The 1,080,112-nt window shown below is 41.6% G+C and overlaps 4 protein-coding genes, 2 long non-coding RNA genes and 3 pseudogenes across 21 annotated transcripts; 5 read left to right on the top strand and 4 right to left on the bottom strand.

The window, feature by feature from the left end:
• Window positions 1-45,758: 45,758 nt before the first annotated feature.
• Window positions 45,759-88,357, top strand: RRM2B (ribonucleotide reductase regulatory TP53 inducible subunit M2B). Its single transcript, XM_055303470.1, has 9 exons — window positions 45,759-45,896; window positions 53,564-53,719; window positions 57,052-57,168; window positions 57,914-58,047; window positions 58,749-58,843; window positions 66,013-66,146; window positions 77,639-77,743; window positions 79,019-79,132; window positions 85,516-88,357. Exons 1-9 carry the CDS (start codon window positions 45,849-45,851, stop codon window positions 85,666-85,668), a joined length of 1,056 nt encoding a protein of 351 aa, XP_055159445.1. The 5' UTR covers window positions 45,759-45,848; the 3' UTR covers window positions 85,669-88,357.
• On the bottom strand, window positions 62,567-62,942 carry LOC129495765 (non-histone chromosomal protein HMG-17-like; annotated as a pseudogene).
• A 45,736-nt stretch (window positions 88,358-134,093) lies between the features above and the next one.
• LOC129495689 (transcription initiation factor TFIID subunit 10-like) lies at window positions 134,094-135,232 on the bottom strand (annotated as a pseudogene).
• A 19,598-nt stretch (window positions 135,233-154,830) lies between these two features.
• NCALD (neurocalcin delta) lies at window positions 154,831-532,812 on the top strand. 9 transcript variants are annotated; one of them, XM_055303509.1, is made up of 10 exons: window positions 154,833-154,890; window positions 210,499-210,565; window positions 245,145-245,220; window positions 267,046-267,098; window positions 354,765-354,813; window positions 379,259-379,346; window positions 476,463-476,640; window positions 512,657-513,053; window positions 526,890-526,995; window positions 530,183-532,812. In XM_055303509.1, exons 8-10 carry the CDS (start codon window positions 512,676-512,678, stop codon window positions 530,278-530,280), a joined length of 582 nt encoding a protein of 193 aa, XP_055159484.1. In that variant the 5' UTR covers window positions 154,833-154,890; window positions 210,499-210,565; window positions 245,145-245,220; window positions 267,046-267,098; window positions 354,765-354,813; window positions 379,259-379,346; window positions 476,463-476,640; window positions 512,657-512,675; the 3' UTR covers window positions 530,281-532,812. The 9 variants fall into 9 exon arrangements, with proteins under 9 accessions (XP_055159488.1, XP_055159484.1, XP_055159487.1 ...); XM_055303512.1 differs by lacking the exons at window positions 210,499-210,565; window positions 245,145-245,220 and having other exon boundaries at window positions 154,839-154,890; XM_055303511.1 differs by lacking the exons at window positions 154,833-154,890; window positions 245,145-245,220 and having other exon boundaries at window positions 210,464-210,565.
• On the top strand, window positions 206,766-207,228 carry LOC129495791 (ubiquitin-conjugating enzyme E2 N-like; annotated as a pseudogene).
• A 6,749-nt stretch (window positions 532,813-539,561) lies between the features above and the next one.
• On the bottom strand, window positions 539,562-699,533 carry GRHL2 (grainyhead like transcription factor 2). 5 transcript variants are annotated; one of them, XM_055303344.1, is made up of 16 exons: window positions 699,192-699,533; window positions 650,938-651,133; window positions 644,788-644,855; window positions 639,765-640,158; window positions 628,303-628,358; window positions 624,785-624,941; window positions 620,442-620,553; window positions 600,143-600,237; window positions 582,868-583,026; window positions 573,532-573,619; window positions 572,931-573,070; window positions 568,469-568,500; window positions 557,545-557,639; window positions 553,364-553,449; window positions 542,290-542,354; window positions 539,562-540,352 (listed from the first exon to the last, which is right to left on the bottom strand). In XM_055303344.1, the coding sequence occupies exons 1-16, from the start codon at window positions 699,209-699,211 to the stop codon at window positions 540,238-540,240; spliced, it is 1,878 nt and encodes a 625-aa protein (XP_055159319.1). In that variant the 5' UTR covers window positions 699,212-699,533; the 3' UTR covers window positions 539,562-540,237. The 5 variants fall into 5 exon arrangements, with proteins under 5 accessions (XP_055159319.1, XP_055159320.1, XP_055159321.1 ...); XM_055303345.1 differs by having other exon boundaries at window positions 557,545-557,636; window positions 699,192-699,532; XM_055303346.1 differs by having other exon boundaries at window positions 699,135-699,213.
• A 316-nt stretch (window positions 699,534-699,849) lies between these two features.
• On the bottom strand, window positions 699,850-735,654 carry LOC129495673 (uncharacterized). Of its 3 annotated transcripts, XR_008661590.1 has the most exons (5): window positions 735,415-735,654; window positions 733,395-733,638; window positions 732,744-732,814; window positions 715,350-715,596; window positions 699,850-702,680 (listed from the first exon to the last, which is right to left on the bottom strand). It is a non-coding gene; the product is annotated as an uncharacterized LOC129495673 (long non-coding RNA). The 3 variants fall into 3 exon arrangements; XR_008661591.1 differs by lacking the exon at window positions 733,395-733,638; XR_008661592.1 differs by lacking the exons at window positions 733,395-733,638; window positions 735,415-735,654 and adding an exon at window positions 733,213-733,255.
• A 7,917-nt stretch (window positions 735,655-743,571) lies between these two features.
• On the top strand, window positions 743,572-768,146 carry LOC129495716 (uncharacterized). Its single transcript, XR_008661596.1, has 4 exons — window positions 743,572-743,863; window positions 744,549-744,675; window positions 764,434-764,489; window positions 766,717-768,146. It is a non-coding gene; the product is annotated as an uncharacterized LOC129495716 (long non-coding RNA).
• Window positions 768,147-927,608: 159,462 nt separating this feature from the next.
• ZNF706 (zinc finger protein 706) lies at window positions 927,609-935,170 on the top strand. 2 transcript variants are annotated; one of them, XM_055303464.1, is made up of 4 exons: window positions 927,609-927,783; window positions 931,827-931,963; window positions 934,044-934,151; window positions 934,864-935,170. In XM_055303464.1, the coding sequence occupies exons 2-3, from the start codon at window positions 931,829-931,831 to the stop codon at window positions 934,137-934,139; spliced, it is 231 nt and encodes a 76-aa protein (XP_055159439.1). In that variant the 5' UTR covers window positions 927,609-927,783; window positions 931,827-931,828; the 3' UTR covers window positions 934,140-934,151; window positions 934,864-935,170. The 2 variants fall into 2 exon arrangements, with proteins under 2 accessions (XP_055159439.1, XP_055159438.1); XM_055303463.1 differs by lacking the exon at window positions 927,609-927,783 and adding an exon at window positions 928,455-928,642.
• Window positions 935,171-1,080,112: the final 144,942 nt, after the last annotated feature.

The following is a 1,080,112-nucleotide window of genomic DNA, read 5'->3' as shown; positions in this document are numbered from 1 at the left end:
GCCTAAGGAACACTTTTCTAAGTCTTCAAAAAGTGACTTAAACTAGTTACTTTACATATTGAAAATGAGAGAAATTCTCTGAAATCTCTTACCTTTCAAATCCTTTAAGAGGACTCCTGGCCTTTGGGATGTTTTTAATATTCAAAGGCGCTAGGCTTTTATTATATAACTTCCTCCAGAAGACTGAACCATGTGATATTCTCAGCCCTGCTGACACAATAAATATTAAAAACTAAAATGATAGTAGTGAAATTCATTGTATTACTTAAAAGTTACACAACATGCTGTATTAGATTTGTGTAAATTAACCAAAGGTTATTTTACAAAGTGAGACATTGGTTTTTATGTCTAAATGCTATTTCTGAATAAATGAAATAGTAATTAGATTAGGAGCTAATTATCATCAGTGTGTCTGAAAGAGATAAAAATTTATATATCACCTTAACTTCTGTATGCACATGATGGGATTGATAAAATATTAAATGAAAACAAACTAGATATGATTAGGACATTTGAAACCCTAATTGTGAACTTATTTTTAATAGTTATTGAAAGAATGAAAATATTTAAAATAATGCACAATGTCTTAAGTCTTCCTAAATCAAGATTTTGGTTAAAATGCTTTTAGAACTATTAAAAGCAGAGTGAGTTTTTTTTTTTTTAAGTAAAGCATAAAATGGTTCTAAATGGAAAATAAAGTCATGTAAAATAAAGTTCTCTTTTGGTCTTGTTTAGTGATTAAATCTAACAACTGAAAACAAATTTAGGAAGAGAAGACCAAGAATGAACTTTACTGAGAGGTTTTCATTACTGAGAGGTTTTCAATGTTTTGCTACTTTTACCCTTTTCCCCCCTAAATCATCTGAATTTCTTGACTATCCTATATAATAACAGCTTACTGAGACAGACTTGAGGGTTTTAATAGTATGATACCACTATTTAGTACTTGCCCCTGAACATTTTTCTTCTAAAGATGATTATTCCTGTCTGTTTAAAGGTAGCCAGCAATTTCTAGGTCTGAACTCAAAACAGCTTTCTTTGAGGTCGTAGTTCTCCTGCTACTCTATGCATTAGATTCCCTGGTAGAGTTTGTTACTGCAGATTTCCTAATCTTTGTCCATCCTTTTGATCATATTCTGATTCAGTGGAGTACAGAAATCTTTATTCTTAAAACCGCATCCTGGGTGATTTCTGAAACAATGCCCAAAGAACATTCTTTTTTCACAAATGTAAACCCACCCTATTGTCCTTGGAGTCAAATTTTTCCTACTTAAAGCCTATGGAAAAATATTTTTGCCAGTCATCTAGTCCTGGATTAGGTTCTTCTAATGGAAGTGTTTTCAATAGGCTGATTGAAAATATTTTCAGTGTTTAAATTAACCTAAGTGGGTAAAAGCATGGACAGAGATTAATTCTTCTCTAAACACCATTTTATTAATGTAGAGATGTATTTAAAATGGGACTTGTTTATTCACTTCAAAATACTTCATAAGCAAATTACCTTGTTACCTCTCTTCAAATTAAAAAAAAAAACTGCATTGCTAAGACTGTGCAAAATGGAGTTTCTCTTAATTACTTTTACTCAGTACTTAACTATGTGCCAGGCACTTTGTCAAGTGCTTTACATATAGTATCTCCTTTAATCCTATGAGATAGGGGCTATTGCCATCCTCACAGGAAACTAGACACAGGTTAAACAAACTTGCTGAAGTTTACACAGTTACGAAGTGCTGAAGTGAGGTATGACACTAGGCATTCTGGAGCTTGCATTCCTAAACATTGCACTGTACTATTTTGTGGAACGTGTGCTTATAAGCAAGTACGTTGGTCATTAACGGTTCTGATAACCCAATTTGTGTGTGTGTTTGTGTAGGGAATTTCCTCCATACCATTAAGCAGTGCACCAATACTAGCACAATTTAACTCATTCTGACACTATCTACCTGGAAATAGTATCAGATTCTATAGGAATTTCCTCCATACCATTAAGCAATGCACCAATACTAGCACAATTTAACTCATTCTGACACTATCTACCTGGAAATAGTATCAGATTCTATAGGGTCAAGCGCTCAGTGCCACAAGACTGCCCTTCACCTCAGATGTCAATTGCAAGCCTAGGTTTTTACCTGTACTTCTGACTGACCAGCTGTAAATCAGAGTTTCCTGTGAACCCCTCCTTGGGTTTGAATGATTTGCTAGACTGGATCACCAAATTCAGAGAAACATTTTGCTTACTAGATCATTGGTTTATTGCAAAAGGATATAACTCAGGAGCAACCAGATGGAAGATAAGCATAGGATAAAACATTAAAGGGTGTGGAGCTTCCATGCCCTCTCCAAGCATGCGACTTTTCCTGCATTTCCACATGTTCACCAATCTTGAAGCTCTCTGAACCCTAGTCCTCTGTTTTCATAGAGGCTCTTATATAGATCAAATCTTGGCTACTGATGACTGATTGAACTTACCAGCACCTTTCCCCTTCTCCTGAAGTGTGTGTGTCTATGCACGGTGCACATGGGACAAACCCTGTAATTACATGGGATTCCCCTGGCAACCAGCTTCCATGTTTAGGTGTAGTCCAGAAGTTACCTCAGTCTAACAAATGACAATTTTACCACTCTCATCACTTAAATTCCAAGGGTTTTAAGAAGAGCTCTTTGCCAGAAAAGACAACAAAGACCAAATATGTATTTCTTACTATAAATCACAATACCACAGTGCATGCCTGGGTCTTCAAACATGGATATTTTTATAGCAAAACAAAAGGTCAGAAGGTAGCATATTGCTAGAATCCCATTCAGTCATTAATAATCCAGTTCATCATCCTCTCATATGAAAAATGTCTCCCAGGGTGAAACCACTCAGGTTTGCAAGCTTCTATTGTATCTTGTCAGGTTCCAAAAGCAGGAGTGGTGTCAAAAATAATATGCCTTCACCCTTTCAGGCAGCTGGTGTTATCAAGCTAAGAGACAAAATATGGTCTCTTGCTCTGAGCCTCTTTCTAGGTGTCAGTGTAATACTGGGTTTCCCTCATTATATAACTCATTGATTCACTCTTTTACCCATAGCTACTACTTTTCCTTTTCTCCATTTATACCCAAACTTTTCCACCCTTGGAGGGGACATTAGGTTTGGCCATTGTGCTTGTCTAGATTGCAGACACCAGTACCAGCATAGCAAGTCCCTCCTCCTCAAGTCCACTTTTGTTCAGATAAAGTAAGATTACACAGGTACAAAACTAATGGACTATTTTTACTACCAGGCAATATAGCTGAATTAAGTTAGCCTGAATTTGGCAGATGGGGTGAAGGTAAATCCTGCCTCATCAGGCCCTTAGGAACTGTGACATAAAGGTTAAAAACACAGTTAATAGATTCTTGCTTAAGAATCTCCCTGCTTCCAGCCCTTGTAGTTAAAATAGCGCTGATCTATTCCTATCAAGTAGGAAGAAAAAAATGGAGGTTATGTGGGGAAGAAAGAATATTCACACCTTCCTCCAGCCTCTCTTCCCCAAATCCAACAGAAAAAATAAATAGTAGGGACACTTATTTACTCTCACTCATGTTAACATTGAGTGTCAGCACACATTCATAAAGACATAAAAGCCAGCCCTTTATTTCTCCATTTTAGACAACCAGTGTTTTAAATGCTCATTCCAATTCTCTATCAAACTATTATTCTGAGGGAGAATATCTCTGCCCATTGTTGGATATTACAGGCTGTAAAGTATGTTTGTTCCTTGGTCTGAAGAAATGACTAGTCATCCAAATTGGTGTAGTATTTGTTCTGGTTTTTTCATAATACTCTGAGCATTTGCATACACTACTAGGTATGCAAAGCCCAATTCATAATCAGGGTCTATTCCTGTCAGGACCCAACTGTAACTCCCCCAGGCTACCAGCATCGGTTTGACTTGCCAGGTATGTTCAGGGCCTTCCAACCTGTCAACAAAGAACAGAGAACCTGTCATATGGTCATCCACAGTCTCTGTCTCTTTTGCAGACAGAATAGCTCTTATTGGCATTTTGTGCCTCAGAAAGTGCAAGAGGGATAGGTTTACATTCATCCCATCTCTTCACTGCTGCAGTGCCCCCATATCCATTTATTTCATGGACCCAGGTGGCCATCTCAAGTGACCACACATGAATATCTACTGCTCATTGATTCCAGTCACTTTCCAAAGCTGGAAGGGAATTCTTTTGATGGGCATTGACATGTCCTACTTTAATTCATTCTTCAAATTTCCACAGGGCTATGCCCAATATGGGCATCTCTTTAAATGGGCCAGGTTTCTCCACTGGCCACTGCCCAGAAGGTAGTAAAAACCTAAACATAAGGACTTTTTACCACTGTTCAATTCTGTCACTGCACAACCAGACTGATCTAATTTTATCTTCTTTAATTAGAGTGGTGGCTTCCAAACAATGTTGTCCATTCACCTTGAAATTGCCATCCATAGACCAAGCAGCTCTGTTGGTCCATCAAAAGCTGTTTTAGGGCACTATTCAAGTGACAACAAAATTCAGTCACTTCTCATACAGTTCTGTCAGTCCTATGGGATCAGAGCCTCCTTTTTTATAAGTATCTCCTCCTTGCATTCCCCAGGCAGCCTAATCCCACAAAACCATTCCATTTTACTATGGAATCCTCTGGGCACTGTCATCTCTATTAGAGAATTTCCTGGACATCTAAGATGTGGGTATTTCAGGTTTCAAGATCATGTTATGTCCTTCAGTTATAGGAATTGCTTCAATAAATAATGTCAGATAGCAAGGTAGTAAACGCCCCTCTAATGGAAATTCTCTCGTCCAAAATCCCAGTGGTCCTCCCTAGCTCTTGCCATAAGCCCCAGTCTATGCTCCACATATGGCTATTGCACAGAGAGTTTCAGCACTCCAGCTTCCATTCCACACTGTGTGGACTCAGGCAATCATTAATTCCCACTTAGCATGTTCAATTTACACTGCTTGTAGGGCGGATTTACAGGTCTTCTGTTTTATAGAACTAGGTAGGGAAAATATTCTCCGTAAGATATAATGTCCATCTACATACAATCAAGTAAAAGAGATGCAATCACTTCTCAAAAAGCCTGTTCAAACACATCAATTCTTCTACAAACTTACTGTTATTCCATCAACTCTTATATTCCTAACTATAGTCTCCATTAGGATTTTGTTGACAGGTTTTGGTTTTACAATACTAGATGGAAGAAGTGTTCCCCAGTTGGACATAATATCCATTCCCATAAAACATCCAGGTAAGGGAGACACAACTTATTTACAAATAGTCCCCAACTTTTTTTAAAGATTTTATTTATTCATGAGAGACACAGAGAGAGAGACAGAGACACAGGCAGAGGAAGAAGCAGGCTCCATGCAAGGAGCCCGATGTGGGATTCGAACCCAGGAATCCAGGATCATGCTCTGAGCCAGAGGCAGGCGTTCAACCTCTGAGCCACTCAGGCGTCCCAACAGTCCCCACTTATGACAGTTTAAGATTTTTCAACTTTGTGATGGTGCAAAAACAATATGCTTTAAGTAGAAATTGTACTTTCAATTTTGAATTTGGATCTTTTCCTAGATCAGTGGTATGTGGTAATGATAATCCCTTGTAATGCTGGGCAGTGGCAGTAAGCTGAAGCTTCTAATCAGCCATATGACAGCCATGTGATAACAAGGGTAAATAACCAATATGGGCAGCCCTGGTGGCTCAGCGGTTTAGCGCCCGCCTTGGGCCCAGGGTGTGATCCTGGAGACGTGGGATCGAGTCCCACATTGGGTTCCCTGCATGGAGCCTGCTTCTTCCTCCACCTGTGTCTCTGCCTCTCTCTCTCTGTCTGTCATGAATAAATAAATAAAATCTTAAAAAAATAAAAATAAAAAACCACACACAAGCAGCCATTCTGTACCTATACAACCACTTTTTTTTTAGTACAGTACTCATTAAATTGCATGAGATAATCAACACTATTATAAAATAATATATGATTTTGCCCAATGTAGGCTAATGTAAATGTTCTAAGCACATTTAGGGTAGGCTAGGCTGAGCTATGATACTTGGTAGATTAGATCTATTAAATACATTTTCAATTTAGGATGGCTTTATCAGGACATAAACCCCATTGTAAGTTTTAAGTGAAGAAAGATCTGTATATAATACCTGCCTAAACATTCCAACTTTCATAATCATATCAACCAGGAGTCAGGATTTCACCAATGGGTTTTAGTATCACAGTTCAAGGAACTCCTATACCAAGGAACCCCAGAAACTCTTCATCTCTGGACTGCTTTACTCAATCTTGTACAAAAGACTTTGGATCTTCACTTAAGTGTGAAGCTGGGGAACCTTGGCCCTTCAGTCAATCCTTAACTTAAGTAACATCCCTAACCCCTGCCTCAGGTGATTCCTGATCAGGTTTCTCATAGCAATCTCTACCTTCCAGTTTCTTAAATTTCTCCAAACAGGGATAAATAAACTAGACTTCTCCGAGGCCCTTCAATTTAGGGGCACCAATAGGAGCTCCCTTTGGCCCATCCAACCTCAGGTAGTGCTGTATTAAAATCTTTGTTTTAACCCTGTCAATGTTTGTTTTATTCATCCCATTTCTTAAACATTTGAAGATTTCCACCCCACTGGCACAAATCCCCCCCCCACCTCGCCCCTACCCCGCCGACTCATTTTTGTTTTGCCCCTATTGATATTTGCGTTATTTATTTCTTAACAATCATTTAAGAGTGTTTACCTAGTTGAGAAGAGTCTTTTGATGTTCTCTTGGGCCTTTTGTCATTCTCTTGTTTTTTTAAAGATTTATTTATTTATTTATTCATTCATTCATTCATTCATTCATTCATTCATTCATTCATGAGAGACCCAGAGAAAGAGAGAGGCAGAGACACAAGCTGAGGGAGTAGCAGGCTCCATGCAGGGAGCCTGATGCGGGACTGGAACCGGGTCTCCAGGATCAGGCCCCAGGCTGTAGGCGGCGCCAAACCGCTGAGCCACCTGGCTGCCCCTGCAACTCTCTTGTTAATTAACAAGACAGGAAACAACAAATGTTGGAGAGGGTGTGGAGAAAGGAAACCCTCTTGCACTGTTGGTGGGAATGCAAGCTGGTACAGCCACTCTGGAAAACTGTGTGGAGGGTCCTCAAGAAGTTAAAAATAGAGCTACCCTATGACCCAGCAATTGCACTATTGGGTATTTACCTTAAAGATAAAGATGGAGTGAAACACCAGGATGCCTGCACCCCAATGTTCATAGCAGCAATGTCCACAATAGCCAAACTGTGGAAGGAGCCACAGATGAATGGATAAAGAAGATGTGGTATATACACACAATGGAATATTAGCCTTCAGAAAGGACACATACCTACCATTGCTTCGATGTGGATGGAACTGTGTATTATGCTGAGTGAAATAAGTCAATTGGAGAAGGACAATCATCATACAGTTTCACTCATATGCAGGATATAAGAAATAGTGAAAGGGACTATAAGGGAAAGGAGGGAAACTGAGTGGGAAAAATGAGAGAGGAAGACAAACCGTGAGAGACTCCTGGGAAACAAACAAAGGGTTGCAGAAGGGGAGGAGGTTGGGGGATGGGGTGACTAGTTGATGGGCCCTATGGAGGGCACATGATGGGATGAGCACTGGGTGTTATACTATATGTTGGCAACTTGATTTTAAATTTTAAAAAAGAAAACATTAAAAAAAAAAAAGGAATAATCCCTGTATGTGTGGTGCACAAATAGCCATCTGTGATTGTTCAATAATGAGCTATGGGTCTGTATCAACCCAAACATGCTCTTCCATTCTGCAGCATTAAAAAACAAAGACAAAAAACAAAACAAAACAAAACAAAAAAGACAAAAAAAAATAAAATAAAAAACAAAGACACAGCCCCCAAATTAGTTACTCTCACAATCTATTTCAGTAAAGATTCATTAGGAAGTCAGTGATAGGGGATCCCTGGGTAGCGCAGCGGTTTAGCGCCTGCCTTTGGCCCAGGGCGCGATCCTGGAGACCCGGGATCGAATCCCACGTCAGGCTCCCGGTGCATGGAGCCTGCTTCTCCCTCTGCCTGTGTCTCTGCCCCCCCGCCCTCTCTCTCTCTCTGTGTGACTATCATAAATAAATAAAAATTAAGAAAAAAAAAAAAAGGAAGTCAGTGATACCAATTCACAAAGTGAAACAACTCCTTCACACTATACTCTCTGGTTTTAAGATTCTTGGTTTTGCCTTCCTGAAACTGACACATTAAGTTAACGAATGCTTGACCATTCTACCTTAAGGAAACTTTGGCTAACCTGATTGACGTATGAACCTGTTTTGCAGAAGCTGACTGATGAAACTAACACTGGAGCAAATGAAGCATTCTTGCAGCTGCACAGAAGGGACCAAGGGTGAATGAAAAGAACCTCTTATGACACATCCCAAGATCCCCAGCATGTTTGCCATGCTTATGCTGCCATTTTTTTGAACATATTCCCACAAAGAGACATGATTCCTGAATGCATATGCTCACAAAGGAGAACCCCTTCCTTTTTCCAATCCAATATCCAGTCAGCATATTCCATATCCTGACCCCTTATCCCTAAATACTCCAAAAACTCCAACCATTTGTGATGGGTGGACTTGTGGTTTGCTCTCCTGTCACCTCATTTGCCTGCCTCCCGAATAAACTCTTTCTTTGCTGCATACTCATGTCTCAGTGAGTGGCTTTGCTGCACATCAAGCAAGCAGGTATTGGTTACACTCCCCCTACATTGACTACCTTCTTGGTGATCACAGGTCTTAGAGGTGCTGTCTGTTGACCCTGAATAAGCTCTCCTCTCAGTGACTTTGAGGTGAACGGCAAAGCACAGACAGAGCCAAATCTGAGGTTGGTGGACCATCAATGCTCTACTCAGCACTTTGTTAATTTCATTTTAGCTATTATAGATAACAATAACCAAAAGATTGTAATAGGTTAAAAACAAAAAGAGGTTATTGTGCCCAAGATTGCGAATCCGAGAAACCACCAAGGAGCCAACACCGATGCAAACACATGAGGGTTTATTTACAAGCTCGAGCTTAGGTCCAAGTATACCCGACGCAGCGGAGCAAGGACTTGGACCCTGAGGCTAAGCATAGCAGTTTTATAGGGGCCCGTGGCCAATGAGATTGTAACACACACAGAAAGTTGCACAGTCATGTCGGTCCACATGCAGGTGGCCAATTGAATTACACCTTACCCTATAGTATCCATTTGAGCTGGCCTATTACTTTGGTCGGAATTGGCCCGTAGTTTTGGAGGGCACAAGGCGGGGTTACATTGTTATGAGCCCATTTCCGGTAAGGGTGTGCCCAGCGGCTTGACTAGGGTGGGGGAGCGCCTTAAGCAATAAGCAGGTCATGTGGGGTCATACAGGAGATGGCAGGTATAGCACAAAATGGAGTTAGTCCTGCTCTGCTTGTCCAGGGGTAGGGGATTTTTGTTAAATTTCCTGGGTCCCACAAGGTCCCAAAACAAGTCACTTGTGCCAAGCTCAGTCACGAAATCTAAGGCTTAATACCTAATCTAATTGTAGTTTCAACCTTCTCTAGGAATGTAATACTCAGTATAGAATTTTTTGGCTAGTACTAATGAGGTAACCTGCCACATAAACCCTCTAAAGAAAAGGAGGTAATCTGCTCTTTCCTTATTCCTTCCCCCTTTCACCTATAAAAGCCTTCTATCTAGTATAGCTCCTTGGAGCTCCTTTTTATTTGCTAGATGGTTTGCTGCCCAATTAATAAATCATGGAATAAAGTCAATTAGATCTTCAAATTTACTCAGTTGGATTTTTGTTATTTTACAGATATGGTAGCAGTAATAGTTTCTGAGGCAAACTCTGACAGCATTCAGGAAAACAAGAAACAGGTGTGGTACCTGTGAACCCTTTTAAGAGTTCTCTTTCTAGGTGTTTCTGAGGGTCATGGGTAAATAAATCCTTCTAGGTTCTGAGCTTCTCTCTGCATTGAGCTCCTGATCTAATTGGCTTTCCAGTAGTAGGCAAGTCAACTTAAGATGGCAGATGGTTCTGCCTGGAGGCAAGCCCCTAGCCTTTCAGACCACAATTCCTAGATTTTTGAGTGGAAAACCTCCAGCCCTAATTCTGTCCTGAGATCCACGTGGGAATGAACTGTTAATGAGAGCATGCAGTTCCCCATCAATGTAGAGCCCCTAGAATTCAAAGTCCCCAACTGTTGGGACGCCTGGATGGCTCAGTGGTTGAACGTCTGCCTTCAGCTCAGGGCATGATCCCGGGGTCCTGGGATCGAGTCCCGCATGGGGCTCCCTGAGGGGAGCCTGCTTCTCCCTCTGCCTGTGTCTCTGCCTCTGTGTCTCTCATGAATAAATAAATAAATATATTTTTAAAAAGTCCTCAACTGTTGAGGTCCACTGGTTCAATCCTTTCCCAAATCCCCAGACTGGTGGTTACTGGCTAGAGTTGGACTGGGTCCAAATTAAAAACAATACTGAATTCAGAATTGGGTTGGGTCTGATTTAAGCTGGACTGGATCCAGTGGGAGGCTCAGAAGAATAAAATTTTGTTTTATGTAAAGGCCATTCCTAATAGAAATCTCCAGAAGTAAACAACACAAAACTCACAAAACTGGTGGGTACAGGTCAAGCATTTAAAAACTGTTAGAGTGCTTGCCACCTAACCCAAAGACTTCCACATTCAGATCAGTTGGTCATGGAATGGGTTAGATTGACACTAGATCAACTGCCAACTTCAAGAACATTTCTGTGAAATGAAGTACACTGTAAAATCACACAATTTACAACCCAGCAAAACATGCCTTTCAGATATTAGTTTACCTCCAACTGACCCAACTTAGCTAAACAAATAAATAAATAATAAAAATGGAATTCTTAAAATCCAAAGAGTCAAATGTGCCACCTTCTGACACAACTGCCTATTTTATGTATAAAAATTGGTCCTGAAGTTGTAAAAAGCTACAAAAATGGCAAAATCTTACAAAGCTTGTTTCATGTTCTAAGAACTTGGCTTGGTAACCCATCAGGTTGAGGTCCCAAAATAGTGCTCTACAGAAATATGGGTTATACCCCATTTGTACCTAGATATGGCTGTACAGAAAATGTGGGTTAAACTCTACTTATAGGTAGGGTCCTACTAAACTGCTGCCAGCCCTGAAGGGAATTACAACCTAGAATTACAATGGCCATTATGGGGTACATTCCAAGTAGATAAGATCATTTAGAAGCCACTTGAAAGCAAGGATTCCCAAATCAAACAGAATGGAAAACCTATTTTAATTGGCATAGAGAAAACTCCAAAAAGTTTCAAAATTCCAAAATAGCTTCATTGAAAGAACTGTTATAAAGCCTAATGAAAAATTAAAGATTAGTTATTAATTTTTTAAAAAAATTAAAAAGCCTAAAACAAAAGACTGTAAGACTAATATAACTTCTACTGCTCCTTCTCTTCCTCCTTTCCTTGAGTACTCATTCTAGTAGTCCCCTGTCTCAACTATCCTTCCACTCTGTAAAGACTACATGAGCATAAACAAAAAACTGAGATGGGGAAGAAAAGCTCTTTTTTCCTTCATTCTTCTTCCTGCTAAGACCAGCACCCCTGCCTTACACATGCTTTCCTGTATGTCCTCCTTGTAAAGGTCAAGAAATTAATGATTTCTTTGGAGTTTTTCAGCACAATAGATGGAGAAATCTAAGGAGTGACCAGGTGAGGTCATAATGTACTTCCAAGACCACTGACTTTAGACACCTTGACACCAAGATCTTGGCTCCAGGACATAAGTAAATTATGGAGGACACCTGGGATGCCTGGGTGGCTCAGCGGTTGAGTGTTTGCCTTTGGCTCAGGGTGTGGTCCTGGGGTCCCAGGATCAAGTCCCATGTCAGGCTCCCTGCACTGAGCCTGCTTCTCCCTCTGCTTGTATCTCTGCCTCTCTCTGTGTGTGTCTCTCATGAATAAATAAATAAAATCTTTAAAAAAAAATATGGAGAACCCCTGAGCATATGTTCTTGTTTAATCTATCCCTGGATGCCTGAGAGGACATACACTAGACCACTATCCTCAATAAACACCCCAGGCCCCAAGCAAAGATAAGACCCTTTCTTCTTTTCCTTTCTGAGTCTCCCAGACACTTTATCTATATATGCTTTCTATATCTTCAGTAAACTAGTTTCACCTCTTGCTGGCTCACATTTGATTTCCATCCTGCACAAAGCCAAGGACCCTGCTGGCTTGTCCTACAGGACCCCCTCTGGGTCCCCAACTTGGCCTATTTGCATCAAAACCACCTAGCTAATGGCCCATATCTACTTTGGAAGGAGGAGCCCCATATGGGCCTCATCAAAAATTGATGGGACACAAGGGGAATAATGCAGCAGTTTACCAGAAAATCTCTCCAACAGCCGAAGTAAAACTAAAATAAAAAAATTAATGAAAACTTCGCCAAATTCCGATAAATACTGAAGCTATAGTCTCCACTTTAAACCCCATTCAGAACCTGCAGATGGGATCTTGGGAAAACTAGCTGAAACTGGTTAAGGGTAAGAATTCTTACCAGAGTCAGTTCTCCCAGTACTTTGTCTCTAGTATAAGGCAGAGAAAGGAAAAGAAAATATCTTCTGCACCTTCTTTGGGGATGCCTCTTCAGTCCATGAAGCTGTCAATACTACCATAAATATTGTTTGTCTTGGCTGAAAACTAGTAAGATATTTAAAAGAAATTTTTAAGTAGCTTTGTAGTAAAAACTGGGTGAATTGGAAGCTGATATTCAAAGCCTGATATGAACTTTTGTTTTTAGGTCTTCTCCCCTAAGCAAATTGAAGATAAAGCAGTTAGATGGATGGATCAACCTATGATATCATTTAAGTTTCAACCCAATTCTTGGAGGAATTGGAAGCAATTATCTTTATCCTATAATCCTTGTAAAACTAGAAATGCATCTCTACAGTTCAAAGTGTACCTATTCCTTTTTCACCAACCCCTAAATCTCCCCTATTTATCTTAAAGGGCTTATAACTTTCATTCTTCCCTGTGCCCTACAAACTTTAGGGGATAATTCTGATTTTTAATTTATTTTTTAGGAAGATTAATTTTTTTTTAAAGTTTATTTGGGGGGGGGGAGAGCTCATGTACACTTGCATAAGCAGGGGAGAGGAACAGAGGGAGAGGGGGAAGCAGACCTCCCAATTTGAAGCCTGATCTCAGGACCCTGAGATCATGACCTGAGCTGAAGGCAGATGACATTTAACTGACTGAGCCACCCAAGCACCCCTTTAGGGAGGTAATTCTTATCAGAAGAAAAACAAAAGAGGGAAAGGCCATTTGGAACTTGGGCTAATAGGAAATCTTAAGTGTGCAGAAGCTATAAGGTGTCTGTGTCTATGTTTGTATGTTTCTATGTATACATGTTACAGTTGTGGTACTTTCTACCTCTGGATGATACTGCCAAAATTAATTTCTAAAGAGCTGTATTTAACTGGCTTAGAGAAAAATCAAAAACTTATATGAATTAAGTATTCATAAAAATTCTCAAAAATATAATAGGAACCAACCCAACAATTTTTCAGAGTCATGTGATCTGGATTACTCTTTGGCAAATAAAAGCTGGTTTAAGTTTGGTTTAATTAAAATAGGCGTGTTTTCATAGTTACCAGCCTTAAATATAATGCACACATACAACTTCTATTCTAACTGGGTTTACTGGTCAAATACATTCATTCATGTTACCTCTCATGAAATTTGTCAGCAAGAAAAATAGCTTAGGGGGTACGTAGGTGGCTCAGTTGGTTAAGTGTCCCACTCTTGATCTCTCCTCAGGTCTTCATCTTGGGGAGTTCAAGTCCCAAACTGGGCTTCACACTGGGTATGGAGCCTACTTAAATAAAAAAAAGAAAGAAAGAAGAAAAATAGCTTGGGATAATGGCTGACTTTGTGTAATGTCTCATCAAGTTTTAGTGGATAATCTAAATATAATTATTAAGAACAAGTAAATTAAATAATGTAAATAGGACAAAACGGTTTTAAGTGAACTTTTTAAGTAGTTTTCCCTTTTGGGAAACTGGAAACCAAAATTTTGCTAAGTTAAATGATGAGTCAAGTTAATTCATTAAATATCCAGATCTTTTCCAAATAAAATACTGAAAAGCAGGTTTCCAAAAGTGGAGAAGTACTTATTTATATACCTGCCAAGCCACAAAATGTTAAAAGTTCACAATTGATTACTTCTTTATTTTCACTAAAATTAAGTCTTTTTAGAATGAAAGTTCTCATGTATATAATGAAAACTACTAGAAATAATAAGGAAAAGAAATTGTATGTGTGGTCAAGACTGGCTACAAATGAAATGAATTTAAGTGAATGAGTTTCAGTATCAAAAGTAAGCTAGTACAAAATTTGGTTTTTCTCTTTCTTAAAAAGACAAAGTTTTCTTGGACTATTGGTCTGCTCTTAACAAGAGATCATAAAGGTGGGGGTTTTGTTTTTTACTTTTTTAAGTAATCTATTTAGAAGGATTTTTGTGTTTTATCAAAATCATCTCCCATGCTTCATGTTATCTTTATTATCATGTCTTTGATTAAAGTTGAACCTTCTCTATTCAAAGAGCTAAGGCGGTAGTGGTTTTTTTTTTTTTTTAACTACTTAATTGTCTATATCTGCCTATGAAGTCTTTAATTGTCACTACTGTTAAATGGATAACTATTTTGTTTCCCAGTGGCCTAGGCTACTGTTGTTTGACCAAGTATCCTAAAATTCCTTGATTTTTTTTTTAAGATTTTATTTATTCATGAGACACACAGACAGAGAGGTAGAGACATAGGCAGAGGGAGAGATAAGCTCCTCTCAGGGAGCCCAATGTGGGATTCAATTCCGAGAAACCCCAGGATCACGCCCTGAGTCCAAGGCAGAGACTCAACTGCTGAGCCACCCAGGCGTCCCTTCTTTGATATTTTTGACAAACTTCTACCACATCATATTTTAAGTAAAGTCTTTTTGACCTCAAGCTAACTTTGGAATTTCAAAGGATCCTGGAACATCTCAATAGATTTGTTCACTCTCCTTACAAAAAAAAAGAAATGTTAAACCAATTAGGCTTGAGATGTTAAATTACATGGGAAACATTGTCAAATAAGTGATGCCAAACCTTCCTAGATTATATTTGTGTAGATATATTATTAATAAGTGTTCTAAAATTATATGAAATTCTTGGAAATCTGACATGTCCTGGTATAATGATTAGACATAATTCTACTTTTTATTTAAAAATGTTTTATGTTACAGAAATAACCAAATTTCCTTGTTCATTCCATTATGATGAACTCTCATCAGATCTTTAACCATGGGCATTTTTAAGTCTTTTTGTCATTTACAGTTATTATCTTACTCTGACGCTTTGTAAAAGTGTTTCCGCAAAAGTACTTTATCTTCAAGAAGATTCAAGGAAAGAATTTGTGAGATGTTTCTGATAACTTTGAGATCATAAACCTAAATGGGGTAAGAATTTCCAGAACCAACTGAAAAACTGGACTCAAGAATATGAATTAATTACATGGGCCTGAAAGAACTGAAGAGGAAAATTATAATTTTTAATAACTTGTTTGAAACAGTGCCAGTTCTTTAATGTGCTGTCTTTCCAGATTTAAGAAAACTTTTCCTGTTAAGCTATCAATGAGATGCAACGATTTGGTAAAAATATACCATTGAAAACAAAGATGAAACATTTACTTTTACTCTCTCCCTGATTCTTCTGGAATTTGGAAACCCTTAAGTGTTCTTTTCCTGGCAAAACAGTTATGTAAGTTCAATAAGAATTGGTCCTTGTAACAGGGCACAATTGGAAACGTTGGTTATGTTACCAAGGTTTTAATTGGAATGTCATATTTGAGAGAAATGGGTATAGACTCATATATGACCAGTTTTGGGGAACTAAGGTTGACTTTATGCAGCCAATAATGCCTGCTGGAAAATCAATCTGTGTACCTTGCTTAGAGGTTCCAGCAAAGCAGTTTTAGAAAAGACCATTTCTACCATTTCTAAAGACTATTGTTACATAGTCAATCACTATTCTTACCGTACTTCTACAAACAATCAGGCCAAGTTTAATGCAAACAAATTAGTTTTATGATGATTATCATTGGTAAAAGATGGGGGCAACAGCAGAGACAAAAATTTTATTTGCACTTTTGTCTATATTAGATTATGAGCCTGTTAATTGTCTTTGACCTTTTGTTACATACCTGTAAATTGAATTGGATCCTGAATTCTTCTAGTTTCCTCAAAATTCTGGCTACCAAGACTTATGAAACTAATGTTTCCAATTTTCCTCTCACCCTCCTGATTTGTAATTGCTAAGAACAAAGACTGCCCTTGAATCTTCTTGGAAGGGGCTATACCAGGTCCTTCTCACTACCCAGATAACAGTAAAACCTCAGGCACATGAACCCTGGACACACATCTCATCTGGATATCTGGTCCTGTGCAAAAACTAAAGACCTCCAAATCAGACTGACTAGGAAAAGAAGGAGCTGACAGGAATGTAGACTGCTTCCTCCTGATATACCAGATCAAGACTTCCCACTTTTTTTTTTAAATTTATTTAAGTAGGCTCCATGCCCAGCATGGAGCCCAACGTGGGGCTTGAACTCACAACCCTGAGATCAAGACCTAGGCTATTATCAAGAGTTGGACACTTAACCAACTAAGCCACCCAGGCACTCCAAGATTTCATACTTTAACTAAGCATACTTTCCTTCCTTTACTCTTATCTGACCTGAAAAAATGCTGTCACATCTGTAACTCCCAGGCCATCGCTAAGGGAGATAACCTCTGGAATTTAGAACTTTTATTTCAAGTTAGGAGAAAACCTAACTGATCCCTGGTTTGAATGAGCAAATGCAACAATCTTTGTGAATGAATCCATTAACAGTACCACCTTAGTGGAAGTGTTCACTCAACAGGATTTATTTATCTTTGTAATGACTATCATTCTCCTTGGGCCTATGAATGCCTAGATGGCAATTGTATTAACAGGACAATGCCTCTTAGGTTATTCAATTATGTCCCTGTTACACCTCATTGGTCAACTCCCCTGAATGTACACTGTCAAATTAGAAAGGAACTACCAGGTCAGCTGCTGAGAAGTTGGCAGAGTAGGACCCGAAGCTCACCTCTTCCCCTAGATACAACTAGATAACATTCATATCAGAATAACCCAGAAAACAATTGAAAAAAAAAAAAAAGGCAGAACAAACTCCACAACTAAAAGGCAAGGAAGAAGATTGGAATGGTGAAGATGCAGTTGGGAGAGAAGTGGACCATGGCTTTTTACAGTTGGGAGGGAGCTGGTGGCATGCAGAAAAGCAGAAAACAGACTTTCATACCAGGGAGCCCATAGATGAGGAGGATCAATCTCCATAATATTTGCCTTTGAAGGTGAGAAGGGCTGAATTTCATAAGGTCTCTAAACCCGTGGGACTTAAAGCCTAGAATTTAAAAATCAGCAGGCTCATTTCTAGGAGAGCTTGGAAGGTATTAGGAAACCGAATCCCAGCCCTTAAAGACAAATAGCCAATGTAGATACAGCACAGAGCCAGCAGTTTGAAAAACACCAGGGGCAGACTGAAGAGAGACTGATTTGCTCATCTTAGAGTGTGGCCAGTGAGACTGGGATCACGGAGAAGTGATCCTTCCAGGAAGAAAGAAGTTGACAGGCATTTCCCTCCCCCATCACCCAGCATAAACATCCACTTTCAGAAACCAGTGTAGTGCCAACACTGGTTACATAATTTACTTGTACCAAGCCCTGCCTTCCTGTGCTTCATTGGAATCATCCTTCCTAATTACACCTGCCTGAGTTCCAGCACTGTGGGCTCCTCCTCCAGAAGACCAGTACAAATCCTGCCAGCACGACATCTCCTGATCTGGCAGATTTACAGGACCTCACTTTTGGCAATGGTGGGGACAGGTCCCATTTTGCAAGCAGACCACCACACACTGCTGCCCACAGTAGTCAAAGAGAACCTCTGGGGCAGCCCTGGTGGCGCAGCAGTTTAGCGCCGCCTGCAGCCCAAGGCGTGATCCTGGAGACCCTGGATCGAGTCAGGCTCTCTGCATGGTGCCTGCTTCTCCCTCTGCCTGTATCTCTGCCTCTCTCTCTCTCTCTCTCTCTCTCTCTGTGTGTGTGTGTCTCTATGAATAAATAAATAAAATATTTAAAAAAAGAGAACCTCTATAGACAGCTGAAGAAAAAAAAGAGGCCAAGAAGAACAGCAGAACACACACAACACATAGGAGACACCCAATGAAGTGCCAGGCCCTGGGGAACAGGAAACACTGCACTCCAGGGCACTACAGGACCTCTGCTTTATAAAGCTATTATTGTTATGAGCAAGACATAGCTGACTTTTCTAACACACAGAAACAGAGGCAGAAAGCCAGGCAAAATGAAACAGAGAAACATCTCCCAAATGAAAGAACAGGACCAACCACAATAAGAGATCAAAGTGAAAAAGATTTAAGTAATGTCTGATAGAGAATTTAAAGTAATGATCATAAAGATACTCACTGGACTGGAGAAAAGAGGGAGGACATCAGTGAGATCCTTAACAGAGACAAAGAAAAAAAAAAGGAACCAATCAGAGATCAAGAACACAATATATGAAATTAAAAAGACTTGATGGAATGGACAGCAAGAAAGAAGAAGCAGAGAAATGAATTAATGACCTGGAAGACAGAGTAATGGAAACTAACCAAGCGGAGCAAAGGAGAGGAAAGAAAATTATGCAAATTGAGAATAGTCTTCAGAAAAAAAAAAAGAGAGAGAGAGAATAGTCTTCAGGAACTCAGAGACTCCATCAAGCATAATAACATCTGCATTGCAGGGATCTCAACAGAAGAAGACAGAGACAAAGGGGCAGAAAATTTATTTTAAGAAATAATAGCTGAAAATTTCCCTAATGTGGGGAAGGAAACAGATCCAGGTCCAGGAGATACAGAGACATACAAGGAGCTCCCCCCTACACATACAAGGAGCTCCAAACCAAGATGCAGAGTGATTAAAATAGCAAAAAGTAGCAACAAAAAATTTTTAAAGCATCAAGAGAAAAGAAGACATTTACAAACCAGGGAAACCCCATAAGGCCATTAGTGGATTTTTCAGTAAAAACTGCAGGCCTGAAGGAGTGGCATGATATATTGAAAGTGCTTAAAGGGAAAAACTTGCATCCAAGAACAGTTTCATTCAGAATAGAAAAAGGTAAGTTTCTCAGACACACAAAAACTAGAAACAGAGTTCTATTGAGAGTTCATGACCACTAAGCTGGCCCTCCCACAAATATTAAAAGGGACTCTGAGTGGACTGGAAAGACAATAAGTGAAAATATGAAAAGTAAAACACATAAAAGCAGTAAAAATGAATATTTTTGTAAAATAATCAGTAAAGAACTCACAAAATAAAAGGATATAAAATATGATACCATATACCTAAAATATGGGAGGGAGAGGACTAAAGAATGGATTCAAACTTAAGCAAACATTAAGTTAATATAGATTGCTATATACAGCAGATGTTCTATACAAACCTAATGGTAACCACAAATCAAAACCAATAATAGATATGCAAAGAATAAAGAGAAGGGGATCCAACTATATCATTAAAGAAAGACAACAAACCATGAAAGTTAACAAGAAAGGATAAAAAAAATCTATAGAAACTATAAAACAACAAAATGGCAATAAATATATAACAATTAATAACTACTTTGAGTGCTCCAATCCAAAGACAAAGGGTGACAAAATGGATAAAAGAAACAAGACCCATCTATAGGCTGCTTGCAAGAGACATTTTATTTTATTTTTAAAGAGGAGGATGCGGACTTGTGGAGAGAATCTTAAGTAGGCTCCACTCTGAGTGTGAAGCCTGATGCAGTGCTTAATCTCATAATCTTGAGATCATGAGCTGAGCCAAAATCAAGAGTCAGATGCTTAACCAACTGAGCAATCTACGCATTCATTTTAGACTGAAAGACACTTGCAGATTGAAAGTGAGGGAAGAAACATTTATGCAAACAGATGCCAAAAAGAAAGTGAAGGCAGCAATACTTATATAACACTATATAATAATAAAGGGAACAGAGAAGGAAGATGGTGGCGGTGAAGGAGGACCCTAGGCTCACCACATTCCGTAAATGCAACTGGATAACTATCAAATCATCCTAAATACCTCAGAAACCAATCTGAAGACTGGCAGAACAAACTCCACAACTAAAGCTAGAGAAGAGGCCACACTGAAGAAGACAGGAAGTGTGGAGATGTGGTTTAGGAGAAAAACGGATTGTGGCTGCTGCAGTGGGAAGGTAAACACAGTCACAGAGAAGGGCAAGAGGCAGAATAACACACAGGGGAGCCTATGGGGAAAATGAATTCCCATAGCAATTGGCTTGGAAAATGAGAGGGCCCAAATTTTGTCAGTTCTTACAACCACAACCAGCAAGGCTTAAAGCCTGGAGTTTTAAAGATCACCATGCTTGGCTCCAGGAAAGCTTGGAGTACACTGAAGCTGCTCTTGGAGAAGCAAAGAGTCTGTGGACATACAGCAAGGAAATAGCAATCTGAAGGGCACTTGGAGCACAGGGTGGGGAAGTTATCTGCTCATCTCAGAGAATGCCTCAAAGAAGCAGCATTCATGAAGAGAACTGGCAGGTGCCATTTCCTCCCCCACCCCTCAGCATAAGCACAGAGCCACCTGTGGAAAACAGCACAGCATAGACATTTGCTACCTAACTTGCTTACACTGAACCCCTCTCACCCCCTATGCTGTAGTAGAACTGCCCTTCCTAGTCATGCTTGCCTCAGTCCCAGCTTGGCAGGCCCCCTACCCTAGAAGACCTACCCAAACCCCTGCCAACACTGAGTCTCTCCACTTGGGAGTTTTGTGAGGCCTTGGTTTGGGTGGCAGTGACAAGTCTCATTTTACAAGCAGACCAGAGCACATCTAGTTAAAATGTACCACATTCAAGCCAGAAATGAAATGCCCACAATAGGCAAAGAGAGCCTCTGCAGATGATTAGTCTGAAGGATAAAGCACCCAGGACACAACAAAAGAGTGCGTAGCACACACTGGAGACACTCCAGGAAGTCCCAGGCCCTGGGGAACAGGGGGCACTACATTGCAGGACAGGACCTCTTCTTCATAAAGCCATTATCCTCAAGAACAGTAAATGCAGCTTTCCTAACACAGAGAAACAGACACAGAGACTTAGACAAAATGAGAAGACAGAGGAATTTGTCCCAGATGAAAGAGTAAGACAAGGCCACAGCCAGAGGTCTAAGTGAAACAGATATAAGTAACATGCCTGATGGAGAACTAATTTTTTTTTACTTATTTTTTTAAAGATTTATTTGAGAGGGACAGGGAGCTCATAAACATGCATGTGGGGGAGGGGCAAAGGGAGAGAATATCAATCAGACTTCCAATGAGCAGGGAGCCTGACATGAGGTTCAGTCTCATGACTCTGAGATCATGACCCTGAGCTGAAACCAAGAGTTGGATGCTCAGCTAACGTAGCCACCCAGGTGCCCCTCCTAATAGAGAATTTAAAGCAATGATTGTAAGGATACTAAATGGTCTTGAGAAGAGTGGAAGACATTAGTGAGACCATTACATGGAGATAAGGAATAACATAGCAGAGATAAAGGACTCAAAAAACAAAAAGAGAAACACATTTGATGAAACGAACTGCAGGCTGGAAGAACAGAAACAAATTGATGATCTAGAAGAAAAAGTAATGGAAAGTAATCAAGCTGAACAAAGGAGAAGAAAGAATTATGCACAAGAATAGATTTAGGGAACTCAAGAGACTCCATCAAACATAATAACATCTGTATTATAGGAGTACAAGAAGAAGAGAGAGAAAAGGAGACACAGAATTAATGTGAGGAAATAATAGCTAAAAGCTTCCCTAATCTGGGGATGGAAACAGATATCCAGATACAGGAGGCACAGAGAACCCCCAACAAAATCAACAAAAGCAGATCCACACCAACACAAATTCCAATTAAAATGGCAAAATATACTGATAAAAAATATTAAAAGCACCAAGACAGACACTTAATTATAGAGAACAAATTGAGGGTTGTTGGAGGGAAAGCAGGTGGAGAAGATGGGCTAAGTGGGTGATGCGTATTAAGGAAGGCACTTGTGATGAGCACTGGATGTTATACGTAAGTTATGAATCACTGAGTTCTGCTCCTGAAACTAACATTATACTATATGTTAACTGATTACAATTTAAATAAAATTTTGAAACAAACAAAAAGCAGCAAGACAAAAGAGGACAGTTACATACAAAGGAAACGTCATAAGTTATCAGCAAATTTTTCAGCAGAAACCTTCCAAGCCAGAAAGGAGTGGTTTATTCAAAATGCTGAGAAGAAAAAACCTGGAGCCAAGAATATTCTATACAGCAAGACTTTCCACTTAGAATAGAAGAAGGGATAAAGAATTTTTCAGACAAACAAAAACTAGAGGAGTTCATAACCACTAAGCCAGTGTTGCAAGAAATATAAAAGGAAACTCTTTGGGTGGAACAGAAAGACAAAAAAAAAAAAAAATGACAGTATGAAGGTAGGAAAAACAAAAGCAGTGAAAATAAATATTTCTGCTAAAAAAATCAAAGGACTCATAACAAAAGATATAAAATACAGCAGCATATACTGAAGACGTGGGGAGGAGAGTAGGAAAGAATGGCTTTAAACTTAAACACCATCAACTTAATACAGACTGCTGTGTGCTGAAGGTGTTATATACAAACCTCATGATAACCACAAATCAAAAACCACTAATAAGTATGCAAAGAATAAATAGAAATCCAAATATATCACTAAAGAAAACCAGTAAACAATGATAGAGCAAGAGACTATAAAGGATCAGAGGAAATTTTCATAAACAACCACAAAACAAGTAATGAAATTACAATAATTACTATCTGTCAATAATTAGTTTGAATGTAAATATACTAAATACTCCAATCAAAAGACATAGAGTGATAGAATGGATTAAAAACACAAGACCCATCTATATGCTGCCTATAAGAGACTCATTTTACACCAAAAGACACTTGCAGATTGAGGTTGAGGGGATGAAGAAACATTTATTATGCAAATGGATGTCAAAAGAAAGCCAGAGTAGCAATACCTATATCAGACAAAATAGACTTTAAAACAAAGACTGTAAATTGGGGCACTAGGGTGGCTCAGTCAGTTAAGTGTCTGACTCTTGGTTTCAGCTCAGGTCATGATCTCAGGGTTATGGGATCAAACCCTGTGTTGGGCTCTGTGCTGGGCATGAAGCCTGCTTGAGATTCTCCCTCTCCCTCTGCTGTTCTAAAAACAAGAAAACAAAACAAAAAATAAAACACAAAAACAAAACCCAACGATTAACAAGAGACAAAGAAGGACACTATATAATAAAGGGGACAATCCAACAAGAAGATATAACAATTGTAAATATTTATGCACCCTACTAGGACCACCGAAATACATAAAACAATTAATAACAAACAAAAAGGAACTAATTTGTAATAACATAATTACTAGTAGGGGACTTAACACCTTACTTACATCAATGGACAAATCATCTAAGCAGAAAATCAACAAGGAAACAATGGTTTTGAATGAGACACTGGACCAGATGGATTTAACAGATATATTCAGAACATTCCATCCTACAAGAGCAGAATGAATACACATTCTTTTCAAGTGCACATAAAACATTCTCCAGAACAGATTAAATATTAGTCCATAAAAGAAGCCTCAACAAATTCAAGAAGATCGGAGACATACCATGCATCTTCTCTGACCGTAACACTATCAAACTAGAAGTCAACCACAAGAAAAAAAAAAAACCTAGAAAGACCACAAATACATGCAACTAAACAATAAATGGGTCAACCAGGAAATAAAAAAAAGATTAAAGTACATGGAAATGAATGAAAATAAAAACAATGGTTCAAAATCTTTGGGAAGCAGCAGAAGTGGTTCTAAAAGGGAAGTTTATAGCAACACAGGGCTACCTCAAGAAGAAAAAAAAACAAACCTAAAAAACAAAAACTCAAACAACCTAACTATCCACCTAAAAAGAGCTACAAGAACAACAAACAAAACTCAAACTGAGCAAAAGGAAGGAAATAATAAAGATCAGAGCAAAAATAAAAAACAATAGAACACTAATCAACGAAACCAGGAGCTGGTTCCGTGAAAAGGCCAACAAAATTGATAAGCCTCTAAGATTAAGGTAAAGACCCATTAAGGGGTTAAAAAAAAAGACCCAAGAAACAAAATTACTAATAAAAGAGAAGAAATAACACTACCACAGAAATACAATTACAAGAGATCGTGAAAGCTTCTATGCCAACAAATTGGACAACTTAGAAGAAATGGATAAATTCCTAGAGACATATAACCTACCAAAACTTCACCAGGAAGAAACAGAAAATTTGAACAGTTCAATCACCAACAATGAAATTGGATCAGTAATCAAAAAACTCCCAAATAACAAAAATCCAGGACTAGATGGCTTCATAGGCCAATTCTACCAAACATTTAAAAAAGAGTTTATACCATTTTTCTCAAACTACTCCAAAAAAATAAAAGAGGAAGGAAAACTTCCAAGTTTATTGTATGGGGTCAGTATCACCCTGATACCAAAACCTAATAAGGACACCACAAAAAAGAACTACAGGCAAAAATCCTCAACAAAATATTAGCAAACTGAATCCAATAACATATTCAAAAAATCAGGGGCACCTGAGTGCCTCAGTCAGTTAAGTGTCTGCCTTTGGTTCAGGTCATGATCCCAGTGTCCTGGGACTGAGCCCCATGTTGGGCTCCCTGCTCAGTGGGGAGTCTGCTTCTCCCTCCCCGCTACTCTTCAGCACTTGCCTATGCTCTCTCTTTCCCTCTCAAATAAATAAATAAAATCTTAAAAAACAAAGTCATATGCCACTATCAAGTGGGATTTATTCCCAAGATGCAAGGGTGGTTCAATATCCACAAATCAACATGATCAACATCACATCAATAAGAGGAAGGATAAAACTATATGATTATTTCAAGAGATTCAGAAAAAGCATTTCACATTGTACAACATCCATTCATGATAAAAACTCTCTGTAAAGTAGGTTTAGAGGGAACATCTTTCAACATAAAAAAGGCCCACAGCCAACATCATACTCAATGGGGGAAAACAATTTTTCCCCTAAGGTCACCTTCCATCAGGTACAGGTCCTTGGAGCTCCCCTCTATTTGCTAGAGATAGAATTTATGAGTCATTGAATAATGCCAATTAAGATTTTCAAATTTACTCAGTGGATTTTTGTTATTTAACAGATAACTATCCTTTTTCTTATTAGTTTGCATTGCTTTATGCATCCAGTGAATCAACTCTGCAGAAGCTGGATCCACCTCTAGATTGCATTGGTAACTTTTACCTTAGTAACTTAGTATAGGCACAGCTACTGCTCCATACCATGTGTGACCACATGGCCACCCAAGAAACAAAGGTTCTTCATGCCCTACTTTCATCTTTTCTCTTTCTCAACATTCTCAAGACCAGGATCAAGCTAGCACATCCCACTTCTGACACCAATAAAAGGTTCTGATTGCCCAATTCCAGTGTGTGGGTTGGGGGGTGTTCCCCTACATCACCAAAAAATCCACTGACAATAACTGATGTTCTACAATTCAACTCAATTCTGACACTATTTGGAGATAGCATTCATTATATTTCACAGGTAAAGGGCTCAGTCCCCCAATATTGCCCTTCACTTCAGATGTTGATTGCAAGTGCAAGTTTTTACCTGAACTTCTGATTGACCAGCTGTAAATCGGAGGGTTTCTTCAACCCCCTGCTTGAATTCAAATGATTTGCTAGAGTGACTCATTAAACTCAGAGAAATATTTTGCTTACTAGGTCACTGGTTTATTATAAAAAGATTTAACTCAGGAAAAGCCAGGTAGAAGATAAGCAAAGAACAGAACATGGGGAAAGAGTGCAGAGCGTTCAAGCCCACTCCAAGTATGTGATTCTTCCTGCATCTCCACAGGTTCACCAACCTGGAAGCTCTCAGAACCCTGTCAAGTTTTTATGGTCAATTCTTTGCATACGTATGGTTGATTATTAAATCATCGAATATTGATAATTTATTTAATTTCTCAGCCCTTCTTCTCTTCCAGGGGTTGGGGAGTAGAACTGAAATTTCCAATCCTTTAATCAGATGGTGTCCCTTGGCAACTACTCACCATCCTTCGATGCAGTCCAAGAGTTACCACATTAACATAACAAAAGAAACCTTGATCACGCTCATCACTTAAGGAATTCCAAGGGTTTTAGGAACTCTGTGCCAGAAATGGGACAAAGACCAAATATATGGGGTTTTTTTTTCTAAATACATATTTGTTATAAATCACAGTAGCATACTCATAGACTAATACAGCATTCCAATGTGGATCTGGTTGTACTCTTATGACAAAACAGTACTCTTATGAAAAAATAGATTCATCTATTTTTTTTGCTAAAGACTTCGTTTTTTAAGATTTTATTTAGGAGAGAGTGGGGGAGAGAGTGAGAGTGCACATGAGTGGAGCAGAGGGAGGAGAAGCAGGGAGCCCGCTGAGCAGAGAGCCCAATGTAGGGCTCGATTCCAGGACCCTGGGATCATGACCTGGGCTGAAGGCAGATGCTCAACTAACTGAGCCATCCAGGTACTCTCCTGCCAAATATTTCTTTTTTTTTAAATTATTTTTATTTTTAATTTTATTTTTTTAATAAATTAATTTTTATTGGTGTTCAATTTACCAACATACAGAATAACACCCAGTGCTCATCCCGTCAAGTGTCCCCCTCAGTGCCCGTCACCCATTCACCCCCACCCCCCGCCCTCCTCCCCTTCCACCACCCCTAGTTCGTTTCCCAGAGTTAGGAGTCTTTATGTTCTGTCTCCCTTTCTGATATTTCCCACACATTTCTTCTCCCTTCCCTTATATTCCCTTTCACTATTATTCATATTCCCCAAATGAATGAGAACATACACTGTTTGTCCTTCTCCGATTGACTTACTTCACTCAGCATAATACCCTCCAGTTCCATCCACGTTGAAGCAAATCGTGGGTATTTGTCGTTTCTAATGGCTGAGTAATATTCCATTGTATACATAGACCACATCTTCTTTATCCATTCATCTTTCGATGGACACCGAGGCTCCTTCCACAGTTTGGCTATTGGGGACATTGCTGCTAGAAACATCGGGGTGCAGGTGTCCCAACATTTCATTGCATCTGTATCTTTGGGGTAAACCCCCAACAGTGCAATTGCTGAGTCGTAGGGCAGGTCTATTTTTAACTCTTTGAGGAACCTCCACACAGTTTTCCAGAGTGGCTGCACCAGTTCACATTCCCACCAACAGTGTAAGAGGGTTCCCTTTTCTCCGCATCCTCTCCAACATTTGTGGTTTCCTGCCTTGTTAATTTTCCCCATTCTCACTGGTGTGAGGTGGTATCTCATTGTGGTTTTGATTTGTATTTCCCTGATGGCAAGTGATGCAGAGCATTTTCTCATGTGCATGTTGGCCATGTCTATGTCTTCCTCTGTGAGATTTCTGTTCATGTCTTTTGCCCATTTCATGATTGGATTGTTTGTTTCTTTGCTGTTGAGTTTAACAAGTTATTTATAGATTTTGGAAACTAGCCCTTTATCTGATATGTTATTTGCAAATATCTTCTCCCATTCTGTAGGTTGTCTTTTAGTTTTGTTGACTGTATCCTTTGCTGTGCAAAAGCTTCTTATCTTGATGAAGTCCCAATAGTTCATTTTTGCTTTTGTTTCTTTTGCTTTCGTGGATGTATCTTGCAAGAAGTTACTGTGGCCAAGTTCAAAAAGGGTGTTGCCTGTGTTCTCCTCTAGGATTTTGATGGAATCTTGTCTCACATTTAGATCTTTCATCCATTTTGAGTTTATTTTTGTGTCTGGTGCAAGAGAGTGGTCTAGTTTCATTCTTCTGCATGTGGATGTCCAATTTTCCCAGCACCATTTATTGAAGAGACTGTCTTTCTTCCAGTGGATCGTCTTTCCTCCTTTATCGAATCTTAGTTGACCATAAAGTTCAGGGTCCACTTCTGGGTTCTCTATTCTGTTCCATTGATCTATGTGTCTGTTTTTGTGCCAGTACCACACTGTCTTGATGACCACAGCTTTGTAGTACAACCTGAAATCTGGCATTGTGATACCCCCAGATATGGTTTTCTTTTTTAAAATTCCCCTGGCTATTCGGGGTCTTTTCTGATTCCACACAAATCTTAAAATAATTTGTTCTAAGTCTCTGAAGAAAGTCCATGGTATTTTGATAGGGATTGCATTAAACGTGTAAATTGCCCTGGGTAACATTGACATTTTCACAATATTAATTCTGCCAATCCATGAGCATGGAATATTTTTCCATCTCTTTGTGTCTTCCTCAATTTCTTTCAGAAGTGTTCTATAGTTTTTAGGGTATAGATCCTTTAGCTCTTTGGTTAGGTTTATTCCTAGGTATCTTATGCTTTTGGGTGCAATTGTAAATGGGATTGACTCCTTGATTTCTCTTTCTTCAGTCTCAGTGTATAGGAATGCCATTGATTTCTGGGCATTGATTTTGTATCCTGCCACGCTACCAAATTGCTGTATGAGTTCTAGCAATCTTGGGGTGGAGGCTTTTGGGTTTTCTATGTAGAGTATCATGTCATCGGCGAAGAGGGAGAGTTTGACTTCTTCTTTGCCAATTTGAATGCCTTTAATGTCTTTTTGTTGTCTGATTGCTGAGGCTAGGACTTCCAATACTATGTTGAATAGCAGTGGTGAGAGTGGACATCCCTGTCTTGTTCCTGATCTTAGGGGAAAGGCTCCCAGTGCTTCCCCATTGAGAATGATATTTGCTGTCTGCCAAATATTTCTAAAAAAAAATGTCTTTGTCATTCAGTAACTTTCCTGAAGGATAATAATTAAGATTGTGGAGATGTGGGAATTTTCTAAAATCAACCTTGGCACTTACTTTTAAGTCTGTTTTAAAATGAAAGATACTATATACAATGAAAAGCTAACTTTTTAATCTTTTCTCATAAATTGTAACAAAAATTGCTTGCTTTTAAAGAACTCCTAACTCTGGGAAATAAGGGGTAGTGCAAGGGGAGGTGGGCGGGTGGATGGGGTGACTGGGTGATGGGCACTGAGGGGTGCACTTGATGGGATGAGCAATGGATGTTATAGTATAACATATATATATGTATATATGTATATATATATAGTATAACATATAATATATGTTGGCATGTCAAACTCCAATAAAAAATACAAAAAAATAAAAAATAAAAAATAATAATATGCTTTCTTCAAGGGGAGGATGAAATTTGGCTATTTATGAAGATTAATGCACCATTATTCTATTGCAAACTTATAGCATGGTTATGTTTATATATGTTTTGAGTACTAAGAGTTAGGTCTAAGAAAGTAATTTGGTAAACAAAGTGCCTCAAGCTCTCAGATAGCTAACTATATTTAAATATTTTGTTTGTGTAATGAAATCGCAGGTATTGTTATGACCTATAGATATGGAAGGCTTATGTGATTATCACTTCTGAGGCATTCCTTTGGTGCCATTAAGGAACAAACACCTAATTTTATGTTATGTTTCCTTATGAATTCTGCCCACATAAAAACATGATAAAACTCTCAATTACCAAGAAATATATTAGGGTGGGAGAGTGAAAATAAAGCAGAAATAGGGGATCCCTGGGTGGTGCAGTGGTTTAGCGCCTGCCTTTGGCCCAGGGCGCGATCCTGGAGACCCGGGATCGAATCCCACGTCGGGCTCCCGGTGCATGGAGCCTGCTTCTCCCTCTGTCTGTGTCTCTGCCTCTCTCTCTCTCTCTCTCTCTGTGACTATCATAAATAAATTTAAAAAATTATTAAAAAAATAATAAAGCAGAAATAACAGCGACTCAAAAAGCAAGCATCCAAGTCCAACTACAATAATGAAAGCAGAGCATTTGATTCTTAGAGTGATCAAGTTGCTGCTTCACGAAAGATTAGAAGTGGCAAATTAAAATCAAGGAAGATATCAAACATTCAAAAACACAGCAGGATGGAATCACTTATTGTAGAAACATTTGGCAGTGTTGGTGAAGGTCTCTGAGAAGACATTTGACCCATGAGTGGTACTTGGGCAATGAAAGGCTCCTCATACCCTCTCCTGTTGCAATGTGGGTTCCACTTGCCTTCCCTACTCCCAAAGGATGCTCCAAGGACATAGCCTTGAGGTAGTGCTGTGATGTTGAGAACACCTGAGGTATATGTGACTGAATCTAGTTAAAGCCTCTATATAAACTTTTAAGATTTGGCGGGCAGGTGTGAGAATCTGCTCTTCTTGCTGCTGCCCAAGACAAGCTTTTTATGTAAGTTCCCTTTGCTGATTAAAACGGTCACCTACCAAACTGGAGTGGTCTTTTTTTTTTTTTTTTTTTTTTTTGGCCTCTCTCTGTCCTCAGTACAGGGGCTGGTTTCAGATTTCACCTAGGAAGCTCCCAAGGTGGTTGCCAACCAACAGGTAATGCCAGGTCTATAAGTCTGAACACTACAAACAAACATCAATGTGTCTGCTACACAAGGATGACATGCTGGCAGCCCTACTAATCATATAATAGCATCTAAGGCTAACTAATAATTACTTCAACTCAGAATAATTATTCATTTCACTAAAAACTATTCTATATATGTTGGAAGAAGGCACAGAAGCATACACTTTATTTAAAAAGGTATATCCAAAGTTGATAAGGATCAGGATATTTTAAAAAATTCTATAAGCTGAAATACTGGGCCTCAAACAAAGCACTCACATGTATTGAATGAAAGAAACAATTTATTCCTTAAAGGTGTCTAATAGATAAGGAACTTTTTTTTATTATTATTTACAATAAACTAAGTAGTAAAGTACAATAGAGAAAAAGTCATGGTCCTTGGTTGGCTTGGATAACTAATGTAAGTTTTCCTGATTATATGAACTTTTTGGAAGTACCTTATGATCATAAAACACATTCATTCTCTTAATTTTTAAATAAAATTTTAACAGAACTATTAAATAAGGGCAGAAAAAACTGGCCAACATTATTTTTTAGGTAGAGCAGCTGAAAATTGAAATGATTTGAGGAAGTGAAAGAGGAGAACCAAGATTTTCATGCTTTCGTCTTTCTGCACTTTTCCCCTACCACTATGCCTTAGACCTCTGGAGGTACATGTGAATTAAGTAGGGCATTGTGACTATGCCCTTTGTGCATAAGAGTCACAATGCCCAGTTTCTCACCCATAATTATTACCTAAAGTTTCAAAGTCAAAGGCACAATTCCCCCCATCCAAGCACTACCTGAAATTAGTTCACTTGCTTATTGTTTAACTTTTTCAGTGACTCTATCCTTGTTTACTTATTTTAAGCCAAGTACTTAGAATGATACCTGGCCCAAATAATTTATGAATAAATTACCTAGTTCCCAAATTAGAAACACAGAGTCATCCTTAATTTCTTCTTTACCCCCACTTTCAAATTAACCATCAAATTCTATAGTTATTAAATCCTTATTTCTTGAATTTGCCTACTTCTCTCCAGGTCTACAATCCTTATCTAATTTGCCTACAATACCAGTCTACATTACTTCAACTGGTTTCTCTGTTGTTTGCTCCCCTTCAATATGCAGAGATACAGCAATCTTTCTAAAATGCATATTAATCATGTCATTCACCTGTTTAAAATATATTGACTACCCATGGCCCTTAAAGTCCAGACTCCTTAATATAACATACAAGTCTCTTCATGATTAGAATCCTGTTTTACAGCCTTATCTTTACTTGCTCCCTTATTATACTGAAAGACTTGCAGTCCTCTGATAGGTTATGTCCTCTCTCACCTTGGGGCCTGTCCACATACTGCTTGATGTTACCGCCTTTTCTTCATAGATCTTCATCTTGGAATGGTTAATTCTTATTCATACTGCAGAATGTGATTTAGCCACCTCCCTCAGCAGCTCTCCCTGACCTGCCTTCCACCTGCCCTCTCTGCAAAGCTGGTTTAGATGCTCCCAGAACAGTGTATTTGCTTGATGTCCCCCTCTAGCCTTTAAGTTCTTTAAGAATTGTGGCTCATTTACCTTTGCCTCTCCAGTGCCCAGTATGTTTATACTTATTAAATGAATTAATAAATTTTAGTGACCAACTTCACTCCAATTTTGGAACATAATGTTGTAATCTCACTGTTAATTTTTATCACTAGGAACTATGTACTTCTGAAATGTTTTATTTTACCATCCTTTGACCAAAAACTATCCTTCCAGTGCTCTCACACTTATAAGTAAAAGAAAGTGACCCTGCTTCTTTTATTCTGCATTCAGCCTAAACATGTCAACAACCTACTCTGAAGTAGTTAAAGGGGGTAAAATTTTTTATACTGTACTTAAAACAAAACAAAACCAACCCCCAAAAAAACTGCTTCCCAATTTTTTTTGAGACAAACGCTTTATTTACGGTGAATATAAAGTATGGCTAAGTATGGCTTTGATGTTGGCAGAGCTAGGTCATATCTATGGGCTGAGCCTGTCACTTCTGGGCCATATTACTAGATAACCTCCAGTTGGATTGGTCACAGGCATCATGATCTAAACATGTCCAAAACGGGTAAGAAATTTTTCCTGTTAACCCTGCATGGATGAAAGGCTTGTTAACTGCCTAGTCTCTTGACCAGAAATTTGTAGTTATCCTAGAATCATCCCTCATCTACTCCATATGACTGCTGATCAAATCATCTTGAGTTTATCTACGTAATTCACATGTACATCTCCTTGTTGTATTTCCACTGCCACAGTCTTATTCCAAACTTGCATTATCCTGCACCTGGCCTATTCCAATTAGCTCCAAGTTGATACCCCCACCTTCAAATTTGCCTTTTCTCCCCACACTGAAGGATTTCTGCATGATAATTTAGCATAGAACCATCTACTCTAGAGATTTTATTTTTCATTTATTTTTTTAAAACATTTTATTTATTTATTCATAGAGACACAGAGAGAGAGAGATGCAGAGACACAGGCAGAGGGAAAAGCAGGCTCCATGCAGGGAGCCCGATGTGGGACTCGATCCCGGATCTCCGGGATCACACCCTGGCCTGAAGGTGGCGCCAAACCCGCTGAGCAACCAGGGCTGCCCCTACTCTAGAGATTTTATTTTATTTTTTTTTTTTTAATTTTTATTTATTTATGATAGGTACACAGTGAGAGAGAGAGGCAGAGACACAGGCAGAGGGAGAAGCAGGCTCCATGCACCGGGAGCCCGACGTGGGATTCGATCCCGGGTCTCCAGGATCGCGCCCTGGGCCAAAGGCAGGCGCCAAACCGCTGCGCCACCCAGGGATCCCTACTCTAGAGATTTTAAAGCTAGGGTTCAGATCTGCCAATTTTGTGCAAGGGTTTTACTTTGATTTTTAATAAATATCATAGATTATCTGGATGACCATTTATAATGGTATTGATGTCAAGCAATATTCCTTTTAACGATTAAAGTTAAGTAGGCAAATTTAATATACGAAGGATGCATTTGAGGGCCACTTGGTATGCAGTTGGTTGGGCATTAGACTCTTGCTTTCTGCTCAGTTGTGGTCTTGGGGTTGTGGGATTGAGCCCTGCATCAGATTCTCTCAGCGTGGAGTCGGCTTGAGACTCTCTCTGCCCCTCCTCTCTATTCTCTCTCTCAAAAACAGATTTTTTTTTTAAGATTTTATTTATTTATTCATGAGAGGCAGAGAGAGAGAGAGAGGCAGAGACACAGGCAGAGGGAGAAGCAGGCTCCATGCAGGGAGCCCGATGGGGGACTCGATCCTGGGACCCCAGGATCACACCCTGGGCCAAAGGCAGGTGCTAAACTGCTGAGCCACCCAGGGATCCCCCAAATAATTCTTTAAAAAAATAAATAAATGATGCATTTTTTCCTGATGAAAGGCAAGTGATCTATAGAGCTATTGTTGTGGGAAAATGGAGTCCTCTAACCTATGACTGGAACGCAAATGATCATACTTCATTAGTAGTTACTATAAAATACACATTGATGCAATACAGTTTCTGGAAAACATTCATTGCTTAATGTCATAAATTTGAATTTTACCATTCCTATAGTTTTGTTTGCACTTATTTTTACTTTTTAGGTGTATAAAGTTCTAAGAATAGGTAGTTTATAACTGGTCTTATGTTTGTAAATACTTAAGTACCAACATATAATTTAATACTGAATGGCTGTGAGAACTTTTTTCTTTAAAATAGTTTCAGACAAAAAAAAAAAGGTTTCAGAATCAAGTATCAAGTGTGAGAAATGAGGATCTACCCACTGAATGATATACAGTAAGGGTATCTTGAAATTACACATATTCTGTACCATAGGCTAAATTGCCTTTTTTGGCATTACCACACAAATCTTTGTGAGTAGAACAGAGGCTGTTCCAGTTACTATGGTTGCAAAACAAATTATGCCCAAATTTAGCAGTATAAAACAACTCTTTATTATGCTCATAAATTCTGTAGTGTAGGAATTTAGACACAACACAGTCATGACATTTGTCTGTGCTCCAAGACGTCTGGGGTTTCAAGTAGAAGACTTGATGACTAAGGGCTAGAATCCTCTGACCGTTTGTGCATTCACACATCTAGAAGTTGATGCTACTTCTTGGTTGGTTGCCTCAGTTCCTTCCCACATAGACATCTCCATGTCATCTCTCTTTGTGGGCTAGTCTTTGGCTTCCTTAGAATGGTACTTAAGTTCCAAGGGCAAGAAAGAGAAAGAACCAGGAAAACACTGTCTATATTGTATACTTTATGAGCTAGAGCTGAAGTCATGTATTTGTTGAAAGTCACTCACTCCAATAGAACAGAATGAAAAGCCCACAAAGAAACTTATGAGTATACAGTTAACTAATATTTAAGAAGGGACCCAAGAATACTGAATGGGAAAAAAATTGCCTCTGGAATAAACACTCCTGGGAAGATTGGATATTCACATGTAAAAAAGTGAAACTAGACTTCTATATTACATCACTGACAAAAATTACCTCAAAATAGATTAAAAACTTAAATATAAGACCTGAAGTCATAAAACTCCTAGAAGAAAATATAGGAAAAGAGTTCTTGGACATGGGTCTTGGCAATGATTTTTTTGATAGGACACCTAAAGCACAAGTAACAAAATAAAAAAAAACAAGTGGGACTACATCAAACAAAAAAGCTTCTGCATAGCAAAAGGAATGATTAACAAAATGAAAATACAACCTACAGAATGGGAAAAATATTTACAAATAAAAAATCTGATAAAAGGTTAATATCCGGGATGGCGCAGCGGTTTAGCGCCTGCCTTTGGCCCAGGGCGCGATCCCGGAGACCCGGGATCGAATCCCACGTCGGGCTCCCGGTGCATGGAGCCTGCTTCTCCCTCTGCCTGTGTCTCTGCCTCTCTCTCTCTCTCTGTGACTATCATAAATAAATAAAAATTTAAAAAGTTTAAGAAAAAAGGTTAATATCCCAAATATATAAAGAACTCACACAACTCACTAAGAAAGCAAATAATTCAATTTAAAAATGGTCAAAGGACCGGAATAGACCTTTTCCCAAAGAAGATATAGGAATGGCCAATAGGTACATGAAAAGATGCTCAACATCACTAATCATCAGGGAAATGCAAATCAAAACCACAATGAGATATTATGTCACACCAGTTAAAACAGCTAGCATCAAAAAGACAAGAGATAAACACAAGAATGACATGGAAAAAAGGGAGGTGCAACTGTAAATTGGTACAGTCATGATGGAAAACAAAATAGAGGTTCTTCAAAAAATTAAAAATAGAACTATTGTATGATCCAGCAATGCCACTTCTGGGAATATATGTGAAGGAAATGAAAACACTATGTTGAAGAGATACCTCCATCTCCATGTTCATAGAAGCATTATTTACAACAGCCAGGAAAGGTATGGAAACTTAAGTGTCTGTTACTAGATGAATGGATAAAGTGTGATATATATATTATATACATATATAATGAAATATTACTCAGCCATTAAAAGGAGGAAATCTTGACATTTGCGACATGAATGGACCTTCAGACCATTTACCATCATACTAGGTGAAACAAGTCAGAGAAAGACAAATACTGTATTATCTCATTTACATGTAAATTTTTTTTTTTTTACATGTAAAATCCTAAACGAAACAAACTCATGGAAAAAGAGATCAGATTTTTGGTTACCAGAGGTGAAGGGTAGGAGGAGGAATTGGATAAAGGTGGTCAAAAGGTACAAAATTTCAATTATAAGATAAATAAATACTAGAGGCGTAACATACAACATGATGACTGTAGTTAATACTGCTATATGATATATATAAAAGACTATAAATCCTAAGAGATCTCATTGGAAGGAAAAATACTTATTCTTTTTTGTATTGATAGGAAATGATGTTAACTAAACTTGAAGTAACAATTTCACAACTTATATAAGCCAAATCATTATGGTATGCACCTTAAACTCACACAATGCTGTATGTCTATTATATCTTAATAAAGCCAAGGTGGGGGATAAAGTCACTAAGAACAGCTTATATTCAAAGGGAAGTATCTTAGTCTGTTATGGTTGCTAGAACAAAATACCACAGATTAGTTGGTTTATAAAAAAAAACAACAAACATTTCTCACTGTTCTACAGGCTAGAAATCAGAGTAGGGTGCCAGTTTGATGGAGTTAGTGCCTTCTTCTGAAGAGTCATGGACTTCTCACCGTACCCTCACATGACTGAAAGGGCTAGGGGGCTCTCTCTCTGGAGCCTCTTTCATAAGAGCACTAATACACTAAACTCTCCAGTCAAAAGACATAGAATGGCTGAATGGATTTAAAAAACAAACAAGACTCATTTATAGACTGCTTACAAGTCAGATGTAAAAACATACCAGACTAAAAGTGAAAAGATGGAAAAAAATATTCCAAGCAAATGGAAACCAAAAGAAAGCTGGAGTAGATATACCTTTAATAGACAAAACAGACTTTCTTAAAGACTAGTAAGAGACAAAGAAGAGCATTACATAATGAAAACAGGGATTAATCCAACAAGAAGATATGACATTTATAAATATTTATGTACCCAAAATAGCACCTAAATATATAAAGAATATATATATTTTATAATTTTTTTAATTTTTAATTTTTTTTTTTTTTAATTTATGATAGTCACAGAGAGAGAGAGAGAGAGAGGGGGGCAGAGACACAGGCAGAGGGAGAAGCAGGCTCCATGCACGTGGGATTCGATCCCGGGTCTCCAGGATCACGCCCTGGGCCAAAGGCAGGAGCCAAACCACTGCACCACCCCCCAGGGATCCCTATAAAGCATATATTAACATATCTAAAGGAAGACACAATAATACAATAATACAATAATAGCAGGGGACTTTAATACCCTGTTTATATCAATGGATATAAATCATCTATACAGAAAAATCAAGAAGGAAACATTGGCTTTAAATGATGTTAGACCAAGTGGACTTAATAGATATATACAGAACACCCAAAAGCAACAGGATACATGTTCTTCTCAAGTGCAGATGGAACATTCTTCAGGACAAATCATATGTTAGGCCACAAAACACATCTTAAATTTAAAAAGACTAAAATCATATCAAACATCTTTTCTGATGACAGTGGTATAAAACCAGAAATCAATTACAAGTAAAAAATGGAAACATTCATAAATATGTGGAGGTTAAACAACATGCCACTGAATAATCAATGAATCAAAGAAGAAATCAAAAGAAATTTTAAAATACCTTGATTACACAGTGAGGGAAACCATCAACAAAATGAAAAAGCAACCTACTGCTACAAATGATATATCCTATAAAGGGCTAATTCAAAATATACTGTGGCATCCAACACCAAAAAAAACAAACAACATGATTTAAAAATAGGCAGAGGACGTGAATAGACATTTTCCCAAAGAAGATATACAGAGGGTCAACATGAAAAGATCCTCAACATCATTAATCATCAGGGAGATGCAAATCAAAACCACAATGAGCTAGTACCTCAGACCTGTCTGAATGGTAAGTCAGTGAGACAATAACAAGTGTTAGGATGTGGAGAAAAGGGAAAAAGGGAACCCTTGTGTAGTGTTGGTGGAATGTAACCATTATGTAAAACAATGTGGAGATTCCTCATTTTATTAAAAATAAAATTATTTTATTAAAAATAAAAATACCACACAATACCACTTCCAGGTATTTACCTTAAGAAAATGAAAACACTAATTTGAAAAGATCTATGCACCCCTATGTTCACTGCAGCATTATTTACAATAGCCAAGATATGGAAGCGACCCGTGTCCATAAATAGATGAATGGACAAAGGTGTGGTGTGTACACACACACACACACACACACACACACACACACAATGGAATATTACGTGGCCATAAAAAAGAATGAAATCTGGCATGTGTAACATGATGGACCTAGAGGGTATTATGCTAAGTGAAATAAGTCAGACTAAGACAAATGCTGTATGATTTCACATATATGTGGAATCCAAAAAAACAGAAACAGACACACATACAGAGAATAAACTGGTGGTTGCTAGAGGTGGAGGGATGAGCGAAACAGGCAAAGGGGATTAAGAAGTACAAACTTCCAGTTATAACTTAAGTTATAAGTCATGAGGATATAAAATACACCATTGGGAATATAGTCAATAATAATGTAATAACTTTGTATGGTGACAGATGGTAACTACATTTATTGTTATTTTCATACTGTATATAAATGTTAAATTACTATGTTGTACACCTGAAACTAATATTGTCTATCAACTATGTTTCATTAAAAATAAATTTTAAAAATATCTTGAGACAAATGAAAATACAACATGAAAATTTATGGGTGTAGCAAAAGCACTTTTTTTAAAAAAAGTATTTATTTATTTTATTTATTTGAGAGAGAGAGAGAGAGAGAGAACACCAATATCCAAGTGGGGGGAGGGAGAGGGACAAGCAGATGCTACTTTGAGTGCAGAGCCTGACATGGGGCTCAATCTCATAACCCTGAGATCATGACCTGAGCCAAAATCAAGAGTAGGGGCACCTGGGTGGCTCAGTAGCTGAGCGTCTGCCTTCAGCTCAGGGCATGATCCTGGCATCCTGGGATCCAGTCCCCCAGTAGGCTCCCTGCAGGGAGCCTGATTCTCCCTCTACCTACATCTCTGCCCCTCTGTCTGTCTCTCATAAATAAATAAAATCTTAAAAAAAAAAAATCAAGAGTAGGACACTTAACATACTGAGCCACCCAGGAGCCCTAGCAAGAGCATTTAGAAGAGGTAAGTTCATAGTGATAAGTGCCTACACTGAGAAATAAGAAAAATTACAGCAGAAAAAAATGAAATAGAGACTTAAAAGACAATAGAGAAGATCAATAAAACTAAGAACTGGTTCTTTGAAAAGTTAAACAAAATTGGCAAATCTTTAGCTAGACTTACCAAACAAAAAAGAGGACTCAAATAAAACCAGAAATTAATGAGGAAATGTTACAACTAGTATCACAGAAACACAAAGGATCAGAGACTACTATGAACAATTATATGCCAACAAATTTGACAATCTAGAAGAAATGGATAGATTCCTAGAAACATACATCCTACCAAGCCTGAACCATGAAAAAATATAAAATCTAAACAGACCAATCACTAGCAAGGAGGCTGGTTCAGTAATCAAAAACCTCCCAACAAACAAAAGTCCCAGACCACACAGTTTCACTGAGGAATTCCATCAACAATCAAGGAAAAATAACACTAATCCTTCTCAAACTCTACCAAAAACAGAGGGGAGAGGTCTTCCAAACTCATTTCTGAGACTAGCACTACCCTACCTTGACATTAAAACCAGACAGGGGGATCCCTGGGTGGCGCAGCGGTTTGGCGCCTGCCTTTGGCTCAGGGCGCGATCCTGGAGACTCGGGATCGAATCCCATATCGGGTTCCCGGTGCATGGAGCCTGCTTCTCCCTCTGCCTATGTCTCTGCCTCTCTCTCTCTCTCTCTCTGTGACTATCATAAATAAATAAATTAAAAAAAAAAATAAAACCAGACAGGGATACAAGAAAATTATAGTCTGATATCCGTGCTGAACATAAATGGAAAAATCCTCAACAAAAATATTAGCAAGCCAAATTCGACAATACATTAAAAAGAGCATACACCAAGATCAAGTGGGATCTATTCCAGGGATGCAAGTATGGTTCAAGACATCTGCAAATCAATGTGATACAACAAATTAACAAAATGAAATACAAAAAAAATCACGATCATCTCAGATGATGCAGGTGGAGAAAAAGCATTTGACCAAAAAAACTCAACATCCAGGTTCGTGGATGACTCAGTCAGTTGAGTCCCAGAGACCTGGGACCGAGACCAACATCTGGCTCCCTGCTTGGTGTGGAGTCTGCTTCTCCGTCTCCCTCTGCCTGCTTCTGCCCCTGCTGTGCTCTCTCTGTGTCAAACAAATAAATAAAATCTTTAACCAAAAACCTCAATATCCATGTATTATAAAACTCTCAAAGTAAGTATAGAGGAAACATACCTCAACATAATAAAGGCAATATATGACAAGCCTACAGCTAACATTGCGTTCGACACTGAAGAGTTGAAAGCTTTCCTTCTAAGATCAGGAACAAAACAAGGATGCTCACTCTCGTCACTTTTATTAACTGTAGTATTGGAAGTCCTAGATGGAACAATTAGTCAAGAAAAAAAAAAAGGTATCCAAATTGGAAAGGAAGAAATAACTGTCACCATTCGCAGATGACATATTATATATAGAAAACACTAAAATCTCTACCAAAAAAGTATTAAAATAAATTCAGTGAGGTTGCAGGATACAGAATACATAGAAAACTGTTGGTTTCTATACAATAATAATGTACTACAAGAGAAATTAGAAAATAGTCCCATTTACAATTGCATCAAAAAGAGTAAAAACCTAGGAATAAATTCAACCAAGGAGGTGAAAGACCTGCAAACTGAAAACTCTAGGATATTAATGAAAGAAATTGAAAACACAAATAAATGGAAAGATATTTTGCCCCGATGGATTGGAAGAATATTGTTAAAACGTCCATACTACTCAAAGGAGCCTATAGATTCAATGCAATCTGTATCAAAATTCCAATGGCACATTTCACAGAAATAGAACAAACAATCCTAAAATTTATATAGAACTACAAAAGAACTTGAATAACCAAGGCAATGTTGAGAAAGAACAAAACTGGAGGCATCAAACTCCCTGATTTCAAACTAGATCACAAAGCTGTAATAATCAAAACAGTATGGTATTCACTTAAAACAGACATATAGATCAATGGAAAGAATGAAGAGCCCAGAAATAAACCCATACATGTATGGTCCATTAATTTACAACAAAAGATCCAAGAATGTATAATGGGGAAAGGACAGTCACTCCAATAAATGATGTTGGGCTACATGGACAGCCACATGCAAATGAATGACACTGGCCATGTTACACCATACACAAAAATTAACTCAAAATGGATTAAGATTTGATTAAATTAAAAATTAAGGACCGAAACCATAAGACTCTAGAAGAAAACATAAGCAGTAAGCTCCTTAACATCAGTCTTAGTGATTTTTTTTACTGGATCTGATACCAAAAGCAAAGGTAACAAACCCCAAAATAAACAAGCTAAAAAGCTTCTGTACAGCAAAAGAATCCAACAACGAAATGAAAAGGCAACCTACCGGATAAGAGAAAATATTGTGATCATATCCTTTTTAATGGGTTAATACCCAAAATATATAAAGAACTCCTATAACTCAATACCAAAAACACACACACACAAAATCTAAGGGCACTAATTCCATTGGTGAATGCTCAACTCTCATGACCTAATTGATCACCTCTCAAAGGCCCTAGCTCCCGAAACAATTATCTTGGACATTAGGTTTTCAATGTGTGGATTTTGAGAGATACAAGATGTAGACCACAGAAGAGGAATTAGACTCCACCTCTTTTTATTTATTTATTTTTTAATATTTACTTGAGACTGAACATGAGGGAGCAGGGGGTGGGGATGGGGGAGCAGAGGGAGAAGCAGACTCAGGCTGAGCAGGGATCCAGGTGAAGCGCTTGAACCCAGGACCCTGAGATCATGTTCTAAGCCAAAGGCACTTGACATACTGAGCCACCCAGGTGCCCCAAGACTCCACATTTTGATGGGAAGGGTATCAAGTTTCTGGAACAGCATGTGGGATCAAAAATATTGTGGATATTCTTGGAAAATATGCCCCAGAGGCTACATGAAGATGCAGAATCCTCTTGCTTCCAGAGATCTTTCAGTTACACATTTTATATCTGCCCTATTAACTTTAAACATCTCAGAGGGAAACTAATTCATACGGCCTACTATGCACCAAGCACTGTTAAAAGCACTGTAATGTGTTTTTGCTATATTAAGATTATTCAATTCTGCTGTAAAAACTGAAAGAAACTAAGTGTGAGAGCCACTGGATTGTAAGACCTATGGAGATTCATAAGATACGTTAAGTATAAATAATAAGTTACTAACCTATGAGGCATGGTAAAGACAAAATAAATGGAACACAATTATGTTGAACATAGATAAAAATAATGGACATTTTTACCCATTAAATAAATGGATATTCATTTATGAATATCACAGAATGTGATATGTCACATTCACAGACAGAAATGGCTGGAAGGAATAAGGAGATCTAATATATTCATGAGGTAAAGATCGTGTCATTTCCAGACTGACAACTATGTTATCCCTAAATCAGCCACCAATTGGTGACTTCCATTTTGGTCCCACATAGGCTCTTCTCTGGAAACACAGATAAAACACATAACTGCCCAGCAGGTTATTATAGGACATGTTACACCTGTGAGCAGGTCTGCTTGCTCCTGTATCTCCAAAAGAGTAAGCTGGCTTTACCTTCTGTCTGTTGAGATCCCTTGCTAATTCTTAACTGTTTTTTTTCTTTATAGGATTTGAGAGAGAGAGAGAGAGAATGAGTTGGGGGCGGGGAGGGACATGCGGACTGCCCACCGAGTGCAAAGCCCTATGAGGGACCCTAACCCAGGACCCTGAGTTCATGACCTGAGCCAAAGTCAGACACTTAGCTGACTAAACCACCCAGGCACCCCTTAACTCTGGTCTTAATAACTATACCATCAGTCAGGAAATGCGATTCAGCGTGGGCAGGATTATATGAACACTGAGTAACACTGAGATTTGGATTGTAGGGTCCTTCCTTTCAGCCCCTCTCCTCCCCATACCCTATCGTAACTGGTAACTACTCCAACTCTCTCCTCTTCATTATGTCTTTTTTTTTTAATTTTTATTTATTTATTTATGATAGTCACAGAGAGAGAGAGAGAGAGAGAGAGAGGCAGAGACACAGGCAGAGGGAGAAGCAGGCTCCATGCACCGGGAGCCCGATGTGGGATTCGATCCCGGGTCTCCAGGATCGCGCCCTGGGCCAAAGGCAGGCGCCAAACCGCTGCGCCACCCAGGGATCCCTCTTCATTATGTCTTAATTTAACTTAGTAAACTGTATAATTCAAGTAACTGAACTTGATCTGAACCTTTCTGTTCCATGATATCTAGGATGGCCAGATTAGCAGCGCAAGTGTACCTGGAAGCTACCATTGCAATTTGCCGCCTCAGTGAGTGCTTTGCAAGTAATATATGATTAAATCCACACAACGGATCTTAATAGGAAGGCATGATTATTCTTATCCAACAGGTGAGGAAATGGAGTCTCGCAGAGGCTAAGTAACTTGTCCAGCGTAGCACAGCTAAAATACAGGGCAAGTAGAATCCATGCCCGTCATGACACCACTCCAGGGTCCGTGTTCTTTTTCACTATGTGCATTCATTTTTGTTTCTTCAATAGCCAATACGAAGCCTGACATACGGTAGACATACTGTTTGATGACTCTAAGTGATATAATCCTTACTCTTAGTTTATCTACTATGTGGCCAATAAATTATCCAACCTCTTTAAGATTCGCTTCCTCACATAATTTGGCTACTACTTAAAGTCAGTAGATGTAAAACATTTTCCTCAGCAGCTGACCCCTAGGAATTGCCTTGACAGGGATAACTGGGGACGCCTGAGTACCTCAGTGATACAGCATCAACTGCCTTTGGCTCCGGGTGTGATGCCAGTTCCAGTTCGGGATCGAGTCCTGCCCCGCATCCGGTTCCCCGCAGGGAGCCTGCTTCTCTCCCTCTGCCTCTCTCTCTGTGTCTGTCATGAATAAATAAATAAAATCTTATAAATAAGTAAGCAAGAAAAGGGTAACTGTCATCCCCTATTCTAGGACAGATTTTACAAAGAGCCGTGGGGCATTTTCTGAGGTTCATTTTCTGTCCTATTTTACCACACTTCACAAGGCCACGCGCAGAACAGGCGCTTGCTGTACGAGGCAGGACGAGGTTCTCGCAACACCTCCGCTTCACACGACTGAATGCTTCACCTCACTTTTACTCGCTAAAGTCATTTTTCTCTCCTTGGTTGGAGTTATCTTCCCGTCAGTCCCCCCGGGAGGTGGGCGGCAGCCATTTGCACTATTGCGACTACGGGCGCACCGCCTCCGGCCACGACACCGGGGGGCGGGGGGCTCTGCTGCTTCCAAGTCAACGACCCTCAGTGACGTATCCTCAGGCGGCGGGTCCTCACCCGAGAGCAGCGGCGCTGCCGCACCCGCCTCGCAGGGGGTCCCGAAGAGGAAGCGGCTGGCGCCCCCTTCGCCCGAGCTCGGCAGCTACTTCCAGGAGCTTTAGTTTGTGGAAAGCATCTCCCCGAGCCTCCACAATTTTCCCGAATTTAGTCCTTTCCGCCTCTCCTCCTCGACCAGAAGCCCCACCTACTCCGTTCCCACTTTTCCCTCCACCGCTTCCTTCCGGTCGCTGAAATACGACACAGGCCGCCTTTCGTCCTCGTTAGTTTTCGAACAGCGCGGCTCTCGCCACCACCGCTGCAGGCGCGGAGAGCGCTCTCCGGCCGTCCTCCGGCGTGTGGGCTCGCCGCCCCGGGCAGGCTCAGGGCAGGCTCAGGGCAGGCTCAGGGCAGGCTCAGGGCAGGCCGACGGAGCGCCACGCACCGCGTCCCCGAGGCACGGAGAGGAGGCCGGGCGTGCTGGGGCACCGCGCGCGGCAGGGAGGAGAGCCGGGAGCCCGCCCGCCGGGCGGGGCCGAGGGCCGAGAGCCGCGAGCCGGGAGGCGAGGCCCGCAGGTTCCGGGCGAGTTCTTCTAGGGGCGGGGCGGGAGGCGGGGCTGGGGGCGGGGCGGGGCCTCCCGGAGTGGGCGGGGCCCTAGGGCCGGGGAAGCGGGGTCCACGCGAAGGTGGTGCGGGGTGGGCGGAGGCCGAAGGCGGGAGGCGGGGGGCGGGGGGCGGGGGGCGGGAGGCGGGGCCGGCCGGAGCAGGCGGTACCCAAAGGCGCGGGGGGCGGGGCTAGGCCGGCGCCGGGGGAGTTGCTCAATCCGGGGGCGAGAAAGCGGAGCCGGCGGGGGTGGGAGGGGTCTGTGCCGCTGGGGGCGGGGCGGGGCGGACTCGGGGACCCGCGGGCCACCTGGGCTCTGCCAGAGTTGGAGGTGGCCGGAGGCTCTCGGTTCCTCAGCTCCCGTGGCTCTGGCGGAGTCTGCGCGATGGGGGACCCGGAAAGGCCGGAAGCGGCCAGGCCCGAGCTAGATGAGGTAAAGGTTGCTGCGGTTCCCTGTCCCGCCCCATAGGCACGCCTGGCCGTTAGGTCGCAGGTTGCAGCGGGGTCTGCGAGGTGCAGGACCGCAACAGCGCATTTTACGCGTCGTGGTCGGCATCCCGGTGCAGGCCCAGCCGCGAGCCCTCGCCGCAGCCTGGTTCCGTGGTTGTGCGTGCCCGAGCGGCCGTGTCCGGGGAGGGGTGACGAGGGAGCCGGGCTTCTGCGCGCTCGGTCTGCTCCGGGGCCAGCCAAGGGCGACGCTCTGAGGTTTCAGGCCGGGCGGAGGAGCACCTCGCGCCCGCGTCCCCCTCTTGGTCGGCCCAGGGCCGTCCTCGCGGCTTTGCGCGTCTGGAGCCCTGCCTGGGGAAGCCCAGACAAGGGATGGGGGCAGGGGGACCTACTGGAGAAACGCATCCCATCTCTGAGATGATTAAAAGGAGTTGGAAGCCTGTGGAAACCGACACAGGTGGATGGAGTGGTGATGGAGCAGAAGGCGACGGCAAGTCCTCGCAACGGTGAAAAACGTCCGGTTAGGAGGCCACATTGGCTCAGACTGGGCCACTTAACTAGCAGTGACTCTTTGGGGTGTCACTTTCTTCATTTATACAGTGGAAGTGATACTTACCTCAGACGATTAAGGCAGAGGCTTTATGCAAAGCGCCACGGAAATTGTGGCTGCATCCAAAAACCCAAGTTAACATGTTTATCTGCGTCTGTAATAGAAGCACATAATGACAGTGAGTCCATGTACCCGACTGTTGTACGGTAGTTCAAATAGTTGCTCTGTAATTTCGTACCCTGTTACTTCGCGAATACGTCTAAACCATTTGTGTACAAGAGAAATACTTTTTTGTGTTGATCTCGGACCTGTTGGCTGTGTGTGATATCTTTGTTTTAACAGTTGCAGCTTACAGAGACTCATACTTAACCCCAGATTTATTTTAAAGAAGGTTGTAGAGTCCCGATTTGGGGTTTTATATTATTTGATTTTGATTTTCTAGACATTTAGTGCCTAGTTAACAGGTTGTAAATATCCCTCAAACTTTTTCTTCCCTCTTGTTTTCTTCCCCTTTTGAAACAAACTGAGTACCAATTTCCTCACTTGAAAAGGACATTTCAGACTTGTCTTTTTGTGCTAATGGCACCAACACCGTTCAGACTTAACACCTGGAAGTTAACTTTTTTTTTTTTTAAGATTTTATTTATTTATTCATGAGAGACACACAGAGAGAGAGGCAGAGATGCAGGCTCGCTGTGGGAGCCCAATAGCAGGACTTGATCCCAGGACCCCAGGATCACGACCAGAGCCAAAGGCAGACACTCAGCCCCTGAGCCACCCAGGTGCCCTATGGAAGTTGACTTTTACTTATTATCCCTTTCTCAATGTCATAGGCCCACAAAGAGGCAGATTTTAACTCTAGAATGAATTATAGTGAGCATCTGGTCCAAAAGTTTTTAACTTTAGTTGCAAGAATGCCTCAAGCACTTTGTTTCTCTAGATATGATGGTTCAGCATAGGCCATCTGCATTACAGTCAACCTGGAGCTGTAAAAAATGTAAATTACTGGGCCTACATTCCAGACAAGGTAAATCAAGATCTCTTGGGAGGGTCTGGGACAGCAATTTTAACAAGGACGTCAGGTGATACTGATTCACACTTTTTAAGAAGCACTTCTTTGAAGGGTTCGTAGATGAGCTTGGAGGAGGTTTATGAATTTCCTGAGAAAGGGGTCCTTAGCTTTCATCAATTTCTCAAAGTTAACCATCATTAATCTAATTGATTAGATAGTCCCTATTTTCAAGATAAGAAAGTTTAGGCCGGAAAAGATAAATTGACATGCCCAGGACCACATGATTCAATAGCAGAGCTGGGCTTAAGACTGATTTCTTGCTGGTGGGCCAATATTCTGTTGGGAATAGATAATGACAATGAAAGTGACACCTGGGCAAATACAAATAGTGTATGACTGTAACAATATCCAATAGTCTTCTTACCTGAGAAGAGAGGCCAAGGTAAACAAATGAAAATGGTGGAATTGGGGCTGGATTGAGAAGGAGGGCTGTAGCATGCCAGCCTACACCAGGGGATGGTGAGTACTAGCTGGGGAATCTGTTCTGGCATATCCTCTTGGGATGAAGTGACCAGAAACTAAGGCAGACAGGAACTAGAGGCACCGTTCTGGAAGACACAGTGGAATGTTGCCAAGAAATGCTTCTGTGTTCTGAACTTTATTTCAGGGTCTTATATTTCATAACTGTGCAGCTACAATGACTTGTTTACCTCCAGTCTTACTCACTGTTTAACTCTTTTTACCATTGCTAAATTAATCCTTCACTAAACCAGTGCCTCTATGTCATTCCTCTCAAGTAAAAACTCTTGAGACTGTCTCAGTTCCCACCAAAAACGTCCAATTCCATAGGCTGGCAAAGCCCTGTGAAGCAGCTTTTTTCATGCTAACCACCACATCTTTAATATTTTTATTTTATTTTTTAAGATTTTATTTATTTATTTATTTATTCATGAGAGGCACAGAGCGCGTGCGAGAGAGACAGAAAAACAGGCAGAGGGAGAAGCAGGCTCCATGCAGGGAGCCTGACCTGGGACTCAATCCAGGGTCTCCACGATGGCAACCTGAGCTGAAGGCAGCGCTAAACCGCTGAGCCACCCGGGTTGCCCTAACCACCACATCTTAATTCAGGCTGCCATGACATCTTTCCAAAGAAGACATAGATGCCCAACAGACACATGAAAAGATACTCAACATTATTCATCATCAGGGAAATACAAATCAAAACTACAATGAGATACCACCTCACACCTGTCAGAATGGTTAAAATTAACAACACAGGAAACAACATGTTTGTGAAGGATGCAGAGAAAGGGGAACCCTCTTATACTGTTGGTGAGATGCAAAATGATACAGCCACTCTGGGAAACAGATGGAGGTTCCTCAAAAAATTAAAAATAGAACTACCCAATGACCCAGCAATTGCACTACTAGGTATTTACCCAAAGGATACAAAAAATACTGACTTGAAGGGACATACGCACCCTGATGTTTATAGGAGCATTATCAATCAGCCAATTTATGAAATTTGTTCAAATATTTGTCAACTGATGAATGGATAAAGGAGATGTGGCGATACATATAACGGAATTTTACTCAGACATCAGAAAGAATGAAATCTTGCCATTTGCAATGATGTGAATGGAGCTAGAGAGCATCATGCTCAGCAAAATAAGTCAGAGAATGACAAATACCATAGAATTTCACTCATGTGGAATTTAAGAAATAAAACAGATGAATGTAGGAAAGGGGGAAAATGAAGAGGAGGCAAACCATAAGAGAGACTCTTAACTATAGAGAACAAACAGGGTTATTGAGGGGAGGTGGGCAGAGGGCGGGCTAAATCAATAATGAGTACCAAGGAGGACACTTGTGATGAGTACTGGATGCTGTAAGTGATGAATCATTAAATTATACTCCTGAAACCAATATTGTACTTTATGTTAACTAACTAGAATTTAAATAACTTGAAAAAAACTAAATAAAAAAATTCAGGCTACCATTTGCACCCCTGAGATCAATACCATGGTTGCTACCAAAATCTATGTTTTGTTTTTTTTTTTCCTTTTCCAGCTCATCCTGGATAGATAGCCAATGAATCCTCCTGATGCCACCCCTATACATGATAATTTATATTCAGAAACTCTCTATTACTATCCAGAAGAATGCTTTTCAAACAGCCCTACAGTGAATACCAGTACCTGGGGGTTAGGGGCACGTAGTTAGAGTTGGAGTATGAGCCTCTCAGTCCCCCAGATGTTTGAAAATCTTTGGCCCACAGAATTAATTCCTAACCTCTTACCCTGATTGATATCCAGAGTGTGGATTCTTTACAGAATTCTTCTCTATTTTGTCTGTTGACAGAAATGGCTTTAGCCAAATCAAATCACTTCTGCTTTTGCTTTTGATTGTCCTATATCCACCTCAGTCACTTTTAATCACAGCTGGTTCCTCTTCTTCCACCTGCCCTTTCAATTGTCAGCATTTTCTCGGCTGCATACTCAGCTGTGCTGTTTCTCTATATTTTCTCCCTGGATAACCCCTTTGGTGACTAATAGTGGGATGGATGGCCACCATTCATCTGCTGTAGTGTTATATTTTTAGCTGCCTACTGGATATCTTCAAACTGATCAAATTATGTTTTTTTATTGACCAAGTTGAACTTTTAAAGACTATTGTGTTTGTAACTATTGTTGTTGTAGCTGGGGTTGGTGGGGGAGTTCATTCAAATTAAGCTTTTATTAAACATGAGATGCAAGAGTTTTTGTCTGATTTATTCAGTTATTCTCCAGATGATGAGCACTTTGTGTCTTTTACTTCTTGCTGTGATCATCCAGTTGTTGGACATCTCAAGGACATCTTCAACTCTTCTTTATTCCATTCTCCAAAATCCAAATTTTTTAGCAAGAATGATTAATTCTACTTCTGAATCTCTCTCTCTCTCTCTCTCTCTCTTTTTCTGAATATCTCTTAAAGCAGCTTTCTTTTGTGTTTCTACATCTGGTACCCTGGTTCAGGCAAGATTTGGGTAGGATAATGATCTTTTCATTGTTCTCTCCCCCTGCAATTTCTAATCTGATCACATTTCTAGATAAGTGATTTTTTTAAAAAGATTTATTTACTTATTTGATAGAGAGAGTGGTGGGGAGGGGGAGAGACTGAAGGAGAAAATCTTTAAGCAGACTCCCTGCTGAGCAACAGAGCTTGAGGCGGGGCTTGATCTCATGACCCTGAGATCATCACTCAAGCTGAAACCAAGAGTCAGATGCTTAACTGACTGAGCCACCTAGATGCCCCTTGGTTCACTTCTGAAAAACATATACATATGGTTACAGGGTTTATTGTTGTTTTGTTTTCTTTTTAACTACCTTTCTCTAAATCTTATGCAGTCTTCAATTAAGCAGAGATGGCTAGGAAACTTTTATCTGAGGTCATCCAGAAAAAAAGAAAAAGAAAGAAAGAAAGAAAGAAAGAAAGAAAGAAAGAAAGAAAGAAAGAAAGAAAGAAAGAAAAAGAAAAATGGCAGCCTGGAAACACAAGTTCATGGATTGGTGGCTTTCTTTCTGTGTATTTTGGAATATATCTGTTATTTTTTTACCACTATTTTAACAGCTTAACACATTTCATAGTGAGATCTTAATCTAGCATTTGTGACATTAGAGGGACTGCAGAGTTCTTTAGAACACATTTGGATAGTCTCTGATTGCTTTCTGGTTTCTTCTTCCATTGTCCCCCACATATGGTAAAGTCCAAACTTAGAAGGTTACTTCCAATTCTTTAAAAATATCATAGGACATCATGTCTTTTTTTCCACGTTGTTTTCTCTTCTAAAATATGAGTTGTTAGCTCAGGTCCATAGAGGATATTCTAGAGATCCTAGAGCTTTGGGATGTATGATCCTCTTGACATTGATTAAAATGTGTGTGGATTTTTAAAAACATCATGAAAATAAGCAATATATCATCTTTAGCTCAGTTCAGATGTTTGTGTTGGTTATACCAGCCCTCCTCTCTTCACATTGCAAACTCTTGCATAATGCTCTCCTAATCCAACTTCTTCTTAATAACGTACATATTATCGGAACGGAACAGGAGGAATGTTACATAGAAAAATGACTTTCATTCTAACTGAAAGATGCTAGTCTTCAGCAGTTTCCATAGATAGTGACATTGATCAGTTATTTAATCAGCATTTAAAAACTCCCTTCAGGGCCAGGGTGCTTGGTACCAAAGAGTTACTGCTTATGATGGTTCACATAGCAAATACAGTGAAGGTAAGGAGTTCCAGCTCTGAATGTATCCTTGTACCCCAGGGACAAAATATATAAAGGCAACACAAACAAAAAACTTGACAGCTTCTATTTTAAAAATTTGCTCAAATATTTAGGGAAATGAATGTCAACTACATGCCAGCTCATATGTCAGGTTCTAGGGATTCCACAAAAGTAAAGTTACCTTTTACTCTCAAGAAGCATAGTTTGGAGGGGACTCTAAATGGATAACAAGGAATTAAATTGCAGTGAGTTGTGTACTATGTGAGGTATGCAGTGAGTTATGTGTTTAATCCAGGCCTTTAGGGTGATGGGGACAAGAGAGATATGGGAGTACTTAGCAAAGGCTTGATTTGATGGTTATCTCACTGATGTATTGTGGTCATATGTTAAATTCAAAAGGTATCCAGTAGCCCAAGCACAGGATAAAGAGAAATTAGCCGCCCATTCACTTACTTAGCTAACGTTTATTGATGTTATGTTTGGGAATGCCATAATAAATAAAAAGTAGTTTCTACTCTCCAGGGCTCAAGTTCTTTATCTGGGGAGGCCTACACCTTCAAATAAGTAGTTACAAAATAAGACAGTCTCTCTACTATGATGACAGTATGTGTGCAGTGTGCAAGCCCTACCTGGATCTGTATAGCCTCAGGCTTTGATTTTGATTTTGAGTCTTTTTCTCATCTTGCCTTGCCTTAGCACACTTGCTCTGGAGAGGTGTGGTTGGTGGAAGCGATGATAGGGATGAAGAAATGTGATTGGCCTGACACTGGAGAGAGACACCGTCAGTTTGAGTTAGGCGTCCAGATTTTAAATATATGCCAATAATCTTGATTTATACATTTTTAGCCTAATTGTATATACTTTGTGTATATTCATTCTCATGCAAGGTATAACTCTTCTGATACTTCTGATATATATATATGTATACATACATATCTGGCACTGTCCCCTTTTGGAATGCTATCATTTCCAAATCATGTATATATAAGTATGTGCTTCTCACTGGATTCTACAAAGCTTTGAGCCAGTCCACAGTGAGACCATCCGTAGTAATGCTAACAAATAAATAGTAATAGCAGATTGGTATATGGGAAAGTTCAGATGAACAAAGGTTGCTAAATTGTTGGTAAGGAGTTTTCAGGTATGTTTTACAATAGTTCAGATTAGAAAGAATTAAAATAGGAAAGTAGGGGTGCCTGGGTGGCTCAGTTGGTTAAGCATCTGCCTTTGGCCTAAGTCATGATCCCAGGGGTCCTGGAGTCAGGCACCCTGCTCAGTGGGAAGTCTGTATCTCCCTCTCCCTCTCATCCTTCCCCCTGCTGGTGCTATCTTAAATTAATAAATTTAAAAATCTCTTAAAAATAAATAAAGAAGTTTATAATAGTAGCCTATTCATGCCAGCATCTGATCTCTGAAAAAAGGCACTGAAGGGACATTTTATGCACAAACTTAGAAATTTGCCCACCATAACATTTATGGATCTAGTTTTGTGCTTATCTTAAAATAGCAGTAATGACAATTTTGCTGCATGCTTATTATGCACCAGGCTCCATTTAAAGCACTTTTAATCATCAAGTTTAACCTACAGAGTAAGGGTCATTTTACTGATAAAGGCAAACCAAAGCTCAGAGAAGCAACTTTCTGTGGTTACACGACTAACCAAACACTATTAACCAGGTTCCAGATAATAGTAAAGGATTCAACCCAGGCAGATGGACTCCTCAACCTGTGCTGTCTCTCAAATTACCCCCAGTATGTGTTTAGATACGAATAACGAGGGCATGTCTACACAAAATGGATGTTTGTACTTTATTTTCAAAGAGGTTATCTTCAGATACCAATGAAAATGAAGTGAAATCAGATGAAGAGCCACTCCTACGAAAGAGTTCTCGCCGATTTGTCATTTTTCCAATTCAATACCCTGATATTTGGAAGATGTATAAACAGGCACAGGCATCTTTCTGGACTGCAGAAGAGGTAAGTGGCATCACCTTTGCCAGCAGGCACACCCCATAGTAGAGTGTTCATATCTTCTGTCATGGGACATTGAAAAATGTTAACTTATATTGTAAGATACATGTAACTGAATAAAATCAGTTATATACAATAGTGTCTGAAATTACTGAAATTAAATACAGTGTTCTCCAATGTTTTATATGTAGACTGTTGTCTATAAACACGTTTCCCGCTGCAAAAATGGCTTCTCAGTCTGCCAGGTTTTTACTTCCAATGTATTTTAGAACATTTTCTATTTTTAAATAGCCTTTTGATTTCCTATGACCAAATAAGATTAGTTTTTACTTATGGCCAGCAGAATAAATAAAATTGTGCTATGGCCAAAAAATGAGAGTGAAAGCCCTAGGGACCCTGCTTTTCAATGACTTACCTGATTATGCAGAAAGAGCTGTGGCAGAGAATTTGCCTGCTCAGGCAGTGCACTCTCTTCTAAGCTGCCAGCCAGAGCTCCTCCTAGGCTACCCTGTCCTCAGTCACATCCAGTCTGGCACTGCTGCCTCAGCAGCCGGGACTGTTCTGGTATGCTGTATGTTAGGGCAGCATTTTCCATCTAGACAATGATTTGGACACAATAAATGAGGAAATACCTGCTGGTTTGGTAAAGACAGTTGGTCATGTAAGTGGTTGCTCTGTAGTCTAATTGAACACATAGTCATTGTCTTCATCTTTCTCTGTGTGTATGTGTTCACTTATCTAGATAAATAGATAAATGAATAGATCTATTTAGATAGTTATATTTGGATCTCCCTATTTTTCAGAAGATTGTTTTCATACACGTAAGCACACACTGTTGAGAATGCAGACTCTGGAGCCAGAATGCCTAGGTACAAAATCTGACTCTACCACTTACTAGCTATGAAACTGGAAAAATTGCTTAACCTCTCTGTGTATCCTCATTGGAAAATTGAGCTAATAATATCTGGTTAACTGGGTTATTATAAGGATTACTGAGATGAATCTCATGAATAGAATTAATGAGATGAAGCTCATGAATGAGATTAATGAGATGTTTAGAATGTCACATGGCATTTAGTAAGCACTAAATAAATATAAGCTATTTCACACAGAATGAAGGAGAGTTACAGTAGAAATCAGAAGACACCAACTTTTGAAGCTTTGATTACACTAATTTTACCCATTTATCCACTTGTGTTATATTGGTAACATCTTTGTTATACTTAGTTAACAAAAAGAGCAAAAAATCCAAAACAAAATAAAAACTCAGTATTTTCTAATTGGGTCATACTGCTTGGCACACCTGATTATTTTTAACTGTGGTTTTTAGGATGTGTTTTTTTAGATATGGTTAACAGAATAAATGGAGTACACAGGTGGCTTTTTCATTCATCATGTTAAAAAGCTACTTGTGATACTTGGGTTTCTTAAAATTCATTTGTAAAGTACTTGCATCTTTTAGCAAATGTAATATATGTTGTATTATAACTAAGAAACACTGATTTAAAAAATTAAAATACAAAGGTGGTACATATTTTGTTTGTTTATACATTTTATTTTATTATTTTATTTTATTTTTTAAAAAGATTTTATTTATTTATCCATGAGAGACAGAGAGAGAGAGAGAGAGAGAGAGAGGCAGAGACACAGGCAGAGGGAGAAGCAGGCTACACGCAAAGAGCCTGATGTGGGACTTGATCCCAGGACTCTGGGATCACGCCCTGAGCTGAGGGCAGATGCTCAACCTCTGAGCAACCTAGGCATCCCTGTTTACACATTTTAAAAGGAAATGAAACACATATAGTTCCGTGTATTTTTCCTTTAAACAAATTATGTCAACCTTAGACTTCATTGTTTTATCTGTGGTGTAGCTTTATTCCTAAATATGACCAATTATCAGAAACCTTGATTCAGAAGAAAAAGGTCTAGGATTTTGGGTTTTTCTTTTAAAGCTGCCAGACAATTCTAATAACTAGTAGTTTGGAATCAATATTTAGAAAGTAGAATTGAGAATTTATTTAGAGGAGAAAAAGCTGAGTAGGAACGTTTACATTTTAAGAATGGGAGATGACCAATGTAGTATAAATGAAATTCATAAGCCTTTTTGAAGTGGAATGGTTGACAAGGTAAGTTTAATATTTAAGAATGAGTATATTATAGTATAAAATTTCATATCAGGAGTATAATATATAAAAACTAGGAAGGTGTCTGTCAGTTAATCCTGATTGAGCTCTTAAGAGAATAGGACCTGATATTTAGTTTACATGTTTTAAAAGATATATACAAGTATACCCCCCAACTCCATTGTATTGCCAACACTTTTTTTTTTTTAAGATTGATTTATTTATTCAAGAGAGCAGAGTTGGGGAGGGACAGAGGGAGAGGGAGCGGGAGAGGGAGAATCTCAAGCAGACCTTCCACTGAGCATGGAGCTTGATGTGGGGTTCGATCTTATCACCCTGAGATTATGACCAGAGCTGAAGTCAGATGCCCAACTGACTTGACCACCCAGAGGCCCCCCCTCCTTCATTTTCAAAAATATTTCTATTTCCAGAGGAAGCCATACCTGTAAATTGCTTTATAACCTAGGTTGTTACATGCCAGATACTACTTTCTGGGTATAAAAGTAGATTAGCTGGCAGTACAATAGCAGCTACTATTGCTTAACGGGTAGCTAATTTAACACTACAGTAAATTATATGCCATGGTAAAGCAATGGCTGCTGAAAGTCACTAGTTTATTCTGCCTCAATTAGCCAGAATATAGAGCCCTTCATAATACTTTTATTGTATTGTGTTCTTTTGTAATAGTCTTAGTCAATTTGGGTTGCTATAGTAATACCTTAGACTGGATGGTTTACAAACAACAGAATTTTATTTCTCACATTGCTAGAGGCTGGGAATTCCAAGATCAAGTCTCTAACAGGTTTGGTATCTGGTGAGGTCCCAGTTCCTGGTTCAGAGATATCTGCTTATACTTTGCATTCTCACATGGCAGAAGGGATGAGGAAGCTCTCTGACAGCTCTTTTATAAGGGCACCAATCCCATTCATGAGGGCTCCACCCTCATGACCTAGTAACTTTCCAAAGACTGCACCTCCAAATACCATCACACTGGGCATTAGTTTCAAATATGTGAATGGGGTGTGGGGGCGGGGGAGGACATGAACATTCAGTCTATAACAGTTATGTTAACTTTTTTTTTCCTTTTCTTCCTTTTTCATTTCATTACTGCTAATGAGATGGCCTTCCCCAACATTGAGATAGAAGTTAGTTTTCCAAACACTTTAAGAAGAATTAAACATCAAGTTGAAATTTTTGAAAATCTTTTTATTTCAGGTTGACTTATCAAAGGATCTCCCTCACTGGAACAAGCTTAAATCAGATGAGAAGTATTTTATCTCTCACATATTAGCCTTTTTTGCAGCCAGTGATGGAATTGTGAATGAAAATTTGGTAAGATTTTTGTTTTATTTCTGTTCTCATTCAGCAGCTAAATGGTGATAATGGCAGTAAGACAATTAGACTAAGCCTGAAAAACGACTTCTAAGAAATGAACTAGATAGAGTTTAACTTTCAAAGGTGTTTTTCTGATGAAGTGTCAAAGAAAAGGATAGATTTCTCCCATTTGACCAGCAAAATATCATGAAATCAAACATATTGTACCAATCAAAACTACTTAAAATGCGTAGACATGATTTCAATTTTTACCCTTAGGTAGTATTCTTAATAGAGAGCTTGCACATTGAAAACCCTTCTGGAGCTCTGTAATAAGGCACTGCATTCTGGCTCCCCATTTTTAAACTTGTATCATGGTTGGCCAGGAGGCTTACCTTCTTGTTAAAGAGAATTAGATAGAAGGGGCTTCAATCAATCTGTCTGCTTTTGGGGAAAATAAAGACCTAAGGTCAATTTTACAATGCAAAGTAATTATTTTTGATAGCCATTCTATAATACTTGGCTTTATAGGAAGTATCTCCACCTATCAGGTCAATTCATTTAATTGCTTGAGAATACATTAGGCAACTAATTTATTGTAAAAGGTTAATAGATAATACTGCTTAAAGTAACCTATAAATTCTGTCTAACCTATTTTTGGCATGACAGGTAATTTTTAAGTGATGATTCTGATGTCCAGATTCTGATTTGCAGTGTTTAATTAGAGCCCACAGAATTGGATACGTTTCCCTTATTTTTGTAGGTGGAGCGCTTTAGTCAGGAGGTACAGGTTCCAGAGGCTCGCTGTTTCTATGGCTTTCAAATTCTCATCGAGAATGTCCACTCAGAGATGTACAGTTTGCTAATAGACACTTACATCAGAGATCCCAAGAAAAGGTATTACCACTGGGATTTTATTTACAGAGACTTATGCTATTGCTTATGTTAAGAGCAGAATTTACTCCAAAACCAAATGTCAGGGAAAAATTATTCAAATGCTTTTTATTGTTTAATAATGTGTTGGGTTAAAAAACTTGTATAGAACCAGTTCATCTTTGGGTATTATGGCTTTAAAAACTGCACATTCTGTTTAGAAATTGAATACTGACTTTATTTCTTTAAATATTTTACTTAAATTCACCTTGCCAACATATAGTATAACACCCAGTGCTCATCCCATCAAGTGGCCTTATGGGTGCCCATCACCCAGTTACCCCACCTCCCCCTCCACCTCCGCTTCTGCAACCCTTTGTTTCCCAGAGTTAGGAGTCTCTCATGGTTTGTCTTCTGCTCTAATTTTTCCCCCACTCATTTTCTCTCCTTTTCCTTATAATCCCTTCCATTATTTCTATATTCCACATATGAGTGAAACCACATATGAATATTGACTTTAGTCAATTTTGTGTCAGACCAGATCCAAACCGCTAATTTGAATTTTAGTTTCATTTCTTAACTTTGTGGGCATGCAAAATATAGAAAAACGACAGATCCGGTAGCATATCATAGAGTTGCAGTTATTATTGATGATTAAACTAATGAAAATTTATTCCAATTAAGAAAAATGACTAACTTTGCCATTAATCCTTTGGTTTTTACAGGGAATTTTTATTTAATGCAATTGAAACAATGCCATATGTTAAGAAAAAAGCAGACTGGGCCTTACGATGGATAGAAGATAGAAAATCTACTTTTGGTAAGTAGCTGTAATTTAAAAATGATCAAACTTGCCTCAGTTGACATAACACTTTTTATGTGGTGTGACTATCAGGTACTAATCAGAGTCCCAGAATAGAAAAGGATACAAAGGTCTCCGCATCCACTTTTTAGAATCATTATTCCTAATGCTTAGGAACCAGTGATAAAATCATATAAAGTTGTTACCTATTTTGTTTAATAAGTTGAAAGTTGAAAGGTTAAGGTGTTAGTACATAAGTAGAGGTAAAGAGAAGTCATATAGAATCTGACAAAAATATTGTAGCAATCACAATTTGTCTCTGCTTTCATAAATATTTAAGAGAGTTAAAGCAAGTCAAAATCATATTTTTTTCAGGGAACAAATATGTAGTTTCTGGAAAACTATACATATTACTTGCTCAATAAATATTTAATTTAAAATATTCAGATATCCATTTATCTAGCTCTAAGTACCTCTCATTCTTATCTATTTCATAATTAGTTGTCTTTACTTTCTGGTTTTATTCATTATGGAGGAAGCAAGTCTCAAAATTTTTGGTCTCAGGACTTCTTTGTACTCTTAAAACTTATTGAGGATTCTCCTGTTGGTGTGGTTTACTGATTATTTCCATATTATAAATTAAAACCAGGAAAGTTAAAATATTTATGAATGCATTTTAAAATAGCAGTAATAACCCATTATATTTTATTAATAGCATGTATTTATGAAAAAAAAACTATTTCCCTCCTCCCCCAAATTTTGCAAACCTTTTAAATGTCTGACTTAATAGAAGACAACTGGATTGAATCTCCTTCCACATTCAATTGTTGCAGAATATTGATGTAGTTTATCATATAGTTATGAAGAAAATCCAGTCTTAATCAGATGTGTAGTTAGAAAAGGGAAGACTATTTTACCAGGCTCCTCAGATTATTGTGGATATGTCATGTAGTATCTGGAAATCACAACTGTACACTCATGTGAGAATTGTGGTTAAAAAAATAATAATGCCTTAGCATTGTTATAAAAATAGTTTTGACTCCACACACCTCCTCAGTCTGTGGATTTACAGAAACACACTGAGAACCAATGATGCACAGTAAGGTATGGGGGAAGCCTGTTACATATTAGGGAAGAAACAGATGTGTTTTCAATGCCTTCAGTTCATTTGAAGAATGAGAAAAGTGATCATTCTCAATGTGCATAAAAATTATCTGAGAGTTTGAAGAAAAACCCTGCAGAATCCTGGTCCTCACCAGAGAGAGAGATTTAGAAGGCCTGGGGAGGACTGAGGAATCAACATTTTATACCCAGCTGATTTTCTCACAAATGGTTTGAGAAACACTGGCTGGCTTTAAAGACAAAAGGAGAGAAACATCAAGGTGTTCAATACATATTGAAAAGAGTATATAGATAGATACCAATGGAAAATGATGAACACAGGCTCACAGCAAGCATGTATTTCATAACTGCCAAAGAAAGTAACCTAGAGGGATGCCTGGGTGGCTCAGGGGTTGAGCGTCTGCCTTCAGCTCGGGGCATGATCCCAGGATCGGGGTTCAAGTCCCACATCTGGCTCCCTGTGAGGAGCCTGCTTCTCCCTCTGCCTGTGTCTCTGCCTCTCTCTCTCTCTCTCTCTGTGATTATCATAAATAAAAAAAATTAAAAAATAAAAAAATAAAAGATTTATTTATTTATTCATGAGACAGAGACACAAAGAGAGAGGCAGAGACACAGGCAGAGGGAGAAGCAGGCTCCATGCACCGGGAGCCCGACGTGGGATTCGATCCTGGGTCTCCAGGATCGCGTCCTGGGCCAAAGGCAGGCGCCAAACCGCTGCGCCACCCAGGGATCCCCAATAAATAAATCTTTTTTAAAAAAGATAAAGTAACCTAGAGAGAAAATTGAGGAGGATGGCAGTCACCATGTGACAACAGCAGGGCTCTAGGTAAATTCTCCATATTGCTTGCTCTCAAGCAAACCCATGCTGCAGATGCAGAAAAAAAACATTGAACAGAATTCAATATCCATTTATCATAAAAACCCAAGAAAGCAGATATGGAGGAAAAATACCTCAGCATGATAAAGGCCATGTACGACAAACTCACAGCTAACATACTCAACTGTGAAGAGCTGAAAGCCTTTCCTCAAGATCAGGAGCAAGACAAGGATGCCCACTCTTGCCATTTTTATTCAACATAGTATTAGAAGTCCTAGCTAGAGCAATTAGGCAAGAAAAAAAAAAGGCATCCAAATAGGAAAGGAATAAGTAAAACTCACTATTTGCAGATGACGTGCTATATATAGAAAATCCTAAAGACTCCATTAAAAAAACTATGAGAACTAATAAACAGGTTCAGTGAAGTTGCAAGATACAAAATTAGTATACAGAAATATCTTGTTTCTATATGATAATAATGAGCTATCAGAGAATTTAAACAATCCCATTTACAGTTGCATCAACAAGAATAAAATATTTAGGAATAAGTTTAACCAAGGAGATGAAAGACCTGTATATTGAAAACTCTAAGATATTAGTAAAAGAAATTAAAGACACAAATAAATGGAAAGATATTCCATGCTCACAGATTGAAAGAATCAATATTGCTAAAATAAAATATCCATTATACCAAAAACAATCTACAGATTAAATGCAATCCCTATCAAAATTCCAATGGCATTTTTCAAGAAAGTAGAACAAATAATACTAAAATTTATATGGAACCACAAAAAAATCCCAAATAGGCAAACATCTTGAGAAAGAATAAAGCTGGAGGCATAATGCTCCCCGATTTCAAACTATCTTACAAAGATATTATAATCAAACCATTATTGTATTGGTATAAAAAACAGATCAATGGAACAGAATAGACAGCCCATAAGTAAACCCATGCATATATGTTCAATTAATTTATGACAAAGGAGCCAACAATATACAATGGGGAAAACACAGTCCTCTCAATAAATAGTATTGAGAAAAATGGACAACTGCAAGCAAAAGAATGAGACTGAATTGCTTTCTTACACCACACACAAAAATTAACTCAAAACAGATTAAAGATTTGAATGTATGGCCCAAAACCATAAAACTTCTGGGTATTTATCTGAAGAAAATTAAAACATGAACTCAAAAAGATATATGCACCCCCATGTTCATTGCAGCATTATTTATAATAGCCAAGATAAGGAAATAACCTGAGTTCCCATCAATGGATGAATGGATAAAGAAAATGTAGTGTGGGGGGGTATAATAATGGCATATTATTTAGTCATAAAAAAAGTGAAATCTCACCATTTGCAACAACATGGATGGAGCTAGAGGGTATCATGCTAAGTGCCATAAGTCAGACAGGGAAAGACAAATACTATATGATCTCTCTTATATGTGAAAACTAAGAACAAAAAAAAACTAAAAACTAAAATCTAAGCTCATAGATACAATAGATTGGTGATTGTAAGAAGTGGAGCATAGGGGTCAGGAGAAATGAGTGAAAGCAGTCAAAAGGTTAAAAGAAAAAGGTCTGTATAGCTTACTTGGACAAATGTCAGTGATCAGAAAAACAAATAGGCTAATGGGTAAACTTTTGGGAAAAAAAAAAAGAATAAACATTTCCCATTACAGTTGACTCTTGAACAACGTGGGTTTGACTTATGTGGGTCCACTTATATGCAGATTTTGTCGATAAATATAGTACAGTACTGTAAATGTATTTTCTCTTTTTTCTTATGATTTTCTTTTTTTAAAACAAAATTCTGCATTTTTATAAAACTTGATAAAAAATAGTATTTCAAACTGTACAGTCACCAGAAGTACACAGTTATCAAAAATGCACACACTTCACTTGGCATCTCCAGCACCTTCAGCTTTTTCTGCCTGATCTGTTTTGGCATCTCCATTTTCTGCAGGGTTATTTCCATCCTTGCCAGAATCAGCCTTCCCCTTTTAGCTTTGGGTACTTTCTCTCCCTTCTTTACAGGGGCCTTTTTTAGGCTTGGGATCTGGCTTTGGAGGAGCAGGTTTAGCAGATAACCTTGCAGATCTTCTCTGTGGCTCATCCTTCACCTTGGCTTTATCTCCTTTAGCATCCCCTTCAGCCTTTCTCTTGGGCATGGTGGCGACGGCAGTGGAATGTAAGCGCTGGACGCGGGGATGCAGCGGCACACAGGCTTTGGCCCGTCCTGGGGTCGTTCTTGCCTCTTCTTCACACCGCTTGGGCTCCGGGGGATTTATAAAGTTTTTATCTCTTATGATTTTCTTAATAAAAATTTCTGTAGCTTTATTGTGAGAATACAGTATATAATGCATATAACACAAAAAAAAAATAGGTGTTGGCTGTTATCTATAAGGCTTCCAGTCAACAGCAGGCTATTATAGCTAAGTTTTGGGGGAGTCAAAAATTATAACTACACAAGGACTTAGCACTCTTTTTTTTTTTTATTTTTTATTTATGATAGGCACACAGTGAGAGAGAGAGAGAGGCAGAGACACAGGCAGAGGGAGAAGCAGGCTCCATGCACCGGGAGCCGGACATGGGATTCCATCCCGGGTCTCCAGGATCGCGCCCTGGGCCAAAGGCAGGCGCCAAACCACTGCGCCACCCAGGGATCCCGGACTTAGCACTCTTAACTCAGGGGGTCAACTGTACATACAAAAAAAAAAAAAAAAAGCTAGAATTTCACATATTTTGTACAAGACCCTGAGAACAAATAATTGAGAGTATCATTTTAAAGAATAGGCTTTGGGGGGAGCTGGGTGGCTCAGTCAGTTAAGCATCAGACTGTTGGTTTCGACTCAGGTCATGATCTCAAGGTTGTGAGATCGAGCCCCACCTTAGGCTCTGTACTCAGTGGGGCATCTGCTGGAGACATAAATTTGTACATCACAAGAATCTTTCATTATGTAGGACCCACAGAACAAAGAACTATACATTCTGAGTGAAATTATTGAAATGAAAAGTTAAAGGAAATATGGCAGAAATAAAGTTACCTCTTAAAAAAAAACTGTATCGTACTTTCTCATCTCTAAAATGATGAGGCCTTCACATTCATTAAAGCTTTTAGAAGAAATATTTTGGAAGTCTTTTAAGAAGTCTTTTAAATTTACATCTACTCCTGAAATTTGTAAAGTTTACCTCTCTTAATCCTTTAATTCTTTCCAAAAATAATTGCCTTCTATAATGATTTTTGTCCTGATTTTCATTCTATAGCATTTACATGAATGCATAGAATAGTTAAAATAAAAATTTCCTCTTATTCACAATGTTTGTGTTATAGTCTAGTTCTCTTACATTTATGTGACAATGGAGAATGCATCAATTGTAACTATTATCTTACTAATAGCAAGATGAAAATACAATCTATATGTTAAAATAAGGAATCCTCATCTTAAAAATATAGCTAGTCTAAAAAAATTTTTTTTTAATTTTTATTTATTTATGACAGTCACACAGATAGAGAGAGGCAGAGACACAAGCAGAGGGAGAAGCAGGCTCCATGCACCGGGAGCCCGATGTGGGATTCGATCCCGGGTCTCCAGGATCGCGCCCTGGGCCAAAGGCAGGCGCCAAACCGCTGCGCCACCCAGGGATCCCTAAAAAATATTTTTTAAAAAAGATTTTATTTATTTACTTGAGAAAGAGAGAGAGTACAAGTGGGGTGAGGGACAGAGGAAGAAGCAGACGCCCTGTTGAGTAGGGAGCCCGATGCGGGACTTGATCCTGTGACTACAGGGTCATGACCTGAGCCGAAGGCAGACACCCAACTGACTGCCACCCAGGTGCTCCTAAAGAGGTGTTTTTAAGACTCAGCAGACCATAGTGATTATTATTATATTTTGTATTTAGTACACTAAAGAGTCTTAATTCCTTCTACACAGTCAATACTCAGTAAGTACTTATTTAATTTACCTTTCTTCTGTTATTTTTTTTTCAAAATGACTTAAAATTGTATCTGTAAAAATGAAATGCTATAGAAGTTTTTCTGACCTTTTGGGCTTCTAATAGGCAAATATTTGATATAATCTGATTTGATTTATTTAAGATAATCAGAGAAAAGAATGAGGACAAACCAGAGCACTATTTACAGACTGCCAGAAATATTTAAGTCATCTTTCTTTTTGAAGTTTAAATATTATAATTACCTTTGTTCTGAAAGTTTTGAGTATTCTGGATCAGATTTTAGCAGCTTTCATAGAATGAATAGTAATGTTTGTCATCTGGTGCTTAGATATTTTCCACTGATTCAGTTCAGTACACATTTATCAAGCACCTACTCTGTGTTTGGTGTGACAGTACTGGGATACAAGCTATGATGTTATTGATGAAACAGACCTGTCATTTAAGCACTCCATTGCCTTTATCCTCACAGTCTTATAAACCAAACCTTTCTCCCTAGACAGAAACATATATAAATTCTTCTCCTGAGCATATGCAATGTGGTGACATTTGTTTGGGTTAGACTTATAATTAACCCCTAGAGACAGTATTACAGATATAGTTCCATTATATACCTTTGAGGAGATGGACTTCTGCACAGTCCTTGCCTAACAGTGAGTAGTCTCTGAAATTGGGCCTGAAATTTAGCAGGAGATAGTATTTTTGCTTATGTGCTGGGATATTTTATCCAATAGATATACTTATTATCTTAGCTGGACTTACATCTTTTTTTAAATTGCAATGCATGACAATGTTTTGTGAAATGTTTACTACTAATCTGTCAGATATCTTAGGTTTCTAAAAATAAAAACCTCAGCCACCTCCCCTCCCTTAACCATAAAGAAGGAGACATTTGTCCTAAAAACTTATCTTCTACTCTACCCAATACATGCACACACTTATATGCATATACTATACTCATAGGCACATGTGGTGCACAGATAAATCACCTCTTTCCTTTGAGTAGGGAAAGATCTCCTTTGTCCAGATACCAAGACCTATAGGAGTCCAATGTCTGACATAAGATTTGAAGTAGACATACCTACATACTTTTCTGTTGTAGTAGGTAGAGGTAGCATATTTCCTCCTCTGAAGACCCTTGGCCATGGCACTAATTTATTGATTTTGTTTCTTGGCAAAATAGTTGTGATATTGGTATAAATATATGTAAAAATATGTATTTTTTATATGGAAGCTTGAAAATGTCTACGAGATGTTTTATTTCAGAAAATAAAACTATTTTATTTCTCCCAGGGGAAAGAGTCGTGGCTTTTGCTGCTGTAGAAGGGATTTTCTTCTCTGGATCTTTTGCTGCTATATTCTGGCTAAAGAAAAGAGGTCTCATGCCTGGACTCACTTTTTCCAATGAACTCATCAGCAGAGATGAAGTAAGGAATGAAATACTCTTCTAGTGATATTTGTATTCATATTTGGTGTTCATTTATTTTTCTTTCTGCAAAATGCTGATGATGGCCCACAAATATCCTGGCAATTAAAAGAAAATAGGAAGTAATTTCTTCCTTGGTTTTTAGGACATTGTATTTTTCCCCTGCCTCTTACTGTTCCTCCTGTCTCCCCTGCTCATCCTTATATATCATTAAATCCCAGGTCCCCACCTTAGCCTCTGTCCTTCACTCTACATGACCACCTGGCTGATCTTATCTGTTTCCATGGGATCAGCTACCATTTAGATGCTCGTAAACAACCCAGACTTGAGCACAGATATTCTTTCCTGAGCTCCAAACCCATGTGTTCAAGTACATGTTAGTTTCTCGTAGAAGGCTCCACAGAAATTTCAAACGTGTTATTTCAGAAATCAAACTTACGATCTTTCTCCCCAGATTCATTCTTCTGTTTTCCCTGTCTCATTGAGATGCTACCTTCTATCCAATCCAAATTTGAAATCTGGGAGTCATTTTAGATCACTTTTTTTTTTCTTTCTCAGCCATATCCAGCCAGAAACTAAATCTTGTCTCCCTTTGCCTGTGATACCCTTTCCATATTCCTGCCATTTTTTTCCTGTTGATTACCTTCTCACAAGTGGCAACTCAAAACTTCACTGACTCAGTGGGGTAAAATGAACCACTCTTTCCTTTATGTATCCCTTTGAAACCAGAACCTGTCCCTTTCTTAGAGTCTGTAATGTGTGCTGCACTTCTTGCCTCTCTCCTCTGCTGGACTCTAGGCTCCCTGTGTGTGGACATCTTGTCTTATTTGTCTTCCTGTTCTCAGGGGTTAGCCCATCACAGCCTTTAGTTCACGTTTATTGCCTACACTAATCCTGGCCCCCCAGCTTATTTCTAAGTGACCTTGTCAAGTTACTAACTTCTCCGAGCCTCAGTTTCTTCAACTATATACCTCGATAGTGTTTTGTTAAAATAAAATGAACCCGTATGTATGAAAATGCTTTTTAAGTGCCATAAAATGCTTTGTATAATATGTTGCTTCATGTTGTTCAATTTCTAATATTTTTATCATAAATGTCATATGTGATGATTACAGGGAATTAAGAGAATAAAATTACTCAATCTTAACAGAGATAACCACTTTTAGTATTTCATTGTATTTCTTATTAGACAGTTTTTTACATTTAAACCTATATAGATATATGTGAACATCATGATTTTGTAATTTGAAATATTCTGCTTTTTTCATATTTTTATGAGCTGAGATTTTTCTGTAGCAGACATTGTGAGCATTTTTCTGTGAAATTAAGCATTTCTGGGGGAAGTTTTTTTTTTAAAGTTTTATTAGGTACAACATTATAATAAATCAGTATATCCCTTATTTGACTATACTATAATTGTAAATTTAAGCTGTTTCTAGGTTATTTGCTATAATGCAAATGAATGTCTTTTGTGTATAAGCTTTATCCCAATTTCACATTATTTTCCTAAGCTAGATTGCCTAGAAGTAGAATCACACATTATAAGGTATGAACATTTTGAAGGTCATCCATACTAATTTCCAGATTTCTTCCCAGAAATTTTATAGAAAGCTCCCCTCAGCAACATATGAACATGTCTTTTCTTACCTAACCTCACCAAAATTTGGGTTTACGTTTTAAATATTTGCCAAATTTGATAGGGATAATGCTTTCTCATTATTGGTTTTATTTGCATTTATTTGATTACTACTTAGATTGAACTTTTTTTTCATAATGACATTAGTCATTTGTATTTTTTTCTGTATTTACCCATTCTTGTCTTTTGTCTCTATTTCTGTTGGTATATATATATATATATATATATCCCAGTGCATAGTGACTGGGAATGGTGCATAGTGACATAGTGAGCTTTCAATAACTGTTTGTTTATTGTTTACTGAGTTTGATTATATTTATTGTATGAATATAATATAGAATACTATTTTTGTCGTATTTATTACGAATATTTTCCCAATTTGTCCTTTGTTCTTATAACATAAAAACCTGATATTGTTGTGATCCACTTCCAGAGATGAGTTAAGGAATCACACATATTTTCCTCTTGACTTTATAACATCTAACTCTGAAATACATTCGGAATTTGTTTAGTATAAGTATAGAATTAGGTATAAATATTGTAAAGAATGTTAGAATTTGGGATCCCTGGGTGGCGCAGTAGTTTAGCGCCTGCCTTTGGCCCAGGGCGCGATCCTGGAGATCTGGGATCGAATCCCACGTCGGGCTTCCGGTGCATGGAGCCTGCTTCTCCCTCTGCCTGTGTCTCTGCCTCTCTCTCTCTCTCTGTGTGACTATCATAAATAAATTTAAAAAAAAAATTTAAAAAAAAAGAATGTTAGAATTTAATGAGATTTTATTTCATGCAGTCTTAGGAAGTTTTTCTGGTTATCTTTGTTAAGTATTCCATCCTTCTTCATTGACTTGTGGTGTCTTCTTTATTATATAGTAAGAGTTTTTTTTTTTTTCTTTAAAGATTTTATTTATTTATTCATGAGAGACACAGAGAGAGAGAGAGAGAGGCAGAAACAGAGGCAGAGGGAGAAGCAGGCTCCATTCAGGCAGCATGACAAGGGACCTGATCCCCGGTCTCCAGGATCACACCCCAGGCTGAAGGTGGTGCTAAACCGCTGAGCCACCAGGGCTGCCCCAGATCTAGTTAAGGTTTTTAAGTGTACTAAAATCTGTTAGGGGCCATTTTTTCCTTTCATTAACCTATCAAATTTCATGTCAAAGAACTTTTTTTTTTTTCTTGAGGAAGGGAAGGGACAGAGAGAGAAAGCAGAGCCTGACACAGGGCTCGATTTCACAATCCTGAGATCATGACTTAAACCAAAATCAAAAGTGAGACGCTTAACTAACTGAGCCACCCAGGTGCCCCTAGACAGTTTTAGTTATTGTAGTTTTTTTGTTTTAATAACTAGTAGAATAAATTTCCTAACTTTCCTATTAAAACTGTTCTTTGAAGATTCTGCCCACTTATTCTTCCAGATTAATTTTTTATTTGAAATACATTTGACAGAACAGAGGGGAGGGGCAAGATGGAGGAAGAGTGGGGTCCCCAAGTCACCTGTCCCCACCAAATTACCTAGATAACCTTCAAATCATCCTGAAAATCTATGAATTCGGCCTGAGATTTAAAGAGAGAACAGCTGGAATGTTACAGTGAGAAGAGTTCACGCTTCCATCAAGGTAGGAAGATGGGGGAAAAAAGAAATAAACAAAAGGCATCCAAGGGGGAGGGGCCCCACGAGGAGCCGGGCTAAGGCCGGGGCGAGTGCCCCCAGGACAGAAAAGCTCCGTCCCGGAGAAGCAGGAGCTTCACCAATCTTCCTGGACAGAAAAGGGCTCACAGGGAATTAGAGCAAGACCCCAGGAGGGCGGGGATGCCCTCAGGCTCCCTGGGACACTAACAGAGCAACTGCGCCCCAGAGAGTGCGCCGAGCTCCCTAAGGGCTGCAGCGTGCACGGTGGGACCCGGGAGCAGCTCGGAGGGGCTCAGTCGGAGGCTCCGTGGAGGGGGCTGCGGGGCCCCGGGTGCAGCTCAGAGGCAGCTCCGGCAGAGGAAGAGGCTCCACGCGGAGGGCACTGCGCCCCTGGGAGCAGCTCGGAGGCGGCTCCGGCAGAGGAAGAGGCTCCCTGCGGAGGGGGCTGCGCGGGTCCGGGAGCAGCTCGGAGGGGCTCTGTCGGAGGCTCCGCAGAGAGGGGGCTTCCCCGCCGGGAGCGCGAATCCAACAGCGCAGGCCCCGGAGCACAGGACGCTGGGGACACAGCCCAGGATCCGACATCCCCCCGGGACAGGCAGAGGCCAGGAGGACCCAGGACAGCAAGGACGCTCCTGCCCTGACCTAAGCAGATCAGCGCCCCGCCCCCGGAGCATCCAGGCCTCTGAAGACCGAGAGCTCTGTAGTTACCGCGGGAGCTGACTCCAGGGCTCCAGAGCTGGCCGCTGCCACTGCGGTTGTTCCTCCTGGGGCCTCACGGGGTAAACAACCCCCACTGAGCCCTGCACCAGGCAGGGGGCAGAGCAGCTCCCCCAAGTGCTAACACCTGAAAATCAGGACAATAGGCCTCTCCCCCAGAAGACCACCTAGACGGACAAGTTCCAGGGGAAGTCAAGGGACTTAAAGTATACGGAATCAGAAGATACTACCCCGTGTTTGTTTGTTTTTGCTTGCTTCCCCCACCCTGTTTTTTCCTTTCTTTCTTTTTCTTTCTCTTTTTCTTCTCTTTTTTTCTTTTTTTCTTTTTCTCTTTTCTTTCCTTCTTTCTCTCCTCTCTTTTTCTCCTTTTCCCAATACAACTTGTTTTTGGCCACTCTGCACTGAGCAAAATGACTAGAAGGAAAACCTCACCTCAAAAGAAAGAATCAGAAACAGTCCTCTCTCCCACAGAATTACAAAATTTGGATTACACTTCAATGTCAGAAAGCCAATTCAGAAGCACTATTATAAAGCTACTGGTGGCTCTAGAAAAAAGCATAAAGGACTCAAGAGACTTCATGACTGCAGAATTTAGATCTAATCAGGCAGAAATTAAAAATCAATTGAATGAGACGCAATCCAAACTAGAAGTCCTAACGACGAGGGTTAACGAGGTAGAAGAACGAGTGAGTGACATAGAAGAAAAGTTGATGGCAAAGAGGGAAACTGAGGAAAAAAGAGACAAACAATTAAAAGACCATGAGGAGAGATTAAGGGAAATAAACGACAGCCTGAGGAAGAAAAACCTACGTTTAATTGGGGTTCCTGAGGGCGCCGAAAGGGCCAGAGGGCCAGAATATGTATTTGAACAAATCCTAGCTGAAAACTTTCCTAATCTGGGAAGGGAAACAGGCATTCAGATCCAGGAAATAGACCCCCCCTAAAATCAATAAAAACCGTTCAATACCTCGACCTTTAATAGTGAAGCTTGCAAATTCCAAAGATAAGGAGAAGATCCTTAAAGCAGCAAGAGACAAGAAATCCCTGACTTTTATGGGGAGGAGTATTAGGGTAACAGCAGACCTCTCCACAGAGACCTGGCAGGCCAGAAAGGGCTGGCAGGATATATTCAGGGTCCTAAATGAGAAAAACATGCAACCAAGAATACTTTACCCAGCAAGGCTCTCATTCAGAATGGAAGGAGAGATAAAGAGCTTCCAAGACAGGCAGGAACTGAAAGAATATGTGACCTCCAAACCAGCTCTGCAAGAAATTTTAAGGGGGACTCTTAAAATTCCCCTTTTAAGAAGAAGTTCAGTGGAACAATCCACAAAAACAAGGACTGAATAGATATCATGATGACACTAAACTCATATCTTTCAATAGCAACTGAACGTGAACGGGCTTAATGACCCCATCAAAAGGCTCAGGGTTTCAGACTGGATAAAAAAGCAGGACCCATCTATTTGCTGTCTACAAGAGACTCATTTCAGACAGAAGGACACCTACAGCCTGAAAATAAAAGGTTGGAGAACCATTTACCATTCAAATGGTCCTCAAAAGAAAGCAGGGGTAGCCATCCTTATATCAGATAAACTAAAATTTACCCCGAAGACTATAGTGAGAGATGAAGAGGGACACTATATCATACTTAAAGGATCTATCCAACAAGAGGACTTAACAATCCTCAATATATATGTCCCGAATGTGGGAGCTGCCAAATATATCAATCAATTAATAACCAAAGTGAAGAAATACTTAGATAATAATACACTTATACTTGGTGACTTCAATTTAGTGCTTTCTACACTCGATAGGTCTTCTAAACAGAACATCTCCAAAGAAACGAGAGCTTTAAATGATACACTGAACCAGATGGATTTCACAGATATCTACGGAACTTTACATCCAAACTCAACTGAATACACATTCTTCTCAAGTGCATGTGGAACTTTCTCCAGAATAGACCACATACTGGATCACAAATCGGGTCTGAACCGATACCAAAAGATTGGGATTGTCCCCTGCATATTCTCAGACCATAATGCCTTGAAATTAGAACTAAATCACAACAAGAAGTTTGGAAGGACTTCAAACACGTGGAGGTTAAGGACCATCCTGCTAAAAGATGAAAGCGTCAACCAGGAAATTAAGGAAGAATTTAAAAGATTCATGGAAACAAATGAGAATGAAGATACAACCGTTCAAAATCTTTGGGATGCAGCAAAAGCAGTCCTGAGGGGGAAATACATCACAATAGAAGCATCCATTCAAAAACTGGAAAGAACTCAAAAACAAGAGCTAACCTTACACCTAAAGGAGCTAGAGAAAAAACAGCAAATAGATCCGACACCCAGCAGAAGAAGAGAGTTAATTAAGATTCGAGCAGAACTCAACGAAATTGAGACCGGAAGAACTGTGGAACAGATCAACAGAACCAGGAGTTGGTTCTTTGAAAGAATTAATAAGATAGATAAACCATTAGCCAGCCTTATTAAAAAGAAGAGAGAGAAGACTCAAATTAATAAAATCATGAATGAGAAAGGAGAGATCACTACCAACACCAAGGAAATACAAATAATTTTAAAAACATATTATGAACAGTTCTACGCCAATAAATTAGGCAATCTAGAAGAAATGGACGCATTCCTGGAAAGCCACAAACTACCAAAACTGGAACAGGAAGAAATAGAAAACCTGAACAGGCCAATAACCAGGGAGGAAATTGAAGCAGTCATCAAAAACCTCCCAAGACACCAGATTCCAGGGCCAGATGGCTTCCCAGGGGAATTCTATCAGACGTTTAAAGAAGAAACAATACCTATTCTACTAAAGCTGTTTGGAAAGATAGAAAGAGATGGAGTACTTCCAAATCCGTTCATGAGGGCAGCATCACCTTAATTACAAAACCAGACAAAGTCCCCACCAAAAAGGAGAATTACAGACCAATATCCCTGATGAACATGGACACAAAAATTCTCAACAAGATACTAGCCAGTAGGATCCAAGAGTACATTAAGAAAATTATGCTCCATGACCAAGTAGGATTTATCCCCGGGATACAAGGCTGGTTCAACACTCGTAAAACAATCAATTTGATTCATCATATCAGCAAGAGAAAAACCAAGAACCAAATGATCCTCTTATTAGATGCAGAGAAAGCATTTGACAAAATACAGCATCCATTCCTGATCAAAACTCTTCAGAGTGTAGGGATAGAGGGAACTTTCCTCAACATCTTAAAAGCCATCTATGAAAAGCCCACAGCAAATATCATTCTCAATGGGGAAGCACTGGGAACCTTTCCCCTAAGATCAGGAACAAGACAGGGATGTCCACTCTCACCACTGCTATTCAACATAGTATTGGAAGTCCTAGCCTCAGCAATCAGACAACAAAAAGACATTAAAGGCACTCGAATTGGCAAAGAAGAAGTCAAACTCTCCCTCTTCGCCAATGACATGATACTCTACATAGAAAACCCAAAAGCCTCCACCCCAAGATTGCTAGAACTCATACAGCAGTTTGGCATTGTGGCAGGATACAAAATCAATGCCCAGAAATCAATGGCATTTCTATACACTAACAGTAGACTGAAGAAAGAGAAATCAAGGAGTCAATCCCATTTACAATTGCACCAAAAGCATAAGATACCTAGTAATAAACCTAACCAAAGAGGTAAAAGATCTATACCCTAAAAGCTATAGAACACTTCTGAAAGAAATTGAGGAAGACACAAAGAGATGGAAAAATATTCCATGCTCATGGATTGGCAGAGTTAATATTGTGAAAATGTCAGTGTTACCCAGGGCGATTTACACGTTTAATGCAATCCCTATCAAAATACCATGGACTTTCTTCAGAGACTTAGAACAAATTATTTTAAGATTTGTGTGGAATCAGAAAAGACCCCGAATAGCCAGGGGAATTTTAAAAAAGAAAACCATAGCTGAGGGCATCATAATGCCAGATTTCAGGTTGTACTACAAAGCTGTGGTCATCAAGACAGTGTGGTACTGGCACAAAAACAGACACATAGATCAATGGAACAGAATAGAGAACCCAGAAGTGGACCCTGAACTTTATGGTCAACTAATATTCGATAAAGGAGGAAAGACTATCCACTGGAAGAATGGAAGAAAGACAGTCTCTTCAATAAATGGTGCTGGGAAAATTGGACATCCACATGCAGAAGAATGAAACTAGACCACTCTCTTGCACCAGACACAAAGATAAACTCAAAATGGATGAAAGATCTAAATGTGAGAGAAGATTCCATCAAAATCCTAGAGGAGAACACAGGCAACACCCTTTTTGAACTTGGCCACAGTAACTTCTTGCAAGATACATCCACGAAAGCAAAAGAAACAAAAGCAAAAATGAACTATTGGGACTTCATCAAGATAAGAAGCTTTTGCACAGCAAAGGATACAGTCAACAAAACTAAAAGACAACCTACAGAATGGGAGAAGATATTTGCAAATGACGTATCAGATAAAGGGCTAGTTTCCAAGATCTGTAAAGAACTTATTAATCTCAACAGCAAAGAAACAAACAATCCAATCATGAAATGGGCAAAAGACATGAACAGAAATCTCACAGAGGAAGACACAGACATGGCCAACACGCACATGAGAAAATGCTCTGCATCACTTGCCATCAGGGAAATACAAATCAAAACCACAATGAGATACCACCTCACACCAGTGACAATGGGGAAAATTAACAAGGCAGGAAACCACAAATATTGGAGAGGATGTGGAGAAAAGGGAACCCTCTTACACTGTTGGTGGGAATGTGAACTGGTGCAGCCACTCTGGAAAACTGTGTGGAGGTTCCTCAAAGAGTTAAAAATAGACCTGCCCTACGACCCAGCAATTGCACTGTTGGGGGTTTACCCCAAAGATACAGATGCAATGAAATGTTGGGACACCTGCACCCCGATGTTTCTAGCAGCCATGTCCACAATAGCCAAACTGGAAGGAGCCTCGGGGTCCATCGAAAGATGAATGGATAAAGAAGCTGTGGTCTATGTATACAATGGGATGTTACTCAGCCATTAGAAACGACAAATACCCACCATTTGCTTCAACATGGATGGAACTGGAGGGTATTATGCTGAGTGAAATAAGTCGGAGAAGGACAAACTTTATATGTTCTAATTCATTTGGGGAATATAAATAATAGTGAAAGGGAATAGAAGGGAAGGGAGAAGAAATGGGTAGGAAATTTCAGAAAGGGAGACAGGACATAAAGACTCCTAACTCTGGGAAACGAACTAGGAGTGGTGGAAGGGGAGAGGGCAGGAGGTGGGGGTGAATGGGTGACAGGCACTGAGGGGGGTACTTGACGGGTTGAGCACTGCGTGGTATTCTGTATGTTGGCAAATTGAACACCAATAAAAAATAAATTTATTATTAAAACAAACAAAAAGAAATACATTTGACATACATACAAAAAAAGACATATTTGGCAAATTTAAGATATATAACATGTTAATTTTATACATTTATATTTTGTTATATGGTTGCCATTGTAGTGATAATTGGCACCTCTGTCACATTACTTAATTTATCCTTCCTTTTTTTAAAATTTTTATTTATTTATGATAGTCACAGAGAGAGAGAGAGGCAGAGACATAGGCAGAGGGAGAAGCAGGCTCCATGCACCAGGAGCCCAATGTGGGATTCGATCCCGGGTCTCCAGGATCGCATCCTGGGCCAAAGGCAGGCGCCAAACCACTGCGCCACCCAGGGATCCCCTATCCTTCCTTTTTAGTTGTTCAAATAATCAAGTTCTAGTCTCATATTCTTTTAACTAAAAATAATGCTATTGAGATTTTTTTTTAATTTTATTTATTTATGATAGTCACAGAGAGAGAGAAAGAGAGAGAGAGAGGCAGAGACACAGGCAGAGGGAGAAGCAGGCTCCATGCATCGGGAGCCCGATGTGGGATTCGATCCCGGGTCTCCAGGATCGCGCCCTGGGCCAAAGGCAGGCGCCAAACCACTGCGCCACCCAGGGATCCCTGCTATTGAGATTTTGATTGGACTTGCTTTAAACTTCAAAATTAATTTTATTCACTTATTGATTTAGCAATGTGAGTGCCTACCTCTGATTTACTCTGTAATATGTGGCTCGCTGTCAGTTCTAATCAACACTTTAACAGCTTTCACGGTTTATTTGAAATTCAGCCTTTGGTAATCTGAAGTATCCTCTTGAGTCCAGTCTGGGAAGAACGTTTGCCTAACAAATCTGCTTAATATTAGCTGTTCAAAAAGGTTCTTTTTCTGATGCTTCTTCTGGGAATGATAAGTAGGTAAATAATCCTTGGAATACAGCCTTTGATTTGAGTCTTGTCTTTTCATTTGTCTTTGGTTTTTGTTGATTTATTTAGAAAAAACCCAAGCAAACTCTTATTTGTAAACCTGTAAGGTGCACATTCTTTCATCTTTGTCACCCTTACAAAAAAAAATTTTTTTTTCTTTGTAGCTTAGAAATGTTCATTGACTCTGCCTTGCTTCATTTTATAGTCTCTAGCTTAATTTTGTTTGGCACTGCATCATCTTCCTCTGTCTCTGTCCTCTTTCTTTGTTTTGACTTTGCAATTCTATTGTTTTTAGCTTTATACTGTCTGTTCTGTGTTTTAGAATCCTGGTAATTGTAGATTGGATCTTCTTGCTTTGTGATCTAATTATGTAAAGCTCTAACCCATTTCTTGCATTTGTGTAACCATTCTGTTCTACAGGTAGGTCACAAGTTTATTTTCTTCTTTGGTTATCAGCAGTGTCATTTCTGTTTTGTACAGCTTCCAATGGCGTTCTTCATTCTTTTCATTTTCATTGCACTGAATTTATTTTTATCTTGAGTCATTCTTATTTAATAAACATGTTGTCTTTTTGATATCTCTGAATCAGTTTCACCTTTTCTTTAAACACATCGTTTTCAGTCACTTAGTTTTTTTAGACATTAGAAATGAATGAATTTTCATTTCAGCTCTTTGTTCTCCTTTCCAAAATGATTTTTTTTTTATTTTTTTTTTTTTATTTTTTATTTTTTTTTTTATGATAGTCACACAGAGAGAGAGGCAGAGACACAGGCAGAGGGAGAAGCAGGCTCCACGCACCGGGAGCCCGACGTGGGATTCGATCCCGGGTCTCCAGGATCGCGCCCTGGGCCAAAGGCAGGCGCCAAACCTCTGCGCCACCCAGGGATCCCTCCAAAATGATTTTGGTTGCAGATTTGTAGTTGTTGTTCTTCTTGTTAATTAATTCATCTTTCACATTGACGAATTAAGATTTACTGGCACTGAAAAATTTTCATGATAGGTTATTATAATTGGCATTTTAATGAGATTTGAAAGGAAGTAGTTCCTGGTACTATGAATCCCTCCTCTATCTTCCAGAAATTCTGTGTTGCATTCCTAGAGCCTTCTTTATATGACGCCTGACACATGACAGATGTGAAAATAGGTGATTAAACATTCTTCAACAATGGTATTTTTCTTCTGTTTTAGGGGCTTCACTGTGACTTTGCTTGCCTGATATTTCAATACTTAGTAAATAAACCTTCAGAAGAAAGAGTCAGGGAGATCATTGTTAATGCTGTTGAAATTGAGCAGGTAAGCAGGGAAGCATATATGATTAGCACATCTCTTTTTCTCGTATGTTTATGCCATTAGTGTATGGGGTTGACTCATAGGAAATTGCCACTTGTAGGTCAAAGCAAGTATCAGCAATTTTATATAGTCAATCTGACAGTACCAACAGATGATGCATTGCAATTATTATGTCAGTTTATGATTTTGTTTGTAAGTAAATGTTAAAGAGTTTTATATATACAAAAATCTATTTCAGGATTTTTTTCTGTCTCATTGATCTGACACATTCTACGGCCACAGCAAATAATTATGTTAGTTTGCTTCCTTGCTTTTAGATTTTCAGCTACTGAAGAGCAGTGACAGTTTCTTGTTTGTTTTGTATTTTCTTTTTTTTTTTAATTTTTATTTATTTATGATAGTCACACAGAATGAGAGAGAGGCAGAGACACAGGCAGAGGGAGAAGCAGGCCCCATGTACCGGGAGCCCGACGTGGGATTCGATCCTGGGTCTCCAGGATCGCGCCCTGGGCCAAAGGCAGGCGCTAAACCGCTGCGCCACCCAGGGATCCCTGTTTTGTATTTTCAAAACCGAGCAAGATACCTAGCTTGAAGCATGCATTAAATGTTTATAGAATTAGTAAATCAATGAATTAGTGAGTAGTAAAACAATTTATAGAATGTAAAAATCTAAACTCTTTTTTTTAAAAAATACTATATAGTTTGATAGCCATGGTTTTCATGTTGGGAAGGAGAAAATGCATAAAATGCATTTTGGTATTTTAATCATTTTGAGAACTAAATCCAGATAGTTAATGTTTTTATTTTTCCCCTCTTAACACTTTACCACTGTCTTTCAATATAGTTGGAGTTCAGTTTATCTCCCAACCCTCTGATTCACTTTTATTTTTTCATTTTCTTTGTTAATTGTGTTTCACTCTTTCCCTTCCATAATCATGTTCATCTTTGGTGAATATTTTTCCAGATATTTCAGAACAAAGTATCCCCTTTTTTCTATGGAGAAAGCCTATGAATTAAGGTCCTATAATGCCATTGTATAAAATACCAGTAATTTGTTAGTTTCAACTTACTTTGGCAACTTGAGAATGTGAAATACTGTGAATGGTAATATCCCCAAACATTTTCAAACAAATGGACATTGCCATGTTGAAAGAATTTATCCTAGTATACTTTTCTCAGGGACTTAGAAGACTAAAAAACTAAAACCCTGTTTTTATTTGGAAAATATGCATTTCTGTTCTGTCCCTGTATTTTATTTTGTTTTTGTTCATATCTCAGGAGTTTTTAACGGAAGCCTTGCCAGTTGGCCTCATTGGAATGAATTGTGTTTTGATGAAACAGTATATTGAGTTTGTAGCTGACAGATTACTTGTGGAACTTGGATTCTCAAAGGTAAGGTGTTTAAAAATGTATAACTGCTAGCTAAAACATTATAGCAAGCAAAGCTACTAAAGTATTATATTTCATTGAAAGCATTTGTAGCATACCAGTCTACTTTTAAAATATCTGTGACAGGGCAGCCCCGGTGACGCAGCGGTTTATCGCCGCCGCAGCCCAGGGCATGATCCTGCAGACCGTGGATGGAGTCCCATGTCAGCCTCTCTGCGTGGAGCCTGCTTCTTCCTCGGCCTGTGTCTCTGCCTCTCTCTCTCTCTCTCTGTGTGTCTCTATGAATAAATAAATAAAAATCTTTAAAAAAATAAAATGTCTGTGACAGGGATACCTGGATGGCTCAGTTGGTTAAGTGTCTGCCTTCAGCTCAGGTCATGATCCTGGGATCCTGGGATTGAACCCAACGTCATGGGGCTTCCTCCCTCTCCCTTTGCCCCTCCCACCAGTTTGTGTGTGCTTTCTCTCTCCCTCAAATATAAATAAATAAAATATTTTTAAAAAAATGTCTGTGACAGCCTTGGTTTGCATGAACAAATTGGTTTTGTGAAATCCTTTGAAACTTGAAATTCGTAACAGAAGTAGGAGGCTGATAAATCTTAGAATTAATAAGCTCAATAAATTACTCGTAATAATTATAGGCATTTAGTAGGATTATCTTTGAGTAAATTGAATTTAATATGTATATATGTTTACCCTCATAAATCCCCATGGGTCTGTGTTATGACTTTTATGTTAATATTTTTTAAAGTTATTTATTTTAGAGAGGAAGAGAGAGAGAATGAAGCATGAGCAGGGGGAGAGACAAAGGGAAAGGAAGAGAGAATCCTTAAGCAGACTCCCTGCTGAGCGTGGAGCCTAGCATAGAGCTTGATCCCAGGATCCTGAGATCGTGACTTGAGCTGAAATTAAGAGTCAACTGCTTAACTGACTGAACCACCGAGGCTCCCAGCATTAGTTATTTTTTTAAGGCCTGTTTATCTTTTATTTGTTTAATGAGATTAATCCATCTGAATTAATACTTTTATTTTAAATTTTTAAAATATTTATTTATTTATTTTAGAGAGAGAGAGAGAGAAACTTGGGAGGGACAGACAGAGAGGGAGTAAAAATCTTAAGTTGACTCCACACTGAGCACAGAGTCTCACTCAGGGCTCACCTCACAACCCTGAGATCACAACCTGAGCCTGAAACCAAGAGTCAGACACAACCGACTGAGCCACCCAGGCACCCCTGAACATTAATACTTCTAAATATGAATAGTTATTAAGAAGATATTAACTGTCATAATTTGACCCTTTAAACTCAGTTGTCTTTTATTTTTAATTTTGTTTCTCAGAGATAATATACCTGAGTTTCATAAAGAGATGTGTTTCTCACATAACAGATGTAGGCTCCAGCCAGTCTACCTGAGTTTGAATCCTGGTTCTGCTACTTTCTAACAAGATGAGCAAGTTTCTTAAGCAAGTTTCTTAACCTCTTATCCCCATTTCCTCATCCATGAAAGGGAGATGATAATAATACTACTTATCACAAAGGATTATTGATGAGTTGGTGTACTTAAAGCACTTCAAATAGTATCAGACATACAGTAAATGCACACTAAGTGGTCATGTTGTATTCACTGTAAGTGGAACATTCATAGAACATTACTGTGTACTGTGTATATGATGGTAATTAGAAATTATAGGTTTTAACTTCTGAGCATGGAAATGTAAGTTTAAATTGTACTTAATGAGAAGCCTTATGAAATTCATGATGCTGGAGTAATCATTTCCTTTCTCAGTAATGCATTTATATTCTGGTGACCACAGAAATACTATCATGAAAAAGTCAGATAGGGCAAAGGTTTTTTGTAAGATGAACTATATTTTATTATTTTAGTTATAAAATCCTCTGTGTTTACTGATAATGGATAAATCAAGATTACAACTGTATTACTATGATCTCTTAAATTTATAAACTGTATATTTTTAAAAATTGTGTTTGTTATACTAATATGTTTGTTACAGGAAAATTAATTTGCTCAGTTGAACCTTAAAGGGAACTCACTGTCCTTTAACCTACCACCATATTCTCACACTGGTACATCCATGTTCTTCTGCTTATTGAAAAACTGTGGACTCCTCAGTATAGTTTTCCCTTTGGGAACTTGTTCACTGTAGATCTATAAAACATCCTGCCTATAGAAGAAAATCTAAACATAGTATGAAACATCATTGTTCCACAAGCCTTCAACATGTCAATAAATTCCAAAAAAGCAGAAATTATACAGACCCTTTAGATTTTAATGCAGTAAAATTAGAAATTAATGATGAAAGATTGCCAGAAGTTCCGTCTACTTAGGAATTGAGAAGCTATCTTAAAATGAGACTAGAGTGAAAATATAAAGTAATAGAATATGAACTAAATTAACAATAGGATTATTATATATATCAAAACTTGTGGAATGCAGCCAGCTAGGTTCTCAAAGGAAAACCTAGCCCTTTTAAACCTAGTTTAAAAAAACAAGACAGTTTAACAGACATAAACTGCACTTTGAACTCAAGGAGCTAGAAAAAGAATGGTTCTTATAAGGATAGTTTTTGATAAAATAAGAGATTACTTAAATTAGCAAATGGTTGTCATTTATACAGAATTCTAAGTAGGAGCCACATTAATGATGTTTTCTACTTCTTTTTTAGTTTGGGATTAGTCAACAAATATTTGAGTATTTTCATGTGTCAAAAATAAGCCACTTTATTTTTTGGTATTATTGAAATGTAGTTGGCATACAATGTGATACTAGTTTCAGGTGTGCAACTGACTTGACAATTCTATACATTATTCAGTGTTCACCATGATAAGTGTAGTCACCACCCTGTCACCATACAATGTTATTACAATGTTATTGATTATATTTCCTATGCTGTATTTTTCATCTCCAGGACTGATTTATTTTATAACTATAAGTTTGTACCTGTAATTCCCTTCATATATTTGGCCCATCCTCAACCTCCTCCCCTCTGGTCATCACCAATTTGTTCTCTGTGTTTATGAGCCTGTTTATGTTTTTTTTGTTTGTTCATATGTTTTATTTTTTAAAATTCCACATAGAGGTGAAATCATATGGTATTTGTCTTTCTCTGACTTATTCCACTTATGATGATTCCCTCTAGGTGCATCCATGTTGTCATAAATTGCAAGATCTCATTCTTTTTTATGCTGAGTAGTATTTCAGTGTGTGTGTGTACATACATATTACATCTTTATCTGTTCATCTATTGATGAATGCTTGAGATCAATTCACACATCTATTGCTGCTGTATATAATGCTGCAAAGAACATAAGGGTGCATGTATCTTTTCAAATTTCTGTTTTTGTTTTCTTTGGATACTCAGTAGTAGAATTATGGGATTATATGGTATTTCTGTTTTTAAGTTTTTGAGGAACCTCCATATGGTTTTCCACAGTGGCCACACCAACTTACATTTTCCAGCAACAGTGCGTGAGGGTTCTTTTTTTCTCCACATCCTCACCAGAGCTTGTTATTTCTTGTCTTTTTAGTACTAGATATTCTGACATGTGTGAGATGATATCTCATTGTGGTTTTGTTCTGCATTTCCTTGATAATTAGTGATGTTGAACATTTTTTCATGTGTTGGTTGGTCATCTGATATCTTCTTTGGAAAAGTCTCTATTTAGCTTCTCTGCCCATTTTTTCCCCTTCAGCCCATTTTTTCAACCAGGTGATACGTTGTTTTGTTATTGACTTGTGTACATTCTTCACATATTTTGTATACTAACTTCTTACTGGATTATCACATATATAAAATATTTGCAAATATTTTCTCTCATTCTGTAGGTTGCCTTTTTGCTTTGTTGATGGTCTCCTCTGCTGTAGTCATGATAGTTTATTTTTGCTTTTGTTTCCCTTGCCTAAGGAGACATATATATGTTGCTAAAGGCCAATTTCTAAGACATTACTGCCTTTTTTTTTTTTTTTTAGGGAGTTTTATGGTTTCATATTTAGGTCTTTCATCCATTTTGAGTTTATTTTTGTGTATGGTGAAGGAAAGTAGTTTAGTTTCATTCTTTTGCATGCAGCTGTCCAATTTTCCCAGCACCATTAATTGAAAGACTATCCTTTCCTCATGGTGTAGTCTTGCCTCTTTTGTCTTAGACTGAGCATATAAACATGGGTTTATTTCTTATCTCTCATTCCTGTATTATGAATCAGTGTATTTGTTTTTTTTTTTTTTTGTACTAGTACCATATTGTTTTGATTACTATAGCTTTCTAGTATATCTTGAATTCTGAGATTGTGATACTTCTAGCTTTGTTTTTCTTTCTCAAGATTGCTTTAGATATTTGGGGCCTTTTGTGATTCCATACAAATTTTAGGATTATACAAGTTATGTGAAAAATACAAGCACTTAATTTAATCTGGTCTTAGTTACCTTGCTCATGCCATGGATGATTTAAATCAGATTTTTTGGAAGGCCTCTGTTTTTAAAATCCAGTGAAGCTATAATGATTGGTTCAAGGGTGCCGGGGTGGCTCAGTGGTTGAGCATCTGCCTCAGCTCAGGGTGAGATCCTGGGGTTCTGGGATCAAGTCCCACATCGGGCTCCCTGCAGGGAGCCTGCTTCTCCCTCTGCCTGTGTCATTGCTTCTCTCTCTGTGTCTCTCATGAATAAATAGATCAAATTTTTTTTTTAAAAGATGATTGGTTCAGTGCTTTTTCCACTATATCCTTCTAGTTCAAATTTCCACTCTGACAGGCAATGTCACTGAATTCTATGATTCAACCACACACAGCATATAATCTTTTGTTGAAACATTATATATATGTGTGTGTGTATATATATGTATTTTACTATGTAAATATGTGTATTTACATATGTATGTATGTTTACTATGTATTTTATTAATATATTAAGCTTTATTAAGGCATAAGTTAGAACATGCAATTTGCCTATTAACAAACGTACAATTCAGTAGTTTTTAGTATATTCACAGAGTTGTACAACTATCACAACGATCTGTTTTAGAATATTTTTAGCACCCCACAAAGAAACTCTATACCTATTAGCAATCACTTTCCTTTCTTTCTCCCACCCCCACCTCAGCACTAGGCACTGCTAATCTAATTTCTGTCTCTTTAGATTTGCCTATTCTATATATCCCATTTCATATAAATGGAATCATACAGTGTATGGATTTTTGTGGCTGGCTTCTTTCCATAGTGGAAGTTTTCAGGGTTCATTCATGTTGTAGCAGTACTTTATTCCTTTTTATAGCTGAATAGTATTTATCAGTACTTTATTCCTTTTTATAGTTGAATAATATTCCATTGCTTGATTATACCAAATTTTATCCATTTATCATTTGATGGGCATTTTCAGTAGTTTCCACTTTTTGGCTCTTTTGAATAATGCTAATATGAACATTCACTTATAAGTTTTTGTGTGGACAGATGTTTCCATTTCTTTTGGAAATATAACTACAAGTGAAATTGCTGGGTCATATAGTAACTATTGTTAATTATTAGAGAAAATGCCAGGTGATTTTTCAAAGCAACTGCACCATTTTACATTCAGCCGTGTATGAGGGTTTTAGTTTCTTCACATTTTCACCAACACTTGTGGTCTTTTTTATTATAGCCATTCTAGTGAGTTTGAAATAGTATCTCGTTGTGGTCTTGATTTGCATCTCATTATTGAGTAATGATTTTGAGCATTTTTTCATGTGCTTCTTGGCCTTTGTATGCCTTGTTTAGAGAAATATGTATTTGTCTATTCAGACCCTTTGCTCATTTCTAATTTGGGTTATTTTAATATATTCTTGTCTGTTGTGTTCATAATCCCTGCTGGAATACTCCTAAATTCAAAAATCCTATTTTATTGCTCCTCATGGATCATTGAAATATTTCATGATTTTCTATCAAGCTTTATCACCATGTCTGCTTCTTGTATTCAGAAGCAATAAAAAAGCTTCTTGTCAACATAGGTTCCACATTTTGTTTGGAAACATCTGTGGATAGTATGTATCCATCTATTGGTTATACCTGTGAAAAGGTCTGCAGTATCTATGATGTATTGGATCTCTCAAGCTGCAAAAATATTTTAGTTTGGTGTTAAATCTTTCACTTCCTGCAATAATATATGTTTTCTTTCTACTTCTTAGAATACCAGAGATGCTAGTATAATTTCTTAAGGAGGTTAGTAGATGATCTCAGTTGTCTTAGAATTTATCAGCCCTGAGTACCTCTAGGACCTTCTGGAATAATGGATCCTATAGGTGACTAGACAGGTGTTAGGAGACCTGAGCTTGTTAGTTATGTTTTTCTTGTGGGTTTAATTTGGCTTCTTCAGAATGTCAAATGACATTTCTTTTCTTTTTAGGTTTTCCAGGCAGAAAATCCCTTTGATTTTATGGAAAACATTTCTTTAGAAGGGAAAACTAATTTCTTTGAGAAACGAGTTGCAGAGTATCAACGTTTTGCGGTTATGACAGAAACTACAGATAATGTCTTCACCTTGGATGCAGATTTTTAAAACCCTTTGTGTATATAAACCTATCACTGGTAAATAACTGTTTTTCTTTGCTTAAAAAACAAAAAAACACGTAAAGCACCTCCTTAGGGAATAGAAGTTTACTCAAGAGGAAATCTAAAACCAAATTTCAATCATGTTGGATTTATATAAATACACTGTAATTCTTTTGTTTCATCACTAAAATATAAGATGATATTATGTAGCAGTTAAGAGCATGATATGAGGGGTCAGTTATAAGTTGGACATTCTGCCTTTACTACTTGTGTGATTCTTGGCAAGTCAGTCAAATTTCTAAATCTCAGTGTAAGTATCTTTAAAATGAGTATAATAGTAGGTCCTAAATTTATCACATGGATATGAAGATTAAGCCGCAAAATTACCAATATTACCACCACCACCACCCCTACTACTACTACTTATTAATAGTGTTAATTATGGTGATGTGATAAAATGCCCCACTGTCCTCAAAGTAATTGCGATTCTAGGTCCTTAGATCTAGAATTAGATCTTTGTATTTTTAATGTTTGAGGGAGAATATAAAGATTTCATTTAAAAGATTATAATTCTCATTAACTTGAGAATAATTTCTTTAAATTCCTCAGCATGTAGTAATGGAAATTTAGTTCTTAGTTGCTTTGGGGAGGGTACTTATGAAGTGGAATTCAGGAGGCCATCCTGGTAGTTGACCTTGTAAGCAAAATGATTCTCCTCCTTTAGAAATCAAAATCATCACTATTGCCAGATGTAGCCCTGAAATATTTAAAGCCCAAGTGAATTAGCTAGGATAGCATTTCCCAAAGAGTATATGAAGAGTTGTTAGCCCCTCTAGATATTTTGTGGGAGGGGGAAAAAAAAAGGGATTCTGTGGTCAGAAGAATCTGGGAAATGTTTATCTTCCCTTTCTCTTTAGAATGTATAGTCAGTACATCAAAGAGAAATTATGCAATACGTAAGCTTATTTCCCCCTGCATATCCCAGACTTAATACAAATCTGTTTTTCACCAATTAACATCTCACCTAACTGGTATTGCTCAGAACATAGTTTGGAAAAAGCTGGCCTAGAACCATTTTGTACTCAGAGGAAGGAGTTGCAGACTAAGTTAAGGAAACCCGGTGGGGATTACAGAACCATTCATATTTGTGCCAAGCTGAGTAATGTACCCAAGACTGACCTTTGTGGTGCTGCTTTAATATTCTTCAAACTCTTTTATGCTGCTACAAGGTTTAACAGTCCTAATAATGGACTATGCCTCATGTACAATAGCAGATGGTGAGGGAGACAAAGGTCTCTGCAGAGGAGACTGAGGAAAGGCCGGGAGCCCATCTTTATCATTAGGAAGAGTCCAGAGGGGATCCCTGGGTGGCGCAGTGATTTGGCGCCTGCCTTTGGCCCAGGGCGCGATCCTGGAGACCTGGGATCGAATCCCACGTCGGGCTCCTGGTGCATGGAGCCTGCTTCTCCCTCTGCCTATGTCTCTGCCTCTCTCTCTCTCTCTGTGTGACTATCACAAATAAATAAAAATTAAAAAAAAAAAAAGGAAGAGTTCAGAGGTAACACAAACTCCCAAAGTGTGGTTTCCCTACTTAACAGCAAACTATCTTATAAAATTCTGCAACCTAGAATTTAGAGATTTTCACTTTGCATAAATTTTTGCTCCATTCATTCAGCAATGATCTAATTAACAAAAACTGGGAGTTCTCAAGTGCGTGCAAAAGGAGCAGGTCATAACTTTGTTAGGGAGGATGCCAGAAACCTGATATATCTCAGCCCATCACAATGCCGATTATTTGTTCAGCTCGTTCAGTGCTGCACATTTGGCCAGCTGTTTTTACATCCACTCAGAAGATCCCACAACAGCCTTAGGAACTTGACAGAGCAGTTAGTATTGACATTTTACTGATGGGAGAGAGTGAGGCTGAGAGAAGTTAAATGACTTGGCCAAGATCTGCTCATATCATTGCAGTAGACAGGAGTACATATCTATGACAGTAGAATTCTTTTTTCTTACTTTAAGGTGTTATATAAAATATTTAACTATATTCAGGTAGTATGTTCTAAAGATGTGTCTACTTCTATACAAAAACTGAACATTTAATATTGATAATATCTGTAATGATACCAGAATGAAAGAAAAAAGTTTTCAGTGCATATTTCCTTTGTTGTGAATCCAGATCTTTTTCATAGGTAATGACAGGTGCCTTAATATACAGCTTATTTATAGTAGCAATAAATGTAGTATTGAGATGAAGAAGTTTTAATACTGATACTGGATTTTTAATACACTGGGTTATTATATTCGGTGTTCTATATCCTTTTCTAGGACTCTAGGTTCTGTATTTATTTATTATGTTCAGTATTTTGCTTCTTAGTTCTTAAGGAATGAAGTGGTTGTGGAATCTCTTTTTAATATTATCTTACAGATAAAAAATTCAGAGTATGTTTGTAACTTCTTTTTTAACAGCACATGTATTTAAATCATTGATTGCTATAGTAGTTAAAGTTAAGTTCATTATTTAGGAATAATATAAAAACTTGTAGTTCATGACAGATTGCACTTATTAAAAATATTTCATTGTAATATGTAGAATCATGACTTGGAAAGACTTGGGAAGATAGTTTGATCCAGTGCTTTCAGACAAGGCTGTTTTGTTGTTCAATTATGTATGATAATAAACAATTTTTTTTTACATATAAGCTTACTTGAGTCATGTCTTAGTTGTCTTGTTTTGGAACATCAAATTTTTCTGTTTCTTTTGCCATTTTATTTTTTATTCATAGAAAAGTGATTAGAGTTGAGCCTTGAACAGTGCGCGAGTTAGGGGCACCAGCCACCCTGCACAGTTGAAATTTACATATAGCTTTTGACTCCCCCAAAACTTAACTACAAATAGCCTACTGTTGACCACAAGCCTTACCAGTAACACAGCAGTTGATTAACACATATTTTGTGTGTTACATATATTATGTACTGTATTTTATAGTAAAGGAAGCTGAAGAAAAAATGTTATTAAAATCATAAGAAAGAGGAAATACATTTACAGTTCTGACCTCTATTGAAACAAATCCTCACATAAGTGGATCTGTGCAGGTCAAACCCATGTTGTTCAAGGGTCAATTGTATTGAGAAAGCAATTTGCATATTTAAAAATACATTACTTAATATTTAGAAATTTGGATTTTACATTTAAATATGCTAACATCAGTGTCATGGAGTTCCCAAATTGCATTTGTACAGATTAAGCTAAGAGCTAAATGTCACTAATTGATTTTCAGTGGTAAAGAAATCTGCTTATGGGATGCATGAAAGCCAGTTTAGTACTATAATCAATATTGTTTTTCAGCTAAATTGAGTGAATTGGCAGCCAACCCAGGAACTCTTCTTCAGCAGAATCTGTATGAATGGCACAGAAGTGAAATATGTGTATCTTTGTTTCTCCTACCATTTAAATAACCTCCTTTTTAGACAATTACAAGTTTGAAGGAAAACTTGGTATTCCTTTTTTTTTGTTGTTGTTGTTTTTTAAAACTTGGTATTCCTAGGGCCTTGGGAAGAAAGGATTTAAGCCTTCAAATATGGGGCTTAATTCTGTTAAGAAAAATATAGGTGAAAATGGAAGGATAAAGAGTGATTTTTTTTTTGTACTTCACAAGATTGTTAACATGCATTTGACTCTTTTTGTTTTGTTTTGTTTTGTTTGCATTTGACTCTTATGAATATGTTTTGATTTTTTCAAATATATGGTAAGTTAGCAAAGTTACTTGGTATCTGCTATGTATATAGAGAAGCTTTATTAGATGTAGTGTACCTAAGTCTTTTTGCTAAAACACATTATGGTCAATCAAGCCAAACCTGCCTATTTAGAATTGGGTGTTTTGTTTTGTTTTTTTTTCCAAAGAAATAGCTGTCTTTTTTGGTTTATTGTGTTGAAGTAAACTATATCATAGCTACATCATTGTGTGTGTGTGTCCTTTTTAAGAGTATGTCTTTATAAGTGCAGGGGCTACCCTAATCAAAAAATGTATATATTTTCTATTTGTATATACAGATAAATAGATATTGGTATTACTTTGTTCAATTTTCTCTCCCTCCCCCCACACTGTTCCTTGACATAAATGGGATCCCCAGTCCTCTCCCTCATCTACCTTCACCCAAATCCAGGAGACTTTCTCCATGTTTCTTTACATCCAGCTGAGACTCCACAGTCCATCATATGACTAGTTCTAACATTCTTTACCAGTACTTTGAACTCTGTCCTCATCTGCATTTCTATCATACATAGAAAAATCAAGGAAATTTCCCCACCTTGGTACAAACATGACAGTTTTTTCCATATTTGCCCTCTAGCAACCAAATGCTGCTAGAGAAAAAAAGCATATAAGACTAATTGGATCCATTCACTATAAATCCATGGTGACTTACTGTCTTAGTCCATTGGGGCAGCTATTAAAAACTACCATAGCTTGGGTGGCTGAAACAAGGCATTTATTTCTCACCATTCCGGAGGCTGGGAAGTCCATGATATAGGTGCACCAGAATTAGTGTCTGGTGATTCTTGCTTCCTGATTCGTAGACCACTGTCCACCCACCATGTCCTCAGATAGAGGAAGGGTGAGAGAGTTCTCTGAAGTCTCTTTTATAAAGGCACTTATCCCAGGGCTTCTGGGTGGCTCAACTGGTTAAGTGTCTGACTTTGGCTTAGGTCATGATCTCAGGGTCCTGGGATTGAGCCCTGTGTGTCATCATCAGGCTCCCTGCTCCGTGGGGAGGGAGTCTGTTTCTCCCTCTGCCTCTCTCCCCCACTTGTCCACTCTCTCTCTTAAATGAATAAAATTTTATAAGGGCACTAATCCCATTCATGATCCAATCACCTCACACAGGCCGCACCTTCATACATCATTACCCTGGGAATTGGTTTCAACATGAATTTTGGTTATAGCATTTAGTTTATAGAACCTACCTCTGCACTGTCTATAATTTTAGTACATTTTCCTGGTAAACTTGTTCTCCGTTCTCCATCATTGACTTTTCTACACTGTCTCCACCTTCTGCTACAACCTTACTCCCCAAGAAGGTGCTTTTATCATCTGTTTTTTTCTCTGTGGCCCTACAAGATATATTCTCACCCAGCAGAAAAATCTGACCATTAGAGGACTCCTAAATCTGGAACCTAAGAAGCTGGCACTAGAATTCAATATACCAATGTCTATGCACGATTTCTGTTCTGTGGAGTCATTGCAATCAAAGAGTGATCAAGGATATTATCTGCTTTGCCGTCCCTTCTTCTGGGAATAAGAGCCACTTATTTGTGGAAGCTGCTGTTCCCACTCTCACCATGTGGTTCTCTCAGGACTGTCAGCACTAACACACTATCTGGGCCCGGGGTTAGTCATGTGATCCAGGTGGGGCCAGGTCCTTACCTAAGTTGTTTCTAGATGGAACTAAAGGAATGTCATTATTCTAATGACCAAGCTCGAGAAAATACCCTAGTTCTATCCCCCTCAACTGTGAACTTTTCATTATCCCTATTCTGTGCAACTTTACATTATCAAAGTAATAAATGCCTACTTTGGGCCTAAAACAGTTTAAGTGTCCTGATTTGCAAGTGAAAGGACCCTAGGTAAAACAAAAATTGACTCCTGGATCCAAAAAGTGATTGGAAAGAACCTGGGTGTTCAGGTGTGTATTAGTCAAAGAGCTGAGAGCCCCAAGTTTGCTCCTGGAGTGGACTCTGGGGACCAGGTGCACCAGATAATAGAGGCACACCTGGCTCTCTTGCTTATAGTGATACAGATAAAGCCAGACTTCTGTCCCAGTTATGCTTGATACCAAAGTTCATGCTTTCCCTAGAACCTCCCCATCAAGACATCACTGCCGCTCTGATGAGTGGAGTCCCGGATCCCAGGGGTCATGGATCCCAAACCACCACAGAGGGCTGTTTGGCCTGAGGTGAGAGTCTGCAGCTGCAGGTGCTCCTCAGGCTCTAGGAGAGAGAAGCCCATAGAGGCAAAGGTCAGACACCACCGCATTCTTACTGGCAGCTGGCAGGCAGCCCTGGTACAATCAGTGTGGGATTTGGTGGGCAGGGCTGATGGGAATTTAGTAAAGCTAAGTCCATCTCATTCTCTATGAGGGAAGAATAGCTTCAGGATCTTGCCAGCTGGGATGCCTGGGTGGCTCAGCGATTGAGCGTCTGCCTTTGGCCCAGGGAATGATCCTGGGGTCCTAGGATCGAGTCCCACATCAGGCTCCCTGCGAGGAGCCTGCTTCTCTCTCTGCCTCTGTGTCTCTCATGAATAAATAAATAAAATCTTAAAAAAAGAAAAAAAGGATCTTGCCAGCTGCTACCAAGGTGGAGCTCAGAGTTGCCAGCCCCCACCTATCCTGCATGGATCTGGGAAAAGGCAAAGGAGGCTGCTGTGGCCCCCAGTCTTCTCTGAGGTCAAGGGAAGCAGAAGTGACTGGGTGGAATGGGGGGGGGGGCACATGGTGCCAAATCTCCTTTCTTGCTATAAAACTGACCTGTCTGCTCCATTGACCTCCTGTTCCCCATCTCCACCTTTGACTTTTTGCAGGTGGTGGTAGATCTTCCTGCTCTGGAAGATCATGGCAGTGTTTTGCCAGAGGTCTCATTTCTGGACTTCCTCATGGTGGAGCCCTTGAGCCGCTGGTTTCTCAGCTCAGAGGCTGCTTCTTCCCTGTGGGAGTTAGAGGTAGATTTTAAAGAAGAATGATTCTGCTTCCAGATGAGCTTGGACTGGAGGAAGGCCTCTGGACACACAGAAGAAATTCCTGCTCAGCACTGGTCCTTTAGAAGGGCAAACTCCCTTGGGGAATTTCACCTCCAGCTGGCTGTCCAGAAATGAAAGCCTAGGGGATATTACTGTAAGGGAAGCCCTGCACTTTGGTACTTTGCTACCGATTAAAGGAGGGAAAAGTTCTTTCCATAGACAGGTGCTGAGCACTTATGAAGCAACTGACAAAGCTACACATTTTTATGAAGTATCAGGAGCCCTGGGCTAGTCAGAGTCACCAGGATTTTGTTATTTGTTTATCCATCCGTTTGGGGGATGGGTGTTGGTGAGGGAAGGGTCAGAAATGGCAGACAGATAACACATACCCTCTGGCCCATTCTGGGAAGATCTAAGGGTGAAGGGGAAGGTACTAGCTCTTGTCTGTTGTACCAGAATGGATCACACCAGTCCCTTTGGCCTTGGATACCTGAATCTCCCATCCACCTCAGTCTGAGGGGGGAGATAGAGATATCTATGGTCAGAGCAGTATATTTTTACAATTCTGATGTGGCGAGTAGGTTTCTTAAGAGCTAAGGCATCATTAAATGATACTCCAGCCTATGAATACTAAATCTATTTTGACTCAGTTAACTTATTTGCAACCCACAAGAAGTACCTCAAATTGTAAGACTTTGCTATGGTGAGTTGTGGAAGAGCGCAGGCTTTAGGGCCAAACTACTGGGTTCAAATCCTGGCTCTATTATTTATTGGTTGGATGCCTTTGGCAAGTTAAATGTGCAACTGAGAACAGCAGTGTGGACTTCTTGTGTCATTGTATAAATATGCAGAACACTTAAAATAGCACCCAGCACATAATAAGCACTCAATAATTGAAGCTATTATCTCAAAGCTTCTTTTTAGCATTAAAATTCCAACTGTTTGCCTGGGACATTGCCATTGGCTTAGAGTGACCTTAAGGTCAATAGTTCCCCAAAGGCTGAGCTATTGGCTTCTTGCTATGTCACCTTTAACAATTTTGTCGCTGTATAGGTTTCAGTTCTCTCTTGCAGATTGGTCATTCCAATTTTTACCATAAACTTATAAGTACCTAGCATGTTAGTTGGCAAGGAAATATTTTTATGTTTCCTTAACAAATAAGATAGTTTTACTCTTCCTACAACATTAGCAGTAAGTGAAATTCAGTTCACCTTCATTATTCGTAAAAGTTTAACATCCTTTGTTGTCATCATTAGCCTTTTAAAATCACAAGCCTTAAGAATGAATCATTCCTATTTGGTTCTATACGTAGCAAAGTCAAGTAGCTTTAGTGCCACGATGTATCACTGCTTTAAGGATAACCCTCCAACCCCAGGAGGACTGATCCTGTTGTTGCCTCAACTAGACTGAGAGCTTGAGGCTGCAGAGTTGATGCTCCTCTGCCTTAAAAGTCCCTCCTTGCATCAGGTGGGGTTCAGACTCGTTATCATTTGTAATAGGAAGTTCAGTTTGAGCCTAAGCTCTCCCACTGGGACTTAGGCATAGCTGGGTTGTGGCTGACTTACATGGTGGCTCAACTGAGGTTTCTTAGCATGTCGTCTTCTGGGAGAGACAGTCCTGGGGCATGGAGGGGGCAGATCTGATGGCTTTGACCCAAGTGATGGGTTGGGCAGAGATTCCGAATGTAGCATGGAAGCTTATACAAACCCTTCCAAGTAGAACAAGGGGAAAGGCAAACCTTGAAAGAGTGGTTTCACACAACCTTGCCATTTTGGGATACAAACCACACAAAGGATAACACAAAGGGAGAGGTCTATTCTCCTTTCCAGGCCAATTTGTAATTGACTTTGGTACTTGGCAGAGCAGTATGAAGTAGGGTTGCTTGGCTGTTCCAACTTCTTGCTCTTACAAACATAGATGGTGAACATCCACATATATATTTATACATACGTATACATGTATATATACAACTTTTCACAAATCCATGATTTTCTCTAGGATAAATTGGGTCAGAGGCATGTAGAATTCTGACATTGCCTAACTTTTTTAAAAAAAGATTTATTTATTTGAGAGAGAGAGCACCAGTGGGGAGAGGGGCAGAGGGAGAGAATCTTCAAGTAGACACCTTGCTGGGTGTGGAGCTTACCAGATATGGGGCTCCAGGCTCAATCTCATGACCCATGAGATCATGACCTGAGCCAAAACCAAGAGTTGTACACTCAACTGACCAAGCCACCCAGATGCCCCTCTCACGTTTTTTTTTAAGAGTATGGAAGTAAAATGTGCATATACAGCCAGGCCTGTCTTTTTTTCTTTTAAATAATACAGAGCTTTACATACAAAACTTAAAAAAAATTTTTTTTTAACTAAAACTAGATACATTCTAAAACTTTTTCTTTGGACTTAGGTAATTTTTTTTTTTTTTTTTTAGTTTTTATTTCTGGCCATATTTCTGTTTTTCCCTTTGGCAGATACTGTTAGCTCTCCACTTCAAAGCTATTCCCAATCTTTGCTCACTTCCACAACAGAAGTTGGGAAAGCCACGTCGCGCTTGCTTTCCCAGATTTCCTTGTAGCTAGAAGTGGCTAAGTAGCCCAATCTGGCTAATGAAACATAAAGTAAAACTTATTGGGTCTTATGGAGAAATATTTTTTTCCTTTCTGCTAAGTGAGACTTATGAAAAGAAAATCTCTGTCAGGAATGCTCCTTTAGTGCCCTGTCTTCAAACAGTTGTGTGAGGATGTAATCCTTGCTACAGTAATCCTTGCCACCTTGTGATCATGAGGCAACATGCATGAGGCAGAACAAAACAGCTAAGATACTGGTGATAGAAAAGGTAAAAGGCAAAAGATTCCTGGGCGTTGAGGATACCATTACATGGACCAGCCATGGTAGCTTCTACCTCCCATTTCTATTCCATGAGACAGTAAGTAACCAAGATTACCTAAACCATTCTAATTTACGGCTTCTATTCCTTATAATACATCCTATACATCCTATTTGAAACAATCTCCCCCTTTTAAAACAATTCAAAATGAGATCATTATCCCTTCCCTCTCATCCTGTGTTCCTCACCCGTAGGGTGGTTTAAATACTCCCACTCTGATTACATTCTTTACAAAACATTTAAGAATGTGAGACACCTAGATCCATTTCTCAGCAATGCTGGCATCCTTCACAAACGTTCCTGCCCACCCAGCCCTGGTTCAACCTGGTTTTCCAGTCCTGTTGCCCCATCTCCTGTTCAGCCCTTAGTGCTCCCCAGGCTTCGCCTGGCTCTCTCATCAGCCTATCTTCCTTTTCCTCCTCCTGCCTCTTCATGCACTCTGGCTCTTTCCCAAGCCAAAGCAGATCCCAACCCTCTCAATGTGGTAACACTGTTTTCTAGATAGCCCCCTCCTATCTATCCTCTCCTATACCACCCCAAATTTGGTCCTGGAGCTCTGAAACCTTGGAGGCTCAGCTTCTTGAATATTTAGTTCCTCTCCCAAGCTCATAGAAACAATTGCACCAAAGTCTCCATCACTGGGCATGGTTCCTTGTATCTTCCCTGTTATTGGGCAACTTAACAGATGTTCTTTACCCCAACGCTCATAGCAAAACAAGACACCTCATTTATCTACCTAATTCATTTGTTCAAGGACTCTTTCACCATTGACCTCATTCTTTTTTTTTTTTTAAGATTTATTTATTTATGATAGAGAGAGAGAGAGAGAGAGGCAGTGACACAGGCAGAGGAATAAGCAGGCTCTGTGCCGGGAGCCCGCACAGGACTCGATCCTGGGACTCCAGGATCGCACCCTGGGCCAAAGGCAGGCGCTAAACCGCTGAGCTACCCAGGGATCCCTCATTGACCTCATTCTAATCAAAATGCAATTGTATTGGGGGGGTGGGGTGGGGGATGGGCAGATGCCCTTGGATAAAAAGTTCCTGTTTTAAAAGGCCAACTCTTCACCTGGCAGCCAGGTGGCACTTTTGTCACCTTTGAGCCTTGAAACAGCAGGACCATCTTCAAAGGTTATTCCTGCTATCAGTGACAACTTGCTTGGGAGAGGCACATGGATGATGAACCCTGGCAGTCATAGTGTGCTGATTTGTTTCCAACCTTCAATCTCATCGTGAAAGTTAAAATGTCCCTAACTTTTGGCTATGTGTGCAAGCCTGGTGGTCTATTGCCAATAGGAATTGTGCCTTGGTTCACTATCTTCAGAAGCACCTGAGGGTACTTGGTAGTAGATTCTTGAGCCTCAGATCTACCCAGTCTGATTTTCTATGCTTAAAGAGAATCTGGAAGTGTGTCTTGTGCCTTCCAAGGTTTGAATGGGTGATGGACTTATTTCCAGGTCGGGATTTGCCCCAGATTGAGCCTGAATCCATGCAACATGAGTCGTGCTATATCCAGGCTCGACTGTTATTGCAAATGCCCCCATTTTGTAAATGGTTTCTCCTTGGTTCAGGTCAGGAGGTCAAGGCTGAATCAGTTGTGGGCATAAACTGTCACCAATCTCCCAAATTCCCAGTCCTTATCCTCCTCACCTGTTTCCCTGAAATTCCCCAGACCTATGTGGTTTGAGAGGTTGGCTCCAGGTGCAGCCACCAGAGGGATCTGTTACATCTCCTCTCTGCCTCTCACCCTCCTGCCTTGACCTCCATTCACCAAGAGACTTTCAGTGGGGGACACTTTCAGCCCCATGAGAGTAGTACTGTGTGTGCCCAGTAGCTCCTAAATTTCCTTGTGAAAACAGTTCCTCCAGGGTTTGGGGGAGGCCTGCGCAAATGTGTACACACACATACGCACACAGATGCCCCTCAGGTCCACCAATTCATGCAAAGAAACACCCTGAACAGCCCATGAGTTCTTCAAGGAGCCAGATTTCAGATTCTAGTCTGGACTGAACTAAGGCATCCTGGTAGTTAAGTACATGCTGGGACACCAAGTTTATTAGAGCCCTTCAGGGCAGGAACATGAAGACTTTAAGTTTTCTATTCCATTGTCCAGTGGCATAGACTACAGTAGCCAGATAGATCTCGCTCCCTCCTATACATCCTCCTTACAATGAAAAACAGTTGGCAATTTTGCTTTGCAAACTTAGTTTCATCCCAGACATTTGGCCATAGGGTTTGGAGCATGAAGGACATCTTTGGAGCCCTTTGCATGCTGAAATTTAGACCCCCTTGCATGCTGAAATTTGGACCCCCAGAGAAGAGACACTTCTCTAGCAGGGAGAGTCTGAGTAGGACTTCTCAAAATGTTAAATAAAATTGTAAAAAATGTAATTATGAGAAATTCATTTTCATCTCATAGCCAAATACTTTGGGGTTTGTGTTTGTCACTCATAGGGTGTTTTTTAATTTGATGTATTAACGCTTGGTTCATTAGTCCTGGGGCAATTACCAGCTTGATGGAAAGAACCACATCATAATAGACGGGACCAGAAGGTGGCCTGCCTCTCGTGGAGCCGGTGCCTGAAAGAGTACCAAGTTGACCTTCAGCTTGGCTGCCTGGCAGGGTCTGCAGGGATCAGTTTATTACCCAGTGAACTCTGCTGTTGTCTTTCCTACTAAATCTAAAAGGAGAATTATGGTTTTCCCTGACAGCTTAGTCTTAACGCTTTTGTAACTAGTAGAAGGGGAAGATGACTAAAAGGGATATAACTGGGGCTTAATTTCAAAAGACCACAATACAATGGCCATCAGATATGAAAATGCATGTGAGACCAATCCCCCAGATGCAGAATGTACACAGAAAATTGTGCAAAACTATTCCATGGTGCTTGGACCCTTAAGTGAGATGGAAGATATGAATAGGAGTTGGAGTGGAACAGGGAGAAGACATGGGTGGATCTTTGGAGAGAGATGCTGTCCTGTTGTGAGTCCCACCATTCTCCAAGGAGGGATAAGTTCTACTTCCATTTCAGGTCTAGCAAGGGAACTTATATAGGATCCCTTGGAGAGCTTGATGTGTGTTCCCTGCAGTTGAAAAACATGGTGGGTGAGGGGACCTGTACTCACAACTGAGAGAACTCTGGTGCTGTGGCAGCAAAATTGAAGTGGTTGTGCTGGGCCAGACTTTCAGTAATGCCCATGGACCAGACAGAAAGAGCTGTCTTGGATCTCTCTGAATCCTAAAGAAGAGCAAAGGAAGGGCACTTTTTTTTTTTTTAAGTTTTCATTCATTTGAGAGAAAGAGGGAGAGAAAGTGAGCAAGCATGAGAGGGGCAGAAGCAGAGGGAGAGGGAGAAGCAGAGTCCCACTGAGCAGAGAGCCCAATGCAGGGATTGATTCCAAGACCCTGAGATCATGACCTGAGCCAAAGGTATATGCTTAACCGACTGAGTCACCCAGATGCCCCAAGAAGGGCACTCTTTTTTTTTTTTTAATTTATTAATGAGAGAGACAGAGAGAGAGGCAGAAACGCAGGCAGAGGGAGAAGCAGGCTCCATGCAAGGAGCCTGATGTGGGACTCAATCCTGGGTCTCCAGGATCAGGCCTGAAGGCAGGGCTAAACTGCTGAGTCACCTGGGCTGCCCAGGAAGGGCACTCTTAACGGTGAAAGTATGTGTGGGGAGGACCTCCAGAAGAGCGGAAGCTAAAGGTGATCAAAAGCCATCAGAGAAGAAAGCTGTCATCACCCACATCATGGGATTGCAACTGAATGGGGGCCCAGATCTTCAGAAAAGCCCACTAAAGAAAGAGCTGGCTTTAAACATCTGCCAGAAAAAAATAAAATAAACAAACAAACAAACAAACAAACAAACATCTGCCAGACTAGGAAGTACAAATCTAGTTGAGGGAGGTACCAGTTTTGGGAAACTGATTCTGATGTAGGCAAACAGAAGCAAGGAGAGAGGTAGAGAGGAAGACAGAAATGCTCTCACCAAACAACCTCTTTGTGAAAATAAGGGAAAAGTCTATGGATTTGAGTGGTGACACTCTTCCCTCTCCCCAGAGTTGTTCAGTGTCCAACTTGCACAATTGTGATGACCCTGAGACAAAACCAAATGCATGGCTCTTTTACAAAAAAGGAAAATAGGTTTGTACTGAAGGAGGGGGATATATTTGATATATTTAATGGTAAATCAAGTTAGAAGTTTTGATTAATATCTTGGACAGAATATTCAAATTACTCAGTTGATCTGTATTTGCAATGTATGGACCCTAGGAGAGTCTATAAAACCCAAGAAGGAACAAAACAGGCTGTGTTACCTACCAAATTTTCATCCAGGGGTAGGGTATGCTCATTGAATGAATTTTGAAAGGTCATTGGGGGACAAAAATAAAGTTACATTTTGTTTACAACTCGATTTAACACATGAAGGAGGAAGAAGAAAAAGATCCCTGAAATTTTAAGTAGATTGAACTGATTGGATTTACCTTACAAGTCTGAACAATTTTCCATATTGGAAAAAATAGCAAACAAGTTTAATTTTATGTACTGAGACTTCTTTAAGTTGAAGAGTTGTAAGCAATCAAGGACGATTCCAGAGAGAACAAGGAAGGAAGATAAACTTGAACCCCTGGTAAGAGCCTGATTGATGTGGCTGGGAAAGTGAAGTTGAGGTTCTCTAGGGAATGAAATAGTGACACTTCAGTGTGGGAACTGGAGGGCTGATGCTTGTTTTGTATAGGACTTTGGGGAAAAGTCTACAAGGAGAACTTAACTGCATAGCTCCTTTGCTGCTGGCAACCAGACACGGATTACTGGGTCCACGGCTACCTATTTAAGGGGAGCCTTACATCAGACATCAAGATCAAGGTGCTCAGGGGCACCTGGGTGTCTCAGTCTGTTAATCCTCCAACTCTTGATTTTGACTCAGCCCATGATCTCAGGGGCATCAGATTGAGCACTGTGTTGGACTCTGTGCTGGGTATGGAGCCTGCTTAAGATTCTCTCCTCTCCCTCTTCTCTCCTGCTAGATCCTGGGACGCCAGGATCATGACCCAAGCCAAAGGCAGATGCTTAACCAACTGAACCACTGAGGCACCCTACTTTTAGCCATTCTGAACAGTGTGTGGTGGTATCTTATTGTCGTTTTGATTTGTATTTCCCTGATGAGTGATGTTGACCATTTTTTCACACTACATTCTTATGCAGCCATCTGGCCTTGCCTTTTCTTGGTCTCTGGGCTTTTCCATGTTGGGCTTGCTTCTGCTCACATTTTCTTCCACGGTTTGCCCTTCATGTGGCCTCTGAAAACTTTTTCTTAGGTACCTGTCCTGAAAGCTAAATCTTCAGACTTCAGAACTCCAAAGCAGTGTTTCCCAACATTTTACCCATTATGGCATACTGAAAAATGACATTTTTGTTATGCACTGTGACAAACTGGCAAGATTTAGAGCCCCAATGGAGGTTTCAGGGTATGAAGGTGATCAGCTTAGGGTTCCAGCCACTGGAAGATTGAGGGGTCTGTGTATTGGGATATGCTTATTGGGATGCTCTGCTCTAGTAGACCTGCCTTACTCACTGGACTATGAGGTTAACATCTGCACTGGTTTCCTAATTCTTTCTGGTCCTGCTTACCTTTCTGACCACAATGGACAATGCTCTGTCACTCAACTCCAACTGGCCTCATGATACTTATACCATTCTTACCCTGAGTAGAGTTCTCATATCTGTACTGTAGATATCTCATGGGAACTTGTTAGACATGAAGAATCTCAGGTCACACACAGACCTTCTAACTAGAAATCTGCATTCTTATTCCCACCCATCTGGTCATATTCCTACAGTTTATTCTGGTTACTTCGCCCCCATTAGTCTGTTGGTATGTTGATATTCTCTAAAAACAGCATAACATAAATTGTCTCTTTGAGAAAGAAAAAGAGGAATCAGAAATATGAGTCTTCCTTTAAGAAGGAAATCAGTTTTCATAGGGAAACTTTGAAGGAAACATTTGAACCTTCTATTCCAACACTGCTTGTAAATTTCTTTCTTTTCTATTTGCTGATAAGGAAAGTCAGAGGATTCAGTGTATTTTTGACCTTCAGGAGCTAAATATTTATTCATTGATTATGGATTAATTATAGAATGAATAATTAATCAAGATAAGTCTCAAACTTTACCACTGGAGGTGATGAAGTTCTTTGTCATCCAGGATAAAGTACCATGGCAAGGACTTGCTTGATGTCAAATTATTTTATTACAAGAATCCATTTTTATCCATCTACTATGTAATTACAATGTGTTTGTGTCCCTCAAGGGCCACGAAGTATGTTTTAGGTAATTATGAGAAGTCACAGGACATGACTAGAGTAATAATGGTTCATAAACTATACATAGGGCAGCCCTGGTGGCAGTTTAACGTGGCCTACGGCCCGGGGTGTGATCCTAGAGACCTAGGTTCGAGTCCCGCGTTGGGCTCCCTGCGTGGAGCCTGCTTCTCCCTCAGCCTATGTCTCTGCCTCTCTCTCTCTCTCTCTCTGAATAAATAAATAAATCTTTAAAAAAATAAACTATACATATTAGTCAATTCAGATAAAATTGAACTTAAAATAAACCTTCAAGAGTTTAAATTCTGGGGATCCCTGGGTGGCGCAGTGGTTTGGCGCCTGCCTTTGGCCCAGGGCGCGATCCTGGAGACCCGGGATCGAATCCCACGTCGGCCTCCCGGTGCACGGAGCCTGCTTCTCCCTCTGCCTGTGTCTCTGCCTCTCTCTCTCTCTCTCTGTGTGACTGTCATAAATAAATAAAGAAAAAAAAGAATTAAAAAAAAAAAGAGTTTAAATTCTGTTAGTGCCAAAAGCTAAGTTTCTTGTTTTAACACCCTTAAAATCATGTTCTAATCTCTGATATGGGGACGCCTAGGTGGCTCAGCATCTGCCTTCAGCCGAGGGCGTGATCCTGGAGTCCCGGGATCGGGTCCCACTTCAGGCTTCCTCCATGGAGCCTGCTTCTCCCTCTGCCTTTGTCTCTGCCTCTCTCTTTCTGTGTCTCTCATGAATAAATAAATAAAATATTTTTTAAAAAATGTCTGGTATGTAAAACACCAGTTCTCTGTTTCCCTCCCTTTGTATAGTGGTTAAAATAAAACCAAAACACAAGACCAAGCTCTGTTTATTCCTCACTTCTACACTTTTTAACAAACCGATCCTATCATCTTTGGCAGGAAAAAATACGTTTGGGACAAAGCATTGTTAAAAGACTGTCGCTCAGGATGCCTGGGTGGCTCAGCGGTTGAGGGTCTGCCTTTGGCTCAGGGTGTGATTCCATATCTGGCTCCCCACAGGGAGCCTGCTTCTCTCTCTGCCTATGTCTCTGTGTCTTTCATGAATAAATAAATAAAATCTTAAAAAAAAAAAAAGAAGACTGTCCCTCCTGTCACCTAACAGAATCTTAACTTACTATATTTTACTGTTTCCCTTTATAAACTTTCTCCTCTGGCTGTTCACAACCAGTGTTTTAGGGACAAATTCTGCTATGACTGATAAAAATTATGTTCATGGTTAAAGAAATACCTTATATCATTTTTAAAAAATTCTATGAATAATCCCATCCTCCTTGTGTTAGGTTACTTGTAGTATTCTGTTGAGAGAGTTCTGCAGCTATGACAGGAAAATTTTGACCTGCTTTTTCTGATTTGGTAGTTTCACTATCTTCATGAATTTCATACAGTATGCTTCAGCTACATTGACCTGGCATTTCTTAAATGGTGGCCATTTAAGCTGCTTCACATTTTTCAATCTCAAAAATAATTTTGTGCTGAATTTTTTCATATATGCAATAGCTAACATTTATTACCAGTCTCTGTGTGGGGAATAGACTCTAAGATGGCATTCCTAATCCCCAACTCCTGGTACCACAACATTGGATAATTTCCTCACCTTGAGGGTGAGTAGGACTTATTTCTAATCAATAGAATATGACAAAAGTGATAGGTTGTGATTATCTTATATTATATAAGGCTCAGTTTTTCTAGCAGACTCATTCTAGGGATTTTTTTTCCTTGTTAGATTTGAAGAAGTAAGTGGTCAAGTTAGAAGACCCATGTGGCAAGGAGTTGAGGGCAGCCATTAGGAGATGAGGATGGCTTTCATTCAAGAGCCAATAACAACAGCCCCTTCTTCAGTCAAGGCTTGAGATGAGAATCCAGCTCTGGCTGACACTTTGATTGCAGTCTTGCAGAGGACCTAGCAAGCCTTATGCAGACTCACACCCCACATAAACTGTGAGATATGAAATACATATTGTTATAAACTACAAATTTTGTGGTAGTTTGTTATGCAGCAATAGAAAATTAATATGCTCTGTGATAAATATTTTACAGTTATTAACTCAATTGATTTTCATGACAGACTTAAGAGACTGATAATATTATTATTCTAGTGTTTATAGATGAGGAGAATGAGGTTCAGGAAACTTGAGAAACTTGTCCAGAGCCACACAGCATGTAATGGTAAGGATTTGAAGTCAGGCATCCAACTCTAGAGTCCATGGCCTAAGATTTCTACATTCTTGGTTTTATGGACATAGTACCAATCTTTCAAGAAGGCAGAATCAGTTTATAACTTTACCAGAAGTGGATAAGGGTACCTATTTCTCAATATTCTTTCCAGCATTGGTGATTTGGTTTAAAAATGATAATTTTATAAGTAAGTAAATCACAATTTCTAAAATTTGTGCACTTTTTTTTTCTGTGTCCTCAGATTTTTGTTTTCTAGCTCTATTCTCCTTTTCTTGAACCTTTTATGGGTAGCATTTGCTTTGGGTATTATGGGAAGAGAGGTGAGCTAGTAAAGAAAGGATCTCCATTTTTTGTCCTTTCAAGTAAGAAAACAAAAATAAAAAATGGAAAGAAAATAAATTTTAGATTAAATTAAACTTTTGATGGATGGCCAAATGAAAGGACTGACATAGAATGGCATTTTGAAGTCTAACATGCCTGCCCATTTATGGACTATATTTTAATTATACAGTCCATGGCTATCAAAGTGCCTAAAAATTTTATTTCTATTTTAGGAAGGGGAATTTTTTGACCTCTATATATTCTAGTTAGTCACTTATTGATGTATATCTTCTTTTTGCTTGGGTAAATGATCTCTGGAGCTCTATAATTAATTTTCTCCATTGTACCTTCCCCAGAAATGCCATCCCACAAATTGTGCTTCACCCAGTAACAATCTGAATATGCAAAGAAATTAACATGGTAGTAATTAGGTTTAGAAAGCAATATTGTTTGATAGATTTAAATTTGTTTTTTTCCCCTGAAATAAGCCTAAAAAGTTATGAAGTTTGCAAATTTACCCAAGGAGGAAGTACAAAATCACTGATTTCTATAATCATTTTCCATGACATTATTATTAGAGAGCAGATGTTTTCTCTTTCTGAAAGAAGACAAAGATATCATTTCAGTTCATGAAATTGCAAACTTCAGATACCTCTCAATGAGAATGGAAATAGTTCAAATATGAAGGCACTCATTTTTGTGGTGGTGTGGTTGATGCTAAATTTAATGGGAAAACAATTAAGATGTAATACCCAGAATTTTTTAAGATTTTATTTATTCATGAGAGACAGAGAGAGAGGCAGAGAGAGAAGCAAGCTCCACGCAGGGAGCCCGATGTGGGACTCGATTCTGGGTCTCCAAGATCACACCCTGGGCTGAAGGCAGGTGCTAAACCACTGAGCCACCCAGGCTGCCTGTAATAGCCAGATTTTAACAACACTTTAAAACAAAGCATTAAATCATTAATCAGTTAATTAATAAGATAGATGGCAGTGTTTTTGAAATCAGAAATCTAGAACACGTAATTACACCATGAACAAATTTGTGAGAACAAACATTACCTCCCCAACCTGTGGAATGTTTCGTGATTGAGGTACCATTGTACTTCCCTAATTGTATAGATTGGCTTTCCATGATGAAGAAGAAGCTGATGAAGCTGATGATTATGATGACTAATGATGATAGCTACACTTGAGTAAGGGTTTGCCATGTGCCAGGAATATCACTGTATCTCATTTAATCTTCATCATGACCATATGAATAAGTCATATTATTATCTCCATTTTACAGATGAAGAATCCACAGCTCAGAGAGGTTAGGTTGCTCAAGGTCACATGGCTGGTGGGAGGCAGAGATAGGATTCAGATTCAGGCATGCTTGACCTCAAAGACCACTAACTTTGCTAAACCAGGATATGCAACTCCACAAAGTTGGGTTAATTTTGGATTAACCCAAAGGGCTGAATCTCATATATTAACTCCAGAGACACAGCCAAAACAAGATTACAGACAAAGACCTTTTTATTTTCTTCTTCCTTATCAGGATCACCTTTCAGACATTTCTCTGACACTTGAAGATAAGAGATGTCTATAATCCTACCAAAATGCTTATGACTTGAACATACCTGCTTTTTATCCCAAGTATATTTGTATTGTTAGATACTGTGGGTGACTTGCCATTACTCAAGTGGTCCTCTTACTTGGAAAGGTGATAAGCCTGGCTGTTTATTCCAGAACTCCACATCTCTTAACAGTGAGAAGTATGGTCACTTTCTCCACAGCAGGCACCCACCATAGGAACTGTCCATGGTGGTTCCTTTTAGAACTCCCAAGTCATATTAGGACCTTCTAATATGAGGCATGGTGCTGAATTTCTAGTGAGGCGCTCGCTCTCTCTCTCTCTCTCTCTCCTACTTACCTCCTTCTTTCCCTCCTTTCTCTTTTTCTCTCTCTTTGTGTATTTATGAATTAGATGTATATCTATCTAACTTGTCCTCTTACATTACGGATTTTGAGATTCTAATTTTCTGATGGTTAGAAATGGCAATATACTTATTATATGCTAAAACAATAAAATAATGATCTCTAATGAGAAGGGTCATAGGATGTCTATAATATGTTCACAACATATGACATCTTTGTATTAAATGCCTTATGTTGTTAATCTTTAAATACCAGGAATATAGAAATGACTATAATTATAGGACCACTTTGATTGCATTTCTGAGTATATGAACCACTCTTTCAAGAGGAAAATAAACCACCTCACTATGGTAGACTATATTACTGCTTACCTGTAATTTTGGTGCTCTTCTCTATAGTGTCTCTGTCAATTGGGAAGATTATACATCACTGCCTTGTTGTACTCAGAAGTAGCCATGTGACTTCCTTTGGTCAATCTAATAATGTAGGCCACTTCTGAGTAGAAGCTGTTTGTCAGCATGTGTGGCCCACAATGCTACAAGAAGACTTCTCCATTAATTTGAGCTCCAAAGTGAAATTAACTGGATCAGAGCAGAAGCTGACCCTAAGTTGGTAAGTAGAATAAGGGAGAGACAAATCTTTGCAGCTATAAGCCACTGAGCTGTTTAGAGGCACTTCTTGCCACAGTATAACCTAGCGTATCATGACTGGTACTTTTATCATTCTCATTTGTCACTGTTAAACACACTAGGGAATAAGCAGTCACAAAATAACTCTCTAGTAGTGATAAACAGTAGATTTTTAATTTAATACAATAAAACCCATGTGGATTACAAAATCCTCAACCTTTTTTTCTCTCTGCTGGGTTTAACCAAGACTTCTTTTCCATGCTGGGATATTCCTGATAGTGCTTCACACTAGTTTCTGGGCTGTCTGTATTAGTTTGCCTAGGCAGCCATTACAAGATACCATAGATTGAGTGGCTTGAACAACATTCATCGGTGCTTACATGCCAAAAGCAAGAAAACAAAAAAAAAAACATAAAAAACCATAGGTGGATGTAAGAATTCCAGTCACTATGCACAACATTTCTCTTTAAAAAAAACAAAGTTTCCTAATTTCAAAACAGGAGTCTAATTGCACCTAGTAATAACCTAAAATTAAAGTAATTCTTTGTTTTCTTTTCCATTATGTTTACTTTGTTAGAATGAATGGAAGTTTTAGACCTTATATTGGGTTCCCTTGGAAACAGATTCTGAGACAGAGAGTTATATGCAGAAGGCAAGAGAGGTGCTCTTGGGACATACACATGTAAGGACATGAAGATGTAAGGATTGGTCAGAGTGAGAAACTAACCAGCAACATGGCTGTGACTGAGACTTCAGCTCATCCCAAAGGGATCTGGTCTTCATAATTCTGCATCAACCAGTCATGGCTGTATGCTGCCCTCTGGAAAGAGTCATAGCTCTGGGCAAGGTGTAGCCCTGTGGCTGAGGACAACATTCAGTGAGGGACACAGCTGTAAATTGTCAGCAGCTGGTATGAGCAGATGGGGGAATATGTGCATCTCTTAAGAGGAGATCTGGGTGAAGTACCACAGGATCCACTGCAGCCCACCCTTGTGCCATTCATATTGACTTACTACTCATAGTAACTTTGTCTCACCCTGGAGCAGCTTTCACAGGATTCTGGTTGGTCTTGTGTTTTGGGGATTGAGGGTAAGTGGGGCTACTGCTATGTCATCCCTTGGTCTCTTGAAGCCATGTAATCTAACAATGGGGACATAGTTCCACACAATGGTCATTCATTTCAGTTTATCATCTCTGAATTGGCACCTCAGTTTTGTCTTTAAGAGACTGTTCTGTTGTTATTAGACTGATGGCTTCTAGTGTTGTGCAATCTAATAGGACCAGTGGATGCCATGGTCATGTTCCCATTACTCCATTTCTTTCCTGGAAAGTGAGTCTCTCATTCTAAGACAACGTTATATGGAATTCCACATAGGTGGATCAAACATTCTGAAAACCTTTGGTTGGTGATTTTTGGGCCAAGGCCTTGCAGGAAGGAAAGGCAAACTTATGTCCAAAATATGTATTGATTTCAGTCAAGATAATTTGCTGCCTCTTGCAAGGTGAAAATAGTTGATCTCTGCAAGAGATGGTGTCATGCCAGGGGGCTTAGCTCTGTTGTTGGCATGTTAGACATTTAGCAGTGGCAGTAGCTAGATCAGCTTTGATGAGTGGAAGTCCATGCTGTTGGACATAACCTTCATCCCTCCCACCATGTCTATCGTCCATGAGAAGGATGGGTGATATTAGAGGCTGGCTGATGACAACTGGCCAGTCATCCTGTCTACTTCATTGTTTACTACCTCTACTATTGTGGATGATCTCTGTCAGGTGTTAGCATGTAATACATTGATATTTTTGCCAACTATCATAAGTCCAAATGTCTTTCTCTTGGATCTTGTTGACCCTGGTATTCCAATCTTTTTTTTTTTTCTAGTTCCCTGACCAACCAGCCAAACTATTGCCACTCCCCATGAGTTTGTATATATTCTTTTTTTAAAAAGATTTTATTTATTTATGAGAGAGACACACACACAGAGGCAGAGACACAGGCAGAGGGAGAAGCAGGTTCCACGCAAGGAGCCCGATGTGGGATTTGATCCTGGGTTCCCAGGATCAGGCCCTGGGCTGAAGGCGGCGCTAAACCGCTGAGTCACCCGGGCTGCCCAGTATATATTCTTACATCAGTTCACTTCTTTTTTCCACAGACAGTGGGTAACTAGATACACTGTTTGGAATGCTGCATAATGGAGGATTTCCCTATCTTTCAGAGTCATTACTAACTGACATTATAAATTAGCAACAGGCTCCCACCAAGCTTTGGGTCTTCTAGCTCTGTCAAACAAAATATCACAACAGAGCTTATTTTTTACAGTTTTAACTCTGAAAAACAGAGTTTATTTTTCACAGTTTTGGAGGCTGGAATTCTCAGACCAGGGTGGCAGCATGATTAGGTTCTGGTGAAGGCTCTCTTTCTGGACTGGAGATAGTCACCTTCTTGCTGGGTCCTCACATGGTAGAGAGGGGCGGAAGGAAGCTCTCTGATGTCTCCTCTTATAAGGGCACTAAACCACATCAAGGGGGGCCTGATTAACAATCTCATCTAAATCTAATAACCTCCCAAAGGCCTCATTTTAAAATACCATCATATTGGAGGTTAGAGCATTAAAATATGAATTTTTGTGGGGCACAATGCAGTCCACAGCACAAGGCAAGCTCATCCGTGAACCAAGATCAACCTATTTCCTTCCTCTTTCAGCTGATAACAAGCATTCCTTACCCCCTTATGTAGCTATAAATATGAGTTAAAGTAGAAGGATTCTGGACCCTCTGCATCTGTTGCTTATTTATATTCTCTCACCCTGCTTGTGCCTGGTTCTGGATATACCCCTTCTATCCTATGATGTTTTGCTCACTTTTGACAGAACCTATCCCAAGATGGGCAGCTGCATGGTCACTGGTGTTCCAGGCTCCATTTCTACTGAGGCCTGGTAGCACACAAGTAGCTACTTTTGAATTGTATATAGTGCATATTTTATCCATAATAATTACAAATGACTTTTTAAATGTAATTTAATGATTAAAAAATGGCTTCCTATTACCTTCATGATAAAATCTTTACTCACTCCTCACAGAGAATTCAAGGCCCCCAAGGACCTGGTTCTTGTCAACTTTCTGTCTTCATCATTCTTGCCCCATGCAGCTATATACTCTCTGTTCCATCCCTGCAATTTCTACATAATCTACAAATGTATCCTTCAAGATCTTGGCAGGAAACAGATGATATACACAAAAGAGGTAATTGAAGAGTTTACTAGACTATTTACAAAGGTGTGGACAGGGTTAAGGGAAACTACAGTGGAAGGCCATTACCACCTCTAGACCTAAAAAGGCAAGTGAGGAAGTTATCCCCAGGATCTTGAGTGAGATAGATCAGCCTGCGGAACTGGAGCTGTGACCCTTCTCCTTCTCAAGGAGGCAGCTGGGGGGACATATATCTGAATGTTGTCTCTCACTTCCCTCTATTCTCCACCTGGCATATCTCATTGGCTGAAACCAGTTAGAAGCCAGAGTCAAGGGACTTCCAGAGATGCATTCCACAGAGGCCAGCCCCAGGGCACAGAGCAGAGTGGACAGAGTGCACAGTGGCTCTGGAGAGGCAAACAGAATATGGAGCATATATACTATGCTTGTGCATGTGTTTTTCCCTCTGCCTCAACTGCTCATCTGACCCTGACTCTCTTTCCTTGCTACCTTGCTCATATAAAAAACTGAATCCTCAACCAACAACACTCATGCTCAGCCTTTCAATTCAGATAGTAGTCCATACATATCTCAGTTACAGCATAAAGCACATTGCACTGTAATTGTTTATTTACCTGCATGTCTCCCTCTTACTAACATGGTTGCTCACCCAGGGTAAGAGCTGAGCCTTTTGTATCTTTCTATTTGTAGAGCCCAGCACTATTTGTAGAGTGCCTGGCACTTAGTGGGTGCTCAATAGATATCTGTTGGTAAGCATCTTTATTTTCCTGAGAGTGGAAGCTCTTTTTTCTAAACTTCAAAAGGTTGGTTACTTAACAGGAGCAAAATTCCATTGATTTCCATGTCATAGCAAAGTTTTAAAAGCCCTTTCTTATTTAAGGAACAAAGCCATTTACTCTGTATCCCAGCATTAGTGATGGCTGAGAAGTAGGTAGAACCTAGGTCTTCTATCTCTTAATCTATTGCTCATTGCTCTTGTCACTAGATGTCCCCAAATGAAAGATGGCTCATACAATTTTAACAGGTAGAAATCTTAGAAGGAACATTTGAAATGAATGAGGCTTTTAAAAATGCTTAATTGAAGAAAATGTACCATTTTAATAATCTTTCAGAACTTTGCTGGGTCAGTAAGAGTTGAATTCCAAGAAAGGAGATATCAAGTTATATAGACCAAGTGTTTTTCTTTTCTAAGAAAAGATCTCATCTCATTTCACATTCTCTTGGCCACAGTGATTCATTCAGGAATGAGCCAATGATGTGCAAAAGTACAGTCACTAGGAATCCTGGGAGACCCTTAACTCTCTTCTCTTGCTGGACATGAAGGAAAGAGGATGTAGTTGCTGGAACTTCTGCAGTCATCCGTGACCACATGGGGTCAGATGTCGGAACTAAGGCTAATGAAATGGAGAAATGTAAGGAGTGGGAATCCTGTTCTGGATCAATTTGTACCTGAAACCACACTAAAGTGAGTCACTACATTCCCTAGTCTTAAGCCAATTTGAATTATGCTTGCTAGGGGTAAGTAGCACATCAAAGGAAGCAGTATTTGTGGGTGAGGAAGAAAGAAGTGTTTCCTCTGGCTTTTCATGTTAAGCCAGGGAAATGGCTGGGTCATGGATAGTCATATATAGCAGAATAACCTAGGGAGGTTTTCAAACCTGTCCTGCCCTCCTTCTAAACTAGGACCCATTCTAGAATCACTGGTGTGTGTGTGTGTGTGTGTGTGTGTGTGCGCGCACGCGCACGTGCAAAGTTTAAAAGCTCTGCACCAAGTTATTTTGATACAAACCAGTCCAGTCGCAGGAATGCTCCCCCACCCCCAACAACATGACAGCTTGTTAATTCTATGGGACCAATTGAGGCCCAATAAAGAATTCTTCTCGCTAACTTTATTTAGAGTATTGGCTTCTCAGTGTTGTCTCAGGCCTTTAGTGGTGCTAAGGCTTTCTGTATCTCTGTCCCCTGGGAGAACTGCCCCATGGTCTCTTACTTCCTCTTTATCCCCAATCTCACCTCCTCAGATTTTATTAAGGTTGATCTTTTAGGTCCTATGAACTCATCAGGTTGAAGAACTAAGGAATTAAATGGGAATTCATAATACAATTTCTACTGACAAAAGCTGATTACAGGGATTTGGAAACACAAAAGAATAGATATTTAAAGTGATGATGAGTGGGACATGGATACTAGGAAATAGGGCCTCTGAAGCTTAGAAGTTTGATCCCTTTTCACCCCCTCCCACAGTGGGGCCACACCAGTTGTCTCTCATTTCCTTTCTCTTTACCAAATACTACTTAAGATGTTGTATTGTAGTTTCTCCTGATGCAAAACCAGTTAATTTTGCCTACATTTAGCTGACCTATTAGAACTAAAACATTGTTTAAAAGGTCAGAGGAAAGGAGATGCTCTTGTCCCACATTTTTGTACCACAAAAGAGAAAATGAATCAAAAACAAAGTCGTGAGCGTGGAACCTTCGATTGAAAATGGACAATGGAGTATTTAGACAGACTCTCTGTAAAGAATGGCTTCCAGGCGGCCTTGTCCAGGATAGATGTGGTGGTAGCTGCCTGAAGAAAGAGAAGAGGAAGACAGTAGGAGAGAGGAGGGGAAAGTGTTTACAGAGAATCATTTCTCAGTTTCTCTGGAGAGAAAAGTCTCTGAAGCTCCAAAACATTCCATTTTGATACTAAGGAGAGGCTTCAGAACAGTCTCTTTAAGGTGACATAAATCTGTTTGCTATATATCTTATGCTCTGTATCAGTGTCCAATATATGGGACTATTTCTCCCGAAGCCAGGATTCATGAGCCTGTGATTAAAGGGTAGGAATGGGAGTGGCTAGTGATACAGCAGTACAATTTTTGCTTTACATCTCTGGGCCCTTAGGTTCTGCCAGTCTAGAGATCTAAGTTCCAAAGTGAGAAGTAACTTCCACTAACAGATACAACAATGATTCCATTGACCTGGAAGTTGAGACTGTTGCCTCTTCACATTGGAGTTTTCATGTCTCTGTATCAGCAGGCAGAGAAAGTTACTATACTGGCTGGGGTCACTGATACTGATTACCACGGGGAAACTGAGCACCATTACACAATGGAGGTAAGGAGTATATCTGCAATGCAGGTGATGCCTCAAGGATGTCTCTTAGTATTACTATGTTTTGTGATTAATGTCAAAGGAAATACAACAACCCAATTCAGGCTAGATAGCTAATGTTCCAGGCCCTTTAGGAATGAAGTCTTGGGTCACCCCACCAGGTAAAGAAGCATGCCCCCCTGAGGTGCTTGCTGAGGGCAAAGAGGATGTGGAATGGGAAGCAGAAGAATGTCATTATGAATACTATGACCAGATGACCAGTTGCAGAAATGAGGTCTAATTGTTATGAGTATTTATTCCTTATTTTTAAATAAATACATATTAAGCAAATAGTTGTTTCCTTTCCACTCTTATTCCTTTATCATCTAACATAAGATGCATTTGTAATTGCTAACTTCATATGATAGCATTTAAGTTACAAGATAATGAAGGAGAAGAGTAAACAACATCTTAGTACTCCTTCTGGGGAAAGGGTTAGTGAGATTTCAGCTGTACACAGGATAGTTTTTTGCGTTAAGCTTTATGGCTTTATTATTGCCTTTATTTGGAGACTGAATGTGATTTAAGGAAATGTGTATGGGTGCCATATTGATAAGGGTTAGTGATAAGGGACTGTGATGGTCCTTTTAACATGTCAACTTGACGAGACCAAACTCTTCATTATTCAATCAAATACTAATCTAAGTGTTGCTGTGAAAGTATTTTAAGATATAATTAAAACCCATGATCAATTGGCTTGAAGTAAGGGAGATTTTCCTGGATAGTATGGGTGGATCTGATTCATTTGATAAGCCTCAAAGAGCAGAGCTGAGGTTCCCCTGAAGAAGTAGTTCTGCCTGTGTACAGCCTCAGCCTGTGCCCTGGAATTCCATTCTGTCCTTCCTGGTGGCCTATGCTATGGATTTTGGACTTGTTTACAATTAGGTAAACCAATTCCTTGTAGTAGGTCTATGAAAATATATCTTCTACTGGTTCTGCTCTCCTGGTTGAACCCTGATTAAGTGAACCTGGCTAAAATGCTGTTTATGAAGTGTTAACAATGATTATTTCTCAGGAATGGGATTGATTTTAGGTGACATTTTTTTTACTTGCTTTTTTGTTCTTCTCCATAATGTTCAAGTGTTTTAAAAGAGCACTTTAAAAACAGAATAGTTAAGAAATCAATAATTTAACAAAAATATCTATAGCCTAATTCCATTTGCAAAATGTCTCACAAAATTCTAGCAAGTTTTTGTAAACCTAGAGTTTTGAAAAAACCCTTTGGTCTTTTTCACAGACTGAATAAAAAAATTCATCTAAACTGTAATCTATTGTGTCTTTTTTGGTTTTTGAATGTTTATTGAGCTTGGGGACCATATCTTACATATCTTTGTTCTACTTGCTATGCCTCACTCAGGTATGAGTACATTGTAAGTCCTTGTCAACACTTCTTAATAAACACACCCTGTGCACATAAATATATCTGTTCTAATTTCCTTGACTTTTTTCTGGTAATTCCCCACAGTATCCATTTCATTCTTTCAAACTAGGATATCAAGTACTTCAATTTTAAAGCATACTAAATATTAAATTATAGCATACACATTTTCTTTATTTTATTAAAAATATGTAGATGGCACTTATTTTTATGGAATTGAAATAGCATGTACTTACCATTTCATACTTCATTCTTTTACTAATAATATTCTAAGCCCATGTAACCCTGGGTCAACACAATCCATAAACTTGTCTTTTTAATGATTATAAAGCAGTCTGTCATGTAAATGAACCACAGTTTGCACATGTATTTTTGGATATTTGGATTGTTTCCAGTTTTTTTTCTATTATAAATTATGTGACTATGAAGGCTTGTTTAGACCAATAGCTTTTTAAAAATTATCTCTTTAGAGCCATTTCCTTAGGTCAATATTCCTAAAGATAAACTATTTGGAAAAAAGACAGGAACATTTTGTTACCTATTGCCAGACTGCTTTCTAGAAAGCTTGAAACAATTTTACATCATTGTCAACAATATGTTTCCCAGGAGCCAAATTTACATTGGATTGTTAACATTATTATTTATCTTTGTGGGTTTACTAGGTATACACCAGCATCAAAGTTGCTATAACAGCCTTAATATTCTCAGAAGCTCTGTTGCTGGGGGTCTACAAATTATAACCTTTAAGATATTGAGAAGTATTTTTGTCTGGCCTAAGGGTCTCTTAGGCACCAACTTAAACCTTTCTGTCTTTGCAAAAGATCTTGCACCTTTGATCTGAATTTCACACTGAAGCTATGTTTTATTGATAACACCCTAGATTTGATCTTTGCTTTAAGGCCATTTCTTACTTTGAGAACATTTGTTACCTTTGAGAACATACATTCCCTGTAGCCTCTGTATTTCCTCCAAGTTCTGCTCAAATAGTTCTTTATTTAGTTCATTCCTTTCTTCTTGCATTTTATCATAGTATAGGAAGCTAAAAGAAGCCAACTGGCACTTTCAACATTTTGCCTGGCAATCTCCTTTGCCAGATCTACAGGTTCGTGAGGCACTCTTTCTATTAATACGTGATGTTAACACAGGCGACTTCTCAATAAAATTTCTCCTGGTATATAAGTGGTATCCCCTTTGTTCCAGCATCCAATAGCGATCTCCTCACTGCTCTGCCAGCCTTCATCAATAGCCTTCTTGAGAATCTTCAGGCTTCCCCTTACCATTTGCTCCCAAAGCCAGTCCTCTGTATTTTATGTTTTTCATACTGCAGCATTCTGACTGAGTGCTAATTTCTATTTTAGTTATGTATTACTGTGTCACAAATCACCCTTAAGCTTAGTGGCTTAAGACAACCACGATTGTATTATTTTTCACAATTTTGTTGGTCGATTATTTCAGCTGAGAGGTTGTTTTGTTCTATATGACTTTATCTGGGGCTGCAGAGGATAGTCAGTGCTGGAATGTCCAAAATGGTTCATTCATATGCTGGCCACCAGAGGGTAGCTGGGCTAGAGCTGCCATAGAAAGGACTTGAATCCTCCTCCATGTAGCCTCTCCATGTGGCTTGTTTCTACATCATGGTTACTGAGCTCCAAGAGGAAGGAGATAGAAGCTTATAGTCTTCCTAAGGTCTGGGCCAAGAGATTCCAGAATGTATTTCTACTGCATGCTATTGGTCAGAGCAGTCCTAGGGCATGCTTAGATTCAAAGGAAGGAGAAATAAAACTCCACTTCTCAATGGAAGAAAGGTGCAGGTGTACAGTGAGGGAAGAAAGTGATGGTATGATCTTTATCTTTACTCCAATAGATGGAGTTGATCTATTATGCCAGGTTACTGGGTCATTACCAGCTTTTCTCAGAAGTCCTGTGGAAGTAGAAGAAACTTACTACTTATCCATCCACTCATTCATTCATTCATTATCAGTTTTTTGCTGACTAGCTACTGTGTGCTGGGGTTTGTTCTAACCATTGTGGATATAATTCTTAGGAAGAGAGACCCGTCTCTGCTCTCATGGAGCTTACAACTGAGTTGGGAAAAAATTAAAAATACATATATATTTAAATAAACAAAAAAATTAATAGTCATTGTGGATTGAATTGTGCGCACACACACACCCCCAGCCTGTTTATGTATGCCTTTCCCAATAAGCATAACATTCCCCCAGAGATCATTCACTTTCAGTCTTATAGAGGTCTCTAACTCATTGGTCCCACACTATCAAACACCTATGACCTCACTTTCTTCTCATCCAGTTTAGACACCAAGGTCCATCGTTTTAAATACTCTTTCCTTAACTTTCTCTCCAGTATACTCTTCTGGCATATTTCAAACCTAATTAAATCCAACTACGTGGGGATCCCTGGGTGGCGCAGCGGTTTGGCGCCTGCCTTTGGCCCAGTCCGCGATCCTGGAGACCCGGGATCGAGTCCCACGTCGGGCTCCCGGTGCATGGGGCCTGCTTCTCCCTCTGCCTGTGTCTCTGCCTCTCTCTCTCTCTCTCTCTCTCTGTGTGACTATCATAAATAAAAAATTAAAAAAAAAAAAACCCAACTACGTGCTGACTCGCTGCCTGAACCCATGCTTGTGACTTTGATCAATGAAAGTGATTGGAATTGATGTATGCTCTTTCTTAAGGGAAGTTTTAAAAGCCAATGGACAGAGGGAGGAGTAAGATGGTGGAAGAGTAGGGGTCCTCAACTCACCTGCCCCACAAACTTACCTAAATAACTTTCAAAACATCCTGAACACCTATGAATTCAACCTGAGATTTAAAGAGACAGTAGCTGGAATGCTACAGAGAGAAAAGTTTTCGCTTCTAACAAGGTAAGAAGGCAAAAAATACATATATAAAACAGAATAAAGTGGGGGAGGGACACAGCGAGGAGCCTGCTAACTCAGAGTGGTGAAAGCCTCCAGGACAGGAAAGCCCAGCCCTGGAAAAGTGGGAACTTTAAAAATCCACGTTGGAGTTTTCCCTGATGGAAAAGTGCTTAGCATGGAACTCGGGCAGAATCTCAGAAGGGGCAGTGAAACCCCCGGTTTCCTGGAGTCACTATAAGAGGAGGGGCGCCTGGTGGGAAAGCGCACCACAAACTGCTGGCGGATCTCAGTAAAGGGCTGGAGCGCAGCCCTCTGGGGCATTTGGGAGAAGCCAGTGGGTCAGGCAGGCTGGCTACAGCTGGAGGTGGATATTCTCCGTTCCCTTTGGGAGAGGAGGTCCCTGGGAGCACAGGTCCAGAAGCGCAGGTGCCCCAGATCCTAGGGCACCCAAGTGGACAAAGCCAGAGATCCTGCGCTCCCCCGGGGCAGGCAGAGGCCAGGAGGACACAGGACAGCGAGGACGCTCCTGCCGTGGGGCACCCCCGAGCTGTGCACATCAGCGCCCCCCGCCCCCAGAGCATCCAGGCCAGTGTGGACTGGGAGCTGCAGTAGTTACTGGGGGAACTGACTCCAGGGCTGGGGAGCTGGCTGCTGCCAGTGGTGCTATTCCTCCTGGTGTCACCCTGTGCCTGGGATGGAGCGGGGCCTCCAGGGGACAGGGGCCTCACGGGGTAAACAGGTCCCACTGTGCCCAGCACCCGGCGGGAGGTGGGACAGCTCCCCAGGTGCACACACTTGAGAGTCAGGGCAACAGGTCCCTCCCCCAGAAGACCAGCTGGAAGGACCAGGAAGAGCAAGTTCTTGACCCAGCAGCGCTGGAAAGCTCCAGGACTGAGAGAAAATAGTATATGGAATTAGAGGGTCCTTTTTTTTCTCTTTTTCCATTATTCCATTATGACTTGTTTTTATATCAGACTAAAACCTTCCAATATTTTTTCTCTTTTCCCACCTTAACTACAATATTTTACCAGCTCTTCATTTTTAAGTTTTTTTTCTTTCTTGACTTTCATATTTCTACAATTACATGTCTTAGATATATTTTTCACTTCTGGATTCCCTTCAACATATTCAATTTAATTTTGGTAGATACATTAGATATGGGTTTTTGTTTTTGTTTTTCTGACTCGTTTTGTTTTACAATGGTGGAAGTTAGTATCTTCTAACACACAACCAATACCAAGTGGAACACCATATTGGTTCATTCTGTGAGATTATATTCTCTCTTCCTTCACATTCTTCCCCCCTCTTTTATCTTGTTTATGTTTTGGTGGTCAATGTTGGGACTTTCTATAAGTATTACTGGTTTATATAAATTTAGGACTGAGCATCTTCTAACATACCGAGCAAAATACACTCAGAACCAAGAGGGTCACCCTCTAGGACCCCTCAGGGAGACCACATACTCTTTCCACTACCACTTCTTCACTATCACCATCCCCCTCTTTTTTTCTCTTTTCTTTGCTTTTTTTTTTTTTTTTCTCTTTTCTTCTTTGTTTTTGGTTTTTGGCCTTTTATTTTTACTACTTTGTTTTAAAATTTGTTTTTCACCTTAGTGGTCCTCCTCTTGTTTTATTTTGTTCTGTTCTTCTTTTTCTTTTATTTTCTGGTCTCTGACCTCTTTGAAATCATCTAGGCTGTTTTACTTAGGTCGTGGTTGATTTTTTTTTTTAAGATTTTTATTTACTTATTCATGAGAGACGCAGAGAGAGAGGCAGAGACACAGGCAGAGGAAGAAGCAGGCTCCCTGCAGGGAGTCTGACATGGGACTCGATCCCGGGTCTCCAGGATCAGGCCCTGGGCTGGTGGCGCTAAACTGCTGAGCCATCCAGGCTACCGGTGGTTGATATTTTTTACTCAGCCCACTCATACAGCTACTCTGCAGTGAACAAAATGAGTAGAAGGAAGAATTTACCATAAAAGAAAGAACTGGAAACAATACTCTCTGCCACAGAGTTACAGAATTTGGATTTCAATACAATGTCAGAAATTCAATTCAGAAGTACAATTATAAAGCTACTGGTGGCTCTGGAAAAAAAGCATAAAGGACACTAGAGACTTTGTTACTGCAGAATCAAGATCCAATCCGGCTGAAATTAAAAATAGATTAAATGAGATGCAATCCAAACTGGATGTTCTACTTGCTTGTGTTAATGAGGTTGAAGAGAGAGTGAGTGACATAGAAGACAAGTTGATGGTAAGGAAGGAAGCTGAGGAAAAAAGAGAAAAACAATTAAGAGTCCATGAGGAAAGGCTTAGGGAAATAAATGATGGCCTGAGAAGGAAAAATTTACATATAATTGGGATTCTAGAAGAAGCTGAGGGAGAGAGAGGAGCACAAAGTATATTTGAACAAATCATAGCAGAGAACTTTCCAAATCTGGGGAAGGAAACAGGCATTCAGATCCAAGAGATAGAAAGGACCTCCCCCCTCAAAAAAATAATCAATAAAAATCATTCAATACCTCAACATGTAATAGTGAAACTTGCAAATTTCAAAGATAAAGAGATCTTTAAAGCAGCTCAAGACAAGAGATTCTTAACTTATATGGGGAGAAATATCAGATTAACAGCAGACTTCTCCACAGAGACCTGGCAGGCCAGAAAGGGCTGGCATGATATATTGGCATGATATATACCGGGTACTAAATGAGAACATGCAGCCAAGAATACTTTATCCAGCAAGGCTGTCATTCAGAAGAGATAGGCTGATAAAGAGATATCAGCTTCCAGGATAGGCAGAAACTGAAAGAATATGTGACCACCAAACTGGCTCTGCAAGAAATATTAAGGGGGACCCTAAAAAGAAAGAGGGAGCCCAAAGAAACAACCCACAAAAACAGGGACTGTATAGGTAATACAATGACTCTAAATTTATATCTTTCAATAGTTACTCTGAACGTGAATGGGCTATATGACCCCATCAAAAGACGTAGGGTATTGGACAAGATAAAAAAGCAAGATCCATCTATATGCTGCCTACAAGAGATTCATTTTGGACCTAAGGACATCTCCAGCCTGAAAAAAAAGAGGTGGAGAACCAATTACCATTCAAATGAAAGCTGGGGTAGCAATCCTCATATCAGATACATTAAAGATTATCACAAAGACTATAGTAAGAGATGAAGAGGAACACTGTATCATACTTAAAGGGTCTATCCAACAAGAAGACCTAACAATCATGAATATTTATGCCTTTAATGTGGGAGCTGCCAAGTATATCAATCAATTAATAACCATAGTAAAGAGATACTTAGATAATAATACACTAATAGTGAGAGACTTCAACACGGCACTTTCAGCAAATGACAGATATTCTAAGCAGACCATCACCAAAGAAACAAGGGCCTTAAATGATACACTGGACCAAATAGATTTCACAGATATATACAGAACTTTCCATCTGAACGCAACTGAATACACATTCTTCTCAAGTGCACACGGAACTTTCTCCAGAATAGACCACATACTTGATTGCAAATCAGGTATCAACTGATACCAAAAGACTGGGATTGTCCCCTGCATATTTTCAGACCGCAATGCTTTGAAATTAGAACTCAATCACAAGAAGAAATTTGGAAGAAACTCAAACACATAGAGGTTAAAGAGCATCTTATTAAAAGATGAATGGGTCAACCAGAAAATTAGAGAAGAATTAAAGATTCTTGGAAACTAATGAAAATGAAGATACAATCATTCAAAATGTTTGGGATACAGCAAAAGCGGTCCTAAGAGGGAAGTACATTGCAATACAAGCCTCCCTCAAAAAATTGGAGAAAAACTCAAATACTCAAGCTAACCTTGAACCTAAAGGAACTGAAGAAAGAACAGGAAGTAAAACCTACACCAAGCAGAAGAAGAGAGATAATAAAGACTCAAGCAGAACTCAATGAATTAGAGACTAGAAGAACTGTATAACAGATTAACAAAACCAAGAGTTGTTTCTTTGAAAGAATTAATAAGATAGATAAACCCCTAGCCAGCTTTATTAAAAAGAAAAAAGACTCAGATTAATAAAATCACAAATGAAAGAGGAGAGATCTCAACCAATACCAAGGAAATACAAATGATTTTAAAAACGTATTATGAGCAGCTATATATGCCAACAAATTAGGCAATCTAGAAGAAATGGACGCATGTCTGGAAAACCACTAATTACCAAACCTGGAACAGAAAGAAACAGAAAACCTGAACAGGCCGGTAACCAGCAAATAAATTAAAGCAGTCATCAAAAACCTCCCAAGACACAAAAGTCCAGGGCCAGATGGCTTCCCAGGGGAATTCTATCTAACGTTTAAAGAAGAAATAATACTGATTTTACTAAAGCTGTTTCAAAAGATAGAAAGGGATAGAATACTTCCAAATTCGTTTTATGAGGCCAGCATTACCTTGATTCCAAAACCAAAGACCCCACCAAAAAGAATTATAGATTAATATCCCTGATGAACATGGGTGCAAAAATTCTCAACAAGATACTAGCCAATAGGATCCAACAGTACATTAAGATTATTCACCATGACCAAGTGTGATTTATCCCCAGGATGCAAGCAAGGGTAGTTCAATACTCATAAAACAATCAATGTGATACATCACTTCAAGAAGAGAAAAAACAAGAACCATATGATCCTCTCAATAGATACAGAGAAGGCATTTGACAAAATCCACCATCCATTCCTGATTAACACTCTTCAAAATGTAGGGCTACAGGGAAAATTCCTCAATATCTTAAAAGCCGGGCAGCCCAGATGGCTCAGCAGTTTAGCGCCACCTTCAGCCCAGGGTGTGGTCCTGGGGACCCGGGATCGAGTCCCATGTGGGGCTCACTGCATGGAGCTTGCTTCTCCCTCTGCCTGTGTCTCGGCCTTTCCGTCTCTGTGTGTCTCTCATGAATAAATAAGTAAAATCTTTAAAAAATATATCTTAAAAGCCATTTATGAAAAGCCCACAGTGAATATCATTCTCAATGGGGAAAAACTGAAAGCCTTTCCCCAAAGATCAGGAACATGACATCTGGAACAGGAACATTCAACATATTGTTATTCAACATAGTACAAGAAGTCCTCACCTAGCCATCAGACAACAAAAAGAAATAAGAGGCATTCAAATTGGCAAAGAAGCCAAACTTCCCCTCTTCACAGATGACATGATACTGTACATAGAAACCCAAAAGCCTCCACCCCACGATTGCTGGAATTCATACAGCAATTCGGCAGTGTGGCAGGATACAAAATCAATGCCCAGAAATCAATGGCATTTCTATACACTAACATGAGACTGAAGAAAGAGAAATTAAGGAGTCAATCCCATTTACACTTGCACCCAAAAGCATAAGATACCTAGGAATAAGCCTAACTAAAGAGGGAAAGGATCTGTATCCTAAAACCTACAGAACACTTCTGAAAGAAATTGAGAAAGACACAAAGAGATGGAAAAACATTCCATGCTCATGGATTGGAAGAATTAATATTGTGAAAATGTCTATGCTACCCGGGGCAATTTACACATTTAATGCAATCCCTATCAAAATACCATGGACTTTCTTCAGAGAGTTGGAACAAATCATCTTAAGATTTGTATGGAATCAGAAAAGACTCCAAATAGCTAGGGGAATATTGAAAAAGTAAACCAATGCTGGGGACATCACAATGCTGGATTTCAAGCTGTATTATAAAGCTGTGATCATCAAGACAGTGTGGTACTGGCACAAAAACAGACACATAGATCAATGGAACAGAACAGAGAACCCAGAAATGGGCCCTCAACTCTATGGTCAACTAATATTTGACAAAGCAGGATATCCATTGGCAAAAGGACAGTCCATTCAATAAGTGGTCCTGGGAAAATTGGACAGACAGCCCTGTGCAGAAGAATGAGACTAGACCAATCTCTTACACCATACACAAAGATAAACTCAAAATGGTTGAAAGATCTAAATGTGAGACAAGAATCCATCAAAATCCTAGAGGAGAACACAGCCAATAACCTTTTTGAACTTGGCCACAGTAACTTCTTGCCAGATACATCCATGAGAGCAAAGGAACCAAAGCAAAAATGAACGATTGGGACTTAGGATAAAAGGCTTCTGCACAGCAAAAGAAAGAGCAACAAAACTAAAAGACAACCTACAGAATGGGAGAAGATATTTGCAAATGACAGATCAGATAAAGGGCTAGTGTCCAAGATCTATAAAGAACTTCTCAAACTCAACACTCAAGAAACCAAAAATCCAATCATGAAATGGCCAGAAGACATGAACAGAAATCTCACAGAGGAAGACATAGACATGCTCAACAAGCACATGAGAAAATGCTCTGCATCACTTGCCATCAGGGAAATGCAAATCAAAACCATAATGAGGGCAGCCCTGGTGGCTCAGCAGTTTGGCGCAGCCTTCACCCCAGGGCATGATCCTGGAGACCCAGGATCGAGTCCCACGTTGGGCTCCCTGCATGGAGCCTGCTTCTCCCTCTGCCTGTGTCTCTGCCTCTCTCTCTCTCTCTCTCCCTCTCTCTCTCTCTCAATCTTATGAGTGAATAAATAAAATCTTAAAAAAAAACCCACAATGAGATACCACCTCACACCAGTGAGAATGGCGAAAATTAACAAAATTAACAAGACAGGAAAAACAAATGTTGTGAGAGGATGTGGAGAAGGGGGAACCCTCTTGCACTGTTGGTGGGAATGCGAACTGGTACAGCCACTCTGGAAAAGAGTGGAGGTTCCTCAAGAAGTTAAAAATAGAGCTACCCTATGACCCAGCAACTGCACTACTGGATATTTACCCCCAAAATACAGATGTAGTGAAAAGCTGAGACACCTGCACCCCAATGTTCATAGCAGCAATGTCCACAATAGCCAAACTGTGGAAGGAGCCACAATGTCCTTCAACAGATGAATGGATAAAGAAGACGTGGTCTGTATATACAATGGAATATTACTCAGCCATCAGAAAGGATGAATACTCCCTATTTGCTTTTGACAAATGACAGTGATGATTGTCCTTCATCATATGATTTCTTTTTTTATCTTTTTTTATTTTTATTTATTTTTTTAATAAATTAATTTTTTATTGGTGTTCAATTTACCAACATACAGAATAACACCCAGTGCTCATCCCGTCAAGTGTCCCCCTCAGTGCCCGTCACCCATTCACCCCCACCCCCTGCCCTCCTCCCCTTCCACCACCCCTAGTTCATTTCCCAGAGTTAGGAGTCTTTATGTTCTGTCTCCCTTTCTGATATTTCCCACACATTTCTTCTCCCTTCCCTTATATTCCCTTTCACTATTATTTATATTCCCCAAATGAATGAGAACATACACTGTTTGTCCTTCTCCGATTGACTTACTTCACTCAGCATAATACCCTCCAGTTCCATCCACGTTGAAGCAAATGGTGGGTATTTGTCATTTCTAATGGCTGAGTAATATTCCATTGTATACATAAACCACATCTTCTTTATCCATTCATCTTTCGATGGACACCGAGGCTCCTTCCACAGTTTGGCTATTGTGGACATTGCTGCTAGAAACATCGGGGTGCAGGTGTCCCGGCGTTTCATTGCATCTGAATCTTTGCGGTAAATCCCTAACAGTGCAGTTGCTGGGTCGTAGGGCAGGTCTATTTTTAACTCTCTGAGGAACCTCCACACAGTTTTCCAGAGTGGCTGCACCAGTTCACATTCCCACCAACAGTGTAAGAGGGTTCCCTTTTCTCTGCATCCTCTCCAACATTTGTGGTTTCCTGCCTTGTTAATTTTCCCCATTCTCACTGGTGTGAGGTGGTATCTCATTGTGGTTTTGATTTGTATTTCCCTGATGGCAAGTGATGCGGAGCATTTTCTCATGTGTGTGTTGGCCATGTCTATGTCTTCCTCTGTGAGATTTCTCTTCATGTCCTTTGCCCATTTCATGATTGGATTGTTTGTTTCTTTGCTGTTGAGTTTAATAAGTTCTTTATAGATTTTGGAAACTAGCCCTTTATCTGATGTTATTTGCAAATATCTTCTCCCATTCTGTAGGTTGTCTTTTAGTTTTGTTGACTGTATCCTTTGCTATGCAAAAGCTTCTTATCTTGATGAAGTCCCAATAGTTCATTTTTGCTTTTGTTTCTTTTGCTTTCGTGGATGTATCTTGCAAGAAGTTACTGTGGCCAAGTTCAAAAAGGGTGTTGCCTGTGTTCTCCTCTAGGATTTTGATGGAATCTTGTCTCACATTTAGATCTTTCATCCATTTTGAGTTTATCTTTGTGTCTGGTGCAAGAGAGTGGTCTAGTTTCATTCTTCTGCATGTGGATGTCCAATTTTCCCAGCACCATTTATTGAAGAGACTGTCTTTCTTCCATTCTTCCAGTGGATAGTCTTTCCTCCTTTATCGAATATTAGTTGACCATAAAGTTCAGGGTCCACTTCTGGGTTCTCTATTCTGTTCCATTGATCTATGTGTCTGTTTTTGTGCCAGTACCACACTGTCTTGATGACCACAGCTTTGTAGTACAACCTGAAATCTGGCATTGTGATGCCCCCAGATATGGTTTTCTTTTTTAAAATTCCCCTGGCTATTCGGGGTCTTTTCTGATTCCACACAAATCTTAAAATAATTTGTTCTAAGTCTCTGAAGAAAGTCCATGGTATTTTGATAGGGATTGCATTAAACGTGTAAATTGCCCTGGGTAACATTGACATTTTCACAATATTAATTCTGCCAATCCATGAGCATGGAATATTTTTCCATCTCTTTGTGTCTTCCTCAATTTCTTTCAGAAGTGTTCTATAGTTTTTAGGGTATAGATCCTTTACCTCTTTGGTTAGGTTTATTACTAGGTATCTTATGCTTTTGGTGCAATTGTAAATGGGATTGACTCCTTGATTTCTCTTTCTTCAGTCTCACTGTTAGTGTATAGAAATGCCATTGATTTCTGGGCATTGATTTTTTATCCTGCCACACTACCAAATTGCTGTATGAGTTCTAGCAATCTTGGGGTGGAGGCTTTTGGGTTTTCTATGTAGAGTATCATGTCATCGGCGAAGAGGGAGAGTTTGACTTCTTCTTTGCCAATTTGAATGCCTTTAATGTCTTTTTGTTGTCTGATTGCTGAGGCTAGGACTTCCAATACTATGTTGAATAACAGTGGTGAGAGTGGACTTCCCTGTCTTGTTCCTGATCTTAGGGAAAGGCTCCCAGTGCTTCCCCATTGAGAATGATATTTGCTGTGGGCTTTTCATAGATGGCTTTTAAGATGTCGAGGAAAGTTCCCTCTATCCCTACACTCTGAATAGTTTTGATCAGGAATGGATGCTGTATTTTGTCAAATGCTTTCTCTGCATCTAATGAGAGGATCATATGGTTCTTGGTTTTTCTCTTGCTGATATGATGAATCACATTGATTGTTTTACGAGTGTTGAACCAGCCTTGAGTCCCGGGGATAAATCCTAGTTGGTCATGGTGAATAATTTTCTTAATGTGTTGTTGGATCCTATTGGCCAGTATCTTGTTGAGAATTTTTTCATCCATGTTCATCAGGGATATTGGTCTGTAATTCTCCTTTTTGGTGGGGTCTTTGTCTGGTTTTGTAATTAAGGTGATGCTGGCCTCATAGAACGGATTTGGAAGTACTCCATCTCTTTCTATTTTTCCAAACAGCTTTAGTAGAATAGGTATGATTTCTTCTTTAAACGTCTGATAGAATTCCCCTGGGAAGCTTTCTGGCCGTGGACTCTTGTGTCTTGGGAGGTTTTTGATGACTGCTTCAATTTCCTCCCTGGTTATTGGCCTGTTCAGGTTTTCTATTTCTTCCTGTTCCAGTTTTGGTAGTTTGTGGCTTTCCAGGAATGCGTCCATTTCTTCTAGATTGCCTAATTTATTGGCGTAGAGGTGTTCATAATATGTTTTTAAAATCGTTTGTATTTCCTTGGTGTTGGTAGTGATCTCTCCTTTCTCATTCATGATTTTATTAATTTGAGTCTTCTCTCTCTTCTTTTTAATAAGGCTGGCTAATGGTTTATCTATCTTATTAATTCTTTCAAAGAACCAACTCCTGGTTCTGTTGATCTGTTCCACAGTTCTTCTGGTCTCAATTTCGTTGAGTTCTGCTCGAATCTTTATTAACTCTCTTCTTCTGCTGGGTGTAGGTTCTATTTGCTGTTTTTTCTCTAGCTCCTTTAGGTGTAAGGTTAGCTTTTGTATTTGAGTTCTTTCCAGTTTTTGAATGGATGCTTCTATTGTGATGTATTTCCCCCTCAGGACTGCTTTTGCTGCATCCCAAATATTTTGAACGGTTGTATCTTCATTCTCATTTGTTTCCATGAATCTTTTTAATTCTTCCTTAATTTCCTGGTTGACGCTTTCATCTTTTAGCAGGATGGTCCTTAACCTCCACGTGTTTGAGGTCCTTCTAAACTTCTTGTTGTGATTTAGTTATAATTTCAAGGCATTATGGTCTGAGAATATGCAGGGGACAATCCCAATCTTTTGGTATCGGTTCAGACCCGATTTGTGATCCAGTATGTGGTCTATTCTGGAGAAAGTTCCATGTGCACTTGAGAAGAATGTGTATTCAGTTGAGTTTGGATGTAAAGTTCCGTAGATATCTGTGAAATCCATCTGGTCCAGTGTATCATTTAAAGCTCTCGTTTCTTTGGAGATGTTGTGCTTGGAAGACCTATCGAGGGTAGAAAGAGCTAGATTGAAGTCACCAAGTATAAGTGTATTATTATCTAAGTATTTCTTCACTTTGGTTATTAATTGGTTTAAATATTTGGCAGCTCCCACATTCGGGGCATATATATTGAGGATTGTTAAGTCCTCTTGTTGGATAGATCCTTTAAGTATGATACAGTGTCCCTCTTCATCTCTCACTATAGTCTTCGGGGTAAATTTTAGTTTATCTGATATAAGGATGGCTACCCCTGCTTTCTTTTGAGGACCATTTGAATGGTAAATGGTTCTCCAACCTTTTATTTTCAGGTTGTAGGTGTCCTTCTGTCTGAAATGAGTCTCTTGTAGACAGCAAATAGATGGGTCCTGCTTTTTTATCCAGTCTGAAACCCTGAGCCTTTTGATGGGGTCATTAAGCCCGTTCATGTTCAGAGTTACTATTGACAGATATGAGTTTAGTGTCATCATGATATCTATTCAGTCCTTGTTTTTGTGGATTGTTCCACTGGACTTCTTCTTAAAGGGGAATTTTAAGAGTCCCCCTTAAAATTTCTTGCAGAGCTGGTTTGGAGGTCACATATTCTTTCAGTTCCTGCCTGTCTTGGAAGCTCTTTATCTCTCCTTCCATTTTGAATGAGAGCCTTGCTGGATAAAGTATTCTTGGTTGCATGTTCTTCTCATTTAGGACCCTGAATATATCCTGCCAGCCCTTTCTGGCCTGCCAGGTCTCTGTGGAGAGGTCTGCTGTTACCCTAATACTCCTCCCCATAAAAGTCAGGGATTTCTTGTCTCTTGCTGCTTTAAGGATCTTCTCCTTATCTTTGGAATTTGCAAGCTTAACTATTAAATGTCGAGCTGTTGAATGGTTTTTATTGATTTTAGGGGGAGATCTCTCTATTTCCTGGATCTGAATGCCTGTTTCCCTTCCCAGATTAGGAAAGTTTTCAGCTAGGATTTGTTCCAATACATATTCTGGCCCTCTGTCCCTTTCGGCGCCCTCGGGAACCCCAATTAAACGTAGGTTTTTCTTCCTCAGGCTGTCGTTTATTTCTTCTTTTTTTTTTTTGTCGTTTATTTCCCTTAATCTGTCATCATGGTCTTTTAATTGTCTCTTTTTTCCTCAGTTTCCCTCTTTGCCATCAACTTGTCTTCTATGTCACTCACTTGTTCTTCCACCTCGTTAACCCTTGTCGTTAGGACTTCTAGTTTGGATTGCATCTCATTCAATTGGTTTTTAATTTCTGCCTGATTGGATCTAAATTCTGCAGTCATGAAGTCTCGTGAGTCCTTAATGCTTTTTTCCAGAGCCACCAGTAGCTGTAGAATAGTGCTTCTGAATTGGCTTTCTGACATTGAAGTGTAATCCAGATTTTGTAACTCTGTGGGAGAGAGGGCTGTTTCTGATTCTTTCTTTTGAGGTGAGGTTTTCCTTCTAGTCATTTTGCTCAGTGCAGAGTGGCCAAAAACAAGTTGTATTGGGAAAAGGAGAAGAAGAGAGAGAGAGAGGGAAAGAAAAGAGAAAAAGAAAAAAGAAAAAGAAGAAAAAAGGAAAAAAGAGAAGAAAAAGAGAACGAAAAAGAAAGAAAGGTGAAAAAAAGGGGTGGGGGAAGCAATCAGAAATCAAAAAGAAGAAGAAAAACAGAAACAAAAACAAAAAACACGGGGGAGTATCTTCTGATTCTGTAGCCTTAAGTCCCTTGACTTCCCCTGGAACTGGTCCGTCCAGCTGGTCTTCTGGGGGAGGGGCCTGCTGTCCTGATTTTCAGGTGTTAGCACTTGGGGGAGCTGCTCTGCCCCTGCCTGGTGCAGGGCTCAGCGGGGGTTGTTTACCCCGTGAGGCCCCAGGAGGAACAGCCGCAGTTGCTATGGCAGCTCTGGAAGCCTGGATTCAGCCCCCGCAGGAACTACGGGGCTCTCTGTCTGCAGGGCCTGGAGGCTCCGGGGCGGGGCCGCTGATCTGCTCAGCTCGGGGTAGGAGCGTCCTCGCTGTCCTGGGCCCTCCCCGCCTCTGCCTGTCCCGGGGGAGGCCGGATCCTGGGCTGTGTCCTGGCGCCCTGTGCTCCGGGGCCTGCGCTGTTGGATTCGCGCTCCCGGTCGCGCAGCCCCCTCCGCACGGAGCCTCTTCCTCTGCCCGAGCCGCCGCCGCCGCCGAGCTGCTCCCGGAGCCGCGCAGCCCCCTCCGCGGAGCCGCCGCCCGAGCCCCTCCGAGCTGCTCCGGCCCCGCCGTGCGCGCTGCAGCCCTTAGGGAGCTCGGCGCACTCTCCCGGGGCGCAGGTGTCTGTTAGTGTCCCAGGGAGCCCGAGGGCATCGCCGCCCTCCTGGGTCCTGCTCCAACTCCCTGCGAGCCCCTTTCCGCCCGCCCGGGAAGGTTGGTGCAGCTCCTGCTCCTCCGGGACGGGGCTCTCCTGTCCTGGGGACACTCACCCCGGCCTCAGCCCGGCTCCTCGCGGGGCCCCTCCCCCTCGGAGGCCTTTTGTTTCTTTATTTCTTTTTCCCCGTCTTCCTACCTTGATAGAAGCGCAAACTCTTCTCACTGTAGCATTCTAGCTGGTCTCTCTTTACATCTCAGGCCGAATTCGTAGATTTTCAGGATGGTTTGAAGGTTATCTAGGTAATTTGGTGGGGACAGGTGATTTGGGGACCCTACTCTTCCGCCGTCTTGCCCCTCCTCCCCTCATCATATGATTTCACTCATATGTGGAATATAAGAAATAGTGAAAGGGATTATAAGGGAAAAGAGGGGAACTGAGTGGGAAAAATTAGAGACAGAGACAAACCACGAGAGACTCCTAACCCTGGGAAACAAAGGGTTGTGGAAGGGGAGGTGGGTAGGGGTTTGGGGTAACTGGGTGACAGGCGCTGAGGAGGGCACTTGATGGGATGAGCACTGAGTGTTATACTATATGTTGGCAAATTGAACTTCAATTAAAACCAATTTAAAAAAAGAAGAGAGCAGCTTCTTGCACTATTGCACTTAACAATTTCCTTCAGAATTTTTGCATCCCCTGCAACTTTGAATTTTACTGGTTTGGAGGTCTTGGTTCTCAAGAGAGAAATGCTTCCACCATGAGACACAGCAAAAGTTCCATTAAATTGGAAGCTGAAATGCAACTTGGCTATTCTGGGTTCCTTGTACTTCTGAATCAACAGGCAAAGAATAGTATTAGTATCCCAACTACCAAAGGTGAGTAGATTGCTACACAATGAGAGTGAGGAGGATTATATCTGGAACCTAAGGAGTTCTCTGAGTTGCCTTTTTTTTTTTTTTAAGATTTTACTTATTTATTTATGAGAGACAGAGAGGCAGAGACATAAGCAGAGGGAGAAGCAGGCTCCCTATGGGGAGCCTGATGTGGGACTTGATTTGAGGACCCTGGAATCACACCCTCAGACAAAGGCAGATGCTTAACTACTGAGCCACCCAGAAGTCCCAGTTGCTTCTTAATACTCCCATATCCAAGAGTAAAAGTTAATGCAAATTTACAAAAAAAAAAAAAAAATCAGGGCTACTGAGGATGCAGATCCTTTAGGAATGAAAGTTTGAGTCACTCTTTCAATTAAATAATTCTGACCAATTGAGATTCTGGCTAAGGGCAAAGAAAACATGGAATAATAGGGGGAGAAGAAAGTCTAACAGCTACTTGTGGCCATTTATAGACATGAAGACTCTAACAGTGAAGCATATTTCCTTCTTGTTATGTGTACTACGTGTGTGTACATGTATATATATATACATATATATGTGGGTGTGTATGCATATAATATCTACTATAATAGTATCTGTGCTAATTATTATTCGTGTATGTGCATGTGTGTATTTGTATTTCCCTCAACTCTTCTCCTTTCCCTTATTATTCTATATAGGGATTGATGATGTTAATTAACTTTACGATTCACCTTTAGGTAAAAAAGTCCTCAGCACTGCAACTGTATTTGAGAAGTAATTAATGTAGCCTAGAGATATCTATCATGATTGTGTCATAAAGATTGATTCAATAACTTTTGAAATTTTTTATTTCTTCATTTTGGGGAGAAGATGAGAAATGTTTTTAGTTGTACAAAACTAGTTTCCTTTCGTCAGGTGAAAGCATAAAGAAGTTTTTGTTATTGTATGGAAGTTTAAAACATGTAGAAAAGTGGTTATGAATGTTGAGTAGCTAAAGGGATGAACTGTGTCAGTCATCAAACTATTGTGTATTCTGCTGTTGGGTGGAGTGTTCTAGAAATGTCAATTTATTATGTCAATAGTATTATTTGGGACCTCTATATCCTTGATGAATTTCTGCCTACTTGCTTATCTATTAATTACAAGAGGAATGTTGAAGTCTCCAGCAGTAGAGTATAGAGAATGGGTTAAAACTGAGAGACAATAGTTTAATAACTGACACAGTTGATCCCTTTGGTTACTCTCTCCTCCAAGCTAAAGAAGGAAAGAGGTTTGAAAAAAAAGGAGGGAATCAAGAGCTTCAAATGCTCCAGAGAGATTAAATAAGATGAAGCCCAAGAAGAGCTCATTTGCTCAGAGGCCTTCTAGTGAAGTGAATGAGGCAAAAAGATTAAGAACTAAACAAATGGTGAGAAATTAATGGAAAGTGGGTATTGACTAAATGTTGAAGGGTTTTAGCAGCAAAGTGAAGAGGATAGAGGTTGGAAAAGCAAAGGGACTAACCTTTGCCAGGTTTGCTAGGTTCTATATGTACAGTCTAACAGCAGCCTGGTGAAGTATTATCATCCCCAATTTATAGATGGACAGAGTGAGGCTCAGAGAGATCAAAAAAATTTCTCAAAGTCACACAATGAGGTAGACAGGGCACTAGGTGTTGAGAAAGCAACACAGGTAGTATGACAGACATCGAATGTTTTGGCCACTCAGCATCTACCTCCCCCTCTTCTTCAAGTGACCAGCTTGAATTGTAATAAGGAAACTGCACGTTCTCTACCCTCATCCCATAGACTTCAGGTAACCCATGAGTGGACATGTGACATAGGCTTTAATCAACACAGCACATATCACTCACATTCTCTTTTCAATCATTTTTTGGGAAAATAACCCAAGGACTGGCATGAATAGTGCAATGACCCAGTTTGCTAAGAGCAAAATGTCAACAACATATTCATTCAAGTTGCCTTCAACTTGATTCTTTCCTCCATTGCTCTATACTAACATTCACTGCCATCAGCATAGAGCTTGAGAAATGGGGAGGATGTGTAAAACAACAGAATGGGACACAAAGTAATACATGAAATTGGCTCTGTGAATTATCAAGGGTAAGTCATGGTTCTATTCGTTATACTGAAGTATACTCCTCAGAAATTGTTCATTGAGATGGACACAAAGCAAAGATCAGCCATGATGTCATCTCTCCCTCAGCCTAGGTTCTCTAGAAAGGTGAGCCTAAGGCAAGGATTAAAGTATGGTTGCTTTCTTTGAGTAGTGTGAGCCTAGTAGGAGGTGAGGGGGAAGAAAAGTAGAAGTAAGACACAGAAAGATATAAAGCAGTGCTATGTGATTTGTTACTATGCTGGCCAGGCCTTTAATGAGTCACAGAGAGATGTTATTCAACATCTCTGCAGATTATTCAACAGGTTCACTTGCTGGGGTTATGGGACTTCTCTAGAAGGGGACTTTCCTAGACTTCATAAAAGTCCAAAGAAGGAAGAAAGAAAAAATGTATCTGCCCGGCTTACTCCCATCTACCATTTCCTATTAGGTAAGGTTGACCCCATGGCGAGCTAATTCCCCTGCACTGCCACACCAAGTCATCCAAACCCCTGGAAGCCACTGGGGAAGCCAGATTCCACAGCTGCAGGATGGAAGTCCATCCAGGTCTAGAAGCTGAAGGAGTGACTCAGTGCAGTTGAGCTCTGTGTGTGAGGTGTGAGGTACATGGTTCATGAAGACCTGGGATTTCTTTTCTTTTCTTTTCTTTTCTTTTCTTTTCTTTTCTTTTCTTTTCTTTTCTTTTCTTTTCTTTTCTTTCTTTTCTTTTCTTTTCTTTTCTTTTTCTTTTCTTTCTTTTTTTCTTTTCTTTCTCCCCCCCCCCACAATAAAGTTTATTATGAAAACAGGCTGGTGTGGGGACAAGGGGACAGACAAGTACATTCAGGTTCGGTGGCTCAGGTGAAGTAGTGCGGCTTCTTCACATTAATGCTATATTGGCTGAGGGCAGGGGTCAAGTCCTCCACGATTAGAGTGTACTTGCTCTTGCTTCGGGAGCTGCCAGAAGCTGTGCCCTTCATTTTGCAGTGCTGTAGGGCATCGCTGGCAATATCTGAGATGAATTTCTGGGCAGCTAGGGAGACGAGCCGAATTATGTGTGGGTCCGAGGCCTCAAAGCCAGCACGGTTCAAGTAGTAACCAGCCACTGCATCTGGGATCATAGGCGAATAGTTCTCCAGCTGCATCAGGAAGCCCACCAGAGGCGTGCTGGACACCACCGGCTTCACGTCTCCGTTGGTGGCACTCGGCAGTACACAAACCGTTAGACATGACCCCCTCCGGGGGTGCCGCCTGCCCCCCGACGCGGAGCCCCATGCCGCCACCGGTCCCGTGCCCCCTGCCGCAGCTCCAGCCGCAGGTCCCCCCGCTGCAGGCTTGGGATTTCAACCCCCCCTGCACGGGGTCTCCTGACTTCCCATGAAGATGTGCTCCTGGTGATCAAGGAGGACACTTGTCATGATGAGCACTGGGTGAGGTTTGGAAGTGTTAAATCACTGTATTGTACACCTGAAGCTAACATAACCCTGTATGTTAATTAACTGGCATTAAAATTAAAACTTAAAAAAAAAAGCCATGCATCAGGGCAGTTCAAGTTGGAAAACATGCCAATCAATAAATACTAAAGGAAAAGTCTTAGAAATTTCATATTAAATTAAGATCTGTGGAGGATATGAAGACATTTGTAAGTCAATCTTTTCTCTTAAAATACCCAAATATATACAGAGATCAGAGTTCTGGGCTGGTAAGGCTGTTGGAATTTCCAGGGCTGTTGGAATTTCCAGGGTACCTATGAAGAGGGAGCTACACAGGGGAGTGGCACCAGAAGTATGCATAAGCACTCATGACCAAGAGTTGATATATTAGTTATGTATTGATGCTAAACACCAAAACTTAGCAGCTTAAGATGACACTTTCACCACCTTGCAGTTTCTGTGGCTCAGGAATCCACGCATGGACCCTCTCCTTCAGTATTTTCATAAGACTGCAATCAGCCAGAGCTGGGTCTCACCTGAAGGCGGAAGTAGGTGGGATCCATTTCCAAATTCACTTACCTGGTTGTTGGCAGGATTCAGTCCCTCAAGGGCTGTTGGGCTGAGGGCCTCCTTCCTTGTCGGCTGTTGGCTTGAGGTTGTCCTCAGTTCCTTGCCACACAGGCCTCTCCACTATGGCAGCTTGCTCATCAAAGCCAGCAAGTCTGCTAGCAAGACGGAAGTCATGACATGCTGTACCTTAATCACAGAACTGACGTGCCATAACTTTTGCTGTGGTGTACTGGTTAGAAGCAAGTAACTAGGTGCAGCCCACACTCAGGGGAGAGGATTACATAAGGGCATGAATACCAGGAGGTGGGGGACCATTGAGAACCATCTTAGAATTCAGCCTTCAACAATCACATTGCAGAGGTGAAAGACTGACAGGCCCCGAAGAGACTGGAATTAGGGAGCACCTGGGTGGCTCAGTGGGGGTTCAGCATCTGCCTTAAACTCAGGTCATGATCCCAGTATTCTGGGCTAAAGCTCCAGGACAGCTCCCTGCTGAGCAGGGAGTCTACTTGTCCCTCTCCTTCTGCCACCCCTGCCCTTGTGCTCTTGCCCCCCGCCACACACACACCTGCCCATGTCCCTCCCCTGCTACACTCAGGCTCTCTCTCTCTCTCAAATAAATAAGTAAAATCTTTTAAAAAAGATTTAAGAGAGAGAGAGAGAGAGAGAGAGAGACACTGACCCTGAAGGGGCTGACAACTGGGAAAGTCCCAAATATTTATAAATATTTATAAACAAGTATGGGAGAAAGAAAATCAGAAAATATTTTAAACTGAATGACATTGAAAATGTGAGATGAAAATTTGTGAGCTGCATCTAAAGCCATAATTAAAGGAAAATTATTACCTTAAATGTTTATGTGAGACAATAAGAAAAAGTTAAAATCAATGACATAAATTGACACCATTTAGGTGTCAATAGAATAGATAGAAAATGATGAGCAGATTAAACCTAAAATAAACAGAAAGACAAACACAAAGACACAACAGCAATTAGAAAAACACAGAAAAATAAATATGGAAAACTAATAAAACCAAAAATCTATTCTTCGAAGAGATCACAACTGATAAACCCTTAGCAAATCCTTTTTTTAAAAATTTTTTTACTTTTTTATGATAGTCACACACAGAGATAGAGAGAGGCAAGGCAGAGACACAGGCAGAGGGAGAAGCAGGCTCCATGCACCGGGAGCCCGACGTGGGATTCGATCCCGGGTCTCCAGGATCGCGCCCTGGGCCAAAGGCAGGCGCTAAACCACTGCGCCACCCAGGGCTCCCACCCTTAGCAAATCCTAAGAGAAAATCCAAATTACCAGTATTAGGATTGAAAGAAGGGCATCACTACAGGGGCCATAATATTAAAAGTATGTGAAGAGAATAATATCAACAATTTAATGCCAATGTATTCAATAATTTAGATTAAAGGGGCAAATTTCTTTAAAAATTCAACTTACCAAGGAATGGAATTGGCACATGGCAGAAGCTTCCTTGGCCCCTGTTTGGCACAAGATCTTAAACGGGAAAGAGAGAATTACAAGAAATGCTAAAGGAAGCTCTTCAGAATAAAAGGAAATGACACCATATGGTAACTCAGATCGACAGGAAAATGAAAAACATAAAAAATGGTAGTATGTGGATGAATAAAAAACTATATGTGTTTCTTTCTCTTAACTTGTGTGAAATCCATTAAACTTTTTAAAGCAAAAAGTAAAGCATTGTGTTGTTAGGTTTAAAATATATGCAGGTATTATATAATTTCACTTTTAAGAAATGTCCAGAATAGGCAAATCCATAGAGACAAAATGTAGATGAGTAGTTGCCAGGACCAGGGGGGCGACTGGTGGTGGAAAGTGACTCCTAATGGGCATGGGGTTTCTTTTTGGACTGATGAAAATACTCTAATATTAATCATGGTGATGGTTGCACAATTAAAAAAAACCCACTGAATTGTATACTTTAAGGGAGTGAATTTTATCGTATGTAATCGTATATCAAAAATGTATATAAAAGTAATATACATGGTAAAAAATCGCAAAAAAGATGGGGGAAATGCAACTGTACTACTGCAAAATTTCTACATCTTTCTTGAAGTAGTTCGATAGAAAGTCTAAGAAGATTGTGATCAGTGAAAGATGCATGGTGTAATCCCCAGAGCAACCAATAAAAATAAATAAAAAGAGCTATAGTTTAAAAAGTCAAGGTGAAAAGCTTCTGCTTCCAATCCTGATAGAGTAATGAGGACTGGCCTTAACTTTCCTTGGTGGAAAAACTGAAGAAAATATATGAAACAATTGTTATCAGACATTTGACAATAGGTAACACAAGACAGTTTTCCATGAGAGGATTATTCATAATCACCAAAACCTGGAAGCAAGCAGGATGTCTTTCAGTAGGTGAATGGATAAACAGTTATATCCAAACAATAGAATATTAACAGCGCTGAAAAGTCATGAGCTATCAAGCCATAAAAGACATGGAGCAGGGATGCCTGGGTGGCTCAGCAATTGAGCATCTGCCTTTGGCTCAGGTCATGAACCCGGGATCCTGGGATCGAGTCTATATCGGGCTCCCCACAAGGCTCCTGCTTTTCCCTCTGCCTGTGTCTCTGCCTCTCTCTGTGTATCTCTCATGAATAAATAAATAAAATGTTTTTTTTTTAAAGACATGGAGGAACCTTATATGAGCACTACTAAGTGAAAGAAGCCAATCAGAAAAGCCTGCGTATCGTATGATTCCAACGTAAGACATCCTGGAAAAGGCAAAACTATGGAAACAGTAACAGATCAGTGTTGTCAGGGGTGAGCAGGGTGGGGTTGAGGAGAGCAGGAGCAATAGGTAGAACACAAAAGGTTTTTAGGGCAACTAAAATATTCTGTATGCTACCGTAACAGCAGATACATGTCATCATATATTTATCCAAACCCATAAAATGTACACCAAGATAGAACCCTAACATAAACTCTGGATTTGGGGTGATAATGATGTGTCCATGTAGCTTCATCAATTGTAACAAATGTACCACTCTGGAGGAGGCAGTGTATGTATGAATGCAGGGCCTCAATGAGAAATCTCTGTACCATTTACTCAAATTTTGCCATGAACTTAATGCTCTAAAAAATAAAATCTATTTTTAAAAGGCTCACATATTCTCTGACCTAACAATTGAATTAAGAATTTACCTCACAGGGATGCCTGGGTGGCTCAGTCACTTAAGTGTCTGCCTTCAGCTCAGGTCATTATCCTGAGCTGGGATCAAGCCCCAGATCGGGCTCCCTGTGCAGTGGGGAGTCTGCTGCTCCCTCTGCCTCTGCTCCTCCTCCCCACTCATGCTCTCACACACTCTCTGTCTCTCACTCTCTCTCAAATAAACAAAAAAATTTTTTTAAAAAAGAATTTACCTCACAGATATACCTGTCTATGGACACCCACACAAATTTTCAAGGAATTTTATTGCAATATTTTTATAGCAAGAGCCTGGAAACATTATTAGTATCCATCAATATAGGATTGGTTACATAAACGATGCTATATCCATATAGTAGAACACAGAGCAGTCACGTAAAAGAATTAGGCATTATGGAAAACAGTTTGGCAGTTCCTCAAAAATTAAACATAGAATTGCCATCTGATACAACAATTTCATTTCTGGGTACATACTCAGAAAAATTGAAGCAGGAGCTCACCGGATACTTGCACATTCATGTTCATAGCAGCATCGTTCGGAGTAGCCAAAGATTGGAAGCAACTCAAGCAATCATGGTCAGATAAATGAAATACTACACAGTCATGTACAATGGAATATTATTATTCAACCTTAAAAGAAGGAAATCTGGACATACACTGCAACACAGATAAACCTTGAAGACATTATGCTAAGTGAAATAAGCCAGCTGTGAAAGGACAAAGAGTACATGATTCTACTTGTATGAGGTATCTAGAGTAGCTAAGCTTGTAGAGAAAAAAGTAGGTCAGTGATTGCTAGGGGTTGGAGAGAAAAGTAAGTTAGTGTTTAATGGATGTGGGAATCAGTTTGAGAAGATGAGCAAGTCTGGGGATGGATGATAGGGGCGGTTGCACAGCAGTGTCAATGTACTTAATACTACTGAAATGGATACTTACAAATTGTTAAAGTGGTAGATTTCAGGTTATGCGTATTTTGCCACAATAAAAAAAATACAACTCCAAAATGAAATAATTTAATGATGTAACTAAGTTCAGAGATGGAGAAGAAGAAGATGAAGAAGGAGGAGGAGACAGAGAAGAAGGAAAAAAAGAAGGAGATGGCGACAAAGAAGAGGAAGGAGGAGTTGGAGGAGGGGGAGGAGGAGAAGAAGAGAAGGAAAAGGAGAAGGGGGAAGACAAGAAGGATCCAGTCCTGTGTGTACTGATAGTGAACAATGATGAATATTTTAAATGAAAAAAGCAAGGGCAAAACAATGTGAATAACATGTTACCATTAGTAGATCAAACAAACACACACAAATAATCTCTTGTGTGTGTGTTTGTGATCTGTTAACAAGAGCTATTTATAAATACAAAATATAAACACACCTCTGTGGCTAAATATGATAGAATATTTGTGAAGGATGCACAGGTAGCTTGCAGATTCAAGCCTCTGGGGTGGAGAACTGGTTGGCTGGCAGTCATTGTATCACAAAAGTAATTTTTAAATATAAAATTTCCAATGCTTTGAATTTTGAATCATGGGCATGCATAGCCATTCAAACTTTCTAAAAATATATTTCTTTTTTTTTTTTTATTTATGATAGTCACAGAGAGAGAGAGAGACAGGCAGAGACACAGGCAGAGGGAGAAGCAGGCTCCATGCACCGGGAGACCGATGTGGGATTCCATCCCGGGTCTCCAGGATCGCGCCCTGGGCCAAAGGCAGGCGCCAAACCGCTGCGCCACCCAGGGATCCCCTAAAAATATATTTCTAATAAGAATTTGTGCAGTGTCTTTGGTGGATGCATAGCATTTGGTAAGACAGAGAGGAAACACGTCAGCCCAGCTGATGAAATAATTTGCACAAAGAGGCAGAAATGGAAACTTCCATGTTGTTTCTGAAGCAAGGCACATAAATCATTTGGGATCCTTGAGGATGACGGAGGAGGCACAGTGGGACGGTCCCACTGTGGGATGACTGACTGGGGCCAGGCGGTAAGGGGCCAGCATATTGGAGCTCCCTACAGGGCCTAGCAGAACCCTGAGAAAGACTCTGACAGGGACACAAGAGGAAGGAAAGAGGATTGAAGAAAGAGAAATCAGGCAATAGCGTGGGTTTAACCTTCAGGGCACGCAGTTGCCTGGGGTTTGGCAGGTTGAAAATAGCAGAAAATAACGGAGATGACACGGAAAACAATAAGGCAACAGAGCTCTACAGAAAAGGACTGAGCCAGAGAAGGGGTAAGAACAGAGGCAGAAAGATCCAAGGGCAAGACCTCAGAGGGAGGCGGTCCTGGTTTCTTATCCCCAGTTGTTGGCATGCCTCAGATTCACCTACAGAATGTTTTTTAAAATGCTGAGTCCTAGTTCCTAACCTAAATCTACAGAATTGGAAGTGGAATGGATGGGGGAGGCAGTAAAAATATAGATATCGATAACCATCTCCCCCATTTGCTCCCTAGTCCAGAACACCATCATTTTCTGCCCATAGTATGGCACATGTGCATAAGTGGCTCCCACCTCCATCCCTGCCCTCTCCTATAGTCTACGCTCTTCTTCAGGACACCCAGGATGATCTTCTAAAGTTAGACCTTAGTCAGTCATCTGCTCAAAACTTTCAATGCCTTCCTATCTCACTCAGCATTAGAGCCTAAATCCTTTTGATGGCCTAAGGTCCTTCCTAATCTGTGCCCAGCCTCCAGCTCCCTCCTCTCACTTCACAAATCTCCCTCTATCCCAAACTCACTCATTGTTAGTCACTACTGGCCTCATTGCTATTTCTTGAAGAAGAACAAAATAAAACTGGTGTTCTTATATCAGGACCTTTACACATGCTATTCCTTCTGCATAATGGCCCTTTACCTAGATATTCCCCCAAATATCCATATATCTTCCTCTCTCACTTCCTTTAGGTCTCTGCTCATATGTCACCTTATCAGAGAAGACCTCTCTGACCATCTGTCTAAAATAACATGTCCCCATTCCCATTCCTTTTGTGGACCTCACTCCACTTTATTTTTTTATGGCACTGTGACAATCTGACATATTATATATTTATGTGTCTATTTATCACTTATCTATGACCCTCATTCTGCTTTATTTTTCTTCATAGCATTTGTGACCATTTGATATATTATATATTTATGTATCTCTCACATGTATAAGCTCCACGTGAGCTCCAAAATTTTTTTTGTTCCCTGCTGTATCCTCATGTTTAAAGAACATGTTAGTACTGGTACACATTAGAGAGATAATAAATATTTTTTAATAAAAGTGTTTATAAGCTCCCCCAAGTGAGCCTTACACAGCTACCCTGGTGTGCAACTATTTGTATAGCTAAGATGAAGTAAATTGTCAAATATTAAAATGTGGATTTGGCACAGCATTTCTCTCAATTAGCACTGCTTTCATGGACAACTAGGGAACAGATGCCACACAAAACTATCCTTTTAAAGCTATGCCCGGGGTAAGGCATCTGTTCTGGGGACATCAGGGAGCAGAACTTCTGCTCATTTTGTTCCTTGTCTGTTCTCTGAGGCAACTGCATCCCCCCTTCTCATCTGGATAGAAACAAGACTGCATCACTGAAACCCTTGTGCAGGGAGATGTGCCAATTCATCACAGCTGGAAGAATTCAGAACTTACTGAGTGCTACTTTCACTGGTTGTGACATTTATCTTTTAAATTTTAACTTTCTAATTTGATAGTCTCAAAACTTAAATCATCTATCAGAAGTAACACAACAAAGAACAGAATCATGCTGATTAGGGATGCCTGGGTAGCTCAGTCCATTGGGCATCTGGCTCTTGGTTTTGGCTCAGATCATGATCTCAGAGTAATGAGATGGATCCCCACATCTGGCTCCTTGTTCAGCAGGGAGTGTACCTGGGATTCTCTTCGTCTCCCTCTGCCCTTTCCCCAGCATGGAATCTCTCATTGTCTCTCAAATAAATCAATAAATCTTTATTTTAAGAAATCATGCTGAATAGCAGTTAAAGGGACAGCCAAATAAATATTACTTTGTATGTATTAGAACCTCATCACTTACAAAAGGTTTCCACATATCTTATCCCACCTTGAACCTCTCAATAGCCTTGTAATAGACACAGTCCTGGGATCAAGGTCCATATTTTGCAGATAAGGAAACCATGGCTTATAAAATTCGGTTGTCTTGTCAATTAAAAATTGAGCCAAAGACTTTGACAGCTCATCAAAGAATATATGCAGATGGCAAATAGCATATAAAAAGATGCTCCATGTCATAGGTCATCAGGGACGTGTAAATTAAAACAACAGTGAGATAAAACTATACACCTATTAGAATGACCAAAATCCAGAACATTGACATCAAATGGCAGGTGAAAATGTGGAGAAACAGGAACTCTCATTCATTGTTGATGAGAACAGCAAAATTGTACAACCACTTTGGAAAACAGTGGTTTCATAGAAAACTAAACATACTCCTATAATATGAGCAAGAAATCATGTTCCTTAGTATTTACCCAAAGGATTTGAAAACATGTCCACCCCAAAACCTGCACACAGATGTTTATAGCAGTTTCATTCACAGTTGTCAAACTTGGAAGTGACCAAGATCTTCTTCAGTAGGCGAATGGACAAATAAAGAATGGTACATACAGACAAAGGAATATTATCCAGCACTGAAAAGAAATGAGCTATCAAGCCATAAAAAGACGTGGAGGAACCTTAAATGTACACTACTAAGTGAGAGAAGCCAATCTGAAAATGCTGCATATTGTATGATTCCAACTATAAGACATTCTGGAAAAGATAAAATTATGGAAATAATAACATGATGTTGTCAGGAGTTGCCAGGGGGAAGGTATCAATAGGTGGAGCACAGAGGATTTTTAGGGCATTAAAATTACTCTGTATGATACTGATACATAATGATGGATACATATCACTATACATTTATCCAAACCTATAGAATTTACAACACCAAGAGAGAATTCTAATGTAAACTACGGGTTGGGGGTGATTATGATGTGTCAGTCAAGGTCCATCAACTGTAACAAATGTACCATTCTGGTACATCTGGGGATGTTAATAATGTGGGAGACTGTGCATGTGTTAGAAGAAGGAATATATGAAAACTCTGTCTACCTCCCTCTTAATTTTACTGTGAACCTAAATATGCTCTTTAAAAAAATAATAATTTTTTTTAGAGAAATTGTTTAAAAAAAAAGTTGGCTGACAGTGCCAAAATGACACTGCCAGTGAATGGTGGTATTGTGTCTAAGACCCTTCTGTTTCTAAATCACAATCTATTTCCACTGCACCATTTAATAAGATTGAGAAGAATAGACATGAATTTATGTCTCACACTTACTACAATATCACTACATTATGATCATTGTACCCAATATCTGTAGAATGCTTTTTCTGTACTAGGCTCACACTAAGTGCTTTACACGCAGTATTCAATGTAAGCCTCACAACAACTCAAAAAGGAAACATCATTATTACTTTAATTTGCAAAGAGGAATTTGAGGCCAAGAGGTTGAGGAACTCTTGCCCAGTTAACAAAGCCAGGTAGAGGTAAAAGTGGGTTTTAAACTAAGTTCTGTCTAGCTCCAGAAGCAAGTTTTTAACCACAATCTCATATTTTCTTTACAAAGGAGTTCGTGTTATAAAGATAAAACATTAATGTTACCAAGGTTCATGTCCTCATCTACTCTTTTCTATACTATAAAACTGTCCCTTCCCCAAATTTCTCCATATCTGAAGCCTTGCATATTAAAGTCTAAATAATCTTCCTAACAGATTAGGAAGATTGAACAACAATCTTGGACAACAGCAGTCTTATTTGAAAATCTCCACTGATTCCAGGGTCCCTGGGTGGCTCAGTCAGTTAAGCATCCAACTCTTAGATTTCGGCTCAGGTCATGATCTCACGGTCATGTGCTTAGTGCAGAGTCTGTCTCTCTCCCTCTGGTCCACCCCACCCTCCACCCATCCCATGTTCTCTCTCAAATAAATACATAAATACATAAATAAATACATAAATAAAATCCTAATAATTCATTTTTGCTTTTGTTTCCCTTGCCTTCATAGATGTATCTTGCAAGAAGTTGCTGTAGCCAAGTTCAAAAAGGGTGTTGCCTGTGTTCTCCTCTAGGATTTTGATGGATTCTTGTCTCACATTTAGATCTTTCAACCATTTTGAGTTTATTTTTGTGTATGGTGTAAGAGAATGGTCCAGTTTCATTATTCTGCATGTGGCTGCCCAATTTTCCCAGCACCATTTATTGAAGAGACTGTCCTTTTTCCAGTGGATAGTCTTTCATCCTTTGTCGAATATTAGTTGACCATAGAGTTGAGGGCCCATTTCTGGGTTCTCTGTTCTGTTCCATTGATCTATGTGTCTGTTTTTGTGCCAGTACTACACTTTTGATGACCACAGCTTTGTAGTACAACCTGAAATCTGGCATGGTGATGCCCCCAGCTCTGGTTTTCTTTTTTAATATTCCCCTGGCTATATGGGGGATCTTTTCTGATTCCATACAAATCTTAAGATGATTTGTTCCAACTCTCTGAAGAAAGTCCATGGTATTTTGATAGGGATTGCATTTAATGTGTAAATTACTCCGGGTAGCATAGACATTTTCACAATATTAATTCTTCCAATCCATGAGCATGGAATATTTTTCCATCTCTTTGTGTCTTTCTCAATTTCTTTCAGAAGTGTTCTGTAGTTTTTAGGATATAGATCCTTTCCCTCTTTAGTTAGGTTTATTCCTAGGTATCTTATGCTTTTGGGTGCAAATGTAAATGGGATTGACTCCTTAATTTCTCTTTCTTCAGTCTCATGTTAGTGTATAGAAATGTCACTGATTTCTGGGCATTGATTTTGTATCCTGCCACACTGCCGAATTGCTGTATGAATTCCAGCAATCTTGGGGTGGAGTCTTTTGGGTTTTCTATGTACAGTATCATGTCATCAGCAAAAGAAACAGTCAACAAACTAAAAGACAACCTACACAATGGGAGAAGATATTTGCAAATGACATATCAGATAAAGGGCTAGTAGCCAAGATCTATAAAGAACTTAATAGGGCAGCCCGGGTGGCTCAGCAGTTTAGCGCTGCCTTCGGCCCAGGGTGTGATCCTGGAGACCCAGGATTGAGTCCCACGTCCCTGCTTCTCCCTCTGTCTGTGTCTCTGCCTCTCTCTCTCTCTCTGTATTATGAATAAATAAAATCTTAAAAAAAAAGAACTTATTGAACTAAACAGCAAAGAAACAAATAATCCAATCATAAAATGGGCAGAAGACATGAACAGAGATTTCACCAAAGAAGACCTACACATGGCCAACAAGCACGTGAGAAAATGCTCCGCATCACTTGCCATCAGGGAAATGCAAATCAAAACCACAATGAGATACCACCTCACACCAGTGAGAATGGGGAAAATTAACAAGACAGGAAACAACAAATGTTGGAGAGGATATGAAGGGGGAACCCTCTTGCACTGTTGGTGGGAATGCAAGCTGGTACAGCTGGAAAACTGTGTGGAGGTTCCTCAAAAAATTAGAACTGCCCTACACTCAGCAATTGCACTGCTGGGGATTTACCCCAAAGATACTGATGCAGTGAAACGCCAGGACACCTGTACCCCATTGTTTAGAGCAACAATGTCCGCAATAGCCAAACTGTGGAAGGAGCCTCAGTGTCCATTGAAAGATGAATGGATAAAGAAGATGTGGTCTATGTATACAATGGAATATTACTCAGCCATTAGAAACGACAAATACCCACCATTTGCTTCGACATGGATGGAACTGGAGGGTATTACGCTGAGTGAAGTAAGTCAGTCAGAGAAGGACAAACATTATACGGTCTTATTCATTTGGGGAATATAAAAAATAGTGAAAGGGAATAAAGGGGAAAGAGAGAAAACGAGTGAAAATATCAATGAGGATGACAGAACATGAGAGACTCCTAACTTTGGGAAACAAACAAGGGGTAGTGGAAAGAGAGGTGGGCAGGAGTTGGGGTGACTGGGTGACAGGCACTGAGGGGGACTTGACGGGATGAGCACTGAGTGATATGCTATATGTTGGCAAATTGAACTCCAATAAAAACAAACAAACAAATAAATAAATTCCTAAAAAAAAATCTCCAGTGATTCCAAATTACTCCCACAACAAGGGCTAAACTTCATGTCATTTCATTAGATGCCTTTCACAAACCAATCTTAACTCGCTCTTCCAAGTTCATTCTTGTAGTTTCACTATGGTTAATGTGGGGTATATTCCCTGAAGTCATCAGACTTCTCTATGCCTTTTTACACAATGCTCTTTCTGCATGAGATATTTTTACTGTCTTTATCTGGCTGACTTGTACTCACCTGTACTAGTAGGTGTAGGTTACATTGTGTTGTTGAAACAAACAACAAACTCTCAGTGACATAAAACTCAAGGTTGATTTCTCACTCATACTGTATGCCCATCATCAGTCAGCTTTGGGTTCTGTTGAGTCTTCCTTACTCAGTAACCCAGGCTTACAGAGCAGCCCCTGTGTGGAGTGTTGTCAGGTACTAGACCAGGAAAAAAAGAGAGAAAGAGAGAGAGAGAGAGAGAGAGAGAGAGAGAGAACCAAATTGTGCATTGGTTTTTATTTTTATTTTTTCATTTGTTTTTATTGAAGTTCGATTTGCCAACATATAGTATAACACTCAGTGCTCATCCCATCAAGTGGCCTCCCCAGTGCCCATCACCCAGTTACCCCAGACCCCTGCCCACCTCCCCTTACACAACCCTTTGTTCATTTCCCAGAGTTAGGAGTCTCTCATGGTTTGTCTCTCTCTTTAATTTTCCCACTCAGTACCCCTCTTTTCCCTTATAATCCCTTTCACTATTTCTTATATTCCACATATGAGTGAAATCATATGATGATTGTCCTTCTCCGATTGACTTACTTCACTCAGCATAATACCCTCCAGTTCCATCCATGTCAAAGCAAATAGGGAGTATTCATCCTTTCTGATGGCTGAGTAATATTCCATTGTATATACAGACCACGTCTTCTTTATCCATTCAGCTGTTGAAGGACATTGTGGCTCCTTCCACAGTTTGGCTATTGTGGACATTGCTGCTATGAACATTGGGGGGCAGGTGTCTCAGCTTTTCACTACATCTGTATTTTTGGGGTAAATATCCAGTAGTGCAGTTGCTGGGTCATAGGGTAGCTCTATTTTTAACTTCTTGAGGAACCTCCACTCTTTTCCAGAGTGGCTGTACCGGTTCACATTCCCACCAATAGTGCAAGAGGGTTCCCCCTTCTCCACATCCTCTCACAACATTTGTTTTTCCTGTCTTGTTAATTTTGTTAATTTTCGCCATTCTCACTGGTGTGAGGTGGTATCTCATTGTGGGTTTTTTTTTTAAGATTTTATTTATTCACTCATAAGATTGAGAGAGAGAGAGAGAGAGGGAGAGAGAGAGAGAGAGAGAGAGAGAGAGAGAGAGAGAGAGGCAGAGACACAGGCAGAGGGAGAAGCAGGCTCCATGCAGGGAGCCCAACGTGGGACTCGATCCTGGGTCTCCAGGATCATGCCCTGGGGTGAAGGCTGCGCCAAACTGCTGAGCCACCAGGGCTGCCCTCATTATGGTTTTGATTTGCATTTCCCTGATGGCAAGTGATGCAGAGCATTTTCTCATGTGCTTGTTGGCCATGTCTATGTCTTCCTCTGTGAGATTTCTGTTCATGTCTTCTGGCCATTTCATGATTCGATTTTTGGTTTCTTGAGTGTTGAGTTTGAGAAGTTCTTTATAGATCTTGGACACTAGCCCTTTATCTGATCTGTCATTTGCAAATATCTTCTCCCATTCTGTGGGTTGTCTTTTAGTTTTGTTGCTCTTTCTTTTGCTGTGCAGAAGCCTTTTATCCTAAGTCCCAATCGTTCATTTTTGCTTTGGTTCCTTTGCTCTCATGGATGTATCTGGCAAGAAGTTACTGTGGCCAAGTTCAAAAAGGTTATTGGCTGTGTTCTCCTCTAGGATTTTGATGGATTCTTGTCTCACATTTAGATCTTTCAACCATTTTGAGTTTATCTTTGTGTATGGTGTAAGAGATTGGTCTAGTTTCATTCTTCTGCATGGGGCTGTCCAGTTTTCCCAGCACCATTTATTGAATGGACTGTCCTTTTTCCTTGGATATTCTTTCCTGCTTTGTTGAATATTAGAAGAGTGCTTTTTAAATGGTAATAAAAGATGTCGTCTGTGAAGTTATTGGTATTTGAATCACAGGGTAAGAAGGGGCCATTGATTCTCCTTTTGATTTGAAAGAAATTATTAGGAATACTTAAACCTGTCAGAGAAAGAATGTAACATAAAAATGATAAGCATACTTTGAATTTTAATAATTAACTTGTTGGATGCAGCTCAGAATATTTTACAGCCACTCCTAAAATTTAATATGCTGCCCAAGTACCCAGAAGGCAACTTTTTCTACCTGTGTGTTTAGATATAATTTTCTGTTTCCATTTCTTTCTTTGTTTTTAAAAAAGATTTTATTTATTTATCCATGAGAGACACAGAGAGAGGCAAAGACAGACAGAGGGAGAAGCAGGCTCCTTGCAGCAAGCCCTGATGCTGAACTCCATCTCAGGACCATGGGATCACACCTTGAGCCAAAGGCAGATGCTCAACCACTGAGATACCCAGAAGTCCCTGTTTCCATTTCTTTAAACGTGTTTGTGATATCGTCTTAGACTTCAACATAGTCATAAACATACTTTGCAAATATATCTACATATGGCTGATAGAATTTAGGACCAAATATTTCAAACTACACACGCAAAAATATTGGCTCACAGTCTTCTAACTTAGAACTCAGGAAGAGAGTTCTAGAATCAAGGCCTTGCACTTTGAAATGAGAAAGAGTTGGGTCTATGTATCAGTTTCCTATTACTGTTGTAATAAATTATCACAAATTTGTGGCTTAAAAAATGCAAATCTATTATAGCTCTGGAGTTCCAAAGTCTGAAATGGGTCTTACTGGGTCGAAATCAAGGTGTTGGCATGCTGTTTGCCTTTCTGGGGGCTCTAGAAGAAAGTGTTTCCTAGACTTTTTTACCTTCTAGAGGTTACCCACATATCTTGACTTTGGGGTCCCTTTCTCCACCTTTGAAGCCAGCTATGCTGCATCTCTTTCTGTTTTATGTAGTTCATATCCCTATTTCTCGACCCCACCACCTCTTCTTCTACCTTCTCCTTCTATTTCTTTTTTTTTCTCTCTCTCTTTTTTTTTTCTCCTATTTCTAAGGACCCTTGGGATTGTATTGGCCCACCTGGATAATCTAGCATAATCTCCCTATCTAAACCAATGGATTAGCATTCTTTATTTTATTTTATTTTATTTTATTTTATTTTTTGGATTAGCATTCTTAATTCCATCTGTAACCTCAGTTCCCCTTTGCCATGTAGGGTAAAATATTCACAAATCCTGGGAGTTAGGACATGGACATCTTTGAGAGGCCATTATTGTGTGTAATGGCCTTATTCTGGATTCTAATCCAGCATCTTCAGAGCAGTGTGGCATTGGGCAAGTCACTAATTTTTCAAAAGGCGTTATTTGATAATGGGGTACTAGTGGGCTTTTGGTGAGGATGAAATGTGCTAATAGGTGTCATGCACTTAAGAGTCCCTAGCACATAATAAACAGTGAATGTTAGCCAGTTTTGTCTTAGAATTCAGGTATGCTTGCTCACTGTGGGTCTGGATTAGAGATCCCTCTTCTGAACTGCCATAAAAGCCCGTTCTTCTCTGACCATAGTGTACCCAACATTGCAATGTCACCATCTGTTTACATGTCTTTTTCCTCTGTTAAAGGAAGTTTCCTGATGGTAGGGAAACCAGTTTATATACCTTTGTAATCTTCTCATTCTTGGCACAAAAGAGGCTTCCCAATAAATGACTGGATTAAACTATGTTATCATTAATTGTGAAAAAGGAATCTTTTTCTAACCATAAGAAAAAATGCATAAAGTTTTCTCACTTGCATAATTTTCTCAAACTTTGGGGGCTTCTCACTTTTTGTCTTCTATGAAACCCTTTTGGATTAAGCAAAATTATTGTTAGTAAATGTACTAATTAATGAAAATCATTTATTTTGGAAAATCATTATTAATGAGGACATTTTGAAAATAACTGATATTCAGCTACCATTGACAAAAAGTTATTAGTCTGCTTTTCCACAGATGTACTTTGGAGATCAAGAGTAGTGCTATGTGAGCAGCAGAAGATAATTCATTTGAACAAAAACTCCTCTCTTCTCAAGCCCCCACAGTGATGTTGAGATTTTGGACTATGTCAGCATATCCTTAGCTAGTGGGCATGAGCTATAATTAAATGAGGACTATATTATTAAATACACATGTAGGAGGAGAAAAACATGATCTACGTGTGAGGATATGATCATACCTGATTGGAGACGAAGAGAGAGACATTTAAAAAAAATAACCTCATTCTTATAGAGCTTGTACATCGAAGATGTAAAAACAGAAATCTGAGGAGAAATTTTTAAATCCTACTTAAGATGACAGGCTCAAATTATCTCAAGGAGAGTCTACACATTCTGAGACTCCATAACCAAGAGGAAAGCTGTGGGGAAAATCCAAAAAAGACTGACATTTAGGTGTCTATGAGGAATATAGCTTTGATCTAAGGCACAGTGCCTTTAGTAAGAACTCAGTGGGCAGATCTCCCTCCTTCTTCAATGATCTAGAAAATTAAGACTGAGTAAAGTGAGTACACAGAGTATTTACATTGCCTCGTAACACAGTTTTGTATGTGTCTCTCCCACTAGACTTTGAGGTTGGTGAGAGCACATATTAAGCTTTAATTTCTGTATATTGGGGCCTAAAATTGTGCCTGGCATATAGAAAACACAGAGTAAATATTTGTCATTAAATAATGGAGCTTGTTTCATGGAATTTAAGAGCCAGAAGGCAGTATAGTTATCTTCTAGACTGTACATCTTCAAATTTATGTGGACATCAGAATTGCCTTGAGGAGTGGGTATGGTGGGTGCTTTTAAAAAATACAGAATCTAAAATACATAGGGGATATACCCTTTACTTCCTCCAAGGGAAACGACTCAAAGTATCTTTCTAATCACACTAAATACTTTTCCTTAATATTGGGAAAAGGCAAGGGTATCTTCTCCTGACACTTCCATTTGACATAGAACTGGAGGTTCCAGAGAGTGCAGTAAGACAAGAAAAATAAACAAAAGGTATTTAAATTGGACAAGAAGAAATGAAACTTGCTATTCACTAATGCCATGACTGTCTTCATAGAAAACCCCAAGGAATCCACAAAAATTTCCTAGAACTAGTGACTTAGTTCATCAAGGTCACAGGTGATAAGGTTAATATACAAAAATCAATTATATTTCTATGTACAAACCATCAATAATTGGGAATTGAAATTTACATTTGCAATAGCACCTAGTTAAAAAAATACATGGTTATAAGACTAACAAAAATGTGTAGGATCTTTATGCTTAAAACTACAAAACACTGACAAAAGAAATAAAAGATGACTTAAATAGAGATATTATGTCTGCGGATTATAAGACTGAACATTGTTACAATGCGAATCCTCCCCATATTGGTCCATAGATTCAATGGCACCATAAAGTATCAGTAGATATTTTGTAGATATTGACAAGATGATTCTGAAGTGTATGTGGAAAGGAAAAGGAACTAGAACAGTTGAGATAATTTTGTAAAAGAAGAACAAAATTGGAAGACTTGCCCCACTTGATTTCAAGACTCATAAGAAACCTACAGTAATCAAGACAACATGGTACTGGCAAAAGGATAGACACATAGATCATTGTAACAGAATAGTTACAATGGGATCCCTCAAAGGAGTTTAATAGGTGACATATAAGCACATAAAAAATGCTCAACAGGGGATGCCTGGGTGGCTCAGCAGTTGAGCACCTGCCTTTAGCTCAGGGCATGATCCCACTAAAGTAGAAACAGTTCAAATGTCCATCAACTGATAAATGGATGCACAAAATATGATACTATATCCATACCATGGGATATCATCATTTGTTCCTAAAAAGGAATGAAGTACTGGTGAACCATGAAAACATTATGGTAAATGAAAGAATCCAGTCACAAAAGGCTAATCTATAAAGGTAGAAAGCAGATTAGTAGTTAGTTGCCAGGGGCTGGGGCTTGGGAGAAAGAAGAGAATGTGTGCTAATAGGTAGAGCATTTCTTTTTGGGGTGATTAAAATCAGTTCTAAAATTGATTGTGGTGATAATTGTACAAATGGTGATTATACTAAAAAATATTAAATTGTATATTTTAAATGGGTGAAGTGTACACTCTATGAATGGTATCTCAAAGGAGCTTTTTTAAAAGCAGAGATCAGGGAGGCCTGTGTGGCTCAGTGGTGGTTGAGCATCTGCCTTTGGCTCAGGGTGTGGTCCTGGGGTCCTGAGATGGAGTCCCACACCAGGCTCCCTGTGGGGACCCTGCTCCTCCCTCTGCCTGTGTCTCTGCCTCTCTCTGTGTCTCTCATGAATAAATAAATAAATTTTTTTTTAAAAAAAGCAGAGATCATTAAAGCAAAATTTCAAAATAAAGGGGTTTTTTAAATCACTATCTCAGAGACACCCTTGTTTCCAAGTACTTCCACCTTCCCACTATTGCCTTCAACCAACTAGGGTTCTTCCTGTAGTCTGTAAGCAACAAGACCATAACAGCTGGTAAACTGATGATCTTGGGGCCCCTCATGACCTACAAACTCTGCTTTCTTGGCCTACAGAGCATTTAAAAGATTTTAAAACTTAGCTACCAACATTTTAAAATTAGAAGAGTTCAGTTTAAATGTGAATTTCTGGCTTCTCTGGGAAAAAACAAAATGAAAAAAATCCAATTTGATGACCACACTGGCTCTGCATTTCCCATGTGGAAAGACAAGACAGCCCTCTTTAGGCACCGTGCCCTCCCTAGTGTGCCCCTGTACACCTAGTCTAAATTATTTGTCACTTCTTTTTAATACCTTAGGGACATCCTGAGTTTGCAATGCCTGCTCAGACTTTTCCTTGCATCAAAACTTTCTTATTTTGCACCTCATTTCCTTAGGCCCTGTTTGATGATTGGCTAATCCTGGGGTTTCTAACCTTGGTCGCACATCAGAGTCTCTTGGGGCCAAAGGCAAAAAAATCCCTAAGTCAGGGTACACCCCGACCAGTTAAATCAGAATCTCTTGGGTGGGGGTAGGGCTGGGGCACAGGCCAAACAATAAAAAACAAGACAGAAACCCAACTTTCTAGGTGATTCCAATTTATATTTAGGGAGGCAAGCCACTGGGTTAATCTGGTATTTCAATTCAAGACAGTCTTAGTAGCCAGTAATGGTTTAACGGCCTCTCAACTTGTTTTTCAAGCAGTGCCTGAATGAGTAAATGATGTGGAAATAAAAGAATGGTTTTGGTTAGGTGAACCTTTTACTTGATTTTCCAATCAGAGTGGGTGTTTATTGGGCTTAAACGTAACTCATTTCTATAACAGTCATATTAAAAGATTGTGTAATCATTATAACAAGCACCAACAAGTCATGATGCCTTTACAGCTTTAGTGGTGCCTTTCTGTTATCTTTAATAACAAGACTTTTAATCAGTGAATTCGAATTGCTATTGAGACCTTCTGTGGGTTCTGGCAACGTCACCAGGGTTGACAAGTACAAGAAGTTAACAGTGGCTTTTTGAGAGGTCATGCGTGGCCAACACAGGGAGACAGGCAGCCATCGACAAAGATCGGTTGAATGAATTGACAAGACATTTGCTTTTCATCATCCGCAGTTGAGATGGAAGCTTTGGAGAAATTTCGCAGTGGGCAACGGGGGTCAGGTGCGGTGTGTGGGAGAGGCCCCCTGACCCCCACAGGTCTTCCTCCCGAGTTCTTGCTAAGCCATCCCTAGACGATTCACAGAAGGCCCTGGGCAGAGAAAATATTGGTTAGGCAGGATCAGCCCCCCCCCCACCCTGTGGGCCTGTCCTTCCAAGGATCCCTTGAACTTCACTGCCTCAGAGACCCCAGACTCCCCCTAGTCAAAGCCAGAAGAAGTCGCCGTAGGTTAAACCTCGTCTCCCACGACCCGAACAGGAGACAAACGGCCCCCCTGGGAAGTACGAGTGCAGCCTAGCTGCGGGCCGGGCCACGGCTAGGACTCGGGGGGGGGGGGCCGGGGGGGGCACCGGGGGGGAGCGCGCGCCCGCACCCGCACCGCGCCCCCGGCCCCCCCGCCGGCCCCCGGCCGTCCCCCGGCCCGGAGAGGGGTCGGCGACCAGGACGGAGACCGCGCGCCCGGCCGGGGAGGGGGGCGCGGCGCGCGGCGGTGCTGTCCAGGGGGAGGCGGGCGGAGGGAAGGCGCGGCCGCCGCCGCCGCTGCCGCCTCGCCGGCGGCGACACAGACGCGGGGAGCGGCCGAGGCGGTGAGTCGCAGCGCCGTCCCTCCGGTTCTCTGCAGCCGGGGCCCGTCGGAGCGGCGGCCCGGGCGCGCGTGCGGGGCCCCCGGGCGGCGGGCGGCGGGCGGCGGGCGGGGCGCCGCTGCCGGGGGGATCCGCGCGCCCCGGGGCCGGGCGGGCGCAGGGGTGGGCGCGAGGAGCGCGCGGTCCTGGGGACCCGGTGCCCGCAGCCGTCCCCGGCGCGGCTCCCCGGGTCAGGTCCCTCGTCCTGCCCTCGGGGCCTCTGAGCGAAGAGAAGACCAAGCCAAAGACCCCGGGGATGGGTGGCAGGAAAGGAGAGAGCAAGTTCGCGCACGGCGCGCCGAGGCCGGAAGGGGGCGTTCGCGCGCCTGGTGGCCCGGGGACCGCGGGAGCGACCTCGGCGCGGGGGTCGGGGCCGAGGGCCCCCGCTCGCTCCCCCGCCTGCGGAGCCGGCCCGGAGAGGCTGCGGGAGGCTGGCGCGTGGTGTGGAGACCGGGGAGGGGGCTGGGGAGGCGCCCGAGGCGGTAGTCGAACCCCGGGGAGGAAGCGGCGTGCGCTTGGGACCCGGGACCTGAGAGATTTGCGTCTCTCGCGCTCGGGGACTCGGGAAGGGTGTGCTGGGGAGATGATGTGTTTGAGTGTTTCTCAGGGCATACCGGTTTATTTTTAGCTCCCAGAGAAGCAGGATGTGCAAAGTGGGTCGTATCAGCCCGGGAGGGGCAGGAGGTCTCCCTGTCCGCAGGAAATACACAAGTTTCTTGCTGCAGACGCTTGCTTGGACTCTCAAGCCCAGAGAAAGAAAGGCGCTGGGCTTGCTCTCCGGCGCCTCCCCGCCGGGGCCACTTTCTCCCTGCGGGCCTGTCTGAAGCCGCAGGCCCGGCCGGGCGAGCGTCCTTCTTTCCTTGAGTGCTGGCCCCAAATGAGGGTACGGTCCTGTGCGTAGGGCAGCTCGAGGCACACAGAAGTAGGGCTGCCAAGGTCTCGCTTGCCGAGAAGGAAACCACACAAGCTTGCTCAAAGTTTTCCGAGCTTTGTCTGATTTGAAAACAACAGACTTAAGCACGCAGCTGTCTTAGCAAGAGCAGGACTCTATGTCCAGGTTTCTCAGACCCAACTGGCCATGCTGGTGAGGTTTTTCACGCTGTCTGGGAGATGCCTGTGTTTTAGGGTCAAATGCAGGATGCAGGGACTGCAGAAGAGAAGGGGGTGGTATGATGGTGAGAGTGTGGGTGTATGGGAGGGAGACTACTGGGAGCTAAGTATGGATCTAGGGAGGGGCTTCCTTCAGAGAAGGAGGCTCAGGAACCTGAAATCCAAATGTTCAGGTGCCCAAACCAGACCCCTGGAAATTACTTCAGAGTCTCCCCCATTTCCAGCAGTCAGCATCAGTCCTGGAGATCCACAGACTCCCTGTAAGTGTGCTAGGTGACAGGGCTGTGGGGAGCATGGGCTGTGCAGCCAAACTGCTGGATGGGAGTTCTGGCTGGGACACAAGAAGCTCCTCAGCCCTTTCCTGATCTGTGGCATGAGACTGATAAGAGGTAGCAAACCTGTCTCAGGTGTGTTGTGAAGATAAAACGAATCAATACAGAGAGCACTTCACACAATGCCTTGTGCTTGTGTGCTGCAGAAATGTGAGCTCCTATTGTTGTTATTATATGTCCCCTTCTCTCTGTTTCTCCGGTCACTGATGTAGTTCATGTCCTTAGCACTTGCCTGAATTGTTCCAGTTGCCTTCACACTGGGTTCCTTGCTCTGAATCCAGACACTCTAGCTCCAGTCCATTCTCCAAACTGCAACTAGAATGCTCATCTGGAAAACAAAAATCTACGCCAGTCATGCTGCTTCATTTCCTTTAAAGGTTTTCCGTGGCTTTCAGGATAGAGTTCAGACTCCAGGGAATTTCATGACCTCACCCTCCTCGTTTCCTCCCCAGCCTCATCTCCCAGGCCTCTCCCTGTGTAGCTTCGGCTCCTCCCACCCTTCCTCATCTGGGTAACTCCTGGGAATCTTTCCCTACTCATCTGTAACAACACTGCCCACCAGCAGACCTCTTGGCAGCCCCCCTTCCCTGTCCCAGCTAATTGAGCTGCGCTTGCTTCCTGCTGCCATGTTACCCTGTGCATCCCCTCCCAGTGCCCTACAGCATCCTCTACACATGGATCTACCTCACCTGCAAGTGCCTTGAAAGATGGAGTGTGTCAGGAAATGTTTGTTGCATTAATAAATGGATATCAGTCAAGCGAAGTTCAGTCCTTTTCACTAAAGCCAGAAACAAACATGGAGAATAATAGGAAGTCCAAACCAATCCTTAGTATAATACTGCACAATAAAAAACAAAAACAAAAACAAAACAAAACAAAAAACTTTGGGAGATATTAAGGAATCAGCAGTTGGTCAAAAGCAGTGTGGTGTGCTACCTTGGAACCCAGTTCAGATGTATTTTTTAAACTATAAAGGGACAGACTAATAATGGGGAAATGTAGGGATTTGAACTCTTCCCTTCCTTCCATCATAAAAAGGTGGGCCTTCTCACACTAGGCTGTGAGGGGTGGGGGTCCAGCTCTTTGAAAAGGTTGTGCCGTGAATTTGGTTCTGGAGGCAGAGAAGAACATTACCACATGCATAGGCTTAATGACTCTTCCTTGGATTGTGGCTTCCCTGGGAGTGTGGACTTCCCTGGGAGCTTGTCCTGGGAGAGATAGGAAGAGAGCAGGAACTATGCTGCCATCAAAGCCCCTCTGTTAAATTTTAAGCAATTCAGTATGTTGTGTGGGTGCATTTCTGACGGAGGCAGTATTTCCAAAATTCCATTACTGGGATCTCAGGGACCTTGCAAAGGGAGCGAAGATGGAGCCCAGTTCTCTGAGACTGCCTCAGAGTCTCAAGGCTCCAGAGCAGGGGATTTTGGATAGCTGAGGAATCCAAAATACTTTTTACATTTTTAAAGGGTTATAAACAAAACAAATCAAAATACAAAGAAGAATATGTAATGGAGACCATGACTAAAACACTTACTCCTTAGTTCTTTACAGGAAAACTTTGCCAACTGCTGTTCTGGAGCTGAGACCATTGGTTTTATTTTTCATGTCATCTTGGTTTGATTGGTAGTGGCTACCAATCCAGGAGAGCTGGATTGAGTAGGTATCCAAGGCTGGATCTGGACTCAGCAGGAAAGAGTTCTGTGGTCAATTAGTGATGTCTGTCAGGGTGTGGGATTAGGAAGTGGTAGCTTACAATTTTTGTCCTTACCATCCTTCTATCTTTATCACCATGAGAGAGAGTATCACTGAGGGATAATGAAGGCAGAAATCAGGGACAGAACACACGAGTTCAAAGTCAATCTTAGAAGAAGCCAGGAAATTTCTACCACTACCTTAAACTATCACCACCATTAGCATTAGTGGCTTCTTTTTATCCTTCCTATATGTACTATGTATGTACATAGGGATTCCATTAAATTTTGTAATAATATTTTCAGGAGATGTGTATTATGATTAGGATTCAATTCTGTTGCAAGTGTCAAACAAACTTAAGTAAAAAAAGGGAAAAAAAGGAACATTATTTTGGCTTTTTAACTCCTCGGTCCAGAGGAAGATACTTCAGGTATGGCTTGATCCAGGGGTTAAGCATCATTACCAGGGCCTGATTTCTCTCTCTCTATTTACTGGTTTAGTTTCTTGAAGTTTCTTGAAGTTGGCACCATTTTTAGGTTCCATTTCCTTGTGGGTTTAAATCCAGCCAGAAAAGGAGAGACTCTATCCCAGAATTACTTGCAATGACTGGCTGTGGCTTCATTGGCTTTGATTGGGTCCACCACCTCTTCCTTTGGCTCCAGTGCCACAAGTTAGTAGAGCTTGGGCTTGATCACAGGTTTTATCCCTGAGGCTAAGAAGCAGGGAGCAGGGTAGTTCTCCAGGAGAATATTGTTAGAGAATGTTGTTCTCTAACCAGGAGATGGGCCAATGGATGTTGGATTACAAAGTAACAGATGTCCACCATCATACTGCTAGCATTCCCCTTCATAGATGAGGAAAACAGGTTCAGGGACACTCAATAACTTGTCCAAGGGCACATGGCTAATAAACAGTGGAGTTCTAATTTTAAACCCACAATTTATATGCTTAGTAGAATTATTTGTGAACAGAACATTTTTTTTTAAGTAGGCTCCACCCCCGACATGGGACTTGAACTCTTAACCCTGAGATTAAGTCTCATGCTCTGCCTACTGAGCCAGCCAGGTACCCCATGAACAGAACAATTTAAAGTGAGCATAGTAAAAGCTCTAATCTCTTATATCTGAAAATACGGCTAACTAACTTCAAGAAATGCTATGTATTGGCTGGCTAGAAGATAGGAGGAAAAAGAAGAGAAAGACTTCTTTGGCTGGATTTTTACTTAGAATGTCAAGCAATATTTTTTTTAGCAGTTTCCACATATTCAACATTGTGTTAAGTTCTAGTGATACAAGATGAATAAGATCTAGTCCCCTACCTTTAAGAAACTTATATTCCACTGTGAAAGTGCAAGACATACTTAGGGGACAGGTTGCCTGGAATGAGAACTGTGTGGTGGGGGAAGGTGGAGGAGCAGAGCCCCTTTGATGGGGACAGTGACCTTTCAGTTTGTTTACTGTCATGTCCCCACTGCAGTGCTGTGTGTGATAGGCAAGCAATAAGTGTTTCTTGAATATGTTATTTTTTTTATTGTGGTTAAATATAAATAACACAACATTTACCTTGTGAACCATTTTTAAGTGTAAAGTTCTGTGGCATTAAGTACATTTGTGTTACTGTGCCACTGTCACCGCCATCCATCCCCAGAACTTTTTCATCTTTCCTTTAAAAAAAAAAAAAGATTTCATTTATTTATTCAGGAGAGACAGAGAGAGAGAGAGAGAGAGGCAGAGACACAGGCAGAGGGAGAAGCAGGCTCCATGCAGGGAGCCTGACATAGGACTCAGTCCCAGGTCTCCAGGATCACACCCCAGGCTGCAGACGGTGCTAAACCGCTGTGCCACCAGGGCTGCCCCTTTTTCATCTTTCCAAACTGAAACTCTATACCCAGTACAAAAAAACTCTCCTTCTCCAAATCCAGCCCCTGGCAACCACCTTTCATTGTACTTTGTGTCTGTCTGAATTTGACTACTCTAGGTACCTTATGTTACATGGAATCGTACAATATTTGTCACTTTGTGACTGGCTTATTTCACTTAACATTATGTCTTCAAGTTTACCCATGGTGTAGCATGGGTCCGAATTTCCTTTCTTTTTAAAGCTGAGTAATACTGCATTGTAGGTGTACACTACATTTTGTTTATCCGTTCATTTACCAACAGGTACTTGCGGTGCTTCCACCTTTTGGCTATTGTGAATAATGCCATTGTGACCATCGATGATGGTATCTGTTTGAGATCTGCTATCAGTTCTTTTGGGTATATGCCCAGAAGTGGGATTGCTAGATCACGTGGTAATTTTTTTTAATTTTTTGTTTTCTACAGCAGTTACCATGTTACAGGCCCACCAGCAATACACATGGGTTCCCATTCCTCCACGTCCTTGCCAACACTAGCTATTTTCAGGTTTTTTTTTTTTTTTTTAATGTAGTAGCCATTCTAGGGAGTGTGAAATGTTTAATATAGTCTTCAAAGTAGATTGGGATCAAATTGTGAGGGACAGTAGTAAGTAGAGTCTGAATTTCATTTGGAGGAGCTGTTGAGTATTTGTTGCCTTGTGACACTGGCATGATCACTTCCCTACATTAGAGAGAGAGTGAAGAGAGGAAGGGCAGTAGGGAAGTTAGGGGGTGATTTTAATTATTAAGATGAAAGAGATCCTAATAGTTTTCTCCACATGTATACAACTGAGGATATTATATTTATTGCCCCACAAAAAAGTATTGGACTTGGGGAGGAAAAGTAAATGTGTCACCAAGCTAACTCACGACCAGGGATGGCACAGATAAGTTGACCACTATTGGTAACAATGACAGTAATGATTGCAAATGCCTTGATGCACACTTTCTGTGAACACGGCAGTGTTCTAAACATTAATTTGATTCTGATAAGTCCTTCAGAGGGTTTATCAGCCAGAGTTCATAGGGAGGCAGATGACACACTCACAGGGCATAACTGGAGAAAGTTTAGTGAGGGGACTCTTTACAAAGATGTGGGCAGAGTTAAGGGAAGCTGCCAAGAGTGGCCCGCAAGGCATGTAAGCCTTCACTATCCCAGCCCCGAAAGAGTGATGTGAGAGCAGCATGTGGAATTGGTCTTTAGTAGAGGAATACAGTTAATGCCAAACTTTGGCCTGTCATGGAGGCATCCAGGTGAGTGAGTCCCCAACTACTCTTTTCTCCCGTCTCTGAGTTCTGCTGGTGCCACCTGATTGACCAACCTAATCAGAAGCCAGAGGGCAAGAAAACCTGTTGGATATAAGGACTAGTCTTACCTGGAAATCAGCCTCCCAGGGCTGAGAATGGAGTGGAGAAGGGAGGAATCTGGATCTGGAGAGGAAAGCAGAGAGGATCCAGCAGGCGGAGTGAGCACTATGGTGAGCCTTATTTCACAGGTGAGGGAACTAAAACATTAAGAGGTTGAATGACCTACCCAAGGTCACTAATAAGTTGTGGGGCTGAGATTTGAACCCAGGAACATTTTCACCATACATCCAGTCCGATCTGGTATGTTAGATTTTTTTTTCCAAACCTGTGTGTTTTCATTCTTTGGGAATAATCTGATTTGTACAAATTTCGCTTGGCTGTCAAAATGTAGAGTAAATGCTCAGAATTTCTTCCTCTTCCCCCCTCCCCTAAATAACAACATGTATTTCATATGTATGTTTCATAGCTGAATGATTATATTTAGATTAAAAATATCTTTTTATATAATTGGTGGGGGGTGACAATATGTCCTTGAAATACATGTGAGAAAGTTATGTTTGTTTTGTTCTTAGCTGAAAGCTCCAAAGGAGTTGATAGTGTAATTTGGCTGCTTAAACATTAATGAGACCTAGGGCTGTGTTAGAAGGAGAGTGTCCAGTACAAGGGAGATGGTATTTCCCTCTGTGCTGTCTTGGCAGGAGGAAGTTCAGCAAGCAGTGTCTAGTGTGGGGGAGCCCACCTCCCCCAAGGCATGAATGAAGGCCTCTCTAGCCAGAAAAAGCTCTGTGGGAGCCCAATTATTGTGGTCTACACATATATGAAGCATTGCATCAGAGAAAAAAAAAATCTATTCTAGGGTCAGAAGTAGGCTGCTGGTGCAGCATGGGCTGCATTGGAAGGCCTCATATTTTCCGTGCTTGGAGGTTGTGAAGCTGAGGCCACGGGTGGGAGATGTGGTCAAGGGCTTATGTTAGTTTCCTGTGGCCTGTATAACAACTTACCACAAACTGGGTGGCTTAAAATAACAGAAATATGTTTTCTCACCGTTCTGGAGGGCAGAAGTCCAAAATCAAGATAGCAGCACAGCCAGGCCCCCAGAAGCTTTGTGGGGAGAATTCTTTGCTTGTCCATCCCAGCGGCAGGTGGCTGTCAGCATTCCTGGGCTCAAGGCTGCATCACACTCATCTCTGCCTCCATGGTCACGTGGCCTCCTTCTCTCCTCTGTGTGTCTCTTATAAAGGACATTTGTTGTTAGATTTAGGGTTCACCTGGATAATCCAGGATTATTTTATTTTGAGATCCTTCACCTGGATAATCCAGGGTTATTTTATTTTGAGATCCTTAACTTAATTACCTCCTTTTTCCAAATAAGATCACATTCACCTGTTCCCAGAGTTTGGAAGTGGGCATGTTTTTGGGGGGCCACCATTCATCCTGCTGCAGGGCTCATGAGTGTACACTGTTACCCTTGATCCTCTGATTCTGTCATGATGCTCCTAGATTTGGTTGACCACCTGGATTCTAGGTTCCTTCACACAGTAGAGGTTTTATAAACACTTCTGATTTGATCTATTGAAATTTTATTCTAACTTTAAACAATAAAACAAACAAAATACTTAAAATCTACCATCTCTTATTTCTGATGTGGAGGGGTGAGTGAAAGAGGCTCTCAAAAACCACTTGGTCCCTGCCTTGAATGGAAGCTTTCTGTGCTTTGCTTTACCCAGTGGCCTGGGAGGAGATGAATGGGGGGGAGACATTGTCCCTATCCTGGCTTCTCACCTGGACTTTCCCAGATACTTTCACAAAGTAATTACTCAGAGAAAGGCTAAGGATGTGGGGGTCTTTCAGGAAAGGGCAACAGAAGCAATATAGGCTCCAGTTTCTAGGCTTTTTGAAAAGCATCAGCTTGGAAATAACGGTCTGTAACTGATGCTGGCCCATCAATGAGCCTTCCATGAATGTGTTTTCAGTACCTTGTCCTGCACTGGGGCCTATGTTCACTGGGCACACAAGGCAAGGTCAAGGGTAGCACTGGCAATTACCTGGCTAATTCGAAGACCATATCCCATCACATGGGGGTACATCAACAGAGTCCACCCAGGGCACAAATTATTCTGCTTGGTTGTCTGCACTGATCACATTCACGTTCTCTTATGAGGCCAAATCCATTCCCTCTGTGCTGTGGAGAGGCTGTTGTATTTAAGTTCCGTGTCTCTCCAGGGGGCAGCTTATTTTGGTTTCTCAGCCACTTTTCAGTTTGACTTCAAAAGAGAAAGAGGAAAGAAAAAAAAAAAAGGTAAAATGCCCTCTCACTTTATTATGCTATATATTCTGCTGTATCATTGTTACTCTGGTTAATATTAACTTTGGGTCTGTCTGCTTTGAATAATACACTTGGAATCTTACAAAACTTAAGAGAATTTCGTCTCACCAGCTGAGGAAAATGTTTTGCCTTGCCCAAGACCAGCTACTTAATTTGCGAGGCCCAGTACAAATTGAAAAAATGTAGGCCCTTGTTTAAAAATTATTGAGAATTTCAGGGCACCTGAGTGGCTCAGGCAATTGGGTGTCTGCCTTCAGCTCGGGTCATGATCCCAGGGTCCTGGAATCGAGTCAGTCTCCCTGCTCAGTGGGAGTCTGCTTCTCTCTTTCCCTCTACCCCTCCCCCTGCTCATGGTCTCTCTCAAAAAAGTAAAACCTTAAAAAAAAAATTATCTAGAATCTTAAAATGGTGTCAGCAGAGCATTAGACCAGCCGTGGGGGCTCTTCCAAGCATGGGGCCCCGTGTAACTACAAAGGGCACTTGCCTTTGAACTGCCCTGGCCTTACACACATGCTGAGGATGACACCTTGCTAATGTAGCACCTTCCACACCCCTGCAAAGAGTGACTGGGTCAGTTTACTCTGCCTTAGTGGGAGCACACTCTTCTGCAGGGGTGAGGACACAGCAAGCAGGCTGGACATCTCTTGTGGGCTCTTCCACCTTCTCTTTCCTCCCTCAGCCACCTGCTCTGTGTCCTGAGAGGCGTCAAGGGCCATCTTTGTCTTTGATTTCCGGTATAATTTGGTCAGTGGTGGGTCCAGCCCACTACTTGGGAGAGTGGGAGGAGAGTCGGGGAGGCCGTTTATTTCCATGTTCCCTCCTGCTGGGTGGAACTGCATGCCTCAGTTGGCTTCTTGTGTGTGCTGAAGGCTGCAGCTCATGCCAGGCATCTTCGCCATCCAGCCACTTTCTTTGGAATTCCTTTACATCCCCACCTCACACACGGAGGCTGAGGGATGGTAACAGCTTCCTGCTGTTGTCAGTCTTGGCTGCTTTTCTAAACCCTTCATTATTTTTTTCTCAGTAGCCTCTCCAATAGGATTCCTTGGTGGATTAAAAAGCTCCTACTTCCTACCTGCACCCTGGCTGATTCAGCAGCCCTCTGCCAGGATGGGACCACACTTTGTGTTGCTACAGAGCAGAAAGAGAAGCTGATAGCTCTCCTGGCTACTGTGCCAACTCGGGGTCAGGCTGGGCCAACGGGAAGCAGCATGTGCACATCTGCAGGGGCAGGGAGCATACACTTGGGGATCAGGCATTTTCATTCTCTGCTAACACTTGGGCAAGTCGTAGAAAATGAGCATAATGACAGTTCACTGCTAGGGCTGTTTTGAGCCTGGTGTGAGAGCAAATGTGCGTCATGCCTAGCACAGTGCCTGGTATACAGTAAGGGCTCAAGAAGCATTGTTACCTTGACCACAGTTTCTATGGAGTATCTCACTCAAGGGGATCCACTGTCCACTTTGTCTCTGATCTGAACTGCGCCACTTACAGCCTGGATTACATGAATGATTATCAATTATTCACTGCTTCACTGTTGTTTTGGGTATTATTTCTGTCTTCTTAGCTAGATTGTAATGTTCTAGAAGTCAGGGACTTTATCTTACAAAATTTTTTTGAACTAATCTAAGTTTTCGACCTAGTTGCTAGCACACTGTTAATTGGTTAAGAAATATGTCTTGGTTAAATATAAGGTAACCATATTATTTATTGTTCATACTGGATACTTTTGAAAATGAAAGTAGAGTACTTTTTAAAGATTTTATTTATTTATTTTAAAGATTTATTTATTATTTACTTATTTAAAGACATACAGAGGCAGAGACACAGGTAGAGGGAGGAGCAGGCTCCTCTGGGGAACCTGATGCAGGACTCAATCCCAGGACCTTGGGATCACGCCCTGAGCCTAAGGCAGAGACTCAACCACTGAGCCATTCCAAGAGGAATAGTTTTGAATAATTACCTCAAAACAAGAGGTGTGAACACAGACTATCTTAGGCAAATGGGGACATAGAGTCATTCTAGTTAAGTGGAGCTTAAGATAGCTTTCCAGGGATCCCTGGGTGGCCCAGGGTTCCTGGGATCGAGTCCTGTGTCAGGCTCCCTGTGTGGAGCCTGCTTCTCCCTCTGCCTCTCTCTCTGTGTCTATCATGAATAAATAAACAATCTTTTTTTTTTTTAATTTTTATTTATTTATGATAGTCACAGAGAGAGAGAGAGGCAGAGACACAGGCAGAGGGAGAAGCAGGCTCCATGCACCGGGAGCCCGACGTGGGATTCGATCCGGGGTCTCCAGGATCGCGCCCTGGGCCAAAGGCAGGCGCCAAACCGCTGCGCCACCCAGGGATCCCAACAATCTTTTTTTTTTTTTTTAAAAAGATAGCTTTCCAAATGTTGTTTTAGAATTTGCTAGCCTACCCTCACTTGTATTAGTCTGCCTTTGGTTGATGAGACAAAAACATGGTATTTAAAAAATATAGGAAAAATATGTTTAACATTCCTAGTAAAATTTTGGCCTGATTTGAGGCAATGGGTTAGGGCTTCTTATATAGAGACCTACCTTTATATCTTCTTATTCTACTTTCTACTGGATACCAACTTATGCAACTCTCTTCTGCACTTACCTTTTTTCTTTTACCATATATAGTCTAGTTATTGTCCTTCTTGGAATAGTGATCACTTATGTTCAAAGATGGCAAAAATAGATTTATATACATATATTTTTCTGAACATCTTTGTCTTTGTATTTCTGGTTGCCTAGGTGACATTTCCAAGAGAATGCACGCTAATCTGCTATTATTATAGCAGAGATAAGATGGAAACTATTTTTAGGCCCTTTTATACCTCTCCTTTTCTCCACCAGACCATTTAATTGGTTTATTTCTTCTGTTTGCATTATTGAAAGGCACCTATAACTTCCTTCCTCTGGTTCTGATTTGGGGACTGTAACTTTCTGAAAAATGATGCAGTAATTCAATACTTCATCATTCAGAATTACTGTATCTGTACGGATTGTCTGTTCATTTGGGTAGTTGATATCAGTTGTTGTTTTTACAGATTGTCCAAGTCAGGCTTAGGCAGGAGATATTTTTGGTGTAAGTAAAAAAGAATGTGGATGCAATCTGTAGTTCTGTAGCAGAAAGAGCATATCCACTCTGGAACTGGATTGGCTTGGCTTCGTTCAGTCTTAATGCTGTCACTTACTAGCTGCACAACCTCCTGGAACTTATACCTTTAGTTTATAACTGGGGCAACGATGTTACTGCTTCATGGGGTTGCTGTAAGGGTTGAGAAGGTTAAGTGGCTAACACAGATGCGAGCATGAGGTGCAACATCTCAGGTACAGAAGTTATGCTGCTGGTGTGGCTGTTCTTTCATGACAAAGGTACAAATGCACCACCACTCAGAAAATAATGTCACACAAGACACTACAAATACTTGAATTTACTAAGGAGATAAATTAGAGGGATTGTTATTTTCTTCACTAAAATTTTTTTACTAACATCTTTTACTAAAATGTTCTTTTATAAATCAGTGTTAATATTTGGAATATTTTCTTTCATTATTTTTTTTTAAGATTTTACTTTTTTAAGTAATCTCCACACCCAACTGGGGCCCCAACTCACAACCCTGAGATCAAGATCAAGAGTTGTATACTCTATGGATTTAGCCAGCCAGGCTCTCATTCTTTCATTATTTTTATGTAAGGATATGTAGGATGCATATCTCTAAAGTATCATGCAATAAGAGATTTTGAATGTTTACCTGACCATTTAATGTACCCGAAGGGGAAATATTTAGCGTAACTCAGTATTAGGGATAGGACCTGAAATACTGCAATCGGGATTTGAGATTATTAATTTGGATTGCATGGGAAGTGTGAGGGGAGAGATGGACTTTAATCTGTTGTCATTTAAAATTGTTTAATATGGAGGTGTGGTCCTGGCTGGGGTTCCTTTAGTTCTCATTCTTTTTCATTGTTATTCTATTCAGATTTATCATTTGATAAGTGAGGTAGATTGCTGCATCATTGTCCAGGAGTTTGTTTTGTTGCCCTTGAGGAGAAACAGGGAGGAAGAAGCATCCAGGCAAACAGACGTACAGACAGGCACACGCAGGCACATTTCTTTAGACATGTGATCTAAAATTTCTATTAGAATATTTACAGGAAGAGCGCTTTGATGGGGTTTTTTACTGTGGTTTATAGGAAGGGGAGGATTGGGATGCGGTGGGAAGGCTGTGATGTTGAGTTCCCATCACCTCACCCTTTGGAAGACATGCCAGCCACTTCCAAGCCAGGCCAAAGGACAAACAGTGAGAATCAGAAGTCAGTCCTGGCCTCTGAAGTTTCTTGAGAGAGTAACAGGAATTCTGTGCCTTAGATTTTTTCAAATGTAGTCATTTATTTATATATTTATTTCAAATATATCATTTATTTTTTTAACTTTTATTTTTTTAAAGATTTTATTTATTTATTCATGAGAGACACACAGAGAGAGGCAGAGACACAGGCAGAGGGAGAAGCAGACTCCCTGCAAGAAGCCCAATGTGGGATTTGATCCTTGGACCCCAGGATCATGCCCTGAGCTGAAAACAGACACTTAACGGCTAAGCCACCCAGGTGTCCCTCAAATATAACATTTAAAGAATATGTTCCCCAGACCTTGGCCACTATTCTCTCCATACCTTCATTTCTATCCTTATTAAAGGAAAGCATTATCATGAAATAAGATCTGCATGCTATAGATTAGAAAGAAAAAAAAGTTACCATAATTCAGATATTCAAAGGCAAACAGGGTTAGTATTTGGAACATTTCTTTTCATTATTTTTATAAAGAAATATTTTTCTTAGTTACACAGTCACACTTCTATGTAATTTTAAAATTAAGTTTTCATTTAACCATATACCCTGGGCTATGATACTGTGATATAATAAGAAATATATAGTTTGGGTCTCTGTCCCTAGTTCCTGGTACAGACCTCCTTAAAAACCCAGGGAATTTCTGAGTGATGGGAGTAGGATGAGTGTCCTTTATTGTTCATTAATAAACTGCTTCCAGCCACATCTGCCTTTATGTTAAAGGGGTAACTCTAGGAAGAGAGGGGCTGGTGGCCAAAGGAACCAACCATGTAATCAGAGGGTTGGAACTTTCAGGCCCCTATTCTACCCCCAGGAAGGGAAGAGAAGCTGGAGATGGACTTCAATTACCAGTGGCCAATGATTTAATCACTTGAGTCTACATAATTTTAGAGCCTCCATAAAATACCATATGGTTTCACTCATATGCAGAATTTAAGAAAGAAAACAGAGGAGCAAAGGGATGAAAAAAAGAGAGACAGAGGCAAACCAAGAAACAGACTCTTAACTATAGAGAACAAACTGATGGTTCGCAGAGGGGAGGTGGGTAAGGGGGATGGGGAAATAAGAGGTGGGGGCTAAGGAGGGCACTCGTTGTGATAACCACCAGGTATTCTATGGAAGTATTGAATCCCAATATTGTGCACCTGAAACTAATATTATACTGTATGTTGACTAACTGGAATTTAAATACAAAGTTAGAAAAAAAGCCTAAACAGTGGGGTTCAGAGAGCTTCCAAGGTGCTGAGCACATCAGAGTGCTGGTAAAGTGGTTTACCAGAGAGAATGTGGAAGCTCCCCACCTCTTCCCCCATACCTTGTCCTATGCATCTTTTCCATGTGGCTGTTTTTGAACCATATCCTTTAATAATAAACCAATAATCTAGCAAGTAAACTGTGTTCCTGAGTTCTGTGAGCTGTTCTGGTGAGTTTTGGATCCAAGGAGTATATCATGGAAACCCCTGATTTACAGCCAATTGGTCAGAAGTCCAAGTATCTGTGATTTGCAACTGGCATTTGAATTGGGCGGCAGTCTTATGGGACTGAGCCCTCAGTCTGTGGGGCCACCACCTACCTCTGGGTTGTCAGCATCAAAATTGAATTATAGGACACAGTTGGTATCTGGAGAATTGGAGCATTGCTTGGTATGGAGAAAACCCTCACATGTTTGTGTCAGAAGTAAAACACTGAGAGTAAAAGAAATGCAAGTTTTTACTTCTATGAGAATTTTATATTTTGTGCTAAATATTCTTTGTAGACAATGCTTAGTAGGGTATATAATATCTCATCAAATGGATATACCTCAGTTTACTTAGACATTCCATTATTGGTCATTTGGTCAAAATTTTAAATAATAGTTTTGCACAAAATCTTTTTCTGTATATGAGATTATAGCCTATGATATATTTCCAGTGGATTTAAGAGGTTAGATGTTATGTTTGAACTTCTATTAAAAACTCTTGACTTATTTTGCCATTTGCTTTCTAAATGGGAATTTGGAAATTAATGTGGAAATCTAAGCAGTTCATGTTGTATGACTGTGTTGGTTTAATCTACTTTTCTCTTACCTTGGCTATCATCATTTTGAAATTCTTTTTCTAATTTGGCCACCAAAAATATTTTATTTGCCTCTCTATTTCTTTGATTACTAATGTGGCTGAACATTTCTTTTTCAGGTTGTATTCCAGTTGCATTTCCTCTTTTCCTAATTTTCTATTATATGTTCTTTGTATATTTTTCTCATCAGTTATAATAAATTTTTTTTTCAAATTATAATCCAGGACAAAGATACGTGAAGGAAGGGCTTTCCTGGACAGTGTTTACTCTCAGGCCTCCCCAGCAGCCAGTGTGAAAGGCCTGAGGTGTGTCTCCCTACCTTTCTCTTTGTACATACAAATACAGTCTTTTTAAAGATCAAAAGGGACTCCTTTTCTTATTACCAAAACAGTCATATTAGATACATTTTTCTGGGGATCCCTGGGTGGCGCAGCGGTTTAGCACCTGCCTTTGGCCCAGGGCGCGATCCTGGAGACCCAGGATCGAATCCCACGTCAGGCTCCCTGCATGGAGCCTGCTTCTCCCTCTGCCTATGTCTCTGCCTCTCTCTCTCTCTGTGATGACTATCATAAATAAATAAAATTAAAAAAAGATACATTTTTCTGTAACCTTGCTTTGTTTTACACTTAAAATAGATCTCATGGGCATAAGGTCTTTAATAATATGTAATAAAATATTTTTGGACACATTTGCTACAATTATTTCCTCTGAATTGCTTGCACCATGATGTAGTTTTCAGTTGTTAAGTGGGCAAACGTTTCACTATGACTTCTACCATTGATAGGACAGCCTACTCCATTCTTGCACAGGTTTTGATAAATAATCAGCTCTGTTTTCTATTGGTTTCAAAGAATTCTTCACATTAAAGACCCCATATTATTAGTTAACACAACTATATTTTGGTGGAGAGCAAGGAGGAAATGAGGATGTAAACTGATTATTTTTCTCTTTTAACTTGCTAACTAATTGTCTCAGCACACTTTACTAAATGGCGTTTTTTTTTAAAGATTTATTTATTTATTTTATAGAGAGAGTGAGAGAAAGAGCACACAAGTGGGTAAAGGGCTGAGGGAGAGGAAGAGAGAATCTCAAGCTGGCTCCCTGCTGAGTGTGGAGCCAGACATAGGGCACGATCCCATGACCCTGAGATTGTGATCTGAGCCAAAATCGAGAGTTGGATGCCCAACTGACTGAGCCACTCAGGCACCACTCTGGTGTTTTTCTTTTTCTCTCTCTTTCTTTTTTTAACCTTTCCATAAAACAAGTGACTTATCTTATTTGTGTATTTTTTTTTACAACTATAAACAAGTGGTATTGTAATCAGAAGAGTTTTTTCTAAGGGAAGGATGATTTTTTTTTCATTTCCCTGGATGCCACTCAATCTGACAGTTAACTATTTTCTATTATGCTATCTATTTTTCTGTTGTTCCTTTGGATTCCCTTTTACAGAGTTAAATTTATCTTTGAAACTTCAAGTTTGGGGATCCCTGGGTGGCGCAGCGGTTTGGTGCCTGCCTTTGGCCCCAGGGCGCGATCCTGGAGACCCGGGATCGAATCCCACGTCGGGCTCCCGGTGCATGGAGCCTGCTTCTCCCTCTGCCTGTGTCTCTGCCTCTCTCTCTCTCTCTCTCTCTCTCTCTCTGTGTGTGTGTGTGACTATCATAAATAAATAAAAATTAAAAAAAAAAAGAAAAGAAACTTCAAGTTTGATCACCATGTAGGAACTCTCAGAGAGGTCTTAATGATAGTTTGGCCTAGAAATGAGGGCTTTTCCAGGAGTAGTATTAATATTTCTTTAATAAACATTTGTTGTGTGTCTGCTCTGTTCAGGGCAGTCTGTCAGATGTGGGTAATACAAGATGAATAAAACACTTTTTACCCTCCTCAATGGATTTACACCCATTACCTTAGCATTTAGTAACTTTTACTAAATCAAGTCCTTCACTAAAGGATGACAATATTTTGTGTTGCACTCACTGTAATGTCTTGAAACCTCATGGCAGGGGATGACATTTTCTATTTTCTATTGAGCAAGTCTTGCACGTGTGTTGGATGCTGTACCCTATTCAAAGCACTGCTGCGTGGTACTTAAAAACACCCGAGGACTTGGCCAATGCATATTTTACAAGCTAAGACCAGCCAGAGACCTGCAGTATCAGTGTCTCTTGTTTCTAAATACACTTTTCGGCCCAGCTTCTCTTCCTTTGGACATTTAGGTTACTCATTTGGCTACCCAGGATCTAAAAATAAACCTAGAAACTTTGAGTTTTTTTTTTCTTGGCTGATTGATGTGTTTTTGTGTCTTCCAAACTGCGCTGTGTAACTATTTACTTTTGCATTATGTATAGCACTTAGCAACCAACAGTGGAAATGAAAGCTAAGAGCACAGGCAGTCCCCAGCTGAGCTAGGGGAATGGGCCAGCCCAAGTCTCAGAGAATTCTCCTTCTCTCCCCTCAATTCCTGCGTGTTGCCACCATAGCCCTGGCATCCACCATGCTGGCCTCAGGTTCCTGCTTTTTGCCTTCTCTGCTGGTGGCCAAGTAGGGACCAGAAGGAGGGACAAGAAGGACCCTTCCTGCTTCTGCCCTTATCCGTGTTGGGGCCCTGAGCTGGTCAGCGTGGGTGGGGTGAGAGGAAGGAGGGCAGGCCTTGGCCACCACTAGTGTCTTGGCACTAGTGACAGTCCTGTAGGGTCAGAAGCCCTGAAACACTATGTCTTATTTGGAACTCTGAATGCATTTTCATAAAGGAAGGTCACAAGTTGTGTCTGGACTGTGCAGGACCCACAGGACAAAACTATGTGATTTCTTAGGAACTCTGGGTTTAGGATGGCTCTTTTAGGGTGACATACTCAGTGCTTAGAACATTGTTGTTAGAGGAGAAGACCCTCCAGATTTTAAACATTCCAGGTTGGAACTGGATCAGAAACTTAGCACAATCAGTTTGTAATTCAAGGGCTTATTCCCACGTGGGAATGTCCTCTTGCCTGAGACACTGGAGTGTGCCTGACATGTTCATTTCTCTCCCCTGGCCCTCTTCTATAGCTGTAAGAATATGCTAGTTCTCTAATTTTTAGAGTAGCAACTACACTCAAAAACTCATAGCCTGACTCTACCAAAAGAGGGGAGGGAAAAAGACCTAGGGAATATAGATTTAATCCTTTGATTATTGCTTTTTAGCAAAAAATGCAAAACCAAACACATCAGGATCCTTGTGAAAGGCTCTTGTTTTTGTTTCTTAAGAAATCAAACCTCTGTTCCTTTCTTAGGACTCCTATATGCCTCTGATTCTTAATACATTTTGAGGAACAGATTTGAAGAATATTTGTGTGGATTTTTTTTCCCCCCTGTGGAAGTAGATTTTTTTCAAAATAAAAAGGACCTTTGAAAGATGATTCATATCATCTTTCTTTGGCAATTTTTTTTTAAGGCTGGAAACATGGAACAGCAGTTCAGAACAATTAAACAATATTTATTTGGAAAGGGACAAAGGGGCAGCCTGGGTGGCTCAACAGTTTAGTACTGCCTTCTGCCGGGGATCAAGTCCCACGTCAGGCTCCCTGCAAGGAGCCTGCTTCTCCCTTTGCCTGTGTCTCTGCGCCTCTCTCTGTGTGTCTCTCATGAATAAATAATTTTTTTTAAAAAAAGGGACAAAGTCTGTACAGTTGTTTGTGTAGCTTTTACAGAAGGGAACAGAACAGTTAGAGTACCCTCAGCCTCAAGGTGAACTTTTTTCCAACCTCAGAAGGGGTGGGTCTGCTCAAAACAGGAAGTAATCCACAGTACAGTGGTTTGAGTCATGAGCGAAGGCTTCTGGATTTGCCTTAGTTGTTTCCTTCATGCCAAAAGCTGGGACAGTCTATAGACACTCTCCTATTTCTCACAGCACCAGCATCTTTGTGGGGCACATGCTCTGACCCCCTGGCACTTGATTCACAAGAATCAAGAGCTGCAGAAATAGCTGGAGCTGTAGATGGCAACTGAAGAGGAGGCTAAGCTTTGAGTAGTTGCAGACAAGAGAGAGAAGTGTCAGGAGTTGGCCTGTCAGCTCTGGTATATGGAATTTACTAGCCTTGAGGGGTCAGTGTGGGACGCAAGAGGAACAGGGCGCCATACAGAATGAGGACAAGAGCTTCATACTCTCTTTTAAGTGTTACCAGATTCAGCACTTCTGTGTGCTACCCATGGCTAAGGTTTTTCCCTGTTAAAGAGGATTTTACACTGTAGTTATATCTGGACATTGACAGCTCTGTCTAGGTTGTATAGAAATATATTTAAGTTAATCATTTAGTGAATTGCTGCTTTAGTTTGGGCCCTCTCGGTGTCAAACACTAGGATATTAGTCCAACTAATTCAGGTACAAAGGGCTCATTGTAACAATGGCTACTACTATCATTGCATTATTCTGAGTATATTATCATACAGATTCTTTACCCAGGAGGCAGGGTGTTATTATCCTTACTCTACTAAAGAGGAGCAGGTGTAGAGAATGTGGCCTCAGGCATGTAGGTGGGAAGCAGGAGTCAAGACTCACACCCAGGTGGTCACTTGGGAGCCTACTCTCTAACCCCTGTACTGCTGTCCCTTGAAAGGATTCTGTGCCTGTCAAACAAAGCAGAGCTGGGTCTCATGGGGGCCAAAACATAGGTCTGGAAAATTGGGAATAGAGCCATTATCTTTCTCAGAGGTCATGAGGTCTCTGCTCAATTGCCTTCTCTCTTTTTCTCTCCTATCTTCTTTTGCTGCTTCGTTTTACATATGGCCCCTGAGTGGCCATCCCATAAGGCTGTTGACTAAGACCTCAGTATTTCCTAGCTCGAACTTATAAGTGAGGGGTTTCCTCTTGGCCCAGCTCACTGAGCCAAGCGACAAAGCCATTGGAGTTGGCCAGCAAAATAATTAGCTGCCTTTGGGTTGGTTGTTCATCCCAGGTCCATCAGTGGGCTGCCTCAGGCACAGATTTCTTTAGCATCATTTCCCCGAGCAGGGGATTGTGGGTTAGCAGCACATGCTGGAATAGGAAGTTGTTCATAGCAGGGATTTAACATCTCTGGTATAAGCTCATTTTATACTTTAATATTTAAAACTAAATATTTTAATACTTCTGCTACCTCTATAAAGTCTCAGCTTAAAGGAATCTGTATTTGTCATGACTCTTCAGGTTGCAAAGGACAGAAACCTAATTCAAAGGGACTTAGAAAAAAATCAAATTGATTGGTTCTTGTAACTGTAAAGGCAAAGGTGTGGCTGGATCCAGGTCTCAAAAAATATCATCAGAAATCTATCTCTTTGCTCTGCATTTTTCTGCATCGTTTCATTATCAAGCAGGCCATCCATTTATGACATGCAGACACTACCAGAACTCCAGGCTTCTACAGGAGACACCCCAGCAAGTAGCTTCTCTTTCCCTCTAGTTGCATCAAAATTCTTGATTCTCATTGCCCTGAATTGGTTACATGCCAATTTTTCAATCAAATATGGCAGTCGGGCCAACTGGTCAGTCCTGGGTCACTGCCAACTGCTGGAGAGGGATTAAACCACTCCCTTATTAAAGCAATGGACTGGGAATAGGAGAGTATGGTTTCCAGTGACAGTTGAGATGTTAGTACTCAAAGAAATGGGAATGGATGCTATCCAGGCAAAAATAACCCATGTCCACTTCAGAATACGTTCAGGTGTATTATAAATAGCAGGACACCCATAATCAAGGTTTTAGGACTCAGGGTGACAGTCAGGGTCATTGACCTTATCTTATTTGTATGTGATGAATCCAAAACCCTAGAAAATCCAAGTGTTTGGGAAGGCCTAGATCTTCTGTTTGTTAGGTCATTAATCCTGAAAGATGATGCTATTAAACCAAAAGAAATTGTTACTAAGACATGCATCTTTTTGAGAAAGCAAATTTCAGGATGACTTAGCCTTCAATTTTTATCAAGTATGGGGATAAGACTTGAAAGGCTTTTGTTAAGGTGCCCTCTGTTTAAAGTCTAAGTTATTCTGGCATTGAAATGATTTTGGTGAATTACGTAAAGGCTTTATGTAAACCTTTCTCAGAGCCTAGGATTTAAGACCCCGTTTATCTAGGTAATGATTAAATTGACTTATTTATGAATCAATGATCTTAACACCCACTGGGAAATAACTGCTTTGTTTTTAACTATCTCATAAATCAAGAACTTCAAGGCTGGGGAGGTTAAAATTGCAGGTCCTCATGCTCACAGATAGAGGTTGAATCTATGAAACCTCAGGGCTTGAACATTACTTTGAGGGTAAGGGTCTGTGTGTGTGTGTAGATATAATTTTGTGCTGACAAAATTGTCATATCTCTTTGCTTACTGTATATACTTCAATGGTACCAGCTGTCCTTTGGAACAAACAACTAGTTTTTTTTTTTTGCTGACCAAAGTTTTGCCGACAGTTGCCTTAATTTCTTTTACTTATTTAAAATTTTATATTTGTTTTTTAAAAAGATTTTATTTATTTATTCATGAGAGACACACACACAGAGAGGCAGAGACACAGGCAGAGAGAGAGGCAGGCTCCCTGCAGGGAGCCTGACATGGGACTTGATCCCAAGACCCCAGGATCACGCCCTGGGCCAAAGGCAGATGCTCAACCACTGAGCCACCCAGGTGTCCCTAAAATTTTATATTTGTAGGATTTAAAAAGTCCCCTCATATGCCAAAATATGTTTCTTTTCTCCTAATTTTCATCTAATTATGCTACTATTATTTGGCTTTATGCAGGTTTGAGGTTCTTAATTGCAAGCAACAGTGCGCACTCTGGCTAGTTTACAAAGAAAGGGAGTTTTGTTTTGTTTTATTTTAAAGAATATTAAGGAGCTCCAAGAATTTCTGGGAGGACCAGAATCAGACTTGGAGTCCAGGCAACCAGGAACACTACACAAATTATATGACCAGGGCTCCAGTGGAGACCCTAGTGTGGCCATCAAAGAACATAGGTCCTTCTGTTCATACCAGAGAGTGAGTTCATTCTGATGCGGTGCCAGAGATCCTGTCACTATTGCCTCTGCAAGTGTCTCTCTGCCATATTCCACCAATCCCCACCACACTGAATTCCACATGGCAACTTTCTTTTTCTTTCTTTCTTTCTTTCTTTCTTTCTTTCTTTCTTTCTTTCTTTCTTTCTTTCTTCTTTCTTTCTCTCTTTCTAAAGATTTTTATTTATTTATCTGAGAGAGAGAGAGAGAACAAGTGCATGAGCAGGGGGAAGGGACAGAAGGATGAGCAGATTCCCCACTGAGTGGGGAGCCTGACGCAGGGCCGATACCAGGAACCCAAGATCTTGATGTGAGCCAAAGGCAGATACTTAATCAACTGAATCATGCAGGTGCTCTAGTACCTCCTTCTTTTTTTTTTTTTTTTTTTTTTTTTTTTTTTTTTTTATGATAGTCACACAGAATGAGAGAGAGAGAGGCAGAGACACAGGCAGAGGGAGAAGCAGGCTCCATGCACCGGGAGCCTGACGTGGGATTCGATCCTAGGTCTCCAGGATCGTGCCCTGGGCCAAAGGCAGGCGCCAAACCGCTGCGCCACCCAGGGATCCCTAGTACCTCCTTCTTTAACCCCACTCTTCTGAAAAGAATTTTTGCATGGATGTTGCTGATGGTGGAGCCCAGGTCACATGCTTGCACCTTAGGTGCAAGGTAGGTTGGATAGGCAAATGCCTGACTTCCTTCTTGGGGAGGTGAGGACTCATAAGTAGGCAATTTCTCAAATGTGCAAGAATATTCCAGAAAATGCCTTTTGGTCACAAAATATGAGAAATCATACACAACATGAAGAAAAGGGTCTTGTCTTACCTCCAGATACTTTGCTATTCTAAAACAGTGATTACCATTCTTAGCAGTAGGACTGTTCCCCACTGAGTGTTATTTGAATGATCCCAAGAAGGACCCCCTGGCATGATGCCATATAGGAGATTCATTACTTTTATTTATTTTTAATATTTGTTTTTCAAATTTTAATTTAATTTTTAATTTTTATTTTAAAGATTTTATTTATTTGAGAGAGAGCAAAAGTGAGAGAGATCACAGAGAGGAAGAGAGATGTGGGGCTGGATCTCAGGACCCTGAGATCATGACCTGAGCCAAAGGCAGACACTTAACTGACTGAGCCACCCAAGTGCTCCAAATCAATACTTTTAATTAAGCAGAAATCTAGTTACCCCCTAGACCACCCACCTCTTTACTGCCCTTCATTGCCTCAGCAGGATCAGCAAAATCAATCCTTTCCCTGTACAAAGGCAGAGGGCTGATCTAAAAAGCAAAGCTGAGGCCTCTGATGCTCAGAGAGGGTAACCCACAGGCCCAAAGTCACACTGCTTGTTAGTGAATACGACCCAAGTCTGTCTCCAGAGTGTACTCTCTTAAACAATTCTGCAATATTGCCTTTGGGAACTTGAGGGTTTTCCTCATCAGTAGTGCGTAGATGGACCTCTGCTGAACCCCAGCATTGTTCTGCCCCTTCAAGGATGAATTATCCAATATAAGTGAGGAATGTGGGATTTACCATATGTCTTTGCCATGGCTAAGCCTCTGATAAAACCAAGAAATGAGTATTATTATTTGCAAATGGAAGCCTTAAAGACATTCACTGGAAACGTTCAATAATACAGTTTTCTTTATAGTATAATTCACTATTAGATGGTGCCATGGACTGAATTGTGTCCCCCCTCCCTCCACCCTCCACAAATTCATATATGGAACATTAAACCCCAGTGTGACTGTCTTTAAAGATGGGTCTTTTAGGGAGATAATTATGGTTAAGTGAGGCCATAAAAAAGGGTGGAGCTCTAATCTGATGGTATCCTTAGGAAAAGAGGCAGAGACACTAGAGAGCTCTCTCTTTATGTGCACAGAGAAAAGGCCTTGAGAAGACACAGTGAAAATATGGTCTTCTGTAAGCCAGGAAGAACATGTCACTAGCAAAAAACAAAACAATACAAAACACGAATGACACCTTGGTCTTGAACTTCCAGCTTATTGAACTGTGAAAAAATAAATAACTGTTGTTTAAGTCACCCAGCCAGTGGTATTCTGTTATGGTGGCCTGAACAGATGAATATAAATAGATTTGCCTTAAATCCTGAAATGGAAGGTAGGGATGGTAGTTACAAATGCAGCAAAAGCAGAGGAGCAATAGAGCTTCAAGGAAGGTAAGGCCATGCCTGGTCAAGAAAGCATTTTATTTATTTATCTATTTATTTATTCTTTCATTCATTCATTCGTTCATTTATCCATTTATTTAGATTTTATTTATTTATTCACGAGAGACATAGAGATTGGCAGAGACCTAGGCAAAGGGAGAAGCAGGCTCCCTGCGGGGAGCCCGATGTGGAACTTGATCCCAGGACCCTGAGATCATGACCTGAGCCAAAGGCTCGACCACTAAGCCACCCAGGTGCCCCTCAAGGGAACATTTTAAAGGATTCACCAGAGGCAGTACCACATGAAATGGGCACTGCAGGACTGGGGGCCCTACAGACAGGGGAGCTTCAAGGTTAGGAGCATGGGCTCTGGGATCTGATTTTCTGAGTTTGAACCCTGACAGTGGTTTGCTAGCTGTGTGCCTATGTGAAAGTTAACCCTTCTGAGTCTTCATTTCTTTAAAGGGAGAATAATGACAGGACCCATTTCACAATGTTGGGAAGATTAAATGAGATAATGCATTTTAAACTGTTAGACCTGTGCTCAGCCTGTGTAGGCATTTGAGAAGTCATCCACATTAGCTAGTTATTAGTATTACTTTAGCTGGCAGAGAAAGGGGCTGGGTGTGTCAATCTGGAGCCCAGTCCACCAAGGTCCTCTTTCTCTGAGTCTATATTTTCCAATGAGTCTCTTCTTCCTGATTTTGCTTCCCTAAAGGTGCTGCAAAGCAGAATAAAGGATATCTTGGTCTGGCCAATGGTATGTTTCTTATTGTATGTGAATACATTTGCCGTCTGGTGTGTTGGTTGGTGTCTCCAGCATTTGACTGGTGTGAATCAGTCCCCCAGGGTCTCATCGCCCTTGAGGGAACTGATAAAATCAAATTACTGAATTTGCAGAGCTGCAGACCTTGGACCTATAGTGAGCCATGCAGACATTGTGCAGACATTGTGAGATGCTAGTGATAACAGAGAGCTTGCCTCTTCTCTCCACCCTCCTTGCTCTTGCCTTAAAACTCTCAGAAGGTGACAAGCTGACCTCAAACATATCGTAGGACTGGGTAGAGCTTGTCCCACTGAAGGAAGATGCTCATTAAATGCGTCTTGAATGAGTGAAGAGTCTTTGCTGCTGGTGATGCAATGGGCAGTGTGGACTGGGGCAGGAGGGATCTTGCCCTGGAAGCAGGAATCTGGGTTCTGGTCCCTTCTCGCACTTACCATGTGCTTTGGAAAAATCCCTTACCCGAGCCTCAGATGCCTTATCTGTCCAACAGAGATAAAATCCTTACTTACTGAAGGCAGAAGATGGCTGAATGCCCTGTAGTGTCTCTTCCAGCTCTAATATTTATGCCCTGGCAAAATGACTCCCAACAAAATGTTGAGGATATTATAGCACATGTGAAACCCCAGGGGAAGCTCCTGGGTGGTTTCTCCTCTCTCCTGCCATCTCACTGTTTCGTGTTTGCTTTCTTTGTTGTCCCATTTTAAACGTAAGCTAGGTTGTTTGGGTGGAATGTTAATGGTGGGAAAAGTGGATGGACACAATCCTTACGTATTATCTACTATGCCCATTACAGCACTGAACATACCAAGGGTGCTCAGGAAACACTTGTTAAATTTAATCAAATATCACTGCCTAGCAATCAATTAATTCAAGTTGCATTTTTACACTAAAGACATTATTGGCTTCATCTATATAATAGGAATAATAGGATAAACGCAAAAAATAAAATTTGTTATTTTGAAGAACAGAGGATGCATTTTAAGGGCTATCAGTTCTGTTCCGGAGCTGCATTTTAAAAATAATAACATTATTTTAAATAATTTTATTTTATTTTTTTAAAATAATTTTAATAATGAATGTTTGTTTATTCAGTTTTATTATTTTGAAATTACCACGCCTGTCTCCCAACTTTGTGAGACAGAAGATTAAAACATTGATTTTGTTTTAAAATTCAGGTTCCCACAGCCCCATTTGCAAGAGTTAGGGGTGTGCACACTGCTAAGTGGTCCTTCAGGTGATTTGGATAAATGCCACTCACATTTTTATTCCACCCTTTCTTCCATGGAACATTCATTTCTTATCTGAGAATAATGTGAGAATCTGTTAAACTGGCCAATACATGAGCAGCCTGTTCTTACATGTGCAAGAATCCTAAAGGCTGTCATTTCAGATATACAAAAGCAAAACTAAACATACATAAAACACCCTGTTTTCACTTATTTGTAGCTTCTTAGAATAAGGTATGGTTGTGATACACGTGGATGCTTTGGATTCAATGGCTAGGCCAGCCACACATGGTGGATATGATTCCTCTGCCCCAGCTGATGCTGTTCAGAACTCAGCTTTCTCCTCTCTCTCTTGTGGCCTTCATGCCTACAGAAAATGCTGTCAACTCACTGTCTAAAGCAAAAGCTGTATGCTGGAGGCCTGCAGATGTAGTGTTTTTGGAACTTTAAAAATTTGTTGCCAACTGAAAAAAGAAAATAGATGTCTCATAAAAATGTAGATTTCAGACTTCTCTTATAAAATCGTAATATCTGCCTGTAATGCTAGGTCCAGTTCCTACACAACAGCAGTCAGTGAGCTGAGCTGTTGTTTTTAGAGAGGACACACGCACCCTCGGTCGCCAGAATCTCTACTCTTCCTGCCATTACAAACCTCAACCTGCTTTACTCACCCTCCAGGCCTGTCTGCTCCTATAAGTATTTGCTTTTTGGGGGATGGGGGTGGTGGCAAAATATACATAGCATAAAATGTGCCATTTAACCATTTCTAAGTATGCAGTTCAGTGATACTAAGTAACATTCACGTATTGTGCAACCATCACCACCAGCCATCTCCAGAATGTTTTCATCTTTCCCAACTGAAACTCTGTACTCATTAAATACCTTCTTACTCCCTCCTATCACCCCCCGACTCCCAGCCCCTGGCAATCACCATTCCACTTTCTGTGTTTGAACGTGGCTACCTGTAGGTGCCTAATCTAAGTGGAGTCCTACAGTATTTTCCTTTGTGACTCTGGCATATCTCACTTAGCACTAAGTCTTCAAGGTTCCTCCACGTGTGCCAGAATTTCTTTTTCCTTTTTCGGGCTGAATAATAGTCCACTGTGGTATATACCACATTTTGTTTATCCGTGTACCTGTCAATGGACATGGGTTGTTCCCCTTTTGGCTACTGGGAGTTATGCTACTATTAACACACGGGCACATAGAACTGTTTGAGTCCTGAAGCATTTGCAAGTTTGGGGCAATTTTTCCCAGTTATACTCTTGAAGCTGCAGCTTTACTTTCTTTCAGTGGTCTCCCAAGGGCAAAGCCCTCCGGGCCTGGGCTTCTGCTTAACAAATTGCCTTCTTTGGGAAGCGCTGGAAAAACCTCCTTCAAGACATCTCATAAAAATGACTTAGATTGTAAATTGTAAAATTGTAAAAACTGGTTATTGTGGAATTTTCAAAACTTAATGTCATATTAACAAAAATATCTGGAAGTACCATCTTGTAATTTATTCAGTCTTGAATTTAGTTATGAAAAGCTCCTGCTTGAGGAAGAAATTTGCAATATATTTGGTTTTCTTGATCCGAATGAAGCTTGTTCAACTTGCTTAGGTGTGCTACGTATGCTAGCTAATGAGACCTTTTTTCTGGTAGGTGTTGATAAATGGGAAATATAAAAATAATTTCGATTTTATTTCTGGATTTTTGGGTTGCAGTAAGATGAAAAAGTGTGGTTTTTTTCCCCCCCACTGAGTGCTAAATGGAAAGGTCAAATAAGTTTTTGCTCTTCTTTTTTGACAGAGCACTATTTCTGATTTTTTATTAATGATAACATCAGCCTAAATATCACTATCTGACATTGGCATATGGCACTTCCATGTTATAATTATGTGAACAAAATCTTGATGTTGACTTGGAATTTTGATTCTTTAGATAGACACTGGACTAGAATTTGGCTTGCTGATATTTATTTACCATTCTGGACTGATGTAGTTGTGGACGTAACTTTAGGAAATCAAGAGGGCACTTAACATTACATAGAGAAAATTGAACTCTTTAAGAAACAAATTGTTTCTAAGTACTTACAGAAAATGTTAGAATTTACAGTTGAGGTGCAAATCTCAAATCTTTCTAATTTCTCCATGAAAGCTGGTCCTTTCCTCATAGCTGTTGTCCTACTGTCAAGATTTTAGAGCTCCCAGTTTTGGTGTTTTCTTAGAAGGTTTATGATTGCATTTCTTTAAGAGTGTTTCTTAAACTAGGTTTTTACATTAATGCAGCAAAGCATTGTCTGAATTACTGCTATAATTACTTTTTGTTATTTTTAATGTGCTTCCAGTTTTAAGAGAACATGTTAGTCTTAATGTGTATGGGCACATTTTTCACTTCAAATGGGCTTAAGCAGTAAATCATATTTCAAGGACCAATTCTGTATCTTGATATAGACTTACTGTTTTTCAATAAGGACTTTCCTCTTTTTTAAAAAATTTTATTTTAAAACTAATTAATACATTTACATTTTAAGTCATTATAGGCGAAAGTTAAATGTTTGAGATGAGTTTCTCCTTGGAACTGGTCTGATGGAACAGGGTCTGGTGTGAGAAGAAGAAGAAAGATGCCCAGGACACCAAGGATCCTGAAAATTCTCCACAGGGAAGGACCAGTTTTATTCATCTTTATTTCTTTTACAGTGTATGACAAAGGCCTTAACAGAATGACTCGATTAATGATCATTAAATAAATGAACATATAAAAAAGGTGATTGAGGAGAGTATAGTTAACAAATTATTTATAGGATGTCAACAAGTTTAAGGAAACCATTGAGGGATGGTAAATGCCAGGAGCCAGGAGCTACTGGAAGCTCTGAGAATCCTCAGGCCTAAAGGGCTAAAGGGAAGAATTGTTCTGGAAACAGAGCAGTAGCTGAGGAGAGGGAGGCCTGATGGGGCCAAGGTCTTGGACTGAGAGACACACCAAACTGTACCCTGGTGGGGAAGAAATGCAGAGGACAAATACTCTGATCTCTCTCTTATCCTGAACTCCAATCTTCTGCTGTGCTTCCCATTGACTGAATCCATCTAGAAGCCAGAGGGCAAGTGAACCCTAGTGATTTAGGACACGCAGATCAGTCTCCAGGGATGTGGAAGGACAAGTAGAGATCATCCTAGTCTTTCTCACTCTTGAGCTTCTTCTGACCTAGTCCTAATGCAGATATTCTTACATGTATTCATGCTCTTCCTATTCATACCCCAAATGCTGACTATACTTCTTGTACTGTCTTTGCCACATGCCTTTGCCAGGGTGCTACTCAGACTACATGGGGAGCCCCATTCACATCCTGTGAATGGCTACTCTGAAACTGTGCTGTGAGGCTTGCTTCGTGGCCCAGCTTTTGCAGTCTGTTCTGAATTGTGTTCAGGGTGGAAGAGTCCAAGGAAAATGAGACAAAGAGATACAGTGGTGATTTATTATGTCATAGCTTCAGATTTGACAGTAATAGCTTATGTACCTATCAGGGCTGTAGACTGTATTTTGTCAGGTTATCAGATGGGTGCTGTCAGGGCAGAGAGCAGGAAGACCAAGGTTTCACTGCTAAAAATGATGGGAGAAGTTTGTGACAGTCCCAGAATAAGGAGATAATTTGAAAAGAAGTTACTGATTATTGTCAGAGAATAATTGCTTGATATTGTCAAATATTGTCAGAGAGAATTGGTGCTAACAAATCAGCTCTATTGAGCCTCACATAGGCATCCAGAACTTCTGGCCTTGGCCTTCATAACTCATTCACCTTCTGTTGAACAGTGTCTCTGTGTGTTGATTTTATCAGGAGTAATGGTTCTGGAATAAACATGTGGAGGTGATGAGCCACAGAGAGCACAAACACAACAGCAAGAGATAATAATATTACCTCCTGCTTGAGTACCCTTGGGTTTGGAGCTTGGTGTGGGGTCCTCTTGGTTGTGACTAAGAATCCTGGGAAACAGGCAGACTATCAAGTGTGCCTTGAATGGTAGATGTAGTAAACAGGCCCATTGCTTGCTTTTCTTTAATTTCCCCTGTCCTAGTTCCTTTTAGTTCCTAACACTTAGTCAACCCTTTTGAAATGTCTCAGACATTACACGTCAAGCTATGACTTGGGTGAGTTAAGACTTACAAAGCATAGGTCAGTTATCTGGGAATTGCCAGCTTTCTCAGATCCCTACACATCCATGATTTCTAGCTGTGCCCATGTTTTCAGCGCTGTGATAATATTTCTCAGAAGTTGCCAGAGGAATAATCCATTGTGTCTTGCATGTCTTTTCCCTAGCTCACCCTGGAGAAGAGGTAGTAGCATCGCTGCCTTGGACATGCAACTAATTCGTTTCAGTAGAAATAACAAATATTTACCAAGCACCTACTCTGTGCCATCCACTCTTTTAGGCTCTAGTAATATGAGGATAGGTAAGGATTCTGCTCTCAAGAAAATGGAAATAAAGTAAACTGAAAGTAGAAAGTAGAATTTAAGATTTTATTTATTTATTTGAGAGAGGGAGAGAGAGAGAGAGAGAGAGAGAGAGAGAGAGAGAGAGAGCATGAGCAGGGTGAGGAGCAAAGGGAGAAGCAGACTCCCCGCTGAACATGATCTGGAGACTCTGGGATCATGACCTGAGCCCAAGCCAGACACTTAACCTATTGAGCCATTAGGCACCTCTGAAAGTAGAATTTTAACTAAAGTAAGATTATATGACCACTCATATAGAGTAAAATGACAATGGTACCATATTTTGTTGGATGGTCAGGGAACATCTCTGTGAGGAAAGAGGATTTAAATTGAGTTGTGGGGGATCCCTGGGTGGCGCAGCAGTTTAGCGCCTGCCTTTGGCCCAGGGTGCGATCCTGGAGACCCGGGATCGAATCCCACGTCGGGCTCCTGGTGCATGGAGCCTGCTTCTCCCTCTGCCTATGTCTCTGCCCCCCTCTCTCTCTGTGTGTGTGTGTGACTATCATAAATAAATAAAAATTAAAAATAAATAAATAAATAATAAATTGAGTTGTGAATAACAAAAAGGAACGTGCCAGGAGAATAGTGGAGAATGAACATTCCTGATGGAGGCACAGGCAGGGCAGAAGCCTAGAGATGGGAGTGAGCTTGATGTGTGTCACTAGGTTTAGCCTAGAGGGCAAAAGAGAAGTGCTAAATATCTGGCTGCCCAGGACACAGGGGCTTGCAGGCCAGGGCATTGGTTTTGGATTTGTTCTAAGATCAATGGGAATCTATCCATGAGCTTTAGGTTGGAAAGTAGCATGTTCCTTTTTTTACATTTAAGCAGTAGTTACTTTTGATAAGAATGGATTGTAGGGAGTAGAAGCTGAAGCAGGGAGACTCATTAGGTTTGTTGTAACCCCAGATATGACAGTGCCTTGTAAAAGGCAGTAGTAGTAATGGAACAAGGCAAAAGGATTAGAGCCCTAATCTAATACCACTGTTCTTGTAAGAGTTTAGGACATAGACACACACAGATGGAAGACAATGTGAAGACACAGAGAGAAGACAGCTGGCCATCTACTAGTCAAGGGGAGAGGTCTTAAAAGAAAAACCCTACTGACACTGCAGTCTTGGACTTCAAGCCACCAGAATTATGAGAAAAAATCACTATTTGTGGTTTAAGTCACTCAGACTGCAGGACTTTATCATGGCAAGCTCAGAAAACTTATACATGTTAAGTTAAAGTACCAGTTGGACCCAAGAGGGGTTGTTAAGTCACCAGTTGAATGTATGGACGTGGAGAGGCATGAATGCTAGAGAGGGAGATTTAGGGGTTGTCAGTCTAGGGGTGGTATTAAATCCTGGACTGGGTGGGATAACTTGGGTTGTGAGCATAGATAGGAAAAGAGGGGGCCCATGGCTGAGCCCTGGAATAGTGAGGGCTGAGCAAAGGGAGAGTGAGGAGTGGTCAGGGAGAAGCTGGAGGTTACCAGTGTGAGTCCACTTGAAAAGTGACCTTTGATCTTCAGCCTATTAGCCTCATTTTGGATTCATCTCTTGGACCTATCTGATTCCTACAATTACTCTTTGAATATATGTTTTGGATCTTCGAATCAGTCTCCTGCCCTGAGGTACTTGCTCACATGACCATTTCTCATTTATTAGAGGTAGGGTGACAAACTACCACTTTGCCCAGGACTGAGGGGTTTTTGGAAGGTGGGCCCTTAAGGGCCAAATCCAGAAGTTTTCCAGGCATAGTGGGATGGGTTGGTCACCCCAATCAAAGGAAAATTTTGGCAACATTTATTTCATCTCACTGGCTTCATTGAAAGGTGACTAAGAGAATGTCATAACTATTAGAATTATCATCTTTGTAATGTTTATTTTTCCTGGAAACTGTCTAGAACTTCTACCATGAAACAAGCCTAACAATGAAAAATGAGTTTGAGATACCATTCACTTCCATTATCCCCTACTTCGTTTAATTTTAAAAAGAATATTTTCTTGGCTTGAGTTTGTATCATTAGTAATTTCATACATTTCAGGGTGTACATTTTGAGTAATTATCTCCCCAGTGATTTTAAGCATTTGCTTCAGTTAATTGAACCCTATAATGAACCCACTAACAGCATCTTTGGCATAAGACAAAATGTAAAGTTGAGCCAGCTGCTATTCATTGGGTTTTAGCTGGTCCAATCCTAACAGATGTTCAAAAACTAAACACAGGGCCAAACTGATTTACCTTCTGTGGCCCTAATCTTGGTGAGTGGAAAAAATGAGGTCCTTCAAGTCTTCAGGTCCAATAAGGAGGGCTCCTGAATCACCATCCTGAATACTTGTTATTTGATCACATCTCACTGGCCCAGCTTGGTTCTTAAGTCCAAGCCACCTACCACACTTGGTTCTGCCTCTCCCCCACCGCATCTGTCCCCTTTCATCTCTCCCTTCCTGGACTGGGCAGGAGGAAATACTAGACACATTCCCACCTCCATCTGACTGGTGCCCCACTCCTACATCACAAGACATGGACATAACTTTACGCTTTAACCACATATATGTTCCTGCTAAAGCCGAAATAGCACAAAGTCAGGGTCAACCTCCATATTAGTTTCCTAGGGCAGCTATAACAATCACCATGAGCTGAGTGGCTTAAAACAACAGAATTTTGTTCTCTTATAGTTCTGGAGGTTAGAAGTCTGAAACCAAGGTGTCGGCAAGACCATGCTCTCTCTGAAAGCTCTGGGGAGAATCCTTCCTTGCTTCTTTCCAGCTTCTGGTGGCTGCCCATAATCCTTTGCATTCTTGGCTTTTGGACACATCTCTCCAATCTTGGTCTCTATCTTCATAAGATATTCTGCTCTTAGTGTGTTCCTGTGTTCCTAGGGCCCTCCCTAGTTCAGCATGACCTGACCATAATTTTATTTCACTGCATAGGCCTTATTTCCAAATAATGGTGAATTCACAAATACTAGGAGTTAGGACTTCATCCTTTCATATCTTTATGGAGGACATAATTCAATCCACAAGAACTTCTTACTGATTAATCCTGTGAAGAAGAACGTTTGCTCATTATCAGGGCCTGGTGAAGTCAACCACACATTCAAGATAATTGCTGGCTTTCAGGCTTCAATTCTGATACCAACTCTAGTGTGTGTTTTTCCCCACACCCGCAAGCAATGAACTCACTTCTGACACTATCTACCTGAAGATAATGACTGATTCCACAGGGTCAGAGCTTAGTCCCAAAGTCTGTCCTCACCACTCAGATGCCTATCACAAGTCCAGGCTGTCATTTGTGCATTGGACTGACTGGCTATTAATCAGAGGTTCCAATAACCCCTTCCTGGGGTTAAATTAATTTGTTAGAGTGGTTCACCGAAGTCAGAGAAACATTTTACTTACTAGATTGTCAGTTTATTATAAAAGAATATAACTCAGAGATGACCAGATGGAAGAGATGCATAGGGCAAGGTATGTGGCAAGGGACTCAGAGCTTCCATGCTTTCCCAAGACATCACTGCCCACATCTCCATTGTGTTCATGAATCCAGAAGGTCTCTGAACCCATCCTTTTGGGTTTTTATGGAGGCTTCATTATAGAAGCTTCATTATAGAAGCATGACTGAGTAAGTCCTTGGCCACTGAACTCAATCTTTAGCCTCTTCTACTCCCCAGAGGCCTGAAGGGGGACTGAGTTCAAATTCTTTAATCACAGGGTTGATTTCTCTGGTGGTGATCAGCTCTCATCCTGAGATGACCTTCAGGCTTTCCAAAAGTCACCTCATTAACATAAAAAAAGACATCTCTATCATTCTCAACACTTAGAAAACATCCAAGGGTTTTAGGAGCAACTTGCTAGGAACTGGGAGGAAGATCAAACGTTTACTTCCTATTATAAAATCACAGTATCACAAGGCAGGATGGGGTAGTGAAAATAGTACAGGACATGGAGGCAGAAGTACCGGAGTCCCCCCTTAGCTGAGGTTTTGCTTGCTGCAGTTTCGCTTCCCGAGGTTTCAGTTTCCTTGGGGACAACTGCGCAGAAGGAAACTCCTTCTGATGAATCAAACTGTCAGCCAGTCAATAGTAGTGTAAGACTTGTCACAGTACCTACGTCACTCATCACTCATGTCACTTCATCTCTTCATGTAGGCATTGTATCACCTAACATCATCACTAGAAGGGTGAGAACATGAGATATTCTGAGAGAGACCACAGTCACCTAACTTTTATTACCCCGTATTATTTTTTTAATATTTTATTTATTTATTCATGAGAGACACACAGAGAGAGGCAGAGGCACAGGCAGAGGGAGAAGCAGGCTCCATGCAGGGAGCCTGATGTGGGACTCGATCCCCAGTCTCCAGGATCATGCCCTGCGCCAAAGGCAGATGCTCAACCACTGAGCCATCCAGGTGTCCCTATTACCCCGTATTATTATAATTATTCTGTTTTATTATTGTTGTTAATCTCTTATTGTGCCTAATTTATAAATTAAACTGTATCATAGGTATGTACGTACAGGAGAAAACAGCATATGTAGGGCTTGGTACCATCCTCAGTCTCAGGCATTGCTAGGGGTCTTGGAATGTGTTGTGCCCAGATTGCGAATCTGAGAAACCACCAAGGAGCTGACACCGATGCAAGCGCTCGAGGGTTTATTAGCAAGCTCGAGCTTGGGTCCAAGTATACCCGACACAGTGGAGCAGAGACTTGGACCCCGAAGTGGGTTACAGCTGGGTTTTTTATAGGCTGGTCTGGGGGATTTTCAGAAGGGGTGGAGGAATTTCTCAAGTTCTGTTTACATTCTGATATGGGGCTTTCAAGGGCATTGAGCTCCGTTCTCACTCTAATATGGGACTTTCTACCAGGGGTGTGGGCTCTGTTGTCTTCTGATATGGGATTCCCTGCCGAGGACATTGAGGACATTCTGCAGTTTTTCCTGTAAAGTTCAGCTCTTATTCACAGGGATCTAAGATGGCTGTACTTGTGTTAATGCTAAACTTGAGGTGGAAATGCCTTGATTTTTCTCAGCCTCCGCAAACTTATGCAGCGTTATATGTCAATTAAATCTCAATACAGCTAGAGGGAAAAAAAAAAAAGATAGCCTGTAGTCCAATATGACTGCTGGAGCTGGAGCCATCACATCTACGCTCCAGGTAGAAAGATAGAGAAAAGAAGAGGCATAGAGCGATAACTCCCAGCTGAATCAATACTCAAAGCCTTACCCTCCATATTTTTGTTTTGTTTTATTTTTTAAATCCCACTAACTATACTGGTCTGTAAGGGAGGCTAGGGAAATGTAAATATTTTTAGTGGGACACTTTGTCACCCAATAATATGAATAGGAGAGAATGAATATGTTGGCATGTAACAATCTCCGGCTCAACTCTCTCAACTCATTTGATCAAGCCCTTTATGATAAAAATGCATTTCCTCTTACCCAACCACAATTGTCAATCATACTGAAGAGTCACTCATAAAGAACTATAAAGTAGTTTTTCATCTAGAACATATAGGGTAATTCTTTAACTCATGGGAACTTAGTGAAGTCATTCATTTATACAAATGGCCAGTTGTTTGTGTCTCCTAAATATCTGGCAAGGTAAGGCTCTGAGGACAGAGTAATGAGTAAGACAGGCATGGTCCCTTCTCTACTAGTTACAGTCGGTAGAGGAGCAGAGGAACATGGAGACATGAAGAATTTATATGTGATGGCAAAAAATTACAAATCTTAGGTAAAATAAAAGGAACTCTCTGGGCATAGAGTTAGGGAAGGCTCTTGACTCTATGGATGAGTTGAAATTTGACGGATGGGTAGGAAATAACTGGTTGAAGGGGCTGTGTGGGTAAATAGCATTCCAGGAATTCCAGGCATTCCAGAAAGAAAGAATAGTACAGATGAAGGCCAATGGTGGGAGGAGCATGGAAAAAGGCTAGTTAGTGTGACTGGAGCATCAGAAGCTGGAGAAAGCGCATTAGGATAGGCGATTAGAGAAGTGGGCAGGGACTAGCCTTGTGGGGATGTGTTAGGCATATTAAGGATTTCAGTTTTCCTCCCAAGAGCATGAGAAGTCACTGACTTTTAAGGGGTGTGGGGTGAGGGGCATGTGAAATGAACATATTAGCTCTTTGAAAAGATTACTGTAATAGAGGATAGACAGGACTAGATTGAATAGTGGCAGGCAGACTAAACAGGAGTCCAGGTAAGTGATGAATGGTGGCTTGGTGCAGGATGCTGGCAGTTGTGGGCATGAAAAAATAGGAGGACAAATGTAGTTCTGAGGGCCACTTGACTTTTGAGGGCTGATGATGTTCCTGATGTGTTTTTCTGAGATACAGAATTTCATCTTTAATATAAAAGAGAAAGTTGGTTACATTCAATTTATTGATCATAATATTAGATTTATTGGTAGATGAGACTAATTGCTCAATCTCAAAATAACTCAAGCTTCACCAGACTGGGGTTGGAATGAGATCTGGTTTTGGTTTGTTTTGGTCTTAGTATAATGTTTTTGATTTCATGTATTTTTCTAACACTCAACACTGGGATTTTGATAACATGTACATCAAAGACCTGTATGCTCTTTTACAGTCATGAAAGATGAATAGGCGATGTATTCCTTGCTGCTATGAGAGTTGTTAACTTTCATTTACCAGAATCTGAGAATTAAAGACTTGAGAGGTTTCAGGTTAAACATGATACCAAAATGCAATATTAATAATGCCTGTTTACTCTCCCCCATCCTAAATACCACTAAAATGTCAGAGAAAGGATTACACAGCATTAACTCATGAGGGCAAAAAGAATAGGGAAGAGATGACTGTATACAAGAGATGCCAACAGAATTTTGAGATATGGAAAGTAATTGGATTAATGGTAACTGATTTGGGTTTTAGCTCCTCCTGCTATAGCCAATAATAAGCAAGCTGCTTTGTGTTACAAAGTGAAGACAGGCTCAGATATTGGTGGCACTAGATATCTTTGAAGGTGGAGCTGATTCCCTCCCTCCACTTGTGATGCCAGACAAGTATCTTTCCTCCACTCTGCACAGATAGGTTTATGTCTAGAGGGGATGAACTTGGGAGCTTCCAGACTATAGGACAAGTCAACAGATACTTGGCAATACTTGTAGACATTTTTCTTGTTGCAACTTGGTGGGAATTAGTCACTGGCATCCAGTGGGTAGATGCCAGAGATTCTGCTAAATATTCTACAATGCACAGGACTGCCCCCACAACAAAGAATTATCTGCCCCAAAATGTCAATAGAGCTGAGGTTAAGAAACTCTGAGTTAAGTGAAAATCTAGGATGAGACTCCCTGCCTCCTCACCCACTGAAGACATGTGCATGCACAGGACTACAGAAGATGGAAGAACATCTTTTTTGGGAAGGTGACTAGCAAAGACAAAGATACGGATATCTGTAAACCTCCCAACAATATGACAAGTTCCTGTCAATCACTTACTGTAAATTCCACCCACTCTCCCTGAACTTCCATTTATCTTTTTGAGACTGTCTTAAATATGAACAGAGAGCCAAGTCCCACTAGATAGGTGAGGAGAGTTTCTATATAAGAAATGGAGATAAAAATGAAGAAGAGAAAAGAGGAATCTAGGGCAGCCCCAGTGGCTCAGCGGTTTAGCGCCGCCTGCTGCCTGGGGTGTGATCCTGGAGGCCCAGGATAGAGTCCCACGTCGGGCTCCCTTATGGAGCCTGCTTCTCCCTCTGCCTGTGTCTCTGCCTCTCTGTCTCTGTGTGTCTCTATGAATAAAAAAATAAAAATCTTTTAAAAAAAAGATAAAAAAAGAGGAAGCTAGAAGAATAAAGAATGCAAGCAACAGAAGAAAACATTAAAAATAAGTTATTATGTATCTCTAGAGAGGTAAGAGAGGCTATTGCACCTCTCAAACTAGAAACGAGAAAGGGATTTTGATAAAATGAAAGAAGTTATTGGAAATTAAAACTATGAGCAGAAATAAAAATAAAGCGTTGGAAAGTAAGGTTGAAGAACTCTTAGAAAGTAGAACAGAAGGAAATAGGAGAGAAAAGTGTTAGCAAGGGAGGAAAGTCCAAGAGGTCAACATCCAACTAATAGGGATTCCAAAAGAACATGAAAGAGATCAGAAAAGAAAAAAAAAAAACAAGAAAATTCCCCGCAGGGTATGAATTTCCAGATTAAAGGGCCTGCTGGGTGCCCAGTACAAGAGATGCATATGATCATGGAATTTTATACCAGGAATGAAGAAAAACTTAGAAACTATCAGAGACAAGAAGAAATCAGTTATCAAAGGGGGACTAGACTTGTTTTTTAAAAAGATTTTGTTTATTTATTCATGAGACACACACACACACACACAAACACACACACAGAGGCAGAGACACAGGCAGAGGGAGAAGCAGGCTTCCTGCAGGGAGCCCAATGCAGGACTCAATCCCAAGACCCCAGGATCTTGCCCTGAGCCAAAGGCAGATGCTCAACCGCTGAGCTACCCAGGTGCTCCTGGAACTAGAAGTTTAACAGAAACACTGGAAGCTAGCAGTTGCTGGAACATTGCCCTCAACATTTTGAAGGAAAATTATTTCCAATTAGAATTCTATATTTTGCAGAACTTCAGGCAAATGTAAAGGTAGAAGAAAAGCATTTCCAAAATTATATAACTGAAGGTACTTAACTCCTGTATATCTTGACTAGGAATATGCTGGAGGATGTACATCATCAAAAAGGAGTATAAATCAAGAAGGAGGGGGACGCCTGGGTGGTTCAATGGCTCAGGGTGTGATCCCAGGGTCCTGGGATTGAGTCCCACATCGGGTTCCCTGCAGGGAGCCTGCTTCTCCCTCTGCCTTGACTCTGCCTCTCTGTGTTTCTAAGGAATAAATAAATAAAATCTTAAAAAAAAAAAAAAAGAAGGAGGAAGACATGGGACTTGGAATCAAGTCAAGAACCCACATAGTAGAAAGAGAAGGGAATGCCTGATTTCAAGTGTACATCAGGCCATGGAGCCTGGGCAAATTGTAACAGGAGGATGGAGCACTCCAAGAGAGCTATCTTTAAGGAAGGCCAGTGAATACTACATCGTGTAATAAATGCAATGAAAAGAATTTTAGAAACTTGTGGGAGTTTTCAGGATATAATAGTGAAAGTTATATAGAACGTTAAGTAAACGAAAAGTGAGGCAAAGAAAAGAGGATGAACAAGAAAGGAAATCTATTCTGATTGTGCATTTAGAGAGCACTCATCCTATACCAGGCACTCTTTTCAGTGTTTGCACATAATCATTCGCTTAACCCTCACAGCAACCCATGAAATGGATGTGGACACAGTTTTCTTCCTACAATTACGGAAAATGGTGTACAAAGCCACATAACTGGTACCCTTTGGAGGCAGTATCTCAAGCATGGCAGTCTGGGTTCATAGTCATAACAATGTAAATTACATACTGCTTTAATCAAAAATAAGGATGTTACTCTGTTGAGGTGATGATCGGGTGAGGAAAGCATTAGCTTTATGTTCAATCACCCAGTTGGAATCCAAGCTGCTGTACAGGAAAGGGTCCCTGTCCCCATCCACAGGGGCGCTACACCTTTGATATTCATGATGCAGCCATCATGCTGTGACTGCTTATGGGAAGGCTTGTAAGGGGTTTCAGAATGGTGTGTTTAAGTCCAAACCATTCAGAGCTGGTTTGAAATACTATTCATGGATTGTTTCAATTGAAGGAAAGTGTCTTCTTGGCTTGGGTTTGTAGGTTTAATTAGACAATTTCAAAAAAAAATAATTAGACAATTTCAGAGGCAAAGTTGTGCTGTTGCCATTTTAGGGTTGAGTCAGACTTTATGAACTCACTGATAGGGGAGACACTCAGGTCGTATATTTTTTCTGTTTAAGAGTCTTGCCTCCTGCAGCTATTTTTTCGATCCTTATACACCAAAAGAAAAAGAATCATTGTTACTAAATAAAGGAGTGAAATACATTGATTTTTCTTTTGCTCTTTGGAAATAGGGGGAGGAGATGTGCACGTCTCAGTAGTAATTCTTGTTTTTGTTCTGAGTCCATTACTGCATTATTCACCCATGGACTGCAGAGTGATTTAAATCAGAGCTGTGGTAGAAGGGCCTTAGCCAGCGATGGGAAGGCAGGCCAGATGCTCCCATGAATTCGCAGCCCCATTACAAATGCACCCTGCTGTGAGGGAGCGCTGTTTCTTTGGCCAGAAAGTCTTCTGAACAGAAGAGGTTTCTATTTAACCATGTGTTATCTTGAAAACTTTCTCATTTTTTTTTTAAGCTGGAGACTTCTTGAGTGATACTTCCCATCAGAAAGAAAAACAATGATTCTAGCAGTGACTGAGGAAATATTAATTTCAAATATCAAGTAACACATAATGATGTTTTTCTTTCTTTCTTTGTTCTCTATAGAGGTTGCATATTTTAGACCGTTTGGAATGGATGTTGAAGGGAGGTGGATCCTCTGCATCCATTTTATTTGGAGAAGGACTTGGGGACTTTAAACTGCAATTTAAAGAGACTTTTAAGTTTTTATCAGTTTTTGTTAGGGACAGAGAGCTCCTGTGTCAATCATATCTCCAAAGAGAGTTTTACTCTTCAAATTACTTCTGTCTAAAGGGCTGTAACTTGAAAATACTAAGCACAAAGAGACAGTGTCTTAGGACAAATGCTGATGCCTTTTTATTCCTTTTTGCAATCTTAGAGGTAGACTACAATTAGCTAACTTAGCTGTGTCAGCATTAGTGCTTGTCTTCAAGGAGGGAGCAGAGTGGTGGGTAATGAAGTCAGATTTAGGAAGACAATTTAAATACAACCCTCAACTCTATTCCTTTTGTCTTGTTTTTTAATTTTTATTTATTTATGATAGTCACAGAGAGAGAGAGAGAGGCAGAGACACAGGCAGAGGGAGAAGCAGGCTCCACGCACCGGGAGCCCGACGTGGGATTCGATCCCGGGTCTCCAGGATCGCGCCCTGGGCCAAAGGCAGGGGCCAAACCGCTGCGCCACCCAGGGATCCCTCTGTTCCTTTTGTTATGTGATTGCTACAAGGCAAAGCCGTAGGTTAGGATCCCCTACACAGGATCCTGCATAGGATCCCCTGCATTCAAACCAGCTAGGGCAACTCCTAGCTCACATTCCCACCAACAGACCAAATTCTTGTTTCTAGGATTGGTCTGGCAGTGGATGGGTTCCATTAGGCTTGGTATTGGTGAAAGTACCAGCCATCCCCAGCTGAGCATTTCTCTAGTGCCTTGTAAAGAGGCTTGCAGTTGAGCTCTTTAATTTTTACAATACGCTTATGAAATGATTTCTGTCTTAGCTGGGGCTACTATAACAAAATGCCATAGAATGGGTGACTTAAACAACAGATACCTATTTCTCCCTGTTCTGGAGGTTGGGAAGTCCCAGATTAAGGTGCCAGCAGATTTGCTGTCTGATGGGAGCCACTCCCTAGCTTGCAGATGGCCTCCTTGCTGTATGGTCACATGGCCTTTTCTCTGTGTGTGCATGGCGCATGAACATGGAGAGAGATTCTCTCTTCTTGTCATATAAGGGTACAAATCTCATCATAAGGGCTCCACCCTCCTGACTGAATCTAAGCCTAATCCCCTTGCAAATGCCCCACCTCCAGTTACATCACCTTGTGGTTAGGACTTCAATGTAGGAATCTGGGGGCAACATAAACATCAGCTCATGACAATGTTCTATCTTTATTTTTCTTCTTATGATAAAAAGGGAATCATCTTTAAATACCAGTATGATGTCTTGCTTAAGGTATGTGTGCTGTATTTTAGCTGGCTGGCTGAGCCAATGGGAGGATTCATAAAAAAGGAGTGCTGGGACACCTGGGTGGTTCAGATGATTAAGCATCTGTCTTGGGCTCAGGTCATGATTTCCAGGTCCTGGGATCAAGCCCCACATCGAGCTCTAGCTCATCGGGGAGTGTTGCTTCTCCTACTCCCTCTGCCTCTCCCGCTGCTCACGCTCCCTCTCTCTGTATCTCTCAGTCTCAAATGAATAAATAAAATCTTAAAAAAAAAAAAAAAAGGAAAAAAGGAGTGCTAATTTGAAAGAGGAGAGAGAGTGTGCATGAGTAGGAAACCAAAGAAAGGGTTTTTACCTTCCTGTTTTCTGAATGCTCCTCAACATTCAGTCAATCAGTGGCCCATTTACAGTACTAAACTGTTTTTAAGCCCAGGGACTGTTTGTGCCAAGGCACAGTCTTGTTTTTGTCGGTGTTAAGACACCAGTACTATTAAAGGCAAATTTCTGTAGGAGAGGGGCTTTGTTGAGACAGTGAATACCAAAGATTCATTGGAGACTTAACCTTAAAAATAATGTGCTAATGCATTTGAATTCTAAGCAGACTCAGTTGTAGGCTGGTCATATTGTATTCCTGTGATTTATTGACATTATGGTAAACAGTACATTTTCTAACATTATTGAAAGCGTGAATATTTTGTTCTACCTTTTTTTTTTTTGTGACAACAAGAGACAAACCACCAAGAGAAGTAGTCATAAGACTCCCTTTATTGCTTCTATTCTTAAGGGAGTAGTTCTCAAACTTGGGGAGCCTATATAAAATACAGATACGAGTGCTTAGATTCAAAACATAAGGATGGGGCCCACAAATCTGAATATTTAACAAATGCGACAGGTAATTATCTTGCAGATGGTCTAAGCATCAAACTTTGGAGGATAAAAACACCAAACCAAACCACACAAAACTCCATTCTTCAAACTCTCAACAGCAAACTTGTCCTATATATCAAATCCTTAGGCCTTAGTATGCTCGTAGAAGCTTGGCCTTAATGCCTAATGAGTGGGCTGGAGACCTAGACCAGCTGGAGTCCCTCAGTCTCTCTAGTAGTGTATAATTGGAGAACCAGTGGTTAGGTAGGACACAGGCCAGTCCTGATGTCTGCTTGTAATTGCAGTTTCTGCGGGGGCCCCAAGCCTTCATGCCCATTGTGTGGAGTGGTCACAGAACTTTAGTATCCCCCAGAGGTTCCCCAGAGCCCATGCTTTTGAGAGTCTTCCTTCCAAGTAAAATGAAACTCCCAAGTCTTACTCTTTGATTAGTGGGAACAACTATGAAAATTCCCTCTCCCTACCCAGCCTCTACCAAGAATACTTTAATCCAATGGAGTTGAGGTCCCCCCTGAAGTTTCGTGACCAACTCTGACAGGAACAGAACAATAATATACTCAGGAGCCAACCTTTAAAACCCTCTGAAATATTTGGCTTGCCTCAGCCTCCATTTGTGCTATGTGAAAGAATACCATGGTGTGAGATGGTTTATTGTTTTTGGAATTCTGCAGGCTAGTCTTGAAATAAATGCTTATAGGAAGCTGTCAAGATGAACCTAGTATTAGGCAATAAAGGTCGGACGGGGGTGGTTTAAATAAAGGTATTTGCTTGAGATTGTTCAGAATAATGGAACTCTTAGGTGAGAAGTGAAAATAGCAAACACGGCTGGCTGCTGACAACACACCATGCCATTACCCTTTTGTGTGAAGTCACTGGAAGAGAGATGAATTATGTTTCCTGGGCGGATTTTTTTTTTTTTTTTTTAAAGAAGGAGGGTGGCAGCAGGGATCTATTTTTATTTAAAAGGCTTGAAAAGTGCAGTGGAATGGCTAGGAGTTTGCAATCAGGTCTTTGCCATTGTTTGACAAGTCATGAGCAATTGGCGACAGAAAAATCAGTAGTCCTGCCTCATTGCTGTGGCACTTCATTGGATGTGCTTTATAATATTTGGGCAAGTTTGCCATTACCCTGTGTCTTAATTTCTCACTTCCTGAAATATGCTTTAATGCCTCGTGGCATGATGGGATTTCCTTAAATGTTGGCAGATTGCTTTATATGTTCAGATGTGCAAAGGGAAAGTAATCCAATTTATTAATTATGCATTACAGTTAATAATCATATAAAGCTGTCAAGTAATTAGCTGTAGGAGGTGTGTGAGAAAAGGACTGTTAAAATGGCAGCAGTTGTTGCTATAGATAGGGCTCTTTGCTGTTATGCTCATTATCTTTTTAAAGAAATACACAGTTATGGCTTCAAAGCATTATTTTATGAAAATTGTGTTCTGGATGGCAGAGTTGTTTATATTCACCTTTTGGGAAAGTAAAGGCTATCATGCTGTGATTGTCTTCAAAAGAGTGGGTTCTATGTACTAGGTATAGAGATCATCTTTCATGAGAGGAAGAGTTAATCCTTCCTGTCTTGAAATTCTAACTTTGCCAGGGCCTAGCTGGCTGTCATGTGAAAGACGCCTATACCTCTGGGTCTCAGTTTATCTCCCTGTAAAATGGAGAAATCCCACAGTTGTGCAGAGGATCCTCTCTGTCCAGCTCACTTCCTCAGGGTGATTTACCTGTGTTAGGGTTAGAAAAGGGAGAACAGGCAGCTGGTAGCTAGCATTGCAGTTTCTGCTCTAAACTGGTACTCAGTGCTCTTTGTGTGCATGAAACAAATGCTCAATGAAGCCAGCTCAGGTAAAGGAGGAAAGGATACAACAGATGGATTCAAACATAGGATAGGCCCTGGCATGTGAGCAGGCTACCCAGGCTTCTAGCTGCCGGAGGAAGATAACTGGAAATGGAAGCATGAGCCTCCATGCTCTGTAGCCCTGAGGAGTTGCCTGGCTTCTTTCACCTTTGAGTCTTCTCCTCTTAGCTGACTTCTTCCCAAGGTTCAGTAAGACTCCCAACCTTGTGTATTTATGACCCATGAGGTCTAGAAGTTACCGCTGACTGTCTACAGGCTCTAAAACTCATCTGCATTCCTGTGACAAGTATTAATGAGTGACTACCATGCCCCAGTGCGTGTTTTAAGTCTTGCCTCCAGAGTGAAGGTCAGACGATAACCATATAAACAGGCAAATGAATGAATGAACAGTGTGCTTTCAGATATAGGTAAATGAATAAAAAATAAAGTAACATAATGGGATAGAGAATGATAAACCATGAAAGACTCCTAAGTCTGGGAAACACACAAAGGGTTGCAGGAGGGGAGGTGGATGGGGGATGGGGTAACTGGGTGATGGGCATTAAGGAAGGCACATCACGTGATGTTATACTGAGTGTTATACTATATGTTGGCAAACTGGACTTTAAAAAAAAGAGAGAGAGAGAGATGGGGGATGTTGTGCCACTTTAAAGAAAGGAGTGAAAGTAGTATTTGGATAAACTTGAATGAGGAGCAGAGCCAGAATTGTAGAGATCCAGGAGACCTGAGTCCCGGCAAAGGGAGCAGAGTCTGTGAAGGCCCTGTGTCAGGAATGAAAGTGATGGGTAAAAGGAACAGCAAGAAGCTGTAGTGACGGGAGCATAATGAATGAGGGGTCAAGCGATGGGAGATGGGGCGTAGAACAATTCATCAGGGGACTTGTAGCTTAGTCAGGAGTTAGGAGTTTTTCTAAGTGAAATGGAAAGCCATTAGAAGATCTTAAATGGGCTCCATGATTTGATTCACATTTTTAAAAGATCACTCTGACGGGTATGTTGCAAAACAGAATGCAAAGGGGCCAGTGTGGAAGCGAGGAGACCAGGGAGGAGGCTGCTTGCTGCACTAATCCCTGTGAGAGATGTTGGTGGCTTGGGTCAGGCTGGTGGTGGTGGAATTGGTGAGAGCCGGCCACTTAGGGACGTTACAGGATTTGCAGGTGCACCAGTTGTGGGGCGTTGAGAAAGGGATAAATCAAGGTTGATGACTAAGTGTTTTTCTGGAGGAACTAATTGCATAGAATTGACATTTGCTGCCATGGGAAGACTGGGAAAGGAATAGGACTGAGGGGAGAAATTAAATTTCTGGTTTGGACAGTGTTCAATTGTGAGATCCTACTAGGCATCCAAATAGAGATGTCAAGCAGCTATTGGATGAGTAAATCTAGAGCATGAGAAAGGTGGGGACTGGTGATTAGAGTTTGGGAGCTAATTCTAACCTGGGCTCCAGCTGAGATCACCTAGAGAGATTGTGTCTACTGGGTAGAGAAGTAGGCCTGGGACTAATCCCTAGGGTACTCTGACATCTAGAGGTGGGGGAAGGGGTGGGGAGCCAGCTGGGAAGACTTGAGGAGGAGGTCCGATTCTAGAGCCAGTAAAGTCAGTTGATATCTAGCCCACCAATGTGGGCTTCAAGTTTGCTAAGTGCTCCTGGACCAATCAGTAGTGGCCAAAGTGAATGGGCTGTGAGGCCTGCTGAGGTCCACTGAGTTTTGTGGGCAGGATCATATTTCTTGAGAAGGGGAAAGGACAGAGTGGGGATTCTAAAACCTGGCTTAAAATGTAATTGAAAGTTTGTCAATGGGCTCTTAAGGATATTACTTCTCACTCTTTTTCTCTTTTATCATAGCTTTCTTTTAATTTATCTTATTTTTATAGGCTTATTACTAGGTCTGTTTTACCTTTTACTTTCCAAAGGATCTTAGAGGCGCTTAGTGCCACAGGTACCTATATTTCTCCCCCCTGTCTTCTTTCCTTTCTTGGCCCAGCCTTAAAAAATTTCCATTCCACATACACATTCATGGATATAATCCGCATCCATAAGCTAGCTGGAACTAACTTGTACCTGTGGAAGAACCATAGGGTGGGGCCACCACCATAGCTGACTCTCCTCCAGGCAGTGGTGAAATGATTCTCTCAGTCCCATACACTTTGTCAGAATAAATATTTCACTCAGTTAGTGCTAAGGCATCCCAGGAGTCTAGATTAACAGTTCCCCTCAAAGAGACAGGGAAGCATTACATAAGCTCAGGAATGCTGTGAGCAGCTATTAGTTAAGAGGCCTGACATGATTTCTAAGGGAAGGGGGGTGTTTGGGGAAGCTGGTTTAGCACTGCTTCACTCTGTTCCCTGAATTCTCCCTCCTGGCCAGTTGCGTGGATGTGAACTCCAGGTGAGCCACAGTGGGATGAACGTGTAGGTGATTGTACAAATCCATCACCACCGTTAGAAAAACAGCTTTAAGTGTGCATTCTTGAAAAAGGAAGGCATGCCATTCATTGAATATAATTACAATAACCTGTTCACCAGCTCTAGAGGGACATGCTCAGAGATACAAAGAGTACTTACTCAACACAAAAGTCTCTTAGATGAATGCAGGTATTATTTTGTGTCTGTTCCCTTGATTCTCCTCACCTGTGGGAGCGTGTATTCTCCCGAGCAAGTAATTTTGAGCTTCTGTTTCTCTCATATAACTGTGGATAATAGAGTTGACCTTTCTCACTTAGATTATTGAGTTTAATGCCCTTGACATGTGGCAAATGCTACATGGCCACTAAAATCTTGTTCCATTTCTCTGCTCCAATCCCTAGGTCTTGTTTTCAGAGAGGCATTCTGTTGGACCCCACAAAGCAATGACCTAAAAGGCAGGTGGTTCAGCCCCTTCCTGAGAAAAATGAGACTGATTTTCCTTACTTGCAAACCTATCTGGTCACTCAACTTGATAATTCACCAGTGTTCTCTTAGCAGAACATTTTACAAAGATTATAAAGATATTTCAAAAGTTGAGAAGGAGGGAAAACCTTTCAAATCTTTTCTAATAAACACAACTCTTTACGCCTTTTTTTTGATCTTCCTACTATTTACATGCAATTTTGGAATTTTAATTACAGCATACACAAAGCTTGAATATTCTTCTATAATTTTTAATATTTCGTAGTTTTATTTTTCTGAATACTATTCCATAGATTAGAATGACCATAGTTTATTTACTTTTCTTTGAGGGCATTTATTTTGTTTCTAGTTTTCCACTGTTCTGTCACTGTAGGGCCCTTGTTCTTTCTTTTCTATTATTTTCTTGGGATGAAGTCATGGGGCAGTAAAATGGGTAGGGTTACTACATAAAACACAAGATTCCCAGCTACAATGGGATTTCAGATGAACCATCAATAGTTTTTCAGCGTAAGTATGTCCTATGTAATATTTGGTACATACTTACACTAAAAAGTGTTTATTTTTATTTGGAATTCAAATTTAACCGAGTAGTCACAATTTTTTTTTTTGTTAAATCTGGCAACCCTAATTGTGAGTCAAAACAGGAACATTTTCATGAGTATTGATACACATTGCCAAATTTCTGTTAAATTTATCATTAAGATTCTATTATCAATTTAAAGGAGGGGAAATTCTCAGAGGGGAGAAATAACAAAGAAAATGGGAACCCTAAGGTGTTCTATAGGTAATTATCTAGGCTATTACATTTTCAGTTTTGAGGAAACTTATATAATCATACAATATTATATAAATATTCATAGAGACATAAGGAAAAATTTTTTGGACCACACATACTTCTGGTAACATCTACCTAGTTTGTATCTGGTTTCTTGATGAGGTACTTGTTATTATTTGCCTGATTGCTATGTGTGCCCCTTCTTTCTAACTAACAGGACCCTGATTTTGTTCAGGGCAGCAAGGGGCCCAGTTAAAAACTCAATTTCTCAGGCTACCTAACAGCCAAAGGTGGCCGTGGGACTCAGTTCTGACCGAAAAAGGTAGGCAGAAGTCTGTAGTGCTGTATTTTCCCCTTCTTCCTTTGCCTGGAATGTAACTGTGATCTTTAGAGATATAGCAGCCATCTTATGACCTGTGGAAAAAAAGCTATGCATATGGAATAGTGAAGTAGTAAAATAAGATTCATGGTTTGTATGCCCATAATTGATTAAATAACCTTATTCTAGTTTATTGCATATATTTTTATAAGCTTCTTCAAGTCCCGTGTAGAAGTGAGTCTACATCTATATACACATAAATAATATTTTGTGGAAGTCAGTATGCCCCCGGGAAGGGGTTGAGGAATTCTTGTGGAACTGCCATGACTGTTGCTGAAACAGTTCAGTCAGGGCTAAAGGCCAAGTCTAATTCCTGAAACTCAGAGACCAATGAGGGAGGATACAATTCACCAGTCTAGCTCTGGGGCACAAGGATTAAGATCTCAAAGAAAGTAAATGTGACAAACAGGAAGTTAGGTCAGATTCTTAGGGCTTCAGAATCAGCTGTCACACCAAGGTCAAGAACTTCTGAGGTAATGGAGACAGGGAGAACTTTACAGATTAGAACAGGAATTTGTCCAGAGAAGTGAATCAAAACTAGGGAAGCAACCCATGGACCCGATGCTGTACTTCTGGTGCCCTTTCTCCATCTAAGTCTGTTTAGTAGTTTACCCTCTGCCTCAGTACCTCTATAGTCATAGAGTCCTGAAAGATGTCAGTTTGAACTGAACTGTCTGCTGCATTCCTTTAAAGAGATGTGCCTGTGGCTCACACATACCCTCTGGGTTGCCTCGAGTGCTGCCTGACGACTTGAGAGCAGTGTATTTTTTAAAATAAATAATACAGTTTGTTTTGAAATTGTTTAGGCAATCCAAGCTGTTGTTAAAAACAAAAAAGAAAACAGAAAGAGCAAAAATGCACATTTACTATAATCCTGCCATGTGGGATTTGGGTGTATTTTTTTATGGATATTCTTTTTATTGATATCTTTATGTTCCTCATCATCAAAAGGGGGACAACTTCAAAATGTTATTTTGGTGATTAGATTTATGGTGAGCTTTCTGCTATATTATTAAGTATCCTTATAAAAGGATGATTTTAAAAAATAACAGTGATATTCTTAAATTCCCCTTTAAAGGACATTTAATTTATTATTGAACATTAAGGTTATTTTATTATAAATAAGATATGGCAAACATCTTTTTTACATATATATTTATGTGCTTTTTAAATTATGCACATAATAAATTTCTAGGACAAATTCCTAGAAGTGAAATGACTGAGTCACAAGATATGAAAAATTTAAAGAATTTTATATATACAGATATGCTGCTCTCTAGAAAGTCTATGAATTTATATTTTTGAAAGAAATGTGTGAGAATGTTTTACTAAACCCTTGCCAGAAATATATGCTATTATTTAAAAAAAACAACAACAACTTTGGAATGGTCTCCCATGGGTTTAGTGCTTATTTCTTTGATTGTTGTGATGCTGAACATTTCTTAAGCATTTTGGCTTTGTGTAGCTTCTGCAAATTGTCAGTTCATGTCTTTGGGCAAGAGTTTTTTCTAATGAGACATTTTTAAATTAGGGCAAGACATTTCCCAAAAGATATAAAGTCTTTCATTCTTATTTTCATTATTTTGTGTTTCCCTGTCCTTTCTCTGACTTTTCTTATCCCGAAATGGAGAGAATATCCATAAGAAAATATACCAATTTTCTTTATCTATTAGACTGAGTCATATGAAACTGAAGTTTTTAGAAGGTCAAACAAAGGTAAACTATCAGCAATTTTATATGGCTAAACCTGATGTATTTCTCTTGATAAACTGGGATTCAATCTTCCTCCCTACTCCTCTCTACCTTTCTGTTTGTCCATTCATTCATCCTCCCAACAAATATTTTTTAACCAACTGCAGCATGTCACCACTCTAAGGAGGACTCTCCAGCCATTGTTAGCTCTGACCTCTCTTCTGAGCTCTGGCATCTGTTTTTTGAGTTGGCAAGTCAGCCCTACTCTGGCTCTGTAATATTACTGACCTGTTCCCATTATATCCACCTCAGTTTAGATCTTCATTACTTAATGTGTGTTGTAGTCATAACAAAACTACTGTAAACTGGATGGCTTATAAACAACAAACATTTATTTCTCATAGTTCTAGAGCTAGGATCTTTGAAGATCCTGGTGCCAGCAGAGTCGGTATGTGGTGCGAGCCTGCTTCCTCATGAATGGGGCCCACTCGCTTGTGTTCTCACATGGTGGAAGGGCCAAAGAGGCTGGCTCTCTGGGGACTCTTTTATAAGAGCACTAATCCCATTTGCTAGGGCTCACCTTCATGACCTAAGCATCTCAAAAGATCCCACCTCCCAATCTCACCACATTGCAGACTCGGATTTCAACAAATGAACTTGGGGGAAAACAAACTTTCAGATTATGCCATGTGCAATGTTTTCTCTCCTGCAATATTCTTTCCCTTCTCTTACTTCACACTACATTTATTTAGATTCAAATCTTTTCCCTCTTTCAAGGGTCATTTTAAATGTGATACTTTAGACTCGTGAGTGAGGTGAGCGGAGCCAGGGTGGAGAGCAGAGGCCGAACTCTGGGATCTCACAAGATGTCTGGGCTGCCCCAGAACATGTCCGGGATTATCAAGGAGACCCAGCGTTTGCAGGCAGAACCAGAGCCTGGCATTAAAGCCAGATGAGAGCAACGCCTGTTATTTTCATGTGGTCACTGCTGGCCCCCAGGATTCCCCCTTTGAGGGAGGGACTTTTAAACTTGAAGTATTCCTTCCAGAGGAATACCCTGTGGCAGCCCCTAAAGTACGGTTCATGACCAAAATTTATCATCCTAATGTAGGCAAGTTGGGAAAAATATGTTTAGATATTTTGAAAGATAAGTGGTCCCCAGCACTGCAGCTCCGCACAGTTCTGCTATCGATCCAGGCTTTATTAAGTGTTCCCAATCCAGATGATCCATTAGCAAATGATGTAGCGGAACCGGGGAAGACCAACGAAGCCCAAGCCATAGAAATAGCTAGAACACGGACGAGGCAATATGCCGTGAATGATATCTAAAATCCATCCGATCATCAGGTGTGCATCACTTCTCCTGTTCTGCCAAGACTTCTTACTTTTTTGTTTGCATTTAATGGGCACAGTCTTAGAAATATTACAGAATAAAAGCACAGACATCTTCAGTCCTTTGGTGGTTAAATGCACATTAGCAAATCTATATCGTGTCCTGAGTCACTGTTGTAAAGCATGAGCAGAGGCTAGAAGTACCATCTGGATTGTTGTCAAAAATTTAAAAGCAGTGGCCCCTCTCCTTTAATTCATTTCCCCCATCATGGTTTAAGTATAAAGCACTGTGAATGAAGGTAGTTGTCAGGGTTAGCTGCAGGGGTGTGGGTGTTTTTCTTTATTATTATTTTTGAGGGGGAGAGGTAGTTTTATTTTAATTTTATGGGCTCCTTTCCCCCTTTTTATGGTGATCTAATTGCATCGGTTAAAAGCAGCTAGCCAGTTCTTTAGAATATGCTCTCTAGCCAAGCCTAACTTTATTTAGACGCTGTAGATGGACAAGCTTGATTGTTTGAACCAAAATGGGAACATTAAACACACATCACAGCCCTCACTAATAACATTGTGACTTCCTTCCTTCAAGAAAAAGCTTGTGACCATTTTGTATGGCTTGTCTGGAAACTTCTGTAAATCTTACGTTTTAGTAAAATAAATATTTTTTGTTATTCTAAAAATATAAAAATAAAACTAAATAAATAAGTAAATAAATAAATGTGATACTTTAACTCATCACTGCCTTCTCCCCATCCTTCATTGCCCTTGGATAGAAGTTTCACCATTCTGATAGCCTTTTATACGTACATGTTTTCTAGAACTTTCTCCTACCATTTGGTTATTTCTGTACTTTCTTTTATATTGAGATATCATTTACATATAGTAAATGCAATAATTTAATTGTACAACTTGATACATTTTTACATATGCATATTCCTTTGCAACAACCACTCAGATCAAGACACAGAAAATTTCCATCGCCTTAGAAAGTTCCCTTATGATCCTTCATAACCACTGTCAGCTACCAATGATAACTAATAACTGTCCTGATTTCTATCACCATTGGTTAGTTTTCATGTTTTTGAATTTCAAATTAATGGCATTATGAAATATGTTACTCTTTTTGTATCTGGCTACTATTGCTCAACATAATGCTTTTGAGTTTCATCCATGCTATGTATCTATCAATAGTTTGTTCCTTTTTTTTATTGCTGTGTAGAATTCATTGAATGAATATATAACAGTTTGTTCATACATTCTTCTGCTGATTTGGAGACTTGGATTGCTTCCAGTTTTTCACAATTATGAATAAAGATGCTATAAACATTCTTGAACAAATCCTTCTTTTTCTTGTACATGTACCTAGGAATGGATTGCTGGGTCACAGGGTAGGCATATGTTTAACACTAATAGAAACCACCAAACAGTTTCCAAAGGAGTTATGCCATTTTACATTCTCACCAGAAATACATGGGAGTTGATCTACATTCTTGCCATCATTTCATGGTATATATCTTTTTAATCCTATTATATGTATAGTGGTAAATCATTGTGATTTTATTTTTATTTTTTTTCATTGTGATTTTAATGAAGTATTTTTAATTCCATGATGAATAATGATGTTGAACACATTTTCATATGTTTATTGTCTATTTGGCTCTTTTGTATTTTAAAATGCCTATTCAAGTTTTTTGCTCATTGTCTTAATTACTGTAATTTTATGGTAAGTTTTAAGTCTGGAACTTTAAACTTACAACTCTTGTTTTTCTTTTTCAAAATTGTCCTGGCTATTTTGGGTCCTTTAAATTCCCATATAAATTTCAGAATGAGTCTGTCAATTTCTACCAAAAAAATGCTTGCTGGGATTTTAACTGGGACTTTGTTGAATGTAGAGGTAAATTTGGGAGAATTAGTGTCTTAACAATCCATGACTATGGTATATCTCTCCATTTTCAGGTTTTGTTTCATTGTCACAGCAATGTTTTCAGCGTAGAATTCTTGAATGTATCTTGTTAGTCCTATGTATCTGATTTTTTTAATGTCAATATGAATGGTATTATTTTTAAAATTTCTTTTTCTGATTGTTGGTTTAGAGTATATAGAAATACAACTGGTGTTGTTAGTAGTTGTTTTAGATAAGTTCCTTTGGATTTTCTACATACATAATAATGTCATCTGCTAATAAAGAAACCTTACTTCTTCCTTTCTAATTTTATGCCTTTTATTTATTTTATTTTCCTGCCTTGTTACATAATTTCTGTACATTTCTTTCCGCCTCCTCTAGACTCTAAGGCAAGATCTTTTGAGACAAAGCTCCCATGGTGCTTCAAACATGGGAGATATCGGGGACATGTGGGTGGCCCAGTGGTTGAGTGTCTACCTTCGACTCAGGTCCTGATCCTGCAGTCCTGGGATCAAGGCCCGCCTCCGGCTCCCTGCTGAGATCCTGCTTCTCCCTCTGCCTATGTCTCTGCCTCTCTCTATGTCTCTCATGAATAAACAAACATGGGAAATATTAAGAAAACTTTGGTTGACTATGTAAATTATGATGGGGAAGATAATGAATTAAAGCTGTAAATTACTTTTCTGTATGATCAGTGAGTTACCACCAGGAAAAAGGGTGCTGGTTAAAACCCATTTTTGTGAGTTGGTATGTCTTATTTTATAAGGGTTGTTACAGGTGACTTAAAGACTCCCTGGATCATTCTACCTGGTTTGTGGTTTTCAGTTCCTGGATACTTCTCTGGTGTTATGTTAGCATTCAGTGTGTGTGTGTGTGTGTGTGTGTGTGTGTGTGTGTGTTATAAGATTCTTGCCAAGCATTTTGAAACTTCCAAAATAGTAGTGACTGCTTCTCCCCAGGATAGCATGGAGCAGATGGATTCCTGGACCTCACTGCCTTCAGTCCCAATTCCCCAAGCTTCTGTTGGTGTAGAAAAAAGAATCTGCATTTTCAATATTACTGGAGTGAAGCCTGGGAAATTTTCAGTTTTGAGCCTTTAAATTCCAACAAGCAATGTTATTTTTAGATTTCTAGTATGCACTTGGGGTTTGTGAGTGAAATTGTATTAAGGAGTGAGGATGAGGGCTCACGTAAGGGGGCGGTGGTCTTTTCCCAGTAAGCAGCTGCTCTTGCCGGTTCTGAAGATTCATGGGTCTGTGAAGTGGCAGCCTGTAAGCTGCAGACACCCAGGGCAGGAATAAAAACACTCATTGGACTTTGATACCCATTTTTGCATTTTGGGTGCAGTAGTCATCTTTCTTTTATAGATTCCATTGTCCATGTGGCTGGACGAGGATGTTTCTTGCATCACATGAGGAGTTTGTGCCTAAGGAGGTAATTCCACTGTTTCTTTGTTTCTTTGCAAACTGCAGGTATACTGTTAGCTATTTAAACAGTAGATTGGTAAAGTATTTAAGGCAGTTTTGACTCTAGGCCACAGAGACTGCTCTGTGTTTCCTTTTGGTTGACATTTTTCTATCAAGTTAGACACATCAGTAGAGAACTAGCATGTGAATGAACTAATTATGTTTTTGCTGTTGAGTGAATCAGGATCACCTTGAAAAATGAAAGTACCAGAGAAATAATAGAAAAGAGAAAAAATCAAGGAATACATACCCTTGTAAATTTGGATTAAATAATATAAATGCAGGGTGATTACTTTTCTCCTAAATACTTGACATTTTCAACTTTTATATATTTGGGTCTCTTAAAAATTCACATATTGACATTAAAACAGTGTTCTAAGTATTCCTGTGATTATTATTAATAGAACACTTCTCTTTGTCCCAGCAACAGGCACTTTGCCTGATCACCTAAATTCCTGCTACCCAGAAATAATTACTGTTTGTAATCACTGGGTACAAAATAATGACAATTAATTTCCATAGTTTGTTTTCATGCTGTAGCTGGTGTTTGGAAATCTCCTTTTGTCACTTAACAATCTGTAAGATGGATATATTTGCATGTTGAGAAATACAGAGCTACGTTATTTTAATAGTTAACCAGGATACATTGTGTGTGTGTGTGCATGTGTGCACATGTGTGCACATATATTAAATAATTTAAGTGATAAGTTCTTTGTTGATAGATATTCTTGTTTTAGACTTTTTTTTTACTATTATAAGCAACATTACAAGGGGCTTGTATATAAATGTTGTATATAAATCTTGAGCATCTATCTGATTTGTGTCTTAGGATAAATTTCTGGGAATGGGATTTTGGAGCTCAAACTGTGTATATTTTATCTTTTGATTTATTCTGCCAAACTTCCCTGCAGAAAAGATGAATTAATTTCTATTCTCAGCAACATCAAATTGAGAATGTTTACCTGTACCATTACTAACACTATTGCAAACCTTGACTTGCTTGTATTTTTGAATTCTTGTATATTTGTCTCTGCATGGGGATTGTAGACTAAATTAGTCAGGATCTAGTCAGAAAGCCCAAGACAACACTAGGTAATTTAGATAGCTGGGATTTCATACAAGGAATTGGTTCCACATGTATGGGAAATCTGAAAGTGCAAAGGAAAATGCTGAAGTCACCCAGAGGAAGTAGCAGGAAAAAGGTAGAATGAAGAGAACTCAGAGCTCTGGGGAGGAGTATGGCAGGGCTGGGCTGGGGAGGGAGGGGTTGTGCAGCCTGGCTGCTGAAGGGCACCAGAGACTGGCACTCTGCCTGCCAGGTGGGTATGGCCCAGCTGCCAGCACATGAGGGTGGCTGGTGTTGGGAGTGTAGAGGAAAGCTGGGGGCTGAAGCCAGCCTGTGCTGTTGTTGGTATGATGCTGGCAGACACTAGGAACCAGAAGGAAGTCCCTTCTCCCTCCTCTTACCTTCCACTCTCTAAGGCCTTGGGTTGGCACAGCCATATAGAACACCACCTGATGAGGGAGTAAATGAAATAAATTTTGCAGTCCCAGCCTAAGCATCACAGATCAGAAAAGAGAATGCTCGGTTTGGAGCTAAGAGGCAATGAGTCAAGAACCAGTTGTATTTGTTTGCTTGGGCTGCCATAACAAAGTACCATGAACGGCATGACTTCAAACAACAGAAGTGCAATGTCTCACAGTTCTGGAGCCTAGAAATCAGAGATTAAGGTGTTATCCTTTTTATAAGGACACCAGTCATATTTGATTAAGGGCCCACCCTACTCTAGAATGAGCTCATCCTAATCGAATTACATATGCAATGGCTCTGTTTCCAAATAAGATTACTTTACGAGACACTGGGCATTGGGACTTTAACATAGGAAGTTTTGGGAGCACACAATTCAACCCATGATGCCAGTACATAAACTTCTTTAGAACAGGGTCCTTTTAGCCCTAAAATGCTATATTACCTCCTTTGTATTCTTCAAGTTCTGAGTACATAGAATGTGCCTAATTATTATTAAATAAATGAATACATGCTAAGTTAAATGATGCACATTTATCTTCAGGTTGTTTGTTTTTTTTAAGATTTTATTTATTTATTCATGAGAGACACAGAGAGAGAGGCAGACAGAGGCAGAATGAGAAGCAGGGTCCCTGCAGGGAGCCCGATCTGGGACTCTATCCCTGGGACACTGAGATCCCGCCCTGAGCTGAAGGCAGATGCTCAACTGCTGAGCCACTCAGGCATCCCGATCTTCAGGCTGTTGAGTCTAAAGTCACGTATATTTTAAATTGAAATTACAAAGAAAATCCATCAGATTTTTAAATGTCAGATGTTCTTAAATTTCATGAACAGTTAAATGTCACATGCATCCAGAGTATCCTAGTGATTGCAAAACTTAATCCTAAATTTAACATTAGAGTATAATAAGTTTGAGTTATTTCATCTTTATCTGTAATGTCAAACCTTCCCATAGTTAGAAAATCACTTATTCCGTAAGAAAAAGGATTTTCTAACTCAAGTGGACTGAGGTCATCTCAAGTGGGTGGAGGCTACTTGATTAACAACTTAAGACCACAACACTGTTGGTTTTCGGTTAGGATTTGAGTCTGGGACATATTATTATTTTTTTTTTTTTAGGGCTCCTTCTGGGGATCCAGGCAAATGAGATTTAACCTGCTGGCTTCCACAGCGTTCAGAAAGCTTGGTTGGGCATTTACAACAAAAATGGAGTTGTCAATGGCTGAACTGCTAGGGGATTTTTTTTTTTTTTCACAGCCATGAGTCCCAGTGTGGGCTTCCTCAGAATGTTGATTTCATGAATTGGACTTGTCTGTTTCCCAGTTTCAATCAAAGAATGATATTTTCTAAATGTTAAGGAAAGAGGTAAACTTAATGAATGGAATTAAGTTAGATGATTACTATTGCTTCTGCCAGCACAGACTAGCAGATGTCAAAATGAATGAACAAGAAGTCGCAACATTTTAAAACATTAATATGCAAAAGCAGATGATCTTGCTTAGTTTAACAGCTCATTTTTGTGGGCTTGTGTGCTTCCTGCTGTAATTTTATGTCACAAGAATGCATATTATGCTAGTAACTTGTTCCTAATGTATGGGTTAGAATTCCATCAAGTTCTGCAAAATGTGTAGAACATTGTGGCCTTTGAGTGAGATAAACTGTGATTCCAGCAATTAGATCAACATGGTTCCTAGCCTCTGGGAACTTACCAAGGAGAGGAGAGTTAGGAAAACTCTGGTTTAAAATGCGTGTGCCAAAGTCAAACTTACAATGGAGGAAGCTAGTGGTCAATGTCCTGGCTTCTTTGGTTTGAGGTGAAACCCTGAAACTTACCTCTGACTGTTGCCTTCCTCCTTCCTCTCTTTCCCTTTGTGATACTTCTTTGGAACTCAAAATTGGAGGGAGGCATTTTGGGGGAGAGATGAAGAAGTCCTTAACCTTGAAACTCTTGAAACTCTTTCAGTTCAGTGGTGGAGATGAACAAATATTCATACTCAGTCGGTTGTATGCTGGAGCAAAATTAGACAAGCTCTGGGGGAGACCATGGATCTGGGAGGGCCAGGAGTCCTGATCTTTTTGTTTTCTTGAGTCCTAGCTAGAGGCATGGTACCCAGTTGAAGGGGACAACACAGCCCTGAGAGTATTCAAAGAAGGAAGTTACATTTGAAACAGGTATTGAAGGACAAGGAGGAGAAGATGATGATGTAGGAAAGGAATCTCTTTTACCTATATATTTTGTCCTTAAGCCCTCTTCTTTAGATACCACTAAAATTTGAGTTATGGCCCTGGGTGTGACCATGGCCCTTCACTCTGTAGGGTGTTTCTTGGGTAAAACTTCTTCCCCCCCCAGATCTCAGCACAGGACTGACTCAACCAGTTGTCAGGAGCCATTGGCAGGGAGTCTAAGAAACTGGACTCCAGTGCCAGCTCCATCACTAACTTTGAGATCTTGAATAAGTCATTTAACATTTTTGAATAAAAAGCTAAATGATATGGGTAATGTGTTAAAATGTATGTAACACCATATAGTTATCAAGCATTATGTGAATTAGGAGGTTCATCTTACCTTAATGCTAACTTTGTGTACATAGATTACATGTAAATTACCTTTCAGGAGATGGATGTCCAAATGAGGGAACAGACTCATGATCTGAGGTTATGTGGGAGTGATGAGTGATTCTGGGTTAATTTATAAGGATTCATGGAGGATATGTTTTAGTTTATTACTAAATGGAGTGCTGAGGGTTGACCGCTGCCATTACAGGGGAGAGGCTGAGCCAAGAGCTGAGGTTTAGAGAGGAGAGAATCCTACAGAGTGAGTGAAAATGAGGTTGTTTACTCACTCATTCTTCAATTAACTCTCACATTCCTACTATATGTCAACAGGGAACAAGACAGACATGGTCTCTTCCCTTTTAAAACTTTTTTATCAAGGAAAGCAGACAATGAACAAATTATTACACACAAAAGGTGATTATTTCAAAGCTGAGCCCTAGAGCAAAGCACCTCTATTCTTATTAGCCAGACATATTCTTAATTTGGAGGTTTGTGTGCTCTAACTCTGGGCTGTTTTTATTTGACTTAAATTTCCCTTCTCTCCCATTAGGAGTGGTCTGTAGAGATGACCCATGACATTGGGCTCTCTGGAAAGATTTGCTTATTTTCCCTTGGACTTTTTGAGTGGTTGTAGAGTCTTGGCATTAAAAATTCTTAACTCTGCGCCACCCTCCACCCCCAGCCAGACTCCACAGCCAGGCGAACAAAGGGTGTCCTCTTGACTGTGGCTGCAATAACTGGGGCATCACACGGGCACAAAAGCTCCACTCTAAAAGACAGTGGTGCTGCAGACGTGTCTGAGGGAGAGCATGAAGATGGCACCTTCCAAGGAAAAAGAGAAAAAAAAGTTTGGCACCTGCTCTTTGGAAGGTAAAGATGACAACTGCCAAGAAAAACAAAATGTCTGGGGCTTAAAAAGAAAAAAAAGAAAGAAAGAAAGAAAGAAAAAGCCCCACTGGCTTTAGCAAGGGCGAAGGAGAGCAGGAAAAAATGGTGCAGCAGTGCCCCTTCATCCGAGAGGGGAGAGAGTATCCCAGTAGGTCTTGTCCCCTCAGGCAGAGGCTTTGAGATTAGCAAATCTCAAAGATTTTAGAATATCTTTGATGTAAAGTCTGGTTATTTTTCAAATGGCTGCTTCCCACACTGGGCTCTGGGGTGAGTGAGTGTGCAAGAAAGCCTTTTAAGGAGCTTTTCTGTTTGCTACAGCCTTTCCGTCTGGTGGATGTGCACTCCACTGGTTTTCAAAGCCAGATGTTTCGGGGATTTGTTTCTCAGGTGCAGGTCTTTAAAAACTGGTGTGCCCAATGTGGGATACAAACTCTTCACTTCTCAGGGAATAGCTCCTGGTTTTGCATTCCCTCTCGGTTGTAGGTTGCTTAACCGTGGGTGTTTATGGGGGCACCAGTTTTCAGCCTATCCTCCCTACCTTGATGTGGCTCCTTTCTTGTTTGCTGATATGAAGCAGCTGCTCAGCTAGTTTTCAAGAGAAAACTGTTCTATGTGTATCTGAGGATTCGGGGTGTCTGTGGAAGGAAGAGAGTTCAGGATCTTCCTATGTTGCCATCTCGCACAGCCTCCCAACATGCTTGCTTCAGTCAGCAAATTCTCCCTGCTGTGGCATTGGATGAGTGGTGATTAGCTGAATTTCATTAATTTTATACTTTTTTTTTTCTTGGTTAAGAGTGTTTTGGTTTTGCTTTTTGGTCCTTGTGACTATGAGATTGCTAATCTCTATTAATTTATTCAACTAATCTAGCAGGTAGAAATTTCAGTCCAAAAATTTAGACAAGTAAGAAATATTACATGTTTATTTTTAAAAATTAATTTAAATTTGACTTGGAGCTCTCATCTTCCAGACTACTGAAAATGTAATCTCCGCTGTTCTGGAAGCCCATTTCCTTATCAGGGGTACACCAAAATGGAGAAGGCTTATGGTTAAGGTACTTGGAAGATAAGTAAAAGGCCTCTAGTTGCAAATAGTGGGACCTGGGCTTAAGGTCCAGACTTTCTTGCTATAACACACACACAGCCTTGCTAGGTCTTTAGGATATTGTCAACAGGGGTGATAAGGTCCTTCCTTCTCATTGTGTCTCCCAGCCCCACCCAACTTGTACTAGCCATGGTAGACAACTATTGAAACACATCCAGAACCTCAATGTTTAACATAATAAATATATTTTATTTCTTCATGCACTGTTGAATGCAGATACTCTGGTTAGACAGCTCTAGCCCTCTAGGCACTGACTCAGGACCCTGGGCTGTTTCCATTTTAAAAATTCACCATCTTTAAGGGACTCAAAGTCCTTTGCCCCCCACCATGTGGAAGGAAGAAAAGAATATGAGGAATGAAACCCTTGGCCAGACAAGGACATACAACATTTTCCATTGGTGAGAACTCATGGAGAATGAGTTCCAAAGGGAACTGGGAAATGTAGCCACTTCCCAGCATCAATTCTACACCATGAAAAAGGAGTATGAATCTTCTGTGGCAGGTCAGCTATGTCTGCCCATTCCATCTTTTTGCCAATGTCAGTTAATTTTTACCCATATCCCTTTGTTGTCTTTAAGAGCACTTAGCTAATATCTTCAATGAACTCAAGTTTTAGGGAAAAAACATCAGGAAGGAAAATATCTTGCTAGAAACTTCACTTTGAACTTTGAAAAACAAGATTTTTCTAAGAGAGGTTGGCTTGATTACTTCCATGGAATAGGGAGAAAGAAGTCCAAAGGGAAGAAACACAAGTTAATTCAGTAATCAATTATCTTGTCATGCAAATATTTATTGGACAGCTACTATGGAAAAAACTAGATCATTTCTGAAATAATAAGTAGATTAAAGGAAATCAGTGGGGTGATGGACTTGAGAGTAACAGGGTTGGGGTAGGGAGGTGAGTTTAGATTGGGTAGCCAGAGAAGCCCTCTCTGGGGATTCGAAGATAACTGTTAGGCTGAGATCCAATACAAAAGCAGCTGTAGCCTTTTGAAAAGCAGTGGGAAGAACATCCTAGACAGAGAAACAGCAAGTGCAAAGGTCCTGGGGCAGGATTATAGCTTGGCTTATGTGAGGGAATAGGAGAGAGGCCAGAGTGGCTTAAGCATGAAGAAAGAAGTGGTACATGATGTGAACTGAGGCTGGAGATGAAGGTAAAGGCGATGTCACCCAGGGACTATAGGTTCTGGAAGGAGTGGAGTTTTTTTCTGGCTGCCCTGGACAGCCACAGATGGGTTTCAGCTGGAGCATGGGATCTCCCTGAACACTCCTGGCCTGGCACCTGTCACTTGGTGTCCAGCCTTTTGATGAACCTGATGCTCTTCTCCAGTGCATATCTGGCATGTGAATGCATGGAGTGTCATTTCTCTCTGCTTTAAAGCATTTTGGGCTTTGTGTCATGGTAAATCACAGAATTAGCTTTCAGGTGGACCTGTGGGTGAAGCACTGGAAAATAAAGCCAGTTGTGTAGAACAAGACTGGTAAAGCTAGAGGACTGGAAATGTAAATGTAATTCTACAGAACAGAGCAGATGTGATGCATGTGATGAGAGGATTCTGGCATTGTGAAGCCAGATGGAAAATAATATTATTAGACCAGGAAGGATAGAAGGGCAGGAGCAACAGGCCTCAGTGTGACATGAACGGGGAAGTCTATTTGCTAGATGTAATTCAGAGTAGCTCTATAGTCTATATTTCTGCTCCCTCTTTCATTGGGTCCCTCGTTCCTGCTGCAGGATTGTGAGGTGTGTTAACACAACAATATGTGGAATGAGGTCCTGAGCTACAAATTCCTCCAATTAGGAGGAGAGAGTACAAATGATACTGTGTAGGCTGCCTAAAAGGTGTATATTTAACTTTAAAAATCTGATTTGTATTATTTCACAATTCAAAATACCAGTGTTCTATGGTATCAGGAGGCAGTTGTGATAATTCAGAGAGATAATTCCTCATGATACTTACTAGATTCTTAGATTCTCTTGCTGGAAAATCCTTATTAAAAGGAAATTATGTCAAGGTCATATAAGGACAGTTGTGTGTGTGTGTGTGTGTGTGTGTGTGTGTGTGTTTGGGATAAGAATGATTCTGTATCACTTAAAAGGATGAGAAAAAAGCTATAGCAGAGTTAAATGTTTGAATACGTTTTTCTCTGTTGATTTGTGATCTGAATTTGGTGTCCTCACAAGACTGCAGATTTAGAATCAGTTTTTATTTTAAAGTGGCTTCACCTGAAAAAAGATTAAAAAAAAAGCAGACTTTTTAATATAGGTTCCCACAGGGGTGGAGGATGGGGGGACATGTGAAATAGGTGAAGAAGATTAAGAGTACATGTGTGGTGATGAGCACTGAGTCATGTACAGAGTTGTTGAATTGCTATATACTGTATACCTGAAACGACTATAACACTGCGTGTTAATTTTACTACATTTTTTTTCAGTTAACAAATAAATGAATAAATGGTAGTATATCCCTGAAAATAAAAACCTGTGGAGTCTGGTGCTACCTCTGGGTAGTTAGTGTCAGAATTGAACTGAACTGTAGGATACCCAATTGGTATCAGAGAATCAAAGAATCAGAAAATTTGAAAATTGGTTGTTGATTACCTACCACATTTTGGAATGTCCATAGAAAGGAACGAAGTACTGATGCATGCCACAGAATGGAGGAACCCTGAAAACATGCTGAGTGAAAGAAGCCAATCACAAAACATCACATGTTCCATGATTCTGTTTATAGAAAATATCCAGAATAGGAAAACATATAAAGACAGGAAGTAGACTGGTGGTTATCTAAGGCTTGGGAAGGGGATGGTAATTTGGAGAGACGTAATTCATATACCACACATTTCACCCAAAGTGTGAACCAGTGGGTTTTTTAATATATATATTCACAGTTTTTCAACAATTATGTCTCAATAAAACTAAAGAAAAAAAAGGGAGTGTTGCACAAATGCAATCAAGGTATATAACTCTTTGGTATTAGCTTTTTTCACTCAACATAATCCTCTGGAGATTGATCCAGATGATTGCATGTATTGGTGCTCATTCCATTCCTTTTTACTGCTGAGTATTCCATTGTATGGGTGTGCCACTGTTTAAGTTATTTTAAAATCATTACTGAGAATGAGCATCTTTTAAGATACATGTTGATCAATTCCTATTCTTTCTCCTCTGCATTCTTTTTATACCCTGGGCCCCTTTTCACACTTCCCCCTTTTTTTTTATTAGTCTTTTGTCATTATACTATGAATTCTCCCCACCCCCCACCCCAACTTAACTTTGCTTAGGATGATTTTTGAAATGAAATTTTTGACTTAAAATAAATAAAATAAAATGGCTTCACATGTTTCCTCGCCACCTTAGGTGCTCTGGAAACTAGTGTGTTAGAAATAGGCACAGATAGAAATAAGAGTTTGCACGTATGTGAGGGAGTGGACCCATGTCTCTCCATGGGTTAGGATTGCATCAACAGTGTGGAGGACTCTCTATGTAAGGCAGGGTTTGTTGGGTCAAGCAGGCATCAATTTATCATTTTAATGTCTATAATCTGCGAGATTTTTCTTAGTCCCCTGGAATCCTCCTTTAAAGTGCAAATAATTCAGAACCAGGCTATTGTCACCCAATACCTCTACTGTCAGTTAATGTTTCTGCTGGAATGAGTAGAGATGATTTTGGAAGTAGGTGTCCAATGATGATGGATGGAGAGGATAGAGCTTGCAGGAAGTCAGAGGGCGTGCAAACAAGGTGTTGACAGGGGCTACAGAAGGGCTACATGGAGGCTACTAACAAGTCTTAGACCAAATGCCTTCTTCATAATTTGGGGCTGTGCACAGAAGGACTCTCTGAAATGTTGTCAATGTTTGAAGACTTTTCTTTAATATTTTGATTTAATATCATTTTGTGCATCTAACACAGGTAACTTGGGATACAAAACTCACATCCCTTTCTCAGAGTATAAGAAAGAATTAGGTAGGAGGTTCCTTTTCAGACATGCCCCACAGTGAGCCCTTAACCCGTGGGGATGTACCTGCCTCACTGCTGATTTTCCCTTTCCTCTCTAAGGGCAAGTCTTGAAAGGAAATGGTTTTCACAAATTGTATTCTTTTCTTTTTAAAAAAGATTTTATTTATTTATTCACACCGAGGGAGAGGCAGAGACACAGGCAGAGGGAGAAGCAGGTTCCCTGTGGGGAGCCCAATGTGGCACTCGAACCCTTGTGATAATTCCATTATGTGACCTTTGATGCTTCTTTTTGTGTGCTTCTCTGTGCTGTGTGCATGTTGATCATTTCAGTATTTACTGGCCTGACCATTTGGTGAAGGGGAATGTGAAGAAAAGTGACTCTTTTAACTTCTTGGTAGCGACTGCGTGTTGGGTACAGGAAAAGTGAAACTAATAGCTGAAAGAATCCTGGTGGGTTTTCTAGAGACTTATTTATTTGTCTTCCTATGAATAATCAAGAGCCATATACAGTTATAAAATCATTTTAAATTGTCAAGAAAAACCCCACGGCACTCTCTACTTGGAAATGTGATGGAGTGGAAATGTGCTGGATTGTTGTTTTGTTTTGAGAGAGGGCATTGGTGATGTTTATAATATTAGTGCTCCAACAGATAACTTCGGTAGCCCTGAGGGAGTTTAAGTTGGGGACTGAGGTTGAGAGTTAGGATGCAGGTGAGGTTGAGAGTTAGGATGCAGGGCAAAAGCAGAGTTCCAAAAGGCTCAATGCCCCTCCCCCGCCCATGGTGTTTTCCCTGCAATCACTTGGGGGCCCTCAGCCTTGTAGTTACGCATTTGAACGAGGAGGAATAACCTTCGAAAGGTTTGAAGCAAACATTCCTTGGGACTCAGCCAGTCGCTGAGCAGGGGCTTGCGCGGTCCCTGGAGCTGTTTGCCCCAACCCCCACCCACTATCCCTCTGTCCCTGCCCCCTCAGTTCCCAGGGGGGAACAGGTAGCCTGCAGATGGGCTTCTTCAGGAGGTGGTGCCTGTGTATGGGGCAGTGGAAATACAAGGCGGATATGAAACAATGCCTCACTGATTCTTATCAGAACAAAGTAATGTGACTCTGCAGATTAGCAGATTGAAATCTGCTTCGGCCTCTCAGCATTTCTATTTTGGGTCTGGAGAGCATCCTTCCAACTCTTTCTTTTTTTCCATTCCCCCTTCAAAGCCCCTTCTGCTTGTTAGCTTTTTCATTTTTCCAGGGCTGTGGAGTACACTGCCTGGCATTTCTTGATTGTCTGCTAGGCTGAGAAGAATTGTTGTATCTGATATTTTATCATAGGCTGGATTCAGCTAAGGAAACCTCAGATTGAAGCAGGCTCAGGTCCTTAGTAAATGCTAACTGAATGAGTGGGTGCATGAGCAGATGAGGACACGTGTTCGGAAGAACGAAGCACCAAAGAATAAACTATGAAATTCTATGAAGGGAATCATTCAGTCCTGGCCACTTTGCAAAGGGACTTCCTACTGATACCAGTTAACTTTTCACACTGGCTCAAATATCCATGATGGGAAGGTTTGTGTTCCTGTTTGGCATGTAAGGTTGTGCATTTAATAGCATCAGTACAGCAAAAAACACTCAGTTCAGTTGTCCTAGGCAGTGGCTAGCTGGATAAGGCCTATATATATGTATTTTTCTCTTCTCTGTACCTCTGTTGGCTTGAGTAGCTATACAGGTCTTTGGCTATTTTATTTACTAGGATGGGACAACTGAGAGATGAAACTCAGTTGTTAAATTACATTTCATGAGCAATGAAGTACAGGTTCTTTCTGATATTTCATGCAAGGGATAAAATAAAATATTTAGAAATTGTTTTTAATTTTGATATTTTGTTTCTAGGGAACACTAACATTAAAAAAACTCTTTTCCTTTTATTTTGCTCTAAGTTGAACTATCTCAGGATTAATCTCTTAAATGTGTCTATTTACTTGCACTGAGTGCTTTTGATTTAGCTTTTCCTTTAATTGGTTAGTTGCAGTATTTTTTTTGAAGATTTATTCATTTATTTGAGAGAGAGAGAGGGAGAGCATGTGTGTAGGGGGAGAGGCAGAGGGAGAGGGAGAGAGAGAATCCCAAGCAGGCTCCACAATCAGCACAGAGCCCCATGTGGGGCTTAATCTCACAGTCCCAAGATCATGACCTGACCTGAAATCAAGAGTCTGACACTCCCCCTATTGAGCCCCTCAGGTGCCCCTTGGTTGGTTGCAGTATTAATGACAGTAAGTGATGTTGAAGTTTCTGTTTCAATTACCATCTTCAAGCCACAATTTATGAAAAGCCTTTCCCTCTCAAAATCATTATCATCATCATCTTATAGAAGTGCAGTATATCTTCTTCCTTTTGTCTATTTTTAGATATAAAATGGAAAATAGGGATCCCTGGGTGGCGCAGCGGTTTGGCGCCTGCCTTTGGCCCAGGGCGCGATCCTGGAGACCCGGGATCGAATCCCACATCGGGCTCCCGGTGCATGGAGCCTGCTTCTCCCTCTGCCTGTGTCTCTGCCTCTCTCTCTCTCTGTGACTATCATAAATAAATAAAAATTAAAAAAAAAATAAAAATAAAATGGAAAATAATAAATATTCTAATATTATCCAAAAATAAGTTGTTCCAAGAGCAACTTCAGCTTTGGCTTTAATATGTGTTACATTTCATTAAGTTTCTCTCTGTGGTTAATAGCTATAATTTATGGATATAAGACTGGGTAGGCATCTGAGGTATTCAGGATACTATATTTTTAGAATACATGTGTAATTGCTTTTCCTTCACTGTTTCTCGAGTCCCTTTGTAGCAGGTGTTGGAAGGAATAGGAGTGAATTGTGTCCATCTTGAGCCAGTCATTAATTGGCATCTGCTGTAGCAGGTATGAGGGATAAAGGCAGGATCTCCACTCTCCAGGCATTGAAGTGGACTTGAACTGGCATATTATTGTCATAACGGTGCAGTATAGGGGCTGACAGCAGGGACTCTGCAGCCAGATAGCCTGCTTTTGAACCCTTACTCTGCTACTTACTACCTGGGTGAACTTCGGTTACCTAACATCTGTAGACTGTTTCCTAATTTGTAAAATTGGAATGGTGATAGTAACTACCTCCTTGAGCTATTGTAAGATTGAATGTTAAGGGGATCCCTGGGTGGCGCAGCAGTTTAGCGCCTGCCTTTGGCCCAGGGCGTGATCCTGGAGACCCAGGATCGAATCCCACATCGGGCTCCCGGTGCATGGAGCCTGCTTCTCCCTCTGCCTATGTCTCTGCCTCTCTTTCTGTGTGTGTGTGTGTGTGACTATCATAAATAAATTTAAAAAAAAAAGATTGAATGTTAATACACATAGATTCTTAGAATAGAGACTGACACAGAATAGATACTCTATCAATGTTTGCTATGATGATGATGATGATGATGGTGGTGGTGGTGGTGGTAGTGGTGGTAGTAGTGATCCCAAAGTGCCTATGTATATTCTGGGATTGATTGAGTAATTGATTCAATCATTCTGCAAAACGAACAAGTTCATTGAGCAGGTACTATGTACAGACACTGTGCTTGATCTTGAGGTTTAGAAGTCAATAAGATTTAGTTTCTACCCCCAAGGGTTCTCTGTCTGTTTAATGGTGTTTGTTTTTGACCTGTATCAGTTGTAGAAGTAGAAAGGGCTCCACAAATCTGTCAGAAAGGGAGGAAACAATGTTTATACAAAGAATGAAAGAATATAAAGTTGACTCAGCAGGTATTGGTTATATTTGGAAGACTTAAACCTAGTTGTGCTGTGGAGGTGTGAGAAGCCATCCATTGATTCTTCTTCAGCTTTTCTTGCCCCAGTGCACCCATCTGAGGGGTCTGGGTATGGGTTAGAGGGGCGTAGTTCTGTTTTACACAAGTATCCAGTGGCCTTTGCTCTGAACCCTGACAATATGGGGGAGGGACCTTTGTCAGTGCTCTCTCCTATAGTTGGGAGTTCCCAGAGCTCTGGGCCTGGAGGATGGAAGAGGAAGAGTTAATCTCAGGGCTGTAGCAGCTGAATATACAGCATAAACAGCATTTGAGGATGAGATCACTTCTGTTTTGAGAATCTAAAGGCAAACACGGTCACATTTGTTCGTGTAATCACTGCCTTGTTTGAAATTGTTTATGTTTAGAAATTCATGTCAGAATGTTTATCAGTTGGGGGACAGAAACTGACTCTGATTACTTAAGTCCAAAAGGAATCCACTGGAAGGCTATCCTGCAGCTCCTGAAATTGAAGGAAAAGCATGAATGGTATATGATTTGGCCTCAGAAAGGAAGTTGGTCGGTTTTGGGGTTCTAAATATTGGGCAACCAAGGGATAGACTTTTCAGGACTCACATCAGGATGAATCAGCTACAATCGTTTCCATCCGGACATTCTTTCCCTGGAGATTCAAATTCCTGGAAGAGCAAGTGGGCTGGGTCATTTTGCCTATCCCCTTACCAGAAGGCCCACCCAGACTGCAAGCAGGGGTGGTGGGTAGTTCTGTGGATGCTGGAAAGGCAGGCATTGATGTCTATCCCTGATGACAAAAAAATGGTGTATTTCTCAGGCCTCCTTTTTCCTAATCTTTTTGGCTATTTAATCTTAGATAGTCTATCAAGAATACTTTTGAACTTTTATTTTATTTTAAAGATTTTATTTATTTATTCATGAGAGACACAGAGAAAGAGGTAGAGACATAGGCAGAGGGAGAAGCAGGCTCCATGCAGGGAGCCTGATATGGGACTCAATCCCGGGACTCTCAGATCACGCCCTGAGCCAAAGGCAGCCGCTCAACCACTGATCCACCCAGGTGTCCCACTTTTGAACTTTTAGAGCATGAGTTGGAATCATAGTGGAAATGTTGGTAACTCTGAATGAGCAATAGAAAGGCAACAGATGGAGCTGTCGGTCCCAGAACATGGGACTGTGTTCAGAGTGGCTTTATAATGCACTGTGGATAGAAAGCTGTAGATTGGAAATGGTGGGCTTTCTAGGTGTTTCTCTACCTGAGGCCTATGTTTCTCTGGGTGATTCCTATGAGAAGTTAAACATTTTGAAGTTTTATTTAAATAATTATCTTAGAAATATGCCCGTTTATCTGCATATCCTGGATCATGTGATGACACTTAACACTAAGTGAAGCAAAGGAAGCATCAATCCTTCTCTTATTTTTGGTGCATTGGGTTTTCTGAAGCACTGGCTCTGAATAGAAATTCATTAATTGTCATGGTCTAATGAGAAAAAATAGAAGTGGGCGTAATATAAATAAAAAATAGAAGTGGGCGTGTTTTCATCAAGTGCAGACCAAATGATATTACTGGGTACTGTTTTAAGAAGAGAGAAAACTGTTTGGGAAATGGGATCTTCATATGGCACACAGCAGCATAGGCATGATGAATGCAAAGGAAACCAGACCATAGGAATTGGTCCCATAGCCAAAATGAAAGGAGCAATTTAGTTTCGGCAAAATGACATAATCTTTTGCATGTACTAATGGTATTTTGAATTTTATTGGCTTTGTAGTTTTGTCTGGGTTTAGTTTGTGCTGTAATAGTGGTATAAGACTACCAGCACAAGATATATACAAGTTATTTTATATTTGTATATATTTAAGTGAATTATAATAAAAAATAACTAGCTAACGCTAGAGGTCCTTGGGGAATTTTGTTTTCTTTAAAATAAAAGGAAATTACTTTATTCAGGTTTTGGAAAAGCTGGTCTATGGGAGATACTTGCTCCCTCTCTACTCCACCTCCGTGGGAGCAATACACTTCCTCATCCCAGGGATGCTGGGTGTGACCATGTGACTTGCTTGGGCTGTTTGGATATTAGCAGACCCAGAAGCAGAAGATTGAAAGGAACTTGTGGTTTGGCTTGGCCTCTTATACTTCCCTCTCTCTGGGAGAAGATCATGACCCAGGTGCTGTTGGTCCCAAAGAGGAATGACAGACATGTAGAGCTGACCAGCTGAACCCAACTTAGATTGGCTAAATTCTCACCGACCAACAGTGTGAGCAAGAAAGAAATACTTATCATTGTATGACCTGTGGTTGTTTGCCACACAGCATTATTGTGGCAATAGCTGATTGATATGGTCTAGCATATATTTTTTAAAGATTTTATTTATTTATTCATGAGAAACAGAGAGAGAGAGAGAGAGAGAGAGAGAGAGAGAGAGAGGCAGAGATACAGGCAGAGGGAGAAGCAGGCTCCATGCAGGAAGCCTGACATGGGACTCGATCCCGGGTCTCCAGGATCACGCCCTGGGCTGAAGGTGGCGCTGAACTGCTGAGCCACCTGGGCTGCCCGAGTCTAGCATATTGATTAGTTAGCCACACTAGAGTGTGCAAGCTTGGATTTTATTGAGCATGTACTACATGCCAGTCATTGTAGGTGCTAGGGCTATAGCATCAAAAACAGACCAAGTGTCAGCCCTTAGGGAATATATATTCTAGCAGATGATCAGTAATTTTTGTTTGGCTGCTTATGTATCTGATGAATGCTTTGTTTTTTTCCCTTTTCCAAATAGGCAAACTAACTTTCCCTGACATGTTTGGAAAGTGACAATTATCTGGATAGATGTGATCTTGTCTACATATGGATTTTATATTGAACAAAACAGTCGGGGAATAATCTGACTACTGATGTTGCTACCATTATCATCAAAACTGTCTCCATTAAGGCATTTACAGCTGTGGACTCATGTCTAGAAATGTCTAGAAAAGAATATAAAAATAGATGAAAAAAAATAAGAACATCATCACTTTGTCTACCAATTTCATTCTTGCTTGATTTTGCTTTATACAAAGTTTTGACTGGGCTCCTTAACTAAAAATAATCTCCCTGTGTACATAAAATTTCACCAGGGTAAATGGCTGTGTGCGCATTTATATTTATGCATGTCTGAAAGTTCTGCCGACTGTGGAGGTCGGTGGCGGCTGGTCTGGAATAAAAACATCATCCTGGGAAGGGAATTTGAATGTAATGTTGAATACATTTAAAAATATTATTCAAATGACTGAAAAGTTCAGTTTTATGAATTCAGGACTATTGGGAATCAGCAGCAAAAAATCGCATTTCTTTCTTCACGGAGAACGGGGCTAAAATGCAACTGTAAATATTCAATCCTCAGAGGCCTGAAAACTGCAAGGCCCATTTCAGGTTTAACTCACAGAAAGTAAAGCTTGCTTGCCCAGATCATTGCTGGATAGGTGATAACAAATAGCAGCCAGTTTGAAAAATACTGTATTACACTTTGAAATGCAGTGAAATTTGGACTCTTTTGCGTTGATGCCCAGCTCCCTGTGTCTATGGCCTCAAATGTCAGTGGTCTCAGGCTGGTGGGGTAACCCTATTGATATAGTCAGGAAGTACCTGGATGTCCATCAGAGCCACAAAAGACTTTTATCTGTCCACCCTGGGGAGCTGTTGGTAAGAAGTCTCAGAGCCATTCTGGCTTTCTCCTCTGCCCATTTTGCTGGTAACTGTGCTCCGGCTGGGCTCGACTGACCCCATAATCTTTGGAATGATGTTCCTTGTTCTTTCTCAGGACTTTTGCTTTATCTCACTGTTTTTGTTTGTTTGTTTGTTTGTTTGTTTGTGGCAGGGAGAAAGTGGGGAAGAATGGATTACAAGTGTGGGGGGTGTCTTTTTGGGGGAGGAGTTTGACCATGTTGAGTCTGAAAGAGCACAGTCAATCTAAGCAGTGAGAAATGAGGAGAATAGGTTACTGTTGCCTTGTTGCCAGATGTAAATAATACTGCTAGGCCATGTGGAATTGGGAGGGAATTTTTAGCTATATCTTAGAAACAGTTCACCCATTTAGAAATGTTTTATTTCTATGTAAATGATTCACCCATTTGGAAATGTTTGATTTCTATGTAAAGAAGTTAATATTTTCCTTCTTACTGAGTTAAGCCCAAAGCATTCAGGACACAGTTGCCCAATTATAACATGATTTCATCAGATCTGCTCTTGAGGCTGTTAGATTCCTGGGTTCTCTGATAACCTGCTGCTCCCAGGGCCTGGATGCTGTGGTTGGTCTGTTTTAATGATCAGCTTCTGGGCTCCAGTCAAAGGAGAGGTGTTGCAATGTCAGTAGGAAAGGATTAGCGCTGAGAAAACCAAAGCTGAAATGAGGGTCGGTTCCATAAGAGATATCTCTGTGTGCTTGGGGAGGGAGGAAGGAAATCATTTTACCTGGGGTTTAGGCCAAGGGATGCTTACCAGTGCCTGGACACAGAAGTGTGGTCTCCTTTGACTGTCCAGAGAAGCCAAAATGGTCAGAGCCAGAGGCCTGGAGTAAGCCTTGCCCTAGATCAGTGGTTCTTAAAGTGTGTTTTCTTACCGGCATCTTCCAAATCCTTGGGAATTTGTTAGACATGCAACTTCACAGCCTATTCCAGACCTGCTGAATCAGATGCCCTGAGTGTAGAGCCCCAGACAACTTGTAACAAGTCCTCCAGGAGACCCTAAAAGGGTGAACCACACCTTAAAGGTAAGCTAAAGGGCTTTAGGAACCCCAAATCTGTCACCCACAACTAGAGTACAGGGCTCATCACAGGAAAGAGAATTTTTCCTTCTTACTCAATAGTTAAATTTAACAGGATGGTAATTTGTAAGAGTTCATTAAATGCTCATTTTTGCCACTAAGTGTTACACTAGTATGGCAGTGATTCATGGCAGATTACAAACTTATAAAAATGGATACTTAGATCATATTTTGATATTTTACCAATAGTTTTACATTGTTATAGCCTGATTTCTCTTCATATTTTCCTTGACTTCTTTTAGAAGCCTGTGACCTCAGTTTTTTTAAAACACTCATTCACATACTATGAAGTACCTGTTACATGCAAGATAGACATGGTGCTTAGTTGAGAATACATAGTCTCTGCCATCAAGGAAATGTAGTATAGGCAGATGATAGAGTTCTGTTTATAACAATAGCCACAGTACTTCCAATTGGGGTGAATATAAAAAAATTTGGGAGCAAAGAGGATGGAGTGACCCACACAACCTCATAGGAGAGTGGCCCCTGGGAAGTCTTCATAGAGAAGGTGATATTTGAACAGGGACCTAAAGGAATAAAATGTTGACCAGGCAGGGAAGAATGTGCTAGATGGCAAGAATACATACAGGACTGTATTTGCTGTAATAAATTCCCACAAACTTGGTAGCTTAAATAATACAAACTTATTTATTATTCTGTAGATTAGAAGTCTGACATGGATCTTAGTGCACTAAAATCAAGGTGGTGACAGAGTGCATTTCTCTATGGAGGCTCTAGGGGACAACACACTTCCATGCCTTTTCCAGCTAAAAGAGTTTGCATTCCTTGGCTTGTGATCTCCTTCCCCCATCTTCGAAGCCAGCAATGGCAGATGGTGTCCTTCTCACACTGACATCTGTCTGGTTGTCTGGACCCCTGTGATCAGATTGCCACCTACATGACAAATATAGGGTAATCTATCTACCTCAAGGTTGTTAGCCTTATTATATCTGCAAAGTTCCTTTGCTATGTGAAACAACATAGTCACATGTTCTGAGGATTAGAGCATCTTCAGGGATCATTATTCTGCCACGGGAAAGCATGGATGCCTGATAGTGTGGAGAATGTTTTAGAAAGAATAAGAAAGCTCTGTGTAGCTGTGCTATTGCCAGCAGTGAGAGAGAAAGTGCTGTGGAGGTGTGGAAATGTGTATACGGCAAAATGAGACAGAGTTGCTCTTAGTAGAGGCCCAAGTTTTAAGAATTTTAGTGGCTGACTTACTTCAGTTGACATTTAGAAAGATAATCCCTTTCCCCTTTCTAGAGGAAACATGGATGTTGGCCACAGGGACAGGTGTCAGTAGGTAGAAAAATTCCATTTCTTCATTTTCTAACTTTATTTATCTGTCTTACTTACTGATCCAGAAATTTAAGTCACTGTGAATCTCAGAAGTTTTGGTAAAGTTAAAAGGATTTGCTCCTTAGTAAAATCTAGCATTGCATTGCTGTAGTTAGAACAAAAACAAACAAAAAACCCCAAAAGCTTGATATTCACAGTATCTGAAGGTTACAGTGTCCCTTTGCAATGAAATAAAAGTAAATCTTGCTCATCTCCCTTTCTAAGCACTTTGACCTTTGTCCTCATTCTTTTAGCTACTTTCAAAGTTAAAGATGGCATATCATAAAAGGAGACTTTGCTGACTGTTTTGAAGTCTCTAGCAGTGAGAACACTAAGCTGGGAAAACATCTTTCTTAGTATGATCTAGAATGCATTTTTGAATGGTCATCATCATCATCAGTATTTATTGAATACTTATGAGCAATAATGGACTTTAAATTGGCCATAAACTGTATGTCTTCTGATCCAATCTCCATCAAATGCTTTATCATATTAAAAGTTCAGATTGTAAGAACTTGGTGAATACCAAGTCTTTCATGCTGCAAAATTATCCTGAATATAAGTAGGTTATTATTGTTAAAAATGATTTTCCCCTTAATACTTCACCACTGGGATGGATAAGAGAGAAGAAAGTCAGATAGCACATGTTAGATGGATCTGAGAACTAAATGTGGAGTCAGTGGAGTCAAAAGAAGTAATTTTAACCTAAACTGAGAAGAACGGTAGATTAGGGTAAGATTTGACTTGAATTTAAATCCTACCTTGTCAAGACAGACAGAAATGTAAAATGAAACAATTATTTTTAAGTAGTGGCTAGAGCTTGAAAATTTTAACAATACATGTTTCTAACAGGGAAACCATAAAATACAATCAAGCTTACTTATTCAGAGAAAACTTCTATTAAATATCTAGCTGTGTATTCTTGCAAACCTTCTTCAGTATACTTACAGATGTTGAGGTCATAAGTCAAGGGATTCTGTAAATAACATCCGTCTCTCCTGCTTGAGTTCAGAACTAAATAAAAAACACAGGGGCCCCTGGGTGGCTCAGGTTATGATCCCAGGGTTCTGAGATTGAGCCCTGAATTGGGCTCCCTGCTCAGTGGGGAGTCTGCTTCTCCTTCTCCCTCTTCCTCTCCGTACTCCTTGTGTTTACTCACTCTCTCAAACCCCCCCCCCAAAAAAACCCCAAAGAACCCCAAAAGAAAACCACAGGAGCAAAACAGATGAAAAAATATATATATAAATTTTATAAAATTATATATATTTATAACATATATTAGATATTACATTATATAATAATATATATCATGGTTTTATGTTTTGTTTCATCTTTTAAAAATGGTCTCTGAGTGGTCTGGACTGAGTATGTATATATGTATAGGTGTGTATGTATCTACAAACCTACCCAGCCTCACATCTAGAGCCACATTGTTTAGCTCTAGATCAGGCATTAAATGCGAGGCTAAGTGGATTTGTGGATTCCTTCCCCTGAGTCAGCCTAGAATGAGAATGTGTGCAATTGTAAATGGGATTGACTCCTTAATTTCTCTTTCTTCAGTCTCATTGTTAGTGTATAGAAATGCCATTGAGACTGAAGAAAGAGAAATTAAGGTGTCAATCCCATTTACAATTGCACCCAAAAGCATAAGATACCTAGGAATAAACCTAACCAAAGAGGTAAAGGATCTATACCCTAAAAACTATAGAACACTTCTGAAAGAAATTGAGGAAGACACAAAGAGATGGAAAAATATTCCATGCTCATGGATTGGCAGAATTAATATTGTGAAAATGTCAGTGTTACCCAGGGCAATTTACACGTTTAATGCAATCCCTATCAAAATACCATGGACTTTCTTCAGAGACTTAGAACAAATTATTTTAAGATTTGTGTGGAATCAGAAAAGTCCCCGAATAGCCAGGGGAATTTTAAAAAAGAAAACCAGAGCTGGGGGCATCACAATGCCAGATTTCAGGTTGTACTACAAAGGTGTGGTCATCAAGACAGTGTGGTACTGGCACAAAAACAGACACATAGATCAATGGAACAGAATAGAGAACCCAGAAGTGGACCCTGAACTTTATGGTCAACTAATATTCGATAAAGGAGGAAAGACTATCCACTGGAAGAAAGACAGTCTCTTCAATAAATGGTGCTGGGAAAATTGGACATCCACATGCAGAAGAATGAAACTAGACCACTCTCTTGCACCAGACACAAAGATAAACTCAAAATGGATGAAAGATCTAAATGTGAGACAAGATTCCATCAAAATCCTAGAGGAGAACACAGGCAACACCCTTTTTGAACTTGGCCACAGTAACTTCTTGCAAGATACATCCACGAAGGCAAAAGAAACAAAAGCAAAAATGAACTATTGGGACTTCATCAAGGTAAGAAGCTTTTGCACAGCAAAGGATACAGTCAACAAAACTCAAAGACAACCTACAGAATGGGAGAAGATATTTGCAATTGACGTATCAGATAAAGGGCTAGTTTCCAAGATCTATGAAGAACTTCTTAAACTCAACACCAAAGAAACAAACAATCCAATCATGAAATGGGCAAAAGACATGAAGAGAAATCTCACAGAGGAAGACATAGACATGGCCAACATGCACATGAGAAAATGCTCTGCATCACTTGCCATCAGGGAAATACAAATCAAAACCACAATGAGATACCACCTCACACCAGTGAGAATGGGGCAAATTAACAAGGCAGGAAACAACAAATGTTGGAGAGGATGCGGAGAAAAGGGAACCCTCTTACACTGTTGGTGGGAATGTGAACTGGTGCAGCCACTCTGGAAAACTGTGTGGAGGTTCCTCAGAGAGTTAAAAATAGACCTGCCCTATGACCCAGCAATTGCACTGTTAGGGATTTACCCCAGAGATTCAGATGCAATGAAACGCCGGGACAACTGCACCCCGATGTTTCTAGCAGCAATGTCCACAATAGCCAAACTGTGGAAGGAGCCTCGGTGCCCATCGAAAGATGAATGGATAAAGAAGCTGTGGTCTATGTATACAATGGGATGTTACTCAGCCATTAGAAACGACAAATACCCACCATTTGCTTCAATGTGGATGGAACTGGAGGGTATTATGCTGAGTGAAGTAAGTCAATCGGAGAGGGACAAACAATGTATGTTCTTATTCATTTGGGGAATATGAATAATAGTGAAAGGGAATATAAGGGAAGGGAGAAGAAATGTGTGGGAAATATCAGAAAGAGAGACAGAACATAAAGACTCCTAACTCTGGGAAACGAACTAGGGGTGGTGGAAGGGGAGGGGGGCAGGGGCGGGGGTGAATGGGTGACGGGCACTGAGGGGGACACTTGACGGGATGAGCACTGGGTGTTATTCTGTATGTTGGTAAATTGAACACCAATAAAAAATTAATTTATTAAAAAAAAAGAATGAGAATGTGTGCACCTCAAAGGCAGAGATAAGAGCACTGGACTCTTGCAGTGCTTGGGCTTGCAGGTCTGCGGAAAGGAGAGAGGCAGAGCACATGTGGCCGTCGCTGTCTAGTTATCAACCAGATAATTCACTGCTTCTTCCAGTGAGAATAACCCGTATTGCTGCTGTCCGAGGGCACACCGGGTCTGGCCTCATATGGTTCCTACAGCTGGACTTAGCGCATTGTATTCCCTCCACAGAGTTATTGAATTCTATTTGTTGTTACGACAGAGTGGTGATTTCCAGGCTCCTTCCAAATGTGGAACCAGGCACCGAAAGTCCTCTTTTGTCTTTTTTTTTTTAAGATTTTATTTATTTATTCATGAGACACACACAGAGAGAGGCAGAGACACAGGCAGAGGGAGAAGCAGGCTCCCTGCAGGGAGCCCGACGTGGGACTCGATCCTGGGTTTCCAGGATCACATCCCAGGCTGAAGGCGGTGCTGAACTGCCGAGCCACCTGGGCTGCCCTGAACAAATTCTTTGTAGAAATTTTAGAAAATAAACAATGCTACTAAACCTTCCCCCATATTTAATGATGTTAGTTTTCCTCTCGGATAATTTCTGTGAAGTGGAATTGCTTACTTAAAAGGTGTACAAAATGTTAAGGCTTTAAATATGTATCCGGGAGGCTGATTTTGGGGAAGCATGCCAAATTATCTTCCAAAAATGTATATTCTTTATACTAACCTGGTCCCAAAAGATAACTAAGGCTACATACACTGAAACCCAGCTCTGAGTGTTTGTTTTGTGCCTACCATATGTTCACTGTGCTGATTTTCAAGGGCTCTGTTTTGATTTACAACGATAGGAGGTAGAAAAAAAATGAGGCTCTAATAATAGTTTGGTATTCACCAATATCCACTAGGAAATAAAAAGAAAGCAATAAGAAAACTGAAGGAGAAATTAGATTTTAGTTTACTTTTGTTCTGTCAGCCATTCATTGTGAAATTTCACACAATGGTATGTTGTGTGTTTAAGAGAAAGATGGTGTAGTTCACACACCAGCAGACTGACTGATGATTGACCCCTTCCCACTCTTCATTAATTTGGTGATGAAAGAATCAACCAGCTGTGTCTGAGCAGAAAGGGATGATTCTATCATAAGGGCTCACTTGGTCCCACTGTAGAGTGGGTAAAGAGCCAGGGAGAAGGCAGGCATTTTTTTTTTTTTTTAGCAGTTCACTTCAAATGAAAACAATGAAATGTGTATTTTTATATCCTTAATGATAGCTAATGTTTATTAAGCTCTTACTATTTGCAGACACTGCTCTAGGGGCTTTCATCTCTTTCTGTCATTAATGGAGGCTCTTCACTCTGGAGTGTGGGTGGTTGGTAAGTGAGAGCAGTTGCTGTTGCTGTCTAGGGGTACAGTGAAGTCCAAATATGTTAGGCACAGTTCCACCGGCTTCTATAGCCTATTGTGAATGGATATGACTTAGGTCTATCGTTCTTGAATGATTTGAGATGGTTTTGAAACTTTCACACTAAATGCAATCTTTCTTCAGAAACTTGGGAACTATTTGTGTCAGCTCAGCAATGATACCCAGTGAGTCTGGCTATGCAGTGCCATGTGTTTTTTCTTCTGGGGTTGGGTCACAGGATGAGCAAACCTTTATCTTTACTAGACATCAACTGATTGCACCCCACAGTGGTTGTACAGGTTACACTCACACCAGCAGTGTGGAAGAGCTCCCTTTGTCCACTGTCCTCAGCAGTCAGTGAACTTTACATTTTTTGCCTAATCAGGGTTTTTTAGAGAAACAGAACCAATGGGATGTCTGTGCATATGTGGGTATGCATATATACGTGTGCATATATATAAATAAATAAAAATAAAAATAGATATATGTCCACAGAGAGAGAGACAGAGAGAGAGAAGAGAGAGAAATTTATTTTCAGGAATTGCCTCATGTGTTTGTAGAGGCTGGCAAGTTTGAAATTTGCATGGCAGATTGGCATGCTGGATACTCAGAGAAGAGTTGATGTTGCAACTAGGGTCCAAAGGCAGTCTGGAGGCAGAATTTTCTCTTTCTTGGAGGACCTCAATCTTTTTCTCTGAAGGCCTTCAACTGATTGGACGAGACTCATCCACATTTTAGAGGGTAATCTCCTTTAATCAGAGTCTACTGATTGAAATGTTAATCTCCTCTAAAAAATATTTTCATAGTAACATGTTGACTGGTGTTTGATCAAATATCTGGGTACCATGTGCTAGCCAAGTTGATGCATAAAATTAGCCATCACTGGACAGTATTCGGTTTTTAAACATTCCTGTCCCTCAGATAATAGCCCACACCTAGTAAGCATGTTCAGTGCAAGTGCTTTGGAATGAATGTAAATGAATGGCTGAAAGATGTGACTCCACTCATGTCTAAATTCTTTACTTGTGAGGGATGCCTTGAGGGTCAGTGAGAAAAATCACAATTAACATGTTCTTATATCTTAAAAAGATGTTCCTGATGGAATTGGAAAGGATAAAATTTGTACATGAATAAAGAGTTAAACTTTTGTGAGTGATTAGGTCGTTATAGATATATATTTTACCTTAATTGGCAAATCAACTTTAAGATTGAGGGTCCTTAAAAAAATAGACATCCACTTGTCTGTAAAAGTAATAAAAATATCTAGAGGAATGAGAAACCATTCCCATTTTAAGAAATTACTGATTCAAAGTCAAAGGGAAATGACACCTCACATCTGACATATGTCAGTGTTGCCAGGTGGTTAACAATGCTAGACTGTCTGTGTTTGGGTCATGGCTCCCTCACTCATTAATTTTGTGCCTCATTTTCCTCCACTGTAAAACAGAGATAACAATGATCAGCCTTGCTGTGAGGATTGAATGAATTAATCGAGTGCTTAATCTAGTTCCTGGTATATAGTAAGTGGTCAAGCAGTGTTATTCATTAGCACCTCTATTCATATTTAACTTTTAATATGCTACTTTTAAAGGCCAGCTAAGAATAGAGATAATATTTTAAAATATACCAACTTGAAGTATTTAATATTTAAAATATTAAATCCATATTTAATACTAGTATTTTTTAAAGATTTATTTGAGAGAGATTGAATGCAAGTGGGGGGAGGGGCAAATGAAAAAAGAAATCCTCAAGCAGACTCCCCACTGAGTGTGGAGCCTGACACAGGACTTGATCCCAGGATCCTGAGATCATGACCTGAGCCGAAATCAAGAGTCAATCACTTAACTAACTGAGCCACTCCAGTGCCCTCATATTTAATATAAATATTTAAATATTGAACATTTTAAACTCTCTCAATTTTTGAGAGGATGTATAAAATTAGATTTTAAAGGAATCAAGATTTCTTCATTAGGCTTGAATTTCATAACACATATAAAATGAAATTATAGCATATATGGTAATTTTTTAAACATGGGTGCTAAATATTTTCAAGGCATAGGGTTCTTTATATTTGTAAATTGGAACCTTATCTCCTTATAGGATTCCACAGGTAATTGCTAGAAGCATCTGGTTCCTATTTGTATTGTGACTGCCTAATGTTTTGACATTTCTTCTCAGGCAAATTATGACCTGTGGGCTAAATCTGACTCAATGCTTGTTTTTGTATGGCCCTCAAGGTAAGAGTGGTTTTTACATTTTTAAATGCCTGGAAAAAAAACAAACAAAAAGAAAGGTAATATTTCATAATATATGAAAATTAAATCAAATTCAAATTTCAGTGTCCACCATAAATAAAGTTTTATTGGAACACAGCCATGCTGATTCCTTTATGTCCTTATTTATACTGGCTTTCATGTTTTAGCTACAGAGGTGAGTAGTTGTGACAGAGACTGCATGGGCTGCAAAGCCTAAACCAAACTACCTGGCTCTTTATAGATGTTTGCCAACACCTGTTCAGTTCTTCCTTTTTTTTTTTTTTTTAAGATTTTATCTATTTATTCATGAGAGACACAGAGACAGACAGAGACGGGGAGAAGCAGGCTCCCTGCGGGAAGCCTGATACAGGACTCGATCCCAGGATCATGGGATCATGACGTGAGACAAAGGCAGATGCTCAACCACTGAGACACCCAGGCATCCCATACACCTGTTCAGTTCTAAATGTGGACAGAGAGGTGAGATTCAGCTTTGTCGACTTTGGAAACTATTAGGTGAGGTCAGAGACAGAAGCATTTAGTAAAAATAAGTTCATAATCCATATGAGTGGCTTTAACCCCCCTCAAGTCCTCCTTACTTTCTGAGGTAATACATGTGAAACCCTCAGAAGCACTGTGTGAGAGAAAGCTAAATGCCTTCACAACCAAAAGGCTAATATGGCAGGTGGGCTAGCTACTTAAGACAATCAAGAAGGGGCCTAGGAATAGAGGTCTGTAATCTGTAATTTTTCAGGCCAAATGTATTAGATAAAAAGGACATAACCCAGTGGGAGTGTTTTCCCTTTTCTTTTCTGATATTCTTAGGCTGGAATCTTCTCAACTGCTTCATCAGGAATTATCTGCTATAATTACTGAGATCTGTGGTCTGTGTTATCAACCTGTCAGAAGACCCAAGAAATTCTTTCCTTAAAAATTAAAAAAAAAAATTATCTTGTTGCCAACCATAAAATGCTTAAAAAATAGTTCTTTGTATAACTACATAAAGCACTTCAGAGAGATTCTTCCTTTTTACCTTGATGCTGATAAAAATCCAAAGAACATTAAATTCAGTTTCATTCTAGATAGGAAAATTCTGATGGATGTAATTCCCTACAGCAAGTTTAGAAATGTCCATTCTTCTGCCCATTTGAAGACCTACTTCACTTAAATTTTTGTTGAAATTCCTTTTGCAAAATAGCTCCTCATTATTGTTTAGAATGAACACCCCAGGGAAATGATATCTTCTAGGAGTCTCATGTTTAAAAACTATTGAAAAAATGGAACATTGTTTTAACCTGATACACTGTGGTTTGGAGTCTGCATGGCACACCGTGGTTTTCAACTTCTGTGTTTGGATGGCTTGGCCACTGGGCCAAAACTATTCAAGGCCTTATTGAGATGGTTCCATTATTTCTTCTGGTTGTCTTATCCCTACTGACTTTTGGAGTACAGTGCTGTTGAATTAAAGTGTTAACCCTCATGCCGACGTAGAGCTCAACAGCATTTGCAAAAGCTGCAGCAATCGAGTTACAGTACCTAGCTGATAAAAGGAAGAAGAGAATTATGGAACACAGAGGAAGTTTTTGTGTTTAAAACAATGAAAAATGTGAGCATAAGTTATTAAAACTCAACAAGAAGAAAACAAACAATTAAAAATGGGCAAAAGATCTAACAGTCACTTCACCAAAGAAGATACATAGATGACAAATAAGCATATGAAGGTATGTGCAGCATCATATGTCACAGAAATTGCAAATTAAGACAACAACGAGATACCATTATACACCAAAAATTCAAAACACTGACAACATCAAATGCTGGCAAAGATGGAGCAATAGGACCTCTCATTCATTGCTAGAGGGAGGCTGCAAAATGGTACAGCCACTTTGGAAGGTAGCTTGGCCATTTCTTACAAAACTAAACATACCCTTACCATATGATCCAGCAATCATATTTCTTGGTATTTACCCAAATTATTTGAAAACATATGTTCACACAAAAACCTGCAGATGAATGTTTATAACAGCTTTATGTATAATTGCCCAAACTCAGAAGCAACCAAGCTATCCTTCAATAGCTCAAAGAATAAACTGTGGTATACCCATTCAATGGAATATTATTCAATGATAAAAAGAAGCAAACTATGAAGCAGGAAAGATCAGAGGATCCCTCAATGCATATTGCTAAGTGGGAGAAGCCAATCCAAAAAGGCTACATGTTATATGATTCCAACTATATGATGTTCTGGAAAAGGCCAGAGTATAGTGACAGTAAAAAAGATCAGTGGTTGCCAAAGGTTAGGGGAGAGGGAGATAGAGCTTAGGGAATGTTCAGGGCAGTGAAACTATTCTCTATGATATTATAATGGTGGTGTACATTATACATTTGTCATTATACATTTGTCAAAATCCTAGAGTGTATAGCACAAAGAGTAAACCTAGTGTTAACCATGAATTTCAGTTAAAAGTAATTTATCAATACTGGTTCATCAGTTGTAACAAATGTATACCACTGATGTAAGATGTTAATAGTAGCAGAAACTGTGTGGGGTGAGGGAGGGGACTTTGTACCTAAAATGGCTCTAAAATTGAAGTCTATTAATTAAAACAAATAAACAAAGGATAATAGTGACATCTAGGTCTTAACCTATTTCCCTTCCTGTTAACATTTATTAATTTTTGAAACTCTCAACCCCATTTATAAGAGAACAGCAATTCACCCACTCTTACATAATTAATTAGAATGTATATTTACACTGTTGCTCACACTGTTCAGAAATGCATGTTGAGTAGAATGAATAAGAATGGGATGGAAGAATGAATGAAGACCAGTGAATCCTATTTTCCTTAGAACGAAAGAAGACTGTTGAGGCTTTTTAAGTGTTCTGAGAGAGGGAGTGATACCTTAGCAATGATTGGAAAGTTTTTTTAATTTCTATTTCTTTCAACTTTCCAATTTAGAGCACAATTGTGGTGTAGTCAAAAGAGGAATGAGGATAAATTTAGTCAGTTGGCTCATTAGCCAATATTTATTGAATACTAGTGTGTGCTATACCTAGGTACACGGGTATTCAATATAGACATCTTTCCCTTCAAGGACTAACAGTTTAGTGACTTTGGTCATGAGATCTGGGATAGACAATCTGGGTTTTGATTCTAGCTATGACACCTGTGAGATCTTGGGTGTAAGTTTTAGTGTAGTATTCTCCATCTGTAAAATGGAGATAAAAATCATCCCTACTATTGATGGATCTGTGAGAATTAAAGTGTATAAAGCAGCTCATACATTGTATGCATACAAATTAGAAAAATATTTCCTTTTAACTCTCTATGTAATTGGAGGTACATCAAAGATGTCAAAGGCTTGGTACCCCTTTATCCTCTTTAAAGTTCCCTCGATAACCACCTCAAGGGAATGTAGTGAGGACAAAGCTGAATTAGAGGCAGCTGTATGGGCCCCGCCTTCAGCCCAGGGCGGGATCCTGGAGACCCGGGATCGAGTTCCACGTCGGGCTCCCTGCATGGAGCCTGCTTCTCCCTCTGCCTGTGTTTCTGCCTCTGTGTGTGTATGTGTGTGTCTCATGAATAAATAAATAAAATCTTTAAAATAGAGGCAGCTGTGTGAAGGATAAGAGGCAACTAAATCTTTAACTGTTTGACCTGATAAAGACAAATCACCTCTCAGAAAAATCCCCTTAAAAAGTAAATGTTCCAAAGCAGAACATGTGCGCACGTGTGTTTGATTATTTCTCCTCTCCAAATAGAAGAAAGTACATAAGGAGACAAAAACCACAGACAAATTTAAAACTCTTAATGAAATGTCAGTCTCTGTCTCTGTTTCTGTCTGTCTCTCTCTCTCTCATACACACACACACATACACATACACATACACACTCAGCTCAACTGCAAGTGAATGACAGTAGATAGTTCTTAACTTATAAAAATTTCCTGTGTTAGCTTGAGAGAGCATACTTGTAGAGCCAAGTGCCCATTTTTCTTATCTCTTCTGTGCTGTAAGTGGAGGGGGCTGCTAATCCCCCAGTTCAGTTTCTGAGTGGTCAGCAGCAACAATGGTCAGAAGAGCCCATTCAGAGGGGCCAAACAGGAAAGCAACATCTGTGTTAGTGCTGGATGGCAGAAGGACACTACATACTCTCAAAAGATGAACTCCTGGGCTACAGGACTTCTCAGAAAATTGCCTTTACTGACTTACATTTTCCTGTGATATTGTCTGCTTTTATAGAGGAGGAGAGATGGGAATTGCTTGAGTGTCCTGTATCTTTAATGAACACTGTGCATCAATTTGATTTCCTTGTTAAGAAAAAATGAGGGAACAATAGATTTTGTGTACAACCTAATGTCCCACATTTTTATTAATTGTTTATTATTATATTATTAAATATTTGCTTTAGCTGGGAAGCTTTAGTTAATCCTCTGTCTCAGAAATTGGGTGATTAAAAACCTTCTTACATTATTATTTTTTCCAAATGATCTCTACTTTTTTATTTTTATTTAAAAAAATTTTTTTTTTATTTATGATAGTCACAGAGAGAGAGAGAGAGAGAGGGGCAGAGACACAGGCAGAGGGAGAAGCAGGCTCCATGCACCGGGAGCCCGACGTGGGATTCGATCCCGGGTCTCCAGGATCACGCCCTGGGCCAAAGGCAGGCACCAAACCGCTGTGCCACCCAGGGATCCCGATCTCTGCTTTTTTATGATCCTTAAGTATCTTAGGCACAGTTTAATCTATAAGCCCCCCTCCCATCCTCTCAGAAGCAGGCAAGAATAAATCTCAAGTAATTGTAAAAATAGTGTCATATCCTTAAGTGGGCAGGGATTCTCTAAACCATAAACACAATTGGAATTCTAGTTTACCTCTTGATCTCAAACCTTTTATTTAAATCACAGAGACATTTGTTTTTAGAACTGGAAGAGTTCTCAGTAGTAGAATTTTTCTTTCTTTAGAAGCCAGTCTTGGGCACTTAGATGGAGGGGATTTCTTTAAAGGATAAAGAAAAAGTCATTTATTCTCAAGTCTCACGTAGAGCTCTTTTTTCTATCAATTGAAATGAAAGTCACACACATACATGGCCAGTGGATATTATAAGAAGTTCTGCTCTGGAGGCAGACCAGGTTGGAACCTCAGCTCCATGGCTTACCGGCTATGTAACCTCATTTCTTCAACCAAAAACACAGAGAATAATGATGGTATTTACCAGGTAAAATTGTTGTGAGAAGCAAATTGTATCATGTATGTAAAAAGGGCTTAGGCTAATGCCTGGTCCCTGATAAATTCCCAATAAATGGCTCCTTTGGTTATTATTTTCTTTATTATCAGGATCATTAGTATCCTATGATAAATACTCTAGATCTGCACTAATATACTAGCTGCTAGCTAAATCCAACTGTTTAAATTTATAGTAATTAAAATTAAATTAAATTAAAAATTTAGTTCTTCAGTTGCTTCAGCCACATTTGAAGGGCTTAATACCACATGCGGCTAGTGGCTATCAAATTGGACAGTGCAGACACAGAACCCATGATCAAAGAAGATTATATTGGACAATGCTGCTTAAGAGTTGTTTTTCAAGTATCAGCTAATTAATTAACGCCGTCAGATAGGACCTCTGTAACATTTAAAACATACTCATTGTGAGATGAAGTAGGACAAAGCTAAAATAATCAATCATAATCATAATCATAATCATAATATGTGACCAGAGATTCAATATTTACCTACCTGGAAAACTTACTGGCAGAGGAATGCATTGCCTTTACTCTTCTCATTTGTGAACATTGCTTAAGAACATCTAAGGGAAACACTTAAGAGTATGTGATTCTGACAAAGAAACTTAGACAGATATAGGAAGGTTAGACACAGGAAAGAGTAATATTGTAATAACAGACTATGTTTACATTTTTTAGGAGAATCCATTCAGGTTCTAGGAGAATTTATCACACATTGTTCCCAGTTGGTGAAATGGAGTTTATAGGGTCTTGGTGCAGTATCAGGGAACATCCACCCAACAGTGAATTATTTTAATGTAATTGGTGGACAGGGTCTAACATAAGCTGTGGCCTGTAAAAGCAAAATTAATATCAGCATTGCTTATTTATCAGGTATCCAGAGTATTATCATATACATGAAGATGTTTTTAGAAGTGAATTATATAATTTGAGAATTATCTAAGCATTTGATTTTTTGCACAGTGCTTACCGTGTAATAGGCTCAGTCAACATTAATGAACTCAACTGAGTGTCTTTGTGAGTTCCTAGAAATGGTTGGCAGGAATGGTGCAAGCAGCATTATTTAAACCGTAAGCAGTTTGTAATAATAGTATCAGTTTAGGGGGCCATGACCAGCATTTAACAAATGGAATATATCAGACTACACTGCTTGTATTAAGACAAAAATATCATAATGTAAAATATTGGCTTCAAATATGTATGTATGGGCATACTGAGTCTCCATGAATTTTTTTTTTTTCCTATGTGGGTTGTGGTCAAAAGCTAGTGGTATAGAAGAAGTTCAAGTATCTATCAACTGGGTAGTTGAACCTGGTTGCTAATGATAATGATGACCAGAATAGCTAAAATTTGAATGTTTATCATAAGGCAGCACTTTTAGTTTTTTACACAAATCACATTGTATTTGGAAAATGCCATATATAATGTATGTAGCAATGCTATATATAATAACCATATGTAGTAAATTATGTAAGAAAGGGTAAAATGTAAGAATTTCCTAATTTCATTCTCACCTTGTTGAGGGGTGGAGGGTAGGCACATAATACTCCCAGTCTACATTTCAGCGAGCCTTCCTGTTCCTATAGAACTTATGCTGGCTTTCACCACAGTCGGCAGGAGCAACTTCCCAAATTTTCTCTTCTTGGACCCATTTCTATGCCTCCTCAGCTTCCCTAGGAAGGATGAACTATTTTCCCCCCATTGGTTTATTCATTGTTTAAAGTTGTAAATAATAACTTTGCAGCCTCTCCGTCTTCTCACATTCTTCTATCTCTTCTAGTATTTTATCAGACTGAATTATACAATTTATCAGACTTAAGTTCTTTAAAAAGAATTATTTTTTTAAAAAAAGTTTTATTTTATTTTTATTTAAATTTCTGTTTATTTATGATAGTCACACAGGGAGAGAGAGAGGCAGAGACACAGGCAGAGGGAGAAGCAGGCTCCATGCACCGGGAGCCTGACATGGGATTTGATCCCAGGTCTCCAGGATCACGCCCTGGGCCAAAGGCAGGCACCAAACTGCTGCGCCACCCAGGGATCCCTAAAAAGAATTATCTTTAAACAACTCACATAGCAATTTTCCCATGCATTGCTTTAACATGTCTGCTTAAAATGAAGGCCAGAACTGGTGCAAGTAAGTGAAAATATGTTAAAATGTCAAGTGTTGGTGCTCAGGGAGTCTAGTAACATTTTAGTTTCCATCCTTTGAGGCAAAATAGCCTCTTTGGACAAATGCTCAAGTTGTTTTTCTTCCTAGGAAAGATGTAACCAGAGTCCTAGAGCTGAGGAGTAGCTACTAGATGTCTTCTTTCTGGCCTGGCTTATTCCTTCAGGTAGGAACCGGAAAACAAAGAGAATGAGTGGTTTCGAAATGTTCTTCTTCCAACTCCTACTTCTAACTCCAGCCTGATTTAGTACAACATATGTAGCCTTCTCCTTTTTCTTTTTCTTTCTTTCTTTTTTCTTTTTAAAATTTTCTGTCTGTAACAGTGTTGCAGAACAGCTGCTTACTAACCTTCTAACATTTTGTCTTTCATGATTTCAGTCCCAACTTCAGGTCATTTCCTAATGGTCTCAACTCTCTTGCTTTTTCCTTTCTCAAGCTCCCCAAATTCTCACCTTTCAATTATTTTTATAGCATTTTGCTCACGTCCAGATTTTCAACCTGCGACAGCCTATTTGTGTTTAATTGGTAATACCAATATTTGTGGCTGGGAGAAGGGCATGATGGCTGTCACTCTACGGAACAATTATAGAAACCAGCAGAAGAACACCCCCCCCCCAAAAAAAAAACCCAAAACCCAACTAAACAAAACCAGAACTCTGAACTCTTTCTTGCTAATTAAAAGTTTTTCAAAGCTTAAACTTCAGTAAAATATTATCCTCAAACGGAAATGGGTAAAGAACTCACATAAGCCATATACTAATTGGGGAATTCAGTTAAATGCCTATAGTTATCTCAGGTAAAGTTAAAATAAGAATAAGCAGGTGTGGCTGATGTGACTTCCTTGTGTGTTCATATTTTGCTTCTGATGCACCGATGACGGCAAATCTAAGATAAATATAAGGAGGTATTTTTGTTGGAGTGGTATTTTGTTTGTAGTGGGTGTGCTTCTGGAATATGGGGAGAAGGAAGGTAGTTGGCTCCTCTACCTGTGTTCACTTCTGCCCATCCCTGTGATTGTGTCCAAGGGGCAGAAAGATAAAGGGAGCCACCAAGTTTTTACTTGATAACACTGCTGTTAGGTAGCTTTATATTCTCTGAGCCTGGTAGGGGTTTAAGGCTAACTTTTTTTTTTCTCCTGGCTGTTTCTGTGGATTTACTAGAAACTGTCTGCTGCCTCACTATCCCCAACACTAACCCCCTTTGCCTAGCCATTGGGACACCTTCATCTGTAGCTGCCCTGATGCAGATGGCATACTCTCTCTACTCTGGCTCTTCATGTACTGCTTCTTCATCCAAGGAACTTGGAGTCATCTCCAGCTTTCGTCAAGCATCCAGGAGATCCTACAAGATGGGACCTAATATGACCTCATAAGTAGCGTTCCTGTGAGTGGCCCCATTTCCATCTTGTCATGGGAAATACACAGGCATCCTTTCTGTGGATGAGCTCTGGGAGTGCAGGCCTGCCCAGATTCCAACACAGCTTCCTCTCCTTGAACTCATGTTGGCAGCTCCAGTCTACCTACCTGGAGTATTTTCGACTTCTATTAATGCCAGAATCACAGTCAAGCTCTCTGAGTGGTCCCGTTGAATTGCCCTTTACCAGGCTTGAAGAAAGATTGGAAACCCCCACTCCTTCCCACATGTTAATGTACTGCTGTCTCCAAATACATCCTGCTCACAGATAATTTTCTCAGTTACTTTTCTCTCATCTCTGAATTTGATATTCTTGATATTCTCTGTATCTTCTAACTAGTTTGTGGATGCTAACTTTGAAATTCTGTCTTGGGTTTATTATCTCTAAACAGAGAGGGAATTTTCCATTTTGATGTTCTGTTATGTATATAACGAATAGATGAAACTCTCTGAGGACTATATGTACTAGTAAGCCTAGGCCAAGCTTTGCTAGGGCAAATTATGCTCTTTAGGGATATTAGCAAGGAATTCCTCTCAGGGAAAATAGACTACTTCATAGACCTTACCAGGAGGGAATGACTTCTACTAAATGGTTTCAAACCCACCCTACCATAGTAGGTGGTTGGATTTTTTAATTAGAAAAAGGAAACATTTTTCTTTTATCAAGATATCAATGGTAGTTGGATGAGAGTAGCTGAGGCATTTCCTCTTGATTGTGGCCTTTTGTGTTTAGACTGGTTTATTATTCCAGCCTTTCATTGGACTTCCAGGCTGTGCCAAGTGGAGAATTTAGAGCTTGCAAATCAACCAATTTTCATAAAGTTCAAGCTGCTTTGACTTTCTCTTTGAGCTCCACATGTCTGCCTAGAGGTCTGCATTCCTTGTATCAAACTGGCCTTTTCAAGAGCCTCCTACTCTCTTTCTAGGTCAGGGGTCATTACAAATAAGTGGCTCCAGGCCATACATGGCCCACTTGTGAGATGTTTGTTTGGCTGTTTTGTTAGATCTGCACAGTGTTTTGAAAGGCAAGTCATCTAGGCTTGCTCATTTTAACTTACATTGCTCCTGTGCACTAATTGCACAAAACCTGCAGGCATTTGAACTTTCTTACCTCTTTTTGGATCTCTTAGGACATCTTTCACTGCAAATGAAGGTATACTCTCTGAAACAAACCTCACTTGTGCAATTGAGAGATAAGGGGAAGCACTTTCAGCGAGAGTTTTCCATTTACTTTCTCAATGACTGATTTGTTGTGGGGGAAGAGGTGTGGTGTACACAAAGAAAAGGACACTGGGCATGCCTCTCTGTGTGCCATGAGGGCTGCACAAGTGAGTGTCAGACACAAAAGGAGTATTTATTACACACACACACACACACATACAGACACACACACACAGAGCGAGGATTAGATATTTACTCAGATGCTCATACACCCCCCTCTGCCCCACCAGACACACACCAGGAGTACTTTAAAGCTTAATTTGAGAAATTAGTACACAGGTAAGGGTTTGGTTGGTGGTGCTTTGATAGGACAAAAGCCACACTGAGAAAACATACCTTTAATACTCTTGGGTACTCTTTGAACTAGAAAGTTCCTATTATGAGCCTGTCTCTGTGGTATGAAGGTGAGGACACCTTGAACAGCCCCACTGACACAGCCACTACTGTCTTTGTCACCTACTGTCCTGTCACCACGTCGGCAGCACCTCGGGAGGCATTGCCAGCCCTCCTGTGCCCACCCCAACTGGCCAGAAGAATTCAGGGAAGATGCTTTTAATGGCTTTACTGCTACCATGATCACTTGGAAGGAACACCTATTGGAGCTGATCAACACGGCAGCACAGCCCAGGCAGCCCTCCTGTGCTCTAGGATGTACAGGGCACAGGCTGTGTGAGTCCAGGTGCAGTGGCAGGAATCCACTTGTGTCTGTGTCTCATCTCAAATCCGGAATTCCGGGAAACCAGAATTGAAACAGGCTTCTCAGGCAGCGCGGGGGCCCTCAGCGGTTTAGCGCCGCCTACAGCCCGGGACCTGATCCCGGAGACCCGAGATCGAGTCCCATGTCGGGCTCCCTGCGTGGAGCCTGCTTCTCCCTCTGCTTGTGTCTCTGCCTCTCTCTCTCTGTGTCTCTCATGAATAAATAAATAAAATCTTAAAAAAACAAAAACAAAACAGGGTTCTCTTTATAAGGCTACCTAAGGAAGCCATCACACTCCTGTTTGCCCCTGGATCTGTGGTCCTTTGGGGGGTGGGCAGAAAAGCTCATTCTTTCTTGCCTGTGCTGTTCCCATTCTACGCAGGACATCAGCTAGAGGGTGGAGGCCCATTCTTCCCCTGCTTTGGGTTACCTTTCTCCAGGATAACACATGAGCTCACTGTTGTGGAACCTTTTAAAACCTTAGGCTAAATTCTTGCAGCATCTCCTGTTGGGAAGTGAACAAAGCTAACTTTGCTTCCTTGTGTGTTTAGATACTACCACTAATAGCAATGACACTAAACACGTATCCTGTGCTTACCAGAAACTAAACTTTATATAAAATCATTTAATCCTCACAAGCCCCTAGAGGGTAGGGATTATCATATCCCTGTTGTACAGGTGAGGAAATTGAGGCACAGAGAGTTGAGAAACTGGTGTGAGCCCATGCAGTGAGAAAGTGGCAGAAGAGAGTCAAATCTAGGCATCCTGGCCTCTGAATCTTTGTTCCTGATCACCACTAAACTCACTCAGATTAATGATGTAAAACTCTGATGAGATTGATTTGAAAGTTAAATCATCACCAAACTGTTACATAAATATCAGTTATTACTCTCCTTGAGGATGAATTTTAGAGATGTGAATTCCTTCTGAAGAGTGGAAGTATGAGAAAGAATATTAGCAGCACATGTTCTGACAATGTCACAGTGGTCATTGTATTAGTTTTCTGTTGATGTGTTACAAATTATCACAACATAAGAGCCTGAACTTCATACCAAACAAATTTATCATCTTACAGTTCCTGAGGTTCGGAGTAGAGCACAGGCTAGCTGGGTCCTCTGCCCAGGGTCAAATTAAGGTGGCAGCAGGGGCTGTGATCTCAGAGGCTCAGGGTCATCTTCCCAGATCACTGGTTGTTGGCAGGATTCATTTCCTTGAAGCTGGAGGACTAAAGTCTGTTTTCTTGCCAGCAGTTTGCTGAGATCACTCTTGGCTTCTAGAGACCATAATCTAGTTCCTTGCCAAGTGGCTCCCATGGGTAGTTTGCAACACAGGTGTTTGCTTTCTTTAGTCCAGCAGGAGTGCATCCTTCTGAATTCCCATCTCTCTGGTTGGCCAGGATAGAGTGGCTCACCCATCACCATTAGCCATTCATCTAACCTAATTGAGGAAGTGGCCATACCATCATATTTATAGGTTCCACCCAAACTCAAGGGGAGGGAATTATACAAGGTGTGTATACCTGCGGGTGGGAATCTTGGGGGCCATCCACAATTCTGCCCATTATAGTCATTATGGTTTTGGAGCCCATGGGAGGATCTCAGCAACATTGCTAAATGAATTGTGAGAACATTGTGAAATGGGTTACTAATGAATATGGATACGCCACCAAATACAAATAGTACTTCTGCGCTATTCTGGTTAAGTGCCGCAGTATCTGGAGCCCTTGTACTTTGGGCTTTTAGAGGCTTCACTGCCATGAGAACAATCAAGGCCACCAAATAGCCAGTGGTGAAAATTGCCCAGGTAGTTGATGAACTTGATCCCAGTGAAAGTTGATGAAGCAGCTCTTGCAGGGTCATGGACTCGTCCTATTTCTTCCAGACTCTGCAAGCCCCATACAGAGGATTATGCAGTAAATGTCTCTTATCCAGGGCAGAGATTGTTCTTTGAGATAACTACTGCCTCTGTGTCACCAACCCATAGGCAATGTTTCCTTTCCTTGCAGTGTGGACAGTTTGTGTGGTAAGGTGCTGGTTTAATTTCTGTCATGTCCCACTTGCCTTTTTCTTGGGGCAATTTAAATCTCAAAAGTGATTCAGTCAGAAATTAGCATGGAGGAGCTCTAGGGTCTGAGTCTTACGGTAAGGTAAAGACTGGAGATCCTGGTGAGTCACGGGCAGAAGGCTCAAGAGTAAACCACCCTATCCTCACCTGACTGGGAATTTTGTTTGTGAAGTTAAATGTCTCTATAGATATTTAAACATAGATGACTTAGGGGTGAGGTGAGGAATAAAAACTCTTTATTTGGACACAGGTTGGGTGCTTTGAAACTAGGTGTTGAACTAATAAAAATCTTTTATTGATAGAAAAGGTTATTTACAAAGTGCTATCAGTTGAGGTCAGGATACTTTATTCTTTAATTTTCACAAAGATTTATTTATTTTTTAAAGACGATTTATTCATGAGAGATGCAGAGAAAGAGACAGAGACATAGGCAGAAGGAGAAGCAGGCTCCCTGCGAGGAGCTGGATGTGGGACTCAATCCCAGGACCCAGGGTCAGGACCTGAGCCAAAGGCAGACACTCAACCACTAGACACCCAAGTGCCCCTGGTTTTCATGAAGATTTAATAACAATAATTACAGCAACTGCATCTCATGGTCAAGTAGGATGTAAATATGTGCGCAGCACTTCAGTTTATTCCAAGGAATCATGTTCAAAATTGGCAGTAGCCTATCAGGAATACTTAAATGAGGGTGCTGAGAGCATTTTTGTATTTTAGTTATAAAATATAATTAGCATGTTAATTGTAAAACATGAAATTGAAAAGATAGAAGAAAGAAGAAAGTAAAAAAATGCCCATAATTCCAATAAGGGCTATTGATATTTTGGCATACATGGATGGTATTTCATACATATATACAGATACACAACAATTTATTAACTTTATTAAAAATTATTACACATATTTTGAGGTTTTGAACAAGATATTAAATATCCTTCTATAGTACAATGATATGATAGTTAAGAGTATGAAGTCTTGGATCAGATTGGACTGCCTGAGTTTGAATACTGCATCAACATTACCTGATTTGGTGGTCTTGGGCAAGGTATTTAACTTCAGTGCCTTAACGTTCTCTCTGTAAAATGAGGACAATGCTGGTACTTATATAATAGGATTATAGTAAAGATGAAATGAGTTTATGTATTTATAAGTTGCTTAGAATAGAGCCTACCACTTAGTAAATATTGTATAATGTTTGTTTTTATTAATTGTTGCACAGAGTTCCTTCTTCTGGGTGAGGTGCAATTTATTGATCTATCATCCATTGCTTGATATTTGGATGTTTACAAATTTTTATTATCACAAATTATGAAACTCTTATACTCATTTTTATGTGTTCATTTTATTTTACTTATTAGTTAATTAATTTTTAATTGATTTATTATCTTACTGAAGTATCATTGACATACAATATTATATTAGTTTCAGGTGTATAATGTAGTGATTTGATATTTATATGTATTATGAAGTAATCACCATGATAAATCTCATTACCATCTGTCACCATATGTAGTTTTTACAATATTATTGATCATATTCCCTATATTGTGCTTGACAGCTCATTGAAAACAAATCATTTCTTTAGGCTGTATTCCAGGAAATAAAGTTTTTGGACCAATATATATGAACCTTAAAAGTTACTATTATTTATTAGCAGATTTATCTTCAGAAAGGTTGTACCAATGGACACTTCCACCTGCTATACTGAGAGTGTCTGTTTCCGCTTACTCGCCCTTGTTGAGACCAAAGTAGTGGCTTATGTTCTTTTGATTGGCATTTCTTTGATTATGAGCTAGATATTTTTCCATCTGTTTATTTGTAATTTATATTTATTCTTTACAGATTATTGCTTCCTGGATTTTACTTCTTTTTACATTTTCTTTTAAAGTAACATTGTTTCTTATCACAGACCTATTGAATACATTTAACAATGATGAAGATGAAGATGGTGAGAATAGTTGTCCGAGGTGTCTAATGCATACCATAGAGGCAGCAGCCTCATGAGGTCAGGTTTTTGTGCCAGATTGGTCCAGCCTCTGATCTATCATCAGAGATATTTTGTCAGTGTCTCTGTTCTTCAGATTCTTCATTATTACTGTTTTTTGGTTATGCTTCTCTAGCAACAGTATAAATTTGTAATATAGATAAATAATGTATTGTGCAGATTATTCAGGGAAGGGTTGCCATGAATGCTTCTGGCAATACTGCAAAAATGAGATCTTGCCTCTGAAACTTCAGAAATCATTTTGAACTTATAGGTTTTTGTCAGTGACGTTTCATTAGCGAGTTTTCGTCCTTGCATCATGGTAAATATCATGACTACCTGGAAGAGAATCTTTTGGTTTATTAAATTTCTAAGTAGCCACCTAATGGGAAACTGTCAGTAATCCCGTGAACATGTGGTGAAATATTTATTTTTAAAACCTGGATATGCAACAGATCTCAGGCACAAGCAGGATTCACTATTTTAATTAGTTTCTGAATGCTGCTACTTCCCCTCTGGCTACTGGCTGCACTGTTGCTGAGTGTTGGATATGAACAACAGTTGATATTCTCTGGATATTCTCCATGCAAATCTTGCTGTTTCACAGCAGGCTGAAACATACCTGATGAAAACATGTTTGTAACATAGCACGGAAAGATGTAAACTTTGGAAGATGAAGGGAACGTGCTCTGTTCTGGATCAATGGGTAGAAGTCCAACATTTTAGATTACTGCAAAAAAGAACTTTTTATTTATTTATTTATTTATTTATTTATTTATTTATTTATTTATTTATTTTAAATTTGTATTTATTTATGATAGTCACAGAGAGAGAGAGAGAGGCAGAGACATAGGCAGAGGGAGAAGCAGGCTCCATGCACCGGGAGCCCGATGTGGGATTCGATCCCGGGTCTCCAGGATCGCGCCCTGGGCCAAAGGCAGGCGCCAAACCGCTGCGCCACCCAGGGATCCCCCCCCTTTTTTTTAAATCACACCAGAGGTGCCCACCCATAGTGCGGTTCAGCATTTAAAAACTGTCACTGGGGGATCCCTGGGTGGCTCAGTGGTTTGGCATCTGCCTTTGGCCCGGGGTGTGATCCTAGAGTCCCAGGATCGAGAACCACATTGGGCTCCCTGCATGGAGCCTGCTTCTCCCTCTGCCTGTGTCTCAGCCTCTCTCTGTCTCTCATGAATAAATAAATAAAATAAAAAATTTAAAAAACTGTCACTGGGATTCTTCCAGCAGAGATCCATTGACCAAGAAATAGAGGTTACTGAATTTAAAATGAAAAAGGGATCCATGCATTCAGTTGAATCTCAACTCTGAGATTTTACAATTATGTCAATTAAAACATTTTTTAAAAAAATCATGTGACTACTTATCTAAAGCAGTCAAATTCATAGAAACTGAATTTTCACATAAAGCACAATGGTGGTTCCCACAGGTGGTAGGGAGGAGGAAAAGGGAGTCGTTATTTAGTGGGCAGAGAATTTCAGATTTGCAAGATGAAAAAATTCTCGAGATCTGTTTAACAATGTAAATACTTCACATTACTGAAGTGTGTACTTGAAAATGTTTAAGATGGTGAATTTTATGTTGTATGTTTTTACCACAACAAAAACAAAACAAAACAACCTTGTGCCTACTAAGTTTTGCCCTAGGGTGGGCACTGTAAGGAACACAGAAATATAAGGCAAGACAGTTCCTGTATATAGTTGGCTTACAGTTCAATTCTGCTGTTAGAACCAAAATGGTGGCACAGGAACCCAGGTACCCACATGAGCCAGTCATCATGTCATCATTGCTACTGCCACTGCTTCTCCCTTCTTGTTTTCCATTCTCTTGCTAGTGCTTCAATTGAGAGAACCCAACAGGAAGTCAGTTGGTAAGTTAGTCTGAGAAGTGTGGTATGCCATCAGAGGATGGTGCATGGAAGAGAGAATGTGGAATTGAGCAAAAGCAGAAACTATTAGGCACAGTCCACCCCTTTGTCCCTGCTGGACCATACACAGCATTCTATCCCCATCTAAACTTAGACAACAACAACAGCAGCATTCTGATGCTTTTGTGGATGCTACTATCACTTTCACAAATGAAGGCATACTCACTCTTTCTCTGATGAATGAGATACAAAAGTTCCACAGTCAATGCATCCATATTTGGGTGATGTTAATTTTGTTCATAGGTAAGCCCAAATCTTATTTACTTTATAACCTGGAAAACTAAATTGTACAGTGAACTATCAACCAACATTCCTTATATGATATAGGGAAAAGGAAAAGGGGGAAAATGATTTCTATACACAAAATAGGAACAAGGGGATGCCTGGGTGGCTCAGTGGTTGAGCATCTACCTTTGGCTCAGGATATAATCCTGGAGTCCCGGGATCAAGTCCCACATCAGGCTTCCTGCATGGAGCCTGCTTCTCCGTCTGTTTATGTCTCTGCCTCTGTCTCTCATGAATAAGTAAATAAAATATATTTTAAAAAATAGGAACAAGAAGAATACAAAAGAAAAGTCATGCAGTTGCTACAGTTCTCACTTCTGTGACTGATCCTAAGCTATAATTGATATAAATGTATATATCTATGTCTATCTGCATATAGACACAGGATCTACATATATGTAGGTCTATATTTATATCTGTATATTTTCCTTCTTTCCTTATCCATTTCTATGTTTCTCACTCCTTAAGTAGCCCTTTGCTTTGTAAAAATTCTTTTTCTGCTGGATTGACACAAACCTTTATTCCTGAAGAGTCTGTCCTTAGATATCTGTCCTTTATTGGTCTGGTTAAATCTTCTATTAACTTTACTACTGGACATGGAAGTAATAAATGGAATCCCAGAGGATCCTCTGGATTACAGACATGCCTGTATTGTTCAGCATAAAGCCTATTTAATCTTGATAATTGGGATATCAATCACCCCAGTTCATACAGTAAAACCTTTCTTTGTCCATTGGAGTCTAAAATGACCGGGGGAAAACACAAATTTGAGTTCAGTAGAACCATTCTTGTGCCTACAATGGAAATATTTTCCCTTGAAAATGAATAACTCTAAACCAGCAGAGCCTCAAATCTCAGAGACAGGAAACAAAATTGTGATTAGAATATTTGGTGTAAAAAGAGCAAATTCTCCAACTTTAACCTTTGGTTCCCAGATTTATGTATTCTAGGTATGGAAGAAATAATGTCCTCTATGGGTTGTTGATTCAAAGTGTATACTACATTCTGTAAGATAATGTCTTAAAGTTTCAAGATGTTATCTCCCAGTGTACTTGAAAACGTGACATAATTGAGCCTTCAGTAGTTGCTTTCACCATTCTGTTAGGTCAACTGCTCCTGAACAATGGAGTATGTGGTAAGACCATAGAATTTCATGTTCATAAGCCAGTTGCTGCACTTCCTTTGTTGAGAAATTGCCTTAGCCAGAAGAAATGTGAGGGGGATTATGATGGAAAGTAAGGCATTGTCTAAGTATGTGAATGGTGGTGCTTGCAAAAGGCAAATCCATATCCAGAATATGTTTATTCCAGTGAAGACCAATCTTTGTCCCCTCCATGATGTGAGGGAACTGGTGTAAGTCAACCCCCTCAGATGGTTAGCTCATCTATCAGGGCTCCTTGTTGGCTTCTACTCTTGAGAGATTGAGGACTCAGTAATGGTGGGAGCCAGATTTGCCTTGGTGAGTCTATATATAACCTGCTGGATTGCTGCCATGGATACTCTTAAGGAGAAGTCCTTGGATAAAGCACGGGGGTAGCTGGGAAAATAAGGCTCACTGATATTCTTAGAATGTATTACCTTGTCTACCTGCCTACTCTGTAGTAGATGCTCTGAGTATGCACATGAGATAGGGATACTTCCAACCCTTCACCCATTCCAAAGGGTCATCCATATACCTATTCCTCAGTCCTCCTTTTAATCAGTTTTTTAATTCTCTTCTTTCTAATCCTCTGACCATCTGGCCAAATCATTAACCACTAGTTATGAGTAAGTATAGATTTGTGCTTCTGGCCATCTTTCAGTCTAGACAAAGTGGATATCCAGATATACTGTTCCACCAATTGGGAAGATTTTCTTTTTCCACTGTGTTTCAGGGAGTGATGATATATAATGGAGAATCATCTATATAGCATGCCTGAGTCTCTTTTTTCCACTGTCAACAGGGAACTCCACTATTACAGGGAATTCCTCATGAAGTCATTATGTGTAGGTTGAGAGAAAGCAATGTAGGGGGCTGTAAAAATGTGAGTCAACTAATCATGCAACTTGTTTGTACCTTCAGGACATGCTCCAGACCCATCTTACGTGTCACTTTCACTTGGTGACAATGTGGCTACACTTACCTGATTTTATAGCATGGTGGATCAAATGACAGAGTTAGTTTATCTTGGGCAGTTCAGGTCATGTGGTCACCAAGAGTCCAAAGCCAGGAGTCCTACCTCCACAAGAACCTAGGAACCAGCTTTCAAGGGTAAATATCAGTAGCTGTTTCTCAGAGGGAGAAAAGTAGCAGAAAAAGGCCAATTTTGTTCCAAAATGTTAATATTCTAAGTTGTAACTCATATATAGGGCTAGCCCCTAGATTGTTACACCATTGCTTCTTGTACATAGAAGATAGGCCGCAACACTTTTCGGGATTACAGGGAGGTTCATTGGGAATGGAAGCCACAGAATTCTATGTATCAATGAACATACTTTTTTCAAGTTTTCTTAGTTGAACTATGTTCCTTTTTAGTTGATTTTTTTTTCTAGTATTGATCATGGAAATGTACTGAGTGAATTTTAACTCACCTTCCCCCAGTAGGAATCATTATTGCCTTATTTACCCTATCATACCTCCCCCAAATTTGGAAAATACCAGGTGGTTCTTTAGATGCTTTTTCATGCTTCTGAGGAATTTATTGGAAATTTCTTTCTTCTTTCTTTAAATTAAGCAACCTTATTGTAAAACAAAGCACAGGAAAGACACCCCCTTTCCAAATCAAATATATAGCATAATAAATGTCCATAAGGCAAAATATTTATAATGACCATGCCATTCAGGAAATTGAAATTTTCTACCCACTCCAGAAGCCCTTTCCAAGTGCCCATTCTCAATTGTAGTCCTTCTACTTTCCTTTGTGAATGACCATTATTCAGATTTTTATAGCAATCACCCAAACATGTATCCTTAGATAATAGCTTTTAAAAATATTCACTCATTTAAAAAATTAGTGCACCTTTCTTTTAATATAGATTCCCACTCCATCTTTTTCTTTTCTGTATAGTTTAGGTGTGAATGTATCCAGTCCGCTGACCTGTAGTGTTTCTCATACTCTGGATTTTGCTGATTGCGAGTCTTTTTTTTTTTTTTTTAAGATTTTTCATTTATTTATTCATGACAGAGAGAGAGAGAGAGAGAGAGAGAGAGAGAGAGAGAGAGAGAGAGAGAGAGAGAAGCAGAGACACAGGCAGAGGGAGAAGCAGGCTCCACGCAGGGAGCCCGAAGTGGGACTTGATCCCGGGTCTCCAAGATCACACCCCGGGCTGAAGGCGGCACTAAACCTCTGAGCCACCGGGGCTGCCCTGATTGCGAGTCTTGATACATTTTACTGTGTTCCTTTGTCTTCTGTATTTTCTGGAAGGTCGATTTTGAGGTTCGACCAGACTCAGATACAATTTTTTGGCAATATTAGAGGAGTGTTATTCCATCAGGAAGCATATAATATCTGTCTCACCCCTCTTTTTGTAAAGCTACCAATTGTTGGTGCTCAATACTTAAAGGACTTATTTATTAGGATTAGCAAAATGGTGATATTCTAGTTTAGGCTATTTTTTTTTCATTTATCAGGAGGAATACTTTTATAAAAAAATTGTTTCCCTTCCTCTATTTTTGGTCACCCAGTGGTCTAGTTCATATAGGAAAGACAAGAAAAACATTTGATTATTCTTCTTTATTTATCAGGTTTTAAAATAATGAATTTGTCTCCTTTCATCCTCCAAAGATGTATAGGCATGTGTGACTTATGGATGTAGGCATGTACGATGGGCTGCATTTACTTGCAATTAGCTTTTTGAAAGCTCAAAGCCCAGGTGCAGCCTTTTAAAATTGGCTCCTCTTTACTTTCCCCAGATGTCCTTGTAGATATAAAACTCCATGGATTGAAAATTTAAGAGTTAGTTTCTAGATCAGCCTTTTCTTCATTCATTTATGAATAGTTTTTAAACAGGGCACACCCTCTATAGATAGGGAATATGTGCTTTCTGTTTACAAATACTCTAGCCTTTGTATTTAGAGACCAGAGCACTAGCTTCCTGTTGGGCCATTCTCTCTGGAAATTATATTGCTTTGCCAGTGTTGTTCACCTTTTCCGGGAAGATTTGGTATTAATAGTTTTCTCTGTAATGACGTATTCTTCTATGAGGCATGTGCTCTTGTCTAGTCAGATATCTGTAATAAAACTGAAAACAGTTGAAACATTGTCTTTTAATTATTCCCCCCTGAAATTCTCTATGTAATCCAATAAATATCTATAAATTAATCTTCGGGGAAAATTTAATTAATCTTATTAAATATGAGATTGCCTCGGGCTTTTTTGTGTGTGAGGTAGAAGAAATTGCATTAAAATTAACTTTGCCTTCAAAATGTAATTTCCCATCTTCAAAGAAAACTTATCACATCCCTCCTCTTTTGGTAGCTGCTTTTCCTTTAGCTCAAGTGCTGTGTTTTCAGTTTTCATCTTTCAAGCTTGGACAATTCTGAACATTTAAACTCTCATTTCTGTTTCTGTGACACAGGCTTTCTGGCAATAGGGCTCCAAGAAAATCTGACAGAAGTAATACTCAACCCAGCAGACAAAATCAGAACTATCAACAAGAGAGAACAAAGGTGGTTTTAAAGCTTATGATATCAGTTACTGTGACAATTTCCTTTTGGTTTATATCACTCATGTTTGCAGACTGGCTAATATAAGTTTACACTTGTGGGTGTTCTTACTGTAGAAAACTGTTCAATAAAAGATCTTTCTGATTCTCTGGCCTTAAGTCTTTAGTTTGACATTCAAGGCCCTCCATGGCCTTATTACTGTCCTTCTCAAAAACCCTCAATGACTATTTGTTGCTTAATGAACTGAGCACACACTTTTCACTGTGGTTTCAATTTATCTCTCCAGGCTCGTCTCCTGTCTTTCCAATGGATACCTCTTCAGATCAGCTACATTAGATTGCTTCCATTTTCCTGGCATACTGTTATGCTTTCCTACTTTGGCCTTTGTGCTTACAGTTTTTTCCATTTGGAATGACCTTCCCTTCCAACTCTATGTACAGAAATACAATTATTGTTTAAGATCAAGTTGAAAAATGTTGCTCCTTCATGAATTTCTTCTTGATTCCTCCAAAGGAATTACTTTATCCTACCTTTGAACTCCAAGCAATTTATGGATGGCAGTTGTTTTGTGCTATTTTGTTACATGATTAAATGAACATTGCTATTACCATGATTTATGTATTTGTCTAATATATCTGCTCAAGGGAGATAAATAGGATGACCATATATCCAAATATCCCTGAGATAGTTCCAGTTTTCCTGGGATAGTCCTAGCATCCTGTCTGTTAGCATCCTTTTTCACTATCAAAAGTATGTTCATTTGAATAATAAATTAAGTAGTCACTCTTAGAATAAGTTACTGGAGGATTGGGGGCTGCATTCATACCAATGTTTGAATCTCTGGTCATTTATCAGGAGGGGCAGTACAAGGGCAAAGAAGTTCATAGAAAGGAGACTGCCTGTGCAGGGGCCACTGTGCTGAGGCCATCAGGAAATGCTGAAGAGATTAGTTTGAGTCTTCCCTGTTCTACCCTCCTACTGGCACCGCCCAGAAGCTGTTACTTTTCTATCAGAAGCCTGGGTTCCCTGAGGGCTTCATAAACCATCTCAGTATGAAAAGGTGTGGACATTGTTTCCCCCTCAGGTCAATGCAGTTAGAGCTTCAAAGGAGAATATTTAGTGGATACATAAAAGGGACTTTATTTCCTTACTTATTATTACTTATTTTTCATTCCTTTTTATTTTTAAAATTGACCTACAGAGAAGTTGACAGAATAGTACATTAGTCACAGCTTCTTCATTTTGCTGCATGTGCTTTCTCTCTCTTGTTTGTTCCACAGATACACACATTGGATTAAGTTTGTGTTCAAGTGGAATTGATCTATAAATATGCACATTCTTTTTTTGACCCACTTGAATGTAGGTTAAGAACATCATGATACTTCACCCCTAAATACTTCCATATGCTTCTCCTGACAACAGGGACATTATTCTACATAACTGCAGTGTCATGATTATACCCAAGCCAATTAACAATAATTTCCAAATCACCTAATATATAGTCCATATCGAAATGCTCTTAAGCAGGTTTTAAGACCGGAAGCCATTTGATCCATTGTGCTTCTTCTACCTCTTTTGATCTTGCCGTCTCTGTGTGTGTATGCAGGGTGTGTGTGCTTAAGCAATACGTACTGTAAACATGCAGTGTTTGAAATTCTGCTCCTTTTCTTCCTCGGAGAATTTCACTCAGTTTCTTCTTCCTCTCCAATTCTCTAAAGATAGTTCCATCTTTGCCAGGTCTGCTCTTTGCTTTTTATAATTGAGTGATGGAGAATCTGAGATGAGTTAATGGGCTGGAATAAAGGAAAGGTGGGAGGAAAAGTGGGTGCCTTGCAAGATGGTTCCTCCCGATAACCCACCCGACCCAGTAGCTTTAAGATGTGGGGGCTTGGAGAGGAATGGAAGGAACTTTTACAAAGTAAGTGAAGCTCACAGTACCATGAGTTGGTTGAAAAACTTTTATTGTGTGCTAGGCACTGTGCTAGCCTCTGGAGGTAAACTTTGGACCTGAACCGTCTCTACTTCACAGAGGTAAGTGTCCATTGAGGGTAATGGGCTTAGAATGAATAACCACAATGATAAACATATAACCATCAGCAATGATTAGGTACAATAGGGAAAAGAAGAGTAGTCTACAGAATGTGTAGCAGAACCAAATTTTCTTTTGGGAGGTTAGAGAAGGTCTCTCACAGGGAGTCATATTGAACTTGAGACCCAAAGAATGAGTTCAAGTTAGGCAAGTGCAGAGTAGTTAGAAAAGGGCCTCCAGTGTGTACAAATGGCTGCCTGGAGGAGGGAAGCAGACCCTCCAGAGGGCTGGTACTGCTGGTGCTGAGCAGTGGAGAATGGGGGGGAGTGTCAGGTGAAGAGAGAGGTAAGGGACAGACTGTGTTGGCTCAGGGGGGAATTTTCATCTTGAAAGAAGCAGAATTGTTAGATGGACCCTTTTGGAGGTGGGATGGGGAGGAGTTGCTTGATTAGAGGACATAGAGACCTGGATATCACAATCATTGGAAAACTATAAGCAGTGTGACAAGGCTGGAACATGGAGTATGAGGGGGGGACAACATGTTGAAGTTTAAATCCTTCCTGTAAGTTACCCATTTAAGAGTGGGCCTGAGCAGGCAAATGACATATCAAATGTGTATTTGAAAAAGATAAATGTCAAGGATAGTTGAATGAATTGAAGACATTGAAGGCTAAAAGACCTTGAAATTGCCCACAGTAGATAGAGGGTGAGGGCTTGATCTAGGTAATAGAAGTAGGGACAGAGAATAGGAGACCAATTTGGTTATTGATGAGAGGAAGAGTATTAAATAATGTTCAGGTTCCTGGCTTGTGTGATAAGTAGAAAGGGATAGCCAGAGAATAGATGATACGTGCTAAGTGCTTGTGGGAGATCCAGGCTGATGTTAACCAAGTAACTGATTAATTAGTGTTTTCTGACACTGATGGAATTCTCTCTGAACATTTTTGATATGTTAGCATGGTATTTATTGAGAGTTGGAAACACGCAAGCTACTTATAAAGGAGAACTTACATTTTACAACTGACAGATTGCTTTATTCTGAATGGCTCATGACAGACTTATTTTTTTGTATTCGAGAGACGTTTGACTTTGTCACGGTTTTGAAAATATGTTATTTTTGGTATGTTTAGATGGTGGTTTTTCAAAAACAGTTAAATATTACAACTAGGCTTGCTGCGTTTTGTTTTTTTCCCCATTCAGTTTCCAATTAAATATACAAGTATAACATCTGGCACTCTTCTTTTTAAGGACTCTGAAAAAAGAGCTGCAAGGATTAGACTTAGCACTTGACAAATCATCCAACTGTAATATTTTCATCTAGAGTTGAGTCTGAAGCTGACTGAAATGGCCATGTCAGGAACAGTACTGTGTAATGTCACAGAGGAGCCACTTAGGAGTATTCCTAATATGGTCGGGGCATTCTTGAGATGCATGGAATAGCCCATTCGTATGGTATCATCCAAGATGGGAATGCAGCCATAACGTGTCAAGTGACAGGATCCACAGAGCACTTCTTTTCTGTTATTTGTCAGACTTACAGCCCCCTTGGCTGATAATGGGAGTGCTTTCTTCTTTCTTTGCTTCATTTTTCAATAGCAAATCCTTGGACTCTGAACTGGAAAGTCCCTTTCCCGCTTGAAAGTCATATATTCTTAGAGTTGGAAGGGACTTCAAAATTTTCTTAATCTGAACTCTGGCATTTTTGCACATGAGAAAAATGAAACACAGAAAGGTTAAGCAATTTAGCCACAGTCATCCAGACAGTTACTGGATTCTCCAGCCCACCTACAGTCGCCCTTCCAAATGGGCAGAATGGCAGCCTCCCTCTTCCTTTTAGTTTATTTGCCAGAAGTTTTTTCACAGTATGGCACCACTTGGAAATAGCCTAATTCCTCTGAAAGGAGAAATGACATGCTTTACCCAGAAAACTTATTTTTGTTTTTTTCCAAATGGGTTTTTATCCTAACCCAGTGTGACTCCCCTCTTCTGAGAGAGCTTTCACAGCACTGTGTGACACCTCTCTAATGGCCAGTGCTGCCCAGTTGGATGTCTACAGAAGAGTTACAGCAAAACTCCATGCATTTTAGAGCATGGTATTGCCTCCAAATTCAGGAAAGCAGAGATGCTAGAAACTGGTCAGCACCTTTGCCGGAGTCCTTGGAACAGATGATACTGGGAACTTCCCTAGAAGCAACCATTTTTCAAAATGAAACTTTTGAAAGGATCCTTGATTCTTGCAATTAAAAATCTCACACTTGTCTCATAGGACTGAGCACCCCTGTGACTCCTGAGGCCTGTAGTCTTCGCTGCCACTGGAGAGCCAGTGTTGGGTAGGTGAGGTGGGACCTGGAGCATGGCCCAGGTAGGAAAAGTAGGAAAGATTTGAAAATGAGTTTGGGTGAGAAGAGGGAAATTTACTGTTTACCATCTCAGCTTGTAGGGAAAGGATTTGGGAGCCCTGTGCTCAGGAAACATATGTCTGCTCAGTCCTTTCTCTCTTAACAGAATAATCCTCTGGGTATGGGGTTAGGGGCAGAAGCAGGTGGTAAGCATTGCTCTGGCTCTGTTGTCTGTGTTCTGAGACTAAGTGCTGGGGTTTAGGAAGCCAAAAATCTCTGCTCCTGCAGGAACATCTCTTCTGTGAGGCGGTGGACACTACAGGATCCTCCTTCTGGAAAAAGGGAGGGTCTCAGGGGATAAGACGAGGAGGGGGAAACATCAATTACTAGCTCCAAACAGAATCCTGCTACATTTGTAAGAGCTCAGTTAAAGGAAAACAGGGACTGCTTAGTGCGATGTTCTTAATCTGAGCTGTTTCCAAGAGCAACAAATGAGTGCTGTTATCTGAGCTATGCACACAGAATGATGAGAAAATGCATCTTGGTGGATTATCCTCAAATCTTTGGAGTAAACAGAATTTTTCTTCTTACTGTAGCAAAGCTTAGTTCTGTACCAAAATGGTTGTAGAATATTGGAATTCTATGGGAACACAGAGATGATGCATACTGGGTCTTCTCCGTCTTCCAAGGTCTAGTCTTGCCCCTACTCCATGTTGTTCTGAGCCCAGGGACAGGGATCTCCAAGGATCACACCAATGAGTTTATCTGCTCTCTGGCTTCTCCTTGGATTTGGCCATTAGAAAGTATCTACTTCACTATTAAAACTCCTTCATTAAAACTCCATTTGAGTGTGTAATCTCTTTCTTCCTGGGACCTTGAATATGACTTTTTTACAGATGAGGAAACTGGCTCACAGAGAGGCACACTGGATTTTCTGATGGTATCTCTTTTCTGCTCCTTTTCCCTGCATGGTTGAGCATTCATACATTGAGACCCCAAGATCCTGAAATCCTGGATTGGGAATGAGGGAACCTCTGGCACTATAGTTTGGTCTGCTCTAACATGATGGCACATTTCTAAGAATTTTCCTTTTACTTTAAGATGATGTTCTTAAAAATGGTATTTTACAGGTATATTCCTATAATGGAATAGTGTTTGGCCTAAAAAGAAGGAAATCCTGTCATTTGCAACAACATGGATGAACCTTGAGGGCATTATCCTAAGTGAAATAAGGCAGTCCTGTGTGATTCCACTTACAAGAAGTATATTCAATTATACAAGAATGACAAGTTCTAGAGACCTGCTATATACCACATTGTGCCTATAGTTAACAACACTGTATTATATGGCTGAAAGTCTGTTAAGTAGGTAGATCTCTCTCATATCTTTTAATCATACACACAGAATAAGAAGGAAAAAAAAGTATTTTAATAGGTTAAAAAGCAATTAGGGAGAGGACACACCTTGGGAAGGACTCTGTCCAGGAGGGCATGGCTGGACTAGTGGAAAGTTGAGAAATGCCTTCTTACTCCATGGTGGAAGCACCAATGCCAAGGCCTGGCTGGAGGAGGGTGGCTAAATTTATCCTCTACCCCTCAGCCCAGTGCCTAGAGTACCTATCTCCCTATTTCAGTGTGTGACAAGTCAAAATTTCTGGTTATGCTTTTGACTGTCTGTGTGTGTGTGTGTGTGTGTGTGTGTGAGAGAGAGAGAGAGAGAGAGAGAGAGAGAGAGAGAGAGAGAATTTGCATTCTTCCTTTTATGAACTTTCCTAAATTCTCTGAAGAGTCTTTTTTAGCCTCTCATATTTTGTTGATTCTAAGACAAGTTTTATTTTTCTCACATTTTGAAACTCTGTTACCAGAATGTGTCTACAACCAAAAGCATCTTTTGTTGCAATTGGTCAGGTGGCAGTTGTGCTGTAGTTACATTGTCTGGGCATGTGTGAACTTGGTAGTTCTGGTAGCATGACAAGACAACTGCAACCCCGTCTTGTTTCACTCAGCGATCCCTTTGAGGGATCTGAGAAAGGAATCTAAGTCCTAAGTGTTGACTGAAATCCTATGGCATCTATTAGTAAGATTTTCTTGCCAACACTTACGGAAAAGTATCAAAAGCTTAGAAGAAAATCCCAAATATAATACATGAGTTCTCTTTTAGGAAATGTTGCATTACTAAAGCTCTTGGTGGCAGAGAGGACAGTATCGTGTAGGAAAATACACTTACTGGATATTGTGTCAAATATGATTCAAAGAGTGGCTTCTGAATGTGCATACCTAAACCAAAGTAAATTTGCATAGCAATTTATTCCACCCACTTTTTCATGTTTTCCTTTTATACCGATATGATAAAACTCAGATTTTACATAAGTCCAGTAGAGCTCTTTAAATAAGCATGAAATAAAAATTCTAAATCATAGTGTTGCATCACAGTTTATTGTGCAGCCGATTTTCTTTCCCTTATTGCTATATAAAGCAGCATTGTCTCTTGCAATCAATGAATCTTAATAATCAGTGATATGTAGTAGTAAAGTAGAAAGTCTTTTAAATTGGCGGCATGAATCAAAAGATAAGTTAGAAAGTTAAGAAGTGAGGGATTAGTTTAGTAACTCTTTTACTCTATAAATATTTATTAAGTTTTACTGTAAGACCAGGCCTGGGTGAGGCATAAAGATATAGCTGTGAACAAAACAACTGTGCTTCCTGGGCTCACAGGGAAGGCAAGATATACTGAATTAGTAGTTGCATGCATGATGTTACAGAAGAGTGCCGACTTCTTTGAAGTGTAAATGGAGAAACTTAAGATGGTCCAGCGGAGTAGATGGATGACTGAGGAAGTAACACTTGAGTGCAGAATGGAAGGAAAGTAGGAATAAGTCAGGTGGAGGTGAGTGGGGGAGGGGAAGAGGTCATCCTAGTAGAGGAGAGAACAATGTGTATGAAAGCAGAGAAGTGGCAAGGAAGGAGAAGCTGAAGGAAGTACAGTATAGCTGGAGCAGAGATGAGAAACAGAGCTAGAGAAGTAGATGGGCATCAGATAATGAAAGACTTTCTAAGACATAATAAAGAAGTTGCCCAAAGTAAGAGGAAGCTGTGAAGGGGTTTCAGGAGGGGTATGGTGCATCATGTTAAATTTTAGAATCCTCTTTCTGGCTGCTGTGAAAAAATGGAATGCTATAGGTCAAGAGCAGATGCAAAGAACATGTAGTAGCCATTCTCACTTGATTAAAGGGAAGGAGATTAGGAGGGACAGAAGTTATCAATTATGCAGGAGAATCCTGGAGCAAGTGATAGTTCCCATCACTGGCTGCATTCCACATTATACCCTTAGTTCCTGACAACCTAAAACAAGAACTTTCTTTGTTTTTGACAGAGTGACTTCTTCTGACTTGAGCCTACAGCGTGCTTTGAGAAATCTGCCACCAGGTAAATACAGAACAAAAGTTTTCAGATTTATTTACTTATTTTAAAGGCTTTATTTATTCATGAGAGATACATAGTGAGAGGCAGAGACACAGGCAGAGGGAGAAGCAGGCTCCCCGCAGGGAACCCGATGTGAGACTCCATCCCAGGACCCCAGGATCACACCCTGAGCCAAAGGCAGACGCTCAACCACTGAGCCACACTTTTGAGCGTCCCAAGTTTTCAGATTTATAAGCCACACTTCTCTCCCAAGACTCCCTAAGACCTAAATTCAACATCTTATTTTATCCTTGCATGGCCCTAGGAGTCAGCTGCTGCCTTATTCCCATCTTGTACATGAGGAAATTGAGGCACAGAGAGGTTAGGCAACTTTATTAACATGCACAAAGATGTTTATCACAACATAAATTATAGTAGCCAAATGAAACAAAGAGGAGAGAATCCAAACATCTAACAGTAGTTAAATTGTATCAAATCAATTATGGTACATAATTTGATGGAGATATTTTACCAATATTCTTTATCAGATTAAGAAGTTTCTTTCCTACTCCTAGTTGATTAAAAGTAAATTAGCTCATTATGCTAAGTGAAATAAGTCAATCTGAGAAAGACAATTATATGGTTTCACTCATATGTGGAATATAAGAAATAGCACAAGGGACCATAAGGGAATGGGGGAAACTGAATGGGGAAAAATTAGAGAGAAGACAAATAAAACATTTAACCATGTTAAATCTGGGAAACAAACTGATGGTTGCTGGGCAGGGGGAATGGGATAACTGGGTGACCCTCATTAAGGAGAGCACATGATATGATGAGCAATGGTGTTATACCATATGTTGGCAAATTGAATTTAAATTAAAAAAATAATAAAATAAAGAAGAAATGAAGAATAAATAAATAAATCTTAAAAAAAAGACTTTTAAAAAAGTAAATTAGTTCACCTGCACATTGAATTTTATTGAATGTTTTGCTAATCTACTGAGGTGATCAAATGATTTTTATCCTTTGATAAAAATTTTACTCATGGTAATTTACATGTATGGATTTTCAAGTGTTAAGCTATCTTGCATTGCTAAGATAAATCCAACTTGGTCAACGTACTTTATCCTTTCTGTACTCAGTGAGATGTAGTTTCTAAATTATGTCCTGAGGGGATCCCTGGGTGGCGCTGCGGTTTGGTGCCTGCCTTTGGCCCAGGGCGCGATCCTGGAGACCCGGGATCGAATCCCACGTCGGGCTCCCGGTGCATGGAGCCTGCTTCTCCCTCTGCCTGTGTCTCTGCCTCTCTCTCTCTCTCTCTCTCTCTGTGACTATCATAAATAAATTTAAAAAAATTTAAAAAAATAAATAAATTATGTCCTGAGATTGGCTAAAATTTTCCTGTCTAGTATTTTCCCTGTCAGGAATGGTTTTCAAAGTATTAGAATTACTGGCTACTTCATTGGGTGATGATACTTGACACTAAAACAGTCGGGGCATGGTGTTTTCTTTGAGGGAAGAATTTCACCTACTGTTTTAATTTATGATTTATTTAGATTTTATATTTCTTCTTGAGTCAGTTTTGGTAAGTTTTGGTTTTGGCTATCTTTACAATTTCTGTTGGTTTTGTATGCAGGAAGGGAATTTCTGGGTCTTGGAGTAGGTATATGTTCAGCTGTATCAAACTCTATCAAGGAGTTTTTCAAAATGTTTGTATTAATTTAAAAATTTACATGTCCATCAGGAATATGTGATGGTTCTGATTTTCCATATTTTTTCCAATACAAGATATTTTCTGTTTTGTTCGTTTGATTGGTTGGTTTTTTATTAAAGCTCTGTTGGTAGGTGTGTAGAATCATATTGTAGTTTTAATTTGTATTTCCCTGACTGATGTAGTTGAGTACATTTTCATATGTTAATTAACTGTATACTTTGTTTTATGAAAGTCCCTTTCAAATCTTAAAAAATATTGAGGTGAATATTCATGTCTTTTGAAAAAAATTGAATTATCTTATTGAATCATCTTTCTAATTGAATTGTAGACATTTTTAATAATATGTATTTTGGATTTGAGCTTTTGCTAGATGTATGTGTTGTAAATATATTCTCTTTTTTCCTGTGGTTTACCTTTCACTCTCTTAAATTCCTTTAAAATGGTGCAACTGGTACAAAGGTAAAATGGCTTTTTTCTTTTGTGGTTGACACTATGTGTCCTATTTAAGAAATCTTGGTCTTATTCTAAGTTCAGAAAGATGTTTTCTGTTTCCTCCTGAAAGCTATATTATTTCACTTTTACATTTTGATTTATAATACATCTGAAATTGATTTTATTGTGTATGATGTGAAGTAGAGGGTCAAGATTAATTTTTCTTTGTGGATACAACTTGACCAAGCAGCATCCTTTGGTCATAGTACAATTTATCTGTTTATTTATTTTGGTTTGGCCTTCTGAGGAATAATTAACACACAGTAAAATGCACTCTCTTGAAATTTATGGTTTGATAAGTTTCAGCAAATGTATAAAATCATGTAACCACCAGAGTAACAATGCAGAGGATAGCCAACACCTGAAAGTGTGTTCCTTGGCAGTAGATGTACTTTCCCTAGTGGCAGCCCTGACAACTACTGATCTGATGTCTGTCCCAGAATTTTCTCTTTTCATAATATGTAAGTGAAGTTGCAGAGTATGTAGACTTTCGTTTCAGACTTCTTTCATTTAGCATAAAGTTTTGAGATTCATGCATGTTTTTGCCTATATCAATAGTTTTTTCTTTTTTATTGCTAAGTAGAATCCCATTGTGTGAATGTACCACAATGTGTTCATCCATTCATCAATTAATGAACATGGATTGTTTGTAGTTTTTGGTTATATGAATAAAGCTACTATAATCATTAGTTAATGGATCTTTGTATAGATATATGTTTTAAGTTACTAGAAGCAGGATTATTGGATCATGTGGTAAGTATAGCAACTATATTTTTAGTATTATTTGAGAAAAATTCCTCTGGCTGTTTTAAAAGTAACTGTGTCATTTTGCATTTCAGTCATCAATACATGAAAGTTTAGATGTTCCACAGCCTCCCAGCACTTGATATTAATTAGTCTTTGTAATTTTAGCATTTTGAGTTGGTATACAGTGGTACCTCATTGTAGCTTTCATTCTCATTTCCCCAGTGATTAATAATGTGAACACCATTTCATATGCTTGTTTACTGTCTGTATATCTTCTTTGGTGAAGTGTCTGTTCAAATTGTTCACCCATTTTTAAACTTACATTACCTTTCTGTTAGTGATCCATAACTGAATATATTAGGGATATAAACCCTTTATCAGACATGTGCTTGCAAATACCTTTTGCCAGTCTGTGGCTTGTTTCTTCATATTCTTAAAAGTGTCATTAAAAGAACAGAAGTTTTTATTTTTCATGAAGTTCAGCTTTCAAGTTATCAATTTTTTTCTTTTATGGGTATCAGTTTTGTGTCCTAAGAAATCCTTACAAGGAGTTGTGTTAATCTTGTTAGCAGATGACAAGATCGGTAGTTAGTAGAGACTTGGTAGGGTGGGGTTGAGCTTCTGGTTGCTGTAGTTACCTTCAGCCCACTAGACTCCACCATTCTCCAGTGGTGGCCAGTAGTTACCTTATGCTTAGTGTGGCTGGTGTGCCAGAGGGCTTTTCCCACTGTCAAACTCCATTCTCTGCTTTCATCAGACCTGCCACACCTGCTCCACTGAATCTCTCCACGTTGGTGCTCACCTAGGAGTAGAGTGTTCTTGCTCAGTGCTCAATGTAATACAGTGGCGGTGGTGGTGGGGTTGTCAGTTCTGCTGGTCCAGCCTCAGTCTTGGGCAGGCCTGTGTGTCTACACTTTGGGACCTGACCTTTGTCTCTGTTCCTCCTCCTCTTCGTGGCAGCCAATCTCTGCCTTGTGTCTCTGGGTGTCTTAGCGGGAGACGGCTTCCTGCCCCTCCCTGGGTTATAGCAGACCTCTTCTTTGTGTCAGGACCAGATTCTGGATTTGAGAGTTTGTTGTCTGTCCATCAGGGCAGACAGCTTTTGCTTCTGCCTTTCTCAAGAATCGGTGGATCTTTGCTTGGATCTTCAGAGTAGGAAGGTTTTCTGCTCCTTTCCCAGTGGTTTAAAACTCTTGCTTGGGCAGCCCGGGTGGCTCAGCAGTTTAGCACCGCCTTCAGCCCAGGGCCTGATCCTGGAGACCTGGGATCGAGTCCCACGTCAGGCTCCCTGCATGGAGCCTGCTTCTCCCTCTGCCTGTGTCTCTGCCTCTCTGTGTGTATGTGTGTCTCTCATGAATAAATAAACAAAATCTTAAAAAAAAAAAAAAAACTCTTGCTTAACGTGGAATAAAGTTGTGAGAAGTGGATGGGTTTCTTGGTCCTTCTAAAGGATCACTCTTCTGTCTCCGACCCTTCCCTTAATCCTTCTCAGGAGTAGCACTGGAAACCTATGGGAAAACAAGCTTGAGAGAGGCTCCCAGGGACTCCATACTGTCATGCTAGCACACACTAGCCCTTGAGGACTCACGAACATTTTGGCTGTTTTCTTCCTCCCTGCTTTTATGATGACTACTTTCTCCTACAGCACTCTGTCAAAGGCGACAGTCTGTGTGTCCCGTCTGTCCTTGGAGTTCCATGCCATTCTCTAAATTAGTTCACCTGGTTGTCTTGTAACCTTAGCTCTTCGACTGGCTCATAACAAGTTATGCTTCTGTTGATTATGAAGCTTTTTCTGGGGTTTTCTGTATCTTCAGTGGATACAGAACGATGTTGCAGCTTTCTAAGAGCCACTGGTATTAAAGGAACACTTAGATTGTAAATAAAAATGCCAGTCAGAAATGGAGGAAAGCCGAATCAAAAGAAGGCAATAAAACCACAATCCAAAACTTAATGGGAAAGCTGAGAGGCTTTAAATTTTCTTCTTCTCTTGGGTTGGCTCTACTTGGCATTCTCTTTAACTTCTCAGGAAGTAACTGCCTACAGTGGCAGGAATCGCACAATAGAATAGCTTGATTCTGAGGGCTGGGGTGAGGAAAGGAGGAAGAGTGCCTCTCTCTGCCCCTGTTGCCTTTCAAGAGAAGGAGAGGAGAAAGAGAGTCACGGAAAGAAGACGGGAAAAGAAGACGACAGAGACCACAGGCAGGCAACTGCAGAGGTTTGTAGCTTCTCAGAAAAGGGGTGTAAAGTGAAGGATCCTGAAGAATACCTGATGTCCACGACACCTAGGAGTCCAATATCATGATTCCCCAGCTATCCCAGGAGCAGTCACATCATCTTGTAGCTTAGATATGTTTAACCCTCTGCATCCTTGCTATTCCAAAGGTGGTCCAGGGACCAGTAGCTGCAGCAGCAGCCACTGAGGGCTTATTAGAAATGCAGAATGCAGGTCCCATTTAGACCTGCTGAATCAGAACCTGCATTTTAACGAGATCCAGAGGGATTTTTATGCACTTGGATCTTTGAGAAGCAGTGTTTTACATAATCACTGTTTCTGTTTCTTTTCATTTTTAGCCAACTGTGCTTTTAATAATGAGATTAAAATCCTTCAAAGTCAAAATATTGTGAAGGTAATCCTACCTTAAGAATAAACCAGGGACATAGTGAACAAAATTAAGGCATTTAAATGAATTTTCTAGTTAAATTACTGAATTTAATTGAACAATAATCATTGATATGCATACTTAAAACTTCTTATTTTCAAATTCTTTCTTGAGTTTTGGTTCTTAGCGCTCAAAACCTTGACTCTTGTAGCAGGGATTTTTCTGTTGCTTCTTATAAAGGTGTTTCTTAGACCTATGTAGTCGGCCTCATAGAGGCAGTCTGGCTTTCCTCTCCACCTTGGTTTCAGTTGAAGAAACAGGCACCTGCATGAAGCTTCTATTGTTGCTTCAAAACCTGGCCCAAAGGGTCCTAGCAAGGATCCATCCCTCTGTCAAGGTGCTTGCCAAGAGCCATCAGCTTTCGAAGCTCCCAACTTTGAGTAATTTATGACACAACAATGGGACTGTGTTGCCAGAATTTGAATTTTCTTTGTTTTTTTTCTCAACTTTCAGTGAAAGTTAATTTTACATTTATCCCAGTTCTTAAGTTGTTCTCTTTCCTTTGATACCGTAAAAAAGCCAACCACGATCACTGGATTAGAGTGTCTACTTTCCTCTTATTTTTCCTTTTGCTTTCTACCCAGGTATTTTAAGGCCTGCTTGTCCTACCCCTTAGTGGGAGACATGAAGTCAGAGAGATCTGGTGATATTATTAAATTGTTTTAACATGCCTTTTTCAACATGGGACCATCATGTATGTGTTCTCAGCAGGTTGAGGAGGGCACAAGGTCATGGCTCCTGATGGAGCCAACCCAGGCAAAGAGTTGTCTCAGTTGTCCAAGGCCACTGAATTCTACTTTAGTGTCAGTGGTCAGCCTTAGCTGCAATCTGGGAAATGGATCTTTGGGTTGGGCATATTACTGCTATGAAGAAATTCAGGGCTAGCTTTGCTTTGGGTGAGGAACTAAATGCAGACTGTAGACAGGGAGCTAAATCTTGGCTTTATTCTCAGGGATGCTGGGTTGGAGGAGCTTGAATTATGGTCAGGGTCAGCTATAATCAGGTCTCCAATTACTTTTGCTGCTGAAATATTCTTTCATGGGAAAGAAAAATAAATAATACTGAGGCCAGAAGTAGAAGGGAGGGTGCACAGACGTCTGAGTTCTTTCCTTCACTCAGTCTCAGCCACTTCAGAAGTCACCCCCTGGAGGATGAGTGAAGGAATGCAGCTAAAGGAAGCAGTCACCTTCCAGTAATTTTCAGAAGACAGTTTTGTTTTATGTGCCCAGAGAATGGTGCTGGGGAGGAGAGCATGGTGCACCTCTGAATAATTGTTATATCCATATGTGTGTGTCACACACACACAAAAGCACACCCACGATCTTAGCATATATTATTCCCTGGTGTGACACAGCTGTGTTACATTTGTTTCTTTATATACTTTTCTCAATGCCTGTCGTTAATGACCTTGTAGTATAGACAGTAATCGGCTATAGGAGTTGAGAAAAGGGAGAGTCACAGGCACTGAAGTTTGTGAATTCCTCACACAGAAGATGCAGACAAAGTGTATACATTGCAAAGAGTGGGTAGCATTATCCCAGGAAGAGAAGGGTGATTTGTGGTGAATGTAGGATGGGCTGTAGCCAGCAGACTTCTAGTTACTTTGGGAGCACACTGAAGGGCTCTTCATAGGGTCTCCTCCATTGCTACACAGCAACGCACCAACCAACAAACAAGCTGCTGCTACTCCCCTAACCCATTGGTGTGCAACAGGGTCTGGCCCCTTTGTGCAGCCTTTTCATCCTTGACTCCTACAGTCATGCTGATTTGAAAACCCACAACAACAAGCCCTGCTCCCTACACAAGGCTCAGCTCAGGCTTGTGAGCTGACAGCTAATTGTCGCTGCTGATTGCTTTGCTGACAGTGCTTTGTGGCTATTTTGGTTTTTTGCAAGCATTCTTTAATTAGAGGAAATGACATCGTGAGCTGTCCAATCAGTCTCTTGTCGGATATTATTACATTTGTAGGAGAATCAGGCAATATTTAGGTTTCTTCCTGCCAAGCTGGTGTGAGGGTTGTGGCCTGTGGTGCATTTGGCTTGGCAAAGCAGTGACCCCCACCCAGCTCTGAGACAGGTTTGCCACTGGTGTGAGGGAAGAACATTTTTCATTTCTAGTGTTAGCTCAAAGTGTGCAAGGCTCCATGGGGCCCCCTGTTCATGCAGCAATGTCACACTGAAAATTTATGCTTTATAGTAGTGACTATTGCCCTGATAGGATGCTGACTCTTTTCTCTCTGCAGATGAGTTATATCAGGATTCTTCTGATATTTACCTTTCTGGTTAATGTGGAAAGGTGCTTCTATTTTTCCCTGAAGAAACACAGATATGACCTGAAGATGGCTTCTATTTGATGAAGTTTTAGAGGTGGTTTGTCACGTAGTAAAGAAAGTGAGATCTTACTACATTGCTTTAATCAATAGAAAGAAAGAGCTTGTTAAAAATTATTCTGAATTATAAAATAAGTTTGAAGAGCTTTACAACTCTTCACAAAGTAACTGAAATCCACAGAATAACTTTTACCAATTGTTTTTTAAGTATGACTGCCTTCTAAAACTACTTTACTGAATGTTTTATTTTGGAATAGCTGTGTTTATTTTCACATGAACCATGTGTGAAAATTTGAAAAAATCAGTTTATCTAATGCTGATAGATAAACTGCATTTTATGGACCTTATTTAATCATTTTTTTTTCCTAAGTTTTTTGGTTGTTGGTATTAACTGCCTTGCAACAAGGATTATTAAGCATGCTAGGGTGTCCTCAGGGTTAACAAAACAGCCTGAGTTACAGTTCCTGCTCTCAAAAAACTTACCTTCTAATTGGGAAACTAACATTCTCTAGTAGTCCTTTTTGCATGGCTTCTTCCACACATCTCTGTGGTTACATGGTTTTTCTCCAGGAGTATTGAATATTGGAGCAGAGAACACAGAATACAGGGTGGATCCAGGGTTAAAAAGAAAAAGACAAAGATAGTTAGGGTTCTGTGGAGAGATCATAAGCATCTCAGATTGTGCCCAGAAGGAAAGGAAGCCAAGTGGTGTGTGTGGGTGCGGAAGGGTGGGAAGGATCATGAAGATGGAAGAAATGATTAATGGACATGGTGGGTGTGTGGATGCCAAAGACAGAAGGACTCCATGAGGTAAACATGGGGCAAGAGAGATAGAGTAAAATGCTATCTATTTCCTCCAAGTCTGTCTTATCTCTTCAACCAAAGGGCAAAATGGGCCAGGCCTGGCATTTCTTTTTGTGTCTTTTTTAGCTCTTGGTTTGCTGTGATACTCTAGCACGGGCTTCCTAAATGTTTCCCAAAGAAATTCAGCTCACTCTTGGGTTCTGTGAAGATCATTTGAGGTCACTGTCAAATTTCTTTCACACATATGGAAATGATTGAGGTACTCATTTATTCATGTCTATGGTGACCCCCAAAGTGATTCCTGGCATAATCTGAGGGTGGCATGAACATGCACATGTGCTCTACAGTGAAAAGGAAGTCTCTGTCATCTGATATTTGTTCATTACTGTTGGGCGAAGGGAAAATATCATCCCTAGAGAGACAGTTTAGGTAGACTTCAGAGAGTCCCACATGCCAGCATGTTACTTTGCTTTACCGGTAAAGCCAAAAATACTGTTTCTTTATATAGGTCAATAGTTTTCCTTTTCCTTTTCATGATTTTTCAGGCTAAGTGCATTTGAGGCCCAAGTGAACAACTTAAACTTCCTGATCTTCTTACTGTTCCCCTGCTTAACATTCAACTTTTTCTTGGGTTTATATTTAGCTGAAGTAATCTTGATGAAAGACTTCCACAACTGAAGTCACAGCAAAAACTAGAGAATAAAATTTTAATTTGGAATAAGAGCTAAAATGTCACAAGATAATTCCTATACATTCTTGTATATTTCATAATTAACCTGCCATTCCCTGGGCGTTATGCCCCCTGTGAGTTCTTAGCAATGGCATCTTACATTCACTGGTTATCCTGGTGCTGGTCCCTTGCTGGGACACAGCAGGGGCTCACAGCTGTATGTACATCTGTGGCAAATGTGTCAGATGTTCAGTTCAAACACACCAGAAGTGACTCTAATGCAGATTTTCTTAGGTAGCATTTTCAGGTTCCTTAACCTGTACCCCAGACACCACAGACTTGATCAGAATCATGCAGTTACCATGGTATCTAGAGAGCCCTTTGAAACTCATCGACTTCTCCAGGCAGAGAAAAAGATGGAAAACTGCTCTAATAGAACATTTTCTACCTTAGAAGCTGAGAATAGACACTATATCTGAAACAGAAAATCTGATTTTTCAAAACTTCTCTCAAGCATAATCTTTTATAACTGCTGAAAACTGCTCACAGGTTTGTATGTACTAGCACCGACTTTAACAGATTTTTTTCATCACTGATCTGGAAGCTTCTTTTTGAATAAAATAGAAATGTGAATGGCTATCCATAGGATAGGATAGGATATCCTTTTCAATTGTAGAGAAGAGTTAGACTAACTGGGCCCTCCTGTTTGTTCAGGGAGAGTGAAGCAAAAATGGGTCTAGCTGTGAATAAAATGGCAGGCCTGCTTTCTTCACAGGAGACTTCTCCCCCTGATAAGTTCTTTGATGCTAATCTAATTCTCACTACTAACTAACTCCAAAGCAACAGAGTTTATATCTTTGAAAGGGTTGCTTTTTATAAAATCTTGTCTGAAATTTCTGCTTAATGGAAAGGCCACTGAACCATTACCTTTCTGGCTTAGAGTTAGTAGACAGGGACTGTTTAAGTCATTAATTTGTATCGCTTGACATTTTTATAACACTTTACAATGTTCAGAGCACATTTACATCCATTGTTATTTGAACTATGTAACAGCCCTTATAAGGCAAAGAGAAGTTTTCGGGTTTTTTTATTCCCATTTTTTTTTTTTTTTGGAATGACAGGAGAGTGAGAAAGATTATGTTTCCTTTAATTCATTGTTAGATCTCCTTCTTCCTTCCTTCATTGTTAGATTTCCAGGGTCTAGACTAGTGCCATATCACATAGTAGGTGCTCAATGAACATTTTTGTTAATAAACAAGTAATAATAATGATAACATTTTCACTTCTACCTTTTTGCTTCTTATATTGGAAACATTGTACATTCCAATGGCATAGAAAATGCTGAATATAAGCATTACAGGCTACTGAACATAAATAGTGACATGGGTATAGTGGGGAAGTACAGATTGTCAGTTCATCAAAGTAATGGGTGAAGAATACTGAACTGAGCTGTAGAAAAAAACACAGAAGACACTGAAAATATAGGTCCTGCCTTCAAGAGCTTGAAATCAACTTGGAGAAACCCACCATGGAAAAGATGAAGAAAGTCACTCTGTTTGGTTGGCCCTGCCCTCTTAGAAACTTGGGTGGAGAAAATAAAAAGGACATGCTTTGAAAAAAACCTTGATCTCAGAGGGAGGAGGAAGTAGAAGAACTCTACTGTCACTTTCTTTGTTTGGTTCTATAATTACCTGTACCCTTTCAAGTGTTTTTATGCAAGAAACTAAATGCAGAGACTGGTCGAGGGATGAATCATTCATCCCTAATTAACTGGCATAGAAGGTGAACTTTGACAAAGCTTCAATTGGCTCTTTTCCTTAAATAGTCAAGTAATTATGCTGTAATTTAGCATCAGTAAACAAATCTTTCCATCCTTATCTCAACCAGAATGAATAGTTTCCAAGTCCCTTAGGGATGGTACTTCTCAAGGGTTAGTCCTCAAACCACCTGCTTGAGTACCTGCCGCTGAAATTCTGATTCAGGGGCTTAATGCAGAGCCTGGGAGTCTGCCCCCACCCCCACTGCCTTTTAATATACATGCTATTTTGGAATAATTTTATATTCATAGAAAAGTTGCCAAGATAGTACAGAAATTTCCTATATTTCCTTCACCTAGCTTCCCCTAATGTTAACTTCTTAAGTAACCAGAATACATTTGTCAAAATTAAGAAATTAATATCAGTGTAATAATGCTAAGCTACAGACTTTATTCCAGTTTCATCAGTGTTTGCACTAATGTCCTTTTCCTGTTCAACCTAGGACATTCCATTCCATTTTGTCAACCTACCTCCTTCATCTCCCTGGATCTGTGATAATTTCCTTGGATCTGCATTTTTAAACCCCAAGTGGTTCTCAGATATAAAACTCAACACCCATTGCTCTTCCAAAGCCAGGGACACACCTGGACACATCAGACAAATGCTAAGAATCCTGTGGTGAGGGTAGGTAGGAGGGAGGGAGAATGTGGGTTGGGGGACCTCCCCTTGCCTGAGGAAACCTTGTGCTTTTCATTCCAAGTCATGCTCCCATTGGTTAGGGACCTAGCAGGAAACAGGAGGCACACTCTGGAGGACTCTGAGGAGAATTGAGCAAAAGTACTATTTACAGAGGTGTAGACAGAGTGAAGGGAACAAATAAGGGATACTAAGACAACCAGGAATGCCAGGAATGCTTAGCAATGAGAAGCTTCTACTCTTTTTGGAATGGGGGCAAGAGGAGCAGTAGTCAGGGATGTGTAGTTGGAGAGCCAGTCACTGCCAGAACTGTAGGATTCCTATGTTCAGAGGACATGGAGGAGGGAGACCTGGGTCTTTATCACTCTACCCTGGTCTCCTGTTGGTGCCTCCCATTGGCAGAACTCCATAAGGAGCCAGAAGGCAGGGGATTAGGCAACATAGTTCCTGGGCACAGAGAAGGGAGGGATAGGTGGAGAATGGGTCTGGACAATGGATTTAGAGAGGGGTGGAGGTGAGAACCAGCACTGTATAAAGGAAAATACAGAAGAGATAGCCTGATTAGTTCATTGTGGCTGAGTTAAAATGTGTGCTCTGCTTATTAATTCATAGCTACTATGTCATTAGGGGTCCGTAGCTTAATAAAAAAAAAAGAGAGAGAGAGAGTATTCAATAAAAACATTACATTTAGCCTTGGAAACTGTACAGTTTATCAGCTTGTTGCAAAATCAACAAATATTCTTTTGGTAGATTAATGATATAAAAAGAAAGGTAGCCTCCAGCTAAATAAATAAATATCCAGACTGAAGAAAAAAAGTGCCATCTGAGATATGGTCATAGAACTGATCATGGATTTCGGTGTCATATACCAACTTGTATAATCTGGATAAACCAATGCATTAAGTTTTTTTTTTTAATTGGCCCTAGTTTTTGAAAGGCATTATCATCACCCTTTCTACAGTATAGTGAATTGAATTCTGGGCACCCCAAAAAAAGATTCAGACAATGTTCTTCTTTTCCTAATTGCCAAAGAATAGGGATGGATAAAAAGCTCATCTTTTTTCAAGCATCCATGTGACTTATGGAGAATCTCTAGTCTTTAGAATTGGCTTTCCTGAGGTGTATCCAATGGGAATAGACTGATGGTAGAGATGAAAAGTGTATATTTTGCCCCCTCATTTCAAAAAAAAGAGTAGAAGTTACAAAGGATGAATATTAGCTATATTTTACTGCTGTTGACATTAAGCTTCACATTAAATACATTGTTTCCCAAACAGAAAGCTTGGTGGAGGTTTGTTTCGCACATGCATGTTTTTCGCACATATTGGTCTTCTCTTGTGTTTGCCCACCATCCTCAGCCAGGACATAAGCTCTTCTATATTTATTTTGCACAGTAGCTGCATTGGGATCTTGGCAGGAAACAGAATTTGCCTCAGAGAGTTTGAATGAAGAGAGTTTAATGACAGGGCTGTTGCAGACCTGTTGGCAATGTTACAGAAACAAACAAGGGCTGGTTCAGCACCCAGTAACCAACAGCGAAGGGGAAGCCATTGCCCAGGCTGAAGGGATAAGGGGAACAAATAGTGGAGTCCAGTGAGGGTTGTAATTATGGAGGAAGGGTCACTCAACAGAAGCCATAGCTGTAAAGGGAGAAAACTCTTGCCAGACATTGCAGTAAAATAGGGGGAGAGTAGGGGAAATAGTACCACACTGCTCTCTTCCCACCTTCCTGTATTTGACTGGTGCTCCCCACTAGTCAAACCCAACAGGAAGCTAGAGGCCCAGGGTGTATAGGTGATCACAACCCCTAACCCTACACCACCCCTACTCCACCTGCAGCCCTGGGCAGGAAAGGTGAAGTATGGTTGGGGATGTTGTAGAGGGGGAATTGGGAATAACCAGCAAAATGGCCCATTGTCATTGAGCCCCTAGAATGATTATTTTGTGACATTAGGTTTGGAGAAAATGCAAAGTGGATGCATTAAATTAATAAGCAAATTAATTTTCTATAAAGCCAGTTTTCCCTAACCTGCTCTGAAGTTTTACTAACATAAAATTTCCTAAAGTTTCCTTAGTCTCACTGTGTGGTGAGAAACATGTTGACCTTTAATATAATATGGAACCTCATTTTGACCTCTGGGGGCCCTGAGGGAGGGAGATCAACATAGCTTGTGTTATTGGTTGTCCCAACTGCCATTTTCAGAGTTCAAATGTGCAATAGTTCCCTCTTATCCATGATTTTGCTTTTCATGGTTTCAGTTATCTGCCATAACTGTGGTCCACAGCTGATGATCTTCCTTCTGAGTATCCTCAGAAGGTCGCTAGTAGCCTATTGCTACCGCATAGTGCCTGTGTCATTCATGTCAATTCATTTCATCACATAGACATTTTATCACCTCACATCATCACAAGAAGAAGGATGAGTATGGTGAGATATTTTAAGAGAGAGAGGAGACTGCATTCACATAACTTTTATTTTGGTATATTGCTATAATTGCTTTATTTTATTATTGTTATTGTTAATCTCTTACTGTACCTATTTTATAAATTAAACTTCATCATCGGTATGCATGTATGGGAAAAAAAACCCATAGTATATATATTGGCTTGGTACTATCTGCAATTTCAGGCATCCACAGGGGTCTTGGAACACAGTCCCAGTAGATAAAGGGAGACTACTATATGCTTTTATTGTTTTAATGGGTTGTTTCCGTTGAAGCGAAATGTAAGTACCAAATAATCATTTCCAGTTGTTCATTGATTATTAGTACATAAATTATTTAATGAGAATGGACCCAGATAACCAAGTATTAGGTTCATTTCTGGGAAAAATGTTGACTCTAATCCATACCCCCCAGTTGGAGATTATTTGAAAATAAAAGCAGAGTAACAAAACTATCTTCAAGGGTTCTGGTAACTTGAACCAACCTGGTCTTGGGCTCATTTAAGAATTTTTTTCCAGGAGGCTCAGAGAAAGAGAGCTGAAAATAGACTGGTTGCAACAATTTCAGTAAAAGGACCTGAAAATGTTTTCTTTAGCTCAGGGTTTTGTGAGTGACAAGTCAACAGTGCCCAGAAGATTGCATTATTGGGAAAAGAAGTTCATATTTGATTTTCCTTTTCCTTGTGGGCTATTTCTCTTTAATGCTTTCTATCGAATCTTTAAATGTGATGCATGACAGTCTATTAGTCTCCTCTATTTTCTTTAATATTTTTGTCTATATCACCCCACTTTTTCTTTCCAGATTTGTGATGGATTCTTAGGCAGGGCTACCTTCATCTAAACAGCTCCAGAAAAAACATAAAACCATGCGCTTAAACTTCAAGGGTCTTTCATAGCTTAAATGATTTAATTGCAATTTTGAGCAAAACTAAAGAAAAATCTGTTGATTATGCTTTATATGAGGGGAATGTCATCACTTTAAGTGGCTAGAATCAATAAGCTGCTGATAGTTACTTGAAGGGAGTACTAAGACCTAATTTGCCTTTACTGATCTGACCTAGGCAGGGCGTTAGAGCAGGTAGGAAGTGGTTAGTGCTAGGCTATGCTACCTACTATAACTTAAGAACCTGAACCAAAAAAAAAAAAAAAAAAAAAAAAAACACCTGAACCCATGGTAACAGGCATTAGTATTGATATCAAGATCACTTCTGTCCTTGCAGCTATTTTTGTCTGTGTCAGGATCTTTTTCCAATGATCCCGTGGAGGTAAACATTGATGCATCTTTCTTTAACTCTGGTGCCTTCCACACTCCCTCAAAATCAGTTAGTCACTATGATCCTAGCTTTGCAAGAGAGACTCATTTCCTTTCCACTGTCATTTCAATAGGCAAGGACCTTCCTAATGGCCTAGTTATTGAGATAACCTCCTGCAAGGCTGCCAGCTCATAGTATTAACTTGCTTCTAGAAACGAAGCTTCCTAGGCCATCATATTTATCAGGATCTGCCTCTGCTCAGAAACTTTCAGCCAGTTATCACTTACAGAGCAAAATCCCTGTCAGTAACCAACTAATAAATTTCCATGAGCAGCTGCTGTGGGCAAAGTCCTGTGCCTGGTGCTGTAGGAACACAGACCATGTCCACTTACCTGTTCACTTTGTGTCCTTGATTAATTTGTCATTTCCTATCGAGCAGGAATTATACTTGATGTGTATAAGTGCACAGCAGCAAGATTGGATTCTAATCAGCATTCCTGATTACATATTTTTTGTCGAGGATTACTATAAGTTATGCAGCTTGGAAAACTATATACATAGTCTCCTCAAGGCTCCTTGGTGTGGCTCCTAATATTTCTGAAACTTTCTGTTTAGAATTATCTTCTGAACTCTTAAGTTGTAAAAGCAAGAGTCTCATTACTGCATTCTTTTGTTCAAGACACAATTTGCAGAATGCCTGCTTAGTAGTAGGTGCTGTACCAAGTCCTTAGCATGCTAAGATATGTTAAAGTCCACCAAACAAAGACTACCAGGGATATGCCATAGTCAAACAAACTTAGGTTTATTAGCTTGAAGCAGCAAGGGAGAGCACATACCATAGAGGGTTGTAGAGCATTTCAACTGGGTGGAGATGGATTTTAGGAAAGAATATCTACAGAGTTTGTAAAATGAATTACTCATAGAATGGTCTTGGCTAGAGATTGGTCAGAATTTATAAAGTACGAAATTGCTGAAACAGTCAGTGGTCTTTAAGACTTATGGCTTTGTGTGGAATTATTCTTAGACTAGGTTGTCTGTGGTCTTATTTAGAATATCATTGGTCTAAATGAGCAGGTGTTAAAGAGTCTGAACTTAATATGTCTTGTGTGTCATGGTTTGGTACAATTTTTCTATTTTTGTGAATCATAGTACAATTTTGCAAGTGTGGTTTCTGTTTCAATTTTCAATCCTCCCTCACATCCTATGGCCAACTAAACTGGTTTTCCCTTTTTCAGAAGAATAATGACAAAGCTCTTGTCATCAAAGAGTTCTCAGCCTAGGTTATTATAATATAATTGGACATATTCCATAATACAGATACAAATAAGGTGTTATGGAGTTCAAAATAAATAAATTCAAGAAAAAAACTATCATTTTGTTGAAATCCTAACATATACAAAGCTCCACGTATATTATATACAAAGCAAATAACATGCGTTATTTTATTTAATCCTCAGCACCCATATGAAATTGGTGCTACTTTTCATATCCTCAATTAAAGGCAAGAAATTAAGATGTGAAGAGTTTAAATAACCCACTCAAGCTGGCCACCCAGCTAAGGGACGATAGATCTAGGACTTTATTAAACATTCACTAGATACTGTTCTAGGTGCTTTATACAATCCCCAAAATAGGCCTTTGAAGTAGCTACTGCTTTTTATCCTATTTCACTAATGAGGAAGCTAAGCATTAGAAAGTGAAGTAACCTATCTAAGGTTACAGCTTGTGACCACATTATGGAGTTGGGGCTCAGACCTGGGCAGCTTTCTTCCTGGTCCATGCACATCACTGCTTTGTCTGCTGCTTTTCTTGAGTCCTTGTCTTTGGCTTCTTACTTCTGTGTTCTTTTTTTTTTTAAGACTTTATTTAAATTCAAGTTAGTTAACACGTAGTATATTATTAGTTTCAGGGCTAGTATTTAGTGATTCATCAGTTGCATATAACACCCAGCGCTCATTACATCAAGTGCCCTCCTTAATGCCCATCACCCACTTATCCCATCCCTCTGCCCACCTCCCCTCCAGCAACCCTCAGTTTGTTCCTTAGAGTAAAGAGTTTCTAATGGTTTGCTTCCCTCTTTGTTTTTATTCATTTTTCTTTTTCTTTTCTTTTCTTTTTCCTTCCTTTCCCTATGTTCATCAGTCTTGTTTCTTAAATTCCACATATTAGTTGAATCATATGGTATTTGTCTTTCCCTAACTGACTTATCTCATTTAGCATAGTATATTCTAGTTCCATCCATGTCACTGCAAATGGCTGGATTTCTTTCTTTTGAATGGCTGAATAATATTCCATTATATATACACATATACATATATGTATATATATCACATCTTTTTTATCCATTCATCAGTTGATGGACATCTGGGCTCTTTCCATGTTTTGACTATTGTGGACATTGCTGATATAAACAATGGAGTGCATGTGCCCCTTCAAATCACTATTTTTGTATTCTTGGGGTAAATACCTTGTAGTCCAATTGCTGGATTATAGAGTAGTTCTATTTTTAGCTTTCTGAGGAACCTCCATACTGTTTTCCAAAGTGGCTGCACCAGTTTGCATTCCCACCAACATTGTAGAAGGTTCCCCTTTCTCTGCATCCTTGTCAACATCTATGGTTTCCTGAGTTGTTAATTTTAGCCATTCTGAACAGTGTGAGGTTTCGATTTGTATTTCCCTGATGATGAGTGATGTTGAGCTTTTTTGTGTGTGTATCTGTTAGCTGTTTGTATGTCTTCTTTGGAGAAATGTCTTTTCTTGTCTTCTGTACATTTTTTGACTGGATTTTTTGGTTTTTGGATGCTGAGTTTGATAAGTTCTTTATCAAGTTTGAGTACTAGCCCTTTATCTGATATGTCATTTGCAAATATCTTCTCCCATTCCATAGGTTGCCTTTTAGTTGTGTTGATTGTTTTCTTTGCTATGCAGAAGCTTTTGATCTTGATGAAGTCCCTATAATTCATTTTTGCTTTTCTTTCCTTTGCCTCTGGAGATGTGTCTAGTAAGAATTTACTGTAGTCGTGGTCAAAGAGGCTGTGTTCTCCTCTAGGGTTTTTGATGGATTCTTGTCTCACATTCAGGTTTTTCATCCATTTTGAAATTATTTTTATGTATGGTGTAAGAAAGGGTCCAGTTTCATTCGCCTGCATGTTGCCGTCCAGTTTTCCCAACACCATTTGTTGAAGACATGGCATTTTTCACAAAGCTGGAACAAACAGTTCTGAAATTTGTATGGAACCAGAAGAGACCCTGAGTAGCCAAAGTAATGTTGAAGAAGAAAGCCAAAGCTGGAGGAATCACAATTCCGGACTTTGAGCTTTATTACAAAGCTGTAATCATCAAGAAAGTATGGTAATAGCACAAAAACAGACATGTTGATCAATGGAAAAAAATAGAAATGGAACCCAGAAATGGACCCTCAATGATATGGTCAACTAATCTTAGACAAAGCAGGATAGAATTTTCAGTCACATCTGTGTTCTTAACTACTGTACTATTTGCTTTATTGGCAGAGGAAAAGCTTCATAGAAAGGTTGACATAACAGGGGTATAGTGATTAAATGGGGTATTTCTGGACAGACTAGGGAGAAAAGGCTGTGCCATCCCATTTAGGAGGAGTAACATGCACAGAGCTCTGGGAGCAGGAAAGGCACTACTTGTTCAGAGAATGAGGAACTTTGGGTACATAGGATGGGGGAGTGGTGGAAGCAGATAGAGCTGGGCACATGTATTGGGACCAGGTTGGGACTTTACAGTAGTTCCTCATGCTTGGCCAAAAAGATGCTCTTCTCTTCATCTATTACATTTGGCTCTGAGGATCTGAATGACCATTCTGGTCATAATGCATCTGCAAAGAGATTTGTCATTACCAAAGGTACTCCTGCTGGTGGCAATTCCAAATAAGTTCCAGAAATCTATTAAGCAAAGGAAACTTGAGGGGGAAAAATTGTTGCCTAGAAATACCTTGAGATGATTGCTTTGAAGAGCATAACATTCCTTTGAATGTCTATGTCCCTTGTAAGTTAAAGAAAAAAATACGTCATTACTTTCAATCAATCCAGAGTCCTTGGGATCCCTGGGTGGCGCAGCGGTTTAGCGCCTGCCTTTGGCCCAGGGCGCGATCCTGGAGACCCGGGATCGAGTCCCACGTCGGGCTCCCGGTGCATGGGGCCTGCTTCTCCCTCTGCCTGTGTCTCTGCCTCTCTCTCTCTGTGTGTGTGTGACTGTCATAAATAAATAAAAATTTAAAAAAAATTAAAAAAAATCCAGAGTCCTTAATAGCAGCTTTTATTTATGGAGTTATGGAGCTGACATGCATTTAATCTTTATATCAGTCGCATAAGGTAAATACATTGTTCATGTCCTAACTGTATAGATGAAGAAATTGAGGCTCAGAAAACTCATGGATTTTGGAACATCATATCATGTATCCTCACTCTGTGTTACTCCGTGGACACCAAGAAGTAGTCCAAAAAGCGGAGGCTGAAATTCTGGCCTTCCTTGGGCAATGGGGAACCCTCAGGCTTGCTGAGACATGAGTTCATCAGCCAATTAGTAGATACATTTATATTGACCTTTCTTAATAGAAAGTGATTTCTAGAGGTTTGCTTATTTAACTAATGACAAATGCCTTCATTAGGAGGGTGGGCACAGAAAGATCTTTGCTGACTCTGGACAAGTGATAATCTTGTTAATTTTGGCTATGGTACCCCAGTTCTTCACAGCATCAGGGAAAAAGTGGTAGCAGTAGCTAATGAGCCTGGACTGCACAGTTTGGAAATGAAGGGAGTGATTTGTTATCATTTTCTCTATACAGTATGCTTGTGAATTAATTGTATTAATTAGTTGACTTAACCTAAGAATGACCAGTCATTTGGCCTTATGTTTGTCCCTACCAGAGGCAATGTTAGATAGCATGGCCAATGAGGACCTGAGCTGGTGTTATGCCATCAGATTCTGAATCCTGATGCTTGGCTTATCTTGGGCAAGTTACTTAAAGTTTCTGCACCTCAGTTTTTTTATTTCTAAAATGAGACTAATAAGAGTGCCTACCTCAAAGGGTTATTTTGTAGATTACCAAGAAAATCCTTGAAAATTGCTCAGCATGATTCAGTTCATAATAAGGACTCAATAAATGATAAGCAAATATTGAGTGAGCACTTGTTCTGTGCCAAACCTGGATATGGTTTTGCACTGCACAGCTCCCAGGGAGCCTTCCACATAAACAGCCATGAGAACATCACCCTCAGAGTCACACAATGTAATGGCACTGTGGCAGGACCCACCCTAAGCACTTTACATATACATATTTTATAACTCTTTAATCCTCATGACAGCCTGTTATTAATCCTGTTTACAATTTAGACACATGTGAGAATTACCTTGCCCAAGTTTAACTAGCTAATAAGTGCCAAAGCTGAGATGTTGGCCATTTATATTATTGTGGTATGGAGGAGCATGGTTGACAGCCACAAAGTGGAGGGATGATCTCCTTTGTAGCTTGGTGTGCTTCATCAACCCATAATCCATTGGTTGTCCTTATGTCTTTCAATCTTTTTGAAGCAGTTTATATTTTTGGCCTTTATAAGTAATACATATAATTTTAACTTCATAATGGAAATTCATTAATTCACTTGACCTTGGGAAAAGTCATACAACTTTCCTTGTCATAATTTAATCATATGTGATTAGGATTGAGGGAGGGATGGAGGAAGTGAGGGAGAAAGAGAGAGAAAGAACAAGCCCATTGAACATTTGCATAATACCAGCAGTCCTACCTGCCCCTCCATCAGGACCAGGTCACAGCCCATGTGCTTTGATCAGATGGCTTCACTTCTCACAGGACATCCGTGGTGTGAGATTCTTGCCACACGGAGTTTTAATAATGTACTTTTCATACAACATGGCCCCAGAATGAAGCCAGGTAGTTCAGCTGCTACTCAACCAAGGAAACAGAGATTTATGCCAGTGTTGGAACAAAAACCAGCTGTGTTAAAATTTTTGACAAATGGTATGGTGAGGTCCCAGGGAGACACCTTCCTGAGGGACTATTGAGGCAACTGCCCAAAAGAGATCCCATTTGCTCCGGAGGGTGAGCAGTGAGAGGTCAGAAGCACAGCAAGTGTTTTAATGTATTGACTGTGCCTTCTGATTGGTCCAGGTTCTGTGTGGCTCCTGGTTTGTCCACAGACATCCTATAAAAAGCACCTCCAGGTTTGTTCCATTCTCCTTTGTTTTCTCTTTTCTGTGGCACCCTCTCTTTACCTGAGCTCTTTATTTCCTTATCTCTTTGGCCCTGTCTTTTCCTTGGTTGGTATCCAAACTTTGGCCCTTCTTGGCCCTTCCTTGAACTCCCCTGGTTCCTATAAGCCTGTGGGGCAAACTCAGGCACACAAGTTGGTACTATTTATGTCAAGAAGATAACTTTTGCAAACTTCTGCATGTTTTAAAATTATTTTTTTCTCCCAAAACTTTACTGGAGAGGCAAAAGTAAGAATATTTCAGGATTAGGGGTTTTGTATTAGTAGGATTACAATGGAGATAGATCAGTGTTGAGTTCCTTTCTTCTTAAATTCTCATCCTGTGTGGAACCCTAAGGGTCTTAGCCTCATGGGAACAAGCAGCATTAGTGGTTTTTCCATGAGAGATTCAGGGGCACATGATAAGTTATAGCAGTTGTGACAAGGCTGTGTCAACGTCAAGTCAGTGTGGTTTCTCTGACTTACCACTATGAGGCTATTCAGGATACCTTCAGCACTGGAGAAGATGAATCTTTTCCACAAAAATGGCATGTTATCTATACAATGCCCAGCCAAAGAAGATGAGTCAGTATGCTCTGTGCCATCTCTAAAAAAATAACAAAATATGTTTTCTTTTCTACTTCCTAAAACCAAAATAAACTACTTCCTACTACTATCGTTCACAGAGCCAGATGGAGAGAAAGAATGTTTTCATCTAGGACAGAGGGAATCAAAATGGCAAGACTGGCAGTTGGTTTGAGGGCCTGGCCCATAGTGGGCAATTGGAGAATGTTAGTTCATCTGCTATTTGCTGAGGGGAATTGGTTCCATAAATTACTTTTATAGTTGTCTATTACTGAAATGGTGTTTGGAGGCTGTGTTTAGGAGAATGCTATTCACCCTAATGCCAGGCTAGTCTAAGACAATATGACTTAGAAATGAGAATACAGATTCTGAATTGGGCCTATTTTCTCATCTTTCCTACATGATTGATTTGAATTCATTAGAATTGAATTAACGGAGCATGTTATCTTTTCTTCCCTGACTTCCTCAAGCCTGGGTTAACTGTGCCTCCTTGGTCTCCCTATGCTTTTCCTCTCAAGCCACTCTCTACATTTTATGAGAATTACCTGTTCCATGCATCTTTTGCAAATTGGGACTGTGACATAATCTGTACCCAAAATGATATCTGGACCATAGTTGGTGCTCACTTGTGGAATGAATGAGTGAATGAATGAGTGGTGTTAAGATGTTATGTTTCCACCTTTTTTGCAAGTTCCTTAAATAAAAAACTAGGTGTAATTCTATAGACTCTGTGGAAGGGATCACACAGGCTCTCAAAAAAAAGCATTGTTCCTGGTTTTCTACTTGCTGTTTCAGGCATGCTGGGACAGTTATTTCAAGAAATGTGTTGTGAAAGACTTTATTAACTCCCTAACTCCAATTGTTAGAGAATGAGAAATTTAAAAAGCTTTAAAACCAGAAGGATAAAAGCAAAAGCTTGCTTTCTTTTCCAAAAAAAGGAAGGAAGGAAGGAAGGAAGGAAGGAAGGAAGGAAGGAAGGAAGGAAGGAAGGAAGGAAGGAAAGAGGGGTGAGGCCCAGATCTCTTTAAGCTAGGTGGGCAATTGCACCTGTTAGTCTGGTTAAATGAAGGTTACTTTTATAAAGTCATTTAGTCTGAGGAAAATTAAGAAGTTATGAAAGGCTGGAGAAGCCTGGGCTATCCAGAAAACATCAGCAAACAGGGTTGTCGCCTGTAATTCTAAGAGCAGTGTTATTCTCTGTGTCCTTTAAGCTGGATGTAGATAGCTCCAGGATTAGCATTACTATTCTGAGTTTTTATAATTTAATATTATATCATAACATTTTTCTTAAGTTTCAATATTATCATTTTGAGCAAAGTCATATCTTTCTATTAAATCAACATGCTCTATTTTGGTTAGTTTGTTGGTTGTTTCCATGTTTCTACTATTATAAATAGTGTTGCCATGAGCATCTTCTTGTGCACAAAATTTTTTCCTTTGGGAAATGCATTAGCCCTGTATGAAGGAGGATAAGTATTTTTATGGTTCTGGATACCTATTGCCAAAATAATTTTTAAAGGGCTGTAGTGAATACATCTAGGGAATATTTAAGCTCCTTTTGAAAGCTGTGTGCTTTACTTATGACATTTGCTACCATGTGTTAATCTGTTCTTGTTTTAAGTCTGAAACCATGTACTCCAAATTGTTCTCTCTGTATAACTTGTTTTACATATAAAATCTAGGTTCTCATGAGGTCCAGTCTCAGTACAATATCACATTCAAGGAACAACATCCAATAACCAAAAGCAATTAGAGAAAATTAATTCCTATCTTTATTGTACTTCTCAAAAAAACTTAAAAGGAGTTTCTTAAAACTACAGTGTCTTGGGGCATCTGGGTGGTGCAATCGGTTAAGCATCAGACTCTTGATTTCAGCTCAGATCATGATCTCAGGGTCCTGAGATTGAGCCCAAGTTTGGCTCCATGCTTGGTGCAGAGTCTGCTTGAGATTCCCCCTCTCTCTCTGCCCCTCTCTCCCACCTCTAAAATAAATAAATAAATCTTAAAACAAAACAAAACAAACCTACCATGTCTCTTTCATTTCCATCACAGAGTGCATTTGCTGGAAGCCTTCCCTTCTCTCTTCACATTACTATCTCATTTCTAAAGTCTTCTCTGTTCCCTTTCTGCTGACACCTGCTGTCTAACTCTAGCATTCAGCCATCTTCCCAAAAGCCCCCACGCCCTGCATCTTTTTGTTATGTAGAACATCCCTTAGTAATTTGGCCTAAATGTTCTCTGGTAGATTTCCTCAAACCCAGACTCAGACTTCACACAACAAGAGAAAGCCCTTGAGCTGATCCGACAACCTAGAAATATATCCTCCTTAGAAGCAGGAAGGGAAAGGGGGAAGACTATGCATAGTCACAAATCATAGTTTTGTCCCTGTCAGAGATAACAGTAACAGCCAATATTTGTAAATGTTCACTAGGCCAGACACTAAGTCCCTTATATGTATTGTTATAGAATCCTTCAACAACCTTATGAACTAACAAATATTATCAACTCTATGTTTTAGATGAAGAGTTGGAACCAGAAAGTGTAAATTTCTCAATGTCACAAAGTAAGTGACAGAGCTGGGATTTGAACTAGGTGGTCTGGCTGTGGAGTACAGGTTCTTAACTACTGTACTACACTCCTTAAATTTTAACATATATATGATCTATATATCTATGTCTGTATCTATGATCTCTAACTTTTTCTTACCTGTATCAAAATATTGAGCAAGAACATGAAAACAAAGTGGAATGCTCATTTATTATGAGTTACCTTTTTTAAATTAAAAATCACTTGGGGACTTTATGCTACTGTTGCTGTCAGCCTTCCTGTCTGATCTTATTGATCTAGACCATGGAGTTGCTTTTATTACTTCTTGTTATGAGAAAAGCCTATTTTGACAAGATGAGTGGAAAGATGTAATTCATCTTAGACTCTGGAATTTAATGTGGTAAAAGATGATTTGCTAGTACCTTGATAGGGAGCAAATGTTGAGCCTCTTAGAGAATAGGGTTCATAATTTAACTTGCTTTTATCAGTTTCTTGTTGATGCACACATCCAGCCTATGTTCTTGTTTTTTTTTAATGCACAGGCTTTCATCTTTTGTATTTTTCTTTCGCATATGCTGATTGGTCTAATTCATTGCTTTCAGCCCAGAGACAGTGTATGATGCAGTGCTCAGAAAAGACCCCTTCTGCTTTGGAAAAATTGCTTGCAAGTTAGATACATGAACACATCTTGCTTAGTCAGAGGGGGTAAAATGGATTTTTGTTTTGTTTTGCTTGAGAAGAAAATGTCTAGCAATTAAGATCATCCTGCATAGTAAAAATTGACCTTAAAGCCATCATTCAAATGTTCACCTTGAAACACTGCCCGTAGTTTGCTCTGCAAAGAGGAATGTTCATTGAGAAAAGGCAACAGTCCTCCAGGTTTCCGTTGTGGAAAGAATGCTGAACAGGAGTTCAGAGACTTGAGGTCAAAGCCATTCCTGCTGATAACCAGCTGCTTTGGGGCTTATTACTTATCCTCTCCGAGTCTTACTGTCTTCAACTGTAAAATGAGGTTGACCCTAATTTCCACAATTTCTTCATTCATAATAAACACAAGATGCATTTCTGTGCTAGATAACCTTAAAGATCTTGCCCATTCAATGCTGGTAGGATTCAAGGGCTTCCTGGGCATGTCTAGCAACACATGGGCAGCCACCTCCCTGTTGGGAGCATCCCCCCAGATACTTACTTACTAACCATAACTGATTGGCTCAGACTCAAAATTGCCCAGTTAAAGATTCATTCCTTAAGAGTAGGCATTGGTTAAAGTAAAAATATTCCTAGCAGGCGTTTTGTAAGCTATTTCCACATTATTCAGTTTATTTATCTAATCTAACAAGCAGCAATTTAGCACAGAAAGTATTCAAGACACCAAGTGAGGCTCTGAGTGTGTTGGGTGTAGTGGGGAAGAATGGAAAGATGCTGAAGACATGGTCCTGCCCCTGAGGACCTCTAAGCAGTAGTAGAGAATGGGCAAATTTGTACATGTGTCAGAGCGCTGTGGGTTCTGAGTGCTGTAAGAGTTCAAATAGGGAGACGGATTGTGGTCACCTGCAATGTTCAGGGAAGTTTTTTCTTTTTTAAAAATTTATATTCAGCTTGAACATGGCTTTGAAAGATGGTTGACTGATAGAGAAATAGATAAGGGGTTATGGCTTGGCATGAATCAAAGCTTAGGGGTGGGAATAACCAAGGCACATTGAGAAAGTTAAATATATAAGGTAAAGCAATGGTACTGCAAAAGATGGACAAAGACAATTAGATTTAATACAGTAAATAAGAAGAGGTGATCATTTGTTCTTGAAGGAGAGAAGGACATACTGATGGACATATTTCAGGAATTTCATGTGGCAGGGGAGTGCAGAATAGTTTTCAGGGAAAATAGTCCCTGAATCTTCAGAGCTTCAACTCTTACCTCTTGAATGTTTTTGAATGAGTGTTTCTGGAATTTGATAGGATGTCCTTCTAGGAAGAAGGGTTGAATATAAATAATCTTGCCAGTGAAAATAAGCAGCTTGGGAAGAAAAAGAAAATATTTGAGGGATCTTAAAGTGAAGAGACAGGGATTGGCATGCCCACTCGTGTCTGGTTCTCCAGCCCAAGCAACATAAATGTTGAATGCCTCTCCTCTTCTAATTATTCTAGCCTTAAAAGTGAGTAAAGTGTGAAACTGTAAAAGGTCAGAGGTGCTTTTCTTCATTATGTTTAGGTTCTCATGATTTTAAGAAATATGACAGTTACAGAATCTGCCTCATCCCTCATTTCTCTGTCCTCTCACTAGATGAGAGCATATTTAACAAGTTTTATATTGGAATTACCAGTAAAAAGTTTGAGCCTAAGCATCTTTTATGCATTTTATATATTATATATATGTATGTGTGTGTGTATATATATACATATATCTGCATAAAAAATCACCCCCAAACTTAGGGATATAACACAGCAATCATTTATATATCTCATGAATCTCCAACCTGAGCTGGGCTGGATGGGAAGGCCCATCTCTGCTCTATGCAGCATCTGCTGGGGGTAGGGGGAAGGGTCACCTGAAGGCTGAAGGATTCACTTCTAAGATATACATGGCTAGCAAACTGGTTCTGGCTATTAGCTGGGAGCTTTGGGTGGAAAAGTGGAGTAACCAGAAGTCTGGAGTAGAGAGCCCGATTCCACTTCACCTTAGTCTCTCTATGGCTGCCTGGATTCTATGCAGCCTAGTCACTGAGTTCCAAAAGAAAATAGCCTGAGTAAGAGAGAGAACATGCCAGGCAGAAGCTGTATCATCCTTTAGACCTAAATTACCAGCATAGCTTCCACCATATTTTATTTGATACACAAGTAACTTAAGCCATCTCATATTTAAAGGGAAGGGAATTCAATTCTTTTTCTATATGGGAGAGATGTCAGAGAATTTGCCAATATGTTTTATTTATTACTAAATATTTTCTTTTTAAATTCCAGGATAGTTAACATATAGTGTTATATTAGTTTTAGGTGTACAATATAGTGGCTCAACAATTCTCTACATGACTCAGTGCTCATCATGGTATGTGTACTCTTTAATCCCCATCAACTATTTCACCCATCCTCCAACCCATCTCCCCTCTGGTAACTATCTGTTCTCTATAGTTAACAGTCTGTTTTTTGGTTTGTCTCTCTTTTATCCCACCTTTGTTCATTTGTTTTGTTTCTTAAATTCCACATATAAGTGAAATCGTATGGTATTTGTTTTTCTCTGACTGACTTATTTCACTTAGCAGTATACTCTCTAGCTCTGCCCATGTTGTTACAAATGGCAAGATTTCATTCTTTTTTATGGCTGAATAATATTCCCATGTGTGTGTCTGTCTGTGTGTCTGTGTCTCTCTGTGTGTATACATTTATCCATTCATCTGTCCATGGACACCTGGACTGCTTCCTTAATTTAGTTATTGTAAATAATGCAATAAACATGAGAGGTGCATATTACCTTTCAAATTGGTCTTTTCATGTTCAGTGGTGGGATTACTGGATCATAGGGTAGTTCTATTTCTAATTTTTTGAGGCACCTCCCTACTGTTTTCCACAATGGCTGTACCAGTTTGCATTCCCACCAAAAGTGCATGAGAGTTCCCTTTTCCTCACATTTGCCAATGATTTGTTTCATGAGTTTTTTATTTTAGCCATTCTGACAAATGTGAGGTGATTTCTCATTATAGTTTAGATTTGTATTTGCCTGATGATGAGTGATATTGGGCATTTTTCATGTGTCTGTGGGCCATCTGTATGTCTTCTTTAGAGAAATGTCAGTTTGTGATTTCTGCTCATTTTTAATTGGATTATTTGGTTTTTGGGTGTTGAATTGTATACATCTTTTATATATTTTGAATATCTACCCTTTACTGGATATGTCATTTGCAAATATCCTCTCTCATTCTGTAAGTTGCCTTTTAATTTTGTTGATTATTTCTTTCGCTGTGCAGAAGCTTTTTATTTTGGTATAATCCCAATAATTTATTTCTGGTTTTGTTTCCCTTGCCTCAGGAGACATATCTAGAAAAATGTTACAGTCAATGTTATAGGCCTTGCTACCTGTATTCTCTTCTAAGATTTTTATGGTTTCAAGTCTCACATTTAGGACCTTAGTGCATTTTAAATTTATTTTTTGTGTGTGGCATAAGAAAATAGCCCAGTTTCATTCTTTTGCATGTAGCTGTCCAGTTTTCCCAACACCATTTGTTGAAGAGACTTTTTCCATTGCTTATTCTTGCCTCCTTCATTGAAGATTAATCGATCATCTAATTGTGGGTTTGTTTTTGAGCTTTCTATCTTGTTCTGTTGATCCGTGTGTCTATTTTTGTGTCAGTATCATACTGTTTTGATGACTACATCTTCGTAATATAACTTGAAATCTGGAATTGTCATATCTCCAACTTTATTTTTCTTTTTCAAGATTGCTTTGGCTATTCAGGATCCTTTGTAGTTCTATATGAATTTTAGGATTGTTCATTCTAGTTCTGTGAGAAATGCTGTTGGTATTTTGATAGGGATTGCATTAAATGTATAGATTGCTTTGGGTAGTATGGACATTTTTACAATATTTGTTCTAATCCATGGGCACCAAATATCTTTCCATTTGTGTTGTCTTCAATTTCTTTCATCAGAGTTTTATGGTTTTCAGAGTACAGGTCCCTCACCTCCTTGGTTAAGTTTATTCCTAGGCATTTTATTATTTTTAGTGCAGTTGTAAATGGGATTGTGTCCTCAATTTCTCTTTGGAACTTTCCAACATTTTTAAAAACCACTACAGCATCTACAGGATTCTATCCCCAACCCCATCCCTTTAGTTCATCTTTCCCTCTCTTTAATTATATCTTTAAATGTTCATAGGAGTGAATCTAGAACACCATCTCTGACAGGGCCAGATAGATCATGTAGATAAGTAAAGTGGAATTGTATAAAGGAGAAAAAGAACTAGCTTCTCCTAAAGCAGATGGACTCAGCTTCCCCAGGCCACCAGTTTAGAACATCTGACTAGATGAAAGAAGCTAGAAAACTGCTTTTGTTATATCTAATTAGTCTCCTTTTTTTTTTCTTTAAGAGAGAGAGAGAGAGAGAGAAAACACATAAATGCAAGTGGTGAGAGGGAGGGGCAGAGGAAAAGGATGAGAGAGAATATTAAGCAGGCTCCACATCCAGTGTGGAACCAAATGCGCGGCTTAATCTCATAACCCATAACTGAGCCAAAATCAAGAGTTGGACACTTAACTGACTGTGCCAGCCAAATGCCCCTCCTTGATTATTTTTAAGGTCAAGAAGATAGCAGGTGACATAATCTTTGATGAGTCAGAAATGGAAACATGTTTTTAGAAATGTCCTTCATCTTCAAAGCTTGTGTTTAAACAACAGTTCTTAGGGAGTAGAAGAATGCTGGATTAAAGGGAACATGGGACTGGCCTTGTTCAGAGATATTCTGTGCTCTAATAAAGTAGATCATTTCTGGGTAGGTCCTTCCGCTACATAGGCCCTTCAGCTTCCATAAAATGTATGTCCTTGACTCTGGTGTCTGCTGTCACAGGGTACTTGGATGGCTGGTGTCTATTTGAGGTCTTCCAGCATCCCAAAGTGCCTGAGTTCTCAGCAGAGGTGAGAAACTGCGTCACAGAGATATGATCTGAGCTGATGACAGGAACTCCCTGAGTGAACTTGTCTTGGAGAGTCACAGAGTCCACCATAAAATGCCGTTCTCTGTGATTTGGAAGTCAAGTACTTGTTTTTTAGCACTCCCTTAACCTTGCTTTTAAGGAAACTTAATCAAGAGAATGTTCCTGTACTCTGTTTTCTTCAGATGGGTTCTGCATGGGTAAAGTTATACTTGATAGCTTCTGGCTTGTCTTTAGTTTCAAATATGGGGGAGAGCAGATGTTATTTAGAGAGTCCTTTAAGCCCTTTCCACTGATGGAAAGAACATGCTTCAGTACTTGTTGATCTCCTAGGTTTCTGAGAGTTGTTTTTGAGTCATTTAGTAATAGCTGAACAATTTCCGTATTAAATTCCAAGCTCCTTTCACTTAAGAGCTCCAATATTTAGTCAGCTGTCCTGTAGAGCAGGTTTTTCTTCTTAAAGCCTTAGACCATTTCTTCTCTAAATAATACTATCTGCTGTCAAAATGATATATGCTGTATACTGATATTTATTAAGACTATATCATGAAACCATATGCTGGCAGAGAGCTCCATCTATATCGTTAGTCTTGGGAACAGAAACTTGTTTTAATGGATGCAGACCTTAATATTGTGGTATATGATGTTTTAATTAAGCAGAGATTTTTTGGCATTAAAATCTTTAGAAATGTTAAATAATTAGAAACAGAGAACTGTCCAAAGAATGAGTCATTTTTATAAACAATATATAACCACTTGATTTCTTTCCTCTCACCAGTTCCTTTGATGCTCATGGTTTGTAGTTTAAATCTCAAGTGGAGGCATTTCAAGGCAATGCTCGTTTGAAAGTAATGTTATAGAGTCCAGGCAGGAAATAGATGGCACTCAAGCAGGGAGGGTAGTTGTAAGAGTTTAAGGAAAAATCTATTCATGAAAGTGTAGGCATGGTTAGAGGAAACTAGCAAAGAACAAAGAAAGCACCCTGGGGAGCCATTATTACTCCTAGGCCAGGAGGAACATAGGGAGGGAACCAGGCTTAGATGTGGGAGAGGCCACTGGCTGAGGCTGTGCTTTTGGCAGAGGAACACATCCACACACCAGGAAGAAGACCGCAAGAGTAAACCTTCCAACTTCTCTTTTCTTTCCTACTGCTCATCTGCCAGGGCCTTCTATTAGTAGACCCCAACCATAACTCAAAGAGAAGGCAAAAAGCCTTCCATAAAATTTAGCCTTCTAGAGTACAGGGTGGAGAAAAATAAATAGTGAATTTGACAGGCCAATGGAAAATATCCACCACGACAGATAAACCCAACACTACAGTTTTGGTTTGTTAGTTGTTCTTTCACAAAGACAAGCTTATTGGGTTGGCCTGATTGCACAATAAATTTAACATTAGCTTCTCTTGAATTGGATATGAGTGAAATTCAGATTGCGTAAAATCTACCTTCTCCTCACTGCCCCACTCCCTGCCCTTCTTGGCCTTTCACTCCTTGCCAAATTTATTAGCTTGGGGACAAAGGGAGTTTGAGACTTCGTATCTTAGGACCATGGTGTGAAGGTGGAGTTCTGAAGGTAGACAGCAGAGGTAGTTGGAACTAACTTTTCTTAAAGAAAAGGAGACACTGGTTCTATAACAGAAAATAAACTTTTGGTAGATACCCCAAGAGGGCCAGGGATGGGGATAGAAGGAAACATGCCCATCAATTAGAATGCAACACCCCTCACTGCCTGGTGACAGAGGGACAGGGCCTCAGAGATAAATGTGCTCAAAAGGGAGAACAAGTTCTGGGAAGTGTCCAATCTATATTTCAAGAAGTGTATTTATTTGGTGGAACCTGGATATTTGGGGATTTAGAACTGTTTACACCATAGTTTATTTTTTCTTTAAAAATGGAATTGTCGGGACTCCTCGGTGGCTCAGTGGTTGAGCATCTGCCTTTGGCTCAGGGCGTGATCCCAGGGTTCTGGGATGGAGTCCCATATCGGGCTCCCTTCAAGGAGCCTGCTTCTCCCTCTACCTGTGTCTCTGCCTCTCTCTGTGTGTCTCTTATGAATAGATAAATAAAATATTTTTTAAAAATGGAATTGTCTATGTTGTGCTTACCCAGTAAGGTCAAGCAAGACAGAAAAAAAGAGCATATGTCTACTGATCCCTTTACAGTTTAAACATATGCTAGCTGGAAAATATATCACATGGAAATGGTAGGTGAATTTTTTTTTTTGTATAAAGAAATCATAGGAATTTTCAAGTCTATAGGCTTTTTTTAAAAAAAGATTTAATTTATTTATTTGAAAGAGAGAACACAGAGGGAGAAGAAGATTCCTGCTGAGTGGAGAACCTGATGCTGGGTTCAATCCCAGGATCCTAAAATCAGGACCCTAGCTGAAGGCAGATGCTTACTGACAGAGCCATCCAGGTGCCCAAGGTTATAAGCTTTTATAAGAAACTTGACTACATGCAAGTGGTTTTCAACACATAAAGTCTGTGGTTTCCCATTCAATCTGCCTTAATAACAAAGGAGCAAAAGGACTTGGTATATGGCAAGTTCATGGTGCCTGTTTAAAAGCAGTATCTTAAAGCAATTTCAGCTTGTCAGGCTTTGGAATGAAGCTGGTTTCTTTCTTTCTTTTTTTTTTTAAGATTGTATTTATTTATTCATGAAAGACACACAGAGAGAGAGAGAGAGAGAAGCAGAGACATAGGCAGAGGGAGATGCAGGCTCCATGCAGGGAGCCCAACATGGGACTCAATCCCAGGACTCCAAGATCAGGCCCTGGGCCAAAGGCAGGCACTAAACCGCTGAGCCACCCGGGCTGCCCTGAAGCTGGTTTCTTATCCAAAAAATAAGGTTTTGGACTATCCTCCAAGATGGGAATACATACATATTAAGAGCTGTGCCTGGAAAAAAGAAACGTTCACATAAATAGGTTATAGTCCTTGGAGGATCCACATTCAGCAAGTGTAGCCATGTGAGGACCCAAAAGGGCTAACTAAGCATTTCATTATGGTCATTCAGTTTGAAAGTCACCTTAATTTGTTATTGGCCTTGAATTCAAATATTCACAAAGGCAGCCTCTGTGTGGGAGAATAAATCAGTAGTGTTAATTGCACTTGTTTAATTCAACCATGAGAAAAATTAATCCTTTCGTACGTGGCTGGTTTTCTGGATGACATTTTCTGCTGCTGAGCCATTCCTTTCATTTCATGATGGAAAAAAAGGTTAAAAATGTTTTTAATTAAAAGCGTCAATCTTTTTTTCCCCTTCTCTAAAAATATGCTGTGGAAGACTACTATTTTAGTTGGAAGAAAAATTTAGCTCAATAAAACTAAAATATAACTGAGTATAATCAGGAAATAAAATAATCAAGATCAGACATCTGAAAGAGCCCACAGCGTTTCTTGAATGGATGCACACAAGACATTTATACTGAGTTCTACAGTTTTATAAAGTAGGCACTGAGGAGTCTGGGGCATTTGCTATGTGCAAGGCACAGAGCCAGTTCTAGAAATATAAGCTGAGGTTACTTCCTTCAAGTTGCTTTTGTCTGATTGCAGAGATAGAACCTGTGAAAGGTAATGGATATTCAAAAAATAAATAACTGTTCAATCGAAACAATGCCACAGGGCTGTTCATGCTTATCTCCCAGATAAATGGTATGGGTGACAAGTGCTTTATTCCAAAAAGGGAGGGATGATTATGGAAGGGCCAGGAGCGACTTGGAAATGGAATTTGCTTTGGATCTTTTGGGGTGGGGAGGGCTTGATAGGCTTAGGAGGACCTTGGGCATCATAGGAGGAAATCATAAAATATTAAAGCTTAAAGTGGGCAGGGCTCCTCATGGTCACATGATCTGGACTGTACTTGAATACCTCCCCTGAATCACAGCCATCATGGGTAACCTGTTCGATTTTTGCTCAGCATTAGTCACCAGAAAGTTCTTTTGTTTGGTCTTCAGGTGAAATGTATATCCTTTTGTCATTCCAACTCTTTAACCTCCATTTGAGTTCTTACAGGGAAACTTAAATCCCTCTTCAGATGTGAGCCCTCGGAGTCTTTGAAGGGGACTATTTTGTGTCCTCTAAGTCTTCTTGTTCTTCGGGGTTTTCTTGTTCCTCATTTTTCATTACTGCTTGATACTTTGCCATCTTGGTCACTTTTCTGTATGTATCTCAACACCCTTCCTTTGCGAATACATCTTTCCCCTATAGAACATGGATCTGGTCCCTCCACTATGGAAAACTTTCAGTGGCTTTCCTGTGCCCACAGAATGCACTTCTGGTTACCTGGCACTGTGACATAGTTCCCCACTGGGAACCAAAAATGTTTGCACTATGTCCCTGCTTCTGTAAAACACCACTCAAACCAGAAGATACAGTGAAACTGTGATGCGGTATCCCTGCACTTCCTTGGGCGTGGATTTGGCTAATTCAAGGCAAGGTCCTGGTTAGGGGAGGGAGAGAGAGAGGAGGATGGGGGTTGTGATCATGGTATTTTTCCTTTGGTAAGGGAGCAAGGCCATTGCCTGAGTGTTCTGAGCAATTTTGTTATCCTGGCCTCTGTGTGGTGGCTTCGGGGGATGCTCAGGCTGACATGGAATTGCCAGGCCTCCCTATTGCTCTGGCCTCAGCCTAGTGCTGTGTCCTGCTCCTCATAGCTGCCAAGTTTTTTATTAAGGCAGTGCCTCCACCACCCCTGTGCTGAGTATGAGCTCACGAGGGCCCTGAGGCCCTGATGTAACACAAAGGCTGCCTGAGTTTCTGATTTTCACCACTCCTTGAAGCTAACAGGGTCTTCTGTGGCATTTAGACTGGCTGGGAAAATAAATTAGTTCCTGGAACGTAGCTAACCAAGGTCTACAGAATCCATCTTCAACATTAGTATAGATTGGGTTTCACTCGCTTCTTTCTGTTTGCTTATCTTGCTCTGTTGTACAGTGATTTGAGTTGCTATAGTCCAACTCAGCATGCTTATTGCAGTGTTCTGAGAGGAGACATCTACCTATAAATTCAGGGAAGAAGTGAAGATTGTAGCTTTTGGCTTTACTGAGAAAACTCAGAATGACTTCCTGGTTTTAATTTGGTTATTTTCAAGTTGGTAGCGCGGTTTCTCTGCAGAGCTCTAAACCCATTCTGATATTGCTCATATTTAGTTGTTGATTTGCTGTAGGCTCTGTGAGAGCTTCCAGCATGCTATTTTAATTCTCTGCATAGCACTCATCACTTCCTGATATTTCTCATGTCAATTTGCTGATTTGTTGTAAGGTATATAAGAGTAAAAACCCTAATCTTTATTCCTTAGTCTGTCCCTAGCATCAGTACATGGTAGACATGCATTGAATATCTGTGGCCTGAATGTTGGTTACATTATTCTTAGGGTCAAATGCCTTCTCCATACTTTGGAGTGAAGGTGGCCTTATGATGTTTGGTTTTAGCAAAAAAGAGAGAAATTTCCAGAATGACTGCTATCTGAAAGATGCCTTCCTGGTTACTTACTGGTCCCTTACAGTTGCTCCCAGGGTCCCACTACCAATGGTCATCTGTGTACTCACACTCCTGGGATGTTCTAGAGTGAAGATCCTGCATTATACTTCCCTGGGGTTTTGCTCTGAGTACTTTTGCCCATTTCTATGTGACTGAACAGATTGATCTGAGTGCCCCATTTATTATATGACAAATATTTTGTTCCCAGTTTTGTTCATTATACCTTTCTCTCCCTGAACAATGGAAAAACTGCCTCCCTATTTCTTAAGGGGCCATAGAATTCACATCTAGAAGTTGAGCTTCAGACAGTTATACATGTCTATTTGCTTCTTTAGTAAATACACTGTTTTCTTTTGAAAGCCTGCCTGCCTTCCTCCCTCTCTCCATACTTCCTCCCTTCCTTCTTTCCTTCCTCTCCTTCTTCTTTTCTTCAACAACCATTTGCACCTTCTATGTACCAAGCCCTGTGCCAGGTTCTGGGGATGCAATGGTAAATATGACAAGCAGGATACCTGCCCTCTCAGAGCTTGCAATCATGAATGTTTATTAGAGACTACTATAAAAGCAATACCCCACCCTGCAAACACTATCACACAATACATGCTTCAGTTAAAGGGTTAAGTTCTATTTTAACAAATATCATTACAATGTAGAGACTGATGAGTGGAATTAAACAAGCCTGGGCTGACATCCCAGGTCTTCCATTTATTAGGTGACCCTGGGCAAATAACTTAACCTCTTAAGGCTTTAGCTTCCTCTTTGGTGAATGGGGAAACACTAATACTCACCTTATGGAATTCGTGGGAAGAGATGTAATTGATATAAAGCACTTAGGGCAGTACCCAAGTCTTAATAAATGTTGGAAATGAGAATGAGGATGGTGATAATATCTGGGAGCCTAGATGAAGCATTTGGAAATAGTTTGACCTTGATCATGATATACATGCTCTTCTTAATTTCCAGTTGCTTGTCCAAAGAATAATGGGATCTGTTTAAATTCACAAAAGAAAAAAAGAGGTAAACATAGTTACATATGAGTACAGTAACCATATTTTCTGAGCTCAATCAGTCCCTGTCAAGCATGTATATGCATTTCTCTGGGGAGGGAGCAGGGAATTTACACCTGGGCCACTGGTCACTGCGTATATGGGCTACACATCTGCTGTAACAAAAAAGCTTCTGCGTGAAGACAAGGGGCTTGCTGGGGAGGAGCTTCAGAGCAGGGGCAGAAGGAAGAGAGAAGACAAAGCCCCTGGGCTTTCCCATTTCCTGCTCTATTTACCACGACTTGCCTCTAGCTTTTTTAGCCTTATCTTTAAATAATTGAAGACCATCTTAAGTACCAGGACCTTCTGTAAATTGCATGGAAATGAGTAATATGCCCTATTGCCCAATGCTGACTAAATGGAAATTCTGGCCATCCCACCCTAGGAAGACCGCTATGTGTGGTCTCCGAAATGGACAGGCAGGCACATGTGTGCCCTGGAGCAGGGAAGCGGGGGACACAGAGGTTGGGGGGGGCAGCCTGAGGGAAGACCCAGATGCACTTGGGATAGAGCAAATTCACCTGATAGGACAGTAGAGTTGCCTGTGAGTATTGACATGTGTGTAGACTTTTAATGGGGCATCTGTTTGAAATAGGTATAAAGCAGGTAAATGTCCAAAGGGGCTAAGTTGACATTCCCTCATTAACACCAAACTTGTTGCCTAAAAAATTCAGCTCATTTGACAATTGGTTCATTTTTTAGTGCCTTTTAAGTAATTTGAGTACTTAGAATGACTCCTTGGGAAACTTAATGATTCCAACAAATCATCCTAAAGGAAAGAAAAAAATCTCCCCATTCTCTAGGAATACTTTGAATTTTTCAGGAGAGGTATCATAGTAGAATGTGAATATAGAATAAAAATAGTTTAGGACAAAAATAGAAAAGAGCCTTGTTCTCCAGGTATAAAAACACGTGTAACAATCACAATATTTGTCTTTTTTTCCCCCAACTTAACCATTGCTGAATAATGTTTCATTCTGGACAGCTGTTTCTCCTTCTATCCCTCTTTGAATTCCCTCCCTCAACTTTTCAGAAAACTTGCATTCCTTATGCCTTTTTTCTTCTTTAAACTTAAATTTCCATTAAAAGACGATTCAGAAAAGACCATTGTGAGATGAAGTATGTCTGGGGAAATCTGCTGTTTCTTTTGCAAGGTCAGGCTACCCTCCACCAACCTCCTGCCCTGTCAGCCCCTCCTCCTATCCCCATCTTGCCCCTTTGCCTGGTGCACTCTTAGCATTGATCCTGTGTAACATTTATCACAATAGTAATCTAAGAATAAATTCTGTAATTCATTTTTTAATATCTCCCTCTTTTGTTGGACTGTAATCACCATGAGAGCAGGAGAGGAAACTATTCTGTTCAACTTCATATACACTGGGCTTGACCTACTACCTGGTACATTGTAGAGCTCAGCTTATGTTGTTGAGTAATAGCTAACATTTATTGAATGACTGGCATCCTGCTAATGAAAGAACCAGTCTTCTTGAAAAATACTTGCAAATGATCAAATAAATAAAGTAACAAAATCCATGTGTGAGATTTGTTTTGCATGTAGCTTTGAATTTTTAAGCCATGGCATACATCAAATGCTACAATTAAGTTGGAAGTGAACATGTGAGATTTTGAAGGTGTGAATTGATGTCAAGTAGACTATTTTATCTTCTCATCCCTGTGTGAGATAGAGAAGGGGTGGATAGTTCTGTACAAATTAGGGCCAGCATAGAGAGAGTAAATCATTGGTAGAGGTAGTTCTGTCCCCAAACCAGGGTGTCTCATAAGAGCAGTCAAGGAGACATGCTTGTGTACCAGTCAGGGGTCCAGCAGGAAATGGAAGTCACCCTCGAACTGGCAATTTGAGAATTTAGTAAAGCGATGACTTTCTAATGTGAAAGTAGTGTTTATAGAAACTATTGGTAGTGCTCAGGGCTAGCTACAGCTGGGAGCTGGTACTCCCTCTAGTCCTGAAGGGGGAGGATGGAGAGTTACCAACTACCCCAGGGAGGGTAGCTGACAGGAGATAGCCCCCTGAGAGGGGCTATGCCCTTTGATAACTGAACACAACCCACCCAAGGCACCTTGGTAGGAAGGAGTTTGGAGAATGCAAACAGCTACCTCAAGCTTCTGCCACCTGTAACCTCCTGCCAGTCCCTCCTATTGGTATAACCCAAATAGAAGTCAGGGAATAAAGGAACCCATTGGTTTAGTCCATAGGGTCAGTTGTACAGGGCCTACAACATGGTGGAGCAAGGCAGAGGGTGAATATAGGGTGCACAGAGAAGACGTAAGGTAAAAGAAAATAGAAGACACAGCTTGTACCTTCTTCACTGAAACTTACCAGAGGACACAGCCTGGAAAGTGTGAAAAACATAATGGAATGAGGATGTTCATGTGAGGACCTTGGAGGGTCAACCTGGGCACGTTTCCAATGACAAAAAGTGTTGTATCCAATTATCATGGAACTGCTCAGTGGCAGCAGCTCACCTGAAATCCCAGATGTTGGTCATTTGTTTTGCAAGTACCTCATTGTGTTGGGCGTGAGAGCTTGAAAGTTCCCTCATTTTCCAGTAGTGCAAGGCTCTCTCTGCATGCTGTCCTTCCTTATAGGTACTCAAGGTGAGAATCCTAAACCAGCAGCACTTGGGGGCTGGTTAGAAATGCAAACCCATGACCACAGTCTGACTTTCTGTATCAGCATATTTGGGGTTAGGCTTTAGAAACCTGTGTTTTATCAGTTGTCCAGGTGATTTCCTTGCAGGCTTGAGTTTGAAAACCTTTAATAGATATTACAAATGTTTGAAACATGAAAATATAAGCTCAGAGCTGTGAATAACACACATACACACACACACAGCCCTGCATCACTGCTGCTCACACAATTTTATCTTAATCTTGGTATATTTTCAAATAGTTCTGTAAAATAAGGAAATTGGATTTAAAAAATGGTTTTTCAGTGTTTGTCTGATCCTCTTCAGAGCCAGAGGGTCACTGGGCCAATCCACTCAACTAAAATGATAAATTTATTTTTATGATATTTCATTTGAATGCATTAAGAAGAGTTTGAAAACCCTAGTTTGAGATGATCCAAGATTTCCCCTTGTTCAAATGTTCTATGGTGTTATGTGTGTCAATTGCATTGATTCAGTATGTATGGAATCTATATTTGTATCTTACATAGATGCATATTTTGTTTTATTTCAAGATATGGCATTAATAGCCAGAGGTGCTATTTTTCCATTTCCTGTCCTTTGTGGTACAGTTAAATATCCTGATTGCATGTGTGATTTTCAGAATGGCAGTCACGCCTTGGCAGCATGTCTTTAATTGCTTTATCTCCTACTGCTGTTTTGAACACAAAGCATTTGTAGGAAGTGTCGTTGTACTTCTTCTTGCATTATTTCACACGCCTGAGCTGTCCGTGTATGCATTAGGCTATTAAATATTTTAAAACAGAGAGTGTCTAATCCTGGTTCTGAATGTGATTTACAAATCCAACAGCTTGGGCGATCGCCCATCATTTTTGTGCTTGTGTTTTCTTATTTATCAAAAGACCATAATAGTATGTTGCCTACAATGTCACATGTGGTGGCTGTAAAATTTTTATATGGAAGAGTGTTGGGGGCAGTAATCTTGTTGCTAGGGATGGGTGGTGGGATAGAGATTTACTTGTCTTGAAGATAAATTTGGAAAGGAAGCACACATTGTTTTACTTAGCTAATCAAAATCCATAAAATTAGAAAAATCTTCTGAAGATGCTTTTATTTACAGGATGCAGAAGATAAAATGGTGATGAGTTATATCAAAGAACACTCTTTAAAAAATATATTTGAGCTGGCTATGGGAGAGAAATTATTGGGGCAGGAAGAACCACAGTTCTTGCCCCTAGCCACTTCTTGACATTGCTTCTAAATGATGTCAGTGTATTGTGAAGATAATAAGCCAATAAAAGAACTGAGCAAGTGCAAGAATGGGAGAATTATCAGGCTGGTGTGATTCTTATTTCCTTAAGCCTCTTTATTTTTATTTTTAAAGATTTTATTTATTTATTCATGAGAGACACACACAGAGAGAGAGAGACACACACACACAGGCAGAGACAGGCAGAGGGAGAAGCAGGCTCCATGTAGGGAGCCCGACGTGGGACTGGATCCTGGGACTCCAGGATCACGCCCTGGGCTGAAGGAAGGTGCCAAACCACTGAGCCACCTGGGCTGCCCTCCTTAAGGCTCTTTAGAGAAGAAGCAGTGTTCAGTTGATCACTGTGTATTTCCCTAGCTTGCACCCCGTGCAGTGCCTATTTTTTAGTAGCTGTTAAATAAATACATGAAGTACAGATAAATGTGTAACTCAGATATTACCTGGAGTCACTTGAATATACATGAAATGGACTTGAATCCATCCCAGGTGCTCTAAAATCCTGGAGGTATATGGTCTCATGGCCTACTCTTTCTCTGATTTTTGGTTGCTCTTGAGCTCATGTGGTTCATCTATTCTCCTCTCTCTGCCCTATGTGCACTCACATGTAGTTTCTAGCTCCTTTTCCTTGGTTCCCCCAAACAATTCTCATACCTGGCATTTGTGTGCAGTAGACTTAACTATTTAGAGATATCGGTCAAAGGATCATAGCACATAGATAATTTAGGAGAAAATCTTAGTTTTGTTCTTTAAAATTCTCCTGTGGGAAAATAATTCCCATTCCTCAAGTGTGGGCTGCACATAATGACTTCCTTCCAAAGAGGATAGTATGGAAATGTGGAGGAAGAATAACTTTATAGTGGAGAAACCTGACAAACACTACTTCAGCCAGGTGGTCAAGGTCAACATCAACAGTCACAAAACATTGGTAATATGTGGTATATTTTCATCTCTCTGATCCCCAAACCCCATAATCCCAGTCCAATCATGACAAAACATCAGATAAATCCCAGGAGAGGGCCATTGTGTAATATACTTGAGTATTCCTCAAAACTGTCAAGGTCATGAAAAACAAGGAAAGTCTAAGAAACTGTCAGAGCCAAGAAGAGCCTAAGGAGACATAACTAAATGTAAAATGTTAGCAGGAACAGAAAAAGAGCATTAGGTAAAAATCTAAGGAAATCTTAATCAACTATGGACTTGAGTTAATAATAATGTAGTGATACTGGTTTGTTAACTATAACAAATGTAAGCTATTAATATTGGGGGAAGGGTACAGTATATAGAACTCTATTATCTGCTCAATTTTTCATACATCTAACATTATTCTAAAAAATAAAGTCTAACATTAATAATATTTTAAATTATTATTCACATACATGGAACAGAAAATTTCTGCCTATTTTCTTATAAGGTGCTGGCCCCGGCATCCTGACCCTCCATGTCACTACTCTTCTCTTGCTCATACCTCTCCTGCTTTGGGGCACCTCTAAATTTTATCCCCATCCCCTAACCACCACTAGTTTCTTTCATGGAGCATGTTGGGAGTTCTTTGCTCCACCCGAGCTCATCCAGCTACTCTTGAAGTTACAATGGTTTCTTTCTTCTGCAGATGAACAGACGAGCTGACCGAGAGCTGGTGGCTGCTAGGCACTGATCCAGTCTACCCTACACAGTGCTTGGGGATTCTGGGATCACAGACTTTCAGTGTGGTCTTAGCTCAGGGCAGCTGAATGGTACCGAGGAGATCAGTGTTCACTGTGGAGAAAAGAGTTTGCTCTTTTTTCAAGACTTTTTCTCAGTATTAATTACATGTGTTTTTCCTCCCAAACTTAACATTGAAATCTTTCTAAACTAAGCAGGTTGGGGGAAAAAAAGCACCAAAGAAACTTTAAAAATGTGCTTAGTGTTGAAGGCTCTGGAAAGAAGTTGAATTCAGTGAGTAGCAGATTTCATATTAGCTTTCAAAATTCATTGTTCCTGCAGAAATTCTTTTCAGGTTGCAAAGTAGGTTCTGATCCATGGTATTCTCAATTCCATCCCAAGGAAAAGGAGAGAAAAAAAGGGAAAAGATATTTAGCCCTACTTTCCTGGAGCAGTACCTTGGTTCTCTCATTTAATTCCTACAACATTTCAAAGTAGATATTTTTGTCCCAGTCGCAGAGAAGGAAGCTGAGGTGATTGAACTCCCTTGTGGTCATGTAGCCTGGGAGTGGCCCACCCGAATCTGGAGCCCAGTGCCTCCTGACTCCAAATCCCTGTCGTCTTCTCACTGTGCTGCCTCCCAAGCCAGCCCCTCCATCAGCCTTGCTGTCTCTGTCACTGGAAGCACTTGATTTTGTCCAGGTCCCTGGCTGGTGTTTTTATTTGTTGCCAGTGCTTTCCAGAAATACATGTTTTACATTGCACAGAGGTTTCTGCCCCCAGCAGCATTCTCCTCCTCCTCTTTCTCGCATGAACCCATTAATTCCTGCCGGGGATTATGTGAGAATACTTTGGAAAGGTTATTTGTATCGGAGTCTCTTTCCATCCAAGACGAGTCTAAGGGCCCTCTCTCCCAAGTACAGAAGGTAGAATGGCTGTCTTCTGATCCTCTACATATTTTCCTCATACATTTCCTAGCTTTCTCATACCTGGTACCTATGAGATGAAGGGGGAGAGGGAGCATAATTGGGGTTAGATCAGCAGCCAGGCGGAGAAAAATGGAATGAAGAGGCCAGGTCTTAGTCTTTCATTCAGATATTTGAAGAAACAATCTGATGGAGGCAAGCTCCTGTTTGGTGTGCACCGTGGGTCCAGTACCACTATGGACCATCACCTTAACCTTGGCACTCTGAGGGAAGGGGTGATGTTTCAAAGACATCAGAAGTTAAGTTGGAGACCATGATGGACACCAAAGCCTTATGCTTTGTGTCTTTAAAACCCTTCAGGGAAATGACCTCAGCAGGAGGAGATATTTATTTATTTATTTATTTATTTATTTATTTATCCATCCAGAGATTTTATTTTATTAAATTCAATTTGCCAGCATTTAGTGTAACACCCAGTGCTCATCTCATCGTGTGCTCTCCTTAAAGGAGGAGAAATTTAACACTGTAACAGACACAGTAAACCCACATAACAGGTATGGGAATGTCTTCTGAATTAAAAAGCAAAAAACAAAAGCATAAGTCTAATACAACCATGGCAGGAGTAGACTTCTGTAACATGCCTTCTTAAGAAGAGCTGGGTTTTTGTTAAACCCCATGTTAAGTATGAGCCCTGAAACTTAACAACTCTATGGAGTAACATATTGCTAGAATATGGTTATCTTGTAAAACTATTTAGGGGCAGATAGAGCCTTACTAGTTCAGGCCGCACAAACTGCAAAATGTTCAATCTGTTTGAATGGTGGAAATCTCTCCTCTAGGATGGGGCAGGCAGTAGCAGTGATTGGAAATTTGCATGGAAAAAAAATTTGTTATTACAACACTATTACAATGCAATATAATAATGCAGTGAAAATATCCATGTGACTAAAAAAAGATTGGAAGAGAAAGTAGCAGTCACCAGAAGCAGTTTAAATAAATGAACAAAACTCCATAATTTTCTTGTTAAGAATAAGAAATAAAAGGCATACAGAAGGCTGTTATTACCTGCATTCTCAGTATCTGGAGAGTATAGGCTGAAATAAGTAGGGACTCCAGCTTGGAAACACTTGGTATTAGCTTAATTACCTACAGAAATCAAGCACTAATTGGAAAAATAAAGCTAATAAGAATCAAGTTAGAGGCAAGGTACTTAATGTTTATAGTTGTATTTATTTACTTGTTATTTACATGCAGCTATTATTCTGATAGCATGTCAGGAGTTGTATCTCAGTGGCTAAGCCAAATGATTTATGCTTTATTATCTATAAACACACACATAATTAGATTTATTTCTGCTTTGTACATTTCCCAGACCTGAAATAAAACTGAGAGCTTAAGCTTATTTATTCTACAGAAGATTGAAAGTTATAAAGTATTAGACTGAATCATATGAAATTGTTTTTGTAAGTAAAAATAAGCCAAAGAGCAGCATTTCATATGATTTAATCTAATATTTGACAGGGCTTGGTAAATTCTAGATGTGTCACAAAATGTAATGAAATGCATCCATTAGTTGGTGGTAGTTCTCACAGATGAAGCTTCATATTGGAAGAAATTAAAAAGTCCTTTGATTCATCTTAAAACAGTAAGGGTTTTGTGGGGTTTTTATTTTGTTTTGTTTTTTGTTTTTTGTATTTGTATTTGTTTTTGTTTTTTTGCCAGGCAGAAGCAATCCTCGGCTCTCGTTGGCAGTGGGCCCACCTAGGAGTCAGGATACCTAGGTTCACTTATGACTTTATTAAAAGAGATGATAATTAATGTAATTAATATCTTCTCCCAACCTGTGGCTTTCCATCAAATGAAATGTATTGAAGGGCTTTGAAAAATTAAAGTTTATGGTGGGTAACATAATGTCATCATTATTGCTAAGTGTGGGGGAATTTGACTGAGGCTGTTCAGAGACCAGAAGATGTGTAATCTTCAATAGGAGAAACCACCCAGACTACTACATCCATTCTGAGCAGTGTATTCACAAGCTAATGCAGGTGGGGGATTTCTTCCCTTCATTTGAGAATAGGCCTGCACGGCTTGATTTAGATAAAAATGAAGACATCATTTGGATGGCACCATATTATTTTTTTAATTAAAAATATCTTTAGCTTTGTGCTGAGAACAGCAAGGAACAAATGGTTCTGCATGTCACCAGATCCAATGGAGACAGGTGGTGTGTTCAGCCTTGCCCTGGGTACTTTCCTTACATGCAGAGAACGCCTGTGTTGCCAGATTCCAAGGTGGTTTAAATGACTGAGCCAATGGAAGCTCCAACCTGCTTTTTTCCTCCTGTGAACATGGAGAATCTTCACAGTGCACTCTGCACAGTATTCCAAAGCAATCTGGGGTCTGCAGAGATGCTTACAGTGCATTTTGCTGACAGGTGTTTTTCACGAGGCAATGGAAACCTTAAGCAAGCTGCTTCAAAAAGGGTTCATCAGTTCTGTTTACGTCTTGGGGTTTTGCTGAGATTTTATTTGGAGGTAGAAAATCACTTTTCTGTGTTTGAACAGCACAGTGTAGAGAGCACATGTATGCCATTTGGATTAACATTTTGTTTTTTGGTTTTTATTTTTGTTTTTTCTTTGTTGTATATGAGAAGGGAGTGGAAGGGTTGGAGTATATGTGGGGAGGAGGGAAGGAAATTCTGAGCACTTTCTTTATGCCAGAGTATTGCACATGCGTTGTATCATGTGTCCAACACACATACATCTATTACATCATGCATTCTTCATAGCATCCTAAGAGGCAGGTGGCATTGTGACTCATCTTACAGATAAAAAGACTGAGTTCGCATAGCAAAACACTCTAGGCAGTTCATTGGTCTCAATCAGTGACTTCAAAGAGATGACCTTTGTTTACCATGACTTTAGTCCTAGATGGTTTAAAACTGCAGCACAGAAAAATCTATTAGTCACAAAAATTGTGTATTGATCTCTTTGTTGGATCCAGAAAGGTTGCTCTGAGATACAAAGGGCTGGTGAAGTGGAACTTAAATCTATTTTTTTTTTCTTCTAAGCAAGACAAACTGCCCATTAAGGTTATTGGTTATTTCTATTTCCAGCTTTTGTGATTTCCTTATCTGAGAGTAAAACTTTATTCTGAGAAAACCCACTTTGCTGAGCCCCCTGTAGTTATATAGATATAAAGCAAATACGCCTCTCACTACTCATTGACTATAACAAGAGAGTTTGAGACTTGGAGAAAACTGGCTTGGAGCTCTATAGATGGATAGATGTGGTCCTAAGTTCTCTAAAACTCATTATTATGCAGAACAGAAAGTTTCCTGGGCAGAGTGCTGGACTGATTTGCATAAGGCCTCTTAAGGGGCAACCTTCCATATTCTATTTCCCTTTGAGGCTCTAAACCTTTCTCTTGGCTCACAATGTGGATTCCATACTAAGTTGGAGATGTTAGAGGGGAGGTTCTGATTTTAGAACTCCTCTGAATAACCTGCCTTGGCATAGATGTGTGTGTGTGTGTGTGTGTGTGTGTGTGTGTGTGTGTGTAAATTGTAAATGCTGTACCAACAAGCTGCTCTAATGCTGGGACCCCAAGCCTGTTTGGAGTGGAGTGTCCAAGAGAGTGAGGCTGGGAGAGAATCCTCACCCTCCATTGTAGGAGTGGCCATAGAGTAGGCCTCAATTTCCACACTCTTGTTAGCATTGATAAACCTGGTTCTGTGCCATCCACTCCGTAGGCTCTGGTGCTGACATGCTAGTCTTAGCGGTATCACTGTGGGTTGTCGACAGTGGTGATAAATGGGGCACTTCAACCAGCTGATCCAAATTTTGGCCTCCTCCTTGGTGAAGGGATAATAATCACATCTGACTGCTTGGGTTGAGTAGGAGTCCCTAAAATTCTTGTCCCATCCAAACAGGCATTTCTCAAGGAGACTTCACCGAAAGAGGAAGCAGTCCTGGAGGCATATTGTTTTCACATCAAAAGGGACTGAAGAAGAACTTAGGTGTCTTTGAATTCCTTAATCCTGTTTGTTCTCCCTCCTCTTGGAGAAATGGGAATTCAGCACACTGCCTTAGTAGCCTCTGTTGTGGGTTGTAACCCTGTTCATGAATTAATTGCAAAGTTTAAAAATTTTAAGTTTATATCATAAGTAAGCACTATGTGATCACCAACAGATAGGTTAGAAGTAGAAAGAATTAGAATTTATAGTTTGTTCCAGAAATTTTCAGCAGCTGTTTAGAAAGCTCTGGTTCTTTCTCTTTATCAAGTATTCCAACTACTTGTTATCATAGATATGTTATCGTATGCTCCTGAATACATATATTCTATAAAATTAGGATTATGCAGTATATATTATTTTGTTTCCTAACTTGTTTTCCCACATGACAGCATTTTGGATTATTAAATATTTTTCAAAAGTGTGACTTTTACTGAGTGTGTTGCATTCTCTTGCATAAATGTGCCATATTTTACTTAACCAACTTTTAGAAAAATGAATATTTTCATTTTACCATTAAAAATAATGCTATGATGAAAATCCTTACATGGGAATTTCTGTAACCTTCTCTGATAATTCTTTAAGGTAGACTCCCAAATATGAAATTTTTGGATCAGAAAACAATTTTAAGTCTCTTTATACCTATGTCAAACAGTTCTAGATAAGAATGGTAGGCTTAGCACTAAATTTTATTAATTTTTTTGAGAAAGAGAGAGAGCCTGAATGGGGGGGGGGGGGCAGCAGAGAGGGAGAAGCACTGGGCTCAGCAGGGAGCCCACCATAGGGCTCCATCCCAAGACCCTGAAATCATGGCAGCCAAAGGCAGGTGCTTAATGGACTGAGCTACCCAGGCACCCTGGTTTAGCATATTCTTGCCAACATGGTTACTAACCTTTAAAAATGGTTTACCAAGTTGATTGGTAAAATATGAGTAACATTCCCTCCTTTGTGTTTTGATTGCTATTGAGCCAAACTATTTTATTATACTGATAATTTATATTTTGTGAATTGTCTAATCATGTTCTTTGTTTCTTCCATCAGAGAATTATTCTTCATTATTTCATTACTTGCAAGAGTTCTTTTTATTTTAGCGGTATTAGCTCCTTGTCCCAATCATTTCAAATATCTTCCCAATTTTACACTGTTTATGGACATATAGAAGCTTTAATTTTCACACAGTCAAATCTATCCTTTTTGATGTATTTCATTTTATTAAATAATAAATATTAATAGTGATGTAAGAATAATAGCACAGTATTACTGTTCTTTACAAATCAGGCAACAGAAAATCTTTTCTAAAAATAAATGTTTTTACTTTTGACCTACTGTTGCTCTTTTATTATGCTAAAGAGGAAATGAATTTTACTAATATACTCTAGGAAACCTTTGGAAGCATTCTTGTTCAGGTGTTTCCTATTCCATGCCAAAATATTTTTTATTTTTATGAAATATAAAAAATATGCTCCCATCCTGTGGGACTTTCCCATTCTCCTTTCAGTTAGTCAAGTCCTTGACTATCCTTATGAATTATTTGGATTTCTATAATTGTTTAAATATTTAGACAAATGTTTTGATGTTTTCACATGGTACTTGTGACAGATATTGGCCGTTTGCCAAACATGTATCCTCTTTCTCCTGATTACACAGCTAACTCTGTTTCTCAGGCATGTGTTTTTAGTCAGGTATGGTGTATCACCAAGTTATGGTCATTGGAATGGTAGCTGGAGTGATGTAGACTTTCAGACTTTGGCCCATAACCACACCTTCTACTAGATCCTCCATGTCCTTTCTGTTTCTGTGGTAGCTTTGAAAAGCAGGTGTTGAAGTTAGTGGAGCTACAAGATAGAAAGATCCTGAGACCATGAATCATAACCAATCAGAATCCTGCTTTTGAATCTTTGTGAGGGAGAAATAAACTATTAGATTAAGCCATTGAAATTTGGTTGCATCAACTGCTGTCACCTTAACTAATATTATATTATATTCTTGGTGGTCAAGTTAGAGAAAATTTAGATTTGTAATAAATGGAAACATTGTGTGCAAAAAATATAAATTCATGCAAACTGATACCAATGTGTAGGTATATGTCTAGAGGTACGCCATTGGGCTCTGTCCTTTCTATAGATAAGAATGGGAGATGTCTGGAAACTGGAAAGTAAGGTACTTAGAAGAGAGCCATTATCAAAATTTTCATGTATCTCAAAGTGTGATTTGAGAGAGGAGAATTATGGCTAGTGACTAGAAATTACAAAGATACATATTTAGCTCATAGTAAAGAATTTAAAATAATCAAATTACTGCCTTGGAAGGATGTGAATTCCTATTCACTTTAAGAGTCTGATAACTATAATTACCTGTCATGGATGCCTTTGGTGGGAAGTAAAATTGTAAGATCATTCAGATCCTTTCCGTATCTTTCAATGAGACTATGAACTATAACATATTGTTATCATAATCAACCTCTTAGTTGATCTAAATATATTTCCAAATAGTTTCTCTCTTCCTAGGATTATAAGGCTGGTAGAAACCATTACATGTTGTGCTTATGATGGCCTTATTTTATTTCACAGTGATGTGGCTTGTTGTTCTATCAAGGAACTTTCTTCTAGGTCCACCATTAGGTTTGCTTTCAGTTGTAGGTATAAAGCCTGGATATGTATTTGCTTATATAATGGAAAGTCCATAAGATGGGCAAGTTCAGCAAAGTTTGATTCAGAAACTCGAAGATGTTATCAACACCCAGCTTCAGTCCATCTGTCTACCATTTGCATTTCTAGTTCTATCCTATGGCAGTTTTTGCCCTTTATTGTTGGAAGTTAGATGGTAACAACTGAAGTGACATGCTTCCTAAATCATGGCCTCAAGAATTGGTGGGTTGCAGGAAACAGATGTGGGGAATATGGTCCATATTAAGGAGATCAAGAAAATGAAGTGGAATAAATGCAGTATGAGGGATGAGAGGTAGTTTTGAAAAACAGGAAAATACGATTACATATATGTGCTGAATAATTAATAGGGAAGCTTCTTAGGTTCTGGAGCAGAGGCATGGCATAATGAAAAGTTTATGTTTAAGAGGTCTAGCCTGATGTTATTTCAATAGGTGTGAGTCAGGAGTGGCCATGACTTGAAAATAAGTTTCCTTTTTGAGGGTCTTTGCAGTGATGTGTTGGAGTAGTTCGTTGTAGTTTACAACAGCTTGTAAAAGCTGATTATTAAAGTTTCTGGAATTTGGCATAACAGTTGTTAAATCATTGGTAGCTTGAAATTGATTATGGGGTATTTACACCTTGAAAATTGGCAAGCAGTAAAAATCGGGGAATTTCCCCTCCAGAGAACCAATTTTTACTAGCACACCATTGGTATTGCTTAATAATCTGCTTTTTAATCTGCTCCAGGATTATGAGAAATCCTACTAAATAAAAAGGAAAAATAAATTTGAAGACCAAAATAATATCACAAAAAGACCTTATGAGGTTAACAGTTAGTTATTGTTCTATGATAGACAAGCTTAATAATCTCTTTTCCTTCTTCCCAAAGGAATAGGGATTTGTTGGGAAGAAGTTTATTTCATTTGAAATAAATAACTCAAAAGCATTATTCTAACTTATTCCTTCTCAGACGTTAGTGTGCATGTCAATTACCAGGAAATCCTAAAAAGATAATTCTAATTCAGCAGATCTGGAGAAGTGCCTGAGATTCCACATTTCTAGCAAGCTTGAAGGTAATGCCACTGCTGCTGATCTGGAAACTTTGAGTAGCCAGGCTTCAATCCTTAATTTTTAAGTTGTGTTCCAGGAGAAAAGGATGAGGGTAAGACTGTTATTATATAACAGAAGTGTTAGATCAGAGGAGTTCTTTTTCCAGGTGACATTTTACAATAAGGACAGAGAACTATTCTTTTCATGTCTGGCTCTGCTAGGGAAACTGACTTTGGTTAAACTGATTAAGTGGAAGGAGATTTTCCAGGTACAAATCAGGGAAGCAGACTTTTGGAAGCACTGAAAAGGATTTGATTGAAGCTAGTTACCAAACAGAGCAGCAGCCAAATTGGCTCAATTGGTGCAAACAAATCAAGGAACGAGAGCAAGCTGAATGGAAAGAGATGCTTATCCTTTTTCTTTTGTGTTTATTTTATGTTGTAGGTAGATCATATGTTCTGTTGGACTATCAAGGTTGAAAGATGAATGCAGGTTCCCAACTTGAGTTTGGCAGACTCTGCCACAACACAGCTTTGTCTATGAGACACATTGCTTTGTTTTTAACCTCGTTGCCCAGGAATTGTTTTCAAGAGTGGATGATTGCTAAGCCAGTGAGTTCAGGGTCATGGAGGAGACTCACATGAGCTTTTGTGTGAGTAGTATAGGCTTCTGCAGTTTTCCTGGAAATATGAAAATACATGAGCCACAATTTGGTTCTCTGCTTTAAGAGTGTTTCTAGAAACTTTCTCTTTGGAGATAAACTCCAAAGGATTACAGATTTCTATCCAGCATCTAGAAATTCCATGAAGAATATCTGGGTGAAATGCCAGTCTTTATTGATCTTTTTTGAAGTTTTCCTGGGTTCTGCTCTGGTAAATCTTCCCTATGGCCCAGGCCAAATGACTATTAAGCTAAAACCAGCCTCTGTTTTGTGTCTGGAAATTAGGGAAGGGAAAAGAGTGGAGGTGCAGCGGAAAATACAAGAACTCTGCAAAGTTGCCTGGAAACCCCTTGTAAACTTGAGCTAAAAGTATAGTTAGCAAATGGAAATTGGAATACCCCGGCAGTACTAAAATGAGCCTTTTTGAGATGCTGCTAAGGCAACAGTAGTTCATTTTTACCAGCAAAGAATCAACTTATCATTGGGCAAGGCTGGAGACTTTGACCATGAGATACTATTAAATTTTAATCCTGGAAGAGACTTTAGAGATGCTCTCACCCACCCTGCAGCACTTATAGATGATAAACTAAGGCTTGAGGAATTTATAGCTCACCCAAAGTTACCCTGCTCGCTGGAGAAAGAGCCAAGACTGGAATTTGGTATCCAGATCTTTTTTTATTATACCACAGATTGTTGATTTACTATGTACCAGCTTCTATGCCAAATATTTTACTTTTATTATCTCATTTAATACTTATGAAATTATATGAAACAACTACCATCCAGTCATTCATGTCATTCGAACTTATTTACATACCTCCTATGTGCCAGCCACTGTCGTAGGTGCTGGGGATACGATTAAAGTTACTGCACTCATATTCCTACATCCTAGTGGGAGCACTAGACAATAATTAGGTAAAACAACAAATATGATCATTTAAGATGGTGATGAGAACTGTGGTGAAAATAAAACAGGCTATATAATAGAGGGTGTCTGAGATAGAAAGAGACAACTTTAAATTGCGAGGTGACATTTGGGCTGACATCTGAGTGTCACTGAGTGACTATTTCAGGCAGAGGAAACAGTAAGTGCAAAGCCCTGAGGAGGCAAGAAGCTTGATATATTCGAAGAATAGGAATCACATCAGAGTAATCAGATTATATGGTGACAGTAAAACTGAAATATGATAGGAGTCATAAAGGATCCTCAAGGCCAAGGTAAAGAATTTGGAAAAGTCAGAAACCTTGGAGAGGGGACTGATTAAAAAGCAGAGAAGTGAAATGATCCAATTTATGATTATTATTGGTCCTTTTTCTATTACTTTCTCATTTTACAAATGAGAAGCCAAAGTATACAGAGGTTCTGTGACTTGCCAAAGATCATTCAGCTATTAAGTGGCACAAGCTCTGCATTGAACACCTGCAGATCCCATGCTATGCTATGCTGAAAGTGGCTCAGGCAGGATGTTGGAGCCTAAGTTGGATGATAAGGCTGTCTGCGTAGTTAGGGCATATTGAAGCTGGAGACGGGTGAAAAGGATGTTTACACTAGTGGCAGAGAAGGCAATGGCAACAGGGAGCAATAGATACGAGCAAACCCAGTGCCCACATATTGGTTTCTATATATAATTTTCCACTAAAAGAAACCAGGACCCTTTGGAGAATTGGCTTATTCCAGAGCTATGGCAGAGAAAGTACAAGATGAGCCTGGAACATTATATTTTGCCAAAAAATAAGGTATTTGAAGAATAATAGAATATGTCAAAAGAACACAGAAGATGGCTTGAAGGATTTCCTAGTCACTGGAATACTTTGAGCATAAAAAATGTGCAGATTACAACCAAATGAATAAAACAAGAATCTATGAGTCCATATTTTTTTATAAATTTATTTTTTATTGGTGTTCAATTTGCCAACATATAGAATAACACCCCATGCTCATCCCATCAAGTGCCCCCCTCAGTGCCCGTCACCCAGTCACCCCCACCCCCCGCTCACCTCCCCTTCCACCACCCCTAGTTTGTTTCCCAGAGTTAGGAGTCTATGAGTCCATATTAATATAGATATATACATACATACATACACACATACATACATATATAACTTGAAAGTTTATTGAGGAATGGGCTATTTATAGTCTCAAAGTATCTTTTCATGAAAAACGTATAGATTACAAAGAAAAAACTAGTAGTTTACATTGATGGGTCTGCTAGATTTCTCCAGTGAACATCATCAGTAATGGGATATGTCAAAATTAGTGCCACCTGGTAAGTGCAATGAGAAGTATACAGCATCATTTCTGTGATATTCCTGCCAAAGATCAAAACTCAAATTTAATCATGAGGCTACATCAGAAAACCTCAAATTGGGGGCCATTCTTTAAAACAACTGTTCTGGGGATCTCTGGGTGGCACAGCGGTTTGGCACCTGCCTTTGGCCCAGGGCGCGATCCTGGAGACCCGGGATCGAATCCCACGTCGGGCTCCCGGTGCATGGAGCCTGCTTCTCCCTCTGCCTGTGTCTCTGCGTCTCTCTCTCTCTCTCTGTGACTATCAGAAATAAATAAAAATTTAAAAAAAATTAAAAAAAAACAAAAAACAAACAACTGTTCTGTAATCTTCAAAAATGCCAAGGTCATGAAAGTCAAGGAGTGACCCAGAAGCTGTTGCAGATTGAAGGAGAGTAATAGCAATACAATTAGTTATAATATGTGATTTTTGAACTGGATCCTTTTGCTAGAAAAAACATTATTGAGGCAAGTGGGTGAACCTGGGTGGCATTTGAGGATGAGATGACAGCAATGCTTTAATATTAATTTCCAGGTTTTGATCAGTGTGTTTTGGTCACAGCATAAATACACTAAAGCATTCATGGAGCTGAGGAGGCAAAATTCTAACAACTTACTCCCAAATAGTTCAAATATACTATTTTTTTCCCAGCTTTTCTACGTGTTTGGCATTGTTTCTAAATAAAAACTTTTTTTAATTAAATAAAAGCAGACTAGAAGATAAAGGGACTAGTGTCCCTTGTATACTGTACCACTGTATTTAAAATGAAACTTTGTTTGAAACATGCTAGTTTTGAAACCAGATTGTCTGGGTTCAATTCTAGTCCTGAGTCTTTGGGTGAGTTGTTGGTCCTCTTAGTGCCCATTTCTCTCATCTATTTGAGCACATGGGGTATAATAACCCATTTTATAGGTTTGAGAGGAGATTTTGGTAAAATAGTCATGCAAAGACCCTGACAGGTCCTTACATATGGTGAACAGTCAACAAATATTAGCTCTTATTCTTATTATTCCTTACACTGATAAAACATTTATGTATCTTATCCCCAGTCCTTTAACATCACAACCCTCTTAAATGAGCTCTAAGAAGGACTCTTTGTACTGGATCGCTCCTTATGTTCAGTGGTGATGTAACTAAGCTCCAGTTGTATGGCCGATTATGCTCTAAAAGTAAATTCCCACAAACATGAGATTATGGTGACAGAGTTACAGACTTCCTAAGAGCTGTTGGGGAGGTCTTCCTAAGATGTTGGTCCATCTTTGGGTGAGTAAACATAATTGTGAGATTTGTCCAGATGAAAACATGTTGATTGCTAGGACCCACGGCCAAGATTATGGAAGACCAAAAGGTAATTTTGGTCTGTTTTGAATCTAGATTGCTCATTGTGATTTCGTTTTTAGAACTGAAAAGGACTTCAGAATTTAACAGACTCAACCCTCCCTTTTTATGGGTGAGGGGACTGAGGTATAGAGAGGTAAAAGATGCTCCAGGTAGGATCATAGCACTGGAATTCAGAGACATCCTGACAAGAGGTAAAGTAATTTGGGCAATGCTGAGGTCCAGTGACAGGAGGAAAAAGGTGTTTCTAGTGGCAAAATGCACATCTTTCAGGTGATAGTGGAGGGATTGACCAGATTCCAAGTGGGGACTTTCCTGTGGGGGTGCCCTACTACCTTCCAGCCCGGGGCTTCCATTCCAAAGCCTGGTAAAACTCTCAGCTCTGAAAAACTCCCAGTTTTTCTCAAGAGAACTGTATAAAATGTGTCTCACACACCATAGACAAAGTGCTGCCTAACTTTTTATTGCCATCATCATGTTCCAGCAGGTTCTTGTATAGCCAGGCAAGGTATCAGGCCTATAGTCTTGAGCTCCTGACTCATCTTTCTGATTTAATGGTTAAGTCAGATTCAAGTGACCTGATCACTTTATGTCCATTCCATAGTTTAGGAGACTCTCAACTATTTTTGGTCAGAAAACAAATATCCTCCAGGCTACCAGCAAGTTTGCCAAGACACATCCTGATTCATTATACAACCACCAAGATACAAAGCCCTAAAAATAGGGAACTTGCTTTAATATTTCATTTGGCATCAGGATGGTTAAGTTCATATTAACTGCAGGCAGTACTTTAGACTGGTTTCATTTGACTTCCTGGGTATTATGGTCTTTGGCTGTAGAGGGCAACTTCTTATTTATCTTCATCTCTGCTTGGCTTCAGATTAAGGCTTTGTGCATTAAAAAAAGAAGAAAAACTTTTCTTTTCACCACCCATCTGTTTAATAATTATTTTCCCTTTTCTTTTTTTAACTCACTTGTTATGCTAACATTACTGTGTCTAAATAGAATGGCTATATTTGATTGTATTGTTCCTTTTGGAACTTTTTTCCTTGTTTGTTTAATTAGGATTTAGAATATGCCAGAACTAGATCCTTTTCAGTAATGCAAGAATCAAAATTACTTTCATAAATCCCAGTGGGTTAATGACAATATCTGTGTTTATCTCTGAGACCCATTAAGGAAGAAAGCTTTCCTGTTTTCATTTATTTCTTTGGGTAGAGGGAAGCATTACATTTTTATTTAAATATGACTTGTTCAGAATTTAACTTTTACCTAGTTGGCATTTCTATATTTTATTAACCTGCACAATGAACTTTGGGTAAAATGTATTTTAAGAATGAAAGCAAAATGTAATTGTGACATGATTATACCCTTCTAGTTGGGCATGAGGTTGTGGGTCAGGTAAAAGGATATTCAGCCTTTTCAAGCATGTTCAATCATTTTCCTTGCTCAGGTCAGTGAGGTTATGTATGAGACTTGAGTTTAACTAATTGTCCATATTATTTCTTGACTGTCACCCAAGTAAGCAAGCTCTGTCTCCTTTACTTGCTGTTTGCATGACCTTGGGCGTGGGTCTAAGCTCCACTGTGCAGATAAAGAACGGAGGCTCAGAATCAAGGACTTGGTAAAGTCATAGGTAGGCCTTTACAGAGATACGACTCCTTGTCCTTGCTCTGCCATTTACTAAAGCAAGGGTTAATCTTTCTGGAAGAACCATTTATGGAAACATTAATTATTATTCTAGAACCATGCCTAGCACACAGGGAGTATTTAGATTGATGATGACGATGACGATTCTCATTTCTTTGTTCTCTATAAGCATGAGTTTGAGTGTATCAGTTTATTTATGCTGCTGGGAGTGGCAAGCAGCTTTCATTTCCAGTGTTAACTGGATCGCTTTGTAGGGCCTTCCTGGAGCACTGTGGGTGGGGGGAGAATTCTGACCTCAATTCTCTCCTTTCTTCTTGTCCTCTCTTTTCCTCTCACATCCAAATCACTATTGATTGTTATTGCAGAACAGCTGAGCCATCCCTTTGATTGAAGGAGGGTGATGATTATTCCTTCCCAAGTGAGGATGAGAGAGAGAAGGAAGGTAAGGGGGGACATGAGAAGGGTGAGTTGAATAGGGAAATAAAAGCAGAGGTCAGGCAAATCAGGAGAGGTCAGAGGAAATGAGAAGGCCCTTAGGACTGGGCATATCTCTGGTTTCCATGTGGCATAATCTACCTGGCCAGGTGAGATGGGATCACTCTCACAGGAATTTCCAAGGTGGAAAATGTTCTGATCTGAACAAAGTGCTGTTGTATTCCATGATTTTAATTAGGCATAATTTACTGAGCACTTGGGATGTCCAAGTCATCATCCTAATTGTTGTAAATATGGATGAGTAAGAGATAGTTCTGGTCCTGATGTCCTAAGGCGCTGGGGCTCCTTCTGCTGTAGGCCCCATCATGCCCTATAATTCACTTCAAACAAACAAAGCTTCCTCACGCTCCTATTGCCTAGTCAGCGCCTGCCATCCTGACTAGGCTCAGCCCTGTGAAGGGGGCCAAGGTCTGTGTCTCTTTCTCACCATGTGTCTGCACAGTCTATTGGGAGTTGCAGTGCAACTGTTACACTAATTAATACCTGGAGTTAGGTTAGATCTCACAGGGTAAGGGCTCAGGCCTCCATAAGACTGCCCTCACTTCAGACACTAGGCACAAGCTCCAGGCCACTTGCACATTTGATCAGCTGGCTACAAATTTGGGGTTTCCCCTACTTCTCCAGTTTCAGTAATTTGCTAGAATGACGTAGGACTGGGGAAAGTGCTATACTTATGATTAGAGTTTTATTATAAAAGATACAAATGAGGACCGTCAAATGAAGTAATGCATAGAGTGGTCCTGGGTGGTTCCCTAAACAAGGTTTCCTTGTCCTCAGAATGCATCTCCCTCCTGGCACACTTATGTATATTACCAACCAGGAAACTTAACTGAGCTTTGGTGTCCCAAGTTTTTATTGGAGTTCCAATACATAGGCATGATTGATTAAATTATTGGCCATGTGATTGAACCCTATGTCCAACCTCCTTCCCTTTCCTGGAGGTCAGGCTTCTATCACTTGGGGAGTTGAGCCTGAGGACAGGGAAACCAGAGGTTGGTCTCTACCAACACGTTTGGTTTTTCCAACATAGCCATCCTCCATCCTGAAACTATCTTGAGGTCTACCATTAGCTACCAGGAACCACCAAGAGCAACTAGGACATTTCCTGTTACTTGGAAAATTCCAAGGGTTGAGAGGGTCCCTTTTAGGAACCAGGGACAAAGGCCAAATTCTTTATTACACTGCAGGAGTGTTCAAAAAAAGCATTGTTAAAAAAAAAAAAGTGAGTCTATTAATACCTATAAAATGAGGCCTAGTGGAAATAGTGGCATGCTGAGGTGCCCAGAGAGGGTGGCATCTGAATGAACTGGGATGACCAGAAGGTTTTGACAGGCAGAAAATGGAGAGGGGACAGGAGAGGGCAGGGTGAGGGGGAGGATGGGAAGGCCTGGGTGGGAAGGGTCAGTGTGTGTGCTTCTAAGGAGTGAGGGTTGGAGGCACAATCAGTAGTACCTCAAAATGTGTGGCTACTCTGGGCAGGCTCATATTTTATGTCTTCTTAAAAATGTTATGTGGATATTTTTTCCATACATATTTAGTGAGGGAAGCCATAAATCAGTTTCCTATTAATAACTCTTTATTCCTTCTTTATGTTTTAATCCATATGTCAACTGATCTTTTTCCCCCTTCTCTGGTCTTCTCCAAAACAAAATTCCACCTTTATAATATGTAGCAATGTGTGAGCAACACAGAGTGGATGGAAAGGCAGGTTGGAGTCTAGAGCTGGACCTGGCTCCATCACTTACTAGCTGTTTGACATTGGACAAGCCACTCAACCACTTTGTATTCAGTTTCTTCATCAGCAAAATGCAGATAACAGCATTATCTCCCTCATAGGCTTGTGTGAACTAAACAAGCTTATATAGGTAAGCCACATACAGCACTGCTTACCGTATTATCTATGACACCATTATCAGATTATCATTCTTACCTATCCTTTCAAAAAGCAGAAGGAGAAAAAGTCTGAGTCATTTCCTTTGAAAGGATCAAGCTGTTCTCTCAAGACTTGCTTCTCTACTGTGCAGTTGCTGGGTTACCTCTCCCTTTTTTCCCCCTTTCCCACATTTGGCCTGCCCATCTTAGACTGCCTTCCCTGGGCCTCCGTCAGTCTTTCATTCCAACCAGTAGACTCCCAGCCTCTCCTGGATCCTATTTTGTTGAATGTCTGCAACTTTATACCGAAAATGAAATCACTTGCATTTGTTTAGGGTGAGACCTTTCATTATGTACCCTTTAGGGGCTGGACATCTGGCTGACCTGCTGTTAATGTGACTCTGAACATGAGGGAGAAGCAGAGAGTAGGAGGAGATAGGCAGCCAAGGGCCAGAAGAGTCAGACTATGCCCTGGGTAGCCAGGGTTTAAATACAGTGGCAGTGGAGAGCCATTGAAGATGTTTGACCAGAAGGGCAGATACAAGAGGAGCATTTAACAAATGGCATGAGATTTAACAAATCTCCAGGTATGATTATTCCAAGACCCTCCGCATCCAAGCAGAAGGCAAGCCAGTTGCAGTGCTATAAGGCAAAGATGGCTGTGTCCTCTGAAATTCACATAGTCATTTTATAAACAACCTGAGTTCATCTCCTTCTAGCTCATCAGAAACAGCAAGCATTTATTGAGTGACTTTCATGAGCAAGACTCTAGACCAAGCTCTGTCCTCCATGTGAGTGGTTTTTATTGCAGGACCTCCTGAGGTTTCTGATCCTTCATTTCAAAATAGCAAGATTTCCTTGGCTCTTGAGAATGGCAAGTGATACTTCTCTGACATCTTTGTTCTACAGATTATTTAGTGCAAAGCAGATGTTTGCCTTAGAGTGTCTCTCCAGATTGCAGACAAGACAGACACTGAATGAAGCATGGTTGAATTAAGGCGAGGTCCTGATAGCCATCAGCTGCCCCTTAATTTACGTGATGAAAACTTCAATGGGGCTGTGGCAACCTCATGCTTCCTATGATGTTCTTTAAGTTAGGAAAAGAGCCAGCAGTCAGATACTCCCAGTTTGAGGACCTTATCACCATCAGTAGTGGCTGTTCTTCTTCTAGTGACAGATTAAGTGGGTGACAACTACGGCCCCATATATACTTCAGTTTGAAAGAGATGCTGTCATTCTTCCAAATGCAAATGCTGTCGTCCTGACAGCTCCCCTCCACTTAAGCAAGGAATCTGTATCCTGGGCCAGCTACAGAGGGGCTCCTGAAAGAAATCCAGGCCCACTAGAGAGACCCAGGATGTGCAGCCACCCAATGCCTCAAAAACCTGTGGGGATGAAGGAGAGAAGGAAGACAGAAGGGAACTTGAGAAAGAGAAGGTGTGATTCCTAGAGAGAAGAGGATTGCTATTACCTCCCGACAGCCAGTTCTGTCAGACGTGTGTGCTCAGCTGGCAGGTAGCAAGTCCACATGGAGATATGTTCTCTCATTTTGACAAGGTGGAGACCTCTTGGCTCTCCTAGCACCCTGGAAAAAAAGTAGCCCGAGGAAACCTCTCAGGGCCATCCACATTTAATTATCTCTCATCATCACAACATGCATGTCAAATGCCTCTGCCTGTTCCCCATGTTCCTTCTGCCTCTCCCCGGCAGGTATGTTAGGTGTTAAGCTATGCCTTCAGCCTCTCTGTGCTTTGGAGCTGATGAAGGGTCCCCCTTGCGAGCCTGCTGACAACAAGTGTGCTCTGCAGCTGTGATTGGAGATGGGCGGGGCAGGTGGGTGCAGGGGGTCAACACTGGGACTGGTTCTCTTGGAATGAGACTGAAGTGTGTCTGATTGGCATTGCCAATCTGCAGCCCAGGAAACCAGCAGGTAACGTGAAGTGCGGCTCTGCCCACCAAGCAGACTGAGGCCACAGAGAAAGAGAGATGCTGGAATCAGAAAGAGACGCCAGAGCTGGGAAAAGAGAAGCAGTTTGTAAGCCCGGTCGATTTTCCGCTGGTCTAGTGTGATGAGCATATGATGCAGAAGAGATGAGCACGTGAAGATGTGAGCTTTTTTAGTAGTTTCCTTTTACAGACCTGGAGTCCGGTGTAGCTTGCATGGACAACAGCTAGTGCCCACAGCGCCTGGGGCTGGAGGACCATGAGGGACAGCTGTCTGGGGTTTGCTCCTGGATCCACACAGCAGCCATTTCCTATTTGTCTCCTGCCCACAATCTTCTGGGGATGCTAAGAAGCACTTGGATCTAATGCTGCCCTCTGAAGAACATGCTCTTTTTTGGTGTAATGATCCAAAAAAAGAAAAGAAAGAAAGAAAGAAAGAAAGAAAGAAAGAAAGAAAGAAAGAAAGAAAGGAAGGAAGGAAGGAAGGAAGGAAGAAAGAAAGAAAGAAAGAAAGAAAGAAAGAAAGAAGAAAGAAAAGAAAGAAAGAAGAAAATCCTTGGTAGCTGAAATAGAACTATGGTCTTTAAACAATACATAAACTAAATTTCTTTCTCTTCTCTCTTGTTTAGTCAAGCATGGCTGTGGTGCCTTGACTTTGGGAGAAGCAGGGACTTGGCATGGAGGAGGTGGATGTCTTGGTTCCTATGGCAGGTGCCTGAGGGACAGTCTAAAGCTGAACAAACAGATCCCGGAAGTTCCCAGTCCTCGCAATAGCTTGAGAATTAGGACAAATATCCATCGTGGAAAGCTGACATTGGAACAGACCAAGAGAATTGAAGTCAGGGGGGTTAAGTGACTTAAGATCATTTATTTATTTGTTAGGCAACTTTTGGTGAGTACCAGGCACCAGGAGAAATGTAAAACTATGATATGAATAATGTGCTTTAGGGGTCACCAGATCTAATACCCTCCAGTCATGCCCAGTGGCAGGCACAGGAGTCTTTTCAAACATAGATGCTTCCAAATCAAGCTGAGAAACACCATCAAAGCCCCAGCGGAGAGAGGTAGGAGTTTGAGGTCTGCATTCAGTCTTGTACTCTGGGTCCATCACAGAGCTGGACCTCTAGGGTTCCACCTGCCATTCATCCATGGAGAGCACAGTCTCCCCTCTAAATCCTTGCATCTGTACCCACTCCTTATGCGCTTTGGCATAAGGTTGCTGAAGATGCTCTAGTCCTCTTTGTCATTATTCTACCTGGAAACCTCCTTCCTCAAGGCTCTGAGTTCTTTAGGTAGATTTTCTGTCTTCCAAGTTACCATAGGTTACAATTATACAAAATGTTTTGCATTACAAAATATGGGACACCATTTTTTTTCATCTTTTATAGTATTTTCCTTCATTTTTTAGCCTTTCAAAAATATATATTGCCATATAAAAGTATATTTATTTATGTATATACCACCTGTGACCTGTTCCAAAGCCAAATACCACATACTTTAGTTTTGTGAAGGCAGCATTCCACTTGTCTGGATCTACTGCATCTCAGTCAACTTTGCTGTGCAACAAATAACCACAAAATATCGATGGCATATAGAGCAACAAGCACTTTTAGCTCATGTGACTGCAGGTCAGCTGGACTGGGCTGTGGGCTTAGTGCAGGTCTGTTGTGTATGTCTTTCATTCTTCTCGGACCAGCAGTTCCTGGGGGCAGAGTCTGCCCACGGGCAGAGCTATAACAGGGACAAGTAGAAGCACACAGTGACTTTTAAGGCCTAGACTCAGAACTTGTTTTGTTGGCCAAACACAACATTAGTGAGGCAGAGATGTAGTTTTTGTTTCTAGGACCTACAAAATCACATGCCAAAGGGAGGGATGAGGAATTGAGAAGATAATGAAATTTAGAATATACAGTTATCCTGCTGCATAGGAAGTATATCTGGGGATCTGACAATCTTTTAAGGAGACTTTCAGTTAATCCTCTTGCTTTTAGCCCCAACATCAACTTTTTCTTCCAGAAATACCTGGTCCTGCCAATTCCTGAGCCATTTGGGGGGTTATGTAAATCTAGTTGCTTCTTGTCTTTCCCACTGCTGCCTTAGGATTCATATTTTCAGGTTTGTTGAGTCAGTTACCACTTGCCCATCTGCTTTCCAGCTTCCAAAATTTTATTGCTTTTGTTTCTTTTCATATTTTCTTTGTCCTTGTGGGTTTATGCCTGTAATAAAATCCTTTTACTGTCATTTTCATGGGGTTTGGGGAGAGAGTAAGGCTAAATGCATGTTTTCAATCCATCATCATTCCCACCTGACTCTTTCTTGACACCTTAATGATCAGCCTTCTCTCCCTCTTCAGCTACTCTGGCTTTAATTACGTGCTGCTCAGAGCCCCTTGTTGCCCGGAGATAACTGAGTGGAGGAACTCTGAGGAAGTGCCTGATGGCGTGGTGACTCACTTTGCGGTCTGGCTGGTTGTTGGAACATGATGTGAGCTGCAGAATAACCCTTTCTGACTCAATATTGCATCTATAAACACAGATGTATTTGAAGAAGTCATCTTCCTCTTCAGAGTTCTGAATACACAACATCACTATTTTTGATCTGAACCCAAGACATAGGAATCATTCAGTTGAGCACACACATGCACACATGTATAATAACAAGTTGTATTTTCTTACACTAAGTTGAAATGCAGAAGAATACAAAATGCAACCCTCTGCTCTATTTTGATTGCCTTCATTTTTTTTTCTATCAGTTCATTGAAATAATGGAGGTGAAGGAGGGATATTCTATAAGTCATAGTTCAATCAGCTCTTTCATGCTTTCCAAATGTGGATTGACCATTGGAGCTTACCATCAGATAGATGGGAAGTCTGAAACAAGAGTGCTGTAGTAATAATAATACTTATGTACTAAATTACTCAACCCACAAGGCTCTCTAATGGTGCTAGCTAGTAGAAGGAGTTGTTGCAGATGAGAGCCATCTCAATACTGAATGGAAACATTTTGGAGTGCTACTGGGACAGGACCTCCAAACATATATCCAAGTAGGGGAAGAAAGGAACCTGATTTGTAACAATTAGTGAACCAGTGAGCCAGAAAACTGGGGTTCAAATCTTGATTCCACTTCTTACATTCTGTATTCCTTTGGATAATCTTCTTGTTCTCCTGGATGAGGAAACAAGCCTTCTTGCTCATAGGGTTGCTAGGAAAATGAAAGGCAATGAAAGCTCTTTGCTAAATAAAAGTTCTAGTCCCATACAGTTTTATTTGAGGGTAGCTATGAATGTAAGTAGTTAATACAAGATTGGTAGTAAGAAATCCATTCTTTATACCTTCCATTGCTTGGGACACCTCACTGCTGGCAAGCTGAATGAACTCTGCAAATTGTTTACAATCTCTACAAGTTTCCTCTATAAGGCACAGTCAATGATATTTAACACCTGATGGACACTTGGTAAGTGCCACGACCTCTTGTAAGCACTTTATAGATATTTAGTCATGTAATCCTCAGAACAACTCTATGAAGTGGGTTCTATAGATGTTATTATCACCATTTTAAAACGAGGGAAAATGAGGTGCAGAGAAGTTAAATAAAATGCTTAAGGTTGTATCATTTACTAGTGGAGCCCAGACCTACCTACAGGCAGCCTGGTACCTACAGGCCTCTGTGCATACTTCCCATTCTCTCTATAGTCTTTTCTGGGCTCTTTTCCTTTTTTTTATTTTTATTTTTATTTTTTTCCTTTTCCTTTTTTAACTCACTAAATGTTCTTCAGTGTTCTCCCTCAGGCTCTGTTCTCATCTCACTACCCTCTCCCTGAACAATTGCTATAGCCATGGCTTTAATTATTATCTATATCTAAAGACTTCCATCCTTAGGTCTAGCCAGATCTCTCTCTTGGTGCCCAGAGGGGTTTATTCAACTGCTTATTAAATGTCCTTACTTGGATACCTTGAAATCATCTCTAATTCTTCATAACTAAAATTCTATTCATGATTTTTCCTTCTTGTCCAGTCAACCTACTCTTCTAAGTCTGGCAGCAGTATTCAGCAGGTGAGAGACATGGGTCATCCTTGAGGCTCTTCATTCACCTTCTGTGTCCATCCATTCCACCTAAGTCCTGCCAACTTGTTCAGCCAAGCTTGGCTTATGCTCGACCATGTGTGAGGCTTTGGATGTTGAGTCAGTATTCTGGTCCAGGCCAGCATCGTCTCCCATATGGATTGTTGCCACATCTTCCCTAAACAATCCTTCGCCTCCAGTCCTGGAACCCTCTAGTCCTTATCTCACATTTAGTCAATATTATCTTTCCAAAACATAAACTTAATCATGTATTTTCTTGCTTAGTACTCTTCAAGGGACTCCTGGTAACCTTGAGCACCTTTTACTTGGCCTCCAAGTGTGATCATGACCCAACCAAATGTGACAGCTTCAGCCTCATCTCCCATCTCTCTTTTTCTTACATCCCTTCCTATAGCCATAGGAGCCTTCAGTCAGCATCCCTCTGCACCTGTCTCTCACCTCAGTACCTTTGCACATGGAAGCTGTTTCTTTCTCCTAGAACAGTCCCAATCCCTCATCCACTACAGCTTTCTGTTCAGTTACTATTCATCCTTTAAGTAATTAACTTAAAGTCACAATTTTCTTGAGAAAGTTTTCCATGACTTTTCTAGTCTTTATTAAGTGCCTTATAAGTATCCTATGTGACACTATAATTTTTTTGCAATTACTTGCTAATTATCTGTCTTTCTGGCCACACTAGAAGTCCCTTAAAGGCAAGGATTATGTAGGTCTAGCTTATTACTATATCCCCTGAGACTAGCACAATGTCTTGTACGTAATAGGAACTCAGTAATTATTCACTGAATAGTATATGAATATTATATAAAAAACATCAAAGGTTGTAAATTGTCCCATTCCCAAAATAAGACCCCCCAAAATACAATGTTCTTTTGTCCCTAATGGATTATCATATGAGAAGGCAAACTGGAGATATATCTTCACTACTAGTTATCTAAGACATTGGAGAACAAAACAAAGTAAGAGGAGGACTTTCCTCCTTTTTTTCCTCAGAAGTTTTGACCTGCCAGGGTGCCTGCGTGGCTTAGTTGGTTGAGTGTCCAACTCTTGGTTGGCTCAGGATCTTAGGATCAAGCCCGATGTCAGGCTCTCCACTCAGCAGAGAATCTGCTTGAGATTCTCTCCTCCTGCCTCTTTCCCCACTTGTGTGTGTGCAGTTTCTGTCAAATAAATAAATAAATCTTTGAAAAAAAGAAGTTTTGACACCCGATTAACTCAGAGCACTCATACCCTGAGGGAGCAATGCAGTATTGAGGAGATAATGGTGGGTAAGGTGGAACAGCTTCTGAGAGGTACTTCTAAATGCTTTGTGCTGTCATAAAAAGGATAATGATGAGAACTTTTCCCCCAATTTTTTTTAATTTTTATTTATTTATGATAGTCACAGAGAGAGAGAGAGGCAGAGACACAGGCAGAGGGAGAAGCAGGCTCCATGCACCGGGAGCCCGATGTGGGATTCGATCCCGGGTCTCCAGGATCGCGCCCTGGGCCAAAGGCAGGTGCCAAACTGCTGCGCCACCCAGGGATCCCAACTTTTCCCCAAATTGAACAAAGAAGGCGACTGGCACCCCTTTGGGCCTCGTTTCATACTTCTTCAAACAATAAAATTCTTCTCCAAAGTCACATTTTCTGGAGACAGGAAATTTTGGAAGCAGGGATTGAGGACAGTGTCTGTACTGACAGGGCCACCATAATACTTGTCCTCCACATAACATACTTATCAAAACCCAGCCTCATCTGTTCTCAGTAGCAAAAGAAGTGTTGGAGGTCACATGGCTTCGCCCTATCATCCCAGGCATTTTTACCTAAACATGCTTATGTCACAATCTTCTCCATATTCACTTTTTATCAGTCTCTTCATCCATAAGATGGGTAGTTTGACCAATAACAACTCCAGCCATTAAACAGAGTTGATGTTCTAAATAAGGCTTCCAATTATTCTTTTTTTTTTATAAATTAATTTTTATTGGTGTTCAATTTACCATCATACAGAATAACACCCAGTGCTCATCCCGTCAAGTGTCCCCCTCCGTGCCCGTCACCCATTCACCCTCACCCCCTGCCCTCCTCCCCTTCCACCACCCCTAGTTCATTTCCCAGAGTTAGAAGTCTTTATTCAATTATTCTTTTAGCTTTCAATTTTCCTTTGACTCTTTGTCAACGTAATTATAAGCTTATTTACATGATTATTTGTTCCTGTCTGCTCCATTCCCTACTCCAACCCCTACCCTCCCTACTTTCCCGATCATTTTAAGATCCATGAGGGCAAAGACTGCCTATTTTGTTTTCCCTTGATCCCCAGAGCCTCACATGATGCCTGGCACGTAGTAGAGTCTCAATAGATGCTTGTATAAGAAAATCACTGGTTGAACGAATGTCATAATGAGGAAAGGCTTGTAGGTGACTCCCTGACTCCCCCATAGATTACTGAGGCTCTCCATATCTACACAGGTTACCTCAGGTGAAAGGATTTATTTAACAAAGGAGCAGGGAGGAGTAAAGACCCTCTTAGCAGACTTCATTACACTTATTCTTGTCTCATTGCTCTCTATTTTGTGTTTTCCCCCAAAACAGTCCCAAAGGGAAAAAAGGCTCCCAGACTGGGATTTGAAAGATAATTCAAAGAAGGGATTGTTTACAGATGTGTGGGCAGGAGCAGAGGAGCCAAAGTGGGTGCTGAAGCAGTCAGGAATGACAATAGTGAGAATCACTCGGGTCCAAAAGATGAAAGCTAGAGCTGGCAAGTATTGGAGATAGGGAAAGGGCCATTGTCCTTGTAGAAGGACAGAGTCACTGTCAGAAGCATGATGTAGGGCAGGGAGGGAAAAGGGAAGAAATACTCCCAAATTCTTTCTCTTCCCATCCTTTGATCTCCTGCTATGTTTCCACTTGGCACAGCTCAATAGGAAGCCAGAGAGCAAAGGAATGTAAGGTGATACAATCTGTAGAGGTCAGCCTCCTGGGGCCTAGAAGGAAAGGGATAGATCTGGATGGGGGCAGGAGAAAAGGTGGCACGTGCCATTATTGCTAGTAAGTAATTCTTTCTTTAAATGGAGAGAGACTGCTTGTTGTCAACTTCATTCTGCTCCCCACCACCCAAATCAATCATCGTACCTGCTATTTCTTGATATTAGTTTACTCATCTGTCTTCCTGCTTTTTTGCCACTCTATGGTTTACTATTTTTTATGTCTTGCATTTAAACTCTTACAGAAAAAGTCTGATGGTGTCACACTCAAGTATTGGGTAGGTACTCATAGGACAGCCTGTAAAACCTGCTTTGGGGGCACACACTTGTCTCAAGTTCAATTAGCTACAAAGCAGCCTGGCCTATGATGAAAAAAATCTCTCAAAAAATGTTGTGGGTGGGTAGAGTTGTCAGAGGAATTATCTGACTGGAAGCCACCTTGCATATCCAACACATGGTCACCCCCACTTCCACCCCAAGGTGACTGTCCTCCCTTATGAAGGATAATGATATCAATGTCAAGTTGCTGAGAAGGATAGACTAACGCTCACTATTAGAGTCTAGCAACACAGGACGAATTGCTTCTGTCTACTGGATTCACCAAATGTGCCTAACACTGGTATCTCTGAAGAATGATGCATCTTCAGCTTCCTCCTCTAACAGCAGTTGTGTCCCAGATGTTATGTCCAGAGTCTGGTTCATGACCCGATGTCGTTTTGCTTCTAATCAGAATACTCATATTCATTTGTCTTCATAAAAAGTAAATGACTCTGTCAGTGAGGTTCCTGATAAAAGAAACAGGGCATGATGCTTTTTATTCATAATCAGCTCTGCAAAACCTCCTGCAATTAGGAAATGAGTGTTTTCTGGCATTTTGGATTATGTTGAAAGTTAAATTTATAAAAAACAACAGCAGTTTGTTGATAAAGTTTCAGGATGGCCACCTTTGTTGATGGCAGGGATGTTCTTCTTTCCTAGTGCCCATTTCTCTCTAGTATGGAGTCTTTTTTGAGACACCCCCCTTCAAGAACAGATCAGTGGGGCACCCCCATTGTAGTTACTGAGCCATTTCGGACCACTTCTGAATGTCAGAACTCTCCACGATACTCTTCACGAACTCTCTGCACATACTTTTCCCTCCTGAGAACATCTTTACCCTTTCTCTTGACCTTGTGAAATTCTCATTCTTCAGGCTCAGCTCAAATGCCTCTTTCCATGAGCTAGCACTTGGGAGGGCAGGCTCTGCAGTTAGACCATTTACACTTCCTATCTAATCCAGCCACTCATCAGTTGGATCTTAATTTCTTTACCTGTAACTATGGGATGGTAAGTAAGTGAGGCTGTGTATTAGTGGTTAAGCATGGAGGTGAGAGAGCCAGATTGCCTGGTTTCAAATGTTGGCTTCACCACCTCCTATTTATATGACCTTGAGAAAATTAATGAACCACTCAGTGCCTCAGTTTCTCCATCTGGAAAATGGAGGTCAAAAGGATCTGTACAGCTCTGCTGTGATGATTAAATGAGTTTATTAAAGAAAAAGCTGCTAGAGCAAGGCCTCACACACAGTAATGTTTAATGAATGCTGTACTTTATTATTTTCTATCTCATTGAGTTATAAGGATTAAGTTAGATAAAACACATAAAGCATTGGAATCATGCCTGACCCGAAGTCAGTTCTCAGTAAATGTTGGTAGTTTTTTTGTTGTATTTTTCTTATGATTCTCCAAAATACCAGAGAGAGGTTGTCCATCTCTTATGTTCCTATGGTATATAAATCATACCTCTAATAGCATTTTTCACACTCTCCTTGTTTGGATTTTGTCTTTCATATTGGACTATGTGGTGCTTACAGGCAAGCATAGGTCATACGGGCTTGAAATTGCTTAATATGCTTACCTTCATAAGGTTTTTGTTGCTAAACTTGTCAGGATTGACACTGATAGCTTTTCAGTAAAATCCTTTGATTAACAGGAGGCCAGCAGCAAATGCGTTGACTTTGGTTTTGGGTGCATCTGCCTCTCCTCATTGGCTCATATGATTTCACATGTATGTAGTCAGAACATGAATTATAGTGCTGACAGTGGGTCTTTCCCTAGTCTTCAGGTAAGTTATTTGCAGTGTTTGAAATGAATGATATTGAGTGAGAGGTGGGGCCTCTCCTTTTTGTTCCCCTTTGTGTAAAGCATTTGCTTGTTTTCAAGTGTAGTTTTCATGCAAACTGGAATTCCATCACCACAAAGCGTGTGCTGTGAAGACAGCCATATCCAACAGATGACTCATTCAGGGGATGGCTAACTAAATTCCTTCCCAAGCTTATGACTTGAGATGTCTGGGGAGAAAAGAAAAAGGAAATAAATAATGATTTATCACTTCCTGTGTGGGGTTGTCCTGACGTAAAAAGAAATATATCTTTGCCTCACTTGAAATGATTTGACCGGTGCTCATATTAATGACTGTAAAAGATTTGACATCAGACAATGATTTACTTCAGAAGTTGCTGTAGTTAGGCTGAAATGATGCTGTCAACACTCCATGTCAACGTGTCATCCCTGATTGCTGGTAAGCATCTTTGCAGGTGCATGCACATGGCAAGTGCACCACGAAATGCCCAGGGTGAGCTCTTGTTTGTCATATCAGTGGGAAGGATGCAGATGCTATTTTTGCAATCTGGCTTATAAGTTTATGTTATACATCAGAATAATCATAAACATTAGCTCATATAGATAGTAAATGAATGAACATTATATTTCTGATAAAAGAAAAGCATAGGCTAATTTTGAGGTTTAAAATGTATTATAACCTACACTAGAGAAGGGAATTTCTCCAGTAGAATTTCTCCATTATATTTGTTATTTCAGACTAGATTAAAATCTTAAGTGTGTTGGCTTTATTTGTTGGTAAAAAGTTGGCACTTCTCTTCTTAAAAACACATTTATAAACATCCTTAATTTTATTGTAAAGTATGTATAGCATTGGCAGTGGGTTCTATTCAGAAGCCTCAAGGTGCATCCAACTGTGTTCTCTGTGGCAATGGTGGATTTAGCTGTTCTGTGTGATGTGCCTTTAACTTCCAGACAATTTGGCCTTGTTGTGTGTTTTCCATTCAGCAGCCAACCAATTAGCTTTGTACAGTTTATCCAGTATGTTGTGATGCTTTATGTTATCATTTGTCCAAACCCAGAGCTTGTCTGGGTTTGGATTGTCTGTTGGCCTTTCAGCTGTGGTCATTATACTATGTTTGCTCTCTGAGTTTCCCCAAACCAGCTCTGCCTACTGCTGTTTGCCTAGGCTCTGGGGGAGAAAAGGGCTGTCATACTGAAGGTTAAACAGATGCTGGGGCTCTATCTAGATTCTACTGTTTGGTGCTAATTTTCAGTGTATTTGTGTATGGGTTGTATTTTTGATTTCCTATGTATTATGATATATTGAAACCTTTCTGGCTGGGAAGACAGTGCCCCTCCCTGGGCTATCCAATTCTTAGAGATAGCGAAGGACTCAGGGGCAGCATGCCCTTGTTAAGAAAACTAACCAGTCCAGAGCCACACTTCCTCCATCTGGCTCATTCACACCCAGCCAACTTTTCCCTTGCCCTCACTCACACCGGGTCCCAGTATCAGACAGTGAGAGACCACCACTATAGCCCCAAGCCCACTGGAGTTATTTAAATTGGCCAACTGTTTCCTCTGCCCTGCCTTGTCTTTCCCATGGAAGCCCCAGTAAAGACTGTGGCCTAGACTCTCCCTTGACTCTTGTTTTCTGCCTATTGACCACTTGCAGCTTCCCCACATGGCCCTGTATGGCATGGTATGCCTCTTGTCCCTGGGACCTGTGAGTATAATAAACTTCTGTCTTCCCGAACTTCTCTTGTGTCTCTCCTTATGGCTGCACTGGCTGACCATCACATAAAACAGCTCAGAACAATTTGCATTTTCACCAGTAGGGTCAACATTTGAGGGGGACATGTTGGAGTCATTTAAAATCGACTAGGCTTTTGCTTCCATATACACTTCCTACGACGATGGTGGATTATTGATTATATATATATATATATATATATATATATATATATATATATATATCTTCACACAAGGGTGCCACTAAATGTCCTTGGTTCATTTCAGTGCTTATCTTGTCTTAGTGTCAGGAGGCTCTCCTTAATATCTAACCCAATTCCTTCTATTGCTACCCAAAGCAACTGATTTTCCTGTGACTCTGCCTTAATTCATTTTCTAAAAATATTTGAGGTTCATTTTCAACATGCCAACTCCAGAACACTCATCCAGGTACTCTTCCTCTTAAAATTGCAAATGCAACAAAATCTACAAAAATGCAAATGCAACAAAATCTGGGCTCTGTTATCAATAAGTTTTCAAAGAGCACAACTTCAACCTTGAAAAGAATATTAAATGATCAAAAATAGTACTAAGCACGTGCTGACTACCACTCTCCTAGAAGCTCCACTTCTGCACTGAGTTGGCTCCCAGAGAATTGGGTATTTTTTTAAAAAACAATATGATGAGGAAAACACTTATGGGCTTTCAAGTAAGAATGTCCTAGAATCACATTAGCCACTGTCACTTTCTACCTGTCTGATGTTAAGGCCACTATTTTACTTCTCTGAGTCTCAGTTTCAGCATCAGTAAAATGGGGATGATGGTAGCCGCCTCATGGTGTTGTCATGAAGATCAAATGACCTTATCAAATGGAAAATACTTGCCAAATGCTAAGTATTTCACAGTGTTGGTTTCTCTCCACCAGGTTTGTTAATACAATGTGACAGTAATGCTCTGTAGTGATAATTACACTCAATTTAATTTTTATCAGAATTTGTAACTATTTAGACAAGGTTGAACAGAAGTTTATTTTTTTACTAAGAAGAAGGGATTTACTAAGCAAATTTTTCTGTCAGCTGGAATGGTGCTAAGGGAGAAAAGTTATTTGCAGCTTTTAAAAATTCCTACTTGCAATAAAGATAATTAATTAAAAACAACCATTATCTAAGTCATTGAAAGGGTTGGGAAGACAACCTATTTAGTAATGCTTGCCACCGATTTGTGTGCATTTAGTTTCTGTGTGACTTACAATGGCATGCCTCATTAAAACTAGTCTGTATTTCTCATCAATTAAGATGTCTTTTTCCCTTTCAATTAATCTGAATCCATGAGCTTCTCTGACACTGCAAAAAAGGAACATTGAGTCCAGGTAAGGAGCTGTCCATCCCTCACCAAAACTGTGGGAAAGACCTTTATTCAATTATGGTAATTTACATTGCATATTCATTATATTACACTTATGCTGATTATTGCTGCACTCCTATTTCTTAATCCTTCATTAATTCGTAGAACGTTTATTGACAGCCAATCAATGACTCAATTACAGATTTTTTTCTTCTGGCATCAGGGAAAGAAAGAAAGCTTGCCTTTCTCCCTCTATGTGCAAATCTTGATCAGATCCACATACTGATAGATACCAGGTTTAACAAGATGTTTAATAATGATATCTCATACACATTTTACTCCATCCTTTGAATGAATAAGGACAAGGCAAGAGTTAATTATTTGACATGCAAACATGAATACAGGGTTGACCTAGCCCTTAGCCACAGACAGATAGACGTGGGTGGTCACCATGTAATTACTGAGGATCTATGGGGTGAAAGTCTGACCTCAGCTTCAGGCTTAAGGATGCGCTAAAGGTTATTGTCATTATTCAGACATTTCCAGGATGCAATTACTTACTGCATGTTTCTATTGCTACTTGCAAATTTTTACCATTATTTCTTTGTCTGTTGAGTTTTATTAAAAAATAAATAGAAATGACAGGACTGAGTTGGATCATGTTGTTTGCCTGCCCATTCTGATGTTACAATTTAGATCTTTTCTTCATAATATTCTCTAAATATGTGTGACTTGAAAACTCCTACAACCTTTTGTCAAGGTCATCAGTCACCTCTTGATGATCACTTCTCAGGACTCATACTACTGGACTTTGCAATAGCGTTTGACACAATCAATCATTCTTTTCTTCTTCTTTATTTTCCTCTATCATTTTAATTATTTGAATTCTGTTGTAAACTTTAAACTCTTTAGTTTTATACTAGATCCAGCAAAATCTTATCTTGCCACTTGGTTTCATAAAAAGAATGTTTTAATGTCATTCTTGAGTAATTTTTTTATTTTTGTGTTTATTGCTATCAAGTAAATGTGATCCTGTCCTCCTACATCAGTGCTCAGGGCATGTTTGCCAAATTCAGGGTGACCGTGGTTTTGGACCCAGTTTGGTTTTGGAATAGTTCTTTATCTCCTACTTTATCATAACAAAGTCTGAAATTCTTCACCTACTTTTACTTTTTTTACCTTGTAGTTTTTGTAAAATTCTGTTTAATTATTGATTTTCCTTCTTTGATGTGGAATCCACTCGTTTGGTCTAAGCATCTTTAACTCTTCCCTCCTCCCCCCACCATTTTTCTCTTTCATTTGCTTCCAGATCTTTATTCTTCTTGGGATCTTTAATTTGAAACTTCTTTAACAAGTTCTTTTTATATATAGTCTCTTATTTTTAAAATATTTTTCTTCTTCCCCCTGTTCTTGTTGTGATACTTGCACTTTAGTTTTATCTCAAGTTTGAGGAGAAAGATTCAAATTGATTCTTTTTTTCTCATTGTGTATTTAAATCTTATCTCTTCATTTTAGTGGCAGCTTTGTAAAGCCTATTTTTATCTCTAAAGTTAAAAAACCTCACAAGTAGGCATGGTTCCCATGCCCTCGTCAACCAAGATACTTGAAAGTGCAGTCTTAACATGTTACTTCCACTTTGCTCCCATTTTCTTCTAACCCTTTGCTATCTGGTTTTTACTCTCATCATCTAATGTACCTGCTCTGAGAAAACTTCTGGTTTTCTCTTGACCCTGTTAGGACTCATCTTCACTCAACTCCCTTCTTCCCAAAGCTCTCTACCCTCTTGGATTCCATGACACCATTTTCTCTTGGCGTCCCTCCTGACCCTCTTGGTCTTTTTTGGGCTGATTTGTGGGCTTCTTTTCCTTTGCCTTCTTATTAACTCTTATTCCTCTCCAGCGTTCTGTCCTTGCTCCTCTGTTCTTGTCACTATGCATAATCTTCCTGGAGGAACTCATCCAATCATATTGATTTAACTCCCCCCCCAAGACACTGTGCTATTTCCTCTACCATGAATGCTCCCCTGTATTCCCAGGGAAAGTTTTCCTCAGTCCATCCTTTTTACTAACTGTCCCGTCCACTGTGCCCCCAAAGTACCCTTGTTGACACCGTTATCACACCACACATTACATTATAATGAAATTATCTGTAATCTCCTTAAGGGCAGGAACTATTGACTATTTTTGTATCTCTGTGCCTAATATAGAACTCAAGAGCTTTTTTTTGAGGCATGCTTCTCTCTGAATAAGATAGAATCCTCTTCATGATCTGAGATTGTATTTCAGCTCAAAATAAATTTTAAAAAAATTATATTTAGACCACATTTTCTCTTAACTTTCTATGATATCTCTGATAGGCCTATCATTTGCAAACTAAATCCCCTTGATCCACTTTTTAGTTCAGTCAAGGTCACTATCATGTGTTTACATGGTCTAGCTATGGTTTGACTTTAACCATCACCTATATGCTGCTAACTCCTAAATTCTTTTCTGTAGCCCTTACTGCTGTCCTAAATTGTTTCTGCACATCCTACCCCTTGCACACAAGCATTTCCTACCCTCATGCTACAGAGCTTCTGGTCCCTTGAGGTCTCCAACACCCAGGGCAAGTTGTTCAGAGTTGATGAAGAGAGACCTACTCCCAAATCCCTCATTTAGATATAATGTGGAGCAAAGGTGGGTGGTGGTGAGACCAGCATAGAAAAGAAGTGTCAGGGTGAGAAGATGGTTGTATCAGTTTCCTATGGCTGCTGTAACAAAATGCCACAAAAATCCAGGATAATCTCCCAACCTCAAGATCCTTAATTTAATCATATTGGTGCTGTTCCATTTGCTGTATGAGGTAGCATTTACAGGTTCTGGAGATTAGGACATGGACATATTTGAAGGGCTTATCACAAGTGGTCCTGAATCAGGGTGAAGATAGAAACAAGAGTGTCTCTGCCTGCAGTGGAAGGAGATCCAGAATCTTTGATTTTTAGCAGATGTGAGGGCCAAGATGTGTATGTGTGTGGGCGTGATGGAAGAAAAACTATTGCTGTTGGTGCTGTTTCTAGGTAATAGAAAATAAATGTCAAGGGGAAAACATTCTACATATTTTTTTGTGTAAAAGTAACGAGTCATTTATATGAACTGCTTATGACTTATGCCTAAATATATGATAGCAAAATAATATCTTCTAACTAGTTAACTTGTTACCTTATTGTCATTTAAGTTTTGTTTTAAAATACTATGCTCAGATGTCTGTTCCCCACCCCAACAAAGCCAGAGGTCATTAGCGTCAATAGTTATGATGAGCTCTCCCATTAGTGGAGCTTTGAAGCCAGACTTCAGGACTCTGAGCAAAGAAAGAGAGAGAGATTTTTAGCTTACTTTTTTCTCTTGCACCCTTTTCTTTAGAGAAGCCTGTGGTTAAAGGAAATAACTGGTTAATGGTGAAGAAAAGTAGAAAGTTCTTCTATGAGAAACTTGACGGCCATAGAAAATGCACACACATTGAAGCAAAATATCTGTTAACAAGGCAAATGGAATTAAAAAGGTTATTGGAAGATGTCTTAGACTGATTTCTCCTGAGAAGCAAATTTTGAAGTATGGATTTAAGAAGGCAAAAAGGGGTGTGGTTATTTTAGAATGTCTCCCATTCTGGAGTTGTATCTAGAGGGCAGCAGTGTGTTTATCAGCTCCCAATTTCCACTGGCCAAGACCCATCTCTGGGCTTTTCTCCCCTGTGCTTCCTGGCTGCACCTGCAGACTCTAGGTCCTTGTAGCATTGGAGAACGCCTGGGGGCAGAAAGCCAGAAGATAACCAAGGGCATGACTAAGAGGACACTGGCAGCTCAAGAGGAATCTGCACTGCCCTCCATCCACCTTCTGGCTGTAGTTGCAAGCAGAAGGTCAGGCAGAAGGTGAGCCAGGTGCAAAGGCAAGACGTACAGAAAAATCTCTTCTTAAATGGTAGATAGTGTGCAGTGAAGACTCTATGATGGCTGTTTATCAAGAGAAAGATGCCAGTGTTCCTAATGGAACAGGTCTGGGCTGTGAATGAGAGAGATATGGAGTCACAGCCCATTAATACAGTTGTCACCTCCCCAAATCTGCATTCTTCACAGTAAAATAGCAACAATTTCTCCTTTTTGAGATTGTTAATGTGCAGTAGAAGTGGCGATGTATGCGAAGTGCTTTGCATGATGTCTGGGACATGCCTATACCTGTAAATGAGAGTAGTTGTGCCACCAGGAAAATGAAAGACACAGGAGGAAGAAGAAGGAAGAGAATAGAGAAAGAGAGAAAGTAAAAAAAAGGAGAAAGGAAGGAAGAAAATAAAAGAAAAGGAAAGAGAAGAAAGAAAAGAGAAGAGAAGGGAAAAGAAAGGTTATTGATTGTAACCTGAGACATCTGCTACAAGAAAAGTCACACATGTTCATATTGCTTACTGAATAATGTCTGTGATTATTTCACAACCCAGGACATAAAGTCATGCATATGTTTTATTAGAGTCCTGAGTCCAGATTTCTTTTGCTTCCCACTGCATGTCCTTGAATTTTCTCTGGTCAAATGTCTGACTTCAGATACACACTCTTCACTTCAGGGTTGCTTCAGGGCTGCCAACATGACCTGGTCAGCCTTGAGAACAAAGGCCTGACCCTCATCCATTGGAGAAGTCTTAGTTTTGCACCCCGACAAAAGATAAGTGACTGTTGCATGTCATCAACCAGGTTCTTATGCAAAGTCCAAATCACCACTGGGCAGCAATTTTCACCTTGGGATGGACTTTGCTAGTCCACTGGTCCTTGGAATACAGATAATCATCTGCCATAGGCCATCTGACCTTGTGGTCCACAAAGAAATTTGGTAGAACAGTCCAGGCTGGCCTCAGACTCAGCAATGCCAGAAATAGTGGTGTTGGGGACACAGTCTTTTCCTCCTTGTTATATGACACCAATAAGTAGTTTCTAGTTCAGAAGGCAAAATCACTGGTGAAATCCCCCAAAAAGGAGTTGTACTTGCTGTACAATAGAAACAAATAGAGACTGCCAGAGCAACAATGTCACTCCTTCACTGGAGTTGAAAAAGTCAAAGTAATGACCAAGGGAATTGTTATCTGGGTTACAGAGGGATATGTTCACTTCTAACCCCCACACACTGGTACCAATGAAGGGTGGTTTGGATGTCGCTATTTTGATCTCTGTCTCGAGGAGATAGTGTGGAGCCAAGACTTCATAAAAGCTCCAGTGGGATGAATGATGTTAACTCATCCTGCTGCACAGTTTCCATTATGTTTCCTGGGGGAGGCAGCACATTTTGATGAATCTGGATCAGAAGACCAGACTTCTTCTGACCTATTAAACCGGAAACATGAACCCTTTTCGGCTTCCTATTTGGTGTGATGTGGGAGGAAGAGGACACTCTGATCATGGGGATAAAATAGACTTGGAGGAGGGGAAAGCACAGGGTCAGATGCACTGTGAGCTCAGAAGCTCAGAACCTTACCTTTTGGCTCACATGGCCAAATGTTCTTATGAGATTTTAAGAAGGAGACTTTGACTACAATTGGTTAAGAGCGTTGTCTCTCCACTTTGGCTGCATTTATCCTTTAGTATGAAAACACTGGTGTAGCCAGAGGCATCTTTAGGCTCAGTCTAAGAGGAAGGTGAATTAGATGTATTTATATGATTTACAGTCACTTCCATGTATAAATATATCTGGTGTTAATTAATAAAAATATGCAATTATGCTAAGGCATTTTTCAGACTTTGGAACCACGTGTTCCAGACACCTGTTTTAACAGTTCTCACTAGGAAACTCTCCTTAATTCTTCACATGGCACAGGAAAAAAAAAATCATAACACAATCGGAATGTGAGAATCCTGAATTATAAGCATGGAAGCTAGGGCCACTACACTTAATTCCATCCATTCCTAAGGATACCCATTTCCATTGAATCCCTAACCTTTACTCACTAACTTGACCATGACACCAATGACATTTCTTATTATTTACCACACACTTGAAATTGTGTTTCCCAGGAGGAGAGTGGAGAGCTGTTAAGTTTGTGGTCTTTACAGTCAAATGCTGACTCAGCCACTTGGTATACAGTGGGAGCTTGGCTTGGTTTTAAAATGGGAATAGGTACTCATGGAGATAGTTGTAAAGATTAAATTGGGTAACTCCTATAAAGAGCTTAGCTCAGTACCTGCACATGGTTAGTGCTCAGAAAAAATTCTTTACTCTGAGTCTTTCCAAACCACAGTCATCTTTTAATCAGCTCCTGTGGTCACAAAGAACTTTGAATATACTCATCAGAAATAAACTGAGACTTTAAGAGCCAGGGGAAAAAAAAAGTTTATTGGAAGGCTATTAATAGCTTAAAGAGCTGAGGGAAGAGCTGACCAAACAGGTTTTGGGGAAGACAGGAACCAAAGTAATTGGGGGTCTCAGAAGTAGGAACACATAAACCATCCTTCTGAGATGCTGCTGCTCTTGATAGCACAGCTGCCATTGCCCAGGAGGGAGAACCAGTTGGCCTAGCTTGGTTTGGGCTCTCCCCATAGTCAGAGGAATAGGTGTTTGGCATTGGCAAACTGGGAGACAGTCCCATGGGATCAGGACACTGGGCAGACAAAACTACCTGTACTCCGTGGACCTATGGCTAGGTGTCTCTGAGGACTTGTCCAGCAGATTTCTCTTGACTAACTTTCAGCTTCTGCTTTGTCAAAATGTAATTGCCTTCTGTAATAACCAACATAATTTCCACCCATCTTTCCAGATAATCATCTTTTGAGTGGCTTCTATAATGATTACTTTCTTATACATTCATTTATAAATGTTTATTGAACACCTACTAGTTGTTAATTTCTGTTCTGGGGGCTGGTTTACCTGAGTGAACCAAAGAAATCCTATGCCTTCAATTTCTAGTGGAAGGAGATAGACAACCAAAATAAATAAATATATGACATCAAATGACGATGGTGCTAATGACCATGTGCTAATGAGAAAAAATGTCAGAAGGGAAAGGGAAGGACACTCAGATCAGCTATTCAAGTTTTTGTGAGTCTTTCATTCAACTGTTCACATTTTGATTATTTTGTTTACTTGTCTGTCATGAGTGACTAGCTGGCTTCTCCCCTCTAGGATTGAGCATCTTAATGTTGAAGTCATATCACTCATTTCTACCTCCTAGCCCCTGCTTCGTGGTGGGTGCTCTGTAAATGTTTGTTAAAGGAATAGATAAACACATAGTATGGCTATTGGATGATTGTATTTTTCTACTTATGACCCAGCCTGCCATTCTTCCAAACAGGGCATTGCAGGTGGCCTGGACAAAGGGGAAAGTTCAATCTGGGCTCTGTCCTTGTAGGTTCTCTGTTAATGTTGTTGACTGCTCAATTGGCTAAAAAAGACATTTGTTTAACCCCTATTTATCCAATCTCCCTTCCCTGGAGTGAATTTGGTTTCTTTTTGTTACTGTTGCTTTTTCTTTGTCATAACATGCTTTCTGAATTTAAGACCAGCTTTAAGAAGGAAATGAGAAAAACTATCCATTCCTCACAACTTGAGTCACAGAACCATAGCATCAGAATGAATCATACCATGTGAAAGCAGCTTAGGACAGCACCTAGCATAAGCGAAGTTGTGATATGAGGAACAAGGGCAGTAGCAATGATCCTTTAATGGAAACTAGAATCCTATTAAGCCTATTCCCTCCATTCTTGATTTCCATATTTACTGACATGGAGAGAACTAGATTAATCCTCACTTGAATCCTCAGTCTAAAAGCAGAAAACAAGAGAATAGAATATTTTAAAATATTTTTATTAACCATTTTGTAAAACAGAGCAGTATTGATTCCATGATGTTTAGAGGTGGCCTCCACCCTAGCAGAATTCATGGCCTTTCACTTTAGACCATGAATGGACTGTCATGGACATGACTCTCTGCTTGCAATGGTAGCTGTGTTTATAAATGATCAACTGTGTTGTGAATATATTTAGCTATGCTAAGTGCCCCTGAGAGGATGAATCTCATCTGTTTCTAGTTTAATTGGGTTTTGGAGCATGGCACAATTTTTTTCCAGATGAATAAATATTAAGCCTTTTCCATTTCCTGAGGAGAGTTAGGGTTGGATTCTGATATTCAAATTACAAGGTTTATTAAATAAAATGAAAATGAAAAGAGCTGTTGATTCTATTTACAAGTTCTTGTCACAATATACTGCTCTGTAAAAATGCTATGTTTTGGCACCTGAAAAACTAGATATCAATACTGAGATGAGAAACCATTCTATTCATCATTAGCATGAATACATGTTATGGCTGATGGATAGGATAGGTAGAAATACTGGTTTTGGTAACTAAACAGTATCTTCATACAAAATTTAAAACATTTCAAAATTTAAAACATTTCATTTTATCTGAATGTTCTCAGACTTTCATATCATAAACCTTGAAATTGTATATGCAACCCAAGATATATAAAGTAACTATTTTAAGCACTGACACCACTAAAAAAGCTATGCTTCTGAAAAGGCAGATTTGGCCACAGCTGTATTTATTTGCTTGTAAACCATAAACTTCCTGATAGAGATCTTAGCATATGTGCTGCCAAAGCAAGCGCTCTGATAGAGTTCTTAAAAGTAAGGACCAACTTGAAACGGATGTCAGAAAGGTATCTTCAAGTAAGGCATGGACTTTTCTGTAAAAGAGGCCTAGTGATGGTAAGTGACTACTCAAAAGTTAGCCCACTGCTAACTATGACCAGGCTGGGGCTAGACCTCAGAATTCTTGACTTCCCTTCTGTTCTTTCTACCTATCTCCTTGTTCCCCTGAAGTGATCATTTAAATTAGCAAGATATATATGTAATCTACAAAATTTCCTTTATGTGTATTTTTCTTTTTCTTTTTTTTTTTTTTATAAATTAATTTTTATTGGTGTTCAATTTACCAACATACAGAATAACACCCAGTGCTCATCCCATCAAGTGTCCCCCTCAGTGCCCGTCACCCATTCACCCCCACCCCCCGCCCTCCTCCCCCTCCACCACCCCTAGTTCATTTCCCAGAGTTAGAAGTCTTTATGTTCTGTCTCCCTTTCTGATATCTCTCACACATTTCTTCTCCCTTCCCTTATATTCCCCTTCACTATTATTCATATTCCCCAAATGAATGAGAACATACACTGTTTGTCCTTCTCCGGTTACTGTGGCCAAGTTCAAAAAGGGTGTTGCCTGAGTTCTCCTCTGGGATTTTGATGGAATCTTGTCTCACATTTAGATCTTTCATCTATTTTGAGTTTATCTTTGTGTATGGTGCAAGAGAGTGGTCCAGTTTCATTCTTCTGCATGTGGATGTCCAATTTTCCCAGCACCATTTATTGAAGAGACTGTCTTTCTTCCAGTGGATCGTCTTTCCTCCTTTATCGTATATTAGTTGACCATAAAGTTCAGGGTCCACTTCTGGGTTCTCTATTCTGTTCCATTGATCTATGTGTCTGTTTTTGTGCCAGTACCACACTGTCTTGATGAACACAGCTTTGTAGTACAACCTGAAATCTGGCATTGTGATGCCCCCAGATACGGTTTTCTTTTTTAAAATTCCCCTGGCTGTTTGGGGTTTTTTCTGATTCCACACAAATCTTAAAATAATTTGTTCTAAGTCTCTGAAGAAAGTCCATGGTATTTTGATAGGGATTGCATTATACGTGTAAATTGCCCTGGGTAACATTGACATTTTCACAATATTAATTCTGCCAATCCATGAGCATGGAATATTTTTCCATCTCTTTGTGTCTTCCTCAATTTCTTTCAGAAGTGTTCTGTAGTTTTTAGGGTATTTTTTGAGAACCATTTGAATGGTAAATGGTTCTCCAACCTTTTATTTTCAGGTTGTAGGTGTCCTTCTGTCTAAAATGAGTCTCTTGTAGACAGCAAATAGATGGGTCCTGCTTTTTTATCCAGTCTGAAACCCTGCGCCTTTTGATGGGGTCATTAAGCCCATTCACGTTCAGAGTTACTATTGACAGATATGAGTTTAGTGTCATCATGATATCTATTTAGTCCTTGTTTTTGTGGATTGTTCCACTGAACTTCTTCTTAAAGGGGAGTTTTAAGAGTCCCCCTTAAAATTTCTTGCAGAGCTGGTTTGGAGGTCACATATTCTTTCAGTTCCTGCCTGTCTTGGAAGCTCTTTATCTCTCCTTCCATTTTGAATGAGAGCCTTGCTGGATAAAGTATTCTTGGTTGCAGGTTCTTCTCATTTAGGACCCTGAATATATCCTGCCAGCCCTTTCTGGCCTGCCAGGTCTCTGTGGAGAGGTCTGCTGTTACCCTAATATTCCTCCCCATGAAAGTCAGGGACTTCTTGTCTCTTGCTGCTTTAAGGATCTTCTCTTTATCTTTGGAATTTGCAAGCTTCACTATTAGATGTCGAGGTGTTGAACGGTTTTTATTGATTTTAGGGGGGGATCTCTCTATTTCCTGGATCTGAATGCCAGTTTCCCTTCCCAGATTGGGAAATTTTTCAGCTAGGATTTGTTCAAATACATATTCTGGCCCTCTGTCCCTTTCGGCGCCCTCGGGAACCCCAATTAAACGTAGGTTTTTCCTCCTTAGAGTGTCATTTATTTGCCTTAATCTGTCTTCATGGTTCTTTAATTGTTTATCTCTTTTTTCCTCAGTTTCCCTCCTTGCCATCAACTTGTCTTCTATGTCACTCACTCGTTCTTCCACCTCGTTAACCCTCGTCGTTAGGACTTCTAGTTTGGATTGCATCTCATTCAATTGATTTTTAATTTCTGCCTGATTGGATCTAAATTCTGCAGTCATGAAGTCTCGTGAGTCCTTAATGCTTTTTTCTAGAGCCACCAGTAGCTGTAGAATAGTGCTTCTGAATTGGCTTTCTGACATTGAAGTGTAATCCAGATTCTGTAACTCTGTGGGAGAGAGGGCTGTTTCTGATTCTTTCTTTTGAGTTGAGGTTTTCCTTCTAGTCATTTTGCTCAGTGCAGAGTGGCCAAAAACAAGTTGTATTGGAACACGGGGGAGTATCACTGGTCCGTCCAGCTGGTCTTCTGGGGGAGGGTCCTGCTGTGCTGATTCTCAGGTGTTAGCACTTGGGGGAGCTGCTCTGCCCCTGCCTGCTGCAGGGCTCAGCGGGGGTTGTTCACCCCGTGGGGCCCCGGGAGGATCAGCCGCAGTTGCTATGGCAACTCTGGAAGCCTGGATTCAGCCTCCGCAGGAACTACGGGGCTCGGGGCTCTCGGTTCTCCGTCTGCAGGGCCTGGAGGCTCCGGGGCGGGGCCGCTGATCTGCTCAGCTCGGGGCAGGAGCGTCCTCGCTGTCCTGGGCCCTCCCGGCCTCTGCCTGTCCCGGGGGAGGCCGGATCCTGGGCTGTGTCCCGGCGCCCTGTGCTCCGGAGCCTGCGCTGTTGGATTCGCGCTCCCGCCCTGCAGCTCCCTCCCTGGAGCCGCTCCTGAGCCCCTCCGAGCTGCTCCGGGCTCCGGTCCGCTGTGCGGGCGCTGCAGCCCTTAGGGAGCTCAGCGCACTCTCCTGCGCTCGCAGGTGTCTGTTAGTGTCCCCGGGAGCCCGACGGCATCCCCGCCCTCCTGGGTCCTGCTCTAACTCCCTGCGAGCCCCTTTCCGCCCGGGAAGGTTGGTGCAGCTCCTGCTCCTCCGGGACGGGGCTCTCCTGTCCTGGGGACACTCGCCCCGGCCTCAGCCCGGCTCCTCGCGGGCCCCTCCCCCTCGGAGGCCTTTTGTTCCTTTATTTCTTTTTCCCCGTCTTCCTACCTTGATAGAAGCGCGAACTCTTCTCACTGTAGCATTCCAGCTGGTCTCTCTTTACATCTCAGGCCGAATTCGTAGATTTTCAGGATGATTTGAAGGTTATCTAGGTAATTTGGTGGGGACAGGTGATTTGGGGACCCTGCTCTTCCGCCATCTTGCCCCTCTATTTTTCTTTTTTTTATGTGTATTTTTCAATGAAAGTTGCTATTATATAAAAATAGATTCTATACCCTGTTCATTATTATTTACCTACATTCTTATCTACATTCACACACCACTCACCCCACCTCCATCATTATCTTATCAATCTCTGAGAAAAAAATAGGCAAGACAGGCTATGTTTCAATGTACTCCTTTGGGCAGATCATGAAACTGGTCTGGGGGCATACAGAACAGAAAGAGCTTTTAATACCCTTCAAGTGATGTTCTCGCCTCTTCCGAGTCCAGCTGACTTAGATGCCACCAACGAGCTTGGTCTTTAATGGCCTGTCCACTCTGATACTAATGAAAGCTGCTGTGGTCCTATGTCAGGTCAGCTCTAGTAACTGCTCATTTATTTACCTTGCCGTTTTAACAACTTTGTTGTTGTTGTTTCAGTAAAATCTGAAAGTCTAAATGGAGTTAACTATATTTTAAAATGTAAAACACTGTGAATTAACTTTGACTAGATTCCACATCCTAACAATGAAAAACTGTAAAATACCACTTTTCAAGTTGTAATCTGTTTGTATTTCAACAAAGTAGCTATGAGGTAAATGAAAATGTATAGAAACCATTTCATAAATTTTTTTACAGTTAAAAAAATCATGCTTAGAAAGATTACATTTCATTAAGGCAAAATCTCTTCTAAACATCTATATTATTAAAATGTATAGGTTATTACAAGAAAAACATTAAGAATATATCTTAGATCAGAATTCTTATGTTGCTGGAACTAAAAATAACAACTATTATTTGTGGAATATCCAGGGGCTCAATAACTTGCCTGGGGTCCTAACCACTGAAATATATTGTCCCTATTCTATGTTCGAAGGGGCAAATTTATTACCTCTTTGGTGAAATTCCTAGTTCTGCTTTAAGTATATTCAATACTATGTTAAATGCTTGGAGGAATATGAGTCCTTGGTACGTTGACTGAGATACCTTTTGCAATGATGGTATATCATCAAATACACAGAAATTGGTAGAGTGTTACACCTCTTCTAACATGTCAGTTCTAACACCTTTTCCTTGAATTATTACAATATTTTAAATTTAAAAGGAAGGCTATTTAGAAACCCAAACAATTGCACATTTCTTGATATTTTATTCCTGATAAAAATGATACTTGGATATTAAGAATTCAATCATATGAGTTAGGACTTTTGTTTTCTACATATTTCTCAAGAGGGCTTTGACCCTATTGATAGTTTTGAAACTATATTAGATAGACTAGTATGATTGTCTAGACTGGTGCCCCCAGAGGTACCAAAATGCATTTTTTTTTTCTCAGAGAGAGGTTGTAAATGTCAGAAATAAAATCTGAGAGACCACCCCTCTCCCATGTCCATTGGCAATGGGATTCAGTAGATCACACCCCTTCCTTGAAGTCTTCTCAGTCAAACCCACTCAGCTGAACTGAGTTAGCTCTTCACAGGCTAAACCTTTTGATTATCCCTTTCCTCTGATCTATGAATCTAATCAATATATTATTCCACTTATTGACCTATTTTATTGTGAATTCTTATTGTTGCATTAAGGCACTGTGCTTGCTAATTCTTTTTAGAATGTACCTAACCTTTGGTACATCTGGAAGGTGACTCATTTGATGCTTGCTCTGACCTGAAAATGAAGGCCCATATTCTTGACTATCTCTTCTCTTGAGTCCATATCCTCTTGCAAGGATTTATAAATATCAGCAAGAGATCAAAGCAGGAGTTCTCATTGTATCAGCCTCTGCCTTCTTTTTCTAGGAGTCCTTTCTGCCAAATCCATCTCCATCCCACCTGCCCTCCTGTTCCCAAAATGTGTTATTAACAACAAAAGCCGAGTCAGGGGAAGCTTCACAGAGCTCTGCCACTAAATATGTGGGGATAAATGATGTTGTAATCCTTGAAGATATTTGCATTTAGCGTGGTTATTTTGCCTGTTTCCTTTTAGATTATCTTAGCTTGGTCTCTGGGAACTACCCCCTAGTGATAGTCATAAGGTAAGTGTATATTTAAATTTTTTTTTCAATCAGATGTAAATGGAAATCTCTGTTTTGTTCAATGATTTTCACAAAAGACAGTTTCAAATATTTTATTTTCAAATATTTTAACAGTTGCATAATGACTGGGCATTTCATATATAGGAAAAGATAAACTCCTTTACATTTGTGAAAAGGATAAGATAAAGGTAGGAAATAAAGAAGGCACTGCCTCCCACCCTTGAATAAGTGTATGTGCAGCCCCTGAGTGGAGTGGTTTCATTTCACCATCTTCATTCCATGTAGCTGCCAGAGTCCTCTCAAGGGGCACATTGCAACAGCCTCTTCCTTCATTTTAAATTGGGCCGTAGCCCAAGAAAGTATCTCAAACGGCATTAAGCCAATTAACATCTAGCACAGAATTTAGCACCTAATGGGCACATAATGGATATTTGTTGGAGAATGAATGTGGGTAGATTTATTAATTCATTAATTTTCTGCTTTGTGAGGTCCTCATCACTGTGAGGCAATGTGGTATACTGGTTATTCCTCCAAATCTGGAGCGAGATGCTTTGGGTCAGTTCCTGGTTCTGCCACTCGCTAGCTGTATAACTTTGGCCTCGTGTTTAAACCTCGTAGTATCCTAGTTTTTCTATTCATAAAATGGATTTAATAATACTACCTATCTATTGCTGTTAAGAGGTTATTACAAGGATTTAATGAGTTAATATTTGCAAAATGCTTAAAATAATGCCTGACACATAGTAATCTTTGTAAAAATGTTTGTTGAATAAGCATGTATAGGAACATTCTAAGGTCCTGTGTTTAGAGAATGAAAAACTGGTTTGGCCTGGGAGCAATGACACTTTAGTAGCAATAAACTATTTTCCAATAAAAGGAAGGCTTCTTGGAGAAATGGCTAATTTAGGACTGGGGCAAGAAATATGCAAAATGAGTCTGGAGCGTATAGTGCCAGAAAGTAAGGTAGTGCTAAAAGAAAAATGAAAAACAAAACAAAACAAAAAAACCCCACCTCACAATGGTGTAACACAAAGTGTGTCATGAGGATACAGGAGCCAACTAAAAATGCTCCTAATTGCCAAAGCTGGAACAATTTGAGCAACAAAAAAAGTAATGGTATAACCCAAAGCATAAAATAAATATATATTCAGATATAAGTAATCAGATAAATATATGAGGAGAATAGACAAATCTTCCATGCTGAAGAATTCCAAATACTCTACGTAGATACTCTGTTTTCCAGGAAGAAAAGCATAACTCCCCATGGGGGCTGCACATAGTGATTTTCTTTCAGAGAGTACAGTAGAAAAGGGAGGGGAAGAAAAAAAATAGAGTCCCCTACCATCGAGAAACCTGACGAACACTACCTCAAGCCAGGTCATCCAGATTCACATTCGCAATAATATGTCATCTTGATAATAGGTATCTGGTCCTCTTCCCCAAAACATATTACCCCACTCTTGTCATGAGAAAAACCTAAGACAAATTTCTTTTTATTTTTTTCCTAAGGCAAAATTCAATATAGATATCTCCTACAAAATACCTGATCACTATTCCTCAAAACTATCAAGGTCATTAAAAATATTAATAGTCTCAGATGCCTGGGTGGCTCAGTGGTTGAGCATCTGCCTTTGGCTCAGGTCATGATCCCAGAGTCCTGGGATTGAATCCCATATCAGAGTCCCTGCAGGGAGCCTGCTTCTCCCTCTGCCTATGTCTCTGCCTCTCTCTGTGTCTCACATGAATAAATAAATAAATAAAATCTTAAATATATATATATATATATATATTAGCAGTCATAACCAAAAGAAGCCTAAGGAGACAAGACCATTAATTTGTAATACAGGATTCTGGATGGGATCCTGGAACAGAAAAAGGACATTAGGAAATCTGAATAAACTATAGAGTTTAGCTAAATAAAATATACCAATGTTAATTAATTGTGAAAAATGCCCCATACTAATGTAAGATGTAAATGATGGAACCTGGGTGTGGGATATACAAGGGCTCCCCATATAGTAATAATTCTGCAAGTCTAAAGTAATAAAAAGTTTATTTTAAAAAATAAGGAAGTGCGCACATTTAAAAAAAAAACTGGTTTGGAGGTACAGTCTCCACTTTCCAAGTACCAAAATAGTAGTATTTTAAAAAGTGCTGAATTTAATTAATTCATATTTTGAGAATCATACATAGAGAATTATATTTTGCACTAAAGTTTTGAATTAGATAAAGGTATACATATCTATAAAACATTCTACTGTATCTCTGTTATTCTCAAATGGAGGAAGAAAATAACAATTGGCAATACAAACCTTTTCTTGTAAGAATAACAGTTTTTGGAGCTCAAAGTAGATTATGACTTGTGCATGAGTTACATATTGCATAATAAATTACCACAAATTCAGTGGCTTAGGACAACACATAATTATTATCCCACCATTTCTTTGGATCAGGAATCTGGATGCACCTTAACTGGGTCCTCTGCTTTGAGCCTCATAGAGTATAATCAAGATGTCGGTTGTGCTATGGTCCCCTTGGGAACGTTTTTCTTCCAATTCATGTGGTTGTTGGTGAAATTCAGTTAAGGTTGTAGGACTGAAGTCCCCTGTTTTCTTGCTTGGCTGTCACCTGGGTGCTCTCATCCCCTAAGTGTTACTCACAGTTCCTGGCCATGTGGCTGCTGGTCTCTCACAGGCCCTGTCACAACATGGTAGCTAACTTCCAAGCCAGCAGGAGAATCTTTTATTCCAGTCTGCTAAGATGGAAATTTGCATAATGCAATTTATCTAGGGAGTGACTCTCCCATTGGCTTTGCTCTATTCTATTGACTAGGAATAAGTCGCAGGTTGTGCCTGCACTCAAGAGGAGAGGACCATACTAAGGCCTAACTTGTTGGGGATCACCTTAGAGTATATCCACTACAATGGGAGAGTTTTGAAACAGATCCAGGCAGCTGGGTATATATGAGCAAACTAAAGACGAGGAGAACCAACCAGAAATGCTGGCTTCTTGTTTTCAAGCAAACCACAAGCTTGATGTAATTAAATGAATTTCATCCCCACACCCCTACCCCCACATACAAAATTATGTTTAAAAATACTCTTCAAAGTTTAAAAATATTCCTCAAAGTTATCAAATGAGAGTTACTATTATTCAAGATGAAGGAGCCAGGAAAATATATTTGGAGATCAATCATAAATGCATCATATTTTCCTAACGAATGTTTTCTTTTTTATTAGCAGTGAGGAAATTTGGACAAATTTTTAACAATATTTCTGCATTTTAAGAACTGTCATTATAAAAGTTTATATTAGGGCAGCCCAGGTGGCTCAGCAGTTTAGCGCCGCCTTCAGCCCAGGGTGTGGCCCTGCAGACCCGGGATGGAGTCCCAGGTCGGGTTCCCGGCAGGGAGCCTGCTTCTCCCTCTGCCTGTATCTCTGCCCCGCCACCCCCCCCACCCCGTGTCTCTCATGAATAAATAAAATCTTAAAAAAAAAAAGGAAATAGAAGTTTAAATTATCTGATCTCGTTTTTCAACATTTCATGACTTAGTTTTTTTCCCCATTTTTGAGAGTGTTTGGTGTCTTAATACGTATTTTTTTAAATTCAGTCTACTAATAGTAATTAATAGGTTGATATTGTTTAGGTAGTGATTTTTACATTTTACATGATGCTTATAAATGTATGTATTTTAAATATATTAAATATTCATCCTCACTGATTTCTTTTTCTGGATTCTGAACCCTTTTCTTATAAAATGTTAAATACAGAAATACTAATATTGTCATTTTGCTCCAGTATTGTAATTGCCACCCAGATTTTCAGGGTCTCCAAAACAAATTTTTTTCTAATCACTCCTTATAACACCAAATGTTCCAGAAATTCTAACATTTTACCATTGGAACAATATTTGCCAAGTTGCTGCTTGCATCTGGAAATAAAGTAGTTGTATCATTTGTTAGATCTTGTGTCTAATTGTGGGTTTATATAATATGATCACCATATCTGTGCATCTCCACAGAGATTAATACAAACCTATTAGCTGATTGAGCCAGAGACCTTTGCTGTTTTTGTCTCAAATATGTAGCTGCTTATATCTCAAATATGCAGCCGCCTTGAAGAAAACAGGCAAGTTGTGGAAAGGAAGCTTATTAGCAAGTTGAAATGAAAAGAAAAAATATATATATATTTCAATAATTCAATTAAGAAACTCAAAGGAAGAAAGATTTCTTGCGGTTCCTTCTCTCTCACCCTTTGCCTCTTTTTCAAGTCTTTCTACCTGTAATTTTTCTTTTCAGTACCAGGCTCACAACTCAGCCTTAGGTATAGCTATTGGTTTCTCTTCTGCAACGTGTACAAAGGGTTGTTATTCAGAATGGTGAGAACATAATCACCTGTAGCTATTGGTAAAATAACTCATTTAGCATATAAAGGTCAAAGCTTACTTGTTTGCTTCCTTCCTTTCTTCCTTCGGGTTATTTTCTTTATGGGAATTAAATAAAGGGATCCTTAAAAAAAAAATACCAAATAAGTTGGAGTAAATAGAAGTAACCTTTCCTGCTTGTGAAGTAAGTATTCAGTGAAAGCCCAGAAGAAGAGCATTTGGCTTTTGCTGGAAGGTCACAGGATAAAGCCGTTCTTTTTCAGAGCTGAATTCAGTGGAAGGTCTTGGAATTTGCCAAGGTTATTGGCCCATAGTGCTCATCACATCTCTTTCCCTCAGTTTTAGAAGGGTTTAGACTTGCCTTTGTCATTTGTTTTAATAGATAAATTTGATACTTTCACCTATTACTGAAATTCTGGATTTATTTATTATGTTCAGAGCAACTATTACATCTTTTCATTTAAAAAGCTGGACTTAATTTGAAGTAATATATTTTCTAAATAGTATCTCTGTATATTATAACCATCTTCAGATTTTGTTTCTAGATCATATTAACATCATTTAGCCTCATGGTGATTAAATCCAAGTTGGATTTCTTTGTTTGGGAGTGCTGAGGTAGTAATTGGTTGTGGCCAACTTGGTCTTCTTTTGGCATAAGCTAGGCTTTCATCAAGTCATTTAATCTATCTCTTTATTTGGTACTGTTCTTAGGGTCCCACATACTCCAGTAAAGCTGAAACTGCCTCCTTCTACACTAAGCTCTTCTTTTCCGGAGTTTCTTATTACACATATATTTTGGGCTTTTCTTAAGACAAGACATTCATTCCTGTCTTGTCTTACCCATTTTTGCTATTGATAATTTTCCTCCACAAAGAGACTATAAGTTCTTCAAGGACAAGGTTTCTGCCTTCTTGTCTATTTTGCCTTCACAAGGCTCAGGGTCCTCAGCATTTGATGCCCACCTGCCTCTATGCCCCATGCCTGCAACTCTTACACCTGATCAAATAGTGTTTCCTCAAATCAAAGGAATTACATAACTTCCATTTGCCTCACTCTGTGATGGGGGCCACAAAGGTGGGGCCAGTCAAACAAAATGTCCACTCCTGTCTTCAGAACCTCCCATTCTCCTCTCAGGACCACTTTGCCCCCTCTCAGAGCTGCCAGGCTCTTTTCCAAGCATCTCTCCTGTGATTCATTCTCTGAGGCCCTGTCTCTCACTGAGGTCTCAGCTGAGTATGACTCCTCTTAGGGCAATTATATTCTATTAAAGCAACCCTGAAGACAAGAAAGCTTCAAGGCTCAAGGTAATGCACCTCCAGTGGTGAAATTGCAGGCACCGTGATAGGCAACAGTGGAGATATTTTTAACCCATCCTTGACCAGGTTCCCTTAGATCATATCACACAGGCAGATACCTACTCTGCATGCTCACAGTCCCACTCTGCCTAGGGATTGTTAAAAAAAAAAAAGGAAATGTTAACCTCTGTCCTTATGGTGTGAATACCTAGCAGGAGAGTTGGACTACATGTGCCTACCAAGGCAGACTTCCGCACTGTTTAAGAACCTATCTAATCACACAGTCCTGGCTTCTAATCTCAGTTTTTTTCTACTTACCTTGTGAAAGTTTCAAAAATTTTCTGAGGCTCATTTCTTTCATCTATAACACCAGGATAATAAAACCCATCCTGAGGGGTGTCTGGCTGGCTCAGTAGAACATGTGACTCTTGATCTTGGGGTTCTAAGTTCAAGCCCCACATTAGGTATAGAGATCACTTAAAAATAAGTCTTAAAAAGAGAAAGCCCATCCCAAGATTTTTATGAAACTTCAACAAGCTACCATATGCCCCGTTCTTAGCACATAATAAATATGCATGACAGGGGTGCAATCCATAATAATAACTAGAGCTAGGGAGGATTCTAAGTCCAACGAGGCAGTTTGGAGGTCTGAGATCGAGAACAGGTATGTAGCACAAGACATTGATGCAGGTGGAGGAAGATGGAAAGGAACTTCCGAGAAAGGACTTCCTTTCCTCACAAGAAAGCATGAGTACTCTTCAATATCCATCTGTGCTTGCTTAGCCATATGTACTTAATCCTAGGATCACTTGGCCTACACAGAGGCATTTTTGGCTTGGAAGCAGCCTGCTGGGGAGTGGAAAAAATATCAGTGGAACCCATGAACATTGTTACTATACAGAGGAGGGGTAAGGTAACTTCACCCTTCTCTGAATTGTTTGTTTCTGAGTCTGTCTTCTCCATTGGGCTGTGTGGTCCTCAAAGCCAGGACCGACCCCACTCATTCTGTTATCCTCAGGCCATTGTTGAGAGTATGTGCTCAGTGCTTGTTTACTGGTAGAATGATTGAGAGGATGGAAGATCCTGGTGTTTTGCTGCACTACATCTTCTAACAACATAAGTGATCGTGTAAGAGATTTACTAAGATTTAGTAAAAGTATGTGGACATATTTTCCTCGCATGCAAGAACATGAGATATGGAAATATTGTAGTTTGTGGTTCTCCAAAGCAACTTTGTTTGTGGGGTCAGAGAAGAAGAAAGATGTGACTTGGGAAAGATGCACTAGCCTTGAAAATGCTGGTTGTGCTGCATGGAAGGAAAAACCAAAACCAAAAAATAATCCCCAAGCTTGTGAAACTGAAAGAGGAGTCTGTGCAATACAGCCTGGTGCCAAAAGAGACAAGTTGGCAGATTGGAATCGATCATTGCAAATTCCTGCAGCCACCTGGCTTGTGATTTAACACTTCTCTGAGCTTTTGTTATTCCATGATATTTGGGACTGAATTTATTCCCATCTTATTGTCCTTGTCAAAAGCAATGATTTTTTTTTTTTAAAGCTGTATGTTTTCTTTCCATCTTGTTTATACTTTGCCATCCTGCTGTTTACAAGATTGGTCTCTCACATTCTTCCTGGGGTGTTTTCTATTCCTGTGTAGTTAAAATTGCCAGAGGATTGTTTGAGCTGCACTGTATTGAAGAATGGGGAAACCATGTTGCCCCGTGGAATCCCAGAATGGTGTGGCCCCTCCCCAGTGAGGAGGCACGTATCTCTTAAAACTTGTGACTGGCTGTGAAATTTTGCACATTCAAGTATTTTAAACACTTGAGAGTGCCTGCTGTGCATCTTGTTATAGAGATATGATATCAGGTGTGACTTCTCACAGGGGCTGACGCCTCCTTGGAAGTTGCATGGAGTGACATGAAATGTGATTTCTTTCCAAAATGGAGTGTCTGACATTTTCTCCCCAGCTGTGGGTTGGAAATGATGTCCTAATGTCTCATGCCCCTTTCCTCTGCTCCTGCATCCTGTCCTCACTTTGGTCTGATTGTTCTCTCCCCATCTGAATGGTCTCTACAGTGTCCTGTGTGGTGCTCCTCTTGATCACAAAATCATGGTGGCATGTGAACAACTGGAAATTATTCCTTTGCTTTCTAGAAGCATGGAATCTGAAAGGTTAGAGGGTTTGAGAAGAAGTTGCTTTGATCACAGTTGCTTTGATTATAATTACAATGGATCCTAGCCCCAAGAGGTCACCTCCTATACTCCTTTAAACCCTGCACCCCATAGATAACCTTCTCTGTTTCTTTTTTTTTTTTAAAGATTTTATTTATTTATTCATGAGAGACACACACACAGAGAAGCAGAGACACAGGCAGAGGGAAAAGCAGGCTCCATGCAAGAAGCCTGATGTGGGACTCGATCTCAGGACTCCAGGATCACGCCCTGAGCCAAAGGCAGATGCTCAACCACTGAGCCACCCAGGTGTCCCACCTTCTCTGTTTCTGATGCCCCTGTTTTCTTCAGGCCTTCCTCATCAGGGTAGATAGGGTTCCATACCTTAGCCTCCTTCCCTTATGTGCTATTTTCTTCCTATTTCCCAGATATTGCTTGGGTTACTCACTGTGATCTGAACATGGATGGTATTGTTCCTATTTCCTAGATATTATTCCTTGGGTTACTTCTATTTCCCAGATATTATTCCTTGGGTTACTCACTGTGATCTGAACATGGATGGTTTTGGGTTAAAGATACCAATGGTAGATGTGTTCCTCTGGAGTGGAAAGGATGTAATGAAAACTTACCAGGCCCCAGATGATCTGGGTTTTTAATTCTAGTTTTGCCACTTACTAGCTGGTGACCTTGGGTTATGTCACTTAATGTTTCTGAATATGTTCTCATTCATATAATGTATTTGATGATTTCATGCTAATATGTCTAAAATATGAGATTTTTAGGGTGCCTGAGTGGCTCAATCAGTTTCGCATCTGGCTCTTAATTTCGGCTCAGGTCATGATCTCAGGGTCATGAGATCAAGACTCACATCTGCTTGAGATTCTCTTGCTCCATCTACCCTTTACCCCTTGCTCAAGTGCTAAATCAATCAATCAATCAATCAATCAATATCTTTAAAATACGAGATTTTTACCTACAATCATAATAAAGCTCAAGTGAGATGAAGCATTTGAAAACTCTTTATAAATGAGAGTGGTTCTGTGCAAATATAAGATAGGAAGGCAAGAAAGTGTCTTAACCATGTCCAAAATGTCAGCTTCTTGACAGATAAGGTGAGGTAGCAGAAAAAGCTTCAGCCTAGCTTTAGCATTTTCTATAATCTCATTTTATCTGGACCTCTGTTTCATCATGAATACAAAAGAGTATAATCAAGCCTCATGGGATTATCATGAAGATTAAATGAAATGGTGGATATAAAGTTCCTTAGCATAATACCACTTGGCGCTTAGTATGTTTTTAATAAAATGTTAGTTCCCTGTCATCTTAATATGTCTTGTAAAAAATGACTCAAGAGAGTCTGGTACAAGATTTTCCACATGCTTCAAATCTACCTGTATATGTGGCAGATCCAGTAACTAGGATAGTATCAAAGCAGCCAAAAGGAATGATCTATTTTAAAGGCAACATTAAAGAGATGTACATCATTCTCTGAAATAGGCATGGACTTTGATAGTACAAAAGGTAACATGGGCTTGATTCTAAGAGATGGGGAGGGAGAAAGGTGAATAGGGCACTCACTTTGGCACAAATTAAAGAGGGCACTGTAAAACTCCATGATCAAGATAAATAATTTTGAATACAGTATTTTTTAAATCAAAATTAATGCAAAAAATTCATGATGAACAAAATATCAACATTTTAAATAAAAATATGACCAGGTACAGTGCTTTGCAGAGCCATATAGGAGACTGAAACTAAAGAAAAAATTTATTTTTTATTTGAAATATTGATGGTTTATTTAAAATGTTGATGGTTCATTCATTGTGGATGTTTTTTATTTTCAAAAATAAATTAAAGTATTATTTATTCTGATTACTGAGTTTTTTTGGTGCCTCCATAAGATTTGTACCCAAGGAGAGTGTGCTGCTTACCACACTTAACCTCATCCTGTCCCCACCTGGAGTGGTGTCCACTGGGCTGGGAGGAAAGTACCAGAGCAGGCTTCAGGTCCCCACTTCTCATTTCCCCTCACCCTTTTTGGGGTCCTGAGTTTGGTTTAAGTGTAATTTTGTGGGGAAAAAAAAGACTATATCAGATGAAATTCCAGCCTTCTTTCCAATCAAGCGACTACCACAGTGAAATATAGTTTGGAAAGAAAACATAAAGTAAATGGTTCATCAGAAGCTTGATTGAGGTTGGGGGTCAGCAAACAATGACCCACAGGTGAACTGCCTGTTTTTGTAAGAAAAGTTTTATTGGCACAGAGACCTGCTCATTTGTTTTTATGTTGTCTGTGGCTGTTTTGGGGCCACAACGGTAGAGTTGAGTAGTTGCAACAGAGACCATATGGTTTGCAAAGCTGAAAATATTTACTATCTGGCCTGATGTGGACCTCTGATTTAGATTATCAAAGCACTCAGATGTTTTTGGATCAGCATGTGGGGTTGGCAACAGTTTAGGATATACAGTCATTTGGAAATTTATGTAACAGAGAATTCAAGGATATTCAGAGAGAATATTATACTCTTTCATTTGTAAGAACTGAGGGAAATGAGGGAGGTCTTAGAGTTCAAAAAGTAAATCAAGAGAGGCAGCAGAGTGGGTAAGATCTCTATCTGTCTGTGACCCTGTGGGTCCTCTGTGAGAGTGCAGTTGTGACTTGACATCGCAAGGCATGAGATGATTATGAGTGCTTGATATTGTCCATACGCATACAAGGAAAAAAATGGGTTCATTGAAAAGTACATTCATTAGTATTATCACATAAATGGTTTGTGGATGTAATTACTCCATTTCTGTTAATATGGATAATTTAGAACTGACTTCGCAAATTTTACAAGCATTTAGTGAGCATCTATATATTCAGAAATTGTAAGAGTCACCCTCAAAGTAGTCTACTTCTAAGTCTGAGTGTGAGCTAAGATAGGAAAGTCCCAAACATGGTGTTGTGATGTGCCTTAGTTTTGGGGTGCATAGAGGGGACACAGGGAGATAAAGAGGAGAAAGATAAATTTATAGAAGGGCCTGAATGCTGGCTAGGGAGCTTGAACTTTAATCAAGAGCCAGTAGAATCTTCCTTGATCAAGGAAGCGGCATATTCATACCTGTGCTTTAGTTAGGATGTTAACTGAGCATGGAGGGGTGAAAGGCAGGTGAGAACAGAAGTAGAGAGACTAGTCCGAAGGTGATTTCAGTAGCCTAGTATGGTTTGTATGCCTCAGAGATGACATGGGCCTCTAGTTAGCAGTATCCATGGGAATGGGAAGAAAGACAGATCTGAGAGTGCTAGTGAAAGTAGTAAAATTAACCAAGATTCAGCCACTCAATTAAGGAGGGCTTCTGGATTTGGATTTTCAGTGACTGAGAGGGTGGAGAAGATATTAGTAGAAATAGAGAAGCCAAGCAGAGAAGTAGGTTTTAGGGTCAAAAATACTAAGTTTGGTTTTATGTAAAAGAATTGAATATGCTATAAAAATACCCAGGAAAAAAAAAACAGAGGAATGCATGAGACAGAAAGAGAGGGAGGGAGGAAACTACTAAAGATGGAAGTTTACAAATTATCTGATGAAAGATAATCACTGAAGCCCAGGTATCAAAGCATCATAAAGGAGGAAATTAGAGAGAGGAGATGAGCATTGAAAAAACAACTATGGTAGAGTTGCCAGATAAAATACAGGATGCTCAGTTAAGATTGAATTTCAGATCAGTAAAGAATCATGTTTCAGTATTAGAAAGTTCCATACAATATTTATCTTACCTGTACAAAAAATATATATACATTTTTGGTTTCAAATTCAATTTTAACAGAGTGTTCTGTATTTTTATTTGCTAAATCTGACAACCTTTGATTGTGGGGATGGCTCATAATTATGGGATGGTCAGAAGAGGAGGAGATCATAGAAGAGCCTAGAAATGGACAGATAGGTCCCAGGAAAGCTAGGATATTGTACTATCATTAAATCAAAGGGTAGAGTGGTTTTTAAAAGGGCTGAACAGAAAAATCAAGGCCATTGCTTTTAACAATGTGGAACTCATTAGGAATCTTAGAGAAAGCAGATGGAAGTCTGGTTGCAAAGGGTTAAGGAGTAAGTAAAGTAAGGAAGAAGAAAATAATCTATCTAGATCACTCTTTTAGACATTGTGATGGAGAACAGAGGAGAGATACGAGATAGTAAAGAAAAACAAAATAGAAGGCAGGTTTTCAGGTTTAGAAAGGCCAGGGTTGTCCCCCCCATACACACCTCCTCCGAGGAACCCAGAGTAGTGGCATCCTGAAGATATAAGAAGTATGATGGGATTAAGGGGTAGGGCAAGCTATGGATGATGCTGGAAGGGAGAATCAGGACATAAATGGAAGGATGAACCTTTGCATGAAGGATGCTCCCTCCTTATCCAAGTCATAAAGAAGGAGGGGGAGATAAGGATATGGAGATTCTGAGAGTAGGGGAGAGGAAGGAAGGCTTTTATTTCTTTTTGCTGTCTGAGCTATTGAGAGTACATGTTATAGAAGAGGGATTAGGGGAACAGGATGAGAAGACTCAGGCTCAAGAATATACCTTCTTTGCTAATTGCATGGGACAGATATAATGAAGAACCTAAAAGTGCATATAATTTATCCAAATGGGAAACATTTATTTTCCTCATGTTGTGTCTTCCTCCCGTTCTGGTAATCCATATCAATTCATAACATAATCAAATTGCTCACCAAGGACAGAAAGAGAATTGAACAGACTCACTCTCCTCCATTTTATTAGACCAAGAGACTGTGGCCATGAAAGGATCAGGGTCATTTATTCATGTCCCCTGTCCTAGAAGGAGACCATAGGAGCACCCAGCAGCAAAAGCCATTTTGGGAGAACATGTGGAATTCCTACTCTGTGAGCTCCTATATCCACCATGTAGATCGTGTCATGTGGTGTTAATAGCTTTGCCATGTCACACTCAGCATACCAGGGACTCAGAGACATACAGGTGAAACACACTAATCCCAATCACCCTCTACACTCTGGGAGCTGAGGTCAAAAGATGACCAAACTATTCTACTGTCAGGAGAGTGTGAAGTTGAGGAGCAAAGCAGCCTGTAACCTCTTAGCTACTTTTCCTCTCTGCTGTCAAGAAGAGGCATGCCATTTGCAGCACAAGGAGCCATTTGCAGAGCTGAGAAAGCCTGAGAAAGCTGAGAAAGAGTTATTTCGCGGGGTGGGGGGGGGGTGCTGTCTGCCTGGGGGAGCTCTTTGGGCCTCCACCTCCAGAGAAAATTAACATTTCCAGCCCATTTTCCACAGCCCTCTTTCTCTCCCTCCTCCTCACCCCCAACACAAAGGCACAAATGAAATTCCTAAAAGTAGACTATTTCTGCCTAGTTATTTTTAGTATTTGCTGTTAGTATTTATCAAGCTTTTCAGTGTTAATTTGTCCTCCCACCCATTACTCTTCCTGCCTCCACGTGCTGGGTTTGGAATGGAAGGAGCATGTACAAGAAGCAGCTGGTGATCTCATAGAAACATCCCCTAGAGAGAAGAGGCTATGGACCTTGAAAATCAGTCTCCCCCACCCCCACCTCGAAGAAAAGAAAGAAAGATCTATATTCCATTAGCGTTGGAGAACAACATAAGTATTGGTGAAAGTGAACCCATTAAAATGTGTGGGTGGTGTGTAGCCAGGTCAAGAGCCCCAGTCAAGGAGCTGGGTCAGGGAATCAACACATGCACAAAATGTCATAATGCCCACAAAAAGGATTGGAGACCAGGTAAACAAGAAGGATGCCAGAGGAAGATGATGCCAGAGAAGAGAAAAATTTAAAAATCCATGCAAAAAGTAAAGGATCTGAGGGAGCTAAAGGGTTAAAATAAGAAGGGGTGGAGTTAGGATTAAAAAGACCAGAGGAAGAAAACTCTCTATCACCATAGCACTGTGGTATGTTACAGCTTAATACTCAAACTTTGCTTGTTCCTGCCTCAACTGCCTGCCCTGTATGTGAGAGTCAGTTATGTCCAGAACAGGTACATTGCTCTGGAGAGCAATTCTCAGGGCATATTTCTAAAGAGAGGTATTGAGAAGCAAGATCTTATTAATCTGTATGGATATTGGACGCCTTGTCTGTCATCAGTGTATTCATTTCTTAGGAAGCAGAAAAGAGCTGTTTCCTTTTGCAACCTCAAAAAACTGTTTTGGCTTGATTTTTGCGGTCTTTTAACATTTTATTATCTTTTTCAGTTTCCTAGAAATTGAAAAGTATAATAAATGAAGTAAGAAATATTTAATGGGTAAGCTCAACAGTAGAATGGAAGAAACAGAGGAAAGAATCAGTAAACTTATGATAAAATAATAGAAATTACCCAATCTGAACAACAGAGAAAATAGACTGAAAATGGAGGAGAAAAAAAAGACAAGGCCTTAGCGACCCAAGGGGATATAAAAATTATGTACCATGTGTATCACCAGCATCCTGGAAGGAAAGAAAGAGGAGGGCAAGGTTAAAAAAGTATTTGGAGAAACAATTGCTGAATGTTTCCAAGTTTGGCAAACAAAACAGACCTATAGTGTCAAGAAGTGAGTTAAAACCCCAAACAAGATTAACCCCCCCCCCCGCCAAAATCCACACTAAGACACATCTCAGTCAAACTTCTGATAAGTAAGAAAAGAAAAGAAAAGAAAAGAAAAGAAAAGAAAGAAAAGAAAAGAAAAAAGAAAAAAAAAGATGTTAAAGCAGCAAGAGAGAAATGAGACCTTATCAATTAGGGGAAAACAATTAGAATGACAGTGGATTTCCCAATTTCCCACCAAAAACCATGGAGGCCAGAAGTAAGTAGCAAAAAAATTTCAAATGTTGAGAGAAAAGAATTGCTAACCCAAACAGTGAAAACACCCTTCAGAAATGAAGAGGAAATCAAGACATTTTCAGCTGAAGGAATACCTAGAAATGTGTCACAAGCAAGGTCATTTAAAAAAAAAAACAGCTAAAGGAAATAATAGAAGAGGGAACATCAGATAGAAGAAAGAATAAAACAAAGAGTGAAAATAGGGATAAATACAATAATAAGCTTTTCTTCTCTTAAATTTTCTAAATTAGATGATTAAAGCAAAAGCTATAACACTGAGATGATGTGACTTTCAATGTGCATAGAGGAAATATTTAAGACAGTTATTTTATAAATAAGGGAGAGTAAAAGGATGTAAAGGGAGGTAAGGATTCTAACTAACTGAAAATAATAGACTCTGGCAAGTTATGCATATGTAAGGGAGTATCAAGAACAACCATTAAAAAGCTATACAAAGAGATAAATTTTAAAAACTACAGATAAATAAAAATGGAATTCTAAAAAATGTTCAAGTATCCACAGTAAGGCTGGAAAATGAAAATGAGGAAAGAGAAAATAAAAAACATAGGAAACAAAAAATAAAACGTGAGACTATAATCCAAGCATATCAGTAATTACATTAAGTGTAAATGGCCTAAGTATATGAATTATAAGACAGAGATTGACATGATAGATTTTTAAAGAAATGACCCAAATAGGGGCACCTGGCTGACTTAATTGGTAAGATGTGCAACTCTTGATCTCAGGGTTGTGAGTTCAAGCTCCACATTGGGTGTACAGTTTACTTTAAAAAATGACCCAACTATATGCTGTCTACAAGAAACTATCATCAAATACAACAATATAGGAGGGTGAAAGTAAAAAGATAGAAAAAGATATATCATGCAAACATTAATTAGAAGAAAGCAGCCATAGCTATATTAAGATCAGATAAAGACTTCTGAGCAAAGAAAGTGATCAAGGACATTACATAATGGTAAAACAGTCAATCCACCGAAAAGACATAGCAAACATAATATTTTGCATTCAAATCCTAAATATGCACCAAACAATGGAGCAAAATATGTGAAACAAACACTGATAAATCTGAAGTAATTAACAAGTCCATAGTTAGAAATCTCAACACACTTCTTTTAACAATTCATATAATAACTAGACAGAAAACCAGCAAGTACAGAGAACACAGCAACACTATAAGTCAACCAGATCTAATTTACATTTATAGACTCCACCCAGCAACAGCAGAAAAGACATTCTTTTCAAGCACCACAAAACATATGCCAGGATAGGCCATAAGCCATAAAACAAACTTCAACAAATTTAAAAGAATAAAAATCATACAGAGTGTATTCACTTACTGCAGTGGAATCAAATTAGAAATCAATAATGGAAGAATGATAGGAAAATCTCTAAACATTTGGAACTGAAATAGCAAACTTCTAAAAACATCTGTGGGTCAAAGAAGAATTACAAGGGAATTTTTAAAGGTACATTGAAGCAAATGAAAATGAAAATACAACGTATCAAAATTTGTAAGGCTCAGGTAAAGGAGTTTGAAAGGGAATCTTAGAGCATTAAATATGTCAGGAAAGAGGAAAAATCTCGTTAATAATCAAAATTCCTATCTCCAGAAACTAATTAAAAAAAAAAAAAAACTTGTCAAAAAGAGCAAATGAACCCAAAGCAAGCATAGGGAAGTAATAATAAAGAGCAGAGCTCAATAAAATTGAAAAAAGAAAACTAGTAGAGAGAATAGATTAAACCCAAAACCAATTCTTTGAAAAGATCAACAAAATTGATAAGCCTCCAACACTGAGAGGAGACACAAATTACCCGATATCTGGAATCAAAAAGACTTATCATCACTACAGACCTGTAGATATCAAAAGAATAATAAAGGAAAACTTCAAACAACTCTATACATATAAATTTCATGATTTATATGAAATGGATCAGTTTTCCAAAAAGTACAACTACCACAACTCATATAATTAAAGATAGATAATTTGAATAGCCTTATAACTAAGAAAATTTAATTAGTAATTTAGAAACTTCCAAAACAGAAAACTCCAGACCCTATGGGTTTCATTGGAAAATTCTATCAAATATTTAGAGAAGAATTACATCAATCCTATAGATCTCTTCCAGATAATAGAAGAGGAACACTTACCAATTAATTTTATGAAGCTGCTCTGATATCAAAAGTAGAAAAAGACAGTACATCACAGGAAAACTAGAGACCAATGGCTCTCATGAAGATAAATGCAAAATTCCTTAACAAAATAATAAAAAAATAGATCCAGCAAAATATACAAGTAATTATAAACCCTGACCAGGTGGAATTTATTTTAGGGATGCAAGAAGCATTTAATATTTGAAAATCAATCAGTATAATTCACCACATAAACAGTCTAAAGAAAAAATCATAGTCATGCTAATTGAAGCAGAAAAAATTATTCAACAAAATTCAGTAATTCATGATTTAAAAGGAAAAGTAAACTCTCAGAAAATAGAAATAGGGGGAACTTCCTAAAATTGTTTTAAGAATATCTATCAAACACCTACAGATAACAGCATACTTGATAGTGAAAGACTGAATCCTTTCCCCATAATATCAGGAGCAAGACAAGGATGTCTTTTCTATTACTCCTATTCAACATATTACTGGGACTTCTACACATACAATAAAGTAAGAAGAGAAAATAAAACCATACAGATCAGAAAAGAAGAAATAAAATTGCTTATATTTGCAAATGGCATGAAAAACATCCAATGGAATCTACAAAAAACTAGAATAAGTGAGTTCAGCTAAGTTGCAGGATATAAAATAAACATAAAAAAGGCAATTGTATTTCTATTTCCTAACAATGTATACATGGGTATTGAAATTAAATATACAATATCATTTATAATAGCTCAAGAACATATAAAATACTTATGAATAAATCTAATATAAAACATATAGGATTTGTATGCTGAAAACTACAAAATACTGATGAAAGAAATCAAAGAACCATACTATGTTCATAGATTGGAAGATTCAACATAGTAGAGATGTAAATTGTCTCCAAGTTGATATTTAGGTTTTAATGAAATTCTTTTAAAGGTTCAGAAAAGAAAAAAAATTCCAGAAAGGATTTTTGTAGATATAGATAAGATTACTCTAAAAATATATATGAAAAGGAGACATATAGATGGCCAGCAGACATGAAAAGATGCTGAACGTCACTCATCATCAGGGAAATGCAAATCAAAACTACGATGAGTATCACCTCACACCTGTCAAAAATGGCTAAAAATCAAAAACACAAGAAACAAGTGTGAGCAAGGATGTGGAGAAAAAGGAACTCTCACGCATTGTTGTTGGAAATACAAACTGGTACAGTCACTGTGGAAAACAGCATGGAGGTTCCTTAAAAAGTTAAAAATAGAACTACCCTCTGATCCTATAATCACACTACTGGATATTTACTCAAAGAATATGAAAACACTAATTTGAAAGGATATACCAAAAAAATGGACTGTTAAGTATAGAGAACAAACAGATGGTTACCAGAAGGAAGATGGGGGGGTGGGGGAATGGGTGAGATACATAATGGGGATTAAAGAGTCCACTTATCATTGAGCACTGAGTAATGTATAAAATGATTGAATTACTGTATTGTATACCTGAAACTAATATAATACTCTATGTTAACTATATTGGATTTAAAATTTTAAAACTTCATAAAAATGAAAAAATAATTAAAAATAAAAATTTATATGGAAAGGGGAAGGAACTAGAATATCTAAAACAATTTTGAAAAGGATAAAATGGGAGGAATCACTCTATTTGATTTCAAGACTTATTATTTAGCTACAATAAGCAAGACTGTAGAAATAGCAGAAGGATGGACACAGATCAATGAAACAGAATAGTGAACCTGGAAATATCCACATATAAATAAAGTCTACTGATTTTTGACAAGTATGTAAAAGCAATTCAATGGGGGTATGATACTTTTTTTTTTTCCAGCAATAGTACTGGAGCAATTGGATAACCTCAACCTAAAAACCCCACAACTTAACTCAAAATGGATCATAGATTTAAATATAAAACATTAAACTATAAAACGTTTAGAAGAAATCATTGAAGAAAATATCCAGGACTTGTGTGTTTGAAGAGCCCTTAAACATGACACCAAAGGCATGATCCCTAAAAGAAACATTAAATTGAAATTCATCCAAATTAAAAATGCCTGCTCTTATGAAGGACTTTGTTAAGAAAATGAAAAGACTAGCTATAGACTGAGAAAAAAAAAATGCTTACAAAACATGTATCTGACAAAGGACTAATACCTACACTATATAAAGAACTCAAAACTTGACGTTAAAAAAGAAACAGTTCTGGGATGCCTGGGTGACTCAGCAGTTGAGCGTCTGCCTTTGGCTCAGGGCATGATCCCGATCCCAGAGTCCCAGGATCGAGTCCCACATCGGGCTTCCTGCATGGAGCCTGCTTCTCCCTCTGCCTGTGTCTCTGCCTCTCTCTGTGTGTGTCTCTCATGAATAGATAAATAAAATCTTAAAAGAAAAAGAAAAAGAAACAGTTCTATTAGAGAATGGGCAAAAGATAGAGGCATTTAACTGAAGGGGATATATAGATGGCAGATAAGCACATGAAGGGTATTCAACATTACTAGCTGCTAGGGAAATGCAAATGAAGACCATAGTAAGATATCACTACACATCCATAAGAACAGCCTCAAATAAAGAGTGATAATGCCAAATATTGGCAAAGATGTGGCAAAACTGAATCTCTCATACATTGCTGATAGTTAAAATGGTACAACCATTCTGGAAAATAGCTTGGTAGTTTCTTAAAAACTAAATATAAACTGAATCATCTGACCCAGAAATCACTATCCTGGGCATTTATCCCAGAGAAATAACTTAAATCCACACAAAAACCTATAGACAGCTTTTTCTAACAGCTTTATTTGCAATAAGCCAAACAAAACCCCAAAGCAACCAAAGTGCCCTACAATAGGTGAGTGATTAAATAAACCATAGTACATCCAAACCATGAGATACTATTCAGCCATAAAAGGAAGCAAACTATTGATACAGGCAACAACGTGGGTGCAAGCGATGCCTCGGATCTCAAGGGCATTATGCTGAGTTAAAAAAAAGAAAGAAAACAATATCAAAAGATCACATATTATATGACCTTTAAATATCAAAAGGTCACATATCAAAAGGTCACATATATAATATGATTGTACTTATTAACATTCTAGAAATAACAAAATTATTAAGATGGAGAACAAATTAGTGGTTTCCAGGGATAAGGGATGGAAGCAGAGGGGATGTGTATGACTATAAAATGATGGTAGGATGGAGGTCTATGTGGTGATAAATAGTACTGTGTCTTGACTGCAGTGCTGGTTACATAAATCTTCACATGTGACAAAACCATATGAAACTGTAAAAAATGTATCACATGTGGGCTTAGCCAAACAAAAATATTTGTTTGTATTTGCCATTCTTGGATCTTATTTCTTTTAAAAAAAAGTCACTTTCTATATGTCATTACCTCTATACTTGCTTTTTTTTTCGTTCATTATGCTGTTAAGGTTCACCCAAGTTGTTGCCTGGAGCTCAGATTTATTGATTTTCCTTGTTGTCTAATATTTAATTATATGTATATTACTCAGTTTATTTAATTGCTTACTGGTTGATGAACAGTTGTGTTAAATACAGCTTTTTTGTTGTTTTTAAGAAAGCCATTATAAACATTTTGTGCAATCTACAAGAAATTCTCTAGGGACTATAGGTTAAGAGTGGGTTTACTCAGAGGGCATGCAAACATTTGGCTTTGTGAGTTAAGGTTAAATTGCTTGCAAGTGCTTCTATCAACTTCTACTCCTACGATCAGTTTAATTTGCATTTTCCTGATTACAAATGAGTTTGCTCATCTTTTTATATGTACATTTACCACTTTTGTTTTTCTCCTCTGTGACAATGTGTCAGATTTGTTGCTCATTTTTTTTATTGTGTTGTCTTTTTCTTTCTGACTTGTAACATATCTTTATAAAAGCTAAATATGGGTCTTTTGTTGAGTTTACTTGTTGCAAACTTGTCTCAGATGTTGGCATATCTTCTGCTTTATTATACTTTTTAATAAAAGTCTTCATATTATAATAGGGCAATTTTATCAGTCTTTCCTTCTGCAATTAGCACTTCTGTGCCTTAAGAACTCCTTTCCCATTTGGAGATTCAAAAGATGTTCTCTGATGTTTTCTTCTACAAGTTTTAACATTTTGCTTTTCACAATTAAGTCTTTAAACCCCCTGGAATTGATCTTTGGGTATGGCTCCTCCTTGACTTTCTGGCTCGGTGAAATATTCCAACCTTTGTGAGAGCTCTGTTGTCTTTAAATTCCAACTTCCCGGCCTTGACTGGTACGGATGCTTGCTCTGTCTCTTCAAATTGTGATTTTTTTTTTTTCCTTTTGGTGTGCCTTGTAATTTTTTCCTGATAGCCAGACATGATGTACCAGGTGATAAGAGCTGCTATAAATAGATCTTTAGTACTGTTGGTGGTGAGGTTTTCAGGGAGAGAAGGTGCATCCTATGATTAGGTCTTTTAGTGAGACTGTGCCTTTGGACTGTGACCTTCACCATGTTCTAGGTTTTTTCTCCCCCTTTTCTAATGATGGTGAGAGTGGGCTGCACTTGAGTTTTTCCCTTCTCTTACAGTGGAAGGCTGGAGGAGACTGGATCCAGTATTTCCCTTCCCCAGGTCACTAAGGTTCTCATAACACTCCAGCAGGCTGTAGTTAACTAGTTTACCCTGAGGGCAGGCCTTGTTAACCCGAATGCTCTGTTATATTTCAAAATGGTTCCTTTTCCCCTTTGCATTCTAGAAGCTGGAGAGGATTTTTCTCTGATACTTACTGTGAGAATCTGATAGATGTCCTGTATAGAAATCTCAGAGTAATGTGAAGACCCCTCTTTCCCTGGGTCCCCCTAAACTTTAATTGTCCTCACAGAGATTCCAGCAATTCATAAATTACAATTCAGGTTTTTCTACTCTCACACTGCTTCCTATGGCAGTTTCTGCAGGTAAGTCCCTGCTCAGGGAAGCCAAGACTCCCTGTATTCCCCTGTTCCTCTTTCCAATCTTGGGGGCAGTGGTTTGCCCTGTGTCCTTCCCTCTTCTACAGATCCAAGAAGAGTTATTGAATTCTATTTGTTGTTAGGACAGAGTGGTGATTTCCAGGCTCCTTCCAAATGTGGAACCAGGCACCGAAAGTCCTCTTTTGTCTTTTATTTTTTTTAAATATTTTATTTATTTATTCATGAGAGACACACAGAGAGAGTCAGAGACACAGGCAGAGGGAGAAACAGGCTCCAAGCAGGGAGCCGGACATGGGACTCAATCCCAGGTCTCCAGGATCAGGCCCTGGGCTGAAGGCGGCGCTAAACCGCTGAGCCACCGGGGCTGCCCCTCTTTTGTCTTTTAAAACCTGAGTGAATGAGAAGGTCCAGGAAGAAGAAACTTCAACCATGGTAAGATTTGGGAAGATGGCCAATTCTCCGTTAGGCAGCTTTGAAAGAAATTTTGGTCAAATGATGGTTTCCTTTACTGTAGCCGAGGCATTCTTGCCTTAGCAGTTCTGCAAGTGCTTGAGGGTCACATGTTAAAAAGCTAAAGAAACAAAAACAAAAGCAATGAATCTCTTCTCACCGATTTTAACCATGACTCAGATCATTTAAATAAGTTGAGAAAGAAAGCATACATTTAAAATGCCTGTTTGGTATTCAGGGTATGCAGATTCTGCTGTTGGAGAGGCGCTGCAGTTTATTGGAAATATCACTGGACAAGGAGTCAAGAGACCCAGAATTAAGCCTTGATCTGTCATTATGTGGTTGCAAAACCTCCTTGTATCCAAAGTATATTCGGCTTCAAGTAACAAGAATCCTTCTACAGTAGCTTAGCCAAATAGAGGGTTTTTTTAGTTTTTTTTTTTTTCTCCCTCATGTAACAGCCTGGGGGCGGGCAAACCAGGCCCAGTGCAATGGCTCCCCTTTTTTAGTTTTGTCTTCACAGCATGTGGCTTTTGTCTTCATGCTTGTCACTTCATGAGTGCAAAATATCTTTATCTCTGGCTTTGTATCAATGTCTCAGGCTCGAAGAAGAGGAAGGGCAAAGATCAAAAAGCGAGTGAACTCTTTGAAAGAGCTTTTCTGGAAGCTCTACCTAGTTACATGGCCAGGGCTCAAACCATGCCATCTGCCCATCCTTAGCTGTAGTTCTTACAGGGCAAATTGAACCAAATCAAGGTCTGTAAGGAAAAACAGCAGACTGGGAATTGGAAAGGTAACCAGCAGTGTCTGCCCCACTGTCTAAGCTTCTATTGGGAATGCTTGCCCCCTCCCCCCCACCCTGCTACAGAGTTGTGTTTGGATGTCAAAATGGAAGATCAAATGCAAGAGCACTTCATATACTTTAGAGTGTATGTACTTCATAAATGCAGTGGAAATATTCTGACCTATTTTCTTAGAGAGCAAACCCAACATTGACAGAAAGTTCCAATTGAATGTAAAGATTTGGGTCCTCAATATGTCTTGAACCTCAGCTCATTCTCCTGTTGACATCTCTAGATAACTCAAGAGCTTGTGTTTTCATGGATGCACATCCTCAAATACCTATCTTCAGATTATTGTCAGACACTGTGGTGGACATTTGTTGATTTCCTCCACAATCATCTCTTTTCCTTTCCTTTCAGTATCCTGAATGACTTTCCATGTGATTTTTCTCTGGAACCATCCTACTCTCACCTCCAGGGATAAGCGTTGATTGGTTTAAAGCCATTCAGCTAAGTAGAGTGGCTAATTCAATGATGGGCAATCAGAACTTGGGACTGCCAGAGTGCTAACAGTATCTTTTTGCAAGATACATACATAGTCTTGAACTGCTACAGCTAGTATTTTTTTTTGCACCAAAGGGAGGCAGCCCGAAGTCGAAATCAATCTTCAGAGAATACCTGTGCCAAGGGAATTGCAGAGAATCAAATGATATAGTGAACCTCTGTTTTCCAAAACCAGCCCTACATCTGGACATTTTTTCTCCAGCTCAATGAACCAAAATATTTCCTTGTTTTGTTATTACTTGAATAAATGAGTTTGAGTTAGGGTTTCTGTTATTCACAGCCAAAAGATTCCTGAATGATAGTTTCCATATATGCTCCAGGAAAAAATATATACGTTACTTTAAATAATATATTACTTATATATGTATATATTTTAAAATAATATATTACTAATATAGTATATATTTATGTATATATACACATATATGTATATTATATATATAATATATATCCATACATATATATTAGTATATATATGAGTTTATTCTGAAGTTTGTAGCCCTTCCAGGATTAAGGCCATAAGGTCTGAATGTTTTTAAGAAGGCCTGTTTCTCTCTGTAATAAATGCCCTGAACAGCATCTATGTAAAGGATTTTAAACTGTGAAATGTTAGGACCCAAGTCCCATACTTTTTGGGGACTGTACTTATCACCCCTGTGGTATAAGACTCACCCTGGGTATTTTGAACCAAAGACCAATTAGGCTGAGATATTTCAGTGTTCTTGTAGGTGTGTTTCCTGTTTCCTGTTTGCAAAGGCAACTACAGAAGAAATAAAAGTAACGGCTTTACCTAAACTGCTTACTGAGCTGTCAAATGTTCAAGTAAAATATTCATTAATTATGAGTGATCTCAGTTGCAGGGCCGTAGAGTTGCTGGTGATTAAAATCTGTCGTGATACCGTGGAAGGCTCTGTGATCCCAGGTGCTGCCTGACTGAATATTGTGAGTTCCTTTTTTAACCTCTCGAATGTCTGGTTAAATTGTGATTATTATTAAGTTATGATTCAGAATGCAAAAACATTGCATCCTGTTGGGTAATTGTGTGTTTATATGTTTGCTATCTGGTAAATAAAAAATGTGAGTTTATTAATCTGCCATTTATCTCTGTCACAATGTATACATTTCTACTTTAACTCTTGATGAATTTGTATGTTAGTGACAAGAACACTATGTACCCCTTCTCATTTTTTAAAAAATCTATTCTCTTCCAGTGACTCTGATTAAATGGAAACTTTATTTAAGTGTAAGAAATTTAGTTAAAAAATAATAATAAACAGGGAACATGATCATGAAGTAAAACACTGATTTTCTTCCTGGAAAAAAAAGCAATATATATGTGCCCTTCTATACTTTCTAAATCTACTCTTTTGGTATGGAAAATTGAAGAGGATATTGTGCAGCAAGTAAATGGGATGTTTTTTTTAATTCAGAAACAATTCTTTTGAAATTCTATTATGGTACAATTAGGGCAGCAACATGCACAATAGTGTATTTCCTGTTAAGATAGGAACATTATTACTTTCCTAATTTGTTGATGTGGGTCTCGAAAGCCATCTCATTGAACATTTAGGAAATTGGCTTTTCAGGAAGCAAAATCTACTGGTATATGAAGTTCTTGGAAATTTTTCAAGATATGCTATTAGCCAGATGAGAGCCAGACAAGATTTATAGGGAAGGTAATAATATGGCTTAGGCCCTGGTAATACTTTTTCATGGCTGTTTATAAACAAGATATGAATATTATTCTAATATTTACTTGACCAGATAGTTTTAAATGAAGAACAAATAGCAAAAATAAAATAAATGTGGGTTAGAACAAAACTTTATTTTGTATTTTCCTGATGTCTCAGGGAAGGGAAATAAGTTGATATCAAATGAAATTTAAGTGTATTTAGCCCTTTCTCATCCTACTTTCTTTATCCCATTAAGTCTCTGTGGTTTAGGTATTAGATGAACAACATGGCTTATCTGGCTGTACCAAGAAAGTGAAAGTGAAAAGTCTGTATTCCGAACCTGATAGGCCAGTCCTTTTTTTTTTTTTTTTTTTTTGGCCAGTCCTTTTAATGAGATACATAGGATAGTAATAAAATAGAGATCATGATAAGCAAACTTTAATTTTTTTTCATATCATTGAAAACTAAGCCTCAACCCTAATGCATTTCTCCTAGAGGCCAAGGCAGTCTGAAAGGCTCTTTCTTCTTGTGATAGTCTGGTTGAAGTACTTATGATTATCACAACCATAAATATGATAGTAGCCATTGCATTAGTTCCTCAGATCTTTCTGACATCAAACTAAATAAGAAAATGTGTGTTCTTGCTCAAAAGACAGGAAAACATGAGTATGGTTCAACATAAGAACAATCCCCTTGACATGGAAATGCAGAGGATCAATATGTCTGCTATTAGCTTCTGGGATCCCTGTCCCTCCTCAAGCATGCAGATCTCTCTTCTGTGATCTCAAGGCCAGGAGCTTACTGTAGATTCTCTGTGTGAGTGAGCTCCAGCTACACTCTACTTCATCTCTGGCTTATGTGAAGCAAAGAGAGGCTAGGCTATAGGAAGGAGTTCATGCTGCATATGCAAGGCATCTTCCAGATCCAAAGGAGTACAATCTGGATGAGAAATTGACAGGAAAGGTCTTGAGGCAGTGAAGGAGCCACTTCCTGCTCAGCTTCTGTTGTCTTGAGAGAGGAATGGACAAGGCAGTGATGAGAATGACCTCTATAACTGAGGCTAAACCTCCTAACTGGGGCTTTCCAAATGGATGACCTAAGTGAGCAAATCTTGCCCCATTTCCTGTGCTTTCAAGAATTTCAGTTATTCTTACCTAGTGACAGAGATCCTGATTGCAATTGATAGGAAAGATATATGTAAAGAAACTATTTTAAGGTTAAGTATATGAATAGACTCCAGGTTTACAATTATTTCCAATTTCCTGTCATCTGGTTATCTCTCTTTAGCTCCTATAGGTTAGAGTCATTTTGTCTGGATCCCCCAAGAAATCCATATTTTCCCCAAGGCTTCCTATGTAAATAGCTTCTCAGTTATATATTACATGGAATTATATTTTTCTCTAGTTTTCTGCATTAAAGACCCCTTTCCTTCTCCTCTTAAAAAATATTATCTTAATCCTTTTAGCCTGGGAGTGTACTACTTTTTATTTTCAATGTCCTATAAATTTTCCTCTATGAAAAACAAAACAAAACACCTATTGTGTCAACAGAATATCTTTCTTTCTAGAATAGTAATGGGGGAGTTTATTTCAGGGGCTGAGAACACAAGATGCCAAATATCTAAGGGATAATTAAAGTACGCTTCCAGATGTTTTCAAATAGAGACAAATACTGATCATCCAAATAATTGATTCCCTGACAACCATTTTCCACACAGTAATGTTCTTAATGCCAAAATAGCTAATAAATTTAGTGGAAAAAAAACCATACCAAGTTGCATTTTTATTAGTATGTAGAAAAGAAGAATAGAAAGAGAGTAATTGATTTTTCAGCAATTTTGCAACATGTTCTGTTAGTGTCATGTACACTTAGGAGCACGTAGTTTAATGACAGTAGATAAATGATTTCAATTAACCAAAAAGTGTTGATTAAGTGCCTACTAACCTGGGCTGTAGCAGAGAATGATATAGTCTAAACCGGACTTGTATATTTGGTAACATAATGTTCCTAGAAACATATTTATTCATCCAATAAATATTTATGGAGTACTTGCTATATGATGGGCACTGTGTTAAATGATGGCGATATTAGTGGGGAACAAGACAGGTATGGTTTCTGCCTACAGCTGAGTGGTGTGGGATGGGATAGAAATGTTAATCAAATAGTTGCACACACTTTACAAATGTGATTATTACTATGATAGGGAAAAAACTAATGGGAAACAGACCGTAAAATACAGGCACTACATTTAGATAAGTGGTGATCAGGGAAGACTTCCCTGAAGAAATTTGCAGAGGTTGGGAACATGGAGGAGAGTGTTCTGGGCAGAAGCTCTAAGGTAGCAGGGAACATAGAACTTACTGGGAACTGAACCAAAGCCAGTGTTGCTGGAGAGCAGAAGGGACGTGATATGAGGGAAAGCTAGAAAGGTGGCAGGGGCAGATCATGAAAGACTTAGTAGAAAATGAATGAACATAAATAGTTTACAACAGAATGTGTCCTATTGTCTTCTATCACCAGTGTGAAAATAAAAGAAGTTTGTGATCTTATAATAATGGTGCTCTTTGGGAGATGATATTCATTCATTCATTCACTCACTCACTCACTCACTCACTCATTCTACCAATAAACACAAGACAAAATCCCTGTTCACATGGATCCTAAATTCTAGTGGAACAAGTAGATAACATGCCAATAAGGAAATATATGGATCTTATAGTAAGTTTTTGCTTCTTCATGAGTGGTGTGGGTAGTCTCTAGGTGAAATTTTAGAAATAATTTTAAAAAATGTATTATATTGCATCTGAGTGTAGTTATTCCTTCATTTGGCTAAATAAAGGGATACATTCGGGCAGCCCCGGTGGCACAGTGGTTTGGCGCCGCCTGCAGCCTGGGGCGTGATCCTGGAGACCCGGGATCGAGTCCCACGTCAGGCTCCCTGCATGGAGCCTGCTTCTCCCTCTGTCTGTGTTTCTGCCTCTCTCTCTCTCTCTCTGTGTCTATGAATAAATAAATAAAATCTTTAAAAAAATAATAAAGTGATACGTTCTAGCAGTGCTGAGACTGTGCTTAGCACAGGTGTTCTTTATGTTAAGTCATAAAGACTTTGGAGAAACTCCAAGAGAGGAACATAAGGGAGGAAAGCTGTGAGATTTGTATTCTTGTTTCTGAGGATCCAGTGATACCTCAGCCCATCTTGCACCTTCCCTCATCTTCTTGGAGTGGAGGGCAGAAGACGATAAAAAGCAATAAAAAGACTTAAATGAAAACAACAGAAGCTAACATTGATGGAGAAGGATCCAAAAGAATATTTCAGAGTTTATTTTAACACAAAGAGTTTAGTATGCATTACTATATACCTAATATACCTTGTAGATTTTGCACATTTACCATCTCTAAAAGAGATTCACATCTTAACAATCAATGTACACATTTAAGGAAAGGTATTTCTTTGCCACATTGCCAAAAGCTGTTATTTAATTGACGGTGTGTCTTAAAATTATAAGTGACTTTACAATTCAGAAAATCATACATATCTGGAACTTTCAGTTTTCTGTCTTTTCTCAAGATCTGCTTGAAGATTTCCTGATGGCAGTGTTTGTATATCTGCATATAAAGTATATATAAAGTATAGTATCACCATTGATGGGATTAAATGAGGGTAACTGTGAGAGTCACCTTCAGATCTTGCTTGCAGAAATCAAGGGATAGTTCATTCCTGCAAAGGGAGGCATAATAATTATGTGTTTTGGTGTCTGGGAATGTCCTTATTTCTGAAATTCAGATTGCATGAATCAAAGTGATTGTTTCCATGTATGCCAAGAAGAATAATGAAAATGTTAATGGGATCCTTTAGTACAGGCTTTCTTAACTGCAGCACTGTTGACATTTTGGATCAGTTCCTTCTGTTACCAGGGACCGTCCTCTGCAGTGGAGAATGTTTGGTAGCATTCTGGTCCAGTGGTATCTCCCCGTCATGACAGTGATTTCTAGTATTGCCAGATGCCTCCTGAGAGGGACAAACTCACTCTTGATTGAGAACCACTGCTTTAGTATATCATAATCAGTGACTCCCAATGCTGTGTTCTAGCTTTGTATTATGGTTGTATTGCAAACACTGTCAATCCTAACCATATGGCTTTCAGTTTAGCGGGATAGTATCTTTATTAACCTATAGTTCTTACATAGCAGTTAAAAATAATATTATGAAACCAGAATTAGAAGGGTAACTAATTAGATTTTTACCCAAACATATGAAATCCTTACATGGTAATACATTTTTCTATGGGGGAGTGTGCCTACACTTTGAGAGGCTTGTTTTATTTGTTAAAACCTTATAAAATTTTACCCTCAAAGTTTAAAACTTTAAAAAACTTAGTGGCTTACCTCTTTTTAAAAAAATATACATTTATGGGAATCTTAAAAGGACTCCAACTCAGTCAGCTACAAGAATTAAGAGGCTTTTGGTGACACATAGAAACTTAAATGAGGCACATTTAATGAGTGTAATTCTAGTTTTATGGGAAGATGAGAACAACAAAGGGAAAAAAAGTGCCACTCTTGTGTCCTTTAGTGATGGCACTTGACATTTTAGGGTGTTATTACAATAATATATTGGTTTAATGTTCCCTTAATATCTGTGGTTTAATCAAAGTTTCTGAAAACGGGAAGAATGTGTCTTCTCTCTGTCACTGTTAAGCTAAAAAATGGCATTTGAAAATCATTTCAATCATGCATGATTAGATCTTCTAAAGTGGTGTTTTACTATGCTGTCATGCCTGGGAAGCCTTAATATTGCATACATTTACTTAGACATGTGACTAATATATAGCACCATTAGGGCAACTATTTTTTCAAATTCCTTTTCACTGTTATTATTTACTTTACCTCAAGGCCTCCTGCCTCAAAATGTTGCAGATAGTTCAGATGAGGACCAATATTATTTTATAAAATAGAGCTTTCTTTTATTTTCCTGTCTTGCTCAGGAATATTTAAAAACTACCAATTGTCTCAAAAATAAAGTTCAGTTCTTTTTCATGGTGTTACAAAGCTTTCTACCAACTGACTACAATCCCCCTTTTCAGATTCCTCTTCTTTACCTCCGTTTGCTCCCATCCCCATATTTCTCTCTGACAGCAATGAACTAGGTGGCCTGAGTAGCATAACGAACATCTCCTTGCACTTTTCTGCATTCATAGCTTTTCTCATGCTGTGATCTTTAACCCTTGAAGTTCAAATTCATGCTGAAGAATCATTTCTTTCAAGGAACTTTGCCAAATATTCTCAGTTGGAATTAAACTCTCTTCCTTTCTCTTCCTCTCTTTTTTTTCTCTCTCTCTCTCCCCCTCTCTTCTTCCCTCCTTTCTTCCCTTCCATCCCTCTTTCTCTCTTTCCTAAAATGCTTGGAAAGCACTAGAGTAGTGCTTTTCAAACTATTGATGGGGAGGGCTAGATTTTTTTTTTTTAATTTCCAGTCCATTGCATGCCAATATGTATCCTCTTGTCCATGATCAGTACTTAGACCTCTCTGTGTAAAACTTAGTATGCAAGTTCTGCATATACCCCTATGTATACTCCATTCAATGAGATAAGTCCACTCAATCACGCATTTGGATGTTGCAGCAATGTCTAACTACTATAAAAATGTCTAAACAGGTACTTCCAATATCTGTAACCTGTCTTGTTGTGGTCTGATAAGAATTGTTCATGAGGTGGTTCTGGTCCACAGATCACACTTAAAATAGCACTGTCCCAGACGATAAGCTCCAAGAGGACAAGGCCTGGATCTGCTTTTTTCATCATTATAATTCCAGCCCCTGGCATTGCCCATCACATAGTAAGCACATTTATTAAATGTATAAGTATCATGCTATAGATAATAGCACTTGTCTCCAAATTAGCTTGGATCAGATCTTGATCAATTTTTAACACCTACAGGCTTATCATACCTTACTTATCATACCTTACTATATCAGAAAATAGGAAGGAATGAGAATATCAGTCTCATTTATTTAAAAAAAATACTTCTCTTTAGTTTAAAAGCTACTGAAATAAAACATACCCCCTTCTTCTTACTGCTGGTATGGCTTTTATAAGTGAAGATCACTTAGTAATTTAATTTCCTCTCACTGGATGTGGCAAAAACTCACTGCATTCAAATTCACTTAAGTAAAATAATAGGAGTTTAACTTAGCCTGTTAAACAGCAATATTGAGAAATTGTCTGATAGAAATGTATTGCTAGAAGAAAAAAACCCACAAAAACAGAACTATATTTAAAGGCTTTCTTTTATGCTGCTCAAGGGGACACATTGAAAGTCTTCAGCAGTCTAAAATTGTATTTCTGAAAATGAGCACCACATGGAGGTAATTTAACATCTACCACTGTAATTTCTACTGGGAAAAACACCTGGGACATGAAGAACACTTCAAAATTTTAAATGTAAGATATTAAGAATAAATTACTTGATGATGCTATTTGAACATAGATTTCTAACTTTCAGTAGTTCAAGAGTATCTTTCTGAAGTGGTAAGAAGTCACTGCAGTTGGATTCTTTTTTTTTTAAGATTTTATTTATTTATTCATGACAGAGAGAGAGAGAGAATGAGAGAGACAGGCAGGCAGAGGGAGAAGCAGGCTCCATGCAGGGAGCTGATGCAGGACTCGATTCCAGGTCTCCAGGATCAGGCCCTGGGCTGAAGGCGGTGCTAAACCCCTGGGCCACCAGGGCTGCCCCTTTTCATTGAATATTTCATTATTTTAAAGTTAACAGCCAAAAAAACAAGGACATTTACTATATGTTTTCCCACCCTTATTAATCACTTATTTTTCCATGGAACATTTGTTATTTCTGGGAAACATATGGCATATGACCAGAACCATAATTGGTAACAGTTTGATGTTATAGGAATTTAAATTTTGGCAATTTCTAGCTTCTTTAGATCAGTGGCTTCCTTTGAAATATAAAAGCAGCAAATACAGATCCTAAGGTTCCATTCTGAGTTAGTTATATCCTCCTTTACAAACTGAAGTATTTGCTTGTTTTGACTATGGAGGTATTTGAAGATTCTTACAAATGTTCTGCTCCAGATCCAAAAGGTGCCAGAAGGAGGCACTGCTTTAAGCAATTTGCATATATCAACTTAATCATTGCAAGTAGAGCCAGGAAGACATTAATTTGCCCAAAGTCACTTCAATGGGAAATTGTACAGTTGAGATTTACCTTAGAAAGTCTGGTTCAGACTCTCTGTTCTTTCGGAGAGTAGAGTCTCTTATGCAGCAGTGGTCATCTAAGGAGATGAAAAATTCCAGCATTCCATTGGTAGAATCCTTTTGAAGAGGTTATTTTCTTGCAGACTATTTCTGCCTAATACTTATGGGGGGAAAGGGGCAAGAAGCCATTAGTGGGCAGCTCATTCTGAGCAACATTCTAGCATCTATAAACCAAGGAGTAGTTGTCATCAACGCAGGATCTGGGACTGTCTGCAGAGTTGGTCACCCTCACACAGAACCCCCCACAGCAGCATTATCTTTGAATCAGAAGGATGGATATCTGTAGAATGACTGTATTACAAATCTTTAAGGGTATGGTATTTAAAACTCACAATTTTCAAGGACTCACTATCTACACATATATAATGACCAAGGAGAGGAATTCCAAGGAAAAAAATGTGTGCTTATTTATCAGTTCATGTACTTTTTTAATTTAAGATTTAACCGTGGGAGATGGGTTAGCAAAGAACCCTTAGACTTTCCAATAGGACATACACCACTGAGTTCTAAGATGCATCCCAGCTAGAGGACAAAGGATAATCATTTTTGCTTTGAGTTAGAAGCCATGGTTGCTGAGGCCAATTATTTGCAGAAGCAAGATACAGCATCTCATCAATCTCAAAATGTAGTTTGTCATCCTTTGTTACTAATGGAGTTATTAAGGACTGAAAATGCAGCATTGCTTAGCAACATGCATCATAGTTATTTACTTTTTGGAGCAGCAGCAGCAGCAACTAGTTTGTCTTCTAAATGTCTTAGGGGCTATTTTTATTTTCCTTTTTATCTAACCTTGCTTGTATTCATTGCCATGGTGGTAACCAAAGTGCTTACTGTGGCTTGGTAGGGTGGGTTTAGGTATACTCCCTCAAGTACAGAGATCAGCCCTGAAAGTTGGTATTAGTTCAGTCTAGAACCAAAAGGAAATTAGGCTATAGGTAAGAAAAAGTAGTGAAAGATTCCCACAACTCTAATATTCTATAGAAGTCTTCTAATTTCCACTGCTGGCAAGTATATGATGATGGTGATGTCACCCCTGTGAGATGTGGGAACTTGCCCTAATACTCTTCAAACTTCTTGTTTCTTTCAGACAATATGAGAGTCCATAATAACCAAAAACCATACAGGAGAATCCTTATTTCCTCCTAAGAAAAATGTAGCCAAAAACCCCCCAAAGAAATCATCTTTATTTCCTCCTAATGAAAATGTAACACTTTCACTAATAGCAGTGTTAACACTCCCCTACCATTTACACTTCTCATGTGTATTAGAGAAAGAGTTGGTGTCTGGGGAAAATTTGACCTGGAAAGACTTCTGCCAAAGCCCTCCTTTCTTCTCCAAATTGGAATAGTAACTGTACATCTGAGAATCCTGGCATTCTTTTACTGTCTTCACTTTCTCAGCCACCATAGTCAGCCTAGATGGATCACTTCAATCTTCGTGTTCTAAGTTGCCCTCTGTTCTGATGATGAGTGAGAAATCCCAGGAGTTGGGGCCATCTTGCAGGAAAGACGGTCTCTGAAGAGGCTTGAACAATTGTGGGAGGAAAGAGGGGCCAACATTTTCCCATGAAAACAATGGGGAAAGAATCAGTTCAGTGCTAAAAAACAGAAGCAGCCATTTAACCTGGAGGGGGAGATGTTCCACTTGTGACTGTCACCCAATGATTGATGTTCAATCCCAAAATGCATGGAGGGGCTTTGAGGATTTGAATTAGTGAGCAGACTATTCAATTCTTTGCCCCTTTTGGGGAAGGGTCCTGGAATGTGTGTATCTTCTTCCTGTAGTTTTAGTTTTCAGTCCTTTCCACATCCTTGGCTTTGCTTTTCCCTTATTGTGTCCTAGAATCACTAATTAATTATGGACCTAGATCCTTCTGTGCACTTGCAAATTGGATGTTTTGGAAAATTGCTCCATGCTGGCTTAAATAACTAGACAATTAAAAGGCTGAGAGGTGCTGGGAAAGATAAAGAGGCCATGGCCATAAGAAATCCATCAAATATCACCCAAGATATCTGTTACCCCAGTGACCAAGGGAGACAGCACTGGGACAGAAGAGTTAGAAGAAAAAAACTCTTCACAATGAAGTGCTGAAAGGGACAGGGTCAGCAAGAAAGTCCATTGTTGAGAACATTTTCATGGAAGGAATTTTGTTTGAAAGTTGTGTTGGGTGGCAGCCCTGGCCACCTGGTGCCACCTATTGGGGAGGTAGGGTTCCCTAAAAATAGGAGGAAGGGTCAGTACTTTGAAGTCTGACATACTGTCATCTGTGTCTGGACAGTTTACTAACTGTGAGATTTGGAGCAAGTGATTTTACCTCTCTGAACATCCAGCTCTTCATCTGTAAAATGAAAAATTACAATGCTTGTCTCATAGAATTGTGGTGAGGACTAAGTGGGATCAAGTTGGTGAGTGTCTAGACCACTTCCTGGCACACAGCAGACTCTCAGTACTGACTAGCCATTATTATTATGCAGTTGTATTTTCAATTAATGATGTAATTATAACAAAGACATTACCATAGATAAGGTACTCAGCCTGACACAGCTTGGGAGGGGTTGGCGTTAAAATACATTGTAGGAGAATCAGTATTCTCATTCCTTCCTTTCTACTCTTTTTTCTGGCCATTTTTTTTTCTCCCCTTCTCTCTCAGCCCCCTCTCCTTAGGGAGAGGAGAATAATTTGAAAATTGAGTAGGAAAGTGCAGCTGTTCAGCTGGGGGCTTTGGTTTGGGGAACGAGGCTGACAGACCACAGTTGGCCAGATAACCCATGGAAATCATTCCCAAAGTACATCCTATCATTCTGTGTCACTACTTATTTGTCATTTAGATATAGGGTAATTTGTAATTCAGATTCTAGATTTTTCTCCCTCATTAGAACGTGAGCGTCCAAGATGACGAGGGTTTTTGTCTCTTTTGTTCCCTGTTAATTCTCTAGTGTCTAAAATTAATCTTTGCACATGGTATGTGCCCAGTGAATATTAGTTTGAGGGATGGTGAGAGGGAGGGAGGAGGGAAGAAATGAAGGAATGAAAGAAGGGAGGAAGGAAGGAAAGACAGATGAATGAACTTTACCTAGCAGATCTTAAGGCCAAAAAGAAAAAAAAAGTGGTATTAGAAAGGAAACTCTCCTGGCTAGTCTAACAGGTTGGCAGAGGAGGCCTATAGGTGTTCAAATAGCAAACATTTAGTGAACACTTGTACCTGGCACTGAATCGGATGATAGCAATGTAACAAAAAATAAGATACCATCTTTGCTACCAAGGACAGAAGTCTCGGAAAGATCCAGATGGTCTTAAATGCAATATTACTGGGGGAATATCTATCACATCAATAATTGCTGCAGGCAAGATCTACTGGTGAATCTTAAGATCAGTTGGCAAATATTTAAGGAGAAAGAAAATATTTGCATAGCCTCAATGTATTTCCCTAAAAATATTTACTAATTACTGTGATAGTTTTAATGTATGTCACAGATTCTATGATAGTTCCTTATCCAGGATGTGGAGCTTAATTTTCTGTGGGTGTAGCCTGGACTTAATGACACACTTCTAACAAACAGAGCATAGAAAGGAAGAGAGAAAATTTTCAGTGGGTAAACCTCATAGACATCACCTTAAGCAAGTGATCAAGGTTAATATCACCGTTGATAAGTCATACTGGTGGCATTTATCTGTTAATATGATGCAATGAGAAGGGCACTTCATCATGGTTGTATTCTTTCCCCAAATCCGTGATCCCAGTCTAATCATGAGATGAACCCAACTGAGGGGAAGTTTGCATAATACTTGACCTCTTCTAAAGTGTCAAAGTCATGAAAACAAGACCAGAAGCTGTCACAACTTGGAGGAGACTCAGGAGAACTTGTGACAAATGCAGTATGGTATCCTAGGCTGTATCCTGGAAGAACAATGAAATAATTAGGAAAAAAAAGACAAACAAACTGAGGAAATCCAGAGAAAGCCTGTAGTTTACTTAATAGTGTTTCACCGATATCAATTTCTTAGTTTTGATAACCACACCATGGCTGTGTAAAATGTTAGCAATAGCTGGGTAAGGGGTATATGGGAACTGTCTGTACATACTACCTTTGCAACTTTTCTGTAAACTAAAATTATTCCAAATAAAACATTTTTTCCAAAATAACACATTTTAAAAGAGGGCTCTGAGAAGAGAACTCTATGATAGCAATATTATCAGAATTGTCCTAGTGACAGTTCTCTGCTTATGGCACTTCCTCTGGCTCTTTTGTCTGGAGAGATACAACTATTAGCTCCACCTTTTGGCTGAATCCCCCAAAAGTTGTCATACTGGCCTACAAGTCCTGATATAATCTCCCCTGCCACCTTATATTGCCTCTCTGATTTTACTTCCTGCTACTCCCTTAAATCTAGCTAGATATGATCAGAAATAGATAAGACTTGGGTGTGAGAAAGACTCACCTGTCAAGAATAAAGTAGTAGAAAGATTTAGAATGAGCAGACTTTGGGCTTTGAGTTCTAGTTCCGCTACTATTCACTGGGATGATACTAACTAAATAATGTCACCTCTCTGTGCTTTTTAGCTTTTAAACTGAAAGGATTTTATCAGAGTGCTTCTAACTGTAAATCAATGGTAATATTATCCTTGGTTATAGCAGGATAAGAGTCTGATTTATCCATTCAGAAACATTTCTTACATATTTTGGTCCCTGGTGTGAAATTGTGAATCCCAGCCTCTGTAACAGCTGCATTCCCACCCTCTGCCCTAAGCTCAGGGCTTTGCAAAGAAGGAGGAAATATGGCCAGAAGCTGACATCATGCCCTGTTCTTCCTAGTTTCAAATCATTTCCGTTAAATAGTGTTTCCCAAGCTTTAGTCATCTGTGTCCCATCTTCATGATTTTTAACATACCCACAGTCCAACTATACTATTTTTTTACCTAATATCTTTCTTTAAAACACTCCCTTTTTATATTTGAACTTACATTGCCCATAATAGCTGTGAAATTACAGATTTGATATGCCAATTGTATTATTTATAATGCATATTACAAACAGACAACCCAAATCCACCATAACTATGCAGTACCTAAAATTTTCTTGAGTAACACTAATGATATGCCCAAAGGAGAGGGAAGAAGTAAACAAAGGTATTTTTCTGGCTTAAAAAATGGGAGTGAATAGCAGAGGAGAGTGCTGGAGAGAGAGTAGCAGGAAAACAAAGGGGTGGGGTGGGGGGAATACTGGAGGGGAATACAGTTGCTCACAGAAGCAGAGCATAAAATGAAAGGTGAGAGACTTTGCAGAGAACCTCCTTTTTTTTTTTTTTTTTTTTTTCGCTCCCAGACTCTCATTCATGGTATGAGAACTGATTTGATACACTCGAGGAGCAGCTTGAAGGGGCAAAGAAATGGTATTTCTCAATAAACTTGCTGCTAATGGGATTATGCTCTGAACATGTGAGCTCTTCCTTGATACATAGCTTTGGCATGAAAAATTAATTTACTGTTATCAGACAGAAGGAATTAGAAAGATCTAGGTTTTCTCTAACATCCCTTCACACTTAATAAAGAGAGGGAAGGACATTTGTTTGCCTTTATCATTATATATATATGATTGATTCAAACCCACACATGTGCAAGGGTCAATCATATTTAAAGAACAAATATTTTCTTAAAAAAATCTGAATTCCAGAGGATTAAAATATCTCTGTTTGAAAACATCTTCCCTGGCACACAGCTAAAGTAAGTGCCTGCAGATGGTCACAGCCCTGTTGTATGTGTGTTGGAGGGATGCATGGTATTGGGGTCCAACACGCATTGCACTGGACTCCTATAAAAGCTGCTGAGTCCTAATACCATAGAATTTTGTTTGCAGGGGTAAGAGGGTTATGTTAGGAGCCAAGTCAAATGCACAAAAGCCAATCAGATTGGCCAACTTTCTGTATTGCTTTGTATTTTTCCAGCTTTTTCTATTTAAAAATAGTGCTCTCTAAAGGGGAATACATATATGGTTTCTATGCTTTCCAAAAGAGGACAGGAACTAGGAGGCTCAGAGGAGACTGGGTATGGGCCATACATTCAAGAGAACAGAGTCAGCCACAAGACAAGAAGCTCTTTGTCAAGCTGAGCCAAGAATGCTATTGATTGCCTTATCCTGGAATGAAATTAGGAAAAACCCAAGAATTAAATTGCCCTCAATGTACATGAAATGCAGCCTCATATACTGTTCTTCTAAAACCTCAACTAGGATATTTATAATAAGGTTTGGTTTCCTTCCAGACTTAAAAGAACACTCATCTGAAATTGTATTTTCTGGTCAATTTCTGCCAGATGTTCTTTAAGTAACCTACGAAAACTTTTTTCTTCTTTTTTCTTTTGGAGCACTGTCCCTTGGATTTCCCTTTCCTTTTTACCTATTTATTTTCTCTTCTACATTTTATAGTTGGCTCTCTTTAGAGGCAGAACCATGGAGAAACTATTTCTCCAGACCTTTCCTCCTCAAAAGGAGAGAGAAAGAAAGAGAACACACAAAAGCACTTTTCACATGCCTTGATTTTTCAGAATTTTCGAGACCATATCAAAGTTTGGACCCAGGGATCCTTGGGTGGCGCAGTGGTTTGGCGCCTGCCTTTGGCCCAGGGCGCGATCCTGGAGACCCGGGATCGAATCCCACGTCGGGCTCCCGGTGCATGGAGCCTGCTTCTCCCTCTGCCTGTGTCTCTGCCTCTCTCTCTCTCTCACTGTGTGCCTATCATAAATAAATAAAAAATTTAAAAAAATATATATTCAAAGTTTGGACCCAAACACTTGTATAGAGTCTTTGAATCTCAGCAGCAGCTATGGTGAGTCAGCCTCTTCCAGAAGAGTATTCATCACATGGTATGACCACTGAGTTAATGTACGTCTGACAGCTCAGCTCACAGACCTTGGCTGGATCCTGGAATGATTCAAGCAAAGTAACAACTTAGATCGTTGGATCTGGAAAAAAAAATAAAGTAGATTCCTTCATGTGATTTTGATTCTTGTTTATTTCTTATGAACCTTATGTGAACAAAGTGACTTGTAGCAAGTATATATTTATATATATAGAACAACAACAACAACAACAACAAAATATATATATATATATATATATATATATATATATATATATATATATACAACCAAATCAAAATTGAAGAGCATCTTCCGAAGTAAAGCAGGATCTGTGGGAAAATGTTTTCTTATTAGGTATTTGTTCTGCGCATCCTCCAAAACTCTCATTTCCAGCACTGCTTTCTAGTAAGGAAAGGAGTCATTGTTCTATACACCTAAGCAACTGAAGCAATCACATTTATGATGGGGAACATGTTAGTTAAGGATATGAATTTGAGTCTTGAGGAGTCTGAGTTAAAAAGACCAGGCCATCCAATACAGCCCTCCTTTCTCCTGGTGAATTAGTCTTGTACCCATGCTGATGACCTGGTGGATTTTCTGTTTTTAATTTCCTTAATTTTTGAATTGTAAAATAACATATTATGATGTCTGTTTCCTGGGCACAGTAAATAAAGTAAGTAAATATTTGAGAAATTTGATACAGGAAAATTTGATTCAAGGCTTGTCAAAAAGGTGCATGAAAGCCCCAACAAAATGTTACATACGATTTATCTTGGTTGATGAAATTGTTCTTTATAGCCCCATGCTGAATAACTTCATAACTTCTGCAGAAGTGGACCGACTACTTGAGAACTGTTGTGCTAACAATACCTGGCATTTTGGCCACTGCACAGACATAGCATGTAAAACTCAAAATATGTGTGTAGGCTATGGTTTAAGTCTTTCGTGGAAATAGTATCTTTTGAGCCTATATTACTACAAATTAGTATTTGATGCTGCTCGAGGCAAGAGTGCAGATAGAAGCCTGAGCTGGTAGCCCCTCACCTTCTCTTCCCTTCCCATCTCTGGCCCCTCAGGAAAGATTTCTTATACAAGCATGTTGTATGAGTTTCCTGTAAGCTGCTATAACAAATTGTCACAAACCTAGTGGCAGAAAATAATGCCAACTTATTATCTTGTCATTCTGAAGGTCTTAGCAGTGCTACATCCTTCTGGAGGACCTGAGGGGACACTCTATTCCCTTGCCTTTTTTAGATTTTAGAGGCTGCCTACATTCTTTGGCTCAGGTCCCCTTCATGTCATCATTCCAATCTCTTGTCTCCGTCACATGTTCTATCACTGACTCTGATCCTCCTGCCTCCCTCTTATAAGGACTCTTGTGATTACATTGGACCCATCCGGATACTCCAGGATAATCTTTTCATCCTAAAATCCTTAACCTCTTCATATCTGCAACATCCCTTTTACCATGTAAGATAACATAGTCACAGGTTCTAAGGGCTAGGATTAGATTTCTTTGGAGAGCTGACCACATCTGTGAACTTTCTAGTTCTGCATTTTTAAGCTCCATCTTTGTGCCACCAACCCCCGCACACCCCCCCCCCCCCCACACACACACCTAAAGAGCTGCCTTACCGGCTCTGAAGAACCATAGTAGCAGTGCTGGTCTGCCCTTGGGAGAGCCAACCCAGATAAGGGCTTACCTAGGTCCTAGAAGAGGCTCAGAACAGCTGGACAGGAAATTCTGGGATCCTTGGCTGGAATGTAATCTAGACTTAGAAGAAGGTCAATGCAAAGTTGATGCTGGCACATGCCCTCTGTTCCTGGACTCCTTGACCTATGAGGAGGAGTAGAGACAAAAGAAGACTTCTAAAGCTAGAGGCTCAGAGCAGGGATCATTCTTGCCTCCAGGAGCCAGATGGGTGACAATTGAATGTCTGGAGGTGGACTGTGTAAAATGGAGACCACCTGCCCCTTCTAAAGGAAGCAGCACTAATACAGTCTAAAGGAAGGGTCCCCATGTTGTTGCATCTTTTGATTCTTTTGGACAAAGCTAGAAATCTGGTTTTGTGTTATTTTAAACACTGTACAAGGAAAAGGAAAGTGCACAGGGGCCACTTAGCTCTCCAATTTGCAAATGCTCTCTAGTTTAAAGGACTAAGCACAGATTCCCTAGGAATAGATAACACTATATTGTATGAGGGAACAATGAATGTCAATGCTAAATTCAGAGATGATGCATTAATTAAATTACTCAAAGCTGGAAAATCCATCCCTAATTGTGCCACATTGCCCAATAGGCTCATCAAAAATTTAGCAGGAAGATTAAATGACAATATTAAGATAATTATTAATGAAATGCCAACAATATGTCAATGCCTTCAATTTGGTATAAACTTTTTCCTTTTGTGAATTTCACAGAGAAAGTCTATCAATTAAAACTCTAAAGTTAAAGTCCAACATAATTAAGGTCCAAAATCAAAAGCTCTTGCCCTTGAAAGTTAAAAGTTCAAGGAAATCAAAGTTCTAATCATTATGGTTTAAAATTACTTCTGTAAGTTCAAAATTACTTCAGAAATTTTTGAGAAATTACTTCACAGTCATTTAGTCACTCAACAAATAATTATCATGCTTTCCCAATGTGCCAGGCACTGTGTTAGTTACTCAAGATAGAGCAGTGAGCAAAACACAAGAAACCATTCCCTTATAGAGTTTGTATTTAAGATAGTGAAACATGCAAAAGTGCATGAGCAGGCATTTGTGAACAGATGGGTCTGAAGTTTAGGGAAGAGAGGCCAAGCTGGAGATATAAATTTAGCAATTATCAGTATATAGATTTTATTTAAAGCCATAAGATTGGATGAGAAAATCTTATTTTCTGTTTCACCAATATTCAGTAGGTCTATTATCTATCATACTGGAGATCACAACCTGTGAATTCAGATTTAATGGGGGAAATACACAACTACTATTACCAACAGAAAGAGGAGGAGTGGGGGAGAAAGAGAGAGATCCTCACAGGGATAAGCCCTGCATCCCTAAGCATAGACTGGAAGAGTACAAGAGTGTATGCTTCTGTAGGCAGTTAATACCCCAGAGAGGGGGAGAGAAAGAGTAAGGAAGGGCTCAGGCTACATATACCTGCTTCCTATCCTCAAAGCTCTGATTGGAGAAAACACTGCTTCTCCTCTAGGAGAGTGAGTCAGGGAGGAGAGAGGCTAGGAATATTCCCCCGGAAGTCCTCACATAAGCACAAAGTCTGAGGAAGAAGGATTTGACCTCCACACTCCAAGCCCCAACAATCACAACAGGAAACGAAATTTGGTGGATGCTTTGGTATAAGTCTGATTGGCAACAATCATAAAAATTTCATTGATTAAGATGAATTAAGGAATAAAATCACCTTCATTATTCAAAATTTTATGCTGGAAAATCAAGAACTGGGTGTAGGCTATTGATGCACATAATCTTATGTGAACATGTGTATAGGTCTGTCAATGATCCAGGAGAAACCAAAAGCCCCAGTCTTGTTGAGTTCTTGAGAATTCGAGGGATTGCGATACATCACTCCAACCAATCTTGGTGATAAACCCATGAACAATTCTATCTGGAGTCCTCCATTCAAGATAGATAAAGATTATAAATACTCTTTGTACTTCTAGGAAATTAGAATAATCTTATCAGGTCATATACAATACAGCCTTTCTTATCAAATCCTTATAAAGAAGCTATTTCTTATTACCTTAAAATGCCTAGCTCACCTCTGTCTTCTGGTTGCTCTCTTTATTCCATCACCATCTAAGAGTGCAGTCTTCCATGCAGGTGTTCATAATTAATCCCATTGACCCTCATCGGCACTGACATCCCAGCACCTAATATGCATGCTGGTTTTTGTTGGTCATAGTTCTGTTTTCTTGTTGGTTGTTGATATCCATGTATAAAAGTAGATGCATTTTCACTCACTGTGTTAGCCTCTTGGAAAGAGACTGGAGCTTAGCATTGCCTTCACAAATGACTTGAAGCAAAAAGCTCAAGTGGCTCCTAAGCCACCATAAGGCAATAAATAGACTTGCTTCATGTGTCTTATAAGGTCAATTGAGATTAATTGGGATTACAATAATGTGAAAATGCGTTCAAAATATATATAATACTTTTTGACTTAAGGGGCATTCTGATTGCTGATTAGCATAGTTCAGTTCTCTATCCTCCTGCATGTTAGAGTTACTTCAATCTCCTCAAAATATTTTTGCATTTTTTAAAGCACTTAATGGCTACCTAACATGATATTAATATATGTGGACTGATAAGGAATTTAAAATTCCATTGCCATGGAGCAACAGGAAGCTGCCCTCTTAAGGTGTCCTCTCTAAATTTCTAATACCCACCACAGAATGCAACACTAGCCTAAATCCTCCTGGCTGGTGGGAAGAAGCAGATGATAGAGGAAGCCTGTTTTTTTTTTTAAGTGAGAAACATAGTTTTAAGGCATTTCAAAAAAAAAAGTGGGGGAGGAGATCCAATCTCTCTAAAAATTTCTAAAAATTAAAAACAAGTCTTTGGCAGAGGCCAAGCTGACAAATGGAAGGAAACTTCATCCCTATAGTTACAGAACCAATATCTAGATTGAGTGAATAAATCTGGTTGGGTCAAAGAAAAACCTCAGAGTTGAGAAAAAAATAGTCATGAAGGACAGATGTGCTCCAATTCTTCCAAGTCACACCTCAGACCTTGATGAAAGGCAATGAGAAGGCTATTGGAGCAGGGGTTGAGGAGCTTAGTGGTAGTTTTGAGAAGCCAAGCATGAATTGGTGGAGTAGCAGGCTCCAGGGTCAACCTACTTGGATTTGAACCCAACACTACCACTGCTGAGCAGCTATGAGGACTTACGGACTTGACTTTCCTATCTGTACGTTCACTTTCTCATCTATAAGGTGAGAATAACAAGAGTCCTGCCATATCAGGTTGTGAAGATTTAATGAAATAATATGAAAAGTTTTAACAGAGTACTTGATAAATAGCAAATGCTTACAAATATCTACTATTATTAATGTCTTTTTTTAAAGGTATGAACTATCAGAGAAAGCTGGAAAAAGTTTTCATTTAGTCATGTGGCATCAATCCCAGGGAGCAAGGAACAAGACATGTGACCAGTCTTTGATTCTTCCCAAAATACTGAAAGGGTTTTCTATTTGTCCCTGTTAGGGAAAACTAATGTTAAGATAAGCACTAAGTCACAGCAAAGTTATGAGAAATGTGCAAAGCTGTACTTAGGTATTTCTCATTTTAAAAATGTTTATGTAAATTGTGTTCCTTTTTTATTATGCTATTAGAAATTAATCACTAGTTAATATTTGCTTATAATTTGAGTAGATTACTTTTAGGAAAAGCATAGTAAAGTAAAACACATGCTAAACATTTTTTAACTTTTGTCAGAAAGATTAAGCCTGGGGTGCCCTGGGTGGCATAGCTGGTTGAGCCTCTGACTCTTGGTTTCTGCTCAGGGCTGATCTCTGGGTTGTCTCTCCTTCTCCCTTTGCCCCTCCTGCTCATGCTTTCTCTCTCTCTCTCTCTCAAATAAATAAATAAATAAATAAATAAATAAATAAATCTTAAAAAAGAAAGATCAAGCTTAGGGATGACTTCATAGATTGTAATTAAGAAAACACTATTCATTTGGAACCAACTACCAAATTACAGGCTTTGTGCCTATGGCCTCAAAAGGATAACTTGGTTAGGGGAAATCCACTAAGTTCCAGAAAATGTCAAAATTGTATGCATTAATTACTATATAGCTATACTTTAACTTACATATAAACTTTTTCTGAACAATTGTACCTAACACAAATTTTTATAATTTAATTCATTTCTCATTTAACTTACATTATAATATCTGTGAAACATTGCCTTTGTTTCTGATGGAGTTTAATTCACAGTAATTCTTAATTCTTTGTCTAATGTCATAGTTAAAAGCCTAGAAGTCAATACTTAATGGCATTAGGAAACGTAACAGTTTTGTTTAGGGTGGCCTGGTGATGGACCCTTTTGCAAATTTAAGGATTTTTTCTTGGTAATGACAGTTATATAATTATGAGATATTATTATAAATTCTCCAAGAGCAAGGATTATATCTTCTATCTATCATAGCACCTTACAGTGAAAAAATATAGCAAAAGCAGTGCTGGGGGGTGGGGAGTTTATAGTGATAAATGCTTGTATTAAGAAGCAAGAAAGGGGCACCTGGGTGGCTCAGTTGGTTACGCGGCTGCCCAGGTCATGATCCCAGAGTCCTAGGATAGAGCCCCGCATTGGGCTCCCTGCTGGATGGGCAGCCTGCTTCTCCCTCTCCAATGCTTGTGCTCTCCTGCTCTCTCCCTCTCTCAAATAAATAAATAAAAATCTTTAAAAAAATAAAGTTCTCAAATAATCACTCTAACTTTACACCTCAAGGAACTAGAAAAAGAAAAACTAAGCCTAAAGTCAATAGAACAAAAAGAAATAAAAAGATCTGAGGGGAAATAAATGAAATCGAGATTAAAAAGACATGCAGACTTATCTGTCCAGCTTCATTTCTCATCACTTTCCCACAGGCTCCAGCCAGACCCAGTAGCCAGAAGATCTTGTGTGAAGCCATGTGCATTCCCTTTCCATCACTTTGCACCTGACATTCTATTAGGGATGCCAGTCTCCTCTGACTTGGCCTATTACTCATCCTCCATGCTCAACTTGAGCATGTCTCCAGATATCTTCTCCAGCTATTCTACCTCATCCCCGGCAACCTCCTTACAGGTTCCAACCCATGCTTCCAAACCACTCTACTCTGTGCTAACCACTAACCCAGCCTGTTCTCACTGCTCTGCTTACGTGGGATATGCGATCTCTCCATTGTACCAGCTCAGCGGCTGCATTATTGATCTCAGGACCCCCCATGTTAACAGTGCTTGGTACATGTAGGTACTTGTTCAGGTTTGCCGGATAAGGTGGATGAACGAATGTTGTAAATGCCTAAAAGAATGATTCAGGTGCCCAGTCTTAATCTGGTATCTTGTGACATTTTTTTTAAAAAGCCAGATGATGTTGTATCAAAATATGCTATTACACTCCAGGATAATAGCTGTGCTAGCTAGCCCTGTGTTTAAACATAAGGCCCATGCATTCTTTCATGGCAGACTGGAAAAACTATGTTTATTCAGTAGTAAAATATAGTTTTGCATTTAAATAAATGATTGATTGCTGGTCTCGTGCTAGATTGAATGAAGCATCAAGAATAGAAAAGACTTACTGGAGAGATGGGGAAATTAGAAATAGAATAGGAAGACTGGAGGCTGTGAGGGGGAGTAGAGTGGCAGGGAAGGGGAGAGAAAAGGTAAATGGGCAGTAGAAAAGTGAGTCTAGGGGCTTCCTGCACACATGCCTCAGGACTACAGTCGTCCCTCCAAATACCATCTGATGTCTTAGGTTGCAAGTCACCAACTGTTTGGAACCAGGCTGGGAGTGGAGTGTCTCCAGCCTTGTCATCATGAGAATTAGTTGATCTGTTGAAAGGAGGCTCCTTGTCCTCAGGCAGCAACACCCATGTCAGGGCCAGCAGCTGGTGTCCACACCAAGTCCAGACTCTCAGGAGGACCGCCAAGCAGCAGCTGCCACCCTAGTTCAAAGCACTCAGAGAGACCTCTACACAAGGGAACACTTTTGTCTTTCTAAGCTGCAAGTGGGAATTAAATGCTACATTGTTTTAATGTACTTTGTATTTCTCACCTTGTGAAGTTCAGGCTGGGTCTTGGATCAAAGCAGATGTTAGGCTTCTGACTTACAATCCTCAAAAGAGCAGTTTTTCCTAAAAATCCCTTTTTGTTTCTTTGTGTCTCGTGTGGTGACCTGTAGGTCAACCAGATCTCTCTCTCAATGTATAAGGGCTTGTGTTTCAAATGGGTTTGGTTTTCTTAACTTCACACTGGGCTGGTAGAAAGGAGGTTAAATGGGATGTCAGGGTCCCCTGGGGAGGTTTAACAGATGAAGTTCATTGTCTCTTGAGAAGAGAGGACACTGTTGAGTTTCCATCCCATACTCAGCTTCTCCCTTTCTGCCTGTTAGCAAAGAACAGGCACCAGCTCCCAGCCACTGCACCTAACTTAACACAGTCTCCCACTCAAAACCTACAGATCAACTGAGTTCAGTCCAAATTCAAACATATAAACAATTATTTGTTTCTGGCTGGATGTAGGAGAGACTGTTTGCTTTCTTTCAGAATTGCTCAAGTCTTGGGGAGGATTATTAAAAGAAGTAAGAACTATATTCTTATCAACTCAAATCTCATTTCCATGTAAAACCAGCAGATTTTCATGCTGAGATATTTTACTGCCACCAAAAATGTTGTATCGAAGGTCCCTCATTTATCCCCACCTGTTTTGCAGAATTTCTTACTCCAAAATGTCTTTCCATCCTGGTGAGCTTAAACCTGAATGAGAAATTTTAATGTATCTGCCATCCAGGAGGTTCCAAAGCTGGCCGGGGCAGGCTTTTCTGGGAGGTGCTTTTTAGAACTTTTCAAATAAACACTTATTTAACACTTAACTAAATTCCTGATACTATTAATAGCACTTTATGGATGCTAATTTATTTAATGCTCATTAAACCCATTAGTAGGTACTGATATTATTTTCATTTCACAGAGGAGGAAATGAAGCAAAGAGAGTTTGCAGGAGAGCTAGTGAGTGATGGAGCCAAGATCTGGACATGAGAATATGGCTCTAAAGTTTATGTCTTAACTACTGTGCTCTGCTGCCTCTCAGACTGCTTATTTATCTTCCTACTCAATGTTCTGGATCAGAGGATGAAAACTGGCATAGAAATACATATTTTCCATGGCCCATTCACAATCCAAATTTTTAGAAAGTTTATATAGAAATCTGGATTTTTATTTTTTTACCTTCTTTTGAAAATAAGAATACCAAGCATTATTAAGCTTATGTTTCCAACTCAGCAACAACAACCGAGCCACAATTAGCTGTTTGGACAAGGCACAGACATGCCAGTTTGCCACAGCCTCCACCACTAACCATAGCATCCAAGCTCTTACCAGTTTGTGAGCTGGTGACCTCTATTCTAGCTGCTCCAATACATCAGGGGCCAGCTCCAAAATGTGATCTTCAATCTTCTAGACTCCTGATTTTCTCCCTTCTTCCTATAACTATAGTTCTGTTATGTGTAACGATTGATAGATCTGCCCCAAAGATAAAGACTGAATGGAAATGAGTCACTCCCTCTGGCCCGGGATCCCAAACTCCTGTTGTTCTGGAGCAAGTTCTAGCCAAGTGGCTGATGTCATGGGTTGGTTCCCCACAATCAGCTGGATCATAGGACATGCCAAGTTTACATCCAGTAGTGAAACGCAAGTTTCCAAAACCAATACAAGTCCTAGGTCTGGAGGACCAATGGCATCACAGAGGTCACAAGTTCAGAGTTGGACACAAGAGTTAGGGGAGTTAGAAAATAAAAAGAATATAATATGAAGTAGCAATAGAGGAGGAACTCAAGTTGGGAAGATATGACTCCTTTGAAAGAGGAATTTAATATCCACTGAGTTTATACTGCCTTATTCATGTAAGGAAACAGCTCCAGCCTCATCGTACTGCCATCGACAGTCCGTGAAACTGTGCTCTCAGCGTTAGGTATGGCTCTGGTATGATCCATGGTAACCAAAAGCATCCAGGAAGTCTTGAGTGACCACTGAGAAGACTAATGGGCGTTTGCAGTCTGCTGACATGCAGAAGGGATGCCTGGGGTGTGGCTGGGTCCAGTAAATTCTCAGGGGCAAATCCATGATGGAGATTGATTATTCATAACTCTTAACATGCTTTACCACAGTGTGTTTTATTTTCATTTTTAGTTGTTTGTTTATATTTAGTTTTATTTTCAAAAGTAAATGGACCAGAAGAGAAGGCTATGGTAGATCTGTGGGTGACAACGATAAATGATTCTTTAAATTTATTAATTACGACTATTTGTATTTTTTAAAAAGTTTAGTTAGAATGCCCTCTACTTCCCTCTCTTTTTATACCATTGAAATACAATACAATCCATGTTGTATTCATATTCATAATGCATATGACTTCAAATCACCTAAGTCATATTCAAAATGCATATGATTTCAAATCACCTAAGATTTTGTATTTTGTCATTTCTTCTCTCCCTTTCTCCTTCACTCCCTTCTTTCTTTATAGCATTTCACAGGTCCTGTCTAGTTCAGCATTTCCCAAAACATAAACCAAGGTACCTTAATCCCACCAGATTCTCCAGGAATTAAAGGGTTTTATAAATAAATTTGGGAAATGCTTCATGTTTTATCTCCCTCTCTGAGATCTACTACACATGTTAAAACATATACAAGGCTCTAAGTTACCTTAAACTTAAGAAGACAAAAACCAAAAAAACTTTTAATCCAGTATTTTTCAAATGCAATTTTCCACGGATCTTTTCCTGTCTCACGTAAACCGTGTTAACACTCTGCTGGGTGCACTTGGAGAACTGTTGAGCTAGGTCTATTCATTAAATGACTTCCTAACCCTGGCCCTAGATTGATTATGGTCACTGCTGCTTTTATTGAAGGTGTCACACTCTATATTTATAGACTTATCTAACTCCCAAAGGTCCCACTTAAAAAAGAAAATCAGAATAACCTGTCTTCTACTCATTCCTTCACACATCTTTGAAGATAAAAGGCTACACGATGAGAAAACTCACGCACAACATACATAGAAATTGTTTCAAGTTTTTCACCATTTTATCTTCTGTCTTCTCATGGCTTAAGAGATGGTTTAGTTTAGAACATTCAAGAGTTCTCCAATAACCCATAGGTTCACATATTCCTTTTCTTCCCCAAGTGGCCTTGCATTTAAGGAAAACTCTAACCTAATACAAGTTTTTCTTTAGTACAAGTATGTAGCATTTTTCCCCCTCACAGGCTCTGCACACGTTTGTACTTCTCTCTCATTTATTTACAGAAAATATTTCCTAAAATTAGCCAAAACAGCCACTATGATCTCCTAGGAAGGTATTTGTTCTGTGTTAGGTTCATTTACACTGCAGGTCAGCTGGTGTGTACTGGTTGTATGTGGGCAGCTGTCTCCCTGTATCTTGGAAGTGCTTTGACTGGGGGGTTCATCTGGGCTATGCCCCATCAAAGAAGTGATTCCAGTGATTAAATAGCCCAGAGGAGAGAGGGCTTCACATACAGTGAGTCTTCCTCTGTAGGAAGTGGTGGCTCAGGTGGCTCACCTTCCTCAGGTGGCTGATGTCAAGGCCTGTGGCACCTTTTTGACTTTCTGAAACCTAGGGCCCTGTCAGTGACATGTACTCCAAAGAGCAGTACCAGGTCCCTCTGACTAACATCAGCCAGAGCTGGACTGTGTACAGGCTCAGTCTAAAGACCTTTCAGATGTGACAAGGGTATGGCTAATTGGATATTGGAGGGTACTTTGAATTAACATCATTTGAAAAAAACTTTAAAATTTTGTATTAGTTTAGGTCATCTGGGTGGCTCAGGTGGTTAAGCCTCTGCTTTCAGCTCAGGCCATGATCCTGGGGGTCCTGGAATCAAACCCCATTCAGAATCTGCTTCTCCCTCTCCTTCTTACCGCCACTTGTGCATGGTCTCTCGCACTCTTTCTCTCTAACTAAATAAATGAAATCTTAAAAAATATTTTATGAGTTTTATTGAAGTTCTTTGTAGAAGAACTTCCTGAATTGTGTGGGCAGTTGAGGAGCCACAAGAAAGGGTCTCTGTCTTTTTTCTTAAATTTTTGTGTATATTTTTTATTGGAGTTTGATTTGCCAACATATAGTATAATACCCAGTGCTCATCCTGTCAAGTGCCCCCCTCAGTGCCCATCACCCAGTCACCCTATCCCCCCCCCGCCCACCTACCCTTCCACTACCCTTTGTTTGTTTCCCTGAGTAGGGTCTCTGTCTTTAATGTGAATGTACTACATTGCCTTGCTCAGAGCCTGTCCTTTTGTTCTTGCTCATCCTTTCAAATTTCACGTCAGTCAGAACAGCAGAGATGAAAGTTGGCATAAGCTTGTTTCTGCTCACTTATAATTCTGTCCAGGGCAAATTTATGAAATGCATGGTTCCTTCCATCACAGTGGCTGTGTTGGCTAATTTTAGAAAGATTTGAATGCGGGAGACTTCCGTTTCTATGCTAATGTGGCCAGGCAAGTTGCTAGCATCATTAAACTATAGTTAATGAATTTCACCTTGGCATGTTTTCTGGTTTCCTATCTGGAAAATGAGCAGGAAAATGAAAACCTTTTACAGAGTGACATTATGAATAATTGACAAAAAATTATTACAGGGCACTTTACAAATCAACAGCTTAATATGCAAGCTATGTATCAACATATAATTTTTTATCTTGTAAAATAACTAAGTGGTCACAAATTCTCAGCACACTTTGAATGAGATATCAAATTCTGCTCGTTTGACTTATAATTTTTAGAAGCAGTATTGTAGAACATCATCTTCAAAGCTAAATTTTATCTTTTTATTTTCTTTGTTAATGTCAGACATGTATAAAAATTCAAAGTCAATATCATAGATTGTATTCCTTTAGTACAGGAAGTGGAGAAGAGACTCAGTTAAAGAAACTTCTTAATTCTCAAGAACAGAGGACAACTGAATGCTAAAAATCTTAGGAGCATTTCTGTGTGACTCTTCATGCAAACCCACAGATTCTGGGAACCATGACTTCTTTTCTAAATATAACTTCTCCAAACTTATGTTAAAATGCTTTTGGATCTGGAGAGCACTTTGACCATGGGTCTTCTGTGAGGTCTAACAGCTTGCTGTGTCAGTGTGAGAGTTACTAGTTCAGCAGACCTAGTACATGTTCAGGATGTCTCAAATTCCCAAACAATACTTTTTCTCAAGTTTTTTTTCTTGCTCCTTCACCTCTGAATTACATCATGGTATCTAAACCCATCAGTTTTTCTCCCATACCTTCATTTTCTCCTTATAAGTTGGTGCCAGTAGCTCGCTGGTACTCTGTGGAGGTCCCAGGATGCAATAGGAAAGGGGAGGTTGCTAGCTGACCCTTTGGGTTCCCTGACTTATTTAACCAGAATAGCTCTGTTTTGGGCTGTTTTTCTTATGATGCTTTCTTAAAATAAGGGCTCCACGGACTTAAAATGTTTGCAAACTAGTGCTCTTCCCCATTAAAACCACAGGCTCATCTTGCTCAGCATTACTGCTGACTTCCAAAGTCTCTTTATATCAACTTTGGATCAGTTCTCTTCTTTCTTGAGACATTGCCTTTCTTAAACTTTTGTAATGTATGTTCCTCCTCATTTCTCTTTTGTACCATAGATAATTCTCCATTTACATCCCTATTACAGACCTGAAGATTTCCCAGCATCCTCTTGTCATGTAGGATCCCCCTTTTTTTTTCATGAGCTTAAATGGATCTCTTATTTCAAGATTTCTAAATTCAACCTCATGTCTCATGCTCCCCATACTCTCTGATCTAAATCTTTCTAAAATAGCTTCTCAGAATGCCTGGGGAGTTTTCTGGCTTCTTACCTTCAGGCCTCTGTGTCTCACATTTATCCAGGAGCAGTGTCTACTTCCTGTCTTCACAGCTATACCATAAGCTCCATAAAGAAATATATCTTATATTTTCCATCTCCACATCTAAATGGGTCCTTAAAATGATAGGTGTATTATTTAAGAATTTCATTGGCTGCAAATAACATGGATCCCAAAATAATGGCTTACATAAAGTAGAGCTTTCTTTTTTTCCCATATAATCAGACGTGTATAGGTAGACAGTCCAGAGTTGGCAAAACAGCCTGTGATGTCATCAGGGACCCAGACACTTTTGTCCATTCAAGAATTTTAGCATTTGCTGTCACCCAAGCCCCTCCTAGCATCATGTCCACATTCGAGGAAAGAAGGAGGAAAATGGGCAATTTGCAGTGGACAGACTAGTTGGTAGAAAACACCAACAAAGTCAGCCAACCTCCTTTAAAAGGCTTTCCTAGAAGTACCACCTGGCAACTTCCACTTAATTTCATTGGTAAAACTATGTCACATGGATATCTAAAGCTGAAAGGAGTCTGAAAAATGCAGTGTTCTTGAGGCTAAGTGTGTTATTGCTCTTAATAAAATTGACATTCTGCTGGGGAAAGAAGTACTCATGGACATTTGGTAGGCAACCTGAAGTCTTTACCAGGATAAGTATGGAAAAATTCTGCTTTTGGATAAAATGGATGGCCCTCCACTAATAGACTGTGTTGAGTACCCAAAAGAGTCGTTTTCCAAATGTGGTCCCCAGACCCAGACCAGGCCCTTCCTATCCTGACAGCACCAGAGAAAGCTGGGAAGGGTTGGTGACCATTAGACATTAGAAAATTTTTTTAAACAATTCAATTCATCCAAATAGAGCCAGAACAATCCAGGATCATGATTTGCTAGGTACAGGAGGAACTTGAAAGAAAACCTTTATGAAAGTAGAACCAGGGCAACCAACTTTTAACATGCCAACAAATGTCAAAGACTTCTTTCCTTTAAATGTTATCTTCTTCACTACTCATTGGAAGGATTTCTATCCTGTGCAGTAGCAAAACAAAGTATTACTCTAGGATTTTGTGATTAAAGATTATTTGAAATGTTTAATTCTTAAGCTCCAGTGGCTTGTGGGAAGGAGGTTTTCGCGGTTCTGTAATATCTATCCATACTTTCTCTAAATAACCGCAAACTAATACTATGAAGTAAAAACTGGGGATCCCTGGGTGGCGCAGTGGTTTGGCGCCTGCCTTTGGCCCGGGGCACGATCCTGGAGACCCGGGATCGAATCCCATGTCGGGCTCCCTGCATGGAGCCTGCTTCTCCCTCTGCCTATGTCTCTGCCTCTCTGTCTCTCTCTGTGTGACTATCATGAATAAATAAATAAAATCTTTAAAAAAAATGAAGTAAAAACTGCTCACAGCACGTGGAGCTCTAAGCTAGATCTTATGGCCCAGGCCTCCCAAAGTGTGGTCCACACGGATCAATACAAGAACTCTTTGTTACTGGTCTGCCAGAAGATAAAGAACTTGAGCTAGAATGTAAATCAAGTGCATTACTAAGTTCATTGTTTATTTCCTTCAGCTGACATTGTTTTCATACTAAGATTTTCTCAAAGGAGGAATTAGAGCAAGAGGGAAACAAATAGCTTGCCGACCGAGCAGGTCTCCTCGGCTCCTTCCGGGAAGCACTATTCTAACAGCTCAAGTCCAGTAAGACTGCCACCCCAGCCCTTTCTTCCTGGAAATTCTGGACCTGCCACTTTAGGTATCCTTCTGCCATTCATTTCTTTTTTTTTTTAATTTAAATTCAATTAGCCAACATGTAGTACATCATTAGTTTCAGATGTAGTTTTCAATAATTCATCAGTTGCATATAACATCCAGTGCTCATCACATCATGTGCCCTCCTTAATGCCCATCACCCAGTTACCCCATCTGTCATTAATTTCTTTAACACAAACTTAGTTGGGGCCCACATTGTAGCAAGTACCATACTGGGTGCTAGGGACACAGTGGGTAACAAGACTGTAAGGATATCATTTATCACCAAATGGTAGTAGCACATCAAACGGTAGTATGTGTGGAAGTACTTTATAAGCCTAATTGTATTTAAGAATCAGGTAGTATTTTCTTCCCTGCATTAGATGGAATAAAAGGTACAAAGAGAACGTATCCCACATAGTACTGCCAGTATTAGAACTCACTGTGCCATTGGCTTGAGTTTATGTCCTTCTTTTCTCTCTCAATGGTGGGCCTTATGTGAAAGAACATTTGCTCTTGAACTTAAGAAGAGGCAAAAGAATTTAGAGTTGTATTTTGGATGAGAAGCATGTGATTTTAGTAATCACCCTCCCTCATGGGTGTCTGAACATAAAGCCCATTCTCAGCATCTACTATCAGAATCTAAGATAAGGTCTAATAAAGCTCCAGGTGATGGAAATTGCTGGTAAGTAGGCCTCTGGGGGAACACCAGGGAGAACATTGCACTTCCATCACATGCTTGCCATCTCTTAGCCTAGCATTAAGGAAGCAGCAGGAAAAGGTCAAGATGCCTAGGAACAGCGACCATCTGTCAGAGAGGGTTGGAAGAAGGCTGGGAGAGAATAGTGCCAGGTCTCACAACTTTAAAAAGACAGGCAAGCAACTCTGGCACATATTAACAGTTGTTAAATCCTAAGAGTATGTACGTGGGTGTTTTGTATTTTCCCTGTACTTTTCTTTACATTTTAATATTTCATAACTTAACATTGAGGAAATTTAAATAAGATCCTAGAATAGAGTATTGCCTTGAGATGATCAATGTAACCCAGAAAAGAAATTTTGTAGTAAATAAAATATTCATGGCCCTAAAATTACGAAGGTTGGAGATAGTGAGGTGTTTGTGTTCAGAATCTTCAGCATGCATTCACACCCCTTAGAATATATAAGACACAGATTACTGACTCCCCCTACTCCTCACTTAGTAAGTCTGGAGTGAGGCCTAAGAATTTAGCATTCCTTTTTTTTTTTTTAAGATTTTATTTATTTATTTATTCATGAGAGACACAGAAAGAGAGAAGCAGAGACACAAGCAGAGGGAGGAGCAGGCTCCATGCAGGGATCCCGACATGGGGCTCAACTGGAGGTCTCCGGGATCAGGCCCTGGGCTGAAGGCGGCGCTAAACTGCTGAGCCACCCGGGCTGCCCAGAAATTGCATTCCTAATAAGTTTTCATAACAAAGAAATCCTAATGATTCCTTGTGGAATAGATGTTATGTGCTCTTTTCACAATGGTGTGGATTGGTTTAATTCATTTATTCAAGGGATGTTTAGTAAGTATCTACTATGTGCCAAGTACTATGTTACATGCAGTAGACACACAGTTTATCTTACACCTACAACTCCTTACCAAGAAGCAGTCACTAAATACATTTTATATGTTTATGCCATGTTCATGTAAATGCTGAAGTAAACTGTTGTATGTTATAATAGCCAATCAACAGGCTAGGGAAACACCCTGGGGAGAGCTGTGTATGAAAACTTTGGGTTTTTTTGATATAGTAATTAATAATGATTATAGATAATTTTCCTTTTCTTGTCTTCCTTCCAGCCCTTTCCTATTCTTTCTTTCCTTTCTCCTTCCCTCCTCTGGATAAACATGGTGGATTGATCCAATAGCTATTTCAATTCCACTGCTTCCTTGCTTCCTATTATCAAAGTTTCTAGAAAACCAGATATTTGCTCTGCCAGATTCCCTGGCAGCCAAGGCTAGCCATGCAACCCAGTTATGGTCAATGAGACATAGTGGAAATATGCTGGGGGCCTCTTGGGACATATTTGTTTCTGTATAAAAGGAACAAGAATAAGAGGATGATCATTGGTACAGCCTGTTTCCTTGTCTTCCTGCCTTGAAGGGCAGACCCGATGTCTGGGGTTGTAATAGCCATCTTGTGACCATGAGGCAATAAGCAATAGGATGCAAAATCCAAAGATAGCAGAGTTGAAAGAGCCTGGTCTCTCGTGACATTTTTTTTTTAACCAGCTGAACCAGTGTTAGTAGATCACATATATTCAGACTTAATATTAGTGAGAAAAGCACAGTCTTTTTTTTTTAAGATTTTATTTATTTATTCATGAGAGACACACAGAGAAAGAGAGTCAGAGACACAGGCAGAGGGAGAAGAAGGCTCCATGCAGGGAGCCCAATGCGAGACTCGATCCCGGGACTCCGGGGTCACGCCCCAGGCCGAAGGCAGGTGCTAAACCGCTGAGCCACCCAGGCGTCCCAAGAGAAAAGCACAGTCTTATTTGAGTACACTGATAATTTCTATCATCTGCAAAGGAAATGACTCCCAACAGATATATCCTCTTCTCTCTTTTTCTTATTCTCATCTGCTTCCTTTCCTCATTTTTCTTCTTTCTTTGTTATGGGCTAAATTGCATCCCTTTCCCCAAATTCATATGTTGAAGCTCTGACCTTTTGTATGTGACTGTATATGGAGACAAGGTCTTTAAAGAGGTAATGAAATTCAAATAAAGTCATTAGAATGGATCCTAACCTAGGATGAGTGTCCTTAAAAGAAGAGGAAATTTGCACACAGAGATGTGGAAGAAAGACCGTGTGAAGACAGAGGGAGAAGATGCCATGTACAAGCCAAGGAAAGAGGTCTCAGAACCAACTACCCTGCAGACACCTTTGTCTTGTACTTCAGGCCTCCAGAGCCATAAGACAATAAATTTATGTTAAGATGCTTAGTCTGTGCTACTTTGCTATGGTGGCCCTAGTAAACATATATATACCCTTTTCATTCTCTATTATTCCTATTATTTATTTTCATTTATTTGTCATATACCCATCTATGTGGAGGCATATGTGTGTGCAGGTGTGTTCACATGTGTGTGTGTGTGCGTGTGTGTGTGTAGTATACCCACAAGGGACACCAAGAGTGAGATATCCTTTCACCCTCAGCAGACTTCTGCTTATGTTTCTTTGGCCAGAGTTGTGTCACATGTCCTTGTGTAAACCAAGAGCTGAGAAGGGGAAGGGGGCCACTATAAATTGATCTAGACCAATAAAGATACAGCTTCTTTGGCTGGGAATAGAAGCCACTGCCCTTACAGCTGGTGGATGCTCAGAAAATTATGGGGACAAGATCATAAACAAGGTTCTGGAAGAAGAGTGGGTATCATCCAGGGTGATTTCTCCTTCCTACCCCTAATGCAAAGGGCATTTGGTAATGTCTGGAGATATTTTTGGTTGTTACACCTAGCGGCTAGGGAAAGAGTTACTATTGGTATTTAACGTGTAGAGGCCAGAAATGCTTAATATCATATCACGCAGTCCCCTCAACAAAGATTTATCTAGCCAAAATGCCAACAGTGCCAAGATCAAGGAACCCTGTGTTAGAAAAAAGGAAGAGGGGGCTGTGAGGAAGGCAAGAAGCAGTGTCTACTGTGGATGGAACTATGTGTGCAACACCTTCCTGTGGGCCTAGCTGGCTGCAGGCTACAGCCCTCCTCAGGGTTGGTCACTGATCTGATTACACTGACCAGACAGCCCCCCGTACACAACTGAGTGTCAGAGACCCGAGTGAGCCAGAAAGATTTGTGCACACTAAAATTAGAAAAGGCAAAACAAATGATGATTTGGAAATAAATTTGAATATGCCTTTTTAGAACCTCTGAGACTGCAGGCAGACACACAAATAGAACTAAAAATATAAAAATATGGTAGCCTGTCACTCTAGTCACTAGATTTCACCACTCTATAATAATGCCTTACTCACTGTGTAGCATTAATGCCTTTTATTATTTAAAAGACATGAATGACCTTGTTTTAGTATATTGTTAGTATATATTTAAATTATTTTCATAATTTTGAAGAGTAGCTCTTTAAGTACTATGATCAACGATTAAGTTTTTTATATCTACCAATCTGACATTGTACCATAAGTAATAAATGTTATAATAAAGCATGCTTATGATTTAAATAATACCTCAACAATTTTTAAACTTCTTTGCAAACATTATTTAAATATGATTCATATATGTGAATGATAGACACATTTGTTTCTACAAAGGTAGCTAGATTTTTAAAAAAAAATCAATACCGTCATCTGCAATTTCCTTTGCAAATGTATAATTTGTCCTGTTTGATTTATGGCTGCTGTTTGCAAGATCACATTTTTTTCCTCAAATAAAAATGAAAGAAGCGACATAGAAGATGTAGGCCAAACTGGCTTATAGCATCACAGTATCTGATTTTGTTAAAAGTGATCATGTGACTACTTTTAGATATAATGTATTAGCTTTGGATATAGCAAAAAGCCAATAATTAGCTTAAATTGGCAGGCATTTTTCTGTTTTATAGGCTATATTTTACAGAGTCTACCAAGCAGCACTCTTGCTTAAATATTCCTTAATCAGTTCATAAGCAATTTGCCTCGGACTTTGTTTTTTAAAGAATCACCACTAATATATTCACTTGTTGGTGCTCTTGTGCATTCATATACATTTTCTTTTGCATTTGCTTCTTTTCTTTTAGCGACTGCCTAGAAGTCAGAACCAGGATTTCATTCAATCTCGTTTATTATAGACCTAGGGTTTTCACAGGAATATTCATTCTTTCTGAAGATGCCCTTAAACTGTGTTTTTCTATCTAGTTGCCTATAGATGACAGATAATGATGTTTTACACATTTAAGAGCACTTCATTTCCTTATTACATGGACATATTTCTAATGGCTCCAGGCTCTTTACTATTAATAGCTATGGAAGATGCACAGTACATCTAATTTAGCACTGCCTGGGGGGACACAATTGGTTCTCAGTTATTTTACTGCCAATAAATACAGCTTGTGCCACAGGGAGTCTGGAGCTAATTGACAAGATCCCTGCCCTCCAAGACTGAATCCAAGACAAGCTTCTCAGACAGTTTTCCTTTCAGTGACCTCTGTATCCCTCATTACTCCATTTATCTTTGGTTTGGTGCTGTGACTGAAAAAAGAAGCCAAGCCACCTCCTAGGTTTGACTTTATTCGAGACACGTTTGGCTTTATCCATACACATCCTTCTGGAAAATGGAAACCTCAGAGATGGCTCCTACATTTCTATATATTTAGGAATAGCATTAAAGAAAAAGACTAGGGAACTTCTCTTGAATGTGTGTTTGGAGGGCAAACATGTTTTGTTTTATTTTAATTGTGTTTTTTCTGATGGATGTTTGGTTGGGAAGAGGAGCATAAAGCCCCTTGAGTCACCCTTTGGCAGAGCCACTGGTCATTCTCCTCATGGAAAGACCCTTGTGGTGAGGCCACTGAAGGCCAATTATGTTAGTATGGCTTTTTAGATGATAATATTATCATTACAATATTATAATATCATTCTATTATCTCTTGGGCCTTGTATCCCATCATCCTACCCACCCCAACCTCCCACACAGCCAAGCTGCAGTTGCACAGGGCTTGTGACCATTCCATGAACAGGATACAGCCTTCTTTTTTCTTCTGTTTGTTAGTTTTTGGTATTCCCAAAGTCTAGATTCTCTCCCCTGCTCCACCATCCAGGACCTCTACCAAAACTCAGGTCTAATCCTACTTCTTTTTATATTTTCTAATTTCACTGACATAGAATTGATATACATCACTGTATATGTTTAAGGTGTATAGCATGATAGTTTTGACTTATGTATATTGTGAAATGATTACCACAGTAGGTTTAATTAACATTCATCCTTTCATGTAGATACAATAAAAAGAAAAGAAACGAAAAAAAATTTCTCCTTATGGTGAGAAATAAGGATTTACTCTCTTAACAACTTTCCTGTGTATCATACAATGGTTTTGGTATTGTCACCATGTTGGACATCACATTCTTAGTATCCCAGTACTTATCTTATAGCTGGAATTCTGTACCTTTTGACCACATTCCTCAAAGTCCCCCTCTTCCCACTTCCTGCCTCTGGAAACCACAAATCTGATCTCTTTTTCTAAGAGTTTGGATTTTTTTTTTTGTTGGCTTTTTGTTTTTTTTTTTTTTTTTGATTCCACATATAAGTGAGATCATATGGTATTTGTCTTTCCCTGTCTGACTTATGTCACTTAGCATAGTGCCCTCAAGTTCTATCCATGTTGCCAAAAATGGCAGAATTTCCTCAGTTTTTATGGCTGAATGAGCTTTCATTATATATATATTATATATATATAATACATATATATAATTTCTTTGGATATAGTCCCAGAAATGAAATTGCTGGATCCTATAATTCTACATTTAATTTTTTGAGGATCCTCCATAGTGTTCCATTGTGGCTACAACAGTTTATAATCCCACCAACAGTGGGCAAGGTTTCCCTTTTCTGCACATCCTTGCCAGCATTTTTTATCTCCTCTTTTTGATGATGGCCATTCTAACACTCATGAAGTGATCTCTCATTGTGTAAACCCTACTTCTTCTGAGAAACCATCTCCAATCCTCCCCACACAGAATTAATTACATCCTTCCTCCTTCCTATATGCTGACAGCACTTCCTCTACCCCACTGGTCACCGTGGGCCTGGCATGGCATTCTAGCTGTCCAACAAACAGCTTTCCTCAGTGTTGGACTGTGATCTCTTTGAAAGCAGGAACCTTGTCTTACTCACTTTGACATCACTAGTGCCTAGATGGTTTCTGACTTTTGACTGGTGCTCAGTAAAGGCATGTTGCGTGAAGCTCTCACTATTACTATGGTACTCTATCTTTACCAGCATTGACGTAGAAGGAGATGTTACCCAATCACCTGGTGAACAGGTAGCTAAAACATAACCTTATAAATGCTGGCCAGTTTTCTGGATAAGAAAATTTAAAAGAAAAAGATTTTATTTATTTATTCATGAGACATAAAGAGAGAGAGGCAGAGACACAGGCAGAGGGAGAAGCAGGCTCTGTGCAGGGAGCCTAATGTGGGATCCAATTCCTGGACCCTGGGATTACGTCCTGAGCCAAAGGCAAACACTCAAACGCTGAGCCACCCAGGCATCCCTGGATAAGAAAAAATGTAAATATATCCCTGCCTCAGTAAAAGGGCCTAGCCAATGCTTCGCTTCTTGACTTAGGAATCTTGTGAGCATTAGTTATTACACTGGACCCTCATATTATCAGCGTTCCGTAGCCTATAAAAGTGCCATGGAGTAATGCTTTTTAAATAAAACATACATATTGACAAAACAAAACAGTGATCCGTTCAGTGACCATCCATTGAAGCGCCAAATGTTAGTCTGTCAGATTTTTATTTCAATGAATAAATGCAGGTTGACTTGGCTTACAAAACGTCTGGAGTACACTGATTTTTCCCTAGATCATTTAGTATGAACTTCTCCAGAATTCTTCTTGTTTCTGAAAAGTATTAAATTTGGGGAAGGAAACTTTTAAATACTAATGACCACAGAAAGCTATATGATCTTGAGCTATATTACATTTTTCACCTCTATTAGAGAATCAGATTGTCATCACAACAAAAATGCTTATATATCACATTAATAAATGGCTCACTAGATGACTTTATATGCCTTTCATCATCCAGTCGTTCAACAATTACCATGGGCTAGGCATTGTACTAGGACCTTGGGACCTAAGACTGAACAAGATACACATGATTCCTGCCTCAGGGTGTTCATATGTAGAGAGAAGAGACAGAGTAGCAAGCAGAATTGCAATGGAGGGTGTGTTTCAGTTTTGAGACTTTTACCAGTCCATAAAACATTAGCCCTGCTGCCAGGCACTTGACTCTCCAACAAACTTTCCATCACTGGCTTGAGAGACTGAACCAGATGAGGGCCAGTCATAGGCTCCAGTTGCAGGGATCAGCGTTTCCCTGTGGGTTCACAGTGATCTCTTTGGACTTGGTTATTTTTGGTATTTTTGCAGGCACAGTCGGAGGGGTGGCTAAAGGTAACAAGATTTACATTTGTAATCTCAGTGGTTTGTTTGTGGAGGAGAATGGTGATGCCTATTAATAACGAGAAGGGACAGACACCAATGGGAGCTCCACTGGCAATGATTGTGTCCAAGTGACACAATCCAAGTAGGAAGTAATCTTTGCTGTTGAATATTGGAGCAAAAGTTCCTACTTGGGGAGTTCCTAGGTGCTTATTTTGTTTATACAATAAGATATGACTGACTTGCACAGATAGTCAAATGTTAGTAAGTAATGGCATTAAACAGTTTGATTTACACCTATTGGTCTTTGTCACATGTGTCTACACTAATGTTTAGTTATTAATTTGGTATCTGTTGTATACAAAGAACCATGCTAGATACTGAGGGGGCTCTGTTTTGTTCTCAGGGGGCTTATAGCTCAGGAATGGCATCAACCAATGACACAAGGTATGTAGGTACAAGGTCACAGGAAGAATAGCCACCATGAATGGAAGCAGATATTGATTCCTAATGGAAAAACAAGATTACTGTTGTGTTGGGTTATTCTAAAAGTTCACTGCAGTGGAGCAATTGGCATGGAGTGTCCCCTCACATTTTAGTACAAGAGAAAGGATCCCTTAACCCTATCAAAGCAGCGTGGCTGATAATAGCAGGTGCTGGGCTTGAGAACGACTGTCAGAGGTCACACTAAAAATCAAATTTATTAGAGATTCTTGAGATTAAGGTTATCTACATTTGATATATAAAAATTAAATTTAACTAGCAATTATTTGGAATCTACCAAGATTCTTCTCTCCAGGTCATGAGGGGTTTCATTGTATCTTCTACATGAATGAGACTACCTTTAAGACTTCCTAACAGACACATAGATAGAATTAAGGGATTAGAACAACCTAATTTTGCATTTTTACTGGTACTTTGGAGGTGAAAAATTGTCTTACAGTGGGATGAATGGAGGCTTTTACTAAAATTGTTCTAATCATGGGACACCTCGGTGGCTCAGTGGTTGAGTGACTGCCTTCAGCTCAGGGCGTGATCACGAGGTCTGGGATTGAGTCCTGCATTGGGGTCCTTGCAGGGGGTCTGCTTCTGCCTCTGCCTAATGTCTCTGCCCCTCTCTTCTCTCTCTCTCTCTCTCTCTCTCATAAATAAATAAGATCTTTTAAAAAATAGTAATAAAATTGTTCTAGTCATGAGAATTAGTCATGGAATATTAGAATTGGAGATGTATAGTGATGTCTGCTGGGGGAGTGGTTTAAATGTTGTTTAGCCATAGAATCCTTTATTGAAACCAAATTTCACACTGAGTTGTGGTATGTCAGACAGCCAAAGGTGGAATTGGACATGGGGACTTTCCGTTGGCTTGCTCCATTTGAGCTCCAGTGGGTTCCCCAGGACACAATTTGCAAACCACTGCTCCAGGCCAGTTTCCACATTTTGCTAATGAGTGTACCAAGGCCCAGGAGAAGTGATTCTCCCCATAAGTCTTGCTTGTCAGAAGCAGAAATAGGTCGAGGTTCAAATACTTTGACTTATTTCATTGAGCTTTCCTCTGAAAACCTAACACAATTTGTATATCCTTTCATTTGTGTTTCTGAGTGCCTGTGGCCTCTGAAACTGGGCCACTGTCTGATTAGGGATAGTAACTGTGGAAAAGAATGATTGCTGTGTCCTGGCCTGAGAGGAAATAGGTTAAATCCACCATGTCTTTCTTGTCCCATTATTGTATTTGACTGTATTCATTTTTGCTTTTCAAATGGAAAAAGAGAATCTTCCAAGAGCTGTAGCCCAGCCTCCTCTTCCTCTCAGTGTGAAATGCAGTTCTATACTGGATAAATGTTTATATCACTTCCATGGGTTTATTATTTTCAGGTGGATTTCCATGTCTTTGTGTGAAACTTTCTATGTGATTATGGCATCCAGCAGGTAGTTCAGGTTTGCTCTCACCGTGCTTTTTATGAACACCAAGGAGTCCTTTGTAGATTCCCCAGTGCTGCCACCCTTTGGGTACCAAGGCTTTATGTGATTTCACCTTACCACTGTCTGGTTCACTTCATTCCATAATTTGTCATCTTTATTACTAAGTGGGTTCGGCTGAGGAGACTCCGGGTAGCAGACAGGCAGATGTCCACCAGCTCTTCATGCTCCTCCCTTGTGTAGCATAGATTTGTTTCTGGGAAATAGCTACTCAGTCAGAGCTCACATCTCTCCCACACCGCACCCCCACACCTCCCACTTGCCCACGTGCACACATACACGCATACAGAATTAGGCCACATAACTAAGTTTTAGTTCATGAAATGTCAGTAGAAGTTATGTGTGCACTTTAGATCTGACCATCAAAGCTTCCCATGCAGTGCTTCTTGGTGCTCTTTTCCTCCTGTTGGCAGAATTCAAGGACCTACACCAAAGTTTCTTAAGCTCAACACTATTAGAATTTGGGGTTGAATAATTCTTAGTTAGGGAAGCCTATCTTGTGCATTGTAGAATGTTTAGCAGCATCCCTGGCCTCTACCCACTCAAAGCCTCTAGTACCTGCCTCTAGTTATAGCAACCAAAAATGTCTCCATGTGTTGTCAGGTATCCCCCAGTTAGGGGGGAGAGGGTGGACAAAACGACCCCCAGTTGAGAACCACTGCTTAAAGTATTACAGAGCCACAATATAGAAGGAACCCCTGGGTCCCTGCATCACCATGGAATAGAAAGCTACCTGGGAATTACTGTGTTGGATTATTAAGCTATAGAAATTTTGAGACTTGTTACAAAGCATCTGGTGGCACCTGAGCAAACAGTGCTTTGATCTGCTTTGCGAATCAGACTTCTGTGTAAGATTACTTCTAAAGAAAGGGTTTCCCTTGAGAAAAATAAAGTGAACAAAACCTTTGGAAACTTTTCACCCAGTTCAGCCTCTTCCATTCAGAAATGAGAACCAGGTACAAAGAAGTAAGGTGGCTTGTCCAAGATCTCACAGCTGGTGAGAAGTGAGGTGACTTGTCCAAGATCTCACAACTAATGAAAAGCAGAGTCAAGGACTCTGCAGGTGCTCTGACCAGTGCCTTACCCTGCAGAGTCAAGGACATCTGCAGATGCTTTGACCAGTGCCTTACCCTGCAGTCACCTACCTGTAGCCCTCTCCAGTCAACAGCATACAGCAGTGATAAAACCAGCCACACTGAAAAGTAACACTGACTCAGAAACCTAGGTTCAGTGTAACTTGGCCAAAATCTGGGCCAATATCATCAACCCAGTCCTCTAGGTGGGATGAGTAGACAAGAGGCTCTTCAGTTAGTTTCTGCCATTGTGTTTCTTCTACTTGTTCATTGTATTTTATCATCTGAGTCACTATTTGGGGGTGTTCAAAAGCCTTGTTCAAATGCAAGCTATTCCTAGAAGGGATGTTATTACATATGCTATCCATCAGTCTAGATCCCTTTATTTCATTAGTCAGCTAGCCCAGAAGGAAGGGGAAGGCCTTAAAAGGGGGTTAAAGCAAGGCCAGCATGGAGTTCCAGTTGGGATGAGGAGAGGACTGAGAAATTAACCAGGACACTGAGGGCTTGGCAGGTGGCATAACCACACCTGGTGTGTACACCAAGCCGGGAAAAGCCTAGTTGCTGGTTGAAAAGATATTTCCAGCAGAATTTGAAGCCTGGCTCTCATTGCCACAAGCTCCGGGCACACTAAGTCTGCAGGCCTTTCCTGGGCACCTTGGTGACACTAGTCTGAGCAGGAAGGTATTGGCATGTCTTCACGCATTAGACAGATGAACTCTGGAGACAGCTGTGAAGTATATGTGCTAATGCACTTCACACACTCTTACAACCTCTTTCCTCTGTCCCATACTCCCTTTATCCCCCCAGCCAGTTCTGAAGATGTGGGTCTTGGCACCATTCCAGGATTTACAAATTTCCCCCAGAAGGCACCAAAATGCATTCCTTTTCTACCTCTTTCTTGTCAGTTACGGAGGGAAGAATGACTTACTCTCTCTGGGGTTATTACAAAACAATGGTCATCTGTCCCAGGTGGTTAACTTCTGATATATTCTCACCAGTAGCAGAAGCCAGGCTCTCACTCCTCGAAAAAAGCTGAGTGCCAGCTTTATCATTACCAAACTCATTCAGATCCGTTACTTTTCCTCCTGCTAACCATTCCTTTCAGCCCAAACTTAAGGTAGAAGAAGGGGAACAATTTTCCCTGCTCTTTGAGAATTACAGATTTTATTTTAAATTGGGATACTTACCACTTTTAAATACTTCTCTCTCCCTGTCTGGATAATAGTTCAGCCTCAGGATGTCTGAGTTAGGGGCTAATTGTTGAATTTTCCTGAGCCAGCAGCATTCTAAAAAAAAAAAAAAAAAAAATGATTTCATCTTACTTGCTCATGGAGAAAAAAAAAAAAGGTGAAGAAATGTGTAGACATTGGAGGTCCTATGTGCTTTTTTAAACTAAACTCTTAGCAGTCCTGGCCAAAGCAGATTAGACAGTCTGCTGAACTGGGTTACAGTTAAGGGACTTCAGTCTTTAGATCTTTAGCTTTTCTGTATTGTGTTGCAGCATGTGTTACTTTACTTTTTTGCATCATTTTGAATAGAAAAAAACTGCAACACTGGAAGTGTCTTTAGAAGTCATCTAACTCCTTGCTGCTCTAAGTGTGTCCATGGACCAAGAGCTGCGTCAGCATCCCCCTGAGACCTTGCTAGAAGCACAAAATTTTGGGTCTTACCCCAAACCTATGGAGTTTGAATCTGCAATTCAACACGATCCCCAGGTGATTTGTGTACACATTAAAATCTGAGTTGCACCTGTCTCGTCTGACTCCTTCATCTGACATATGAAAAAACTGAGACCCCGGCAGGTTCTCAGAGTGCAAGGGGAAGCTAGGGCACAGGAAGGATCTTAAAAGCAAGCTGCCATGAACCTTGTAGTCTCTCTTGGTGCGGGTCACAGGGTGATAGAAAACTCTGTGATGATTTGCCTTGGCGGGCACTTTTCTAAAAACAACAGTGAAAGACTTACCCCTGTGGGACAGATTGGTACTGGCATAGTCATTTCAGCCCTGGCAGGTAAAAGATGAATCACCATCTACTCAGACCCCTGGCGTGACCAGTTTCACAGGGGTGGCAGGAACACAGTTGTCTCTATTCTACAAGGAATCTGGAGGTCAGAACCACAATATTTATGTTGGAGTTTTCACTGTTTATATGAGGAAGCATCCCCATTAATCTCAAACACGTCTGTTATTGAGTAGACCCCTGGAGTCAGGTGTTCGTTTAAAACAATAAACATAACCTACTCATATTTCAGGTTTGATGCAATTGCTACCTGAGGCAGCCTAGTTCTTTGGGGACTATATTAGATTTTATTTTCGCTGTAAATAGAACCATAAATTCAATAGAACTGATCACCCATGTATAGATTCTAAAGAAATTGTTTCTGACTATTAAGCCTTCCTATGTGCCGGGAAACAATTATTGTAGAAATCAAGATAAAGAGAATTAAATGTCATATACTTTTGAGGGGAGAAGATGTCTTGTCACATGTATGGGTTTAAACTCCCTGCATTAGGTACAAGGGTCAGGCTATTAGAGACCCCATTTGAGGCCCCCTGGAGAGAGGAAGAAGAGGAGGTAAAGAGTGTTTCTTTCCCCTGGAGGGGGTGGAAAAAGGAGGATTGAATTCATTTGCTATTGAGAGTGGGGTGCATGTAAATGAGATATAACCTACCTTCAAATGTAGACCAGACTGAGAAGTCTGGCATATAGGAACCACTCAACTATGTTCTTTCCTCACTCCTCTCTCTCTCTCTTTGGTATGGAGAGTCAGGCTTATGACACAGTCCCAGGGAAACCCAGAGGCAAATGTGGTTTGTTCAAGAGGACTCTATCTGTCCTTTTTATTTTGCTAATAGACACTCCATGAATCATGGCTGCTTTGTGAGAACAGCAGCCACAGGGGCAGAATCTTTATACCTCTGGGGTCCTGAGAAATTTGGACTTCCTGACAAGGACTGGGGTTCCTGTGGGCTCAGGTTGAAATGATGGGAATGGAGCCCACTGTGATCCAAAATTGGCCATCTAGATCTGGAATATTCTAGAAGAGGTCAGAAGGAGCACATGGCAAATCAAACTCCAATAAAAAATATACATATAAAAAAAAAGGAGCATATGGCAATTCCCACTTAGTTCACTGTGTAAGGGCTCACCAGTTGACTCCTGGGCAGAAGGAAAGATGCCTGGGGGTGTATGCCCTCAGGATGATTCTCTGGGTTTGTGGACAGGCTACTCTGAGCCCACAAAGCAAACAACCTTTTAGGGGAAAACAAGTCTGTCTAATGCATCGCAGTTTTTCTTTAAAGAAAACATACAGGTATAAAAATGGGAACGAGGACAGAAGGGAAACGATCTACTTAGAGTTTCAAATATCCTTCGGTAAGTTTCATCCATTAGGTTATTACAATTCTGATTCTCTAGGGAACTGGAGATTAATTTGAGAATGGGTACATATAAAGTAATGGACTTAGCTGGGTTAAGATAATTTATATGACATAGGTAGATCTTCCTGAGCAGTAATCATTTCTTTCACTGGTGTGGCTTTTCAGTTCAGAGACCATTCTTTTGTCAGTCTTACAAGGAATTCCCCCTCTAAGACTAGCATTCTTCTTATTAGACCAGTGGCCTCTAAAATGGGCAGCCCACTAGCCCACTACACTCTAGAGGGTATGCAAGATAATCTGTGGCTTGCAAAAAACAAACAAACAAAAAGATCCTTTTTCTAAAAAATAAAAAAAAAGAAATGAAAAAGGAAAAAATAAAGCTTTATTAACATTCTGTCACTTTGTATGTCAGGCAGCCCTGTATCACATATTCCCAAGTGTGGTTTCCTGAGGATTGAGGGGTTTCCAACATCTCAGAGGGTCAGAGTGACTCCCTGGCTTTCTTGTTCATTTTCAGCCCATTGCTTCATGTTACCCTTTATTTAGCTCTAGTGAAGTGAATTTATAGATTTCATTGTCTTCCTTCCTCTGACAGAGTGGACAAGCAACTTAAAATGATTCTTGCGAAGAAATGATCAGTGGGGGAAATACTAGTGATACAAGCACATGTCAAGCCTGGAAAAAGGCAGAGCCAATGCTTCTGTTACTCCTGGTATACGCTCATCGTCAGCACTTATATGATACCTAAAACAATGACAATCTCATCTGAGCTAGCAGGTTGCCAAAACAGTTTTGCAAAATGAATTACCTTCACTATTCTTGATGATGAATGTCACCCCAAGTATCCTTTGTATCTTGTAACATAAACTCAAGAACATTAGGAAGCCATCATGATTAGCAACTCATTTAAAAACTAAACATCCAGAACATGAAAACAAACCTCTGCAGTTTATCATCCCCTCCGCCAGTGGCAGGTAAAGATTTTATTTTTTTAATTAATCTCTACACCTAACATGGGGCTTGAACTTAAAAAAAAAATACATTTCTTCATCAGCTCATACTACTGGGATAGAGGTAGAAAATACCTCTATTTTTGAAGAATATTTGAAGAAGCAAGGAATAGACCAGGTGATACAGTGTGGGATGTTCACTGTATAGTGGTATGAAAGCATGTATGTTGTCGATATGTTCCAGCTTAGAGTATTTTCTAGATTCTGTTTCAATTCAGAATTATGATAATTTCAATTCAGAACTTTAAAGAACTATTTAACGTGTGTGTGCACATGTGTGTGTGCATGTGCATACATGTGCATGTGCGTATTTGTGCATGTGTATGTACAGGGAATGCTATATCCTCAAGAATTAGATTTCTTCTTTAATTAAAAAGCATTTTATGGAAAACCTAGAGGAATATGACCACCAAGACAAAGATAGGATCAGATGAAAGTCATTCCCTGACTCATCCACAGGAAAGCTTTTATAACAAAGTAGTTAATGCCAAAAATATACAAAATGTTAACTTTATAAAAACCAGACCTTTAAAGTACAGTGGAGTCTTTATAACTCTGTAAAATGAAATGGAAAGTGACCATGACAATCTTGTGTAATACATAGAGGTTCCCTGTAAATTCCTTTATCTTCTGTCAAAAAATTAAATGAATTGTTGCACTCAGGATAACTTATTTGTTTTTCTTTTGTTAAAATATGAGAACCAATAGGCTGACCTTTCCTGCAATGACAATTACACTATCTAGAAAAATAACTTTGAGAGAAATAAAATTAACACTTAAAACTATCATGAAGAATAAAAGCGAGAAAGAGATATGACTATTGTCTAATTGACCCATGAAGAGTGTGCTCAGGTGAGTAGAGTATTTGCCTTCCCAAAGCCTGTCGCCTCTGGCTAGGTCATGTGTCCTTGTCTTTCATTCTCATAAAAGCCCTGTTTGCAATCCACCCATTCATCCACCTATCTTTCCATCTATCCATCCTGTCATCTATCTATCTATCCATCCATCCATACATTCATCACCCTTCAATCCAACAAATATGTGTTCATCACTTACTAGATGTCAGCATTCTAGACAGCAGGAATACAAAATAGACAGTGAACAAAACCATCAATTCCAGCACTCTTGAAACTTACATCTTATGTAGGGGAAATAAATAATTTTTTAAAATGAGTAAGTCACATAATAAGTTAGATAATAAATGTTATGGGGGAAAAACAAAAGAAAGAAGGAAATCAGGTGTGCAAGGGAATACATTGTAATTTTTAGTTCAATCATCAGAGAAAGCATCACTGAGAATGTGATGCTTGAATAAAAACTTGTAGGATGTGAGAGGGTAAGTCCTGCAGATGCCTGGAGAGAGGGTTTATGATGCAGAGGGAACAGTAGGGAACAGTATCCCTGAGGAAATATTGTGCTTTGGGCTTAATTTAGGAGGAGAGGAAGCGGCTGAGATCAGACAGGTGAAGTCCTGGGGGTGGGACTGGCAGTGGCAGACAATGTGGAGTGTTATGGGCCTTGCAAAGTTTTTTGAATTTTAGTCCAAGTGAGATGGGAAGTTCCTGGAAGGTTCTGTGCAGAGGACATGACTTGGTCTGACTTCTGTTTTAACAGGAATGCTTTGACTGTGCTACAGAGAATAGACTGAATGGGGTGTCTTAGTCTGCGCGGGCCACTGTAACAAAGTGCCAGAGACTGACTGGGTGGCTTATCAACAACAGAAATTTATTTCTCAGAGTTCTGGAGATTGAAAGCCCAAGATCAGGATGCCAGCATGGGTAGGATCTGGTGAGAGCCGTTTTCCAGGCTATTAGACTGCTGACTTATCCTGACATGGTAGAAAGCAGAGAAGGGGAGCAAGCACTCTTGTGACTCTTAGAGGATCACCAATGCCATCGGAGGGCTTCAATCTCTTGACCTCATTTCACCCTAAATACCTCCCAAAGACCCCAGGTCCTAATGGCATCCCACTAGGGTATGGGGTTTCAACATACCAATTTTGGCAGGGTGGTGGACTACACAAGCATTTAGTCCATAACATGGGGCAAGTGCAGAAGTAGAGGCCCGTTAGGTGATCAAGGTGAGAAATGGTCCGAGGTGGCTTGGGCCAGAGTGGAGGTACTGGGCCGTGGTTGAATTCTCTATCCCTATGTTATATTGAAATTATCTATTAATTCTTTCGTCCCCTCCACCTGCACAGTGCATTCCCAGCACCTATGACAATGCCTCACCTAGAAAAATCATAAAATCTCCTTTTTGGAAATAAGTTGTGCCCATTTTGTGGGTTCTACTGAATTAATTCTCAAGTTGGTGCTGTCACACTTCCCTAGCTCTCAGGCTGTTCCCTATGTTAATGCAGTGAGTGAATGGTCATCCTCAAGGACAAGCCCTCCAGACAATGACCCCTGGCATCCTGTCCTGCGCACACTGGAAGTAGAGAAGCACCCTTACTGTGTGCTGAGTTAATTGAATGACCCAGCCTTCTGCTCAGTTGCATGAAATGGGCTGAGGCTTGCCTTTTGGGAAGTGCTTTTTGGGAAGACAATGGTGACCTCCAAACCTAGAGGAATCGCTATAGGGTAGGACAGGACGATCAAGTTCGGCAAGCCACATCTGTGGCTGCAGTCACACTGGGCCACTTCATAAAAAAAAGGAGAGGAGGAAAAATACCTATATAATTGCCTCTTGGAAAAGATTCCGTGTCACATTTCAGAAGCAGAGTTCATGGTGTAATCATGCTGGTAGTTAAGAACATCCAGATTTCTCCCATCATGTGATTCACTATTAGTTTGTGTGGAATGATGATGGCCTCTGTCCAGTCTGACTACCATAGTGTGGCACATTCAAAAGAGCTTAGATTTTTCAGATCAAACAGACACAGATTCAAATACCGGGTTCATTTCATTCTTTTGCTACTTGCATCAATTTGATTACCCCCAATTTTGTCACCTGTAAGAGGGGATAATACTTTCAACTCACAGCATTCATGTCAGGATTAAGTCAAACCATTAATATGAAAGACTTCTACACTGCTGGGCAATTGATAGCGAATTCTTCGCCCTTTTCAGCTGGTCTTATTGCTGAAGGGAAGCAGTAAATTTAATGAGCTTACTATCTGAAGAGGTGGTAGGAGCAGTGGTTCAGCCAAAAAAAAGAAAAGTAAGGATTTATATAAAGCAAGAGGCTAAATATAAACTTACAGTGGGTTATTAAGGGAAAACAGGATCTGTGCATATTTGACCCCAGTATGGTGGTTTTATTTGTAATTTGGAAGCTGTTGTCATGCTGTGAGAACTACAGCGAGAATGTTTCCTTCATGGACGCAGCCTTGGGCACCATGAAGACTGTGGTACAAAAGGCCAATGGAAACTGACAGTGCTCAACAGATAGGGAAGTTGGCGCTTATCAGTAAGAAATACTGCCAGTAATAATAACATATTCCAGTTTCTATATAGAGGCTGGGAATAGGCCAAGATCACAGTTAGAACAGAGCATAGGTTCTGTGCTCTACTTACAGAAGGGTTTTTTTTTTCCTTCTCTTATTTTTGAGATCAGAACAAAGAAACAATTGACTGGATATAGAAGTTTCATGACAATTAAATGACATTCTGTTCAAGATAATTGTAGATTTAAATTGTTTCCTTTTGACAGCTGATCAAAGGGAAATAAAAATTTGCAAGGCAAACTGCCCCTGGGTGGATCAATAAGTAAGCTACTTACATTTAATTTTCTTCCTAGGATTTTGGAAGGCAGACTGAGAGATCTTTCCAGAATTTTCTTTCTCAGTTGACTCCTTTGGCATTGCCCTATATAATTACTTCAACTGTGCTGCCAGTGGGTGGTTGTCATCTTCCACTACACTCAGGGGACTTTATGACTTCTCTCTAGGGCTTTTCTGTATTCCAATCTTAACCCCCAGTTAAGTACATTAACAGCACATTCTGATTACAGTCTTGAATTTTCTAGTATTTTGAGAACATGTCAAATGTGTAAATACCCATCGGCTCCTTCTCCTTTCTGTAGATGATTTTTTTCCATGCTGTTGGCCTTAAGAAGCCTGGAGACTGATGATCTTTACATCTGTATTTGCTCAAAGTCTTGCCAGGATCGGCCACAAATATTGTTAATACCTTTGTACTAAACAGTTCTTGAAATTGTAAGGGGGACCAAACACAGGATGTTGGTTGGACTGGTATTTTCCAATGGCAAGGCTTTATATGTAGTTCTTGAAGGAAGAACATTGGTGGTAAACAGAAGTTCCAGGACCTCATTTTTCAACCACTTCCAGACTCTGTCTTTGTCTTCTCTTTTGATTAAGTAGAGAATTTCATGGCTTTGCTAACAGCAGGAAATTTTTTTTCACATTTTACATGCACACTATATTTCAATTTCCTAAAACTATAACTACTTGCCAAAAATATTCGGTCATTCTATGAGGAAGTACCATTTGTCATCAGAAAACTTTTGAACTCTACATAAACGTAAAATATCAAAGGACATTTTTATATCCTCACATGGTTCATAAAAACAATTAGGCTGCATTTTATGGACTTCGTTGGGGTTGAATATGACTCCAGTCATCAGAAAGGGATTTCTTACTCATTCTTTGACTAATTTAATCAATAAGGTTTTAATTAGAAATATAGGAACTATGTTAGGTATGTCAAACAAAGGAGATTTAAAGCAGGGGACTGATTTTAAAAGTAAAGCCTGAAGGAACAAAAAAGGGAAGATGGGTGAACTCAGACACCAGAGTGTCAATCTACTACTGCTGGAAGAAGACACAGGGCAGTGGTGGTGCCCCAGAGCCCAGGCGCACACTCATTGCAGCTGCTGGAGTCTGCATCCACTTCCAAACCTCCAGCTGCTCCTGCAACAGCCAGGACCACTGGAACCCACCTGGGCTGGGAAGGAGCCCATCCTTCCAAACCGCCCACTGCTGCCTCTGTCAGAACAGACCCACCCTGCTATACCTGTGGCCAAAAGTGGAAGGGACCAGTGGCTTCTCTCCTCCAGACACACACCAGTGTCTCCCACTGCTTGGATCTAATTGGAAGTCAGTTGACAGGATCCTGGAGAGTGGAGCGTGTAGGGTCTACTCCCTGCAAAACAGAACTGAGCATAGAAGGAAAGGAATGGAATTAAGGGCAAACAGGCAAGGGACCAGCTCATTTCTCTCCTTCACACAGAGGTGAAATGGATTCTAGATGAACCTGGAATGGAACAACTCAGTGTATCACTCCCCACCTCCCCACTTCATGAATAAGTAGATGTCCACATGGCTTTCTTTAAATTCTCCAAAGTCTTTTAAATTTTAAATAGCTTTCATTTATTTGATATTTAAGGATGGGATATGACTGGGGAAAAAAAACAAGCAATACATTCTGTAGTTATCTTTTATGACTTGTTTCTCTAGAAAGTTTTGGAGGGAGGCAACTGACATTGACCTATGTGTTTACAAAGATGCCAGGTGCTGCACAGATATTTCTCATTTAACACTTACAACAACCTTAAGAGGTAGGAATTACTTTTATCCTCCCAGAAAGCTGTGTCTCAGAAAAAGATTCACAGTTCTTCATTTCCAGAGTTGGTGCAAGAACTTTGCTTAATGATTTCCAGCCAGTATGTGGTGGCCTATCTCCTGGAAAACATTAAGATTTTTTACTCACAACCCAGGGTATTACCAGGATATGGAGAGAACAGGATTTGTAAATAGGTTGCCAAGACATTTTTCCCACTGTAATGTTACTATGAGTTCAAAGAAACCATGTACAATCCAATGTGTGAGATACCCATCCTGGGCTTCTAGAGCTCTCTGCCTGGATCTCTTTACTGCACAGGGGTTCTGTATGGCTTTTATAGTATTCATTTGCTTGGACAAAGCCCATGAGGAAGGGAGGAATTTAGGTAGAGATTAACATAGAGTTGATATCATCACATCTCACCGGAGTAGATTAGGAATAGGCGAGAGAGAGATCTGTTTTGGAAGGTGCAAAGCTGTGTCTGGTAGGGGATTGAAATCTGAGTCTCAGTGAGTTGAGAAGCAGAGGTCCTAAATATAATACACAGGCAAGGAAATACAAATGACAAACACTTTTGTGAAAATATGTTCAACCTATCCAGTAGGAAATAAAAATCCAAGTGATGACAGTTATTATTTGGCATTTATTAAGCTAAAAACAATAAATAAATGAATGAATGAATGAGTGGCTTGTGCTGACAAGCCTGTGGAGAAGAGGTATATTAACTTCTTGCTAGTGGCAATTAAAACCATTAATTTATTTAAAGTTTGAAGGGGCATCTCAGTGGTGCAGTCAGTTAAGTAACTGACTCTTGGTTCTGGCTCAGGATCATGATCTCAGGGTCGTGAGATTGAGCCCTGCATTGGGCTCAGTACTCAGTGTGGAGTCTGCTTGAGATTCTCTCTCCCTCTGCCCTTCCTCCTCCTGCTCATGCTCTCTCTCTGTCTCTCTCTCTCAAATAAATAAATAAATCTTTTTTAAAAAATCTTAAAGAGAAATAGTGTCAACAGGCACAACAATTTTCATAACTATGACTTCATAATCACTCTCATTATTCTTAAAGAGAAATGTCAAAGAAGAAAAAGTAAGTGTATGAAGATGTTTGTATGTTGCTATTAATGATGGGGATAATCTAGAAGTAACTGAATTCTGCAGAATCAGGGAATGGTTAACTATACCATGCATATCAGAACATTGGCATTTGAAACTGAAAGAATAAATATGGAGACTTTGAAGGCTCATAGAAGGTATTCATTAGCCCACACTGAATGGAAAAAGGGCAAACCTTTGGCTTCTAAAACCTTTGGCTTCTGGATTTGAGTGCCAGCTCTTGCATGAACTAACTCCCCAAATCAGGTCAGGCGTCTCAGGCAAATGATGACCACTCTCCTAAGACTGAGTCTTCTCGGGATCCCTGGGTGGCACAGCGGTTTGGCGCTTGCCTTTGGCCCAGGGCGCGATCCTGGAGACCCGGGATCGAATCCCACATCGGGCTCCCGGTGCATGGAGCCTGCTTCTCCCTCTGCCTGTGTCTTTGCCTCTCTTTTTCTCTCTCTGTGACTATCATAAATAAATTAAAAAAAAAAAAAAAGACTGAGTCTTCTCTAGTTCCTAATAATGATCCTTACTTCATGCAGCCATTGTGAAGCTCAAGCAGATAATTTACATGAAGCACTCAGCACATGCCAAGTGTAAAGCCAAAAAAAAAAAAATTCTAACTATGTTTATTTTCTTTAGTTGTCAAATTAAAGGTTAGAAGAGGACACGAAGGGAAAGATCTTGTTGCAGGATAACGGGTGAATATTTTTGAATATTTTTGAGCGTTTCACTCTGTCACCTTTTATCCCTTTTTAAACTTGAGCACTTTAAAAACTGTGCTCTAAGCCCAGGGCAAGGGCCTCCCGCCAGGCTGGGCAGGCCGCGAAGGGGACGCCTTGTGTCTTTCCACTTTCCGCAGCTGTCCGTGGAGAAACTGCTGTTCTTAGATGCCTGATTATTCCACACCTGTGAGGGCATAGTATCGCTCCCTGAGAACCAAATCACGTTTGAAATTTTTGGTGTCAGGCGGTTTTTCAAAAACCGGATGGCTTCGCGCTTCCTCCGAATGCCGCATTCACGGCGGGTCTTCCTCCTGACCTGCGGGAACAGTGCCTCTTTCAGGAGGCTGCGGCCCAGTGAATGGGACGCTCTGAACCTCCTCTCTTTAGGGGTGTTATTCTGAAATCCTCATTGTTGGTAATGCCCTCTTGGCAGCTGCATGGTAAAATGCATCTTTCTATCAATTCAATCTCTTTACTTTTATTTTTATTTATTTATTTTTGGTAGCAGATTGGCTAAAGAAGCAAAAGCCAGCATAGCTACACTTTATTTCTGTGCACCTGCATTATTTATGCTGTCAGAAACTCAAGGCAAGTGGCTGAAACCATAATTATTATTGGTTGGGAACCACTAGGACAGGCAAAGAGACTCTAAATGGATGGCAGGGAAACAAAATAACAATCAGAAAAGAACAAATTCTAAAGCATGAACTCCTAAAAGGACCTGCCACTTAACTGTGAAGAGGATGGCATCTTAACCGGGCGCTTTCTCTGCTCCCCAGGCTTCCCGGGGCTTGTCCCCTTGCCGTACCAAGGGGGGAGATGCTGCTTCCATCAGGCTTGCAGGGCGCCTTCTCGGGAGGAAGAATGGGGGGGTTCTATTCTATTTCTATTCTGGCATGTGAATCCTTTCCAGAAGTGCTCAGTTTGGGTTTGACCAAGGAACAGGAGCTGTCAGGAGTGTGCGGAGAGGCCGGGGCATCCTAAATGTCTTCTGATTAAAATACCATCTTCTGATTTGGAAACGGATAGAAATTTTCTGGAGACCAACCCAAGGAAGAGATGTGAAGATGTCATTTTTTAGAGATTTTTCTGAGTATAATAATCACTAGGTTACCTTCAAACCTACAGGGTTTTGTGTGTGTGTTTTCTAAGATTTTATTTATTTGACAGAGAGAGTGTGTGCACATGTGAGCAAGCACAAGCAGGGGGAGGGGCAGAAGGAGAGGGAGAAGCAGGCCCCCAGCTGAGCAGGGAGCCCAGTGTGGGGCTCCATCCCAGGACCACCCAGGGATCATGAGCTGAGCGGAAGGCAAACACTTAACTGACTGAGCCACCCAGGTGCCCCTCCAGTCTACAGCTTTATGCAGTAAAAATGGGCAAGCAGCTGACATACGGGGAAGGGTCTGGGGTGCTTTGTAAAGGACAGATATGCACCAGAAGCCCTAGTCCTGAGACTTTTCTATGGCTCAGTCTGCACAAATCTGGTAATGAAAGACATTCTCAAGATGTCTAGCGTCTGTGGAGAAAGGACCTGCTGAGGTTCATCGTGTGATGGGGTACATCATGCAAGGTGTGTCCTGAGCGCACCTAGGGGCCATTTGCGTAGTGGTTTTTGTGCCCATAGAAGACGCATTTGTTCTATAATCCGTATGTGTTGCCTTTAGAAACAGAAAAAGAAATGTTAAAAGAACATTTCTTTAAAATGTTAATTGATCTTCATATTAGAGCTTAGATGACTTAGGATCCTCACTGCCACCCACTAGCTGCGTGTCCTTGAGCAGTGGCTCGGTTACATTGCCACATGGGCTTACACAGCCCTCCATACGCTGCTCCACGGTGGGCTCTCACTCCTCTTAGCGCTCGGCCATCCTGGCCTCTTTTCAACTCCTCTATCATGCCAGGCTACCTCTCTCAGTAGGTTTCAAAATCCTAAAAAAACAAACAAACAAACAAACAAAAAAAACAAAAAAAAAACCAAACTCCTGTTTTCTCATGTCTTGTACATAACTCCTCAGCGATCTCCCTCTTCTCTTTCCTCTTCACTTATGGGTCCTGGTCTCAGGGAACTTTTCTATGAAATCCCAGGCTGAGTTAGGTCCTCCTGGGCTCACACCAGGTAGCTCTCCTTCTGTCTCATTCATTATTTATTAAATGTTGTAATTCTTCACAACTGTAAACTGCATGAAGCCAAGGTCGGGCTTTTTCTTACTCACTGCGGTATTCCCACAGCCTAGCACAATGCCTGGCATACAGAAAGAAATCACTGAATATTTTTAAATGAATGAACCAGTTGAGCTAGAGAATGTCCAAGGTCTTTTCCAGTTTTGAGAAATCAGTGGCACTAATTCAGTGAAGGACAAAGACGTGCTGATTGTGTTTGTATTAAGGCTCATTTGATCTCAAATGATGGAACACCTACTCAAGCTGGCTTGGCAAAAAGCGAAGTTATTGATATGATGCTGAGATGGCTTCTGGAACCTGTGGAGATAACCTAGGATTGGAAAGGTCATGGGGAGCTCAGAAGCTGTAAGTGGGTTCTCCTGCTATGTGGCTCTGACTCCAGGCCCCTCATCATTCTTCTGGTAGGTTCGACTGTAATTCATTCCTTTTTTTTTAAATTTTTATTTATTTATGATAGTCACACACACAGAGAGAGAGAGAGAGAGAGAGGCAGAGACACAGGCAGAGGGAGAAGCAGGCTCCATGCACCGGGAGCCCGACGTGGGATTCGATCCCGGGTCTCCAGGATCGCGCCCTGGGCCAAAGGCAGGCGCTAAACCGCTGCACCACCCAGGGATCCCTGTTTTCATTCCTAAGTGGACAGCTTTGTCAGAAATGTTCCTTTCATCTTGACTCATTATTCTCCCCCTTTGGTGAGGGTTGCCCCCACCACCTCACCATCCCAGCCATTGCTTCTCCCATCCCTGTTTCAATAATCTCTACTGGCGGTTGAGGATTTCATGGTGAAATCTCTTATTAAAAAATTGTTTGGAGAAAAGGTCAGTGTGAAGTTTTGTTGCTGAAATGTTTCTGAATCCCTTCCAGCCCTGACACAAGTGCATTTGGCCACCATGGGCTCTTGCTCCTTCTTGGTGAGGTTGCTGATATCATGGCTGAGTTTGAGGAGACTGGCAACCTAGCATTAGGGGGAGCTGAACAACTGAGGGTCTCATTTTACATGTAAAAAAGTCAAAGTCCGAAAAGCTTTGGTGATGAACTTGACTCACAGACTGTTTTGGTGGTGGTGGTGAGGGACTGGGATTTGCATATCCCCTGAGTCTCCACCCAGAGCCCTCCACTCTGTGCCCCAGAGATCACTATGCCTCTTCAGAGGGAACTTACATTTTGGTTGTTTGGTTGTACCAACATGAAAAATGTTGTGTCTTCCCACAGATAAGAGTACAGGAAACAAAACAGCCTCAGGGCAGATTTGATAGGACAGGCATCTGGGTTAGCTTTGGTTATGAACCATCTCATCCCAGCTAAACTGAGAATGTACCTTTCCTGTAATGCTGGGTCAGGTCTTAACTATAGATGCTAGCAAGAGAGCAGTGTGGTCTCTTGGTTTCTTTTCTTGCTTGCAATTCAGCATGTTCTCTGACCTGAGCCACATTCAGGCCAGCTCTTAAAAATATTGTTTTTGCAATGCAAGTCTTTTTGTAGATAGAATTTCTAGAATCAGAGGACTTGATGGAATGATCAAGCATCAACAGGGGCAACCCTTTGCCTTCTGGGAAGGCTGCTGTGAAGACACTGCAGTAGGTTTTCTAGTAGTGGGCTTGCTCCCAACTGAGAGGGCCCTATTCCAAGGTTACAGACTTCTTAAAGTATCTTTACATGGCAGAAGGGGCAACAGGTTTCTCTGGACCCTCTTTATAAGGGCTTCATCCTCATGCTCCAGTCACCTCCCAAAGGCCCCACCTCCCAATACTATCACATTGGGAGTAAGGTTCTTGACAAATGGATTTTAAGACACGAAGATTCAGATCATAACAATTTCCTTTCCTTCTCCAGCTTCTAGAGACTGCTTGCACACTTGGCTAATGGCCCTTTTCTCTGTCTTCAGAGCCAGCAACACTGGGCCAAGACCTTTTCAAGCTGCCACTTTCTGCCTCTCTTCCATTTTTAAGAACCCTCATGATTACATTGGGCTCATCAGATAATCCAGAGTAATCTTTCTATTTTAAGGTCAACTGATTGGCAACCTTAATTCATCCTTGACATGTAAAATAACATATTCATAGGCTCCTGGGATTAAAAGAGAGACATCCTAGGGGGTGTGAGTGGAGAAAAGGGAGAGTATTAATTTGCCTATCACGTTACCCAATAAGTGAAATAAGTAGTCTGATTATTAGGACAAAAATCAAGAAGATGGATACCTCCTTTAGTCAAATGTCTTTTTGAAAAGTTGTAATCAATCATTTTTTTTTCCGTAATTGAATTAGATTTTATATGAACCAGAGGAAATAGTTATGCTTTAAATGTTCTAATTAATTACTTTGCTACATTAAGATGTATATACATTTGATTTTATTAAGGCAAGATTCACATATTTTACAGTGTTATAACATTTGTTTTATACTTGCATTTAAAAAAGCCCTATAAATTTGCAGTATTCTTGGAGTATATGGTATGTGCTCTTTTTAGGGGTGGCTTTTTTAGAAGAGAATATCAGTGAACTAATAAACTAATGTCTTATTTTCCCTCTTTTATGAGGAATAAATAATAGGCTAAATAGGAATTTATGCTGTGGTTTTAACTGTCATTAAGTGCTATTAAGTGGAAATATAGGCTATGGAAATATAGATCCATAGTTCTATTGATATTAAGAATTGTTATAATTTACTCTTTAAGGAACTCAATGAAAGTATAAAATCACACTTTAAGTAAATTTGTTTCTTAGAAAGTATTGACTTAGGGTAAACTGGACCTTAATTAGCACATTTGTTAATTGTTAATTAATTAATTGTGAATATTAACTCTGTCTCTTGAACTGTAGCAGATGCACTACTAATTTGAACATCATTCTTTATAACCACCTTGCAAGGTAGTTTAAGAGTTTGCATTTCACAGATAATAAAATCAAGGCTCAGAGAGGTTAAGTCAATTGTCCAAAGCCACAGAGATAAAAGTCATATTTGGGAAGCCTACATATAAATCTGAGTGTACCCAATCCCAAAATTCATACCCTTTCCATTCTAACATGCCAAGAATCGAAACAAACAAAGGGTGGTAGAAAGGGAGGTGGGCGGGGGGTGGGGGTGACTGGGTGACAGGCACTGAAGGGGGCACTTGATGGGCTGAGCACTGGGTGTAATTCTATATATTGGCAAATTCAACACCAATAAAAAATAAATTAAAAAATAAATAATAAAAAAATAACATGCCAAGAATCCTTGATGCCAATGTTTTGCACAAAAACTCAACAAAATATATGACTTTGGGTTGAAGATGAATTTCAGGATTGCTTCTCTCTTCTTGTTGATAGGAACTGCATTTTCAACAGGCACCACAAGGAAGCCATCTAGATTCTTTACTCCTTTTGGTTTTATTTCCTTATCTCTTAGAAATTCAAAACAATAAAATGCTTGGTGATTTGTAAAAGTCAGATTTGTAAATGTGCAACAGTGTCAGTCTGACAGCAAAGAAAGAGTTATGGTTCTAAAGCAATCTTCCCAAAAAAGCAAAACCAAAGATCTTATTACAATATTTGCTTTAAATGTACTAGATGTCACTGATAGAAAAGTGGCATTTTGCAGCTTTTCTTTTGTATGGGAAATTAAATATAAAGAGATGATTTGTGGACAATTTTTCTACAAAACAAAATCCTTAGTTTGCTGTGAGACATTCTCTCTCTTTGAGAAAATAATTTATTTCTCTTATTCAATCTATGAAAAGGCAGGCAGGGTGAAAGGAGAGGCCATTTTTATTCTTTGAATGATTTTGTTGTCTCTTTTCTCCTTTTTCTTTATCATCGAACCATGCAATTCCTGAGTGTCCAGAAAGACCTTAAGGGATCTTTCATGAATATTATAACTAAAGGGTGCTAGTTTAATTTGGAGAAATGAAGAGCTATTATCTAGCACTTCTTCTTTAATGCTTTTGAATGTATTACAATTTATTTTCTTCTCTAAGGATTCCCGGGAATTTCATGAAATTCCATAAACTTATTTAACAGGTGTCATTTCCCTTGCACAAAGTTCCCCAATTTTTAAGAAAAAATTTTGAAGTAAGCATTACACCCAACACAGGGATTGCACTCATGATCCTAAGATCAAGAGTCACATGCTCCTCCGCTCACTGAGCCAGCCAGGAGCCACACAAAGTTCTCAACTTTTTTGATGGTGGAAATTCTAACAGTTGGAAATAGGTTTAACGTGCACAAATTGTGCCTTAAATAAGAACTTTCCTTTTCCTTCTCTCTGTCTCTCTCTGTCTCTGTCTCTCTCTCTCTCTCTCTCTCTCTCTCTCACACACACACACACACATCTGGAAGGAAGTAATGTAGGACTAGAATGGCAGCTTTTCTCCAGGAAGGCTTCAGAACCCAGACTTCTTCCCACTCACTTCTCCACCATATATCTGTAGTGTATGTAGCCCATTTCTCCGTAGTCCACAGTGGTGCCCATCACCTCCATGCTCCCAGGCAGAAAGATGGTAAATGGAATGAAAAAGAGAAGTCTAAGAGCTTAGACAAGTTTGTTTGCTCATTTGTTTTTAAGGAAATTCCTGGAAGCTACACATGACATTATCTATTTACATTCAATTGGTCTGTCCTTAATCACAAAGCCACAGACCTACAAGGGAGGCTGGAAAATAAAATGTCTTTGTTCTGGCAGCTATTTCCCAGCTAAGCATGCTACTTCTATGAAGAGGAAAATGAGTATTGGGGGACAACTGGCAGCTGCAGACATAATAGCTGCTCCTTTGGATCCCTGAAGGGCCATGATGTGAACCAAAGGATTCAATTTACTCTTTGTAGCATCAAGGAGCTAAACATGAGCCTGACATGAAAGTGATGGGAAGGGGACATTTGGTTTGAGATTATAATAAGGGAGAACTTTCAAACAGTTGGAACATTCCCACAATGGATGACTTGACATTTTGTAGTGGAGAGCTCACTACATCAGTATAGGCATGGTATAGGGAGGATTTCTCCACTGGAAGGAAGCTAGGACTGGCTGACACTAAGGTATCTTCTATCACAAGAATCCAGGAACCTGTGAAATATATTATTTCTTAACATATGTAGGATCCACAATGATGCCCTTTTCTTAAAACACACATATTGGTGTGTTTTTTTCTTGCTCATTCTTCTAGGTGTTTTATAAATTCTATTTGTTTAAAGAATCAACTCTGGATTTCTAATTTTCAATTTAATTAATATCTGCTTTCTTCATAATTTCCTTCCTTTTACCTTCTTTGTTTTACTTTGCCCTTTTTTTTCCACAACCACTCGAGGTAGAGACTTAAATTGTGGATACTCAGCCTTTTAAAAAATTGAATGCTTGCACTGATTCAGAGTCAAATGAAATAGAATCATGAAAATAAGCCATAAAGCACAATACAAGGGTACTATTCATACCACTATTTACTGACTGCCCAGTAACCCTGTGAAGACTAATTTAATATGGCTTTCTTTGTCTCTTGTCCTGATCTCTGCTATGTTGTCTGCCACACTTGGTATCACACCCAGCTGTTAGGCTTCACTAACTTTTTGCTGATTGGGCTATCTAGTGTTTCTTAAAATGCTCTGGGGCATAAATTGCTCCATAGTCTCATCCGATTACAGTCATCAAAGGATTTTTGAGGCCAATCTTTGAGGTTTTTCTTCTGACTCCAAAAGGGCTATTTTTAGCTGTTTCTTAGCTGGTTCTCTCTGGTAAACTATTGGTCTGGAGGTTAGCTTTTACTCTTCTATCAGTCCCCTCTGAATTTTTACCACCTAAATCTCCATTGTTTTTAAGAGCACCCTTAAAATTGAACTTCCCCACTCTCTATTTTAAATAAAGTTATTTCCTTTGGGAAGATCTTCAGAGTTCTCTATTCTTATGGACTACCTCTCTGAAAAAACTCTAACTACTCTGGGCACTGGTCAATGGTGGTGGCCTCTGGTCTTCTCAGACTGTCTCTGACATAGAATCTCTGTCCTACAAGGGAACTGGGCTAAGAGCAATAAGACCCCAGCATTTTTTTAACCTATTGTACCTGGAGTAGAACTCCACTCTTGTTAGTGGAGTTGAGGTGGAAGAAGGAAGCCCCCAACTTCTTAGCTTCACTGGTCAGGAATTTAACACGAGAACAAGAGAAATGCTGATGGCCTGCCTTTTCCAGTGAGGCACTACATCCTTTGACTGAGAGCTGAAGGGAGAAGGAGATCAATCTTATTGGTCACAACTTCCAAGGATTTAGCCTCCAACAAACTGAGCTAAGGGATTGGGAAAGAAGTGAGTCATGACTCAAGTGCCACAGACTCTCAATGTTCTTATCAAGTTTCAGTATATTTTCTTGAATAAACATCTTTTCATTGGCTGTTTGCCAATGAAGATTTTCAGAGACTTTAGGATATTTTAAAGTATTTTTCACAGTTATGTTTGTTGCACTGGGAAGCAGGTCCATGGAACTCCTCAAAGTGCCATTCTAAAAGTAGAACTCATGTGTGCATGTGTGTGTATTTTAATATATTTATACATTTCCATTAGTGCTTTAGGTACATACAAGCTTTGATGCATTATATTTTGTTGTTCAGTTCAAAATATTTCTAAATTGCTATGTAACCTTTTTAATCCATTGGTTACTTAGAAATGCATTGCTTACTTTCCATTTAGAGGTTTTCTATTTGTCCTTAATATTAATTGTTATCTTTCTGCCTCATTGTGTACAAAGAGTATATTCTGTGATTTTGATCATTTATAATATGTTGAGACAGTCCTAGGGTCCAGCATGTAGTCAATGTTATTAAAAACATTTGAGAAAAAAAAATGTGTATTTTGTAATTAAGATTATTCTTCATATGTTAATTAAGCCAAGTTTTTTGTCATTGAAATGTTCTATATCTCTACCTTTTTTCCCCTCTTTGTTTTATGAGTTACTGAGAAAGATATGTTAAATCAGTACTATGATTATGATTTTTTCTACTTATTGCTATTTTATTAGGTGCATTTGCGTATTTAGAAAAGTGAATTATGAAGTGTTTCTCTATATCTCTAGTAGTATTTCCCACTTATATTACTACTGACCACTATTTCTTGATAGTAATATTGCTATAGCAGCTTTTGCTTGGTAGTTTGTGTATCACTTCCCATTTCTTGTATCCAATAAAGTTAGAATTTGCTTATTAATATAGTCTAATGTTTGTAGTCTTTTAATTGGACTATTTGGTTGGTTTAAGTATTTTGGCAATTACTGACATGTTTGAGATTAAATCTTTGATGTTACTATTTATCCTATCATTTTCTTTCTTTTCTTTCCTCCTTTCTTGCTTCTTTGGGGAATCAAGTAATTTTAAAAGTGCTTTTCCTGATCTATTAGTTTTTAACTAGGTATTTTTTTTGTTCTTTTAGTGGATATGAGGATTACAATGTGCATCCTTACCTTATTAGAGACTTACTAATTAGTATTTTTACCAGTATACAAGAATCTTAGAACATCTTAGTTCTATTCATCCTCTCTTACCTTTTGTGCTAATTTTGCCCTATACCACATTTTAAGCCCCACAAGACATCATTTTATAAAATCAGTATTCATTTAGATTTATCCACATATGTGTTCTTTCTGTATCTTTTTGTTTCCAGCCAAAATTATTTTTTCTCCCTAAACATCTTTTTCTAAATTTAGTGTAATTCTTTTGAAACAAATGCCCTTAGTTTTTGACTGAAAATGTCCTATGTTGTCTTCATGTAAAAGAATTTAATTAAACTTTTATCTTGAGTTAAGTGTAGATTCACATGCAGTTGAAAGAAACAATACAGAAAGAATCCAGATATGTTTTACCCACTTTCCCTTAAAGGTAACATTTTCCAAAACTGTAGTATGATATTACAATCAGGATACTGACATTGATAAAGAAGCTGTCAAAGTACAGAAGTTTTTATCACTACAAGGATCCCTCGTGTTGTACTTTTATAACATAAGCACTTCTCTCCCACCCATGGTCAGTTTAATTTCTGGAAACCACCAATCTGTTTTTCATTTCTAGAACTTTTCCATATCAATCGTGTTATATAAATGGATCATATAGTATGTGATCTTTTGAGATTAGTTTTTTCACTCAAGAAAATTCTCTGGACATTCATGTAGGTTTTTGTGTGTATCAGCAGTTTGTTACATTTTAGTACTGAATAGTATCCCTTGGTGTGGATATACTAAAATTTGTTTACCCATTTCACCTGTTGAAAGCATCTGGGGACACCTGGGTGGCTCAGTTGGTTAAGCTGCTGACTCTTGATTATAGCTCAGGTCATGATCTCAGGATCCTGGGATCCAGCTCTGCATCAGGCTCCACCCTCAGCACAGAGTTCGTTGAGGATTTCTCTCTCCTTCCACCCCTCCTTCCCACTTGTTCACACTCACACGTGTTCTCTCTCTCTCTCTTTCTCAAATAAGTAAATAAATCTAAAAAAAAAAAGCATCTGAATTGTTTCCAATTAGTATCCATCGTAAAGTTATAAGCTTTCATTTACAAGCCTTTGTGTTAACATAAGCCTTCATTTCTCTGAAATACCAGGAGTACCATTGCTGAGTCATATGACACATGCTGAGTTGCATGTGTAATGTTTTTGAAAAACTGCCAAACCATTAATGATAGTGGCTGTATCATTTTACAGTCCCACCAGCAATGTATGAGTGATTCAGTTTTGATATCATCACTATTTATATTTTAGTCATTTTGATAGTTATATAGTGATATCTCATTATGATTTTTCTTAACTTGCATTTCCCTAATGGTTTATGATGTTAGAAAATCTTTTTGTGTTTGTCATCTGTACATATTTGGCGAAATTCTCCTCCTGTCTTTTGCTGGTTTTCTAATTGGATTGTTTGTTTTACTGTTGAATTTTACTATTAAAAAGTCTTCTGTTTGCCTTTAAAGTTAATATGACTTCATGGTATTGCTGCTTTTAATATTTTGTCATTGCCTTTAGTTTTCAACACTTTGATCATGTGTGATTTTCTTTATTCAATCCAAATAGTTACTTCAGTGAAGACTATAATAATTCGGGCACAATTTTATTCAGGAAATTTTCACTATTGCACTTTGCCCATTTTCCTTGATTCAAATCTTCCTGATTAAATTTTTCTTGCCATATTATTCTTTAGGTCAAAGTTAGATTGAGATCATTAGAGTTCCCAGATGCAGAAAAGAAAAGTTGGTCTTCTCTCCCTCATAAGAAATTACAAATAAAAACAATTCTCAAGTATAAAATAAACATAAATAATTCAATTCTTTCTAAAAATACAGCAAATGTAAATTATTTCCCAGCACTTATGTACTCAGGCTTCTGGAGTGTAGATCCTGGCTCTGCCATGTACTAGGTAGGCCAGTTATTTGACATCTCTATGCTTATGTTTCATCAGCTGTGAGATGTGGAAAGGAGTACCTGCCTCCTAGGGTTATAGTGGATGATTTAATATCTCTACAGCACTTAGAACAATGCTTCATGTATTAAGTGCTCAATTAATATCAGTTACCATAAAAGATTATCCAACATCAATAGCAATAGCCATAAAATACATCATCATATAACTTATGTACACTCATAAAAAGTATTCATGATTTAGTAGAGATAAGTTTGATTTACTTGGTAAATTTATTTGAACCCTTTCATTGCTATATAATGTGATAACTTCAGAATTTTATTTTTCCTTCCTTTGCCTTTTTTGGAGGTTGAGGGGAAGCTCTTTCTTCTCAGTTAGTGGGAAGAAAAGAGAACCATTTCTCTCTGTTGCCAGCATTCCCAATAGTTGAGACACTCAGCATTTATTGAGCACTCATCATGTCCTGGGTCCTGTGCTAACCCCAGAGTTGTAGAGATGAATAAGAGTCTGTCTTTCCCTGAAAGTCTTTGTAGACTTACCAGAATCAGACAGATAAACCAGAAATGACATACCCGTTAAGCCATCTACCCTGTGGCCAGGAGTCAGAACTTTAGAATACACTGACTTTATAATCTTCACAACAACCTTAGGATGTAGACACTTGCCCAGATGAGATTTGAACCCAATGTCTCCAAAAAAGAAGTCCATGGCCTTCCCACTAATATTAAGATGGGGAGACAGGAACATTTCTACCTAGAATTATCAAATAAAAGGCTGATTATAGTTGTCTACTCATGGCACATACCACCTGTTAATTCAGATGTGTGAGCCCAAGTCAGACTCCTTGTTTGGTATTTATCAGTTATTTCCAGCAAAGTGATCAAACTAATAATAGGCAGCCTTGACATTCATACAGCAAGTGAAAACTATGGTGTAGAACTATTTTTGAATGGATATTTTTAAATTCAGTGAATCATTTTCACCTAAAAAAATGAGTTATCATTTAAAAAATAAAATGACACATATTCCCTCAATGTGGTGGGCTGTGATTGGAGAAACCCTCATCTGTATTTCCTATGATATTTTCAACTACATTTGCATTAATTAGCCAAATCTGTAGAAACCTCAGCTCCAACTGAGATCATCCTCTCCATTTCACCCCTGCAGGTAACTGATAGCTTCTTTAGCTGTAAGAAGAATCTTTAATCCTGGGTAGTTTGCAAAGGGAAAATGAGTGATGACAGGTTGGAAGCATGCTATAGAAAGGATGATTTACATGCAGCCACTTTTCATTTTGAAGGTCAGTCCACTGATTATTTTAACTTATAATGAGTTTAAGCCCAAGTCAATATATAGTAAATGATAGAAAATTCAAAATGAAAAGATGTTAGTTTTGCTAAATTTCAAACTAAATTTCAAATTAAAGCAAGCCCTGAATTTTAGACCTATTCAGAACTGAGAACTTCTTATTTCAGAGGACATCACCTTTTGGCAGAGCTTGGTACTGCAGCTTTACTCAGATGCTGGAGCTGCAGAAAGAGAACACGTTGCTCAGGCAGCCAAGGATCTGGAATCAGAAGGATCATAAAAGAGGCAGCTCCGAGGACATGGGGCCCTGGAAAATCTGGAAAGACATGCTCTCTCTCTTCTCTTCCCATTCCACTCATTACTATGATGTGCATTTCTGAACAAAGACCCAGAACTATAACTGAAAAAATTGCAATATTGTGAATTGTGGCTGTTGCTGAAATCTGCCCCTGGTGAGACATCTCATCCCAGTTAGATGGACATTGGGTTCAATTAACCACTTGTTCTTGTGCCCACAGGTAAATTCCCAACTGTCATGTCTCTGAAATCACTAAAGCACTGCAGCTTGATTTTACTTTTGCACTGCTACAGCAAATAGCTTCAGGAAAATAACTTTTCAAATATAAACGTATCTTTTCTTCCAGTTGGGGCTGGGACAGAAGTGAAAGAAAAGGAAGCTGGAATAGAAGGATTTTATAGCCACATTTTGGACATTAGTCTTTGTTCAACAAGAACCAATTTCTGACAATGAAGAAATTTCATTCTTTGAGAGTGGCACAAATGTAATCTGCTTAGGTGGTTTAGCTTCCATTTATATTTTGTAGTACTCCGGGAGCAACTCTTTTTTTTTTTTTTTTGTAAGAGCCAGAATGGAAATCCTTGTAACACTAGCATGGAAGGGTCCTTCAGGTTCTGAGAGTAATCTCCTTCCCTCTGCCTTTTAGCCCTTTTGCCCTTTGAATGAGTATACATTTTCTGCATGTATTTTCCAGAGTACTTTCCTGTGGACTTCATTTCACTTTGTTTAATTGGCTTTCTGTTAATTGAGAGGGAGGATGAAGTAGGAAATAAGCATGTGTGGGGAGTGAGAAATAAGCAGGGATTGTCCTAAAGGAAATGAAGCTGAAGTTAGGAAATGTGCAGGACCGTCCCTCTATACTGCTGCTCTAGGCTTTCATGGCACTTTGTGTTTGTGGGGCATTACCCATTTACTCCCTGCTGAGCCCCAAAGGGCTGTGGAGGAGAGCATTCAGGAGGAGAGGATTTGGCACCTGTATGGTGACCTCAATGCAAGGGTCTAAAAGCATTTTAAATGTACTCACAAGGTGTTTTAATGTGGTACTGTTTTGCTACTTTGGTCATCGTTCTTGCATGGACATTTTACAGTGCAGGACTCCAGAATTCATCAGCCAAGTTTCTCCCCTTGGGGTCAGAGTCCTTAGATTCTCTCATCCGACCCTGGGCCTGGGCCACTACCCCCATGTTTCTTGTATTTCTTTCCATCACTAGCATGGTCTCAGAACATCAATGTGGATTCTTATGGGGTTTTTTTGACAATATCTTTTCTTCCAGCTCCTCTTGAGTTTCTGTTTTTATCCATTTGCTTACAGATAGCTTTAATTAGCTCAGAAAACTTCCCCCAGAATTTTTCAGTTTCTTTCCTTCTGTTCTGGAGGGAGAGAGACACGCTTCATGCTGGTGATAAGGAGACCAGCGGGAACTTACTTAGGGTGGCATGCATTTTCCTGCGAGGAACTAGAAAGAACAGACACCAGTCTTCAAGAGGAGAGTTGTAGGCATGCTCGAGTCACAACTCCGGAGGCTGAGGTTGTCGGGGAGCTGTCCGTGATGATTGTGGGGTGCGTGTGTGTACACACACATCCCCTACAGTGACAGATGACCTATTGAAATAATTTCAGAGCTGTTCTCTGGTTGCTACGACAACCAATGCTCTCTTGGCTTTCATCTGGCCATGTGACAGGGACTTTGACGTCAGCTGGAGGCAGACTCTGTGGCTGAGTCCACACAGTCAAAGGCCCCGGAGAAGCTGGTGGATGCGGCCGCGCCTCCTGCCGCTGCTCTGCGCCTGCTCTGCTCCTGCTCTGCTCTGCCCGCCGCCGCCGCCTCCCGGGGCGCAGAGCATGGACTGTTAAATCCTGCGCTTCTTTTGTGTGAGGTAATTAGTGGGCTTTACATACAATAGTTAGATGTTTTATAGATTATTGCGGTCTTTCCCTCTTTTACCTCCTGCAAGTTTGTCTTCATGAGCAATTATTGTTGTACCAGGGGAAAAAATGTGAAGCAGATTCTAGTTGCTAATTTTGTGCGGAGACTCTGGAATTTGGTTAAATTTGGATTAATGTTCTCTAAAGTAAAGTTAAAATATAATCGCCCTTCTTGCTCAACACTTGCTAACATGACATTATTCAGAGATACGGATTTTGCAGCTTGAGCCAAATATTCCCCGTTGAATTCCAGGAATCCTCCCTTCAGCATTGTTTTGGGTTTCAAGACTCCAGCATAGTCTTGCAATATGTTGCTAACTGTTTTGTGTTTTTTTAAATTGTTACCCATTCTGAATCAGCCTAGAATAGTTTGGAATTTGGTTTCTATCTTGCTTGCAACATGCATAATTAGCAACAATAGACACAGCGGGGAAAGAACATTATACTTTGAAACAAAAGTTGGGGTTTTTTTTCTTGTAAATAGGGTATTCTGAAAATACCAGGGAAACTGTCAACAGCTTCCTGTTTAGAGAAAAATAATCTAGAATATGCCAAAGAAGTTGGGGTGGAACCTCTTATGTATGTGTGCATGCAGTTGCTTTTTGGTTGTTAAAGCAAAGTGCACATTGTCAGTATCTTCCTCTGCAAATTCAGCAGTGGAAGAGAATGGCATTGGATAGTCTTCACCGAGGAGTCATGTAAGCTGTTCTTCTATTTAAGAACTGAAATATTGCCCACAGAAGGAAATGATAGCACTAAAACTGCATTATCATTGGTAGATGTTATTTTAATTCAAATACAGATATAGTCACTAATATTTGCTCTCAATTTTGAATGAATAATTTGATGACTGTGATTAATAAGGCCTTTTATCTCCTTATTCCTATTGCAGTATACAATGCAAATTGTTTTATTTGCCTTTTTATAGTTCATTTTTTCCCCAAGTTTAGTAATTTTGGATTTTCTATCATTGCACGCAGATTGAATGATTTTGTAGCTTGTAATTCAAAGAAAACCCCTGGCATTTAAGTTAATCAAAGCCTGCCTTTATAACCAGGTTTCTAAATCAACAGGAAAAATGGGCAAATTTTAGGGCAGCACATGTAATGTACCTATTATTTTGTTGGATAGAAAATAATGGTTTAACTGTGTATGTATATGAATAATATATATTTTGTGATATATGTATTATATTTCAATGTAATGCAAGAATATATTGTTGTTATTTTTTATATTCTTTATTAGTTTTAAAATTCTGATTGCATTTATTTTTTTCTTGGAGATGAGAATTTTGAACAGTATTTGGTTTCAGTGATAAGTGAATAACTGAGTGCATTAATAATTTTTCAGTAGCTTTCAATGACTGAATTCATTGAACTGACTGGCATTTGATAAGTCTGTTTTGGGTCAGAGTCCTCATGGAGGATTTTCCAAAAAGTCTGATGTGCTTACAGTCCAGGCATATCTACTGAGGCATCATCTCGTCATTTAATTTATCTCATAATTACACTAACTCAGAGGCCACACTCTTAACACCCCCTAGAAATATGTTAATTGATTTTTAACATTTTAAATAAGCATGAACAGAACCAGTAGCATATCATTTAAAAATACTATCTTTGATGGAGTACTTTGATGTTTGCTTCTTTTATGAAAAATAAGTAATTGTCATTATAGTTTAGATAGCAAAGATTTCTTTTTATCTCCCTTTATGATGTTTTAAATGAAAGTTCTTAAATGACTATTTCAATGCCCTTATAAAATACACTGGATTTCAGCAGTGTGGCATATAAGAGAACAAGTCTGTTGATGGCAAAATGTCATGATAAAGTTTATCACTAGGAGAGAAACCTATGCCATGACCTCAGAGATACTCTAGAATCTACAGGTTTTTTCTTGTGGCAAAATGAAAAAAAAAATTACTCTCATCACAGTCATCTACTTAAAGCAGTGAGACTGTGCTGATTTCAAGGTCAAGTTTGTTTCAGCTTCAAAAGATAGCAAAGAATGATTTGCATTGAAATCTGGTTGTTCTTTGTGTACAGTTTCGGGTTGTTGTTGTTGTTGTTTTTTAACATTTTTGGTGTCATGGGCTTCTTTGGCAGCCTGGAAAAGCCTATAGACTTTTCAGAATGATGCTTTTAAATGTTAACTTATTCTTAAATAATACAAGCTAGCAGCAGGTATAACTATCATAATTTTGAAGTCGTAATGAGTTTAAAAGATATTTCAGAATATCTATACTGACTATAACGTGATGTGAGAATATCCGTGATTTCTCTTGGTGACAAAATCACAGGTACTGTGATTTGTAGCCTACATTTTAATTAAAAGAAATGCTAAATTTCAGTTTGAGACTGATGAAACTCAAAGTGTAATGTTTTTCCCATCCGAGTTCTTGGATCATCTTGAATTCTATCCACCCCTGAGTTAAATGATATGTGAGCAAGTGATGCCAAAAGGTCTCAGAACTGCATCAGACAAAACACACACCACCATTTCCACATTCAGTTACACATCTGATTTTATTCTGTAAATGTGTGAATTTCACAGTATTCTCAAATTTCTGTGTGAAAAGGGATGATATATCCAGACAGCTACCAAACTAGAACTTTTGTTTATTTTCCAATCCATAGGCATTCTTACGTTACATGGATTGGGAAACTCTTACCTCATTAGATAGGAGTAAAGAGGAAAGACTCATAGTGTTAATGCAAGTTATTCAAGTTAAAACCATGGACCACAGAAGTAAGACTAAAGCTAGTTACAGAACAGCCTTTATTCACTCAGGGAAAATAAGCTAGTAGTACTCCGATGAAGAACACAGGATGTTATGTGAGGTCATTAGAGAGCTTATGTAACTTTCCAGTGTAACGTAAAGCACATACTTGTGTGAATCTGTAAGTTGGGTACTCAGAATAGAACCTGCTAGTTTATCTACCAGAAGTCTCCAGGATGGATCACATTCAAAATGAAATGCAAATTAGAGACACTTTCCAAGTAATTTGAACTCAGAATCATATTTTACTTATTGTATATTTAAGAACGTTACAGGAGGTATTAATATTATGGTTTAGCATGACTATATAAGCAATTGTCTCATTCTCATGTCACTTTGAATTTGCAGAAAATATTGCCCGATTTTCTTCTCTGACCAACTAGGTAGCTTTGCAGTTGGTTGGCTGATGTCATGTATCATTACCTTTCCAGCTCTGCCTTTAGATTGTCCAAAGCCACTCTTTCTATTACATCAGCATCTCCCATCTCAGCGTCAGAGTATTGGAGCTGTGACATTTTGTACAAGCTGTTGTCTAAACTCAATCCAAATCCCTAACATTTGAAATGGAAGCTTAGCAATTTGCCTTCATGTGTTCTTGGGAAATTATGAAAGATGATTTTTCTCAAACATTTTTTTATTCGTTGGACAAGAAAAGAACACCTGCTTGGAGGTCTTTGAGTCTCTGAGGCAACTTAACAAAGAAACTTAGAAAAAGTCTAAAATCTCTGACTTCCAGCTGTATCGTTTGCTTCTTTGATGGCAGGTGTTTGAAATTTTAAGTTCAGAAAGGAATGTGCCATTACTCTTCATGAAATCAACTGTTATTTGAATGGTGCCCCATGATGGAAATCCAACTAGAAACAGCATTTCAAAATATAGTATTTTTTATTGTCTCCAGAAGTGATGCCATAAAAGTTAGTGCTCATTAAGACTTTGATATAAAAATTATATGATAAATATTTAAATTCACTGGAGCCATGTTCTTCAAACTAAAGACGGTCTGTTCTTTTTATCTCTTCAGCGAACCTTAGTTTTTTGGGACATATTTCTATAAATGCCTTTAATTAGAGACACAGCATCTCTTTAAAATCTAGTTTACACTCATGTAAAACATACTTAGTGAATATTAAAGTTCTATATTTGATTTGCAGGAAAGTAATCTCTAATTGGAATGATATTCAGCTGCTGCTTGTCCTAATATAAGGATCGTTCATATTTTCTGAATTCTGTTTCAATGACTGCAGGAAAACCAAAGCTGCATATTGCTTTTATGCAGGGATGAATCTTTTAAAGGATGATTCTAGATTTTCTTTACTTTTATGAATTTAAACCCTATCCATCAGAGGCAAATGTTGAGAAGTGTTATATTCTTTGGCTATCTGCTCAGCTCACTCCCACAGACTTTCATGTGATTCATACAACTAAAACCACAACCAATTTTGTGACCATATTTACAGCATCCTCAGAGATAAAAAATAGCATCCTACAAAAGTTATCCCATCCTCCTCCTTCCCAGGCATTAGGTGCCACAGGAGGCAAGCATTTATTAATTGGTACTGCATCCACAGTATTATAGGAAGCACTTTGGGCCCCTCCCTCACACAGTCTTTGAGTGATATATGCCACTGGCATAAAGAACTCAGATTACTTTATGGACTTCTCATTTTTGTTTCCTGGAGCTTTTATTCAAACTTTCAGTCTTCCATACATTCAACAAGTTTTGCATACCTACTGTGTGCCAGGCATTATCCTAGACACTGGGATACTATGGTAAAGAAGACAGGCAAGGTCCCTAACATTGTGGAACTTCTAGTCCACTTTTAGGGAACCTATATATATCAACAGACAAAGTTTCTTCCTTTTTTTTTTTTTTTTTTTTTAATAAATTAATTTTTATTGGTGTTCAATTTACCAACATACAGAATAACACCCAGTGCTCATCCCGTCAAGTGTCCCCCTCAGTGCCCATCACCCATTCACCCCCACCCCCCGCCCTCCTCCCCTTCCACCACCCCTAGTTCATTTCCCAGAGTTAGAAGTCTTTATGTTCTGTGTCCCTTTCTGATATCTCCCACACATTTCTTCTCCCTTCCCTTATATTCCCCTTCACTATTATTCATATTCCCCAAATGAGTGAGAACATACACTGTTTGTCCTTCTCCGATTGACTTACTTCACTCAGCATAATACCCTCCAGTTCCATCCACGTTGAAGCAAATGGTGGGTATTTGTTGTTTCTAATGGCTGAGTAATATTCCATTGTATACATAAACCACATCTTCTTTATCCATTCATCTTTCGATGGGCACCGAGGCTCCTTCCACAGTTTGGCTATTGTGGACATGGCTGCTAGAAACATCGGGGTGCAGGTGCCCCGGCGTTTCATTGCATCTGAATCTTCGGGGTAAATCCCTAACAGTGCAATTGCTGGGTCGTAGGGCAGGTCTATTTTTAATTCTTTGAGGAACCTCCACACAGTTTTCCAGAGTGGCTGCACCAGTTCACATTCCCACCAACAGTGTAAGAGGGTTCCCTTTTCTCCGCATCCTCTCCAACATTTGTTGTTTCCTGCCTTATTAATTTTCCCCATTCTCACTGGTGTGAGGTGGTATCTCATTGTGGTTTTGATTTGTATTTCCCTGATGGCAAGTGATGCAGAGCATTTTCTCATGTGCATGTTGGCCATGTCTATGTCTTCCTCTGTGAGATTTCTCTTCATGTCTTTTGCCCATTTCATGATTGGATTGTTTGTTTCTTTGGTGTTGAGTTTAATAAGTTCTTTATAGATTTTGGAAACTAGCCCTTTATCTGATAGGTCATTTGCAAATATCTTCTCCCATTCTGTAGGTTGTCTTTGAGTTTTGTTGACTGTATCCTTTGCTGTGCAAAAGCTTCTTATCTTGATGAAGTCCCAATAGTTCATTTTTGCTTTTGTTTCTTTTGTTTTCGTGGATGTATCTTGCAAGAAGTTACTGTGGCCAAGTTCAAAAAGGGTGTTGCCTGTGTTCTCCTCTAGGATTTTGATGGAGTCTTGTCTCACATTTAAATCTTTCATCCATTTTGAGTTTATCTTTGTGTATGGTGCAAGAGAGTGGTCTAGTTTCATTCTTCTGCATGTGGATGACCAATTTTCCCAGCACCATTTATTGAAGAGACTGTCTTTCTTCCAGTGGATCGTCTTTCCTCCTTTGTCGAATATTAGTTGACCATAAAGTTCAGGGTCCATTTCTGGATTCTCTATTCTGTTCCATTGATCTATGTGTCTGTTTTTGTGCCAGTACCACACTGTCTTGATGACCACAGCTTTGTAGTACAACCTGAAATCTGGCATTGTGATGCCCCCAGCTATGGTTTTCTTTTTTAAAATTCCCCTGGCTATTCGGGGTCTTTTCTGATTCCACACAAATCTTAAAATAATTTGTTCTAAGTCTCTGAAGAAAGTCCATGGTATTTTGATAGGGATTGCATTGAACGTGTAAATTGCCCTGGGTAGCATTGACATTTTCACAATATTAATTCTGCCAATCCATGAGCATGGAATATTTTTCCATCTCTTTGTGTCTTCCTCAATTTCTTTCAGAAGTGTTCTATAGTTTTTAGGGTATAGATCCTTTACCTCTTTGGTTAGGTTTATTCCTAGGTATCTTATGCTTTTGGGTGCAATTGTAAATGGGATTGACTCCTTAATTTCTCTTTCTTCAATCTCATTGTTAGTGTATAGGAATGCCATTGATTTCTGGGCATTGATTTTGTATCCTGCCACGCTACCAAATTGCTGTATGAGTTCTAGCAATCTTGGGGTGGAGGCTTTTGGGTTTTCTATGTAGAGTATCATGTCATCGGCGAAGAGGGAGAGTTTGACTTCTTCTTTGCCAATTTGAATGCCTTTAATGTCTTTTTGTTGTCTGATTGCTGAGGCTAGGACTTCCAATACTATGTTGAATAGCAGTGGTGAGAGTGGACATCCCTGTCTGGTTCCTGATCTTAGGGGAAAGGCTCCCAGTGCTTCCCCATTGAGAATGATATTTGCTGTGGGCTTTTCGTAGATGGCTTTTAAGATATCGAGGAAAGTTCCCCCTATCCCTACACTCTGAAGGGTTTTGATCAGGAATGGATGCTGTATTTTGTCAAATGCTTTCTCTGCATCTAATGAGAGGATCATATGGTTCTTGGTTTTTCTCTTGCTGATATGATGAATCACATTGATTGTTTTACGAGTGTTGAACCAGCCTTGCATCCCGGGGATAAATCCTACTTGGTCATGGTGAATAATTTTCTTAATGTGTTGTTGGATCCTATTAGCTAGTATCTTGTTGAGAATTTTTGCATCCATGTTCATCAGGGATATTGGTCTGTAATTCTCCTTTTTGGTGGGGTCTTTGTCTGGTTTTGGAATTAAGGTGATGCTGGCCTCATAGAATGAGTTTGGAAGTACTCCATCTCTTTCTATCTTTCCAAACAGCTTTAGTAGAATAGGTATGATTTCTTCTTTAAACGTTTGATAGAATTCCCCTGGGAAGCCATCTGGCCCTGGACTCTTGTGTCTTGGGAGGTTTTTGATGACTGCTTCAATTTCCTCCCTGGTTATTGGCCTGTTCAGGTTTTCTATTTCTTCCTGCTCCAGTTTTGGTAGTTTGTGGCTTTCCAGGAATGCGTCCATTTCTTCTAGATTGCCTAATTTATTGGCGTAGAGCTGTTCATAATATGTTTTTAAAATCGTTTGTATTTCCTTGGTGTTGGTAGTGATCTCTCCTTTCTCATTCATGATTTTATTAATTTGAGTCTTCTCTCTCTTCTTTTTAATAAGGTTGGCTAATGGTTTATCTATCTTATTAATTCTTTCAAAGAACCAACTCCTGGTTCTATTGATCTGTTCCACAGTTCTTCTGGTCTCAATTTCGTTGAGTTCTGCTCGAATTTTAATTAACTCTCTTCTTCTGCTGGGCGTCGGGTCGATTTGCTGCTTCTTCTCTAGCTCCTTTATGTGTAAGGTTAGCTTTTGTATTTGAGTTCTTTCCAGTTTTTGAATGGATGCTTGTATTGCGATGTATTTCCCCCTCAGGACTGCTTTTGCTGCATCCCAAAGATTTTGAACAGTTGTATCTTCATTCTCATTAGTTTCCATGAATCTTTTTAATTCTTCCTTAATTTCCTGGTTGACCCTTTTATCTTTTAGCAGGATGGTCCTTAACCTCCATGTGTTTGAGGTCCTTCCAAACTTCTTCTTGTGATTGAGTTCTAATTTCAAGGCGTTATGGTCTGAGAATATGCAGGGGACGATCCCAATCTTTTGGTATCGGTTCAGACCCGATTTGTGACCCAGTATGTGGTCTATTCTGGAAAAAGTTCCATGTGCACTTGAGAAGAATGTGTATTCAGTTGAGTTTGGATGTAAAGTTCTGTAGATATCTGTGAAATCTATCTGGTCCAGTGTATCATTTAAAGCTCTCGTTTCTTTGGAGATGTTGTGTTTAGAAGACCTATCAAGGGTAGAGAGAGCTAGATTGAAGTCACCCAAAGTTTCTTCCTAATGGCCATGCTGACCAGTGTAGTCAAAGCAGAGAATTATCTTTAAAAACAAACAAGCAAACAAACATCACAACAAAAGAGACAAGCAAACAACTGGAAGGCATTAGATTTTACACCTGAGTTAAACCTTAGAAGAGGCATTCTTCAGCTGGTGAACAGCCAACCTAATTTGTAAGCAATCTGTTCATATCAGTGTTCAGTATTCCAGATCAGTATTCCCAGCCCTATTCTCAGTGGGCCAAAGGCTATCTGTCTTCTAATTCAGAAGAAAATGAGACTGGTACTAAATGACCTAAAGAATGATTATCTTTTAGGCAAATATGCTGTATTATGCAAATAACAAGAGCCATTTTAAGAAAGGAATCCTTAAGTTAGTGGTGCCCAAATGCTGTGACCCTTGAACAACATGGGGGCTAGGGGTGCCAACCTCCCCTGGAGTCAAAAATCCAAATATAACTTTTGACTCCCCCAAAACTTAATTGCTAATACCCTAAATTGACCAGAAGTCTCACCAATAGTATAAACAATTAGCACATATTAGTATATGTATTTTATAGTGTATTTTTATAATAAAGTAACCTAGAGAAAAGAAAATCATAAGGAAAATGGTTACAGTACTATACTATATTTATTAGAAAAAAAGATACATGTGTATGGGATGCCTGGGTAGCTCAATGGTGAGCATCTGCCTTTGGCTCAGGGTGTGATCCAGGACTGGGGATTGAGTCCCACATCAGGCTCCCTGCAGGGAGCCTGCTTCTCCCTCTGCCTATGTCTCTGCCTCTCTCCCTCTCATGAATAAATAAATAAGTCTTTAAAAAAATACATGTATAACTGGACCCCTACACAGTTCAAAGCCATGTTCTTCAAGGGTCAACTCTATCTTATCTTCCCTGTACTAATCCAGTCAAGATAAGCTTACTGCTATAATAAACAATCCCAATGGCATAATGCCATTCATTTTTCATTCACCTGCAAATCAGATTTAGGAGAAAGGTTTTTTTTTTTTTAAGATTTATTTACTTGGGAGAGACAGAGAGAAAACATGAGTGGGGAAGGGGCAGAGGGAGAGGGAGAGAATCTCAAGCAGACTCCCCACTGAGCATGGAGCCAGGTCTGGAGCTCCATCTCACAACCTCGAGGTTATGACCTGAGCCAAAATCAAGAATCAGATGCTTAACTAACTGAGTCATCCAGGTACCCCTAGGAGAAAGATTTTATTCCACACAGTTATCCAAGAATTCAGTCTTCTATTTAGTTAAAATAATCTGGGGAAAACCCTACATCTATCACTTGCAGATGTTACTTTGGGCAAGTTATCGAAGTCACAGTTTTCCAGTCACCTGGATAATATTAGTGCCTACCTTATTGGTTAAGTCAACTTAATTGGCTTAGTAAGTGACAGGTATTAGGTATTCAGTAATGTGAACTGTCATCATTATTTTCTACCTCTGGTAGTGCTGCCACTACCACCATTTCCCCAGAAACCATGAAGTACCACTGCCCGAGGTGGGGTGGGTGTCTCCCTGGTATTATGATAGTAGCTAACATATAGGGAGCTAGATAGACTTCTAAGCTCTTCTCAAAATAACTAGTTTTTCTTCACAGCATCCCAATTATATAATTGAGGAAACTGAGGCACAGAGAGCTTAAGCAAACTGCCCAGTGTTACACAAGAATATATAACAGAGTTCTGGGTATCTGGCCCTAGAGTCCTGGCTCTTTATTCACTGTGCTATATTGCCTTTCAAGCTAGAATATATTTTATTTTCCCTATAGGTAACATGTGATAGCAGATTGTACTCTCCAAAATTGGCCATATAATTATATCTACTTCCACGTCCTCTTCTAGAATCTTGGCACTCAACATAAAAAGCTGGAATCTGTTGCCCTCTCCTTGAACCTACATGGGCTTATGATTGGTCTAACTGGTAGAGCACAGTGGAAACAATGGTAGGTGACTTCCAAGGTTGGATCATCAAAAGATGCAATTTCTTTGTCTCTGAGGTATTCTTTGTATCTCTCACACATAACATTTGCTCTTGGAAATCAGCTGCCATGTCGTGAGGGAGCCCAGACCAATAGGGAGAGGCCATGTGTGTTTCAGCCAACACCTCCAGCTTAGACCCTAACGAATAGCCAGCACCAACCACCACCAGATCTCTGAGTGGGCAAGCTTTCATAGGACTCCAGGCCCAGGCTCTTAGATCCCCCTATTCCCCCTATTCCTCCTGATACCAAGTGAACCAGGGATGAGCTATCCCTGCTGAACCCTAAATTGCAGATTCATGAACAAAATAAAAATTATTGTTGTTTTAAGTCCACAAATTTTGGTATTATCTCTTAAGCAGCCAGAGTAACTGGAACATTAAGGGTAATTAGATGTGACTAAAATACCTGTATAAGGGACTAAACTTCAGGTATGTAGAACTTAAGTAGGTTTTATGATTTGGGATAAGTACCTAATCAAATTAAAAGAATTTCTAGAGGAAAATGTATTTGAGTTACCAAATTACAAATGAGCATTAAGTACACACCTTGTTTGTAAATTCAGAACAGTGTCCTACATATTAATGCTTTTGCTGGTTCCAGAAGAACAGAACTTGACTGTATGCCTTAGAAAAATCTCCCTCATTGCTTCTGCTGCCTGAGACCCTTTCTGACAGACAGTCTGTGTGGACAGCAGTACTGATGCTATTTTTCCCTTGGTTACTGCTTAGTCCTTCTTATCTGCTTTTGTCTCCCTTGCTCACACCTACTCTGTCTAATCTACTGCCTAGTTTTCTATTGTTAGACCCTGCTGTCTTCTTGACACTCTCTTGACAGCTCATTTCCAATGCTTCTAAGCCCATTTTTCTGCTCTAATGGTTTACAGTAAAGCTAGGGAATTCCTCTTGGCCAGGTAAGATTTAGCTCATTCAGCAAAGTCTTCTTACAAAGCTGCCAAAATGGCAACTGTCCCATTGGCTTGTGGCTCCATGTGTTGGTCAAACCTAGCGCTTGGAGTACTGAGAAATGTAGCCCTTACATCCTCACTCAAAGAGACACTGCTGGGATGCCTGGGTGGCTCAGCAGTTGAGCATCTGCCTTCGGCTCAGGGTGTGATCCCAGGATCTGGGATCAAGTTCCTCATCGGGCTCCTTACAGGGAGCCTGCTTCTCCTTCTGCCTGCATCTCTGCCTCTCCCTGTGTGTCTCTCATAAATAAATAAAAAATCTTTTAAAAAAAGAGAGACACTGCTCTCTTCTGCTGCAGAGAAACAAATACCTGTTTTTTTCTTCTCGCTTACTTAAATGTCACCCTATCCTGATGGTTTTCTCACCTTCCTTTTAGAAGGTTAATTTGTTTTTTCACTCATTCATGTATTCATTCAATACAGAATTAATAAATTCTATATAGTGGCCCTGTTGTTCTCTACCTATGGAAAGATTTTTTGTGTCCAAGGACTGGTAAGGTGCCTCCAGTTATCTCTCATTTGCTTACCATTGATACCAGGCAGATGTGGTCCAATGATCCAGCTGTTTCAATAATCAACACATGTCCCACTTTGTTCAAGATGTTCTAGCTAAGTAGGATACATCAAGCATAATACAGGACCAGCTAGTTTTTGAAAAGGTTGTAGTCCAACTGGGGAGGCTGGAGAGCATATGCATCTGAAATTGAAGAAGCGGTGTCTTGGTTACAACCTCTCATAATGCCCCAGGTAGTGCTCAGCACATTGTATCTACTCATTAAATCTTTGGTAAGTGACTAATGAATAGATTAACCCTAGAAGGATATTGAGAGGCATCTTCCTTCAGGAAGGAATTAAGCTTTGAACTGAATCTTAAAGGATGGAGAATATTTGGCATGGCCACAGAAGTGAAAGGATCATCCATGAGTACAAACAGCATGGGTAATAGGAATTGACACCCATCTGGGATTGAGAAAACATTTGGGAAAAGGAAAAACAAAACAAAACAAACAAAACAAAAAAAAAAGCATATAATACCTAAGGTGGGTCTGTGGGGATCTAGAATTTATTAATTTAAGGAAAGCTGGATTTGATCAGATAGATAACAGGAAGCTAGTGAAAGTTTGGGAAGAGGTAAGTGATGTACGTGTCAAATAGTGTTATACTATTTTAATAACCCTGTTTACTTTTGCTTCATACAGCTTATTTTAAAACCCCAAATATGTGTTAAGTGCTTTCTTTTTCTCATGGAAAAGTTCTAACTTTTTAACTAAAAAAATGTGAGTTAGGGGATCCCTGGGTGGCGCAGTGGTTTGGCGCCTGCCTTTGGCCCAGGGCGCGATCCTGGAGACCCGGGATCGAATCCCACGTTGGGCTCCCAGTGCATGGAGCCTGCTTCTCCCTCTGCCTATGTCTCTGCCTCTCTCTCTCTCTCTGTATGACTATCACAAAAAAAAAAAAAAATGTGAGTTATCTTTTGCCCTCAATGCTGCAAGAGTGGCCCTTTTAACTTTAGCCAGGCGATATCTGTAGGGAGATCTATGTAACTTCATAGTTTTAAGACTATAATCTGTTTTTAGCAAAGTCATATTTTACATAAAACCCAAGCCAGCCGAAAAATTGAAGCCTTCCTAACATTTTCCATAGAATTATACTATAGTGATCATTGATATTCATAATGAAACCCCTAGGATATTGCACCATTATTCTGATGTCTTTTAATGAGTCATCATCAATGAAAGACTAAATTATAGTCAGTGATGTTTTAGTTGTAAGTACATTTTTTTTAAGATTTTTTTTAAAGATTTTATTTATTTATTCATGAGAGACACACACAGAGAGAGAGAGGCAGAGACACAGGCAGAGGGAGAAGCAGGCTCCATGCAGGGAGCCGGATGTGGGACTTGATCCCGGGTCTCCAGGATCACGCCCTGGACCGAAGGCGGAGCTTAAACCGCTGAGCCACGGGGGCTGCCCCTTTTTTTTTTTTTTTTTTTTAATTTTTTTTATTTATTTATGATAGTCACAGAGAGAGAGAGAGAGGCAGAGACACAGGCAGAGGGAGAAGCAGGCTCCATGCACCGGGAGCCCGATGTGGGATTCGATCCCGGGTCTCCAGGATCGCGCCCTGGGCCAAAGGCAGGCGCCAAACTGCTGCGCCACCCAGGGATCCCTGCCCCTTTTTTTAAGATTTTATTTATTTATTCCTGAGAGACAGAGAGAGAGAGAGAGAGAGAGAGAGAGAGAGAGAGAGGAGAGAGAGAGGCAGAGACTCAGGCAGAGGCCCTGGGCGGAAGGCGGCGCTAAACCGCTGAGCCCCCCGGGCTGCCCGGTACATTTCATTATATCTAATCTTTGAAAATTGGCCATCAGTGTATGTGTTTGGCAGCTATCAGAATGGTTTCTTGTTTTTGTTTTTGTTTTTTTTTTTTTTTAAGTAGGCTTTATGCAATGTGGGGCTCAAACTCCCTGAGATCAAGAGTCCCATGCTCTACCGACTGAGCCAGCCAGGCGCTCCACTATCAGAATGTTCTTAATCAGAGTATCACAATCTCAAGAAAAATATTGTAAATTATACCTACAGATGTGTGTAGAATATATATTTTTAGTGTATGTATATTAGTATGTATTATATATGTATATATTTGTATAATATATATATTTATACACACACAATAAAAGAGTAACAAAAACATCATTTGTTAATCCTTCTAGTGAAATGTGAATTCACATATTGATATTGGTTATAACTTTGCCTCTGCCCCCAGTAGGTTAGTACTGTCCCTAAGGTCCAGTGCCTGCCAGGAATTGAATCTGTGATATAGTTGTTAAGTCTCCAATCAAATACAGATTTTATTTTATTTTATTTTATTTTTAAATACAGATTTTAAACCAGTTGAGGACAGAGAGTAGATTATCTCCACCTCCGACAGAGAGTATAGTCTATGCTTTACGTTTACACAACATGACTCGCCACTGCTGCTAGCAACTGTGCACGTTTGGAAATCAATTCTGTTTACTGAGCCCACTGCACACATTAATGCTTCTTGCTACCTCCTGGCTATTCAGCAGTGAATGGCCACGGAACATTTGGTGATCCCTGAGCTCTCTTCCAAGGCCAGTTGCTGGGGACAGTTAACTCAAACCATTCACTCTCTTGAGGATTTTCTTTATAGGGAAACTGAGGAGAAGTTTAACTGCAAGTTATAGTTTTCATGAAATGATTTTCTGGCATATCCAGAAGTTATTTACACAAAATAGAAGCTATTTAAGAAAGAGGCAACCTCTGGTCCAAATTTCATTTTGTAAAATAACTATCATTAAAATCTGCTAAATTGGGGTACCTGAGTGGCTCAATGGTTGAGCATCTGCCTTTGGCTCAGGTCGTGATCCCGAGGTCTTGGGATCAAGTCCCACATCTGGCTTCCCACAGGGAGCCTACTTTTCCCTCTGCCTGTGTCTCTGCCTCTCACTCTGTGTCTCTCAGGAATAAATAAATAAAAATTTTTCAAAAATCTTCTATATTCATCTCCAAAAATGTTAGCCAACTTCCAACTTTAAAAGCCCAATCCATTGTTCTTCAGAAAAGAGTTGACTTCTTCCTCTGGCCCTCAAAACAGCCTCACAGTTAATACCAAGACTGACCGAGATGGCTTACTGCTCTGTCAGCATCCCTCCCGGGAGGATTACTTTGTTAAAATCACAAAGGGTCTTGTAAAAGGTACAAAACTTAGTTGTGTTACAGGTTGACAAAAATATACTAATCTATAAAAATATACTGTTAAAAAAAAAAAAGGAAAGGTCTCACTGAAATCACATTAAATCATGTCTGGGTTTAAGAAACAGGGAATTTTTTATTGTGGTAAAATACACATAACAAAAATTAACCTAAAAATTTCAACAGTTTTAAGTGTATAATTCAGTGACATTAAACACATTCATGTTGTGCAACCATGAACACCATACCTCTCCAGCAATTTTCATCTTCCCAAATTGAAGTTCTGTACCCATTATACACTAACTCCCCACCTCCCCACATCCCAGGCCTTGCTAATGACCATTTAACTTTAAGAGGTACATTTTAAGGAAGTTTGAAATAAACCTATAATTTTTCTTTCCCTTGTATACACTCTTCAATTAGTAAAATCTCTGTTAAAAGTCCCCAAATAACTGGAAGATTCTTAGGTTTACAAGTGAGCAAAGTTTATGCAGAGTTCCATGATGTAGAAGTTTCAGTTATACAGTGGAGACGATGGATTGAAACCTGTTTTCCAAACCACCTATTTAAATCCTATTCAGTACCATTTTTGCATAATTATTCGGCTTTTGATTATCAAAAATAAAATCATTTAACCTGAGACTTTCTGGTCCCAGCGATCTACTCAAATAGTCTTATATTAGCCTTCTACTAATGCTCATTTTAAGTAACTTAAATATAGAATAATACATGTTTATGATAAAACATTTGGACAATATAAAAGAACATAAAGAAATCCTCTCTTAATATTCTACTGCCTAAAGTAGCCACAATTAATATTTTCAAGTTAAAAAGCATTATAATTCATTTTACTTTATTTTAACAGAAGAAAAAGAACTCTGAAATAAACTTGAGGATTTGAACTTCAGATGATTTCTTTAAAGCAGGAATTATTGGATTCTAATGAAATTGAATTAAAAATTAAAAATTAAAATTTTTAAATCAATCAAATAGAAAGAGATTGGGGAATCAACATTTCTTAAAAACTAATTGTTTCTTAATGGGTATATAGGTTTATATTTTCAGTTAGTTAAAACTTAGTTAACCATCTCATGAAGATCTGAAAAGACCATAGATAATAAAACAAAAATACCTTTGGGGAAATAAAATGTTTTTTTTTTTTTTTTTTTTTTTTTTTTTTTTTTTTTTAAATTTTAATTTATTTATGATAGTCACAGAGAGAGAGAGAGGCAGAGACACAGGCAGAGGGAGAAGCAGGCTCCATGCACCGGGAGCCTGACGTGGGATTCGATCCCGGGTCTCCAGGATCGCGCCCTGGGCCAAAGGCAGGCGCCAAACCGCTGCGCCACCCAGGGATCCCCAAATAAAATGTTTTTAACCAGAGTTCAAAACTTAATTTCACCCTTAGGAATATTCTCCTGAAAAAAAATAGATTAAAAAGCATAATCTATAAGAAACATCATCCATGAAGTTACAAACCTCTTTCAAAGGGGAAAATAAATCATACAATGGGGAAGAAGTTATTTTACCCAGTGAACTAGAACTCACAGAGATTTTAGAGGAATTCACTGTATTTATTGACCCTCTCCCTTGATCACAGAGGCTTAACTTTATGTGCTTCAGACACCAGTGTTTTTTATATTTCATTTATTAAATTCAAACTATATTTTGATTTGCTTCATATTGAGACTTGACTGCCTTTTATGGTTATTTTTTTAAAAGATTTGTATTTATTTATTCATGAGAGACACAGAGAGAGGGACAGAGACATAAGCAAAGGGAGAAGCAGGCTCCCCATAGGGAGCCCAATGTGGGACTCCATCCCAGGACCCCGGGATCACGACCTGAGCCAAAGGCAGACGCTCAATCACTAAGCCACCCAGGTGCTCCAACCTTTTATGAATATTTATCTTCCTAGCATTTCTTATTTTCTTTCTCTTCTCTGGTTGACCCGAAGAAACTTAAATCTTAAGTACATATGTGGTGTGTCAACGTTTGCTTCTTGATTCTTAAGTATCCAGTAGGTCTTGATAACCATTTGTTTGTTGAAGAGTCTTCATTCTCCTGTTTCCTAATTCAGACTAAATAGGCTATTTCACTAGTATATCTTTCCATCAGAACTGGATTATTTCCATGATTTCCAGGGCTACCTACTTCTTAGATTCATTTTCAATTTTTCTAGAATATATTTCTAAGTTGGTCCCTCAAAACAGCAGACCTGCTAACTCCTTGTAGATATTATTTTGCCCTTATAATTGAAAAACTAGATTCAAAATAACTTTCCACAATTTTATGGGCTTTGCTCTAATGTGTTCTAGCAAACTGAAAAGCAGATGCAAAGTCTGCTGCCATTCTCTTCACAGGTGGCTCTTTTATTCCCTCCCTGAGTTTTCAGAATTTTCTCATTGTATCTGGAAATCATAAAATTCACCAGAAAGTGTCAAGGTATGTCATTTTTTCATTTTTCCACTTCAAGCTCTATTAATCTGAAGATTCAAGGTTTATTCAGCTCAGGAAAATATCCTGTTACTTTTTTGAAATATTCATCTTCTCTGTCATCTGTATTTTCTCCTCCAAAAGCTTTTATTGTTGGAAAGATATTAGAAGACACCTGAGCTCTTGGATCTTAGATCTCTCTCCTCTATGTTCTTAAATTTTCTCTCTCTCTCTCTCTTTTTTTAAGATCTTATTTACTTATTTGAGAGAGAGAGGGATAGCACAAGTCAGGGGGAAGCAGCAGATGGAGAAGAAGAAGCAGATTCCCCACTGAGCAGGAAGCCTTACTCAATGCTCATCCCAGGATCCTGAGATCATGACCTGAGCCAGGGCAGGCGCTTAGCAGACTGAGCCACCCAGGTGCCCTTCTCTCTTTTTTCTTTTATGTGCATTCCAAGAATTTCCTCAAATTTGTCTCGCAGATCTCAAATTTATTTTTATGTCATGTCATTTCAGTAAATTCAGCCTTTCTACTCAGGATCTTTTAAAAATCTTTAATTTTTTTGAAAAATGTTTTTTTATGGCTCCTTTTTCAAAATATCGTACTCTTGTTTATGGACACAATAGTCTCCCAAATTTCCCTGAAAACAGTAATAACACTCTTTTTTTTAAAAAAATTATATTCTATGTCCTGTTTCAACTCTATTTCTTTTGGCATCAGTTGTTCTGTTGTTCTTCTGGATCCTTCTCTTTTATGCTCTTGGCTTTTCTTACATAACTGTTGCCTTTATGGCCCAATCATATTTATAAATGAAGTCCTGGGTTGACTAGTAGAGGTACCTGGTGGGATTTCCTTGGCAGTTATACAGGAATGTTTTTCTACCATGCTTCTCATACAGGGCAGGGCAGAGCAGGGCAGGCAGGTTTATGGTAGGAACATTTGAGAATAAGAAGCAGGTAGGCAAGCTATGACTGCCCATACTGCCCAAGTCAGGAAGACTATATTTTGAGGGGTGAACTGCATAGTGTACTGCCTTTTGTGCAGAGTTTGGAGTAGAGTGGGAAAAGATAGGGAAAAAAGCATTCTGCAGAGCCTTTCTATTAATTACCTTCTCTGCTCCTTCTCCCTGTGACTCCAGACCTGAATTCTCTGGGGTTCTGTTGTTGGGAAGAACAGCTCTCACCTCTCTATCACTTCTCTCTGAAACCTAATCTCTGTGATGGTTTTTATTGACCCAATCCAACCATGTCAGTTCACTATTTTCCAGAAATTTTAACATTTCTGTCTACAGATGGTAACCTTTTCTGATTTCCATCCCTATTACTGATTATTCTTCTTCATACATATTTTCTACCATTTCAGTGGAACTTTTAGAGGTAGAATACATAAACTTGCATGCTTCGTCTGCCATTTTTTTTTCGTCTGCCATTTTAAAGTGAAGTTGTATTAACATTCGCAATGTTTATCCCAATGTGTTAGTATGTGAGACTAGGGCACGTGTGTTTTTCTCCACAAGGTCATTTCTTTTTCTTTCATGGCCCTAGACAGCACTCCCAACCCTGTTTGGACATATGATCAAAATGGATCATTTATACAGAGAAAAGTGAAAGAAGATGGATCACATTCTCTGATTCCATCATTAGACTCATAGTATCTGCCTCCAACAGGTACCCCTACTCAAGCCCTGCCTTTTCTCAGAAGCCCTTGCTAGTTTCACCAGGACTCTTGCATAATACAAACCCGTATTATAACACTAACCACACAGTGCTCGATTTCCTATTGTCTCTTCCATTAAACCTCATGCTCCCTGAAGGTAAATGAGGTGCTTTGTTTCAAGTCTGTATCCTCAATGTACTCCACAGGGTCGGCATGCGCATTAAGTGCCTGATAGAGATCAAATAACCAAGTCACTGAATGAATGAAGAAGGGAATGAACAAATTTGATGTGGTTGTTAGAAACAGGTGTGCTGTATTTCTTTGCAGAAAATGAGACCACTGACTTCCTGATTGTCAGAAGAAGCTTTGGGTAGGGTGTTTCAGACAGATGGAGCATCATGGGAAAAGCCCAAGGCATGGATTTTTGGAGAAACTGGTGGAAGTTGTTCCTAAATTTGCTATAGATAATTGGTTCATCCAAATACAATCCAATCTCTGCTGTGTCCTTTTCTGCTGAGTGGCAGTATTATTACAAGGTTCTTCTATCTTTGCCAGTTCAGTGAATACAGCTCTAATTAGAACTATTGTACTTTGGCAAAAATGTTGGTGCCTCAATTCCTCATGATTTGAAACCTTCACCAGTCTTCTTTGCAAGTTTACATCTAAGGATCTGCTTATATTTGTCTACAATATCATTACCTGTATTTAGCCCTCACTTCACAGGAACAGCATGAAACCACAGACAACTAAGAACCGGGCTTCCAAGCCCTACCAAGTTCCTGAAGCCTGCTGGAAATTGGTAAAGCATGAGCCCCTCAGTTGCAGAGCTCTGCCTTTCACATAATTACCTAGCAGAACTTCCCTGCTCAAATGCCTCTGAACCAGGTCACCATCTGAAAGTCCTCCGCAGAAGTCTCAGGGCCTCGCCTCCCCTTTCTGGTAACATAATAAAAAGCTACTAGTTTTCAGAGCAGGTAGGCTCTCAATTCCTGGTTAATTAAAATGAGTCTTTTCTTTTCAAGATGTGTTATTCTATCCACAGCAGGTGTTCAAATAGTTGTCAAATAGATGAATGAATGAAATCCAAAAAGCATTGGGTTTGCTTTTTCTGAAATTAGATTCCAGGAGCACATTTACTAGAAAGTACCCCACAGAGGTGCAGAGATCTGCTTTGGATTGCAGAACATTTACTCCTTCCATCTCAGTCATTTCAGTTCCATCACATACTGTACATGTCACCCATCTCTTATCTTTGGGGCCAATTCACTTCAGGATTTAGAGTGTCACTAAACACATCTCCATAGGATGATTTTATTTGTCCCTAACACAAGATCGTCTGGGGAATATGCTGCTCCCTGTGGGCCCCTCCTCACCTGCCAAGGTGGAGACCCTGACTCAAAGGGCACATCCATCACACCCCCAACTTTTCAGTGTTGCATTGGGCTTCTTTTTGAGAGTGTAGCTATGTGGCCCCCCAGCAATCTGGTGTTAGATGTGGATGGAACCGTGTAAAGCAGAACATTCCCAGTTGTATGACTTAGGAGCTATCTTGACAACCATCAGTGAAATCCCAGGCCATGCTAACAGGAAAATGAGGTCTGGGAATGCTAATGGCATAAAGTGACTGGCAAAAAGAGACACATTTTTGGCAGCCATTGCAGTAGTCAGGGCTGGAGATGTAAGGAGACAAATGGCTGCATGAAGATGACACAGGAAGAGAAGTTCAAGTCCTCTCATTCAAAGTCTGAGCTAGATCTGAGCTGCTGCATCAGTGAGTGGGAGCACCAGCCCAACTGACCCCCAGGGGCTCTTGGATAGGATCTTCCCAGGAGCCTGGGAGAAGAGGCACAAAGTCTAAACACAAGCCCTGGCACTGGAGTCAAAATCTCAGTAGGGTGGTTAAAAAAATGAGGCTGAATTGAGGACTTTGGAATCAGAATCTAGAGGGCTGGGGCTTGGGATCTGCTTCTACACAAGATTTTCTAGGTGATTCTTAACTCACAGTAACTAACCCTTGACAGCCACCAGCACCTCTTAATCTTCTCAGTCTATGAGGATCTCTTGCTGTGGACAGACTGCCGAGCACCAGGAATTTTAGGCACATGTGGTCAGCATATAACATGAGGAAGCAAGGTCTTGCCCTTGGGTTTATTTAATTAATTTATTTATTTTTATTTATTCTATTTTTTGAGTATAGTTGACACACACTGTTACATTAGTTTCAGGTTTACAACTTAGTGATTCGTTTTGCAATATTCACAAGTGTAGCTACCATCTGTCACCATACATCGCTATTATGGTACCATTGAATACATTCCTTATGCTGTGCCTTTTATTCTTGTGACTTATTCATTTGATCTGGAAGCCTGTGTCTCCCACTCCCTTTCACCCATTTTACCCAACTCCTACCTCCCTCTGGCAACCATCAGTTTGTTCTCTGTATTTATAGATCTGGTTCTACTTTTTTTTGTTTGTTTATTAATTTGATTTTTTAAATGCCACTTATGAGTGAAATCATATGGTATTTGTCTCTCTCAGTCTGACCAATTTCACTTAGCATAATACCATCTAGATCCACCCATGCTCTTTCAAATAGCTGTGCCCTTGGATTTAATAGGTCATTCTAGAATACAGGCATCGTTTTAGGCCTTGAAAGCAACTCTTGCCTTTAGGGATCAGTAAGTTATGAAGTCACAATCTGCACTCTCAATCCAACATGACCACTTAGCATCACTAGCATCACTAAAAACTCTTGTTGTGGATTTATGCCACTGGTCACAAAGAGATCTGATGCAAATAAGAAGTCATCAGCCCAGATCACTACCACAACTAGAAAACAACTTCAAGCTCCTTGTTTGTGAGGAACAGCCTAAGGATGGGACTAATTCACAAAGCTCACAACAGAGCCTACAGATATCTTAAGTAGGGCTATCAAATTTAGCAAGTAAAAAATACAAGACACCCAGTTAAATTTGAATTTCAGATAAACTTCGAATTTTTTAGTATAAGTATATTCCAAAAAGTATTTAGGACATACTTATGTTCAAACATTAATTGTTATTTATCTGAAATTCAGATTTAAATGGGCTTCCCATATTTTATCTGACCTCTGAGCTTTTTTAGGGACACTTCCCAAAAGATCAAGGTTATCAAATTTGGATATCTGGTCACAATAAGTTGACAAGAGTAGAGGGCAGGGAGCATGCCCTATTGTCTTCACCTTCCTTAGAATTCCTCAGTGTGTAGCACTCAGGGTATAATAAATACACAAGGGGTTGGTATCAAATGGTTCTTATTCAAAGGAGGCTAACCTCAGTGCTGGCCTCTTAGGAGCTGTAGGGCAGAGCCTGGCTAGCGGGACTGATATGCCACAGGTGGACCTCCTCACATCTGTGGCAGTGAGTGCCTCCACCCTGCCTTACTGCCCATGCTCTCCATCACTTGTGACAGAGAGATGTGACATGAGATGGTGGTTGGCAGGGGCTAAAAATTGCATCTTGAAATCTACATGTGTCTTTCTCTCAGAGCTCTTTCTAGCTTCATGAGAGTAAACTTCACTTCAAATATCATGAGTTACTGTAAAAGTTTTTATAACTTAAATCACATTTCCCTACTGGTTAACGTGATCATTTCAGAGTTCCATCTCTGTTTTGGAATGATTTTTTTCAGCCCAAGAGTAATAAGTTAATGAACTATGCACAAGGGGAGCTTCTATTTCAAGAACACTTTGGTTATTTTCTTTCATTGTAGGGCCCCCCTCTGTTTGAGTCAGGGCAAAGTTACAGTCCCTGTAAACAGGGAACAGTTTGTCAGCAAGACAGCATTGGTTTTCTGGGAGTGTGCCAAAGAACCTATGTTCTTTTCTTTTGATTTATTTTCCCAAATTGCTCTCCAGAAGACAGATATTAATGGGAGGAAAGAGCAGCAGCCATCTATGGGTGATTAGTGAGTCTGAGCCGTCTGCTTCATTGCAATTCACTCCAGTTTAAATGTATAACTACTGGGGCTTTCTTGGTAATATTTAAGAGGAAAATCACTCAAATCCCTTTGTTTGTCATAGAAGGATTTTAACTTTGCCTAAGGAGTACCTGAATTAATCATTTCTCATTACCCATGTTTGAGGTAAGTTAGTATTAATCCCTCATTATTGCATGAGAAAACAAAATCCTAAAGAAGCTGATTCTGGCCCAACAGTACATGCTGATCAGAGTCAGGCCTGTGATTCTTAAACCCTCTTCCCTCCTCTGAGTAAGCAGATTGTCATCTTTCACCAGCCTCTGTGGGATGTACAAAGACTCAAATTTAGGAAAAGTGTTTCCCCTTACAAACATAGCCCTATGTTTGGGACAGTAGTATTCAACTGTAGTGTCATACAAGAATCACCTAATATGCCAGTGGAACCCACTCCTGGAGATTCTTAGTCGTTTGGTCTGGGGTATTGCCCAGGCATAAGTTTCTTATTTAAAAAAAAGCTTCCAGGATGCTCATGTGCAGGGAGAGTTGAGAATGTTGGTCCAAGCAAAGTAAACGGTTCATGGGATGCTGAAGTTTCAAATCTGACTAAATGATGACCTAAGATGACCTACCATCTTACCATTAGAGTCCCTGCATATGGAGTCTCTGGAGACATACACATTTAGCCTGGGTTTGAAGCATTTTGTTACCAGGAAGGGAACATTAGCACAGAGTAGTTCACTAGTTAACTCTCGTAGAAATACATTGCTCTGACAGAGGGACAGGAAAAGGAGAACAAGCCCAGGGTATGGTGTGCTGACCAGACTGCTGAGGAAGGGGTGATATTGGGAACCGAGGCTGCCCCAGGATCATGACCACATAAGAGTGCCATGCTCCTGGGCAGTGGTTCCAGAAGGTGAATAGGTAGATCTTGTTTAGGGTGGGTGGGGGGTGGGAGGGTGGTTGTGGATCAAGGGAGGCTTATTGTACAGAGCAGCATGCACTCTGAGGTCAGACTGCCTGGGTTTGAATAATCCTGTTGAACCTGGTTCTATCATTTAAGTTCTGTGACTTTGGGCAAGTTACTGCCTCTCAAATGATCAGTTTCCTGATTTGGAAAACAGGTAAAAATTGCAACTATCTTATCATTTGTTGGGTTAATGAAATGAGATAATATATGATATGATACCTCAGTACCCCACCCCTTAATCTTTCTAAGGAAACTAGATCACTACGAAATTTTCTTGATTAAAATGAGGTGGACCATTAACTTTGCTTTCTAGTAACTAATTCTCACAAGGCAACACAAAGTTTGACTTCAGGTAATGAGCCATATGCTGACTCAGGAACAGGAGATTTCATGTATAAAACCTTACAAGAGGGCCCCTTGGCCTCAGAGTTGCAGGGTAATGCTAGGGGCTCCAGGGTCAGTCTATGTCCTTGGACCAAAGAATGAGAACAGTTACCAGGAAGCCAAATGGGATGATGACAAGATTCAGGTCAAAGAGGATGGACAGCTACCAAAGGTAGAGGATATGGACCCAAGCCCCAAGAAAATCTAAGATCCAGAAACCAGAGAAAGTACCTGAGGCTGAAGGAAGTGGTTTTAGGAATATGTTTCCAAAGCTTCTGTTGGGAACCAGCAGGGCTTCTTTGTTGTCTGCCTCCTTTGAAAGTTGCTTAAAGCCAAGGAAGTTCTGGAAGTGAGTATCTTAGTAGGCCTTTCTGACAAGTGTGTGTGCTGTTAGAAAAATGTGGCTTCTAGCTCAGAGCCCTCTAACTCTGCTGGAGGACTGTGGACCTATCAGCATTTCCACAGTGGGACCCACGAAAGGCAGGTTCTATGGGATGTTCCATGGTAAACATATTTGCTGGGTGAAGGAAATTTAGTATGCTTCTTAATTAGAAAAATTTTCAGCACTTTTAATTTGCTTGTAAATGTCTAAGGGGAGGGGGATCCCTGGGTGGCTCAGTGGTTTAGCGCCTGCCTTTGGCCCAGGGCGCGATCCTGGAGTCCCAGGATCGAGTCCCGCGTCGGGCTCCCGGTGCATGGAGCCTGTTTCTCCTTCCTCCTGTGTCTCTACCTCTCTCTCTATGTCTATCATAAATAAATAAATAAATCTTTAAAATGAAAAGAAAAAAAAATGTCTAAGGGGAATATATGATAAGATGTGTTTCCCAAACTAATTTGGCCATGGAACCTTTCTTCTTGGGATCTAACTCCTATGGCTCTTTTGCCATCTTAACTTGTGAGGATTTTGCCTTAACACCCTTTCCTCATTTCTCAGGGGCGTGTAGAACTCTCTATGGCCTGATTCCAGGCCCCTACTCTTCACATAAAGGAATAAAATGAAGCTATTAACTGTTTGATGGCAAGCCTATGCCTATCTTAATCTCTCTGGCACAAAGTTGGTATTTAAATAGTGCTTATTTGTAGAATAATTATCATTAAGTGAATAAATGAAATAATCCAGTTACTATTTGTAACTCCAATTACTGCCATTGAAAGTGCCATGGGTGTTCAGGGTTAAATATTCAACTGACCCACTCTTGGGGGGAAGTGTTTTTCTGAGGTTATGTTGTCAATGGGACCAAGAATCAGGAGATGTGAGTTATAGTTTTAACTTGGTGCCATTCTTTTCCACTTACCCAAAATGACTTATTATAATCTTGGTACCCCACTTAAGAACAATCATGGAAGTAGTTTGCAAAAATTAAACTCTCCACACATATAAAATATAATCTTAATGATTCCCTTATGAATTAGACCCATCTGTTAATGTTCTGTTGGGCCCTTTAGTATCTAGTCTGATCCTTTCCGAAAATTCAGGCATAGGCAGTAAAGGCTACCCCCAAGTGTGTTTTATACCCATAGACTTTGTAAGTTTAAATGGAGAAGAGAGATGGAAAAAGAATGGGCTATTTTCTTTGACTATTTTATAGTGGGCAGTGTTTATTTTCAGCCGTTTCCCAAATAAGTAAAGCTTTTCTTCTATGCTTTGTGCTACTGCATCCCAGGAATTTTTTTGTGAGTTTTCACCCACTCTGACCTACCTTGACTTGCTCATCTGGAGGTAATTATGATGCTAAAGTAGTTCCTGCTAAAACTGCAGAGGATCACAATAGACACACAGCCTAACCAACCACAGCTGTGCAAGGGACAGGGCTTGTTATTGCTCCTGAAGTTCACCCATCTGCACTTATTGGATGGCAGTCACTTTTTATTTTTGTTTTTTAGAGAGGGTGGGCAGAAGGAGGGCAAGCAACTTGATAGGAAGGAATTGGGACTTATATCAGCTCCACAGGCTGCAATGACTAGGAAGAAAGGCTCATTTGTTTGAACTCCTGTGCATTGTAAGTTACGCTTGACTTGGGGAGTTAAATTTAAACCTTATTAATGCACATGATAATGTATAAAAATACAGTGACCATATTATCTTAACCCTGAATTGTAACACAGTTTAAAGATTTTATGTTTTTTAAACATTTATACTAACAGTCTTCAACTAGTATAAAGATTAAACCACATTTAGTTTTAGATTAAACAAATCACTGTGTTGAAAATAAAATTATTTGAAATCATGACTTTTGGGAAATCCAGGCTGTCTCTGCCCTGTGCTCTGGGAGAGCACAAGAGGCTTGGAAGTTCACGCTGTTTGCCAAGTGGGTCAAGAGTCCCTGTTGTCCCAGATGACAGCTGGCACACAGAGGCAAGCCACTCGCTCTAACTTTATTTTTTCCTGGTAAAGAAATAGCAATTATTTGCCATCCTACTTCTTTGTAGGAAAGCAACAAGGTGTTTATATAGTGATTCTGGCATTTTTAATAATTTGTTTAGTGTAAATTGTTACTGTCACAGAGCAAGAAGGAGCCTGTTGACAAGGAGACTGTGGGTAATGGGGAAAATCTAGAAAAAAATAATTACAATAATTTCGGCCAACCAGTATAATGCCAGCTTTAGATGAGATTTCTTTAAAAGACAGTCTAATGTGCCAGGCACATAAGCTGTTTGGAGCTCTTGGCTGGAGAAATGAATAATACAAGAGAACCAACTAATGTTCCTTTAGCTATTTCAAAGCAGTCTAGTATCTACACAGAAACATCAATTATTGTGGTGTCCAGTTGGAGAGCACAGGGATACACAGCAGGTTTTCCCAAAACCAAAACCTACTCTCTTAAATGTAGGCCACAAAGGATGCATTTCTGAAATCTGATGTTTTCTGGCTTGTTCAAATAACAATGACTGATGGTGGTTAGGAACCTTCCAGAGCTATAGACTCTTTTTCGTGCTCAATGACCAGGACAACAAAAGCCTCATCAATCTCCTAATGATCTTCACTCTGCTCTTTGAATTCTATTCCTGGGCTACTGGTTCTTCCTTCAGAGTTTGTCTGTTCTCTGTTCAATCTGGCTGGCCAGCATTATCTAGAGTCCTGTGAATGTAAGTGGCTCAGCCTTGGTTAAATAGGTTATTTGATTTATTTTCTCCCTGGTGGCTAATTTTGTTGGAGATTTCACAGTGCTTCTAAATTTGTATTTGTAAACAAACAGGGACACTCTTTTCTTCATTTATTTAAATCAAAATTAGGAAGACCTTTTAACCTTCGTACAATCGATGTGATGAAAGTTGCTATTGTAGGTAGGTGTTGAAATTTTTCACAAATGTCTCAGCAAAAAAAGGGACTTTGCTTTCACTTCCAACCATGCCTGCCTGATTTAGATTTGTAAAGCTGTGGATCAGTGAGTGAATGTGTATCAATTAGAGGATAGTGTGCCTAGATTATTTTCCCAAGGAGAGGAAAATGGCCTTCTACTCCTAGGTTTGGGAAATATGTTTACAGTCAATGTTCAATTAAAAGCTCACATGTAGAATATTATAATTCATTTTCTTTATGAAGAGGGAGAATCAGATCAATTAGGACATCACTGATGGGCTCTTTGAAGCACCAGATAATCTTATGTATTTAAATAAATTTTTTTAAAGATTTTATTTATTTATTCATGAGAGACACACATGCAGAGAAAGAGAGAGAGAGGGGCAGAGATAAAGGCAGAGGGAGAAGCAGGCTCCATGCAGAGAACCTGATGTGGGACTTGATTCCGGGACTCTAGGATCACACTCTGGGCCAAAGGCAGGTGCTAAACCACTGAGCCACCCAGGTATCCCCTGGATTTAAATACATTTGGTATAGGAGGGCTTCTAGGTGTTGTGGGGTTTTTAAAAGATTTTATTTATTTATTTATTCATGAGAGAGGCAGAGACATAGGCAGAGGGAGAAGCAGGTTCCCTGCAGGGAGCCTGATGTGGGACTCAATTCTAGTACCCCAGGGTCACAACCTGAGCCAAAGGCAGATGCTCAACCACTGAGCCCCCCAGATGCCCCGGACTTCTAGTTTAATGCTGGACAATATTGTTATGAGACACTTGGAATATTGTCATTGAATTAGTTTCCTGTAACTGCTATAACAAATCTCCACAAACGTGGCCTAAAACAACACATTTATTATCTTACAGTTCTGGAAGTCAGAAGCCTAAGATGGGTCAACAGAATGGAGTTCTTTTCTGGAGATGGTAGAAGAGGGTCTTTCTTTGCCTTTTCTAGCTTCTAGAGGTTGCCTGTATCACTCTGACCTCGGCTTCTGTCGCGGCTTCTCTTCTGACTCTAACACTCCTGCCTCCCTCTTAGGAGCATCCTTGAGAAAACATTGAGCCCACCTGGATAAGCCAAGATAACCTTCCCATCTCAAGATTCTTGACTTAATTGTATGTGCAAAACCTCTTTTGCCGTATAAGGCAATATATTTCTGGGTTTCAGAGATTAGGACATACACATCTTTGGGGCCCATTATTCGGCCTACCACACACAGAGTAATACACCCTTTCTAATCAGTTTTTTTTTTATTGGTCTTCCCCAAAGCTGAAGAAGTTAATTGCAGCTCTGGTCTGCAGGGTGGACTGTGAATTTGAACAACCACACTGCAGAGAGACCTCCTATGAGAAGAAAGCCTGCTGTGGAATCTGCTCAAAGGGAAACTTCCAGTGGATGCCAAATTGGTGTTTTCTCCTTCTCCACCAAAATCTTGCAAGTGTAACATGTATGTAACTCATTGCATAGAATCAAAAGTTGTGGTGGTAGCATTCATAAGCACCAGGGCTCTAGGGGGGTGCCTGGCTGGCGCAGTTGGTAGAGTTTGTGACTCTTGATCTTGGGATCGTGTGTTCAAGCCCCACGTTGGGTATAAAGCTTACTAAGAAAAATATAAGCCAAAAAATCCCAGGGCTGTGGAATAAAATAGCTTAAATATCAAATCTGTCCCTTACCAATTATGTAATATTGCATAAATTCCTTATTTAATTAAATAAATGTCTATATCTAAGAGTCAGAGATGATAACTTCTGGACTTTCTGTAAGATTACAAAAAAGAAAGTGTGCAAAGTACTTAGCACATGTGTAGTGTACAGTTGTTCTCAGTGAGTGGTGGTCATGGTGGCCTGCCCTGGTGCTGCGCTGCCAGGCACACCAGAGCTAAGGAATGCACACAAGCAGGACAGGGAGCACTGGGAGGCCAGAGCCGTTCATGTTAATAAATGAGGCAGGCCACCAGCATCGTGCAAAGGCTAATGGAATTCTGCACTTTCTTTTTTTTTTTAATTTTTATTTATTTATGATAGTCACACACACACAGAGAGAGAGAGAGAGAGAGAGAGGCAGAGACACAGGCAGAGGGAGAAGCAGGCTCCATGCACCGGGAGCCCGACGTGGGACTCGATCCCGGGTCTCCAGGATTGCGCCCTGGGCCAAAGGCAGACGCTAAACCGCTGCGCCACCCAGGGATCCCAATTCTGCACTTTCACTGAATGTTCAGCGTTTGCAGACATAGTCTGAAAGCTTAGTAATAAGATCCAGAAATGGGAAGGCAGACCAAATGGAATGAGAAGTGGTATGGATCATGACGATCTGAACATCACAGAAGAGGAGGATCCCAGAGGGTCCCAATCAGCTCAATCCACAGGCAATTTCTTTAGCCATTCTGGATAGGCTGACCGTGGATGACACCGATCCTTTGCAGATTTACAGCTGTACAAATCATCATTCGCTTGCTGAATTACTCCTACAGAATGGATAATACCATCTTATTCTGGAATGTGGCTTCCGTGTTAGTCTCAATAATCCACTTTATTGTCATCCTAAATCCTGATTTGAAAAACCTCCTCCAGATGTTGTTAGCTATATGAATGTGGACCAAGTGCATTCTATCTACTGAAAGCACTAATGTTTATTGAATATTTACTCTGTGCCAGACATTGCAAGTGCTGGCTGCCTAAAATATATTTTATTATTTATTCCTTGCATTAATGCTATTATAATTCTAACTGATTTTATAGATGACAAAACAGAGAGCTTCTAAAGTCTAAGTAACCTGCCAAACTTATGGAACTTGTAAATGGTGGAGCCAGGAGTCCAGTCTAAATTTTTCTGTCCCCAAGCCCCAAATTTGGGCACTTAAAGGAAGAAAAACCAAGTGTTAATTAAATAATATTGAGAATGACAACTACTTCTAAAATGGAAAAATTTCCCTAAATGGAGACAAAATGAGTTACAGGATTATATGTAGGCTATGATTAGATTTTTGTAAACTAAATAGGAACGTATATGTGTGAATACATAGTTATATATGTTATACTTTATATGCTATATGTTCATATATATTTTACATATACGTATATTTTGCATACAAGTATATTTTTAGGTATATGCATATTTATATTTATCTTGAGCTTTTTTGAAAACTGATAGAAGTTATAGTCCCTTATCCTTAAAAATGCTTCCACATACGTGCACACAAACTTTCTCACACAACTCTAAGAAGTTAAGATCAGGGATCTCTAACATATATGTATTACATTCAGAGAATAATCTGGAAGGATATACATAAATTATTAATCATGCTCTTTGAGGGATGGGATTGTTAGGAACTTTTTACATTATCCTTTATATTTTTCTGTATTGGTTGAATATTTTTTCCAGTGAAGAGCATGCATCATTTCTATAATCAAGAAAAATAATTTTAAGATTATGAACAAAGTTCAGTTGTTTCCAACTTAAGATGGAATTCACTGCTTGTTTTTCTCCTGATGACCAGGCTTCTAATGTCTATGTTATAATGCAGAGATGATGGATAGACCTCTGAAAAGCTGTGAAGAACCCCTCTGTGATATGTAGTAAATGCACTACCTATGGGCTATTTTGTAAAAAAAACAAAACAAAGCAAAGTTACTCTCCATAAAGGTAGTAACTGAAAACAAGTGGGTGTGTAGGGGGGGCAAAGGGGGACATTTCTGAAAACTTTATCAGTGTTCTCCACTGTGAATAAGAAGGGTTCATGAGGCTTTTTGGCAGAGCTCTCTATGTGAGAATTAAAGCAACATTTATGGCTAGTAATGCTGCTCTGGAAGAACTGCACAGTGAGCGAGCTACAGTTGAGATGACCTCTTAATCCACATTTTAAGCCAGTCTGGCACTAATTGAAATGGTTGTTTCCAGGGCATCCTGTCTTAACTGGGGGAGTTTCCTTAAGCTCTTCACCTACTCATTCTTGCTGTCCCTTGAACTGAGGCTTCAGGATCTTCATCTTACAAGGTAGCGCTGGGTTTGGCAGACACTCTCTCTCCTCCTTATTACCTCTCCCCTACACATACATCCCATTTCTCTTTAGTGTAGGGAATTTCCATAGGGCTCTATAATCCAATCTTCTTCTGAGCATGAACAAAGATTCCAGGAGCAACTTACTTTTCACTAAGAAAAAATTAATCATGCATTTTTTAAAAGGAAACTAATATTGCAGCCTGATTTAATCTTGGTATATTGGATTTTCATACGTGTCAGGGCTTGATAATAGCCAGAGACCTCAGGAGTTCTCATTGTCAAGGCTAGCAGGGAGCCTCTTCCCACCGCACCCCCTCTCCAGAACAGTGTCCTCCTCTGTTTAATGTAGCAACTGCAGGAGCAGCAAATATGAAGCTCCCCGGATCCATACCAGTGTACCAGGCAAGAAAGGGCAGGACTTCTTTCCACTACCCTGCCTATCTGAAAATAGAATTTACACACTACTGTCTGTTCCTCTCCTTGGATGTGATGTAAGGGCCATTTTCATGGAGTGCTGTGTATAGAAGTATTCCGCGTAAGGATATTGTGTTACACACTGCCATCCTAAAGGGTGGGACTGGAGAAGAATATAAATCTCTTTGCACACTGCTCTGCACAGTTAGGAGCTTTCTCATACCCTGAAAATCCTGACAGTTAACATTTGCCTGGGGCCCTTGCAGGCTTGATCCCTCTGAGGGATGCAGGCCCTATGAGTAGCAGGCTATTACGGGAGGCAATAAATATACTGTAGTGGTAAAGAATCCCTGTTTTCAAGTTTGAACAACCTGGAATGAAATCCTGGCACAGCCACTTACTAAATGTGGCTTTATAAAGTTTCTCACTTTCTCTTAACATCTGTTTCCTTGCATGAAAGACGGAGGTATTAATATCTGCATTGCGAAACCATTAGGAGGATTCAAATAGGGTGTCACATGTAAAGTACCTAGCACCAGGGCATAGTGCTCCATAAATGTCAGCTAAATAGTATTACTAACATGCTGTTAGCGCTCTCGTTTAAAAAAAAAAAATCCTTTTGATCCCCTTTCTCTACCAACAACTGTCCTGGTTTTTTGCATCCCTTTTGAACAAAGCTCTTCCAAAGAGGGTTCATACTCACAGTCTCCAATTTCCCTTCTCATATTTACTCCTAAACCCACTCCACCAGGCTTTGCCTCCATCTCTTCAATGCTATTTTTCTTGTCAAGGTCACTGATGGACACTGAATTGCTAAATGCAATGGCATTTATCAATGGGCAGTGACCAACCAGCAGTATTTGATAGAGGATAACACTCTTTCCTCCTTGATGCAATTTTTGCCTTGGCTTCAGAATGTTGCTTTAGAGCAACACACTTCCTTGGTTTCCTCCTGTCAGAGTGGCTGTTCCTTCTCAATCTCTGTGGCTGAGGTCCCTGATATTTAGACATTGCAGAGACCCAAGGCTCAGTAACTGTTCCTCTTTTCTACCAATATTTATTCCCTCTGTGATCTCACCCAGTCTTCTGGCCTTAAATACTATCTTTGCCAGTGATTCCCAAATATATATTAACAGCCCTAAACTCAGTTACAGACTCCAGACTCATATTCAACTGCCTAATGGACTTTTCCCTTGATATCTAGCACCATACATTAATCAGGTTCTCTAGAGAAACAGAACCAATAGGATGTATGTATGTATGTACCAAAAAGATAGATAGATGGATGTTTATTTATTATAAGGATTATGAATACAGACAAGTCCCAAGATCTATAGGATGAGTTGGCAAGCTGAGAGAACTGAAGATTTAGTTCCAGTCTGAGGCCAAGGCTGAGAACCAGGAGAGCCAATGGTTAAGTTCTGGTCTGAAAACCAGCAAGCTCAAGATCCAGGAAGAGCTGATGTGTCAGTTGGAATCTAAAGGCAGGAAAAAGTCCATATGCCAGTTCAAAGGTAGTCAAGCAAGAAGAATTTTCTCTTAACTTGGGGAAGAGTCTGCCTTTTTGTGATATTTAGGCCTTTTTCCGTTGATTGGATGAAGCCCACCCCTATCTACTGACTCAAATGTTAATTTCATCCAAAAGCACCCTCACAGAAACACCTAGAATAGTGTTACACCAAGTACCTGGGCACCTTGTGTCCACTGCTGATCTTCTGGACAGGAGTTACTTTACTCACACCTTTCCCTGGTATTGATTGACAACTACATCCTTTCAATTTGTCTTGAGCCAGAAACCTTGGAGTCACCCTGACTGCTTACCTCCTTTCACATCTCACATACAGCCTGTCAGCCTGTTTACCTTCAAAACAGACCCAGAATGCAACCACAGCTTGCCATTTTCACTGCTACCACCCTAACCTGAGCCACCGCCGTCATTGCTCATGGAGGACTGTCACGAACACCATACTTGACATTGTTGCCACCAGTTTTCTTGCTCTCCTTTGCTCTAATTTTATCTGTAAATATTTCTCACCTATATAGGGCCATATAATGTCCTTATTCGTGCTGATTGTCCTTTTTCATTACACCTCAGGTAGCTGGCCTACAACAGTGTCTGATACACACACAATAAATGTTGATTGAATGAACTGCCATTGTAGAGATGAGGAAATTAGGCTCAAAGGAAGTAAGAATTTGCCAAGGTGATTCAGTTCATAGGGAGTAAATGGTACAATTCGAAAGTGGTACTTAAAAAAGTCACATGCAAGAAGCAACGATCGATGTTAGGCATGACTCTGCAGCACTGTTTTTGGGCATCTCTTTTCAATTTTTTTTTTAATCAAAAGTAGACCTTATCCAGATAGCAAGGTCTATAGACCAGTGCTAATTTATGTGATTATGCTTGACCATAGGAAGAAGTCTATTATTTTATTCTTTTCTCTATGGCTTCTGGTCATCTGTTATGCTCCCTACATCATCTTTTTTGTTGTGCTCTTAAGCCAAGCTGGACATCACTTTAGAGTTGTCCTTGTAAGTTAATCTTTTTATTTTCTTATAATTCATATAATGGTATTGAAGTATTTTACAAGAGCAAAATAAGATTTTTATTAACTATATCTCTGTATCATCATGCACAAATACGATGTGAGCATTTATTCAGTGTGGGCTCTGTGATGGGGTTGGTGAAATAAAGAAGCTTCCAGAAATTCCTAGTCTATTAGGGAAAAATATATATATGTTAGTTGGGATATTGATCAGCTGCTTTAATAGAGACCAAATAACAGTGGCTTAAACAAGTCAGAAGGATTCTTTCTCTCTCTCACTCTCTATCTCTGGCTGATAAGCAGTCAAGGGAGAGGAGATGGTCTCCCAGCGTCATGTGGTATCCAATTCCTTCCATGTTGTTGTTGCCCCACCATACCATATTCTCATGATGGTAGAATTTAGCTCACACTCCAACATGTACATTCTAGGCCCAGGGAAGGGAGTGGTGAGTAGGTAGGAAAAGTAAGCAAGTGGCTTCCTTTTAAGTATATGACCTGGGAAAAGGGAGAGAGGGGTAATATGGAAATTCTCTGTACTTTCTGCTCAATTTTCCTGTAAAACTGAAGCTTCTCTAAAAACTAAAGTCTCCTATTAAAAATAAAAGGAAAAAGTTTTAAAAAAGGGGGGGTATGACTTGGAAGTTGCACATCTCACTTCTACTCACATCCTATCCATTGGACAGAACTTAGTCTCATGATCAGACTGAAGACAAGCCAAGAAATGTCTCTACCCACATGCTGAGCTTGGGGATTCTATTACTGAAAGGAAGGAGCAACTGACGTTGGGAGACAAGTGAAAGTCCCTACTTGGCCATGTCCATAAATATTTTTGCTACCTCCAACTAACATAGGTCTTGAAGGTAGAGCTGCACCTTCCTTTCTTAGCACCTTGCATACAGTGCATGTTCAATAAATATTTGTTGATTGGGTGGTTTGGTTAATGCATTTTCATCCAAGAGATTTTATGGGGAGTTCTTATTATAATGCCCAAAACAAACACTATTCCATCCCAGGGTAAATACTGAAGGAAAATAAATGTCAAAGGGCAACATTGTCAGAGATGGGTTTTCCATACACTCACACCCCTGCTAAGCTGGAAAGGCTGCCTGTGGTAAAACATGCAAAGTACACTAAATGAGTTCTTATTCCTGTTGATTGTCTGCTTCACTAATACAACCAGAGACTAAGCCACTGCTTCAGCAAGTTTACTAACCTAATTTTGGGAACTGGAAGCCAGAGGTAAGTGTGGTTTTGTGGCATACTTGCATTCCTTTCTTAATTCATCATGTTTCATGGGAACCAGGATCCCAGACTTCCCCTCCCCCAGGTAGGTTGGTAGAATTGTTCTCTCTAGTCCATAAGGAAATGAAAACGGATCCTGCTGGAGGAAGTAAATAGAGCAGCAGTAAAGCATCCCTCCCCCTGAATCTGAACATCTGTTCAAACTTTTCACAGCTCCCACGAGGAAGGGACAGAGCTCAAGGCTGTGAGCTGTAAAGGAAAAACCTCATCCACTTGCACTCTGCTGACTGGCAATTTATGATCATTTGAACCGAACTGGTCCTGGGTTTATCTCTATGATGCCTTTGAAGGAAGGCCAGCCTGGATAAATAAATATGGTAAAAAACGAGTATAAGGGATGATTTTTACCATATTTATGAGGGCATAACTTTGCAGGACTTAACTTCACGAGCTATTGAATTTAAATGTCTGCTGCTTATGCCCAGCAAGAGACAGGTTTAGTACCAGAGTTTGATGCACTCTGAGCATCAGTTTGAAACTTATGGTTTCAAGTTGAGTTGCTTTATGGACTTGAAAGAAACAGCCTATACTCTATGGTTTTGGAATTTCACTAATGCACACTGACCTTTCTTCATTTATCTGAATTAGCAAGGAGTCTGCTGAATCTGGTAGAGACAGTTCAGATGCCCTCCCACAACCTCAGCTACCCTTAATCCGCATGTCTGTTTGCATTTGTTTTAGGATGAAGGGACTCCCTTCCCCCTTGTGCTGTCATCTGTCCTTCCCAGAATATTTAATGGCATAGCCTTTAGCCAATCCTTTTCTTCTTCTAGTGTAGAAGGCTCCAAGTGGTTGGCTGCTCAGCTGGGCCCCCAGTTGGCTCTTGTTTCCAGCTGCTTCAGGACCCACTGGCCTGGAGGTAAAGCTTCAGTGATAAGCACTGTAAAAATAAAGTCTGTTGCTAGCCAGGCCAGCCAAGCAGTGTGGGAGGAGTGGAAAATCCAGGCTATGTGTTCTTGGCATGGCAAATTGTCAGTATCTGAGGTGGTCTACCAGGAGAAATGGGATGAGATGCTCTATAACCAGGCCTAATCTTGTATTATCAGTAGGTAGCTCTTAGAAAGTCATGTTAGAACCAGGCTGATTGGACTGGAGCCATAACCTTGGGCCAGCTTGTTTCCTGACCACCATCTTGACTAACCTCTTGGGGTCTGGTATGGCCATGGAAACGCAGGGACAGAATGCAGGAGAGAATGCCCTTTATTGAATTACTAAGGAGAATAAGTTTAGTATGTTGTTTAATCAAGGACCAGGCCAGCCTCTCCTCTGATGTGAACTATTGGTGATACATTTTTATCTAACACTCTGAGCATCAGATATTGCTAGCCTTGGGGGAAGCTATATATTTTGCATTTCTTTCACATAAGGGAAGGAAATTATTACTAGAGACTGCTGCCCTTGGAAATTCAGTCTAATAACCTGAAACTTTAGTGACTTTTTCTGGTCTTCTTTGGGGATGCTTTATGGCTCTCTGTTCGTTGTTCTATAGAATGCTTTGTTGTATGGTTGAATTGAAGTAAGAGTAGAAAAGAAAACATTGCTCTCCCAGCCCTGAGAGTATGTAGGTCCCTGGGATATTCTCAAGACCAACCTGGAATTCAGATGACAGCTCCTTCCAGATTTAAAAAAAAAAAAAAAAAGGCTAATTTTCTTTATTTTACTACTTACAATTTCCCTTCTGTACCCAGGGATTAAAGATAAGTCTCTCTGTCTCTCTTCTACCTCCCCCTTTCCTTCTTTCTTGCTCCCCATCCTTCACCTCCTCGCCCTCTTCAGTTTCATTGTTTTTAAAGGCACTGACAACCTTTCTGGCATGTTGCCTAGGCTTAGAAGACAGAATCTTTGTAAAAATTTCTTCTAGCCATTGACATGGAAGCACTGTATAAATCAGCAAGACACTTTGTTGTAAAACTTTCTCATTATCAACATTCACTACTGTTTCATTTTATGAATGCTTCTTTGTCTTCCAAAGAGCATTTTAGATTAAGCAATGCTGTTATTGAAAATGTGGGGTTTCTGCTTGTATGGTTGGCTGGTTGAATTGCAGATGGCTGCCATGAATATTACTATAGATGAATTTGGAATAATAATTTATAGAGTGGATTGGAGATGGAAGTGGAGATTCAGCTTCCTTATCCAATTGAATTGCTGGATTTGTTCCTACTAGGTAAAAAAGCTCTGAGCTCTACATGTAGTTCAACTATCTGTTTCAACTGGGATCAAGCTTTTTCTTGTTATTGGATGCATAGATTAAAATTCAATCAGCTAAAGAAAAAAAAAGTGTTTATGCACATGTTATGTGTTAGTGCTACGGTGAGCACTAGCGGTATGGAGATATATAACCAGTTTTGCTATTGAGGTGTTCGTAATCTCTCCAGGGAACTTTCATCTGTCAACAGCAACTCCTATAATGTGGTGAGCACTAGCTAGAGACAAATGGCAAGGGGGGGGGGTTGGAATGGGAGATGGTATACTTGGTGAGTAAGAGCACCTGGTCTTAAAAAAAAAAAAAAAAAAAAAAAAAAGAGCACCTGGTCTTTGAGGGCAGATGTATGGGGTTAAATCCTAGATCCACCATTACCAAGTAGATGCACATTTTAGGGAATGAATTAATGCCCAGTACTCATTGTTATTATTGGGATTTTTTAAAATATATTTTTTAAATATTTTATTTATTTATTCATGAGAGACACAGAGAGAGAGAAAGAAAGAGAGAGAGAGAGAGAGAGAGGCAGAGACACAGGCAGAGGGAGAAGCAGGCTCCATGCAGGGAGCCTGACGGACTCGATCCTGGGTCTCCAGGATCACGCCCTGGATTGAAGGTGGTGCTAAACCACTGAGTCACCCAGGCTGCCCTATTATTGGGATTAAAAGAAATACTAGAATAGTGTATAATGTGCTCAAGATAGCATTTGACACATAGAACATGTACAATGGATGATCATTGATAACTAAAGACTGAACATTGATTGATTCAGGCTTTGTTTGTAGAAGTTGGGGTCATATGAGGAAGGCCAGTGAGGGCAAGAGCTCACAGCCATTTAAGAAGAGCCTGCCTCTCCCCTGTGGTTGCAGCAGGAATGAGTGGAAAGAGGGTCAAGAACTTTAGAAAAGACAGGGCCAGATTGTGAGTCAATTTATAATGTCAGACTGAGAGGTTAGATTTGACATTGAAGACAATGGGGTGTCACTGGTATTTGCAAGCAACAAAGTGGCACAGAGAGAGATGTGAGTTTTTTTTGAAAATGGCCCCTCTGATAGCTGTGTGAAGAATAGTCTTGAGGGGAGACTAGTTAGGAAATGAATACACTAGTTCAAGCAAGAAATTATGTTCACATTCACTCTATCAGTATTCTACTGAAGGCTGATTGTATCTGGGCATTTTGCTAGAAACAAATGAAAGCAGAGTGGGCAAGGGTCGGAGAAAGGGGAAACAATAAACTTCGCTGAGATTGATAGCAGATATATGTGGTTAATAGAATAATTTAAAAACAGTGGCTATCTGGAAATGCAGGTGATGTTGGACAAATGAAAATAATGTCATGAGAAATTGAGATATTTTTGACTGTTGGAATTCAAGATACTTCATCAGATTAAAGAAAGGAAGAAAGAGCCAACTTCTCACCTTTCTTATTCCAGTTTCTCTTATTCTTTGAGAAGAGGAATCATAGGAGTTAGTGATGGCAAGCCCCTCTGAGCAATTGGTCCAGCAGCCTTCTGAGATTGGGTGGGCCATGTTCTTTATTGGCTTTCACAGAGACGATGAAAATTGAGTGAACAATGAGACATTAGCAAATAACATTGGACAATATTCTCACGGTTCATCATGGTTAAGTGTTCAACTAATTTTCTTTTTAAAAGAGAGCCCAGCACTGGACTTTGGAAAGTTGTTTTCCTGTCAAAGTGGAAATATTATGTGAGACAGTATTAAATGATGGAAAATCTGAGGTTATTTGATGAGAGGTTGAGGACAGGATCTGAAGGCCATCATAGGCAAACAGTAGGAGTGAGTGGTAATGTGTAAATATTGACATGGAGCCCAGGAGGAAACAAGGAAAGGAAAAAGCATGAGATCGTTTTGCTTATTGGAAAGATGTTGTTGATAAAGGAATAATAAAATCTTAGAGAGAAGACAGAGAGACATAGGCAAGTGAGAAGGGGCCATTATTGCCTTTGATTGCATTAATCCCTCCAAAAGTTATCATGGGTATGAGGGTGTAATTTATTGCCAGGGTGAATAAGGTCAATAAAGTACACATTGCATATCAGAGATTCTAATAAGATAAATTTAATAACCATGAAACAAAACACACTATGTATGGTGTATGTTTGGACCAGATTTTTACCAGAACAATCTCATCCAGCCAGATGCTCTTGTCAGATGCATTTACAACTGGTGGGAACTTCACTTGTACCCCGTGTGTTAAATGGCATGGGGTACATGTGAAGTAACATCTCTCTTATTTTTTAGTTAAATTTTCAGAATTCCCATATATCCTATAAGCAGGCAAGCCAATATATATCTCTCGATCTGATCCTTCCTTTAATTGTTCAACAATCTCCAGGGGTTATTCAGTTCAGAATTGGCCCTTGACTTCCACATGCCTACCCTAAAATGCTAAGGTCTCACTGGTCTACCCCATACTTGCTTCTTACTGTCACACAGTGGCCTTGTGCAGTCTGACAGTCACTGCTTGTTTATTCCTGCAGGGACTCCTAGCTGGTCCTGCTGACAAGTCAGGCAAGAGGATGTCCCAACCAAGAGAGTTCCCCTGTATAGCCACTTCTTAGGATGCAGGTGAACCCCACATGTGCTGAGTCAAGGCCTCTTAAAGCATCTGCTACCTCATGGAACCTCTTTCCCAAGGTTTTTTTTTTTTTTTAACATAGTGAACCAGCTTTTTTATTAAATTGTCAGAACAAAGGATCTTGAAACACTCTTCTCCATAAATAGCAAGGCCACTGGCTCTACATTTATACTCATAAATGTAATGTATAAATGAGGCCATCGAGATCTGATTTTTGCCATTTAACTTAAAGAAAAAGAGAGGCGGACAAAAAATTAATCTCTGGTGGGTCCCCTCTGATAAGATACCTCAATAGGCATAGTGTGTTTAAGAATTATTTTACTTCTTGGGGTACCTGAGTGGTATAGTTGGTTGGACGTCTGACTCCTGGTTTCAGCTCAGGTCATGATCTCAGGGTCCTGGGATCAGGCCTGGTGTTGGGCTCTGCACTCAGTGCGGAGTCTGCTTCTTTCTGTCTCTCCCTTGGCCCCTTCTGCTCATGCTCTCTTTTTCTCTCTCTCAAATAAATAAACCAAAAAAAAAAAAAAAAAAGAATTATTTTGCTTCTTATTCTCACTTCATCAGTCATAATTAATTCCAGAACTCAAAGTAGTTTAAGCTAAGGTCACGATGGCATTGGCGTGTTGGGAACCTCTTGTTACTACCATGATACATTTTCGCTGGTTTAAAAAATATATGTATTCTAGTTGATTGTGTGACCCCATTTTCCCAGAACATATACATATTCACATATGACATAGAGGCCAAAAGATAGATGGTTAGCCAGAAAAGGTTTGCTTTTTCCTATCTTACTATTTACAAACGGATGTCCATCTTTAGATGAAAAGATTTTAGCCACAAAGAGCTGCTAGACAAGAACAGGATTGTTAGAATGCATTTCCCTGATTTTCAAACCTATTACCCCATTTCTGCTGGCAAGCCTTAGGATGTGACATGCAAGCTAGTAAGAAGCTACTGGAAGGGAAACCTGTGATACAAAGGAGAAGAGATTTTGAGAGGCAGGAGAATATGGGATAAATGGTAGACAGAAGTGATGAGGTATGGTAGGCTTTGTTCATGAAAGCTCTCTGTGTTCCAGTATTGAATATGAACTTGACGAGTGTTGGATCAATCTTTATCCAAAAACAGCTGTGCTGGGCATGATTGACAGAGCATAGCTGAACAGGCCAAACTAAGTACTAAGTTCCTGTTTACCAGGATTAAGGTGACCATGCAATTTATTGTCTAAACAGGATTACTTTTCAGAGTATTGATATTACTCTATTAATAATAAAGCTGGGGCAATAGGTGTAAACCAAGCCTGTTACAGGCAAACCAGGAGTTATGGTCATCCTAACCATGATAGATTTGTCTATATATTCAGTATACTAGATTTTAAAATCAAGCTCTTAACTAGGAAAAAAATACGTGATTCTGATTGCTATGAGAGCTACAGAAAAGCTGTGCTGCCCAAAGGAACTGGTAATCTGATTGTAAAGAAAAGATTCCTATGCAAAGCAATTGCCAGGAGCCATTCAAAGCAGTGTCTAAGTGCCAAATAAATGATAACCTTGGGTTGTCAACTATACCTCAACAAAGCTGGGACAGAAATGATAGTCACAGAATGTGGTAGGAAGGACAATGGCTTTGGGATTAGAAGCCCTGTGTGAGGTCATGGACCTGTCTTTAGTTGGGTGCCTCTCTGCAAGGTACTTAATCTCTTTGAGCACCTGTTTATTTCATTTAATCAATTAGTTCATTTGTTCAATAAGCATAGGGACTTGCTCTGTGCTATTGTATTATGGTGGCAAAGAATATAACCTTTACAGACAGACATACCTGGGTTCAAGTTACTAACTTTGAGACCTTGATTTTATAACTAAACCCCTCTGAGCTTCAGTTTCCTCGTGTGTTAAATGGCGATGATAATACCCCAGCCACAGAGCTGTTGTCAGCTCTGTGAGACAAAATGAGGAAGTAAATGAAATTTTGTATATAAAACATTTAACAGTTTTTGACGCATAGAAAAAGCTCAAGAAATTATAGCCATCTTTTTTTATTATTATTTTTATCCCAAATACTATACTAGTTACTGGAAACGCAGAGGAAGAATAGGGGAGAATGATGCTGTGGAGGTGAAAACAGACAAGACTCTGCCTAAACACCTCCTGGACTGTCAGGAGGACTCATGAGGTAAAAGAGTTTCACATGCTATCCAACATGCTGAAGAGAGCAAAGACATAGCTGTTACCAGTGGTTGAGGCGTTGTCTAATTCTTCCCTTTTCCTATCTGTTAGGATGCTATCCCTGGCAAATAAGGGATGACCGCCGTGTCTGAAATAATCCATACATACATCCTCTCACAAAACAAGAAGCGTTTTGTGGAACGTTTCCAGGGTTGGGTAATTCCACGGTTTAATGATGTCATCAAGAGTCCGTATATCCACTCTGCCACTCGCAGATGTTGTCTGAGTCCGCTCAGGATGACACTGGCTGCAGTAGTTCCAGGCATTACATCCTCACCACACCTCACACTAAAGGCAGAAAGCGATTACCCCCTCCTGTATCTGTTCTTAAGATCTAGGAAGCCCCTCTTGGAATCCCACCCTTACCCTTACAGACTAATCTACAAGTCTCATTGGCCAAAATGCGATTTCATGTTCCTTCCTAAGCCAGTCAATGATAAATAAAGTTACTATAATTGGCTTATGCTAGATAAGATACACCCTCCTGGGGCTAGGAATCCTTTCATCTTCTCTCCCGCCACCCCGCCCCCCCCCCCCCCCCCCCCCCCGCCCACCACCAAACGAGGCATAGCAGAGGATGCAAAACACCTGAACAAAATCAAATTTCTGTTAACAGAGAAGGTCAGACAAATTGTTACTGGGTAACCACGTACGTTATCTTCGACACTGCCTTGTCATTTCCAGTCAGTCACTACATCTCCTAATTCTGCCTCCAAAATAGCTTTTAAATCCACCCTGGCCTTTGCCCTGGTTCCCAATATCTCTTGTCTAGACTGTTAATTCCTTCTATCCTCGTCCCAAACATCTGATCTTCCCTTCAGCCACCAGTGAGCTCTTTGTGCAATGCAAGTCTGAGTATACCATTTCCTAACTTAAAGACTCTCAAGACTCAGTTCAGATGCAACCGCCTCTTTGAAGATGCCCCAGATGTTCCTTTTTTTTTTTTTATGGCTCTTTAAAAAAAAAAAAGATTTTATTTATTCATTTGAAAGAGAGAAAGCATGAGCAGGAAGGAGAAGCAGGAGAAACAAACTCCCCGCTGAGCAGGGCATGGCTCTTATATATAGCCCTGATGAGGGTGGTCTTCTGAGCTCTTTGAATATTTTCTATACCTCCCACTATCTTCTCTGTTAGATACAGTAGCACTGGCCACCTGTGGCCATTGAACATCTGAAATGTGCCTGGCCCAAACTGAGATGTGTTGTCAATACAAAATATATTTTAAATTTCAAAGATTTAGAACAACGACAAAAAAAAGAGGAATGTAGGGACACCTGGGCGGCTCAGTGGTTGAGCATCTGCCTTTGGCTCAGGTTGTGATCCCAGGGTCCTGGGATCGAGTCCCACATCAGGCTCCCCGCAGGGAGCCTGCTTCTCTCTCTGCCTATGTCTCTACCTCTCTCTCTGTCTCGTCAATGAATAAATATTTTTTTTTAAAAAAGAGGGATATAAAATGCTTCATTAATAATTTTTAAATTGATTACATGTTGAAATGATAATGTTTTGAATATATTTTGGCTACATGAAATATATTAGTAAAATTAATTCCACCTGTTTCTTCTTAATTTTTAACATGATGACTGGAATATTTTACATTACCTATAAGTAAGTACACATTTGTACCCTCGTTGTATGTTGGTACGCTAGACTGCTAGCTCTTACAGAATAGGGACTATATCTTATTTACCTATTAATCACCATGTAGCTTTCCTTCCCCACTTCAGGGTCCATCAGAGGTGGAATCTAATCAAAATACTTTATTTGGTTAAAATAAATTGTAAGACAACTCTATTTGCAGATGAAAGAACACAGGATGATTTCATGTTATTTGCTGCTTCTATTTCTGACACGTGCATTTCTTTTCTCTGTTCTAATTAGTCTGAAGCTTTTTAAGTTTGCCAGGTACTTTCTATTGTGGTTACTTCTGGGCACTAAGTTGTTAGGAATTAATCCAGATTGAAAGAGGAGAAACTAGAATTTAAAGACTTTGATTAGGTTTCCTTGTCTCTGGTAGATTTCATTCTGTCTTATTAGACATTCCTCAACAAATTATGTTTTATGCCTCGGAGGTAGAAGTGTCTCCATGACTACAACGTCCAGAATATTTTACTTATTTTTACAATTGTTATTAGGAATAAAGGAGATGTAAATTACTTTCTATTTAACTCTACTGAATTATAGCCGGCAGTTACTTTTTTTCATGGATAAAAGAATTTTACATATATATATGTATTTTTACCAGTTATATTCTTAACCAGGATTATTAAGAAGATCAAAGAAATTAACATATTCTAGAAACATTTAGGAGGAAATCTGTTTATAATGGCACAATAAAATCAGAAACTTTTTAAATATTTCATGAGCAGGAGTGAGGGAGTTAAGTTGTGTAGTTACAGTAGCCAAAAAATACCATTGTTTAACAGAAATCATCTTTTTTTTCCCCAGAAACATCTACATAATTTACAGTTCTAATTTGGAAATAAATAGTATCTATGGTCATAAATCATGTGCTGGAGACTACAACAGGCTTATTGGGTTACTCTTTGGTCAAAGGTCCAAGCAGCCATTGAAAGCAGAATCCTTCCTGCCTGCCCCTCCCTGCCTCTGGGGTGTGCTGTCCCCTTGAATGAACAGAAACAATCCTGGAGTCCATTATTTTGTCAATGGGACTACTTTAATAAGTACTCTTTGCCAGGTCTTGTGAAGAGCATTGTCTCCTTTGGCTTTGATCTTGTCTTGGCCACTTAGAAAAGCTCTGTCCCAGTGACAAGTGGATGCTGGGAAGTCAGGATAGAATTCTGGAACCCTTCTCTTTCTTAGAGTTGGTATCCCAGGACCACTGCGTAGTTCTTTTATCTTTCTTTTTTCTTTCTTCCTGTAAAATATATACATCACATCAAATTTACCATTTTAACCATTTTCAGGTGCACAATTCAGTGACATTAAGTACATTGACAATATTGTGTAACCATCCCCACAATCCATCTGCAGAACTTTCTCATCACCTCAAACAGAAACTCTGTATACACAGTAAGCACTAACTCTTTGTTCACTCCTTTTCTCCTAGCCCTGGTAACCTCTATTTTACTTTCTAACTCTCTGAATTTAACTATTCACACAATATTTGTCCTTTTATATCTGGCTTCTTCCACTTAGCATAATATTTTCGAGGCTCATTCGTGATGTAGCATATTAGAATTTCATTTTTTATTAAGGCTGAATAATATTCTGTGGTGTGTATATACCATATTTTGTTTATCCATTGATCTGTTGATGGGCTTTTGTTTTGTTGCCACCTTGGCTATGTGTAGTTTTTAACAGAGCATAAAAACATGTAATGACATTCTGGCCATTTCTGCATTTGAATCCATTTCCAATGAAAAAAGAAACCCAGTTTGCCTTCCCAGCTGAAAAAAGAGAGCCTGCTGTATGGAAGGATGTCACCTTTACAGTTCAAATTTCCCAGGGCCAAATGCAAACACCTCTCAGAAAAGACAGCCCTGCCTCATCGCCTGGCAAAAGATGAGATGCAAGGCTGTTCTCTCTCCACCATCCACGCCTAGGAGGAAGGGCTGAGGTTCTGACAGATACCTCTTGCTGAGCCCTGTCTGGTTGCTAGCACGGAAAGGGAATTTTTAAAAAGGAAGTGGAAGCGTCTCTGTCTCCAGAATGGGAACACCTTGGAGGAGGATTGCATACCGCCTGTGTTAGGAGAGTGAAGCTTCTTTTTGGTGTGTGTTGGCTGGCATTTTATTCCTTGAGGTAGTGTGACTTGATATTGTACCAAGACCTGGAAATATCCAAATCCTGTTCTGCTAATCCCCTCCTCTTCCCACTGGGAACTATAAACATACAGACCTCGGGAAATCAAAGTTATTCTTACCGTTAGCCAGAAAACCAGGGCAGGCGTCCTCACCGATCAGGTTGGGGTGGATGATTTAGCCTCGAGGCTCATGTGAGGCCTCCACCCTCTCAACTCACATTTCAGTGTTAGCGCCATTCACGGCTGAGCTGGAGAGGATAGAGTCACTGTACTACCTGTAAGCAGAGGGAATAAGGGAGAAAGTGCCAGAGATTTCTGCTTATCTCTAGAGCCAGGTGAAAGCAAGCAGCAGAGGGAATGTACTAGGCTTTAGCAAATAGTAATCCTTGCTTTTGGCAAATTTATAACCTGGAGACTTACCCAGTGACATTAGTGCTTCCCGAGGAGTGACCTGAATAGAGGCAGAGGGAGGGCAAATTCTCCTCCTTCCTCTGTGTACGTAAAGGCATTTTATGTATGTTTCCTTCATAGCAACCACATGGACCACACACTCATTGTTCTCACTGTTTTGCAGGTAACAAAACTGAGGACCTGAGAGTGTGCATAGCCTGACAGATACTTGAGTGGCAGAGCAGGATTTGGACCCCAATCTGTTGGCCAACATGGCCTATGATCTAACAGTTATTCCATAATATTCCTGCTGTCAAATGTAGTCTCCAAAAGAGGTCCACAAGGCCCTAAGTGCGACACTTGCCTCAGTTGGTCCTCTTGCTAATTCTGTTCAGCGAATAGAGTGGGATTTCTGTGATGGGTCAGTTCTAGTAATAAGTCTTGGTTTTTGGGGGAAGCATTTCTGTTTGTGGAAACCATCCATTCTGCAGGGTCATTCGTAAGGCTTAATTTAGAAACAATTGAAGTGACTATAACAAGAAAATTGTTTTAAAGAAAGACAAATGATCTTATTTCTGGGTAATGTAATTATTTTAAGAGTGCTTTCTAATCAACTGTCAAAAGCCTGGGTAAAATTGAAGATCAGAGGACAAAGCAGCAGTTTTGAAAAGTTGGTTGTTGTTTTTCTTTTTTAAGATTTTTTTTTTAATTTAAGTAATCTCTGTTCCCAACATGGGGCTTGATCTCATGACCCCGAGATCAAGAGTCTCACACTCCACCAACTGAGGCAACCAGGCACCCCAAAAAGTTTTACTGAGGAGACTGTAAAAGCACTCAGAGTTAAAGCTACATAGCTGGCAATATGCTATTGCACAGTTACATTGACACCTGGCATACAGAACACACACAGGTGCACACACTCCAGGGTGAAAGGAGCAAAAGAGACCACACCCAAGTTACACGATAATTATACTGTGGCACCAAGAAATCTCACACGCTCCCTTCGGGTGGCGGGAGCCCTCACACCTCCTAGAGCCTTTTCACCCTCACCCACCTACCCAGGGTGCTGCATGGATAATGTTATCTCCTATGTGTGCTAAGAAACACTTGCTGTGTCCCATCACTACAGTACACATACATGGTAAGTAAAAATTCTCACAGATACTTTTCTGACCAAGTCTGACCCAAACAATGAAGATTTATAGTAGATAAACTAATGAAACAGGATCCCTGCTCAGCGTGAAACTCTAACTATAGATTTCTTTAAACCTTGACAGGGAGAAGCTTTAATTTTTTTGGGGGGCGGGGGGGAAGCTTTAAAAGAAAAAAAAAAGTCTTTTAAAAATCCACAAACACGGGCAGCCCCGGTGGCCTAGTGGTTTGGTGTCGGTGCCGCCTTCGGCCCAGGGTGTGATCCTAGAGACCCAGGATCCAGTCTCACGTCGGGCTCCCTGCATGGAGCCTGCTTCTCCCTCTGCCTATGTCTCTGCCTCTCTCTTTCTCTGTCTGTCATGAATAAATAAATAAAAGCTTTAAAAACATTTTTTTTTAAATCCACAAGCACTATCTGTCTTGCTAGAGATGGAGACCTCTATTACTTTAGGTCTATTTCTGTGACTCTGAAAAACACCCAAGTGAACTTTGAATTATGCAAATGTGAAGCCATGATTCTTTTTGGAAATGGAGACATTTAAAATGTTGTAGGTTCAAGAAGCTAAAAGTGTTTTCTCTCTCTCTCTTTTTTTTTCTTTTGCTTTGGGAATATGTGGGGGTGAGGGATATTCTGCTGGTGAGGTGAGCTGGGGTTCCCAGCTAGGTCTACCCAAAAAGACCATCCTCCCAACTACCGTGCTATGTTGCCTCCATTGGTGAACATGGTGGAAGGAAGATGTCAGAAAGAAGGCTGGATGGATGCAGAGGGATTGGGCTGGAGTCCTGGAGGAGGATCATGAGGACCCCTAATGCCAAGTATGGTGAGAGCTGAGGAGGGAAAAAGAAGAGATAGAAATGGGGTGATAGCCTAGGGACTGACCTTGATCGGTCTTCCATCCCTCCACCAATAAATGGTTTTCTCCTTGGAAGTCACACAGGGAACTTCCTCTAAGTCAGTGCTATGTGTTCTTTGTATTTTAGAATATTCCAGCTTCTCTCAGGAGTTAGGTGAGGGCACACACTCCAGGACTCTAAACCACCTCTGTGATTTCCTGTCCAATATTGTGGCCCAAAGGAATCCTTTCCCCTTTACTGCTGTTGTTCCAAGTACTGGGGGGATCTTTGTTCACCCTTTTTGCAGTTCTTACCCAAGGATAGAGGAACAGGTTTCACACAAAATTTGATCATGGCAGGCTATATTCAGAACTATACTGCAAACTTCATCCTCAGGATATTTTTATAATTCAAGTCTGATATCATGTCCTCATAAATCTATGAAGAGGTTGGATTGTTGTCATCCTATTTCTTCTGGCATCTATAACTAATGAAAACAGGCTCAGAATTTGTAGTGTCACTCACAGTTCCATGGTTTGTTTGTTTGTTTGTTTGTTTGTTTGTTTTTCAGAGAGTCTGAGGAATGAGGGGCAGGGAAGTTTTAAGAGAAAAGCATCACCTGGTGCACTGGTTTATTCCCTTGTGACTGTAAAGCCACCTTTACCTTTTTTAATGAGTAGGATTAGGGGCGCTTGGGTGGCTCAGCCATTGAGCATCTGCCTTTGGCTCAGGGTGTGATCCTGGGGTCCCGGGATCGAGTCCCTCGTCAGGCTTCCTGCATGGGGCCTGCTTCTCCCTCTGCCTGTGTCTCTGCCTCTCTCTCTCTCTCTCTCTCTCTCTCTCTGTCTCTCATGAATAGGTGAATAAAATCTTTAATAATAATAATAATAATAATAATAATAATAATAAGTAGGATTATACACAAAATTCAATCATTCTAACTACCCCTGAACCCAATGTCATAGTGAAAAGAACTCCTACTCTCAATGTTTCATGTGCAGCACATCATTGCCTTGCCTAGATCATGTTCCTTGATTGTAGAGACCATGTCTGTAATGTGAAACAATGCTCTATCTGGCTTACCAGCTGACTTGTTTGCCTTGCCATTCCATTCCACTTGAATCCATCTGTTCTTTGAATCCATTGTAATATCTTGCACCACCATAGGTACACAACACATTCTTAGGAAATTCTTGTGAAATCATCCAAAGGGAAAGAGGATCTTCTGGAATGAAGACACTGCTCCAACCTTCTTCTGTATATTATAGCACACAATTTCACTCCAGGAATGGTATTTGTTCTAACTTTTCAATCCTATTTTTTATCCTATTTTGGGGGGACGGATTTAAACATTTAAAGGTACACCTTTTGGGGTACCTTTTTGGGTCTCTAAGCCCAGGTGGCTTAGCACTTTAGCGCTGCCTTCTGCCCAGGGTGTAATCCTGGAGACCTGGGATCAAGTCCCGCATCAGGCTCCCTGCATGAGGCCTGCTTCTCCCTCTGCCTGTGTCTCTGCCTCTCTCTCTCGCTCCCCTGTCTCTCATGAATAAATAAATAAAATCTTTAAAAAGAAAGTAAAGGTACACCTTTTAATGCATATGTAAAGTTCCTGTGATCTAAAGGAAAGAAATTATTTAAAGTACATTCATACCATGGTTAAAATTCAGATTTTTAAATTTTTGTTTTTGGCTTTTATGTAAGAATGAATCCAATTCAGTTTTGATCATGGAAGTGTATCAATTCTAGTGCTTTCACTATGCTTCTATGTTCTTATATTACTACTTTCTGCCCTATTTTTTGCATAATTTTCTTATAACGGAAAATGCTGCTCTTAAAGAAATCAGTGAGAGGATTTGAATAATATTCTGTTATCGTTTCATTCTTTGTTGTATATTGTAATTCATGAATGAAGGGAAAGAGAAGTCTTGGCAAATTTATCTTCACCATTATTCACATAGAATAGTTACATATAATACAACACTTCTTTATTGCTTTTTTCCTCAATGAAACTATCTGGATACATTTCAGATTGTTATTATTTTTTTTTTACTACAGTCATTTTTCCATAAAATCCAAGTTTTACAATAGGAGTAAGCATATTTTAATCTTTGGATCTGCCAGCAATGAGAAAGACTTAGTTTGTCAGTTCTAGCTACTTAGAGTATAATTATACTCGTGTTTCTGAGTACATACTACATGCCTGTTTCATAAACTTAAGGTGTCTACTAGTTACACGTGATAAATGTACAGTCTGAAAGTCTCCTCTCCTTAGTTCATGTCTGTAGCTCCATACTGGGGCATATTTGCTGACACCACAACGACTAAGTTATGTATATTAATAAGCCCTTTGGTACTGTAAAATTAAATAGAAAAAGGCCAAAAAATGCATTTTTCAGGAAAAGATAGGATGTAATTTTCTTTACAATCTCTTCTAATGAAGTTGGTAAATTTTGTGGTTCAGCAGCCCAAGTACCTTGAGTGGGGTCCTGTGTGTGTGCATAGGGACACAGAATGCAGGATGCCTCCACTGCTTGCCACATTAGCAGGGTGTGGAGACCATCTGATATTGCTCCAGCTGACCCTAAACCAGCTAGTGAGATGCCAGGAAATCACTACAGTGTTTTTGGTGTTTGCTGTAACATAAAGACAAGAAAAGATAAAGGCAACTCAATAGAAATGAACTGCTCCCGCTGGAATTTAGAAGGAGCAAGAAAAATGTTAGGTGGTTCCTGCTGGGAAGGGGGTAGATAGGTGTACAGGATGATAAGTGAGTGAACCCAGCCAGGAACATGTGGCCATGAAAAGGAAGTGATTGGCTGTTTAGACACAGAAACTGTACACAGAGTTGCACACCATCTCTTTGAGAGATGGGGAGGATCCTTTGTTTAGATTTTTTGTATTTAGTTCACTTTGCAGAGGTATTTTCACCTTCTCCCTTTTCAAATTAAGCTTTCATTTTCATTTTTTCTTAATAAGAGGTGGAAATAGCCAGCGTATAAATAGCTAGACAGAAAGGCTCTGCTTAAGCACAAAAACATACACACACCCTCAAACACTTGGCAACATTCCCCGTGAGGCTTTGCTCTGTTTTTTACTGTGAGGCACTGCTGAGCGGATGAAGATCTGTGTTCTACTTCCACCTTTGACCCTTAGCAGCCATGTAACCTGGGGAAAACCTTTAAATCTTCACCTTCAATTTCCTTAATAAGTAACAATTATTCTTGAAACTTCTTTTCTCACAATATTCCAAGGATCTACTGAAATAGGTTATGTGAAAGCCCTATAAACTCATGCAGGAAGAGGTCATGATCCTGGGGTCCTGGGATCGAGTCCTACATCGGGCTCCCTATAAGGAGCTTGCTTCTCCCTCTGCCTGTGTCTCTGCCTCTCTGTGTCTCTCATGAATAGATAAATAAAATCTTTATAAATAAATAAATAAATAAATAAATAAATAAATAAATAAATACAATTGTTACTGGGAGATAAGGAAAGGTACCACTGAGAACGTGACATTGGAGTTGATCTGAAGCAGGTGAAGAGTGAGGCATGAGGATATGATGGGGGTGGGAGGAGATTTGAACCATGAGGATATAAAGGGAGGCATTCAAGCTATAGGGATGTAATAGAGTGGTGGCATTTAAGCCATGAGAATATGGAAAACACTTGAGCCATGTAGATACAGAAAAACAAGGACATCCGAAGCCAGGAAAACAGCATGTGCAAGATGCTAATGAGGGGACGTGCTTTGTGTGTTAAAAGAAAAAGATCAAGGCAGCTGAAATGGAGGGAAGGAATTTAAAGATAGAAGGTCAGAGAAACAATAACACGATGATGGAGGAGGAGGAGGAGGAAGAGGAGGAGGAGAAGTATTCCTACGTGCTCATTCTGCTGGACTCTGCTGCATCGTCTCACTTGATCCTGACAAAAACCCCAATTTACAATTAAGGAGAGTTATACATGAGGAAGCATAAGTCCCTAAGGGCCATAAGACTAGTATATCTTGTAACCAGGATTAGCTCTGAGGCCTCTCTGATTCCAACACCCATGTGCTTTGTCACCCCTCCTGCGAAAGGAGATCAGCCCCAGTGAGTGTCTTCTATTCTGGGGGACTTTGTCTTTTCTTTAATTAGCTTATAGTGATCATACTACCATCCAAAAAATCCTGAGACCACTCGGTTTCCTAGGTAAAACAAAGTGTAAGGAGAAAGCCAAACCTAATACCATTTCTGGGTATTATAGGGTCCACTCTGACCCTGGACAAAGAAGATATCAGCTCCCCAGATAGACTTAGTAGAAGAAAGATTCACTGAGAAGAAGTCTATACGCAGTAGCTTTGGTTACTACCAACTGAAAAATCACGAGGAATATTTGCCAACCACCTTGCTATTCACCTGGCACCAAAATATATAACTATCCCAGCTGTCCTCTGCTTCAGGGGATTCTTAAAAGTGAAAAGCAGGGGTCAATGGGAAATAGGCTCAGCAGAAGGAAGCCATCATTTCTTGAGCATCTTCCATACACTGGTGTCTTTCTCAGAATGGTATAAAGACACACCAACACAACTCCATGAATATGCTTAATGCTCACTTGGAAGAGGAAGGACAGCTGAATGGGGGAAGCAGTGACCTCCGTCTGAATGCCAAGTAAGATTTAATAAGTAGGGACGGAGAGAGTCGCAGTTATACTACTGACTATTAGGAAATACCTCAGTGTTTACAAAGGGTTTTGTGTTAATTTTCTGTTTGTCACCTCTGATTTTCCTATGAAAAGTTGGTTTAATAAAACAACTAAGAACCATTTCTCTCCCCAGATAAGGAAGAATTGATTCAGTCAATCATTGATATCCTGTGTTTGTTACTGGTATCTAATATGTATCCAATTTGTCCTAAAAACACCAGTCTAAAAAAAAAAAACCCACCAGTCTTATCCAGTCAGACCCTGGATTAGAGTCCTCCTTACAGCACTGGTACCTTCCCAGAGCTGGATGGCCCATTCTATGGGGTTCCTCTGAGCCTGCTCTGATTCTGCCCAAACCCTACTTAGCCCTTCCCAGCCTCAGGACAGAAGACCAGAGAAGGAAAATGTCCTGCTCTCCATCATCTGCTTCTCTAACGGGACCTCTTGCTTAATTTCAGATTAAAATAATAACGTCTATGCTGGGAAAACACTCAGCCACAGGGGTCTGACAGGAGTCCTGGATGCAAATTCACAAATGGCCTTTCACATTTGGCAAGTGATCCCAGGGAAGTGAGTCAGGTTGGAAGCTATCAGTGGTTCTCTTATTTTCTTCCCTTGTGACTCTTTTGCTCTTGCTTTTCTAATTCTCCATTAAAGCAAGGAGGAGAGTGTTCCCAAATCTGGAAGGCTCATCTTTGTGAACAACTCCCTGAACTCTTATTTCATTTAGATAAATAGTGCATGTATTGAACACCTGTTGGATGCAAGACACAATGTTGAGCTTTTCCCAATTCACTGGGACTCCTTTTCCTCATATAGTCCTTCAGACAACCCTAGGAGAGAGGTGTTGTTATACCTACTTTCCAAACAAGAGTGAGACCAAGAGAGAAGTCAGATGAATTCCTCAAGGTCACATAACATGGTACTATAATAAAGACTTCAATTTAGTTCCTCCGCTGGCAAGTCCAGTTCTGTTTCCACACACTTTGATGCAGGATGCAAAAAGTGCAAGAGCTTAAGAGATACTACTTCATAGTCTTCTTGTTAGTCTTCTCACTTGGACATTTGTTCGATGGAAAATATTCATATTTCAGCCATGTTAGCCAGAGTGGAAAGTGATTGACCAGTAGCTTCCAATAGAAGCAGCCCTTCAAACATCACAGGAGATGGAACAGGGATGTGGAGGGGCTGGGTATGGGAATGGTGCTTCTGATCCTGCTCCTCTGCAGCCTCAAACTGCATGACTTTGTCATGAAGTTAGCTTCTCTAAACCCCTCGTCCTTAGAGTAAAACCAAGGTATAATATCCCTGTCACCAACTCTAAGCAAAATTGTGAAAATAAAACATTAATGAGACTGCTTTGAGCTGCAACCAGAATCCCAGATTCTCTTCCTTTTCCTATCCCATGTAGGATACTATTTTTAAAAATAAGAATATTCATGCTAAGCCAGGAAACAGTAGATATTAAACACATGTTTGCTGAATAAATTTTTAAAAAAGGAATTATGAACTATTCTTAGCCTCTGTGGAGGGGCTTGTAGCAATGAACTAAATGCATTAGTGGCCACCAGAGGATGTCTAAAAACAAGGAGTAGAGCTCCTCTGGTACTTCTGGCTACTGGTTACGTGGTGAGGCTTGGATCCCTGTAGTTGACCTATTTGTCCTCCTCAGCCTATGATGGCTCACTGTTTTGCTTCATTGTTTTATCAAAACCCAAAGTAATAATTCCTGTCTTCTAAATAAGATAATATTTAGTGCCTTTAGTTAAATAGACATCTATGGTGATCAGAATTCCCCAGAAGTTGGCCATGGTAGAGTCTTAGCCTATGACAGCTCTGGAGGTGTATCGAGGACTCCCAGAGGTCCCCCCTTCCCACGACTGTGGCAGGTACTGACCTGGCACCTGACCCTGAGACAGCCCAGACAGGCAAGTCTAATGGCAAAGGAACATCTGCAAGCCCTCAACTTTGGGCACGCCAACAATTTCTTTCTTTGAGACAGCTTTGTAGTTTCTGCAGGCCTGAAAGGTGACCATTTAATACGGGCCCTGTCCACTTACTTAAGGGCATGTTAAGCATACAATGTAAGTGAATTGTTGGCCACCCAGGAGGGAGTGGGGAGTCAGCCATTAGCTGGATGTGAATGAAAGTCAAGAGAGGAGCATCAAGAAACAGAGCACTTAGGGTGCTGTTTGGACAAAAGATCTCTTTAGGCCAAAACAAGAGAGGGGGCATTTCTATGCTCATAGTCATGTACTCTTGAAAGAGCAGGGTGAGGGTGCCCTCCTAGGTGCTAGAAATAGTAAAGGCTAACCTCACACACATGTGCCTGTAACACAGGAAGGCCAGAGGGACTGGGGTGGAATCCCAAATCCAATCCCAATGCTTATTCAAGTCTGATCCTAGCTGGTGTGTAAACTCAGGCAAAATGCGTGGTGAGGATGGAAAGTCTCCAGAGGAAAATGGCTTGTTGGAGAATTTCTAAGGGCGGGTCTAAAGATCATGGTACTTCTATAAAACATAAGAACCTCTTTGCAGTACATATTCCCGAGGGAATCCGAGAACCAGGACTAAGATACATGCCAAGAGGAAAAAAAAAAAAAAGGCAGAATCAACCTACCTGTCCATCAGGAGGGATTAATTAAACTAATATCATGCAGTGGAATGCCAAAGGGCTCTAAGCCTTACATCAGTGACCACTCTGTCAGGTACCTAATTCGGAGCGGGGCTCCATACTGTCCATTGAATCAATCAATCAGTGAAAACTCAGCAGTTTAAAAAGATGAGATATGGGGCAGCGCGGGTGGCTCAGTGGTTTAGTGCTGCCTTCGGCCCGGGGCCTGATCCTAGAGACCCAGGATCAAGTCCCACGTTGGGCTCCTTGCATGGAGCCTGCTTCCCCCTCTACCTGTGTCTCTGTCCCGCGTGCTCTGTGTGTGTGTGTCTCATGAATAAATAAATAAAATCTTTTTTTAAAAAATAAAAAAATAAAAAGATGAGATACATCCATTATCTATAATGTGGGAGGATAGCCACAGTATACCTTTCAAGGAAAATAAAGGTCATAGAATAGGATGGTGTGATCCCATTTGTGGTTGGGGTGTACAGATTTCATTTATATGCATTTACATGTCTAAGAGGACATATATAAATTAAAATTGTCAATAGTGGTTATCTTCTATAGAGTCAGACTGGATCACAGCAAGAGTGTTCACGTTCTAGTTTCTATATCCCCTTATTATATTTTTTACAGTAATGATGTATTACTTCAGTAAACAGCAAAACCAAAAATGATATTTCCATTTTGGGGAGGGGTTGTTGTTAAATAATGTTCTATTCAGATCCTATCAGAAATATGTTTTACTGGCAGTAATAATGGAAAACAGAACTTAGAAAAGAGCCCAAGACCAGGCCCTCTGCAGTCTGAAATGCAGAGTCTATGCAACAAGAGCCCAGATAATTCAGAGACCGTAAGCCCTGCTCACCGGGAGGAGACAGCTGTGTTTCCTGGACTTTATCACACAGCCTGGGGAAGGCAGCAAGAAGCACAAGGCTGTCTCTAGTGAGCCTCCCGCTCACTGCATCTTTGTACCAGTTTGATTCTCATCTCAAACCCTGTTACCTGTCTGCAAGGGGACCAAGCGCCAGGTGTGTGACCAGCAGTCACAGGTGTGGGTCGGCCTGCCCATCCTCATGGGGAAGAAGGCTTCCCTGCATGGAGTGGCCTTGGGACAGCCTTGGAGGGTGACCATTCTTCAGGCAATGTCAGCAAAGCCACCTTTGTGATTTCCATGAGGCTGTAGGACTTAGGTCTCAGCTACTCTTACCAGAGGCCAGAGGAGAGAATATTCTTTGGGCAAGATGAAATGACGTTAGTGAAATTGTTATATAACTTCATTTCTCCCTCTTTAATATTTTAATCCTTCCTTTTATGTGCCACTACTTATTTCCTAATTTGTCCACTATATCTAAATATATCAGTTTATATGTAGGGTCTCCTTTTATACTCCCACTAAGAAACAAGTTCCATTGAAGAGAAATTTCTGGAGCAGTGTGCTCTTCAGATTTTTCTGTAGTCTCTTTTTTTCCAGTGAAAATCAGGGACAACTGACCTAGAAATTAACTTGCTGGATTTTAGCCACCTACAAAATTCAGATGGATACAATATCTGATGTCATAGTAAATGAACACTTGTTCCCATTAGTCTATAATTTTTATTGTTTCCTTCCTTACATTTTAGGAAACTTTTTTCTGGTTGTGTTATCATAATGTAGACATTCCATTGGTCAAAAATTCAGAGCAACTCTTAGAGGATAAGGTTACATGTCCCAGATAGGCACAGATTTTAATCAACCTAGTCTCTTTCTGGAATCACTGCAGGGTCTGTGATCCTTGTTGTCGCTCAACCTGACTTCACCTGCTAGCATCTTGCAAACCCCATTATAGGAACCCTCAGTGCAGTTTGCATTGAGACTTCTCTGAAGTAAACCAGGCTTTCCAAGGGTAAGTGAGACTTTCCCTTAGAAAATCTAACTCTGGGCTCTCAAGAATTAACTCACAGAATTTGCAGAACCAGATGAGGATACAGAAACAAAGTACCCCACATCTTTCACTCCACAGATCCAAGATATAAAGAAGGGAGCACCTATATTCCAGAAAAGTGTCCACTACTCACCATTTCCTTTCCCCATGGCATCATTTTTAAGAGCTATTCCTTTTTTTTCTCTTCATTTTAAGTGGAAAGTTAGCTTTATATTTTAGATTCCTGGTCATGGTTCTTTGCTGGTGGTTTGATGTCTTCCCATCTTGTATATTTTCCTTTCTCATCTGTGGTCAGTATTAACCCCAGATTTATGTTTTGGATCCTGGGAGACTGGATGTGACCCAAATAAGTTGGGAAATTCCACATCGTCCATCCCAGAGTAAACTACTGAATAACAGAATGCCGATGTCTTACAGAGTTGGCATGCACTTCACTTAATGAAATGCAGCAGATTCAGCCAAAAGTAATATATATAAATATTTATAGTCATAAAAATTGTTATACATTTATAAGATATATGATAAAGATTTTATGTATATTTAGTAAACATACATATTTTTAGATATCTTATCTATATTTAAGATTTATGTATATAGGCATATAAACTAGAAGGCTGAGATATATTTACTACCTAAAAGTCTTTTTCAAGGCTCTGAAGCAAAAGCCCTGAGAGGTAAGAGATGGGCCATGTGGGAGGGAGGCCGGGGGACCTGGGCACAGGAGACCAAGGGATGAATCAGAGGTGGCCCAGGGTGGCTCCTACAGAACCCTGAGGCCCATGGAGGAAGTCTGGATTTCATTCTAAGTGTGTTAGGAAGCCCCCTCCTAGAGCTTTACACAGAGGAGTGACATAGTCTGTTGTGTGTTTTTAAAAGGTCACTCTAGGGTGTGGTAGGGAAGAGACTGAGGCCCGATGGGGGTAGGGAGCGGGGAGATCAGGGGAAGAGGGTCATCCCACCCGAGAGAGTGATCTGGAATATGGGATGGAGATGATGGCAGTCTGGACTGAGGTGGTGACGATGGAGATGCTGAGAAGTCAATGGACAAAAGCAAAAGGAATGACAGAGGAGTCCTAGGGCTCTGACGTGGGCGACTGGGCAGCAGATGGCATCCTCCACAGATGCAGGGCAGGCCGAGGGCACTGGGAGTGGGAACCAGGAGCCACGGTTCCTTCTGTCCTGCACTGAATGCCTTCCAGGGCCTCCCTGAGCTGGGCAGGGAGGACACAGCAGCAAAGCAGGCCGAGTCAGTCTTGTGCTTTCCTGCCACCCCGCTGGCCTCCTTCCCGTTCTCCCTTATCAGCTCCTCCTCCTCCCCAAGTCTACAGGTGAGATGGCTAAGGGCTCACCCCTCCTCTTTTCTCGTTTACCCACCATCACTGACTTGAGGCTGTAATCCAGTCTTTGGCTATAGATACCACCTGCATGCTGATGATTCCCACATTTATTCCCTCCCCGGACCTCTTCTTCTAACTCCAGACTTTGTCCATCTGGCTACCTACTTGACATCTCCAACTGGGTATATGCTGGGCATCTCAGAATGAATACCTGCGCAGAAGCACAGAGAGCCATGCCCCTGCCTCGCCCCAAAGCCCTGCTTCTGCATTTTTCCCATTTCAGGGTCAATTTCATCCTTATAGTTGCTTAGGCCAGAACCTTGGAGTTATGCTGGACCATTCTCTGTTCACAAACCATCAACCAATCCTATTGAGTCTCCCTTTAAGCTGTGTCCAGAATCCAGCCACTTCTCACCTTCTCTGCTGCCACCACCTTGGTTCCGGCCACCATTGGCTCCTGTCTGGGTCCTTGCAGTGGCTTCCTAGCTATCTCTGCCTCTGCACTACCCTCCTTTAGTTTACTCTCAACGAGGCAGCCAGAGAGGTCCTGTTAGAATATAAACCAAAATCCTGCAATGGCTCCATCTCATCAGAGTGGAAGCCACAGCCCTTACTGTCACCCATGGGTCCCATGTCACCTGGCCCTTGTTACTACTCTGCTCTCATCTGCTTTCCTTCCTGCCCTCCATTCCAGCCTCATCCTTGACACTCAACCTGCTCGCTGTCCAGACCCTTCTCAGTTGCTATTTTCTCTGCCTGGGACAGCCTTCTCCCAGTCATCTCCACGGCTACCTCCTTCACCTCTTCTCTTCCTTTCCAAATGTCACTTTTTTAATGGGGCCTTCCCTGGCTTCTTAGTTAAAATTTTGACACCCACCCCTGGCATTCCCCAATCCCCTTCCTTCTTTACTTTTCTCCTTGGAACTGCTCTGTCTAGCATGTCCCTTATGTATCTTGCTTTTGGGATGTCTCTTGCCACTAGACTGTAAGCTCCACAAGAACTAGGGTTTTGTCTGTTCCCTGATGAATCCCCCAGTGCCTAGGACCATGCCTCCCTCCTAGGAGACACTCAGCACCTATTTGTGAAATGAATGAGTGCTAATAGGAGATTGCCTGCTCTTTCTTAACTACCTCTCTTTGACTTTTTATGGAACTGTTGTCTTAATTTCTGTCTGGGCTTCCTCCATGGAGTTAGCAGGGCATAGTGATAAAGCCAGTGGACGGTCCACCACAAACAAAACTTACCATTTGGCCGTCTTATTCCCAGGCTAGGTGACTTAGGATAAGTTGCTTGGGCTGAGTTTTCATTTCTTAGCTTATAAAAATGGAGGAAGCTGTCCTATCACTCAGGGGGGTTGTGAAGTTTCAATAGAATAATGGATGAAAAGCCATCAATGACAAGATGTGGTTTTCATTAACCACAGCAGCTGGCCCGGGCTCAATGCAGGAGCTTAATTATATGACTGTCCCATTTAATTCTCACATCAGATCAGTGAGATACAAACTCACACCATGAACCCATTTTACAGATGAGAAAACCGAAGTGCACCAAAAAGTTAAGTGACTTACTACCCAGAGCTATTCAGCAATTCAACCAGGCTTTGAACCCAAGCACTTTTATTCCATGGCCTGAGTCCCCCCCCCCCCATGTTCTACTAGCACAAAGTTAATGTTTTAATAGCCAAATGGAGTAATGAAAAGGATTTGACCTGACAGGCAACTTCTGTCTCCAGATGATTTTTTCTGGGCTGCTAATTAATGCAGCATTTCCCCGACGGTATTTTTGTCCTCTCTTCAACTCAAACAGGCAGAAATCCCTGTCTTCCAAAAGAAAAAGGTATTGTCAGGCATTCCTCTTTCTTTCCCCTTCATCCCCAGGGAGAGAAACGCTATCATATGTTCCCCGAGATTTCTGTTGTACAGTCTGACCAAGTCCAGATGGTTTTCTCAAGTTCAGACATCATCCTTGGGAGAGTATTTGTAGTTATCTACTGAAACAAATTCAGGACTACATTGCAAACACGGCTTCCGAAAAAACTAATTCCATGCTCTTCTGCCTTGTTTGTGTTATGGCCTTTCTGTGCTAATGAATTTGTAAATGTGGTTTAATTACTGTTTACTGAAAAATAGCTACACACAGATCAGTCTCAGTGGGAGACTTAGCCAAAATGTTGAGGCAATTTGTTTCTAGTGCAAAAACAGCTAATAAGTGAGAAGCACTTTTTAAACATTTCAAAGCTAAACTTAAGTTCCTTCCGCAGAAACAGTGGTTTATAGGCCCAGAAAAAGAAATCATTCTTTAAGAGGGTAGATTTAAATATCAAAATGGTATTTTCTTCCTAAGGCTGGGCACACGGTGATTTGCACAGAACCAAAGTATAGGAATGGTGATTTGATTGAACACCACACCAAAGAGCTGTACTTTACAGAACCCCCAAAAAGGAAAACCCGAAATTACTTGTGAATTTCATACAAATGTTTCGGAGCTCTGTAAGCCCATGTATATGTATTACCTCACGTTTCTGAATTCTTGCCTCCGGCAAATTGCCAACTTAGCAACTGAATGACAGTTTTAAAATTCTAATACAAACCAGCCTCTCTAACTTTGCTTTTCTCCCTCCAGAAAGAAAAGGACACGCAGGCAGCCCGGGTGGCTCAGCGGTTTAGCCCCGCCTTCGGCCCAGGGCCTGATCCTGGAGACCTGGGATCCAGTCCCACGTCGGGCTCCTCCTGGAGCCTGCTTGTGTCTGTGTCTGTCTCTCTCTGTTTCTCATGAATAAATAAATAAAATCTTAAAAAAAAAAAAAAAAAAAGAAAAGGGACTTGCGAGGGAAATGAAAGTTATTGGAAGGTTCAGTTTAGAAATTATGATTCATTTGGAGCTGCACTTTAGGGGACCTTCCCGCACCACCGGCCCTGCTCGTAGACGGGTGCTCTGTTCTCCCGACTAATTTGGCAGGTCTCTGTCTAGGACGGGAGCAGAGCCAGTTCTGTCTCCGGTTCAGAACTCAGAGGATAAAATGTGTCAACTTTTCCAATTACTAACATTGCTTGGCATTTCTGGAACTATGGATATAGTGCAAGAAGTTTGAGCGGTGTGAGATGCAAACACTGCCCTCTAGGAGTTTATTTTTAGTGAGAGCAAAAGACAGGTATGCAGGCAATTCAATATAAGAGATCCCAAACTTGGGGGAGGGGGCGGTGGGGACAACCAGGTAAGGGGGTCAAAGGTACAGGCTTCTAGTTATTAGATAAATAAATTCTATAGCTATAATGCACAGCATGGTGACAACAGCTAACAATACTGTATTGCATATTGGAAAGTTGCTGAGAGAGTAGAACTTGGAAGTTCTCATCACAAGAAAAAAATTAATAACTATGCAGGGTGATGGATGTTAACTAAACTTGCTGTAGTGATCATTCCGCAGTGTATTGGGTCATTATGTTTTACCCCTTAAAGGTATACAGTGTTATATGTCAATTACATTTCAGTAAAATGGGGGGAAAGAAAGAGATTCCAAGACCAAGCCTTAACCATCAGATAGCTTTAGTGACTCAAATACCCTTTTCATAGCCAGAGGCTCGTCACTGTCACGAAGGACTCATTTTCTGGGAAGATTATTACAGATTTCCATGTTGTAATGATTCATCTGTCTACCAGTCATTCCTTTGTTCATTAACTCAACAAATGTCATTTGTGGGGGCAGAGAGAGACAAAGTAGTCCCAACAGAGACTCTGTCTCAAGGGGCTGACCCTGCAGAGGGAGGGAGACAAGCATCAACAACACCACAAGAGAAAATCTCAAAGAAAATTTGGAATAATGATTAAAATGGGGGTCTTTCAGTCTCTGATTTTCCAAGCTTTACTTACAGGATTTTTTCCAATATAGGAAAAATGCAAAATATAAGTGCAGAGCCCCTTTATGAGAAGTGGCTCACCTTGACCGTGCTTAAATCATAAGACTTTGGAAATAGGAACTAAGTTCAGATATCACCTCCTCCAAGAAGGCTTTTCTGATAGCATTTATGCCCCCTTTTGGCTTGGGTGTCCTCTCCATGTTCTCTCATCGTACCACCATTCCCCTAACAACCATGAATTGAATATCTATTGCACTATCCCCTCATGGTCACCACCACTTCTGAACTTACACAGCTGGGTGCCCCCGAAGAAGGAGGGGCCACATCTCACTCTTTGCATCCATAGTACCAGGCACATGCCTGCTGCATAGTGCTCAATTAACGGTGAGTGGCTCTGTAAATAAGAAGATGATATTTCTAGGGTTTTTTTCTCACCTAACAAGAGTTGCCTTTGTTCCCCGTACTATGTTAAGTTTAAAAATAGGTAACAAAAGTGTATATATTCTTGTTTTTTGAAATGTAAATGTACTAAAACATTTGTTAATAACATATCTATATAAGCACACATATAAAAAAAATTTAGGACACACACCAAAATGCTAGCAGGGTTATCTCTAAGTGTTATGATTTGAAATGATGCTAACGTTTTTCTTTATGCATCGCTGTGATGTTTTACTATTTTACTATAGATGTGTACTACTGTTATAATAAGAAAATATGAAGCTAATTGTATTTAAAAAGGAAAGTTTGGCCTCTTCCATAAGCGTACACATAAACAGTTTATGAAGCTTCATGTTTACCATCTGAACCCAATGTTGACAGTGAATCGACCTTGTTAATTTATACAACCCATCTAGCTTGGTAGCATTTAATCCTATTAGATAGGTTTGTATTTTCCTTACTCATATCTGTTTTATAATATTCAGAAGGTACCAAAGCAGCACTTTCCTTGGGAACATTCAAGCAATAAAACATAAATTACCTCTTTTGCCTCTGTCTCTCTGTGTTCTCCTTAAATTCTCCCTGCTAATATTTGGACTAGATGTTAGAGCCTCAGATGTCTTAATGTGAGGCTAGACCTCATGCCAATAGAAAAGGCAGAGCTAAGTAGTCAACTTCTCTGTCTCCTGTCTCTGTCTGTCCCCCTCCCTCCTTTTCTCCCTCTATTTCATCGCGAGTCTCTTGTATTCGCATGGCTCCGTACAAAAGAAGTATCAATTTTCTGGTCGGTGGTATTTCTGCTCTGCATCTTCTTTTTTTATTATTATTTAAGATTTTATTTATTTATTCATGAGAGACACAGAGAGAGGCAGAGACACAGGCAGAGGGAGAAGCAGGCTCCATGCAGGGAGCCCGACTCTGGGACTCGATCCTGGGACCCCGGGATCACACCCTGAGCCAAAGGCAGATGCTCAACCACTGAGCCACCCAGGTGTCCCTGCTCTGCATCTTCTGACTGCCTGTCTTTCTAACATTTTGTTTGACTGAGTTGGAAAAACAGACAGTGTTGTGGACTAAAAGAGTTTATTTTTTTTCCCCAAAGAACAATCACAAATGATAAAGTGTGCTTCTAAACAACAGATTTAAAAATGATACATATTCTTCTCTGTCTGCAGCTGAATTCTCGCTGCCAGGATGGGGAAACAGAACAGCAAGCTGCGCCCAGAGGTCATGCAGGATTTGCTGGAAAGCACAGACTTTACAGAGCACGAGATCCAGGAATGGTATAAAGGCTTCTTGAGAGACTGCCCCAGTGGACATTTGTCAATGGAAGAGTTTAAGAAAATTTACGGGAACTTTTTCCCTTACGGGGATGCTTCCAAATTTGCAGAGCACGTCTTCCGCACCTTCGATGCTAATGGAGACGGGACAATAGACTTTAGAGAATTCATCATAGCCCTGAGTGTGACATCGAGGGGGAAGCTGGAGCAGAAGCTGAAATGGGCCTTCAGCATGTATGACCTGGATGGAAATGGCTACATCAGCAAGGCAGAAATGCTAGAGATTGTGCAGGTACGTAGCCCTAGACCTTTACAGACAAGAGTGCGAGTCACAGGTAAGAATTGGACGGTGCACAGTACAGCATGGTGCGGGTTGAAGACTGGTGCCCATCTAGGCTTTGATCCAGCGTACCCGGTGTTTTTAAAATACTGAACCCATATCCCAAACAGGAGATTACACATAAAAACAGAATGCTCCTACTAGAGGCTCCAGGCCAGGGTTCCGATCTGGCAACACTGGGCCCCCATTCTGGCCTGGCCTGAGTCACCTGGTGGTTTGTGATGACCTCCACCCTACAGATGGACGTAGCAATCATGCTCCTCAGCAAATCATGCTCAGTGTGACCTCTCCAGCCACCCATCCCAGTGACCTGCCCAGACCTCAAGTCTATGGGCTTATAGCCCCTGGGGTGGTGTCTAATGATCAACCCTGACCTGGGGCTCAAACCCTGCCCCTTTCAGTTACTACCTCTGTGACTCTGACCAACGTAATTCATCTAAGTGAGCCTCAGTGTCCTCATCTGTGAAATGGCACTGCCAGTTCTGCCAGTGAGGTTCCTTTAAGATTAGATGTGACGGTCCGTGTCGGTGCTTAGCACAGTGCCAGCCGTATGGACAGCCCATCATCACACCAAGTCAGTTGTCATGAATCTACAACTTTCTTAGACTCTGAAATAAAGGCAGGGATCTCTAGGCTCGGTTCTGTCTCATCAGAACTACAAACATAGAATCAAGTCCTCCATCATTTTATTCTATTTTTTTTAAAGTATTTATTTATGAGAGCGAGAACACAAGCAGGAGGAACAGCAGAGGCAGAGGGAGAAGCAGGCTTCCCGAGGAGCAGGGAGCCCAGCCCGACTGGCAACTCCGATCTGACCCCAGGATCATGACCTGAGCTGAAGGCAGGTGCTTAACTGACCGAGCTGCCCAGGCGCCCCATCCTCCATCATTTTAATAGGAAGCACTCCATTCTATTTCCCCAGATCACTCACCTAGAGTAAATATCCTGAACAGAACAGGAGAGGGGCCCTGGTGTTGGCCACATTTTCCTCGTCAGACCCCAGGGGAAGGTGGGGAAGGGGCGTAAGGAGCTACGGTCATGGCTCTAACAGCTCGATGGGCAGGGAGCGGGACCCAGGGCGGAACGTCAGGGGACTGAGGCTCAGCTCGGAGGATCAGGACAGCTTCAGCTGCAGGCAATAAACAGGACTAGGTGGGTGGCAGCACCAGGGCAGGCTGGCCGTCACTCATCATCTTGGCAGGCAAATGGGCACAAGAGGGAAGCATCTGGAAGCAGACAGCAGTCCAAGAGAGTGGGCATTTGGCTTCCTGGAGGGCTCATCTCAGAAGCCAGCACCCAGGGCTCGGAGGGAGATCTGCAGGCCCTGGGAGAACAGGATGAGGGGAGGGGTGCTGGACAGGAAGGAGGGGCTGTACCACAGGCGACAGAAATCACTGCACTGCTGGTGAGCTGGGGTGGGGGGGCAGGGCATTCACTTTCAAGGAACCAGGGAGACCTGGTTACAGAAGCTAAGGTCAGATTCACAAGAGCCCCACGTGACTGACTGGTTATGGGACCCTTGTAGCTGAGGCCCGGGCGGCTCCTGGACCAGGGGGTCTGAGCCCCAGGGGCAGTGAGAGGGACAGGTGCACCTGGGGCTGGGGGCCGAGCAGGAGCGCAACCGACCCCCAGACTAGCAAAGTCCCCAGATCTGCCAGCTGGTGCTCACTGCAGCACTTGACCCAGAGCTGTGACCAACCAACCATGGAGTCTCAAGGTAATCCCTCAGAGACAGGAGCTTTTTTTTTTTTTTTTTTTAAGATTTTATTTATTTATTCATGAGACACAGGACCCCAGGATCAGCCCTGGGCTGAAGGCAGATGCTCAACCACTGAGCCACCCAGGCATCCTCCCCTCAGAGACAGGATCTTAAATAAGAATAAAGGATTTCTCCTCTCCCCCAAGGATAAATGTATGAATAATGTCAACTGTAGAAATATGGGCAGTAGAGAAAAATATAAAAGCAAAAGAAAAGAATTCTCTCCATTATGCCGCTCCACCTACAAAGGGAATCACTGCTATTAATTTTCTAATGTGAGAAAATAATATTTTCTGGTCTTATTTCCATGCATTTAAAAATATCTAATTAGGGCCACCTGGGTGGCTCAGGCATTAAGCGCCTGCCTTCAGCTCAGTCCATGATCCCAGGGTTTTGGGATTGAGCCCCACATCGGGCTCCCTGCTCAGGGGGCAGTCTGCTTCTCCCTCTCTCTGCTCCTTCCCTCATTCATGCTCCTTCTCAAATAAAATAAATAAAAATCTTTTTAACAAAATCTAATTGACTTCATAACGTATATGAAATTTTGTATCTTTCCATTTTCACTCAGCATAATACAGGTATTTCTAATGTCATAAAAACTTTTAATAATAATATGGTCAGACACCATAATTTACTTACTCTTCCTCCATTGTTGGATATTTAGGTTGTTTCCAGGTTTTATTTATACACGATACTGTAACTTTTAAATATAAAATAACATAATTCTTGTGCATGAAACTTTTTCTATATTTAGGATTATTCCCTTGGACTGGATTCCCAGAAGTACAATTACTGGGCCAAAGGGAATGAACATTGATTTCTGAGGCACCCGATGCTCTCTGCCAAATTGTTTTGCCAAACGTGCTCCCTAGTGAATGGTGTGTGCCATGTCATTGCACTTTTCTGATTTTTCTTCATCTTCAACAAAAATTAACATAATTCAACAAAAATTCAGATTTCAAGGGTGATTCATTTTAATTAGCTTTATTTTGTCTCCTTTTCTGGGTGAGTGCTGTGCTCTGCAAACCACGCCGGCCCTCGGTCCTCTGCCTTACTGCAGAGAAAGCAGGTGACTAGGTTCTCCTTTTGAAGAGAATTGCTTCCTGATTGGGATCTAAGAAAAAAAAAATTCTTGCTAGCCATGGTGCTGTCTCCTGTTGAACATTTTTCACAGTTCTGGCTGCTCTTGGTCAGTGGTTTGGTGGCCAGTGTCGATGAAGAGGTTGACCCCCAGTCAGGGAGAACCCTCCAGACCCCATGGGCTTATGAAAAATTATTCAAAGATTCGTTTCACACCTACCACTAAGGCCCTGCTAAGTAGCTGGCACTGGGGATAAATAGTGTGGGCAGGAACACACACCATCCTGCGCCGTGGAATTTGGTTGGGGACTTCGCAGAGGATGTGTGGAAGGTGCTAGCAAGCACTCGCTGAGCCCTTGCCCACTTAGTTGGCGTTCAGCATGGAACGTAGAAAGGGATCAGAAAAACAAAGGGCATTCGGCCTGCCAAGACCTCGCCACTTGCACGGAGCTGCGTCCATTCACGGGCCCACGGGAAGCTTCCAGGCGGGAACAGGGGGGACCTGGGGTTTCTCAAGAACTACTTATCTACTCGGGGGTTTTTTGGAGCCAGCAAATGGAAGCCTAGAGTTTCCTTAACTGTTTTCTACAGCACCACACCCTGATGATCAATATTCATGACCGTGGGGAGGAAGCACTGCAGGCACCCTGAGGCGATTTCCAAATTGCCAATGAGATGAAATTAAATTTAGAACCATTTTCCTATTAAGGGCTCTGTTTCTCCATTCTGCTATTTTGCAGGCTGATAGTTCACATATTCTCTCTCATTCATATGCTAATTCCCGGTTTTCAATGACTCTCGGTGAACTGGACCCGGGATGTTGCCAGACTTCCCATTATTTTTTTCTTTTTTTCTCTTCCCCACTCCGAAAGCCTGCACTCCAGGCCCTGGCCCTGTCCCAAGAAGCTGTGTACCTGTGTGCAGATTCTCTTTTTTGGCAGTGTTGGGGGGGGGGGCGGGGGGGGGTTCTAGCTGGTCCGCACCCTTGAGGAAGCACCTCTGCAGGGGTGCGTGGACTTCAGAGGAGTCACCGTCCCTTGGATGTCTGCTTTGCTTTTGGGTAAATATATGTTAGCGCTAAGATGAGAGCAAGCCTGTGAGCCAGCATCATCATTCACAAATGAAGGTTTCTATTTGTTAAAATGAGTAAAACCTGCAGCTTGATTGCAAGCGCCAACATATAAAATTCTTGGCTGAACTTTTGCTCCTCCAAGACTCAGAAATTAAAGCAATTTAATAAAGTACAAACTCATCTCATAATGTTCACCTGCGGGTACTTAGAACTGGTTAGGGTGTAGACTGGGGTCCAAACAAGTGTATAATTAGGCTCAGCGATGAATGGAGTGTAGTATTCCATAAGTTTTCTAGTTTTTCTTCCCTGGTGTTGCTTCTTGTAGTTTAGCTTTGGTGTCCACAGTATATTGTTTATGGTGACAAGCTTTGGTCTCTGTGGTAGACGCTAATACTGAAATATGCCGTGGGAGCTTCCTCTGGCTGTTATAGCCGGTCACCATAAACTTAGTTGCTTAAAACAACACAGAGTTATTATCTTAGCAGTTCGCCAGGTCAGAGGTCTGGAATCAGTTTTACTGGACTAAAATCAAGGTGTCCACGGGTTACATTCCTTCTGCAGCTTTAGGGGAAAATCTGTGTCCTTGCCTTTCCTGGTTTCTGGAAGCATTCCTTGGCTCATGGCCCCCTTCCCCCACGGACAGAGTCAGCAATAGTAGATTGAGTCCTTCTCAAACCAGCATTTCTCTGGGCATCTCACTTTGCTTTTCCCTTCTACTCATAAAGACCCTTGGGACTACTTTAGGAATCACATCTGCAAAATCCCTTTTAGTATGTAAGGAAACATATTCACAGGTTCCAGGGCTCATGACATTTGTATCTTTTGGGGGACCGTTATTCAGTCTACTACCTATGCCAAAATGCAGTTATATTCCCTTCAAAAAAAATAATTTTGGGACACCTGGGTGGCTCAGCGGTTAAGCATATGCCTTCAGCCCAGGGTGTGATCCTGGAGACCCAGGATCGAGTCCCATGTCGGGCTCCCTGCATGGAGCCTGCTTCTCCCTCTGCCTCTGCCTATGTCTCTGCCTCTCTTTCTGTGTGTCTCTCATGAATAAATAAATAAATAAATAAATAAATAAATAAATAAATAAATAAATAATCTTAAAAAAAAATTAAATAATAATTTTGTGCTATATCAACATCTGGATGAACAAACAAAACCATATGCAGATTTATTTTTAGAATCTTAAATGAACGTTTTTACATTCATGTGTTTGTTTGTTTGTTTGTTTTTTTTAAGGGACACATTTAAGACATGATTTAGGCCCAGTATTTTATTATTGCGTCAACACTGCCTCTCAGGAGTCGTAAGTCCAAGAGATCACAGCTCTGACCTTTCCTCATGGTACAGCAGATGATCTCCTCCAGGAGGGGAGAAGCCTCCCTGCCCTCCGCAGCTTCCTGTCGGCCCAGCTGGAGACAGGTCTGCACACCTGCACTGGGGACAGCACAGGGTCTGCAGAAGGAGCTGAGCAAGTGGGAACGTGACATTGACGATTTGGCCATGAATGCTTGGATGCTCCCTGGGATGTTAGGGGTGAGGGAAGGCTGAACTTTGGGATCCATCAGTGGGACCACAGAGCTCCAAGGGAGAGAATGTAGGAAAAACATAGAGTTAAATTGGTCTCCCTCTGTTCTCAGAAGTACCTGGGACTCGTGAAAGAACCAGTTTTTAATTACAGGACTATCATTGGTTAGAATATAAGCTGCATTGCATTACCATTCATTTATTTTTTTTAAATATTGGTTCATTTTTCTAAAGATTTATTTTGGTGGGGGAAGGGCAATGGGGCAGAGGGAAAGAGAATCTCAAGCAGACTCCATGCTGAGCGCAGAGCCCGATGCAGGGGCTCAGTCTCACCACTCTGAGATCATGGCCTGAGCTGAAACCAAGAGTTGACTCTTGGTTTGACTGTGCCATCAGGTGCCCCTGAGTTACATTTATAACTGCATGAAAATCACAGACTGAGACAAAAATTGGTCACCCATATCCAAAACAAAAATGAAGCGGAACCAAGGGAAGAATTGGCATGTGAGAATGGGTATCTTGGACAAGCAGATCAATATCACTTTGCCTCTCTCCTTGATCAGTCTCTTTTCCTTTTCTTCCTTGGGCAAGTTTACCCAATCTTTCCGTGCACTGTTGTCGTGCTTTGTGAACTGGAACTCATCATAGCACCTGCCTCATGGGCAGTTGCTAAGGTCGAATGGTTGTGACAAATAGAGCACGTGTCAGTGTTATGGGGTATCACTCAATAAATGTTGGCTACCATTATCCTATCACAGTTTCCAGAACTAGGACAGGATGTTTTCCTGTTAAATAAAGGGAAGTTTCCTAAAGGACAAGGTAATAGAATCTTCTCTTAAGTTCTAAGCTAAATTTACCTAGTCATATAAAATGTATGTTCACAAAGAGGGAGCTAACCCAATGAAACCCTCATTGGTGAAACTCACAGAAGAGATATTCTGGTACAGATGACTTTAGGAGTTCCTGAACTTCTTTACCTGCTATCTTTTCCATCAAACCCCAGCCCACCTGGGAATAACTAAAACTTCTGGGCTACTCTGGATGCTTGCAGGACTCAGATAAAAGAATGATCAGCTTTCCAGGAGAGAATGTGGTTCACACCAGGAACCCCCCAAACCCGAACTGTTGATTGACCTGAGCCCACAGGCATACTTCATGTGTTGGGACTCTTTGGGGAGGATGTGGCTGGATTTGTTCTCAAGCTCAAGTTAGAGATTTTCCGAGAGGATATACACAGGCTGACATAATGTTACCCAGAACAGTCCTCAGGAAATTCACTTTGAAAACTGGCTTGGAAATTTTCTAATTAACCTATTTGTTACTTGGATGTTAGTGATCGCTTCAAAAATATTGGTGTTCAAATAATTATTGTCTTGGAATCAGACTCTCCCTCCTCACTGTGACTCGGGATTAATTGGCATTGTTAATGAAGGCAGGGGGAACTTCAGGACACCCTTATCTGCCTTTTCATGCCTTCAAATGAATGAAACCCGAGGGCCAGAGATCGGTAGTATACTGGCAGCTCTCCACAGAAGATTTCGGTTTTGTTCTCTTCGCAGTATTGGATGTTTCTTTTTTCTAATTGCCCCGTGTGGTGACAGGTGTGCATACCTGTACAGGCGCTGGATGAGGAGGAGGGGGGTGATAGTGGGGACCAGGCAAACATTTGACCTCCAGGAACACCAAACAAACGCACAGATTCATCCCAGTTGGTTGCAAAATCACCAACTGTGACCTTTCAGACAACCAACTTGTGTTTGTGCCACCGAGGCCCAAAATGAGGACCAGAACAACTTCTTTACATTCTTTTAGAGCCACTTCCTGAGTGGCACTTGCATTTTTTTCTCCCAATCAATTTTAATATGTTCCTTGGAGACCTGAAACACTGCTCTTTTGATTCCAGAAAAAAAAAAAAAGTGGGGGATGGGACAAGAGCTTCTGATCCATTTTTATATATGATCCCTGGGAATTTAGCTCCACACCCTTGCCTAATTCTCAGTTTTGAATGTGGACCACAGATGTGACCCTGGAACGCAACTTAGATTTCTTTCCTGGAGGAAGCTCTAAAGCAATTGCTTGTGTTAGTGACTTTCTCTAAGAACAAATCTTCGTGCTTGTCAGTTATGCTTGGTTTATCCCTTTCTTATTAGGGGATTAATGTTATTGCAAGAGTTTAACTCTTAGCATTGAGTATGCCATCTGGCAGCACGAGTGAGGCTCCCCTCCCTGGCTCTTCCCTCCCTGTGGCCTTCATGGACTCTTCTTCTGCTCCCGGAACATGGATACTCCCAAGCAGAGTCCCAGCTACAGCCCGTGTTTCTGTTCATTCTCTCGAGAAATCTCCTGGCCTCAGTGCTTGTGATGGGCCAAGCATCGTGCTGAGTGCTCTCCACACTCCGTTTCCCAGGGTGGCTGTAACAAATTATCATAGACGGGGAAGCTTAGAATAGCAGAAATGTATTCTTGCCATGGCTCTGGAAGCCAGAAGTCCAAAATCAAGGCATGGACAAGGTTGGTTCCTTCCAATCGCTTCTCGGCCTTTTGGCTAAGATCAAGTGAAGGTTGGTTCCTTCTAGAGACTCCTGGGGTGAGGGATGGTAGTCTGCTCCTAGCGTCGGTGGTGACTGGCCATCCTCAGCGCTTCCTGGCTCACAGCTGCGTCACTCTGGCCTTGGCTCTAACATCACATGATGCTCTCACTGTGTGTCTGTGTTCAAATGCCTTCTTTTTTTAAAAATATTTTATTTATTTATTCATAAGAGATACACAGAGAGAGGCAGAGACATAGGCAGAGGGAGAAGCAGGCTTCTTGAGGGGAGCCTGATGTGGGACTCAGTCCCAGGACCCAGGGATCATGACCTGAGCCAAAGACAGACGCTCAACCACTGAGCCACCCAGGTGCCCCCAAATGCCTTCTTCTTATAGGAATTCCAGTCACTGGATTGGTTAAAGCCTGTCCTAATCCAGTCTGATCTTATTTTAACCTGATTACAACTACAAAGATCCTATTTCCAAATAAGGTCACCTCACCAAGTTCTAGGTGGACATGAAGTTTTGCTAGATACTGTTCCATCCGGGGCACGTGCATCATCTCTTTGAATCCTCACGACAACCTGATCAGCCCCACCTTATGGAGGAAACAACTCATTACTTCCACATCTCCACCTCTGTTATGTCCAACTTTTTTTTTTTTTAAGATTTTTATTTTTAAGTAATCTGTATGCCCAACAGGGGACTGAAACTCACAAACTGGAGATCAAGGCTGCACGCTCCACATAGCGACCCGGCCAGTCAGGCACCCCTGTTATGTCCTTCTCTTAGTGGACATCTCCACTGAGCTGTTGCACTGGTAGTTCAATGTCAGCATTCCAGAATCAAGCTCATCACTACCCCCACGTTCCCGGGTGAAGGCCTATAATATACATCAGCTTTAGAATGTTTGTTTAGGACAATGAAAGGGCTCTTTGGACGGGGCTGTTTGAAGCTGCTTTTGCACTGCACTTTATGTAAAATTGAAAAAAATATTGTCTGTATCTAAAAAGGTAAGTACCACCACGGACTTAAAAGAAGACAGTGGCAGGAGGAATGACAGATTTAAGAAAATATTAAGGAGGCAGATTTAATGGGTCTGCCAACTGCTAGATGCGGAGATAGATGACAGAGAGTTGCCAAAGATGTCTTTGACTTGACTTGACAACAGGATGGATGGTAGGGTAATCACACACACACACACACACACACACACACACACACACACACACGTTTTGGGAGGTCAATGATGAGTTTGCTTTCTTCAGGTGAAATCTTTTTTTTTTTAATTTTTATTTATGATAGTCACACACACACACACACAGAGAGAGAGAGAGAGAGAGAGAGGCAGAGACACAGGCAGAAGGAGAAGCAGGCTCCATGCACCGGGAGCCCGACGTGGGATTCGATCCCGGGTCTGCAGGATCGCACCCTGGGCCAAAGGCAGGCGCCAAACCGCTGCGCCACCCAGGGATCCCCTACAGGTGAAATCTTACATGAAACCTAATATAAGAATGTAGCTGCTTTCATTGAAAAGAGACAGGGCCTTCTCCTGTCATCCTCTCCCCTCCCATGAAAGTACCTACAGCACCTGGGTAGAACATTAGGAAAGTTCCTGGCTTACTGTCTTCTCCTAGTTCTAAACAAGAAACTACTTACACCATTCCAGATACATAGACATTGATCCTATTTCAAAAGTGTTTCCAAGAAAGATCCTCATGGCTTCTCTCCACCCTCGTTTCCTGATATGCAATATCCTTCTAAGCAGGGTGCTGGTTTTTATCTAGAATCTAAAAGCAACCCTGCTTAACTGCTTAACTTCTTTTGCTTTTGGTCAGTTGTCATGCGGCCCTGGCTGTTAGAAGACCTCCATCTTCTGGTGAGAAAAGGCAGTCTGGTTTCCTTCAGAGAGAAGGTTGAGCTTTAACCTCTGGAACTGTGCCTGCCCTCCATTAATTCTACAACTTTTATCAGTGCAGACAGGACTCCTTTTCCAGCATCCCAAGAGGTGGTTCACTCAGAGGGAAAATGAAAGAAAAATATAGGCTATTCACAAAGCTGGTGAGAGACCTGGCCACAGGGAAGGCATTGTCCCAAGCCTACGTAGGGGCAGAGCCAGAACTGGGCTCTTGAGTATCCTATAGAGCTCTGTGTTTACCCAGATTCAAGAATAAGGCTCTTCAAGTTTTTTTTTTGTTTTGTTTTTTGTGGGGTTTTTTTTAGATTTTATTTATTTATTCATGAGAGACACAGAGAGAGAGAGAGGCAGAGACACAGGCAGAGGGAGAAGTGGGCTCCATGCAGGAAGCCTGATGTGGGACTCGATCTCTGGATTCCAGCATCATGCCCTGGGCCAAAGGCAGGCGCTCAACCGCTGAGCCACCCAGGCGCCCCCAAGGCTCTCCAAGTTTAATTAAAAACAGGATGTCCCTGTTGGGCCTCTCATTGACATTGCTAAAAATAAGTAGGGAAGTAGCCTGGCCTCTTCATGGTTTAATCCCATTAAATTTGGGGAAGGGGGGTGGAACTGGAGCTAATAAAAGACATGATTTGTTTCAGATTGCTGTCTGGCATTGCGTCTTTTCTCTCCCTGTGCTGTGGAGCCCTCGATTCTGAAGTTCTAGTGCAATTGGCTCTACGTAGTTGATGCCGTGAGAAGGGGACAAAGGAACAATTTCCCAAATGTGGTTTTGCCAGGATGCCATCTACTTACTCATCTTGGAATCACTAGGACTTGTCACCTCAGCTCTTTGCTTACTGCTCTGGTGCCACACACATCATAGACCTGTGTGACCTGGTGTGCCAACTGCTAGATGTGGCAGACCTGGTTTTGTGAATGATCCACTAATCCCTATCTGTGAGTTGAGGCACGCTTAGAAAAAAAATCTTGGATTATGAAAGAGCTTTCCGGAATGTGATCCCTCACTTCCTCCTCAACCCTACGATATACTCAGACATTCTGCCTTTGCCCCATTCCAGAAGTCCCACTTGCAAATATACTCATGTAAGGGCATCCTTTCTCCATTGTTTTGGTTTGGGTTTTGATTTTTACATTAACTCATCTTTATTTCTGTTTCCCAAACCACTTCTCTGGCCTAAGAGCTAAAGGCTAAATCTCTTAAAGACCATCTGTTGATGGAGTGCCTGGGTGGCTCAGTCGGCTAAGCATCTGTCTTCAGCTCAGGTCATGATCCCAGGGTACTGGGATCGAGTCCCACATCTGGCTCCCTGCTCAGCGGGGAGTCTGCTTCTCCCTCCCTCTCCCTTTGCCTCTCTCTGCCTCACTTGTGCTCTCTCTCTCTCAAACAAATAAGTAAAATCTCTCCTTTTTTTAAAAAAGACTTATTTTCTAACACAAATTCGTCCATTTGCTTGGTCTTTAATTCATTTGTTCAACCAAGGAAATAATCTTTGGGTTATTACACTGTTGACTTCCCATCAGAATTCTAAGAAGGAAAATTTCATGAACACCAAATCTTAGAGACTGAGAGTTTTAAGGAATGCTCCAGACCAGAGAGTTTACATCATTATGGGATCCAGAGGTAGTCTTGGTGAAGACTTCCATAACAGTTACTAAGACATCACTGGAATCACTCTACCCATCTAAATGGTGCTTATATAAAATAGGGTGCTTCTGGTCACCAATACAGCATCTCCTAAGCCCTTTGCCAGAGGATTGGTGAGCTATACAATAAGAAAGACCATATTGGTCATTTTGACCATTGACTCTCCACTACCTAGCACATAGTACTCAATAAATAACTGATGAGTAACGTATGAATGATAATTTTTTATCTTTTTTTAAAAAAATTTATTTATTTACTCATGAAAGACAGAGAGAGAGAGGCAGAGACATAGGCAGAGGAAGAAGCAGGCTCCTCGCAAGGAGCCCAATGTGGGACTTGGTCCCGGACCCTGAGATCACGCCCTGAGTTGAAGGCAGATGCTCAACTGCTGAGCCACCCAGGTGTCCCAGTGAATGGTAATTTTTTAATTCTCTGAACACCATTGCCTGTAAGTAAGGGAGTGGAGGTGGACTTGGAAAGTAGGTGAAAATAGGAAAAATCAAATTTAATATCACTTCTATCTTTTTTTTTGCTGCTTGTTGGAGAAATACAGATACCTTCACATGCTCTTTGAGGCCCCCATGGTCTGTCCTGACCTGCTTCAGAGCCACATCTTATAACAGGCCCCCCTGCACTCACTTTCTCAGCCTTCTTGCCATTCCTCCTACCCAAGTGTCTAGGCACATTTTTGCCTCTGTCCTTTTCCTCTGTGAATTCTCCACTTTGCGCACCTCTTTGCTGCCTTCACTCCTTGGGAAAGCCTGCCTAATCCTCCTAGCAAGGAAGGCTCCCCTATTATATTTGCCTCATTGGACAGTAAGCCCATGAGGGCAAGGATGGGGCAGCTAGGCCTGGCACATCATAGCTGATCGATAAATAGTTAGGGGATGGCTGAGTGAAGGGATGAATGCCTGAGAAATGGGGAGGGGGTTAACTGAGATGAGGGATTTTCTTTACCTGGGGTCTGTGGATGGGCCCCTGAATCCATGAGCCCCTGAAGCTGTCTGAAACAGTCAGTGCAGATCTACAAGCACATTTGTCTGGTTTCTAAGGAAAGAGCACATACTCTTGACAAACTGAAGAATTGTGGAGGCCAAGGACAGGCTGCCCCATGATGGGCACTTTGGCATGAAGATTATTTTGAATTAAAAGGCAGTTGAAACCCAGCGGATTCAGGAACAGCTCTTCACCTCTCCCATGACTGCCTAAAAAGAATTTAGGGAGAGGCCCTGCTCGAGGAAGAGAGCCGTCACCACAGGGAACTACATCATATGAACTAGGTATGATAGACGGGAGGGACCTGGCATGGCTGGGGGCATTGGATCAAAGTCCTCCATGTCCCAGTGTTTCCGAGTGGCCCAGCACACATTTGCTTACCAAATATTTGCCCTTTTTCATCTTCCTCTGAATTACACTCTTTCCCTTTGAAGTCCCAGACCCCTACTCCTTCTCCTTAAGTCAAGAAGACATATATGCTTTATTTTGCCTGTCTTTGGAATCTTTGATGTCTGTGCGGATTCCCTGTAGGTACTCAATTAAGTTTGATTTTCTCCTGTTAGTCTGTCTCATGTCCATTTAGAAGGGTTTTGAAGAGCAGAGGAAACTCATCCTCTCCAACAGAATCTTTAAGAGGCTTCACATAAATGTGTTTAATTATATGAAGAAAGGGAGGAGAAAAAGAAAAGACATGGGGAAGCTAAGACAACTAACAATGGATAAAGGAGAACAGAAGCAGAACAGAAGAAAGCTGAGAGAGGAGGAAGAGCCTGAGAGGAGGTGATGGGAGTTGGAGGGGTCCAGATATTCTTGAATGAATCCTCCAAACTTAGGGATTCCAAGTCTGTGGAAGACCCTGTGTTAGGAATGGCCGGGGTTCAATGCGTAGCCCGATCCGACTGCTGCCCTTTCATCTCAAGGAGTTCTCAGGACAGCCATAGCAGCACTACACAGGAGCTTGTCAGAAATGCAGAATCCCAGGCCTCCATAACCAGGCCTCCACCCCACCCTCTCCAGCAGAAAACAAGATCCCCAGGGGATTCACATGCACAGGAAAGTCTGAGACTCAGGGTTCTCACTGCTGGAGCAAGCTCTGCCCTCGGGGCTTCTCTCACTAGTCACTACATACCGGTTTTCTGCAACAGGGACAGGACTAGCTCCCTGTGCTGATGGGAGACATCCCTTCACCCTTATATCTGGGAGGTTTAATAATAAGACTATTGGGTTTCTTACGATCACTTTGTTTCTGTCCCCAGGCAATCTATAAGATGGTTTCCTCCGTAATGAAAATGCCTGAAGATGAGTCAACCCCAGAGAAAAGGACAGAAAAGATCTTCCGCCAGATGGACACCAACAGAGATGGTAGGAGGCCACGTCTGCTTTGCTTTGCTCAGTGGGGACTGCTGAAGGGGCAGGGGCCAGCAAGGCAGGCAAACGCCACTCAGGGACAATATATGGGCCACAAGGACCTGACTCATGGCTCTTTGTGAAAGTGGCTTACCCCACAAGCTCCCCAGCAGCCAGAAAAGAGGACCAAAGTAGTCCTCGGCCCCAACAGGCTGGATCCCTGCAGCTCAGCTAATCAGAAAGCAGAGAAAGACTTGGCATCATTCCACCCAAACCCTGGTGGCTTTCACCCCAGCCTGCCCAGGGGGTGCACCTGGGCTCTTCTGTGCATGCCCTAAGGTGTTGGGTTTCCTGTAGCCAAGTGGTCTTCCCCAGCCTTGTGGACAAGGGGAGGAGAGTGAGCTGGCCAGCAGTTCCCACCCTGAGGGTGCCACCCACAATTCAAACCCAACAAGATGATTCAAAGCAAATCCAAAGTGAAAAGGAAGATTGGATTTCCAACTCAAGAATAGTGGATTTTAGATGTTGGGTTGCCAGATGGAATAGAAGATGTTGGGTTGGATTCAAATTGACTCAATCAACTTTGAATTTTGGATAAATAACAAATGATGTTCTTTATAGAAGTATGCCCTATGTGATATTTGAGACACAACTATATGAAAAAAATTATTGGTTTTTTTTGAAATTTAATGTTAATCCGGGCATCCTGTATTTTATGTGCCAAATTTGGCAGCCCTATTCAGATGTGACACCCAAATTTAATATTTTTTTTTAATTTTTAAAATTTTTTTGAGAGAGAGAGAGAGAGAGCACAAGTAGGCAGAGCGGCAGGCAGAGTGACACATGAATGTAAAGTACTGAGCACTGAGCCTGGTGCGTAAGAAACCCAGAATCACCTGTGGCCCTTGCAGTTATTACCAGCTCCCTGTTCCGCTGGGTGCCCCCAGCAAATCTTGTCAGCGATGTGTGAACACTTTTGTATACCCCATATGGCACTGGTGGACAGAACGAAGGGAGGCTTTGTGGCACAGGGGCCTCTCTTTCTACCCCCTTGCCCCTCTGGGGCACTAGCTGCCTGAGACTGGTTTTGTGGGGTGCGGGCCAATTTGCTTGCTTTGCTTCCTGCACAAAGCAAATAGTTACATCCTATTTCCCCTTATGCCCCTTAATTCACAGCAAATAGCTTGATTGTTCTGTAAAGACTAAACAAATGAGATTGTTTAACAGTCGCTGAACTTGCTGATTTTGAGCTGCAAGGTTTGCTGGTGCTCTGGGGGAGCACAGGTGGGTTTGGGTCCTGCTCTGGGCCCCACTGCTTGGGTGAGCAGGTGAGCAGAGGTGTAGACACCGCAGGACAAAACCCTCACTGTGTGCTGGTTATAGGCAAGGGGTTAGGGATCACAGAGCCCTGATCGGGGTAGCGTTCCTGGAACACCTCTCACTGCTAAAAGCCCTGTGTTTTCCTCAGGGGAAGAGTGGGGAGGGGGTAGGAGCTGTACCAGGGAGGAGGAGGGGCTCTAAGTCTGGAGGAGTCAGAGGAATCCGTCTGACCAGGAGACCTGATGCTTTGCTTTGGGACCCGCAGGCCAAGGCCGGTGCCCCCACCTGGAGCAGAGGCCTCACCTAGAGTCTCCTGACATTAGATTCCTCTTGGTGAAAGCTCTTTGCGTCTAGCCCCTGGCTGAGGACTTCAAAAGTCTGGACCCACAGACAAGTTAGCCCTGGAGTCTACTCAGAAGCACATGGGGAGCTAACCCAGGAGACCCAGACACAGAGGTGGAAGTTGGGTTTGCCCACTGCTGCAGGCTGGAGGTTCCCAGAGCTCACCTTTGGGAGATCCAGACGGGTGCAAGTGGCCACTTCCAGCCTCCTCCCCTCGTGCCAGCCTTTCAGGCCCAGGAAGTCATCACCATTTTCACCACTGCTGGAGCAGGGGCTTAACTCACAAGAAATGACCAGGACATAAAGCGTAGAGGTGGCCTCATATTAAAAATAAACAGATAAATAAAAGCCCACCTTTCTCCTTCTTGCCGCTAACGTAGATCTGGTTAAACCAGGTGCTGGGGGAGGGCTTTGTGGCTAAGGGAAGCGTATTTGTTGATGTCTCTGAGTGGGGGGCGGTGAGGGCTTCGGTGGAGAGCACCCCTCCTGCGGCGTGGAATAAGTTGAGAGATGAGGCAGCAGTCACTGAGGTGGAGGATAGAGTTTGTTGGAGACAGGAACCTAGTGTGAGGCCCAAGGGCACGCAGACGAGCCCAGCCCGGCGGGCACTGGGCTGCCCTGGGAGGGCAGAGGGAGCAGGCCCTCTGGGAGCTCCTGGAGGAGCAGGCCCAGCAGCCCCTTCCAAGGAGGGGGCACCTTCTGGCCAGCGAGGGGGAGATGCTTTGCCCTCCCTAACAGTATGACAGAGGGAGCTTCCAGAAGGGAGATCAACACATATCCCGGCTTACTTAGGAAGGAAGGGGACACAGAAGTGGGTCCTAGGGGGGCCAAGTGTCCCTCCTCCAGCCCAAGGGACCACACCTCTTCATTCTCCTTACTCTGGATGGGGGGCAGCCTCCTCACAAGTTGTCCAAAAGAAGCCCCCCCCCCCCCCCCCCCCCCCCCCCCGATCCCTCAGCTCCCGTGTAGGGAGAGAACTTAGAGCAAAGCCAAGGATCTCTCAAGGAGCCCAGAAATCTCCGGGAAGCCCGGGAACCCCGCCATGGCCTCAGTGCTCAAGTGCAGCCTGCTCGCTTAAAAATGCAAAGGCCAGAGCACCTGAGTGGCTCAGTCTGTGGCAGCCCCGGGGGAGCAGCGGATTAGCGCCGCCTGCAGCCTGGGCGTGATCCTGGAGACCCGGGATCGAGTCCCACATCAGGCTCCCTGCATGAGGCCTGCTTCTCCCCCTGCCTGTGTCTCTGCCTCTCTCTGTGTGTTTCTATAAATACATAAGTAAATCTTTTTTTTTTTTAAATGCAAAGGCCACAGCTGTGCCGCGGATGCGGAGCCCTCCTGCCCGGAGCCCGGAGCCACAGCGCAGGCAGGCATGGTGCGGGGCCAGCGGCCGACCCGACCCCGACCCGACCCCGACCGCCGTGGGTGGGCTCCCAGGAGCCGAGCCGGCGGCCCCGGGGGCCTCACACCGGAGGGGCCGAGCGGGCCAGGGCCAAGGTGGGCGCCGCCCGCCTCGCCTCCGCTCACCTGTGCTCTTGCTTCCTAGGAAAACTGTCCCTGGAGGAGTTCATCCGAGGAGCCAAGAGCGACCCGTCCATAGTGCGCCTCCTGCAGTGTGACCCCAGCAGTGCCGGCCAGTTCTGAGCCCCGCACCCCACAGATTATAGAGCTGCTTGTGTTCCCCTTCGACCTTTCTTTTTAACAATTATTATTATTATTATTATTATTTTTTTTTTTTTTTGCCAAACAATATTGATGGTGATGCCGTCCCCCGTGCGGTCAGAGGCACCTTCCTCCGTGTCGCCTTCAGCTTCCCTCGTCGTGGGAACGCCCAGAGCATGGACAGTGCTGTAGTGCACAGACTTTGTGGTGTTCATTGTCCTATGATTTTTCATCGTTATTATTGTTATTTTTCTTCTGATTCCAATGTCTCTGTTCTAAAACTGAAGACTCGGGGAGGCAAGAGAAGGGAAAACCATCCAGTCCAGTGATTCTGTGGCAAGCTTCCAGGGCCTTGTTTGAAAAACAAAACTCCCCACCTGAGTCTGGGGTCACGTGCCCTCGGGGTGATGGCGCCAGGGGCCGGTTCCCAAGGACAAGGGACCCTCTGGGGCCAGGCTATGAAAGGGGCATGGAGGCCTCCACTCCACCCCCTCTACCCCAGGAGGCTGTAGTGTCTAAGCTGTGAACATTTCAAGGTAAATTCATAGAGAAGAGGAAAAAGGTGGCTCAGCTATTTCGTCACACGTTTACACTAGTTGAGCTGAGTTTCTTTGGAAATTAAACACAAATGGTAACTTATATAACAAATCAGACCCATCTTGTTGCCTATTGTGATTTAAAAAAAAAAAAGACTGCTGTATATAAAATATTGGGTATTGCAGACCAAATTAAGTGTTTTGCCTTGTTTAAATGAATGCATGTTTAGTGAGCACTAATACAATCTTATTACAGAAGACTGTTTTTAGTAGCTTAATGTGAAGTAAGCCAACTATAATGAATGTCTATGTCTTGTTTTAAAGTCATATCTGTCTTTGCACAAATGCACCAATCAACAGGTATATTTTATATATTCCAGAGAAGTACAAAGTCACCATGACTAGGGCCCAACCTTAATTTTGAATGCATTTCCAGAGTGGTGGTGTCTGCAGAATAGAAGCAGGGCAGGTTTAACTGGCCATGTCAATTGGAACACCAGAAGGCTAATATTGATGAGAGACGTGAGGCAATGGTTAGGTCACTCAGCACAGCAGCTCGATTGTATTAGATTGAAGGGATGGTGCTTTTCTGAGTAGATCAATATTCTGTTGACCTGAAAACAACAACAAAAACAAAACTCACAAAACAAGACAAATTCTTGGAACTTCCCAATGATTTAATCCATATTATGGTTAGGGAGCTGTATCTACAATGTTGATCTTTTCATGCCCCCAGGGCCCCTTCAAAGAGTCAGAGGTTGGGCAAGGCAAGGGGCAGTGCATCTGTGATTTCCAGGGCCCACTATGGGGAATCCAAAAGTATTTTCCATCACCATGTTCTTTGAATGCAGATTTCAATTTTCAGAAGTGACAGTGCAAATTTGAGTCACCATTTGGTCTGGTGACTTCACATACACCAACTGGAATTGAAAGTTAAGAATAAAAATTGCTGATCACAAGTAAGTCAGTCATATTTTCACAAGGGTAGGCCTGGGGAAGTCCAAACACTCAAGGATGTAGGTGAGGAGAACTTGCCCCAGGAGGAGGCAGAGAGGTCCCTAGTGGGTTTACCTGTGGCCAAGCTACTTTCTATAGATCATGACCCACAGAAAGACAAATGTAACTATGAGGAAGATGATGCTGAGCCCATTCTAACTCCAGGTTCTTCTGTATTACTTGAGTCCCTTTGAACTGGTAGCAAAAATCTGAATTTGTATGGTTGCCCAAAATGCATCAACTTTGCAGGATGAAATTTGGAGACATGGTAAAATAATCTTCATCTGAGTGTCAGTTCCTCACAGTGGGTCTATCCTGAGACTTGCCAAATTCTTCCATAAGGCAAGTGGTAAGATCTAGGTTTGAAAACTAGGGAATTAACCTAAGAGTGGAGGGCAGAGTGGGTGAGAGGCCCAGCAGAGGTGCATCCCACTGCCACCCAACCGACTGTGGACTGAAGACCTAGTTCCCCCTTTCAGTTCTCTTCAGAAGGGGAGTCAGTTACTGCTTGGGCAAGGCCCCCTAGACTCTACCCTCAGTCAGGACATTTTGTTGAGCCAGACTCAACCAGTTCCCTCGAACTGAGAGCTGGGGTGAGGAGCAAGAGGGGCTCCAGCTGTTTAGGAGAGAAAACAGAGCCAGACGTGTGGCTAATGAATGCTGACATGCCTGGGATGTACGCAAATAGCCCTGTCCTGGCCTGCCATTGACCCTGTCTGTATTTTCTTGATGGTTGTTTTTCTCCTTCTACTCCTTCCCAGGAAGGGCTTTGTATGTCTAGTCCAATGCACTTAAAGTCAGCCAGCGGACTCTGCAGCACCCAGAAGGCTGGATGACTAAAGGTTTATGTCACTCCTTTGCCGGGCTGTTCATTGTCATGGCTGTGGTGTGGGACCTCTGGAAATGGGAGTCTGTTCTGTCTGAAATCAAGCCAGTCTGGGATGTTCAAGGGACTGGAATAAAGTGGCTTATGACTTGAAGGACAATACACAGTGGCCGACTGTTCATACTCGCTTAGGGTGGGGCAGGGGAGCTGAGGGTGCTGCTCCATCCTTCCTGTATGTCCCAGGGGACCCTTTCCACAAATGGATTTAATAATATACAGTTGAGCCTTGAACGATGAGAGGGTTTGGGATACAGGCCCCCTCCCCTGTGCAGTCAAAAATCCACATATAACTTTTGACTCCTTGGAATTTACCCATCACCCACTATTGACCAGAAGCCTTACCTGTAACATAAGCAGTCAATTAATGCCTATTTTGTATGTTATATGTATTATACACTGTATTCTTACAATGAAGTAAGCTAGGTACAAGGAAGTTATTAAGAAAGTCACAAGGAAGAGAAACTACAGATATAGTACTATCCTGTATTTATTGAAAAAAATCTACATGTAAGTGGACCCATGTACTTCAAACTCCTGTTGTTCAAGGATCAAGTGAGTATATGTATAGGTCCTATCATATGGAGTGGCCCCTGAACCATGACCTCATGTTGCTCGAGCTTGGCATTCAAGCATGTTGTCTCATGTGATTGTCTGGGACAGGAGGGTTTGATGCCTCAACTGCTGACCAACTGAGGGTCCAGGTGCTGATACTGCACCCCCTCCAGGCATGGCTTCTGCCCTAGAAGCACAGGAACGAGGGTTCGTGAGGGAGGAATGGGGGAACTGCTGAGCCCAAAGCCCTGTCCGAAAGCATCCTTGGTCTGCACATGGGCTTCTTTACTTCTCTCTACCCATGCACTTCTTCACCTTCACTGTCTTCCCACCTCCCCTCCTTCCTTGTAACTGGAGCTGCAAATTCTAGTCCAAACATTAGGTGCAATGGAAAGCAACTTCCTCTTCAGTTACAAATGAACATCCTCTTCTCCCCTGTTTCACCCTCTCAGTCTGGAGAAGAGTCGATAGAAAAGATGACATGAAAAGATGTCTCCACACCCTCAAAGCAAATTCATATGAGGGTTTCTTTGTTTTTGTTTTGTCATTATCATTGGCCCTACCTCCAGCAAAACCTCCAGTTTTATTATCATTGGCCCTACCTCCAGCAAATCTAGGAAAAAAGGACTGGGGGTCAGCTACAGTAGGTGTCCCATGGGCCAACTAGACCTCCTGTAGGAATTGAGTTGACCTACAGGGGTTCTGTCTTCATAGTTTGTCCCTATGGACCAACAATGGACACTCATGAGTATTGAGCATGAGCAACACATTGTTGTTCATGGCTCCAATGGTGAGGTGGCTGGCAGCTACCAACCTGATCAGGAGCCTCCACTCCTGCACCTGTCAGAGGCCAACCTGCTGTTTTCCAGCAAATTTCCAACCCTGAGGCTTCTATTTTCAGGATGTTGTTCGAATACCCCATCCCAGCTAGATTCCCTCAGAACCTGGTCCAGGGATGGAGGGGGCACACTGGTTGAGGAGGAGTCTGAGTGTTCCTTAAGTCAAGGTAGAGAGATCACAAGACCTATCTTTGGAAGAAATGGTGTGACATACGTCACACATGCCTCTCTTGGTTTGAGTATGCCTAGCACACTGCTAAAGTTTTGTTTTTTTGAGATGCCTGAAGAAACAAAAGAAAGAACATTCTGGATTTAGCTGATGCTCTGCTACCTTGGAAAATACAAGCAGAACAATACTGCTTGTATTTTCCAAGGCAGCAGAGCATCAGCTAAATCCACCTAAAATAGAAAGGTTGTTGCACAGTGAAAAGATGTTCAGGCCAAGGGTATAACTGATGGTATATTCATTTCAAATGGGTTTTTCTGCACTTGAATGTGAATCATGACTTAGGTATGTCCTGGGTATTTGCTGCACTGAGTGCTAATGTGCCATGCATGGTCCCAGACATCCCTGGGCTTACAAACAATGATCACTTGGAGAACATTCCACATTATGGAGCTAACCCCCTAGGGCAACTCAGAGAGGCAAGGGCCTTAGAGAGGCTTATTTCATGGCTTCTTTTCTCAACGCTATTCCAGGAAATAGATGGCATTTTATGAGTTCTCTAGGTGAAAGGTTTTACAATTCTGGGTAGCTCAATGGCCCTTATTAAATACCCAAAGCTGCTACTAGTATGTCATATACATGCAGACAGATGGACAGACTCTTTCACAAAAGGTATCTTTCCAATACCAGTATTTAACCACTTTGTGTGCTCGCACGAGTGTTCATGGTGACCCAACACAATACCGAGTGCTATAGTCTCGGAGATGTGTGTATGTGTGGAGGTTGGGGGTTGGGGGGATTAGGAAAGAAGTGGGAGGCCAAGCTCACAGCTCAGCTGATAAGTTTTGTCCAGCACCTTGAATACAATCACAAAGTAATCTACATCTATGTCTACCTCAGAGCTGAAATCAAATTCTTTCCTGAGTGGTGCACGAAGGGTGTTTGCTACGCAGGGAATAAGCTGGTGACATTGGTCTTTAGTGCCCTTTCAACATCCCCTTCTCTTTTGCTGCTTTGCTGATCAGAGGCCCGCCCACTGTGTTTCCTAGAATTCCAGAGTCTCTAAAATTAACCCATGCACCTGTTCAGCAGATCTCAGTAAAGTGTAGGGATGAAGGACCCTGAGGACAAAAGGTATAACATACAAGGGTATGTTATAGGTAGGAAGGGTAGACCAGGAAACCCATTCAAGGAACATTTACTTGTAATAGAGCATCCAGCGACGCTATGGGAGACCTTTCAGGAGGGGTTGGCTGTGGTCACCAGAGGGCTGTTCAGATCTTCCCTTTGGAGCCCCTGCTGCTGCAAGCACAGCTCACGGGATAATAGGCTTCACTCTCTGGGGCTGCTCCCAGTCAGCGACTGCACGAGGCAAGGCTATTAGAACTGGGCCATTCTTGCCCCACACGGGATTCTTCCTGCATGTGACCTTCATGCAAGGACTCTGTGGGGGTCCTGGCCGAGGCAGTCTGAGGCTCTTCCTGCCCAGGCTTCTTTTCTCCCTTCCCTCCTTCAGCAGGGGTTAGTCTGCATGCTCTCCCTATCTCCCCCTGCTCATTTCCCCTTTATCGTTCGTATGCATTCTCCGCAATAAATCTCTTGAATGTCTAATCCCATCTTGGTCTGCTTCTAAGAGGACCTGAACTGACACAGTGACATCCCCTCTCCCATTCCCATTGACCCTCAGATACATGGGCTCAGACACTCGAGTTGGCAACCTTCCCAAAGTGAGATTCACATTGGTGATTTCTCATGTTGCACAAGAAGTGTTAAGGGTGGGAGAGGTTGTGTGTCTTAGAACTGCGGCTATGACCCAGCCCCGCTCTCCTGGGGTGCGGCCTTATTACCGTACTAATGATGCCAAGCCACTTTGCACATGAATCACTGCCTCAAAGGGCAGACTGTGTCTAACCCGCCTCTTTGTCCCCAGCGTGGGGCACAGTCCCTGGACCCTAGTAACTGAACTGAATTAGCAGAGTGGAGGCAAGAGCCAGGATTGGCCCCTGTGGCCCTGACAACTAGTCATCCTCGCCTACCTGACCGGAGTCCTGCACAGGGAGGTGGGAGACAGCGTGGCACACATGGCAAGCAGAGGTCACTGAGCAGCAGTGCCTTTGCTGCCATGGGCCACAGGAGTGACTACCTCAGGGCAGATGTGGAGACCAGCTGCATCCTCTGCAGGACCTAGACAGGCCTGTGGGTCCACTCAACCACCCATGGGGGCTGTGGAGCATCATGGCAAAAAGGCCTTGTGGCCCATTGCTAATCCCATGATCCTTCCAGAAGTCTCTTCCATCAGCTCTACCCCAGCCTCCTCTCCCCTGCCCTGGTCCAGGCATAGAAGCTGCTTGAGGTGCCAGTGGGGTTGCCACTGGGGTGAAGTTGTCAGAAAAGACTTTCTCGAGGCAATTTTTTTTAAAATATTTTATTTACTTATTCATGAGACACACACACACACACACACACACACACACACAGACATAGGCAGAGGGAGAAGTAGGCTCCATGTAGGGAGCACGACGTGGGACTCGATCCCGGGTCTCCAGGATCAGGCCCTAGGCTGAAGGCGGCGCTAAACCACTGAGCCACCCCGGCTGCCCTCTCGAGGCAAATTTTAAGCCAAGATTTGACAGCTGTGGACGTAGACAACGTGAGTTGCAAAAGGATGTAGAAATGCTGATTGGAGTGGAGAGGCTCTGGTGGATGATGGCTGAAGAGCTTGGTGGCTCAGTGGGGAGGCAGCGGGGCAAGACTGTCATGCTGTAATTGGAGTTTTAGCCATCAGGTTTCAGTCTCTGTGGAGGCTGGTACAGATGAACTAAAGAGATAGCTCAGGTGGGGGTGAGTGCACTGGGAGTGAGGAAGGTAAAAGCGGGCAGGCAGAAACTACCGTCCGCCCTGGGGAGTTGGCCAAGAATGACCACCCAGGTGGGACGTCACTGTCACAATGAAGGCCTCTTGATTTCTTTAGCTCTCTTCTCGTGTAACCTTGGGGTGGAGTACAATCCACAGGAAGAGGACACACCTGCTGTACTAAGGCCTAGGACCCGAAAGTGCCCAGGGGCAGCCTAGAATCTTCCCAAGGCTACGCTGCAGCTTTCCAACAGGGCAAAAAGCCCCAACACCCACTTCACAGAAAACACCAGACATTGACATTTACTCTGACATTATGAATATTTATTTTTTCTTCTTAGAAATGTACAAAAAATAAAATAACTGTATTTATAGTTTATAGATTCCCCCTCTCCCATTTACAAAACTATTAAGTTACATTTGCCTTTTTTTTCTTTAAAACATGAAAGCAAATTGTCCATCTATCAATCTCCCTCACTCGTTTTTAAGAACGGGCCATTCACAGAATTTGGCACAAACCCTGTTTCTCTTGCATTTTCCTAACTTTAAATAGGAGGGAAAATAAATGTTGATTCATTTCATGCCTCCTAAGTTTCTGAGTTCAGTCTTTTAGGATCCAAGTCCAAGATGATATCTGACTGCATTTTGCTGTTGGTCCCAATTTCCAAACACCTGTTAAGTCTAAGCAACTTGGATACATATAAGAAAAATACTTGTTTGACATGTCCCCCATTTTACATGGATTTTTTAAAAAGCATATTTATTTCAGTGTGATTAACTTAAGGGACAAAAGCAGAGGAGTCAGTTTTTCCTATCTTTCTAGAGTGTTTCTGCTCAGAAAATTGTGCTCATCGAAGCTCTGCTGACATACATGGTGGAAGACACATCCAAGCTAAGCCACGGGCACTCTGAGGATGGAGCAGACAGGGTAAGGGTTGGGAGCAGAGCAGATGGGAGGTGATGCTCTGCACCACACTTGGGTGGCACTGGCCTCACATTCTTTGTTCTGGTAGGTAGGGGTCACTACCGTGATTGCTTAGGGATCAGAAACAAATGAAAAAGCATCTCTGATTCATCCTCTGCCTAGGGCAGGACTAGCAAACATTTTCCCACAAGACTAGAGAAAGAAGGGTGGGGCTACCTGTGTCAGACTGCCCAAAATTGTATCTTATATACTATGCACTTCCCATGCTCCTTGCCTCGGGGGCCGGTTCAAACATGAGGGGCGGGTTCAAACATGACTGGCAGAGGAAATTGGCAGGTACTACTGGGGCACAGAGTCCAGAGGACGGAACGGATAAGTCAGGTGCATGGGAAGTGCCTATTTCCAACACTGAATTTGTCCGTCATAGAACAGAGCTGCATCAGTACCCAGCGAGGTCCCCAAGCTACTGGTTCAGGGCATGACAGAGTGGGGAGGAGGGAACAGGCTGGAGCAGAACTGAATCCAGGATGCAAACCTTTGGCACCACAGGAAGGGGTAAGATGTCCAGAAGACACACTGAAAGGTGCCCCCATAAGACCACCCGGACATTTCCCTAGGTGCAGCCCCTGCCCTCTGTTCCATTCAAATCCTCTGCAGCCTCGAGGAGACACAGCTGGCTGAAAACAGCCCTTCTGGCCTGCTCTGGGCCTCAGGGGCAGAAGGGGTGGGAGGCAGGGAGCCCTTGGAGAGAGAGAGCCCCCCAGGTAAGACGTCAAAGTGCTTCTCAAATAAATCTGGGCCTTTACACAGAACCTGTCCTAGCGCAGGATCTTGAGGGGAGGGCGTGCTGACTACCAAAGGCTAGTGCTTCAGCCACATGGGTGAACGCAAACCCCAGACCACTGACCAGTCCCTTCAAAGAGAACAGCGCCGCAAGACGGCTCATGGTTTCATAATTGTTTAGGGAAGCGTTTCTTTCTCCTCTTTGTCTCCCAGGGCACGTGCAGGAGGACAAGACCTTCTCTCCCAGTCCTCCTCGGGAGGCTGCCTTCAGAAGAGCCAGAGCGCTCTGGGGGGGCACCCCCCCACCCCCGCCATCCAGCAGCCTGGAGCAGAGGCGGCCACAGGAGGCTGCCCTCGCCTGTGGATTCAGAGCTAAGCTGTGGGCACGGCTCTCAGCTACTGCTGGGCTTGTAAGGGAGCCACTTGAGATGAAGGATGCGCGTGTAAACCGTGAGGTGCCACACAGGGGCCAGGCCCTCCCGAGCCCCACGGAGCTCAGTGGTGGCCCCGGGATAGCACAGCCTCTCGGCAGAGCTCCCCTCAACCGAGGGCCGAGGCCTCCACGCCCTGACCTTTCCCACTGCCTGGGCCACTCGGAGACACAGGCCGGGCGTCGCCAGGCGCCCAGCACGGTGGTCCGCACAGCGGGAGTGCACCCAGCATCCTCCTCGGCATCCCCGGGGTCCCTGACGCCCGAGGCCACTTCCCTTCCCAGCGCCTCCCCAACAGCTCAGGGGCAGTAAACATGCCCACGTACCACGGGTAAAATATATTATTGTGATATTATAAACACTATGTACACGATGTCCAGGCACGCCTTCTGAGTTACTAATATCATGGCAGCTGAATGTCTTCCTGTACAAGGCCTGGCAGCCACTCGTGACAAACCCTGGGAGGTATTTAGCAAGATGGCCTTCCCCAGAGTGGCCTGAAGGTTTGTGACCAGAAAGTGGCAGCAGCTCGTTTGGTCCAGCCACTCAGGAGAAGTGCAGGTGAGGCGGAAGGGCCCGGGCATTCTCAGGCTCTCTGGAGTGAACGGATTGGCTATGTCTCCCTTGGAGGGGGATAGCTCTGGACGGTCTCATCTGAGGCCAGCAGTGACCAGCTGTGCCTTGGCGGGCCTGGACCCTGGGTTCCCGAAGAAGGTGGAGAATAAATAAGTATCTGACAGGCCCAGCACACGTTCCTGAGGGCCTCAGGCTTCAGCTCCAGTAGGACCCTGCAGATGGGCCCAACACACCGATAAGAACCGGGGCTCTGTGCCTCGTCTGGCTCCCAGTGTGGTCTGTAACAGTGGTTTTGAGTTGGGGGAGGTGGGTGTCCGGGTTCCAGGCTGGGGCCTCCATCTCTCCTGGGGAGGAATGCACTGAGGGCCTCTGCCGAGGGGATGCCAAGAGCTGGGCTCAGATTTCCATGAGTGTGATCTTGAAGCCTTCCACCATGCTCTCCATGTTGAGAATGAAGGTGTCCTCATTGGAGTAGTGCTCAATGATGTTGTCATCCATGTTCACCAAGATGCTGCCAGGGAGTGGGGTGGGGGGTAAGAAACAAAGATGCCGTCAACAAGTGGCGGGCAAGGGCAGACTCCAGGCTGGGGGGAGGGGGTCCCCTTAGCTATTCCTTGGTAAGGGAGGCCGGAAAGGATGGAGGAGAGAGGAGATAAAGCAGGAAAAGACCCTCATCATATTTTCTTTCCCCAGAAACCAACTTGAAGAAAATAAAGCCTCGATTTGTCAGAACTAACCTGGTGACTCCTTATTAAATGGGTCTTCAGAGATCTATTCCCCCACTCCCCCTTGCTTTATAGACTGGTAAACTGTGGCCCAGAGAGGTAAGCCTGAAATCGTTGAGTTAGCTCTTGACAGAGTCAGGTCCTTAACTGTCTTCATTAAGCCCACTGCCTCTAGAAAACGCACTTTAAGAAAGTACTCCATAGTGAGAGAAGAGGAAAATCAAGAACTGTGGCTATCCTTTGCTGAGCATGTAATTTGTTTCAATGTTTCAGAGACCTTGTCTTTATTCTTCCCAGCAGCCCGGACCATCACCACCATGCAGATGAGAAAACTGAGTACAGGGAAGTGAAATCAGCTCTCCCCAGGTTCATCCAGCTGGGTCTTGGCTGAGTTGGACTGCAAACTGGCTTTGCCTCACTCTGAAGCTTACATTTCACCACATGTGACCTACTCCTTGGTCAACTATCCTAAGTGGATTTGGTTTTAAGAGAATCAACAACTTCCAGGGTCTGTCCGTGATTTGGAAATCAGACAGATCTCAGTTTGCCATTGAAGAACTGACTCATTTGACAGCTATGTATCATCTGGCAAGTTTTTTTTTTTTTCGGTTTTATTCTACTGCAAACTAAGAAAAACAAGCCTGCTCTAGAGTTGCTGTCAGGACTAACGTATTTAGTGCAGGGCCCAATATGGCGCTCGATGGAAGTGAAATGTTATGACCACTGGCATGCACGTCTGCACTGAGGATTTCTGCCCAGCAGTAAGACCCTGAAATATCACCATCAATGGAATAGGCTCAGCCTATTGCATTGACCATGGAGAAAATTGTAATGTTCATTTAAGTGAACTTGCCAACAAGGGCTCCAGTGGAAAAGGTTTCCCAAATTTGATTCCCAATCTGCCAAGAGACCCATCACTCAGAAAGCCGGAGCATCTCAGATAATCAATTTCCTTTATGACAGAGGCTCAGCGAAGAATTTAAAGAGCCATATTCTGCATTTTGTAGAATAGCTCCAGAAGCTGACTCAGCAGAAATTCTCCTAGAACTAAACTTAGCTCCTACAGCCTCTCCACTTAGAACCTCATACACACAGGAAGCCCCCAGGAGGCTGGAGGCGTGGGGAGGAGTCATAGCGCAGTGCATACAAAGCACGTGCAAGAGTCCCAGAATCTACTGAACGCCCCCAATAAATGAAGTATTGTTCCCCCAATAAATGAAGTATTGTTCTTAACACTGAGAACAGGCAGGTCCAATAATCATTTAGATTATTTTGTTGATAATTACCTCACAGGTATTTTCTATGCCCTGAACGGTTCTCACGTGTCAACATGAAACCAATCCCAGGAGCAGCATGTGATCCTTTATAAACTCTGCTCCCTGCACAGGGTTGACACTGCCCTTCCCCCCAGGGTCTTCACCACTTCTAAACCCCTCTATTCCACCGGCTTATCCTGTCATTAGAATGGGACATCTCAGCCGACATCAAGACAATGTGCTATCTCCTTCCCTCCCTCTCTTATTAAGATCTCCAAAATGCTCTGCATTTGCAAGCTCGCTCAGCAATCCTTTGTAAGGATGCTGCTCAGCAATCCTTTGTAAGGATGACACACACTTTTTATAAAAGGTGGACAACAGAACAAAAGATGGGCACCATCTTTTTTTTTAAGGTACTATGTAGATTGATCTGATCTGGAAGTCAGTGTAAGTTGTTTCTTTCTTACCCTTTTTTGCTTTTCTTATAAAGCTTTGTGATCTTCTCCACAGGCAGCCCGTACTTCTCAGATATCTGTAACACCAGTAACAGAAAGGCAGATGAGCACGGAAGGGGAAGCCAAGCAGAGGCAGGAGGGAAAGCTCAGTCTCACTCTCTTGGAGATTCTTGTGGTGTCAGTGTCCCTCACGCAGGAGTCAGGTTCCCAATATGCCCCAGTCACGAGGCTTTCCCTTGGGCAAACCTTAAATCATTCAACAAGAGAGTCAGTCACGCAGCAATGTAATCTATGATGAAGGTGTCATTTTAGATCAGTCAGTAGAAGATGGACTCTGACATGCTGGATTAAATAAGAAGCCTTATTGAAAAAAATTCAACAAGTCAAGCTGGAGCCCTTCTCCACTTTTTTTTTCTTTTTTAGTAGCTCTAAGCCCATGACCCCAAGATCAAGAGTTGCATGCTCTACCGACCAATTGAGTCAGCCAGGCATCCCATCTACTTCTCTCATCAAAATAAATCTCAGATCAAAGATTTACACGTGAAGGCTGAAACCATAAAAGTTCTTTATACTGATACTATCGTCAAGGAAGGAAGATCGTTCCCACAAAGATATGAAACCTGAAGAAAAAAGGCTAAATGTTTGATATAAAAATCATAAATGCCAGTAGAGTAAAAACCACCACAAAAAGCTGAAGACAAATAATATTCTATGAAACCTTTTTGCCACGCAAATGACAACCAGGGAACTAACTTCCTTAAGTTAGAAAGAACTATGAATCCAGAAAAAGACCAACAATTCAATGGGAAAAGAAAGAACACAATATGAAGGAGTAAATTCACAGAGAAAAAAACAAGGGGACAATCACATGAAAAAACATTACTGCCTCACTCCTAATTTTAAAATTTCAAATTAAAACAACAATAGGATATTACTTTATGTTATCAAACTAACAAAAACCAAAAGAATGATAACACGGTGTCAGCCAGAGTGTGAAAAACATCAACTCTCGTATTCCATAGATGGGAGAATAACAAGCTCAACCTTCCTGGAGGGAAATTTGATACAAGCTATTGAGATTCAAAAAGAGTATGTTCTTTTACCCACGTATTCTTCATCTAGCAATCTGGTCTACAGAAATACATTCAGGTGTACACAAAGCTTTTCAAAGCAACATTGTTCGTAATAGAGAAAACTGTATATAATAACCATCCATTAAGCATGTTTTGTTATTTTCACATCTGAAAGCCATACAGTCATTTTAAAAAACGTGGCAAGCCTATATGGAAAAAAAAAAAGCCCTTAACACACTGAGGGGAAAAAAAGCTAACAAATTGACAAACAGTACATATAGTACGACCCCATTTGTATTTTTTTAAAGAAATAAGTATGTAAGAAAGGAGAAAATATGTGAAGGACCCGCTAAGCTATTAATAGTGGCTACCCTGGGCGAATGGACAGAAACAAGAGATCCTTTCACTTTCTACTTTGTACCATTCTGTAGTGGTTTCTTTTCCCTTTACAATGATTGTGATTCACTTTTTTTTGTTTTGTTTTAAAGATATTATTTATTCATTCATTAGAGACACAAAGAGAGAGAAAGGCAGAGGGAGAAGTAGGCTCCATGCAGGGAGCCCGATGCGGGACTTGATCCTGGATCTCCAGGATCAGGCCCTGAGCCAAAGGCAGACACTCAACCGCTGAGCCACCCAGGCATCCCAATTGTGATTCACTTTTATGAATATAAAGTAATCATAGTTCGGAGATGGATTCTGGAGAGTCCTACCCTAAATGCCTTTTCATGCTTTCTCTGTCCCAAATCCAATCCACCAGGCTCTTCTGAGCCCAGAGGCTGGTGGGGCTCACAACCAGCTGGAGCAGGTGAGGTCTGAGACAGGAATCACGGGCAGTGGGGCAGAGGCTCCAATAAGAGGCTGAGGAACCCTAGAGCACATGCAGGGCAGCTCTGGATCCCCGAAGAGCTTATCCTACAGAGAATCATAGGTTCCCATCCCTTATTCCTCCTCCTGCATAGGAAAGCCTCCTCACTCTGAGAATAAACCCAGGGGAGTAGAACAGGTGGGCCAGGGCTAAGAGGGCTTCAGGAGCCTAGGGAACCAGTGGCCTGCCTGCCCCACCTTTACTGCTCCATCAGCAATGGGACTGCCCAGCTGCCACAGATGAGCTGAAATGAGCCCAGTAGGACAAGTAACATGGCCTAGGGGCAGCAAAAGAAATCCACAGCACTTGTGTGGAAGGCACTCATTTGAACTGAACATAAAAGAACACTTATGAAGATAGCACACACATGCAAAATTCTGATCTAAAGATATGATTATTGAACTAAAAAACAACGTAAAGTACAGTCATGAATTGAAGGATGGGTGGTAAATACGGCAAACCAGGGCAGCCCCAGTGGCTCAGCAGTTTAGTGCCACCTTCTGCCTGGGGTGTGATCCTGGAGTCCCGGGATCGAGTCCCACCTCAGGCTCCCTGCATGGGGCCTGCTTCTCCCTCTGCCTGTGTCTCTGCCCCTCTGTCTCTCTCTCTGTCTGTCATGAATAATAATAAAAAAAAATACAGGAAACCAACAGTATTAGGAAAGCTCCATCAGAAACACAATTTCAAAGTGCAGAGCAAAGACAGCATAGAGGAACTCATGACCAGAACAAAGGATTTGAAAAACAGGAAAAGAGATTTGAAGAACAAAGATAGGCCCTATAAGGTGTGAACCTCCAGAGTCTCAGATAGAGAAAAAGGAACAGATGAAAAAGAGGAAATAATTAAACAAATAATGGGAAAAAAAAGACTCATGTTTTTGGACAAGACGGGTGTCCTGAATTCCAGGAGAGATCAATGTGGGAATACTCATGCATCTGGCCATTCTGAAAAGTGCCAAATCTCCAAAGGGTAATAAAAACATTCTGGAACCTCCCAGAACAAATCACACTCTGCTCCCAAAGGAACAGAAGAATAAACCTGGCGTCAGTCTTCTCATCTGCAACCCTAGAAACCAAAGGATAGTGGAGTAACCCCTAGAAATTACAGAAGAAAAGGACTTCACCTCAAGAATCCTGTACACCAACAAGCTACACCTCAGGCCTTGGGGTGAAGAAAATGGTATTGAGGACAACAGGCAACTAGCATTGTGCCATAAATAAATTCTTAAATAAACAGTAACTCTACATGTACCATCTATCTACATATATCCCTGTCTATATTATATTGATATATGTGTAACTAAAGATAGACAGTTGTAAGCTCATATATACCTGTGTGTGTTTACATAGATGGAGTGGGTATGCAAAGGAAGTGCTAAACAAAGATTCTCAAAGTAAAAAGGAGATGATGAAGGGGAAATCTCATGGTTTGCTAGACTGAAAGCATTCAACTATCTCAGCAACACCAAGAACTGGGAACGGGGTTGTGGGAACAGCAGGGTGCACACCCCGACATGCTCCGGCTGGCCAGAGAAGGCAGTGGAGGGAAAAACAAAAGCTCCGAAGCCTCGTCTCCAGGAGGGCTGGGGAGCTACAGAGTGTTCGTGAGAAAAGTAGCTGGAATTTTATTTTCAAATCACAGAGAAATAAGGAGGAGGGACTGAAATAATCTAGGAAGAGTAGAGAATAAGTTTGAAGAAAAGGTGGAAGACAAGTTAATATATCAGCCAAACTAAAGACAAAGTAAGAGAAAAGTGCAGAGTAAAATCAATAATTAAGAAAAAGGAATACAGGGGATCCCAGGGTGGCTCAGTGGTTTAGCACCTGCCTTGAGCCCAGGGCATGATCCTGGAGACTCAGGATCGAGTCCCGCATCGGGTTCCCTGCATGGAGCCTGCTTCTCCTTCTGCCTCTCTCTCTGTGTCTCTCATGAAAAAATAAATTAAATTAAAAAAAAAAAAAAACCTCAAAATTTTAAAAAAGAAAAAGGAATACAGAAGGAAGAAAACCAGATCCATCGGTCATTATAACAAATGAGATGAAATGCATTTTTCCACTGAAAGTCAGAGTGGGTAAAAAAAAAAAAAAAAAAGTTAAAAGGATGGATGTTGGGAAGAAAAACACTTAACAGGGTGCAATGAATAAAGGGGTGCAGGCTGGAGGCCCAGGGAACATACAGAAACAGAATGGTGTGAGAGGGAGTAGATTTGTGTGAGACGAGGCAAGAGGTAAGGTTGATGAGGTCAGAATGGATATTATGTATTGATAAAAGCACAATGTATGAAAAGGTAGAGCAATCGTAACACTGTATGCATCCAACAGCACAGCACTTCAGCCGAACACAGACATAGGGCAAACCTGAAAGGACAATTAGAGTGGGAGATTTCAGCACATCTCTTTCAGAATTGGACAAACCTAAGGCAAATGCATAAGAATAGCTGAATATAATCAATATACTAGATTTATTGTTTCATACACACATACATACATACACACATGCATCTTCTATCATGTGTTGGACTACAAAGATAAGCCAAATTACATCAGCATTCAACAAAATTACAAATACAGGATTTAAGGTTTCCAGAAATACTTAATAGTCCCTCTTTATCCTTGGGGGATATGTTCCAGGATCCCCAATGGACACCCGAAACCTCAAATAGTACCAAATCCTCTATACATCATGTTTTTTTCCTACACATACATACCTATGATAAAGATTAATTTATAAGTTAGGTATAGTAAGAGATTAATAACTAATAATAAAATAGGACAATTATTACTGTAATTAAAAGTTATGTGAATGTGGTCTCTCTCTCAAAACAGCTTACTATACTGTACTCACTCCTCTTTTTGTGATGATGTGTGATAAAATGCCTACATGGCAAAATGAAGTGACACAAAGGACATAGGCACTGTGACATAGTTAGGCAATTGACTCTCCGAAGATACTCAGAAGGAGGATTATCTGCCTCAGGAGCGTGTTTGACCACAGGTATGTAAAATTATGGAAAGTGAAACTGGGAATAAGTTGTTGTACTCCTCCAGCCTTCTAACAGCTCAGCATCTCTTTCTTGGAAACCCAAGTTCCTTTAGCAACTGTTTGGGAAGACATTATGCTATATCTGTTTAAATAAACTCTAATATGAGCAAGTTTCTTTGAGCATCTTAATGCTATTTCCAAATCAGGTGAGATATTCTGAATAATGTAGGATTGACACTGATTTTGTCACTCCTCCCCAAATTCAATACCATTTCCCTTTGGGAGAATTTCTACCTCCTTTCTCTCTTCTTCCCAAGCCTGGCACTTGCACTATTTGTCAGGTCTGCTGGTGTATCCACACCTACACATTCAAATCAAAAGAGAAATGTTGACATGAGCTGGTCCTACACCCAGAGCCGTGCCCAAGGGATGAAGGCAGGAGGATGTGGGTGCAGCCATTCCTCAAGAGTGAGTTCACCCCACTCCCTAGGATTCTAAAACCAGTCAGGTAACAGAGCTGGTGCACAGAACAAATGTTGGAGGAGCAACTCTCCTTGGCATCATTTCTGGAGCTGCTATATCTTCAGCACTTCCTGGTTGGTCTAAGCTGGGGCTTCTTAACCTGGGGTCTGCAGATGCCCAAAAAGTATGTACAAGAACTTGGGTGGGGAAAGCTTACATCATTATTTTCACTAACCTTCAACTTTATTTTTTCTTAATTTTAATTATTTATTCATGAGAGATGCACACACAGAGAGAGACAGAGAGAGAGAGAGAGAGAGAGAGGCAGAGACATAGGCAGAGGGAGAAGCAGGCTCCATGCAAGGAGCCCGATGTGGGACGATCCAGGATCACACCCTGGGCTGCAGGCGGCGCTAAACTGCTGCGCCAAACTGCTGCGCCACCGGGGCTGCCCTAACCTTCAACTTTAATTTAGCCTTCCCTTCAGTTACAGATATACAGTAATATAAGCAGTGCCTGTGTTTTGTTACCAATGGAAATTGTAGATATTTTCATGTCATATTAGAATTACTGCAGATATCCCGAAATATCAATAACATTCACCCATACTTCGAGAAAGTACCATATTTACTACTCCTGCCTATAGGTCATGATAGCTAATGCGTGAATAAGAACACATATATTCCTATATTGCAAACATTTATTATGACAGCAATGTTATCAATATAATTGGTTTCCTTAGTAATCCTATGTTTTTTTTATTTTCTACACTGAAAAACATTATTCAGAAAAGGGTCCATAGACTTCATCACACTATCAAAGACATGTCTGGCACAAAAAAGGGGAGAACCCCTGACAAACATTCAGTACATAAGAACTTGTTGTCTGGGCAGCCCAGGTGGCTCAGCGGTTTAGCGCCGCCTTCCGCCCAGGGCGTGATCCTGGAGACTCCGGGATTGAGTCCCGCATCGGGCTCCCTGCATGGAGCCTGCTTCTCCTTCTGCCTGTGTCTCTGTCTCTCTCTCTCGGTCTCTCAAGAATAAGTAAATAAAATCTTAAAAAAAAAAAAAATCTACGTATTAAAAAAAAAAAAAAAAAGAAGAACTTGCTGTCTGCCTGGGGTCCTGGAGTCCTGTTATTTGTACCTAATTATTCTGACTTGCTCAGTCTGAAAAAGTTTTTTTTTTTTTAACTTTTGTTGAGGTCCTTTGGAATTTCTTTTTAAAATAAAACAGGGACATTTTTCTACCCAGTATTACCAGACTCATAACTGTAGGTTCCCCTCTTCTGAAAGAAAACTGATTCTGATTCTTGGTCTTTTCAGGGGTTTGACTCCCAGTGTCCCAAAGCATGAAAAATACTTTGGCTCATAAATCAATTGATAACCGTCAGCCAGAACTGGGCAATTTGCATAAAACCTGCACAATTCCAGGCTGGACCTGGGTCTGTTGGGAGTAGCAGTGGCAGCAGCAGCTAGCATCACTGGGTGCTTACTCAGGTCCTATCATACAGGCGCAAAACACTCTGCACCTCTTAACTGGCTCAATCCTCCCATCAAGACAGTGGAACAGGTCTTTTTATGAGCCCTGTTTCTCAGGTGAGGCAACTCGAGCTTACGGTCATTACATAACTTGCCCTGTTAGTAAGCAGCAGAGACAGATTGGAAAGGTAACAATTTTGTAGTCTGGTGTCAGACTTTGAATGCTTATGGAAAATGGGCATACGTGAGACTGAGGGCAAAACTGTGCCCTCTGTGCAACTGGCAAAGGCAAAGGCAGAGGCAGCGTGGTAACAGGCCACACTGACACAGAGTCCTCTGCCTCCACCCCAGGTGAGGAAGTGTGTTTGGCCAAATTCAGAACCCTGGAAAGAAGGGAGACTGTGCTGGACATCATGTAGAAGAAGCTGGCCATCTGTCAGTGGGTTACAGAAGGAATCCTTCTGCCTCGACCTGGATGATATCACCCATAAACCCTCCTTTCTATGCATGGAAAAGAGGTGCGGTGTGATAGTTTCACAAATGGGATAATTAGTTAGGACTGCTTGCTTTTTAATTTCTGCTTTTCGATTTATCTGAAACAATGATCCACTTTTATAATTCTGAAAACCCAAGACTGATATTTTTAAAGATCCAAAAGACTTCCTTTACAGCCAGGAGGATCCTAGATCTTAGACATATCTCATCAATGTGTTATTGGTTGTCTGATGATCTGTAATTTTTAGACTTTTTTTGGTGGAGCATTCTCTTTGCCCAGGCACCTCAGGTATGTGATAGGCGGAACTTCGAGACTCCTATTGGTTTTCACCAGCAGAGACCTCAGTCTGCCTCATCTAGAGACATCCAACAGAACAGTCTGCTCTGGAATCCAATGACTTTTATTTGGAGTTATGAACTGTTCAGTATGGGCTCTAAGATATACATTTAAGAAACAGGGGACTCTTTCTTGCAAACACTTCCTCAGTGGCTGCATTTAACCTGTCAAGAGAGTCAGGGAGTAAGGACCTTTACTCCATGCATGAACAACTCAGGTAAATAGAAGAGGGTGCTACTGAGCAAACTTTTACCTTGTGTGCTTCAGCTTGTTGCACCAACAGAGAACATCCCTGACCCTTTCTCTAGCACCTTCAGCATGGAGGATCTCCATCTGTCTCCCTACCCCGTAGTACTTAGTCATCTTCCGTGTATGTATGGATGTACCTACCTACCGTCTATGTATAGACGATTTCTATATACTATTTATATACGTGCTACTTTTAAGTGCCACGTATGTAAATTCAATCTTCACAACAACCTTGTATGTCATTTTCTCCTTATCCTAATAATAGCATCCCAAGTTATTATCCTTATTTCAGAAATGATGAAACGGGAGTACAGAGAGGTTGAATAACTTGCTCAAAGTCATAGCATGTGGGTAAACGTATTAGAGCTAGGATGTGAACCCCGATGTGTGGTATCATCCTCTACACATACGGATTCTTGCCTGATGGTTTCTTATTGCCTCATCTTCTTTCTTCAGTTGTTGTGACCTGGAAAGTTTATTCTTTTGAAATAACTTTTCATAAATGGACATCTCTCTAATTGGACTTAAACTGTTCAAGGGCTTAAGTTGGCTCCACCACTTTACCTACCTTAGGAGACTCCCTTCCTGGGCCTCACTCTCCACCTCGGTAAAATGGTGATGATGATACTTGTACTGAAAAGTTCACAGGGGTATTGTAAGGATCTAATGAAGCAATGCATGTGAAATCATGCCACCCATAGCATTCAGCATGGTGGCATGTATATCGTAGGTGCTCAGTTCAGTCAAATATTTATGCTCAAAGATCTGGGGATACACAGAAGACACAAAGTCCCTGTGCTCATGAGCTCTATACTCTATTGGGGAAGAGAAAAATAATTTAAACATCTAGCAAATGTTAAATATGTCAAGTGGTGATCAGTGCTATGAAATAAAACATGCTTCCACTAAAATGTCAAGTTAGTGGAAAATTATACAATGGAATCAAAAGCCAAAACAGCTTTCTATCCTTTACACCATGTCTATAAAGCAGCTGATTATTTGAGAAATCTAAAATCTGAGGAAAAGTTAGAAGTCTTCACACTGTACCTTTGCTAGCTCTGATTCCTACTCAAAATAATGGTTTGGTAATAAAAGCTAACCTTTGTGGGGTCCTTAGGAACCCAGACAGAGAGTTCTTTCTGTGCCATCTTACTTCATCCCTACAGCAATCCTATGAGGTAGGTATTATTATGATTTCCATTTGAAGGATGAAGAAGAGGTTAAGAAGCTTGCTCAGCTAGCAAGAGCTAGTCAGGATCTACACATGGGTTTCTGAGTGCGAAGTCCAAGTGCTGGCTCAAAAGGCTACACTGTCTCCCTATGTGCCTGTTGGTAAGTGTCAGGATGGCAAAATGCCACACATGAGAGAGGTGCTGGGCCTCAGAGAACATATGCCATGGAGAAAGCCGTTTCTTATCCCATCCCAGCCCCAAAGAAACCTAGTATACAACTACAGCATCCTGCCTTCTTCTTCTTTTTTTTTTTTTTAAAGATTTTATTCATTTATTCATGAGAATACACAGAGAGGAGAGAGAGAGAGAGAGAGAGAGAGAGAGAGAGAGAGAGAGAGAGAGGCAGGCAGAAACACAGGCAGAGGGAGAAGCAGGCTCCATGCAGGAAGCATGATGCGGGACTCGATCCCAGGTCTCCAGGATCACGCCCTGGGCTGTAGGCAGCACTAAACCACTGAGCCACCGGGGCTGCCCAGCATCCTGCCTTCTTAATTTATGATGCACTCGAGTCTTCCCTTAAATAGAATAAATAAATAAATAGAATCCATTGTCCACCCCTAAATTGCAGGGCCTGCTGGTGTCATTCCTTTGGAGCTCACCAGCAGACTATGTCACCTGAGAATCTGGAATCTGGCCTTACTTGCCTATATGAACCACTCAGGAAGCAAAGAGATCACTGTGTTGGTGCTTCAGTAAAACCTTTCTTTCTGGGTTTAACAAAAGAGAGAGGAAGTCAGAATTGCCCCCAAGGCATCCGCCCAGAGTGATCTCTTCACAGCCTCCAAGGTCAAAGGATACCACGCATTACTCTCCCCCACACCCACAGCCAAGCAAAGCAAGGACGGTGTAAGGAATTCCCCTAAACAAGATCAGAAGCTCAACTCTGCTGTGGTGGCAGTAGTGTAGGCAGTGGTTACTCAGTTGCTGAATACAAGAGTTCAAAGAAAAACTTGTAAATGTTCACAGCAGCATTACTGACAACAGCCAGAGGGTGGAAAAACTTCAAGTGTCTATCACCCAACAAATTTGGAAAAACAAAATGTGGTATATCCATGTGATGGAATAGTACTCAGCGATAAAAAAGAATGAAGTACTGATTATACAACACCATATTTGAAACTATGCTAAGTGAGAGAAACCAACCACAAAAGACCACAATTGTATGATTTCACTTATGGGTCCTATCCTATACATTTTAACATTCTGCCCCACAACCCAAGATGTGCCAATATTACAGTTTTGCAGATCACAGATGATTTTAGACTGTCCCTTGGCAGTCCTGTTGTCTCCATCACCATAAAAAGCCCTGATCTTCTACAGCATAGTTGTACAGGGAAAATAAAAGGTGGGAGTGAGAAATATTCAGAGTCATATTAAAGTCATATTCAGATGGATAACATATGGACAAAATATAAAATTACTTCTTCTGATCCCAGGTTCCACAATGCTAGGCTAAACTGGCATGAGAAGGGAGGGAGGGACCACCGTATCTCAGCAATATGTATGTGTGTGTGTGTGTGTTTTAACCAAAAGAGGTCATAATTTTTGGGGGGTTACACTATTATAGCTAGCAAGATACTTCCTAATTGTTTTTGTTCTGTGCATATTTGGAAGTATCTAATCTGGTTTCATGCAAAGAGACAAATGGAAACTCACAGATTAACCTTCCTCTATGGCGCCTTGCTCCGATTAGCCTTAAACTGACAGGGAATTGACAGTTCTTCAGTTTCCTTCTGCTTAAATGCTAATAAGCCACAATGGTGCGAGATCAGTATTTCCATAAATCTATTTTTTTTTCCTTACAGAGCTCATTCCAGAGCCATCCCGAAGGCGGCATTTTAATGAACCGACCCCAGCTCAGGAGAACACAAGCAGGTTTCCTGGAGGCTGAGAGGGTCCGCTGCTTACCGCTTCCATCAGGCCCTTCACTGTGGGTGATTTCAACATCAAAGCATCGAACACATCGTCCGTCTCCTTCCGCACATACAAAAGCACTGAAAGAGAAGCAGAGGGGAGGCGTGACTGAGGAGCCCACACAGCCACCACCGCTGCCAGACTGCTTCCTGTCACAAGCGTCAGAGGCTGCCAGCATCTGTGAGGTCGCAGGCTCCTGACGCAGGTGACCCCTCCAAGGCTGACTGCTGCACCTCCATAGATGAAGGGCAGCCAGGGACCCAGGGGCCTCTCGAGGCATAAACTGACAAGTGAGTTACACTCAATGGACTGTGATGCTTTCCCACACTGTTCACATTGGAATTTCTCAAGGTAGGTCTGTGATTGCCTTAGGACATCTCTTTATGCAACCTATGTCATCTTCTATTTATTCATTTGATCATTCAACTAATATTGCCAAACATCAGTCTGTGTACCAGAAGCTGAGGTGGCAGCAGTGAATTAAGACGCCTTCTGCTGTCAAGGAACTCGTAGCCACTTGAGAGGCAGGCAGTCCTCAAATAAGCAGACAGCCAGACAGGGCTGGGTGAGCTCAGAAGGAAAAAGCCACAAGATGGTGCTTACAGGGGCCTGAGATTTTCATGGAGGTGGGAGATGGGGAGAGAGGGCACGCACCTCCTGGCAGACAGACCAACAGGGGCACGGCCTGGAGGGAGCCGGTGCGTGACAGAGGCATGAGGGAGAGGCTCGAGACCTGAGGCACAACAGGCCTGGCTTTGACCCCAGTGTAGCCTACTGCGGGGCCCTGCTCACTTCACCTCTCCAAGGGCTGGTCCACGCTGGACCATGGTGACAATAATATCATCTACCCCACAGGGTAGGGTGGCCATGGGGGTTAAATGAGTAGCAGGTGCCCAGCACACAGCATGCACCGTTCCTCAATCAGCAGAAGCCAGCATGAAGCACCTGTCGTGGTTGTTGGCCCTCGGTGAAGGCGAATGCGGCTTCGTGCTCATTCCCTGTAACATAGCAGTCTCGATCTGATAATGCACAGACTAGGAGAGATGGCAGGGACCCCACACACCCCCACACAGGGAGGAGAAGACGCTCTGTCAGGGCAGACCCTTTCTTACAGAGAGGACATGGAGGCCCAGCTCCCAAGAAAGAACTGGGCCCGCCATTCAGATGCAACCCTACAGCCTGCTGCACCGGTGCTCTCTCTCTCCGTCCTCCAATGCTGTGGCTTCTGGTTCTAACTTCAGAGGGACAGAAAAGGGCCAAGGCTGTGGCCCTGTCCTCCTGGCTGTGACAGGAAGAACGCAGTCAAGAAACCTTCCTGAGCACTGGGTGTTATAGTATATGTTGGCAAATTGAATTTAAAAAAAAAAAGAAAGAAAAGAGGGCAGCCCCAGTGGTGCAGCGGTTTGGCACCGCCTGCAGCCTAGGGCATAATCCTGGAGACCCTGGATAGAGACCCACATCAGGCTCTCTGCATGGTGCCTGCTTCTCCCTCTGCTTGTGTCTCTGCCTCTCTCTCTCTCTCTCTCTCTCTCTGTGTGTGCCTCTATGAATAAATAAAAAATCTTAAAAATATATGGTTTAAATAAATAAATAAATAAATAAATAATAAAAAAGAAAAGAAAAGAGAAGAAAACAAAAGAAACCCTGCTGAGCTTCGGACCAGAGTTAGGTACCCAGGGAGCAACAGTCCCCACCAGGCTGAAAGAATGAACTTGGCACCAGGAAATGAAAGCAGCTCTACCCCAAACTCTCACCCCTTCCCCTACTCCTCCCCGGTCTCCAAGGAGTTCGTTAAAGTTGCCTGCTTTTTAAAGGCAACGTCGACATGAGTTCTGCCTACATTTTCTTTCTGCAGGCAGCAGATGTTCCGTTTTTGTATGACACCAAAGGAAAAAAAAAAACCCGAAGTATTGCAAAGTTTCTTCTCTTTACCAAGTATAGAAATAAACTACCAATTAAATAAACAGATTGAATGGGTCTCCAAAGATTTCAAAATGTAGTCCTTTGGAAGGAATATTTGTGTCTCCATTTCAGCTAAAACCATCTAGTGACCTATTGGCATTATCAGAGGACTCAAGGTTAGTGGCACCATGAGAAACAATTACACCAGAGGACCTCCGTTAAACTAGATGAGGAAAATTAAACCGAAAAAAGTGGTGGCTGTTCCAGGGACCATTCTATCAGTTCTCCCCACAGGTCCCAATAAAAAAATGTCATTTCCAGGAGGCTGACCCCAAGAAAACCCCAAACATGTTCGATTAAATTGAGTATTGCTTCCATTGGATTTACAAATTTCTTCTTTTAAAATCATTGCCTTTGAAATAGTCTGGCTGATACTCTTGCTACAGGCGTCACTGTAAGGGGTTAATGGTGGTACGGTGGCATGTGGATAGATGGGCTGTGAGAGGAAGGCCAGGCAGGGCAGTGCCACACATGAGCATGCTGGGCTTACAGCACACCCCCACAGCTTGCCCAGGGTGGTAGCCTCAGGATCTGTGCATCTGTGGCGGGGCTCACACAATAATCACTCCACTACGATGGCCGTAATAACCAACATGCTTCCCGGACACTACAGGAGAGGCAGACAGCCACAGGGGCCAGCTCCAAGTGACTCCCACCGAGCCACCCAGAGAAGTGGCTACAAAGGCAGAACAACATGGTTTTGGTGATAATTATGATCATTTTCTTTCCTGGAGAACTTCTAATAAACAAACAATAGGAACCACCACTGACCCTGATTCCTCTTTTTTTGTCAAAGACCAGTTCCAACTGGGAGCTCCAGACAAGGGGCTCAGTAACTCCACTGTCCTTTTCCAAAGGAAAGCCACTCCTAGGACACTACTTGCTCTGTCGCTGGTAGCTTGCAGCGCCCTCGTGTGTTTCTGTGATTTAGATGTTTCATAGGCTGTAGACTTGCTTTTTGTCGTAGCCCAATAAAATTCCCAGTGGCAATTTTTGTACTGACTTCACAATCTCAAAATAATGTGAAAAACACAACCTTTGGACTAGCCAGCATGTACTAAATATGGATGCAAGCTACAATTACTTTTGCCTGTGTGATTCTTGATTTCCATATAATTCTGCCTTCATTTTAAAGTATGTGATATAAAAAGCATGCAGGAATGGAGCTCAAACTGCACTTGAATATTTGATGGGGAGCCTGTGAAGTCAATCTTTTAAAGATTTAAATGTTGCTAATGTAATTAACACCACCCAAGTATTTATGCTGTTTCCATTTTGAAACACTAATTACTTATTCACACTGAACAGACATAACTAAATCCAGACCTAATAATAACCCTCACAGCTACAATAGTGAAGAGTGCTTACTATGTGCTAGGCCCCTGAGTTAAGTGTTTTACACATATTAAAGTTCATCAAGCCTCGCAGCAACTCTATAGGGAGGTACTTGTGTCATCCCTGTTTTACAATGAGGACTCAAAAGAGCAAAGGGCCTTCCCAAGGTCATGTAACTCTGAAGGGCTGAAGAGGGCTACAGAGGGGATACTCTTGGCCATCATGCAAATCCCATTACAACAAATAGAAAAGAAATAAAATCTCTCCGTAACAAAAAACACAAATGTTGTGTGGATGGCAAATGTACTTAACATGGTAATCTGACTGATTGAAAGTTCAGTGTGGTATGTCTAAGATCTCTGGTAGCTCTTGGCGTTAGCTACAGCAGGCTATGAGGGAAAGCAGCCATCTCCATGCTTTCCTCTTACTCCAAGAAAGGACACTGAGTCACGTACAGCATCAGCGTGCAGAGCCAAACACTGACCCACTCTCACTTTGTTTCTTACTCTCCTGATGAAGTGGAATAACACCCACAACACAGAGCAAGTGAAGAAGCTGTGATGTCAGAAAACAGGCTCCCTTACTTGTCTGATATTAACTGTGTGCATCTATTGAATGATTTTCAACCACTGCTGCTTATGAGATGCTACTGTCACATGAGCAGCAAGAGTTTCTCTCTGACCTTGGACTTCATGGCTGGCTGAATCAGCACCCTCATTCCATGTCTCCCAAGGTAAAGGAAAGAACCAGTGCCCAGAAAGAATAAGTGTTTGCTTAAGGTGCTTGATAAGGACAGGGTTGAAAGGTCTTCTGTGTGAAGTGCCCCCACCATTCATGATGGGAGGGTGGGTAACCCTGCAATGCCAGAAAGGAGATACCTCGCTTCATTCCTTCTTCTTTCATCTGCTTAGACGGTGCTGGACCAAATTCCTCTTCCATGGGCCTGAACATCCGTTTAACAAGGACACTGCTGCTAGAAAAGATGAGCAGAAATTGTTAAGTAAATAAAGCCTGCAGGGAGTCAAAAGAAAGGTTCATGCGTGTATCTGGCGCTATCTTCTTCCTTTGCTTATACCATCCCTAGTTCTCTACAACCGGATCCATTCAGCAACCTCCTTCCTCCTCCCTGCAGGTCCCAAGTCATCCCTGTCTGGGGGAAAACACACACACACGCGCGCGCGCGCGTGTATCTTTAGGGCATGGACCAAGGACAGACTCCCCATTACTGCATATGGATCCACAAAGATGAGACTCCCGGGTTTTACCCGCTCTGTCCTGCACCTAATCCCCTTCCTCCTCAAAAATCAGGGCTAGGGTGGGGGGAGCAGGAGTGAACCCTGAGGTCTGTGTGATCTCTAAGTTATTAGCTCCTCCTATTGAGGTAGGGCCTGAGTGTCCTGCATTCTCTTGCCAGCCCCTTAAGGGCACAGCAGGGACCTTGAAATGGGATGGGTTTCCCTGGCTGGTTCTAGTTCTGAGGCTGCCCTGACTTCCTGCTGTTCTATGGCTCCGTCTGGTTGGAGCAGATGAGACTGCAGTGGTGCAAATTCTCCAGACCTTGCTGCCTGCAGTGGTGCAAAAGACCCAGACCTTGGCTGCCCAGCCCTTCTCTCCTCCTTGGGAGGGGGGGTTTCAGCATCCCCCGGACCCCACATGGTGCTGAGTCCCCACATGTCCCCACCTGAGGCCCTGCTGGTGGTCCTGCATTTCCTCCCAAAGTTCCTGTCCATTCTGGGTACTCTAAAGAAGGGGAGGAATCTTTGAGAGGAATGGAAATTGGAAGCACAGACTGTCACTTAAGTGAAGTCATTGGTGCTGAGTGTTGTGGGCTGCATGTGTGTGGTCTTCCCAAATTCATATGTTGAAACCCCACTCCCCACTAAGATGTTATTAGGGGTGAGGCCTTTGAAAGGTAATTAGGACATGAAAATAGAGCCCCTGTGATGGGATTAGCATCCTAATAAGAAAGGACTGCCATGCCAGACACTAGCCCCTGATCTCATGCTTCCAGCCTCCAGAACTCTGAGAAATAAATTTCTGTGGTTTAAGTTCATCCCGCCCTCCATCCTGTTTGCAGTATTTTGTTATAGCCGCCTCAACTGGCTTAGACATGGAGAAAATGCTCTGGGATGGAGTCTTGCTATTCTTCAAGCCTTCAAGGGAGCAGCCAGGTTTTCAGAAACTTTTACTCTCTTTGGAGATTCTTGAAACTAGGCACATGAAGCAATGCCAGACAGGCAGTTAAGCAGAATTATTAAGAAATGAACTTTGGGTCCAGATTACTTTGGTTTAAACCCCTGCTTTATAATTTACTAGTTATGGGAACATGGACAAGTTCTTCAACTGCCCTGAGCCTCAGATTCCTTGTCTTTAAAAGGATGCTGTTGAAAGAATTAAATAAATTTGACATACATAAAACACTCACATGGTTGCTGGATACACTGTAAGTGCTACTGAAGTGTTAGAGATGATGATGACAGTGATAATAAAGGTGGAAGAGGTCAGAGAAAGAGAGATATGCAGAAGAATAAATATGTCAGAGAGCTTGAAAGATGCCAAAATTTCCGTGTACCCTCAGAGAGCAAATAATCTGCACTGGTGCAATTTAAGGACCCAAGTTGGAAAAGCTTCCTGAATGGGAGGTTGACATTGCATCAATGTCAAGCTTCCAAGATAAAATGAAACCCTGCTTCAAAGACAATTCCCCATTGGCATCATTGTCATTAAGAAGCTATTGTTGGGGCATCTGGGTGGCTTAGCCGGTTAAGTGTCTACCTCTGGCTCAGGTCATGATCCAGGAGTCCCAGGATTGAGTCCTACGTAGGGCTTCCTGCTCAGCAAAGAGCCTGTTTCTTCCTCTCCTTCTGCCCTTCCCTCAGCTCATGTGTTCTCTCTCTCTCTCTCTCTCTCTCTCTCTCACTCTGACTCACTCTCTCAAATTAATAGAATCTTAAAAAAAAAAAAAGGAAGCTATTTGTCAAGCTAGTGGTAGGCTCCAAAGAACACAGGGTATAAGCCTATGGATGGTCCAGAAAGTATTTCTATTAATTCTGATAGTTTAAATTATGAAACCAACAACACTTTCATTTATCACCTCATTTGCTAGGTGCTCCAAAATGGTCTATCAGTTTTTAAAAAGACTTCACATTTTACAAAGTACTTTTCATCTTCTTGGTCAGTTAGGTCTCAGAAACACCGTGTGAACCAGCCAGGGCAAGGGTTAATTCTACCCCTATGTTAGTAAACAGCAAACTGAGGCTCGGTGTGCCTAAGTAGGATGATGTGGTTAAGTAAAACAGGCTGTTTAGAGAATACTGCTTTGAGGGACAATCTCATGATAAAGGTACTCAATAAATCTGAGTTTATGAGTGAGGGTATGAGAAATGATATTAAGCGTCAGCATTCTCTTTTATTCACAAGTAAGTCAAACTGAAAACAACTAGAGGGAAAACTCAAACTCAAGTCCCAGGTCACAGTGGTAATAAGCTGTTAGGGTGCTGTTCCCTCTGTCTTCACCCTCACTACCTTATCATAAAAGCAGGTCATGTTATTCCATTGTGTCCTGGAAATGGGGGTGACCATGATCCCAGGGGGCAGATGATCAAAAATCAATCCACACAACTGCCAGTGACCAGTAAGTTAATAACAGGTAAATAGCCTGAAATATCACCAAACATGCTTTCATGCTGTGCGAGCCTTCTTAAACCAGTAATTTTCTTTTTCTCACAAAGCAATATTTATTTATAATCTTCCAGTTCTGTTGACTTTTGATAGCACCTCATCCTAAGCCATGACAAACTCTGCTGTTAAAATAACACCTTGGATAAACCATATGTCTCTTGGGGGTTCAGAAATGCTTTTTCACACTTTCAGATCTATGAACCCAGCAAGAGTCAGTAAGGTTTGTGGTCTGGATTCAAATGTTTCATTTATTTTCAAAGCAAAGCGAGAAAAGAGGAGCAGGTATGGGAGACCCATTTGATAGATGAAAAAAACCACAGACTTCAGGTCTCCTAACGTCCAGCCCAATTACACCATACAGTACCATCGAAGGACTAGAGAACCAAGGGAAGGTGCTTTCTCTATTGTCAATCTTTATGTCACTGGCAAATGTGTGGCTAATATGTGAGGTGACTTCAGAACATAAAGCCACTGCTTTGTGGGATCAATCTCAGGGAGAGAGAGTCCCCAAGGTATAAACAAAAAACTGCTAAGTCTCATCAGAAAAAAACTCTGGGAAGGCATTCAGATCTGAAGCCTGGGTCTCTGGTCATACTCACCAGGCCGAGCTGCAGTAACCATTTGCGCCTAGTGACGAGGCACCGAAAAAAAGTACAGAAACGAGCTGTAGGCACCACAGAGACAGTCTGTCTATTTCACAGTTCTGCTTATGGTCTGCATGCGCAAGTTACCATGTGTACCCCCCAAATAAATTTAGCTTCCTTCCCCATATTAGCTCAGAAAAGAGGAAGTTCTCTTATGTTCAAGTCCTTACACTGTCGCTCAGTATGGAGTAGGATCTCAATTAATTTTTTTTTAAATTTACTTATTCATGAGAGACCGAGAGAGAGAGAGAGAGAGAGGCAGAGACACAGGCAGAGGGAGAGGCAGGCTCCATGCAGGGAACCTGATGTGGGACTCGATCCCAGGACCCCAGGATCACGCCCTGAGCCAAAGGCAGGCACTGAACCACTGAGCCACCCAGGCGTCCCTCTCAATTAATTTCAATAACAAATTACACTTTGGGGTATTGATAGAATTCATCTGGCTGAATTAGCAAAACAAACAAATCCCACACATAGATTTAGAAACCAGTACTATAGTTAAGAGCTCAAAAATGCAAGGAATAACTCACTAGGTTTAGTAGGTCCCAGAAGGATCATATGAAGAGAAAATACAGATATTTCTGCTCTGATATGTAGTTTATAGCATGCCAATGTTCTCGCCAAGAACAATGTGAAAACTGCATAAAATTAAACAAAGAAAGGGAAGACCTCTTGAAAGTACTGGAGATTGCTAATGGGGCAGTCAGGGCTTGCAGAGCTGAGAGCTCAGGGTAGAGAATGCTGAGAGAGGAGCTAGTAATCAGTGAACCACTGTCCCCTCAGAGCCTTTGTCAGTTCTTGATTGGGAGCAAAAAGTGATAATCCCAGCTGAGCACATATGCGGGGGCACATATGCAAGGGCAAAAAAGTCTGCACAGCTTTTGGCAATCTTATGGTGTTAGAGAAACAGAAATTGGTATTTGGGGCTGCAAAGGCATCTAGGACTTATGGAAAAACTTTCAAAGAGAAGGGAAGCACAGAGAAGTGAGGCAGACAATGCAGTATTCCTTCCGAGATACTTGCCAAGTCCCTAAGCTACACAGAACAAGAAATTGAGCAGAAATCCCTTGAAAACTATAGAAGAGGTTTTGGTGGTCTCCTTAGGCTAAAGAGACAAAAATCAGATTTCAGATCCCGCCAAGGAAGAGGGCCAACAGAAAGTCCCTCACAGCTACAGTCTAGCAGTTAGGATGAATTAGAGGTTTAGTCTGAGGCTAATACAAATTGCAACTAGGCTTAGAGTCATTTCTGCCCTGTGGAATACAGTGATCTGCACTCACTCAGGTTGCACTCCAGAGGAGAGAGAAAACCTTCACAAAAGAAAAACATGGTCATCCAGATCTGTAATCTTTACATACACTGTTCGCCATTCAAATAATGCTTATTAAATATACCAATAAACAGGACCAAGAGAAAAACAGACAATAGAAGCAGGCCACAGAAAACATACCTTTAGCATATTATTGAGTTACCAGATATGAACTTAAAAATAGTTGTGATTATACAATAATCATGAATACAAATGACAAGACATACAGAGCTAGAATCTATTAAAATAAATAAACCAATTCAGTAAAAACCCTGTAACTAAAAAGTACAATAACTGAAATTAAGAACTCCATAGATGGGGGCAGCCCCGGTGGCACAGAGGTTTAGCGCCGCCTGCAGCCCCAGGCATGATCCTGGAGACCCTGGATCGAGTCCTCTGTCAGGCTCTCTGCATGGTGCCTGCTTCTCCCTCTGCCTGTGTCTCTGCCTCTCTCTCTCTGTGTGTCTCTATGAATAAATAAATTAAAAAATCTTTAAAAAAAAGAACTCAATAGATGAATTTAAAAGAGTTGAAAGTTAGGTCAGTAGAAAATGTCCAGGCTGACACACAGGGAGCAAAGAAGATGGGGGTTTCAGAAAAAGCATGTAAAAAACACAGGGACACAATAAAACGTTCTAATACATATTTCAAATCTCAAAAGAGTGCAGAGAGAGAACAGATAAGAAGCACTGTTTGAAGAGTTAATAGCTGGGAATGGTCCCAAACTGATGAAAGACATCAACCCACAAAGTCAATAGGTGCCATAAAATACCAAGCAGGAAAAAATATAAAGAAAACCTACATGTAGGAACATCTTAATAAAAATTCTGAAAAACTAAGAGAAAGAAAAACATTCTCCTCCTCAAACAGTAAGAAATGTAAGAGGGAGGGAGAGAGGAAAATCACTTTGAAATAGCAACATTAAGGCAAACACACAACTTCTCAACAGTAATGATGGAAACCAAAACTGAAAGAAAGTACTTGACAACCTGGAATTTGGTACCTAGCAAGAATATCCTACAAAAGTGATGGTGAAATGAAAGCAATTACAATAAACAAACAATATGAGAGAATTCTTTGCCAAAAGTTCTACAACAACGATACAAAAAATCCAACAGAGTTCTTCAGGCAGTAGGAAAAGAATCCCAAGGAAAAACAGAAATCGAGGGAGAAATGAAACAATGGAAAGAATAAATATAGATTAAAATTTTAAAAGGAGTCTTTAGTTTAAATCTTCCAGTTTACAAAAAAAAGCAATCTAGTACATAAGTAAGAATAACTGGTACTAATGTAAGAAACTGATGAAAATATTTTAAATATTATATAAAATGTCCTTTGCCTATCTGATGCAGATTTGAGTATTACTGAGTGGGTTTTTAAAGGCAATATATAACAGTAAAAAATAAAAGTATATCCACTGGAAAGGGGGTGGGCTTCTTTCTTCTTCTTCTTTTTTTTTAAGATTTTATTTATTCATGAGAGACACAGAGACATAGGCAGAGGGAGAAGCAGGCTCCCTCTGGGGAGCCTGATGTGGGACTTGATCCCAGGACTCCAGATCATGACTTGAGCAGAAGGCTCAAGCCACTGAGCCATCTGGGCATCCCAAGGGGTGGGCTTCTTAACAACTGCATATGGATCTGCCATTACTATGAAATAAAAATTTTAATTAAAAACAATTGACTATAAGGCAACATTGTGGCAGACACTTGTATAACTATTTCTAATGTTATAGGAATTAATATCTGTGGCTTCAGATAAAATTTCTTAGGCTTGAAGATAAGGATCTAAAAAGTGCTGTATCTCTACTTCGACAGTAGTGGGAAAGACTATCTGATAAACAGTGTGAGATGACAGCAAACACATTATTTTAGTGATGCACATCAATTTTAGTGATAAGACACTATGTCAAAGATGAATTGTAAATAATTTTAAAAAAAGTGTTTCATAAGATGTAACACACATTTCTGAATTGTGTTACTCCTTAAACGTAGGTTAAGTTATATTAACAAAGTAAGTATCAATAAATCATTGATTCTTTTGGCAATATCCATAATGGTTTAACTATTCAAACTGGCCCCAAAGCTTTAATTTATGTTTTTAGCTCCTCCTTAGGAAATTGAGGAAGTTGTCCTTTATTTTTAGCCACCTTATAATTATGTTTTTGTGGTACAACAGAGCCCATCATACCTTACATTTCATAGTTTGCTTAGCATCCTTGAGAAACTTATCAAAGTACTTGGAGCTCTGCAAAGGTGCTCCTTTAAAAAAAGTAGTGCAGAATTCTCAAAAATTTTATTTTGTGCTGATGAACACAGGCTGGTGACTTTTTAAATTTAGTACCATGGTGATTAAATGCACTCACTGGTGATAGATTAATAATATCTAACTTCCCCAAAAGGTATTAAATTTTTTTAGAGATTTTATTTATTTACTTGAGAGAGAGAGCACAAGGTGGGGAGGACAGAGGGAGAGAGAGGAGAGGGAGAAGCAGACTCCTAGCTGAGCAGGGAGCCCGAAGTAAGGCTCAATCCAAGGAACCTGAGATCATGGCCTGAGCCCAAGGCAGATGCTTAACCAACTGAGTCACCCAAGCACCCCATCAGGTAGGTATTATTTGCTATATTTAGATGAGACTCCAAAAAGTTGTTATATGAGTTACAAAGCTTATAAAGGCCTGATTCAAATCATGGCTGGCAGGCTCCAGAGCAGTGCTTCTCAAATACTGCTCAGCTTTAGAATAACCTAGGGACTTTAGAAGGCTCTCTGTATCTAAACTGCATCCCACATCAAGTAAATCAAAATGCCTGGGGGTGTTACCTATATGTGAGTATTTTTCAACTCCCTGGGTGACTCCAAATTGCAGCAAGAGGCTACCACTGAGAAGTGGCATCCAAAGCCTCTCTATCAAACTTGTAACCCCAGCCTACGAACAACCCGAGTGGAGTCTGTCGATGCTCAAACTCAGCACCAGAAGTCACCCCCAATACTCACTTTACCATCAAAGAGGCAGAAGCAAGCAGTGTTCCTCTATTTGTTCTGTTTAGGCACTTGGCAGATGACGCTTCCAATCCACCTCATCTGCATTTTCTCTACTTTCCCCCTTTAATCACACTCAGATTTGCCAGCACTTCAGTCCAGCAGGCTGTATCTGATCTGACCACCACACTGGCCTCGGAGTTGCAGGGGGTGGGGATGGGGGGACTGTGGTGTGCTTTAGTTGTGCTACCTCCTCTGGCTGGTGGTTGAGTGAATGCTGCTGTCTAGACTTAATCAGATGCTTTGATATGTATTGATTTTGCAGGCCAGGGATAGCCCTGAAGGAGGCTATGCAAATGCCAGGGAAGGTGGCACTCCTCAGGGCTCAGTGAGCTGATCTCTTTAGCCAGGTACACTCATCTGGGCTTGTCACAATATGGGTTCCGAGCTCCAAAGGGTGAGCCAAGGGTGTATCAAGGACAAAAAGCTATCACAACGAGGCCTGTCTCTGTGCCTCTTTGGCAGCCACAGTTCAAGAATTAAGAGGGTTAGGTGACGAGCACGATGGCTAAAAGCAGGGGTCAGCTAGACCGGGTTCCAATCCTGCCTCTACCACAGCCAGCTGTATGACTGCTCATTACAAACACATTTGAACACATTTCCCTGCTCATTACAAAGTGGAGGTAATTATAGCATCCTCCTCATAGAAATTTTGGGAGCATTCACTGCAACAATGCATATAAAGCACTTACTTAGTACAGTGCCTAGCCAGGATATCCAGTGAGTGTTAATTATTCCTTTTAAATATAACAATAGCCAAGTACCAACCATGTATTAACACGGAGGCTCCAAGGCCACCCACAGTGTTCAACTGAACTCTAATTAGATGTACGAGAGATGGAGACTCGGGCCTCAGGCTGATGATGCAATAACAGAGGGTAATTCTTACAGAGAGGCCAAGCCATGGGAGTCAGCAGTAAGTCAACTGGCTACCTAAATGTTGCCAACTTGCCAGGAAGGACAAAGGCTGAAGTCGACTTTTCTGCATGTGAAGCAGAGCTGGGGTCTCAGGCACTTCTCCCTTATGAGGTTAACTTCTTCCAGAGAAGAGAAGAGGAGAATGTTAGTGCTAGATCAGACCTCGAGGATCACCTCATATAAAATCCTCATTTTACAGCTGAGGAGATTGAGAGCCAGAGGTCAAGGAGCCAGCCCAAGGCCTCACATCGGTAAGCAATGGCCTTGGAGTAGAATGTGGGCTTCCTAAACTCAGAGCCACTGTTTTTTCCATGACACCACACTGTCCCTTGTAAAATACATGAGCAACAGATTAGAATCCAATAGTGCTAATGTTTCTGCTCATTCCAGCCACTGGGAATACATTACCTATGTGCCAAGATAAAAAGAACAATCCAATTAGGTATTTTGAAAATTCAGAACTCTGAATTTAGAGGTTAGATCCTGGACAAGGTTCTGCTCTTAACCAGCTGGGGGATTCTGACTCCTTTGTGATTCTCTATCCTTTAGGCCAGAGGGTGGCACACTTTTTCTGCAAAGGGCCAGATGAGCAAATATTTAGCCCACACCGGTTTCTGCGGCAATTATTCCACTTTGCTGTTGTAGCACCAAGGCAGCCACAGGTAAGACATAATAGAATTAACAGGGTTGTGTTCCAATTAAACTTAATGGACACTTGAATCTCATTTATTTTTCACATGTCGCACAATATTATTCTTCTTTTGGATTTTTTTTTTCAGCCATTTAAAAATGTTTGCAGACAGGGGCACGTGAGTGGCTCAGTTGGTTAAGCATCCAATTCTTGATCTCAGCTCAGGTATTGATCTCAGGGTCATGAGTTCAAGCCCTGCATTGGGCTTCACATTTTGTGTGGAGCCTATTTTTTTTTTTTAAAAGTTTGCAGACTGTACAAAAATAGACAATGGGTTGATTTGGTTCTCAGGCTGTAGTTTAAAACTCTGCTCTAGGAAATGAACTCAGCAATATCTGTTCTACTTACTTCATCTTGAAATGTTTTATAAATAAATATATTCATTGTATAACCATAGGGATGCTCTGGTTTGACTATCATCTGAAAAAATGATCTAGAAATTTTATATAGATATACCACAAACCACAAGTTTAGTTGTATATATGTAATGTAACATAGATATTGAAAAATGAATGTAGTTCTAGATTGCTTTAAGAGAAAAATAGGGTGTGGGTCACAAGAAGAAATTATCTCAATATCATCTCCAACTCATGTGGTTGAGAACAGATATTTATTTCTGAGAAACAATTCTAAGGAAATGATTAGAAATTTGGTGGTATCCCCTGGAGTGCAGATGTTGAAGTGTAATAATAGGAATGGATGGGGCTTTTCTAAAGAGCAGAACTAGAGCCCATAGGTGGAAGTCAAAAGAAGGTGGACATCAGTGTAATAGATAAACTAACTTTCTGAGAGCTGCAACTGTCCAATGGTGTCATGAGCTACCTTACATACAGTGAGAGTATTCAAGTAGAAGCTGGCTGACTACCTACCAAAAATGTGGTGTACCATGTTACACTGCCTAGAAGAGAGGGTTAGCTAAATGACCTTGAAGATTCCTTTTTGTTTCTAAAATTCTAAGAGGGTATAAAGTGAGTAAATACACAGAAAGCACTATGCAAGACACCTGGGAGCCTTAGTGACCTGACGTAAACCCTCTCTTACCTACAATCCCAAGGACAGTGACTAGGCTCTCAGCTTGCCTAGTTTCATTCACACCAGCCTCACCACTGACCCCCTGGATCAGTTTCCCAGAGTGAGGGCTTCAAGAGGTTTGTGTGGGTGACCAGAGCACTACAAAGCAGGGTAGGCTGTCTCCCTGGCTCCCACCTCAAGCCCACCTTGATCCTGCACTGGGGCCAGAGATTTCAGTAATTGGACTATTGGTGAAAAAGTAGAATTAAAGAGATGTGTCACTTAGAAAAACAGCTAGTTATTCAAAGGCAGATCACAGGAGGGAGAGAGATATAAAGAAAGGTTTGGAAGGAGAACAGCATTTCCCCAGCCTTTCGTCTCAGACAGTTCTCAAGAGTCAAGCCTTTCTCATTTCTCAGTTCTAAGTTCATGGTTATCCTGTACTCCAAGAGCCATGGCTACTGACATGAACTGACTTTGGGTGTAAAGAGGAAGAACTGAGTGCTTACCCTTCTCGTTCATCATCCGTGTTGTAATACATCTGTGGGAACAAAACAACAGTCTTACTGTAGGTCAGATACAAGAAATGGAAATATATTACGTGATGCACATACTTTCCTAGGCTCTTACACTGTCTTAAAAAGACAAAAGGCAAATCTGTTTAATGATGCCTATGTGTGTGTCCAAGGAAAGGAAAGACAAATTTAACCTCATATTCTCTCTAGGGTTAATTCTTGGGGTTTAAGGAAGTAAAGTTGGAAATCTGATTATTTCTAGCTCAAGTCATTCTGATCAGACTATCTACAGTTCTAAGTCAGCTCTTGCCTTTGACATTAAAGAAGTATTTTAGCAGGATCTAAAAATCATTGTTTAGAAAGACTCTGGGGCAGGGCCTGTGAGTAACCAATTCCATTGGATCCATGGGTGAGCAAGCTATAGATACTGTACTCTGGCAAGGCAGGGGAGAAAGAGAGTCTTATGGCAATGCAGCAGAAACCCCAGGCCTCTGTGTGTTCCCCAAAAGGGCCTGGGCTGTCCTGGCATCCCACAACCACAAACACTTAGAGTCAACTGTCTTCGGGCTGGGAAAAGATCATATAGCTCTAGGAGGTCCTCCTGGTCAGAAGACCCCTGAGAATAGATTTCTTTAGGTGGTCAGCATGGTTGCAGGCAGAATCAGATTTAAAGAAATTATGCAGCATCCTTATTATTTTATGAAACTACAGAAATCCAGAAGGGACCTGCTATGTATGTAGATCCTTTTGGGCCAATTATTTATAAAAATTAATTGTGGGCCTTTCTTGAGCTTTATCTATATGCTTCGGGATCATTTTTGTTTGGGACAATACTCAAGTTAGCATCAGACATTTACACTTTAACTTCAAAAGTCATTTGTGGTGCCAGTATACTTCATCACTGCCCCTGCCCCAGTTGCCTGGGAGAAAAGCTCTGCCTAGACTGACACCCTCCCTATACACTTTCTTAAAGGCTCCTGGCAGTTCCTGGGATGCCACTATTCCCAGACTTTGCTATATAACGAAGCTGGTTACCTGGAACTCCTTGGGCATGAGTCATTTTAGTCATTAGACAGATTTCCACAGGGAACTTTCCTCTTGAAAATCTTTTGTATCTATTGTTGTATTGTATACTTTGTTTCTTTTTAACACAAAATAGCAAAGGTAAGATGTTTTCTTCCACCATATCCCAAATATCAATGTGGCATTGGAGCATCTGCCACTGTGACGTTCTAGAAATGTGACTATTTCAGTGCATATGGAATGACACACACGAGTGAGGGAGCCTGGGTCATATCACTGGTCACACAACTGAATCTTCTGGAAAAAGCTCCTGATGTTGGCCTGATTTTTGCTAACTTCTTTAAATGCAGCATAATGTATCTGTCTGACTATATGACAGGGTCATGGAGGGCTCCCTGCAAGTTAACTGGTGACCTCAAAATGAAGCAGCCTTCTCTTAAGTGTTTTCCTGCCCTTTTGAATGGTCTCTACGACACTGTCCCTATCATGTTCCTTGCATTGTCACTTCTCTCCCTCAACCCACTGTTTCTTCCTTGTGGGCTGTAGGCCTTATTGCAGGAATTTAATTTTTAGACTGTTTCTCAAACTTTAGAATGCATAAAAAATATCTGGAGACTGTTATAAATGTGAATTCCTGTAACCCTCTTTAGAGATTTTGATTCAAAAGACTTGGAATGGAACTTAGGAGCCTGAATTCTTAGCAAGCACTCCTGTGGTTTGGGAGAAGTCCGTTTACAAACCACAACTGGGAAGACTGCTCCACAGGGCATGAGGGAGGAGCAAAGTCCTCCTTGGGTTCAGGTTCCTTGAGGAAGTCTGATCAGAAAGATGACACCTCTGTATCTCACAATTTCTCCCAAACTCCCCTTATCACTTGTTTTTAAAGGCATTCCAGAGAAAAGCCTCGGTGACTATCTGGGATTTAATGTGAAGAGAAAGAGACTAACAACGATTTCCACGGTGCCTGCACATTGGGTTCATTGCCTGATTTTAGTTTTTGACAATTATCTGATGATTCCAACCCACATGTGAATCGATGAGATAATGGAAAAGGGAACATGTGGGCTGGCAGTGAAAACACCTACTCCCCCACCCATGTTCTTGGAATTGCTGTGCCACAGCTCATGAGCCCTCAACATGACAGGGGCAGGGGGGTCTCTCACTGACCCTAAGAGCTGAAGAGCTGAACACTTTCCAGCTGTGCAGTTTTGATGTTGCTGCACACCAACACCTACCTCTCCCCTCACCCCCAACCCTGGACCCCACATTTTGACAGGCTAATGGTGGCATGTTAAGTCAGCCACTCCCTGCCCCACACCCACTAACTTCATGGCACTGCTGGCTTCCCTCCTGCCTTCAAACCCATCTCCCTACTTTCTAGCTCTTCCAAGAAAAGGTAGACTTTCAGTCCCAGCCAGCCACTGTAGGTGCTCCTGATCTTGGCCAAGTAAGTTGATCAACCATAGAATATTCACACATTGTTCCAGAGCACAGTGGACTGTGTTCCTTTGCTGCCCAGAGATCAGGCAGGCTCCGTCTCTGACCCCTGTAACTCTGCCTCCAAGGCCACAGGGGAAGCCTGAGGGCTCTGTAAGGGTGGCTCCGGACTGTAGAACTTAACTTCGCCAGAGGCCTGGGGGCACTGCCTGAGCTGCTTTGCAATCACTAAAACCAAAAAACTGTAAAGGCTACATTTTCCTTCCGATTTGGCCATAGGCTAGGAATCCAGCTTGATTTGGCCACAGGCTAGGAATCCAGTTCGGACATGGAGAGGCCAATGAGGCCAATGAGGCCAGTAAACTCAGAGTCGTGAGCAGCCAGATTTGGTCACTGCTCCTCTGAAGAGTCATTACAGCTTTGTATATTTCAGGGACGTGTTGCCAAGAGAACAGGTCAGGCTGTCATCAGCTTTGACACAGAGCCGAAGCCAGAATCATGACGGTGAACAGTAAGAACAATTTAACTCAATTATCCCTTCTTCTGGAAAGTGTATATACCCAGCTTCACAAAATCCTATGGGGCTAAGACTGTAAATATACAAATCACCATATTCTTGGGAATTAAAAAAATAAATAGAATGAGGTGCTAGCACTCATAGCTTGCTAAATCCTAACATTCCTCTTTTGCCTTGTGTCCTTGTTCCTATCAAACAAGTAAGACAAGAAAGGAATGTTAAATTAATTTCTAGTGGAATGCACTCTAAGAAAAAACTATAGGTATTTTGTTACCATGTTATGTCATGAACAGCAACAAAGAAGCCCAGTTGTGTAAGTACTTTGTCTCATACCTATAACGAAACAACATGGGTAGGGACAATATATTCTTAAGAAAGAACAAGTTGAGACAATAATGATTTCTCCTCCTGACTAAGGTCAATTCCACTGAGTGTCTGAACACCTGGAATGGAAGAAAAACCTGAGTATGTTGGTATGCCCCTATTCTCAAAACAAACTCTTCCTCAGAGGATTCTGAGTTTAAAAGAAAACTAGCCCATACACGATGCACTAAAACCTAACTGATTTAGTGAAAGACAAATCTGGCTAATGCTAGGGAGGTTCTTTTCTTCAATTCTATTTTATCACATAAAATAAATAATATTAAAAATACTAAAGAAAGAAAAATCATCCATCACATAATCCTACTCATCAAGTGTTGCAATTTTTCTTGTTACCTGCAAGCTCAGGTATATATCTAGATTCATGGTACAGACACAAATGGGTATTCTAATTTTTTCTTACACTGAACATTATCATAACTAGCTCCTATGTTGCTACATAATTTCTGTAATTATAATTTTAGTGGCCACATAATATTCCATCAACTTGAGCTACCATAATGAGTTAATTATTGGGTGTTTATGTTATTTTAATTTTAGTCTTTAATTTTGCTTGTAGGTATGACTAGAAGACAGGAATTACTTTTAAAAAGGCTTGTCTACAATCTCATTTTTCTTTCGGTGTGAAGTGACTCACCTATTCAATGAAAACTGTTAATTTACTAAGGGAAAAACTGCTTATATGGTTTTATGTAATCAAAAAGTGTTTCCTTTTGGGCAACTTTCTGAAGTTATAGGTGCAGTTCAACTTCCCACCATCAGGTGGAGCTCTACCGCACCAGGCGCGTCCCACATGACCAGAGCCACAACACAAAACTTCCTCAGGTTATCAGCCTCCTTACTTTCTTCCCCTTCACTGCTTTGTCAACACTTCACTACTATCAGCTCACTCTCTTCTTCCCCAAACTAAGTCAGTTTCCTCTCCTGAGACATTCCTTTCTATTAAAATCCATTTTCTTACGGAATGACTGACTTTTCGTGGAATGCATGGAGTGCAGGTGCTATTTTCAAGGTCATCACGGTGTGATGTGACTGTCTTAAGTCTCCATCGGCCCCAGGGGGAGGGACGGCAGGTGGATGTTAGCAGGTAGAGCCTACCTGTCCTGTCCTCTGCAGGTTTGCAAAGTGAACATCAGGTATGAAGAGGACTGGCTGCGAGTGCAGGTCAGGCATCGTTTTGAAGTAGGTGATGTCGCTTTTCTTCTGTAATGGTATCGCCGCCAACTTCCCATCAGAGGCTGGATGTAAGAGGGTTATGCATGACTAGAAACTCTTAGCTGTGAGCCCTAGCCTGAGTTCCCTGTTTTCTCCTCCAAATCTTTCCAAAAGCCACAGATGTGAACAGACTTTATCACCCCCTCTCCCACTGCCAAAACAACAAAGAGAGCGTGAACTTCAGGTGAGTACTCCTGAGCTGGAGCCCCTTGTGCCCTTCTGTCCCTCTCTGTACCCAAGGTTCCTTGTCTGGAGGAGGAAGATGTTGGTCTCCGTGAGATTACAAAGTCCCTCCCAGCGCAAACAATCTATGGTCACATGATTCCATCTGCTTCTCACAGAGACCACGCACCCAGGCTTCACAGCTAGGGCAGACAAGCCATCCCTCACAGGCCCATGGTTTTACCCACCATCCACTTCTTCCCACCTGTTCCCCTAGTGGACGTGGCCTGGCCAGAGCCCACCCCTCCTCAGCAACACTCACAGCTGTTGCACTGGGTTTGGGAGGCCTGGCCTTTCCCCTTCTTCCTGTTCTGCTTCCTCTCTTCGTCTCGGATTTTCCTTTCTGCTCCCTGACAGGGAAAAGCAAACAATGCCAGGTATGTTATTAGAGCATGCCAACACAGTGTCCACAGACGTGTCTCCAGGATAAGAAACAAACTGGGGGGTGAAGGGAGAGTGGGCAGCTCCACTGCAGCCCCTTCCGGGAGGTCAGGCCTCGGTTCTGAAGCTGAGACAGAACCTTATATATCTGTACCACATTTCGACCTCGGAGTGATGCCACTTCTTGCAGATTTCCCCCTTTTTTTTTTGAAATCCTGTCTATTGATACAACTTCAATTTTGAATCCATACAGAAAGACCCAGCCCAAGTTCCTATCACAGTGAGGCTGCTTAAGTAACTTTAGTGATTATAATAAAATGTCGTTAAAATAAAGCATTGGCCTATTAACATCATTCCTACGCACAGAGAGAGCATGAAAGTTGAGTGTGAATTCCCTATAAAACTTTCCCTTTGCTTGATGTCATGAAACTTTTAAAAATCATTACAGTAGTGGAAATGAGGAAGGACCTAAGGAAACTACACAAGATGTATGATCGCTTTGCATGTACAAGTATGATTTTGGTTTTTGTTTTAATGTGTTCACAAGTGCTTGGAGATGGTGCTTGTTCAACCAAATAGGAAAAAAGTTTGATCTATTCACCTCCTTTCCGCTTCTCTGTTCCTGATAATCTGACCTTTTCATTGGCTTCTCTTGCCAACTTTCTACCCTCTGTAACCAACTGACCATCACCTAATATCTCTTTCCTTCTTGGCCTACAAGGATTCCCTGACATCATTATCATTATTATTGTCACTCTTCTGTGCCAGCTTTGCCAACTCATTTTCTTCTTCTCAACCTTTCAAATACAGATGTTCCAATGATTTTCTTTTCCCTTTTCTTTCTCCTTTCTTGCTGCAGAAGAGTTCGGCTGCACCTCTATTTCCATGATGCTCTAGACAGGTGAAATCCAGACACACACCCCAGACTAGACTCCTCCCCTAGATTTCGGGTGTGCATTTACAGTTCCTTCCCTTTGTGACAGTATAGGTGAGGAGTAGTGAAGCATGTGCTGGCTGGCAGCCTCTAGTTAAAAACTGTCCCTAACTCATCTCACACAAAAAAGATTTGAAAATATAAAAATTTAATTCAGTTATGCAAAAAAAAAAAGAGTCAATTAAAAGGCAAAAGACAAACTGGTGAAAATAGTTGCAACAAAATAATGCATAAAGTATTAAATCCATAACATAAATAATGATTCAAATTTAAAAGACAACTAATACACCACTTTATTTTTTTTTTATTTATAAATTAATTTTTATTGGTGTTCAATTTACCAACATACAGAATAACACCCAGTGCTCATCCCGTCAAGTGTACCCCTCAGTGCCCGCCACCCATTCACCCCCACCCCCCACCCTCCTCCCCCTCCACCACCCCTAGTTCATTTCCCAGAGTTAGAAGTCTTTATGTTTTGTCTCCCTTTCTGATATTTCTCACACATTTCTTCTCCCTTCCCTTATATTCCCTTTCACTATTATTCATATTCCCCAAATGAATGAGAACATACACTGTTTGTCCTTCTCCGGTTACTGTGGCCAAGTTCAAAAAGGGTGTTGCCTGAGTTCTTCTCTGGGATTTTGATGGAATCTTGTCTCACATTTAGATCTTTCATCTATTTTGAGTTTATCTTTGTGTATGGTGCAAGAGAGTGGTCCAGTTTCATTCTTCTGCATGTGGATGTCCAATTTTCCCAGCACCATTTATTGAAGAGACTGTCTTTCTTCTAGTGGATCGTCTTTCCTCCTTTATCGTATATTAGTTGAGCATAAAGTTCAGGGTCCACTTCTGGGTTCTCTGTTCTGTTCCATTGATCTATATGTCTGTTTTTGTGCCAGTACCACACTGTCTTGATGAACACAGCTTTGTAGTACAACCTGAAATCTGGCATTGTGATGCCCCCAGATATGGTTTTCTTTTTTTAAAATTCCCCTGGCTGTTTGGGGTCTTTTCTGATTCCACACAAATCTTAAAATAATTTGTTCTAAGTCTCTGAAGAAAGTCCATGGTATTTTGATAGGGATTGCATTATACGTGTAAATTGCCCTGGGTAACATTGACATTTTCACAATATTAATTCTGCCAATCCATGAGCATGGAATATTTTTCCATCTCTTTGTGTCTTCCTCAATTTCTTTCAGAAGTGTTCTGTAGTTTTTAGGGTATATTTTGAGAACCATTTGAATGGTAAATGGTTCTCCAACCTTTTATTTTCAGGTTGTAGGTGTCCTTCTGTCTAAAATGAGTCTCTTGTAGACAGCAAATAGATGGGTCCTGCTTTTTTATCCAGTCTGAAACTCTGCGCCTTTTGATGGGGTCATTAAGCCCATTCACGTTCAGAGTTACTTGAACTTCTTCTTAAAGGGGAGTTTTAAGAGTCCCCCTTAAAATTTCTTGCAGAGCTGGTTTGGAGGTCACATATTCTTTCAGTTCCTGCCTGTCTTGGAAGCTCTTTATCTCTCCTTCCATTTTGAAGGAGAGCCTTGCTGGATAAAGTATTCTTGGTTGCATGTTCTTCTCATTTAGGACCCTGAATATATCCTGCCAGCCCTTTCTGGCCTGCCAGGTCTCTGTGGAGAGGTCTGCTGTTACCCTAATATTCCTCCCCATGAAAGTCAGGGACTTCTTGTCTCTTGCTGCTTTAAGGATCTTCTCTTTATCTTTGGAATTTGCAAGCTTCACTATTAGATGTCGAGGTGTTGAACGGTTTTTATTGATTTTAGGGGGGGATCTCTCTATTTCCTGGATCTGAATGCCTGTTTCCCTTCCCAGATTGGGAAAGTTTTCAGCTAGGATTTGTTCAAATACATATTCTGGCCCTCTGTCCCTTTCGGCGCCCTCGGGAACCCCAATTAAACGTAGGTTTTTCTTCCTTAGAGTGTCATTTATTTGCCTTAATCTGTCTTCATGGTTCTTTAATTGTTTATCTCTTTTTTCCTCAGTTTCCCTCTTTGCCATTAACTTGTCTTCTATGTCACTCACTCGTTCTTCCACCTCGTTAACCCTCGTCGTTAGGACTTCTAGTTTGGATTGCATCTCATTCAATTGATTTTTAATTTCTGCCTGATTGGATCTAAATTCTGCAGTCATGAAGTCTCGTGAGGCCTTAATGCTTTTTTCTAGAGCCACCAGTAGCTGTAGAATAGTGCTTCTGAATTGGCTTTCTGACATTGAAGTGTAATCCAGATTTTGTAACTCTGTGGGAGAGAGGGCTGTTTCTGATTCTTTCTTTTGAAGTGAGGTTTTCCTTCTAGTCATTTTGCTCAGTGCAGAGTGGCCAGAAACAAGTTGTATTGGAACACGGGGGAGTATCACTGGTCCGTCCAGCTGGTCTTCTGGGGGAGGGGCCTGCTGTGCTGATTTTCAGGTGTTAGCACTTGGGGGAGCTGCTCTGCCCCTGCCTGCTGCAGGGCTCAGCGGGGGTTGTTTACCCGGTGGGGCCCCAGGAGGAACAGTCGCAGTTGCTATGGCAAGTCTGGAAGCCTGGATTCAGCCTCCGCAGGAACTACGGGGCTCGGGGCTCTCGGCTCTCCGTCTGCAGGGCCTGGAGGCTCCGGGGCGGGGCCGCTGATCTGCTCAGCTCCGGGCAGGAGCGTCCTTGCTGTCCTGGGCCCTCCCGGCCTCTGCCTGTCCCGGGGGAGGCCGGGTCCTGGGCTGTGTCCCGGCGCCCTGTGCTCCGGGGCCTGCGCTGTGGGATTCGCGCTCCCGCCCCGCAGCTCCCTCCCTGGAGCCGCTCCCGAGCCCCTCCGAGCTGCTCCGGTCGGTCCCCGCCGTGCGCGCTGCAGCCCTTAGGGAGCTCGGAGCACTCTCCTGCGCTCGCAGGTGTCTGTTAGTGTCCCAGGGAGCCTGAGGGCATCCCCGCTCTCCTGGGTCCTGCTCCGACTCCCTGCGAGCCCCTTTCCGCCCGCCCGGGAAGGTTGGTGCAGCTCCTGCTCCTCCGGGACGGGGCTCTCCTGTCCTGGGGACACTCGCCCCGGCCTCAGCCCGGCTCCTCGCGGGGCCCCTCCCCCTCGGAGGCCTTTTGTTCCTTTATTTCTTTTTCCCCGTCTTCCTACCTTGATAGAAGCGCGAACTTTTCTCACTGTAGCATTCCAGCTGGTCTCTCTTTACATCTCAGGCCGAATTCGTAAATTTTCAGGATGGTTTGAAGGTTATCTAGGTAATTTGGTGGGGACAGGTGATTTGGGGACCCTGCTCTTCCGCCATCTTGCCCCTCCCCCTACACCACTTTAAAAAATGGACCAGAGCCATGAAATAGACACTTCACAGAAAAAGACATACAAAGCTTTGATTAAAACACAGAGATACATGTTTTGTTTATCAAATTAGCTTTTTTTAAAAAAAAAAAACAAAAGATTCCCAATTCTGGCCAAAGTAAATCCATGACACAAGAGATTTGGACACATGTGGGCAATGAAAGCATCGTAAAGGAGATAGCATTAAAGCTAATTCTTGAAAAATGAGTAATTATAACTAATATTTACATAGCACTTACTCTGTGCCAGGTGAGTTCTAAGAGCTTTACATAGATAAGATCTGGACAGATATAATAGTTTAGCCAGATATTTTAAAGATGTTTTTATGTCAAAAAACTTCTTACTACAAAAAGGGGGTAATTATTTTATAGTGCTTCATTTTAAAGTTTTGAATTGTCATTTATAATTATAAACCATGGACATGTAGAAGAAGAGGGGTTTAAAAATATAGAAATGCATCCTTTGGAAGTTTCTTTATGATATATTAAGGTTTTGCAGAGTTTTGTATCTAGATAATATATAATATTTTGAAAAAAACAAACTGTTAATCTACAGACATTGCCTTGTTGAAATTGGTGTGAGATATAAGCACAAGTCTCCTATCATTCATTTTTTGTTGAGTCCATATAAGATGTTTTTCTATGTTCTTGGAGTTCTCTACAACATATTATTTAATATAAATAAAAATTTAAAACTTTATCTATCTACATAAATTATGACTCACTGTAGATACACCCCAAGGTTTGTCAAGCAGTTTTATTTCTAAATTGGTGCTTTATTTTGTACTATTACTTTGAGGAAAAAGCCTGCAATTAATTTGTTCCAAGACTTACATATATTCAGTGTCAATTTTTAGGCAATAGAGTAACCTGATTATTATTTGACAGGCATTCTTTGATATGCCAAACCAAATGGATCAACATAAAACCTACAGTGGCTCCCTACAGAGCCTAATCTTGGTGCCATGTCTATATAAGAAATTTCCTGCCCAGAATGCTCAGATATCAGCATGACAAAACAAGTCTGGATAGTACCCAAACATTTATAGGAGAACCACAGCTCCCATTTCTAAAATAAAGCTTTGACTTCACAATGATCCAGAGAAGCTTAGATACTTTTAATTAAGGTGGAGAAAGCTTCCTTGAACATGACCTTCCATGAATTCCTTTACTTCCCTTGAATATTTGGGACCTAAAGCTTCTAAAAGATATTCTTTCCACTCTTATCAAAGTGCACAAAAGTTCAGTTCTTCCAGAACAGTATAATTGGCTACAAAGACCAAATTTATCATTTAAAAATAACTTTCCTACCTAAATGTTCATTTTGGAGTCTTAGATTTAAAAAATATGCCTTAAGATTTCCTGATTATATTGTGATGTCTTGCCACCTTTTGAGAAGTGATGGTTAGCTTTGTTTTACTGCACACTTAAATAATTTCTCTTAAATTTAAGAATGTGTCCTTAACTAAATGAAAGTTGGCCAATGTACCAAGATGGTTTGCAGGGGCATCTTTAGCTTTTCATAATTTTCAACAGTCATCATCTCCAAATCTTTCCAAACAAGAATTAATAAAGAGAAAAAACTATTATAAAAAAAGAACTTGGCTTTATTTCTCAAGTTTTACAAATTATGTACTTACTATTTACATTAATACAATTCTTGTTTTTCAGGAAAGCTAATGGAAGTAATTAAACATAGATATAAAGACATGAACACAGGGTAGATATATAGACAGATTCCAAATTTTTTTAAATGCAAAAAAATGCATTTCCATAGAAGTATAAAATATTAAAATAAAAAATAGAGAAGGTCTTTATTTGATTCTCACAGGTGTGCTAATTATAAATCAAGCTGGAGGACTATAAATAGTGCAGAACTCCATCTGTTTACAAATCTTGACTGTGTCTGGGAAACAGGATTTTAAAATGGAATAGCTCTTACTTTTTTTGCTTTAGAGGAGAATTCAATCATTGGCATTTACATCCTCATTTAAAAGGGGTAAAAATTAAACATTTTCTCTTTGCATCTCCCAGGAGTAAGTTTTGTCTGGGTTTTGAAATTAGAGTTGCAAATATTACTGGCAAATTACAGCATAAGATTTTGTATCTGAGTTATTCAAAACTTTTCTAGCAGTTAAGGTTAATAGACTCTGCTTGAGATTTCTTCCCTATCCTTAACATCAGGATAAGTAAGCTAAACACCACCCACTGGAAACACTTTATATCACTAGTTTCTTAGAGTTCTAGGACATAGCTGAACAACAATGTAACATTATCTATTTATCCTGCATGTTCCTTTTCTTTGAGTTTCAGTATTTATCATATCAACACTGTTGAAAAAAATAACTATATGAGCATCTCTTAAGGCCTCTCTTTCTCACCTTCAATTCCCAGCAGCAATGTAAAGGTAAATGGACTGCCCAGTGTCTCTATCCCATCCTTCCCTCCCTTCTCTCTGCCTGTAATCCCACGCTTTGTTTTCAAGGAGGAGATCCTCAGAGGAGGATTCTGCAACGTTCCTTGCTGTATCTGGAATACAGTTGAGGATATTCAAACTATTTAAATGCTGTCCATTTGTACTTTAAAAGCCCAATGTTATATGTCATTTGAAAATGCTTTCATTAAAATAAAATGCTTTCGTAATGTTTAATATGCTAAATTAAAGATATTAACTGATTTTCGTTTGCTTTCTTTTATTTTTAAAGGCTACCTTGGCTCTTTGTTGAGGTTTTGAATCATCAGTTGTCATTTTGGCTTTTTATGTATACAGCTGTTTATTAATTCAAAGAGTATGGGTCTGGAATCAGACCTGCATTTGCATCTGGCTTCTCTACTTCTTTTCTGCGATGTGATTCTGGCAACTGACCCACTGTTTTTTCTCATTTACACAACTGTGTCTATTGACTTAACTGGTCCCCCACGCTGTGAAGGCTACCTAACTGTCCCTGACCTGAGAGTGCTGTTGAAAAGTTTGATGGTAAGTTTCCTTACAAGTGACTTTTTATTCTATTCTATTTCTATTCTATTGTATTTTACTTAGATGCCTAAAGAATATTTCTAAAGTTTACTAAGTTAACAACTTGGTATTGATGATCCTGAGCCAATCTTCCCAAGTATTTACTAGGCTGTTTAATATAGATATATTCATTATATTTTAAGTTTTCCTAATTTATCATATTTTAGCATTTGTTTTGCTCCATTGTTTTAGTTTTCTCCCTCAAAGTTTCCTTTTTTTTTTTTTAATTTTATGATAGTCACAGAGAGAGAGAGAGAGAGAGAGAGGCAGAAACACAGGCAGAGGGAGAAGGAGACTCCATGCGCCGGGAGCCCGACGTGGGATTCGATCCCGGGTCTCCGGGATCGTGCCCTGGGCCCAAGGCAGGCGCCAAACCGCTGCGCCACCCAGGGATCCCTCAAAGTTTCCTATTACATGTATACTGGATCTTCTTTACCTCTGTCCTATATTATTTTCTTTTGCATCTCATTTTTTATTCCTTTTGATTTTTAAAATTTTGCCGCTTCAAATTGTATTTCTCTTAAGGCATTCTCTTGTATATTTATTCATTCTTGCTTTGCTTCTAGCATAGTCTTTACTTCTAAAATATTTTAATCTTTGATTTCTGAATTCTTTCACAAATCTTTTCAAATCATTCTATGCTCAAAACAACTCTGGAGTTTTTCTATGGGATTTATGTTGATCTTCATGACTTCTATGATTTTCTTAATTTCATTTAGCTCATTTTGGAACATTAAGCTGTAGGTGTCACCTGTTTCATGGGCAGGTACCCATTGCCCCCAGGGATGTCAGTCTGATTTTAATATCTTTTTTTCATGAGACTCTGTTGGGATTCAACTGTTTTTCTTTTCTGATAGTCATTTTTAAGTAAAATGAGTGGACCAAGATCGTTCTGCCAGCTTCACAGCTCTCATGCTTTTTCTTCTTCTCTTCTGATGTGTTCACAAAGTGATAAAAAAAAAAAATCAAAAAAGTCTGTATTTCCTGAGATCGGTTTACTCTGTATCCTTTCTCCTCATCCTTTTTATTTGGAACTTCTCTTTCCTTTGCACCTTTTTTTGGAGGAGTAGAGGGAGTCCAATTTAACTTGGATTCTACTCCCAGCAACTTTTTCTCAGAGCAGAGTTTTGCCCTAGAAGGGAACTTTAATTTATGACTTTCCAGAGTTTTCAGAGCCCCAACACTTCAATGTTCCATCCCTTTGCATCTATCAATGATAGCAAATTGGAGTCTACAGAATCTGAATCCTTCCACCCTTGTTTCACATGCTATCCTCGGATGGCACACTTCACTCCCTAGTGAGTACCTTGGGGCAATTTTATAGGTTTCCTGTTCTCTGGTTATCACGTAGCCCCATTGCTTTCCCTTATGATGCTGGTATCATACAGCTCTCAAAACTATTGCTGTTTACTCCCACTTATATTTGGGATTTGTCAAGATCTCATGTCACATAATTAAAGGATTTTAAACTTTGCTATTCTAATTGCTCTATCTTCTTATGATGGGATTCAGAGAGATTAAAAAACTGTATCTCCTCTTGAGTGCATGTTTACTAATGAACTTATTTCATAGGTGCCATTTCCATTTCCAAAAGCTCTAGATGAGACACCATTTAATTCATAAAATAAACTGACATGCTCTGGGACAGGCTTATACCCAGTAAAAAGTATTAATCTATTATTTTACTTATCTAAGTGAATTAGACTCATAGCACAGTGCAATGTCAATCAGCCATTAAATTAGTGGTAAAATGATTGACTAAAAAAAAAAAAATAGTCGACTGATGACTCCCTAGATATCTAAAATGAATTGAAAATGAAAGGTTACAACTCCCAGTGTGCTTGATAAGGTGACTAATTTGACACCACTAGACAAGAGAAGTGACAAAGAGGAAATGTCATTACAAGTAATATCTAATAACAAAGATACCTTTATGATCTTTACTCACTTTGTCACAGAAGACCTTGATCTGGCAGTAAGCTCTATGAATGGGCTTATTGCTACGATTATTATAACTGTATGTATCAATCTGAATCATCAAAGGAAGTCCTTTCACCCCTTTCTGGGAGGAGAAATCTGTACTCAGGCAATTCACAGTGATGAAAATCTGAGGGTGGGAGAAAGAAAGGAAAAAGTTCAGAAGTCACCATAAAAAGGATCCATTATAAAAATGCATAAGCCTTAGACTTAGAAGCAAAATACTAAATAATCTCATAAGGACAGCTGAAGAATATTTGGATACTCTGAAATAAGAACATGCTGAGCACATAAAACATGATATATTACAGAATTTATGATTTAAATATATAAAAATTGTTGCTTTCACATTAAATCTTGAAATAGACATACTTTCCTTCAAGTGTGTCACAAAATCTTACTTCTTTTTCAAACATGAATAAACCAGATGTGTAAAGCATTATCTCTGCAACATATTAAAGCTATAACTTCTAATTATATCACTTTCTCAAATCTCTGACCTGTGGGGTCAAAACAAAAACAAAAACAAAACTCAATAGCATCTTCCTTGCACACTACTGTGCTGAAACAGTGATTTGTTTATATACCTGTTTTTCCTACCTGACTCTTAACTTTGAGATTCGAGACCACTTCTTAGATTTTTGTATTAGTGGTACCTAATTTACATATCAGTAAAGGACCACATCCATAGGAAGGCTAAGATGAAAGGTCTTTATGACATACTACTTATGACCACCTTGTGAAACATGCCACAGACTCTCACTTTTCCAGCCACCATCTGAAAACAAGTGGCTAGAAATGATCTAATGATGGATACATTCATTTCATTCAATCATTCTTTTTATTCATTTGATTCTTCATTCATCCTGTAAACATCAACATAAGCCCACGGTGGGTCAAACACAACAGTATATACCCTAGGGACAGAGACGAAGGCCAGACCCCAGTTTCATGTAGTAGATAGTTCAAAAGGAAGATGAATAATCCAGTAAGAACCACCACAGGGTGGTCAAGGCTCTCCAATGAGAGCTGTGTACAGAGGCTATGAGAACATAGAACACAGCACCAAACCTGGAAGACGTGTGTGAAACAGAACCCTTGTAGACACTGGGATGAGATGATGGACTCCACAAATGCTTGTGAATTATTTAGGAATAGTAGAGAAAACGAATGGCTAAAAATGAAAATGTCAAGTGACTCAGGGGAGCTGAGTGATAGAGACCACTGAGAAAGAGTACACCATGCCTGTTTCTCCTCCTGAGCTTGCAGGGCAAAAATAGACAATGCTGTCTGCGGCTCCTGGAGATGCCTTAACTACAGAGAACACTCATGCATGACACAAATATTTTTAAATACCTACTATGTTCCTGAGATTGTGCTAGGTACTAGCATGGATGCACTAGTTATGGTCCTATAATCACAGAAATCAGAGGCTAGGTGGGGAGAGAGAGGCAATATGATGGTGCCCTAAAGATTCTAATAACTTCGTCAAATGCTCATCTATTTTTAGGTCAAACAAATAAAAGCAACTTTCCTGGGAACACTTGACTTCTTTTATTGTTATTGTTATTACTGACAGCAGGGTTATCTTGGCCAGAATGTATAAAACACAGCTTTATGCCCCCAAATCAGTGATCACTCTGGGGAGCTATGCAATTGCCCCTATTTTTGACTACATATTTCATAAAGAAATCTTCCTGTAATAACTGTCATCCACAGGGGTCCTCGATGCAGACTGGTTTTTTGTACTCTCTCATAACATCTGCCTAGTACTACAGAAGCAGGAAGAGAACAGTGTGTTCAGAGGCCCATTTCCTAAGGTATTAGGATTCACACTCAGGTCAGGTCAGTGTTCCCTTAACCACAGATGGGATGCCCCACTTCCAGGTAGCTGCCGCCGGTCTCTCAGGGCCTACAGAACACCTTCCCCCATGTCCGCTATGAAGCTGTCCCACTCTGTCTGCCTTTGAGTCTCTGCCAAATGGAATCACCCATATATCAGGCATAGTGGACCACACTCCGACAGGCAGGATGCAATATTAACGGTGACCTTTGTCAGCTCCAATCACAAGTAAGACAGCTGGGCTGATGGAACGTATATATTTATAAGGGCCACTTGAGTAGGACAGATCCAACTGGCCATATGCTACAAGAAATAGGCTAACCTCTTGTTGGAGGAGTGGGAAGAGCCAGCCACCCGTAGCTAGAGTGCCAAAAGAGCAACAACACAACTTGATTCTACCTAGACATGCTTACATTAGTTTCCTTTAATAGAAACAGATTCTTAGTGGAAGGTCCAATGGGCTCTCTTTGACTTGTGGCATCCTGGTTCTACAGAGTAAACAACATGAGAATCCGCCTTCTATGCTGGGGGAGTTGGCAGCGCCCAGAATTATCCTAACAGGCAGGGATTTTATAGTAGAGTTGGTGCTGCTCTCCCCTCGCCTGGCTGCCTGAACTAATAGCAAAGCACAGTTTCAGTGCCTGATGGTATCAATCAGAGTCTTGCTGTGCTGCACTCAAAACCTACGTGGTTGAACTTTAACTGCAGTTAGGAGGCAGAGGGGTTGGGAAGGTATGGAAGGGCACGAACTAAAACCTTGGCTTGAGAACTGATAAGCATTTATTTGTTTCATCTTGCAAACCCAACCATGTCCCAGTTCCATGCACAGCAGGCAAATGTGAAAGCCAATTTCTTGGAAGTTTATCTACAAAGCACTGAAGCACTGTTTGCAAATGTGTATTACAGAAACTTAGGGAAAAGGTATGCTTTCCCCCACTAAATGTTCATCCAAATATCAAGCACAGAAAATTCTTAACTCCAGTAGGAGCCCTGATTATGTGAAGAGCATATATAAATGCCATGAAAATTGGGTCTGTCACCCAATAATTATGAATGTTACATATGTTCATATAACGTTTTCAAAGTCTCAGTCTTTAATTTTCCTATAATTTTGACAGTACATAATTTATTCTTTAGAAAAATATTAATTAAACCAGGTATATCTAGGCAGATAATAGATAGTATTTAAATTTTGTCATTGGTTCAAAAATCGATTCAGATACACTGTAATTTATTTGAGAAAGAGAGAGAGCATGAGCAGAGGTAATGGCAGGAGAGGGAGAAGCAGACTCCTTGCTGAGCAGGGAGCCCAATGCAGGGCTTGATCATGAGTTGAGAGACTCCTTGCTCTGAGATCATGACCTGAGCCAAAGGCAGATGCTTAACTCACTGAGCCACTCAGGCACCCCACTACTGACATTTCTTAATAAAATATTTTTACATATGAATTGCAATTTCCATTTTATAGTTCCAACATTAAGACAAGTGACCTTCTCCAGATTATAGTAACCCTCAGTTGTACACTGTGCATGTAGTAAGATTTATTAAAATAAATACAGATCAATGGGCTTTAGAATTACTACATTAACTTAATTATTAATTCCTAAGATTTTTTTTCAAGAGCTTGTCTTTAAAATAAACAGGTCTGTCTTTGATTTACAAAACAATTTGGGATTTAAAAAATCACAATGTCTCTGACTTGATGCAAAACATCTATTTTTTTCCTCTTTAAAACAACTGTAGGGGATCCCTGGGTGGCTCAGCGGTTTAGCGCCTGCCTTCGGACCAGGGCATGATCCTGGAGTCCCGGGATTGAGTCCCACATCGGGCTCCCTGCATGAAGCCTACTTCTCCCTCTGCCTGTGTCTCTCTCTCTCTCTGTGTGTCTCTCATGAATAAATAAATAAAATCTTAAAAAAAATAAAACAACTGTATTTTGCATCTTTAAGAATCTTCTACATAAAGAGAAAGCTACTTATTATTTCCTTATATTGAGACTCCAAAGAGCTCTTTTCCAAGAAATTGCACATGCATTAGCCTTCAAATTACAGCAACATAGCATACACCAAGATATCAGCATTTTTTATCTAAAACACAAATTATATATAAATACATAAGTGTTCTCTTGCCAATTTCCCCACTCTGTTTTCCTCTTGGTTCTCGAAATTATTAAAGACCATATGGATGGTTTTCTTAAACATCAGCAGTTTTCTTCTATTTTATATGATGGTATTTGGGTGCAGATGCAATGCCAAATTGAGACAGAAAGGCTAAAAGTAGATGATATGAACATGTGATATCTCAGCCTTGGGCATTCATTCATTGCCTTCGTGCATTCATTTATCAAATATTTATCAAGTATCTTCTGTCTATGCCTGGCATTATGTCACATAGTGGGACACATGAATCTGTGTCTTAGGGTAGACTCCCTACCCTAAGAGAGGTTGCTATTTTGTGGAGGATCTAAGAAAGTCAGATTTACTGACACCTCCATTTATATAGCACTTTTAGGGGATGATTTAAAACCTGACAATATATGTCTTTATCTTCTCCTACAGATACTCTGGGTATGCTTGTATATACATACATACATACACAGTGTATCATATTTTTCCATATTCTTTTAGACCTCAACTTTTTCCATTTCAAGAACATACCAAGCTTGTTCCCAGGTGACAGCCTCCACTATTTGTCATGCCCTCTATCTCCAATGCTGTCCTCACAGACTACCCCATACACTGTCAGCTCCTTCTCATTCAGATACCAGTCCAATGTCAACTTTTCAGAAATACTGGCTTTGACCAGCCCATCTAGAGTTGTCTTCCTCCTCCTCTTCCCATTTCAGCCCATGACCAGAAGCAAACTCTATTACCTTGCTCTTTTCTATTTTCTTCATAGTACTTAATATTGTTTGGATTTATCTTGTCGTTTATGTTTAATGCTTAATCTCCTGTCTGCTCCGTGAGGCTGCAAGCTCATAAGAGGAGGCCCTTGTCTGCCTCAAGGTCACTCTATTCCTAGTGCCAGTCCCATGACAGACACTCAACAAATATTTATCCAATGAATTAAGAGAAAATTACTTTCCTAAATACACATTTCCCCTTTATCCATGCTCTTGCCTTCATAAGCCAAATCTTCTAGGAGCTGGGATTGCTTCAAGTAGCTGAAGTCATCGAAATAATACAGCAGTAAGCTGCTCAGGCCAGTTTTATCCTTGAAATTTGTTATCTGTATACCAACACATGTAAATTGAGCACCAACTATATATTCAATATAAATATATATGTGTATGTATGTACATGTATATATGCCATGGAGGATGCTATTTATAGATGCTATGGGAAAAACAGAAGTGTACAGTACATGCCTATTCTCAAAGGAAAGGAGGAATATAACTGTTTTTGCTACTGTGTAATGAATACCATTAGATACCAAACTGACAATCCCAGACTATACATGTAGTTAAGACTTCATGAAAAGGAGAGAAATCAGCAAGGTAGCCAGGGAAGATCTGATGTAGGAGTCTTGAGCTTAAAGACAGATGGATGCGACTCTGAAAAGAGTGAAGAGGTCAGTCTAATGGGAGGGGAGGGTTTGTGTTGGGGAGGTTGAGGAGCCTGAAGGGAACTGGTGAGGAAGAGGCCAACCAAGATGTTTATGTCTCTGTGATCAAGTAATGAACACCTGATGAGGTCAAGTGTGTAATATCAGGGCTAGGACAGATAGAACTCTGGCCATAGTATCCAAAGTCCATGTTACAAAGAGGAAAAGGGGAATGATGGCTGAGCAAAGGCCACCAAGTTCAGAAGTAATTAGTATTTGCACCCCTTTGAAAGGCCAGACTAATGGAGACAGAGGCAGGAAGCTAAATTGCTGGGGTGAGACAGGAGTTGGAGATGGAGAGAAGGCATCTCAGCCTGAGAAGTCTGGCAGCAAGCAGCAGGGCCAAATGCAAGTGTTCTTCCAAGATGGAGGAGGTGTTCACACAATAAGAGAGGATGAATATAAGAGGCTGCAGAAAGGTGGAGTGTGGGACCTAAGAGCCTCGGAGGCAAAGATTAAATAGGATTGACTCAAAAGTGAAGTATTATAAGAAAAAAGTCAGAGCTTTCTCTGAAATCAGAAGCCAAGTGAGAGGAAAGCACAGCAAAAAGAAAAAGAAAGAAAGAAAGAAAGAAAGAAAGAAAGAAAGAAAGAAAGAAAGAAAGAAAGAAAGAAAAAAAGAAAAGAAAGAAGAAGAAAAAAAGTACAGGAAACTCAAAATTATTATGTACCCAGTGTAGATCACAGCAGTGTGGCCTTGGACTAATTATTTCACCTTTCTGAGCCTCACTGGCCTCATTTTTAAATAGGTACAACAATCCCTACCTTGATAGTGTGACACTTTAAAATGAGAGGGCGTTTTAAATTGTAAAGTGCTATGAAAATCGAAGGGAGTTTTTCCTCCTCACTATGGTGCCTATCTTCGCAGATACCTGGTCTCCCAGGTGCTCCTAGTCTCTGACCCCAAGCCTTTCCTCACCCCCAGGACACAGCCCATAGGCCATCCATTTTGCTCTCCAAACTGCCCCTGCAAGGCTGCTCTCAGATCCCAGTTCGAGTCTTCCTTCCTCTCTGGATTCTCTCTCAAGGCATTTTGTGATGCTATCTCCAAATGGTTTAAAGGCAGATTCGTTAGGACTCTTGTTAATCTGAGCAAAAAAGATATTTAATGGAGATGAACTGATTTTAAAAGCAGAAAAACCTATCTCTGCACACCACTTTTAGAGGGATGGAGTCACAGGTTTTGATAGAAAGCAAGAGAGAAATCTCTCATGCAGAACCTTTATGGCTCTTGCGACTGCTGGTTTCTGCCATAGCGCTGTGTCACCTGAACACAGCTTGTGAAACAGCACCTCAGGATAAGGAAGAATGTGGGCCTTGCATAACAGTGGGTTGGGTTGTCTCACAAATAATGAGCTCCCGGTCAGAGGAAGAATGTCCGCAAGACTGAAAGATTTACTTACTCAATTTGCTGATCATTTATTACTATTGTGATCCTTTTCGGTTCATGCTTAATACTTAAAACTTGTACTGAGTCTGTAATACTATGGCACGAAATTCAAAACGTACCCAGGTGCCTTTTAAAGAGTTAACCACACCCATCCTGCATAGCTCCCCAAACAACCAACAGTTTCAGTTTCCCGTGTATCCTTCTAAAAATATGCTACGCAATACATATTATTATTTTTATACAAATGGCACCACAGTAAACATACAATTCTGCACCTTGCTTTACTAAATACATTTTGAAAGATATCTTTTCTTTTTTAAAGAGCCATGAAATACGGAGTGATAATTTCTTTAACATTGGGTTGTTTCTAGTCTTTTCATCTTACAATGACATGTCTTTCAACACAGATTGTGTACACATGTGCATATAAACTATTGGCGGTATAGAGGTGTCAGTGACTTTTTTAGTCTGACTTTTGTTCCTCACTATTTTACTGAAATCTCTTTCTTCAAGGCCAGCCTTCTCTATAGCAAATTTATAAGCAGGGATTCTCGAATGTAGTATGTATCCAGGAGTTCTTGTTAACATACAGATTATAGGGCCAGATCCCCGAGTTTCCAATTCAGTAGGTCTGAGGTGAAAGATCCAAGTATTTGCATTTCTAACTCTTTCCCCAGTTGAGATGGATGATGCACGTGAGGGACCAAGCTTTGGGAAACCACTGCCTACAACACTGACTTCACTGCTCAGTTCTTCCTTCTCTCTCCACCTCCCCTGCCTCTCCCTTCTCCTGTACTCTTCCTCCTGACCATCCCTTCCTTGTCTGGTTCCTCCTCCAACATCCCTAATTGGGATGAGTCTAAAGTCCTATCCTTGACCCCCATTTGCCCACTGTCCAATTCTTTCTGCGGCAGTCTCCTCCTCTTTCATGACTTCTATTCTCCCCTTTTTACAAACAATTCTGAACTTCTCTCCTGCTCCATAATTCCCTGCTCTACTCTGCATCTTCGAGCACCCTGTTCTGCCACTGGCATGCTCTTCTTTCCAACTTCCACATGCTTAAAATTACAACTGACCCTTAGGACACTGCTCATAAGCCAAATCCTCCCCCACGTCTTCCCTGGAATCTTTAAGTGCTGGAGTATTTCCAAGGGAAGTATAAATGTGTGTGTGTGTGTGTGTGTGTGTGTGTGTGTGTGTGTGTGTGTGTAAGCGAGAAAAGATAAAGGAAATCTGGCAAAACATTAACAATGAGTCAGTCTCAGTGAAGGGTATGCAGCATCAATTGTATTATTTTTTCAACTTTTCATTTGTAATTTCTTCAAGTAAAAAGTTGGGGACATTTTAAAATAAAAAACAGAGTTCTCTCCCTTTCCAGAACTTTCCCGGCACCTTAACTCTATTTTTATTAGCGTCCTCATAACTCTTCCTCTCGAATTACATTAGTTACAGCTATGTCTTACTTCTTAATCTGGCTAAAATGTTCTCTGAGAGCAGACACTTTTGCCTGGCTTATCTGTCCATGAATTTCCACCACCTGGCCTAGCACACAATATGCAGCAGGCAAGTTGCTTCAAAGGAGTGACTGTCCCTTTGTCAGCGATGGTGTAGAATATATTACCGCTAGATCCTCCCCAAACAAAAAGGCAGTATTCAAAGAGCTCATGATTTAGACAGTCCAAAGGGGGAATTCTATCTCTGCTGTGTGTTAGCTGTGCAACTTTAGTTAAGCTAACTAACCTCTCTGGGCTTCAAATTCTTCATTATATAAATGCAAAGAAATGCTATCCACTTGAAATATGAATAGTGCATAATATATATAAAATACCTGGCAGGCTGCCTAGTATACAGTAATCACTGAGCAACATTAACTGTGGTACATGTGCATGTGTGCACGTGCACAAACACACACACACACACCAGCCTGTGAAATCCAAATCTGTAACTTAATTCTGAGCACTTAACAACAGTTCATGCATGGAAGTTACAGAGCCCTAAACAGAATTCAGTCCAGAAACCATGGATACACCACATCCTAACCAAAGATCAGGGGGTTGATTTCTTCAGGGAGATGCCTTCCGCAGATTATTCCTTCTATATATGAATCAAGTCTAGCTTTATAGTTTTTCCTGCCATCCATTACCTTATAAAACTGGAACAAAGGCATGGCTTTGTTTAAGTTCAATACCAAAGACTCCAGCAAATGTTTACCTTTCCCTTCTAAAACTTCCTTCACCCACACCACGCCCCAGCAAACACATAAAAATGCCATTTCCCCTGCTTTGCAGTGTGTGTCTTGACCTTTCAAGACCCCTTGCAGGAGCCTTCCCCAGACCTTTCTTTACTTTTGAGACCATGAAAGATGCCTTATAATATTCTCGACCCTTCCATTAGACTACTAGATTAAAATTGTGTCCTACTTAGACAAAAAATTGGGATGTAACTTTTTCTTAATCAGTAATATCTATCAACCTGATGTCATCCTAGAGTGTCTTATAAGCAGAGAGAGAATTCCTCAGACTGCTGGCAGGAGATTGGGGAGTGGGGGAATGAACTAGGCCATGAACCCACAGAGCATCAAGAGTATAGTCTTCTTTGGCTAGTCCTCTGGCTTCTTTTTTCATCCTGAAAATCAATATTTATATATCTTGTCTCCTTTCTTGGTGTCCAGCACTGGAATTTGGCAGAAAGAGAACACAGGCCATTTAGAAACATCTTCCTGAAAGGCAAGATTTGTCAAAACTACCAAGACTATAATTTTCTAAGTGCTGTAAGGTGGCCCAATAAACGCTGATTAAATATTTTAGACCAAACCGAGATACTGGAAGGGATAGAGAAGGAAAGAGGGAAGAAATACCAATTTAATGGATTTGCCATGTTTTGGTTATTTTCCACAAAAAGAGACTGAATAACTTGCAATGTACAAGACTTTTACATAGCCTGTGATCAAAGCATTGGTGTTTCTACCAGCCTGTCTTTTAAACTACTAAAATTGAGATAATGAGGACAGAAAGGCTGTTTTCTCCATCCATTAGCAGCTGATAGAGCAAAAAGCTAGGCTTCACTTGGTGACCACTAGTTGTACCCTGAAAAGACAGCATGGGAAGAGAAAGAGTTGACCCACACAGAGAGAAAAGGAAGAACCCTGGACTTTACATGAACAGAGTAAGTCACCCTACATGATAGTTCTACAGTACGCAGGAATCTGTAACACAGGCCGCACCAAATGTCCTTAAGTCCAGGGCAGCTGCAGGACCATGCTAAGACATTAAAGGAACTTCATGTCCCTCTTTAAGGATGGATTTACAAATATAGGAGATAACCTTTTACTCTCAACTTCCACTTTGATTTTTTGGCTCAACCAGCTGACTCATCTCAGGACATCCATGCTTCCATCCTTCAAACTGGATCTCAGTTCTCATATAATATCCCCTTGGGATCAGAGCAAAATCAGACATAAGGACAATAAGTATAAGGCCCAAATATTAAGGGAAATAGAGCCCAGAAGAAATATCAACATGCATCCCCTTGACTTGAATTTCCTCACAATTTGAAAAATTACGTGGAAATCTCTTTCATAATCCAGTCATTTAAAGCATCCAAAGGGACTCAAAGTTAGAGGAATCTACCTCTAAAATAAATATGGCCTATGTGTAAATATTTGCTTCAAATTTACTAGATTGGTAAATGTGGGCTTTCATTTACTGCATTTCTTAGGTTGCAAACAAAAAGCTAATAGCCAATGTTTGTGCCTTGTGCAACCTTTACTTTCTCTAATAATGATCACCAATCTTGCTTTGTATTTTTTGTTGTTGTTGTACTTCCTGCATGGTATTGCAGAAAAGAGAATAGTCTTCATGGTTCATAACAATGTCGTAACGCATAACACATAACAGAAGAAAAAGTGTAAAAGAAACATGTATGTAAATAATGTAAATTAGTTTGAAATGAAATTCAGGATACCAGGGAAAGGAGCTAGAGAAAAGTGAGGAACATGGAGTACAAAAGTATCACACTATGGTGAAGAAGTTACATTGCAAAGCATGCACTGATCTTTAATTAATACAGAGTGAAGTAATGATTATGCAAATGAGATCACTAATGTTAAGTAAACACACACCCAGTTGAACAGTCCTCACTCTCATATGATATCCATAGATAATGTACACCAGGGTAACCAAAGACACGGACAGGGAGAGACCTGTGTGCTAGAAGTACTGGATCAGTGAGACCATCTTCGTTGGTGGGAAGTACAGAGAAGAGATAGAGGTTGGCAAAAGCAGGGTGACTTAATTGAACTGCTTTGCTCAAGGAGATGGGACTCATCATTTGTTGTCTTTTTTTTTTTTTTTTTGGACCTGTACTCCATAAACTTCTTTAAGAAGGAAAATCATAGTATGCTTTGGTCTAAAAAGAAATGCAGATTTCTCTCTGTTGGGATGATTAAGAGTATGGACTCTGGACTCTGAAGGGACATGTTTAAAGTCGGCCTTGTCCACTTGCCTAATCTTACAATGCTTCCTATGTAGAAAGTCGATATTTAGTGGAATCAGAACTGAGATACACAGGAAAATGACCTAAGATGTCTCAGAGCTTCTCTGCTCCCCACTCCACCCTGACCAAGTCTCAACCCTACCCCCACAATCTCAGCACAAAAATTTGCAAACAGGTATAAAAACATAATACCTTATCTGTGTCCTTGATCCTTTCTAAAATTGCAACAACTTTCTGTCTATGAGTTCCTCCCCAAACGCCCAAATGCAGGAAGAACATTCACTGCTGATATGACAGAGCAGAACCCTGGACTGGCCTGTTCCCTGAAGTCCTTCCTGCAATTCAGCACAGAGAGGGAAAGGAGGCATAAAATAGGAGGGTAATCACTCCTTCTGCAAACAGAAGTGACAGGCAGCAAAAAGTAACCCAGGAGATGCAATTTCATATTATTGAATTATTATAGATTCTTTTAAAAATCAGAGATGGGAGATAGGGTAGTAGTGGGTGTATCTGACTACTTGGTTATCTAGCAGTGCTGGTAAGTGACGGAGGACGAACATTCTTACTGGATCAAGATCATTCCAAAGGCTTGGATGCAGAGGGATTAAAAAAGTCTTCATGGGAAGAAGCTTCCTTCATCTTAGTTTATAAACCATTAAGAAGCCTGAAGCATAGAAATGGTGGGGGTGGGGGTGTGTGTGGAATTGCTATGGTGTTCCCGTGGAAAGACACAAAAAGGAAACTTGTTTCTCAAAGCACTAAGTAGCATCTTAATGCTCAAGTAATTGTCTGTGGTCACATGAGAGAGGCCTTTGTAGCACATTGAGGTTGGTTTAATCTTGAAATCATGGTGAATAGAGAAATCGGCACTGGACAAAAATAAAGGGCCCCATTTCAAGAATCTCTTTAGAAATCTGGGAGAAAGGGGAGCCTGTAATTAAGGTTTGCTGCACTCCTACTCTGGGGGTGATGTCATTGCCTGGAGAAGGGCAGTGCTCCGTGCCAGCAATCTGAGCTCACCGCTCTCCAATAATTCAATAGGGTCTTGCATGGGAATTCCTCATCCTGGGGATTAGTGAGCAGCAAATCTACTTTATAGGTACCAATGTTTGGCTAAGTGGAAAAAAGAATTGAAATGACCTTGTAAATGGGAGTCCTGAAAGAACACAGCACTGTGATCTTCTCATTAGAATCACATGGATTGGACCCTAAAACTCTGTCAACATCTACCTGGCTCCCCTTCCTGCCATCTGCCAGCTAAGAAAACTGAAGCTCAGGAGGGGAAAGTCACAAAGCCAGCTATTCCAGGGCCACAACTAGCACCTGATGGCTTGGATTCCATTTCAGGGCTGTTTCTCCTGTATGATGCAGTGCTCCATCCCCCCAATTTCCAATCTGTGACAGCGTGGGCCCTGAGACCCTCGCCCACCCAGATATTGCCTGAGTCATTCCCAGGGACTCCAGTTCATGTTACATGAGCTCCCAGATTGCACAGACCCCGAGGGGAAAATAATGTCCTGTTGAAGACTATTTCTGCTGCTTGTGTCACTGCGCAGAGGGGCACTGTGGTACAACCAGCAAAACCGGTTCTGGGTGGAAGAACTCTGATAGTCCTGCCAGAACCATGCTGCAATTGAGACAGAATCTGGCCTTAATCCCCAGACCTCATTTTAACTAATAGTTTTAACACCTTCCCTAGCCCAACTTTTCCCTACCCTTACATTAAACGATTGGAGTTTCACGTCCTTTCTTCTGTTTATGCTTAAGGAGAGCTAGAAATAAAATGTAAGGCAGCAACAAAAGAAAGAAGTAGGAACTGTACTCTAGAAAAAGCTATAAACCTTTATCATGAGGTCTTGATTATAGATATGTGGTAAGACTACCAAATACTAGGCTGTTGTTGTTTTTGTTTTTAACATTTTATTTTATTTATTTATTCATGAGAGACAGAGGCAGAGACATAGATAGATAGGCAGAGGGAAAAGCAGGTTCCCTGTGGGGAGCCTGATGCAGGACTCGATCCCAGGACCCGAGGATCATGACCTCAGCCAAAGTCAGAGGCTCACCCACTGAGTCATTTAGGTGTCCCTGTTACTGTTTTTTTTAGTGAGTGTCCCAAAACTTAAATCTCCAGATAAAAGTTACCCTCTAACATAGTTATCATAGGAAAAGATATGGTTTTCTCAAATGAAGCTGCTGTGACTCAAAGTATATTTGTAGCATTTCTTGTGACATTGCCATCTTTAAAGCTGGTCTTGTACAAGAGAAATCTCATTTTTAACTGTGCAGTGGTGTTATCCAACTTAATATGTACTTATATTTGGGCCCAAGTGATTTTTGATGTTTTTCTTTAAACATCTTCAAAGATTTACTACCGTCACGGGCATTCAAAAGGTCACAGCAACCCTCTCAAACAGTGCTGACACAAGGCTTGCTGCCAAAGGCCTAGCCAAAGGAACCAGAGAATGCTGGAGGGGCTCCTGGCCCCACTACTCTCTGACATCTTGTGTCAACCTCAATTGGCTATTACTTTCCCCAACTCTGAAAACCAGTGATGGAAACTGCATATTCAGTTGAGGGAGTGTGGTTGAGGCATAAAAACTCAGATGTCCTTGAGGACCAGGTAAGGAAAGTTCCAGAATGGAAAAGGCCAAAGAAAGTATTAAAAAGAACAGCTAGTACCTCACAAGAACCACTCTTGGCCTTGCAAATGCTTGACCTCACGGGTGCCAGAATCTTTCATTACACAAAAGAATCTGGAAGCCTAGATTAAAAAAAATCATCATCTCTTGATTATTAAATGTGGGCAAAAATTTTTAAATTTGAAATATAGCTACCTAAATGCATGACACACACACACATATACACACACACACATTCTGTGGGCCACATGAGAGGTGTAGGTCATAACTTGGTGTCCTCTGGCCATGTACACCAAAATAACATGTGACATTGATTGGAGTGCCAGCTTTGAAGCCCACAGATTTCTCTGTTGATATTACAAATAGTAACTTGAAAGCATGGACAACAGCTCCTGAGAAGCCAATCTTATAAAAATTAAAACTCTTCTGTGAGAGGGACACTTTTACTTCTTACTTTGTTGAAGCTCTTTTCTCAACAACCATAAAAATCTGTTTTTTGCAAACTGCTTATTATAAAATCAATACTATTTTATTTTTTAAAGATTTATTCACTTATTTTGAGAGAGAGAGAGAAAGAGAGTGAGTACATGGGAGCGCAGGGGGGAGGGGCAGAGGGAAGAATCTCAAGTAGACTGCCTGCTGAGCCCAGAGCCTGTCAAGGCTCCACCTCACAACCCTGAAATCAGGACCTAAATCAAAATCAAGAGTCAGATGCTTAAAATCAGATGCCCCTAAAATCAATAATATTTTAAAGAAATATCTTGGGGTCTATAGGTTGAAAAAAAAATTCTAGTCTCCTAAATGAAGTGAATTTAACTTTTATGATGTTTCTTTAAAAATAAACCCTTCTAGTAGTTTGGGGGTAATTATTAGTTTTTTTATTACTTATCGATTAACCCAGACTGCATACAACTGCACCAACCAAGTAAAAGTCACTAAAAATAGATATTAAACAAACAAATTTTGCCACAATAAACAAGATAAAGGATTCTCCACTGCCATTTGTCAAAGTCTACATAAGCTTAAACTTGTCAGCCTGGAACAACGCATATGCACAACCACACACATTGAAAGAACAGTGAGCTCCTACCTGTGGGAGATGAGCATCTGCACTGGGCTAAAAGAAAGGTCAGCCAGAAAAAAAAAAAAAAAAGAAAGAAAGGAAAGAAAGGAAAGAAAGAAAGAAAGAAAGAAAGAAAGAAAGAAAGAAAGAAAGAAAGGAAGGAAGGAAGGTCAGCCCACCCCCAACTTGACTACCTCGCTGGTTCACCAAAGAGCTGCCATCATTTAAGCTATCCTTTCCGGTTAGGCATTTTTTAAAAAATTTATTTAAATTCAATTAATTGATATGTAGTGTATTATTGGTTTCAGAGATAGAGCTCAGTGATTCATCGTCTTATTTAACACCCAGTGCTCATTACATCCCGTGCCCCCCTTAATGCCCAATACCCAGTGACCCTATCCTCCCATTCCCTTCCCCTTCAGCGGCCATCAGTTGGTTTCCTATGATTAAGAAACTCTTATGGTTTGTCTCCCTCTCTCATTTCACTTGTTTTGTTGTTTTCCTCTCTTCCCCTACAGGCCTCCACTGATACATTCACTTCCTAGCACTCACAGTCACAGACTGATGATGAAAACTGGGCTATGAATGCAGTTCACAGTTAGAGCTGGCTTTACAGTGACCAGGTACTTTCGATGACAGGATCCCCCTACCCCCAACACGGTGGGCCTGCCTTTCGCCCCTCACAATGCTGGAAGGTTCCTGGATCCCGTCCCCCACCCTGTCCTAACCTAGGCATGAGGTGTGGTGCAGCAGAGACAACTGGAACTGTGTTGTGTTCGTACATGGGAGGCAACTGAACTGAAGCCCAGGGAGGTCAGATGGCTCGCTAAGGACTCCAACCTCTGCCCCATGGAGCCACTGCACAGATGGCCTTTCATTATCTACCCCAGTCATCTAGCCTCTGAGAGAGTGCGGAATGAAGAGGCAGCACAAGGTTTGCATGAGGAACTCTAAAGGGAGGCGGAGTGGACTGCAGAAGACAAACTTCCCCTACAGTTCTGTGTGGGACCTGACCTCCCACCTGTTGCAACGCGGCTTCCTTCCCTCAGATGCACTGAGCCACTGAACATTCTCCAGGCTGTTCTGGCACTCTGTTGCTGCTTATCCATTTGGGTCACCTTCCTTGGGCTTAAAGCCAATTTCACTTACATTGTTTCATACCTGAGTGAAATGAGACACTGAGCAATTCTTCTTCCATAACTCATGCCCACAAGCTCCCATCCAGCTTCCTTTCTTACCCAGCCTTCCCCCTGCTCACAGACAATGAAGCATTGAAGGTAACTATTTACATTGACCTTTTCATTAGTTTGAAGACAGAGTCTTCTAACACCCTCCTAAATGGTACATAACTGAGGCAGAAAACAAGCTTAGGTTTCATCTGGAACTTCCCCCTAAGTGCAAAAAAAGGATCAAGGATCAGAGAAGCTAAAGAACACAGAAGAGTGGCACAAGCAGGAAGTCTGTAGTTTTCATAAAATCAGAGACTCGTGCCTGGAAAGCAAATCCGAATATCACCAAGTCTTACTTTTTTTTACTCAAATCAGCATGGTGGTAGACATCTGTCCTCAGGACACAACTCGCCAAAGATTTTACCACTGCCCTTTCTAACCAGAGAAAAACAGGAAAAGCTTCAGCACTCAGCATGAAAGACTAGGCTCAAGGTCACAGTGGTGTCTATCCTGCAGCGAGTGAAGGTCAGAGACCTCAGCCCTGCATTCTGTACCTCTCCCTCAAAGAGGGTACACCTGGAAGGACTTATGGGGCCAGAGGCCTACCCAGTTACTTACCTATGGAGACATTAGCTCTGAACACTTTGCTGCCTCTGCAGAAGGGTGCAATCAGGGCTGTTTGGAGGAAACTGCAGTGTGGGTGGAGAAGGTTTTCTAGCCCAGCTTTGCCAGCCCCACATGCTAAAATGAAGCATGGGGACCTGAAGGACTTGGTAGGGACATGCAGCTTGGCCTGTCCTGCAGGAGGCCACAAAGAAGCATGCACTTTTTCTCCTTTACCCCCCAAAAAGGTGATTTCACTGCACATAACTGAATGTGTGTAACTTCTAGAGAAAGAGAACAGGTTCAGTTCCTTTTTTCCTGGCTCAAGTTAACAGATCTTCCCCTATTTACAGAGGCTTTTGCAAAAGAATCATTTGCAGAGAATGGTAGCATTATTTAAAAGGCACAAGAAGTTAATCAATACTATTTTTCCACTCACCTTCGCCTCTTCATTCACATCCCAGGTGAAGGAAACAGCATTATATGCAATCTCCTCAATGTTCCCAATTGTATTAAAGCTCTCCTTGTAATCAGCTATAATATTAAAAAAGAAAAAGATTTTAAGAGAGTAAGACACGTACTGAACTGCCATTTTCCAATGGGGAGAACTTAAACTTGGCTTACTCTTCCAGCTGACCCTCAGCAACAGTTAAGGATTTGTGCTTGTTGATACTCTTACTAATATTTACTCTAGAAGAATGTTCCTCTATTAGAAGAGTAAATCGAGGTCAAGTAATGTTCCTAAAAGATTGGTTTCATTTTTTTTAAGAGGCTTATAAAATTATTAATTTTTCCCTTCCTGGATCTTTAGTCACCTACCCACTCCCTCATCTACTCACTTTCCTGCAGCTTAATTTTCCTGGAAGTGCCAGAGTATTTCACAAGGATTGTTCTGTAGAATAGAGTATGCTGTTTATCAGCCAGGCAGTGCCAGCAAGACTTCAGGGAAGAAATTCCAGAAGAGTAAACCTTTTTTTACTTCTTTTTGGATTTAGGCACAAAGAGTTAAGTTAATGATACTCAGCTCACTATCACCACTTATCCTTTTGAGGCCATTCTCTTCCTTTATTTGTTTATGTGATATTTATTTATTCATTTTTATTCCTACTATCTTCTCCCACAAATGCAACAGCTATCGATGTGTTTGCTACATATTCTTATGAAATAAGTAGGGTTGATTTGCCTGTGTGCATAACTTTTATTTTCAGAAACTGGGTTGCTGGTTGCTAGAGTTGCCAGATTTAGCAATTATTTGGGGTATATTTATCCTGAAAAAGTACCTGTTGCTTGTCACTAATTCAAATTTAATTAGGCACCCTATATTTTATCTGGCAACCCTAGCTATGAACCCTTTTTTGATCAAATCACATTGCTGGTTGCATGCTTATTTCTCATCATCTGCAGAGAATTCCAAGGTAACTATCGGCCCCTATTCACTTATCCCCTCTCCCCAAAAATAGACACTTTGGTGGTCTCCAGCTTTCTGGTACAGACTACACATTATTATGTTCTCCACGGTCACTGCCTTACTTGGCATTAAGGTCTGGACATGATATTCCTAGTTTTAATGCTCCCTACCTCCGGAGTGTTTTAGCTTATACTTACCATCTGGATTTTCCCCCTACTTCTGGCCTACCTTGATTCTGTACTACATAAACATCGGCCGTGTCCTGCCTGGTTGGCATCATGGTACACAGCCCATCTGCTTTCCTATGAGGTCTGGATCATTCACAATGTGGTCACATAATCACAAATGTTCTCTCTCTCAAAGCCCCATGATTATTTTTCTAAAATGAAACTCAGATGATTGCTTTTTATAATTTTTTATAAGACTAAAACTTACACTATGACCTATCATGTCCTTCACAATCAGGCCCGGACATTCCTCTATGGCCTGACACTCCAGCCCCACAACTGGGGCCTGAGGAAGATTCAATTCTTCAGACAGTTAGAGGTCGTTCTGTTTATAAAATCTTTCTGCATTATTTTTCTTTCTGAGCTAGGACAGGAACTAGGTATTATGACTGAAATCCAGGATGTATCAAGTGTTCCTTGTCTACAAAATCTGACATTTTTCTGGCCAAGTGGTCCTTTCTTCAAGCTACATTCTTCGAAGCTGCTGTGTTACTCCAAGGCTGGTGGCTTCTTGAGGCTTTAACAAGCTCTCTATATTAATGCTGGGCCATTTTGAAGTCTGCTTTCCTAAAGTTCACATATCTGCCTATATCTGATCATTTTTATCCATTTCTTCCTCGTTTATTATACATTCTAAGTTCATGTGATCCTTTATCAAGATTTTAACTACTTTCTTTTAGTAATACAACTCATTGTGTTGTGTGAATTGGGCTGAGAGAAACAATAGTCCTATTTGCTTCTTTTAGCCATGATATAAATAATAATAAAAATCCATGATAGTAACAAATCCATATTAATCTGTAATAAAATAAAGTCAGTTTGATTTGGTTTTCTCCTTATTACCAGGACTTGGATTGATGGCTAATCCCAGAAAAACCTACTTAATGTGCTCTCCAGAATGGCCCCTGAGACCCACTCTCTAGAATGACTTGTCCCAATATAGACTTCTGCCAGAACTCTATTTCCCCTTCACCTACCAAGATTCCACTTTTTTTTTTTTTCCAATCCAATGGGTACAAAGTGGTATCCTATTGACATAATATTTGCATTTCTTCACTTGTGAATTCAAACATCTCTTCACATCCAGGATAGCTAACCAAGGTGTCTATTTATAGAAACTACCTGTTCATGGCCTTTGTTCACTTTTTTATTGGTTCCTCCAGGGAAATTTTAAAGCAAAACTATGTATCTTTATATTTTAAATAAAACATATACCCTGTAATACAGAAGTATGTGTGTTCTCCATAGTTAAAGAGACCAGAATCTACTCATCCACAACCACTAAAAGCACATGCGTGCAGACTTCACGTTTCCTACCTCAGTCTCTGAATCCCTTTCTCCAAAATATGTAAATATTTTTACACAATATTGGAACAATTATTTTTAATTTGCTTTCTCCCTCCTTAATAACTCTGCATCTTTTTTTTTTATTATTATTCATGAGAGACACACACAGAGAGAGAGAGAAAGACAGAGGCAGAGACATAAGCAGAGGGAGAAGCAAGCTCCAAGCAGGGAGCCTGATGTGGGACTGGATCCCAGGTTTCCAGGATCAGGCCCTGGGCTGAGGGTGGCGCTAAACTGCTGAGCCACCTGGGCTGCTCCCTGCAGCATCTTTCTAAGTAAATAAGTACACTTGTGGAAAATACTTATAATTGCCAAATACTATTATTATTATATTGAATTTTTAAGAGTGCCGTAACTTTATTTTGCTCTTATCGGTCACTTAAGTGATGTCCAATACTTTGCTACCTTAAACAGTACTTCATTTAATTATCATTATGGCTAAATATTCACATATACTTCATTATTTCATTAAAATATATTCTCAGAAGTGAAATTAATAGGTCAAAAGCAAATGTGTTTTTAGGGCTTTTAATTTTGTCAAATTGCTCCTGGAAAGGTTGAAACAATACATATTCACGATAAGAGTGTATGAATTCCTGTTTCCTCAAACTGTTTCTCTCCAAAATGGTATGCAAAATGTGGTACCTATTTTAATTTGCAATTCCCTAACTGCAAAAGAGGTAGAACAGGCTTTCCTTTACTGTCTGGCTTTTTGTGTTTTTATATTCTTTGTTTTTGAAATTTACTCACTTATCATAATAGCTTCTTGTTATATCCTTTGCTCATTGTATTCATAGGGTATTCAAATTTTCTTATTGATTTTAAAGTAAATATCTAAAGCTAAGAGATAAAATAGAGAGCAAAGGAAAATAATTTTACATCCTACAAATTTAGAGTAAAAATTTATGGCTTTATTTGGGATGATTTTTTTTTAAGATTTTATTTATTCATGAAAGACACAGAGAGGGAGAGAGAGAGAGAGAGAGAGAGAGAGAGAGAGAGAGAGAGAGAGGGGCAGAGACACAGGCAGAGGGAGAAGTAGGCTCCACACAGGGAGCCCGATGTGGGACTCGATCCCAGGTCTCCAGGATCAGGCCCTGGGCTGAAGGCGGTGCTAAACCACTGAGCCACCCCGGCTGCCCCAATTTGGGATAATTTTAAATGCAAACCTGTGTTTTTTTTTTTTTTTTGATCAGGCCAGCCAATCTCTTAAAATTCTGAAGGGAGAAGTAGATCATGGAATTTAAAGAAAGGGAGTTTCCCTAATTCTTTATATCTATTTGTTTTAAAAGACAGTCTTATAATTTTTTTGAAGTTTTTAGTAAGGATTTTAACAGCTTTTTAATTAGTTTTTTTTAAAAGATTTATTTATTTATTTATTCATGATAGATATAGAGAGAGAAAAAGAGAGGCAGAGACACAGGAGGAGGGAGAAGCAGGCTCCATGCTGGGAGCCCCACGCAGGACAGGATCCCAGGACTCCAGGATCGCGACCTGGGCCAAAGGCAGGCGCCAAACCACTGAGCCACCCAGGGATCCCCCTCTAATTAGTTTTTAATAAGCATTTTAAGACAGCTTTAGTTCAATTGTAAATTTAAAAAAACAATGTCATATTTAGAAATAAAGACAAACCAAAGTGGTTTGGTCAAACACTTTGACGAAGGATTTTAAAAACAAATGCATTACAAATACAAATACAAATACAAATACAAATGCAATGCTTTCTGGGTTCCCTAATCTGGCACAGGGCCTCTGTCGTTTCTATCATATTCACTTCATCAACAAATGTATTGAACAAATATGTACTGTGTGTTCCCTATTGCCAGGCAGTATCCCTACGCTGAGGAAACAGCAGGAAACAAGACTAGGTCCCTGATCATGCGGCTTTTATACTCCAGTAGGAGACAGAAGATAAATAAGTAGACAAATAATAAATGAACAACACAATCATGTTTAATAAGCTTTTTTTGTGCCAATAACAAAAAACAAAAAGGTTGGTAAGGCTACTTTTTACTGGGTGGTTATACTACCTTGTTTATTTCCTTTATTTTTTTTAAGATTTTATTTATTTATTCATGAGAGACACAGAGAAAGAGGCAGAGACACAGGCAGAGAGAGAAGCAGGCTCCCTGCAGGGAGCCCGATGTGGGACTCAATCCCAGGACCAGGATCACGACCTGAGTCGAAAGCAGAAGCTCAACCACTGAGCCACCCAAGCATTACTGTTTATTTCCTTTATACTGTGTGCCAAAATTTTATTTATTTGTTTACTTACTTATCACCAGCCATTTCCCATTAGCTATTTGCTCTTAAATACTGCTGTTTATTCAGTGCTTAACATCATACAGAAAAAATGCACTTCATACATTTGTTAAAATAAATGAGTTAAGTGAATGAATGAATGTATCCACGAGCATTCTAAACCAAAAATATAACTAAGAGATTGATGTCACCCCTTTTACTTTTCTTTTTTTAGATTTTTTTAAGAGGAGAGTACTAGCATTGGGGTGGGGGCAGGGGGAGCAGAGATACAAGGGAGAGGGAGAAACAGGCTCCCTGCTGAGCAGAGAGCCTGACATGGGGCTAGATCCCATGACCTGGGGATCATGACCTGAGGGGAAGGTAGACACTTGACTGACTAAGCCACTCAGGTGCCCCACGCCTTCTTCCTTAACCTTATGCAATACAAGAAATATCTGTTCATCTTTAGTCTCTAACACATTCCTACAGATGGTAAAATAGCTCTATCATTTGTGACTGAAAATTTTCTAAGACCAAACAGCTTATGAATATTGATGTTGTTTTGTCCAGTACTTTTTTGTCCAATGAATAAAATGCCGATAGATACATCTCCCATTTCTGAAAACTGTGTAAATGTTGTTTGCTTAAAGGCTTATGACTCACGGTATAGAAACAGAAACTCAGCAGCCTATTGTTAAGCCTTCCTTCTTTACTCAAGAAAGTTTCTCAAACCCAAATTTTATAAATGTTGATAGCTGCTCAGCTAGTAAAAGGCACTGTGTTGAGCTGGTGTAATAAGCTTAGTTTCCTAGGGCTGTCATAACAAAATACTACGTACTTGGTAGTTTAAAACAGCAGAATTGTATTCTCTTACAGTTCTGGAGGCCAGACATTCCAAATCAAGGTGTTGGCAGTGTTGGTTCGTTCTGGAGACCCTGAGAGTTAAGAGGCTCCATGCCTCACTCCTAGCTTCTGGCAGTTGCTGGCAATCCTTAGTGTCCCTTGACCTACAGACCTATCCCTCTAATCTCTGCCTCCGTCTTCACATCATGTTCTCTTCTGTGTCTCTGTGTCTGTTCCCCTCTTCTCTTCTCTTCTAAGGATTTGTCATCAGATTTAGGGTTCACTCTAAGCCAGGATGATTTCATCTAGAGAACCTTAAGTACCTCTGTAAAAACCTTTTTCCCAAATAAGGTCCTATTTCTAGATTCTGGGAGTTAGGACATGGACAAATCATTCTGAAAGTCACCATTCAACCTCCTGCACCTGGGATTCCCTCCTATGACCAGAAGTCAGGTGATGTGAGTGCACGGCTTGTTCCTGTATGATAGCCATCATAGCTAAAAAGTAATCACCCCACTCAAAAAAAAAAAATTATAAAGCATTTAATTATGAACATATTACATTTTGAATGGACTTCGTTTTCCCTAAAAGATGACAAGGCAACATAAAAGCTACATGTATTTTACCCTGGTGTGTAAATATCTATAGAATACTAACATCTACTTAGTGAGAATGAGGATATAAATGGGAAAATGGCTTAGATGTTTCCAAAAACCAGCATGATGGAACAAAATTATAATTAGCTGAAATAGGTTTCTAAAAAAAATGTATGCCAATTTAATCTGAGTTTTATTTCTTAATTTTTTTAAGATTTTATTTATTTATTCATGAGAGACGCAGAGACATAGAGGGAGAAGCAGGCTCCCTACAGGACCCCAGGATCACGACTTGAGTCAAAGGCAGAAGCTCAACCAGTGAGCCACCCAGGTGTCCCTAATCTGAGTTTTATTTTATTTTATTATTTTTTAATCTGAGTTTTAAAGGTAGTTCTTATTAATCTTAATAATTTACACACAAAATAACAACCATAAAGTATACAACTGACCTGAAGCGTCAAAAAGAACAGAACCATGAAAGAAGAAGTGAGAGTCTATCTAATGAAATAGGAAGGAAGTTTATTTCATTGTTAATGTCATGTAGCTGGTGAGAGTCAAACTTTTCAGGGTCCTCTCTAGCAGTGTGTGTGTCCTTGGAATGTCAGAGTGAAGTGGATGGGAATGCAAAGCCATATACATTCTCTAGGGCCTGTTAGGACAATCCCCAGAGATGGAGAATGAGTATTTCTGGATTCCCAAAGCTTATAGGCTTGTGTGGATGTTCTATAACAGTGCTTCTCAAATCCTGGGGTACATCAAAACCACTTAGAGGGCTTTTGTAAAATGTGGATGTCTGGGCTCACTACCAGAAATTATGATTCAGTAGGTCTGGGATGTGGCAAAGAATGTGCCATTCTAATGACCTCCCAGATGGGGTTAATGCTGCTGGTCTGGGGTCTACACTTTGAGTAGCACTGGTCTATGGCAGAGTGAAATGACTGAATCTATGGGTGTATCTGATTCAGTCCACATACATTCTTAGAGAAAGAGTCATCTGTCACTAAAGTTCTCTATTGATTATCGATGAAATCCATGTAATAGATTGTTCTTTTTCCTCAAAGATTTCCCCTTGGGTGGACACAAACTACACATATAGGAAAACCAGGCAGTTACCTATATGGTGAGCTCGGAGTACCACCTGCTCCAAAAGGTCTGCTTGCTCTCTTGCCTGGGAGTCCCATCCTGAAACATCCATTCCTTTGGGTAAGGATATTGTCATCTCGCAACATTAAAATGCAAATGATCTTTGGATAATAATAAGTTCCATAAACCAAGAGCTTGCCGAGTGCCAAGCCTGTGTAGTCTTTTATCAACATTACCCCATCTAATCCTCACAACCTGTGAGGTAGGTGTTAGCATCCTCCTCCCACAGAGAAGTTAAGTGGCTTGTAGAAAATCAGATGGCTGGCCAACTTGGGACTTGAATCTGGGTCTGTCTGATGCTAAAAATCGTACTATTAATCATTGCCTGTATTTATCTCACAAATTAAATACTAAATTGTCACCAGATATTAATATCTTGTAGAGAAAAAAACATAGCACATCCTACATGGTAACTAGCTGGTAGAGAAACACTTGGGGAAGTTCCATGAGGCAGAGACTATACATTTTGGGCCCATCGTAAATTCCTTGACAAAGCAGGGCAGGAGGAGTGGGTACAAGGAAAGCATCTCTATATCCTGAGGGGTACCAGGAAGATTGAAAGACAAGTTCCAAAGTTAGTCCTTCTGAGAAAACAAGAGGTTTGAGGAAGAAAGGTGACAAACTACAATGTCTCACTGAAGGGCCGCTGCGCAAGGGTGAATAAGCAGTGCTTTTCATGTATGTTTTTGGCAAGTTACATTCTGCAGAGAAATTATGGGATTCAATTTTATTTTAATTGTTATGGAAAATATGATGGTGAATCCTTCTGCTGTCTTATTCTTTTACTTTGTGTATATAATCGGTGGTCTGTTAATAGGTTTTTTGACTCAGACTTTTGTAGGTTGAATTTTCTTCAAACTGTGTATATAAGTGTGATTCTGGAATGCCGTCAAAGGAACTCTTAATTCCTTCACCTTAATTAAGCTTCACGTGCTTGGTAAATTACAACTATCCCTTTTAATTATTTTTTGTATATATTGTTGGAGATTAAAAGGAATGGTATAATTAATATAAAAATTGTTGCTCTTCCGAAATGTATAGATTCTGTCTGGACTAGTGAAATAATGAGCCTGGAATGCTGAAAATGGCTCAGGGCATGATTGCCAATTCAGTAAGTTACACCACAGCCTAAGAAGATGTTGTTTTGGGAAAGAAAGAAAGAAAAGGAAAAAAGAAAGAAAAGAAAGAAACCAAAGATTTGAGGAAGTTTATATTTGGGGTATTTATAGGGTGGGACATACAAGGGATCAATTTATAGGGTGGTACCCAAAGCATAGGAAGAAAGGACACTGGGGGTGGAGACACACAGACCAGAACTTAATTTCTATCCTCCTCTCAACAAGCCCTGTGACCTTGAGTGAGTTATGGAAGCTCTCTGAGCCTGTATTTCTTCATCTACAAAACAGAGACAATATATGGAGCCCCTAGGTGGTGCAGTCAGTTGAAACGTCTGACTCTGTTTCAGCTCAGGGTTGTGATCATGGTGTCGTGGGATCGAGCCCCATGTTGGACTCCGAGCTTAGCAAGGAGTCTGCTGGGGTTTCTCTCTCCCTTTCCCTTTGCCCCTCCCTGTGCTTACACACACTCTCTCTAAAATAATAAACCTTTTAAAAAAGAGAGAGACAATACCTAAAGAACAGACCTTGCTAGTCCTTTAGTGGGTGAGGGGAACAACCCTGGTCCCTACTTCCCCCAACCCACTTGTCCTCAAACATCTGCTTCCCTATGTCTGCAAAGACCAAAGAGAATGAGCTCAAATTCAGGAAACACTCGAGGGTCATTCTACAAGTATTTGTTCTGACTTAAAATAGGTAGAATAAATAAACCCTAGTCCAAGTAGGTTTTGAGATTTTTTTGTTTTTCAAAATCAAAGAAGCAGCTTCTTAAAGCCTGGATGACTCATAAGAACTCTAATGAGTCTATTATATTCTTTATCGTGCTTTCCCCTAGTCAGAGGTAACCTGGGTTTCCTTAAGTGTGTTGACACTTGAGCTGATTTTTAGAGGCTCTAAATGTATTTTCATCATTTGGTTCCAGCCCCTGAGCAAACAATAGGATTAGGTACCAGTTTTTGAGAGCCAAGTGTGTGCTAAATATACATATTTCACAAACATTACCTCACACAATTCTGATCAGTAGCTTTTTAAATTATCCTTACTGAGTAGAATAGGAAATAGGCAAATGTGTTAAGCACCTCCCCTCACTGACAACCACTTAGTTTTTAAGCTGCCAACCTGGGGTTGGAACCCAAGAAGTTCTGTCTACAAAGCCGGAACCCTTCGATTTCTGTGACGTACAACCTTTCAAATGAGCACCTTTCCACACATAATCTAGAACAATAATGGCTAAAGTTATGAAGATATAATTTTGTGACTCATAGAATGTGATGGATATAGTGTGACTCTAGTATTAAAACTAGAATTAAATACTATATACTGTTTACTCTTCATAGTTGCTTATATTACCTTCATAGACATCATCTAAGAAGGAATCTTTCTAGAGCTAAATCAGTATTTTATTTGTGTTTGACTCACCCTTCTGTTTCTCGCAAAGGAATTTATAAACCAATGTACTAGCTTTCAACTGTAATGGCAATAAACTTACAGTAGGAAAGCATTTTCACTGTAGCCTATGACTATAGCCCATGTATGCTAGTATTTTTTACTCTTTTTTAAAGGAATGCTGGTCTTGATTTGTAAACTTGATTTCAAATTGAGAATAAGTCATATCCTATCTGTAGACACACAAACACATATGCTTTTATAGGATCTATATATGCATTATGAATTCTGACTGAATTTAAATAAGCTTGGATGGGCTTAAAATGGAGCACTTCTCATTAGTCTATGTTATTCAGTGAGATTTAACTTCAGTCTATTTTTAACTCAAATTATTTTGTTTCTTGAGAAATCATGACTGGTACTTTCTGACAGTGTGCTGAATGAATGAAGGTATGGATAAGCGCTTGGGTAAATAATTTACTCTTGTATACTGCATGAACGACTCATGTTTAATTTTAGTTTCTCATTCTTCATCTTCTTACTTAATATACTAACACTCTTAGAGGTAGGGGTGGGGGCAAGAAGTTATAGGCACACAGGATTACAAGTTACTGCCCACAGTGGCCAATCCACCATAATCATCTCAGACCTACAGATGGGGCTCCCACCCTCCAGCACCACAGTCCCCAAAGTTTTTCCACCCCAGATGATATTTCCAGACACTGTATCTTCCCAGTTAAGCCAACTCTGACTTATAAAAGAAAACTGAACTCTTAGATGATGGTACTTTATCACTAGAAAGAGACCTGAGAACTGCCATTCTACGAGAAGATATTCCAGTCTCTTTCAAAGACCCATTCTAGTGCCTGCCAGCCTTCAATGTCAGAAATCAGTTTCAAATACAAAGAATTGTACTCTGAGTTTCGGACTGAAAACATTCAAATAAAAGAAATGACTTCTTGGTAACGGTGCAGGACACAGACATATTACAAAAACTGTAAATCCTCACATGGATTATCTTCCAATAAATCTGAACCACAAACCCAACCCGTTCAGCTGCTCAACTTCCCCTAAGATTAACCTCCATTTTTAAAAAGTTTTAATTCCAATGTAGTTAACACACAGTGTTGTACGACTTCCAAGTGTAAAATATAGTGATTCAGTAATTCCATATATTACTCAGTGCTCAGCAAGATAACGATACTTTTAATCTCCCTCACCTATTTCATCCACCCCCCCCCCACTTCCCCTCTGGGAACCATCTGTTTGTTCACTATAGGTAAAAGTCTGTTTTTTGATTTCTCACTTTTTTCCTCTGTTTTGTTTCTAAATTCCACATATGAGTGAAATCATATATTTATCTTTCTTTCACTGCCTTATTTTGCTTAAAATTACACTCTCTAGATCCATCCATGTTGCTGCAAATAGGAAGATTTCATTCTTTTTATGGCTAAATAATACTCCATTGTGCACGTACACACACACACACACACACACACACACACACACACACACACACACACCTTCTTTAGCCATTCATCTATCAGTGGACACCTGGGCTGCTTCCATAATTTGGCCATTGTAAATAATGCTGCAATAAAGACAGGGGTCCTTTGAGTTAGTGTCCTTTTGAATTAGTGTACTAGTATTCTTTGGGTAAATACTCCGTGGTGCGATTGCTGGATCAGAGAGTAGTTCAATTTTAATTTTCTGAGGCACTTCCATACTGTTCTCCACAAGGGCTGCACCAGTTTGCATTCCTACCCACAGTGCACGAGGGTTCCTTTTTCTTTACATCCTCGTCGACACTTGCCATTTCTTGTAGATTAACCTCCCTTTGCAACTTCCCAAGCTGCCCCTGGCTGCCCAATCATACACACCAAACTGGTTACCAGACATAGGAAGGTGAGTGTGTTACATGTGTGATGGGCACAGGGTGGGGGAACCACATGAGCTATTCTAGTTCATTATACAAGTGATTTCTGCTTTAACTGCTACTTGAATTACTCATGCTTCTATTCCTGTTTACTTATTTCCCACCATTATTAGAGGATTTAGATATCATTTTGAAATTGAAATTCTAATTCTCTTAAATATATTTCTTTAAGAAGCCAAATTTGCCCTTATTGGGGCAGGGAAAGGAGGGAAGCTGATGCTTCTGTTACTGTTTTCTTTTTCTTTTTTTAAAGAATTTTATTTATTTATTCATGAGTGGCACAGAGAGAGAGAGAGAGAGAGAGAGAGAGAGAGAGAGAGAGGCAGAGACACAGGCAGAGGGAGAAGCAGTCTCCATGCAGGTAGCCCGATGTGGGACTCGATCCCAGGACCCCGGAGTCCCACCCTGAGCCAAAGGCAGACACTCAACCACTGAGCCATCCAGGTGCCTTCTTCTGTTACTGTTTTCCCTTGTGATGTGGACCACAGCATCTGGGAACTGTGGGTTAGGGTTCAACATGATCAGCAGCCACCTAAGTAAAGCCGCCTAACTGCTCTAAGCTGGTTTCCCTATCTGTGAAATGGAGATAATACCAAGACATACCTCAGAGGATCACCAAACAATGACCAGCAGCTCATTTATTTAGTGCTCCTTCATTTCAATGCTAGTCTTTTCAAAAGCAGAAAAACTAGTGGTGGCTCTGCATTCCTGGAACCTGTTCAAAGACTTTTCTTCACATTAGCTTCACCTTATTTTGGTTTATCCAACCTCAAAGAGCTTAATTTAATTTTGGTAAAAACTTTCTCTTGGCAAGTTTTAGGTTGTGTAAACAGAGAAGGAAAACTTTAGATTTGCACAATTTCACACTTGGGGATATTGCAAAGACATAAATTTGTTTCTGTTGAAAAGTGTAGCAAGAGAGAGGCTTCTAATAAGTGCTCATGGATAGCTAACAATACCAGCTCTGTATTTTGTTCAGTACATAGATGAGCCTCATGAAACTATCAGGATGTATCTCCAAGTATTTTTTTTTTTTTTGTAATTTTTAAGCCAATCAAATAATGCTAAAAACATGAGACTATCAGGTTACCTGCAATCTCATTAAAAGCATCTCTGAAGAGGGACCCCTAGGTGGCTCAGTGGTTGAGCATCTATCTGCCTTTGGCTCAGGTCATGATCCCGGAGTCATGGGATCAAGTCCCACATCAGGTTCCTTCTCAGGAAACCTGCTTCTCCCTCTGCCTTTGTCTCTGCCTCTCTCTGTGTCTCTCATGAACAAATAAATAAAATCTTTTAAAAAAAATGCTTCCAGTTTGTTGGAACTAAAATTTTCAAGAAAAGCTTTACCTTAACATAAAACTGGTATTTAAAAATTGGCTCTAACGAAATAGATTTGTATGAGGGCACAGATGAAAATCCAATAATCCCATGCTAATAATCAAAGATGAACTATAATTACCTGCTAATTACCATGGAAAACTACAAGATTAATATCAACAACAAAACTGACACATCCTGCTACAGGGCCAGATTACTGCAAATCGAAGCTGAAGACAGAGAAGGAACAAAGAGCAAATAGTTGGTTTCACAATTAACTGCAAATTTCTTTTTTTTTCTTTCTTTTTAATAATAAATTTATTTTTTTATTGGTGTTCAATTTGCCAACATACAGAACAATACTCAGTGCTTATCCTGTCAAGTGCCCCCCTCAGTGCCCGTCACCCATTCACCCCTACCCCCCGCCCTCCTCCCCTTCCACCACCCCTAGTTCATTTCCCAGAGTTAGGAGTCTTCATGTTCTGTCTCCCTTTCTGATATTTCCTACCCATTTCTATCAATAATGGTTCATTGGATGTGACTATAAAGTAATGAGGCTTATTTGGATGTGCCTGTGGAATTAGTGTCATTACATTACAATCCATACCACCCACTGTGAAAATGCAAAAAACCACTGAGTTCTTTATTTTGGAACCTCTGCATCTGTAAAGTGGCAAAGTAAATCTTATTTCTGTTTGGAAAAGATAAATTGTATGTGAACGTGCTTCAATTTATCTATTGTAGCTTCTGGCTCACATTCCATTCAGTTAATCTTAGTTGTTGAACCTCTTCTAACTTTCCTTCCCTCCTTGAAGGAGAACAAAGAGACAAAGGGTCAACCATTTGTACTTTCTGGCCACAGTCGCTCCTCTTGACATCCCTATGGAGCAAGGCACCCATTTACTTAGCAAGGCCACACTTTTTATCTGTGATCCTTTTCTTCTCCTTTATCCTCACAGCCAGTCATCACGGAGGCTCTATCAGTTCTAGAATTTGTCTCTTGTTCCTGGGATAACTTTGCATCGCCCCTTTATAATGCACTCCTCTGGCTGCACTCCATCATTCACCTGGCTACGAATGGTCTTCTCACTACTGGTCTCTCCCTCCCTTCTGCCATTCTCCGTGCTGGCCTGGAATCACCTCCCTGAAGTACAGATATCACCCCACAACAGTGCTGCTAAACCCTCAACGGCTATCCAAAGCCTCTGAATTCATGTATTTCAACTCATTACAAAGAAATGTCATTTCATTACAATATCCTATTTGCTTGCTATTTTTGCAAACTCCCCTCCGTCTGTCCTTATCAACAATCTGGGAAGACTGATGTACAAATGGCATACACCCACTTGGATGAATGACAACACACAGGTAAGATTTTTATCCCTTTCTTACCTATTCTTGGATCTCTAGAATCCACCTGATTCAACAACAGAAAAACAGGATTAACTAAAAACAAGGTATGCATGCTACCGCTCATTATAAAAAAAAGTACAGACACACACATATTTGAATATCTCCCCAACAAAACTTCACAGCAAGACTTTATGAAGCCAAGATAGTGTTAAAGCAGCCAAGGGAGAAACATCCAGAGCTTATTCCCCTTCAACATGCGCAATGTAGCTGTGCTGATGCTCCTCTGTGAAGACCCTAAGATAGCATTTTCCAAATGCAAGCCTTTCCACAACTACCAAACCCTTCTCCCTCATCTCCTCAACCTTGTTGTCACCTTATCAAAGAGACCTTCCCTGCCACCTTACCTAAATGGCACACCCTCATCACTCTCCAGCCCCTTTACCTTTGTTATATTGCAGAGCATTTATCTCCACCCTACATTTTACTTGTGTACAGATGTTTCTATTTCTTATTGTGCCCACCCTCCAACTGCAAGGTAAAGCCCATGAGGCCAGACCCTTGTCTGGGTTAGCGCAGGACCTGAGACATAGTGAGCTGTCAGTAAATCTTTTCCTGAATGAAGGAGTGAGTTAGTGAGTGGATGAACAAACGTGTGGATAAAACTTTAATTCCACTCTGGACGGAGTGAACTGGGTCCTCATAATGCTTCCCATGTGTTCCTTGTTTTCTGTGTACCAGGCTCTTTCTAGACGAAATATGTAAACATTTTATCCTTCGTCCACAAAACAGCTTATTTTCTTGTTTAAAAAGTGAGCCGGTTCAGAATCAGAACTTCCCTCACCTTACTGCCTGTATTAGTTCAATCAAGGGACACTCTTACTAAGACGTACAACAGTTGCCACTGCCCCCATCTGTGCTAACAATTCCATCAGACTTTCTAAGATAATCGGCCAATCTCGTTTTGGTTCTTCTGCCTGGATTGCTATATAAGCCTGTGCTGGTTTCTTGGCTTGCAGCACCCTCCCCCACCTCACTGACCTCATGTGCTCTCACTGTCATTTGGAAGGGGTCTCAGAAACACTTCAGGGAAGCACTCCTCTAAGGCACCATATGACATGTGACATCTTAGCCACTGATCTGCTTGCCTCCAGACTCGAGCAGGCTGAGGACAGGGACTCTGTCTTAATTACCTCTGAATTGCTAGTTCCTAATGAAGGGTCTGGCCTGTTTTCTGAATGAATATGGAGTACCTATACCTTTCTGCAAGATGGTGGGAACACGGGACCAGCACTAACTCCGCGTCCTTACAGAGGGACATCCACAGAGACGAGCAAACAACAGAAACAATCTAAGTGGTTCTATACAGGAGATATGAGGTCTAATCGGCACAGGAATGCTCCTTGGGCTGCAGAATGTAAACTCATTTATGAACTAGAATAATTGCTGTTATTCAACAAGCTCACAAGAAAGAACCTGTGAGGCTTGGAGAACTCTGCTTGTGTGCTTTGAAAAGCAGCAGGACCCACACTAGGACCAAGGTCTATTTGTTTTACTTTTATCAGGTAAGAACTAATTGCTAATGTTTCCTTCCCCGCTCCCCCAAACAAAATAGTTTATGGCCTGATGTACAAGAACCACATATCTGAACTGGCTTACAGAAATGTCAGAACTAGCAGCAGCCAAGAGTTCCACCCTCTCCCAGACTGCAAAACGTTCTCAACATCTGGAGAGGAAGGCATAGAGGAGGGGACATCAGCGCCAGGCCAGGTCACGGATGTCTGCAGTCACTCTGCGAGGCATCGGGGCCTCGCAGGGCCAAGAACTACCTACAGGTTGCCATATAAAGATGAACTACAGTGGAGTGAGGACCGGAGTATAATAAACACCAAGGAGTGCAAACTCAGACACTCTTGGGCTTCCATTCCACCTACACCAGTCATCAGGTACATGACCTTGGGTAAAATTCTTAACCATTCACCGGCTCACTTTTTAAACAAGAAAATGAGCTGTTTTGTGGACGAAGGATAAAATGTTTACATATTTCGTCTAGAAAGAGCCTGGTACACAGAAAACAAGGAACACATGGGAAGCATTATGAGGACCCAGTTCACTCCGTCCAGAGTGGAATTAAAGTTTTATCCACACGTTTGTTCATCTACTCACTAACTCACTCCTTCATTCAGGAAAAGATTTACTGACAGCTCACTATGTCTCAGGTCCTGCGCTAACCCAGACAAGGGTCTGGCCTCATGGGCTTTACCTTGCAGTTGGAGGGTGGGCACAATAAGAAATAGAAACATCTGTACACAAGTAAAATGTAGGGTGGAGATAAATGCTCTGCAATATAACAAAGGTAAAGGGGCTGGAGAGTGATGAGGGTGTGCCATTTAGGTAAGGTGGCAGGGAAGGTCTCTTTGATAAGGTGACAACAAGCAAGGACCTGCAAAAAGTGAGAGAACAAACCATGTAATGTGCGAGTATCTGCTCAAGGAGAGCCGTGCCTGGTGTGATGTAGGAGCAGCCTCACTGGGAGCTCCAATCAGGATACAAGGAACCCAAGAGTCAAGGCCCCATGTGCTCTGAGGAGCTACTTCCTTTCCTGCACCCAAGGCCCTCCGGCCCCCACTGTTCCTTGCACAGACCTACAGGAAGGACTCCATCAGAGACACTGAGCATCCTCTCCCCATCTGGCAACCAGCACTGAGGAACTAATCAGAGGATCAGAAGTCTGTAGGAGATGAGGAACAGCTTTGAAGAGCAAACACCATTCTAATCCAAGTGAGATAAATGTATGTCAGGAAAGATGTAGACTGTTCGCCAGCCATCAAGACAACAGACAACAGCTGGGACAAGAGACAACAGAGCAATCCTTGAGCATAAGTGCTAAAGGGATGGGGAATAAGGAAAAATACAAAGAGAGATGAAAGTTTCCTTGGGCTTTCCTTGGAGCGGAGGTAGAGAGACAGAGAGCTGGAGGAGGGCTGGTTAGCCCAGGAACCCTGAAAAATGAGAAGAAAGAATAAGCACACCTCTACACACAAAAGTGTGTTGTGCATAACCCGAGGAGCTTGAGGTTCCCTCAAGTCCACCCACAGACTCCCAAGACCATGGGCTAGGAATCTCTGCTTTAGCGAAAGGGGCCCTATCTTGGTCTCTAACTCCAGTTTCAAGATCACTACCTAGACGGCCCAGTTGAACTGGGTGACCACAGTGACTGGTGGAGATTTGGAACCTGCAACCTGGGAGCCCCGATTGCAACCTCCAGCTTCAGAGGTTAAAATGTTGGAGTCTTCCTTTTTTTCTTGAGGCTACTAGAAGGTTCTTGATCCACACTGACAACTACATGGTACATGCACCCGTCAGCCTCCCTTCTCCCTCAGCAGGCATTGCTAAACCCCTGGTGGAAGCAAGGTAAGGCCTTCATAAATGTTCTCAGCACTGCCCTCCAGAGCTACCTGCTGACACTGCGCCACACACAGATGTGCACACCATCCCAGCATCAGCTCCTCCTTTATGCTGGAGATGGTGTTAACCATCCAGAGGAACACATGGTTTGACTTTTTTTTTTAAGTCTAGTAAAGTAATGAATTATATAAGATTTTTGCATATTTCCTCACCGTCTGTGATTAGCTGACAGGTTGTAGCTGTGGGCAGAAAATCCATTTCATCTGAAGCTAAGGGACTGATTTAATACCCTTCAGGTTCAGGTTCAGAGCAGGTAGCCGAAAGAGTCACAGAGCTCAATCTCAAAGATAAATCGTGTGTGTGCATGTGTGTGCACATGTGTGTGTAAAGAGTTACAGAGAAAAGTCCGAAGGCAGGTAAGAGGCGATCAGAAAGTTAAGATGTGAGGTCCTGTGAAGGCTGAGAAATCATTTTGGTCTAAGAAAAGTAACCCTTGTAATAATATCAAAGTTGAACCAACAGGTAAGCCAGTAAAATGCTTTTATTATTTGCCTTATTTGGATCTAGTCCATATTTCTATTTAATTGCTCCTCTCATTTTCTTAGGTAATAATTATAAGGCTAACTTTTCAAATAAAATAAAATTGTTCCTCTGCTCTACGTAGATTGGCTACAAAGCAGGTTAAGGCAAGTATTCCCAACCTCTTGTCCTAGTCAATCGATCTTGTGGTTTCTGTGTATGAACTGGGTGAAGAAGATTGTCTAATCCTACCTATTGCACTAATTATCTAAGGGTAAGCCACTTGGTCAGTGGGCCTCTCTCAGCTTCAGTTTCCTGGTTTATTAGATAATTATGTTTGACTAGTTAATAGAAGGTGTGTGTGTGTGTGTGTGTGTGTGCACATGGCATGCACTGGGGTTAAGTAGGGGTGTAACCATTTTGTAGGATAAACCAACAATTAGTTTCAGTATGTTCTATTGTGAGTCTCTAACCTTAACCTAATCACTATCCTCTGTGCCACTGGTCCAAGGACTTTGGCAAAGGTGAGATGGAAGGTCTAAAAAATCCATCACTGCAGTGTGTAAGAAACTAAAGCAATGACTCAATAATACCTTCTGATACCCCACACAATGGAAACCTTTGCTTTGCCTACGCTCACTGGGATTGCAGCCTCTTGGTCTGCAAAAGGAGGTAAGAAAGCCCATAGATGAGAATTTACTTACTTCTTACAAAAAATAGCATAAAAAATACTAAATTACTTAGAAACAAATATTTTACTGTCTGCATTTTTAATAATCTCTAGAAACTTTAAGATTCAATCACTGACTTCCTCAGTTTTATGCTGTATCCCAGAGGTTGATTCCTACAAACTGCATTTGCTACAATCACATACCCAAAGGCTTCAGGGAAAATTTGGCTCCTGGAAAGCACTGGTGGGAGAGTACAAGACAGGGAAAAGACCGGGCATTCCTTCTCCTCCCTCTTGGCATTCTTTGAGAGGTGTGTCTGGCAGTGACTCCTCTGTGCTTCTTCCTCCTCTTGCAAAGCTGCTCCGTCTGTGGTCCCAGCTCCTGCTGAGGCAGCCCCCACTATGGCTGGAGCTCTTACTGGGTGGCTCCCCAAACACCCACAACCTCCTCTCTTTGATCCTCCAGCCCTACAAGTAATAGCAACAGACTCCTGCTGTTGCTTATCTCCGGACTGCCTCATGGTGCCTGCAGCCCTCCCAATCTCTGCAACAAATTCCCTCCACGGGACCACTTGGCATGGGCTCTGCCTTCCTGGCTGAACTTGACTCCCACCCAACGGACTACAGGTCTCTAGAGCACAGATGTCGTGTTGAAGAATACAGAGACTCCAGAAAATGTACCTGGCAGATTCATTCCTCTTCTGCTGCTAGAAAAGATCTCTCAAAGGTTTTGTCTGCCAGACCACCTAGTACTATGAGCAGCTGAAGGAACACTAAGAAAATAATCAGGGAACCAGAACCCACTTTCCAGTCATGTACCTTGACAAGTACCTTAGAGTCAAATGACCCTGAGGTTACTCATGTCACAGGGGGATAAGAGTTCATCTGGTCTGCCCGACTAGCCGTTAGGCCTAAACACAGGAGAGCATGGAAACATGTTTTAGAAACTGACAGAGTCCTTGCAAATCCAAATGTGTCACTGCTATTATACAAGGCACAGATGACTTCCATAGAACAAACCAGGCTTTGTACTCAGCTTAGCCTGATTCTGATGTCTCCGCCTGACCTGTACTAAATGTACTGACAAAGGAAAAGTGTCCAGACTAGTGCCTGGCACATCTTACTGAGAGCTACGTGGGTCCTCGCTGTGAGTTGTGTGCCAGGCTCTCCTTGGCATCATGACAACATGTCAGTTCATGGAAGACCACAAAGGGAAGTCAGGATCAACTTACCAATGTCAAGGACCCTCTGCTTTGCCGTATGCTGCCGGGAGTGCCAGTACTTCCAGTATTTCAGCTGCTCATCTCGGTTTTTGTCTTCACTGAAGACCACCATCACCACGCTCTGCAGAGGGGAGAGCCATGCATCTTACTTTCTGTTCACAGCCTCTGCTTCTGGCAGAACTGTGTTTCTATAATGTTGCTTCTCTTGCTTGACAAAAGCCCAGACAAGCTCAGTTGTTTAAAACTGGGCCTCCTTAAAAAATGCCTGGGGAATGAGAACAGTACACAGGAAAAAGAATCCTACATCATTTTTTTTTTAAGTTGGCTCCACACAGGGCTTAAACTCACGACCAACTAAGCCATCCAGGCGCCCTCCATATCAGTTTTACCATGAATCATAACCAAATTCGCCAATTAACAGCACGTCCATGCGAGGTAAATGGGAATACCAAAAAAATCTTTTTTTGTACTGAAAACAAACACATTTCTGAAATATTGTATTCTTAAATGTAGAATTTGGCACCATTTGTAAAGAAGCAAGCATCTGTTTCTAGACTAATTAAGTGCCTTGGGCTGGAATACTGGAGTACTAAGAGAAATACTAAAGTAATGAGAGAAATACCACAAGATGAGTTCATACCAAGGAACACAGATCCAAACTACAGATATTTCACAGACCAAAAGAGGTAAGGCCAACTATTTATTTATTTCAACGCAATTTGAATGTACTTGCTTGAGAAACTAATTATATCTTGTAGAAATAAGAATCCCCAACCCCTTTTGGTTCTAAATTATAAAAACCCTCATTAAACTAAATACACACTTATCACTTATGAGATGGAGAAGTTATCAACACATACCCCCAAAAATCCCCTTAACTACAGTATCAGGGATACTGCCTCTCTCCTTCTTACTCCATAACCAAAATATTCCTTAGACATTTTCCTACTATTCCAGAATATTTCATTGACTCTCATTCCTTAATAACTTCTCCTTTGTAGCATTTTGCACACTTGTAGTCATTTACTTAATTATTTACAATTGTTCAGTCGATGACAATGTGTTCCCTTTGACTTCAAACTCAAAGAGGACAAGGACAGTGGCCTGGAGTCTGGCAAATAATAGATACCAAATACATGCTTGCAATTGTACTGTTCTTTCAAAATCTGGCTCATTCCCAAAGTATGTGTGAATATTTGTTGGATTAGAGACCAGATATTAGGAAAACTAGTTTAGAAATATGTATCCATATTATTCAAATACACAAGCAGCATGAACCTCAAAGGTAAGGTACAAAGAAATGACAAGGGGAACCACTGGCTGTGCTGGTGAAATATGAGCTACAAGCTCTTCATTCTTCTCTCTCCCACCTCCTCAAACTTTGCCATTTACAGTTGTTCCCCTTCCCCATGGTTTCAGTTACCCACATTTGGTCAACCATAATCTAGAAGCAGATGCGTGCCTTCTGATATATCATCCAAAGGTCAGTAGTAGCCTAACATTACAGTCACAATGCCCACGTCATTCAACTCACTTCATCTTATCACATAGGTATTTTATCATCTCGCATCATCATGAGAAGAGTGAGTACGGTACAATAAGATATTCAGAGACCAAGATACCACATTCACATAACTTTTATGATAGTGTATTGTTATAACTGTTCTATTTTATTATCTGTTGTTGTTAATCTCTTACTGTGCTAATTTATAAGTTAAACTTTATCATAGGTATGTATTTAGAGGAAACACCATAGCATATATATGGCTCAGTATATCCATGGTTTCAGGCATCCATTTGGAGGTCCTAGAATGTATTCCCCACACATAAGGGGCAGGTCTACTGTTTATGTAAAAGTTCACTGTGTGGCCTCCTAGTGTTTATTATGTCTTTCTGTTCCAAAATAAAAATAACAGGTAATATTTTCTTTCCTTAGCAAATAACTATATTATTAGCCCAAGTAATGGCATATTCTTGATCTGGAAATTTGTCTTCACTGATAAAGCGAATGTCAGCTTGAAAATGCTATTACCAAGCAAGCATACATGCTTCAACTCAGAATGAAATACAGTTCTCCAAAGTAATGCAGGTAAGTTCCAAGTGAATCCCTCTTTCTCCAGGGTGCTTACTTATTCTCCTAGGGCTGAGGCATAAGAAAGATCCCCTCTGAGAGGCACCATTCTAACTCACTAAAGGTGTTAGATTGAAGTCCTTGAGAAAGGAGGGCTTGATTTAGCCAAAATAAAACAGATGGAAAGAAAACTTCCATATTAAATTATTTATATGATTTCAATGAAGCAAAATTCTTGGAAAAGTTTCTGTACTTAAAACTCCTGTCATGGCATTAGAATGTGAACCGTCCATCATCTTTTCATGGTAATGATAATGGTGTTGTTAAAGGGGGTATTTGTGACTTATATGCTTGCTTGTAATGTACAAGATTGTTTTTTAAAAAGTAAGTTTATCCAGAGTCTTTTTACCTGGCATCTACATGGGAAGCTGTGGAGTGTGAAATCTAGCATATATATCCAGAGGTGAATCCCAGGCTAAAATGCCTCTGGCTTTTAGCCCTCCATGGGACTCAACACAGTGTACCCTAGTGGTTAAGAGAATAGGTCTAAGAATCTGACTGCCTGGGATGTGTCCTAATTCCCTCACATTTTAGCTGTGTAACCTTGGCCAGTCACTAGCCTCTAAAAAGCCAAGATTCCTCATCTGTAATATTATGAAAATAGTGCCTATGTCATAGGGTTGTTGTTAGTTTCAAATGAATTGCTATAAATACATGACACTTAACATAGCGCCTGGCATATAGAAGATATACTCAATAAATACTAGTTGTTATTTTGTGGCTCTTGTTATTGTTGTTATTATTAATTATAGCATCTCTCTACCATTATTGTTGTTATTACTATTTTTTAAGATGTTATTTATTTATTCACAAGAGACACAGAGAGAGAGAGGCAGAGATACAAGCAGAGGGAGAAGCAAGCTCCATGCAGGGAGCCCGACGTGGGACTTGATCCTAGGTCTCCAGGATCATGCCCTGGGCTGAAGGCGGCGCTAAACCACTGAGCCACCTGGGCTGCTCCTGTTATTACTATTTTGGTTATTATTACTATATCCCTCCACCATTATGAAAATAAGGAGGAGGAGGATGGCATCCCTCTGCCTTGACCAGAGGGTAGGAACACTCCAATTCCCCTGGCAGGCACATAACAAACCAGGCACCTTTCCAGTTGCAATGGGCTCAGCCTTGGGTGGAACATGAGCTCCACATCTTCTTCTCACTCTCAACTGCCCTGCCTCCTACAGCTCTGATCTGGGACTGGGACAGGCTTGGAGGGAGGAAGAACTTTAGGATTGAGAAATGAGTGGCAATACTTCCTTCTCTTTCTCATTAAAACAAAGCCAGAAAATCTAGCTGTCTCAGAGATCACCACTGAAATTTGTACCTAAAGCTAGTAACTGACAAGCTGCCCAGCAAGTGACAAAATACTCTTCTTTCTCTTCTACTTTACTTGCTATCTTTGCAGGGGATTCTAGGATGGGGGCAAACACACTATGCTCTAGGCACAGCATGGCATTCTTTTCAGTGTGCTGAAGTGCTTAGGAGGCAGTAGCTACGGACAAAATAAGATAGAGTGGGCACTATGCACAGTGCATGTAAAATAAATCATTTTACAATAGGGCAGGAAAGCCCTTCAACCTCCTTTCAGAGAGCTCTGCTATGATTTTCCTTTTCAGTAGAGAAGGGTTACCAGTTCCCCCCCTTTCTTGGCAGCAGCAAGAATGCCAGAGCAGGTAAACTTCCAGCACGGTTCCATTTCCCACAAACAGAACTAATACTTACGAAGGTGAAAATTCCACCAAGTCACTCCTGGTCGGGATCATATCATGCCTCACTTTACTCCTGAGTAAGCAAGCACTGGGCTGCAGAAGGCTTAACTTTAGCCAAGTTGCAAAGGACACAATAAATTACATCCCCCCATACTGGAAACAGCAGCAGCTCTTTTTCTGCCCACAAATAAGGTCGGATGTACAGCCACTTGCTTGAAAAATTAAGATCAATTGACTGAAAACAAGAACAACTGGGTAGCACAAACGCAATGAAGGAAGCTGGGAAAATACAGTCAGAAAGCATGCCCCAACCATGTCCCTTCCCTGGCATTTATTGGTTACTGATTAAAATGATAAACTGGAAGCCAGTAAGTTCTCCTGCTCCAGCTCTCTGACATTTGTTCTAGAATTATTTATTTTGGAATTTTTTCCACGCCCTTCCACAAGACTGTTAGATAGCAATTCCCTTCATCTGATCCCTCTGTGCTTTATTTAAGAAATGAGGCTCATACCCGGACTTTGCTGATTGGGTGTCGGAAGCATTTGTTGTCTCCAGTCTCACTGAGCGTTATGGCATAGAACTGTCCTTTGTTGAGGTAGGTCATGGGGCCCTCCCCCTGCTTCTGACGCAAAGATTTGGTGGCTTCCAGAGTGTACTGAAATGTGCCGCTGTGAACAGAAAACAGTAGTCAGAGTCACTCACTTGGACATTTCTGCCTTCCTAATCAATTTCACATTTACAGTATTTTGTATAAATATTAACCAATACTTACTCTATTTCAGAGACAAAACACAGCAAGCATATGGCAAAAGAGATGCAACCTGACCAAAGGTCACTGCCAATACAATGTATACAACATTTCTAATAGTGGCTCATAAACCTGATGGTTTAGAAGGGGAGAAAGTCCACGAGGTGCCTGTCCAATTATGCAAGGCTATGCCAGGAGAACCTGTTAGGTCTTGGGTGACAATCAGTAATGCCTGAGGCTTAAGAATTGATAGAATTTGCCACTTTCATCCTAGCAACAAGCCAAATGTGTGAAAGCTTTTGTTCAATTCATACCTGTACTTAACTGTCTTTTTTGCATAACTAAGATGTCGCAAATAGCTATATCCCACTTTAAAACATTTCAAAACGTGAAAATCTAAAACTCAGACCCTCACTGTTGAGAATCTAGTTCCATAACAGTGACTGTTGCTTTTATATTTCGTTTTCTATTTTAAGACTGCAAAAGAACTCATTAAAGAATCACTACTGCTCCAAATCAGGAGTTTGTCAATAATGGACCACTGGTCAAATCCAGCTCCCTGCCTATTATTGTAAATGAAGTTTTATTGGAACAAAGCTATGTTCATTTTTTTTTTTAGATTTTATTTATTTATTCACAAGAGACACCGAGAGAGAGGCAGACATAGGCAGAGGGAGGAAAAGCAGGCTCCATGCAGGGAGCCCGATGGGAGACTCGATCCTGGAACTCCAGGTTCACGCCCTGAGCCAAAGGCAGACACTCAACCGCTAAGCCACTCAGGCGTCCCAGCTAAGTTCATTCATTTAGATCTTGTCTACAGCTACTTTCACACTACAACAGCAGGGTTTAGTAGTTGTGACGTATAGTGTGCCAAATCTAAAACAGTCACTATCTAACCCATTGTAGAAAAAGTTTGCAAATCTCTGCTCTACACAATTTCCCTAATATTTTTAAAATAGTACTTAATTTACAAAATAAAAGCATTGATTTTCCCAACTTTGAAGAATGTATCAATTACTTAAAATAAACAACAGGTAAGAACCACCGGTGGTCAACAGGTTTGACCACTGTGGTCAAAAAAGACCAGAGTCTTTTTTGTTCAGTATGTTGATTCAGAAATATGTATTTCTGCTATACTACAGGATGGCTGATAGTGTTGATCCAATAACCAATGCTTTGTGCACTTCATCACCAGAAACTCTTCACTAGGCCTATCTATTTTCTCAGCTCTTTGATTTCATAGTCTTTGAAAGGCTAGGTGTAAAAATGCCTCAAAGTTCACCTCTGGAAATGGTCTACTTACAAGATTATGAGAGACCCCTATTTTCTAGGTTAAATATTTCTGCAACGTTTAATTTTTTGTAACTTCCATAAGGAGAAAGAAATTTGAAGGGCACAATAATATTCCTCTTTTTATGAGAACAACCTTACACATGAGCTGATAAACCAAGCAAATTCCGGAATACATATCTTAGAGGACATGGTGGGAAATAAATCATTCAAGACAGAACCAATTTCACTGTTATTTTGCCTGGAAAGCAATTTCAATACAACTACTGAATCATAACATTTGAGACCTGGACAGGATATTAGGAATCACCTAGACCAGCAGCTTGCAACTTTGTCTAGGGCACAGGCTGCCTTAAAACAAACAAACAAAAAACAAAAACCAAAAAAACATGAAGAAAGCTGTGAACCTTCTCCCCGGAAAAAAGCACATAGGAACAGAAATCGTTCTGAATATAATTTTGGGGGTTTCATGCTCCCCAAGTGTATCCATAACACAGGAAATAAAAGCACCTTCCTCATTTCACAGGTGAGGAAAGGGTGAGAAACTTGATCACTCCAGTGGACAATGCAGCAGAAAGAAAAGATAGATCCAGTGATTGGCAGGTCAATCAATGCTCTTTTTACCAGCCTGATAGCTGATTACATGGCAATCTGGGTTTATATAGCATATATAATTTAAATTATACATGTATTTCCACATTTTAGAAGGGGACTTGGAACTCTATGTTCCCTACTTCACCCCTCCCACTCACAAACACCACACACTGAAACTGACTCGGATGATCTGGGGCAGATGACTGGGGAGCCTGAGGCTGGAGCAAGATCCTGAAGGATCAGGAGAACTGAAGGTGGAAACAGAGAGAATAGAAGAGGACCACAAATGTAAAAGCAAAGGAGCGAGAAATACGGTGGGACACAAGGTTTAAAGTACAAAGGAACCAGCACATAGAGGGCCCTGCCCACCTTCATGAGTAATTTGTGTCTAATCCTGTCTGAAATGGTGACATCACTGATAAATTTTGTGAAACAAAAGAGATCAATTCATTTCTTGCCATTCTCTTCTATCCATGGGGCATGACCATAACCAAAGTCTTTGAACATCCGGTCTCTCCACCTAGAATGTTCTTAATCTTCCTTCTTTCCCTGGAAAACTCCTGCTCACAATCCTTTAGCACCTGGCTCCAATGCCCTCTTCCTGCAAGCTTTTCCCATCCCCACCACTCCTAACCCCCACCACACACAGACCCATAGGTCTTCTCAGCTATCTGTTTATGTATCTCTGTAGCAGGACTGATTCATCTCTTAGCAAATTGTAATTGTCCATCACTACATTTGTCCCCTCCAAAAGTCTATGGGCTTCTTATAAGGAGAGGTTCTATCTTATTCCCATACCTTTTGCATTACTTGTACATGGAAGGCACCAGTATGATAGTTGGTAGCTAATTATGTGCAAAGTGGAACAGAAGAGAAAAGAAAGTGCTTGCAGGAAGATCAATTACATTAAAACAGTTCAGAATATGAATAAGAGTAAGCTATAAGGAACAGGACATGTAGAAAAGAACATTCAGCACTTGGCAAGTGTGATTAAAGTGTAGCAAAAAGTCAGGTAGATCTTTACACCTGTAGGGTGAGTAACTAGAGGATGGTTGCATCATTAGCCACAATAGGAAATAAAAGCAGAACAGATATCAAAGAAGTGGAGAAGGAAGGAAGAAAAGAAAAAGAAAGGTAAAGAGTTCCAATTATTCACATACTATGTTGGAGGTCCATGTGTCTGAGATTCAGAGAACCACCTAAGAAGGGATATCTAACCAACAGAAGAACGGAAAAAGGGAATAGGCCTCAGAATATAGGTCAAGATTGGAAACAGTAATTTAGAAGTCACTATATAAAGAAAATAATTTGTTTTAAAGGTTCAAAAGTATAAGTTGGGGATACATTTAAAGTGTGATCAGTTCATTAGTTTCTTGGGGCATCTCCTGATAACCTACCCTGATGTCTGGTCATACAGGTACTCCTCAGCCCCAACTGAAGCACTCCGGAATTTCTGCAAAATTTAAAAGTCATCAAAATTAAAACAAATACATAAGTCATCATGAAAAAAAAAGGGGGGGGGAGTAATAAATGTGTCCAAACAGTTTTATCCTCACTTCAGAAAGAAAGATAATACATTTTTTAGTATTGTTTTCAATTACAATGAAAATATTTACTTACTATTTGTGCATAGAACTTGCAAATCACCTGCACATTGAGGATTATACTTAACAGAAAAGACATTTGTGCTTTGTGTATTATTCATATGTCCATATTCACATGTCCGCAGGAGTTCTGAAAGTGTGTAGGTACTGGAACCTATTTCTTCAAACATATAAAACATTGCTTCCATTTCCTATTATCTCCAATGCTTATTCCGAAAGTCACAAATTCTAAGTTAATACAATACTAACTACAGAGAGGCCACATGCATACACAGCATAGGGCAGTATTTAGAATGGTTAGGGGCAGAGTTTCTAGGGAAAGGCTGTCTTAGCATCAAGTTCTAACTCTTACCCACTACCTGTATAAACTGAGGCAAGGGCCAGATTTTCTCCATCTATAAAATGCTCATTTGCAGTGATAAGAAGCATAAATATGATAAGAGATGTGAAGTACTAAGTACAGTATCTGGTACATAGTGAGCTCTATCTGTATTCAATTCTATTATATAGTAATCACTTGTGCATATTCAGTGCCCTTGTCTAAGACTGTCATTATCACAATATTGTAAGTTTTGTACACAAAACTTTTAAGGGAAACTCTAAGTCCTAGTATTATACATGATGAAGCTTGGATCCAGAGATCTCCAGTTGTTGTTAGGTGCAAGTAGGATACACTTTGTTACATTTTAAAACCCTTTCAAAAGCAGATGCACAGAAGCCCCAGCTCTTGATCCTTAAGTGAATATAACAGAATGAAAAAGTACTTGATTTACCCCAAACACCTGGTCCTCCCACTGTGACCTTTTTGCATGATCTCTTTCAAAGAAATAACTTTCCTGCTTCTCATTTCCCAGCCATAAGCTTCCATCCTTTGACTAGCAGTTTGAAGGTTTCCTTCTCAGGAAAGGGTTACTCAGCTATTTTCCAAATTTTCTTCACAATCCCTAATCACCATCTTTAGAATTCAGTTTATATGTACATATATATGATCTTCTTTTTATGCAGTCTTATAAATTCCCTGGATCCAAGCAAATGGTTTGCCTTTCAAAGTGCATCCTAGGAACATTTCACAAATACTTGACTGATTAAGTAATTGTGACAAAGAATCAAAGAAAACAGATTTGTGTTTCTTTTACAATCAATCAACAAAGCATGCAATGGGAATATTCTGGGGCTCTACCAACTGAATGGGCCCAGAGAAATACAGAAAATATATAAAACACTGTCCTGGCCTCAAAAATATAGTTGAGGAGATATACTGGTAGAGGAGATAGGTAAATTCACATTAACAACAAGAACAAATGGAAGTAAAATACAGCAAATGACTAGATGTGAAAGTCTATTTTGAATCATTCATTCATTCATTCATTCATTCAGGTGTCCTAGCTGGAGAAACACAAAATGAGCATTGCCAGGAAAGGAAAATCACCAAGATTACAGGAAGATTTCGTGGAAATTGTGGAGATTGCTCTAACCCCGGGAAGCTACAAGAGAAGCTGGATTAATTGAAGGAATAGAGAAAAAGTAATCCAGAGGACCAACATGAGTCAAGACAAAATGATAGATATAAATGTGGCTCATATATGGGGCCAAGGACATAGGCCTGATTTGAGTATGAAGAGAGGATCTAAAAATCTAGGTTACACACTTAGTTTCTCAAGCAACCAGCCACATCTTAAATACTAAATTGCCATATATGTCTATTGGCTACTACATATATGGCTATTGGCTACTACACTGGAGAGAATAAAGGAAATTTCCATCACTGCAGAAAGTTCTGCTGGACAGGCTGATCTGTGAAAAGGTATTTACGCTTAGTATAGTTAAGAATTAGGAAATTTTTGAGTAGGAGGGGAGCATGATGAAAAGGGCATTTAAGGAAGACAGAGGAGATGCATTTCCAAGGTGTTCTTTGAAGGAATATGCAGTAACCCATAACAACACATGATGAACCAGTATCAGTAAACATGGCCCTCAGTGAATTTATTGTCCATGCCATAGAACTCTGAGGCCTAAGGCTTAACTAGCCTACTACAACATATTGGACTAATAAATTCAATGATTCTAATCCCTCAGGTGATGCAAGAAGGTGTGATACACTACAATTGTTCAGATTCAAAGAGATGGTCAACTATACGCTGATTAAAATAGAGAATCTTACTCCAATAACATGAATGTATGTGGATAAGAACTATGAAAAAATAAATATAGTAGACATGTTACCAACGTGAATACTACTTTTTTCAAGCTTAAAATGTTATCCTTAATTCTTTTATATTGTCTTTATAATTTAAGAAAAAAAATTATTCCACCTGGAAAAATCACAGTTCTTTATGAGACCTGATCACATTGACGGATCATATGGCCCTGCGTGATTTGGTGAGAATTACAGCCGAAACATTTGGGTCTTTACAGTTACCAACTATTTGGAAAACTTTTAATATTAATTCATAGGATGCCAAAAGGCAGGCAGACAGCCAACATCACTATACCTTACCGTGATCTGATATAATGCATCCATACATTTCTTCATTCAGACTGACAAAAATGATAGTAAAGAAGGTATAACATACTTTAAAGATTACCCTGAGGGATGCCTGGGCGGTTCAGCAGTTGAGCGTGTGCCTTCGGCTCAGGATGTGATCCCGGGGTCCTGGGATCAAGTCCCGCATCGGGCTCCCCACATGGAGTCTGCTTCTCCCTCTGCCTATGTCTCTGCCTATCTCTCTGCATGTCTCGTGAATAAATAAAATCTTAAAAAAAATAAATAAAGACTACCCTGAAAGGACTTGAGATACCAGGCAATATTAGAATGTTATATTTAAATTCTGAATATTAGAATTCTAGTGTTTTTCTTAGGTGGGAGCAAAGAGACACCTGCTAAGAGTCTAGTGTGAAAAGACAAATGATTCTTCAACTGTCAGAAAATCAGATACTTTCTGATTCCATGCCTGTGGTCTGTGATCAGTCACCATTTTTTTTAGGTCTTATCATTCATTTATTCATTCATCCACTCTTTCAATAAAGGCTAAGCATCTACTTTGTATCAGGCAGTGTCCTAGGTGCTACAGGTACCAAAGTGAACCAGAAGAGGCCTCTGCTCTCATGAAGCTTCTGGTCTAGCAGAGAAAACACATTACTTGAAAAGAGCAACAGAGTTCCAGGAACTGAGAAAATAAAAATGAGTCCCACTGACAATCAGTCTTGGTGTACTACTTCCAGTGGCACACAGACAAGGCCAACAGCAACATTCCAACAGAAGCCCAGAAGACAGTCACACACTGCTATAAAAGTGAATAACATGTCTTCCTTCTGAGGGACTGCTGCTTTCTTGGCAAAGGCATCTTCAGTCCTGCTTTGCTCATCTCATTGCCTGAACCATGGTTACCCAGTTTCCAAGATGCCCCCAATGTCTTATATCCAGTCCAGAGCTGACGGTCACATCTGTAATCCCTTCTTACACTTACCCACTGTAAGCCCAAACACTCTTTCTGAGTTGTTCCTAAGGGTCCCCTGCTGAAGCAGGCTAAATAAATGTAATCCTGCTTACAGATGTGTTCATGGTGGTCTTTAGCTGGGAGACTTAGTTACAGAGAAAATTTACTGGGAACAGAAGGGAGGATGGGGAGGGCTTCCTTGAGTAAGTACACAGGAAGAAGGGTGAGAGAAGGGGCAAAGAATATTTTAGAAGAGTGCTGTCCAATAGAATTTTGTGTAAAGATGGAAGTGTTCTGTATCTTCATTGTCCAATGTGGTAGTACTGCTCACATCAAGGACTTAAAATGGTAGTTAGTGGGACTGAGAAACTAAAATTCTTGATTTTATTTAACTGTAACTGCCACACATGGCTAGCAGCTATGGCATTACAAAGCACAATTCTAGAACGCGGAGCAGCATGTACAAAGGTCCTGAGGCAGGAGGAAGTATATCAGGTTCACAGAACTGTATGGAGCCCACAGCAGAAAGCATAAGGGGGAAAGAGGTCCACGATGAAGTGGGAAAGGCAGAGGAGAAGCAGAATATACAATGCTTTCTATACCTGTTAAAGATTTAGATATTAAAACTAAAAGCAATGGGATTTAAGTGATGCGGTGGTGATACAATCAGAGAAGCATGTCAAAAACAGCATCCCTGGTACAGTGTACAAAAACAGGCAGAGATAATGACAGATTGTTCCAGCATGGTGGAAGTGGAATAGAGAAAACTAGATGGCTTTGAGAGATACTTAATAAGTAATACTGGGGGCAGCCCTGGTGGCTCAGAGGTTTAGCACCGCCTTCAGCCCAGGGTGGGATCCTGGAGGCCCCGGGATCGAGTCCCACGTCGGCCTCCCTGCATGGGACCTGCTTCTCCCTCTGCCTGTGTCTCTGCCTCTCTCTCTCTCTATGTCTCTTATGAATGAATAAATAAAATCTTAAAAAAAAAAGTAATACTGACATAATTGACAATGTATGATGAAGGAGAGCAGAATATCAAGCAAATATCCTAGTTTCTTAAGAAACCAGGATGCTGATGCTACCAACTAAGGTGGAAAACACAGGAAAGATTATAAATCAGTTTTGGGATAGGTGGAGAGTCATAGGCAGTTGGATATAAAGGTCTGGAGCAAAGAGAAGAGAACTGGGCTAGAGAAAAAAATTTGTAAGTTTTTAGTATATACATGATAACTGAAGCTGTAGACATGTAGCCAAGAGCATTTTAAAGAAGAAAGAGTGATCAAAGCATCAAATGGTGCTGCAAAGTACCAGCTGCAACAGATGAGGGTTTTCCATAGCCATGATATTCATGAAGTGGGAAGATGACTACTACGAATCTGAATAATGGTTCATACAATCTCATCAAATTTCACTACACATAGAGAAATCTAAATCTCCCTAAAGTATAAAATATATACACTAGAGATTTTCCAAAATTTTGCTTGATCCAAAAACAGATATAATAAAATGATATAAGTCTGATAGTAACATATGCACTATGTCATATGTTTACAATAAACATAGTAAAATCAAGTGTATTAATCACAAGTGAAGCTATGTTCCAATTTAGTACTTGATTCCACATTAAGATTTTATTCTTTAAAAAAAATTTTTTTAGTATAGTTGACATACAATGTTACATTAGTCTCAGGTGTATAACATAGTGAGTCAACTTTTCTATATTTTGCCACTCTCATCACACATGTAGCTACCATTTGTCACCATACAACACTTTTACAATATCACTGATGATATTCCTTATGCTAGCCCTTTATCTCTACGACTTATTCCATAACTGGAAACCTGTATCTCACACTCCCCTTCACTCATTTTGCCCATCCCCTCACCCGTCTTCCCTCTGCCAACCATCAGTCTGTTCTTTGTATTTATAGGTCTGATTCTGCTTTTGTTTATTCATTTGTTTTGTTTTTTAGATTCCACATCAGTGAAATCATATGGTATTTGTCTTTCTCGAAATGACTTATTTCACTTTGTATAATACACCCTAGGTCTTTGCTGCAAATGACAAGATCACGCCCTTTTTTATGATTGCTTATTATTCCATAGTGTGTGTGTGTGTGTGTGTGTGTGTGTGTAATACATCCTATCTTACTAAGGTTTTATTATTTAAATATGTGGAAGGAAATGAACTCCCAGTTAAAAATTAATCATGCTGGACAGGGCTTAAATTCAGGCTAACTTCTAGTATCAGTCTGCTGATGAATATAAAATCAATAGACTAACCATTATATGTCTATTGAGTATGACAAATGATCATTCTTTGCATTTCAGGATTCTCTAAAAACTATGCTAATTTGACAAATAATATGCCAGGGGTTGAATTATGAAATGCATGGTAGAAATATCTGGTGCTTGCCCATATATAGTTCTTTTCCTGAGTACACGGCAGGACTGAACTTCTCAGCCCCCTTGCAGTTAGTTAAGACCCTGTGACTAGTTCTAGCCAATAACATATGAGCAAGAGTGGCCCATGTCACTTCCAGGTCAAAGTGTTTGCAAGTCAGTCTGCAATCTTATGATCTCACTTCACCAGTAAGGGTGAAGCCACATTTAGAGATGGTAATGTCATAAAAAGGAGGAAATTTGGATTTCCGAGTCACTAATAAGAAAAGAGGTCTGCAGATGTGTATCAGGATTATTATTAACAAGAAATAAACTTTGAGTATATTAAATCACTGAGATCTTAGTGCTCCTTTATTCACAAAACTAGACAAACTAATGTTAACTGACACAAAATCACAGTACAGAATAAAATTCTTCCATTTTGATTCTTTTTTTTTAAGATTTTATTCATTTATTCATGAGAGACACAGAAAGAAAGAGGCAGACACATAGGTAGAGGGAGAAGCAGGCTCCCTGCAAGGAGTCCAATGCAGGACTCGCGACCCCACGATCACATCCTGAGCCAAAGGCAGACATTTAACCGCTGAGCCACCCAGGTGTTCCTCTACTTTGATTCTTATTATGACTATATAATTTTTCTATCCAAACTCTTCCTTCCATGTCTTAATATTTACATGTTTCCTAAAAACATCCTAGGTGTTAATACCTCCCTGATTGTATTTATCAGTTATACTCCTTTACTTATTAGCTGTGTGACCTTTGGCAAGTTTCTTAACCTCTCTGAACCTCTATCTTTTCATCAGTAAGATGGAAACAATAACATCTTTTTGGAATTATAGTAAGGATTAGAAATAAAATGTGTAAGCCACAGTGGCTGGCACACAGTACTACAAAATAAATGGCAACTATCATTATTTCTCTTCACAGATATAGACAGATAGTAAGCTTCTAGAGGATAAAAATCAAAGCATCCTTCCTTCTGTCCTCTACTCCAACATCTAGCACAGCACCTAACACTAGTAGTAAACATTTACCAAATGTTTTTTACAAAGGAGCTGTACAATAAAATGTAAATCAAATTCCCTAAAATCAATCCATTAAAGAACTTTTTTTCAATTTTTTTTAAGATTTTATTTATTTATTCATGAGAGACACACACACAGAGAGAGAGAGGCTGAGACACAGGCAGAGGGAGAAGCCGGCTCCATGCAGGGAGCAAACTCAATCCCAGGTCTCCAGGATCAGGCCCTGGGCTGAAGGCGGCGCTAAACCGCTGAGCCACGGGGGCTGCCCAATCCATTAAAGAACTTTTTAATGCTACCACTGTCTTAAGCACTAAGATCCCAGCCTGAGTTGAGCCAAACTGCTCCCTTCTCTGATACCTACCTACACATACATACAGAAGAATCAGTCTCTAATAAAAAATGAAATTTGTTGGGGTGGCTGGGTACCTCAGTCATTTAGGTGCCCAAGTCTTGATTTTGGCCCAGGTCGTGGTCTGGGGTTGTGAGATAGGGCCCTACAGCTCTGTGCTCAGCAGGGAGTCTGCTTATCTCCCTCTCTCCCCCCCTCTCTCTCTGCCCCTCCCCTCATTCATGATGGCTCTCCCTCTCTCCTTTCTCTCTCTCAAATAAATTTTTAAAAAAGAAATGAAATTTGCCAATCCAACGAGAATCCTAAACATTTTAATAGCTTGCCTAAAAGAAGTACTAGATTTTAGACAAGCTTTTCTTGGTGAAATTACTCTGAACTCACCTAATCTTACAACCAGTTAGGAATGCCATGATTTAATTTATGTCAGATTTAAATACAATATGCAAAATAAAAACTGATTTCCAAAGCTAAGAGGGCAGCTAAACCAAATTTAGTGAGAAGAGCCTTCACACTGAGTTTCTGGTAAGTTACTTTCTCATCTACTTCCAAATAAAACCCAAACACAATGGTTCCCTTTCACAGGCCTCCTTATCTACAACACAAACACAACTGATAACACACCCCCCAAACAGCTTGATGGTTCTGTTGACATTGGGCCACATCCATGGGCTCTTCTGTGACTAATGGAATATTTCCACACCTGGTGAGAAAAACATCAGTGGCAAACTTTTAGTGAAAAAGCATGAGCCTGACATTCCCATGTGGAGTAATTTGCATTTCCTGCAGAAGCACTCCAGCTATTAACTATTTCAAGCAATATGGCCCAGGAAGCTAAGAAAGCTAAGTTTAAGACAATATTTTTTATTACAAGGACATTAAAAGTTTGATTATAAAGCTACCAGAACTCAAGAAATATGGTAGCCTCTTAAGGGCAGGGAATTTATCTTGTCTCACTTTGCTTTTCCCCAATTTCAGAGAATACAACAGGAATTCAGGAATGGCTGGTGCCCGAAGAAGAAGGGCTACCAGAGCAGCCTATCTACCTAACTCCCTGCCAACACTGCAGAGGGCCAGTCCCTTTGCTCTTCTTCCCCCATCTGAAAGATAAGAAAGGTGTAATGACATTGATAAAGGACACTCAGTTTAAAAAAAAAATGTTTAGGAATCGAACTACTGGGATGCCTGGGTGGCTCATGGTTGAGCACCTGCCTTTGGCTCAGGGTGTGATCCCAGAGTCTGGGATCTAGTCCCATATAGGGCTCCCCACAGGGAGCCTGCTTCTCCCTCTGCCTATGTCTCTGCCTCTCTCTCTCTCTCTGTCTTTCATGAGTAAATAAATAAAATCTTAAAAAAAAAAAAAAAAGGAATGGAACTACTGAGGATTAGAAGACCCCACACAGTCTTCTTTAAGAGTGTAGAGATAATCAGTAAGGACATTGTTCCTGGAGCCTGAGAGCTTGTGATGAGTCGCATCTCTGCCACTTACTGCAATATGACCATGGACATTGGCAGGCTCTCTGTGCCTCAGTTTCCTCACTTGGAAAATAGAGATGACAAAATTAGTTCATACCTCACAGGGATTTCTCCAGGATTAAATGAGTATATTTCACTCAGAATGATGTCCAGCATATAGTAAGCAGGCCCATCAAATGTTTATTATTTTTAAATATTATTTGGGATGCAATCTCAACATGAGGTTGCATTTTGTCCCAATGGTAACTAAGTGGGCAACAGGCTGCAAGCACTAGGCACACTGCCACACTAACTCCTCTTTAGGAAATTAGGAACCATGAGTTTTGCCTTTTGCTATTGTCTTTTATTGTCCTAAGTAGACAGAAAAAATGGGAAGGTCATGACCTTCATCTCAAATACAGAGGCATTGCTCCTAAGTGTCAAAGAAGCTGACATGAACCAATTAAAAAAAAAAAATGCGTTAAGAATTCTAGGTCAAACATTAGAGAACTAATTCAAGATTACACCAGATCCCAAGGCAACTACATAGAGACAAGACTGTCTTTCTAACAAATGGTGCTAGACCCACTGGATATAGATACCCCCCCCCACACACACACACACAAATGGACCTTGACCGTTCCGTTATGCCATTACGAAAGTTACAAAAGTTAGCTAGGATGGATTATAAACTATATGTGAGAGATAAAACTATTAAAAGCCTTGGAAGAAAAAAAGCAAGAGAAAATCTTTGCAACATTGGGTTGGACCAAGATTTCTCAAGCAATACATCAAAAGCCATCAACTACAAAAGAAAAATTGATTAAATGTACTTCATCAAGATTAAATACTGATGCTTTTTGAAAGACATAGTTAAAAAAACAAAAAGGCTACCAGACTGTAAAACATGTAATTGACTTCACATTATTTAAGGAACTCTTAATTAAAGGAAGACAGATAACCCAATTTAAAAATTGGGCAAAATATTTCAAAAGATATTTCACAGAAGAAGTTATAAGAATGACCAAACATGGCACATGAAATGATGTTCAACATCACTACACATGAAAGAAGAGAAAATTCAAGCCACAATGAGATACCATCACATATCCACTAAAATAGACCGTTAGAAAGACCGACAGTACCAAGTTTAGGCGAGGATAAGGCAAATGGGAACCCACATATACTGCTAGTGGGAAGGTAAAAGGTACAGCCACCTTGAAATGCTGTACAGCAGTATCTTTATAAAGTTACACACACATTTACCACATGACCCAGCAATTCCAGTCCTAGGTATTTACCTAGGAAACGAAAGCACACATCCACATGAACGTAGGACCATTCACAGCCCCATTATTTAAACTAGCCAAAACCAGAAGCAACCAAATCTGTTCATTAATTGGTGAACAGATCAACAGACTGTAATACAGCTTACCACGGAATACTATTTAGCAAGGAAACAAAATAAGCTTTTAAAACAAGCAACGAAACAGCAACTCAAAAAGTAAAAGTGAAACTATAGACAGAAGGCAGATCAGTGCTTGCCCAGAGCCAGAGAGAGGAGGAGGTTTCATATGCAGGGGGTCAAGAAAACTTTTAGGGTGAGGGAAATATCTATGGATTCTGACATTATATACAATTAATCAAAACTCTCAAACTTCACTTAAAACTTGTGAATTTAAAACAAACAGCACCTGGACGGTTTAGTCGGTTAAGAATCGTGAGCTAGAACACCAAACCAGGCTCCACAGTTAGCGTGGAATCAGCTGGAGATTCTCTCTCCCTCTGCCCCCCTCCTCCTTCTTTAAAGCAAATAAATAAATCTTTTTTAAAAACTTTAAAAATTAAAAAAAAAAACAATCAGAGAATCTTGTTTGTGTAAGTTCTACAGACATGTGAAAAGAATATGTGGTTTCTATCTGTAAAGTATAAAAGGTATACATATACACACTTGATTATGATAATACAGATTCCTTCTTGAGTATCTCATCACACTAGGTCTTAAAGAGTTACACTCTTTAAAAAATGCATAGGGAACACCTTCAGCTACCACTTGGAAGGTTAAAACTAGAAAAACTTTACAAAGTAGGAAGTTTCCACACAAACATCTCTTCATTCCTCATAAATATTTAATTTCAAGACTAAAACTAAAACAACGAAATATCATTTAAGGGTCAAGAAAAATTTTTATTATTTTATTTTATTTTTCGAGAGAGAGTGAGACAGCATGCCAGCAGGGTGTGGGGCAGGGGCAGAGGGAAGAGAGAAAGAATCATACACAGGCTCCACACTTAGTGCGGAGCCCAATGTTGTGCTCAATCTCACAACCCTGACATCATGATCTGAGACAAAATTAAGAGTCGGATGATTAACTAAGTCACGCAGGCATCCAGGGGTCAAAAAAAATAGAAATACTCCTCTGCACACATAGATCAAAGATTTATTAAAACCTTTTTATACAGACACATTTTTTTTAAACCCCACTCACAGTTTAATTAATCTATCCCACTTAAAAAGCAAACAGAAACAAAATTAGCTGGGGTCTCTGGGTTTAGGTTCTGGCTGCAGATGACAGCGCCAGGTACTCACCTCAGTGTTTCCATCCTTGAAGCTCTCACTGTAAGTGCTGTCCGGGGTGCTGCGCTGGTCATCTTTGAGGTAGGTGCTATGGCTGGCCATGGAGGGCACGCCATACTGAGTCTGTTCAAAGATAACCACACGTTGTTCCTCACCATCTCCCCGGGGATAGTGCACCGGTGGGGCCATGAAAACAGGTGTGAAATCTTCAGCTTTCACCACTGTGATTCCTGACACGGGGATGATGGCTGGGCTCTCAGAGATGTTTGTGCTATACTGTTCTCGTTTTGAATTCTCCAGGTGGTCTTGATTTAGGGAAAGGTTCACTGGAACAGTCTTTAGGACCTGCACTCGGTTTTCTCCTCCACTCAAATTTCCCTGGGCTTCACTGGTGCCAAGACAGTTTCTGCATGGTGAAACCCACGCCCCCACAAACAACATAACAGAATTAGAAAAATCACCATTTTGCAACTCCTAATAAAATAACTGATACAAGCAATAATCGGTAGATGTTAATGCCATTAGGGGAAAAGTTGATGGTGAATTTTACAATGGAATGCAGAGGATCCTTGCACATCAATAGAAGTAGGGCATGTGTTTCATAGTATCATGCAATCAACCCACCTATAAAGTGCAACTGGGGAGAAAAAAAGGTGACCCTAAATTTAAGCAAGTCTTTATATCTAATTCCCAGCTCTCGGAAATTACAGGACTCTAGAAGAATGACTTAAACAACATCAAAAGGAAACAATCATACAAACACAACATAGTACATCTTACTGACCTGGTTTCTTCAATAAGTTAGAGGCATGAAAAAAAGAAAAGAGAATGGGAAGCTTGTTCTAGATTAAAAGATTTGAAAGTTATAACAAATAGGATGAGTAGATCTTGTTTGGATCTTGATCTGAAAAACCAAAAAGGCATTTATGAGACAATAGGATCTTTGAGGCAATTGAATATGGACTGGGAGTTAGGTGACATTAAGGAAGTATCATTCATTTAGTTAGATGTGATAATGATTTTGGATTATGCTATAAAACATCCATTTTATTTAGAGATACAGATGAGAAGTAGTTAAAGATGAAATGACACGATGTCAGGAACTTATTTTAAAGATTACTGCAATTAATAAAAAAGAAGAAGAAGAAGAAGAAGAAAGAAAAGAGAGAAAGGTAGAAATTAAGCAGATATAACAAAAAGTTACCACTGCTGAATCTGGAGAATTGGATGGGTATGAGACACCTAGATATGTTTGAAAACTTTCAAAGGAAAAAGTAATAAAATAGCTTTTTTAAAAGGGTGAGGGGAAGACAATAATTTAAAGGGGGGCAGTGGGAAGAATATTTTTCACAGTTCTGTGGGTTAACATCCTTGTAGAAAAAAAAAAGGCAATGAGAATTTATCATTAAGATATTTTCACTAAATTGAGAAACAACATGGGCTCATTGATATCCTCTTCAATGAATGACTTTCACGACTTGAGGAACAGTGGTGGTATAACTTGGGCTTATGTAAAACAAGATCTCTCAGATCTCAGACCTCCTGACTGGTACAGAGAGAAAGGAGAGGGTTTGGAAAATTCATTCTCACCAGGCTGGAATAAAATACTTTCCATTTATACTATAGAATTCTGGGAGACAGCAATAGCAAAGAGAAATCCGTCAATGGAAGAGTATTGTTAATAGCACAACGATTTTACTAGCAAAGTCCCTGCAGTCAGTTAAATTTGGGGTCACCTCTCACTTATTTATAGATTATTCTAAATGATACGGAGAAAAAAATACATATTTTGCATGGAGTCCTGTCTCCAATGTCTGTTTTTTTTTTCTTTTAAATTAGTGTGATTTCTGCGGCTAACTGGCATCTCTCATAGAAAAATACTTGAATAAAATTGGTTCTTCCCAGAATTAATCTCTCCTGACTCCTCTGAGTTTACCTGTCAAGCAAGACTATATAGTTTTAGCTTTGATTTCTCAGACAAATCCTCAACGTGAATGAAGATTGAAGAAAACATGGCTTCACATGAACAGAGCCAACAGAAAAACACTGAAACTTCTTGGAGCCTGTCACAAATCTGTAGAAATCATTATAGAAAGTAATCCTTTAAAGTATAAAATCCTCTACAAACATTCTGCTTTAAGTACTAACCTGCTTCCATGGTCATAGCAATAACATGACTCCGTATATAAGACACAGCAAAAATTTAGAAATTATGTTTAACCTGAGTCCAGTTAGCTAGATGATGCCAAATCCAAACCACCCATTTATGTCAGCATTTCCTAAACTCCATTGTTTAGAACACTGCATGGAATGTTAATAGATGTTCCTCAAAGAAAAGACTCTATGACAAAATCAGTATTTTTTTAAAAATTGCCATAACAAAGCTATCCTGTTGTGGGCCACAAACCTAACACAGTAAACACCCCCAGGCATTCCTTCACCTGTTTAATTATAAACCAGAATTTTCCAAACTAATTTTACCTCAGACTCTTTCGTGGAGGATTAACTATTAATATTTGTGGATCATGTCCTATAAGTTGGATGTAAAAGGAGCTGGTCTACATTGATTAGCTACCAAAGCAAGTGTCCAGTTCCACTCCTCTGGACTTTACACAAACACAGACTTACTGCCTTTGACAAAATATTCAAAGTTCACTAACTCCATTTCAGGCCAAATTTATTAGGTCTTTAAATTCATGCAAAACACAAGTCAAAATATTTGGGGCATCCTTATAAACAAATATTAGTGGAAAGCCTGGGTGGCTCAGCGGTTGAGCGCCTGCCTTCAACCCAGGGCACAATCCTGGAGTCCCCTGGATCAAGTCCCACATGGAGATCCCTGGATGGAGCCTGCTTCTCTCTCTGCCTATGTCTGCCTCTCTCTCTGTTTCTCATGAATAAATAAATAAAAATCTTTAAAAAAATAAAAACAAACAATTACTAGTGAACTACAGAATTGTATAAAACTAGTCAAATCGTCATTACATATACGGGAATATTAGATGCAGCATCATCCTACAATGTGTACCCGCCTTGGTAGAACAGTAGTTTTAGAGGCTCAAGAACTTCAGAAAGATGTCCAAAAAATGGATGATTAGAACAAAGAAAGAATTATTTGGATCTACTGAATCACCTGCAATAGAATTTAAAATCGAACAGAATATCGTAATACGAGAAAAATGCAATGCTAAGAATAGTGCATTAAAAATACTTTTTAAAAATTTTGGATCATGCCATCAAGATTTTCAGTTATTTTTCCATGTACCAACTTCTATATACAGACAGTTGTAATGATATCATGCTAGCACATGGCACCTTAATTCATGAAAATACATTGCAGACCAAATGATATCCTTCCAAATTAAATTCAACCAGAAGTCTCAGTCATAATTAGTCTATACAAGGAGGTTTTGTCTACACCTCACTGCCAGTGTTTTTGAAGGTGCTCCACTGAAATCACAAAAATAACCATTAAAATATGAGGGGCTGGGACGCCTGGACAGCTCGGCAGTTGAGTGTCTGCCTTTGGTTCAGGGCGTGATCCCGAGGTCCCACATCAGGCTCCCTGCTGCTTCTCCCTCTGCCTATGGCTCTGCCTCTCTCTGTGTCTCTCATGAAGAGATAAATAAAATCTTAAAAAAAAAAAAATGAGGGGCTGTCACCCTTTAATGTTGTTCTAAAAGATGCTTTTACGAAAAATGATCTCTTTTGTCCTTTATGATACAGACAGAGCACATATCTTCAAACATGTTTTCCCCTGACTCTTCTATGATACTGGTATACGATTTAGCAGACAGGACACGCTTAGCTTAATAAATACTGGCTAAATGGAGGAAAAGCCACAGGACCTGAAGAATGTCAGGCTCTTTCTCCCTGTGGGCTACTAACTAGAGCCCACGGCCCCAAGACACTATGGAGCATCAGAAGATCCCTCTGAAACTGTAAATCAGATGCAGACAGCTTAATCTCTGCTGAGGATGTACCTTGGGGGTGATGCACAGCCCGGAACTGCTGGGTGGTAGTCATATAACAAGATCATCATGTCACAAGCAGTTCCTCTCAAGGTCAGGTAAGATTCCGATGTATGTGCTAGCAGGGGATTTCACTTCTCCTGGTTTCATATTCCCATATAAAAGAACCACCAAGAGGAAAACACTGTGGCTTCTCCCCATTCCTCAGCAGAAGAGGGAGACATTTGATTGGTGGGTCTGGGAGAAGCAGCTGAGTGAGGAGGTTCAATCCCTCCCGTTCCCTCTTTAGGTCTGGATCATCCTGGCTGAAGAGAGAGAACTCCAGTCACCACTGCCATACCATGGTGGCCTGTCCTTTCAGGGAGGCCTGGAGACCTGCCTGAGATTGGGTGAGTAGACATATCTAAATCAGGATGGACACTTTGCAAACTCTGGATTCAAAAATCTCATTCTCCATGGGCTTAATCAGAAATAAAACTGATTTTTTTTCCTTTTTAATTTCAATCTGTCTGCATCTTGTTTCTCAATTGGTTCTTAATTCAGGGTTGCAGGAAAGGTGGGGGTCACATAATGATCTCCTAACATCTTTCTTGACCCTGCACCCTCATGGTGTCTGCTGCTACTCATGGCTCTCTACCAGCTGCCTCCTGGAGGGAGAAACAGTCCAGTCTCCTTCCTCTCCCACTCATCAAAAGCAATCCCTACAAGGCTCACTCCCTCAGGGACTTGATTACAATTATCCAGCCATGGGAATGATCAGAAAAGTTTGCCCTGGCAAACTTGCCAGCGTTTCACCTCTAACCACAGATTTTCAGCCTTCTTGAAAGAAGATAGGATATATCAAGAACCTGCTGATGACCCTTTGAATGTACAACCAAAATATGCAATTTGCTCTCTCTACTAAGAGAGCCAGTTTGGGTCCAGACTAAAAGACAGAAGAGGCTAAACTCCTTGATCCCATCTCCTCTCAAAAGCAAAAATTATAGTTTAATGCTGTTGTTTTCAAAAATACAGAAAAAGAGTTATTTGGGGAGCCAGGCATATTCTTTTACATAACACCATACCTTTTATCCTGTTCTTCTTGGCTGTCACTTGCTTTGCTTACAGACAGCAGCCTCTTGTCTCGGGGAACCTAGAAATATTACCAAGCATCAGTCAGACTTATGTAGATGTAACTGTGAGTTAAGTGTAGAGCTAGAGACCAGCATAAGCAAAGATATTCAAATGGAATGTTCTCCAGGAAAAGGTGGCACATCTGCTATAGGCAGATGAGTAGTCTGAGTGGCAATGACACTCAGACACAAAAGGGGTGATGATAAACAGAAGGCCATGACGATCTTGGTTGTGCTGTGTACCTGCTGACACAGGCAACTCTGCCTGGACGTGACCACCCTCCCCCACCAAGCCTGCCCCACCTTGGGAGTGAATGAGGGGAAAGAAATACCATGAGTGGTGGGGGAAACTGGACCCTGGAACAGATAGAAATCACCTTGGGTTTAGCATCCTCTCAAAGAACAGGAGCGGACCCTCCACTCTGAGGAGGGACCTCAGGTGCTGACACTGAGAGGAGCAAAGGGCATGAGGCTGTCCCGTGCAGAAGGACAGCAGCATGTAGTATACCTGGACCATCCTTGAACCACCACCCCTCCATAGCTTGTAGCCTTGCTTCCATAGTTATTCTTCTAATGCACTTTTGTTATTGTCTTGGCAACCACAACACCAACACATTACCTGGAAGATTAGTGAAAATGTGCTACTACAGAAAAGAGATGCCTCTACCAGCCACATTTCTGACCACCATCCAATCGCCCCACTGCAGTACAGAACATTCTCTTGTCTCTGCCATAGTTTTCAAACACATGAATAAAAGGTTTAGATTTGTTTGTGTGGTTGATTGGATGTTTTGCTTTGTTTTTATTTTGTGGTTTTTTTGCCACATCTCCACATTTTCATGCTAGCCTCACTCCTTTGCACGCAAATGCAGCCTTCATTATTTTGACATAAAAGAGCCTTTATGAAAAGTATCTCTCTTCTGGATTCTTCCAGAATTTTTTATGGTTTCCACTCACCTGGATACATAGGCAAGCCCAGTCAGCTGGATAAGAGAGGCAGCATAGCACAGTAGCTACCAGTCAAGATCCAGACCTGATTATCTAGGTTCGAATCTCAGCTCTATCAGTAACTAAACTCTGCCTCACTTTCCCTATCTGTAAACCATGCTTAATGGCAGTCTTATTTTTACAGCATTTTTACTAAAATTAAATGAGTTAATTTTTTTCAAAGCACTTGGAATATCTGGTACTTTATAAGCATTTGTTAAACAAATATAAAATAAATCAGAGCATCTGGGTGGCTTAGTGGTTGAATGTCTGCCTTTGGCTCAGGTTGTGATCCTGGGGTCCTGGGATCAAGTCCCACATTGGGCTCTCCACAGGGAGCCTGCTTCTCTCTCTGCCTATGTCTTTGCCTCTCTCTGTCTCTCATAAGTAAATAAATAAAATCTTAAAAAAGTAAAATAAATCAATTTTAAGTCTTTTGTTCACATGTCAATGTTAAGGGTTTACAATGTGCCAGGCATTGCTAAGTGCTAGATAGAAATGAGGTGAATGAAACATAGCTTCTACCACCAACTGAAGTTGACAGATAAACATAATGTTCACAGTATCATTATTCACAATAGCCAAAAGCTGGAAAAAACCCAAATGTCTGTTCACAGATAAGGAACAAACAAAATATGGTATATATGTATACAATGGAATATTATTCAGCCTTAAAAATGAACTGTGGATACATGTTCTAACATGAGTCTTGAAAACACTTATGCTAAATCCCATATGTCTCAAATCCATCCACTTCTGGATGTTTGCCTCCTGGTTCAGCCTCCAATACCTCTTGTGTGGGCTACTGTATCAGCCTCCCAACTGGTCTCTTCTCTCCTTCACTTAGTCCCTGCAAATCCACTGTATCCATTAAGAAGATCCAGACTCACTTTAAAAATGCAAGTCTAATCTCATTACACTCAAACTTGAAATTCTTCAATGCTTTCTATTACTCTTGAAAACATGGCTCCAAAAAGTTCCCACCTCAACTTGAGCAGCCTCGATCAGTGCTGTGCATGTAGCCACACTGTATCTCAAACATACAATGCTCCTTCTCTCAGCAGAGCCACCAAAGTCCTCTCAGTCTTTGGATATCCATTCCACCTCCATATCTACCACCATTGCTGGATGGTCACAGCTAGTTAATGAATATTAGATGGGTGGATAGATAGATGGATATACAGATAGAAAGACAGATAAATGGGCTATATAAACAGACAAACAAGCAAACCAACAAACTGGTTTCCAGCACTACATGGTCAACAAAACAGATAGGAACCAATTAGCCAAGGAAGCATGTTTTCATAGAGCTGGAATCAGATAATAATGAACCACCAGCTCTCTCACAGGAAAATGAAGTAAGATAAAGTGAATGAAACCACTTTTAAAATTAACTAACGGAATTTGTTGTTTTCCTGCCATGCCTAAAATTCATCAAAAGTTCACATTTGACTTTAAAGCTGCTATGGATAAGTAGCTTGAACTGGATAAGAGAATTGGGCTTCTATTTGAGCCCCTAAATTTTGAAAATTCTAGCAATTGGTTATTTTTTAATAATCTCATTTAATATACTTTGAATGGATTTCTAAAAAGTTGAACCCATCTTTAAGTGGAGGTTCAAAAAGGCAATTTCTAATGGTGGACAGTGTCATGGACTGAATTGTATCTCTGCAAAGATCATGTGTTGAAGCCCTAACCCCAATGTAACTGTACCTGGAGATAGGGTTGTTGTTGTTGTTGTTGTTGTTGTTGTTGTTGTTGTTTTAAAGATTTTCTTTATTTATTCATGAGAGACACAGAGAGAGAAGCAGAAACATAGGCAGAGGGAGAAGCAGGCTTCCTGCAGGGAGCCCAATGTTGGACTCAACCCCAGGACCCTGGGATCACACCCTGAGCCAAAGGCAAGACACTCAACCACTGAGCCACATAAGCGTCCCAAGATAGGGGCTTTCAGGAGGTAATTAGGATTAAATGAGGTCATAACAGTGGGGCCCTAATCCAATAGCACATGTCTTTATAAGAAGAAGAGACACCACAAAGAAACATATACACTCAGAGAAATATACACACACATATGAGCACACAGCCAGAAGGCAGCCATCTGCAAGGGCAGGAAGGAAGAGAGGCCTCACTGGAAAACAACCCTGCCACTACCTTGATCTTGAACTTCCAGCTTCCAGAACTATGAGAAAATAAACGTCTGCTGTTAAGCTCCCCCTAGTCTATGATATTCTGTTATGGTAGCCCTGCAGACTAATACAGTGTAATTATTCAGCATTAGGAAATGTACAGGACTGTCTAGTGACCTTAAGTAAATCCCATTTAGTAGCCTGAACTATAAAATATGATGGGCTTGGGACGCCTAATGGCTCTGCGGTTTAGCGCCTGCCTTCTGCTCAGGGCATGATCCTGGAGTCCCAGGATCGAGTCCCACATCAGGTTTCCTGCATGGAGCCTGCTTCTCCCTCTGCCTGTGTCTTTGCCTCTCTCTCTCTCTCTCTCATGAATTAATAAATAAAATTTTTAAAAAATAATAAAATAAAATAAAACAAAACAAAACAAAATAAAATAAAATATGATGGGCTTCACTGCAGTGATCCTATGGTGACAATTTAAAATTGTACATGAAAAGACTTTGAAATGTATGAGGTATTATACCAAGATATGTCTTTGCAGTTTCCAAGGACACAGATCACCCATTTCTTGAGTGCCTGCTGTGTGTCATACACTCCTCTCTCTGACAAAGCCCACTATCGTCCCCTTAAGGGCGATGTACTCCAACCTTAGAAGTGAGGGAAAATAGTGTATTTAGGACTTCCAAAGAGGTATAAAGAAATCTATAGAATTTAAATGATGATATATCAGTAACTGTTACAATAATTTAACTTTCCAAAGCATATTCAAAAAATAGAATCTTTTTTCATTAATATTTTATTTCATACAGAGAGAAGGTCTACCCTCAAAGTAGATTTAACTTTGTTGTAACTTCAGCACCATCACAAAAGTTGTGAATGCCAGAGATCTGACAAAGCCCAAAAAATTATCATTTGCACAGTTTCCGGAAACAAGACTAATTCTTTTTTTTTTTTTTTTAACAAGACTAATTCTTAATGTTTAAAATGTTTCAAGTAAAAATATAATATAGCTTGTATGAAGTAAAAGAGGCCATATAACTCTATTCATCCACACAATTTCAGGAAATATTTTATTTCAATATTTTATTTCCTAAATTAATAAATTAATCCTGAAAAATATTAATTCAATAGAAAGAGTTATAGACTTGGCAACAAATTCAGTTTTACATAAACTCTCTATTCTGCATCTGAACATATTTAAAGACAGTAAATGTTTCAACTTTCCTTTAAATATTAAAAAATGCAAGAGGAGAGGTAACTAGACACCATATTTACTAATAATTATTCTCTGAACCTATGGGAAATAAAATACATTGCTTTAATAAATTACTAAGTATTTTGTTTTGAGGTATACTTCTCTTTTCATTAATGAAAAAGAATTGCCTGGGATCCCCGGGTGGCGCAGCGGTTTAGCGCCTGCCTTTGGCCCAGGGCGCGATCCTGGAGACCTGGGATCGAATCCCACATCGGGCTCCCTATATGGAGCTTGCTTCTCCCTCTGCCTGTGTCTCTGCCTCTCTCTCTCTCTCTCTCTGTGCGACTATCATGAATAAATAAATAAATAAATCTTTAAAAAAAGAAAAAGAAAAAGAATTGCCATCTAATACAAGTATCTGAAATGATTTCCATTTCACAGAGATGGAATAAAATCTATTTAAAAAATTAGAACAATATGTCTTCAAAATATATCTTGACATTTTTCTTCAACATCTTACAAAACTATTAGCTAACATATTGGTTTAATATAGTTATAAAAGCCACAAAAGGAAGTTGTCATGGCCCAGGTGATTACATCAGGGTCACATTAATGGTAGGAGGTCTTCAGAAGTATGAGAACTCTGGTTTAGGAGACAGGAAAGAACACAACTTGCAAACGTGCAACACAACTGCTGGAAGGACAGAGAAAGCAGGAAACAAGGAGGAAAACAGGAAGAAGAGACTAAAGCTTACTAAAAGGAGAATTGTTCTTCTTGGATGATCTCATGATGGAGGGAGAGAAGGAGGCGGGGACTCAGTTCTTATTCTAAAATAAAGCGTTCACTGTGCCCAACCAACAAAATAAACACAGCCATTTTCACCTTTGTGCCAATTCCCAGCCTAAGTCAGTGCTGTTTACAATCAAAGCTGGCACTCTCCTCATTCAGTAAATACATGCTGGTTTTTTACACTTCACCAGTGCTAATGGAGTAGATCGTATCTTTCTAACAGACAGACCACTGTGTCCCTTAGGTTTCCTAAAATACTCCTATTTTGAAGGTATTGTGTGGCAGGTATTTTTGAAATGGAAGTGAATTATATTCATTTTGTTTTAAAGGTTTTTCAAAATAAATATTTATTACCCATCAAAACAAATAGAAAAAGGATTATAACAAAATTAGGTTTTAAAATTGCTACAAAAGTCTACCACAAAGCACTCATTAGAATATTCCTTATAAAACTTTAAAAAAATCAATAAATCTAGAAACCCTGAATGATTCTTATAAAATGAGAAATCTAAAAGCAACCTAAATGCTCAATAACCAAGAGACGACTAAATTGAGGTATAGCCATGCAATGTAATTTTCTTAAAGTAATCTCTACCTCTAACATGGGGCTTGAACTCACAACCCCGAAGTTATGAATCCCATGCTCTATTGACAGAGTGTGCCAGGTGCCCCTGTAATATTTTTATTCACCAAAAATCATAAAGAGAAATGGCAGCAAGGAAGTATTTGCAATATGGTATGAAGTACAAATTACATGGAGATAGTATGTACATATGTGAACAGAGGCCACAGAAGTAATTATTCCAAAATGAAAACTTCCTCTGGGTGAGTGGTGAAGTTGTACTCCATTGACGGGAACACAGGGAGACAATGAGAATAGCAACAGGCTGAATCCCAAAGTGAGTGTGGAAATACTATGTTCTCTCCCCTCTTCATACCAACAAGGAGAGTCTCTGGGGTCAGACAAAGGAGGGAGGCAGGGCTGCAGGATCTACCTTGTAGTAGTCATACAGTAGGCCCAGGGCAGCAGCACTGTCCTCATCACCGTTAATGCTCATCATCGCCTTGGTGGCCGCCGTCAAGGGATTCTCCAAATATGACTTCCAGGCTTCATCCTCACTGGTGTAGGCTCTTCTGGTATTGAATGGAGGGTCACTGGGCATGGGCACTAATGCCACCAGTCGTTTATTACTGGAAAATAAGAGAAGTGTGGGGTTCATTATCAGAGAAATGTTCCTTTATCCACTAAAAATACATACATTAAATGGTTCATTTGTACTTCCCTAGAATGGAGAAGGGAAGTAGATGCCACATTGCATTTATGGAGCCCTGAGAAGTAATGATGGTCTTTACAAGGTTGGATAAGTAATGCAAAGTGATTCCCTCCACACTTGATTTTTCCTATTCTGTCATTCTAGGAGCCAAATCATTTTTATTTGACTACTCTTTATTACTGAATATTAGAATGCATGTGACCCTGTGGGAAGCAGGACATTTAACTCTCTGGGTTGTAATTATACATAAATAAATAAATATGTATAATATATTAAATGCAGTCAATACATTAGCAATTACCAAAAACTTTTATCTAGTTTAACCTACATTTGAAATTGCTTGCAAATTATAAGCCCATCCAAGTCTCTTAATTAAAAATGGCAGAAGCTATTTTGTAAGTAAGACATTGCTGATATGCTGCATGATAAGAATATGAAGCAACACACAGACTCTATATGAGAATTTTGTGTTGCCCCCAGGATCATATTGAAATGACACAGAAGCTCCAGGCTATAAAATCCTCATGGAGAGTGAGGAGAGTATCTAGAGAATTTTCAGTAGAAACAGAAAGGGGATGGAGTCATTTATCAATCCAAACCAAGCCAAACTTGGGTAAAGTAGCAATTGACAAGGCAATTTCTTGCAGAGGATGTGACAGTGACTCAAATACCCAAACACAGTGACAGTCCTCAGCAGGTCCCTGGGCCGGGACTAGAGGAGCCTGGAGAGGCTTTGGCATTTGTTTCCTGGCCCTCTACTGTTTGTTCATTGAAAAAGAACCAAAATGTAACGATGACATATTGTAATTCAATAACCACTACAACTCTTAATAACATCATACAGACAAGTGACAGGACTGGTGAAGACAACACCTGAACTAATGAATGGAAACTGAGCCACCATGGGTCCTTTATGGTCACTCAGCTCTAACCTTTCCTTTCAGAGGAACCTTTCTGCTGACACTCCTATGGGACCTTCCAATGGGAGATGGTCTCTCAGCTCACTCTGTGATAAAGAACTGGTGTGCACTCTCGATAAAGACTGCATGGAAGGCCCTTTCTGTGCTGGCACAGTGCCATGCCTGTGTGAGGTCAGAAAATGACAGTCATTGGTGGTAAGATCTATTAGGGAATGACACTGGGAAATCCACATTTAGTAGAGTGGAATTCTAGGCTAGATAGACTCCAAGCCCCTGACTTCAACTCTGTGCTGGTGTTTGGTGAAACTGTTTGGGAAGAAAGAGATGATAATGAGTTGCAAATGAAGTGGATTAAAAGGGTCTTAATAAGGTTTCTGGAAGTAAAGGGGGAAAACCCTAGTGGAAGGTTTTCCTGAGCATGAGGCTGTGAGGTGACATGGACTGGCAGTGGGTACTGGAAGTGAGTCCTTGCTCACCATTTACAGATACAGAAAACTTTGAGTTTCAGCTTTTTCATGCCTTAAATAAGGACAGCAACACCCACCCTACCAGGCTCACAGTATGCCTGTGAGAAACAAATAACATAATAGAGAAAATAGAGTTCTAAATTACATGGTGCTATACAAATAGCAGGTACAATGATGAATGCAGTTCTTTGTTTCTATGAAGTTTCTGGTGCAACAATTTTTGGTGAAGTCAGTTATAGTTTAAAAGTGTTAAAGATAACCATGTTACGGGGAAACTGAAGTTGTTCGCTTAGCAATACTCCTTAAGTATTTAACGCAAACTCGATAGGAGCCAGGCCTTATGCTAGTCATCAAGGATGCAGCATGGCACAGGAAACAGATGTTGTCCCCCTGACCACATAGCTTATAACCAAGTGGAGAGATAGCACCACCATTACAAGAGCAACAGTTGAGAGAAAGGGAAATGGACAGTGCCATGAGGGTATATGACAAAGGGGACCAACCTAACTCAAGAATCAAAGAGGAGCTGAAGTTTCAACAAAGACCTAAAGGTAGGGATGTGGTGGTCCATGCTGAAATGGGTAGATGTGGAAAATATTTTGCAAAATGAAGGATGTTTGGGTAATTCGGAATAATGGAATATTTGACAAAAGGAGCACATTTCTATTCATTTTGGAATCAGCTAGAGAAATTTATACTATTCCAATCTAACAGTAAACTAGCATTTTCATGTTGTAAAAATTACTCATTTACATAGGATAGAGTTGGATTTGGGGACAGAAATGTTGGTGACATGCTAAGAGTCTATCAGTGGAAGAAATGAGGCCTCTGGGGAGAACCAAGACAGCAGAGATGGTAAGCCCAGGTGTGGCAATGCCACCACCACCCCTTCTGCAGTTGTTCAACTGGGGCCATCCTGGGTGATTCCCCCATGTAGAGAGGGAGACAGCAAATTCTGAAACCCCATCTGTGCCCATGAGGGTCCAGCCATCATGCAGCCTTCCTAAAATGCTCATCCTACAGGAAGAAATAAGAAATGAGAGCTTCATGTTATTTGCAGTGACCTCATTATTGAAAAAGATTTGGATCTGATTCTCTTTGATGACTGAGAGAAGCATATATTGCTGGGGGAAAAGAAGGTGTTAATTACAACACTGGCTAATTTCCAAAAGTCTGGCAGGAAGTGCCAGGCTGCAGGATAAGAGCCAACTCCTGGTTTGCATTTAGTGGTATCCTGATTCACTGGAGAGATTTTCTTCAAGTCTTCCTTCTTCAAGTCCCTACTCCTCCACCCTGCTGAGTCTTCTGGAGTGCCGATTTCATTGGTTCTTAGCACAAATGTTCAGTCATAAATTTAGATTCATCAGCCTTACCCCTATGATGAAATGGTTGATGAATCCTTACATGACTAGTGGAAAGAGATATTCTGGGAAAGTACAACTTGACTAGCTGTTTACTTTCACATTTTTGATGGCCAAAGGAGCCTTTTATGCTCTTTTCTGTAACTGCATAATGACTCTGATTTTTGTTTTTTGGCTTTGGGTTTTTTTGTTTGTTTGTTTGTTTGTTTCATAAACTATAATCTCTGGTACAGAGCATTGTTGAATAAAGCTTGGTTTAATAAAAAAAAAATAATAATCTCTAGTACACTAAGCAAACGTGTAGCTGTATAAAGACAGGAAAGTTTTACAGAGCAGATTTTACCAGAGTTTGGAACACATTCTGGAGCTAAGTTTCGTCAATCGATCTTTTGGAATGGCAGTTCTACTTTATCTCTGGTCAATTTTTTAAACATTCTTTTTGTAGTTTTAGGTATAGTATGTTCTGGGTAGCCTCAAACACAGGACTGTAAACAGCAGCATAAACTCCATCCCTGATCCTTTGGAGAAAAGTTTACATTAACACCTAAGACCCATTCACAGCAAGGCTAAAGGCTGTTTTAGGTCACACATACAACTTTGTGTTCTCCTTTTTTTCTTTAATCCACTGCTTCACTTCGTGGATGTTGAGAAACCAGTTGAGAGATGAGTCATCAGCGGAAGTAGGGAAAGAGGTGGAGCAATCATGTGATTGAGATCACAACTCAGGAGTCAGGAAAAGCTCCAGATCTCCGCCAGAGGCAACCTACCATCCCCCCTTGAGCATTAGCAAGAGTCTAAGGCAGGAATGCTTTGCTAGGGAGAAGCCAATGAACAGTAGCGTACCAAGTCTTTACCTTCTAAAAATATGTGCAGTAATAGTCAATAAAACCAGACATAAATCTGTTCCACTTGGGACCACAGGACAAAAATGAGGGCATGACATATTCACACAAATTACCACTTTCGATCCATTTCTCATCATCCATTTCTTTTATACCTCCTAAAAGGTCGCCGTTGGTTTTTGTGGGTTTTTTGTTTTGTTATTGTTGTTGGGGTGGTGGGGTGTCAATCCAGAGGGAGGATGGTATTGGAGTTGAATAAATCTCAGTTTTAATTTCAGTTTTGTCAATTGTTGAATTTGAATGAGTTACTTTCCTTCTCTGGGCTTCCTTCTTCATCTGTAACATGGTATCAATCTCTCATAGCTGTTATAAAGGAATAACTCAGATATTTATGGCACATAACATAAATAGTTCAATTAATAATAGTTGGAAGTATTACTTATCTCTAAGAATGATTCTATTCATCACCATTAATTCTATTAATTATTTTTATTTAGAAACAATTATGTTATTTTTCTGTTCAAAAATCCAATAGACAGTTCCCAGTTTTTAATCTCTTTGAATTTTCTCAGACTTTTCTTACTTCTGTAGAATCTTGCCTTGCCTGGCTTCCCAGACATTGTAGGAAGGTGGTTCTTCTCTGCAGCTCATCATTCTTTCCTAGTTTTTATTCCACCTCAACTCTCCTCCTATTCCTCTAATTCTGATAATCCTGGGGTCTTTGCTCTTTTGTCTCCATTGTTGATTCTTATGACTTTCATTGATTTTCTACCTTAATGACTAACATGTATATTGCCAGAGAGCCAGTTCTGCACTTTCTGCTCAGATGCTCTTAAACTAAACATATCCAAACTAAGCTAACCACCATTTCTCAATTGGGCACTCCTCACCATCACCTCTGTCTCTGGTCGTCTAGAATCAAATCTTGTGTACTAGTTTAAAATACAGACTCTGGAGACATAAAATCTTGTGTACTAGTTTAAAACACAGTCTGAAAAAAAAAAAAAAAACACAGTCTGGAGACATAAATCCTGGCTGCACTACTTACTAGCTGTGTAACCCTGGACCAGTTAGTTCATCTTTCTGTATTATCAATCAGTTTCCTCACTTGTAAAATTGGGATATACCCCCAAATGAAGTAGAATAATGATATCCTTAGTATTTTTGTCAGAATTAAACACAGACACAGTGTAAAAGCTGCATACCCATGAGCTAGTGTTATTTCTCTTTGCCCTTTACACAGAGTCAATTACCATATTCCATCCTCATAGCTTTGGTCTTCTCTCTTCAGACCTCCACCCAGTCTCCCTATCGTTCAAGTTTCCCCTCTTCAATCCAGATTGTAGCCCTGTGGAATAATCTTCCCAGAACATCTAAGTAGAAGTTATAGTTTCAAGAGTGATACAGGGAATGGGAGGAGCCATATTTTTCATGTTTTCATAAAATCAATTTATGATGTACTTGTAAAGTTGGTTGTGAGCTATAAAGTGCTACACAAATGTAGGCTGCCTTTATTTTAGGAAGTATAACTGTACATTTAACCAGCATTGATCATATATAAACTTTCTCTTACCTCCTAATTCTCACCAATTAAATTAAGGATTCATTCTTCTATTCTCCTTAAATTTAAGCTACAACACTAGGAAACCAAGCAGATTTACATAACAGACCAGAGGCAAAACAAGGGAAGACTAAAATCCAATCAGTAAAGGTCTGAAAGTCATGGGCCATTCTCCTACTCTGTTGTCCATCATCCTCAACAGTGACTTGAGTTGGGGACATAATAATTTTTCCACTCGTGACAAACCACATCCCTCTCTCTCAGAAGTGTAGCTTTTATATCATTCTCAGGATTTCATGTTATATCCTGTACTTCAATCTCCCCCTCCAAACCCCATTCTCATCTCTTTCTTGTTCTCTCTCTCACACACACAGACTTTATCATGAGATAATATGAATTCTATTCTCCACATAGAATATTTTATCTTACACTCTGAGTGTTCAGCACTTGGGGTTTAGTCTTCCTCTATTTCAATAGCTTGAAGCTGATCCTGTAGCTGATTCCTGGCATATAATTACTTTAGCTCCATGGGTGGAGGTGATGCCATATTCAGACCCTAAACTTAAGAGTGAAGTTTCAAGAAGTGACAATTATTCTTTCTTTTGGAATCTTGGCATTTTCTCCATTAACAAAATAATACTTGCAAATAGAAACTGGTGAACTAATCATCCTAGCCAGGGTTAAAATCACTGTTTAAATGCCAATGATGTTAGTCATTCCACTGCTGTCTTCCTTCAGCAGTGAATATTCTTTTGATGCTTGCTAGAGGAAATCACAAGAGATAGCAGACAGCTTCCATGTTAGAACAAGAGTTGAAATTTATTAGGAAGTATCTACACTGAGCACTTGTTCTTAATGACTCTAACCTTAGCCTTTGACCTCATACATATAGAATTCTAGGAAAATGAAATGAATCCACGAGCCTCGGGTAATATTGATAATCTTCATATTAATGACAGTTATATATTTTAAAAAGAAAAGATCCGGGGATCCCTGGGTGGCTCAGTGGTTTGGCGCCTGCCTTTGGCCCAGGGTGTGATCCTGGAGACCTGGGATCAAGTCCCACATCGGGCTCCCTGCATGGAGCCTGCTTCTCCCTCTGCTTGTGTCTCTGCCTCTCTCTCTCTCTCTATCATGAATAAATAAATAAAAACTTAAAAAAAAAATCCAATTAATTCAATATGCATAATATCATGCCCTTCATCACGCAAAATGGATAGGTTTTAAAATTATAAACTTTAGTGAGGGTGCCTGGGTGGCTCAACGGGTTGTGTCTGCCTTCAGCTCAGATCATGATTCCAGGGTGCTGGGATCAAACCCAGTGTCCATGGCTCAGTGGGAGCCTGTTTCTCCCTCTCCCTCTGCTGCTCCCCCTGCTTGTGCTCTCTCTCCATCAAATAAATAAAATATTTTGAAAAAAAATAAAAAACAAAAAAATCATAATAAACTGTAAAACAAAACTTATGTTTATTGAAAATAATAGTTTCACTTTATATATACTCATTGCCAAATATGCTGATTCACTGGTTGACGCTTATTACCTCTCTCTCCCTTCTCCTCCCTTCCTCCTTCCCCCGCCCTCCTGCACCTTTCTCTCTCTCTCATTGGTGTCCCAGCTTTGCTAGTGTCCTTAGTCCACCTACTAAGTAAACCAGAACTGAGTCGGAGAGAATAAGGAAAATAACTAAGATATAGAAAAGGCAAAACACAGGGCACTAGAAACAACCATAAGGAGAAAGGTATTACAATTGGAAGTGGAAGGAAGAAGACAAGAAAGAATCACAAAGTAAAAAGATTTTGCAGAGATCTCAATCTGTGTTAAACTAAAACTGGTTAACATGTGTTTGCCTGTAAATCAAAATTCAAAATGTTACCAGTGATCAAATGTGAGTTTTTATTTGCTTCTTTCTACTTTTACACTTTTCAAATAGTGTTCAATAATAAGTCACGCATACTTAGAGAGCACCTCCCATATGCCAGATATGAGTTTTCTAAACCCCTAACATGGGTTAACCATTTATTCCTTACAATAGCCTTAAAGTCAGGCAATGGTAATGATGCCCTTTGCACAGGTGAACACACTGAGCAGAAAGTGCTAAGTAATCTGCCCGAGGTCACATAGCAATAAGCTCAGAACTGCATCCCAGAGGGTGAGCTCTTAAGCATCCTTCCCTTCTGCCTATTCTTGACTATGCTGTACTTTCATAATCAGAAAAAAAAATAAAGTCACTTGAAAAGAAGGAACAAGAAAACAGTCTGGATACAAGAGTCCAAAATCACAAGGGATTTCTTACATGGAAGGAAATGAGAGGATGTCCGAATTCAGAGTACTAGAAAAATTGTGCAAAAGGGAAGTCTATAAGGTTCTTGAAAATAAAGACAACATGTTTAAATTACTTGTAGAATTCCAAGGTACTAAAACATTCTGCAGGCTCCATATCATATTAAGCAACACAAATAAATTGGGGGGGTGGGTAGAGGAAGGGTAGTAACTCCTCCTTAATTCATCTTCAGCGTGACATAGATAGAGGCCATCTGTTTTTAAATATCCTGTGAAAAATGTCAAAAACCTGAGATGACAGAAATGTAAATAGTTAGAATATATTAGATATACTATATTTAGATAGCAACCAAAACTACAATTTTTAAAGGAAAAAAATCATTTTTAAACTAACTTCATTTTACAAATTAAAAAAAAAGAATCAATTGTTTGGAGGAACTTACCATGCTCAAATCTCTAGCAGATAAAACAAAATACAAAAGCCTCTTTAAAGGCTGCAGGACAGACTTCTATCTCAAATCATTCTATGCATGTACTTCTATCTCAAAGATTTCCCTGAAGTGAGAGAAGTAACCATGTATATAACCAATGTCAAAATAGAAATTTTAGTGCAATTCTAAAAAATAGAAAGCAAAAGAGTTTGGAATGGAGGAGAAACCAAAATCAAGAAGACCACACCCCAACTCTGGGGGAAGAGGGATTGATGTGAAAGTGAGAACTGGTTTCTGAGCCCAGAAAACTGTAACACAGAGCCTTTGGCATCCATGACCAAGCCAGTTCCTACATGGTGTATCCAGAGGAACTAGATGCAGCATTCAACATTCACTTTTTTTTTTTTTTTTTTTTAGAGCGAGCCAGGTATTAGAAGGGGCGCAGAAGGAAAGGGAGAAAGAATCTTAAGCAGACTCTACATCTGGTGCAGAGCCTGACACAGGGCTCAATCTCACAACCCTGAGATCATGACCTGAGCCAAAATCAAGAGTTGGACACTTAGCTGACTGAGCCACTCAGGCACCCCAACATCTACTTCTTAAATACAGAAGAAGTTTGCCTTTGGGGGGCCCTAGGACCAGAGAGAGAAATAATTCGATGAAATGCCTAGAGTAACTTCAAAGTACCAAATGGGAACAAAGAAAAAAAATTCAGCCTAAATCAGGAAAATCCTCTAATGTGTTCAATTCCCACTTTACCCCCTTGGACCTCACTTGTACACACAAAGAGTACTCTTCCAGGTACCCTCAGCACCTGTGGGCCACTCCTTCCACTAAAGAGAACAGTCCACCCTGGGAAGAGTGAGCTCCACTCAGCTAACAAACATTGCCAGCTCTGAAAGGTAAGTAGTCACACTCTTCACCTTTAATAGGAGAACTAACAATCACCAGATATTTAAGGAAACCTAACATGAATGAAAGAGAACTCCAACAGCTTACTGATGAGGAAAATAATTAATGTTGGATATTAAAAAATAATGTTAAAAAAAGATAATGCATCTACAAAGTAAATGTAGGAGACTATGAAAAGGAAATAACCATACAAGATACAGAATTCCAGGAATCAAAAAAAATTCTATGAGGGTTAGAGCAAAAAAAATTAATAACCTGGGAGAACAAGGAAAGGAATTTTGCCAATTTTTTTTTAACAAGGGAACTATGAGATCCCTATAGTTTAAAACCATAAAGAATAGATTTGGGGGCATAATGTTCAATTAACAAGAGTTACAGAAGAAAGCAATGACGATGATGGAAAGGAAAAATAAATAATCAGAAATAATAGAAGAAAATGTTCTTCAGCTTTAGAAGAACTTTAGCCTTGAGAATGAAAGGCTCCAGAGTACCGGAAAGGATAATAAAAATAAACACATCTATCCATATCCTGCAAAACTTCTTTGTTAAAAATTAAATGGAAAATGCTACAAATGGAAAAAGAACTAAGTAACTTTCAAAAAAAAAAAAACAAGAAACAGTCAACTAACTTTTCGTCTATATCACTAAATTCTGAAAGAGAAGAGACAGGAATCTGAATGTGGAACTGTGAACACAGCAAAAGAAAAGATCAATTCTGTGTGATGGCAAATTCTGTGTGATGGCAAAATAAAATGAGAGGATTCAAAATCTATTCTACTCATACATCACTTTTTAAAGAATGATTCCTCATTTTAAGGTGAAAACAGTCATGGGTAGTGAAGAAAAGTGACACAGCAATCAGTATCAAGTTAGTAAAATGTTCTCTCTTTCTCTCTCTGTGACTATCATAAATAAATAAAAATTTTAAAAAAAGTTAGTAAAATGTTAAATTCATTGTAAATAATTTCAGATCACAGAAATAAAATTTATACCACTAAGAAAGGACTGTTAAGAATAATACCAAATGGTGTATGGAAATGTTGAATCACTAACGTGTACCTGAAACTATTACACTGTAGGTTAACCAACTAGAATTTAAATAAAAATTTTAAAAAGAAATTTATCTGAGAAAACATCTTTGTGGTGAGAAAACTCTCATTTTAATCATTTCATCAGTTTGGATTATTAGAGGCAGTATTCATTTTGCTAAGAGAAAAAGAATAATACCAAATTCAAAGGAAATATCCGAGAAGTAATAGGAGAGTAACTATTTGAAAAGTATACTGAAAATCTTGCTTTGTATAGAGGACCAGTAATGGATAATGGTTCATTCTTGATACTGATAGAAACTATAACTTTAAATATTTTTATTAAAAACTCCATGATTACAATTACCAGGATAAAGATAAGATGTAGAAATTTTGTAACAGCAATTCTCATAACATGGTCTGCAAACCCCTGGGGTCTCTTAGATATTTCAGGGATTCAAGAGGTCAAAATCATTTTTGTAATAATACTAAGACACTTTTTGTCTTATTCACTCTGTTGACATTGGCACTGATGGTACAAAGCTAATGGTGGGTAAAAGTTTTCACTCCTGACATGAATCAAGGCAGGGACATTGAGTCATTGTGTTCTTACTGACACATATTCACAATAAAGACAAACCAAGCAAACAAACAAGCAAAAGTACTACTTGGGAATGTCCTTGATGAAGCAGTATGAAATATTAATTTTATTAATTTCAAACTCTGGATACACATCTTTCTAATATTCGTTGTGGGAACATGGACAATACCTACAAAGCATTTCTGCCCACTGAGGAACATTGATTGCCTCAAGGAAAAGCATTTGCGCAATTGTTTGAGTGGAAGCTGAACTAGCTGCTTTTTTTTCACAACTGAACTTTTACATTAAAGACAGACAGGGGGCACCTGGTGGCTCAGGGGTTGAACGTCTGCCTTCAGCTCAAGTTGTGATCCCAGGGTTCTGGGATAGAGTCCCGCATCGGGCTCCCCGTGAGCAGCCTGCTTCTCCCTCTGCATGTGTCTCTGCCTCTCTCTGTGTGTCTCTCATGAGTAAATAAATAAAATATTAAAAAAAAAAAAAAGACCAACGAACTATGCTTTCAGACTTGAGTGTTTGGCTGACATCTTCTCAAAAAGAAACCAAGTGTGACTCCGTCACTTCAAGGAAAACAACTGGCAGTATTTGTCGCCAATGATAAAATTTGAGCTTTCAAACCAAAATTATAATTTTTAAAAACTTGCATCCACCATTACTGATATGCTTCCTAAGAGATAAGGATTTCCAAAGAGATCGATGGAGATATTAACAGATGTGATTTTTTATTAATGTATCATGAAACATGTTAACATTTGGAAGATCTGGGATCCCTGGGTGGTGCGGCGGTTTGGCGCCTGCCTTTGGCCCAGGGCGCGATCCTGGAGACCCAGGATCGAGTCCCACGTCGGGCTCCCGGTGCATGGAGCCTGCTTCTCCCTCTGCCTGTGTCTCTGCCTCTCTCTCTCTCTGTGTGACTATCGTAAATAAATAAAAAAAAAAAAATTAAAAAAAAAAAAAAACATTTGGAAGATCTGAATAACTTAGTCAACCAATATTACTAAATACCAACACATGACATTATGAAATCACACACATGTAAAATATCCATTCAAAGTGCAAGACAAACCTAGGGACTATAATGTCACAGAAAGTTCACTGTATGATTTTGGTTTCCACACTGCAACTAACCTTTAAAAAGAAATCACTTGTCAAATTTTGAGACCATATCAAAGAATATCTACATTGTCTGGAAAGGCTATAAAAAATGCTTTCTTTTTCTAACTATCAGTGTAAAGCTGGACTCTGTTCATACAATTCAAACAAAATAACATTTTGCAACAAACTGAAGCAGATGAGAACCCAGCCTTCATCTATTAAGCCAAGTATTAAAGAGAATGGCAAAACGTAAAACAATACCACTCTTTTCACTAAATTCTTTTTTCAGATTATTTAATTTTTCACTTTATGTTAATATGTATTAGGTATATAATTATTATTTTAATTAAGACGTAAATATATCTTTAAAAATTGCTCATCTTTAATTTCTAATATGGAAGGCTCAACATGTATCTATTTACAATCCACACAAACAGTCTTTTCAGGGACTTCAATAATTTAAGAGTGTAAAGGGATTCTGAGAACAAAACATTTGAGAACTGCTATTCTAGAGAATTGCTAGAGAAAAATAACAGTAAAAGAAATATCTTTCAATGAAAAAATAAGAATAAAAATGATGATATAGCACGGGGATAATAAGAACCTATATATCAGGGATCCCTGGGTGGCGCAGCGGTTTGGCGCCTGCCTTTGGCCCAAGGCGCGATCCTGGAGACCCGGGATCGAATCCCACGTCGGGCTCCCGGTGCATGGAGCCTGCTTCTCCCTCTGCCTGTGTCTCTGCCTCTCTCTCTCTCTCTCTCTCTCTCTGTGTGTGTGACTATCATTAAAAAAAGATATTTAAAAAAAAAAAGAACCTATATGTCAGCAATTGCAATAGTGAAAATGATTTAACCTTGCCTTTAAAAGATAGATGCTTTCAAAATGAATTTTAAAAGAGAAAGCTCCCATGATACATAAGAAATTTTTAAGCTCCCATGATACATAAGAAAATTAACACTGTATTGGGCCATTAAAAAAGACCGTCTATTTCAAAGAATTCTTATAATATCAACTTAATTCTCTGACCACACATAATTAAATTCTAAATCAACAAAAAAGATGGATTCTAAATGCTCTACAATTAAAAATTACAAAACACTCTTCCTAAAAAATAGCTCTTAAGAGAAATTTTTAAAAATTAAAACTAAATGATAAAATACACCCTATACATTGTGAGATATACATAAATCGGCACCTAAAGGTAAAAACATTTTTTAGCTTTAAATGCTTTTATTACAAATGAATAAAAGCTAAAAGTTAAAGAGCAAAGTATACACATTAGAAAAAAAAAGAATTGAACTACTCCAAAGAAAGAAGAATCTACTAAAGATAAAACAAATTAAGACATAAAAAGGACAAATTAAATCAAAAGTCAGTTCTTTGAAATGACAAAGAAAACTAACAAACTGGCAAGACAGTCAAATTTTAGAGAAGAAAAGAAGACATCATTTCAGATGCAGTACACCTAAGAGTTTCTGAATTCCTTAGTACTATAATAATACATTTGAAAACTTAGACAAAATGGAAACACTTCTAGAAAAAATATAATCAAAACTGATTCAATTATTTGGAAAGAGAAAAAAGTTAACTTTACAGTAGAGAAACTTGTCAGCAGCTACTTAGCCAAGTCATGAAGGTTGACATCACTAATGATGTCATTCACATGCTGACATGATGCGACAAGGACACTTCACCTCTGCGGTGTTCTTTTCTAAAAATCCGTAACTCCAGGCTAATTATGAAAAAAACCTCAGACACACCCAAATGGAAGGGCATTCTGCTAAATAACTGATTATTGATGATTATCCTATTACAGTGTTTAATCAAGTAAGTGTGCGAGTCAATAAGTAAGGAAATAAGGTCATGAACTAGAAAAATAAAATTAAAACAATGAACATTTGCAGATGGAACTGTCAGTGATTTGTCTCTATTTAGATTTTAGTTAATATTGTTTATGCAACTGAATATAAATGAAAGAAAAGACCATCCAAGCTGATAGACAAGTACTGGATTGAAGGAATTAGCTTAAAAGAACTAATAAGCTGGGCATATTCTTCTCTGTGGCATCCAGAATTCTTTTTTTTTTTAATTTTTTTTTTATTTATTTATGATAGTCACACACACACACAGAGAGAGAGAGAGAGAGAGAGAGGCAGAGACACAGGCAGAGGGAGAAGCAGGCTCCATGCACTGGGAGCCTGACATGGGATTCGATCCCGGGTCTCCAGGATCGCGCCCTGGGCCAAAGGCAGGCGCCAAACTGCTGCGCCACCCAGGGATCCCAGCATCCAGAATTCTTGATCTTCCTTTCTCTGCTTCACACATAAAGACTGGTCACAGCAACCTTTATTTGACTCGTTGCTCCAAAGCATGAGGCTTCTACTGTGCGCCTTTCCCTCTTCACCCCAATGGAAAAACTCCCTCTGATTCCTTTCAAGAATAGATTTCTATTCTGTGAACCCTCCCAATTTGTGACCAAAAGGTCTACTTAGAAGAGAGATGGAATTTTAAAAATCATCTCATATTTTGTGCAAAATATCAGCCAGCTCTTCCTTTCTTCCTTCCATCTTTCTTCCTTCCAGTAATCTTATCACCAGAGCTTCTACTAGAAACCAACAAAAATCTAATCCCAGTGCTCTCATTTGAGGACTTTTTTCCATAATAGGCTCCAATCCTTAGATACAGGAGAACAGGTCTAAAGATGTAACAGAAAATTGTATCATGGAAGGCATGTATTTCATATACAGAGGCACTTCTTTCATAAACCTCAAAATTAAGACATTGATTGACATTGACTGAATGCCAACGATGGGCTGGTTCGCTGTAACTACTGAAATACAGTGATAAAAAGGCACAGACTCAGTCTCTGCCTTGGTGAAGCTTTTGCAGATGAGTACACCACTGCAGATTTGACAAGTGCTAATGAAGAAAAAGCACAGGGCGCTATAAAAAAATTATGTCATGTGGATCCTGTGCTGGCCTCCAGTTCACCGTCCTCCATAATGATCAAGGGCCCACTGCCAGCTCTGAAATCTATCATGATATCTGTGTGAAGGCCATGCTTCCTCATGGACTGCTGCTAGCCAATCATTACACATGGCAGGACTACTAGGACAGACCCAGTCCTGGAAGGCAGGGGACTCCTCTTATGGCTGACTTTGGCTTAAAGATTCCCCAGTGATGGGGTCCCTGGGTGGTTCAGTGGTTTAGCGCTGCCTTCAGCCCAGGGTGTGATCCTGGAGACCAGGGATCAAGTCCCATGTCGGGCTCCCTGCATGGGGCCTGCTTCCCCCTCTGCCTGTGTCCCTGCCTCTCTCTCTCTCTCTCTGTGTGTCTCTCATGAATAAATAAATAAAATCTTCAAAAAAAAAAAAAAAAAGACTCCCCAGTGGCCTTGCTGAACCTTCCTTAGAATACAGGGGAGTCGAGCAGCCCGGGTGGCTCAGTGGTTTAGCGCCGCCTTCAGCCCAGGGTGTGATCCTGGAGACCCGGGATCAAGTCCCACATCGGGCTCCCTGCATAGAGCCTGCTTCTCCCTTGGCCTTGCGTCTCTGCCTCTCTCTCTCTCCTCTCTGTGTATTCTCATGAATAAATAAATAAAATCTTAAAAAAAAAAAAAAGAATACAGGGGAGTCTTGAGGGTTTCCACTCAACACACCTTGCCGCTCTCCTTCACTGAGAGCCCTTCCCATCACTGCCAGCTTCCTCTCCCATGTTTTCTCACAGGTGGTTGCCCTAATGAAATTCTTGCAGGCTTAATTCCATCTTTGAACCTTCATCTCAGAGAGTGCAAACAAACACAGGCCCTAGTTTAGATTGAGATGAGCTGTTTAGGATTGGGTTACTGGGGAACTAAGACTCTGGGGTGTCTGGGTCAGTGTCCGACTCTTGATTTTGGCTCAGGTCATGATTTCAGTGTCAGAAGATGGAGCCCCACGTCAAGATTCTCTCTGTCCCAGGGTGCTTGAGTGGCTCAGTCATCAAGCATCTGCCTTCACCGTAGGTCATGATCTCGGTTTCCAGGGATAGAGCCATGTGTCATCAAGCTCCCTTCTCAGGGGGAGTCTGCCCCCTCTCTCTCTGTCCCTCGATCTCTCTCAAATAAATAAATAAAATCTAAAAAAAAAAAATTCTCTTTATCCCTCTGGTCCTCCCAACTCTGCACTTTCTCTCTTTTTAGAAAAAAAAAAAGTGAGACTCGAAGGAAGAGAAATCAGTCAGATGGAAAAAAAAGGAAAAGGAAAGGTGAAGAGGGCATTGCAGGAATAGCATATGTAAGGTCCCTGAAGCAGGATGGACCTTCTCCCAGTCAAGGAACTAACTCAAGGGCAGTATAACTAGACCACAGCATTTCAACAAGGAAGAAAGCAGGCAAAGGCCAGATTATGCAGGGACTTATCATTTAATTCAAGAATTTTAAACTTTCTTCTAGGTGGATGGGGTAGGTAGACAGGGTCTTCAGCAACAGAACCACCTGATCAAATGTGTGTTTTGCAAAGATCACTGGAGCTGCAGTAAATGGATCAAAAAGAAAAGAGGGTGCTAGGAAATCAAGACCACTGAAATGGTCCAGCAAAGAGATAAAGGATTAATCTGAACCTAACAGGAAAAATCTGACATAACATGTGAATTAGTTCATATTCTTCAAAATTAACAGAAATACTCAATGGTAAAAACGTTAGACTACACCTTATCCTTAATAGATAAGGAAATAGATTACAGACCCATAAATGTTACACACGGAAGTAATGTGAAAGCCCATACAAAGTCCACACTATACACTGATAACGCAAGATGTTCCTCCTCTAAAACAAAATAGAGAAAATACGTAGGCTTTACTCTATAATAAACTTCACCTAGGGATCCCTGGGTGGTGCAGTGGTTTAGCGCCTGCCTTTGGCCCAGGGCACGATCCTGGAGACCTGGGATCGAGTCCCTCGTCGGGCTTCCGGTGCATGGAGCCTGCTTCTCCCTCTGCCTGTGTCTCTGCCTCTCTCTCTCTCTCTCTCTCTCTCTCTCTGTGACTATCATAAATAAATAAAAATTAAAAAAAAAAAAAACAACTTTAAACTTCACCTAAAAGAAAAATGCTGGAAATAAGAAAAACCATGAAACTTTGGTTTGCCTCATTAGAATTTTTTAAGATTTTATTTATTTATTCATGAAAGACACAGAGGGAGAGAGAGGCAGAGACACAGGCAGAGGGAGAAGCAGGCTCCATGCAGGGAGCCTGACATGGGACTCGATCCCAGGTCTTGAGGATCAGGCCCTGGGCTGAAGGCTGCACTAAACCTCTGAGCCACCCAGGCTGCCCACCTCATTAGAATTTAAACGGGCTTCTGAGAACACTATGAGAAAAATAAGAACCAATTACTTGTTTATCTTCTTCTGGAAAATTATCAGAAACACTCAGTTATTCCTCTGTGCTTGAAGTTTTAAAAGATTCTCTAATTTTACATTTGTACATGTTATGTGAATGAATAGGAATATGCATATATATATATATATATATATATATATATATATACACACACACTTACATCTTTACATACACACACTTCGGGGTGTGGCGTGTGTGATGTAGGTAAAGGGGAGGAGTGTGCAAAAAGCAGTAGCAGGAAAACCAAATCAAGAAAGGCACAAAAAAAACACTGTGTATAATACAACTACACTGTGCATTTATGTAAATTATGTGTGGGTATAAAATTATATATATTTAAAGAAATTTTAAAAGAATGAAGGAAGGAAAAAGAAGAGTAAGGAAAAGGAAAGAAAAGAAGAGTGGGAAAGAAGGATGGAGAGAAGTAGGAAGGAAAGGGACTGAAGGAATTTCTCTTGGAATAAACAATGTTGGGGCAAGCAGATGAGGGTTTTTATTTCATCTGTGTGTCTGTGTAGTTAGATCCTTACTTGGGACCATTACTATAAACTCCAGACAATTTTTAAATGCAGTTTAGTATTCAATCACACATATTAAAATATAGAATATGTAAATAAATATTTAATTTGTTCTTGGATTTGGGAAGAATTTGTTGAACACAGAAACAATGGAAGAATCCATGAAGAAAAAACAGATAACTCTGACCACTTAAACATTAAAAGTGTGTAAGAATGTCAAGTTAAACACATAGAAGTGAGGCTATAATACAAATTCCCTCTCATAAGACCTAACAAAAATGAGGAAAAAATAGCATATCTGTGTGTGTACCTCAAAATTTCATCAGTGAAGGAGCATGATGCCATGTCACACAGTCCAACAGATGGTGCTTAAAGCGAAGAAACAGAAGGTTTTGGTACCAATGTGCCTCACACAGAGCAATACAGGAGACAGAAATTAAAGCACCAAATTATGGAACATTCTCACTAATATTTCCTTGGTAAGCCCAAGGACAGATGAATAACAGCTTGGGAAAATCTTTTGAGATAAATTATTACTTCCACCATCAGACTTTACCAGAAATGAAAAGGACTTGAGGTCTTTCTCATCTAGGAGAAAAGAGGAAAAGAATGAGCTCAACCATGATACATAATGTGGTTGGTTAAGAGTGAATCATTCAGTACTGAAGGGCCATTGATGGAAAGATAGTAAGTTGTTTCAGTGACTTGCAGGGAGGTCCTAGCAGAAATACCTAAGATGAAGATCAGCAGCATGCCAAATGGTTATGTTCTTATGACCAAACACATGAGGAGAGACTGGAACTCAGGTGGGGCTCCACTAAGGGAAGAGGAGACTGTGTGGGCACTACTGCTGGGTGCCCTAGCAAGTATACTTTTATAATGGGAAAAGCCAATGGAAGTTTAATAAGTGATAATTAGGAGGGAAGAGATACTAGAGAGTTCAAAGAGGGCATGCTATATTACAGACAAAGCACAAAATCACAGTGGCTAAACCCACATTATGAATAAAGAGGATCATTTTGAGCCTGGAAGCTCTAGAACATCTAGGACTCTGCTGACACTCCAACTCTCCTGCTAACCACGTGACAAGATCAGTGTGAATAAGCAAGTGTTGGTAAATCCAAGGTTAGCCTTACCTCCCCTGCCTAGAGTCACTGCTGCAGGAAAATGTGTGGTTCTATTCCCTGAAGTCAACCATGTTATGCAGATGCTATAGCCAAATCTGTGCTAAGCCAATTAGAAATAGAGGTGGGGTTGTAGGAGACATAAAGCTTTCTAGGAATTGTAGCTGCTTAATTACAATGCTTGTGAAGCTTGTAACAAACTACTTCAAACATACCTGAAAGTCTGAAGAAAAGACAAATGTCAGTGTGGTAATTTTCATATTAGCCAACCCTCTATGAAAACCTCATCTTGTCTGTCTTGTTGCTAAGGAAAGTGGGCATTTTAAAAAATTACACAGATTCCTCAACAAATGTTAGAATTCTGCCCATTAAAAAAGTCCTACAGAGGTCAATCAAATACAGTGCACACTCTGATTTCTTTGACAGGAAGAAGTCAGTGGACTGCTAGTCAGCACAGTCTTTTGTCCCGGTGGCTTTTGTGACTTGCTGACATTATCGTGGCAGCTGTCTGGACCCTCTCTCTGTCAACTTTGTTGTCCTGGGGGCTCTGGTCTAGCCAGAGGGGTTAGGTTGAATGGAAGAAGAAATTGCTGATAAATATTCCCAGAAGTGAAGAGGAACTTAGCAGAAATGGAAACAAAATGGTAGATAAATTCAGCAAGATTCTTTGAAGGAGGGAAAACTGGAGAAGAGGCAGAGAGACTATTAAAAGCTCTAGCTGAAGTTTCTGACAATTTTCCACTATGAATTACTAACAATGGTGCCAACATTTTCAGGTACCCTTTCCTTTTAACCCAAGTGGCTATCGGGAGTGAGAATGGAAATGAGAGACATGAACAGCTAGGATGACTTTCCTTGGCAGAAGCAGAGGCTCCAGTACTCCCTGGCCACATAGGGAACCGACCTAAAACCAAAAGACACCCCACACACACCAGAAAAGGATGCCTTCCTGCAGATGTAGAGTCAATGCCACACAGAGCATTTCACCAAGTCACTCATAGGCTACACAAGGCCAAGCTGCACTTTTTCCACACTGCCACATCTTCAAGTGCCCAGGCTTCAAGCTGGGTTTAAAAAGCCATGCAAACAGGTCTCAGATGGGGGGAAGACACTAAAGAAATCATTCATTTTGACTATAACAAAACAAGGTCTGAATAGAACAAATCAAGCATGAACAAGTCAAAAAGAAGGGGTATAGAAATAGGGCAAAAAAAAAAAAAAGAAATAGGGCAAAAAATGCTACAGGATATCAAATAACGAAAGAACATAGCATGCATAAGAAAACTGAACTAATCTCTCCCCTCCAAAAAGAATAAAATTCCCAGAAGTTGCTTTCTACTATAAAATATAATAAGAACATGAATTCCATAAAACGAAAGTACAAAGGGGATGGCACAACAGAATTAGCTAGAAAAGATAACTGCAGAGCTAAAAGAGAGGACCAGAACTACAGTATTAGTAGAACAAAAAGGGAACTGAAAATGGAATCAATGACAGGAGAAAAGCCTGAGATAATCCCAGTGAATGTAGAAGGGAAACAGAAATTAAGAGTCACTAGATTTTAGACAATCAGGGACAAAGAGGAACAAATGTGGAGATAATAAATATCCCAGAAGCAGAATGCCAAACGAAGAAAAGGGAAATGGTATAAAGAGTCCTGAGAGACTTTTGGTTAAATATAGCAGGTTGAACATATTATCATAAACCCCACTAAAACGGTAAACAGGTCAAAAGATTGGGAGAGGAGGCAAAAGCCCATCAGATAAATCAATTTAGAGAGAGACGTAAATTAGAAAAGTGGCAACTGCCCCAGCATAGTGGAGTAAATGAAGTTTAATTGCATATAGAGGAATATACAAGGAGCGCATCATGTAGTACTAAAGAACACGAAAGCTGGAGGAACTAGAAGCAAACTGGACCTTGGAATGTAGGAGTGTGGGGAGTGGCTGAAAACAGGAAGCTGGTTAAAAGTAATTGGAAGAGGGGTACCTGAGTGGCTCAGTGGTTGTACGTCTGCCTTTGGCTCAGGTTGTGATCCTGGGGTCGTGGGATCAAGTTCCCCATCAGGCTCCTGCAGCAAGCCTGCTTCTCCCTCCTTCTATCTATGTCTCTACCTCTCTCTGTCTCTCATGAATAAATAAATACAATTTTTAAAAATAATAATAATAATTGAAACAGTGAGCCTCTCTCTCCCTAAATCTCTTTTCCCACCCCCAGTAGTCAGGCATCTACCGTCTACCTCTCCCACATCCTAGCGTAGATGGACAGTGAATTCTCAGGTAATACTGCACACAAAAGGCCCTGGGTTTGGGGGCACCAAGCACTGGAGAGAGATAAGGCCCTTGAATAAAAATAGAGGGACTGTGTGACAAGACAACATAATAAACCATGAGACTCTCCTCACTCTACCAGTTTCCAAAATCCCATTTCCTCACTTATAAGCACAGAGTCCTCTGGAGACAGTCACTGGCTTCTGGAGTCACTAGAGAAAAGACCTAGAGATACTGACTTTGGGGGGTAACCCAAAGAAAACGCACTGCCTGTCACCCTTCAGAGAAATGAGCCAGTCAAGGAGCCAGCCCAATGCTGCCCCGGCTGCCACTCTAGACACACAGCTTCCAACCAGCTACTAAGTAGCTGTTGCACTCAGCCATCAAATACCAAGCCACTAACAGCTCAACAGAGAGGCAAGATCATGATGGTCAACACAAAAGCAGGCTGCAACAAAAACACAAGAAGTTTCAGGTAATAGAGATTCTGCAAAAACCAGAGGAAAATAAATGTAATATCCTCAGAGTGATAAAAGAGCTTACTGCACCTATACTGTAAAAAGAGGAGGCTGTTAAAAAAGAAAGAAGAAACTTTTGTAAACTTAAAAAAAAAAAAAAAGGCATGACTAAAATGTCAAAAATCCTATGGAAAGTTCAGATGATGAAGGTGAGTGCAACTCCAGAAAGCAGAGTAAAAGACAAAGAGACAACAGGAGGGAAAACGTGAGCCAAGCGGAAAAGCAGTCCAAGTGGCCCAGCGTGAGAAAAGTATGAGTTCCATAATGAGAAAAGAGAAATTTTTTTTGAAAGATTTCATTTATTTATTCCCGGGAGATACAGAGAGAGAGAGAGAGGCAGAGACACAGGCAGAGGGAGAGGGAGAGGGAGAAGCAGGCTCCGTGCAGGGAGCCCGACGTGGGCCTCGACCCCGGGTCTCCGGGATCACGACCTGAGCCAAAGGCGGGCGCTAAACCGCTGAGCCACTGGGCCTCGGAGAAAAGAGAACTTCATGCTAGGTGACTATCACAGAAATAACATTAGAAAATTCTCCAGAGGGATCCCTGGGTGGCGCAAGCGGTTTGGCGCCTGCCTTTGGCCCAGGGCGTGATCCTGGAGACCCGGGATCGAATCCCACGTCGGATTCCCGGTGCATGGAGCCTGCTTCTCCCTCTGCCTGTGTCTCTGCCTCTCTCTCTCTCACTGTGTGCCTATCATAAATAAATAAAATTAAAAAAAAAGAAAAAAAAAAAAAAGAAAATTCTCCAGAACAGAAGCACCTGAAGGTCCAGATCAGAAAGTCCGTGGAATACCTAGTACAAAAGCCGGGGCGGGGGGCAACCAAGGTATTAATCATGAAATTTCGGGAAACCAAGGATACGAAGATTTGAAAAGCTTCCAAAGAGAAAAAAAGTCACACGCAAAGGGTCAGCCTCTTGGAATCTAGCCGCTGAAGCAGCTGAAGCAGCGCCTGCGAAACTCTGAGGAAAAAGAATTCCGTATCTAACCAAACTATCGGTCAAGCACGATGGCAGGCAGATAAGTACGTCTAAGGTAGGCGGGGGCTCACGAACGTACCTCGACTCCTGCGCCTGCACCCCGTCTCCGGCACCGCGGCAGCAGGAGGTCCGCGCCCCCAGCACCGCCCCGGGAGCACCGCCGCGGGAGCACCGCCGCGGGAGCAGCGCCGCACGCCGCGCACTCGCACTCACTCGTGCGCAGGTGCCAGGCCGCAGCCCAGGGGTCACGGGGTCACGGGCCTCGCCGGGCGCCTGTGCGCAGGCCTGCGGGCGCCCCCGCCTCCCGAGCGCTGCTCCGCGCCCGCCCGGCCGCCGCCGCTGGCCTCTGCCTGCCTGGACAGGCCTCGAGGGCCGTGAGCGGCCGCGGCGGCGGGCGGCGAGGACCGTGCTGGAGGCGGCGGCGCCGCTCTCCTGTGCCGCGGCCACCCCCGTGCCCTGCACGGCGCCCTGCTTCTCTGGCCCCACTGAGGGATGCCGGCCTTCCGGGTCCCCTGACCCTGTCTCCTCGGCCCTGAGGGTCCGACGGGAAGTGGAGGAGCCTTGGGGGTCAGAGGGACTGGGAGAACCTGAGGGGAGCCAGCCTGCCGGAGCCCCGAGGGAGGCACCCCCGAGTCTTGGGCGCCCCTACACCTCAGCCCAGGCATCAGCGTCGGAGCCTCACCCCCGGAGCAGCCCAGGGCAGGCCCAGCCCGAGGAGCGCAAGGCCAGGCCAGGCCGCCGAGCCTGCGCTGGAGCATCACCTCTGAGTGGGCTCGTGCCCTCTGTGTGCCACCGCAGGACTCAGTGACCCTGGCCTCTGGCTTTCTCTGATGCACCAGGAACCTGAGTGGCTTTGGCTTCCACAGGGGGACTTTGACTACTGGCTATAGCCAGGCCACCAGAACTGAATGGTCCTGACTCTTACCTCTCATTCCTAGCCCAGAGCTTGGGTTCCCCAAACTGAAGCAGGCAGCCTCCCAGTGGGGCCTGAGGAGCCAAACCCGTGGGCTGGTCCCCCTTGGGGCCCCTGCCCCCGCGGCCTGCTCTGCCTTTCCCGGGCAGCCCCTTGACTGGACCTGAGGCTGAAATGTGGAATAGTTTCCTTCTCTTTCCATCTCTCTTCCTTCCTTCCTTCCTTCCTTCCTCCCTCCCTCCCTCCCTCCCTCCCTTTCCTTTTGCCTCAGAGACATCAGAATTAATAACACTATTTTTTATTTTGGTTGGCAAAAAAACCTCTCCATGGTTGGACGTCAGTAGATAACCCCTAAAATGAATGGATGAAGGATTTGTTACTGAGACATAGAGGCGAGTACGAAGGGAAAGTTCAGTATGGCTGCCTCTGGAGACCAGAATCCAGGGAGCACATGGGTCTTAGGAAACTGCTGTTTTTCACAAACCTTTTTAGTATTGTTCAATACTTTAAACGAAGTAATTTTTTTGATAAAAATTAAAAATACATGTTACAAAAACACTGTAGGAGCCATATGAAGCATGTCTGCAGCCCAGAAGCAGCTCATGATGGCCAGTTTTCACCCACTAAACTACCAACTTTCTGGTGAAATAAAGTAGGTGAGTGGGCACAGGACTCTCCTGAGAAGGGGATCATGACCCCTACCTAGCCTGTTCTCTTTGAAAGGCAAAGAAGCATGATGACTAAATTCAGAAGTGGAGACAGACCTCAGGGCTTCTAATCCCAGCTCTGCTGCCAATTAGCTCAGGCATCCTGGGCTTAGTTACTTAACCTTTCTGTGCCCCATTTTCTCATCAAGTTTCAGAGGTCTGATGGGAGAAATAATGGAGTTAATACATGTAATGCACTTAGACTCCTACCTGTGGCACAGTAAGACAATATATTAGCTATTAACATTGACATTTGAAAGTTTGAAATTATTAAGCCATCCCTGGTAGATGGAAGTGGCTGCAATGCCAGTCAGCTGCCAAAAGATACCAGAAGTTTCTTTCTTTCTTTTTTTTTTTTTTTTGGAAGCTTTTTTTTTTTTTTAAAGATTTAAAGATTTTATTTTCTTTAAATAATCTCTGTACCCAACATAGGGTTGAACTTACAACCCCAAGATCAAGAGTCACATGCTCTACTGACTGAGCCAACCAGGTGCCCCACTAGGAGTTTCTACTGGGAACCTCACCAGGAGAGGGGCCCATCAGGCTGACGCCTTGGGTGTGATCTGCAGGTCTTCGTGGGCATCCTACCTGCTTGATGTAGGCAGTCTCTCCTGCCCCAGCCTCCAGCACTATAGGTGTGCCTCAGGGGGGACAAAGCACCCTTAAACTGCCTCTCATCAAAACCTGAAAATTTAGTGACCCACAAACAACACACCTTGGTTTCCAACAGTGACTCCAAAGGACAGCAGAAGCCGAAAGGGCAGAAGGAATGGAGGCTCCCTGGCCTCATGTCACTGCTGTGAACCAGGACTGAAATGTTGACCCAAGGAAACTGCAAGATTCATGAGCTTAATGAAGAGACAGGACCCTGGGTGGTGGGAGTCGATGGAGGGAGGCAGCCTGAGCGGAGGGGGAAGGGATGGAGGTGCTGAAGTGTTTCATTTCAATATTAAAAGAAACTTTTTATTTGTAAACAAAGCCTAAGAAATAGGAAGAGTGATTATACACACCCCAACCGTGTGCCTGTGACTGTGCACACGTGCATGTGTGTGTGTGGGGGGGGGGGTATGCAGAGAGAGGGACAGAAAAAGAGAGAAGAGAGAGGAAAGGAGGAGAATGAGAAGGATGCAGGGTGGGAAGAGCAGGAAGTAGAGGAAGGGGAGAACAGAAGAGAGAAAAGGAAGGGTTGGGGGTGTGGGAACAGAAGGACAGAGACTCTCTCTCAAATGTAAGCACACCCTACACCTGTGCACAACATCCTTCTGCTTAAACATCTCCAGTAAGAAGTTTCTACCTTACAAAATGATTCATTGCCCTGCTAGAAAGCTTTCATTGTTAGGAAGCTTTTACTCTGTGACGGACACTCTGTGACGGACACTCACGTGCACCCTGTAGACCTCCAGCAGCCTAGAGGGAACAGACAACGGCCCAGCTGCCACTGAAGCCAGCCCTCCCACAGACGGCCCCCACCAGTGACTAAACTCAGCCTGAGTGCTAACACAGGTGCAGAACTGCTCTGATGGCACAAACTTGGGACTCCGAAGGCTTTGAGGACACTTCCATAGACTGCTGGGCAGGCAAGAGGCTTCCACCCAATTCCCCCCTCTCTCCCACATTCAGGGTCAGATTTGCCTCTGGGCCTGAGGCTTTCCCTGCCTTACCCAGGGCCCTCCCAACACTCCCTTAGAGGACTCTGGGATAAGGCTTTTCCTTCATAAAGTCCTTATTTATTTATTTAAGATTTTATTTATTTATTCATGAGAGATAGACAGAGAGAGAGAGAGAGGCAGAGACTCAGGCAGAGGGAGAAGCAGGCTCCCTGAAGATAGCCTGATGTGGAACTGGATCCCAGGACCTTGGGATTATGACCTGAGTCAAAGGCAGACGCTCAACCACTGAGCCACCCCGGCGTCCCAAGTCCTTACTTATTTAATCTCATCTTAATGATGGCTTCTTGGAGGATATGAATTAACTTATACATAAATTGAGCCAAAATATTATGTATATTTTAACTGAAATGAGACAAAATCTCATTTTCAAGTGTTGGTCCCAGTTCTATCTACATGAATCACTGCCTAAGTCTTTTCTCCTGTGGCCCCATTTTTTCTAGTCAGTTATCCATAAAGGTAATAATGAGCTGTCTTCTGTGTATGTCTGTGTATGTGTGTGACTGTGTGTGTGTATGTGTGTGTATAAAGGTGGGGCTGGGGTGAAGGTAATAGTAGAAGAGGAAATTCAATTAACAAAAAAAGAGTGACAAATTAGAAGACATATCACTGATAAAGAAAAGATCAGAGACTGATGATTTCCTGGAAAATATAAATGCTAAAAGTTGGCCTGCTAAATATAAACGCTAAAAGTTGGCCTCAAATTAGAAGACATACCACTGATAAAGAAAAGATCAGAGACTGATGATTTCCTGGAAAATATAAATGCTAAAAGTTGGCCTAGACAGCCTGAATAGACAAAGGAAGCATACAAGAAACTAAAAGGTTAGTCAAGGACCTTCACCAGGCACAGGCAACCTTCAAGGAATAGATCATTCCAACATTGTGTGAATTGTTGCAGAGCATAGTAAGACATGGAAAGAGTCCCAACTCATTCTAATCAGCAAAATAGCATAACGTGGATATTAAAACACAAAAGATAGCATGCACCTACACACACACACACACACACACACACACACAGGAAGCAAAAGAACAGGATCCGTAACAATGACAATGAAAAGGAAGTTCACTGAGTGTTTCCTATGTACCATGGACCTATATACTTCACCCCAATGCTGGGAGGCAAGATCTCTTACTCTTATTCCTGTTTTATGGAGAAGAAACTGAGGCATAGAGAGACTAAGGGGCTTACCCAAAGTCACAAAGATCCTAATTCCAGTATGTAGTGGGACTGGGGTGAATATAGCCATTAAAATCCTCAAAAGAATATTGATGAACTGAATTTATCAATATGTTTTTATATCATGACCACACAAGGCTTATCCCAAGAATACAAGACAACTCCAAAAACACTTAGGAAATTTATTAATGGATATCATTATAGTAAGAGAATAATATATTTTTTTTTTATTCATGATAGTCATAGAGAGAGGAGAGAGAGGCAGAGACACAGGCAGAGGGAAAAGTGGGCTCCATGCCAGGAGCCCGACGTGGGACTCGATCCCGGGACTCCAGGATTGCGCTCTGGGCCAAAGGCAGGCGCCAAACCGCTGACCCACCCAGGGATCCCCGTAAGAGAATAATATAATATGAAAATCATTCTTGAGAGCCAAGAAACCTGTAGTACTGCCACATGTAAAAGTGAGACATAACAACCACTTCCTTTACAGAATGGCCTCTGCTACCTATTTCTCAATATTGTACTTGACATCCTGAGCAATGTAATAAGAGAGAAAGATTTAAGCAATCTGAAATACTGGGATGCCTGGGTGGCTCAGCGGTTGAGCGTCTGCCTTTGGCTCAGGACGTGATCCCGAGTCTGGGGATCGAGTCCTGCATCAGGCTTCCTTGCATGGAGCCTGCTTTTCCCTCTGCCTATGTCTCTGCCTCTCTCTCTCTCTTTCTCTGTGTCTCTCATGAATAAATAAGTAAAATCTTAAAAAAAAAAAAAAGAATAAGAAAGAAATCTGAAATACTGAAAGGTGAGGAAAAAGATCATCATTATTTTGTAGATAACATAATTACTTAATGGACAATTTGAGACTCAGAGAGAGGAAAAGGGAAGATAAATGGATAGATATTAGAATAGAGGAGTTCATACGGGTAGTCAGGTACAAGATCACATAAAACCAGGAGCTTTCCAAAGACTAGATCATATTTAATGCTGAAACCCTGAGGACATTAGACAAGGATGTCCACTCTCACACCTATTACTATTAACTAACATTGTTCTATAGTGACAAATTGATACACTTAGAAATGAGAATGAAACAAAAGGTTTAAAAATTGGGAGAGATGAATAAACATTATTAGCACACACTATGACCTCATGACTGATACCCAAGAGAATTGAGGGAACAACTATTACAAGCAAAAATCAATAAAATAAGGTGCCTTGATACAAAATAACATTCAAGAATCAGTATCTGGATGGGGTAACTGGGTGACAGGCAATGAGAAGGGCAGTTGATGGGATGAGCACTGGGTGTTAATACTATATGTTGGCAAATTGAATTTAAATTTTTAAAATGTGAAAAAAAAGAGTCAATCTTTCCTATATAAAACCAGCTAAAACATGTAAAGAAAGAAAGACTCCACTTAAAATAATACCAGGGCAGCCTGAGTGGCTCAGCAGTTTAGCGCCGCCTTCAGCCCAGGGCGTGATCCTGGAGACCCGGGATCGAGTCCCACGTCAGGCTCTCTGCATGGAGCTTCTCCCTCTGCCTGTGTCTCTGCCTCTCTGTCTCTCTCTCTGTGTGTCTCTCATGAATGAATAAATAAAATCTTAAAAAAAAAGTATAAAAATAAAATAAAATAATACCCAAAAAAAACATACTTTTGAGAAAAATTTTTAAAATAAACTTAACAATAAATGCACAAGAGCTATTATCTCTGATGAGAAACATCAAAGATTAAAATACACGAAGCAAGACATACTCTGCTCTTAAATAGATGTAGTATTAGCAATATTAATAAAATTAATAAAGGATACAAAAAAAATTTTTTTAAGATTTTATTTATTTATTTGACAGAAAGAGAGAGAAGAGAGAACATGCAGAGAGAGCAGAGAGGGAGAGGGAAAAGCAGGCTCCCTGACCAGGGAGCCCAATGCAGGGCTCGATCTCAGGACTCTGGGATCATAAACTGAGCCCAAGGCCAACGCTTAACCAGCTGAACCACCCAGGCACCGAAGGATACAAAATTGATAAAAGATAATTTATAAAACTAATAAAATATCAACTCTATACCAAAGTTATCCATAAAATTTAATGTAGTCACTTCCTTCTTCCCCGCTTCCAAATTAGGATTTCTTGAGAACCCAGAAGCTGATTCTAAACTTTATAATGAAAATGAAAAGAAAAAAAAGGGGAAAAACAACCAGGAAGATACTTTAAAAGGTGAGTAATGAGATGGAACGGTACTTTCAGATATGAAAACATTATATGGAGATAAATGAATAAATAGGTACGGTACGTGGCCGCTTCTGAAGCATAAATGGTTAGGTCAGTGGAACAGATAAAAGAGCTAAAAACAGTCCCAAGAAACATAGATATTTAATATGTGATAAAAGCTGGATTTTATTTTTTTTTTTAATTTTTTTATTTATTTATGATAGTCACAGAGAGAGAGAGAGAGAGGCAGAGACACAGGCAGAGGGAGAAGCAGGCTCCATGCACCGGGAGCCCGACGTGGGATTCGATCCCGGGTCTCCAGGATCGCGCCCTGGGCCAAAGGCAGGCGCCAAACCGCTGTGCCACCCAGGGATCCCAAAAGCTGGATTTTAAATAAGAAAGGGAAGTTTGTGTTATTCGATAAGTGGTACTGACACAATAGGGTGGCCATCTAGAAAAGCAATCAAGTAAAAAAATTCTACTTCACTTCTTCATCAAGTAAATTCCAGATGGATCAAAGCTTTCAATGGAAATGTGAAATCCTAAATCAGAGAATGGCAGAATAAAGTTTGGAAGAAACTAGTGTTGGAGGAGGGGTTGTTTGGAACTTTAGAACAGAGAAAGCCTTCCTAAGCAAGGCATAAAACCTAGAAGCCATTTAAGAAAACATGGAGCTTCTGGGCAGCTCAGTCAGTTAAGTGTCTGCCTTCGGCTCAGGTCATGATCCTGGAGTCCCAGGATGGAGTCCGCATTGGGCTCCCTGGCCAGCAGAGTCAGCTTCTCCTTCTGCCCTTCACCCCGCTCATGATCTCTCTCTTGCTCTCTTGCTCTCTCTCTCTAATAAATAAATAAAATCTTAAAAAAAAAAAAAGGAAAACAGACGAATTAAGCTAACAAAAAATTAAAAATCTTTGCAAAGCCAAAAACATAACACAGTCAAAAGACACATGACAAACTTGTAGACAACAGGCTAATCTCTGAGTACATACAAAGCTCTTAAAATTTATCAGGAAAAAAAAAAATCATCAGGAAAAAGCCAAGAGCACCATGTGATCCATTAATCTCACTTCTGTGTATATTATTGAAAAGAATTGATATTAGGATCTTAAAGAGATCTCTTCATTTCACTGTTCATCACATTACTATTCACAGTAGGCAAAATATGCAAATAACCTAGTATCCATTAACAAAGGAATGAATAAAGAAAAATGTGGTGTATACATACAAGGGAATATTATTTCACCTTAAAAAAAAAAAAGAAATCCTGCCATTTTCAACAACATAATTAAACTTGGAGGGCATTACACTAGGTGAAATAAGCCACATACAAAAAGACAGAGGATCCCTGGGTGGCTCAGCGGTTTAGCACCTGCCTTTGGCCCAGGGCGCCATCCTGGAGTCCCTGGACGGAGTCCTGTGTCGGCTCCCGGCATGGAGCCTGCTTCTCCCTCTGCCTATATCTCTGCCTCTCTCTCTCTCTATGTCTATCATGAATAAATAAATAAAATCTTAAAAAAAAAAAAAGACAAATACTCAATGACTTCACTTATATGAGGTGTCTAAAGTAGCCAAGCTCACAGAAAAAGAGAATACAATATTGGCGCTGGTAGCTGGGGAAGGAAAGGGAGAGTTGTTATACAACTGGTTTATCATTTCAATCATACTAGATTAATAAATTCTATACAACATAGTCCCTGTAGTTAACAATGTGGTATTATGCACTTCAAAATTTCTTAAGAAGGTAAATCTGATGTTGTGTTCTTAACATACACACACACACACACGAACAGAAAAACCTCTGGGAGGTGTTGTATAGGTAGGTCTATTATCTTGATTATGGTGATCGTACCACAGGTGTTTGCATATGTCCACACTCACTGATGTGTACATTAAGGTATGTACAAATGTCACATTAAATACATGTAATTCTTTGTATATCAATTACACCTAACCAAAGCTGTTTTTAAAAAAGACCAACAACAAAATAGAATAGGCAAAGAGCATCAACAATTCACCGAAGAGAAAAAAAACAAACGGCTTTTAAATACATGAGGTGTGCCTGGTGGCTCATTTGGTTAAAGCATTTGACTTGGGCTCAGGTCACGATCAGGGTCAGGGGATCAAGCCCTACACCGGTGAACCTGCTCAGTGGAGACTCTACTTCTCCCTCTCCCTCCGCCCCTCCCCTCACTCATGCTCTTTCTCTCTCTCTCTTTCTAATAAATAAAATCTTAAAAATGAATAAATATAATTAAGGAAATGTAAAGTAAGAGAATAGATACATGTTAGGAAAAATTTTGAAGACTGGTAAGATCCACTGCTTGAGGGTAGGCAGAAATGGATATATTCAAACATTATTGATTAGAATATAAATTAAAGTAGCATTTTTGGGGGACAATCTGTCTTTCAATATGCATAGCCTTTGCCTCATTTCTATGAATTCATCCTTTAGCCACACACATATTCATACTGTAGAATACTGTGTAGCCATTAAAAAAAAGTGTTTTCTATATTGACATGAAACAATCAAAAATCATGTAACAACATGTATAAAATCGTTTATGTAGAAAAAATGAAAATTAAAAAAAATCTCAAATACATACACATTAATTTGTGATATAATACCTAGAAACATATGTAGAATGCTATTCAACAAACTCAAAATTCTGTTGAAAATGGTAGGAGCAAAAGAATTACAGAAGGGGTACTTTTTTTTTTCTCCTTAAATATATAGTCAATGATAGCAAACACACAGGTAATGATCTGTAGCCTCTAAAATATTTTTAAAAAATCATAAAGTCATGGACAAATACTTCTAGGGTCAAACTGGCAAAAAGAGAAAAACATGCAATATGACCAATTACTTAAAGATTGCCCTTCCCTGGCATAGTGCTTTATAGTTTTTATGAGGGAAGGCCATTATTTCTACCTTGCAAATGGCAGACTTCCTAATCAAACAACTCTTAAATTTACAGCTTCAGGAAAATCGGAAATAACAGGAGAAAGGGTAATACAGATCACAGGAAATCCTAATCAAAAAATATATTTAGAATAATGAGTTCCACCTTCGACTGGAATTAAATATTTTTTCCTCCTTAATCAGGAGCCAAACTAATTTAGCTGAATTTTCCTTTTCATGCCCTCTGTTAGGTCTCTAGGAAGAAAAAAGTTGTATATCCAAAAGGTTAACCATTAGAGGAAGATTGAAGAAAAGAGCCTCCATAATTAACAAACCAGATACGGGTTCCTGATTAATGCAGTCGGCCACCAACATTCTAAAATAAATTTCTAATTGTCCTAGATGTTTTAATGTTGTATATGTTTAGAAAAGTACCAAATCTGGGACACCTGGGTGGCTTAGTGGTTGAGCATCTGCCTTTGGCTCAGGGTGTGATCCTCGGGTCCTAGGATCCAGTCCCATATCGGGCTCCCCGCAGGGAGCCTGCTTCTCCCTCTGCCTGTGTCTCTGCCTCTCAGTGTCTCTCATGAATAAATAAATAAAATCTCTAAACGAGAAAAGTACCAAATCACTTCCATAAATTTCCAGTTTCCATAGATGCTATCTTTAACGCTTCAAGCAACATGTATATGACAAAGAACACAAACTTGTTCTAACCCCATTGCTCTAGAAGAGTTTTTTAACATAAAGTTTAATTACAGAGCCCTAGAGATTTATCTTTGAAAAGTGATTCCATTCTAAATAGCCCTACTATTTAGATAAACAAGCAGAGTGTTTTTTTTTCTTTTTAAATATTTTATTTATTTATTCATGAAAGACAGAGAGAGAGGCAGAGACACAGGCAGAGGGAGAAGCAGCCTCCATGCAGGGAGCCCCATGTGGGACTCGATCACGGGACTCCAGGATCATGACCTGAGCCAAAGGAAGGCACTCAACCGCCGAGCCACCCAGGCGTCCCTAAGTGTTTCTTAAACCACTAATAATAGACCCCCTTAAAAATGCAAAAGGATGAAAGCCTGACCAAGTCAGAAATGAAATAAAGTGACAGATCTTTTCAAAGCAAAATAAAGCAGAAAATTAGAAGACTTGCACTATTTTGTCTTATTCTGGACCTTCCTGCCTCCAATTTTCCCACAACTAATTGCCTCCAAAATGGAAGGTAAGTGTACATTTTTTTCTAAATTACTTTTTTCTAATTATATTGTTTAAGGTTCTCAGACCTTACACTAGTGGTCTGTTTCATCTTTTGGGGTCTCAGCACCTGGCATGGTGCCCAGCTCTGTGCCTGACCAACAAGCACTCGATAAATCACAAGGTGGAATAGATGTGTGTGGTGACCACTTATTTGTTGTTGTTTGAATATAGTCATCCTCTATTCAGTCATCATCAGTCAGCTTGGAGATATAGGCTCCTTGTCCCTGGGTGCAGTTCCCCGAACTTGTGAACTGTGGTTAGGAAGATTGAGTGCAGACTTGGGTCATTGCTTTCATTTGCAAAGAATGGGTGCTGTGCATTAGGGACAGTTCTCAGACCCAGTGACTGGGAGAAGAGACCATCCCTGAATGTTCTGCTAACAGAGTCTCTTTACTGACGCTAAACTGTCTACAGAATCCCAACAAGAGCTTTTAAGATATCAAAATATTTTACACCTTAAAAACAAAACATGGGATGCCTGGGTGGCTCAGTGGTTGAGTGTCTGCCTTCAGCTCAGGGTGTGATCCTGGAGTCCTGGGATCGGGTCCCACATCGGGCTCCCTGCATGGAGCCTGCTTGTCCCTCTGCCTGTGTCTCTGCCGATTTCTCTGTGTCTTTCGTGAATAAATAAAAATCTTAAAAAATAATAATAATAAAGCTCTCCTGAGATAGAAAACACGATTTTAGTAAATGGAAAGAAATACAGTCCCAAATAACTTACCATTTTTACCCTACCAAACTGGCAAAGACTAAAAAGAGGATAATATGCATTGTTGGGAAGGAACGAGAAATCTTTCTCTCTCAGATATACTGTCGGTGGGAGTGTTAATGAGGAGAAAATATCTGGATGGCAATTTGGAAATATGAACCAAATGCCTTTAAGAAGAGCATGCAAATGATCAAGGATTTCTATTCACTGGAATGTTTTTCAAGGACTAACTTAGTTTTCATAACTAAGAAGTATGTGAAAACTTAGCTCAAAGGATAATCATGGAAATATTCACTTTAATAGTAAAAAACTGAGAAAAAAAATCTAGATGTATGACAATAGGGAACTGGTTAATTTGGACATTTCCATTCCATGTAGAACTATGGGGCTATTAAAAATGCTTATCATCATTGGAAGTTACCCATGATCAATATTCATGTAAAAGATGTTATTAAACAGTATGTAATTTACTATATCATCTTTGCACACATTTGTATGTATGTATATAGACAACACAGTAAAAATATAGACGTCAAAGTGTTAGTAGTGTTCAGATATCTGTGTGGTAGTTTTGAAAATGATTGCATATTCTAATGTTTTTACAAGTAAGTATGAATTAATTTACCTTATCAAGGATCTTTTTTCCCCAAGTGCCTTAAAACTGAGGCTAAAATAAAGGGAAAAAAATGTAATGAGTTAAGCCCCTAAAGGTTGATCTCAGACTGCACATCATGAAAGCCATGAAAGTACTCACACATACACACAAGAGCTATATGATTTGACATCAGAAAGCATAAAGCTCTGAACATTTTTTAGTATATGTGCTGCCGAAGCGAGCACTGTGAACATTTTTTAAATCATGAAATTAAATGACAAGAAGTTGGGGAAACAATAGCCAGAATTTTGACAAAAGGGTTAATAATTACAGGTGTGTAAAGAGTTCTCACAAATCAATAATAAAAATATCAGCATCACAGGGTTTGTTTGTTTGTTTTAATGAGTGGAAAATAAGAAAAGGGCACTGCTAACCCATATGGTGCATTTGTACAGATGGTGGAAGGTACCCTTTTCCCTGGGCAGGGGCCAGAGTGAAGCATAGCTGGATCTCAGCCCCAAGGTCCCCGCATCCAGGACCATAACAACACAACCATATGTAGTAGCTACGGTGAGCCAGATCTTCAATAAAAAGAAGTATAAATGACCAATAAACATCTGAGAAAATGTTTAACTTCATTAATTATGAAACTGAAAATTACAACAAAAATACACTTTTATTTTGCCTTTTAAATGGACAAAAAAATTGTAGTTCTCATTTACTGATGACACGATGTGCAAGACACTAACACTGCTGGGAGAAAAATTTTTATAATCTTTCTAGAAGTCATTTTCAAATTATGAATCAAGAACCTAAAAATATTTATGTCTTTTCAATACTTCCAGAAACCTATTCTAATGTAATAACCAAAGATACAAAGATTTGTGTATAAGCATGATTTATAATAATGAAAAAGCAAAACAATCTAAATAAAAATAGAAGATGGTTGATTTCATCTTTAAGCATTATGTGGAAGAATATTTAAAAGACTAGTAAAATGCTAATAATGTAACATTAAATGAAAACCCAGAGTGGCAGGAGTGATATAAAAAAAGGGGGGGGGGGGGGTTGTCATAACTTGTATGCTCTTTTATAACCATATTCACATGCAGGCACTTATTAAAAACTGTAAGGAAATACATAGTATTAGGATCCTGGAATTATGAGTGATTTTTTTCTTCTATATACCTTTCTCTAATTTCCAGTTTTCCTCAGGACTCTATATTATGTTCATAATCAGAAAAAAGTCTCCCCAAGAAATGGTGCTTTAAAAAAACACACATGCAAATCCCAAAGTGCCTCATAAAATAATTACAATGAAAGTCCACCTGGGAGATGGGCTTGGAAGCAGTTTAGTGGGTCATTCAGAAACAGTGATTTATAAAATAGTCCATCATATGTCCAGTACAGTAAGAATCTCGGAATCATAACATTTTCAATTTCCTCCATATTCCAGGAATATGTGATACAACAACAAACAACAACAACAAAATCTGGTTTGTCCTGAAAGCTCTGAATAGAATGTGCAATTTTATTCACCTGGCCAAGCATGGGTATGCTGCAGTAGAAAAACTTGCGACTTGTAATTAAATGTATCCCAGGTATCTACCACACACCTATTTCATTGTTTAGGAAGGATCAGGAAGACAAAAAAAAGCATATGGGCCCTTCAAATGAGAGGAAAGAGAAAAACCATCGCTTACCCCAGTTTATTTCAATTTTAGGACACTAGAAGCAGTCAAATGAATTGTGTCCCAAACATGTGTGGGCAAATTCAAAAAACAAAATTGAGATTTTGTGTGGTTGAATAGAATACAAACCATACCTTCTGGGTTGTTGATTAAAATTGAAAATAAATACAGGATTTTAAAAAAAGTCCTTCATTCATCTCTCCCACAAGTCCTGTAAGAATACGTGCTTATATTTAGACTTTAAACATTCAAAGAAAATACTGATTTTTGAAAATGTAAGACAGAGTATAAGAGGTCTCATGAATTTCGGCACAAAAAGAAGGAGCGTGTTGGGGAGGGGAAACCAGGCAGGCCTAGGAGAGAAAGAGGTAATTGCAAATTTCACTTTTGAATCCACAACCAAAAGGCATACCCACCATATGAGTTTCTGCTTCACAAACTCTTGTGTTGTTCCCACATCCAAACGTTGTTTTGGTTTGCTCCTGTTCGCAAAGTTCAATTTCCATTTTTTTTAAGCTTCTCCCCCCACCCCTCGTTTTTTTGTTTGTTTGTTTTGTTTTTTTTTGTTTTGTTTTGTTTTTTTGTTTTTCCTTCCTGACATAACTTCAGTGATTCCGTAAGGCTATTTTCTCTCTCAAGTTCCCATCATGTACTTTTTGTTCTCCTGCTGTGGATGCTCCTTGGATATGTTGATAAGCAAATAATTTCACATTTTCTACAAAGGCTCCATGAAAGAACCTGCAGGAAATCCAGTGATGCAATCTCATACAGCTTAACTAACAGACTCCAGCGTGCATCTGGCATGATCTATGTACCAGCTTGTAGAAGCAGGTAGATGAGTCACACGCTCGGGCCCTCCAGGGAAAATGCAAGTCTACGTTATGGAAAAAAATAAACTGTGGTTAAAAAAAAAAAAAATGGAAACTCAAACTTGCCTACAACTGCTTTTTAGTCTTAAAGGAAGCCGTATTCTGGGCTCTCCCGGTTACTCCTAAAGATTAAATACAACTGGATTCACCACCCAGAGCCTCTCCCAAGAACACCAGGGTGGAGTCTTAGTGAAGGCTGCCTCCCCTACAGAGAATTTTCTTTAAGGGAAGCTACGCAGGCACAGCCTACATACTCTGTCCTTCTTAGTCATTCCTCTGCTTCAAATTATACGAAGGTTGGAAACTCCTACACCCATTTGTGCTATTCTGAAAAACAGTTGGAATCTGATCATTGGGCAAATCCAAAAATACAGTGTTGTTGAGACATAACGTCAACAAATCTACAGGTGAGTGAGGCACAGTGCAGAAGACACATGTGGTGCACCAGCAGTGAAGTGCAAGGTGGCGTGCCTCTTCTGTGGGGGAGCCAATACATTCTACCTTGAACCAGTAAGCAGGCACATTTTTCCATTTTATTTAGAGAACATATGTGTTACTTAAAAAAAAAAAATCCCTGGCAGAATGACTGTTTTAAAGTATAACCTTTAAATATTTCTCTTTTATTACAAAAGCAGTACAAGCTCAACATGGAGAGGCACAAATCAGAGACAGAAGTACCTATGATTTCTCTATATAGAAAGCAAATCACTGTTGATCTATTGTGGGATTATTATTATTATTATTATTATTATTATTATTATTATTTAGGTTTTATTTTCTATGCTATAAACATTCCAGTAAAATACGTCATGAATATTTTCTCCTGCCATTAAATATTTTTCCATAATATGATTTATAAAGCTTCCAGAGTATCCCGTCTCACTGAGCACAGCTTACTAAACCAATCCTTGGTAGCTGGGCACATAAGGGTTTTTTGGATGTTTCACTTTCAAAAATAATGCTACAATTAATATCCTCATTTATTTCCGTAAGACAGATGGCTATAACTAGAATTCAGGTGTGTTGTCAACAAGTAGTACCATTTCAGCCGGTTTTGCCAAAGTACCTTCCAGAAAGTTTGTATTCATTTATAATCCCCCTAGAAATGGATATTCCCCAAACCTAGCTTTTTATAGCTTTTGTGAATTATCTACTCATGTTCTTTGACCATATTTCTACTGAGGCATCTGTCCTTTATTAAAATGCTTTCGAAAATATGTAAGATATACATATTTTTTAAAGTAGACACCAAGATTTCAAAGCAGCTAAAAAATCATGGTCTGCAGAGGAAGTATAAATGTACCTCAAGGGTCATGTAACCTATAAAAAGTCCTCCAACACGTAAACCTTCCAAGGGCTATCTATTATCTATCTATCATTATCTATTTCGTCCTGGTATCAGTACTGACTTCAGAGAAAACTGACTTCGGAGAATCCTATATATATACATAACTCAGTAACAGAAGGAGATTTTATTCCAGACCTAAGTGAATGGTCATTAAGTGCCTGATGTGAAATAATATATTATCTTATAATTGAAGCGAACCACAGATACTCTTTTCATCCATGTATTATTTAATACCTTCTCTAAACACTAAACTATTGGCTTCATAATACTGTCTGGAAATGGGTGTCCCTGAATTATGTTTTATTAAGAGGAAACAGAGTATGGAAGAGGAGGAGAGAGGGAGAAGAAAAAAAGAAGAAAGAAGGAGGGGAGGAAGAGCAAGAGGGAGGGGGAGAAGTTATCCCATTTAAGTATCTCAGCTTTCTAAATTTTACTCAGTGTTCCATCCATTCTGATATTGCCTCACTCTTGCTCCACAAACCTGCCCCGAGTAACCCACTTCCTAGGCTCTCCCTGGAAAGAGTTCTCAGAGTACCTGCCAGCTCTTTTTATCTAATTTTCTTATATCCTTTATGTATCAGCCCACAGTGAAGCTGTGCAGGTGTCCTCTAGGTAAACCACTGATTTTATTCCTAGTTGCCCTTCTGAATTCCATGAGCCCTCTGAATTCCTCCCACCTGCCAAAAGTCTGTTTCTCTGTCATCTTTTATTAAAAGATTCACCTTTTATTTTGGTAACAGGATGAGGGTGGCATGAGAGTGGAAGCAGGTCCCACTGTGCCCAGTACTTTCTGATCTTGCTAAGATCCATCACTGCTTCTGAGCCACCACCAAGTCTAGACCCCTCTGGAGGGAGAAAATGAGACGCACAAAATGTTGCAGCAGGTGATTTTATCCTCAGAGATCATTTATTTCAACTTTGTTTTACAGATGAAAAAAATGAAAAAAGGGATCCCTGGGTGGCGCAGCGGTTTGGCGCCTGCCTTTGGCCCAGGGCGCGATCCTGGAGACCTGGGATCGAATCCCACATCGGGCTCCCGGTGCATGGAGCCTGCTTCTCCCTCTGCCTGTGTCTCTGCCTCTCTCTCTCTCTCTCTCTCTCTCTGTGACTATCATAAATAAATAAAAATTTTAAAAAAAAGAAAAAAATGAAAAAAGAATTCTCTGATCTTATGTTAATTATCTTCCTGGCAATTCAGGAAGGAGCAAAAACTACCTTTGTTCCTTGCTTCTTTGAGAAGTTAGATCCAAGAAGTACAGAAAGCAGTTATTTTATGGGGCTCAATGAACTGAGAACCAAAAACAATGATTTGGGGTGAGTGTGGGAAGGAAAGTCCATTCCAACTCACACTAATACTATCAGAATCTTAAACAGGTGTTTCATATATTCATGGTTCTATTTTAAGAAGTAAATAGGCAATGCCTCTCCCCGTCCCCAGTCTCCCTTCCCCTCTCCCCCAAAAAAAGACAGCGTATTTTTCTCAAATTAGTTAAAAAGTCAGATTTTCAACCTATACTTACAACCTCAACATGCAACACAGAAGAAAAAAAATGCCTGGCACTTTTCTCCTTAAACAAAACTTTTAGCTCCAAATCCTATACTTGGTTACTCACATGCCCTGTGTGATCTCTATGGCTCATTCTAGCTCCAGGATTCTAGGCTTCAAGTTTTTGTGTTTTTTTTTTTAAGATTTTTATTTATTTATTCATTCATGAGAGACACGGGGAGGAGAGAGAGAGAGAGAGAGAGAGAGAGAGAGGCAGAGACACAGGCAGAGGGAGAAGCAGGCTCCATGCAGGGAGCCTGACGTGGGACTCAATCCCAGGTCTCCAGGATCAGGCCCTGGGCCGAAGGCAGTGCTAAACCGCTGAGCCACCCAGGCTGCCCTAGGCTTCAAGTTAAAGTCAGTATCAATTCCCCAGAAGGGGAAACCACATGCCATCCCATACTAGACTTCAGCCTGGCTGGGACCCTCCTACTGAGAAAAACGCTGGCAACTCAATAGTGGCTAAAGCACGGTTTCTTCCTCCTCTTTCTTTTCCTCTCTTTTCTCCATTCTTTACTTCAACGCCTTTTCTGCAACTCCAATCTAAATTCAGAGACCTTAAAAAACAAGACTACGGCCCTGGGGGTGAGCCATATACTTGTACATCCAGCATTCAGATGAAAGGCCCGTGCCAAAGTAAAGAGAAGCAGCAAGCAAATCTTGCTTTCTTTTTCTGCTCTGGAGGGTGTCTGCATTCACACTTGTAAAGGAAGCATTTCCTTGGGAGAGAATGTGAAGTCAGATCACTTTAAAAGTGCTTCCCACAAAGTTCACTGCCATGTTCATTACAAAGTAAAATTAGGCTCTTCATCCGCTGCAGGCAGCAACTGCTTCCCACTGAATGCCCATTCAAATGCATGAACAATCTCCATAACCCAACTTATTGTTGAAATGTACATTGAAATCCCCTAAAATGGATCAGCTTTTCTAGGATTCTCCAAAGAACTCTAAAAAGGTGTACTTGTGTGGCATATAGCAATTCAAAATGTTCTGTTTTTAGAAATAATGTTTTTTTAATCCTGGTAGTCCCCAAAACACAAGTTAAACACTTTTAAATCCTCTTCCCACTAAAAATGAGTGGGGGTGGGGGTTGCGAGGTAGCTCCTCAAAGAGATACTTTCTTGTTTTTATCCAATTTAATCCATTATAGTCCAGTCCTTTTTACCATTTACCATTAAAAGCCTTAGAATAAAAAATAATTTCCTAGTAATAAATGAATGGATGGATGGATGGATGGATGGATGGATGGATGGATGGATTTGAACTGAACTGGGACTTCTCTAAAGGATGGAAATATACAGGGCAGGTGGAGAGTAAAGTGAATCTGAACTTTTGGGGCCTTCCCAAGACCTGTGAAGCTGTCTGCGGGACTCCCAGGTACATGTTGTTGTTACTAAGCAACCACTAGTCCTCCTGGGCCAAAGCAAAAATTCCTATTCAACCTGTTGCTGCTCGCTAAGGAATTTTTCCTGGACAAGTCTGCCAACCAATCACTACTCGATTTCAGCTTCGACTTTGTTATAATTGAGCATGAATCCCTGAATACCTCTCTCTTTTTTTTTTAACAAATTAATTTTTATTGGTGTTCAATTTACCAACATACAGAGTAACACCCAGTGCTCATCCCGTCAAGTGTCCCCCTCAGTGCCCGTCACCCATTCACCCCCACCCCCCGCCCTCCTCCCCCTCCACCACCCCTAGTTCGTTTCCCAGAGTTAGGAGTCTTTATGTTCTGTCTCCCTTTCTGATATTTCCCACACATTTCTTCTCCCTTCCCTTATATTCCCTTTCACTATTATTCATATTCCCCAAATGAATGAGAACATACACTGAATACCTCTCGAAAAGGAAGAGAAGGTCCACACCCTGATAGGAGGCCAGGCATCATAAGTGAAGACTCTAAGTAACTTAGGATAAGGCTTTAGTTATGCTAAAAATAACTCAGAAGGAAACGTTTTCCAAGGTTAAACTCCATTGACTTCAATTAAATAAGGCAACATCATTTCGGCCATCTTAACTTCTGGCTCAGGTAGCAAGGATGGGGTGCTGATGCTCAATGTAAATTCTAAGAGAATGCAGCAAAGTTCGCTGACTAAAATGACACCTAAAATCACATTCATCTCGATGCAAAAAACCTGTGCATGTGTCAATTTCCACCAAGTAATATGAGAGGAAAAAACATCAAGAAAGTAGTATCAAGAGACAAACCAAGGAAGAAAGGAAGGAAGGGAAGGAGGGCCAGGGTGGGGGGAGTGGGAGAGGTGGGAATGTTTGGCTCAGACTAGGGAGAAAGAGGGAAAATATTCTTTATCTCAATTGTTCATTTTTTAGCCAGAAATGTATGCCTAGTCATGTCAAAGTCACCAAGAGAAACGGAAGCATTTGCATGAATTACCTAAGCCTTTTTAAAAAGTAGATTTAAAAACCTAACATCAAAATAATAATCTTGTTTAAATTATCTATAGATTTCAAACAAATACTTCTTGGGTTATTGGATATTGTTGTTTAAATGTGCCTATGTATGTTCGACTTACCTGACCACTTGTTTAAATTCTCCTTTTGACTTTGCAGAGTCTAACAGAAATTGCTAGATATAGCTCCTCATCAACAGATCCGGCACTTACTCTTAATCCTCCTTAAATCAGATGGCACTGGGCCCATTTGGGTGGCCTGATCCTGGCATTCAGTTTAAAACAGAACCTAATTACAGGACAACAGGTCTAGTACCATCTTATCAGGCTAATACTTAAAGCTACCATTAGCCCTAGAAATGAAACTGCAGCCATCATCCCATTAAATCATTTCACCAGGGACCAACATCTGACTGGAACTTGTTATCTTTGACTTTGTACTACAAAATAGATTCCAAATTCAATGAAATGACTGTCCCTAAAAAAAATGAACAACAGTTTTAGGTTCCAATGTAACACAGCAGAAGGTCAAGGTTGACCTAATTCTAACCTAGCACCCTAATGAGTGGGCTCCAGCCTAAAATCTGAGCTTGACCTTAGCTACAGGCTTGGCAGAAGCCCACATGGGTGACATCACTCCAAATCAGGTCTTTAGCAGCTCTGGAAATATATGACCTGTCAAAAGGACCCCATTCTTCCAGAAGGGGTAGTTCAGCAAAACAATGAAAGCAAACAAAATTGACAAGAGGCCAAAGAATTCTAAAGCCAAGTTAAAATTGTATCAGAAGCTGCTTAAACAGGATAGCACAAAGAATGTAAAATAAAGCCCCCAGGTTTCATTTCCCTGTCGCACTGGATAAACACTGGAGAAGTCAGCATATATGTTTCATATATGTATTCAGTTTATAAACTGAATTTATTATGTAAAGTAACATTGAGCACTCAAAGCATGATCTCACTAATAAACCCTATCATAAAAATGTATATAAAATGTTCCTGGGATAATTTTTTAATTCAGATGCCCTAGTCCCTCTGATTTCACAGCTCTGAGGTAGGACCCAAGAATCTGTAGTTTTACCAAATGCCTCAAGTGGTATTTTTGTAATCAGAGGAGTTTGGGAAGCAATGATTTAAGGGGCTTCTTGGAGATTTCTATTATTAAGCACATTACACGTAACCACAGTAGTGTATTTATTAGGCACATACGTAATTCAACCCTTTTTAAGTCAATTAAAATTTTTATCTTGTTGTCTAGGATTTTCTTATTTTTCAGGTAGGTTACCTTTCCCTGTGTATTACACTTCACTTCATTGAAGATATACCAAGCTAACCAAGCACACTGTAGTGTCTCCCTTCCAAACACAGTGGATAAGTTCCTGTTTTCTGGAGGATATAAGTTTGTAGAAACTGAATGAGGGCAAGAGGAAGACAGGAAAGGCAAGCTTTATTTTGCAGGTGGCTAATGTCAAAGGAGCTGAAGAGTGGTAGGTTTCACTAAGGGTGACAGAGCAAACACCATTTGTACTTGGTCTCTCTTCTTCACTTCTAATTCCCAGGAGTCTTCTAGGATGTGTGTACTTATTCATCTCTAAGTTAAGGAGTATGCAGAATTTAATCCATTATAGGGAAAAGAACACTAGACCTTAACCATTAAACTGGTGATACTTGGGGAAAGAGATAAGGCTGATGCTATTAGCTTATTATGTACTTACCTCTCCACTGCCAGGATCATTTATTAGTACGATTTTGTCTGTTCTTGCATGTACAAATATCTGGACTATTAAGGAGAGAATAGTTTTGTTAGTTTACATAATTACCTCCCTGAATGACAGGCTCCTTTCTGAATATGCCAAGTATTCTTCTACCTCAGGGTCTTTGCACTTGCTCTTCCATCTGCCTGTATTCTTGTCCCAGGTATCTTCAGTGCCTGATCTCTCACTTCCTTCTGGTCTCTGCTCAAAGGTCATCTCATCACAGAGGCCATCCCTGACCATCTTATATAAAATATTTCCCATTATTCTTAATCTTTTTTGCCTACTTTGCTTTCCTTCATACCAAGTATTACCTCTCATTTGTTATATATTCCTTCTTGATTGATCTACTGTCTGTTTTTCCCCCTACTAGAATGTAAACAGCATGAAGGCAAGAACTCTGTTCTATTCACTTAGTGAATTTCAATGCCACCATCAATGCCTGGTATATAGTGGCACTCAAGATATATTTGTTAAATAAATGAATAGATATTTTTAATGGTTTGAGGAGGATATTGTCTTATTACTTCTTAATACTTGTGATCTTAAAATATACAAGCATGCATCTATAAAACTAAAGAGTAGAAAGTTTAATTAAAATGTTTCATCCTGTTACTTGAAAGTTCCTACTGTATGAGATAGCTATAACTTTGAGCATTTTCTGTTTCCTTTCTAGAAAAACGGCCAGACTCCTTAAACACATAGAATGACTAAAAGAAATTGTCCTAGGCAAAAGCAGGGTGAGTAAGGAGAAGAAAGATTGAGATATCATGACCTGATAAATACATTATCGTACTTACATTGTGACTTTTAGGCACTTGCCAGGTATTGGCTGAATTAAAATTATGTCTATGCACAGCTCGCTTTCCTTGAGAGTGTGAACCCCTTGAGGGCTGGTTCATCTCATACATTTTTTTACCCTCCCATAATGCCTATGTGAATGTGTTGCAAATAGTTTGTAACCAGAAAACATCTGTGTAGTGAAAAATACCTGTGGGTATCAAATAAAATTATATCAATATATGTAATATTATATTCTCCCTGAATATATTTTATATATTTTGACAATAAAAATAAAGTTTCTAAATCTATCACTGCCTTACTAAAATACACAAGCTTGTTGACAAAGACCATAATAAATCTTATAGAATTTAAGGAGGAACAGAAAATCTTCAAATATGTACAAAGACAAGCTGTCCTAAAAATAGTGATAGCATCAACATTACAGAACATAAAAAGCAGAACATCACAATCTGAAAAGTCCACAATCATAAAGAAGATGATGCTACTTCAGTCGGGACTTGCGACCTGGAATGATCTTCTATGCTATCCAAAAGATTACCTACACTTTGATGGGTTTATGCAAAAATATCCCATGCGTATTCTTTCAGGTTACTTCTAGAAAGCAGACAGGCCTTCTGGGTGGATTTACCTTGAAACGGATAAAGCTCAAGCTTTGGGACTCTTTGCTTGCTCTGGCAGGAAGGAAGCCAGAATAGGTTTCTCTCTTCAGCTCTTTTTTTTTTTAGAGCCCACATTCCCACCCCACCTAACACACAGTTGCATAAGCTTCAGGCCGGTGAAACCCAGACCCACTCCTCCGGTCCTCCACATTAAGAAAACAATGCTAGAATTCCTAAAAACCCAAGTTATCATTTATTAATTTTAAGCGTTTCTCAACAGTCCAGGCAGAGAGAGAGAGGCAAGTGGGGTCCAACAGTCCTTTGCGGGTATTGTTCTTAATGGCATTACTTTTACCGGGATACAAAATTAAGTCTTGGAAGGTATGACTAGATAAAAGCTACTTTTATTACATATAAGTATATGTAATCCCAAATAGTCATTACCAATAAAAATCAAGTAATGCATCATGGTGAAACCAGATTGCTAAAGCAGAACTTATTTTCAACACTAAACAGTCTGTTGGTGCTAGGAGTAACAGCAGGTTAAAATAAAAATCGGTCCGCTTTCATTCCGAATTCAAGGGAGTCACGTTGCATTACAAAACTAAGCAGGGCAACCAAATGCTAATCGTGGGGTTTAATTAAAGAACTGCAACAAGGCGTATCTGATATGCACTAGGTCTGCAACCATTTTCGACACGAAGATCAAAACAATCCAAAAATTCCTGCTGTCATCTCCGGGTTTTGGCTACCGAAATTTTCAAGCTCGGGTCATGATTTCCCAAAGGCTCCAGAGAGCATGTGAGCGGGGGTAGCGTAGGTCCGCACAATCACACGCGGACCTCCCTAGCGCTGCCCCCGCGCCGGCCCTCTCGCAGAGTCACGCCGGTCGTGGAGCAAGCAGCTCTGGGTCGATGGGCAGAACCGTACTATTATCTGGTAGTGGTTCTGGGGGCTGTCGTTGTCGCTGCTGTGCAAGGGTGACAGCCCGGGTCGTGAGGCGCTTCTCCTCTACGGGCGGCGTTCCTCGGAAGACGGCCCACCCCCAGCCCCGGGCAGGTCCCTAAGGCATTCCCGCGGCGCGCTCGCGGCCCGTCAATCTGGGACCGGTCCCGGGCCAGTTCGGGGGGGCCCCGCGGCCAGGTGGCGCCCGGCCCCGGCCCCGGGCCCGGCCCCGGCCCCGGCGAGGGCGCCTCGGGAAGGTCTCCTTGGGGAGGCCCAAACACCAGGGCGGCGTCGCCGCGGGAAGCAGAAAGGCGGCCGCACGCCCTTCCCCGGGGACTCGGCCAGGTCCCAGCCCGGAACGCGCCCGAGCGGGGGAAGGGAGTGCCGCCGCCTAGTCCCGAGGAGGCCGCGGGACCCACCTCCGGCTCCCTCCCGCCCCCGCCCTCGGCCCCACCTCCCCCGGCTAGCACAAAGCCGTCCCGAGGCGGGGGCGGGGGCGGGGGCGGGGGCCGGGCCCGCGCGAGGCCGCCGAGACGCGACCCGACGGCGGCCCGGCGACCCCGAGGCTCGGGCCGCGCAGGCCGCCGATCCCCGGGCCCGCCCGGAGGTCCCGTCCCGTCCCGGACGGAAAGGACGCGCTTGCCCGCGCCGCCCTCGGGGCGCCCGGGGCCCGGAGAAGGCCCGGCGCGACCCACGCCGCCTCGCTGGCCACGCCCGGGGTGGCGGCCGGGCCGGGGAGCGCCGCGCAGGCCGGGCCGCGGAGGGCCGCCGGCTCGCTCGCTCGCGGGGCGGTGCGCGCGCCGCCCGACGGGGTGAGCCGGGCGGCTGCAGGGGCCCTCTGGCGCCTCCACGGAGGTGCCAACCGAGGCCCCAAATCAATTCCCCTCACTTCCTGGGGCCCCGCGCTCGCGCACCTGCGGGAGGCGACACGCGGGGCGGGGCGGGGCGGGCGGCGGGGGTGGGGGCGGGGTGCGACCCCGGGACCCCGGGACCCCGGGACCGCGGCACAGGGGCGCACGGGCGGGCGCGCACACGCACCCGCGGCCGGGTCGGGAACATGGCCGTTTCTGCCCCAGTATAAAGGCTCTTTGTTGCGCTCACACAAAAGCGGCCGGGACCCGCTCCGCTCGCAGGCCCTTCGCACAAATCGAGGGAACTCGGCTGAATTTCCAAATGGCCTTAGAAGCCTGAAGCGGTGGGAGCAACTCAGGGGGCAGGAGGGAGGCCTCCCGCCTCGTCCGCCCAGACCTCGGTCAGCAGGCAAGTGCTCGCCCCGGGAGGCGGGAGCGGAGATCCCCCGCAAGGGAGGAAGAAAAAGAGGAAAAGCTACTGTGGCTATCAAGGCCCAAAGGGGGGTATTAAACATTCGCATTCTTGTAGGGTTTCTCCACTTAACCAAGGTAGAAACATAATCTGGAAAAGTCTGGATACAACAAAAAGAAAAAGAAAAAAGAAAGAAAAAAAATACCAACAATAGCAACTTAAAAAAAAAAAAAAAGCACACACCAAAAACAAAAACATAACAAACCAGTTGCCATCAGCCCAAAGTGGTAGCAGCAGCAGCCGGCGCGTGTGATCCACTTACTTGTCCGACTCTTGTGACATGTTTGATCCAATGAACTCGCTCCCCTTTTCCTGGAGCCTCAGCCTCTGGTGAAACTGGACTTTCAAGTCTGTGCAGGTGAAGGTGTGTGAGAGCGCCCGAGATGGCAGAACAAGAGCTACAGGTAATTCTGCTTTTCCGTCCCCCCTCACCACTCTCGCTCGCTCGCCCGCTCGCGCCCTCACCTAGCCGGAAAGGTGGGATAAGGGGGGGCCCTCACATGGGGCCCGAGCTCGGAGGCGGCCGGGCGGCGCGGAGTCCTCCTGGATCGTGGCAATGGGCGGCCACAGAGCAGAAAGTGGCGGACTTGGGCGGCCACAGGTAACTTTCTCGCAAGGAGCTGAATTCTTTCACTAAAGGATACGAGCCCGAGGGACGAGCTGCGCGGTGATTGGCTGCGAGGCTCCCTCAGGTGAGCTGCCATTGGCAGGGGCGCGCTCAGGTAAGGCCCTTCTCCAAGTGCAGGTAACTCACTCCGTAGTTTACCTGCGTGGAGCGGCGGCCCGCCTGCAGCTCTGCGGCAGCCCGTGGGAGCTGAGGGTCGCTGCTCTGAGCAGACCTACGCCACGCTTCCTTCTTCGCGGAGGCCGGCCGGGGAGGGGGGGGTGGGGGGGGCGGGAGGAAAAAAGCAACACTTGCAGCCACTAGGGATTGTGGGTCAAACGGAAGGCCTAAGGAGAGCTGAACTCAGGTACCCCGAGCCGGCCGGAGTCAAACGCGCAGCCTGACCGCAAGGCTTTGCATACCCACTTTTTGACGTTGTCAGAAGTTTACCTTGTGCTCCGAAGGGTAAAAACACAAAGATTGCCCAGTCTGTTGTGTAATTGCATTTTTAACATTCTTATCCAGAACAAACACTTTTCGTGTCCCGATGTGTAAAAGATACCAGGTAGATTACAGATTTTCACATCGATGAGCATCCTTTCATGGGCTAGGCCGATGAAGAGTGGGGTGGTTTTGATGGGGTGAGAAGATTTGGGGTGAATAGACGCTAAGATGGCCCAGGCCTGTGTCTTCTATCTCAACTCTAGCCGGGGATTCCAGAGCTGCAAACAACCACCGAATCCCTTCTATAAACCTGTTGTCATTTGACGTTTCCAGGCAGGCATCAACATTTACATTGTAATTCAATAGAAGCAGCGACTACAAAGGTGCTTTATCCTTCCAGCTTAATATGGTTGCTATGGAAACAATTCAGGATGAAACTGACTTTTTTGCGGTTCTGTTTCTCCTGGTTGGGAACAACGCAGATTACCAAAGGTTTAATTTATAACCACTTGTTCCTAAAGAACATTGGTGAAAGTTCTGACAGGAATGTAGTCCATACCTATGAATCGTTGAACTAAGGAAAGCATGGAGAGTATATCATATTTTATTTCAAGTTAATACTACATTGCCAGAAATGATACCCAACTTCTATTTTAATCTTTATGGACCAGATATTTCCTGAAAATTATGCCCTGAGACAGGTTGTTTGATTGTTTGTTCCATGTTTCATGCTCAGCAAATCAATTAAAACTTTTATTCTCACACAGTATAAGCACACACACTTTTTAAATATAACGTATTTAAATACAATACCCACCGTTTCTCTACCTTCTTAATCTCCTTTCTAAAAGCATCCACATTCCACTTTTAGCCATGTCTTCTGTCATTGACCTCTTTATTTTTTTTTCTTTCTTTCTTTCTTTCTTTCTTTCTTTCTTTCTTTCTTTCTCTCTCTTTCTTTTCTTTTCTTTTCTTTTTTGGATAAAGATTTTAAGTAATGTCTACACCCAAGGTGGAGCTTGAACTCATAACCCCAACATCAAGAATTGCATGCTCTTAGGACTGAGCCAGCCAAGGTGCCCCGACCTCCCCATTTCTAAACAATTTATACTTTTTTTTATGCCACTGAGAGGGATTTATTCTCCCATGAAATTAAACTATAGCACTCTGAACTGTCTATTTAGAGCTGCAATTCCATCCAAGATTTATGTTAAGATTTTTCTCTTCACTCAAAAACAAGACTCCAAGAAAAAAAAATCGTTCAGGAAAAAGAAATTGAAAGCCCTCCAAAATAATTAATTTTGTTTACATCTGGAAATAAAGGCAGATGTTACCACTTTACACTGACAGGTGCCACACCATGGGCTCATCCACACAGGCTCCTCCTTATAAAACTTGTACTGCTCTTAAAGTGATTTGACACCCAGAGCTCTCCCTTGAAGTCACAGATAGGTGCTCAGGACTTCCTCTGCAGAAGAGGCTCAAAGGCTTTATAATTTATACTGATATCTTTTGATTTATCAATTTAGATGTTGTGCTTTGACCACCTGTCGCCCTTCGAAAAGGATTTAGATCTTTCAAACTTCATACAGTTTCCCCTTCCACCATTCTACCAGCATAGATAGCTCTTTCACCATTTAGCGGTAGTAACTGGTGACTGCAAATACCAGTGACAACAGAGCCAACTAGTGTACTGTGGTTGTTTTCTTTCTTACAAAACCTTTCATCTGTTTACTTAGTAATGCACCAATCTTTATATTTTTCCTGCAACGTATCTATCAAATGACTATTACGTTTATTTTCCAAAAGATCAAATAATCCCATTTCCCCCCACCGAAAACATCCCTCCAGAAGTTCACTGTCCTCCTATTCCAAAGGAGATGAATTTGTCTCAGGACTCAGTTGTCATCTTGAGACATTCTCTCATCTCCAGAGCAAGAACTCCATTTCTTTGTCCTGTGCCTTCTTTCTTGGTTTACCGCTTCATTTTTTCATGGCACATGTTCTGGTAACAACCCAAGAAAGGGTACAGAAGGCAAAACTTCAAATGGCTTTATTCAGTCCTTACTTTTGAAAGAAAGTTTGACCAAGTATAGGATTCTAAGTTGAAATTTTTCATTCAGAAATTGATAAAAATTGCTCTTTCTCCTCTAATATCCGGTGTTTCTATTGAGCATTCCAGTGAAACCCTGATTTCCATTTCTTTGTGACCTGGAATTTTTCTTTCTAGAAATGTGAAGAATAGTCTGTTAATTTCTAATATTCTGAAATGTCATAATTATGCTCCTTAGTTCTCTAGTATTCTAAAATTTCGCTGTGTTGAAGGCTTCTATCAAATGTCTGCAAACCTTTGACTCTCCGATTCATACTTAAGAATTAAGTCCTAAAACCCACCAGAAATTTTACGTATAAGGGTGGGCAGGAGTGGGCTTGCTGTTCAGAGATCAGATGGAGTTTCTTCTTTCCATAGATTCTTCTTTTATTTTGAGCTCTTCAGATTCTCAGGAGAAATATCTACAATCTTTTACCTGAAGGGACTTTCAGCTGGCTGCCGATATTCTGGAAGCAGTTCAGGGGAAGGGGTCCAGGTAAGTCATTGCTTACTATGCAATTTTTCCTGTTCTTTTCTTTCCTGTAGGTGCCTTGCTCCTGCCTGGTGTACAAGTCTCTCTGCTGTTTCTCTGGCTGGAGGTAATCATCTGGCTGCAAGAAATGGGACAGGAGACCTGAAGATCTAATAACTCCAAAAGCCCACATTCACTCAAGCCCCTGGGTCTCACCTCTTCTCCACTTCTGGGACCCTGAGCCCCCTCATCAGCACCTCCTTCTGATTTCTGGACCCAGGGCATTCTGAGGCTTGGTAGCCTATCGAGCTCTTTTTCTATTGACCTCTAGGATGATATTAGATTTTTTTTTCTTTTTTAAAGATAGATTTATTTATTTATTTATTTATTTATTTATTTATTTATTTAATTGAGACAGAGAGAGGGCACAAGGGGGGGAGGAAGATCAGAGGGAGAGGGAGAAGCAGACTCCCCACTGAGCAGAAAGCCAGATGTGGGGCTTGTTCCCAGGACCCTGAGATGGGGATCTGAGCTAAAGACAGATGCTTAACAAACTGAGCCACCCTGGTGCCCCTAAGACAATATTCGAAAGTAGCTTTTGCTGCTCTCTTAAACCAGTTTCTACTGGTCCACCCACCCCATCTTGCAGAATTGTGTTGAAGTACATCTTTTGCAGATGACCCCTCCTTCATGCCCTTTGTTCCTGTGTATTTATTCTTTGTGTTTCATTACTGTCATTTTTAGGAGACCATAAAGATAAACAAGTGTGAGTCCGTCCATCATATTTAGTTTGCAGCCATTTTAAAAAAATATCCAAAAGCTTTTATCACATTTGTCACAAATTTGTTGGTGGAAACAAAGCAAATGCATTTCTGGCCAAACTTTTCTTTTTATTGGTCAGTGATGTTGAGGATTCGTTTCTTCTTCTCCAACATCATTCCATTCCCAACCTAGTGATTGTTTATATAATGGTTGACCACTGTCTTTAATTGGAGCAATTAGCACATCAAAAAATGAGCCTGGAATTTGCCACAGTATTAATCATAGACTTAAAAGTCTCCGCACAATTTAGGGTTTGATGGTCACTTTAGGTGGCAGCAACAAAGCAAATTTTCAGATAAAAAGCTAGTCATAAAATAATATTGTTTTTAAACTAAATTATTTCATTTGTGAGATTAAAATTGTAGTTAAATTCACAGGCAAGAAAAATAGAATTCGGGCAGCCGGGGTGGCTCAGCGGTTTGGCACCTGCCTTTGGCCCAGGACGGGATCCTGGAGACCGGGGATCAAGTCCCAAGTAGGGCTCCCTGCATGGAGCCTGCTTCTCCCTCTGCTCATGTCTCTGCCCCTCTCTCTGTGTGTGCCTCTCAGGAACGAATAAATAAAATCTTAAAAAAAAAAAAAAAAGGAAAATAGAATTCTTTATTTTATTAACATTTTAGTAGTAATCTTTAGCATATATTATGATGACTAATTACATTTTCCTAAAGCAATAAGTTTAATGTTTGATACTAAATTGCTGTTTTATCATGATGAATCTTTAATTTTTTATTTTTAAAGATTTTATTGATTAATTTGAAAGAGACAGCATAAGCAGGGCCAGGGCCAGGGGCAAGCAGACTCCCTGGTGAGTGGGGAGCCAGTGGCAGCTCAATCCCAGGACCCTGAGATCATGACCTGAGCCAAAGTCAAAAGCTTAACCAGCTCAGCCATTCAGGCACCCTTACGGTAAATCTTTTATAGTGAGACTTTGGGAGAAGGATGCCACTTCTGCAGAATCTGGGCAGAAATCTCAAGTTTTAATGGCTTACAGTGAAACTACTCTAGTAAAACAAGTCTGGCTACTGTTTGTTTGCCCACCACATATTATCATACACTGGGCCACTACAGTATGACTGTCATTGAATATACTGCAGAGCCATAGTATTTTGTACTATAAAAACACTAACTTGTTTTATTGGCTATTATCCCCAAGAAGAAACCTTGGGAAGAATGAAATGGACCCAGATGCCTGATTTTGAAATCAACAAAAAGATTTATTACTTAATCACCTGAGCATTAAAGAGCAGTTTCCTTGTTGTTTGGGGCCACTTCTATTTCTCACAGTTGCATGGATAGGTGTATTTGCATGGACATTTACTGATTCTATAAAGGCTCTTGAACCATGGTGTGGAATCCAGCTAGCAGTTAGCTGAGGTTTGCATATTTCCTTCAGGTTAGCAAATGTTTTGGTTTCTTGGGCTGGCCATTAGTAATTCTTTAGTAAAAAGAGTGGTCCTGTTAAAACAGGGTGCATTGGGGCACCTGGGTGGCTCAATGGTTGAGCATCTGCCATTGACTCAGGTCATGATCCCAGGGTCCTGGGATGAGTACTGCATCCTCCCTCTGCCAACATCTCTGCCTCTTTCTCTGTGTCTCTCATGAATCAATAAATAAAACCTTAAAAAAAAAAAACCTCTTTGTTTAAAAATAAAATAAAACAGGGTGCATTGAACACGTCTTTATCTCTACTTCCTCCTGCAGTCCCACTGGTAGAAGAATAAGAGAAGAGATGATAAGGTTAAAGATGACAACAAAATCTAGTAACTGGAAAGTAACTAAAGGAGAAAGAAATGACTTAGCTGAACTGTGAAAGATGAACCTGAGCATCTGTAGGCTCTAAGATCAAGCCTGGTTAGCCTGCAGAACCTCATAAAGGTTAGAGCAATCAAGGTTCCAGTTATCATTGAAGGTGGGAGTGAGTAATAGGGCTGAAACCAGAGGGATTGATTCAAAATCTGGATACAAAACTATTAGGCCCCTACGTCCTCATGCCAAGCAGCATAATCAAGTTCCCACCCTATTGCTTTGCTAGGGCTGCCCTAACAAAGCACCACAGACTATGTGGTTTAAACAACAGGAATTTATTTTCTCATAGTTCTGAAGGCTTGAAGTCCAAGAGTCAAGGATTTGGCAGTTAGTTTCATTCTAAAGCTGGTGGCCGATGTGTGGTTGTGTCCTCAAATAGTCTTTTCACTGTGAATGCATGTCTGTGTCCCAATCCTTTTCTTTTCTTTTCTTTTTTTAAGATTTTATTTTTCAGTAATCTCTACACCCAATGTGGGGCTGGAACTCATAACCCCAAGATCAAGAGTCGCCAAATGAGTCAGCCAGGCATCCCCTAATCTCTTTTTCTTTTTTTTCTTTTTTTTAAGATTTTATTTATTTTTAACACACACATGCAGAGAGAGAGAGAGGCAGAGACACAGGCAGAGGAAGGAGCAGGCTCCATGCAGGGAGCCTGATGTGGGACTCGATCCTGAGTCTCCAGGATCATGCCCCGGGCCCAGGCTGCCCCTAATCTCTTTTTTTTTTTTAATAAGGACATTAGTTATAGTGGAATAGGACCCAGCCATATTATCTTTTTTCTTAATTCATATTATCATTTTATCTTAATTGCCTCTTTAAAAGCCCTCTCACTACAATTACATTGTAGTGGCACTGGGGATCACAACTTAACATTTAGGGGAGGCACAGCTCAGCCCCAAACCCTATCCTTCCTCCATGCTGGCAGGAGACAGACGTGTCAAATGGAACCCAGCAGACTTTAAGCTAAGGTACATCAATCATCAAGAGTGAGGCATTGGACCTAACAGCAAGGAGAGTAAGTGAAAGACCAAATGCTCATCAGGGAGACACCATCTCCTCACTCTCTCTACTCAGCTTCGCGAACCTGGAGCCAAGTGTATACTACCACCACTCATGCCTCCCCGCATTAGTCAGCAAGTCCCATGCTCACACAGGGAATGTCTAATATGCCACACTCTTAAATATAAATATGAGATCACAGATTTGAGAGAAGCCATCAAAATGAAGTATAAAGACCAGAGCAAAAATCTAATTAAGAGAGTGATCTTGAGGTAAGCAGTACAGGGATGGGATAAAGATTATAAAATTAATATATAAGAAGGTGTTACAGTCATGAAAGAAGAAGAGCATGCTGTTTAAAAACAATAAAAAAAATCATCAAAGAACCAAGATGAATTGTGGACTTCAAAATATAAAAGCTGGGTAGCCCCAGTGGCCCAGCGGTTTAGCACCACCTTCAGCCCTGGGTGTGATCCTGGAGACCAGGATCAGGTCCCATGTCATGCTCCCTGAATGGAGCCTCCTTCTCCCTCTGCCTGTGTCTCTGCCTCTCTGTGTGTGTGTGTGTGTGTGTCATGAATAAATGAACAAAAATAAATAAATAATAAATAAATAAATAAATAAATAAATACAAATAGAATAGAAAAGCTGAAATAGAGCCATTTGTCATATACTTAAAGATAGAATCTAAGAAACCTTCCAGAAGGTAGAATAAAAAGACAGCAATATAGGCAATAAGAGAGAAAAGATAAGAAAATTGCAGGATCAGTTAGGAAGATCTAATATGTGACCCATAGGTGTTTCAGAAAGAAAGAATGGAAAAAAGGTTGGGAAGAAAACTTTTAGAGGAAAAACAAAATACTACTTTTGAGAACTCAAGCATTGTGAGTCTCCTGATTGATCTGATCACGTAGTGCGCAGTACAGTGGATTCTAAATGACGTAAATTGAGGCAATTATGATTAAATTTCTGGGCTGACCTTTCCAGAGAGTAAAAGTAAAGTGAAATGAGCAGAGAAAATGCTCAGACACAAAGGCTCAAGAATCAGAATATATTAGCTCTCTCAACAACATTGCCAGCTTGAAGCTATTAAAAGCAGTACCTCTGATACTGAATTGTATGCCTACACAAGTTATCAATGAAGTATAAAAGTAGGATGAAATTCAACTTCAGAAATGGAGTCTCAAAAGTGCCTCTCATGCACTCTTTCTCAGAAAAATTTGGACAACGTACTCCTTTAGAAATTAGGAGAATGAGGCAGAACCAAGAAAGACAGTCTTAAGACCCAGAAAACAGGAGAGTCAGCAGAAGAGGCAGTTGGAGGGGTGTCAGAATGGTGGCTTTGTAGCAGGCTCAGAGAGCAATGAAACCCTCTTTCAACAGAGGTCTCTGGGTGGCAGGAGGAGGTGGAACCCAACGATTACATTTAACATTGTGGAAAGTTATATTGAGAAATTTTTTGAGGGTGTGGAAAGCCAGAGAAAACAAAATACATAGTTAGCATTCAGTAGCTCCAGGGGGAAAGAAATTATACAAGAATGGAAATACTATCATACTAATCTTAGTATATACTTGGTTTGACAGCAAATAATATTCATGTGATCATAGTAATGGAGTTGCTGAATGGTAATTTATTAAAACTGTTGATAAAACTCAATCAGGAAGGTAGAGGGAGGAAGACAGTGGTGTCGTGTGGGGGAGGAGGAAATGGCAGGTCTTGACGGAGAGTGATGTCCTCATCTACTATAACAGAAAGTCAATGGTTGTTGCCTAAATCTCATAAATCACAAACTAGCGACATAAATACTGAGTCAGGAATGCCTTGAGCTGCTAGTAACATCAAGGCTGATTAATAGTGGTTTAGAAAAATAAAATTTTGTTTTCTTCACTTTAAAGAAAAAAGATCTGAGAGTTAACAGCTGCTTGCTTCAGTTCTGCTCAGTTTTGACATCTCTGAGAATCTCTTGGCCTTTTCTTGTGGATACAGAGGACCGCTTCAACTTTAACCATTATGTTTAAGGCAGTAAGAAGAGGAAAGAGATGGTGTGAGCCTCAGTGGTACCATGTATCAGGAAAGTAATTCCCTCACTGACATTAGAAGCTGCCAGTATGGGACGGCTGGGTGGCTCAGCGGTTGAGCATCTGCCTTCTGCTCAGGGCATGATCCCATGGTCCTGGGATCAAGTACCACATCGGGCTCCCTTCATGGAGCCTGCTTCTCCCTCTGCCTATGTCTCTGCCTGCCTCTCTCTCTGTGTCTCTCATGAATAAATAAATAAAATCTTAAAAAGAAGAAGAAGAAGAAGAAGAAGAAGAAGAAGAAGAAGAAGAAGAAGAAGAAGAAGAACCTACCAGTATGAGTTCGTGGTTCGTGTCCTTAACCAAAAACTGGGTCACACAGTCATCCCTCTCTGCAAAAGTGGCTGGAAAGATTGGTATCTAGGTTTCCCGAACCCTAAGGTGAAGGCAGGCAAGAAAGAAAAAAATGGAAATATATTCTGGATCAGCCAATCAGCATTATTATTTAGAAATATGGAAGTAAATGCTAGAATTTTAAAAAGAAAGCTCATAAAAATAGATTGCCTCTTAGGAATGGGATTGGACAGTGGGGCGGGATGAGGCATGGACCGCTATTTTTCATATGCATTAATCAATGTAATATATTATTACTTAATGTAATTATTTGGCTGATAAAGCTATGGATATCATTATATATATATACACATACCTTATACACACATGTCTACATGGTTATACAATTTTGATAAAAATAAAATTTAAACATAAAAGTGCAAACAGATCCTGTTCCTTCTTGTCCAGGGTCTTTGAATTTACTACTCTACCTCCCTAAACCTTGACTCTCTTTTCTCTTTTATCTAACTAGCTCTTATCTTCCCCTCAGGTCAGGACTTCATCATAAGGGAAGTCTCTCTCTCTCTCTCTCAGATTCAGGGTAGTGATATTGGGAAGATGTGTTTCTCCATGATTTATTAATGAGGATCAACATGCTCCTCTTCTTGAAACCACTTATCAGTTGTAATTTCACATTTACTTGAGTGATGTTTGATCATTGGCCATCTGCCTCCACTACACTCTAAGCTCCAGGAGGACAGAAATTATGCCTATTTTAGGCTCATCATTGTTTCCCCAGAGCTTAATACCTTACCTAGCATTTAGTAAATATGGGATGAATGAATAAATGACAAATACTCTGAATTATGTGCATTCTTCCCATCCTACAACTATTCCATGGTCAAGGGACTTCGATTGAGAGAGATATCAAATTGAGTACTTTCACCTGCAATGTTGAATAAATAAGTGAATTCCAGGAGTATATATGGTGTACCTTCTATATTCTAGGTGCTAAACTGGATTCCTCATTTAAGTTTCAACAGTACTCTATGAGATAGGTGATTATAATAGTTAAGAATGCTTTCAACAGCAAGTCAAAGGGAAGCCAGCTAGCAGGGGCTTTTACCCAAGACTGGTTAATTTATCTTATGTGATAAAAAGTTAGGATGAACAGGGGGAGGTGATTGTTAGCATCAGATTGGCAACTCCATAACTCAGAGATTGGGGTCAGTGTCCTTGTGCTTGTCTACCTCTCAAGTAAAAAGTATCATATACAACCAAATTGAAAAGCAAGAAAAAGGTAGGCAAGGCACTCACTTCAGTCATGAAAATCTTTTCCAGAATCCCTCATCAAACTTCCCTTTATATCTCATTGATCAGCACTGGGTCACATGACCAGTATAGATCAGGAGCTGTATCCACCTTCCATGAGATCAAGGAATCTCCACTCAACATTTGAACAAATAAGGGTTATCTTAGCAAGAAAGAATTGGGAGACTGGCCTTTGCTTAAAAAGAGAAAAAAGGGCAGCCCTGGTGGCTCGGGGGTTTAGCGCTGCCTTCAGTCCAGGGTCTGATCCTGGAGACCCTGGATTGAGTCCCACGTCCCACTCCCTATATGGAGCCTGCTTCTCCCTCTGCTGTGTCTCTGTGTCTCTCATGAATAAATAAATAAAATCTTTTTTTTTAATGTGGTAGATTTAGTCAAGATTGACTTCATAGAAGAAAAATACTTAGGCAAAATTTTGAAGGAAATAACACAAACTGATTTTTTTTTATTTTTATTTATTTATGATAGTCACACAGAGAGAGAGAGAGGCAGAGACATAGGCAGAGGGAGAAGAAGGCTCCATGCACCGGGAGCCTGACTTGGGATTCGATCCTGGGTCTCCAGGATCGCGCCCTGGGCCAAAGGCAGGCGCTAAACCGCTGCGCCACCCAGGGTTCCCCACAAACTGATTTGATGGAGAAAATGGGAGGGTAGTTGTCGGGTATTATATTAATACTGTTCTCTTCATGTTCACTTTCATATAAAAATTCTTTTCATGTATCCCACTGATCATCAGAGCATCACTCCCTATTTGGGGAATGATTATTGCTTTGATGGTCTAAATGAACTATAAATAAATTGAAAAGAGGTGGACATTTACCCAAGGGAAAATGCCAAAATGGGAACCTAGAGACCATGGCTGGGGCAACAGCAGAACAAAATGTTCTCTCTGAGATTTTTAATGAGGCATGCTCACTGTTGATGCTTCAACATACTCTTGAAAATGTCTGAACCTGGAAAAATACATTCAAATTTCCTAATATCATGAGATTGCCCCTTCCTTGTTTGTAAACCTTCAGCAATTCCGCAGTACACATAGGGTAATCTAATCCAATCTAATCTATGAATTGAGACCTACCCCAATCTAAGTCCAATTGCCTAAATCCAGCTAGTCTTGTCTTCTGCTAAGGAAATCCAAGTTGAATGTGGTCCGATGTGAGATTTGCAGGGCTACAGACTAGAGGGAACTGTCCTTGTCCAAAATCACAAGTGTGAGCAGAGTCACAGACCAGGAATGAAAATTGGGAGGTGGAGCAAAAATGGCAGAAAGGGTATTTGGAGGAAACTTGAGTACATGGGCCAAAAGGTAATACTAAAAGTAGGCCATGATCTAGGATATCAAGCCAAGACACATGCATCAGTGAAGGCCAGTTGGGAACACTGAGATTCAGACTGTAAAAAATCTAGGGCAAGTGCCCAGTAGCATTTGTTTGATGGGGATGATTTATTTTTGTTATCTGCCCTAATCTTGATACAGCTTCCTCCATCCCCTGTATCACATGATCTCAATTCTTCCTGAGTGGCTCTGGCAGAAAGCCCTGACCTTTCCCAGGATACTGTGGAGATAGTAGGTTGGTCTCTGTGTCTCATACTGGTCCATGCCCTTCTCAGAATACTAGGCTTAGGAGAAATCCAGAACACAGTATAACTTTCACTGTACTGTTCCCATCTCTAGTTGCAGAGCTTCAGGCAGATATGTGCATGAAGAGAGGACAAGGAGATAACTAAGTCTAGGTGGGCCTCCAACCCAGCAGGAAGGAGATGGTCATAAGCTCTTATGTTGGAGACAGAAGTCATATATGGAAGACTTCTGACGCCATGACTGGTCCCGTGTGGTACTTTCCAAGTTAGAAAAGGGCAGATTTAAATAAAAAAAAGAAAGAAAGAAAAGAAAAGGGCAGATTTGCCAGGAAGAGAGCCCTATAGTGTTGTCCAATTCTGAGGTTCTCTCTAATTCTTAGGGCCAGTTATCATATATCATCAGGAAATTTCTTGAAAATCTCCGAGTGGCCTATAGCTCCTTCTGGTTCCTGTGAGATATTAGATGTTAGAGGTACACTAGGACCTTGCTTCATAAAGTGTAACCACAGATCAGTAATATTGGAATAACCTGAGGGCTTATAAGGAATACAGAGTCTCAGGCCTCCTGAACTGAATCTATATTCTAACAAGATTCATATGCACATTAATATTTATGGAGCATGTCTCTAGAGCATGGAGATATAGCCATGAGTGGCAGCCATATCTTTTGGGGGTTCAGGGCAAAGAAGTGCAGTGACTCTTGAACAACACAAAGAGGGATTCCTGTGTGGCTCAGCGGTTTAGCACCTGCCTTTGGCTCAGGTCATGATCCCGGGGTCCCAGGATCGAGTCCCATATCAGGCTTCCTGCACGGAGCCTGCTTCTTCCTCTGCCTGTGTCTCTGCTTCTCTCTCTGTGTCTTTCATGAATAAATAAATAATAAAAATCTTTAAACGAATGAATAACAGAAATATTAGGGGCACCAACCCCCAGTGTAGTCAAAAATTCATGTGCAACTTTTGACTCCCTGCAAAATTTAACTACTAGTAGCCTACTGTTGACCAGAAGCCCCACCAATAACATAAACACATATTTTATATGTTACATGTATTATACACCGTTTTCTCACAGTAAATGAAGCTAGAGAAAGAAAATGTTATTAATAAAATCATAAGGAGAGTTAATACATTTATAGTGCTATACTGTATTTATAAAAAAATCTGCATAAGATGGACATGTGCAGTTCAAACTTGTGTTATTCAAGGGTCAACTGTACAATTGATTTGTATAAGTAAATTGTAACCAGTGGGCCAGGTCTTTGTAGCAAAGATTCCTCTTCAAAACTCCCTTGGGATCATCAATGGATCCCAACTAAACTAATATGATGAATGGCTAATGGGAAACTTTAGAATGAGCTATTATGTGGTCACCACCTTAAACCTATTGATCAGTCTTAGCATCACTAAAAGTAGAACAAGCAGACCCTATGAGCCTTCTGAAGCATAGTACCACAGTCTATGGCACCACTTTCAAGGTGTTATTGACTAAAAATGAAGCCAAATTTTATCAAGCCTTGGGAAATAAGGAAAATAGGGAAACAAATTTAAGGACACCCCAAAAGGCCAAAGAGGCAAATGTGGACTATTGGGAAGCCAATAAGAAACAGATTCACTGCAACAAGTCAATGACATGTGGAAAAAAAAAAAAGTGGGGTTGGGAGAGGAGGAATCTGCATTAAAAATTAAAATGGATTTAAAAGACAAATGAGGGATGCCTGGCTGGTTCAGCGGTTGGGCAGCTGCCTTTGTCTCAGGTCACGATCCCGGGATTCCAGATCGAGTCCTGCATTGGGCTCCTGAGAAGAGCCTGCTTCTCTCTCTGCTTATGTATGTCTCTGCCTCTCTCTCTCTCTCTCTCTCTCTCTCTCTCTCTCTCTTTCTATCTCTCTGTGTGTCTCATGAATAAATAAATAAATCTTTAAAAGACAAATGACTGAATGTAATTTGTGGACCTCGTTTGGATCTTGATTTAGACAACTAACATTTCAGAAATGTATGGGGAAATATGTAGAGGTATAATGACATGATATCTGAAATTTGCTTTAAAATAATTCAACAAGGGATCCCTGGGTGGCGCAGCAGTTTGGCACCTGCCTTTGGCCCAGGGCACGATCCTGGAGACCCGGGATCGAGTCCCACGTCGGGCTCCCGGTGCATGGAGCCTGCTTCTCCCTCTGCCTGTGTCTCTGCCTCTCTCTCTCTCTCTCTCTGTGACTATCATAAATAAATAAATTTAAAAAATAAATAAATAAAATAAAATAATTCAACAAGAAGTGGAAAAAGATTAGATAAAGCAAATGTGGCAAAATCTTTCATAATTATTGAATTTAGGCAAGTGGGTATGAGAGGATTCATTGTACTGTTTCTCTACTTGCCATGTGAGCTTCATTTTTTTATAAGCAAAAATTTGTTTAAAAAAGCAACAAAATCCAGAACCCAATTTCCATTTTTGTCTAGCTGCAATGCTGCAGGGAAAGGAGTGGACAGGTGAAGGTGGGTATGGAGGGCTTTATTTTTTTTTTTTAAGATTTTATTTATTTATTCATGATAGAGAGAGAGAGAGACAGAGACACAGGCAGAGGGAAGAGCAGCCTCCAGGCAGGGAGCCTGACATGGGACTCAATCCTGGGACTCTAGGATCACACCCTGGGCGGAAGGCAGGAGTTTAAACCACTGAGCCCCCCAGGCTGCCTGGTATGGAGGGCTTTAAACAAGGCTTTCAACAACCAGAATATGTGGGTCTGGCTGAGGTCTCCATGCTTCATCGGCCTCTGAGTGTGTGAGAGCTACGGAAGTTTGTGTGTGTATGTGTGTGTGCAAATGTATGGGGGGGCACTCAATTTGAAAATATGACACTTAAGGAAAATGATATAACTCTTTACTGGGAGCCAGTGAGGACAGAGCTAAGGATAAAGTTCCTAAGGACCAGATTTGCAATAGGAAATTCCTTTCCCAAAATATCAGGTGATGCCCAAACCAAGAAAGAAAAGGGAGCAGAAAGAAACTGGATGAGAAAACAGGTTCCCCAAAGCTAGGTAGGTCCCCAGGAACAAAGAAGCCTCACAAATTATCAGGAGCAAGTTCATGGCCAGGCCTTGGAGTCAGAGATGCAGAGAATGAGCACTTAAGACTTGAAGAAAATAAGGCCAGCCCATGGAGAATCATGTATTGCTTATCCCAGCTCTATGGGCCAAGAAAGAAAGGACATCAACTTTCTTTTCTCAGTTTTGCTTTCTAACAGGCCCCTTCATCGACTCTGTTCCAGGCGAACAGCTGTGCACATTGTCTCTTAGGTACTCACTGAATTTTCTAGTGAGTATTCAAAGCAGTTTAACTCAAGTACCTCAAGACTGGAGGGCTGCCTAGCTGGCTCAGTCAGTAGTGTGCAACTCTTGATGTTGGGGTTGTGAGTTCAAGCTCCACATTGGGCAGATTACTTAAAAATAAATAGATTCTTTTTTTTTTTTTCAAAAAGACTGTCAGTGTAGGAATAAAAAAGAGAAGAAGGGAGAAGATAGGTGATTGCTCTTGATTCTAAGGATTTTAAAGGATTAGGCTTCCATCAGAATCATCAATAGTCCAGAAGGAAGGATCTTCAGAAATTATCCTGGCATCTTAGATTTAATCTTGCTTTTTTTTTTTTTCATTCTGTCAGCTGCTGCTACATAGTTTTTGTAGCAACAGTGTGCTCAAAGTCAGAGTTGCCTGTAAATTTATGGCATGTAAGGCATTAATTATTTGACAATTCTCTGCTTTAAAAATGCCTTTGACATTTCAACAGGAGCAACTCATAAAAGAACAATTTAGGAGTTCTGTTTGTATTTTTGAATGCATAAGCATTTTAAAATGAAACAATGGTATATTAGTTATCAATTGCTGTGAAACAAACTGCCAATATATAGCAGACTAAAACAACATACATCATCTCACTTGGTTTCTGAAGGTTTAGAAACCATGAGCAGGTCTGCCGGGTGGTTCTACCTCAAGGTCTTTCATGAGGCTGTGGTCAAGCCATTAGTTAGGTCTGCAGTCATCCAATGGCTAGAGGATCTCTTTCCGAATTCTCTCACGTTGTGCCATGGACTATTGGATGGAAGGCTCAGTTACTTGCCATGTTAATCTCTCCACAAGGATGTCTCAGTATCCTCAAATGATGACATCTTTCCCCTAGAACAAGTGACAGAGAAAGAGAGAAGGAAATAGAAGCATCTGCATTTTTTACAACCTCATTTTTCCTTCTGTCGTCACACAAACCAATCTCGGTGCAGCGTAGGAGAGAATGAAACCAGGATATGAATATCAAGGAGGTCTCCACCTGCTATTCATTGGAGCCATCATAGATACTGCCTTCCACATACGGGTAATTTTTAAAGCTTAGGGAAAAAGAAACAAACCCAAAAAACAAATGGACAGAATGGTCTCACACATCTTCACTTATGACAAAGCTCTATGCACTGTAGGAAGAACAGGATGGTCTTCTAAAAAAATGAATCTGGGCCAATAAGATATCTAAATTAAGGACGGAACTTAACCTCTACTTTACATAAAACAAGTTAATTCCGGTGGATTGTAATTTTAAGTGTTAAAAGTAAAACAATAAGCCTTCTAGAAGATAACACAGAGAGATACCTTCATGACCTTGGAATAGACCAAAAGAAAAAGAAACAAGAAAAGAAAAAGAGAAAGGATAGAAAGAGTGAAAGAGTAAAAGAAAGATTTGTATAAATCCATAAGAAAAAGACAATCTCCCCCCCCTCCAAAAAAAGAAAAGAAAATCCAATGGCAAATGAGCCAATAAACTTGAACAAGCAAAACCAAAAAGTGAATATTCAAAAAATTAATAAACATAAATAATACACTCAAAAACTTGCTTTTAATAATTCATTAAAACAAAGGCTTGTAAAAGTTTTATATATGTGTGAGGACACTGTGTAATCTGTTGGTGTGCATGCTTCTTAAGAGTATCAACTCAATTTTACAGGAGAGCTTAGAGCATTCTGTGTCTCCTATAAAAAGCAACCTTCATTTTGGATTCTGCAATGGTTATATTTTCTCCACAATAATTAAAATCCTTTTTTGTTTTTCCTCGCTGTTATATTTTGCCACAGACATTTTGCCTTTTTAATCTGATTGTGTCTTTCTTGTTTCAGATGTTAGTTGTGTCCCCTGGTTGGTAGGAATTAACCAAGAATCCACCGGTCTACAGAATCTGAACTGAGACTAAACTTTTGTACTTTAAAAAAATACCAACAGTGAGGATGGGCAGATTTGGAAGGAATGAAAAGGGAAGGGAAGGGAAGTCTGAGAATGGAATTTGCCAGTTTGAAACCTGGGAGATAGCGTTGGTGAGTGCACCGGTGCTTGGTTGCCTTAGGGGTGAAATGCAAAATGGGTCCTTAGCCAGGATCAGCCCACCTCCCTACCCTCTCTGTTCTGGGCTCCAGGCATCTCAGCCCTGTGAAAGGAACAGCCTGTCCCCAAAGAGAGGCCCCAATCCCAGCTCCCACAAATTACATGGCATCGACAGCCATCTGTGTCCAGTCATGTTAGGAGCTCCTTATTGCCTCTGATAATAGGCAAACTGGCAGCCCTCGGTGGGGATAGGGAGGATTCTGACAAGAAATGTATATTGCTGTGTTTATTACATAAAGAATGACTATCTAAAGAACACAAATTAGTCATTGTCATAGAAACCTATAACTAGAACTAGGATAAATGAGACCATACAGGATGAAGACATTGCCAAACTGAAAAAGAGGATAAACATTTCAAGAGTTTTTTGTAATGTGTGAATAAAGTCAATGAAGCTGCTGCAGAATGCAGTTATGAATTTGACGTCAGGATGTTTAAACTTTTTGCAGATGTGAGTTTATGAAAGTATTTTCTGAATGTAGCAAAATACATCTGCCCTAACTAGCAACTGGGAGAAACTGGAGCTCTCAGCATGTGGAAAATAGGACTGGAAAAATGAGAGGAATGGTTTGTTGGGACTGCCAAAGAACCCTCCAATAGATTGCATTTTTTTCCCACCTAGGTTCTAAACAAGGTGAGATACAAAATAAAGATCAAAAATGGAGGCCAATGGGATCCCTGGGTGGCTCAGCTGTTTAGCTCCTGCCTTCAGCCCAGGCGTAAACCCAAAGTCCCCGGATCGAGTCCCACATTGGGCTCCCTGCATGGAGCCTGCTTCTCCCTCTGCCTGTGTCTCTGCCTCTCTCTCTCTCTCTTTCTCTCTCTCTCTGTGTGTGTGTGCATGTCTCTCATGAATAAATAAAATCTTTTTAAAAATAAATAAATAAAAAATAATAAAATAAAAATGGAGGCCAAAATGTCATCTTTACAATTGAGAGAGGTACACTTGAGGTCAAGGCTTAATGAGAACTAAATTGGGCCTGAAGCCTAAACTCCAGAGTTCCAGTCCACTGGGTTCCAGGCCTGCAGACTGACACTGTGGACGCAAAGGAAAGCCCGTGCTCCCTGCAGGCAGGTTTTGATCAAGAGAATGAAAGCAAGCAAGCCACTAAACAACATTTCTAGTTTATCTTCCCAAATTTCCAAATCAGCGAAGTCACTCTAAAATCATCAGTGGTGGGATGCCTGGGTGGCTCAGTAGTTGAGCGTCTGCCTTTGGCTCAGGGCGCATGATCCCAGGCCCGGGATCAAGTCCCACATCAGGCTCCCTGTGAGGAGGGTGCCTCTCCCTCTGTCTATGTCTCTGCCTCTCTCTCTGTGTCTCTCATGAATAAATTAGATGAAATTTAAAAATAAATAAATAAAATCATCAGTGGTATATTCTATTGGTGAGTGCACAGGTATAAACAGTACCCTCTAGGTAGCTCTATTAATGAATGATGTCAATGAGAATTTAAATGGAATCAAAGAATTCTTAGTCATGGCAACTGTCATAGGAAAAGATTTGGTTTTATGTCCTGTGCAGTTATCAGCCTATATTGGTAAAATTCACCATGTGACCTCTGATGGTGTCCTTGTGAAGGGCAATGTGAATGTCAGACTGGCTTCAAATCTTAGTCTGCGGTGATAATATGTTCTGGGTTCATGGAACATATAAATGGAGGCTATTGAGCTGCTGTAGAACACAGCAACGAAAGCATAATATGCCAATATTGCAATATCTAATTTTACAAGTATCTTGGGAGTAGTTAGTTACCTTAAATATAAAAAACAGGAACCTGCATTTGTATATAGTTATTTTCCATTATGAAACAGAATTCAATTAATCTCACTTAAAGGAGTCAGCGAAGGGCACAATGTAGAATATAAGACCAACCGTAGCATTTAGGGATGCAAGGAAAGGTGAATGTTCTGTGGTTCTAATGAAAGGGGAATGAAATGCTACTACCTACTATGTACAAGCAACATCTACAAGGCTCTTGTCTCTTCTTACCCTTAGAGAATGTAATTCTAATTAGAACTCTGAGTTGCAAGTATTTGAACTTGTTTTGCTAGTGGGAATACATTATTGGGGTTCAGGGATCACAGAATCCAAAGGCAGATGTGCAGATAGTCTCAGAAAGGAGCTGTGGCCCATTGCTGTGTGGTTAGAGAGCCCGGGGCACCCTCTCACTGCCTCTCCTCCTGGTCTCTCTCTGATGGTTCTGCTGGTTCTTCTTTCTTGGCATACTATCTTGCTCTGCTATCGATCCACTCGATGGGCAGAAGATGACTTCCCATTCCACTCAAGTTTTTATAGTTGACCCAAATGGAGGAAACCCACTGACTCTCTCTCAACCTCCCTCTTGGCCCTCCTCTCTTTCTCTCTCCTTCTCTCCCACTCCTCTTGCCCCTTCCCCATTCTAAGTTTCTAGGATAAAAATATGATTGGTCTAGATTAGATCAAGTGTTCACTTTGCAGCAGGCAGGATCATGCAGGAGAAATAGCTACCACTCCCCACACCAACCCCACTGCCACCAATTTAGAAGGACTGGGCTCATAATCCAAAAGGCACTTTCTAAAACGTGGTGTGGTAAGTTGGTGGGATTCTTCTCCTGGCAACACATAAACACACACACACACACACACACACACACACACTCCATAGATTCAAAGCAAAACAGTGACTCTTACTCCTTTTTTCACTTTCTGTTTCTAGCTCAGTGACCTAGATGTTAGTGAAAGGAATATATGTAGTAGACTGAATATGTATTTGTTATATGATTGACTAAGAATACAGAGAACAGACCCTGCTTCCAGGGCAAAACACACACATATGAGTGCATGCACGCATGTGTGCACACACAGACCGAATGAGTTATGTCTCTGAGGATTCAATCAGAAGAAATTAGTTCTGGATACTTTAGCCAGAAATGGATTTCAGTGGAAACATATAAATAACTGACAGATTGAAGAAGAAATCCAAATATTCAGGCTCAGGAGGGACAAAAACTGGGGCTACTCTCAGGTTCTGAGTCAGCAGGAATGGGTGGATGGCCTCCTCACAAGGCTGGCACACTGTCTTCTGCCCCTTAGCTCAAGACTCAGATCCCAGAGAGAAAACATCTAACTGGCCTAGCTCTGGTCAAATGGCCTCCTGCCTGCCCACCCCAGCACCTTGACCGATAGACCCACCAAAATGGTATCCATGAGGACAAGGGGAAGGGTCCCCAAGGCAATGCTGGGAAGAGGAATACAGTCCCAATAGAAAAAGCCAACAGAGGTCACTACAGGGGCCTTTCAGACTGTCAGGACAGTTATGTCTCTGGTGAGGTGCAAATGGAAAATGCTGGCCGTTGTCCAGTCCATTCACCTTGCCTGCCAAAAAGTCTCTTAGCGGCCTTCTCCTGTCTTGGCAACTAGCTAGCACTCCACCCAGGAATGTCACCTGACTACGCTTCCTGCTATCCAACATTCTTAAATAGAGTAGATCTGGATAGGAGTTTGGACCAACATGGCTTTGGTTAAGTTTGACTCATCCCTAAAGATTTTGGAGCACTTTCTATATAAAAAAAAGAAAAAAAAGAAAAGCAATGAGAGGAAGAAGGGGGTCCTTTCCCTGGGGCAACAAGAAGCCTTAGTTAAGTTAAACTGTTCTTCAGGGTGTTGGATTTTGTCAAATACCTTTTCTGCATCTATTGATATGATCATATGATTTTCCTCCTTTGGTCTTTTGGTATGATGGGTTGATTGTTAATTGCTTTTTGAATATTTAATTAGCCTGGCATTCCTAGAATAAATCCTACCTGGATATGGTACACAAAAATAAACAGTTATTCAACTGAGGGATCAGGAGTAAATCATCAAAACAATTATAAAACCCCCTTAAATAGGCCAATTAAGATAGTATTTTTTAGTTACCCTATATAGTATCATTATATATTTTTTAAAGATTTATTTATTTATTTGAGAGAGAGAGAGAGAGTTTGTGTATGAGTAGGAAGAGGGACAGAGGGAGAAGTAGAATCTCCAGCAGACTCCTCACTGAGCGTAGAGCCCCAAGCAGGGCTGGATCCCACAACCCTGAGATCATGACCTGAGCCCAAACCAAGAGCCAAACACATAACCAATTGAACCACCCAGGCACCCCAATAGCATCACATATTTTTTATTTCCTAGTTTTTCACTGCAAAAGTAATGGAATTCATTTCAATAAGCACTGTAGAGAGAAAGAATACAATAATCATTCAATCTTAACCACCTAAGTTGGCATTTTTGTTACGAGTTATTTTCCACTCCGCTCTCAAACTTCAAACCCATTAATAAGTCTTGCTCTATTTTTAGCCTCAGAACAGCATTCAGAACAGACTGGGGAGATGTTCTTGTTCTCCTAAGCGAGGCGTGGCATCCATTCCTGACTGCTCTCCACCAGCCCAGCGGTTTCTCCAGAGACAAGCTGGCTCTGTCAGGTGAGGGACACCTGTACCCTGGGGACCATTAGCACATTCCCCAGAGATTAGTCAATTCTCACTAACTAGATGAAGATCACTAAGAGCCACAAGGAAAGACTAAAGTCACTTATTTCAATGACTTTTATTTCTTTGTGGGTGTGTGTATTCTTTATTTCATCTCATTTTTCAGAAATTTTATATTGATTATTTTTAGTTCTTGTAACTGAATTTGATGTAATCATGTGAAATATTTAATTTACCTTTTTGTAATGACTTGAATACCCATTCAGCTAAAATTTAAAGTGAATTTTTATTTTTTTAATTAAAAAAATTTTAAAGATTTTATTTATTTATTCATGAGAGACACAGAGAGATGCAGAGGCACAGGCAGAGCGAGAAGCAGGCTCCATGCAGGAAGCCCAATGTGGGACTCGATCCCGGGATGCTAGGATCACGCCCTGAACCAAAGGCGGATGCTCAACCACTGAGCCACCCAGGCATGCTTAACATGAATTTTTAAATTGTTTACCATTCTGTGGAAATACAAAGCAATTGGAAATAAGTCAGTTATTCTCTCACCCAACTCGTTGATTATAAAAACCTCTAGATTTGTTTTGTTTTGTTCTATAACATTTTCTGAAACTAGTCTCATACTAGTCTCATAATTATTTTCATTGGGATAACTTTCTGGCACTTTTGTGTGTTTTAGTCCAGAGAAATTGAAGAGTAGGATCCAAACAAAATCTTGTTTACTTTTGCCACACTTCAGGAACCAGAGTAAATTCAGTCCAGAGAACCCTAGGGGAAAAGGAGGGAAAAGGAAAAGAAAAGAAAAAAGAAAAAGAAAAGAAGGCTATTCATTGTGCACAAATGAAATTAGCAAAGAAGGCTTTATTTACACTGGACATTATCATCCTAATTAAAAGTGTAAAGCAATACATCCATAATGATAGATAATTGTCCTTGAGAGCACTATTAATGAGATTTGATAATCAAATGCTTGTGTGGGGGCATTTAGAAATTAGCAGAGTCTAATTCTTTGAGCTGCCCAATTTTTACAGAAGGAAAATTAGTTTTGGGCAAAGTACATTTTTCTGGGCGTCCCCCTCACTTGGATTCAAATGGGTACTGTTTTTTTCTGGAGCGCTTGTCTCTTCATTAGATTGACTTCCGGGAGAAAGGCCAGCAGTGTTCTCCTGCTCTGGGATAAGGCTGTCTGGTCGGTCAGTCTGTCCAGGTGGGCAGCGAGCCAGCAAGCCTATCTCTGTTTGCTGTTTCACCTGCCATTCCCCTGTTCCCACCTGTTGGCTCCTAGTGTGGGACGCTGCTGTTGGGCTCTGGTTTTCTACCTCAGTGAGCATTCAACAGTCTGTTTTGATGCCTTGCTTTTAGAACCAGGTTTAACAAAGCAAGGGGTGGAATTGCCTTCCTGGGAAGTCAAGAAAAACAGTGCCACTGGGAGCTCCACTGGGAGGTTGTTGCTACTATTACTGCTTTAAATCAAGGCAGGCCTTCTCCCTTTTCATGCTATCTCAGACCATATGCAATTGCTGCTCCTTGACCCATTTGATTCTAAAACTGTCAATTTTATGTGATCAGCTTAATAGTTGAACTTGGAGCACAATGGGGTGAATTACAGCAAAGGAGGAGAGAACAGACATTTACTGAGGTCACAGCGTGGCAGACATGGTAACTCACTCATACCTCAAATTACCCCCAGAATACAAGCTACATAAGGGCAAGGAGCAAGCTTGCCTTGTTGACAATCCCATCCCTATTTCCAGCACAATATATGGCTCAAGAGATATTCACAGGCAGTGGCAAAAAATAGACTAGAATATCAATACAGCTTGCAGAGTGCATGCGATTGTAAGCCTGTGTATATATACAAAAGTGATCAACAAGGTACCTGGCATATGAAGCAGCTCAATAAACATTAGGGTAGAGGGATTGAGACCAGGAGAGATGAAATAATGTGCCCAAAGGTAAATTGCTCAAAAGCAGTGAAGGCAAATTGGAACATATTTGGTTAAATCCCAAGCCCACATTGTTTCTGTTGTGCTCATACAGTTGTATTTCACACAAGGTCCAATCTTGGTAGCTCTTTCTATTCTGTTCCCCACAATCCTCCAACTTCCATCCCCAGTTCTTAATCATGTTACCAATGAGGTCTCTGGAGCCAGAGGAAAGGGCAAAGACAAGAGGACCTGCCTTAGTTGCAACCGCATTGCCTCCCCTGCCTACAGCTTCCCTACTGGTCCCTGAGAACCTGCTGATGGCTGAGAACTGACACACCAGACTGTGCCGTCTTGGCAGACATACAATTCTGCGCCCCTGTCCTGCCTCCTATTTCCAGAGGAAGTCATAATAGTAATAAAGAGGAGAAGGAGAAGGAGGAGGAGGAGGAGGAGGAGGAGGAGGAGGAGGAGGAGGAGGAGAAACAATAACAAGGTCACTTCCATGTGCCAGCTGCCACTCTAAGCTCTTTGCTTGCATTATTTCATTTACTGCTCACAAAATTCCACAATCATCCTCATTTTACAAACTGAAGTCACTTACACAAAGCCAAGCCATTGATTTTAACTTGGCTCTATTTTATTTCAGAGCCCAAGCTTTTAACCCTTCCTTATGACCTAAGCTGGAACAGAAATGTCCCCATATTATCAAGAAGGACCATGAAAAGAGCTAGAGAAAAGCAAGATTGGAATATCAGAAGACAGGCTATCATTTATCCTTTCTTCCAGTCGCAAAAGTTTGTCAAGGTTGCAGTTGCACTGAAATTCCCACACTTGTGCTAAGGCTGTCTAGGGGTCCAATCAGGGGCTACTGCTCCATCATTAGGAAGGAGGAACATGTGGGGGGAAGATGCTGTCCTTGATAAAACCACCCTTCAGGATAGGAGGCAAGAGAATTGGAGGAAGATAATGATGGGCCAAAAAGGAAAAACTAGCATTCTACCTCTATAGAGAAGCAGAATGAGGGTCCCAGAACCCAGCACACTTAAGCTTGAAACCTGGCTCCACCATGGGTTTACTGAGTGACCTTGGAAAAGTTATCTCCCCTTTCTGAATCTTATTTTCTTTATCTGTATAAAAGAGAACTAATAATGCTGACCTCACTGGGTGGTTACAGCATTTAAAATGAGGTCGTTTGTAAGGGACCTGGAATACTTCAAAATTTAATAAATAGTGATTCTCCTCCCTCCTTCTAGGGAATTAGAGAAAGCAAATTCACTTTGTTTAAATGCATATAAAAAGGTTTCAGAGGGCTCCTTAACAATGCGGATTTTTGTCAGTGAATATGCAAGCCAGAAATAAAGAGGGTTAAGAAATTTGGCCAACAGTATCCCTATCTCTTCTTATGATCAGCCTCCTCATGAAGGCTTTCCTCCTCAGACAAAAAGCAGAGGCTCTTGTTTGAGACACTCAGCCTCTGGTGGGGATGAACCCCCTCCTTCTCTGACTCCAGCCCATGCTGGGCACCAAAGCATCTTGGAGTGGAAAGCCTTCCCTCCTGGTGCTCCCTTTGTCATTAGCATGTGGGCCAAAACTTAAAAGATGAGAGGGTAGGAGAGGGGGTGGGGAATGAGAGTGTTGCAGCTGGGTCCTACTGCGTGTGCTATGAAATGTGCAAAAGAGAAGACAACTGATAAAAATTCAGAGGTTTTGGAATTCAAAGCAAGACCACTAGCTGTCACCACTGTGACCATTTTAATAACATCGTCTGTCTTCAGTGTCTGATCACAGGTAAATTGATCGTAGGTACAAATCGCTGGCACATTTAATGCTCTTAGCACCCACTTTGCATTTCATTGGCAAATATAAGGAACGGTTTCAGCTACTTTTCCATTTGTAATTGTTTTCTTTGGATCCTGATGCTTTAGTCACTGCTCATCACTGCTCATCAAAGAGCTTTTATTAACTCAGTCTTCAGGTTAATTCTGCCTTAGAAAGGAGTTGGATTTCAACATGCACCTTGAATCTTTTAGGGATCAGGGTAAACCCATGCCTCTCGTTTCTGTATGATGCTGTGCGAAGCTGGGAAAGCCCTGCACTGCATGGCCCAGTGGTGCATGCTCCGTTTTCCCTCTCCTGTAACCCAAGGCAAACATCTCAAATGGATCATTTAACCCCACTCCCCACTTTCCTTCACCTCTGTTTGATCTCAGGCTTAAAAAAAAAAAAAAAAAGAAAAGAAGACTCATTCAAATTGATTTATTCAAATGGACAAAATGCAGTTTATATAAGGAGCCCTGAAACACCATAGGGATGGTCTTTATCATTGTGCAGGATAAAAAAGGAGAAGCAAAGTGACTCAAATGAGTGTTTGTTTATGTAGTTCAGGAGGGCGTGGGGGGCGGCTGGAGAGATGGCATTCTATCTCCTTCCCACTTCTTTCCTCCTGTCCTGTACATTAGCACTTGCCCTCTGGGCAAGTGAGCTAATTTTTTTCTGTTGGGAGAGACTGCTTGTCCTTCATTTGGCCCACACTTTTATTTTTGTTGCTGTTGTTTTGTTTTAATAACTGAATCTCTTTAGACTTTAACCTGATTTTAGCTTTGAGGCCAGAGATTAGTCTGGGACCCTCAGGCCTTTGCATGCCAAGAGAGGGAAAGGCAAAGGCTGAGATATATGCAGATATCAGGTAAGTATGGTGATGCCTTTCTGGATTAGACAAACACAAGCCAGTTTTCTTCCAAAAGCTTGTGTTTGCTCCAGCACTTACCTTCTTTTAACTTGTCATGTTTATATAGAAATGGTTACGTGCTATATGAGTGGTGCTTAATTCACAGAAAGAATTTGGGATCCCAACAGCCATACTGACTTTGCTTTTCTAAAATGCCCCAATCCTGTTCTACCGTCACCATGTGAGTTCTTAACTAAATAGAGTGTTGGCATGGTCAAGCAGCAAGAATATATCAAATACTGGCAAAAGGAGTGGGTTTCCACCTTCACTATGCGTGGCATTCCCCTGGGTGATTAAAAAGTATATATACGGTTGTCCCAGCTCTGCACCAGAAATTCAGATTCAATGGGCCTAGGCGTAAGTATTTTTTTAAAGGTTCTTCAGGTGATTTTAATGAGCAGCCAGGCTCTAGAACCCTTGGGCAAGGCTCTCTCCTTTCCCAGAAAGATCCAGAATTGTTTTAGAAGTACCTATCTAGACGTGTGGTGTCATGGTCTCTAACTACTGAAACTAAAGCTATATGATTGTGCCTTATGTAATTAACTCTCCTATCATGAACACTCGTGAACACTCTAGAGTTTAGTCTTTTCAACTGTAAGACAGAGGCTTTGTTTATATAATTCCAAACACTGGTTGGTGGAGCCAAATCTTAAGCTAATTCCTTTAAAAGGTTGGATATGTGGCATGGTTTCAAAAATAAAAGACTTAATGGAGCCCAGCCTCTTGTGACTTTGGGCAGATTCCTTAACCACTCTGTTTCAGTTTTCTTATCTATAAAATGGAGTAAAAAAATAGTACCTATATCAGAATTTTTTAGATTAAGTGAGTTAATCCACATACAGTACTTTGAACATGATTTGGCTAATAGCAAGTGTTCAGGAAATATCTATTGTTATTATGACTATAAGACTCTCTCCTTTGACCCAGGTTCATTTGACTGCAACTAAAATCCTCTCCCTGCCTCTCCCTGCCTAACTCTCTCATTAGCTGAATGAAATTCATATCAAGGAGAAGAGTGAGCTCAGCTATATTGTGAAGGTATGTCTCTCGTTGTGAGAAAATATTACTTTAAAGAGGCAAAATCTAGATGTTTGAGAGTGGTCATGCCCCTACACGGGATGATAGGGGCTACCATAAAGTGCTTGCTCAATAGGGAGACCAGCTTAGGGATTCCCAGCAGAGCAGCATCTGAAATTTTGATTATGTTCTTGGAAGTAACACTAGGCTCATCTTTCCTCAGAAAAGAATCAAGAATTCTCTCAGAAATCACAGAGTTGGGTCACTGCAGCTTTTGCCATACACACTGGGGCAGTGTTTCTGAAATACTATGAGAGATTCAGGGAATGTTCTGGGGAATCTGCTGCCCCAAAATAGACCATATGCTTTAGTACAGTGCATACCCTGGTTCCTCCACTGTTCAACTTTTTCCTGTGCAGGATTATAATCCCAAAAGAATCAGTATAACCCTGAAAGAGAACAGCTGTTTATTGAAGCATGATTTAAATTCTCTCTTACCACATCTATTATAGCCTTGGGTTGTTCTTAAGCAATCAGAGAAAATAGGACCGATGCTTGGAAGAGTGATCCCTTCTTCAAATAAGTCAGATTAAGACATTTGTTGACTTCCGCAGAAGACAAAGTAAGAAGCAAGGATTTGACTTACTCAAGGATCTCTCGGCTTATATCATGGCAAAGTTCTCTTCATTGGTTTTTCTATTGCCTTTCAAATATGAGTTGACATACAAGCATTTGATATAGTGTGAGAAGTTAGATAAGGGGGGTAGAATGTCATAAACCCTAGATGGGGATCAGGACACTTGGTTTCCAGTCTTGCCTCTGCCTTAGCCAAATCATTGGTTCTTAAAACTTCAGCTTCAGGCACGTGGGTGGCTCAGTTGATTGGGCATCTGCCTTCAGCTCAGGTCATGATTACAGGATCCTGGGATCAGGCCCCACATCAGGCTCCCTGCTCAGTGGGGAGTCTGCTTCTCTCTCTCCCCTCCCCCTTCCCCTGCTCCTGCACTGTCTCTCAGATAAATAAAATCTTTTAAAAAACCAAAAAACTTCAGCTTCTTGGGCAATTGTAAAGTACGAGTAGAGGTCTGAGGTCTCTATCCATAGTAAAATGTCATTTAAATCCAAATCCATTTATAGGTGAGTTTTAGACAGTGTAGCTAAATGTTTGTCTCTTTTATTGTTCTTTTCAAAGAACCAGCTTTTGGTTTAATTGATTTTTTCCCCTATGGTCTTTCTAGTCTCTATTTTATTCAATTTCTACCTAATTTAATTTACTTTAATTTCCACCTAGTTGAAGGTCTTGCCATTGTAGATACCCACCATGCTGCCCACCATCTCTAGCAGGATGGATCATGTCCCATAAGTTTCTCTTAACCACCTCCTGCTTCCCCAAGTGGGGAGCCTCCTCCTTCTTGGCATTGTGCAGGTACTTCAGCAGTGAGTGCTGCTTCCTCAAAAAATCCAGGCTGAGACTGTCCCTGCTGGGCGCTGTACAGCTGCATCAACTGCCTGTAGGCCATATCCAGCAGTTGGTCAATGTCCATCCTGCTGGTGAGCTCATGAAAGGTGTGCATCGTTTTTGCTCCTTCTGCCCTCTTATTAGCTCTTCCTTTATTTCCACTTTAATCTTTATTATTTCCTTCCTTCTGCTCATTTTCAGGTTTAGTTTGTTCTTTTTCCAGTATCTCAGGGTGGAAGATCAGGTTATTGGTTTAAGATCTTTCTCCTTTCTTAATATAACAGTCACAGTTATGAATTTCCCTTTAAGCAGGGCTTTAGCTGAATTCTATACATTTTGATATATTGTATGTTCATTTCATTCACCTCAAAGTGTTTTTTTTTTTGTTTAACTTTTACTTATTTAAGTAATCTCTACATCCAAGGTCGGGGCTCAAACTCATGACCCCAAGATCAAGAGTCACAGGCTTCTCTGACTGAGCCAGGAGCCCCACCTCAAAGTATTTTCTGATTTCCCTTTTAATTTCTTTTTTGATCCATTAGTTATATAGGAGTGTATTGTTTAATTTCCACATATTTATGAGTTTCCTCAATTTTTTCCTACTACTGATTTCTAATTTCATTACATAGTGATTAGAGAACATACTCTATTATTTCTATCCTTTTTGATTTATTGAGTTTCATTATGTGGCTGCTGTAAGAAAACACCATAGACAGTAGCTTAAAGAACAGAAACTTATTTTCTCACAGTTCTAGAAACTGGGAAGCCCAAGATCAAGGTGCCAGCCCATTTAGCTTTGGTGGGAGCCAAAGGCAGCCTACTGCCTTCTCACTGTGTTCTCACATGGTAGAGACAGAGAGAGGGAGAGAGAGAAGAGAGACAGAAAGCTCTCTAGTGCTTCCTCCTATATGGACACACTTACCAGTGTGCCTGGATGGCTCAGTTGGTTAAATGTCTGCCTTCTTCTCAAGTCATTGGGATTGAACCCCATTTGGCTCCCGGCTCAGGGAGAAGGCTGTTTCTCCCTCGCCCTCTACCCTTCTCCCACATTGTGCTGTCTCTCTCTCAAATAAATAAATAAATAAATAAATAAATAAATAAATAAATAAAATCTTAAAAAAAAAGGACATTTATCCTACTATCAATTAGTTGAAGTCTACACTCGACTTTGAAAGACTATTTCAGCGTAAAGTAGTTCAGTTTCTAAGGATTGTTTATGTCTATCAAGCTGTGTAGTCACAGCATCCTTGCAAAGCAGGTAAATAATGGTATTGGTATTCTACTTTTTAAAAATGGACAAGTAGGGCCCTGGAACAATTAGGAAGCTAGGACCATGGTGAAGGAGTGCCTGAGCAGTGACAGCAGTCACATCTTCTGAGTGCACCCAGTGTTACCTTCCTAGCAGACTACACCGCCTTCCTATGGACCAGTTAGGAGGCAGGAGACGTTCCGGCTGTGTGCGTACATGTGTATGACAGAGCAGGGCAGACAGAGACAGAGAGAAAGTGCACAGGCAACTGCAATGTTAAATTTCTGTTTATCCTGGAGCTATCATCAGGTTTAATCATTCTTGGAATTTTGGTACATGAACAGGGTGCAGTTTTGAACTCATTATTTACACAACAAATTCTCCCCTCCCTCTTGCCTGAGGGAGAAAGGGGCTTTCTCTAGAGCCAGTGGAGACCTCAGACCTTCCCACCTCGTCTTTCCTAGCAGACAGCCAACAAGCATGCCTGCTGCCTCCTCTTCAGGACTGTGTTGTGAGTGTGAACTGGGGTGTCAGATTTTTTTTAATTAATTTTATTTATTTATTCATGAGACACACACACACACACACACAGAGAGAGAGAGAGAGAGAGAGAGAGAGAGAGAGAGAGAGAGGCAGAGACAGGCGGAGGGAGAAGCAGGCTCCATGCAGGGAGCCTGACGTGGGACTCCATCCTGGGTCTCCAGGATCACACCCTGGGCTGAAGGTGGCGCTTAACCACTGAGCCACCCGGCCGCCCTGGGGTGTCAGATTGACCATTAATAAGGAAGAGAAGCTGCACACAGCTTCTCTCTTCTGTGCTTCCTGCCTTCCCTCATTCTCACCTGACTGTCGACATAGTAGGCTTTTAATCAATATTTATTGATTTGGTTTTGTTGGGAGGCTAGGCCAAGTTGTACCCTAGTTAATGAGCTGATGATGACTTCCGGGAGAGGTGGGACTGACACATACCCCAACAGACTCCCAAAGTCTCTCTCTGAGAAGAGTGGTAACTGAAGATTAAGAAGGGAGATAAGAAGCAGCAGAGCTGCACAGCGAGAGGGCAGTACCTGGCCCCCAGTCCTGCTGCTGAGGCTCCGCACATCTTCAGTGAGCCACAGCCTCCGTTTCCCTGAGTGTCACATGTCGGCCTCTAGAGTTTACTTCCACTTTAACATTTTCTCTGTGAAATAGCTCATTCCATTGTTCACTTGCTTTCATACTCATACTCTGATTCAACAAACATTTATAGAGTACCTACTGAGTGCCAGGCACGAAGTAGATCAGAGGGGGAGAGACGGGGATGGGGATGCAGAGGTAAAAAATGAACCACTGCAGCCCTTGAACCCATCTCGCTGGCTGCAGGGAGAGAATGGGAGATATCCACATGGAAAACAAATAGTGCGGCAGGATTAGATGGACAGCTCTTGGGGTAATTCCCCCACACCTGCCTGTCCAGATGACCCTGGCCTCAGAAACCTAGAGAACTAAGGCAAAGCTAAGGGGAAGCTGGGAGGTGGGTGGGCTCAGAGGGATTCTCCTGAATGTTTAATTATCTTTGAGAAGTGATTGATCATCTTTCACTTGGCCACTGACGATAATTAGAAAATAATGGATATGATGGCTGCATGTCTAAGTATTTTGGGTGGAGTACAGAACCCACACAGAGGTATTTGTGCTATAGGCTGTGTCCACCAAATAGGCTACCAGTGTTCTCTGACATCGGTTCCACTGAAGAGGTTGTTTCTCAGAGAGCAACAGAACTCAAGTTGGCCCAGAAAGAGGCCCATGGGTCTTCTAGGACTATACTCCTGGAATAGTCTCAGTGGACCTGACCTGCAGCTGAATACATGGCATCACCGCAACTCAGCTCAGCTGAGCTGTGATTGCAGCTGTGATTGCAGAATCCACAAGCCAAACTGGCCCACATATATGTCCAAGCTTGCAAACAAAGCCAAAACTAAAGACGAAAATTAAAAAGAAATCCCAAGTTTCACAGGCCCTGGTGCAGCCCAAATAATCTTGCTGCCATGCACAGGGGCACTCGTCCATAGTGTCCGCTTTGGGGCTAGTGGATGGCCAGACTCCAATAAATAATACATTCTCTTTACCTGTCTTCACATGGGGCCAAAGAAGGAGAAATCCCACCTAGGTCTGCTCATACAACCAAAAAGAGCAGCAATGTGGGGGTAATTAAAATTCCACAATGGCAGTGAAACAACTGTGTGACAACACAACTGAATTGACTGCTTATTGTGTGCCAGACACTGTGTTAAGCACTTTACATGTATTGGCTTACTTGGTTCTTAATCCGATGAGGTAGGTACTATTGTTGTCCCCATTTCTAGTGACAGGAAAAGCAAGGCTTGGAGAATTTCAGCAAACAGCACAATAATTAAAATCCAGACAGGGTAACTCCTAATGACTCAGTCTTAACCATTACTCGGTTATTATGCTTCTAATGTGTCTCTTTTACCATCAGTGAAAATTAAGCACCAGAACACACACCCTGAAACATCTTTCTTCTCCTGTGGCTTCTCCTGAGGTTTGATCTGAGTTTTTTTGTGTGTGTGTTTCTAAAGTGCCTGGGTGGCTCAGCTGGTTAAGCACCTGCTTTCAGCTCCAGTGATGATCCTGGGGTCCTAAGATTCAGCCCCATGTCGAGTCCCCTTCTCAGCTCCCTCTCCTCTGCCCCCCACACTTAGGCTGTCTCTCAATAAATACAATCTTTAAAAAAAGCATTTTTGGGGGGCGCATGTTTTTAATATTGTAAGCTACCTCGAATCCTTGATGGAAATAGATACATCTTAAGGCACAATTAAATAAAAAGGCAGAAGAACACACACAGAGTTTGTGGAAATCGGCTCCAACCTCTGTCTGGTTGTAACTGCTTTGGGGTGAGGGCTGGGGGCGTTGTTTTCGTGGCTGCCAGACAGAAGGTTGTTTGAACTTGGCTGGCTATGAGAGCCAACAGAGTAAATTTGAAGAGAAAGATAAACATACAACAACTGTTCAAAGCTTCAGGTGTTATGATTGCTAATTGAGAAAGGCTCTAAATAATACCTGCTGGTGTGTAGGAATTTCACTCCCGGGGATTCATGGCTCAGGCTGGGATTCTGTTCCTTCAGATTCCCCTGTAAAGAAATTTCAAGTGGTGTCCTAGGCAGTCAGGGGCGGGTGTGCCTCAGTATAACCCAGAGGCACTAAATAGCACCTTTATTTTTGAACTTTTCCAGTTGTACCCTTCATGCACACAGTCTTTCTCTCTCTCTCTCTCTCTCTCTCTCTCTCTCTCTCTCTCACACACACACACACACACACACACACTTAGACTTACCACACACAATTCACACATGTGCTCTCAGACACATGCAGGAACATGTGCTTTCTTATGCACGCCGGCTCTCCAACCTATCCATGTGCAGAACACACGCCAGCTCACAGAACACTCAGATATTCACGTGCACCTTCTCTCATGCACACATTCCTACACCCCCCCCCCCCACACACACACACTCTCTCTCTCTCTCACCTGCACAACATACTTCTGGCAAAGCTGCTGCAGCTGTGCTAACCTGCCCACGTTCCTTTCTGGGCCCAGCCCAGTCAGCATTTTCCCAGGCCCAGGCTCACTTGAGCCACCCTGCTGTCTTCCCTCAGAGCCCGGCCACACTGTCCCTGACTCCAAGTCGCCCAGGTGTGAGGGACTGGCACCTGCTGACGTAGGCGGAGGTGTGCTCAGCGAGTGGCAGTTGGGGTAGAAGCTGGGGGCCCCTCAGCTGACCTCCTCACAGGGGCCCTCCCCTTCCCCGGCATCACAGCTCCATTCTGGCTTCTTCCTCTTCCAGAGACAGCGGGGTGTAGTGGACGGTGCTTTGGGAAACATATGGCCCGGGGCGAGTCACCGTTCTAAGGCCTGGGGCAAGCTCTGTCAACTCCTGAATCTCAATTTCCTCAGCTGTAAGATGGAGTTAGTATGTTGCTGAGTTGTGCAGAGTATAAATCCCACGCTTGGTATGGGCCTGCGAGTCCAGTGGGGGCCATTAGCAGTGACTCCTCTGACTGATAAGTCGTAAAATGTCTCTCCTGCTCACTCCTGACTCATGCTGGCCAACTTCCCTGCCAGATGAGTCAGCTTTATGTCAACATGAACTGCAACATTTTTTTGAAAACCAAAAGAGGCGCCAGTACACTGCACAGATTAACATCACAGGAAAGTATCTTCGTGCTGTTTCTAATAAATGAATGCACAAGGAGAAAACACTTTTAAAAAATCTTCATTTTTATATGTGATACTTTTAAGAGTAAGTTTATATTTCGAGTGATGCAGGCCTCCAGACTCACGCGTCATTTCAAAGGCGGAGAAACAATGCTCTCTCCTCCCCGTGTGCTTGCTTCTCCCTGGAAGTGCTTAATGGTGCTAATTAAGTACTAATCTTGACACGAAAAATGTGAAATACCACAGTTCCTCAGGAGGGGAAAGCAGCAGAGAGAGAGAGAGAGAGAGAGAGAGAGAGAGAGAGAGAGAAGCTACAGGTACTGAATATAGAATCTCTCTTGGCGAAATTTTCCCGAACATGCCGTTCAACACCTTCCCCGTGGTGAGGGTGGTCGTAAATACCGTTCCTCCCAGCCCTGCTATGTCCCAAGCACTATTTAGCATCTAACATACTTGGTCTTTCTTTTGCCTCGGGGCACTGACCACAACTGCACTGATGTCAATATTGTTACAATCGATTCAACGCTGGGCTCTCTCACTAGAGGACAAGCTCCAGGAGGAGATGGGCTGGCCTGTGCTGTTCGGTCTTAGTGCTCGTGTGGTGTCTGGCACAAGGCAAAGCTTAGCAAATCCTCACCGAATGAATGGATGAGCTATAGTCCTTGCAGCAAAGTAGCAGTTTAGGCATAATTATCTCCATTTTGCAGATAAGGAAATGAATGCTTAGAAAACTTAAGTGGCTTTCCAAGGAGATACTAGTTTGTGTGCTGGGAATCCAACCAAATTCTGTTGATTCCAAACACATTTGCTCTCTTGGCTACTAAAGTGACTGTTTAAATGAGAGCCCCTCTGAATTGCCTTGGTTTGTGTAAAGATGAAGATTATTTGATAATAAAACATCTTTCTGGGTTTAGCTCCTTTATCTGGTCCTTCATCTCCCTGATGGGTTATAGCTTCTCAACTCACTCTTTCCTATTTTACTCTGTGCTGTCTTTGTTGTCAGTTTTCTTTCTTCCTTTCTTTCTTTCTTTCTTTCTTTCTTTCTTTCTTTCTTTCTTTCTTTTTTTCTTTCTTTCCTTTTTAAAGATTTTATTTATTCATGAGAGACACAAAGAGAGAGGCAGAGACATATGCAGGAGAAGAAGCTGTGGGACTTGATCCCAGGACCTTGGGATCATGACCTGAGCCAAAAGCAGACGCTCAACTACTGAGCCACCCAGGTGCCCCCAAGACCCATCCCAAGACAACTCTCATTTAATCCTCCAGGGGTTCTTCTTACCTCTAGTCCCTTCCTCTGCCCCAGGAACCCTAGCCAGGAAGCAGCTCAGGATAAATCTCACCATATCTCCCCCACATGATTAACAGCCACCCTTACTCCCTGGCTGGAGCCAACAAGAACCTCCTTGTTTCCAAATCCAATAAATACTCCAGTGTTCTCACCCTTCCTGGACTCGCATCTGCATTTGCTACTGGTGCCTGCTGCTATGGGAAACCACTTGTGTTCCCCACTCTTACCTTGGCAAATGGTGGTGGGGTTCCAGGGTTCTCATTATGTCCTATGTAATCTCCCTGGAGTCCCTCATCTACTCCCCTGTGGTTTTGATATCATCTTTATCCAGAGATTCTCAATTTCAGCAGGCATGAGGATCATCTGAAGGAGACTGCTCATCATTCTGAGTGCCGATTTGTCAGGTCAGGGGAGGGGCTGCATTCACATGATGCAGTGCAGGTTGTCCCCAGACCACAGGATGAAACTTTGTGCCACAGGCTAGTGTTTCCCAGCAGCATGCCCTTCCAAGCTCTAGACTGGGTAGTTGGCTCAATACGTCCTTGGCTTTGGCAGTCACGGCAATGTGCTATCCAGATCTCCCTTCAGGGAAGTACTTTCTGCCCCAGCTGCAGAGAATGCTGTCTGCATCCAACCTTCCACCCCTTCCAGGATTGCCTTGGTTAGAGAGACTCCCTTTGTCCAAGGTCACACCACTTCTTGGGCAGTCGCATCCAATCACTCATCAGTGTGGGATATAAAGCCTCCACCATCTTGGCCCAACTTGGAACGGCTCTGAAAGGCCATCCTAGGTCTAAAGTTCCCTGAGAGGGGAAGTGATGGGCCGGTGTTCTAGCACTGTGTAACCATTCCAAATCTAATGGCTTTAGACAATGGCAACGCTTATTTAGCTCATGAATCTTCAGTCTGGGCTGGGCTCCAGGATCATTCATCTCTGCTCCACTCAGTGTTGCTGGGGTGGCTTGGAGATTGGGGCTGGCTATATTTTTTTAAAAATATTTTATTTATTTATTTGAGAGAGATAGCAGGGGGAGGGGCAGAGGGAGAGGGACTCCCAAGCAGGCTCACTACTGAGCATGGAACCCACTTGATCTCATAACCCTGAGATCATGACCTGAGCTAAAACCAAGAGTTGGCCTCCCAACCCACTGAGCCACCCAGGTGCCCCAGGATGGGGTGCATTTAAAAACTCCTTCACTCACTCATGTGTTAGCACCTGGATTGGGCACACTCAAACGGCACAGGGCTAGACCGCTGGCCTCCTTGCACATCTCTCTCTAACTCTGTGTGATCTCTCTACATGCTTTTCCCAATGTGGAAGCTTCAGGGAAGCCAAACTTCTTACTTGTTGACTCCAGGCTCCTAAAATGCATATGGCAAGAGAAGAAGCTAGGCAGAAGCCATACTGCCATTTATGACCTAGCCTCAGAAGTCATGCAGCATCACTCTGGTCAAGCTGTTTAAAAATCTCCCCAAGTTCAAGAACATGGAGTGTAGACCCTACCTCTTAATGGAGGAGCATCCAGCTCACTGTAAGAAGAACATGTGGGATGGGCCATAAATAGGTACGGGCCATCTTTGGAAAATATACTCTGCCTCAGCCAAGGCTGTCATTAGGCCTGCCCTGCAGCTTGGTCTCTGCCTCTGCCCAGTCCTATTTCTTTGCCCTCCTTCCTGTGTTGCACTCAAGAGCATACCCTAAGAAACACCCTGTTCATCAAACTGTGACTCAGAGCCTATTTCCCAGGAACTCAGCCTGCAAGACTAGCCCCCCTCAAAACCAACAAGTTCAAGTAAAATCCCCAACTTTCCCTGCCTCTTTCTACCCCATCTTCTCTTTTCTGTGCCTTAACTCAGTGAATGGCCCACCTCTGTCTAGTGTCGACCCTCTTCCTTGGGCAGTCTCCATGGCCTGTGTTTCTGGGATATCCTTCACACGTGTCCTTTTCTCTTCATTCCCAGGCCTTGTCCAAGCCACTCCAACTCTTACCACTATCTGCACAATAGTCTTTTAACTTGTCCTCTGTGCCTACTCTTGCCTCCGCACTGCTCAACTGTACTTGCTGCCAGAATTATCAAAGTCTCATATTTTATTATTTTATTCCCCAGTACCCATGTGATAATGCCCAGACTTCTTAACTTGGTCTTAACTTCTTGGTCCACAGCTGCCTTTGTAGCCAGACCTTGCCCTCCTTTGGAGTACCAGTTTCTCAACCGTGTGTCAGGTCCACTCACTCTTTCTTTCAGCTCATTTGTTATGTTATGAGCACAGTAAAATCTCTGTACCCTGTCAGGGATCTTCCTCTTGGTGGATAGCACTGTCCTTCTGCTACACCCCAGACCATCCAATGTGCTTATCTTTCACGTTTTGATCCAAATTTCAATTCCTCCCGCCAGCCCTCCATGACCCTTAGACTGGGTGAGGGGCCCTGACTTGAGCTCCTGAGGTGCCCTTCCCACCATTGCACAGCCATATACTTCATGGAAATCACATTGCCACCACCCTCCCTGGAGGCTAGAAGTTCTACTAGAGCAGTGACCATGTCATCTTGTTCACCAGTGGAGCCAAGACACTTAGCCCAGTGTGTGTCACACAGTGGACACTCAGGCTGCTATGTACAACAGAGCGGGTTGTGCACTGATCGACTCCAAGGAGCTTCATTTGCATAAACTACCCTGTGCATACATCCCCTAGAATTATGCAGTACCCACCCTATGCATACACAGTGACCCAGCCAACAGTTTTAATTGTATAATCAAATGAATACATGAATTATGCTATCTTTGGTGTTCTCTGTTAACCATGAGATTAATGTTTGGCAAAAGGAAATTATCTGATTTCAGCAGTCTCTTTTCCAATGCCAAAGAATGCAACATTGGCAACTAGAAAAGAAAACGCAAAAGCCTAAAGCAAGAGTTCTCAATCCTGGATACACATTAGAATTATATGGGGGAGCTCTGGAAAAATACAGATGCCTGGGCCTTGCCACTGGCCCATCACAGAAACTCTAGGGGTGGGGCCCAGAAGTGGCTTTTGTTTGTTTGTTTGTTTTTGTTTTTTTTTTTTTTACTTCTCCCCAAGTGTCTCTCCCATGCAGCTAAGGTTGAAAGCCCCTGACCTAAAGAGCATCCAAGCAAATCCAGGGAGCTTAAGAAACCCACCTAGCAATCATTAACCTTACAAACACCTCACTCAGGAGCCACAGGGCTGAGCACCCAAGATTAAAACCTTTTGGGGCTAAATGTACTTCTCTGGGATTGGGACCTCAGAGGCAGTGCTCAGTTCCTCATATTTGTCAGTTCATAGTATGGTCTTCACTGGTCCATGGGAGGCCCTCTCTCATTTGATTTATTTATTCCATTTTACTCCATCCTCCCTGCAAGTTTCTTACCCTTACCGTGGGCAGCCATCCTAGCACACCTGATGCAGATACAAGTATATACGTGTGTTCATATGGATTCTTATAAAAATGTGTTTTGCTGCTTTTTGTGCCTGTACATTTTTTTAAAAAAATGTAAATGCATTGTACTCTAGGCTCATTCAGATAGTTAATGTTTCACTCCATCCCTGTTGCTCCATCCATGTTTCACTCCATCCAATCTGTTGTTCCTGTCTGCTGCAGAGGCTTCCAGTCTGTGCTTCCACCATGCTTTCCCCATCCACACCCCCAGTGGCATTCACCCACATTGCTTCCAGCTCCCAAACACCACAGCACTGCAAGAGCCATCCTTGTGTATGTTCCCTTGTGTACTCACGTTAGAATTTATCAGGGTTAAGTGCTCTCTCTGGTTTATTAGCCATATATTTTAGGTCGCACATTACTTCTGTGTTTTTGCAGAATGGATACTCCTCTACTAATATACCAAAGAGAAAAATCCAAGTGATTTGTGTAATATATTAACTATAATAATGGGGCCCAAACATTATGTGTGAGTGGCTATAAGAAAACAATGTAACACATTCCTGATGCCACAAGAAGTGCTGGGAATCTTAGCATTTTGTGCTATTTAACCCTAATACTCTATCAGGCCGCATCTTAGTAAAGGGGGTGGTCTCCACCAGAGACCACTGGATCACCTCAACTGAAACCTTGGTGAAAGGTAAATATTTCTTGGATTGTTCCAAAATGTCACTGCGTAAGACTTCCAACTCCTATGGATGTTAATTGAGCCTCTTATAGGTTTAAAAGGGTCAAAGACTAAACCCAGAAATCAGGTTGTATGCATTAAACCTAACCTCTACTGACACAACTAGGCAGAGTCAGACATTCTAGTTTGGGAAAGAAAAATGTTGCCAAGATTCTGCTTGTTATAATGAACATCATAAGCTGAATGGAATGTTTAGAGAAGACCCTTCAACATTTAATTGGCGAATATCTTGAGTGGTAGTAGTTCACTGAAAGTCCTCTGCATGATTGCTGTGTTGTATAATACACTGATATCTCTGAGATTTCCAAACCAAATATCTGTGCTTCAAAGCAGTTGTTACTTTAGCAGAAATACTGGGTTAGTGCTGAGATTTCTGGTAGCCTTTCTGCTTGACTGGAAACCCAAACAGTTACTGAGCATTTACTCTCTAGCTAGGGAGAGAGTGGTGGTCAACATCACAGGCCACTTACTAGTTCTGTCACTTGAGGCAAAGTGATTCGCCTCTCTGTGTCTCAGTTTCCTCACCTGAACAACGGGGATGGTGTTAGAACATGCCTTTGGTGGTGGTGGCAGGATTAAAGAGGATAACACATGTAAGGTACTTGCAGATAGGAAGCCTCACAGTGTCTAAGTCCTGAAGATACTCAGCAAGTTTCCTTGTGATGATTTATTTGGGCATCCTGGTCAGAGCTAGGACATTTCAAGTCTAAGTAAATTCTTTAGATCCGTTTATTTAATGGGACTGTCCTTCTCTGGCTAATCCATAGCACATGCTCTTCTGCTCTCTGACTCCCTGTGCCCCCAGGCAATTAAACCACTTTCTTCATTCATCCATTGCTGTAGACAGCCTGTACTTTCATATGCATTTGTTTTATCTACCCAATTAAATTAAAATTGGAGGGAAGTAAGAGAGAGGCAAACCAAGAAACAGACTCTTAACTATAGAGAACACACTGATGGTTCCCAGAGGGGAGGTGGGTGAGGGGGATGGGGGAAATAGGGAGTGGGGATTAAGGAGGGCACCTGTGATGAGCCCTGGGTGTTGTATGAAAGGGCTAAATCACTATATTGTGCCCCCGAAACTAACACAACATTGTATGTCAACATACATACAATGTATTTAAATTAAAAGAAAAAATAAAAAAACAGAATAGAATTGGAGGGAAGTGATGATGTCTTCTCAGAAAGCCTTGGCGAGTTCAAGGACACATTATAGACTGATAGAATGCTTATGTATAAACTTACAAAGTCCTTCTGGATTTGGCCCACATTAGAATTGTACTTTCTTAATATATTCTGTAAATGTATTAATGAAACCTGAACAGGGTAGCATTTCCTTCCCTCTTCGCTAGAGAAGTTAGGCTAGTGTTCCTCTGCAGGTAGCTTCAGCCATTTACTCCAGGGTATGGCTCCTTTTCCTCCCAAGCTCCCATCAGGGACAGCATTGATTTGCTTTGGACACAGATCAATCTTCAGCCCTATTACTTCTTCCAGAGAAAGACTTCCTGTTGATGTAATTGAGCAGCACAAATCCTGTTTTGTGTGTGTAAGTATGTGTGCATACATGTGTTTGTTTGAACATACAAATACTTCCCTTTTACACTGGTGTTTCAGCTTCTCAGTGTTCATATACCATCGTAGGCCATTATCATTTGTTATTACCTTTTACAGGTAGGAAATTGGATGCATTCCATTTGCTTCAGTCAGCCACTAATTGATTCATGTGCTTTTCTGACATTCAAGTTTAAACGTATTTCTTCCATAAACAGAAGCAATACTTTCCATTTGGGGATATGGCCTGCACATTCTTCTATGACGCTCACTCTTAAGGCACAAGCTGATTTCTGCAGACCATCACTGCACCTTCTGTAAAGAATGTTTCTCCTTCTTTTTTGTCTTGTTTTGTTTTGTCTTGTTTTTAGAGAGAGAGAGAGGGAGAGAGCAGGGAAGGGGCAGAGGGGGAGAAAGGGAGACAAAGACAAAGACAGAGAATCTTTTTTTTTTTTTTAATTTTATTTATTTATTCATGAGAGATACAGAGAGAGAGGCAGAGACACAGGCAGAGGGAGAAGCAGGCTCCATGCAGGAAGCCTGATGTGGGACTCGATCCCTGAACTCCAGGATCACGCCCTGGGCTGAAGGCAGGCGCCAAACCTCTGAGCCACCCAGGGATCCCCCAAGACAGAGAATCTTAAGCAGGCTCCATGCCCAGTGCAGAGCTGAACGTGGGCCTCCATCTCATGACCCTAAGATCATGGCCTGAGCTAAAATAAAATATCAGACGCTGAATCATCTGAGCCATCCAGGTGCCCCAAAGTGTTTCCCCTTCTGATGTGATTTTTTTCTTTAGCTGACTTTATGGATGCTACTGATGACTTGGTGGATTTTAGTTGTATATTTCTACATTCAAGAAATGTTTATAAGCACCAATGTCACTTCTCCTTATTTAACTTCAATATTAATTTTTAATTTATTTAATTATTATTTTTTTTTTACCTTACCTTGTCTTGGAAAGGACTTAACAATGAATGGCTGGTTTAAGAAAAACATTCCTTTCTCACATCATTTGTTTAGCAAATCTTGCTATGTTCTCTAAGTTTTGAATTGATAATCTTACTCATCCTCTCAGGATCCCATATATACCAGCCTCTGGAGAGAAACCAAGGGTCAGGCAGGCGAGGGCTCTGGAACACAGCAAAGGCAAGATGGGAAGGAGCCAAAGCAACTGGATGTGACTCTTCCCTTCACACTAAGAGTCTTAATTTTCTGCTCCTGTTCATATTTATTTCTAACTAAAAGCTGTGCCTAAATAATGTTACTTTTTTTCTCTGTAAGGGCAGATGGCCAGATCAGTTGTTGTCCTCATGGCCTTCTTGCTACTAACTCAAGACATTTCATCCTGAAGCCCTCTTAGGAATACCTGGGTGAGATACTAGAAAGTGTTTGGTTCACACTATTTGCCATGTCCTTTCCATGCTGGTTAAAATAGTTCAAATTCAAACTCCCTCCACTATGTCTCTAACCATTACCAGTCCCAGGACAGTCTGTTCTCTGTTGCATCTAATTTTGTTTCTCTCCTCTGAACTTGGGAGCTCTGGGGGTGGGGGGGGTGGTCTCTGGAAGTGTAGGGAACTGGTATTCTTGTATCCTCCACACATCGCCTAGAGCTCTCCCATGTGTCATCCTCCCTAGCCTCCACCTCCTAGTCTGAGTGAACTCTTCTTTCTGGCCACTCTGGCTACTCCCTGTATCTCGGTTTTTGGAGCACTGATTTTTTAGACCTCATTCTCTCCTCAAACTTTCTAACTGCTAGTGTCTAGACTACAAGCAAGAATGTGCATCTAGGGGCGCCTGGATGGCTCAGCGGTTGAGCATCTGCCTTCAGCTCATGTCCTGATCCTGGAATCTGGGATCAAGTCCCATATCAGTCTCCTTGTGGGGAGCCTGCTTCTCCCTCTGTCTCTGCCTCTCTCTCTCTCTCTCTCTCTCTCTCTCACTCACTCTCTCTGTGTCTCTCATGAATAAACAAATAAAATCTTTAAAGAATGTGCAGCTATACCTCAGAATTCTTTTCTACGCATTATCAAAAAGTTCTTCAAAATGTGGCTGTAAAGGTGTCTTTTAAATACTTACGGGAGTGAAAATGGCTACTCTAGTGGCTCAAAAAGCAACTGCTCCGACAGGGCCCACACACCCTCCTTTGAAAGGTCTCCTGTTCACTTGAATTAGAATTTGAGGCTCGGGAGAATCTTTTGATCTCTCTCATTATTGCCTCAGAGCCTCATTAACTAATTATTTGACCTCTGACTTGTTTAATTACAGAGAGAATTGAGCATTCTTGGGGTAGCTTCTTGTAGAAGTTAAAAGCATAGGCCTCAATCCCATAGATCTGGATTAGCATAGACTCTGCCTCTGTCTCAGGTGGCTGACTGTGGGCAAGTTATTTCATGTCTTGAAACTCAGTTTCTTCATCTGTCAAATGGGCACGGTCACACCTGTGTTCCTCGGTGGTCCTACAGATTAAATGAGAAAACACCTCCTGAAGGGCCCACTGAAGGGTCTGCAGCAGTGACCAGGACTGACGCTGTGCCTATCATCGTGCTGCCGAGAGCCTGGGAGGAGGTTACAAACTGGTTTTGGTAGAGTGTAGACATTCCTGAGGAAAGAGATGCATAAGCAGAGACCTGGGAAATGGGTAGGGGCTAGGCAGGGGAGATATCCCAGGGAGAGGGAAGAGCAGGTGTGGTGTGTCCTGGATCAAAGCTGGGAAGCAGCCAGGAGTGAGACTGGAGAGAGAAATCTCAGCTCAACCATCAAAGGCCACATAAAGGATTCTTAGAAGATCAGCTAGGATGCTGTTACATTGATTCAAATGCAAAACCTCAAAGCAATGAGGATGTGGAGCATTTAGTAGATTTGAGAGAGACGTAGGAGGTAGAACTGACAGGATTTGGTGATTCATTGGATGTGCTGGGTTCCGACAGCCCCAATTCAACAACGGTTTGTGGAGTACACCCTCTGTTCCAGGTAGGACCTTGACCGATTGACTTCCTTATCAACCCCTAGGCCAAATGTCGTGCAAACCTCCTCATCCATTCCCAAAGGCCCGGCTGCTTTTGCCTGGGGCAGGGCTCTGACCCTGCCCTGTGGCGTGTGCTTGGGGTAGCCCTGGGCCATTATGATTTTCGAAAAGGCAAGGCTTTCAAGAGAGCTGTCAACACTTGAGGATTTGGAAGCTGATTATCCAGTGAGAAGATTCTCTCAGCCTTTAGACTCCTTTCTCTGAAAGCTGGCTTTGTGATCAGTGTGGTGACCTAAAGAAAGGGTCAGAGAGGCACAGTCACCCATTATCACTACTGCCATGTAGTCATTTGGATGAGCTGTAGCCAACCGAGGAGGAGGATGGGAGGAAAACCCGAACCATGATCCAGAAGACCCTCTCCCTCAGAGTGCCTTTCCTTATCACAATTTGGATTCTTTGGGCAGCCTGGGTGGCTCAGTGGTTTAGTTCTGCCTTCAGTCCCGGGTGTGATTCTGGGGACCCAGGATCGAGTCCCACATCGGGCTCCCTGCATGGAGTCTGCTTCTCTGTCTGCCTGTGTCTCTGTCTCTATCACTCTCTCTGTCTGTCATGAATAAGTAAAGAAAATCTTAAAAAAAAAAAAAACAATTTGGATTCTTTGATACTAAAATCTGTTTGTCTCACCAACAGATGGCAAGTAGAGGCATCGAGAAGTGTGAGGGATGGCAGGGGAAGGAGCCTGGGACTGAAGGCAGCGTGTGGACAGCACAGCTCTGGTGTGTAAGAAGCCCCCCTTCACAGTGTTGGAGAATGACAAGTAAGGAACTCCGAGTTATTTTTAAGTTACTTTTTGATCATTAGACATACCTTTCTGAAACTGGGCCATGTGGGTCATTATTTTTATAAGTTTTATATCAGTAACAACAACAAAAAGCTAACATTAAATGCATATTATGTGGGAGGCCCCATTACCAGGCAGGAAACGGTATCTCATTTATTCCACACAATGAAGCCATGTCTTAAGTGGAACAATTGTTCCCAGTATGCAGATCAGGGAGCTGGGGCCCAGGGAGCTGGTGTAACTGGTTCAGTGCTCCGCAGCCAATACATGGTGGAGTGAGCCTGTGAAGAGCATGAAAGTTAGGACATTTGGCGTTTGATGGAAGCTGATGGCTAAACAATACATCATGTGTGGAAAGTTTTGTGTTTGGTAATGAGAAAATAATGCTAATCAGGTGTGTTCTGTAAATACTGGGGACTGTTTATTTTAAAGCAACCACATAGTGGTCTACATGTTCCCAAAGGTCTTCACAAGGAGACAAAGTGCCCTTTCGTCCAGTTTGACCTCTGAAGACCCCTTCCATCCGAACAGCCCCTTTGTGTGTCAGGGCACGAGGTGGGCCGGGGGTCACAGCATCCACAGTGCAGAGTGCCCTCATGAGTTAATGCTCTCCAGGGATCAAGCCAGGCAGGCTTCTGGTTGGAGTCCCCCTCCTTGAGCCCATGCACTGTACACTCTGCCCTCCCTAAAGTGAGCAGCTGGTAAGAAAGGATGCTAAGCAGGCCTGCAGACTGCCTGACTCCACCATTCCAGAGCCTCAAGGAAGTTTCTCTCTTGGGAGCCAGCCCTGCATGTTTGGTTCTGGCAGACAAGTCTGAGCTGGATGAATGAGCAGGAAGTGCCAGATCCTGCTCTGCACACAGTGATCCTGAGCTTTTTGTAGAATAACCTGTCCAGCCCAAGAGGAGAACGTCCCATACCCACGCCCCCCCTCCACCCCCCCCCCCGACTGCCCCAGCCCCAGCCAACTATAGCACCTCCCATCTCAGAAGAGAGCTTATATTCCTTGCCTGGATTTTTGAAATTCCTTAATTGGAGCAGAGGGAGCATCTTCCAACGTTACTTCTCTAGTTGTGATCATGCTAGTCAACTCCCACAGTCCCTTAAGTCCACAGCTTGACTACTTGAGGAACATCTGGTAACTCATATCCCCCTCTAGGCCTCAGATTCTTGATCTGTAAAACGAAGTGTTTGGATTCAGTGAGCTTACAGTTTTGGTTCTGAATTCCTTATCAGTAGGATAAAAAGGGTAGTCCATACTACCAAGCAATCAAAATAATCCCCTCTCCCACTTAAAAAAGACTGAACTCATTAGCTGAGACACTGAAGGGAAACATAGGGGAAGAAGGATGTCTTGTATTCTATCTAGATGTCCCAAGATGGGAAGCCCACATGTGAGTAAAGTCCCCAGACCTGGTAACTCATCACAATGGACCCAAGATGATCCAGGGCTCTCCTAGTAGCACCCATGCCTCTCACCCAATCCTAGATGCTGAAGAAGCATCAGCAGTCCTGTGACATGATCCCCTTACCTTGAGTAGTGTTGGAAGAGGTCTTAGAACCTGTGTCACCTCCTTCTACTCTTTACTAAAGAAAGGAAGCTGAGCACAGCTGAGGAAGCTGTGACTTACTCAAGGTCTCACCTGTCGTAGGTTTGGGGCTGAGCCCACAGGCCATAATCTCTGCTGCCAGCCCAGTGCCAGAAAGGAGAGGAAGGGAATTTTTACCTGGGAAGCACTTTGATTTTTATCCACCCCAGGGAATTCACTCTCCATTTGGTCAGGGTGGACAACCTGTGATTTCCATGAATGATTTAGGGCTAGGAGATTTCATTTCAGGAACTTTGCTACCCCTATCTTCACCTTCCAGTCAACTTAAATTACGACCAGTGTGCTAGTCCAGAAACCCCAAAGGGTACATGGAAAGAACCTAGGGGAGGAAAAGAAGGGGAGGAAAGAACCTAGGTCTTTCCCGTTAAAAAGTCATCTTTTGGATTTAAATCGGCCCTGGTTAAAATAATCAAGGGAATTGGGGGAACTATAGAAACTATAGAAAGGTCAAAGGTTTGCAGGTTTAGGGTTTCGTGGGAACATGCGCATGTTTGGACCAGACCCAAGTGCTTGGTTGACCTGTTTGACAGGTAACAATTAGAGAGTGGGAGCTTGCCTGGCTGGAATGTGGCTGCAGAGGCCGGCAGGAGGATCTGGTTTACCTGCTCAGCAGGTGGGGCCTGCTGAGTCGGGCAGGCATGTGCACGCACAGCATTCCAGAGAATCGGTTTTCTTTTAAAGACACAGAAATGACTGCAGGGCACAAAGGGTTGGGTTGAGCCTTGGCTGGAAGCCGTTAGCTATTTGCAAGGTAAAGAGGCAAAATAAATAATTCCCTCTAGACAGCTCAAGGAAGAAACTGTAAAGACATTCAGTACTTTTTTTTTTTTTTAAGATTTTATTTATTCATGATAGACACAGAGAGAGAGGCAGAGACACAGGCAGAGGGAGAAGCAGGCTCCATGCAGGGAGCCTGACGTGGGACTCCATCCCGGGTCTCCAGGATCACACCCTGGGCTGAAGACAGGCGCTTAAACTGCTGAGCCACCCAGGCTGCCTTTTTTTTTTTAAATGTCTAAAACGAATATGTGCTTCTTGTCTCAATACCTCAGAAGGTCCGGACTGGTACAAAATGCCAAAGGTAATAGTTGCGAAAAGTCATTCCCCTGTCCCCTGACTTTTCTCCCCCCTTTTTTCTTTTTAAAAAGTCTCTAGTATTATTGAGAGCAAAACATAGGCTCCTTGAAGGATGGTGTCTGGCTTGGGACAGTCCAGTAACATTTGCAATGTTTTTTTTTTTTTTTAATTTTATTTATTTATTTATTCAGAGAGACACAGAGAGACAGGCAGAGGGAGAAGCAGGCTCCATGCAGGGAGCCCGACGTGGGACTCGATCCTGGGTCCCCAGGATCACACCCTGGGCCGAAGGCAGTGCTAAACCGCCGAGCCACCAGGGCTGCCCAACATTTGCTACTTTTATTAGCACAGCTGAAAGAGACACCCAGGAAAGTAAAGTTCTGAGTTTTTTTCCTCACTAAATTGTCCATATACATAATCTGTATATTTTTCAAGTTAAAAATACTGTTTTGATAAAACATAATGGAATAAAGTTTTGTGTTAAAATAACGAAAGATCAGGATAATATTATATATATAATATATAGCATAATGGGGAGTCTACACAAACATACACCCCCATGCAGCACATGACTTCCTTTTGATTCCAAGGGTTTTTTTTTTATATCAATTTAACTTCCCTGTATCTTATTTATCATTGATGAGAAGGGGGAAGCCAACGAAGTTGGGACCTGAAAATTGGTTGTAATGTTAAAGGGAACATGGCTAAAACAAACTCGACACTCTGAAAATTTCCGAGTAATTAATTTTTTTTTATTTATTTATGATAGTCACAGAGAGAAAGAGAGAGAGGCAGAGACACAGGCAGAGGGAGAAGCAGGCTCCATGCACTGGGAGCCCGACGTGGGATTCGATCCGGGGTCTCCAGGATCGCGCCCTGGGCCAAAGGCAGGCGCCAAACTGCTGCGCCACCCAGGGATCCCGAGTAATTAATTTTTAAAAAGATTTTATTAATTTATTTGAGAGAGAAAGAGTGGGAGGCAGAGGGAGAGAGAATCTGAAGCAGACTCGGCACTGAGCGCAGAGCCTGATGTGGGGCTCGATTCCATGACTGTGTGATCATGACCTGAGCTGAAACCAAGAGTTGGATGCCTATTGCACTGAACCACCCAGGTGCCCCTCCAAGCAATTAGCTTTTAAAAATTTGCCAAATTAGGGGCGCCTGGGTGGCTGAGTTGGTAAAGCAGCTGCTTTTGGCTCAGGTCATAATCTCAGAGTCCTAGGATCGAGCCCCATGTGGGGCTCTCTGCTCAGCAGTGACTCTGCTTCTCCCTCTCCCACTGCCCCTCCCCGCTGCTCATACATTCTTTACCTCTCTGTCTCAAATAAATAAACCTTAAAAACTTTTTTGCCAAGTTAGTTTTCTTTATTTTTTTTGTTAGTTTTCTTTAAAAACAAACAACAAACCTCCCCCTTCTTTCACAGTCTGTCTTCATTGCAGAAATTATTTAAGTCACCTCCAAATAAATGGTGGCTGCTTCCCCTTCCTCTGTGTGCTCCCAAAGCTCTGAAGTCCATCATTGCATGCACATCACTTGAGTCCTGGTAGTGAGATGGGAGGGCAAGAAAGGATTGGCAGCTGGTGATTACATAGAAAGAGCCTTGCTAGTTCAAAGAGTTAATTATAGTGAAGCAAAGGATCTTAAAATTCAATTGGCAGAAACAAACAAGCAAACAAAAACTTAGCTGTCTCATTGTTGACTATTGCTGGTGGTAAAACAGCTGCTACTGTGGCAATTTAACTCTTTAGATATCTGTATAATGTGAAGATTCTTGTGTGCAGATCATTGACCAGGACTGATCAAAAGTCAGTGCTAATAATAGCGAAGTGTCAGAACAGTAACAACTCCCAGATCCTGAGCTCTTCTTACTGTGTGAAATGTGCTGTTCTAAACTGTCCACATTTTCTCATTTAATTTCCACAACAACTCTGAGACAGGTATTATTATGGTCTCCATTTTACAGACAAGATCGAGACACAGAGATGTTTCAGAACTTGCCTAAAATCACACAGTTCGTAGGTACAGAACCAGGATCTGAACTTAGGCAGTTCATTCATTCATACAGTTTTGACCTCCTGTTCTGAGAGGCGCAGTGCCAGGGGTTCACAGGACCATGATGAAGTCTTAGAGTTCATCCTTCATGGACAAATTAGAAGTCACAGAATCTAGTTACTGTTTCTTTCTTTTTCTTTTTTAAAAGATTTTATTTATTTGAGAGAGTGAGTGAGAAAGAGAGAGAGCACAAGTAGGGGGAGGAAGAGGGAGAACCAGACTCCCCGCTGAACAGGGAGCCCAACATGGGGCTCGATTCCAGGACCCTGAGATCATGACCTGAGCTGGAAGCAGAGGCTTGACCAACCTAGCCGCCCAAGCACCCTTAGTTACTGTTTCTGACTCTAACCCAGTCTCTTGACTATTCTCTAGATGTCCCCTTATGGATGCACACACTTTATTTTTTTATTTTTATTTTCTTATTTTTTTAAGCTTATGTATTTATTTATTAGAGAGAGAGAGAGAGCACAAGCAGAGGGACTGGTAAGAAAAGCAGAGCCAGAGTAGGCTCCTGGCTGAGCAGGGAGTCGGATGTGGGGCTCAATCCCAGGACCTTGGGATCATGACCTGAGCCAAAGGCATAACGGACTGAGCCACCCAGTGCCCCTAATTACTGTTTCTGACTCCAACACCAATTCTCTTGACCATCCTCTAGACAGCCCCTTAGTCCATACCCTTTAATGGCCGTAGTTGTGTCTGATGCCACCTATCACTGTACCAGAGACCACTACCTTCATTTCTTTGGTTCCTAGCCATGCCGAGACACCCTCAAAGTCAGTGTCATCGAGCGACAAAGGATGATGGCTGTTTTCTAAGGCCTATGCTACATGTACACTCCAGGCCTGCTTTGTTTTATTTGCTTAATTAGCATGAGAACCATAAATCCAAGTTTGAAAGTCCTGTGAGCAGAGCTTACTATGGGTGTGAGAAGCCACTTCAATTACTAAGTATTTTATCAATAACAAATATTTGCATGATACTTTTTACCCCTTGATAATTAGACCTTGATCTCCACAGATTCTGACATACTGACTACTTCTGATAAATCCTGAAAAAAACAAACAAAAAAGGCAAAATAGCCAGATTTGAGGAGACTAGGATTGGGGTGTTGGGGTGGAGCAGGGAGGAGAATATGTTAATTGCCTTCAAATAATTGAAGGACTGTCAGATGCAAGAAAGAATAGGCTGGTGTTGTGTAGCTCCAAGTTAGAAACCCGGGACCAATAAGGAGAAGTTGGAGGGAAACAGGTATTGATCCTACAGAAAGACAAGTTTGTTATTCCTCAGACTAGAAAGTGGTGGAGAGAATATTTAAATGCCAGTTCTATCACTGTGGTAAGCATTTGTTGTTTTGCTTTCCAGAATCCATTCCTCTTTATTCTAAAAGCAATGGCTTGGTTCCTTTTGGGGAAATGACATTTCCCCATTGACAGCAGTCTTGGTGGCTCAGTCAATCAATATGTACTATTCAGTCCTGGCCCAGAGTTGAGCATGTGACCTAAGCTGGACCCATCGGATTCAATTCCCCAGAACCCTCTCTCTTGAGCTGAGAGACATGAGGGTGGAAAATGGCCAGAGATGATTCTTCCTTGAGCAGAGCCCTGACAAGAATACCCTGATGAGAATACCAAAGTACTAGAGACATTTTATATAGGAAGCATCTCCTTCAAGTTCAATTTTCCCACCATTTGCTTCCAGTCTTTTTTTTTTTAAGATTTTATTTATTTATTTATGAGACACACACACAGAGAGAGAGGCAGAGACACAGGCAGAGGGAGAAGCAGGCTCCATGCAGGGAGCCCGATGTGGGACTTGATCCCGGGTCTCCAGGATCACGCCCTGAGCTAAAAGGCAGCGCCAAACCGCTGAGGCACCTGGGCTGCCCAGCTTCCAGTCTTTAAAAGGAATCATCATGAGCACTGGGTGTTATATGCAACTGAAGAATCACTAAACTCTACTTCTCAAATTAATAATACACTGTATGTTAATTTTTTTTTTAATTTTAAAAGATTTTATTTATTTTTTTCATGAGAGACACAGACAGAAAGGCAGAGACATAGGCAAGAGGGAGAAGCAGGCTTCCTCTGGGACCCCAATGTGGGACTCGATCCTGGGGCACCAGGATCATGCCCAGAGCAAAGGCAGAGACGCTCAACCTCTGAGCCACCCAGGGGTCCCTTTATGTTAATTATTTTTAAAGAAAAAAAAGAATGAAGCTGAGCCCCTTCCCCCAAAAATAAAAAATAAAGAGAATCATCAAGGCTTGTATCTCCAACCAAAATTCCTTATGATGTGGTTTGCCTACAGAATAGAATTATTACCATCCCTGTTTCTTATTTCTTTAGCATTCTCTAAATTCCATTCACTACTCATATCTTCCCAATAGCCTCTATTTTTGCTTAAGTTAATAGGAATTTTTTCAATGAGAGCAAAAAGTTCTAACTGGCGACCATTGACTAGATGTGTGGCTGTGATTGTGGGAAATGATTTGACTCTCTGAGCCCTAGCTCCCTCATCTGAAAATGATCCCAGTAGGTTTTAGAGTTTAATAAGGGACAGCATCTATAAAGAGAAAGGCACACAGTAAGTGCTCAATAAATGCTGGTTCTCTTTCTCCTTTAAAACATGAATTTTCTGTTTTCAGAAAATAAGATGTTTATAGGATAGTTAGCATAGTGCCTAGTACACAACAGGTATTCAATAAATGGTATAGTAAATGATAGCTATGGAAGGGGTTTAATTATAATTTTTTGTCACTGAAAGTATTCAAATCTGGGCTAGAAAACGATTGGCCAGAGATTTACAGAGGTGATTCCACCATGAGATGAGTTGTTGAGCATGATAGCATCATTTCTTTCTTACACTGAGGGTCTGTGATTCTATACTAAAGAGATTTAGCACTGGATGAGCAGGAGATTGTGCAGTTCCTTTAAATCAAAATGACAGAGGCAAGTGTCTTGGAATGAGGACTGAACATGGTTGGGTGTATCTCTTAGGCTGAAGTCCAAGCCTACATTGAGGAGAGGTCACAAGCAACCTGCTGTAGAAGAGAGTTCTATTGGTCACCCATTAGTGTCCTATAGACTAACTCAGTACTTTCACCAGTTTTTGTCTTTTTTAAGATTTATTTATTTGAGAGAGAGAGAGAGAATAGGGAAAGGCAGAAGGAGAGAGAATCTCAAGCAGACTCCCCGCTGAGCCCAACACAGGGCTCGATCTCATGACCTGAGATCATGACCTGAGCTGAAATCAAGAGTCAGGTGCTTATCCAACTGAGCCACCCAGGCACCTCATCACCAGTTTTGTCTTAATCAGGAACACTGACTCCAGAAATAATAAAGTTTATTGAAAGGACACACATGCATTGGAGTTCTGGAAGAGCCAACGGAAAGGAAGGCAGCTCTGTGAAATGCTCTTTTCACATTTCTAACTCTCTCCCTCACAGCAAAGTCTCTCTCTGTATGTTGTCTCCTTTAACTTCTTCCTTGCTAGCTGGCTACTTCCAGTTATTTGTCTACGCATAGCCTAAAATGGCCATTTGGTCCCCAAGTCTGCACGGTCATCCAGTTCCAGCCACCATAACTAACTTCCACCTGAGTGTCTTTAACTAAATCCAGAGAGAAGAATTTGACTGACCATTGAGTCATAAATGTCACAGGCTACTCATGGGACATCCCAGAGACTGATGTTCTTATCAGGTGCAGTCAGTTGAGTCTGGGGCAAGAGGCTCACCTGGTCTGTTGCCCATGCAGCAGGAGATGTGGACTGGTCAGGAAGCATTAGTAACATCTCGTAAGAGGCATCTTACCTGTGATGATACCAAAATACAAGATGCATTCTTGTATATTAAACATCTCCTTTAAGTTGTATTTTTCTGCCATTTTCTTTTAGTTTTTATTTATTTATTTTTTAAATTTTATTTATTCATTCATGAGAGACACAGAGAGAGAGGCAGAAACATAGGCAGAGGGAGAAGCAGGCTCCCTGAGGGGAGCCTGATGCAGGACTTGATCCCAGGACCCTGGGATCACGTCCCCAGGGGAAGGCAGAAGTTCAACCACTGAGCCACCTAGGTGCCCCTTCTTTTAGTTTTTACAGAAAAATTCTAAGGGTTATATCTCCAACCCAAATTCCTTTTTTTTTAAATTTTTATTTATTTATGATAGTCAGAGAGAGAGAGAGAGAGAGAGAGAGAGAGAGAGAGGCAGAGACATAGGCAAAGGGAGAAGCAGGCTCCATGCACTGGGAGCCCGACGTGGGATTCGATCCCGGGTCTCCAGGATCGCGCCCTGAGCCAAAGGGAGGCGCTAAACCGCTGCGCCACCCAGGGATCCCCCTCCAACCCAAATTCTTTATGATGTGGTTTCCCCTTGAAGAAAATCTAGAGAATATGGACATTTCCCTTTGGTGGTGAATACAGAATGTTGACTTGAAGCAACAGGGTCTTTCAGATGTGTTGCATAAAATTCGTGAACTAAGAGGGAAGTGTTTAATCAAAAGGCTTTAGTTTCTAGTCAGAGGACAGATGGAAGGAGGACCTCAGGCCATGGGAATGGGGAGAAGATGACAGTAATAAGGGAGTTAGGTGAGAGAGCTGGGGAGGAGCAAGAGGTCAAGCGAGAGCTGGAGCTCAGAGTGGGAGGCAAGCCAGCCAAGACCACAAACCAGACAAGAACATGTTGCTTCCCTCATGGGTCCCAGAACACCTAGAGTGAAACTGGGAAAAGAGTACAGCGTCAGGTAGAATGAGAGAGCCTGGCTGGGTGAGGGCTTGGCTCCAGTGACTGTGCAGAGTGCCAACCCCGCATCAGGCATGTAAACTCTCTCCAGGCTCAGAGCTGTGTTTATCTCATGAGACTCTAATCATCAGCGTGTGTTCAGTTTGAACACTTGGAAGGTCTTAGCTACGATGGTCTCATTGGCCTCTGACTAAAAGGAGTTTCAGGGGTAAGAAGGAGGAGGATACATTTTTAAGATCAGGTAAATGTCTTAAAACATATTTAAACAAAGGAGAGTGTAAACATTCTAAAAGGGCCCTGAACATAATGTTCCCTGAGAAGTTTTGAAAGCCAGCCCAGGGATTGCCCTGTCATTTATTGTAGTCTTGTGTGCCATTCAGATGCTTGTGAGATCTGACCACAGAGCGGGGCTCACATCATTGCAATTGTCTGGGGGATACTCCTTTGACATCGTCGTGTCTCTAAGAAAACACTACCACAAGTGTCTCTGTTGGAATGGGAGATTTGATGGATTATCCCTGGGCCTCCAGGGACTGGGCTAAGAAGATACTGGATTTAAAATTTTGGGCCCACAGTCTTCAAATTTGAGGATTAATGCTTGATCCTCCTCTGAGGGGGGGCTTAAGCCTCTGCTCATTGATTCCAAATGTTCTAGACACAAATTTTAAGGTGGGAACTCTGTGAACAATGAAACAGCCTCAGAAAAACTCTGCAGAAAGCTTTACCTTAACTCATTACTCAACTTTGCAAATTTTGAGGACTTAATGAGACATTTTTAAATAAAGAAAGGGATTACTTAAAGGCTAAGGATATCTGGGACCAGCTTAAATTGGGCAATGGGAAACCTAAATTGCCCTTTGAGGATATTATTCACCCTATAAAAACAAAGTGTATTTTTTCACATAAACATGTCAGAACGGCAACTGTATAGACAAGTGTAGACTGGTTGCTGTCCGGTCTGCCAATTTTCAGATAAAAGACTGGGATCTGATAAGTGACAGATTACCATGAGAACATTTGCAGCAGAATCTTTTCTGGTTCATCATTTCAGTGCCAAACATGTAAGTGTATCAGTAAGAGTTCAATACAACTGCTCTTCTCACAATGTATTTGTAATATTCATCTACAAGGGGAGGCTTTATCCGATGGCCACTCTGAAAGTATTGTAATCCCATGGCCTGTGTATAAACCAGTAGTCCTGGTGCTTGCTTGTAAGGACTGGGCAAACAGATTCCCGATCTGTAAGTAAAAATATTTTTGTTGTATCTATGAGCAGATACCATCTCTTCTCCACCCACCAGTTAATACATCTATGAAAAGGAGAGAATTATCCTTGTTCAGTGTCTCTCACAGTTCAACAAATTGCATACCACCGCACAGTTTTTGCCCTATCATCATACTGTCTGTAAAGTTATTTATGGATTTTTTCTTTAAATCAACTCACTTTAAAAAAATCTAAATGAACATATATATATATTTTAAGGTTTTATTTTATTCATGAGTGACACAGAGAGAGGTGGAGACATATGCAGAAGGAGAAGGAGGCTCCCTGCAGGGAGCCTGATGTAGGGACTCCATCCCAAGGACCCCGGGACCACTACTTGAGCTGAAGGCAGATGCTCAACCACTGAGCCACCCAGGCATTCTAAATAAACATATTTTTTTGATTTTTATTTATTTATTTATGATAGTCACAGAGAGAGAGAGAGGCAGAGACACAGGCAGAGGGAGAAGCAGGCTCCATGCACTGGGAGCCCGACGTGGGATCCGATCCCGAGTCTCCAGGATCGCGCCCTGGGCCAAAGGCAGGCGCTAAACCGCTGCGACACCCAGGGATCCCTAAATAAACATATTTTTAATAAAATTGATAATTTCTTTTAAAATCTGCTTTACCTGAGGAGTCACAGCCTTTGTGAACTAATTATTTTTTCTAATATCAATTGAAAACAAATACATAAAGCTATTACAAGAAAAAAACTTGGCCCATTTTGAAAAATAATAAGTAAAAGCATCTTGTGTAACCATGAGTGGCATGCAGGTCACGTGTTAGAAAATACTGCCCAGCTGTAAAGAGGATGAGAGGTGCGAGGGAAACTTTATGCAGACTGCCTAGTTCTGCCCTGGAAGAGGCCAGTTGCTTCCAATATTCTCATTAATTGTTCAGCCAATCCTGGGTTAGTCAGTCATCCCCTGCAACTTCATTTCCTCCTCTAAGGAAGTTGGACTAAATAGGGTGTGAGTTCCTTTCTGTCTCTAACGACCTGTGATTTTTCCATGATTCTGTTTTTGGGGCCCAACACCCCACTAGGAGACACTGTCAAGAGCAGGTGGCTGTGAACACAAGTCGATTTTCTGGCAGCACTCCATAACATGCTTAATCTTCCTGGGAATTTTGCAGAACTTTGCTTTTCTTTTCATCAGCGATGGTTAGGAAATACCCCTCCCAGCCAGTGGGTGGGAGAAAAAGCCCCCTTTCTCTAGACTGGATGATTTGTGATGGCGGTGGGGGGAAAGGCAAGTGGAAAAAGGAATTTGGAAGGTGGCTTTGAAAGGTGGCTGATTTAGCCCCTACTGTCACCACCAGACTATCACCCCCTATCTAACAGCCCTACTTCTCTGGAATGATCTTGGGGAAAAGGAGAACCTAAGGTGATTATTCCACACCTAAGAGCACAGTGATGGGGGCAGCCCCAGTGGCTCAGTGGTTTAGCACTACCTTCGGCCTGGGGCGTGATCCTGGAGTCCTGGGATCAAACCCACCTCAGGCCCCCTGCAGGGAGCCTGCTTCTCCCTCTGCCTGTGTCTCTGCCTCTCTCTCTCTCTGTGTCTCTCATGAATAAATAAATAAAATCTTAAAAAAAAAGACCTCCTGAAAAGGTCTTGCTAAAAAAAAAAAAAGGCACAGTGATGATAAATAATAACAACGATGCATAATTAATGCGTTATCAGGTCTAATGAAGTAACAGCAAGTCATTAACCTCACTGAGCTCATTTCCTCAGTCAAAAAAGACAGTTTGAAACTGACCGTGTGTGAAACTTCTGGGGGCTCTATATAGTTCTTTGAATGTAGAACTTCAGCTTTTATTATTTATTTATTTATTTTAAAGATTTTATGTATGTATTTGAAGAGAGCATGAGAGGGCGTACGGGGAGGGAGGGAGATCCACGAGCAGACTCTGCACTGAGCGAGGAGCCCGATGTGGGCTCCATCTCAGGACCCCGAGATCACAACCCCAAAACCAAGAGTGGGTCACTTAACTACATGACCTAAGCATCCCCCAGCTTTTATTTTTTAAGCAAAAAACTTTAAATTTGACAGAATTCCTTAAAAAATCTGGCATCATGGGACACCTGGGTGGCTCGGCAGTTTAGTGTCTGCCTTGGGCTCAGGGCGTGATCCCGGAGTCCCAGGATCGAGTCCCATGTCAGGCTCCCTGCATGGAGCCTGCTTCTCCCTCTGCCTGTGTCTATGCCTCTCTCTGTGTGTGTCTCTCATAAATAAATGAATAAAATCTTTTAAAAAATTAAAATAAAATAAAAATCTGGCATCAGAAGACAAAAATTAAGTTACCTTTTAGGATAACCATCTAGCAAACTTTGATACATGTAATTTCCATAAGTTTTGGGAACTATGACGTGGTCTGTGGTACAACTCTATCTATATGTCACATGTCTGTGTTCTTTATTATTTCATTTACTTATTCAGTCATTCTTTCTTCAAACATACACTGCACTTCTCTTATGTACCACCTAGCAGAACATGGTGATTGGAAGTGTAATTCTGGAAGCAGAATAACTTGATACTGAATTTCATTTCCACTACACATTAGCTCTCTGACTTTGGGTAAGTGACTTAAGGGAATCTCCTTGGTTCCCTTATCTATAAATTTGAATGACAAAATATTGACCATAATCATAGGATTATTGAAGATTAAAAGAGATAGCAGGTGGAAAGTCAAGAGTCTGGTATATAGTAATAAGCACTCAATAAATGGCAGCTGTTTCTGTCCTCTACGTCACTGTTATTATGGGCTAAATTGTGCCCCCCCCCCCCCCGATTCATTGTTGAAGTCAAACCCCAGTACCTCGGAATATGACTATATTTAGAGACAAGACCTTTAAAGAAGTCATTATGATAAAATGATGTCATATGGGTGGTCCTAATCTGACTAGTGTCCTTAATTAGGACAGGGGCTCCTGGGTGGTGCAGTTGGTTAAGTGTCCAACTCTTGATTTCAGCTCAGGTCAAGATCTTGGGGTTGTGAGATCAAGCCCCATGTCTGGCTCTGCACTTAGTGTGGAATCTGATTGAGATTCTCTGCCTCTCCACCCCCTTCCCTGTTCTCTCTCTCTCTCTCTCTCTCTCTCCCCTCCCTAAAATAAATAAATAAATCTTAAAAAAAAAAAGGCAGGGGGAGTAGGACAGATGTATACTGGGTAAGACTATGTTGAAGGCACAGGGAGAAGATAGTTACCTATAAACCAAGGAGAGAGAGCGTGAAATTAACCTTAACCATGCCTTGATGGTGGACTTCTAGTCTCCAGAACTGTGGGAAAATAAATTTCTATTGTTCAAGTCACCCTGTCCGTGGTACTTGTTATGGCAGCCCCAGGAGACTAATAGGATCCTCACTGTCACCACGTGCTGGGATTCAAAAGTGATTATGCCATTAACTCTTTCCATGAATTCACAATCTAATAGAGGAAGAGAAGCACCTAAGCAAATATGCTTTGTAATGCAGCTTGTTAAGGGGGAAAACCCAGGTCTGTATCCATTAAAGCATGGAGAGAAACGCTTCTCAGTGTGGAGTGGGGAGAGGGTACTTAAGGAGAAGCCAAGGCGGGCAGCCTGCCTTCAGCCCAGGGCATGATCCTGGAGACCAGGGATCTAGTCCCACGTCGGGCTCCCTGAATGGAGCCTGCTTCTCCCTCTGCCTGTGTCTCTGCCTCTCTCTCTCTCTCTGTGGCTCTCATGAATAAATAAATAATTTTTTTTTTTTAAAAGGAGAAGCCAAGGAGAAATAGGTAAAGAAGGTCATTTGGGGCGACAGCACATGCAGTAGAATACTTGTGAAACAAGGACCTTCTTCAGGATTTGTTATTTAGGAATCATTTGTTCTCCAAGCATGGGATCTCACCTGTTTGTGGTGTAGAGAGAGTAAGTCCTACCCGAAACACAGTGATCCATTATTCATCAGCTGGCTAAGCTAGTGCCTGAACGCTCATTTCTGCAGTCCAGATGAGTTAAGGATAGCACAAAAAGATTCCATTTGGGCCCACCAGAAGCATTAGACATGCCAAGTGTTTTTTGTTTTGAAGCTAAGGTAACAGGACACCTCAGCTTTAACTCAGGATGGATAAGAGGACAATGAGAAGGGGGCAGGTTCAGAGGCGGTGGTTAAAATGTAATCCATTTGTTCTTGGATATACATATGTAGAGATTCAGAATATAGAAAAATATGATTACAAATGGCTTCGTATAAAGCCCTCATCCTAAATTCAAATAAATTATACCATTAAATGAATCAGATTAAGCTAGGTGGGGAAGGTAATATTATTCTCTACCTGTTTCATGGATTGTTGAGGATTAATGAGCTCTAATGTCTGTAAACCTCTCTGGCAATGCAGAAGAAAAGAACCAGAGAATGAGGAGGTGTTATTATCCTCTCTCCGATCCCTTGCAAAGCTACAGGACCAAATGCCAAACAGTCTGTCTCACTCTTTATATTTTTCAAAATAACAAAAAATGATTAAGGAACATTTTGGTAAAAGACACACATACAAAATCTCCCATTTTATTGCTCCATAGTTCCTTCACCTTTATTCTGATTCATCCATTGGTTGTCATCATTCACGTATTTTGAATATTTACATATTTTGTATTAGCTTTCTTGTATTTACTTAACATACCATAATTTATTCATGTTGCTATACAATCTTTAAAGTATTATATGGATGCATAACCTATATACCATAAAATCCACATATTTTAGTGTATAATTCTAGGACTTTTAATAAATTTGTATAGTTGTGCAACCATCGCTAAAACCCAGGTTTAGAACAATTCCATTACTTCCCAAAGTCCCTTGTGCCTGCTTTGTAGTTCCTGCTTTCCTCCCCTGCCCTAGGAAACCACTGATATGCTTTCTGTATTAGAGATTTGTATTTCCTAGAAATTCTATGTAAATTTGTGTCTGGCTCATTTTACTTAGTAAAATGTTTTTGAGGCCCATCCACATTGTAGTTATGTGTCAGTAGTCTGCTCCTGAATAATATCCTATTGTATGAATATTTTGTTTATCCACTCGCCAGATGATGGACACTTGGATTGGTCCCAAGTTTTGGCTGTTACGAACACTGCTGCTGTGAACATATGTCTTTGTGTGGACATATGTTTTCATTTTTCTTGGCCAGATAGGTAGGAGTGGAATTGCTGAGTCATATGGTAACTCTGTTTAACTTTTTAAATAAACAGCCAAACTGTTGCAAAGTGGCTGCACCATTTTACATTCCCACCAGCCATCCATGAAGGTTCCGATTTCTCCATATCCTCGCCAGCACTTATTATTGTCTCTCTCTCTTTCTCTTTTTTTAAAATAGGCTTTGTGCCCAACTCGACCCTGAGGTCTCACATGGCATGCTCTACGGAGGAGCGAGACACGTGGTCCCATTGTCTCTCTTTAATTGTAGCCTTTAAAGTGGGTGGGAAGTGGTTTTGTTGAATTCAAATTGCACTTCCTTAATGACTAATGGTGTGAAACATTTCTTTGTGGGTTTTAGCCTTTTATGTGTTTTCTTTGGTGAGATGACTTAAAATCTTCTGCCCCCTTTTAAATTAGGTTGTCTTCTTGTCACTGAATTATAAGTGTTTTTCTTTTTAGTTAGAGATACAATTCACAAATATTTTCTCCCCACCTGGTTTTTCTTTTCATTTTCTTAGTGGTATTATTTTTGAAGAGAAAAACTTTTTATAGTTTTAGTTCTTATATTTAGGCCTGTGATCAATTTTGACTTCGTTTTTATGTCTGGTATAATGTAAGGTCTAAGTGTTTTGGCTTCTGCATGTGCCTATCCAATTGTACCAACACCATTTGTTGGCAAGACTATCCTTTCTCAGGATCCCTGGGTGGCTCAGCGGTTTGGCGCCTGCTTGGCCCAGGACGCAATCCTGGAGTCCTAGGATCGAGTCCCGCGTCGGACTCCCGGCATGGAGCCTGCTTCTCCCTCTGCCTGTGACACTTTTTAATAGTCACAGAAGAATAGTCCGTAAAATGGATGTTTTATAATTAAGCGTACTTCATCATTTAACTGTTCCAGTTTTTTTTCTATTGTTACTAACTTTGCAGAGAATACCCTTTTGTTTATACCTCATTTCCTCTTGGTTGCATAGTTGTTGTTTTTTAAGATTTTATTTATTTGTTTATTTATTAGAGAGAGAGAGCATGCATGAGTGAGAAGGGAGGATCAGAGGCAAAGGGAGAGAGGATCTCAAGCAGACTCTGCACTGAACACAGAGCCCAACTCAGGGCTTGATCTCATGACCCTGAGATCAGAACCCTGAGATCACCACCTAAGTCAAAACCAAGAGTGGGCTGCTCGATTGACTGAGCCACCCAGGCACCCCTTGGTTGTATAGTTTCTTAAGGTGAGTTCTGGGCAGAGGTGGAGGGATTGCTGGATAGAGGGCTATGACTGTGTGGACCCCCATCTGTTTGGTATAAAAGGGACACCTTTGACAGGTAGGGCAGTGGTTTTCACACCAAAGGGCTAACATTTATTGAGCACTTGTGAAGTGCAGGCATTGCATGAAATGCTTTATACCTATTATTTCACTGAATCTTCGCAACTATTTGTAAAGTAGATGTGATTATCCCCACTTGACAGGAGAGGGAGTTAAGTGCATTGGCCCTGTTTGATCAGCAGATGGTTAGGAGAACCAGGACGGCAGTTCAGAAGCTCAGAAAGTCTCTCTGACTTAAATACTGAAGTACCTCTCCCTGCTCACTGTCCTCAGCAGTTGCTAGTTGTTCACTGGAAGAATCTCTTGCAGAAGTGGGCTCCACTTCTCTTCTCTGGAGTATCAGCACCATCATCATATGTCACAGGAGCTGCCTTGTGGATGGAGGTGGCCCATTTTACAGGCAGGAAAAACTATTAGGAGCCTAATAAGACTGTTAAGAAATTAAAGATCATCACTGGAGGGGGGATGCCTGGGTGGCCTACCAGTTGAGCATCTGCCTTTGGCTCAGTAAGTGATCCTGGAATTTGGGATCGGGTCCCACATCGGGCTCCTCGAAGGGAGCCTGCTTCTCCCTCTGCCTGTGTATGTGTCTCTCATGAATAAATAAATAAATCTTTAAAAAAAATCACTGAAGGAGGCCAGAAAATGATTCTGATTCTGATTAATGTCTCCCAGGCTTCTTTGGTTTCTCATAAATACTACTGAACCAAGGGAAAACTTTCTAATTGTTTTATGTTATATTTTAAATGTGAGTTTCATGGCAAGTGTTGCCAGAGGCTCAGTGCTGGACATTTGCACTCCCATAGACATTCTCAGCCTATGACTTTTTTCCACCCTCCCTTCCTACCCAAGAGCTCTGAAGCCTTTTAAATTGAGGACACAGCATCCCCCCCCTCCCTTGGCCTGGAGTGTGGAAGGAGAGGAAGACCTAGGGGCGGGTGACAGGACGCACAACGGTAGAGCTGTCCCGCAGAACAAAGCGAGTCTGGACTGGGGAGGAGATACCAGCGCCACTGCTCTTCTCGCTCCAAGGAGCAGCCGTGAACAAAGCAGCCGGGGCCCTGCCTGGGAGCCTGCAGCGCGCAGTAATGGACACTCAGCCCTGCTGAGCCCAGCTGGCGCGTGCCAGGGGAGCCTGGGTCTCTGCTTTGTCCAGGCGGGAATTGGGGCTGCCTGGCCCCGGCTCAGCCCAATCTCGGTCAAAAGCGGGCATTGATGAGGGCGGCGGGTCCTGTTTCATTCCAGGGCTGTGCCCCGAAACAGCACGAGGCTGAAAGTCGCTCTTCCTTCCCTGGGGAGATGCTGAGAATGCACAAAGCGAAAGTCTCATGCCCCCCTTTCCAACCACCTGCAGACAGAGCTAACCCCACACTCCAGGCTATTGTGCAAATGTTTCCTCTGCCCAAAATGGCCTTCCTACCTCCCCACCTGCCATTCTGCCAAGTGCTGCGCAAATCCTATCTACACCATTGAGTCTACACGAATGCCAACTGCACGCTAGGCACATGTCCCAGTCTAGGAAATTGTCCTAGGTCTCCCTGGTGTGAATCAGCTCTCCTGTCCCAGTATTCTCTTAGCACTTGGTCTCTAACTGTACTCTAGCTTTTACACAGCCGGGCTGTCATTCTACTCTAGCTTCTGAGCCTGAACTCTGGAGCTTCTTCGTCACTCTTGATTCTGAGCTTCTAGCTTCTAGTTGCTGGCTTAGCAAGCTGAATCTGATCTACTGGGTCTTATTTAACCATGAAATTCTTTTGTTGTTGTTTTTCTCATCATGTCCCCTATAACCAGTGCTTCTTGGCATATACTTTAGGAAACCTTGCTATACTTGGAAGCCTAGACTGGAAGTCTGATTCAGAATTTTTTTTTTTTTTTTTGCGATTTTATTTACTTATTCATGAGATACAGAGAGACAAAGAGAGGGGGAGAGAGAGAGAGAAAGGCAGAGACACAGCAGAGGGAGAAGCAGGGTCCCTGAGGGACTCGATCCCAGGATCCTGAGACTGTGACCGGAGCCAAAGGCAGACGTCCAACCACTGAGAAACCCAGGTGCCACCTGACTCAGATTTTTATTGCTCCCTTGACTCATGGCTTGATTTTGGCCTTATTACCCCAGGCCAACTGAAGCTGTGCCATCTAGCCACTGAAAGTTTGCAGTAAGAACTGCCTGCCTTCCTTAAATATATATTTTAGTAGTAAGTGGATTTTGCTATTGATAAAATTACCTGATAGTGGAGAAGTTGTACTTGTGATGGTTAGTTGAGTCTGGTATGGGGAACAGACACTCCTGACTTTCTGGGAAATGTGCTTCTTTCAGAGGGTATTGAGAGTGGTAATGGGGGTTCAGTTCAGCTTGTGCCCTATAACTCTGGAGGGAAAACATTAGGGCTTCAGTGTCATCACTTAACTGGCTCTTTGCCCAGTGTTACCCGAGGATGATGAGAAATCTTGGTCCCCTAACACTGCCCTGTAACTGGGTTTATTATCACTACCGTGGTCGATGTTCTGTTCCAGGGTAAAGATGCTACTGTAATCACTCAGTCGGTGTCTGCAGCTCCCAGGAGTCACAGGTGAGTATTCAGCACTGTCTGTTTACAGAGGAATAACAGAGATGGCTCAGCCCAGAAATAGGCTGCTCTGGGGCTTTTTGCTCAGCTTGCAATGCCCCCTGAACTCTATACTCATTCACAGAAAGCTGGCTCCCTGCAGTCACGCTCATTTTAAAATATTTATTTATTTGAGAGAACGAGTGGGGAAAGGGACAAAGGTAGAGGGAGAAGCAGGCTCTCTGCTGAGCAGGGAGCCCAATGTGGGGCTTCATCCCAGGACCCTGATATCATGACCTGATCTGAAGGCAGACAGTTAACCAACTGAGCACCCAGACACCCCTCAGTCATGCTCACTGAACTTGATGTTGTACCCGGGGTCCAGCTGATTGGACTACAGGTGGCCATTTGATCCACACAGAACCAGTCAGAGCCTATTTACAGTAAATGTCAGGGTGGGTTGTAGAGAAGGAAAGGAAAATGAGAGAGAGAGAGAGAGAACCAGTGGAAGGTGCAGGGGAAATGAAAGTTTCTGCCTTTAATCCTAAAAGTTCAGAACCACCAGGAGGTCAAGAATGGCATGAAGAGAGTCACCTGTGCCCCTGGAGCTGGCAATGCCCATGCAGCAATGTCCACTTCCAGAGGCAGAAGCTGTGCTCTACAGTGGCAGCTCCAGCATTCCTGTGGCAGCTGAGAGCTAGAATATGGTGGGAAGGCAGTTGTTAAGAGAGGATTTTTTCTGGGTGCTGTATTTGCATAGTATATCCATTGTTTTCAGTTAGATTGTTTGTTTTGGGATAGCTTGAGCAAGAGGAGCTTAATTCTCCCAACTACCTCCTGGCACTGTTACTGGTTGTATCAAGGAGCGATTGCCACATACTGTTGTGTAACAAACCACCCCAAAACTCGTGGCTTACAACAGCAGGCATTTCTTCTCACGCTCTCAAGTCTGCGTGGATCCGTGGTGACTGCACTGAGCTCCAGCTCCAGCTGGATTGGGCTTCTCTCGTGGATTGGGTTTAATACTCTGTGTGTTCTCTCTGGGGTCCAAGCCAAAGGGGCAGCAGCTATAAGGGCAAGCTCTTTTCACAGCCATGACAGAGAAACAGAAGGACAATCCCAACTGTCTGAGTTTGCATTACAACTATTGGCACCCCATTGCCAGTCACCCAGCTGACCTCCAAGTGAAGGGATAGGGAAATATACTTTTACCAATGGAGCTGTAAGGGAAGGCGTGAATATTCTTTTCTTTTTTTTCTTTTTAAGATTTTAAATTTATTTTAGAGGTGGGAGGGGGAGGGAGGAGAGGGAAAGAGAGTCTTAAGCAGACTTCTTACTGAGAAGAAGCCTGATGTGGGGCTCAATGTCACAACCCTGAGATCACAACTGGAGCCAAAACCAGAGTTGGACACTCAACCAACTGTGCCACCCAGGTACCCCGAGGCATAAATATTCTTAAACAAGCAACCATCTACCGCCTTCACGTTCATGAACATTTCTCAATTCCCAATACTCCCCCCAAGAGCAGCATGAGAGGTAGAAGGTAACTTCTGTCTTCTAGACCATCACCTGTTAGTGCTCAGGAAGTGTGAGCTGACTCTTGCTGGGTGCCTTACCCCCCACCGAATATCTTCCCCAAGATGGTGATTTGAACAGAAGACCCCCAGAGGTCTGACACCACTGTCCCCACAGAGCAATGATTCCAATTGGTAGTTTTATAACTTGGGTTTGTTTACTGTCTGTGCCCTCTCCTCCAGATGATGAACTTTACAAAGGCAAGAACCTGTGTCCGTTTTACTCACCACCCATGGTCAGTCACAAAACTGGCACTCAAAAAATATTTGTTAAAGAGATGAGTGAAATTACAATAGTAAGTTTCATAGTATTGGAGCCCAGGTCTTCAATATTTCCCCAAATGCTGGCCACATGCTCCATTTTAACTTCTCCAAAAACCTTTTGCCAAGTGAGTGAAGGCGGCTGGATTGCAAGCTGAGTGGTGACAGAGCCTCTCCGTCGCTGCCTGGGGTTCCTCCCAGCTCCTGCAGTGACATCTTGTTAATAGCTATCTGCCTGGACAGGTCACCTCTGCCCTGACCCGGGTGGGGGTCTCCTGGCCTGATGACGATCAAGTGTCCATTGCCTGGACATTGGCAAAGGCTGACCATTGCCTACTTTGCTCAGAGCTGTTGGGGTGTAAACATGCTGTGTTCCATTGATTTTCTTCTTTCTCTCTGTTTCCTCTTGCCTCAAGTGCAGCAGAATGATCTGATGATGGAAGATTTGGGGAGGGGATACCTTCCTTGTGACCATGGAAATCAAGCCCTAATAAGCCCAAGGCACAGCTCTCTCTGGAGTAGGGACTTGCCTAACCGGACCTGAGGTAAACAGCAAATGCAAAATCAGAGTACATCCTGGGCTTTGCCGAGGGCTTTAGAGAGACAGATTTGGATTCAAACCTAATCTCTACCACTTTACTGAGCATGTGACTGCGGACAAGTTTTGAAGGTTCTCGGTTCTCTCATTTGTAAGGGCTAAACGGTGTTGCCCTGCCGTGCACTTGGGAAGATTCGGTGACAGTCTATTGCAAGTGCCCAGCACAGTGCCTGCCAAACGCTGAGTGCCTCCAACAACGTGTCCTTCCTCATCCCCATCTCAAATGCTTATTCACTTGTCTTTTTTTTTTGCCTCTAAGTTTTTGGGTTTTTTTTTTTTTAAGATTTTATTTATTTATTCATGAGAGACAGAGAGAAAGAGAGAGGCAGAGACACAGGCAGAGGGAAAAACAGGCTCCCTACGGGGGATCCTGGGACCTCAGGATCACTCCCCGAGCCAAAGGCAGATGCTCAACCACTGAGCCACCCAGGTGCCCCTACCTCTAAGTTTTGCAGCAAAGGCAGGTTAGAATAAATATCACATTATCCAAGAAACCAGGTTAACCAGTCAAATCTGAATTTGCGAGGAAAGAACTATCTTAGCATTTTTTTCCCTAACCTTCTCAAACTGTGTGTCTGATAAAGCCTACAGTGCATAAACTTCTTTAGAATATTTTTCTCATCTTTTGGAAGATTTTCATATATATTCAAGATTTGAAATTCATAACAAGCAAAACTAGGAAACATTTAAGTTGCTACAGGTTGTTGGGTATAATATCAAGGATATGATAGAGAAGATTCTGGGTTTCTGAAGCAGGGATAATAAAGTAAATCTGAGTCCCAGCATATCAACCATGACACCATATCACCATGTCGCACTTCATAATGAAGTATGGTGTGTGTTGGCGGGTGTTTCCCCCACTGATGTATTCTGGAATGTTCAATAAAGTTTCACTTGCTGATTTACAGTCACTTCAGAGAGCTGTTTAAGCATCTCCCTCCGTCTCCCCCAGCTGGCAGGGTTCTAGCCTTGACCCCTCCCTGGCCCTCCCGGCCTATGATGGGTTTGCCCGTTGTGCCTCTCTGCCTGGATGTCCCATGAACCCTTAACACTCAACACCTCCGAAGCAGGAGTTGCCATCTTCCCCCAGTCCTGCCTGTCCCCCAGTGTCCCTCCATCCCAGCTGTGGGCACTGTCATCCACCTAGCCGCAGGGGCCGGGAACCACCAGCCTGCCCCCTCTGCCCCTCCTTTCCTGCACTCGGTCAGCCTCCGAGTTTGTTGGTGGTCAGCAAGCGTGCGTGGTGACCAGCTGGGCCAGGCAGGGCCTCAGACACCAGGACCCCAGAGGGGAACAAGCAGGCCTTCAGCTTCTGGAGCTTCACAGCCCCCCACCCTCCATTTCTTGCCTCTGCTCGGTCCATCCTGCCCTGAGCACCTCTGCGGGGGGGTGAGGCCTCTTCCACACCCCGCTGTGCTTCCGCCCGCCCTCCTGACCTCCCTGCCTGCACCCCACCTTCCGAAGTCACTCTCACCTCCTGACCACTTTTCATTCCAAAATGCAAATGTGCGTCACTCCTTTGCTAAGACCCTCTGCCGTTCCCCTTGAGCCTCATTCCCAGACATCTGGATTCTGTAAGGCAGTTGAAAAGAACATAAAGCAAAGTAAGATAAAATAAATAGTAAAGCAGAAGAAGACAATACTGGAGAGCCCTGTAGAGCTGCCAACTTGTTCTCTGTCAGGTATGCATTTAACGATCACTACTTTTTCACAAAAGAAAGGTCATTACAACCAAACCAAAACTTAAGAAAACTTCATTTCAGCAAAGCCTGTGAAAATTCCATCACAAAAGGCTCTTTAGGAACCAGGGCCTGTGGATGGACGCGGCCTCCCCAGGATGCCCGAGGCCCAGCCCGGAGTCACCTGCCCCTGCAGCCGCCGCCCTGCTCCCCTGTCAGCCGGCTGCTCTCGCCTCGGTCTCCCGGCTGGGCACCGACTCACCCAGGAAGCCCTCGTGGTGATGGGTGCTGCCGCACCCCCGGGGTAGGCTCTGTGGTCCCTCCGGCCAACCAGCCTTTCAAGGGGCGAGGTCCCCGCCCCGCCTCCGGCCTGAGTCCGCCACCAGCCGCCCCGGGTTAGAGGGCCGCGAAGCCGACCGGAGGCAGCCGCTTAGAGGCAGGTGCTCAATGTCGCTGTCCCCACCGCTCCCTGTCCTCAGCCCCGTAGGCGTCTGACTCTCGGGGGGGGGGGGGGGGGGTGTTTCTCCCCCTGAAGCCAGCCCCAGCCGCACGTGCCTGCCTGCCTGCCTGCCCTCCGGGCGGCCCTAATTCCTGGCGTCCCTGGGCGCAGGCCTTTGGGTCTGCATCCCCTCCCCTAAGACCTGCGTCTACTTCTGAATATTCAGAACTCACAAGTGAGTAAAAAAGTGCTGCCTCCAGGCGCGAGGGTGACTCAAGCTGGTTAAGCATCTGCCTTCGGCTCAGGTCATGACCCCAGAGTCCTGGGATGGAGCCCTGGGATGGAGCCCTGTGTCAGGCTCCCTGCTCAGCAGGGGGTCTGCTTCTTCTCCCTCTGCCCCTGTCCCTGGCCTGTGTTCTCTTTCTCTCTCACCTTCTCCCTCAGATGAATGAACGAACAAACAAACAAACAAACAATCTTTTTCTAAAAAATGCTGTCTCCCGCAGATTGGTCCCTGTTAGCAGCATACAGCAACAGCAGGAGCTCTGAAACCAGGTTTTCAAATACATAGGCAGAGAGGTCGCTCTTTCAGATACCAGGCTCCATGAACAGGAAGGGAGCCATCCAGAAAGCAGTGGGGTTTGGTTAGTGGGCCCTGGTTTGTTTGAGTTAGTGATTATTTTCTTAGAGATTTGTCAACACAACTTCTCTGGTAGGCTGGAGCTTCTGAGGACAGGGACTTACTTATCTTTATCTCCTCAGGATGAAGCACTCAGTACATGTTTGCTGAGCGAATTAAAGAGCTCATGAGTGGAACCAGTGAGCATACAAGAAACATTTGTTAAATAAAACATATATATATATTTTTTTTTTAAATAAATAGAATATATATATATATGGATACCTGGGTGGCTCAGCAGTTTAGTGCCTGCCTTTAGCTCAGGGCATGATCCTGGAGACCCGGGATCCAGTCCCACATCGGGCTTCCTGCATGGAGCCTGCTTCTCCCTCTGCCTGTGTCTCTGTCTCTCTCTGTGTCTCTCATGAATAAATAAATAAAATCTTTAAAAATTTTTTAATCTAAAAAAATTTTTATATATATGTATCTATATCTACATCTATCTATATAGTTATATATATATATACCTATATATATATGTATAATGGAATATATGGATTCCAGCCATAAAAAATCCATTCCAAGATAAATAGAATATTATCCAGCCATAAAAAAGAGTGAAATCCTGCCATTGCAGTGACATGGATGGAGCTAGAGAGTATAATGCTAAGTGAAATAGGTCAGTCAGAGAAAGACAAATACCACACGATTTCATTCATATGTACAAGATCAGACATGAAACAGATGAGCAAAGGGGGAGAAAAAGGAGACAGAGAGAGAGAGAGAGAGAGAGAGAGAGAGAGAGAGAAACTAAGAACAGACACTTAACTGTAGAAAAAAACTGATGGCTCCCAGAGGGGAGATGGGTGGGGGGATGGAGAAATAGGTGTTGGGGATTAAAGGGGACACTTATTATGATGAGCACGGAGTATGTATACAATTGTTGAATCACGATATTTACACCTGAAACTAATATAACACTATGCTAACTATACTGGAATTAAAATAAAATTTAATTTTTAAAAAAGAAAGACTATTGAATAATAGATTGAATCAATGGATTGATGAATACGTTCTGCAGTGCTGTACCTTACTGCACTTTCTTCTTAGCAGGTTTATATCTGCCTGTTTTGGACTCAGGCCATTAACTTGACCCTAACTCCTCATGACATTCAGCGTGGCTTGACTTTGGGCTGTATAGAGTTTAGTGGTTAAGAACGCAGATTCTACAATCAGAGAGATAAGTTTCAAATATGTGTTACTTAGGAGTCCTGCATGACCTTGGGCAGGACACAAGGCTTAAGTGTGAGTTTCTTCTTTTTAAAATTCAGAGTAACAGTAATACTGACCTCAGGAGGTTTGGGGAAGGATCAATTGAGATAATCCATGTAACATACCTAGCATGAGGCCTTAATGCCTAGCACAGAGCAAGCACTCAATAAATGATGGGTGTTGTTATTAATTACTGTTATTGTCTCCTCTTTGTTATTGTTCTCTCAGATGTCTGGGCTTAGTGAGAAGGCTCTAAGTCCTTTCCCCAAGACATTTTTGCCTCCTTTGGAGATTACCATTTACCCCTCTTTGCAAGGTACAGCTGCAGTGAGTACAGATGTTCTGATCATTCTAAGTGGATGGTCTTCAAACCTAGTTTGGGGAGGAGGTGGTTTGTTTTAACAATATAATTTTTAACAAAATTTTACAAGAGATGCCAACATACAATGGATCAAAGTGGAGCTTTTCATGATGTAGTGTTTATGAATGTAGCTTCTAGAGCCACTTGCCTCAGCTGGCATCCTAATTCCTCCACTTACTGGTATGTGAGATTGTCCAAATTATCCAACCAAGCCTCAGTTTCTGTATCTGCAACTGAGTATAATAATGGTTCACATCTGCAAGGTAGTTGCATGAGACAATAAAACAAAAAACAAATGGCATCTATTGTGCACTCAAAAGTTAGCAATTATTATGGGGGTGCCTGATGGTGGAGGAGACTTCCAGTTATGGCTCAGAGATCTCCTGGAACCATATTTTAGAACTCTAGATCTTACTGGTTACACTGTTCTAATTTTATGTCTGCCTAGATTGATGCCACCACCACCACCTAGGAACTTTCCAGAGTACCTCTACTGTGACCAAGCGCTTGGTTTTCTCCACAAAACCCAGTATGACAGAAATTTGCTTTGAAAAATATCAGTTCTACCCTAAGCTCATGCCCCCATCATGTCCTTTATCCTTGGCTCTAAAAGCTGTATTTATGGATGGGAAAGAAATTACATCTAAATCATGTAGCCCCCACCCATGTCATACTCGGTTTAATTACACTCATTCTGAGAAGGATGCCTTTGCTTTTTATTTGTCAATCAAGAAAAATGGAAGCAATTGGTATGGTCTAGTGGTCTTCAGCTCTTTTCAAAGTCAGTAATAATGTGAATCAATTTGAGTTAAATTGCATTATCTAGAAAAGATATTAAAAAATCATCACTTTTACAAATGTGTCACTTTTGCAGACACGATTTTTTCCAATTATATAAAGGCTACAGATGATTAGGATGTCATTTGTAAATCTAAAAGGAACTAGATTAAGTAATGGGATAAGCTTGAAAGCAAAATGACATTTATAAAAACCACACCAGGATTTCCTCTATTAGAGAGAAGGCAATTTTTAAAAATCAGGAAATATAAATAAATACAAGCACTATTTCCTAGATTTTCAATCTAAATAGCCAAAGTAATAAGATACAGTTCTAATTGGTTCAAAAAATCCTTGATTGGAATTTTTCTGGAGTGGCGTGCTTTGGTTAACTGGATTTTCTCCACCTTGCAAGAAATTTTTCTAGAATATAGCCTCACCCCTTCCTTTCTCCTTCTTTCCTCTCTCCTTCCTATTTTTTCTCATTTCCTTCTGAAAAATAAGTATAAGGGAAATAATTTGTCTGGCTTTTCTGGACAATCATTCTGAACGCGAAATTCACTGTTCAGTTTTGAGGTATAGAAATTAGCTTGATTAAATTTTTTTGATTAATGTTTTTGACAATTTTTTTAAAAGATTTTATTTATTTATTTATGAGAGATGCAGAAAGAGAGTCAGAGACATAGTCAGAGGGAGAAGCAGGCTCCCTATGGGATGCCCGATGCGGGACTTGATCCCAGGACTCCAGGATCAGGACCTGAGCCACAGGCAGATCCTCAGCCACTGAGCCACCCAGGTGCCCAGTTTTTTGGACAATTAAATAGTGAGTAAGTCTACAATTATTTGACAGATCTCATCAATATCTATGACATAGTCTTGATGTCTTTTCTTTATACCAATGCAAGGCTAACTGAAAATAAATAATTCATTTATCTGTGTATGTGTTTAGTATTTGCCTGGCCCTCTCAAATGGAAGCTTCATGGCACAGGAACTTTGTCTAGTTCTTTTTTATTTTTATTATTTTTTATAGATTTTATTCATTTATTCACGAGAGAGAGAGAGAGAGAGAGAGGCAGAGACATAGGCAGAGGGAGAAGCAGGCTCCATGCAGGGAGCCTGATGTGGGACTCGATCCCGGGTCTCCAGGATCACACCCTGGGCTGAAGGCAGCGCTAAACCGCTGAGCCACCTAGGCTGCCCCTTTGTCTAGTTTTTAACTGCATCTCCAGCATCTAGCCTGGCACAAGATAGCCACTTCATGAAAGGTCATTGGAACACAAATATCTTGGTTCTGATTCTTCTCCTATCACCAAAAAAGTCCAATGAAACATTTCTCCTGGGTTCTACCTCAATGACCTCAATGCCAAAATACCATCACAAGAAGTCCCTACTTTTCACCACATAGTGTTCCAAAAGACTGCATCATAAAGTTGATTGCTGCAAAGCAAATTCTATTTTCTCAGAAAGAGGGTGAGCTTCTTTTGAGGTAAAGGTATTTAATTAGAGAACATCTTGAAAGAATCCATACTTGTGCCGAAATTTATAGCCCAAAGACAAACAATCTCTAAAGCACTATAAACAGTCACAATATTAAAATCATCTCCTAGATCATTGGTCTTCAAATTGTGCTCCTGACCCATGTAGTTCAGCCAAGATATGCTGGTGTGCTGGGGACTTCCTCAGGGAATTGGCCTCTACTCTCCTAACTCTTTCCCATCCTTCAACCCCTTTGTTTCGCTTTAAGAAGGGATCCAATGGTTCAGAAAGGTTTGAGAACCAGGGTTGTGATCGAGATTACCATCATCCTTCACTGTAATGTATAGTGGCCCAACTAATTTCTATTCACTTAGCCATTCAAAAAAATTCCTGGATGCCTCCTTTCCATGGCCCTGGAGATATAGCTGTAAATCAAGTAGACAAAGCCCTTGTCTTCACCAAGCTGGCATTCTTGTAGTGAGACTACCAAAATCTAATCAATGAGTTAGGTAATAAATGGTTAGGAGAACAATAAATCGGGGTCAGGATTGGGAAAGAGGGTGATGGGGGAAGGCTTAACTGATTAGGCAACATGAGGGTAGAGGCGTGAAGGGAGTGAGAAAGGAGCTGGGCTGGTTTCTGAGGAAAGAGTATTTTCCCCAAGGGAAGAGCATGGGCAAAGGTTTTGAGGCAGAAGTGTACTCGGTGTCTCCAAATGAGAAGGAGGCTGGTGAAACCATGAAGGAGGAGATAAGTCAGCAAGATTGGGTTGGGCTGGTCATGACTCTGTGGCACTTTGATTCCTACTCTGAGTGACATGGGAAGGCATTGGAGCATTTGTAGCAAAGGAGTGATAAGATCCTTCTGACAGTGGCGTTGAGAACAGATTGCAGAAGGACAAGAATAAAGTCAGAAAACCAGTTAAGATGCTTCTGCAAATATGCAAAAGAATGGTGGCTTAGTCAAGGTGGTAACAATGGAAAGAAGGCATCAGATTCCATCTATATTTTGGAGGTAGGACCAAAGGGATATTGACCATGAAAAGTGCAATGTGAGAGAAAGGAAGAGTCAAGGATGACCCCACGGTTTTAGCCTGAGCAATTAGGATGGAGTTGTTATTTTACTGAGATGTTCAGCTTTCATATACAACATTCTTGAAAAATGCCCTGGTGTCTTCTGAGAACTTCAGGTGTTGAGGAGAGGGTCAGTTGACCCCCAGTGGAATCACAGCAGGGCTCGGAGGCCAGGAGGTCTAAGAATTCACATGGTTGAATGGGAAAAAGAGAAAGTGGCCTCCCTGAGGGAATTCTTCCTCAGAAAAGTGGAGGAGACTAGCTGGGACTCTACCCAACCCCACCACAGGGATCCCTGGAGGCTTAGATGGGCAGAACCTAAGACTCCTGGAGCCTAGGCTTGGGATAGTTTGGAACACAAAGCCCTCCTACATACCTATTCTTTCTAGTTATCTCCCTTTCTACTTTTCCTGTGGTTGTCCAGTCTTGAGCTCTTTCTGCTGAAACTGTTCTCATGAAAATGAAAATATATGTCTGCTTTCTGCAGGGGCATAAATGTGGCTTAGCTATATTTTTCTCCCCAGAACCTGGAACCTTGCATTTATTTGGCCATCCACCCATCTGAAGTTTGGGGAAATAAGATGAAAATGGGTAAAGATTCAGAAAGTCCCACCTTGATGATTTGGTACCCTGGCATGTCTCTGCATATGTCTAAGCTGTTCCCCTTCCTTGGGCCAGCTTGATACATGAAAGATACCAGCAGAAGTCAGCATGCAGTAATTAAGTAGGCTAGGAAAGCCTGGTTTCCATGTTCGTGGTCCATATTTAATTCAAACAAATCAACACTTAGGATCTTTTAAGTTCTCCATTAGTAACCTGTTCCTCTGTTTCAAACACTACCACATGTTTGAGATTCTCGGTCCCCATTTTGAAAGTGAGCCCATGGGGCTAGCTTTCAGGCAGGCAGAATGGAGCTGAGCTAGAGCTCTGAGTCTTATGAAGAGGGGATGCAGGAGGATGAAGAAAGGAATGCCAAAGACAGAATATCTGTCCATTTTGCCCTATTTTTATCATCTTAACAACGAACTGATTTCTTCATGTTTCTAGTTGGGTTCTCCCATAGATTCATTTTACACTTATGGGGATGGATGTTCTAAAGCATGGAGTCCAAAGTAGGGCTTGAACTCATGACCATGAGATCAAAAGCTGAGCGATCCAGACAGCCCAACTTCATCTTTCCAATGTGCACTGACAATTGCCTCTTGCTTGGCTGAAATAGAATTCCTGTCTCCCTGCATCATTATTTACACTTGCCTCTAAGAGTAAAAAAAAAGCCTATTTACTCATCCCTTCCTGATTAGTTATCGTGGTGCCCACTGATCAGGGGGTGGTGGGTGATGGCAAGAGGATTTGGGGGACCAAAGATCAAATGAAAGGAGCTGACAGGCCTGAGGAAGCCATTAACCTAATAAGGAGATGCCTGCGGACACTGACAGGATAGATCTGACCGGGAAGAGGCAAAGAGGTAAAAGAAAGGGAACCTGTTCCCTCCTCCTGAGAAAGGAAATGAGTTGAATGTCAGCAGTTCCAGAGGAAACTAGACTCACAACGTCATGGCCGGTTAGTTTGGATTTTGATCTCTTTTTTTAAGCAGTTCAAACCAGGACACTGCTATCAACCAAATCTTATGTGATATTATTATCATGTTTAAACCTTGAAAAGATGCAGTACATTTGTGATCAGAAATAAGAGCCTGGCAGCTGAGAATTGATTTTAAGCATGTTCTAAGTCCCAGTTGGAGGCGGAAAAGGTAAGAGCATGTGAGCAGGGACTCAGGAAATCAGTAGAAAAGTGAGAATTAGGAAGTGAGGGTGCTTTCCAGAGAACTCGAGCAGCTACTTTAAATTACCAACTTTTTCCACAAGGAAACTATGCTTGGCCACTGTGCTCTCGTAACATCTGAATCCATAAGACATTCATATGCACGAATTTTCATGGTATCTGGCACTTTCTTCTTTACTATCAATCCTTATCTATTGAGCCATTTGAACAGATATCTTTCTAAGGCATAGGGTATTCATTTCTTGCCAGGGCATTTGACCATAGACACAAAACATGAGGCTGAGACAAGCTTCTTTGCAGCAAGACCCAAAGGATAGAATGGGAGCACTGGTAAACCAGGGCTCAGCCTGAATCAGGGATATGGACAGGTCCTAAAAACCAGCACAGGCAGGGACGCCTGGGTGGCTCAGTGATTGAGCATCTGCCTTTGGCTCAGGGCGTGATCCTGGGGTCCTGGGATTGAATCCTGCATCAGACTCCCCGCACAGAGCCTGCTTCTCCCTCTGCCCCTGTCTCTGCTTCTCTGTGTGTCTCTCATGAATAAATAAATAAAATATTAAAAAAAAACACAGACAAAGGATAACCACTTTAGGGCATCTAGTATTGTCTGCAGTTTGGTGGGGTTCAAGGAACCATGTTAGTCATAAAAGAACTCTCTACTTCTTCCTACATTGAGGATTCTGAGGGGGATCTACAGGTAATCATCAGTTCTCTATTCCAGACGTTGGCCCCAAATGACCACCCGGAGTTTTTGGCCCTGATAAATGAGGATGGACTTCAGAGCAGGAAGGACTCTTTTGGCCTTGGTTAAAACCGGGCTAATGGCTTTCATGGCTCTCTGGATCTTATTACTCTTATTGTGAAAAGGTTCAGGAACAATTAATCCAAAGGAGGAGTGCTTCTCCTGAAGGCTCAGAGAAGATCTGGCATGAGCAACCCACCACCATCTTGAAGCTGGAGGGCAATGGGAGCCCCAGATCCATCTACTTTGCCAGACTCATGGGAACTCAAGGGTGAGAAAAAATGCAGAGGGAAGATGACACAGAGTCAAGCCAAGACCATAAAGATGCTAGGGCTCCTAACCTCTTTGCTCTTCAATGCACAAATTTTACCCTGATCATTGGAACTTGATTATTATTATTGAATATAATATTCAATAACTTGAATATTATTGAATATTATATTCAATAACTTGAATATTATTGACCTGACCCATATCAGTTCTTCCTATGCCCAGAGATTACACAGGGAGGAAGCCCCAAAATGCCACAGTTGGAGGGGTGATCTGAGCATCAACCCTAAATCCCAGACAGTCAGGTGTGCAAATAAATATTCATCACCTCCTGGATTCTTTATGCTCTCTGAATGCCAGGTATTTGCTAACTGTTTTATAAAGATTTTAATACAGAATCTTCACTACAACCTGTTCAGGATATCTATCATTATTCTCATTTTATAGATGGAGAAACTAAGACTCAAAAAGATGATGGAATTTACCCAAGGTCAGATGTTGTGGGATGTTAGCTCCAAAGCCCATGCTTTTCCTTCTCCACTACATTTCTCATGGGTAGAGGGTGTATGAGCAGAGTTGAGCAGCACCTTCTAAGAAGCATTTTCTGTCTAAGCCAAAATGAACTTCAATCTTTTTTTTTTTGTCATCTAAGAACATCATTTTGAGTGTCCTCCATTGAAATGCATTATAATTCAGTCACACTCCATGAAATATGTGGTTCTGTTTGCCTGTGCACCAAATGTGCCCAACTAGCTGTGCATTTATCAGTAGTTTCCTTCTAGCATTGCTTGCTGCAGTCTGTACTTCTGGGCAGCTTCCAGTCCTTTCAGTATCTTTATGCATAGCTGCTGTGAGCAGGCCTGAGGATGACTCTGCCTTTCCTATGAGTTTATGAGAGCTTTTTGCTATCCAAAGATCTGCCCTCTGATTTTGGTATTTATAGTAATACTCTGGCTGGAATCACCAAATACCCAATTTCAGCATCACAGAGGGACTAATCAAACTGAACTTACAGATTAAACGGGATATTACTGAACCTTTTAACTTTAGATTTCCCAAAAAATTGCAAAGCTAACACAGAGAGTTCCCCTATACTCTTCACTCAGCTTCTTCTAATGTTAACATCTTACATAATCATGGTGCATGGGTCAGAACAAAGGGCTAAGCATCACCTGTATGTGATTGATATATCGTAATATGCTGAGGATATGAGCACTACATTACATAACAGATATTTCCTAATTTGCTAGATGATCTCATTTGTACCTAACAGTCCAGGAAGCTGATTTCTTCTTGATGCCTTAGCTTACAAAGTTCTTTGGGACAAAGTGTTCTATTTCCCTTTACCCTGCTGAAGAGTTTACAGCTGTTGCAAATTCAAACTTTTGGTTCTTTCTTCTTCTTTGTTATAGAAATGAATTCTATAATTATAATTTATGATTACTAATAATTCTAGATTATAGAATTAAGAGAAAGAATGAGATGTACTCATAGCAAAATAGCAGCTAAGTACATAATTTCACCATCACTGGTTTGATTTTGTATATCAGGTCCTCTCAGGAGCCTGTGGGTAAATACTACTTACTTAACCAATTATGGAAGAATAAATATTGCTGCACTCATTTCACTTGACCCAATGGATGAAATCCATCCTACAGTTTCTCTCTTCTTTAGATTTCAGACAATCGGAGTACAGCCTTTGGGTTACGTGGTTATTTCTAAAGGAAACTGAGAGACTGGGAACATTATCTTATCAGTTCTCTATTTAGCACCTGTGTAACAACCAGATAATACAAACAAAGAAAAGAAGAAGGCTAGAGAGAGATCAGAAGGAGTGAGAGGAAGAGAAAAAAGAGAGATTTTAAAGTTGTTGAAGCAGAGAAGAAACCAGGAATGAAGATACGCAGAAATGAACTTGTAAGAAATCCAAGTGGCAGAAAAGGAAGTAAGATGAAAACCAGGAGGCTTTGTTATCCTAGGTCAGGTCTCCCAGGAACAAATTCTGAGATGGAGATTCATGAGATCTAAGGAATAACATCTTTATGGAAATGAGGGAGGCAGGAAGGGGCAGAGGAGAAATTCAGATGTGATACAGTCTAACCAGCCCGATTGAGAGTTCTGGAGCAGGGACGGACCTTTAGAGTTGTCCCAAATTGAGGCAAAGGGGCTTTGCACCCTTACATCAACTCACATCAACCAGTCCTTGGGTATGGGCTATCTCTGGGAAGGGGCGCTTAAGTTTAGGCAAGACTCTTTGTTTATCTGAGAGCAATTCTCAGAGATGCACTGAGCTTCGAGCTATCAACCACCAACACATCTGACAACTAGAGGAATGAGTTTCTTGGCCTTACTAGGGGAGTCTGAGAGGCACACCAGAGCATCTTTTATATCTGGTATCCTCAAATCCAAGAGAAGAGAATATTTCAAGAAAGGAGTGGTTGACTATATGAAATATTTCTGAAAGGTTGACATAGATGAGGATAAAAATATGCCAAGACAGAGGTCTTGGTGACTTTAACCTGAGTAATTTTAGTGGAACTGGAAGGATGAAGTTCAAATGGGAGCTGAGAAGAAAATGGAAGATGAGTTGGATCCAGTAATATAGGTAATTCTTCTGAGGATCTTATCACTAGTAGGAGCAGAGGGATTGGGTGTTAAATGGAGAAAGACATGGAGCCAAAGAAGGTTTGTTATTTAAGTCAAAAGATAGAACGTGTTTGCTGACCCAAAAATGACGTGAACAATGGGAGAAGCCGAGGCCTGAAGGAGGGCTGGGATGGTTGCAGGAGTCACGACTTTAAAAGGAGAGGAGTAGCAGGATACAGGGCACAACTGGAGGGATGGCCTGGGATGAGGCTGGGACTCATCGTTCATAGTACAAACAGTGTAGGCCTCCAGTGAGTACCAAGTGACTCCACCTCCTTGCCCATATTTGACAGAAGAGAGGAGATATTAGGCCAAAGTAGGGTCATCAGATTCCCTCTCTGGAATTTGTTAAGAGACAGAAGTCAGTCTGGGAATGTCTCCTGAATGGTGATTTGAACCCAGGAAATAAAGAGTGGCCATTTTCCATCCACCATGTGTTCAAGGAAGTAGAGAGCATGAGGCAAGAACCTGTAGAGACAAGAAATGAGAAAGATTCCTGTTGAGTTTGCAAATCCAGGGTCCAGGACAGTCTTATCATCTACAATACAGAGTGCTGCCTGACTGATAGGCAATTAGCCTCACTCCAAGAAGGCATCCATGACTTGAGCCAGCCTTCAGCAGAGAGCTGCTCTGCCAGCATGATTCAGGCCCTTTCCTGGACCAATACCAGTGCCATCCTGGGAAATCTGGGTGTGAGAAAATGTAGAGTCATAAGGAACAATTAAGATAAATATGATCTATGTTTTCAATGAACAGTATCCAGCCATTCAAATTGACTATTATGAAGACTACATAGAAACATAAAGCAAAACAGGACACTGATTTTAATGCACACAATTGTAAAAAAAAAATGCATTTCAGAAAAGATGGGAATAGTAGTAATGGGAATCATTACTGATGGAATGGAATCATTCCCATCAGAATGGGAATAGTAGTAATGTGTTAGGTTAGTAGGATCATGGGTATTTTCCCTCTAATTTTCCTATTTTATTTCTAAAACATGGCTATCTTATGTAGACAGTTTAAAACAATTCTTCCTACAGCTCATATCTGAGCAATTTGGGTAATTTCTGTGAGGCCCTCAAATCATCACAGATTATGCGTCTGAAAAGGACCTGGGACCAGAGAAAGGCATCAGAGGATGTGGCTGTGTGCATCAAAAGGGATGCCCTCGGGCAGTCCGGCGGCTCAGTGGTTTAGCATCGCCTTCGGCCCAGGGCATGATCCTGGGGTCCTGGGATTGAGTCCCACGTTGGGCTCCCTGCATGGAGCCTGCTTCTCCCTCTGCCGGTGTCTCTGCCTCTCTCTCTCTCTCTCTGTGTGTGTCTCTCATGAATAAATCAATAAAATCTTAAAAAAAAAAAAAAAAAAGCGGACTCCCTCCTGCTGGCTGGGATGTGAATTATAGTCCCTCAAATGAAGCTCAGGAGAATGGGTGACCACTTGAGTGTGATCAGATCTTGTAGCCTGTTCCCACTGCAGAAATACTGCCTTGGAATAATGGGAGAAGATGTTGTCCAGTGAGCACAGGTGCCAGTTTCCTGGCCAGGCATTACCCTCTCTCCTCCTCCTGTTGCCCATCCCCTGCCTTCCTCAACAGCCCTCCTCCTAAAAGCACCAAGGGTTTTATTAGGAGCCACACTAGAGTACTGACCCTGAACTTCATTTTTGTTAAGTGCCTTCAAATTACTTTAATGAGGATTCTCCTCCACCCTCTAGGAAGTCAGCTCAGGGCTGTCCCATGACTCTTTTTCAGGCAAGTACAATAGGTCACTAAATGGCTTGCTCAGAGACAACCCCCAACCCTCCTAGAGAAGACCTAAAACAAGAACTTTGTGTTCCTGGGGTTTGGGAATGTTTCTGGCCAGTGTTTCAGGACAGTAAGCACTGAAAAGAATAAGCAGTGAAGGGAAATGAGGACTTGTGACCCACGCTCTGTCCTGAGTGCATAGCCATGCTTCTGTGCACCTGTTCACTCCCTGAGCCTCCTATTGTTACAAATCCATCAAGCCATACCTATTCCTCCCCCTTAATCTTCCAGCTTGTACAGAAGCCAAGGAAGGGTGGACTGCTATGGATTTAAGTTCATCAGAGTGGTAAGACCTCCATCCCAGAAGCCAAAATATAGATTAGCTATTGGTCTTATGTTTGTGGGTAGTAATTAGCCCAGGCAGATAGAAGCATGTTAGCAATAAGTTCCTCCCAGAAAGCAAATGAACGTGAGAATAATGTGAGTGGGGACCTCCACCCAGAAGATCAGAGTGTTATCAAAGAAATGCTAATTACTTATTTTATATTAAATATTACAACTTAGTGAATGGCTGCCAATTAGCATAGACACTGTGCTAGGTGGGCCTCATTGCTTCCTACCCCCACTTCAGGTCTCTGCTTCAACACCATTTCCTCCCAGAAGCACCCCTGACTCCCACTCCAGGACTCCAAGTTCCCCTGTTAGACACTCAGATTGTAAGTAGCATTCATGAGTGTCATTTTTTGATTAACTGTCTGTTTTCACGAAAATAGGGATGGAAGAGTCTTTTTATGATCACCATTGGTCCCCCAGCCTGGCTCTAGTAGGTTCTTTATAAATATTTAGTGAGTTGATATCCTTCATAGCACTCACCACATGGAATGGATGTGAAAGCTCTTAGGTCTCATCTGTTTTGTTCATCACTAAGCTTTACATCCCCAACACACAGAGACCTCCTTTTTCTTGCTCTCCACCAGCATTGGCGCAGAGCCTGCGTGTGGTGGCATATGATACTGGTGACAGGAATAAATAATAACAGAATAAGCAAACATAAATAAAAGTCCACAAATCTAGAAATGGGTAGGAAAAGGAAGACAGCACTGAGCGGTGAGGAATCAAATATGTCCAAGAATGGAGTCAGGTGAGCAGAAAGCAAAAATACTAGGACTTCTGATTGAGTGGACATGGGGTGCCCAGATTCTCTTTTCCAAGTGTGGACTCGGTGGTATCTATGGCTAAGGTAACAGAGAAGGCACCACCACATTTGAGATGAAAACCAAGGCCAAGGGCCTCTTTTTTTTTTTTTTTAAGATTTTATTTATTTATTCATGACAGACACAGAGAGAGAGAGAGGCAGAGACACAGGCAGAGGGAGAAGCGGGCTCCATCCAGGGAGCCCATCGTGGGACTTGATCCCAGGACTCCAGGATCATGCCCTGGGCTGAAGGCTGGCACCAAACCGCTGAGCCACCTGGGCTGCCCAAGGGCCTCTTGACCCTAGAGAAAAAAGTTAAGCCAATCGTTTCCTACTCTGCAAAGTAAGCCTGCATCTTTTCCTTTTGTGGGATGAAGCCTTGACCTCCCCAAAGGTCTGGGGAGCAGAGGGGCAATGGTTTAGCACCTGCAAAATGAGGCCCTACATATTAAGGATGTATTCTGGCTCTTGACTGGGAGCTTCACTGCATCTTGCTGAGTCTTTGAATCACCAAGGCCTGACTAGTTATGAGATCAGTCTCATGGCCGCTATGTGGAGACCTGAGCTTGCATCATTTGGGGCTGCTGCTACAACCCCTAATCCCTCTTCTTCCCAGTGGTGTGCAGACAGCCTCAGGGATGGGTTAGAAAGGTGAGTGAGCCTGCATTTCACAATGGGGTGACTACGGAAAAACATGCATCATCCGCAAAGCTACTTGAAGTGTCTCTCATCTCTCTCTTTGTGATATTGTCTCTCCCTGTATCACTTGCCAGAGACAGCTGCTAAGGCAGGAACCCTCTTGGAAGCTAAGAAACTGTACACTTAAAAAAAAAAAAAGAAACTGTACACTTTGTGTGAAGAATCAGAAAGTGTAAGCCAGCTTCCAGATGGGAGTTGCTGGAACAGGCTTCTCTTTCTGGGCCACTTCCTCCTCCCTATGCTACCATTCTAAAACTTGTTTTATTAGGCTGTTTTTTATGAAATTCCCTCTTATCCCAACTTCAGCTTCTTATTTTCCTTGTTACCAGAAAGAGAAGGGAAAGCATTGAATTTTTAAAGCAGCTACCTTCTCCCCCCTTCAACACACACACACACACACACACACACACATCCCTCCAAAATACTTCATCTATTTTTAACGATTGAAAAGAGAGAAGAAAATGTGAGATTTTCTATGATTTGTCTTATTGCCTGGTCAATCCATTTGGATGGGAAATGATAGATTTTACAATAGTGCCTCATATTTTAGGCTGGCTGCACTGTGATTCCCTCAATCTTGCTGCAACAAGGCTTTTCTCACTAATCCTTTGTAGGACTACTTAGTGGGTAGAGGTGACATGTCCCCTACACAGCTTATCTAAGGCAGTTTTTAATTTGTTTGTGCTAATATTACCAGTCTCTGAGGGGACAAGTCAAAATCTTTCCTTCTTTGTGTGTATATGTGTTTATGTATGGATATTCTTATATTTAGTACTTCAGATCACCGCTCCCCAAATTTTCTAGATACGTTTACTTGATTTATTTTTTTAATCAAAGTGTCACAAATGCTAGATATTTATAAATTGCTCTGAGTTTATTTAAGCCATTGTCTAATTTGACCTTAACTATAACACCAACAATGAAACGCATATGCACACAAATTCTTTAGTGTTTCATTAGAAGCAAGTACTTTATGCATTTACTCAAAGTGTTCAAAGTCACGTTTTTACTTAAAGACTAGGATATCAAATTTCCAGGAAAGAATAGAGTGGTACCCTAACTTGTAACTTTTATTTTTTAGGATTTATTTATTTATTTGAGAGAGAGAGAGTAGAAGCAGGAGTGGCGGAGAGAGAGGGAGAGAGAATCTCAAGCAGACTCTGCACTAGAATGAGGAGCCTGACTTAGGGCTCGATCTCAAGACCCTGAGATCATGACCTGAGCCCAAACCAAGAGTGGATGCTTAACCGACTGCACCTCTAACTTGTAACTTTTTAGTGATCTCTGCTGATAAATGGAACCCAGCACATGTGTCTACATGCTGTAGGCAGGGCACAGTGGTAGAGGTGACCCAGACTGTGAGCCAACAGACTCCTGTGATGGTCCTGAGCTATCATTCACTTGCAGACTATATAAATGTGGGTCAGTCTCTTTGCCTTTGGGGGCTACTCTTCCCTTTTGTGGCACAAGGGGGACTGGATTTGAGGCTTCTAGTTCTAAAATGCCATGATACTAAGAATAAGGAGGAAATTTAGGATCATCTAGTTTAGGGCCACCTCTTGCCCACTGCTTCATTATATAAATGGCAAGGGAGGAATGGCTTTGATGTTTTTATGTGGGTGGTAAAATAGTATCTTATGAAAGGTGAAAATGATACAAAATTTACATTTCAGTGACCATAAATAAAGTTTTATTAGAGCACAGCCATTCCCACTTGCTTGTGTATCAACTATGGCTGCTTTTTGCACTACCAGGGCAGAGCTGAGGAGTTGCCATGGAGACCGTATCCTAAAATACTATCTGGTCTTTTACATTTAAAAGGTTGCTGCCCCTCATCTAGTCCAACTGCTTGACAGATGAGAAAATTAAAGATTGGGCAAGTTCTGGTTAAAAAGTCAAAAACATAGTTATAGAAAGAAAGATGCAGAAAGGGCAGCCCGGGTGGCTCAGTGGTTTAGCGCCGCCTTCAGCCCAGGGCCTGATCCTGGAGACCTGGGATAGAGTCTCACGTCGGCCTCCCTGCATGGAGCCTGCTTCTCCCTTTGCCTGTGTCTTTGCCTCTCTCTCTGTGCCTCTCATGAATAAATAAGTAAAATCTTAAAAAAAAAAAAAAAAGGAAGAAAGAAAGAAAAAAGAAAGATGCAGATGGCCATTTTGAAGCATCCAAAGAGACAAAAACAATGAACAATAAACAAAAGATTAAGGAAGCAAAAGAAACTTCTTCCTCAAATGTCAATGGATAATGTGTTATACAAGAGATAAGGACAAAGAAATTGTGAAGCCCTTGGAGCACCCTGCATTTATTTGTACGGAAGAACCTATGTTTTTTCTTTTTCTAATCTGGAATCAAATTACGATGGATTCATGTGGAGGATTTGGGAAGTGGGCAGATTACATCAGAAAAAGCTCAAGATTCTTCATGCTGATAAGACTCTTGGAAACTTACCTCCAAACTCACTGAAGGAAATGGAGGTGAACATTAGAAACGCTTTAGTGGGTCTTTTCAAAAGTGTAGGAAGTCTGGAAATAGTGATGGGGGAGGGAAGGAAGCCTGGAACAGATTAGAACATTTGGCCAAATAGAAATCCAGCGCTGGAAAATCCCAAAGCCCTTTATGACACAGAGGCTCTCCTCGGAAGAGCCAGCATAGTTCTGAGAGCCTGGCTCTTACTAGTGACAGGGCTCATGCCCTGGCAGGATGGTAAATAGCAGCAAAGTAAGTATGGAGTTGGCTGTGTATCAATTTTAGGAAGATTTATAGAAAGTTTCATGGGGATATAAAACTCATCCTTTTTCACTTCACATAGGAGTATTTCCTTTGCCTGGGAAGTTGCTGGTGATGTGCAATAAATATTTCAAGTCCAAGCATGAATCAGGGAGCAATGAAACTGCTCCAAGATCCTCACTGTTGGTGATCAACCAAGTACCAAACACTACTCTTGGGGAAAGAGCCCTAAGCAGTTAAAATATGTAATTGAACTTGCTGAACAGATAGGATTTGCCCTGGAAATTCAGATTATTTTCAACATACAGCACGTGTTGCTGGGTCAGTGAGTTGAAAAGGTTCTCTCTAAATTTAACTCAGTGGTTAATGGCATGATTTTACAAGTCAGATTGCTCAAAGTTGCATCTGAAATTTATTGCTTGGATTCCCAGGTAATCCCAGGTAAATTCTGGAACCTCATTGCCTTCTGTAACAATAACAATAACAAAAATAATGGTAATAATAGTACATATATTGTAGGCTTCCATGAGTATTTAAGTGAGATTATTGATAGAAAGTGCATGGGAGATCTGAGAATTAGTGAGTGCTCACTAAATGCCCCCATGCTCACTGTTGGCTGCATTGCCCAGCCTATTTGAGGATATGGGTTTACTAAAAATATGGATTTGGGTGCAAGTAGTTCTGAGTTAGAATTCCAGCCTTGTAACATTGAGGAAATTACTTCAACTCTTTGACTTGAGGCTTCTTATCTGTAAAACAGTGATACCTTAGTGAGAAAATATGCTTAAAGTGAGTGGGACAGTTTCCAGCCCTTAGCTATTATGATGCTGATCATCATCATGGTCATTCTTATTTATTGGCTCCCTAATATCCAAAAATATTCCAAAGGTGGCTGAAACACGGGAAGCCTGATGATATAAGAGGCATACGTGGCATACACAGTATAAAGAGTTTTCACATAAATGATTTGATCAAACAGTGGTAAAATGGGTTTGGGTTGTCATGAAATTCCTCTGATAGACTAAGAGACAAGATGCAGGTTCAAGGAAGATTTTGGAGGAGAACCCACTGGGCATTCTCCACTGGCCTGGGACCTCTTTCCACCCCAAAGTCCTCTGTGCTGATCCTGGAGGAGACATGTGTTCTGGCTCCTTTGATTCTCTCCTTCAGAAGCACTGGCATTCTGGCTTCTTGTTTTCCCACCTTCCTTCTGCCAAATTCTGTTATTCTTATTTCCTGTCGGACTGCTCAACATTTGGAACATGTGATTTACAGTACCACCTTGCATTCCAGGTAAAATGTAAGCTCCTGCCTCATCCTCTTTATCAGCAAGAAGATGGAAATGATGGCCTCTGAAAGGAAAGGGGCCTTTAGTATCTAGCCCAGTCTCTCTTCTTAGTTTGCAGAGCTGAACTCTGTTTCCCACCATTAACAGATTTGTTTACTTCTCTGATATTCCCCAAATTGAATTCCCAGGAATCCACAGTGATGGAGCCTGACAATCGTGCTTTCCTTATTACCTGCTACCCACATCCTTTCACTTCTGCTAACTTCCTCACAATGAACAGAAGGGAGCCTATCTTCTGAGATCAGGAATTATGAGAACATGTGTTATAGAGATCAGTGGTGCATCATTTAGCATAAACTGTGCTTAAGTCCAAGGTGTTGCTTCTACTCAATTTCTTAAGAACTGAGGGCCTCTTTTCCCAAATCAACCAGATTGGAAAGTTTAGCTTTTCTTCTGCTTTCCCACGTGTCCACTTGGGGGTGGGGGAGGGGTGCGACTGGGGAATAAATAATGCATGTCACTCAATCCCTGTATTCATAGAGTCTTTCCTATAAAAGACCAGGGGATGACTTCATCCAACTTTTTCATTTTACTGATGAGGAGGCAGAAGCTATAGGGACAGCTGGATTTTAGCCAAGCCAAGCCAGGAGCCCAGGCCTCCTAGCTCTCAGGCTACCACTCTTGCCTCTTCAGAGCCCTTAATTGCCTTCCACACTCATGGCTGGGGTAGATTCTCCTTGGTGACTTTTCTGATTGTTCAATGCAGTCAGGACTCATTTGGGCTGAGCCCAACCTTTCCTCTAACTCTTTGGTTTTGGCTAATGTTTGGTCTTCCCCCCGCAGACTTAAAGATATCCCCCTGTGGCTTATAGTCAGGACAGATGTTTATCTAGGGTGAAGAATCAGGCTGCCTGAATTCAACTGACAGAAGGTTTTATGGTTTGGAGGATGAAGTCACTGCCTGTTCTCTCAGCTGAGGTAGTGCCCAGAACCCAAGTTCCAGTAGGAAATCTATGAGCTACTAGATTACGAGCTAGTTTAGAAACCAAGTAGGCCTTAAGAGTCTGAGGCCCACCTACTGCCTTCTTCTCTCGCAGCTAGAGTCCTGGAAAGCTAGTTCAAGGAGTGCCCTGATGCCTTTTATTTTTTAAAGATTTTATGTATTTATTCATGAGAGACACCAAGAAGAGAGAGGCAGAGGGAGAAGCAGGCTCCATGCAGGAAGCTTGATGTGGGACTTGATCCTGGGACTCCGGATCATGCCCTGAGCCAAAGGCAGACGCCTAACCACTGATCTACCCAGGCGTCGTCCCCCCCCCCCCGATGCCTTTTACTAATGGTCAATGGTAGGTTGAATCAAAGGGTGATATCAGGGTTGTGTCCCAGGAAACACTGATATTGGAGCGCAATGGTGTCTACAGAGTGTATGGCCAAAGACAGGAGCCCTGTGGGGGATATTGGGAATCAAGGTACAAAAGGCTGTAAGAATGCTTGTGTGGGCAGGATTATCCCTTCTTGGCCAAGACAACATGGGCATCTCTCTTTGAGTTCCTTGAGGGAGTCTTCCCATCATAAAGACCAGGAAAGTAAAACTTGGAGAGGTTCTTATCCCAAGTTACAAAGCTAGTGTCAGAGTCAAGACTGGAATCCAAGTCTTCTGACTCAAGTCTGTGTTCTTTCCAGGTCATCATGCTGCTTTTTTAGAAAAGCCCATCGACATTCACCAGAAAACTCTGATTGCTGTGTATGGTGTGGCATTCTGTAATCATACAGTCAAAAAGCATCCATTCTAACTCGAAGTACATTGTTTTCCTTTGCCACATGCCCTGAAGAGGTGTCTCAGGGACTACACTGGGAACAGTGAAAGAGGATGGGCATGTGTAGCTGACCCGGTAGCTTGCTCTGGATTCTTCGCCTCTTTCCATAATGGTCTTCCAGTCACCACGCCACTCGTACAGGGCACCATCGCCCCTTTTGCAGAATATAAAGGCTTATACTTTAGACGGAAGATCGAGTCTAGGGAACCCCTCAATAGTTCTTTATATAAAACTCATTGTCGTTCAAAAATATTTTAAAATTTCAGGAAATGTAATCTCAAGACGCATCTTTAATCATATTCAATGTGTTGTTGGAAAAGAGGGGTCAGTTATTAAACTAAATCCACCACTCACAAGGCAACTATTAATCATTTGGGATGGGGTGGAGCCTCCATTTCTTCTCATTTGGGGTCAATAACAGAGTAAAATTCGCCATTTGTCTATGGAAGCCTAACACTGAAAGAGAAATCTTGAGCTGTGAATTAAATGGTCTGGTAGTGAAAAAAAAAAAAAAAAGTGCTGTCTACACTCCATCCGTAATACTCCCCAACTATCTCTTCTACCAGAATTGCTCCATTTCTATGGGTTGGAATCCTGTGTTTCAAAAGGGGTTCCACAGGGGTGCTTGGGTGGCTCAGTTGGTTAACATCCAGCTCTTGATTTCTGTCAGGTCATGATCTCATGATCTCAGGGATTGAGCCCCACGTCCTATTCTGTGCTCAGTGGAGAGTTTGCTTGAGGATTCGGTCTCCCTCTCCCTCTGCCCACCCCCTAACTGTTGCACATGCATGTGTGTGGATATGTGTGTGTGTGTGTGTGCACGTGCTCCCTCTCTCTCTAAAAGAAATAAATCAATCTTAAAAAAAAAAAAAGTTTTCCACCACCTCTGTTCTTTCAGCTGCTGTTACTTGTGTTTCAAGATCTTGTGTCAAAAGAAACTCACAAACTAGGTGGGCTTCAAGACCCTCCAGGGCTGAGCTGATGAAGATATCTGTGTGGTGACCATGAAATTGTCTTCTTGTTGAAAAGCCTGGCAATGCCTCCAAAAATGCAATGATTGGAAGCTAACACAACCACAGGAGTTAAAGGCTGCCTTAGAATTTCCTCACATACATTCATTTACTTAAGAATATTTAAATTAGAACCATTGTACATCTGGTCCAGCAATCTGGCTTTCACAGAGGCCCTGGTTGATACTGTTATGGCCCAAACAAGACAAATCATTCTGATGTCACCCTCGAAAGACCCAAGCAGGGTACCCTCAAATCATGGTTAATGAACTGTCAGGCATGAACTCCTCTAAACTTTCTTTTTCTGTAAAGCTTTATTTATTCATTTCAGACAGAGAGCAAGGCAGAGCATGAGCAGGTGGAGGAAAATCAGCCCCTCCACTGAGCAGGGAACCTGACATCGGGCTCAACCCCAAGACCCTGGGATCATGACCTGAGCCAAAGGCAGATGCTTAATTGACTGAGCCACCCAGGTGCCCCTCATCTAAACTTTTTAATACTGATGCTATTTATGGTTTTGGCTGTCATCACCTCTTGACATAACTAAGTCAATAAGTTGCCAGCACCTAGGCACTTCCTTTTTTGCCGTGTTCTATATTTACCTCTCATAATTTCCAGGCGGTAACCCCTAGGTGTTGTATGTTGGTAAACAAGTTCAACCTGATGTGGAGGAAGCACCAGTTGAACAAATAATTCTTGAACTGACAGTTCTGACAAACTGCATCATTGCAGATGCACATTGTCCCGTTAAAACTCTTCCCCTCAGCGGTGTTCTGAAATCTTGGGCATGTAAAGCATTCTTTCTATTCCTTTGACAACTGAACAGCTGGAGAATTCTGAGCAGCTGGAGTAGGGGTGTTGGTTGTTTCTCTTTTACCTGGGTTCCTTCACAAAAACTCACTTTGATCACCCTCACCAACCCTATGTACATTTAGAGAAATGCAAACAATTCTGTTATCTTTTGATATTCTGAGGCTCAAAGTTCTCTTTCTGGCCATGTCTGCACAAGTTATCAGTAATTCCAGAATCTCTTTGATGCCTTCTAATATTATCTACTATAGATGAGCCCTAGGTAACAGGCGTCATGAGGCAATAAGGGCACAGTTCTGGGTAAAGGAGTTCAGATAACTGCAAGAGTATAACTCTTTAAGCTCCAAAGAGTTTTATAATTTGTGACCATTTGCAGCCCAAAGTTTCTCCAGGTAGTTCATATCGGCCTCATAGACTGTAACAAATGATATTTCTCTGCGGTGCCCCAGCTGCTTAGATGGGACTGTGGTTGTCATGAAGGGGGAGTGTGATTGTCTAATGGCCCCCACTGCAGCCCCTCTGGATCTACTGTCACATGCGTGTCACCCATGGCCATGTTTCCCAGGGGCTGTGCCCAGCCAGTGACCAAGCATGATGGCGCTCCTGGGCGTCACTGGACACAGGACTCCTCCACGGGGAGACGTTGGCTCCAGAGCTCCCCTCAGCTTGGCTGACGCTTTCTGAGGACTGGCCCGCTGTTTGAGACTCTTCCTATTAACTCCTCCTTCACGGGGCTCAGACATGCAACACAGTCCGAAGGCCCTCCCTGCCTTCGCTGGCTCCCTCTATTTCCCTTCACAGGTACTGTCCTCAGTCGATCCCTTGACATCTGACCCTGGCAAGGGTCCCTGTGCAGAGCTGCTGGGTGCTCCCGTTGTCACACTTCACTTTTTGTGAGAAGTCATCCCGGTTTTGTTTTGTTTTGTTTTGCCTACAGTCTCCTTTCCTTTGGACTTATAATCAATCCTTCATCTTCTTATTTTGTTGTTGTTTTAAAAGATTTTATGTATTTATTCATGAGAGACACAAAGAGAGGCAGAGACACAGGCAGAGGGAGAAGCAGGCTCCATGCAGGGAGCTTGATGCGGGACTCGATCCCACGACCCCGGAATCACACCCTGAGCTGAAGGCAGACGTTCAACCACTGAGCTCCCCAGGTGCCCCTCAAAGAGTCTTCTTGTGAGCCCTCCAGAATGTCTAGATTCCAGAGTGGTTATAGCACAGACCCAAAGAGGGCCTACAATATTCTGATTTTTGAGATTTTGTGGATTCATTTGTTTGTATGTTTGCTGTGTGTGTGCGTGTGTATGTGGTGTGTGTGTGTATGGGAGGGTGTGTAACAGAACTTGTGTACTCTTGCGTCTCTCTCTCCTGCCTGGTAAAGTCCCTGCATCCATCACTTGCATGATAAGGTATCTGTCTCTCACCGCCTGTTACTTTCTCAGCTGGCTGCCTTCACTCCTGATGCTCTCTTATTATCGCCAATATTTCTGCTTGGCAACTCTTTGTCACTGCATACTGCAGAGCTTTGTTGGACACATCTAGTGTTAGGATTGTACTAAAATGTAAAGAGGGGCAGCCCGGGGGGCTCAGCGGTTTAGCGCCGCCTTTAGCCCAGAGCCTGATCCTGGAGACTCAGGATCGAGTCCCACGTCAGGCTCCCTGCATGGAGCCTGATCCTCCTTCTGCCTGAGTATCTGCCTCTCTCTCTCTCTGTGTCTCTCATGAATAAATAAATAAAATCTTAAAATAAATAGATAAATAAATAAATAAAATAAAATAAAATAAAATGTGAAGAGTTATAAATGAGCACAGTAAAGCAGGATGTATAGTACCTTGTTTGTAAATGGTGAACTGAAGGAAACTGAAGGACTCTGGGGCTTACCAAGGGAAGAATGCTAGAAGCTATACTAAGTAGGCTTGGCAGATTTCCAGAAAAAATAATGGGCAGACTTGATGAAATTTTTTGACTGATAAATCTACATACACCAAAAATAACCACATGTTGCAGCAGACACTGTTGACTTTCCTGGGATCTCCACTATTTCTGTGTACCCTTCGCCTAGTTTTGGTGAGTTTTTACTCTAACCACTTGTGACTCTGACTTTGCTTTGGAACGTGTCCTTCAAGTTACTGGAACACTTTACTTGCAGGTGCAGAGATAGAAGTGCCTGGGATTTTATACCTTTCCAGGCAACCTTTATCTCATGATGAACATGGTTTGGAGTCCAGCTCCCTTGCCTCAACTGGGGACCAATATGAGGCATAATTTTTATTATACTAGATCTTCCCTGATTACATCAAAGAACCATGTCTCCAAAAAAAAAAAAAAAAAGCTTACCTGCCATCACAACCTCGCTTGGCTCCTTCTGTTTTCTTCCTGGCCTCCTCTGGGAGCAAATAAATGATTCCTCCTTAAATAAATGGCTTGCACAGAATCTTCATCTTAAAGCTGCTTCTGGAGAACCCAACTGCATTGGATTGAATGATGTCCTGAAAAAAATCATGTCTACCTGGGGCCTGTCAGGGGGACCTTATTAATATGCCAATGTAACCAATTAGGATTCGGTCATGCTAGATCAGAGTGAGCCCTAAATCCAGTATGACTGGCGTCTTCCTAAGAAGAAGGAAATTTGAACACAGAGATACAGGCACAAAGGAAATGGCCATGTGAAAATGGAGGCAGAGAATAGAATGAAACATCTACAAGCCAAGGAATGCCATGAATTGTTAAAGGTCACCAGAAGCTGGGAGATTGGCAAGGAACAGGCCTTTCCTCAGAGCCTCCAGAAGGAATTGAGGCTGCTAGCACCTTGATTTTGGATTTTAGTCTCTGGAACTGTGAAAGAATAAATTTCTGTCATTTTAAGCCATACAGTTTATGGCATTTTGTTATAGCAGCCCTAAGAAGCTAGTATACCCCAACCGAAGAGACAGATATAAGCTATAGGAAGCAGATGAGCTATAATCTATATTACATCTCATATTTTACATAAGATCATGCAGCTTTTATCATTATTTATTTTTAAAACTTCATTAAAAAAAAACTTCATTCAGTGAAGTACCTCTCTCAAATCAATAGCTGACATTATACTTAATGAGAGAAGCCTACAAGCAATCCAATTAAAAATCAGAAAGAATACAAGGATGTCCATTATCATCATCATTATTTAACATTGTTCTGGATAGTGGATATTCTAGCTAATCCAATAAGATAAAAAGGGAAAGCAAAAAGAAAAGAAAAAGAGAGAGAGAGAGAGAGAGAAATCGGGTATGAATATTGAGCAAGATGAGATAAATTGATCATTACGGCAGACATTGACTACTTGAAAAACCACAGGTAATGTATGATACTATATTAAGAAAGCTCAGGAATAAAAGATAACTTACTTATAGACTTCGATAAATTTTAAAACACCTGTATGGATAGATTTTATGCCGTACTTCTGCATTAAAAACTAAATATTAAAAATTTTGAATTATCACATTAATACATAAATTTACTAAAATTCCCATTAAAGTTTCAATGAGATTTTTTTTTGGTGGTGGGGGGAATATAATTTAAAAATCCTAAGATTCACTCCAAAGAACAAAGACATGAGAAGAACCAAGAAATTTTTGCAGAAAGGAAAAAAGAATTCTCATCAGATATTGAAATGCAATATAAAATTAGAGCAATTGACTGTATCCAGTAAATGACATGGTTCTGGTGCAGAAATATACAAAATGGTAGAACAGAATAGAAAGCCCAGAAATAGACCAAATATTTATATAAACATGATTTATATAATCGTTTACAGTATGATCGTGATGATATTTCATGTCATTATAAAAATATTACTCAATGAATTATACTGGGAATGAAAAGATAACTCACCCAAAATTAAATACATCCCAACTGAATTAATGTTTTCAGAAGAACTTCAGTTTTCCAACAAGGGCAGACTAAGCAATTGAGATCAATCATACTGCTGAAAACAATTTAAAAAACTGAACAGATTTTAAAATACATTTGCTTAGAGGCATCTGAGAGCTGAAAAGCCCATGAAGAATGGCATGGGTCAAGGTCTAAAAGAAGAAAGAAACTCAGGGACATGCACTCAGCATGCTTTACTCCTAGAGGTGTTAGCTAATTCCAAAGTAGGTGGCTGAGAGGCTGTAGACAACAGCGCTTTTGAGAGCCTGAGGAGTGAAGGGGACAAAATAGAGTATGAGGTTAATTGAAAAAGGAAGCCTCCAGTAAACTCCCATGCATTGGTTTCAGCATCCTGAAAGGTACATCTCATCTGGATAAAGTGTGGAAATAGATGAGCCTTTATACTGAACACAGCTTTCAATCATCTCCAACTTGGGAATGAAATTAGCTTGATCCGGGATTGTTAGAACCCAAAGCTTTCTTCCAGAAGTAAGTGTTAGGTCCTCTCTGAAGGAGGATAGCATCCTCATTACCTGAAATTTTTCTACAGTTTTACATATACAATATCTGAAACTCAATAAAAATAATCAAGTGCAAAATGAGACCAAATGATACTATTAAAATCCATGAAAATTGTTCTAAGATTCTTGCATTATTTTAGAAAAGAGTAAAAATATCAAACAATACTAAAAGACAAATGACCACATAGGCAAATATTTGCAAATCACATCACAAGGAGTTAATATCATTCCTATGTAAGACATCAAAGAAAAACATTACAATAGAAAAAATAGTCATAAGATATGCACTGGTACTTGACAAAAGAAGATGCATAAATGGTCCCTGAATATATTAAAATATCTAATCTCACTAATAATCAGAAATATAATAAGAGAAATGCCCAATCTCACTAATAATCAGCTAATTTTCAAATATGAGCTATTATTTTCATTTATATTTAAAAAGAGAACAAAAACAATCATAATAATTAGTGGTGATGAATGTCCAGGAGCTAAATAGGGAGGAATAGAAATAAAAACAATGTTTTTTTCTGGAAGGCAATATAACAATATGTATCAAAAGATTTGAATGCATGCTGCTTAATTCAGGAAATCCATTTTTTGGAGTTTGGCTATAAAAATCACATATATTTGCAAAGATTCGTTTTGAAGTATGTTTAAATAGGACTATTTATAATGGTAAAAAATTTATAAGCATCCAAAATGAGAAAATTGACTATAATAGTTTAGTACCCACACTAAACGGAGTAACACAATTCAACCCTTGAAAAGATAACAAAGGCGAATATTTAACAAAAATGAAACGTTATGCATGGCACATTGCTAAGAAAATAAAGCATGCTGCAAAACATAACTTCACTTTTGTGTGTATAGGATAGACAACAATTTGTTTTTATTGTTTGTAGAGGTAGTTTTTATTTTGTTCAATTGTACATATCTGTGTTTTTAAAAATAAAGCCAACTATTCCTTTTAATCAGAAAAATGGTACTTAAAATCTGTTTTGCTTTCCAAATGTCACCTTCTCTTTCAGATTTCAAATGAAATGCATAGTAAGCACACATGCACTTCATTTCTTACCGACCTTTTGTAGAGTTCATTTGTTCATACATTGAACTTTTTTCACGTCAATATTTGACATAGGGATCGAAGGAAAGTACTGAACTTGTTTTTATCAATTTTGGAGCACTTATAGATTTTTTTTTTTTTTTTTTTTTTTTACTTATCAAGATATACGGTTGTAGAAAATTGAACATCGGGATCCCTGGGTGGCGTGGTGGTTTGGCGCCTGCCTTTGGCCCAGGGCGCAATCCTGGAGACCCGGGATCGAATCCCACGTCGGGCTCCCGGTGCATGGAGCCTGCTTCTCCCTCTGCCTGTGTCTCTGCCTCTCTCTCTCTCTCTCTGTATGACTATCGTAAATAAAAAAAAAAAAAAAGAAAATTGAACATTTCCAAGGTACTGCATCCCTCATACGTGAGATAATCCATTCACTTGTGCAGTACATATGTGTGAAGCATACCTCAGTGTGTACTGTGCCCAAGGCCAGTACATAGACAAAATTTTATTTAATAGAATAATAACATGTAATAATAATATGTAATGTCTCTATTACATAGAGGACAGACAAGACCAATCACCTCTGCCCTTGTGCTCCTGGCCAGGAGCGCTGCCACCAGATGTGTCAATATCTTTTTTTTTTTTATTTATTTATGATAGTCACACACACACACACAGAGAGAGAGAGAGAGAGAGAGAGGCAGAGACAGAGGCAGAGAGAGAAGCAGGCTCCACGCACCAGGAGCCCGACGTGGGATTCAATCCCGGGTCTCCAGGATCACGCCCTGGGCCAAAGGCAGGCGCTAAACCGCTGCGCCACCCAGGGATCCCAGATGTGTCAATATCTTGTCAAGCCACCACTCAGGCCACAATGTGACTACTTCTCAAATGAAGACCACTCTTCCAAAATTCTGGAGCCCTTTTGGCCCTTTAATGGACCAAAAATAAGTTTATTAGCCTGTGCTTGCAAGTAGCCCTTCAAAACTGAAAATGTAGCTTTCTTACTGCAAAGTATCAGTTTTTCTCAAATATTTCTGGAGCTAAATTTTGAAATATTTAACTTGTTTTAAAACAGTTGTCCCTTGGGCAGCCCAGGTGGCTCAGCGGTTTAGCACCGGCTTCAGCCCAGGGCCTGATCCTGGAGACCCGGGATGGAGTCCCATGTCAGGCTCCCTGCATGGAGCCTGTGTCTCTGCCTTTCTCCTCTCTCTCTCTCTCTCTCTCTCTCTCTCGCTCTCTCTGTGTCTCATGAATAAATAAATAAAAATCTTTAAAAATAAAAAAAAATAAAACAGTTGTCCCTTAAAAAATAATTTAAAAAAATAATAAAACTGTGGACTCTCTCTTACCCTAAAGGTTGTGGGGAAGATGAAAGCAATACAAAAGACAACACTGTTATGCAGAGATGAAGAGTGCATTTTTTTTCCTTTTTTTTTTTTTTTTTTTAAAGTCTACCCATTCATTCATGAGAAACAGAGAGAGAGAGCGGGAGAGACATAGGCAGAGGGAGAAGCAGGCTCCATGCAGGAAGCCCAATACGGGACTCGATCCTAGGACTCCAGGGATCATGCCCTGGGCCGTAGGCAGATGCTCAACCACTGAGCCACCCAGGCATCCCAAAGACTGCATTTTTGAAACAAACAAACCCTAAACCATATGTACTGTGCTCCTTGTCTGACATGTCTGACAGTGCATATTTGAATTCATTTCCAAACAATGACTCAGCATCATCATAACAGAAAAAGTCTTAGGAACGAATGAGGTGAAGCACACATAAGTCACAACACAGCATGATAATAATGAATATTTGTATGCCCAGTTTTCTCTCAGTCGGTTTCCTGCTCAGAGAGCCAAGATATAAAACTGTCCCAAAGCAAATGCCTGTGGCTCCGGGGAGTCAGGTACAACTGGGTCAGCAGGTCTTGGTGAAAGCATGTAGACCCACAGAAAGTGACCCTGCCACAGGTGTGACTGGGACTGACAGGTTTGGGACCAGATCAGATGGGGATTGTTTTTGTTATCTATTGTCACAATTTGAATCACAACTTAGTGACTTAAATACAGTATTGATTATGTTTTCATAATCATGATTCTGAGGGTGGAACAGGCTCAGGTGGGTAGCTTTTCTGCTAAACCTGTTGCAGCTGACATCATATGACTGCATTCCACGGGAACTTGGCTTGGACCGGTACCCAAGGGGGCATCTCATCCATCAGGATCTCTCTTGATATGTAGTAATCTAGCTCAGGCAATTTTACAGTGGGGCAGACGACTGCCAGAGTGCAAGCCTCGATGTGTAAACACTAATGGGGCCTCTGCTTGCTTCATATTTGCTAACACAGCAAGTTGCACAGCCCATCTCAGGTCAATGTAGGAGGGGCTGCACAGGTGGCAACTATGTGGAGGTATGATTGAGAGCCACCAGTCCAACAGCCTGCCACAGGGATCAAGCCCTAGACACAAGGTGAGATAAGCATGGGAAAGGAGGATGTGGTAGGATGATATGGTGGGTATGGGACATGAGCACAGGGCACAGTAGGAACATGGCCATCACCTCAAACAATGGTTTAGTTGGAAGTGGGGATGGGGACAAGGAGATCAAGCTGAGAAGACCAACAAAGGGATCATGGCTGGTTAAACAGAGATTGTCTACGGCATGGTTAGGAGAGCAGGATAAAAATTAAGGAACCCAGGTAGGTGGTGAGGATAGAAAAGAATTGCTGATTTCTGTTTCAGAAAGAAGAGAACTGGAAAGAGAATGCTTATAAATCCATGTGCCATTACTTTTTCAAATGAAGGAGCTCAAATTTTCCAAGTAACCCCTGTGATCTTTTTCATTTCAAAGGAAGGATGGGCTGTGGTGGTTGGGTGGCCCCTTAGCGCCTTTGGTGGACCCAAATGCCCCTCTCCACCATTTCCCCTAGTTTTCCAGCCTCCCTTCTCTGGACCTGGTCCCAAATGTTTATTCAGGTGCTCCAACTTTGAAGATTACATTAAAAATGTAGATTAGGCCAATTCTACTTTCATATATAAGATGTTTTAAATGCTTGTTGAAGTTGAATATGAAAAAAAAAAGTTGAATATGAATAATTTGACCAGGAGACTTACAGAGTGAGAAGGGAAAAGCTTTACAGTGGTACAAGGTCCCACATGATACTTTGTCCTCATCTTCTGCTACCTACCCACCCCTACCTCCATCACTCAGGCCATATTGGCCAATTGTTCTATAAAGGACCTTATACCTGCCATCTAGCCTCTGTCTGGAAATCTCTTCTTCCAGATACCTACACAGCTCCCTCTTCTTTTCTCCAAGACCTTTGCTGATATATTAACTTAATGATTATTTTCCTGACCATTGTCCTGACAATATTTAAAATTGCAACCTACCATTTCCCCATTCTGTACCTCTTCTCTACTATATTTTTCTCTAGATCTCTGTCACCATGTAACATGCTATATATTTTGTTTTGTTATTGTTGTTGTTTGTTTGTCTGATTTATTTTACATTTTCCCAAGATCCCAGATGATTCTAACATGACCCAAGTTTGCAAGTAGCAGGTTGGGGCACAGGCTTCAGGGTTATCCAGTCATGGGTTCCAGTTCTGCCCTGCAGCTGAGAGGTACCATGACCTTGGCTAGTTCCCTGGTGTCTCTAAACCTTGCTTGCAAAATGCAAATCATAGAAGTCCTTCTTATTTCCTAGTTTCCTGTGAAGATGAAGTGAGACCTGCAAGCACTGGGCTTTGCTCATGGTGCCTGGCACACGCCAAGTCCAAAGTAACCAACAAGCTTTTCACTAGCTGAGATGTAGCTTTTTACCTCCACAATGGTTGTGGAGCCTGGTCGCAGTTAGTGCCTCACTTTTTTTTCTTTTTTTTTTTTGGTGGAACTTGTTGAGGTTTTAGCAAAGCCCCTGCTTGTCCCTTGAGAGCCTAGGTTTTCTTTGGTGTCAATACTCTTAACTGTTACTTAAGCTGCACCAGTTCCTAAGAGCAGAGTGAAGACTATTGAAGTGGCAGTTGCCGAGGGTTCCTGGCTGAAGGTGCTATCAGCAGGAGAAAGGGAATGCTGGGAAGCTCCTTTTGAGGAATTGCATATATATGTGTTGATTGTACTTGAAATTTTCATTTGAAATATTTTCTTTCTTTTAAACTTTCTTTCTCAGAGGCACCTGGGTAGCACAGTTGGTTGAGTATCTGACTCTTGGTTTTGGCTCAGGTTGTGATTTTAGAGTCCTGATCTCAGGGTGTTGAGATCAAGTCCTGTGTTAGGCTCTGTGCCCCTTGCTGAGTGTGGAGTCTGCTTGGATTCTCTCCCCCCTTCCCCCATCTGCCCCTCCACACCCCATGCATGTGCACGCTCTCTCTCTCAAATTAATTAATTAATTAATCTTAAAAAATAAAACTTTCTGGGAGAGAAAGATCATTCCAGGAGATGGCCTAAGATTCTAGCACTGGAAGGCTCATTTCCTTGTGGAAACTTCAGATTTGCTTTATTTTAAAAGTAAACTCTTAGCCCAATATGGGGCTCAAACTCAGGACCCCAGCATCAAGAGTCACATGCTCCACAGACTGAGCCAGTTGGGCACACCAGTAACCTTCAGGTTTGTACCAGGAACTTCTCAGATTTTTTCTTCTTAATGCTGCTTGCAATTTTGCTATTTAGGCAAAATTTTGCTATTACTCAGAGAGCCCTATATTAAAGTGACTTTTCAGTGGAAATTATTTCTCTCTAACTTATCTTCCTGGAAGATATGATAACAATGAAGGAGCAAGATACTTTTTAAAGAGCTCATTGGGGCAGCCTGGGTGGTTCAGTAGTTTAGCGCTGCCTTTGGCCCAGGGCATGATCCTGGAGTCCTGGGATGGAGTCCCACGTCAGGCTCCCTGCATGGGGCCTGCTTCTCCCTCTGCCTGTATCTCTAGTTCTGTGTGTGTGTGTGTCTCTCATGAATAAATAAATAAAATATTTAAAAAAATAAAAAAATAAAGAGCTTATTGTTATTCATTTAAAGCAGAAAAGTATTTGGAGCTCTAGTGGCATGCGGAATCTGAAGCTATAAATCTGGCCTTCAAGTAGTTTCAGTTCTATTAAGGAAATCAGATTTGCATATAACTAACTGCAGTAAAGTTTGCTGACCATAAAAACAAAGCAGACAGAAAGAGCTAGGTGTGGTTATTAGCTAGGGCTAATAACTTCCAGCTAGGTGTGGAACAGGCATGCTAAATGGCTTTACAGAGATTTTGCCAGCCCCAGACAAGGGGGAAGGGCATTCAAGAGTAAGGATCAGCAAGAGCAAAGTTGCAGGGATAGGGCAACAGGTTGCACATTTGCAGGATGGTGAGAATAGTAGTCTGGTGTGGCTCCCCCGGGCCACAGGGAGGAGTGGTGGAAGAAGGTGCTAAGAGAGGCTGGTGCGTGGCACGTATGAAAAGTCAGAAGAGTCACACTTAGAAATCTGAATGTTATCCTATAAACAATGGGGAGTCATTGTTTTGAGCAAACACAGGTCATGACGGGATCTGTGTTTAAGAAAGATCTTTGGGAGACAGGGCCTCAATCCTTGACCTGACACTGAAGTGATATCATTCTGTGGGGTTCACCTACATCACTTTAGGGGTGATGTAGGTGATCATTTGGGAGAGGAGCTATGGAAATCCCAGGCAAGTAGAGGAGCCACAGAGAGGCCATCCAGGCAGCAAAGATCACAGAGCATGTCCAGTCAGCTTTGGCAGTGTGTAGGGGTTTTCTTTGACAGCAGTTTATCTGCCTGCTGTGGAAGAACATTTGTTCCCCTCACCCACATTCAACTGTTGAAATCCTAACCCCAAGGTGATAGGATTTGGAGATGGGGCTTTTGAGAGGTGAATGGGACTAGTGCTTTTATGAAAGAGAACCTGGAGAGATCCTTTGTCCCTTTGCCCATGTGAGGACGTAGAGAGAAGATGGCCATTTAGGAACTAAAAGTCAGGCCCTCATCAGACACTGCATATGCCCGGGTGCCTTGATCTTGGACTTCTTAGCCTCCAGAACTATGACAAACAAATATTTGTTGTTATAAGCCACCCAGTCTGTGGTGTTTTGTTATAGCAGCCTGAATGTACTAAGACACCACCTGACTACTTTTCTCTCAGACTCATTGAAAACTGAGTTAGCATTCTGAGTACATACCCACTGGTACCAGTGCAGGTGACCTTGGAAAGCTCAAAGCTGGGGGGAAGTTTGCAAGGGTGGGAAGAACATAAGAAAGAATCAAACTGAGACCAAAGGTTCTCTGATGCCTCCTGACGGTGTGACTCATCTTCATGTAATTGCTGAGAGCTCGCCACTCCTCATGGCCCCACCTTCTGGCCTGCTGTCTTAGGAAGCCCACCTGAAACAAGGATATGAATGAGAGTAGCTTGTTTGGGAAGTAATTCTAGGAAGCACCAGTAGGGGTGTGGGGAAGTGAGGCAGGGAAGAGAAGGAAGTCTATAGGGTGCATTAAAGAGCAGGTACCTGCTGTGGGCAACTGAAGTTAATCACAGTGGGACCTCTGAGTGACACTGTAGAACAAGGGTGAGGAAATTGAGATATTCAACTACCAACTCTCATCTGCCATCAGCTGCAGGCTGCTTCCAGGGTGTAAACTCTCCAGCAGGCCTACCAATGGACTCAGCATGGTCCAGTGACAAGAGTCTCACGTGCTTACAGTGGGAAAGGCATCAACACACACAGATTTTTAAAACATCTGCAGAGCAGCAGGCATAATGCTTGGCACTGGGATAGAGGAAAGCAGGGTAGACTCTTAGCTGCCATCTTCGATTCTTCCCTAATACCTCCTGGGTAGTCAAGCCTTCTTTCTCACTCTGGCTCCTACCATGGAAGTCGGTTTGGTTTTTGGTTTGGTTGGTTTTCCCCAACTTCCTTTTGGATATAATTTGGTGGGATCATTCTCATCTCTCCAGGCTAGACCAGTCAGATACTCCCTCTCCCTTATGGAAATTGATCATTAGGCTGAACGGCAGACATTTGAAAATGGTTGCTTTGTCCGGGAACTCCCCCTTCATGACCCCCTGCAGAGCAGTTGGGTATTGCCTGTTTCTAACTCTGTGACTTTGGGGTTCTCCATAGCCTTTCTATAACCTTCTTTTTGCTTAATCATGCCAGTGTCAGTTTCCACTTGGTGTAAACAAAGGACTCCCATGCAGCCTTCTACTGCAATTTTATTTTATTTTTTTTAAAATTTTTATTTATTTATGATAGTCACAGAAAGAGAGAGAGAGGCAGAGACACAGGCAGAGGGAGAAGCAGGCTCCATGCACCGGGAGCCCGATGTGGGATTCGATCCTGGGTCTCCAGGATCGCGCCCTGGGCCAAAGGCAGGCGCCAAACCGCTGTGCCACCCAGGGATCCCTCTACTGCAATTTTAATCATTTTTATAAGTGTTTATTGGGCAGCCTTGGTGGCGCAGCGGTTTGGCGCCGCCTGCAGCCTGGGGTGTGATCCTGGAGACCTGGGATCAAGTCCCACATCGGGCTCCCTGCGTGGAGTCTGCTTCTCCCTCTCCCTCTGCCTGTGTCTCTGCCTCTCTCTCTGTGTCAATAAATAAATAAAATCTTAAAAAAAGAAAAGAAAAGAAACCTTAAAAAAAGTGTTTATTGAGCATATGTACTAGGTACCCATTAATCATGGGAGATACCATGTTTAAAAAAATGTCTGCCGTCGTGAGGTTTTTGGCAAAATATGGGGGAAATTTTGAATAAATTATTCCCCAATGGGCCATAGAATGATGCATGTGACAAAAGCAGATTTTAGGATATTAAGCAAGTGGGTCTCCAAGATGTTAATTTGGATTGGGCCCAAGATGACAGCACAGAGGATGTCTCACACAGGCAGAGACATGAAGATGAGTGAAGAATACTCCAGGCACAAGGGATAGAAAGACCTGAGCCAGGTTACCTTGGCCTAACCTTGGCCTTTTCTCATTTATCTGGTTGAACTTGATCCTTCCAGCCTCTTCCTGCTCTACTATCACCTAAGGCAATGGTCCTGGCTACCGGAACTTAGCTCTTTTTCTCCACAACCTTCCCATCCTTTATCTAAAAAGCTCAAGGGAACAAGTCAAATCAGTCACCTGCAATGAATCTTAGCAATGTGGGAGGTGTGGTGGATGCTGAGATGTACCACCCAGATACCCCTCTTGACAGAAGAACTCACTCCTCCCGCTGTGAGTCTTATTTGAGAGCAGACCATTCTGGAGAGCCAACCCATGTTCAGAACTCTAAGACGTCCTTTGAGGCTGCATTGCCACCCAGCTTCTCCCTCTATTCAGTCCTACTTCTTCCCCTTCCCTTCTACAGACTCTGGTCCCAAGAGTATTCCTTACAACTCTCCTGCACACCAATCATCATCTCAGAGTCTGCTTCCCAAGGAACTACCTTGCAACATATGGAAGGAACCAGAATTAAGGATGAGAAGACTGTTTGAGCCTGTCACTTCCAGACTATGTTATCTTGAACCTGCCTCAGTACTTTCCATTGGAGTCAGTACCCAGGTGCCATGCCTGGTCCAAAGAAGGCTCTCAATGAGTGCTTGGTGATTCAGACAATGGATGGAGCTTTCTCTTTAAATGTTTTCAAAACACACAAAGTTGTCAGTTATGATTATTTTGAACTGGAAAGGGGAAAAACAAAACATAACTCCAATGAATAAATGAAAGATGGTACAAAAGTTAGAGACTTTGGAGAAGAGATAGCAGGCAAGAGGATACCACGGTTTTCCAGAAGAGATGCAAAGAAAATGAGAAGGAGACCAAGCACTCCTGAAAATGAGAACTTGGAAAGAACGGGGACACAGAAACCGAAGGGCAAACAAGAATCCAGTAAATAAGCCATCAGTCATGTGCAGAGCTTCAGAAACATCAAGTGGGTTAAGCAATGATGTCAAGTGTCATATTTAAGAGCATTGTCCACATTCTCTCTTCCAGAAATGTTTAATTTGCCTTCAGTAGTCAACTTGGAAAGTGGGGAGTATGGGCAGGAACATATCTGTCTCCTTCATCATTGTAGACCCTAAGCTGAAGAAGCTGCTGGTGCTCACTGGGCATCTGCCAACTACTTATCATTGTTGAATAATTCTTAAGTGTTTGAAAATAAAGTGAATAGTTTCTTGTCACTATTGAAATAGAATGTTGGAAAAATCAGTGTGCCACCAACCTGTGCCACACACATAGAATTCATACGTACCCACTCCTACTTTGTCTAGCTAGCCCCATTGCTGACCATAAACAGATCTATTTCTTGATATATGGGAAGCTGTTTGTCCTATGCACCAGAGGAAATCCCTGAGCTTCTCCCTTATTTAACGTCGATTTGGGGCAGCCTGGGGTGGCTCAGAGGTTTAGTGCCGCCTTCAGCCCAGGGTGTGATCCTGGAGACCCGGGATCCAGTCCCACCTCAGGCTACCTGCATGGAGCCTGCTTCTCTCTCTGCCTGTGTCTCTGCCTCTCTCTCTGTGTCTCTCATGAATAAATAAATAAAATCTTTAAAAAAAAATAACATCGATTTTGAACATTGACAATTCTCTAAGGAGTAAGTAAATGAAGCACTAATAAGACAGCATGCTTCTAAATTTAGTCAGGAGAGGGTAAACACATGTTATAGAATATAGATGAGAAACCTAATGGCACATTTTGAAGGGTCTGCTAACAGTCAAAATAAAACAGTTCTTCTTTGAAGTGAGACTACATCAAAGCAAGCTCTTTTCACCTTTAATCATTTGCCTAAGTAGAAAGTAGAAATACACATGCCCAATTGAATGGGCAATCAGGACATAATCTCTGCTTCCCACTTTGGCCTAATTGTGGTAGTCTGTTGTTTCTCTAGAAATGACTGTGACATTCGGTGGATCACCACACAAGGATCTGTCTCTCTCCCCACTGAAGGGGATTTTTAATCAGAGATTTAAAAATCTCTGATTCCCTAGCATGTTGCAGGGTACCTGGTGCATGGGAGACATTAAAAGCATATCATAGGAAAGGAGAAGAGAAAAGGGACTGGGGAAGGAGAATGATGGGGAGTCCAGTAAGACTCACAAGGATCATTCAGACTTGTTGGAACACTTAGCTCCTCCTGGCTTTCTGACTCTTTGAATACTGGGAGGTAGTGAGAAATACATAAAATTGGGGATCAGGAGACGTGGGTTTGTGTCCTGGCTCTACCGTGTAATGCTTGTACATCATTAGAAGAGTAACTTAACCTCCAAACCTCAGTATTGCCTTCTGTGAATTGAGGTTTATTATTTCTGCCTTAAAGAAGTCTTGAGTGATTAAGTGAAATAATATATGTGAAACCATGCAGCAAACTACTGAGAGCCATGCAATTTTTGCTTATAATTATTATTACCTTGGAATCAGAGCAAATTTCAACTGAATATTTTGAGGAAGGGGAAAATATGTGGGTGATCTTTCATTCATTTTTTTCCTCATTTTTAGGATTTTACTATTGTATTTGTATTGGATGACTATGTTTTATTTTGTTTTTTAACTATCTCGCAGCAAAAATGATTCTAAAGTTTTACTAGTGGTCTCTAGTCAAATCAGAATCACTTGAAAACTTTATAAAATATAGATTCCCAAGTCCCAACCCCAAGGGATGCCATTCACTTGTAGAGTGGGGATAGAGGTGCTGTATTTTGAAACGCTACCCATGTAAGTCTGATGAGCAGCCAGGCCAGGAAACCTAGACAGGCCTTTCTTTTTCCTTTTAAAACTTTCTGAAGACCTTCAAGGTCAGGCCTGAGAGTTTATAAATATGTCCCTTTTTACTGGTTGATTGCCTGGAAAATGCTATAAGGGATCATGGCATTAGACTTTGTTATTTGAAACTAGTAATGTTACAGTAGAAATTCTAGCATGACCAGGACATTCCCGTAACAAATTAACAGACAGGCATTTGGACCTAAAATCAAAGCTCTGGGGTAGAGTGGGAGATACGGAGCTTAGTAAGGCTTTTAGGAAAAACACTTCAGTTGCTTGAATAGAATTTCCTCCAGCTTCAAGAGGGAGTGGCATTGAGACATACCTCCTTCTCTCAGAATGATGTTTGGATCTGAGAATTAATGTGAAAATGAATGGTGTTCAGCAGATATGCATTATCATCTGCTGGTCCAGACTAGTATTTCTTTCCAGGGTTATCATCCATCACAAATGTTGGGGAAAAAGACAGTCTGTTGAAATTCTCATACTTGTCTGTTAGAAATGTAAATTGGTACAACCTCTTTGGAAACCTATTTAATAGTCTTTAGTAAAGCTGAACATTTGCATATTCTATTTCACTCCTACACACGTGCTTAACAGAAATACAAATATATGTTTACCGAAAGACATGTACTGGAATATTTATAGTCTCACAGGTCATAATAGCTCAAAACTGTGAACTACCCAAATGACCATATACAGTAGAATGGATAAATTGTAATATGTTCACACAACAAAGATAATGAATTATCTGCAATTATTTACAAAGTTAGATGAATTTCACCCACATAAATTTGAATAAAAGAAGTGAGACTTCAACTGGAAGCTGAAACTCAGCCCAAGATGTCTATCCAAAGTGTAGCTGATGATGCTCACTAAGGGAAAACTGTCATTCATTTTCTTTTCTTTTCCAAGATGCCAGGAAGAGCCCACACTCTGTGACCCCTGAACACTCTTCCCAACTGACTATATTGCTTGTCTTTAGGGAAACCTGACAAAACAATATCTGAAAAAAGATATGCCCATAAGGTGTATTTTGTTTTTTATTTTTAAATTTTTTTAAAGATTGTTAAGTTTTCTACAGAGTGTGGGGCTTGAACTTACAACCCTGTGATCAAGAGTCACATGCTTTACCAACTGAGCCCCCATAGGTTTGTTTTATAAGTGCTTTCTGAGTTGATAATTCAACCATGCCTTCCAAAATGAAGGAAAATGCTGGTTCCATATCCAGAGTAACTTTCTTTTTACCTCAAAACCTATCTTGAACAGAGCTCAGAAAAAAGTACTCCTTAGTTGGCCAGCTGAATGAGATATTCAAAAACTACTGCAGAAAAAAAAATGGTGCATTTTAAAGAATTTGAAAAAACTTTTACTGTATTGCTATGTATATGTTTTTAAATTCTTTCTTCATTTTAAGTCAATTGATATGGAACAGTGCAAAGCAGAAATCAATATATTAAATAAAATCACCCTAAGTCACCTCCCCAATGATTATTAGCATTAAGCGAGTATCATTCCAATTAGTCTCTAGGCATAGACAGAAATTATTTGGTAAACATGGGCGCAAACTTAAAAAACAAATTACGAAGGAAAATTGCTTGGGAAATCTCCATTTATCTCTGTGCCAAACCTTTTTCGGGTCATTCCTTTGATGAGATGAGTGCTCTGATAACAAAATAGTTGGAATTCTAAGGCAATTCTAAGGCCTTTCTGATGAAGCATTGGCCTACTTGGGTGGCAGGCAGGTTGGAAGTTCCCTGTGGGGACAGAACCAGGATGTGGACTATCACAGAGCAAAGAAGGAAAGAGAAAGCATGATCCAGAGTGGCTGTTGCCAAAGTAATAAACTGCTGAGGGGGAGAGAGGAAAGAGGAGGAAGGAGGAGGGATGCCCATGAAGAGATGAACAAACAGGAAGAGAAAGGTGATCAGGATAATGAAGACTTGGAAGATTTGTAAAATGATCCTGAATCTGACCAAAGGAAAGAAATAAAACAACATAGTTTGTCACTGGTCTAACTACTCTTAAATAAAATAATTCTACGTTCTTCTGTAACTTTTAAGAGGAGATGTCTTGGACTGCTGATTGTGCAAATTCTTAAACTCTAGCTGCTTTCAAGTGAGCTGAGCACAAAAATAAAATTCTTTGTTGTGCGCCTCCTTCTCCAAGGGTTTAACAAAATTTTCACAAGATAAGGATTAATTTAATTGAGGGTGGAAGTGGAGATGCGGTAGAGGGAGGACATGGTGGTGGAGGGGGATGAGGATAGTAAGGTGCAAAGCTGGGCTTTTCAGCAATCTGAGATGCCGCCTTTCTGGCCTCGGGTGATTGAGTTATCACTAGCTGGTCTAAGGGACTCAAGGACACTTCAGAATGAGAAGGAGGAAAGATAGCTTTTCCCTGCCCTGAAGCTTTCTCAAGTGTAAGAACTTATAGATCACAGCCACCAGGGCAGAAAGCGCTTAGAACTTGGCAAATCTCTCCTTGGACCTCGCTTCCATATCAAAATCTCAGTTGAAGCCTGCTTTTGATACCCATCCTCCCTTGTTAATGAAACAGTAAATCTGGGCCACTCATAGCCCACTGTTACTGAACAATATGTGCCCTTCCTTCACCCATGAACTTCACATGTACTAGCCTGTGTAGTGCTCTTAACTCCATGAAGTAGGTACCGTTATTATCTCCATTCTACAGATGACAATGGAGGCAGAGGGAAGCAAAGCAACTCGCCCAAGGTAGCAGAGCTAGTGTGTGATTCCAAAGTGGGTACTCTGAGCAAAGGGCCTGGTGCCAAAAACCTGACTCATGAAAGCCGGAAGCAAATAAAGTTAGGATAGAGACCACATTTCCTTAAAACAAAGCCAGTGCCCTTGCTGTAAGCTCTCCAATGATTTCAAATGGCTTTAGAGTCACAAAATCCCACAGTGTGCCACCCTCTTCCAATTTATTATGCTGGTTGTCGGCCTCCTGGCTTGCACCACACCAGGTACTCAGCTTTCATGCAAGAAGGAAGAGGTAGACGTGTGTGAGTGAGTGTGTGAGTGTGTACATACCTGTGTGTCTATGTGAATTTTGGCTGTGTGTGTGTATGAATGTGTATGTGAATGGATGTTTGTGATTGGGAAGGTATGACTTTATGTAAGTGGAGGGGTTTGACTGCATCTGTGAGTGTGTGTGTGTGATGTGTGTGTATATGTGAGTATATGCAAGTGGAAGTGTGAATGAGTATGAAAGTGAACTTTTGAGGGTAGACGTGTGTGGATGGGTGTAAATGTATCTGGATGAATTTGTACGTGTGTGTGCATCAGTGTGTGCATACATACATCTGCATATATACGTGTGTTCATGCAAATGTGTGTGAATGTCCAAGTGTGTGCATGTGTGAGTCTGTGAATAAGTACATGTGCATGTGCACATATTTGAGCAACACACAAGTGTACTTGTGTGTGTTCACGGTGTGTGTGTGTGTGAATGAGTGAATATGTGTGTTTTTCCCAGCTTCCTTTACTGGTGGCAAGATCAAGTGACACATGAGCTCTGCTCTCTGACAAGAAAGCTTGGGGAAGTTGTCCAAGGACAGCTCTGGCCACAGAAAAGAGAGGATGTCAGCTCTGTGCCACTGCAGGAAGTTGCCAGGCGGACTCTGACTGGCCGGACCATAGCAAGCCCACTGGTGCCACTGCAGGCCTAGCTCCCTGGACCACTCCATGTGCATGCTGCCTGCGACCTGGGGTCTTATGGGTTTATTTTTCTCCTAGATGAGCAGTCGAGTGCTAGAGAGGGAATAGCTTAGGCTTTGGAGTCATACAGACTTAGGATCAAATTCCCGCTGTGCCTCAGGACGTTGAGCGACTATGGACAAGCTACTTAACCATTCTGTCTTCAGCTTCACCACCTGATAAAGAGAGCAATAATACCCAGCACAAGGTTTATGGTGAGGATCAAAGGGGCCAATGTATCTAAAAACAACAAGAAAACTAGGCTTAGTACTTTGCACAAAATATATGCTGAATAAATGATATTACTGTTCCAACAGACAATGAGAACAACGATTCTGTTTCTTTCTCTCAAGTTGCCACTTTGGGAGGCTGGCAGAAGCTTTCTGGCCCATCTTAGTTATATATTAGGGCACGTTGAAGGCCATTAACAAGCAGGGTCAGAGAGAGTTAATATACCAGAACAGGGACAACGCAGCTCATGGTCACAGGGGAAATGGGCCCTTCACTTTCCAAGAGGAAAGTATGAGTCTCTATTTTGCCACAAACCCAATTTGACAGCTGAAAATTCACACTAGAGTGAATTATGCCTCTTTAAAAATGCAACACTCCACCTGTAAGTGTGAGTTGATTGCCCAGCATTTCAAGGACCAGAAAATGAAATAAAGAAAAGAACACTCAACGGGGAGCCACTGTGTCACGGAGGAGAACAGATCAGAACAATGTGGCTGGCCGAGGCCACCTGCCTCAGAGGCGGGAAGTGAGTCAATAAAGGCACTAAGCAAACAGTTAGGCTTTAGTGTTCTAAATCAGTTTGTACAGTGGTTAAAGCTTGTGAGCCGAGGAGCACTGAAGGCCTGCACACATCCTCTATTACGTCTGAGCCAACCTCCTCTGCCAGTGCTTTGTTTATTCAGCGTCTCTCATTGCAAAATGGCAGCCCCTTTAGGGTCAGGAGCACAGCTGGGTGGAGCAGGGGACAGAGGATCTCGGTGATGGTGATGGTGATGGGCGGGCGTTGCTGTCTGCATCCACAGGTGTGCTGGCTCCTCTGCCCGTGGGAGAAAATGTTGGCTGCTGATTCCTCACAGAGAGGGGCTTGGGGTCCTGTCACCTGATTAAAACAGAAGCCTCAGGTGAAGAGAGTGGAATGGAAAGACACAGGCAGAAAACACTCTGTCAGAGAGTCTCGGAAAACAGCTTTTAAGATTATTGCTCTGAGGTGGGAAGAGGACCCGTGGGGAAAGAAGGTGGCTTGCAGCAGTTCTGGTCACCCTGGAGAGCAGGGCCTCAGCCCCCTGCCAGACTGCTCCTCTGCCTTCCCTCTAGGTGCTTAAAAATGCCTCTAAATGTTAAAACAAAAGGGAGTTCTTTAGAATTTGGGCAGATTCGAATTAAGAAACTTTGGGAATATGTGTTATGGTCTCACAGGTGATAAATGACATGATGTTATACCAGTGAATACCAGGAGTCATGACATTCACAAGAGGCAGCTGTGCCATCATGAGAAACTGGAAATGTTTTTGAAGGGGAGAAGCGAGGGTAGGATGGTTCCCATAATTAGCCCTAACTTCACAACATCTCACATTTCGGAGGCAGTGAAGGAAAGGAGACCAGGCAGGTTCCAGAGGACACAGAGATTCCATCAGGGCAGGGCGCTGTTCCATGTGATGTACCTGTCTCTCACCTCAGAACACTGAGGAGGGTTTTCTGGGCTGAGACACAAGTGGATCATGAGAAGTTATTTATTTATTTTTAAATATTTTATTTATTTATTCATGAGAGACACAGAGAAAGAGGCAGAGACACAGGCAGAGGGAGAAGCAGGCTCCATGTCGGGAGCCCGAGGTGGGACTCGATCCCAGGACCCTGGGATCTTGACCTGAACCAAAGGCAGATGCTCAACCACTGAGCCACCCAGGCATCCCTGTACTAATATGGTTTAAATGGCCAATAGTCTACATATAACCTGCCAGGGTCAGTTGGCATTTAAAATTTAAAGTTCTCACTTGTTGGCAGGAATTTAAATCCTGCCTTTAGGAAACTACAGGGAGAAATACTTTGCATGTGTGCGTTGGGGAGGCCCTCCTGGTGATCCCTATGGTCTCATCGTGGAAGCACCCACCCACCGGCTCCATGGGCAGAAAGACCAGGCCATGCACTCATTCTGGCAGGGGCTGAAACGAAGACCCAGGGATGCCATCTCCCTTACCTGCCACTGATGAGAGGCACAAAGCATGGACTGACATACTATACTATACCTGGCCCAGGTCACCATGTGATGGGAATGATTCTATGTTAAAATACTGAAGGGATGGCATAGGTTGTGTGAAGAATGAATATACCAGTCCATGATGCCTACTTCTACACTGTTCTCTGCAAGCTGTGTGTGAGAAAGCTCGAAATGAACCTCGTCAGTGGCTCTCAATCTTGGCTGAGTGTTAAAATTCACTGAGAAGGCATAACAAATTCTGATGCCCAGGTCGATCCCAAGGCATTGAAAAAAAACCCCTGGAGGTAAAACGCAGGCATTAGTATTTTTTTAAGTTAAATTTTTATTGAAGTATAACATACATCTAGAAAGTGCATTTCTCTCTAGCAATTCAACTTGCATAACCAGCAAACCAGGTGAAGAGATCCAATATTGCCAACAGCCAGTAAGTCCCCTTTTTACCTCCTCTATAACCTCCCAGTCACTATCCTTACCCCAAGGATAATGATATCCTGACTTCTGATAGCACAACGTAAGTGTCATTTAACAGATCTGCTATTGCTTTTAGGTACATTATATTTTATGTAACTGTTCTCCATTCATTTAATTAGACTTTGAAGATGCTTTTTAAAAAAATGCATGAGATGCTTTGCCCATATGTCTTTGTTCACATGTCTCCTTAGAGTAGATTGATTCCTAAAAGTGTAATTTCCAAGTCCAATGGTATGAAATTTTTAAAGGCTCTTGATTCTTATGGGCATTGGTATTTTTAGAGATCTCCAGGGAACAAGATGTGCAGCCACAGTGGAGAATCATTGTGTTGGTTTATGGAGTGCTTCAGATTTGTTTTCTAAGGAATATACCTTGAGGCAACCTTGTTGGGTCCCCTCTCTCTTTGGGAACTTTGTATGCTATCATTCAATAAACTTTACTATTGCTCAGAAAAAAAGGGGGAGGAGGGAATATACCTTGAGCCACCACTGATACCTGGTTGGACTTGATTCCAATCAAAATTCTTCACAGGTGGAACAGATACCGATGTGGCAGTGGGGATATCTTAGTGCAAGGAACGTTAACCAATTGTACATCACTTTAACAACATTGCTTGTTCTCACCAAACAAGAAGCCCCAGGTACATAGATAAATAAAGAATTTGGTTAGGAAGAGAAAGAAGTAAAGAGTATGTATAAAGCATCCCCTTTTAAATCCTTTTTAGAACAACATGTTTATTTAGCCAGGGAGATGGGGACATGGAGTGGGAGAAGGAGAGAATCTAAGTAAATAAATCATAATATCTTAGGCCGGGTCCTTGATGAAGTATTTATAATTCATTATTTCATTTGATTTGACACACTACACACAGAGACACACATACGAAATATGGAATATGTATTGCTCTATTTTACATGAGGTCCAAGTCAGAGATTTAAATGATGTGTCCAGGATCATACAGTTAGCTAGCAAGGGCCAGGGCTCTAACATGGTCTCAATCCTGGTGCCTTGAGCACTTACCCTGCCCAGGGTCAATTTTGAGATACTTGCATCAAATGATCTCAGAGATTTATTTTAGATTTTTTCCTTGATTGGAGTGCCGTTTTCAACAGTTTTATATTCATGATCTACTGGAAAGCAGGACAAAAGAATAGATCTGAAACCAATGACATTGGCTGTAGCTTCAGGAACCATTCAGGGATTAAGGACACTTTGGCCAAAGCTTTGAGCTTTCGCTCACCCAAGAAGACTGTGGGCTTGGGGATCCAAAGCCCCATCATTGTGTGACTCTCCCTGGATTCCAAGCCCTCCCAAGTCCCAGGGCCACCTTCTTCTCCTTGGATGGGGCTGGCATAAAATTCAATTGCCATTAACTTGCGTCATGATAAAATAGTGTGCAGCTGGCCATGGCCCTTTTGAACTCAGAGCCTTTCCAAGAACATTTCTCTCCTCTTGATGCTTACCATCCATAGATTCTACCCATTTCTACTTCTTGTTCCACAGCACCAAGATAGTCTTTTTTGAGTCCAGCCAGGAAATGGAGGAATCTTGTAGGTTAATTAAGAGGAGCTTACTCAACATGATTCAGAAGGAGATGCATTTTCCTCATATGTTAATAATATTCTTACTAACATCAAAATGTCTTATGAGAAGAGCAAATTAACATTGCCATGAGAACTTCAGAATTTTCTGACATTTTAGAGTTGACATTTTTAGCTTCAAGCTTTCCTCGACAAGGTATTTAGCATTTAATAAGTTCTGGGGTTTGGAGCTTTCTTCTCCAGAGAACAATATTAGCTGTAGTCCACAAAGATGGCAGATGCCTAAATGTTGAGTAAACCTAGAATGTTTACCCCAAATATCCAGAATACATTTAATTAACTGCTACCTATTTCTCACACTTCCCATAGCTGTGCATACTCTTCTGCATACATATTCACACAGAAATAAAAAAGAATCTCCAGACATTTCTGAAGTGGGAATTTTATGTAACTGTTTTTTTTTTTTTTTAGTATTCACAATTTTCTTTTTTTTTTTTTAAGATTTTATTTATTTATTCATGAGAGACACAGAGACAGTGGCAGAGACACAGGCAGAGGGAGAAGCAGGCTCCCTGTGGGGAGCCCGATGCAGGACTCGATCTTGGGACCATGATCGAGTGAGCCAAAGGCAAATGCCCAACCACTGAGCCACCCAGGCATCCCAGTATTCACAATTTTCAATGCGACTACGATTGATGTGACCAGAAATGTCAATTTAGGATTTTTAAAAATGACAGCTTAATGAGTCTAGAAACTGGATATTAGTCTTGAAAGAAGAAAAAAGAAATCATTTCATTTTTGCAGAGAGAAAAATACACTTCTGGGTATTACTTTGTCCATGTCATTTTGCTAAGTGATTCAATCCATCATCCTCTCTGTTTGGTTCAGATAATGTCAGCTGGAATGGAAGCAGCACACTGAGACTTCAAACCAGCAGAGGTTATAACGGTGAGGACAGACTATCCGATACACATTTGGCTCTGGATTTCTCAACATTTACCTTTAAAGAGCAGATATTCCATCCATCCAAATTCATCAAGGGTGACGGCGCTTTATTATTCACAATGGTTTCCATCTATACATTCTGCTAGGATATATAAACACATGCGAAGTCCAGTGGAAAATTGAGGACACACCTTCCCAACATGATAAGGACATATAAAAAATACTATGCAAGCCTTTCTTTCTATATCACTTCTGACTAAGGTTTTCTTTTTCAAGTAAAATTAGTTCTTTGTCTAATTTCCTTTTTTTTTCATTCAAAACTAGTAATTAATATCAAAGGGGACCATATGGTTTTCATTTTAAAAAGTGGGGGCTGAGGGTGGTGTGCAACCTATTTCTACTCTGGAATACCTGCTGACATCTTTTTTAGTTCTCAACATAGGTCAGACCCGCATCTAAAAGAACAAGTGTTTTCCTTCTCCTAAACAGCTGGGTGGAAGAAGAAAGGCTACTTAACCAATCTATCTCACCCTGAGCCTAGAAGGTCAGCCAAGCTGCTGGTTCGTGCTTTTCTGAACAGTTCACCAGACCAGTCCTTCTGTTGGATTTTCTCCTGCAACATGACCAACTAAACCGTGGCTGAAGGCCTGTCATCCCTCATCTCCTAACCCGCCCTGGTCTCAGCTCTCAGGGCTTCAGCCAAGGTGTGCTGGTAAACATTTTAACAACAAGCTCTCTAAACAGGAAAGCTTTGGATTTGCTAATTCTATTGGTGTAAATAAACCTACCATGGCTGATTTTAAGCTACCAACTCGAGATCACTGAACACTGAATTAGGAAGAGATGTGCATAATCTGTCTAGTAAGCTGCTCCAGCCTGCCTCTGGCTTGCTAGAGCCAGCTCCCTGATGACCGTGCCACAGTTCCACATCTTCTTTTCCTGGTGAGCAGGAAGGGGGAGGGACCAGTCCCACTGTCGACTTGGCCAACCAGGATAGTCCTTTAGACAGAAGGGCAACTCTCCTGGACTGGGGTGCCTTATTTAAGGACTTTATTGACTCTTCTGTCCCACTCGTTCCCCAGAGAAAGCAAGCAGCCAGCATCATAGAAAATGCAACCCATGAGGTAGATATGATGTTTGTCTCCATTTTACAGAAGCAACTGAGGCACTGAGAAGGTGAGCAGATTGCCCAGTTAGCAAGGGAAAAGGACTGGATACAAATGCCCATCCGACTGGGCCTTTATCTGCTTTGACTCCAGAGACTTGAAGGTTTAACCTTCCATCTTTAGTTTTAACATTTCCTGAATTCTTTCCCCTAAATCTATGGCTATACTCATTCCTTCTATTCTGGCGGCCATCACATTGTCTTGCAGTTGTTGTTTGTTGATATAATTTCCTCTCCTCTCCTCTCCTCTCCAGATAGGTTCTGAGCTCCTTGAAAACAGATACAGAATCATACTCCTCTTTGTTGCCTGAACACTGGGAACAAAACCAGGCACCCACTAAGGGAGAGTTGTCCTAATCAGGAGAGTTTTGATTATAAGTAACAGAAACTCAGTGCAACTAGTTTAAGCAAAAGGGGCAATTTAGAGTTTATGTAACAAGGAAAGCTATAGCTAAAGAAGACTGTCTTTCCACTCTCATTTTTGCTTCTCTGTACTCTTATAAGCTCTTCTTCTCTTCTAAAGGCAGATGGACTCATTCCACACAGAGGAACCATGGCTGCTGTATACACTCTCTCATATCTTCCCAACCTGGGCAATGGAGAAAGCAGGGCCCCTCCATCACCAAAGACATTCAATCTTAAAAAGTCTCCTTGGCATAGTGAAGGTGTCTCCTTAGCATGGCCTATATCCCATCTCTAGTCCTAATGTAAGTAGAGTGGGACATCATGATTGGCAGCCATGGATAGAACTGCACAATTGAAGTAGGGAAGGAGGATCAATTTCCCCAAAAGAGGTGAGGAGGGAAACATGAATTTACTGGAAGCTTACATGAGTGCTAGGCAAACAAAACAATATATTTCTACCATAGGGCTCCAGTTCGGTTTTGTTGGACTGAAATGGCATTGGAACCCTGCAAATCCTACCAGGAGAACTTAACCCTATATTCTTTTCTCTCTTAAGAGATAGCTTGGTCTTACCTGACACTTATTCCCAGGAGTCCAGTGGGAAATATCTAGATATAATTTCATGTGTTTTGAGAAACAATGTGCCATGAGGAATAAGAAGAAATATATCAGGAAATGGGAGACACACCAAAGAAGATTTTGCAAGTTTCCCTCAGGAGCAGGCTAGGTCCTGGTTAATCCTGTTGCTGAGATTTTACTTGAATAAATGATTCTTTTAAATCTGCTACTTGAAGTGCTTGTAGTGCTTAATTAATCGATGTGCAATTTAATAAGCCATTGCAAACAAGGAAAAAACTGGCTCAACATTTATGATTGAAAAGGTAAGTAAAGTTAGCTTAACCCCTGATCATTACATCCTGGGTCCAGGGTGCCAGGAACAGATGGGAAAAGCCAAGGTAGAAAAAAGCATCTGTGCTACAAAAAGTAAATCATTTTTCCAGGAGGAGGACATTCATATTCTGGTATCCCCAGCTAGTGGAGCTGCTCCGTTTGAAGATGTGAAAGCAGATTCCTTTACCTCTTTCCTTTTTTCTTACCACTGTCCCCTGAGTACCAGGGGAATACAATATAGAGACATAGTTCTTGCCTTGAAAAAAAAAGCCCTGTAATTATTTGGAGGGACACAACCCCAAACATATACAGATGAAATGACATGACAGTATTTGTAAAGCAAAGATGTCATTGGGTGGGAAATGTTTTTCCTTTGAGTATGGGAGGAGTGCTGTCCTGGGTGTCAAGAGACTGGGGCTCTGGCCCTAGCTGGGGGCTTTGGAAAGTTCTGTATTTCCCTGCACTTTTGTTTTCTTTTCTATATAGTAGATAATGTAAACATATTGAAAAACAAATATTATGATTCAGTAAATGTGGCCAAAGATTTATTCTTGCACTTGGCTTTGTATATATTTATGAGGTACCATTTAAACCTAGGACATCCATTAAAACCTGGTATTAAAATCAACTGACTTTAGGCTTAAGTATTGAAATACAATTTTTAAATAATAAGAAGAACTTGCTACTAAGAATGGACTTTTAGTCATACAGTTTTCGGTAATTTGGTATTCATAGATCATTTAAATCATTGTTGAAATATTATTTTTTTTCCTTTTCTCTTGTCCTTTAAAAATATCCCTTTTTTGGGGGGGGGCACCTTGGTGGGTTAGTTGGTTAAACGTCTCCCTTTGGCTCAGGTCATGATCCCAAGGTCCTGGGATCAAGCCCACATTGATTGGTTCCCTGCTCCACGGGGAAGCTGCATCTCCCTCTTCCTCTGCCTGCCATTCCACCTGCTTGTACTCTCTCTGTCTCTCTCTCTGTGTCAAATAAACAAATAAAATCTTTTTTTAATCCTTTCTTCTGTGTATTTTATACCATACATAATATAATGGTATAGTTGTATATGGTTAGTTTTAAAATAATATACAGATACAAAGGCATGGGCACAAATGTTTATTTAGTATTACTGATAAGAGACATGATTTAAAAAGTTCAGCACCTACTGTTCCCATCCAGGTCAATGCAAGCCCCTGGTAGGCCTTTTCCAGTCAGGCTCCCGGGTGTTTGTAAAGTCACTTTGGTCCACTCTCCTAGGACCTCTCCAAGGTCCTTGAAATATGCTTTCGTGATGAGGTCTCACATAGAATACGGTTTTCAAATAAGGTCTTCACAAAGGCAGAGCCAAAGCAGCAAATGCTCTTTCAAAACTCCCAAGCCATAGTTTGCACCTTGGAAAACTGTATGCCTTGGCACTTATGACACCCAGTTTTCAAAATGCTTCTAAGTCACCTGAGCAATTTAACAATTATTTAATATTGTCACGTTATTCTTCATTTCAAGAAGTGCAACCCATCCTCAGTGCTCTCTATGGGGACCTTGCATGCATCCTGAAATATAGGCTGCCAGACTGTCTTGCCCTACTCGAGCAGAATAGAGTAAGGTAATTTCCAAGTATATCCTCATCTGCAAAGCATGTGTCGTGATACCTTCTCTATGTCAAGTGCTCCGTACAGTGTTTGGCATATGGTAATCCCTCTATAAATAGCAATTATTGTTCTCACTGAGTGATCCAGGAATCTAAAGGGTAGGAAAAAAAAGATTTTGGATTTTAAAAGTATAAAAAGAATCTAGCTGAGGAAGTAAAAAGATCAGTCCAAAAATAGAAGGGAGAAAAAAAGACTTTTTGATGAGCTTGGGTCAGGGCCAGGGACAATATTTTGTACCAGGAGTGCAGGAATCTTTAACAGATATAATAATATACTTTTCCCCAAGTTGAATGCCATCTAATTAGGAAATGACCTAAATGTATGAGATTAAAACCCAAATTATAAAATAATTTAATAGCATTTAACTGAAGAAGAAATAGCTCCAAGCGCCATGTGATTAATTACCAGACAAACCATCAGAAACCAAAGGTGGGGAGCTCCAAGGCACTGGCAGATCTCCAGAGCTGGGTCCCATTTTTGGTGGTTGGTCTGTTGTGGCCATTTAGAATTAGAGCCGTGTCTCATGTGACCCTCAGACCAAGAGCACAACTGGCCCCATATCAGAATAAGACCTTTTGCTGTTCTATTCACTTCCACAAATGTTGTGTACTTACTCTATGCCAAGACCTGGGGTGGATACCAGGAATTCAAGGATGAATAAGATTTGGTCCTGTCCTAAGAAGTTTATGGTCTAGTCAAGAAGACAAACAAAGAGATGCCTGGGTAGCTCAGTGGTTGAGCATCTGCCTTTGGCTCAGGTCGTAATCCCGGGATCCTAGGATGGAGTCCCACATCAGGCTCCTTGAAGGGAGCCTGCTTCTCCCTCTGCCTGTGTGTCTGCCTCTCTCTCTCTCTCTCTGTGTGTGCCTCAGGAATAAATAAATACAATCTTAAAAAAAAAAAAAAAGGAAGAAGACAAACAAGAATCATCATTTCATTACAACACAGTAGGTGGAGTGGAAAATCAGCCTTAGCAATGTTACAAATACTCAAGATACTCTCCTTTTCATTTATCTCATTTTATTCTGGAAACAACACTGAGAGGTAACTAAACTGACCATTCTCATTGTTATTAAGATCTTCAAGTTTTACATAAACTTTCCTAATTTCAAAGTACCCTCACATAATTAACTTCAGTTAATTATTTATCTGGGGTCTTCTGCATGCAGGACTTCATACTGGGGCCTGGGTCTATATGAGGAAATGCAACTTGGTCCCAGAACTTTAAAAACATGATACTGGGGAAGAAAATCAGGCTATTTGAATAAACATATATAAGTTACAAATGTCAAATGGTAAATGAGTTATAGTTAACAAGTGAAAAATATATTAATGGAAATGCATAACGGGGTGGGAAATTGCTTGGCAGGGAGACCAGGAAGCTGAAATGCGGTCTCAGGCACTACCCTTTTCACATTATTCACCTCTACAGAGACTGACAAAGAGAAACACACTTGGTAAACAAAGCAAGACAACAAATACTTTATTACTGAGTTGACCTCAAACTCCAGTGCACAGCTCCTGTGAGGTGACAGAGTTCATGGAGAAATTCCTTTACCGAAGTTTAGTTTTTCAGCATGGCCTAGAATAGAGTTGAGAGGGCCTGATCTTGACTCAACCACAGGTCTTCCCACAAACCAAAAGAAAGCACTACATGAAAATCAAGAATTAGATGGTGTGCTCACTTTCCCATTGTTGCTTAACAGAGTTCCAGAAGCACCCTCCAATGGAGTTAGAAAAAGAAACAAGAAATACAGATATTGGAAAGTAAAGTGACCACGACTTACTAATGAATGTGGTTATATTTTTAGAGGGGTAAAGATGCTTACTCCAAAATTTGGGAACTAAAGAGAGTTTTAAGAGGTAGTGATTTCATTAAAGTATACAAATTAATAGTTTGAATATGAATAAACAATCACCAGCTGGGAAATATAATAGAAAGAACATCTTGTTTTACCATCACAAGCAAAAAATGTATATATTAAGAAATTGTAGAAGAAATGTGGAAAACAATAAACAGAAAATTTTTAAATGAGCAATATAAGAGAAAATTTCAGAAAACAATAATAAACAGAAAACAATAATATAAAATCAAACTTCTCTAAATTAGTCTATAAATGTCAGTTCAATAAAATAGTATCTTGTTTCTCTTTTGACCCCATGATGCTGTGTAGAGTGTTAAACAAAAGGCAAGTATTCCGGAAACATTCATTCATGACACTTGGCTTAGTCTTTCCTCCATCATAACTTGATGGTGAGTAGATTCAAACCGCTTTGCCTCTCTGGACATGTGATAATCTCTGAAGTAAATTATTTTGTCTTTGGCTTTGAAATTCTAATTAATTCAATCAGCTTGAACTGAATGTGTTTTGCCTATGCTACTTCTTGTGCCCAGGATCGGAGGCCACAAAAATAAGCAATCACACAGAAACATGGTCTGGCCCTCCAGAAGCTCCCACCTTGCCTGATAGCAAGGGGCCATTATGTTACAGAGACAGGGCTTCGAGGAGATGTTTGTCTGGATGGTAAGAAAGCACATGTGAGGAACAGCTAACAGTGACTCCCAAAGGCAGGCGGCTCAAAGCTAGTGGGCCACCTGGTCCCAGGTAGGCGAGGTATGAAGTGCTGCTGTGTGGGGTAGAGCGTCAGGCTGAGCCAGCAAGGTTTCTCCAAGGCCTGGAAGTAGGAGGAAGCTTCTACCAGACAGAGAAGCAGAAGAAAGACAATCCAAGATATAAGGACCCGAATGAACAAAATAGAGCCTTTTTAATGCTTATTTTTCAGGTTATGGGAAATCTAATCATTTGTGCCATTGAATGGTGGGGGCAGTGTATGGAAGGAGTAGGAGTCCAGAGTGTGGGAGGGCCAGGGCAAGCAAGGCCTTGATTGCCATGATACAAAACCACAAGTCAATATTTACCCATCAGGAAAGAGCTCCATCTCCTCCTCCTCCTCCTCCTCCTCTGGTTACAACTTCCGGGAGTTCTGTGCTGGCTGAGCAAGGCCAGGGGGAAGCAGGCTCCAAGTGGAGAGTGGAGAGTACCTGGCTGCTGGTGGCCCGGTAATCTTGCTCCAAAGGGTAAAAACCCCAAACCCCAGAGGAATACAGGCCCCCTGGGAATGCAGATAATTAGCAATGCAGATGTGAAGTCTGCTGCACACAGGAAAGCCCAATAAGCAAAACTAAGGACCTCCGAGGTCCCCACTAGATATTTTTGTTTCATGGAGTTAGAAAGAGAGCAGCCAGCAGTTCCCCCTCTGGCAAGGATCTGTTGATTCTGTTTATCCAACTCTCCCAAAGGCTACCAATCCTTTCACAGAGCTGAAGGGTTGCTTTGCATTTGGTTGGGCTCTGTAGATATGGTTGTTTGCATATAGGTAAATTTCCACATAGAGACATGAAGATCGGCAGGTCTTCAAATTTTTGAATGTTAGTAAGATTGAAACCTGGACTCTATCCAGCACCCATTGGTGAAACCAACTAAAGGTTTCAAGATTTATGTCAGAGAATCCAGATCTGCTGTTATTTTAAGGTAGGGAGTACTCTTAGAAATGGAACTGAGGGGAAGCACCAGTGGCCCAGTGGTTTGGGGTCACCTTCGGCCTGGGGTGTGATCCTGGAGACCCGGGATCGAGTCCCACGTTGGGCTCCCTGCATGGAGCCTGCTTCTCCCTCTGCCTGTGTCTCTGCAGAGTCTCTCTCTCTGTCATGAATAAATAAATAAAATCTTAAAAAGAAAAGAAATGGAACTAAGAAAAAATTTCAGAGGAACCTAGACAAGCCAAGGTGCTCCCAAGCACTCTGCGTGGCAGCCCCACTGGGAAGGCTCCCCTGCTTCCCTCTGAGAAAGGAGGTTCTGGTTACCAGGCCCACTGTCCTGGCCCATTCTGCTCTTTGGAGGTGCTCTGGGTTATCACTGATGAGGAGGCGCTGCTGGCCTTCAAGGGAAACAATGTTTCAATGTCTGTGACAGTCCTGCCCATTGAAGAGTGGTCCCATCTCACACATGACTTTTAAATGTTCACTTTAACATTTACAAATTACAACTTGGAGTGGTACAGAAACATTTAAATTATGAGACAAGTGATGAGAGAGGAAATGTAGATCATTGCTAGAATATTGAAAATCCATAGGAAAATAGATGCCAATTTCCAAAAGTCCCTTTCAGATATAATCTTTTTGGAATACCTTTGGGGATTAATGGTACTTGTCTTTAAATTGAGCCATTGCTTTGGGTGTGTGTGTGTGTGTGTGTGTGTGTGTGGTGTGTGTGTGTGTGTGATGGACTTTCAGTAGGTGGAGGCAGTTTAGAACACAGAGCCTGGTGAGGCTGCAATTAAATGCTCTTGGTGTGATGTCAACATCCAAGGAAGAATACTGGGGCTATAGTCGGGTTTGTAGGTTGAAGGTAAGAATGCAGAGGGATGCTAGGGCTCTCCTAGTGGAACTCACTGGGGCCTGCTTTGGGGATCCTGTGTGGCATGAGCATGGGGACCACAGTGTCTCCTATGGGCAGATCTTGAGATGCTGAGACCTTTCCAATCAGGAGTTAGCATGCATGGACATGGCCCAGATTCGTGGAGAGCATGGGAATAAGAAGAAAGAGGGAGGTTGGAGGGGCAAGGTGAGTAGGCCCCTCAAATGGATTAATATAAGAACCTGGGTAAACCCAAGCTAGAGACTCCAGAGTCATCCTCCACTGCTCTCCCTGCACCTGCAGTGGTCATCAAGGCATGGAGTGTGTACTGGGTTGAATGGTGGCCCCCAAAAGATATGGTACCTGCAAATGTGACCTTCTTTGGAAAAAGGTTTTTGCAGATGTTGTTAAGTTAAAGATCTGGAGATGAAATCATCCTGGATTATTCTGATGGACCCTGTATCCAGTGACATGTGTCCTTAGAAGAGAAGACACAGAAAGGCAGAAGGCCATGTGACAGTGATGGCAGAAGTTGGAGCGATGCAGACACAAGCTAAGGAATGTCTAGAGCCACCAGAAGCTGGAAGATTCTCCTCTAGAATCTTCAGAGGGAGCATGGTCCTGCCGACACCTTGATTTCAGATTTCTCGCCTCCAAACTGTAAAGGAATAAATTTCTATTAACTTAAGCCACCCAGTTTATGGTACTTTGTAACAGCAGCCACAAGAAATGAATACAGAGTAGGTCTGGGAACCAGGCACACCCAGGCAGCTACTTTGCAATCCAGTGTGGGGACCCTGAGCTATCATCAAACCCACCAGGTGCTAAAATACTTTTCTGGGGGCAGCAAAGAGGGGTGATATGGGGGATGAGAATGTCACATAAAGAAGGGGATAGGGTCCAGCCTGTCAGGGATTACCTGGGTTGGGAGGACTCATCCATGGTCAGTGCTGTCCATGAGGCCGGGCTCAGTCTTGAAATACTGGCTTTGCTGAGGCTCTGCTGGAAGCCATAAGAGAGGGCCACTGCAGTGCTGGGCCCCAGTGATGACCTTGCTGGTGGAATGACCGTGTCTGGGCACAAGGTAGAAGCAACACTGAAAGTGGCTAAGGATGCAGGGGGTGGAGTAGCCCTATGGCTGGGGATTCCGAATTACAGAGGTGGGGTATGCCTGCTGGCCACACTTCGCAGCAAGCACAGAGTATGGTATCCTGTGGGCTACAGCCAGAACCCTGAGCCCAGGTGTTGGACCCAGTCCAACGCCTGTCCAGGAAAGGGGCAATCCTAGCTGTGTCTGTGGTCCTAGGGATCCCAACAGTGGTGGAGGTCATGACCATACATTTACGCTTTGGCTTACCTGGAATAAAAAATGATAGCTGGAGTTGATGTATGCCCAACCTGGGCTTAGCACTTTGCTTGCTCACCAAAACCCACTAATCCACATTTTATAGATGAGGAAACCAAGGCTTAAGAAGCTTGAGCAGCCTGCTAGTGCTCCTTTAACATGTCTGGGCTCGGGTCTGTGCCCAGGTCTGTCTGCCTCCAGAGCCCAGGCGCTCACATTGCCTCTCGCTGGGTGAGGAGCTCATCTGCCAGCCGCTGAAGCTACTCTTTGCAGCAAACCATTTTTTTCTCCCACTTGGATAGAAATCTCTTCATCCCGATCTCATTGCCCACTTACGTGCCTTATGAAATGGAGCACTGCAGATACAAGTCTTGTTCAGATGGGTGGCTCGGGGCCCTTATAACTGGGCTGAGCCCTGTGTCGGTGACACCCCTGGGGCTGTCCCAGCCCTGCAGTCCCAGGTCTTGAGTCTCATTTTTGCTCTTTGCCTCTTTCTGTTACCAGACCTACTGCTCTTGACCTCTGAACCCGAGGCGGTCTTGCACCTGCCCTCAATGATGCTTCCCTTTCCCAACTCTGCTACGTATGGGAAAACGAAACAGCCAGATGAGAATTCTGTCCGAACTAAGAGTAATCAGCTCCTAGTAAGGAGCTCAGTGTCCCTCCCGGGAATACATCACAGGAATTTGCAACCATTTTGTTGGCGTAAATGCCCCCCATCCCTGACCTTGCTTCACTTTTAGAAAGGGATCTTAACAACTGAAATTATTATTGGATTGGGGGATCTCTAAAGAAATGAGATGTTAGTATAATCTCCATCATCACTCCCTTTCCATTAGGTGACTCTGAGCCCTGTGACTAGCACCTGCTTCCAGATGTCAAGAGTTCACCATCAAGTCCAGTGGCTCTCTGGAAAGGGTTTAAGAATGTTGGTTCCATTCCTCACCGAGGTCTGAGGGCAAGCAACGGGACATCCAAGCACCGCTGCAAAGAAGCTGCCTGAAATACTTGTACTGCCTTCTTCATGGGAAGAGATAGGATTCAAGAGATCAATTCAGAACCCACTATTTTAGTGGGTACAGCATACAGTTATTGACGTGAAAATAGAGCCACCGGTTACCTCATCTCTAAAGAACATTAAATGTTCCTTGTGACACAATATTGCCACCTGCTGACCAAAGCGAAACAGTGAAATCATGCACATAAAGAGGAGGCGCAGACATGTATCAGCTTCCACCCTGGACGGGAGGCCCATCACAGCGATCTGTGGCCCAGCCTTACCCCGCAAGCGTCGACTTCAGATCACGTTTCCTTTCTTGAATTCTTCGGAAATACGCTTCCTTTTAAAATAAGAAGCCACAAGTTTATTTATTTTTAAATTTGCTTTGGCCTTTACAGCTCATAAATAAGAACTGTAGGAAGAAAATGATAATGGATTCTATGTCTGATGGTAAAGGGAACTAGAGGAAGCACGGCCCTGCTGAAGAGAGACCTGGTTTCCCAGTCCGCCCCTCCCATGGATGAGCTGTGGAAACCTGAGCTTCAGTTTCCTCATCTGTAAAATGGAACTGAATACCCACCGCACTGTACAATCCTGCAGGATAAAGAGCGCATGACATGGTTCATGGCACAAGTACTTTAGTACATGTTGATTTCACCTTCTTTTATTGAAGAACAATCATTCTGTTAACTATGCACCATATACCATATTTCCTCTAGAACAATGTTAAGAGACATATGACTTCTGAAAATTTGTTATTTAAATTCAATTTAATTAACATATATTGTGGGCAGCCCAGGTGGCTCAGTGATTTAGCACCGCCTTCAGCCCAGAGCCTGATCCTGGAGACCTGACATCGAGTCCCACATCGGGCTCCCTGCGTGGAGCCTGCTTCTCCCTCTGCCTGTGTCTCTGCCTCTCTCTCTCTCTCTGTGTCTCTCATGAATAAATACATAAAATATATATATATATATATATATATATATATATATATATAGTATTATCAGCTTCAGAGGTAGAATTCAGCAATTAATCAGTTGCATAGAACAACCAGTGGTTATCACATCAAGTGCCCTCCTTAATGCCCATCACCCACTTACCCCATCCCCCAATCACCTCCCTTCCAGCCACCCTCAATTTGTTCCCTATAGTTAAGAGTCTCTTACGGTTTGCCTCCCTCTCTGTTTTCTTCTTATTTTATTTTTCCTCTCTTCTCCTATATTCATCTATTTTGTTTCTTAAATTCCACATATGAGTGAGATCATATGGTATTTATCTTTCTCTGACTGACTTATTTCACTTAGCATAATACCCTTTGATTCCATCCATGTTGTTGCAAATGGTAGATTTCATTCTTTTTGATGGCTGAGTAATTTTCCATTGCACATATATATACCACATCTTTTTTATCCATTCATCTGTCGATGGACATCTGAGCTCTATCCATAGTTTGGTTATTGTGGACATTGCTGCTGTAAACATCAGGGTGCAAATGCCCCTTCGAATTACTACGCTTGTATCCTTTGGATAAATACCTGGTAGTGCAATTGCTGGCTTGTAGGGAAGAGAAATATGATTTTATTTTATTTTATTTTATTTTTGAAAGAGAGAGCAAGAGTGAGCAGGAGAGGAGGGGCAGAGGGAGAGACAGAGAATCTGGAACAGTCTCCACGCTTAGCATGGAGCCCAAGGCAGGGCTGGATCTCACAACCCTGAGAACATGATCTGAGCCAAAATCAAGAGTCGGTTGCCTCCCAGGCACTGCGAGAAATATGATTTTAGAGCATAAATCCAATACAAGACTCTAAAAGTAAAAGGAGAACTCAGATGGTAGAATAGATTTTAGTCTTTTTTTTTTTATCTTCATGGTTCTTGGACAATGATTTTTTATTGAGTAACTTATCAAAAAAAATTTAGTGAAGTAGGGTTATGCTCTTAAAAACATACATTTTATTTTTAAAGTGAACCCAAGACTTTGATCTGCAGAAGAGACAGCTGAAGAGGTCTGAGTGCATGATCTCCATGAGCTGTGAAAGCAAGCAAGCCTCAAAGAGGAGACCAGCATGTGGGTCTTCAAAAGACGAATGTTCTATTCAGAGAGCAGAGATAGCTTCCTAGTTTCTTTATCTCATATTCTGACATGAAGTACCTCCTTCTAAAAGTATTACAATTAATTAATTAATTTCTATTTTAAAAAATTCTCTATTGAAATTCAATATAGTTAACATATACTGTGTTATTAGTTTCAGGGGTAGAATTTAGTGATTCATCAGTTGCATATAACACCCAGTGCTCATTATATCACCTGCCCTCTTTAATGCCCATCACCCAGTTACCCCTTCCCCCCACCCATCTCCTAAAATTATTTATTTTAACTTAATAGATCAATACAGTCCTTATTCATGGTGTACCAGTTAAGAAGGTGGATTCTGGAGTTAGACTCAAATTCCAGTCTTGAGTAAGCTATTTGAACTCCCTGTACCTTCCTTGTCAGGTTATGACCAAGGTTAAATGAGCCAATGCATGCAATCGCATGTGGCTAGAACAGTGCTGGGCACCAAGTGAGTGCTCAGAAATGTTGTTTATATATTTTGTAACAGCGAGATGCCAGTCTGAGATTAGTTGAATGAAACAAGTTCCCAAATGAAAATTAGCCAATACATGTAAAGCATTTACCCTAGTGCCTAGCCTAAACAAAGTGCTCAACATGTGTTAGCTATTGTCATATTAATAATAGTATTAAAATAAATAATAAATGGAAATAAAGGATCACTTCCCAGGCTTGTGCTAGATGCACAAAAGTCTAGAGGGGAGAAGTGAAAATACAGTATTAGAAGGTCCATGTACTATATGTGAAGTGGTATATTCTCACTGGAAGGGAGATTAATAAATTACAATATATACTGCAATGCCTAATACAACCACTAATAAAACAAAGAATTATGGTTAATAAGTCATTAAAGGACATAAATGGAATCATTAAAAATATTTAAGTAATCCACGGATGCTTGGGTGGCTCAGCAGTTGAGTGTCTGCCTTTGGCTCAGGGCATAATCTTGGGTCCCAGGATTGAGTCCCGGATTGGACTCCTTTCAAGGAGTCTGCTTCTCCCTATGTCTATGTCTTGGCCTCTCTCTATGTCTCTCATGAATAAATAGCTTTAAAAATATATTTAAGTAATCCAAAAGAAGGCAGTAAAAGAGAAAAAAGAGAAGACTCATAAAACTAGACAAGACGTAACATGGTAGATGTAAACAAATGATATCAATAATCGTGTTACATGTAAGTGTTCTAAATAAGTGCAGAGATTGTCAGCTTGCATTAGAAAGGAAGACCCAACTATACAGCATTTTTCATAAGTACACTTGAAATATAAAGATACAAATGGGTTAAAAGTAAAAGGACGGGGAAAGCTAGACCATGCTAACTCTAACCAAAAGAAAGTTGGAATAGCTATTTTAATATTAGACGGAGTATATTTCAGAGCAAAAAATAATACCAAGCATTTGAAAAAGGTGATTTCTTAGGGATCCCTGGGTGGCGCAGCGGTTTGGCGCTTGCCTTTGGCCCAGGGCGCGATCCTGGAGACCCGGGATCGAATCCCACGTCGGGCTCCCGGTGCATGGAGCCTGCTTCTCCCTCTGCCTGTGTCTCTGCCTCTCTCTCTCTCACTGTGTGACTATAATAAATAAATAAATAATTTTAAAAAAAAGAAAAAGGTGATTTCTTAAAGACAAAGGGGTCTCCTCATCAAGAGGACATAAAACCCTAAATATTTATATATCTAATAACAGAGATTCAAAATACACAAAGCAAAAACTGATTGAACTTCCAGGCATAATAAATCAACAATTATGGCCAGAGATTCCCCTCAATAACTGATAGGACAAGTAGTCAGCAAATCAGTGATGATATAGAACGTTTGCTATTAGATAGGCTCCGTATCCAACATGGGGCTTGAACTCATGACCCTAAGATCAAGAGTTATGTGCTTTATCAACTGAGGCAACCAGGCACTCCATGATATAGAACGTTTGAACAACACTAGCAGCCTGCTTGCCCTGACACAGAACACCCAACAACAGTAGGACATGCATTCTTCTCAAGTGCACATAGAGCATTTACAAGACTAGACAATATTCTGGGCAACAATATAAAACTCAGTAAATACTAAAGGGATTCTAGTTATATAAATTACTTTTTCTGACAATGATGAAATCCCAGGGATGTGGAAATGAAATAATACACTTTGACTAACTCATGAGTCAAGGAAGAAATCAAAAGGCAACATACAACTTAATGAAAATGAAAACACATGGGAATCCCTGGGTACCTCAGCAGTTTAGCGCCTGCCTTCAGCCCAGGGTGTGATCCTGGAGACCCGGGATCAAGTCCCACATCAGGCTCCCTGCATGGAGCCTGCTTCTTCCTCTGCCTATGTTTCTGCCTCTCTCTCTCCTCTGTGTCTTTCATGAATAAATAAATAAAATCTTTAAAAAAATGAAAACACAAAATTTGTGGGATTCTGCTAAAGAAATACTTAAAAGGAATTTCATACAACCAAATATTTATATTAAGAAAGAAGAAAGATCTTGAAGAAAGGACTTCAGTTTTCATTTTAAGAAACCAGAAGTAAAAAAGCAAGTGAAATCCAAAGTAAAGAGAAGGGGGAAAAAATAATAAATATAAGAATAAAAATCAATGAAAGAAAAAACCTCAGAGAAATAATAGAGAAAAATTTATGAAACCAAAAACTTTGAGAAGATCAATAAAATTAATAAATCTCTAGCCAAACTAGTTAGAGAGAAAAGAGAAAAAACAAACACAAATTACCAATATCAGGAATGAGAGAAGCAACATTGCTACAGATCCTGCAGCTATTTACAAAATAATAGTGGGATAATATGAACAACTTAATGTTAATAAACTTGACAACTTACATGAAATGGACAAATTCACTGAAAAATACAAACTAACAAGGCTCACTCAGGAAAACATAAGAGAACCTGGATGGCTCTAAATCTACTAAAAAAATTAAATTTGTAGTTAAAAACCTTCCCACAAAGAAACTTCCTGGCCCACATGCTTCACTAGTGAACTCTATCAAACACTTAAAGAAGAAATAAAACCAAATCAACACCAAATCTTCCAGGAAATCCAAGACTTCCAATTCATTTTATGAAGCCAATATTACCCTGACTCCAAAATCAGACAAAGATTTTATAAGAAAATTACAGACCAAAGTCCATTATAAATATAGATATAAAAATAAAACTATTAATTCAAATCCAATAATACATAAATCATGACCAAATGGGATTTATCCCAGATATGCAAGATGGGTTTAATATTCAAATATCAATTAATGTAATTCACTTTATTAAAAAATTAACAAAAAGAAGCCATAGAATCATCTCAATAGACCCCCCAAAAATCATTTAACAAAAATCCAATATTCATTTCTGAAGTCTGGGTCATAGATTATAGCCGCAAAGTTTCCTTCCTTTCTGCTCCTGAAGAACTACCCTCATTCCCACCCCACCCACTACCATCGTCACTCCTTCTGGCCTCTCAGAGTCCCAGCCCCCTCTCACTATCTGCCCCACGTGCCCAATAGGGCTAAGAAAACTCTGTTACTGTGAAGAGGGAAAGAAGAAAGACTGAGGAACAGCTGGCCATCTGCCAGCCACACCATGTTCTCTTTAGTGTTTTGGTGTCTGTTAGTGGAGATGTACTATTTCTTAGTCAATTCTGCATCCCCAGAATCTAGTCCAGTGCCTGGCACATAGTATGTGTTCAGCAAATGCTTATCAAATGAAATGAGTCACAGAGCACAAACTTTTCAGTGTAAACTCAGTAAGGATAAATAAAATAAAATGTGTTTTATACAAGTAGTGCATTAAGGATACTTGTTACCTGTGTTCTAATCTCAAAGCCCAAATGACTCCTCATTTCTTCAAGTATAGAAATCTTTATATCAAGGCAATAGACAAGAGGTGGAAAATAAAAAGACTAATCAGTCTAAAGATGAGCTTAATCTCATCTTTCTGAGTTCTGTTTCACTCTCTTCATTTACTCAAGAAGATGACCATAAACCTTGAAGCCTTAGGAGGAAGCTTATCTTTCCACCACAAGAGTAACAGACACAGTGTCTGCCTGTTGCAGGAAAGGGTGGCACCAAACAAGAAAAGAAGATGGATGGAGATGAGGTTAATTTTGGACTTACAGTGTTCAGGAACATAGTATCAAAGAAAATCCTGTTGATAGAATAACAAAGCAAGGTTTAGAAAAGCTTCCTCCAGACTCTGCCCAGCTCCTTCACTCTGGCTCTGGACTTGTTCTCTCCTTTGCTGCTCACAGAGCTCATAGTCTAGCAAGAAGAGAGAATGATTACAGTCCCGAGTTCTGGGCAACATCCTGGGGTGTGGCCAAGACATCCAGGGCACAGTAGAGTTAGCAGGTGGAGTGGCTAGGAGGTTCCACAGAGCTGGTCAAACTTCAGAAGAGATTGGAGGGTGAATGAGAATTTATCCAGTCACAGGATGAAGTGAGGGGATGGTTCTAGACTTAAAAACAGTGGTAGAGCAGGGGGAAGGAGGGCCCATGGCAAACATACTGGAGGAACTCCTGGTGGTTTGGTGAGGCCCATGAGGAAGATGGCACATGGGGCAGAAGCTGGGCTCACCATGTCAGGAAGTTTGGATTTCATCTATTGGTGATAGACATTGACAAGTTTTTTCTTTTTAAGGTTTTATTTATTTATTTGAGAGAGATTAAGCAAGAGAGAGAGCACACAAGTTGGTGGGGAGACGTAGAGGGAAAAGCAGACTCCCCGCTGAGCAGGGAGTCCAATTCGGAGCTTGATCTCAAGACCCTGGGATCATGACCCAAGCAAAAGGCTTAACCGACTGAGCCACCCAGGTGCCCCAACATTGAAAAGTTTTAAGAAAAAGAATAACATCATTGGGTTCTGTCATGGAAACATTCTGGCAGTCCTATGGAGGATAGAAGAAGAAAGACGGGACAAGTAGATTAGTGTACTCATACAAGAGAGATAAAGGAAGGACTAGCTGGGACAGTAAAAGGGAGGATTAGAATCAGGAGTACAGATTTGAGGTGTGAGGGGGAATCTAACATGCTTTGGACAATAATGAGCTCTAAGGGAATGAGAGAGGAAGAGTAGGCAGTGTTAGTCTTCAAATTTTTGACAAGGAGACATTTGAAGCTTGATGTTTTCATCACACTTTAGAGGAGCAGGGTTGGGTTGCACAGAGACATCAGAAGTGGTGAGTCTGATTTTGTCACATTTTTTTTAAATTTTTTTGTTTGTTTTATTTATTTATGATAGGCACACAGTGAGAGAGAGAGAGGCAGAGACACAGGCAGAGGGAGAAGCAGGCTCCATGCACCGGGAGCCCGATGTGGGATTCGATCCCGGGTCTCCAGGATCGCGCCCTGGGCCAAAGGCAGGCGCCAAACCGCTGCGCCACCCAGGGATCCCTGATTTTGTCACATTGAGTTTAAAATATCTGAGGGATGTCCAGGTGCAGGTATCTAGTATGCAGTTGGCTCTGCTGTCCAGCTAGTGAGATATCCAAGCTAGTGAGAGACAGCTGGAGTCTGATATCTTCCCAATGTTCCCAGAAAGTAGGCCCTGAGATGAGAATTCAAGCGCAAGTGGTTTGATCATAGAAGCACTCCCAGAAAAGACCAGTAAGGAGTGGGAAGTGGGACAGGGAAAGGTAGGAGATCAAGTGTATTGGTCTCCCTGGCTGCCATTACAAAGTACTGCCATCTGGGTGGCTTGTACAATGGAGATGCATTATCTCACATTTCTGGAGGCTAGAAGTCCAAGGTCTTGGCTGGGTTGGTTCCTTCTGGGGGGCTATGAGGAAGAATCATGCCTTTCTCCCGGCTTCTGGTGGTTTGCTGCAATCTTTGGTCTTCCTTGGCTTGTAGATGCTTCCTCCCAATCTCTGCCTTTATATTCACCTGACATTCCGCACGTGTGTATGCCTTTGTGCCCAAATTTCCCCTCTATATAAGGATGCAAGTCATATTGGATTAGGGCCCACCTTACTCCAGTAAAACTTCATCTTAAGTATATCTGTAACTATCATATTTCCAAATAAGGTCACATTCTATGGTACTGGAGGCCAAGACTTCAACATGTAGATTGGGCAGTAGGAGGGAGGCAAATTCAACCCATGACACCAAGCAAGTGTAAGATCTCAGGCAGAAGGTTCTGCAAGGCTTAGCCTCAACCTCATCCCCCAGGGAAACCATGGACATAAAGAACATGTCAGAGTTGTCCCAACCCGAGGTGGGTGTTCTTGCTCCTACACAGTCAGTGGCTAATGGCCTTAAGACTATGGAGAAGGGGATGGGAACTCCTGAGCACTTGCAGTGCTCTGTCTTTGTGTAGTTAAACAGATCAAAATAATATTTTTTAGGGGACCCAAGAGGAACAAGAAGCATGACATTGTCTACTACAATAGTCATCTGAAGAAAATCTCATCAGTTCACCAAAGGAATGGCTGAAAGCCCAAGACTCACCTTCCAGAAGCAGAAAGAACAAGAGTGACACGGAGTAGGGGAAATGGGATGAAAGAGCTACACTTCAGGTGATGATATTCTTACAGTGATTCTGGATCCTAATCCAAAAATCAAGACAGCTGGCCAAATAGATATGGTTGGGGACAAAGGGACATTTTAGAAATCAGGACTGAAAAATCTGAAAATATCTATGGTTGTCACATCTGGCCTTTGCAGGTACTGGGAATCTGCTGATGGAGCCCGAGAACCAAAATGAAGAACACGAAGGCTCCTATTCCAATCTGCTGATGTCATTTCATGATGGTCAACAATGTAAGAACACACGTTTTTTGAGGTTTGGATCCCAACTGCTGGGAATTTGAATAATAAGCAGCACTAACTACTCTGGTGGCGACTAAAATTTGAGTCATATTTAAAATAACAATAAAATAAAATCCAAAAGATCTTATTTGAAAAACATCATCTAAGTAAGAAATCTATTTGATGTGTGAGCACACTCATTATATCCCCAGGTTTGACCAACACATTTCTAATCAAGTCACAATATCTAACAAAATGTTTTCTCTGCACTTTTCAAGAAAACTCTTCAAAGATAGAACCATCCAGAAGATCAAAATATTGAATGATTTGCTAAATAAGTGATTATCCAAAGGACACCATCCTCACCCTAACCACTAAATCTGAGATTAGGGGAGGTTCCAGGGAGCACCAGGGAGCTGCTGCCTCAAGAAGGGGTATTGGATGCTGGGTTGGTAGAAACAATGGATTTCCATAAACAGGATTTGTGAGTGCTGGTTCATTGTAACCAAGTAGAAACCTCTCCTTAGAGACAGATTGAAAGGGCATATGGATCTATCAGAACAACTCAAAGGACATCTCTAATAGCAGAAGGACTTATAAGGGGCTACCTTCATGGCTCTTGTACCTAATAAGAAATACAAAAAACCCTGAAATATTGCTGGCTGTTACTATTTAAAGATTTACTTGTTAAGTTGCTAAGGAAGTTACAGAAACAGATGGACCATACTACTTAGGAGATGAAATCTTAAGAGTTCCTGGGGGTTATGGGGCTCCATTTCCATCCCTCCCTCATTCCATCTGGACTTTGATGTGGGCTGTGGCAAAAATATCACCACTTTTCTGCAGAACTGCAGAGTTTAAAATATGGCCATTTCATGAAACTACACTGATGATATACCTCAGTTAATGTCTTAGATGTCATGCTTGTTTAAGGATCTTGCCTTTTAAATCCATTCATGGTGGCTGGCAAGTAAACCTTTAATAAATGAATAGAAGAAAGTATGAATTAGTAAACAAGCACTTGACATTTTTGAGCATCTGTATACACCAAACTCTGGGTTAGACATTTACATGTGTAATTTAACTTAATCTTCATAATAATCTTGAATTGATGATCAGAGAGATCTCTTCAAGAAACTATGGCTCTTTAGTGTCTGGTGTAAGAAAATGGTCCAGTTTCATTCTTCTACGTGTGGCTGTCAAATTTTCCCTGCACCATTTATTGAAGAAACTGTCTTTTTTCCATTGGATAGTCTTTCCTGCTATGCTGAAGATTAGTTGACTGTAGAGTTGAGGGTCTATTTCTGAGTTGTCTATTCTGTTTCATTGATCTATGTGTCTGTTTTTGTGCAAGGACCATGCTGTCTTGATATAGTGATCTGAAAGGGCACCAGCACCCCATTGTTCATAGCAACATGTCCACAATAGCCAAACTGTGGAAAGAGCTGAGGTTTCCATAAACAGATGAATGGATAAAGAAGATGCAGTATACACACACACACACACACACACAATGGAATGTTACCCAGCCATCAGAAAGGACGAATACTTACATTTACATTGATGTGGATGGAACTGGAGGGTATGCTTAGTGAAATAAGCCAATAAGAGAAAGGCATTTATTATATGGTTTCACTCATATGTGGAATATAAGAAATAGTGCAGAGTATCATAAGGTAAGAGAGGAAAAACTGAATGGGAAGTCATCAGAGAGGGAGAAAAAACATGAGAGACTCTTTTTTTTAAAGATTTTATTTATTTATTCATGAGAGACACAGAGAGAGAGAAAGAGAGAGAGAGAGAGAGAGGCAGAGACACAGGCAGGGGAGAAGCAGGCTCCATGTAGAGAGCTGATGTGGAACTCAATCCTGGGACTCCAGAATCACACCCTGGGCCAAAGACAGGTGCCAAACCACTGAGCTACCCAGGGATCCCTGAGAGACTCTTAACCATAGGAAACAAACTGAGGGTTGCTGGAGGGGAGGTGGATGAGGGGTGGGGTAACTGCATGATGGGCATTAAGGAGGACATGTGATGTGATGAGCACTGGATGTTATACCCAACTGATGAATTATTGAATCCTACATCAGCAACTAAGTAGATACTCTAAGTCGGCTAATTGAATTTAAATTTTTTTAAAAAAAAGATACTATGGTTCTACTTTGGGAGATAAGGCATAAAAGAGAAAAATTAAATGATAAAAGAACAGTGTACAACAACACAAAATACTCATTTATTCACTCAATAAACAATATATTATGTTATGTGCCTGCCATGTGCCATACACTGTCCTGGGTGCTGGAAAAATAATGGTGAGGAGCTTATGTTCTATTACAGGAGAGAACTGATAAAGAGGCAAACGGAAAGTACAGGAGGACAAGTTAGATGGTAAAAAGTGCTCTGGAGAACCAAAAGCCACCTAGAGTATGATGCTAAATGAAATGCCATGAAGAGGAAAAGGAAGAGGTGGCCTGAGGCTGGGCCATCACTAGGGGATTCCCAAAGGAAGAGGACTTGAGTTTGTTCCTGAAGGAAGAGTAAGACTTAAATGAAAAGAGATGATTTGTTCACTGCCGAGACAAAAGTCTCAGCACCTACTGTCTCCCAGGAACTCTAGTAACAGGTGTACTATCTACATACCAAGCAAAGTTCTAAATGCTTTCTACTTTACTTCATTTCACTCCCAATTTATAGATGATGAAATTGAATTATAGACAAATGAAGTAACTCAAAGTCACAAGGTTAGTAGCAGAGCTGGGATTTGGGCCCAGGCAGTGTGACTGCAGAGTAATAAATAATCTTAACCAGGGGCTGGCAAGCTGTCGCCCATCGGTCAAGTTTGTTTCACTGTCTGTTTTTGAAATACATAGAATATAGCCAAGCCTATTTGTATTGTCCATGGCTGCTTTTGTGCCTCAAGGGCAGAGAGACTGTGTGTCCCATAACATCTGAAATACTATCTGTCTTTTGTAGAAAAGTTTGTTGACCTCTGACCTTAGCCATCTCACCATAGTTCTCCCATGGGCTAGGTGGACACTAAGGAGACAATGATAAATTAATTGAACCTTTCTGTGAAGGGACTCACAGTCTAGATAAATAAGAATCATCATTATAAGAAGGATAATATAAAAATAATAATTAACAAAACAATGCATCAATAATTACAATATACAGAGAGTTAATAAATAAAAGCTTAAAAAAAAAAAAAGGAAGAAGTACAGAGTTTAGCAGCATTACTCACCAAACATTGGGATCATAAAGACACAAGCAGGCATTCTGGATAAGGAGAAGAATTCAGGGAGGCATAAAAGACAAGCACCAAATTATGGCAGTGTAAGCTTCAATCTCCACAAAAGTTGATTAGGCCAATATTTCTCTGGTCAATTATAATTAGATATATAGAAGATACATTTTACTGAAGGGCCTGATCATTAGAAGAAATCTACTCTGACAAAGTTTTGAGCAGTAAATCTCACCAGGAAGTACTCTACTTCATCCTCAAACAAAGGGAACGGAGTCTAAGCAGAGTCTCATGAGGAAAATGCCAATAGCTCTGAAATCATTGTTGACAAAAATTTTGCATTAGAATGGCAACTCATATCAATAGGTGCTCAATAAATGCATTTGGAATTGAAGTATATTTCTAACGCATAAATACTGAATGTTCTAATCACCCGTTTCCTGTACCATCTCAAGTGGCTCAGATTGTTCCTGTACTTCAAAATGAGAAGAAGCTAATTACTACACAAGTGCCAAGTACTGTGCTAGTTGATTCAGATCCCCAGCATATTACCAGATTTAATACAAATTTTTAAAATACTAGGATTTCGCTTCCATCCAGGGGCTAGATCCACCCTCCAACCCCAACCAACTGGATAAATTGACAAAATATATGAAACAATGTCTTACAGACATTAAATGATAGGGATTTCAGGGCAGTAATCACTGAGAGAAGAGAAACAAAGGAAATGAGTCCTATGAGTATCCTAGTTTAGGACCTGGATGAAGTTTACAGCCTGCAGTGCAGTGAAGATGACCCATACAGAGTCTAGCATCTCACTGAGCTGATAAGACTGAATTCCGAATACAGGGAGCAAAAATGGCTAAAATTTGAAGAGACAGTGCTGGAGGAGACACGGATACAGAGAGAGATACAGAGAGATGCAAAGAGAGAACACTTCAAAGTTCTTCAGAGGGACCCCTTTGTGTCTTTGTGTTGTACTGATCTCCACATGCATGTAAAGAACCACTGATCAGGGGGAAATACAGGAATAGGATAGATGGAACAATTTCAAGAATTCCAACAAATCTAAGGTGTCTAGAGTAGTTCATGTATACTAGCCCAATTAGGAAAACCTCCAACTACATGGAGCACTGGGTAGTCATTACAGGGTATTCCTTCATAGTAGGATCAAATAAGTTTTAGATTAAAAACTATTCTAAACCCTCTTCCTAACTAAGCCAAAATCAAGGCTTGAAAGGATCAAACTGTTCCCAGGTGACTTAAATGTATCATAGAACAAAATCCAACAATATTTAAAGAATATTTAAAAATATCCAGTATCCAACAATGTAAAATTCTCAATATGCAGCATCTAATAAAAAATTACCAGACATAGAAAGAAGGAAAATACAACTCATAACCAGGAAAAAAAAGAATAACTATTAAATCTTTTTTTAAAAAAAATATTTTATTTATTTATTCATGAGAGACACGCAGGGAGAGAGAGACAGAGAGAGAGAGAGAGAGACAGAGATATAGGCAGAAGGAGAAGCAGGCTCCAAGAGGCCAGGCAATTCAGTGGGGAAAGAATAATCTTTTCCACAAATGGGGCTGAAATAGTTGGTTATCTGCATGTTAAAAAAAAAAAAGAATCTTGACCCATAAGACCTAAGGGTAAGAAAAGCTATAAAGTTTTTAGAAGAGAATACAGGATAAATTTTAATGATTTGGGATGGGGAAAAATTTCTTACCTGGCACACTGGAAACATGAACTATAGAAGAGAACATTAATAAATTGGACTTCATCAAAATTAACAACTTTGATTCTTCAAAATGCATTGTTTAAAAATGAGAAGACAAGCTACAGAATGGGAGAAAGCATTTGCAAATCACATATATGATAAAAGACAGTATTCAGAATCTATACAGCAGTTTTACCACTCAATATTCAGAAAACAAACTACTCACTCAAAAAAAGTGGGCAAAATATTTGAACAGATATTATGCCAAACAAAATATATAAATGGCCACTAAGCAGATAAAAAGTGTTACCAGAAAAAATGACAATCAAAACTACAATAAATTACTACTACAAACACATTAGAATGGTTAAAATTCTAAGAGACACAATACCAAATGTTGGTGAAGATGTGGAGCAATTTGCACTCTCATACATTGCTGGTGAAGATGTAAAATGATATCGCCATTTTAGGAAAGAGACTGACCATTTTTTATGAAGTTAAACATATACCTGCCCAGTTCTTTTACACCCAGGTGTTTACCCAAGAGAAATGAAAACATATGTCTGCCCAAAGACTTACATACACATGTTCATAATAGCTTTATTCATAATAGCCAAAAACTCGAGTTAAATGTCCATCAACTGGTGAATAGACAAATATATTACAGAGTATTCATAAAATAGAAAGCTACTTAGCAATAAAAAAGAACAAACTTATTTTATTTTATTTTATTTATTTTTATTTTAGGCTAGTCAAGTGAGGCAATGGAAGGGGAGAAGGAACAAAGAAACCTATAACTTGTTGTGACAATTAGTTATAAACACCACTGTACTCCGACCAGCTAGAAATGAACTCTTGATAATAGCAACAACATGGATGAATTTCAAAAGAGTCATGCAAAGTGAGGGGGAAAGAAAGAGTAGACATAAAGATTATAATACTGTATGGTTCCATGTGTAAGAAATTCTAGAAACAGCAAAATTGTGATAATAGAAAACATATCACTAGTATGTGATATGGCTGGGGGAAAGGAAGGAATTGACTGTTAAGGGGCATGAGGAAACTTTTAAAAATTAATTAATTATTGTTTTTTTTTAAAATAATCTCTACTAGCAACGTGGGGCTGAAACTCACGACCCAAAGATCAAGAGTCACATGCTCTTCCGACTGAGCTAGCCAGGTCCCCCAGAGGACACTTTTTAAGGTGATTTGTTCAATATCTTTATTGCAGTGGTGGTTACACCATTATACATATAAAACAAAACTCATCAAATTGAGCACTTAAGGGGCACCTGGGTGGCTCAGCGGTTGGGCGTCTGCCTTCGGCTCAGGTAGTGATCCTAGGGTCCTGGGATCGAGTCCCACATCAGGCTCCCTGCAGGGAGCCTGCTTCTCCCTTTACCTATGTCTCTGCCTCTCTCTGTCTCTCATGAATAAATAAATAAAATTTTTTAAAAATTGAACACTTAAAATTGGAAGTTTTTATTGTGTGTAAGTTATACTTCAATAAAGCCGACCTTGCCCCAAATTAAGTGTGTGTCATCCCCAGTTGACAGATATAGAAACTGGGGCTTATAGAAGGTAAGGAACATGCCCACAATATGTTTTTAAGTTATGAACGCAGGAAGTAAGTGCCCACTTCGCCCCACCACATGCCTCTTCTCCATCCCCATGACACATTAGCCTTGTAGACCTGATTTGTGTATTCCTAGGGTTGGGTCTACATTCCCACGATTGCCTTGGCCTGGTTGCACCTGCTTCACCTCCCTCTCAGTCATCCCATCAAACAAAACCCTACCCATTTTTCCAGCCTCAGGTCAAGGACAACCTGGTTATGCCCATGAGAAGCAACCGTTCTTGGGGTGATTAGTTCTTATTTGCATCATCCCTCACTCCCAGGGTGGGGGCAGAACTGGGTCATGCACAGGCTTGCATGCCCCCCAAGGACCAGGATTGGTTCTGACATAGACTAGGAACTCCTGAAATATTTGCTGAATGATTGCAAAGTTTACTTATTTCTCCATTGCCTCCAATTCCTGAGAATCTCAGATTCCAGAAATCTCAGATGAATATCTGTTATACATTGAAAAGACTCACAGAAAAGGTATTTCACTGCCTCTCCCTGGCTTGCTCTAGGATATAAATCACTCATTGTTGGGAAATTCTTCCTGATGTTTAATTTAGCTTCTCCAGCCACACGGTAAGCTGATTTTTTTGGTTGTCATTGTTATCACCTCTGTATTGAACCGCTGGTGCCCATATTTGGTATAACAATTTTTGGTAGACCTCAGAATCTTGTTATTACATGATTTGCTATCACATAGGGTAGCATGATGCCTGTGAACAGGACCTCATAAAGAGGGAGCTGCCACGGTGTGACTAGCTCACACACATTTTAGTCCTATTTTTATCTAATCAAGGCTTGCTTTTCATTTGAAGTTTCTATTAAATCAACTTTCTTCTTCTTGGTTAAATAATCTCAGTTCTCCCAGGAACTATTTCTGGCCTTATCCAATGTTTTCAAGTTGAAATAGAGAACAATATTCTTGCAAAGATCTAAGAGAAGCTTCAAAGTATATTAAATCCTGTGTGCACGGTGTTTGCATGGTGTGTATATGTCATGGTGTGTGCAGTGTGTGTGTGTGGGGGGGTGTGCATGCCTGAGAGAGATCCAGAGATTTTAGAGCTTTCATTCTGAAGATCAGGTTACAGTATAAAAATAATAAACTAGTCTGAAGTTTACTGAACATACGGTAAGCATTTGGAAACCCTCTTAAGAACTTGGAATGGCTCTTCTAACAGCTGGGCCCTCTGTCATTTCAGCTACAGGAAATTGATCAAAGACTATCAATTAGCCCTTTATGTGGTCACCTCCGTCTGGCCTCAGAGCAGCAGATGTTGAATGGGGGTGAGAGAGCAGTATCTCCCACAGAGTGTGAGCTTGGCATTTTTCACTTTTGAGTTTTTTGAAGATTCTTAGGTTTCACTTTCCTGGCACAGACCCAAAGATTCTTCACTGGATCAATCCCAAAAGAGTGGTGGATTTTGGTTTTGCATTTGTGAATTAGGTAAAATCTTAATCATTGTCTACACACACACACACTCACCCATGATGGTGCTCACTCCAACTAGTGAATACACTGAGGATGAGGCTTGCCTTGTGCTCTTTTCCAAGAGCTGCTTTCAAGCCACCCTCCAGGATGTGAGAAAAACAAGCCCAGTTTTGTCCTATCCAGCAGATGGCATTGTGCACCGCACTCTGCTGGGCCATCTAATGGTGTTTTGAGGGACTCTACAACCTCCCAACAGGAGAGTTGTCCCTCAAAGCCTGGTGTTGGGGCCAGGCTGTACTCTGATCCACTCTCCTCTCCTCTGCAGTCTTACAGGCATTATTCATCCACCACAAGCCCTGGATGGATCGTAAAATGTATAAAAACTGTTTCCTACTAATGCATTCATTCAGCAACCTTTAGTGAGTGATGCCTGTATGCCATGAGCAGCTCCTAGAGCTGTGGTATACAATGGTGAGCAAAACAGATGATTATGTGGCATCCATTCCCATGCAGAACTTTTTTTATTTATGATAGTGATACACACAGAGAGAGAGAGAGAGGCAGAGACATAAGCAGGCTCCATGCACTGGGAGCCCGATGTGGGATTTGATCCTGGGTCTCCAGGATCACGCCCTGGGCCAAAGGCAGGCGCCAAACCACTGTGCCACCCAGGGATCCCCCATACAGAACTTTCTAATTAAGGAGTAAGATGATAAAAACATATAAATAACCCCATTACCTCATCTTGGTCATCAGTAGGTACTCAAGAGAAAATGAGCAGGCAGTGGGCTGGTCTGAGATAGACTTTCTGGGGGTGTGGGTGGGGTGACAGGTGAGCAGAGGCCTGAATGGTTCTGAAAAGGGTACCTTGGAATCACCTGGGGAGCTTTCCCAATCCTGGTGCCCAGGCCCACCCCAAGGCAAGCTGACTTGATCAGTCAGGGGCAGGGTCTGGGCACTTGGGGGTGTTAATTCTCCCAGGTGTTCCTAATGTGCAGCCAGGCTTGAGAACCATTAACTCTACATATCTCAGCAGGAAACCATGCCCCTCGGTAGGGAGTTTTCCTGTAGCTGAATGACAAGTGTTCCAGGATATTCAGAATGCCAGAAAGGTGTCAGCAACTCTTCTTGCGGCTGTCTGGCTGACATACGGCTGGCTGCATCCTGGAGGCCCTGGGTCGGCATTGTCTCAGGCAACCACCTGAAGTCCAGTCAAGGTAGGCAGCAGAGCTCACTTAGCAGGCCAGAAAACACTCCACAGCCCTCTGGGTGGGTAAGTCGTCTCCTCAGAAAAGCAAGGGCAACTTTGTCACTTCCCTCTCCTACCCCCCATCGGAGTTTATTTGAGTGCCCTACAGGGGGGAGAGGACTGTCCCACCATCTCTCCATCTTAGGGTAGGGAGTGCCCTGCCCTCTCTGTCCTCCAGGTGACTATCCTAAGCTACTTCTCCCACATCTGCACCTCTCTGACCTTGTCCCTGAACTCCCTGACTCTCCCCCTTCTGCTCTGAATTCATTAAGAATCTTGAGGTAAGGGCAGCCCGGGGGGGCTCAGCGGTTTAGTGCCGCCTTCGGCCCAGGGTGTGATCCTGGAGACCCCGGATCGAGTCCCAGGTCGGGCTCCCTGCATGGAGCCTGCTTCTCCCTCTGCCTGTGTCTCTGCCGCGTTCTCTCTCTCTCTCTCTCTCTCTCTCTTTGTGTCTCACATCAATAAATGAATAAAATCAGGACACCTGGGTGGCTCAGTGGTTGAGCATCTGCCTTTGGCTCAGGGCATGATCCCAGAGTCCCAGGATCAAGTCCCACACTGGGCTTCCTGCAGGGAGCCCACTTCTTCCTTTGCCTGTGTCTCTGCCTATCTCTCTCTGTGTCTCTCATTAATGAATAAATAAAATCTTTAAAAAAATAAATGAATAAAATCTTTAAAAAAATATTGAGGTAAATACAGAGAACATACCAGCAGTTGCCAGAGGGAAGGGGGGGGCAGTGGGCAAAATGGGTGAAGAGAGGGGAGATATAGGCTTCCACTTATGGAATGAATAAGTCCACTTATTCAAGGGGACCTGGGGGGCTCAGTGGTTGAGCATCTGCCTTCTGCTCAGGGCGTGATCCCAGGGCCCTGGGATCAAGTCCTGCATCAGGCTCCCCATAGGGAGCCTGCTTCTCCCTCTGCCTATGTCTCTGCCTCTCTGTCTCTCTCATGAATAAATAAATAGAATCTTTTCCAAACAGAAAAGAATAAAAGGCTCAGCATAGGGAATATAGTCAATGATACCGTAATGGCGTTGTATGGTGACGGTTGTGGTGAGTGGAGCATAACTTACAAAGTTATTGAATCACTATGGTATACACCTGAAACTATTGTAACATTGGGTGTGAACTATACTCAAAAAAAGAAATAGGGAAAAAAAAAAAGAAATAGGAAAAAAGAGAATCTTTAAGGGAAAGGGGCTCTTAGAACTAGATTCTAGAACTGTTGAGTGGGCCCAGGTGTGCTCTTGGGGCCTGATGGATTCCAGCCTTCAGCTGCTGACCCTGATTCTATCTTGTTTGGGACACATGAATCCCTTCTTCCCTGGTGCCCGACAGTGAGCTGCCCTGGTGAACACTTCCTTGTTTCTCTTTCAGATAAGCTAGAGATTGTCTTTCCCTCATCTGAAATGCTGGCCAGGAGCGGCTTGCCACATCCACCTTCCTGAGACTCGTGCTTCAAGGTGGATCTTTGCCCTCAGACACTGAAGTGCTCAAGGAGGCCAGTGAGGGGACCGAGGCTGAGAACAGACATACTAAGAGAAGAGAACCTTCTGTAATGAGATCTCCATGGTATTTGTCCTGGGACCCAAGGCCACAGTTCTCTTTCTCTTTGTTTTTTAATCATTGAAAATTCAAAACAAACACAGAAATAGAAAGAATCATAAATTGAAACCCCATGGACTCCATCATCCAGCTTTAACAGGTTGTCACCCTTATGCCATCTGTCATCATAACTCTAGGAGGCAGAGATAAAGTACAGCAGGTTTCAGACAATATGCCATTGTACCCATAAACATGTCAGAGGCACACCTTTTTTTTTTGAGATTTTATTTATTTGAGAGAGAGAAAGAGAGCGCACAAGCAGAGGGAGGGACAGAGAGAGAGGGAGAAGCAGGCTCCCTGCTGAGCAGGGACCCTGATGTGGGACTCTATCCCTGGACCCCGAGATCATATGCTGAGCTAAAGGCAGATTGCTTAACCAACTGAGCCACCCTGGCGTCCCTCAGAGGCATGTCTTTAACTGACAGTATTTTTAACACCCCCACCATGCCTTTATCACCTAATAGCATAGTTGTTTAGGTTCACATCTCCCCATTGTCTTTGAAGATCACTTCTCTCAAACTGAGATCAAATTGTTGCTTAATACAGGCAAATATTGTATTCATTTTTCATTTATCCACTTTAATTCTCCAACCCCTCTTGTTGGGTGAGCAGCAGAAAGGTAGGTGGGAATATTTCCTTTTGACATTGACCTGAGAGGTGTAATGGAAGGCACGTGGGACTTGGTTCAGACTTGAATCCTATCTGCTGCTTCATGACTCAGTGTGGGATCTGGATGAGGCCCCCTTCCCTGTCTCTTGGAGTGAAGACAAGCTTACTTGTTCTGAGCCTTAAAATTCACAGAGAGTGGTTTGTTAAGTACTTGTCAAGAGCAAATAAGCATTATTACATAAATCCCCAACAGTATTTCCCTGTAGGGAAAAAAAAAAAAAAGGTATTAGTTAAGCTCTATTCTCTGGTGTGAAAAGTCAACTGATTCAGATAATTCTTAAGAAATGCATCCAATGTTTAATGGCCTACTTCTTAAAAGGGGCACCTTCCCTCACCCAGTTAAATCACTCTTTGGAGTTTAGAAGTTTTAACAAAAACAAAATTGACTGCTTTTCCCTCCCTCAGTTATTAGAAGATAGTCTTCGGTTCTTGGTTAGTTTTAATTCTTTTCCCTGGAAGCTGTTCTCTTAGGAAGGGAGAATCAAAGAGTGTGTTAACAGGGATTTAGCTGAAGGCAAGATGCTAAACTGTACCTTATTTTGGGGCAGAGAGCGAATTTGCTACACTTTATTATTTGTGAGGCTGACCCCTTTGTTGATATAAACCCCATGAGATCTTCTTGTAATTTCTTAGCTATGCTTTAGAGAAGGATATTAGTCTCCTTCTGGTACTGTAACAAACTACTCTAAATTTGGTGGCTTAACACAAACATATCAGCTTCCAGTTCTAGATCAGAAATCTAAAATGAGTTTTACAGCACTTAAGTCAAGACTTTGGCAGGGCTGGCTCTTTCTGGAAGCTCCAGCAGAAAATGTGTTCCTTGCCTCTTCCAACTTCTAGAGGCTGCCCACATTCCCTGGCTCTCAGCCCCTTCCTCACATGGCTCAGATCCCCTGCCTCCCTACTGTAAGGACCCTTGTGATTATGTTGGCTATCCACAGATGATCAGGATAATCTCTCCATCTCAAAAATCTTTCATTTAAACGCATCTGCAAAGTCTCTTTTGTCATATATGGTAACATTTACAGGTTCAAAGGATTAAGATTTGGGCATCCTTTAGGGGAAGGAAAGAGCTGTTGGAAATCTGGCCTCACAAACCACCCCAGAACTGTATCCTCTTTTGATCTCCCTGGGGGTGGCCAGTTGATAGTCACATAAACTGTAACCTGGGAAATCCAATGCTGACCATTTGTTAAAGGGTAGAAATTTGTGGGCCTTGAAACAGATAACATACGTTTTCTCCCCTGTGAATCAAAATTCCTCAAAACTGCAAGCATCTGTTCATAAACAACTATTCAGATATCATCAAATAGTATCAATTTAGGGCTTCTGTTCTTAACATGGGGTTGTACAAACATGAGATAAACTTGCCATCCCTCTCAATCTGGGCAGGCTCTAGGACTGCTTTGACCACGCCTAGGCCTTAGGAGTCAGACAACCTTCTCTTCCTATCTCTCAGAACACTGGTTCTGAGGGCCTAATCTTCCTCACAAAAAAGTCCAACTGTTTTGCTGGGGACACAACACGGAGAGGTCTGGAGGGTACTGGGAGAAGAAGAAAGGCATAGCTTAGCACAGCCTTCCAGCTGTCCCTACCAGGGTACTGGGTATGTGTGCAGGTTGTCTTAAGACCTTCCAGGCCAGCCCACTCCAGCTGAATACCACTGAATGACCCAGTCTACAGTTCAGGCAGGAGAAGAATCATCCTGTCAAGTCCTTTCCGAATTCCTGATCCACAAAATTGTGAGATATAAGAAAGTGGTTGCAGCATTAACACTCTAAGTTTTGAGGTCCTGTGTTGTGCAACAATTAGATAACCAGCAGAATTTGGTGTCCACCACGTTACACACGCTAGTTACTCTCTAGAGGGTCTAAGGGTAGAAATGTGAGGGCCATCCTTCCACAAATCCCAATCCATAGCATCATCAGAGAGAGTTGATTTGGACCTTCCCTGTTTACATAGTGGGAAGCTGATGGATTAACTCATCTCTGAAGTGGGGATCATGGAAATGAGTCACAGAGTTGTTTGGGGTGACAAATGGAATAAGGAGAGTTTTGTGATCTGAGAAAGCCTATCCCAATGTCGTAGTTAGTAGTGGTAATTATAGAGACAGTGGTATGGGAGAAATTCAATGGAGAATAGTCATTCTCTGCTCATTTAATATTGTCTCCAAGGGTGGGTGTTGATAACAGGTTTAGAGCAATTTGATTTTGCATCATAAGTCATTTTCAGTGTTGAAGAGGAAGAAAAGGACAAGGGAGAATGAAAACAAATTATTTTATTTCCTCCCAGAGAGTTTGGGATCTAGGTGTTACTTGCTAACGCATTATGTAATTGTAGATTATGTAATTTGTGGACACATGTATTCTCTTCCTGTCCTGAGCTGACCCTTCCTTCTCTTGCCTTCTCTGATCTACATGGCATTTTATGTGTGCCCTTCCACTACAATAGAATGAATATGTATTTTGTAGACTTCCCTTGAGCCTGTGACTGTCTATTTAAAATCAATTGCCCTTCAGAAAGTTTGATCAAGCCTCACACAAAGAATGATCAAAGAGCTGGAGCAGAGTAAGCCTGCCTCTCTAGGGAAGGCAGTTCACGAAACCAAGGCATGAACTTGAGCCCAGAAAGCAGCTAGCACATGCGATGTGCTGCCTTTGTAGAGCTGCCTTTGAAGACATTTTGAGTTTAGTCTGCCCATACTGAGGTCTGCAAAAGATTAGAAGCTGGAATTTAAGGTCTGTCAGGAGCCAGCCCGCATTGCCTCGGGGACCAGAGGCCTTTGGTCACAAGATCTGGGAGCCTTGTCTCAAGCAACTGATACAGAGCATGCGAATGCATATATTTCTCTCTTGTAGCATAAGATTCCTGGGCTGAATGTCCATTTTGAAATTTAAAAACTGGTTTAGAATTCTCCAGAGGCTCTTAGTCATAAGAAAGGCCTTGCTCGGGATCCCTGGGTGGCTCAGCGGTTTGGCGCCTGCCTTTGGCCCGGGGCGTGATCCTGGAGACCTGGGATCGAATCCCACATCGGGCTCCCGGTGCATGGAGCCTGCTTCTCCCTCTGCCTGTGTCTCTGCCTCTTTCTCTCTCTCTCTCTGTGACTATCATAAATAAATAAATAAGAAAGAAAGAAAGAAAGAAAGAAAGAAAGAAAGAAAGAAAGAAAGAAAGGCCTTGCTCATAGTTGACTGGCCTACCCTAGTGGAAAATGTTGACTAGGGCTCCCAGTCTGTTGAGCATCTGTCTGTGGCTCAGGTCATGATCCCAGGGTCCTGGGATCGAGCCCCACATCAGGCTCTCAGGGGCAAGTTGGCTTCTCCCTCTATGATCTCTCTTGCTCTATCTCTCAAAATAAATAGAATCTTAAAAAAAAAAAAAAAAAGAAAGAAAGAAAGAAAAGAAAAGGAAGTTCTTGACTAGCCTACCCTAATGGAAAACAAACAAAACCTGTGGCTTTGAAAACAATGCAAGTCAGACTGGTCATTGCTCTGCTTCCCAGCAGTGGGTCTTGTGGTCTTTACCTTTCACTACGGGAGCTGCTCTAAATACGGTAACAGGGCTCTCCCAAGGTCAGGGTGCCATCTTGCAAAGACAGGACCTCTAACTTGAAAGAAACCAGCTGCGCCCTAGGCTGAGTATTGAAGTCAGAGACCCAAGGGCATCCCATGGCCTGGACAGAAGGGGAAATCACCAATACTGTGCTCCCCGGTGGTGAAGCTGTTTGTTTAGGCTGAGAGGGATGAAATGCTTCTTTCTCCTCATACAATGAAATTTCCCACTGATTACACCTCTGTCCTGGCCAAGCAGCAGCACACAGAACTCACCAATGAAGTGCCTCCAGAGGAAGACACAGGTCTTACTGAACCAGCAAGTGAGGGCAGGGGGCAGTAGGGAGGAGACTCACCCTGGGGGCCCAGCACAAGCTGGGGATGAGGAACAGCACAGAGGTCAAAAGGAAGGAATTTGGGACAGGCACACTTGGCTTTGATTTGTGGGTGTCTTCTGACCTCTTTAGTTTCCTCATCGGGAAAATGGGGATGTTGTCTATTTCAGGGGGTGGTTCGAAGATTCCACATGAGAATACCTATCGCAGGTCATGTTCACAGCACAGAAAGAGGGGAGGGCAGGGCTGCTGGAACACAAGAAACCGGTGAGGCTGATGGGGTCAACAGGACTCATTCCCAGCTCCGGGCCGCGTGCAGAAGGGGATTCTGCATAAGGTGTGGGCCTCAGTCAGGACAGCTCTGGGACCCAAGGAGTGGGCGGTGAGAGTGCTCCTGAGTCTATGCAGCATCACTGACCTCTTCAGCCCTACGACGAGCCAGGCCAGGCTGTGGACTCCAGGCCACAACTGCCTGACACCTGTGCCGGGGCGGTGCAGACCCTCAGTTCTTAGCAAATGCTGGTATCAGCCCAACAAGTCTGATTTCCTGGTTGTGCTACTTGCCCAATCTTCATGTCCCCATCTGGCAAGTTCACCCACAAGACCCATCCATTTTTATGAAAGTTGAACTTTAAATGAATATTCAGTAAGTGATTAAGTGACAGGGTCTTTACTTCCCATTTCTTTTTTGCAGCTGTTACACCAAAATAAACTTGCTTTTCTACTTTGAGCCAAAAATTTCTCTTGATAGACAGATGATGTACAAATGGTGACCTTTTTGGATTTGCAGAATTCTTTGAATACATTATTTATTAGCTCACAGGTGATGCAGATAGCTGCAAGACTGATGAATGTCAAGAAGGCCAAAGAAGAAAATGCTAAAGGAAATTCTGTTCGTGAGTGTGGTGATAGGAGCTTCCCAGGATTTCTAAACGTCATGGAAACTGTATGTCAGCATCTGACTGCAATGGTCCTGCAGGTTAGGGTAAATAAATAGCCTGGCTTCACTTTTATTGTTTTTATGAAGTCTAGTTTAGTAGGGGGCAAAAATAAATAATAGAGCACTTTGCAATAAGACTTTCCCAAATGTTTTGCATCTGCTTGCTCATGAAATAATCATAACAATCTTGTGATGGAGCAGGAGTTGGTATGAGGCCAACAGTGATGCCAGTGGAAACAAAGTCACAGAGCTAGAGCTACCCATTTAGGGCCCGGGCAGATGTCACAAGCTGATAATGACAGAGGAGGGCTGGAGCTCAGCTCTCCTGTCTGCCTATCTCTTACTGGTGAACGTTTTAAAAATAAATATTTTTTTCTTTTAATACATACTCATGGGAAAAAAAAACAGGAAATAGAGAACATTATAAAACCAAGATCACTTAATTCTACCACTCCAACACAATTATCATTGATATCTTTGATCCGGAAAATAAAGGAATTCTCTAAGCTCATACTGTGGTGGATACCTGCTTTTAGCAATCTTGCATTAACTGAACTGTCACAAGGATCCTTGCTTGGCATTTGGAGAGGCCCACACAGTTATGAGTAGAGCGGCACCAAAAGAGAGCCATTTGTGCCCACTCCCTTCTTCTGGGCCATTATTAAGTCACTTCTTAAGCTAAGTAATCATGCCTCCAAAAGGCAGATCCCCATTCGTTGCAATTCGGTCTCACGGGATTAGTAACCCATTAGCACCCATTAACAGAGATGCGTTTCTCAGAGTAAGTGGCTCAGAACGAGGCTCTGATGGAAAGGAATACAGGATAGCTAACTATTAAAACTAGCGTTAGGAGACTTTTCAAAGCTATAACTGGGGTGGGTGGTCTCTCTAGTGGATGTGGGAAGGATGACCAAGGCTCGTTCTCCTGCTGCTATCATCATCATATAATGGGCAGACTGTGTTTTCCAAAGATAGAGATACCTACCTCATCCAACATGTGCTGCTCACAATGTGACTGACACCCACCCACAGGGAAGTAGGGTCTGCTTTCCTTCTCCTTGAGTCTAGACATGAGCCTGTGACTGCATTGACCATTGGAGAATGGTGGGAGTGATGCTACATGACTTACGAGGCTAGATTGTCAGGAGGGTAGAGCTTTCACTTGGTGCTTGTATTTCTCTTTCTTCTTCCCTTCTTCACCATCTCCTCAATGTTCACTTTTAGAATCCAGTCACCACACAGTGAGGAAGCCTAGATTGGTTCAAGCAGAGAGACCATACGGAGAGAAACTGAGGCCCTCAGCCAAGAGCCAGCATCCACCACCAGACATGTGAGTGAATGAGCCTTTAGAGGATCCCAGCTCTCAGCCTTCAAGGCCTCCAGCTGAGGCCCAGGCACTGGGGAGCGAACATAAGCAAGCCATCCCCATTCTGCCCTGACTGAATTCCTGACCCACAGAACCCATAGGATATCTGTTTTATGCCACCAAGTTGAGGGGGTAATTTTTATATAGCCATAGTACTGGAACATATGCACCCAACAACATCTAAATGAAGCAAGACATCTATCCAAGAAAATCAAATGTTCACTTTGTGGAAATGTAGCAGTAGCCCCTGACTCTCATGCTATAAACACTGCAGTCTAAGGGCCAAGACAAATGCCCTGCCCAAGTTCACCTTCCTTAAACCTGACTAATTCTCCACTTCATCCCCTCCCCAGGTCAGAGGTGCTTTAGCCTAGGTTATCTGGGGACCATATAGTTATTCTAGAATCCACCATTTATCTTTCTTCTCCTAGTGTCTTATCAATGTGGAGAATTAAGGTTTGTGGGAGTAAGACACATAGGCCCATATGAGGGTCACTGTATCAGAGATTAAGGCATACAGTCTTTAGACACTTGCTCCCGAGTGTGTGGTGGCTGTCATGTCATATCTTTAACCTAGCAAAAAATAGTGCATGTTGAAGATTTTTAAAAATCCAAATCACGCAGAGAGTGAGAAGTAAACATTTTCTAATCCCCTCTTCCCATGCCAGCAGAAAGCACAATTAGCACTGGGTAGGATGCTGTCAGCACAAACCCTGGAACCATACCATACCCCCTCGCTTCGAATCCCAGCTTTGCTGGAGGACTAGCTATGTGACTTTAACCCCAGTTCCTCCATGTGTATGATGGGGATAACCAATCTCCTAAGTTGTGAGTTGTCATGAGAGTTCCATGAGTTAATATACATAAGACACATAGACCAGAGTCCAACACACGAAGTCTTACTCAGGATGAGCCATTACTACCATCACTGCTGCTGCTAGTATTACTATCATTCTGAGTAGTATTTGCTGTAACCTTAATGGGTTCGGGAAATGGAAGGTGTTGGGAGGAACCAAGAATTAGGGAGAAGGGCTCCTAGACCATAGGCTGGCACTTGTGGGCACAGTGGCCACTGTGGAATGTCATGAACACATACCTCCACATCCTCCGCACCACAGCCCTTTCGAGGATGACTAAGCCCCTGACGCCTCTGTCAGGTGTTTTTCTACTCATTCTGGCTTATGGTAGAGTAAGAGGCTAAAATGTTGTGACAAGAAAGAATGGAAGCCCTAATTGGCCCATTCCTGACAATCTGGCAATCCTGACAGGTTGTGAGAAGTGTAGCCACCTGACCCTTTTGAGCAAGCGCCCCCTGCAGCTTTCATTTCCAGAGCTCTGTGAAGTCCCTCCTGCTCCTACTCACGTGGTCATTGGAGATGAAGGTTCCATAGGCAGGCACTGGTTAAAATTACTGAATGAATGTGCCTGAGACCTGTTCCCAAGCATCCGGCAGGAGGAGAGAGCAGAGCCTTCAGTTTGGTCTTGTCGATGCAAAAGACCTCAAGGGGCACAGTGTGGGCCCACTGACAGATAAGCAATCTGATCTCCTGAGTGGAGGGAACATGGTTTGTGACCCTGAGAATTTCTTTTTGTATCAGTTTGGATGCTTTTGGTAGCAAACAACAGAAATACCTGATTAAAAGTAGCTTCAATAAGAAGAAAAATGGATTCACCTAACCAGAAGCAGAGGGAGGGAGGCCCAGGGTTGTTAGCCCTGGGACTGACAATGCCATCAAGGCTCAGGAGATTTTTCACCAAGGAGAGCTTTTACAGAGTGCATCCCCCCCTCCCCATTTTATCTTACATCTCATTGGCCAGAGCTCTGTCACATGGTGATGCCTAACCCAATCATTGGCAAGAGGAGTGGAATTACCATGATTGTCCCAAACTAGTCAGTGCTCATCTGCAGACTAGTCCAAATGGGCAGGCGTGGAAAAACAGGGAAGAAAGGTATGCTGTAGTTAAATAATGGGCTACCTCACTTACTGATTCCAAAAAGCTCTCTTCATTGGCACATGCAATTTAATAAGATAATATTCAATATTATCAAGGGATGAGGTTGGAGAAAACAAAAACAAGATATCTAAGATGAAGACTGAAATACTATGGAGTAAAACAATGCACATCATGACATCCTCTGGGCTTTCTAAGAGTAGACCATAAATGTGGGTTTAGTAGTCAATGCCAGAAGTTGCCAATGGTGACTTGTGGGCCAAATGTAGCCCATTAATAAGTTCTGTTTGGGCTTTTCTGATACTGTTTATTTTTCAGTTGGTTGGTTGCCAGCCTTAAAAAACCGAGATATTTCATATTGTTTGAAAGTATTTCTAGCTTCCCTTTTGAAAAAGAATCAGAGTATATAGCAATATGGGGCCTGCCTTCCCAGCTGGCAGCATCAGCTAGAGCTAACTGGTGTAGCTGTCCCCTCTGAAGCATTCACGAGCTCTCAGTTTACAGGTAGCCCATCCAGCCCAAGCTCCTCATGTCACCTGTATTGCCCCATGAGCCTTCAAGTGCATGACCCCAGAGTTATTTTACAGAGTCCCTAGGATAGAAGCCAGTTCCTCAGGAGAACGTGGGTGTCCCAAAACTAAGCCTCAGACAGTTACCACTGGGGTAGAATGAACTACCCACCCCCATCTCATTGCACACCCCTGGAAGACTCTCACAGGATTGTTTCTCACTAAGGCTTTCTACACAAACCAGGGCACAAAGATGGATGGAGTAGGCATATGGGCAGATGGAGAGAGGGGCATGAAAGTCTTCCACCACTTAGGGATAAGTTTCCAAGAGAAAGTTTCCAAAGGTGCTTCCCATTTGAAGAGGGCTGGATTTTGGACAGAAGAAGAATCTGTCTCAACAGTTGAGATTAAAGGGAAGAGGAACAGGTTTGGAATGAAGACTGGATTTGAAGAACAATTTTCACTGTGGAACAATTTTACAATTTTTCTCTATGTTGAACCTCTGATGTTTCCCTCCATTGTTAGGTCTTAGATTTAAAGAGATGTTTTCTGCCTTCTGATTCAGCCTGTCATGGCAGCCATGTCTTCTGGTCCAGAAATGTCCACTGACTCCAGTGAGGGATGTAGAAAGGCAGGCAAGTTTTTCAGTCACGTTATTATAAATGTGAAACTCTTTCTCCAGAAACAGGTAAAGAGGTCCCTAAGCAGATGTGCACACAGATGGGGCTTATCTGATTTCCTCTCCATCTACGCCCACATACTGCCGGCTCTCTGGAAAGGTTAGATAATGACAGTGACTCAGGAAGCCAAGAATGTGAATTATGTGACATGCAGCCTGTATCTGGCCCATATATGGTTATTGTTCCACCGACCACAGCAAGCTTGGAAATGAGAGGCCATCTTGTTTTTTAAAAAACGAAAGGTTTCGCAACCCATTTGTGTTTGTGAAATAATAGCCATCAAGTTTGTTGGGGAGAGAGACAGAGAGAGATAGACACACAAACATCAGACAGAGAAACAGAGCAGGAGAGAAAAAGACTAGACCCAACCAGCAAACTTGCTTCTGACTCCCTGCAGCATGTGTACCAGCACACACTGCATTCCCATTTCCCTACCAGTCTGCACTACCTGGTCTCCATCAGAATGGCAAAGGCCAGGGGTAGAACAAGAGCCAGAAACCAAGTTACTAAGATGTTAGCTAAAGCAACTGGAACTCCATCATCACACTATATGCTTCATTGAGCTCCTTAACTGCAGAGAAGCAAGCATAGGGGCTACCCCCATGGAGTGACAAGTGGGGACAGCCGCTGTCCACCTGACCTTGATGGGAGGGAAGCCAGGGCCCCAACTGTTGCTGGGGTCTAGAGGTTCAAGGACAGGAAAGAGCAGAGGCACTCAGAGAAGCTATGAGGTAGACATGGCCACACTCATTTTAACAAGATTGTGCCAGAATCGAGCTTCTTGAGAAAGAGAAAAAGCCCACATTGTGTGGAGATAGCAGACTACCAAAGAGCTGGGGCTCTAGAGGGAGATAGCCTGGCTTTGAAAACTTAGCTTTGCCTTCTGTGATCTTGTACCCATTTACCCACCCTTTGCCTCAGCTTCCCTATCTGTGAAATGGGTGTGATATTATTCCCCTAGAGAAATAACAAAGGATTTCTATGAAGACAAAATGAAATTATGTAGGAAAATCTGGACCCAGTGCTAGACATAAACTGCTCAGATAATGTTGGTTTATTCCTAACCCAGACCCCTCACAAATATATGACTGAAATTACCATGTATAATACAAAATGTATCCCTGATTACAGTCAGAAAAAGCAAGAAGCCAAATGAAGGAATATCTCTGACATATCTTAATAAAGTACATAACACTATTCAAATTTCAGGGTTCACTAACGTAATTTCAAAGAGGCCTGATATTTTTCAGCAGGGGGAATAATCAAGTCAGAAAGTATTCACTACATTTCCACCATGTGCCTATCACTACAGGGGGAAAAAAGTAGAATATAGAATAATAATTATATAATTAGTACCTTTTGCATCCAAGTACTGCCTACAAGTATCTTTATTCCATGCAATCCTTCAAACTAGATATTATCCCTACTTTTAAAACGTAGAAACTGAGACACAGAGGTTAGGCAACTTGGCTAAGGTTGGACTAGCTGGGATTGGAACCTGGATCTGTCTGATGACAGTGGTGAAGTTGAGAATAATTACCGAGTGCCTTCTAAGTGCCAGGCAAGGTGCTGACCTCTCCCTCCATTGCTTCATCTGCTCTTCACACCACTGCTGTGGGGCAGGTACTAGGTACCATCATCATGCCCATTTTACAGATGGGGCAAGATTAAATAACCAAGACTCACAATCACATAGAGCAAGAGTCAGGTGTCCACTCCAGGTCCTGGTGAACCAAAGCCCAAGCACTTAGCTGTCACCATACTGCATCCTTTGTCTCAACATCAGCAAGAAAAGCAACTGGTCCCCACACAAAACTCTGCATAATTACAAGGGCCCCCAGTTTGTGTGAACAGCCTGAACTTAAGAAGAGATTTTGAGTTTTTTTTTTTCAGCACTACACATGGTTATTAGCAAACATCCTCTCCTAGGAAGATGTGTTCAATGTTCCTGCAAAGAGATCACTCTTAACCTCTCATGGCAACCTAAGAAACTCAAGGTCATGGGAAAGTGTCTAGAAGGACCTGGGGTGAAAGAACAAGAGGTACTACAGTAGTTTGGATGTAGCTGGAAGAACTTTACCAAGAGAATGTTAGAATGATTTTATTCGAACTAATTACACCAAAGAGCATCCTGAGTGGTGTCAGCCTTATAATTAGTGCAGGTAAGTCTATGATTTGTGGGGCCTGCTAGTGGGATTCTTTTACAGATGGCACCAGTGAATCATGATCCTTCAACTCCACAGCTTTCTTCCAGAGACCCAGGTACAAGGGGAATTGTCAAAAGCCAGGTTTTCACCCTACTCCTCCCCCACCCCTACACCTTATCCACCTCCGACAAATCAAAACACTTTTTAATCCTCTGAAGAGAAAGATAGGATTGTCCCCTAACACATGTGGTCTGATACGATAGTCACAAACCATATGTGACTGTTTAAGTGTAAATTAGTTAAAATTGCATAAAATGTAAAATTCAGCCTATCGGTCACACTAACCTACATTTCACATGCTTCATAGCCACCCAATGGCCAGTGACCCTCAATATGGACAGCACAGATATAGAACATTCCCAGCATCACAGGAGGTTCTGTTGGAGAGCGCTGATTGACAAACTCCAATCTGAGGCCTAGGGCTCCTCCTAAGGTGGCTGTTTTAGTTGGGGTTTTCCCAGAAGCAGACTGGGGGCAAGGATTCAACCGTGAGTAAGTTATTTGAGAAGGACAGGGAGAAGGGCAAGCAGCTAATCGCCTGCTTAGATGTGTGGAGAGACTGAGAGACAGTGTAAAATAACACATCTCCAAATTCTCCCTCCCAAAGGGAGAGAGTTGGTATTTGTACATCCCTCCTGTGAACTGCTTTTTTTTTTTTAAGATTTTGTTTATTTATTCATGAGAGACAGAGAGGCAGAGACATAGACAGAGGGAGAAGCAGGCTCCCTGTGGGGAGCCCAACATGGGACTAGAGCTCAGGACCTTGGGATCATGATCTGAGCCAAAGGCAGAGGCTCTACCACTGAGCCACCCAGATGCCCCACTGTGAGCTGCTTCTAAGGCTCTGAGTTTCCTGGCACTTCTGGTCTACCTGTAGGTGGGCAGAGATTTCAGAGGCTGGGCGGAGGTAGGAGGTGTAGCTCATGGGTTCAGGGGCAGAGACTGGCTGTAGAAGCTGACAAGAGTCCCCAGATTCTGAGACATATGGGCCGCACAACACTGACTGCTATACAAATGTTTAAGGGTCACATTCTTCCCATAATTTTGCCTAGAATATTATGTCCATGACACTTTCCTAATGTTTGCACTGAAAGTTTCACATCCTGGGAAATTCCTCAGTCCCAGGAAAACTGGGACAGTGGTGTCTTAGTCCATTCAGGCTGCTCTAACAAAAATACCACAGTCTGGATGACTTATAAACAACAGAAATTTCTCACAGTTTGAAAACTGAAAGCCCAAGACAGGGGTGCCAGCATGCTCAGGTGAAGGCCCTCCTCCAGGTCACCTTCTTCTCATTGTGTCCTCACATGGCCCACAGGGCTAGGGAGCTCTCTTCTGGGGTCTCTTTGATAAGAACATGAGTTCCATGCATGAGGGTTCTACTCTCGGGGCCTAAGCACCTTCCAAAGACCCCACCTCCAAATACCATCACATTGCAGATTGGGACTTCAACATATGAATTTGGGGATGACACAGACATTCAGACCATAGTACTTGGTCACCCCAAATTTAGCGGACTTGATTGAATAGTGGCAAGGGGTTAAGAAAGAGGAAGGGATCAAGAATGAATGACCCATTTCATCCTGGGATCAAGCCCTGCATCAAACTCCCTATTCAGCAAGGAGTCTGCTTCTCCCTCTCTCTTTGCCCCTCCCCCCATCCTTGTTTGCTTGCTCTCTCTCCCTCTCTCTCTCAAATAAGTAAAATTAAAAAAAAAAAAGAATGAATGAATGACCCATTTCAGGCCTGGGTGATTATGGGGGCAGCCAACACCTGCAAAAAGGAACGAAAAGCTGGTTTTGGGTTTTGAAGATAAGCTGGTTTTATTGGTTTGGGACAGATGGCATTGTAGGCGTCTTTGGGACATAAAGGTAGGGGAAACTGAGAGTGGAGAAGGTCACCCTGGGAAAGCAAGAGCTTGATCTGCTGTGATTAGGAATCCCTCCTGATGAGCAATTTGTTTTCCTTTTATCAAAACCACATGTTTCTCTAAAATACTGATTTAACAGTTTGTGACCATTGCCTGTAATGGGCATGAAGGCAACTCTGGCACTCAAAGAGCAGTATCCTTTCAATGTCTAGAATTTGTTCATCAATGTAGCAATTTGTCACCTAGTAGGGGACAGGGATCCGAGCACAGGGAAGGTTCGATGGCAACTCTCAGTAAAGTTGCAAATACAAGTCTCCCTGCATGGGGGAGTGAGCCCCAGGTGCTGGGGGGTTTGTGCTCAGGGCCAGAGAGTGGGATGCAGGCAGACACCTGGGAGGTGGGAGGAAGGCAAAGAGCAGGGAGGACTTGGAGAAAAAGAATGAAACGTAGCTGGCACCAGGCTTGACAGGCGCATCACAGGCCTCACCACTCAAATCCCCCTTCTTTGATCTGCCCAAGATAGATTCTGGGGGGTCAGATTAACCCCCCATTTACTTCGATGCATTTTCTCCATAGTAACTCCTCACATTTGATAACAACTCTGACATTCTTTGTTTGACTTTCTGGGCACCCTTAAAACCCTGCCAGGGTAATACTCACACTCGTTGTTAATACAGTGGATCACTTTCTACTCTAAACACTTTACACTTATTAACTTGCTTGATCCTCACAGTAACCTGGCAGGTGAGGACTTTTCATTACTATCTTCATTTTTACAAAAGAGGAAATCGAAGCACAGAGAGATTAGGCAGCTTGCCAGTCACTTAGCTGGTAAGTGGCAGTACTGGTACGTGACCACATGATGTCACCAAATAGGGAGCTAGAGAGAGGCATTGGAGCAAGAGCTGACTCCAGCACCCCTGCAACCCTCTACTCCCCAACCTGCAGATCCTGGAGAGCAGCCTCCCCCTCACACAGCAGGCCTCTACCTTCTGTGCTTCTAGCTGATGCCCAGTTCCCCTGCCTTTCCCACCTCTTTCTTTCCCTGGGCTCCTTCTTCATCCACATTTTAATGATTGAACAGATTGGTACCTTTATTCCTCTCCTTCAGAAAGCATAATCCTTCTTCGGCAGCTATGTATGGTGATGCATCCCAACTTGCACTGGGAGTCTGGGACCTGAGTTTGACATGTAGCATTGTCTTTTTCTGTGTATTTCTGGCTGTTTCACTTCATTGGGTCTCCCTGACTTCCCACGTCTAAATGATTAGGTATGAATTTGGTGAGTGATTTTCAGTGTAGACAAAGGGGTTCAAGGACTACTTCCAGCTGTATGATTCGGGCTGTTCTTGATCACCTTTTCAAAATGTATCTGTCCTGGGTTGCCTTTCCCCAGAGCTCTGCCTTCTAGATGACAGAAAGCAAACCTGACAGTTACCGCCCCCCCCAACCCAACCTCCTGTGATTCCAAATGTGACCCCTGGGGTTGAGATCACTGCTTTAGAAGGTCTCCTCCTACTGATAGAAGTATGTTTCATCCCTTTAGAGTGTTGGGAGGAAAAAGGATTGTGAATCCTTCCCAGTTCCAGAGGATCTTTGAGATCCATGGCAGTGCTTACACTCTATGAGACTATGATTTCGATAAAATGCTAGTGTGAACAGCTAAGTCACCTCCCTGTGATTTATGCTACGAAGCAGAGGAAAGGATAATTAGCTTTTAAAACAATGGAAGGAAAAAAAATAAAAATAAAATAAAACAATGGAAGGGGTAGGGCTGATATGCCAGGGAGTCACATGATGAGACATAGAAATGTTGTGCATTAATAGAGTCACCGAGAACAGCCTGGGCTGTCTGGGGGGAGGGAGAAGGCATCTCTCCAACCCTATAGAGAGATGTCTTAAGACTCACATGATAATGCACAGCTCCTCTGTGCAACGAACTCTGCTCAGGGAGCACTCTGCAGAGGGGGCTGTCCACTTACTTTATTCCTTCACACCGCTGATGAAATCTGTCCCTCCCATCTTCAGTACGATGGGTTAAGTCACTCAATTACTGAGTGTCCACTGAACCTGGAATTGGGGCCAGATGGGGAGCAGGGGAGGAGGGGGCAAAACCTAAATAAGCCCTAGGCCTTGCTCTCCGGAGCTTAGTCCAGACCGCTCCCCTGACACAACTTTTGAGAGGAGGAGAAGCCTGGGGGATGAAGAGAAAACAGGCCCCATGTTCATTTATTCATTCACAAGATTTTTCAGGGGCAGAGGTGATGAGCACACACTGAGTCTGACAGCTTCTTGGGCCATGGGTGTGGTCCTCTGCCCCCTAGTCCAGACCCTCCCTGCTTCACCCAGGCCTAGCAGTTCATTCCAGTCCACTGGTCAGGCGATGACCCACTTCAGGGCATTTGGACAGTTGTGCTCAGACCTGAATTGTTCCAGCTCCCCTGGAAACTCAGAATCTGGGCTGCCATCTCCATGAAAAGATAAACACATCCATTTTATGCTTCTGCCTAAATTGTATTTCTCCAAAATTTCTAACACAACAGGGTTTTTCTATTACCATAGTAACCCCTGCATGTGAACAGCAGACTCCAGAGAAAATATAAAAATGCAGAGAAACCCAGGCTTCAGAATGGTACATGCAGAGAGGGGCTGGCAGGTGGGGCTGGCCAGCCATAGGGCTGACCCTGCAGGAGGACCTGATCCAGGCCGTCAGAGCAGAAGTGATCTGTGATTTCTTTTGCAGTTATAGTTGCCCATAGTTTATAATATCTGGAGGCCCAAGAATACTGACATTGCCCTGGTTTTCATTTAGTTGCCATAGGACTGACTTTCTTTCTTTCTTTCTTTCTTTCTTTCTTTCTTTCTTTCTTTCTCTCTCTCTTTCTTTCTTTCTTTCTTTCTTTCTTTCTTTCTTTCTTTCTTTTTCTTTTTCTTTCTTTTCCTTTTCAGGAGATCTAGGGGAAGATACTTTTGTTTTCAGATGGTGTCATTCTGTGGCAGAGTTTGAAAGAGACAGGATGCGGGATCCCTGGGTGGCGCAGCGGTTTGGCGCCTGCCTTTGGCCCGGGGCGCGATCCTGGAGACCCGGGATCGAATCCCACGTCAGGCTCCCGGTGCATGGAGCCTGCTTCTCCCTCTGCCTGTGTCTCTGCCTCTCTCTCTCTCTCTCTGTATGACTATCGTAAATAAATAAAAAAATTAAAAAAAAAAGAATGTAAAAAAAAAAAAAAGAAAGAAAGAGACAGGATGCAAACAAGGATGAATACGATACGGGATGGAATCAAAGAGCCGGAAGGGAATAGCTGCTATGCCCCAAAGCTGAAAGCACTCTGTCCCCCTTTGCCAGGGTGGACAGTCCTTTGGTCTTTGTCCCTTCCAGGTCACAAGGCCATGGGTACAAAGAGCCTCCATTCAGGCTTCCAAAACAACAACAAGAGCAGCAAACCAGCAGAAATCCCGGTCTCCGGGTTAGGCAGGGCAGGCTATTACAAAATCCGCCTGCCCATCAAACGTTCCAAGAACATACCCGACATCACGCAGGTAAAATGCTTACCAAGATTTTGAGCTAACAGGTCCGCTACTTTAAAATATGCAGTGGAGGTGTTGTTCCCAGGGTACCCACATTAGAGGGCCAGCAGGCTTATATTTAAATTGTAGTCACGTAACAGTGAATGAAATAGTTGTATCGCTTTTTAAAAGTTCCTTAGGTCAAACAACTATCAAATGGCAAAGCAGATGTTTAAACCCAGGACTTGGGCCAGTGCCCATGGTCTTTACCACTATACTAAGTTGCTTCCATTACATGTTCCCAGGCTTTCTGTGGTGCTTTCTCAGCCCACGTGTGTAGACAAAGCTTCTAAAACAAAGCAATGTGGCCATTTTGTGCCAATAGCTTCCTCCTCCTTTGTAAGCCTTGCTCAGAATGCTGGCAGCAACAAATCAAGAGCTAAATCCTGAAGAAGCAATGCCCAGGCATCACTGGGCCATGCAAAGGTCTGGGCGACTGGCCCAGGGAAGGTGTGTGCTTTGTTTGGGGTAGGTCAGCATTTCTATTCCCACTCCATTGATTTCTAGACAAAATTTATGCAAGTCCTAAAAGCTAGAAGCTCTGCCTTGGGTTGAATCCACACACAGTCTCTTCTTTCTGACTTTTTTAAAGATATAAGTGTCTTAATAAGTTTATGTTGTTTTTAATTTTAATTACAGTATTGTTAGCATAGGGTTTAATCTTAGTTTCAGGTGTACAATATAGTGATTCAACAATTCTATATGTTTCTCAGTACTCATCATGATAAGTGTACTCATTAATCCCCATCCTATTTTCCCCATCCCCCATGCATCTCCTGTCTGTCTGGTAATCATCAATTTGTTCTCTACAGTTAAGAGTCTGCTTCTTGGTTTTTCATTCTCTCTCTCTTTTTTTCCCTTTGCTTATTTGTTTTCTTTCTTAAATTCCATTTCTGAGTGAAATCGTATGGTATTTGTCTTTCTCTGATTGATTTCTTTCCCTTAGCATAATACTCTCCAGCTCCATCCATGTCCTTGCAAATGGCAAGATTTCATTCCTTTTTATGGCTGAGTAATATTCCATTGTATTTGTATATACCACATCTTTATCCATTTATCAGTTGATGGACACTTGGACTGCTTCCATAATTCAGCTATTGTAAATAATGCTGCTATTAAGACAAGGGTGCATATGTCCTTTTGAATTAGTGTTTTTGTATTTTTGGAGTAAATACCCAGTAGTGTGGTTGCTGGATCATAGGGTAGCTCTATTTTTAACTTTTTGAGGAACCTCCATATTGTTTTCCAGAGTGGCTGCACCAGTTTGCATTCCCACCAAGAGTGCACGAGGGTTCTTTCTTCTTCACATCCTTATCAACACTTGTTTTTTCTATGTTTGATATTAGCAATTCTGACAGGTGTGAGGTGATATCTCCAAGTGGTTTTGATTTGCATTTCCCTGATGATGAGTGATATTGAGCATCTTTTCATGTGTCTGTTGGCCATCTGGATGTCTTCTTTGGAGGAATGTCTGTTCCTGTCTTCCACCTATTTTCTTAATTGGATTATTTGGTTTGGGGATGTTGAGTTTGATATGTTCTTTATAGATTTTGGATACTAACTCCTTATCAGATATGTCTTTTGCCAATTTCTTCTCCCATTCTGTAGGCTGCCTTTTAGTTTTGTTGATTGTTTCCTTTACTGTGCAGAAGCTTTTTATCTTGATGAAGTACCAACAGCTTGTTTTTGCTTTTATTTCCCTTGCCTCAGGAGATGTATCTAGGAAAATGTTGTTATGGCTGATGTCAGAGAAATGACTGCCTGTGTTCTCTTCTAGGGTTTTGTACTTTTAGGTCTCACATTTAGGTCTTCAATTCATTTTGAATTTATTTTTGTACATGGTGTAAAAAAGTGGTCCAGTTACATTCTTTTGCATGTTGCTGCCCAGTTTTCCCAACACTACTTGTTGAAGAGACTCTTTTTCCCATTGTATATTATTTTTGCCTTTGCTGAAGATTAATTGACCATATAATTGTGGGTTTATTTCTGGGTTTTCTGGTCCATTGATCTATGTGTCTATTTTTGTGTCTTTTTTTTTTTTTTACTAAAAATACGATGTATTGCTTCTTGGTTAAAAATAAATTAACATTTATCATAAAATAACAAATTAGATTTAATCTAATGTATTAACAAAAAACATAATATACTGTAGTAAACAGGATTTCCAACTTACTGTATAACTAAATAAGAAGTCAGCTAAATACTTGTTTTAGCAAAGGGCAAACATGAGTTGCTGCCACCTAATCCCATAAATCCATGCTGCTTAACATGTAAGGGAAAACCCTTATAGGTGTCTCCCCTGCCCTTCCCATTAGAAACGCACTGAAAAGTGACAAGCCCAGCAAAGAAGAGAAGAAGCTATATAGCAAGTTAGAGCTGAAGTCAAAATTCTACTTTCATTATCTTTTTTAAATTTAAACTCAATTAGCCAACATAGAATCCATTGTTAGTGTCAAATGTAGTGTTCATCAATTGCGTATAACATCCAGTGCTCATCAAATCACCCAGTTACCCCAACCCCACCCTCTACTTTCACTATCTTGGGGGAAGTGGAAGGGATGTGCATTATGTTCACCAGGTCTACATGGAAGGCAGTCTGATCATAGAACAGCCAAGGGAAGATTTCACTTGCAGGGCATTTTGTGAGATGGCCATGTCCTAATTCTTTCTTGGGGTTTGGAAGTGTCTCTGGTCATATACCCATGTTTTGGTTGGATGTTAATGCTGTGTCCCAGGACCTCCCCAAGTGCCACCATGGCTCTTTCCTTAAGATGACCAAAAAGATGGCTCTCCTTTCCTTAGAGAGACTGGCTCAGTGTCCGGAGTAGAAATTGGGAGGTACTGTCAACTCCAATGAGTTGAGTCCACAGTTTATTAGTTTTTTAGAACCTCAGTGAGATCTGCAGTAATAGGCAACCACCTTTTTGCACCAATGAGACATTTCTTACATGTCTTTTGGGTTTGACTCAAAGGTTGAAAGCTACTCTGCTGTTCTAGAAGACAAACGCAATTCCTTTTAAGTCATAAACTAACGTTTAAGTCCTAGAGTTGAACATGTCTCCATACTATCACCCCCTGTTTTTGGCTTCCATATAGACAGATGCACTGTACTGCTGCATGGAATATTCCAGCTCAATCAGTGGTTAACTTTTCCTGATACTCAGTCTGTGAAACACAATCATAAAGTTCCTGGGCAGTAAACTTGATACTTTTATAGACCTCATACTTGATTAGGAAAGTATAAAGGTCTCAACATCTTGATAATTACTGGTAGAGGCCAAAATCCTTTTATGAGCAGGAAGAAGGCTGAGATGTCTTCCTTCTGATTTTTGAGGCTTAAAATTCTTTTTTATTCAAAGTTGTTTCTAATGAAGAGGCCTAAAGGCGAATTTGAAAATGCCAGACACCATCAGTCACAAAGAAAGGAGGCAAAAGGGACCCATCTGAGGCACCAGATGTGTAGAATTTGGGAAAACGGTGCAGTTTTCTATTTAATGCAATGGAGAAATGTCATTCTGAGTGTGCCTCTGCTGTTTCTCACCCCCATCCCACCACGCACACCCTGGTGAGGTGGAAGTCAGAGGTAATATGGTGAAGAGCAGGCCTTTGAAAAGACTTGCCTTCCCTGCTTGCTAGTCTTGTGAGCCTGAGTGAGTCTGTTTTGAGTCTCAAATTCCTCCTCTGTAAAATGGGTCACCGATGCTCCTCTGAAACAGATATTGAGGGAATTAAATAACATCATGTATATAAAACATTTAACAGTAAGACCTAGAACACAAGGAATACTATAGTTCAGTAAACAAATCTGGTGGACTTCATATTAGCCGAAGAAGGATGTTCAGTTCTATTCCAGTTCCTTTGATTCAGTTCAAATTCCCTTTTGACAAGAAACTTCCTGTGCCAGAATAGGACTTGCATTTTTCTAGAGGTAGGAAGTACATAGAGATTAGGTCCCACATGAGTGCAGAGAGCAGGGGGAAAGGAGAGGGAAGGAGGATAATGGGTAGAGGGGCCCATGGCCCCCAGGATTCCCACCCCTTGGTATATGTGCCCGGTCCAGCCCCCTTCTCTTATATGAGTAGGACTTGGGAATGTGATGGGACAGTCAGGCCCGTGATTCCTTTGTGTAGATACAGAGTTCCATCTTAGTGGGGCTGGTAGGAAAGATTTGTCTCGCTGGCCTCCAAGAGGGAAACCAATCGCCATGTTGAGAACTGCTTATGGGGGCATGTGACAAGGACATGAGGGAGGTCGAGCTGAGAGCCTCCTGGGCTGGTGGCCAGCAAAAAAAGCAGAAACCTCAGTCCTACAAGCCCTAGAACTAAATCCTGCCAACTCACTGAATGACCTCAAAGAAGGCCCCTGGGCTCTCACTGTGACCACAGGGCAATTGATGTCTTGACTTCAGTCTGGTGAGGTGCTGAGCAGGGAGTCCATGTGAACCTGCACTTCTGATCCCTCAGAGACCTGAAATAATAAACAGGTGTGGTTGTAAGCCACTGCATTTGTGGTAATTTGTTGTGTGGCCTAGAAACCTCTACGGAAAGAAAAGGCAATGATTAGAATTTCTTCTTGCCCCTTCACCTGCTTTTCCCACAAGCGGAGACAATACTTGGAGAGGTCATGGAAGAGGTGCCCAAGGCTAAGAGTCTTCCAGCTCTTGACACACAGGGCCTTCCACCCCTCTGGCCATTCTTCTTTTGCATTCTAGCCTGTCTGCCTCCAATCTCCAGTCTGGCTCCATGCTGCCACCAGAGCAATTTTTCTAAAATAAAAATCGGGATCCCTGGGTGGCGCAGCAGTTTGGCGCCTGCCTTTGGCCCAGAGCGCGATCCTGGAGACCCTGGATCGAATCCCACATAGGGCTCCCCGTGCATGGAGCCTGCTTCTCCCTCTGCCTATGTCTCTGCCTCTCTCTCTTTCTCTCTCTGTGACTATCATAAATAAATAAAAATTAAAAAAATAAAAAAAATAAAATAAAATAAAAATCAGATCACATCACTCCCCATATATCCTTCAGCAGGTTCCCTACCACCCAGGGGTTAGAGCAACTGTCAAGGTCTGCAAAGCTCTGGCGCCATTGCTTAGGAATGCTTTGGGCACTTACAGAGCATCCAACCAGCAGAGATTTCCACGAGCAAAGACATTTCATGACTTCAAGAAGTCTAGAAGCAGGCCATCAGAGCGGAAGCAGTGGTTCACCCTCATCAAGACTGCTCTTTCTACCTCCCCACTTCACCCTCCTTGCTCAGCATGTGGGTTCACCACCTGAAAGGCGCAAGCGGCTTGCTGTGATCCACGTCTGTGTTCCAAGAAGCACTCAGAGCAGGCAGGACAGTTTCCCGCTTTAGGAGAGCAGCACAATCTGCTGCAAGCCCCAGCCCATAGAAGCCTGGGTGTCACTGGCCACAGCTGTGATCCATCGGGCCGGTTGTGGCACTGCTCCAGCAGCACTGAGCCTGTCACTGGTGGCCCCCTCCCGCCTGCCCAGCCAGCTCTCCCGGAGCACCAGGCCCCTTCTTGGGTTCTGAGTCTGGAACGTCGTCCCCGCCCAGCAAGCCTAGCAGAGCGCGGCTCCTCCCTCACCTCATGCCCCGGCCGCCTCCGCTGAGCCTGGCGCCTCCTCCTCCGAGCTGTCCTGCAGGACTTCCCGCAGGACAAGGCGGGGGCCCAACAGCCGGCATGCCCCCGCAGGAGGGCCCTGCTCACGCTGTGAGCTCTCTGAGGACAGGTATTGTATCTCGTTCTAATTGCCCCCGATTTAGGCCTAAGACCTTGGTCATACCTCCTTTGCTTTTCTCCACATCCCGTATCCAATCCGTAGCACATCCTGTCAGTTCCATCTTCAAAATACATCTAGACTCGCGTTGTTCCTCACCGCCTGGCCAGCCCCCCGCCTGCTCCCGCCACATCTCTCACTCCTACTGCAGGGGCCTCAGCAGATCTTCCTGCTTCTGCCTCCCCCACCCCCGACCCCCAATGAATCTGTGTTACCATAGCAGGTTATGTCACACCTCTGCCCTAAAACCCTCAAATGGCCCCCCATTTCACTCAGAGCTGAAGTGAAAGTTCTCACATCCTGTAATGCCTACATGATCTGCTCTTACCCCTTATTTCCTGATCTCATCTCCCACTACTCTCCCCCTCACCAGCGCAGTCCAAACCACCATACTGACTCCTCACCAATCTTTCCAAACACTCTTGTGCCTCAGGGCCTTTGCACAGACGGCTATTCCTCCGCCTACAGGGCTCTGGCCCAGATATCTATAGGGCATGTTCCTTACTTCCCACCATCTTTATCGGTCATCATCATCACAAACTGATGTCATCAACCCCCTAACCACCCAATTTTAAATTGTGTTGCCCTCCTAACACCCTCCACTTCTCTTCAAGCCTTATTTTTCTTCAGGCACTCTTCTAACGTTTTATATAATTTATGAATATAATTTGTCCATTTGTCATCACCACCCTCCCTATAAATTACAGGTCCCATGAAGGCAGCTTTGTTCTCTGCTGGGTAACTGGCACCTGGAACACATAATAGTAGCCCAACCAATATTGATAATTGGTTGGTTGGATGAACGGAGTTTGCATCCTCGGCACAATGCCTAGCCCATAGCAAACAATCAGTAAATGTATTGAACTCATGAACAAATAACTGACTGAACTCAGAAGTTCAGATTGGAGGGAACAAATGTGCTGTGCAAAGTCTGTTAAGAAGCTGGCATTAGGACAGTGTGTCAGGAACCAAGCCTCACAGCCCTGGGAGCAGGAGTGTGGGGACAGGAAGAGAAGGAGGGCAGTGGCGTTCAAGCCATTCATCCCGTCTGGGATTAAGTGCAATTAACCCCCCAAAAGGCAACTCAGTTCTGTTTTCTGTTTCATCCTTCAAGTTCAAGTTCTACTAGCAAAAGCTGCTGCCCACGGCATGAATCTTGATTTAGCCGGTAGGAGGAGGGCTGGTTTTGTGCAGATGGAGGAAAAACACAAGAATAGGAAGCCCCGCTGACTTTGGTGGGTGGACAGCAGAACAAAGGTCCAATTGTGCTGGTGTGTGGCCCGGCCAAAGATAAAGTGCGGAGGAGAAAAAAAAAGGGAAAAGAAAGGCCCTGGTGCAGTGCCAAAATCTGGTCACTTCTGTAATGCAAGCTGTGTTTGTGACCCATTTTAACCGCTCTTGGTTGTGTGTGTCATAGAGTCAAATCTGGGCGAATGTGGTGGCTGTTTCGGAATCTGATTCAACCTGGATACATTTTGTACCAGGTTTCTCTTAGGTGTGCGGTTTCTCCCACAAGTGGTTTAATTACCTCAGACCTGGATTCCAGAAAATACTATGTGTCTCAACCTGCTCAAGGTCAGAAACTGTTAACACCAGTCAGAGGCAGGGAAGATGCAGCTATTCTTATAAACTATCCTTATAGACCCCAAGTGACCATGCGCACTTTGTTAGTTTCTGAATATTCGTGTAAATACATTTCACCCAGAGCATCTCCAAAGCGGGAAAAACTAAAGCCTCCAGACATGAGGCCCAAATGACACTAGATGTGGTGAATAATTTACAATCTTTAAGATGAAACAAGGACAAATGTGTATTAAAGGTGCCAAATACTAAAGAGCTTTAGTTTCCATACATATGGTCCTGAGTTCTCATTTTGGTTGTTGTTTTGTTGTTGTTATTTTTATAGTCACCTGTACAGAGAATGTAAATCCTGCTTTGAGAAAACTATCATGTGACTTGATGTATTTCCACTCCTTTTAAATCCATAAAAGACTTATTAAATCTGAAGGATGTTTTCTTGTAAAATACTCCGGATTAAGACACACAAGGAGCTTCGGGGCCTGATCCTGGAGACCCAGGATCGAGTCCCACATCGAGCTCCCTGCATGGGGACTGCTTCTCCCTCTGCCTGTGTCTCTGCCTCTCTCTCTTGCTCTGTAAAGAGCATAAATAAATAAAAAATAAAATCTTTAAAAAAATATAAATAAAAAATAAAAATCTTAAAAAAAAGACACAACAAGGAGCTTAATTTTGTTGACATTGTAAAATAGGCAATTTATAGGTGCTTAGTGTTATATGTTTAAGGATAAATTGTCCCAAGAGCAGCATAATAGAAAAAAACTCAAATAACAGAAGCCTGTTTTCATATTTGTATAATTATAATTTTATAAGCAATATAAAAACATAATAAAACTATATTGCAATTAGGTTTTTATTAATTTTAGAACCTATAAGAAATTATTTGGCTGCTGTGTTTCCATGTTTCTGGAGTATAGCTTTGTCAAATTAATACAAAAACTTCACTACTTCTATCTGTCATAAAATAAAGTCTTTGGCACATTGGTGTTACCAGATTTTCTTGTGAGAGGAGAGTCCTGGTGGCCAAGAATTTATAATCTCATTCTTAGAAATCCTAGACATTTGCCTGACCTACATGTTTATTAAATCCTTCTGAAACTTCCTTGGAACGAAACCAGAAAAAAAAAAACAAAACTTGAAAATGAAGATAAAATTTCCTTTCAAAGTCTTTAATGGAAAATGCATCGACATTAATCGAAGATCTTTTTTTTCACATTTGAACTATTGACTTTATTAATTCATAATCTGAGTTTTTAAAAATGGGACTAATAAAGGGTCAGAATGCTGAAGTTCCTCTTAAATATTAATTCTGCCAAGTTTCTTAGAAGAAGCCTGGTAGGTGATCAATCTCTATTAAACTTGCTTTCAATGTTCACAAAAATAGTAATAGAAATTGTTTATAAATCATTTTAATCTTCCTGAAAGGAAAAACGAATGAATTTTTTTAAATAAGTGGGCATGGCTCCATACCTCTGCACCTTCAGGGCGGCCACAGCTGTCCCCGGCTTTCTGGAGTAATCCTGATCCAAGTCGTTTTATTTTTTCCACTGTTGGCAATGGGTTAAATGTATAGCTGAATGAGATTTATTTATTTTTTTAATAAATTAATTTTTATTGGTGTTCAATTTACCAACATACACCCAGTGCGCATCCCGTCAAGTGTCCCCCTCAGTGCCCGTCACCCATTCACCCCCAACCCCCACCCTCCTCCCCTTCCACCACCCCTAGTTCATTTCCCAGAGTTAGGAGTCTTTATGTTCTGTCTCCCTTTCTGATATTTCCCACATATTTCTTCTCCCTTCCCTTATATTCCCTTTCACTGAATGAGATTTAAATGTGATGAGCCTTCCTTTTCATAAGACCAAGAAGTTATGAAGAACCATTGGTGAGACCACATATCTTGTTGTTGTTTTCAAGGTTGTATTTATTTATTTATCTGAGGGAGCGAGAGGGCAGGGTGAGATTCAGAAAGGAGAGAAAGATGGAAAGAATACCAAGCAGATTCTGTGCTGAGTGTGGAGCCTAACGTGGGGTTTGATCTCACGACCCTGAGATCATGACCTAAGCCAAACCCAAGAGTCAGACACTCAACTGACTGAACCATCCAGGTGCCCCCTATCCTGTTTTTTAGTTTAGGAAATATCGTCACTGTGACCACGAACTTTTTTTCTTTTAAGATTTTATTTCTTTAAGTAATCATCCAATGTGGAGCTAGAAATTGCAACCCCAAGATCAAGAGTCGCATGCTTTCCAGACTGAGCCAGCCAGGTGCCTTGCCCTTGAACTTTTTATTGAGACCTATAGTACTAGAGCTGCTGGGATTGTTTTAATTTCTTCCAATTTCTCTGAAAGAATGCAAAATAAAAGGGGTATGCAAAATCTCTTCAAAACTGGAGGGCAAAAACAAAACAAAACAAAACAAAACTGGATGGCAAATTTGCCTCATGCAGGACTATGTTCCCAGGTCTTGAGTTTAAGAGATGGGGAGAGGGAATCCCTGGGTGGTTCAGCGGCTTAGCGCCTGCCTTCAGCCCAAGGTGTGACCCTGGAGTCCCGGGATCAAGTCCCACATCAGGCCCCCTACATGGAGCCTGCTTCTCCCTCTGCCTGTGTCTCTGCCTCTCTCTCTCTCTCTCTCTCTCTCTCTCTCATGAATAAATAAATAAAATCTTAAAAAAAAATAAGAGATGGGGAGAGGAAGACACGAGTACCGGGTCCAGCCGAGGCTCCAATCTACCAAATGGGTTGATCAAAGTCCCTGTCTGCTCACTTGCAACATGTGCCCAATAATACTGTAACTTCCTCCTCCTTGGATTTCTTTCAGGATTGCATGAGATGAAACTACTCTAGAAAACACTACGGGCTCTCTGTCATGAGCCAAGCTAGGAGTCAGGTGCCCTGGGCCTGCACCCACACTGGGCTGAGAGATCACAGCCAGAGCAGAGGCAGGCCCCGGGCAGCTTCCTCAACGGCAGGAGAGAACAAGGAAGGCAGAGCAGGGCTGAGGCGCCAAAGGACAGTGCACTTGAAGACCTGCTGCCCCTGCTCAGGTCCCAGTATCTGGGGTGAGCTGTGTATATTCCTTGACTACAAGCTTGACCTTCAGCTGTCTTGGGGGAGGTAGTCTGTGGGACCACCCAAAAAAACACCCAGGGCTCTGAACTGTAAAGTACAAAGATGCACAGTCTTCTTCTTTTGTAAATTCACATGACTGAGTAAAAAATAATAACGTTCATCCTCTCTTTCTATTAACTCTTTCCTCGGCTCTCACCTCTGCCTTTAAGAACCCACTTTTCTTACTCCTGGGGAGAAAGAGAGGAGCTCTTTCTGCTGATTGCAAATGTTCCTCCTTATAACTCTGAGTTCTAGTTACACAAATGAAAGAGAATCTTGTGATCGGACCCAGATTTGCTGTGTCACCTGTATATACCTGTATGCAATTAAAACCTCTCATTGAACCAACTATAGACCCGTTTGGCCGTGTAGCATGCAGCAGTCATCTGAGCACGGTGTAACCTTGGATACCAAGAAACCCAACTTTCTCAGTCTTGTTGCTAAGGCAACAGGACAGAGGTGGGTATGGGGGAGCCCAGCATGTCTATCTGCACACTGTGCTGCCAACAGGAGGAAATGGGATGGAGGGGTAGGAAGGGTCCTGGGCTGCACACCTCTCCAAGGCCTCAACTGAAAAGGCTATCCTGTGTCACGGATAGCTGGGGAACCTCTAAGCAAGGCTCTTTTTTACACTCCTAGAGAGGTGTGTGGCAGAGACAGGGTAGGCTGAGGAGAGGTGGTTAGAGGTGGGGAGAAGGAGGAGAGGCATACTGGTGAGCTGAGAAGAGTGGGATAGAGGGAGACAGCAGCTACGCAGCCACATGGGCGTGGGATCCTGTACTGCTGGCATTGATACTGTGCCAGCAATAGTCCAATATTGCTGGCACAAAACCAGATATGAGGGAATCTAGAACACAGTGCTAGCCACAGAATTCACACCAGTGAAATACGCATGTTAGTCTGGTTAATCCTATAATGAATCACCAGGGAATGGTTGAAAAGTAAAGCTGAAGGCTTTAGCATATTCTAAAGATCGGGTAAAAGGAGAGAAAAGTACTGAAAGAAGAGTCTGCTTCTATCCCATCACTGGTTTGATCCAAGACTGTGTGTTTACTGTTTCCATCAGATCTGACCTGAAGAGCCCAATGCCCTCTTTAAGTGTAGGAAGGCAACAGCCCTTGTTCTCCTTCAGGGCATGGAGAGGGAAGAAGGTCCCTGATGCCCTTTGGACTATAGTGGGGAACCACTCTCATTAGCCCACAATCCAAGCAGTGCCTCCAGGGCCAGGCCTTCTTGACCCTGAACCACTGGTATCCACCCTGTTCAGGTATTATTTATAACTTTGATTATTTTGTTGTAAAGATTCATAATTTTTTTAAATATACAGAAATTGACCAAGACACAGAGGCAGTGGGACATTAAAATAATCATTAAGTGAACAATTCATAGACTTTTGGATGGAAGACAAGGGCAATCAAGGAGCAGATAGGAATGGGGTTTTTTTGTTTTGTTTTAAAGATTTTATTTATTCATGAGAGACACAGAGAGAGAGGCAGAGACACAGACAGGGGGAGAAGCAGGCTCCATGCAGGGAGCAGATATGGGACTCGATCCCGGGATCACGCCCTGAGCCAAAAGCAGACGCTTAACCACTGAGCCACCCAGGCGTCCCAGATAGGAATGTTTATATGGGCTCAGCGATTAGACCTGATCAGAGACAAGGGATTCAGTGACGACCATTGTAGGGACTTCGGGGCAAGAGACCACTCTCTCTGCTGGACTTGGCGCTACCGCTGCCGTCTTGCTGTGCCGTGGAGCTTGAGTATGGAGCCAACACACAGAAGAATGGAGCCGAAGGATGCAGCAGAGACCAGGGTCCCCAGGACCTTGTGGGAGGCTGTCTCGCGCTGCTCAACTGTGCCTGAATCCAGACTCCTCTTCAGCTCTTCAGTTAGCTGCTTGTTGCCACAGGCAAGTGAAACAGCCCTAAACCAAAGGATATATCCTCTCTGGGGTTGGGGTGAGGCAGAAGGGGTGGGAAAGTCAGTGGCCAAGCACACAGGCCTTGCGAGTAGGAACAGCACGACTGCTGTGTAGAGGAGGCAGGAGAGAAGTACAAGTTATTCGGACTAGTGGTTATAAGTCTCAATGAGGCAAAATTGAAGCACTCGTAGTTGTCTTTTTTGTTTTCCATGTGGTTAAAAAAATGTGGTGATTTTTTTTAAAGATTTATTTATTTATTTGTTTATTTATTTATTTATTTATTTATTTATTTATTTATTTGAGAGAGAGAGGGAGTGCACACTGAGGGGCGTGGCAGATGAAGAGGGAGAGAGAAACTCAAGCAGACTTGTCACTAAGTGCAGAGCCCAACATGGGGCTTGATCTCACAACCCTGAGATCACATCCCATGCCATGCTCCTCTGACTCCCCCTCCCATGCCATGTTGATATGGCATATGCTCTCTTTAGGGCATGTTTTCTTTTCCCCTTCCATGACAGCCATCCAGGGCAAAAGAACTCTTTACACAGGTGCTGCTTTGATCCTGAAAATTTGCCCCAATTTGATTGGCTGGCCTGGGACTAACCATTACCTTCCTTTTCCTCTTAAATTCCTGTTGTCTTGAAACAGGTGCACAGATTCTCTGGCTGTCTTCAGGTACATCATTCTCAGCCTCACTTCTGCTTTTAGAACAATCAGTAAATGTGGTTTCATCTTTCCTGAGTTTGTATCTGTTTTCCAAAGTGGGCTTCTAAGAACACAAGTTAAATATCTTAAATATGATATTTCTCACAAACAGAGCTTGAAATCCAATTTGGAAAATATTGCACACCATAACTCACTTTGGAAATTCAGTGTACACTTTCATTTTGAGGCTTTGAGAGTCCTGCAATTTACATTTTGGTTAAATTGCACCTTTTCTCATGTTCTGCTATACCAAGGGATTTTCTTTAATGTTGTGTTGCTAGCATTCTTCAGAACAGGTATTCCGTACAACATGCTCTGAGAATGTCTGGTTTAAAATAGAGTATGGAGCAGCCCGGGTGGCTCAGCAATTTAGCGCTGCCTTCAGCCTAGGGCCTGATCCTGGAGACCAGAGATCGAGTCCCACATCGGGCTCCCTGCTTGGAGCCTGCTTCTCCCTCTACCTGTGTCTCTGCCCCCACCCCCTCTCTCTCTGTGTATCTCTCATGAATAAATAAAGTCTTTAAAATAAAATAAAATAGAGTATGATCAGTGAGTTATACACAATACAATTAACTCTACTATTGTTAAAAGAATGGAACCTCAAATAACTTGAAGCAGATTAGGAATGTTCTTTCACCCTCTGCTTTGGTGAAAGCAGATGATTTTTATGTGCAAATGGCTATGTATCCATCATTTTCCTTATTTTTCCTTATTTTTCTCAAATCTTGCAACTCCAGCTGTTTCTCATGCAGCAACCATGCAGGCGGCCAGTGAGATGAGGATGAAGATTTGCCCCTGGATTTGCTCTAAGGGAAAATGCATGATCTAAACAGGGAAAAGGTAATAACTGAAAATATATAAGCTATGCAATAGGCTGTAATGATGGCATTGAGAGTGCTAGCAGAGGTCTCTTTCATCATCATTGCTGTTCTCTCCCCAAAGGTCAGAGGAATACGGAGCCAAGGAAATGGAGAGGCAGAGCTGTTCGGGGTTTGGGAGTTCAAGACAAAGAGTCAAAAGGACATCGTTTCCCTTGTTCCCAGTATGAAACCACACATACAATTATGTTTTGAATGCTACATGTGCCAAGGACAGGGTGAAGCGTTTAATATAAACTATCTCCTTTAATCTCCACCAAGGCCCTGAGAATGTAATTTATCACTACTTTACAGATGTGGAAACTGAGATTTAGAAGTTGACCTAAGGCCATAAGTGTAATAAACTGACAGAGCCCCTGTATCTCTTTACCAGGAAACTGCAAAGTCTCATGTCACCTTGGCAATGGCCAGCTCACCCCACTTTGTCCCAAAGAATGACATAGGAGTGCAGCAGGTGTGTCCAAGTCTTCAGGTTGGTTGTCTCCAAAGACTTGCGAGCAGTTTTCAAGGTATCCAGATAAGTGCTAGAAGGAGAGAAATGTAATTGGCGTACCTGACTCGTATTTTCATTTTTTAGTACCATAAAAATGAATTACTTTTATAATTAAGTGAGGCTTTTGGACTTGAATAAAAATATAAGGGAAGTAGATGGGGAAAAAAAACTAGTTTTTTGGGGGTAATAATTAACTACTATTAAGAAAAAGTAGGAAACTTAACACCTTGTAAGTTTTTTTATGATCTGGGGAATTTTGATGAGAAAGAGACAAAAGAAGTTCTGGACCATCTGCAGCACAGCCTTTGGTGAGGGAGGGACACTCACAATGAGTTGTGGCGCACCTGGAGGTGGGAAAGAAAACGGGGAAGTATCTTGGGGGAGCATTATCTCACAGGCCGCCTATTTTTTCACTTTTACCTGCTGTCAGAGACCTGGGGCTAAGTCATCCTAGCAAAGGCACACATTTGCCTTACACATCCACCTACTGAACTGGCCTATTATCTAACTTTGCCTGGTTGTTTGTTAACTATGCGTGTTGTCTGACACTCTCATACTTCCATATGCTACTTACATAAGCAACAGTAAGAGTGAGAATTTGAAGTCAGACTCACCTGGGTTCCAAAACTGGCTTTGCATTTGAACTTGGACAAATTGCTTCAATTCTAGGAGTCTGTTGAAGGAAACAGACTGTAAAATGTAAAATCTCCTGTAAAATGGGGATAATAAGAATCACTTTCAGCATACAGTTAATAATATTGTATTAACTTTGCAAGGTGACAGATGGTAACTAGACTTATTGTGATGATCAGTTTTTGCAATGTTTACAAAAGTTGAATCACTGTGTTGTACACATGAAACTAACAGAATATTGTATGTCAGTCACACTTCAATAAAAAAAAATAGTCCCTTTCTCAAAAAGTTGTTATGAAATTGAAAAAGCATGATGCCTGATGCCTGTAAAGTTCTTGGTACAGTACCTGGCACATAGGAAGTGCTCAAAACATGATAGTTCCCCTTTCTAAGAGAAAAGCTCTTTGATAATGAATGAAAACTTAATAAGTATTTATAAACTATTTTTATGCATATTATCCTGATCCTAATATAGGAACTTGCAATTAGGAAGTAGGTTGTTGGAGAGAAATTGGGATTCCTTTGCAATTATGGTGGAAGAGTAATTGATTAATCTTTTTAGAGGGCAAAATGGGAACAGGGATCAAAGACATATCTTCTGAACCTTTGAGATATGTGCACAAACATGTATACGCAAACATGCTCATCATGGGGATGTCTGGCTGGCTCAGTCAGTGGAGGATGTGACTCTTGATCTCAGGGATGTAAGTTTGAACCCCATATTGGGTGTAGAGATTACTTAAACAAAATTAAAAAAAAAAACCGTTCATCACAATCTTAGAATAATAGTGAAATTTTAGAAACAACCAAAATGTTCAACAGTATTAGATTGGTTAATAAATTCTGGTACATCCATAGAACATGTATGAGGAAACTTTTAGTTGCAAGTTACTTATCATTGCTCATGCTAGCTTATATCAAAAAGGAGCTTTATTGGCTTATTCAGGAGAGGCAGGCCTAGCTCCAATGCCCCTGTTCTGGAAACCTTCTCTGACCCCACCAGGCTAGATGGATCATTTCCTCTCTGTGCTGTCAGAGTAGAGATTTTTTTGTATCCTTCTATCCCTAATTCCTAAAACAGTGCCTAATCCCAGCTAGGGACTTAGCAAATGAATCAGTTAATGGTTTTATGTGAAGGGTTACAAGGAATCAATGTGGCCTAGTGGAAAGAGACTTGGAGGCAGAGAGTCTCAGTACAGGGCCTACCTTCTCTGCTTATTAGCTGTGTTATCTTGGTCAAGTCACTCAACCAACCTGAGCCTCAGGTACCTCATGTAAAATCATAGTGGCCACTTGAAGAGATAATGGCAGAGGAGTGAAAAAGCCATCTATCTTTTTTAAAACATTTGAGTATCTATCTTTCTAATTATCAAAGCAAGGGAATGAAATAACATCTTTTGATACCCCCTAAGTGACTTGAAGATTTTGGCCAACTTTTGTTATGTATATTCCCCCTTTACTTAATTGCAGCCTAGATAAATATAAACTTGGATTTTAGATATTTCCTAAAGTAACATTCTTTCATTCATTCATTCAACAAATACAATATACATCAGGCACTTTACAAGTTCTGAGATTCCTGAATGACGGAGAAAGAGATATTTAGAAAAATAATAGCAAGGCTATATGAAAGGGACTGTCAAAGAGGCGTGATTAAGAAGCTTGCTATGGAGGGGCACCTGGCTGGCTCAGTTGGAAGAGCATGTGACTCTTGATCTTGGGGTCACGCGTTCAAGCCCTTGGTTGGGTATAGAGATTACTTAAAAATAAATAAGAAGCCTGCCATAGAAACACACAGGGCAGCTCTAGGGTAGATGGAAGAGAGTGAGTCCTATCTGCAAATCACTCCCATATGAAGTTTAAAGTTTGCTGAAAATGTGGGATTTTTCTTAAAGTGAGCAAGACCTTGCAGGGATGCTGGTCTTCCAGTTCTACCACATGGCAACCACAGTAGAGAAGAGGTGACTTTAATGGGATGACCAGACTTCCTGTTTCTCCCATGAGGTAGGAGGGATTGGACTGATCTCTTGCACTGGGGATGCCCCCAAGGCTCTGAGATAACATGGAGGATGACCCGATGAGGGAAGGTGTGGACTTCCTGCTAATGGAGGCCTGAAGGGCCCCTGGTGTTGGATCTTGGGTCCATTCAAGGGGTGGTAGGTCACTGTATCAAAACTGGTAGAGCAAGAGACCTTGGTTATATTAGAAAACCTTGTTCCGTTGGTGGGAACTTTCATCCCTAGTTGTGAAAATTCTATTTCAGGTTCTAATTGCAAGCAGAGCAAAGGCAGAGTTAGCTGACAGGTATCTGGGTGCCCCAGATGTCTTCTAGTGTCTTTGAGGTCCCAGGTCTCTGAAGCCCCAGAGTTATCTGTCTTGTGGCCACCACATGGGCATTCTAGCTCCCACCTTACCTTGCCAGGTAAGGTAGGGAAGCACTCAGGCTTCAAAGATGGGACACCTGGCTTTGGGCACCCCATCCCAATTGCCCCCAGTGCACATCCTTTTTCTGGTTTCCCCATTGTCCTAGATCCACATCTAATTCTTCATTTAAGCTGCTAGCCCCTTGCCCTCTGTCATTTTGTTCAGAACAATGAGAACCTCCAAGTACTCCCCTGGTGCTGGGGCCTATGAATAGAGGTTGGAGGAGCTGCATTTTGAGCTGAATTCTCAACCTTTCCCTGGAAACAAGAGCCATCTGCCATTCTGCCTTAATCTCACCGCTTCGAACCATGAACCATTCACTGAGTAAATGGAATCAGCAGAGATGTATTTCCTGCACCTGAGGCCATCACTGCATGCCTTCCAACTCAGGATTCTCCATCATCTCCCACTGGGTGCTCTGAGGACACAGCCTGTGCGGGAACAAAACCAGGGAACGCTACACGGGAGCATTTGGTGGGTGCTCGGGAAGTACTTCCCCAAGATGCTAATGATGGCAACTTGGCACTCAGAAGCGTGTTAGCAGAAGCATTTAAGATGCCCGAGTCTCCTTCAACACTGACAATCCACAAATTGAAATTAAACACGAACAAAAAGATAAGCAAAGCGCACATTCTCTGTCTTTCCAAATTCATGGACTGTCTTAGCTACTGAGGGAGCCTTGCCTCCTCCCACCGCAGCTTCTGCCTTTTTTCCAACGGGCAGCCCTTGGCTTGGAACCTCCCTTCTGTTCAGCTTTCCCCTTTGCCACTCCCCATCTTGTAAGACTTCAGTTCACAGTCAAAGTGGGGAGATGGCCAAGTCATAAAAGCAACTGCAGGCTGAGGATGCCGCACTCAGTGGGGGTGTCCCCGTGCCGCCCAGAGAATGCCGCAGTGTCCCTGCTGGTCACATCCCGAGCCAGCCGGTGGGTGCACGTGTCCATTCATTTCCTCCTGCACTGCACCAAAATACTGTCAGTGGAAGGTAGATGGAGCTGTAATTACAGCTAAGCGGTTGTTATTCAAAGGATATCTTTTTGGCAGCTCCTATCTTTGGAAGAAAATGAAGGAAGATGACAGCAGGGTCAGATATGTGCTTTGGAAAGATGGTTCTGGAAGCTATGTGGAAAACAGATTGGAAGTGTGTATAAGCTCAGGCAGTTGGAGGCTGCTACCGGAAACAGAGAAGAGAGATGGCGTGGTCGTTCTCCAATGAACCATGCCTTCCTGTGTTCACACCTGTCACATGACATTGCCACTCCTCCTATGAAGAGATTTTTATCCTTTGCACCTTTGAATTGGACCTAGCCTTGGGACAGGGTTTCATCAGTACAATGCAGCAGCCCTAATGTGACCTTCAAGCCTTAAGAGGCCATGCAGCTTCCTGTTCTCCCTCTCAGAACTCGGAGAGCACCGTGCTGCACAGAAGTCAGGCAAGCCTACTGGATGATGAGAGACAAGGTGGGAAACTGAGGCACCCCTCTCAGATAGCCATTCCAGCAACTCCCTGACTGCAACTGTGTGAGTGAACCCAGGCGAGACCAGCCCAAGAACCACCTGTCAGAATAAAAGATGAGTGTTGTTTAAAGTCACTAAGTTTTGGGTAGGTGTGTGAAGATACTGGAAATAGTGTAGATAAGAGAAATAGTGCATGCTCTGCACTTGGGTGTTAGTGGGATTCGTTCATTGAGCAAAGATTTTTGAGCACTTGTTTCAGGGCAGGCTCTACTGTAGGCACTAGAACACTGCAAGTGAACCAAACACATGGAGCCTGTATTTAGTGGGGGTGGACCGGAGAGGGAGCAAGTTTGGGAAATGTTTAGGACCTCGTGAATGAAAATAGAGAGCACAGGAGAGGGCAGTACAGGATGGCTTCTCAGGCTTCCAGTGTGGGTGGTGAGGGCAACGTTGGGCCATCCAGAAGGAGCAAAGCAGACTGGGGGTTGTCCAGTTTGGGACACATGGCACCTATGGAACAAAGAGATGGCAGATGTGAGGAGGTGTCTGAAGCTCAGGAGAGCTGTTGAGATCAATATTTTGGCGTTGTTTTGTCCTGCACAATTTAGCAGGTATTTATTGAGTGACAATCATATGTCAATCATCCTGAGGCACCAGGAGATACAATGACAAACAAGACATGGTTTAGTGAAGGAGATAAAAGCATTCACTGTGGCAAGCAGTTTACTAGAGAAGATGCCAAGCTCTGTCTGACGCAGACATGGAGAACAGGAAAACTGAATGGAGAGTTGGTTGTGACCATGACACTGGATAGGGTTATCCATGGACTGTACACAGAAGAAAAGTGGATGGGCCAAGGACCAAACCCTGGAAAGTATTAACATTCATTTTTGTGCTTAACAGTAGTGGAGAAGGCATACATGGAGGGTAGGAGATACTGGGAGTGAGGGAGTAACAGGAGGAAGTGGGGCCAGGAGAAGGAGAGAAAACAGGATGCCTTTTGTCACTGACAGAGGATTTTAGGGGCAACAGACTGGTGAGGAAGTAACAGGCTAACCACATTCAAGTCCTTTTGGAGTTGACTGTCTAAACTGTTTCAAGCAGGGTCTGGCTTGGCCTAGATGTGTTGTGGACTCCTGGAAGCTTTGGTTGGGGGGGAGGATCACTGATGACTGCTCTGGCACAGGCTGACGGGACTTTCATTCTGCGAGTCCCCAAGGTGCTCTCTGTCCTGCTGCTACTATAACATCAAGAGCTTTGTTTTCTCACATGCAACCCTGGATTCCCTTTAAACTGGCTGATTTATATTAATTTTGCTCTTATTCTTTGTTTCTTAATATCAGGGAGTCATCTCCCTTGGGGCCTCTTGTTTCATGAAGCTACTGCCCAGCTATAGCCTACCATTCCCCATAGGTAGATGCCTGTAGAGCGGATGGAAGCGGGGCACAGAGATAACCCCACAGCCAGCTCTCTTTATCTGCCCTGAAGAGGAAACATTAGCTCAAAGAATGCTGTTAGGAGTTGAATTGTGCTTTCCCCAACTCCCTGCCTGCGTGAAAGATGTGTTGGGGTTCTAACCCTCAGTACCTCAGAATTTGACCTTATTTGGACATAGGGTCTTTACAGAGGTAATCATGCCAACCAGAGTCATTCAGGTGGGCCATAATCTAATATGACTGGTGTCCTTATAAAAAGGGGAAATTTGGACAAAGAGACAGACATGCACACAGGGAGCACACCATCTGAAGATTGAATTATGCTGCTACCAGTCAGGTGACTACCAGGAAATAGGGAAGAGATCTAGTACAGATTCTTAGCTAGTGCCTTCAGAGGGACCATGGCCCTGCAGACGTCTTGATCTTGGATGGCTAGCTCCAGAAGCATGAGACAAGACATTTCTAGGTCATTCTGTTGTGCTACTATGTTGTGGCAGCCCTCAGAAACTAATACAAATTCCAAATTTGAATATTCCAGAATTATTTGATTGGATCTTTGAAACGTATCAAGATGAAATTCTCATTCAATGGGGTTCAACTGGATCAGGAATTATAATGAATTCAGAAGAGCACTAAGTAAATTTTTTATTATTTTCTGAATAAATAACATAAAAGAGAAAGCATACACTACCTGAAGAGAATAAATTGTTTTCAAACTGTCATTTGGTTTAGAAGTACTATTTACTTACAGCCGAGGTACTAACAAAATGTGGTTTCTTTTTTTTTTTTTTTTAAGATTGTATTTATTTATTTGACAGAGAGTGAGCACAAGCAGGGGGAGCAGCAGAGGGAGAGGGAGGAGCAAGCTCCCTGTTGAGCAGGGAGTGGGACATGGGGCTCAAACCCAGGACCCTGAGATCATGACCCGAGCCGAAGGCAGACACATAACTGACTGAGCCACCCAGGTGCCCCCAAAATGTGGTTTCTTATTTATTTACTGAGGTGACCCTCCAGGGAACTTTCCTGTTTCCCATGCAGTATCTTGTTGCCTAGTCAGTAGTTCAGAGGTCACTTAGACTGCTGAAACTAATGATACTCTATATGTTAATTAATTGAATTTAAATTAAAAGATAAAAAAATTTTAAAAAGATTAAAACTAATAATACATTATGTTAATTGAATTGAAATTTAAAAATTAAAATTAAAAAGAATGTCATGGTAAAAAAAAAAACAACTTAAATTGTCTCCTCAGCTTGTTGGAACAGGTGAGATTTTAACGTCAGCTTTTCTGGGTCATTTCTGCTTGCCTGTCCTCCCTACCTTGAGCCTGGGAAGGCTGACCCACTCGGACAAGTTGGGTGCAGCTGAACGGAGGTATTGGCAGGAATTGAGGGAAGGAGGAAGGAGGAAAGACAAGGAGCAGCATTTGTTCCCCAGGTGTGGTGCTCCCTCTCCTGGGATCCCGTGGGCTTCTCCTTTAGGAGGCCACAGCAGGTTTGGTCGGGGAGGCGGTTCCTTGCAGCCCTTTCTGTGTTCTGTGTACTGCTCCCTCCCAAGCCCCAACCCCTTTAGGGCTTTTACCATCACTATTCCCACAATACTTCAATATCCCTTGTCCTTAACCCTTATACACTGTCCTTACCTTTGTAAATACCTGTAGACCCTTTATGAAACCCTCCCGAGATTATTTGGTTTGAATGTCCCATCTGCCTCCTGCGAGCCGGATGAATACGCTGGCAAAGTGTACCAATGCCTCCCATATGTTTGAGGCTATACTGAGAACTTCATGTGCATTTGCTCATTTAATCCTACTAACAATCCTTATAACATTTAATCTTATTAACACACCTTGGACGCCAGCTTCTTTGCACAGAACAGACTCATCTTCACATTGTGTTTTACTCAGGCTAATATTAAAAAGTGCTTGCGTTTCTTTTTTTTTTTTAAAAAAAGATTTTATTTATCCATTCTTGAGAGAGAGAGAGAGAGAGAGAGAGAGAGAGAGAGAGGCAGAGACACAGGCAGAGAGAGAAGCAGGCTCCATGCAGGGAGCCTGACATGGGACTCAATCCGGGTCTCCAGGATCACGCCCTGGGCTGAAGGCAGCGCCAAACCGCTGAGCCACCTGGGCTGCCCAAAGTGCTTGCATTTCTTGAGTAGCTATGACAGATACCAGAACACTCTGGAATCCACAGGGGCACAGGAGATGTCACGTTGGATTTGATATTTGCCATGAAGATAGAAGGAAGAAATAGTCAAATATGGGTAACCAAAATGCACCTTTCGTAAAACCAAGGAGTTGGGCAGTCCGGGTGGCTCAGTGGTTTAGTGCCGCCTTCAGCCCAGGGCCTGATCCTGGAGACCTGGGATCAAGTCCCATGTTGGGCTCCCTACATGGAGCCTGCTTCTTTCTCTGCTTGTGTCTCTACGCACCACCCTCCCATGAATAAATAAATAAAATCTTAAAAAAAAACAAGTTGACTCTCTAAATAATGAGGCCTGGTAGGGATGGGAGTGGGGAGAGAATGGGTATCTGGGGAGATAGTTTCTGTAAGGTGCAAGAATTCCTGTGCAGCAAGGTAGCAGCTAGTGACAGAGTGTGCCCTCTATGCCCCCCGTCCTCTGTCTTTTGCACATTAATGGTTCTTTATAAATATTGATGCCCTATATGGCTTCGTTAATATTTATTTGCCCATGTCATCATTCTTCACCCAGGGTTTAAGGAGGGAGCCATCAATTTGGTGCTGTCAGGGATTTCATGTGCAAGATTCCCTAGTGAGAAGCAATCAGATGGGCTCTCCTCCAAAAAGTCTCCGGAAATTCTTAAAGCATCAAAACTTGTTGGGGCGATTTTAAGAACATTTTTATATTTTTCATTTTGCTTGACTTCTCTTTACATTGTCAAGCTAAGAAACCTCCCTAACTGGCCCCTGGTGGCTTTTAAGGTGACTGAATTGCAAAGCAAGTATCCCCAGGGGTTCCTGGGCTGCTAAGACAGAAAGCATTCATGCTCTGCTGCAGCAAAAAAATTTAAAAGGCAAATTCATGCACGATTTTCAGTCCATTGGTCTCTGGCTGAGCACAATTACAAAGGCCACACACGCCTTAGCATCACCCTTCACTGTCCTGGTCCCTGCACCAGGGCTAGCATCCAGAAATTGAAGCTCAGTGTTCTCTCTGAAACAGTGGCTAAAACAGGCTTTCACAGTCAGTGATCCTACAACTTTAGTGCCCCAAATCCTGTTTGCCTAAAAACAAAGAGGCCCCAGTTAATTACTAAATGCACTTTGCTGCTCATGTTCTTACTGCTGAAATGAATAGTAGTAACACAGGACTTTACTGTCAGTTCTATGTCTAGATAGCTGGTTCTCTCTAACAAATTTAAACTTCCAGAAGTCATAGAGGAATGTCAATAACAACTATATGGGAATAATAGATCAGAGAGTTACAGATCTTTGGAGCCGAGCAGAGCTAAAATTCCTGTTTTTATAGGACACAAAAGGTCTGAAGTCATTTTCCCAAAACCACACAGCTGTGTTTCATGGCAGAGGGGAACCAAGGACTCTTGATGTCAAGGCGGTGCTCTTTCACAACATTCATTACACAGTGAGATGCTTGGGGTGTCCATGAAGATATCCCTGGAAGTCCCAAGGTCTGGTCTTTCATTCTTACAGTTCATTCATAATCCAACTCTGACAATCTCCTAATCTATGTCTCTATATCCAAGTGATGAAGTTTTGGAATTATAGGTGAGGTCCGGAGCCGACCACTAAGAAAGAATTCTTGAGATGTCTTTGGTTCAAAATAGTGGTTTTATTAAATCACAGGGACAGGACCTGTGGGCAGGAAGAGTTGCTGCCCTAGGCCTCATTATATACCTGGGAGTTGGGAGGGGTCTGGGGATAGCATACTCTCTACGGAATTTTGGTTTTTTTTTCTTTAAAGATTTTATTTATTTATTCATGAGAGACACACAGAGAGAGAGGCAGAGACATAGGCAGAGGGAGAAGCAGGCTCCACAGGGTCCACACCAGGGACCCTGATGTGGGACTCGATCCTGGGACTCCGGGATCACACCCTGGGCTGAAGGCAGGCACTAAATCGCTGAGCCACCCAGGCAACCCTTCTCTAAGGAATTTTGGAAGCAAGGTTTCTAGGCCCTTGAGGGCGCTAGCTATGGTTGGGAAAAGGTCACTTGTTACCGTCTAATAAAACCTGAGTCATGAGACCCTTCAGATTTATATCAGTGGGCCATGTGCTTGGGGGATAAGGACCAACACATATCTTGGGGGTTTAGAGATAAAGGAGAATTTCTAAAGGAAGTTTTATATGTTAAAGTAGGCTTACAGGATCCTGGGGGTCAAGCTGATTGCCTTTTGCCCTTAGCAAAGTATTAACATCGAGGTAGTTGAATCTGTAGAGAAATGTCACTCTCCCTGTTTCTTTTTTCTTTTTTTTTATTTAAAGATTGTATTTATTTATTCATGAGAGACACAGAGAGAGGCAGAGACATAGGCAGAGAGAGAACCAAGCTCCCCGCAAGGAGCCTGATGCTGGACTCAATCCCAGACCCCGGGACCATGCTCTGAGCCGGAGGCAGACGCCCAATCATTGAGCCACCCAGGCATCCCACTCTCCCTGTTTCAAGGACTTGTCAATGTTGTTTGTCCTCAACTAGTCCTCTGTTCCCCCATCAAAAGAGCTTGGCCAGAAAACAACATAATTTTTAGAAGTGTATTTGATGATTTAACAAAATATAAAAATTGCAATAATGCAGAATATACAGATAAGGTAATATAAATCATACTCATATGACCCAGATATTGTGTTCTTGCTATTAGTATTTAAATAGAATGCATAATTCACAGGTGCTGAAACTATAGTGATTCTTTTCATGTTGTCTTCAGTATCAAACAGAGTGCCTAGAGTATAGTTAGCACTCAATAAGTATTGTTGAGGATGAGACTGTTATGAAATATTGGTACCAAAAATTATAAAGTATAGGTCATGTCATACAAAATATATTAGGATATCCTTATAAGATGACATTATGATTGCCAGATTTTTTTTCATTTTCAAGTGCCTTTATATTTCATTGCTGACCTAAGGATATTATTTGCTTCTGACATTAACTACTGTTTTCATACAATACTACAAATTCCATAAGGTTAAGGACTATTTCTGTATTACCTCTGTATCTCCATAACTGAGCCCAAAGCTTGGCACAGAGTAAGCAGTCCATGAATATTGGTTATTGTGGTTTTTTTTTTACAGCCCAATAAGAGCATTTGCTTATTTGCCATTCTGTGATTGTCAACAAGATTTGCAAATCTTACTTCAGAGCACTGGCTGATTTTAAGACTTTGTAGCTAGCTTTAACTCTTAGATGGCAATGAAATACAACCAGCTGCCTAACTTTGGGCCAGATGAGTTCTTAGCATTTATGAATACAATAATAAAGTGCCAATGAGAATACCAGACAGTTTGGCTATGGGACTGATGAAATAGGAGCTCCATAAACACTCAAACAATCAATAAACCTCCTTCACACTAATAGGAAAAAAATAACTGGCAGCTTTCTCATCAACTCTACTTTCTCATCTAAAGGGAAAATGTTTCCTAAAGTATTTGTTCTTTTGAGGGCTCGTAGAGGGCAATGACTTAAAGGCCTCTTTAATACTAGTAATACACTGCATGATCCTAACCAAATTCCAAATGGCATCAGTTGACTAGACTTGGAAAGTCAGATGCTTACAAAAGTACATGCCAAATGCCCATCAATTACATTCTGAAATAGTAGGCAAAGATGTGGGTGAAAAAGGCATTCCAGATAAGGGGATGACATGGAGGAAAATACAGTGATAGAAAAGAAAAAAAATTGGTTGACATGGCATAGACTAATATAAATAAAATAGTTGCTGAAAAAGAGATAAGATGAGGTATACTAGCTGGGTTCATGAATTCCTATTCAAAGGCCTTGAATTTCATGTGAATTAGTTAGTTATTGCTGCATAACAAACCATCATAAAATTCAGTGGTTTAATATAATGTATAATGATATTGCCCACAATAATAATATCCTAGGAAGTTCTTTTGGTCTTGGCTAGACTCACTGATACTTCTCCAGCCTGCTATGGTGTGGGTAGACAGCCCTGCTGAGCTTGGCTGATTCCTGTCATATATCTGATGATTGGCTGGCTATAGGCTTATACAGGAGAGAGTTAACATTGCAGACTGACACTGCTCTTTAGAAGGATCTGCTTGCAGATATGACCCTTGGCTGGTATCTGGCTGGTACTTAGGTTTTAGAATGTTCTCTATGTTAATAACTGTATTGGTTTTCAACTGCAGATATAATAAGTTGTCACAAATTTAGTGGCTTAAAACAACATAAATTTATTAAGTTACAGTTCTGGAGATAAGAAGTCCTTGCCTTTTCAAGCTTCTAAAGGTCATCTGCATTCCTTGACTCATGACCCCTTCCTCCATCTTCAAAACCAGAAGCATAGCAACTTCAAATCTCTCTTTCTCTCACCTCCGATTTTGTAATCACCTTTGACTTTGATCCTAGATAAATCAGGCAAATCTTCCTTTCTCAAGATCCTTTACTTACATCCTTAATACCACTTTTGCCATGTAAGGTACCATATTAATAGGTTCTGGACATTAGGTCATAGGCATATTTGGATGTTTCAGGTTCATTAACTGATAATGGAGAATAACATGCAGGAAATCTAGAGGCAAAGCAGTTGGAAAACTATAGACAATTGTTGGTGGCACCTGGGTGGTTCAGTTGGTTAAGGGTCCGACTCTTGGTTTTGGCTCAGGTCACGATCTCATGGGTCATGAGATCAAGCCCCACTCAGTGAGGAGTCTTCTTGAAGATTCTCTCCCTCTGCCCCTCTCCCTATTCCCTCTCAAATAAATAAATACATCTTTTTAAAAAAAGAGAAAGCTATAGGCAATTGTTCAGGGATGCAATAAACAGTGATTGGAGTACCAGCCAGGAAACCAAGTTATCTATTTGAAACTGGTACATAAACAAATAACAACAAAAGCTATGTTAATTAGGACCAGTTTAGGTAGATTTATATACCACACATAGTGTGTACTATGTGCTGAGACTACGAAAGGAAGAAAATAGACATGTTTCTATCTCCATGGAACTTACCTTCCAAGTGGGTGTTTCTAAGAAGGGAGCATTTAAGCTGATCCCTAAATAATAGAAAGAGTCCCACAAAAACTAAGGGGTTCCAAGGAAGGAAAATGGCATGTACAAAACCTTGGGGTTGGGAAGAATGTGATCCTCTGTAAATGTAATAAAAGTTCCAGGAGACTGAAGTATAGAAAATAGCAGGGAAGGTAAACAGATGCCAGTCCATGAAGCAAGGGTCTTCTAGCCACAAGGAGACTAGATTTCATTCTAAGCATAACTAGAAGTCTCTGAAAGGCTTTGTTTTCAAAATGATAACTAGCAATGAGGGAAAAGAGTGGTAAGTGGGAAAATTAGGGCTTTGCTACTCAGTCTAATCAACAGACCAGCAGCAGCAGACTGACACATGAGTTTGTTGGAACTGCAAAATATTGGTCCCTACCCAAATCCAGAATTAGAATCTGCTTTCTAACAAGACCTCCAAGTGATTCATTTGTTCATTAAACTTTGAGAAGCACTAAGTTGGAAGACCATGGTAGCTTGACCTAACATAGTGGCTGAGGAGGTGGAAAAGTAGAGGGAACATCTTAAAGGTAGTCATAGGCATACAGAACTTGAGTTGGGATTAAAAACTGGTATAGGGAAAGCAATGTTTAAAACACACAGAGATATTAGTTAAACGCAGGTATAGAAGGCTAGTCTGGTGTCAGAGATGTTTTCAGGCAGAAGTCCAGTACCCTGGAGAGCTCCCATAAACCAATAGTTTTTTGGAGACGAAAGTCTAAGGATCAACAGAGAGATGGCTTTTAGACTCAAAACCTTGAAGTCATTCTTTTGATGTAGCTCTGATGATCACTGGATTAAGTCCTATGATTCCTGGAAAACATTTTCAATACCCAAAGAACTTTCTGTCCCACATGTTAGAATGGTCATGGTGTCTGCTCTGACTTGCCCACTCCAGTGACATTATAATCCTGAAGGAGGCTAAAAGGCTGAGACGAGGTGGAGGTAAAAGGAAGTCCTCTTTCCTGATGCCATTTGCCCTCAAGTTTCTCCTCTTTTCTGGAACAGTAGCTAGAGTTTAACCTAGGTTCAAGGGTTCAATCCCAGAATGGAAACTGTCAGAGTATTAAATATAGCAATAACTCTGAAAATGGAAAAGAGTCTGATTTTTTAGGAGATTATGAAAGAAATATCAGCAGAAGTTGGTGAAGGACAGGGAGAAGGCAAGTGTGGAGTACCAGAACATCTAACTGATGCCAAGATCCTCTTATCACTCTCATGAAATGTATGTAGCAAATATAGAAAATGCCATTAAAATCCCACTGACCCTGCAAGATGTCAACCAGATCATTCCCAGTAATATGATTAAACTGAAAAACACATATAAGTGGGGATATGAAACAATTCATACCTTATTGGTGGGAATGTAAAATGGCATATCATGGGAAAAAGGTCTGACAGATTCATATGAAGTTCAATATACACCTACTATGTGACCCAGCAGTTGCACTCCTAGATAAAACATACTTCCACAAAAAGACTTTTTAAGAATCTTTATAGCAGCTTTATTCATAATAACCAAAAACTAGAAACAACCCAAATGTTTCTCAATTAGAGGAGAGATGAACAAATTATGGTGTCTTTTGTAATGGAATATTACTCAGCAATAAAAAATAATGAAAGGCTGATATGCATAATAACAAGAATAAATATCAAAAACATTATGGATAAATAAATTGTGGTGTATTTATAAAATGAAACATTAGCAGTTTCAGAAAAAGAGTTACACATACATGCAATAAGGATAAATCTCCAAACTAAGAATCTGGACACAGAAAAGTAGACCAAAAAACAACATATTGTATGATTCCATTTATATGAAATTCTACCGGTTGGGCAATGATTGACAGGAAGAGGAAAGAAGACAACTTTCTAGGGTGACAGAAATGTTCTACATCTTGATTGGGGAGTTGGTTACTTAAGTATATACATTTGAAAGAAATCATCCAATTGTACTTACTTAAGATCTATGTGTAATTATTGAATATAAATTTGACCTCAATAATTTTTAATTAACAATAAAAAATCCCATTGGTCTTTGCTTCATTCCAAGGGCACATGTACCTATATATGCTGGCTTGTGTCATTCTAGAAAAATTTGTGAGAGATACTCAACAATCTCTCTGGTCTGGAAACAACGTGGCAAAGGAGCTGACAGTCTGTCCAAGTTAATACAAAGCTGGAGGCAGCTGGTCTTAACAAAAGCTTTCACACAAGCTTAGGACAATGCCTTTAACAGGTAACCACAAAATTGTAACATCCCCAGTGGAGCCTTTGTGTCAATAGAAATCTCATTTAGAGTGGGCACCCAGCTCCTTCTAAGCCACAAGAGCCTGATGAATTGCTAGGCTGTTCCAGTTTTGATGGTAACTAGGGAGAAAGAAACCCAGGTTTTCAGTGTTGTAAAAATTCAGTCTAGCTATCATAAAGTGTCGTGAAAGAGCAGCCAAAAAATAAGACAACAGAATAATGAGGCCACATGCTCCCAGATCTGCTCTTCTTTCTTTCCTATCACCAATTTAGTCCTAATTCTAGTTGACTAGAACATGTTGGATTTACTATGAGCCAGGTGCTGTGCCATGTACCTGGAATGCAGGTAAAAGATCCCAATCCTTTAAAAACTCAGTCTGTTGGAATTAGCTGTCACATCCATCATCTAATTCGATCCTTGCAATCTCTCTGAGACAAGTAAAGCAGGAGTAATTACAACTCCTATTTTGCAAATGAGGAAATTCAGACTCAAGAGAAATGAAATTATTTGCCCAAGACTACACAGCAAGTAGTAAACTTAAGATTTGAATTGAGATGTTCTTCTGCTGGGTTCCATGTTCTTTCCAATGCATGATAAAGATATATGTAAAACAGGTAGGTGTCCCTTCTCTACTGTAAATACTTTGAAATCTTGAGTCTGAAGAATATGAGCATAGAACTGATGGTGAGAAAACAAATCAGCACCAGGCGGTGCTTGGTCCTCCACCAGGCATCCAAGACATTACTTGTGCACTGTCTGAATAGATACAGAGAGTGCGGAATTGGCTCAGACAGGTGATCCATATCTGCAGTGATGTGATCTGATGGATGAATCTGATGAGGGATGGTGAATGTTTAACCAGGTAAGTAGCTGGTAGCCACGTTCATTAATTCCACTGTTGTCCATCAGTATCATTCATTAGTCTCTGATCTATGGGTAAGGGCAGAAGAGCCCCAGTGAGGCAGGGAGGGCACCAGAGTCCCAATCCAGTAGGAAGCAGCTCAGAGCAGCTTTTCACATCTCTGTCCAAGTTCTTGGTTGAAAGCAACAGATTGGGACTCTGCTCCCTTTAGCAAAAAATAATCTATTAAGAATACAGGTGGCTCACAAATCTATGGAAAATTTGAATATCCAGTCTTCAGAAAGGACAGAACTAGAGAGAGTCTGAGGATTCGGGTACCAAGGACAAAGGGAAAATCTCTTCTCACTGCTAACTTCAAGTTTTTAATCCTTTCTTGTCAACCAAGATTCAATATCCAAGGGGAGACAGAGCCTGATTGGCTTAATTTGGGCCACCTGCTTTCTCTTTGCCAGGTGATGGAAAGAGTACCTTGAAGAAGAATTCCCTGAAAAATCACAAGCACTAAGTCAAGACTTGGTTCCTCAAAGGAAAATCAGAATTCCATTAATGCTGCTTCCAGAGAAGCAATGCTGTGAAGGCAAAGAACCTTGGATGTTCACTATCAAATTCACAGGCAACCAAAAGACTAGGAAGGGAACCAACAGGGAGACCAAGTCAGAGAATGTAATGGCAAGAAAAAGTAAGCACTCCTTGTACCCCAGAACTCCCCACTATACACTAACTCCAGGTGAATAGCAGCAAACATCTTTCTAGACCCCAGTGAGTCCTAAACTAAGGCTGATGAGATCTTTATTGCCTTACTCAGAACAGGCTCAGGAATCGGAAGAATTTGAGACTTCAGAGAATGATAACAACATTAGGCATAACATCTTGGAGAAGCTAAAAAAAGCAAGGGCTAGCCAAAAGAGAGTAAGTATAGTGTTAAGCTCACTGTAGCTTGTGAATGATAAACAATAAGAATCAAATGACTTGTATTTAAATGATTATGCTATTTATAATACAGAAAAACATGATGAAAATGCATTAAAATATAGGAAAGAAAAACCACTGAAGATATTTTAGCATTAGATACACTTCATCAGAGAAAGATAGTCCATTGGTTTGAAGCTTGTACCATGGTGTACCATTCAGAATGCTTTGGCTATAAGCAATAGTAAACCTTTAATTACTCTGGCTTAAACAAGGAAGAAAATTAGTATTGCTTAAAACAAAATACACGGAGCTAGGACAAATTCTAGTAACAATAAAATTACTAACTCAATGATACCATTATGGCTTAGACCAGCAGTTATCAAAACTATTGGTCTCAGGACACTGTTTATGTGGGTTATATCTATCAATATTGGTTGCAGTGAAAATTAAAACAGAAAGAGTCAGTGTTGTTTAAAGTATATAGAAAAAATTAGTCTTATACAGATAATGTAGTTAGAAAAGGAAGAAGCATTTTCATAGCTTTGTCAGATAACTGTAGATATTCTTTTTTTAAAGATTTTATTTATTTATTCATGAGAGACACACACAGAGAGAGAGAGAGAGGGAGAAAGAGAGAGAGAGGCAGAGACACAGGCAGAGGGAGAAGCAGGCTCCATGCAGGGAGCCCGACGCGGGACTCGATCCCAGGTCTCCAGGATCATACTCTGGGCTGAAGGCGGCACTAAACTGCTGCGCCACCGGAGCTGCCCAATTGTAGATATTCTTGATATTACACTCAAACTCAAGATTAGTTTCCTGAAGATTAGTTATAATGTGGACCTGAAATCATATCAGTGAACTTTTTATATTGTTATACCCATTGGTCTATCTTGCACTTTGAATGGATCTTTAACCAATGCATAATTTTGTAGAGTTAAGCATTGGCCATTTGGAAAATATTAGTTCACTGAATTATGCAGATCTTCCAAATATTGACACATTTCATTATATGATATCAAAATAATCTGATTAATATAAACCCTCAAATATTGGGAAGCTATCAGTAAATATTAGGAAGATGTCAAGTTCACAGTAACAAATACAAATTTTCCAAAATTCTAATTTTGCTCCAAGGCTTGACCTTTATCACTGATAACAAATACTGTCCATTGCTTTCTCTGAAGTGGCTCACTTTGTCCAAGTTTGAGATAATGTCTACCAAATCCTCAAGTTTAGGTAACCATAGTTTGTCAGTCATTCTTTCAAGCAAAAAAGGAGTTAAATTACTTCAGAACCCAAGCAGTCACACATGTGCTTTCCCCCAAAACAACCATCATACTTTAATATGTGGAGAAGGGATTTACGAACATTTGCCATTTTTAAAATGCAGATACCAATGGGCAGCCCAGGTGGCTCAGCGGTGTAGCACTGCCTTCGGCCCAGGGTGTGATCCTGGAGACCTGGGATCGAGTCTCACGTTGGGCTCTCTGCATGGAGCCTGCTTCTCCCTCTGCCTGTGTCTCTGCCTCTCTCTCTCTCTCTCTCATGAATAAATAAATAAAATCTTTAAAAAAAATACAGATATCAAAAACGTGTATCCAAGGGTCAAAAATTAATAGAATTAAAACTTTTTACTTCATCAAAGACATTGAGTGAAACTAGTTGGGATTCTTTTTCCTCCAAGTGCATGGTGCAAGGCAAGAATACAATGATAAGGGCAGCCCAGGTGGCTCAGCAGTTTAGCGCCACCTTCAGCCCAGGATGTGATTCTGGAGACCCGGGATCAAGTCCCATATTGGGCTCCCTGCATGGAGCCTGCTTCTCCTTCTGCCTGTGTCTCTGCTTCTCTCTCCGTGTGTCTCTCATGAATAAATAAATAAAATCTTAAAAAAAAAGAATACAATGATAAGACAATAGTGTGTACAATATGCACCAATGACTAACAGTTTTACCGACCAGTGCAACATCGGTGCAAATGTCAGCTATAGAGTAAAGGGAAATAGTATTTTAGTATTATTTTGAAGATAGTTTTGATCCCATGAAACCCCTGAAAGGACCTTAGGGACTATACTATGAGAATAGCAGGCTTAAACTTAGCAAGATCTGGAGGACAGAGTGGAATCACTTTACCCTAAATCATGTGGGAGAGGAGTAGGTACCTAAACAAAACTAGGATTCTGTTAGGAAGAAAGAAGGAATAATGGACACCAGTAGACAATCAAAAGTACCCACTACATATGGACACAATATATGGAAATCATACCACAGTTAATATGGTTAACTGCTGTGGAATTAAACTAATAGTTATAAGCACCTTCCTAAATGTTGTCAAAGTAACTGGATATATACATGCAAAGTATAAGGTTGGACCTCTACCTCAGACCATATACAAAAATTAAATCAAAGACCTACATGTAAGAACTAAAAATATAAAGATCTTAGAAAAAAACAAAAAAGGTAGCTTTTGATGACCTTGAGTTTGGCAATGTCTTCTTAGATATGACACCAAAAACCTAAGCAATGAAAGAAAAAATAGATGAGTTGGATTTAATAAAATATAAAAACTTGTATATCAAAGAACACCATCAAGTAAGTGAAAAGATAGGGATGCCTGGGTGGCTCAGTGGTTGAGTGTCTGCCCTCAGCTCGGGGCATGATCCTGGGGTCCCGGAATCGAGTCCCACATGAGGCTCCTTGCATGGAGCCTACTTCTCCCTCTGCCTATGTCTCTGCCTCTCTCTGTGTGTCTCTCATGAATAAATAAAATCTTTTTAAAAAAAAGTAAGTGAAAAGATAATCCACCGAATGGGAGAAATATATGCAAACCATACATCTGATAAGGGTCTAGTATCCAAAATATAGAAAGAACTCTTATACATTTCAATAACAAAAGACAATCCAATGAAAAGAAATGGGTAAAAGATTTTAATAGAAAGATATACAAATAGCCAACAAGCACACACACAAAAAATAACCAACATCACTGGTCATTGGGAAAATACAAACCCAGACCACAGTGGGATATTACTTCATACCCACTAGGATGACTCTAATAAAGAAATGAAAAAATAACATGTGTTAATGAGGATGCAGAGTCACTGGAACCCTCACAAATTGCTGGTGGGAACATAAAATGGTTCTGCTGCTATGGCAAACAGTTTGGCAGCTCCTCCAAAAGTCAAACATAGAATTACCATATGACCCAGAAATTCCTCTCCTAAGTATGTACCCAAAAGAATTGAAAACAGGAGTTCAAGCAAAAAGTTACACACAAACATTCATAACAGCACTATTCGCAATTGCCAAAAGTTGGAAACAATTCAAATGTATCCATCCACACATCCATGGATAAACAAAATGTGGTGTATGCATACAGTGGAATATTATTCAGCCATACGAAGGAACAAAGCACTGACATGCTACGACATAGATGAACCTTGAAAACATTTTGCTAAGTGAAAAAAGCCAAACACAAAAGGTCACATATCTTATGACTCCATTTGCATGAAAATTTAGAAGGGACAAATCCAAAGAGCCAGGAAGCAGATTCGTGTTGCCAGGCCTGGGCAAGGGGAAATGGAGAATGACTGCTTAATGAGTGCAGGGTTTCCCTGGGGCATCAGGAAAATCTTCTGGAATTTGATAGGGGTGATGATTGCACCCCATTGTAAACATACTAAGAGCTACTAAATTGTACGCTTTTTAAAAAAATGGTTAAAATGGTGAATTTATGTGATGTGATTTTTTTACCACAACTTGAAGAAAATAGAAACAAAAACAAAACAAAAAAACCTTGCTAAGGTTGTACAATAGCAAATAAGTCTCAGAAATGGAATGACAAATGAATTTGCACAGTGCTGGAAGTCTGAGTCCTGCAACCATTGCAGAGGGCAACCATCACATAACCCACTAGGTTCAAGCCATAGGAGGCAGGCAATACCCCGAGAGAGAGACAAAGCTTCTACTGGACTCAGCTGACAAGGCTGTGAGGCTGACTGAGCCGTATCAGGGGCAACACACAAGCACTCTAATATAAGCAAGCAAGTATATCCCCCTGGAAAAAGAGACAGAGCTCATCAAAGTACACCTGGCTTCGGATGTTACAGTGAAAACAGACCTTGAAAATATTCTCATTTTAGAGACTTTAAAATATGTTTCAGAAATTTCAGGAAAGTTACGACGTGCTTCAGGGAACATAGCTGGTTAGTGGAAGGACCTAGTGCCAGGGAACCAAAGCGTCCTGCCTCTTTCTACCACAGGATCTTCCTAGTCAGAGCAATTCCATAAACATCTTTCAGAATAGTTGTAACGCGAGTGTTTGTTATGCCAGGAATGACTGTATTTCCCCTACACATCCTCTCAAATATATGTACAAAGAGAAACCTGCTAGCTATACTTTTAAAATAGCTCCTATCTTTGTGTTCTAAACCTTGGATTATGTCACACTCAAGTTAGAGAGCTGGCTTATCTGAGACTGTCCCCCTAACTTGCCCAGAAATCAGTCACCAAACCTGCCAGTGCTGACTTTGGAACAGGGAGTGAATCTGGACGTTCCTCTGTTCTCATCACAATTCCCTGACCTTTGACTTGGACTATTTCAAACACCTCCTAACTGCCCAGACTTACCCATGGTTGCATCCCACACTGACTCAAGAGGCACATGAACTGTAAGTGGAAACTTGGGGAGTTCCAAACCCTATGACATTTGCTGTAGGTGGGATGGAATCTGGGTGTAGTAGTGTTCTCCTCCTTGGACCTGGTTCCTGATTTAACAGTGACCATGAAACTAAGCTGTAAATACATTTAAAAGACTCTGACCTCAATAGTGGCAATGGAGACAAAGTCTTGGTAATTGATTCCTTCAGATGCACAGAGAGAGCAATCTTGACTTAGTGGTACAAACACCGGATTCTCAGGTTTCCTTAGCAACCTGCTGTCCTGCCCTCGGTGACAAATTGGAAGCTCCAATTTCCTTCTAGCTCTAAAAATTCTCATTCTATGAATATCTGTGGTTTTAGAGAGCCTACCAAAGGGGAGTGGTGCAAAAGTAAAACTATTAAACTTGACTATTAAACTTCGACTATTAAAATAGAAGCAGGGACACAGATGGCTGGTTCAGAGGTAATCTGCTGGAATTCAGGGAAACGGCAGGCTGTTTCTCCCATGGACAGAATATGGTATCAGGAGAGTCCAATGGCAATTCTAAATTCGCACAAGTTTGACTTATGCTCCAGCCCACTCTGTTAACTAAGGAAAAGTACAAATGATTGAAAGCTTTCTTTTTAAAATGGCTACAAACTATGAATTTCAGGAATTCCATGGTCATATTCCAGAGAAAATGTCATTATCCAGAACTATTCTCTGCCAATGCATGACAAGCTATTACTGTATTGTACCATTAGAAACACCAGTGTTAAGTCCAGATGTTCAGATGTTCAGACTTGAGGCTGAGGTTCATGTTTTATCTGAGCCTACAGCATCTGGAAAGACAGGGAGAGAAATAGGAAAACCATCAAATGGGGCCTGAACTTCCCAGGACCTGCAACGTCACAGGTTGTCCTTCTCACAGGAACACAGTGCACACAGTAGGCTGCAACCAATGTTCTTGAGCAAGATAAACTAAGGGTGGCTGTTCTCTTTACTATAAAATATATGTGGCTTCAAACCCAGGGAATTTATATAACATCCACCAATCCGGGATCCCTGGGTGGCACAGTGGTTTGGCGCCTGCCTTTGGCCCAGGGCTCGATCCTGGAGACCCGGGATCGAATCCCACGTCGGGCTCCCAGTGCATGGAGCCTGCTTCTCCCTCTGCCTGTGTCTCTGCCTCTCTCTCTCCCTGTGTATGTGACTATCATAAATAAATAAAAATTAAAAAAAATTTAAAAAAAATTCACCAATCCCTTGCTTAGAGTCCCTTTTGTTTACTGTTCCTGTGAGTTTCTCTCTCTCTCTCTCTCTCTCTCTCTCTCTCTCTCTCTCTCTCTCTCTCTTTTTGAGTTTTTTTTTTGATTCAAATAACTCCATGAAGAGTTTGGGAGAAACTTACCCATATATATCACAAAGAAGCCAAAAAGACAGGCAGGGATCTCACCAGGATCCCTGGGGAGTGACAAACCAGGTCAGGACATCTTCCTCTGCTGGTGGCCAAGTCTTGCCTGCAGAAGCCTGGCCACCCACAACATTCTCCAGGTCCTCCAGGAGCCCAAGGAGAGCAAGTCACCAAGTTCTGGACAGAAGCAGCAGCAAAGAGCTAACAAAATTCCACCTTTGCTGCCCAATGAAAGCTAGGTTAGGGAGTATAGCTCAGGGCCATTACCCAAACGGGTCTGTTAAGGTCCAAGGTCAGCCTCCACCCAGGGTAAGGTGGAGTTTGCAAAGAAAATACTCTTGCAGACTGGCAGGTGGCAGCCTCTGGCTGGCTCAGAAGGAAAATGAAGGACAAGAACAAAAGCTTACAGTGGAATAGTACTCAGCCATCAGAAAGAAAGAAACCTTGTCATTTGCAATGATGTGGGTGGAACTAGAGTGTATGATGCTAAGTGACAAATACCATATGACTTCATTCATATGTGGAATTTAAGAAGCAGAACTGATGAACATAGGGGAAGGGAAAGAAAAAGTAAAATAAAAACAGAGGGAGGGATGCCTAGGTGGCTCAGCAGTTGAGCGTCAGCCTTTGGCTCAGAGTGTGATCCTGGAGTCCCAGGATCGAGTCCCACATCAGGCTCCCTGCATGGAGCCTGCTTCTCCCTCTGCCTGTGACTTTCCCTCTCTGTGTGTGTGTCTTTCATAAATAAATAAAATCTTCAAAACAAACAAACATACAGAGTGGGAGGCAAACCATAAGAGACTCTTAACTATGGGAAACAAACTGAGGGTCACTAGAGGGGAGTGGGGTAGGGGGATGGGGTAACTGGGTGATGGGCATTAAGGAAGGCACGTGATGGAATGAGCACTGCTATATACAACTGATGAATCACTCAATTGTACCCCTGAAACTAAGAATACACCACATATTAACTAACTTGAATTTAAATAAAATCTAAAAAAGAAAAAGAAGGAAGAAGAAGAGAAGGAGGAGGAGGAGGAAGGAGGAGGAGAAGGAGAAGAAGAACAAGAACAAGAACAAGAACAAGAACAAGAAGAGGAAGAAATGCTACTCATTTTTCCTGAGGAGCTGTGGGAGATCACTCTGCCCAATCAACAAACCAGACCAATGACTGTGAGCCAGCACCCAAAGTCTATGACCACCTATGACCACAGAGGAAGCAGTGCGGTAGGAGGCTGGCTCTATCTATGGAGGGATATCCTTCACAGCACCCTTAAAGCAAATGAATATTCATGATGCCTAGGAGACCTTATTAAACCTTGCCAGTTTAGGAAATAGGAATATCTCAAATATTGGTCCCCTGCCTGCCAAGCTTTGGGTGCTAGAGGGTGTTCACTCGTAAGATGTGCTCTGCCAAGGCCTTGAACCTGAAAGTCTGGTGGGCAGGGTGGAGGCTAGAGACAACAGGGGGCTCCCATGCCTGGGGCTCAGTGTGTGCTCTAGGACAGAGTGGCTGCCCCCTCCTTTGCTGCCAGTGTACTGTGGGAGCCTGGAGCCGCCCTCATTCTATTAAACACTGCTCAGATGTTCCAGGGACAGTGGTCATTTGCCCAGAGCCTCTGTTCCCTTTCCAGCTCCCTCTGAGAGAAGACCTGGCCTTGAACCTCTTCCCAGTTGGCTGGATGCTCTTCCCCCTCAGTCTGGTTCCTGCCAGCTCTTTTCTTGCCTAGACTTCACCTCTCCCTGCCCCCGCATTGCCTGCATGCTTCTAGGATACCCACAAGACCTTGAGAACTATTGTTACTGCCGTTCCTTTGTTCCCTCCTCCACCTCCTTGGATCAAATAGTGGCTTGAGTGTTGCTGGCACTCAACCCACAGAGGCAAAGAGAACTGGCAGGAAATGGGCAACCCTCTCTCAGTGGGCCTTTGCCCAGTATGGCACAAGAGATCAATGTAAGAAACTGCCTGGATCCCGACGTTAGTGCCCCTCTCCCTCTGTACAGCCCGGCATCCTCTCATTTATACTCTTTCCCTCTTCTTTCTCTGATTTACCCCTTTTCTTCGTTCTGTCTTACTGGCTCCTTTCCTTCCTCTTCCTCTTTCTATCTCTGGGTGTTAGTTGGGGTTTTTTTTTCTGCCTTCCCTCCTCTTCACTTCTTCCAGTTTCTTAGCCTCTCCCACACAGAAGTGTAATTGGTTGCCTGGATTTGTACAACAGCCCCCTAAAAACCCCTCTGTGGATGAGGCCTCCACCTCTAATTCTTTCTTCACTTTAGACAGAGTGACTGCTTTAGGTCACTCTCTGATTCGAGACCCTGCACCAACTTCCCAGTGCCCACAGGACGGAGTCCAAACTCCAATATGGCAGAAGGTGCCCTTGGTCACGCGCCTTTCTCCTACCCACTCAAGTGTTTATTGGTTTAGCAAACAAATCGATTTCATTATAGAGCACCTACCTTGAGCAGATACTGTATCAGGAGCTGAAGATAAGTACAGAATAAACACAAAAATATTGACAAATGAAACCATGTTGGAGATTTGCTTCAGGAGTCAGTATAGACAAAACAAGCTATAGAGAAAACAAGATTGACTATGAGGTGATATTTATTGAAGCTGGGTGATGGATGTGGGGCTTGTGTTATTCACTCTATCTCAGTATAGGTTTGAAAATTTTGTGTTAAAAATATAATGGGTAAGAGAATTGGCAAGTATCTCGGCATCCCTTTTCTCACAGTTCTCCATGGGCTTGATGTTTGGAATTCCGAAAGCAGCTTATCATAACGTTATTACAGTTTGTTGTAATTTGTTGCTTAATTGTCTGCCTCTTCTACTAGGCTACAAGTTCTGTGTGCACAGGGGCATGCTTTTTGGCTCTCTCTCTACTTTTTACCCAGGGCCTAGCACACGCTAGACGCTCAGCAAATATTCACAGAATGAATGAGAAAAATGAACTCTGTAGGCTCTAAGCAGAGCCACTAGCACAAACCTGGCCTCCCTGCAGGGTCCGACGGGGGATGGGTGAGGAAGAGGAGGAGCTATCTCGGCACTGGCTGGGCACCATGGTCACAATTTGTACTCTGGGCTACTAGCTTTGGGGCAGAACCCACTGAGAGTGGTGTCCTAGAAATTTTCTGGACAGAAAAATTTGAAGCTCCTTTTGTAAAGTCCAAATTAATTACCTGGTAATACTTTTTCTGACTTTTCAATTAATTATAAAGTGAGTCAAGATGGCATTTAGTGCAAGATTCTTCTCAATAATACAGCACTGGCATCTTGCCATACTTTAACACAGAGCACATAAGTATAAATTGTTTAAAATGACATGATTTATATTTAAGAGAAGTGTCCAGTGCAGGACACTTCCACCTGGTTGACATATATAGCTGGTCATATATCTGCCTCTCAGAGCTAGACCTTTCTTGAAGCAGCTACCCCATCTAGTCTTGCTATCTCCTGTTCAGTTTTTTAAATAGCATTAATCACTATCTGCAATCACACATGCACTATCTGCAATCACACATGGTGTAGTTATTGATGGTTTGTCTTAGAGTTTGAACAACCGATAAACAAGGGCTCTGTCTGGTTTTAACCAATGCTGACACGAGGTAAGTATTCAGTGAATGAATGAATGAAACTGGCATTTATTATGGAGCAGGGTTCCTCTGCATTACCACAAGGAAGTATTGTTTGTTTGTTTGTTTGTTTGTTTGTTTGTTTGTTTGTTTTTAAAGAGGGAGAGAGACAGAAAGGGGCAAAGGTGGGCAGTGAGGGAGAGGGAGATAGAGAGATCATGACCTGAGCTGAAATCAAGAGTCAGATGCTCAACCGACTGGGCCACCCAGGCGCCCCAGAAGCAAACTTTTTAATACAGTCTTTTTGTCTCTGCATTCATGCAAGACTACAAAAGTGTTCTTTCAGTAAGTGTACAAAGGTAATAACACATTTTAACAACATGAATGAAATGAGCAAAAGAAAGAGCTCTCTCAGCCCGTGATCTCCCTCTGCGACCCAAAGAAGTTCTGAGTAACATCAATGGCTTCAAATATAAAACGTTAGCAGCACAACCCCTTTTATCTTTTCAGTGGAGTACTTACGTAAACAAGCACTGTCTAACCAAGGAACAGTCTGCAGTATTCACAGAAATGGAACCATTTTTACAAGCCTTTGGGAATTCTTCCGCAATAGCATTTTTAAGGATTACGTGTTGTTTTGCTGTATGGATTTCCTTCTTACTGGGCACTGAAGTTAATCAAATGTTTCACTATTTTACGCGCTGTTGCTATTAAAATGTTTGTGTTAATAGTTACATCTTTGTGCTAGATAATTACTTCTATGGAAGGAATTCCTTATAATCAGCTTGTTAAATTGAAGGATATAAATATTATAAAAGCTTTTGCTAGCTTTCCTTATTTCCAAGTTCTTGATCTGTGAAGCTAAGTAGGTCCCTAACTCCATCCTAAAACTAGAGTCCCGCCCTATGTCCCTATCAATGGGTGGAAGCTTGGCCCTCATATTTAGGCCTCCCGGATGTCTCTGTATGTCACAGGTATGCCTGTCTATCTGGCTCTCTGTCATGGCTCCCTTTCCAGATTCTCTGCCCCACTGCTCTGTCTTCTAGGACAGGACACTTTTCTGTACCCTATTAGACATTGCCAGACCCCTTGCACAGGGTCACCCCTGCCTTAGTCAGGTGCTGCCTTCCCCTACTGCCCTCTCTTGTGTGTAAACACACACAACAGTGCTAAGCCGTGACAACTATTACAGTGTCTTGGCTCTTATGGCACATTTCTGGTTATCTCTACAATTTACGTATTACTGCTTCCTTGGTCATGTACTCTTAAATGTAACTCTCGATTATAACTTTGTTCCTTTAATAAAACACGATCATCTTTATGATGACCAACTCTGTGGAATGGGTTGTAGGATGCCTTGTGGAAAAACTGCATGACAATTACTAACAACACCTTAAAAGACTAGTGATTCTAATTATCCTAATCATAAAAGAATGATATTTAACCCGCTTTAAAAAATTTTTTTACTATGGTAAAATACACATAACATGACTTTACCATTTTAACCACTTTTAGGTGTACGATTCAGCGGCATGTGAGTACATTCACAGTGTTACATAACCATCACCACCATCTATTTCCAAAACTCTTGCGCCACCCCAAACAGCAACTCTATAACCATTAAGCAATAACTTCACATTCCCCTCTCCCAGTCCTGGCAACTCCTATTCTACTTTCTGTCTTTGTGAACTTGTCTACTTTTGACATCTCATGTAAGCGGAATCAGACAGTGTTTGTCTTTTCATGTCTGGCTTATTGCACTTAGCACTAATATTTTCAAGGCTCGTCCATGTATCAGAATTTCGTTTCTTGTTATGGCTGAATTATATTCTGTCACATGTGTATACTGAAGTTTGTTTATCCAGTCATCTGTTGATGGACACTTAGGTTGTCTCCACAATTTGACTATTGTGACTAATGCTGGTGTTACTAAATGGCTAACAACTCTAATTACCCTAATTGGAAAACAAAGGTATATAACCTGTTTTTGTGTTCCACCTCTGTTCCAAACAGTATATATATATCAGATCTCAGTGCTTTAAACAGTATAACAAACTAGTTTAATTTCATGTTCACCTTGGTCCAGGAATTATTTGAGGAAATTACAAAATACAAAAGAATCAAAATAGGTAAAGAGGGGAAGATGAAAAGAAAACTAAGCATGGTATTATAAAATGAAGCTAGTGGTAACATACATAAAAATGCACAGTATAGCAGAAGTTCTGGCAAAGTAGATAGGTTACAATTTCTCAGCTTCCTACTGACCAAAGAGAGAAAGAATTACTCATAAGAATCACAGCGTCTATAAAATAAATAAACACTGCAAGTTGCTCAGGAAAAAGAAGCCTAGATGTTCCCACTATTGAATCACAAGAGAATCGGTGAAAACCATTTGATACGGTAGAGTGTGTCTTCATTGACTTCCTTAGTAAATACAAACTGAGTTTCACATAGCTGTTTCTTATCAAGCTACTCTAAAGTAGAACATTAATAACAACAAAACAATAACAAAGGGAGGAGGTAAATGAAAGCTATCCAGATACTCAGTTCTCTGCTCCAGGAATGAAATGTGGGTCTTAACAGGAATTGATGAACTGTGTATTCTCAAGGAATGATGTCTTAATTATGATTTCTTTTTTTTTTAATTTATGATAGTCACACACACAGAGAGAGGGGGGGGGGAGCAGAGAGAGAAGCAGGCTCCATGCACCGGGAGATGCATGGGATTCGTGGGATTCGATCCCGGGTCTCCAGGATTGCGCCCTGGGCCAAAGGCAGGCGCTAAACTGCTGCGCCACCCAGGGATCCCTTAATTATGATTTCTTATAACTACATTTTTTATTGAGTTGAATACCAGAAAACTTTAGGTTATAATTTCTGAGAAGAATCTAGAAGCTCTTTGCCCATGCTATTGATGAGGGGAAAATTGATTTACTGAATAATTTTCTAAGCAGAATATAGTTCTGGCAACCCTTTATTTAAAATTAGAAGGCCTAGGGATGCCTGGGTGATTCAGCGGTTGGGTGGCTGCCTCCAGCTCAGGCTGTGATCCCAGGATCTGGGATCAAGTCCTGCATCGGGCTCCTATGAAGAGTCTACTTCTCCCTCTACCTGTGTCTCTGCCTCTCTGTCTCTGTGTGTCTCACATGACCTAGACATTTCACTCTTATGTATTTACCCAAAATAATTAAAACATGTTCACAAAAGGACTTACATAATGTTCATAACAGCAACTAGGCTTTTTCCAGTTTTTCATAATAATAAAAAACTAGGCGTCCATCAATAGGAGAATGGATAAACACACTGTGGTTTACCTATATAATAATAAGGAAATAAAATAAATAAAAAAGAAAGAACAATTTATACAAGCAACATTATGCTGACAAAAATTTGGTAGATGAGGAAATCACGTGAAAACTTAAAAAGTGTGACGTCAAGTCAGAGTGAGGATTCTTGTCTAATTCCAGGGCCCCAGTTAAGTGGCCTCAGTTTTGTCCTGCAGAAAACAGAACTAATATCCCCCAGTTGTGAGAATTACTTAAAGATGGATGTGACTTTATTTTGTATTTAAAAATTTTACATACCAGTTATCTGTATGTGTCATTCTGTAATTTGCTTCCATTCATTTAACCCTGATTTGAAAGTACTTGGTAAAGATCAGCACAGAATAAATATTATTAGTCAAAATAAGATATCAGATGGCAGGAGGGGAGAAAAGAGAAATATAGCTCAAGGAAGACATCATATAATAAATTTATTATGTTTTGTTGCCAAAAATATCATGCCGAATGAAAGAAGCCTTACCAAAGAGTGCACACTATGATTTCATTTATGTGAAATTCTAGAGTAGACATTTCACCCATCCATCCACAGTGGATAAAATCAGAGCAGCAGTTACCTCTGATGGGTTGGGGGTAGGGATTGACTGAGACAGGAAAGGGAAAGTGGAATGATGTGCTATGTTTTACAGGAGTTTAAAAGGGACCAAACTCATCAAATTGTACTCTTAATTTTTTACATCCCTTTGTATATAAAATTTACCTCAAAAGAAAGAAAACTGAGAAACCTGGGTGGCTCAGCAGTTTATTTTTTTTCTTTTTTTTAATAATAAATTTATTTTTTATTGGTGTTCAATTTACCGACATACAGAATAACACCCAGTGCTCATCCCGTCAAGTGCCCCCCTCAGTGCCCATCACCCAGTCACCCCCACCCCCCGCCCTCCTCCCCTTCCACCACCCCTAGTTCGTTTCCCAGAGCTAGGAGTCTTCATGTTCTGTCTCCCTTTCTGATATTTCCCACTCATTTCTTCTCCCTTCCCTTATATTCCCTTTCACTATTATTTATATTCCCCAAATGAATGAGACCATATAATGTTTGTCCTTCTCCGATTGACTTACTTCACTCAGCATAATACCCTCCAGTTCCATCCACGTTGAAGCAAATGGTGGGTATTTGTCCTTTCTAATGGCTGAGTAACATCCCATTGTATACATGAACCACATCTTCTTTATCCATTCATCTTTCGATGGGCACCGAGGCTCCTTCCACAGTTTGGCTCAGCGGTTTAGCGCCACCTTTGGCCCAAGGCGTGACCCTGGAGTCCCGAGGATAGAGTCCCACGTCGGGCTCCCTGCATGGAGCCTGCTTCTCCCTCTGCCTGTGTCTCTGCCTCTCTCTCTCTGCATCTCTCTGTGTGTCTCTCATGAATAAATAAATAAAATCTTTAAAAACAGAAAACTAACTATTAACAAACATTGAACTCTTATTAATGAGTGCATTTAGATGGAAGTGTACTGATGTCCACAACTTAATTTTAAAATTCATTAATCATGAGTGTATGACACAAGACAAAGTAAAAAATGTTAATGGTAGAATCTCTGTGGGGATACACAATTATGTCCTGTAAAATTCTTTCAAGTTTCCTGTATGCTTGGAAACCTTTTTATTCGAAAAACCCCAAAAGAAATCGTAGATTTTAACCCAGACTTTTGCCTAAAGTTATGACCATTCCATTTCTGCAGAGAAATGGACCTAAGGAAAAAATAGTTTAACAATAAACATGTTTAAAGTGTCCTAAAAAAGACCTAGATATCCCTGAAGTTTCCATTATTAACCTAGGATGTGTTTTTTAATTGTTTATTTACAGTATCCGCCAATAGTTTGGAAAAATTCTAATGAGGTAAATCATAACATCAGCTTGACATGTTCAACTCAGGACATTACTCTTGCAGTTTTAAGTAAAATCCACCAGGTGGCAGAGGAAAGGAATCACAGAAAACATGCACATTTCCTAATTTAAATGAATAGTGGCAAACATCTTATTACTTCTGTTAATAGAAAAGATCTGCAGACTTTTAACATGAAGTTCACTAGACAGGACATAGAAGTTAATGTGCGATTTAAATCTGAATGCCAATCTCTGCCTGAGGATATTTGTTTATACTATAAAAAAAGGTGCTTTTTCTTATTTGCCAAACTTGTTTGCACTATTTCCTTCTTATAGGAGACTATGTAGTTATCCCTTCTCACTGCTCACATGATGCAGCAGGTGCACCATCACTCCCATTCGGCTTACAGTGGTCCGAGCCTCCCCACTCCCACCTGAGCCCAGAGCCATTAAGCTTCTCAGTGCATCACCACTATTAACAGATTTTTAAAATTCAATTTGTTTAAAATTAATTTGTTTAAGTTAAAAAAGCCCACAAGACAATTCATCCATTTCTCCCACTTCCAACCCTCTCCCACCCCCACCTTGAGCAACCACCAATCTGTTCTCTGTATCTATGAGCTTGGATATTTTTTTTTTCCAGATTCCATGTATAAGAAGATCATACAGTATTTGTCTCTTTCTGTCTAATTTATTTTGCTTAGCATAATACCCTCAAGATTCACCCATTTTGGGGATCCCTGGGTGGTTCAGTGGTTTAGCGCCTGCCTTCGGCCCAGGACACGATCCTGGAGTCCTGGGATCGAGTCCCACATTGGGCTCCCTGCACGGAGCCTGCTTCTCTCTCTACCTGTGTCTCTGCCTCTGTGTGTGTGTGTGTGTGTGTGTGCGTGTGTGTGTGTGTGTGTCTCATGAATAAATAAATAAAATCTTAAAAAAAAAAGATTTGCCCATTTTGTCACAAATGGCAATATTTTATTCTTTATTATGGTGGGGTAATATCCCATGGTATATATATATATACCACATCTGTATTCATTCATCCATCCATTGATGGCTATTTAGGTTATTTCCATATCTTAGCTTTTGTAAATAGTGCTACAATGGGGCAGCCCGGGTGGCTCAGCGGTTTAGCGCCGCCTTCAGCCCAGGGTGTGATCCTGGAGACCAGGGATCTAGTCCCACCTCAGGCTCCCTGCATGGAGCCTGCTTCTCCCTCTGCCTGTGTCTCTGCCTCTCTCTCTCTCTCTCTGTCTCTCAAGAATAAATAAATAAAATCTTTAAAAAATAATAATAATAATGCTGCAATGAACATGAGTATGCACATATCTTTTCATATCAATGTTTTTGTTTTCTTCAATAAATACCCAGAAGTGGAATTGCTGGATCCTATGGTAGTTCTATTTTTAATTTTTTGAGGAATCTCCATACTACTTCCCATAGTGTATGGTTTCAGAGCTTGTGTTCAAGTCTTTAATCCATTTTGAGTTAATTTTTGTATATAGCATAAGATGGTGGTCAATTTTCATTCTTTTGCACATTGCTGTCCAGCTTTCATAGTACCATTTATTGAAGAGACTGCCTTTCCCCCACTGTACATTCTTGACTCCTTTGTCATAAATTGAAGTTGACTGTAAAGGGCAGCCCCGGTGGCCCAGCAGTTTGGCGTCGACTTCCGCCCGGGGTGTGATCCTGGAACCCTGTGATCAAGTCCTGCATCGGGCTCCCTGCATGGAGCCTGCTTCTCCCTCTGTCTGTGTCTCTGCCTCTCTGTGTGTGTGTCTGTCATGAATAAATAAATAAAATCTTTTAAAAAATAAAAAATAAAATTGACTGTAAATATGTGGATTTATTTCTAGGCTCTCTATTTCCTTCCATGATCTCTGTGTCTGTTTTTATGCCCATACCACAGTGTTTTAACTCCTACAGCTTTGTAATATAGTTTGAAGTCAGGGAGCATGATGCCCCCAGCTTTGCTCTTCTTTCTCAAGATTGCTTTGGCTATTCGGGGGTCTTTGCTAATTCCCTACAAACTTTAGGACTGTTCTATTTCTAAATTCCTCACCACTGTTAACAGATCTCTTAAATACTACTCTTGTTGCTTTAAGGAAATGCTTTACTTGCTGTAATGACAAATTCAAAGTAGCGGAAATAAATGGCGGAAAGAAAAAACGAAAAATTATTCCCTACAATGTAATTACAAAGAGGCTAATAAGTAAGTGGATGAGACATTTTCAGTTATTCATAGAAATCAACATGTTTTCTAGATATGATCAACCTCCTGATTATCTCATTTGAGCAGGCCTTGATTTGACTTCTATAATTTTCCAGAGGGATTCCTAATTAGTCCTCATGCTGAATTAAGGCAGTCCCTCTACATTTCCCTTCTCTGACACATACTTTGGGATGTCAGTGAAGCAGGAATGATGTAAGAAAGTTTCAACCATTGTCAAGCTTATTTTTTTGTGTGGGAGGAGAAAAAAGATGAATAAAAAAATAAAAATCAGATTTGTGGAGTGAGAATTCCTTTGAGCAAATAGATTGATCATGTTTTTAGATGATGGAAAATGACTGTCCATTGGTAATTCTGCAGGTATGTCACGCTACCAGAGCATTCACGAGATTTTCAGTATGAAGGAGTTGGTGACATGGCATGGCACATATTCAGCGAGAAGATGGTGAACATCCGTCAACTGCTCTCAGAAATTACACTGATATCACCAAAACCCTGCTATAATATCAAAATCCTCTGGCTCATTTTGTTTTGCTGAAAAATGCATTGCTTGGCAATTTTTTTTTAAGCTGACAAACATCATCTTAGGAGAGCAGAAGGTGAGAACTAGCACACAATTTCCGAGCTTCTGGTTAGTCTCGGTTGGACTCGTCTAGCGAGTCGACTCATCCCTTTCCTAACGAGGCAGCAACCAGATGTATTGGTAGTACTTAGGATCACACCCTGCTGTAAATGCTTATTCAGTCACATTTCCAATATTTTGGAATTGCTACTTTCATTCCCATTTTAATACACATTTATGACCTAGTTTTTTTTTAACTCTGCCAACTTTTTTTATTACAATTCAGGCTAAACATTTATGAGAAAAAGAAAAATCAACAATGTTGTGCCAGCTGAAAAAAAACACCCTAATTACAATAATGATAAAACAGCAAAAGGGAGTTTGTCTGACAATTAAAGAACTCAGGATCATCATGTTATAGCAAATTTTATGAATAGTGGATTTTATTGAATAGTAAGAAAAACAAGGATTAGTATATATATTATATATAATATATAATATAATAATATAATATATATAATTATAATAATATATTATATAATTATAATAATATAACTACTATTATATATACATATATATGCTTCTACAAAAACTTTTGACCTCAAAATAGGAAAAATCCTCTTCCTATTTCTCTCAATTTCTTTCTCTTTTCCTCATATTAAATTTCCTCTAAACTAAAAAAGTTCTTCTTAAAAAAGCCAATTTTCAACTTAGTTATAATTAGGTTTTAATCAATACAATTGTTTTTAACATTTATCACTGTCTTTCTCTCCAGTTAACTGGATTATCTTATAAGCCAGTCAGCTACTTGCAATCAACATCAAATATCAGGCAAAATATTGGCTTCTATTAGGTGCCACAGAGGTATTACTACCCCTGGGGAAAATGTAGAAACAGAGATGCAATCAAGTAGCATGAGTGGCCCCGCTGATGTAAAGAAGTCACATTTCTTGAACTGAGTGTTTGGCGACCCAGACTTGAAGGCTAGTCGACTAGACTTTGAGGCTAATGGGACAAGGCTTCCGGTCCAAGCCTCTGGTGGGCCAGATAATAATATGCTATCCTGGTCACAGATTCTAGTGAGCTAAACGTCTGACCTGTGTAAGCTGTAGGTCAAAATATAGATCAGACGCAAAAAGGATCTTGCGTATCTACCCATCCCCACTGACAGAAAGATAGCTAAAAGCACAAGCCCTGCTGAGACCAATCAGTAGTGAAATTAAATACTGAGATTGACACGTACACACACATACACCTTGGAAATGTTAACTATGTTGAGTATGCTTGAAGTATCCTGACAACCATGTTGGATGAACCTACACATCATATTGCATTTGTCCCAAATGACACATCATTTGTTTATTAAAGACCTCTTCGGGCAGCCCGGGTGGCTCAGCGGTTTGGCGCCGCATCTGGTCCAGGGCGGGATCCTGGAGACCCGGGATCGAGTCCCACTTCGGGCTCCCTGCACGGAGCCTGCTTCTCCCTCTGCCTGTGTCTCTGCCTCTCTCTCTCTCTCTGTATCTCTAATAAATAAAAAAATTAAAAATAAATAAATAAAGACGTCCTTCTTTTATTTGTACTTTAAACTCCGGGCCACTAAAGATCTCCTTCAGGTTAACCAATTCACGTTTTTTGTTGACTTCCTGGAATTCTAAGAAAGAAAAAAAAAAGTTAAAATATCAGCTAAATAAAGCTAACACTTGAGTAGTTGGGTACTTCAAGTCTACTTTGGAAATAAGAAGGATTTAAAATAGAAATGTCTCATGCATCAGAGGGTAGCAAAGTTACATTTTAAGAATCCAAATTGTTATCATAAAAGACATCTACTCCAAACCCCTTGTTTTTCAGAGTAAGAAACAAGAGCCGGAGATCATAAGAGCTCTCCCCATGCAACGCAGAAGAGCAGCAGGGCTTAGTCACGACAACAGAAAGATGCCTGCTGCCCACGTGAACCACTGTCAGCGGGATGCGGTTCAGACACACGAGGAGCTCTCCACACTGGATTTCATCCGTTCCCAGGGCAGTGTGGTGTGGGGGAGAGAAGGCAGGGTTTAGAATCAGATTTCAACCCTCAGTCCTGGCTCTTACGCTTACTAGCTCCCCACCTTCTAGCTGTGTGCCAGTGAGAAAACTAACCTCTTGGAGTCTGTTTCTTCATCAAAAAATGAGACATAATCGGAGTTTCAGGGAAGGTCTGATGTGAGGATGAGAGACAGAGTAGGTGCCCCAATTATGGCTATTGTTACGGGTAGGAGGCTCAGAGCAACAATGAATTCAGTTTGATATGGGAAGACAATAGGAGGAACGTGGCTTTGGTCGGGCATGGCCTATGACTAATGGTCCCAAAATAACAAGTAAAGCCTCAGTGATTATCTGTCATTCTCCACCTCTGTCCCCACAGGCCTGTCACCTTACACTTTAAGATTAAACATTTATTTTTCGAATGTGGCCCAGTCTAGGGGTTGGATGCATGATCGGGAAATACCGCAAAGCTATGCAGCCTGCAAGGGGACTGAATCAGAGGTCTGGGTTATCATCTGCAAGGTGTCCTACAGAAGTGAGCCAACCATAGCCACGAGGAACATGCAGTACAGGGAGTTCTCCTGGTTCCCACGGTCAACAGAGACCAAATGTCTGTCTCATTTGGACCCACGGGATTTTAATTTACGTAAGTAACAGAACGATGATACAGAAAGGTCAATTCGGGCTACAGGGATGAACTCTCAAGGCCTGGTACCTGGCCCTGGGACGACTTAGGTTCTGGGGAAATACTGGTGTCTGTCAGGGATTCAGAAAAGGAGGGTGTTCGGGGGACAGATGTGAGACTGCATTTGCACACAGAAGGTATAATTCTAGGTAGACTGTTATTATCTGCAGAGATTAGCTAGCCCTGGGAGGTGTAGTCTCTCTCCCTGTGGCTGGAAGGCCCCCCAGATAATAAAACATCGTAAGATACAGAGAATAAAAGCCATGATGAACACAGGCACAGAAGTTTCAAGCAAGTATTTCTTCTTTCTTGCTATTTTCTGCTCCTCCCTCAAACACTTCATGCTTTCCTATATAGTATTATGAAATTACATTTTCATTTTCTGTGTAAATAGTAAGCACCCTTGGTTTCAAATTTGCATATTTGGGGGTGATTTTTATTCTGCCTTTCATTAATAGAGCTCTGTTAAAAGACCATGAAGGGACACCTGGGTGGCTCAGCGGTTGAGCACCTGCCTTTGGCTCAGGGTGTGATCCTGGAGTCCCAGGATCGAGTCCCACATCGGGCTCCTTGCATGGAGCCTGCTTCTCCCTCTGCCTATGTCTCTGCCTCTCTGTGTGTGTCTCTTGTGAATAAAAATAAATAAATAAATAAATGACCATGAAGTTCATGTTGAGTCATCAAGTCACAGAAGTTCAAGGACTAGAAAGGGTCTGGGAAGTCACTCAAACTGTCCCTTTGATTTTATACCTGGGGAGTCAGTCATTAAAAATTCTTCTGAGCCGTAATGGCTTAACTACTATTAAAATCAAACATAGAATATAATTAAACATGTAGTTAAAAGCATTAATAACCAAACTTAGCCAAAAAGTGGTTAAATTTCAGAGTGCAACTAAATGCTTTTTTCTTGTCTTCTGTCCTCCAAACTCCAAAGTGAAGACATTAGAAAAACGCCCCCCAGATCGGCAGAAGTCAGGAGAAATGACGAGAGTCATTTTCAGGACTCATTTCTGTGTATGGGATCAGTCTGCCATCCATCACCAGTGCAGTCAGCAGACATCTGACAAAATCAGTGAACCATCAACTGGACTAAAAACGCTTTATGGTTAAAATCAAGGCAAAGGCCCTCACCCAAGAGACACCTGTATGAATTCGTGTCTGGGGAAAAATGAAACACTCCATGCTTGAGTTTTCTATTCTGTTTTGGTGTTTCCACCTGCTTCAGAGTACTAATGTAATGACAACGAGGATGGGCACATTAAATTTGGATACTCTCTTCTCCCCTAGCTCATTCAGCTACCCGACCGTCTAAAGATAAGGATGGTATGCAGAGAACTAGAAAAATGGAAGGAACCCAAAGCATGTCCTTACCTGGAATCAAAAGTAGAAACTAATGCAGGGAGATGCCAAGGGTGCTAATAATACCTGGACTGATATTATGATACCTGGAAGCACTGAGCACCATGAAGACATACATACCGCCTGGAAACAAACATGGTTAGGAAATTATTAGAAACACAAACCATTTTGTTCATTTAGTTTCTGTTTTATCACAGTAACACATGCACACAGTTGAAACATATGACTAGTCCTACAAGACTAGTTATGAAAAACAGTGGTTTCTTGCCTGCCAAATTCTCTCTTTTCAGCCACAGCTATGTACAATTCTTTTAGTCCGTTCTTTTGGTATTTATCTCTATACCTCTAAGTAACATTCCCTTTTTTTTTTTTTTTTTTTTTTTTTTTGGTGGGCAACAAAGCAAAGTTTATTGAGTGATAGTACAAAGCTCCCGAAGAGGGAGGGGACCCGAGAGTGTCGCCCAGTAAGATTCTTATACTGACTCCTTGAAAGTTTTTCTCAGTTTTATGCATTATCTAGGGATTTCCAACCGTGGCAAGTGAGAACTTAGCTCTCTTTGAGTGCTCTTCCCACCCTCCTTTGGCCCCATCACACATAGGCTTCTCATTCCCCATCCTCCCAATTAAGTTATCTTTGTAATTATAATTGTGGGTAGGTCCATATTTATATTATTATCACTATGTAAATCCTATTACAGCATGCTCTGTGATACTTAGGAGGACTCTTCACCTGGTATGCAGGGATCGTTTAGGTATATATTCACTCAACAAGGGTTTATGCAATGTCTATACCATACCAAACACTATGCTCAATGTTGGCTACACTAGGGTGGCAAAAAGAGCTATAGCACCTACTGCTGTGGTGTAGGCCAGTGAGCCCAGTGTCTGAAACCAGATTTTTCCACTTACTAGTCGAATAATCTTGGGTAACTTAACTGTTTTTTACCTCAGTTACCTAAGGATCATCAAGAGGATTAAATGAATGAAAATGTGTCAAGTACAGTACTTGGTAGATAGTAGGCACTATGTAAGTGTCACATCTCATTGTTTTAGAAGTCATATGGAAAGGAGAAATGTACATATGTACATATATATTCTGTAAACATATATACATATAATTGTGTGTATATATATACTTATATGTTTATGTATATATGAATACAATCTATGTTTACAATAAACTGTGTACATGATAAGTGCTAAGAATGAGAAGTACAGGGATCCCTGGGTGGCGCAGCGGTTTGGCGCCTGCCTTTGGCCCAGGGCACGATCCTGGAGACCCGGGATCGAATCCCACGTCAGGCTCCCGGTGCATGGAGCCTGCTTCTCCCTCTGCCTATGTCTCTGCCTCTCTCTCTCTGTGTGTGACTATCATAAATTTAAAAAAAAAAAAAAAAGAATGAGAAGTACAGGTTGCTGCAAGAGCACTAAACCAGGGAAAATATTTGTTTACCTATTGACACTTTAAATATATTCAGTTTATTGTATGTCAGTTATATCTCATTAAAGCTGTTTTTCAAAAGTAAGTACCTGAAGGTTTTTCTGCATTCATTAACTGCCCTTAATGGAACCAATAACCTTGGTGCTACCCATTTAAATACTGTTCTACACCCTACCCCCATTATAGTTTTTTTATCTTTTGCTATTAAATATTTTTTACTTTTATGAGCATAGTAGATGGTATAGATTTTTTTCCCCTTAGAACTGCCTTTTGCATTTGTTTCTTTTCTAAAAAAAGTGTTTAGTTGACACACATTGTTACATCAGTTTCAGATGGACAGCATAGTGATTTGACAAGTTTATACATTATGCTATACTCACCACAGGTGTAGCTACCATCTGTCACCATATCTTGCTATTACAATATTATTGACTATATTCCCTATGGTGTGCCTTTTATTCCCACAGCTTATTAATTCCATAAGTGGAAGCCCATATCTCTCCTTCACCAATTTTGCACATCTTTCTGTTCCCCCTCCTCTCTGGCAACCATCAGTTTATTTTGTATTTACAGGTCTATTTTTTGCTTTTTTCTTGTTTATTCAATTGTTTTTGTTTTAGAGTCCACATATGAGTGAAATCATGTATTTGTCTTTCTCAGTCTGACTTATTTCACTTAGCATAATATCCTCCAGGTCTGTCCGTCTTGTCTCAAAAGGCATGATCTCATCTACTTTCATGGCTGTGTAATATTCCTCTGTGTGTATGTGTACCACATTATCCTTATCCATTCATCTATCAATGGACACTGAGGTTGCTTCCATACCTTAGCTATTACAAATAATGCTACAATTAACATAGGAGTGTATATATCTTTCTGAATTAGTGTTTTTGTTTTCTTTGGGTATATACCCAATACAGGAATTATTGGATCATATAGTAGTTCTATTTTTAAGTTTTTGAGGAATCTTCACACTATTTTCCACAGTGGCTGTCCAGTTTACTTTCTCACCAACAGTGTACAAGGGTTCCTTTTTCTCCACACAGAGGAATCCTCATTTATTTATTTTTTTTAATATTTATTTTTCAGTAATCTCTACACCCAACGTGGCACTCAAACTTACAACCCCAAGACTGAGAGTCATATGCTCTCCTAACTGAGCCAGCCAGGTGCCCCCAGGGGAATCCTCATTCAGATGGGTGCTCAGGGAAGGAAGGTTTCTCTGAGAATGTGATACTTCAGTTGGAATTTGAAGAGAGAATAGAAACTAGCCATGCTCGGAGGGAGGGCAGGGCATACAAGAGAGGCAAGAGATCGTTGGCTTAAGGAACTGAAAGGCCATGGAGGCTAGGGCACAGCAAGAGAAAAGAATTTCAGGAGCCCAGACAATGCTTTGTGTGCCATGATAAAAAGACAGGATTTTACTCAGTGTGCCATGAATGGCCAATGAAGGGTTTTAAGGATGGAAGTAACCTGAGCAAATATGCAGTTTTAAAACATCATTATGGTTGCCCAGAAGTAATTATACTAAAGGAGAGCTGAAGAATTTCTTCATTTTCCTGGTAGGTTAATTGCTCCAGACAAACCAGGTGAAAGATGGCGACTTGGACTAGAACAGTGGCAGTGCAGTTGGTGAAAAGCGGAGAGAGTCAGTACATATTTTGGAATAGAGTCAACATGACTTGGCAATAGATTGGAAGTGGGAGATAAGGGATTGAGAAGTATCAGGGCTAACAATAAGGTTTTGAAATGGTTACCCCAGTGGGTGGCAGTGCCTTTTCTGAGGTGGAATAAAGTGGATGAGAAGGAGATTTGCTGCATGGCAGTGGAGAGAATATTGGATGTTCTAGTTTTTGTCATCCAAAATCACTTTTTAAAAATATAACAGCTTTATTGAGATATAATTCACATAAGATACAAATTACTTAAAGTGCACAATTCGGTGGCTTTCAGTATATTCAGAGTTGTGCAATTAACACCACAGCCAATCTTAAAATATTTTCATCATCCCAAAAGAAAGTCCAGGCCCATTACCAAGCACTTCCCATCCCCCTCCAATTCTCCCAGCCCTTGGCAACCACTAATCTACTTCATCTTTATAGACTTGCCAATTTTGAACATTTCAGATAAATCATTATACAATATGTGGTCTCTTGTATCCAGATTCTTTCAGTTAACATGATGTTTTCAAGATTTGTCCATGCTGTCTCAGTGCTTAATGTCTTTTTATGGAGGACTCGTATTCTATTTTATGGATATACCTCTTTTATCAACTCATCATTGACGAAAATTTGGGTTGTTTCTACTTTTGGGTTATTATGAATAGCCAGAATGCTGTTTTGAGCACTCATGTACAAGTTTTTGTGTGGATGTAAGTTTTCATTTCTCTTGGATGTGGACCTAGGACAGGAATTCCTGGGCCATATGATAACTCTGCATTTAACCTTTTGAGGAACTACCAGCATGTTTTCACACTGCCACCAGCAAGTATGGGGGGAGGGGTGTCTATCTTCTCCACATCCACTCCAACACTTAATACCTATCTCTTTTATTACAGAGAAGTAATATGTCATCTTAATAGGTGTGAAGTTCTATCTCAGATTTGCTTTTCCCTGAGGGCTAATTATGGTGGGCATCTTTCCTTGTATGCATTGGCCATTTGTATGTCTTCTTTGAATAAATACCTAATCAGATCTGTTGCCCATTTTTTAAATGAGTTACCTCTTTTTTTTCTCCCTTCAGAGATGGGGGAGGAGGGGCAGTGGGAGAGGGAGAGAGAGAGAATCCTAAACAGATTCCATGCCCAGCATGGAGCGCCCAAAGTGGGGCTTGATCCCACAGCTCCGAGATCATAACCTGGGTGGAAATCAAGAGTTGGACACTTAACCAGTTGAGTCACCTAGGCACCCCTGGGTTACTTCTTTTGTCATCAGTGCTTTTGGTGTCATATCTGAGAAGGCTTTGCTTAACCCCAGGTCATGGAGACTTATTCCTGTATTTTCTTCTAAGGATTTTATACTCTTAGCATCTACATTTAGATCTGTGATCCATTTTAATTTTTGTATACAGATGAGGTAGGGATCCAATTTCATTCTTATACATGTGGATATCCAATTGTTGCAGCATCATTTGTTGAAAGGACTGCTCCTTCCCTGTTGAATTTTCCTGGCATCTGTGTTGAAATCAATGTGAATATATATGTTTAGGTTCTCAATTCTATCCCATTGATCTATATGTCTGTTCTTATGATAGTACCACAGTCTTAATCACTATAGCTTTAAATTTTTTTTTAATTTTTATTTATTTATGATAGGCACACAGTGAGAGAGAGAGAGAGGCAGAGACACAGGCAGAGGGAGAAGCAGGCTCCATGCACCAGGAGCTCGACGTGGGATTCGATCCCGGGTCTCCAGGATCGCGCCCTGGGCCAAAGGCAGGCGCTAAACCGCTGCGCCACCCAGGGATCCCATCACTATAGCTTTATAGTGTGTTTTGAAATTGGAAAGTATAAATCCTCCAACTCTGTTCCTCTTTTCAACATTGTTTTAGCTATTCTGATGTAAGGATAAAACAGACTCCTCTTCCCCGTGTCTCCTCTACTCTCAATAGTGCACTACAACACTTCTTCCCTTCTGACACTAGATAGGTAGGACTTCCAGACATCAATTTTGCAACACCAGATAGATATCCTGCAATTTACTGTCTAGGGGGATAGCATCAGGTCCCACAGGTTAAGAGGTCAGTTGTACAAAACTACCCCAATATCCCCTTTCAGATGTCAATAGCAATAGCAGCTTGCTACCTGTGCTTCTGATTAATCTGCTATAAATCAGAGGTTCCCATAATCACCTCCTTAGTTTTGATTAACTTGCTAGAACAGCTCACAAAACTCAGAGAAACATTTACTTATGTTTAAACTGTTATTGTAAAAGATATTATAAAGGATGTAGATGTGCAGCCTGATGAGGAAGAACATAGGACAAATTTCAGAAGGGTCCCAAGTGCAGGAGCTTCTGTTCCCATGTCACTGGGGTGTGCCACCTTCCCAGCATGGGGATGCATTTACCAACCTGGAAGCTGATCAAATATTGCTCAGTTTTTATAGAGCTTAATCTACAGCCCCCTCCCCTTTGCTTCCCCAGAGGTTGGTGGTTAGGGCTGGAAGTTTTAATCCTCTAATCACTTAGTCTATCTCTGGTAACCAGTCCTATCTTGACTTGTAGGGGCCCCACCCCTAGTCATTTCATTAGCATAAATTCAGGTATGTTCAAAAGGAGCTCCTTATGAATGACAAAAGACACTCATATCACTCAGGGAATTCCAAGGTTTTTTGGAGCTTTGTGCCAGGAACGGGGTCAAAGACCAAATATACTTCTTATTTTATCACATCTGGGTTCCATGGAATTTCCAGATGGTTTTCAATAAGCTTGTCGATTTATGCAAAAAATGACAGCTGAGATTTTGATAGGGGAAGTACTGAATATGCAGATAAATTTGGAGGAATATTGCCAGTTTTACAATATTAATTTTTTTTTGATCCATGAACATGGAATGCCTTTCCATTTATTTAGGTGTTTTGTAAGTTCTTTCAATAATGTTCTGTAGCATTCAGAATATAAGTTTTGCACTTCTTTTTTGTAAATTTATTCCTAAGTATTTTTGATGCAATTTTAATAAATTACAATATTTTAAAAACTGATTTTAACATCTCTGAAATTTGAGATGTATTATATAATCAAGGGAGTCTTAGCATTATGCCATAGTTCAAGTGGCAGTCATTTTTTTTATCTTGGTGGAGATAAATGTAACTTACAATCAATAGCTTCTTTGATCCAATACCATATGGTATTTAAATGTGAAATGTCTATAAAACATTAAAGTGGAAATGGAAAATAGGCATTTGGATATACCAATTTAGAAATCAGAAGAGAGGGTTGAATTAGTAGACGGATGTAGGGTCATCTGAAGTTCATTATTTAAAGCCACAAGAGTGAATGAGATTCCTTCGGGGAAAGAGTATAGAGAAAATGATAGAATCCAGGTTGTAGCCCCGAGAAATGGCAAAAGAAGTTGATTAGAGGAATAAGAGCTAGAAAAGGAAACATTTTTGTTTTGAGTTTATTGTTGTCATTATTGCTATTATTGGTGTCAGTAGATGGAAGGACCTATGGGGCCAGGACCTCGCCTCTTTTAAACTCTAATGAACCTCTAAGCTAAGCACTTTACTATATTTAGATATTCACCTACATGCCACAGATAAATTGAAAGTGATTCAGAATAATCTGTTTGAGAAATATTAACTATCAACTCTTTCACTCCTGAAAATCGGACATGAATACAAATAAATAAATCTTTTAGGTCTTTAGAGAAGCATTTTAACCTGATTGTGATTTTGGTTTGAAAATAGGCATATGGGGGCAGCCCTGGTGGCGCAGCGGTTTGGCCCCGCCTGCACCCTGGGGTGTGATCCTGGAGACCTGGAATCGAGTCCCACATTGGGCTCCCTGCGTGGAGCCTGCTTCTTCCTCTGCCTGTGTCTCTGCCTCTCTCTGTGTGTGTCTGTGAATAAATAAATAAAATCTTAAAAAAAATAGGCATATGGTTACTGTATATTAACCTCGAGTAATTGTCTAAAGGTAGAAGAGAACTAGTCAATAGAAATACTGCAGCATTCACAATTAAAACCAGCAATGTGTATAAAAATCCTTCCAAGGTTTTCATATCCCAGTTGCTGTCACATTTCTATAGAATAAGTAGGACACCAGCTGGTAGTAACGCTAATTCATCCACTTTTCGTGTACTGTTCATCACTTCTCAGATGTTGAATCTTATCCATTCCTTTCTTCCCTTCATATTTCAAATGCCCTAACCAACATATAAAGTTACCATAATACCATATCCTGTAAGCATCAGTTTTTACCAGGGGAGATTTTGACCCCCAGAGGACACTTGGAAAGATATGGACACATTTTTCATTTGTGACGACTGGAGATAGCATGATATTGGCATCAAAAGGTCACAGAGCAGGGATATTGCCAAACATCCTACAATCCCTAGGACAGGCCCCCCAGAGCAACAAATTATCTAGCCCAAAGTGTCAGTGGTGCCAAGGTCGAGGAACTCTACCAATGGAGATAAATTTCTATGTATATGAACTTTCTGGGGGCAAAATCCTTAGCTTCTACCATACCTAAAAGGTGGTATAATGCAGAATTTTAAGAAACACTAGCTTAAATGGATATTTCGTCTAGGCATCGGTTAACAAGTGGCATAGTAAAATCACCTCACAGCAAAAATCCCCTCTCCAGGTAAGACTTATCTCAGCCTGCCAAATTTCTCTGTCCCTTTCCACTGCCCACTCTGATTTATGGCTAGACAAACACAGCTCTTTGGATTTCCTGTCTTTAGGTTTTCTGAGTACCTCATCCCCCTCCTGTTAGCCAGGTTAACACAGTCATTATGGTTGTGGTGACTACTGACTAACCTAGAGCTTCATGATATGTCAAAAGTTTTGCTTTCTTTAGATACCTCCAGTTCATTTGGTCAACATCCATTTAATCAGTGCCTACCATGTTTAGCACACTGCTAGGCACTGAGCATATGGTGATGAAAATGAGCTTGCAGCTCAATACTGGAGAGGTATCAATAGGATTTAAGAACGTCAATTTAAAACCGGGAGAGGGGCGGGCCCGGTGGGGTGGCGCAGCGGCTTGGCGCCGCCTGCAGCCCGGGGTGTGATCCTGGAGACCCGGGATCGAGTCCCACGTCGGGCTCCCTGCGTGGAGCCTGCTTCTCCCTCTGCCTGTGTCTCTGCCCCCTCTCTCCCTGTGTCTATGAATAAATAAATAAATAAAATCTTAAAAAAGGAGTGTTTAAAAAAATAAGAATAATAAAACGGGGAGAGACATGAAAGTAAAGATGAGAGAGGCTGGAATGAGGATAAGGAAGGACTTAACCAGATCATTGTATGCTACCCAAATGCGACGAGCTGCTGACTCCTTCCCGCTTATTTTGAACCATTCTGTCACAACTGTAACCCCCCCCCCCCCGAGGTTATATCAAACTCGCTTCTCCTGGGTACTGACAGGCGAGTGGGAGAGTGGACGCTATGGGCAGGGTGAGAACGCCAAGCACAAAGGCTTCCCTTTTCCTCGTTACTAATAAATCTAATTAGAATCCAAAGCGCGCGGTGGGGGGCGGGGCAAGGGAGAGGTGGCGTAAAGCCAGTGTCTAAAATGCCATTTCCAGATGATCCGCAGATCACAACCGCAATAGTTCTTAGTCGGGTATTGGAGGTTCGATGTCGTGGCCTGTAAATCAAGAAACACACAACAACAAAAATCAACTTAACCATTTCCCCCAATACTAGCAGGTCTGCGCTTTGGTAGTGGATGGCTGAGCCGGCCGGGGTACCCCAGCCAGCAGCACCGGGCAGCGCGGCTGGAATCTTCACCTCACTAAACCCCCCAGACTGGTAAAAATGACCGCGGTTTCCGTGGGAACCAGGCTGGGGGCCGGTGGGTGAAAGAACAAAGGTCCGCGGGGCCGGCCGGCCGCACTGGGGGCGGCGGGCGCCCCGGGCCCCACGGTCTCACGGTCTCACGGCGCCGGCGCACCTCTCCGGGCCGGTCCCCGGGCCGCGGCACTGCAGGGCGCCGGCGGGGCGGGGGGCGGGTGAGAAGGGACGCGGGGGCCGAGGCCCGCCGCCGCCCGACCGAGTGAGCTAGCGAGCGGCTTGCGAAACGCGCCGCGGGCCGTCACCCAACAGGACCGGCGTCACGCGGCTCCCCGCGCCGGCAGAAGCCGCCCAGAGAGCACGCGGCCGGGGCGGGGCGCCGGGGACACGGGGCGACGTCCCCGCAGTTCCCGTCCCGCAGGGGCCGCCGGCGCCGCCAGGCCCCGCCCCCTGCGCTTATGTAATAGGGGCGCGCTGCCATTGGCCCGTGCGACCGGAAAGGGCGGAGGCGTGCGAGCAGGGGAGGGGCGGGGGAGGCGGCCGCAGCAGGAAGGCGAGTGGGCGGCGAGCGGCGGGCGGGCGCTGGGGCGCCTGGGAGCGCTGCGCGGCGTGCGCGGGCACGAGCGTAGTGGCCTCCCCCGAGGCTGAGGCGGCGGCGGGCGCGCGCGCGGCGGCGGCGGCGGCGGCGGCGGCGGGCGCGAGGCGCGGGCTGTTGTGCTCCTCTTCCCGTCCTCGGCGGGTGGAGGCGGTCGAAGCGGTGCTGGGCGCGCTCCCCCTTCCTCTCCCTCCGGCCTCCTCCCCCGGCCCTCGCGCTGCGCGGTCTCTCCGACGCAAGACTGTCCCGGCCCGGGTGAGCGGCTGCGGGGGCGGCGCTGACGCCGCAGGACGTCGGGGGGCCGGGGTGGGGGCCTGGCGGCGGGGTCGCCGCGGGTGCGAGGGGCCGCGGGCCTCCCCCCCTTCCGGGCGGCGGGCGGCGGGCGGCGGGCGGCGGGCGGGCCGGTCCTGTGCGGGCGCGGGCGCGGGCGCGGGCCGGCGGGAGAGCTCGGCGCCTGCCAGGCCCTGCAGGTGGCGGGGTTGCAGGCCGCCCGCGGCGGCGGAGCGCAGCGCTAACCTTCCCCGTGGCGGCAGCCGCCGCTGGGCTTCTGAGCCGGGGCCGGAGCGGCCCGGCCGGGTTTCGGGCAGCCCACGCCTGGGAGGCGCGTCTCGGGCCGGGGTCTGTGAGAAGCGGCGGGCAGGTGGGGCTGCGAGGCGGCCTGAGGAAGGGGGAGCGCGGGGCTCCCGCCTGGGAGAGGCGGGCTGGGCGGGGGCCGAGGTGGACCTTACTCCTGTGCTTCCCCCTTCCCTCCCCCGACAGGATGGGGCTAAGAGCTGGGGTCGGAACGTCGGTCAGTGCCGGGCCTCTTCGTTTCAGATGGTTGCGGACAATGATCCTACTTCCCGGATCCCAAAATTTTCCTTGCTCGTTTGTTTTGGTTTTAAGGGGATCTTTTTTTTGGGGGGGGGGCATTGCTTACTTGTCTTCATTCTAGAAAGAACTCTCCGCAGCGTCCTGGGAAAACCGCACTAGATGAGAGTCCCATTAACAACCTGCGTTTAAGGTGTCATGCGGCCCTCAGCTTGTCCTGTGCGATCAAGGAGTTGAGCTTAAGATTTCGTGCGAAATTCGATGGGCTTGAGAGCAGCTCCTAAGCTGAGCTGCCCAAAAGCAGGTGGCTCGCTCGTTCGTTTGCATTTCTGCTTTCAGAAAGGAAATCAATGCAGTGAGTTGTTAGAAGTTAGGGGCCCACCCCACGCATTTAGACTGTTGATTCCACTTCCTTTACCGGGTGCTAAGATTTCTGTTTTAAAAATGAGAATAAGCAATTACAGTCTCTACTTATTAAAGCTTTTATGGTTTTATTTGTTACTGTTAGATGAAAATGGGTTAAATCTATCGTGTAATGTTACATTTTAGGAGAAGCGCTAAACGGAAAAGTTAAAAATAATGTGCATCTCATTGCATTGTACAGATCACTGCATGAAAATAGTTAATAACTTGTGATTACCAAAGAAACTTCTGGAATTGGTGGCTTAAATCAATTGAGGTTACCCACAGAATCTGTGTTAGCATTCGTAGCAGACATTCTGTAGAAGAGTTCAGATGCATGAGAGGACTGAAGTGTTCTAACATAAGGTACTGATAAAAGATGTTATAGAAAATGGGGATACATAAAGACTGAATACCTATTATCATCCAAATCATACTTAAGTGTCCAAATCTGTTTCTGTGGGAATAGGTTCCATATGCTTGCCATAGCATTTGTACTTCATATACATTTTTTAGAAAATCATCCCACTTGGCTTGGGATTAATAAAAGATTTGGCTTTATGAAAACTAAAATGGAAGTTTTTAGTTTTCAAGGGCTAACACATCTGGTAATATTTACTATTATTTGAGAATATACTAAACTAGCATACTAAAAATTTTTATAGTTTGTTAAAATATTCAACTGAGTCTTTAAAAAAAAAGCATCGATCCTCTTCTGTGTTTTATTTGACTTTCAGTCCCGAGCTAAATACTAGTGGGAATTTGTCCAAGCAGTGTATTTGTTTCTTCAGCTGCCCCTTTTTTGGGGAAGAAGCTTGTGTGTTTCTATGAAATGCTTTGACTTTATATCCATTAACTAGTTAGGTTTCCAGTCAGAAAAAAAGCCAGCCCTGTTTGCTGGTAAAGATGATCTAGATCCATATTGTGTTCATATCCTACAATGATTTAAAAGCTTAAAGCTTAATTGCAGTGCTAGTCAAAGTCCTACATCAGAATTCTACTTAGGACCCAATTTCAATATACTTAAAAAGCAACTGGGGCCTATTAGACCCTTTATGAGCAGATTTAACTTGTGTTGTCTAATAGAGGACTTTAATTTTTTTTTTAAATTCCAGTATAGGTAATATACAGTGTTACATTAGTTTCAGGTGTACAATATAGCAATTCAACAATTCTATACACACAGTGCTCTTCATGATTAAGTGTACTCTTTAATCCCTATCACCTATTTCACTATGCCCCATGCACCTCTTCTCTGGGAACCATCAGTTCTCTATAGTTAAGAGTCTGTTTCTTGGTTTGAGATAACTAATTTTTTTTTTTTTAGGATTTTATTTGTTTATTCATGAGAGACACACAGCGGGGGGGGGGGGGGTGGGCAGACACACAGGCAGAGGGAGAAGCAGGCTCCATGCAACGGGAGCCCGATGCGGGACTCAATCCCCAGGACTCCAGAATCACGCCCTGGGCCAAAGGCAGGTGCTAAACCACTGAGCCACCCAGGGATCCCCGAGAAAACTAATTTTAATGAAAAAGTAACTTTTTTTTTTCAGTAACTTATTTTTTATCCATCTAGCTTCATTTCAGACTATCAGTAAAAGGTGGTGCATTTCAGTTTTGTAAAGGCATCTTTACCCTTTTTACAAGGTTCATTCTCTCAACTGGAAACTAATTTAGTCTTATTTAATTATTTCTCCAGCAATCCTGCAGGGACTAATTTTTTTGAAAGGTTTAAGATAGTACAGTAGTTTTATGGAACCTGAGTATTTAACTGTTCCCATTGCTCTTAGTATCTCCTTTAGAAGCTTTAGATGACAGCCCTTATTTCTTTTAAAGTAAAAATCTTTTTTTTTGGTAGTTTTATGGCTTTATTAACACAAATATGACATACACATAAACGGTCTATTCATTTTCTTCGCTGCTGCAGCCTGGTATTGGGATTGGTGACTCTGATGGCCGACTGGGCTGCTCTTTCCACAATGGCTTTGCTTTCTTGGAGAATACATTGTGAGCAATCTCTGCACAATATGATTTGTTGTTGCACATCAGCAGCGCTTAAAGCTCCTTGACCTTGTGGACTAGAAACTTCCGGAAGCCACTGGGCAGCATGTGCTTTGTTTTCTTGTTGCTCCCATAACCAATGTTGGGCATCAAGATCTGGCCCTTGAATCTTCTGCGTACTCTATTGTCAATGCCTCTGGGTTTCCGCCAGTTGTGCTTAATTTTGACATATCGGTCTGACTGGTGCCGGATGAACTTCTTGGTCCTCTTTTTAATGATTTTGGGCTTCACCAGAGGTCTCAGGGCAGCCATTATGCCCAGTAATAGATGGCTGCTATCTCTTAAAGTTGTAAAAATCTTAATTCACCACAGTGAATACTGGAAAGTAAAGTGCTCCAGCAAATGCTTGGGAAATGGCACTAAAATTTTCTGGTAAATTTTTAAAGATTACATATAGCAGAGTGCACAAATCTTAGATGTAAAGCTCAATGAATTTTTACAAATGAACACACCCGTATGACCACTACCCAGATGAAGATACAGAACCAATCACCACCCTTAAATTCCCCCTCATGCCTTTTTTTTTTTCCTCCCCTAGTCACTACCTCCTACCTTAGCTTTGCCTATTTTGAACTTTATACAACCTATATACTTTGTATCTGGCTTCTTTCCCTTAACACTGGATACAACCATGTTGTTACTTGTAACAATAGTTTCTTTTGGATGTAGCATAATATTCTATTGTATAAATATATGGCAAGTTATGTATCCATTTTACCAGTAACTGGCATTTGGATTGTTTCTAGTTTTAGAAATGATGCTCTGAACTTTTTTTGTACTGTGTGTGTGTGTGTGTGTGTGTGTGTGTAGATTTGTATTTCAGTTAGTTATATTCTGAGATTGTTAGGTTATAGAATAGACTACTACCAGTTTCCCACAGTGGTTGTACTAATTTATTCTCTAGTAGCATTGTATGTGAGAATTTGAAAACTCATACATTTTGATACCTATATAAAACTTAGGTCTCCAACTCTGAGAATGTTATTCTGTATTAATCACTGTAATGCCTCAACTTCTGTTTTTAGATATGGCTCGTGGACAGCAGAAGATTCAATCTCAGCAGAAAAATGCCAAAAAGCAAGCTGGACAAAAGAAGAAACAAGGACATGACCAAAAGGCTGCTGCCAAAGCTGCCTTAATATATACCTGCACTGTTTGTAGGGTAAGGGGAATTGAAAGACATAGTTTTCCTGTGGACAATTCTTTCCTTGGACGTTTGTTTATATAGGTTAAAATTTTGCAACTAAGGCAAAATAAACAGTAGATTGGAGAGCTGGTTATTTTAAGTGTCCGTCTTCAGTTGTCTATTTAACAGATAATTTTTTGAATGGCTCCTATGGGCAGGCACAGTTCTCTTTGTGTCAGGGAAAGGGAGAGAACAAAGCAAAGTCCCTTTCCCTCGTTTAGAATAAAGATGTCTTCAGGGCAGATACTGCCTTTTGAACTTTGTAAGGAAATCAGATCTTCATTCTTAGTTTAAACTATGTAGGATACAAGTGAATATATCTCTGATTATAGAGTTGACTTCTTTTCCCCCCACTAAATTCATAGTGAGGATGTCTGCAAAACTATATGGAATATATTTACATTGACTAGAACTAATGTGTTTTAATAGATTTGAAGAATAATCATAACAACTACTATTCAGTGCTTATCAAGTGTTTTATATGTATCAGTCCGCTAATCCACCATATGAAATAAAGGACTTTTATTCTCATTTTGCAGAAGAGTAAACTGAGTCATGGGGATTAAATAACTTGTGCATGATCACCCAGCTAGTGCAAAGAGCTGGGTTCTGAACCCAGGCAGTCTAATTCTGGAGCCCACTTGTATACACACTGCCTTTCAAAGAAGTTTCTCCTAGACTCCAAGCCAGAATCTCTTTCTTGCTTTTTTGTTCAAGCTTAGCAGAAGCCCCAAAGGAAAAGTACATAGTAAAATTTGTCCAATATATATGCATATATATACCATATGTATAAATGTGTTTTTTTTTCCCCCGAAGTCCTGCACCTGGGTAAGGTTGTGGGAAAGGATCTTGGCAAGACATGATTCTGAGACTAAAGTTCATCATCTGAAGACATTACTGATGGAATAGCAGTTCTTAGCTATGTAAAAGTTCTCTTTAAAAGAGGAAATCCATGAAATACCTTGTCTATACTGAACATTTGATACACTCAAAATAATGAAATCAAGCAACTTTAGACTTGTAAAGACAACTTTCCAACTTGTCTTTGTAAAGAGGAAGGGTAAAAGTAAATTTCATTAAATTACTAATGAGTAAATACTTTGATCTAAAAGTACTTAGAGTGGTTCACCTATTTAAAAACTCAGAACTGGGGCAGCTCGGGTAGCTCAGCAGTTTAGCGCCACCTTCGGCCCAGGTTGTGATCCTGGAGACCTGGGATCCAGTCCCACATTGGGCTCCCTGCATGGAGCCTACTTCTCCCTCTGCCTGTGTCTCTGCCTTTCTCTCTCGCTCTGTGTCTCTCGTGAATGAATAAATAAATAAATCTTTTAAAAAAATAAATAAAAACTCAGAACTGGGACTCCTGGGTGGCTCCGCGGTTTAGAGCCTGCCTTTGGCCTAGGGATCCAGTCCCACATCGGGCTCCCTGCGTGGAGCCTGCTTCTCCCTCTGCCTGTGTCTCTGCCCGCCACCACCCCCCGCCCCGCCATGTCTCTCATGAATAAATATTTTTTAAAAAATAAAATAAAAACTCAGAACAAAACAGCAAAAGCTTTCATTTTGTGTTTTGGTTTAATCAAATGGGCTAAAGACTAAATAATTTGAAGGTCGCTGCATAGGGCAGTTGGTATAGTGTAGCATTTGAGAACTGAAGTACTAGTACTAAGTTAAAACATCTTGCACAAGTTACAGTCTAGGTTTTAGTTTCTTTATCATGCGAAATGAGGAAGGATAGTAGGAACTAATTTAAGATTACTATAGGAAGGTTCTGTGAGAATTCAGGTAACCTGCTTGGCATAATGTGTTAAGTAAATGTATCTGTTTGCTGTTAAACAGAATGCCTCATTCTTAGTGACCCACCCTTTGTTCATGTGTGAAATTTGGTGATATATTAGGAATTTCTTTGTTACAAGGTCCTTTTTTATGTCCGCCACTAGTTACAGGAACTTAAAAGTGTTTTGGAGATAATTGTCTATCATGAGCAGACTCAGGATTTGAAAAGTTAACATTTTTATTTCATGAATAAGGTTTCTTTTTTCCACAATTTTTTAATTAGACACAAATGCCAGACCCGAAGACCTTCAAGCAGCACTTTGAAAGCAAGCATCCTAAGACTCCACTTCCTCCAGAATTGGCTGATGTTCAGGCATAAAGTTGTTTACAGGTAGTTGACCTTTTGTCTTTTCATTTGTTAATGTCAAGGTTGTAAGCAAGAGCAAAATGATCTTCTGTAACTGAAAATAATGTGTACCTTCCAGCTGAGTTTTTATTGCTTCCCCGTGTTAAGTTCATGTTTACCTTTACAATTGATAAAAGCCCATTTTCCCAAACCAGATCTTCTCAATGCCTTTGAAACACCCAAGTATTTTACTACTGTAGCCCAAAATGGGGGGATGAGGTGATGCTGACCAACTCTGGTCCAAGAATGGAAGAGACTTACCAGCTAAAAGAAAATAACTATTACAAAGGCATTTGAGGGTCTTGCTCCCAGAAACGATGCAGAACAATGTTCCTGAGTGCTTTGTTGCAGGTATTTCACTTCCAGTGTCTAACAGAGCTTCTGAGTGCATTGAGGTATATGGCAAATGTAGGCGTATACTATATAAACTTGATAGTTGCTTGAAAATAATTTGTTTACACTTTCTGTGTGGTTGGTTTTTGTTTTTTATTTTCCCTAAGTGGTGATGGTGGTGTGAGATAATTTTTTCTTTTTAAAGTAAATTCATCGAAGATTTGTTTATAAAATCTTTGACAAATCCATCAGACTAACTTGATAGCCTATGCATGTGGTGCGTTTTTCTTAGACATTTGAAATGCATTTAAGTTGTATTTGTGCAATGCTTACATTCACTGAAAATTTCATTTATGTTTTATAGGTGAATTCATGACACCTTTGACTCTTCTACTGTCTCAGACCTTAGGTAACAAACCTGCAGCTGCTTTTCTAACAAACTGTTGATCAGCAAAAATAAAGGGGCTACAGAAACACTCATTTTTATGCTGTTCCCTTTTGGGCTTCATGCAAAGACAATTCTGTGTAAATGTACAGTTGACTCTGATTTGGAAATCTGAAAATCAGTCCATCCTTGTTATAAAAATTTTTTTACAATTGTAATTATATTGATGTTCATATTGTGTAAAATAACTCATTTAATAAAGTAGTACTTTGATTTTACAACATCACAGGATAAATGGTTCTAGAAATTCTGTTCTAACTTTCCACATTATTTGCCTTATGAAAATCTAATGAATTCGTCAGCTAGAATTGCAAGCGCAATTCTTAATCTCCCTCTCTCAGCTCAGTGGCAGGTTCATTAGTTAAGCTAGAACAGACTCATTCATACAGTTTTATTGGCAGCTGTTGCCCTAGGTGAAAAATGACTTACTTGCTGCCTTAGTGTATTAACATCATGTGTCATTTCCCCCTCTGATGTTTCTGTTTGAGGTTGGAATATTTCAACTTGCTATATGACCTGGCCGTAGCTGCCAGCCAGGTATACCCTGTAGATAACTGATAAATTCCTAATGTGGTTGGATTTTCAGTGAGCCCTTCTGAAAGATTAAGTTCTGAAGTATATGCCATAACAAAATCATCAGTAAGGCTGCCATTGAATACAAAATATGATGGATCATATGTGAACTGGTAAAGATCTATCTTATATAAGTTATACCAGATTCTTTCAGAATCCAAGTTCATTAATTGGCAATTAAAACTCAATTTTTGAAGGAGTTTTTGGAAGTTATTAATGTTTTGGCCAATTTTATGAATGGTTTTTCATTAACAGGAAGATTGGAATGGCTTGTCGCTGGGTTAATTCCCCAAAACCTTCTCCCTCCTTTCCTTTGTAAATGAATAGTTGATTTTAGGAGTTTACTTTGTGCTGGTTCCTAAAATCAAAGACTGTGTACAATATGACTTCTGTCTGAACTAGTAAAGGATTAAAATAGGCCAATCTCCACATTCTTTTAGCTCTGAGGATGGGGAAATGGGCTGGTTCAGATGGATGAGGTAAATCCCTCACAGTTAAGACAATTTTAGGGTTCTTCTAATTTGCTCTTGTCAACTATTAACTTTACTAGTGTAACTGCTGTAACTGTTTAAATTTTAAAGTTAATATAATAGGGAGAACACTCAACTATTTGCTGGTAATTGCTTAGAGCCACAAATCTGATCCTGTGGATTTACAAAATGCATTCCCTCTTTCTGCTGTAATTTATCACTGCATTTGTTTTGTAGCTGTGCAGATTCTGCCCACCTTGTTTGACTTCACTGTAAGTTTAAGATATTGACAAGGAAAAGCTTCTTCAGTGGTGATAGTTTCTTAGCGACTTCTATTGCATTCTTAATTTAGTCTTTTTTTTTTTCATGTATTTAATTTCCTAAGTTTCAGATTTAATATCTGTTACTTCCTAATATGTTGGGTACCAGAACATAAGAATTTGCCTGATTGCTTGTGGTGGGTATTATTGAAGTTCTGGTTAAATTACAATTTAAAGGTTTTTAAAAATGCTTTGACCATATGTATGTTTACATTTAGTAACAAATCATTTAAAAATCATTCACAAGTTTTGGTTTTTTTTTTTTTTTTCATTTGTTTTACTGACTGTAATTCAGAATAAAAGCTTTTTGTTCTTGTATTTAACCCTTTTTTATAAGCAGCTGAAGACACCATATTTAATGTTATATCTCAGCGATAGGAAAATAGCTGCATTGGTCTTGCATAAGACATTAATTCTCATGCTTTGTGTAAGGATAATTAGTACAATCCCTTTCTATTATGTTTGAGTTAAATTTGCTCTAAGGGGAAAACTATAATTCTTAAACATCCTCATTATTTAATTTGAAGATTCTTTAACAGATCACAGCAAAGTTCATCATAAAACTGTTATGGTGTCTTCAAAGACTTTATAAAATCTGAGACACTGAGAGGGAATTGGTCCGTTGTATTCTGTGTTTCCATTAATTGCCAAAAGGAATGGGGTTAAGATTATATTTGTTTCCATTTTACTTCCTATGGATCTGCATCCCCATGTTTAACTGACACACTTGGGGCTCAGTTGTGTGCTGTAATGTCTTATTAAAGAAGATATTAAAACTAAACTAGTCTAATTTCTTCTACATTTAAGGAGATTTTTACATTGCCTCTTCCCATTTTTTTTTTTTTAATTTCTCAGAGTTGTCTCTTGAGTGTAGAGGTGTAGAGTTCAGTCATTCTAAGGGCAGCAAGAAATTTCTTTCATTTCTCATTGTTTTTCCTGCAGTTGGTCTATTTTAGGTGTATAGAATACTTAAGAGTGAAAGGAAAAAGGTTGTCATTCTGAAACCTTCCTGCACAGGAAAAGTGTAGTTATTGAAAGGGAGAAGTAATTGGCTATTAATATACAAGTAATATTAAAAGGAAAAATGCTTAGGTCAGTAAATTGAATGAGTAAGTCCTTTATGACGTTGACTCCCAATTTGAGATAAGACTGGTTTTATATTAAGGCTACTGCACAGCTAGTTAATGACATCATAATTCAAACCCAAGAAGTATGTAGCGTGAGTACAGTAGAATTTACCAACATTACTATTTTAGCAAAAAGACCCTTGTTTTTTATTTTTATTAGTATATGGAATATACTGCATCTGTTTTAAAATGTAGTTATATCAAGGTAAACTACTGAATCTGAATTACTTTATTTGTTCTAGATTTTTAATTTTGGAGGAGTTTTTGGTTTGGTTTGATTTTGGCCAGACACGTACTTTTTCAAGTGCCTAGAAATGAAGTTCAACAGTGGGGGGTTGTGTTTACTGTGACTTTACAGTCTGACATCTTTCCGGCTAGCCAAATTTTATCTCCTATAAATGTTTCAGAAAAATCTTAAGCCTTTCCCTTTGTGTAGACTTACTAAGATATCTATATACTTTTTGAGAAAAATAGATGTTTTATTAATAAAAGTTCAATGTGTCATTAATTGCAGATTACTATATTGAACTGAAAATTAAATATCCATTTATTTATTTATTTGAGAAAGTGCACAAGGTAGGGGGTAGCAGGAGGGGCAGAGACATAGGATTTTAAGCCGGCTCCACACCCAGTGCAGAACCCGAAGCTGGGCCCCATCTCACAGCCCTGAGATCAGGACCTGAGCTGAAATCAGGAGTCAGATGCTTAACCGACTAAACCACTCAGACACCCAAAAATGTCTCCTATTTTAAATGTTCTTTGGGTTAGCTGTTTACTGAGTTACCATCTTTTTGGAGCTTTTTGTTTATTTTTTTATTTTTATTTTTTAAATATTTTATTTATTCATGAGAGACACAGAGACAGAAACAGGCAGAGGGAGAAGCAGGCTCCATGCAGGGAGCCTGATGTGGGACTCGATCCTAGGTCTCCAGGATCATGCCCTGGACTGAAGGCAGCACTAAACCACTGAGCCATCCTTTTTATTTTGAACAGCCATTCTCTAGGTCCAATTTTTTGTACATAGCATGGCTCCAAATTTAAAATCTGCACATATGGAGCCAGACTTTAGTTATTTGTTTATATCCATACAAGCAGATCTACAATGTGAACTAATTATGTTAAAATCATACTACTTTCTAATCATTTTTTATGTATACACCATTATTGTTTCTATACATATCATTAATAGCTTGGGCTTTTTTTAGATCAAATAAGTACCTCACTTTATCACTGTCTTCTGTCTTGTAAAGTTCTGAATGTGACTTGCCTTTTGGATTCTATATTATTAAAATTTTAATTAGTAGGAAGTAGGCCAACATAATGTTTCCTCTATAACAATGTAACAGTGTTTTTCAAAATTAGGTCTGTAGTTATGGTGACCATACATCCTGGTTTGCCAAAGACAGTCTTGGTTAAAATATTAATTTAGTATTAAATATCAGACTTATACTAGATATTAAGGTGTTTCGTTATGTCTTTTTTTTTAAAGATTTTATTTATTTATTCATGAGAGGCATAGAGAGAGAGAGAGAGAGGCAGAGACACAGGCAGAGGGAGAAGCAGAATCCATGCAAGGAGCCTGACATGAGACTCGATCCTGGCTCTCCAGGATCATGCCCTGGGCCAAAGGTGGTGCTAAACCGCAGGGCCACCGGGGCTGCCCTGTTTCATTATAAATCTTAATATTGCCTCCTTCTACTCACACGTGTCAACCAGTTCATAGGTCACTTTTGTCAAACAACTGAGATGCTTTTTTAAAATGTACATTTTTTAAAAAATCTTATGGTACCCAGAAATTCTTTTTCTTTTTTTAAAGATTTTATTTATTTATTCATGAGAAACACAGAGGCAGAGACACAGGCAGAGGGAGAAGCAGGCTCCATGCAGAGAGCCTGATGTGGGACTCGATATTGGGATTCCGGGATCACACCCTGAGCTGAAGGCAGATGCTCAACCGCTGAGCCACCCAGGCGTCCCGGTACCCAGAAATTCTTATTCCTAAATGGGAACATGTGATACTGGCAAGGTTTGTCTTTTGTAAAGGCCTTCCATCTATTTTTATTTAAGTTTTTTTTTTTTTTAATCCTACTGAGACTTAAATATCTGGTCAGATGAACTAGATTCCAAAACCTTGAAATGCCTTTATTCACAGGAATTCATATAAACTTAATATTGTTTGTACTGAGTTCAGACTTTTATTTCCTGATCATCTCTTCTCCCAAAGGACTTATAGGAAATATCCAGTTGAGATTAGAGGTGCTGCTACTTAGTACAGAGCACTTACTGAGGAAGGGAGGGAGATCTGTCCCCTGGCTGCAGGTTAGTCCTCTGGGCAGAAAGCAGTAAACACTTTAGGGAAATCTTGAGATTTTGATACATGATGCTTCTACGTGTTTTTTGATCTGGATCTCTGCAGTTTTTTTTTTTTTATAAACTCTTTGTTTTGTTCTTAAAGATTTTATTCATTTATTTTGAGAGAGACAAGGAGAGGGGCGAGAGAGGGAGAAGACCACATCCCACTGAGCAGGACCCTGAGATCATGACCTGAGCTGAAGGCAGATGCTTAACCACCTGAGACACCTAGGCACCCCTAAACTCTTAAATTTATAGTACTTCTGGATTTACAGAGAAGTTATAAAAGGTGTGGTGTAAGATTAAGTTTACCCTACTGTTAAAATCTTACTGTGGTGTTTATCACCACTAAGAAGCCAGCAGTGGTACGTTACCATTTATATTACCATTACTAATTTGTCTATTAATGTCTTTTTTTTTTTTTCCTCTTACAAGATCCAGTCCAGATGCCACATTGCATTTAGTTGTTGTTTCTCCTTGGTCTCTTGTGGTCTGTGGTGGGTTCTTAGTCTTCTTGTTTTTCATGACCTTGACAGTTTTGAGGTGTGTTGTATGATGTCCCCTAGTTTCATTTGGTTGGTTTTTTTCTCATGATTACATTAGGGCCCCAAGTTTTAGTGAAGAAGACCACAGGTGATATGCCCTTCTCATTGCATCCTGGGAATAAATGATTCCCCACAAGATATCACAGGTGGTGTTAGCTTTCATCACTTGATTAAGGTACTGTCTGCTAGGTTTCTCCACTGGAAAGTTACAATTTTTTTCCTTTCCCATATGCTGGTTTTTCAAAGTCCAGCCCTTAACTTAAGGTGAGTGGGGATTTAGCTCCACCTCCTGGAAGGGAGAGAGAGTACCTATGTGTATTATTTGGAACTCTTCTATATGGAAGATTTGTTCTTCCTGATGTTTATACATACGAACACTTAATTCAGTATTATTTATTCTTCAAATTATTTCAACTTTGGCCATTGGGAACTCTTTCAGATTGGCTCCTGTATCTCTTTACTATACCCCTTCCTTTTCTTGAGCATTTCCTTACTTGTAGTACTACAAAAAGTTCCATGTTCATCTTCTATTTTTTCTGCCCTAGTCCTCAAATGAGCCATTTCTCCAGAGTCCTAATTTCTTTTATTGGAGAATGGTATTTAAAAACCAAGATCTGGCTATTGGGTATGAGGTTTGATTTGTGTGTGTGTGTGTGTGTAAGAAATATTGACCTTTTTTTCTACCTTTATGGGATGAGCTCCCCACACATTATTAGTGAAGCAGTGTCTTTTTTTTTTTTTTTGGCCATTTAAAAAATAATTAAATTTTGTTTTCTTTTTTTGAAGCATTCTCTTTTAAGTCACCAGGATATTGAGAATAATACACGTGAAGTTGCTTTATGAGCTATAAAGCATTATGTAGAAGTAACTCATTATTTTGAAAGAAGTACAGTAAAGGTCCCTTTAGATATTAAAATGCATTTTAGGAAATAACATATATTTACTCAATTTTGGGTTGTATGTTTGGTGTGTTTTATAAACAATAAGGTCTATAGGGATATGTAGAAGGGAGATGACTTGTGGGTTGGACAGGGTGATTTGTGCCTGGAAGGTGGGGAGTCAGCTGGTGAAGAGTAGGAGTGAATAGGAGAATCCAAGTGAGGGTGGCTGAGTGAGCAAAAGCTCAATTAAGTACATAAAGTTTCTTTGAGAGAAAGTGAGTAGGCCAGCCAGAACATAAGGCTTGTGAACGAGAGCCTTTGAGTGCATGGATGACAGTGGGGAGCAATTATTAGAATGGGAGATTGCATGCACACTGCAATAAATAATTCAAATTACTCCCAACACTATAGGAACACTTGCAGGGTTTGGGGACAGGAGAGTGACATGATGGTAGGGGGATTAATATTTACTAGTGGTATATTCTGTTCGTACTTTTTTGATAGAGATCTTTTTACAATCTTTTGTACTTGTTTTTTTTAACAGTATACTATCCATAGTTTAACTTTTGATTTACTCAAGGTCATTTTTAATGCAGATTTACAGGCAAGAATTTTGCTCTGATGTATTGCAGTGATACCACTGTGATACATTATAAAAATATTAATATTTTCATTACATATAGTAATTTGAAGAATGTAGTAAAGTTGGATTCTGTGTAGTCACTTTTTATACATTGATGTTTTCCATTTTACTTAACATTATAACAAGTGGGTTCTTTTCATGTTACAAGCATTGTGTAAGCCATTTTTCTGGCTGTTTAATGATCCTTCCAATGATCCATCCAGTAGATTTGCTGTATAGTTGGGGGGTTTTTTTATGTTAAGTTTTTATTATGTTAATTCAAGTTACAGTAACAAAATAATCTTTCATGTTTCTAGGTCTTATTTCTGGTCTGCATTTTGTTCTTTCATATTTCTGTATATGCATTTTCATAGTAACAAAATAGACCGTATTTAACCCTTGTTTTGAGTAGCCAGGAATATCTCTAACAGGAACACAGTTTCTTAACTAGGGTAGGAGGTTGTACAACATTTGAGGCCATAGGTGAATAACTAGTTGAAGGATGCAGTTGAATGGCAGCATTGAGGTTCAGATTCGGCTCTGCTTTTTCCCAGCTGAGTGAATGTGGACAGGTTACTTCAGCCTTCTGAGCCCTACAGTATCTTCTGTCACATTATGAAACACAGACACTAATCCTTCCTCAAAGGATTGTTCTGATTTCAGGAGAAAATGACATAATGATACAGGTATTTGTGTAGTCAGTTGATGCTCCAGAATTTAGCTCTCTTCCCACTCTCTTCCTCTTCCTCATCCTCCTACTGAACATTAGTACATAATGTGTCTCTTATTTATTTATTTATTTATTTATTTATTTATTTATTTATTTATTTATTTATTTATTGGTTTCTGCCTGTGTGTTTTATTACTGAAAGAGCTTTCTTTTCTCTGTCTGACCCAATCTCTTCCTGTGGAAATGCTACCCATTCTTCAGGGCTCAACTCAAATGCTGATTTTTTTTTTTTCTGGAAACGTTTCTAGGTTTCTGAAAAGCAGTAAAGAAAAATAATGTGTTTATTTTCAGTTAAGCAGCAAGAATAAGGAATGGGTATTGGATAGCACTACCTCAGCAATGTCTATTTGCTGTGTATTTAGTGAAAGCCTCATTATAAAAATGCAACAAACCTAATATGATGGAGTTCTGAAGAGGGACTTGATTTCATTGGGTCTTCACTTGGCCTTGGTTTAATCACAACTCAGAAGGCTATAGGAATTTGCAGAATTTGATATTGTTAAGCCCGAAGCACTGACATTCTAGGAAAGTAATACAGATGAGAAGCTATTCCAAAAGATAGAGATAGGTAATTTGTGTCTTGATTTTCATAAAAAAGAGGATATTAAAGAAAGGACAGGGCAGCCCGGGTGGCTCAGCAGTTTAGCGCCGCCTTCAGTCCAGGGCCTGATCTTGGAGACCTGGGATCAAGTCCCCAGGTCAGGCTCCCTGCATGGAGCCTGCTTCTCCCTCTGCCTGTGTCTCTGCCTCTCCCCGCCCTCCCCACCTCTGTCTCTCATGAATAAATAAATAAAATATTAAAAAAAAAAGAAAAGAAAGGACAGAATTGTATATTTGCTCTTAGTCTCTAGGTAAATGTATGCATTAGCTTTTAATTATGAATTCCCTTTTCAACTGGCCTGACTACATGTGTAGTTTACTAGTCTCTTCCCCCAACCATGTTTGTTTTCCCTGCAATAAGAAATTCTCCAGAAGCATAGTTCAAGCCATATCCCCACCTCTGAAGCTGTTGGTTCCTATCAGATGAACACACTCCTTGGCTGAGACTGGCAGGTCCTCCACAGTCTGGCCCCAGAGCGTGCTTGCAAGCCAGCTCCTTCTGCTGCCCTTGCTGAGCCCGTGTTGTTCCTTGAGTAATACTCTTTTCTTATCTCCACACAATTTTTCTGCCTTTTAGCTAAGGTGCCCTCTTTTTCTCTCTTCCACTCTTTAGAGGCCTATATCTAACTCTTCCTGATGCTCTCCAGTCTCCTAGGATCCTCTTTCTGGCTCTCAGGCACTAGGAAGAGTCTTTTATCTTTCTGACATTATGTATGCTGTTCTTATTTAGGATCCATAGGTACCAGGAATTGTCTTATTTTTGTGCCTACTTGAATGCTTATGATGGAGCATGCAACTATTCATTATCTTTAAATGGAGTATTTCCTAAATTGCAAGAAATCATTCTTGTTGCTTTTGTGGATTACTTTTAAAAACTTTTGGATTTCTTTTTTTAACTAAAGTCATACCCAGTGCTTGTTATAGGCAGTGCCATATATGTAGGATACTTTATAGTTTTCAAAGTAGTTTTTCTTTTTTGAAATGCATATAAAACATGAAGTCAAGGGACAGCTTGATAATACATCTTAATTTCAGCAAGGCAGGGCAGCCCTGGTGGCTCGGCGGTTTAGTGCTGCCTTCAGCCCAGGGTGTGATCCTGGAGACCTGGGATCGAGTCCCATGTCAGGCATGGAGTCTGCTTCTCTCTCTCTCTCTCTCTCTCTCTCTCTCTGTATCTCTAGTAAATAAATAAAAAAATATTTTAAAAAAATTTCAGCAAGGCAAAGCAACATATTGTAATAGTAAGTGGACTTAATCTAATTTTGAACTTTTGTACCAATATGATTAATAGATGTAAATTACATTTAGAATGTAAATCCAATTAGGATTAATAAAAATTGCATTGTACAAGTCCAAAATGTGGACAGGAATCTGTCCTTGAATCTTTTTTTTTATATGAGAGCCAATGTGTTAGTTTGTTATAGGCTTGTTATGAATGTAATATTATTTCTCTGCTTTAAAAGGTAGGGAATGCTGGGGCACCTGGGTAGTACAGTCAGTTAAGCATCCAACTCTTGATCTTGGCTCAGGTGTTTTTTTTTTTTTTTTTTTTTTGAGACTTTATTTATTTAGAGAGAGGCAGAGAAACAGACAGAAGGAGAACAGGCTATGTGGGACTCGATTCTAGGACCTCGGGAGGAGGACCTGAGCCAAAGGCAGATGCTCAACCGCTGAGCCACCCAGGTGCCCCTCAGCCCAGGTCTTGATTTCATGGTCATTGAGTTGGAGCCCCAGTTGGGCTCCATGCTGGGCATGGAACCTACTTAAAAAAATTGGGGGGGGGGGTGGGGAATGCAACCTTAGTTTAGGAGAACACACATACACAAAGTCTTCTTTATTCATTGATAGCCAGTTTTCATGTAAAATTGGTGTTTGATTCTCCATGTCTTTGGTTTTGTTGTTTTTAAATGAAACAGTACCTGGCTAGATTCCATTCAGCAGGGGAAGAGGTCTAGGATGGTGAGTAGATTTTAAACTATGGTTCCAAAGGAGGCACTTGGAGAGTTGCTATTTGTCCCAGGGGGCAGATCTGGAAGATTATGGAAGAAAAATCATTACAACGCCAGAAGCAGAATGACTTTCTTATGGAGTGAGCTTCTCTTCCCGTAAGTTCTTAGCAAGGCAGTTGTCTGGTCATGCCTGGACAATGTGGCAGGATCTTCTAGAATGTGGAGAGAGATGAAGTAGATGAGTTCCAAGATACCTTCTCATCCAGTAATCCTGTGATATCAAGTAATTCACAGTGCAGGAGGTATGTAGATGGTCCTATACTTTGAGTGAGTTTTGTCAAGAGAGAAATAGAAAAAGTAGTGGGAAGAACTACTCTTATATTGAATTCCTTTAACATAAAAATTATTTGATGTTTATTTGTCCTCAACTTTCTCAGAATTTTTAAAATTTTACATGGGGATAATAGTGAGTCAGGATAGGTGTCAGGATATCTTTATCACATTTGAACTTGAGATGTACATCCAACTATAGGGTCTCTTTGTGTCAGTATTTTAATAGGCTCCTTAATAGGCTTCTTTTTTTTATCACCTGGTGAATTGTATGTAATAATACATAGTTTAAGTCAGGACTCCACACTTAAATTATAAAATTACACAAGTAAAAAAGTTCTTGACCATACACTAATGTATTTGTAAATGATATGCATGTGTGTTTATTATAATTATAAGCCATCAAAAATAGACCTCAAATTAGGATGAGATGAAAAAACATTCTAATGTTTTCTTTCTACATTCAAACAAATCATTGTGTATCAGCCCCTGGCACAAACACACACCTCACTTTGGAAACCATTGTTTTTTGGCATAGAACTTAGGACCTTGGTTTTCCCATTTATTTTTAAGCTGAAAAGCCTCTAGCAACTTAGGAATGCATAGATTTATAAATCAATAAAGGCAAGTGAATTGTATCTAGGGCCCACACTGCATATAAAACATGCGAAGCCTGTAAAAAGTATAAGATACAGTCTCCCCTTGAAAAAAGTAGATTGGAAAAAAATAAAAAAGAAAAAAAAGAAAAAAGTAGATTGGTAAAGGGCAGTAGCAACATTTTTTGGGTAGTTACCCCATTTAGTTTGGAATGTGATGCTAGGACTTAAGACTGAAAAGAGATTTTCCTTAATGTGCATAATGGTGATTCTTTCTTTTTCTTTTTTCTTTTTTTTTTTTTTTTGGTGATTATTTAGGAGTCAAGATATAAACAAGAAAAAGTTGCAAAAGAACTTTGGAAATCCCTCACATTCAGAAATGGGTAGAGAAGGAGCTAGGAAAAATACTTAAAGAGCAGTTGACAGGGATACAGAGAATAACAGGACAATATGGGCTCCCGGAACCTGTGAGGAGAGTTTGCACAAAGGCTGGGTAGCCATGGGTGTGTACTACCATTCATTCACTGAATGCCTGCTTTGTGCCAGTGTGTGGCTTAGACACATTTCTGAATTGCAGTGGTCATCATCCCAAATGGCTGCTTTGAGGTCAAGGGAATGTGGTTTCAGGAAAATAGGAGGTTGGAAACTAAGAATCAAGGTAGGAGCAGATGTAGACCACTGACTTGAGAAGCCAACGTAGTAGTACCAGATGGCAAATGTCCAGGCCTAAATCAAGACTTCTTCAGAGAGGCCCAGAGCCCTGATGGCCAGAGAAACCTGTTTGTAATTTGGCACAAGTGCTCAAGTTCAAAATGTACTGTGAGGTTGTCCATCTTTTAGGTGCAACTAGCTTAATTTGTATTTAAAATGTTGAGCTAAAATATTTAGAAACAAATATGTCATATTTAAACATAGCATCTTAACCTATGTTTTCAGTGTTTTATTTCTTGGAGACATTAAATTTACTAACCTAGCACGAAAATAGAACATACCAACTTACTCATTTACTGTTGGTTGAATAGGAATATACTGACATGATATCCTTTCAGTTGTTTAAACTCTGAGATTTGGGGATCCTTGGGTGGCTCAGCAGTTTAGTGCCTGCCTTTGGCCCTGGGCGTGATACCGGGGTCCTGGGATTGAGTACTGCATCGGGCTCCCAGCATGGAGCCTGCTTCTCCCTCTGCCTGTGTCTCTGCCCCTCTCTCTCTCTCTCTATCATGAATAAATAAATAAAATCTTTAAAAAAATAAATAAACTCTGAGATTTAAGTCTTTTAAATCAAATGTAATAGTGGTTATTTTCTCAAAAAAATTCCTAGAAGTACAATTTCTGAGTTAAAGGTATATGCAGAAGTTTTCACACTGGCTGTCCTTTGATGCAGGTCATGAGGCCATGTGTCCCAACATGTTTTGCATGGGGAAATAGTGGAAGAGGCATTCTTGGCAACACTGCAAGGACGATTTAAAAAAAATATATATATATATACATATATATATATATATATATATATGTATATATATATATAAGCATTTCTGTAAAGTCTGAAGCCCTTTGCGGTGTGGTGCAGTATGGTTTTCCAAGGTGGTGTGCGATGTGCTAGTGTGTGGGTTCTAGCAATAAAAAGCAAGTTATTAGACTCTTTTAGGAATTAGAATGGATTCAAGGTTGTCCCCTACAAGAATACCACTTAGTAGTGGCTCAGCGTGCTTTCTCCGGAGGGAGAGAAAGCTCAAATTACAGGCAGCAGGTGGAGAATCCCATGCATGACCCTAAATACACCTGTGTGTTGTAGAAGCGAATGTGAAGCAGCAGTGGGAGGAAGACAGTGTAAAGTCTCTGATGCAGAGGAGATAGCATAGGCTTCTCTGCCAGGTAAAGTTGGATTTATCCCTGCTATTTAGAATCCAGGTGACTGAGTAGTAAACTCACCACACGTCTCTGAATCTCACTGTTCTTATCTCTAAAATGAGGATTTCATTTTTCATTTCTAACAACTTTAACATGGTAGAAATGAAAACCCTAAAATATGACTCTTGGCCATTTAAAAGGTAGTATTCCCTGGAAAAGGAGGTTGTGCGAATCCATTGCTGGACCAAGGCATCCTGTCCAGATAGGTGTACATGTTGTAAATATTTGATGATGTTTTGTATTTTGAATGAGTAGAAATGGGAAATACCTTTCTTCATTCTCAAATGCTTTGGAGCTTTTCTTCATTTATTTTGTCCTTTACTAGTCTTGTTAGGAGTAGTTTAAAAGTACTACACGCTTCATGGTAAATAATTCAAGCAATGCAGACATATAAAATATAAAATAAGTAAAAGCCCCTGACTTTCCCATGCATACTATGAAACATTTTCCTTTTGTTTTGGTTTTGACTGGTTTGTTGACTGATGGACTTACTAGATTGGGTTTAGGTTTCCACATTCAAAATGCCACTATTTTTGAATGGTTTGTTTGCATTGTCTAAAGGGCGAAATTTCTTTGACCAGTGATCAACCTACTGACAGTCAACAGGGCCTCTGTGATTTAAAACACCTTATAAGTTCTAGCAACAAAACTCACCAACTTAATATAAAACCCAATTTTAATTGGCTTATGTAGTAAAAGGCTCTAATTAAAGAGCCTGCCACTTCAAGGAAATGCCACAGCCCACTGGCACACACTCCCTTGTGTGAGGGAGGCCTGCGGCTTGCTGTCACAGCTGAACTCCAGATCCACCTCCATAAAGAATGTTTGATTGCAGGAGCAAAGAACTTGAGGTTTACTAGTGTTTTCTTGTTTTGTTTTTAAAAGTCTAACTATAGGCCCACAAGAGTAAATCTACCTGTTGTGGGATTATTGTGACTACCACTAGATCCCTGGAGAAAAATAAATTACAAGGAAAAATTTGAGTTTCAAAGGAAATGGTTTTAATGCACAAAGACAATGAAGTGATTCTTAACATCAAAATATGGAGGTTTGCTTCTCATATTCTAAGCTGGTTCTTCATTAAAATAATTTTATCTAAAGTAAAATAAAAAGTTCAGTGTTAAACATTTTCACTTAAAAGGGTTGAAATTAGTGCCCAGTGAACCTGTATCCAGAGCTGATTACTAACTGTACCGGCCTGTGTGGCACTGCAGGTTACCATACTGAAATACTTCTACCCAGTAGGGAATAACCTGTTGATTATCCCAAATGGTGCCCACTCCTCAGCCACCCTGCCCCTCTGCTTCCCATAACCTCCTCACAATCCAGCGACAAAAGAGATAATAGACTAGGGGCTTGTTGGACCCTGCACCAGCACTCCAACCCATGATCCAGTCTGATTAGCCCGTGCCCTACTAGCTGTTGATACCGTCTTTTGAATGTTCATCCCTATGTCAACAAGAACTGAATGGCACAGCAGTGATTAATCCAAAATCAGCATTTGGCCATTTTTCCCTTAATACTCAACACAGCAATGTGATGTATGATTTAAATGGTCAGATGCAGAACTGGGAATACCAAACCTTAGGAAAAAAGCACATGCTTGTTTAACTCCCTTCACTCTTCTGTATTATCCTACATTCCTTTTCTCTTTCTCATATACTCAAATTTTCTTCCATTGCAGCCTGAGAGGACACTGCCCCATTTTGTTTTGTCCATTTATCCTCCGATCTTGACGTGGGTACCTTCAGTCATTTAGTGTTAGAATCAGCAGGATGCTGTCAATGATGGGCTCACTGTCAGTGTTGATATTACCCAGCTGTTTTAACACTGAGATCCATTTATTTTTCTTCTAAGAAAAGGCAGAATGTAATTCTGCTCTGTGATTTACTGCTTTTTTTTTTTTTACTGCTTCTATCAGATGTTTTATTGACTTTTCATTAGTCTCCCAAAGATCTAACAATGTATTAAGTTTTCTTTGTTTTGAAGGGAATGGCTGTTTCTTGTCATTGGGATGAGGCAGTGTAGTGCAAGAATCTAGGACATGGGCTGTGAACTCATCTGTGTTTGAGTTTCAGCCCTGACTTTAGGCGAGTCACCTAACCAGGCCAAAACTATTTTGTCTTTGGTAAAGTAGGGATGATAATAAGAGTTAATTAACTCTTAAATATGATATAAGCATTAAGTGCTTAGAGCAGAGTATTCAATAAATGTCAACCACACACAATAAGCAATCTAATTTTCTGACACTGGCAGATAAGCTGCTTGAATATTTGCTATCTGAATTGTTGAAAAGTGCCATGTGATTTTGGGAAAGTTACTTGATTATTCTGAGTTTCAGAAAATGTGAAAGCAACTACAGGACAATTTGCTTAATGACTGCGCACGTTTATGAGATACAGAAGGGACAAAGTAGACAGCTGGTGTTCATGTGGCTTATACAGAAGTAGGACTAAATACTGTGTTTTAGCCAGACAAGGTGAAGAAGTGCCACGTATACAAGTTATAAAATCAAATGTGGTTCTCCCTCTCAAGAGAGTAGGTTTTATTCTCTCTAAAATTAGTGAAGCATTCTAGTCACCAGTAGCTACAAAGATAATGTTAGTAATTCAAACAAGGGGCTGTAGTTGATGACTTTGTTAACCGAGGGATTCACAGATACTCGGGGATGAACATACAGCTGCCTCTTGGGAGCACAGGCCCGAGTGGTGGCAGAAAGGGCCGTGTCCGCCAGTGGCTACCTATTTGCTAGCTCCTGTGGGAACAGATCTGTTAAATGAAATCTAGAATGTATCTGTGGTGACCTGGAGCCCTGGACGATAAACCAGAAGTTCTCGGGCTCAGGACTTTGTCTCCTAGTTGAAGGTTGTGCTTGGAAGAGGGATGGGAAGTGAGCAGATGGTTTTATACACAGTATCAGATAAGAATTTGTTTTTCTGGACCACGGTTTATAGTATCAATATTTCAAGGTTCTGAAAAGGCCCGTGGGAAACTGACACCCAAACTGGATTGGAAGCGTGACAGATTAGGGGACATGCCTGTGAAGGAGAAAGGGAGAAGGTGGGAATAGGCCTGGCCAGCCTCCAGAGCACCGTGCAGTTCTGGTGGCTGTGAAGGGAGGAAGGCCAAGCACCGAGGTGCTGGGAAGAGGCGGCAGGCTACAGCCCAGTTGGGAGAAAGCTGCCCGGCCCATGGGTGTCGTCCGGCAGGGGAACCCTGTGCAGGACCCAGCTAGGCCAGCACTCTGCTCTGGCTGCTCTGGCCATGGGAGGAGGGTGGCCTCAGCAGAAGGACCGCTGGGTCCAAGGGGGCCACAGCCGGGGCTGTGAGCCAGGTTCCCACAGCCTAGGAGATGGGAGCGGCAAACCCTGATGGGGGCTACAGATCCTAAACTGCACACCTTCTTGGGAAGCTGTGGCATTCGAAGGTAGGTCCTTAGGAATCTGTAAGCCAAAAGACCCACCTCTAGATCATCATTTGATACCGATTACCTATGTCAGGCACTGGGGGTACAACCCCAAGCAGGGTTGATAGAAGGATCCTTGCGTTCATGTGGTTTGTAGTCTGCTGGGCAGACAGGTAGGGCACTGTGAAAGTACCATAGGTGTGTCCTTGTCTGGAAAGGAGGGTGGTCATCAAATTCCTCTCCAGAGGCCAGGTGGCCTGGGCCTTTCTGGGGAAACAGCCAGTACAGAGGCTCCGAGGCAGAATGGAAAGGGTCTGTATGCTACAGTACAGAGAACATTAGAGATGAGGTGGCACGGGATGAGGTTTGAAGGTGATCAGGAGCCAGATAAGGCAAGGCTTTGTCAGCTATGGTGATGCTTTTGGACTTGCTTTCAAGTGCCATGGGAAGAATTGAAGATGTTGTGAGCAAGGGAGGGATGTGACCCAATTTTACATTTTATTTTGTCAGGAGCACCCTCCCTGATGTGCGGAGGATCCTTTAGAAGGTGGTGAGTGTGGTGATGGGAAACAGATCAATTCTACCATCAATTTTAGGGAATGGCAGTGGAGACTTGGACCTGGGTGGTGGCAGTAGACAAGTGGACTGAGTTACAAGCTATTTTAAAGGTTAAACTAACTGGCCTTGCTGGTGGCTTCTTTGTGGATGAGAGAAAAGGAGGAATCAAAGTTCACTGCCAGGTTTCTGGCTTAGTTGGCTAGGTCGTTGGTGATGCCGTAAGCTGATCTAATAGGGAAGCAGGTGAGGGAAGATTTTGAGGAAGAATATACCAGGAAGTTAAGACCTCACCTCTGGACAGGTTTGGGATGCCCATCAGCCAAGTGGCAATGTCAAGTACATTGTACTTAAAGCACATGGGTCCAGGTGCATATATGATTCTTGGGGAGAGGTGAGGCTGGAGTTATAAATTAGAGTTGTCAACATGCAAAAGGTATTTAAAACTATAGGACTGAATGAGATCACTTAGAAAAGAGAGGAGCCCTGAGGAGTCCAACATTCACATTAAGTAGAGGAAAAGGAGTCAGGAAAAGAGAGAAGGGAGTCAAGTCAAGGGAGAAGGGAGTCAAAGCAGCTCCGAGAGGAGGGTACTTCAGGGAGGGAGCACTCACCAGTAAGTGTTTCAGAGAGGAGGCCTGGTAAGAGGAAACTACCAAAGCCTTGCTGGCAAGATCACATTGGTGATCTTAAGAAGATCACTTTCAAGTGAGTAGTGATGATGCAAGCCAAAAATGAACTAAAGAAGAAATGGGAGACAGGAAGGTAGAAACAGTAGGGATATAGCCCCCATTTCAAGAGTTCTTTTGTGAAGGGAACTGAGAGATGGGCTAATCACTGGAGGAGGAGTCCAGTGGAGTCCCAGGGAATCTTAAATATTTGTTGTTGGTTTTTTTTTTTTTTTTAATGGAACAAGTTAGGGACTCCTGGCTGGCTCGGTCAGCAGAGCATGTGACTCTTGATCTCAGGGTTATAAGTTCAAGCCCTATTGGTTGTAGAGATTACTTAAAAATGAAGTCTTTTAAAAAAAGATTTTATTTATTTGAGAGAGAGAGATAGTGAGAACGCATGAGCAGGGGTGAGGGAGAGGGAGAAGCAGGCTCTCCACTAAGCAGGGAGCCCAACATAGGACTTCATCCCAAGACGCTGGGATCATGACCTGAGCCAAAGGCAGACACTTAACTGACTGAGCCACCCAGGTGCCCCTTAAAAATGAAATCTTTAAGTAAAATAAAATAATATGGAACAAAGTGTTAAAAGAACATTAGGACTAATAGTCTGCATCCCACTTTGCTGAGATCAGATTCTCAAACAAAAAGGAAGAACAGAACGTGTCCCTAGCACTGGGTAGAGATGTCCAGGCCCACACGGACTCTCATGCCAGCTCAAGATGGTTGGGGCAACTGTGAGCAGCAGGTGAGAGTCCTTGGAGGTGGTCCTGAGTGGCGTCAGATGGCTCCAACCTAGGTCTGAGGTGATGAAGCTCCTCTGAAAGGTGCTGAGTGAGAACTTCAGCAGTGCCAGCCTCTGAGGACTTCAATAAAGATCTGTAACAGAAAGAGGGAGAAGCATTCTCCTTCCTCAGCAAATGACAGCAGCAGCCAGAGGAGGGGCCAGGTCAGCAGCACGCAGGCCTTGGGGGCATTAAGATGGGCACTAAAAAAGTAACAAGGTCTTCTGATACCTGGCCGCACACACACTGCCAGCCGAGGCTTCCTGGCTGTGGAGCAGAAAGTACAGCACAAGAGGTCATGAGCCCAAAATCATCTCTTGTCATTTCTTTCATGAGGGTTTCTCAAACTCTTGATTATCTCTAGCAGGCAGATGACCTGCATAACAATTGCCATACCAGAACAATGGACTTCTAGCAAGAGCCAAAGTTCACCTAAGAAGATATGGGAAAAACGAGCTTGTCAGAGATTCGATAATTTTGCCAAGAAGTCTACACTGAAATTTGAGAGAGTGAGAAAATGAATGGCTCGAGTGAAACTGTAAACCTTAGTATTTATAAGAAAATATGTGTGACACAGACATAGAGCAATTGGAGAATCCTCTAATTTTCATGGAAAAATGAGGCAAAGGTAAGGAATAATACATTGGATTTCAAGTTAGGAGGTTGTATTAGGCAAAGGGAATTTGAGATGTTGGCACCTGGAATTTCCCAGGGTTGGAAGAACCAGGGCTAAGGACTGCCCTAATATGGGTGGCAGGGGGATGTATGTCCAAGAATTAGAAGTGATGTAAGTGATCAGAAGTGATTTCACTGTAGGTAGGGGTTGTGGTCCCTAAAACTTAAGGACCAGAGGCTACTACCAGCATCTGTAGGCCGTGGCTTCCTAATCCTGATTCCAGAAAGAGGCAAGATATGGTTGAAATAAAAGTGTGTTCAGTTCTCTGAGCCTTTATTAGAATGCTCTGCTAAAAGAGTGAGTGCATTTGGTAAACTTCTGATGTGTTGATAATTTCACTTCTGAGATGATGAATGAAAAATGACAGTAGACTATTTAGGTATACTTCTCTCTCCTAGAAGGAAAAATGTATCCTTACAGAGTTCACAGTTCCATGTTGAAAAGGTATTAAGACTAACAGTGGGCAAGTGGTGTGAAAACAGAGAAAAAGCTGTGCCCAGATGCTAGCAGGGAGAGCCTGGGTAAGCAGAGAACTTGGCTCCAGGGCAGTAAGGAGTCCAGCTCTGGGCTCTAGGAGGCTTAGCTTGAATGAGGTGCACCTCGCAAAGAGTTTAGAAGACCCTGGGTAGGATTTCATGGCCAGAAGCTAAAAAGGACCATAGTATAAGACAGGCAGAGCCTTCAAGAAGGCAGTTTGGTCATATGATCACATGACTGACATGGGCACAAAGTCACCAGGGTAACTCAGAGGCCCTGGGACAGTGGTAGAGCTTTCTCCTGACTGGGAGGTGCCTGGAGGGCTCCTGAGCAGCAGACACTGGTGAGAACTGGAACCTGGAGGACAGCAAAAGCCAGGGAAGCTGAGGCTTTCCAACTGGAGCTAGTCAGGACTTAGAAATTGTGTTTGGAGGGCAAAGGTTAAGAAAGGAGGGGCATAAAAAAAAAAAAAAGAAAGGAGGGGCATGATATAAAGAAATAGCTGACAGGACATTGCAGGACACTGCTGGGGAGGGATTGGCAAAGAAACAACCTGGTAATGATGAGGACCTTCCAGAAAACATGGCATTGTCAGTATCTGTTTCTGTAGTCCAGGATCTGCCTTTTCCTTTTGAATCTGCTGAACTCTAAGCCATCCTTGGCCTGTCAGGGTCACATCTAACACTGACAAGTTCTACTTTGAATATATTAAACCGTGTTTTGTAAGTCTTACAAGGCAGCGGGTGCCATTGGCGAAGGCTGTAGGATGTAGCATTAGGATTGTTTGGCCTGTAGGTAACAAATGCCCACCTTCCTTCCTTCGGTCCCCAATCTATTCAGAAGACCTAGGGATGGATGAAACTCCAGGAATCTGTATTTCAAACATGGTCCTCAGATGATTCTATCCAAAAATAGTTTCTGAATCACCGAGCTACATAGTCTGCCCCTACCTTTGTTGCTCAAGGACCCCATGACTCTGTGGGTTTACAGCCTGAGTATTTCTTTTTGTCCATCACAACTTTGCTGCAACTTAACTTCTGGGACAATAGTCAAGAATTCTTATGGAATAAAGCATTTTAAAAAAAAGCCATAAATTTTCTAACGGTTAGATTTGCAGTGATTCTCAGTTCTACACATTAGAAGAACACAAATGCCCAGCCCCATCCCAGACCAATTAAGTCAGGATGTCCAGGGTGGGACCCAGGCCTTTTTTTTTTTTTTTATTGTTTTGTTGCCTTAATCTTTCTAAGTGGTTCTGATGTACAGCCAGGGTGGAGAACCACCCCTGTTTAAACATTTTTAAAGTATAACACTTCTTCAAAGACTCTATTCTTTGTGATACCTTTAAATCAACAAATAACTCCTTTTCATTTCCTCTCCATCAAAGATAGCTCTCAGAAAGGATGAAACAAATCTGGTTAAAAGAGAACACTCTATACAGGGAGCTGTACAAAATAGACTTGTCTCTTGGCCCTGAAAACTTGCTTTCAGGGCACTGCAAAGATTTGCAGATATAACTGAGTAGCCATAAGTTCTTAGAGCGAATGAGAAAGGAGAGTGCCAAAAGACGTGAATCAAGGAGATGTCAGCCCAATTGTCCAAAAGGTGACTCAGGGACAATACAAGCCAATAAGTTTGGATCTGTTTCCTGGAAAAATTATAGAATGCTTAATTAAAAAGATACTTTGTGCAACTTTAAAGAGGAATGTGTGAAGAAAAGTAGACCATTCCTATTCGGGTAGATGAGTGAGTGCTAGAAATGGAGGTTCTCTTTAAATCTGACAAGATCACAAAGAGCCTCACATTCCTTGATGTGGAAGTGTGGACCCAATTATTACCCAGTTTATGTGAATTTACAGCTGCTTGAATACATCCAAAGAGACCTCTAGTCCTCTCTCTAGTACTAAGATTCTTTGAAAGCTACAGTTGTGAACCTTTTTATTATAAAAATAAGTTATTTATGTAAAGAATTTTGTCCAAGGGCACCTGGCTAGCTCATTCGGTTAAGCATCTGCCTTCAGCTCAGGTTGTGATCCCAGAGTCCTGGGATCAAGCCCCCCATGTTGGGCTCCCTGCACAGTAGTGAGCCTATTTCTCTCTCTGTCTCTTCTCTTGCTCTCTCTCTGTCTCTCATGAATAAATCTTAAAAAAAAAAAAATCTGTCCAAAGTGGTGGGAAATATATATATATTTCATCAAAGATCATGTCCTCAGAGTTAGGATGAAACAAATATGGTTAAAAGAGAACACAATATAGGTACCTGTGGAAAACATATGTATGTCTCTTGGCCACACACATACACATACATATGTATATATTTGGAGCTTGGAATAGCCCAATACATAGTTTTCCACATTTGGCTTCTCTAAAACTTCACTCCCTCCCTGTAACGCTGTGCAATAATATGTAGCAGACTTTGGCTTATTGGGCTCTATGTCCAACCTCAGCTGTTGTTGTTCAGCTTTAACTTTGATGACTCACTTGTGCTCGGTTGTCATGCAGATATTATAGCAAACCATCTTAGCAAGAGCTGAACTGATTTTTATCCCCCGTAGATCGCCGGGGGCCTGGCCTGCTGTCGTGCAGTGTGTGTCCACGTTCTCTGTCCACACAAGTTCACCGCCTCCTCGTGACCATACAGGCTCTGGGCATATCCTGTAGACTTAGCTGAAGACTGCATTTTGGGGATGTTTGCTTCCCAAAGCATCTCCTGTTTAAAAAAAAAACACACACATATATACACATACATTTTTATTACTATGAAGTAGCCCTATTTTCCAATCACATAAATTTTCTGGAATATTTTTGAAGAAACCAGGTTTAGAAGACCTGCTGAGTCCTTCAAAAATGCCTTTAGCTCAGTTGTAGACAAAGTCAAATGAATTCTCTGAATATAAATCAGAGTAAAAAAACAAACAAACAAATAAATAAATAAATCAGAGTAAGAAGGTATAGTCCAAAAGTATACCTAACAGAGACTTATAGTATCAATGACTTAAACAAATACCGAGGCTTATTTCTCTTACCTAATAGTTTGAAGGTCTGCTGCCTAGGATTAGTGAGGTGACTCCCTGGTGTCATGGACCTAGGCTTCTCTTGCCTTACCACTTCATACTCTTCAACAAGTGGCCCTCATCCACAGGGGCCTCAGATGGCTCCTTGCAGCCAACATCCTCAGTCCAGACAGGAGAGGCAGGGCATGCTCTCCCCAGAAGCTGTACCCTAGAGGAATAGAACAGACACTGGAGAACCACCTCTCTAGTAGTCTCTCCAGCATATTCCTGGAAAACATTTAAGAAGGGGGAGTGGGTGGCTTGAAGAAGGAGGAATCCTCATCTCATCCAAAGAATGACATCTGGCTTAAAGTATCAAAGTCACCATCAAAAAGGCTTGTGCTGTCCCTGGCTTTCCTTTAGAGGGCATCCATCGGGCTGGAGGGACCCCTCCCCAGCCTCCACCACTGAGGGGGCTGCCCCCTCTGGGGACCTGGGTCCTGCTGTGTGAGGTGGCCCAGAAGGGGAGCAGAGTTACTGACCCTATCAGAGCCAGCCCACAACCTCTTTAGGTCATCATAAGAACCACACACAAAATTCTGGGCTGGAAGAAATGGTCCGAAACTGGAGCAAGAAGATTCAACCAGCCACAAAGCTCATTAAAAGGAGAAACCTGTTTTCCACAAGCACCTCTTCAATATGCGCAAATTCTGCGTTCTTGGCATTCCATGCCTCCTTCAGCACCAAAGCATTTTCAACCAATTCCTGGTTGCTTTGCTCCTCCCTTTACATTTAGCAGTCCTTTCCTTAGGGCTCCTCCCTTTCATTCCTCCAGCTGCGTAGAACAGTTTTCTGGAGCATTTGAGCAAACCCACATACGTTCATTCCCCTCCCCTACTCTTCTTTTTTTAAGCAAAGAGAATGCTGCTTTCTATTACACACACACACACACACACACACACAAAGCCGGAGACAATTCGCCCTTGAGGTCCACAGGGCGGGTCTCAAGTCGCGCATTCCTCTACCTGCGTGGAACTGTAATTAGTTTAGGTGGGAGGTCTGGGCCAAGACACAGCAGCACATCGCAGTGGCGATCTGCAGAGCAGATTTTTCCCCCTTAATAATGCAATTTCAAACTGAATACCACTAGCAGTTTGGAAACCAGCGATGCAAGTTACTAGACACCGGCTGGTCCTCGGTCCTTTGCAGGTGTGAGCGTTACCCGCGGCCAGACTGGCCCCACTGGTACCCGGAGAGCCTGCACCTGATCCGCTGTGTGCTCACCGGAGCACCTCACATGCATTGGCTCAGCCTGCTGGTAAATGAGTAATATCACCCCCATTTTGGTGACGCGAAAACCGAGCTAGGAACGGTTAAGTGACAGAGGCTGAACCAAAACTGGGTCCGATCTGTGTTGCTACATAAGATGTTCAGGAACTGTCCGCGGTTAAAAGGGAATGAGCACTATTTTTAACAATGTTCTTTCCTTCCTGCTGCAGTCCGAGATGGCCCTAAACTTTGATTTGATAGAATTATTTTCCACAGTCCTCTAAGTCAGCCTTTGAAATTTCTGTTCTGCCTCCGGGTCTTGTTTTGCCTTGATGTAAGGATGGCAGGCAGGGATCCTTCTTATGTAATCTCCAGGTCTGATATTTTAGTTCTCTACCTGAAAATTTGTAAAGTCACTTTGCATCTACCACAGTAAAGGAAAACAGTCTCACGTTTCTGCTATTTAAGAATTAGATAGGGCAGCCCGGGTGGCTCAGAGGTTTAGCACCACCTTCAGCCCAGGGCCTGATCCTGGAGACCAGGGATCGAGTCCCACGTTGGGCTCCCAACATGGAGCCTGCTTCTCCCTCTGCCTGTGTCTCTGCCTCTCTCTTTCTCTCTCTCTCTCTCTCTCTCTCTCTCTCTCTCTCTCTCTCTCTCATCTTTCTCTGTGTCTCTCATGAATAAATTTAAAAAAAAAAGAATTAGATATTTAAGGGACATCTGGGTGACTCAGTGTGTTAAGCATCTGCCTTTGGTTTAGGTCATGATCCCAGGGTCCTGGGATCTGGTCCTAGGATGGAGCCCCACCCAGGTCAGCTCCCTGCTCATCTGGGAGCCTGCTTCTCCCTTTGCCTCTGCTGCTTCCCCTGCTTGTGCTGTTTTGCTCTCTCGGTCAAATAAATAAAATCTTAAAAAAAAAAGAAGTCAATATTTAAGATTAATATAAATATTGCTTATCCAGAAGCCTTCTGAACATTTCATTTGTAGTGAAAATGCTGAATGTTTTTAAGAAACTTTATCCCTGGGGATCCCTGGGTGGCGCAGCGGTTTGGCGCCTGCCTTTGGCCCAGGGCGCGATCCTGGAGACCCGGGATCGAATCCCACATCGGGCTCCCGGTGCATGGAGCCTGTTTCTCCCTCTGCCTATGTCTCTGCGCCTCTCTCTCTCTCCCTCTGTGACTATCATAAATAAATAAAAAAAAAAAGAAACTTTATCCCTTACAAAATAACTTGAAAAGGAATTTTTAAAATTCTATAAGGGTAGCAAGAACTGGTTTTTTTGTTGGAAGAAGGTAGTGTGCACAGAAAGTAATTCTCAGTTTTTAAGACTGCCAGAAAATGGATTTTATATTGAAAATAGCTAAGAGCACAATCATTGTTTTAAGGATTCGTCAAGATGGGAGTAAATGTTCAGTATTTTTAACATGTATTGACATGTATCTGGATGAGCTCTTTTAAAGAAAAATCACAAGTTTTATAAAATCTAAGAAACTTTAAAACTGTGTCATTTATAATGTAAAATTAAGGCAGTTGAAATTCAGTGGTTGACTCATAGCTCCCACATCCATCTTCAGTTCTCTTTAGCTCATATGGTTTTCTTTAAAAATTAGTGATATCAGCTAAATGGGACTATTTCCCACTCCTACCCACAGAGAAAAGTGCTTTTTGTGAACATGTCAGCCCTGTTCCATCATTATATGCCATCATGGAGTGAAACAGAAGCAGGCTGGCTGTTCGCACAGGAGCCAAATCCAAATCAGACAACCCTAAAATTTCCACCCATTTATTTTATGCACATAAGCTACCTTTTCTTTTTTAAAAAACTTTGTATCTAGACTAGAGCTTTGAAGTCTTCCAACCTAGCTTCTTTATTATAGACATGGGGAAACCGAGGCACAGAGAGGTCCAGCAGCTCGGCCAATATCACACAGCTCATAGCTGAGCCTAGAACCCAGATCTCTGTAACCCAAAACCTTCATTCCTTCTGCTGCCTTGCTTCACAGAACAGAGATGACTTGGTCTGTGCACCCTCCATGCCTTTTCCTGCATAGCTGCCTTCCCCTGGTGTCAAGCTATTTAGAGGCAATCTCACAAATTTCTGGAAAAGCCCTCCCTATGTGGGGAGCTACCAAGTCCCTCTCTAAAGCTCACCCCCATTCTCTGCAGTCAATGTAGGTTTCTCCAGACTAAGTGGTTCCATCCCTCCTTCTGATGATGTGCTTTCCCGTTAACCCTCTCCGGACACATTATGTGACACAGACCAGTTGCTAGTGCCTGTTTTATTACAAGGGGACCCACCCAAAGTGGGACTCCTCCGACTTGTTCATCATTGCATCCCCAATGTCCATCAGTCCTACTGCTGTCCTGCTTGTCTCCCACCCCCCAAATCTAGTTGTCTTTGCCTCTCCTCCTTCCCTCCCAACACCCAGAATCCAAGCAATTTCTGACACAGCTCACCCTTTTTCTACTCCCACGACTCAATGTTTTTTACTTGACTGTGGACGAAGTCCCTTAACTGATTTCCCTGCACCGCCCCCCCAGGCCAGGTCTCTCCAGAAATGCTTTCCTAAACTCCAATAGCTGTACAAGGTCTAATCACTGTTGTTGTTATTCCCAGGGGACAAAGGAGCCATCAGTCCAGGATCCTGGTTTTGCTGTGCCTCTGCCATCTCTGTGGTTTTAGGTACATGATTTATGCCTTGGGCCCATTTCTCCTCTTATAAAATAGAAGACATTAAACAAGACCATCTCTAAAGAGATGCCTCCAGTTCTCAACTATTGTGTCTCCCCACTTTGATCTGCCTACCAGATTGCTTCCAAAGAAATCTTCCTAAACACTGATCTCTTTTTTTTGTTCCTCTTTGCACATAAATCCCAGTCTCCATAGCCTGGTGCTAAGGACTCCCTTACAGATTGGTACTGACCTCGCCCCCCCCCCCACACACACACACCTTATTGTTCGTTGCTCTTCACAAGCCCACACTCAAGCTAAACTCAGCCACCCACTTTGGGTCACACTGGTGCCAAGCTTCCCACCTCTGCTCTTGCAACACCAAATGCTGTCTGCCTTGTGCTATACGGAGAATATGTGCCATGTCTTTGTAAGCTTCAAAGCAGGGCTGCACCTTCCCCATCTTGTCTCTCACACAATACTGAGCACTAGTAGGCCCTGAATAAGTAATTGTTGGATAAGTTTATTCAGCCCAGAATTGCACTAACCTTTTTTGGCCATCATACCATATTCTTGACTCATACTGGGCTTCCAGTCAAATAAAACCCTTAAACCTTTTAAAAATATAATCTTGGGATGCCTGGGTGGCTCAGCGGATGAGCGTCTGCCTTTGGCTCAGGGTGTGATCTCGGAGTCTCAGGATCGAGTCCCACATCGGGCTTCCTGCATGGAGCCTGCTTCTCCCTCTGCCTATATCTCTGCCTCTCTCTCTCTCTGTGAGTCTCTCATGAATAAATAAATAAATAAAATCTTTTTTTAAAAAAATAAAAATAAAAAATAAAAATATAATATTTAATTAAGTAAATTTTCCTCCATTCTTTCCTTTTCCCCATCTTTGAACTAGTATTCAGAATTTCATCTGTTAAAGTTAAATTTTCATCCATTGTTCTTATCTGTACAGATATTTTTGGTTCTTGATTCTCTTATCTACATCATTGGTTTCTCATTATGTTGTCCACCGGTACAACGGGTATACTGACCATGCCACTGAAGTTGCCCACAGTAATGTTGAACAAGAGACAGTCTAGGAGCTTGGCACCTCATTCTCTGGCTTGACAATGACCTCTTCTCTAGCGGTTTGGGGATATGGTTACTTAACCACAAAAGATTACCTGCTCATTTTATTATGATTCATTGTGTATATAGACAATAAAGAATAATCTATACATTCAACCAACTCATTTATTAAGAACCAAGGCAATGTGTAAGGCTTCATGTAATACAAAGCAATGATTAAGATTTGTTCCCTGTCTTCTTTGAGCTGTAAAGAGCAACCAGGACTCCCACACAGAACAATGGAGTCCAATGTAGAATTTAGGTAGGTCAAAGAGCTTTGAGAGTCGAAGGATGGAAAGGCACATTTCTGCCTGGATGAAGCCTTACAGAATGAATAGGATTATCATATGTAGAGATGAGGATATTAAGGTACAGGCTAAGCCGCTGTACCAGAAAGTCTACAATGCAGAGGCCTTGTACCACAGTCTCAGCAGTCAATGTAGGGAGGAGATCCAAGCCTTGCTTCTCTGTCCTTAACAGGCTTCTACTTGTGTGTTCAGGGTGACTATTCCAGGTCTCACCATTACCAGCCAGAAGGAAGGGAGATAGAGACCAAGACAAGCCACTCCCTTTTTTAAGGCTATAACCAGGAAGTTGCTTACATCGTGAATATGTATTGATGAATGAATATGAATTCATACCACATTGGCCTGTGCTTAGTCACATGACCGCACCCAATTGCAAAGGCATCTGGGAAATGTAGTCTTTCACTGGATAGCACCACGGCCCGCTAAAACTATTGTTTTGAAGGAGAAAACAGATATTGGGAAGGCAATGAACAGTCTGCCACAAGAAGAAAAAGAAGTCTTATGTTCCATGTGAGGAGAAAAACTGTAAAAGAGGGAGCTGATTGATTAAATTCTCAGCTGAGTGAAAGTTACTGGGAACACAGATTTGGATTTATTTATTTTTATTTTTTTATTTTTGTGTTTTCTTTTACAGATTTGGATTTAGTAGAAAAAATGTAAAACTTCAAAGGAAGCAACGGGCTGTCTTGAGAGTTAGAATTCTTCACCTCTGAAAACAGTCAAGAAAAATGATAAAAGGCATTTACACTCTGAGGGAAGATGTACAAAATGTCAGCCTTTCAGGCTGGTGGCTGTGTGATGGGAAGCAGAGTAGAGAAAAGAGGTCCAGGAGACTGGCAGACTAGAAACTGTTGGGTAACTACAATACTAGCCCTGACGTGAGGAGACAAGGGTGGGAGCAGAAAGAGTGGGCTGGAAGGAACGAAGTGAGAGCAACAAACAGAGAGGCCATCCCTGTGTGCCTCTCAGCAGGGAGCTGGGGACCTGCGGGGCAGATCTGGGAGCACATGAGCTTGGCAGCTACGGAGATTCAGAAAGGCGAGCTCCAGGGCTGTGGCCATGCATGCGCTTCCCTGCAGCGTCCCAAGCCCAGCACATAGAACCCAGTTCTTTCTGGATAAAACAATGAGCATCCCAATGGGCTCTGCTCCCGAGAAGGTATTTTGTTTATGAACAAACGCTTTTTTCTCCCCACACCCTCTCCTGCCTCGGTCCTGATTTTTGTTTCTGTCTAAATTCAGTAAAAGCATTAATGAATTTTGAAATAATGTGGCCTGTTTGCCCTACCCCTTCCTCGGTGAGCAAAGGTATGTAATCTGTTTGTTCCAAAAAGGCAGTTGTTTTCTGGATGTATGTGTACTCTAATAGTTAATGTTTTGTGTAACAATAAAAATCATCCCCTTTGGCAGATACCATTGTTGCTTTGTGTTCTGTCCAAGAACGCTATTTCACATCTGTTGAATAGTAACATTTCCCCCACTAACCAGATTCCCTAGGTGGCCAGTTTGTACTTTAAATCAAAGGAGTCAAAGCTTGTGGCTGCTGATGGTTGGTCAGGGCCAGGTCTAAAGGGTGGGAACCATAGAGGAACGTGCTCAAGCAGCCCCTGTGGGTCCCTGAGAGAAGAGATATAATTGGAAAGGGCCTCCAGGGAGGATCCTTCCTCCCCTGTGTATCTGAGGCATTCCTGTTGGGAAGGCAGGAACATCCTTGATGTTGGCACAATCACAGGAGCTTCCTTCCTTGTACTGAGCACCTACTATGTGCCAAGTGATGGCCTCAGGACGTACATGCATGATCTCATTTGTCCCAGTCGTGGTCCTATGTGGCAAGTTCTCTCTAACTCCCATGTCACAGAAAAGAGATCAGAAAGGTCAAGTGACTTGAGCAAGGTCACACAGGATTTGAACCTCACTCTGTGGAAGTCCAGAGCCAGAGGTCTTAATCCCTATGTTGAACTGCTGAGATGGAGCATGTACTCTGCTGCTGCATAGACTGTTTCCCTGCCTCTTGGGCATGGTAAGTCGGGACAGTGCTGCCACAGGGGCAGTATTCCCAGGAGGAGCTAGGAAGAGCAGGAGCACACAGAGCCTAAAGCTGGGCCTCGGAGGGAGCTGGAAGGCACAGAGGGAGCTTAGCTGAGGGGATCCCTAATCAGATGTGCCAGACTCACTCCAATGGCAGCTGGGTGGCACCGGGGGCAAGACCACAGGTTCTGGAGGCAGGTCACCTGAGTTCACCCTAGCTATGCGACTTTGACCAAGGTAGTTACCTTTGCTATGCCTCAGTTTTCCCCTCTGTAACATGAGTATAAGAATACCATCCATCTCGTAGGAGGGCCATGAGGATTCGGTGAGGGAATACATCTGAAACAGAGGCTGTTTTTCCTACTCCTTTTTCCTATAATTATTATTTTGCATTAAATCATGTATGAGGTGAGGCCAAATTACAGTTGACCCTTGAACTGCACAGATTTCAGGTACACAGTTTCCCTTGAATGTGTTTTTTTTTTTTTTAGTAAAGACAGTACAGAACTGTCCATGTATTTTCTCTTCCTTATGATTTTCCTAATAACATCTTTTCTCTAGGTTACTTTATTGTAAGAATACAGTAGATAATATATATTCAAAATAAATGCTAATCTACTATTTATGTTATAGCCAAGTCTTCCCACCAGCAATAGGCTGTTAGTAGCTAACTTATTAGGGAGTCAAAAATCATATACAGATTTTCAACTGCACAAGGTGATCAGCACACCTAACTCCCACATTGTTCAAGAGTCAACTGTAAAAAAACAAGAGCTATGGAAAACAGAAGACAGGGGTGCCTGAGTGACTCAGTTGGTTAAGTGTCTGCCTTCGGCTCAGGTCAGGATCCCCAGGGCCTGGGATGGAGCCTCATGCAGCCAGGAGCCAGCTTCCCCCTCTCCTTCTGCCTGCCACCCACCCTGCTTGTGCTCTCTCTGTCAAATAAATAAAATAAAATCTTAAAAAGAAGGAAAGAAAGCAGAGGACAGAATTGTATCAGAACACTAGACTGAGGCTGGTTATTAAAACTGCACAAAATTTAGCTCTGAGTTGCCTGGCTGCTTTGGCTCTGAAAAAAGAGAAGCCTTTTCCACCTTCTGAGCAGAGGTTTCCTGTTGTGCAGGGGTTTTGTAAAGCACCCGAATCTAGCACTGCTGTGCATGAGGTTGGATGGAGATGAGAGAAGTGCTCATTAGGAAGCCATTGCAGGAATCCAAGTACAAAGTACTAAAGGATTTCGGCAGCAGAACAGGAGTCAGGGAAAAGATATAGAAGATAAGTCAAAGGAGCTAAAGAGGACTTGACAAGGAATAGCTATGGGGTTAAAGGAAGTGTGGATGTCAAAGATGACTGAAGCCTCACATCTGAGCAATTATAGTCAGATGTCTGCTACTAAAATGCTGTGTAACAAACAATCCCATAATCTCAATACATTACAACAACAGGCATTTATTTACTGGGCATGCAGGCAACTCTGACTCTCTCGGGTAGCTAGAATGAGGTAAGTGTGGCTCCAAGCTGCCAGTTGTGTTCAGGTCTGTTCCAAATGTCTCCTCATTCTGGGAACAGAGGCACTCTGGGCAAATTCATCTTGCGGCAGGTGACAGAAATGCAAAAGACCAACCAAGCCATGAAAGCATTTTTAAGACCCCTGTTCACATCACTTCCACTAATTTCTTTCTTCCTTTTTTTTTTTTTAAGATTTTATTTATTTATTCATGAGAGACACAGAGAGAGAGAAAGAGGCAGAGACACTGGCAGAGGGAGAAGCAGGTTCCATGTAGGGAGCCTGATGTGGGACTTGATCCGAGATCCCGGGATCATACCCTGAGCCAAAGGCAGATGCTCAACCACTGAGCCACCCAAGCGTCCCACTTCCACTCATTTCTATCAAGCGAAGCAGGTCATGTGGCTAAGTCTAAAGACAATGGGGCATGAACATATCAGCCAGCTTTACCAGAGGGCACTGGAAGGGTCACATAATGGGAGGAACAGACCAGGGAACAATAACGCAATTTGCCACAGCAACTAACATAAGAGTGATATCCCAACATAGAAATCCGAAGTAGGGTGGGGCATACTCAATCTTTCTCTTATTGCTATTTTATGCCATAGGTGTTTAAACTAGACCAGCAGATGGATATTTTCTCCCCTGCATTTTTCATCAGTTCCCCTTCCCCTCATGCACCAGAGAGAGAATCCTGCTGTCATACAGTCACTCCTGAGATCTGCTTTGCCACAGATGTTAGTGGATCAGACATAAAAACAGCTGTCAAAATTGGACCTGCTACTAGAAATAAAAGACTAGAAAGAAATATTCCAAGATGGTACTACCATGGTGGGACTCCAGGCTATTTTAGGTCTTTCTGGATTTTCCAACCCTTCTTTGATGAACATATACAGATTTTATAATTTCAGGGAATTTTTAAATGATTTTTTAAAAAATCTTGTCAATTCCATTCCATTCATCCTTCGCCAGTAAATATCCAAAACAAAGTATATCTGAAGCCTTAGCACAAAGGACCCACCAAGCAATGCCTTCCTTGTAAAAACACAGGAACCAACTAACACAAAGGTAGCTCCTACCCTTCTAACCTGAGACATGGTTTGAGCATTCTCTCCACTCCCTAAATTTTGAGGTGGTGGGCAGGAAGATATTTAGTTTGAATACAAAAGAGCAGATGGAGGTTTTCTTCTGTTTTGCCTCTTTTTCTTCCCTTAGCTGTTGTATTGGCTTTGGACCTGCCTAGAACAAAGTCAGGCAGGAAGTACATACAAGATACCAACCAGCTATGTACTTCATCATTTTCCCAAACACTCCTCTGCCCCTGTGATGCACGGACCTGAGGTGAAACCACCACAGCTGCACAAATGCTCCGTTGGGATTACTTCTAGAGGAGCAGTTTTTTTTTTAATTTTTATTTATTTATGATAGTCACAGAGAGAGAGAGAGAGAGAGAGAGAGAGAGAGAGAGAGAGGCAGAGACATAGGCAGAGGGAGAAGCAGGCTCCATGCACCTGGAGCCCGACGTGGGATTCGATCCCGGGTCTCCAGGATCGCGCCCTGGGCCAAAGGCAGGCGCTAAACCGCTGCGCCACCCAGGGATCCCTAGAGGAGCAGTTTTTGACTGAAAGGAGCATTGGAGCCACTGACATAAACCCTGCCTTGACCTTGCCCCACCCACCACTCTTCTTTCTCATATCTAATCTCCCACAGAACTCCCAGAGCCACTGCCTCCCCTCCCTGACTTCTCAGGCAGCCTGGCTTCCCACTCCCGCCCCTCCCTCTAGGGATCCTACCCTGTGGATCATCAACAATCCCCTTGTCAAGTCCAAAGGCCAGTGTCCCATTTACCTTGCCCCTTGGCTTACATGAAATCTTCGATTGTTTATTCTTCAAACTCTTACTCCCTTGGTTTCATAGAAACCATTGTCCTGGACTCTCTCTGAGCATTTAAGTTCTTGTTCCTTCCTCCTTGCAGCCTTTGCTCCTTCTCCTGGATGCCTCCCGCTGCTTACTTGTGTTCTCTCCCCTCCGCCCTCTCAGTACTGATTCGTTTTTGGTTCGAACCATGATTTACATGATCTATGGGCCAATAACTCCAGTCCAGACCTTTCTCCTTCTGCTTCATATTTCCTAGAAATGCCCGTCCTCACATGGATGCCACATGGGCACGAGACCACCAGGTCTGGGACTGAATTCATTTCTTCATTAGGGATCCTAGGATCCCCTAAGCAACAAGGACTGACCCTGATTTGCCAGAAGAAACTAATTGTAAGGATCGCAAAACAGGTCCTAGAATCGAGAGAATCACTGGACAGCCTGAGTGTCTGGTAACAATAACAAGGCCTCTGCACACAGATTCAAGTTCCCAGGAGCAAATTTGACACACCCAGCTTGGATGATGTCTCCACTTCTTGGGATCTTTTAATCAGAATAAAGTGGAATGAGAGTTGTGGAAGTTCCCAGACAAGACAATAGCTACCATGCCTCTGAAATTGGTTTTCTTCTGGACTAGAAGGGAGTCTCATTCTCTCTCTCTCTCTCTCTCTCTCTCTCTCTCTCTCTCTCTCCATCTCCCCCCTCTCTCTTTCTCTCTTATTGTCACTCTGCCCCTCTCTCCCTCTTTCCACAAGTCAGGTATCTCAACACCAACAAGTCATTAAATTATGATATTTTTAAAGTAGTTTTCCAAACAGTTGCCTTGTCCCCATCACTTGGACCTCTGGAGCCTTATTATCTCTCACCTTGATGACCACTGATGGCTTCCTAAAAAGTCGGTGCTCTCCCTCTTGTCCACCTCCAGTTTGTCCTCCATGTAATAGCCAGAGTGATCTACCTAAAAGCAGATCTAACCATGTTACTCCCTTGTTTGGGCTCTTTACCTAGAAGGGAAGCTATGGGACTTGCAACCTATATTTCTTGAGACCAAATAGAATACTGCCAGGACCTGGCTTCTACCCACAACCCCTAGTCCACACTCGCTTCTCTGTAGCATGTTTTGTTTGTTTGGTTGGTTTTGCTTATGGCACTCCCTCTGCCCGCCAGGCCTTCTTCTCTCCCTACCACCCTACCCCCAACCAGGCCAGCACCAATTTATCTGTAAAAATCAGTTGAGACCTCACATCCTCCAGGTTGCCCTCCCTAAGTCTTTCCTGATGTTTCACATGGGGTTGAGGCTCCTAAAATGCCTTGAACATATCACTGTCACTGCACAAAACCCACTATTGGAGAAATATCTGTTTATGTACCCATGTATCCTACTATCTGTACATTCTTGAAAAACAGGGACAAGGCATATAGTAGGTGCTCAATAAATGTTTTCTGAATGGTCATTGGCCTTGGTAAGTCCTATAATGTCTCTGGGTTTCAGCTTCCTCATTGCAAAAACGAAATAGGTCTGCCTATCCCATGTTGTGAGATTAAGTGAGATAATATGAATGAAATGCCTTGCACAGTACCTGGCACACAGTAAGTGCTCAATTAAAAGTCACTTCCTTCACCACCATTCATCCTCCTGCCACAATTTTAAGTAAAAGGGAAAAGAATGCCTCGTGCTTAACACTGTGTTTCCTCTACTGCAGTGGGAGCTGTTGGAGAAAATGAGGCCAGGTCTTTATTATTCATTGCTAAATCTAGTGCATATGGCAGGTGCTTAGTCAATATTTTTAGGATAAATGAGTAACCGTTATATGTGCTTATCTGACCCTGTGTTTGTGCCTTCAATGAATTTATAGTTTTGTTTCCTTTTCCCATTTAAAAAAAAATCACCAGCTTCAATTTATTTAGTATGCATTGTTTCCCTGCCGCAAACCAGCCAAGGCTGGGGAAAGAATGCAGGCTGGGCTGCTGGACCAGCCACCCGGCCAGGTCGTCCAGGCATTTGCTGGCCATGCTGTAGCCCTGGGTGTGTGGGGTGGGGGGAGTGGGGGGAGACTGTAAATGCCCTGGGGAGGAGCACTGCCACTCCTGCACCTGCTACCTGGTCTGGAACATATGCTGGCTCATTTACTTCCCCTAACAGTCCTGCGAGGAGGATACTGTCCTCCTGCCTTATCAGGCAGGGTCCCAGAAGGGACAGATTAACATACTCCAGCTGGGTAACTAAGGAGAGTTTAAATAAAAAGGTGCTCAGGTTCAAGGGAGTCAGTAGGGGATAGGGTAGTGCCCCAGGGCTAGCAATAGCAGGGAGTCTTTATTCCCCCTGAGGAGATAAGAAGAACAGCCAACCCAACCTACAGCAACCCAGGAGGGAGGGAGCTAGGGCCGAGAATACCCTGGCCGCACTTTCCTTCTGCAGGTCTCCAGGCAACTCAGGTGGTCCGAGGGGCGAGCTTTCCAGGCCCTGGGCAGAAAGAAAAGAGTCAGGAGTGACCTGTGTAACTAGGTTAGAGAGCACGAGGTGAGGCAACCCTGGCGCTCTAGCTTCCGACCTACCCACTCTGCTCCTCTGCCTCTGCAACAGCGGGGCACGTGACTCCATTTCTCTGGCCTCGCTAGCCATGCCGCCAGTCTCACCATTGAAACCAGGGCCGACTGCAGCACTCTGGGCTGCCCTGGAAGTTTCCATGAAGACCCTGAGAGACAGCTGCATCAGCATGGGACAAATGGGGAAATCCCAGATAAGGAAGGAAGGGAGCCCAGCCTTTATAAATACAGACACATACACGCATCCCCCATGCTGCTCTGTGAACACACACCCATGCTGCTGTACGAATATGCACACCCCATGTGTATATACATACACACACCCCATGCTGCTCCGTAGACACACACGCACACACACACACCCCATGCTGTTCTGTGAACCCCCCAGGAAAGTTCCCAGTATCTTAACTCCAACAGCTTGGAGAACGCGTCCGCGAACCTGCCCTAACACAGGCCCCTGCGGCAGGTAAGGTCCTAGCTTGGGAGCCAGAATGACCAGAACTTGAATCCTGACTCTATCACCAGCTATGTGAATTGGGTCCCATTTGAAACATGGACATTATCATAATCAGTAGGAGTGTTGTTAGAATTAAAAGCAACATGTAATTAGCTTTGTTATCTAACAACATCATCAGGATGATTGCTACAGCTTTGCACTACCAGAAATTTTGACCTTATTGCTTACTCATCCAACTTTCAGAACCCTTTAAGAATGGATACTTCTAGGGATCCCTGGGTGGCGCAGTGGTTTGGCGCCTGCCTTTGGCCCAGGGCACAATCCTGGAGACCCGGGATCGAATCCCACGTCGGGCTCCCGTGCATGGAGCCTGCCTCGGCCTCTGCCTGTGTCTCTGCCTCTCTCTCTGTGTGTGTGTGTGACTATCATAAATAAATAAATAAATAAATTAAAAAAAAAAAGAATGGATACTTCTACACTAAGAAAAAGGATAATGCCATCTGGTAGGGACCTACAGTTTGGAAGGACTTTCCCTTGGCTGATCACACAGGACTGTCACAAAAGCCCAGAGGGAACGGCCGTGCAAATATTATTCTGCTTCTTTTAAAGATGGAGAAACCAACACCCAAAGAGACCAAGTGCCGTGCTCAACGGCACACGTGGAGCAACCGGCTGAGTCGGGGCACTCCCCCCGCCCCCAGAGGCAGCACCTGTTAGCTGGTCTCCACTGTCAGCTCCCCGCTTTAGCCCCGAGGGGCCGCCACTCGCCCCCACATTACCCTACGGCGGCCTTTTGGCTGTGATCTGCTGGATCACTTAACAGTTTGTGTTTTCCCAAATTGTAATTAGGTGCTTGTTCTCCACAAAGAATATGTGAGCCACTTCCCTCAGCTACGCCCGCGGGCAGGGGAGTGGCCAGTGCCCGCGGGCGGGTTGGCGGGAGCCCGCGCACCGCTGTCCAGGCTCCAGGGACGCAGACCGGCTCTCGGCTCGCGCAGGGCATGGGCTTTCCCTGGGGTCAGGGGGAGCGACAGCAAGTGGTCTCAAGGCTCCACTTACTGCAGGTGCACAATCGACAAGGAGAAGCCCGTCTCTGAAAGCTCAGCGTGCAGTAGCATCCTCTCCTTTGGAGAGAGCTATTTTTGTCTTCCATCTTCAGAAACTGTGTTCCAAAATAAAGGAGACAAGTCTCAGAAGGAGAACCAACGACAACCAGCATCTCCAGCTTGGAGGAGAGCAAGTCACTATTTCCCCAACAACCAGGACAGCGACAATCACCCTGGCCACGGTGGAGTTGGTGTCCTGTTGCCCTTGGGTACAGCCCCTTGTCCTGCACCTGCCATCATCTTTCCGTGTGACTTCTCGGAGCGGGTTCGTTGCCATGGTTACTAGCAAATCACATGACAGCCTGGCTACCTAGCAGTGTGGGAGAACAGTGGGATCAGATGTGGGGAAGCATCCCTCCCCCCCGCTTGGTGGCTTTTCCTTAGCAGGCCTGCAGGGTCCCAGAGGTCCTTATATGTGACCTGCCTACCTCTGGGGTTAAGGGCCGGCTTTCTTTGAGCGCCAGGACATTGCTTTCATAACAAGATCAGCACCAGTCTTCCTCAAGGGCTTCTCCTTCTGGTTCAGGAGTCCCTCTGCCCCTCCCCAACCCTGCCTTTCCCTGGCCCCCTCCCCCCACTCACACCCTCACACAGTTGCTGTGATTAAATAGCTGGGTTGAGTGGGAAGGGGTGGAGCATGCAGCCTACACCACTTGAATAAGCTCTTTTTAAAAATCTGAGGATGGCATGAGTCAGGGAATTTTGAAGCCTTGATACAATCAGGACACTGATGCCTCAGGGGGTGGAGGCAGGGACCGTAGGCTCTCCCAGATGCTGGAGGGACCAAGCAGGGGCTGATCTTCCAGCCATAGCCTTCCAGGGGGTCTGCAGACCCTCGGACGTGAACTCGCGGAAGTGGGTGTGCTCTGCCGGGCCCTGAGTGGCACAGTGTCCTCGCCCCGGGTGGCCCTCCAGGGATAGCAGGCCTGAGGCCTGGAGCAAGCTCTCAAAGCACAGAGCCCTCTGCCTCTCCTCCCCTCCCTCCCCCCCCTCTGCAGAACCAGGCGGTGGGAGCAGGAGTCAGTGCTTGAGAGGCGGGTGGGTGGGTGGGCCCAACTTAGCAGCAGGGCAGGGCCTGGAAGTGTGTCCTTTTCTCCCTGACAATCCCAGTTGCCGACTTCTTTGGGTTCAGATTATATCTCGTCTTGTGGATTCCATCAAATTTCCTGGTCTGCTTTGCTTTCCCTGTTGCAAAAGTGAAGTCCAGGTGACAGACTCAGACCCGGAAGAGTCAAAGAGCAGCAAAGGGCAGGGCCTGGGAGGGATCCTACCCCAGGTGTACTCCTGCTTCAGGACCCTTGCCTTAAAGAGCAAAGTGTGTTCAGGGAGCACTCATGGGCAAGGACCAAGGAGACCAGAGGCCTCTACAATGAGGGGGGCCAGGATGCAGCCCGAGTGTGTGACACTCTACCAGTGGTGTACAAAATACAGAACTTCTGTTTAGAGTTATTTTATCTCTTCTTTTTTGTATCTGTCTTGGCATGTGTCTTATAATGTATATAACTGTATCAAGTAGAATCAGTTTGGGCTGAGATTAAGAAAGAAGAGAAAATCAACACACTAGCAGCTTCATCAGGAGAGAAGTTAATTTCTCTCTCATGTAAATGGACTCTGGAGATAAGCCACCCAGAGCAGGTAAGGTGACTTTTCTGGTCACTCAAACATTCTTAACATGCAGCCTCCACTTCATTATCCAAGGCTGTTGCTCATGGTCAGGATGTCCTGTTCACCTTCTAGGCAGCAGGGAGAAAAAAAGGAAGAATGCCATGCCTCTCCCATGAGGACACTTCCTAGAAATTGCACTGTACACATTTAGCATTTAGCTAGCACTTAGTCATATGACTTCATCTAGCTGCAGAGGATCCTAGGAAATGTAGTCTATTCCGGGATGCCATGTGCCTGTTAGGGAATGCTATACTAAGGAAGTAAGGAAGGATGGACACTGGAAAGCCACCAGCACATGTGCATATTTATAAAAGATAAATGTACTTGTTAGGGCCTAATCAAAGTTGGGACTTCTTAGGTAGAGTTCAAAGACCACTGCTATGGATTATATAGTACCCTAGAAGTACCTAAAATTGATCGAAGGAAGGAATGAGGGATTTTTTTTCACCACCTTACATCCATCCATCTTTTAAAACAGTGTGGAGAATTTTGTGTGTGGGCTCTTCTCTCCCCTATTCTCAGCCATACAGTTGTGAGAGAGCCCTAAATTAGTCTTGGCAAACCAATTTCTCCCACTCTCTTGGTCACCAGGATTGGTGCAGGTTACTGAAAGTCGGGTCCAGGACCCGACTCTTAGAACGGTGACGGTGGACATAAAGCTATCAGCACATGAAGTCTGGAGCCACCCAAACCCTCCTAGGACCCAGATGGGAGGGTGCAGCCCACATCTATGGGAGGGGGAGCCATGCCAAGAGAGGACCAGGTCCTGGCTACACCATTTTAACTCCTATATCAAGCTGCATCTAAACACAGGGTGAGGGACACCTGGTGGCCCAGCGGTTGAGCACCTGCCTTTGGCTCGGGGCATGATCCTGAGGTCCTGGGATTGAGTCCCACATTGGGTTTCCTGCATGGAGCCTGCTTCTCCTTCTGCCTGTGTCTCTGCTTCTCTCTCTGTGTCTCTCATGAATAAATAAATATTTAAAAATAAATAAATAAATAAAAATAAACACAGAGTGATGTGTGATGAGGCGCCTTCTGGGACAAGATGGATGAGGTCAGTCTCCTAGAACGAGCCGAGCAACTAGGTGGAAAGAGCCTGGGATGGGTGACTTCCTGGAGTAGAGCCACAGTCCTGGCTGGATGTGTATGTGAAAGAGAAATCAGTTTCCATCTGGTTTAAGGGATCGTTTATTTAAGAGTCATCATTTTAGCAGCCAGACTATACTCTGATACACATGCATTTTTTAATTTCATTTATTTTTAATGCTCTCATTTAATTGCCCAAGGTCATAGAAGCAAGTGGGTGTAAGGCCAGGGCTTGAGCCCAAGACAGCCCGACAGGGGAGCCCAGCTGCTAGTCATCACTTCAGCACTCTCTGTGCTTGTGTCCCCGAGGCTAAGGCTTTTTCCCTCTGAGATGACTGGAGTAACAATACTTTACCTGATCTCATTGTCTCTATGCGCGTGTGGGTGCTCTGGAGCTAGAGGCTGTGCTGTTCCCTCTTGCTTTGCCCAGGTCTGGCTGGGCCTTGGTGCTCCACACATGTTGATCCAATAAATAACAAATGGTCTCACTGAGCTTCAGAAAACATGTAGCAGGCTAGTGGAGGATCAAATGGAGTAATGTTTGAGGAGAGGTTTTGAACACTACAAGCCAGTATATACACAGTGGTTATAGTTAGCCCTCTTGTTAGGAAATTCCCTTATTTGGGGCAGGAATGTGGCTGTCTATGATTCTGCCTTCTGGTGCCTTCCTCTGAGAAACAGTCCTCCAGGTCCTGTTGCTCTTAGAGTCAGAGGACACCTTCGAGACCACTCAGATGCACACCCTCCCACCCCTACCCCAGGCAGGATTCCCCTCCTCGATGGCTTCACTAAGGGGTCAGTTGGTGGTGACTCTCATAACAACTGGGCACCATGATTAAAATAGGACTCAAAAGTGTAGGTTAGGGGACAAGTTCCATGCCTCTCCCTGGACATACCCATGAGTTTTTGCCTCCTTACTTCTGCACAGTCTTTTCTCTGCCATAGTCTGGAGCCCTCTTTCAAGGTCAGGCTCAAAGTCACCTGCTCTGCAGAGGTCTTCCAACTTTGACAGGCGCATTCGCACTCAAGTGCTTCTCTTTTTTGCTGTGTCATTTTGTACTTAACTCTATTATAAGACATATCAAATTCTATTTTTTTTAAGATTTTATTTATTTATTCATGAGAGACACAGAGAGAGGCAGAGACACAGGCAGAGGGAGGTGCAGGCTCCATGCAGGAAGCCCGAGGCAGGACTCAATACCGGGACTTCAGGATCACGCCCCGGGCCGAAGGCAGGTGCTAAACCGCTGAGCCACCCAGGGATCTCAAATTCTATTTTTAGGGGCTCTTGGGTGGCTCAGTCAGTTGGGCATCTGCCTTTGTCTGGCATCGTGATCCCAGGGTCCTGGGATCAAGCCTGCACTGCATTGAGCTCTCTGCTCAGTGGGGAGCCTGCTTTCTCCCTCTGCCTCCTGCTCCTTCTGCTTGTGCTCTCACTCTCTCTCTTTCTCTCTGTCAAATGGATAAATAAAATCCTTAAAAAATATATTTTTATTTGTGTGTGTGTGTGTGTGTGTGTATTTAATAAACCCACTTCATCAAACCACCACCAAACCACCACCCTTTATCTGTGAGATTTTCAAGGGCGGAGACTGGGTCTTACTCATTTGATTCTCTGGCACCTACCTGGGTGCCTGGCACCTGTGGGCCGTTTAATGAACGCTTACTGAGAGGGCCAGTGCGCAGGGGGCTGCAAACTTGGGCTCTGGCATTAGGCAGATTCCTGTCCAAACCCCACTAGGCAGACTCATCCATTCACACATGCCAGCCGTTCCTCCAGGCGCGTTGGCGCGGACTGCCCACCACCTTCCAGGCCCGGGCTCGGCCTCACAAGCTGTATCCGAATGGGAGGGACCGAAGCAAACAAGCAAGTCGGCGAGTCAACAAGTCTCTGCCCTGTTCTTTGAAGGACCTGGGCGCCCCCGCAGCGGAGGGAGGGGAGCAGAGAGCCTCTTGAGGCTCAGCGGGAAAGAGGAACAGCCACCAACCTGAAAAAGCCACTTCTGTCTCCAAGACTGAGCTTCCTGGCTGGTAAATTAAAATAAGGAGAGCGGCCACGGTTCCGAGCAGCCGGACGGACGCACGGCCGCCAGCGCAGCGCCCAGCCAGAGGGAGCCTCACCGGGGCTTAGCTCTTACCCGTTAGGGTCACGCTGCAGAAAGGAAACGAGGGGAGCCCATGCGGCCCTCTCTAACTGCCACTTCCTTTTCCAAGTTCCCAAGCCACCTGCTAAATAACCCACTTATGAATGTTCCTGGGCACCGACATCAATCCCTCTGGTCTGTGGTCTCTAGAATCTCTTTAAAAGGTGTGTAAAGGCCTAGGTTGATAACAAAATAAACCAAGTGTGGCAGTGCAGGTAAAGCTGCGACTGTGGTGGTGACCACTACTGTGTTGTTTCTTGATCATTTCCCCATAGTCTCCGGACACCCCGTGTTCTGGCTGCCAGCACACCACCCGGTTTGCCAAGGACCTTCATAAAATAAGGCTCCTGAAACTGAACGTGGACCTTCAGGCAAGCTCTGGCAGAGCCGGGCCGCAGCCTGAGGCCCCCGGGGCCCAGCACAGCCTTGCAGCTAGGTCATGAATTAGCAGCAGAGGCCAGAGAAGAGGCAGGTCTCCGCCCCACAAGGACAACCAGCTTCCCCTGCAGCACCCTGTGGTCCAGCGTCCTGTGGTCTAGCAGGTGAGAAGAGTTTTGCCCTGTGACTCCAGAACCAAGCCGACTTTCAGGGAATTTCAAGACACTCACCAGGCTAGCTTTCCTTACTGGACAAGTGGGAGGATCTTGCATTTGTACCAGCAGCAAAGGGAAGGATTCTAGGAATCTTAGAGGCAAAAGGTTTTCTGCAGTTCAATTTTTTTTGAACCTGTGGTTTCTCTGTTAAGGTGTGTGTGTGTGTGTGTGTGTGTGTGTGTGTGTGGTGTATGCATGCACATTCGTGTGCATACAAGACAGGAGAAATAGTCCTGGCTCCATACTGTAAAGCCACTGACTCTTGCAGATATGGTTATTTTATGCATACATGTTTTCAAGTCTGGCCTTAAATGGCCACATAAGCAGAAAGATGCCAAGGAATGTGGTGGTACAAGGGCTTAATTACAGGGACCTTTGTCCAACTAACATGCCAATAATTTGCCTAGCTGAATGATTCAGCAGTAATCCTGCCAGGTTCCCAAAAAAAATCCCCTATCTGGGATGACGTAATGTCTCTCCAGCCCAAAGCAGCCATCTCTCCACGCCCACCGCCACACATTTACCATCTCCTCTTAGAAGCCACATTTCCATCTGTGGGATCTTCACTTGCCATCTGCATTGTGACAAATATGTATTTTATTATTGAAATGGTATTACAATATACAGTGTGGCTAATCTAGCCCTTCATGCTTAAAAATTCAACAAAAAATTAAAACAGAAAAAAATCCTGGCCTCCAGTGAGTTATAGATTAGCAAATCATGTCTGCAGAATGCCTCCAGTATGTCTGATTGGATATTTGATCTATGTATCCCATGAATATTTATACTTTGAGGCAAAGTGATTGACTTAATTTATCACTGAAAATTGAGGTGACCGTCTAGACTGGCTCCGTGGTGTGTGTTGCAGAGCATAGGAAGAGAAAGGGACTCTGGTCCGGCCCCAGTACCCTCGGTGGGAGCTGGCACATATTTTTGCTTGCCGACATCAGATCCATCAATCTCACCCTTCTTTCTGACCAGACAGTACTCAGGAAAGATGCTCTTATCCCCATTGAAACTAATTTTGCTTTTCCTTGCGACTCCTGGCTGGGCATATCATTTATTTTATTTCAGTTTCTTTCAATGAGAAATGAAAGGAATTCTGCTGGGAGTTGGTGGGGCTGGGGAGTTCTGGGAAAGATGTCTTTCCTGATAAAAAGAGATCCAAAGAAGAAGTAGCCGCTTTTTTTGAACTCTGGATGTTGTTATGATGCAAGGAACTCCTACAGGCATCTTGCAGACATGAGGGAAGGTGGCCAGAAGGATGACAGAAATGGCAAAAATCAGGGTCCTTGATGTTGATAAGTTGATGATAAACCAACCCAGATCTGCCTTCACTTTTAGACTTTTCATTATAGATGATAATAAACCCTTTGTTATTTAAGCTGATTGGATCAAGACTTTCTGTTACATAGAAGCTGAAAACATCATTACTGTGTGAGGCAGTGACTTTCTAGCTTTTTGATCATAAACCAAAATGAGAAATATGCTTGTGTGTAATGTACTCTAAGATGTTCTATTGTTTCCATTTAATTTTTAAAAATTCAGGTCATGACCCACTAAAGTGATTTCGAAACTCACTTAGTGGGTCATGATCCACATTTTTGAGACCGTTAAAGTCATAGGGAGCATAAGCTACTGTGATATAATGAACGCATAATGTGACAAGTGTCATAAAAGATATATGAACACAGTGCTGATTACGTTGAGTTTGGGGAACCAGGGAAGCTTCCATGGAAGGGCTAACCCTTGAAAAATACCTACATTTGGGGTTTAAAGAGTGACAGGAGAAAAGGGAAGATGGTGAGAAGTACGGACATATTGCAGCACCTGTGTGTAAACGTGGGCAGAGGTGAATGCGTATGATTTAGAGAGCAGTGAGAAGGCCTGATTCTTGTTAGATAATGTGCAGCCTTGAGTGGCAAGCAAATGAGAGGCCATAGGAAAGCCTGCAGCGAGAGCCGGGCCTAAGAAAGTCTAAAAATGCTGGCAGCTTGGGTTGGGTCTGTGTCCTAGCAGAGGCTCAAACGGTAGAGTTTATAGCTTGAGGCAAATGGCAAGGGCCTCTCCTCTGGGAGGTGAGCTCCTGCTCTGGCACTTCATTCGGCCCATAGTCACTAAAGACCCTTTTTTTTTAAATTTTTATTTATGTATTCATGAGAGACACAGAGAAAGAGAGGCAGAGACACAGGCAGAGGGAGAAGCAGGTTCCCTGCAGGGAGCTCAATGCGGGAATCGATCCCAAGACCTCGGGGCCTGAGCCAAAGGCAGACAGACGCTCAACCACTGAGCCACTCAGGTGTCCCACTAAAGACCCATTTTACGTGCTCTGTGAGCTGGTTTTAGTGGTGAACAGTGAGCTGGCCTTTCTATGCTGGTAGCCCCCAGTTGAAACCAACAGTGCCAATATTGTGATTCTTCTAAATAAAACCAGCAGAGCATGGGACGCCTGGGGGGCCCGGAGGTTGAGCGTCTGCCTTCAGCTCAGAGAATGATGGGGTGGGGGGCCCTAGGAGTCCCACATCAGGCTCCCTGTGAAGAGCCTGCTTCTCCCTCTGCCTGTGTCTCTGCCTCTCTCTGTGTGTGTCTCTCATGAATAAATGAATAAAATCTTAAAAAAAAAAACAATAGAAGCAAGAAAGAGCAGCCAATTTTCTAATTCAGAAAGGCCAACAATTCCCAATTTATTGTTCTTCTTGAGCCCATCTACTTGCCTTCTGATGAGTTCACGTCTTATTAGATCCAGCCCCAGAAAGTGGGCTGAGCTTTGCTACTTGGCACCTCTGATGAAAAAAAAAAATCAGTGGAGGAGGATTTGAAACTGCTGGTTAAATTGGATGTTTGTGCTATCTGTGGATCTTAATTACCATTCCTTCCCTACTCTCTCCCTGAAAATCAAGAGTTGACTCTCATGATGGAAATTAATCAGAACTCCTCCTGGCTTCTCATTTATTATACCCGCAGACCTAAGGGATGGGCAAATCAGAGTGGAATTTTACCGGGAACCCAAATACTGGAGAATAGAACCAGATTATGATACATCTAAAGCAGAGTTAAGTTTATTCTTATCCTCTCCTTTCAAATTCAGTGACTGGTTTTTAAACTGTAAGTCAAAATCATCAGACTTCTGGAGTATTGTTTCTGTCTTGACAGTTGACACCCTTCGTGATTTGGGCAAAGGTCCCAACATTTCTGCTGCAACTGGTTCCACACAGAAAATTACAACTAAATACATAACCTGTGGGAGCACAAAGGAAGCTCATTGCTTCATGGTGTGTGTGGGGGGCGGGGGAACATTTTGATGCTGCAAAGCACCAGCTTGGTTGCATTTGACCTCAGGGCATGTGAAATTAAGTGATGAGTTAGAATAATTACATTGATTCTGCCTCAATAGCTTCTTCAAGTGGTCTATTTGGGCTTTTCTTTGTAGAACCTCATTTGTTAGAATCTCAGAATGGAGTTTATACGGTGAATAAATGTGTGAAGGAGAGAGTAGACAGGACAGTGCTATTCCTCTCAAGTCCAAAGCCACACTATCTGTCTCCTCCCAGTCCTGCTTGTGCTCCTGGCTTTCCTGCTTGAACAGGCCCCTCACTCCCTTGCACCATATTCCTCAGTGGCTCCCCGTCAAAGTCTAAACTTATGAACACAGTATACAAGACCGTTCAATGCTGAGATCCAACCTCTCATTTCAGTGTTTTCTCCCACTGTGTCTGTTTCATGGACCAGCTGTAGGTTAGAGAAGAAGATACTTGTATTTCATCATGAAGAATTTATCATATTTATTATAATCCCTTGGAGTCTGAAGCACCTTCTAGACTATAACCTTTAAGGGGGCAGGGGTTGGGTTTTTGCTATCAGCGTCTACCATAGTACCAGACACATGATTTGTATATAAACAATGTGAAACTGAGGGAGTCAATGAATAAATGCAGATGTAATACCTCAAGGTTTCTGGTTTTAAATGGAATTTGTTTATCAATACATAATATTACATTTCAACTCTACTAAAACACCTATTCAGGATGCACAAAACAGTAAGGATTTGTAATCCCACCATAAGTGAAAACAATTGTAAAATTTACTGCCTGAGTTTGGAGGAAGCTGAGGGTAATTCTAAGTCTTACATGGCCAACTTGAGACTCCAAGTCAGGTATAGTACGTCCTTCATGACCTCAAATGAAGCAGGTCTATAATGTCAAAGAAGGAGGCTAGACGTTTTATTTCTCTCTAGATTTTTGTCCTGTGGCTTAGAGTCCAAAGATCTGGATTGTCCAAATGTCGGTAATCCATTCTTCCACCACTCGGGTTTTTGTTGCAAGGTAGAACTTCAGGGATGCCTGGCTGGCTCAGCAGTTGAACGTCTGCCTTCGGCTCAGGGCATAATCCTGGGATCCCGAGATCGAGTCCAGCATTGGGCTCCCTGTGGGCAGCCTGCTTCTCCCTCTGCCTCTCTCTCTGCCTCTAATGAATGAATAAATAAATCGTTAAAAAATAAAGGCAGGGCAGCCCGGGTGGCTTAGTAGTTTAGCGCCGCCTTCAGCCCAGGGTGTGATCTTGGAGACCTGGGATCAAGTCCCACATCAGGCTCCCTGCATGGAGCCTGCTCCTCCCTCTGCCTGTGTCTCTGCCTTTCTCTCTCTCTCTCTCTCTCTCTCTCTCTCTCTATCTCCATGTCTCATGAATAAATAAATAAAATCTTTTTTAAATAAATAAATAAAGGCAGAACTTCATTCTTCTCGAACTTCCTAACAGTAAGTTCCTGCTTTCTGCATTTATTTAGAAATTGCAAGTCCTAGTTTAATAAATAAATTCCCAAAAGACAATAGACAGGAAGTTGTGTACAAGTGTGCATGATGGCAGAGGGTGTTTAGGCATATTTCTGATGGTAGTTGTGTACTGGGGGAAGTATAGCTGCAGCACATAGGATACCTTTGGGGATGACATATAGGAAAAGTTCTGATAACAGTATATTCTGGGAAATATAGTTGTGAGTGTGTATATGTGGGTATGTGTGCACATTTCATCTATTCAGAATGTCAACAAACCAGATGCTAGATGTAAGAGAACATTCTGATTTAGTCCTATGAAGCTAAATTAAGGGAGTAAATGCATTCTGGATGTTAGAAATTGCACCAAGCTGTGCACATTATACTCTCTTCCAGTTGAAGACCTGAGAAAAGGATTCCACCAATATCCAAATGAACAGTGAGGTATATCAAGAGAAAGCCACATCCTATCTTCTAGTAACCAGTATATCTGGACAGACCTCCCTTCATTATGGGATAAGTTCTAGAATACTTCAGGTAAAGTACATGCACTGCCATCCTGAAATCTAGCAGAAGAACATATTTGAAAACAAAGTATTGCAGGAACCAGAAGAGAATTTTAGAAAATTGCTTTGAGTCTTTGTGAGGACACAACAAGATATGGAGAGAGGATGAAAAGGATGAGGGAAGAGCAGATACAAATGAAATGAGGACAAAATTCAATCAAGGACCATTGTGGGAAAAATGAAAATGCAATGACACCTGGTGAATGTGATTAAAGCAGTTAGGAGTGGATCAGAGGGCACCTAAAAGTTAACGATGTTGCCATAGGAGAAAGGAAAGCCATAAGCAAAGCATCTCTTAAGGCACAGGTGACTGGGTCACCATATCCATGAAGCTTTGCCCAACAACTATTTGTTCAGTAATATGTTGAGTGCCGACTAAGCAACTGGCTGTGTGCAATAGGCCAAGATAAGATGGTGGCCAAATGGGATCCCTGGGTGGCACAGCAGTTTGGCGCCTGCCTTTGGCCCAGGGCGCGATCCTGGAGACCCGGGATTGAATCCCACGTCGGGCTCCCGGTGCATGGAGCCTGCTTCTCCCTCTGCCTGTGTCTCTGCCTCTCTCTCTCTCTGTGTGTGTGACTATCATAAATAAATAAAAATTTAAAAAAAAGATGGTGGCCAAATGGACACAGTGCCTGCCTTTCTCTGTGGTCCCTTCTGCACCTTTTGCCTGATTCTCCTTTGGCACCTTTAGCATTTAACATAACTGCCGGCATAGCTGCCTTGCAACAGGAAGGTGGCATTCTCAAGGACAGGATGATGACCCATTCATCTCTGTATGCCCAGAATCTAGTACGAAAAATCTTTTTTGAATGAATAATCAAGTGAATAAATGAAATATGACCAGACTGACCAACCGCAAAAGTTCTCCTTGGATTTCTTTGACAATACCAGCTCAGAATCAACTCCTCTGGAACCATCTGGTGTTGATTTTCCGACCACACCTCCTGAGGCCTCCTTGGAGTCCAAAAACCACTGTTATTGCAGACATGAAATTACCTGGTGTTTCCTTTCCACGTTTTTATTTTTATTTTCTTCATGGACATTTATTCAAAAACAATTTCTTTTTTTTAACACATTCTTTTTTTTTTTAATTAAAGATTTTATTTATTTACTCCTGAGAAACAGAGAGAGAGAGAGAGGGAGGGAGAGAGGGGAGGGAGAGTAAGAGAGGCAGAGACCCAGGCAGAGGGAGAAGCAGGCTCCATGCAGGGAGCCCGATGTGGGACTTGATCCCGGGACCCCAGGATCATGCCCTGGACTGAAGGCAGCAGCACTAAACTGCTGAGCCACCCGGGCTGTCCTCAAAAACAACTTCTAATAACTTACTTTAATAGTCTTTCCTCTAATTTTAAAAGCAACAAAAGCCCCTTCTGTATATAGAAAAGCATAAAGAAAAAAATATTGTATCTGTAAGAGGTACTAGCTGAGGTCAGTACCTCAGCTGAGGTCAGTGTCTATTCTATGCTTGCCATAGAATAGACACTCAATAATAAATATTTGTAAGGTGGATGGTCCTGGTGCAAGTACCATGGTCTCCTTGTCTTAGCTGCTTACCTGGCTGAGGGAAGGCAACGCCCTGGTCCCTTGAAACCCCCCTCAGCCATGCCTCCAGGGCTTCCAGTCATGGATGTTGTAGCTCCTGGGAGCTAGTACCTCATCTCTATTTTTGGTGCTGCCATCACCCCTGGGCTTGTGGCTACCACGTATCTTCTATAGCCGGAGTGGTCCGAGGCTCTTGGGTGTATGGACACATAAACCATCTCTGAACATAAGAGTCCTGGTTTTCTGGAGTCCTCCATGCAGTGAATCTGAACCCTGTGCCCTTTAAGAATGGAAAGAAACCACCCCTGTCTTTTGTCATAAAGGTGGATTGCTGGTGGCCTTACCTACCTATGACTTGGTTTTATGAAATTTTTAATGCTTTTGATATTTTGATTGGTTTTCATATTTTGATACTTGCTGTTTTAAATGCTCTCCCACTGCTCATTGAACTGTGGCTTCACCTGAGGGTTGCTCTGCCTCACTTTGAAGATGCAAAAGCAGATTGATTTGGAAGGAACCTAAGCTGGAAGTTGAGCCCACAGCAGGACACAAACTCTTCCACCTTCTTAGCTCTTCAGTGAATATGCAGGTCTTCCCTGAGTGCACCCCTGGGGGTAGGGCAAGGGGACCCAGTCTCTGAGTAGGGGCTTCTACAGAGCTGGTTCCCTCTCCTACCCCCAGGGAGGAGCTGGGGGGTACCTGAGGCAGACTGCACTCTCAGGCTCAGAGAGGGACTTGTGGAAAGGTGGGGAGCAATCCCTGGGATACGCATTCCCAGCCGCCAAACAGAGCAGCTCCCCTTTAGTTGGCTCTGCCCATGGGCCCTGTATGACATTTCATTAGCCCTACAGGGTGCACAGCTAACCAGCAGAAGCTAGGAAGCCACCGGCTACCCAGAAAGGGTGCATCAGGTGCCCGCGCCTACTGTAGGCCCCCACCCTACCCCGCCAGCTTTACCAGTCCCAGAACTCCACGTTGTCGGACACCAAGAATCTGTCAGTTCTGAGGCCCTGTATTGATTTAACCAAATTCATGGGAAATGATGCATTGAACAGAATGTCAGTGTATCTGTTGCCATTGAGGGGGCTCCTTTTCAGGGACCAGAACCCTAGTTGCCAGCATGGGGATCAGCCCCACTGCACACCCCCCTCACCCCAACCCGGTCTGTTCTTCCTAGTATGGAAGCCAGTTGGCCACCTTTGTCATCAGAAGGTTGCTGGCAGGGCAAGTGGGGCTTTGGTCAGCAGTGACCCGGGCCAGGTGGAGCTGAGGACTGGGCTCTCCTCCAAGACAAAGTCCTCTCTCCCCTGCCTGGATTGCTGCGGCTGCCGGCCCAGTGCTTCCTCTCCTGCCTGGTGCCAACCAGCAGCTGCCTGGTACAAACAGCGCTCTTCCTTCTCACCCTGTGGCCAAGTCCCACGTCCTCCTTCCTGAAGGGACCAGACTTTGTTCTGGCATCACCATCCTCTGCTGCTGGTGGTGAGTCCCATTCTCTACCCCACAGATGAATCTCCACGGCTCTGAAGAGTGGCTCTCATTCCATTAGATCCAATGCCCTCTCTTAGGGTAAACATTTTTACAACTTCGCCTTTACTACACTGAAAGGAAGTTTTGTTTTTTTCTTAAAGATTTTATTTATTTATTCATGAGAGACAGAGACAGAGACACAGCCAGAGGGAGAAGCAGGCTCCATGCAGGGAGCCCGACATGGGACTCAATCCCGGGTCTCCAGGATCAGGCCCTGGGCTGAAGGCAGCACTAAACCACTGAGCCACCCGGGCTGCCCACACTGAAAGGAAGTTTATAGATAATATAGTCTATCTATACATATAATTTCAAAACTTCAATAACCAATGTTATAAAGTGTTACGGACTAAATGTGTCCCCCCACAAATTCAGATGTTGAAATCGTAACCCCCCAGTGTGATGGTGTTAGGAGGTGAGGCCTTTGGGAGGTGATTAGGTCATGAAGGTGGACCCCAGAAGATGGGATTAGTGCCCCCCATAGAAGACACCCCAGAAAGCTCACTCTCTGGCTGCCATGTAAGGATACAAAATAAAAAAAATGATCATCTGCCTTCATCAGAACCTGGTCAAGTTGCCGCCTGATCTTGGATTTCTAGCCTCCAGAGCTCAGAGAAATCAATTTCTTTCCCAGATAAGCAAGGAACTGACAATGATGCAAAGTAGAATTTAAATTGAAAATAATTAACAGTAAAATAGGGTGTATTTCAACATCAATGTGCTCTGCAGGACCACACTAGGAGAAATAAATCAGAATGTTCCAGGTGCGAACGTCCATACCCGGAATCCTTGTGATTCTGGCAGCAGCCAGAGCAAGCCCGGACAGGTTTGTTGTGGCAGAGACTCAGATTCCATGAGTGGTGTTGGCATTGCTCAATGGCATTCTACGACAGTGAACGACTTTTCCAAAGGTTCCAAAGTAGGATATTCCTTACCCCCCCCCAAAGATTTATCTACTTATTTGAGAGAGAGAGAATGCAGAGGGAGAGGGAGGAGACTCCCCGCTGAGCAGAGAGCTAGATGTGGGGCTCTACGTGGGGTTCAATGTGGGGCTTGATCCCAGGACTCCAGGATCATGACCTGAGCCAAAGGCAGACACCTCACTGACTGAGCCACCCAGGTGCCCCAGGTGAATTGATGAATTCAGTAGCTGCTTTCCTGGAAAATACAATGTCTTTTTAAAATGCTTTAGGTTTACAGATAAACAAGAAGTAGGCTTTAGCTCAGAAAATTTGGAACACTGTCTTCACCTGTGGGAACGGTCAGTGAGAGGTTCAGAAACCATGCAGCTCTCATGAAAGGGACTGTCCTGTGCACTGCAGGTCGTTCACTGTCTCTGGCCTTTATCCATGTACGTGCTAATGGCCCGAACCCTCTCTGAATCGCCCCGCCCGCTGACCACGCGCTCCCCCACACTGCTTCAACACCCTAGCTGAGAACCGCAGATCCATGCAAATCCTGATGCTCCCATCCGCTTGCCTGGGATGAAGCACAAGAGGAATCCTACCGGGGCCTTTGGCCCAAGGTGTGTCTACTCGATAAAAAGAGACACCTCTGAGGGGACACCTGGGTGGCTCAGCAGTTAAGCGTCTGCCTTCGGCTTAGGGCGTGATCCTGGGGTCCAGGGATCGAGTCTCACATCGGGCTCCCTGCCAGGAGCCTGCTTCTGTCTCTGTCTATGTCTCTGTCTCTCTGTGTGTGTCTCTCATGAATAAATAAATAAAATCTTTAAAAAAGGAAAAAGAAAAGAGAGACACCTCTGCATAAACAGTAGTTATCTCTGGCTATGGTTACCCTGTGAAGATAGGCGATGGGGGAAGGGGGTTGCGGGGAGAGCTGCAACCACAGGCTGGTTGGAGGAGAGCAGGCCTGAGGCCAAGGCCAGGGCACAGAACCGAGCAGAGCAGAAAGGTGGAGTGAGGAGCGGTACTCAGTGACTTTAAGTGAGCTACTGAATGCCAAGCCCAGAGCTGTTAGGGCTCCATTCCTTTGATATGGTAAGTAATGGTGCAAGCTGGTGTAGTTGGGGTTTTCTGTTATGACAGCCAAGAGCTTCTTCCTGATAAAAGTATTCATATTCCAATTGTTTGGAGACCCCCTTTCTGGGCTTTATGCAGAGAATATGCCTCCTTTTTTTGGTTCTACCATGAAGTGTGGTGATTAAGAAGTTTCTGGGTTCACATTCCAGGTCTGCTTTTACAGGCTGGGAAAGTTTAGGCAAGTCACCTCATCGGGTGAAGTCTCCTTTCCTCCTCCGTAAAATAGGAACAATCACAATCAAGGTTTTTCTAACTTTGGGGATGTCGGGATTCAATTAAGTGAGTTAACATAAGAAAAGCATTTCAAACTGCCTAGCTCGGTCACTGATGCTGAATGTCTTTTTAGTTTTTTGCTTAGCTCTCTTTTGGCCACTAACGATGGAAATTCAATTCCAACTAGACTAAGCAAAAGAGAGAGAGAGAGAGAGAGAAGTCGTGGACAGCTAAGGGCACTGAGATGGGTTACAGAATCAGGGAGAGCTGCTGAATCAAGTTCTCAAGGATGAGATGTGGTGGTTCCCGATAAGCAGTTCACAGCCTTTGGTTGCCCATAAGAATCACCAGAGGGTTTTTAGAAGTCTTGAGGCCCAGGCTACACCCAGACCAATGAAATACAAATTTCTGGGGCTGGGCCCAGACCTCAGCAGTTGTAAACCTCCCCAGGTGATTCCAACGCACTGCGTAGACCTCTCTCTTTGCTTCTCCCGCCGGGTTCCACTCTACAGAAAGCTCTTCCACCCTCCTATCATAATCTCATTTGAGAAAACAAGTAATTAACGAAGCTTCTTTCTTTCAGCATCTGCATGTCAATGGATTTGTCCTGCTCAGAGTCTGTCTCCTGCTCACTCTCCTTATTCTGATCACCCTTGCCAGGGTTGGGATACCAAGCCACCCCAGCAACCAGGAATCTTGATTGACAACACACCAAAAACACCTGTGATGAGACAGAGCAATTCCCTCAAAGGACTAGAAAGTCAAAACAGGGAAAATCTGTACATATCATCTAATTAAATGAAACTAATTATGCTTCATCTTGGTTGATACAATTAATTGTTAGCGAGTTTTGCTTCAGCCATTTTCCCTAATGGATAAGACTTGGGCTTGATGGGCTCTTTCCTTTAGGTCTCTTAGCCACACCACAAGTGACAGGTTATTGCTTAGCTGGGATGATGCCTGGCCTGTCGATGGCAGGTTGTTCTTTCCCAGGATCTGCTTATTCAACACTCCTTGTCACGCCCACGGATGACTGAGCTCATGGGTTATGTACACTCCTGAACTCCCTGCAGGATGATCTCCTAACAATGCTGTCACCCATAGGTACGGCATTTCGACTCAAACTGAAATCCAAGTTTCCATTTCCTCCAACTTTGGAGCCCTCATCTCTTTTACTGGCTTGTCTTCGGGTGGAGGAGCTCTCGTGGGAGGCACCCTCTTTTAACCGACAGATGACTGGAAGGACACGTGCAGACCTCACTTGTGTTTATCCACTTGTTCTGAGGAGCACTCACCAAATTCCCTTTTCTAAACTGGACATCATTGAGAACAAGAAAACACATTCCCAACCTTCCAGAAAGTGGGAACTTTTTAAAATCAGTTTGGGCAAAGAGTATCTGGGGAGAGAAACCACAATAAATACCTGCGTATAATTAACATAATTACCAACATTAAGCAAACATATCTGCATCCCCAAGGGTTCTGGCAGCTGTGGTTTATCTCTGTGGCCTGCCTGTCACATTTTCTGAATTCAGCTCAGCTCTCCTGCAGGTTTCACAAGGTTCTGGTGACACACTGAGCTGTTCGTTTTGATGGCTGTGTTTCCCAACCAGCTAAAGGCATTGCTGCAACACGGCAGATGGATGACGGGCAAGTGGCGGCAAGGTAGACGCAGTTGGGGGACGGGGCAGACGGAAGGCCTCTGTGGTTGTGCGCGCTGCCTGGGGGGCTGTTCTTATAAAGGAAAGCTTGATTTCTTGGTTATTTAAGTAGATACCTCACTATGTATTAAGTAGACATGTATTACAAAACCATTCTCTTCCTGTTTTGTTCGGGCTTTGCATAGTTTCAGATGAAATGAAAGGGGCCCCCAAAGGGGCTTTGCTCCACCACTAGATGGAAGAACACCATCACCCCCAGACTGCTGGAGGCAAGGGCCCAGGGAACAGGAAAAGGATCTGCTGCTCCCCTCCTTCCCCCCAGTCCCCTCCTGCACTGGGCAGGAAGCCACCTGCCTCGGCAGCAACGGCCACCAGTGGAGTCGCACTCAACGTGTGCTTTACATTTTGAGATGTGATTCCTGCGTGAAGCCACAGCATCCTCTTTGGTGTTCTTTGAAAGTTCTGTGTTTTTCCAGCTGTTCCACAAACCTCTATTGGCCAGGGCAGCCTTGCACATAGCTTTCCAAAATTACCCAGGCCATCAACATTCTTTCCACCCACAGTATCCGCACTGACCCCTCTACCATTTGTTGATGCAAATCCTTCCCCTTCTAACCGGGTTGTCTCACTTCCGCCTAGCACAAAGGCGGTGCACCCCACTCAGCCCACGAGTAGAAAGGGGAAAGGGGTCACCAGGCACAGCCAGGATTAGTTTTCTCTATTCTTGAATTTTATATAAATAGAATCACACAGTATGTCCTTTTCGTGTGTGGCTTCTTTTGATCAACACATCGTCTGTGAGATTCAGGCATGTAAGCCCTTCTTATTCCATTATATAAATAGACCACAGTTTGTCACTTCCCTTATGGATGGACATTGGGGTTATTTCCGGGTTTTGACTGTGATGAATAAGGCTGCTATGGACATTTTTTGTTCAAGGCAATTTCTGGTTGTATGTACTCACATCTCTTGTAGAGTATATGTAGAGGGGTAGAATTGTTGGTCCTTCTAAGTGTGTGCTTCGCCTTACTAGAGACTGCCAGCTTTCCAAAGGTTTTAATATGTTTCCTCGTCGCAACAACCTTAAATGTTCATGAATCAGCCCACCGTCACTTACTGAGCACCCACTATGTGCCAAGCACTGTTCTAGATGCTGGGATATAACAATGAGTAGACAAACAAGGTTCCTGTCATCGAGGCTCATTCTCAGGGTTTGGGGTCAGGCCACATGACCAAAATAAAAAAGGTAACTTCAGGTGCTTGAAAATAGGGTAATGAAATGGAGCACTAGGGAATAGGAGCCGCTTCTGCCACCATGTCAGGAAAAGTCTCTTTGAGGAGCTGAGTCTGAGTCAACACCTGAAAGGTGGAGCGGTGTGGCCACACAGAGCTGGGGGAACAGTGCTAGAAGCAGAAGGAATAGCATATACAACTGCCCTCAGACAGGAAAAAGTGTGGTGTGGTTTGAGGGAGAGAAGGTCCATGAGGCCGGCCGGCAGTCATTCATTCATCCAACAAGTAAATATATAGTAAGCTTCTGTTATGTTGCAGGCACTTTTCGAGGCCCTGGAAATGTAGCAAGTGACCAAAATAGATGAACAACCTGCTGTCACAGAATTAGAAGGAAAGAGCGGGTAGGAGGGTTTGGAGGAGGAAAGAGAGGCCACGTTAAGTAGGACCAGATAGATCACAGAAATGAGTCTAGATTTTTATCCTGGAGCAGTGGCAAGTCATGGAAGGGTTGTAATCAGAGCCAGGAAAATGATCTAACTTATAAGGATGGAGTAAAGGAGTCATTAGAAGGCCCTGTGATCCAGGCAGAGACTCTGGGCTGAAACTCTGTGACCGTGGAAACTGTGAAAATGACCAGACTTCAGGGTATTTTTTTTGGAGTTTGAGCTAATAGGACTTAATGAAAGATTGGTTACAGGGTGAGTAAAAAGAGGAATACAATTTAGATTCTAGGTTCTTAGCCTGAGCAGCTGGGTAGGTGGTGACACCATGCATGGACACTAGGAGGACTGAGGAGGGGGTAAGAATTTGGCTAGGAAAAGCAAGAGTCCCCCGTTTTGCTAAGTGGAAGATGCAAATGAGCATTAAAGGGGAAATGTTCAAGAGGCAGGAGTTAAGGGATCCCTGGGTGGCTCAGCAGTTGAGTGCGGCTGCCTTTGGCTCAGGTCATGATCCCGGAGTCCCAGGATCGAGTCCCACATCAGGCTCCCTGCGTGGAGCCTGCTTCTCCCTCTGCCTAATGTCTCTGTGTGTGTGTGTGTGTGTGTGTGTGTGTGTGTGTGTCTCATGGATAAATAAATAAAATCTTTAAAAAGTAAATAAATAAAGATGCAAGGCTGAACGGGAGTGCCTAGGAGGAGCATATGGGCCAAGAAGGTGCCAAGGAAGAGTCTTAGAATATACTGAGACTTTCATGTTCCAGTTTACAATGAAGAAACTGAGGCTCAGAGGCGTGAAACAAATTGCCCAGGGGCACATGGTGTGTGACAAAGCCAGTCTTACTTCAGAGTCTGCATACTACCCACGCATCTTTAATGCTGTGGCTTCTCGGTTCTGCCACTTAGATGCCATGTGACCCGAAGGGAGTGATGTAGCCTCTCAGTGCCCTTACCCTGTTAGCTCATCTCTAAGGGCAGGGTCACCATAATTCTGCATAGCACATAGGGCAGTGTGAATATCAGATAAATTCATATAATGAAAGGGCTTAGAACAATGGCTGGCACACGGTGGGGTTGGCTCGGATCATTACATAAGCCACAGGCTAAGCACATGCCGGCCTCAGAGGCGAGAGCAGGAACAAGGTCCCGAATCTGCATGGCCAGGGTTGCTGGCTCCGGATGCCAGGGCCAGGAAGGTCCACTTCAGGCTGAACTCCTTTATACTTGTTCCGACAAGAGGTCCCAGGGCATGGATAAACCAGGGGAGCTATGTTTCTTTGGGATCAGGTCAGTAACAGGTCGAGGGCAGGGCTGCCAGGCAGAGGTGACCGTGACTCCTCAGCTCCAAAAATGCACAAAGGTGTGTGCAGGAGCCCTGCTTAACGCCTTCTATTCTGCTCTGGCTGACATTGGATGTCTAACCACGTTTGGTGCACTAAATATATTTGGTCTTTGTCCTCGGCTCCTAGCACAAAAATCTTAAAACTCTTGGAATTTCCTCAGTGACAGGCATATCTTTTGTCATTCAGCGGACCCCTTTCGAGTATACCGAGTATACCGAGTATACCAAGTTTAGGCTAACGAGGTGGCTTAGCCTGGGGCTGCTAGATTTCCTCTGAGGGGCTGACCTTTCAGCCCCACCCATGACATGTGGGAAAGAGAAGGAGGGGGTGACTGCAGATTTAACTCTCTACAAACTCTTGAATAACAAGATTTGATGAGCTTCTGGTTGGGAAACACATCCATGAGCCAGGTGGGTGGCATACCCCAGTTCCATGGGGACAAAAGCTCCTGTGCTCCAAACCCTTCCAGACCTCACCCTATGGACCTCTCATCATTTATATCTTTTATAATAAACTAGTAAAGGTAAGTGAATGTTTCTCTAAGTCCTGGAAGCCACTCTGGCTAGTTAGTCAAACCTGAAGAGAGCTTTGTGGGAACACCCAGTTTACAGCACAGGTGACAACGTGGACTAGCAAGTGACATCTGAAGTGGGAGTAGTCTTGTGGGAGTAAGCCCTTCACTGGGGGGATCTGATGCTATCTCCGGGTAGTGTCAGAACTGAGCTGAGTTGTAGGCACCCACTCAGTGTCCGCTGAGAATTGGAGGATTGCTTGGTAGTGTTGGAAAACACGCATCAGAGCCATGACTCAGGATTCTTCCAATTAGCACCTCGGCTGTAAAAGCCGATGTGAAGGCAAGAGAAGAGAAAGACCTTGTGACTATCAAATGTATTTTATGCACGTGGGACAAACACCTGTTTTGTATGTGTGTGAGCACAGTGTCCCCCGCCCTCTGCTCTTGGTAATGGCAGCCCTCCCTTCCTTGGAGTTACCACCCCACCCCCCACCCAGTGTCAATCATAGATCCCATGCCCCAGCCTCAATGGTTGTCTGAAGGGTGGATGCATGATCCCAGCCATACCAACCAGAAAAGTGTCCTTTGGCTCTACAGATATTGGGAGAATAATCTTTCTTTCCTCAGGGGATGCTGAGCTGTGATGATGTAAGAATGGAACGGTCTGCCTCCATACCTCCCTTTGTCCATCAGCCATTAGGAGAGAACAAAACCTGTAGAGAGACAGAGGGCTTTTGCAGCTTTAACACAGCCCTGGCTCAGTGATGGGAGTCAGAACATTCCTTCGGTTTGCTTAAGCTAGTTGGGATGCCTCACAATCCTAAAGGACTAATTCATGTTAAGTTCCACTAGTGCTAATTTTCACAGCCTTAGTTGAGACTCTCCTGAAAGTAATTCAGTGTTGTCATTTAGTTTCATGAATGATGAACCTTGAAGTTTGAAAGTTCCAGCCAAGGTCTTTTTTTTTTTTAAGGATTTTATTTATTTATTCATGAAAGACACAGAGAGAGACAGAGACACAGGCAGAGGGAGAATCAGGTTCCTTGCGGGGAACCTGATGCGACCCCATCCCAGGACTCTGGGATCACAACCCAAACTAAAGGCAGATACTCAACCACCGAGCCACCCCAGTGCCCCTCAGCCCAAGGTCTATGGCATTAAACAAACTGACTTGTGACTTAGAACTCTGAAGTCCTCGGGGGATCCCCATTAAAAAAGGAGCCCTCAGCTCATGTGGTCAGAGTATTTGGAGACAAAGAGGACACCAAACAGACAATACTTTGCTTAAGGACCTAGGACATCTCAAGACAAGGAGACTGAGGCAAAGGAATCAAGTGAGTTGGGATTGAGATTCTACTGGATGGAATCAAAGCAACCCTTTGGACTTGGATTTCTACAGTTCTGGGTCCAGTAAAAGGTCCAGTTGAATTATGAGTCCCTGAAAGATTTAGCAGATTTCCAGAATCTTACGGATTCTAGTCTTCCAAGAGAGAGTATATCACTGGGTGGTATTTGCTTCATTCATACATATGTGTGTGTGTGTGTATGTGTGTACATATACACACATACACACACACACACACACACACACACCCGCAAACAGGCTCTAGCTCACACATTTCTCCAGAAAGGAAGATTTAAAGAAATGGTGGGGAAAAAAAATCAGAATTCCTTAAAACCTCCTGGGGAATCATGTGAACTTGGCCCCTATTCCTCCTGCGAGATTTTCATCTCAAAGTTCTAAATTCTTTTTACAGCTCTTGAGTAGGTGAAAGCCCCTGGAGAACGAGGAGTCTTGTATTGTCTTGCTTTCCTTTGGGAAGCAAGGAGGGAAGATTGGGGAGTCGGAAGGTTGGGGGATGGGGGTGTCCATATTCCCTGCGCCTCCAACCTGGCAGGCCCAGGTTTGAAAAGCTCCAGAAAATGCAGCACTTGAAAATGTAGCCAGGAGAGAGTAGACCCAGGAGGCCCAGAACTAGAAGCAAATGTGGGTTTTCGGTGTTATTCTTGTCTTCGCTAGGCCAATCACTCCTCCTCCCTGTTCTTGCTGCCTGGAGCTGAGTTTTTAAAGGGTAACCCTCTCCCTGCTGAAAGGGAGCTTTTGTCTGCCTAGGGAATTCCTGAGCTTGAAGGAGGGAATCAGGAGAGAGGTTCGGGATCCTGCCTGGCCACCTCCCTGCCCCAGCGGGCTCAAGGTGGAGTGTGTGCCCCGGGGGTGAGTGCTCCTTTCTCCACCACTGTTTTACTGGTGGCACAATCAGCCTCTTAGAAGATGCTAATGAGATTCTGGTAGAGAGCTACAAAATCATCTGTGGCAGATGGTAGAAGGTTAGGTTTTGATTCCTCTTGTTCCACTGTTGTTTTTCTCTAAAAATGTGCTAACCAATGTGCTGCTTTCTTGTGTTTAATTTTGACAAAGCCACAAATTAATTTTTTAATCCTTTTCATCCATCTTTCCTCTAATCGTAAATATCTTTTTAGAAATGAAAGCGATTCATTATGCAGCTTCTTTCCTCTGCCCCTCCCCTGCAGTCTGTATTTTTTTTACACAGAAGAAATCATTTGAATTCTCTTTGAACCTACAAAGAGAATATACACCAATGCTCTGAGTGCCCCTGGTAATGTGTAATTTCATTTTCTTATCTACTGGGGCAAGGCTAGGTTATCATGTTTTGGTAAGTTTACACTCCCTCGTGGACAGATATAAGAACCAAAAAGGAGCCAACAAAAGGAATACCACCATTTATTGAATACCTTCAACACTCCAGGCATCATGCTAAGCAATATATGGACAATATTTTAGCTAATCTTCACATTAATCCTAAGTAGGCACTGTCCCTATCCCCAATTTACAGATGAGGAAACTGAGACCAGGAGAAAGAAACATGTCCAACATAGAATGGCCAGGAATTGAAAGCTAGGGAGTTCTGCTCCAAAGCCAATGCTTTCAGACAGCACATTCCTCGGTTTTCCTTGATGAATTTCAGTTGCATTAGTGCTGGTGGTCTCTAGGACTCAGGGGCACTTTTCCTGATTCCAAACCCTTGTTTGGAGGCCAGATATCAAAAGGTTTATTTATGGTGAGAGAATCTGATACTAGTTACAGAGTCATTGGCTTAGCTTCAAAGATGGAAAGCAGACCCACCATTTTGCAAATGAAGATGTTAGGGTATGAACGGTGTTTCAGGTATCTATCACTGTGTAACAAACCACCCTAACACTAAGCAGCTTAAATCACAAAACTATTTTATTGCTCCCAATTCAGTGGGCCAGGTCTTCAGGCAGAGCTCAGCGGGGCTGTCTGGTATCAACCGGGTTGGCCAGGTAGCTTCAAGGCCCTGAGGCTGGCTTCTGGCTCTCAGCCCAGCAAGATAGCCTGGACTCTACATGGTGGCTCAGGCTCAGACAACATGAGGCCTCGGGCCAGAACCGGAATAGCATCCCTTCTGTCTCCTTCCATTGGGCAAAGCCAGTCCCAGTGCCAGCACAGATTCAAGGGGAAAGGGAATTGACTCTACCTCTTGATGACAGGAGCAGCACATGCACACATGGTCATCTTTACAGACAGCACCACACATGGTGACTTGTCGGTCACAGATAGCCACAAGGGTTAGGCCAACATCATAGAAAATCTTACCACGGCAGCCTTCCTGGAAGGCAAAAGATTCCCCTTAGAATCTGTGTTCTATTTTCGACTCTTTCAGTCCGAACAGGTAAATGTGGAAGGTGTTTTATAGGGAATGGGGTGATACCACTCATCTAATCCTGTGGGTGATGATGTTCTATGAGCCCATGTGACTGACTGTGTCTGTCCCACATCACACTCAGTGGCACCTCCTCTGATCTGGGCCAGCCTGCATGTTCCCTTTGCCAAGAGTGAATCCCAGGCAAAGGAAAGGGGACCGGAGGTGTTTGCCCTACCAATGCCACAGAGGTGATGAGGCCAGAGATGTTGTAGAAGCTACCAAGATGATTGAGGAAGAGAAAACCTCCATCCACCCAGAATGATCAGCCCCATGTGCCTCTAACAAAAACAGATGGAAGGCCTCGCCAAGAAAAATTCAGTGAGAAAAGAAAGGAATTTCAGGCCTTAACTAGCAGGCCGTTTGCAATCATTTTAAAAAGCTCATCCACCGACTTGAGTAAGGAGAAAACATACACTCAAGGTCCAGTGTAGGAATATGTACCTGGGAAAGAAAAATAAAGTGGATTATGACCAGGTGAAGAATAATTCAAACTTAGCAACTGTTTGAGCAAGAGGGAGCCTAAGAGATCAAATTTAGTCCAAACCCCATTTTATGCGTGAAACAACTGAGGCCCAGGAGAAGACAGAGGTGAGGTGCCTGCCCCAGCTCCCACAGCTCAGTTATTCTTACCTTCGTAATGACCACTTAGTAACCACTGATTAGGTGGCAGGCGTTTTGCCGGGTGTTGGAAACTTGAGGTGGAGTAAGACACCGTCCTTGCCTTCACAATGCTGACTGTCTAGGGGAGGAGAAGTTTGTGAAAAGCAGGATCCCAGAACAAGGCAGGGAATGCTGTGCCAGCCATGCTCAGAGTGGACCAAGGGTGCCCCACATCTCAGCTCCGGGCTCCTTGCTTGCTTGAAGTCCATGGGCTGCGTGTAGAAGAAAGCTTGGTTTCAAAAGTCCTGCCAACTGAGCTACCCATTGGAGCTACATCAGAGCCCTGTGCTTTAAAAGAGAGTGTAGTCTTTCAATCTCATGTGCATTAAGAAGAGAACATCCTGAATGTGCCTTGTATTTGGGCAGGTCCTAAGAGAGCATTCACACATCTCAGGACAAGGACAATGTTGCTGCATGTGATCACCACCACCAGTCCCAAGGGAGGCAGGAGCTTTAATCCAGAACCTCTGACTTCCAACCCCTTTGCTGGGCTACCACAGGAGACATATTCTGGCTGGAGGTCACCACAAGCACCCATGTGGGGTCCTTTACCAACTCATAAAGTTGGTTTATAAAGGGTGTTGGATCTAAAGGGAGCTTAAGAGGTTTGGGAGAGTATGGCAATTCACTGGTGGCTTCTACTTTCCACAGCCTTCAGCTTCTACCAGTGGTCCTCAAAGGTTGCTGCCCCTTCCAATCATCTGGGGAGCTTAAAAAAAAAAAAAAAAACCTGTGTGATTTTTTTTCCCTACCCATGTGATGGAGAGAGGGGAGCACAGACCTGGGTGTGACTTTACTCTGCAAGCCTCAGGTTGCTCATCTGTCTGGGGGGAGAAACTCACAATCCAGAACCCCCTCAGAAGGCTTGACGTGAGTCAGTCACCCATCAGAGGGCTATACAGGAGTGCCTTGCTTAGTTCTCATGACAGTTTGAGTTAATGATTATAACTCCATCTTACAGATGAAGAAACTGAGGCTGAGACCTTAAGTCACCCTGCCCACAGTCACAGGATGAGCAATAGGCTACAGTTTGGGGGCAGCCTCTGGGGAAAGCCTGCACACTAACCTCCGCCACACCCTTTCCAAGGGGCAATGACACAGAGAGAAGTTCCCCAGGTATAGTCATCTTCTCCCCTGGATCCCACCCTTCCCGGTGTCTCTCTGTTCCCTGGGATCCTGACCCTTGATGGCTCCTGCTCTCTAGCTTTCTGTGACTCTCACCACCTGCTCTGATCATTCTTCCTGCCACCGTCAGCGCCTGCCCCCAGCAGGACTGTTCTCCCAGGGTCTCAGGCCACCCAGGGACCCAATCCCAGCACCGCCCCCCTGCCCCCCAGGCTCTCATGTGGACCCTTCCATGTATTTCATCTGTCCAACCCAGTCTCCCTCCTTTTTCTCCCCACCCCCACCCCGACCCCCAGACTGTGTGAGTTTTGGCTTCAGCCCAGCAGTCCTCCTATGAGGGGGGCAGAGAGCCGGGAGAAGGGAGCCTGGAAAGCTCCTTCCTCTACTGTCATTTCCTGGCTGATTCGGCCATGAGGGTCGGTGGAGAGCTGAGCCATCCTCATAGAGCTAGGAGAGCTCGCTGAGCGCCGGCTGCCTTCCAGACGTCATCTCTCCTCAAGCTTGCAGAGACTGGCAAGCTGACAATCACACCCCCATTTCGCCCATAAAGAAGCGGGCGGGGCCCTACCGCACCAAGCTAGAGAGAGGCAGAGGTGGGATTTCAACCCCTGTCCATCTGCTCCACAGCCCGCATCGTCCCTATTACAAGAGAAAGGCAAAGAAACACGGAGCGTTTACAGAAGTGTCTGGCAGCCCCACATGTACCCCCAGGCCAGCGGCCTCCGCATCCCCGGGAGCTTGTTAGAAAAATGCAGGTTCTCGGGCCCCGCCCCAGACCTCTGGAATCGAAACCTGCATTTTCACAAGATCCCAGGGGATTTCAGTGCCTGCCAAAGTTCGAGAAGCCCGGGTCTGGGCCGTGGTCCGCCGCCGCAGCCGCGGCCGAACGCTGCAACCACCTGGGGAGCTCTGCAAACCCCCGCGGTCCGGACTTCGGGGCGGGTGCGGCCCGGGCATCAGGGTCCGTCGGGCTTCAGCTCCCCACGTGGTTCCGAGGCGCTGCGAGCTTGGAGGACCACTGGCAGGAGGAGGGGCAAGCCAACGGCGGCGGCGGGCCCGGGGAGACCCCCGCCAGGGCACTGACGGTCCGGGGCTCCCTCCCGCCCGCGCGAGCCGCCGGCCGGACGCCCGCTGCCGAGGGACGCGGGGCCGGGCGCGCCCCAGGAGCCCCGCCGGCCGGGGAGAGTTCTCGGGGCCCCAGTGGGCGCCCGCAGCTCGGCGCGGGGCCGCGGGGCGCAGCCAGCAGCGCGCAGGCGCAGAGCCGCGAGGCGCGGGGCGGCGCGGGGCGGGGGCTGGGCTGGCCTCGGGCGGGGGGCGCGGCCCCGCGGAAGACCCGGGCCGTTGGGGGGGGGGCGGGGCCCCGGCGAGCTGCTCCTCGTGGGGCGTCCGGGCGCAGCGCCAGGCCCGGGCCGCCCCGCCGCCGAGTCGCGGCCGACTGCGGGCTGCGAGGCACTCGGTCCCCGAGGGGCGAGGGACGGGGGCCAGGGACGCGGTCGCTCTCCCGCAGCCCCCCACGGCCGCTGTGCAAGCCCCGAGCCCAGCCCCCCCCCCAGCGCCCGCACAGCGGGGACTGGGAGCCTGTCCCCGAGGATCCCCCTGCCCAGGGGATCGTGACTGGGAGGCTCCGGCAAAGCTGCTCCGCAGGTCTGGAGCGTCGCGGTTCACGAAGGTTCCTTCCTCTCGAGCGGCTCCAGGGCCCCGCACCTGCCTGGAGGTGGGGTACCTCGGCCCTGGGCCCTCCGGAAATGCACATTCTCCAGCCTTGTTGGCACAGGATGAGATGAGTACAGCTGGGGAAGACCATGGAATCTGCATTTTAATAAGTACCCTCAGTGTTGCTGTTTTTTAAGCATGTGGTTGCTGGTCCTAACTGGAGAATCGCTGATTTTGTAGACGTTCCCCTGAACGTCCAAGTGTTAACCACAAATGGGTGTTGCTGAATAACAAAGTTGAGCTGCTTGGGGAGGGAGATGCCACTGGCAGGCGTTGGCTGAAGTGAAAATCAAGCCAGGGGCACCAGGCCCCAATCTTGTCTCTATAAGACCAGGTCAAGGGGATCCCTGGGTGGCGCAGCGGTTTGGCGCCTGCCTTTGGCTCAGGGCGCGATCCTGGAGACCCGGGATCGAATCCCATATCGGGTTCCCGGTGCATGGAGCCTGCTTCTCCCTCTGCCTATGTCTCTGCCTCTCTCTCTCTCTGTCACTATCATAAATAAAAAAAAAAAAAAAAAAAAAAAGACCAGGTCAAATTTACCCTCAGGGATTCCCAGGGAGCTTCTCCACCGCTCCTTTCTGCTTTTGTGGTATTGAATACCACCTGAAATAAGGTGTCAGCTGGCACTTTGACACCTCTTAGTTTTAACAGGATATCCTTCCAGTTTGGTCAAACGTTATCCTGTGAACAGCCCATAATGGGGGGAAAAAAAAGAACAGGGTGGCCCCGGTGGCGCAGCGGTTTAGTGCTGCCTGCAGCCCAGGAAGTGATCCTGGGGACGGTGGATCGAGTCCCACGTCAGGCTGTCTGCATCATGCCTGCTTCTCCCTCGGCCTGTGTCTCTGTCTCTGTCTCTATGTGTCTCTATGAATGAGAAAATAAAATCTTTTTTTTTTTAAAAAAAGAACAAATTCTATTTTCTACAATGAAGGCAGATGACCTTGGCTCAAATCTCAGCCTTCCCACTTATTAGCTGGTAACCTTGGGCAAGTTTCTTTTAATATTTTTTTAAATTTTTATTTATTTATGATAGGCACACAGTGAGAGAGAGAGAGGCAGAGACACAGGCAGAGGGAGAAGCAGGCTCCATGCACCAGGAGCCCGACGTGGGATTCGATCCCGGGTCTCCAGGATCGCGCCCTGGGCCAAAGGCAGGCGCCAAACCACTGCGCCACCCAGGGATCCTTTGGGCAAGTTTCTAACTTCTTCCTGCCTCCGTTTCCTTATCTGAAAAATGTAGTTGCAGATATTTATTTTATACTTACTACTTCTAGATAAGAGATTTGCAAGCGTGATCTTCTGTAATTCCCATTTTACAAATGAGGAAACTGAGGCACAGAAAGGCTAGATATTGAGATCATAGTGCCAGCAAGGGGTAAAGCTGGAACTTATGTGTGGCACTCTGGCTTCCAGGCCTGGGTACCAAACGCTGTTCTGCACTGCCAGTTACATAAGATGGGAGGGGGCTACCCACCAATGCAGCAACGCTGAGGTTTTTCCTTCCCATTAGCACCCTGCTTCTGGGTGCAAAGTTTCCTTCTGCCAGAAAGCTTGCAACTCTACTGGGCCTTTTAAAATTGGTATTTATATAGGAAAGCTGAGAGGTGCTTTGGAAAAGACTTCAGTACAAGCCAGTATTGAATCTCCTGGTGACCTTCAGGCAGGCTTCAACAGAGGCCCATCTACAGCAAGGGATGGACACTGATGTGGCTCCTTGCTGGCAGTGCTGCCCAATGTAGGAAAATGGCTTGCAGGCTTAGCCTCTTCTCGTCGACGGGTCTCCTGCATGACAGCCTGGCTCTGATCGTCTCATGTGTGGTGGCTCTTCTAGCATGAATTTTGAGGTGCATGCTAGAATTATGGGTATTATGGACAATTCTGATAAGGTCTCAGATGTAAACAAGGAACATGTTATTGGGAACTGGAGAAAAGGTGATCCCTGTTATAAATTGGCAAAGAGCTTGGCTGAATTGTGTTCTAGTGTTTTGTGGAAGGTGAAAATTGTGAGCTGTGAAATTGAGTATTTAGCTGAGGAAATCTCAAAGCAAAGTGTTGAGGGAGCCAGCCGCTTGGTATCTCCTGAATCCTTATAGTAAAATGTAAAAGGAGAGCCCTGAATTAAAGAAGGTATTGTTAAGCGAAATGGAACCAGGGCTTAGAGTTTTAGAAAATTTTCAGTCTGCCATAATTGCAAGAGAAAAAAAAGTTAGAAAGCTTGCTTTGAATGGAACACTAAGCGTGTGGCTGAACAACCACTTGATAACATGAGAATGAGCACAGATCTAATCAGCCAGCCCAGTGGAAGCCAGGCAAGGGATGGGGTTATACAGCAGACGCTGCCCATTTGAATTGAAGGAACAAGAGAAAGCAGGACAGAATGCAGGAAATTCTTTCAACTTCTTGTGTGCTACAGGCCCACAGCACAGAGCTATTTGGCTGAAATGTGCACTCTTCTTCAAGGAAAAGGAAGAAGGACCCTACAGGCAGTTCAGAGATTAGTAAGCCATCACCTTGCAGGCCAGAAAGCTTTGGTAGAGCTGTGGAGATGAGACCCCTGCCCCAGTGGGTCAGGAAGGCAGAGCACTGAACCAAAGAGGATTTTTCTTGAGCTTTAAAATCGAGCAGAATTTGCCTTGTTGGGGCTTGCTTGGGATCCATTACCCCTTCTTCTTTCCTCCTTTTCCCTTTTTTTTTTTTTAAGATTTTATTTATTTATTCACAAGATACACACAGAGAGAGACAGAGACATAGGTAGAGGGAGGAGAAGCAGGATCCATTCAGGGAGCCTGATGTGGGACTCGATCCTGGGATTCTGGTATCATGCCCTGGGCCGAAGGCAGACGCTCAACCACTGAGCCACCCGGGCGTCCCTCCTTTTCCCTTTTGGAACGTGAATGCCTACCCTGTGTCTGTCCTACTGGTGTATTTTGGAATATATAACTGGTATGGTTTCAGAGGTTCACAGCTGAAGCCTCACAGTAACTCATATCTGGATTTGGGTAACTCATTGCTTTAGATGACTTGTTGAGACTTTGAGCTCTAGAGTTGCTGCTGGAATGAGTCTTGACTGGTGAGTTGCTGGGAAGAATGGAGGTGTTTTGCACATGAGAAGGACACAAATGCTGTGGACTGAACTATACCCCTCCCCCACCCCAAGTTCCTGTGTTGAAGCCTGAACCCCTCTGTGATCTTGTATTTGGAGGTGAGGCCTTCAGGGGATAGTTAGGGCTAGGGGAGATTAGTGACCTCATGCAGAGAGACCAGAGAGCCTACTCACTCTCACTCTCACTGCTGTGTGAGGACACAAGAAGATTGCCATCTGCGAAGCACGAAGAAGGTTCTCACTAGACACTGACCCTGCTGGCATCTTGATATTGGGCTTCCAGCCTCCAGAACTGTAAGAAAATAAGTCTCTGCTGTTTAAGTCACCCAGTCTATGGTATTTTGTTATGGCAGCCAGAGCCCACTAAGATAATTCTCAAATGCCTGTTTCGAACATTTAAAAACTCCGACTTCCTGAAGCAGCAAGGATGCTTCTAACAGATTTGGAGAGAAGCTCTGCACGAAGAGCTGGGGCACAGGGGTGGGCTGTGGAAAGGGAAGAAATGCAAAAGAATATTATTTCAAGGCGGGGGATCGACTGAGCTCCTCCCACAGTCTAGGCGCTATGCTGAGCTCCACACTGGTGAAAAACTGCCTTCTGGCCCCCAAATACCTGGGAGAGCTGTTCTTTCTGGCCAGCTGATGGCCAAGGAACTCTCTAGATGGCTCTTAATCCTTGCTTCTCAAACCTCCCTCCAAGGACACCCCATTAAGGATGCTCAGGTGCCCAGCAAGCTAGGAGAGCACATGCGGCCCAGAACAGACTGTCTGCCTCTGGTTGGCTTGCTGTGGTCAGAACTCTCCAGCATGAGGAAGAGCTGCCAGTCCCAGACTCCAGTTCACCACTCAGAGCTCCTCCCTGCCCATTCCCAAAGTCCCAAAGTCCATCCAGCTTCTGGACAGTGCTGCCAATAAGAGGGAGAACTGATCTGAACTTTACTTCTTGTAAATAAGCAGAATAATGACCAAAACTTGCGCAGCAGCTGAGGGGAGAGAAGGGAGATAACCAATATTCACGAAGGCTCTGACAGGTGCCAGTTGTTTCACCCTGAGGCCACAGTGACCTCCACAACACCTTGGGCAAACAGACAGGGAGGGATGAAGCTACTTGCCTAGGATCACCCAGCTAGAAAGGAGCAGAGGCGGGTGGGAGGGGAGCCCTAATCCATCCCAAATGCACCCTCTGGCCTCTATGCCTCACTGTCTTCAAGCAAGAGGAGCAAGGACCCGGACAACCTCTGGACCACCGGCATCCCCTGAGGGTGCCTGGCCAGTCAGCTCTCTCCTCCCTGCTGCACTTCAATGGGCTGGCAGCTGTAGGAAAAATACTGATGCTTGGGCACAGCCATGAAGTCCTCACTTCGTGGTCTGGGGTCAGCCTGGGTCTTAAAGATCTCCAGTGATTCTAACATGCAGCTAGGACTGACCTCCACAGTCCTCGGGGATACCTCCCAAACTGTGAGGTGCTGTGGGTGCTGTGAGGCTGAACTGCGAGGCCCAGGCACAGAGGCTTGGAGAGGGAAGAGACTCCTTGCCCAGGACTATGGGAGCCCCTACCCTGTGCCAGGTGTTACGCCACTGGCCGGGGGTGGGGGCAGGGTGTCCTCCCCGAGGTGGATGGTGCCCTACGCTCCTTGCACCTGCCCAGCATCTTACAGCTTATGGATCCCTTTGCTCCATGAGCCCGAGGCTGGCACACTGCGGCCGTTCACAAAAGTCTGTTAAGTAGATGAATGGATGATGTCCTTTGCCCTTCACAACAACTGTGAGAAGCAAACTGGAAAGAGATCCTTACCCCCCTGATTCTGTTCCAGAGGTAGGGAATCCAAACTCAAGTCAAGGTTCTGTCACTAGCTATGTGTCCAGGGACACAATTAAGAGAGCTTCTCAAAGCTTTTGTTTCTTCATTTGCGTAATAGGACTTTCTAATAATTCCTTTTTTTGTGAGGCTGTTCTGAAGAACCGCTGATCCAATAATATAAATTATTATTTGTTGAGAGAATTGAGGTTCAGAGAGGTTAAGCGATTTGCCCATGGTTACACAGCTAGTAAATAAGGAAGCCAAAACTTGAACCCAGGACCAAAGAATTTCTGGGCTTTCTCATTCCCCTTATGAAAGCACCAGTCCACATATACTTTAAAAACAAAAACATGCACCCCGATAAGTACCTGGTTGTAGAGGAAGAGACTCAAATATTTGGAGGGGTGCTGCTCATCTGACCTTCACTCACCTGTGTGCAAACTGGTGCCCCAAGGTCACACTAGGAAGGAAGGAAACCAGCCTGACCACCTGTCATGTCACCTGAGATCACAATGCCATTAGGTTAGGACCTCATACCACTCAGGGAGAGAGGCATTCAGTACCCCATTATACAGGTGAGGCTCAGAGACATCAGGTCACTGGCAACTTCCCAGGGTCCCTCTGTCCTGGCCATTCCTCTAATGCAACCCCAGAATCCACGTATCTGGGCTCCCAGTGAACTCTGGGACAGGCTGTGCAGGGCTGCTCAGCAGGCAGGCTGGCATTACCTAATTGCTGGCCGGCTTCTTTTGTCACCTCATTTTTCCAAGCTGCCTGGCTCTGAAAGCCTCCTCCTCAGACAGACAAATGAGACTCGAGCCTTGTTCAGCCTGAATGCCAGCAAAAGGAAGAGATCAGAAGTGGTCGCCTTGATGGAACAGCCGCCGGCATACGTACAAAGTGCTGGGGCAGCGGATGTCTTTAGCAGGCGACAAAGCCCAGGCTACTGCCCTACTTACGGCTGTGCTGTGACTTCCCTTATTGGGCTCTGCCTTCTGCTGTGAGGTGCCTGGGGTCAGCATTCTGGGCTTTGGGACTTGATCTTCATCAGCTAGACTCCCTAGGGAGATGAGCCATTGTTAGAGCCAGCCCCTAGCGTCCTAAAAGCCTCTCCTACCCCCACCAGGCAGATGTTTCTGGGGTCAGGGAAGAAAGTCCTCAAAGGTATGTACTCTGCTGCACAGCCTCAAACAGGCAGGCAGGGCTGGTGCACGTTACCGAGCTCAAAAGAAGCATCGTGTGTCCCCTCTGGACTCTGGCCTGAGGCTACACATCTGCCTCCAAAGGAAGTCACAGAAAGGCTGAGGGTAGTCTGGCCTCCACCTGTCCTTGTCCTGGCCGGTAGGGGGTTGGACAGAGCAGCCCTGATGCCCTCCCTAGCCTGAGCATCTCAAGGGCAGAAGCCAGGCCCATTGAACTTGGCATCTCCTGGCACAGGTTAGCATGGACCAGAGCCAAGTACTGCCCTGAGTACGTTAGGTGTATGAGCCCACTGAGCATCACTTGAACCCCAGGAGGTGTTATTCGCATTTTTCAGATGGACAAACTGATAGGAAGATTAGGTTCCTAAAGCTCATGAACAGGGAGTCAGGATTTGAATTCAGGCAGCCTAAGGCCAGAGCCTATGTTCCTAACCCTTATACTCTAGTGACTCTCAGTGAACAAATAATGGATGAACAAATAAGTGAATGAATGAATGAAGCAATCAGTTAATGGCTTGCAGAGAGAATGACCAAAAAAGCCCCCTGTTCAAAATCATTTCCTCTCTCAACTGTTCCAGGACCTGAATCTCCCGGTGAAATACATACTTTTGAGTTGTCATCTGTGACTGTCTTCAAAACCTGGCCCTAAGAAACTGGGGTGATGGCGATTATTGGCCTGGCGCTGTAGCCCCTGGGAAGTCTAGGTGAGGCCCAAGGCCTGGCGAGAGGGAAGCCAATGTATAGGAGAGATGAGCAGGGAGATGGGGGTTTCTGTAAAATCCACTGTTGGGGGACTGGGGGGGGGGCTGGCGCAGAGGCCGCCCCGGGCTGGGAATTCCTGGGGCTGGGTTCCAGCGGCTTCGCCTCCTCCCTGGCCAAGTCCACGGCCCCTGCCAGCCCTGGTCCCCACATCTGTTGGTGGGGATGCTGATACCTGTCACAGGGTTTATGGCTAAAGCAGTGGTATAGGTAACGTGCCCGGCACAGAGTGGATGCTCAAACGATGGCAGCCGTCGTCGTCGTTGTCGTTATACAAGTTATAGCTAAATACGTGAGTCTGGAACCATCACTGACCTGTTCTTTCCCAAACTGACTTCTGCTCTGGCGACACTATTTGTGGTCTCCCAGGCGCTGGGGTCACGGCTCTTCCCTCCACCCCCCAGCCCTGCTGTCCTTCCCCCGCTCTTTCTTCCTGAGTGTCCTCTCCCTCCCACCTGTGCCCCGGTCAGGGCTCCCACTCCCTGTCACCTGTCCACTCTCCAAGTCCGGGAGACAGAGAGAGCACGCCACAGGCCGGGGTGGAAGAAGCTCCCAGAACGCCCACCTTTCCCAGTTTCCCCGTATTTGTCTAGTTCCAACTCTTGGCCAACTTGGATCTCCAGCTGCTCTTCGCCTCCCTACTCCTTTTTTCTCACGTTTTCCTTTCTTCCCGTTCCCTGGCTGGCTCCCTCTGGCTCCAGCTCAGCTCTAACTCAATTATGGAGCCGTGGCAGTGAAGCCTCCTCTCGTTCTAGCCGCTCATCAAAAGCTTGTGTACAACACACCCCGGACACAGGATCCAGGGGCCCCGGGGGGTGAGGGTGGAGTCGGGGGGCAGCAGGAGGATCCCTGACACCAGAGGGGCGTCAGCGCGCTTCTGCACGTCCTGGGGTCATGCATTCGTCTGTCTGTCGTGCCAGGACAGAGGTCCCCAGTTCTGACCACACAGGAGTGGGGGAGGGCAGTGGAGGTAACAGGCACTTAATGAAGATGTCCATGAAAGTGCTGGGAACCAGGCACCTGGGGGGGCTCAGTGGTTGAGCGTCTGCCTTTGGCTCAGGTCATAATCCCAGGGTCCTGGGATCGAGCCCCGCATCAGACCCCCCGAGAGGGAGCCTGCTTCTCCCTCTGCCTGTGTCTCTGCCTCTCTCTGTGTGTCTCTCATGAATAAATAAATAAAATATTTTTAAAAATAAAAAAGAAAAGAAAAAGTGCTGGTAACCATCACTCTGCAAGGACTTCGGATAATTACAAGCATTTAGGGAAGGAATCCTGATTGACAAAACCTCTATCATCGGCTCTGTCACTGGACCCCCATGAGGTAATGAGTGAACCCCGTTTCATAGATGAGGAAACTGAAGTCTTGATGATTTAAATAACTGGCCCAGGGCCTGGGCCGCAGGGCTGATCACCTGAAGCACTCCCTATCACTTCTCTGAGCTACTCGCCCTTTTCCACCCTCAGCCACTGACGCCCCTGCCCCCCGTTACCCTTGGCTGGCCCTGGGGTCCGGAGCATTTTGGAGGAAGTCATGCAGCCGTGGGGACTGTGCCCAAGATGGGCCCAACCTCCAACCTCAGCCAGGCTCTCAGCATGCTCCTCTCCCGTGCATGGCCTGCCCTCTTCATGTGCTCCTCAAAAACACTTCCAGATTGTCCCTTCCCTCCTTCCTGTCCCGTCACACTCAGGGGACGACCTCATCTCCTGTCACTCCAAAAGGTCATGGTCCCTGGGCAGGGACAACCCTGAGTTCCAGCCCCTGCCTGTCCCCACGCCCTCTGATTCCCCCCTCAGTGCTGGCTGTGGGCACTCTTATTCCTGCTTGAAGCCCCCCCCCCCCCCCGGATCAACTCTTGACCACCCTCCTGGCTCTGTGGCATCCTCCTCCGTCAGCAACTGAACTTGTCTTCTGAATTTCCATCCCCTTCCCCTGTACCCACATCCCTGGCCCAAGAATATGCTACCATCTCTCCCCCCTTCCTCACCCCTGCATTTTTTGCTCCACTTCCCCATCCAAACTAGCTTCGTGAAAGGGTAGTCACACTGGCCTTTGTGAGCCTCGGCCCTACTGACACGGTTGTGGAGACTGTCTGTGTGTTTCCCTTAGTTTGCTTGGACTGACACAACAAAATACTGTGGATGGGTGTCTCAAGCTAGAGACATACTTCACCCGGTTCTGGAGGCAGGAAGGCGGAGATCGAGGTCTGGCAGAGTTGTTTCTAGTGAGGGCTCTCTTCCCGGCCTACAGATGGCCACCCCTCACTGCATCCTCCCATATTCGTTCCTCGGAGAGCGGCCACCAGCTCTCGGGTGACTCTTCTAAAGATGCTAATCCCATCATGAGGACCCAACCGTCCTGACCTCATTGAAACCTAACTGCCTCCTCTCCACATCCTATCATGTTGGGGGGCAGAGCTTCAACATGACAATTTGAGGGGGCCGCAGACATTCAGTCTATAACAGCACTGTAGGGTGCTTAGCCACATCCCTGCCTCTACCCTGTCCATTTGGGAAGATGCCAGAGAACCCTAGCTCCCAGTAGTGACCGTCGTGACAGCCTCCACCAGTTGTGACAACCCAAAGTGTCTCCAGACCTTACCAGACATCCCCTAGAGGACAAAATCTGCTCCCTCTGTGAACCACTGGTCTACACTATCTCTTCTACTTTCTTATCCCCATTCATTTCTCAATTCGCTTGCGATTCTATTTCTCCCCTGGCCTACTGAAACGGCTTTAGCAAACACTCCCTGCACCCCATATCGTTGCATCACCTGCGTTTGTAGCACTGGGCTACTCTGCTCTAGTGGAAACCAGCGCTCACTGCTTCTGAGAGCCTCTGCTCTGAGGGCTCCAGAGAAGCCACTGTGAGCCACTCTCCCAATGGCCAGCCTTTCTGGCAGTGAGAGCTCAGTTCCTGCCATGAGACTGAAATGCTAGTTACTCACTTGCCAACCTCCCCTCAGCTGGGACTGGTTCATGGGATCTGAGGGAGCATCCACCTGGGAGGGCTACATACAAACATTTACTTTCTGATGAAGGGGCAGGAGGGACACAAAGAGAAAGCCATATTGTTGGTGAAAAGAATGATGTTGGGAGTTGCTGCAGCCATCTCTCAAACACAAGGAGAAGCCCAAAGAGGGACTTAGTGGTTGAACCAACCTTGGAATTGCCTCCTATGAATGCCTTGTAAGAGAATCAACGTTTCTATTACCTAATCAGTCAGATTTTTCTACTTAGTAAGCTATTCTATGACTTGCAGCCAGAGGTACCCTGACGGATCCAGCTTCTGAGACTCTGCTCAGTCCCTGTTCTCATGCTTTTCTGGTGGATCCTTTACCACCTCCTCTAACAACTCCTCCTCCTCCCTCTCCCTGACACGTTGATGTTTCTAGGCCACCTGTCCTCACTCCATCCTCTCTGTCCTGTTGATGACACCCTAGGTGCTCGTAACTTACACATCTGAACCTGGTGCTTTTGAGCATCGGACACTTAAATCCAGCTGCCCACTAACACATTGTCACTTTGTTGTTTCTCGTGCCAGCTCTCATTTCTCTGCCCCCTCTCGATGTTGGGATGTCCCAGGGCTCATTCCTGGGTCCTTTCCCCTTTTCCAGCTATACCTGCTATACCTGCCTGCCACCCCCCAGGGTTACCTGATATAGGGGGAGGTGACATTTCTATGTTGAAAACCCAAGATTTTGCCTGGATGTGAAGGGCTCCAGTGAGATCTGGATTTGAAAACGCAGCTGCCAGTTGACCGCCTGTGTTCAGAACATCCCACAGAGCTGTCCTACCCACCTGCCCAGTATTCTGTTCATCCTCCCTCCTTAGAAGCTGCTCCTCTCTGGTGTGCTCCAAATCAGCAGCACCCACCTCCATCCTCCCAGACCAGAACCAGCGAACTAGGCAGGATGCCTCCTTTTTCTCATTGTGTGTTCCAAGAACTGCCAAGTCTCTCGGATTTTACCTCCGAAATATCCCTGTACTCCTCCCCTTCTGACCCACACTGCCTACTTCTGGCTGCAGCTAGTACACAGTCATCTCTGCATTGACCAAGCACCTCTGCTCCCACTTCCCTGCAGTCTATCCCCCTGCCTACCAGCAAAATGATATTTCTAAAATGTAAATCTTACTGTGTCATCTTTTGGGTCAAAATTCTTCATTAACTAACCATTTCCTTCTAGCAGTGATTTTCCAACAATTTTCAGCATAAGTCCTCCAATATACAATTAATTAAAGCAGAAGAGTAACAGTTGAAGTTAGGGAAGGACATCTGGAGACCTTCATGGAGACTCCACCTCCCCATCCCTTCTTCCAGCACAAACACATGCATGCACTCACATTTGCATGTGCCTGTACGCACACATGCACATATATGTGTGCACAAATGTGTATTTGTGCACGCATGCACACACATGTATATACATGCATACACAGTACGTGCACACATGCATATGCACGTACACATGTGTGTATGCACATGCACACATGCACACACAAGTCCACACATATGCACACACAATTCCTGTGTTACTTTTGTTCAGATGATAGATGCCATCCAATTTGCACTACCTGGATACACAGGACACACCACTACCACATCCCTGGTAATATCCAGCATCGATTGGAACTTTTGAATAACATGCAGCTCACTACTTTATATGATCCGTTTTGGGGTCATATTTTGAAAATCAAAAAGAATTTCAGTCATTTTTGTGACCACATGCAATGCAGGGGCCTGTGTTGCCTGTAACTTGGTATAGCGAGGATTGTCTTACCTGACTCTGGAGGACTTGGGGTTTCTACTACAATTTGTACTTGGGTATAAGTAGAAAAGGGAATGCCTCTGCACACTCATTACGTCATCCCACAGTGCTGTCTCAGCATTCAGCCACTGGAACATGTTTAGCCAGTTGGGGCTGAATGGCTAGACTATAGGACCAGATTAATAGGAACAATAGAAACCATGCTTGTTTCAGACTCCCGCTCACTGACTGGCTCAGGCCATCCACACCTGTGGAAGAGGGTGACATGGCATGGACCACTCCAGGTTCAAACCCCAGCTTAGCTGCTTAAGAAGCATGTGACTGGGCTAGATAACCACTCTGAGCCTCTGTTTCCTTATCTATGAAATGACTGTCACTAGGATGAGGACAGTGTCTATCTCATGTCAAGTGCTTAGCAGTTTTTCAACAGATGGTGTTTTTTAGGGGGCACCAGACAGCAGCCCTTCCTCATTCCTACCTGAGCTTAGAGGTTGGTGCTTCTGGGTTTTATTTGTGAATAAATTCAGCCTCTCCTCCTGCTCTGTAAGGTGAAGGTGGTGACTTGACTAGTGGATGAGTTCATGCACCCTTAGCACAGCCCCTCAGGGGCCCTAATCTTAGACACACTTGAGGTCAGCTGTCCAGGCAGCCTCAGCCTCCATAAGGAGAGCAAGGGCTGCCATTTGGGGAGCAGTTCACTTGGGGTGGGAAGGATTAGGGAACCTCGTGTGGCTGCTACATGTAAGCACATTCCAGAGAAACGTTTCCTATTGGCCTCTTGACACCTAGTAATGACTTTTTGAGGGGCAAGTTCAAGTGACAGGTGAGCATGTGTACAAGGCAAATGTCAGGTGTTCTTCTGGTTCTGAGCAACTTTGAAGCTCAGTGTGTTACATGTGACATCAGAAGGGGAAGGATCTGTCTCACTCGCTCTGATACCTAGCAGGCTGATAATAATACCTGCTCACTCTGCTGCAGAGGAGCAGGAGGGGACCTGGAATGGGCCAGGGACAAAATCGGGCCCTGGCGTCCTCCTGGATATGCCGTGGTGCCCCATGGAAGAGGGAGCTGATTCATGTAGAGGACTTAGTGCACAGCCTGGCACAGAGTAAGTAAATATTGGCCTTTGGTGCTTGGTGGAACTTTTCTTGGAAAGAATAAAAGGATTACAAGTAGAACTGAAGCCAGCACAAAACATAAATCTTGTCATGGCCTCCCCACTGCAGTGCCCTCAGTGGCTTCCCTTTGTCGTGGGAGTAAGGACATGCCTCGTGCACTGCCTGCAAGCAGGGACACAGGTTCACCTCCCTGGCCCCCACTCTCACCACTGCTCACTCATGCCAGCCATGGGGCCTCATGTCAATGCTTTGAGCAAATGACCTCTGACCTCTCTTGGTTCCAGATGCCTGTTCCCCTTGCATATGCCTCCTAAGGCCAGAGAGAGCAGCCCCCAGCAGGGAGCCCTCCAGTCAGTCCTGCCATTAGGATCAATCTGCTCACTGGGTAGAGACACTACGGCAAAGCAGCCCCTGGGAAGATGAGAAGCCTTCAGAAGGGCCAAAGTCTGGGGTTCCTTGCTTCTGAGCGCCTACACCTAGCTCCTCAGTGCTCCCTGTTACCACCTGCTGGAGGGGGAGGGCAGGTGGCAGTGGGACACAGTACTCTTCCCTGGAAAGGAAATAAGAGCTGCTTTATCAAGGCCATTCACTGCACAGGTGCTCAGGGTCAGCAGGAGAGATTGGACAGTACATGCATACACGTCTGAGATTTATGCCTTGCAAGGTCAGAACTGGTACCTGAATTGTCTGTCATTGTGGCCTGTGTGTGCACCCTGCCCCTGGCAACATGGCTCCAGTTGTTACCCGGGCTGTGCAAGAGCTGTGGAAATGTTGCGGGGGCGGGGTGGAGTTAAATGAGGTAGCACCTGAACACTGCTTTGGAAACAATGTATTAGGGAACTGTGTTCCCACTGTCATTGACAAAAGAGCTGGGGAGACTGCCCTGGCACTTAGGGGTAGAATGGGGGCGAGGGAGATGGTCTGGGCATCAGTGCTCACGTGATCATATGCAGGATCCATTAGATGAGTGCCTCAAATAATCCCAAGGCTTTCTTGACTCGCAAGATTGGGCAGAAAATAAGAGTCTTTTCTCCAAAAATAATAATAAGTATTAATTATAATGACCAGTACTGACTGGTCAAGCATTGTGCCGACCACTTTACTGCCTGACCTCTCAGCGCTCACTGTAACACAGGAGAGAGGGACCATCGCTGACTCCTCCATTGTAGAGATGAAGAAACCGAGGTCTGGGGATGGTAGATGACCTGGCCAAGTCACACACAGCCAGGAGTGGCAAAGCCAGGATGCAAACCTGGGTCATCTGACTCCTGAGCACATGTTCCCCCTGTGTGCAGAGTGACTTGTCCAAGGATGACTTTTCAAGAAGGGGTTCACTCAACAGCCAAGTCCCATTAGGCCGGAGCATGTCAACCCTGGCTGTGCTGGACCATCAGGAGGGAAGCTGTGTAACAATACCAGTGGCTGAGCCCCATCTCACACCAGCAGAGTCAGAATCCTGGGGGTCTGGTCATGGACATTTTCTAAATGCATCTCAGGTGGATTCAGGATGGCCAAGGTTGGTCAGGAAGGGCACTGAAAGCAAACGAGGGAGAAGAGCTGTCCATGGGGATTGGCTCCATCCCTCCCTCTCTGTACCAGCCACATTCTGAGGGGCTGAGCACAGGCCAGGAAGTCCGACTTTCACCCTGACCTTGGCATAGTACCGCCCCCTAGGACTGCTCAGAGGGTCCCTCCTGCACTCTCTCTGACTGTGCAGCTGGACTAACTAGCACAACCCCTGGACCCATGAGGAAAGGGAGCAAAAAGCCTTTTTTTTTTCTCTTTAATTGGGTCAAGAGAAAAACAGAATTATAAAAAATGCAAGTCATGGTTAGAACTCTAGTCATTTTTCAGGATGCTGCTGTGCTCTGCATCTCCCACATGGGAGAGCTGGTACTCCGGTGAGGAGTGCGAGAACAGTGTGCAGTCCGTGTGCCAGGCACTGTGCTGGCCACGTTTGTGCATGATCTCAGCCTGGCCTGGGGAACATCCCGTGAGGGAGGCATGACGAGGGCCCTTCGGTAGCACAAGAGTATAAGGCAGCCTGGCACCGCTTCCCCTGGGCCGGTCCAAGTGGTTCTGTTTGGTGGTGTCTCCCAGGTGGTCCCAGGGCTGCCGGGACCCCTGCCCCACTTACCTCTTTTGTCCTTTCTCCCTGCTCTCTGCAGGCTCATAATGTGGGCTCAGGTGATACCAGACCTGCAGCTCTGAGGCCACCCATCAACACTGGCCACCCACAGAGCCGCTTGCCACCAAGGCCATCTTAACTGCTGGTTTGCTCTGTGTTCTTGAGAAATCAGGAGAGAACATTCAACCTCCTGGGCCCTCACAGGGTGGCTGTGAAGTCCCAGGACCTGGGAGGGATGGCATGTGAATCCTCTGGGAGTCCTCCATGTGCCAGACGCAACTGGAGCTCCGACTGTCCCCCCAGATGACCTTTAGGGAGAACTCCCTGTCCCCTCTGGCTCTCTGACCCGCTCTCCCGTTGGCCTCCCTACGTCCCCACGTGCAGACAGGGTGGGAAAGGAAGCCAGTGCGGGGCTGGGGAGAAGACTTGCAGCACCACACACTGTTCCTTAGCCATCATTTTCCTTCCTGCAGTGAAGAATAGTCACTCCTTATTCAGTTCACATTCTTGAGCCTCTGAGCTAAGTTGCGGGCGGTGCTGCCAAATCCACAGCCCTGAGCCGGGGGAAGTCACGGTTTTGTGGGATAAACACTCACAAGTTGTCGAGCCTTGGGATGATGGCAGTACCAGAAGCACATCCACGATCCAGCGTCAGCCCAGAGGAAGACGTGATGAACTTCTGGGGGGAGAGGTGCCAAGTCAGGGGAGTCCAGGAAGATGGCTTTGAGCAAGGCATGACCTCTGGGCACACAGGCCACGTTCTCCCTCCTCCCTGGAGCTGGATCTGGCCATCCCCACCATCCCCGATCCCCCCTTCTGGGGACACAAACAGCACGTTTTCTTGTGTCTCACAGATATTCTCTTAACTCTGCTTTGTTCACGATGATTTTTTTCCTTTGTCTAGAGCCCCCTCTCTCAACTGGATTTTAAGTTCCTTGGGTAGGGACCACTTCTGGCATTTCCTCTCCTCCAGGGGGCTGAGACAGCGTGAAGCATCTTGGAATACTAAGAAACACTGATTGAGCTAGTGACCTAATGCCCACTGGAAAGTTTGGATCTTGGGCTTTGACAACCAGTTCCAGGTAAGGAGTGGGAATGCAAGTGAGGGCACAGTGAGCCAGCGGGCCTGGGGTGCTGGATGGGGACTTCCATCAGAGAACCCATGGAGCAGACCTCTGCCCTGGAGGAAGGGCAGGTGGGAAAGGTGGACAGCTTTTAAATTTCTCACAAGCTGGCTGTCCATAATGTAATTTATGACCTACGTGTAGTCAAACATAACTGTGAAATTAATTTCAAAGTCAAATATTGGGTTGAGGATTATGTGCTCTTCAAGGTGATTAAAACTGCTTATCCAATGGAAGAAAGACAGTCTCTTCAATAAATGGTGCTGGGAAAATTGGACATCCACATGCAGAAGAATGAAACTAGACCACTCTCTTGCACCATACACAAAGATAAACTCAAAATGGATGAAAGATTTAAATGTGAGACAAGATTCCATCAAAATCCTAGAGGAGAACACAGGCAACACCCTTTTTGAACTTGGCTACAGTAACTTTTGCAAGATACATCCACGAAGGCAAAAGAAACAAAAGCAAAAATGAACTATTGGGACTTCATCAAGATAAGAAGCTTCTGCACAGCAAAGGATACAGTCAACAAAACTAAAAGACAACCTACAGAATGGGAGAAGATATTTGCAAATGACGTATCAGATAAAGGGCTAGTTTCCAAGATCTATAAAGAACTTATTAAACTCAACACCAAAGAAACAAACAATCCAATCATGAAATGGGCAAAAGACATGAAGAGAAATCTCACAGAGGAAGACATAGACATGGCCAACACGCACATGAGAAAATGCTCTGCATCACTTGCCATCAGGGAAATACAAATCAAAACCACAATGAGATCCCACCTCACACCAGTGAGAATGGGTAAAATTAACAAGGCAGGAAACCAGAAATGTTGGAGAGGATGCGGAGAAAAGGGAACCCTCTTACACTGTTGGTGGGAATGTGAACTGGTGCAGCCACTCTGGAAAACTGTGTGGAGGTTCCTCAAAGAGTTAAAAATAGACCTGCCCTACGACCCAGCAATTGCACTGTTAGGGATTTACCCCAAAGATTCAGATGCAATGAAACGCCGGGACACCTGCACCCCGATGTTTCTAGCAGCCATGTCCACAATAGCCAAACTGTGGAAGGAGCCTCGGGGTCCATCGAAAGATGAATGGATAAAGAAGATGTGGTCTATGTATACAATGGGATGTTACTCAGCCATTAGAAACGACAAATACCCACCATTTGCTTCAACGTGGAGGGAACTGGAGGGTATTATGCTGAGTGAAGTAAGTCAATCGGAGAAGGACAAACATTACATGTTCTCATTCATTTGGGGAATATGAATAATAGTGAAAGGGAATATAAGGGAAGGGAGAAGAAATGTGTGGGAAATATCAGAAAGGGACACAGAACATAAAGACTCCTAACTCTGGGAAACGAACTAGGGGTGGTGGAAGGGGAGGAGGGTGGGGGGTGGGGGTGAATGGGTGACAGGCACTGAGGGGGGCACTTGACAGGGTGAGCACTGGGTGTTATTCTGTATGTTGGTAAATTGAACACCAATAAAAAATAAATTTATTATAAAAAAAACTGATCTGTTTCATAATAATAGAGAAGAGGAAGGAGGAAGACAGTATGTTCTGCTCAAAGAGCCAAAAGGCCCAAAGAGGTGATTTTTTTCCTCACTTCAGTTTCTAGTTTTAAGAGGAAGAAGAAAAGGCAAGTAAATAAGCCAAGGCCAAAAAAAAAAAAAAAGCCAAGGGCGAAATTACCTTTTTATATTAATTTTGATCAAGGTAATAAACATACCTTATTTAAGCATCAAAAGGCATCAGGAGGCTTATAATAAGAAGCAGAGACTCCCTGACCCCATCCTATTGCTGACCCCAGGTCCCACTTTGCAGAGACAGGCATTTTCAACTCTTTTTGACATTTTCTGGTATTGTCATCCATAGTTTTAAGTAATATATTTCTTTATCCCCACTCCCCACCCCCATTTTAGACATATATTAACTTCCTACAAGAGCAGAGAGGGATTTAATCTTTACATTTTATATACACTTGTACACCTTCACAACCATCCTCCAACATGGTATTTCACCTCTTTTGGATTCATTACTACTCAGAATTTATGTTGATATGCCACAGTAAATATTGTTGTTGTTTTTTTTAAGATTTTATTTATTCATGAGAGACACAGAGAGAGAGAGAGGGACAGACACAAGCAGAGGGAGAAGCATGTTCCATTCAGGGAGCCTGACGTGGGACTCGGTCCCGGGACTCCAGGATCACACCCTGGGCCGAAGGCAGTGCTAAACCCCTGAGCCACTCTGGCTGCCCGTAAATATTGTTAAATACTGTTTCCAGCTAAGCCTCAGAGTCTGCTCTAACATTTCCTCTCATGTACAATGTTTTGTTTTCCTTGGAGTTAATCATCTTGGTACAGTTGCTTAGATTTTCAGGGGCCTCTCACTGAGTCCTCCAACTTCTTGTTAAACTCTTCTTAATATAGGTAAGCACATGAAAAGGGTATCAGATAATTTGTCCTTGTTATGGCATGAATGCTGGTGTCCAGTGTCCTCCATCCTCGGCCTCTCCTCTGAGCTGAGAGCTCTCCAGACCTACTGAACCATGTTTCCCCAAGTCACTTTTTGTTGGTTTACTCCCTTGTTTTGTTGAAGTACATCCTTTGGTAGCTTTTAAAAAATGATCCATGGAAAGTGAATTTGTTGAGATTTTGCCTAACTGAAAAAATGTCTTTAGTTTATCCTTACATTCAACTGACGGCTTGGAAGTCATTTTCCTTCAGCTTTGTAAAGGCTTTGCTCTGTGGACTTCTGGTTTCCAACAGTATTGGTGAGAAATCTGAATGCCATTCTGATTCCTAATTTTTTCTGTTTTCCTCTGGAAGTTTTAATGATCATCTTTTTATCCCTGGTGTTGTCAGATTTCACCATAATTTATCTATTTTTTATTCAGTGCTCTGGGCACTTGGCCCACATTTTCTTGTGTCTTTTTAAATAATTTCTTCCTCTCCATTTTTTGCTCTCCTTTCTTCCTGGAATACCTATAAATTTGGTGTTGGACTTCATGCATTGATCCTCTGGTTTTATCTCTTCTCTCCTATTCTTCATCTCTTTGTCTTGTTCTATTTCCTGGGAGACTTCTTCAACCTTACTATTCAACTCTTCCATTGAAATACTCATTTCTGCTATAAACATCTTAATTTCTTTTTTTAAGAGTTTTTCTATTCTCTTCTTTTTTATCCTCTTCTTGATTCATGGATGCAACATCTTCTAACTCTTCAAGTTTACAAACTTCAGTCTGAAGCTGTCTTCTGCCTTCTGCATTATTTCAGCTTTAAGATTTTCTGCATTTGTTTATCTGTTTGCTTCATTAGATCTCTGGCATTTGGGTTAGAGGCTTTTCTAAAAAGCCTGAAGATGCTTGGCTTTCTCTTCATATTGAAGAATGGTGACATTTAGGAAGTATAAATTATTTTAAACTGAAAAGTAACATTTTTTAATTAAAAACACACACTAAGAATGGTGACATTTAAAGCTACTTGAATGCTCTGGGTACATATTAATTAAAATTCTTAAAGAGCTGGAGCTCTGGATTTAGCTAGGCCTGTGTTCAAATTCTCTATTTTTTTTTTTTCTTTTTAGCTCTGTGATCTTGGGCAACTGCCCTACCTTCTATCCGCCCCGTTTTCTTCTATATTAGAGAGGGAAATCAGTGTAGTGCTCAGGCTGGGGCAGTGTGAGGCATTCTCGGGGCTGACCTGTCCTTTCAGGACTCCAAGAGTGAGCGCCTCCTTAAGTCTTGTGCCTTAGGGTCTCGTTTCCCACCCCCTTGTCCCAGCCCTCCTAGTGACCTCACAACCTTAGGGGAACTTTGAGGATTCAGCAGGATATGCATTGTGGGAGCTTGGCCCAGACCTGGCCTCTGGTAAATGCTCAGTAACTATTAGCTGTTAGTGCACGTCTAGTGATGCAACATGTATTAAAATGAAACATTTATTTAATATCCACTATGCATTTGGTGTTACGACTATGAAGTCAGAAGATTAAAACAGAGAAGGAAAAAGGAGGGAGGACTAAGAGAAATGATGTGAGGAAAGCTTTATGATGATAAAAGTAGAGAAAACTAAGGGAAAATAATCAAAATCTAACTAAGAAAGGCTAACCCAGGAGACAGAAAACCATATAAAGCAAATTTTTATTGATGCTGAAGCTGCAGCTGGAAAGATTTTCTGGGTGAAGAGACATACCTTTATCATAATGAGAAATGAGTTAATAAGGAAAATCTGGAATTCCTGTCTCTTCAGAAAAACAGAAGTGATTGATTCTTTGAGCCTTCCTGAAGGAAGAGAAGCAGCCTCAGGCCTGAGAGAAAATGATCTTTTACAATCTGTGTCCCCTTGATTTTACTACATGCCAGTCACTGCTGCTGTTTCTCCACATTTTAATTGATCATCACTCTTCTGGGAGAGGGCCTCAGGGTGATTTGAGTCAGGAGCAGGGCGAGTTTCTAGGTCTGAGAAACAAATACTGGAGATTTCGTCCCTCCTTAAGATTATGGGAAATAAAATCTTTATGAAATAGGATCCTCTCGGGGCCCCTGGGTGGCTCAGTCGGTTTAGTGTCTGCCATAGGCTCAGGTCATGATCTCAGGATTCTGGGATCGAGTCCTGGGTCGGGCTCCCTGCTCAGTGGGGCATCTGCTTCTCCCTCTGCCTCTGCCAGCTGCTCTGCCTACCTGTGCTCTCTCTCTGTCAAATAAATAAATAAAATCTTTAAATAAAAAGAAATAAAGAAAATCCTCTTTCCCCACCCCACCACCCCACATCCCCTTCCCCCTACTCTCTCTAAACACCAGCAAGAAGTAGAAAACTAGGGGAAATCTAGAAAAATATAAAAGAGCCCATGGAAGTCGTTTTCTTCCTCAAACCCATTGTTCTCCCAGTTTAAGAGCTCTGTGTTACTTGGACTCAGTTTGACTTATGTGCCTAAAACAATTATCGATAAACCTTTGCGGTTATCCCAGTTCTCTTCTCCTGTTTGGGCCTAAACGTTGGAGTGTAGCCTTCCTGGCCAGGGCCGCTCCTGGGCCTTCTGAAGAACAGAAGCCACGGGGCATCTGATAGGAAAGTGGAGATGGAGTTGTGGAGGAGAGAGGGAAAGTGCGCAGCAGCTCCTGCCCAGGCCTGCCTCAGGAGGAACCTAGGAGAGAGGATGGCCACGGCACGTCCACTACCAAGCACAAAGGAGATATTTGACCATGAACCATTTGACCTTTCTGGCCTCCCATTGTTTCTTTTTGCTTTGCTGGCATTGAGGGAAGCAACAGAAACACCAAATCTGTTTTCAAGTAAAAGCTCGATTGCAGGAGGTGAGAGAGGGTTCAGCCGGGCCCTCAAACCTTTCCTGAGGAGCTCAGGGATCCTGGGAGGAGCTACAGCTGCTAAGCCTGGGTGCCAGGAATGGGGTGGGTTCTGCCCCATATGAGCGGGCCCTAGTCTAGTAGGGCTCGTGTCGTGTCCTTACAAGAAGAGGGAGACACACCAAGAATGAGGGCACATTGGGGAGAGCCATGTGAGGACACAGCGAGAAGGAGATCTGCAAGCCAGAGAGAAGCCTTCAGGAGAAACCAAACCTGCCGATACCCTGATCTTGGACTTTCAGCCTCTAGAACAGTGGGAAAATAAATTTCTGTTGTGAAGCCACTTGGTCTGTGGTCTCTGGTTATGGCAAACTAACAGAGAGATGATAAGAGTCTCTTAAAATTTTCTTCTAATTTCACTATTTCCCAAGTGACATCAGAAGCAATGTCACCAACTGAGATGTAGATCCTGGGGCCCTGAACAGTGAGGGGACACATGGGCACGGGGACATAGCTGGGTTTTCAGGGAGCGCTAAGGGCTCCCTTACGTTTAAAGTAACACCAATCAGGGGCACATGGATGCCTCAGTTGGTTGAGCACCTGCCTTTGGCTCAGGTCATGATCTCCTGGGATCAAGCCTTGAGTCAGGCTCCTGGCTCAATGGGGAGTCTGCTTCTCCCTCTCCCTCGGCCCCTTCCCACTGCTCATGGTCTCTCTCAAATAAATAAAATATACATAATACATACATACATAGAGTAACACCAATCAGTCTCCTTACAACCATTTTCGCTGTTCATGTTCAATGTTGAGGGGCAGCGTATGAGGTGGGAGTAGGGGTGCCAGAAGGCCAAATTCCCATCAGGGCTGCAGTTGTGTGAGATCCACGGCAAGAGAAGGGTGAGGGGATTGATGTGCATGGAGTTAAGACTGGCAGTAGCCTTGAAGCTGGCTAAGGGGGAACTGGAGAAGATACTTGTGGTAAGACCAGTGACTTGAGGTCCTGGTTCAGTTGACAAGGGGTGGGCATTGGGGTTCTGGAAGAAATGAACAGAGCTGGGAGGTGAGGAGGAGGTGGAAGAAGAGGTCAGGGAGGCTCTGCAGTTTTTTTTTTCTTTTTTTTTAAGATTTTATTTATTTATTCATGAGAGACACAGAGAGAGGCAGAGACAAAGGCAGAGGGAGAAGCAGGCCCCTCGCAGGAGCCCAATGCGGGACTGGATCTCAGGATCCTGGGATCATGCCCTGAGCTGAAGGCAGATGCTCACCCAGGTGCCCCTCTGCAATTCTTAAAGATGGGAAGGTTCGGGTCCATGAGCGAGAAGAAACCAAGGAACAGGAGTGGGCAGTAAGAAGAACCACGTCTGTGGCCACTGAGATCAAGAATGGCTGTTGGGGAAGCTGACCGGGTGACAGGCAGGTGCTGAGCCTGGGCCGGGTGGAGGGCCACTCCTGGGTGTCCAGGGCCCGCAGGTCTGGCAGGCGACCCTGCCCCGTGGCCCCGGCGACAGAAGGCTCCCCAGCTCCCTGGCACCACCAGTGAGCAGGCCTCCTGGGCCCCCACCCTGCCCCTGCCGCTCACACACACACACACACACTGCACTCAAGCCGTCTAATAAGAGAGCCATCTATTTACATTTTGTGCCTGACACTATACGTTCTGGCTTTCAGGACTATACACGCGACTGAACTTCCTCCCACCGTAGGCTTCTGATTACGGGCGGACACCGTGCTTTTCACTGCAACATCCAAGACTTCATATGACTGAAAGCAAAGAGCCGTGAGCGTGCCCACAGCATGAGTCACCCGGATGAGGAGGCAACCCCCCCACTCCGCCCAGCACCTTCCAGACCCCCTCGCCGGCATTCGGGAAACAATGTAGGCTGCCAGTTCCGCTTCCACACGCGGCCAGGACACAGAAGAAGTAGTACATTTGAGTGAGAAAAGCCTCAGGCCATCTCCCCGTGCCAGGCCCACTTGACATCCACTTTGCTGCACATTTTCTGCCATCCAGAGGCTTCGGCAGGGAGCCTTCCCGCCATCCTGCTGGGTCTGCCACCATACACAGGACACACACTCACACCTTTTCCTTTAAAACCCTAATGAGGAAGGTAAGTGGATCCAGACAGAGTGAGCTGGAAGGGAAGAGATTCCCTCTCAAGCCCCAGGTCACCAAAACACAACCTCCATTCCCGGGACAGTAGAGACACTCAGCTCATGCGGCCAAGGATACCCCAAAAATGTGTAGTGGTCTGAGCAGAGCCTTGGATCATGGAGACTATTGAATTTGGTTCTTCTAATTTTGTCTTACTAGAAAGCATCCGAAGCATCTGGTCGCATTTGTCATTTGACACCCCAGGAATGCGGCACTTGGAGAAGTAGCATGGCCTTCTCATAGCTGCCCAACTTGTGAGTGGCCTGGCCATGACTGGAACTGAGTCCAACTGACTCCCAGCTCCTAAACAAGTGCTCTCTCCCCCTCCTAAACTATCACCACTGGACCACACAGTCCACTGGTGTGTGTGTGTGCATGCACGCACACACACCCCTTGCTTCTCCTAGCCGGTCTCTTGACATTAGGTACCTGGTCAACTTGGTGCAGACCTCACACAATCTCTAACTTTAGGCCAGGGGCTAAGGTACAGTGCAGTCGGGCTTTGTGACCCACAGGGTGGCAGGCCCTCCAGAGCCAAGGCCTCATCATGTTGTACATTCTGTGTGTGGTAGTCAGGCTCTTGCTGGGGTGGGCAGCTACATGCACAGTGGTTAGCCACTTGTCAAAGGACTTCCTCAGTTCCAAAGCTTCAGAGGAGATCCTACTCACACCTAACCTTGGATTTAGCCAGCATCAACTATGAGAAGGCAGCTTGTCACCATGTTATTCTGGGGAAAGTTCTCAATAATGGTTATCAATTTGACCTGTGGTTTGCTCTAGAACCATCTTCTGCACAGCATCCTCAACTGCAGCAAGACACCTCCTGCAAGCCAGTGACAGGCCTCCAGAGCTCCAGAGAGGCCCTGGCCATCTCCAGCCACTTTAGGCCCCAGTGAGAACAGAGAGGTGAAGACAGAAGTGAGATCGTTTGATGGAGGGATTTTTAGGTTTTGATGATGGATCTGTTGTGGGAGCCATGGGAAGAAAGAGTCAAAGTTGGTGGGGATAGAATAAGAACCTCCTGAAGCTTCCAGGACACAGCTGTTGTGTGGTGTGGCGAGACAGACCGGGAGAGAAGTCTTCTCACCACACTGGACCTAATGCTGGGAACCAAGTCAAGCTCAGGTTAATTAAGGATCACCTCCCTCTTCCTCCTCCCACATTTGCTTTCAGGAAATGGCCCCACCACCCCTGCAGTCCCTCAACTGAGCCAGAAGCCTGGGAGTTATATTCAGCTCATCTACCCTCCCCACCCCCACATCCCATCCACATCCGAGTTGTACCCTCTTCTCCCATTGGCCCCAAGTTTGTTCAGCTCCTTGATTCCAGCAATAATGAGCCAGTTGGCTCCATTTTACCTCCCTCTGATCTGCCTGTCACGTCACCACCAGAGAGATCCTTCTACGGTGCAAATCATGTCCTGCCATTCTCAGGCTTAACCCCAATGTGGCACCTCAAGAACTATCTGCCACACCTCAGCACGCCCTTCTCTCCTCCCAGGAATGCTCTCACTTCTTCTCGTCACCTGGAAACAGTCACTATTGAGGGGGGAAAGGATCAAGCAGGAAGTCTAAACTCCTGTGCAGCAGCACCTCCACCTAGATGATCCCTGGCACTGCAGACTTAGCATAAATCCCCCAATTCTCTCCTACCCTCACCGCAAGGCTGCCCTCCTCTAGGTAAATAGCACCTCCATCAGGAGTTTAAGCAAGAAACCCAGCTGACTGTCCCTCATTCTCAGTCCTCTCTTCATACCCAGATATCCAGTCCAGCTTTCCCATTGCACATTTGCCCACTTCTCCCTATCTCTGTGTACCGTCCCCAGCAACCAGGCCAGCACCTCCAGGCTGGACACCCAGGCCACTCCTGGACACTTGCCCTGCTTCCATCTGCCCCTACTTTCCCCGGCAGCCAAGGTCTTTTGTTTCTTTAGAGTTGTAATTCCTCCTCTTCAGAAGGACCCAAACGCACACGCACACACACACACACCCTGTTCTTAAACGGTATACACCCTACACCCATGGCTCTGAAACTTGTTTTTAAAATTACTGATGTAGAGTTGACATACAATGTTATAGTAGTTTCAGGTGCATGAACCTTGCTTTTGAAAATTGACTATATGTACATCTCAGAGACTGATCCCCATCGGTACATAAAAAGCTCCCTTATCCCAATGGTTGCCCAGCAGTATATTGTTGGATGACCAACATTTACTCATCTAAGCCCTTACTTGTGGATATTATTGGGTTTAGTCATTTACTGATATTTAGGGCCTTTTTCAATCTTTTGCAATCATACAGTGCCAGGATGAATGATCTAGTTTAGTGATTTTGAAGTATATATGTACAGGATACATCCGTGGAAACAAAGTTGCTGAGTCAAAGTAGTGCATTTCTGATTCTGATAAATATTGCCAAATTGCTCCCTTTAGGGTTTCTACAAATTTATAACTATACCAGAAAGCTATGAGATTGTGTTTCCCACACCTTTGCCAACACCATGTGTTTTCAAACTTTAATCCTTGCCAATCTGGGACAAGGAGAATGATTAAAACACACACACATGCGCACACACACACACACACACAAATCAAATCATATCACTGTCTTGCTTAAAGCTCCTCAGTGGCTTTGCATAGTGTCTGTGTGAGATCTGACCTCTCTGTCCTGGCCCACATCCACCTCTCCAGCCTCATCTCTTGCCTCTGCCACTGCACATCTGCTTCTTTTCAGTTCCTAAAACACACCAAGGCCACCAGCAACTCAGGGCCTTTGCACAAACTGTTCCTGCCACCTGGAGCACCCTTGCCTGAATCTTCTAGATCTCAATTGTTACTTCCTCAAGGGGGCTCTTTGACCACCTTTAAAAGTCAATATCCTTGTTGTTCCTTACTATTGCACACTGTTTCCTTCATATCATTCATCACAATCAGAAATTATTTGTATGTTTACTTTTCTTCCCCATTAGATTGCAAATTTTACAGTGCCTGGCTCATACTGGGTGCCCACTCACTGAGAACATGTTGAAAGAATGTATGAATAAATAGACGAATGAACACTTCTCCCTGGACTTCCAATGACGTCGGGCCTTTCCCATATTCTCTCTCATCCCATTGTGTGTCTTCAAGATGTTGTGCTTCTAAAGCCACCCATCCCCCAGGAGGCTGCATTTCCCAGGTGTCTTCAGCCAGCTAATATTATTCATCAGGATCCTTCTGAAGGCAAAATGTGACTCACACCTAGGTCACAGCTGTCACAGGTGTGTCCATAGAAGCCGATTAGAGGCTCCATCAAAGACTTTCTATAGTTGCCAAAACAGATTCCAGTCTGCAACATGCTGTCTTAGGAAAAGAGAGATCTCCGGGCTCATCTCGGTTAATAAGACTTTTCAAGTCAATCCTCTGCATTGGGATGCAAACTTAGGAGATCCATAGTAACACTTCACATGGGAGACAGAAAGCATGTGAGTTCATGGAACAGGTTTCACATAGGTTGAGTTGTACTGCCCCAAAATCCATATGTTGAAGACCTAACCCCAGAATGCGACTATACTTGGAAATAGAGTTCTTTCAGAAGTAAGTTGAAGTTATACTGATGCAGGGTGGGTTCTAATCCAATGAGACTGGTGTCCTTAAAAAAGGAGAAATTTGGACCCAAATGCACACAGGTAGAGTACCATGTGAAGATGGAGACAGAGGAATGCAAAAAGATGGCCACCAAGCTCCCAGAAGCTAGAGGAGAACATGACATGGATTTTCTTTTGCATCCCTCAGAAAGAACCAACTCTGCTGACACCTTGATCATGAATTTCTAGCTCCAGAACAATGAAATGATCCATTTCTCCTAAGCCACTTAGCTTGTGGTACTTTGTTACAGCAGCCTTGGCAAACTAATACAATCATGTTAGGCTAACTTGGACACCTGTATTTTGCATGCCCAAAGTAAATTTCTCCATTTTTCCATCTAAATAACCTCAATCACAAGTGTTTTCTTGCTTGAGTGGTAGAAAGAGCATGTGGCTTGGGTGGGAGATCCCAGGGTGTAGTCCTGGTGCACATTCCTCATTTTGGCTTCAGTAGATAGCAAAGTGAGTGGGTTGTGTAAATGATCTCTCTGATTCCTCCCAGATCAATGCTTGATGATTCTGTAGCTCCCACACCCTTTCCCCCATAGGCATGGTTACCACCAAACAGTTTGCAAAGTTTAGGGAGCTCAAGGCCAGAAACCTAGCTACCTTAGATGTCAGAGGTAGAGCTGTGGAGATCCTTTGCAGTTGGACTAGGTAACTATATCCTGCAAGCTCTCCTTTCTCACCTTTCCCACTAACAGAACTGCCCTCTTTTCCATTTGTGTGGAATTCAGTTTTAAACCATCTCAAAATGGCTTCATTTCCCTGGAGATCTCACCTGGGAATGTTACTCTTAGGAGTCATTTGGGCAAGTGTGAAGGCATTCTTAGGCAGCACCATGGTATTGGGGGAGGGGCATCAGCTTCAAGGGCAAAGGCCAGGGTGCTAAAGGTCCTACAGTGTGCAGGGAAAACCTACAAAATAAAAAATTCTCCCACCCAAATTTCAATAACGTCTCTGTTGATAAACACTCATTGAGTGGTGCCAAGGAAAGAATATGGACCTTGGTATCAGGCAATGTTTCAATTACCTACCACGTAACAAATCACCCTAAAACTCAATGACTTCAAATAATAATCTTATTATTCTCTCTCGGAGTTCTGTGGGTTGACATATCAGCTGAGTGGTTTCACTTGGCATCTCTCATGTGGTTGTAGCCAGATAGTGAATGGGGCTGGAGTCAGCCGAAGGTTCACCTGGGCTAGTATCCAAGATGGCGACTCACTCACATCGTTGGCAGCTGATGCTAGTTAAGCTGGGATGTTAACTAAAGTGCTTCTATATGTGGCTTAGGCTTCTTCCAGAATGATGCTGCTTCCCAAGGGAGAGTGCACCAGAGAGAATATCCCATAAGACCGAAGCAAAAGCTGCAAGGCTTCTGATGACTTTGTCTTAAAAGTCACCAAAAATCACCCACACAGTATTATATTGGTCAAAGCTCACACAAGACCTGCCCAGACTCAAGGGGGTAGAGAAATAGACTCCATCTTTTGATGGAGGAATGAAAGAAGAGCATGAGGGATTAGTCCATATTTGAAAACATAATCTACTACAGAGAACTTGGTTTTAGGTCCTGCCTCTACCACTTACTACATCAAAGATTCCTATTAAATCCTGAGTTCTGGTGTTTTCCTTGAAAGCATGGGATAACATGGCGGCAAACCCACTAGGGTGTCTCGAAAGCCTGTGGAAACTATTTCAAGTTGTTACTATTAGTGTTTTTGTGTTAATAGGAATAACAGCTCCAATTCCAGAAATTCTCCTAATGCTATGCATGTAGCTGCCACTTTGTCTTTGCCGACTTTATCATTGAGGGATTTGAAAAGCACCCTAGGTGTGTGTTTGTAAAGTCATTGTTTGGCCAACACAGGTCCAGCCTTCTTTCCTTTATTGTATCTTGAATTGATTCTTACTTATACTGTATTGAATTATACCATCTGTGAAAGTCCCTTGACCTCCCTCCTGCCTCATCTTCCTTTTGCTCCCCAGAGGCAACCACTTGCAACATTCATAGCCTTTCTTTTTTGGTATTTATATTTTTAGATAATAGGCATATACAGCTCACTCTCAAGTAACTTCTTTTAAATATTTTCCACTATAGTAGGCAAATATTTTAAATCGTTCACCCCTCCCCTTCCTGTGCTATCTATCCTTCCAACGTAGTTGTTTAGCAGGTTTTGGTTCAATCCCCACACAGTGTTTTCATTATGATGATTATGTAAAATAAACATTTTTCACTACCTAGCCAAGTAGTGAACTGAGATTTTTTTTTTTTCTCAACGCCTTCTTCTTTCTGGGGTTAATAGTTCCTTTATAGTTTACATTTGCTTTGTTTTCCCTAATATCTACATCTTTCCATATTTCCAACAGCCCTGCAAACTAATTCAATAAATCAGAATTTCCTAGAGAAATTCTTCTTGGAGTCCTCAGCGCTCAACCCAAATGGTTGGTTCTTAGGCCTGCCCCATAGCTGTAATTCTGGGACTTTCCTTCACCCCCATCTTGGAAATTCCCTTTGCCGCTCTGCATTGTTGGATCACAAGCCTTCTTCCTCTTTCTTGGTTATTCCCTCATCATGGAGCATCCTCCAGTGGCTTCCTAAGAAAGGGTACATCAAATGTAAACGTTTTTGTATTTTGCTTGTCTTTATTTTGTCCTCCTACTTATTCAATAGTGTGGCCAGGAATAGAAATCTAGGCTGAAGATAATTTTCCCTTGGGATAATGAAAGCATTTTCCCAAAGTCTTCTAACTTCCAGTGCTGCTATTAAGAAGTCCAATGCCATTTTGATTCTTGATCTTTCATATGTAACTTTTTAGTTTTCTCTTTGAAAACTCATAAGACTTTCTCTTTACCCCTAGAGTTCTAGTGTCACAATGGGGTATCTTAGTCTAGGTCCATTTTCAACTACTGTGCTGGGCATGTTAGCCAAGATTTGTGTCCTTCAGTTCTAGAGCATCTTTTTGTATTATTTCTTTAGCATTTTTCTTTGTTCTCTTTCTGAAAGTCCTTATTGGATGTTGAGCCTCCTGAATTACTCCTCTAATTTTCTTTTTTACTCCTATTATTCTTTGTTTGCTTTCAAGAAATTTCTGCAACTATCTTCCAACACTGGCACAGAATTTTTGAAGTTTTCACTTCATATTTTTTATTTCCAAAAACTTTTTTTTTTTTTTAGATTTTATTTATTTATTCAGGAGAGACACAGAGGGAGAGAGAGGCAGAGACACAGGCAGAGGAAGAAGCAGGCTCCATGCAGGTAGCCCGACATGGGACTCGATCCCGGGTCCCCAGGATCACACCCCGAGCCAAAGGCAGATGCCCAACCACTGAGCCACCCAGGTGCCCCTCCAAAAACTCTTCTTTGCTTCTCCCTTTTTCATCAGATCCTATGGATGCAGTGTATTCTCTTATTCCTCTAAAGGTATCAAATATACTTTGTTTTCCATTTCTGCTTCCCTCATAGATCCTTTTGCTCTCCTGTTTATTTTATTCTCTGTCCTGTTGGATGGTTTCGTCCCTGGTGATTGTTGACTGCCACTCAGATTTAAGGCTGAGGCCCTAAAGACTGACTCAAGTTCTGTGTACCCGGATGGGATTTATTCTAGGGGGTGATCAATATGTATAGGTCTTTTTCCTGAAGTGGGTCAGTTTCTACACAAAAGAGTTTTTCAATCTCCTGCCCCTGTCGTTCATTGGCTAGGAGGAGGAAGGAGCAAGGGAGAATTGTTCATTTAGTGTGCAAACTTTCACCTGACCCCAGCCTCCCTCTGTATCTGACAGTCAGTAGCACTAAGTCTCTCTGATTCGGTTTTTCTAGAAACTAACTCTCCTGTCCCCTGCAGGAGGGGGAGTAGGTGGTTGGGACCTGCAAGTCTATCTGCCTCTTATAAATACTTCCAAATAATCTGTCTTTTTTCAGGCCTCACATCATCCCCTGCTACAGGATTGCCAAGGTTCTATAGGCCATTAGCAACCTCTTTGTTATTTGCTATTCTGCCCCGACTATCTCCCCCCTCCACCACCACCCCTCTCCCCAGGGCACTCAGTTCGGACTTCCCTCCTTCCTGCTAATTCCTTCATCATTCTACTATCTCTATACACTGTGATTCAGGGTTATATTATGTCTGCCAATATGTGAGAGACTTTTGAGGAGGGGTTGGAAATTGTTCTACCCACTGGCTTGAAACTGATGGTGCTGGCCGCCCACAAGTCACTGTTGGGAAAACCTGCCTTTTGTGTAACCCTCGAATCAACAAACTCATGCTTTGCATCTGTAAGAGCTTAGAACTCTAATACTAATAACAGCAGCAACAGCAATGGTCTTTCTTAGTGCCTACTATGTGCCCAACATTTTTAATCCTACCACCTACAAGGTGAGTGTGATTATCCCCAATATACAGAAGAGGACACTGAGCCCCAACCAGTTTCAATAGCTTGTCCCAGTTTATGCCTTTGATAAGTGGCAGGGTCAGGATTTGATTCCAGGTCTGTCTGGCCCCAAATTGGCCTCTAACAACTGAAGCCTTACAAGTCTACCTCAAGTCACCCAGTGAGAGGCCCTTAAATCTTGGGGATCAGTCCTACCCAACGCACTGCTATGTATCAGTGCTTCAAGGGACGCCGTGTTGCCCCCTTTGACGGTGCAAATCGGTTGTTCCCATCTAGTGTGTCTTTGAGCGAAGCCCTCAGGTAAGCAGGCCTTGAATCTGCCGTGCGCAGCCTTGAGCGGATTTTAAAAGAACCCAGTTCCGTAGGAAGACGAGGAGCCCAGCCGCCCGCCCCGCCCGGAGCGATCCCCACCCCCAGCTCCACGAGGCGGCCGAGCCCGCGTAACCATGGTGATGGCGCGGCGGCAGCCGGGGAGGTGGGGGAGGGGCGGGAGGGAACCAGGAGAAACCTCCTGCGGGGGATGGGCCCCAGGGGTGCCTTGGGGCTTGGAGCCCGGCGGGGAGGGTAGGAGTCGGGCGCGGGAGGCCGCGGGGCGGGCTGCTCCCCCAGGCCGGCTCCGGCGCTCCGGTTCTCACCTCTTCCCTGACTCACCGCGCAGGTGGGTGACTCACGGGGCGGCGGCGGGGCGGTGCGCAGTGGGCTCCAAGCGGGGAGGGGGGTGAGTGGCGTTTGGGGAAGGCAGACCCGAGGGATCTGAACTTCACTTGGCCAGGGGTGGGAAGGTGACCCTGGGGACCCCTCTCCTGGCATCTGTGCCTGACCTGCCTCCGTCTCCACCATTTCCTGGTCTGTGGGCCTAGGGACCCCATAGCCGTGAGCACTGTGTGACAGAGAGGGTGAAGAGGCCTCTGGGCCCTGGGCTTTCACCGGGCTGGGTGCCCAAATATAGATCCAGTATCCCCTGAATGTCGCACCTTTCTGCAGTCCCTCTACCGGCTTCCCATTGCCCCCAGCATGAGGACACAACTCTGCAAGTGACTGACATAGCTTCCTCTCCAGTCCTGACTCCTACCTTGGTCCCCTCCACCCTCTAAACCACCCCCCCACCCCCCCCTACACACACACTGGCCACCTTCCATTCCCTGCAGTTTTCTGATAGCGCCCTGCCCTCCCTCCCTCCCTGCTAAGTCTCCTTCAGATATCCACCCAAACAGTACTTCATCAGGAAAACCTGGATTGGCCTCATGGCTCTGTCGCTTCACCCTTCAGGCCCCCATGAACCTCTTCTTTACAGCATTCCTCATAGCTGCCACGTCTTAATATGATGTCTCCACTTCCCACTGGATTAGAAGGGTCAGGAGCAGAGGGCCAGGCCTTTGTCTCTGCTCCCACTGGATTCCCTGCACCTGGCACAGCGTCTGGCAGGTGATTGTCAATAGAGAGGGAGGGAGCTGCATATCCATTTGCCCTGCTTGGGTAAACAGCTGATGCAGCTCACTGCCCTGCACCTGCCCGGCACTGGGAGGCAGAAATCAGTGTGACATTTCTCCTGACCTCTTGTTCCCCCATTGGACCACAGGCTATGATGGCGAAAATATTATCATTTGGGACTTGGGCTCCTTAAACCAAATGATCATTTGTCTTACTCTCAAAAATGTATTTCTTGAAGGTGGGAGCTGCTAACACTTCCAGCATGAAAGGAAGCCTTCCTTGAGAACCCTGCCATTTGGCTCACATTTCAGAGCGTTTGCTTTCTTTCCTGAAACCACCAGGCCAGATTCCTGTCACTCAGCTGTCTAATTTCTTCAGGATAAGGTGGCCCTAAAGACCACCAACATGCAAGGGTCTTGTGGGAAAGGCTGGGAGTGACTTCTGGGGCCAAGATCCCCTAAATGATGGTGGTGGGGGCTTCCAGCTGGGGGAGATAGAAAAGACCGGAAGCTTAAGAGGCCCTTCTCTCAAGTGGGTAGAGAAGCTGGTACCTCTCAGCCCTGCAACCCCAGCCCAGGTCCTTGCAAAGGGCTCCAAGGAGTGAGTCATCTCTGATAAACCAAGGCAGGAGGGATTTTGATAAGATAGAAGGAAGGGTGTTTACACATGGGCCTTCGATATTGGGTGGGTCTGTTTGGTGTGGAGGCCAAAGAACATCCTTTGGAAAGTGGAGGAAGTCCTGCTAGAAACAAGAGGGAAGGCAGAGTAACTGACTGCCTCCAACTGACATGTCCTTGAACTTATTTTAAAAGGGCTCTTAAAAGAAAGAAGGAGAAAGAAAGAAGAAAGAAAGAAAGAAAGAAAGAAAGAAAGAAAGAAAGAAAGAAAGAAAGAAAGAAAGAAAAAAGGGCTCTGAGGGCAGCCCCCGGTGGCTCAGCGGTTTAGCCCCGCCTTCAGCCCAGGGCCTGATCCTGGATACCTGGGATCGAGTCCCTTGTCAGGCTCCCTGCATAGAGCCTGCTTCTGTCTCTGCCCCACACCCCTCTCTCTGTGTCTCTCTCATGAATAAATAAAAATAAAATAAAAAAAAAAAAGAAAGGGCTCTCAGTCAGTCCTACAAAAGAAAGGCATCTGAATATACACAGTGAATAAATACATCCTCTACCTGATTTTGAGTAAATCACCTTATTTCTCTGCTTGATAAACTGCTTCAAAGCCAACTTGGATAATCTGTTGCAGACTCTTTCACTCTAATAAATATTTATGGATTCATTAATGTACTTAAATTTGAGTCTCAATTCTAGAATTCACTGATTTTTCCACTCTGTAAAATGGAGCTGAATCACAAGGCTGTATGGGTCTCCAGCCCAGTGCCCTGTTCCTGGAAGGAAGGAGCTGGCGATTCGTTAGTCACTCTTCCCCTCTTTCCCCACCTTCCACTGAGTGTGGAATGGGCTGCTGCTGGTGTTTGGAGACCGTACACTATGTTTCTGAATGGAAACTCCGTGGCTTGTTAAGAGTGATCCGGGAAGCCAAAAGACTGTTCCTTGTCTCAGCAGCAGGCCCAGAGGCCTTCAGTCTTGAACCCACAGAACACTTTTATGTGAAACCCTGTGGCAGACAAACCAGTACTATCACAAGAGCCAACATGACTGAGGAGCCCATAGGAGCAGAGGTAAGGGAAGCACAGAGGGAGCGGGATGCCCTGTTCACAGGCCAGCTCTAGAAATAATTACAAAGCCCATAAAACCAAAGTCAAGACTCAGAGAGTTCTTAGGGGTGGCTTGCCCCACCCCCCTGGGGTAACATACAAGGAAACAGATCCACAAAGGTGAGGTGAACCACCTAGGATCATCCAGATAGCAGGTGGTAGAGCTGGAACAAGAGCCCAGTTCTCCCACCACTAGGGAGAGGTTGCCTTTGGACCTTAGTTACCCATTGTAAGTTCTTTTGAAGCATAGGGCCCCACTCATTTCCTTCAAGGATTAACAGGGCACTGAGGTATAAAGTTCAGGGGGTTGGAGCTAATTTCCTGAGCAGTGACTTCCTTCAAGCTTATAAGCTTACACACAGTACAGCAAAATGTAGCATTAGGTCAACAGTGAAGACTCTTATCAATCATGAAAGGTCATTTCTGACTCTTAAAGTTTCGTATGATTAGTTTGTTTTTAATATTAGCCAAGGATAATCCTTCATCTCTAGACCTCTTGAGACTCAGCCAGCGTGTCAAAGATCTCACTGAAGTAGCAAGAGATACTGTGATGAGATGGAATACCATGGTCCCTGAGGACTCTGTGTGGCAGCCCACACATCTGCACCCCTGCCTCCCTGCAAAGGCCCAGGGAGAGATTATCACATGTGACTGATGAGCAGTGTCAAGTATAAATCTTGTAGGAATACCCTGAAATAAACCAGTGTCCCAGGAAACTGTGAAGGCAGCAGAGTAAGGCTGGGAAGAGTTTCCTTTTTTTTTTTTTTTTTTAATCAGAGACTAGGAAAGGACCTGCAGGTTAGTGTTCTCCATCTCCTAGAGTGGGAGCAGGACTCTCTGGGTCCTCTTAGCCATGTGAGAGAAGTAAGTGGAAAAGTTGTATTTGTTGGGTCCTGAGGAATATGATGTGGTCTCCCAGGAAACAACTTCTACCCCAGGGCAAGAGAAAGGGAGTCACTGCCCCACCCAAGGGTAGCCCCACAAACCTTAGCTCCCAAAACCACAGGTGGTGCCCAGGACAAGGAGTGGCAAGAAGATAAGAGTTTGGGGTCCTCAGGGCTGGGGGCCACTGCTATCAGAAAACATGGAGCTGCGAGTAGATGGCACAACCTGACAGAGGCAATGGTGCATAGAGAATAAGATTCTGCTTAAAAAACTTAAGAGAAATTCCCAAGTTTTCTTTCAGGCTCTGCTAGGACAAGAAGATAAGGTTGCCAACAGACCTTGGGGGATATGGAGCAAAGAAGGGGGGGGGCAGTAGGAATGAACCCAACTGTAGAACATATAGTGTCCAAGTTAAGAGCACATGCCCAGGAAGATGACAGCCTGGGTTTGAATCCCAGCTCCTGCACTTACTAGATATGTAAAGGTACTGGGCTGATGTCTAAACCTTGGTTCTCTCAAATGAAAAGTTGGGACGAGAATACCCATCTAATGTTGATTAAATAACATCAGATATATGAAGTCACATATCTTATCACAGTGTCTAGTATGTTAGAGTAAGTGCTTGTTTTGGTTATCTGTTGCCGATAACAAATTATCCCCAGACTTAGTGACTCAAAACAACAAACATTTACTATCCACAGCTTCTGTGGGTCAGGAATCTGAACATAGCTTAGCTGAACACTTCTGCCTCAGCACCTCTCAAGAGATCATAGCCAAGCGATTGGCAAAGAGGTCTCATCTGCAGGCTCAGCTGTTGCAGGGAAGGGATGCATCCAAGCTCACTAACATGAGTGTTGACAAGCCTTACTCCCTTACCATGTGGTCCTCTATACAGGGCTGCCTCATGACATGGCAGCTGGCTTTCTTCAGAGCACACAACCCAAGAGAGAACAACAGCAAGAGAGAAAATGCCCAAGAAAGAAGCCACAGTCTTTGAATAATCTAATCTCACAAGGGTACCCCATTATTTCAGATGTATCCTGAATGTGGATTCTATTCATTAGGTCAATAGATCCAATCCATCCTCAAGAGGAGGAGTTTCATAGAGCATGAAGATCAGGAGGCAGAGATCACTGAAAGCCACTTTAGAGAATGCCTACCATAGTGTTTAATATTACCTATTTTTATTATTCCTTCTGTATATCTTATTCTCCAGTGATGCCACTGCTACAAGTTTTTGCTTCTATGTTTTGTTGCTGCCATTCTTTCTGCTACAAATGCTTGCTTTCAAATATTTACATTTTCCAATCCTACCTAACTTGCAGGGCCAGATTAAAATGGTACCACCATGAAGCCTTGGTCAACTGCCACCTTGTAGGAAGTAGTGGTTTTCTTCTCTGAAGTCCAAGAGGGAAGAGTTTGATGGAGGAAAGTGACAAAGGACAGCTATTTTGTGCTCAAGATAAATGCAATGACACTTAAATGAGAAGGAATAAAGTAACTCAAATACATTCCATGTACTTTTTTCTCAAAAATAGGCTATTGGTTTTGGCATTCTGGATCAATGAGGGCATCAGCTCTGTTAGACGATTGCAGAAATTGCTTTCATATGTCTGCTTGTTCTGGGCTGGCAGAGCACGTACCCATTTGCTGGCCTTTCGGATGAAGCTTTGCTAATAAAGGTAATGTGGGTCAAAATAATAAAGGCTCTTCTGTAGGTAGGCAACAATTGCTCCAATAGCAATGTGCAGACAGAGAGCTTTCTGCCTAACATGGAGATAAATCATTTGGGAAATAAATTGAACTGTGCTGGTTTGTTCTTCTATGATTTCTCTTGTTATTTTGAAAATTCCATCTCCCACCAAGATTCTGTTAGGCCTGAGCAGAGCCTTATCCCACATCAAAATGCTCTTCTCTAATGAGTCCAGGAATCTCAAAAGGATGAACTGCCATGGGGTTTCTATGGGGGTCATGGGCTGCTAAGGAAGAGACAAAGCCAGTGCAGCAAATGTGGCTTATGTGGAGTCAAGGATCCAAATGGAGCCAATTCAGCTTGAGTAGAGGGATATTAGGTCAATTCAGGTCACGGGAAGGAAATTTACATGTATTATCCAACTGCTGTGTATGAGACTGAGCAGGTAATAGTTATGGCCTTATTGAATCATCAGGAAAGCCTGAGGAGCTAAGGGGGTAATTTTCTCATTTTACAGATAAGAAAACTGAGATTCAGTGAGGTGAACTGGCCTGCCTCAGGTTCTACCACCAGTGGAACACAGGACTGCTAGGCTTAATGCCTGTGTTTGTTCCATGATTCCCTCTTACAAATGATGTGGAAAGACAAAGGGAAAGGTGGGGCTATAAGAGGAGCTTACTAAAGTGACTCCAGAAATAGCTATTACAGACCAAACATGAAGTGTCATTCAGTTCTCCAAGTTCCCAGATCAAATCATAGCAAGGCTTCTCTTATTGCTCCTGAGTTGCAAAAAAGCAGTCTTCCGTAGTAACAACCTGGGGAGGAGGGTGAGAAAGGATGTTTAGTATGATTAATAAAAAGACTTCCACAGTCCCCTGCCCCCTATTTATCAGAAGATACATATTTAAAGTGATGACACAACCAGAGAGTTAACAAGATGGAAAATCTAAATCTAATTATCAGCTTCTGTTTTTATGTGAACCATCCCCCTCTCTCCTTACTTTTTCTTACTCCATCTTTCTGTTCTTTTAAGATTGGGCCCAATTTCCTGCCCCAAAGGAGATGTCTCCCAGAAGGAAGTAGAAGGCTCAAGCCAGAAGACACAGGACTGATTCAAGCTGTGGGGTAAGATCAGCACAAAATGGTTGATGCCATTCCATTTCTGCTCACTTCAACTTGATGAGGTGAATTGATTCCACATTGAGTCTTTTTGGGGGCATGTTTATAGAGAAACTGGGAGGTCTAGAAGATCCCACTTAAGACACTATGGCAGCATTTGTCCTTTGATCTTTTTGACAAATACTCAGCACAAATTCTCTGCCAAGCATTGAGCTAATAGGTAGAGTGGGACTCAACTGTGTGGACTCAGACCTTGTCCTCAAAAGATGTAGAATTCTATAGAAAAGATAGAATGTGCCTATGTCACTTAAAAATAAGACTACATGTTATAAATGCCATTAGAAAAAAATAATCAAATTAGTATTCCTTAAAAAGGAAGGAGATTCTAGGATGCCTGGGTGGCTTAGTCAGTTGGGTGTCCAATTCTTGATTTCAGCTCAGGTCTTGATCTCAGGATCGTGAATTCAAGCCCTGAGTTGGGCTCCATGCTGGGTGTGGAGACCATTTAAAAAAAAAAGGAAGAAGAAGAAGAAAATTCTAATAGATGTAATACTTCACTAATATTCTGAGTGAAGTAAGCCAATTACAAAAAGATAAGTACTGCATGATTTCACTTACATGAGGTACCTAAAGGAGTCAAATCCACTGAGACATAAAGTAGAATGGTGGTTGCCAATAGTATGGGGAGGTATTGTTTAATGGGTACAGAGTTTCAGTTTTGCAAGATGAAAAAGTTCTGAAAAAAAAAAAGAAAGAAAAGAGTTCTAGAGATTGGCTGCACGACAATGTGAATACACTTAACACGATTGAACTGTACACTTAAGAAATGTTTAATGTGATAAAATTTACTTGTATTTTGCCGTGACTAAATATAAAAAAGAAATTTAATGGAAAAAAACTGCTAGTGACTTCAGCAGACAAAGCAATTATCTATGTAACTGGAGATACCAAAGAAGTCTTCATGGAAGAGGGGGCATTTGAACTGAGCTCCCTTTAGAATAGAGGGCTCAAGATGGACAGGAATAAGGTCATTCCAGGTGAACAAAGCAGCAAGAGCAAAGGCACATCTTTTAAAAAAAAAAAATCCAGAAATTTCTCTCTTCCATTGCAGTAACTCTTAACAGACATTTTTCCAGTGATCAAACTGCTGGAGCCTGTATCTGTGACTCTCTCCTGTGACATCTCAGCAAGGCCTAGCTCCTGCCTTCTCCCTCTCTTCATCTCTTCTGCTCTTCCTGCCTCTTGTTCTCTCTCTCTCTGGTGTCTTTGAACCTTCTAAAATGAAATCCTTGACAAAGGTTTGCTTTCAGCCCAGAAGAAACATTCCCTGAGATCTCTTTAGTACCAGAAAATACCCAGACTCTCACACCTTTGTTAACAGACCTTATTGGGTTGTTCTTTTTTCTTCCTTGGATACAAGAAGCTTAAGAAATTACCTCATCTCCTACAACAGACAGGTCCCAGTTGTGAGAACAGCCTTTCTGACAGACACTCCCATTGCCAATTCGCCCTGATGAACAGCAGTTTTTGAGAACAGCCCTCTGACAGGGAGGAAAAAAGGAAGAGATGCAGATTTATACTTGATTCGTGAACAGAGTCGAGAGGAGGAAGATAGGTTCCGCTGAGCATTTCTTCATCTTCAGAATGATTATTTAGAGTCAGAGCTTATTAATCCCCATGTTAATCATCGAGATTTAAGGCGAGAATCCTTCTGGGATGAGAATGGTAATCAAGCACAGGGAAGGCATCTAAGGCTCCAGGAAGGCAGCCTCCCAGCCAGTGGGCCACCATGGGCCCTCCTGCAGTGGCTGGGAGACTCAGGGCAGGCAGGCAGGAGGTTCCTTCGATCCGGAAGGAGGCCTGGTGCTCACTCTCCTCATCCCCAAAGTGCAGACTCATGTAGTGGGGGCACGCACCAGACATGCCTGGTAGAGCGAATCGAGTTGACCTGAAGGGAAGGCCTGCTTCACTCTGCCTAGGGTGATTTGGAGAGGCTGCCTTGGAGAGGCAGATTTCTGCCTTTTCTTTTCATTTCTTTTCTTTTCTTTTCTTTTCTTTCTTTCTTTCTTTCTTTCTTTTTAGATTTCTGCCTTTTCATCTGGCCTTTCACTTTCAGTCATTACCTTGAGTTCTGAGTGAGGAGGATGTGTGCCTTTTTGGGAGGAGGAGGGGCTTGAATGGAGCCTTGGCCTGGACATAGCATGAGGAGCATAATCACAGGCCCTGACTCCTCTCCTCGGGGCCTCCACCCTGGAGGACGTCCGTGGCCCTTTTTCTCAGCTCTTCAGCTCTGTCTAGACAGCTTTTAAATCATCAGATGCTGGAAAGAAGGCAGTGATCAGTGTGAACATTTACTTTGTTGGTATTATTTTCTTTGGAGTTGAAGGGGGTAAAGCCAATTTAGGGACCAGGGTCTTTCTTGGGTATCTATTCCATTCTATTAAAGACAAGGACAGCAAAATCATGGAATCTCAGCACTGGGAGGTACCTTAGGTATTTTTTTAGCCAAGCCCCAGATGATGCAAGAATCCTCCAGAAGCACCCCAGCTGGCTACTGCTGGCTCAGTCAGACATTCTCCCTGATGGAGGGTGACCTCCTCTTAGGGGTGAATTCACTGTTAGAAAACTCCTCCTTGGACTAAATGAAAACTATAATCTTATTTGATAGCTTCCACCCACAGACACTAATGCCTGGCGTGTATGTATGCTGACTGACCAGCTGACTGGCTGGCCGACTGAATAAATGAGTAAGAGGAGTAAATTGGCAGCAAGGGGGAGAAACGGGCAGGAGAGAAAGCGCCGTGACTAGCAGTGGGACAAGTAGAAGGAGAAAACATTTTTCTCTAAGGATTTTTTTTCTCTTTGGTGAGGAATAGCGAAGAAGCCTGGACTGTCCCAGCCAAGGTTTTCATTCCCTCCCACCTTCTGAACCAACCAACAAAACCTCCCAACCATCTAATTTGTGAGTAGATCACACTTCACATTTGTGAAATGAATTAAATTACTTTTGATCAGTAGGAAAGTTACCAAAGCTAAGTGTTGTCTATTTTCCTAAGTTACTTTGTTATGACTCCTTCCCTTCCTCTCTGTCTGTCTCTCTCTCACACACACGCACACCTGCACGCGCACACACACGCACATCCCAGGGTTTATACATCATGTCCTCCCGGTCTCCTCAGGGCAAGCCAGCTCGCTAAAGGAGCCAAGGGTGACCCCTTGGCTTTAGCTCCCCCCCACCCCTCCGGGTCTGGCAGCGCTGCTCAGCTAGACACAGGGCGGCTGCTGTGTGGGAGGCCTGGAGGGGAGCCCCAGGCTGCGGGCTGCAAGCGCTCCCCTGAGTCTCCGCTGAGGGTGGCAAACGCAGCCTTGCACGGCTTCCGCCGTGGGCCTGGACCCGGGCCTCCAGCATCCGGCATCTTCGCAGCCCCCTCTCCTTCCCACCCCGCCGCAGACCCTAGGACTCCCACCCACCGGCACCCCGGGGTGGGAGAGGGGGCCTAGCCAAGATGTCAGATGTCTGACGTCTCCCCCGAAGGAGCCCACCCTCCAACACAGCTCCCTCCAGAGGCCCCTGGAGTAGGGGAGCGCGGCAGCAAAGACCGCAGCCACTGGTAGGCTGGTACCGAACCTGCCACTGTGTCCTGCCTGCTTTCTAGATAGGGACCCTCCTCTACGACCCCGCCCCGTCACCCAGAATCTGGTCACCCAGTATCTGCAAGTGGGATGCCCCACGGGGCGGCTGTAGGAAACCCCACACCATCTCCGGCAGCAAGGACAGCCAATCCAGATAACACCAGGCAGACTCTCCCCATCTGTTTGTCCCCTGATCCTGCCTATCTGTTTGGTAATTGAGCTACAAATAGACCCTTGGCTTTTTGCCTTTCATTTTGCAGATACTTGTAGCTATAAATGATCAAAAATCCAAAAGATAGTCTCTGTGCACTGTGCATAGACACGGAGTTCTCAGTGTGGAAAGGGCCCTAGGTGTGAATCAAGGTCTATGGAGCTCCTGCTATGCATCTGACCTTCCGCCGGCAGGTTTACTTACACTCATCAAACAGAATGTTGTTTTCAGCCCCATGAATTGGAATTGGTCAATCCGGCGGCTCTTCATTAGACCGAATATTCTAGGACAATTTTCACGTGGCTCTGTTATGCAGTTAGTGGGTGTCTTGCCTGTCTCTGCACTCAGACTGGGAGCTCCATGAGGTCTCCCATGGCTCACATGAGACTCTGATACTCAGGAGCTTAACAAGGCCACCTGCAGTGGATTTCCCTTCTTCGGCTTTCCCTTCCACCAGCCTAAGAAATAGCCACGTACCCCCAGCAAAGGGAGTCTGGCCTCCATGCAAATGGCCCCCATGTATAGATGGGTTTTATTCAAGGATCTGCTGAGACACAGAGAGGAGAGTCAGCATGTGCTCCAAGGACCCTGTCAGAACCAGTAGCAACAACATGTAAGGGCCTAAGCCTGAGTCTTACAGGGTTGTCCTCTCTGTATGACCTTGGCTTAATGACAGGAAGCCACAGGCTTCCTTTGGCCCATGATACCTGGAGCAGCTTCTCTCCTCCCACTAAGTCTTATCAGAGTGGCAGCTAAACCGCCTTAATTTTGCTGGATAATTTCCATTTTAAATGTCTGTCCCATTGTTCCTATCCATTCATGTGTATGTATCAGACTGTGCTATTTCCGGTCTAGAAAGCAGAGTTTGGAATTCCACTCTCCCAGAATCATTCTTTTGGCTCTTCATAAATCCCCTGTGATCGTCCGGGTTCCTCCTAAAGCGGGGACACTGAGACAAGAATTCAATCGCAAACTGTATTTGGGAGGTGCCGAGAAAACCAGAGGAAATGGGGAGAGAAGCGAGAAGGGGAAAGGAGCTAATAAAGGGTCTGTGACCTAGCCAGCTACCAATGTGGGTGACGGAGCCCCATCCCATCAGGAAACTCTGGGGCTCTGAGTCAAACGCAGTGCTCAAAGGTAGCTCACCTGAAGGGGGCAGGGGCCAGGGTATTCTTTGCCAGTGCTCATCTGTCATTGGTTGCAAGATGCTCCAGGGCCACTCTCAACCTGCCATCAGTCAGCAGATGGTGCTTCAGTGGTGAGGGGAAGCCCCTAGGCAGCAAGACTCCAGTGCTGGCAGATGGAAGCCGGAGTGGTGTACATCGACTGCTAAGATCCAAGAGAAGCAGTGGGGCACTGGCTCCGTGTTCTACACCTTCTTCCCTCTAGGAGACGTGACTATAATCCACCGATGAGGGGCTGTGGCTTTTAATGACTGAGAGAAAAGGACCCAGGATATTGAGAACAGGACCCAGGATATAAATCATTGGCTAAAGAAACTGAAGAAAAAAGATACTGAAAAATGTGGCAGGTACGCACTAATGCCAACTCTTCATGCCTCCTGATTGGGCATGGTCCAATCTGGTTGGTTCTGCAGGGACAGGAGGCATACGTGCAGGCCCGTTTCTAACAGGTGGGTGCATGAGCCTGATCCCAGTCAGAGGCTGTGGCCTGTCTGGCAGCGTTTCACTGGGACTTCAGCGGGAGGAAGCAGGAGGAATAAGGAAGGGTGCGATGAATCGGGAACTAACTAACACCAAATCCCTACTGCAGGGCAGCCCTTCCCATTCAGTATCTTATTCCAGACTCACAGGAAACCCTCAAGATCAGCACGTGAGCTCTGAGGTGGCCGTTGGGGGTAGCGCCTGCTCAGAATGGCATCCTCTTCCTCCCGGCAATGTTAGTTTAGACTAATGTAGACCACAAGATAGGGCAAGGGCCGCCAGTCATGGTCCTCCATCCATCTGGCCAGAGACTGTTCACCCCGGTTTTCTGGATAAGTATACGAAGGCTCAGAAAGGTTAGGTAACATGCCTAAGCCACACACTGTCCAAGTGCGAGAACCAGGGAACCCCCTCCACCCCTCTCTGTCTGTCTGGTTCTGAAACCAGGGCTCTGGATCTTCAGGACAGTTTCAGTAACAGCCTGCTGGGTTGAGCTGGAGCTGACTTTTACTTGGGAGAAACCATCATTAACATTCAGGGATTTTGCAACCCAGCTAACATCATGTTGTTAGCTTGGGAGTATTTACACCAGAGAAATTGGCAAATATACAAAATCAGGGCTTCCTCCCACCTATTGTTAGACATTAGACACATACATCTTGGACATTCATTTCTTCTCTAGGCCCAATAAGGACATTCTCAGTATCACTCCCAGAGTGAGTACTTGTCTAGTACCCACCAGCTGTCTGATCCTGGTAAGAGATGCTGCCAGAAAGGCACAGATACTTGGTTGGGCCTTCCTCAGACCTGCATCAGGGGCAAGAACAAAGCTCCTTCTGCTTTTGATCTTATCCAGCTCAGCTCAGCTTGAGACTCACAGTGAGGGCACGCTGCCTGATTTGGCAATGAAGCAATCCTTGCAGCCAGGCCTGTCTCACCCAGGAAAGGGAGGAAGAGCTTCAGGGACCCTCAAGAGTCATCACTCCTAACTTGCTTATGGAGTATCCCACAGAGAAAGGAAGAAGGAAGTCTCTTCCTATGAGATGGATGGGGAACCACGGTGTCATGGCCACAAGCATGCCTTCCTCTGGCTTGTCCTCATCACTCTTGGGCTGAGGTAGTCACAGCCTTTGTTTCTAAGATCAGATCTTGTGTCGTATTTGGCTGTGATCACTGAAAACAGAAGTCAGTCACCCATTTTGAAGGAACAGACATTACTGTCCTCAAAGCAACATCCAAAAACAGAGTCTACACTGTCTGTGTGTTCATTTGGTTGAGTTTTGTTTGTTGTTTTTGCCAGACTTGGGAGAGTCCTCCAGAAAAGCAAAGGTGGGGGACTTCTGTGGCCTTCAACTAGAAACCAGGACAAAACAAGTCAGCGGGGAGCAGAGGTCTCTGGGCCCAAAGAGGAACCTGGGGGAGACAGGTTCATTGCTCCAGGCCACGAGGGTCCTTGCAGAAGGAACAATTTCCAAAGCTAACATTTCCCTAAATGCTTGCCTGACAGCTTGGCTAAAATCCAACTAAAAAATGCATTTGAAAATTTTTAGGCAACAACTTAGATAAAAGAAGTGACCTTGGGCTAAAACTCCTCCAACCCAACAGTACGATTCAAGTGCACGTGTCAGTGCTGATATTTAATCTGCTACCAGCACCCAAGACAGCAGAACAATCCCTCCTTTCAAACTTCCTCAGGCTCCTCCCCTCACAGAACCTTCCAGAGCTAAGCAATTTGAACTGTAAAATGCAAGCTATTCTTGCTTATTATCTCCCAGTAAAGTGCTACAAGAGCCCGAATCCCATCTCCCACCTTCTGCCCTAACAGCTGTGGATCACATAGATCACACTGATGTAGCAAGGACTGCATAAGCCCCTCCTGTTAAAATCTAAAATTAAGTAGCCAGGAACCACTCTGCCTCTTGAGTCACCTCAAAAATTAGGAGCCCACTGCTTTCTTTAATTTCCAGGGGCACTCAGGCTGCAAGCACCTCTGGGGGAATAAGCTTCCCCAGGCGTCAGGCCTCAGGTATATGAAAATCCCTTGAAATGATGCCACATGGTGGCTCTTGGTCACATCTGAGCCATGGCTCTCCAGCTCTGGGAGGGCAGCCTCAAAATGTGCTTCCCCCTTCACTGTCCAGATACCTGACACTTGTGCCCAATTGGTCCTTAGGACACACACTAGGGTGATAAACCATCTACTCTTGGGGACATGTCCAATATCTGTTGCATTTCTCAATCTCTCTGGTTCTAAGTTTTCAGAGGTGTGGTTTGACTTCCTCACATATTTGAATGCGACCTTTGCACCTTCCAAGCTGACTTACCACCCTCTGCAACATTTCCATCACATTTCTTAAGGGACATTGTTGAAAACCTTTGAACTTTGGAGGTCTTTTACCAAGATAATCTTTTATAAAAAAATTTTCTGTTTCTCATTGCCAACTTGAATAAGTAATACCATATTTTTCACTTTAAATTTTTACTCTGTATACAACACATCTATATTTTGCTATAAATGTATGTTCCTGCCTAATTTAAACCTTTAAAAACTCAAATCAAGTCAATTGCTTATCAGCATGTATAATGTGTTCAGGCTATGGACTAGAAAAGGAATTAAAGAAAGTATAAGCTCTGTTCTTTAGGCTCAAGGAATATAAAATCGGGTCAAGGGAATAATACAAAATGGTGTGAGTAAAGTGCTAGGGTATATGGGCAGTAGCAGATATGGACCATCAGCCCAAGAGCTAGTTTATAACCGTGACATCTCCAGGAAAACAGGATTCCCACCACAATCCTGGCCTAACATAGAGGATGGATGACAGCCAGGTTCTTAACTAGCAACTATTGCATAAACCGAACTAGAATGACCTCTAGAAGGACAAGTGAAAAACCTTCTATGAAGAACCCTGTGGAAAACATGAACTGATCCTTTTACCAGATCCTATTTTGAAAAGCCCTGACCCCTGAAATTCCATGATAAGATGGAGAAAGTCCCTTGCAGCTCACAGTAAAAACAGAGGCTTCACTCATCTTGTGTGTATCCTGTTCCATGGCACTAAGGCTTTGAATGTCTCTCACCTAAGTCAAAGGGGTTCATTTGACCAGAGCTTGTTTAAGTCATAAGAAGGTATCAGCTCCCCACATTCTCACCCCAATACCATACCAGTCCATGTCTGATAGTTGACTGGCACATTATCAGGGAGAAAGGGAAGAGCAAGTTTTGTCCCCAGTTCTATTGTGGAGGTCATCCTCCTCTAAGATCTCAGCATCAAAAAAAAAAAAAAAAAAAAAAATCTCAGCATCTTTAGACACATGACAACAGCCAGAGCCCTGAGGATGTAAAGATGGTTCTGTGATCACTTTACTTGCCCTTTTGGCAGCAAGAGTTTCCATTGGGTCTTCCTCTACAACCAGACTCATTCAATCAGGTGAACCCTAAATTATACAAATCCAACTGGTACAATTTAGAGGAGAAAGAAGAAGCAAAACACTTAGTGGTAAAAAAGAGAACACAGTCATCATTCTGCTTAACATATGTTAACACTTAGAGTATCAATGCTGGAAAAAAGGGGGAAATAATTCAAAATAATTTTGGCTCCCTATTCCTTCTTCTAAGTGAGGAGTCCTGAATAAGTCACCTGTTTCATCTGAAGTCAATCCCAACTCATAGATTTATGTATCATCTTGTTTATTCAAAGTTCTACTAGTTCTATCCATAAACTGCAGTGGTTTGGGCCATATTGCTTGACCTCTCTAATATTGTTTTCTTACCCAGAAAATGAAGCTTTGATCTCTAGGTTCCCTACTAGTTTGTTTTTTTTTTCCTACTAGTTTTTAAAATCTAAAATTCTGTGGCTATACTGCACAAAGATAGTCTTGCCATCAAAGAAGCACTCTTTATTTAGGGAATGATTTCTGTAGGTATTAATCTTTAGCATCCCAAGAAATGCACCATGCCACAAGCAGGAGTCTGGAACAGAATACTTTCCCAGGAAACCCAAAGAATTTTCCAGAATGCTCAGGGTGCTCCACTCACACCAGCGTTTGCAGTCACACTTGACCCAGAAAGAACTACACCATCTGCAGGGATGAGTAGCTCTAAAAAAGTAGGGCAATGACAGAAACCATAGGACTTTTAGATACAGCTGGTTGGAATTTCAAGAAGCAAAGGCCTGAATGACAAGCTGACAGTAGACTGCCATGCCAGTAGCACATGATTTTCGCAGTGATCGGTCTCTAGACACCAATTGTTCTCCAAACCTAGGCTTGCCCCCAGCCCCCAAAGATTTTAAAGATGAGGCTAGGAGGAGAAGCAGAGCGAGAGGAGGGTGAGATACATTAGTGCGGAGTGACAAGTTGCCTCGACACTTACATGAGCCCTGAATGAGGTGTTGTTTGTGCAACCGGTAACCAGAGCTTCTCTCATGTGTCACGTACAGTATGGGTTTTCCCCACCCTGCCTGCTGGGCCTGCAGGGTGTGTCAGATATGTTGAAACAACCTTGAGCTCCAGAAGATGGCTCACCACCAACGGAATACTGTACCCAGACACTGCCCTGGCCTAAGGCATTTCGGGAGTTCTGCTGTGTCAGCGACCCAGGGCTGCAGTCCTTTTTTTTTTTTTTTTTTTTTTTTTGTCTTTCAAATGAGAGGTGACAGGCAGCCCAAGAAGAGATGCTGTGACATGAGCCTGGAGAGCGCTAGATGCCATATACCTTTTGCCTGCATCCCTGAGGATGAGAGTAGATGCTGGCAGTTCTGGGAGCTCTGGCTCAGTGATCTGGCATCATGGGCACTTGCCTGACTTGCTCTGTGTGCATTTCCTAGCCCAGGAAGCAAAGGGAACTACCTCCTTTCAACAGGAGAAATGGGCAGTTCTCGCCCGGGACGTAGCGATTCCGTCCTTTTCCACCCATTAGAGGACAGGGGGCCACTAGGGTCACACACATACACGTAGGCATACACATGGACACACACGCGTGCCTACACTGCAGCCCTTCCTCCTGCTGTGGCTGAAGAGCCCCAGGCTTTCTGGCACACTGGGGAAACCCCACTCTGCCTCCTCCCACGGGCAACACTGGCTGGAACCAGGTGGACCAAGTACTGAAGAAAGGGTCCTGGTTTGGCATTAAAGCTGCTGAATTTGTGGCTGGTACTCCCATAGGCCGGTACTTCAGCCTCTGTCAGAACAGTCGGAGCACAAAACACACCCTTAGATCTAAGTCCCTGTGGGGTCTCTGGGCACAAGTCCGGTAACTCCATATCACCCCAGATGTTCCTGAACAGAAATGAACTTCATGCCTATCCTGGAGCTACAGTCACCCTGCAAGGAAAGGCAGGTTGGGTGGGGTACCCTTGGAGGAGATTCCTCAAAGAACACCTGTTCTGAGAAATGGTACAGATGACTCACCACATGGCACTCTTCCCTCGAACTCAGCCCAGACTCCGTGCCTCGCCTGCTGGCGGGGCCTCGGAACAGTCATAGAGGGTGGCTCTTGGGTGAGTCATAAACCAAGAAAGCTGACCATTTATACTCCTGGGGGGACCCAAGACTTACTCAGGAAAAGGCAGGCAGAACTAATTTCTATTCACTCTCTCTCCTTCTGGCATCTGTTTGCCCGTAGTGGTGATGGCAAGTGCCATGGGATGTGCTAATATGCGTTTTCACTGCTTCTGGGCCATGTCAAGCAAGATAACTTAACTTGAGAAAGCGACATAGTTTATCAGTGTAGGTGATCAAATAATATAGTCAGTCATCTAAATCACATTCAATATGGCAGCTACTGACTACACATGACAAGTTAAATAAAATTAGTTAAAATTTAGAATTCAGTCTCCCAGTTACCCTAGTCACATTTCAAGGGCTCAGTAGCTACATGCGAGTACGATAATGGACAGCACGACTATATACACCATCATTACAGAATTTCTATTGGACAGAGCTGATCTAAATACATAGCAAGTGTGAGAAGCCCACTTAACCGCCCATTCATTTGTTTATTCAACAATATTTATGGAGGGTCAGCCATGTGTTAGCAACTGTCGGGGGAACAAAGATGAAAAACAGGTGGTCCCTATACCCCAGGAGTTTGTAACTGGTTGGGAGTACATATGTGTAATCAAAGCTATAGAACTTTTCCATCTGGGAAATGAAACAAGCTACACAGGAGTAAACAGAACTCTTACAAAAGGCTTTAGGGGGAGAAGAGCAGAGGAGTAAATCGACCTGGTTGGATTTGACCAATACTTCATCAACATCTGCAGCAGATGTGTGTGCAGTGAGTTAGTTTAGACCTGAGTGACAGGTGTCATAGTCACAGAGCAATGAAGCCAAGAAAAGGGAAGCTGAGACCCAAACGCCTCCCAGGAGAACCTCTGACTGTGCCTTCTAAAGAGGGCCATTCTGGTCAAAGAGAGGGCCATTTTCTCAGGCAGTCATTTCCCAACCAAAGGGCTGGTGTAGATTAATTTTGCCATTCACCGCCCAGAATTCTTGAACACTGTGCTTCCCACCACACTTCTGAAAAAGTGGTGAGCAACCAGCTGGCTCTTTCTCCAGCACAGCTGTTCCTTATTTGAAGGATTTTCACTGAGTGATTTTTAAATGTTTTTACAAGGTGTTCAAATTGGGCAACCACATTTGATATGCATAAAGTATGGAGTCTGGACAAGTAATCACAAAGCACCGAAAGTGATCAGTTCTCAAGAACTTCTCAGCAAGGTCATCTTTGGAAGGGAATGCCCAAGGAAGAGAAACATCAGAAATAAAGGGCAGACACTGCTTTATTAAGTAGAAATATTATCTGAAAATGACCAGTTGAGTGAGAAAGAAGCACCTGGGAAAATGTAAAAACCTGAAGCAGAGCCCCCCAGAAGGATGAGGGGGAGTATTTTCAACCTCATCTGGGTGAAGCAGTACAGCCGCCCTCTAAAAACATATATGAATTTGTTTAGGGGGTATATTTCTTAACACTGAGTGCTCACTGGAGTTGGTGTGAATCATAAGACCTGGTGCTGGGTTCTTCTGGCAGCCAGGCTACCACAAGAATTCTGAAAGAAATACTATGGAAACAGGAAACTGTTTTGTAATATATTTTTTAAAAGATTTTATTTATTTATTCATGAGAGACACAGAGAGAGAGAGAGAGAGGCAGAGACACAGGCAGAGGGAGAAGCAGGCTCCATACAGGGAGCCAGACGTGGGACTCCATCCTGGGTCTCCAGGATCATACTCTGGGCTGAAGGTGGCGCTAAACCACTGAGCCCCCGGGGCTACCCCTGTTTTGTAGTATTTTGAATAGAGTACATACTCACATGATTCAAAATTCAAAAAATATAGAAAGGTTCCCAGGGAAAAGTCTCCTCACACTTACACATATCTGCCTGGTTCCCAAACCTCTCGCACCTCTACTTGGGCAATCATTTTGTACCTCACTCAAGTTCCTTTATGCTTTTATAAGAGAAGGCAAATAAATAGTCTCATTTCTCCTCCCCTTTGTTATACACAAAATGCACCAATTATATGCACTGGTCTACCTTTTTCTTATTCATCTCATAACTGTCTTGGATATCTTGGGGGCCTTCCCTGTCATGAGCATACTTCATTCTCTTTCACTGTTGCATATTCCACTTACAGAGTCTACCATCACCACCTGTGGAATGCTACCCTATTGAGGACAGCTAGCTGCTTCCTACATTTCACCATTCCAACAATGCCATAATTTACAACCCTGAATACACATTATTTCACATGTGTACAGTATATCTCATAGTCAAATCCCATAAGTGGAGGTCAAGGTAGAAGCAATTACAACTTGGGAAGATATTGCCAAATTGCTCTCCACCGAGTTGTGCTCATTTACCCTGTCAACCCCAGTGGTGGTTGACATTGCTAACAGAATGTGTATTATCAAAGCCTGGGATTTTTGCCTACATAATGCATGAAAATGGGATCTCAGTAGAGAATTAATTTGCATTTCTCTTACTATGAGTGAAGTCAAGCATCTTTTGCATGTTAAAGGCCCATTTCTATTTCCTTTTCTGTGAACTGTCTAATCAATATCTTTTGTACATTCTTCTCGGGAGTTACTGGCTATTTTTAAAAGTCAGTTTATTAATTTTTAAAGTCAACTTTCTTAATCTCAAATTCTTTATTTATCAAGGACACTAGCCCTTTGTAATATGAGGAACAGTGAATATAAAAACAGAGCTAATCAATAACTGTCTTGCTCAAAGATGTTTTGATGATTTCCTATAAAATTCTTGACGAGGCAAAGCCCTCCATCCCCACTCCCTATGCTCTCCCCCAGCCACCTGACCCCACCACCTCAGGTCACACCAGGTGTATAGCTGTCCATCTTTCACTTGGTTTTCTTCTTTGGGGCCTTTGTATTGGCTTTTTCCTCTTCCTGGAATGAAATTTCCCCTTTATCCTCCTGGTAAATTTCTTTTAACCTTCTCAAGCCCTGTGGCACTTTCTCATTAGAAAGAACAAGTGGGGACAAAGAAGAGTGACATCTTGAAACTGTGGGACTCTTTCCCAAATCCTGGTGAATTGAGAGGAGACCCAGGCTGGGCTAATGACTATGAGGCAGTACAAGTCAGGAAGTAGGGGTGAGTGGGAGACCCCGAGGGAGGCAGAGCAATGTGAGGCCCAGGAGAGGGTGCAGCTGAGTGAGGAAGCTTCTGTAAAACAGGAGATATGGAGGGTGGTCCAAGAAGAGGCAAATCCTGATGGAGCATGAGGACTGGGCACATCTGTTCAGGGGGCTGTGCTTTCAAAAGGGACCAGAGGACAGAGGACTGGAAAGGACATGGAGTATGAATATCAGGGACCCCCCCAAAAAATATCAGGGACCCAAAGTGGGGGCTATCGCACCTCCGAGAGGGTTACAAGAAGAACAATTTCATTCAACTGGAAATCTAGGGACACTGACCTAGTGCCTGCTGTCCCAAGAACCTACAAAGGTGAAAGAGTGAGGTGATCTCTCAGTCCTTGGCAAGGAGAGTAAGGAAAAAATTTTAAAAGTCTGAATTTACAGCAGCCAGAGATGGAGAGAGAAATGAGAATGCCTGGGAAGAGATTCATGAAAAGCTTCAACCCTAAACCATGCGGTGGAAATCACACCCAACTGTGTACCCAGATTCACCACACTGTGGGAAGAGAGTTTCGTGTCTTTCAGGTTGGTCTCCTGGAGATACTCTGCTCCAGGGCAGTGAAGCTGGGTGATTCGTGGGTACCACTAGGAAAGGAAGGGATCAGAGGATAAAACCAGAAGTTCATCTTTTCAAGAGAAACGTCCCTAGCCAATCTCCCAGGTGGCACCAGCAGGAAGCCAGGAAAAGTCACAGGAAGAACTCAGAGGCACCTTCTGGCTAGGGGGCTGCCCTAGGAGCAGCAGGTCAGCACAGCCCATGCTGAGGCTCCCCCAGACATTCCTTTTCTTGTATTCATCCAATACATGTTTTGTGGACACCTATCGTGTATCCTAGGCACTTTGCTATGAACTGTAGCGGTCAGTAAATCACCAGCCTGCCCCGGTCACTGGAATCCAGTGGGAGAGATGGACACATACACAAGCCAGTGTCATGTGTGCTCTGATGGAAGTGAGCACTGTGGTCAGAGGCAGTGCAGGGTGGGGGGCTGGCCCAGGTTTGGGGTGTCTGGAAGGCTTCCTAGCAAAAATGACTCCTAAACCAACTGGGATCCCTCAGAAAATGGCCTACCCATGAGAGGCCCCTGAGAGCATCTGTCTTGGGATGGGGCAGAGAGCTCTCCTGTGCTTCAGAGGGAGCCTCAAAGTGACATGCTGGACTTCCAGGTAAAGAAAGAGACTTTAAGGGAATCAAACTGAGAGATGAAAGCTTTCTTCTTTCTGATTGTTCTGGCCTAGACAGCCAAATTCCTGCACAACTAACATCTCAGAAGTAATGTCTATGTACATTCTAAGCCAAGAACAGGAGCCCGACCTGCTAAAACCCATTCTCCCTCCTTCGTGGCTGACTTTGCATTAGCTCTTAGCGAGGGTCAGCATTTCCTGACACCAGCTTCTGCACTGATCTCTTCCTTCTCCTCCTCCTCCACTCCTTTAAGGACCTCAGATTTTCCAAGCGATCTGATTGAATATTTATGTGGTCTGAACACTGATCTCTTCCTTCTCCTCCTCCACTCCTTTAAGGACCTCAGATTTTCCAAGCGATCTGATTGAATATTTATGTGGTCTGAACACAGTGAGGCTGCTTTGACCTGCAGTGAGGATTGGAGATCACTGGAGCTCAGCCCTCAGGGCTTTCCCTTGATTCTTGGTCCCCAAAGTTGCCCCTCCCCCAGGGATCCCCAAGAGCCCTGCAGGGGAAAGATGAACCTCTTGGCTCAGAGTCTTAGCTTCCCCTGAGCACAAGTACTGACCTGCCAACTCCTGTGGACAGAGGAAAGAACTCTACCTTGTATATTTTAGCTAATTCTTTCTTAAAACTCAGAGAGTTGGTCTTCATCTTTCATTGTGACCAGTTAGCAGAAGCAAGAAGTCAGCAAACTCTCAGTGGGGCCAGTGCATGCAACAGGGAAGTGGATAGGAGTTGGAACTGTTCTCTTTCCCATTGCAACTTAGAATTCCTGAGGCCGGTCTGCCTGTTTTCTTTCTTGAGAGGAAGCAATGAGATGGTGAGACCTGTGTGGCTCATTCCCTCTCTGACAAGTGCACATGTCCATCAGATGCTAAATAAGGAATGCACCGTTGGACTTGCTGCCAGGACCTTCAGTGAGAAGTGAAGACCCGGTTCAGACATCTGTATTGATTTGCCTCCAGCTACAGAGGGTCTGGGGTAATACTAAGCTGACTGCTTTGCTCTCTCTTATCTTCTCCACTGAGCTACAAAAAGAATGCTGCTGTCATGGCCGCATCCCAGACAGAACCTTCTAGGTCAGCTTGCTGCTGGGCAGCATTAAACAACTGGGCTCCCTCAAAGGACAAGAGGCTTTCTGCCACCAATTTATATTCCCCAAATGAATGAGACCATATAATGTTTGTCCTTTTCCGACTGACTTACTTCACTCGGCATAATACCCTCCAGTTCCATCCACATCAAAGCAAATGGTGGGTATTTGTCATTTCTAACGGCTGAGTAATATTCCATTGTATACATAGACCACATCTTCTTTATCCATTCATCTTTCAATGGACACCGAGGCTCCTTGGGAAGGTTAAGTTTTACAGTTACCAAAGTTTAAAAGGGTCCTTCACTGCCACTTTATGATTAGGAGTCCAAGTAAATTCATTTTCTTTTTTTCTTGTGGGGAGAAAAGCTCTGAGCTACCGGTTCATTGGGAGATTCATGCCAGGCAAGAGCAGGGATAGGCCCAAGAGGCACTTGCAAATCCCAGGAAGACCCTTCCAGATTGCACTGAGCAATGTTGGAGATAGGAATGTAAGATGATACCTTATCTGTGGGGCCGAAGTCAATCCCCATTTCCCCCAGCAGCTCAGAGTCTGAAGGACTGGGCGGAAGCCTGGAGGAAGATACAAAGCAACAGCTGCTCAGGCTTGAAGTCTCTTTGGTGATTCCTGGTACCTAGAAAGTATGGAGAAGGCAATAACTCCCACTATCCATCCCACTCTTACATTGCTTCATTCATTTATTTCTTAATTCACTTGAGTCACCAATATTTCCCATGGCTCTATCTTTGGCTAGGCAGCAGGACTTAGATGTGGGAGTATTAGCACAGATTCCTGCTTCCAAATTTTCTAACTGTCCCCAGCCATGTCCCCCTCAGTTCTCAGGCATGTATTGCTTTGGTGTGCAATAACATCAGAAAGACAGAGACAACACCGTTGAGATTGAGGAGCAAGGCCAGGCTTTCCATCTGCTAGAGCCTAGGATCCCCAACACCAAGGTCCTAGCAGGCACTTTTTGGGGTGATGGGCCAGTTCTATATCTTGTTTGTGAGCATAAGTACATGATTGTATGCTTTGTCAAAACACGCAGAAGTAGACCCTAAAAAGAGTGAATTTGCTTTATGTAAATTATTACCTTAATATACAAAAAGTACAAAAGGATATATATAATATAATACTATTTATGTAAAACTTTTTAAACATATATAACAATAGAATATAGTTTTTAAACACATATACAAGTCATAACAAAATAAAAATCTTTGAGGGACTAATGAACTTCAGCATAGTCATTCCTCGCAGAAGCAGGGGACAGCAGAGCTGTTGGGCTCTATCTATAGTGATTGACTTATTTCACTTTCAAACAGAGCAGGATCTGAAGCAAATATGACAAAATGTTAACATCTGTTTAATCTTGGTAGTAGGTAGGAAGGTAATTTATTACTTTCTGATCTTTCTGTATGTTTATCTGGGAGACAGAGAAGCAAGCAAACCATGAGGTCATGATATCTTCAGTGCAAAGGGTAAGAAAGTGATCCAGAAGCTTCTGGTACAGAAAACCATTTTGTGAGACCCCTACCATCCCCCTCTTCAGCCTCACCTCTGAGATATTATTAGTTTCTATTGCTGTGTAACAAATTACCTTTCTACTGAATGGCTTAAAAAAACCAACGTTTATTATCCCACAGAGTTGGTGTGGGTTAGGGATTTGAGATAGTTGGTTGGCTGGTTGTGGTTCATGGTCTCCTAGAAGGTTGCAATCCAAATGCTATCAGGGCTGCAGTCGCCTGGAGGCTTGCCTGGGGTGCAAGGGTCCACTGCTGTGGGGGTCCACAGCCCAGGAAGCCTGTGGGCTTCCTCAGGAGACAATCAACCCCTAGTTGTTGGCAGGAGGCCTTAGTTCCTTACCATGTGATCCTTTCCATGGGGTACTTGAGTGTCCTTACAGCATGGTGACCAGCTTCCCCCAGTGTAAATGATCTGAGAGAAAAAGCAAGGAGGAGGAAACTAAACATGAACATCCTGATCATAGGAAGCAACTTACTAAGTTCAGCCCACATTCTAGGGAGGCAGGGGTGGAATTAAGCTCCACCTCCAGAAGGTAGTGGGGAGTATCAAATAATTTATGGACTTAGTTTAAAACCACCAAATAGCATGAAGGAAGGAAGCCAGATTTCCTGAACTGCTCCACTGTCCTGATCCCCAACATGTGATGGAATCATGGATTCAGTGATAATAGCATGAGGAGACCCACTTGACAAGACTGGAATTGGGATTCAGATATACATGGGAAAGGTTAGGGGTCTGAATATAAGAGCATGGGGCACCTGGGCAACTCAGTCGATTGAGCATCTGCCTTCGGCTCAGGTCGTAGTCCTGGGGTCCTGAGATAGAGCCCAGCATTGGCGGGGGAGGTCCTTCTCAGCGGGGAGTCTGCTTCTCCTTCTCCCTTTGCCCCTCTTCCCACTCACTTATGCTTGTGTGCTCTCTCCCTCTCTTTCTCAAATTAAAAAAGTGTGTGTGTGTGTGTGTGTATATATATATATTCAGAACTGTCACTCCTGGGATGAAGCTCTCAGGGAACCAGCATGAGGAGGGAAGTAGAAGCCAGGTTGAGCACTGTTAGCCAAGGTCTGAGCTGGATAATAGGATGAAAGGGGGGATATGGCAGTGTCTAAGAGACAAGCGGCATCAGGAGGAGGACCTAGGCCCCAGGCCCCGGGCTGGACTGCACAGTGAGCCCCCTAAACATGAGCTTAAAGACACAATCCAGCAGGCACTTCCTACAAAACTAGAAAAGGTTCAGTTTCAGTGAGCAAAAATTTTGCAATCGAAGTATCCCAAGTAAAGTCGTTATTTCAAACACTAGTGTAAAAGTTTGTATTTAATGAGTCAGTATTATTTTTATTTTAAATTTTATTTTGAATTACATAATGGGGATGGCGGATTGAGAATTTCTAAAGCAGGATTTGCTGATTGGCCTATCACAGCCCCCACCAGAGATGTGCAGCCAGTGGCCAACACAGAGAACCTGACATAAGAGGTGTGTGCATGAGAGCAGAAATCCAGCCTGTGTCCTGTCTACCAAGCCTGGCAACCTGGCTCAGAGTTTGAGCCAGGCTGCAGGAAAGGACACATTTTTGTTATTTCTAGTTTCCACAAGCTCCTGGCTCTACTAGTGGGTTATAGACCCATTTGATTATGAATGCCTTTGGTCCTTGGGGAAGGAGGGCAAGCAGGCTAAGACAATACTCTGGAGCACCCAGGCCACATCCCTCTACTGGGAGCAGCCTGCCCAGTGTCCAAATTAAAAAAATAAAATAAAATAAAATAAAGAGGGACACCTGGGTGTCTCAGTGGTTGGGCGTCTGCCTTTGGCTCGGGACGTAATCCTGGAGTATTGGATAGAGTCCCACGTCGCGCTCCTGCAGGGAGCCTGCTTTTCCCTCTGCCTATGTCTCTGCCTCTCTCTGTGTGTCTCTCATAAATAAATAAATAAAATCTTAAAAAAGAAAAGAAAAGAAAAAAAAGGATAACCAACTGAATACAATCCAAACTAGGCATCATTACAGTACCTTGAGCAGGGCCGTATGTGCCAGTATCCCACTTAGTAATCAGTCCCCAAGTATGGGTGGCACAGGATTCCAGCACTAATCAAGGAGTCACAGAAGCAGAGCCAGAGAGAAGCAAAGAGACAGGTAGCCTCCACCCAGGGCTTGTCCCCTGTGGCTGGCTGGGGAGCAGCACGCTGAGGAAGTTGAACGGGCCTGTCCTTCCAGAGCACTGGAGGTTGGCTGCTGGGGGCCGAATGTTAGCAGCACTTCAGCAGTTCCACTCCACTCCCTGGCCCTGCAAAGGGCTGTGCCTGGGCCCTCTCTGAAGTGCTCCACTCCTAGGACAGTTTCCTGCTGTCAGAGGGGCTGTGAGCTGGTCCAGAGAAGCAAAGGGATAAGGGATATGCCGCCAGACCCCCTGGTATAATAAAGCCTGAATCTGATAGTAAGAGGTCATCCTGCACAGCTTTATTTGTCCACAGGACTTGGAGTCAGGGGCCTGTGGGCTGGGATGTGCTGAAGGAAGTGACATATGCAAATAAGTCACATGCCAGTACTGCTGAGACTAAACTGACAGCTTTATCATGCAGTACCCAAATCTCCCAGAGCCTGCTTATAAAGAGGCCTGGAGTCTTCTCTTGTCTTTTGGCAACTGTCCAGCTTACTCAGGCATGACTTAGCACAGAAATTGGGTTTGACTTTAAAAATGCTCCTTGTGATGGTAACTCTGCAGCCAAGACAGGCTCTGTGCTGAATTATTGGGTGGTGCGTGTGTTTGCCTTCCCGAGGCAGAACCTTTCTTCTCTGTAGCTCCATCACCTGACAAGTCAGTTTAAATATGTAGCAACACAAGGCCCTGTGCTCACTCAGCCTAATGCTGAGCCAGATTCCAGTCATATTTGTATAGCTGCCAAGACACCCTGGGCTCTAGGCTTTACTCCAGGATCGTGGGCACTACAGATATGGACAAATGGATATCTTGATGATCTCCCAGCTATTGTCCCGTGGGAATCATATATTAACACATCTAGAACCAAAATCGTGAATTAGCCCCCCCAACCAGCTTCTCTGCCTGTTTTCTCTGTTTTCACAAATGGTACCACCAACCACCCAGCCGCCTGAGTCCAGGTCTCAGCTTCACCCATAACTCCTGTTGCCTCCTCTCTCTGCAACATGGCAGTGGTCTCCAAGTTTGTCTATGGAGCCTCTAAAATATTTCTCAGATATATCCAGTCTTCCCCGTTCTCACTATTCCTGACTTGTGGCTATTATCTCTCTTCTGAGCTCCTAACTAGTCAAGCTCCCCATCTCCCATCCTCTTGCAACACCATCTAATTCTATTATTGCCTAACCTTCATTGGTCCTTATTAATTGGAGGATAAAGTCTAAACTCTAGCATGTTTGTCAGAGATATCTCAATTTGAATGTGAGTTCTGCCCCTTGCAACCCTATAGCCTTGGGCAAGTCAGCCTGTAAAATGAGAGTAATATCAACAGCCAGGATTAAGTGAGATAATGTATATAAGTGACGTAGTTTGATATCTGAGGTCTAGAAAGTACCAGAACTGCTAACCTTTGTCTCTTTGTCTAGCCAACTTGCTACTTATTCATAAGGCCCATCTCAAGTATTACCTTCCTTGAGGTGGTCCTAATGCCCCCCTCTTAGCATTTTCCTAACCTTTGTAACTGTATTATAACTTGTTGCCTTGAAATATTTGTTTTCTAGTATGCTCTCCTGTCATACAGTGAGTGCTCCAGGAACAGAGAAAAGTAGCCATTCAAACATCCAATCAATAATAGGCATGTGGTATTTCTCTTGGGCCAAGCACAGTGCTAGACAATCCCAACACAAATAGGCCTTAGATACTATCTCTACTAATCTGGGTGCTTAACTGCCAACAATAGCATAACTACTTTAAGCAGAAAGAGTTTTATTTTATTTATTTATTGAGTAGCTTGCAGAATCTTTGGAAGGGACAGGACCAGGCTTGGTGTCTATACAGGCAGCAGCGATGTAGCTGAAAACTGCAAACTAAGACCAACTACACCAAGGCAATGTTCTAGTGGAAACACCATAACCACAGCTACCCCATGCTGGGGGCTGGATCCTAGAAACTCTACTGTACCTGCCCCCAAAGGATCAGATACACCACCAAGGTTGCCAGAAGATGAATCTTCATTCTTTGCTTCTATTTAAAGTCTCATACAGGTATATCTGCTCGATGGAACTTCTATTACGTTCCTACATCCCAGCTGCCAGGGAGTCCTGTAAATGCAATTTTTAGCTTTCCAACTGAAACAGGAAAATATGCTATGAAGGGTTTGCAATGAGTGTCAAGCAAGCCAAACTACAAGATCCTGGCTCTTTTAAAGAGCTCCAGTTTAGGGAGAGAGGAAGGCGAGCAAACAGATGTACCAGGGTTATCCATGTAGCACGGGGGCTGTGAGCCAGAAGAACAGTCCCCAAGCCAGGTGAGGGGGTTTTGTGTGAAACATAAAGCTCTGTGTGCCAAGGTTTTGTTTTGTTTTGTGCTGCGTTTTAAAAGCTTGCATTTGACCCTGAAAGCATGGGATAGTCATTGAGTAATTTAGACATATGAATGATATGATCAGAATTAGTCCTGGAAAGATGAACCTGAATTGGAGAGGAGCAGGGCTGGAGAGGAAAAAGCCAGTTAGGAGAGCCTCTGGGTAAGATGATGATGATCTGCACCAAAGAGATAGCAGTAGGGCTAGAGAAGGACAGAGAGAAGAAATATTTTAGACCTGGTAACAGGTTAACCATGAAGCTGGGAGTGGTGAGACTTGGAAGTTAAAAAAACCAGGCCAAATCCTGACTTGGGTGGTTGGGTAGATTGTAATATGCTTCACCAAAATGAGGTACACCAGGAAAGGTGTAAATCTATGTGGAAGGATGGTGAGTCCTTTGGCACATATGCTACTGAATGGTTCTCAGTGTGGAAACTTAGAGGTGCATACGAGACATCCAAGTGTGGATGTTGAGAAGGCCATTAAATAATCTAGTTCTGGTAGTTATGAGGGATGGTTGAACTGTTAGAGTAGCCAATGGCCCATCACTGGCTATCTGGCCCACCCTACCTATCTTGTTTTGGGGAAACTACCCTTTTGGGAAGCCATGGGGTTGTGAGGAACTGACCTCCTTACCTACACAAGCAGATATTTAACCAGGCTGCCCAATCAGACCCATAACCCTCAACTACAGAAATTGGCTTAGGTGTGGTCATGTGACCCAAGCTGGGCTAGTCAATAAGAAACATACCAGGCTTTGCTGGACCCATCAGAGAGAAGATGGTATGTTTCCATGAGGGTGACAAGTTGCTGCGTGAAACCACAGAGTGTCCAGGGCTCTTTCTCCATCTGGTATCTCTGAATATCAAGGTGTAAGTTGTTACCAGGAGGTAGATTGGCTAATGAAGAGTGAATGGGAACATGAATCACCCTGAGTGGTACAACTTTGTGCCTCTTGTGCCAACAGCAGTACCTGCATACAGCAAGCACTCATCATACGTTTAATGAGGAAATGAAGGAAGCCTTTAAAACATGTATTTATAAATACAGTATGGTCCTACAACTGTATCATATCATTTAAAAAGTCAATCCTTGAAATTAAAAAAAAAAAACTATCAAGTCGGTTTGGTGGACATGCAAAAATTTAAAAATGGGTAGATTCCAAGTTCTCTTGGGGGCAGGGGAAGAGGATCACACTGGGCATATTGTTTTGTATCACACAGTGATTTCCCTGGAATATTTGAAGACACAGATGAATATTAAACATATTACAATAGTAAATACTGTATTCAACTAGACCCCCAATTCCTTTCCTTCAAATGATACCAGGAAAATAACCAGTGTCACAGCAGAACTCACCTTCAGAGTCTTGGAGGCTTGTTTTCTGGGAGCCAGTGCACCTGGACAGGGGGTCTTATTAAGTTGTAAAAAAAAAAAAAAGGAAAAGAAAAGAAAAGAAAAAGGAAAAAAAAAGTTGTCAAAAATATAAATTTAAAAAATATGAATTAAATAGTCATTTTAATCAAGTAGGGATCCAACATATAAAAAGATACCTAATGCATTTTGCTTAACCTTGTGCACCATAATCAATCCCCAACTAAAACTCTAGCCACACTTCTCCATTTCGCTTCTTTCTTTGGCTAACAAACAATGCGAGAAATCAGGAGAACTTGCAGATCTGGCTATGGGTAACTAAATCACTGGACCTCCTATTTTCTACTCATTTTTCCACAAATACCAGGAACCAACATATGTTTTTAGCTTTAATTAAACAAATTACCCAGAAGATATTAGCAACACTTTTCTGCAGGGGCTAGGAGGGTGCTGCTGGCGGTTGGGGTTTGTCTGGGCAGTTGGGGAGCTGAGGGAGAAGGATGCTGAAGAGAGAGAAGAGGGCAATGGAGCAAGCAGGGTCTCCGCGGCGCCAGGACTGCCAGGACGTCGCGTGCATGTCGCCTCCATCAGCTGCAACAATAAACAAGCCAGGCAGGAAGGCAGGGGCGCCCTCTTTCCTGATGTGTGCTCTCCTCCACCTCCCACACTCCCGGGGGCTGTCTCCTCCTGGCGGGGCGCACCTGCCCAGTCCCTCGAGCCAGAGCCCGACCAGAGCCCGACCGAGGCAGGGTTTGTTTGCAGAAAGGAAGCCTGAGCGTACGCGGGTAGATGGGAGCACTTCTTGGATCGTAAGATGGAGAGATATTCACACACTCGTGCGCAAGCGTGCAATTTTCCAATCCCGTGGGACATTCTGGCGCAGGGGTCCCCTGCACCCCCGCCTGGTCCGCAGGCCCAGCAGGGCAGGGCGCGCTGGGGGCGCAGGGCTGCGGGAGGGGGGTGCCTCGGGCCGCGGGCATTCTGCTCAACAGCCGCCCCGAGTCCTTACTGAACTCTCTCTACTGCTCTCAGACGCCCTCTTTGTCCATCGCCCTCGGCTGCCTCGCCTTCCCTTGACCCTTCTTCCGGAGAAAGCAGGGAATTATTTTATAGAGACCTTCCTAAGAGCAGGCAGAAAGGAGGTGGGAACAGCTGTACGAAGGGACTAGAGTATCAGCCAGTCACAGAACAGGTAGGTACTTAGTTAACATTTGTCGGATGACGGGTACAGAGAAAATCTAGGTGACTCATAAAACCAAAAGAGCTTTGAGGGCACCTGGGTGGCTCAGTCGGTCAAGCAGTCACTCTTGATTTAGGCTTGGGTCATGATCTCAGAGGTGTGAGAGCCCCTTTGGGCTCCATGCTAGGTGTAGAGCCTCCTTAAGATATTCTCTCTCTCACTCTCTCTCCTTCTGTCCCTCTCCTGTTCCCCCTCCCTCCCTCTCTTACTCTCTAAAGAAAAAAAAAAAAAAAGCTTTGAATGTAGTATAGCAAAAACTAGATTGTTCTTCACCTACTCTAGCCTTCCACTGGCTTCTCTAGACCTTGCTCCCCGCCCCCCCAGAAATTATGGACCTAAACATGCTGCCTTAACTTAGCTAAGCCCCAAAATAATTAAATAAGACACGTATGAGGTTGAGCGGAGGGGCCAGTTTTGCTGGTGAGAACCCCAGGCCACTGCCATGTTGAGGTCGGGAGAGCTCTGTTATATTGAGCATTACATAAGCCACAGCTTGCAAGACTAAAATGTCCCCCGAATAGTCCCCCCCCCCCCCGATCCTTTTTGGCCAACTCAGACTAGAGGTAGCTATCAGTTCTTTGATGACTAATGACACTCTTACGTTTGAGCTCCGATTATTTGTCAGGCACTTCCATAAATAATTTTCTTCAATTATCCAACAACTCCAGTGCTGTCACCCCCCTTCACAGCTGGGCACATTGAGGTTCTGGGAGACTCAAGGACTTGTCCAAATGACACGCGGGGGCAGCCCTGGTGGCTCAGCAGTTTAGTGTTACCTTCGGCCCGGGGTGTGAGTGATCCTGAAGACCCGGGATCGAATCCCACATCGGGCTCCCTGCATGGAGCCTGCTTCTCCCTCTGCCTGTGTCTCTGTCTCTCTGTCTCTCTGTCTCTCTCTGTCTCTCTCTCTCTCTGTGTGTGTGTGTCTCTCATGAATAAATGAATAAAATCTTTTTAAAAAATGACACACGGGACTCTGGCAGAGCCACAATTTGAACCCAGATCTGTCTGCTTCCCTCCCGCTCGCTATCAGCAAAGAGTGCGATCTATTCAAAGATTGCAGGGTTCCTTTGGGGGGGTGGGGGGCAAACATGTTTGGGAGAAATCAAACCTGACCATTTTTCCTACGGGCCAGGCTTCCTTTTAGGAGAGTCTCATTTTGCCTATTACAGAGACAGATATCCCAGCAGAAAACCCTGGTGACCCATTAAAATGTTATGAAGACTGCCTATGGCCAGACCAATAGGAGCCAGGATGAGAACAAAACTCCATCCTCTGGTGATTTAAGGAGGTGTTGACTTCACAGCCTAGCGGGGCTGGTACAGGTACAAATGCTATTAGACAAAGCTACCGAAATAATAGGCCAAATTAAGCTTTAATCTCCAAGCCATTGTAAGGATAATGAGTGCACTTTATAATAATTGCCAGAAGTGAGAGCAGGGAAGAAAACACTGGAAAAGGCCACAGTTTTAGTTTCTTCCTTTGCAAACCAGAGATTGTCACACCAACCAAGCCCCTGGGGCCCCAGGGCTAGAATAAAACCGCTCCACTGTTGGGAGGGAACACAGGTAGAAAGAGGCCTGCCCTACCAATGGGCCTGCCAGCCTCAGGCTCGGAGCTGGCAGTGACCATGATGACGGTCAAGGGCCATGCCCTGCCCTGAGGCAGGCTCTCCTGCACATTTCCCCCATAGGCTGGAAATCCAGCTCACTTATATAACAGGCTTCCAGGCAACACTCATCTTTAGGCAAGAGGGACTCTGGATTATTCTTTCTGTAGCTTCCATGGTAGGCAATCCCAGCTTCCTGGGAATTTGGTGAACTACCTGACCGTGTCTGCCAAGCAGCTCTTTTCTGGGTAGGTTTGATTCATCATTGTCCAGAACCCTCGGTGGGTAGCAGTTGCCAATCACAATGGGTTGTCTTGCTCGAGAAGCAGAGCCCCAATGGGGGTTACTGGGTACAGCTTTTGTCTTTCTCCTGCTCCTGTCCTCACTTTTGCTTTTGCTCAGATGAAGAGACGTTTACCTATAGAACCACGAGGAAGCTAGAAGCAAGTGCCTAGGGTCTAGCTGCTGTGAACATTTGCGTACAAATACCTGTTTGAATATCTGTTTTTGGTTCTTTCAAGTATATATCTAGGAGTGGAACTGTTGAGTCATAAATAGTAGGATCCCATTTATATATAATATCCAGAATAAGTAAATGCACAGAGATATAAGCAGGTTGGCGGTTGCCAGGGGCTGGAAGGGGAGGGAAATGGGGAGCAGCCACTAATGAGTACAGGGTTCCTTTGGGGGGGGGGATGAACATGTTTGGGAACTTCGTAGAGGTGGCAGTGGCGTTACACTATAAATGTACATTTTTAAAATGACTAAAAATTTATGTTATGTGAGTTTTACCTCAAAAATAATTATTTTTTGAAGTTAGCACCTTAGTCACCTGAGATTTGCCTTCCTAGGGAAGTGCAATACAAAATTAAAGCACCTGAGAGGGATGCCTGGGGGGCTCAGTGGTTGAGTGTCTGCCTTGGGCTCAGGTCATGATCTCGGAGTCCTGGGACCGAGTCCCACATCGGCTCCCTGCAGGGAGCCTGCTTCTCTCTCTGCCTGGGTCTCTGCTTCTCTCTCTGTGTGTCTCTCATGAATAAAGAAACAAAATATTAAAATAAAATAAAACAAAAGCACCTGAGAGAATAAGAAGCCCGGACACCTTGATGCTGAACGTAGTTATGGTGCAGTCATATTTTATGGGGAGCAGGAGATGGTCTGGTAGCTTCAGATTCATGAAAGACAGAAATCCTTAAACTGTCATTATTACCATAGGCATTTCTTAAAATACAGTAAGCCCTTTATTTTTTTTTTTTTTACAGTAAGCCCTTTAAATCGTTTTCATAAACAGTGTTCACAGTCCTAGGAACAACATTCTGGACACTTCTTATAAACATCAAGGTTGAGAACCACCGAGATAGACTGAATGAAGGGAAAAAGCCAAGTGTAAGCCAAATGTATGATACACATGGTTAGTCCTAAATATTCCATCTTGAAGATAAAGATGGGGAGGAGTCCAGCATGGTGGCTCTAGTTAACAACACTGTATTGCATATTGAAGGTTACTAAGAGAGCCAATCTTAAAAGTTCTCCTTACAAGAAAAAAAAATTCTGTAACTCTGCGCAGTGATAGATGTTGCAAGGTTTACTGCAGTGATCGTTTTACAACGCATACAAATATCAAATCATTACATTGTACACCTGAAACTAATATAATGTTATATGTCAATTATATCTCAATAAGTAAACAAACAAAACATTCCAGAAAGACACAGCAGAACACATCAACAAATAGGGAAACATACCGTATTTTCTGACAAGATGATGCAATGTCATTTTCCTTTTTTTTTTTTTTTTAAGATTTCATTTATTTATTCATGAAAGACACAGAGAGAGAGAGGCAGAGACACAGGCAGAGGGAGAAGCAGGCTCCGTGCAGGGAGCCCGATGTGGGACTCAATCCCAAGACCCTAGGATCACACCCTGGGCAGAAGGCAGGCGCTAAACCACTGAGCCACCCAGGGATCCCGATATTCCTTTCTTGTATCAAGAGTATTGATATTTTCTGGGGCACCTGGGTGGCTCAGTCGGTTAAGCATTTGCCTTCAGCTCAGGTCATGATCCAGGGATCCTGGGATCAAGCCCCAATCGGACTCCCTGCTCAGCGGAGAGCCTGCTTCTCCCTCTCCGTCTGCCCCTCCCTGCTGATCATGTGCTCTCTTTTTCTCTCAAATAAATAAATAAAATCTTTTTAAAAAAGAGAGAGTATGCTGATCTTCTTTATTTGATTTTTCAATTTAGCGTAATGTCAATAAACCCATGCATAATAAAAAAACAAAGGAAAGGAAATTTTGAAAATGTCCCTACTTGTTTATAGGGTTTAGTCCCATTCTGTGTACATATCAAAGCACTATAATATAATATTAACACATGTTAATAGATTTGTTATGATGTCATCTCATTTGGGGGAGAGTTGGGAGAGTTTGGACTCTGTGAAAGGATAATCTTTTTAAACAATTAAAAAGGTAAAAATCATGATTCTCAAATGGATATAAAATGATCACCTGTCAGAGATTTTACTTAACTCATTAACTGACCAGGGAAAACTTGATTAGCTTGCCACCTAGATCATAGTCCCTATACTCTTGCATGGGTGCTGCCCTTCTCAGCTCAACTCAGCCTGGGAGACCCTTCTGGGCCCCCAGCTAGACCAGGACCCTTATTCTGTTCCTGACATTCCTCAGACTCAAATATTTCCTCTCCGTGAACCCTACTGAACTGGTGGATGAGATGGCCCCTGGCTGGGGTAACCTTATCATTATTTTTTTTAATTTTATTTATTCATCACACACACACACACACACACAGGCAGAGACATAGGCAGAGGGAGAAGCAGGCTTCATGCAGGGAGCCTGATGTGGGACTCAATCCCGGGACTCCAGGACCATGCCCTGGGCCAAAGGCAGACGCTCTACCCCTGAGCCACCCAGGCATCCCTGGGGTAACCTTATAATCAGCAATTTGAAACAAAGAGAACTCTAGTACAGACCCACTTTGGGCTATTCAGATAGATGCTAAAAGCCAGCTTTTCTCTGAGCTAGAAAATTCAGGGCCTGGAGGGAGACCATGTGGAGTGAGAAGGAGCCTGGGGCTGAGCCCAGGGCATAGAAAAGACCCTGCCCCCACCCTTGCGAAGGCTGCTGTCCGGGCTGGGAAAGTGGAGGCCACTCTGTATTAGTCAGGAATTTCTAGAGAAACAGAACCAATAGCATGTGCATATATATATAGAAAGATTTATTTTAAGAAATTAGCTCACATGATAATGGATACTTGGCAAGTCCAGAATCTGCAGGATGGGCCAGCAGCCTGGAGACATAAGGGGTGAGTCAATGTTGTGGTTCAAGTCCAAAGGCCATCTGCCACAGAATATATTCTTGCTCAGGGGGCTCAGCCTTTTGTTTTCTTCAGGCCTCCATCTGACTGCATGAGGCCCACCTACATATGAAGAACAATCTGCTTTATTCAAAAGTCCACTGATCATAAGTATAAAGTTCATCTAAAAACATCCCTATGGATGCATCTACAACAATGTTTGACCAAATACCTAGTCACCTTAGCAGATGTTGACATAAACTGACACATGAAAACCATCACACGTTCCCAGGACCATAGTCTGGGTCTCAGAAGCCAGTGGCCCATGGGTCAGTGGTCCAGGTGCTGAAGACTCTGCTGAAGAACAAAGCTGATGCTGGGAGAAGAGAAAGGAAAGTATGGCTTCAGAGTGGCCAAACAGAAGGAGGTGAGGGGAAATTAAGCCCCCAGCCTTATTAATCCCCTGTCCAGCTCTCTACCTGCTGCTCCTTGTTCCCTAGAGAAGCTTTGCTACCTCCTACCTCCAGGCTTATCAAGGAATTTCTACTGAGCTGATAAAATGAGTCAAGACAGCTCATCGTGGCCTTGCTCAGCCAGACCACTCCTGTGAGGAGCCCAGAAAACCTGAACTTCCTTCTCTTAATTTCTGGGGTACCCTGTGATTGCTTCCCAGGTTTACAGTCTACCTGTGTTTGCAGGGGTCCAGCAGCAACTGGTGGCATGACAACCTAGAGGAAGAACTTCAGCCACCCTGGAACCAGGGGTTTCTCTTTATCTCTGTCGGGCCTTCAGGTTCTTGGTAGTAGTTTGAATGGTGCCCCCTAAAAGATATGCCCACGCCCTAATCCCCAGAACCTGTGAATATGACTTTGTGTGAAAAGGGGTCTTTTGGGGTATAATTAAATTTAGGATCTTGAGATGAGATCATCTTGATGATCCAGGTAGGCCCTAGATCCACTAACAGATTCTCTTGTAAGAGAAAGGCAGAGGGGCGTGGGAGTCAGAGAAGGAGGCTGGGTGAAGACGGGGCCAGAGACCGGTCTTCTGGATTCTTGAGCCAGGGGACGCCTGGGGCCACCAGAAGCCAGAAGTGGCAAAGAAGGATTGTCCCCAGAGCCTTCAGACACCTATTTCAAATTTCTGGCCTCTAGAACCGGGAGAGAAGTAATTTGTGTTGTTCTAAGTCACCAAGGTTGCGGCGATTTATTACAGCAGCCCCAGGGAACCGACACACCCCATCGGCGGCCCTTACAAGTTGGCCGAGGACCCGAATAACAACATACACCGTGGCCGCTTCCCGAGGTGAGGCCAGGTGGGGTCCGCGCCCCGGAGACGCTGTCATGACATATACACGTGTGTGAATCCGTCCCCTTCAACGTTTCCTGGGAGCCAAGCGCAGGCCAGGCGTTGTGTCAGGCGGCGGGACCCGAGGAGCCCGCAGCCCAGTGGTCCCCGGGTCCCGGGCGGGGCTCTGCTCCCCGCCGCACCGCTCCCTGCCTCCTGCCGAGCCCTGCCCTGCAGCGGGGACCCCGGAACCCATTTCCACTCACAACCTTTTCCCCCTGGCCCGCCCAGCAGGAAGTCCTCGAGGAAGTTGGGATTAAGAGTCCCAACCCGGGGATCCCTGGGTGGCGCAGCGGTTTGGCGCCTGCCTTTGGCCCAGGGCGCGATCCTGGAGACCCGGGATCGAATCCCACGTCGGGCTCCTGGTGCATGGAGCCTGCTTCTCCCTCTGCCTGTGTCTCTGCCCTCTCTCTCTCTCTCTCTCTCTCTCTCTATCATAAATAAATAAATTAAAAAAAAGAAAGAGTCCCAACCCGGAGTCACCCGGCCCCAACTTGATCCCTGACCTCACCACTCCCCAGCCCAGTAAACTTCAGCGAGTGTCCACAACAGGCACCCCTCATTTTACTGTTTAGATCTGTTGCACTTCACAGACACTGGCGCTTACAAAGACCCGGCATCCGGCAAGTCGTGGTGCCGTTTCCCCAACTGGGCTTGTTCACTGTGTTCGCCAGGTCACATTTTTGAGAATCCTTACGAGATTTCAAACTTCATCATTGTCATCTTTGTTATGTCGAGCTATGATCCGCGATTACAGCTTGCTAAAAGCCCAGGTGCGGTTAGCATTTTTTAACAATAAAACATTTTTCAATTAAGCACTTAATTAAGGCACAGACCATGTTTTTGGACAGAAATGCTATTGCACACTTAATAGGCCACAGTGTCGTGTATGCGTAACTTTTATATGCACTGGGAAAGCAAAAAAATTCATTGGACTCTCTTTATGTGAGATTGGCTTCATTGTAGCCGTGTGGAGCCAAACCCACAGCATCTCTGAGAGGCGCCTGCTTTTGCAGAGGCCTCCATCGTACCTGCGTTAGCTTCCACTTCCTCGTCTCTGAGATGTGGATGCTGGCGGCTGCCTTGTAGGGCTGTTGAACGGATCAAATGCTCAATGCTCAATAAATAACAGCTATTACTACAATTACAGAACTGGTCCCTTTCCTGGTTATCCTCTGTTTCTCATCAGGAGACCTGGGGCCCCTTCTGGTCTAACGTGGAAAGTTCTGTTTCTCTGATGGAGCCAGGAAGGCATCTTTCAGAATGGGTGAGGGCAATTGGCAACACCTGGCAGATGGCACATCATGGAGAAGGGAGATGAGGCCTCAGGTTTACTCATTAGTGGGCCTGCCTGGACTTTGAAAGAAAGGAAGTAGCAGCAGTGAAAGGAGATGTCAGGGTCCATGACTCCACCAGACTTGTAAATACTCAGAGCCACCCTGCTACACAGAACTGGACTAGGGTAGCGTGACAGCCCCTTCAGGGCAGGCTGCTCCTCCAACATCCTGAAGAACAAGAAGAAATTTGGCATCTGAAAGATGCTCCTAATTACCCCATACCTGAGTCCTGAATTTTAAATTCATTAAAATGGCAATTTATTAAAATTCATTAAAATGGTATGCAAGCAAGTGCTCGTACATACTTGTTCATAGCAATACCACTTACAATAGGCAAAGGCAGGAACAACCCAAATGACCTCCAGCAGATGAATGGGTAAACAAACTATGGCATATACATTTAATGGAATATGATGCAGCCATGAAAAGGAAAGAAGCCCTGGCACATGCTACAACGTGGATGAAACTCAGAAACATTATGCTGAATGGAAGGAGCCAGATGCCAAAGGTCATGCATTGTATGGTTCCATGTATGTGAAACGTTTCAGAAAAGATACTTCCATGGAGGTAGAAAGCAGATTGGTGGTTGCCAGGGGTGGGAAGAGGAGAGAATGAGGACTAACTGCTTACCAGCCACGGGGTTTCCTTTTGGGATGATGAAAATGTGTTGGAACCACGTCGTTGCACAACATAGTGAATATATAGATGCCATTGAGTTATTCACTTTAAAATGGTTAGTTTTTTGTTACGTGAATTTCATCTCAATTTTTTTTAAATGGTACTTAACCTTGCAACATGAGAGAATCCTGAAAGATCCTGAAAGAGCCCGAAGACTTTCAAGTGTACCTCCTCCCCAGCTCTGCTTCTAAGATCTTTGCCTACTGCCATACCAGGGAAGAGAAAGACGCTGCAGATTCGGAGCCAGTGCAACAACTCGTCCTTCAGTGGGGATTCTTTTGAAAAGAGCTGACCAAAAAGCCCGGGCTGGTTGTCTGCACAAGATGTATTTGATTTCAAAGGCAATTTGTTTTAGGTTATGATATCTTTTTTGCATTCAGTTAAAGCTTCCATTCCAGAAATATTAGTGTTTTTTAATACCTCCCCCACACCAACTGTAAGATCTTACAGCAGCTTTCTGCATTTGCAGCGAACCCCATATTCCTTCAGAACACGGTTGGCCAGAATCTCGGGCGTCCCTGTCGAACATATGGAGAGAAAATCGCTCCCCTCGCTGCTATACCAGTTCTCTAAAATGTCTTCCCAGAAGATAATCCGTAGCCATTACGCAAATGTGTGGACAAGGTAAGGGCGCGTTGGGAGGAACTGCTGCTGCCTCAGAGGGACAAATGGCAGAAGCCGGCATCCGGCGCTGCGGGTGCGGGGAGCAGGACTCCCCTGTGCTCTCAGGTGGAACCTCCCTCTCATTTCTCACCCGCTGCAGGCGCTCCAGGGCAGGGAGGCTGGACTCCTTCTGGATTATACCTGCGAACCTTAGGATGCTGTCCTTATCTGCCCTGTCCAAAATGGAGCAACAGCACATCCACACTCGGGCCTGCAGGAAAAGGGAAATAGAAAACAAACCATTTCCTTTCAGGAACATGACCTAGAAGTTTCACACATCACTGCTGCTGATATTCCGTGAGCCAGAATCTACTTGCCCTATAGCACCTCGCTGCCAGGAAGGCTAGCCATGTGCCCAGCTGAACCTTCCATCACTTTAGTAAAAGGGGGGAAGAGTACTGAGAAGGACAACTAATACTCAGCCCCACTGTATTCCCCACTAATATTCCTAATATTAGTTAGGAATATCCCAACTAATATTCCTTCTTTCACTAATATCCCCAGTCCCTCTGCTGTCATCAACACAGTGGTTTCATGCCCTCCCTCTGAGCCTTTACTCATGCTCTTCCCTAACATGGAAGGTTCTACTTCTCCATGCCCATATTGCCTTCACTGCCCCCTCAGGCCTCATCTCTCCCTTCCTGACAACCGTAGCCCTCCGTGACTTCCCAAGTCATTCCTTGACCTTTATGTTTTCATTGTATATGATGTTCCTGTAGCTAAGGCTTAATTTCAGAATTAAACAGTACATTTCTTTTTTTTTTAACAGATTTTTTAAAAGATTTTATTTATTTATTCATGAGAGACAGAGAGAGAGGCAGAGGGAGAAGCAGGCTCCATGCAGGGAGACCGATGTGGGACTCCATCCCGGGTTTCCAGGATCACGCCCTGGGCCGAAGGCGGTGCTAAACCACTGAGCCACTGGGGCTGCCTTCAACAGTACATTTCTTGAGAACAGAGTCCCTATCACATGTTTTTTCTTTATCATATATATTTTCCTCCGTGATCTCTAGCTCAGTGCTAAGCACACATATGTATTCAATAAGGATGCTCTGAAATGAATTAAATTTGATTAGAATGATAGGCTGAACAATTTAGGACAATATGTTATTTTCCTTTGATTATGGTATTTTTTATATATAACACAGCCCCCAGTGCACAGCCAGTACTAAGTAATGTTAAGATTTTAAAAAGTTGGGGGATCCCTGGGTGGCGCAGCGGTTTAGCGCCTGCCTTTGGCCCAGGGCGCAATCCTGGAGACCCGGGATCGAATCCCACGTCGGGCTCCCGGTGCATGGAGCCTGCTTCTCCCTCTGCCTGTGTCTCTGCCTCTCTCTCTCTCTGTGACTATCATAAATAAATAAAAATTAAAAAAAATGTAAAAAAAAAAGATTTTAAAAAGTTAAGGGCAAAGTATAAGTGTAAACTGAGTTAAGACTTAACTGCAAGAGCAAGGATTCCAGTATTAGACTCTGGTTTGAACTTTAGTTCTTCTGTTTATTCACAGTTTTGTAGAGTGTTAAGTGAATTGACCAATGAGTGCTTGTGAATTATCTGTGTTCCAGGCATATATATATATATATATATATATATATATATATATATTTAAGATTTTTTTTAATTTATTCATGAGGGACAGAGAGAGAGAGAGAGAGAGAGGCGGAGACACCAGTAGTGGAGAAGCAGGCTCCTCCCAGGGAGCCCGATGCGGAACTCGATCCTGGACCCTGGGATCACACTCTGAACCCAAGGAAGACGCTCAACCGCTGAGCCACCCAGGTGCCCCCACACCCTTTATACTTTGACTTATAAGGCTGTGGGCTTGGAGTCTGAAAATTAGACTTTCCGGATTCCCTTGCTAGCTAAATTCAGTTAGACTCTGCAATTGGGAGGCACAACTGGGAGATTGGGAGGCAGGAAAAGAGAGGAAGGGACTCTTCTTTGCACCTTCCTCTGGACAGCTCTACAATTCTGGCTACTTTTGACCCTATGCCAGTGTCATGTCACTTTCTAGAGGTCCCATCACCAGCCACACAGTGCCCCCTTGGCAGTCTTAGTATCAAGTACATGATAGTCCTACAGCAGCCCAGCAATCAGGATTGTGGCTATCTCTCTGTATTCCTGCCTTCTGGTTACACCTCTTTCCTTTTGTCCCACCTCCCCTTCCTGCCACCCCAGCCCTAAGTTGCTTCCCTGTTTTTACTAACCTCACTGTTTCCTTTTGGACTTTCCAACACACTTGAAATCCATCCACTCTATTCAATACTCTTTGGTTAAAATACCTACCATAATGTCCTTATGGCATTTTGACTGACACAGCATGCGACGTGCTTAATGCATTTCATCTTCTCAACAAGTGTTAGTTCTCCCCTAAGTGATTCCATTCTTCTGTGTTAAAAGAAAATGCAGGGAAGACTGGGTGGCTCAGCGGTTGAGCACCTACCTTTGGCCCAGGACGTGATACTGGAGTACCAGGATCAAGTCCCACATCGGACTCCCTGCATGGAGCCTGCTTCTCCTTCTGCCTATGTCTCTGCCGCGCGCGCTCTCTCTCTGTGTGTTTCTCATGAATAAATAAATAAAAATATTTAAAAAATAATAAAAAATAAATCCTTCTTAAAAAAAAGAAAGTGTATAATGTATTATAAAATGGATTATAGTAAAGATAACTAATTTTGTTGTTTTATTTTTTTAATATTTTATTTATTCACTCATGAGAGACACACAGAGAGAGAAGCAGAGACATGGGCAGAGGGAGAAGCAGGGTCCATGCAGGGAGCCAGATGTGGGACTCAATCTCTGGTCCAGGGCATGATGCCAAGGCAGATGCCCAACCACTGAGCCACCCAGGTGTCCCAATTTTGTTGTTTTAAATTATCCTGTCTTTTCTTGAGCTTCTCCATGGGCTCCCAGTATTCCACAAAGACCATTGATTCTCAGTCCTAAGTATGAATCATGGGCAACCTCAGAATCCTTAAAAATGCAGATGCTCAGGGGCACCTGGATGGCTCTATAGGTTAAGCATCTGAGTACTGATTTTGGCTCAGGTCATGATCTCAGGTTTGTGAGATCAAGCCCTACATCAGGCTCCATGCTCAGTGGGGAGTCTACTTCTCTTTCTCCCTCTCTCCCTCTGCCCCTTTCTCTGCTTGACTGTGCATAAGCTCTCTCTCTCTCTCTCTCTCAAATAAATAAATAAAAATATTATTTAAAAATGCAGATGCTCAGGCCCACCTAGCACTTGAATTTCAAGGAATGGTTATGTATATTTTGAAGAGGTTCTCCAGGTAATTAGTTGTGCTGAAGTTTGAAGACCTCTGGTTTAGATATTCAAAATATATAGTACATTAGTGATTTCTTAATGCTTCACAGGTAGTAAAATTTTATCTGCCTATTGGTATCTCAATAAATGTTGTTTGATAATGACGCTGTCACTTTATCCCAATAACCAGTTGACTAATCCTTTGTTTCAGCGGCATCAAGTTAAGACCAACTTGAGTTGGTTTACTACCTTGGTGCTAGATGTTTCTTGGCTCCATTCCAGGTGTGAGGGATAGTGTAAATTCCCATGGGCAGTAAGTGAAAATCAGGGCTTGGCCTTGGTTGACACAGTGAGGGACACACCAAAGAAAACTAATTTTCCAAAACACTAGGCTTATGTCACCCAGATATAATTGAAACCCAGGATAGGGGAACCTAAAAGAGAACAAAAGAGAATGCCACAAACATTGATCACATCATCTGTTCTCTTGGCTAACTCTTACCTCTTCCCTTCCCATTATGCTTTCACACTGACCTAATCTAAGAAAACCTTAAACCCATAACAACACTGCTCCTTTCAGCCCATGCTTCTTTCACCCATCCCCCATACCAATTTGCCTACATTCAAATCAGAAGCCTATGAAGAGCCCCTTGGGTGAGAAGTGATCCCGTAAATGTTGAAAGAAGCTTTGCCCTCACAGGAGAATCAAGGCACTAGGTTATCATAAAATCTTATCGTTTGCAATTGTGGTACCAAGTGAGATGTAGTCTCATAGGTGAACTTCCAAATTCTGTCTCAACTGAGAAATCCACAGTGAGCCAACAAAGTGTAGGGAGAGAAGGCAGAGCCAGGGAAGATTTAGTGTAACAAGCTAGGTGGCTGCAAATAATATTTATTTTATTTATTATTTTATTTTGACTTTATTGTTTTAATAAATTATTCAGAGCTTACATTTCCAAATAGTAAATGCTGCCCATGGCTCACTATATTTTAAAATTACCCCTAGAGCCTGCTGCAGAATTTTATGAAAAATTCTCCCTGGTCTCAAATCTTCTGTGAGTAGATTTGATGATTTGGCAGCAACTGAAGTCATTTGAAAGTGAATCTGGTGACCAAGGTGTGTGGTCAAGACAGGAAACACCACTATTTGATCAAACCTGGTTGTAACCAAAAGAAACCAGGACTGGAGAGAAATGTAAGCTAGTTGTGAGTACAGTTTTCAAAGAGGAATCACAAGCATTTTAGATGGTATTTAGAAGAAGTAATGGTCTTCCAGGATGACTATTTTAAAGGATGGCTCTCATCCTGAGTAAGCAGATCACGTGTGTGTGTGTGTGTGTGTGTGTGTGTGTTTAAATTAACCAATCTAACTTTATAATATTATATTTATTGAAGTTGTTCTCAATTCTCTATGTATGAAGAGCTTCAGCTGTCCAGGGTATTTTTTCCTGCCTATCATGACATAAGGCAATGAGATTGTCTGGAAAAGACATAGATTTTGGAAAAAGATTGGTGTGTAAATCTGTGCCTTAACTACTTTCTCTGCAATCCTAAGCAAGTTTCTTGAGCTCACTGCACTTTGGTTTTCTTATCTATATAATGAACTTACCCCAATGATTAATTGAGAGGATCATTGGAATTAACATTCAGGTGCCTAGTACAGTACCTTGGCCCAGAGCAGACATTCAATAAATGCTTACTATTATTGGCGCAAACACTATTTCTTAAGTTTTTATTTTAATTCCAGGTAGTTAACATACAATGTTATGTTAGGTTCAGATGTACAAGATAGTGATTCAACAATTCCATACAGTGCTCATCACAACAAATGCACTCCTTAATCCCCATCACCTATTTCACCCATTCCCCCACCCACCTCCCCTCTGGTAACCATCAGTTTGTTCTCTATAGTTAAGAGTCTGCTTCTTGGGGATCCCTGGGTGGCTCAGCGGTTTGGCGCCTGCCTTTGGCCCAGGGCGCGATCCTGGAGTCCTAGGATCGAGTCCCATGTCAGGCTCCTGGCATGGAGCCTGCTTCTCCCTCCTCCTGTGTCTCTGCCTCTCTCTCTCTCTCTCTGTCTATCATAAGTAAATAAATCCTTTAAAAAATATTTTAAAAAAAGAGTCTGCTTCTTGGTTTGCCTCTCTTTTTTCCCCTTTGCTCATTAGTTTTGTTTCTTAAATTCTACACATGAGTAGAATCATATGGTATTTGTTTTTCTCTGACCAACTTATTTCACTTAGCATTATATCTTCTGGTTCTATCCATATTGTGGCAAATGTCAAGATTTCATTCTTTTTATGGCTGGATAATGTTATTCTACATATATATGTATATACATCTTCTTTGTCCATCAATGGACACTTGGGCTGCTTCCATATCTTGACTATTGTAAATACTGCTGCTATAAACCTAGGTAGTGCATGCATCCCCTTGAATTAGTGTTTTGGTATTCTTTGGGTAAATACCCAATAAAGTGATTGCTAGATCATAGGATAGTTCTATTTTTAACTTTTTGAGGAAGTTCCGTACTGTTTTCCACAGTGGCTGCACCAGTTTGCATTCCTACCAAAAGCCCAAGAGACTTTTGATTTTCTCAACTTCCTCATCCACACTTGTTGTTTCTTGTGTTGTTGATTTTAGCCATTCTGACAGGTGTGAGGTGATATCTCGTAGTTTTGATTTGCATTTCCCTGATGTTGAAAATCTTCATGTGTCTCTTGGCCATCTGGATGTCTTCTTTAGAGAAATATCTGTTCATGTCTTCTGCCCATTTTTAATTGGATTATTTGTTTTTTGGATATGTGAACATTATTGTTATCATCAGGTGTAGCTATGGTGTCAACACAGACTCTCCTCAATCATTTCTCCAGTATACAGACACTAAATATCTATTTATATGACCAAAAGAGTCAAGCCTGAAGAAGCCCGTGATGAGTTCTAAGTAGAGGAGGGAGGAGCCAATGACAGTACACTGGAATTGTTTCCTCTTCTCTTGGTCCACCTATGGAATCCTGCAAAATGAGAAGATTGTATCACCTCAAAGTACATCAGTGTTAGAATGTTAATACAAAGATTCATTTAACCAATAGCATTGGGAATGCAGTCTTTTGTATACCCCAGATAACTAGAGTTTTCCCCTTTAAGAACCAACAGTTTTCCCAAATATTAATCATTTGGAAGAAAAGCACTCACAAACATACCATTCACCTCTCTACTTTTTAAAGCAAAGGACGTAATTTAATGTTTTTGCTATAAGCCAGGATGATCATTATGAATACCCACCGCAATGTGTAGAGGTGGCTCAGAGCTAGGGCCTACTTTTTGGTTTTTCTGCCTTCTCCTTCCTTGATGTTAGGCATTGTTTGGATATGACAGGTTTGAGATGCAACACATTCCCCAACTTTGCACCAATGTTCAGGATGGTGACCATATACCACTTAGGGACATAGGTTCGTTAGTAGGCAGACCTGAGGTGAGACCCTACTTCAGCCACTCA

This window comes from Nyctereutes procyonoides, unplaced genomic scaffold, assembly GCF_905146905.1.
Source record: "Nyctereutes procyonoides isolate TBG_1078 unplaced genomic scaffold, NYPRO_anot_genome, whole genome shotgun sequence".
Classification (NCBI taxonomy): domain Eukaryota; kingdom Metazoa; phylum Chordata; class Mammalia; order Carnivora; family Canidae; genus Nyctereutes; species Nyctereutes procyonoides.
Note: the sequence above shows the minus strand (reverse complement) of the source record. Positions and strands in the feature narration are given on the sequence as shown.

Coding starts and splice junctions, on each gene's coding strand:
- RRM2B (XM_055303470.1), top strand. CDS start 45,849: ATGGGGGACCCGGAAAGGCCGGAAGCGGCCAGGCCCGAGCTAGATGAG. Junction 53,720..57,051: donor CTTTCTGGACTGCAGAAGAG/GTAAGTGGCATC, acceptor TTTTTATTTCAG/GTTGACTTATCAAAGGATCT. Junction 57,169..57,913: donor GAATTGTGAATGAAAATTTG/GTAAGATTTTTG, acceptor TTATTTTTGTAG/GTGGAGCGCTTTAGTCAGGA.
- GRHL2 (XM_055303344.1), bottom strand. CDS start 699,211: ATGTCACAAGAGTCGGACAA. Junction 651,134..699,191: donor ATGTCACAAGAGTCGGACAA/GTAAGTGGATCA, acceptor CTTATTTTCCAG/TAATAAACGACTGGTGGCAT. Junction 540,353..542,289: donor TATAAGAAAAGCAAAAAAGG/GTAAGAAAGAAA, acceptor ACTCCCTGGCAG/CATCTTGGTGAACATGGATG.
- NCALD (XM_055303513.1), top strand. CDS start 512,676: ATGGGGAAACAGAACAGCAAGCTGCGCCCAGAGGTCATGCAGGATTTG. Junction 513,054..526,889: donor AAATGCTAGAGATTGTGCAG/GTACGTAGCCCT, acceptor TTCTGTCCCCAG/GCAATCTATAAGATGGTTTC. Junction 526,996..530,182: donor GATGGACACCAACAGAGATG/GTAGGAGGCCAC, acceptor CTTGCTTCCTAG/GAAAACTGTCCCTGGAGGAG.
- ZNF706 (XM_055303463.1), top strand. CDS start 928,600: ATGGGCTTGAGAGCAGCTCCTAAGCTGAGCTGCCCAAAAGCAG. Junction 928,643..931,826: donor GCTGAGCTGCCCAAAAGCAG/GTGGCTCGCTCG, acceptor TTCTGTTTTTAG/ATATGGCTCGTGGACAGCAG. Junction 931,964..934,043: donor ATACCTGCACTGTTTGTAGG/GTAAGGGGAATT, acceptor TTTTTTAATTAG/ACACAAATGCCAGACCCGAA.